This window comes from Camponotus vicinus, unplaced genomic scaffold (genome assembly GCF_025532165.1).
Source record: "Camponotus vicinus isolate PSW18456_S1 unplaced genomic scaffold, iyCamVici1.0 SCAF_12, whole genome shotgun sequence".
Classification (NCBI taxonomy): domain Eukaryota; kingdom Metazoa; phylum Arthropoda; class Insecta; order Hymenoptera; family Formicidae; genus Camponotus; species Camponotus vicinus.
Genome location: NW_028141948.1, coordinates 14,186,944 through 15,340,376, shown reverse-complemented (window position 1 = coordinate 15,340,376; position 1,153,433 = coordinate 14,186,944). Strand labels below are relative to the sequence as shown.

The following is a 1,153,433-nucleotide window of genomic DNA, read 5'->3' as shown; positions in this document are numbered from 1 at the left end:
GAGCTTATACACCCACATAGACACGCATCCGCACACTTAGACACACATATATATATCGCACATTTTCGCAGGAGGATGTAACCCGCGTCGAGATTTGTTCCCCGAAAAGGAAATGTCGATGCTCTCTGTGTGTTGTTACAATCTCTCGGAAATAATTTCTCTTTGCTTGTCTACGTATCGAATATTTCACCCTTCAAGTGAAGTGTCTTATTATTGGAAGATTAGTAAAAGTGAAAGTGCTAGAAAGCTTGGAATATTTTCAAATAAATAAAAAATAGTTGTGGCTTTATATAATTTTCATCAAAGTTATTCTTAAGAATTCAAATTTTGACTAAATTTTTATTTAATTAAAACTAAATTTTCACGAGTTTGGGAATTGTTTAGTGGATAATCGCGATGTAAATTAGCACGATAAATTTAATCAATAAACTTTGATAATTTGATACGTTCCTAAATTATTTGATATCAAAATTGATAACGATAATAGTTATATGATACCATAATCATAACTATTGCAAAATAATCATGATTAATTATATAAATAATTATATAAATAAATAACGAGATACGTATAAATATGAATTGGCTTTCTGTTACTTCTATACTCGATTTTTACGGCAATTATTACACAAACTATAAGAGAAAATTAAAAAAAGTATTATTGGAACGGCCCTAACTTTGCACGACGCAATCAATCGCAAATCGATAATAGTTAATGCTGTGCATTTAATACACAACAGCACTAGAAATGCGGAGTTTCACGTCTAATATACAGCGAGCCATAAATATCGGAACGTAGAACCGTCGACGGTGTCTGTTATAGCACGGAGGGTGGGCGGTGCAGGTAGGTAGTAAGGGTATCTCGCGGAGAAGACTCAATTGATAAACGGATAAAAGCGAAGCCACAGTGGTTTCGTATCACGCGGAGACGATGTAGCTTTCCATCTCCACGCGCGTTTGACCTAATTAAAGCTCGCGTAGCGGTATTTAAAACCGATATCGAGAAGACTTGTTTATAGAAAACCACTCGTAAATCGCTTATGAGCGCAGCTTAATTTAATTTTATAAGAGAGAGAGATAGAAAAGTATTTAAAAGCACATTATATCAAACAGAATTGATTAACACTTATTATTAATAAAGTCGGTATAATTTTCAATATATTTTATTTTTGTTTTTAGCAATTGATAAATATTGTTTTTTATTTTATTCGATTCAGTCATTCTAGTCATTTCAATCTTGAATGTTCAGATATTATACACAAAATGTCTCAAAATTTTTAATATTAATTTTAAAATGACAGAGAAAGAAATTCTGTAGAATATTAATTAATTATTAAGTTATAATATATATAATAAGTTATTAATTAATAACATCAAATTTTTGAAACTCTTTAAAGTTAATGCTAATATTAATGCTTTAATATTAAAAAAATAATCTGCTAAATTTAAAATATCAAAATTTCATTGAGTATATCTGCATTCCATGCAAAGGTTCATAGATCTAAGGAAGCACATGCAATTATATTTTTTTCACATCTTCCGCAAAATAAAAGATCCTCTTTTGATTCGAAACGCGACTCAAAATTTCCTTAACGTCGAAATACGTTTGCTACAGGGAGGGTAGAAGCGTACAGGGTTGATTGCGCGGGCCAAGAGACGAAGGGTGATCCCGAAGAAGAGAAAAACGAAGGAAGCGGAGCACAAGGGAAGCATAAGAAAGGGGGCACGCGAGAAGAACGGCGGGAGGCGAGGTGGGGTCGGTTTCGGGTCTTCGCAGAATCCGCGGGTGCCGGGGTAATAAATCTGGCGGGTATATCTGAGCTCATGAATGTTATTAAGATACAACCCCCCGCGAGCTGAACGGCGTGCGCGGGAGGCGTGTACGTTACCGGCGCAGGGAGATATAGGCAGTGTCGGGAAGAAGCCGAAGGAGCTTCTCGCGGCGAGACCTGCGGGGGCCAGCCAGTCCAGAAGAGAGAAGATCGCTGAAGGCGAGGAGGATGGTATCCGGAGTGAGATGAAGAAGAGAAAAGAAAGAAAGAGAACGAGTGAGGCAACCGGGAGAAACGGTTATGAAGAAATACCGCCACCGGTAATCCCACCATAGATCACTGGTGGCCGCCACTGTGTGTGCCTTCAGTTCGTTTCTTCGTCTTCTCCCTCTGTCGCTCCTCGGGACTCGGGTTCTCTCTCGCTCTCGTTTTCTTCCTCTTACCGGTCGTGGCCACCTCCTTCTTGCTGCCATCCACTGCGTCTTAATTTCGTGGATTTGACGAATATTTGCTATCGAGATGATGTGGAAAATCGAAATTTGCGCGTGTAAATGTCGCGGATACACGCAGATTGCATTTGACGAAATATCAAGAGAAAAAAAGAGAGAGTGAATATTATATCTCGAATATGTGTGTTAATTCGACAAATTTAATAATATTTGGAAAAAAATTAATATTGAAGATGAACAATCTTGATGAAATTTGAAGATAATAAATAGATTTAAAAAAAGGGTTGCAGTGACACACTTTCTATCGCTTATCATAATCGCTTAGTATAAATACAGTTAATCTTGGCAAATAAATACGACGGATCTTGATTTCACAATCTATCGTTTTCGATGGAGAACGAAAGATTAGGATCTTAGAAAGTTGAATCGTAGTCGAAAGATTACTTAAGATTTGAATTAGCGATATTGCCATAATGTATTGCCCTATCAAGTTGTATGAGCGCAAAATCAAAAATTGTCCGTCGTTTATCGAAGAAAGATTTAACGTTGTCTTGAAACTATCGAACTCATAAGCGCGTTCTCTCTCTTGTCAATTAATTAATTGAGCTTTGCAGTATGAAATGGACCGCGGTCCTCGACATCAAAGCGAAGCTTTCGGTCTTCCACCCATCCCTAGCTGTCTGTCAAAGTGTCCTGCTTGCCAATTAATAAAGGACCTATATATTTGTCCATCAGTTCCTGCGACGTCTTATCCCGTAATAGTAAGTAAATATAGAGATCCCGCGACACATCACACACACATACATGCATACACAAATAAATGAATCTATGCTGCTGTGGCAATATAATTTTTTTCAATATAATTTCTAAAAATTATATAGCATACAAAATTAGCGAGAAAAAGATAAATACTTTATATTATTTAATTTTTCCGAAAAAAAAAACGGTAAAATTTTGTTTCTTATTAGAACTCGAGAAATTGATTTATTCATAATAAAATTTAATTTCATAGATATTCTCCTTGAATATTAAACAGTTTTGAATTTTTATCGTATTATTATGATTAATATTGCTCATCTTTTCTAAAAAAATTTTTAATAGAAAGGAAAGAAAGTAATAAATATTTCTTGCAGTCATACTTGAGAATGTTTATGTCTCTTTATATTTTTCACGACAATATATTTTAAGGATATCTCTTTAATTTTGCATGAGACAAGTCAGATAGTCCTTCAGGCACCATTCTCTGGCCGCGCCAGTGGACGCGAATACGCGATTTCTCGCGAAAACACCGACATCCGGATTTCTTCTTGAGAATCGACCAGGAGCATCGTCGTCCTGGCGAAGATAACGGGGGTTGTATACAACGTATACGTAGTAAGCCTGAAGGGTGGTTTATGTATCGCAGGGCAAGATATCCGATGATTTAGCTGCGGTCTCGAGGCTCCGCCGAGAGTCTTCTTATCTCGCGGGTGCCCGCAGTAACCGCGGTGTAATCTTTTATTAATTCGGCGACTTACGAAATTTATCGCGGCTTTTGTTTACCACGGCGCCGCGCGATCTTAAATCTAAACCTCTGTCCTCCCATCCCCTCCATTCTTCTTCTGCCTTCTTTACATTATCCGACCTTTCGTAGCTTTCGTTACTACACCTGCCATGGATCGCATCGGCTTTGAAACCGTCTTATACGGAAATCACGCGAGATTATTCGGAAGATATCTATTTATTTTTATTTTTATTTTTATTTTTATTTATTTTTATTTTTATTTTATTTTTATTTTTCGAAACAAAGTCAAGATCACATTTCGCTATCTCGGATTTTCTATCTTTTGAATTTGAATAATTCTCTTTCACCATTTTAATGGCGGTAAATTAAACAAATATGGAATAATTACCACTGTAAAAATGATATTTGTCCGTAACGATCGGCGATACGTTACAACGCCAAGAGATACGCACACATATGCACGTACATATACGATCCGTTGGACTCCGCCGAAGTACACAATTCCGGCTATACGCGCGTATTCCTTATAACGGTGTCGGAATGGCGCTATATTATTATTAGAGTCCCTTAAGTCTAAGAGCCTTAAATCTGCGATAAGTTATGGGCACCCCTTTGCCCTCTCCACCACGCGGGGAACCTGCCAGCCGCCCCATCCCCGCGTCCTACGTTCCACACCTTATACCATTTCCCTGTAATATCTTAGTCTACGGCGCCTCTTCGGCCTTTATCTCGCATACATTACACACCCCCGAGAGCGGACGCGGGAAACGACTATGACGCGGGGGTAGGAGAGCCTGCGGCACCGAGCAGGGGGCGGAAGGATAATTGAAAATAACTGCTGCCTGCGAGAGAAGCGTCTAATCCCTTCTATTCTAACCAAGATAAACCTGCGGGATCATCCTGCGATTTTCCGCGCCGTTACGATGCACGCGAATTCTCATGCAGATTAATCAAGTGTATCTGGTATAAAGATATATGATAATTCATTGTGTTTTAATTTATTAGTAATTTCGCACTTGTATCATCTATTATAAATTAATAGTAATAATAATTATAAATTATTATTAACGTATTATTCTTACTAGAATTATTTAATATAAAAAATATAAAGTATTTTCAAATTGCTAAAATATGTATATATTTTTAGCAAATAGGTAAAATTATTGAAATTATTTTATTATTACACGCAACGAGCTCTCCTTAATTTACAGTGATACGTTACGACGACGTATAGGCTTGCCATAAGCGGCCCGAGACGGGAGGAGAAAGTTAGAAGAAAGTTCAAGGGATTTGCAAATCCCAGCCGTGTAATTACCATAAGATAAATGAGCAGTTTAATTTGCATCTATAACTTAAACCACCCGCCGTCGATAAATAAAGGGACCAGACATCCCTGTCCACATTCGCATATCTGCGGAGATTTTTATCGTGCAATTAATCTTATTTTAATTATATTTTAATTGACATCACTTCATAACGGAGAGAATAAAAGAAAATGCAATTTATAGGAATACTTGAAAATATGTATGTCTCATCATAAAATTCTTTGATACAATTATTGTTTATATAATATATTTGCGTTATCTCGACATTTTGTAAGCAATTTTACTTAACACCGAAGCGGGCTTTACTTTGAATGAGATTGACTAAAATCTCGTTAAATCTTTCGCTGGGTGACGGGGCCACAAACCGCGTTTTATCTAAGGTGGAACTTCAAGTCCCGTCCGCGGAACGGGGTTTATAGGTAGAGATGGATCAAAGTTTTTAAGTCTCCTGAGACTGACGAGACCTCAGTATAATTCAAGCCTCGCTGCGCTGTATTTTCTCGAACATCTTGTTACAACATCCATTACATCAAGAAATCAATTACGATGTAGTCAGACATGACAAATGTCTTTGTTTAATCGGCGCATTAAAATCTCTAGAGTGTGATATTTATTTCGAAAGCACACGAGGATATAAAACCTCTTTGACAAATTATTTTTAATATTTCCTTAAAATAAATTTTTTAAAATTACATTTATTAAAAGAAACATTTAAAGTGCCTTTTTTTATTTTTAATTCAAATGAACAAATATATGTAAAATATAAAATAATCATAAATGTTAAGTGACAGTTGATTTAATATTAATTATATTCTTTTGGCCAATTCCAGCTTTTTAAATATCAATAAGTGTTATTTTTTAATGATAAAATCGATAAAATCATGTCAAACGATTGCATAATGAAGTTATCCGCGGAATTATCATTGATAAAACCGAACGAGATGGCTAAGAAGCACTATCATCATCGTTTCTCATAATACAACTCGTACATGAGTCGACAACGGGTGCTTATCGCGTTTCTTTTCCTCCGCGACCGTAAAGAAGACACTTTCTGCCAAACGTTGCGAGGATCGCCGAGCGCGTAACACGTGGCATGGCGACAAGAAAACGTCCATTAAGGCGCAGAAGTAAAGATTACATTCGTAACGTTTCACTGGTACACTGGCATGGGGGTTGAAATTGGGGAGGATGACAGTGCGGCCGCTTATCGCGGCAATAAAAGACATCTCGTGCAAGATTGGCATGTTGCCCATCGTACGGCATCGACGTCTGTCTGCTCTCTTTTAGGCGCTCATCGCAGATGTTCGTATCAATGTTAAGTATGCTCATCCTTTGATATCTCTGTGATACGATAAAACAATCATCAAGCGCATTAAGAATGAATGTTGTCAAGCAAAAGTGCATCTTTGAAAACGTGCAAGTGATATTTTATTATTAACGATATGATAGTCGATATCTAAAGATCTTGAAAAGTTATTATTAAAATGAAAAACTAATAAAAATTAAGAGGAAAACATTTTTAGAATATTTTTTAACAAGACATAGAATAAAAATCTCTTATATTAATTACATGTTTTAAAAGAAAGTCTCATATAACATATTCTTGCATTTTCTAAAGAGTTTTAATCATTAAATTTTCTCTGATACTTAACAAGGAAATACAAATATTAAACAATTAATTTATCTGTGTAGTTGCAACATGATTGAGATTGTTTTATGATGCGATACAGATGCTAAGAATATTATATAAAACGAGTAAACAATGAACTCCGTAGAAATGATGAGAGGAAGGGGAGAAGAGCAAAAGGATGGGACCGGGACGCGATTAGACAATACGACGGAAACACTGAGGATATTGAGGTTTGGCGAGGGCGAGTCCTTCTCTTCCGGGGTTTGGGAGCGTCAACAGATGTGCGAGCTCGCTCGCATACACATATACATGAGCGTATCGCGCAGACACGCGAGGGCCGTGCATCTCATCCTTAGGGGGTGTCGTGCCTCAATGTCCCTGATCTTGTTAAGGACGCAGTGAACCACAAATAGCCGACATCCATTCAAATATCAGCGAGAAATCCAGCTACTTAAGCTACTTCCACATCGCGCAGAGCCGTCAACTAGCAACCCGCTTAAGCGACAACTTGATAAATGTCTGTCGTAACATCTCACATTGATTTCAGCGCAAAACACGCCGTCTGCATCGACATACAGTTGAGTTTGTTCTAGCAGTGTGACGTACGGTATTTGATGCTAACTATATGAAATTATCAGTCGTTGCTTCATACATGGCAGCTTTTGAACAAGTTAGCGCTTAATCACGCTTATGAAGTTTAAATACGTGACATCATAAAGGTCTAACTACTTACAGGCAATGTCTGAGAGAGTCGATATACGTATATAACTCTCTATCGAATATATAAATATCGTAAAAGCTGTCGTTAATTAATCCTTTGCTCCGATTAAAACAAAACGAACATAATGATTTATACAGTAACCTATATACATATATAAAAATATATATTAAATATATTTCTATATGTTATTTCACAAATAATGAGAGCTAACAAATGCTTCTTAGTAAAACGAGAGAAAGATAAGATATTAATCGTCGAATCTTATTTTTAGAAATTGTATGGGGTTGCAAGGGATTTGTCAGAAATGTCTTTTCAATTATTGCAAGGCTTATAGATTGAAGCTTCGATTGAATATTTGAGGTGAAAGTTTGTATTGTGATCGTAGCTTTATTTCTCTGCGAAACGCACGTAGGTAGGTGTTCTTCAACGCGGAAAAATCGCGGGATTTGATTTAGGGACACGCCAAAGCAATTACGAGTGCACGTTTCAAGAGACGTCTTCTCGCGCGCGACCCCCTTACGAAGGCATAAAAGGTGACGGAGAGGATGTGCCAGGAGGGGTAGAGTTTGGCTTTGTACGGGGTCGCGGTGGCGTTGAAGCCGACAAAAGATAAGCCGTTATTTATAACCCGGCTTAAGGAGAGAGGTGGGGACGCGTTTAGGGAAAATAAAATCACTCCGAAATCGCGCGAATCGGCGCGCATAATATTCCACATGTCTTCGTCCACCTGTGTCGCAAAATAAGATAGCATGAATGAATTGGAATTATTTTCATGATATGCAAATAAAAAAGAAAACGCGCGCATTCAGTACAATTTTACTAATAAGTATCCTTTTAGTGCATTCAGAAACGCTTACATAAGTACGTTGTGTGATTATTGAAAAATTAAAAAGTAACATCTTTATTTATTATATTCATCTTACATTTTTAATCATAAATCTTTTCTTTATATATTTTTATATACTTTTTTATATATTTTATATATTTCTTTTTATAGCTTTCTTCGAGATATTTAACAAGATTTTATTACTCTCGCTTTGATTATTATTTCTATTTTTGTTCGGCTTTTGCTTCCATTTATAATTTCATAAATAAAATATCCCGTCTTATTAAGCTTAACATTTTATTACTTTTAATTATTATACTAGCACTCTTTTAATTTTATTATAGTTCGTGAACATCGAAGAATTTTTTTTCTTCATTCACATTTAATTTTATTATTAATATCGAGAAATTTCTTTTACACATCCATCTCAAAGCCATCGATACCTTTGAATCAAGTCCATCCGAATTTTCTCGGTCTCTCAAATCCTTTCATCGTCTGTTACAAGTCATATTCCGGTCATCGACGCGGCCATCGATGCCACCCCCTATGTATGTGTCGCCGCAATCGCGAGGCAACAAAGTTCATTCCGTCGTTCCCGCTTCTTTTCTAAAAAACGCGCCCCACTAGCCACCCATCCGCCCTTCGTTTGCTCCGAACCAGCGGAGCGTAGTCCGAAGATCCGAGCGCAGACGGCGGAGATACCTAAAGATCCATCTTCGACGTTACGCCGCTGCCGGTGGTTGGGGGTGGCAGGACAGGGGCGTCGCCAGCGGGACGTTGGCGGCGGCGCGGAAGGGTAGCGGGAACGCGGGGGTCGTGTCGGCGAGGGGGAGGAAAAGGGAGGAGGTCGAAGCTTCGAGTCTGCAGAGCCGTGCATCTCCCTTCCTCCCTGCCTCATCCGCCGGGGGTAGGTGGGTGAGTGGGTGGATGGCACCGGCTCCTCGAACTGATCAATACCTGAAACACCGCGAGGTATCGTCCCGCTATTTCCGGTGTCCCAGCGCGGCCGGAAATGAAGGCGTTAAAAATATACTCCAGATAGCGCGCGCCGGTATTATATCCTCTTCGGTACAGGTGCCCTCAATAGTTGACGAGGGGACCGATCCGCCGGCGAGACATTTCGCGATGGAGGGACGTGCATCGGGATATGTCCTGCGGTGTCAGTTCGCGCGATGCTGAAAGAAAGCTAAGGCAATGATGAGTGGTTTAATCACGGTTTTAATCATTTCATTTCGCACGCGATAATCAAGTAGAACAAGTAGATCACTATCATTGTTCTCTCTTGTCATAATAAAGAGATATAGTTATCTCCTCGATATTTTACAATAAAGGAAAGCCATCTTCTTTATTATTGATAATACATGATTTTTTTGAGATAATTTTACATTTTTTGCAATGCAATAAAATCATTTATTATATTGTTTTCGATATCTTCTTTCTTCTTATTTAATCTTTCGACATATCTTTGCGTTAATAAATTTTATACAATATTTTCAGTTGTTTTTTTTCAAATTTTTTCAATACGTGATTATTAGAAAACTCAGACATTTATCTATGTAAAAATCTCATACTTATTTAAAATTTCCTCGTTGGCTCTCTGCTGATTACAAGTTGGCACTAGTCAGATGACTGAGATGATCGTTATTGGCGCGAACTGTACGCTCGCGCGGGCGATGGCTCTTTATCTGGGAGGACTCCGCCTGATCGACTTTTAATTATAGCTATCTGCTACCTGATTCGTTGGTATTCGGCGTGCAAGGGTGAGCGTGAGTAATCGACGCGCCGAGATGATCGATTCCGAAGCCATTCTCGCGGCTGAAGTCTTTATTTCGCGCTAGTACGAATTCGATATTGCGTGAATATTCGCAACCCCTATCGCATACGCACTTGTAGATTAAAAGAGCAATCAGAGAAAGGGAGAGAAAATCCCTAAAATATGTAATTAGGAATCGATGTATAAGAAGGAGAATCAATTTTCAATTATATTATATTTATGTTTTTTTAAGCAAATTCAATTCGTTGGATTGTAATTATATTAGATAAGGTTACGAAACTTTAATAGTTTAATAGAACGTTAAATGATTATCATATGTTAACGAATAATGAAAAATATTATATATTCCATCTATTTTAGGGGTGCGACACTAAATGATATCTTACTTGTCAAGCAGCTTAAATTTCCTCTTTTTCAGATCTCTCTAAAAATTTAATCTTATGAATAATTTATCTTATATTGCTCTTTACGGAATATAATATTTTTTCACAATAAAATCATGCATTTTGGGAGGGAAATTTTACTTGGTAAATCAGCAGATATCTGTTGATCCGGAGGGCGTGACCGCGAGTACGATGTGAAACTCCGGATTTGCGAAATCGCAGCAAAGGGGTTGGTTTAGTATCAACAGGTAGAACACGTCCTCTTCCCCACCGGATAAGCCTAGGGCTAAGCGCCGGCGCTGGTTAAACTCCTCTCACCCTCTCGAGGGTGTGGACCCTCCTCATTGGTCCGGACGTGTGAAAAAGAGAGCGAGTCAGTCCTGCGCGCAGATAGAATCTTTTTAAATCCCTCTCTCTGAAGGGTGGAGCTTTCCGTCGAGATTTTTCACCGCAAACTTTCGGCTATTTTGTGCACAGATTAATTTGCATACGTTATTAGATTAATTTGCATTACATTTATCAGCTGAACTATTTTTAAATCTCACAGGTGTTCTTTTATTCAAATGTATATCAAGAATTTTGCTTCACATTATAATCTTTTATTCTGTGCATTAAGATGTATCAGCATAATTTGTATCAGCATAATTAATTTGTCCTATTAAAGAGATTAATGCAATTCAATGCTTGTCCAATATGTCTTGTTGCTGAAACAAATATATATCTCAATTATAAATCTTAGTATTCTTCTATTTATAAGATCTATGATTCTTTTTTTGCGACTTCTTTAAATATCCAAGATGTGAATTTAATGATGTACTTAAGAATTTAATCTCCCGCAAAATTTTAAAACTCCCTATCTTTATTTTAATAATTCAAAATTTATACGTTTTATGATTGTTACAAATCTATAATTATAACTTTTCCAATTATAATTTACGAAACTATCATAGATAATAGGCTGTATTATATTTGATAATCCACGTACATATATCGATAATACGATATAAATATAACGAGCTATCTTGTATTTGACTTAATCTTCTAGGTCGGATGTTCGTTTCGGGCAGAAGGAGCCGCAGATACAGTCCTATCGGATCAAAAAGGAAAAAAACGACGAAAAAAGATCGTAATGCGACGACAGCGACGAGAAGAAGGGGAAAATATCCGCATGGGTCAGCCAAGAGAGGCTTAGACCACAGAGATGCCCGCTTCAATATCGGCTTTCGGGATACTTGAGATATTTATCTAATGTCTTACATTTTCCGGGGCACTGCCCATGCAAATTTCCATTCATGTCTCCTCTACGGAAAAACCTGCTTTCCTGGATTGCCGCTTTCGACGAAACACTCCGATCTACGGTCAAAGCTCGTTAAAATATCCATGTCTCAATAACTTAGCGATGCTAATATTAATAATGAAAAATTTATGAGTTTTACGAGCATTAAAATTTGAATATATAAATTATAGGGATAAGCGTAAAAAAATCGCGAACATTAAGAACCTATCATAATTCATATTAATTCACAATCAAAAAAGTTAACTGTTAAATATAAAAAATATAAAATTAACTATTTATGTTACAAATGCTTATGTAAAGTTTGACCAAATAAGATAATTTCCGATAAGATTTTTTCATTTAGGAATGAGATATACAGATAATGATATGGATGATGATATGTCTCACACACATCATAATGAATAAATTATCGCGCGCAACCACACACTACGGACGCATTCACCATACTTCTATCTTCGTCAAAGTCTTTATTTTTTCTTGTCCTTTTTGTACGGCATAATGTGCCCGACACCTCGACACCGCGGCAATCTGGTTATCTTACGGAGATATCGCGCGGCGTGTACCCTGGCGTTACTTATCAAAGATAACTAGTAACTCAGTACTCTTTCAGCATTGTTCGGAGAAACCGCTGAAACTGCGCTCAATCATCGATTTTCGCAGACAGAGGGATCCTCGGCGATCGATTCGGTGCAATCTTGTGACGCGCGATGATACCGCGCGATCAAAAGCTCATAAATACTATTTCGATAACGATGACGAAGTGAATTGCGGGCGAGAATGTGACTTACGCGCGATTATTCGACGACCTGACTCGCTTTAATGATCATAAAAGAACATGGAGGAACGATCGACGATGATGCATCGCGACGTGCCCCTGATGCTGATCACGTGGCTGACGATTTTGTCGATTGCGAGCTGTCAAAGCGTCTGCCCCGCCAGGTGTCTATGTCACCTCATCCATATAACTAGGACTATCGAGTGCTCGAGGCAAGGATTGCAGACATTCCCCGAAAATATCAGTGACATTGTGAGTGTATAGATTTATGAAGTCTTTTTACCAATTTATTACGAAGTCTTTTTACCGTTTTTTCTCTTTTAACCGCGCGTGAATCTCGCTATAATTAAGCGCACTGATGATTGAATACAAGATGTAATATTGGCTTATTGCATCTTATCGCGTTTATAAATGAAGTAGAGTAGTGGTGTTACTTCGATAACAAAGTGAATGTACAACAAAGTAAGAATCATGAGAAAGATATGTAATCAAGATAAATGAATCACTACACCGGTTGAAATATCGACATGTAGTTTTATGAATGATGGGAAAAAGTATTTTATAAATATCACATACTTTATTCACACATACATACGAAGCATTCTTCTAAATTAGTCTATATATTTAGAATAAATTATATATTATATTTATGTACAAATATATTATTTTCTAAAATTAATTCCTTTGCAATAGGTTGAGCATCTAGATTTGTCGAGCAATCTTTTAACTGAAATCACGGATGAAATTAATCGACTGACTGAACTGCAACATCTCAATCTGGCCAAGAATCAGCTCACTGCCTTGCCAAATAATCTTGCAAAATTAAAAAAATTGCGAATACTAAATCTATCAGATAACATTATCGCAAACACGGCAGATATTGCTTCCATTAGCCAGCTATCGTCCCTGAAAGTTCTATACATCTCAAAGAATCAATTACTTGACTTAAAAGGGTTAACTAGCGAGGTACTTCAGGCAGTGGATGCCGGCTATTGCCGTATGTATTAAGATGATCATAAATATTAAATATTTATTATCCGAGAAGTTTTATAAAATAATCTTTAAAGATAATTTAGAAATTAAAATTATGCATATAAATATACAAATTTTAATACAAAACTTTTAATACAAAATTTAATTCATATAATTATTTAATATGTAAAATGTAACATAATATTTAATATTAAATAATAATATTTAATATGTTATATATTAAAAACGTAATCATATGTATTCATATTGCTTATTTTATAGAGAATTATATAAATTAGAATTATATAAATAAATTTTTTATAAGATTGTGGACAACACATGTTTTATGCATCAAACTAAAAGAGCTTTGTATATTTTAGTTATAAAGGAACTTGGAAATACGTCTTTGAATGGACTGCCAGCTCTAACGACATTGAATCTCGCCGGAAATCCATTGAAGATTATCGACATGCCTGTCAGTAAGACATTGCGATGGTTGGACATGTCTGATTGCGTTTTAAATTATCTGTATCCAGATACTTTGAGTAAACTTCCAGAATTAGAAGAACTACGATTGGTCAACAATCCTACGTTAGTGTATAGTACTCGGTAATAAAACTTCACTTGACTATAATTCATTTTTATTAAAAATAATTGTTGAAAAATTTATAGGCAAAATATCTGTTAATTTATTTAATGAACATTCTTAATAATAATTATACAAGTGAATACATGAAACACATCATGTTTGCAGACATTCGACTTTACAACATCCGAAACTGAAGAAACTGGACGTATCGAGATGTAATCTCGACAGACCCGGTCTTCATGGTTTCCCGTCACTGACGCACGTTTATCTCTCTCACAATACGATTCGTATATTGCCGGATCGTATATTCGCAAAGAACAAGCAGCTGATGCATCTGTCCCTGAATGCGAATAATCTAGAGCAATTGAACGTCAGCACTTTTGACGGTTTAATGAAGCTTCAAATGCTTGATCTGTCTGCGAACAATCTTGAGGATGTTCACACGATGACATTCCAGGAGAACATAGACCTCAGACTGTTAAATCTTTCCTATAACTCTCTACATCGATTTCTAGAGCTTTCGTCTCTCGTCACGTCACTGGATTTGTCTTTCAATTTGATCAGCCGCTTCAACGCAAACTCTCTGGAGAATATGTCTAGGATCAGAAGTCTAAACTTGAGGAATAATCAACTGCAATTGATACCACCCGGTTTAGAATCGAAAACATTAAAAGTATTAGATGTGCAAAGGAACAGACTCGTTGAGTTGTACAATGATAGCTTCGTTAACTTACCGTCATTGCAGAAAATCGACTTGTCAGGTATGTGTTTTAACTTACATATCCGGCAATAAGAATCAAGAATATATCGAAGATATCTGATTTGATTGAAAATTTTATTTATTAATTAATTAAATAATTTATTTATGTAAACAGGAAAAAGAATCCTTTTAATATAAAATAGAGTTTACAAAAACAACTTTAGTAGATTATAATTTAGAAAAAAGTTGTAAAAGAATTACAGGAAGTAAATAGTAAAATTCGAAATTGTCACTTTCAAAATCAACACTTCTTTTTAATAATCTTTTAAAATCTTTTAATAATCTTTTAAAATTACAGTTAAAATAATTATGATATCAGATACATATATGATAAAGAAATAAAAGATTAAGTTTTCAAAATTATCTGATCGACGATTGAAATATTAAGGAATTATTACCATTGTATTTTAAAATCAATTTCTCTATCTATCATTTCTTGATTTATGTTATATGTTTCGATGTGTTTTTCTCGCGCTGTATTGAACGTAAATAAATTTTTAGGAAATCGCTTGACGGAGGCGATGGATCCTGACATATTTCAAAACAATCCAGATTTAACCATGATCCGTTTGGGGGATAATCCGTGGAGATGCGATTGCACGCAACTCTACGTCACCTTTGAATACTTGACGATTCCTACCAGCAAAACGATAGAATCGAGCTTGATTTGTCAGAGTCCAGCGAACGTTTCTGGTTATTCATGGGAAGCCGCGTGTTTCGATGCTTGGAACAACAACATATATTATAATAAAGATAGAACTTGGGGAATGATAATGGTCAGCTTGCTTATCCTGGTCGTCCTGTGTGGCAGCATGATATCCATCAAACACACCATGAGAATAAAGAGAAGAGTCCTAGAGCAGAGACGGCAACAAGAATTGGCAGAAGAGAGAGAAAGATTACGATTTTTGTACGCAAGAAGGTAAGGATCTTTCCCGATTATTAATTGCCAAGTTTATTAAGTATGTGCTAAATATATATTAAAATGTTTCATTTTATTTGTAATTTATACATATAAATCGATACACAAATATTATCAGCAAACTCGCAATAATCCTTATTTCCGTTTATAATAATTAAAATTAAAATTTTATTAATTTAATATGCGCGTTGTATTCTCCATATTTTTCAAAAATTAGTCTTATACAAATAATAATAAAAATATGTATTGATGTCAATTTAAAATGGACTCTCTACCTGCAACAGATAAGATAGATATCTCTCCAGAATCGCAATCGACCAACGCGCGTACAGATTTACATTACAATTTCGTAAGCTGGTACATCATTTAGTCTCTCAAGATATGAGAAAACGTGTTACCGACGTATATTACAATTATATTTTTAAATAGAACGTATATTACAATTATATTTTTAGATAGAATTTTTAGATCCTGTGTAAATAAATTTAATTACTACGAGAATTTTTAATTATCTCATCTGACATTCTGCAAATAATACACTTTTTAATCTGCAACAATAGCACGATAAAATCAAATGAAATTAATGCGGTGAATGTATTTTCAGAACTCAACGTTTTGAAGAAGAAATAGAAGATCCAGAGAATTCAGCGGAACCCAGAATTAATCCTTTGGAATTAATCGGTCCACCCAGCTACGAGGAGGCTGTCCAGATGCCCAGACTGATTCGTTCCATGGACGCTTTGAACGAGATCTCCGTTGAAGATGGTACCTTGCGCTCCATAAATTCCATGGATAATCTACGGATGAAGAAGAGGAGAACAAGAAGAACGAAGACAACCCGAAAACGAACACAAAGCGAAGATGATCTGCTAAGAAGAGAAGAACGTCGGCAAGAACGGATTAGAAGAGAGAGGAACAATTCCAGCGGCAATATCTGCGAGACCACAGACCAGTCACAAAATACGAATCCCAGGCAATCTAGGACCTCGACGACGCGCAGATCCAGGAGGCACAGCTTCGTGGAGGAGTCCTTGGAATCCAATAGTAGCAAGGACAGACCGAGGCCGCAAACTCCCAACGCGAGGAAGAGAAGGAGGAGGCAGATGTTTCAAGACGAACATGTGACCGATGATGAGGCTTCCGATGTTCAGATGGATTTCAATCGATCCGTCGTCATCAGGGAACTTCGACGCGAACCCAGGAGTGGTTGTAGAGACTCATTCGTAGAACGCGGATCGTAAACCATTTTACTTAAGTTATTTCGAACGCGTGCGATTAATTTGATTTATTTGATATTTTTAATAAAAATATAAAAAATATTTCTACAGCATCCTTATTGCGTTTCATGCAAAAACGTTGTTCTTTGAGAGCGTAAAAGTTGTCTCTTTTGACACAAAAGTTAGTAAGAATAATACTATTATATATTTAACATTAGCAGCAATAAGATGATTGATCTGATAAATATCTTATTATTGCTCAAAACAGATTAATACAAATGACAAGTAAAATCATTGGATAAAATTTATTCGAGGAAAGAGCAAAAGTACGAGTGTTTTTGCTTGTCTCTTCTGTCGAGTTTTTATTTACATTACGTCAAATTTTTTTATACCGGTTCGAACAACATCGATTTCAGATTATAGTAATTTCTTATTAATCTGGAAAAAAATTAAATACTTGGAGATTATAGTTGTAAACCTATCCTCATATCAATATATCATTTATGAGAATGAAAAAGCGGAAAGGAGAAAAAAGAGAACAGACGTAATACGCATAAATTATAAATAATTACATCATTAAATATTTAGGAGTATATCCTCAATAATGCTCCAATAATTCATCATCATGTTGTGATAGTTTTAAGTATATATAATTTTAGATAACAGAAATATTACGTGCACATTTTACTTATAACAGTCATTATCCTTTGTAATAGATTAATTATTATGGAAGAAATACAACAATATTTGTAAAAATTCATTTGTTGTTTACACAATTTAATCTTTGATATGGAAAGTTAAAATTATGTATTCTTAATACGAGAAATGCATAGCAGATATACGTATCGGTATTTATAGAATATTATTACGCCCGTATATCTTCATGTATCTATTATTTGTTCCCATTGTCTTCTGCAAGTGTCGTAATTTACTCGTTTTTTTCAAAATCAGGACATGTCGTTGATTAATCGAATATAAAACAAATATTGCAACAATATCGCTGACGCATTTAGTGTTATAAACACAAAACGGGATTAAAGATATCGAGCGGAAGATTATCTATAAAACGCAGAATTAAAATAAATGATATCAACAAAATAACACTTTTATTTTGATCAAAGACTGAACATATAAATAAAGTCTTTCAATCTTCACTGAGCCGTTTGTTTTATCGCTATTCCCTTAATTAAATTCAACAACGCGTATCGTTGGGACAAGTATCGATCTAACGGGATCCGCGCGCTATCTTAAGATTAAATCATATACGCCTTTTACACAGCGTTCGACACATTTGGCTTAAAGAATCGTACGTTAGAATAATAAAATGATCGATAATACAATAATACGATAACACAATGTGGCGCTTTGTCACTTCACGCACAACCATATGACGCGTCCGTTTAACTGATAATCACGCGATCAACGTCCATGGAGTGCCATCTCTTTCGTAGATCCCCGCATTAATTTGCACCGCGCACGACGAATAAATATGCTAATGCAATACACAAAAATTCGAATCGCTGCCTCGCTGGAAGGTCTCCAAGAGATCGTTTCGCGGGAGGGGGATCGAGTATCCGCTGTAAAGAATAACGTGATAACAGGATTATTACGCATATATTTTCTGTGACGTGAATAACGAGTCTTACATAACTGTAGTAACACAAATCGTTCACCAAGCACTCACACTCCGACTGTCACAAGCCGATCCGAAGGCCGTTCCTCATAATTGACAAACTCCGTCTCTCATTGAATTATAAATCCAATCGCGCAAACGGATATATCTAAAACGCCGCGCTAAAACTACGAGGTACGCGTTGTCCAGTTGACAAATAATCTGTAGCTCGATAGAAGGACGGCATAAGGCCAATGGAGTGTAAAATCTTTCGAAGAAAAGCTTTCATAGAAAAATATGGCAGCAAACTGGAATGCTCCCGATTCACTGACATGCAGCGAATATCATCGATATCGATCATTTTCGATTAATTTTAAGGATCCTCGCGATGCAATCTCGCGCGATGACAAATATACCAAGGGATATATACATATATACTCGAGATCCTCGCTCGCAGATTTGTCAGGAAGACTGACTAGTGTATATGATGTTAATCTCGAACGTGTTATTTCACCCGTGGATTTCTACGTATGACGTAAACTATGTCATAGATATAGCACATTTTTTTCTCAATAAGATCGAGAACTGACAGTCTTAATATTGAAAGTTGTAGAATTTCAATGATTAATCTTTAAGAATATAATTAATATTGATTGGATAAATTAATAATTTTATTTTAATCTTTGTTAGATTTTTTATTCAAGCAAATTTTCTATTCAAACTTGGTAAGGTTGTGTTTGAGATTTAACTTTCAAGAATGTTTAGGCAAGATGATATCATAAATAGAAAGAAAAGAAATACGATATCTGAAATATCCTATATGGCATAGCAAATATATACATATAACCATTCGTGCATCTGATAATTCAACCGGCTCGAGAGAGATCACACCTGTATCTTAACCGCTTATCGCACACCTTCAGCTTCCTGTCATAAACAATAGTGTCCGTTTCTACTGTCGGCGCGTGTACATATGTGTACGTGTTGTAAATGTAAACATGGTCTTTAATTTGATAATCTTTTTTATCACGAAAATCCATCGCGAAGAGGCTTCTCTACTTGTAGGCTTAGGAACAACGATGTCATTATAAATCACGATAAATTCATCGAAAAGCTCTCTTCTCGCGTTACACACTTGTCCCTTCGATTTTTCTTCCATTCGATAGACAAACATGTCGATCGATCGACATAACGTCCGTTATGTCGCGTAGATTCTTCTCAGAACACTGCTTCATGGCGTCTTGACTAGATTCTCACCGGCCATTGTTCGCGTGATGAGTATGGGCGTCTTTGGCACACTGTCGGGATTTTCTTGCAGGGTGATCTTCACTCTTTGAGCTCCAGGGCTGAGCGGTGGTCCATTGGGCTCCGACATATGCGCTTTTGGCCCATTATTCGTCGTTACCGATGAATCGGATGGCTGGGCGGGACTCGTTCTATCCGCCAGGAAGTTCTCCCTCAAGGAGTTTATGTCTATGCGAGGTCTATCCTCGCTCTTCTGATCATCTTGCGAGCTAATTAGCTTTCGCGGAGGCTTCACTGGGTCCAGCTGATCGGCAGTGCCGTTGAGAGATCGCGGCGTTTCTTGAATTGGCTGATGATCGTTTTGAATTTTATCGATCTTCGCGTCGTCGCCATCGGAAGTGCCTTCCACGAGAGGAGTGTTTTCGGGATTTCCATTGGAGGCAATCTTCGGTTGGGTCGAATTCCCGGTGTCCGGGAGGAGAGCCTTCTGCATGTCTCTCAACTCGGTGCCGCGTTCGACGTCGCCTCGTTTTCTCTTCTTCCTGCATATATCGCCTCTGTACGCGGCGAAACCGATCAGTGTTGCCACGACGGCAAGCAGAATCGCCAGAACGATGTACGAGCCCATGCCTTTCTTGGATTGCTTGGCCGGAGATACTTCGGCCTGTTCATCGTTCAAGCTGTTTACCTCGGCCTTGACATTACCCAATTTAGATTTATCAGATGATTTCAACACCTCTACGCCGCTAGCAATCATGATCATTTCGGTAGGTGTTTTATCGATGTCGGACTTGATTGAAGAACTTTCACTCGACGCGATCGACTCTTCGGTGGCTAGTTTAGTAAGTGATGCATCTATAAATTCTTCTTGTTCGAGATCCGGATCCTTGGTTTGTGATGGAATTGCAGTAGTTGGTGAACCAAATATCGCGTCCCATATAAACCCGAAGGATGATGATAAGCCTTCATTAGTGCTGCTCTTCTCAATATTTTTCTCATCATAAGGCGACCAAATGATTCCAGACCCTTCGCCAGAACCATCTTCATCTCCGTCGCCTGAACCTGTCGTCGGGTAAAAGAGGGCGTCCTTGAAGTCCTCCTTCCGCGACATTTCGGTCGTAGATATTTGCTCCTTTTTCTCTTCGTTGTCGAAGAAAAGCTCTTCGTCTTTGTTGGTATATTGCAAAGAATTCATTGTAGCGCTGGTAATCTCCTCTACAGCGGTCGACTCTTGCGTGGAGATGATGGGTTCAATCAAGGAAGATCCTGTCGAAGAATCCATCCTTCCGGTTGGAGAAGGTGTTTCTACTTCAGGTGTTTCTACTTCAGGTTTCTCCGACGAGTTAACGGTGCTTCCTACAATGTACTCGTTCTCTTCCTCGCTATTAAACTCGTTCAGACCATCGTCTCCGGATCCCGAATACATCCCGGATCCTTCCACTGCCTGATCGTTCTGCATCTCGCGATCTTGCTGTTCGAAGCTGCAGACGACTGCCGCGCTCGGCTTCATCAAAGATGTGCCTTTCAAGTTGCTAGGATCTGCGCATACTACCTTCTTCGACACGGATACTTTTCTCTGCACGATAAGATCTCGCACTTTGAGGGTAGCGCAGTTGCAAACGAGCGGATTATTATAGATGTCTAGGTGCCTGAGATGCTTCAGACGCGCCAACGCGGGTGGCAGTTGCCGGATGGCGTTCTTTCGCAAATTCAATTTTCGCAGATCGATCAGACCCTCCAGGGAAGCTAGTTCCAGATACTCGATACGATTGTCGCTGAGATCGAGGCTTCTCAGATGACTCAGAACTCGGAAACTTCCTGGTTCGATCGTTTTCAAATCGCCACCAGACATGTCAAGATGCCTAAGGTTGGTCAGATTATCGAAGAGGCCTGGGATCAGAGTATCTCGTGCGGCCGGAGCCGTCAACATCTCCAGATGATGCGTCTCGATCTGCTCGAGATCCTCCAGCTTGTCGCACCATGCTACGGTACTGTTCTCCAGTTTGCAAAGTCCGTGGCTCCATCCTGATTGAAGGAGAATCAGGAGGAGTAACAGCAGAGGCGGTGCTGCCTGCATCTTTCAGTCTAATGTATCTGCAACGGAGAGAAATCGCATGTGATTACGTTTGTCGATAATGCGATGCATGCGCGCGTGTGTTTCGCGTTTTCGAATGGTACGTTTTTATGTCACGCGATGAACATTCATAATGATGATAGCAATAAAATGTATCACCTCGGAGAAGAATTATATAATTCAGGATGTCCTTGAGACGACGTGGCAGATGGCAATAAAAACTTTCGCGTAGCGACGATATCAATTAATATTTTCGAACGCAGCTTGGAGTAGAAATCCAAGTGGCCTCGGTGGAGATGTACGACTCGTGTACAGAGATGTACGACCGAAAAGGAGGTCACCGCGATAGGTAGAAGTGGACTTTTAAGAGTTAAATTGGATGCACGCGCACACATGTTATCTGCCGATGCGAAGATAAGCGCGATAATCGACGGAAAGCAAGATTAAACAGACAAAGTACCCGATAACGAAATATTACACATTCATCGCGCACCTATTTCCGGTGTAACGTTTCGATGAGAGATAGAAAGACCTGTTATTAATTACTACGCTTTGTAATAATAGCAAGAGATTGTGTAATTTTCGCGTGTATTCAAGCAGCACGAGAACGAAAGTAAAACGTCCCGTGGCTCGTTTCACACAGGTGATTACCTAATGTCTGTAATTAGTACACACGCTCAGCCCGACAGTAATTACCACCATTACATGCCAGCACCTGCAAGACATCCAAGTCGATCGTAACTGCGTGTAATACGTTTCGACGTTAAATCGACCAAAGCTGAACCACGCGATAGCTGAAACCATTAGGTCATCCAAACGATTCTTATCAACGCTAGTCTTTATTATTGCCTCGGTAATCATCAAAGTGGGATGCAGATAAGAGGCGGTTCAGTACAATGGAGTTCATCTCATAAAAAGTACATACAGTGCGGCGATTATACTTAATATTTCTCTAATAGAGCCGCCTCAATAACACGTACATCGTTCGACGCATAATTACTTCAGATGCACGTCATGAGTTAAGAAAAAAAAATTCGATACAAATATTGCTATATTAACCGTGTTTCGATATTTTGCCGTAAAAAAAATACATATTATATGTTTTCTATGTAAGAATAAAAAATGCAAAAGATCAGCATATTTCGAAATTCAAAAGAGCGCGAGAGAAATCGTTTACAAGTCCTCCTCTTTTCTTCAAATACACATAAATTATTGGTATTATGATACGACGAGAAATATTCTTTTCTTGATACAATATATGGAATAAATAAGTTCAGATAAAAAAGCGTAAAGTTCAGTTCCTGCATATATTAAGTATTTTGAGAGGCGGACATTTTAAAAATTGCCATTAGCATCGCTCCCGATGGCCAAGGAAAATTTATCGGCCTCTTTTTCGCTATTTTGAATGCCTCTTCGGACCTTCTAAACCGCTACGACAAGGACTTTACGTAGACAGAACGATGGAAAGCGAGCACGGTTTAGACGTGTTATTTGCATTATTTTGCATACTGTCCGCGCGTTGTACTGTCGGCAGATAATGTCATTTCCATGTATAAATACGCGAATGCGATAGTGATAGAAAGAAAACGGCGGCGTTTCTCGCGAGATTACACGGCAACGAACATTGAACTCGTATGATCGATCGTAATCGACGTTAATTGACGGAGCTGCGTTCCTTGTTCGTTAATGAGACCGGATCCCGCGGGATTGAAAAATTCTATCCTCTTTCGATGAGATAAGACTATCAATGAAATAATGGATTCCGTTGTGCCCGTCGAAGATAAACCGATATCGATTTCTGCACGAGTTATGTAATCAGCAGTCTACTCGTCGCTCAAAAATAGGCTTTACTTCTTTCGTTTCGTGATTTTCCTCGCGTAATAAATGAACAAGAATTAATAAACTAAATTAAATTATAAATTTAAAATTATAAACTAAATTATAAAATTATAAACTAAATTATAAATTTTGCGAGACAATATTAGACAGAAATATATATTCTATAAAAAATGGTTATCACGCAATCGTGCAATCATGAATTGGTAGACGAGTAATAATATCGAGAAAACGCTATTTTTCTCAAAATCATTACTAAAAATTCATCGTGTAATTATCGATAAATTTTTCCGTTCTAATTCGGGATTAAAAAATCTGGGTAATAAAATGTAAAAATTTACGCGGATTATTTTGTACAAGAATCGCTCTTTGATCTTGCTTTTTACGCGATACAGCCGGAGTAGTCTCGTAATTTTAAACGAAGGGCACGTCCGTATAATGCAGGACGCGAAGTGTTTCTCGCCTTAATCTTCAAACGGACGCAATCTGCCCTATGAGCCTCAATATCTACGCACAACGCAATGTGCTCGCATCGTTTCGCGCATTCGCGTGGGTGGAGGACAGGTCATGGCCAGTGGATTCGAGATCCCCGCTATTCCATGTCTCGTAGACGTATTCACGCTGTGTAATGTATAGTTTGCGAAGAGCGACTTCCTGTAATTTCACGAACGATGTTATAGTACGAAAGTGGCTCTACGTGTGTGGCCCCGTTTCATATATAATATGTCTATAATAACGTAAAACTTCTTTCTCAGCCTCAACAACCTTGGCTTCTTGGAAAGGAAAAAGAGTTTCTACAGTTTGTATAACCAAAAGTGACGATAATAAAAGTTTACATACCGCAAACATTTCCTTGACGAGCAATATCGTCTACTCAAAGTTGCGTCAACGTATTTGCATTCCGCGAAAGGTACCGATGATGCTAATTGGGAATTCAAATATGGCAATCAAGCACGAGGCATCGGTCAGTTAAATTCCAATGCAACCGATTAAAGTAACACGTCCATTTATTATGAGCCATTTTCGACGACATATAAATCGTCGAAAAAAAATTAGAGACAAATCTATTTATAATTTTATGTCCCGTATATTTTAATATACATGTGTGTATATGTGTGTAGATTTTATCTCTTCGAATAGTACAAGATATATGAAATTATATAAGAATAGAATTCTACCATGAAATTTGTCGAGAATTATAGGTCATCTAAAATAATCTTTTTTATATCGTAATATAATTTTAATTAATAATAATAATCACTATGTTTAGCTTTGTATCATGCAATATAATACTTTCAATCCATCACTTACAACTTATTTGCTCAGACGTGGTCTCGACAACACCGTGATCTCGAGGGCATCTGGAACATACACGAAACAGGCAAATAAATTTACGTGTTAAATATTTTCGATTGAACGCAATCTCAACACGTTGCGACGCATCGATAAAATCGATAATCGCGTTCTATCTCGTCGGATGAAAAATATCTAATCAAAAATAAATTATAGCAATCGATATAAATTAGCGAATAATTAAAGCGTGACGTCAATCGAGACTTCGTGACTCGGCCATTCATGACACCATTCGTTCGTCGAACATATGCGATCGCATACGCAGAAAGTTGTTTGCGACGCTTCTCGAGATAATGGCAGTATCATTTAGAGGCGATGAATTTCACGTATTCGCATTCCCCACTTTCACGATAGTCTACTCCTTCTATGAATCCTCGATATTGATAGCGATATGAAGGAGGAAACGTTAAATCATTCGCCTGGATTTTCCCGCTTCGACAGTCACACTTTCATTCTCGTTCCTCGCTATTGCGTAAGATTCGTCTCGGTGAATTTTTCCCATCCAGTTCCCGTGTCTACCTCGGCCGCTGACTCACTTTCCAAGCGCGAGATCTCTAGTCCTTGACTTTCCGGCCTTGGATCGCGTCGCCCGCCGCTTATTACACGGGCGACAGTAATTATTATCACAACACATTTCTCCCCGGATTTTTATAGCCTGTCGTATCCTTCTTCGTTTCATAATCGCGCGTCGTTGCAAAATATCTGCCGACTCGCGCGTGTTCGTGCGTACTAGATTCGACAGGCCATTTCTCGAGTTCAAGGGGCAACATCGATTACGTCGTTCGTGACGTTACGTTATTTTAATGCGGCTTCTAATCGCTATCGACGTTACTAAGCGCAATCTCTACGTTTTAATCGAATCAAAAATACTTTACGCCGTACGTTTACGTCGATAATGTAACGTGTATCGCATTTCGTTACACTGAATAATAAATCATTGAGTTACGAATTAAACTAGACTAGCTCAAATCGCAGGATTTTTATACAATAATGGATCTTAAAATGCACTTCAAGTCAAAAATTGGAACTAAACTCTAAGCATTTCTTTTATTATTCGCTCAAACGAGCTCTGCATTTCTAGAAATTAAATCGTCTTTTTTGATTACTAAAATTACAACCGAGTATCTCAATTAATTGGAGTTCTGTGAAATATATCGTAAAAATCGACATTACAGGTACAGAGAATGTATATACTTTGTATGCAACCGCGTCGTATCTCTTGTGCAAATTCAGCAAGTAACAAGCGATGCACCGAAACACGTACGCTTGGTATGGCTCGCTTTTTGCTGATACCATCCTTAACGGTACCGTCACGTCCTCACGCCTGGTCCAGTTCACCAGGTGTTTCAAGGAGAGCCCGACGATTCGAGGAGTCATTCCGGGAGGTCATACGACTCCTACATAAGAGGAAGTTGAAAGTAGCGGAAACTTCGTCCGATACATGCCAACGAATGTTAATACGCATTCTGATCGTCTGTTGACCCCCTGGGACGATCCTTATCTATCCTAATTTATTCTTATTAATTCGTTTTCAAAGAAAAAAAATTACAACACAAAAACATCTAATTTTCTTTATTAATAATCTCATATCGGGATTTTAACATTTCTCTTCGAAATTTTCTATCATACGTTAAAATATTCATTTAATTCATTTAATTATTAATATTAATTTAGAAATTATTATATTTTTATTATATGTTTAAGGATTAATCAACTTATAAAGCTGATGTGACGCGTAAATGCATAACTATGGACAAACAAATTTAAATTATCGATAAATAATTTAAATATGAAAACTATACTTTACTTTTAATAGGATTAACTTTTATTGTAAACTAGGCTTAATCATAAGCTTGAATATCTGGTTTCACCGAAATTGGTGACATTGTCAGTTCGACTCTGTTTATAACTACATGAAATACATAGTCATTTATCGTTCAGTTAACTGATATTTTCAGTAAAATTTGTTCTTTGATTATATCTTGTAAGTATTATTTTTTGTGTATTAATTGTATTACTTTATAATTATCTAAAGGATTTTTTAAAATATAGTGGTACTAAAATGCACACTGTAAGATTCTCTATATTGTTAATATTATTTCATATATTGTTTTGAACAATTTTGTTTCAAAAAAATATTTCCTTTAAATGTCGGTAAGTATGATCAGGCAAAAATCGTTCAAAATAATTTAAGGATGCTTTGTATGTACAATCCCAGCAAAAAGTAGCTGAAAATCAATATTGACGAATATATCCACTTTTGGTGTATTTTGAGTATGAGAAATTGCGTGGAATATTACAATTTGATATTAGCTACAGTGCAGAGATGTATTTTTTAATATTTATTGCGTTTTTATTGAAATATTCCGAATTTTGTTAATCGAAATGATTAACTTTTGGCAGAGAATTTCGCCTTGTGTCAGATATATGGCTAATTTCATTGAATTATATTTAATATCTTTTTAACCAGTTAGTACTTGTATAATATTATTTGACCAAATATTTCCTTTGTATCTAAACTACACTTTTGCAAATTTTAAACAAATTCTGAATATTATTTCCATATGTTTTTGTCATTTGAATCGACGTGGTTATACGTTTCCCATAAGAACACATGTTAATTCGGTGCAAATTAAAATCCTTATAACTTGTGACCGCTTTAGTGAATCGATTTAAAAATTGTACTGAAGATTCTAAACATATGTAAGGACATTCTGTATAATTTTCATTAAATTCTCAATATTTTGAAAATAGGTACAAAACATCCTTAAAACGAAAATCGCGAGAATAATTTTATCTTACGATATATCTTTTTATCCATTGTATCATGTAGTATGCTATAAATATTTATTTTATTTCGTTAGATCATACAATGTCCAATATTAGAGAAAAAATTGAAAATTATCTAAAATTGAGCGACCGGGTTAAAGAAGCAGTAGCAGAATTTTTAAAAGGAAACAAACGGAAAGATGATGTTATAAAAAAGCATTTTGGTTCCGGGGAGGATCGTGACCATCTCTGTAAGTCTTTTGACAAAAAAATTAAGATAATAAAAGATAAAAATGAATATCTTGAAAATAAAAGAAAGATTGAAAATGCAGTAAAGGAATTGTCATCATCAAGCATATCTGAAGTTGCAAAAAAATATAGTATTAGTTGTCTATCATCACTATATGAAGAATATAAAAAATTTAAGAAGTCTGAAGATCAATACGCATATAACGAGAAAATACCAAATAGCGATGTTTTCACATATACAGACGAACGTTCATTATTGCTGAACTTAAATTCTTGGAAAGAAAAATCTACGAAAGATTGCCGTTGTCGTTATTGTGCATTGGAATACTTACTCAAATTAGCCTCAAAAAATCAAAATCCTTCTGAAGAGGATTCACATAAACAACCAGACGAACAATGGCTGTATGAATTCGAAATGAGATATAGCGAAGAAATTTCTGAATACGCGTCTTGTTGCAGAAAATATCCTTCAGCACCGACGAACCTATTACAACCTTTGTTGTCAGTTAATGTAACAAATATTTTGGGGCCAAGTACTTCGAGCAAACATCAAACATTCGAACAAATAGATTTGGAAAGTGATCCAAAAAGTATGCAAGAAATGATCAAAGTAAGTATCATTTTGTTAGTTATATATATATATATATATATATATATATATATATATATATATATAATTTCATAATTATTTAAAGCATTTTTTCAAATAAAAACAATATAAGCAAATAAAAACAATACAAATTTGTTAGGAAATCCTATATATATAATTATTTCTTATATTATTGTAAAAAACTTTGTAAGAAAAAATATGTATCTTTGAATATCGATAGATAAGATCGGATAAAAATTTCGGAATATAATAAGATAAAAATTGCTAGAATAATCTTATAATTTTATTTAACAATAACTTCTTTCATATCGTGTAACATAGTATAATTATATTGTTTATTTTGTTAGATTCATGAAAGGTTCGATATCAGAGAAAGGATTAGAAATTTTTTAAACTTGAGCGAAAGATTTATGCCAATAGTAGAAGAATTATTAGTAAAGAAGAATACTTTCGAAACTGTTCAACAAAAATACAAAATTAATTCTGTTGAGGAGCGTCGGATTTTACATAGCATAATATTTATATTAGAGGAAAACAATACATATCTTCAAGAAAAAATTAATTATCAAAATGCAGTCCGCTTAACTCGTTCTAATGTAACTGTAGAAGATGCTGCACAACAATGTAATATCGATCCCAAGTTACTAAAAAACGAAATCGATAACTGGTTAGATAAGGATATAGTACACATATATGAATATACTAAAATTATATGTACATTAAAATATTTAAGTATAACGTATAATGAGGAATATTTATTACTGGAAAAGTTATATACCTGGGCAAAAGACTCTCAATTACTTTGCTCTTGCCGAATTTGCGCATTGGAATATTTATATAATCTTATGACTGATACTATTAATAAATACAAAGACCGAGGTAGTGAAATCCATACATCTATGGGTAAACTCAAGAAATTGAATGAAGAATGGTTATATGAATTTGAAATAAGACATAGCAAAAAAATTTCTGAATTCTCATCTAATTGCAAAAAAGTAGATATATCATGGGTGACAACATGGCACAAATTTTTGTTGTTATTCGATAAAGAAAAAATTTCAAAAACAAATACTTCTAGTCTGCAAGGAAACTTTAACTTATTGCAAATGTCCAATGTAAGTATTATTTCATGTTAATTACATTATTTTATAATTATTTAGAAAATTCTTTAGAATGAAAAGAAGTTCAAATACACTAAGAGATATAGTGCAATATTAATATTATTTCATATATTGTCTTAAAAAACTTTCAAAGAAAATATATATATATGCTTGAATGTTTCGATATAGATACAATTAGACATATAACAATTGATATATCATAAAAGTTGCGAAAATAATTTTACAGTTCTTACCTTACGATATGCCTCATTTATCTATTATATTACAGTGTATTATTTAATTATTTGCTTTATTTCATTAGGCTATGATGTCCATCAGAGGAAAGATTATAGATCATTTAAATTTGAGCGATCGCCTCGAGAAAGCAGCAGTAGAAATTGTAAAAAAAAAAAAAAATGTAGCAACTGTTGCACAAAAATATGGATTTAATTCTAAAAAAGATCGTGAGACTTTGAATAAAAAAATTAAAATAGTAAACAAGGAAAATCAATATTTTATATTAAGAAGGGAAATTTATAATTATCTTTATCTATTGGTAAGCAAACTTCTACACAAACATAATAAAATCCAAAGTGTTCCTCATGAAACACTGCTCGATGAAAATCAAAAATACGAGGAATCAAGAATTGCATACAAATATGATGATTATGTATCATGTCATAAAGTTCTCACATATAATGATGAATTTTCATTACTGGAAAAATTATATATCTGGAAAACAGAATCTCAAAGTTGTACTTGTCAAGTTTGCGCATTGGAAAACGCATTCTATTTGAATTATATATTCGCTAATATAAATGAGTTGGAACCTCAAATTTGGGAGAATGAAATGATACACGGAAACTGGATATGTGAATTCGAAATGAGATATACCGCAGAAATTTCTGAATTCCTGAATTATTCTGAGTGTAAAAGAAAAACTGTTGATCCGCAAATTTATAATGTAAGTTATTTCATTCTGTTTGATAATTATATTATTTCTCAATAATTTAACAGATTTTTTAAAATAAAGAAAAATACAAAATACATTGTAAAGTGTTACGTTATATTTTATATACATTATGTTGTTTCATCCAATGTTTCAAAAATTTTTTTCTCAAGAAAATATATGTTCTTGAATGTCGATAGATACAATCGGATAAAATATATGAAATAAAGCTAAAACGGCCAGAATAACTTATGATTTTCATATTAAAATTTATCTTTTTTTTATTGATCATATCATATAGCATGCTTATTTATTTACTTTATTTGTTTAGGCTCGTATACAAGAAAAAGAAAGATGCAATAAAAGATTTGAAATCATGAATCATCTATCCGAGACTAAATGGTTCATTCGAGCAGCAGAAGAAGTGGTAAATAAAAAAGAAGAAGTAGCAACTGTTGTACAAAAATATGGATTTAATTTTCCAGAGGATCGTTACGCTTTGGATAAAAGAATTGATATATTAGAAAAGAAAAGAAAATATCTTGAATTAAAAGATAAAATTGAAAAGGCAGTAAAAACTATTTCATCTGATAATATAACTGATGTTGCAGAAAACTATAATATTGATAAATCCATACTAAATGAAGAATTCAAAAAATATTCAGCGTTAGAAAATAGAGATGATTACATATATGACCCATTTACAACATGTAATAAAATTTTGACATATTCTCAAGAATCTATGTTACTGACACAGCTAGAAATATGGAAAAATAATCTTCAAGTAAGTTGCCATTGTTGGTTTTGCGCATTGAAATACCTACGCAAACATGCCTATATGATTGCAAATGCCAAAAGACGTGATCCTATACAATGGAAAACACACGAGCAAGCGGATGTAAATTGGCTTTATGAGTTTGAAATGAGACATAGCGAAGAAATTTCCAAATATTTGCTGCCTTTTTGCATGACACATTCCTTAGAATCAACGAGCGCATCGGATTCGGAACATGGAACATCGGAACCATTACAAAAACGTTCACGTACACATTGATAATCAGTCTTAATAGCAGAAATTAAATATAAATTTTAAACAAGAAGATATTGTTTCAAAGACACACAATACTTACATATTTATTTTACAACATCGCAGATTTAAGAGCTGTTTTTAAATTAGAAGCAAATATTAAAGAAAATAGTTAAAACATTATTTTCAAAAGTCATAAGATTTCGCGAACATTTATATTTTTATAGATAATATTTAGAAGCAATTTATTGAATTTTCAAAAGTAGAAATAATCAAATGATTCCAAAAATTAATAGAACGATAGAACAAATTCAACATACACACATACCTAATTATCTCTATTAATACATATATAAAGAACAAGATTTTTTGTCTGCAATACATTATTTATTGTCTGCAATATATATTGTTTTAATTAATTGTCAAAACTTTACTTTGAATAAATATATGCTGATTTTATTCGAAGACAAGTAAAATTTAACTAGTAAATACTGTTCACAATGTTCTATATATTATCACAAAATTTCTATGTACATGTCAAATTTAACGGTAAATTAGACATGTTATAATGAATTTATGTATATATATATAGTAAAGAGAAAAAGAAAAAAATGAAAAAAAGAAGAGGAAAGACGAAAAATGTTAATGATTGTCAAAAAATATATTATCATTTTTTGTGCATATTCCCATCTTTCTTTTTAATTTTCTTAAATTCTACAGCACGACATACTATTTAAATTTATGAAAATAGTATGTGTAATTCCCTAGTTAAAATGAATTACGTTTATTATATCTAAATTTTTTGTAACTTATTCAATAAATAAAATTTGAATATCATGCTACGTAGTATTTATTATTCTGTAACTATGCCGATGAATCTCCCCAAAACCGCCTATGACCGAATCGATCAATTCGAGCGCATAGCTTGAGTGCGAAACTGTCAATTTCTTTTTGAGTAAATTTCAAATTGAGATAGCGAATGCTGGAATTCAGACAACAGCTGAGGGAGAATCTCCGGATATTTACGCTGATATGAGTCTTTAAATTTTTATATATTGATATTTCTTTTTATTTATATGATTTGTGAAATGCTTTCTCATCTTTTTTTCCAAATTTTATTTCCTTCAAGAAAAGTAAAAATTAAAGAATGTAAATAAAAGCAAATGTTTTCTGCTATAAGTTAAGAAGATATTTTTCTCTTCATATTTCAATATCTTTTTTCTTTTGTAAAAATTAAGAATTAAATTTGACTTTAAAGCATACGATGACTTATTCAGGAAACAAACGAATGAAAGGATTTGTAGAATATTAATAAATGATACAATTTGATATTATAAAATATTAATGAATAAATTCAGATAAAATATTATTATACGAATTATTTTGTTTCTTATACAGCAATTGTAAATTTAACGAAATTGTTTATCCAATTGCAAACTCTACCGCGTTCGTCGCAATTCTTCACAGACTGTCGATAGTAAACAAGCGTTCTTATCGTGTCAACGAAATGAGAACACGAATGACTGAAGATCATCGTTGCATGAATGACTCAAGATCATCGTCGTGCAAGGGACAGTCGTCATTCCTGAAATAATATCCAATGCTTGGCAAAGAAAACAGTTAAGATCAATATTTCCATACTGATATACATTTAGCGACGAGATGGTAGGCAGAATCGTCATTCGAAAGCCAATTCAGATAGAACAACATTTCTAATACGTTCTCTAACAAGTCCTCGTACTAATCGTTAAACATACTATGTTACCGTTTGACAGTCACCTAATATGACGTCCTATCGAGTTTTCACTAATCGTAGTGAAATTTTATGTACTCATATTTTATATTTGAGAGTTGAATTAAACTTAAATATCAGAGGACAAGTCTTTTTTAAGTAAAAATCTAAATCCTCTATTATTTGATTTCACACATGTTTCGAAAATGATGGTTTGAATGCACGTCAATCCTTGTTCTTATCAATGTACTTATCGCGTTTTCGCAATACCTCTAACATAATTATTTTTTAAAAGCGGCATGTCTGATATTATTGTCTGCAACATTTCAAATGTGATCGATCAATTTCAAATATATATCGGATCTATATTAATATTACAAACTTACAATTAAGAGAATTAAAAGAATTTAATTTTCAATGTTTGTTTTGATATCAAGAAAGTAATGTTCTTTTATTTTGGCATATCATCTAATGTAAAATACTTTTATGGTGGAATCTCGAGATCATCATTCGCTAGCTTAGCATACAAATATAGTTAATCTTCACCCTTTCACGTACAATTCTTAAGGAAATATATTAATTTAAGAAAAAGAGCTGTTTTGTTCATTACAAATGCAGTTAATGAAATGCAATCTCTGTCAACTGACTAATCAAAATAACAATCAAGGTAACAAATATGTGCGTTTACACGAAAATAAAAATAATTACAAAAATACTATATTTATTTTAATATCATTGATTTCACACATGGTTGCTAAAATCAATGTTTTAAAATTACCATAATAAAGGTTTTTTTTGCTATAAAAAAATAATCTTTATGTGTAGAATTTATTACAAAATTTCATAAATATGTTTTTAAATAAAAAATAATACAATGGGCAATATACGCGAGTCTGCGCAATAATGAGCGCACATTAATTATTAAAATTAAATAATGTTTGCAAACACATTTGCGAACGTTTCAGTCCTTTCTTTGGGCCCTCAGCGCAAAGTTATATATAAATTAATGCATATCATTAAACAATATATCGCATACAAAAGTGTCGTTTGAAATTTCAAATTACAAGAATTGTCAATAAATGTTCTTTTTTTTTTATTTTGGCGCTTAGTTATTCTTTTAAAACGTTTTGGGTTAATAATTGTTAAATTTCTGTAAAAATTAAACCGACAAAGTGTAAAGTCATGTCAATTGTAAAGTGACGCGCATAATTATATGTAAATGCATAATTATGAATAAATGAAATATTTTCTGAAGCATCATGTATAAGAACGCACGATTAATAGGCATGCATGAATGGACTATTATTAACGAGCCGATATCATATTGTCGTTGTTAACAAACTCTCTACTATAACGCCGCACATTGTTCATGGGATAATATATGATGCATAATGACATTCTATGTTAGCCGATTAATGCGTTTCATGCTCCATTCAATTGATCAATTATTTGCATTTACATTTTATTTCCAACAGAAAAACTCGCGAGAGGAATGAATCATTACATGTACATGTAGAACTAGCAAATATTGATCACTGCACATAAACATGACAAGATAATTCTTCATCAACAATTTTGCTAAGAGTTGGATCCCCTCAAAAAATGTCTTTTTTCGATTCGTACTGATGTAATCTTTTGTCTGTCTCTAATTTCATTTACGAGATGATTTTATTATCGTTCACGAACGATGTACGTAAGCTATCAACCATACCAATCGTATGAAAGTAAATAATCGATCGATCACAATCCATTTGTATTGGACTTTGATCGCAAACTTGATAATTAAGAGTATAATTCAGAGTCCGTCAATATAAAATCTCATTGAAAAGATCTACTTAGAAAATCAATGATAAAATTTTCGTTGTTATTACAAATTTTTTAACTTAACTTTAAATTTAACTTTAAACTTAATACTATCATAGAGTGATCGTTAATCCGATTACGAGAAGATATCATGAAGAAATAATAAATAATAATTTTTTTGAAGAAATTTGTAATGTGTAAGTAATCTGTAATAAATAATTTAAAGAGTAGAATATATGTATATGTGCATTAATATACGGGAAATAATAAATTATGAATACATCTTAATCTCTAATCACGTATTCTGTGTTGAAGATTCAAAAATCGAGCTTCAACAAAGTTTACTAAAAATTTCTCAGATCTTATGTTTAAAGCACAGGTATGTACTATACTTTCACATATATTTCGTAATATGGTTGTTATCGATCAATAGATCGAAATGTATCTAAAATGTATTATATGTTTAAAAAAATGTTACGTGCTTCAGAAATCCTTTTTTAGTAGATGGTAAGAACAAACTACTTTCTGTATAAGAGTTTCACTTTTGTATTGTGAAATAAATGAAACAAGAGAGAGTACATGTTCTACTCTCTCTAAATAATAAACGGAGAGAAGAGAGACAATATCATGCGAATTAAGAATTATTATATTAAATGAAATTATTATCGTAACTATTTAATAAACGCTAACATTCCTCTCTCATATAGTTATTAAAAAAATAATAACGATGAGATAGACAGATCATACAAGAAGGCACTCCCCTTCCTCGCTAAAGTAGTTATTATAGTATCGAGACCGAACATTCGTGCGAAATGATTAGTAGGCAATGCGCACAGAAATCACACTGAAGTCAAAATAGGTCAATTCTGAATATATATACTGAATATATAAGATTCACATTATCGAAATCTAATCTTAACTTATAAAACAGACGTGACGCGTAAATGCATAACTGTGGACAAACAAATTTAAAATATCGTTAAATAATTTAAATATGAAAACTAGGCTTTACTTTTAACCCTTGTGTGCATACCCAACTTTACCCACGTTGTTGCATACCCGGGTACCCGGGTACCCACCTCGCATCTTTTTTAATTTTTCGAATATTTATGCAATTCTAACCGTTTCCTTAACGTTTATTTCAATAAATTAACACCAAAAGTGGATGCTTGAGGTATTTTCGAATCAATTGAGCCGCTGCAGTTCGTACAAAAGAAGGGAATAGAGGGATCCTCGCGGTCAATTTTATCTTGATAGAATCCCAGGTGCTCGGAATTTTGAATACAAACGGTCCAGCCCCCTCTTTTACGTCTAGAAGAAGGACTGAGCACATGCGCGTTAGTATGAAACGTATACAGATGTGCTACGAACGAGAAAGTGGGGACGTTTGGCTACACAGTGTATTGACCGTCGCTTCTCTTGGTTCTGTGTTTTTCTTTGTGCAGTGACGATTTCAGTTAGAATATTTTTTCAAGATTCACGTATCTATTGCTGCTGAATTGATTACGAGTCATGGAAGAATTATCGAGGACTGAATTTCCAAGGTAAAATAGAATATACATCTGTAATTTTACGCAGCGTTTTAGAATTAACTTTCATTGTAAGCTAGGCTTAATAATAAGCTTGAATATCTGATCCGAAATTTGTGACATTGTCAGTTCGATTCTGTTTACGACCAGGTGAAATACATAGTCAGTTACTGTTCAGATAACTGATATTTTCAGTAAGATTTGTTCTTTGATTATATTTTGTAAGTATTATTTTTTGTGACAATTATGTTACTTTATAATTATTTAAAGGATTTTTTAAAATATAGTGATATTAAAATGCACACTGTAAGATTCTCTATATTGTTAATATTATTTCATATATTGCTTTGAACAATTTTGTTTCAAAAAAATATTTACCTTTAAATGTCGATAAGTATGATAAGTATGATCAGACAAAAAATTTGAAATATTGTAAAATGAAAATCGCGAGAATAATTTTATCTTACGATATATGTTTTTATCCATCGTATCATGTAGTATGCTATAAATATTTATTTTATTTTGTTCAGATCATACAATGTCCGATATTAGAGAAAAAATTGAAAATCATCTAAAATTGAGCGACCGGGTTAAAGAAGCAGTAGTAGAATTTTTTAAAGAAAACAAAGAGGAAAGCGTTGTTACACAAAGGCATTTTGATTCCTTCGAGAAGAATCTCCCACTTCTCTGTGACTTTTTTGACAAAAAAATTAACATAATAAAACATAAAAATGAATATCTTGAAATGAAAGAAAAGGTTGAAAATGCAGTAAAGGAAATTTCATCATCAAAAATATCTGAAGTTGCAAAAAAATGTAGTATTAGTTGTCAAACACTATATGAAGAATATCAAAAATTTAAGAAGTTAGGAAAATCATACGCATATAACGACAAAATATCAAATAGCGATGTTTTCACATATAGAAAAGAACGTTCATTATTTCTGGCCTTAAATTCTTGGAAAAAAAAATCTACGAAAGATTGCCGTTGTCGTTATTGTGCATTGGAACACCTATTCAAATTAGCCTCTACAAAAAATCAAAATCCTTCTAAAGGGGATTCACATAAACAAGCAGAACAATGGCTGTATGAATTCGAAATGAGATATAGCGAAGAAATTTCTGAATACTCGTCTTGTTGCAGAAAATATCATCCTTTAGCACCGATGAGCCCATCGGAACGTGCGTTGTCATATAATGTAACAAATATTTTGAAGCCACATACTTCGAGCAAACATCAAACATTCGAGCAAATAGAGTTGGAAAATGATCCAAAAAATATCCAAGAAATTATTAAAGTAAGTATCATTTTAGTATTAGTTTTTTTTATATTATTTCATAATTATTTAAAGCATTTTTTCAAATAAAAGCAAATAAAAGCAATATAAGCAAATAAAAACAATACAAATTTGTGTTATGAAATCTTGTATATAAATATTATTTCTTATATTATTTCGAAAAACTTTGTAAGAAAAGATATATATCCTTGAATATCGATAAATATATCATCGGATAAAAATCTCGAAATGTAATGAGATGAAAATTGCCAGAATAATCTTATAACTTTTATCTAACAATAACTTCTTTCATATCGTGTAACATAGTATAATTATATTGTTTATTTTGTTAGATTCATAAAAGGTCCGATATCAGAGAAAAGATTACAAATTTGTTAAACTTGAGCAAACGACTTATGCCAGCAGCTGAAGAATTTTTAGCAAAGAAGGATAATTTAGAAACCGTTCTACAAAAATACCAAATTAATTCTATTGACGAGCGTCGGATTTTACATAACATAATATTTATATTAGAGGAACACGATACATATCTTCAAGAAAAAATTAATTATCAAAATGCAGTCCACTCAGTTCTTTCTTCTGGTGCAACTACAGAATATGCTGCACAACAATGTAATATTAACCCCGTGTTGTTAGACAAAGAAATCGAAAACTATAAGCTGTTGTATCCAATTAGGAAACACAAATATGAATATAATAAAATTATATGTACATCAGGATATTTAAATATAACATATATGGAGGAATATTTATTACTGAAAGAGTTAAATAAATGGAGAAGAAACCCTCAATTACGTTGCTCTTGCCGATTTTGCGCATTGGAACATTTATATAATCTTATAACTGCTATTATTATTAATTACAATCAGCAAAAAGGTAAATCTCTAAATCTGAATAAAATTAAGCAATTGACTGAAGAATGGATTTGTGAATTTCAAATAAGATATAGAAACAAAATTTCTAATTTCAAATATAATTGCGAAAATAGAGGTATATCCTGGCTGATAACATGGCACAAATTTTTGTCGTTACTCGATAAAGAAAAAGTTTTGAGAACAAATATTTCTAGTCCCCATATGCAAGGACACGTTGACTCATTGCAAATTTCCAATGTAAGTATTATTTCATGTTAATTACATTATTTTGAAATTATTTAGAAAATTCTTTGAAATGAAAAGAAGTTCAAATACACTAAGAGATATAGTGCAATATTAATATTATTTCATATATTATCTTAAAAAACTTTTAAAGAAAATATATATATTCTTGAATGTTTCGATATAGATACAATTAGACGTATAATAATTGATACATCATAAAAGTTACGAAAATAATTTTACAGTTCTTATCTTACGATATGCCTTTATCTATTATTTACCTATTACAGTGCATTCTTTAATTATTTGCTTTATATCGTTAGGATGATATGATGTCCATCAGAGAAAAGATTGAAGTTCATTTAGAATTGAGCAATCGCCTCGAGAAAGCAGCAGAAAAAGTTGTAAATAAAAATGAAAATGAAGAAACTGTTGGACAAAAATATGGATTTAATTCTATAAAAGATCGCGAGACTTTGGATGAAAAAATTAAAATAAAACACAAGAAAAATCAATATCTTACATTAAGAAATAAAATTCATAAAATATTTTATCTAATGGAGACCAAAAATCCATCTAAACTTAAAGAAATCATAAGTATTCCTTCTAATACACTGCGCGATGAAACTGTAAAGTATAAGGAATCAAGAATTACATACAAATATGACGATTATGTATCAAGTTATAAAACTCTCACATATAATGATGAAATTTCATTACTGGAAAAATTATATATGTGGAAAAAATTATATATGTGTCAATTGCAAAGTTGCACTTGTCAAGCTTGCGCATTGGAAAACGTATTCTATTTGAATTATATATTCGCTAATATAAATGAATTAGAACCTCAAATTTGGAAGAATGAGATGATACGCGGAAATTGGATATGTGAATTCGAAATGAGATATACCGCAGAAATATCTAATTTCATGGATTATTCTAAGTGTAAAAAACACTATAAGTTCCTAACATCATTGAGTGCACCACAATTTTCGACTTCATTGGCTTTAGAACCAAGTACTTCGAGTACTATTCGTCCGCAAAGTGATGCTTATCCGCAAATTTATAATGTAAGTTATCTTATCTATGTGATAATTATATTATTTCTCAATAATTTAACAGATTTTTTAGGATAAAGAAAAATACAAAATACATTGTAAAGTGTTACGTTATATTTTATGTTATATTATGTTGTATTTTATCCAATGTTTTAAAAATCTTTTTTTCAAGAAAATATATGTTTTTGAATGTCGATAGATACGATCGGATAAAATATATGAAATAAAGCTAAAATGGCTAGAATAATCTTATGATTTTTATCTTATAATATATCTCTTTTATTCATCATATCATATACTATGTTTATTTATTTGCTTTATTTGTTTAGGCTCGTATACAAGAAAAGAAAGATGCAATAAGAGATCTGCAATCATGAATCATCTATCCGAGACTAAATGGTTCATTCGAGCAGCAGAAGAAGTGGTAAATAAAAAAGAAGAAGTAGCAACTGTTGCACAAAAATATAAGTTTAATTCTCCAGAGGATCGTAACGCTTTGGATAAAAGAATTGATATATTAAAGAAGAAAAGAAAGTACCTTGAATTAAAAGATAAGATTGAAAAGGCAGTAAAAACTATTTCATCTGGTAATATAACTGAAGTTGCAGAAAAATATAATATTGATAAATCCATACTAAATGAAGAATTCAAAAAATATTCAGCGTTAGAAAATAAAGATAAATACATATATGATCTATTTACATCAGATGATAAAATCCTCACATATAATGAAGAATCTAAGTTACTTGAAATGTTAAAAATGCGGCTAGAAGATGCTCAAAAAAAGATTCTCGAGTAAGCTATTGCTATTGTTGGTTTTGCTTGTTGGAACACATATGCAAACAAGTCTACATAAATACAAATGTCCTAAAACGTACTCCTATACAATGGAAAACATACGAGCAAGCGGATGTAAATTGGCTTTATAAGTTTGAAATGAGACATAGCGAAGAAATTTACAAATATTTGCCTTTTTGCATGACACATTCCTTAGAATCAACGAGCGCATCGGATTCGGAAGATGGAACATCGGAACCATTACAAAAACGTTCACGTACACATTGATAATCAGTCTTAATAGCAGAAATTAAATATAAATTTTAAACAAGAAGATATTGTTTCAAAGACACACGATACTTACATATTTGTTTTACAACATCGCAGATTTAAGAGCTGTTTTTAAATTAGAAGCAAATATTTAAAAAAATAGTTAAAACATTATTTTCAAAAGTCATAAGATTTCGCGAACATTTATATTTTTATAGATAATATTTAGAAGCAATTTATTGAATTTTCAAAAGTAGAAATAATTAAATGATTCCAAAAATTAATAGAACGATAGAACAAATTCAACATACACACATACCTAATTATCTCTTTTAATACATATATAAAGAACAAGATTTTTTGTCTGCAATATATTATTTATTGTTTGCAATATATATTGTTCTAATTAATTGTCAAAACTTTGCTTTGAATAAATATATGCTGATTCTATTCGAAGACAAGTAAAATTTAACTAGTAAATACTGTTCACAATGTTCTATATATTATCACAAAATTTCTATGTACATATCAAATTTAACGGTAAATTAGACATGTTATAATAAATTTATGTGTGTGTGTGTGTGTGTGTGTGTGTGTGAGAGAGAGAGAGTGTGTGTGTGTGTGTGTGTGTGTGTGTGAGTGTGTGTGTGAGAGAGAGAGAGAGAGAGAGAGAGAGTGTGTGTGTGTGTGTGTGTGTGTGTGTGTGTGTGTGTGTGTGTGTGTGTGTGTGTGTGTGTGTGTAGTAAAGAGAAAAAGAAAAAAATGAAAAAAGGAAGAGGAAAGCGATGAAAAATGTTAATGATTGTCAAAAAATATATTATCATTTTTTGTGCATATTTCCATCTTTCTTTTTAACTTTCTTAAATTCTACAGCTCGACATACTATTTATATTTATGAAAATAATATGTGTAATTCCCTAGTAAAATGAATTACGTTTATTATATCTGAATTTTTTGTAACTTATTCAATAAATAAAATTTGAATATTATGCTAAGTAGTATTTATTATTCTGTAACTATGCCGATGAATCTCCCCAAAACCGCCTATGACCGAATCGATCAATTCGAGCGCATAGCTTGAGTGCGAAACTGTCAATTTGAGTAAATTTCAAATTAAGATAGCGAATGCTGGAATTCAGACAACAGCTGAGGGAGAATCTCCGGATATTTACGCTGATATGAGTCTTTAAATTATTATATATTGATATTTCTTTTTATCTGTATGATTTGTGAAATGCTTTCTCATCTTTTTTTCCAAATTTTATTTCCTTCAAGAAAAGTAAAAATTAAAGAATGTAAATAAAAGCAAATGTTTTCTGCTATAAGTTAAGAAGATATTTTTCTCTTCATATTTCAATATCTTTTTACTTTTGTAAAAATTAAGAATTAAATTTGACTTTAAAGCATACGATGACTTATTCAGGAAACAAACGAATGAAAGGATTTGTAGAATATTAATAAATGATACAATTTGATATTATAAAATATTAATGAATAAATTCATAAAATATTATTATACGAATTATTTTGTTTCTTATACAGCAATTGTAAATTTAACGAAATTGTTTATCCAATTGCAAACTCTACCGCGTTCGTCGCAATTCTTCACAGATTGTCGATAGTAAACAAGCGTTCTTATCGTGTCAACGAAATGAGAACACGAATGACTGAAGATCATCGTTGCATGAATGACTCAAGATCATCGTCGTGCAAGGGACAGTCGTCATTCCTGAAATAATATCCAATGCTTGGCAAAGAAAACAGTTAAGATCAATATCTCCATACTGATATACATTTAGCGACGAGATGGTAGGCAGAATCGTCATTCGAAAGCCAATTCAGATAGAACAACATTTCTAATACGTTCTCTAACAAGTCCTCGTACTAATCGTTAAACATACTATGTTACCGTTTGACAGTCACCTAATATGACGTCCTATCGAGTTTTCACTAATCGCAGTGAAATTTTATGTACTCATATTTTATATTTGAGAGTTGAATTAAACTTAAATATCAGAGGACAAGTCTTTTTTAAGTAAAAATCTAAATCCTCTATTATTTGATTTCACACATGTTTCGAAAATGCACGTCAATCCTTGTTTTTATCAATGTACTTATCGCGTTTTCGCAATACTAACATAATTATTTTTTAAAAGCGGCATATCTGATATTATTGTCTGCAACATTTCAAATGTGATCGATCAATTTCAACTATATATCGGATCTATATTAATATTACAAATTTATAATTAAGAGAATTAAAAGAATTTAATTTTCAATGTTTGTTTTGATATCAAGAAAGTAATGTTTTTTTATTTTAGCATATCATCTAATGTAAAATACTTTTATGGTGGAATCTCGAGATCATCATTCGCTAGCTTAGCATACAAATATAGTTAATCTTCACCCTTTCACGTACAATTCTTAAGGAAATATATTAATTTAAGAAAAAGAACTGTTTTGTTCATTACAAATGCAGTTAATGAAATGCAATCTCTGTCAACTGACTAATCAAAATAACAATCAAGGTAACAAATATGTGCGTTTACACGATCATTAAAATAAAAATAATTACAAAAAACTACAAAAATACTATATTTATTTTAATATCATTGATTCCACACATAGGTGCTAAAATATCAACGATCAAATTACTATTATAATTGTTTTTTTACTATAAATTGATAATCTTCTTTATGTATAGAATTTATTATAAAATTTCATAAATGTATTTTTAAATAAAAAATAATATAATGGACAATATATGGTATACGAGTCCGCGCGGTAATGAGCTCACACTAATTATTAAAACCAAATAATATTTTTAAACACATTTGCGAACGTTTCAGTCCTTTTTTTTGGGTCCTCAGCGCAAAGTTAAATATAAATGCATGTCATTAAACAATATATATCGTGTACAATAGTGTCGTTTAAAATTTAAAATTACAAGAATTGTCAATAAATGTTCTTTTTTTTATCTTGGTGTTCAGTTAGTCTTTTAAAATTTTTTGGATTAATGATTGTTAAATTTCTGTAAAAATTAAACGGAGAAATTGTAAAGTCATGTCAAAAGTGACGCGCATAATTATGACATGCATAAATGCGTAATTATGAATAAATGAAATATTTTCTGAAGCATTATGTATAAGAACGCATGATTAATAGGCACGCATGAATGGACTGTTATTAACGAACCGATATCATATTGTCGTTGTTAACGAATTCTCTACTATAACGCCGCACATTGTTCATGGGATAATATTTGAACGGCATTCCATTTTAGCCGATTAATGCGTTTCATGCTCCATTCAATTAATCAATTATTTGCATTTACATTTCTTTTCCAACAGAAAAACTCGCGAGAGGAATGAATCATTACATGTACATGTAGAACTGACAAATATTGATCACTGCACATAAACATGACAAGATAATTCTTCATCAACAATTTTGCTAAGAGTTGGATCCCCTCAAAAAATGTCTTTTGTCGATTCGTACTGATGTAATCTTTTGTCTGTCTCTAATTTCATTTACGAGATGATTTTATTATCGTTCACGATCGATGTACGTAAGCAATCAACCATACCAATCGTATGAAAGTAAATAATCGATCGATCACAATCCATTTGTATTGGACTTTGATCGCAAACTTGATAATTAAGAGTATAATTCAGAGTCCGTCAATATAAAATCTCATTGAAAAGATCTACTTAGAAAATCAATGATAAAATTTTCGTTGTTATTACAAATTTTTTAACTTAACTTTAAATTTAACTTTAAACTTAATACTATCATAGAGTGATCGTTAATCCGATTACGAGAAGATATCATGAAGAAATAATAAATAATAATTTTTTTGAAGAAATTTGTAATGTGTAAGTAATCTGTAATAAATAATTTAAAGAGTAGAATATATGTATATGTGCATTAATATATGGGAAATAATAAATTATGAATATAATTATGAATTAATTATGAATATATGGGAAATAATAAATTATGAATATAATCTTAATCTCTAATCACGTATTCTGTGTTAAAGATTCAAAAATCGAGCTTCAACAAAGTTTACTAAAATTTCTCAGATCTTATGTTTAAAGCACAGGTATGTACTATACTTTCACATATATTTCGTAATATGGTTGTTATCGATCAACAGATCGAAATGTATTATATCTAAAATGTATTATATGTTTAAAAAAATGTTACATGCTTCAGAAATCCTTTTTTAGTAGATGGTAAGAACAAACTACTTTCTGTATAAGAGTTTCACTTTTGTATTGTGAAATAAATGAAACAAGAGAGAGTACATGTTCTACTCTCTCTAAATAATAAACGGAGAGAAGAGAGACAATATCATGCGAATTAAGAATTATTATATTAAATGAAATTATTATCGTAACTATTTAATAAACGCTAACATTCCTCTCTCATATAGTTATTAAAAAAATAATAACGATGAGATAGACAGATCATACAAGAAGGCACTCCCCTTCCTCGCTAAAGTAGTTATTATAGTATCGAGACCGAACATTCGTGCGAAATGATTAGTAGGCAATGCGCACAGAAATCACACTGAAGTCAAAATAGGTCAATTCTGAAGATATATACTGAATATATAAGATTCACATTATCGAAATCTAATCTTAACTTATAAAGCAGACATGACGCGTAAATGCATAACTGTAGGCAAACAAATTTAAATTATCGATAAATAAATAAAATTTAAATATAAAAACTAGGCTTTACTTTTAATAGGATTAACTTTTATTGTAAACTCGGCTTAATCATAAGCTTAAATATCTGGTTTCACCGAAATTCGTGACATTGTCAGTTCGATTCTGTTTACAACCAGGTGAAATACATAGTTACTGTTCAGATAACTGATATTTTCAGTAAAATTTGTTCTTTGATTATACTTTGTAAGTATTATTTTTTGTGTGACAATTATGTTACTTTATAATTATTTAAAGGATTTTTTAAAATATAGTTATACTAAAATGCACATTGTGAGATTCTGTATATTGTTGATATTATATTATTTCATATATTGTTTTGAACAATTTTGTTTCAAAAATATTTATCTTTAAATGTCGATAAGTATATGATCATACAAAAATCGTTTAAAATAATTTAAAACGAAAATCGCGAGAATAATTTTATCTTACGATATATCTTTTTATCCATCGTATCATGTAGTATGCTATAAATATTCATTTTATTTCGTTCAGATCATACAATGTCCGATATTAGAGAAAAAATTGAAAATTATCTAAAATTGAGCGACCGGGTTAAAGAAGCAGTAGCAGAATTTTTAAAAGGAAACAAAGAGAAAGATGCTATTGTACAAAAGCATTTTGATTCCGAGAAGGATCGAGAACTCTGTAAATTTTTTAACAGAAAAATTAAGATAATAGAAGATAAAAATAAATATCTTGAAATAAAAAAAAAAGTTTGAAAATGCAGTAAAGGAATCTGAATCATTGAAAGTATCTGATATTGCAAAGAAATATAATATTAGTCATCAAAAACTACTCCAAGAACGTAAAAAATTTAAAGAGTTAGGACCGTTATACTAATATGACAGCATTATATCAAATAAGGGTATTTTCACATGTTCCAGTGGAAGATAGGGATGTATGTGGGAGGAGGTCGGACCGACGGTCGGCACCGACGAGCACAACGCCGTAGAGTGACCACATCCCCCAAGATCCCTCTAGTATATACTAAAATCCCCGCTGTACCAAATAGCAGTGGCGGATGGACCCTAAGATAGGGCCGGGGCAGGCCTCCAGAGAAAGATAGGGATGTATGTGGGAGGATGTCGGACGTGTCTTTATGCCCATTTGATCAACGAGCGACAGAATCCATCCGTGGCAACGGCATTGACGCATATCCTGTGGAGAGAGCATTCACACATTTTTCAGCCTAACGAATAATTGCTAGAAAACAATATTCGCAGACTAGAAAAATATGTGAGGCGCAAGTGGCTGAATCGGGAATCGAACCCAAGTCTTTCGCTTTCCGGGCAACTGCTCTAGACCACTGAGCTATCCAGAGCTACCTCACATCTAATGCTGCTTTTTAACACAGTGATATGCGACTCCAGAGCGATGTTGGTTAGAACAAATTTGGCAGAATGAAATAAAAGACGGAAACTGGATATGTGAGTTCGAAATGCGACATAGCGCAAAAATTTCTGAATTCTCGAATTATTCTAAGTGTGAAAGAAAAGATGCTGATTCGCAAATTCATAATGTAAGTTATCTCATTCTGTATGATAATTATATTATTTCTCAATAATTTAAAAGATTTTTTAGAATAAAGAAAAATACAAATACACTGTAAAATTTTATGTTATATTTTATCTTATATTATGTTGTTTTATCTAATGTTTTAAAAATCTTTTTTCAAGAAAATATATGTTTTTGAATATCGATAGATACGATCGGATAAAATATACATATGAAGCTAAAATGGTCAGAATAACCTTATAATTTTTATCTTATAATATATCTCTTTTATTGATCATATCATATAGAATGCTTGTTTATTTGCTTTATTTTTTTAGATCGTATACCATTCTTTTAACTCGGATGTAAAAAAAAGAAAGGTGCAATAAGAGATCTGCAATCATGAATATCTATCCGAGAGTAAATAGTTCCAAACAGCAGCAGAAGAAGTGATAAATAAAAAAGAGAAAGTAGCAACTGTTGGACAAAAATATGGGTTTAATTCTCCAGAGGATCGTGACATTTTGGATAAAAGAATTGATATATTAGAGAAGAAAAGAAAATACCTTGAATTAAAAAGAAAAAGTAGCAACTGTTTTGTGAATTTTTGCTTTATGACTACGTATCGCGAATCTGAACGTATCTCAATTTTTAGAATTTGTGTACTTTATCTCGATAATCGACATAATTAATTGTTGTATAATCGATATATCTGATGTTGAAATATGAATATAATTTATTCATAATATTCATATTTCAACATCAGATATATCGATTATACAACAATTAATTATGTCGATTATCGAGATAAAGTACACAAATATATATATATATATATATATATATATATATATATATATATATATATATATTGTACTGGTATGTATATATTATAATATAATAATATACATAATATTTCTATAAATGTATAAATATATATTAATATGTGTTAATATATACATGCATTATAATAAATATATATATATATATATATATATATATATATTATAATAATATGTATATCAGTACGTTTATAAAGGAGTAAAATAATTTTAGCAAGAAATATTATTCTATTCAACAAATCATTTGCACATTGCATTTAAATCCTTCTTAACAATTTATATAACGCAATGATATAACAAATCTTTTTGTTTAACGATATTTAAATAAATATTCTTCAATGACTTTCTCCAAAATTATTTTTAAATAATTGAGTGCTTTCAACATTTTTGTACGTTAATAATACTAGTTCTAAATTTTTTGTGACTTATTCAATAAATAAAATTTAAATATCATGCTATATAGTATTTATTATTCTATAACTATGCCGATGAATCTCCCCAAAACCGCCTATGACCGATCAATTCGAGCGCATAGCTTCAATTCAGCGACACTGATTCTACACGTTGTTTATTTCTGAAACCAATATTTTAAAATTACTATGCTAGAAAGGACTTATTTGCTATAAATAATGATCTTTTTTATATAGAAATTACTATAATTTTATAAATATTTTTTACTTTGATGCTCTGTTATTCTTTTAAAATTTATTGCATTATTAATTGTTAAATTTCCGCAAAAATTAAACCGAGAAATTGTAAAACCATGACAAAAATATTTGCATCACTATTGTACCTATTCTGTTAGTCGATGCGTCGTTAGTCTGATTTGCATAAAAATCTGGCTTAAATACCGATGTAGTTAGCACACCGGTTGACATTCTTCGTTTATACTCAATTGGTTGCAGGGTCAGTTAAACCCCGGAAACAATCATATTTCGCACTTCGTTGGCTATCATACAGCAACGGTGATGCAACATTTGCGACCATATTGCATATTCCTTTTTGCACGATTTTCGCTAACAATTTATGCAAAAAAAATTAGTTCTTCATAACCGCTTAAATTAAGACAGTTAGGTCTGATTAGCAATGAACAAATAGGAAACGCAATTTGAAAATTTAAATATTGTATTTTAAATCTGGCAATGTATAAAATATAAAATGCGCCACACTTTTTTATCGTCTAGAGTGTTCAAATTTTATATTTTTTAATTCATATATAATTTTTTTGCTTTATTATTAAATAAATACACGCGCATGCGTATGTGATATGCATAAGGAACTTTAAACATATATTGTATATTTAAAACATTGTATATTTAAAATAATTATCATTTATAATTTAGAATAACACATTCCATTATTATTATTCCATTGTTTCACAAAATTTAGATAATAATTTCAAATTATACCTTATAAAATATATCAAACAAAGATATGATAAAGATATTCAGATTGTTTTTCAGGTATTATTACACGTACGCACAAACACATGTATACAGATAGAGATTATATATAATTATATACCATGGTATATACATTAATAATCCATATCCGTTTCTCCATTCCCTTTTTTCAGATATTAGTCTGATGTGTGCATTTCCCACGTAATAATTAAACGTCGTAATACTATTCATAAATATATGAGATATTGGCTAATATTACTCTGAATAATATTATCAAATAGCAAAAATTTTATGGCTTTAGTTTAAAACGTTTTAACTTCCGTATTTCTTATCTCGTTTATTAATTAATATAATAATTAAAATAACTCATATAAATAAAAATTAGCCATAAATGTATTGTAAATATGAGCATAAATGCTGATTAGACTTCAAATTAGATAGATTTTCAGACTTGAATAATTACAATTTTATTCTTTAATTTAATTTACCATTAATTAATTTAACAAGTACTTTTTATTTATTTTTTTTTATTGAAATAAGATTCATATCTTAAATTTTGTCATCACTGGAAAATTTATTTAACTCTAATCATAATTAAATCTAACTTAAATTCAGGAATTTTCCAATTTTTAGTATTTTCAATTTTTCTAGTATTTTCTCATCTTTCTTTGCAAAATACTAGATCTATTGATATATATTTAAAATAAAATTTATTAATTAAAAGCCAATGACTCCTAGCAGTTAAGAAATACTCCGTTCACATAACTCTATCGTGCTGCGTTACGTAACTTAGTACGTTGCGATGATACATCAGAATTTCGCTTGTCTAACGTAAGGGCCTTGGGTAATAGCGATCATTTTCATTGTCCATTCTCGGTTTCTCAGACCGCAAACCGACTATTGACGTATGCATATATAAAAAGGTCTACACATGTCAGACTACAAGATGAAGAACGATAGATGTGTGGAAACGATAACGGGAAGAGCTAGCGCAAAAAATATATATAAGGTGTTCTAGACATTTTGTACATCCAAGAAACGTTATATAAAAAGTAAAAGTCAAAGAAACGTAGAAAAAGAAAGTTAGACATATAAATATATGTATGTAAGTAATCTGCCATAGATCAGATGCTTTACAGAAAACATTATCAATGATAATAAAAGCAACTATTAACATTAAATCAATTTAATTGAATAAAATAGTCCACAGTAACGTCCCAAGATACTACAGAATAGTAATCAAAAGTATGAAATAGTTTAGTTGTATTAAATATTAATAGCTTGAGAAACATTTAGCGAAGAATGTTCACATAATGCTTTTTTACTATTAGCTATTAGCATGCTAGTGTGCTACCAACTAGTAAAAAACATGGTGTACCTTAAAATGCTACTAAATTAGCATGCTTTTTTCTCTCTCTAATCAAATTAAAGTATTTTAATTTTATTATCTGTTAGCGCACTAGCAAACTAATAAGTAGTAAAAAACATCATGTAAGACATATTTTATAACAAAAATAAAACAAAGTAAAAACGTTAATGTATTTATGTATTTATTATAGATTAGATTAGTATATTTGGAATACATATAATGAATTAAATAATATTGAAAGTCTATCTAATAAAACAGTCATAAAATAATAAATGTAAGATATAGTATAATAAGTAAAAAGAGAAAGAAAAAGAAAAAATTTGAAAATTTATATACATATATATTCGAAAAAATTGGATTTTTAATATATTTAATTTTCTCAATCTTTCCTTTAAGTTCTCAAGTTTTTTAAAAGATAAGTTAAATAGTTGTTCGTCAATGGATTGTTTAAACAATTTCACAAGTTTTATTTATACATCGCTAATGATATAACTCTTTGTTGTAGTATTTTCTTACATATTATAAACCTGCCCTCCTTTATAAAAAATATGATTACGTTGTATAAAATTAAGAAATGGTAGTGAATGAAAAGATATATATTCGACAGATGCAGAGAAGGCTATAAAATAGAAAAGGCAATGGAAGATACAACAAATAAATATACGAAGGTCATAGGCCACTTCCGCCGTCTTTGGAACATCAGCATTGCTAATGACGGTTGCCTGTGACCACCTTAGCTGTATTGAGGCCTGTCAAAGAAAAATCTCACGCAAACCGACTAACTTCTCCATCTCTCTTCGTGTCGCACTATTGGTCACTGTACCTCGCCATCTTTTTCTCGAAAGGCACGTGACCTCCTGAGTTCACGTGCATGACACATGTGTCATGAGGCCAGCAATATGAGATTCACAAATTAACGCGGCACTGGCGAGTAATGAGCATGGCATCTAATGAGCTGCACTTCTTTCCGAGATGTAATTTAAAATGATCCACGCTGATCCACGAGATAACACGATGCTACATGACGTGGTAATATTGGTGAGCCATGAGCTAAAAATCCTCAAATCAACATTTTGTATTTTACAGGTCAACGCTCGCGAAAGAACTTTAATGTTCAAAAGTGCACCGTTGCAATAAATCGGTATATTTTGACACGTAAAGAGAGAAAGAGAGAAAGAGAATTATACTATATTAGTTATAAAATATTCTGTAGAGATATAAATTCCCTTTCCAGCCTCTTTATAATATGTAATATTAAAGATTAGAAAAAATGGTAATTGATTCCATATCAAGGCATAAATAGCCAATATTAAAATTTAAGATATCTTGCCAAATCGAATTTTATGAACCGGTAAGAAAAAAATATTAACTCTCCAATTAATTTAAATTAGACATTATCTTAATGAAATTAGGTATTAGTTCAATTAACTTAAACCAGACATTATCTTAATGAAAATTTACTTAAGACATAAATCATCAATATGGATGTCAGAAATTAAAATACTACTGAAAAGGATACTGAAAAAGGATACAATATATTTTTTATATAAAATGAAAAATCGATTAAAAATCTTTGTTTAAAAAAATTGAGTAGCGACTACATTAATAATTACAACTAATATAATTGTGTACCAGAGAGTAATGAAAATCGATTATACTCCTTTATCGAACAAAAATAATTATGATATCGTGTTATCAATGAGATAAAAAGCTTAAAAATAAAGCGTCAGTTACGTAATTAATGCATGTAACGTGCGTCTTTGTGGCTGAGAATGATATTTCGTCTCCGTAATATGTAAATAATTTGCGCAATGAGCCAAAATATATCGTCTGTCGCGTCTCGTTCGAGACGATCTTTTAGCACGCGCGGATTTCATCGCGAACGAAGCGGGAGCGTCAGAGGTTCAAAATTCGCGAAAGAGGTGACGGAGATAAAGTACGATCTGTTTGGTGTTTCGCGCACGTTATGTTATCATGCATCGATAAGCGCGCGATAAGGGGCGATCTCAGGAGGAGAAGCAAAACGCCTCGTATGTACGATTTTTAAATTGCAAGCAACGGGATACATTATCGCGTTTTTTTTTGCGCGCACAATCTACACGATGTGGAAAGTTTTCACGTTATTTCGTCGGAATTTTTATTCATAGCCTAATACACATTTATTACGTCATTCACGCATGATTGGATGCAACGGCAAATATGTCAATTGCCAAGATATTGAACGCTGAGAAAAAGAGCCTAGCACAGATATTATTGCCATACACATTAGCTGTCATTAACTTTCCAAACCAGCCACCGAATATCGATTTATACCGGGTGTCCTAGATCAACCGCGTTTCCATTGATATGTGAATTATTTAGACTTTAAGAATTCAAAGAAATGCGATCAATCTGAAGCATTGATCGGTTGCATTACAGAATAATATTATCCATCCGTTAATTTACTATTATAATAAGAAGTAGAAGCGTATTTATTTATTCGCGTACGTCAATGGGCGTATTTATGTGAAAACAGGATCTTTTTTCTTAGAAAGGTTAATACCTAGTGTCATCGAGTTCAAAGCCTCAGTTTTATAAACGATGTCTGTGGTATTGTGCCAATGGCATTGTTATATACAGTCTCGCAAAACACTATATCTGTTTTTTGCCAATTATCATCAATAAGCATATAAAATCCATATATTGCTGACAATATTAATATAAAGTCCTTTTATATTACTTGTGCATTTATATCCGTCTGATTCGTGATAAACTTATGTAAGAGAAGGCAATTGTTTTCTAAATAAATTCAATTTTTTAGAAATAATTTAGATAGAAAAAAAAAAGAAAATAATATAATTAAATTCAAAGATATTTCCTCATATTTAAAAAATCAGTATTGTAACGATCGACTTTTCTCTTTTTTTTTTTTAAATATAAGAGCTTTATATTAAGAGCTTAATATAAGAGCTTAATATTAAAAAAATGAAAGAAAAAATATATAGCCATTATATAAATATGTGCTCCGTACGATATAGATTATTTTTATTACGAAATTATCATCGCATTCGCACATATTATTGCATTCACACATAAGTGGTCGTAGAAAGAGAACTTCAAGAATGTAGACGTGTAAAATATCATTATCTATAGGTCGAGCTGACGTTGTATCTTAGATGCGGTTCGCCAGTTTCTACATTCTCGATGCCGCTGCAAGGCGCAAAGTCGAAATGAGGATACAACGTGGCGTACCGCAACACATGCATACGGATGCACGACGCGAGACGACTGAAAAGGTAAAGGTGGGTTCGATGACGTCGCGTGGTCGTAAACACCTGGAAACTCGTTATCGGAACGATATAAAGACGCGCCAACCGTTGCATCGACAACTGCACAGCCTGTCCTTATGTACGGCATCGAGTAAATGCGCGGGACAAATAATTTCTTGGCGAGGGAACGTTCGCGGCTGTCACCTCATCGATACGATATAGTAGAGCGTCTCCAAATGAGAGATGCACATTGCAGTTGCAGTTGAAGTAAAACTTCGCTCGAGTATCGTTGACGATATTTCGAGTCTTTCTTCTTGTAAGCTTTCAAAATTCCGAGGTTTAGAAAAAGGCATATTTATTTTTTTGTTATTATCATTCTTCATTTATGAAGCGCAACATTTTGCATCTGCTCATAAGAAACGTGCAGTTTGAAAATATCTGCTAACGATTATTTTTGTATGAAGATGTCAATAGCTTACGTGTGTGATTTAAGCTATTTCCCTTTCCCAAAATATTTTCGGAGCAAGGATCGTCATCTAACGAATGCGGAATAAGTGCGCTTGTACCGTACATTCCTTTTGAAAGCCGACCGGAAGATGGGCAAATTAATTTCGAGTCCGATGCTCATTATGTCAAGTCGCCGGATGACTTGTTGATAAATCGCGATGGATTTCCTAAGTGAACGTCGTCACGTCGTGATCACGGACAACGTGTTTTTCTGTTTGTCATTTGCATGCACGCGCAGTCCGATTGCGATCAACCCGAGGGGAAAATTTAATACGTCATGATTGCTCGTATTTTCAATGGTAGATTCGCGAGGCCAGCGAGTATCTCGCGCGCTTCTCGTGGATTAGAGAAGAAAAACGCGAGAGGAGAAAGACGCGCGCGAGGAATGCTAAATTGTCCAATCTTTCGAAAGCGGCGACACGTGTGTCTCTATCTCACAAGGAGCAATGTATTTGCATAGCAATTTATTCAGGAAATCATGAAATAAGAACCAAGAAGAAAAACAAAATTTGCTTTCATGTCCCATGATATATCGAGGCTCGCATCGCGAAAGCCATGTCCGGTAGATCTCAACCAATTGAATTGTTCAACGCGGTCGATTGTCAATTTTGCGACACGTCGTCGTCGTCATCAATGACACGTGGGTTTTGTGTTATCAAGGTCGCCGGAGATTTAGTTTCAGAGTTTTAATTTTCTCGCACGCGTTAGTCCATCCTCCAGCCGGATTTGTGCCGCTCGGACTTGGGATTAGCCGCTACCGTTGATTAACGCCATTACGTAATTGCACGGACGACCCCGAAGGTATCTGAGGCTACGCAGGTATTCACATGTTGTACTTTAATCTCTCTCTGGCGTGGTGTGTGTGTGTGTATGTGTGTGTGTGTGTGTGTGTGTGTGTGTGTGTGTGTGTGTGTGTGTGTGTGCAAGAGCGCTCGATCGTCGATTCTCGGACGCGTACGTGATACATCGTGAAGATGCCAGAGATTTCCACGGAAAATTGCCACTTGCCCTTAAGGAGATTCGCCCGATTAACGCGTCTGAGAATTTTCCCTGCAACGTGTAAAGCGAAATATCTCGGCGAATAGTGCGAATTTATGGTCCGTTTCATCGCCATCTTAATTAATATTTAAGACGTTTCATTTTCGCATGTCTAATCTTAATTTTAAAAAGAAAAACTTTTATTTCCGTAAAAATTAGTTTAAAAACTGTCAGATTAGTATATTAATAATGAATTTATAGAAAGATTAATATATCTCTGTTAAAAAAGAGAGGGAATCTTTATTATTTATCTTAGATAATTAATTTATCTAAGATAGAAGCTTGTGAAATAATATGTATCTCTGGATTGCTTTGTATAAAATTTATCTATCCACAAAACAAATAATTATTATACGCAATAATACATGACGTCGATTCACATGATTAATAAAAAGATCAAGATCCTCATTTGTGTTTTTTCTGAATCAATAAAGTATACATATAATTAGATCCATAAAGAGAGGCGGAAAGCAGTAGATTCTGAAAAGTGTTACGCCAGAAAGACCGCGCCTTCAAAAATCATTCATTTGCTCAGCGAAAGTTTATACCTAGCACCCGATGCGAGACATGACAAATCGCGACAAGCGTGATAATCTAATCGGATGAACATATACGTATGTCTGAATCATAGTAAATAATAATTTATGTACATAAGATATTCCGACTAGAGATATGTGACAAGCGAATATAAATAACTAAAATGGGAACTTTGATTTCTTTCGGTTTTGCACAACGTATGTATACTGAATATATCTATACGCGATATATTTATCAAAAAATTTTTAGTTTTCTATCTTATTATCTATCTTACATATCTAGGTAATAAAATAAAAAAAATTTCACAAAAAAAGTTTTTTTCTAACTTTATCGAAATTACTGTTATCAAGAATACTTTTCCTCTCTCTCCCTCTTCCTTTCCCTTCCCTCCTCTCTCTCTCTCTTTTTCTAGAAGATATATATAAATAATTGAAAATGACGAATCAAAAAATGAGAACTAAAAATATTCGCGGATAAAATTGTAGGAATAATAACGAAGATCAATCAATCAAGACGAAGATTAAATCGTTATAGCAATTAAATGTTCTTCCTGAACCGATTTAATGATATAAATTGTTGATTGATTGACTTTGAAAGTATTGATTATTGATTGACTTGACTATTCGATGACTTCAGCATTTATAATTCGCATAAAGATCTATTGAGAATGATTAACTTTGACTGAGTTTATTTCTAAGAAATGAATTTTATTATCCAAAAGTAAGTTCGCAGAAACTAATTGTAAGTTTAATTACGACAGTTTGGACAGTTTTATTTTATAAAGATCTTACTGTAGAGTCTGCAACAAGGGCAATCATCACTCACGATACGACTCCGACTACCACGAGATTGTGTTATTTCACTTTCAGCATTTCGTTCTAATTTTAGAAAAAACGCGTTTTAACTGAGACTGGAAATATAAGTTCACGGAAAGCGGAACAGAAACATGTAGCTAAAGCTCCACTTTATTATAGCGGAAACGGAAGATACTCCATAAGCTAAACAAGACAGTTTAAAATTATGTAACAGCTATTGTATAATTTGCTTTCATTTAAATATACACCCAAACAATCAAATATATACGAAAATTATATAATTTGTTATATATTACGAGATACATTGTAAATTATAAGAATTACTCCATTTCTTTACAATATATTGAATTAAATAAATATATTCTTAGACGTCTCATATAATTCGCACCAAATTACAGTAATATTATAAATTGTATTATAATTAAATTATTAATTATAACGCAGATAATTTTTTATTAGTAATACTTTGATCAAGCATCTTTCTTATAATAAGTAGATTTTAACTTTTCAACTAGCTTGATAGACAAATCTTCAAATCAAGATGTTGCTAAAAGTCAAACTCACCAGGAAAATAATCTCATGATTTGCATTTCTAGAGATGATCTCATTAAAATATTTTAAATTTCTTTCAATATTATAATATATTATAATAAATAAAATTTCAAAATTATATGATATTGTAAAATTATGCAAAAGACAGAAGAAGGGAAAGAGAGAACAAAAATTATTCTATTTGTATTCAAATATAACTTCTTGGAATTTAATAAAAACTTTACAATGAATAATCCCCACGATCGATATCTTAATAACGGTACATATGCCGATTCTTGCGGCTTGTAAATTCCCACGATTTTGTCACGTACGATCTTGCGTCATAAAAGTAATTCATTGACTCGCTCGCACATAAGGGGTTCGCGCATACAGACACACACACACGTACGCGCATTCACTCACACACGCGCGAAATTCGCACAAAATTATAAAAAAAGGAAGCAAATAAACTGGCCGCGCGTAAAGCCGGTACTCCCACCCACACCTCCTACACGTGTTCTCTCCCTTTCCTCTTTCTCTTCCTCTGCCAAGAAAGCGCGAAAAGAAAGGAAAGGTCTTACCTCCCGTAACAGTATCCCGGTATCCCGTTCTCTCCGCGAGATAATCCGCTCTCGCGTCCACTTTTTCACGATGATCAGCTCAGGAAGACCGGAAAAGCGGGGTGAGGACGATATCTTTTTCCCGGCAGGTCAAGGGGTGACAGGGGTCACTCGGGTGGGGAAGACCGAGGATTCTTGGCGTTATGCTAATCTAAGGTCGTTCGATTACTCGCGGAGATCGGGATCGATCCAAGCGCGGGAAAGAGGCCCGGTCAGCGACAGAGGAAAGAGGGTCGGCGCGCGATCGGTCGGATCACTCGATCGCGCAAAACTCGATCGCGGGTGAATTGAACTGACTGCCTGCTGTCCGCGTGGCGGGATCGGAGCCGCGTAAGATACGATCTATCGCAGCCCGAGGCCGAGTTAGGACTGTGGACTCCGACGGACCCGCTCCGCTCTCTCGCTCGACGAGTCACCAGGCCTACCAACTCACGCTTCTTCTCCTGAACGCCGCCGGCGCGACACGACGACCCCACCATCGCGACGAGCGGCTCCTGGTGCACGCCTGGTAGCGCGAGCCAAGTGGTAGGAGCGACGGCCGTTCCGTTCCATTCCGTTCCGCTCCGCTCTCTTCTTGGTGAACAGGCGCGGCGGAATTGGCGAAGACACTCGGCGGTCGCGACTCAATCATCGGGGGAGAAGTGTGAGTAATATACTCGCCATTGTGCGTGTGTGGTGGTGCCAGGTGGCCTGAGATGCTTGCAATACTCGCGACCGGTGTATCTTCAGTATTGATAAATATCACCTACCAGAGACAACATCATCCAGTATTTTGTATTATGAATTGGATATAATTTAATCGATTTGTATGTTATAATATAATGTCAAAGTCTAATGTGACAGGTCATCAATTAATGCTACTTGTAGCACGCTGTGTTGTCTAATATGTATTGTAATTAATGACATGATGATTCTAAACGTAGGAATAATTTATTGGCTATAATCGACGTACATATGATATTTATGAAATGTTTACTAATTGTCTAAAGTTGCACGAAGATATATAGATATAATAGATAGCCGCTTACTCCTTTTTCAATTGATTGATATATTGATTGATATATTGATATTGATTATAATTCAGAAGGAGAGAGAGAAGTAGTTTTCTTCCGAATATTTTTTATCGCAATGAAATGTATGAAAAATGTAAAAAGATGTACGTAAATTAAAATTGAAATAAATAAAATTGTATTCATAATTTTCATCAATAATTATAAAACAATTTATGTTTTTATGTTCTATCGTATGTAAATTATCTTTAATTTTTATCAGTTTATTACTTCAAAAATTTTTCTTGGAGGAAATATAGATATAAACATATATTTTGGAGAAAATATCGAGCAACATCAAAATCTATGATATCTTTATAATCTGGGTTAATTATTATTTCGCATTTAATTAAAACAACCTGAAACAAGATGTGTTGTAATCATGAAAAGCGAAGATAGAAAATATATGTATAATTAACCTCGATTTTTTATTATAAAGTGTACAATTTTGTAAAAAAAGTTTAATATCTTTTTAAATTTAAATTATTACTATTTATCATGTTGATTAATTATACATACACACTGCCGCTCGCGCTGCATAGCGCGTTATAAGTAGTATTAACTAATAACTTGTCACATTAAACTTTGACATTGTATCATTGACATATCGAAGATTTAATGACTGAAATTGCATTCTCATGATACAAATTCTATTATGCAGATTTTATGTATCTATTTGCCATATGTATTGCGTTTGTTCGCGAGTTTCTACGTCATTACATAGAAATTAAATTGCAGAATACGTAAAAAAATGTAACTTAAGAACGGACATAAATTAATTTTTTACATGATCTTCGAAAACCTTGAAAAAAGAATCACGTGTTCATTATTTTGAACTTAATTAATCAATTCTCACACATGAAAGCCGTGAGAATTAAATTGTTTTATTATTACCAATTACTTCTTATTTCATATTCAGATACTATAATAATGTCTCATCAGAAAAAAATAAAATAATATAATTACAACGAAAACAATCATTTTAATTTTTTTATTAATTGTCATAATAAATATATAAATATTCAAGAACTGCAGATATTTCACATGCTAAACGCGCAATTAAAAAATTATTAAAATAAGGTTAAAAAAAATTATTATAAAAAATCATCAAAAAAATTCATTAAAACTTGCCGATAATAAAAAAGAAATTATTAAATCGGAATTATTATTTCATGTCATTGTAGCAATTATTTACACATGATCTTTAATTAATATTACATTTCGCACAAAAATAATTCGTGAAATTGCGATAAATCGTACAAGAATCGGCGCATTTTGTCAGAAGTTATTAATGTATAATATAAATTTGGAAATTGGATCCTTTCTTTCAGTCCAAGGAAATGCTCGCTATCAGACAGCCGGTTTGTCCTCGATAATAGTACCGGAAATGAACATTCGATTTGAATTATCTCTATCAGGTTACTGTTTTAGAGAAAGGGTGAGAGGAAGAAATTTAGATAATTTGTGACGTTTTCATAAGACTAACGATCCGGAGGATCTATTGTTCACATTTATTTTTCGATATGTTCACCCAGCAATTAAACATTTTCATGCGATCGTGCGATTTTTCATTAGACAGCGATAATAACTCTACTAACCGATGAGTATATCCGTCGACAAAATGTCCTTGAAGAAAATGGATATTCCGATCCGCATTACGACAGGAAGTAGGCGTTACATTTTGGTAAACAAAAAAAAACGCTAATACGTATGCTAATAAGCGCGTAATGCAAACAGTAATGAGGCCAATGTCAAAGGATTCAACTTCCTGTACTCGGAGAATGAACAGAAACTTAGATGCGCAAAATCATTCTTATTCTTTACTGATTGCATAACTAAGGTAAACCGACGAGTGTTGAAGAGAAATTTATGACAAATTAAAAAAAAATTAAGGTATTTAAAGTAAGTTAAAGTAAGCTTTTCAAGCATTGAATATGTAATTCATTGTCGGTATTTAAAAAATATACAACACTCTATGTAATCTTAAAATTCTTTTTCTATTAATAATAGAACTAATTTCGATCTTTGTTCAAGTCTTTCTCAACCCACTGATAACCAATTAATCGCTTGCTATGATTCATTATTTGTGACTAACATCTGAGCAAAAGTCAAAACTAGTTAGAGAACAAAGTTTAAGATTGAAAATTAGTATATAAATATAGAGATTTTAAATATAGAATCTCATAAACAATGTTTAAAGATTCATACTGACTTTAACATTCTTACTCAGATTTTTCTAAGAAAGAAAATAAGATTGTATCATCGCACAATCTCTATCGTAAAAATAATTAAAAGTAAAATAAGAAAATTAAAGAAAAAAGGTAAAAATAAAAATCAGAAATAAATTAATAAAAAAAATATATATAAAAATATATAAAAATTATAAAAAAATTCATATAAAATTAACATCGTTATTAAAATTTACATCATATATTATTGTAGAATTTTTGTACTCGATATTTCTCTAACACAATAGAATAGATGTAGGTTATTTAAATGCATCACATGTTGCCATGCACGAATCATCATCGATTCGTTAAAAAAAAAATGACGCATCCTTTCTTAATATTAAACGATCAAGAATCATCAGCGACTATTAGATTGCTGAATTTTTTTTATCTCCCATACTATCAATGTACTTTCAACGAGTAGAACAAGACGCGAATTATAGAATATAAAGAACTGCCTTAAAATGACCTCGAGTGAAATCTCTCAAGCGATATGTGGACGTGGGGATCCTTCTTCGGTCACACGTATCGCAATGAGTCAATCGCACTCTCGTCATATATTTTCTGACCTAGAAAAAGATTCCTAGGAGGTACGATATGTAGAGAGAGAGAAAGGAACAAGCAGCAGAATCGAATCGAGCTAAACGCCCAGCGTGATTATTGCCGACATATATGTAATTATTACGGATCAACGATTAGAGCCTTATTGCACGTCGAAGATTATTCGAATCATTAAAAAAATATCCATTTATCTCCGACTCGAGAATCAGTTCTCCTTTCATACGAAGAGAGGAATGTAAAGTATTAAGAAAAATTTGCACTCTGATATGAAAATGAAAGAGAGCTCGATAAAGAATGCTCTTCTTTAAATAGATTAAATTCTTGACTGTCCAATTATTCTTTTACTTTAAAAAATATAATTTGACCGAATACTACGGACAATCAATGCCGTTATGTAAGTAACCATTGTAACTGTCTATCATAATCCGTTACAGCATCCTAAGTCTCTCATGAGTGGAAGTTCCTCCTTAAGGATGTATATTTACGAGACTGGTTATCTTAATATAGGCAGTTCAGAATATCACTCAATCACAGCTAACCAGTAATCGTTTACGATGAAACGTTATGAAATACACGTGATTAGGGTCAGATTGCATTGGCTCATACATCGCTGAATTACGTCATTTATAATTTATAATTTCCTCAAATCATAATTTTTTTACGAAATTACAACATCAACAATATCCTGCTTCAATTATTCACATTGGAAGCTAAATTTATAGAGCAATATTACAATGTTTCACTGAAAATTGCAGACACATATATATAATATATATATTTGAAATTCAAACTAATTAAATATGTACAATTCAAAGTATCTCACAAAACGTAATCGCGTCAAAATTAATTAAATCAAGATCTATAAAAAATCTGTAAAAAAAATATGTTAAAAGATATTAACAAATGTTGAAAATCGTATTTGCGATGATCAATCGTCTGATTCCTCGCTAATCGGCTAATGTCAGTTCTCGTCGTAACGAGATACGAGATACGAATAAAACATCAGGGATTTTGGATTCGAGGAACGTAATTATGAGGTAACGCAACTCAATCTATCACATACCGGCCCTATGTAGATGGCATTTATAATCGCATCCTCATTAGTCATAGATCACCGAGAGGATTGTAGCGTACAATCGCTCGTATTAACAGCTTCGCACGATAACGAGCTACGCAGGTGCACTGCTCGTACGACTGTACGTGAGTGCATTTTTTTTTTATTTTTCTCATCGCGATCACACGTTATTCAATAGCGTCATGAGTGGCACGACTAATGGTCAATTCACGCTAGTAAATAGCCACCGCTATGTCTTTTTCCGCGTAAAAACTTCCTGATTCCATTTCCAGCAACTTATCCATTTAACAAATCAAAAGACACGCAGCTGCGATCGACATGCTATTCTTCGTATCTCTTCGAGCTGATCCTTCCTTGTGTTGTTCCTTTTTGTTAAACTCCCATAACGGGACGCGTTATATTTTCATTCTTATCGTGGCTGGTGCAGACACATCTTTATCTAGTGTCTTAGGGGACCACTTAAAGATAGAGCCGCAGTAAGTCTATAACATAAGCGTGTCAGTTGGTGGCAAATTTGCGGATGCGTGCAATTGGCATTGTCTATGCCCTGCGTCCAGCTCGGTACATGTGTCCACCTATATATTGGCAGTAGCCGACAGGCGGTCCAATCGGCAGCTATGAAGCAGTTAACTTAATATAGACGCACTCGGAATGTATGCCATCGACGACCTCGAGGCCTTCCCTAGGTCAGTGCTAATTCTCGACGGACCCATCTCTTCCGAATTTCCGGCCGGCCTTGAAGATGTCATCAGTGCAAACGAAATCTCTCTCTTTTTTTCATTCTCTATTTCTCAATCAGGTAATATATTATACATGGAATAAAATAAATATTACATCTGACGCATATATACTTTCGAATGCAAGTCTGATTCCTATGTTTTGTCATTTTTCGTTCCTTTATGTAATATATTTGGATCTAAAGATAAGTAGATTTAACATTTTATGATTTGAAATTTAATTTATTTATTATTATATATAATTTATAATTTATGTGTGTGTCTAGAGACAAAATAAGAAATTTTTTTACTTAGAACAACAACTAATTAAAAGGTATGAATATGAAAAAATATAAATATAAAAGCTAAATTTTACTATTCTTGATATTTTCCAGTTTATCATAATGCAATTTATCTATGCTAAAAAAGAAGAAATAATTAATGTAACTCATTAAACTGACTATTGCACAAGAACGACTATGCAAATTTACCATCAATGTCATGTTTTTGATAACCACGTACGTAATGACCGTTTTCAGTGCTTTCACTATAGTGAACAGATTTTTTATCTGGTTTGCAATGTACATACATACGTACACTCATTATACTCGCCACAACTTTCGCGATGTTATCGACGAAAATAGGCTTAAGATAATACTAATCATTCAGGAAATAATTTCGGATTCATAAAAATATTGCTATCTGACGGAAGAACATGTTACGTTATGTGGACAAGCTTCAGTTATTTAACAAACAATAAAAAGCATGCTAGCATAAGTTATGTTGCCGTCATAAATGAAAGACTTGAAGACTGTCATCGTTTAATGTTCCGACTTATTATTTATATATTTAGATATTCAAATTTGCATTTATCGATGTAAACTTATAACAAAGTTAAGATTGCTTTAGTAAAAGGAATACATATCAAGAAATAGTAGAATGGATATTTATGCAAATGTATGCACATCAAGCATAAACAAAAGTTTACAGTGCGACTTGTGTACATTCGTATACGAAGTACGTAGTGGATGTGCGATGTTGCGACGACGAACAATCAAGAGCTAAGCGCACGACGAATGGTCACAATTGCAATAATATTTTCGTTCAGTTCCTCCCATCGCGAAAACACGAGATACTCTTCGTCCTATCAGTCTTAAAGACGACGAGGGCCGAATCAATCCGACGCGCGATTTCTGGATAATTAATGTGATTGAACTTGACCTTGCAAAGTTTTCGAGCGCGAAACAGAGTGATAAGAGATTTCCATCTTTCAGTCAGTAATTAATTTATTTGTTATGTAATATGTTGTTATAGATTATTAGCGCTAAAGAAGCCAAAAGAAAATTAAATTTTAAAAAATATTCAGGGAAAAAAAGTATATATAGCGATATAATATATGTATCATCTGAATGATTTAAATATAGTCATTTTTTTTAAAAGTATAAAGCCAATGTCGTCTATGACAGTAGCGTATTTATTTAAATTCTACATTTCATTAATTGTATAATATAATAAAAATGTAATAATAATATAAATAAAAAATAATATAATAAAAAATATTTAAAAAATTCGAATGAATAGTCGTTTGTTTGAACTTTTAGTCATAATCTCCGAACCGGTTATTATCAATGTAATCGGCTGTTTTTAATGGATTCGAAGCAACCAAGAAAAATATGTCCATTAAGTTGATCGTTGATTGAATAAAGTCGATAGCAAATTGGGGATATGTCGCGATGTGACATGATCCTCGGGAACCAATCGAATTAAACGAATCCACGTTTACGTCAATTTCCCATTAATAATCTTCTCGCGTGTCGACGAGCGGTTAATCGCGCCCGATAAACATCCGGCGAGCAATTTCGAACGAAACGAAAACGCGTTGCATATTAATTAACCACGTGCATAATTAATGCGTAAATTATCCAATTTGCGCGCGATTTGTACATTCGCAAATACCTTCCGTAGTACATTAATTCAGTTATCCATCCTATACGTAATGCATGTGTATATAACGTAAAACGCGATAGAGATATCGGCATTTGTAATACGTCACGCCCGATGTTATACACCCCGCGATCGATGCGAATCGATGTTTGCGTAGCGTGTCGTTTCTCTCGCGAGGGATACTCGTCAATTATGGACACGCCGTCCTTATGTCAGGCTACGCGTACCGCTCTTACACCGAGCACGCGCGTGCGACGTTAACTGCACGTAATTACGTACATTACATAGCAACGAGACACGCGACATTAAATGCATGTCGGAGAATTAAGCTTCTCGCGCCTTTTGTTAATAAAACGAAGAAACAAGTGTGGGATACCAGACGATTCCAGAGATGTCTATTATATTTGTCGCGACCATTGAACGCAACGTCATTTATCGCTCATCGTAATTTTCAAGAAAATATGTAGATTAGCGAAAAATCGTCGACAGTTAATCCGGTAATCTTATTATATTTTCTTTCAACTGCTGAAAGAATTTCTCATGCGGTGTAGCGACTCATCTCGATCTCCATTCTGACCTCGTTAATACGTCACTCGACCAGCATTTCATGACTCTTTTGCACCTTGGGGATTTCCGAACACCTGCTGATGAGAAAGTAGCGCGGTGCATATTCAAAGTGAATCAGCTTTTTTCGATAGTGGGGATGCTGCTGGACTTTTCGCTCTTTCAATGCAACCGGTTGTGTCACATGTACTCTCTTGCACGCGACAATTTAATGGCAAAGAGATCACAAAAAGTATATCCTCTTTTGGTTTTCTTTTTTTTTTATACATATTCCTCGAGCTATATCGAGCTGCATCATAAAGCTGTACCATTCCTTCAAAATGATCTCTCCGACTGAGAATCATCTCTTTGATGAATATGTCGTATTGTAATTAATCCTAAAGATAATTTATTTAAAATTACAGTTGTCAATATGCACAATAACATAATATGTATCTTTTAATGATGCAGATTTATTGAAAAAGCATTTCTCGACCGGCAATTTTAAAATAGAAAAAGAGAAGAGAAAGAGAAAGAAAAGAAATGAGCTATGTAGAATTATTTCACACTAAAATTATAAAAAAGATACATATATATAGTATATTAGAAGTAAAAATGTTTAATGAAACAATTAATAATCTTGCAAGATTTTGGTCTCAATTTTTAAATTAAATATAGATGAGAATTACTTACTTTAATAATTTATGAGATATATTTGAACTTTAATTTTATTTAGAATTTAATATTTAAGATTTAATCACAAAATCACTTTGTTTTGAATACTAAAAAATGCAATATATTTTGTTTTACTAAATTAATTCATGTTACTTATATTAATTCATATTAATTTATATTCATTTTATTCAGAATTTAATATTTAAGATTTAATCACAAAATCACTTTGTTTTGAATATTAAAAAATGTAATATATATTTTTTTGCTAAATCAATATTCAATATTAAATACTTGTAATAAATCTTTTGTAAATTGCATAATAATAATAATAAATATAACATGGTATACATAATTAATTTTGATGGAATCGATTAAAAAAAAATAAAATTAATTCTACTTGATATAATTGATGACATTCAACCGATGACATTCGTTCATATATAAAAAAATTTAATTAGCACGTAAAAAGTTGAGAAAATGTCTTCATGTAAGCATTAAAATTATCATATTTTTTTCTTAGTCGCACTTAGTTTCATATCTACCGTACGTCACAATTACAACATCAGAGTGGCCTCGTCCGCGATATGCGCAAATATCGCGGACATCTCAACAATCTCTCAATTGCAAAGACAGCATGCGTGCATCCTTTTCGTTTCGCGCAGATTTGAATATAGATATTGCGATAACAAAGTATTATACAATAAAATCCTAACAGTAAAAAATATCAGTAGTAAATCAGCCACGATTATCTTTAACGAATTATAATCTACAAGTAAAATTAAAATATAAATATATGATAATTCATACCAGGTAAAATTAAAATATAAATATATATTTATATCAATCCATAGTTTCCAAATTGTAATAGAATAATAATAATAATAAGATGAATCTATATATGCGTAAGAAAGCAGAGAGAAATTGGCTGATTGGTTTCCGTGGCTTTTCACGAATCTGTTCTCGTGTGCCGATGGAATTGTCACCCTTTTCACATCTCGTGAAACGAACCGCCGCTGCAAATGAGCCGATAAAGTACCAGCACCGCGCGAAGGTATTACGATACGCCTACACTCTATACGGACGGCGTTAGCATGAGAATGTTATGCGTTAATGGACCAACTTCCCGGACATGACGAGTTTCGACGGCCGCAGCGAATCGTCAGCTGACAATGACATTGTCACGTCGTAAACGCCGCGAATCTCTCGCCAATTCTCTTTCGCCAATGCTGTTTCATCTGTGACAATACGCAATATAAACGTCATAATTGCGAGCGATAAATAATGTAAATCTAGATATATATCCTCAAGAATAACGGTTATTAGATTAATACAATCCGTTAGACAGGTGCTATAAAATATTTCACAGTATATTTCGCATCATGTTCTTCTCGACGTCCGTAGTACATAAATTTTGCATTTCTACTAGTTTGATCTTTACTCGGGTCTTCAAGATCTAAGAATACAATGTAAAGTGCATTGCGGGGTATTTTATAGTATGTACATCTGTCTCTAACGGCTCGTATTAACCTAATAACTGTTAGTTGGATTTAATCTAGAAAAACGAGCCGAAACGATAAGATGATATTTTTCATACTTAATATAATAAATATGCTGAATTTTATTATATATTATATTTTATTATATATTTAAAATTATATTAAGTTTTTTATGATATTTTTAGAAAGGATCAATTAATCAAAGCTCGTCTCAACGATATAAAGTTAATAATAAACTTGCTAAAGATTCAATAATAAACTTCTTTGTAAATTTTCACCTCGAAAATATTAAAACCATGTTTGTCTTTATAATATTAATAATAATTATGTATAATACATGACCTAAATTTTTATACTTGTATAATTTATTTATTTCTATTAACGCAATGCATGACTATTTCGCGCATTCAAACGCATTCATTATTAAATTTCTTTCGCAACATCTATAATTAGATAGATAGAAGAATATTCGATCGAAAAAGTTATTTTAACATATTGACATTGTAGTTTTTTTATCAAATTATATCGTAGCAAAAAGTTAAGGATAAGAAGGTAAGATTGATCGAAAAATCGAAAAATTGTCATATTAGAAATGAAATAGCCAAAGTTCGCGTATCTTGAATATTACACGTTACAAGAAGAGTTTACACGAAGTCACATTATTCTTGCGCATATTATCATTTGTCCTTCTGTCAATCTCTGATCCAACACTAACATAAGATTGAAGATAGAAGACGATGAGAAAGACGCGATAGATAGACAAATGTAATTTTTATTCATACTTGTCCATATTATACATCATGTTTTTCTCTCATACTCTCCACTCTAACATTATATTGTTATTAGCACATGGAGTCATAACGAACGCAAATTTTTTTGCACAAAAGAAGTGCATTTTGCCTTCACATCGATGTAAGCAAAGATTTTGCTCTTGGTACAATCATAATAATCACAAATTTTATTAAAAGATTTTATAATTTACGTCTTTAGAAAATAATCAGCTACTTTGTCTAATATTATATAAGTTTAATTATTCATAAAAAATTAATTAAATCCACACAACAGATATAAAAAAGATTATCTTATATAATGAAACTTACGCCAAAACTTATATCAGGAAATATAATTATTCCCAAGGTGCTATTAGAATTGAATTTAAGGGATTATAAGTCGATAAAAGTTTCCTTCTCCATATATTTCAAACGGTATATTGTAAAAATATTCGTACGCAATCGAATGTTACTATCATTTTTGAATAATTATAAAAATTATAATTACGTTTCCCAGATTAAAATCGTGTAACGTTATCTCGCTTGTTTCGATAAACCAAATCGAACGATTGCGAATTGTCGGGATAGGCGAATCCTTTAATAAAATATGCTTCCGTGTACGTGCAGTGTATCATTATTTGTTAAAGTTTATAAACCGAGACCGGTTTCCGATTTATTCTACCTCGTGTATACAATCGACAATCTACACGGTGCGGTTAGCAATGTATGCAGCCGGAGCAGTGTCTGTTCTTATCTTTTCTCCGTCACCTATGGTTTTGCAATTTAGGCGTATGTAGCATGAGATATTGCAGCCGCGGCGCGTAAGCACGCGGCGATTTCTACCGTCGAATGAAATCCTTATCGTATCAGGGTCTACGGTCGGATCCAGTTGGTATGCATGCTCGGAAAAAAAAGCCCGTATAAATTGCAACGCGCGAGTGATGTATGTAAATGCGAGCGAGGCGTTTGCTCGGTAAAATTTACGATTGAAAACATGTGCATCCGTCGCGACGGACACGCGAGGACGAAATTACGGAGGAAGTTTTTTTTTAACATAAAATACGCCGTACATTCTTGCACAATTATATGTACACTTACATAATCGAATGATATGTATCGGTAATGCGAACTTTCGCCACCTATCTTTCTACACAGGTTAATCTCTTTGGGGATTAAATTAAATTTCTTTGTATGTTTATAGAGGCGAACAAGGCAACAATAATAACGAATGTGAATTTGAAGCAACTAAATTATTATACATTATATAATTTTGCATTGACTGATGAGGTTCTTTTTGCATATTTAACGATGTAGTAATTTATGCCTCGCATTTTATCGTCTCGTTGACACGTCGCGTTTTAATTGCTTGTAAGGAGGAAAATATCATGACAGCAAGATCATAAAAAAAATTAATTGCTGGAGAGCATGTGTGACAACGAGAACCAACAAAAAGATTATGATTTATAGTTTTATCATATTTAGTACAGTTTTCCTCTAAAATAAAATCAATAGGCAATAATAATTTTTTCGCTGAAGAAAAACCACGAAGCAGTAACAATTACAATGTATTAAAATTTCAGGAAGCGCGAATATATTACAATCTATAATTAACGATGTATATACATATATTCACGATAGAATTACAAACATGCATACTTCATTTACAAGTTGTTTGTATAATTGTATACTCTTTGATCACGCTCGCATGCAATAATAAAGTAAAGTACATAAAACTCACTAATCATTTCGAAATTTGCATTTATCTAAAAAAAAGAAAAGAAAGATTTATAGTCTGTTGAAAATAATAAAAAAAGAAGGAAGTGTATTTAGATTTACGTTGAATAAATCGCATTGAGCAAAATATGCGTCGCGTATGAATAAACTGTTTTTATTCATATGCGGACGTAAAAAAAATCGCGTAAAATAAGCATACTACAATTTTTTGAAACATGTTTAGAGATAGTTGATAGAAAACAGATAAAAAAGTTACGACGAGCAATTGCTCATTTGTAAAGTAATTAACTGCTAAATGCAAAAAAGAAACAATTATTTAATTATGTATTGTCGTTTTGATAGTATAATGTCATATCGAGACAAGGTCAAAATGATCTTCGATAAGTATTCAGAACTCTGAGGTCGGAGCCTTAAACCCGTGGGACTATATTTTAGTCGCGAGGAATAATATGTACGAGAGGACGATTTTCTCGGAAGCATAAATAAATTATCATCATCGATCGCCATTTTAACGTTACAGCGCAATACTCTCGATGTTGCGCTTCGTTTCTTGTTGCGACGACTCTTTCCGTTTTCCTTGTTTCTACGTAAATGCTTTTCTTCTTTATACGAAGAAAGGTATCATTAAATATTTGCTTTGTCACAATATAACAGAACGGGAGAACGAAGAGGAACATTGTGTTATATGCGACAGATGGCCTGTGGGAGGAGGAAAAAATTAATGACTGATATAAACCCTTATGTGAAAGAAAATTTACGCATAGTGCATCTGCGACTATACATTTGGGGATACTTTCATGGTACTTGTAGCTTTATAGAAGATATAAAAATATAATTGTAAAATTTTCGATATGAGGCTATTAAGTCTGCAAAATTCGTAACTCTTCTATAATCAATTCATTATAGATATATAAATTTATTTATAAAAATTTATGACATAGAAAAAGAATATATATGCGACAAATAAATAGTTGAAACTACTATTTTACGATCATTAATCATCAAGTTATTTTTTTTCTCGATTTGAGAAATAATAAAAGCAATAAAAATATAGTCATATTTTTTGCATATTTTAAGATACATGACGTTGTATTGATTTACATAATTAGAACGCGTTGTCTTGTAAAGAGTTTTAAAAAATATTTGAATCATATGAATATTAACTTCTCTGGTTACCAGGCGACATCGCAATCGGTTAGGTGGTATGCGCAAATATGAAATCTTTTATCAGATAACAGGACATGATACGTGATAACGTGTTCAAACTAGATAAAACATTTTTTTGGTTTGCGATACGATACAAGACCAACAGTGAACTAAACTATACTTGAAGCTTTAAAAAAAAGCGTTTTGCCAGATAAGAAAATTTTGCAATACTTATGTTACACTTATCTCGTAGCGTATTAATTCTTCATTTTCTTCAATAAATAAAACATCTTTGTGCGAAATATCATTTAATGCAAATACATGAGATAAGATTGTAAATAGTTACGTCACTTCTCTGTTCTATCAAGAGGTAGGCGGTGGCCGATAGGTGGTAATATCGAATGGAAAAGAGAAATCGCGCGAACGAAATTTATTATTAATTACGTTTATGCGAGACGTATTTCCGGTCTATAAATTGTGATGTAGCACAATCGACTATTTTATCATGGCACCGAAAAGTAGATGTGACCATGTAATTCCAGGCGGCGTAAAATGGATGCACGCGCCGCTAATGAACGACGTAGTAAAAGTTCCATCAAAAACGGCAGCGTGGCCCCTATGAAGACTAGAACCAGGAGACCGAACTAGGACTGATTAGAGCCACCAAACTGCGCCGAAAAAGTTACACGTTATCATCTCCAAATTTGCCCATTTATAGCGCTGGCTACTTTAAGGTACCGGAAACAATACGTGAGTCTCGAAGTAGCTGATTTATAATAACTTCAAAATATGACTTCAAAGAAGACTGTAAAATGTGCTTTGTAAGTAGCAGCTTTTTAGAGAAATAATAGTTATCTCATTATAGGCAATACGTACAATGTCCTTACACGTCTAAAAGATGTTGTATAGACATGCGAGTCTTGGACCTTGATTTACAACTGCATCAAGAGTTATAGCGTTTTCGACTTGTCGGGTTCAATCGCTCCGGGGTAGTTTACTAGACGTTATTGACCAATCGCAGTCATTCTTCTGAAGAATATATGGTTACATTCTTCAAAAGAATGGCTGTGACAAGTCGAAAACGTTATTAGATTATATTTCCAGTTAATTGTCGCCAGCGCCGCATTTGGTACTAATAGATGTACGGATTTCGGCTTCACTCCATCAAGCCTAGTTCGGTCTCCTGATTTCTAGTCTTCATAGTGGCCCCTCTCAGACTTCTCTCTGCTAAAAGTATGAATACCAATTTATAGTTTCACGTGCAAAGCAGCTTCTGTTATAATTTCGACGATATGTCAGACCTTTCGCTTGATTATTTTGAGGGAATGGGTTGGCTATCTTTACGTGACGGAGAGGCGCCGAGTCGAAGGGCTCTGCTTGCAATGACATGATACCTACGAGATTATCGCTTTTGGGAAATACTCGGAGTACACAAAAAACGTCCACTGCCAGCGTCAAAAAATGCAGTGGATACTTTGCGGGAACCTGAGATTAAACCTAGGAAGACTGAACAGTGTCCAGTTTGCTTGAAAGAATTCGAGGCGAACGATAAAGCGAAATCGATGCCCTGCTATCACGTGTTTCATCAAGCGTGTATTTTATCCTGGTTAGAAAAAGTATGATCAGTTTTGTAATATATGAATAGTTAACATTTAAAAAACAATTTTCAATTACATTAAAATTAAATAAATAAAAAAATTAAATAAAAATTAAACAAATTTAGTGTATATAAATATATGTTTGTTGTGCATATATTATTTTATATTTAAAACTATGTGTATTTTCAGGATAATTCGTGTCCACTCTGCCAATACGAATTGCCGACAGACGATGAAGAATATGAAATGTACAGAAAAGAGAAGGCGGAAGAGAAAAAAAGACTTGGAATACATTCCTATGTTTATCCTTATGGTTAGAAATAGGGTCTACATAATTCTATGTTTACGTAGGAAATATATAACTTTTTCGTACCAAAAATACACAAATATATAAGGAAAAATTATCTTTAATCTTGTATTCTGTAAGTTTATATTAAGAATTTCATCGAGCGCCTTGTATTACTGGTAGTTGGAAAAGTAGATGAAAATATCCATAATGTATACAATCAATATACATACATCGGAAATAAGTTAACGCTGGAAGTTCATATTTTTTAATAAACTATAGCTCAAACGATTGCTCCTTAATTGCTCCGTCCTAATCTACAATTGCTCCCCTTTTAAAATTAATAGTTTTTTTAATATTCGCAAAAAAGTAAAATTTATCATTTTCACTCAAAAATGGATGCACGCGCCGCTAATGAACGATGTAGTAAAAGCGTTCCATCAAAAACGGCGATGTGGCTTCCCACACAGCACCAAGTCGTCTAAAAGTACTACTAAAACTGGACATTTTTTTGTCACAGACATATTTTACTGACATCGTTAAGTCGACGGAAAGATGGCTAAAAGTCGTCTCATGACCCGAATTCAGTGACTTTTTAATCTTGTCCATATGTTGACTAAAAGATGACTTGATTCATTCTATATAGATTATCGACACTCGATAATAGGAATACTTCAATACACGCAATAAATGGGCTATTTCTCCCATTTATCCGCCTAATTTCTAATAATCTGTTTCATATTCTGAATCCCAACAAGGAATCCAGATTATTAAATAAATTATTTTAAATTCAATTTGTCAGAAATTAAACTGATAAACAGTAATGTCAGGAAAAGGATGCGGCTCACACGTATACAATCATTCTGCGTAGCACATGTATGTGGCTCTCTCTGATTGATGCGTGCGAGCAGTATCTTCTTTCTGGCATTACTGCTCGTAAAAGGCAAAAATATGCTTCAGATCTTATATTAATTACTAATTCTTTATATACATTTCGTGATAAATATTAAATACGAGATAAGTTAAGAATGGCTCGCCGCGTAGCGGCAAGCGAAGAAACACGTGCCACATACTATTATGTCTTTTTTATGTCATATTTTTCGACAAAGCGAAAAGATGTCTTTATAGACATCTTTTCGTTTTGTCGAAAAAATAACTTGAAAAAGACATCTTTTCGTTATCTTTTATTATAATGTGCTGTGTGGGTTATTTCCGGTGGGGAGCAATTGTAGATTCGGACGGAGCAATTAAGGAGCAATCGTTTGAGCTATAGTTTATTAAAAAATATGAACTTTCAACGCTAACTTATTCCCGGTGAGAATGTTCTTGATTGTGACTTAAATTCTATCAATTTTCTACAGAGGACAGCATTCACTTTGTATTCTACAGTGATTACAGATCTCCATCCTATCGACAGATAAATGCATATTGCATATTTTTCAAGATTACCGTATGCATTTTGCATATTTCATCGCTGAGCTCATATTTTGTGTGTGCATTGTTTTAGCATGTCTTAATAATTGTAAAGAAGAGATTCACGCGATCAGCAGTCAATAAATGACAGCATCTACAGAAGTATCCGCGAATACAATGTGCAATGAGCTTATCCTTTTTTGAATTTTTAAAGTATTCATAAGTAATTGCCTATGCAACGTAAAACGAAATTGTATTTTTAAAACTGACACTTCTTATAGATATAACATCATTATTTTTTAAATTTTACAGTAATGTATCTCTACTTATATTTTGTTAAAGAAATTTCTTTTTTTTCCAAAAATCTATTGTACGTCGAAAGGAAAGGATCTCGATGCTCTGACAATCTGATTTTTTTAAACTACTTTAATTTTTTAAAAAGAGAGATACTTAGAAAATTTATAGAAATTAAAATAACCAACAATGTGCGTACGACACATCTTACAGAGTTTAAATACTAGATGGCATACTAAAGCAGTTTCACAGGTAAATAGGTTTATTTCTGCAGTAATCACAATTAATAATAATAAATTATTCGTAAATTTCTCAAAAAATTATCAATAAATATTATATTCAATATTCAGTAAATAAATATATAAAAGTTCAATAGTTATATATAGTTATATATAGTTATATATAAACAAAATGATATATCGGATATCACCGCGTGTTTAAATAATTAAATATAATTATAATTATTAATTTATATTTCACACACACATAAGTACTTCAGCTCTACATTAATTATTCTTATAGATTTTTATTTAAATTAATATCATATATATCAATATGAATTTTTTAACGTTTAATAATCAATATTTAATGTATAAGATTTATGAAAATTTAAAGTGAAAATATAATCAATAAAAATTTCATAAAAAAGGTGTATAGAAAATTTGGTCTTCCATCTTGGCTCCATCTCATCAAATTTCAATTTTTATTATTTTCTTTTATTTCTTTCATATAAAAGTATGCGGAAAGAAGATAGTTTATTTTACGTTTTTCGATTAAAACAATGCTTTTTAACACTTGAATAGAAACTATATCATTAAACGGCATAGCAGTTTTATTCGTGATAACTGCAAAATTATTATCTTATCTGACCTATTTTAAGCTTACGTTACCATATCATGTATAAATACTGACTGCGTCCATAACATTTAACGTAAAAAAATGAAGACAATTTTGAAAAAAAAACAATGGCGATATTTAGTATTTAGAATGTATTTTATTCCAGTTGCATATATGCAATATAAACTTAACATTCTAACTTAATTTAATATTTTCTTGCTTCTCTCAAAATATTCGCATATGTCTTAGCTCCAAATATCTAAGAAACTTTTAATATATTATGCCGATTAATATTTGCGGATTAGTATCTATTTATGCAATTAGAAAAAGAACAACGCGCTAAAATTTTTTTAATATTCCAACATTTTTGCGATTGTCATTGTTTTTTACGGATTGCAACATACATCGTAATTTGCACCTATAAGTTCTCTCTACTATATTATTATCTTATCTTTATAATATTTTCAGAATTTATGTTATCACTGTTATGTGTCTCCTTCGACTTTAAACTACGTTTGTATGTAATTATAATTATGTAGAATTATAATTATGTAGAAGTTGCATTTTTTATTGTCTCTGATTGTCATCTCGAGCCATTTTTAAAAGATTTATTTTTTAAAACAAATAAATTCATCAATTGATTTGTTTTTTATCCTTAATTTTTCTTTACCCTCAAAAATTATTGATTATATTATTGATTACTACAGTGGTAGCCCAATCTCTATGCTTGCGTAATTATGTTGCTAATATCTTTCTTTAATCTCTTGTTAATAGTTTTTAGGGTCTATACTTGTTTTTGTCCACGCACTTCCTTTTAACCGGATCGCAGCCTCTTGCTGTCGCATCGACACCCACGCAGTCGATCGGCAACCGCGAAGCCGTTCTCCAACAACCTCTCTCTCTCTCTCTCTCTTTCTCTTTTTTTCTCTTTCTCTCTTTCAGCCCATTCTCCCAAGAGATCGAGCTCTTTCCAGGTGGCGCATCGGTGCTCACCTGTCAGCATAATTTTTACCTAAGACCCACCAACAAGTCCAGGAGATCAGACCAACCAATCGGCGTGTCCGACCCTGGGGCCCCACGCTCTGCGTGACTGTTCCGTCTCTCGGAAGGTACGCCTCGAATAGTTCGCTCGGCTCCGACAGGCGCTTTAGTTCAGAAATTCCGTCGTACGCAATATAAACGTGAGAACGATAAACGAAACGTGAACCGGTCCTTCCTACTTGCACATATTCCGCCGTAAAGTCGTACGAGCGGACCCCTCGACCCTTCTGGAACCGTAAACAACAAACCTGCAGACCAGGTGAGTGCTCATCGCATCACAAGACGGACTCGCGGGTCTCTTCCGATGCAATGCAACTACGATGATGAGATCGATGATCGGCAACCCGATCGATCGTCTCAAAATGGCTCCGACCTATCCGAGGATGCTCCTATATGTCAAGTTAGGATATGACGTTGATCACTCTACTTCAGAAACGTTATCTTATCACCGTGAACTATTTGCGTTGCACAATCATCGCAATATCTGCTTGTACTTCCTGGTCCCTTTACTTGTCAAATTTTTGAGAAACTACTTTCTTTCCTCATCGAAATTACTTTAATTGCCAACATTTCGGAGTACTTCGCAAACTGATTTTAATATTTATTATTTTTATTTGTTATTTGATATTTTTTGAAGTATTATGGAAATAAATTTACATCAGGAAAATAAAATACGCATGATTTCTGGAGAATTTTGAGGCACGCATTTTCTTGTCAAGTCAGCATTTTTCTCATCCACGAAAAGCTAATGCTGAATAATAACAACTTCAAATGTTGAGAATTCCACAAATACCAAAGAGTGTAGATATGTTCAAATAAATGGAAAATTTTTTTATCATTAAAATTATTATTTAATTCGAATTCGAAAGTGATTAATTGATTTGAAAACTTTTTAGCAGCTGGACTGACACGTCACGGATTGTGTATGTAAATTATTACTGATTCTCATTATCTTCGCCTTACAATAATTGACATTCTGATGCATTGTCTTCTCGAATCATTCTTATTTCTAATTCCATCCTTCATTCGTACGTCAGTGTGACCTGGAAATCGCTTCTGCCGAATGCAAATTTCAATCACGAAGACATCGCATCGATGTCGACTGTCGCGAACGATCGCGAAATTCTTTTGAAGCTTGTTACTCAAAGTATTTGCGCATCAGCGATACCGTCGATGAAAATTCGCATTTTGCTCGCTCGTAGCGCAACGTGATTGTTGACATGTCGCATGTACACATGATCTCATCGTATATTTTTAGACGTCATATATGCGCGTATCTCGAATTCACGAATTCGATCGGCGAGACTCTCGATTTTAGGCCGGCTTCCCTCATTGACTTTCACGAAACTTTCCATAAGGCTTACTTGCGAAGATACATCGAGCGGAAAAATCCTTCGCGCTATCAAATCATACCTTTTCGCGTAAACAAAGCATAATATCTTGAAAACATCGCATAGTCTTTTTTATTTTTCTAAATTATCTTAGATACAAAAATTCAAGAATATAAATAAATGGATGAGAAAATAAACTAATTTAGTCGCAGGTGAAAATTTTGTTAAAAGAGAATTGTTGGGAATTGAGAGTTATATTAGAGTTTTGAAATTTATCTTATTTAACACACTCTAATTTCATAATTAATATACAATTGATATTATCTTATTTTTAGCAGATATATATAACTTGCATGTATAAAATTTTATCATATTTTAAAAATGTACATATATAAACCAGGAAAAAAAGGAAAAGCTTCATCTACTATTTCAAATATACAACCGGATATAAAAGTTAAATAATATATTACTCAGTCCGCTTTTAGCTACTCGATAAATATTTAAATTCTTGTGCAAACGTATCCCTATCTAAGTGAAAATCGATAAAAAATGAGACAAGTAAAAAATTTAAAAAGTCGATTCTGTAAAGAATTTAAAAAAAGCAGTATGTGTTATTAGGATGTAATAATAAATAACTGAAAAAAGAAAAAGACTTCTTTGATGACTCTGAAGGCAGCACGATGCATAATATTTGCACGTTTTTTTATCGCGATATTATTCCATGCATGCTAATCGGTGATATCGAACTAATCAAGTCTATAAAACTTATAAACATTATGTTTTCCAAAATGTCGTCAATTTTTAACTCTTTAATTCTTACGTCTTTGATTTAAGAAAAAAAAATTCTTATCCACACACAATTTAAAGTCTCGTGGTTCACTACAATGTATGCGGCGTATTTCGACTGACTCTATTATTATTATGTGCCTTTGAGAATCGCGCCATTACGCAATAGCAAGGTCAGTGTCCACCCAGATAATCTATTTTTGTATGTAAGAACCACGTGATCCATTGCGCCTCTATCGAATCTAGTTGTGAAAGCCGGCGAATATCTGATGGCGGTCAAGGTGCGAGTAAAACTGCTATTCTATAGCGGCAAAATGTGTCAAATCATCATGCTGCACATCTCATATTAAATGCTATTATTTAAAATAATGGATATACGTCCCTAAAATATTCATTTAATTTATAGAAATTTATAATTTATAATTCAATTTTTACTCTTGAAATATTTTATATTTTATATTTTATATCCTAAAGTTATATATATACATAAATTGTTATTGACATTGCATCACAGATTTCTGTTAATATTACTTTCCTGCAATATCTTCAAATTAATTGATATAACGTTACTTATGTGTGTATTTGAGAAAAAAATGTTGCAGATATTTATATAATTTGTATATATTTATAAAAACATTTATAAAAATTACTAATTTAAAATACTTTTCAATAGCATTATCTCGCTGCTAACAATAAGTTCAGAATCTTTTCTTTGTCACGATGCTTTCATTTGAATTTATTCCGGATACATGAATAGAAGAGCTAGATGTATCGATTAATTTTTTTTACCATTTCGTTTTTTTTAATTCAAATCAAGCAAAGAGGAAAACGTACACGATGTTCCATGCAAGCGCTCCTTTTTATCGCGATGAATAATGCGGTGCGATAAAGGAGATAAATGATTAATACGTGTCGATCATTGTATACTGAATTTCAGAATTTCACTGGTAAACAAAGTAACTTGAGGGGAAAAATAGATTATCATTTAAAAATTGAAAAATCATTTAAGATCATTTAAAAATTCATTTTATATTGTACGTGTAAAGTTATTTTTTTAATGGATTGTGAATGTTTTTATCACTTATACGCTTTGTGAATGCTATTATCACTTGTAAATAATGAAGAAAAATATAATCATTATCAACTGAGAGTACCAATTTAAATTCAAGAATCGATCTACTAATCGAAAAGAAGAATATAATCATTATCAACTGAAAGTACTAATTTAAATTCAAGAATCGATCTACTAATCGAGAAAACAATTTGCTGAAAAAAATTACTCGAGAGCGATGGAATATACATACATTTTTTTTTCGAACACGTTTTCCTCATGTTCTTTATATTAGCTTGTAGTGCAGTGAAATCACTAGAAATCACCATCTTAAATCATCAATTATCAAACGTCAATTAATATGTATGCGTAATTTGAAATTATTGTGTTATGAGCTCTATATTTTGCAAATACTTAAAGAAATATGTTTTTCATTTAATTCCTATAAATTATTCAATACCGTTTTTATGATTTTTACGATTAAATATTCCATCTCATTTTTTTCGGTTTAATTTTTCTTTGACTGGAAATGGTAATTCAATGAAACTCGGACTTAATTATCTTCAGTAATGATTCCAATATTATTAACAAAGAATGTTTATAAGCTACACCCGGAAGATATCGCGGCTCAATTCATGTGCGATGCAACTATAAAAGGCTATGTGGCAACAAACGTGCTTTCTATCCACGACATATGAACCATCGGAACGATCTTCTCAATGCCATGTGGTTACGAGGCCGCATGATGATGGGACAATGTCGATATTTCGAAAACATGAAGTAGTTTATATATACTTGTTTTAATGACAAGAAAGATAATATGCCAACTTTGTCACTATCGCATCAAAGTAAAAAATAATTGTATTACTTATTTTATCACGAGGATTTATAATCTAAACGATTTATTAAAAATCACATATTGTTTTTCCTTAATAGATTATTATATATTATTATATATTTCCTTATGTTCCAACCTCTAGATAATATCGAGAAATGAGGAAATCTAAAACGATAAATTCCTTTTATCACAATGTTACACTAATTGGAAATATACATAATTGCAGACGATTAGTTTTCGGAATTTTATCAGTATATCGTACACTGAAAATCTAGCAATACAAAAGATTTAACGAAGCATACATAATTGCAGACGATTAGGATTAAGGTTATCATGTGAATTGTATCAATACGTATGTACATTACAAATGTCCATACAAAAGATTTAACGAGACTTGACGAGATTTATGAGAAAATTACTCAGATCAAGTAATGAATGTAGATGCTGATATATGCATATTTATGGAACTGTTCTTTATAATCCTTTATAAAGCCGTTGCATATATATCTGAATCATAGATTAATATATCTAATTTTCACCAACAAATAGATCAAATTAACTAAATAAATTAAAGTATAAAAACAAATGAACGATCAGAGATATTCTGTAAAATCGCGATTTCAGTAGCTCTATGTCTTTTTGCGCTCTGTGCAACATATGAAGATATCATCTCAATGAGTCGCATTTACATTCAAGTAAAGTACGTTTATGTCTTTTGTCCTTGATTCGCATAATTCATAAGCGGACAGCTTCATATCTTCCGTCTGTATCGAATACAAACTATCGGTACGTGTGGCCGTATCATTCACACTACTTTCATTTCTCTTTCTCTTCTGCCGAATCACGTAGACCTAAAGGGTCAACGACGTGGATTGACCTCCGGCGGACCGACGGTTATTGACATGAAAAAGCTTTGTCATAGAGAAACACAAATAACCTGGGGATACTGACGAGATATTATCATCATAAATTGATGATTTCTAAAAATTAAAGCCGCAAATATAGTAAATTAAAATTGAAATACGGTATTTTCACCGTATGATGACTTCTAAGAATTAAATTCGCAAATGTAGTAAATTAAAATCGAAATACAATATTTTCAAAATAATTTTACTTAATATTTAATAATTTAAAGGCGAGAAAGACGATTTTCGAAAAGGCGAGAAAAAGAAAAAGAGAGAAAGAGAGGGAAAAAGTTCAAGGAAGTTCAGAACAAAATTTGAAAGATCTGACATATACGCATGCAACTGTTCGTTATTTGAACACATACATAAACGCGCGCATGCACATGTACGTACATACACACATACCGTTTATTAACCATGTGCTAAATTACAACAGGCAATAACGCAGCCAGAGACAAAACAAATATGTTCTTCGAGTACAGAGTACGAGAGATAAATATACCGATATCACGAGGAGATAAAACACTATGGTATCTTTCACGATAAAAAAGAAAATTGCGGAGCTGTTTTTAAAATTTTTAAATGATGTAGCTATACGAGAGGATAAGAAATATTTAATTAAGAAATTAATTTACACGTGGAACTTTCTCTCTAGAGTTTTAAAATGAATTGATAATAAGAGTTTAAGAGTCCAGATCCAAGTTCAAAAATATATTTATCTTATGATTCTGTAATGTCCATGAAGAAATATTATTTTCCCATTTTATTCTCATTTTAATTACAAAACGTGTCGTATAATTTTTTTTGTATTGTTAATTCTTTAATGACTGCATTGCATATGGATTAGCTATATAATAATTGAGATCTAAATTACAATTAAGACAAGGAACATTAATATCTTAAATAATATATAAGAAAGAGTGACTGGTACAAACTAATTTGCAACACCAGCACCGGATAATTGTGCGATATATATTTACCACATTATGATAGTTAAAAAAACTTAAATACAAAAAAATATACATGACCATACATACTGCCAGTCTATTATATATCTAATACTTGTTTTACACACAGCCATTGAATGGACCAGACACGCAATCTGTCATTGTAATATTCGCGTTATTAATATATAATTGCAAGAGTGGCGTAATTGCATAAGTTTCAATTATGTGAGAAACGATTATGATTCATGCGACAAAACGAGAGCATCGCGATTACAGGAAAAAAATAAAATCAGATTTTCGCAAAAAAAAAAGGAAACCAGAAATATACTCTTATACTTAATATCTGCGTTTAATAAGTACAATAATATAATTTCATGACTCATACACGATGATAAAATTGTGTATGTGTGTGTGTACATATACGTGAATAATAATCATTGGTTAGTATATTTTTTATTGGCATTTCGCAAATCTGGTTCGGATTATATTTGTGTTACATAGAGATACTGGCATCTCATACATCAATCTGGGGTTTCTAATGCAGGCTCAGAAAATTCTTTGTAAAGTGCTACTAATGAAAAAAAGATCCATATATATAAGTTTCTAAAAAATGTATATAATATACATATAATAATTTATTACTATTATATTGATAATTAGTTATAACATTCTTTTAAACTTGTTATTTTTAATCCGTAAATGCGGATTAAAATTGCACGAGAAATTGTTATTTAATAAACATATAGAACAATGTCAAGAGTCAAGAGTGTTTGCTAGCCCCCTGCGTGAATCACAATCGTTCACGATGAAGCGTCAAATAATTTTTCCTATATTGCAATTCGTATTTAGAAAGCAAAGTACGCCTCCTCGAGAATTATCGTATTCATGTCGTACATAAACATACGAGAGTGTGCAATACACGTTTGCGTACGTTCGATGGAATGTGATTAAATGGATGGATAATCGCAAAAAATATCAGACTGCAAAAGCAAACGTGTTTTAACCTCGATATTTTTCCGCATGTAGGATTAAACCGCGTGATTTATGACAATCATGTTGCAATCTCAAAATTATCCGCGCCACATAATTACAAGTTATTGTTATAAGGAGGGAAAGATTAATCAATGGAATATAGTTGCCATCGGCCAATCGTGCTACATATCTGAATAAGGCGTAACAACTTTGTCGATAGAGAGAACACAATATAATTTGATTTGATAATTTGATGATTAAAATATTTGCAGAAATAAAATTGTAGTTAAAAAATAGGATTTTTAAAGAACTATTTATTTAATATTTAATATACTTAATAAAGCATAAAAAAGTTTATATTTTATTTTATTGCTGATTTTGCTATTTTATTGCTAATTTAACTACAACATAATACTTTATATATCACTCTATAATATATATGTATAATTTCTTTATCAAAAAATTATGTTCAAGCACAGGAGTTTATCTGTACAACAATAACTTATCTATATAAGTCTTTTTTTAAGTTTAGTAAAAATAATCAGTATTTTTTTGCTTGCTTAGTTAAAAGTTAAGATTCTTTTAAACTTCCAAGTTTTATTTTTAACTTCCGCTTTAAAATTCTTCCAAGAAATATATTTTCCTATAATTTTAATTCTCTATTGATGTTATTTCCACGCAATGCATTCTTGTTATCTATATAATTTGCTGTCTTATTTGAAAAAAAATGTCAGCTTATTTCGAGATTTATTGAGAGCCTCTTTCGAATCAGGTTGATCTTTCGCTCCGCACTTTTGCGGGAGGGGGAAAGGGGAGACCCGCCGACAATTTAGGACTTAAAGGGAGGGTCCCGACCACCTGCGCTTGTTGCGCCTCGGAGCAAGTAACACTACCTGGTCCAAACTTCGCCGAGGAGCCGCCGAGTTATCTTTCAGAGATCGAACAAAGAACTCCAGATGGAACTCGCGGACCCTATACTTAGCTTCCGTCTCTTAAACTCACATTCACACGTATGTTTGTTCACTTTACGGATTCGATCTTCTGGAGTTTTGTATTCCAACGGATCAATTTTTTTTGAGTAATTTCTTCAAAAAACTTTCAACAAAGAAAAGCTCCATATGACGCTAAAAGGAAGCAAGCTGAATTTTTATGGAAGAAACGTTTCCTAAATATTTTCTTTCGGTTGATCTCAAAGGAACGTGTTACAAAGTAACCGAGATGACAAGAAATATCTGGCGCAGATGTCAAGTACGAAGATAAATCTCTTAATTCGGAGATCGAGATTTAAAATGATATTCCAGCTAAATCCTATCATTTGGAAGGAATGGGAAGGAATTTTAAATCCCATCCTTTGTTCAATCACAATCTAATTTAAAAAAGTACTGAATAATGTGAATAAATATCAACGGGTTCTCACGAAATCACACGTACCTCGATCTTCGATCATGTTGCCGAGTGAGATAAACACAAGAGTCATCAATGTAAGATAATTCCATTGTCCTCAAGAGAGGAGAAACATCTCGAGTGATTATTGCGCAGCGTGTTGATTAAAACGCGTATTGTAAATTTCCCGAGAAATAAAATAATTAAGTCGCGCGATTTTCACTCAAATACGCTGATAATATCATCTAGTAAATATCGTCTAACTTATCGCGCTGCTACTTTTCGGTTTTAATTGCAATTCTAATTGAAAACTTCAGAATTACTACTCCGTGTATTTCCGATGCGCGAAAATAATTCCGTGATTTTAGCATTTGCATATCACTGTGACGTTCTTCTACTGCATACTAACGTAAGCTATATTCTTACGTAGATTGTATGAATCGGTGATAACTATTCTTTGCACACTTGCATTTGAATAATTCGTCCGCGCCAAGAAATTATTTACGCAGAAAAAAGCATAAGAACGACGTAGTAACTCGTGTAAATCCCACTTCAGAAATTAATGTATATTTAATCTGTGCTCAATCAGATCAGCTAAAGGAACACAAAAACTAAGACACGATATAATTAAATCTGTTCGATATCTAAACGCGATAACAAAGTGAATTCTAAAATACATCCGTATTTTAAAATTTTATCAAAATTTCATAATAATATATAATATGTTTATATTATTAACTATTGGATGCACATCTGTATAAATAAAAGTTGTCAAATTTTATATTTATGATAACTGGTTTTGGTAGCATAGTTATGTAAAGAAATCCTGTATAAATGAAACGGATGGAACATATATATTGGTTTTTAAAAATCAATTGTTCTATAAGTTTTATAAAGGCGAGACTTTATAAAATTACAAAGTTGCAAGAATTTTCATTTTGCTTACTCATCCTACGCAATTCTAATCTATGTTCATCTAACAACTTCTAATTATTTTGTAAATTTTCGTTTATACTTGTGCGTACTTACGAGATTTCGTCGAAGAAATTTTTCAGCTAACATGATATAACTCACGAGCGATTAACAAAAAGAATCGTGACTGATAAAAATGAATCAGAAAATCGACCCCTCTATCTAAAGACTTAACTCTTGATAAAAAAAAGTGATAAAAATGATATTTGACATCATTGTGCAACATTTGTGTCACTTGCTTTATACTGGTTTTGAAATAAATGAATGAAACTTAGATAAAAATGAATGAAATTTAAAAATGTTAAACATTAAGTGTTAAATTGCAAATCTCTTCTCTCTTCTTCTATCATTCATTATTTACAAAATTGAAACTCTTTGCTAAGATTGTACATTGTATATATGATAATATTTTGCAAAAGCTGAATAGATTTCGAAGACAATAATATCTTTCCACGTTTTCATGATAATAATGTAACATTTGATATATAACGACATTATCATAATTCTTATTGTAATAATAATTATAATGATAATCAAGTCCTTTTTCTAAGAGAAGGATTTCTCCACTTTCTTTTGCAAAGGGATAGCGCTCTTGACATAAATATGACTATAAATAGAGTAATTTAATAATTGATATCTCGACATTAAAATATAAAATAATGAAACGTATAGTATATCAAGGACAATATATGATTTTATAAATTATACAGTTATCTATATTATATCTATTTTCCAAATGAAATACTTTCCCCCATCTTATCTGACATATTAGGAAAATATTGTGCAAGAACAATGATTGTCGAATTGTATCGCTCATGTCTTTGATAACAATTACTATCACTGACGCGGGATATTTTTGATGTTTTTCTCGAATACTTTTTGCAGTCGTCAAATGAGAATTCGCCGCGCGTTTTCATCTCTGTCGAAAAGTATCGAATCCGATCTATCCACGTATGTGCCAGAAGTCGCGCCGGTCTGCAAACCGTCACGGTTATCTAACGTCAGCGTTCGTAGGTGGGGCATCGTGAAGTAACGTTTGCAACGTTGTAGTAACGCTTGCACGAGCTGTACTGAGTGCAACCGCGTCCGCTAAAATCTCTGGTACCGCGAACGGAGCGCAGTTTGCATTGTTCCTCGAACAACAGTCTCCCTTGGAATAAAGGTATATAAAGATATATATACTCACGAATGATAGAATTAATTTATTATTACTATTTAACGAATGTTTAATAGTTCGATAGTTCCACGGAATTCCGGGAAACATAGACTGCATTATGTGCAGGAAGAATTAATATTTATATATTTTTATATCATACTTATATAGCACGATAAAAATTGATTATAAACTCTATTCTATTTATTTATTTATTTATTTATTTTTATTTTTATTTACTTATTTATTGATATTTTTTTATCCATTTATTTATTTATTTATATATTTTTTTAAAGAGTGTCAAGAGAAGCATTGTAATAATGGATGCAAATTTTGTTCTAAAAAATGTTATCTTGTTTATTTGGGCTGTCAAGAACTTTCGCTCTCTAGTATTTGATAGCGTCGATATGAACATGATACTTCTACGTAGCAATCAAATTCTTAGAACTTTGATATAGATTTGTCATATTACATAGGAAATGTAAAAGCATATTTGTAGCATTACAAATTGTGCGAGCACATAAACAGTCATATAAATTAATAATATTAATTTCTTTAATATATCCTTTAAATTTCTACCCATTTTTCAATCTATCATTCAGTAATTCAGTAATTCAGTTTCGAGAAGTCTAACAAAGCATTTGCCTCGACAAACAAACTGGCCACCAGATGTTACTGAAGAAAGAGTAAGAGAAAGTTTCATGTTACACAAAATGGCTCGAAAATGGTACATTTCTATGGATCATAGAATTCAGAAACTACATGCTAAAAAAATATTTAATTATTATATATATTATATATATTATTAAAATATTTAATTATTTATTGAAAACATAAAGAATAATAATTCTGTAAAACATTTTTAAATTTACAAAAATTTTGAATGAATATTAAATTTATTCCCTAAGAATTATTATAATTATTTATATTGTAATAAAACATATTAAATTTAGTCTCCCATTCTGTATATTGTTCACTAACAACGGTTAGTTAACACTACAAAATAACTGCAAATATTTATAGCCACACTCAATATGTAATAAAGCTATTCAATTATGTGTAATAACAATTCTAATAACAAAAAAAATTCATCATTAATTCATCAATAGCATTTTCATAGCATTCGAAACTATCGACATGTACATTAATACGTATTAATAGACGTATAAAAAAAATTCAGCTTGAAAAGACCTCGTAAAATATTTTTATTCGTTAAATGATAAAGTTGGATCATTTTCAGAATAAGTTGCAACAATGGAAATCTCGGCAGCTTGGCTGCTGACCATCTTCTTAGCGGCCACTACTGTCACGGATAGCGCGACCACTTCTTCTGATTCGTCTTTATCTAGTTCCACGGAATTTGTTCGCAATGAAATAAATACAACTATTGAATCTGCGAAGGTGTCAACGAAGGATAAATTTATAGATTATACCAGACCTTTCTTGAATATGAAGGACATATTGATGCAGGAAATTCGCACTTTAGATAAAGACGATGCCAAGGTCAGTGTTTAATTACATGAAAGACACATAATATTTTTAATCATCTAATAAAGTTATAGTGAATCAGTCTCTTATATTTTTTCATATTAAAAGAAAAATTTAATTCACGAATATTTTTTTATTACGTGAATCATTAAGATTTCAGATTAATATATTATGTTGAGGAATTAAAATCATTTTATCAAATATAATTTTAAAAGTCAAATATAATATCCTGATTAATCTTAATCTGATTTTGGTTTTAATTACAATTAAAATCAATCATACAGATTCAAGAAGAAGTAGCAGAGACCTTAAAAGCCGAAGCGCAAAGAGATCGCACGGATTTGCGAATCAAAATGACTGATAAACCGATCAAGTCAATAACGAAGAAAGTGAAACCTGCGGCGGAAAGTATGGAATTTAAGAAATTTGACGATATGCCATATGATGAAGAGGATAATGAAAATGACGAGGAGGAGTACTACGAGGAAGACGAGGATACGGATCTTGATGACGACGAAGAAGTCATGACGCAGTGTCCTGATTATTGCAAATGCGCAGGACAATACGCCGCTGCAATGACTGCAACGTATGTTTCACAGCTTTTCTAATCGAATCATTATATAATGCAATAACAACATATCCCTTAGTGAAACGGCAGATAAAGAGCTCGCTGATAGACTATTTCCTGCTCAGAGAGAGAGAATAATTATGACATATATATATTTCTTTATATTAACACAAGAAATTGCTCGCGTAATCAAATAAATACTCCATTCTTGTTTTATGCATATGACATATTTTGATTTTTGGAACGTTATTGTTTACGCAATTTATTCGAAAATACGTATGAATACATAATAAAAGAGATAATCAAAAAATTACGATGTTATGGCATATTTGAATTTGATTCTAACATGTTATAGAGGTCTTTTTTATATTTTCCAAGTCGTCCTAAGAATTAATTCATTACCGTATTGAGTTTCAGATATAAAGATAATAGAACTGCATGACAGTCTTTTGATTAAATCTCGATTAATTAATGCCATTAATTTATAACAGAGATAAAGAGTATCAATATGTAACTTTTTCCAACAATTATCTTAATTTTTCTCTTTTTATCCGTAGATGCACCAAATTAGTGGATGAACAAGCCTTCGGACCAGGCATCGCGCATCTGCGAATCGAAAATGCTCCCCAGATTCAATTGGGACCAAATGTCCTACGAGCTCGCGGACTCCAGCAATTGGAGTCCATCGCCATCGTCGACACACAGATAGTCGAATTAGATCGCACTGCATTTAACGGCCTCGTATATCTGTTCGCGGTGAACTTGACGCGCAACGGTCTTCACGATATTCATCCGAATACCTTCCAGAACAATACACAGCTCAGTTTGCTCACAATCTCCGGTAACATGTTGAGACACATGTACGACACGCATACGAAGCCGACAAAGCACTACCTGTTGCACGCATCATCGATCACTGATTTCGATTTCTCGAACAATGGAATCCTGCGACTGAAACGCACCGCTTTCTCCAAGATGCACAGCCTCAGTTACATCAATTTGCGTGGCAACAGGTTGAGGGAGATCGATAACGCGATCTTCGACTCGCTGGAGTCGCTCGTGGAAGTGGACCTTTCGGATAATATCCTGAATGACCTCCCACTCGATCTATTCACTGACAAAGAAGTACAAGTTCTTCGCATCGCTGGTAAGAAAATGGCCATATTTAAATGCGATGTAATTTAAATTAGAAAATAAGCGCAAGACGAAATGTGTGTGCGATTATTGAAATTAACAGAAAAATAATTGAGCACATTTTTATTTTATCGACCTATTGCTAATGCCGATGGATAAATTAAATTCAGATAGTTATGTTATTGTTGAGAAAAACGTTGATTAATATAAAAGAAATTATTTTCAGGAAATAATATATCGTCGTTGGCTACCGTAAGTGCTTCAAAACTGACGACGCTTGACGCTTCGAGAAATAAGATCAAAGTAATCGCCAAGGAGGATCTGAATGGCGTTCCATTATTAGAGGCACTATACATCAAGTCGAATAACCTGAAAAGAATTCACCAACATGCTTTCAGCGACCTCGACCAATTGCGAAATCTTGACATCAGTGATAATAAGCTCTCTTCATTAACGGAGCATCATTTCAAATCTAACCCAAGATTACAGATTCTGCTGATGAATGATAATCCTACTTTACAAACATTACCAGTTTTCAAAACTTATGGTTTGGTATACGATACATTTAGGTAAACTATCTCAGCCTATCGTTATATTTAAAAAATATAAGAAGTAAGCAAATCATTTTATATCAATAACTATCGTAATTTTTAACAGCATTTATCGTTTTGAATGCGCGAATTGTGGTCTGGACAATCTTCAACCAGACACATTTAACGAAATGCCGGCGTTAGCTCGGCTGAATCTCGCAACAAATCGCCTAACCAGTTTACCTATTGGACTCTTGAAACGCCTCTCGTCTCTACGAGAATTGGATCTTTCCAATAATATCATCTCTACTCTACAATCTGGAATGTTCTACGGTGCCGAGAGTTTGACCAAATTGAGTCTTGCGAATAATCCATTGACTACATTGCAAGTGACGCCGTTTTTGGATACACCAGCACTCGTGAAATTGGACGCGAGTCGTTGCAATCTCGAACGTGTTTGGAGCGAAGCTAGAATACCATTGAGAAATCTTCGGTGAGATTTTAAATAAAAACTTTCTTTCATATAATTTTTATAATTTTTCTTTAATTTTTTTCTTTAATTTGAGGATTATTTCAAGTTTTCTTCTAAAACAGAAGTTTTGCCATAGCAAAATTCGTATTTAAAAACAAGACATTAACATACTCATTGATCGATATATTTCATGCCTTCGTTTCAGATACTTGTCAGTTCGAGCTAATCTTTTACGACGAATCACTATCGAAGAACTTAGATCTATGCCAAAACTGTCGGGTCTAGATTTGTCGCACAATCCTCTAGATTGTGATGAAGAATTTAATCAAGCTCTGCAATGGCTCACCGATCGCGGTGTTACACCAACAGAAATGGTTAAGTGAGTAAATATTCAAATTCAATATCCATCTTATATATCGCACGAGAATTATCTCAATATCTCATAATGCTTTTTATAGATATTTCAATGATTTTGGTAACATTGATGACGACACCGATTCGAAAGGCATCAGTCAATGGACAGATTTGGCGAAGATAGCTTGCGATGGAATCGACGCTGGACCACCACCAAGACGAGTTCCTAGCAAAAATACAGTTCCGAAGAACGATTTTCTCGATGACTCAGAGGATTCCGATTCTTTACTAGAAAGAAACGAGCTCGATAAGGACGAGGTAAGATGATAGCAAATAATTTTCAGCAACATGTTTATTAAAAAAAAAATATCCCTTATATACTTTAATTATCTTTAATTTCTCTCGAGATATAATATTTTAATCTCGACAATATTATCGCGAAATGATGACACAATAATGTCAAATGCATTTGTTGCAGGAGCTTCTCAAACTGAATATCGATCACGGTATACATGCCGATGATCCGCGACTCATGGAAGATCAAGAATATGACGAAGACTTTACGATCACCACAGAATATCACTCTTGGTACAATTTGAGGCCTACTTTCAAAATCTGGCTAGTTTCCGGCACCGTTCTATTCGTTCTGGTCATGTTTCTCTTGGCAGCGCGCATTGCCTGTTGTTTGGCAAACAAACGAGGACGTGGTCCGGTTCTCAGGCCACCTATGATCCTTCGTCAAGGTCTGGTCGACAATAAGAATTGCGGTTTGGTCTACAAACCCCTGCAGGAAGAAATAGCCACACCTCACATGCCAAAACGAGGTAGCTTCTACTCGAGCAGCACCTTCCATTACGACAAAATCGTACCAGAGAGTGTATAGAGAAAATTTGTTTCTTGATCAACTGATCGATTATGGGCCGACTGATTGATCGTGACCACTTTACGTCTACGCTTTCCCAAATCAAGAGAAATTCTTCACAAATTGTTATTGGTTGAACAACGGAGCCGATAAAAGAGAAAAAGAGAAAGCGAGTGCATGCTAGAATAACTGTTCTCGCGAAAATGCGATAATTATAATTTCCAATTAGAACAATTAAGCAAACTCTTCTTTGTTTGACCATAGCCAACAATACGTATGATTGGCAAGTTTTCTATTATTTCTATTGAAAGAATATCAAAATTGAATAAATATAACTATTAGCATTTAATTAAATGTTATAAAAATATATGCAATTTATTGAAATACTTCTCGTTTTTTGAGCTTTGTCACATTTTCAAAGTTTACACAAAGAGAGCGATTAATATATAAGTTTATTATCGTTATTATTATAATTCAAAAATGATGCCTGATAATGATAGCAAAGTACTTATTATTTATAGGTATTATTTAAACTTACAATTTTAAGCTTACAACTTATTTGTCGATAAGCGGCCGGGCGAATTTCGAAGCTTAAGTTTTTTTAAACAGTACTGCTTGTTTATAGAAAAATATATATATAATTTAGAAATTATAAAGATTGAATAATAATCTATAATTCTCTTTTTAATGATCGAATAATAATTGATAATTCTCTTTTTTAATAATATTGATATTGAAAATTAATATAGAAAATTTGGACAAAAACATATCAATTAGTGATCGATGATGAATGAATGAATGTATGACAGATGCAAAATTGTATACAAAATGAGATAAAAGAGAGCTTTTTGTAAGATGTCCAATCAAAATAATATATGCCAATACAGTACCACAACAATAAATAAGTATAATTTTCATAATTATTAAATATAATTTTTATTATTATTTAATAATTGACTTATGGAGACAATATTTTTATCCAGCGAAGATCCATAAATTTACGCGCGACATTAACATTTGCAAAGTAAAGTATTGTGTCGCTGCGAATACTATTATACATTACTATATATATGCTGTAAATAACATTTGTAATAATAAAAATATATCGTTTTAATAAAATTTTAAATAAAATCAAAGTAATGTTTGCTTTCTGTTTCAACCGAGTATGTTACAAAAATGAAAATCTTAAAGAGAAGAATATATAGATATTAAAAAAAAGAAATGTAAAAACGTTAAAGACGTGCGATTTAGATGAGAGGACCGAAAAATGTTTCGTTAGCTTCATGTTTTTACACATACACTTATAATATTCCTTGAAGATTGAATACAAAAACAAAATTTATACAACAGCTAATACATCTATAGAGATAAATGACGTAAATTGAACGAGCTCGATTGAATAACTTCTATCATAACAAGAACCGATGCGATAAAATTATGCAAAATAAGAATAACTGATCAAAATCAGATTAGAATTATTGACGTAATCGAGCAATAACTTTATAGATACAAAATTTATATTATTTACAAGTTCTATAAGCAAAAAAATTATCCGGACTATATATACATTTCATATTTAGTAAAAATTAAATATATTTTAAGTATGTAATACATATTTTGCTTATAATGTAAAAAGTTAAATTAAACATCTACGTAATCAATCCTCACTTGTCAGCCTTGAAATAAATAATTAAAATGAATGTAAAATCACATTCAATAATGGTATGCAGTAAAGTGTTGTTCTAAGAGCAAATAAATTTAAACCTGTAAAAATTTAAGCAATAGAAATGTAAAATTTTCAAATCGTGTGCGTAGCATTGTATTTAAAGTTTAAAATTTCAATTTCAAAAAGTGAGACTTTGGAAATTGTTCTCTAACTATTCAAACGCGATAAAGTGCAGGCAGCAGCATAAAACACATGATAAAATTCTATCGGTACAGCCCTGTCTATACGAACACATGCTATTAAGTGACCTCGTCACAAACTTAAGTGGTAAATAAGCTGGAATAAAAAGAGGGGGAATGAACTGGTCGTGGTATCAAGGCGACTATGAGGCTTAGTGAAGCATGAGAGTTCGTCGAAAACATTACTTCGTAATATTTCCGATCGAAAACACTTGTTCTAATTTTCTCCAATCAGTATTTGTGCGATCTTAATATATATATTGCATATAAAATGCTGCCGAGACGACGCGTCATTGATCTTTTGCAAGTTATCTCAACTCAATCGTAAGTAAATCAAATGTTTATCGAAAATTTCATATGAGAAAAAAATAAGAGCAGCGATATTGTGTCAAATGACATGCACTTTCACTACCCGATAATATAGATTAATATAATAATGATAAATTTAATGGAAAAGTACACTACATCTTATCTAATTGCATCAATATAGACACCAAGTACGATAATTGAGATAACATTTTCGCATTTTATTTCGTCAAAATTATAAAAACAAGTCGCGTCAACTTTTTGAAGATATTAAATAATATATAATTGTAAAAAAATGTAAAGGGGGGCTGTAACGATATCAAGTAGGCCATGTCTGTCAAAGGAATCTACATGCGTAATATTCATTAAAACGTATATTAGTATGATATCAATGCCAATTAGTGACGAAAGGAAATTTTTTTACGGTACACGTGTAAAATAAATATAAAAATTTTAGATGCAATTATTTTGACTCGTATTTTTTAGATGCAGATGTCCGGCACACGGAAATCCGGGAATTACCAACGTATGGAAACACGGGAAAACATGGAGCACTGCGACAAACATCTTGCCCGACAAGGAGTATGCATTCGAGGTAAATAAAAAATTTTGTATGCTAAATGATAAACGAAGCCATTTATCATTAGATATGATAATTCGTTTTTTAAATGATTACAATATAGACTATTAAATCGAAGATGTGTGTTGTATTCAGATAAGAATTATTTTTAAATCATTGTTGTATTTGTTGCCACATGTTTCTAACTTTCTGATAATAATCGGAATATCACATCGAACTATATCAAATGCAATTGGCGTAATTGCTCTAATAAAACTATTTAAAAAATTTATTATACGAAGTAATACGTATGACAAGAAGAAATAAGTAGTAAATTTAAATAGTGCAAGGAAAAATATTTAAAAAATATTGAAAAAAAACTAGATTTTCAATAGTTTATCTTCTTATAAAAAGTTCGAAATAATTTGCATTTGTAATGTAATTTTAAATAATATAACAAATTAAATAATATTGTAATATAATTGTAGATAATATATACATTAGTTATTTACACAAATTTATAAAAATTACGTTAAATTTTAGATGACCTGCTCTTCCATAAGATATGGAATAGGAGTAACGAGAGAATTGGGAATGGACATGCAAAATTTAGGAGCGAAGAGAACATGTCTAATGACTGATTCTAATTTGGTGACTTTAGCTCCTGTAAAAACTGCTATTGATAGTCTCGTCAAATATGGTATTAAATTCGAGATATACGATAAAGTACGGGTGGAACCAACAGAACAAAGTTTACAGGAATCGATTGAATTCGCCAAACGTGGAAATTTCGACGCTTTTATAGCGGTACATATGCAAAAACACAATTATATTACGTTTCGCTTTCATCGATAATCTTGACTAAATTTAATATCTTGATAATCAACTCTCAGCTAAATGTCAATAGTTCCCTATCTCTTTTCATATCGCGGCTGATATAATATCGTCAGAATAATAAAGTTTGATTATATAAAAAAATAATTAAGCTAGATATTTTAAATAATTTTATATTAAATCTTTTTTCTCATGCATATAAGAAATGCAAAAGTTTTTTTTATAAGATACAATTTTTATATAACATTAAAAAAAATAAAATAAGAATTACCTATATGTGAGATAAGTTCGTAAATTATTAATTTAAGTGCTACAGGTTGGCGGTGGTTCCGTGATGGACACCTGCAAAGCGGCTAATCTGTACAGTTGCGATCCAGACGCCGAATTTTTGGATTACGTGAACGCGCCGATCGGGAAGGGAAAATCTATTCAGATTCCTCTGAAACCGCTTGTCGCTGTTCCAACGACTTCTGGTACCGGTTCTGAGACAACTGGAGTATCTATTTTCGATTATCGACCGTTAAAAGCCAAAACGGGAATCGCGAACAGGTAATAATTATCACGTATTATTAAAAAAGATATACAGAAATTAATTTAATACTAATAAAATTAATATTATTAATTTAATTAATTAATTAATTAAATTAATTCGTTAATGGTTCCATCACAGAGCTCTACGTCCAATATTAGGACTCATCGATCCCCAACATACCTTGACTTTACCGGAGAAAGTGTGTGCGTATTCTGGTTTCGATGTGCTCTGTCATGCCTTAGAATCCTTCACGGCGATACCCTATACAGAGAGGACGCCATGCCCATCAAATCCGATTCTGAGACCAGCCTACCAAGGCAGCAATCCTATCAGCGATGTCTGGGCGCGATATGCTCTACAAATTATGCGCAAGTAATGAATCAATCAATTGCTTATGCAAAGTGTCTTAAGATCTGCGTATTTACTTGAAATTACGGAGATTTGAAATCAAATTAAAATACAAAATCGATATTTGAAATCAAATTAAATATTTTGATTAATTTTTTTATCAAGCTAGAAATACATAATATTTAAATATAATATTTCAAAGTTATATAATATTAAAAATATCCTTTTTAAATAAATAACAAAATTTGATTTTTCTAGATTTTCAATCAATTTCAATTTGTAAATCGAATTGATTTGTAAGTAAATTTAATTTATAAATAAAATTTATAGAAATTGAAAAATTTTATTTGCGAGTTTTCATGCAAAAAATGATTGACTTTAAATTCGTTAAAGAAAATACGCATTTTTTTAAACATACTTTCTAAAAACTAGATTGGCATAAAAACATATATAAATAAAAGTTAATTTCTTGCAGATATTTTAAGCGAGCAGTTTACAATCCAAATGATTTGGAAGCGAGAAGTTCTATGCATTTAGCGAGTACAATGGCAGGTGTTGGTTTTGGAAACGCCGGTGTCCATCTTTGTCATGGACTTTCGTATCCCATCAGCGGAAATGTTCGAAATTTCCAACCAAAGGTAAAAAACTTAAATTGATGTACTTATTATAAACTACATAAACTTAAATTTATATATTATAAATTTATAGAAAATTATTAACTGTAATTTCATATAAATTTATAGTATATAATTTATATAAAATTATATGCTATACAGGGTGAGTCAAAAGTATGTTTTAAAAATTTGTGAGCGTGTTCCTGGATAAAAAGGAAGAACAAATGTTCATATGAACATATGGTCGCAAATGCTTTGTTGTCGAGATAATGGACATAAATCAGCAGTATCAAATAATGCTTTATTTGAACGTTTACAATACAAAATTGTAAACGTTCAAATAAAGCATTATTTGATACTGCTGATTTATGTCCATTATCTCGACAACAAAGCATTTGCGACCATATGTTCATATGAACATTTGTTCTTCCTTTTTATCCAGGAACACGCTCACAAATTTTTAAAACATACTTTTGACTCACCCTGTATAATTTATATAAAATTTTTATAAAATTATTTCTGTATTTTACATTATATTGAATGTGTTTAAAATTTTTCGATAATTTTCCAGCTTGAATGTACTCACTTTTATTTTATTTAAGGGATATAGCAACGATCATCCCATAGTTCCTCACGGTTTATCCGTAGTGATTTCCGCTCCAGCCGTCTTTTCCTTTATCGGAAGCGCGTGTCCAGAGAGGCACCTGGAAGCTGCAGAATTACTTGGCGCAAATGTTAAAAATGCCAAACGGGCCGACGCTGGAAAAATTCTAGCCGATATAGTAAAAGAATATATGCACGTTATGAAAATCGAAAACGGTTTGACAGAGCTCGGTTTCAAGAAAGAAGACATTCCTACTCTAGTTCAGGGAACATTGCCTCAGGTAAATAATGTATTATATTTAACGAGGAATATTTTTTCGATGTCTTTTTATCAAGAAAAAAATATGACAAGTATAACCGATATAATTGATTAATGTTATATAGCTTTTATTTCCAGAATACATACTAAACTTTATTTTTTTTTAGCATCGCATCACGAAATTAGCGCCTCGAGAACAATCGGAAGAGGACCTCGCACAATTACTTGAAAATTCATTTAGCATTTATTGAAACTTAATATTTTTTGACTGTACATATTATCAGAAGATTATGTAATAAAGATTCTATTTTGTATACGATAAAAAGTAGAATTTATCAAAAAATATATTAATTTTATTTATTGTTAGATTCTATGTAACCTTATTTATTCTTTTATCTTAATAGCTCGCGTTAAAAAAAATGAGGATAAATATGTTTTTTATAACTTATAACATTATTTTTAATTACTTTATTTAATAAATTATTATTAATATGATAGTCACAAGATATAATATTATATTAATGTACTGTCATTAATTTAATAATGCAAAATTATCAGTTAATTGCCATCCTACAGAAATTGCTTTTTTTAAAATTTATTTTTACTTAATTTGTTTATTTTTGATGAAACTATTGCAATTAATTTTTAATAGCAATTTAATTTTAATGAAATAATGGATTTTAATTAACTTCATCTATTGTTGCATGTATATAATTTCTAACAAAGTTTACTTCGCATGTGCGATATTTATAGATAAGAACCAAGTGCAGTAAATTTTATATGTACTTTTTCTTTTCTTTCTAATTAAATTTGTAACATGTTAAATAACAAAACTGTGACGCGTGCATACAACTTCTCTCGTAGAGTTTCGTAATCAGTTTCACACTGTTTACCATTTGAGATAATGTCATTCGATATTCTTAAATCCTTTTCTCTTTGAATAAGAATTGCCAAATATTAGCTAAAATAACAATCTCGCACACGAGTCATGGCAGTTGTAGGAATTAATGGATTTGGTAGAATAGGAAGAATGTGTCTTCGCGCTTGCTTAGAAAAGCGCATTGAGGTAAATCTCCGATTATGCGTAATATAAATATGAATATTAGTTAATAATATATTTATATAAATATCATAGGTAAAATTAATCAACGATCCATTCCTTACAACCGAACATATGATATATCTTTTTAAATACGATTCTACTCACGGATCGTATCGTCTACCTTTGGAATGTGACGAAGAGTTTATAGTTATCGGTGGTAAATATAATTATAATTTTCATGCTTGAAAAATGAAATATAAAGAAAACTCTGAATAAAATAAGTTTATTTTATTCTGTATAAATCAGATATTAAAAATATTATAAACTTTGATATAAATTTAAATTTATAAAATTAAAATAATCATATATTTTATTTGTAATCAATGAGAAAATTTTTCTACAATAATAAATTTCAGTTTTTCTAGACTTTCAAAAACGTTCCAATTATTCTTGTTTTATCTAACATTTAAAAACATGATTTTTAATAATAATATTTTACATATTAATAATATTTTATTCTATTTATAAAAAATTATAAATTTATAAAAAATTATTGCTGGGTCGTTTAATGAGAGATAAGAATTGCTACATCGCAAGAAAAGCACCCGAAGAAAATACCATGGCAAAAAATGGGAGTAAGATATATAATAGAAGCTAGCGGAGCATTTGTAACAGTAGAAAACGCAAGCGTAAGCTTAAAAATCAATGTTTCTCTTTGTACTCACTTATGATAACAGAATATGTTAATGGATAAAACGGCTAGCTCATCTTGCAAAACTCTGAAAAAAAAAGAATTTATTTTCATCAAGTTATCAGATTTACATTAATTTTGCGATCGCAGATTTGAATATTTATTCAAATTCTGTGAAATCCTTGAGATATATCATTCGTTTATATATATATTTAAAAAATTAAATTCAAAAAATTATAATCCAATTATATCTTAAAAATACATATCAGTTACATATCGATGGTGGCGAAAGAAAAGTTATTGTCACTGCGCCGTCACCTAATGCACGAATGCTCGTTTTTGGAGTCAATCATATGTGCTACAACCCTAAGGAGGACAAAGTCGTTTCTGCTACGTCCTGCACTACAAATTGTGCAGCTCCAATTGTCAAAATTATACACGACAACTTTGAGGTTCTCGATGCAATGATAACTAGTATACACGCGGTGACAGCATCTCAAAATACCTTAGATGGTCCAATAGAGAAGGTTATTCAATCTAATGTAAAATTTTAATGCTAATAATATTTCTTGCGTACAAAAAAATATTGCAAGATCCATAAAAAGACGCTAAAAATGTATGCGCTTTTTTGATTATTTAATTATATATTTATCCCACAATATCCAAGTTTCTTTAATATTTCCAAGTTTCTTTAATAATTTTTCACTTGTCTTCGGAGATATCACAATTTTTATTTTTAGCTTAATTAAATTAAAATAAGAGAAATAAAAATAAAAAAAAATTATCAAAGCAAACTATTTCGTGCGATTATTTTTGCTTTAGTGTCGGTCTACCACATTATGGAGAGACGGCAGAGGCGCTCTCCAGAATATCATTCCGACTGCAACTGGCGCCGCCAAGTCATTAGCCAAAATTATCCCCGAACTCAAGGACAGAATCTCAGCCATAGCGTTTAGAGTACCGATCCCTAACGTTTCATTATGCGACATGACATTCAGGTAAGGATGCAGGCTCGCTACAAGTTTGTCGAACAACTGACCCATAAAATCTGACAATGGCATATGCTTAACGTTTCGGTTACGCTAATATAACAATGGATTTGAGGCAATAACCATGATTTCTTTGACATTAATGTTACTTTTGACGTTTAAACGACCATATATAATACTAATTGTGCGAGATACGAGCCAATATTCTTGTGCTTGAAAACTGTTTCTGATTTTCCGCGATTTCTCTTTCTTCTTTTTAGAGTTAATACGCCGACAACGTATGAAGAAGTGAAAGAGGCGATGAGAGAGGCATCCAAAGGACAGCTAGAAAATGTGCTGGGATACACGGAAGATGATTGTGTGTCGTCGGATTTCAATCACACTACCTATTCCTGTGTGTTCGATGCCAAAGCAGGCATTCCGCAGACTAGTACTTTTATCAAGATTGTCGCCTGGTAACAATATTATTCATAAAATATGCATATAAAAATTTCTGCCAAAAAATCTATAAATATAATATAAATAAATACAAATTATTTAATTCATAATATTCACAAAATATGCAATCCATGCTCAATATATAAAATTTACATGCCAGAGGTTTATAATTTTTTAATTGGAAACATTGTACATTAATATTGATAGTTTCGATTTTTTTACAGGTATGATAATGAATACGGTTATGCATTTCGTATAGCCGACCTGATTCAATACATGTACAACGCCGATCGCGGTAATATTCCTGTAACTGGACAAGCTATCGAGCATGGTGACGCTTAAAGAGATTATTTAATGATAATATTTAAAAATTTACTTTATAGATACACACTCACGTGTTTTCTTTACATAAATAAAATAGAATAAATATTTCCACTGATATTAAATTCGAAGTAAATGTCTTCAAGATATGAACAGAAATTGAAAAATTAGACCTCTATAAGTGAGGTTACAGCATTCACTTTTATACATATATAAGATACTATTAAAACTGGAAAACTAAAAACTGTAAAAAGATACTCATATAACTATATATTGCATATCATATTGTATATCGAGATTATTAAGAAGCATCACATCACTGATATTTTAATAAACAATTACTTCAAACAATCAGGTACTTGTGAAAAAAGAAAATGTCCTCACCTTCCGTTAAGCACACTTGTTGCGCTTTCACTCACGCGATCTGCGAAATAAACGCAACGAGATTATAACACACCAAATACTTATTACTCCAACATTTTCAAGGAGTAATTACTTTAATCGACACTTCACAACCGGCACTTTTCAAATGGATCAGAAAAAGAAAACGATAATAATCAAACTTTGAATCGGCATCGGCGTCCGTGCAACTTCGCGGCGCGCGTCGATAACGCGTCACGTGACCACGTGACGCCGAGCGCCGGCGTTGACAGGTCACGTGACGCCGAGTGTCAACGATTTCGCACGAGGCGGCGTCGGTCGCGCGCCAGCGTAGACGGGTGCGGTTTATATTAGCGATCCGTGCCCTTCAAATGACACTACTTCGTTAGTAACCGCCGCGGACGGAACTCAATTCTCTTACGTGGTGAGTATCCTCCTCTCTCTCTCTCTCTCTCTCTTAATTTTGACACGTATCTCGTAATTTTATGTTCCTGACTGAACCACACATTACGATGAATCATCGTTGCCGGTCGCTCATTCATCCGTTGCATGGAATTCGTTTTCGTTGAACGTGCGAATGTCGGCGTCTCCCATTTCGTGCGGCCGGCCATTCTCGTGACGTCGAGTCGGACGGGTAGTCTCATGATCACGCGAGGCGATCAATTTTTTACATCCCATAGGAGAGCTTTCGAGAAACGCGACGTGCCGCAATGATGTAACGATGAGACGAGATATCTTCTCGCCGGCCGCGATAAATGATTCGCGAGAAATGCTATCCGGTTGTATAGATGACGATCGTTAGACGGTCCTTACGCGATCAATATTAATTGCTCAACAATTATATATGGTTATTAATAGAATCGATATTTGGCGTACCATGCCGCAAGCCTTCATCGATCGGATATTGCTAGTCGTTTAAAATATAGTTTGCATATTGAGATTATCGTTGTTACATTGCATCACTTAATATTAGCATATTCATTATTTCACTGACAATTTTCACAGTAAAGATTTTTTTATGCAATAATGTAAACGATTTTAGATATATTGATTAGATGTATTGATAACGATATTATTTCAATATAATCAATAAATTCATACATTTCATACAATTCATATAATTCAATATATTCATAAATTCAATAAATATCATACGAGACAATATTTTCTTGCAATTTAATAATTTCTTATTTATCTGCTTCTTATACTTGATTATTTTCATCTATGTAATTGTTTGTATTTCAAATATTTAAAGAAAAAAATTTAAGAATATTGTTTTGTGATTCAACTAATTATGGTGAAAATAAGACATGAATTTTCAATTAATATTTATAATAGAAAGATTGGGTTTGTAAAAGTAAAATCGTGTAATTTAATTAATTTGATGCTCTATAATTTTTTGATATCGGATTAGTACTAAAATTATTAAAATATAATAATAATTACAAAAAAAATTTATCATGCTCACGAAAAACTAATTATGTTTGTTTTAATATTTTTTTATCGCCTACATATTTGATTGAAAATCCAAACAGTTTAACTTGATGCAAATTACATGAGATAGATCTGCAAGATTACATCAATGCGTCTAATTGTAAGCATTATATGATGCCGATATTATATGCGATTTATTTCTTTTAATTTTATCAAATATTGCTCAATAATTTCATGCATGATAGATCATGATCTTCAAGGATACTGAGCTGTTAGAAAAACTTGAACACATCCCCTTTAACCTTGCCTGACCTCCAAGATATGCTCGTCCAATCCAACATTGTATTTCCGAACAAGGTGCCAAGATATTGCTGTCACAGCTGCTTTCGTAGTCGAGTCATAAAGTCAAGATTAAATAGCATTGAACAATTTCGTATTACGTAAGCGGTTATGAACAAATTTCTTGATTAAATTATAATTAAATTATTCAATATTATTTCAACATTATCAATCGTATTTTTAGGACACGATCAATATTAAGATTGAAAAAAAATATATCTATTTACACAGAATTTGTCACGAATACAACAGTAATATTGTAAGAAATTCGCTTTAAATGCAATCTCTCTTCACTTAAAACAAGATAATCTCTATAAGCACAGTGATGTGCAAAATTAACAATTTTCAGTGCATCTATAAATCGTATATATGCGATACAAATAACAGCATCGATAATATCAATTTTAATTTATGCGATGTTCATCAGTATTCTTGAAATATGGAGCAATCAGTATCCTGAGAATAATGGAGAAATAAATAATGCGTTGCCATCATCATAAATCGTACACATCAGCCTAACCTGTCTAATAACGAGATGATGAGATTTTTTTTCTCACGTCTCTTTCACGTGACCGCGCCGCTGTCACTGATCGCAATCGCGCAGAAAACACATGGCTGTCATGCAGCACTTTATAATACCCTCGTTCGTCTATTTTCCAGTTGCTATCAAGAAGACGACATGAGCAAAGTCGGAATTAATGGATTTGGCCGTATCGGCCGTCTCGTACTGAGGGCTTCTTTGGAGCGCGGTGCCCAGGTACCTTGAAAAGCTACCAATTTATAAATCAGATCGAATCGCGATCGGTTTACTAATTCGAGATCTCTGTCAACCAGGTCGTCGCCATCAATGATCCTTTCATCGGTCTCGATTACATGGTCTACATGTTCAAGTATGACTCTACCCACGGCAAGTTCAAGGGAGAAGTCAAGGCCGAAGATAACTACCTCGTTGTCAATGGAAATAAGATTGCCGTTTTCAGCGAACGCGAACCGAAGGCGATTCCTTGGGCGAAGGTCGGTGCCGAGTATGTCGTCGAGTCCACCGGCGTGTTCACGACCATCGAGAAAGCATCTGTATGTTCTAAGAATAAGATTCATATATCTATTTCATTGGTTCTTTAGTATTATTGAGTTCAATGTCTTTTGACGTATTTGCAGGCTCACTTGGAAGGCGGTGCCAAGAAGGTTATCATCTCCGCTCCATCAGCTGATGCACCAATGTTCGTTGTCGGTGTAAACTTGGAAGCTTACGATCCGAGCTTCAAAGTAGTCTCCAACGCCTCCTGCACCACTAATTGCTTAGCGCCCCTTGCCAAAGTGGTTCATGACAACTTCGAGATTGTCGAGGGTCTCATGACGACTGTACATGCGATTACAGCTACTCAGAAGACCGTCGATGGGCCTTCTGGCAAGGTATGACACATAGCTATATAGCAAGAGAAATCATTAAGATGAAAGTCATGCTGTTATATAACATCGTTTACTATGTTTCTCTGATGACAGTTATGGCGCGATGGTCGTGGTGCAGCGCAAAACATTATTCCCGCTGCAACTGGTGCTGCCAAAGCAGTCGGCAAAGTTATTCCAGCTCTTAACGGAAAACTTACCGGCATGGCTTTCCGCGTACCCGTACACAACGTGTCCGTGGTTGATTTGACTGTTCGACTTGCCAAGCCTGCAACATACGAAGCTATCAAAGCTAAGGTAAAGGAGGCTTCTGAGGGTCCTCTGAAGGGTATTTTGGGCTATACCGAGGACGACGTTGTCTCATCTGATTTCATCGGCGACAACCACTCCAGCATCTTCGATGCCAAGGCTGGCATATCTCTTAATGACAACTTTGTAAAGCTGATCTCGTGGTACGACAATGAGTTTGGTTATTCCAGTCGAGTTATTGATTTAATCAAGTTCATGCAAAGCAAAGACAACTAAACACTTTTCGCAACTCGATTATTCATCCGCAAACTTATAGTTCCGGTCTCGTCGTATGGCAAATTAATCGCTGTATGGTGCATATCACTACAAAAAAAGCTGCTGTAAAAAACACCGTATTTAATCTGCCATTACTAATTTGTAGCAGCGATATACACGGAATAAAACAAAGCGTGTAGCATAATACATTCTTTCTCACACAGTTGATAGAGTTGTAGATAAAGCGGTATGTTTGTCACTAATTGGAATATAAAACAAGACAAGCTCTAGTGTTCATCGTATTTGAAAATCTATATATCTGGTTATATTGTATCGGAGTTGATTCAGCTACGAATCGTAAATATAAATATGAATATTGTCCTATAAATATTATGTAACAGTAATTATAATCGCGAAATTTATGCGCAAAATCGAGGTGAAATAAAAATAGAAAGAAATGTATGACAATAGAATTGCAGTTAAATTTAATTCTATTAAAGTCACAATAAACTCGAGCTATTTTATTTGTCAGAAAATGAAGAATAGTTTCATCACAATTTTTTTTTGTCACGAGTACGGAAGTTTGCTATACTTGAATTCTACCACGATAGAATTATAAGCATATATATATACTCGTCTTTCATCACTCGTTCATTCGTACACTAGAGATATATTATAAGTACTTGTGATTTTCTTGTGTATTATTAACCATTATTTTTCATTCATACAATAATGTCAATAAAAGTTCTTATGAAACTAAAATAGTTCCTTTATTTGACAGACATTTTTGCATATATGAATATTCTACATCATTATATGTTTTTACAAGATCGCAGACGGAGAATAAGTCGAAGATAACTCTAGTATAAGCATTAATCTTATACAATTTTTACACAGTATCTAAACAATTACAAAAGATCTATTTTGTCCCATAATTCATTATGTAGTTTTTATCGCTCTAAATAGTTCCGTGATTTGGATTTAACAAGACAATACTGTTAATCTCATCTCGTTGATGATAGTAATATAAACTTTAAAATTTCGCGTTATATGGCACAAAGAATTATTAGTTTAATAACAACAATTATTTGACAAATTTATTCATCTGCTATTTATATAATAAACAAAAAAGTATTTATGAACGCGAATTTCTTTTACGTTATATAATCACGGATTAATATATAGATTTGTAGAGAAATAGCGATTTAGGAGGATGGAGCGATATAGAAAACTATGCCACATAAAAGCTAAATTTTCAAAAAAAACAAAAAGAATTTGTTTGAAAATATTATTTAATTTAAAAATAACTTTGCTCATTATTCATTGACAATCATATGTGAGCAATCACTACGCTATTGAAAATATCTATATGAATAGTTAGAAAAAATAAAAATTGTTGTATCGCTTTTATGGCTTTAATCTATATTCTTCTCATGCTCCGAATAATATGTAGCATATTTCCTCAAATCTACAATATAACATAAATCGATATAATCATTTCAATGAATTAATATATTAAACTCGATGTATTTAACGCGAATTGATTCTGAGCATCATATATATATCTATATAAATTCTTTTCTAAAGTATTCTGTTCCTGCAGATTTCATGTTTTTTATCTTATATCTTTTTTTTAACATTTAGTATGTGTTTTATATATATTACAAAGTAACAGAGTCTTGATTATTTTGTTTCTCAGTTATTTTTTATATGAAAATTTGATATAGTTATATGAAAATACAATAAAAAATGCGAGCATGCAAGGTGACAAATCTTTCGAAATAATAAATAATAATGGAAAGAACAAAAAATTAGATGTGCAAAATCGTGCGACTTGTAAGGCATCAGTGTGCAAAGCTCTTTTTCTTGGCAAAGCTCAGTAGCAAGTTTGCTAAACTTCAATTTTATTGAGACATGACCTAGTCATGAAAATTATGTTTACGTATGCAAAAAAAGATATATGCAAGAGAGAGATTTAGAGCAATGTAAAATAGTAAAAAGCAATAGATAAAATTTTACGCATCGTTAGAATACTGTTCTACGAGCAATATTTTCGTAGCAAAAAACATTTTTTGAATAACAATAATAACAATAATGCGACAAGTATGGCAAAAATCTCGTTCTGTAAGGAAAGCAGAAAGGTGTTGTTATAATATGCACACACAATGTGCATCTTTGCAACAACATCCCAAGTATTCATATTATAAAAAAAGTTTTTATATTATGAATTATTTTAAAAGGAGTTTATATGAGTATTCATACATGGAAAGACAAGATTTAAAAAATTATATGCTATATCCAAGAATTTTGTGCGCGCATATATATTCAGATTGCAGATATTAAAAATAAATTATGAAAAAATATTTTCGTACTAAAACATTACATTAGAAGTTTTCTGCCATCTTGTATATAACTGAGGAATTTTAAGTAGAAGAATTAGCCATTGTATGATTAACGCAAGTGATCAAGAAATAAGAAATTAATTTCATTGTATGAGGAAAATACTTTTTATGAATTTCCATCCTTTAATATCTTTTACTTATAACAATGAAATGAATTTTTTAAGTTTTTGTTGTTATAATGTAATTTTCGCTTAAAATTCCTCAATTCCCATGTACAGGACCAGGAAAAAATCGAACTTGGATTTCCTGAATGACAAATATTCTATAACGAGCTACCCACACACACACACACACACACAGCATTTCAATCTCTTATCTTATAATTATACGTAAGTATATTACTGGAGACATGAGTAAAACATTTAGAAAAAAACTTCCAATGTGTATGACGAGTATTTCAACGATACTTCCTAAACATTACTATATGAATTTGATTATTTAGATGAACTTTTACATCTTTCCACGCTTTATTATATTATTACTATATTATTGTTTGACAGCTGTTAATAGGTCTAAGAGATGTATAATTTTGAATAATTATAATAAATCATATTTGAAGAAATAGAATTTGCGCATCACGCCTGGCTGTCAATTAGCCCGTTTATTTTTGAAAATTCAATATCAGAGCATTCAACTTTGTTTTCAAACTTTCACAATTGGAATGGATCTGAAAAAGATCTTGAATATCTTTTTCTATTTTCTACATAAAAATATAACGAAAAGAATTATAAAATATGTAATGCACTTAGTTATACAATATGATTATTCTCTCTCTTTCTCATTGAATGTCATTTATCAGATTGTCAAATTATTTCAGGTTCTGTTAATAAGATTTTGATGAAAGCAGATAATCAATGTGGCTTTTAATGTGTTTCAGGATAATTCTTCTAAGCAAAAAGCAGATACTAAAATAGTATTGACGACAATAATATGCAATATATCAATTCTTTTTCAGTTTAGAAAGACTATAAAAATAGATATCAGAACCAATTGATTAATATTGATCTTATAAAAAAAAAATGTGTTACAAAAATTGACTTACGAGTCCCTTTCAGATTGTCAAGCTTGATAACATAAACTTCTTATCCACTAGTCTTGTCAATCTTGAAAATATATATAAATCTATGTAGCAAGAGGTGAAAGGAAGTTATTATGCAAAATATAACACGCGATAAATCACAAGAAAATGATAATATGAAGCTTTAAACTTGAGCAAATTTCTTAACACTTTTTCTTGCATATAAATCTGAATAATAGCTCATAAACTTGACAAAAGCAAATTCATAAATATTTGTAAATCTCAATATATAGAAATCATGCATAATTAATTTTGTATATACACAATTTATAATTTATATATCATATTCTTTTTTTTTCGTTCTCAAGTAAAATATCTAGAAATAATCTTTTTTGTGAATTTTCCTTGCCATATTTCCACCTACATGGATTATTATGAATATGGATGAATATATCGTTAGGAAAAGAATAATTTTAGACTAGAGCATAACATATTAAATACATATGTTCACAATGAATTGAGGATATATATAATACCTCATGTGGCTTTGATCGAATGAATGATAGCGAATAATAATCACATCAAGTCAAGAGCAGGAGCTTAGCACGCAGATTTATACGTTCTTGGAGTGCGCTGGCTAATTCCCGTGTCAGTTCTTCACAGACTAAGCGTAATTCAGCATTCTTCTCCCTTAATTCTTGCAAGGTTAATTGTTTCCCGTCCTCTGATTCGTCTTTATTATCTTCTTCGCCACCATCTCGTTCTGTAACAAAAAATTACACTTTCATTATCAGTATAATTAGGAAAAACAAAAATATATTAAAAAATAATTTATGATATTTAACAATAATTTAAAATGCCTACGTTTGATAAAAATAAAAAATGTTTTTAAATATATTCACAAATTCATTTCAAAAAAAGAATTAGATATTTTGGCTTAAATATAATATTTTTCAATCTTATAAAAAATTTACATAGAAAAAAAACAGCTATAATAAATATAATTAAAGAGAAAATGCTAAATATTGTTTTGAGAAAATAAATAATGAAAAGATTATTTTACTTGGACTGGGTTTTCTATAAATATGAAACGCTCCGCAAACTCCAGTAAATTGTTGAGATTGTGGCACTGTATTTTCTATAGATGGTATTGTAGTCTCAGGTAGTTCACTCTTGGGCGAAAAATGAGAGAAGTCAGCAACAAAACCTTGACTTTCACTTAATGTTCTTTGTCCCTCGCCCTCGCTTCTCTGTCCGACCAATTTACGAGGCGAAGTCTGCAATAAAAATGCATCATTACATCTTTCGTTTCTCTCTAAAAATAAAAAAAAATATTATATATAAAGAACTTACGATTCCTGGTGAGATTCTAGGTGGTACTAGTGGTGGTGCCCCAAGAAAACTTTGACCGTTTTTCCCTACAAGAATGTGTATATAATACAAAACATATGACTGATTTTATAATCGCAAAAATGTATCGCTAATTATTAACAACATACCTAATTTATTAAGATCGAGACTAGAACTGCGCGCATGTGTTCTATATGGTCTGGGTGGCGGTGGAGGCGGTGGTTCCTTCTTGGGAGTCACGATTACGGCATCTTCAGGAGCAGCAGAGGGTTTCTTTGTAAGAGGTCGTTGCACTAATGATGCTGCAGAATGTTGCAAATCGTCATCTACTAAGGTAGTACAACTGCTACTGCTGCCATTAGCGCCAGAAGCGAGAATTGCTGCTTCGGGTGTTAATCGCAACGGCACTGGATGCAAGATTTTCGGATCTCGTTCGACGGCTGATTTTTGGAAATCGAAACTAACTAGCTGCAATCCTGGGCTGGTAACCGAACTACTCGCTCCAGTCGGCGAATCTACAAATTTAGTCCATTCCCTATTCTTTTCACGAGCATTCGCGGAATTCGGCGGTGATTTTTGAACTGTTGTTGCCAATGGGATTTGTGATGCGGCAGTTGTTTGCATGACTAATGGAATTGACAAGGACGGAGGTAAAACGTCCGGTAGAGGCACATGATTTCTCCTCAGTACAACAAGATGCATAGCCACATAAAATTCTTGTAAACTGAGTGCTCCGTCCCTCGTGACATCTGCAAGCTGCCAAATACGTCTTAACTCGGAAACGGGAAGTCGCGATTTTTCAAAAAATGTTCTGGCCACAGGTCCTGCTAGAAGACCTTCTGGATCAGGTTGCAGCTGTGCAAATTGCGCAGCATAATAATCACGTTGCTCATCACTGATAATCCATACTTCTTCCGGCGGGAAACCTGAACCATCGCCTTCCCCTTCACCTTCATCACTGCTATGACGTTCTGAACTCTCCTCCTCTGTACCCAACAGTTGTCTTTGCTCTTCCGAAACCAACAAACCTTGCCAACCTCCAGAAACAGAATCAAGAATCGTCTCACCACCCAATATACCATCATTCCTTTCTTGAGTCACACTGTTTGTTGGTGTAGGGGAATCTGTGCTGCCACCAGTCTCGCGTGGAGATTCTGCTTCACTTTCACTTTCTGTAGTACTTTCTGGAGGATGATGTCTACTTTTTATTCCTCTAGTTAAATCTGAACTCCTTCTGCCATCCTCATCACCGAAGGTTGGCCACGTAAATCTTGGTAAAGTAATAACATCCGAAGATCCAGTTATCATGTCTCTGGAGATTTCTAAGCCAGCCTGATGAACCGCTATAAGTTTTAATACCGCATAAAATTGCTTCTTGCCTAGATGTGTGTTGTTTTTAGTTCCCATACAAATATCCAATATCTAAAATTGAAAGAATCATTTGTCATTAACAATATATATCTATGTATGTGTGTGTGTATATGCAATACATAATTGATATATTTCTATATAATGTTTCAATTCCTGTGTGCATTGCAAATTAATTTAATTGAATCAGATGTCTTAACAAGTTAATTTTTATTTTCTTTCCTTCAAAATATTAATGATTTCATAATCATCATTCTAATGATAGCAAACTGTTTTTGCGCCAAAAATAATGTACATTTTACACAATGTAAACACTTAGGTCCATATTCTGAATCCTCTTTTATCGATAAAAGTGCCTCTAAAAGTGGCTTACAGTCAATCAGAAGGCTTATAAGCCACTTTTAAAGGCACTTTTATCAATAAAAGAGGATTCAGAATATGGACCTTAATCTCGTAATGTCCTAGATCATGTTAAAAGCTACGGAAATGATAACATAGATACTCCTACTAGCAGATTAATTGATTCAGCTGATATGACATAACCTCCACAACAAGCTTGACATTTCGACCATTTAATCCGTATGTACATATTTAATCTCGATATTACAAAGCGATGACTCTCTCCAGGATCAGATGAATTCTATTCGCGATAATGGGAGGAAAAAATATTTCAAACCAGCCATCAAACTCACCTTTATCGTGACATCCCTGGGTAAATTAGCCGAGCGCAACAACTCGGCGACTTTGATAACGGGCACGCTATCACTGTCCGCATTTTCGCAGCAATATATGAATATGTCACCGTAGTAGCGATGCTCGGTCGCTGTCAGATGGAGACTCGCCACCGTCATCAGCTCCCAATCCATCTTGAACGGTCGAGGGCGTCCGAGAAATGCCGAGAATGCGTGCCGTCCCCGGGTCTCTCTGTCGCGGGTCTATCCGTCTTTTCTAACGTCCCGTTCTTTTCGTCTTGCTCCTTTTCGTCGGTCCCGAAACGACACGGTCTACTTCTTCACGTTGTAGCCGCGATCTGTGCGGTCACATCTCGTCGCGCGGATTTCGGGGAATTCCGCGGGAACGCGAGAAACGTACACTTACAGCTTATACACCCCCGTGCGCGATTATCGGATGATAGCTATCTCCGGCTGACTGGCTGGCACAATGTTTGACATTACCATAATCCGTGTAGGCTAACTCCCTCGCCCTGCCGTGCATCCTCCGGACGGTCTATGCGTGGTAACTCTGGTCGCTAGTATCGGTCGGACCCAGGTGATTGGCGGAAAATTCGAAATAAATTGATAACGTGATTAGAATACGAAGCGATAGATCGATTCCTTTTATTTGCGTACTCTGTATTTTCTTGTAGCTTTTTTGCCTTTTTCTCTTTCTGCCCAATGTCTGAATATTATTCTCTATCTATTTATCTATTTATCTCTCTCTCTCCTTATTTTACTTTAATTATTAATGATCATATTAATATCATAATACAATTATGTATTAATTATTATTACAACGGTTCGATTGAATGAGTGACTACTTCTAAATGTAAATTTTTTAACATATTGTGTATATCTGTGCAATATACTAAAATAAAATAATTTAGAAAAATAACGAGAGTAAATTGATCAATATAATATATTTCATGATTTTTTTTCATATTATTCTGATTCTTATTAACGACACCTCAACAAAAGTATCGAAGTTAAAAGATCAAAATCATTCATTAGTAATAGAGCCGTAACACACACAATAAACGTGGAAATTACATTATCGTTGATACCTCTTATTATCATTGCACTATTTTTTGTTCTTCTAATAAATTCAATATCAGTCGATTCATACATTCACAATGTTTAATACAGGTTTTTTTTCGTAAAGAAATCGCTATATGGGATCAATGGGCAAAATATTTGTGTGCACATTTCAAAATTAATGAAATCGTCTAAAATTTCGTCTCATCGAAAATCGAGACATAAAAGTTCAACGAAGTGCTTACTAGTCATCGAACATTGGTATCGATTTTCGAAAATGGAAAGAAACGACATTATTAATTAATCGTACAAAATATGATTCGCGTGATTAGAAGGAATTATTACATACAATACTTCCTCGGTCGATGTAATGATAATGCTAGTTTTGTTAGCAGGATGCGATAGTGTTTTAAATCGGTTGATTTGGAGTTTATATGGTATTTATATGGAAAGCAACAGTCAGTGGAACGAAGAATTCTCCACGTTGGCCAACGAAGAAGCGCTCTTTTTTGCGCTATCACAACGTCCCGCGTTTGATTTCTGTCCGATCGTTTTCAATCGCAGCTGCATCGATGGATCTTCTCTCGGACTGCCGGTGATATTTTCAAAATCCCAATTGTGGAAATGTTCCTCGAGTAAGTCTTCCAATTTCTTTGAGAGCACTTCAATCTTTCTTGTTCGCTCAGCGTCATGCTGTAAACAAAATGACTTTCTAAGAATAAAATTCTTGAATCTAACACGACACGAATTAAGAAGAATCAAGAGAAATTAAATTTTTTTTCAAATAACGTTATAATATTAGGATATTATGTTAATCTTTGATTTATATATCAAGATTATATAATTCAAATATATAAAGAATAAATAATCCAAAATTTTAAACGATAAAATCAGTTAAAAGAGTTAGATGTATATACAACTATTGATTTTTTTTTTTTTTTTTACAAACCTGATGATATAGTCTCGCATTATGAATAATGCGACGAAAATCTTTTATGGCATGCTCAACTTTGTGATAAATCCGATTCTTCAGCTTATATTCGACAATCTCGAGAAACATTGGGCTCTTAACAACCTTGCAATGATCTTCCATCTGTGAATCGAAAAAGAATATTTTTACCACATATTATCTGAAAAAAATGTAAATATATCTATACTATTAATTTTTTTAAAATAGGAAACTAACTGTTCCTGCAGACAGAGATTGACCATCTTTATTATCGCATGACAGTGGATACTTGAAGAACTTTACTTCGTCCATTTGGCAGATAGTTTGATGAATCGTTTCCAGCTTACTGAGCGCAAGAGGACTGAGACTCTGTTTTCTCCTAGAACTATACCACACTGACCAACCATGATCGCTCGATTTGATGCATTTGTCTTTCGAGTGTTCTAAATCTTTCTTTCCATACGCTTTCGCAGTAATTGACAATTTTGGTATTACATTGTTCGACTTGGCACCGCTGACTTTCGCGCACGATCCTTCCTCTAGTTGGAGATCGTTGCCGCTCGCACTTTTCATTTTCTTATCAGATGATCTTCGCGATTTATGTAAGAGCTGATAAGATTGTTCCGGATCTTTTCTCTGACACTTGCGGCCAGGAATCGGTATTACAGTAGCCATCGACGAGGTGGTCGTACATGGCTTGCATGTCTCTTTTCTCTCCAAATGCATGTTGTTCGATTTTATAGATCTTCGCACCGTCTCGGAGTACGTAGCTCGTCCAACATAACTTTCCGATTCTTTTGTCGATGTTTCGTCGTTTCTCGAGAAAAATCCAGAGATGTGCTCGCGGGAGAAGATTGCCGGATATTCGCTGTCGACGATTGTCGCAGGAATTTTCGTATCTGCATCCGCAGTTGACGACGTTGCGAACTGATCTAGTTTTACGTCGGCAATCTCCGAGCTATTCAAAGATTCCAAACTTCCTGGATCTACGTCGTCCTTGTGTCGCTTCTGTTTGCCGACGACAGTCGCATTATTGAGAGTCCTGATCAGCCAAGAGTCCGTTTTCACGTTGGTCTTGATGCCGAGAGCTGTTGAACATGCTTTTTAGAAAAGGTTTGATTTGCTTATTACTAGGTACCACCTGCAAAGAGATCGCGAGATATTTTTTAGTAATTTTAATAATCTTGAGTAATGAAATGCGCTAAGTTTCCTCGAGAAAATTCATTATTTCGATAAGGCTTAGAATTCTTGATTTACTATTGATTTAAGTTTAGTTCTTATAAAGTTCTTAAGTTTTAATTCTTATAAAAAATTTGACATGATAAAATCTTTTATATTTATTTTAATCAGCGCGACAATAAAACCACAAGTTCACATAATTAATAAATTTTGTGACGATATTATTGAATATATGTTTAAGAAATATATTATAAAATGCTTTACACATAATATTACATTTACTATATATATTTATTAATGGACTCGAGAATTAACCGTGATAAACTTATTATCTTTACCATTCTCTTCCTCGTGCAATTGGGATACCGATAGGACGCTTGCAGTGGGCGATAATCTACATGTGGACCCCGAGTCATCTTCTGAGGCTTCATAGGACGAGGCATAATCGACGTTATTGCGCTTTTGTAATTTCAGATCACTCTGCTGCGATGTCATTGGTAATATCTCTGCATTCTCTTTGTTCTGATCATCTTTCTCGGTATTGTCATTACAATCGATCTTTCTGCATGCATTGCCACAATCCTTTACGTTAAGAGCCTCGAGAAGTATCTCAGCTGAAGCGCACGCAGCTTTCCACGTAACATCCTGATGCGCATCCTGCGATAAAGATTCCATGCGCTTTAAGATCCTAGGTGAGTTCTCGAGATTGAACAGAGGAGCAGGTAGCTGCGAAGCCGGCGGGAACGACGTCTTTATTAGCGTAGCGTTACTGATGTTGGTAGTCGACGCGTTTGTGTGCGATAAAGGTGTCGATGACGCAAATATACTCTTCCCTTTACTGCCACATACGTTGTGATGACTGCTTGTTACATGCACGTTACGAGACGTGTTGCTGTTGTCTGATCGACGATTGGATCTTCTTTGATGCCTCTTTCTCGGGACGTTATAGCTTCCTGGTTTCATATATACCCGCACATCCTCGGAGCTATCGTACTCTTCGGGCGCGTGTTGCGTCTGATAACGATTGATGAAGTTACCAGCAGCCCACGGTGTGCTCTGAATATTTGGCAGGTTTTGCAACGCTTGAAACTGTCGATTCGCATCAATCTGTGGCTGTTTGGACACGCTCGAGTACTTCGGCATCTCTTGTTGAGCGAATAATCGCGACCCCGAGTTCTCATTCATCTTTGACTCCTCGAAAGTGGCCGTAGTCGCCGGAGGTTGCGCGTTTCGCATGCTGGCGAACCAGGCCGACAGATTGGCAGCCATTTCTTTGGACTCTTTGTCGAATGTTCTCGGTTCGATTTGGCTGAGCAGAGTCATCTTATTCCTGGGCACAGCTGGGAATTCTATTTGATCGGTTTGCGATTTGCCGACGTAAGTCGGATGGACGTTCTTAGTTCCATAATTTTGCTCGGGATTTTTACTACTCGAATTAATATCGGTAATCGGATAAGAATATCCCGAAGAGAGATAACCGCCGCAAGTTAAGATTCCCGGATTGGACACGGGATACGAAGAGCTTGGATTACTGGGCAAAGGAAATGTGAAGGATAAACAGTTCTGCGCATACAGTTCACTGTAAGTTAAAGGAGTGCTTATCGCTGGATGCTGCAGTCGGAAGGACTGATCGGATGAATTATTATGTGATACTACAAGTTTATGTTCTGATTTCAAGTCGTGTTTCCTATCCTTCGTCGCATTCGTGCTCGTCTCCATCACTTTGTTCCTCAGCTGACAGAATTCGGCATTCAGCGATTTTTGAGTGGAATCGCGCTTCCGGGACATAGAGGATGCGTTTTTCGTACGGAGTTTCGCCAGACCACCAATATCAGTCGTATGATGCACGGAAACGTTAGGCACGGACTTGGTGGTATTAATCGCGGACGATAAATTCTCGGTAATCGTCCACTTACTCCGTAATTTACTTTCTTTCTGAGCAGCCGATTGTTGCTCTTGTTGACTGGAATTGTATTGAAAATTATGTAAATTGCTCGTTGACAGTGGCCTCGACGTCGCAGTGGGTGGATTTTCAACGTCGCACTGAGAAGAAGCTTTTCTAACTGTGTTTTGCTGAGCAGAAGAACTCGAAGAAGGTTGAGCGAAGAGATTATAATTTGTATAGAGAGATACATCGCCTGGAAATGAGGAAGATCCGCAAATCGTATTACATTTTCGATCTGTCATTTCGTTATTCTCCCCGAATTTCTGAAAGGTCCGCACTATTTGTTTTAATAGTTCACATGTGTTCTCTTCCCATATATGAAAGCATGTGATTAACTCGGGCTCCAATCTATCAAACAAATTGGGAAAGTGTTGTTTGTTCAAGTAATTATCGAGACTCAGCCATCCGTTACTGATACGCAGAAGAGCATTTATAAGGTCATTAGCGAGAGTTCGATCTCCCGCGAAGACCGGGATACAAGTCGAAGACTTGGTGATTGCCGTTCTGGTGGCGGATGATAGACACGTTAACCAGTTTTGTTTAGAATCCGCTTGCGAATCGATGGAGCCGAGCACGATCTCTGCTTCCGTGCATCCCCAGTAAGCCGTCTTTCGGATTAACTCTGGATATTGTGATCTATCGGTACACGAATAGATATCTGTTTGAACACCTATCGACGTTCCATTTTCATACTTGGAGCAAAAATCGGTGAACCAATTCGCCTTGTTAGGAACGTTGTCGCCGGCGCCACTAAATGGCGCAGAGTCAGTTTTATTATCGGGCTTCAATTCTTCTTTACCTAAATCGTTGGAGGATGTGGTATTGCATAGAGCAGAGACCATCTTCTCGGCCTCGATGGTGAAGTCGAAGCTGATCGAAGATTCATCGGAGTAATGCTCTTCATCGGTCTTCGCGGAAATGGGTTTTTGCGAAACGCGATCAGCAGATTTAAGACTTTTGTTGTTACCTGCCGTATGTGCGTCGCACGAATTCTTGGGAGATGTTTCGATCTGAGACGGCCAGCCGTTAAAGTCGTTGTCGCTATGAGTGACAGGAACGATTTGAGATTCACAGATGCTTGATGGTATCTTGCTCGCGTTATTCTTGAACGAAGAGAAATCAGACGAGGACAAAGACTTGTCCTTTCGCGTTGGAGCGAGAACTAGACCAGCAGATGAATTCGTGAAGAGCGGAGAGGATTGCATCATCGTTGGAAATTGATTGGTATTAAAGGTGGTTAGATTAGTATAAGGATTGAGGCTCGGAAGCGGGAAGGATGAATTGGCGTTGACGGTTTGCAGACTGCAGGTATTTGTGGCCGAGATATTATAATAAGAAGCCTGAATCGGATGCTGCTGCTGTTGCTGGGCGTTTTGTCGGTCCTGGATGAGGCAGAAGGTCTGTACGTTTGACGGCTTAAAGTTGAACGATTGCGGTGACAGATGCGTCACTCTGGAATTATTGTTGTAATGTTCGCTGGATAACGGTCCAGCATGGGCAAATGTGGACGAAGCTACTAAAAAGGACGTAGTCGATGGAATCGGGGCAATGCTAGAAGACGGTTGGTCAAGGAGCATCACAGGTTTCGAATTGCAAGAAAGCGGCTGTTGTTGTTGATAGTATAGTTGACCACGGGATGGTTTGTTCTTGGAATGCCATCGATTATTCTTACCTATATACGTGCGAAAGAGTAACTGTCATTTTCGCAAATGTAGAATAGAAAATTATAAAAAAAATTTACATAATCTTATAAAATTATTTATTATCTTATAAAATAATTCATACTTAATATAACGTTTATCGCGTGGAAAATTGTTTTACAAAATAATTTCGAGAAAAAAACCAAGAACAGAAATAAAATAAAATTAATTTTATAATATTAATTGAAACTTCAATTTCTTTTTCACCTTGAAGATGTAAAGTAGAGGAATTCGGTGAACCAACGTAAGATTGGACGCTCGGATAAACGCACGAAGGATGAAGCACTGTTCCACATGGTTGAAGAGTCACCATTGGATTACTGATGGGAGCATATAGAATTTGTTGCTGTTGTTGTTGTGGCTGATGATAAACGGACGTTGTCGATGGGCTTGGGGTCGGAGATGATCGAGGATGATGTACAGATGATCGATTTGATCGTGCAGCTGTTGGACGCATGATCTGCTTGATTTTTAGATCAGAATTGAATCCTTCACCGTTTCCGAGTCGATGTTAGCAGCTTCTATTAGATGACAAAATCTGTCAAAGTCATGTTATCGATATCGTTATTATTCCAAATTTTTAATATCGTTGCAAATTATTTCAGAAATGCAATTGGTTACGTCATTCGTGCGTCAAATTATTTTTCGTTAATAATTGCGCGTTGATATTTCATCATATATTTAATTTTATTAGAAAAAATTATTTACTTGATTAGGACCATGACGCCATTATAATGATATATATTGCAAGCAAAATGCATCCCACATTAAATGTAATAAAGTTAAAGTAATGTTATTTAAAAGAATCCTTATTTGAACTTATAGTGATAGTCGTTTATCTAAGTGAGATGAATATAGCTGTCGAATCAGCTGTTGAAACTCATCTAACTTCTTGTTAAGAATCATGCACAGTCTTAAAAAAATCATTATTTTTATTTCACAATATATTGCAGAGTAATTAACGTCTAATTATAGTGTAAATTATAATATTATGCTTCTAGATTATATTATGCAATTATACAATATTGTGAATAATATATTGTTATATAATATTGTGAATAATATATTGTGAAATACACATACAAGAAAAATAAAAAATTTTTTTTTATAAAAATTTTTTATGAAATTGTTAAATTTTAATTTTATGTAGTATTAATTTTTATACATTTACTTTTTATTTTTATTTTTTTATCAATGTTTTTCCTCATTATCTTCCTCTACTGGTTCTTCTGTAAATTCCACTGTAAATATTGCTTTACCAGATATACGTCTTTCTGGAATAAATAAAATAAAATTTTACAGTGCTTTGTGTAAAACATATAGGTTTTAATGACTTACCTGCTCTTAAAAGGAGAAGCTGACACTGATTTAATATAGCTGCTTTTGATTTGACTTCGCTTAAACCCAACATAGATCCACTATGCATCATATTAACCAAAGTAATTATGGATAATATAGATTATTCAAGCAATATTAAATAAAATAATTGGCAAAAAACTAAGTGCAATATTATTATTATACTATTCGCTATTATCACATTAATTTCAAGGATACAGATTTATAATATCATAAGGGTTCCTGATTATATTGGGATTGTCTGCACCACTTGATATGATTACATTCTATAATATGTATAATATATATAATTAAATAAAAATAAACAAATATATATATATATATATATATATATAAAGATATTCTTATTTATCATAGCAATAATCTCACTTTTTATAAAAATATTTACCAGTAAAAATTCAATATATGCATATGTATATTATTCGCTTTATCATATACACTTACCGTGCATTTGTAACACATGTAAAGTAGATGAGAGTAATGAATAGTTGCTATGCGTGTTTTTCTATTCAAAAGATCTGCATATTGAATTTCAAAACATAAACCTCTTGCTACTGCCTGCCGATACATTTTTCTTTTCATTTTTATACCAGAAATTGATGGTCTTATGGTAATAAGATCTACATTTAATTGAGAACAAGCAAACTAAAAAATAAAATCATTAAAAAAATGAGATATAGAAATTAAAATTCATATACATTCAAAAATCACAATTTATATTAAAAAATAAATATATTCTCACCTCCAACATATCTTGTTTAGTTGGAACAATAGCGTATAAATTATACTTTTTCAAATTTGCACACTGTGCCTGTAATAATAAAATTATTCAATATAATATTACTCAATATGTGTAGTATCACTTTAATATATGTGAATGAGCTTTTTATCTTAAAAAATATTTAATAAAAATATTTAAGATTTTGTATAAAGATTATTATTTTCAACATATATATATATATATATTTTAATATTTTACTTAAATTACATATAAAAGTTCCAAAAATATAAATATATTTCTTCCAAAACAATGACTTAAATACAAATTTTATTAATATATTATCAAAAATTATACCAATGTATGTGTTTTTGTAGGGTCTGAACAAATAAATGTTATTCTATTAAGTATACAAAGTTTTCCCTTAAATTTCTCATTTAATTTGCATACATTAATTGGATCTGGCACCATATTTGGTACAGATTTACTCTCTTCACCTTTCTTCTTCTTTTTTCTATCGTTATCAATAGTGGTTTCATCTATTGTTTGATTTAACATCACTGTTTTATAACCCACTGAAAACAAATGAATTTACAAATGTAAAGATACACTTTCTGAGATCAATGTATTATATCTTTTATTTCATAACTAACTTACTATGATACAACTTTAATAAAATGTCGTATAAAAAAGGATTCTCATTGTTGTTTGGTACATTTATGCACAAATCGAAAAATCCATCACTTGGTTTAAAATCCATCTTTCTTTTTACAAATTCGTGAATTATGTCAATATACGATATATTAAGTAAAATAAAATATAATTGCACTTCTCTTATAAGAAGAAATATTTTATGAAGAATTTCTCTAATATTAGAATACAAGAAGTGTGGGGGGCGTCTTTTTTTTTTATAGAAGAATTTGTTAACACACGTGTTGCACACTTAATTATATTTTATAAGTATTTTAAAATTTTCATTAACGATCGATATAACCAAATACTTGTTAATAGTGTTTTTCGTATATATATTCGTACATATATATTAATAGTACACACAAAAAATAAGAAAAAATACTAAATACAATAATCTTCTATTATTATATACAGTACGAGAGAAATAAATCAGCTGATGCGCAAGTAATGAAACAGCTATGAATAGCCAGAAAGAAGAATGAGAGCAGAGAGAAGACTGAGAGGTATCATGCCCATTTTAGATGATTCCTGAAAGCGCCCTCTATGGACATTAAAAACGTGGAGACGAACTACAAAACCAGGTCCACGAATGTTCTCAGAGGGTAACATATTATATAATGTGCACAATTTTTGGTTTTGTTCCGTGCTATGTGCACGAAATACCGGTAGCACCAATGCTGTATAGCAAGACGCTTTTTAATTTTTGAAATAAAATATAACATGTTAAAATATAAACATTAATAATTATGCATTTTCTTTAATATTTCTGAAAATTTTGAAAATTTAAATTTCATTTTTAAAACACTTATTTTTATTTTTAATATGTTATATTTATTTTTATAACATTTTTAAAAATAAGCAATTTAATTTTTTAAAATAATCCCTAGGATTATTGGAATATTAAAAGAATTGATAGAAATAGTGATCTTAACAATCCTATGAGTCCTAACAACCCCATGATCTTAACAACCCTATGAGCCCTAACAACCCTACTTCCTGATTAAAATTATTCGAGATTTGGGGAGACTATCTCTAATCATGTATATTTTAATCAATACCCTAATTACATTCCCTAACTGCGTGCGAGCTTTTCAGGCCAGTTGACCCTACCTTTCGTTGATCCTGGCCACTTTCTCGCTCGATCTCTAATCAGAGATCGAAAAAGGAGATAAAAACTCCTTCTTTTGCCGGTTAATTACCGGCAAATGAGCGTAAATATGTCACGCTCATCGTAACGATCGTTTGATTTTACGATCGTTCGTTAAATATTTGAATATAACTTTATTTTAACTAAAATAAAGCCAAACTACAAATTTCTACATATTATATTAAATTGCTAACACGGCTATATGGTAAGTCATTTATTATCATATTACAAATTATTTAATTAATTAATTATTTGACTTTATATTAAGTTAAAGTAAAGTTTAAAAACAATTTCTACAAACAAATTCTACGATGGATGAGCTATGAGCAATTAGAAGATAGCAATTAGAAGATAAGTGCGTATTATAAGAATAAATTAGCATCAAAAATTGATAAAATTGATAATTGTTAATGCGGGTCCTTTATTTAATAAATTAGATAAAATCTTTACAAAAAAATCTTTTCTTAATCTCTTCTTTTTTTAATTAATATTTCAATATATTTTCGCAATAGATGTAAAGCATAAGTTCGAAAGAACTTATTAAAATTATTTAATTTAATTTATTTAATTTAATTTAATTAATTTAATTGAATTATTTAATTTAATTTATTTAATTTAATCCATCCTAGCTCATCCATTTTAAGGCAACGGATTTATCTACAATCTACAATCTACAATCTACATCTACATCTACAATCTCTATGAATCCGTTACCTTAAAATTAAATAAAAGTTTTTTTCACTCACCAGCACTGATGCGCAACAGCGGAGTTATCGAAGCTACGTTGTCTGTAACATACAAATATAAAATTCATTTATAATAATGTTCACAAAATGCAATCAATATTTCAAAATTCTCTTTAATTCATTTAAATAATAAGACCGAATAATTATGCGTACAATTTATACCAATTGATATACAAATAATAAATATTCACCATCAGGTTGCTCCGCCGATGCAAGATGCCTCTCCCAGGCCTCCTCCTCCTCTCATGTTGTTGACGCGCGATACTTTTAACGGCACTCCCGCACTCACGAGCGATATTTTTATATCGCTATTTCCGCTATTTTACGCGCGATACTAAACGGCACTCCCGCACTAATTCGGTACGATTAAAAATTTGGTCGCGCGATGTATATATTTAATATATATATACTTTGTACGACACTCCCGGTTTCGGTACGAGCGAAAATCCCATTTCATTTCATGAGAATCAACTTCGAGCCAACAGGTCGGGAATGCAACGATACAACGAGCAAAGACTAGGCCCGAACCGGAATGAAGACGAAACGATTGACGGAAATAGAGGAAAATGAAGTTCACCAACTCTTTTTCGCGCATAATTATCCTATCTCGTATCGAACCTGGACCCGCTAAGCACGATTTCAGGTGCTTCGCCCGGAACACGAAGTTTCCCGCGATTGCAGGATATGGCTACACCAGGCTGGTAGACGGCAAAAGAAGAGGATACCCACATTTTTTAAACGCTAACATTCAGCAATTTAGAAAATGGGGAGGCAACCCCTTTTACCGAGCGAAAATCATGCCTAGGGGAATCCACTCGACGGAGTCTCGACAGGGTTAACACACGCAGTGCGTGTGGCTGTAGACGAGCAAAGAGAAGGGACCCATTAACGACCATTCCGAGCAATCGATCGAGTTCTAACTAATTCGGGCCGAATCACTTGACGAAGCACGAAGCACGAGTGTACGTTGCATAGCAACGTGTGCAAACTCAAAATCCTAGTTAGTTGGCATCGGAAGTAGAGACTCGTGACAATAATGAAATTGGGATTTTTATACGAAAAGTCCAACGCGGAAGCGCGAAAACGCGACGACGCGAGAATACTATAACGCGAAAACGCGGTAACGAAACGCCGTCCGCGACACGTTGATAGCACCGACGACGCGAAAGGGTACTTAGCTTCCCCTTCAGGCTCCTTAAGATTTATCCTAAATAAAAAAATTTAAGATAAACCTCAAGGCACCATCCAAGTACTAAGCCCTCCCACCCCGACAAGGTGTACCCAATGGGAGGGTTATATTATATATAATTTTATATATAATATATTCTGTGGAATTTATTTTGTAATATACTATATAAATTTAAATTCGCAAATATAAACGATAAATAAAAATATAAAGAATAAGAGAAAATATATTACATAAAGCAATGTTCAAAATAATTGATTTCAAACTAATTATTGCGCGCAATTAATTTTTACATTTTTACTTTTAAATAGATATATTTTAATATTATTAATTTCGTAATTACAAAATAATTTATATTTCTTAGATATAAACTTTTAGAAATATGATAAATAAAAAAATTTCTATTCTTTATATATGAAATATTTAAATAAATATATTATTATGAAATGTTTTAAAATATAAGAAGTATCTGAAAATATTAATTAATAAAAAATTTTATAAATGTTTTAATTATTTTAAAATAAAATGGAATATTTTTTATAATATCGCTCTTTTCTCGTGGCACTTTAATCCTCGTTGCACTTACACTTATTCACGAAAAGTTCCTCGTTGCACTTGCAATTGTGTTTAGAGAAAGAATTTGATAATATATGAAACGTCTCACATCACTATTTCAATGCTCAAGAGCCACTGAGCGAATGATCGTAAGTCAAGAACATTACCGCGGTACTGTTTATATCGCCAGGGTCGACTATGTACAGAAAGAATTTGATAATATATGAAACGTCACTACTTTATTGCTCAAATTTACTGTGCGAATGATAATAAAGCCGTGTAACGTACACAATAGCGCGATACTGTTTATCAAGGTCGAACACGGTATTATTGATAATTAGCGGGACGGGACGCGGGGACGCAACAATATAATAAATAATGAATGTGATAAATAATTTATATTAATGACTTACATCATATCTTATTGATCCATCCACTTCCAAAACCTCCTTTTTTCTTTTGCTTCCTTCGCTCTTTTCTCGTGGCACTTTAATCCTCGTTGCACTTACACTTATTCACGAAAAGTTCCTCGTTGCACTTGCAATTGTGTTTAGAGAAAGAATTTGATAATATATGAAACGTCTCACATCACTACTTCACTGCTCAAGAGCCACTGAGCGAATGATCGTAAGTCAAGAACATTACCGCGGTACTGTTTATATCGCCAGGGTCGACTATGTACAGAAAGAATTTGATAATATATGAAACGTCACTACTTTATTGCTCAAATTTACTGTGCGAATGATAATAAAGCCGTGTAACGTACACAATAGCGCGATACTGTTTATCAAGGTCGAACACGGTGTTATTGATAATTCTCTCGTTGCCGAAATATTTTCTGTAATATAAAATATTTGCGTGAGGAATATTAAATTATAGAAGTATTTTAATTTATTGATTAAGATTAATTGATTATTTATTAAACTATTCACTTATGAAGTCTTTCGTTATGTTGATTATTTGCTATCTTTATCTATAATTCGATTGTTTTACTTCGTGTTCTCTCACAATCCAAATTATATTGAGATTGTCAAGTAGAATAATAAAGTAACACGGATGGAATATATTTGTGACTCTACGTATTAAAATAATAATTATTGTCCGTAAAGATTGCAAACATCGATGTAATTATTTAATATGTTGGATTCCTATCGCATTAAATCGATTCTCGATTAAATTGTGTATTGTTTAATTAACCAGGATTGAGAAAATTTAAAGCATTGGTCGAAATATATTTAATTCTAATATTGTTAAAGAAATATTATAATAAGCATCAATGATTGAAAGTTTATAACATAATTAATTCTCTTATCCCCTTTCATGTATCTCCTGTTTTAATTTTTAATTGCAGTAATGAATGATTGCGATTCGATAAAAATTTATCGTTGCGATACAGTTTCATTTTCAATTAATTAATTTTTATTAATATTTAAAGCAAATTATGTTTCGATACTAATCGTAATCGTGTTTAGTAAAATAATTACCATATACGAAGTGTTCCTCACCACTACTTTATTACTCGAGAGTCACCGTGCGTAAACAGTAGCGCGCTGTGTTATGACTGTCATCATTCGCACGGTGACTCTCGAGTAATAAAGTAGTGGTGAGGAACACTTCGTATATGGTAATTATTTTACTAAACACGATTACGATTAGTATCGAAACATAATTTGCTTTAAATATTAATAAAAATTAATTAATTGAAAATGAAACTGTATCGCAACGATAAATTTTTATCGAATCGCAATCATTCATTACTGCAATTAAAAATTAAAACAGGAGATACATGAAAGGGGATAAGAGAATTAATTATGTTATAAACTTTCAATCATTGATGCTTATTATAATATTTCTTTAACAATATTAGAATTAAATATATTTCGACCAATGCTTTAAATTTTCTCAATCCTGGTTAATTAAACAATATACAATTTAATCGAGAATCGATTTAATGCGATAGGAATCCAACATATTAAATAATTACATCGATGTTTGCAATCTTTACGGACAATAATTATTATTTTAATACGTAGAGTCACAAATATATTCCATCCGTGTTACTTTATTATTCTACTTGACAATCTCAATATAATTTGGATTGTGAGAGAACACGAAGTAAAACAATCGAATTATAGATAAAGATAGCAAATAATCAACATAACGAAAGACTTCATAAGCGAATAGTTTAATAAATAATCAATTAATCTTAATCAATAAATTAAAATACTTCTATAATTTAATATTCCTCACGCAAATATTTTATATTACAGAAAATATTTCGGCAACGAGAGAATTATCAATAACACCGTGTTCGACCTTGATAAACAGTATCGCGCTATTGTGTACGTTACACGGCTTTATTATCATTCGCACAGTAAATTTGAGCAATAAAGTAGTGACGTTTCATATATTATCAAATTCTTTCTGTACATAGTCGACCCTGGCGATATAAACAGTACCGCGGTAATGTTCTTGACTTACGATCATTCGCTCAGTGGCTCTTGAGCAGTGAAGTAGTGATGTGAGACGTTTCATATATTATCAAATTCTTTCTCTAAACACAATTGCAAGTGCAACGAGGAACTTTTCGTGAATAAGTGTAAGTGCAACGAGGATTAAAGTGCCACGAGAAAAGAGCGAAGGAAGCAAAAGAAAAAAGGAGGTTTTGGAAGTAGATGGATCAATAAGATATGATGTAAGTCATTAATATAAATTATTTATCACATTCATTATTTATTATATTGTTGCGTCCCCGCGTCCCGTCCCGCTAATTATCAATAATACCGTGTTCGACCTTGATAAACAGTATCGCGCTATTGTGTACGTTACACGGCTTTATTATCATTCGCACAGTAAATTTGAGCAATAAAGTAGTGACGTTTCATATATTATCAAATTCTTTCTGTACATAGTCGACCCTGGCGATATAAACAGTACCGCGGTAATGTTCTTGACTTACGATCATTCGCTCAGTGGCTCTTGAGCAGTGAAGTAGTGATGTGAGACGTTTCATATATTATCAAATTCTTTCTCTAAACACAATTGCAAGTGCAACGAGGAACTTTTCGTGAATAAGTGTAAGTGCAACGAGGATTAAAGTGCCACGAGAAAAGAGCGAAGGAAGCAAAAGAAAAAAGGAGGTTTTGGAAGTGGATGGATCAATAAGATATGATGTAAGTCATTAATATAAATTATTTATCACATTCATTATTTATTATATTGTTGCGTCCCCGCGTCCCGTCCCGCTAATTATCAATAATACCGTGTTCGACCTTGATAAACAGTATCGCGCTATTGTGTACGTTACACGGCTTTATTATCATTCGCACAATAAATTTGAGCAATAAAGTAGTGACGTTTCATATATTATCAAATTCTTTCTGTACATAGTCGACCCTGGCGATATAAACAGTACCGTGGTAATGTTCTTGACTTACGATCATTCGCTCAGTGGCTCTTGAGCAGTGAAGTAGTGATGTGAGACGTTTCATATATTATCAAATTCTTTCTCTAAACACAATTGCAAGTGCAACGAGGAACTTTTCGTGAATAAGTGTAAGTGCAACGAGGATTAAAGTGCCACGAGAAAAGAGCGATATTATAAAAAATATTCCATTTTATTTTAAAATAATTAAAACATTTATAAAATTTTTTATTAATTAATGTTTTCAGATACTTCTTATATTTTAAAACATTTCATATTAATATATTTATTTAAATATTTCATATATAAAGAATAGAAATTTTTTTATTTATCATATTTCTAAAAGTTTATATCTAAGAAATATAAATTATTTTGTAATTACGAAATTTATAATATTAAAATATATCTATTTAAAAGTAAAAATGTAAAAATTAATTGCGCGCAATAATTAGTTTGAAATCAATTATTTTGAACATTGCTTTATGTAATATATTTTCTCTTATTCTTTATATTTTTATTTATCGTTTATATTTGCGAATTTAAATTTATATAGTATATTACAAAATAAATTCCACAGAATATATTATATATAAAATTATATATAATATAACCCTCCCATTGGGTACACCTTGTCGGGGTGGGAGGGCTTAGTACTTGGATGGTGCCTTGAGGTTTATCTTAAATTTTTTTATTTAGGATAAATCTTAAGGAGCCTGAAGGGGAAGCTAAGTACCCTTTCGCGTCGTCGGTGCCATCAACGTGTCGCGGACGGCGTTTCGTTACCGCGTTTTCGCGTTATAGTATTCTCGCGTCGTCGCGTTTTCGCGCTTCCGCGTTGGACTTTTCGTATAAAAATCCCAATTTCATTATTGTCACGAGTCTCTACTTCCGATGCCAACTAACTAGGATTTTGAGTTTGCACACGTTGCTATGCAACGTACACTCGTGCTTCGTGCTTCGTCAAGTGATTCGGCCCGAATTAGTTAGAACTCGATCGATTGCTCGGAATGGTCGTTAATGGGTTCCTTCTCTTTGCTCGTCTACAGCCACACGCACTGCGTGTGTTAACCCTGTCGAGACTCCGTCGAGTGGATTCCCCTAGGCATGATTTTCGCTCGGTAAAAGGGGTTGCCTCCCCATTTTCTAAATTGCTGAATGTTAGCGTTTAAAAAATGTGGGTATCCTCTTCTTTTGCCGTCTACCAGCCTGGTGTAGCCATATCCTGCAATCGCGGGAAACTTCGTGTTCCGGGCGAAGCACCTGAAATCGTGCTTAGCGGGTCCAGGTTCGATACGAGATAGGATAATTATGCGCGAAAAAGAGTTGGTGAACTTCATTTTCCTCTATTTCCGTCAATCGTTTCGTCTTCATTCCGGTTCGGGCCTAGTCTTTGCTCGTTGTATCGTTGCATTCCCGACCTGTTGGCTCGAAGTTGATTCTCATGAAATGAAATGGGATTTTCGCTCGTACCGAAACCGGGAGTGTCGTACAAAGTATATATATATTAAATATATACATCGCGCGACCAAATTTTTAATCGTACCGAATTAGTGCGGGAGTGCCGTTTAGTATCGCGCGTAAAATAGCGGAAATAGCGATATAAAAATATCGCTCGTGAGTGCGGGAGTGCCGTTAAAAGTATCGCGCGTCAACAACATGAGAGGAGGAGGAGGCCTGGGAGAGGCATCTTGCATCGGCGGAGCAACCTGATGGTGAATATTTATTATTTGTATATCAATTGGTATAAATTGTACGCATAATTATTCGGTCTTATTATTTAAATGAATTAAAGAGAATTTTGAAATATTGATTGCATTTTGTGAACATTATTATAAATGAATTTTATATTTGTATGTTACAGACAACGTAGCTTCGATAACTCCGCTGTTGCGCATCAGTGCTGGTGAGTGAAAAAAACTTTTATTTAATTTTAAGGTAACGGATTCATAGAGATTGTAGATGTAGATGTAGATTGTAGATTGTAGATTGTAGATAAATCCGTTGCCTTAAAATGGATGAGCTAGGATGGATTAAATTAAATAAATTAAATTAAATAATTCAATTAAATTAATTAAATTAAATTAAATAAATTAAATTAAATAATTTTAATAAGTTCTTTCGAACTTATGCTTTACATCTATTGCGAAAATATATTGAAATATTAATTAAAAAAAGAAGAGATTAAGAAAAGATTTTTTTGTAAAGATTTTATCTAATTTATTAAATAAAGGACCCGCATTAACAATTATCAATTTTATCAATTTTTGATGCTAATTTATTCTTATAATACGCACTTATCTTCTAATTGCTATCTTCTAATTGCTCATAGCTCATCCATCGTAGAATTTGTTTGTAGAAATTGTTTTTAAACTTTACTTTAACTTAATATAAAGTCAAATGATTAATTAATTAAATAATTTGTAATATGATAAATACACACATTAATTTTATATTTTATTATAAAATATAATTTATAGAAATTTGTAGTAATTTGGCTTTATTTCAGTTAAAATAAAGTTATATTCAATATTTAACGAACGATCGTGAATCGAACGATCTTTACTAAATGAGCGTAAATATTTCACGCTCTCTTGCTGGTAATTATCCGGCAAAAGAAGGAGTAATTATCTCCTTCTTCGATCTCTAATTAGAGATCGAGAAAGAAAGTGGCCAGGATCAACGAAAGGTAGGTTCAACTGGCCTGAAGAGTACGGTTAGGGTACGCGGTTAGGGCACGCGGTTAGGGCACGCGACTAAAATACATATATGGTTAGGTGAGGTGATGATTAGAGATAGGTCCCTCAAATCTCGAATAATTTTATTTAATCAGGAAGTAGGGTTGTTAAGGTTGTTAGTAGGTTGTTAAGGTTATTAAGTAAAATCATTAGAATTCTTCTATTAATATTAGGATTGTTAGGGCTCTTAAGATCATTAGAATTCTGTAATAGTAGGGTTGTTAGGGCTATTAAGTAAGATTCATTCTTTCTTTTAATATTCCAATAATCATAGGGGTAAATTAAAATTATTTTAATTAAGTTGAATTTATTTTTAAAAACGTTGTAAAAGTAAATATAACATGTTTTACAAATAAAAATGTTTTAAAAATGAAATTTAAATTATCAAAATTATCTTCAGAAATATTAAAGAAATTTCATAATTATTAACGTTTAAGAAATCTTAACATGTTATATTTTATTTTAAAACTTAAAAATATATGTGTATTAAATCAAATATAATATTAAATCCAAATGTTAATACTATTAATATCAAATTATTATATCGATGTTATTAAATATTTGAATAAATGGAATATTATTATTTGATATTGATAGCATCATAAATTTGTAAATTGTAAATTGTAAATTATAAATAGTTATAATTGTATTTTAATTATAATCTAACATTGATATTTTAATTGTAAAATACAATACAATTATGACTATAATTATATTATATGAAAATGTATTTACGATTGTAAATTCTTATGTAAATTACACGAAAAATTATCGAAAGTATACGTATAATGATTACATAATAGTAATTAACATAATAGTAATTCATTAAATTAAAGTATTTGTTTCTGTAGTATATATTTTTGGAATATTCATAAAAAGGTAACTGTTTGTATTTTCATGTCAAAGAGTCATTAATAAATTCGGAAAATTTTTATATAAAATGTAAAAATTCGATGCTAAATTAATGATTAAATATAAGCATTATAAAATTTGACGGATGCCTTCGTTACAGAATCGCGAGTCAATTATTATAAATTTAATGATATGCTTTCCGTTAGCTTTATTTATTTATGAATTCCATATCGCGCGGAACTGAATATTCTTAAAATAAATTATTAAATTATGATTGCGAAAATACCGTGTTCTTTCCGCGTTCTCTTCGCATCCTTAAATGTCGAATAAGAGAGTGAAGATTCGATGTGATAAGTCAACGATTAAATATTAGCTTCACAAAATTTAATGATCACCTTCGATATTATAGAATCGCGAGTTAATTATTATGAATTTAATAATTTGTTTTTTCAATTATATTTGTATTTACGATTTTTTTTTTCGTATCGGAAAATATTCATAAATAAATTAATAAATTACCGATGCGAAAACACCGTGTTTTTCTCGCGTTCTTTTTCGCGTTCTTAGACGAGATTGTCGTTTTAATAAAAGAGTTATCATTGTTCCTTCCGTTAAATAAACGTTAATGAAAGTTGCGTGGCTCGTACCGCCGAGGAGTCGAAACGATTTTCATCATGGAGAATTATTTCTCACCAGTTCTTGTGAGATCCATTCGCGACGTCTAGTTCGGTGCCCTGTTAAAAATTGGGAATTTTTATTGTAAGATTGGGAACTAATCCCAGGTTTTCCTGGCAATTTCCGAAAGCAATGATTTCGGTAGTAATTCAACGACGCTTCTTTAAGTCGAATTAATTTAAATAATATATATTTAGATGAGAGAAATGTATCTTTTCTTTTCTTCGTTAAAAATGTTCTATCATTATTAGGATTATTATTATTATTATCTCTATATATATAATGCCAGAAAGATTTAATAGTAGATTAAATATGGATATAGCGTTGTGTATAAATTTTAATTTTTCAAGTAATATCATATTGTAATTAATTTGTATAAATTTTTTGATAAAAATGATTACGAACGAATATATTTTTAATTAATATAATTTGTCTCTTTTGAAAAATTATTTCTAGATGGTGGGGATATTAACATTAATTTTTAGTTTTTTTTAAGAAACTATTTGCAGGTATTGGACATCCATCGCCATTTTAAAATATTAGTTTTTAGGTATATACCATTTTATATATATATATAATAAAATACATGCACAAATTCACGTATCCAAAATATTTTTATAATTTTTAATAATGTTATATATTATATATAAGCGAAATTATACATGAATGTTACATAAAATGTGCGAATACTTAAAAATTTCGAGACAAATCGAATGGGTACCCCTATATCAGTAAGATTTTGATTAAAAGAAAAGAAATTATTAATTTAAATGTTATAAAAATAAGAATCTAGAGGATTAATCCAGAATTAATTGTTTAAAATTATTTGATTTATTTTATTTTGCACACTGTTCGAATTGAAATGTTTGAAATCTTGCTGATATCGTGTTCGATTCGTCTCGCGCGCGCGAACGGTACCCCAAATTATATGTGTTCGCACATTTAACACAAACTCCAATAATGCATGTATTTTATTATTTATAAATATAATCGTTCGTAATCACATTTCAATAAAAAGGTCGTTATATCCATTTAATTTTCAATAAAGAAATATATTTCTTAATAATGAAAGAACATGTTTTCTGATGTGTATATCAATTTCGTGAATTGGAGATAATGACGAGGGATAATTGTCGTTGATTTATTACTGAAATCATTGCTATCGGGAATAGTCCGGAAGATCCAGGATTCGTTCCCTCCTACAGTGAAGTTCCCGACGTTCAATGGATCACTTAACTTTTCTTCGCAGATTGATCTTGTGAAATCTGATGTAGAAACAAGATGTTAATCGTTCTCCATTTTTAAGATCGCTCCTCTTTTTATCGGATTACCGGTATGTCACTCGCGTATCTGCAATTGAATAATCTGAATATTATCGATTTATTTATTCGTCGCGTTTTATCGCGAATTTTAAATCGCGATTTATCTTATAAAAATTCGCAAGTAAATCGGTCGGTGAATTGCATATTCACAAACATTACAGACCTCAAATGTTTGTCGAAATATTTTCGATTTTCTATATTTACGTGATAATAATTATATCGCGCACGTGTCTATTGAGAGCTTCGATTATTATATTATAAAAGGTATACATATCACAATCGGATATTCCGAATATTATCGATTTATTTATTTGTCGCTTTTTCTCGGGAATTTTAAATCGCGATTTATCTTATAATTTAATCGTTGACCTATACATTGAAGCTTTGTTTATCTTTCCACGTCTTTGAATATTGTTTTTAATAGTTCGTGCAAAATGCTGGTAGTGCAAATATTTTCTTCTATAATTTAAAAGACGATTGATAATTTTATTAATGACTGTTTTAAATGTGATTCTTTACATTATTTAAATATTATTAAACTCTACATCGATTATAATTAGAGGGACTTTGAAAATCATTCGTTCCGCTATTTTCTATTAAACGTGGCCACAACGCAATTTTTAATTATATTTTAAAGCTTATAGAGCTCACTTCATCTTATTCAGCTAATCATGCGCGAAATAGGATATGTATTTTATTCTCAATCGTGAAATTCGTATAAAGTCGCATATTAATCGCAAATAAATCGGACAGTGAATTTTATGTTTATAAACAATACGGATCACAAATGTTTGCCAAAATATCTTCGTCTGTCATCATTTGTGTGATAATAATTATATTGCACGCGTGTCTATTGATGGTTTCGATTATCATATTATAAAAATTATGCGTCTCGCAATCAAATATTCCGATTATTGTCGATTTATTTATTCGTCGCGTTTTCTCGCGAATTTTAAATCGCGATTTATTTAGTAATTTAATTGTTAATTTCGAAGTTTATTCTATCTTTTCATTTTGAATATTTCCTTTGATAATCTATACAAAATGCGCCAGTAATGCAAATACTTTCTTTTACAATCGAAGAAACGATCAATAATTTTATTAATGACTCTTTTGATCACGATTATTTACGTTATATAAAACTTATTAAATTCTATTATTGCATATCTATTATTAATAATGATAAAATAACACGGATGAAATATATTTGACTAAGTATTAAAATAATAATTTTTGTCCGCAAATATCGCTACAATCGAAGAGATTATTTAATATTTTGAATTTTTAGAAAAATTTATCAAAATGTGTAACAACTGTTAGATATATTTTTACAGGATTTTTCTGGATTCTATGTAAATTTTCTTTAACATTTTAACATACATTTAATATATATAAAAGTGTCTTGTGTTACGGAATTATAGGATATCTCGTGCACATAGCATGGAACACAACCAGAAATTGTGGCTATTTTAAGACAAGAAAGTATTAAAACGGCCAGCTGTGGGTAAATTTTCTTCACGATTAAATAGTATACATAACGATAATTTTTATTATGCACTAAATACAACTGATGGTAACCTGGTCTGCCAGTTGATGATCATCGAATGCCGGGCGATTGCTGATCTCAAGTTTTCCTCTGCTGGTAAGCAATTCTCACGAATTTTACTTGTCAGTTTAGTTGCTAAATTAGTCTAATATTAATAATAAAATTAATACTGTAAAAACTTTGTAAAAATTTATGCTGCAAAAATATTAGATATATGCTACGCAATTTACGAGCAAAAAAGTACCGAATGCTCACTCTTCTTTGCATTTAGTAAACAACACGCGCAATTCGAATTATATCAAGATAAAATTTCTTGAGTGTACAAGAAACTATCTTAAAAATCTAGATATAATATAACTTTTTATCAGAAAATCAAATTTAATAAAATAAAAGTTATAAGAATTTTGGAGCAAAAAGTTAAAAGAAAAAACTGACAGGAATTGTATAAAATGTATACATATATTCAGGGTTGGGAAGTAACGCGTTACTTGTAACATCGTTACCGTTATAGTTACTTTTTTTTGGTAACGGACTGGTAACGGCGTTACATTTTTTTTCTGTAACTGTAACGATAACGTAGTTACATTTTTTTAGTAACGATAACGAATTTAACAGTTACTTTTACCGTTACTTTTTATATTTTGAAAATACTTATGACATCGTATTTCTGTCATATTCAATTTTTAGTCATCGACCGACATTCATATAAAATTCGATAATACTTCGGATGAAATTTATTGCTCTGTGAGATGTCTGTGAAGCTGGCACGACAATCTACGAATTTCAAAAAAATACTAAGAGTTCTGATAGAACTTTTCATAGTTTCTACAGTTTCTGATAAAAATTAAAAAGAGTTCCGCATTCCTTATATTAAAAAATCGAAATCGAAAAAATGTCGTGCTAATTTTGCGAAGCAAAATATATATAAATAATTATTTATTTAATTTTCATCGCGTTTTAGTACTTTAGAGGGAAAGTGTCGTGCTGGGTAATTGTAAAAAATTGTTTAAAAAAATAGTAAATGGTCAGAACTCTGCGTAAAAAATGTTTCTAAAGAATAGAACTTTTATAGAACTATCCAGAACTGCCGTTAAAACTACGGAAAAACATCAGCGCGACACATTTTTACTAAATGTCATGCTGGTCAAGAACATTAAAAATTCATAAGAAATTATTAATTTTTGGAATATCGATCTGAAATATATAGGCTAAACTATAGCAGAACTATAGGGAACTCTTGCTAAAAAGAATAATATTCAACGCGTTTTGATACTTTAGAGGGAAGAGTGTCGTGATAGATTTGCGAAGTTTAATATAAGGAACTCTTTTTAATTTTTACAAGGAACTGTAAAACTATGAAAAGTGCTATCAGAACTCTTAGTATTTTTTTAAAATTCGTAGATTGTCGGGTCAGCTCACAGACACTTCTGAGAGCGATTAATGACATCATTGGTCAATCACAGTTATTCCATTCTTCTGAGGAATGGATGTGATTGGCCAGCTTTTAAGTTTGACGTAATATCGGACAAGAGCACAAAAAGAATGTAAATTTAGCTGTATTTATAAATTTAATAGAAATTAAAATTTTTTTATTTACATGTGAAGTTACATGTTAAGTGCTTTAAAATCTATATCTCTTTAAATTTTTTACGGTTTTGTAAATTTAAAATAAAAAATTTGTTGCTTTTATTAATATTTTAATAAAAAATATTACCAAAATAAATTTTTTATTTAATTCTATCTTGTTTTAACATTAAAAGTAACGGGAAAAGTAACGAATCGTTACTTTTGAAGTAACGGTAACGGTAACTAGTTACTTTTAAAAATAAGTAACTAATAACGGTAACGAGTTACTTTTCTTACTCGGTAACGAGTTACTTTTAAAAAGTAACTTTCCCATCCCTGCATATATTAAGATAAAGTGATGTGACATAGCTCGAATTAATCATTGCGAATAACTTTGATTTAACAGGAATAGTGCTTATTTTCAACATCCTGTAAGATTAGATCAAGAATTGTATTTTCAGCCGCTGCACATCGATGAGGATGATTCTTCGCTTTGTTACACCATTTTTAATTACTGAAATACAGATTACCTTCGTCGTTTTATCTATTCGATCGAAGGATACGCCGTTTTGAATGAGAAATAACCTCGTGTACTCGAATTCACATTTCTATATAAAGACCGAGAAATGTATCAAGATCGCGTTCATTTTTTGATTCGACTTTGCTAGCTGAAGATTATGGAATTCAAGCTAGGATTGATTCTTATGTTCACCCTCGCAAATTGCATAGTACGTATCCAATCTTTTTTTAATAAAAGTTGCATAAACTTGCAGAGTTATTATTAATATTAGATATAATTTGGTAATCAAATTTAGCAATTAAAACTTTATTAAAATAAAATTTGTTTGCGAAACAAGGCGAGAACAAGATTCCATTTAATTCAAGAACTGTGATATTTAAATAAAAGAAAAATTGAATTTTTTTGCTTCTAAATTTAGAGTATCAGTGTTTTAACATTTTTATTAAAAAAACATTCGATTAAAACTAAGCGAGACTTTATCTCTAACGTTTCTCTTGGATTCGCAAAAGCTTTATAATTTAATAAATATACATGTACATGTATTAAATATAGATTATATTTGCATATAATGTTATACAGGGTGTCCCGAAACTAACGCTTGATATTTTAAAGGCAGATTCTCTGGCCAATTTAAAAACGATTTTTCCTCAGCGAAAATGTCGAGGGAGATCATTATTTTTTGCATATTTCCAATTTTTATCATCATGTATCTTTCTAACTAAGCCTTAAATTAAAATTCTATTAAAGTAAACTCTACCTAAAATTAACTAAAGAATGTGACTTTATTAATATTTTATTCCCATAAGCCTTAGTTTGCGAAAAACCCTTTATTTTCAATCGTTTATAACTCGAAAACTATTAGTGCCGTGACATTTTCGCTGAGGAAAAATCGTTTTTAAATTGGCCAGAGAATCTGCCTTTAAAATATCAAGTGTTAGTTTCGGGACACCCTGTATATACAAAATATTATATTTATCAATAAATATATATTCTCTTAATATATACTAGGCATGCGAAAGATATCCGTATGTACGACACAAGGAGCGATTGTTTTACAACCGACGATACAGCTACCAATATCCGCGCTATCAATCAGGCGACAATGAAATTCCCGGTGTAGCTGGGATAGATTATCCGATCTTCCGCCAAGTTCCGTGGACGCGATTCGAATGCGAACAGCAACCACATCCGGGTTATTATGCCGACCCTGAGACTGACTGTCAGGCTTTCCACATCTGTCAACACGGTGATCGTAAAGACTCGTTCCTTTGTCCGAACGGTACGTTATTCAATCAGGAGAGACTGGTTTGCGCGTGGTGGAACACCGTGGATTGCTCTCGCGCTCAAAGTTTCTACTCCATTAACGAGGCAGTTGCAAAAGCAATGGAGGAAACTGATAGGTGAGCCACGCATTATGTAACGAATTGTTCAAAATACGTACCTATCTACTGTGCGTCCGCGCACGGTATTCGCATGCGATTGCATAATCGGACATAATCTTCTTATCTCTCGCGGGTTAAGTATGTACGAAAAATGTTGCGGCAACATTTCTTTCAACGTTCTCCTCAACGCTGAATTATTTCATAATAAAATAAGGCGATAAAAGTCGCACGCAGCCCGTTTAATAATAATTTCATTCGTACAGGAAAGTGTGATCAAACTCCTCCGCTTTCAGTTTTCACCGTTGAATAGTAATACCTAAGAAGATACGATCCGATAGTTATATATAAATATGCAAACATCACACATTAATCTAAATTTATTTAAAATATATTATTTTTGTTGCTGCCACTTTTTTGCTGAGGCTTGCTTTAAATACCACGTAACTTGGAACTTTTATACGCCTTTTATTTGCATTTGATCTACTTTTCTACGCTCTTTTTTTCTACACTATTAGTTTTATTAATCTGCTAATTATTCCTCTATTCTTTCACAATAAAGACGCATCAAAGTAGCTCCTGAAAAGAAGTTCTTCCGAGATTATTATCAGCGTGGCTATAACATTGAAGCTGGATCTTGGAATAAATACAATTGGCAAAGATGGAACAAAAACGACGCACCATTTCGTTACAATCAAAATTGGCATTTCACTGGAAAACCTTTTTATGAAGCACCTGCGAGAAGGATTCTTCCACCTAAATTTTTCCCTAAATTTTTGCCGAACACAAACACTCGTTATAGCAATTCCTCGCAGAAATTGAATTACACGATCGTCGGTGGTGAATTTGACAAACAAGCGACGAGGAACAACTTTGCGACACCAGCTAACGTTTACCTACCTGCATCCCGCAACTAGATAACGTCGTGATAAGAAACGTGTGCTATGTATGTCATATTTAATATTTTAAACATGCGAATTACATTAATAAATAGCATTTTCTAAATTAATTGTACAATTGGGATCTGTCACTATTTCTTTGTTATTTTTGAAAAAGCTTTTTTTGTCACATGATTATTAATTCAATTTGATCAAAAGCTTTACTACTTTATTAATAAAACGATTTGTAGTTTTTGAAGTATAGCAAAACACAACTGACTTAAAAATTAATTTTTTTTTTAAATTATTATAAAATATGTAAGAAAAGGAAAAGAGAAAGGGAAAGGGAAGAAGAGAGTAACAGTAATATGTAATGAAATTGCACAACCATGAAACTTCAGCAAAATCCTGTTTGAGGATTCTGCTTTCCTCAGGATTTTGCTGCACCAGTTAACAGACATAGAGTCGTGCTTTACCAAGTCGTGCTCTTTAGTTCGTTCTATCGTTTTAAATAACCAGCTATATGTACAAAACATGATAATATTTAAAAGTATGTGATTGATTGACGAGGAAGAGGGAGAAAATCAAATTTTAATTACAAATTATTTAAAATGTAGATGTGTTTTCTGAAACAGACTTATTTTGAGGAAAGAGATTGTTATCTTTTTAATCACACTATTAATTATTACGTACACACAAATGCCATGTACAAAATAAAAGTACAATTTAAAAACTTACAATAGTAAGTAATTGTAAAATTTTGTAGGAACTCAACGAATTATGAGAATTAATATTAAATGCTTAATAGACTTCTCGTCTTGGATTTCTCCTTGTTTGGCGTTAAATGGATTTCTCCAACACAAGCAATCTATTTAATCCTCTCGTACTTTTGCGGGTGTAGATGCGGTCGAGCTACATTTAAGACAACATCAGCTTATAATATCACGATTTATGAACGAAGGAAGGGCTCCCATCATCGATAAACGTGCGATGAATAAACGATGATGCAAGTAGAAGATACGGCTTGTGTTTCTTTACGTCTTTGATATTTCCCGATTTCTGAAAGCAAAAGGGGCAAACGTTTCGCGAGTACTTACTATCGATCTCGATGAGAGATACAAGAGTACGCGATCTTCTAAAATATATATCTGTCCACTACATCGCTTCGGTTAAGAGCTAAGATTAAAACGGCTTAACGATCGTTCGCACGAAGGTCGATCGTGATTCACGGATGTAAGCGCATCCCCTTAGTCTTATATTCTCACGGATCCCAACTTGAATGCTTCTTATTCATAGATTTCGAACGATGACGTAGACGTGCAACAGACATGTGTCAATTATGACACATATGCCTATTGCATGAATTCTCCATATTGTGATAATCATACACGTTTCACGATTCTCTCGCAAATACGCAATGCACACTGAATAACATCAATCAAAAAGATGGATTTCAACGACCTTGATTGAACATCTCGTTCTACAGGAAATTGCGCACTAAGTGCTTGCCGCGCGATCGGAAAGTAGTTTGAAAAATCTCTCATTAGAGAACAGTGAGAAATATGCAAAAGATGTTTACACTATGCGTATAATAGAACTTATAAAAGCAGTTAACTTAACGTACACCTGCTAAAGACGGTTTGTTAACTACAATTTGCGCAAACTATGAAGCAATAATAGCTTCTAAAGTTATGAAATGCAAGACAAATTAACAATTCCTAAGTAAAGGGGCTTTATTCTTAATTACCATTGTAGAAATTCTGTTTTGATGTTTATCATAATCTAGTCGATCAACATAATAAAACATATGCTTTGCTAAGAGAAACTAATTTTTGTTGGTCTTTTTTTAATGAAACGATGTTTTTTATTCACAAATAAAATAACATACTAGTATGCTAAAACAATCTTTATGTTTTTAATGATTCGAGTATTATTTTTATAGGAAAATACAGAAAATAGAAAGAGAATGATGCTATTTTTATTTCTCTTTTACATTTTTTTAAGTACTTATCTTACGTATGGCAGAATTCCTATGAATATAAATTCATCAATTATCACATACTACAGTTATCTCAATATTCTTCCTTGATTATTACAAAGTTCAATCAGCAACCATGATGCGTGTGTATGTGTGTGCATGATCTGTACAATATAAAGTAATTATAAAAAAGGAGGATACAAGATGACAAGGACAACCTGTCTTTCATTTCAAATGATCCGTTACTGATGTGATGCAATTGTTAAGAGAAATAGACGATTACTGATATAATTCAGATCTTTCTGCTTTACTTGCCCTAATTTTGATCAAGTTTAATGACGACAGGACATTCGAATATAATATTACACGTTTACTGTCTCGAGATTTTCTCACGATTATGTCGTAATTGTAATTCTTTCTAGGATTAATGTGATTGATTTGTTGCAATAAATCGCTTTGAGATTTTGTAACGTCTGCCGGAGATCATTACCCTCCCTTTTTTTACTAATGGAAATTATTTATCGATGATACAAAATGGCTTAACCGGTTCTTCTCACTTGGGAGAGCTCCAGTTGCGGGTCGTGAGACAATTGTGTCGATGTTATACATAATACAATAAGCGCGCACACATTCCGAGCATGTTTTGCGAGGGAACCAAATGCAGTGCGGAAAGCACGATTGAAGTCTCGCGCGCGTGAGAACAAATTTGATGTAATTATCACAGAGAAGCATCATGCACAGTCTCCGAAGAAGTGTTATATAGAAATTCCACGCTAATTACATTTATAGATTTTCTTTTTCCGTATTTCCCATTATTATAAGACAAATATTAAGGGAAAAAACACGTCGTGGGTTTCACATTTTCAATATTAATATTAATAAAAAATTTTTATTAAAAATATGAATAATAATTAAAATAATATCACAAAGATTATTTATTTAAACGCAATATATTTTTTAAAAGTTTTTTTTCTTCTTCTTCAGTCCTGAAATTAGACATCTTACTGTGAAAAAAACTGCAAAAACATATTATATTATTATACGTATTTTATTTGTGTGCATAAGTGTGAAAATATAATTTAAAAATTATAATTAATTCATATGTATAGATGTACATAAATATTCATACACTTGCCACAATAAGATCTTATTCGTCATAGCGGCGAGTGGCGAATGGATTGGACACTGCTGCAATAAATTATAATAATGGTAATCAATTTTTTGTTTTATGACATTAAAACTGTTTATATGTCACAAATGTAAAAGAACTCTTAAAATATTCATAAAATATATATATAGATGAATTCTAATATAACCAATCGCTAGACTTCATTAATGATTAGTTCTAGTGGAATGGATGTGGTTTTGCAATGCGTAAGTGATTATTGCAATCGTATTAAATCGCTGACAGATCTTAGAAAAGACGAGCTAGCTAATACGATTGGAGCCTTTCTATACTAAACTCTTGGACCATTGATAAATGTCGCAAGTCTTATTGCTTTGTAAAAATGAAAATAATACTTCTTAATATTCAAACTTTTAAATCTATTTCAATGTAAATTTAAAAAATGCTATAACAATATAACTATATAACAATAATTTTTTAATTCTAAAGCTAAGTAATCTTAAAGCTCAAGCAGAATAGCAGCTTTTGTTTAATATCATAAGTCTAATCCTAGTGATTAAAAATAGGATTATTACTAAGTAGAAAATCATTAAATTAATTTCTAAATTTATGACCTGTACATAAAGAATCTCTACAGTTACAAGTACTTGATGATGGTGTAACATTTAATGCAACTAAACTGGTTTTTACAGTACAAGCAAGAAATCGCGGAGTTGAAGGGGCAAGTGGGGATATTCGCCTCGAGGGCTCGCATCTAGAACCCTCGAGGTTTTGTAAACTGAAATTCTATCCCCGTCTGTAAGATACGTTAGCAAATAGCTATATCAAGATGCCATCGTCCGAGGACTCGCTGATTCTGATCACTGCTAACTTGATGTCAACACGTACGTGAATGGCATTATACACGGGGATTAAGAATAAATCAGACCGTATGTTGGGATTACGTAGGATTGCGCGCGCGAGAAACACAATTGATATTGATACCCGCTTTTGTCTCACTGACGTGTGAGATTCGCGCCGACAATCTTTATGCCGCCCACGCACGATGCAGTAACTCGCGCTCTGCGGTGAAAGCCCCGAAGAGGAAGACATGCGAAGACACGTCGTGTCACTATGAACGTTCGATGATGATTACGCGATGATGCAGGCCGATTATGAATCTGAAGTGCCCGATCCTTTGACGGCGATGGAGCGCGCTGCGTCATCTTAGGGGAGGTCATATGAGAGATTAGCCGAACGAAAGTAGGTCTCCTAAAAATTTATCGAGGAGATAATAATAAATTGAATCGATCATCGATACATACGTATGCATATATATACAAGATAATTGCTTTCAATTATTATATATATTTTTAATAAATAATAAATTATTATTTAATAAATAATATATGCAAATTTTTGTATTAATTTCTTTTTAAAAGATTTGTGTATTTATTTTTTAATTAATTTTCTTTTCCTTTCAATCATGTAATAGGAATTCTTGATGCACTTTGAGCAGAGTGCTCTAAATTTGATTTGCTCTTTTCTCTTCCTATTACAAAGTCTGAAAAAATTAGTACGATCTATTCTATTGCCCTTCTAATAATTCCTTAGAAGATAGCCTCGACATCTCGAATGGAAAACAAAGCAAAAGACTTTTTACGTTGCAAGAGCGTTTGTGATCTTTTCTGTCGAAGGGTATTATTCTCTACAGTTTTCCGATATCATGTATTATTTATTAGGGAATACATCTTTCTTTGATCAGAAGCAAAAATTCAGAGGAAAAATAATCGTACCTATACAGCTTTACGTATTCAATTACTTTAATTATTTACGGAATGCAATAGAATTTTTAAAGTATTTTTGTATAAATTAATAATAAATAAAAAATAAAAACCTACAAAAATTTTTCTTTTTTTGTAAGATTTTTATATTTTATTTTACATAATAACTTTTAGCTATTAAAATTATTAATATACCATATATATTATTTTAAATAATATCATATTATATATTATTATATATTATTTCAAATATAATTGTAAAAACAAAAGATAATACTTATAAATTGTAATTGTTATAATTTGAACACTATATTTTATACTATAATGAAAAAAAATTATTATACTTATTTGTTAACAAAAATCAAAGTAAGAATTTTTTTTCATAGTTTGCCTTTTATATTTAATGATAATTTTATTTCAAAAAATAAATAAAAATATAATATAAATTTTAATATAATATTGTGTGTGTGTGATTACATTTAAAATAACACTAAAAATGTATAATATTTTAAGGTATATTTTAATTTATATTCCCAGATATATAATGCATAAATTGATAAGCATAGAATTGAGAAAATTGAAAAAATCACGCTCTTAACTTTGTTTTTAAAAATTATATAACATTGATAACGTTTTTTTATAATCTTATCATAAATTTGCATAGAATATTTCTAAAAAAAATAAAAGAGAAAGAGGAAAACATTTTGAATGATACAATTTCTTTCTTTCCCTCTCTTTCTCTCTCTCTCTCTCTCTCTCTCTCTCTCTCCCTACTTCTTATTTGATGTATTTATATTTATCTACTAATGAAAGAGAAGCAAAGTATAAATTCTGGTTGAGCCAGTTAAAAGATAACCACAAAATTGGCGTGCATCTTTTTTACCTAGGCAAACAAGTGAATCGAGATGCAAAGACATCCTCACGATCTCCTCAATCTTCCTCCTCTACGACGATCCACACCGCTAGCTAGAGCAACGTGAAATACACGGCACTCCAGTAGACGTTACTCTACTTGCAGTATTTCACTTTCACTAACCCCGGCCTCCCACGAGCTGCTCATCTTCGCGAGATCCCCCGTTCAGAACCCCCCTCTAGAGGAGGCCCCCTTCGGTCCCGCAGCGGGTCACTTACGTCGTGAGGTCGTTCCACGGATGGCGTACTGTTTATGATGAGCCCGCGCTAGATCCATCCCCGCTTTTTGAGATCCAACCTGCCAATATTTATTTTAGGTAATCACATGCTTCGAAAAGATCACATCCGACATTTTTATTTGAACATTTTAACATGGTTCGTACTTTATTCTAAATTATGTAATTATAAATATTTAATTATTATTTATTAATTATTATTAATTATTATTAGAATGTTAGGTACACAGAATTTATAAAGTATTCATAAGAATTTTTAATAAGATATAAAGTATTTATAAGAATTATTAATAATGACAAGAGAGAGAGATGTCGCATCTTAAAGATTTAAATTCTTTTTTTATTAACCTACAAATTGATCGAACAAATTCTACATTATAATATAATAACGAGAAATTGTGATACACTTCTCTTAAAATTTGATGGGAAAGGTCAAAGAGTACGGAAGCAGCGTCCTCGTCTCTCCTACGATTTCCAGAAGTACAGATGACCGCGCGAAAGGATCAATCCCATCGTTATTCGCGGTTTCGCGTGGTTCCCCACCTCGCATCCCGAGGAACAGAGAAAAAAAAAGGGGGCTCGATCTGGAGGAGGTCGAAGGATGAGCGCCAGAGCATCCCTGGTGGGGGCGTATCAGCACTCGGGGTGCTATCCAAGGATATATATGCCGACGAAGTTACTTCCACCATCAGTCACTGTCTCGACTTACCTCAGCACTGCGGTGTGTTTTGTACGTACGGATCGGTTGGGTGAGTCTGCACACGACACCATTTCATCCCCCTAAGACATGACGATCGCGTTTTTGTCTGTTGCCCCGATTTCGCGAGTTCTTGCGCGTCTGTCGCACAAATTGGATCCTTTTTCGGATCCGAGCCAGTGTTCACTTCGAGTACTCCGAGTTCGGTATCACATTTTTCCTATCTCATGCATCTTTATACGCGTACTTCAACGTGGCACCGATAACACGCACGAATGACCCGACGAAGGTTCTGAATCTCCATGTACGAGGGAGATCGGAAAAGGAACGATCGTAATGTATTAAAGTAGCACGGTCAGTGATTTCTATTTGAGCGTATCTTTTAAAGTTCTATCTTCTTTCTTGTAAACGTATTTAATAAATCAACCCCTGAATACCGTAAACAGAATACAGAAACAGACGACGTGAGTTATAGTAGCGGAAAACATAAATACTTCCGACAGTCGATATATGAAAAATTCAAAAACATGAGAAGCATGAATGATCAAAATTTTTGCTTTTAATACTGTTGTGATAATATTGTTATATTAAATTTGCATTGATTAGAATCGAAATTTCTCTACTTCTTTCTTTCTACAAGCATACATCATTTGCACACAATTTCTGTATTTTACGCATATAGAAAAGTACACTTATAAATGTTAATTCTTTAATTTTTTTCTTTTGTTATTTTGATATTTGTTTAATTTTTATATAAAAAAATTGAACAATTTGATAAGTAGTACGAAAGTATTAAGACTTAATGCTATTACTTTTTATTATATTATTTGTTTTATATATAGTGATATTAAAAATCACTTGGTGATTTTTGGCAAAGAGAAATATTATGTATATAAAATAAATTATATTTCTGATCAAGATGTATCTCAAAACAAAATTTACTTGTTACATAAACATATGTATGTACATATTTTAAAATTATTGCGGGCTCTTAAATATAATTATATTTATTTTTCTCAACATTTTCGTATATTAGCTAGATATAGAATAAATTAATCGATGATTGCATCTTTCAGATTCGCCCACTTGAGGGTGCTTGCGCCAGTAAACATGCGGCTACGCTTGTTCTGGATCGGTAAGATCAAATTGTTATTGATTGGGATATTGAATTCGACTTAATCACACAGTTTCATCTCATCATATATTCATTTCATATAATTATCTCATGCAATAGCCGAGTTGTTACGTTAGCGTATGACCGAATAAGCACATGAGACGAGCTAACAAAAAGCGACGCAAGAACTTACGGCGGCAATATCCGTCGGTTTTTCTCTGGAGAAAACAGAAAGATTAGCAGAGATTGCAGTGTCGAGAATAGAGAAAAGAAAGTTCGTAATTTGTGACGTGTCCCAACGTCAAGTATAACCTTCGTCTCGATAATCGAAGGAGATGAAAAGTTTCCAAGCAATTGTTAAGCAATCCTATACTAACTTTACCTTCTGTTCATCGAATTATCGTGCCGTATAAGCTCTCATACACACTATTATATGACACGCAATCAGTATGGCATTCTTTGACAATGCTTGGATATTGTCTTCGTAGCGCGACTGTAAATCATTAGAGAAAAATGTGGAAAAGCAGGAGAAAATGTACATGTACGAACGATTATCGCGAATGTGACAATATGAAAATAAGTTTACATGTTATACCAATTATATATGTTATTTTATATACTCTGATAATAAATGAAGAACAGAGATTACATTCTTCTGTTTATAAAACAGACATTTCATTTTCGTATAAATTAAAAATAATATTTATATTTTATTAAACTTTTCATACATGATTTTAAATTATTTTTTCTAAAAATGAAGAAATAGATAGATTGTTAATATTGTTATAATAATAACTCGTAAATGATAAACAAGAATATGTCAGGAAATTTCCATCAATTAAATACAACTTTTAACGAAATTTTATTTCTCAAAACAATTACTTTGACGAATAATATTTATCAGAATGGAAACGCGATTCTCTCATAATTCATAATACTTTCAACGTTTCGGTTTCGACCACGGTGTTACGGTCCAGACGAGTTTTAAATTTCGATAGTCCTTCGCGCAAGGACTACAGTATTTTTTCGTAACATCCTCTAATTAAAACGAATTAGAGATAAGCCAACGCGCCGCTGACTGGTATTGTTCCAGCGCACTTTTACGTATTACGGGGTCACCCTTTACGGTTACGATCCTCACTTAAAATAAAGGTCAAGTGTATGCAGCGTACCGTGTTAACGCAACTGCTATCGCCTTCTCTTTTCTTAACAATCTTAAAAATGAACAGAGCTAAAGATGAAGAAAGCAAAGTTTTGAAAAGTCAAAACCAAAAGACAAATTTAAAACTATAAGACAATTTTTTTTTCTTTAATTTTTTAAAGATAAATGATAAATATCGTTATCGAGAAATTTTTAATTTCATATATAGATCATATTAATCCATAAGAATTGACATCTTCTGAAAAAAATAAAGTAGAAACTTTAACTTACACTGTTTAACAATAAGTACAATATTTTTCTTATCAAAAAGTTAGATAAGAAAAATTCGTGATGCGAAGAATAGTCAAGGGAGGGTTAAGCTATTTCCGCCGTAGAGTTCCCTTCGGGCAGATTACGTCAATACTCTGACGCGATCGTGCAACGCTAGTGTAACCACGTAACGGTCAAAGATCCTCTCAAACGATGCATCGAGTACCGTGCTCGGATTATCTTCGTAGATCACGCGAGGTTCGGACTGCATCTTGATCTCCGCCCCATTGTTTCGAGGTAACCAAAACCGAAGCTATCAACCGGCAACAGGAAGATGTACGAATAATGGTACGGCAATATTGTTGCTTGAAATAGCCTTCTGCTCAAATTATGCACATAAAAGTTAATGACGAATGAAGGTAGAGGAAAAATATCTAAAATTAATGAAAAAAGACTTGCAAAACAAAATTTATGCTTCTACAATTAATTCCAGAAAAAACTTTTATTGACAATTTTTTAGAGGCTAAAATAAAAATTACGGAGAGATTTATGAGTCAAAAATGATCAATGTAGTCATAAATTATATTTTATTGCAATAATTATTTTCGCCACAAATTTAATTTATTTTACAATAATTGTATCACACATATTTCATTATTCAAACAATTAAAACAATTCACACAGTTCAATATATTTAAATTAATAGGTTATTGAATACGGAAATAAAGGCATTTCGCACGCGATACGAAACGATATTTTAGATTACTCATAATCCGATATGACAGTATTATTATTTGAGCTATGGAGGTCATGTCAATCGTATTTGCTAAGTTACATCAGTCTACGTCGAAGTAAAATCCCCATTATATCTTAATTTATCAACGTCAAGTTGGCTCGGGAGATATTCATTTAATAATTATAGTTATTTATTGACGACGTTATTTATGAACGATATTTATCTCGCGATAACAGAAAAATCTAATCAAGATATTTATAATTCACTTTACTATTTCCTTGCATATTTCACATCATTCATTGAAGTTATTTTCAATAATTACATCCTAGTACTACTACATGTTGTAAGAGATTAAGCGATATAAAGCATGTCTTATTTTATAATTCATAACCAGGATTTACTTGAAAAGCAAAAAGTATCCAAGGTAAAATGTATTCATAAATAAACCTTTCTTTCTTATCATACTTTTAATATAATCGATTTGATTATTTTTTTATAGAGAATATATAAACTTCTAAACTTCCATAGAGCTTGAGATTGTAATCTGGATCTCTTTGCATGGCCAGACTTTTGTATCTGCTTAACAAATAGCTTGCGTGATCCGCGGACCAGCAATGACGGTATCATTGCGAAAATGGGAGTCTCTACAATCTCGTAAAACATACGCACTTCTAAAGCCCGTCATTCGTGTTGCTCGTTTCTCTCTTTTTCTCTTTCTTTCTCTTGCGCGAATCTTCTCTTTGCGTTTGTCTCTCTTCATTTATGCTTTTTGATACGATTTACGTACCGCCAAGCGTGCGAAGAACTCAGCTTCTTCGCGCCTACACTCTAAGCGCGCCCGACAATGCTCCTTAATTAATTAGACGGGAAGTTATGTCAGAGATTTTTCAAGACATTTCTCTTCTGTGGGACTCGCACGCAACCTCTTCACTGCGACGAATTGCAGCGGTTACCAGCGTCGACAGCCTTTAACACTCGAGATAATTGACGTCATAATAAAGATTCTTTCCATGATGGATTTACAATGAGTTGTCGTAATATATGTAACTGTGTCAAATAAAACCCATGCAATTTGTCAAAGTGCATGCCCGAAAATAATGCTGTCTCGTATTTGTTTCAGTCTTGCTGGCTGTCGCTCGTTCAGCTCTGGTAAGTTGCTTCCGCTCTTAAATAGATGTTATTTAGAAACTTAAAATAAAAGCACTTTTCTCAGGTTAAAAAAGTTCGTAATTTTGTATAGTTAATTAATTTAATCTGTATGAATTCAAGCTGTTCTCTTTTTATTTTGTACATATGTTTCTTCATTATTCTTGTAAAAGTATGACGCACTCAAATTCATATAAATCGTATAATTCATATAATTCGTATAAATTATATATCAAACATATTTTAATTTTTCGCGATCGACATATCTCATTCCTTTTTTTCCCACGAAATAACATTTACGTTGCGCAAGTTTAAGCATTCTGACATTAATCGGTCGTGACTGTATTATTTCAACTTTACAATGATCACAATAATCGAGAATACAAAGACGCTCCTTTGGATCTTTTTACGAGCACGATTCTAACTCGAGAGATGTCAGAATCTATAAATCTGATATACTTAATCGTTCAAGGGTATCGTGATCTTAGCAGACGGATAAACCGTTATTTGATATTAAAATAAATATAATATATGTATACACAAAACAGAGAACAATATACTTAATAAAATACTTTTTGTAACACATTAATCAAATAATATATCAATTAAATTTAATAAATAAAATAATAAAATAAAATTGATTTAAATGTATAAACGATGTGATTTTTTTCTATTTGCACTTTTTAAATGTAATTGATTAATTAGCTAAATGTTGTAATTTTTTGTTTTATAAAAAATTATAATTATAATTACTTGTAATATTTCTATTTTATAATTATTTATATGTTTCTTTTCGAAAGGCAATTAACAAAAAAAGTTTTTTTTTATATTTTATTTTTATTTCTTATTACCTCTCTCTTTGATTTAAAATATATCTTCTATGTTTATCAATATAGGCTGATGAGGGATATAATTATCCCAGACCAACAAATGGACTTGTGCCAGGTGGTCCAGGAGGAGGTCCTGGCACTAAACCAGGAGGAGGATTTCCAGGCATGCCCGGTAGATACCCATCTGGCCCTGGAGGACCTGGAGAACCAGGAAGGCCGAGTGGTTATCCATCAGGTCCGTCAGGATTTCCAAGTACACAACCAGGTAGGCAACCAGGTGCGCAACCTGGATTTCCATCTGGTCAAGGCCCTTCCGGTGGATACCCTAGTGGACGACCTTCCATCCCATTTCCGAGTGGTGAACCAACAGGCAGACCTAGTCCAGGAACAGGCCCAGGTGGGTATCCATCTGGACCAGGTACACCAACGGGACCTAGTGCACCAGGAGGATTTCCAACAGGGCCAAGCACAGGATATCCTGGTGGCAGGCCTAGTGGGCAAGCACCAGGCGGTTTTCCAGGGCAAAGACCTTCTGGATATCCGAGTAATGGACAACCAGAAACTCCAGGCTATCCTAGTGCACGACCGGGCGGACAAGGACCAGGCGGAAGATATCCCGAACAGATTCCTGGAGGCTATCCCGGTGGAATGCAGAAGCCTGGTGGCCCAGAAGGTGGATATCCTAGTGGAAGACCAAGCGGTGGCTATCCAGGAGGTGCTCAGAGACCTAGCGGTGGTCCAGGTCCTCAGGGACCAGGTGGATATCCAGGACCGAGTGGCCCTGGAGGTCCAGGTGGACCACCTATCGGCGGTTACCCTAGTGCTAAACCAGGAGGACAGAGACCAGAAGGCTATCCGAGTGGCCCAAGTCCACCTGGCTTAACACCGGGCGGTTATCCTGGTGCCCCAGGACCACAAGGTCCAGGACCGCAAGGACCAGGAGGATTTCCAAGTGGGCCAGGACCTCAAGAACCAGGAGGATTTCCAGGTGGACCAGGTCCGCAAGGACCAGAAGGTTTTCCAAGTAAACCAGGCCCGCAAAGACCAGGAGGATTTCCGAGTGGACCAACTGCTGGCCAACCTGGAGGACCTGGGGAATATACCCATGGTGATGAAGGAACATATGATGAAGGTGATTACTCAGCTATTCCAGGCGAGCCTGGTCGCGATTATCCTATATATAGTGAAATTCCGGAAACCAGTTTTCGTTGCGATGCGCAACAATTTCCTGGTTATTACGCTGATGTGGAAGCTCAGTGCCAAGTTTTTCACATATGTGCCAATAATAAAACCTACGACTTTCTTTGTCCGAACGGAACAATTTTCCATCAACAATACTTTGTCTGTGTATGGTGGAATCAATTTGATTGCAACTCCGCGCCAAGTTTTTATAATTTAAATGAAAACATTTACGATCATACTATTATGGGAACACCTGGTCAAAGACCCGGCATTGAAGGACCTTCAGGACCTCCTGGACCTGGTACATATCCGGGAGGTCCAGGTACTCCTGGTGCTCCAAGTGGACCAGGTTATCCGGGAGGATCACAACGTCCTAGTGGTCCAGGTTATCCTGGAGAACCTCAAGGTCCATCGAGACCAGGCGAATATCCAGGAGAACCTCAAGGTCCATCAAAACCAGGCGGATATCCGGGAAGACCTCAAGGCCCATCAGGACCAGGTACATATCCAGGAGGACCTTCAGGTCCTTCGGGACCAGGTACATATCCAGGAGGACCTTCAGGCCCGTCAGGACCAACTGGACCAGGTTATCCAAGTGGACCAATGGGTCCAGGAGGTCCAAGCGGTTTTCCAGGACGACCGGGAGGCTTAGGACCTCAAGGCCCATCTGGTCGTCCAGGACCCGCATATTTAACTCCACCGGTAGGACCATCAGGACCTCAAGGGCCTCAAGGACCAGGATATCCTGGAAGACCTCAGGGACCTTCTGGTCCTACTGGACCTTCAGGGAGACCACAGGAACCTAGTCCCGGTTATCCAGGACCAAGTGGACCATCTCCAGGATATCCAAGTGGCCAGCCTCAAGGACCTCCTGGACCGCCGAGCTACCCAGGTCCAGGAACACCGGGTGGTCGTCCACAAGGACCTAGTGGACCAGGAGGATATCCTAGTGGTAGACCGAGCGGTCCATCGTTTCCAAGTGGACCAAGCGGACCTACTGGGCCAGGCATCGGGACGAGTTCACCATTCCCGCCACAAGGTCCCCCGAAGCCAGATCGTGAGTACTTGCCGCCACGGATTGGATAATCGAAACTAAACTTCCAGCCGATATCTAACGACGATTCCCACCGTTGTTAATGCTGGATGAGATGTGTAAATATGCGTACAGTTTTACTTGCGTAATTTAGGTATCGATTATTCGTATTGCATTCATTTTAATATATAGCGAATTCTGCTTTTGTGTTTACTTATCCTAAGGTTTCCATCTATTCAATTAAAAGTTTATATTGTTTGTTCCCAACGTTATTAGTAAAAAAAATATATATTTTATATTTTACTAGCAATTATACAAAATTTAAGCATCTTTATATAGTTATTAAATAGAGTGTGCAAAAACAACTATATAAAAATGCTTATAAAATTGTATCTTTATAAGTTTAGAAAAATTTAACTTTAATATATGATACTTTCCAATATATTATTTACATAGTTCAATTTATTTATTATTATTAAGAATAAATACAATAACATGTCGCGATTGGTGCAAAAAATGCTTTAAGCTTTGATATTACATTGCATTAAAAAAAAAGTAGAGGAAGTATTAATGGAAACCTTATGGTAAAATTATGAATAATATATTAAGATATATATGCTGAATGTATTTGCCGTTGTCCAATCAAATCTTATTAATCGTGACTAAAAATATTAATTTTTATTTATTCTCTTCTTAATTATTAATTTCTAGTGCAATTATTAATAGTATCATTATTATATTGCAAGAGACTTTATCAATCGACTTATATCAAAACTAATAAAAGGACACTAACGTTGAATACATGCAGTTTTTTTGTAAGTATTATAACACATATTTATTTATTCAGCTGTAATAAAAATATGAATGTTATAACTTTTACGATCTTACTATCAAAAGAGCTTGAACTTGGCGTTATACAGATGTCACGGATATTCTGAAAGAGATTTCGTACGAAACATAAGAATTTATTAAATGTAATCAAACACATGAGATCAAATGTATAGTTTCATACTTTATAAGGCAATTATGTCTTACACGAAGTGTCATAATAACACAATTTTAATACAATTACAAATATATTTATCTTTATACATATCTAAAACACAAATTTGTTGTAGGCAAAGATTTAAAATGGCTAAGAACCGCAAACACAGTACTTATTGCGTAAACAAAATTAAACATAAAATTATACAATTAATAATATATTTAAGGTATATATTAATGTAATGATGTTTTAATATTTTACAACATTATTGATTATGAAACGTATAAATTACATGACGTATAAATTACTTGATTTATTTTGTTACTGTAATTTGAGCTGCAAGTACATATTATATTTGTAGGATTATAAGCAGTACACATAACAAATAATACTCTTAATAATATTCTTAACGAATAATTTATAAACGGCTTATAATATATTTAAATGCAATAAGTATATATATTTTTTATGAAAATATCATATAAGAAATCTCAAGATTGAGTATCTTAAAGCGGAAGCACAATATTAGTCACAATATTACAAGTAAATTATGACAAAAATTTGATAGTCTTTCTCTTTCGAATTTTTATCAATTATAAAAAAAATGTGTTATAATTATTTTTCAATAATTGTTCGATAAAATAATATGTATTTTAAAACTATACATTATTAATTAATTACTCTAAATATAATGAAGCGGTAAAGGTCTGACTCTTTTTGAGAAAAAAGCATATCATTGTCATATATGATTAAGCATCGCATGACATAATAAATATATATATACATATATATCTATATTTTTATAACAATGGTTTGAGACTCCTACGTGGGATGCCATTATGTATATTTTATGCGCGAAATAAAGGAAACGTCTTTGCAAGAATTATGTTGTCTCTATTCAGTATAGGTCCCGCGGGTTACTGAAACCGCACAAGACGAGTAACACATGCGTTACTACATATTGCCTTTCCCTTTCCCCTCATTACTATAATTAGTCATCTCAAATTGTTCGCTCGTCGGGGGAGGTTACATAAATTCGTATACGCGGCCTACGTGCGATCACCGTTTCGCGATTTATAGTTGCGTGTATTTCATAATAAGGCGAGACTTTTGTCTTCTGACGGGCCGAGTCATTCGACGGGCAAATGATTTTGCGGATTCCCAAGGCAGTGACGTTATATTAGATAAACGTTGCGAGAACCATACTCTGCGGTTCGTTCACGCGTCTTAAATTGTCTGACATAGGTAACTGGGTCGTACGAAATGCCTCATCCTGCTATTCACATCGTTCTCGTCGGATTGTTTCAGCGCTACGTGACGCGTCGAGAGGGGGGAAAAATGACACTTAATCATCGCGCGCGGGTGTCAGGTGCGAATGAAAATAGTAGATGCGTAAAATGTATTGCGCGTCGTGTAATCAGTATATCTTCGAAATAGCACAATGACTCTACTGGTCTTAGTATTATCGCGCGTACAATCAAGCGCCCGCTATTGTAGTTTGTAATGAAAGGAGTTATACGCAGGACCAATTAAACTTTGGTCCGGAATACGTGCCTTGGAGCAAGATAACAAAGGTCAATGGCTAATTAACAACGCGCGCAAATTAGAAACGTAATTTGTGGGCATTGCTGCGTCGCAAACGTACTGCACATTGCAGCAAGTCCACATTACAAACGATTCGATAACGAAAACAAATCATAAAATCTCGAATCGTAGCTTCGAAATGTATCTTTAACGTCAATTAAACGATAAATTTAATATTAATACTAAAATTAATACTAAAATTTAATACTATATTAATTCTCGAATTTAATACTATATTAATACTAAAATTTAATACTAATTAAACGAGCTGTTTTATTGTTATGAAGATAACTGTCTTTGCAGTTGGCAAAAGAGAGATATCAAATTCACTTATAATTAAATATTAATTGAAAGAAGCATTCAGTAACTATTAATGTTATATAATTATTAATATGGAACAAGTACACGCTTCTCCACATCAAATATTCTGTAACTAAAATTAAACTCACGAAACTTTAAGAAAATCTATCATCGACCCATTTCCTGATAATGTGCCAAGTAAATCTTCTTCCCGTTGCATTAAGAAGTAATCAAAGTATTACAAGATAAAAGCACGATGCAGATTGAAAATGTCTAACGTAATACATTATGAATTACTTTGCGAATACATAATAGGTAAATCGCGGATTATGTTTCGTCAGCGCGTTACGACGAAGGTCCCGCGGATGTATGTCTCGCTCTTACATATTTGGTGCAACGGCAAAGCGGACGATCGTGCGAAAAATGTGGAAATTAATGAGAAGGCGCCGCGCTCGCTCTCACCTGGAAATTACCGGTCCGTGACGCAAGGCAACCTTGGATGGCACGCGGACCATCCTGCTCGAAAAGTAGACCATTCGAACGGCGATAGTGACGGATCACCTGTTAACAGATCTGACTTACGGCTTGACCTTTCGCAGTGGAACCGATTCCTTTATAGACACATAGCGTTGACTATTTTCGTTACGGGAAAGTACGTATGTGTATATAAATGTATCCCATCTACTATCGTCTCTCTCTTAACCATCATTACCGTATGTGTAGTTAATTGGCATACATACGTAATGAAGCTCTCCTATGCATAATGAGAATAACTGACGAATCAAGAGAATTCTATTCAAAGATGATTATATTAGATAGAGAAGATTTCAGACGCAATTTACGTGATACTTTTACAATTTGATTTTTAGTTTAAAGATATATTATATGGTTTCACATATAAATTAATTACATAAAAATAAGCAAAATATATGTATAAAATGTTTTTATGAAAATTGAAAATTTCGCATATTATAAAATAATTTAAATGGAAATCATTTTTACTTTTATACAATGATAAATGTATATAAATAATACAATAAGAAAATAAATATTCCGGTTAACTTTGTCAAGAAGAGAATTTAAAAGAGGATATCGCTGCGTGCGAGTGATTGTCGAGCTTAAAGTGAAAAATATTAGCGTGTAATTGTGCAGTGTGACGCACGTTAATGGTAAATTGTACTTTTAGGAATTAATATTCTCCTCTTGCATAATAACCGCATGCACACTCAAAACGTAATCTTTTTTGCAATTTGCTCACCGCCTCGGGACATACGCGTATACCTTATACAGGGTATCGCTCGATGGGGCACGCCGACGCGGCGATGACGAAATTTGTCAGCTCTTCAACTACCGAGATGCATTATTGCATCTCTGTGATACGATAGGGACGATGAAACCCGCTGTCACGAGAAATAGGACGAAAAACAGCAGCAGATGGCGTAGCCAATATCGCAAGGGGATTTATGCAATTTCTGTAGATTGTAAATTGCACAAATGACCATGTATTACGATGGGATGTTCGGCAATTCACTTTAAGGCAATGAATTTTGCATCTGTAAATTTTTCAAATCACAGACTAAGCATTTGCCTCATGGCGCTGCTACAAGATCGATGCTCTTTGGGCTTTTGAATTTACATGATAAATAAAATTATACGCGTCATGCGAAATATCTTTCCACGAACTGCCCAATCATCGTGCATAATGATACGTGTGCCTCTTCAATACAAATGTTTTAACAAAGTTGAAAAGTCTCTTAAAAATATAACACTTTTTGTTATTATATAGAAATTTTTTTTTAATTTTTTTTAGAAGAAAACATTTTTTATGCTACGAAAATTCTGCTGCAAATGACGATTCAGCGTAGAATTAATTTAATGAGATAATGTGTTGGTATATAAATGTAAAACAATTGTCCTGGTATTTCAATCGGAAATTTTATGACGGTAGGTAGTAATTATGATGAAGCACGATCAGAAAAGGTCAAACGGGTTTCAATCAGTGCGTGCCACGCCAAACGTCACGGAACCGGTTCGCGGGGTCAATAACCGTCATTGTCAGGGTCGATCGCGACACATTAGTACGCAATGGACGCGTTGTCGAGACCTGTAATTTGACTTCCGCGAACAATGCGAGGCACTGTCATACATACCGCAACATCATACATAAGGCTGCATATGCAGAGCTTATTACAAATGGGCTAAGTGGTCTTTGAAGAAACGATCGAGTTACGAAGAATGATCGGGAAGAAGATGACTTGGTTTGAGTTGAATAATAACGGAGATTGAGCAAAATGTTACTTGTACCTTTCGGCGTCGGTCAGTCGCTCGACGTGCGGTCCGAATTAACCAGTGATTTGATTCACACTTTAATCGTGTTTCCTAACTCGGGTCACGACCTGAGAATGAGAGGCTTGATATAGGAATAAGAAAAGTATCGCATTTATAAGCACGTTTTAATATAATTAAAAATAATCATTGATCAATATAATATTACATAAGAACATAAATATACGATGACATGATATACAATATTAATAAGATATATACATATATATAATTCAAAAGAAATTTGGATTATTTGTTTTAATTATTTATAAATAAAGTTAATGACATATCTGTGAAATTCCAACTCAATATATCATCTTTAAAATAAGTCTTTGATTCGACAAGATTCAATTGCTCTCGCATTTTCCGAAAGATGATTTTACCGTAATGATCCAACTTGAACTATGATGGATTTCGCAATGAATCTGACAGAAGTTTAACCCGAGCTTGTTTGCTCATGTAAATTACTTATTGCCGTGATCGAACTGTGACCCTGTATATCATCCGACTGCGAGGCTCTTCCTAGACTGTAGCATTGTGTTGATCCAATCTACTAGCACGTGGCTATCCCGATTGCGGAGCCTTCAGTGTAATCTTTCCCCCATAACGCGAAGCGCGCTCGCGATAATAAATGCACTGGGCAACCCGGCGCCTCTATATCTAACTTACCAGGAACCTAAAAGGAGGCATACGATTAGATGCTGATATTACGACAGAGCGCTTTCTCCATTACATTAGACAGGAGCCGATGACAGAAGAAAGCGCGAGAATTCTCGATGCATTCAGGATGCATAGAGACGATCACAGAGACCATAGCATGATCCGATCTTTGCGAAACTGGGACAAACCGTTCGATCGATGTATCAGCCTTGCGAGCGTGACTAACGTGTCTTACGTGAGGCTCTCGAGCCGCAGAAATCATCGTTCAAGTCGGCGGCGCGAGAGGAAAAAACACCGACAGGCATTTACTTAAGCATACGGACACTGAGGAAATTTGCAGGAGTCGATGACTCTCTGAAAGGATATTGTGTTCGCCTGTTAAACCGCTCACGTGGGATCATGTACACATGACGATGTGTGGCAAGAATCGATATCGGTTGGCACAAACGATACCAGCGACGACGAACGGTACGCGTAACTCGGAACTTAACAAAGGTGGAACGAAAACACGCTTGTGCATCTCGTTTTTCGCTCCCTCTTTTCTGGAACGCCATGCAATCCCTTCTTATCAAGACAAGCCATTATTGATCCTGGCTCTATCCGGCTCAGGTACATTTTAACATAGTCTCAGAGAAGTTAGATCCGGCGATTTTAAATGCGTACGCCGATTTTTCCATACTTCAAGTGGCGATGTAATTATTTTATAGAGCTTCATCTCACGATGGTTCTTAATACTCTCATAAAATAATCTTGTTCATCTATAGATTCTTTTATTAAAGTGACCATTCGCGTTTGAATTGCTATTCCATCAAAGCCCGCAATAAGACAGATATTTAAAGGTTAATGAGGGATGCTTCCTCAGTCGTGATGAAACGCGTAAGACTAATCGATGCAAACGCTGGCGCTCTTACTCTTAATAATAGTCATTTATTGCATACATCGATGAATGCAGACTCGATTTTTCTTTAGCAGGTGCTTGATAGAATGTTTAATCGCAGAGTTAGATAACATTGAAGTTAAAAAACCTTCTGGCAAAATTTATTTTTTATAATTATTAATAACACTTCGGATTCCAATTAAATCTTACAAAACAATTTAATTTCAGGTTTAGTTCGCTTTATTCTCCGCTTTTCTTATAATGTATCAATTTAATCAGCTTTCATGTTAGATATCATCATTAGTATAATCTGATTTTTATGTTTTATCTAGAAATATATGAACAAATTATTAAATTGTAACGAAAATATTTATAATGTAAAAATATGAATTTTTTATCATTTCCAAAGCATGATTCTTTAAAAAAAAACTAAAATATGTTTCAAAATAAGGAATCTTATGGAATGTAATAAAGAGAGGAAGAAAGAATAGTTTTATTCAGGATTCATGAAATAAATGTTAAACAACGTAAATATAATTATTTACTTTTTTTTATAAAACTTGAGTAGTCACGTATTAATTTTGATTACATTTGCGCTAGAGATGACTTTAAAGAAACCATAATGCATCACAAAAACTATACGATAAACATTGTTTGAAGACTTTAAAATTTAAAACTAAAGGAATAAAGAATCGTATACGTAATTGCTGGCGACATCGATCAGCGATGATCCTCGAATGAGGAAAACATCTCATCGGCAGTTATAGAGGAGTGTGCGGGCTAATGGTCTTTTAATGACTATCATGTGGTTTGCTCAATTGCTTATTATCTGATCTGTTACATGGATCATTCATTCGCGATCAAACGTGAAAAATTCAATGGTGCGGGAACAAATCGTTCCGCTGGTAGTTAAGCGATTCGCGCGCGATCGCCGATCCGTAAGTTCATTTTCATTGAATTTGCACGCCGATTACAAGAGGCACAAACGAACAGATTGCGTCATATCGCGTAATGAACTTTCGGGTACATCAGAACCACGAATCGAACGATTATAGTCAAATTATACTTTGAGAAATGTAATCGGGGCAAACGTTCAACGTGACGATTTATCGGTACCGACGCGCAATCACAATCATGTGTTCGACTAAAAGTTTATGCATCCCGACGAAACACGATGATTGAAATGAAATAACGTCGAACTGAGTTTGCCTCGATTCTAGAACGAGATAATGAAATTAACGTAAAATTTAATTGCGGGAATTGTAACATTCCATAAGAAAATTTCGTAAAATTAATATATTGAGTATTATGCAACTTACGACCAAGTAGATTTTCGTAATGAGATTTACTTCGTATATTTATTTATTTTCGCATGCGTAACGCATTTATTTAAACGATGTAATTACGGCCGATGAAAAGCAAGATTCTGCGAATATTAATCGGGGATGATCGCCGCGGCTCATCTGGATATTATAAGATCACGAATTCATTACGAGTATCTGCACGCATGTACATACGTCGACGTGCACGATAAATCACTATTATTAAAAGTAAAAGGTAACGTTTATATCGACTAGTCTTGCGGTTTTCGTTGCAACTAGGAAGACAGTCTTCATTAATGCTCGAATATTTGTGATTGAAAAACTTGAATACAAAGGAACGGTCGATGAAAAAAAAAAACATTCTGAATAGGTAAATAAAGCAGTGAAATATCTTAATTTTTAAAAATACTTGAATATTTTTTTTTATTTTGCTTCTAGAGAAAGCACAAACTATATAAAAAATTTTCAATAAACAAATCTACTTTTAAAAATCAACTTTATGTATATATGATTCATATATGATATTTCATAATCCCTTTATGATTAAGTTTATAAATTCTATTTTTTCATTTTTTTTTATGAGAATTACAAGTTAATTCAACAAAAAAAATCTTAAATAAGAATATTATTTAAAATAAATAATAAAGAATTTAAAGAAAATCCGACAACGCTTTCATGTACGTACTTTTACGTATACTTTTTGTACAAATTTTCTCAATCACAAGCTCTATTATTTTCGCGATGATTGGATATCGATTATTACAACATTGCCATACTTTACAAAAATTTGTAGGCGAAAGATGGAAAGTCAGAAGGGGAATTGCAATCTCGATTTTTTCAAAAACTGCAGACATTTTTTTTTTTCGTCCAACAGGCGTATATTGCATACATCGCACGATTGCGTAGTCGCGCGTCATATTGCCGCCGATCGTCATTAAGGAACAAAAGGCTCGTAAAAGACGCGAGAGATCCTGATACCCGAGGCGCATAAAATAAATTCCTCTATGTATCGCGCGAATCGTTCTTAATGGCAAACCTGTCTTATAGGAACGGAGATGTACGGCAACGCGAACGCCCGACAGCGATCAATCGACATGCTCTCGGATACGGTAATAACCCGCCGTATGCTGTGCCCTGAGCTCCTCCGCGTACAGTGCAAACATATGATTTCACTTTTCCCCAGGGGTTACGACAACGAGAATTATCGATTATCGTGGCGCGCTCGGCGTTATGACGTTCGAATTCCATAATATAGAAATGGGACTTAGTTGATGAGGGAAATTCTAAGCTGTGCGATTGCACAATTAGTGCGATGATATAAGTATTTTTTATTTATTTCTTAATCCGTGCCTTTTAGCTTTGCATGATTTTCAGTTTTACATTTATTTTGTGTAGTGTGAATAGACTTTTTAAATATTTATTATAAAATGTCTACGATCGAAACGTCTGATCTAGAATAAAATAAAATAGAGATTATCATAAAATAAATTACAAGAATGGAATAATAATAGTATTAAACTTAGCATTATTTAAAATTGTTTTAAATTACAGTTATATATAAAAAGACATAGCATTAAAGATATAGCATTTAAATAAATAAATAAAAAAGCAACATATGAAATACATATAAAAATAAAAAAATATGAATTAAGATCGAAATAATTTTGTGACTCCAGTTCCTTAAAATTAAAATCAAAATTAAAATTGAATTTTTTATCAGTGTATTAAAAATATGATAATTTAAAATAAAAAATCTGAAATTGAATACAGAAATTGAAACCAACTTTAAAATCAAAAATAAAAAAAGTCATAAATCAAACAATAGATGATATAAGTATAATCCGTCATCGAATTAGTTATAGTCAATTATCTCGCGTGATGCTTTTTGTCATCCACGGATAATCCATCAGGATTATTTCGCGATACCTACGGTTGACGAGAGTAAAAATTTGCAGTGCATTTTTTTTTCGTTGTAGAAACGCGCGTCAGTAGCTGCGAATAATCGCTAATAAACTTGATGAATAGACACGCGCTTTGCCGAGAAATGTATCCCGTAACAAATGATACGGTAGCGGCGTAAATCGCGTGAACGTCGTGTACAACGTCACACCATAAGATTAACCGAGGATCTTAAATCATTGTGATTGCGTGTGCGTTCTGTGGACCTATTATACTTATCTTTTCATACATCTAACTTCTCCAAACTTACTCTGTAGAGAAGGAACTAGAAAGTCCGCATTGTCCCTCGATTAGATTCCTTAATGAATATTTGCAATTCGCCCTTATAGTTCAAATTAAATGCCAAGCTTATCACATTCGTATGCAAATTCTAAATTTCAATTAGATGCTTTCTTGGCTTCATCCAAGTGTCAAACTTTTATTGAAGTCTAAAATCAATTGAGAAAAGCAGAATATATTTTTCTATTTTCTCTAGAGGGGCTCAACTTTCCAACAAACACAAATAAAAATAAAAATTTCCCTTATATAGACTATGTAAAAATGTACCTGTTCCTGAAAAGAGAAAAGATATTCATATGATATTTTAATTAATCCGCGGGAGAAAGCTAATTAACCCATTTTCATTATAATGAATGAAATGCTATCTCATCCCTGAAGCACGTATTATGAATGACGAAACTTTTTGTTTCTTATAGCAGCTACACCGTGCGTAAGATAAATAATTACAGGTTGATCGAGAGATCTTCCAGGGACTCTCGTCTCGTCATCCTCCGACACCCCTCGATGACGGCTCGCGCCTAGACGAGACACGCATGACTGCTCTCTATCGCCACAACAAAGACTCTCCCCGATATTATTATCGGATAATCTGATCGCGCGACTCATCCTCTCCTCTTGCGAGCGCGCGCGAACAGTTGACATACTTTCCATTAAAGCGGTGCGGTCGCGGATGTACCTGGCTTCTCTGCCTCTCGGAGATAAACCAGAGAGGAGGATTCAGTCGGCATGCATCCGCGAAGAGACGGGATCGTAAAGCTAACGAGCGATCCACGATGGAATGCAGAGGAATTGGGGGAGAAAGTCTCGCGCGCGGTGCTTCACCGACCGTAATAGGCCTCTATTTTAGAGATGGACCGCGGCTCGTTCGTTGGAGTCGACGGATGCAACCTCGGCGACTAGCCTTCGCGAGAGATGTAACCTCCTCCATTCTGACGGCTTCAGCGGACATCGGGAGGATGATCGATGGGGGTAACGCCGGGATCGCCGCATGTCGTTGTTGTTCGCATAAATTATGACGCGGAGAATAATGCCACGGGATGTGCACAGGAGGACTTTTCTGCCTCTTCTTAATCATTCCGAAGAGAAAGGAACGATGTTTGCTCTTCCGGGCGGATCGGCAGCCTCTTAATTTCATTGTTGAAATAAAGCCGGTCTTGATTGATTTTTCGACGAGAATAGCGGGACTTTTTATTTGATTACTGAGGTGAGAAAAATTGTTCAATTGCATGGAATTATAGAAATTATAGCAATACGCTCTTCTGATTTTCAATTGGAGAACAGTGTTGAGTTAAAAAGCCGAGTATCATTTATATAAAGTAAGAACTTAAATCGAAAAATAGGATCTTCGAGACTTAATTTAAAAGTTCAATTATCTGCATATTTTTTATCTTTATACAAATTATAAATTAATTGATAATTTTAATATCATTTATTTTAAAGAATAAAAAATCCTTTCCTCCCCAAAATAATCAAAGAGATTATGTGTATTCTAATTATTTATATATATTTTTCTACAGTTACAAATTCTTCGTTTTTTCAACAATTCGTCATTACATTATTCGTTCGTTATTATAATAACTTTCTCCGTTGATTTGTATTGAGCAAAACCGCATTCCAATTGTTTCCCATGTGTTAAAAGACGTGAATGCCCAACCCTGGACGATCGTATGCCAAGAATGATACAGACGCGTATTCGGCACTAAATACACATATAAAGAACATCTTTATATGAGAAATAACTCGTTCATAAGAGATATAATCAAGAAGTCGAGAATACTTTAACGTACTAGAATAGATTCACTTTACCTCTCGATACGTAAAGTAGACGAAGAATCATTTGGCATTTGCGTTCGACGAAAGTGATCGAGGAAGAGTGATTCTGGGATTACGATTTAATTGCTCGTCTTGCGCTATTACTTCAATCGTGCCCCTACTATTATTTCTTTTTCTTTTCTCTATCTCAGGATCGCTCGAGATTCGGTAACACACTGTCATCAGTAGTAAAAAGAAGCAGTGATCCGAATCGGTATGCATATGCGGTGAAAGCGTTGGTCGGAGAAATGGCACGCGGTCCATCGCAAAATATACCTTTTGGGCGCATGTAATTGAGCTTTCGTGTTATCATCATTAATGTTTGGATGTGTGCTTTTATCCCAGTTATATAAATGCGCGCGGAAAATTTATTTTGTGCAACTCCGTCATACATAGACACTTAAGGTTCATTTTAACCGTCGTAATAATTTACGAAGTGGCATGTGCGCACGTAGGCTTTTAATGGCTGCATATTTTAATGATTGCTAAGAGGAAAGAAAATATCTTGTTACGAATTTTAATTCGATTTTTTAGAGAGAATTAAAACAATTAACGCAATTTGCTGCGGCAATTTTTTAACAAATTTAATGATGGCACCTCGCTAAATAAAACTCTACTTAAAAGCTAGTAATATAATCTCTATAATCAACAGAAATATAAATCATAATCCTTGATTCTAAAAAACATTGTATCTTTAACTGTAATAGCTGGTTAATAGCTTTAACCTTTTAATCTTCTTAACACGCGATGAATGCAAAGAACACGAATGTGCTAAATGAAAAATTATTCAAGCTTTATTAAGAAGGATACATGTACATGCTATGTCCACCGTAGATAAAAATTGAACTCAAAAATTCTTTACATAAATTACTTTCTCTTTCACATATGCTTCCTCTTTTCCTTTTTATTGAAAAATTACTTAACGTATCTAAGAACGATATTCTCTGCATTTATGAATAGCGTAAACAACGATATAACTGTCAATGCTCCTCGCACGATTATCATATAAATATGTGTCTTTATATAAGTATATCGATGAACATACGCACAATTTCAATATGAATCGTTTATTCTGTGTCAAGCTTCCGCGCGAGGCACAGAATAAACGATTCATATCGAAACAATAATCCACTCGTCACTCGACATTACAAACCGACCAATAAATACTCGTAAAACTAAAAAGCGTTAATTGAGCTCCGGCAATTGGCCAATACGCCGTAATCTAACCGCGTACTCTGCAGGGTATATCGTGGTCGATTGCATCAACGACGACCTTTTACCGCCTCACCAGTAGAGCGCGAAGATAATTGTACGGGAGATCCACGTTTGGAATCGGACCGGCCTCGATCTCAGATGTCCCGCATGGGCTATGAAAATCGTCTGAAAGTCGTCCGAATGTTGGGAAAACCTGCCGAGAAACGCAGATTTATTTAAGCCTTTTTTACGTTTGACGTTTATATAAAATAACTATGTTTAACTGTTTACACTTTTGTATAAAAATAAATTATGTAAAATAAGAAGAGGGAGCTTCCTGATTATTGCACTAGTATTGAAAATGATGCTGAGTAAAAATAAAAACTTGTGAGAAGAAATTTTCCAAAAAAATATGTATCTAACAATGAAATTGTATTTTTTAATTAAAACAATTACCGGAACAATTAGAGAAAAAACTCGCATGAACAACGGTTAAATATTGCAAAAAGCATGCATATTTATTACTGTTACATAATCAAATCCTTGCGCAATTTTTAACTGTCCAGAAAAGGACTAGGTCAGTGTATAATGTTAGATGAGCGAGAGAATCAACATCTCTCATTCCAAAAGAAATAAATAATTCTAACCTTTTTTATCCCGCCAGTGAATTTCCAAATCAGTCGCTCTCACGACAGATTATTTATCGATCTAGTTCTGCTCATTTTATACGCAGTTTTTTTTCACAGGTTGCAAAGAAGGATCAGTGTGTTTGTGATTCGCCGTCACTAGCATTTGCACATGTTCACACGGTGTTACCGTCCATTACGCAAAATTGCTATTCCGATAGTGACTATCATTACTTCATATTTGAATCTTGCGTGGTATTTGAATGTACTCGGTCTTAAAGCGTTATTTTACGTACATTTGTGAATGTTGGAAAATAATGCTTATCTATCCTTTGCAAATTTTTAACGATAATTTTGACAGGCTATGATTATGTAAATAAATCTCTCGTTAATACGATAACGTATTCGTCTTGAATCTTGTGGAAAGATAGATTTTCATAAAAGCTAAGAGAAGTATTACATATAGGAAGTCGCGACAGAAAGTGAAGCTGAAGTTCTGAGATATCTTGAATATTACATCATAATTATTCATTATATCATTACACATAAATATTACATTTTTATGAATGAACACGATGCTCGCTCAAGCATAATTACGTTACCAGATGGTTTTGTTTACGTTTGCGGAAAAAGCAAGATGTTCCAAGGGAGAAGGCAAGAATCTTCTTCCTGCCTCTTGTAATTCTTCATTCGGATACCGATCTCCGGACATTAATTTGAATATCTTGCGTCGAGGCGGCGAATCGGTCTCGGTCTTGCTGAAGGCGGATGTCCTTTCGCATTGCAAGGCAAAAGTTGCGCCACAGGATATATACCTGAATTCAAAAGATTCCATGTCTAAAAAGTTGGCCAACTTAAATTCGTTTATAATCACGCGTTTTGACTATTTTATTCAAATTACTTTTTATCTAAAAATCTCTGAAATTTTTAAATAATTATTTTCGTGGAAGCTAATTGGAAGTCTCTAATATTTTTGAAGAAATATTCAGAGGAATGGCTTGATTATATTATCTTATTTTTAAGAGATATTTAAAAAGATTTACTAAACTATAATTATCCATCATCCGTATGACTTTAAATAAGGAAAGTTATATAAGATATAATCCAATGTACAAATATAATACGAACTATTTCTGCTTGTCTTGATTTCTACCATTTATTGTTGGAAACTTCGCGATCTGTCGCTTCTGGCAAGTTATTGAAGCGATCGAAAACGATGCGGGAAATTATAATCTTTAGAATAATCTTGTAACATTTTGTAGAAAAAAACTGGCATTCTATTTGCAATGATTTGATTTCAAAAAAATACACACATCTCTAGAAATCTTAATCAGTCATTTTGCAATGACCTTCGACCCGGGTGCGATTTCGCACGATATTTCACTTACCTCTCTCGTCTCTTCGTTAAATCGGTCGAAATGATACGAACTCTCTCAGCCGTTTTATGACACGTTACGGAAATCTCTTCGCGACTCTTTTACGATGTTGTTAGATTTCTATCAATTGCGGAATACACATTAAATTATGTTTAAATTCAATGCTGAAGTATCTCCTATTATCTAACTCAATTCCAAACATCTCCTATCATCTATTAGTATTCGCAAAATTGTGAGACTTCTGCAAATAAACATGTGTCTGTGCATATGTATACAAATAACCGGATGTAAAAGAGGATGTATGACAAGGCAGGACAAAGAGGAAAGATCTCTTCTCTCCTTTCGACGTTTGTGCAATTGTCGAGGATCATGGTCGTTTCTTTCGAGGACCCTCTCGCAAAAACATTAATGGCCTTCATTAGTCTGCGTCTCTGAATTATTAGCATTCTCGTGCTGACATTTCTACAGCGATTTATATATTTAAGGCGCAAATGATTTCCTAAAGGGTTTAATTACTTCCGTATTTTAGTTCGGACATTAATGATGTTTTCCTTACCACAAGCAGCGAGCTTTAATTTATGTCACATATTTCACCAAAAACATCAAAATTTTAAGTAAAAGATATTATAAAAAATTGCTAAAATATAATATTAAAATATTCAGTCATATTTTATGAATCAATTAAATCTCAATTAAAAGTCTATTAAAAATTCTATCTTTAAATTTTCAAAGTACACAAATATCAAAATTAAATATAACATTTAATATAATTGAATTAGAATCAAACGACATATTATGCAAATTTATTACAATTTTAACGCAATAAATATAGCATGTGCACTTTTTTAAGAACGATGTTGGTAATGAACTGTGACGCGGTTTCATGTAGAATGTGAAGAGTGTAAATAAAGAAATATGTATAAAAGAAGTATCAATAAAAGTATTATAAGAGGAACATTTGACAGGCAAAACACAGGTAAACAAAACCCTGTATATTTATTCACATACTGTACAAAGGTATATTACATAAAGTCGATACGGCTACAAGTCGCTAAAAATCGCGGTACTTAAATAATGACCTAGAAATCCCGTTTGGACATTTCGGGATCGCGACGAAGGAGCATCGCCGATCTCGAAATGCCCAGACGAAAGAGAACGTTACCAACACCGTAATTTCATGAAAGATACAAGTAGCTTACTGTTAACCGGGACATAGGAATCGCGATAGATCGCGAAGATATAGAATAAATAATTTGGCGAATCCGCGCCACTGTGGATGCTGGGCGGATCCTCTTCCGGGAGTCTTTTCATAATACTGAACGTAACAACAGTTCGACAGCGGTTTTTCCGGGACGATGGAGGGTTCGTACGACACAACCCGCGAATATCAATTTAATTCCGCTGATGGGAATTAATACGCTAACGCGAATTTCAGAGGAGGACCTGGGATTGGAAAGATACGCGAGGAAAGGGCGAAATTGTGTCACGTCTAGAGTCAAACCGGTACGAATAACCATAAGCGTACAGTGCAATTCACGTTCCATCACACATTCCGTCAATTTCGCGTGCTATTCAACAAACACGAATAGCAATTTGATATACTTGGCAATATTATGAGAAGAACGGAGCGGATGAGTCATACAAATCCCTTTATGCTGGTATGCACATTCACTGTTTTACACGAGTATAATTTCGAGTATAATAACCACTTTGTATGTGTCTCTCTCGTGTTGTAGACATCAACGATCAAATTTAGCTATTTATTCCAAATATGACAGGATCGAGCAGATTTAAATGGAAGGATTACATAAATTTTCGTCAAATTATTTGTCAACGAAATAAAAAAAAAAATGTTTATCTCTCATTAAAATTCTTTATTAATTCTTTATTAAATTATTTCATTCGATAACGAGAGAGTTAAATTGAATATTCATACACGATAGCATTCACGCAAAAGTCATTGAACAGGAAGGACGAAGAGTATGGCAGGCATTTTTTGCAAGTAACAATTTACCGATATTTCAAGGCGATCGATGTTTTATTCTTAATAAAAGAGACGGCGAGAACAAATACATAATCTCAACTTGTCGGACTACAACCGGTTAATTATTATACGATTTTATCGATCGATGATCGATCGGGACTCCGCATATTAACCGATACGAGTTACACTCGATCGCGGGTACCAAGCAGCCGTTTACAGATTACATTTTGAGAAAACCGGTTGTTACATGACCTACTTAATATCCGCGAGCGCGGGTGTCAATCTCGGCCCCAAGTTAAATCGAACTTCGCTGTCGTAATTATCGATCCGAGACTAAAGATACCGAAACTTTAGTTCGAATCTAATTTCTGAAAATCAAGTGTAGTAAGTATATATCAAACATTGTAATAGAACAAGAATTTCTCTTCTCGAAAATAGCAAAGTCAACGATAATCACACGTTGCAAATCGATAAGAAGCACGATATTATCGTGTCTCTCAAGGAAACATTCGTACATCAGATTTTTATTTATCATGTCGATTCATGGGCCGAGATCAAAACCGATTGACCGAGTTCGTGCTCTACGAACCCTCCTCGAATTTAGGCTACGGGATAACGCGATGACAGCAACGATCTACTTCGAGATACGTATCGACAGATGGATCGTCTTCTAATACTCCAGCGAGATGTTCATCTCGCGAGTCTTCCGACGCGCGTAGTTCCGATCGGTCGTCGATTGTGTGATCCCTCAGCCCCACTTGGCGGCTATCGTGTAGAGCGACCTGAGGAGCTCGAGAGCTCGGTTGTCGGACGCGATGGTCTCGTCCTCCGCTAAGGAATTGTTTGCGTCCGTCTGAACAACATCGTCCGATCTTCTAGCAAAACTGTGGACACTCTCCGTGGTCGTTCGGAATCTCCGTCCAGTTTTACTACGGAAGGTGGTGATGGATGGTGCGGACGGCGTTGGTCTCACGGACGACGCTCGTGGAGCCTTCGTCGTCGTGGAGTTTGATAAAATGACCGCTCGTGTCTTTCCTGTAAACAGAACGTAAAAATAGAATCCATTTTAAGTTACTAAAGCAGAAAGAGATAAACTGATACTACAAAAATGTGAACGTTATGGGAAAAATAAGAAATATTGTATTGTGTGAGTAAAAAAAAGCGCAATTTTCTAAACAAAATTACTATTAATGAAATAATATTTCACAAGCAAAAAGGTTTTATTGAAATATTAATAAAGAAAGGATAGCACAAAAATCATAATAAAAGAAAATGGTAGACTCTTTTCATCTTGATATTAAATTTCGCAATCTTTTTATTATAAAATTAATAAAATCTTGTTTTATAAGCGAAGTTTTAAAGACAGTAAAAAATAATACGAAAAATCATAGAAAAAGAAGAAAAGCAGTAAATTCTTTATATTTTAATATTCTAATATTAATTTTCATCTTTCTCAAGCATTCTATTGTATTCTTACAAAAATTAATATTCCGTATCAAAGTTAACGAAAGACATTTATTATGTTGAGAACTCTATTCATCAATAAGATAATAATAAAGAGATTATATGATTAATTATATTTCAGTTTCCTACAAGTTTTAATTAATTGTAAAATTATCGGTATAATAATGAATATATATTTATTATATTCAGTATCTACGCAAATAAAACATTATTGTTGCTAGTAAAAAATGTTGCCGGGAATTAAAATAGAAATTTGATAACATTTTAAATGATCATTAATAAATGTAGTATAACGTACCACTAGGAAGATTAAGTTTGCTGATACCGGCGACAATCTCTCGCGATTCTTCGGAACTAAACTCGTTAACTGGCAATCTTAGAAGAGCATCTAGCAGCTGTTCTTTCTGCTGCTCCGTCGTCTTGTTTCTAGGTCCATTGCAATGGCTTATCAGCAACAGCACGAGCTGCCTCACAGTTTCGTTATTATCAGCCTGCTTCATCACTCGCATTAGCGTGTTGGAACTCGTCTCGTTCAATTTCCCGAACATCTCCTGCGCCTTGATCACCTCGTTCTCGGTGGTATTCAACGCATTCGTCGCGAACGGCAGTAAAGTGGACGCTCGATTGTCTCGAGAAACGGAATTAGTCGTCACCGAGGACGTTATTGTGGTCGTAATGCTGGATCGCGTAATGATCGGCGTCGGAGTCGCTGTGTTCTCCGCAGTAAAAGTCGTCGGTAGCAGAGTGAACGTTATCGGCGAATCGTTGCCGTTCGTCGCCCATTGCCAGGGACTAGGAGTACTAGTGGTAGTCCGTTCTTCCGTCGTTCCGTCGAGATCTACTTCGGTGAACGACGTCGGCGATCTAATGGTAGTCGCTGCCGTGCGTTCCGATTCCCCGTCGATGGTGTTGTCGGTGGTGGGCGATCTAGCAACGTCCACACTCGATTGTAGACCGTGATTGATGTGTTGAGGATCCACGAACACCGTCGTCTCCCACAACTGGGTGACCATGGGCGAGGAGGTCCAGTGATCGTTGTTCAGCGAACTGGGCTGCCTGGTGGACGACGTGCTGGACGACGATGATTTGCCAGAGGTAGCGCGAGTAACAGTAGCAGTATACGGAATGACATCGCCGACGGTCGCGGTGATTGGATCTAGTGTCCCGACGTTGTCTCGGATCGTCGTTGCTGCCGTTGTCGACGGATTTTCCACGGGCTTACGAGTACCTTCCGCGCGGTTGCCCTCTATACGATTGTAGCTGTTCCTATACTTGATATACGAGCTGCGAGCCGTGACCAGAGACTCGGGACTGGTCTTCCGATCTTCGGGCAACATCGTGGTCGAATCGTAATAACGTATCCTGAAAGGCTGAACGGTAGTGCTGGCTGTATCGTAGGAAGGCTTGCTCCTGGACAAAGGTGTCGTCGAATGTATCTGATTCGGCACGATGCTATTCGACACCTCGAAAACCTTCACATTACCAAAGCGCTGGTAGTGAGGCGGCGTTAGGTTTTGGACAGGTTTATCGCTAGCGGAACCTCTGGACGAGATCGTTCCTGAGGGTTGCTGGAAAGACGCCAACGTCGACGACGACACGTAATTACTTATAGGCGTAGCGTTCTTGGGCTTGACGTTCTTGCCGTATGGCTGGAAGGTTCTCGCTGTATTATTGCGAGAGTTGCTGATCTTATCTCGATTTCCGTCTTCATCCAACGGGAAATAATTATCGTAAATCGGCGACAGATCAGTCGAATCTCTCGTGTCGCTGTCATAATTGTTAATGTCGCCTGTAGTGGTGGTGAAAGCGCGATTTACTTCAAAGGCGAACGTGTTGCCATTCTGCGTCGACGATTCCACGTAATCTTCCGAGTCACGCGATGAAGTGCCAGGTGGTAACAACGTCGTACTCGGATAGTAAATCGGTCTGCGCGTCTCACTCGTTGAATAATATTCTTCGTAGGGCGTCGTGTAATAAGTCAAGTACGATCTATCGGTGGTCGTAGGCGGGTGCAAAGTGGTTGGAAATACGGTAGACGGCTTGCGCCTCCTGGACGCATCCGTGTCATCTGAAAAGTCCAGGACCTCATCCTTCTCTTTGGTTACCGACGAGTACTCCTCTGCTGTAGTCGGATACAATGTCGTCTCATACTGACCGTCGTCGAACGTCGTCGTCGGAGGTTGCGTGGGCCTAATCTCCGTAAGCACTTTTTTAAAAGTGTCCGGATCCTGCAAGTATGCCGATAAAGCGTGAGTGAAGACCTGGGCCAGCTCGCGCAATTTAGTATTATTCGATCTCTTCGCGCCGTTCACTGGACCTTCGCTCTGCTCGATGTCGAGATCATCATCATCGTCATTGATCTCGCTGGCGACATTATCGATCTCTGCCGCGAATTCGGCGATCGTAGCGTTTCCCTCGAGGGCGTTGTTCAGATTGAACAGTTCGGCGTACGACGCGATGGTATGCTGCGTGAGAATGTTGATGGGTAATTCGACGGACACGTTACGCGAATAATCGTCCTCTCTGCCGTCTTGATGCTCGACGCTCGCGATGGACTCGGCGGTCTCGTTCAAGTCAAGATTGTCACTGGCTGTGGCGAAGTACAGGGCTAACGAATGCAAAGTAGACGGACCGGGCGGGAGGGGCGCGCTTCGATCGGATCCACTCTTCTTGATCTCGCTCAGACTATTCGCGTTGTTCTCCAAACCCTGAAGAGAATGCAACATGCTAAGCGCATGTTCCCGTTCGGTGTAAGGCCTGTCTTCCAAGGTCGTTGGTCGCTTGCTACTCGCCTCAGGCAGATAAGTCGCTCTGTCTCTAGGCTTGCTCGTTACTGGAGATGAAGACTTCATCTTGGGCAAAAGATTGCTCGCGGTTATGCGATAATTGGTTAAGGTAGAGCTGTAAGTTGGCACGGTAGCCGATGGTTTCGGTGTCGGAGTCGTGGTCATCGTCGAGTAAACGTAATTCTTGGTAAATGGTATATAAGGACCTAAGGTAGACAGTACTTTCCCTTGTTTGTAAGTGAAACTCGTGTCATAGGGACTCAAGGTCTTACTAGTGGATCCGATCGGCTGATAAACGTTCGTACTTTTCCATGGCTTCTCGGTCGAACTGATCGAGTTTTGCCGGAAGCTCTGCGAAGAAGACGCGCGCCAGGGATCCCTCGTTGTGCTTTTAGTCTCAATATCCGCTATGTTATTTTCGTTTTGATAATTGGACCGAGTCGTCCCGCTGCGATTCTCTTCGTGGTTAACAGTCGACGTGACATTAACTGGTACATTGTGTCGATAGTTTTCTGTATTTAAATACGGACGCGTTGTCGCGTAAGAGGCTGTGTCGCGATCAGTGTCCCTCTGATTGGTTACTCTATGGGCAACGTACTGCTGATTTTGATGATTTCCAGCGAGCGGTGGCACCCTCCCTATCGCGGCAGGAGTTTGCAGATCGTTACGCGTAGCATAGGACTCCGTAGTCGAATATTCATCTACAGAAGATGACGTGACAGTCGCGGTGTTGGCGTAAACGGTAGTTTCCGGAGTATCGTCTTGTCCGTAGTAGGAAGTGCTGTAGAAGGACGTCTCGGTGGTCGGCGTGTATTGCAAAGTTGTTTCATAAGGCGGCAAAGTCGTTGCCTTGGGTTTATAAATGGGAGAGAATGTGGGTCCCGGGAATAAAGGAGCGTTCGTTTTCGGCGTGAAAGACACCGTTTCTGCCTCCTGGTTTCTCTCTGGCGTCAAAGTGGTCTCCTGATCGCGATAATCGACCGTAGTTGAATGATCCTGATAATCAAAGGAATGATAATAGAACTGCCGATTGCTCTCAGATCTGCCCGAGTTGAAGCGATTTCCCCGATTCGACACGAATGCGGCGCTTTCCGCAAACTGCTGATATTCCTTCGGAGGTGCCGTGGTCGTCGTTCGGAAGGTCGTCGTTTCCATATAAATCGGCGTAGACTTCTGCGATTGATTGGAGCCGAGCAAATTGTTTCGCGTCGACGGACGTGACTTCGTACCTCTAAATCCTGGCTTCTCGTTGTTGTTGAGCGGCGTATTCTGATCCGGCCGGTAATAATCCTGCGTGTTACTCTGGTAATTCTGTCGAGTATCCTGGAACTTATTCCCCTGCTCGTAGTTGAATTTATTGTCTCCTTGCGTGTTCACCAACTGATTTCTCTGCCTATTGTTCGTCTGATAATTCGAGCCACCGTCGTGATACTGTCGTTGTTTCGGTTGCTGATTGAAATTCTCGGGTGTTTGACTCGTTTTCTCGTTAGTTCGTAGTGCATTCGCGTTGTTTTCCTGGAAATAACGACCGGAATCTCGATTGTTGTTCGATTTAAAGTGCTGGGCGGACTTGAATTCCTGCTTCGCCGGAATTTGATTTTGATTGACGGGAGATTGGCCGTACGGATTCGTTCTGCCGTTCTGCTTGCCGTCGTAATCGACGTTTTGAGACTCGTAGTAATCCGCGTTATCCTGCTGTTCTACTGGACGATGGTACTCAGATTTCATCTTCCTCGCGTCCGCACGTTTCTTCTCCTCCTCGGCCAATTGTTCGGCGCTCTGCTCGTACAGTTCCGTGGACTTGCTGCAGTCCACTTTGAACCACCAGTCGCATATAAGTTGCGACTGTTGAAAGATGGTACCGTTGGGACACAAGAACGAGATCTTTCGTCCATTGTCGCAGATGTGGAATACCTGAAATTATAACATCAATATTATGCCTCTCATTAACTGAATAAACTACTATAAAAATAATTCGAGGGACAAAGAAAATTTCAGAAAAAAGACAGAAAAATTTTCAATCCTTTTTATTTTTAAAATTTTATTACTTTTTATTATTTATTTATTTATGTCATTTTTCTGTAAGTATCCTTTACAATTATCCAAGTTTCAGATCCATGAGCGCATCTCTCTAGGAAAATTTTGATCAAACTATTTATCTAAGCGAGATACACAATATCGATGCCACTTACCTGGCAATTTGTCTCTAAATCCGCGTAATATCCCCCTCTTAGACCGCGACAGCTGAATGAAGTGGCTGGGATCGACGTGAGAGCTGGATAATCCACCCCGGGCTGTCCTGTCACGTCTGAGTACAAAATGGAGCGTTATTAAATTTTATAACGTTTAGTGTTATATCAAAGCGCACACGGTTCTCCCAGCCCGCGTTTTCGCGAACGTGCTTCCAAAGTATGAATATTGCGATGTAATCAGTTGTGCTTTCACGAGCCATGCGAGCTCGTGTCATCGATTTTTCCGCAAAATTCAACCGCGGAACGAGAACTTTGAAGCTCTAGCGATATAGATTGCGTATTAAAATTCGCATCACGGCACTTCTGTGAAGGATGATAAATGAGCGATAGATTACTTGTCGTGTAGCGTCATGCATGCGAAAATATTTTGGAAATTTAATTTATCGGACGATAACAGTGCGATTGCGTCACGGTTTTGGAGAAACAGCAGATCGACTAGAATAGCCGCACGAAGCCTTAGAAAGTCTGTCACTTTGGCGGAAAGTCACGAAGCGTCCTAAGCACAATTGTCGTAAAACGAAAAATTGCACCTCGTGGGAAAGCAGAAACGCAGTCCGATCGTCCCGAGATATTCGCACGCACTCAATGACTTTCGCTTACACGGCCTTACGTAATATCTGACGCTTCAGTGAGATGGTTAGAAGCGACACGCAGGCATCGGATGCTCTCGTTTCCCTTTTGCGGAATATTTCAAATCTAGCCAAACAAGCCTTCGATAAATTTACAGTAAATATCTGCACAAATGCATCCCTTGCAGAAGCGCACCAAGCATTTACATGTACGTTATGTTTACGTGCAGAAAACAAATATACAACATGTATGATGCAAATGTATACATGAGAAAAGATAACACGCGAAACGCCATAGAATGAAAAAATGGAATAAACAAATATTAATTTTATGCTTGGATAAAAGATATGACCAAAGATGTATGATATTTATTCATAACTTTTTATCCATATTTATGATCTATGCTCGTAATTTACGATTTTAACCGAAACTCTGCAATTAATAAGCAATTAATAAGCGCGGAACAAAGTAGATAAATTACAATATTACACATCACGCATTTTAAAATATCCTAAAATTATCTTTAAAAGTAATTGCGTTATACAAACAATTTCTATAAAAAAGTTTAAACGCAGAATTTAAACAATTGATTTTATAAGTGATAGAAAGGAAGAATCTCGTGCTTGAATAGATGCATCAGAAAGATGAAGCATGCAGGGCAAAGCACGCTCAAGATAATAATACCCGCTCCTTTGAGCCACTCCTTGAGAAGGTCCTCGTTACCGAAGAAGACTGGCAATGGAAGAAAAAGCGAGTCGCTTTAGTCAGGTCGGAAAAGAAAATATTAGCGATGTAGTCTCGAGGTTAGTAGGATAGCTCTGAGAGAACCTTGGTAAACTTGGTACTCGCCGTTCTTCTCGGGCGCCAGCCTTTTCACGATTTTCTTCAGCGCTTCGACGTCTTCCTCGGATGCCTCGAGACTCGACAGGTCCAATTCCGTGAGGAACTCTGGCAGTCTCGCATGCTCGACATCTCGCGATGCCTGCAAGGCAATACACTCTTAGAAAGTAAAACTACTTGCAGAAAAGCACTCGAATTTCATACGGTGAATTTCTCGAAAAGTGTGCTACTTTCAAAACTCGAATTGTAACTTCTCATTGTATTATATCTCTTCCGATCCCTTTCTTTAAATATCAATATTTTATAATTGAAAAAATCATTCAAGATTATAAATAATACTAATAAATGAATATAAATGCTTCTTTTTAGAGAAAATGATATTTTTTGCCTCAACTCATTACTAGCTTCGTTAAATTAAATCTGTGTCAATTTTTACATCATCTTAACATTTTTCATCAAAGTTAATATTTTAGCATCAAAATTACTTTGATCAAAACTTATAAAGTCAAGCGTGATTAGAACGTCAATGTTCAGTCCTAGTTAGCAATATTTTTTCCACCGATGTAGCCATTCACGAGATTCACGAAAAACGAATAAATAAAGCTAAATTTGTCTCAACTCATTATTAGCTTCATTAAATTAAATTTGTGTCAATTTTTACATCATCTTAACATTTTTCATCAAAGTTAATATTTTAGCATCAAGATTACTTTGATCAGAAACTTATAAAGTCAAGCGTGGTTAGAATGTCAATGTTCAGTTTTAGTTAGCAATATTTTTTTCCACCGACGTAGCCATTCGCGAGATTCACGAAAAACGAATAAATGAAGGCAGGATTTAGTTCGCCAGATTATATATTAGAGAATACGAGAAACCCGCTGAAAAAAAAGAAAAAAAAAATAAATTTCAGATCCTCGCGATATTCAGATATATACGAATATTTGAATCGCTCGTATACGTGAAGTGTTAATAATTAGAGAAATCAATTTATGCACTTGCACGCTCGAACGAGTTCAACGAGTGCATTAAGCGCTATCGATTTTGCGTGGGCGAAACTATACGACGCACGGGAACGAAAACGCGACGAACGAGAGAACGCGGCATTATATCCCGCACACGCGATGAAATTCGATACTGCACAACTCGTATATCCCACGGGATGCCGAAAGTTTGATTAAATTTCGCTACATACAAACCCCGCACGCCGTTCCCTACGCGTTACGCGTTACGCTTCGCGTAAATCACGGTAAACGCGCGTCGCGTATCGATCTGGTTGTATTGACCATTGTCGCATTTATTAGAGACGTTTAGGGCGACTTCAAAGCGACGAACATTGTATGTAATTTTACTCGAGAGCGATTTTTCGCTGGAGAATTGTCTCTCTCTTTAATTAGACATCTAACACTGCTCTTGCGCGTAATTTAAAATCCGCGTTACACCTATGTAAACGAATGCGAAAGAAGCGTACGTTGGCGACCACTACCCTCTTCCGAATCGATCGCTCGCGAATCGTAAATCGTCGCAATAACCCTCGCGTATACCGCCCGCATGGAATTCCACGAAAGTTAAATTGCATTACTTGAAATAAGGGCCGCAGGGACTTTAATTACTTAGCCGCCTAATTAACTTCGGCGTCCAAAGAGCCGCCTGATTGGAATCGCACGGTCTTCAGATTAGCACCGCTTGAATATTTACGAGAACATTGCGTTCTCGATCGCTTTTACTACTTCTTTACAGAATTAAGAGGGAATCCACGATAAATATTCCGACGGGTTTTTAAACTATCGATTAAACTCGCGTCCGGCGAATCTACGAAAGCCGATAGCGAGAGGGATAATTCGTGAATATAAAGACTTCATCGTTTGTGCGCCAACTTTGAGTTGTACGAAAGTCGGAAATTTAATATTAAACTTGGAAAATATCGCGTATTGTACTGAAATTATCACTATATAGTGTAAATTAAATGACATTTTCGTGAAATTGAGCGAATGGAGATTAAAAGTTACACAAAATCCGCGAGATTAGTTATAAAATTAATCTTAGATTTAACTAAAGTTTCAATTACAACGGGAAAAAGTAATTTATCGCATGAATAGGTAAGAAAGAGATTATGTAAAATTAATATATATAAAAAAATAATCAATTATATATATATAGTAGATATATATATAGTAGAAGAATGAAATTAATAGACAGATTCAAGTCTAGACTAATGATGCAAAAATAATTTCATACTCTAAAAAATGTTGCGAAAAATAGCTTCTCAACCTATTTTTCCCAACATCAGAATATTTGACGTCCTTTGAATATGAATAGCACGTTTTCTAATTCAAAGTTAAAAGTGCATTTCGTACGGATATTCTAATATTTAATGGAATCAAGATGGTTTATTTTTGATAAGATTAAAAAATTTTTGTATTCATGAGATAAATTCATTTTTGATATATAAACTGAGCTTTCAGTGACAAAAATGATTTCTATTCTTTTATTCATGATTATATTTGAATTATTTGAATATATTTGAATATATAAAAATTTATATAAGATTATTAACATTTGTTCTGACATGTAATATTAATATATAAACACATTATGCCAATTAAAATTATATCGATCACACTTGTTTAAAAAAGATGTATCCACTTTAAATAAAATTACGCTCACACAATGATAAATAATAGAGATATGAAATAAAAATAAAAATAAACGTTAGAAAGATATATCTTCTTTATTTCGTGTATCTCGTATAAATTCGAGAAACAAAAAGAGAAGGAACACACTTACCCTTGCCTCGCAGTGGCCAGGTGTGTAAGTGGCAGCGATACCTGAAAGTCGGAAGCAGGAATTAGAGTTGGGATTAAACCATCATGTGTTTCGCCCTGTTCGCGAAATTAGGTCAACAAGTCGCGGTCGTCTATAATCCGAACGTTCTATACACAAGTTGTTCTATAGAGAAACCATAGCATATATTTGCGTAGTCGCTACATTCGTACTACAAGCTTGCGAAAATGGCGGACGACAGCAACGTCCAGGCCATTTTCATCGTTGAATAAAGAAGCTTTATCAACGACAAAGCATACCCGGCAGGATCGCATACGATCGATACGTCCGTATAATCCCGCGGGTATTATGATAGAGATTGTGTACATCACGACCTCTCTTTCTTTTCTTTATTCGACACAGGTAAACTATACGCGGAACAAGATCATAGCTGATACAAATATATCGAAAATAAGAAATAGGAGGAAAGAGGAAGAGAAGATAAACATTATATCGAACTTGTCAAAATTTATTTTGGCTCATGAGCCATTCTATTCTACCTGCAACCGGTGCGCTTTACATATTCAACAATGAAAAAGCTGAAACGATTTTTTTTTTCAAGAGCATTTTGAATATGCGTATCGGAAGTAACGATATATGTAGGAGAGAACAACTGCACACACATGCACACATACATAATACATCGATAGGATACTAAAAATGAAAAAATAACTATGGGAAGTGAAGGAAACACGAAATGTTTATTTTTAAAAACGTTCGCTCTTTTTTTTATACTACAATATTTTTATATTTCTATATTAAATAAGACTCGAAATATGATAACTGATAGATAGGAAGTATTTGCAATTAAAAAAATATTTGATTATCTCAAACATCTTCGCTGAATAAAAAATAAAAAAAAATGTTTCACGAATAAGTATAATATATAATATAATTATAATATTTATTTTTCTAAATTCAGTAATCGATTTTAAATTGATTTTACTCTTCGATCGAGTTATTGTTACAAGAATGTGCTCTACTGAAAATTGAGGAAATATTGTGATATTCAATTAAACTGCCACCATGGCAAAAGTCGTAAAAGGATTTGTAATCGAGAGAAAGCGCGTGATAGCCGTGACATGTTATATAAACAGAACGTAAAAGCTCTGGGGTGGAGTTCAGAGGCCATCGCCACTTTGATGTTTTGCGCATTTGACGCGCTGGTATTAGAAATTCGCACGGTATTTAATAAAGCAGGCAATACTATACATAACTCTTCGTCATTCCAAGCATACAAGTATTTTCACTACTCTCATAAAGATGCTTCTCGCTGTATGTGTGTGCGGATATAGTTTAAAAAATGTGTAAATGTAGTTTGAAAATTGCTCAAATATCTCATATTTATTAATCTTGTCTAATAGTGCACAAATGAGACATGATTTTTAAACCGAAAGTCGATGGCCTGATTGTCGATTCTGGCAATGGCCCAAGCACTCGAAACTCCAAAAGCTTCCCGAGAAGATAAAGAGAAACTTAACGACATCGAAAATAAAGCCATACGGAACGTTATTGGAAAATGTTAGGACGCGACAGAGTACTAAAGATGGGTAAAAAGTGATAGGACGAAGTCGTAACTTGCTCCGCGAAATTCTCTACGAGATCGCGGAAAACGTGCAAAGTTTCATGAAGGTAAAGCGACGAACTTTCGCGGCGATGAAAAATTTTCCGCGCATACTTGCGCTAAGTTCCGGATATCGAATCGCGCATTTCCAACGAAGTAGTCGCCAACTTTTCTACTCCGCTATGACGAGAGGTTTCTCAAACGTTACATTCAGTAGGTCCTTCACTTAATCCAATATCTCTCCATTTTACGTTATTGCGAGAGTAACACGTTGCGGCGCATGAAATTTTACGGAAAATCCTGGCGGAAAATACAAGATCAAATATCCTTAATGAGATTTAATATTATTTTTTTCTCAATTACTAGATTCTTCTTCACATGGGATTTGTTTACTTCTAATTATCCGTATATTTGAGAGAATTATTTTAATCCATGTAAATAATATTAACAATTTCTTATTATTTATTTTATATTATTTATTTTCATATAAAATAAAATTACGTTAATTTCTTGGAGAAAGGAGCGAAGAAGATTTAATGAATGACAGATGAAAAAACTTTCATTATAATTAAATATACGTACAGAGTATTTTTAAAAACACTGTGGGAATATTTAGTCGAAAACACAATCAAGTTTGTTAATAAATATAACTTAATTGCCTCTCACACACGGTTTTATCTTACGTGGCTTTCAAGTGTGTCATTTCCCTGAGAGCCTTTTGTACGCAAATTCCCGGAGAAGGCAAATAAAATTTCCATATTTCTACGATAGAGGCAACGACAAGCGTGGTGACAAATGCCTCGTGAATGGTCGGTGAGTCAACAACATCGATCTTCCTGTACCGCAGATTGTGTGCCATGCTCCTCGGCGTAGAAGAGAGAAACGACGAATATAAACGGCCATAAATCCCGAGAGCGAGAGAGATCCTCCGTCGGATTCACCTTCGCCACGGAAGCAAATCCTTGACTTTATCCACGCGCGACAGGATGCCACGACTCTCCCACGCTTGTCAGAGATATGGCCACACGATTGGTCTATAATTATCGGCCACCGAAGCATAGATAAGCGGTGGCGATAAGGGAGAAAAATAATAAATAAAAATATCGGATAATCTCTCTCACATACATGTATAAAACATACACCTGCGCGGCAAAACTGATTGTGACATTAATCGTTTGTCCACCACCGATGGCCGATGACCATCACGATGGTGCACACGCGCGCGCAAATGCCATTTCGCCGATTGTATCCTCGTATTCCCACCGATCCTTTAAATGCCAGACAACCGTGAAGAAGATAAAGGACGAGAAAAAGAAAACGACCTGAATACGTACAAGCTCGAAAGAGGACATTTTTATTTCGTTTATTTGTCAGGAATGAATTGATTCATTGAAGAATGAAGCTTACGATTTGCGAGGAACGTGTGTGTGTCGCGCGATATACGCGCGATATACGCGCGACACATATACGTTTGATCCTCCGATGACATTGCTTTTATTAATATCAATATACATTCGTTTCTCTGCCGATAGGTGAAAGCGTTGCATGTAATATTTGACATTGTAAAGGATGTAGTAATTTGCTAAAAACCTATTTTATCTCGATATAAATGCAAATTATCTCTTGAATATTTCCATATTACGTATATTTTTATAGCGGATTTATACATCTAAAAAAATCGTGATAAGAAAACTATAAATATTAAAAACAAAAATTTCAGAGAGAAAAAAATTATTTTTCTTTAAATGTATTATTTATTTAGCAATAAGATAAATATAAAAAAAAGATGTGCAATCGATAAAAAATAATTTTCTAGAAACATGATTTTTGCAAACTTCTATAAAATAAAATCTCTGTGATTATTCAATTGAAATTATATTATAAATATCAATAGAAATTTTTTATATTTGTTATCCTATTATTACAGGCTCAATTATAGGAACAAATATGCCTGTTTTCTTACGGTTTCTTCAATAATATTGACTTATCGAAATTGTGTCTGCAGTACATATTAATGGAAAATAATATAGAAATTCAAAATATACTTACATAGAAAGAAGAGAACCATGAGCCGCAACATGTTTAATAGATCGTCAGCCACGACTCTGCAAATAATATCGGAATATTATATTTTGAGCAAGATATGATAATAATAATTACGATAATAATATTATGATGATAATAATATTATTTTATGATAATAAAATGTGAGATTTTAAAGATAATAATAAATATTCTCGAAACAAAAATTTCTTAAATCAGAATGAAAAAAAAATGAATGTTAGTATAAATAATCAAATTAATAGAAATAATCGGTTACAATATTTCTCTCTCTTGGTACAAATAAAATGTCAAGTGAAATGGAAACTAAAATACTGCATCAATGTATAGAATAGCTTCGTGAAATATTCGGTGTTTCCGAAACAGAAATCTAATTAAAAGGTAATTGTTCTAGGAGAGCGGCGCGTTTCATGCCGTGAGCAATATCGGTCTATGTCGGTCGATGAGGTAATAAACAAGGAGATAAGAGAAGGCAGTTGTCGAAATTTCAGAAGGGAAACGCGTGCGCGTAGGAAACTGGTCCAGATCGAAGAGCTCGAATCTGGAACGGGCGTATACATAATTATGAACGATAAATATGCAATAGCGTTAGGTAATATACGCTGTATAGTCCGTGATAATGATTGATGAACATACCTATCAACATTTTGCAACAAATATTTACTTTGGTCATATCGAAATCCAAACACGAATTCCATGTTCCATTGTAACAGTAATTTATTGAAAGAGATAATTATCTGTAAAAGCATATATTAAAAAAAAAAACTCTATAGAGTGTACTTTTATTTTTACTCAAAAAGTGTGTACACTTTTGTGCATGACACATCCCTGTTATAGGAAAAAAAAATCTTTTTCCGAAGAATTCGTGAAAGACACATCGTGAGAGAAGCGACACACCGATTTTGAAATATTCTGTATAATCTATTAAATGTGAGAGAAGCTTAATGTTAATACTTCTAACGTACAATGGGGCTATTGCGACATGTGTCAGCCGCGTCAAATATCTTGCCTCATCGTCAACAAGCAAGTGAACGTGCAATGAATGTGTGTAATTGCAATCTGCGCGTATAATTTAGTTACCGAACGTATACGCAGCTCACCGATTCAGACTCAATGAACAGGTCGTTGAATCGTGAATTACGCGTTGCTGACTTCTGCATCGAGAACCATTATTATCGATATAATCGCATCCTTGCTCACGCGAATGATACAATCGGCGCCTGGGGCTAGGTCGACGGCTTTACAAGCATTAAGAGAATACAAGCACAAAGAGAAATCTCTCGATTATATGTAATAATTTATTAATAGCCATTTTATTTAAACATGATCTTAAGGATCTTAACATTTAGCTGAAATATCAAGGAAATTAATTAATTAAAGCGCAGAAAATATCTGTAATTATTTATTCCTCAATAATTCATTTTTTCATATAAATTTGCTCAAAACACCAATATATATGTCAAATTTAATAATTATATACGGAATTGTAAATTTTTAAAAATTATCATTTATTATATTAAAGTATTTTTTTAATTAGTAAGAAATATATGAAAAATAATGGCAAATATATGAAAAAATGGCAAAATATATGAAAAAATAAAAAAATTTTTGCAGCGCAAAAAAAAGATTTATATGTATAAAAGATATAATGAAATATAAAATAGTTTTTCTCCTAAATAAAGATCGAATCCGTCTCCATTTCTGTGAATTATCTAGTGTGCAAAAAAAAATAACCTGCCGAAACCCGGGATCGAACCAGGGACATTTAGATCTTCAGTCTAACGCTCTCCCAACTGAGCTATTTCGGCTTCTGTTAACTGACTTGCTAAAGAATAGTAATAAGACGGCTTCTTTTTGCGAATTGCATAAATTGTATAAATTAATTTAACAACAAAAGTAGATTGCCAAAGATCGAACTGAGGGAATTTTCAATCTAATCCTCTCTTGAGTTATTTTGAATTGCAATTACGTTCTATTTTATAATATTAATACAGTGTATTATATTATCAGAAATATTTAATTATCTGAGTTTAATTATGCATGTTTAATTATCAGTGTTTAATTATCAACATTTAATTATCAATTTAATTATCAATATTGCGTTATCAGTACTGTACAAGGAGAAATAAAATAAACGAGTTTTAAAAAATACTAGTTAATATTCTCAGCTTTAAAATTATGAATTCTGCTCCATTTATCAAACTTGGTTTTAAAGAGACTGTAAAGAGAAGAAAAATTATTAGAATATTTAAAATATCGAGAAAATATTGAAAAAATTGTGATCGCGGTTAATCTACTATAAATAATACCCATTTAAATAAGCTTTTAAATAAAACAACTTTTTTGCCATTTTATTAATAAATTTACTGATAATAAATTCCATTATTTATGTATGCACACACACATATGTATGTGTGTGTAAAATATTAGTAATGTTTGTATATATTAAAATTAATTTTAAAAACAACAAAAATAATATTTCCTGTTTTCGTAATCCAAGTTTAATTAATTTTTGTGTAGTTTTGTTAAAAAACAAATATTCGTTACCAGAAATAAATAATATTAACTTAAATATGATATTTTTGCAAAAGCAAAATACATAATAATAATAAATGTAGTATAATAAAATATATTTATTAATATACGAATAAAATATCTCATAACGTGATATCTCTTATTTAGTTTCAAAGTGAATGGATAAGCAATATATAATTTAGTGACATTCAAATTTGTCAGAAATAATTTGTGATTAATGTTGAGAATTGTAGGATGTAAAATTATCCAATAATTTCCCTCTCTTTTTGTCACCACAATCACGATTTCGCCGCCTACAATTTTCGTCACGATGAGAACTCATAATTACTGTGGAAATCGACAGATGGGCGTCTTATTTCCAATGCAATTTAAGCAAAGTCCAATGACGCGATCACGATGAACGTCGTAATGACGTACTTTCACCGAGACCAAGAGCTAATCTTCTCTTTTAGTCCTTAAATATCTATATCTTACTCTAGGGAAGAGCTTCTAGTCGGCATCGCCGAACTCCGTTGAAATTCCACGGAAATCGTAGCAAATCAATCAAATTCCCTGAGCAGGAAACCTCGAGAGAGATTCGAGAACCTGCACATTAAGGAACAAAAGGAAATTGAAGATGTAGGCCAACAACCGATCAGTTTCTGTTCCAACCTACTATCCAGAAAGTCTTATGGGATTATAAAGAAAAATGGCTCCCATAAAGTATTTATGGAAAAAAGATTAGTTATTTCGAGTATCGTTTTCTCAATGATAATAACTTTTATGTTATAGATACCCTCACCGAATCAAATTGTGCTTAAAGTTCACGTTCATGTTTAAATGTTCACGCAATTTGATTATCGTTTCTGTTATCAATTAACTAAATAATAGAAAGCTTATAAACGCACATGATTAAAGAACAACAAAATAAAAATATTAAAACTAGGAAATATTTCTCGCGTTTAATATTTTTTAATGTCATTCAATTAAAGAATATTGTATTATATGAATCAAATCGACATTCCAGTTCTATATGATCCAAAATACAGCTATTTGCAAAATTGATCAAATAATTTTTTATAAAAACTTTATAAAAGTTTATAATATAATAGAGAGAAAAAAAGTTGACATAGAAAGAGGAATTTTTATAGCTATATTATCAGGAAAAAATACAAATATATATCTAAAATATAATATCTCTAATAAATAATTGTTTCTTCGAATTTGTGAAAAATTTGATTAATTTCGCCAGCCAGGGTATACAGAGAATCAGGATTAATTTGCCACTTGTAATTATTGCAAACGTTATTTAAGGATACCTGTAATAAACATCCACAGAATAACGCTCTATGTGAATGCACTGAAAACATATTGAAAGTAAATTGTGAGAGCGTTATCCAAGTATCTCTCGTAAAGTGTCGCGACCCGACTGGGGTACCACAAGTTGCATACATACGCGATCGAATACGTAACGCAGATCTTCTTCCTAGGAAGCGCGCCCGACCGCTATTCAACGACGAATGAAAGTTTTTACTTTCGTTCGATATTAACAAGAAGGTCCCCTTCCCCCCCCCCCCCCCCCAACATGTGTGCGAGAGCGTTAGAGTCAAGCAGGAGATGCGTCGTTATAAAATCCGCGCTTCGGCGAGAAAAGTCGCGCGAGATGTGGGAGGAAAAGCGGACGCGCTCTCGCGGCGCTTTTAAGCCGGCCTTCTCTTTTTCAGTGAATGGATATGGCAGACGATTAATGGACCCCGTTCGCACGAAAGAAAGTGAAAAAATGCACAATCGCCGACAGAGTCGTTGAGGCCCGTCTCTAAAGTCGTCGAGCGACCCGACGTCTCGCTTTCACGCATCGTTTTCCAAGATTTTTCTTCACCCGCGTATATCCCTTATCAATAATTAATTTTCGCATACATTGTGTGTAAAATTGCAAACACAATGATAAAGCAACGAACGATCGAATCAAGAGAGATTACGAGTTAAGATTAACTATTAATATCGAGAATCTGATTTTTTTAAGAATAAGGATCCTAATTCTCAAGATTTCGGGAAAGCGAGGAATATGCTGAAGTAATGAACGACTCTATCAATCTTTTATTCGCAATATATCATCTTCCATTGTAATACTCGATCGAAACTTACAAAGTTGCGATTAATATTAAAATACGAAAGAGACTTGAAAGAGAGACTTTAATCTTTTAATTAACAATACAATTGAGACTTTAAACTTGCGGCTTCAAATTAAAAATTAATAGATTTTTTTAGCGTTATACTTTCCCAACGACAGACTAACGAAAGATTAACTCGAGAGAGATTACGAGCTAAGATTAATTATTAAAATTAGGGATCTGATTTTTAGACTAAAAGTCCAACATAATAATTGTTATTTTTGGGAAAATTAAGATAATAAAAAGTAAAAATGTGATATAACAAACGTCTATCAACTTTTTACTTGTAATATAATCATCTTCTATTATAATATAAACTATAATTATGAAGTTGTAATTCATAATACATGTTTAAAATATTAATAATTTTATAAAATATCGACTTTTTTAAAAGAAACTTTCATTTTTAATTGATAATACAATTTCAAATATGCAGCTTCAATGCAATTACAATGAAGTTGTAATTCATAATACATGTTTAAAATATTAATAATTTTATAAAATATCGACTTTTTTAAAAGAAACTTTCATTTTTAATTGATAATACAATTTCAAATGTGCAGCTTCGGATTAAAAATTAGGATTGGATTTTCTCTAATGCTATTGTTTCATTTGCGAAATATTGCATAATTTTATTACGCGCGGATATTGATTTCTTTGTAACTTTATTAACAAACTTATAAAGTTGTAATTAATAGTACAGTTTTAAAAATTTGCTGGGTTTTCCCTAAAACTATTATTTCATTCGAAATATTGCATAATTTTATTACGCGCGGATATTGATTTCTTTGTAACTTTATTAACAAACTTATAAAGTTGTAATTAATAGTACAGTTTTAAAAATTTGCTGGGTTTTCGCTAAAACTATTATTTCATTCGAAATATTGCATAATTTAATTCTGCGCGCGGATATTGATTTCTTCGTAGTTTTATTAAAAAATTGCAACGTCCCTCCAAAATATATATTCTTGTCTCGATATCATCACGTAGCGATGAAATTGACATAAAATTGCCACGTAAGCGGAAGAAACGTCGCAGTTATTGTCGATCATCAGTTGCGTTGACCTTTAAATATGAAAAACCCCTCCAGTACGATGCTTCGCTCAACTTTCACCTTTTCGCATAGACGAGCCAGCTTGTGCACGAGCGCGGGATCATCCTTGAGAACGATCCTTGCCGTGAGCAAAAACACTTTCGTATCTTTGGCGCAACATCGTGCACTCGCAGTCCAGTCATATTTCACCGAATAACTGAAATATCGGCATGAGATCATTGCCATTTTCTACAAGACTACGAAACGCGCATTCGTCAACATTCTCGCGCAAACGTTCGACATTCGTGTGTTCATTCACCTAATCGATAAAATAACAATAAAAATCTCGATCGTAGAAAACAAGCGGGGTTCGTTTGTAACGATTGTCTAGAAAAGCTATTATTTCGTTCTGGAATGTCATGAAAATAATCACGATATTGTACGATAAAAAGTATGATATGATAAAAATTATAAATTTTATAATATTATGATCATTAATCATATTATTGAATTATGCTAGTAACAGTAATATGTCTTTCTCTCTCTCTACACATGCATAGAGAGAAAAAGAGAGAGAGAATATTTCTTATATAAGAGAGCCTCGTATTAGATTAATAAATTATTTCTAGTAATTAAATACTAATATATGCAATTAATGGAAAGATAATAATCAGATTATGTGATCGAGTGCAAAGATCGTAATTTCGATAACTAAATTATTAATGAGATTTTAATTAACTAATTATTAATAAAAAAACGAATGAAATCGAAAAACGTAAAATTGAGACATTACGTGTTAAATTATTTCGAGAATATATGCGTAACATTATGTGTTTCATGCTTTTGGTCACACTCTCCACGGATATAATAGACACAGACAGATGAGGAAAACTTCAAAATTACTCTCTCGTTGCGTGAAATATATACATACGAGAGAATAATATACCTCCGAAACTCATTCTACAAAATGCATGAATTTTGCGTTCCAATCGTATTATCAAATACGCAATACAACGACCGAATACACGCATTCCGTATAAAAACCGTAGGAAAACTGACGTATTTTCAATCACGCAGTACATGAGTTTAATGTGACCTTTTTGCTTCCAGATGTGAAATAATGGAAAAATTATCTTCTTTTTATGCGGCTCAAAATGTGAAATTACGCGCAAAGTCACTTAAAATAACAATTCTTTGTTTAAATATTAATTTGTTCCACATTCCATTTGACCACTTTTAAGAACACACTACTGCCTATTGCGTGCGGAATAATAATATTTTTAAATTTAAATTACATATGATGTATGATTTTTGCACGATTTTAATAAAATTATATATACAATGTGTGAGAGAGAGATATTATTTGTTTTAATTAAACCAATTTAGTTTTAATTAAACCCGAGTTTTAATTAAATCAGTTTTTAAATAATTATTGTGCTTATGCAATATATTATTATATATGTATACAGTACGTTTTGCATGCGCTATTCGTAATCGTTCATCGCAAGGCATGCAAAATCACTTAACAGCAGTCTGTAGGCAGAGAGTGAAATCTGCGGGACACCCTAAGTCACGTTGAGCAACCACTTAATTCGAAATATTAAAGATTATCGACGACCGCATATAATCTCGCGTAATCTCACGTTGTGATGTCTCGATTAGCGGGGGTGATGACGGATAGGATTCTCGCCAAGGCGGGGAATCCATTTGTCGCAGTCACGACTACGAGCGACCGGGCCGTCATTAGGGACGGTCTGGAATTTCGAATTCTCGACGGTACTCTTGCAGACGGCCGATTATTATTTTAATTCGTCTCTCTGTTGCTCGGAATCGCTATTAGCATTCGGGCTCTAAGCGCACGTATAGGCACTCTAATTGCGTTGCTCATTGACGGCGTTTGAAACCCCAGCATAATATCCGCGAATTGAAAATTTCAGGCGGTAAACACCTGAAAATTGCCTCTACGTTTACTCCTGACAGTGGAAATGCCGCACACAATTAATGTAAAGGCACATTTTCCGCGACATCGAGAGTTCAACATGTTGATAATTGTATCAGTTTTGATCTTTGCGTTTGAACTCAACTATGAAGCGGAGATTGCATTTGCCTTCCTATGATGAGAGAGAGAGAGAGAGACTCTTTAGTAACTTTGACGAACAATTTGATCTCCAGTTATCGAGGAACTATCCAGTTATTGAGGCGAGAAGCGTCCACAAACAGTCGAGAAAGTGCGACATTTGCTGCTCTGTCTCGATTTACGAGACTGCGTCGCACTTCGTTGCTCATTAATGAAGCGCTTAATGTTGCGCACGCAATGCACGGATGTAGTTGCATGTGAATGCAAAATGTCTCAGAAGTCATGCACTTTCTCCTGGAAATCTCTTGGAAATATAGAGAATTAAATTAAAATCTAAAAACGTATAAAGCTTAATATCAAGTTTCAATATCACATTTTAATGATGCAGTTTGAATATCTAGGATAGAAAAATATACGTTCGAGACAAACCGAAAAGTTTGAAGAAAATGTCAAGTTCTTTCGAAACAATTTTTAATTTGTGAAAACGTCTAGAAAATTTGCGGTATTATTTTCCTTTACTTCGTCAAGATAATAATCTTGATATTTTATGCATAACTTCTTCAGTAACTTAAATTACTTTATTAAGTGAAGTTTATAATGGAGAATAAATGGAGCAGCCTCTTATTTCGGAATTAATTAATCCGATCTAACTAATAGCAACAAAACCGAATGTATGCGCTGACTTCGATATTAATTTTACCGGAATGTTGCAAATCGAGTAACGCCATCGATTTCGAAATCAATTGTTTCGGATTAACCCGAACCGATTTCACGCATCGATTTCGGACCTGAATATTATTTCGCACAGCCCTAAATTGTACACAATACCAATCCAGAAAAAAATGTTATACCGACGATATGTTTTTGGCTTTCAACGAGAAACGATTTACCGAATACAACCTGTTGGAAATAATCTCCGTTGTATATATCAATAATAAACATGAAGGATACACTAGGAAACTCGTAAACGTGTATTTACCCTGAAAATACATGAAATAAAAACGAGTGAAAATTGTTGAATGTGAAATTGCCGAGAAAATGCTCGCAAACCTTCGAACGCGTAGGCGATTTTTCTCGAGCAAAATGCAATTACGGTGTGCTTCGTGATTTCCACACGTGACGGCCGTTCCTGTACTTAACACCTCTCTAATAAGTGATACTCCGCCGGAGCCGCCGCTGTTAATTAGAAACTTAGAAAGTAATGACGCGGATGAGATAATTGTTACGTCGCCGGCGTTTCCGCGTGGCGTTACTTTCAAGCGATCTTCCTCTTCTTTGTCGCGGCACATTTCTCCCGTGTTTACGAGGTTACACTTGAGTTCGTCCATGCGTTTCTCCGACGCAATGCACTCGCTCGCTTATCCTCGCTATCTGGTCTTCCGCGCTGAATAACGATGGGGAAAGAATACAGGTAGGTCACAGTAGCCTCCCGCGTTTTTATTTTTACACGTCGAGTCTCTCGCGATAGTTTCCCGAGAGCAAAAAGAAGGATTAATTAAAAGAAACCGACGCAAGATAAAAAGATAAAATTGTAATAGTTATAAATGTGAATAAATCGCGATGCACATATTTTTATGTTTAAATTTTTGCAAGAGTTAAAATATTTATACGTAAGGAAAGAAAAACAAATTCGGATCAAAAGACGATCCGAAACGTTCGTTATTTTTGTAGTTTTTAATTTGAAATAATTCAATAATTCATAAGAAGGAATTAATAAGAAGGAAGTGTTGTTTCTTCCCTGAGCTCCAACTACTGCATTGTGGCTCTTATGTGCCGATTTTGATTTAATTTTGATTTATTTATTTAAACCAAATTTCTAACTATTAAAAAACAAATTCGAAACAAGAAAATAACGTAATAAGGATTTGATTGCACGGTAACATCGCTTAACAATGCTAATCATACAGCTACCATCGAATTAGTAATTTAATTAAAGCAAAGAATGATAATTGCTCTATTATTAGTACTAATAGCAGAGGTCTACTAGTTCGCAATTATAGTAGTAATTTTTAAGCTTGATGTATGATCTCTCGTAATTTGCTTTTACTGTAAATATACGGAAATATATCATTGAATAAATACAAACGAATTTAACTGACAAGTTTGTAAAAATAATTTAATTAATTCAAATTTATAGCAGTTTATTCACACACTAATAACTGAAAATGTCTTATTATTATATTTGGAAAAAAATATGAAAATATACAGGAAAAAAATAATTTGTTTATAATGTGTTTATTTATTCACTTTTTTAACAACTTTATTATATTTTTTAGAAAAACCCATTAAATAATTTACTAATTATTACTTCTCTAATATTATATATTCCAATTAATAATAACTTTTCAAAAATTGCACTTTAAATAACTGGTGGATTTTATTTTCGAAAAAGTGTCAGGAATAAGACGAAGATGTGTATTGTATTAAATTCTATATTCGACATATTTTTATCGGAGGGAAATTCACTCGGAGCTCGATCCCACGGAGAGTTAATCGATACAGTGTAAATGATCGATTACCGTTCTACATGATGCACAGCGAAAAAGCAGACGAGGATGGTGGCGTGCAAGCAACCGTGAAAAGGACGAGATTAGCGTCGGTCGGCGGTTTTTCGCAATCAGCGCTGGTGATTACTTCCTCCATACCTCCTCACGAAAGGACCCGAAGAAGAAGTCGCACTGCCGCATTTTCTTTACTGGGATCGCCATGGCATTTGGTCGTCGTTGGTTCGAGAAAGAAGATAATCGCGCGCTCCAGCCTTAAGTGATGCCCCCCTCGTTTCAAGGCAATAAGGCACTATCGCGCCGAATTTTACGAAAGCGTACCGTGTAATTCAGCCTGTCGCGGACGTTGGGAGGACGCCGATCTTACGGGCCGATACACCCGGGTCCGTCGTTACGAGATTCGCTTCGCGTCGCGAGCCGATTAGCATAAAAAGTCGCGACTTGCGCGCCCGCGATTATGATACGGCGAAAGGTCAGCCGAAAGATCGGAGCCGAAATCACCTGAGCCAACAACGAGGGCAACGAGTCACGATGGGATCCCTCGCGCCTCCCCCTCGGGCCCGTTCCGTAATCATCGGCGCGCTTTCGTAACGAGCCGTTATGTTACCGCGCTACCGGTCACCGTAATTGGGGTCCACGGACCTTCTGCCACCGCTTACGACCCGCCTTTAAGACCCGCTCGTAATCGTAACAGTATTTTAATTTCCCCCATCTCGATAGCTCCCGACTAATGGTCTACAACCGGTGGCTGGCATCGCTAATGGAGACGCGTCGTGTGTTATACGTTACCTTATGTTATTAACCCATGCAAATGTCGCGGACCGATGCATCTGCGTGCGCAGTGCGCGTGACTAGAATATCAAATGCCCCGAGAGATCAGTCGGACTAATATTAATTAGCGAACTAATATTAATATTAATTCAATGGTTAAATTAGATCGCGAAGTTCTCGTGATATTAGTTTTAAATGTGGAATTTTTTTTAACATCTCTGATTATGTAAAATGTTTTAATAACGCATTGCCGTTTTATTATTTAAAATTAACATTTAAATACCTGATTAAATTTCACTCTGAAAAATTCGATAGATTATTTGCCTCTTATATCGTGTAATTATATTATCGATTATATATTATGGAACAATCTTGTTTGCTTCAACAGCAAAATAATGAAAAAAACTCTTAGATTACACATCTTCCCTTTTAAATTTTATGGTAAAAACTTAACGATATTTTAATCTATGGAAATAACGTGACTCAATTGTTTTCGTTGAAGTCATGTTGTCATCATCCTATATGAACTATGCACAGTACATGCAGTGTTAAATAACACAAGATGATCAGTTGCGATTAGCAACGATCAACAGAACATAGAACATCGAAATAATACTGATACAGTCGGTGTCGATCAGCTTGTCAGATTCGGTAGAGATGATGTATCTTGACTCGCATATCTAAGCATCTCGCATCTAGGCATGCACATACACAGATTACTATCAAAGATACATGTACCTAACGTTTCTGTGTAAATGCAAAATGAAGCAAATGAAAATTATACGTGCATGAATATTATTTAAATATCGTTAATCATGTGTAATGATTCTGAATATTTAAAATTGAAAAATGGAAATAATAAATTCATCGAATCAAAGCCCGATATTGTCATAACATTAATTAACATACATTAACGATGGCAAACGCTTGCAATAGAAATAATAGTTCTACCTTTGGTTAAAAAAATATCGACTCCCAAATTCATCGAATAATCGATCGGAAAAAAGTTTCTGTCAAAACGTTCTGTAAAATATTAATTAGATTTCACTTTAAATTCGTGCAAGTTCCAGCCGATGCAGTTGATGTTCATGAATGATCGTCCAAGAGCTAACGAAACCGGAGTGTTTGTCTTCGGTTGGCTGGGATCCTTGTCAAAACGAATCACTTTCCCGTTCTTTGCCGCCTGAGAGGGATCTTTCTCGATCTCCCTTTCCCCTTCCCTCGTCGCTCTTTTTCCGCGGCTCTCTTTCTCAGATCGCCGGATCAATCGGTGGCGAAACGAGGTCTTCAAACAAGTAGAGTACCGGGCGAATCTCCCCCTCCCCTCCCACCCTCCGAAGCAACCACCAATTCGGTGTGGGAGAAAGGAAGAGAGCGTTGCCCAAGCAGCAACCGCGCGCTACGTGGAACAGGAACGTAATTATTATCGCCGGGTTACGTATTCGGATGTTCTTCCGCTCGTCGAATCTTCTCACATACTACACCACCGCGCATAGACGCGCTCGGAACAATGGCTTGGCCTCAGGAGCGATTCCCATATTATGCAAATGCCAGCACTCTCCCCTGTTCCATGCGCGTCTCGCCTCGCCTCGCCTCGTCTCTTTACATTCTCCTCAATAGAAGGATAGGATATAGAGTTATATGCTGATATTGAGGGGAAAACACATGTCAAACCCTGTCAAATACAATAATTATGGCCGATGGGTTTTGTAAATGTATCGAGATATCGAACTCTTGTCAAGCAAACAATGCGTGTATTTTTTCGAGGAAGCTTTCTCTTTTGTTTGAAAATGTTTTCTCAAATATCTTGGAAATGAAAATATTTTAAACAACGTATTATTAATATTGTAAAGATATTAAATTACGGCATGTAGATTATAGATTCCACATGCGGATTTTATATTCGCTGAATGAAAATGACGCGTATTATTTTTTGGTAATATTTCAATACCGCAATTCAATCAAAGAGTCATTCTCGTAATCAAGTCCGAAATGGCGAAATGCGATAGTATCAAACTGCAATTTCCTCGTATGAAAAAATGGCATAATTATGAGAAAATCTATCTCGTTTTCCCGTCTCTCCCAGTTATACGCTTGTTTTTTGTGGGTCACTTTGCCAACTGGAAATGTAGAAATAAAATATTCAGAGCTGCTGCAAAATCCGATTTCGTGAGTATCATTTATGCGTCAAATATTGAACTTTCGTACCGCTACCTAAATTCATTAGCATTTCACATTTCTGGCAAATTGAAAATAATTCATTCTTCTCAATGTAAGGATTTTCTCTAATTAGTCGCATCAGCATAAAGTATTTTAAGTAACTTTAATGCAAATACGAGCGTCTTGTGTGTCGCAAATTTTTCAAACGCGTGCGTTGCCATTCACGTTCTGATGTGAACGCCATTCATGCGAGTCTAAAGATCGTTGTTTTTCGAACTGCCAATTTTCGCTCTCAGGGTATTACATTTTCTCATATTGAGTCACCGTGTCGCAAGCTGCGGAGGACTCGTGTAATCTCATGTTTTGAATTAAGGGAAATGACGCAATCGCTGCAAAGACGGTGGAAGGCCGCGCCACAAAATTTTTCGAAATACCGTCTTACAAAGAAATTATGAAAGTTTCACCTTTGGAGAAAAATTCGCATCAATAGAACGAAAAGACAGATATCATCTCTGAAATTATTATATTATTCGATAGAGATGAGATCTCTTTCCTCAGTGGGAAGGCGATCGTTGTGTTTGTGACGATAGTAACGCTTTGAATAGTTCTGTGCTTGCAATTATGATGTCGAATGTCGCTTCTTTGGTCATAAAAAAAGAAGAATATATTCCCGTATTTTATAGAATAAATTTAAATAATAAATTTTAAATTGTGTGAGATTATATATGTATAAAATATTTAAATATTTAACAAATTAACTTATTATATGTATATGAAGATAAAACAGAAAGAGAGAGAGAGAAAGTGTGTGTGTATAATAATGTTCTACGTTATATTATAACGTTCAGTAACGTTAATTATATCAACGTTAATACGCTAAAGGATTAGCATGTGTGTAGATATAATTACCACAGTGAAATTCATTTTGCGACATGACAGTCATATTTTCGCGTCATAGCAATTACGCTAAAATATTTCGTTTCTCTGTTTTCCAACATGGTTTTCCACCATTTCACCATCTTGAGAAATGAAATTATACAGTCATAAAATAAAAGCTTTCTTTATTATACGTTTTTCTTGCGTTTTCGATAACCATTGTTGAGTGATATACCTCTTGTAGAAAATTGTGGAGAAATCAAATAATTTTAAAAGATGGCGCAATCATTCGATATAATCTGACTTTTTTCTCTCTATTCACGCTCCATTTTTCGTTAAATGTAATCGATTTCGAAATTATATTTGTTATCTCTACATGTATGGAAATTTTCATTTCTATGTGTGTCGCCACAAGATAAAATTATCATTCGCCGCTAAATTTTTTAGACTAATATTGCGAAATTAAAGCTTCGTCGGTACATAATGCATTTATGCATTTTCATCTCTACTAACGTAGCTTCCTGATTTCGAATGTTATTCGTCTGGTACGAGAGACAACGTTTAGTGACAACACTAACAAGTGGAAATGGGAAAACGGCTACATTTAACATGCGGCGAGGACACGAGGGCCAAAGTTTAATCCTGCGACCTAATTTCCGCAGCCGCACATTTTGCAACGCGGTCTCTACGCTTTCCGCAAAGTAACGAATTAATAATTAATTAGTTAGCCGGCTGTATTTCAGGTGAAATAATATCGATTTACCGATATAACGATCGATGCTAGATTAAATTTAATCGATGCGTTGATTCATCTAATCCGCGGAGAGAAGAAAAAAGGCACGATTGCGTAATAATTTCCTTAGATAGCGTGGCGCTTGCTTATGCGTTCTCGTGCGTGTAACGCAGCTTCGTGCACCGATCCAGCTAAAACAAGGAGAAATGATAATGGGAGACGTCAACATGCGGCAGACAACGTGCTATAATCGCGCATAATGATACGGCCTTCCCGCTTTCTCGGCGAAATAAAGGACTTTCTTTCCCACGCGCTCGCGCATTCGCACCTCGAAAAATTCGCCGCCTAATCAGCTGCCGCGAGTTTCAACGCGTCACCCGACTGATTTCGTTCCATTCGCACGCACGTAACATGACGGTATCGTATACCATAATAGGGAAGCTTAACCCTTTCAAACCCGCTGGCTACAATTCCCTCCGCGTTAACTTTTGACATGCCTCCTATTGATCTCTCGACGCAGTCTCTCGCAAACTGAAACCACCTCAAACTTGTTGACTGTCAGTGGTTTTCACCAATGGAATTTGTAAAGCTATTGTATATTTTTGAGGTTGTATTAGATATAATTCTAACAAAGTGAATATTAAATATTTATCTTTTTTTTAATATAACAATATAAATCCTCCATAATTGAATGATTAAAATAATATTTTAATATATTTAATATATTTAATATATATTAAAAAAACATAGTTTTGTTAATTGTGTTTAAAAAAATATGATTATATAAATATCTTAAAAATATGATTATTTTGCAATAGATGTTAGGTATGAATCAATTTGTCAGATGACTTGGTAACTAAATAATAAATAAATATATTGTCGTAATAGATTGAGCTGTTACATCACTGTAATATTTTTTCCAAAACAATATTATTCTCTTTCTTTTATAATAAAATCGAATTATTCTTTTGGATTGAATTATTCAAGTTCAAAAGCTCATAATTCACGACAGAGAGCTTTGGGAAATCTCGAGATCAACAACGATTTCCTTTTAGCACACTCAGCTATTCACAATGTATAACCTCGAGGGGCTTTTTTACACACCCCTTTTAAAGTTTAACGGTAAATTAAACGTTATCAAATTACGCAAATAAAATTCTAAAAAGAAATCTTCTTTCGCAAGAGAATTCTTCCAAGAAACTTTATTAAAAATGTGACAGAGGTGTTTTTTGTGATTGATTGGTGATCGTATCACTTGTCACCGATTTTTTGCTCTCATTATTATCCCCATTATGCGTGTAATTTTATGCTACAAATATTATGCGCAAAAAGTAAGCATACCCTCATTGAGAATTGATTCCGAATTTGTTAAAATACTGATGTACGAAAAGAAATACGCCGATAGATCTGAAAGATCCTATATAACGAGAAAAAAAATTCGCAACTAATTTGCATTCTAATCTCCTTGGGCCTTAATTTATGTCTCATTAATTGTCTTTTAACTATTTGCTTGTAACTTAATTTAACTTCGACAAGTTTTTCACTCTCGGATTCGCGATAGATTAATTAAAGATCTTATATATATGTATATATACTAGAAATTTTAGATTAATTTATTTTTAAACAAATATTTGATATCACTTATTTCTTGATTTTGATTTCTGCATTTCAAAATAATTTAGGATTCGGCTCGTGACGACGTCTTAAGCGAGTCACACTACACTATGTACTTAATTAACGCGACAGTGGCCTGGAGGATTCTCTAGGGCACAACGAGAATGAGTTTCACGTTTCTGATAGTTGTTCGGGAGGGAAGCCTGATGTCGGAACAAAGGCGGCTAGATAACGAAGCAAACCTAGGCATCTTAATTTAAAACGTATACGTATCTTCTCTTTCCTTTGTAATGCTAATGCGATAATTATTTCAGGATTTTAGGATTAACTGAGAGAGATTGATGGAGCGAAGTATGAGGAAAGAGACATATAATCCAAAGTAAATAGACCACTTCCATTTCTCTCCATGTTTGCTGCTATTCTATCATTTTATTCTTTACAAATCGATATATTTAATCTATATCAATGCGTTATATTATAAATATTTTAATAATTCTGGATCAGTTTCTCCCTCCCAAATAAATCCTTCATAAAATATTTCAACGATAAATTACTTTCTAAAATCCAATTAAAATTTTGCTACGAATAAGTCAAGCTAATAATTAAAAAACTATACTCGTTACAGAAATATATTAAAAAGGATAATAAATATACTAAAATATATTAAAAAGAAGAATATTATCGGGACATTAAATAAAAGTACATCTTTTACATGCGATAATTTTCTTGTCTGCTTCAAATCCTATTTTATCGCAGCGCGGAATAATAATTGAATATTGATATATTATAGTATGAATATATCATAATTTGAAACAAAAATGATTACGCAAACGGAAATGTATACGCGGCGTATTGGTTGCTCGTCGGCCTTCCGGGAGTTTGCTCTACTGAATAATCGCGGTGGATGGGCATTATCTTGGCGATCGCGCGCGTATTCGTACTTAAATTGAACCGGGGAATGGCTCCGAGCTGGAGCCAACGGTAGAGTTACATCAAAGTTTCGATATAGCCGTAATTCCCAATTTACCGAGCGCGCGGAACGTGGACCGTCCGCTAATGCGATAAACGATCGCCGGACGCCCGCTTTCTGGCTATACTACTAGCGACGTCCGGCCAGTTTCCACATCAAAGTGGGATCTCCCCGCTACCACTTCGCCACGGACGAGCCGCGACTCGACGCGAATCCTGTTATCGATAAAATGTAATCGCTTTGACGTGGACGTCACGGATGTAATTCCTTTCGGTTCTTTATGATAATATCCTTCCTCCTTTACTTCCTCCCGAAATAATCACGTGCATTTAAAAGCGCGAAAAAATAGTGATTTATTATATATGTTTATAACAGGAGTTAAATGCCTAAATTATTAAGATAGATTAGTCAATTTTTTCTAACTTAAATAGTATACTATCTTCCAAATTTCAGGAGCAAACATCTTGGTAATGTCCAATTAAAATTCTTTAGAGAGAGATAGAGTTTACATGATATTTTATTTAAAATCAAATTTTCTTAGCTATTTGCGAATGCTCGGAGAATCTTCTTAATTTTTAATCACTCGTAGTTTTTTAAAATACAATTTTTAATATTTATAGATTATTTGCTGACATAAATCAAAGTTATTATAATATATTTACACATACATGTGTGTGTGTATTTTTGTATGTGTATCTTATATTTTAAAAAAAGTTTTCAAGTTAAATAAATATATATTCAATTTCTCCCTCTCGTGATATAAAAAATTTTCCGAGATAGTTAAAAAGATAAAAAATGACGGCGCTATTGTAATCGATTTCTCTGATTTCAATTCAAATATTTACAACAATATTCACGGGTCAGATACTCCGAAACCTTTGAAATACTTGCCCGGAATATCAAATATCCTATTATTGAATAATAATTGTATAAGCAAAGATTTTATTTAAAAAATATGCTATATGCATTTTTAAATAAACAAAAATCGAAAGATCGTTAAACGAATATATTAAAATCTATTCAGTTTAGAAATATAAGCGAGCATAGAAAAATAAAATGATGTTCGCTAATTTTAAATTGACTTTAATAGAAATTCTGTTCAAAGTCTAATTATCACAATATCTATTTTATTTGAAATAATTTACTTTAAACATTTAATAATGAAATATTTTATCATGAAAATTAAAAAAAAGACGAAGTTCGCTAGAGAGAAGTCCGCAATATTTAATTGAAAAAGGTCTCGTAGTTTTTTGGAATACCTTATACGACTTAACTCCATACCTTGCCTATAAACAAAAATTTTTGTCTTTATTAGAAAAATTGCAAAATGAAAAATGTTGTTGGAACTGAAAACAAAGCCGTTATTATTTTTCCGCAGTCTTTGAATCTCGTGTATTCGGATGACGGTACGACAGTACGACCGAAGTCGGAATCGATCGACAGCTGTGTGCCGATGAGGGTATATGCCGCTGAATGTTCAAAGTTATTGATCTAATAGGAGCAGAGAGCGTGCTGTGGATTCCGTATATGCTTCGATATCGCGATATGTGAGATCATATCGATACTGACATCGATATTATTCCCCGCCGCATATTGCACGGTACTTATTTTGTGTTGACAAATAAACTTTATCCGCTATTTTTTTTTTCTTTGGTTTGCAAAGTTCGACGATAAACATCGTTGCGGAAACGTACAATTTCAAGTCGCAGGAATTTCATGATTCGCTGGATTACAAATAAATAAAATGCATGCTCTGTAGATCACAGAGAGATACAATAAACAAAGGTATATGTTACCTGCGTAATCTATTTATCAAACTGGAAATTTGTAATATCGACATAAATTTACGCGAAATGCATTAATTTGATTAACAACTTTATAAGCTTCTGTTCAAAACCTACTAAAACGTTAATACGCCGACATTTTCCACAAAACTCGTAAATTTAGAGTTTGACTTATTATCAATTACGAAATGCTGTTTTAAATTTTATCCACGTTGATTATAAGATTCTCTTTCTTTTTTTAACTTATATGGTCAGCGAACGACCTTTTCAAAGATCCTCCATGGCAATCGGCATTGCATCCATTGAGTAAGATACCAACAGTATGTGGGAGGAAGTCGGACGTGTCTAAACGCCCATTTGATCAACGAGCGACAGAATCCATCCGTGGCATCGACGCATATCCTGTGGAGAGAGCATTCACACATTTTTCAGCCCAACGAATAATTGCTAGAAAACAATATTCGCGGACTAGAAAAATATGTGAGGCGCAAGTGGCTAGATCGGGAATCGAACCCGAGTCTTTCGCTTTCCGGGCAACTGCTCTAGACCACTGAGTTATCCAGACCTCACACCTAATGCTGCTTTTTAACAATGATATGCGACTCCAGAGCGATGTTGGTATCTCGCTCGATGGATGCAATGCCGATTGCCATGGAGGATCCTTGAAAAGGTCGCTCGCTGACCAAATAAGTGCCGGTGGAGGTATTCGCGACATGCTGGCTTCCAACTGGCCTTCCGTAAGAAACGGCACCGATGAGCACAACGCCGTAGAGTGACCACATCCCCCAAGATCCCTCTAGTACATACTAAAATCCCCACTGTACCAAATAGCAGTGGCGGATGGACCCTAAATAGGGCCGTGGCAAGCCTCCAGAAAAGATAGGGATGTATGTAAGAGGAGGTCGATTCTCTTTCTTTTTTCTCACATACCACAATTATCGATCTAGGAAAAAAGTTCGCGCACTAGGCTATTAAATAAATCTTCCTGCGAACAAATACTCCGTTACATTCTGTCACAAACCGAGTTTAACGCGTAATGCTAAACAAGAGCATTTACATTGCGCGCGATTAATGTCACTCGGCGAGGCAAATTATGCGCGCTGCTCGAAAGCATGCACTCCGAATGCATCGAATCTCGATGTAACGATGCAGTGCTCGTCATTACGCCGTGACCTGAATTAGTATCCATCTATTACATATTAAATTACATCAAACGCATATTCGTAATCATCATTCCAACATCATAATACTGTAATATAGAAACATATGAACGCTAGTTATATCTAAAATTGCAAAAAAATCACGGCTAAAAATCTACATATATATACAGAGAGGAATTATTAAATCGCGAAATTAATTGCCACGTTTTGCCATATGACATTATTTTCATCATTAAAAAGTTATTTCATGATGTACAGTATGACCGTATGCATTTGCCATATTTGTCATATTTATCATTTTTAAAATTTTCGAGTCACAACGTATTTTTGCGTTAAAACAAAATCCAATAAATTGATGTATTAGATTCACCGTTATATATATCTCGTGAATAATATACTTTCGATATAGAAAAGCGGGTTTATCATCGATGTTATGGATATCCGGCAGATTTATTTTCACTCGTTAATCGCATTAATCGTAGCTCTGAACAATCAATTTCTCGCTGTTTCTGATTAAACGACCGATTTATCGTGTTATCTTATAACTCCCTTTCAGGATTTGTAGTTTTGTAGATGTCATACACTTTGGAACTAGGTTACAATCGAATCCGGGACTAATCACTGTAATCCGGATCTAATCCGGAGCCGAGCCGTGCTAGCGGCAAGTGAATCGATGCTGTCAGGATCAATCAGAGATAATAATTGGAAACTACTTGTATCAAATGACAGACGTAAAGACAAATGAAAGAAACAATTGTACACTGCAGATGTACGATTTGGACGCTTGCCGACATTCTTTTGCATCCTCTCTCTCTCTTTTTTTCTTTTGCGATTAAACTATAATTTTATATATAACTAATTATAAACTATAATTTTAATTTAGGACGAAATATAAATCTCTACGTAGAACACTCCTCACCTCGGTAACTTTGTAATTCTTTGTAAGTTTCAAAAAGTTTCTCGGATAATCAGATGTGAGAGTTAGCAGAGCAATAATTCATAAAAAATAATTATAAAGAAGTGAAACATTTTGCATGTTACCCAAGAAAATAGGACATGTCGTATTTTAAAAGTCTGAATCCATGCGTACTCATTATATACACATGTTATCTTGACGTATCTTTTGAAAGGAAAGATCGGGATTAGCAAAAAATCTAGCGAAATAATCACAAAATGAATTTCGCTTTACGTTTCATGGATACCAGCAGTTTTAAACTTTTATCAAAAATTTTGCTTTCAAACGCAACTTAATCAGTTTAAAATAATTAACAATTCAATCGGTTTAAAATAATTAATAAATAACAGATTCATATTTTGTGTACGTGTATGAAGATTCGAAATTCATGTGCAAGTGAAGTAAATCCAACGTAGCTTTTTTACTCGCAAAATAATGGAAACATTGGAATCGACGCGAACAGGAATTAGCGAGACGAAGAAATTTGATTGCTTTAATAATAAAAAAAAAATGTCACTCGTGCGAGAGGAGCTCACGTTCTTCGCGTATTCGGACGACGTGCGATTACACCCGCACTGTATAATTACACCTGATGTTGGGCACACAGCGTGAGACTCTCTTTTGCGCCATGTTTTTTGCCCGAGACGAAACGTGAAGGGAAATAAGAGGAGGAACACAGAGAGAAGAGAGGAACGCGATGGAACGAAGCGGGTGAGATTTTCACAGAAATCGCCTCGCGTGTTTAAAAGTTTGCGTGTAAAAATCAGGTCATACACATATTTCGTTATGACGTATTGCTTAACAATCTAACTTTGTCCGACCTCGCATTACGCGCGCCTCATTCACCTGGTCGGCGAGCGCGGATTAATTAGCCAGACAAGATTAATTAATTACGACGACCTCGACGAGTTCGACCTAGAGGGGGTGCAAGAGGGAGAGGGGGTCCCGCTTTAGTGTTGTGTGTCCGACATCAAATTGAGCAAGGGGTTTATTTTCATAATCAAAGCCCCGGGGTTCTAATTAGACCTATTTATGTAGCGCAATGCAAAATGTATAATAACGTATATCTATTATATTTGTTACATAAACTTTATAAAGTATATACTGTTCATTAATCATGTCTCTCATATTTTATTTATTAAATAAAATTTTCCAGGTTTTTTAATATAAAATAAAATATTTCTTTTTAACAAAAGAAATCAAAATATGATTTTGAAACATGTAAGTGATATAACGTCGCGAAAATGTACAAAAATATTTTTGAATGCGACGTCAACAACAGAATGCAGAGTTCGTTCATCCCTTAGCGAATCTGGAGGCTAAAGTTAAGAGCTATCAGAGGCGAACCTGTCGACATGCTCGCGCACACAAATTGGATCTGCTTCGTACGTATGTAAGAGCCTCGATAATAAGGGAGTGAAATTTATAACATCCCGCAATTACCTTTCAAGTTATTGTGTACCCGTATATTATATTCCGTCTGTTGAAGAATAGAGATCTTGACCTGTCAATTGTAAACGCGTAGCGCGCTACAATTAATAAAATATCAGATAATTATAGCAATTTAATACAAAGTTGAAAATGTAAACTCTCGTACGATTCTAACGTAAATCCAATTAATATTGTTTCGTACGAGAATTAATAAGGGAAAAGCACAAGCATTGCATTTATAGCAAATTGAACATTGTACCCAACTTAAGCACAAAGTTGGGCGGCAAAGCGAATGCTAAGGGCTTTCGGAAGGATCTGTCAGGCTGTTCGTACGATAATGGAGCAGCGAAATTTCCCTCGCATCGCGCAGCTACCTTTGCAGTAAATAATCCTTCACCGAGTCGACGACGACTTCCAAACGGATAATGATATTCCGGGTACGGTACATATCGAGGCTCTTATGTATGTATGTACGTACAAAGCATTGACGTGGTACTTCACGTTGCGTTCCCTTAATCTTAGTTTACGATACACCGCGATATTCGAGAGTTTTCCCCGACATTTTCCCTCGTATTTCATAGAAATGTCAGATGTCGAATATTACTAATAACACTCGAATACTTCTCTATAAATTGCCTCAGATTAATCTAATTAAATTCCTAAGCTGATTAATTCATTATATATAATGCACTTTGCAATTTAAAACGATTCTCAAGTATTATTTTTTTAATAATTTAATAATATTCTTAAGTATTATTGTTTAAATATAATTTTTTAATAATATTTATAATTGAATAATATTATTAATTTTTAATAATATGTAACTTTCGAATATATTGACTTGCTTAAGCTTACAATCTGCGCGTATCAAATTGCAAAATCTGAATAATGTATCATCTATCTTTATTATACTTAACAATATTGCAAAGATTAACGACAGGAAATAATCTGGGGGAAATAGAAAAAAAATTGTTACATGATAAATGTTCTTCCTGAGGTCGGACCGCAGGGTTGGCCGTTATTTAAATGCACGTTTGAAAAACTACGTCTTTCCTGGTGTCGACGAGAATAATAAAAGGGGCTTGTGTGTGTAGGGAGACGCGTGGAAACGCGCCAAAGTTTGTTCGATTCAACAGGAATACCCGCTGATACGTTTATAAGCCTCGGCAAAAGTTAGATTAAAACGTAATTAAGCGGTAAAACGTTGAAGAGCACTCGATGAAATTATACAACAATTGTCGGCATACAACAACATAATTCCCAATTAAAATCTCTTTCATGTGATGTGGAAGTTAATTACCAGAATCGTAGCTTCGCATGGTAAAAGTTTTGCATTAAATTTCCATTTATGTATTTTCCGCTCGCATTCGCATTTACGAGATTTTACGCAAAAGCTATCATTTTACCTACAAGAAACATTTAAAAAAATATAGTCGGTTATTTTTATTTCATAAAAACAACGCGATATCAAAAGTGCATCTCGCATTTAATTAATAATAAAATAAATAGCACAGAAATATATACTTCTTGCACCTTTCGCTGAGAAAAAATTTAATGTCAAAAATATCGAAATTGCTAAAAATAAGATTTGCTCGAACTAAAAAGTTTAGCGGATTAACTCTCGTAAAATCTCGTTTTTCTAATGCTCCATCGATCCGCGTCAGTTCGCGTTACATCTCTGACTATGAAAATACTCTGCCTTGACGATGACCCTTCAGTTAAACGCAGCAGAAAATTCTCGTGTCAAGTGCATTTTTTAAAATTTTGGTTAAATTTACTGCCACGTTTTTTCGTACAAACGCGATATTTAAAGTTTCGCAATCAGCTGCTTCGGACGCGAAATCTTTTCCTTTAAAAATGGTGTGCCACTTTAAAGATAGAACCGCTTTTTCGATCGCTTTTCGCGATAAGTAATGACAGCGAACAAATCAATAAAGTATTTGGTTCAGAAAAAAAAATTGTGCTTTCATCAATATTCAAATTTTCACATGATATCAAATATAATGTGATAATGATAACATATATATATATATATATATATATATATATATATATATATATATATGTTGCATGCTGTTCGTAAATTTCTTTACAAAAAAATTAAAACTTTTTGCGAAAAGATTAATTGCAAAAAATCTGCAATGTATATAAATACTATAATAATTAAATACATTAAAAATTTTACATTTATTTTTACTGATTTCAATTAATTCTATTTTTGTATTTCAAGAGGGAATGTTTCCAACAATTTAAAATATGTACGTGAGTATAAATGTGTGATACAAAACATATACGGGTATCGCTATTGTAAAGTTTTTGAAATAAAAAAATAAACTATCAATAACAACGGCACGTTTTCAATGAAACGAATATCCAGAGAGATTCAATTGAAAACAATACGCTTATATACGACGATCTCATACCTGGTGTTAAACCCCTCGTGAGGATCCGAGAACGATCGTCGATGGTGACAACACTATCACTGGATCCTCGGGATCCCGCGGAATCCCGAAATCTCCAAGAATCGTGGCACACACGCGACCGGCTCCGATACCGGGGGATCGAAGGGAAAACGCACGTCGTCGCACACTCGCGCGAGCGAGCGTCGCGCGAATCTCGTTCGCGTCGGATTCGCGAGCGAAGGAAGAGGTAAATAAAGAGAGGGACAGAAGAAGGAAAGAAAGAGAGAGAAGGAGAGAGAAAGCGCGCGTTAACAGCGAGAAGAGCCGAGGAACTTGAAGCGGACGCTCTCTCGTCGCGAGGGAGTCGCGGCACGATACTGACGAGTCGCCCGTGGGGCGCGCGAATCTCATGCCGCCAGGATCTCCATCCCCACCGGCGCGGCGCAGCCGAAGAGCGAAGCGGTCGCCCGACATTCAGGGCCGGTTGATCAACCAGCGGGATCATCGTCACGATCCCGAAACCGGCGGACGTGCGTCTCGGGGTTGAGCATCAATCCGCGGCACCCCCGCACCAGACAGGTAGCGGTTTAACCGCGACTGTCGGATCAAACTGCCGCATTCCGCTAGTTTCGGTTTCTCACAGAACACGTAATCGTCTTCTGATAATTAAATAGGTCCGCTAACGTTTGATTTGATATAATTCGATAATAATTTTAATAATTTAATAATTTTATATATATCTTTTTTTTTTCAAAATTGTGAAAGATCAAACTTTGTCTATATTCTATGAATAGATGTTATGTAATATAAATATATAGGTACACACACGGAAATTTTATTATCATTAAAAAATATACTAAAAAATAAGTTTTAATTTTCCATTTCAAAATACCTTTATTTTTAATGCAAGATTGACATCATTGAATTTAATATCCTACGAATTTTATATCTATCTTGCTTTAAAAATGAGTGCATCACTGAATCTGTCTATCAGTTCCTGCTGCGAATCAGTTCTTGTATGGTATACTATCGTTTTCACATTTCCTCACGGATAAAATACTAGCGATGTAAGATGGTGATCTTGGCTGAACAATTGGTTCTTCTTAGATAAAAATCGTCGACCTATTCTTACATAGCTATTCATTTTTGATATCCTCGTTATTATAACGTTTTAATGAAGCGTTTCAGGATCTATATTTATATAACATCATTTTATTTCTGTTCATAAAACATACTGACAAAGTTTAATCGTTTAATTTTGAAACATCCTGTATAAAACAGCCAGTTTATTCTCTTATAACAGCATGTTTCAATTTTTGCGAAATATTCTCATTATTATATCTTATTTTTTATTCTCTAGATTTTTCGTGCCTTCCAACTGATTAGATGGGCGGTGTGAACGAACATGGCAAACCCAAATGGATGAGCTAAGATCAAGAGAATTAGAAGTTGCGCGATCGTGGCGAAAAAACTAGGCAATCTTTAGGACTAAAGTAGGAAGGTAGTAGAGAAAGCTGTGTGGTCGCCCGTAAAAAAATACAGGCATATTATTTGGAATTACTTAAACCATCTTCAAGTAACTATTAAGGTGGAATAACCGACTTAAACGTTAATGCGCACAAATCGAATTAATTATTTCAATGATACCAATGATTCTTGTACAAGATGTGTAAGTAATGGCAAAAATATAATTAAGCAAGTATAATGCTAAAAAAAGGCAGAAAATTATGAAATAGGTAATTAAGAAATTCGATACAGAAATATCGATTGTATAGACGTCTATATTGCAAGCGTAATTAGCGTCAATTCCACTTTGTCTCAAGTGACCAATTAAAAGCAAATCTTAGAACACCAGCGATGCGATTAATTATGTGTGTGTATATATATATATATATATATATATATATATATATATATATATATTATATACACACACATAATTAATTGCACCGTTATATATATGCATATAATACTTTGAGCATATTTTATTTATAATACCATCTCTAACCATTCTATAAAAAAGACTCAATAGTATTAATATCCCCAAAAAATTCGATATCGCAAAAGTGTAATAATAATATTATTACATTTTCGCGATATCGAATTTTTTGTGAATATTCTGTCGATATTCTACAATTAAATTAACTGTCAATATTTTCTCATGATATTAATTTGAAGCTGAACCGAGTTATTAAAAGATATTTTTCCATTCTACATAAATATTAAATTACCGGAGCAATAATATTAAATTCGTATGATCGTATATACGTATATTGTGCAACCGAAATTCTAGCATTGAGTATGTTGCGAGTCGTTCGCTCGTATTCGTCTCAAGTTTCTGAAAACTGCCCTCCGGATATTATAAGTCTTGCTTCCGCAAATTTAATGCACTGAACGTAAGGCCAAATGCTCCTAAACATGTAAGATAAATATTTATTCGCTGATAAAACATCGTGTCGTAATACTTAGCGTATTTGTGCCATGGCAATTTATGTTTCATCGACTATATCTAGCCGTGATGCTCCATTCAGGACGTACGTTCCATCGCTATGAACTTTCGATGTCACGATTCTCTGATTCTTATCTAGGATTCTTCTCCAGGATTTTGCCGTTACGTATCGTCATTATTCCATACACAAGTATACAAACATACAAGTTGATTCAGATTTAATTTTTAATCCTGTCACTATAATAATAAAAAAAATGACGGTGCGAAAGGCTTAAATTGGAAAGTATGAATCGAGATATAAAATTCCACAAAAAATGTGAAATAATAAAATGACTATATAATAAATAATTAATTTGAAGTATCAAACGTCTAAGGAAGAGAGAAAATACTAGAGGCGGAAGAAGGAAATGGAAGTGGAAAGAAATCATATTCTTTTCAATCCTCATCATTCTGTTCGTGATTGAAGCGCTAGTCTCTTTCCAATCTAATCTGCTTTCTCCTCTTCTTATTGTCAGTAATATAGATTAACTTTAACTTCGCTAATTCGCTAGGATTCAACTTCGTCATCTTATACAATCACATAATACGCTTATAAAATGAGTAAAGTAAAATCTTTATCAATAAATAGAGGAGTCATAAAGTTTCATCGCTTCGAAATTCGATTCGGATATGACGCTTCTAAAGATTGATGCAAATCTTACGAAACAGTTTACTATCTCGGACAACGCGCACTTTCTCTCGCGGTTCGCCGAGCAAAGGAGGCCAATATAAAAAGGTCCGTATTCTCTCGTTTCAATGTCAAGGCGTGAATAGTCTCAATGCAGGAACGCAATAGTCGCGAATAATCGAAATAAAAAAATAGTCGGTTAAAATCTCAAAATTTACAATCACGTACATCAGATTTTCCTTCCTCTTATCCGATCGTCTTCCTACATTTTGCTGCAACGGGATCTCGATTCGCCATTTAATTTCCGAGATTAAATATCGAAAAATCTCTCGTAGAATTGCAAGAGAGAAAAGATGGTAAATCAAGTTTTTTTCTCATTCTTGGGAAAAGCTATTCAGTCTTTAGATACAGCGAGGAATCGTAGCGGAAGCACGTCGAGGGCCTCGAGGCGATGCGATGTATCATACGGCTGGATACTCCGGAACATTTTACGAATTGCCGCGAGGGTCACGTCGCGTCGTGAGTCGTACCCGTAGCCGTCCAGGAATCGCAAAAGTAATCGCGGCCCCGGCATGGCTTTCGATCGTGATGCGACGTACACCGATAGCACACCGTAGTAACGTCGCTACCCGGTCTGCTGAATGAGACACGGTCTCCCACGCCTCTCCATTCGTCATGCTCCGGAGAGGAAGTCGCTGCTCCTCTCGCAGCGCACGAGGAGAGAGAGGCGATCTGCGAGCGCATCCTTTTACCGATGCGGACGCGTCTCGCAGGTATAAACTCACTTTCATCTGCGATATTAACCGAGCCGAGGCCTGGCGCGATTCGCCTTTCGATTCGAGTTGCCTGCGCGAATAGTCCTCGCATAAACGTCCTCGGACGATTAACCCGAGGGCGTTTGACACCGAGGCGAGCCAGCAGGAAAAGTGGAATCTTCCAGTGCCTGCTCGGTGAAATGTTATCGAGACCTCCTCTACATGCTCCGCCATAATCATTATAATCTAAGATTCAACAAGATTTCATCTGAATCTGAAACGACGATAAAATATATTTTCGCGAAGCGAAAGATGCAGGAGTTTCTTCTACTCGAAAAGAAAGGTTGTCTCTTTTATACCATGTCCTCGACGTTCAGTCCCATGTTACGTAAAGGTGCAACTGATTGGACGGTGTAAAAGTCTGCTCTGTGAATTTAATCTATATATTCGAAATCGCTTTACACTCGATTGGTTAACTCATTTGCATAATACGACTCAATTTTGCGCTCGACGATATTAAAGACGTGCTATTTTGTATTTTAACACCGAACCACCGTGACTACAATCTGTGAATACGACGATGACACGAGAGCCAATATGTTATTCCCTTGTAATCCCATATTGTACTTTTCTCCTTGTCATACATGCAAACGAAACGACGTTGCCATTGTCTCCCGATTCACCTCTTCGTGCCGGTAATAACAGCAGCACGTGTTGGGGAAAAAGAAAGGGGAAAATACACCCCGGTGAAAAAGTCCAATTACAGAGGTATCCGTGCTGCTCGCGGCGAGCACTTTTCTTGAATAACGTATGCGGACGTGGTTACTGCAACGTAACAACGAAGCCGGGTACTTAAAAGACATTGAAGTACGAGAAAGGATATTTTTAAACATATATCTTCTTGTGTACAACACTGGGCTAAACAAGAAAACTATGGAACTATGAGAATTAGAAATCGAATCAGTGGATGATTTTTCTTTTTTTTTTTTTACAAAATTGATATTATTTTCTCGATATGGCAGCCAAATGAATGAAACACATAACTGATATTTAATAATTAAACCAATAAACACTTTTCGATTAAATTAAAACTTCTTTCAGTGACTAATTGAGATATATAACTCGCGGTGCAAAATTCAGTAATGATGTATTCGATAACGACTCTCGAGCTCGCTGCATTTTAATTTAATATTTTTAAAAATTACATGCAGTCATTATTGCATATTTCTATAAAAAGTAAAAAACATAATTATCAAATATTGCTTTTGATATTATTGGAAGAATGCAGCAATTAATTTGTATTTAATAAAGTTGCCAATATATGATATGCAAATTATGCTGTTAAAGTTATATTAATTCGAAATTTTGATATAATATAAAATCGATATATAAATATGTCGTGTTTACCGTTTTCAATATTATTAAAAAATATAATTACTATTTATTTCATGTGCTATCGATATATGTTAAAACAACTAAATACATATCAATTAAAGTATTAATAAATTTTTGATAAAATATTGAGAGTTTCTCTTCTTCAATATTATGTCAGAAATTATCGCGGATCAAAAACCACATACTATTTAGCCGCGTTTAATAATGCATAATTCGATTTATTATCACCCTCTATCCCCCATTCCATTCCGCGGCTTGATTTTATTGGCGATGAATTCTGCGCCCGTTGCATTGTATTAACCTGCTTGAACATTCAATTCTATTTTGGAAAGCTAGCGGCGTATCTCAATTTCGCGATTGTAGAATCGGGAATTATTCATCACGCGCTATAAATTATAGCCGACAGCTTGCTGACGTCGCGTCAGCCAGCCCGAGGACTTACTTTCTTCCCTGTCATGATGAAAACTAATTGTTCGGTCATTGTCCTCCCGCTTTTTCGCGTTTTCGTCACGAATACCTCGCCACTTGGCATTCGAAGTTTATTAAATCAGTTAATTAATATAATAGAAAAAAATTAATATTAATCTTATACCATTAAGAGTGTTATATTATTATATTATTATATATTATATATTATATATTATATTATTATATTATTATATTATATTATTATATATTATATTATTGACAAAACCTATATTTAAATAAATTTCTCTTTCACACTTATTCGAAGCGAAAAATAACAGAATGACAGAAATGAAGAGTTTACGAGATATCAGAAATTCAAAATCGCAATACTTAATATTATAAAGACAAAAAGAGAGCATTAAATATAAACATTAATTATATAAAGATAAAAATATTAATATCTTTTATCTTTTATCTTTTATCTTTTATGTATAATTATCAGATCAATAAATAAAAAGATTGTATAAATTCCTTGAAGAAAGAATCTCGACTTATGTCGATACACTTTGTATTTATATATATAATACATAAAGCTAAAACTTTGTTGAAATACTTTGAACCTGTTTGTCGTAAAAAGACGCTTTGAAAGCACGAGTTTTATTTCGTGTACATATATCAAAGTGTTCACAGAATGTCAACAGTTTACTTATAAAAAGGTTGTAAGAAACGCAGCTCTATTCGGTGGAGTAACCCGTAAAAAGGAGCATCCCCTCCAATGTCTTCAGGAAAGTAATCAACGTGCAACGAGATCCTCACTGTCATTGAGTGACTGAAACTTTCTTGATTACTTTCTTAAACACTGCACAGCCGCGATGTCTCATTCCACTTTACAGTAAAAAGTATATTCATATTTGTACAGGAATTTATAGTACTTCATAACTAAGTCAGGAAGTGAAAAACGAATCAACACAGAGTAATTTCACAGATCCAATAATATACTATATACGGAAATACATAATTATCTCGACTCAAACTATTATTCCCTCTCGGAAGTTTAAGGGCTCCAATTATTGAATCTATATCGGTAGCGAAAAATCACGTATAATTTCTTCTTGTAATGGAATAAACATAAATTCTTGTATAAAACATTCTTTATTTATCTTTCATTTTATATATGGTTGGATAAATAGCTGAAAAATTTAATCGACTGTCGACGAATTCAGTCGCATAAGGCATGTTCGAAATAAATTACGCGGCCGTTTATTAATCATTAACATGAAGGTTAAAAAAAGAATTTGCGGCGCATTTTGTAAGTTTAATCTATAGAAAGCGAGTGACGTGTGGTATGCGAAAAAAAAACTCATTTATTTCGCACCGCGAACTAAAATTACCTACAATATCTCATTCGCGATTTTATAAAATAGCCTTAAGGAAAGATTAAACTTCATATAATAAATATTTTGTTGTGTGCGCCGAAACGTTTTATCGAACACGTTATACATATCGCGGCAAAGCAGCCACCGGCGAAAGCTCGGGTTGGTAGCTTTAAAAGGCTTTTAAATATTTCCATCGATGTGAGAAGCAGTTTCGAAAAATACACGGAAAACCTATCGTCGTAAACACTTTGACGGCACATCGATAAAGTGGTTACGGTTGAATATTCGATTTTTTTCATTTACCATACACCGCTACGTCAACCAAAACGATATTTTCATCCGCACATATTTCAGAAAGCATAAGCGTAAAAAAAAAATAAATTCAAATAAAATCCTTTCAAATATATACTTTCAACGGAATTCAACGGAAGTAATAAAATTTTTAATAATAAGCGTTGATTACGAAGAGAAAATATAATAATGAATAATTGCTGCGCGGATACCTTTTTTAACGTAATTATGTGATATATAATTCAAAATTATTCTAAATATTTCTCCGCAGCTATCTTTTTAAGTATAAGTCTGTGCGCTATCAATACAATTCTGTGTCCATTTTTTAAGCAATAAAGTAGTTTAAAGCTTTATTAAGCTTATGAAAATATTTTACTTTTTTACACACACATATATGAAATAAAATTCCATATAAAACGATATTTCTAAAACGCAGATTTATATTATTATATTAAAAAAGAAATATAGAGTAGCAGTCCTTATGTGCAACGTGAATATAAGTCGTCTTTATATGAAAACATAAAAATTTGAAACTGTCAACAATTTTTCTGATTATATCAAGCATATATTTTCAAATTTTAAATAAGGTATGAGTATCATATAATAAGGAATCATATATATCTTCCACGTTACATAAAGACTTTTATATATTTAACTATATATATTAAGAGATATAATAATGTGAAAATCTGAAAGAGAGATTCGCAAATTATTTTATCACATTTATAAGTAATGAATGACAGTTTACATATTGAGCTTGTCTCATGATGTATTATAATCGACGTTCCCATAGAATAAACTCGAGAATTATTTGCATTACGTTTCACGTAAAAATAAATTGATTTTCCCCGACAACCTCGCGGTAAGAGTTAAGATGTTAATGGCAGAAGAGATATTATATTATTATTATTATTATTATTATATACATTTGCTGCGTCGAAGCGTTCGCTTTGCTGATGTAGGGAACAATCAGCCAGGGTCTAATAAGAGAATAATAATCTCCGCGCGAAACTTATTACGACTTGTTAGCCAATCTCAAATCCTCGAAGGCGAAATGTCACCGATAGATGGAAGGACATCCATTATGCCAGAGAGGATTCTCGGAGGACAGCGCAAGATTGGATAACATCGTTGAAAGAGGAGAGAAAAAAAGAGCGTATTATACCTACCAGTGTTCCTTGAGACACGGAAAAGAGGACGCCCTTTCGTGATATTACCGACAAGAGACCGATCGCCAACGAAAGTTCATCGCCGTCACATCGATCTTACCGTCGATCCGTCTCGTCGAAGGGGAAACTGAGGATCTTGATCGGCCAAAGGGAGACGGAAACAACAGACGCTGCAAGATGCATGTCGATGCAATACGGTGATCTCCGGCCTTAAAGATCGAAACAGTCTCTTAGTTAGTCTTCTCTCGAACTTCGCCGTGCATAGTTATACCACTAACTAGTCGTTTGTTGTGAACGAAAAAGTTACGACACCTTTTCCCTCTCAATGAGTTTCTTGGAATGGAATTTTCGAAAATCGTGAGACCGCCTTCGCGATTTTTGCGCACTTTCTGAAACTCATTCATGAAGGAAAAGAATCTGTTGCAATCTTTTTGTCCATATCTTCGAATAATTTTCAAGTGCGAATTAATTCAGCAATGTTTGGTTTCAAAATAAAGGAAATTACGAACTCTTGGGAATCTCTTCACAACTTCTTCCTCTCTCTCTTTCTTTCTTATTGTACTTATATATTTCATATCCTTGAAAACACGCGAATGTATTACTTTAATTATATTCCAACAAGGAATGTGATTGCTTTTTAGCAAGTATATATTTACGGAATTCTAAATACAATTATATTCACATAGCGATTCTCAGGCATGAATAATTACAATTTTGATAGAGACATTAAAGTGCATATGTTATATGTACATCTCTTTGTTATGTCATTAGACTTTATATAAGTATGGCAATAAATTAATATTAAATTAAAATTGATATTTTAGAAAGAAAAAATTATATAATATAAGAATATATATAATAATCAGAATATTTGTTAGTAATTAAATATGTATAGAATAATTAAAATACTTGTTAATAATTAAAAAATTTGCTTATCAATAAATAAAATATTATTCTTCAATTTTACATATTTCACTTGCTATTGTTCTCGTAATCACCATCTATCACTTTAACAATCATTATACAAATCTTTATACAAATAACAAATGAAGATTTAAACCATCGAGAGCGAAAGGATTAAAAAACGAAGGGTAATACGCGTCGCTCAACATGTCAATGTTCGTACTTTCTAAAAATGTTCCTATTTCTCAGTGTGTGGGACGACGTAACATTACGTCGCCAGAGCCTCAATCCTGCCGCGGGATCGTGGATCCTTATCGATGTCTTTCCAGGATAACAATAGAAAGACAGGAGGACCACGTAACGTCGAGGCGCGAGAGAACGCGTCCTTCCGGCATCTTAATATTCTTCTCGGTGTGTTACACGCGCGTTTCCGCGTGCCTATGCGCGGGACAATGCAACACCTCGCCGAGGGATGTGGTAGTGGGACGAGAAGAAAAGAGTGTGGCAATTAAGAGACACGCGCTCCCACGCCCCCGGGACATTGGCCCGTGCACACGCGGCGAAACTGATATCTTAACTTATCGCACAAAAATCACCGCTCCATTTTTGTGTTTTTTACTCCGCAAAATAATCTCCAGTACTCGAACAACGCTTAGGTTAGGTATGATAATCGAACGTTCGATTATCATACGTCAATTGGGCTAATAATAAATATATTTATTAATAATAAATATATTTATTAATTATATATTTATTAATTTATATATTTAATAAATATATTTATTAAATATATAAGTATGTTTATTAATTTATAAATATATTTATTAAAATATACGCTAATATATTTATTTATAATAATAAAAATTTATGATAGCATAGAGGGTACAATAAATAATAATAAAAATTTATGATAGCATAGATACAATTTTATTTATTTTTTAATATATTGTGTATTGTGATATTAATATATGTATATTCTTATCATATATATGTGTATTCTTTGATATGAAGATTATATACACATGTATATACATTTCTCTTGAAATGTTTATATTACAAATTGAATTTCAAAATCACAAATTATAGATTTAAAGTGAGCTTCAGATGACATAAAACATATGAAAGAAAGTAGTAGCATTAAAATAATTATTTAAAGAACAAAAATTAAGAAATAGCAGTTCAAAAATATCGGAGATCAAAAAATAAGATAGATAATAAATAATAGATATAATAGTTAAATATGCATTATATTGTTATATTAACTTTTGTTTCATTTTTTAAATTAAATACGCTAATAAATAAATTTTTTTATATACTTTAATTTGATTAAATTGTTCGTGATTATATTCAAACATCTTTTTTTCCGATTAATAGAGCTCTTTTACTTTACTTTATGCATAGTTAAAAATATAAACTAAACTATTACTTGATTTCTTACATACCTTTAACGACACTTGCAGACGTCATATTCAATGAAATCATCTATCTACGATCAATTATCACTTCCTGTACGTAATAAGCTACATATATATAAAGTAAAACTATAGTATATCATGTTTTAAATATTAAAGTATATCCTATCTTCATCTTTTCATTTAAGCGTACTTCGAACGTGAGAAAAGTGACAATTAAATTGCATATAACACACATGACGTAAATGTATTAACCGTGCACTACGAATGTACAATCATATGATCGACGCAAATGCTGAATCATAATTAATTGATATTTATATTTATGATACTAAAATGTATTTCTGCATAAATGATCTGAATAAAGATGATATCATCTGATCATGATCTATTTTTACAATCTTTTGAAGAAATTAGTCAAGTGAAGCGCTATTAATTAAAGCTTTATCCGCGCAATATAAAATGATGAGACTTAATAAACATCTAAGGTTACATCATCATAATGCGGTCTCGCCAGCAACAATAATCATAGGGCGATATGCACTTTGAAATAATGAAATAATGCCGCAGAGCGATGTGAAATAGATGGGCATTGCGAATAGATTTCGGCAAAATTGTATTGTGAGAAACATGCCGTTTGCAGAAATCACCATTTATGGAACATTGTTACTCAATCATCGTTACGGAACATCGTTAAGAAATAGTTTAAGCAACGTGGAATCAATGTAAATTATACCTCTTTACCTTATGTATGCCGTCGCGTTAAAAAGAAATATTTTTTGCTAAAAAATACATTTACATAGATTATATGCTCTATTTACATAGATTATATACTATTACAAATTATTAAATATAAACAGTATGTTTTGTAGATAACACGTAATTGCAATAAGTTTATTTTACAGTATTTTTATACAATATATTACAATATTTAACTTCGAAAATAGATATTTGTTACGTTGAAATATTCTGGTGGTGATTTAAATTTAAGGATATTTCTTAAATAATAATATATTCACATTTATATGATATTAAAGTTAATTATACATTTTATTCGAAATACATTGTATCTACGACTTCAAAGCAAACGTAGGAAGATATTCCGCGTTGAAAGACTTCATAAAAATAATTCAAATATTATTATAATATTACACAGCAACTCTCTCTAATCATTTTCTCGTGTATATATACACAAAATATACAATCTTCTAAAAAATTATATAATTATCCTCTTTTTCGTTTTGATGTATTCGAAACAGAGTTTACTTGTTCAGAGTTTACTTGTTCATAAGTTCATCGTGAACAATTTTTTATTTCGTATCTACACACAATTTTTTATTTCGTATCTACACTTTTAGTATATCTATTATAAATTCCATCGTATCCATTATGAGTCGCAGTAGAAATCGGTTCGAGGTCGTCATTAATAATACCCAAGCAATACCTTCTGTAATAGTGGGACGTGACGCTTTCGATCCGATCGAGTTTCTTCTGGCTTACGTTCATCACACGCTTATCGGTGCTGTACATTGGATTATCTGAGCTGAATCCGATTTTTTCAAACTCTAACACCTCCTCCTCTTCCGCCAATATCGGGTTCACCATGAAGCATCCGATAAGCGCCCCGTACAATGCGTAAGTTCGCAGTTCCTTCTCCAGCCATTCCTTGTCGAGTTCGGCTAAAATCTGCTCGTCTACGTTTGATCGACGGAGCTCTTTGAGAAACTCGGTGTGATAAATCCTAATAAGACTCTCGTAGCTTTTCTTGATTAACGACGATTGTACGCTAGAGTATATAAAGTAATGGATGTCGGTGGCTAGCGAGGTATGCCTGCATATCTGGTAGTCGACGAATTTTAGATCGATTATTTTGCCGTCGTTATCGTGCAAAAACAGCATATTGTTCATCCACGTATCGCCATGGCAGATTGTGTGATATTTCTCCTTCGGCGCATTGAATATCCGGTACATTATATCGTAAGTTTTGCCAATGTAACTGGCAATGTGATCTATGACAGCTTGCAGCTCTTGCGTTCGTGGTTCTATTAATTCTAATGATTTCAGAGACGACTGCAAAGACATTTGGGAACACATTCTCATTGGCGCCGTCTCAGAATTGTCACTGTAAATTACCTCTTCCAAAGGCTCGGTTAATTCGCCGAACAATTGCGGATCCTTGATCTTCACTGCTAAAGCCGACGCGTGAAATTTGGCAAGTTTCTGAAGATAAAATATTAAAAAATATATATGCGTATTGTCAAATATCGATTATTTTGCTCGTAACACGCGTGGATCTTTCTACAATTATTGACAGATTTCTAAAACCGATTCTAACGAAGTGATAAGTGAGCCGAGAAATAATACTGATTAACATGATAAAAATTAAATTAAATAACGTTGATAAAAATTAAAAATTAAAAATTTTTTATAACCGTTGTAAATAAATAAAGATAGAAATTTAGATATAATTAATATATAATAATAATTAATATATTAATATAAATAATACATTAATATATTATAATATTAATATTAATATTAATATTAATATTAAATTAATATATAATAATATTAAATATAATTAATATATTAATATAGATATAAATATACATATAATTAGGTAACTGATAGTAGTGTGTAGTATATGTTGTGTCTAATAATATAGTATATGTGTAATAATAATAGTAATAAAACATTTCTAATTAATTTTCAAGTTACGATCAAATTTTAATTTAAAACTTAAAATCAAAAAATCTTCATAAAAATAATTCAATCTTATATTAATTAAAAAATATGAATAATTTATGAATATCATTTGCGTGATTATTGGCAAAAATACAAAGAGCAAGGTTAATATTGGCAGTCTTTATCTTGATCTCCGACTTACGATCATTCCAATATATAAATGGCTGACAACTGTATATCATTAATCACTTTAATCTACGATGCTAGACAATCTTTAAAAATCATTTTGCTGCCTCCAGATAATAATCGATAATTATTGCTTGACTGTCGATTATGCAAAAATATATTCAAGAAAGGTGTAGGTCATTGATCTTTCACACATGTTATATACATATTATGTTATTTCTTATAGTTTTTACTTGTGTTTTACGTTTTAATAATACTTAATAAACTTTAAAGTTATAATATTAATTTATAAACGTTGAATGTAAAATAATTTGCGAATCCGTCAGCGACGCATTTGATGCAATTATAATTTGATCTAATCATCTATTCGATTATCTCTTATCTCAGATACAGCGAATCGCGAGATAAATAATTATTACTAAATGATTAATTGAAAAATGCGTACCTTCAAGGCACAGACGGTGTGATCCAAGTCCAGAAAGTTGCGCCTCTCGCAATTGATGTATCCCTTCACCGCCAAATCTTCCATTGTTACATTCTCCCTGTCGGCGTGTATACATTGAGGATTAAAAGGCCCAAGAACAGGCAATATTTTTTGATAGACGTGTTTCTCCACACGGAATAAAGCATAGACGTCTATTAATCCAGCTATTGCACGCTTTTGGACGATACTTTTCGTTATAACATTCTTGATATACGCTATGCATAAATAAAAAAAGAAACAAGATTCAAGAACATGTCTATAAGATATGCAACTGAATATATCGCACTTATGTGTAGCTATTTCTCGCACGAGTACAATAGAGCGATATATCATTTTAATTGAAACATAAGGAAAAAGAAACGATAAAGAGAGAGAATTTAGTTTACACATAAAATTAAAAATAGACTAACAATAAAATTAAAAATAAATTAATAATAAAATTAATAAAATAATAAAATTAAAAATTAAAAAGAATTAAATACACTTTTAATATATTTGTAGTTGCAATCATACATACACACAAAGCGAGTTATTAGAAAAGTTGTCATTTAAAATAATATTTCATTTAAAATAGAAGCGTATAAAAAAAGTAAAGATTCTGATATTATTATATACAATGAGTATATACTCAAACATCTCTCGTATCTTGAATTGTGATGCAACAATAGGATAATGTCACTCTTCACTTATGTGATTGCGAAGTTACGTAACTGACAATGAAAATTATATCTCGACGAATCAAGCTTCATCGTCGGTTTTACTAGCAATTTTTATTTGTCCTTCATAATTAACGTTAAAGCATAATAATAACAATACTAACGATTTCCGTCCCCGCGTGTACCAACGAGTTTCGTCTTGACCACTATCGATGTATAATTGTCACCAGGTTTCGATCCTGGCTTATCCACGGCCAACAGGATCACCAATTTATCATCATTCTCATATTTTCTCAGATAAGCTTGGAATTGCTTTACCTTGTCTGAAAATTAAGTATGTCAAATTGATGTAGTGGCTGTAAAACTATGATTAGAACAAGTTTGCGTTAAAATGATACTGCGCATTTTAGCCTCGTGCGATCAGTTTTACTGGCATTATTATTTCATGGTCGCGACCGCGATAGATAAATTGATTTGACCCTTTCTATGTACAATAGTATGGCATACAAAGTAGGCGAAATAAACTATATCTGAAATAAGCTATAAACTGTAACTATGCAAACAGTTGACGGTGACATGTTTATTAAGAATGAATGGACATAATCGAATATTTTTGATATGGATAATTAAGAAAATTATTGATCAACAATAAAAAGATTCAATATTGATATAATTTGTCATTTATAACAATGTTATTATTATATATTTTATTGACTCTCGATATTGCACTTTCAATTATTTTTAAACAATATTTATTCAATTTAATTAGAGGCTTAATTAATAATTATTATTATTAATATTTAATATTGAAAATTAAAAATTGTAAAATATTTTTCTTATCACAAACTGTCACAAAATTAATTCTATAGAAATACGGACTATAAATTTGTAAAAAGTTGCTCGACAGGAAGTGTCCTTCACTCAAGGACATTTCGTGCAACTGTTTGCGAAACGCAGATGCAAAATTCTCGGTATGGATATGAACAATTCTATAGCAATTATCAGATTCCAAAGATCAGGTATAAAATCCAAGCATAAATTATATCCACGCGAGTATATAATATTGACGCTGACATAATGTGGAGATAATTTATTATAGCAAATCATAAAATTGTAAACAACTATTAGATATCACCCAGATGACTTAATTGAAAAATGCTATTAAGGCTACATTTGCATATTAAATTAATGTTGCATTATTTTAGTTCTTTCACTACAAAAAAAGGCAAGAATTTTTTGTCGGGAAATTGCGCCAATAAATGTTTTGAATTAAGATATAGAGAAATATGTCTAAACATAAATGCTTAATTATTAAAAAAGTTATAATTAAAATATAGAAAAATATAATAGAAAAATTCTAAAAGATATCGAGAGAAAGGGACTTGCTCATACATCGTTCAATTTGAATGATACAGCAAAAAAATAAATCAACAACATTATAATTTGTTTGCAATTAATATTTGAAATTGTAGAAAATGAAGAGTGTTCAACTGTTATTCATTGTTACTCCTTATCCCTGTCCGAAATGTTAAATATATCTAATATGATATTATATATCTATTATATATATCTAATATGATTGAACAATTGAATTATCGAATATTATTTTCAGCGATCTCAAATAAACACAATTCGCATAAACATATTAATAAATATCATTGACCTTTTCTTACACTATACTAACAATAAAAGCGAGTCTCCGTTGTCATTATACTTCATATTCTTGTTACAATTTTTTATTAAAGCATTTATAACATTCATATAACTTTTTTATGAGTTTTATTCGTAGATTGGCCGAAAAATGCTGCGACATCCTGTATAAAAAGAATTTCTATTTAAAAATCCCTAATATTTTTCCCTCTTTTTCATATAATGCTAGTTTCTTTCGCAACACAAAAAGAAACGAAAATCATCCATAGATATGATCTTGAAGACAACATTTCAGATCGAAAACTACACAATTTCCATAGATCTATGTAAATCACAACAAATATTCTGACCTATTACAACAATTTTTCTTCATCACAACTAATTTTCTGAATCTTTCAAAACTTTCTTACATTCCTCCATATATGTAATTTGATATACTTTATTTTTTTCATTCAGTTAATAAAATGCACCTGTTAACGTAGCATAGTAACATCGTCTGATATATTCGAATATCGCTGACTTGTAAAAATTTCTGCAAACGTCTTCATTTGAGCAAACTTTTATCTACCATAAACGCTTTTAGTTATGCGAACACTGCAAAAAACTAGCACAAAAATTTAAATTAAATTTTATTTGCCTGATATAAAGATTATAATGTGACTGTTTTATCACATTATCGATACAAATCTCGAAATACTATCAAAACGATAACGTAACAAGAAAATCACGTTTGCGGCATGGCGTGATATGGATCTATACTACATTGCTTTATCTGCAAAAATCATAAAAATCTGCTAATCTGCAAATCGTAAAATTGTCTTATAGATCAAAATCTCTTATATCATTTGTTTAACTATATATAAATCGCTTATATAAATGCTTATATAAATGCTTGAAATATGTACTTAAGACTTTTAAGATAATTAATTTATCCAATCGCCGCAATTAAGACTTATTTAAAATTGTCAAAAATAATAAATATAGAAAAATAATATTTCATTAATTTTTTTTTTTATTTTTATTTTATATTTTCTTGTTATTTTCTTTCTGTTTATGTTGGTTTGCGTGATTCTTTTTCTGTGAAAAGGTTTGTAAGAGGTTCGGGTACGCTCCTCGAAAAAGCGCCTTCAATCCTCAAGGGGACGAATAAAGAAATCATCATCATCATTATTTTTATATACATTATTGCACAAATTAAACAGAAAAAAATTTAAAAGATTTTTCTCTTGCTCGAGTATTCATGGAAAGATAAAATAATAGTCACATAATGGATAGAGAAATAATGATAAAAAGATAGGAACTATCATCTTATATATGAAAAAGATCATGATAGCAGATAAAATTCCACAGCGATAGTTTATGACGATAACAATTCATTGCCAGTGGGAATCATAAATGGAATACATGGAATTATAAATGACATCATTTTTTATTTAAAATTTTAAACACATTTAAAGTTGAAACTTTCTAGTTGTCACATAATCATTAAAACTGATTATTAAAAATGCAAATAATATGTTCTTTTAAAAGCTATACAAATAAATAAATATAGATAATAAATAAAAATAAATTCATAATAAATATATTGTATTAAATGAAATATATATATAAAATTGTAAGAAAACAATTATCTCCAAGCAAAATATGTTTCTCTCGCGTTTAATTTCAAAAACAAATAAAAATGTCAAAAAGAAAACAATATGCAACAGTAAACATACAACACAATGAAAACAGCAATGGAAATTACTGATTTAATATTAAAATGGCAGGAGGATACATCGCAAAATGATTGGAAAAATAATTTTTATTATCTCTGTAGCATATTTCGAGTGAAAACACGAAAGGATTGTTTATTTTCCGAGGTAGAAATCTTAATCGGAGATTTTACGTACCTTCGGCGGAACAACTAACCGAACTGTTCTCCATCGTTGTGTATCACTTCACTGATCACGATCGTTTAGGCGTCTTCGCTATTTGTACGACTCGCGGATGCGCGTTTGAACGACATACGTTCATTACAAAAGAGGGAATCGACGCGCAGTGCGAGACGCCCCTCTGCACGTGTCGTTTTACTCTGAACGTGTGAAAGTGATGTAATATTGCATGCGTACATATGATTACGCAACCAATCGAGTACAAACTCGGTTCATCCTTTGCAGGAAGTAGCGACATTGACGCTCGCGAGATAAAGTGTCTCTTTCTTCTATGCGGTTTCTCTTCCTCTTCCTCTATCCGTTGTTATAAATGACTTGTCTTTTTAAGATTGATAAAATAATGACGTAGAAAGTGAAAAAATTTCAAGAAGAAAAATACGTTATCTTTTTCTATGACAAAATAATTTAAAACAGAGATAATCTCGATATCGTGTCGTATCTCGAAAATGTATATCGTAATTTTATATCATCAACAACACACTTCAAAATTAATTAATTCAATCAAATCGGAATAGAAGGAAATATGTATGTACTGATGTATCACAGAATACCAGTTAAAATAAATGTCAATTATCTTTATTTTTTATCAATTATCTTTATCAACAGTTAGTTATCAATAATAATTTTCTCTTTTTATTAAAAAACCTTCTTAATAGTTAAATATATAAATAAACTCATACTTTTAATTTATGTTAAAATAATTATATTATTTGTATATTATTATATTTATACCATATGATTTATATAGTTTTATTTAGTGCTTTGTTTATGTTTTTTTTTTATCGAAAGTTTTATACAGGTATTGTATATATTGTAGATGAGAGAGAGAGAGAGAGAAAGAGAGGGAGATAATAGATATATTATTATCTTCATATAATCGATATCTTACTGTAACTATGTCAACTTATCAGATATCAAATTATCAGATATCTATATCTGTAATATCTGTAATATCGCCAAATATTGTGTCATTGATACGTAAAGGAATTTCTAGTGATCAATCATGATATAATATGGTGTAATATAAGTATAATATGTGTAAACGCAAAATGCGCATTTGTAATTAATAATAGCATTTATAATTATATATTAACAATTATTTACTAATTAATAATAACACTACACTATTAACAGTCTATTGATTTAACTGTTATTTTACTAATTATTGGTAGAATTAATTTCTAACATACAAATTGTTAATTACATTAATATTAATTTTTAATAGTGTACTTACCTTTATGCTTGAATTCATGGGTAATTTATTGCGAATAAAATATGTATGTAATGTAAATGAAATAAATTTGAAGGCGAAGAAATTTAATAATATGTTGTAAAAGAAAAAGCAGAATATATGAAAAAGAAATGGTACGAGAGATTACTAAATTTTTCAAATCAACATTTTTGATAATATCCATGTGTTCACATACAGGACAACCTTTATTATCTTAATGCGCTGTACTAGTCACAATATAATACTACGAATTATTACAATATTAATAATATTATCATAGTCATAATAGGTCATAATTTTTAATATATATGTATATTTTTATATGTATATTTATATGTGTATTTGTGTAATATATTAATATATACTTATCTATACCTTGTGTTGTTACATAATACATGATTCCTCTCTTTTACCTTATCACTTAGTATATAGATATAATGTATATGTGTATATATATATACGTATATGTGTCATCTGGATGTCATACGTGTACATATATACATATATGTCATCAGGATGGTATAAATAATATTGTATTTCATAAAAGCACTTCTTGTTGCTTATAATATTATCGTTTTCATATTGTTTCTTTACCTCTGTTAATGCCACTCTTTCTCAACTCATTTCGCTTCTACTCTTTCTTTCCCACTTACACTTTCTCCCTTTCATTTTCTAGCTTAGCCTGTAGATATCATACACATCACACACACATTCTCACTCTTTTCTTGCTCTTTCTATCTCTTCTTTCATTCTTTCGCTCTCGTTTTCACCCACTCGCTCCTCCTCTCCAGGACGTCTAAAAAAAGTTTTTACTGCCTATGAATTCTGCATTCTTTCTCTTTCTCTCACTCTCTCTCTCTCTCTTTCTTTTATACTATTTCATTCATATTTACTCATTCGAGTATCATTTGAGAACATTACAAGTCCCACTGTATTTCCCTTAACCGATGGCCAACGTTTCTTTTTTTCCCGTACATTTAATTTTTCTTCTTCTTATAGTTTCGGTTTTGTATTTTCTTTTTTTTTTTTTTGGTTTTCTTGCAATTTATAAATTATGAAATTCGCCGCGGTTTTACGATATTAATGTTCCTGCTGCCTGGTCCACTAACATTCCTAGAAAAAATATTCTTCGCCCCGACGTTTTATTAACTATATTTGAGAAACGTACTACTTACGAACGGATACTCTATACCCTTCGAGTGCTCTCTCTTCCTTTCTCTCTTACTCTCTCTCTCTCTCTCTTACTCTCTCTCTCTCTCTCTCTCTCTCTCTCTCTCTTTCTCTCTCTCTCTCTTTCTCTCTCTCATTTTTTTGCGAAAAGATATTTTTTTTCTTTTCGCGTTTTTTCACCACTTCAGACAAGAGGCACACACGAGTAAAGGATCGAAAAGGTGCGAGATTCTCGAGAATGCTTTATCGTTCTCGAATCCCAGAGCTGGGAAAAATATTATAAAAATATATTTTAAGTGTATAAAATATATATAAAAAATATCATTAGAAAATTTGTCGAAAAGTATATTTTCAATACCAAAATACGCGATTTACGAAATACATTTCAAGACGTAAGAAAAAAATACATCAATAATGCTTTTACAAAACTATTTTATTATTAAAAGAATATAAAATAAAAAATAATCTCTTCACTTAAAATGTAATGTTGTGTCAAAAATCACGTATAGTTGAAATATGTTATTTGCCTAGCTCTGGAATCCGGGATCGGCATTATAATTCCTCCGGTATTGATGATATCCTAAAATGAATTCATACGAGAGCACTCGCCGACTTTACAACATACGTCAGTACGTATCTATATATGTTAACTCGTAAAGTGTGTGTCCTCGGATGTAATAACTAGATTACAACGATGATACAAAATATTATTCGCCTAATATCGACGTCCAAAGTGCAAAGAATTAAGTCTATATCTCTAAGGCCCAGTTCCACAACTTATTCTAACCGAAGTTTAGCTCGTTAAAGGAGGATTAACATTGCGTCCCAAACCCATTGTATCCAATCAGACGTCATACATCGAACATTGAACGCAATGTAAATCCTTCTTTAACGAGTTAAACTTCGGTTAAAGTAAATTGTGGAACTGGGCCTAACTGTTACGATGCGCACGAAGGACCTTACGTGGACATACATAGTTTCGTCGTAAAGTGTGCGGGTGATATAAAGGAGGAAAAATAAAGAAATATAAGAACGGAAGAAGAATCGCGGGCTATGAAACTTTCAAGACAAAAATAACTTTCGTCGCAAGTTCCGGCTTGCTGCACCTGAAGAAATATCGGAGAGTAGGCGTTACACTTTTCTCTATTCTCGACGTTAAAAGAACGAGTACACATGAGAAAATCGAACCTCGGTCATTCCCTCCATCTCTGTATCTTTATCCGCCTCGGGATCGCTTTCGTTTCTCATACGACTCACACGACCGTCATTGCACGTCGAGCCTTATATCCATAATCGTCGACTGGAGTCGCTTCCATTGATATGTCGTGGGGAAAACTCGGCGGATATAAGACATACGGCTACGAGAGATAATTAAAACGTGTGAAAAGTCAAATGTACACATCTCCTAATAAATGCCCACGAAATAATAATGATAAATCGTATTGTTACACGAAGGACGTGTAACGAGATACGAAATCTCGTCTACGTGAAAGCGTTATTTCGATGGTAGCTCACAATCTTCCCGTTTCGTAGGATGCATTAAGACCTCGAAGAAGCCAAGAAAGAACACAAGTCTCATTGGAAGAAAGTACATTCGTTTTAATAGGCCTCTTTAATAAGCGCTTCACTTTTTTAAAGCTCTCCGCCCGCGAAGCTCTCGTCGCTTCCTCGACTCGAGGGTTTCCTCGTTCGAAACGAAGGAAATTGTGCCACTTCGAAATAACGCTTCCATATAATGCGAGTGGATGCACCGAGATGTGCTTCCTCACGAAACACGACACGTCGAAAGTGGAAAATAATGTTTGTCACGCGAGCTTTCTCGTTCCAGAGTCAGAATCGTGCCGTCTTATTGTGCAACATAAATTCTCCTCTTTTATTTGCCGATCGAATTTGGAATTCTTTTCTGGAACACCTTGTATAATCGCCACGGAAATTGCTATACATCAATACTATAATCCTGCGATTTACGATCAATCGAGATTAGCGACGGTCGGTGGCTGATAACAGTCTCTAATCTGTAATCAATTACTTGTATTATCAGTTATTTTCTCGAGGTCGAAATGACAATGCATTTGTAGTTTGCTCCATCCAAATAAGAAGCTTAACGTAGTTTGCTCCATCCAAATAAGAAGCTTAACGTAATTATGGGAAAATAAAAATGCTCGATCTGCTCATAATACTCTCCTCTTATCTGTGCGATAACATATGTTTGCTCTTTTACATAGAGATATCTTTAACGTCGATTATTTCCTACTTTAATTTAAATATTCGTTTAATATGATTCATTATAATTGATATATGATATATATACGTATAATGAAATGTGAACTACAATTGATTTTACTTCTTACTTCTTACAGGTACTTACTTTCTTATTTATAAACGAGATAACGTTAATTATGAACAGATCGATCTCTCCAGCCAAGCTACGATACCTTCGCGTAAAGCTATTATAAATATCTTAAACTAATTTTAATTTTAATCTTTTCCGAAGGATCGTACTGGCGTGATAGCCGTGGTTTTTTTGCCTTTTCATGTAGTTGAACAAACAAGCGATTAAAAATGATTTCAATTTAGATTGTGAATTATCAAAGAAATTTATATAACAAAATTAATTCCGTAGGACAAAGTACGCGATTTATTCGATATGTGATAATATACGTGAAGTGATAGATTGAAGTGATCAGAAAAACAATACATTATTCCAATTTTTCGCAAATGTACGCCGTACTATTCGATAAATAATCATAGTGAAAGATGGACGAGGAAACTTTTCTTGGAGTAAAAATTTTCAAGAGAAAGGATAAAGAACATATAATGTCAAATATATCTGACTTTAAAAAATTGTGATAGTCTTTAATAAATATTTCTTCCTTAATAAAATATTTCTATTATAAACTTTGATATAGATATCAAATTATCCTATTCGATTGCGAATCTGAAACTTAAATTCTGATTCATTTTTTTAAAATTCGAAGCTACCCCGAAAATTGATGATTACCGTCTACTGTTCGCGAGAAATCGCACCCTCTTCGATCCTGAACGGCGAGTTCCAGAACAGCCTGTATCGATTAATATCGGTCCGACTTGTCCGTCGGTACGCATCGAATCTAATCACGGGGGAGGTCCATGGAAAATGATCGGCCCTCAATCTCTTCTCACCTTCGATCTCCAAATTAATAATTTTCCCTCTTTTCCCCTCCTTTTTTACGACGGGCGTCCTCTCTCCCCGCAAGTCGTCATCCGTCCTGACACACGGATTAATATCTCGCTTATTTAGAATACCGTTATAAATCTACTTACGTTTAATATGTTACCCAATAGTGTAGCTGCTTAACGATAATAGTGTTCGCGCGTATTTTAACGGATTTTAAATACCGGTCGCTTAATACGGTAAGCACATGACTATCACCGAACTTTTTCCGTAACGATTTCACGTACGTGTCTATCACGCACGTGAAAACGCGTCGCGAACGATTAATCCTTAATTAATTACTTCGTCCCTCTCGCGACGATACTTTATTTCTTCTTCTTCTTCTTTGTTTTTTTCCAGATTGGACACGCTGAGTCGAAGGAACACTTATTCGTATATATATCTATATACCCTAAGATTCTCACGTACGCGTATATTTTTCTTTGTGTCATTTCTTATTATTGGCACGTGCCGCGCGCGGTATTTCCATTTTTCCGCGTCACCCCCGCCGCGCACATCTTCTCTTCCTTTTCTTTTTCTTCTCTCTTTTTAACCCTTAATCCGCGGCCGCTCCACCGAAAAACACAGTGACCGATATCTTTGTAAAAACTGGCCTTATTTATCTTCAAGTAAGGTAATGGATTGCCCGGTATCTGCGACTTTTTCGAGTGTGCCACCTTCCTCATGGCACTTCATCTTCCGAAAGCTCTCATTTATTTCCCGACGTACGAGTATCTTCAAATGTGTGTGCCGCCATGTTGTGGTATCACACTGAAAATAGGGTCGGCGCGAAATAACACCCATCATCATTTTAATACGCAATTGAGTATGCATTCTTTCGTACGCAAATTTCCGAATGTTAAGAAAGATATATATGTAATATATGTGTATACTTATATATTTATACCTGCGTGTATTCTTTATGAAATTATTTTGTAAGTCTTTAATATTTTTTTTTTTTTGCGTTAGGTCACATCGGCCATTGAAAAAGTACTTTTAGAAGTGTACATTTCAGCCAATAATAGTCCTTTATAATTTATACGTGTATCTTCATTACATATATTTCCCTATAGTTACATCGGGCATCGGATATAAGATATAAGAAGGAGAGGAAGGTATTTTTAAAAAATATAAAATGCGACGCAATACATATTTACATCAGAAAAGGAGACTAAATAAATCTCGAGTGTTTATACATATATTAAAAATGGAGAGTTCATGTGTTTTCCTATAGAGCAACCAAACTGGTATGTCGCAGTCTGCAATTTTTGATTACAAAATTTTTACCGTGCCATCGATAAACGGAAACGAGCTCTTTCGCATTTCTTCACAACGTTTCCGTGTGGATAAAGCACAGAGAGATCTTTAAAAAATACACATCTAGTATTTTCTTCGTTTCTTTTTTCTAAATACAACGGCGACGCACCTTACCGGATCCATGTGATTTTATTTTTATTTTCTCGCTACACCAGTTAAATCCTCGTTTCTTCTCACTAGCTTTATTCTACGCGCGCGAAGAGCGTACACTTAAAATTAGATATTACATTACGACCGAATCTTCCCTTATGCGCGTAATAAGCTCGCGCGAGAACATCATTGTTTCTTTGCGAAATGCATGTTTCATAATTGCTGCATGATAATGATTGATCACAAATCGTCGAGAAAACGATCCGACGCACCTCCTCCAAAAATTGTTCCCTAATACGAATAATCTCCCGAAGTGTCCGACAAAATGTCTCGGGGATATAATTCATTCTCTCGAAAACGCAAAAGTGTCCGCGCGACACGCGGAATCGGTTCATCACACATTCCAGATATAAATCCGCTTTAATCTGCGACGGTTTTATGCGCCGCACATTATCCGTCGAGCAACACTACATTCTCACTGTCCCGTGAACACAAATCACCGACTCTCATCGATTTGTACGTAAATTGGCGCGTCTCGAACGTAAATTGGCGAAAGATTGTGTGCTTTCAGCTTCCTTATCATCATATAAATTTCACTCATAAATAGATGTAGCTAAGGATTAAATAGACAAAATCGATGCCGAAGACAAATCAGCGCTACCTTTTAACTAAGTTCAATTGGCAACTCGATGATTCTTATCTTAGTATCACGCTGTTGCAAATAAAAAAAGAGAAGAAAAAAAATCGCGCAGCTTCCTCCGGGTCTATTGTGCAATTTCAAGAGACGAATTCGACAAACGACCGTAAAGCAGGTGAAATTCAGTTTCGTACACGCGCGAGTCGACGCGAGCTCCTTTCGGTGATTTCGACCAAAGTGCTAGTGGCGAATAGCGAATGGCGAGTGACGCTATCGTCGTGTAGACGGCAAGATCGTATGCAGCATCCGACACTCTTGTTTCTTGCGACATCACTTTCGCTACTTTCGATTCCAGAGGAAGATAAACGGTCAACGTCGTTGCGTAACGTCGTTGCCTCATTACGTTACATTATCTTGCAAAAATTTTGCGCGCCCCTTCTTTTTTTGCTTCTTACGACGACAGCTGGCGTTATTGATTTATTGTAGATATTGTCGTTTTAGAAAATCGGAGACTTCACACACGAAATTACTCGTAACGGCTCGCCTTTTTATTCGTTCCTGACAACTCGACGGATTTATTCCATATGCTGATTTTTTTCTCTCTTTATAACTTAGGATTATTATTTTTTGCATAAAAAATTTCCGTTTTCCCACCGTATCTCTACAACGCAAAAGCCTCCAATCTTATACTTAATATTTTAAGATTATTTAAAATTTTTCGTTACAATAATGTATCAATTTCATCGATTGATAAATTTTCGAGCGATAAAATTTTCACTGAGATAACAATTGGATTGATTTGATGCTTATTAATCGACGAATTTTTTAAGACTGTTAAAAGTACAAGGCTGTGAGAAGAGATTTACCTAAATCCTAATTAAAATAAAGCCACTGAGCAGGGTTACGATTACATACAAGAACAAAAAATATTAACAAATAATATTGAGTATTACTTATCGAACGATAGTAGTAATTAATGTAATTCTCTCTTCCTTATATACGATAATTGATAAGGATTATGTCAATGCACGAAGGCTGCCAATAACTCCTGTCAGTGTATGTCGGAATACTTTAAAAAGCAACCTCTTTAATTCAAAAGACACTCGATTATTTTTCTCGGAGTTTCTTTTGCACCCTGACTATTCTCAACCATATCGTTTCTTTTTCTTTCTTTTTTGTTTTTTTTTTAATTCCGCTCTTTCGGCGTTTCTAATCTAATTTTGGAATTTTCACAAACGTCATTGCGACATCGATAAAGGTCTCCCTTTACGGTACGAGTGGCACAAGTTAATCACATACATGCTACGAAGAACACGATTCATCCCCATACGCTTTCATCCTTTCCTCTCGATTTGCTTCACCAGAAGGCTGTACTTTTTTTAACTAAGGGTAAAAGGAACGATGCAACGATTTCTCTCAACGATAGAGTCGCCAGTTATTCCCTGGTGACGGTCAGTTTATCCGATAGCCAGTGCATAATTATTTAATTATTACTTCTCGTGCTAACTTTATGATTACCATTGATCTTATCACTAGAGAATCGTTGCATCATCCCATTTAATCGACGGCCTCAATTAGCTCTTTTTTACAGGCTTTTATTTAACCGTTATGACGCATATTGGACGCGAAATAATGCGTTATCTCGCGTGCAACGCCCTTTCAGCATCTCGTACCACCTTTCAATATGTTATACGAGGTAGGAGATTACTGCTGTTTAATTTTATCGATTACTCTTAACTCTCTAAGGATTACACAGCGAAGACATTTAATATAGACACACTTAAGACCATGCAATGCGTACATTTGTACATGTGTCGGTATATGTGCGTACGATATATGCACTTATTAGATAAGTCTCGAATCGCATACCGTCTCATCTTCCCGCTTCGGAATTTCGCTACGTACGTTGCACTTTCATATTTTCATTTTTATAGCTCCGTTATCGGGGATACTGTGACAACGCGTCAGCACGCCATGTGCTGCGTACGCAATGTTACGCATCCGTCATTCATTGACCGCGTATCAAAGAGTCACAGACGGAAGGGAGGAGAGGATCCGCTTGTGAAGCCACGTAATCGATTCCAGATCGTGTGACGCGAATCTCAGTATCCGTGTAAGTCAAAGATGGAGCATTATAGAGTGTCGCGGAGAGAACAATCTGTCTCCCCAATTATAAATTTATTCAAAGTAAATATTAGATGAGATGTTGCTTGGCATCGACAATCGAGTTTGTCGAATTAAGCTTCAAGAGAGATCAGGTAAGATCTTTGTAAAAGTGTCTTCAAACTCAACAACTGTCGAACCATTTCATATTGAAAAAAATTAAATGCTACAAATACTCAAGATATTTTATATTAAACAAATATTAGAAATTTAAATACTGGAAATTTAGAAACGTTCGATAAAGATTCGCAAGAATTCGGATGCATCAATACGCGAGCAGATGTATGCATCGTACATGTGTTCCCGCCTACATATAAAATCGTTCCTAAGATATCTTATTTTAATTGTTCCTAATCTTACCTTATTTAATATCAATATGTATTTGGGGATATAAATTTGACAACAATCGCATATAGACTCTTCTGATTCTTTGGTCGAAAATAAGTAAATACCACAAGAAACTTTCTCCTCTAACTCGACAAAAATCTAATCAGATTTTTATTATACTATTCTTAAATAAAATTGATTGCACTTATTTTGGACCAAGAAATCCGTATCGTCAAAGTCATAATCTACTCGGATGTGCATATCATTTTACTTTTGATCTCGTAGTAGGCTCATTCTTTCAGAGATATTTTTCTTTTATGTATGAAACTTAAGCAGATTTTGACGTTTTCGATTTATGTCGATATTTTTAAATTACTGACCAATGTTGTTTGTTGTGTATGATAATATATTAACCAAAAAAATATTAATTTTCTCTCTAAATTTAAAACAGATAATACAAAATTCATAAAATAAATTAATATAATTTAACACACAATATATGACAAATATAATAATATAATGGTAATATAATATGTATGTGTATGAAAACAATATAAGTTACGAAAATACTTTAAAGGTTTTTTTGGGAAACCTCTATAAAAACATAAATTTATATAAAAATTGTGCTTTATAAACAATACTTTATATAAACAATATTTATCATGTATTAAAATTCATATATATTCTGAAATTATAATTTTCTTTATCTCTTTACTTAGTCGATAATAATCGCTCCATCTTAAATAGTAAATTGCACATTCTAAAAAAAGCACACAATATCTTTAATAATTTAATATGTAAATCTCTAATATATACTTTTGTATATTTCTCGATGGAAGAGAGAGATATATATTGAATCGCGTATCCTAAATCTCGAAAGTTAATTAAACATAAAATTAATCATTATTTTAAGAAAAAATATTTACAATATTAAAATCTTACCTGATGTTCTTATTCTGTATTTCATGAAAGGACGCCTGAGAAATTTTTTTCTTATTTAAATCCTATTTCAAAAAGTTTAATTTTTCACGATCAAAAAATACAAGATCTTATAATCGTTGTCTCATCGTTAATCGGAAGTTCATCAAATCTCTCAAAATAAATTAACTTTCTTTTAAGTAAACAAATATACACACAATACAAAAAAATATAAGACAAAATAAATATTCTATTCTCTTTTAATTCATTGCTATTTAGTTACTCCAAATATATTGTCCAAATCGTAAAATGTACAGTATTATATATGTTTTTGCATATAGATAAATCTATCATGTTTATTTCAGAAGCATAATCCATTTTATTGCCGTTGATGCATAATTTCTTTGACTGGTCAAGGAAGATTAAATATTCACTATACTTTTTTTCCTTGTTGTAATCGTTTTTTTTTATTTCCAATAATAATAATAATAATAATAATAATAATAATAATAATAATAATAATAATAATAATAGCAATAATAACAAAATAATTAATAATAATAATAAGACCAATGATAATGGTGAATAGCCGTATGGATAAAAGTATGGGTAGCCATTATATATTAGTATACGTTACGCTAGGTACGCTAATTATATTTAGGTACAGAGGCTTCGTGCCTTTTTTCTCTCAGACGAACAAAGAAAGAGAAACAGAAAAGGATAAACGTGGAATAGGCGATTACAGCGGAGACATTTTACGAAATTGAACGGATCGATTGATCGCCTCGATGTCGATCGTTTTGTCAAAAATTCCTCCATCTTTCCGTAAATTACTCGCCGATTATATTGACCGATGTAATTTCACACATCGCGTACATATATTGGCACACTGTCCATTAATCGCTGCACATTAACGTGCTTCTATGGCAATCTAAAAGGACGAAATGGAATAATAATCAACAGCGAAAAAATGTCGAAAAATGCCCTGTCATCGCGCAGACACTACGTATATATAAATAAAATATTTAAATTAATTTGTTACAAAAAGTTTAATACACACCACATATATAAATTAGACAAGCCACAAAATCTCTCAAATGTTTACAGCCTATATATGTAATAAAAAGAAAACATATTGGTCATATACATAAAAAACTTGGTTAAAACCATATCGATAACATAAAATTATACAAAGAGTTTTTCTTTTATATGTAGAGTCAATATATATGTCAATTAATAATAATTTATATAATGTATATATAATATATGATAAAATATATATATTAAAAGAAATTTATATAAATTATGATGCCGAAGAGACGAATAATACATTTACTTGCCGATAATGACTAATATGCTCGCGACCTCTCGTCAAATGTCATATATATCAATTTTCTTCCCGTAATCTCGTTACACGAATTAATTGTTGAATGATTAATTAAATAGCAATCAAAATATATTATTATTTTGATTAATTCAATGATTGCTCAGTCCACTGACGTAAAAGCTTTTTTGGTGTAACTGACGTAAAACAAGCCTCTCTAAATTTTTAAAAGCGACGATGATCGCATCCGTTCTTTCGAAGCATTTTGTTTTCCTTTTCCGTTTTCAATCAATTATCTTACACATGTCTATGACTTGTCACAACTCTGTCTCTCATTTTATTTTTTCATTCTCTCTTTCTCTCTCTCTTCTCTCTTGCTTTCCTTCTCACACACATAGCACGCTACAAAAAAACACGTTACAGAATACTTTTTTCTGTTATTTTCTCATCTGTTTTTTTTTTTCTGCACGAGTACCTGCATCGAACTAATTTAAAAACCATACAAAACTTAAAAATCTAATTAACTACAAACGGAGAAGTAATCTAATGCTCACAACACAGTATTACATATGCGTGTATCCATGTGTATGTTTCGTTATTTGTATGTATAGACCATCATTAATGCGTGTGTGTTATGTCTTAGAGTGCTTTTTTTACTAGCTTTACTTAATACTCGCGTTCATATATAATTGGCATAATATACTCACAATAATGTTTCTTAATAGTAATAATAATAGTGATGATGATAATAATGATAAAGATGATGATGATGATGATGATGATAATAGTAATAATAATAATAATGATAATATAATAATAATAATATTAATATTAATCTTAATAATAATAATAACGAAAATAATAAAGAAAAAGATGATAATGACACCCATAATGACGACGACGGTAACGACGACGACGATAATGACGACAATGATAATATATATCTATATATTCATATCTTTATTAATGTGTGTATATATATATATTTATATCATATAGTATATCGCCGATTAAATATACTTTTATATTATTGATATATCTGCGTGTATATATATATGTATATATATAGATATATAATATATATAAACTTTTATTTAAATTCATTTACTTACATCTAATAAAACTATATATATTTATCATACGGTTACATTGTCACATTTGAAAAGTACTTGTCTAGAGCATAGGGATGTTGGCGTTTCACAGATTCGTTTCAGAGCGGAAAGAACACTAGTGCGCCTACGTCACTTCCTACTGACTCAGTTCGTCCATAAACGCCGACGCTCCTTTCATAGAGACTTCCTTTCTTTTTCTCCTCTTGTTTTTTATTTCTTTTTTTTTTCTTTAACCTGGATATATATAGAGACTTTTTTTTTCTATTCTCGCGTCGCGCGACGAAAGGCGCTAATGCAAAGACGATGCATCGCCGCGCAAGCGTGCGGTTAACGTTAATCACTTTATACCCTACATCGATTATACGACAGCGAGAAACGTAATGCGAGAAATAAAGACCTGTCCCCTATTATACTTAGTCCCCTTAGTCTCTAAACGAGAAAGCTAGTCGTCAACGCGTATGTATACGTGACGTATACACCTCTCAAACTTACTGTCGTTTCGCAGTTATTTACGAGCCTATTTGCGCGAACCCGAACTATACGATTTTACTTGGGAAAGTAAAATTTCAGTCATAAGAGAGAGAAGATGATGTACAGCCGAGCTATAGTATCCGAGAGTTCACTCGTCGATCGACTCGTTACTTCCCGTATAGCGGCTAGTAATCATTACCATTCCGTCAATCACACCTTGCGTGTGACGAGAGAATATTCGTTTATAGAGAGTGTCGGAATTAGTCGAAAAAAAGCGTATATCCCTTGAGCATTGATAATCTTTGTCCGTCATTTTGTATTTCGCGTCTTGGCGGAAAAGCGCTCCATCACATTACATAATCTTCACGATTGTTACATAAGCCATGTAAGGAGTTTCAACGTCCGACTGACGTCTCTCGAGTGCAAAGGGTTGAAATAATACTTATTCGTAAAACGCAACGTCGATCGTATATCAACATACTCTACATCTATTACGAGAAATAATAAGTTATCTCTTATACATAATTTATGCGAGAATTTACTTGACGAAAAGCGTTCGTAAAAGTACGTAAATTAGTGCGAAGCTCGACGACGATGCACAGCACATTGCACTTTTCGGGCGAAGTATGTATATGTAATAATAAAAAGAAATAAGCAGGAGGCACGCTACTTCTAGAAAACGACGAAGAGGATCGGCATCTTTGAGATACTTTACGATATGCTCGACGATAGAGAGAACACTAAAAAACGGAATTTGTTTTCACGAAGAAGAAGAAGAATCGCACATATTCGGGGCATGTTCGGGGTCTTAAGGCCACTTCGTCGATCTAATATCCTATTTGAAAGATCGCGCGAGGGACGAGTTTGCCGCGCGAAATCTCACAATTGCATTATATGCGGGCATGCGTATGCGTGCATGCGTTCATCTCTTCCAATTGGAGACGGGAAAAAGTATGCGAAACGAAAAACTTGGAAAAGAGGTACAATCAACGTTTACTATCTCCTAGGAATTTGTTTCCGTGAATGTGCAATCACGTGGTCAGCAAATGCAAATGTGGACTTTCTTTTCACAATATTTCGACTTTTTATTTTCTTTCTCTCCCTCTCTCTCGTTCTCTCTCACTCTTCCTCTCTCACTCACTCTTTCTCTCACATTCTCTCTGTATTCTTCTCACACGGATAAAAATATTAAGGCAAAATATTCATAACTTACACATAAAGGACGTTTGATTATGTTCGTTAGATGTCTCTCTCGTTTTAAGAGTTACAGTTGTTATTAAAAATACTCGCCACTTTAGTTTACCATTATGAGATTAGTAACTTAGCGCCTAAGTGTTAGCCTTATCGTTACTTAAATAACGTTTACGCCTTAAAAAAGTCATTGGATTGAATGCGTTAGCTTGTCAGTTCTCAAGCTTCGCAAATTTCTTTTTGTTCCTTTCTTAGTTTTTTTTTCCTTTTTCCTTTTTTCCTCCTTGCTCTCGCACCTTCCTACGTACTATGTGCCCTCGTGCTCTTCGTCTATCATCGTTCACCGCGTAAAGCCCCTCGAAACGCGATTAAACGCGATTAAATTAAAATCCGGATTAAATTAAACCGCGTTACTCAATTGATATTCAATTCTGCACCGTATGCCCTGGCATTTCATACTAGCGTAATATGCAGCAAAAAATGCAAGTCTCATCTTCATTTATGCAGCGAGCAAAATTCGACTTTTGTCTCTCCAAAATTGCAATCGGAACTCTGTTTGATCGTGCTGCTTTTGTGGCTCGTTTGACTGCGTCGCGTTATTTTCCGACTGTTCTACGGTTAGCCTTTGTTGACCCTGTACACTCGAGGTGGCTCAGTCGACCGGGGAAATTCAGGGCGACGTGGTCGTCGAGAGCGAGAGAGCTTTCACCATCATCCACGCGAAGCACGCCGTGGACTCGAGTCAAAAGCAGCTCGAAAATTCCTTCGAGCGAGAGAAATAATTTTTTGCTGTAATAACCCTTCCGTTCGCGGTGTCACGTACAGACCCACGGAATCTACGCAAGGATGGGGTATCCATATTTTCGAATGTACGTGTGTGCGAAGATCCATGCAAATTCCGGTCGGCAAATAACATCGGGAAGAATTTTCGGCAATATAATTTGTACATGCATCCTGATGCAAAAATGTGCAGACGCGCTGCATTACATTTTAGAAAATGAGATGTGTCATACAGCATATTTTCTTGCCCTTAATCTTTAACGTGCCTTTTTATCCCGAGGAAAAATATTTGTGTTAATTTTAACGCTGTATATTTGTAAGTCTGTAATCTGTCTTTTTTTTTCACATTTGTTATTGGTATTTACGATTTTTATAAATTTTACTTCGTACACTTTATATTTAAATAATGTTTTTATTAATATAGAGACTAAAATTTTGCATATACAAAATAAAAAAGTACAAACAAATTATTGACCATTTTGTTATTTGGATTCTGTACGAGTATTTAATAATTTAAAAAACTGACTAGTATATTATGATTTTTTAAAAACATTCTAGTTTTTAATATTTTAATTCAATCATCCTATCGATAATCGACGACCTAGGTACAACGATCGCCAAAAGAAGAGCAAAGTCTGGAGAAGAAAGATCCGTGAGATCTAACCATATTTTAAATACCATTATTATACCATTTTTTAAATATATAATACCATTATAATACCGTTATAATAATGTCAAATACGGTTTTCGCCCGAGATCCGTGAAGTGTCAATTTCGCACACGAGAGAAATGTTCATGGCAATCGTTTCCTAGATATCAGAGAATGGATCGTCAATATCGGGCGTCTTTTAAATTGTAACTTTGATAATTTGTGATCATTCACGTTGTAAAATGTCAATCTCGTTCCGAGCCAACGAGAACACTTGAAATTCACGATAATTCTTACATTTAATGAATCGAGTTTAAGTCAATCGCGTCGATAATGTTTATGAAAAAACGAATGAGATTATTACGAAAACTTAATCGGTAAGTAAAGTCAAGATCGACTGTTATATACGTTATCACAAAGCACTTTCCAGTTTCTCGACGCTTTTCGCGATGTTCTAGGTACGCGAACACATCGCGTCTCTTATCTTTTAGAAGAATGTTTTTTTTTTCTCTTTTTCTTTTTTATTTTCCTTAGAAGAAGCACCGACTAGGTAGAGCGATATACGTTCTCGAACTTCACCGTCTAGAGATTAGAATACGATCGAAAAATATGTGCGAATTGATATCGAGATTTTTTTTTTTTTACATTATTGATCCCTCGTAAGTGCGCTCGCGATCGATCTTACGAAGTCGTCGGCCATTTATAATTCGGTCGTCGCGATTTTTTTATGTCTTGAAAAGAGGACGCTCGGTTTAATCCTTCGAAGTGCATAATGATTAATATCGAGCGATTTGGAGAGAGCCGACAAACTCTTTCAGGTCACAGTCGAAAAGAACGCGATACGGTTTTACAGTCCCTATCGATTGGCTATCGATTGGTATCGGACAGTGTTTATATCGCGTACGTGTGATAAATACAGTGGTACATCCGCCAAGATAATACTTTAATATGAGATACAAAAATTTCAATCAGATATTCCCATCCATTCGATAAGATTCTTTCGTCTACTTCTGCCAGATTTCGTTTCTATTACTGCGCGAATTAATGTAGCAAAGCTTAAACCTAATCGCAGATAAATCCTAGGAGAGTACAGAATACAGAAATACACCGCTATATCTCCGTGCTTGTCACGTGTATATTGCACATTTATCGTCGTTATATCGTTATAGATAATGCTGCTTATAATGGATTCCATTACATTATCGTACGAATCACAAGGAAATGAGGACTAAAGGCCTAAAATAGTTTCGTGTAATCACTAGAAATCAAGACTGTCACGGATTCAACTTATCGTCACGCTCAATTAATCCTTAATCGGCATGAACTTATAAAACGCTCCACTTAGCTCGATTAGTTAAAAAATTTATCACGCTGTTGGTATGTGGGAAAATGCATTTTCCATTTATTCTCCTTCGTGAGATCTTAAAAATTTCATGTCCAATACTCTTTACGTTATCATACTGGAGAAAAGCTTTCGCGCAGCATCGGATAAAGATTAATTAACAGCGAGGAACAACGAGAGAAGAGACGACTGGAAACAAGAGACCCCTGTCCCTCTCTCTACATAAAGGCGACAATATCGGAGCGATATCGGGGCGATATCGGGACGGCTCCTTCGCGATCGGACGCGCATAGAGATGCCCGATATCCCTCTCGAGGTCGCAAGAACACAGAGAGAATCGCCGAGCGAAATTTGTACAGATCAGCGACGAGAGAGTGGCTATTACTAGATGAAAGCCCTGCAAAAAGCTGCGAACGGTACTCGCGAAAATCGATGACTAGGTGCGTGGTATCCGCGACTTTGCTCGCGATCGTCACGCGAGCATGGTCAGTCTCGATTTCGGAGACACGTTCACGCGAATTCTCCTCCTTTTCATCCTCGTGATCCTTCCTCGTGAATCCTTCTCCTTCCCTTCAGTCTTGCTAGATCGTTCGCTAATTTTTTGGGAAAACGCGATGTCTCTTAGACAGATTGTGTGGCACTTTATAGAGACAGTCTACGACCTTTTTTTCTAAACAATGAACAGAGCTAACGCACGAGGAGAGGGTGGTTAAGATGGAGTGATCCAGAAGAGCCCGAGCGAAACCAAGCAAAACCTTTCAAAATATAGTCATTTCGCTGCGGATGTTGCCTTCCGAGAGATTCTCGATTGCAAAACCGAAATTAACCGTCTATAACCCGGACAATTTCTAGAAGAGATAAACTTCTCCTATATCTTCATTTGCTATGGAAAATTCTACATACATGTATATCATAAGTTTATAAATGTTATTAAGTTTCATTACGTCTTCTAGTTTAATTACAGCATTACACTATCGCATCACTAATTCTTCCGTCACAAGTATCGTTTTCACTGATATTAGGGTTATAGAAGGTTAATCGTTGAACGTGCCTGCTGAATCCTGGCGGTTGCATTACCCTAAAAATAGTCTGTTCACTTTCTATAAAATTATTACAGCGTCATACGCGATTTGTGCTCTATCGATGAACTCACGATCGCTCTCTCTTTTGAATCGAAAATACAAAATTGAATTGACATCGACAAAATAAGGATGTAGTAAACATCGCGTGCATCTCGTATGCAAAAAACGCGTCGTTTTGAAGGGACTGATCCCGTTTCGTAAGAAAATAAGCAAAGTTGTGGCTTTTTATGCAGCGCTTCGGAGGTAGGCAAAGCGTTGATCCGACTTCGTGAGAAAGGATAATGAAGAAACTCTCGTTAATCTACAATTTATCCTAAACTAGAGCTGATTTTTTTGTACTTAACGATTACGAGAGCTTAAATAGCGCCATTTTGAGTAACAGCAAAGTGAAAATAGTGCTTGCATATGCCGGAAATGCGCGCGAATCACGGCGACGTAAGTATAGCGGCAATAATTAGTAACAGTAATAATGGCATAGAAGAGCAGCAGAATAATTTAGTAATATCCGTAATAATAATAATAACAATAGTAACGGTAGTAATAGAGTAATAGTACAGATAATGATATAGTTTAGTAACACAGCAGCGACAGTGCAATAGTATTATAGCAATGATAGTAATATTATAACGCGTCGCATGTTAATAACAAATAATAACCGTAATAGCAACGTTTCAATTCCATGATAAATGTCGTTAACGGTAGATTTTTGAAATTGCGGGATATGAACACAGAAATTCACGGAAATATACAAAATAAATATTTATTCTGATATTTCATCCGATATGCTCGAAATTATTTTATAGAAATCTCGCTATATGTGCAAAATATATTTCTGCGCGTTTTTCTTGTTTCAAAAATGCATTATTTTACAAATGTATTGTGGCACGATTTAAAAAAAAACATGGAAAACATTAAAACATATATATTTTTAAACTATTATTAATTAAATTTGAAGTAATCCCGATAATAAACGATTAAAACATCTATACGTGTAAAATATCACCGATAACTCGAAAGAAAAAAAAGAAAATGCATTGCAATTGACGGTCAATTATTTTGCCGAAGAAAAAAAGAACAGGAAGAAATAAGTAAAATCGTGAATACCGAGCGCAGCCGTTGACGCCGTAGAAGGACTATTATAAATGGTGTTGACTTCGATCAATGGTAATTCGTTAACGATCGTAGCGCATATCGATTTATGGGCAGACAAAATTATTGCGCGATATTACGGACCATCGTAATGAAAGTTACTACTTCGTCCAAGACATGTGTATCTCGTAAGATGTAAATTGTGCGCGTGTGCAGCACGCGCGGACGTCACTTCCGGACCATTATTGTCGGTAACGGTATTAGATCGTAATTCACCTTCTTTTCTCGAGATCCAGGACGCGCAAATTGGCAAGACTTCGGTTTAATTAATTGGCGTCGATCGGCGTGTTTCGCGTTTAAATTCGATCAGTCGCGCGCGATATTGCCTCCGAAACGGATTGTGTCAATTTTCGGAAAGTAATCACCGTTAGAGGTTTACGTTAAATTACATATAGACAGCCATTAGATTACATAAAGTGCTAAATTAGACAGCCATTATTGCTAACATTATTTTTATTACTATAATAATTATTATTAGTATTAATATTAGTATAATTATTATTATTATATTTATTACTGAGGATCAATAGACGTTTTCGATCGACGAACTCTCGAGATTATCTCTTATCGATTTAATAGATTACACAACGAGACCGCCTTGATAACGTTTACGGGCACTTACAGATTGCATCGAGATTGTTATTACGGAACACAAAGTATAATTATCAAATATTGTAAATAATTATATTACTAAGCGATAAACTAACTAGAATTGATGCGATTAGTATTGTTATTATAAAATATAGAGTCGCGCGATATATTCATCGATCTTATCAACGCGATGTAGTCGAATAAATAAGTAAATAGCAGAAATATATATATCAATAAATGTACTTCAATATGCACAGGAAATTCTCGTTTTTTAATACGAAGCGTGTTGTCGCTTTTATAAGCGTTCAATCTTATCGTTTCACATTTTATGCAACGTCATATTAGAACGTTATCAATTTTCCTTCCGCGAGAAAAGCTACATACTTAAAAATCTTATCTAAAAAATAAGGAAATCAATATTAATAAAGTGAAATATGTTATAACGCACGCTGTAACAGTAGAATGATAATACATTGAATCCATTCCACTATCGTTAAACATCTTATTGCATCGAAGATAAAGCTTCGCTTATATGTGTACTGAGCTTGAAATAAAAATAAATTGGAATTTAATCACTTTTAGATCGGCAATAATTGAAGAATGTACAATTAAAATATGAAAGTTCATCAGGATATAATACAAAAATTTTAAAAAGAAATATTCTTGAGGATCTTTAAACGTTATTTTTAGGTAGTTGTTTCTTAGGTCGATAGAGATATGAATGTTTTTTTTATCATATGATTATTTTAAAATGTACAATTTCTTTACATAATTTATAAAAACAAGATATCAAGCATTTCCTACATTATTTATAAAAATAAAAATTGAGTGAAAATCGTTAATAAAAACCCGGAATAAGATCACACATGAATTTACAACTTAATATCAAGAAATAGGAATCTTTTATCATAATTTCAATTAATTCACTCGAAGAGGTCGCATTTTCGTACGAAAATTTTAAAAATAATATAAAGACGTTGAGAATCATCGTACAAAAATAAAATTTTGTCTTTTTTGTATCTTAATATCGGAACAAGTATTTCAGGAGATTATTCACACTTTCAAAAAGAAATCTTAAAAATAATGAAAAAGATAAAGTAACGCGAGATAAAAGTAACATTTTGTTGAAAAGAGTATTCTTACGAAAAAAATAAGATGCCCCCAAATAAATACATAAATATTTTCCGATTATTATCGTTAAAATTTATTAATCGCTATGTAGAACTTACCACGATCTTATTATATTTTCAGTTGATAGTTTTAATTTAATATCACGTCACATTTTAATACGTATCGCTTGAATTTTGGTTTCATTTTTTTCGGTCCTATATTTCGTTCGAAACGAATATCGTTCGATAAGTCCTTCGATAAAGCGCGAAATGTCACTCGAAAAGAAAGATCAATCGGAGCCACGCTCTACGCATTCTGTCGTCGCGTTCTAATTTCGATTTTTAAGGAACAGGAGTGAGAGATTAACTAGCACGCAACAAATATCACTCCTCTCGTCCCGAGAGGACACACCGACGGCATGTTCCCGGTGCAAAGAACAAATTGCGAGAGGAAATCCTAGACGATCTAGGTCTATCAACGAGGATTAAAGTGCGGAGAAACGGAGATAATTATCGATAATCAAGGCAGACTCGGCAGACGCGCGATGGCGAAAAACTATGACGACTAACAAAGCACTATGAACTACGATAGAGCGATATTATACGATTACACACAGTAGAAAAATAAGTATGAACGCTTACGGACTAAGATGGCATGTGATATACTTGTAATTTTGCAGACTATTCTCGTTTCCGGGAGCGACAGCCTCCCTTTTCAATTCTCTCCTCTTTTTCCTTCTTCTGGGGAGAATTAGGCTGAAGACACCACCCCCGGTTAATACGAACGAAACGAGGTAAAGGCAGGAGAGGGGACGGGCAAAGAGTACTTGTCTCAATCTACAGCGGAAAAATCGTCCCCCCGATGATCGATGACTATGACGTGTTTCATTGGCGCGCATAATATTTCCAAGGGATGAGGAATCTCGCGTCGATGCGCGAAACCCCAAATGGAGCGGGGTAAAATCCCCGTTAACTAAACTGGATGCTGGATATACACAGATTGCTGGAAATATACGTTTGTGTTGTACGCAAAAATGACCGAGATATTTTATAAAACCCTTACCACCGGTTTCAGGTACATCGAAACACAGCAGAATGCAAACTAACTCTAGTAAAAACAACGTAATAAAAACTGGATAGCGTAGAGTGTAAAAAATGAAATAAGAGCAGGGCCGCATCCGTAGAAGCGTGCACCTGCAATTAAGAGTAAAATCTAAAATTAACGTACTTATTCGCGAGGGAAAGGGGCGGGGAAGAGAGAGGGGGAAGTGTATGTGCGAATAGTACTATTTCACGTAAACGCGCATGTACCCCAGGATTAATGCAGAAATACGCAACAGAACGACTTACATATTTCATCGGTCATCCTGAACGCTTAATCAAATCAAGTCTCGGGAACAGAAGGTGAATGAAAAATTGCAAGTAATCCTGACTTGCGGTCTCTCATGTGTGTCCCAATAACCGTACTTTATCTTCGCATCGCGATCGATGACAAGACGCGATTAGATATCTCTAGAGGTATCGAGAGATGGTATTTGATTCAGCGGTATATTAAACATGAACACTATAGCATACGCACACGGACGAGCGAATCACGGATATGTATAACTAGAATAAGATTTGTATAACTAAAGTGCGTTATTATTAATTATTATCTTACATCCTTATTAGATTTGAGATTGAGTGGAACAGAAGCTCGCGAGCTCTCCTTTACAACCTTCCACGCGAGAAGTAGTACTTTTGCCCGATGAATGAAAAGAAGATGAGAACCGGGGAAGAGGAAAGAGGGGCAGGGCGAGGGGGAAGAACGAACGGAGATAGAGTCTATAGAAGACGCATCCCTTTGGATTTTACGATGATTAGTTCCCCGAAGAGTCTACTCTAAAACGCGAAATCTTATTGTACGCGCATCTTCGATTTCGCACATTTTTGGTCGTTTTCCCTATAATTCGCTTATTTTTTTTTTCTTTTGCATTTTTTCTCTTTTGTTGATTTATCCGCAAGACCCCCAAACACACGTACGCATTCCCGAATTATCCCTTACGTATGTAGAATTTCTCCTTAAATATCTCTATGTTATAGATACCTTAAGAGCTACGCGAAAAAAAGGACAAACGCCAACTATACTCGTTAGAATGAACGTCTGTCTTATCGGACAAGACACGAGAATATCACATTGCAGATGTATATGTATATGTATGTGTATGTGTGTGGGTTATATATATGTTAATTCTTCCTTTTTAACCTTAATAACTTCGTGGCTTAAGAGCTAATGAGTCCTTACATCGAGTTTTACACGTTTTACGACGACAATGGGCGTGCGCGTGTGATATGTGCGTATATACGTACATACATACGGAATACCAATTTTTTTCTTTTTCCTCTTTTCAGTTTTTCAATTAAGATCGATCTCTTGGGATTTTGATTATTCGCCTCGATAATCGCAACGAGAATAAAACGCAGCACGGTGATTATGCAAGTCGACGAGGTGTACGAGGACGAGAAATGCAGCGTCGGATTTTTCATCAATTTAAATCTCATATATCTCGCGTTTTAAATATTATCATTATGCTGTGTGTGTATGTGTCGTGACTGTTGAAGGAAAAATAAAACTGTTAAAAGGTTGTGGAGTTATATCGTGAACATTTCATTCGCATGCAAAGCACTTTTAAGCGTTCGCCTCTCGATGCAGAAAAATGAAAACTCGGAATAATTATCGATCATAAGAGCAATGAAAGCGATTAAATTATATTTATTACAAGGAATTTTTTAAATCTATTTTTTGCCTTTTATTGCCATTTTATTTTCCACTAGCATCTTATTAGAACACGTATTTTCCGAATATTCATTTTCGCATACGAAGCGTTTGGAATAATATTTCACGCGCGTATTCTTCTTGCGAGAGTGAATGATCGCAGTAACTCTCTCTCTCTCTCTTTTTCTTTCTCTCTCTACTTTTCTTTACCATTACTTACAAATGATATATCGAAGATAAAAGTCAATCCATCGGTAAACCGCGATCTATAATCCTGTAAATTTAGAATGGACGTTTTTGTGACTTTCTTCGTGACAGATTTATGATACACCGAACGATTTCTCGTAATATTTTCATCGAGGAAACAGTTTTCGCGTTTTATGTCTTTTTCTTAATAGCCCTCGTTAAAGATAAGAATTGTAAGCCAAATTATGCTCGTTTTGTGTGCATGCATGAGAAGATAAAATAAAATAAAAAAAACAATGACTTAAAACGTTTATTTTTTTTTATAAACCAGAAAGATATATAAAATAGTTTTCGAACTTGTAATGTCAATATCTAAATATTGATACAAAAAACTGCTTATCATTTTTCGATCATGAACGCTTACGCCATCCGCTATACAAAAAATTTTGTATCACTTTTTTCTCTTTTAATATATCCGCAGGATATTCAGTCCATAAGAAATAACTTCAATTACAATAATGCATACACGCAGCGCAATGAAAATTTGTTTTGTGCGAGAATTGTGATTCTTACATTCTTTTCTTTCGTATACGCCAATATATGTGTTGTTAAATATCGCATTACGCAAAATTGAATCATTTTAATAAATCGCAAATTAATTAGCTATCGTTGATACTTGAAGGGTGTAAGAGCTAATAATATTTTATAGAGATGGTTTAATAAATATTTTGCTAGATATTATTTCGATCATGTGTATAAACATAAAAGCCGATAAATATGTAATATTTGAAAAATATATAATATAGATAAAACTTATGAGCGTTTTTAAAGTAACTATAACAAACAAACATATTCTAAGTGAGAGCAAATTAATTTCTTTGTACGACTAATTTAATTTCTTTATACGACTAATTAAAGTTCATTGTTTTAAAATGCTTAATATCAAAGTCCTTGCAGCGATGATATACTTTATCCGATTTTTAATATAATTATTTTATGTGGACCCATAATACAGCCAATTTTTCCTTTCCAAACTATTCTAAATTTCCTCTATTCCATAAATCAACCTGCTTTTCTCTAAAATAGAATTCTCTTTCTATATTTTATTATTCACAATCAGATGATGACCATGTTAGTGGTAATAATCGCGTTAATGAACAAGAAACACGCAACATTTTTATCCTCATATATTCGCACATAATATCATTGAAATAATAATAATTATATTGACGAACAATTTTCGATTGCAGAGGAAATAATTGATAAGTTTGGAACAGAAAAAATTGATTGTAAATTAAAATTGATGTGTTACAACTATTAAAAATATATAATATAATAAATATATGATTTTTACAAGCTTGCACTTGAAATCGCCACAAACTCGATGCTATTATTTTTATATGCAATATATATTTCTGTTTATAATAATTGTTTAATAGATTCTCTTTAATAGACACTCTTGCTAAAGACTCTCTCACTAAATTGCTTCGAATGAGTACTGTAATCCCGATCTCGAATGCTCGATTCGAAAATACTATTTCCATATATTCGCATACACAAAATAAATATCCAGATAATTTACCTGTTTAAAATGATATTTAAAAGAATCAATTCATTAATGCAACTTTTTTCTTCGTACGTTTGTCCGAACGTCCTATTTAGTTTCTTTTTTTTTTATACATTTTTTTGAATAATAGTTTTTCTCTTCTTTTTTTCTAAAAAGCACCACATGTCTTTTATTCGCATAGAAAATAACATCGCAAAATTTATAATATCACGTATCGAGTCACACATAAGAATTGATATAATTGACAATATAATACTTAAAAATAAGAGTTGTGTAATCAGAAATAGTATAAACCAATAAGACTAGATTTGATAAGGCAGATTTGTTTTTACATTGTATTGTAATACAATTATAAGTAAATTTGGATTTAATATCCCGAGTAGCTCTTACAATCCAATACGAGATCGTCGATACGAGATTAATATCATGCGTGGACCGTGTGTATTAGTGTGCGCGTATATTCCAGGCATAATACTATGATCCAATAATCGAAGCGATCCGCAAAACAAGAACTTGAATAATATTAAATAATAAAGTACACGAAGTACTTTTTACTGAAGTACGTGTCTAAATTCGATGATTCGATTGATCTATCTTTTAAATTAACTATTTATCACATATTTATCCAATGTCCAATTTTTCCGGTTAACTAAATTTTCTTTTTTCTGTGTATTATGTATTATGTTATGGATAGAACGAGAATGTACGAGAAAATAGCAAATTTACGTTAACGCGGATTTAACTAGCCAATTAATTAGCTATCGATACAATTCTACATAACACGTGAAACCGTTTGATATTTCTCTTCAGAAGGCAATGTTTTGATATCTCCTTTTCATTTTCGAGAGCATTTCTTCTCATCCTCAGATAAAACGGATTCCAATGTATAAATAGAGAAAATGCATCGATATATACTTATACATGTATATTGGAAATTAAATTAATAATTCGATTATAGAAAATACGCAACAATAATAATGTGACGCAACAACAATACATTCACTATATTTGAGTAGATTGACTGAAAGTAATAATCGATATCATTCTCTCTGTAAACATTTACGCGATGACATATGCAATTATGTAGAAGCACGAGTCGGTATGCATAAAATTAGTAGATAATCCCCGGAGGATAATTTTCCTGTGACCCGGAATCCAGCTTCGTGACTAATTGTAAGCATGGTTTCCTAAATAGCGCATGATTATTGATATCATCATCGATGTAAATGGATCTTTCTTATCGGATTCCTCTCCTTAATCCTCTTCCTCTATCTCTCGATCTTCTCGAAAAAAATAAAAATCGGTCTTGTTTTCATTACAATGATTGCAAAGCATCTTTCTGATCGTCTGCTCGAATTTGCACGTATAAAGATCCGATTAAAATCAACCAATTTCAAGCGACATTAGATAAAGAGAGAAAGCAAGAGAAAAGAAAGAGAGAAAGAATAGATTCAAATATATTGACGAATTTTATAAATAACTAATTGAATAATTTAATTTCCAATGCGCTTCAAAATTTATGATCTCAGCGATTTGCTGTATAAGAAATATCAATGTAATTTTGACGTACGCAGAAGACAGTCGGTCACGATTGACTAACATAAGATTATCATCGGCTTGAATCGCAATTATGGCTCACAAGCAATGATATATAGATTTGCCTTACGTAAGCTAACGATATTTCAGAACTATCGTACAATGACTAATATTGTACGAGAGCTAGAGTTCCTATTGCGCTATAATACTACGTACGTTAATAAGTGGTATAATGGATGATATCAGCTTGTAGATTGTAAATGGATTCTTTTTCTGTGCTGCACTTTAGGATCACGTAGAGAATCGCGACTGTCAAACATCGCTCTGTCAAGAATAAGCGAATCGTCCTATAAATCGTCCCACGGAAAGAAATACTGACTCGTCTAATATAAGCGATTTCGTTACGATATTGCGGTTCCTTGCAGTAGCAATCCACTTAAAAAAATCACACGAGCAATAATGTTCATGGTTGTGAGTAAAATTCTATAACAAAAAATAAAAAATAAAAAAAGACAAATGGGAGCACACAATGATCAATCTTACATAACGTTCGAGGGAAGAAGGCATACACAAGCAAAAAATGTTATTCGCGTAAAAGTACATATGAATGATGCGGAATATGACGGTGTAAGGGCAGTGCTATTCGTTTAGAGTGTTTTGTATAAGCATCTTGACAAGTTATTGCACATATACATAGCACGCACACACGCACACACACGCACACACATACACACGTTATACACGGATGCATAACTCGCGTGCAATGTGTATAATGAGGGAGTTAAATACTGTCGTGTAAGATTATTTGTACTATTGTGTCGTGAATTGATATGGAACTTATGTAAGCGCAAACTTTTTTTGTCTTCTGTACGAAACGATTGAAATTATTATGGGATAAAATATTATCAAGAGAACTTTTGAGATGTTTCTTCTTTCGAAATAACGCGATTTTCGCAAAGTTTTGCTTCTGTCAAGGATATCTTCATATAATAAGCATCGACTAATGGTGTTTTAATTTTTAACATATTTATCTTTCAGATTCGTATATTGATAGAATTCTTATATTAATAGAATATTAATACGGTGAGCAATATATATTTTTAATTAATTAAAAAGCATTATCATTCCACCATCATTATCGCTATATTATAGTGAAGTGTCTCCGGCCAAGATCAAACATCCTATTCTAATACATCTATTTATTATTTACTTTATCGTTCTTCTTACAAAAAAGATCTAAAGATTTGTTATTGTTATACTTATTACAGTTTTTATGTGCACTTATTGAAATCGAAGAACAATTTTTAATTTATAATGTATTGAAGACTTTCATAATTACTACTGCTGTGATTTTAAAGCGTCTTATTGTTAATTTTCTAGAACATTTGGCAGGTACAGAGACACATCCTATATCCAACCAACCCTGTGTATTACCATAAATGCTACCCGAAGAAGGTAAGCCTTTCTCTTTAAATATCTTTCTACGTGAAATATCTAATCAATTTAAAACTTAGCCTAAATATTGACTGCATAAATACTTTGTTTAATGTACTATTAATGAAATAAAATAATTGCATAAAATCGGTAGAATATGTTTATAAAAACTGTTTTTTTGAATTATTGATTTTTCGATTTGAATTCCGACAAAATTAATCAATATTGATCAATATTATGACAGTTAATTGATTATATCAATATTAAATAAATTTATAATTAACATAAACTTAATAATTATAAAGTAATTGTATTATTAATAATTATATCAATATTATAATATTCTCAATATAATATAAGTGATAATTAATATCATCCTTAATATTGTTATAATTATAATTTAATAATCAATATTATAATAAAAGAAAGCAGTTTCATGTGTGTATTGTAATGTAGAAAAGTGTCGGAATCTCTAAATACTTCGAAAAATGATAATTTTCAAAAAAACATTATGTATATTCTAAAAAAAATATTAAATATTAAATATTAAAATATTATCAAAATTTAGAGTTTTAAATGCGATCAAATGATAATATAAGTAAATTAGCGTAATTTTGGATAATGTTATTGCAAAAATTATATATAAAAATTGAGTTTTTCAAGATGAAAAGCTTTACTTTTTATTTTATATATTTTTCTGATTTCGTAAATTTTTTGAAACGGATTAATATCTTAAATCTTTATATGTGTCAGAATTTGGTCTAATCATGTTTTTTTTTTTTAATTATTAAGGCTCTTCAAAATTCTTCTACATTTTTTATATATATAAATTAAAAGATAGATTATAAAAATAAAAATTGTATGCGAGTCTACGTTATAAGAATCAAAATTTAAAAGCGCTTTTTCTCCGTCCCCGTCAACCTAGTTTTCTTTTCCTGCGTTTTTTTGTTTTCTTTCTATTTTAAACCAATTGTCTTATATCAGACGTATAAGACGCGTGCGTGCGTGTGCGTGCGTGTATTGTGTATGTTTACATGTCAATGAATTTAGTTATTATCTTACATCCGCTAATCAGTCCATTTTCATCGAATTTATTTATTTATCATCTCGCGATTATGCATGTGTATATATGACTATGCACATGTATAGTTATGTATGTATAGTTATCGTGTGAAATGTATCGAATAATGAAAGGCAACGAGTCGGAAGGACTAAAGTTAACTTGCACTAGATTACATTTAAGCGATAGGCTGCACGTCGGTTGTTAAAATGTTATCGTTTAAAAATTTTAAAGCTCCCTCTCTCACATTATCCCCTTATTATTTTATTACCTCATTAAAAGTGTACGTGAGTGTATAAGAATGTGCATTACTCTTTGCACGCAATGTAACGCGTAATTACCGCGTGCGTTTTACTATCGCGATGATCGATCAATAGTATTTTAGTTGACTGTTATACCGTATATATGCACAAGTTTTACGTACGCACATTTACAAATACGCATTTTAAGCCTTTTTCGCGAGAACTTTTATATATTTCTACATATATCAAAGAGTCGATAGTATATTTCATTTAAATCCCACTGATTCTTGACCATCCTAATCTGCCGATCTTTTACTAACCGTTATTATACTTGTTATTATTATTTTTATTATTATTATTATTATTATTATTACTATTATTATTATTATTATTACTATTATTATTATTTACCTGTTATATACGCGTAATTAATTAAAATATATTCATTAAGCAATGGTATTAATATTGAAATCAAATGTACTCCATGCATTGGATTATTCACACCATATAGTGTGTGTATGCGTGTAACTTATAAAGATCCCTAAATATCTAAATACCACCTATATATCGATCACTGTTATCACAACAAATTCTAAATGTTTTTTTCTGATCTTATCTTGGCTAATTCGGAGAAAAGTTCCCCTTTGATTCTCTCAAAAGCAACGATCTTTCGTACAGTAAATATTATTCAATATCTCTTTTCTTCTCTTTCCACCTTTCGCTGTTAAATTAGCGCTGCATCAATTTATCTTGCACTTAAAGACGAGGCAAACAAGTAAATCGTTAGTAATCAACAGGCATGCCTACATGGACCGTGCTTGAGAAATGCGAACGCGAATTCTTCGCGCATTCCACTTTCATACCTCGCTCCATTTTGCGAAAGCGAGCAATTATACTCTGTCGCATTCATACTATATTCGTTCATTCGTTCATTCCCTTGTTTTCTCTTATTTTGTGTCCTCCTTTCCTGACTTTCTCTCCCTCTGCTCCCTCATTGATATTATTTCTCACGTGTATTCTCTGCCTCATTTATTCTCATCCTTCCCTGTCTCTGCCTTTCTTTCTCCCAGTCTCTCCGTCTGACGCTCATGAATACATTTAAGTCTTGAGACATTTAAATTCTATCTTAAGATCTATATTTCAGAAATATTAGAACGCCATTGTAGTTTTGTCAACTCTTTTAAATAGCTTATTTTTTAACCTATCCTTTAATCTATCTTTTAAAGTAATTATTTATCGAATTTAGTTCTAGCATATTACTTAGCAAATTTCGTCAGAGATTACCACCGACAAATTATTATATTGTTGTCTCATTATTAATATGATAATTTACATTCACATATATGTATGTATATATAAATCCATAGTATTTATAGTTATCATAAGTGCATCATATATATAAGTTTATATTATAATTGTCCTTATATTTCTAGCACAGTTCTTTGTCGTACTCTCACTCTCTCTTTTACACTTTGCTACACTTTGTTAAGTAAAATGTCAGGATACCATACATATACATATTACATACATATATGTATGTACAGGTATGCTGTTTGTGTATGTGTACAATATAATAATGTATGAGATAATATTTATGCATACATATATATATATACTATCGTACTTCTGGAAACAGATCGCCGTGCAACTCAAGAAATGCAATTCACAGTTTGAGTGTTTTTTTTTTTTCTTAAATGCTGTTTTTATAAATTCTTGGTTTAGATTCCTCGCAATTCTGATCTTAGAGATAGAAATTTATTTTGAATTAAAAATACGTCATTTTAATTAAAAGTTTATTTTCGTCAATTTAAATACACTAATTAAGAAAAGACATAATGAGTAAAATTTGTCAAATACAATCGATAAATAGATATAAAAGATACAATATATATACTGGTAAATTTAAACAACCACATCATATATAAGTTACTTTCATCACATATTTCTTAAATGTTACCATTTTATTAGATATTGCCGTTTTTATTTTTTTCTATATTTATTTTGGTTTATTGTTGTTTAAAACATTAAGGAATTTATTTCCTCGATTTGCGTGGCAATCCTTTCTTTAGGAGTACGATACAATCATGTACAGAACGATTCTCATAATCAGCGCTTTCACTACTTCATCTTTTTTTTTCTTTTCTTTTCTTTTTTTTCTTTCGCTTTGCAACTGAGGAGCTCGTATAGTCGTCATAATCGTACCGTCGCGTTCTTTTCCGCTTCCTCTTGAATTCTATCTACGTTAGATAGTAATTATGAATACTCCTTAAATTATGCATTCTTACGAAAATATTAAAATTAAGCATTACGTAACAACACTGGCCGACAGAGTCGAGGCGACATGAACGGCGGAACCGCGCGGATTCTCATTGCGGACACATCGCGGACTGATGCACCGATATTTTCGTCATAGCACATGAGAAACGTGCCTCTTTTTGATGATGTCTCCTACAAAGCAATCTCTTTCTTTCTCTCTCTCTCTCTCTTTCTCTCTCTTGGAAGGCAACAGATATAAAAATGTTTTCTTTTTGATTTAACGGTATGCCAAAGTATAATAGTCCGATATCCGCGAGGATCGACCGATCGCATGGAAGCGGCGATAATCATTGTCGACCAATGCTACTGTGTACATTTCCTTAGCTTGGCGTGTTGACATTTGCAAGCATGCAAATTCAGTCATGCGTGGCAAACGATGTGTAATCAGCATGTGTATATATGTAGTTGTTCACATTTATATCGCGCGCGGCTCGCGTCTTGTGATTGTGTTTCTTTTCTTCCTTCAATTTTCATATATATATATATATATATATATATATATATATATATATATATATATATATATATATATATATGTAATATATATATTTATATTGCATATATGCATACACACACATATATATGTATATATGTGTATGTATGTATGTATGTATGTATGTGTATGTGTATATATATATATATATATATATATATATATACATATATACATATATATATGTATATAATTTGCTCTTATTCTTTGTCTCAATTGACGAAGGAAAAAAAGCCGTCTCTTTTTCACATCTTTCACGATTTTACGCCTAATGATTGATCGCGAAACATTTCCAAATGCTCCGACACGCGGAGAAACGGAAAGAAAAAAATAAGGAAACTTGTGCATGAGTAATTAACGGTTCGCTTGTTCGTCGTTTGGTTATCAGTCCATTCAGGTACCTTTGACGTTGAAGAGAAAAACTAATTTAAATTCATCCTAGAGACTGCGAGCTCCGCTCGACAGTATATGCGCCCATAATAAATGCCATCCATTCGTAACATCGCCATTTACTCACATTGCGATCTTACGCGGACTATTGTAATTACTGTGAGTTCGAAATATCATCACTAACAAGAGAAGCGTAATATACTACATACACGGTAATCGGTATGTAGCGTTCATTACTCGTCTTCATGTTTATTTTTCATGTATACCCGATATTTTCAGCCGCTTTATTAGCCATTTATATCAGCATTTTCCTCGATTTTTCTCAACGCTTCGTGCTCTAATCGCTTCATCTCGCTTTTTTCCATTTCTCCTTATCTTCCGTTTATCTTCTTTTTTTTCATTTAAACTCTACGTTAATAAATGGTAAAGAGACACACTGGACATTGGCACGACAGGTGGCATCTAGATTTAATATAGAATAAAATTTACGTTATTGCGATAACATTTGGTATCGTTGCGTCGTTGCCCAGTTGATCTGATATCCCTGCATTCCTCTTGTTTCTTCCATATTCGTGGGGGGTCCAGAGCGCGGTGGGGATTGGAAGTCGGGGCAGAGCACCAGGCAGCGACGTCAATGCTTGTTTTTTAAGGTTTTTCTTTTCTTTTGATTAGATTGATACAGTCTACATTTGATACTCGCTGCAGTCTTCGGAACTGTCCAGCAAAAAATGGAACACTCTTTCACCTGATCAGAGACCCTCGACGATAAATCCTCATTGAGAAAAGCGCCCTTTCTTCCCAGTAAAACAGCACAAAGAGCGCGGAGTTTTTTTTTCTTTCTCTCTCTCTTCTCTTCTCTTGTTTATGTCTTATTTTCAGATTAGAAATACGTACTTACAAGATTAGAACGACGAAAACGCCATTTCGTCGTTACATATCGTGGCAGATCGCACGCAGTACACGCACCAAGAAATTGATGAAAAGACCGTTGCGATTGGTATGACTTGACTTAACTTGATCTTCCGCAATTTATAAATCTTTTAGAGATATTTATATCTCCTTAGAGAGTAATGACGCGACCGCATTCGTACTTGAAAGTACTTTTCGTTTTTTTATTAAGTGTTCTTATGAATGTATATGTGTATATGTGTGTGGATGTGATTTGTCATGTAAAATTAGATATCTATCGCACAATTTGGTTGTATACCATTGCGATTATTTCGCTTACGCGTGTTTTCTACTCAAGGCGGATACGAGGGTAGTAATTTCTTTGTTAAGTAACTCGTTATAGTAATTGCATTTCCTAGCAATATAATTGACGTTTCGTGAAGACCTCGTCCGTCTCATTTCCTTTCGTCCTCTTTTGCGCACACGTACACACACACGCACACGTGTACGCGCGCGCATACGCACGTACATACATATTCTCTTCTTTTCTCTTTCTCTCTCTCTCTCTTTCTTTCTATCACTCTCTCACAATTCTCCCTTCCTTTCCCTCTTCCTCTCATATGTTCGCTCTTTCTTATCATCGACAGAGTATATATAAGCAGATACAGCTTGTATCTGCTCTAACCAAAAACACCGACCAGTAACGTGATAATACTTAGATATACAAAATGTGATTTAGAGGAATAAGGGATCGGAAGAGGAAGTAATACGCATTCGATCACGAAATTTGCGTCAGCCGAGCTGCATCTTTGGACTTGCGTCATAAGCAAGTGAATTTGTTTACTTATTTGACAAAATTTCGGGCGGATGGCCTCTCGTTCTCTACATCGACTCACCTCCCAGAAGATCTCCGGGTAAGTACGAGTTGAGAGAACTGGGAGTTGCTCGTTGCTGGTCACTGTTGTCTATCCCAGCATTGCTCCACAGGGAATTGCTAGTGGGCGGGGCGCCCCAGAGCTGACTAGAGCTGCCTCCCCATGTGTCGGGTGGCGGGCCAGCTTTGTTAGTTGGTCTAAGGCCCCAACCGGCCCCGCCGGAACTACCGGCTTGCTGCTGTCCGCCGTGGCCGAGTTGCTGCAGAATCGTATGCACCTCGCTCTCTCCGGGCGACTCGGCAAATATCGTTGTGTTACCCAGGACGCAATTGTTTAGGGCTCCTTGTGCCTGAAAAAAAATTGATAGTTCCGTAATATATTTAAGCCATTAAAACAAAATAAGATTTATTAACACAAATACTACATATCGCAAGAATCTGAAAAAGAAAAAAATTTTTTTAATATTCACCTTGATTGCCTCGTCGCGAGAAGAATATTTCGTCAAAGCAATTCCATGATTCTGATAGAGACGGAAATCTTGAACCGGTCCATGTTGCATGCATAAGGTTTTCAAAGTGGAACCGTCGATTTGGGGAGTAAGATTTCTCAATAAAAGCCAGGTAGACATCCAACCTGTATTGCTAACCGATGACGACTGAAGGCCCCACGAACTAGACGATCTACTAACAGTTCCTAAGCCGGCTCCCCAGCCATTGCTTGCGTTCGTAGCTCCTTTACTACCCAAGCCAGGAGGTGGGCCGCGCGCTTTGCTCATTGGCGCACCCCAGAGCTCCGAAGTCACAGCAGTTGGCGGAGGAGCAGACTCACCCCATGTATTTTTGGAAGTACTACAACAAATTGTATCTTTAAAATTATATTCAGAAATAGAAAAATTTTTATAATATATTATACATTTAGATAGAACAATTACCTAGTAAAAGCACTAGGTGTGGTGGCTGGTGGATTAAATGACCACGTGGAATTACTTAGACTCGGGATCGATGTGTCAGGATTGGCTGTTTGCGGTGGCGGTGATGTCTTGCTGCTCGACGAAAAAATCGTATCGGGATCCTTGATAGTTGCTAAGGATAATGGAGAGCGCACGACAGAACCGGGAGTGATACTAGGATCATCCTCGATGCTTTTTATCTGGGTACCCTAAAATGAAATGAAATATAGGTGGACCCGGATAAGCTTTAAGTACTAACACGCTGTCTTTTTACGCTTCAATGTTTATGCGCATCCTTTAAGTATGATTTTGTCATGAACAGTATACTCTCCGAAAACATTTAATAACGTTTAAAAAGCAAATAATAATTGACGGTATTGGAAATGGATTACCTTCCATGGTTTCCCTGGTTCGAATTCCGGTACAAGATCTGTATATGCGGCACCACCTGGTTGCCAGTCCTTTCCATCGGTCGAATCGCTGTTACCTGGATCAGGCCAGCCGCTATCGCCGAGTCTAGAAGACCACGTACCATCGCTTTGACCTAATAACGGATTCATGTTTGGACTGCTATGCGATTGAGTCAAAGCTCCAGGTGTTGTAGGCGGTTTACTTGTAGTTCCAGGAGCACGGGAAAATTCGTTTGATACTAAATCACCGTCCTTGTCGATCGATGGTAGTTTCCATTGATTTAATCTCGACTGTTGCTGACTCTATAAAAAAGAAAAAAAAATATTTAAATGATTAGATTACATAATTGCACATCAAGATTTCGCATATTTAAGTAAATCAAACACATACGTACCACCGGAGGTTCTTTGTTCATTGTTAAATCACTAAAACTGTTCTGCAAAGCTGACATAGGATCGTGCACAGAGGATTTATAGTACTCTGATGCTTGTGACGGAGGAGCTGGATGTTGCTGTTGTTGTTTCATATACGTTGCTTGCTGTACTGCGATCTGATTCTGCAGATTCGTTATTTGCTGCTTGGTTTTTGTAATTTGAACACTAATCTGCAGAGAAGACTGATTGCCTCCTTTCATTGAAGTATTCTGAAGAGAGTGTTGTTGATGCAATTGCTGCAAAACCTTGATTTGCTGCAGCAACTGATTTAATAACATCAAAGTTTGAGGCGCTAATGGTTGATTCAAAATCTGATGATTTAGATATCCTTCATGGACAGCTAATTGAATTTGTTGCACGAGCATGCGCAATTGCTGTGTACTTGGCTGATTCTGTGTTGTGCGAGATGCCTGAAAATTAATATTATATAAATGTATATAAAAATACCATATATATTAAATTAAAGACAATTTGATTATTTTAAAGTATTTAAATATAAACAACATATGTATATATATATATATATATATATATATATATATATATATATATAATAATTTGATTGTAGAGCTATAACCTGATTTATTTTTTATTAATATTAATATATTACAAATATATTTATACATGTATTAATGTGTATTTGCAAATTATTATTATTATTTTATAACAAATGTATATATTATTGCTATTTTTTTATATAATATTAAAAGAAAATACATATCCAATAATAATCTAATTATCAAGATAAAGGTTTTTAATTTAGAACAATAATTTTTAAATGTCAATTGTTAGTAATGCATCATTAATAACAAATAACAATCCATAAGCATAGCTAATATTAAACAAATACAAATTCATGCATTTAAAAATCAGATTAAATTATATGCATGTATAATAAACATATCTAATATATATAATAAAATCCTTTCACAAAATAGATTTTTTACAAACATTGGCTAATTTAAGAAATATCACTTAGTGATTGATTTTACATATATATATATATATATATATATATATATATATATATATATATTCCTCCTATATAAATAAATCATTATCATTCAACCGCTTTGATGAAAAATAAATTTATACAATCTTCTCAGCCATTATCATAAATTTGTCAAAACATGTGACATGATTGTAATCACATTTTGTCATAAAATTGGCATTAGTATATGCCATTGCTTTTATTGTAAAAAAATTAAGGAACTTAAATATGATTTGATAAATAGTTTATCATTTTCAAGAGTGCATTTGTTCACCTGATTGAAAGGAGGTTGTGGTGCATTGGTACTTGGCTGCTGTTGCTGTAGCGGAACAGCTGTCTGTTGCTGTTGTTGTTGTTGAAGTTTGAGAAGACTAGCACTGGTGACAGAACCACCTACGCCTCCACTGGTCGCTCCACTGGGCACTCCTCCGCCCTGTGTTAAATATAAATTGTATCCTATGCCTACCTTCTTTCTTCTTCCTCCTCTTCTTCTCCCGCACTTATTAATATACTATATATTTTTATACTATTGAAATCTTTCCCAAACATCAACAATAAATCTATTATGATTTCTTTAGAGAGAAAAACCTTCATATTCAAATGTTTTATACCTTTTATAAAAACATTTACTCATATATAAATATATACAAATAACACACATGTATTTCAGTAATATAAGAGAAATATTTATGTGTGCACACATACAAAAAGCAATTAGTAACTATTCATACCGCACCAGTACTACATAGCGGTTTCTATTCTTCATTTTCAATTCATCATATTTAACTATAAACATTGTTAATTTATAATAAAACAAGTGTACACTCACTCAATCTCATTACTTGTTAAGCAAATTTCACCGAAAACCAAAACCAACATATTTGTTTGCTATCAAATATCTTTACTTTATCACGCTTTCAAAATCAATATTGTTAATAAAGGATTAAAAACATGTTCGGAAATCCTATATACTCCTTAGAATATTGCTCAAGATCAAAAACTTGTTTTTCACAAAACAAAAGAATATATTTATATGCATATTGTTTAACTTATTGTTAAGCTGATTATACTTACTGGAGGAAATGACATCTGCTGTCCCACATGATTGAATCGGGGATATGCAGGTGCGGTAGTCGCTTGATGCGTTGGATCATAACCAGAATGCGTGTCGTGACGTCTCCATTGATCGACAGGACGTATTTGATTGAGAAGTTCCAGTGCTTCATCTCGGTTCATCTCTCGATTTCTTAATGCTGCTTCAACGTCTTCTTTCTATATAAGACAATAAAATATTCATGTATGTATTGCATATTCTTATAATATCTGATAATTACATTATTTTTAATAATAGAATATGTAAAAAATTTGAAGATTTTATTATGTTTCAAAAATTCGATAAATATACCTAATTTATATATATTTACAAAAAGAATCATCAGCATATTTTACAAATTTATATTATCAAATGCGATCAATAGCATACAAAACAATTTTCTTCGAGATACAATATAAGAAAAAAAGTTATCACTTCTCATTTATAATTCGTAATTATAGTTGTGGTAAGAAACTAGAACCTCGAGTTCTATATTTACTATTATTTTAGCAATTTAATAAATTACAAATAAACGATGGAGAAATAAAGATTAAATAAAAATAAATAAATAAAAATTAAAGGTTTCATACCTTAAATCCTAATTCGCACAGATATCGAAATTCGCGACTATTCCATATAACTTCCTTCGTTAAAGTGGGTTTCGTAGGATGCGCCCAGCTGGGAGTTGGATCCATATCAGAATCACCCCAACCACCAGCAGGTACCATAGGCTTTGGCTTGTGTGCACTCCAAGCTGGATTCAATTGAGGCTCATTCCATGTAGCAGGTGTCTTAGGATCATCCCAGGATGCGGTATCATGCGGTCCGTCTGTCCAGGTTCCGTTGCGTCCGCTGGGAGCGCCGGGGTGACCCCACATAGGATTACCAACGTCTGGTTTCATTCCAGGTTGTCCTGGCATTCTGTTCTGCGGCATGCCCGGTGGACATTGCATGCCTGTAAAATAAAAAATAAGATTAATATTGAGTAATCGCCACAAAACTTTGAAATAAAAAACAAATATGTATTAATAATTTTTGTTTGAATACTATAAAATGAAAAATATATTTCAGAATGCTTCGCGAATATGTACCTCCACGAGCCAAGTTCGGTGCAGGCATATCTTTCCAGTGCGATACTTTACTACCCGGTATAGCGCGCTGATTAGCACCCGGATTTCCCCAGAGACTAGTACCATCGTCATAATTGGGCACGTTGCGGCGTTGTGTCGGCGGCGAGGGTTCTTCCCATCCAGTCGGTTTACCGGGCATAATATCCTTCGGCGGTGGCGCGGCCCACTGATTCATGTTCGATGGATTAAGCATTTTGGCCGGCGGTCCAGATGGGTGTTGATGACCCATTTGATGATGCCCAGGAGGCCCAGGCGGCTGGCTCCACATCGCATCCGCGTTTGCGCCATGCAAACGTCCTGATATTCCACGTGGATCACCGCGCATATCGGCCATTCGCGGATCACGAGCCATCGGTTCCATTACGCGCATGTGATCTCGTGGATCCAAGGACATACGATGATCTCGTGGATCACGCATCTCTCTCGGATCTACAGATCGCAAGTCTCTTGGATCTCTGTGGTCTATTCTGGGATCGCTCCAATTGGATCCTATTGCAATAATTAACATTTTTTTGTAATTGTAATTATTTTCATCATTACCGTACGCGATAATCACATTGATTATAAATAATCTATATTTCATCAAAATTATTAAACATGATGTGGTTGGCAAATCTGCAGTTGCTTTCTCATATACAAAGAACGTACAATTTTATATATGAAAATAATCATAAATATACATAACAATTATATTTATAAATTGTTTTAATTTGATTTTGCATTGCAGCTAGTCTTGAAAGTAGATAAAATTATTTAGATACATTAAAGTCATTTATCGATATAATTCAATATATAATGTAATAAATTATATATACAAGTCTATTATATACAAGTAACAAATTAAAAATTAAATGTATTATATAGTAATTAAATATAATTAAATATATATGCTAAATGTAAAAATTACAAATTAAACTACAAATTATAATTAATTTGTCATATTAATATTCTATATCCAAATATTTATATAATAAAAAATATATAAAAAAATGACATTTATAATTTTAATCAATAGAACTATTAGAACAAACAGATGCAGAATTAATGAATTAATGTAAACAAAAAAGTATATTGCAATTACATTGTATACTATTCTTTCTATATATATTTGAGCGTGTTTCTTAATTTAAGAAAAAGCATCTAAACAATGTAACGTTTTCACATAAAAAAGTGTACATTTGTATAAATTAGTACATTTTACAAAAACAAAATGCAAAATCAGAAAAAAGCGCTTAAATTATATTATTTCCTACTTTATTAGATTTTATTTTAAAGCTCCATGAATGCTAGAGTTAATATTCCATTCTAATAGGCAAATATATGACATATATTGAGACGACTTTACATTAAACATAAACATAAGCTAAATATTTCACAAGAATAATAATATAGTAAGTCTATATTATTATACATTTTAATTTATTATTATATGATAATATATCAATTTTTATTTAACTGTGCAAACATAAATGTTTATATTGCACACATATACTAAATGTAATTTGATTAATTTTGGGCTATTCTGAACATAATTCTATATAGAATGATTCATTGACTACAAATGTTTTCAAGTTTTGAATTCTACATTTTGTAGTCAATTAATCATTCTATATAGTTCAAATAGCCCAAAATTAGTCAAATTACACTTAGCATATATGTGCAATATAAATTTCTTTTGTTACATTGTTCTCAAACAATATTAAACAATGTCTTTTTTAATACTGGATTAAAAATATTATTTCCAAAGAATTTTTGTTTTATATAACTTTAATTACTTTATTATCATTAAAAATATCTAATATATAATATTAAAATCAAGAATATTTTTTAATTAAAATTAAAAAATTTAAAAAAAAAATACTTTGCCTATATAGATCTGGCATCTCTAGCCTTCACTAGCTCAATTCCCCACATACCAGCTTGATTGCCGGCAGTACCGGTCCACTGAGCAGCGCTCGGTTGTGACTGCGTCGGCGCACCGGTCCACATGTTAGACGAATCAGCTGTTTCGTCATCTTCGCCCCAGGTACCGCCAATATTGGTAGCCGGAGTGTGGCCCCACGGTGTTTTCGTCTGTTGCTGAGGCGGCGGCTGTCCGCCGTTACGCAGATTCGCCTCCCATAAATCAGTACCGTTATTCACTGGTGGTTTCCAGATCGGTACACCGTCTTTGGTCATGCTTGGTTCGGGAGACGTCGGCACGTCCCAATTTGTATCTTGATTCACGTTTTGCTGTATAATTATTCATATACATGAATGTCACATTAAATATTGGACACAATTGTTATATAATTAGAAAATTTGTCGCTGCATATACTTTTACTTTTTCGACATAACAAAAAAATTAAGATTTTAACAAGAATCTTTTTAAAATTGCATTCTTCTAAAAATGTACCATATACTTGTATTTTACTTACGCAGCCCCAACCGTCATGACTAAAGAGCGCTTCTCTCATCGTATTAAGTTGTTCGAGTTGTTGTTTCGTAGACGGATTATTAGTCGCTGAAGTAGTGCCGATACTGACAGCTCCTTGGGTAGGATTATTCGATTGATTGTTATTCGCATTCGAACCTGAAGATTGTTGCTGTTGAACACCACTACTGTTGTTATTTTGCACTGATGGATTTTGTCCAAGACCACCTGGGTTGTTAGACTTTCCCTGAGGCCATTGGTTATTATTCTGATTCGCTTGAGTAGGATTATTTGATTGAGACGTTGGCGGACCAGACTGTTGATTCGATTGTTGATTAGGATTCGTAACTTTACTCACATTACCTAATCAAAAAAAGAAATATCATTACTTTTATAAATTGTAGAAAAAGAAGTCTATTCAAATAATTAGTATTTAATATTTTGTAAATGTTTTTATAATTTTTCTACGAATATTCAAAACATTTATGCATTTTGTTATATATTTCAATATCATCAATATATTATCACATAGCATATTAATGTTTTAAAAAATTTTAAATATAAAATTAGAATAGATAAAACAAGTTAAATAACCATAAATTGATAACCAAGTTTTTATATAAAATAATTTTGGTAATATATACAGCAAAAATTTGTAAAAATTATTTAGCTATTGATGTTCTTACCCGAATTATTTTGACTTCCAGGCGGTCCTTGATTTTGATTTTGATTTGGATTTCCAGTGACAGATCGGTTGACGGTGTTTCCACCCCAATTATTAGGTGCATTAGCACTACCGGGTGGATTTCCGGGTGTACCGCCCCATCCACTCTGATTCGTATTGTTGTTATTCGGCGTAGTGGCTTGCGTCGTTCCCCAATTGGTAGCTCCACCGCTATTCAAGGAACTCTCTCCACCCCCTGCTAATCGCAGAACCATTGGTATGCCCCAACGTTGTTTGTAACTTGTAATAGGCTCGTTGTATTTGTCATATAACTGCGAAACAGGATTACGAAACAGGATGTCCAAGATGGATTTTAGTTGACGCTGTTGAACTCCATATTCGCTCCCGTACTTCTCGTATGTTCTTCGACAAGCAGGAACTAACGCACGCACACACTTTATAAGGTATGACCATTGCAACGTAGACGATACAATGGAATCTTCGTTGCCGTTGCATATGATGGCATCATTATTATCATTATCATCATCATAATCATTGTCATCGTTCTTACGACTTTGGTCGCGTCTAAGATTATCTCCGTCATATTTGTAGATCAACTGAGCGTCATCTTTCGATGTTGTTGTAGTAGCCTTGAGCTTGTCAATAGCATAAATTTGCACGAGTTTAAATTTAGTTGCGTCATAATGACACAAATAGTCATTCTTATTAAGATCATCTGTATGACTTAGCAACATATATTGGATACATATTTGGTCATTTTGGAGTATATTGAAATATTCCAATCGCATTTCATTGTCGTTCGTGCGAATCTCCGCCCGAGACACAGGTACAGCAATTGTTTGGGATGCGACGGTGGCTGATTGGCATGTAAGCGTCATCGTAGGCTTGCAGGTAGTCATTATAGGAATGTTGACAGTCAACTTAACTTGCTTTCTGTTGTCAGATTCGTCAAGTCGAGCGGCATGAGATGTTTCAAACTTAACGTTACTATTACATTTATCGCTTAGCGTAGACCTACATACAGACTTAATGGTAAAGTTAGATTCACGATCGGTAGCGACCAATCCCCTATTATATCTACTAATCTTAAAACAAGTGTTTAGAGGCTTATTGTTATCCTGAAATAAAAGAGCACCAACAGTAAATATTGTTGCTTCGGTACAACTAATACCATCATTTTGAGACCCTAAGATCCTAACATTAGTAGTCATTACACTAGTCTTGTAGCACACAGCGATGTCAACAATGTTTCCGATAACATCTGGATTATTATTATTATTAATATTAATTTCTTCTTCAATACTACCAACGTTACTGTACTCGTTATTATAATATTCATTATAATTATTACCAACGTTGTAATCATTACTTTTACATATTACTAATAATGGAACACATATGTGTTGCATCAGCTCGGTCACAGTGACATTACATAATGGAGAAATAGAAGATTGTACATATAATTGTGTGAGATTTTTCAGGAAAGATCGCAAAGTGTGGTCAATTACTTCGTTTCTGAAAACGATAAGCGTAATGGAAGAACTGGCGGCGTACATCGCAAACTTCTGAGCGTAATAAATAGACACCGGTACTAGAGTGTTGCCGTTGAAATGCAATTTCAAGAGGTGTCGTACTATTCGGCGGCTCAGCGAGATTCGGATGTTAGAATCGTCCAGAATTCTATTGTTTGCAAGCAGTCTGGAGGTCTGAGCAAAACTGGTAACTAGGGCGTACTTATCACCTAGTAGTTTCATTCTATTCGATGTGGTGGTAGAATCGTCCCTCTTAATACAAAGTACCGGGATAACAGCAGCTATCTTGTCAAAGCCACCACTAAAGAGGAGGTAATGATTACTGTAACTGGTTGAGCTGAGCAATATCACAGACTTGGAGTTGTTATTACTTACATAACTAAAATTAGCCTTAAATTTATTGTTGTCGCCTAGGTCAAGGCAGGACCCTAGTAAGGAGTAATTGTCGTCAGAGTTAGGGAGGCGTAACAACCGTTGGGGACTATCAGACTTGGGTATCCTAACTAGGCTAGGTACCCCAACGGCGCGATACGCTTCGTCCCTTTCAAAATTTACACGTACCCTTATACATACTCTAATATATAGATTACTAAAGCTAGTCTTATTATCACTTAATGTCTTACAAATAGACTTAGAGTTATTGGCGGAGCTGCCCAGCTGCAAACCAAGCAAGCCCGGTGTGTTTTGCTTTCTGTACTTGTGATGATTATGTTCTGCATTGTTGTGATTATTTATTTTATTATTATTATCGCAGATTAGAAGGTGATTTGTTGGGTATTTTGTGGTTGCTGGCGCCACTGACTGGCAGGCCTTACCTATGCCGGTTGAGTTGAACTCACCTGTAATTAAAATGCTCGTGCTGTATGTTTTCATAAGAATTTCTAATGTGTATGTATATTCATTTAGTAATCACATTTAAATGTACTTTGCATTTAATGTAACTAAATTTTTCTTGCTTTTTGTCGGAAATATTTTATGTATATGTTCTATGGAATCCAAAAGATATCGAAATTATTGATAATAAAATACCTGAATTAATGTATGTAACAATAATATTTCTATTTGTATATGACATATTTTATAATTTAAATATTTATTATACTTGTATAAAAAAGGTTAAATTGCCTACATTCCATATACACATTTAATACAAATTTTTTTTATAAATATTTATCAAAGCTGAGCTTATAATTTTATTCAGCTTTCAACAACTTTTAATCTTCAAACAATAAATATTAAAATAAATAAAATAATAGTATATTAATTAGTAAAAAAATAAACATTTTTGTACAAAACATATTCGTTTGTTATTAATATATAATATTCAGCAAACATAAAACAGACAAATCAAGTAAGAATATATGTACATATATATGCATATATATAAAGTAAGTTTAATACCAACGGGATATTCTTTTAATGACAAATTTTATAATCAATTAAAACTCGGTTTGTTCTTAGTAGAAATTAAATATATTAGTAATAAATATCCCAATATCTATTTACTTACCAGCTTGGTTCAGCAGGACGGTTGAAAAGTCATTGGCGGCGGTAGCTTCGGGATGGCTAATAGGTGCTGCCATCATGCTGCTGTTTGCTATCGATTCGATATCACAGTACCTAGTGTGCTCTGATCCTTCCCCTTCCCCCACCCCATCCAGACTGCTTTCCCCTAATACTACTACATCCCCCTACGATAAAAAAGGGACAATGAGTTGTAAATGTTTGTTTTAGAAAATATTAGTGTATAAACTATTAATTTGGAATGTAAATGAATAAATATTATAATAATAAAATGACGTGAAATTAAAATAATATTATATATAAAATAAGATAAAAAAAATTTGACTTTTATAATTGACGTAATATATATATTTTTCAAGAATGAAAAAATAATTTATATATAATAGCTGCAGATATTCCAAGGAAAAAAATTATTTTAATATTTATAAATGTAAAAATATAAATAATTAGAAGTTTATTATGAATGCAATTTATCATAAATTGTGGTATGTAATCTTTACAAATATCCAATATATATATATATTTACAAGAATATAAAATTATTTCATTAACAATATCAATGCCATACTCATTAAATTTATCGAGACAATAATACATGTTGATCTTAAAAATCTGGCTAAATTTCAATAACATGGATAATTTATTTCGAATTTATGCAAGTTTTTAGAACTGACGTAGAATTTCAGCGCGACAAGTGATAAAATATATAATAAATATAAAACGACGATCCTAAATGCCTATAATTTACATGTAAATGCTTACCATGGAATTTTGTACGAAGGCATTTGTTTCTGTAGAAATCTCATGTGAACTAGAATTGTGTGGAAACATTGGGCTCAGTTCTTCTTTGGCAGGCAATGCATAGAAACCAAGATCTGCACGCGAAACATACGAGACATATATAAATATAATTAACAATAACATTTTTTAACAACTTAAATAATTAGATTCAATATCATCGAATAAAAAACTAATTAACAATACATTCATAAATATCAATATCAAACAAGTAAATTTTTCCTTTCCATAATAGTACATAAAAAATCAAATATATAATTAAAATCTGTATTAATATACAGTGAAACATAATAACAATTTATCATTTAATTAATATTTGTAATTACTTTAGATTACAAAGCTAAAAAATGAAAGCTGTTAAATAACATAATCTAGGAAAAAATCTTTATTCGTAAAACCGATTAAAATAATAAATTAATACCTCGTAAACTAACGCTATCAGTGCGCTCCTAGCTCCATGCCAGTGGAGATCTGAAAAATACAAAATATATCTAGATAATCGCGGAATATGCGATAGAAAAATATTTTCTTCTTAAATGGTATCAAATTTTAATAATGTATTGCTTAATGTGAATCATGAGATAAAATTGTTCCAATAAAAAGAGTTTATCATGTTTTTTATCAACTATCGTAATTCAAATATCTTGATAACTGAAGCAAATAGAATTTAAAATGTAAAATAAAATCTATCTAAAATTAATCAACAGAATATATATAAAATTTTCTCATTTAATTACAATTTTACATTCACTAAAACATTTTATATTCTTTCAAAAATTTAAGAATTAATTTATTTTAAACTTATCAAAGAGTCTGTCATTAAAATTTCATTAAATAGAGCACTTGTATACAGAATGAAGCATCCTTTTTTAAAATTTGAACATCTTGAATAACTTATAAATTATATGTTTATGAAAAATTGTTACATATAAATGTTGCATAATTTTAGGATAACCATTATATAGTACATATTTTTACAAGTAAAAATATTTTGAAGATTTAAAGATCGGTCTAATTTTTTTAACGAAATCATTAATTGTTTTATTTAAATCGATTCCTTGTAATTAATATATATATATTTATGTATATATTTGACAAGATAGCCAAAAATTAAATTAAAAATTAAATAGTTTACAAGACATTTTATACTTTAATTTGATATAATTTTACATAAACTATAAGAAGAAATGTCTTTTAAAAACCTTAATTATTGAATTTTTGATCAATTATTCAACTCGAATAGACTTTCAAATTTCCGAAACATTTCCATTTATAAAAAAAATATATGTACATATCATGTAATGATTTGCTTGGAATTACGCAACTTTTATATAAATAACTTTTCACACAACAATTTATTAGTTATTCAAAGTATGCGAGTTACGTGCTTTACCCTATTTATTGACAGTTGTAAAAGAGAATGACAGTTAATGTTTGAACAATCATCATGTATATATACACAATTATAGTAATAATTTATTATAAAATAAGCAAAAAAAGGAGTAAAACACAACAATATCCACTAAATTAAAATACTAATTTGAGAAAAAAACCTCTTTAATCACGTTTTATCCCGTAATTTTAAAAACATCACAATATACATTCACTTCACTCTCGTCTTTCTTCAACTGCGACTCACAGTTACTATCGATCGGAGCACCTTAAACGCAAAGCAAAACGAAAAAGAAGAACGTAAAAGATCTCCGTTCAAGGTTAAATCCAAGTTCTCGACAACCGCTCCAAGATTGTCGCTGAATATCGCAACAGGATCCTAACCTAAACGACGTAATTACCGAACGATTCTGCTTATCCGACGCCCAACTCGAAATACCGCTCGCTCGACATTCCGTTCTCCCGCGGGGCACTCGCACGGAGATATATATCCGTTTAATACGATCCGATGACAACGGGCGTGACGGAAAGGAACACTACACGACGACGACGTACGGACGTTTGATAAGACGACATTATTTACGTACGCGAGCCGTCCTCACGCTCTGAGGCGCTCCGAGCTTTGGCCGAACAATACGGAGCAGCCAAACGTCACACTATGCGAGCAGCGCGCGACGCACTTCTCGGAGAAGGAACGGAGCTCGCAAGGTACGCTGCGCGAGCGGCAGACAGAGCGAAAGATATCGAGAGCGAGAGAGAGAGAGAGAGAGAGAAAGAGAGAGAGAGAGAAGGAGAAATGCCAGCGGGAAAGACGTCGAGAGAGAGAGAGAAATAGAGACTATATCCGCCGAAAAAAACGTACCTCGAACCGAGCGTCACACATCGGGTCACTCGGGACGATTAAGAAGAGACAGCCGATGTTGGATCCTGCGTACTCCCCCCTGCCCTCCCCCACTCCGCGAGACACATTCGCGAGCAAACGTCGGCAGCATCGGCGTAGCCGCTTATTTTTCACGAGAGGATTACACGGCAATGGTAGCGGCGACGGCGGCGACGACGACAGCAGCTGCGACGACGGCGACGGCAGCCGCGCAGGCAGGACGAACGACGAACGGCGAAAAGGGAGAAAAGGGTCGCGGGCGACGGGGAGTGCCGCGCGGGCGACCTATCGTCGTACCCGGGGCGCGCGGATTCGGTCGGACTTACACTCGTCTCCCGGGCAAACGAAGAACGGATCAGTCTGCACGAAGCTATTTCGCTAGAACGCACGGAATAGCGAAGCGTAGTCCGCTCGCTCGGCTGGCGAACGGCCGTTCCCGCGAGCGATCATTCTCCCCCCGCAACGGCACGAAGGCCGCGCGCGCGATCGGTGGCGATCAGCGGCGACGCGGCGACGCGCGGGCGGGGTGGGGAGGGGAGGGGAGGAGCGAGGGGAGGCGAGGCGAGGCGCGTTTGCATCCACGTCCCTCGCCGCTCCCCTCCCCTCCCCCCCCCGCCCGCTGCCTCCCGCCGAGCGTGCTAAGCCTCCGCGCGGAGCGGATGAATCCAACTTTTCGCAAAATCTTTTCTCGCGGTTCCGGTTCTTCTCTCCGATTTTCTCGCGTCCTGGATTGTCTCTGTCGCGCAAAGGGAGACGCGTGTCTGCTAATCTCGACCGTCGGATAATTATCTCTAAATAAATATATGTATATATTTCTGGAAATCCTCCGATAGTACTATCAAAAATATTATCGTTCGCTCGATATCTGATACGAGGCGAATTATAAATGTCAATGATGAAAAAATAACACGAGTACTTTCCAACAACGCTATCGAGAAAATGTCGAGATGTCTCTAATCAAAATTACGTAAATTACTATTTTTGCAGCCTCGGAATATTATCTTTCAAATGATTAAGTCCGCACAGTCTCCGTGCTTTATCTTTCGCAATACCGATCTTAATCTCTCTCCCCCTTCCCTTCTTCCTTTCTTCCTCTCTTACCACCTCTTCTCCCTCCTCGCGTATACATTTCCCCATCCTTTCTCTCTTACGTTTTTTTCTCTCTCTTTCTCCTGTCGATAGGAGAATTCTCACCGTATATCGCGCGCAACGAATAATCCGTTATGAAGATGAACGCCGCAAGAAATCTCGCGCGAGGTCGCGCGTTTCATTCAAATTTAGCATTAACTGTCACCTGTCACCTGTTATTCCACGCGCGAACCGTATTATTTTCGTATACGAGTTGTTGATTTAAACGGGAAGCTATCCGAGAATAATTTCCGGAGCGCGTTACCGTTTACTACAATGTGCAACTAATCCGAACGGATCTTTCTTACACGAGCGAAACTAGAAAACGCGAGATAAAACAAGCGAACTCGTATGTTGGAAGCGGAAACGTCCATCGCGCAGAACGAAATATCTACGTGATCCCTTAACGTAAAAGCGAGTCGTCGAGAGAATATTAAATTTCTTCCTTTCCCGGTATTTTATATAATAAATCCTTTCTTGGAAAAATTATTTTCAAGATGTCACGTGTAATATCCATACAGAGACGTCTAATATATTTTTCAAGCATATTTAATTAGAGACAAATTTTCTCTCTGAAAATAATAAATATGTTCGACTATTTCCGGATTATGTTAGGCATTTGATAATAATCATTATCCAAATACAGCACAGAAAATTGCAGCAATTTGCAATGTTATTGTAATGTTACAACAATATTAATAATAAAGTTCGCTAAAGATTTCTTAATCACAGGCATTTGTATTTATACTGGAAAATTTGTTACTCGGAATAAAAATATTTGACTGTCCAAATTTCGATAACAGAGATAATAATCATTTGTAAAATTACTTAGCGTTTTAATATCTTATCCGTGCGTCCATAATTACAAAAATAACCGGGAGAAAAACACGGGAAAACCAGAAAAAAAATTAGAACAAGAGATTCCATCGAATCTTAAAGCGTGAAAAATAATAATAAAACGCAAGGAGTATATTTTCAACGTTACATTATATCATTATGCATAACCAGTCCGTTAGTCTACTATCTAATCTAATCGTTTACCAAAAATGACACATGTTGTCATATATAATTTTATCAAAAGCATACATGAGCGGGGACGCATTTTTACACAAGCGTACGAGATCGTATCGTACGAATAATAAGGCGGGCAGCATATATATTCTCGATTCTCTATTAGCTGCACTTGACTGCGAGGCTAGCTTATATATCGATTTAAAATGGCGGATCGTCCGCTTACGACTCTCGAGCGTGTCTCTAGCGCATCGGAACGCGAAACGCCGCTATTCGACGCGACTCGGCCGCGCGCGCGCGCGCGCGAGCGCGCTCGCGCTCGCGAGCGGGAGAGCATCATCTCGTCTCGCGCGTTTGACATCCGCGAGGCAAAACCCGCGTTTTCCACGCGCTTTTCCGCGCATTTCTCCCTCCGTCTGTCGCTCTGTCACCGCGACGTACTACGTTGCATGCGCCGTGAGCGCGTATTTTGAATGTCCCGTACGCGAGTATCAAAAATTATTGATCCACTCGATGCCACTGCGCGTGTGTGCTGCGTGTACGCGCGCGCAGGTGGTCATTGTGTGTGCTCGCAAGTCAGGGATTCTCAATCCCGTCCCTATAGATCTCTCGCGGATCAGGTTTTTTTTTTATCGTCCTCTGGATAATGGCAGTTTTATCATCTCTCAACTTTCAAATTTTTATCGTCTCGTGCATATTTCGAAAGCCCTCTTCCAACTAAATTTCTAATCTAATAGTACTAAGAGATTATATCGTAATTAGATACTTCGACTGTCGCTCCGAGGGTGACATCTGATATCTCAACTTGAATTTCATATGGTACTTAGGAGAATGTTTGCTAAGCAGTTTTTATTACAAAGTAATTTCATTGATATCGAAAGAAATTTGATAATTAGATTTCTCACGAAAAAAATGGTACTTTTATTCCGAACGAAATATCTCTCTTCAAAGAAAATTAAAATTTTCGCAAGTGCTCTAGATCAAAATCAAGTTTGAACGAGCTTAAAATAATTTGGCTCCAAATATGATTCTTCACCCTCCCCTTTTCTCCTCACGAATTTAATAGATGAAAAAAATGTATGCAATATTACGTTGAGATTAAAGATCGAGGCTAAAGAATCCCTCTCGAGATAAGCAAGTCGTATCGCGATTATTGCGTCGTAGTCGGCAGGAAAATCGCGAAACTGCAACTGAGAACCCCCGACGTATGCGCGAGTGCACATAGCGTGCATGTATATGTAAATACATGTGACGACGAGTACGCGCGCTGTTCTCTCGGGCGCACGTCTGCCCTTCTACTACGAGTCTCGTCGCTATTTTGAATACATCCTAAAGATAGTGTTAATAATCAAGTAATGCATTTTACAACTGTCACTATTCTTTCGACTCGAATTAATCGGCGAGACGAATTCGCGCGAACGTTCCATATTCCTGCGATAAAAGTAAACGGTCGGAAAATACGAGAGCCTTATTCCATTTAATATTAAACGATATTTTATAATTCTCGGGAATTATTCCCCAACATATTTCACCGACCCGAGAAGATGCGCGATATAAATATTACCGCTCGAATTGATGCTAACGTAACGCAAAGTATACGTGATGCACTTTTCTACAGATATAATATCAGTAGGCGAGCATTTTTGCACGATATTGCATAAATGCGATTTCCACGAGAGGTCTCGAGTTCGCGAAGAAATTTGTTCGATCGCGAGAGGAATCTTCCAGCTAGTATGTGAAAAAAAGTGATTATAAAATAATATCACTTTGCCGAATAAGGTCGCCGTAATAAAAGTTCGCACCCTCCGCGCGAACGAAGGACGTGTCGATAAAAGAGGAAGACGCGATCGAGGAAAATTGATACTGTCCTTCCTCGTGGAAAAAAATGCTTCTAGTAGGGTAAACAGTATAGTAGGTTAGCGAAGTATTTTTTTATCGGGACACAAAGAAATATTATCGGCCTGGAAGAACTCATTAACCTTTGTTGTAAAACTTCTTTCATAATATATTCTTAGAAAAATATCTATGTCATCGTGAAATCGTGTATCATTAATTTTTAGGAAAATGCATCTCTTTAGATCCTCTAGAGGATCTCTTCAGATCCTCTTCATCTTTTTATTTAATAAATATCTTTTTATCTCTTTATTTAATAAATATTCTATTTTGATCCCGGTACATTATTTTTTATACAATTCTTTTATAAAATGCAAAACGTTTATACTTGAGTCACTCGTAAAAATATTGTCAATATATCTTTTTATAAATATTGTCAAAATATCTTTTTATCTTTTTATCTTTTATTTAATAAATATTTTATTTTGGTCCCGGTACATTCTTTTTTATACAATTCTTTTATAAAATGCAAAACGTTTATACTTGAGTCACTCGTAAAAATATTGTCAATATATCTTTTTATAAATATTGTCAAAATATCTTTTTATCTTTTTATTTAATAAATATTCTATTTTAGTCCCTGTACATTGTTTTCTATACAATTCTTTTATAAACGTTTAAACTTGAATCACTCGTAAAATATTGTCAAATCTCGAGCCTTGAATTCGAAGAGCGTGCTAATATATATGACATAATTTATATTGTACATTTCAGGGGATTATCTGTCGAGAGTTATAAAATCGATGATTTGCATGGAAAGTGCGTACGATCCGCGATAAATTTTCGCGCAATAAAACACAATTCGCACATTGTAGTTAATTCGCACAATGATGCTAATTGTGACCGTACTGATTCGATTATATTAGCGTGTGGAAGGTCATCGGTGAGTGCGTTCGCGACAGATGCAATAATTTCATCGGATCAGCGAACAATGATGTCTGTATCGAATCATCGCAAGCAAATAATAGCACCTGATCGCGAACGAGATATCGCACACTTGTCGAATAAAATTGCCGACTAACGGAATAAAAATACATCAACGCTTTTATATCGCAATTAGGATATCGCGCGGAAATAAATAGCTTAAAACGAATCAATCAGTAATCATATTATTTGAGCTGATTCATTGAAAGAAAATATAAAACGTGCGCTCTCTTTCTCCCTCTCTCTTTCTTCCTATATATTTAATTATCTCTTGATAGAATGATAAAAATATTTAATTAAAGAAAAGTAATCTATATCTGTACTCTATATTTAGTATTAAATAACCATCATTTAATACTGAATGTTATTTGTTTTTCACAGTAGAGATCGCGTGTGCAGCATTATCTCGAGTTCGGGATCAAATGACAACATTTCACGTTAAATGTGGAATGAAACATGAATACGAGTATAGAAATTTTGAGTCGAGACCTTTATATAGGCATGGTAGGTTTCCAGCATTTTTTTCACCCAGGTCACAATTGTAAAAAGTTTTACGTTGCACTTTTCATTCTCGTTTTAAAATGGAATGACAAAGTAACGCATAATTCATTTTTTTCATATAAAAAGGCAATAAAATTTAATTAACGAGGGAAAATGCGTTTATCGAATATGTACAAATTATACTATATTTATCTATTATACTAGAATTTAATGATGCGCAACTACATTATTCTGCTACGCGTTATTATCAAAACATAATCCAACACATCATAATATTGATGATCTTGTACAAATCAACGTTAATTGAGAGTAATCAAATTACTCGTAACATATTCTGTTTGTTATATCCGCAGCAATAATAATAATGACAGAGAACCATAATACTCGAATCGCGGAAATAATGGCTAGGACTAAAATTAATTAGAAGATTAAAAGCTGTAATAGATTAAAAGCTTTAATACACGATTTTAATCTAATTTAAACAATTCTGTCTCTAATCTAATCTGCACAATCGAAATAATCGCGAATAGAAAAATGTCACAATCGTGTTGTCGTCGCATCTGAAATGGATTTCGTTTGCGAAACAAAGTTTTCGAGCCAACTTCCGTGAGCACTGTGGACGATCAATAAGAGACGCTCGGTGTCGACGAGAGCCTCAACCGTGTGTTTCTCAACCGATAACGAAAGGTAAAACTGACGCCCCGATATTTTTTCTCCATCAAAAACAATACGTAGTACTATTTCAAACATAGATTCACAGCGATAGAATATCAGCTGTTATCGCTCAAAATTAATACAACAATATCCGATGAATAAAATTAACTGCAAATTGTAATTTATTATTTAACAGAAATTTTATTTAAGATAAATACTGTGTTAAATGCAAAGAAAAGTGTAAAAACCTTATAACAAATAATAACAAATTGACTACTTTTAATTGTTGAAAAAATGTAGTAGCTCTGAAATATCCTGTATATTAAAAGAAAAAAGAAAATATACGACACTGTGTTGACATAATATTTATTGTTAGTAAACTATCTATTAATATCTTGTGTTTGAGATATTTAAAAAATGTATCTGTTATTTTCTATTTAATTCATTTTTATTTAAAAAAAATATAATGTATATTAAATAGAAAATATATATAATATTGATGTATCGAATATTGATATTGTATATCGATATAAAAATATATTAAGATAAAAGAGACGTCAAAAAGTCAACTCTTATGTCTCATTATAACTGGTTATATATTGTTAATATTTTCGCTAAACGATTATTCTTAACACGTTATGCCTAACGATTATTCTTAATGCATGTCTCTTACCAGTGACAGCACATAACAAACGATGAGTTTAACGGGTGTCTCTACGAGAATACGCACGCGTTACGTAATAGATTTATTTTTATTTTCGAGCGCTCTCTGAAATGACACACCGAAACGTAACATTGATATGCACATATGTATATGTATGTATCTATATATGTACATTCAAATGTATTAGGAAGTGTGCTTGATAATATCATGACATACCATTTTATATACGTAACAATATCACGCGGCAATATCAATGCTTGCAAATATTCAGTAATTTAAATATTATTCATTTAGGTAGATATCGATACATCACAATGAAGCAATATCTAAATCCAAAAAATTATGCTGCTCAGAAAAAATGCAACAAATGATGTTATTGTTTAGATTCTTAGGTTCTTCTTTTTGTAAGTTAATTAATGAAAAATTAGTTTCTAACAATTTTATAATTTTTATAATATTAATAATGCTATGTACACATCAAATAGAAATTAACATTTTCAAACAAGTAAAAGTATCGCGCTATCAATATCAATTAATGCCTTCAACTCTGCAATTTTAAGAGTAATTAAGATTAATTAAGAGTGATTAAGAGGTAATTATTAAAATATCAAAGATATTTAAATAGATATTTAAAAAGATAACAACTTAAATTCGTCATCGACATTTTCAAAAGCGCAGTAATATATCAATATTATATATATTTTGAAACATTTAAACAAAATTATTGAATATCTTTCATACATCTAACATTCAGCGGTGCTCGAATTTAACAAGATACATTTTGCAGTATCGATAATTTCAGTGTGTGTACTTAAGAAAAAATAAAATTTCTGTCCTAATTAATTGAACAAAAAATGATACACGTATACCTAATATATGCATATCATATCTGTCGAACAGTGTCATCTTTATTCAAGATTTCAATTATATTTTCCAAATTACTGAATACTATATTCCAAGTGTCAATGTCTAATTAATAAGGAAAGATCAAAGGTGTCGAGACAAAAAAAGAATACGGAAGAACGTATCCCTAGATGCGCGACACACACACGACATATCATCGCATCCCTCGATATCACGCGCGCGCATCTTATACATACACACACACGCAACGCACGCACACACACAGCACCGTATACACAGCGTTAGCTTGGCAACAAGCGGACGGCCGGTTACGGGGCAAGGTCGGCCCTCCTTCCCAACTATTTTATCCCAGGCATATATTTATTACGAAACTCATATATGTGTGTGTATGCGTATGCGTATACGTACGGTGTACATACACAACGCGCGCGCGTGCTGAACCTGCTCGTGTAGAAAATTACGTTTCCGACACATTCGCAAGAACTCGTACCCCGTTGAAATCATGTACGATAAATTCCGACAAAAATATATACGGAGTAAATTCGTGATGTACTCGAATCAGCGAAATGTTAATCGAAAAAAACACTGAAGGAAAAAAACTATGCGACAAAGTCGCGCAAGGATTTCACGATACTTTTTCTCTCTCGACGAATTTTTCAATTTGTTTTAAAAATCAAAATTCTTCTTAATTGTAAAATAAATATGAAACTGCAATGCAATCCTTTACTCTTCTTTATATATATTTTTTATTTTTTTTATTTAAAAAATTCACACATGAAAATTAAGCTTGATTAATCACTTCAATCGAAAATGCATGATCATGGAAAAGGAATCATCAATTTAATTAACCACACGAATTATTAATACATCGGCAAGTAAACAGAGAAAAATAAATAAATAAAATATACGTAACGGGAAGTTTTAGTTTGCAGTTATTACGTCCATATCGTAATATTTATCTTGACTTATATAATGTAATTCTATTTCCATGTCTTTTCGGTTTTATTTATTAATAACGAAATTATTAATTGAAATCTCTATTAATTGTTAACTTATTGCGCGCCACTTGTTATTTATGTCTCACACTTGTAGACATCAATAATATCGTCTGATTTCCGTTGAACATAAGAATAGCACATTGTAATAAAAACAATTATCAACTTGTTGCACAAAACTTGTTGCACAAAAGAATTAATAAAAAAGTCAATCTAAGGCTATCTCTCGCGTATAAAAATAACAAGTTTTAATATTAATAGATCCGCCGGTAAATTAAAAATCGCAGAAGATATGCGTGTATTATTAAAAATAATCCGCATTGTGTTTTGCAAATTATAAAATGTCATTGACACAACGAGAAAATAAATAAAATAATATATATAACATATATATTCATAAGAGAAATTAATAACATGCTCAATAGATTTATAATATTTATTCTCATCTTTCTAAATCTTTAAATTCTGGAAATATATAGAGCGTTGTATATCTTTTATGTATTAGCGTAAAAACACGAGAAATGCTGTCCTCTTTATCATCCCCATGACATTCTTTTTGCCTCGTGATTCCCAGGTTGAACACATAAGCCCTTAGAATCACCTGTCAGTGGCCTGTTAAGAACTCAATAGCAACCCTGAATCTCAATCTGTTCATTGCCATAAGCTTATCTGCTCTACATGGCAAGGGATGTTTCATTAGCAATTTCTATAGCCCTTAGATCAGGTGCTCTCGCCTCAGATAGCTTTTGATAATTTTCTCGCCTACAGTAAAGAGGACACCGATGGAGTAACATAAGAATAGATAAATATACGCTATATTTTTTTTGCATAAAGCAAGAAGAATGTGTGCACAAGTTTTATAATCCGCGAAAGCGTGATTTTAGTGAAAGCATCGGGATACCGTAGTCGCGTTTCTCTGCTCTATTCTTCCTCTTTTAAATCTATTTCTAGCACATGTGTGACTATCCACATACATAAATATTAAAAAATTTAATATGGTAGTTGCTTTTATATTTTATAAATACTTCTACTTATTAAAAATTTTATTTATTTAAACGAGATAAATTTCTTTAATATAAAAGCGTTGAATTATAGAAGGATCATCCGATTTATAATAATAACCAAAATTAGTAATAATTAAAATAAAATATTATCATTATAAGATATATTTTGATGTATAAATCGAATGTATTTAAAAATCTGTATGTGATGTATTTAACGATCTTTAACCTCAATAAATAAATTGAATTTAAAAATAATAATGTTAAAGAAATTTATTTTAAAATATAGAGAAATTTTTATCCTATGCATGTGTATATCGGTATAAAAAATTTTTTATCATAGATTTTTGAAATAAGTAAGAATATAGTAAGAAAAAATAAAGCAATTTTCGAGGTATACGTTCTCTAAAATGCAATTCATAAAATAAATCAGTTAATTTATTAAAATAATTATAAATATTTTAATAAATTTTATAGAATATTTATTTATTTATTTTGTAGAATAAATACTTTAAGATAATAAAATAATCATATTTTTTTTAAATCAAAATCTGCATTTATTAGAATATTATATTATACAACATATACGTCAAATGTTGCTTCATTGGAAAAAAGTAATAAAAAAGAGACTAAGACCTGATTACACCAATGTTATTTTGGCTTTAAGCGAGACTTAAATACGTGACTGTCTTTATTTATTTAGAGGGAAAGATAAAGATAGATATGTATTTAAGTCTCGCTTAAATTCAAAATAATGTTGGTGCAATCAGGTCCTGGCTTTAACGATTTACAAATCGCACACACACATCTTTCATATTTTTCTATAAACAATTTGAAATATAATTTGTGCATGTCATGAATAACAAATGTTTCTATATCTTTTCAACTATGGTTTAAAAAGAAAAGATAGAGATAAAAACAAATAAACATAATTTCTTCAAGCAAAATTTTCTTGATGACATCATTAACAAAATATTAAAACAAAGATAATTAGTATTTTAAATAAAATAAATAGTAGCATTATCAATTGTTTCCCCTATACATTTCTATTCTTTCAATCTCAATTTTACGAATTTAATTAAAATCAATCAGGAGAGAATCTTTTCTCCCTCTACAAAGAATATATCAACAGAATATACAAAAAAATCACATTTTCAAATTTTTAATAAATCTTTTAAACTAGTCTATCTCCCTGGAGGTGTTTTAATTTAATATTTAAATACACAGAGAGTATTTTGGTGAGTGAAAAAATTCTGAAATACTCGTATAGATTATCATAGAATTATGCGTATCTGTAGCTGCAAACATACATCTGTATCCATGTGTGATACGTGGACGTCGAATAAGATAAATTTAATATTTTTAGAGACATTTATCGCTCGGGCAATCAGCAATTCGCCCTTTACTGTAGTACTCGATCGCGTCACCCAGCCTGCCTCACGTGAGCAACCTAACCTTTCCTATTCGCCGCACGAGCCGCACAAAAAGAAAGAAAGAGAGAGAGAGAGAGAGAGAGGAGAGAGAGAGAGAGAGAGAGAGAGAGAGAGAGAGAGAGAGAGAGAGAGAAAAAGAGAGAGGCGAGAAAGTGGAAAGGCGAGGGGAAAAAAGACCGGAGTATATTTTCGCAGCGCTGCTTTTGTCGCGCGTCACCAAGAGGCATTCGTATCGAATTTTTTTTTCTTTTTTTTTTTCCACGATACTCGACTCGCGCGCCCAAAATTCTCATCCGAGTTTATCCTGCGAACGTTTCATCATTCGCGGATGAGAAAAAAATGCTCGCGATTCTCTTTCGGTTAACATCGATTAGCTTTGTCGCGCGGGTCGCGCGCTCCCTAGTCATGCCACGTAGTGCATAAACATATAACTCGCGCACACATACACCCTAGATACCATCTCGCTGGATCCGTTAGATACTCGAATACGAATGAAATATATCACCGCGTTAATCGAAAAGAATGGTGAAGAAAAAAATGTTCGGGAGCGGAAAATCGGAGAAGAATTTCCGCAAATTTAATTTTCCCCGCTGTAAATAAATGGAAGAATGACACTTGACGAAGGCCTGCGACGTTTCTTCATCGTCGCGAATTAATACGCGAGAATCTAAACTTATCGAATTATATCGATTTGAAGAATCGTAAGATAAAACGGAGAGACTTGAGACAACTGATGCAATTTTGTTAGTTCGAGTTTAGATTTCGTTGTAACCGGAGAATGACTTTTATATTCGTCGCTATGTGATAAGAGAAACGGAGCAAATGGCGTAGGATATAGTCTTTCGCCTGCCTACACGTAAGGCGAAAAATTTATATTTATCGCTCTCTTGCTCGCCGGGTCAAACGTAAACATCGGGTCGTGTTTTCCTTCCCTTATTCCGCGCAAATCGAAATACGCGATTGTCTATTGTAAAAGGGACAGAATAGTAATATCCCTGATAAAGTGCTGTCAAAAAATATACGACACGTCACGGGTATATATTTTCCACCCATGTATCTCTCGGTGTCTATTATTCTTATCCTCAGCCTCCTCGTCGCTATTAAAAGTTGTTATTTATTCGACGCTACGAGTTAGAGAACGTAAATCTCGACTCGTAACAACATGGAATGCACCAAGAATGCAAGAGTGCACGCCTCTGGGACTTTCTCCTCGTTTGCGCACCCACAATGACTATACATCTGCAATGGAGAACGCCGTTCGTGTTGGAGCACAAGTGCAGTTTTCGCCCGGTATCTTGATTTAACAAACGTCAAATATTATTAAAATACTCATTCGTGATATCTATCACTACCTCTTCTCTCTCTCTCTCTATTTCTATCCAATATATACATTTTTACGCGGTTAAAATCTGACAAAAAACAAGTTGCGCTCGATAATAATAGTCTTACCGCGACAACAGGTAGTGCAGGTTCTCAAGAGATATCTTTATTATTTATTATATTATTTATCTTTTATTATTTATCTTTTATTCCAATTATTTTCGAAATCGCTCTCCATCTCTCTTTCTTTCTCGTATTAATTAAATCAATATAAAATGGGAAAATACATATTTTTCAAGCGAACCTGGCATCACGTCTCTGAAAGAAATATTAATTGAACGTTTTGAGAGGGGAAACCAAGCAGAGATCTAAAACCGTTACCGTGCAATATGGTAGGTTGCGCATCGTAACAGGAAATGCGACACGACAAAGCACACCAAGTCGTCTTACATAAGCCCGACTTCCTTTAAGGTCGCATACATATCCGTTTCGCGCGACATAACGACTCTGCGACCGACGCTCGATATACATATATGTATACATATGTATATATATATATATATATATATACATATGTATATACACACATACGTACATTTGAAACGCCGCGTATATAAACGATCACGACGCGTTCGGTTTTGGACGTGCGCTGGACGGACGACGGATAATTTGACACGTAAATATCGGCCTGGACTCACCTGCGAGACGATCCGTTGTCGACTTTCGTGTTCAACGACGGTCTCACTTTTCCCACGGAAAAATCACACGTTCTTCACACACGCAAGACCACATATCTCGTATAATCACAGCGTTCTTATTGAAAATGCGCCTCGGATTGAAGGACAGAGGCGGCTAAATCAGGCTAAATAGGGCATCCGGTGACAACAGCGGCCGCTTCCCGGACGGCTACAAAGATGGCGCGCATCGACGTGACAGATGCCTTCAATGTATACACATACACTATATTTAATCACCGTCGACGTACAACATATCGCGCGCGCCTATATTTGTATGTTCTTTACCTTGCTAATGACACTATCCTTATCGTTGCATAGTCCGAACGACAGTGCAACGTCAATGTGATACTCCAACTCGGCGATTAGCGATAAGATATCAATAAAAAATTCGGTTCCGATACATCGTCGTAACGCGTATACTCGGATCGATATAACTCCGCTCCTTTTCCTCCCGGCCAATCAGATCGCTTCTTTAAAGGTAGCTTTTCAGTGACTTTACGAACGCGAAGCAAAGTTTGAATATGAAAAGCATATGGAAAGAAATAGAAACGAGAAAGGAATTATAAATATATAAAAAAATATTATATAATTTATAAGTCATAATTAAATATCACGATTACAATTTTAAATATAAAGATCTTGTTTTTGCTAATTATTTTATAAGCATTACGTATATATATTTATACAATTCCAAACGAAAAGAAAAAGAGAGAAAGAGAACCAAACCACGGAATTTTTGAATTTAAAAAAAAAGTTAGTAGATAAAGATCTATTATACGATGTAAGTTAATATGTATTCACTTTAATATATGTAAAAAAACTGTGATATATACTTTTTTCTACAATATATATTGCAATAGTTGATATAATAAAGATACAAGCAAAAATAAGTGACGCATGGTTTTAATAGAATGGACAGAAACAAAAAGCGTCAAATTTAACTGTCAAAAATAATTATTATATAATTAATTAATAATTTAAATAATTAATTATTTAATTATTATAAAATAAATAAATAATTGATTTAATGAAAAAATATATGAATCATCTTTAATTAATATTTAAAATTTATTTATAAACATCCTTGTTTTGAGATAATTGCAAAACTATTCGTACTTAAATTTGTTTTTAAATATAACAGATTATATATATTTCATTAAATATATATATATATATATATATATATATTTAATGAAATCTTTTGTATATATATGAATACACATTCAATGAACAAACATGTTCGTATACAAAAATAAATTCCGAGGAAACTTTCAAAAAAGTAATACTTCATATAATTTATCAGGTATATGTTTATACACAAAATTATTCAAAAATTGCTATGTTTCACTAGCATCTTCCTTCTCTCTGTCATTATAGATTATTAAAAAATTTTTAAAAAGTCAATATATCACAATTATTAATTCATTTTCATATATATTCGATATTTTACCAACTTTTTCTATTCATGGCACGACACAAGCTTTGACACATCAATTTTGGCTATCCGATAGAGAATTCTCAAAATCTTGATGAAATAAGCAACACAAGTTCCCCATTCGATATCTAATCGGTATATTTTAAAAATTTTTATTATTATTTATATTTTTTAATCCTATGTATAGTTATGTTTCACATATATTTTACACTTACAAAAATTAGATTGTAAGCCCAGTTTGAGTCACGAGTGTACGAATATCTAGATATGATTCGCGATAGTCTCTTGGAAACAACGCGTAGATGGGTTACGTCCAAAATTTACCCCTTGGAATCGACTAACGATTAACCAATCAGAACCGAGGAAACAAAAATTTCTTTGCTCTGATTGGTCAATTATATTATTATGGGCATACATATATTTTAGAGTTCTTTTTTTCTCTGTCATGTTAGATTTTCTATGCCGGACAATGGCAGATTATCTTCCAAAGGCATCGCGCTATGTTCTGATCATAATCGTCATAACCTATAAATATTCTGATATTTTAAAAATATACAATACATAGTTTAATATAATTTTAAAAAATGTATAAGCGCGCAGCGACTGGTAGTGCGGTAGTATTGGCAAGAAATTTCGGATTTATCAAGGTAAAAAGGTTTTTTCATAGCTAGTTGTCATAGATGCAAAATTTGAAATTCTCGAAAATTTACGAAAAGTGCATTTTGTAGGACTCAACGTTTGTAAATGTAAGAAATAAAAAGTTTAGTTCGGTGACACAAAATTCCCGATATAAACCACTAACTCCAATAAACACTATCATAATGTTTGTTCCTCAACAACAGGTACGTAAGTGTTTAATACAATATGTTTGTATAATTATCACGAATTATTTATATTTGCTTTAATGTAATTTTGAACTATTAAAATTTTTAAAAAATCATTTTTATCCAAATTTATTTAATTTGTAAATATTTGTATAAAACTATACGTGAAATTATAACAAATAGTATTTAGAACTAATTTGACTATACTCCAATTAATTCAGTTGACAAATAATTCATTAAGTAATACTTGTATTTTATTAATATTATTTTAGTAATAAAATTATTAATTTCTTATACATGTATATGATAATATAGATTAAATTGGATGTGTCAGTTAAATTGATTGTCAATCAAATTAATTAGAGTTTGAGTGAAATAACTTTTAATTGGAAATGGAACATTTTATTTAGGCATGGATTGTAGAAAGAATGGGAAAATTCCATAAAATTTTAGAACCAGGTTTAAATATTTTATTTCCTGTTGTCGATAAAGTTAAATATGTACAAATTTTGAAGGAAATGGCGATAGATGTACCACAACAAAGTGCAGTTACATCAGGTGAGAATATAATTTATCAATTATCAAATATATTGACTCTAAATATGATACTTGTATTAATTGTAATTGTACTTTTTTTTATTTTTTAGATAATGTGACTCTAAGTATTGATGCTGTATTATACTTAAGAGTAACTGATCCTTATCTAGCATCTTATGGTGTTGAAGATGCTGAATTTGCTATAATTCAAGTAGCACAAACCACCATGAGATCTGAATTAGGAAAAATATCTTTAGATAAAGTATTTAGGGAGAGAGAAGAATTAAATGTTTCTATTGTTGAAAGTATTAACAAGGCGGGTAGTGCTTGGGGAATAACATGTTTACGATATGAGATACGTAAGTTAAAAAAATTTGTATAATTACATCAAAATATTTCACATAATTAGAAAATATTAGAATAAATTTTTATTTAAAATATTTTTAAAATTTTTAATGTAACATTTATATTTATATGCCAGGCGATATAAGTTTACCACCACGGGTACAGGAAGCAATGCAAATGCAAGTAGAAGCCGAACGGAAGAAGCGTGCTGCTATATTAGAATCTGAAGGTATCAGAGATGCTGAAGTAAATGTAGCAGAGGGCAAACGACTTGCACGAATTTTAGCTTCAGGTGCTGTATTATTTACGTTCTCAGTATGATTTTTAATTAATATGAGCGAATCTTATTGTTTTTTTTTTTTTTTTTTTAATATATATTTAAATATATATTTAAATATATATTTCTACATGGATATATATATTGACAAAAAAATGTTTAATTTTTAAAACAAAGAAATTTGATTATCATTATAGAAGCAGCAAGGCAAGAACAGATAAATAGAGCTACTGGAGAAGCTGCTGCAGTAGTAGCGGTAGCAGAGGCACGAGCAAAAGGATTACAAGTAGTTGCAAATGCTCTTGGCGCAACGGACGCAAAAAATGCGGCAGCTCTAAGCATAGCAGAACAATATGTCAATGCATTCAACAAATTAGCAAAAGTTAATAACACGTTGATATTACCGAGCAACGTAGGAGATGTTTCGACATTTGTAGCACAGGTTTGCCACTTGATAAATCATTTATTATTTTACGATCATCACTTATTATAGATTTAATAATAGCATAATTAAAATCTTGTATCATATATTGTAGGCAATGGCAATTTATAAACGAGTAATGCCCGAACATAATACTAACAATGAGCAAATAAAACAAGTAACGGATAACCATAAATCACATGCAGTTCAGATGGAAGATTCAGATGAAACTTTTGAGTATTTTAGTGATAAAGAAGAAGCTGAAAAGCATAGAAAAACAGGGAAATAAAATAAAAATGTGTTTTCATTATTTCTGTTTTTCATATTATTTAAGTTTCACCATGTAAATATTATGATATATAATCATACATTATTCCTAACATGAATATTTCATCGATCAATATTTTTTTTATGGGCTACAAATTAATAAATTCTTATATGCATAGTTAATAGCGTATTAAAATTTATTTTTAGTAAAAATTGCACAAAAACCACATCATTGTATTATACCTTGACAAATATCAAGTAACTTTTATATATATATATATATTTGATATTAAATTTATATTATAAATTGGAAGTTTTTATGTGAAATGCATTATATTATCTATAATATATAAAAAAGAATATATATATACACAAATATATTCATTTGCGTTTCTTAGAATGTACTACTGGATTTTGTATAGATACACCATATGTTTCTTGAGAAATACGATTCATGTAATAGAGTGCAATCATAGAAAATATTAAACATGTTGTAGTAGATACACGATGAATCAGAGCAGAAGCAATCAGGCTTAAAGTCAGTGAGAAAACCACTGCAACAAAATAATGAGATATTCATATTATACATATAATATCTATATTAAAAGAGAGAAACTTATCTTTATATATATATATATATATATATATATATATATATATATATATATGTATATTAATTTAAATTAATTTCATATTGAAGAAATAATGTTGCTTTCATACATACCTTCTGGAAGTAATTTCTGTTGAAAGGACTTTCCAAATAAAGTGCTTTCAAGGTTTCCAACAGCAGTTAATGTACACATGAATAATAATGATCCGACCCATCCTCCTAATACAGTTCCCAACTGTGATGAACCAAGCCAAACTTTGTACATTTGCATTCCAGAAAACAATAGTACTGTCAATATCGAAGATAATACAAATGATACTCCACTGCTAACAGCTGTAACATAATAGTGTTAGTATTAATAATAAAATACAGAAATATTAAGAAAAATTATTGAATTGTAATATAGTTAAAATGTCACTCAATATATAATGTTATATTTTTCTCCTGATTTAAAATGTGTTCTATCTCCAAATGATTTCATGTGACATTCAAGTAATTTTGCAGATTTAATGCCAGTACGTACCCATATTTGCTAAATAATTAGGAAATAATCATAAACACTTTTTTCTTTTCTTTCTACAGTGGAAATTACACAGTTTATGTATAACTCCCTATTTAAATTGAAGCTAATTACAATTTATGTAAATTTAGTCTAGAAAAAAATGTGAAAAAATTCTAATAAATCTCGAAAAATTTAAAATTATAGAACACTATAAAAACAACTGATTCTGTGACTGTGATTTCTGTGGTTAGTGGTTATGCCTTGTTATGCCACTGACTCCAACGGAAACTTCTGAAACGCCCTCTACAGCATTATTGGACGAATTACACTTCGCGCATGCGAAAATCATTTGAAATTCTATAATAGTAAACAGTAGTTTGATAAACAGTATTGAACTTCGTTCTCTCGTACCGTGAGTCACGGTGACATTAGCTGTAAAGTAAGCATTCGAGAATAAACTTTTGTGTGAAATAGAGGTTGTCAGGGACGATAGAAAAACATACTTACTTGACTACACAATTGCAAAATCGCTGATAAATTAGCGTCACCGGCAATACATTTGAGGCAATTTTCCAGAAATATTGACGAATTAAACTAACAATAAGATTAAAATGAGTGGACAAGGTATGTAAAGTCATTATATGCGTTGCAGAGGTCAGTTTATTTATAGATCATTCGCTTAAATTGCATCATCCAATATATTTGGTCAGTTTCTGAATGATTCATGTATCATACTATTTGTTAAAATTAAAAAAGAACGTTAGCACATAAATTATGTGAAGTAAATGCGGATTTACTTAGAATATATTCAGTCCACAAAAGTTCCATATTTCAAAGTTACAATGACAACTTTTCAAGGTTATAACAACAAGTAAAAATCAATATAGAAGTTTTGATCTTATTTTTTTAAAGTGTAATGTATTCACGATATCCTTATCCTGTATATATATCCTGAAATAAAATCTGAGGGATTCTTATTTGAAAAGAAAAATACATTTAAGCGTTTTGTGATTAATAGTTGAATTAAAGAAATATGTCACTGATATTAGTGCAAATTTAAAAACTTGATTAGTATAGGCTGTTCAAGATGTGTACACAAAGAGTATATATAAAGGTGCATACAAATGTATATCGCCAGGTTTACCTCTACAAGAGGAACAATCACCAGATTCATCTTTACAAGAGAAACAATCTTCACAACAGCAACAAGGAAGATCAGAGAATCTACCTCAGCCATGGCAAGATGAAGCACGAAGCCTCAATCCACAGGAACAATCTCGACAAGTTGAAATACAAAATTTTGAAAATAGACCGACATATTTTGTATATCCACAGAATATAGAACATAACCGAAATTATATATCTGGGCACCTGCAGGGAGCAAATTTAAATCAACAAGCAAGTGGCCAACACATGTTTCCAGAGCAAAGATATAACATAGAACAATATCAATTTCAATCACAATATAACCGAAGAATGCAGAACTTGCAACTGTATGACGCATCAAATTCAGATCATCAACTAGTACAAGAAACAAACAACAAACAGATATTTATGCCACAAATACCACAAGATTCAGCTCCACAGCTAAATACACCACAACATATACCTCACGTTTTATCACAGCAACAACAAAAAGCAGGGAGCCAACCACAACAACGAAAGCAACATATTTCACAGAATTTACAACATGCCCAAGGAATACACTTCCAACAGCATAAAGTAGATTCAGATCAACAAGCAAGCAACCAATGGAAGCAACCATTTAGGAAACAACAACCCCAGGACAGATTACAGAAAAGTGTAACACAGAGTTATCCACAATATCAAATACCACAAAGCTCACAACAGCAACAACAATTGAGTTCTTCTCAACAGCATCAAAGAAAGAAGGACCAACAACAAAGAAGATGGAATCAACAACGAGATATTAAAGACAATAATATGCAACAGCATAAAGTAGATTCAGATCAACAATCAGTACAAGCAAGCAACCAAAGGCCATTTATGAAACAACAACCCCAGAACAGATTACAGAAAAGTGCAACACAGAGTCATCCACAATATCAAATACCACAAAGCTTACAACAGCAACAGCATCAAGGAAAGAAGGACCAACAACAAAGAAGATGGGATCAACAACGAGATATTAGAAACAATAATATGCAACAGCATAGAGGAGATTCAGATCAACAATCAGTACAAGCAAGCAACCAAAGGCCATTTATGAAACAACAACCCCAGAACAGATTACAGAGAAGTGCAACACAGAGTTATCCACAACATCAAATACCACAAAGCTTACAACAGCAACAGCATCAAGGAAAGAAGGACCAACAACAAAGAAGATGGGATCAACAACGAGATATTAGAGACAATAATATGCAACAGCATAGAAGAGATTTAGATCAACAATCAGTACAAGCAAGCAACCAATGGTCATTTATGAAACGCCAGGACAGATTACAGAAAAGTGCAACACAGAGTCATCCACAACATCAAATACCACAAAGCTTACAACAGCAACAACAATCGAGTTCTTTTCAACAGCATCAAAGAATGAAGGACCAACAACAAAGAAGATGGGATCAACAACGAGATATTAAAGACAATAATATGCAACAACAGCAGCAAATAACACCAGATACTTTAGCCACTGTAAAATAACTAAACATTAATTACTTATATAGTTATAAAAAATATTTATTATAAATAGAGTTTGAAATCTAATACATTATTTCTGTTAATTCATTAAACATTTTGTAAATTATCATTTTTTTTCAGCTATCTCAACTTACATTAAAGGAAACTCAGGAATTAGATATGGCATCTTCCATAATGAAAGACTGTCAAGCTCGTATACCGAGGAGGCAAAGGATAAAACAACCTTCCTCTGAAACAGCCTCTATAAAAGTTAAAACAAATATGTTTAAAATTACTTTTACGAATAATTTTCTAAAAAAAGCTGTTCATTATGATGTAGATATTACTATCGAACAACCAAACAAGTCTTCTACTGTTCAAACAACATCAAACAAGTTTTCTAAAGCTTTATGTAGAAAAATTTTTGAAGAATGTAGAAGTGAAAATTTTAGTAAGAGATATCCAGCATTTGATGGAAAGAAAAATGCATACAGTGCATATGATCTTCCTTTTAAATCTTCCAATCCCAATATTGTAAGTAGTAGGCAATACATGTATATATTTTTTTTAATAATAATGAAATTTATTTATAATAAAATTTCTGACGTTATTCAATCAATATTTAATTATAGAATAAGTGCAAATTATGAAACAAATTTTGCATTATTTCTCTTAAGCATAGTATTTTTTTTATTATTTTGCATAGCTTGAAACTACTGTTAACATTTCGACATGTAATGAACGATGCCCTGCCAAATGTAATAGACATACAAGGGCATTTATAGTTATTTTAAAAAAAGTAGCTGAAGTCGATCTTAGTTGGACAAGAAATTTACCATCCAGTCTTGATGAGGTTGATGGATATCAAACTGGTATACAAGTTCTAGATATCATCATGCGTCATGGACCAGAGTCACAATATATAAATGTAAGCAGTTAATAGTAATTTAATAATTATAAATATAATTCAAATATTAATTTTTATATGAATATAATAAGTAAACTCATGATTCATGAGAGATTAATTAGACATTTACGTTTTAAGGAATGGTGTAGATACATATAATATTGAATGTACTTTTTTCTCATTCAAAAATTTATATTTTATATTGCATTATATATATATATATATATATATATATATATATATATATATATATGCGCATAATATGTACATGCATATATATGTATGTATCTAATATTGTACGTGTGTGGGTGTGTGCGTGTGTGTGTATGTGTAAAAACACATTAAAAATACACTATAGTGATAGAATATAAAATGTTATGTATTATTATAGGTTGGAAGATCATTTTTCTGGCAAGATGGGCTATATAAAGAGGATTTCGAGCTATCTGATGAATTAAGTGCAGCGCGCGGCGGATTTTTATCTGTTATACTTGGGCAGCAAATATATTTAAATGTAGACGGTAAAATATCGTTAATTGGCGAACTTAAATGATGTTAAAATTTTACAAGAATTTTAAGCTGCAAATTAGATATATTAAATATCTTTGTCAATTTGTGTTATATTTTTTTATATTTCTCTTTTAGTTGTTCATAAAGCATTTGTCATACCTCAAGAAGTTAGCACATTATATGAACGCTATAATAATGATAATACAATTAATAAATTATTGAAGGATTTAAAAGTGACTTATCAAATACCTGGACATAATCAACGGTCATATCGCTTAGATGGATTAGGTTCAACAGCTCGTGAACAAACGTTTGTATATGGAACGAGAAACATTACAGTAACTGATTATTTTGCTGAGCGTTATAACTGCTGTTTACGGCAGCCCACTTGGCGATGTCTAGTTGTGAAAGGACAACCAACTTATTTGCCTCCCGAAGTGCGTAAGCTGCTTTTATATTTACTAGAAATGTAAAACTAATAAAACTAAGTATAATATCGCTCGAATTTTTACACAGTTATGTACTATTGTGAGTGGTCAGTCTGTTAAAAAGTTGAACAACTTACAAACTAGTAAAATGATTAAAATAGCAGCAATGAGTGCACCTAACCGTAAAAAGGAGATAGAGGAGATAGTGGTAAAGATTTCATATTATATTATATTATATTAAAAATGTTGTATCATAATTTATTTTATGTATATTTGTAGTTTAAAAAACTTGTGGAAAATGATAGTAATATTATGCAACATGAATTTCAATTGTCTGTCGAGAAAGAAATGGAAGAAGTGAATGCTAGGATCTTAAACGCTCCAAACATAATATATGCCAATACAATAGTAAAAGTAATCAAAGGAACATGGCAAATGCAAAAATTTAAGCAACCCATAAATTTAGAAAGTAATCAATGGACTATTCTCTGTATAAAGGATAATAATGATAAAGATTCAAAGAACGATATGCATATATATACAAGAATGGAACAATTTATGGAAAAATTAAAATATCATGGTAAAATACATGAAAATTAATAAAAATTAGTACAGTATATGGAAAATCAAGTTAAAATGTGTTAAAGTTTGTATTAATGAAAAAAAAACGTTAATTCGAAAAAAATTGGTATTAATTTGTACAACTGTAAATTTAAATATTCGAAAAATCGGTTATATGTATATTACATTATATAAATTATTTTTACATTGTTATATTAAAATCAGTTTTTTTTAGCGGACAATGTTGGTATGCATATAAATACTGCTAGTACTAAAAGATTCAAATATATTAATTTTGAGAAGTTTGAGAAGAAACAAATAGCAGAAATTAAAAAATATTTTCAGCAAAATAAAGAATTGAAACTGATAATAATAATCATACCAAATTCTCCAGGCACAATATACAGTAAGCATATAGTATTTTTTTCTATTGTATTTTAATTTTAAATAAATCAATTTAAAATTATATTTATTTTAGACGAGATAAAACAAATTACTGAGTTGGAACTAGGTATCTTGACACAGTGTATAAAATTCAGTAATTTCAATAATGTATTCAAAGATTCAAAAAAAGAAAAATCAATAATAAAAAACATTCTTCTAAAAATAAATACAAAACTAAATGGCATTAATCATGCACTAGATACAATGTAAATAATATTGGTATTTTACTATTTTACAAGGATAATGCTTTTTATAATAATCTCGAAAAATATATTTTTTCTTTCAGACCAAAATGTTTTGAAAAAATTTGCATGTTTGTTGGTGCTGATGTAACTCATCCATCTTATGATGAGAGTAAACCCTCTATAGCTGCAGTAAGCATAATTATTTAAACAGCACTTTTATATGAATATATCAATGAAAATATTATTAATTTAGGTTACTGCTAGTAATGATTTTTATGGCTTCCAATATAATGTTATACATAAAGTTCTACCATCCAAACAAGAAATAATCTTGGATTTTAAAAATATAATAGATGTTCAACTGTCAATTTTTAAAGATAAAACATCACGTATACCAGAGAGAATCATTTATTATCGGTGTGTAATTTGGTTCAATGTTGTAATATTTGTGTCAAAATTCAAAATATCATATACCATAATATTATATTTATACCTAAACCACTAATATATCAAAGGACAACCGTTTACAATTTAGCAGAATATAAATTGGATTAATGTACACTTTATCTCACATTTCAATTTACGGGAATTATTAAGATATAAAATATATTTTTCACATATAGACAAATTAATTAATCATCATAGATAAGTATTAAGTGATATTTTGAATTTATTCTACTCATTAATGTAGTAATTATATTTTATTTGTAAATATCTACCCTAGTTTTGTCTTTAGCAAGATCACTGTTAACAGTCTAATATAATATATAAGTCTATTAAAATTAAAATATCGCGTTTTTTATCATACATTTATAATGCTTATTTATATTTTAATATATAGAGATGGAGTTAGCGAAGGACAATTGTCACAAGTTATGCATTACGAAATAGGAGGTATTAGAGATGCATATAAAAACAAGTATAAATCTGATATTGAAATTACCTGTTTAATTGTTCAAAAAAGACATCATGTGCGTCTTTTCCCAACTTCTTCCGAACAAACGGACGACAAAAACGGGAATGTGAAAGCAGGCACGATTGTTGATAGTGAAATTACTCATCCAAGTCATTTCGATTTTTATCTCGTCTCACATGCGAGTATTCAGGTAAAGTTATTGGTCACAAAAATTTGTTTATATAACTATAAATATATTTCAATATTAGAAAGATATTAAATATACTGATAGAGGAAATAATAATAATTAATTAATAATTAGTTCTTAATGTGAATAGAGTTGTAATCTACTTTAGTTATAGTAATCTACTTTAAGAAATATGTCTCGAATAATTAATTTGCAGTAAAGATTTATTTATTCATTAAATAAAGTTTTATAATATTATCAATACTGCATCATAAATACAGGGTACTGCTAGGCCTACCAAATACAAGTGCATATGTAACGATTCTAATTTTACCGAAAATGAGATAGAAAAATTGACATATTATCTTTGCCACATGTATGCACGCTGCACGAGAACGGTAAGCTATCCAGTGCCAACTTATTACGCTCATTTGGCAGCATATCGTGGAAAAGTTTTGTTACATGGGTAAGCAATTGATCACAATAATATAAATTGATTACTATTCAGTAATTATACTATATCAGTAATTTTTGGCAACATTTTTAATTACAGTAATAATTTATTTTTTTTTAGTTACAGTGATAATAACGATAAATTAAATGAGATACAGGAAAGATTTAATACAAAAATGGCAAATTTACCAATGTATTTTGTGTAACATTAGTTGATTTTACAAAGGATTATTTTATATTCAAAACTCTCTTTCTCTTGATCTATCTACTGTAATCAGTCTTCCCTTCAACAATATCTGTATTCAACAATATGCAGTATTTTACATATACTTGCAATATTTTTATATATACTTTAAATATTACATGACAAAATTATATATATTATATAATATATATTTGTACATTAATTATAAATTTGCAACAAAATATAAAAAAATGATTTTAATACATGCAATTGCATTTGTCAATAAATAAATTAGATAATACATTTATATTGTTTGCATCATATTTGTATGTAAAATGAAATGTGAATTTTCACAAGTAAAGCCTTTTTATCTATATATTTTCAACTGTTCTACTTAAGAATCTGATGTAACAAAAGGAAAAAGAGAAGATTAACATGTAACATCGTGTATATGTAATTTTGTTTGTTATACTAAAAGATACAGCAGAAAAACTATAAATATTATAATATTTTTTTTGTTCTTTTTGGGCATGTGATTTTATATTTCTAAAATAACAATATGCAGTATTTTACATATACTTGCAATATTTTTATATATACTTTAAATACTACATGACAAAATTATATATATTATATAATATATATTTGTGCATTAATTATAAATTTGCAACAAAATATAAAAAAATGATTTTAATACATGCAATTGCATTTGTCAATAAATAAATTAGATGATAACATTTATATTGTTCGCATCATATTTGTTTGTAAAATGAAATGTGAATTTTCACAAGTAAAGCCTAGATTTTCTAAATTTAATTCTAAAATTCTTAATCAGTTATTTAAAAATTTTTCTAAAAATTGTAATTACTCAGTTTTGTATGCAGTAATAGCAAAATCATTCTTGAGAATCCATGTGTGGTGTTTACATACGTATTTTTATATAGGATCATGAAATTAAAAAGAAATTATTCCTAAAATGTGTTTAAAAAAAGTAAACTAAAAAGAAATATGAAAAAGATTATATATATATACATATATATATATATATATATATATACGTGTATTTATGAGATATGTATGCGATGTAATGTGCGTGCATGTATGTATGTGTCAATGTCAACCGATATAATTAGGATTAGGTTAGAATTAGAGACACTGGCATTTCGACTCGCCGGTTAATCTATGCAACCAATAGATTGATAGTCACATTTTATGTTATCACAGTGCCAATAATTCTTCAGAATTCTTACGAATGAAGAATGCCATGATTTGTATAAATGATGGAATAGAATCTAGGAATAGAAACGCTTCTCAGCTTGGAATTTGTAATCGGCTAACCTATAACGACAATTTTATTTGCTCGATACACGTATTAATCGGATTCCGTCTTCAAGAATGTTCCTGATTTAATACGCATAAATTCTGTGATTTATACTCTTGACTCTTGTTACAAGCTCCGTTTTCTATGAGGACGCAAATTATAGAAAACAATGCAACATACGCGCGGGAAAACTTCGCGCGCCAAAGGATCGCCGCAAAAGTGCGTCAAGACAAGTTGCTCGTCGACAAACACATGGGTGTTTCTTATGAAAGGTAAAACACAAAATTATGAACGCTTTATTGTCGGCTATTAATATTTATTATTCTTCATTAGTAACCAGCAGTTTTTATGCAATTAATTAATATTCTGTTTGACAAGTCATATTTGTCAAGTAGTTTCTAATATATTTATTAAAATATGCTTATTTTTTTAGGGAATAGCCTAGACAGTTCAAATGTAGCTCAATCAGAAGCAGTAAAACTTAGACATCCAGCTTCTAATAAACCAACCGTATTTGTATTCAGTCCTGGTAATATCACAGTGCAGGAAGTTTTAATCTTTGACGAAAATAAAAGATCTTGGTTTATTGATGATAATGTCAAATCTGATGGCAAATTGCATTTGTCAACACCAATCGATCCGATCTTTTTAGTTTTACCGTATCTAAGGAAGGTAATTATTAGGATTATTAGGATTTTAATTATTTAAATTATTTAAAATTAATTTATGTAGACATTGTTAAAATCTAACAAGTGTTAAATAATGGATATTTTATAGTCACAATTAGCGCAACCTTTAGAGCAATGTCTCTGGGATGAAGATTTTCCAGAAACATCTCGCCTTGCACAATGTGAAAATTTGAAACTGTTGTTAGTTGCTGATTGTAAGGGAGATCAATCATTACAAGCTTACAAGTATAATGAAGAAAAATCATTAAAGTGGCTGCAGAAAAAGGTAGAAAGAGTGGCAGATTTATTAAGACAAAAAGGAGTCCACGTGTCCCAAGGTGCTATGAGTGCTACTTATGTCAAAAGTACTAAATATGAAATTGGTACAGAGACAGGTAAAAAAGGAAAATAATTATAAATTACGATTACTATATTTATGTAATTATAATAAAAAATAGAATGAACTGAATAATATTAAATATTTGAGAATGTTTTAATATTTGCTATATTATAATTGAAATAATCAGATCTTCTTAAATCTCAATTTTTGCAATTATTTTCTTAAAATTATTTATGAGTATAATTAATTTATTGATAACATATGTTTTTTTTTATAGAATATCTGAAATATGCACATGGAATTATATCCGAATATCTTGCTGAAGATCTTTCACAAAAATTAGCACAACATTTGAATATATCTGAAACGGAAAGTAAAAAACGCAAACTAGATAGTCCTAAAAATATAACTAATGAAAAAAAACTTAAAAGAGATTCCTTTGAAGAAAGCCCAATACCAAAAGCAAAGACGAAGAACTTATTAATTAAACCTGAAAAGGTCAGTTATTTTATAATTATAATAATTTTAATAAAATATTAAATAAAATAATAAAATATTAAATATCAATTTGTAAGTAAAAAATTTATCAATTTTTCTCTACTTTAAGATTATAGCACATTTGTTTTTATTAACATTTGTATAACATTGCAAAGTTTAAAGGCAATTTTGTATCTGTATATGTATTTAAGGCTGCGTTCCATTTGAGCGCTTACACGCTTAAAGCATCATTCTGTCTTTGTTGCACATCGAATATCAAACGAAGATAGAGCGACGCTTTCAGCGCTGAAAGCGTAAAAAGGAACGCAGCCCAAGTATCTGCACATTTTCTCTTATAGATACAGAAAAACATCCCTGGTAAAAAGGAATTAGCCAAACAGAGAGCAGCTGCAGGATCTAAAAGCATTACTAGCTTTTTTCATAAAAAATAAATCTCACAATATAAGATATATAAATTGCAACAATTTGAAAATTATAATGCATTTTTGTCGATATATTGATAAATTTTATTGTTTTGTATAAAAATGTGTTTAACATAACATCCAAATTGAAAATTGCATTATTATTTCATTGACTGAATTATATATGGAAGAGAATAGTTTTTTTCCCACAATTTAAACAAATTTTTAAGTATTAAAATTTAAATGCAACATAATAAATGCAATTTAAGTAAACGTTTATTTATTGTAATTTTTAATTGTGTAAAATATATGAAATATTCCGTATACAAAACTCAATAAAGGCTCGTTTTGTTTGCGCTTTCTACTATTTGGATTCTTTATTTTCTCTCTTTTTCCATCTCTACGTCTATTTCATTTTTTGTGGCTTTGTGTAGATATAGGAATGTAGAAAACGAAGAATTTGAGTGTAAAAAGTGCAAGCAATAAGAACAGATCTGAATTGGAGGGATTTTGTAATTCTTATATTGGTAGAATTGTTAGAATTTTATCTTTATCCCTAAATCCCTAGTGTATCACAAGGTTTGTTCTTTTTAGTTGAACTAGTGCTGCACTGGGACTGCACTAGAACCAGCGAGTTCACAGAAAATTCTGCCAGTGCACAAGCACAATGAGGAATAAAAAGAACGGTTTAGTGCAGTACTAACATGGCACATCAAAATATGAGAAACATAAATGTCCTATAAATAACAGAATTATCCGATGAAGAGAGACTTATTTGTAATAAAATTTATTTTATTACAAATTTGTAGAAAAATTAATTGTAGATAAATTAACTTTAAATTTATTAATTATAATTAAAAATTTATTTCAAATTTTTTTTTAATTTTTAAAATTTTTCTATTAATTAATAATTGTTTTTATCTATATTCTTTATATTAATGTTATTTACATGACTATTATGTCTTTTTTTCGCAATTAATGCGTTATTAATTATATCTTAAACTGCTGTTTGTGTTTAAATAAATCGCCATATTGAACTGCATCGCTGCACTACCTCAAGACCTAGGGCAGGCAGTGCAATGAACTGTTGCACTGAACAGCACTGCACTGCTAAAAAGAATAGCAGTATCTGACGTCACTTCTGCTAAAAAGAACGTTTCAGTGTACACTTTCTGAACTAGTGCAGCCAGTTCAGCTAAAAAGAACAAACCTACAGTCCGCAGTCTCGAGAACTGTCAAGCGTTTGAATCAGATGATCAGATATGCCAGACATGGAAGTTGACGATCGGGGGCAGAACGACGATTATTATCTGGATCTGTCTGCTGATCCTATCAGGTTCGAATCAGTCAGCTGCCTCACGAATGTGTTTTTCGATGATTCGAAACAACAAGTTAGTTGTTTTCAGTTGATCAAAAATTTTTTATCGCTATCTCTGATAGAATGATAAAAATTTATTTGTATATAGGTATTTGCTGTTCGCTCAGGCGGTGTTACAGGAGTGCTCGTTAAGGGCCCGGACCAGAACTTAAATTTTCGAATGGAGGACAGAGGCCCGGTAATATCTATCAAGTTCTCTCCTGATATGAATGTACTCGCGATCCAACGCACTAATTCATCAGTAGAATTTGTTAATTATTCCCCTGCATCCGGCTTGGATCATGTCGAATACTCTCAACCATGCAAAGGAAAGAACGCCACAATATTGGGTTTTGTTTGGACTCATGGCACTGAGATACTTGTAGTCACAGATCATGGTGTAGAATTGTTTCATGTAAGAAATTTTTATATTTTTTCTTTCTATTAATTAGAGAATTATATTAGTCAAAAGATAAATGCTGCTGTTTCAGGTTAATCCAGAGAAACGTACTATTAGAGCATTAAAGTGCTTAAGTTTAGGGGTAAATTGGTTTGTATTCTGTCCCAAAAGTTATCTGGTATTATTATCATCTGGCACAGTTGGTAATCAAATACAAGCATTGCACATTACTCCTGGGAATCTTCATAAATTAACTAAGTTTGAAAGTAAGTAAGAAGAAACAAATATGTTTAAGTATCAAGCTAGACAAAAATTATTTTTGTATGTGTAATGTATTTCAGTTGAACATAGTATAACAAAACCAGGAAAATTAGCTGTTTCTGAAAGAGATGTAGCATTGGCTGTATTATATGGAACACCTTGTATAATTTTGTTAAGACATCAACCAGGAGCCAACCGCTCGATGGGAACAGCATTTGTATACATTTATACTGTACATAAGTAAGACTCTATTATACATTGAATGTAATTATATATATATATATATATATTTAAACATTATAATTGGCCTTCTTGTACAGGATGATGACCATTAAAAAGAGTCATATGTTGAAACTAGATGTTAGTGGCAGATTTGCTATAAATGTTGTTGATAATCTTATCATTGTTCATCATCAAGCATCAAAGGTATTATTATTATATTATATTATCATTAAATATAAACAAGTTTAGAATAGTAGTATTTAACTGTGTATTTTTATGTAGACATCAATGATATTTGATATTATGTTATCTGGAGTGAGTGATGGAACAGTAATGCATCATACCAGCATAGCTATGGCAAAACCAATTAAACCATTTAATCTTAAAGTACCAGGTACAACCTTATCCGATCAGATGTATCAGCCATGTCAGTTATGTATCCTTTCATTTAAAAAGAAATCTTATATGTAAATATAAATCTTATGAATTTAAGTATAATATTTAAAATATTTAGAACAAAATTATTTCATTGATCTAAATGTATTGAGTCTTAACACTACATAGATTCCCCTAATTGGGTTGTTTTCCAACCAAATATTATAATTGATGTAAAGCTGGGTTGTTTATGGTATGTTTGTATTTAATTACAATGCTTTTTATTTTGAATCATTTATACATATTTGATCTACTTTTTTATTAATATCAATATAGGTATATCGAGCTAAGATTGGAAGCTTTGGTGAAATTAATTACAGATAAAGTACTCCTTGTAGAATTTTTAATGCAGCGGTCAAATGCTAAGCAAATATTAATACAAGTCTTGCAGGACTTTATGACACAATTACCTGTAAGCTTAATGGAGATGCCAATCATATTTGATAAACTTAATTTTGTATACAGAAATTATTTAGAAAGCGAAATACAAAATCAGGTAATGTTATGTTGAATTCTTTTTTGCATATGATGTGTGATTAGAACACAATATACCATCTATATTATTTTATCAATTGCAGATGGGAACACCCTTACAAAATAATGTAAAAAATACAACAGCAGTGGCAGAAAATTTTAAACATAAATTATTACTTGATCAAAGTGACATGTACAGTCACATATTATCCAAATTTTCTGAAAACACAATAGAGCCAAAGATGGTAATATGGGTTTTACTTGAATATATCAGGTATGTCAGGTGTACAAAAATTATATAATAGCTGATATCATAACATAGAATAAATTCAATTTATTTAACTTAGAATAATATATAACTTACAATTAGAATGATTTCAGTTTAATTTTTTATAATTGTATCACATAGATCATTAGCTGAACATGGAATACCAGTGCAACATTACTTGCATGAATTGATCATCACAACGCTGGTGCATCGAAAGGCTTACTATCAGCTCCATCAATTGTTACAATACCACGTCGTCGCTGATTCAAAGCCTTTAGCTTGCTTATTACTTTCTCTGGAAAACTTATATCCGGCAGCGCATCAGTTGGCATTGGATATGCTAAAGCGATTGGGTAACGCGCATGAAGAGATAATTGAAGTGCTCTTATCTAAAGGACATATTTTGGCTGCTTTGCGGTAATTTGGAAAGCTATATTTTGAATGTGCAATGACGTTTGGACACTACTTACATGTTTCTTTCAGATATGTTCGGTCAGTTGGGATGGTGGATCAGGTATCTGCGAGAAAATTCTTAGAGGCGGCGAAAGCTACTGATGACGCAACACTTTTTCATTCAGTCTTCAAGTTTTTTGAACAACGCAATTTGAGGCTACATAATACTACGGCTTTCACAAGGGGAGAGCATTGTCAGCCATATGTCCAATATTTCAAATACTTATTCCAAGGAACAGACAATGAATGCAATTCGGACACGAATTCGAATGTTACTACTATTTCTTCATAGGATTGCAATATTAGTATTTGTATAACATACACAAAAGCGATAGACAGCAATTTATCTCTTTATTTTTATTTAACGAAGTTAATGAAGCAGCTGCTTCATTATTTGTAAATTCCTATGATATTATATAATTATATATATACATATGTACACACACGGATCATACACACACACACACACACACATACACACGGATTATTTATTAAAGAGAAAAGAATGAAAGAGAAAGAAAGATAAAATCAAGGTTTGTGAGCGACGTGTGTAGTATTTGTCTGAAGTATTGTTTCATTTTCTTTTTTATTCTTATAAAATCTATGTTGTAAAGTTCTTTTTATTGTAGGAATTTTACATTCAAGATTTACAAAGTATATAAAATTTCTTTCACAATCTTTAATAAACAAAATTTTTTTTAATGTAACAAATACATTAAAAAAATTAATAATTATTTTTTATAAAGTAATTAACTTTGTAATAAAATTCGCTTTTCTTTTTTGATATTTTGGGACAAATATATATATATATATATGTATATATATATATATATATATATATATATATAGGGGTTTCTTTAGTTAATAAAAAATCATAATCATATTTTGCGACATTAAAATGTAAACGAATTGACCACCAATCAATGTTAAAGTACAATATTCAATAGAATTGTGACAACAGAAGAATGTGTTAATTTGTGTATATATCAAGTAAGAAATACAATAAAATTTGTGTATACTAAATATGATTTATTATGATAAGTCAAAGATTATACGGTAACAGGCGCTGCATTTTTAATTTTAATTAAATCTAGAGAGCGATAACAGAGTAGATAAGTGAAAGTAGAAGATAGCTATTTCAATTAAGTCATAAATGCAAGTGCTTTTTATTATTATGATTAAGCCACAACTGCAATAATATTAAATAATATCGAACGCACAGCTCTATTAAATAATTAGATTTGCGCGATTACAAAAATGTTCAAGTCGTCAAAGTAACGCGAAAGAATTGCGAATGTAGTATTTTTACATGAAAAATACTACGATATATTTGGAGATTAGTCACAGAGGATTACTTTGTTTCATCTACAATATATCTATTAATTATTTCATCTATATATCTATTAATTACGATAAGTTAAATGACTTCGAAATTATTTGCAATTATTTGATTCAGAAAATAAATAGCAATCCAATAGAGCCGTTTACGACCTTCTTTAGATCAAATAATTTTGAAACATTAAATTTGTTTTATTTAATATTCGGAAAATATTCTAGCGTAAAAGGACTGTATTTTTCAGTTTAATTCGGTTTAATTTCTCATTTTTCATGTCAAAAAAATTTTAATTTATGGAATTATTGAATCAATGATCAAATATGAATATATGAGAATATTAATATCTTCGAAGATATCTTATTTCTTGCAACAATATATATAATAATTTTTTTAAGAAAATTTTATTTTTATTGTTAAAAAATTTTAGAAATTTAGGAATTTTAATTTTGCTTTGAGTCTTAAAGTATGCGTATTTATAATTCTGTTAATAAATATCAATTGTCTTAAGATTAATATTATGGATTCCGGTCCGCTTGATATCGTGTAATTCTTTATAAATATAATGGAAATATATAAACGTCTTATCTAGCTTACATGACAAAATAAAAAATTAAAATATTAATATAATATATTATATTAAATATATATAAAATATTAATATAATATATGATTGAAAGCAAAGCATTTATATAATACATTATATATTGTACTTCTCATTACTACTTACGAAAATAATGGAGATATATCGATGAATAGAGTTATTATAAATTATATATATATATATATATATATATATATATATATATATATATATAAAGTGATACTGAAACATATCTAATATATATGCTCTACTTTCATTATTATTTACTCAATTATATACTTTTTATTATCATATTTTTTCATCTTTTCAAAAAATGAATGTATTTGTTTCACTTTAATTATATACAGCATTATAAAAAAATCTCTCTTTGAAATGACAGTTTCAATAATATAGAACGTAGAAAATATGCAGCAATTGCATTAATTGCATCATAATCCATTTTATATTGCACACGTGGACACAATATTATGTTTTAATTAATATTCTCGAATGTGAAATACTTATTAATAATTGATAAATGTAAATTTCTTTATAATGATCATTTCATTAAAAAATATTTTAATCACACAAAGTAAATTAATATACTGGATATTCTATATTTTGAAAGAAAAATAATTTTTAAAAATAAAATAACAAAATCTTCTATGATTTTAATGACAGTTTTAAAAAAGCATACTTTAGCGCGTAAAATTAAAATACAAATTTATCAAATTTTAATTGGCCTTACTCATTGCGCCTAGCTTCATATTATATCGATGCTTTGCAACTTCATTCCCCCGCCGAATATTTGTCGCGTCGCGTCATGTCAGAGATTAGTTTGTAATTGTATAATATTAAAACAATTAACATAATTGTGTAAACAGTAAAAAGCAAGAAAATTAGCGCGAGCATAAGTATGTAAATTAACATATATGTTAATTAAATTCGTTTGCGAGATAATCGATTGAAGAAGATTATGAATCGTTCTGTGCGTTCAAGAAGACCGTAATTGCGTCTGATTCGATCACATCGTTCCGTATACAGTAAAGTTCGCAGAATTATATAATTCTCAATGTTGTGGTCCATAATAAGCTCGACGACAGTGTGTGATAAAAGGTAAATTAAGTTAATTTTACAAGATACTATTTTTTTTTCGACAACAAGAGAGAGAGAGAGAAAGAGAAAGAGAGAGAGAGTAAAGATGTACAGATGTAGACATATCTATAGTTTGAATTCGGATTTTATTGGTTCTCTTCTTAACGTCTTTATTACCGACCAGCTTACAGATAATCGAAATTAATGCAATATTAAAACTTTTCCAAATCTTAATGTAGCGAACGATGTAGTTTATCTTGTTACTGTCATTTTTATTGTATAATTGTATATTATTTGGACAATGGTAAAAGTATTTTTGATTATTTCAATTTTTATCGGGAAAAATTATCTTACATATTAAAAAAATATGAATTTAGAATGTTAATTTAATATTTGTTTTACTTTATTTTATTATATTTCTATATTTTTAATAAAATTTATTTCTGTTTTACTGAGTGTGTAATTTTATCGTGAATTATGCCGACACGCATGATATATCTGTGAAACTTTATAAGTGTAAATTTTGCGATTTGGATATAAATTAACTGATAAGCCGGTAAGCAAGGCGTTAAGATATAGCCTTAAATTTTAAGCATATACTTACACACAGATATTAGAGAGAGATTCTCGAAAGTTGATTTTTCGATTTTGATTCATTAGCTTAGCCTCTTTTTTCATTTTTCTTACATGCTATATATACAGTCTGTCAAAAATGTACGCGTCTTTTTTGAATATTTATAATATATTTTATGTAAGAACAGAAACAGATTAAGATTGAGTTCGAAATAAGTTGTAATATTGAAAATATCTACTTAATGCATTCCAAAGGAATATTGTTTAATCGCATTAATATTGTAATTTTAATAAATTAATTTTTTATACACTTTTTTGCAGCAATTGTCATTCCGTTATTATGAATGAAAAATCATTTTGCTAAACATCCATATATCAGACTGAATTTCTAAAATTCTTATTTATTATTTCATTCTATTATTATTAACATCATCACTTAAAATTTGTATTAATGTGTTTCTGTTGGTCGTTACATATTGTGCAGAGTGTTAATATTAAATATAAATAAATAGCGCGTTAATATTTAATATAATATAAAATATAATGCATGTAAAATATATGAATTATTCTCGGATAAAAGTATTAGACAAGCTTTTAAACTGTGCGTACAATTTTCAAAGGGTAATTATTTCAGAAGTAGTATAGAGAGAATTCTAATATAATCTATAATATATAGATATCGCGCCGATTACCGATAACGTATACAGTATTATCTAAGAATACATATCTAACTACATTGAGGGGTTACGGCATTAATTATTTACAGGGACATCATTACCCGGCCATTCCGCTTGTTTGCGCGCAAGATTAAGCTTAAAGAAATTAGGAAGAAGACGCTTATATATATGTATATACAACATCTCTCTCGGAGACTTTGAGAAGAGTGGACTTCTATGCGACGATATGCAGATTAAAAGTGAGTACTCGTATACATAAGAGATATATCGTTGCAAAAATCCCGATTATTAACAAATTGAATATAATAATTATAAATGTATATGCCTTCTTTTTAATATGTATATTTTATCTATTCTAATTAGAAGATATTCGGGACAAATTCCAGAAAATAATTCATTATTATTTATATTAATTGCTAAACACCATTGTCTCATTTTCTTGCAAAAAAATTATTTTGTTACAATTTTCTAAAATCAAATTTTGTTGATCAATCTCTTATGCAATCTCTTATGCAGAGTTCTAAAGACGATTTTTGGTCCATTATATATATTTTAGATACAGATTAAATTAATTTGATCGTCACTTAGAATATGTGTTTCGCATATAAATTTATAGAAAGGAGCTTAAATAAGATATAAGAATAAAAAGTTCAATGGGTCTACTTCAAGAAATCCGTTGAGGTCGCGCAAAGTTTTATAGACACAGAAGAGAATTTGTTGCAATAGTCGTAACAAAACCCGCGTTTGTATATCGTCGGCGATCGTGCAAAATCTCCTAGATGTAACTTTGCAACCAAAGCTGTCTTTAAACTCTAGAAATCTATTTAGATCTTATATTTAATTTCAATGTATAAATATATTTATCTCTCCTGCTATGTGTATTTTTCCTGTTATATGTTATTTTATTTTATTTTATTTCTAAGAAAGAATAAATAGTTTCTTATATTTTTTTTTAAATATAATAATATATATATTTTTAAATTTACTGAATTTCCGCGTGTGTATATATATACATACATACATATATATATATATATATATATATATATATATATATATATATATATATATACACACACATACGTTTTTAATATTTACGCGTTAAGAATATGTATATTTGTAGTGAAATTTTTAATAATATTTTGGGTATAATATTTAATAATATTTAATAATATTTTGAGAAATTAATTATTAGTGGACTTTTCTTATTTAGATGTTGCACGTTTATCGACGATAAACATTACACGAATATTTATACAAAGAGGACAAAACTGATAGAAGTAGTATAATGCTTTCTCGCATTAAAATGTCAAAATACAAAATTTCACGCATACATTCGCAAGATACTCGCTAAGCATATTTTCATGACCTTTTTTCAACAATGAACTTACTGCAGAACATCTCGCGATTTCAGTTCACTTCGCTGAACGTACCTTTCACCTTTATAATTTCCTCTTGGTCGCGCGAAAAATATCTTAATAGGACGGTTATTAATATTCGTAATCTAGTCGCGTTACTTAACAGAGCGGCGATTGATCCTTATTTTAGCTTGCATCTTTATTAATCATTGTCTTAATTAATAATCTCCATTAAAATCCAAAAAATTTGCTTTTTGCTCATATTTTTTAAATAATTAAACTTTCAAGCGTGAATTACTCCAATAATATTAAAAGCATTGTCGACAAAGTTAAAATAATAAACAGCTTGATAATTGATACATGTATAAAAATGAAAGACAAAGAAAGATTGTTACATGTAAATTACTATTATAATTATCATTTTGCAAAAATCTTATAATGACAATATTCATTGTTTTTATATTTATGCTAACAATGAGCAAAATTGTACAAAATTGCTCATTTTTTTAATTATTTGAATCACACGATTTTGTGAAAATTATCTTTATTCTTGATGAGGACTATGTGAAATATTGCTTCAAGTATTTCATACTTGAAAGTTTAATCTCTGCAATTATTATTACAAAAGACACTATAATATGATATTCGCATACATAAATTCTCTTTGTCAATATTAGCTTCTCTTTAATTTATTTTATAACATATATCAATTCATAAATCAATTCATATTTTATCGTCAGCAAAAGGCTTGATATTTTCATTCGAAATACTAGTTTTGCTTAAATACTGAGCTTTTTATCGAAATATTATAATCTTTATCTAAATACAATAATCTTTATATATTACATTCTCGCAACTTAATTCGCGAAAAACTCAAGCATCTCTCTACTTTTATGATGCAAAAAATCAAATGCATTGAAACAATTTTGTAATTGCTAGATTATATTCCGAGAAATACATTTCTTGCGTACAATCGCGAATTAACGAAATTATAACGACTATACATCATAATTCTCAAATATATGCAAATATTTCGTGCGAAATGTTAAATATCACGCAAAATATTTTCATATCTTATTATCTAAATTTTACGACTATTTGCTTAATTATGTAATATACATTTTTTTTAATGTCTACATGTCAATTATGACATATATTTAAGATATTTCGTGTACATTTGAGTACTTCGTAACTCTCTGTTTCAGATTGTAATATTTCTTTCAATCCCTTTTGTGCATCGGTTCAGTTACGATGGCATATGAGTCTCTTCCTTGTTCTATTTTATATAATTTAGATAGATCTTTTCTTATTTCATATAATTACATATACAAAATATTTTCTATAATATTTATTGCACTATCTATTTTGATTTATTTTGAGGTAAAATGGGTTCTTAATTTTACAAAAGATAAAATCTCGTATATTGCAAATAATTTTATGTTGATATACAATATCTTTTGGATTTTATCAATTAAGTAATTAGTTTGGGAATATTATTATAACAATATTTTTTATACAAGCAAAATTTTGGATAATTAGTATATTGTTAATTTAATATTTTTCATAGTTATTGTCTTTTTTGATAAATATGTTAAAATTACAGTTTCAATAGAAATCATAATATTAATGATAAATATATATATATATAGGTTATTGTAATATTATTTTAATTCTAAATAATAAGAGAAAATTTGATAAAAAATTAGAACGTATAAAATGTCTAATAATAAATAAAATAGTTTAATAATTTAGAGCGTAATAATACATAATGTTATAATAATGTTAAAACAACAATATAATAGCAATTGTAATAAAATTAAATGTTATAAAATAATTCGAAGAAATCGAAGCATGAATGAGATTCGTTAAGAGAAAAATATATATATATGTATAGAACAAGGAAGAGAATCGTTTCTATCGATTCTTCCCTAACTACATTATAGTCAGCACCCTATCTAGATCCGGATATCTAAAATAATGTGCTTCGATATATTTCCCGTAGGTACGTGTCATTGGAATTTCTAATGGTTCCTCTAAATATTTATGAATATAATTCTTAAATATATATATGTACATATATATTCATATCGTGTATAGTATACTTTCGGGATATTAACACGATATTTCCAACAATTGCCATTTACGTTATTATGCATTCGATATAGAGAATAAAAATTAATCAGGATCTTTGAAATCTTTGAAATCTTTGAATTAGAACAATGTTTTAAATCTGTTTTAAAATAAAAATTCGATAAAAAAATTTACAATATTGAGTGTATTACATAGAGGGAGAATGTCTCAGAACTATCACTTTTTATTTTTTGTCTAAATATAAAAATTTATTTGGATAAATTAATCATTTTTTAATTCTATCATATACATAAATATTATTTTAATAAAATCTTAAAATTGAATATTTGTTATTAAGATATGTAATATTACAATTTATTGAAAAATTTAACAAAAAATTTATCACAAATGGTTGAAAAACTTCAATGAAGTTTTTGTTAAACAGAACTTGATTATAACATTGTTGCTTATATGATAATTGAGAAATTAGATCGTTAAACTTCAAGAAATTCTTCTTATGACAAAAATATGTAATATAAACCATAAAGATTACAGTAATTGGTTATTATCATAAATATTAGAAGAAAAAATCACATATTTGATAACTTATAATTAAAGAGATAGCAGAAAAAGAGATATTTTGTGCTTTGACGATTATGTAATGATTTTGTAATTTATAATCGATTTTCTTTTTACACATCGGCGTTATTCACATATCTGAAATTTTATGATGATATAAAATTGATATTTATACAACAATTACGAATGTGCATTGCGATGAGATAAAAGAAAAGTGCATTTCTGAATTTTTTAAATGGTCATAAAGCGTATATGTTTAAACGTAACGCGTGTTGTAAAATTTTTGTATGCCTAATTGACATTTAAATTGATTTTAATTTTTTTTCAGATATTACTGAATATTTGTGTTGATAATTATTTTAGATAACAATCAACATTTTACCAATTATTTATTGCAACTTCGAACAAAATATCGAAAATATTAAAAATATTTCATTTTCTTATTCTGAATAATGGCTATATTTTTCCAAAAAGTTGTATTTTTTAAATTACCTCTTTACTTTTGTCTCATTAGTATAAACTCGTCAGATACTCAAAATTTTCAACAAATTTTTTTTATCTTTTCGTGTGATTTTGAGACTTTGCCAGTTTCATAATATTTTTTAATATTATAATACTTTTGTTATGTTTTTATTTCGTTTTTTTATTTTTTTCTCTTATAATTTTACATCCCTCTGGGTATACGAGTCCTTTGAACGAATCTCGCATTTGAGCGCAATCTTGCATTTTCCAAAGATTACACAATGCTTTTAAATTTTTATGTAAATAATTAGTGCACATTTAGTAAAATCTTTTAAAATTTTTAGGAAATATTTAAATTGGAAAAAGAAAGTGATATGTCTGTTTTTTACATGTTGTGTATATGTGAATATGAACATTAAACATGTATCTTATATTAAACAAATTTTCCCATGTGCAATAATTGTATATATATATATATATATATATATATATATATATATATATATATATTGCCTTTTTTATATCATATATTTATATCATATATTTTGGAATGCTCTGAGAACACTGTAAAAATAATCGTGAGAAAATGTTGCTTAATTGTTAAAATTGCTCCTTTTGCCACACAAAAATATGAATGTTTCGAATATATTATTTAATCTTTTATAATTTGAATAATCAAGAGTATTTACATATCAAGAAATATAAGAGTTTATTCGTTGAAAAAATTATATATTCCATTAAACATTAATTTCACGTTCATATTATTAATATATATACAAGATGTTCCAAAAGAAGTGTATATCGATTACAGATTCTTTTTTCTTTATATAATTACATTCTTTTATTTCTTCAACGAGATTTAATGCTTTATATAATTACAGTACATTTAAAATTAAAATTTATAATATTATCTAAGTAAAAAATTTATATTGTATATTTAATATTTGAGCATTTAATGTTTTTTACTAAAGAATAAAGCCAATCTGAAGCTCAGGATTTAATAATAATACTTCCGCCATCGATATACACATTTTCTGATACATACTCTACGAAGTTGACGGTTATATCTTCTCGAGCTTCTCAAGCTACATTTTCTATAGCTATAATCACTTTATCAGCTTATCGCATTTACTTCTCTCTTGCTTTCGAAGTCTCGTGAATCAACGTGGAATAAGCAAGTGTAAGTAAATGTTGATCCGCGTCGTCTAGCAGCCGTGAAAAGATTTTGCTTGCCGTAAGTCGCTCTCTTATAAATATCGCAAGCGCAATCTCGAGTCTTACTTTAATGCACTTACGTTTACTTGACCAGCCGTGAAAACGCCGTGTTTCCCATCCCGTAATAATCGAGATCCGATCCCGATTTTCTAGTCCACGAGACTCACTTCCTCATCGATTAGAGATGATAGGATTTTAAGAGATATTACAATCGTCAGCGTGAGCATCCCTGATTTGTTGTTTCGTTTTTCTCGAGGCGCGCCTGATCAGGCTGCGACTACGCGGTTTGCTCTTCACCTCCTCGGTGACAGCGACGACGCTAGAACCCTGAGCTGCGACTACTTGCTGAGGATTTCCACCGGGACCCGCGCTGCCAGTCCTGCCGCCAGGACTGCCGGACCTACCATCGCGATAAAATAATAACAAGTATAAATTAGACACGAAATTACTGCTGTTGCTTTGATTAACGTTAAAGCAACTCCCCCGGCACTTTCTCCTAACTTCCAGTTATATCTTTGCCGCATTTACGTTCTTAATTTATGGATCGATGAGACTCTGATAATAAGAATTTATATTATCCGGGAGAAGAGAGAAAATTGCCTCAAGAAGTAAACTTTTCTAAAAAGAAATTTTTAACATTTAGAATAAAATAAAAAATAATAGATATTATTTAAAACTTGTAAAAAACTAGGTTTTTAACACCCTTCATATTATATTGATATGATTAATTTATGTGTAAATTTTGTAAATTAAATTACAATATGGAACAAAAAGTAAAAATTTTATAGCTCTCTATTAAAGTACTGAGAAATATAAAATTTAAATCAAGGCACATTCTCTTTTCTAGGCATAAAAGAAAATATTGAACATTTAATAAAATTAATATTTTGTAGCAATTTTTTTGCTTTTCTATGAGAATCTTCTACGGAAATATAGATATTCCGCGCATGTATATGAACAGCTGTATAAGAAAGTAGCACAATATACAGCGATAAATATAAAAAGACTCAAACGATATACAAGTGGTGCAAGCTATCGAATATCAATAATAATATATATGAGAAATAACAAGAGATTGCGAATGTTTTCCAATCGTGCAACGTAACGTAATCTGTTGACAATCCGGAATAAATATCTAAATCACAAGCGATATTGTACGAATTATATCATTATGTTTACATTCGATACACTGCAATAATGACGATGTGCAACAGGGAAATGTGCATATTGAAAATCTTTTAGATTATTAATATCAGTTTTATTAATATGAATTCGTTCTTATCGATAAAATGATCGTAAATCCATGTAACAAATCGTGATTAAAATGGCAAGTTTGCGAATGAGACACATTAAAGATTGCGTATTGATTGAAATTTCCAATCTCCTTATATATGCCATCATTTGAAAAGAAACTGCAATATTATTTAGTATTCATGTACATAGTTTAATAAATTCTTTTCTGGATCTTAACGATATATCGGGCATCAAATGTGTGATTTCTCGAAACTATTCACGAAACATATTTTACTTATGTATCAATTGCACGTATGTGTATTCATCTTATTAGTTTTAGTGATTAAACGTATTATGCAAATTACGCTATAAAATTATTTAATCTTAAATATTAATTATGATTCTTTATGTATCATAGTTTCTTTTGGCAGTAACTATAACTATAATTATCAAGAAAATAGCTGATAAAGTTAATAGATCTGTTTTATACATAAAACACACACCTGATAATAGTTATCATTATAATTGTATTTTTTGTTCTTTATCACTTTTCCTATGTTATTATCTTCAATAACATGAGAAAGAAAAAAATTTAATAATCCATATTTATTATGAAACGATATTGACAAGTTGCTAAATTTCTATCGTACTTATCGTACATTTAATTCAAAACGTGCCTCTTGCACAATTCTCAATTCTCATTGAATTTTACGTTGAATGTAATTTTCATCTTAAGCCTGCTTGCATCAACAATCTGGGTTAAGTAAGCTCGACTTATTGTTAGAGATTCGCTGTCTTTCAAGATTACAGTTCTATCTGTGATGGGTACGACGCGGAAAATTTACTTAATCATCACAATTAATGCTAGTGATGCGTAATCGACTTTTAAACGTTAGGAAACGAATATTCAATTTTATTTTAGTTTTTTTTAAATACACACAAAATATCATGATACATGTAAGACTCATTTGAAGAATAAATTTAAAGTATTTTAGCTTTTTTCTTAAGAGAAACAAAGTGGATTTAAAGAAATTTTCTTTTCTTAATCTTCAATATTAAGTATCTCGAGATAAGAGTTGAGCCTTAAATTAGAAATTTGCTGGAATAAAGTCTAAGAGATTAAAAGCAGAATGAAAGATTTTGTTATCTATTCTTAAAATCTAATTTGCTAGTAACTATTTTTGTACAGTTGCTTTATATAACTGCTTTCTTTTTCGTTAGAAATAAAATTAGTTCTGAATTGTTCAAAAAGTCTTTTCTTGAAATAGAACTCATGTATTCAACACACATTAATTATGTACATAAAAATAAAAATTAATCATTAAGAGACAATAATGTTAGTGTGACGATACCTGCGAGATCCGTATGCCGAACATCTCCTCCTGAGTCCCGACTCGTCGGTCTCGCCGGTAGGATTTTTCGGTACAATTCTGGAAAGCGTGACGAAACACCTGAATATATCCTTAATGTTATAATCATCCTTTGCCGAGCATTCCATCACTTTAGCGCGTAACTTGGGCAATTCGCAAAACAGCCACTCGCTTACATCCTCGATGGGTACTTCCCTTCGTGCTGGCGCCAAGTCGAGCTTATTTCCGGCGACGACTATCGGTACTTCCTGTCAAAAGACAGCTACGTCTTATAGTCTTATTTATGAGGAAGGTAATCTTTTTTCTCGTCGAGTGTAATTTAAAGAAAATTTGTAAAAGAGCAAAATGCAAAATCTTGCCTAGATCGCAAATATACTGTTGAATATGTGGTACGAGATTATGAATCGCATGCAAATGAATTCGTTTAGTAATACCACACCTGGAAATCGGGTCGTTGTTCTCTCACTTCCTCAAAGCAACGTTTCACGCATTCGAAGCTCGGTAATGACGTTGTCGCGTACACCAGCAAGAATGCGTGGGCGGTAGCTATGCTCAATCGTCTCATCGCAGGAAACTGCAAGTCACCTGTAGTTATAAAAGTAAGAGATTAAACGATCTATATGAGATCAAAAGATTTTTCCCGTCTAACATATAGAATATAGGTCTCTAAACAAATTGCCATATAAAATATCCCTTATTCATAACTTGATTTCTGATTTTTTGTCCAATGAACGTATTGAAATTGATAGTTATTTATGTCACGTTTTTCCACGTCATCGGAAATCTGTCGTCATGTTGAATTTTCGCTATGTAATAACTCAGTCTATATTCGATGCATATGCATGACGCATTTATCTCTCAGCTTTTTCCGATACTCGTTGCTCTCTTGCTAAAAAGTCACCAGAGAAATGCAACTCTGATTGGATCAGAAATATTTTCATATACATATACAAATATATATACATATGCTACGCGCTACTGACAATGAGTTACACTTATTTTATACGTGATTCTAACGAGATTAAAGTGTCTTTGTTTTCAAACAAAGCATGTGTGTTCATCATTGAGAATATGTTATATGTATCATATAGCCCGCAATCTTTTTCATCGTATTATATCATACAATCAATGATAAGAGAAATATTTCAGGAAATTATGGCCTTTAGAAAAATATAGAAATAATTTATCTTCCTCTCTCTTTTTCTGTCTTTCGTAAACTTATTATATTTTTCTGTTGAAGCTTTCATAAGTAAGTCCGCGAAAACTGGTTTAAGTAAAATCAATAATAAATTAATTAAAGTAATTAAAATTAATAAATCGTATAAAAATAATATAACCATTTAAGTAAAAATCATATATATTTTAAAACTTATATTTCAATTATAATTTCAATATATAATATTTGAAATATAATAAAATATTATTTAAATATATTGAGTCATTGCATATGTAAAAAGATAATATGTTTTGAAAGTCTCAATTTTATTTTACTTTCATACAAGTAAATATCTTTTAGTAATCAATTATATTATCATATGTCAAATTAAAAGAGAATATGTTCAAAACATCACATTAAAATAAGAAATATGTTTAACTTCTGCGAAATATCTATGAATTATTAAATTATAACTGAAAATATATTTTTTAATTTAATATTTTCTTCTGTTATTTTTAAATTTTCTATAAGTTAAAAAAAATTATGAAATTGGGTTTTTTTTTTCATTTTAAAACGTCAAAAAATTAATACTTTTTTTAACAATACACTATACAATATTTTTTTTCTCGGAAATTATTTGAAAGTCGTTAAAACCAACATTTCATGTGCAATAATTTATGTGTAACAATTCATTGAAATAAAGACAGATGAATAGCGGCGGAAGATGACTTGTCTTACCTGCGGTATCCAAGAGATCGACCTTGAGGGTCAGGGTGCCGAGAACGCATTCCCGCGAATACAAATCCTCCACAGTGGGTCGGTATCGTTCGCTGAAACCCTGGCCGAGCAATCGACGTATAATGGCGCTCTTGCCGACCCCGGCGCCACCGAGCACCACCAGCCTGATCCTCTCGAGATCGGCCATGTTCTCCGTTTGATCGAACCAGTGGTGATCTCGAGTACGATCGCGAGAATGCTGCAGCTTCAGGAAGGCATCACACTTAAAGGGAGATCGATCGAAGTATTCTCCTCCTTGCAATCCAATATAGTTATCTCACCCGTCCCGCCACCCGATATTCTTCCTTCGTCCGAAGGATATTAATTTGATTCCCCGCGGTAGTTTCTGATCTAGACCCCACGGTCAGGAACGAGTCGATGGCGATAGTGGCTCCTGATCGGGATCGATCAATCGCGATCAATCGCTCCGAAACAATCGCGTTTTTTCGCTCGACAACGTCGCCCGTCGTCGACTTCTCCATTCACTTACCCCGTTTACGCTGCGATCTCGAGGGATTTTGCATTCTTTCTCGGGGAAATTGTGGCTGTCCGCCCAGTCTGCGACTCAAATTAAAACTTCTGCTGAAAAATAAAAAGAATCCAGTTATTATTTATTTGTATGCGCCAAGATTTTATTGGCAAAATTGAATCACGAGAAAGGAAAACTCGATATAACGCCATTTGGGACTACCAAACGGATCGGAAATTGGAGTAAACATTGTTACTATCGGGACACCTCGGGCTAATTGAAATATTCCATCCGCAATAACAAGTTTTATTAAAGTTATAACTTTCATGTGTTTGAGACATGCGATATATCAATTTTATATATATAATTATATATATTCGAAAATTGAAAATTTTCAAATATTCAAATATTCAATTGTTAATAAAATTGTAATCGATTTCTCTAATAGAAATAGGTATGAGTAAGATCATATTTTGCATATTTTCGTGCAACATAAAACTTCCCACGAAAATTAACGTGGTTCAGGAATATCACGAAATTCTATTCATTTAGATGAAAATGTATAAACGTGTACAGCTATGATACGTTATTTTTTACATTTCTTTTATGGCAAACGCACATGAAAAATGAATACGTGACGTTCTATGAAATACATTGTGATAATGAAAAGAATCTCGCCTCCGGCATGTGTCGTATATATAAAATTCAATCTCAAGAATATCTTTTTACGCAGTTATCGACCAATTTTTGCCGTTTAATTTTAATCTTTTATTATCGCACTATCTTTGCTTATTATTTTAATAAGTCTTCTTTTTTTGGTCCTCTTCACTTTTTAATATAGAACATAATTGTTAATTGTTAATTATAATTAATTTTAATTATAATTGATCGCAGCGACATGATATACATTTACTAAGAAAGATATTTCTCTATAGCATTCATGATTATTGATGAAATTCCTTTCCGTTAATGAAATCACTGTACCGTTAAATATTTGAACATATAACTGTGGAGATGAAAATTATTGATAAATGATGTTGATTCTAATTTATGCAAAACACACGTATTTATATAAATAAATAATATATACATTTTTTGCACATATATAATGATATTGTCTCAGTACTTATCATTATCAGTGAGATTTCTAGAGCTAAATACTTATTTAAAAGTTTTAGTTAATTAAATTATTTAAATATATAATTTTTATATTTGAATGTATTGATGGACGAAATTAAATTGCCTCAATCATTATTAAAGATTTCCGTGACTAATGCAAATCATATATGCTTAATTCTCAAAAGAAAATTCCCCGAATACAGATTAATTATATTTGAAAATTCATTTCCATAACTAAATAAATGATATAACGATATTGTTTTAACGATTATATTGTTATCGAGCAAATCCTTTCAATTAATTCGATCTACGAACGTACATCTTCTTTCAATGAAAATTTATGTGGATATGGGTTAATAGAGCTTTAATCCTATCATGCGCGATCCGGGGCGGATATTAGCGACGCGTAATGTAATGAAATTTTGCCAGCCGATGCGATGTATTTACAATCACGCGAGAAAAGAAAACGGCGCAATGCGATGTGATATAATTCATTTTGCATTCTGCATCGCGAAAAGATTAAAGGAAGAGAAAGGAAAAGGCAACACGCATATCTCGCTCTTTTTTCTGCGCGATTTATCTTGGTTGATTATCCGTTTCTTTTCGCTATCTTTTTTCTCTCTCTGTCTTTCTCTTTCTCTTTTGCACAATTTTCCCTTCCAGCAAAAGTCACAGGTGGCTGTGCGACCTTCTTTTTTTCCTCTTCGATCGTTCTCGCGGAAATCTCCATGGGATTAAAACGTCGCTAAACACGCCGGTGCTGACGACAGCTCCGGCTCTGTTTTATGAAATAAGGCCTTAATCGTCAAGCTCGTTAAGCGCCGCGGAAATTCAGCGCGCAAATTGCGGCCTGAAAGCTTTTTACGCGAAAAAGTTCGTAAAGAGCGTGTCAGACTTGTAAACGCGCGAATGACGCACGTCTAACTCTTCACCCCCATTTAAATGAATTTAATAGCTGTACGTGTCTTTACACGAAATATATTCATTACGGTCTCTTCTCGCATTTCTCCCTTTCATTAAAACGCTTTCGGTTGTTACGTTCTGTTAGTGTCGTATATTGATGTTTCTGACGATTTCAACAAGTTAAAAGTAAAAAAATCAAAATAATACGCTGAATTGTGTTCGCAAATATTCGATTTAATTATGGAAAGATGATGTAAAAGATGTGTAAAAGATTAAAAAGAGCTTGGATTCTTTTAGATACAAAGAAGATGTTTAGTCGAGTTTATAATATAACTGAAACAGCAAAGAATGGTGCACTTTAAAAATTAAAGAAAGACTCAAGTAAACGATACCATTATGTTGTAAATGCTTTGCGTAATCAGCAAATTTTGCGTCTTCCTCTTATGAATATTTTCCGTCTTGGTCGATCGTTTGAATTTTAATCCTGTAACAAAGAATTAAAGAGCAAGACTGAAATTAAAGCAATCGGAATTTTTATGTATTGCATAATTATATTACACGAATAAAATAACTTTGTTCCTTCTTTTTCAAATTGATTAAAATCAAGCAATAAGATGGATTAATATATATTGCGCGGAAACCTATCTTAATCGCTGAAACGAGAATCTACAACACTCCCCGAGCTATTAGGATAATTATTCACATCATTAGTGTTTCTCGGTATTCTGCTACATTCGTATATACATTATTATCTATTAAATTCCGTTTGCATGGCGCGTATTTCACGTATATTAATGACTTGACATGAATAACTTTTCCATAAATTTTTATAACTATCGACATTATAATCAATATAAAGTTATAGCATTGAATAATTGCGAATAAACATAAGTTTTATACTTTTGGAATTTTTCTCAAATTTATAATAAATACTCAAATTTAAAATTAAATTTAATTAAATAAAAAAATTATTTTGTATTATTTATCCATTTCGCTAATACAAATTGATCCTTGAGTTATTACTTTGTACGTTATAAGAAAGTTTTGTTTGTATTTTGGACGATTGCTGTGGAAATAGTGACGTCTTTTGTGATACTCAAGAAATGAATACTAGAGATAGAAATGGAAGAAAAATCGACTAGAGGATTTCTCGATCACTCGTAACGCGGATTTGTTCAAATATTGAACTGAACACGAAAATGAAACGAGAGCAAATTCTTTCACAATTCGTTTCCGCAGATTTTTTAAAAATCTCGATTTTGTTTCAGGGACGTTATAGGAAAGCTTTATTTTTGCAATTTCCTTCTAGATAGATAAAATTATGTATGTCATGTATTGATCCTTTTGCTTGTGGATAGTCGTGTATTTATTCAAAAGAAAACAAAATAATAAATTTCACTAATGATTTTATAATATTATGCAACCTATATATGTTGAAAATCTCATTATTAGATCCTTTCCGACCGTTAACTGATTTCTGTTAGCATCAGCACAACGATTTACATAATAATGCCCGAAAATTCCTACACGGCTTTCCCGGACACGATCGACAAAATTGAAGTCGTTAATTCGCCTCTTGCGCACAAACGAACGATCCATTGCCTAATCACGTCACGTCCCTCGATACTACTAATGCCTCTTTTCCTCTTCTCATGACAAATGATATTCCTTTAGTGCTAAATTGTAATGTATTGCAATATCTGAAAATATGAAGAAAATTTGAGGGAACATAGAGACGTAGTTAACATGAATAAACAATGTAGAGAGATTATGAGTTTCCTTATGTCTTGCTTACATTTTTTCTGATGTAGGACAAAAATAAAAATATAAAAAATAAAAATATGAAAATGTATCTCATATAAAAAATTTTATATTTTGATCTTCAAAGAACTTCAATATTAATTTGATGGTTACCAACCGCAAAAAATCAATAAAAATCAATAAATTAAAAATCCTCTCTCTCTCTCCTTTAAAAATATTATTTTCAAAATATTAATAAAGTTATAATTTTGTTAGTCTGATTGTTTTTTGAATATTACGACAAATATAAACGTACCATTATTTTATGATATAAGTATATTTTTTGGGGATAGAAGCGTAAATTTTTTATATGTATAAAGCTATTTGATTGTCTCTAAAAAAATAATATGTTTATTATTTGTGTGTGTGTACAATTATTATTATTATTATTAGTGTTATTATAAATAGATATAATGCTATTATAATTATTATAATCATATATAATAACAATTATGATTAATAATAAATATTTATAATTAAAAAATTTTAAATGTTAATAAAAATATAGAAGAAGAAATTTATCAATGGACTTGATATAAAAATTCTAGCGACGTTACTGCTCCAAATTTTGGATCAAATAAATCTCATTGTCTTGTATTTCTCGAAGATATTAATCTCGTTATGAACTTTCTATAATTCTATCCGACTTTAACAAGATGTACTTGGATCAAAGTCAAGCATATCTAATAATTCAAATATTTGATTTAGCTTTAATCTTTTTGTTAGACACAGAAAATATAAGCTTAATGTTCTTAATTTTATTTCCAAATAAAATTTAATAAATCAGGAAGAACCAAATTATTCGAAGTATATGTATTATCTTTATATTAAATGTATGTGTTTTTTTATTTAAAGTAAACTTTATTTTTAAAGATCAAATTTAGTAAAAATTTTACTTCAATTTTATTTATTAGCTCTTCTGTTTTAATTAATTCGACATACATTTCATTTTCACTTGTCATTTCACACAATAATATTTCAATTTTATATTTATTTATGATGATCCATTATGTGATATTTTGATGGATCTGAAACGAATGAAATGATAAATGATGTAGCGAATGTCGCTTTGAAATGAAATTAATTAATCTTAACAAGTTCTCACCTTTCTCTCTCGAGAAGTTACATTACAGCGACATTGTTAAACGGTAATTTGATTCACTTTAAAATAAAATCGACTATAAGATGCATTTGTTTCGACACAATAAAGTGGCGCGTAATATGATAAAATATTATCAGCTCTCAATTTTATAAGTGTTCAGTGCGTCTTTTGCGCACCTAACGATCCAAAGAATCAAAGTGAACTTTTTGCGGTTATCAAATGTACCGTGCTCCATCGACTGATGCGAGCAAAATATAATAAAGTTTATTCCATTTTTCTCTTCTTTCTTTGCTTGACTTTCTTGTGAGAAAAACAAGAAATTGATGCGAGGAAGAAATAGCAGTAAAAACTAATTCGAGCGCACTTTGGGGTATTAAGAATGTTAAAAAAATCACCACGATATTTCATGTACGAAAACATGATCTGTTTCATTTCAATGCAATTTTCTGCTAGTAACAATATTCCGTTATTTTTATAGAAAGATAAATGTTATTTTGTTAAATCTGTAATATGAATCGAATCTTTTTCGCGAGACTTCTCTTAAAACATATATGAAATTCTACACAAGTAAACAGCAATCGTATTACAAAAAACATCTTTCAAAAATGTTTTTAAAAGTACTTTAAAAAACAACTTTTAAAAATGTTTTTCTAAAAGTATTTTAAAAAAATATTTTTAAAAGGTGTCCTTTACAGTACGATTGCTAAAGAGTTAAAAATTGCAATAAGTATCACACAAATTTTATGTACTCTCAATTATTTATTTCAAATAATTTATGTTTTTTTAGGAGAAATATTATGTGATATGTTTTTATTGAGATACAATGAATACATATTTTATTTTTCATATGAAATTTATTAAGAAAATATCAATTCATCAAAAACAGGAATTTGAATCACCTAAGTCAGAATTAACATTGCGAAAATTTTTTTCTATATCACTCATTGATATATCCTACAATCGGCATCATCCCTTTATAATATTGACAATTATATTAGACTTATTTTAGGCAAAAAATTATTATATTTTAAGTTGGCGATAGCTAAATATTCTACTTAAATTATTCGAGCTACCGTTAACTTATTCTATTTGTTTAAGCGAACACTTCGAATTCTCATTTTGTACGATGCCATTATATTTGCAACGAAATGCAAGTATCTGCATATCGCGGATTTATTTTTGCTAACTCTTTCAAAAGTTTTTTTCCGGATGCGGAACAGTTTGTTCGGCGTGTATTCATGTACTATTATCCTTTTAAAAACTTTATTCACGTACGCGGTTGTCAATGTTATTCTTGAAATGTGGAACTTTATAAAAAGCTCAAGGAAAAAGACTGTCGTGTAATTACGAAGGCGGCGGAATGAGAAAAGAGACGGAAAATACATAAATTGCTGGCGTTATAAATGGTTGCAAGTTTTCTAATATTTCTTCCCCTGTATTTATTCTGGACAAACTTCCATGGCTAATAGTACTCTCTGGAATACTTTCGAGTAAATAAAGTAACTCTAATGTTAAGATAGAAGCATATAGCTCTTGAAATTATTGAAAGTTATTTTATTTCCACCTTGATCTTACTCTAATTATCTATGCTGAAATAAAAATTTAAATTTAAATGAGTAATTTTTTTATGTATGCACGTGTGCTTCTTTTAATCTTTTAATATGAGAGGAAAATATATTAATATATTACATGAGGATTTAGAGACGATGTAATTATACGCGACGACATAATATAAAAATAGATATTTCAGTTTTTAATATTTTGAATTATAACTTTTTGAATTGTAAGATTATCAATCTCTATAAAGCGCTGAGAAGCAAATTAAAATTCACTTAAATCTTTGAGAAGCATTTATCGTTTTTTCTTTCTTCGAGTAAATAATTTATTTTACAGGTAATAGAATTTATATATACTTGAAAATATATACAATATATACATGTATATATATATACATTTCCAAATATACATATATATATTCTCGATAGATCAATTAACTTCATCTCACACCGCAAACGCGGTGTAAATTATTACGCCAAATGGGCAGATGCAAATCGAGGTAGTTAGGCGATGACGGTTAACTAGAGACTGTGATCCCTTCGAGCGCGTTGACGGATGTCGGTCTATTAAATAACGTCGGCTTGGTATCTCTCGAGTTATCCATCGAGTTTGGGAAATTATGTTGAGCCGTAGGACGTAGGCAGGACGTAAGCTCATTATCGGCACTGACATATTTTCGCGGTTTGCGGCTTCTCTCTGCGGCTTATGCCATTCGGCGCGTTTCGTGTCCCGGAATTACGTACATATGTATGCAGGTGTGGTATGCAGCTCCACACCCCGATCACCCCCCTCCGACATGGGGCGTGCAATTACCGCGGTCTTCGGGGTATACGAATACGTTACAAACGCATTGCCGGCAGGCCGTATATGCATAAAGCACGAACGAACTCGCAAAGCAGTTTCTTCCACTTTTGAGTTGACTTTCGTCGATGTTTCGTTCGAAGCATTTTATGAGAGAGATACAATATTTTTCGAATATACATTCCTATACGATTGGAATAAAAATTATGTGAAAAGAGAAAGAGAGAGAGAGAAAAATATCAAAGCAGAAAATTATACCTTCTTCGCATGCATATTTGATTTAATAACTAGTTATACTCAAATATAGCCAACTCGAGAATAAATATAACCGTTCATTAAAATCGACCGCGTACTGCTAGTTTGTATAAATTCTTGCTTGACATGCTTTATAGGTATGATATGGTAAATGTAGTTATATGTATATGTAAACTAATGCATTATATTTTGACATATATAATATCCGCATGGACTTCGCAAATTATCTTTCTCCGGATGGAAAAAAATAAACTAATCTCTGTATGAGAGAGATCGTAAATATATTGAGTGTAAATATATTTGTTGGCTCTCTCTGGACTAGACTTGCGAGCTTTACGATGTCTGAAAGCGCAAACTAACTATTCGAGCTGAAAAACGATTTTAAGATCAATATGCGATATATTTCCAAGTCAAATGGACTTTGGTCGCAAGATTTTTGCATATTGCACAAGAGAGGAGAAGGTAACGTTCGCAGTCACGTTAAATAGTTATATCTTATGGCTTAGAGCGGGGTTATCGATCGTGGCACTACATCGCGATTGTACGACGGGAATTTCATTAAATCGATGTTGGAAAGGAGTAGTTATAAATATGTAAGTGGTAAATCGTGAAGTATATATAGACTATATCATTAGCGGCGATCATGTAGTCTTAGATTAGCTCGAGATAGAAATATCCTTATTTATTTATTTCATAACAGACTTTAATTTATTTGAGAGATTTTGTTCTTACATACTTACAATTTTTTCATCAATAAAGGTACAATTCGATTTTTCGAATTATTTGCGGTATAATTTTATTTGATAAAATATTTTTAAAAATTTACAAATAATAAATAATATCAATTATTAACTGAAATGATAACTATTTTTTTATCATATCTCTACTGTAGCATTTTTTATTGATTAAAATGAATTCCGTTCTTTTCCAAAAATTTTTTAATATTTTAATTCCGAGCTTTTTTAATCCCATCGCTGCTTATCGCAGGCAATTTTGTTGCATTTCCATTCGACATTTAGTCGATATTTTATCAGTTGGTGGAATAACGTGTAACTATTCATGGCAAATCTAAATGTTACGCCTGTAAATTCGATGAAACGCATATGCAGACAGATTTTGCCTTTCGTATGTATACTTCTTGCACGCGCGATCAATAAAATGAATTTATTGGTCGATCAACTGAAGTACCGATTATACTTCTTTTCGTGAATTTTATTTTTGCAGTTTTTTCACTTTTCTCATTTGACTTTAATCTTTTTACTAAAATTTTGTAAAACTGTTATTTATATATCATTCGCGTTTCTTATGATAATAATAATTATTCACAATTTTTTCTTTAATATTTATTTTCCACATTTTTTGCTTATTTCTTTTATAAAAAAATTATATTAAAAAAATTAATATATTTTCTGTGCGAAGATTTTTTGAAACCATTTAAGAGAATTGAAGTGAATAATATTTGAATGTAATCTTATGGAAAAATATCCTTTTCCTTTTATGTTTTGTTCGATTGATGAAAAAAATTTTTTTGTTTATTCAAACGTTGTAACTGCAGACGAACGTGCTGTGAGATTATTCGTTTTTTCAAAGGGAAAATACAATTTATGTTCACACTAAACCGCACGGTGATCTATTTATCTCAAAGTACTCGCTCGCTCATATATGTCCGATATGCATTATGCATTGTTCTCGCTGCAGTATTAGCCACGATTAGAACAACATAGAAAACACGGCCCTCTGTCATCTGTGTCCCTCACACGCCAATTTTCCAACGCGAAATCCTATGAATATTTTATAGAGACTCGCGAGCCTGTCATTCTTTCGCGCCCTTCATGAATTCTCGCTTCTCTCATATCGATGTTCCCCTACATTATATCGCAGTTAGCATACGCTATCAGCAGTCACTTAATGTTCAGAGCCATTATTCTGTTTTGTTAGGGTCTGTTCGCATATGGATGAATCCACTTTGCTTGTATTCAGGCATTACGATTGTCTGATTAATAGCCACAGAAGTTGAACTACTTGTATGAAAAAGAGACTTAAAATATGAATAAATAAATATATATAATTAAAACATTTAAAAATGTATAATAAAAATATATTAATATTTTATTCCAATATATATATAATATATAATATCTAATATCATATTATTGTGCATATATAATATAATTAAATAATCCATTCAAGATGCATTTATCGTTATATATATATTATGATAAATGCTCATTTTGAATGGATTTTAACTCAGCACGAAAACGTTTGCTAATTTATACTTATTTTTTGTTTATTAATAGACAAAATTAAGTTTTTGTCTATTTTTTCGTCTATAATCTATTATTATTTATACGTATTTTTTTTCAGCGTACGTTCTTTAGAAAAGTTTGGCTAAACGCTTTAGGAACATTCCGTAGATAGATTTTTTGCGCTTGAATGAACTCGATCGAAACTCGAAACTGAGGCTTCGGAGTTCCCGTAAAAGTAATTGGTGGCTCGTTTAAAAGGTACGTGACTCCATTGTTATTTCGTTCCCCGGATTTTCCACGTTCTACTTGTTTCATTGTGCCACTCTTTAGTTTTCCGAGAATTTAACGATGAAATGCGTACATACACCTACAGGTTACACCTACTACTTTTGACAATGCATTATTAGTTAGTAGATAGTATATTATCATCATCAATTTGATGAGGGAAATTAATATTTTATTAATTATCAAATTGTGTCACATTGTTCGCACATTGTAGTTAGTGTATCGATCAATATTAATTCCAGCCAAATTATGTTGCAATTAACTCGGATGTGTGATAGGTGAAATAGTGTGAAATTAAATTAGGAAGAAATGGAGCATTTCGATATAACTGAAAATATAAATTAAACATATATACATATATATTTCTTAATTTATCTCTGCTTATATAAAGATATTAATCAAAATATGCGAATTTTGTAATATTTATAATTTATAAATACATTATTTGAAAACAAGATCTTTTAATTTTATAAAATTCTTGTATGTCAAAAAGATTCAGCTTTTCTGTGATTTTTTAGAATAATAGGAATCGAGTTCTTACACTTGTAAGATTATGTAAAGGTGATATGAATTATGCAAATCGCGAAGTAAGAGAGAGTTACCATTGTGTATACTTCGTGTCGCGATCGGAAAAATGTCGAACTCGACGCGCGGTGTTCGCCAATCGTGTTATCGATTATCGTGAGAGGCAATTGTGTACGCGAGAGTTTCGATGGGTCTCCGAAATTCGATTCCTACAACGCCGCGTACGATTTCCTGCAATCATACCGGCGACCTAATGGAGCCATAAGCAAGAGTAGTGATAGAAACGTTTCGGAAATTCGATCAGTCTAGAAGAGAGATCACGCTTATCGTAGATACTCCTCGACGTTACGCGAACGAAATGATTTGGGAATTTATCCATATGAAATGTGTGTTTGATTCACCAATGCATGAATCTTTGTGAGAGAGAAAAAAAAACCGAGAGAAAAAATGCTGAATAATTCGAGTTTACAACAGTAGCGTTTTACGTAAAACAAAGGAGAAATTATTTTTTTTATATGTACATGGTCCGTATTAGAACTAAAAGAAAAAAAAGCTTTTTTATTACATAAAATATTTCTAAATTTATCGTGTATATTGTGTATATAAATTGTGTATATTGTGTATATAAATCGTGTATATAAATATATAGGTGTGTGACGGCTTTCATATTTTTTTATAAGGAAATAAATTATGTTTTCTTAATAAATTCATTGAAACACAAATTATTTCTGAGTAACAAGTTGCATATATTTTTCGGGACATTTGTAATTAAGTCAATAAATGGATAATTACTTTTTAATCGCACTTGAATAAAGGTGACAAATCGATCGATAAATAAAACCATGCAAATAATTACTTTGCAAATGAAGCACGCATGACGATTTCAATCGAGAACTGCTATTAATCGTTTTTTGTCAACAAAGCGATTACTAGACAGGTCTTAATTAGAAGTGATTGGCTACGTCAGAATTTCTACCGTTGCATTTTGGCGACTGTCAATATTTAATTTAGTCTATCAATCATGGAAGCGTGGAACAGAATACAACCATTTGCAGCAAAAAAAGAATTTTTCGGATCGCTCTATTCTGTGTATCGGTGTATCACAAACCCGCATTTTATTACATTTCTGTGACAATTGCATGATCGCACTAAATAACGTCAAATCGAGTATTATTGAAAATTTTATATATTTCTCTTATTTTACTCTTCTGTTTGTAGTAAGTTGTACATATTTTTCGGAGCATTCGCAATTGCTTCAATAAATGAATAATTACTTTTTATTTATGAACATAAATTAAACGCTCTAATTATTTAGATTATTTGTAATAATCTAAATATATGAAATTTTACACAATAATCTAAATATATGAAATTTTACACTTTATATATATAAGAAAATATTTCTCTTCTATTTTTTTCTGAGAGATAGAATGAGTTCTAATTCTTGAACAAAGAAAATTTTATTGCAATAATGATGCAAAAATTAAACGATAACAAAGTTAAAGTCTTTTTTCGTGTTCACGTACACAGATTGCGCAGTGCAATTTTGACGTTTTGTGTAACAAAACACGTTGCTGAAAAACTCAATACGCGTGAAAAATCTCGCGCACGTGTCGCGAATTTCCGCCAACCGGAATTTCAACTGATGAGTGCTAATTAGAAGGGACACGTTACATATCTGAAGAACAAAAGGCGTTATGGGAGTTGCCGGCTTTCGACGCAGCATTTAATTTATGTGTGTCTGTGTATGTGTGTATGTATCGGCTTGATAAACGAGAGATCTACATATGGCTAGTTTCTCTCTCTCTCTCTCTCTCTTTCTAGTATGCGAAATTATATATATATATATATATATATATATATATATATATATATCAATGCAACAACGAGGAATACCGCGGAGAAAAGGGATAGGTTACGGTCTCGTGGCTTTAGCAGACGAGGTACTAATTAGTTTTGGATGCAATTGTAGAGCAGATATATGTCAATAGCAGCCTGTTAGCGCGAGTTTGATTTGCCCTGGATATCTAACAAAAGTAACGAAGACCACTCTCTCCACGAAAAACTCAGTGTTTGAAGATTAAAAGAAAAAATATGTTAAAAATGAAAAAAAAAAATTTTTTTTACTACGTATATTTCAGATATTGAATTTGTACACTAATATTCATACTTTTTTATTTTAATATGTGTAACTTTTTTTAAGTTTATATAATATTTTAAAAATGTTTCTGTAACCATATTTGACTTTAAACTTAAAAACAATGTTATATGAATTTTTCAATTTTATAAATTTACTGTAGTTTCATAAAAAAATATTTCACAAAAAATTTATTTTTCAGATATATGTAATATAATTTTTCAGAACGATTATATATATTTAGTAAATGCCAATAGTCAATAGAAATAAAAGGAAAGTTAAATTATATCATTTTAAAAAATATATTTTTTTTAAATTTTACAAATATTTGTAAAAAAGTAAACTTTGTTTGTTATTCTCAGAAATTTGGTGTTTTTTCGTAAGTATTTCCTATTTTGTAACCAACACATGTTTCACAAATGTGATTTGATGCCATTATTATGCCATTGCAAGTTATTAGATAATACTATATCTTGCTTTTCGGACAATACTCGGTTCTCTCTATTCTCAAGCATCCTTTGAGAAGATTAAAGAATTAACTACGATAATAGAGAGAAAGAGAGAGTATGTTTTAAGTATGAAGAGCAGAGCTTTGTAGAGTTTCTATAAGATAGAGATTCGTAATCCGTTAAGAGGGCAAAAGAGCTAACGGTGAAAAGAAAAGGAGAAAATAAAATTAGCTTTGCTTATAGATATATTTCATTAAATTATGTTATTGAGATTACCATTGTCATTTTATTGGAGGACCGTAGTTATTTTTATCATACCCAATATCGATAAACATATATATGTAATAAAGGACAGAGCACATTTTATGCTCCTCACGTCTCGATAAAACCGTACATCGAATTTTTTATACATATTTATAGTATTTTAAATTTGTCGGACAATCGTATACGAGATTTCTTACGGATAAGAAGTTGAATCAAAATGATGAATGTTTTAATATACGAAATGCCAATAATTGTTTCTCAATTTTAATAATAAAATTTGGTAAATTAATTTTAAAATTTTAAAATTTTAAATAATAAAAAAAGGAAAGAAATAAATATTCTCTTCTAGATGTGTGTGTGTGTGTGTGTGTGTGTGTGTGTGTGTGTGTGTGTGTGTGTGTGTATGTAAATCTCATTAATTTCATATTACTGAAATAAAGATATGTTAATAAGCTTGAATTGATAATCATTGATGTGAAAAATCCACAGATGCCACGAATGATGGCATCGCATAAAGTTTCGTGAAATCGATAACAAATTCGTCAAAGCAACTATGGTCGAATGGACACTCGATATATACGAAGACACCCTATGTACACGTATGCCAAGCGACCCTACTCAATTTTCTCGTTTCGCGTGGAAAATGTCGGCGATCCATTGAGCCGACGCGCGCGTTAAACGAAGCGGTGTTTACTCACGAATAAATTTTGACGATAGAAAAAAAGCAATAAACAAATGACCAAGGAAGTGGCGATTTGGTCAGGCGTACGAATATTGGAAATGTTCTCACCCAAACAAACTGTTCGCTCGACCATAATTCATTTATTCCATACGAACAACCAGCTACTTCAATCATGATTGATAACTAGAAAATAACGATGAAAAATAAATAAATAATAACGCGTATTCTTGCATGTTTCATATATAATAATAAAATGTTTTACTAATTAAGTAAAAGTATTCCTTTGAGAGTGCTCAACCGAGAGACTCTTTCTCGGCACTTCCCTCGACTTAATTAAAAGTATTTGAGTTTAATTAAGCTTTAAAAAATATCAAGAAGTAATGCGTAGAGCGATATTTGAAATACAGAATGGCAAAATATCATGCTAATTAAAGGGAAAATATTCTTTGAAGAAACTTGATTGACAGTATATTTTTTCTGAGTTTTTTCTATTTTATTTTTGCCCGATTTTTAATTAAATTTAATTAACAACAAGCGGCTCTTCCTCGGGAGTTGCACGTTCAACTTTGACAACATTACAGACGAGTTAATAAATAATCTATGGCAAACTGACGACACACGATATTCCGACGGACATCAAACGAAGGGGTTGAATGATGGTAACGCACTTAGTTGCAGATAGTTACACGAGTTTCGAGCTCGTCGTTTGAGCGGCAGATAATAGCGCTGCCTTCCGGCAAATACTCGGTCATTGCCAAGCGTGAAATTATTTCTTGTCGCGAGAAATGCATTAAACGACTCGCCGTTAATTACTCACTCGATAAAGCTCATTGTGGATAAGCGCATTAGCACGACATACATCATCGAAGATTGCCTAATTTGTCTTGTATCATGAATACTCTGTGAGAAATAGCGATATGAGAGACGTATCATCATACATCCATTGCGTTAACGTTGTATTATATTTCTACTATGATCATATGGATAGCATTTCATTATTTATCCATCTCATCTCATCGATATAATGGAAACATCAACGAAAAATAATGCTAAGAAGAGATTAGATAATACTGAAAAAAAAACAATAATTCATCATTCGATTCCTTCTTTGCAAAACATTAGATGAGATTAATATAAATTATTAAATTTTATCATGTTTAATCCGCAAATTAAAGACAGAAAATTATAACAATAACGAAAATAATGTTTCTTTTATTTTAAAATGTAATAAATTTTTAATTAGTTTCAAAAACATTTAGTTCATTAATATAATTGATTATTGAGAAAGCAAAATCAATAATAGCATATTTTAAAGATGCAAACTATTGAACAATTATTTAACAAAAAATAATTTTATTTCAATAAACTATTATTATTTTACTTATTTCTTACTAAAATGATAAATACAATTATATAGGAAATAATTATTTATAAAATGCAATAATTAAAAATATTAATTGAAATATTACACATTAAGTACACATATAACATACATATATAACAGTTACGTTATGATGTTATTAAAATGCTCGATATAAAATTAATAAAATAAAATAGGAATTCTAATTTTCACAAAGTTATAAATTTATCTTTGAGAATAAAATCTATTATGTGTGTACACAGTTTTGATTTATAGTTTCTGTATCTATGTGTGTATATCATTAGAAAGTTCGAAGCATCATGTATCATTAGAAGGTTCGAAGCATCATGTATCATTAGGAACAGCTACGTTCTTTAGTGCGTCGTGTAACGCGTCTCAAGCTTCAGAGCATTTTCCATATATTAAACGGACACGTGGAGAGCTTCCGTATACAAAGCGACTACACAAAGGAATTCCGCGCGTCATCAGATCTCTAGCAGATCTCGCCAGCGTCAAACGAATATCCTTTACATCCTTATTATATGGGTACACTCTCTATCCGTCTTTTCTGTGAATAGAGGGACGCTCTTTCATTACATCGGCGAGTTTATGAAGATCCTTTTGCGTGCGAAAGGGCATATGCTCAGCCGTCGAATCGAGGGGGTCGGATGGAAACGGGGGTCGGCGGTTTGAGATGACGCGGCGCGAAAGATTGCGTCCTTCTGCAAATCTGGAGAACAATACGAGGCAATCTTAGTTTCCGCTCCAGCTCCTGTCCGACATAGCCGCGCGTCGCGTCGTCATAAAAATCCTCGAAAGCACGGGTATTTTTCAGCAACCCTCGCGTGAATCGCGCGAGGGTGGCGCAATATCCTCGTGTCATTTCGCTCTCTATTTCGCCGGTAATTTCATTTCTCGCAGACGTAAGTAGGTTGGTACAACGAGACGCCATGTGCGCATAAAATTTCTCCCACGCGCAGAAATGCCCGACTTTTTCTCTTTTACACGGGACCTCGCACAACTATCACGTGGACTTTAAAGCCTCGGGAAATACATGTTCCGACTTTGTGTAACAAAAGTATGTTGCACAAAATACAATATTCATACCGTACAAAAACTGCGCGTGTTAATTACAGATTATTCGCGACGAATGCTGTGCTGATTCTTTTTAAAAATTTGAAAGATGGTCTATTTAGTAAGAGAGAAAGAGAGATGTTTAATAAAATATACCTGAGATTTAATAACTTCTCGAAAGTATAAAAGAATTTGATAGATTAAATGTCCAGAGCGCAAATAAAGACAATGTCTTAATTAATTAACGTCAAATAAATTTAACAGAATTAATCTAAAGAAATCAAATAAAATAGGAAAAAAATTGTTGTACATGAATATATACTTTGCAATTAATCTATCGTTTATGACTTTAAATTACGTCTACAAATAATTAAAAATTATATTTTTTTTACATTATATTAATCACCTGACATTAATTGATATTAGTGATACAAATTAGTATGATTTATCTAGTAGTTATAAGATTCACAAAAAGATTGAAATAAAAATGACAGAAGTTGCGATGAATAGATTTGTAACTTTTAATGATTTATCGCATAATCGATCATATTCCCATTCGTACATGAGGTGCTATGCTTGTCTAATTATCTCATCATATTATCTCATTGTATTTGCTATATAGTCCCTCTTTCTCGGGTGAATCGCTTCAAAGGTTTGATAATTCTGCGGTTGACAGCCGTTTTCCTGGACCATTTATTCATAAACGCGCTTTGTTCCCACGAATGCTTCTGCGAGTTACCGCGCAAACTACGTGCGTGCATGCTCGTGAAAACGCCGCACGAGCACGCGTCTATTTCCGGGGGTTAACAGGAAAGGTTGACGCTTGCACTTGCCTCTGCGAGACACGCAGGGTGAAAGTAGAATGTGGATGAAAAAGTGCGATTTCAAATGTCGACAATACAATCGCTTAAATGCACTCGTTATTGCTTATCCAATATTGAAACTGTCGAACGGAAAATTGTTCACCGTGTTCCATATCAATAGGCAATGTCCGAGGATAACAGATGCACGTGTGCTTTTGTTATCCTAGAATACATTTTTAGATATTTAATATAATGAAATGAAAGTATGCAGAGTAAACGTAATTTACGAAAAGAGCAAAATATGAATGAATGTTTAAATAATAATATCGATGTTATCTCTATAAATCGAAAAGCCTTTTGATTTAATTGTAAGAGATAAAAACGAATTAATAAATGAATCCAATCAAGAAATAATTTTGTACCATTCAATTTTTTTCCACTGTAAATCTTGCAAATATGAAATATTTATTTTAGTATTATTAAAAATTTTTACAATGTCTTATATCATCTTTTATTTTTTTCTCTTCTTGTCGCCAATTTATTACAATGTATTAACTTTTATGATATGTAAATTACTCTTCATCTCTCAGATAACTCCTTGAGTGAAGTTAGATTTACGATGGATATATGTGCTTGAAGCACATAGAAACTTTGCTATTGACATTTGACTTGGAGATCGGATGTGTTGCATGAAATTTCTCTCAATAATATAATTTCAATGTAGCGAAACCTAACGAGGGTGTGGGAATGTCCTTATTCAAGATCTAAGGATGAATCTAAAGATGAAATTTTGCCGTTGCATTCGCATCACTTTGACATCGTTGTAACGAGAAATTGCGATATAGAGCATCCTGTGATAAAGTTTCGCATTCTAACTTCTCACATTCATTCTATGAAGATCAACATACATATACACACACGCGAGTGCGAATATGTGAGTTCAAGGAAAGTCTACTTACATTAGAAAGCGCAGCAATGTACATATATTGACACTCTTAACTGCAATTGAAGATAATAGCACCCGCGTGTATATTGTTGAAAACTGTCATAGATCTCCTGAAAATGTGCAATTGTATGTTTCTTTGTTTTACGTTTCTTGTTACATAAAATTTCTAATCAATAAAGTAAAAATTTCAAATCAATCAAGAACCATATAATAATTTATTACTTAATGTTTTTTCTTTCTTTTAAATAATTTTCTTTTCTCATTTTTGTCGAATCGTTATCGAAAAAATTTTTTATATAGCATCTATCATCGCTATTATCAAGTGAGTTCTTTGAAAAATAGCTCGACTTTAATGGGTTAAGGGGTCCTATTCATGTCCAGGTGCCAAAGCTCTTGGTCCTTTCTTCCTTTGTTTTCAAACGATTTCACGCCGAAGCCACGAGATAACCGCAGAAATATCGCGGGAATAGAATTGGAACTACCGTTGCTACCATTTTTTTCTTCCCGTTACACAATTTATCACGGAGGGGTCCTTTCATTAACACAGACGCTTCTGTGTTAACCGCGAAATTTCCCTCAGTCACGCAAACGTAGGAGGAATATTATCATTCTCAACGAAGAACTTGCTTTAAATAGAGCGCGCGTGCGAAAAGATGGAAGTGGAATTGCAACGAGAATAAGTTTAGTTAAGCAGCAAAACTTTCATAGTTTTCCTTTGCGTGTTCATAGCAAAATTTGTAATTATTCGCCCTTGCTTTATTTCCAATATTAATAGAGTTAATAGTAGAAATAATTTCAAAAAATATTTTTTGTAACGATTATTCCAAATTATTTCTGCTGTAATTACCCCTTTTCTAGCTTTATTGAAATCTATTAGTGAATGAATGAATGTTAATAAAGTCGGTGTGCGTTAATTTTAATCAAAAGTAAAACTAATGCATTAAAGAAAAAGTAACAGCGATATAAAATACAAATTAGTTAAAACAATATCTTAATTGAGCGCTTTGATGTAAATATATTATAAAAGATAAGAGGAGACAATCATTAAATTCAAAAACAATAGATTTATACGCATTATTTATATATACGAATATATTGCGAGTTTTGTATGTTTTTTCTCTTTTATTTTTAGTATTACAATTTAGACAAATTTTTTTCTCTTTACATCGACACATTTATTATCTACATCAGTTTCTGAAAGTGGTCTTATTGAGAAATACGCACGCATTCGCGCGTTTTCTTCATGAATAGTAACTCCGCTGAGTCTGTGATTTTTTTGTATTTCAATTTTATATTCTATCCGCTCGTCTGTTACACTCGTGTCGTAAGTAGAAAGCGAAGCGAGCGCTTCTTCGGTGGCGATGTCATCGCTTTTATGATTTGTTACGCGCAAATGTTACGAGCTTTTCTTTATTAAGTTTGGTAAAAGAAGCTGTTCCGTACCATTTCTTGCGTATTAATTGGTGGAAAGGGGAGTTTAATAAAGTGAAACACGGGGGCGGCAATCGTTTGCTGACATCGTTGCTAAAACATCACCTGTCCTCATTCTCTCACTATCTCCCTCGTTTTCTTGACTTCGAAAGATAAGTCTAATGAGAATCGAATGTACTTTATACAATGAATGGCATATTTATATATATCAAATATATATAAATTTAAATGTATATATTATTGAAAATAATCATTTAAAAAAGTTATGATTAAATAAAATATTATTCTATTGTATTTTTATTTTAACTGTGTAAAATATTGTTACATATTTAAGTAAAATTTGTTTCGCGAGATTGATAAATACAAACGTACATACAGGACAGGAGGAAAAACTTATATAAAATATAATAGCTAAAATTATTAGTTGAAATATACATAATTATATATAATTTTTTTTTAAGAATTAAATTCTTATTTAAAATTTAAAATTTATTTAAATATTAAATTCTTATTTAAATATTTGGTGAATTTTAAATGAGAGTCAATTTATAACCTTGTATATCTCAATTAAATTCGTTGCGTCTTCTTTAGCTTGATTGCTCGATTTACAGTCACCACTTTAACATCCCCGAGGAGAAAGTGCTTCGGGGACTCTTGCAGCTATTCGCCTATCCTTCGTCTTGTCGCGAAGCGTCGAGCATTTTTCTTGAGTGTATCGTGATTCTCGAAGCGGGTTCTTTTTCCACGAGAAGTATCGTCTACGTTCAAAGCTATTTCAACTGATTCTATTTATTCCGCGTCGTTGACAGTGGAAGTATTGAACAAACGAAACATCGTGAAAAACATTTGTCTGGATTCATCGTGACGATAATTAATGAAAAGTATCTCCAAAAAAGAAGATATATTTTTTTATATTGTCACGAAAAGCTACACGAATAATGAGATATTTTGTTACAACAAGGTTCTTTTCTTTCTTTTATTTAAATATTTATTTCGTTCAAAAGAGCAATTTCCTTCTTTCTAATTTCTTTAATTCGTTGGAAAAAGTAAATAACATATATCGATTAGATAGTTTCTCTTAACGGAAAGCCGATTGTTAATTGTCGAATATAAAATTGTCTATGTACATTCAAGGGATGACATTTGACATCGACGACATTACATTGCAGTGGGAAATAGAGGAAATCGGTTACAACTACTGGCGAAGATGAGGTAGAGGAAGCGCGTCTCGACATGCAAGATTGTTATGCATAATGTAATTTTCGACTATAATTTTTAATGTTGTTTGAGACAAAAAATTAGTTGCTGAATTCAACTATAAATATATTAGATGTTTTATAAAACTTTAATGATTAAAAGTACATATATTGCTCCGAGTCTTATTTAGCCTCTTCTTAGTTTTCTTATTTTTTTATTATTATAATTTTTCGGCATATCTTTATATTTTGCTTCATATTTTTAAAGAATTTTAATTACATTGAAAGTGTCAATATCTTTAATTGTCGCATTAGAAATGAACACGATACTCATTTGTAAATAAACTTTGCTAAATCATAATCTTTTTTTATTTAAATTTTATACGATATATATTCAGTAAACTCTCTTTTTATTCATAATATTATTTATTTTTAGTTAACTTATTTAACTATGTTTATTTCATTACGAAGGCGTCAGGTACGACATGTAAATGCAAATACCGACGTAACTTAAGCCGTATTAAAGGTGCAAGCTGTGAACAGTGGAACAAGAGATTTGTTCACGAATCTTGCTTGTATCAGATAGACTCCTCGTTTCGCCAGTAGTGTAATCTCGTTTTGGACAGACATAGTGGTTAGGCGAGCGTGACTAACGGCCAGTAGTCGAAATACGATTTAGGATGCCATCGAGATATATCGCATTGCAACTACACTCACGAATCTTTTCCGAAAATAATGAAAAATTTTAACAAATAGATATAGGTTCATGACGTCTATATTTAATTCAGAAATAACTATCCCATTAAAAGAATTTCATTTTATATGAAATGTACAATATTTTTATTTAAAAGTTAAAAATCTCTTTACGAATTTATAGAGGAGAGAGAAAGAAGGCATTAATTATCATTAAATATTAAATACTAGCAAATAAAACTTTATGTTAATAATATTCAAATCTTGCATATAAATATTTTGTAAAATTTTTATCTTGGAATTATATCTTCTTATTTGCACACAATAACAAAAAATATATAAAAATGCAAATAATATATTAAAAGTACCAGCTTGATAAAGATCTATTAATTAATTCTTTACTGATATAGAATATGTTTTTCACATTGTTACAATCTTCTGCAGATCGTTAAGTTCATTAAAACACTTAATTTCTTTAACAAGATACAAAAAGCTTTACATTATGCGCTTCATTGCAGCATATGCTGCAATATTGATTCTCTTAAAATAATCAATTCAATTACAATAAAGTCATTATTCTACAAGGACTTGTTTTTATACGCGCAATGGTTTACGCTCGACCATCCTTTACCAAGATGCTATTTTTCTTTCTTTCTCCATCATATATGTTTTCCGTATCGGATTTTTTTGTGTCTCTCTCCTACAAAAATGATTTACTCTCTTATATCACCTAAGATACTTCAACTAAAAGAGCTCTCAGGAGAGAGGGCATAAGTTAGTTCGATATAACACGACTTGCGAGAGTCGAGTAAACTGATTTCGACTAACTGCGACCGATTACGATAACGAGTTCGCTAATTAACGCGCCGTCTGTTTAATTTTTCCGACTACGATTTTCCATAATGAAGATATTCCCGTAAAGAGACTCGCTCATATCTTGATGTTTATATTGCGTGCACAGTTGCAATGTTCTTTAAAAAAATTTTCGTTGCGTTATATATCTCTTGAGAATGTCTCGGAAGATGATTTTTTAATAATGTATTTTTCCAACGCAATATGTTTTAAAGTTCATTTTGCTAAGATACTATATGAATTTTTAGGCTAATATTATATAGCTTACTATTGCAAACATTAAGTGAAAGCAGTAAATTATGAGAAACAAAATTTCATGTTCTTATATATTTAACGAAAGTTGTTTTCTTCTTTATTTTATATATTTTTCATATTTTACTGCATGATTTGTCTTGTTTTTCACTGCTGTAAACTTCTCTGAAAAGTCTACTCAATCGCATCTTTAAGACAACCGAATCAATCTTGTAATGTGTCGAAGTGGCACCGTAAAAAGTTTTAAGGCCTCAATCAATCACTATACTCAATATCTTGATTTTTTTGAGTTGTCGATTCGCTTTCTTGTTCGCCATCTGTTTGAAGTTAATTAAATTTATCTTGAAGTTTGTCAGGAATTTACGTTCAACGAAGGACGAAGTTACTCGGGGTAGAATTCGCAATCTTATTTGGGTGGATTAAATATAAAGGAATAAACCTTTTTCCAATCTGCACGATTAAATCGTACTCGTGAAGTTCTGAACTATAATGTGCCATTTGTAGAAATTAAAGAATGTCGTGTTTTAGTCCAGAATTACAATTTTATGGAACATACAGATGGTTAAACGTTTCATTTATCTTTTATTTAGATTATAAACAAATTTATCAAATTTATAAACTCAAATTACGCATTTTTATAGAGATATTAACACATTTGGATAATTGATATGATAACTAATTTAAGATAGAAATTTACATGTTATACTCAATAATATAAAATATATAAATAACATTGCAATATATAAAACTAAGTATAAGTATATATGATGTAGCACTATTTGTGTGCATGCCTATTTCTTGTCTATTGACAAGACAATTTTTATCTTATCTGTTTTGTAAATATATTGAACAGAAATGATAATATTTCACACAATTTTATATTTTTAATATTAGACATCTTAACAATGAAATTAAAAATTACATTATATTCTATTATAATGTAGTACACCTGAAATTAATTTAATACAAAAAAGCAAGTTCATTCTATACGTTGATCAAATTTTTAGAATTCTTTAGGAGGTAAAAAACAGCTTGCTTGAGAATGAAATGTATGAAAAATTTGCATACATAGGAAATCTGCACAATTTGAACTCCACAAAATGTACTCAATGTCGTCCTATAGAAATTCTGCGGAATGAAATCAATTACGTCAATTATATCAATTTATAAATAATAACGTAAATAGCACAGTATTGATTTACGTTTATTACTGACTATTTAATTTCTATTTATCATTTCTCAATAAATTATATAAATATTCTTGGAAATGACATACATTAAAGATTGATGTCATTATATATTTTAAAGTGAAATTTAATATATAAACCAATATTAATATTGCAAGTGATATTTAAATTTTTATAATTATTCTAGCTGCGTGTGATAAGCAAGAGTTCTGTGTACATTCGCGCGTTCGTCGCGAAATATGGAAGAAACGATAATTGCGCTATTGTGGAATATTGCAGGCATTCCGTCCTGTTCGTTTCACATCAACGCGCGCGCCTGCTTTTTTCAGATCTCCTTTCAAGCAACACGAGATATGCATATAGCGCGTAGAATTTATATAAAAAGAGTAATTCCATTATTTCCTCGTTTAATGAGAATTTCCGAGATGATGCAGTTCTATTATGGCCGGTGAGTTTGTATTCTGCTCTATCCGGAAAGTCCTCATCACTCCGTCAAAGCACTTTGCATTCCTATTTCAAAAGTGCGACGTTATGTTAATGTAATTGGCCATCGTGTCAACATATCTCACATCAACAATTTAAGTCAATTTATCGATTAATAATTCTGTTTTATTCGTATTAGTATATTTATAAAAAATGTTTTCTGATATAGTATAATAACGTGCTAATTCTGATGAATGCAAATTTGATAAAATGGAACGTTTAAATCTGTATTTGTAAATTATATAAATTACGATACATTAAAATACTCAGAAAACTTTCCATAAATGGGAGGCCATAATATATTTTTGTATTTTAATAAATACTGAACATGTAATTATTAATTATTATGTATACTTCAAAAACTTATTCAATTTTAAAATACGATCTACAGTTTATTCAAAAATAAGGTCTATTTTACAATATTATAAGAAAATATTATAAAAACAATATTAATTATTACTATAATATTAAAAGTACAGAATAGTATTTTAAGTTTTTATTATATTATTTTATTGATTATTTTTTTGAATGAATAAAATATAAGACTAATGGCTATACACATTAGTAGAAATAATATAGTAGAAAACAAGGAAAACAACTGTTAGAGCCGTGAAAAACAACTGTTTATCGCATATAAATTTCTAAGATGTGAATTATTCAAATGGCATAATGCAGTTTATAAATTTTTTACATCAACCTAAGAAAAATATTATTTAAAATATTTTTACATAGATTTTTATCGAAAGTTTAATAAAATTCCTTGATTAGTCATATCAGTAAATTTTTGTTAAATAGATATTCATTTAATTTAGCCGATGAATTTGACAATGAAAATTGATATAATACAAATACATGAAATGTTCTTTGCATCATTGGGCTCTTTCCAATGGAAATAATAGAATCACTTGGCAAGTCTCATGGAAGTACTTTTTCGAGAAACATGCGATTTTACAAAAACGAAACTTATTTATCATGATGTGTCTCATCCATCCTACCTATCATGTATTTCTTGTATTTCATGTGTCACGGAAATACACGAACATAGTCGATATTTTTGTTAGGAAAATTAGAATATGACAAATGGAATTGCGAATTTCATCTCAGATATACATATAATTATATATAACATTTTAATCACATTCATATTTAGGAATAAGTCACGAAAATATTACAGCCTCATGTATTAAAAAATTTTTGTCAATTATACTATATAAAATTTCAGAGAATTATATATATTTGAAAAAATGTATTAAAAAATTACCATCATTTTTTTATTTAATATATTTCATGCTGTATAATGTTAAAAATTTGATATGAAATTTTTTTATCGATTAAATTGATATTGCGTCATATAAATAATTAACAAAATTCCCAAATAATTAACAAAAATTTATCACAATAGAAGAAAATTAAATTTTGAGTTTGTTCCTTCAATATAACATATTTTCATATTGCCGAAGATGGCCAAAGGAATGTCTTAAAAGTCATGAAGGGATGAAGTTAAGCTTTCATACATACGCTCTCACGTCGGTGGCAAAGAGAAGCGATGACATCCCATCACTTTGATAATTCATCGAGCGAGCCAAAGGGCCGAGATACAGCAACTTTTCCAATAAATGAGCTTTGGGATCTTTCGGATACGGCGACATAGAACAGGGGATGACCGGCAAAAAGAGAGCTGCGCAACAGAAGGATATAGCGCGATGACGAGCTCTGCTTACGAACGCTTGGCGAACTCACCGTTGACGTAGAAATAGATCGGCGCGGCACCTCGGTTCGGTTATCTCGACACGTGTTGTCGCGCCTTTGATCGTTTCACGCAAGATCGGTCCCTGATACCGACACACGTATCAAACATATTGGCTGCTTACATACGTGACGGACTGGCCGTGGAACCCGGTCAGATACTACAAACGTGACATCATAAGTAGCTGCATTCTGTTCTCCAAAAATTCGTTAACAAAGAATTCTAGGAAAAAGATATGTATATTACAAATTTTTTTGATTGATTTATATCTAAGAGAAGGTCTTGAAATTGGTTAAAATCGAATATTATCGGTCTTGACATACAACATCAAGAAAAAGACAGATGCTGCGATTTATAAAATGAGTCAGTGCCATCACATCCTTAAAAAATTTGATATCATCACTTTTTATATCCAAATATTATTGATAAAGTTACGATAAAGTTATTTATTAGTTATTTTGCACAAATTAAAATCTCAGTCAGTAATTATAAGTTCTAATTAGCAATTATCTGTTTATTAATTACTAAAATTACTGTTAACAACCATTGCTATTTTTAGACAAGACTTCATTAAAAATTGAAGTGCATACAAAATTCGTTATGTGTTTGCTGCTATGACATAGTAGTTAAAATCGTAAATTTATACGCACAAATAAATACAGATTAATATATCAAGAATAATATTATAAAGCATTAAAATATATACGCGATACTCAATTTTGTAAAATTTTTTATTTTTCGCAATCTTTTAGGTTGCTCGTGTTAATCTTCTCGAAAAATATATCACTCCACGGTGTTTATTATTTTCTCGAATTTTCCCAACGATCGTTTAATTAGAAGCAGTTAATTATCAACAGCAGCAAATATTGTTCGCGATAAGCGAGACAATATTCCAAGCGCGCTACGCATAAATGACTGCTTCAAATTAATTGCGCCATAATTATTAAATAATATGTCACTTTGTGATCAAGCAATTTATATCACATATTACAAAGAATTTTATTATTATTATATCTCCTTTCTTTCTCGTCTTCTCTTTCTCTATTGTGCTTTTTTTTAAATATATGTATGCTAAAATATACTAAACTAATACTGACTTAAAGTTAAATTCCAAAATTTAATTTGTAAAAAAATAATATTGACAAAGTAATTTCTAATAATATTGCGATGAATTGTATATTTCTCAATTATATTAATTTATTAATCAATTAACTAATGTATTTATCAATTGAGTCTTTGTCATTATATCCAATATGTTTAATTAAAGGGCACAATTAACATAATTTCCTCATTATGAAACAAATCGTGTAATGCGCGATACTCTCCAAAACTGAAGATATACAATTAATTTTTATTAATTATATTTAAAAAATTGAACATTGAACAATGAAATATTAATCATATATTATTTTTAGAATGTTGTAAAAATAAAAACTTTTCAGCTGCTTTAAATATACATAACTGCGTTACTAAATTTAAATGGCATTTCTCTTAAACAATTTAACAATCGAGCTCAAATATATCGAGCAGAAAGCAGCGCGCGACGTTACGATTGAACAAGATGAAAAATTAAAGATACTAAAGTAACATTAATGTTACATCATTCGGAAAATTTGAACCTACGCCCAAGGGAGTCCGCAAAAACATTAAATCCTACCATTGCGACATTTTGCCGTAGAGAAAAAGATATTGTCCCTCGTCAGGCCAAAAGATAGTTGCCAATTTTTTTTCTCGCCTGGGTGAAGAAGCGGGTAGATTTACAAGGGAAAGGGTTGGCCTTTACCTGACAGTTTAGAAATTTACGAGTTTTACGGTATATTTCCTCACTTCGCGTGCTCGTTCTTCGGGGATGGTCCAGAGGGAACACCATAGGTATTCTCTTGGAGCTTTTTTCGAGTGGTTTTTGCGACGATTTTCTCTCTCTCTCTCTCTATTTTTCTATCTATCTATCTATCTAGCTATCAATCTATCTATCTTTTGTCTGAGACTGTCCCTCGTCCGAAAAATCGCATAAAATCAGGATTTTTCAGCAATACACAGTTTTTATGGCCTATTTTCACTCGCCCTTCGAATAGCGCTCATGCTTCGCTAAATTTTCTGTTACGAAGTTTGGAGGAAACATGCGGAACAATCTCTCCCTCTCTCTTTCTCTCTTTCTCTTTCTCTGTTTCTCTCTCTCTCCATCGTAATACACTCTAGTTTAGCATGTTAGCTATCTATTAATAGCTGACAGTTATCGATCTTTAGTTTTGCTTGATATACATGTATATAGTTTTGCGATGTATTCGATTTGCTTACGAATTTTTATGCAATTTAAAATCAACTTTAGTATCGTTTTGAAAGTAAAAAATCCGCTAATTAACGAGTTGATTCAAATGTAATTAACAAGCTCTGATTATTTTTTTTTACACATGTTAGCAATATTGGAAGAAAATTTCTTTTATTCGCAATTAATTCACTTCGTTAGACAATTACTCGAGAGATCCTTCTTCTAACATGCCCGTTTCCTTGCCATCGGTAAACGCATCTATTGTCTGACAGAGATGAGATATTAGGAACGCATCGAAGGGGGATTTCTTATTGTATCATGAAATGGATGTTGACTGATGATGTGATGAAAAGGGCGGCCACGTGTGTAGAATATGTTTCACATGGAAGCTTGTGTCAATCTTTCGTGAAAATGTGATATCCGAAAAACACAACGAGCGGGAATAAAAGCTGCACCGTCTCGCATCATCTTCCGCTTGACATAATGCGAAAAAATGTTGGTGCGAGACTGAGATATTGATCGCAACATTACTTTCGAGGGTTATTATCGACTAACATCCTGTTACTTCTGCTAATGATTTATCGAAACAAGACAGCGAGTGATTGACGATTGTTACGGGACTCTTTTTTAACGCTATTAGTGACAGTCGCGTAATAAGAGAATCTTATTGCATTTTAATGTTTCTCCTCGCAGTATTTAATAAGGAATAATATCGAGAACTTGATTAAAGTGTATGTAACAAATTTTTGCACATGCTATAAAAATTACAATACGGGCATTATCAAGATGCTTATATAAATTCTTATATTGCTTATTATGTTCATTTCCATTCTTTTACACGAATAAAGTATGATATTTTATTAATATGAAATTTATTTGTATTAATGATCTTTACACTTAAAAGTAAAAATCGACATAAATGTTAAAAGATTATTCTTCATTCAAGAGAAAACAAGTAAAAAGAGGAAACGAATAAATAACGATTAAATGGGAATAGTTTATATTTTCAGATTTATTTATGCTCGATTATTACAATTCGATTATCATTTGATTCTTGTCTCAGTTAAATTCATTTATTAGGCAAATAAATTTAATTTGTTGTGACGAGTGCAACAAAATCTCTGAAGGGAATAACAAATGCACCTGTAGCAGCGCTTTAATTCATCGTATCCAGTCAATCCATAACTTTATGCATATTCATTGGGCAGATATCACGACTTGTCTGACATTAATGACATTACCAAATCAGTGAAATATTAACGATTATCGATGACAGATAGAGAGAGAAAGAGAGAGACAGATACATATATCAATGATTAAAAAGGTAAATTATATTCATTTTTCATCTCATTTCAAGATTGCTCCAAAACGTATTTACACGACTCTGCCCTGACATACTAGTATTTGGCGATTATCTTCCAAGGCAGGAACGCGACAAAAGAGTAAAATCCGAACGATTCTGGCGTTTTAGCGGATTTTCGGCTAAACACGCGCACTTCGTTCGAGCACACGACTGGCTGACGCGATGCAATTCCGGATGCAATTTCGTTTCCTCCTTTGTTTAATGCATCGCGTATACACACGGCGACGCTTTGTCGCGTCGTTAAGGGTAACCCGGATCGAGCGAGATTACACTATCGCCCTGCTTGCAGCGCGCCAAGCACATGCCATTTCGGCTTTTCGTCACGTGCGCGAATAGAAGCTTCGGTACACTCTATAGTATATCTTGCCCTTTTCTCTCTCCCCTGATAATGAATATTGCGAGTACTGAAGAATAGAGCGCGACATAAAAAATTCGCAAGTATGTAGAAATGCAAGCGAGATGTATCCTTTACCATTTTTTTTTTTACAGAGCAGTAAATAATCGACATTCCTTTTTTCTTCTTTCTCTCTTTCTTCTTTTGGATAATTTTCCCTTTTTGGATAATTTTCCCTTTGCTTCTTCGTCGCTGCGACGGAAATTACGACCGATAGCAAGTACCCACGAATGCTACACAGCCATTGTCCCTGCTTTTTTTCTCGAGCTGCGCTTTCCGAAGCTTGCATCAGCCCAAGGCGCATTGTTTCGCGTCGAGTTAGAAGACTACGACTGGATAAAAGAAACTACCTGACGAGCGTGATTTTCACAAGAAATACTGCTGAGCGCATAATATTTTAGCGTTGAGTGTATCAAGTAATATATGTATCTTCAAGTTATAATTTTTTAAAACTATAAAACTATGTAAAAAATTTGAATGCGTTTTAAAAATTAATACTCTGCGTATAAGTGTGTTTTATCAAGAATTTATAATCTCTTCTATTATTTCTAAAGTATAGCCAACTTTCGCACAGTATCATGCTCTCGGTATAAAGTCCAGCATATTCAGTTTATTTTAAACGTCCTTCTCGTCAGCTGAGTGCGATGATTAACGAGTGACGCGCTAAATGAGATCGCACGGAAGCTCGCTATTCATTTATATAAGATAACATTAGAAGCATCTCAATATGCTAACATAAGAATAATAATTATGAATTATAATGACATTAATTGAAAGCATTTTAATGTTTCGCATAAACTAAAATAGATAAAAATCAATAAAGTAAATACTTAAAGCAATACTTAAAAACTCGATATTCATAAAAGTAAAGTGTTTTTTTTAATACATTAAAAAAGATTTAGATATTTATGGAAAAAATTTGGATAGTTTGCATAATGCTGAAATATTATATGACAACATTTACAAATAAAATTCTTGAAATAAGATAAAAATATTAATCATATGACTAATAAATAAAATTAAATACTGTATAGTTTTTATATAAAATCTTCTTTCTCACGAACAGAAATTGTCGCATATTTTCTCGCAGAATCACTTTTAACGTTCTCCTTACATTCTGATGTTCAATTTTGTCCATTTACAATATCATAATGAAAATCTGTCGCGATAGTTGCCAATATTTGGAGATCTCAATTTTTACGATGTTTTTTAAATGATCAAAAATTATCTTAGATATATACATCAAAATGTTTCTATCGTACATTGTTCGACTATGCGTAATACGTGCAAAAGGTAGATCCACTTTAATGGTTTTCTTGCTTACTCCTGCTTTTCTCGGAAACGCCGCAATTCCGTCAGCAGTGGGTACCTCGTTGCGAGTTTATTACGTTTCACGGATCTCCATGGGGGACGAAAGGCACCCGGAGTTTCGCACTGTGTTGATCCATGCATTACCCATAATACAACATCGAGCGAGATTACAGCCATTCGAGTTGGTCATTACAGTTTAGCAAGATTTTCGAGCTATAAAGTTACAATAACGCGTTGTTCTTTTTATTTTTTTTTTGTTTTGACGGTAAACTGACTCGCAAATTAATTTTTTAAACGAATTGTGTTGCGTTTAAGGCTATATATAGCTAGACACGATGTTCTTTTACGCGTCGTTTTATCTTTATTTGCATCATGCATGGATTAATATGCTGAATTTTCTTACTATTGTTTATTCAATATTTTAAATGGTTTTATCATAAAGTTTCAATTAAATAGCTTATTTTCAAACTACTTTCATATTGAAGAGAAATTGAAATTGCTTATGAAAATATTATGAACTTTCGTAACTTTGTATATAATATATGAATTCTAATACTTAAAGATATAGATTTAATCAGATTTTCGGAAACATATTTTTCCATTTTTTTGCAAAGGGAGATTCTTTGTCCATTATATATTCTTAGAGAGAGAATATGATACATTAAACAAATTCTCAATAAATGTATATGATAAAAATACTTTCTTCTTATTATTTCATCTGAAGACGAGGCTTTTTTTAAATGAGCTCAGAAATTTTTCTGATCCGACAGAAAAAGATTCTGGTTCGTTCATATCTCTGGCGCACTTTCTACTTTCGCCCGTGGTAAGCACGTTCTTAAAATGACAAACGAGGGTTGTTAATCAATTTTCAGCGCTATTTTTTGAATTAAGTATTACACAATGATATTATTTTGCATCGCCGTATAATTAAACCGAGAACGTTCTGAATGAAATATCGGCTGTCTTAATATCATCGACTTTAATGACAGGTTTTTTTATTAATCCAGCTCTTTTTAACTGAAACGTTGCGGTCATTAATTTTTGAGTTATGTTAAGTAATTGTAAATGTAGAAGTTTGCATGAATTACGCAGCTGAGAGAACAGTCAAGTAATAAAATTCCATCATTTATTTAAAGTCAAGGGCACACAATTTTTCCTTCCAGAGTTTTAACTCAAGCTTCAGTTTTAAACTAACTTTAGTTATCAATATTTAATATCGAATATTACGGAGTTACGCTCCCTTCAAAATTAAAGGGAAATCTAAATTCGTCAAGAAATCTGTTGAAGGAGAAACTTTATACGTATATTAATAAAATAATAAATTTCCAGCTAATAAATTTTAAAGTAGATATAATATTTCAGAAGAAGAGAATTATTATGCACGGCGCTATTATGATAAAAGATATAATAATTGCACAACATATGAGAAAGTTGCAATGAGAAAGTTAATTTAAATTGTTACACAGTTCGAAAGTTTTTATTGGTTCGAAAATGAAGTCTTCGTGACTCAATATTTCATACGTGGCTCGGGGAATATAAATAGAGTTCCGGAATTTTTGGGGTGATATTCTTGTCAGAGTTTCCAATTATTGAGAAAGGCGAGCCCTGCTCTTGAGGTGTCTCATCATCGGTCTTATTACATTGCTGAAATGTTTGTCTTTGGTCTCGAGAGAGACGGAAAACAACTCGGCAATTCGACAATTCTTAGCAACGAGAATTCGTAGCACGAAATCACGTCAGGGTGGATTTGCCAACAGCGGTTGCGGACTTGTTTGCGAATTCGGGAAGCCTAACGATTTATCTTTTTTTTTCTTCTCTTCGCGCGAAATTCGGCGTCACCAAGGGAGACAGAGCCCCTTCCTCGAAGCCCTCTAGCACCGATTCAAAGATACGGACGTAGCAAAACCAGGTCAGGGGTCCTCGACGAGGCCTCCCCACAGACATAAATGAGCCTCTCGATGCCCGAACTTCGGCGGCCCATCTTCTACGCCAGGGAACGTACGGCCAGCACCTTGTCAAAGCTTTAATCGAGAGGGTGAACTTGCGCGTCGTATAATGACGCTTTGAAAAATACGAGGTCAAACTTCAAAATAAAAACTTTAAAAGCACCTTATCGAAAGATATTGATTATGCAATATATGTGACTTGATATACCCTGTGAAGTGTTACATGTGATAGAAGTTCAAACGTTCGATAATAGAACGTACATATAGATAATAATTATATTAATAACTATTGTCAAAAAATATTTGATTAATATTTATTTAAATTAACATTTTGCTTATTCTCAGATTTTATTTTTTTTCTAACTCTTTTTTATTCATCTCGATCGTCCTTTAAATAATTGGAAATCAGTATATCCAAATATTTAAAAATTTAGATTTACAGTTTAATATTTATGAATATATAATGTCAACATGTAATTGAAATTTAAAAGTTAAAATTTTGTCGTCTACTTCTTGTTTCTTTTAAGAGCTTGCGACTCGGCGATGATCACGACGAAAGGCAAAATGCTTAATTATAACTTACGAGACAAGAGTAATTAAGCGAAAAAACGATCAAAGGATAAAAATAATTTACCGATCGGCCTTTGCGGCGCAGTTATGTTTCAATTTTATGACCGTCTCTTCAGAGGGTTTAGCAGCTGGCTGATCCTCGAGTTCTCAAAAAAAGAGCGTTAGGCAAAGCCCCATATAAAGGGTCGAGTAGCTCTCCACCATACCTAAAGGTTTCTTAAACGCTCGATAACTATTTTCCGCGGCCTAGCGATTGTTAAAAGTGCGCTCGAAACGTATTTTTTACAGAAATGCAACTCGAGCATTTAACGATTTTATAGCTCTCGCTCGGCGCCAATTGTACATGAGAGGATAAATGAATAAGAGAATTTTAAAAAATACGACAAAAACAAGGGAGACCAAAGGGAAAAATAAATTAAAAAATAATAAAGCAGTGAGAGCTCACACGGACAAACATATATACACCTATACACATAGAATCTCCATTATCCTCGCAGTTATGCATTTGCGAACGACAACGAGGGAATACAGCGGTGCTTTTTATTTACAAAGAGCAGCATATATCTCTCTGTAACTAAAAACACCGGCGCGCGTTTAGAGCAACGATGAAATAAACGGGATGTATAAAGAGAGGCGCGCGTACAGGAATATAATAACAGTTTTCATAAAATATCCCGCGAAGTTGTCACCGCGTCCATCGTCTATTTCCGTTTGCGGTGCATGGGACTTCATCTCCTTCTGGCTGTCGCGCGCGATAGTTACCTTATTATTTATTGCGTTATAAAAGGTCGTAAGTATATGCGACGACAAACGCGGTGCATTCCACCTCGGCTGGGAAATTTTACTTTCATGTGCGAGAGCACATCCCTCGTCCATCTTCCTTGTGTCCGCGAGGAAAAAGCTCCTTTTTCAAATTTCCTTAATTACTTAGTATTGTCGCTTTATTTTTTTACTGCCCTTTTTTCGCACTTTATAATTTACGGAAAGATAATTCGATATTTTTATGTTTTAATAGAATATTAAAAAAAAAGATCTCTTTTTTTCTCTTTATTATATATTTATGCAGCTTCTGTTCTTGAGCCTTCCATTTGAAGTAAAAAGAGGGAGAAACGTTATTATGGCCAGTAACCCAGCTTTATATTTTTTTTGCGTTTACCGATTCTGAAGATTTGCACCGTATAAGGTTCGTTGTGCGAGAAACGCGATTATGTAAATTACGTTGAACACATAGACTGTCGCGCACATAACAGTAATGACGAATCGTTTTCCGATCACAATTGGCAAATAATCGTCACGATGTCTTGCAGTTCGTCGCCTCCGATGAATTTCAATTACTCATACGTTCAATCGTAAAAATTCTTCGCTGCACATATACGCTCAGTGCATTTAAAGCAAAATATTTATTCACGTTATCGCAATTAATAAATAAATCGTATATTTTTTGAATAAGAAATAATAAGTAGACAAGATTCTAGATGAAGTAATATATTACATATTCGACCTGTGTGTAATCTTTATTTGTTAAAAAATATTTTTGATCGAAAATAAAAATATTAATTTGTATTATTTATATTTAAATTATTTTAATTGTTTTACAAAAGCGCGTGTCAATTATATAAATATTATGTTCTTTCTTTTTCTCTTTTTATAAAAAATTTTTTATATAAAGAACCAAATTAATGGTCAACATTGTAGTATCAAAGATAAAGCATAAATGTAAAAAAATGTTCCATATCGAGAGCGAAACGGCAATCGTAGTCCACTTTAGTATAACCGGAATTTTCAGAGATGCCTACAATATTTAATTGTGACATTTATCGAAATAATGCGGAAAAATTCTCGACAACTAGACACGCGCGTAAAAGTTTCATTAACTGGAATTCCTATTAGTTGTTTCGTTGACAGAAAATTATTGATGAGAGTTTTGAATGAAATTGTCAACTGGAGGAAAAATTCCAGCGTAATTATATTACTATAAATCTTCAATAAATCATTAATAATCGCTGTATCATCAATAATTTTTTAAATAAGTAATTAATATTCAACAAATAATACGAAATTATTCTTGATTAATTTTGTATTTCATATAAAACAATAAGAAGAAGTAATTTGTCAGGCATCAAGTTTATTTAATAAAAAATCGAAAATTCTTAATTAAAAATTTTTAATTGAAAAATCTTCTTTTAATTATTAAGTTTTCTATCATGAATCATGGGATGTCTATGATAGAAATAGATTAATCAATCGAAAATGTACGTTCAATAAACTGATTAACGCTCAAGACGAAAAAAAAATTGATTTTGTACTCGCTTATTCGAAGAACATGGCTCAAAGATCTTGTCGAAATGTAACTATTTCTGTTAAATTCACTTTCAACAAGTGGTTTGAACCATTAGTTTCTCTAAAAGCTCGAATATCGATATCAATAATTCGCATTTCACTTTCCGTAGAGAAGTGAACGCTGTTAAAGAGAGTTTCCATTACTGTTCCTCCTGAATTCCTCAATAATTTATGGATATTGATTGTGTTCTAATTTATGTTTATTTTGAAGTTTTAAAAGCAAATATATCTAATTGATAAGATTTATATTAAATTTCCATATGTTTGAGGGAAAGTCTTTTACTTAATTAGATTTGATTAGAAGAAAAAGATTTTTTTATCTATTTAAACATATTTTTGAGATTTATTTTTGCCAACATTATTTAATTTTCTTAAAGTTAAATAATTCAAAAGTATGTATTACTGTTCTCGACGCAGAAAAAACTTTTTCTTTTCCTTCTTAAAGTTTCCTTCTCACAACATTCGCATGATTAAAAAAATGCTCAACAATTCTCTCGGGCATTCTGTACAGTAACCTCGAAATATATTAAAGGATCCCTCTTTGAAAAATTGTGTGCGTGTTGTCAACGAAGGAAGAACTATGAAAGAGAAGAGAGGCATGCTAACACATGATGTATCGCTGATTAAAAAGAAAGAAGGGAGAGACAGCAAATGAAAGCCATTTTCTAAAGCCTCGGAAAAAGTGTATGCTCGGGGGAGGGGGTCAACCTGATAATTCTAAAAAACGCAGAGGCTTTGACAGGAAGATATCGATCGACCGTACGCGAAACTCGTTCTCGAGTTTAATTATTTTCGCGCGCACGCGAGTCGCGCAACTTCCTTGTTCGTTTGTGGGCGCGCGATGTCAATAGCGGGCGCCGTCAACCTTCGTGGTTGAAAGCCATTAATTTTAAAGCCACATCGGAATGCTTATCGGCCAAGCGAGAGAGAGTTGGACAAGTATGAAACGAGTAGACCGGTAGCGGTATTCATGCTCGCGATACGAACGAACAGCCCTGTTTTAGAAACGGTTACACAACCGTCAGAGAAAATAAAATAGCGATTCTTTAATAATATTAACGAAACATGTGACCTTTTTGAGCTTCTCACGATGCTCGCTTTTTTAAATTATTATTCTACAAATCGAATAAAAAGATTCTCTCTTTCATGAGTTTGACGTTCATTTCTTTTATTTTTTAAAGAGGATAATAATTTTCAATTTTTTTTTTGCTTTAGATCCCCTGATGATTGAATGTAAACAGTTGTAAGTCTTGATCTTTCGTAAGCGATGCCGATTCGAGTTGAATGCCATAAGTCTTGTTCAAGATGTATCACGCTGCCTTCACACTCGATAAAATTATTACAATGAATAAAATACAATAAGATAGTATCTATCCATTAAGCCTGATGAAAACGGTACAGTCAATTTTCTAAATTGAAATTTCGAAGCACGCTCGAAAGCTTCTGTCGCATATCCTAATGCATCGTCCTACGAGCATCCCGTTACGGTCCGTCGCACCTTGGTTCCCGACCAACGATGCGTGGTTCTCATGAGCATTGCACGTGGCATTTTCTCCGTAATCCAATTGAAATCAAAAATTCGAGCGAATCGACCGATGTCAATTTCCGTTAGACGCACACGTGGGATTCAATCTCGGAAACGCAAACACGCTGCTTTATGATTCGTGTGTTTCGCTATATGAAAGATCTCCGGGACGGTTCTTTACTATTTACCGAGTAAACATCGCAAAAGCGATCAACGAGCGATACTCGATTACTCGTCTGCATACGAACAAAATATAACGAACTGCGATGCGATCGTGAATTCGATAATACAATGCAGTCTCCTTGGGAAAAATAAATACGTCGACGTTGTATTATTTTTTACGATATGTAAAAAGAGTAACAATGTTGAAGGAAACGAATACGAGAATTTTTATAAAAAAATATTTATCAATTGTTTTTGAAAATAAGAATTCTCTTAACAAAATATTAATTTTACAACTTGTACATTATGTTTTAAAGAAACATTCCGAGTTTTTAGTTTATAAATTCGTAAACTTTGTAATAAATTCTCTTGAGTATAAAACTATTGATTTTTAATTTTCTGAATATAAATATATAAAAAAACTCAACTAATTAAAATAAAATTTTAAATTCATAAATATTTGCACGCTATAATTCGAAATTTTTAGAATCCTTTTAAGATTCAAAAATAGTGCATTTTCTATATATTTAATCGTTCCGTCGAGGAAACTAATTCTGCAACAAAAAAGAAAATAAATAAATTAGAGAAAAAAATAAATTAACAAAATTAGAAATTATTAAAAATTATCATTATATGTATTTCAGATATTTTTTTCTTTTTTATCATGTCGTTAAAACAAAACTAACATTTTTCTTTTGTCACATTTATTTAAAAAAAATTTTCAGGTTACTTTTTATTTTTTATTTGTTATGCACGATATTTATAATTTACGAAGAAAAAACATGAATAAAAAAAGGTAATTTTGTCATTTTTCTCATTTTCTATAATAATAATACAATAAAAACACATATAAAAAGGTATCGTAAAATAAGAACAAGAAAGGGAAGAATGAGAGATCTATATTACGTAATAGAATTATGTCCAGATGTTTTGTCGGATCTGACCGGCATAAAAACTGTTACCGGAAAGAGGCGATAGTGCTCCCCTCGAATGAGCTCGTGGATCAAGTGGAGAAAAAAGCTGTTCCGCGATTTGTTGGTAAAACAAAATGTTCTGTTTTATATCTCCGAGAACGCTCTGAGGAGCGATTGTGCAGGTTGATTTTCGTGAGTGGGTTCTTCGAGGAGGGATCTTGGACAAATCGAGCGTGAAATGTTGCTTTTTCAGATGAACTACACGAGAAGAAGGTCGAATGCTGTCATTGTCAGGTACAATCATCGTGAAACGAATCCTCTACCGAGACTTATCTTTTTTTTATTCTGATCTTATACGTACTCTGAAAGTTTATTTCGCATATTATAATTTAATTTTAAATCGATTTTTCTAAAAAAATATTTAATTAGGCGTTACCCTTTTTATGATTTTTTTGTATTGGTAACATGATACATGATAATATTACATTTATTAATGTAATTAAAATTTTAATTAACGTTTAAATAAAATTTATATGAAATGAATTAAATATTTAGAATTTATTATAATTTATTATAATAGAATTTATTATAATTTTTTAGCGAGATCTGTAAAGATTTATTAAAATGTTTCTTATTATTCGTGGTTTATAAGTAATATTATAAGGTTTTTCAAAAAGATTATATCAAAAAATTATTTTATTTCTCTATTTATCGTTTATGAAAAATTTAACCATGAAAGATGTGCATATATAGTTTAATATATAATTTATAAATAGCTTAATAAAGGTTCAATAAAGTACGTGAAAAAATTTAATTTATCAAAAGTATATGACGTAACTTGTAATTATACGAATAATCATAGCGTTAATGAAAATGTCTTGCACGAATAATCTGACATTTCACAACAGTCTTAGCGAAGGAGAAACTTATTCTGAATTGCTCGCCAGGCGAGATCTTGTAATTGCGTCTCGACAATTCAATCTAAATTAGCAGATGTCATAAACATTCTCAGAATCGTTTCTCGCAGCTTACATTTACCGCGGAAAATGAGACAAAAACTTTGCCACCGATAAAAAATACCGCTCGCAATTCAATGTAATTGTCATAATATTGTATGCTTGACAACATAAATTCCGAGAAACTGCAAAATGTTAGTTAAATCAACTTGTAATATTTTTTCTTTATAAATTGCATAAATGTTTTTTTAACTAAAAATATAAATATGTATTTCTAATTAAAATATTTTGATATGCTAGTAATTTATCTCTTGACAATCGCAGCTGATTGAGATATACATCACAATGTATGTTTACTGAATCTCTATTATTTTCCATGGCTGAATAAAAAAATATACGACGTTAATATTTATTGAAGTTATATTTTTATGCAAATGTGTAATATATATATAACTGTTATTATAGAATAATTTCATGGAAATATAATATTATGGTAAATATTAAAAAAATTTTTAAATTTAATTATTATATTTTATAATTCTATATAATTGGAGGAATTATTATACTTATGATGCACACGCGTATAATAATGAAAATATTCTACCTTATGTATTCCTGAATATCATCGATTAATCAGCGATAACGTTCAATTAATGCCACACCCTGCTTCCCTGTTATGGTTGATTTTCTGACATCGATTAGTACAGCAGCCTTGTCTATCAAGTTAGTGGATGCTCCGCTTAAATTACGCTTTTATTAGCACGTTCTCGCTTTCAAAGCGGAAACATATGACACACTTGATCGCCATTATCGATGAACGAACGCTTCTCTGAGTATCTCTCCGTGTTTGAATTAATTTAATATCTGATATTTAACACTACCTACAGAGATGATCTTATCTTAAATTAGTTACATGCGTGTCAATATCACGTGTCTTCTAGATAAGATGTAATCACATAAACGATTAGGGGATAAGATCATCTCATTGTAATAATTCTGAATATTATCGAAATATAAATCTCTCTAAATATTTTCGAATATATTCTCCAATAAATAAATTTATTAAAATAATAATTATTACAAAAAATTTTAAATTAGATTTTGAAATTTATTTTGAAATTAAATTAAATGATGAATTTTTTACTCTGAAATTATGCTGTTTTGAACATTGCGTCAAAATTTATTTATAGCCATTTCGATATCGGTATTGTCCAGATAAACCTTGTCACGTGGAGCATATCATTTCAATTAACCAATAGTGAAAACTTCATTATGTCAATATTCGTTATAGTCGGGTTCTATTATGGTATCATGTTTGACGCGAATATTGAAACAGTGAATATATAAATCAATAAGCTTCGTTTTATACACGCGACCACCAGTATCTCCATTCTCTCTTATAAGCGAGCGTAACGCACATATCCCTTTGATTAAAAGAAATTCCAACAATTAACCAATAAACAATACAAAACTCGGTTCGGGCACTCGTTCGCAGCGTTTTTTCCATGAAAGCCTCTCACAGAGAAGAGGGTTAAAAGGACCTATTGATTTTCTCTCGTAGTCGCTGTGTTACAAAGCTTGTACTGTGTAAGTTGGCATCGCAATCGCAACGCGCGAGTTTTCCATCATTGTGTATTACACGACGGAGAGACGTGCATCGCGAAAGCATGATAGAGGAGAGGAGAAGGATGGGTGAAGGAGAGAAAGATGTATTCGCGGACGATCCTCTCGTGATGCGATCGTCGAAGAAGAGACGGAATTGCGCCAAAATGTCGACGAGAAGAGACGCTTAACGGATGGTAGTTATGGCATTCGATGCATTTCGCTCGTGGTTATGTAATTATGTTGTCGACGGCGGGAAACACGCGTGCTCGATATAATACGAAAATTTAATGCATCGGGGACTGCATCCCGATACCTCGTCGAACTTAACCGTGGTTTCGAGGTGGGCGCGTTTCCGGTCACCTTCGATCGGTTTCGGCCTTACTCGCTTCGATCGAGCTCCCGCTTGAATCATCGAAGCGCAGGCTTGCTTGCTCTGTCCGCTTGCTTGGTCTGTAATTCGAGACGGACCAATCCCACTGATTGCGCTGATGAACCTTCTACTGCCGACGTCCGGCTGATTAGATTCCGCGATTCCCGATTTAAAATCGCATTAAGAAAATGTCAACCCTGCGAAAGTTGCAATTGAGAATATCTTATTGCAAAAGAATCATGAAAATCGATCGTACTTGGAGTTTAAATATTCAAAGATCTCAACATGAAGAATGATTAAGAACGGATAGTCTCCAGGTTTTTCATAGTATATTATTTTTTACATCTTTGATTAATATGGGTTTTAATTTAATTTTATTAAACACAAATTTTCGTTAATTAATTTTCAAACGCGAAATAACAAACTCTCTTATCGTTTTATATATATATTTTAATAAAATTTTAATTTATAGAATTAATTTTAATTTATTAGAATTAAACAAGTGTTTAAATGAAAAAGGAATACTAAAAAGAGCTATGAACGAATATGGTGTGTCTATATTTTTATTTAAAATAAAACGCTTCTCTCAATTATAGATTTGCGGGTGATGAAAAAATATAGAGAATTTTGTGTATCCTGAAAATATAAACGTAACTTGACTGTAGAAAAAAAGATAAAAAAATAATACATAAAAATCAGTTTTATTTGACTACCGATTTTTGAATAAACGTCCACCATAAACTCCAGAGTAATCCAGTCTCTGTGAACTTTGTCGAATAAAATGTGGAGCAAGATGTCGTGCCAAGTTTTCTCTTTTTCGCGAAAGGGGAAAGAACGTCCAACAATTAATAAATCAATCTCAATAAATATTTTTTCTTTTTTGTTTACGAAAAAAAAATTCCTTCGCATTTACGCGAATGTATCATGATAAAAGAGTACCGATACAAGCGTAGTTCAGAGAAAGCGCAACATCGAAACCTATTAGAAATTTCAATATTCGTCCATTTACTCGACTATTGAAACTTTGCAATTACAGTTTGCTCGTCACAGGTTTCTGCATGAGAGCAAATTGGAAGGCTTTCCAGGAGTTAGGAGAATACATACGAGCAGTGGCCCGATGATTTTATGTACAAAAATCTTTGTTTAATTAATCTTTAATTGATTATCTGCGTTGGCTATGTTTGCCAGTGTTTCCATCTGAAATTCTGATATTCAATTCGAATCTATCTGAATGATCTGTTTCGTCGTGCAAATTGCATCGCAAATAATCCAAAGTATTTAAATGCAGAAACTCTACAGCTTTTCTCTCCCTAGCTTTTAATTTATTTTTATCATTTTGTTTCGTAACATATGTATATATGTATCCCCATATATGTGTTTGTATATTTGTATGTTTATTGTTTATTTATCTAAACAAATTAAAAAAATTTTTCTCTGTGTGAAATTACAAAATTATTTTTTAAAAATATTTATTTATTAACTCTTTGCATTCCATTCTTATGCACCGCTACGGCGATATATTTTATAATGAAATTATTTATAATATTTATTTTTCAGTCGATTGTAATAAAATTATTTATAATACTGAAAGCAGCAGTGACGATAATAAAGTAGAATTTTTTTTATTTGATATAATAACATTTTTTAATATTCACCAAAGGTATCACAAAAATGCCTTGGAGTTGCTGGTAGATCATACAACAAAATTAGCTGGAGTGCAAAAGTTTAATAATAATAATAGTATTATGCATGATATTTAATAATTCTTTTAATTGTGTGACAGTTAATTTAATGTGTGTGCTAAGAAATCAAATTCATTCGTAATTGGTAATTGAATAAAAATATGATAACTCGCCTATGAAAATTAATAAATAATAAATATATATTGCTCGATAATTAAACTTCGACTTTTTTCACGTCAGATCATCGTTAAATGTCAAGAAGAAGAGAATATTATTCTTTTTAAGGCCCCCACTAAAAATGCTATGAATTGTCCTTTTCTGTCTTCCTCTCTCTCATAAAAGATTTATTAACTTATTTACTGTTTTCTCTTCTTTCTAGTGCGCTTTTTTGATGATCATCGAGTAAATCTAATAAAACCGATTTTATACACATATACGCGCGCGCGTGCGCGTGTGTGTGTGTATACACATACATACATTTATACACGCACACCTACGCAACACACACAGGATATCCCAAAAAATTTTCTTTTAAAGGCGGATTTTCCAACCAGGGCGATTTTTATTTAGCAAACATGTTACAATCGGAGGTCTTTAAATCCTGTATTATCAAGATTATTTTCTTACATAAATACGCATCTTTTTGTTAGAATCAGGTTCGTTCTTCATGTTAGAATTCGAATGTATTTCGCATTGAATTTTGCACCGACTTAAATATAATTTACCTACACTTTGATGAATTTTTTTTTTGATTTGCAAAATAATATATGATTTATTAGATGGAGTGATTCATGTAGAAATAAAATTGTTTATATTTATTTCCCATTACGCATTTTCGTAATTACATAGTTATGTTTAAAAATAAAGATAATCGAATATATATCAAACTTACAAGTTTGCTTTGTGTGTGTGTGTTCAGTGGAATTAATCATTAAATTATGCGATGTTAACATGTTTAAATACAGTGAAAAATGTATGAAATAACAATTCACTCATCGAAATTAATTTGCCTTACAAAGAACAAAAAATATTTATTCTTTAGTATTTATTCTGCGGTAGATATTTTATAATAAATTGATTGGCACATGGTGTCCATTTTTTACAATATATATCGTATTATTTTTGTCGTCATCTTTTACTAGACGATAATATTCAGACAAACAGTTTCATGAGCTGCATAGTATATCATTGCATTATTATTTTCGGAGATATAATCATTCTTTGTAAACAAATGGTTATTAACATACGCGGTAAATCAACTTCCTGATTAATAATGCGTAAGCGTATTGCTGCGATGGCTATTTATCGAAGCAGATATTTCACGCGATTTACTCATTTGAGGTAGAAATCGAAGTAACAGGAGATTTGAGGGAATAGAAATTATAAATTATTTCATGATACATTTACCGGTGATAATTATTTCCTGAATTCGCACGTATTTCGCATCGCGTGTTGAATTTATCACTGATTTAAATGTAATTTACCTACAATTTTCGAATTGAGAACACGAAATGATTTTGTATTTACTTGGATAATGTAAAATAAATGAAGAAAACATTCGTAGCTGCTGAACGATTTTAAAATGTAGTGAAAAAGAGTTTGAAAGTTGATGTATAAAAAGGGAAAAGTGAGAATCATACGTGAGACAGAAACAGTTTTTAACAGTATGTAGGAGTTAGTGATGACTGCAAAATAAATCATTCTGAAGGTAGCTTTATATATTGTGAGAAAGTAACTCGCCTAGTAATAACATGTACAGTCAAGATCACAGAGAAATAAGAGAAGAGTGACAGATCATCAAATCGTACATGAATCAAATATGATCGACGTTTGGCAGAAATATCGAGATGGAAAAATGCCTGAGGGAATTCTTTTATATCTCTCTCCACTTTGCTTTTCTATCTTTGATTTAGAATTTTAAAATTTCTATATCTTTTGTACGAGATTGTGTGACCTGTTTACTAATCAACCTGCGTAAAATAGTGAAATGCATAAAAAAATATTGTCTACGTTATATAATCCCTTTTTTTACGGATGAATTTTTAAAAAAAACTTCGACAAAATAAAATAAAATAAAAATAAAATAAAATAAAATAAAACAAAATAAAATAAAATAAAATAAAATAAAAATAAAATAAAAATTCGATATGTGTATGTATATAATAAATATATTTTTTAACTTCAACAAGTATTTACTTTTTCAAATAAAAGCGATTTATTTATGTAATCCACTATTTGCTGACGAATGGAACTCGGCAATCGGGAGAGTATTGACGACAACGCAATTTAAAATCCCATTTGCTCGCTAATAAGATAAAATCATCGCGTCGCGACAAGAAAACTTTATTTGTTATGCGGGATTTTCTCAAATCTGTTCAAATCTTTTGTTCTTTCAAGCACGGCGGATCATAATCCATCGAAATTTATCACGATTGACATCCTGCTGAGTCGATATTGCATTACTTATTGAAATCACGAAAAAAGATTTCTCTTTGTTAATATATATATTTATTACATATATATATTTAATTAATGTAATGTATAATCTTATGTTTGAAGCAAGAGTTCAATAAAAATACATCGTGAAAGACAAAATTCAATTCTATAATTCTTTAATTACATAAATGTAACATATAAATCAAGGATGCTGGACGATTTTAATTCTTATTAAGAGAGCAATTTATTAAATGTGTTCAAACAGCATTACATTTAAAAATCATTTTTAATAAAAACAATTAGAGCAAACAATGATATCAGAAATTAATTAATTATGTTTAATTAATTTCTGTTATCATTGTAATTAATTATTTATGATTATCAAATTTTAGTCAATAATGCAAATAATGTAATATCTTTACATGTGTGTAATTTTTTTTTGTGTTGTTACTTCGGAATTTGGAAAACATTAAGCAAAAAAAAATATTCTTTACTGGAAAAAATCGCGTTCAACTAAAAGATATACGACGCTGTATAGCGGAAATATGTTTAAAGTAGATGGAGAAGATTACGACATCATATATATCATCAATCTTCCTTCTACTACTTTTTACTGATGTTGCAAAGCAAAAGATGTAAAGTAGAAGACAGATATATACAGATGTACTTCAAGTTATGTCGCAAAATCGGTTTACTTTGACTGATGAATGGTCGTCAAAAAAGAATTGTATAAAAGATGTAACACTTATATAAACTTCCGAGATCTGCTTTCTTCAGTTCTATACTCATTATTGCATGGTGGTATAAACTTATAGAAATATAGATAAGAAACTTTCTGCAATATATCATCAAGAGATAAAAGTTAATAATCAAATAAATGTGCTTGTAGAGGTGAATTTTAGAGATAAAGAATAAGATGAGTCTTGAGAAGCTTATTGTAATTATTTCTTTATTTATGCGAAAAACTAATCTTCAGTTAATAAATGAAAAAAGCATAAGCAGTTAAAACTTTTATCTATACATTTTCTGAAAGCACAATTTTATAGGATTTAGAGAGAGAGAGAAATTTGCGAAATATCTATCTAATAATCATAGAGTCTCTTTTTGCATCAATTCCAGATTTAATTCCTAAATTTGTGTAAAAAAATTAAAGTTCCTAATTTTACAATATTTTGATTATCCATGAATACCAAGATAAATAGAACATGAGATAATCTTCTTTCGTAGATTATCTCATGTTCTGTTCATTCTTATATTTTCTATATATTAATTATATCATAATTAATTAGATTATAAACAGTTCGCAAGGGGATTTTTGTTATCTTAATAAGTTATAAGCCGAGCGTAGCAGTGTACATATTTATTGATAACATAATGAAATATGACAATTAAAAGATTTTAATTATATTTGCTTATGTAATCAATTACTTGGATGTTTCTTCAGAAGCTTTTATAAAAATGTTATTTTGGGCACAAGTACTGATTGACAATTGTATTATAGTAATTTACGATGTAGCAAATTGTTATATTACAATAATTAATGATAATTAATTTATTTCATAACCCAACAAGTTCAATCTGAAATATTTTTTCTATCACTAAATATGAGAGACTCATTTACATGGGGATGCTATGTATTTTTTTAAATATTTTAATTGGTATAAAAAATGTATAGATATTTTACTTGAAATGTATGAATTTTAAGTTATTGCACAATCCTCATTATTGGGGTATTTGCGTCATTTATCGAAAAAGAATACTGCTAGAAAAGAAATTCTTTTTCGAGAAAACTCTTTTCAACGATATTTGTCCGATTCTTCAAAACAAGCCTTTTAGTGAATACAATCCGCTATTTCCATACTCGGCAATCGCGAGAGCATTAACCGTAGCACAATCTCTAATCGCGTTTGCTCGCCAATAAAGTGAGATTGTCGCAAGCAAACCTCATTTGCCACGTGGGTTTCCCTCTAATCTGCTTCTTTCAAGCCCGACCATAATCCACCGAAAGTTATTGGAGCTAGCCATTCCAGTAGATTGTGTATTCCTTTCTTGAAAGTTAGATATTACGTTGCAATTTAGGGCAAAACTTGCCTTCTTTCTTTATCTTCTTTATCTTCTTTACAAAGAAATCGCCGAGCCCTCTCTTTCGTCATATCAGAGGAATAGTATACATTCTTTTCCTTTGTTATTTTTATTCATTCCATCCTTTAAAAAGAACAAGCTATTTTATAATTTCCTATTTTATAAAATAATTGAATTATTACTTACTAATACAATAATATCATATTACCCAAATGTTTTATCTTATATAAAATGTATCCGATTCAATCGTCAATTTCTATGTTTCTTTTGATGTTTCTGTCGATTGTATTATCGATGTTTCCAATTTTAACGAGAGAAGAGGTTTCAGCTTAAGGAAAATTCAAGGAAACCGATAGGCATTAATCATATCTATATTTCATGAATTCATTTTTGCATTAATAATAAGCCTGTAATGCATTTAGAGTAAACTTTAATTTAAGAGATTCTCTCTCTCTCTCTCTCTTCCTCTTTTTCTTTATAATTAAATAAAATATAATATAAAAATATACCCAATATACGTGACTTCTATACTTATATTGATCTTATTAGTATATTTCATACTTATCAGTAAAGAATTAAAGAAATATTGTGCTTCTAGAATAAAAATAAATATAAATATTATATTTGTCAATATATTTAAAACATCATATGTGTATCGTAATTTATTCGTTTTATCGTATTTTATTTTCTACTTGCTCTCTTTTGTTTCTCTCCTTCTTTTTCTTATATTTTATTTGTTACGACATGTTTCGAAAATTTTTCTTTCTTATATACGAGACAACGTGGGAATCATCGAAAAAATAATGAATAATTTCTAATTTTCTTGAAACTTAAAATCACGTAATCTTCCTATATTTGCATGAATTGTTCTCTGGAGATTTCTTATAGTTCCGCTAAGTTTCATCTTATGAACGCAGGCTGTCTTTTAATACTAGCCAAGAAAGTAACAAAAAAAATATTGTATAATATACAAAGTTAGTGAATATAGGATTATCAGGCAGTATGATACATGTACATTGTTCTTTGTCACTAATTCTATTGCGGAAGGCCTCGTGTATATTTTAACACAGATACACGTGTAAGTCTCATATATTCTCGTTATCCAATTATGAAAAGTAATTTCGACAAGATTATCTATAGATCTACAGATGGTCGTTAAATTCAACATTCGACATATTTACTCAAACCATCGCGATTTTATCAAGAGCTGAAATAAAACGTAATTGACGACAATCTTTTATCGTTCAGTATGACACTAAATGTATCGAAATTGTGACTGACATAGTCGTTTAAATGACATCATGTAATAAAAATTCGTTGTGTGAGAAGTTTTGTACAAGAACAACGTATTCGACACATATTAAGGCAAAAATAAACGCACGGAAAAGTAAATATCATAGATATTTAGTTAATAGATATATCGATATCAATAATATAATGTTAAAAGTCAATATATATGTACTCAATATATATGTACATTGGGTGCCCAAAGATAAATGTTATTTAAAATAACGCCCAAATTATTGATTTTATGAAATAATGATAGAAGCGATTATTATTATTATTATTATTTATTTCTGTTATTGTTGACTTTGCATCCATGTATCGTCTATTTCGTGTACTAATCATTCGATTAATGGATTAATAATGTCATATGATATCAAGAGTTTTATTTATCGCGTAACCCATACAATATTTCAAATAGTGGAAGTATTATGCAAGTCGCATTTCATACAAATTCCAATAATCGCTCGTGCGTACTTTTGCACAATGATATTGCTCGCATACGTAACGTTTTATGTTACTTTGCGTCAATCCATTTCAGGCACTCCAGAATGTTTAAATGTATAAAACAAAATAAAACAAAATCTTCTTTCTCTATATTTATTATTGCGATATAAGCATTGCGTCGATAGAAATGTTTTGTCGATTTCACATAAAAATATTTTTTTCAAATATTTGCAATCAGTACATATTATATCATAAATAATACAATTTTTTAAGGATTTAATAAAAATACGTAAATTGTAAAACGCAGAACTCAATAGCTTAATCTATAACTGTATAAATATATTACACAATAGTACTGAATTAATTTAGAGTATTCATAAGAGTATTAAATCATTCAAATTATTACTAATGGAATAATTTGTTGCAATCTAATGAAACAGCATTATATGGCATTGCAAATTGTATATATGTATACATAAAATATTTGATGATAATGGTTGGTTGCGATGTGAAATGGTACAGGAAAATTCAATTTCTTGCATTTATAAATTATTTGTGAAAATGTTTCGTCTCTCTTAACGTCACGGTAAAATTCTTCTCTATTCGAGATATTAAGTATCATTTCACCAAGTTCGAATTTAATTATTAAATTGTAATATATTGAAAATGAAAGAGAGAAAAACGGAGAAAGAGAAAATTATTCTCATACTTCTGCATGCGGTCCGGGATGAATGCGATCGTTTCCCTCGCAGTAGTGCAGAAATGCGAAACAATTCGCGCATTTGGTGGTTGAATGCTTTGTCTCGTTCTTCACGTTCCTCGGTATACCATTCGAACACTTTAAAGTGGCTATACTCTGATGCAGAAAAATGCATCATGTGGAATCACGCGATAAGCTCCAGCAATACATCCTACTTTATGCTACATGGTTTCACGTACTACAATAAGCATTAAATATGACCATCTGGATTTTCAGATTTGGCGCAATATATATGTGACGTCTATAGACTAATAGATAGTGTAAATCTTGCATCGATATTTTACCGATAAAAAATATATATGTGTTATTAAAAGTTTCTATTAAATATAATATTTAAATGCTAAATCTAGTATGTAAGATATTGAAAGAATGAGAGAAATATGAGAGAGAAATAGAAGAGATATAAAAAGGTGGAAAAAACAGCACGGAAAGTTCTAAATAAAAGTTGAATTATAACTTGAATTATTAAGTACACCTCATGACGAATAGCAATCAAAATAGGTACTGAAATTCGCATAAATATTGAAAGTGCTCATTTCCCTGGTGCTAATAAAGATTCTTATTTTATACATATATAAATATAACGCAAATTATCGCATTATTTGCACTCGTACTGTCTGTGTTTTTTATCTTTAAGGGCGTAACTTTTCGAAAATTTTATTAGACTGATAATCGAATGAGGTGAGTTGCTGTGAGAGTTTAAGTTCTTAATACAGGCTATCGTATTAACTTTCCGAGAATATCCAATAGAAGCGCACAGGTCAAACATTTCCTGCGAGATAGTATCTAAAACTTACAATTAGCTAATGCAATTTCAAATAATTCTATACTTCCGAGATACGAGAAAAGTATTACAAATATAAACTTAATCTTATGTAGTTATGGTTTGTCAGTAAAAATACGTCGAGAAGACGTTGGTAATATGAGTTAAAGTAACTCTATTTATACTGTTCTAACTTTAAAATGTTAGCAGTTACGTTCGTGAAATAAAACTGATTACAGAAATGTGATAGATAGAATGGAAATTGTTGCCTTTTCTTAGGACTGCTTTCCTGAATTTCACACTCTGAGAACAATTTTCACGTCATAATTTAATAATTACTTCAAATATTAAATATAGATAGTTGCTTTATAATTTTTAACACATATATGATATACTATATTATACATGCCTTAAACTAAAAAAAAAAGATGTTTACATCTTTTATTTCTATGTCGGGGAACATGAAAAAAGCAAAGTAATAGAAAAAAAAATTAATTTTTTCAGAGTGAAATGAAAAGACCCTGGAAATTTATATGTAGTGAAGAAAAAGTATCACAAAGCGGATGCAATTTTCAATGCATCTCTAATGTAACCGGAGAAGCTGACGGAGATCGCGAAAATGTCATCACGAAAACAATTTCATGCATTTGTAAGCATTTCATGCGATTGTAAGAAAATAACTGAAACACAATAATCTCAAAAATAACAAAAATATTGAACGAAGAAAAATAAAGTGATAGGTTAAATCGCGTATGAATCAAATATTGCCGGTATGTTTGGAAAAATGCACCGTATAGAAAAAAATAAAAAATGTGCTTAAAGGAAATTTTTTACCCTTATCTATTATTCTCCTGTCTTTAGTACAGAATTTTCAAGCTAAAAGAGTTTGCACTTTAGTTCGAAATTTCCAGCGAAAAGCGTAGTTAAATGAATAAGAAAATATCGTCTACATAAAAATTTTCGAGAGTTTGAGAAAAATTTTAATGTTTAAATATCTGCAGAGAGTGTTAAAAAATTTATTTAATAAATATTTGACAAATATTTTTTAAAAATATTCATTTATTTAAAAAAAATTTAACTTTTCTTCATTAATATGAAGCTTAAAAATTATCAAAATGGATATAGAATAATCATATTGTAAGAAACGATTTTTTGAAAAGCTTTTCGATAAAAATTCGATTTTACAATTTTGTGTGAAAATTTTCTCAAATAAAATCGATTTGTTTATTGGATTCGCTATTTTTCTACGGGCATATCTTGCAACATTGCGAGAGTGTTAGCCAGAGCGTAATCTCTAATCGCGTTTGCTCATCAATACGATAGGAACATCGCTGTGACGTGACATGTGAACATTATTTGCTATACAGGATTAACTCTAATCTGCTTCTTTCAAGTCCGACCAACCATAATCGATTGACGTTTATCAAAATCTATTGCAGCTTGCAAAGTCAAACGCTCTGCAGCGACATTCCTTTCTTAAAGGATTGTTGTAATTAAGGATACTTCTGCTTTTTTTCTACAAAAAAATTACGCTTTTCCGATTTTTCTTGTGTTACATTTATGTGGAGCAATATATTGGGTTGATCAAAAAATAATGTCAGATTTCTCTGGAGTTGAGATGAGTTTTAATATAATTTAATATATCTATTCACTTGTATATATTATATTTTATATATATATTATATTTTATATAAAAGAACCGGTTATGAAATAAAACTTTATTTACGACTAATAGTAGATGGTAGTGTGAGATACAATATAGTATATTGATCCACTTGATAGATGTATAGTATACTTTAATGCGGTGTTCACTAGAGTTGCAGAATATTGTCCGATTCAACCATCGGCTTCCTTCTTTCTCTGAGTGTTTTTGCTGAACGCATTATCGATGTTTTCATTTTTACCGAGAAAAATCTTAACAATCATGAAGAAAATTCGAAGAAGCTGATGGTAGCCATTACTTGTACTTTACGAAATTTTTTTGTGTAAATACCTATTCAATAAATGTTTAGTGTGCAATAGATCGTTTGAAGCAACTAGCTGCTGTTTTAATCAGATAATATAGACAAAAATGATGTAAATGATCTTGGATTCATTATTTTTGTAATTAATAAAAAGTCATGGAAAAATAAACATTTAAAAATTAACAAAGAGTCATAGAAAAAATTGCTTTTAAAATAACTAGCACATATATATGAGGATTATTAATCCATTTATCAACTGTTATCGATATAATAATTTTCTTGCGTTTTATTTCGTATTTTATATTTTATGATGCCTTTTCGATATTTCCCAATATTTACTATATTAAATTACGATATATTTCGATTTAATATTTATCGTATCCTATGTAAGATAATGTCAAAGGAATTATAAAAGAAAAATAATAAAAGATGTTATTTTCGTTAAAACTTAAAATTATGTGATCAGTTTCTCATGTTCATATATATTTTCCTCTCGAGAATTCCTAGTTCCATGAAATTCCTTCTCCGAACGGGCCGTTTTTTTAAATTAAAAACCGATAGTATTATAAAAGAAACTGTACAATACTGTATAATATGAAGTTTATGGGGAATTATCGAATGACATATGTACAGTTCTTTGTTATCATTTCTATTGTAAACAAGTTTTGCTTTTTTTAACAATGTGCAGATCGACATTATTTGCCGGCATTCTCATAATCCGATTACAAGCGATAATCTTGAAAAGATTGCCTACAGACTAACCATTAAATAGACATCTTGTTTTCATGCCTATTCAAGCTCATCGTGATTTTGTCAAGAGATGAAATAAAACGTAACCGCGATAATCTTTTATTGCGCACATAACGCTATTAAAGCAAACGTACAAAAATTGTGGCTTCATATTAAATTATATCGTTCATAAATCTAGCCAATCTGTACAATAAAAATTCATTGTACGATAGTACGAAGTTAAATCTCATAAACGAATAACATGTACATCAAAAAATAAATTGAAATTGTGGCGTTGTAAGAAACGAGTATGAAATTCGTAAATAATAATATTACATTATATATAAAAAACTAAGTATATACAGAATGTAAGATACTTTATAAAAAAATGATGTAAAAAATTTTAATGGGCATGCGATATTAATTGTGTCGTATTAAGAATGCCATATTAATTGATCCAAGTGCTATGGTATAAATTTGCATAAAATAGTCTATTGGTCTAAAAACATACCGTGTATATTTTAGATACGTATTCGTCGATTAATCTTCTCTTCACATACGATGTGTATTAAATTTTTACTTAAAAGTCTTTTTTATTGAGTTTGTCCTAACATAGCGAGCGATCGAATAATCCAATGGAAGTCAATCAAGAATGAATCGATTGGATATGTCTCGTTGTTCTCGTTCGTCGTTGAATACTTTGAAGGTAAACGAAGATGCATATCGGACGATTCACGCGTGAATTCGTTATTAAGTCAAAATGTATCAATGCGGCAGAACGTACATGTAGCGGCGCGTGTTTAATTAAAAGCGTTTGAGCGTGGACGGCGTTTTCGTTACGAAGAAACATTTTTGTATCAATAAGGCCTTTCACTGGGCCTAGTGAAGCGAATGAAAAACTTTTCTATCGATTTTCCTGCATTGGCGACGCACAATGGTGCGAACGAGAAATCTCTGAATATTTACAAAAAAGAGATCTATATCTAAAAAATATAAAAATATATGTGTATATCCAAATATACTTAAAAATATACAATTATTGACAAATAAAAAAATATGATAAAAAAATTGTGAAACACATATGTATATTTTACAAAAGAAATACATAAATACATGTACGATTCAAAAAATCTATTAAATTTTGATATAGGTTTTAATATATATATATATATATAATTATATATAAAATAATAAGATATATTTAGTAAATATTTCTCTAAGTATTACAAATAAATTTCTTTCGTTAGTACACACACATTGCGTATTTTTATCAATTCGTTAAAAGATATTAAATAAATAATTAAGCAAATAATAATTAAATAATTATATATAACTAGATGTGTTATAAATAATTAAAATAAAAAAATTAAAGAGCAATCAAAATAAATAATATAATTTAAATTGATCAAGAAAATAAAAGAAAAAAATGCAAGATTTCGTTTTCTAAATCTTTTTTAGACATCACCACTATGCAATAGCGGTGATAGCAGTTTTCTATTTGCGAAGGGGTAGTTTGTCCACTCTCCCGAGAGAGTACGTTTTTTCGCAGCCGGTGTTTTTTCTCACCCTCTTTTATTCGTCCACCAGGACAACCGTGGAATAATTTTCGCATTTCGAGCTGCCACACGTGCTGTCGATCCATCTCGAAACAATTACAAAGAGCCAACATCTCGTTCTTCAGAATAATATGAAAAAGGCAACGCTGTACTTCAGATTGCAAACATGCAATGAATTCTTTAAACATAGGAATGACTTGAATTAAAATAAAGCGATTTCAAAAGAACATTGCATATTATTTTGCAATGTTCTTATTCTATGTTCTTATTCTGTTCTTATTCATATTGCATGTTACTTTTTGAACTTCATAGTAATATATAATGTGTAATATAGAAAAAAAATTATTTTCAACGAAATATAATAAAATAAACTTTAGAAAATATTTAAAAACCTTTCATATATTTTATTATGTTTTTCATTATTTTACTGTTATACAAAAATGTTTAACTTTAAAGGTATAATTTTATATTAATTATGTGTTAACGCGTAATATTACTATTTTTAAATGTACCGAGATTTTGTATTGAATCAAATAAACATTATACGTCAGTATTTATAAATTAGCATATTATATCAGTGTAATTATATATTATATACATTTTAAAAATTTAAACAATAAAATTCAAAATGCACATGAATAATCAAAATATAAATATACATATATACACATCGAACGTTAAGAATATCGCTTTATTATTTCTTCAAAAAATTTTGTGAAGTCAATGAGATGCAAAATGCCAAATACTAAAACAAATACCGAAATTAATCGGCAAAACAAATCGGTAAATTATGAATAAGAGGATTTGTTTCACACGTTATGCTCTTTTATGAGAATTCTCGAGCAATTTTATCGGTTAGTTCCTTTTATGTTAGCCTGAAAAATTCTGCGTACCCGACCGCGATCGCCTATGCTCAGAGGAATTTCAATATATCTCAATAGAGACGAATAACTGGCGAGAAAACGTTTTCATATTTGAATTGCACTTACATAGATTCTCGTACTGTCGCTCGCGGCGGATGAAAACTATTGTTTCTGTCTCTGTGATATTTGCGCTTTCGGCAATATGCGCAACTTTAATTAGCAATTGCACGGTTAAGCATTAACTCGCGAGTTGTTATTGCAAAACATTAATTGTGTTAATTGTATTACTGTTAATTGTATCCTATATTACGGAAACATTATAAAGCAGTTGTATCAGTATCAGTAAAAAAATCAGTATCAAATTAAAAATATTAAATCTCCTAGAATTTTGCGTTTACTCGCAAATTCATAATTATTGTACAGAGATTTTGTGTCTCGTTATCTCTCTCTTTGTTTTGTATTATTTTAAGAGAGGAAATACTCTCTATTGCACATCAGAAATAGCAGCATAAAATGAGAATTTTTTAGATGTATATATAATGTGAAATGATGTCACAGACAGAAATTAATAACACGTGCATGTGCTTTCTTAAAATCTACATTTTTCTAGAGCGCTGAATTATTTTCTAAAAGTTAAATGATATAATTCTTTAATATAATTGACTTTTTTGAAAGATTCTAAATATATGTTAAACTAAATATATATTCTAAATATATGTAAAACGACATGCTTAAGCAAGTTGAAGTTTGCCTCTATTAATAACTATGATCAAAATACGGTTATTCCAAAATTTCATTTTTGTGGATAAATAAAAATTTGATAAAGTTTATTATTCTTGTCAAAAAATGGCATTAATTGTTAATAGTAAAAACATGAGTTTATCGAAAAATACAACCTCAAGTTAATCTATAGAATAAAAGTTCATTCTAAATTTTTTTTGTGATGGATGAAAAATATTTAGTTATTTAAATGTAAAAAGCTTTATGACCAAAATACATTAATTCAATGAATGTTATATGCAATAAAGTTGTTCACATGATAAAATTACATACAATAGGAATATGGATGGATCATTTAGATCTTTGTTAATTGATAAATTTGAATTGGAAATAGCTGATACTCTCGAGTTTTTATTTCTAATTGAGGTCTTCCATTCACAATTAGCTAACGCATTCATTATTTTAACTTTTCACATACATATTTTCACATGCTATTTATAAAATTTCGTGTTTTAACATATGTCGAAAAAATATGATAAAAATTTGAAAGATAGAAGGAAAGGTATTCTGCTAATGAATAATTAAAGTTATATACTTTTTAGAATGTACTCGACATTTGTAATGTGTGTGTTTAAAAATTATTTTGCACCATAGGCAAATCACGTGTGGTTCAACATTATGTCATGTTATATTTATATAAAATAAATTTAAATTTTCTAATACAAAAACTATATAATTTTTTTTAGTAAAAGGATTAAAAAATATGTATATAACAATGTATATAAGATTGCAATGTGCTAAAATGACACTCTTGATGGCCTTGACCCTTAAAATTGATCGTTTATTCTATAAATTTCTTTTCTTTGGCCATTCGCTTGTTACGACATACTCGTTTGTCGTGAAGGGAAGAAAGTCCGTCCTCTCGTAATGAGCAGCGACAGTCTCAGATAATTTGTCGAATTTTTTTATTGGCCTACTTTTTTAAGAGCTATATTACATACTAAAATGAAAATGTGTACGTAAACTATAAGAATATTAGAATATTAGAATTAGTTTTCTCAAAGATATTTAAAAAAATAATATATTTATAATTTTATTTAAAAAATCATGTATATATAGATATAATTCTTTGTCCCAATCATTTAAAAGCAATAAAATGAATCTTTAATAAATCCCTTTTTAATAAAAATTTGTTATATTTATTGCTTTTGCTTTTAGGATTATATTCTTGGATTATAAAAAGCATTGAAAAATTTATCTTTTATTTTATAACTGAAAATTATTTGATTATATTAAAAAAACAAATTTTTCTTTTTTTTTCCAAATTAAAGAAATCTTGTTATGGTAAGAAATACAAAAATAAATTTTAAGGTGTGTTAAAATGTAAAAGAAAAGAATATATTGTAATGTACAAACTAATTTATAATCCTTACAATATAAATACATATTATATAAATTAATATCAAAGCTAAAGAATTAGGTTCTCATATTCTTTTTTTTTATTCTTTACTCGCAATATTATGTCTATATAAAAACTTATGGATAATTTAAAAAATTAAAAATGAAAAATTTTCGCATTAAATTATTATTTCCATAATGATCAATCAAGAGTGGAGAATTGACTGATTATCAAATTTTTTTTATATTTTGTCAATTTTTTATTTTGTCATTATAATGTAACATGCAATATATATTTTAGTAGGAACTTCAAGGAAATAGCGTATATTCAAACTTAAATTTTTTTACTTTGAAAATTATCTCAATAAAATGCGGTTTGTACTTATTAGACCGCGAAATGCCGGTTATAGGCCATCTTTTCATTTAAAGAGAGAAGTCGAGAGAAGTCTGAGAGAAAATTTCTGAATGAATCTCATAAAGAGGAACTTGCACCGATAAAGAGGATGGTAAAAAAACTTCTCGTTAAATTCAGTTTGTAACTTTAGAATACTATTGGTGGGATACCGTTTCGCGATCTTTATGACATTTTTAGGGGGATATTATCTTAATGAATATTTTCATAACCACAAACAATTATGTAAAATATTAATCTTCGCGCCGCAATTGATTAATTAAAAATAATTAATAAAAGATGAATGTAAAATATTCCGTATACCAGATAAATTTGCATTTCTTTTCATAATTCTTTTTTCAAAATACGAATAGGTTTAATCAATTTTACTTATTGTTAGTATCAGATTTACTAGACGCTTAATCGTTTGATGAATTTGAAAAATATTTTTTTAAATGTGTAATTTTACACATTTTTTTAAATGTGTAATCTTTATTTTATCAAAGTATAAAATTTTTAATATCTTATAAAAATTAATAATAACACTTATTAATAAACTTAAAATAAACTTAATAAAATTCATTATTTTTTCGTTAAAGTATTTAAGTACTTTAATATTTTGTGTAGCATTTTCTAAGCTTTATTTAATTTAATTATTAAAGATAAAACCTTTTATCTTTTTATATCTTTCTATACACATAAATTGTTAAGTTCTTGTCCTGAAATTTAAGCAGATTATTGAGTATATATTTTATTAAATCGTAGATACCTTTAATCGGAAATCGGATTCCAATTTCCTCTTAATTTACTTTGCGATGTATGTAGTAGTTCAAAGATGTCTTCATGATTGACTTTACGTTCTGAACATTCGCACCTGAACGACGACGTTATGTCATGTCAGAACAATTTAATCTATTGTCGTTCTAGAATTGACAAGCACTATATGATAGATTTATTAGTCGAAAATATATTATATTTTAAGAAATATCGTATTATTTATACTCGTGTTTTATGTATCTTGTTTATATTACTCTAAATTTACGTTGTCGTAATTTAATTATTACAGACGCGGGGGGAAGTATTACTGAGTGTCGCTAAAACAGCATCGAGTTTCAAAGCTTTCATCCAATTTATCGCAAATTACGAAGCATCCCGAGAAAGCTTTTGTTACGAAGATCACTGCATTCCTGCTTGTGCTCGAAAGAAGAAATGAGAAAAAGTAAAAGATTAAAAAGAAATGTCTATTATTCCGCGAATGATTGCAAGTGATTCAATTCTTTGAAAAAATGATATTTAATAGTAAATTTATAGCGATATTTAAACATATCATGAAATTTGCAACATTTTATTAATGATGAAAGAATCTCAGTCACGCGATATAATTTTGTTTTTGTTTTCGATAATCAATCTTTCAGAGTATGAGTTTGTCAAAACAACACAACACGTGATAATTAATAATTTGTTTATAACACATAACACATATTCAAATAATTAAAACATATAAGATAAAACTGTTTTAAATGTAGCGGATAGCTTTTAAAATGCACGATAGTACATCGAACAATAATCCATATGTTAAGATCATTTTCTCGAGATAAATCTACAGTCGGCTTTACAAAGGTCACAGTTACATGTCCAGCAAACCTCCTTTCATTACGAGATGAAACCTTCCTTACAGATAATTCCGCAAAGTTAACTGTCTATAGGTCAAAGTGTCTATAATTCTCCTCCAGTGTTATAAGAAAAAATTATTATTACACTATTCTATTTATTCTTACACAAAACGTGAAACTATTTATTATCACGAATATTAATCTTTAATTTAGTTTGCTCGGTTTCTTTATTGATAGAAAAGAATTCAAATTTCTCTCTCTCGACATAGTTATTCAATAAAACTTTTCTCTACACTCAACTGAAGTGAATTTAAAATTATTATTATAATTAAATCACTACGATATTAAATGATTGATAAGAGATTTCTTATCATTTAATCTCCCAGAAACTTTATTATATTCGCAATTATTGTCTATCGCTTATAAGCTTGAAATTATTAGTATAAGCACTTATTAGTTAAGAATAATTAGTATCTTGACATTTCAGTAGAAGTCAGAGATTTAAGATATTAAAGAATCAATAAAATTAGAATGTCTTAAAGAAAAAAGACGATAGACGAAGAAAATATAAGTCAATAACTTTTTCTCTCCGTGACAGTGTTTTTTATCTATAAAGTAAAAAAAAACGATTGAAATCATCTGATTGGTCGGCTAAGAATAATATAAACAAAATTTATCTTCCCTTTATTCTTTTTTTTATTGACATTATCATCAGAATATCAATAAGCCCGCTAATAAATCTCCGAGAAGTAGCAGTTAATACGCCAACGAAGTGGCGATTCTCATCCTCAAGAGGACGAGAAGCGCACCGGGGCGAGCAGGTACAAGTTGCGCCGCAATAAAGCGAAAGGTGAAATCGCTCTTGAAAGTCGATTACTCGCTTCCTGCCTCGGAAAGAAGAAAGTGGGCGGCGTTCGCGGGGGGTTCGCCCCTTTAATCCGATTAAATACGTCATTCCTGCTCTACGCTCTTCTATATAACAGGTTAGCATGAGGAAAACGCGAAGCTAGCATTATCGATCTCGGATCAGCCTGCTTGTTCCACTTTGCAACGACTGAGTTACGTCTCTCTTCTGAACCACGATCGAAGAACCATCGCCGACAATAATCGCTCCCTCTACGATATATAACAATGTCGATGACCGAGATAAAAAAAAAATATCGCGCGCATCCCCCCCCCCTCCCCCTCGCAAGCGCGAGAATAGGCGATCATCATTTGACGCGGCGCGTCGATAAACTGGCAGATAAAAAGATAGGCTCGAGAGACGTTTTAATAGATCGTCGCCCCCGCGCGGCAGAAGTAAAGGGCAGGATCGTAAATTGCGAACGGCGAAACTTGATCGCGACCAGGAGAATTTATCGCAATTGATTAGATCTGCCGAGTTTATGACACATCGCGGATAGTCCGCGGATAGTCCTTAATTACTCATCTCCAGAATACTAGCGACGAGTATCGGAAAAACAATTATTTTGTTTCTCGCCACAAAAAATATGTAAAAATAAATATTTTTTTCTTTGACGTATATGAAGTTTTCAAATAGTTATTTTATATTATTATATTTATATAAAAATAAAATAAAATAAAATATATTAACAATATAAGTAAAATAAGTCACATAAATAATTAAATGAAAAGATTCTAATCTTGACAAGATAATAGAAGAAAATTTTTAGATAACTTTGTTGCATGTATTTTTGCATTCTTTTTATGGTTCTTATTTTAGCTTATTTTCTAATACATTTTTTTATATTAAATATATACTGAATCATTTCCTTCAGAAGTCTGGCAAAAATATTATTTTAATACTTAAACAAGAAAGTAACGATATTTTTATCTATAATATTAATATAAAAGCTTATATTTAAATATTAAATCAATTAATACATGAAATAAAATTTATACATAAGTACGCAAAATAAACGAAATAGGAAAAATAGTGTCGAAAAAATCTATCATATCATATATATAAAATCATTTATCAATGTTTACGATCTTATGAAAAAGTATAGGAAAACCTCACAATTCTCGTCTCTACATTAATTTCTGTCTATTTATACTGAATAATAATTAAATGAATTATTTTATTTTATTTTTTTTTTAACACACTTTACTATTATAATTATAGAAAAGTATCTTCTCAGTGATTTTTTAATTTGAGATCTTGATATTATCTATAAGTATTAAAGTTATATAAAAACACATACAAAGTCCATTTGAAATTATATAAGAAACGGGCACGTATGTGTGTATGTATTGGAATTGTTTTATTTACTTATTTCAGATATCTAAGATTTAATTCATGATGAATTTTACTTCAATTCAAAGTTTTAATTCGAACAGCTTTAACATTCTGGCGCGCGCCGAAATTTTGTTTTAATTTAAATAAGAAATGTTCTGCTACTATATAAAAATATGCTTTATAATTATATATTTAAAGTAACGTGGTTGTTGATGTTTTTAGATTTCTCTTTCATCAACCTTCGCTTCTTTACAGATATATCGGTCAAGAGCAAGAGTTAAATCAAGAGGAACACCCTGTTTGTCATTTTTAAGAAATAAGATGGTCGATTACAATCTTCAAATCAAAGCGACACGAACATTTGCAATTAGCTAAGATTAGCTCTAGGAAATAATGTGGTTTTCTAGCAACCGACATTTTACGCGATCTCCTCTTTGCTTCATGAGAAGTTTACGATCAAAGATACTGATCATTAGCGCGCTCTGAAATTAATACCGTCCTCAAGCGATAAAGGTAAATTGAAGAAAAAAATCCTTTTTTTTAGGAAATCGTCATAAGCATTAATTTCTCGAATACAAAGATATAATATAAAAATCATATCAGTTACTTAATAAAATATATTATAAAATTTTAGAATATACTTGAAAATATAAATTCTTACAGCAAAAGCTGTATATATATATTGTATATTAAGAGTATTGTATTATTTTTCCCCCAATATAATTATTCCAATTAATATTGTTGAATTATTATCTTTGATATTTACGATAACTTGTCGAGAACTTCTTTAATTTTTTTGAGAAGGAAAAATATGTATAATAATTATAGAATTTTTAATTCTACGAAAATTTGCTTTTAACATTATTTTAGAGCAATTCAATTAAGCGATGCGACTCACGATTTATGCGCAGCAAAAAGTCGCGTAGTTTAACTAACACGTTACGTAAATATCATTATTCTTCTTTCAATTCCATTTACGAAGAGCAGCTGCTTTCGACATAATGGAGTTACTACTGAGAACTGCGGGAATGCTCGTATGTTCCGTAACGAAATCATTCATTCATCATTTACTGAATGTAGAAGTGAGAATTTTTTTATCATCAAAATCAATTAATGCTTGTTAAAATAAACTTCCACATGTATAACAGATCTGTTATTTCAATTTTATTAAAAACGAGTTTTTCTATATTTCTGTGCACATGCAACACGTATAACGCTATGTTTTCAAATATAAAATAAATATTGCTTCCACCAGCAATCATCTTTAATGCACTTATTAATAACTCGAACTATTACTAGTTTATTAGTTTGACGCATTCAAAACTTGATTCTCTCATTGCAATAAATCAAAATATATAATTAATTCATATTATTTGCTCGTCCGAGAAAATGTTTTGAGATACATATTTCTCGAACATATACTTGAAAAATGACTGACGTAGAAAAATAGAATTTTGTATCTTTCTTATTTGATGTATCTCATATTGCTTCAGACTTACAACTTATTACATTAACAAACTATAAGAGAAAATTCTTCAATCAATTTCTTAGTTCAATCATGTTTTTTTTAATTATATATTATAAATTATTCTTGATTCTTTCTACAATCCAATCTTCAATATTATACTATATTATTTTTCCAATCACTAAATTTCAGATTTTATTAATTTATTGTCTTTGAAAAGAGGAGAATGCTTGTAAAAATATATTAACTTAAGCCTAAAAAACAAAATTATTATATCAACACGTATCGTTTTGAAACTTTGTTGGGACAAAATCTGATCCGTGAAAAATTTGATCAATCTCATAACTTATGAAACTTACGAATTCGTAAGTTTCATAAGTTATGAGATTGATCAAATTGATCGCAAACAAGAGTTTGAAAAATTTTTCGAAACAATTTTAATAAAAAGGCCGCATAATGTCTCGAGAGAATGTAATAAAAACTCACCGGGATGAGAAAAGGGCGCGTTCGCCCGGGACTTGCTCGAAATGTAATATGCCGAAAAACGTGGCGCGTCTACGACGAGCGGGAACGCGGAAGGGGTCGTCCTCGATTCGACGACGAAACGGCACTGACCGTGTCAGACGAAGCGCTTGATGTCGACTACTGCGAGTCGAGCCGAGTCACTTTTGAGGATTCTGCGCAGCGTCGTCCATCACTACTCGCGGGTTCTCCTACCTTTAGCCACGTTTCTTCCATTTTTTCTCACGATTCTTTTCTTCCCTCAAATATTTGGGAGATTTAGAATATTCAATAATAGAAATACATATATGAGTGTGATATTTTTTCCGTGAGAAATTGAAATTTTTGTCTCAATCTTCTCGAATTAATCCTAGAAAATAATTTAATAATAAGTATTGCATCTTTTTTAAATATTATTAATATAATTAATGTAAAATGAGATATTAAATTTCTGTTATTTTGAAAATTTAATAGAAATTTTAAAGCTATAGAGAATTAGATCAAATTTACTGCGACATTATGTCGATAGAAAGGGGAAAGCAAGAGATAAAGAACTCAGGATTAAGGTTTGTATACAAAAATGCATTTTTTTTGAAATTATTTTTTGCAACCAATTTCAATATCACCGTAAAGTTGAGTAGCTTTACAAATCCAAAGCATCCGAGAATGCTTCAAGATTCTTCTTTGCAACCCAATCCTTCCAGTAAAAGCTCGTAGTTAATCTTCAAAATTTCTAGGAATTATATATTTCTATGAATATTATTTCCGGATGATCACTTTTCAACGCAATTATCAACTTCTCACTGCGGATTCTGGATTCTATGCCAGAACCATGTTGGAAGACTTTGTAAGTCATTCATAACAAACTTTCCGGAAGTTCCCTTCCGCTGACAATCAAGCAACTCGTATAACTTTCAGGAAATAGGAAACAGATTGCACACACATACATAAGCTATTGATGTTGAATAAAATATATGCGTCAAATTCTATTATTAGCGATGCAAACATATCTAATAGAAAATTTCTGTTATATTACATTTATAAATTTTAAATTTTTAAAAAATTCAATATTCAAGAGAGAGAAAGAGAGAGAGAGAGAGAGATTTCAAGATTTTAGATTTAATTGAGAGATTAAAATACACAACTTTCAAACGATTTTCTCTGCTAAACTAAGACAATGCATCTAAAGTATTTAATCTTACTTATTATTTAGTTTGCTTTTTACATGCTTCGTTAATTAAATTGCTTCTATAATCCAACTACAATATTAATTACAGTTCTCTCAAAGATAGAAGATATTGTATACTATGTCTTAATATAATTGTGCATTAAAATATAACGTTATTCATTACGATTTTTCATTTTCTGGAATAAAATTGAAAATAATTATTATACAAACAATTATCTCTATTGATCGATTGAAATCGATATTTGATACTCACTATTATGTAACCATAATACTCGCGAGTACTTTCTTCTTGCGGTATGATAGCGTTTCGCGAGTTTCATGGTACTTACGTAATAGTTTACAACATACTACGTAACAATCCGCAACTTTGTTAACAACTTTGTTTTTACCAGTTTCCGTTCGACAGTTTCTCAAGCTGAGCGTATAGAATATGCGTTATTCACTTCGCAATTAAATCAGTAAGGGGATTGTTTATCACGGAAATCACACCAAATCAGGAGGATGCATTATTTTTAACGATGGATTATAATTAGTTATGGTTGTCAGATGACAACTGAATACTTGATTTGATGCGATATTGTGAAATAATATACACGACGTTGCTTTAATCTAGCATTTCGTTTATTGTATAAATATATCACCAAATAAAATATTATGTAGTAAGATTGCGTCTGCGTAACGCGAGAAAGAATGCGAAGGAGATCGAACGGGAACGCTATTGTAAGAACGAGGCCGAAGATAAGGAAAAAAGAGCGCGCTCGATAAAAGAACGTATATAAAAAAATATATATATGTAACTGTACCGGGAAGTTTCTATGAGCAAGCAAGAAAAGCCATATATTCTCCTGCCAGAAGCAACAAAGTAAGTGGCAAACCACCCGCTACACTTCCTCCACTCACGCAGATCGAATGGGAAGGAAAAAGAAGATCGTGTGTTCGATCGTGAGAGCTTCATCGTCGCGAGTGCATTCGCTCTTTTACATAATATAGTAAAAATATATCTCTTTTCGATCTCTAGAAAATATCATTATCGTTATTAGCAGTATCATGATCATCGTGTCATCATTATATCATCATCATTATTATTATTAATATCAACTTCAATTAGCTTATGTATCACTAGACAATGAAAAATTGTGAACGCATCTTTCCTTTATGTACTGAAACTTCGAGACCATAGCTGTAGAAGTAATTTTATATTTACTTTTCGCTTAAAATATCATTTTAAAAAATGATACATTCATTTTAAAAGACGAGGAACGTTTAACGATACATAGAATTTTTTGAATTTTTTCTGCTATGAAAATTGCGTTCATATAATGAAATACATGAAACCTTTTTTATATATGGCTGAACTGTACTCTCGAACACAATCCAGAGAGTAATTACCTTCCCGCTTAATCGATGAATTCACAGGTAAGGGAAGGCCTCGTTTTAATTCTTCGATCGCGATCGCATGTGCTCGCGCTTTCTAAATAACGATAAAACCTATGTAGGACGTTCACGTGATTTTTCAATTGATCGAATTGCACCACATTATTATGCATTTATATATTATACTTACAATTAGTAAAATAACAACGATTTTTCATTTTATCGTTTTATCTGGGATGTTTATTCTATGATGTAAATGATTAAACGCGAACGCCCAAATATGTGTCTCGCGAATATCGTACATACATTTAAATAATTAAAAAAGATTGGCATTTTCAACATGTATGTATGTACGAGAATAAATTAGTAAAAATTCTCGCGAAACATCAATGGCCTTTACTTGATTACTAATCTTCGCTGTTTGAAAAGAGATTTTGCGTAAAATAACTGTATCGAGGCAGAGGAACTTTCCCTCACCCGAAAAGAATTCGGGCACAACCCTGAAAATATTATGTACATTGTCCTCTACTTCATTTCTCTCTATCTTTCGTACAATTTTCTTTGCTTTATTATGGCAAGTACAAAATTATCCTTGTTTGAACTTTCGTAATTCAATTGAAAGAACGAAATAAAAGGAAAAAGAAGAACAATAAATGCTCTTATCTAATTCCATGCACGTGTGCGTAATTCGTGCTGCATCGCGCAGTTAGCATCAAATGTGATTTTCAGTTATTGAATTATGAAGATTGCACATATTGTAAAAGTGAAATAAGTATAGAACAATCGCATTCAATGACTAAATGCGCGATGAGGATACATATTGTTGTTTATCTGGCGACGATGAAAGTTAATCCGGAGAGAACGTTCAACGATGGAACAATGACTAATAACATTTTGTAACAATGAATCGAATTCGATCGTCCATATACATAACATAAGCATCTATTAAAAAAGAAATTCAACAACATATTAATACGTATAGGCTTATTCATAATGCGCGCTGTATTTTATATCCGCGAATATTACTTTACATAAATATATCCAAAAAGTGTCAGAAGAGAGAGGTATATATTTCCATATGTGCGCGCTTTACAAATTTTTTTTTATTTCTTTTCTTCCTTATAAGATTTCATAAAGTATGTCGTTTTCCAATTTTGAGTCATAAAAGAATAGTCGCCTGGTAAGTAAAAGACGAGTACGATTTAAAAAATTTTTGATAATTAAAAAAAGTCTTCATATCAATTTATCTAAAAACTATTTCGATTGTGATGTAATTTATATAGTGATTTGAAATATCTTGCTGTAATACGATAAAAAAATTAATATTATTTTAAAAAGTATCAATATAGAAGATGTATAAAGAAAAATGTGTCATAAGTATATACACATATAATCTCAGTACCGATAATGCGTATTAAAATTTTCGCATAATTGTTTGCCAAAATCATTTATATTTCATATTTATTTTCCTAGCTTGTACTCTATAATAACAGAGTTAAGCTCTACTCTTTGAATTTAATTTGTAAATATTACAAATCGTACTTGGGTAATATATTCAAAGGCTAATCTGCACCCCAACTTCAATGCGGTTCACGAGATATCTTTCATTGTGAGCAGACATTAAGGCATTAACCTGTGCGCTAATTATGACTGTTTCAATTTATATTTCCACAATTTCTTCTCGCTCGGACGTGTTTTTTTATTGAACACAAATAATTGCCAGCCGATAAAAGCTGCAATTATATGCCGACTTCCGTACTTTTCTCATCAATTATAAATGCGGAACGAATTTTTTAAAACGAGTTCATTAGGGCAACAATTCTACGACTGCGATTTTCGAAAAATGCAGTTTCACATTTCAGTAATTGATTTAAATTCTTATAATTCCGCATGCTTCATTCATCAATTTGATATCGTACTTTGTGTCATTCGAAAATTTCGCGAATAACTTTCACGCATACCTTAACCAAATCTGTGATTTATTAAGGTTAATATCGCATCGGCTGCCAGACACCGGTGGTTTCATCCCGGCGATAGTAATGAGGTTTATTATCTCGGAAAACAGTGACGGCTGGAAATTGATTGTCCTGAATATATTTGAGCGTCGCCCGTACCTGAAACAGAAATTTTGTCATTGTCTAATAATGCGCATGAAACGTGTGCAGTTGGTTTTGTTAATTTATCTTTTTCTTTCGAGATGATTTATAATATTATATATAAAAAAATATATCAATTGCCATTACTTGTGAGACGAAATGTGGTTGTTCTACTTCCGGTGACGTTGACAGATGTTGCAGGATGAATTGATCGGTTTGCGCCAACCAGAGATCCACACCTCGCAAAGGATCATAATTAAACGGACCGATTCTAAGTAATCCAAGACCGCAATCGTATATATCCAGAACCTGTGCATAAATAAGACAAACGTATTTAATCTTCTGAAGAGATTGGGTTAAATAAAATTTGATAGATCTCTCATTTAATAATAAAATATATATTTTATTCATTTATATAAATAATTTGCGAACACGCGAACTATGAGCTCTCTCTTGTACATAGTTAGTGCTTAACTATAAAATACTATTACGAATACAAACGTTGTATACACGCACCTGCTGACCCCCGGTCAATTGTCTGGCGCACCGCAACGCCTGATCTGGGCCTTTGTCGGGGAAAGTTGCGGGAAAGATCTCACCCGTCTTCACGTTCAACCCGATACCGTAGATCACCGGCCAATGAATCCCGCCTCTCACAGTGGTATTTAGCTCGCCCACACAACATAATGTCAGGTCGATTTCCACCGGTTGCTTATGAAATGCAGCTGAAAACCACATCGATCTCGTTAACACTATAGATGAAACGCGATATTGTAATTTTATTGGATTTTATTTATTCAACTGTCATATCAAAAAAGTTTCATTTCTATATAATCTAATATTATTTGATCTATATAAAAAATAAAACTTAACACGCGGATATTAATATAGATCATATTAATTTTTATCAAATTAAATTTCGGAAAATGTAACATAAATTCTGTACATGTTCCGTTTAATTTATCTCTTTACTTTATTTCGAACAAAGGGAGCAAATGATTTAATTTTATTACATTTACGAATGAGATAAAACAGATGTAACCCGGTTACATTTGCAAATGTAGTAATTACAAGCTAAAAAAATTTATTTTCAGTAGAACAAACTCCAGCACTATTTCAGCGTTACTGAGAAAAATTACATATTTAAAAAATTAAGCATATTAAGCATATTTACTTACAAAGTATAGTGTAGAATAATTCCTCGGAATAGTTTCGCGGATCGGAGTAACCACCGACCAATTGCAATTCCAGCCGACCTTCGGGATATCCAAGGGTGAGTTCCGTTACCCTCTGGATCATCGCCACCGCAGCATCTTCTGTTCCAGAACCGTCAAGATGCGCCAGTGCTGCGGCTCCTGAACCTGAAAACCAGATATTGAGAATCTCTTATGATACCATGTGCGATTTGAATGATGCATTTAGTTATCATATAAAAACAGGAAGAGAGAGAGAGAAAATATGCTTGTTTAAAATTATGATTAATCCCGATACAAGAACGAATAAATTTTGCACTTATTTTTATCAATTATTAATATTATAATTAATGTACATATTAACAGCTTGTTTACTGCTATTGAAAAATAAATAGAAAGAAATCCTCTCGAGATATCCAAATAAAAAAAAATTATCATCGTTTGCGCTTTATGCGACCGTCACTACGTATCTCTTTTCGCAACAAATATACCGATTAAAAAGAAAATTAATTTCCGAGCGCTTAAACATTGCTACCAAGCCGGCTCGCTAATTATCGCAGCGTAGTAATTATCGCGAGCAAGCCGGCGTATTGGGTCTCTCTCGCTGTTTATTACATCGTTGCATCGAGCGAACGAAACAGCTAAGAGCACTCGCATTGTACCGTGATGTACTGAAACGATTCAGCATCACAGAATGTATCCGAGAGCGCCTTCTCGACGAGAGGATCGATCTCAACGCGTTCACTAGACGCGATTTATCGTCGTACATCTTGAACGAAGTGGAACGAAGTGAAACGAAAAGAGAGAATGGTAGTTGAAACGCGTGTATTCTTGCAGGATGGCAATGATCGAGATACTATAAACATTCAATTCGCGAATGTATTATGCGTATTCTCTTTATTAATTAATGTCTTTTATAAACGCGTTATAATAATTATTTGTTACGATAATTAATTTCTGAATATTCTTGCACGACAATAGTTGAGCAAGATGGAAAAAAACTCGCGATAAAAAACACTTTTATATTGCGAACTGTTACTTAATTACGTACTTTCGAAGTCGCTTTCTATCTCTGCCATTATTCACGCGCAACCTTAAGACGATCGGAGACACCCAGCCTGAGTCGCGATGCACTGTCGCCGCAGCAGGAGAAAGTTAAGGAGAACGTACTCGATAGTTTTGTCGAGATGTACGGTACAATGTTGATGGGTTTCTTCATACGAGAAGAAATACGTTACAGTGCGGAAAAGCAACATTTATGGAGCTCCGTGTACATTTGTTGTTAGTTATAAATGTCAGGCTAAGAAAACGCACGTTGAAGAAGAAAAATAATAATTTGAATAAATTTTTAATGTGCACGCAAGATTATAATAACGATCTCTTGAGAATCTAATCTTTTTCTTATCGTTGTATAAAATTAGAATTTTTCATAACTGTAATTTAATATTTTTCTTTCGCGGAATAAATTTCTTGTTTTTCTCTAAGTGAGATATATTGAAATTACACGTTTCCAATTGTATATTGCTATACTGCTTGCATAACAATTTTCCTCGTGGAAAATTGTGCAAATAGAGCTCATTATTTTACAAATCGCGCAATTATTTGCTCAAAGCTTTCCGAACTTGACATCATGGAATTAGCAAGTCATTTAAATGACTTCGTGATATAGATGTGAATTGTAAATTGATCAGCGCTTTTTTTTTCGATTTCGACAAAACTGATTTTATTACACGGCTCTTTTCCAAATAAATGACATTTCGCATTTTATTTTTTCGCTTTACGATAATCATATCATGAAACAATTATCCGAATGAAAAATAAATAAATCCATTATAAACCTATGGACAAAGAGTATAAAAATCGGCATAAAATCGGGGAATTCCGAGATGATTGTAAAAATCTTCAAACTTTGACTTAATGTTATTTTTTTTCAAAAGTTCTTGCTCATCAGTTCCGTGACTAATTCACATTAGGTGAATTACACTGCGCTCGGATTTCTCTTTCTTTTTCTCTTTTAGATGCTTCTTTGCCTATTTCTTTTTTTTTTAAAGTTATGCTAAGATCTTTTACGTCTCTCTTATTCAGTTTTAATAAAAAAATCTAAATGCACATAATTTAATAATTTCACAGACATATCGCAAACCTTAATTTTTTTATCAAAATTGATAAAGTTTATCTCTTTAATGTCAGAGTGGCAATAATCTCAGAGTGATTGAAAATGAAGAATTTTTGCGCGAGAGGGAGAGAGAACTAAGTTTCTGAATTGCACTAATATATCTTGCTGATATTCGCATCTTGCTTAAAAAGAATTTCCATTTTATTAATTTTATTATGAATGTTAAGATATGAGTTTTACAAGATAATTATAAATAATTGACATTTTTCAATGACATCATACAGATCGGACAATCTCGCTTTGTCGTTGCATTATTCCGACCTCTTTTTTTTCCACTAACCGCGTCGCGAGCAGTCGTTTATATGCAACTGACTAGTTTATAACGACCGCGATTGTACTTTCAAATATACTCACCGGAATGCCTGACGACGACGATTATGCACGTTGTCATATCGTCCGAACCGAGGATGTTCACGTTCTCTGTGAAAGCGAAAAAGAATAGTTAGTGCGGTAGCGAGCATAAATACAACACTTCGAGAAGTTATAAATTGTTAGAATTGTTCGCTGATGCAGCAGAAATTTTTCATGCTTGTGTAAAATAAATTTTTCTGATTTCCAAAGAGATTTATATTTCTATATCTCTACACACATTTACTATTTATTATTTTACTAAAGATATTAAGATATTAAGATTTTCTCAAGTTTGCACGAGAAACAATTTTAGATCATTTCAAAAATTGTATATATAATTAAAATAGATTATTTCAGAAATTATATATATAATTAAAATAGATAATTTAGAAAGAGAACGTGACGTGTGCAATTCATTGATTTCTACGTTTGATGTATTTTTATCATAAAATGCTAAAGACGCGTGAGAAGAACAGTCGCTTTTTATACGAGATTTATTTTAATACGATAAATAATTTTTGCATTATGGAAAAATATATGTTTCAATATGAAATTTATGACAATTTTATTACTGTAACAATCAGACGAATCGTTGTTATTTTTAAAAATTATATTATCGAAAAAGAATTGGACTGTAATTTGCTCCGATAACATGCGAAATACCGCTCCATAACAGCATCCGTCTATTTATCAACTCGTGCGTTTGTTATTTTTTTATTCTTATAATTAAGTGTAATCATAACTGATAGATTGGCGGGTTGCGTCAATCTTGCAATGATATCACACAAGTTGCCGGTAACACAGTTCGATATAACATATCCAGAGATAACACGGAGATCCCGTGACTATATTGCATCAGTGACATGTTCTTTTGATAGATATCGACGGATTTTTTGGAAAAAGATTTTGCTTTCAAATTTCATGTTTATTAAATATTTCTATGATTTGAGCATATTTAACGTCAATTTGCTCTACTCATATATATATATGTATCTTAATAACTAATCTTAATAATTAAAAATAGAAAAAAAAAATGATAAAAAAACGAGTATATAGTGCAAATTTGAATATGAAGAATTATTCTTCTATTATTTAAATTATCGTCTTTTCCATGTCTGATAGGTTTTCAATTATTATATGGAAAAAAAGAGTCGCCTTATATACTGTGAAATTAAACATGAAGAATTATTCTCCTACTTATACTATTTAAATTATCATTTTTTCCATATCTAATGATAGGTTTTCAAGATATACGACAGGGTCATCTTATCTGGAGCGCAAGTCTTCTATAAAGACTAATGGGTTTTATCTAACACGCATTTTCTCGAACTTAATGACCATAAGATCGCTTAGCGACGATGTCAATAAATTGTACGATAACACAAAAATCGTTTATATACATCCCATATCTGCGACGCGAGATTTATTATTCATGTCGAATTCATTTCAAGTCATTTCTTATCCGATCGTCGGCGCGTTTGTGTAACTCACGTGAAACCCTTTCGTCTCCTTGAGCGTTTTTACCCAACTACGCTACCACAAAAAACGGCTCGCTTAAACACGACATATCGCACTTACTGTCCTGCGGCAGAGTCGCAGCCATTTCCCGTTGCTGGACGTAGAGGAGGCCCACCGGGCCCACGAGTTTCGCCGGCATCGAGTGCAGCTGGGCCGCGCTCTCGCGATATACCGGGTGAGCCGCGTACAAGGATCTGCTGTCCGCGGGTATTTCCTCCTGCAGGACCACCCCGCCCACCACTAGCACCATCCTGCAAAAGCGAAACGAAGACGATGTCGATTAAAGCAACATGGAAGATATCTTATCTAAAAGGCGATTACTTTGCGCGATTCGGCGCGCATGGAATTAATTAATTCCTGAGAACAATACGAGCTCATGAGCGATTGATAATTTATGCCAATAGCGGCCATTTTTCAACGATTGATTTCCATTTTATTTCTCCACTGACGCACGTAGTCTTAAAAATGGACGACACGAGATTTCTTTATTGGACGAAGTTCAAGTTTATGTTTAACGGACGAATAAAAAAAAGACATTAAAAAACTCTCCGTTGTTCAGTAGTTACCTCTCCACGTTTTTATGTCTTCTACTGATGTAAAAATATATCAATATATAATTTATACAGTAAATATAACTTAATTCTTTGCAAGGCGATAATTAAAAATATTTTATAAAAAAAAAATTCATTCATGAGATAAAGTGTTATTATAATTACAATTAAAGTTGCAATAATCTTCTTCAAAATACCATCTTTTAAAAAGGGCCGTGTTTCAAATCTCTACAGATTGAATATTTTAAGGAGAGAAACATAAGACAATTATTATAATTTATCCAAAAAGGGGAAAGAAAAATTTGTAAAAATTGAATGTAAAATTGAATTAAGAAAAATTTGAATTTTATAAAAATTTTGTAAACATTTTTACAAACAATATTTATACGCCCTCTCAAGTCACTTGTAAATCCAACGGTCCGGCGCACATGATCTCGTGTAATAAATCATAACGGGCGGATCATTAAAATTAATTTACGGCAACCGTAAAGCAAAATAATTGTCGCGCGCGACGCAACAGGCGGGTGTTAAACGTCACGCGCGGTTGGCTTATCGAATATAAATTCGTTCGTGCGAGAGAAAACGCCCTCGTTCTCTTTCGATCCTCACAATGAAGTCCTCGGATATATCTCGGATATATCTCGGCGCACGATCGAGGCTTAGCATTGTGTGACAAAGCCGGTTACGGGATCGAGAGATCCGCGATTATCGGGCATATTGTCGGCACCACGCTACGTCTCGTCGCTCGTGTTGATCGTGTTAACAATCACGAAACTAAGCTAGATCGACTTATTTCGAGGTGAAGACTAAACTCGATCTCACAAAGTTATCCACTGTGTCATTACGAGCGACTTTACTACTCTAGGATATTGAGTGACATTATATTGAAGGTATATAAAAGAAGAGCAGATTATCTCCGATTATTAAACAAGTATATAAATTATTGGAAATATAAAGTTTCTTTTTCTCTAAGAAAAAATGAAAATTTGTCTCCAAAGTGTACATCAATCCATTGTGTTTCGGTTAAGTTCAATTAAATATAATCAATGATCAACATAGTAATTAAAAAAAATTTTCTCTTCTCCCTTCTAGTATAGGTGCGAGAAATGTATATAAATTATTAATATTTATATGTTACCATATTATAAGATCCAATAAAAGATCCAAATATAATAAATAAAAGATCCAAATATATATTGAATCTTATAATATAGATATCTTATTAATTACAAAAAAGTATATTGCAGACATTTCGTATAATAATTACTATGAGCAGTGGTAACATATAAATATTAATAATTTATATATATTTCTCGCATCTGTGTGTTCTAAAAGTAAGAAAAGAGAAGAAAATAAATAAATATATATATTTCCAATCGTGAGAGAAGGCTATATAAGACACATTAATCGTACGTCCATCTCTCTATATAAATCACACTATTGATCTAAATCTAAGTAAATATCGAAGCTTCGCCGATCAATAAAACGTCGATGATTATCATCTTCCTTCGATCCTGGCTATTCGTTCCTGCGAGAGTCTGGAAGGATGACGCATCAGATAGCGTCATTCTACTTTTATTAATTAATAAAAAAACAGACAATAATTATGAATAATACATGTTCCGCGCGATTTTAAACGTGGAATAATCATTAATTATATCGATAGTGTTCGTAGAAAGGAACACCTCGAGAGATATAAAGTTTTCGCAAAAACTCGTCGTGCGCGACACAAATCGCGGCAAGGACTAAAATAGATCCCGATTCACATGTCGTGCCTGCAGCTGCTTCTACGAATACAGAAATATGCAACGACCGTGCCTCTCATATATTCCTTCTCTCTAATAAATTTTTTGTTCTTGTTTTATTCTCTGTAATTATTGATATATGAATGTAATTCTTATAATTTAACTACACTCCTATATTCTTTTTTCCTTATAAAATTTAATTATTATATAGAACTTATATAAATAAATCTTTCTATTTCCTGTATTATTTCCTTTCAATCTTATTATTCCTGTATTATTATTTCCTGTATTATTTCCTTTAAATCTTATTATTTCCTCCATTATTTCCTTTCAATCATTTCAAATATACTCAAGTAAGGTTTGCTTATCATCATTATAAGGACATAATAAATAGAAATCGCGATATCTTTTAAAATTGTTGTGAAGAGATATAGAAATATAATTGAAAATTAAGAGGACTATTAATTAAAGAACATAAATTTCATGGGCAAAGATAAATTTTACGCGTACTTAGGATAGATCTCACTTTACTTCCGCGCGAGAGAGATGTTACTGGTTAGCTCTAATCAAATATCCCGCACAATCCGTAATTACATCCCATTCTCTTTCCATCGATCTAGAAACGAAGGAGCAGAAAATTATAGAGCGACCGGCCGCGGGCGGTATCTTAGTCGCAAGCCGCGTATACAATGTACGTAGGTTTCGGTATTAAGGAGTACGGTATACTGTAATCCAGATGAGATAATTGCATGTTTTGTATTCGGTGGAAATATCGCGGCTTAATTATACGGCGCGCGACATGCGATGCATACCGCTCGGAGCTCTTGGAGAGCGAGTGGATACTCGCTCGCTATTCATAATTTCGCGTTGCGATTCGTTTCGTTCCGTAAATGATGCTCGCCGCGTGACGAAAATCTTATGCCGACGTAATTAGGATTTTTGGAGATGCAAGGCTCGCTCCTCCTGTTAAAATATGGGCTCGTTCGTCTACCGTTAAAAAAAATATTTTTTTTTATTTTTAAAGATATGCGATTTGGAACGTCGACGTGCTTCGTAAATTCTGCCTGGAGGATAGCTACGTTCATTTACGCGAAATAGATCATCATTAATCAGTCTTTAAAATGAAGAGTGAAATTAAGAGTGACACGAGTCAAAGGAAAAGATTCGCTGCGCGAAATCCTCATCCCTGTCATCGTAATTGTTGCGCGCGACAGACTTATGTATAATTATTTGCATCACGAGCAACTGCTTGTCTAATAATAAGATAAACAGATCTCTGAGCTACGGTCCGGTTGTGATCGCGAATAGTGATCACGTGGAAGCCGCGGCTACGCTGACGTAGCATTGCGACAATTCGCGTAAAACCGATATTATCGCGTGACATCCGTGCGCATTCGAGATAGCTGGAATTTATATATGTACGTATATTATGTATATTATTCGAGAAAAAGCACTATTTGTCGCAATATTACTCTCTATATCTTATAATAAATTCTTATAATAAAATATGATATCACTAACAGATTTATTGCAACACGTTGTTTACACGTGCTGTTATCACATGATTATCACATGGATTGCATTTACAAAATTTCAGAGCTCTTCCACCCGAATAATATAATACAATGTGTGTATACGTGAAAAAATAGATAGATAGAGAAAGAGAAAGAGAGAGAGAGAGAGAGAACGTGCGATAAATTATAAAATTTAACCCACACAAAGCTAAATTAGAAATTAGTTAAATTAATATATTGCGATATATAATAAACACCCAAAAGATTTCATTCTCACATTTTATATATTGTACACCAAATTACCTTATTTAGTTGATTTTGTTTCTAGAAAAAACAATCCGTAAATAACAATTTTTTCTCGATAATAGAGTATGATACGAAAAGCACGTAATATATGACTATATGCGTCTCTATATTTTTCAAACTTATGATCCTTGTCACATGTAAGACAATAGAATTCGATAATAGAAGATCTCGCTATTAAAATTCCGTAAGCACTTCACTGCGAGATTTTAAATTATTTTTCATATCACTGTTTGTATTTCAGTCGATATTTCTTGATTCACGATATCCACTAAAAATATCTATTGTCACGGATTTATCCACCTTTTATCACATGTTAGACGATCTCTTTTATGCTTTTAAAAAGAAATATCTCGATTCTACTGATTTATCGTTGTGATTTTAACACGTTAATGAGTACTACCAAAATTAAAAATCGAGAATAATTATTTATTACCGACTTGCGTTAATAAACGACTGTCACTTTCCGCGAATCAATTCGCGACGAGATCCAGGATTTCGAAATCACCGCAAAATATGTCGAAGCAAACGCATTAGAGTGATCACTTCATGGTTCGCGTTGCAGGATGTGCCGATCTCGAAGGATCTCGCGAGGAATTCGAGCCGATCGAGGATCCAACTGAGCTGCGACTAAGTTCGCCCGCGACGTTTTCATTCAGTCGACGTCGACTGTCCCGGAGCTCATTAACAAATCGTGTTAATTATGATTTCCTTTATCAACCGGGGCGGCGATTGGACGGCAGCGTGGACGCGGTAGGACGGGTTAAAATCCAAGCGGGACCAATCGGGACGGGCTCATCGATCGGATGTCGGGGTACCGTGAACGAGAAAATAACATGTTTGGCTCTGTCGGCAGGGCTTAGGAATCGAAATCGCCTCGATCCCGCATATTTTTTTTTCTTATTCTTTCCGCTTGCACCGGCGGCCGGTCGAGCGGCGCGATATTACATCGTGAGAGCGCTCGTTCAACAGAGTGGCTAAAAAATTCGACGATACGAATTTTAGCGAGAATCAGATAACTTCTAATTATTAGTAATCAAAAATCGTATGTGACATATATTACGTATAATTGCTAATAATATCCGTAGAAAAATAACAATGATAGATGAAATGCTCCAAATATCAGTTATAATTGGTACTACAATATGTTATGTAACGATTATTATTAAAAATTTAAATCCACATACTCAAATTGGCGAATCAAAATTGATCCTACAGATTTAAATTATTATGTATTATGACATCTCATGTAATATATCAATCTGCCATTTTATTTTGCACTCTCTCTGTCTCTCTCTTTATACAGAATTTATATATACAATTTGAAATAAAGAAAAATAAGATTTCCCCACTGAATGAACATATGTTGACAGCTTTCAAAATACAAATATAATACTACGGATCGAGAATCTCTTTTTAATGTAAAAAGACGGTGGAGAAACAGACAATACCATCGATACCACCGATATACGATACCATCTGAATATATGTAGATATATGGAGAAGATTCAACCAATTTGTATTTTCACAATAGAGAGTGAAAAATATCTGGACGACCAAAATAAGCAGATTCAACCCAACCGATAAGCGCAAAATAAAAAATAATAAAAGACAAATACTAATTCCACAGATGAAGGATATCTTAAAAAAAAATCTTTAAAGAAGTTTTCGAGCAAAACTCACTTGTATAAATGAAAAGCAAAAATTAAAAAGCATCTAGAATCTATTTTACTGGCTACATTTAATTATAATCTTGGATTATTATTTATTTCTAATTTCTTTGTATTAAATATCGTAATATTTTGCTTCGAAAAATCGATTCAAATAAATATAAAAAACATTACGTTCTTCTCCCTAGTTATCTGAATAACATCGCACTGCATGGTCATTAGTCTATCTAAAGTTATGCTAATTTCCTTTCCCACTTATTCTGCGTTTGTCTGATTTGAAAGGCGATATGGGAGACTCGCTTTGGAATACTTATGATACTATTTTATACAGCATGACGTCAATGATGCGCAACGTTTGGAAACAGCTACGTGAATCCATAAACATACAGAATACAAGCAACGATTCATAAATGTAAGAATACATATAATATATGTAAGATATCGAGATAAAAGTTTACTTCACCAAACACATTTCGAATAATCACCTCGACTCCAAGGGGTTAAAAAGATTCATCCTTCTCGGAAGACCAGCTGCTACAAGGCGTCTTTGTCGACGCGAGTGTCGTGACAGCGTGAACGACAGTCTAAGTATAATCGCGACTGATCGAAGGGTCAGAGATGTCTACCCCGAGCCATCAACCACCCTCAAAGGAGCTCGAAAAAAAGAGGAGCAGGGGGCTCAGGAACGCGATACGATCTGAGCACAGGATTAGGCGCGTAGCAAACATTATCGACGAGATTTCACAGATGAAAGACTGGCGGGCGGGTATCGAAAAAAATGCCTTTACATCAGATTAAGGCGCGATCTCGAGCGCGAATCTTCCGCGATCCACCCCTAGAACGAATCGCGGCACTGATACGATACCAGGCCGATATGATACCGGTGGATATCGGTGTCGGATGGACCGAGGAGAAGCGGAACACTCTTTCGCCGGCACGCCCCCTCGTTCCCGGATCGATCCCGGGCGATTTACGGCGAGGATCGATTTGATCGACGATTAAGAGGACCGCGCTCTCACCCTGCTGTCTCGCCTCGACGTCGGGCAATATTTCTTTGGCCGTGGGAGGACGCGAGAGGGAAGTATTAACCCTCTCGGACGGCTTTTAAAACTGGGTACGTCGTTGCCGATTAATGCCGGCCGCGCGTTTTTCGTGTAAAAGCGCAAATTGAATTTATCGCGGATTCCAATCGAATATCGAATATCGAATATACGGGACGATTGGAAACGCGCAACAGGCAGGTATCTTCAATCCTTTTTATCACGAGTTTATTTTTGTATATCGAGTTCGTTCTATTTCATCATGCTTTAATATAATATAGTGAATATATTGAAAGCTGTATTCTCTTTCAAAAAATTAATTGAATGTTAATGAACACTAGATTAATATCCTAACAATTTAATATACATATTGCTACAATAAAATAAAAAATATAAAAAATTATACATTTATATTAAAAAATTTTAATAATAATAATAATATAACTTGAATGCGATAAGTTATATATAAACTACATAAGACTATTTACTTGATGTTGCAAAAATATATTGGAGACTATATTTTTATATTAAAATATTTTCTCTTTTTTAATAAAGAAATCGGTAATGACAATCGAAATCGCCTAATATTATAATTATATCATCTCTCTATCACACCCAAATTATAATTATTATTTTGAGTGCTTCGAAAAAAATAATGCACACATAATATTCTGAGACCACTATTTCACGTATAACTAGATATATAAAATTAATGTCGTTAATTAATTTCGCTAAACACAACGGAATTACTAAGATTGCTAGAATCGCTGAAGATAAGCAGAAAATGTATAAAAAACGTAAGATAAAATAAAATAAGACGTAAAATAAAATAAAATACAATTTTAACGAAGACGAGGGATCTCGTGCACATCGTCAAGTTGCGCGAGAATTCCCATGACGCGCGGAAAATTAGAACTGCGCGGACGATGAGATTATACGGCGCGGTAGGTAGGTAGATAGGTATGGCTATTGTTGTATGCCGACGAAAATTACACTCTTCAAAATCCATTGTACTAGATTGCCGGCCGTACCGGTAGATTTTCTGCGTCGTCCCTGTCGTCGTTGTCATCTTCGTCTCCGTTCATCCTCGTCCCCTATATTATTGTTCATCCTCTGGACGTTTGCTTTCGATATACGAGACTAAATCTCAGTATCGTATTATTGAGATGCATCGCGAGACGACAAAATGTTTCCACGAATTCTATTAAATTTTTTCTAGATTTTATTATTTTACCCGTTAAATATTTTCCTCTCTCTCTCTCTTTCTCTAATAAATGCATCTTTTTCTGTTATATTTTATATTTGCTAAGTTTTATAGTATCTTGTTTCGTAAAATTACATTACTTATATATTAATATACTCATTTATTAATAAATTATATGTATATAAATTCTATATTTATATATTATATAAAATAACATTTTTACAAAGACATATTTTCCTCTCTTTTTCTTGCTCCAAAATTAAGAAATGTAAAATTCAACGTTTTTTTCTTTAATCTTCACATATTTCCTAATTTTCTATTCTATTAATTAATCTTTCCGAACATAAATAATAATCACGGAGAACGAAACAGTAAATTATTGCGTTAAGACAAATGCTTATTTTGAACGGTTCGACTGATTTAACGCCGCATTTTTATTTAGCGCCATTGGAAGATAATACATACATGTGCATGTAAATAAGAGCGATATAAAAATCGAGAAAGCAAAGTCATTTAGATAGCGCCGAACATAAATATCTTCACACGAGTATCTGGAACAGAGATAAGGATAGGAAACTGCGGTGTACGTATGTCTGTGTGTAAAATCAGAATATATAGTTTCCATTAAAACAATTGGACGACTCTCCGGGAGCTTCGATTCGATATAAAACGATTTTGCAAAAAGTCGCATAAATATCGATTTCATGAGGAAATTGCAATATGTCAGCTCTGTTATCACAAATTTCGTTTTTTTTTTTAATTTCTCATTCAGCTAAAGAATTTTATCAAGTTTCACAAGAGCAATCATTATTTTTAGTCTGAAAGTGAAGATTAATCTCCCAGTTATTCTGCGAAAACAATTCGAAAACAATTTATAATCTTTCTTTATAACTCTTCCAATCTTTCACTTAAATTAATAAAAGATCGCAAAAAATCATCGAAGAAATTCATATTAATAATAAAGGCAAATATAAATATAATGTACATAGTTTTTATTTTTTCAAGTGCGATAAACTTATAACGATTATAACTTACGCTAATCATATCATTTCTAATATCGAAAGATGGAATTTGCTTTCAGTAATTAATCAATATCAGTTGATATGTACAGGCAATAATTAGTATCGAAATTTTGTTTTCATATTGCTTGAATAGTATTTTTTAATTTCCTATTTTATGGATGAAAAAAAATATTAGCGATAAAAGTAGATTCATTCGATCCGTCTACAAATGATTGTATATGTATATCTTCTCAAATTTCTTCAGCAATATTATTTCATCCGCGTCGAATTTAATCGCGAATTGTGATTTACAAGGAAGAGAAAGAGAGAGAATCGCCGGCGCGACAGAAGGAAATTACGGCGATATCGATCGAAAATCAGCGATGAGTATATGCAATTATTGAAGGAGAGAGGGAGAGAGATCGACGAAGGGGTTGGAAGCGATCCCCGCCCGGGACACAAAAGAGGCGAGAGGAAGACAGAGGGGAGACCCAAGAGAGAGATAGGGGGAGAGGAGGGCAAAACGGCGAGGCCCTTCGTGACCGTAATCGGCCGGTCGGGAGGAGACCGCTCAGATCGAGCCACACGGAAATCCACTTGAAAAGTAGCCATTACCTTAATTATTGGTCTTTCTAAGAGAGGCCATGGGGGCGGCGGGACTCTGCGTATTCAGTATCAATCGTCGACGGAATCCCGAGGATCCCTCGGGATTTGCTCGCGATATTCTCGTCACGGCGTTGAAAAAGGGAGACAATTTTGATTTGCATTATTTCTTTATCGATATTGTCTATTTTTACTAAATTGCGCGAATAAGAAAAATAATAATTAATAAAAGAAAAAAAATAATAAATAAGAAAAAGCAAATAAATACTGATTCCGATTATCAATTAACAGTACATCGATATCCGTAAAAATATGTCACAATCAAGAGGAAAAGACTGAGACCAATTAAATCGACGAAAATAAAGGCGAGAAATAAATTGTAGCAGGAGCTGAGTAATTTTCCTTTTGATCAGGAAAGCGGGAAAAAAGACGTGATTAAAGCCGGGAATTCGAATTAATTGGCAACGGACGGACACTTCGGAGAGAAAAGGGAACGAGGGGAGATCGGTGTAGAATCGAGAGTAGATCGACCTTTAATAACCGCGTATCGGCGTTCACGAGGCCGGTTCTTCAAGACTCTCCAAAAGGATCAACGAAAAAGCCTCGATCGAGCGAGGCATCGCTCACTTAAGGAATTAGCGATAATGGCGGTGCAACGCCGCGCAACTTCGTTGCACGCTATTTCATAATGCAACGCTATCGAAAGAAGGGAGAGTGAAGTGGATCCACGGGGGTGAGTTAGCGTACCGCTAGTAATTCACGATGCTTTTGCGCGGATCGATTAGCATTCGATGGAGAACTAATGCATCTGAACTTGCGTGCTTTCACTAATGCACCTTTTCACTTCTTCTTAAGTTTGAATCAATAATTCTGTCCGATCAAAATTTAATTAGCTCTAACAGATTTATAAATTCTTGCACAAATAATCTCTCAAATTATTTTGATAAATTTACTTCAATTGCGCCAAAAATAAAAAAGAAAGAGTGAATCATAAACTATATTGCATGTTCATTTATTCGTGAACATCCACAAATGCGTAAATACACATCATATATATCCATTAAGACTCCAAGACTATCGATATCGAAGAGGCATAAACGCGATGCTATGGTAGATCATTATTATAACTGATGAAGAATCAAATGTCGATTTATCCGCATTCCTTTCAGATCATAATTTCACAGAGCTGAGAGTATATCAAGAAAAGTTCTTTTATTCGTTTCTTCCTCCCTTACGCGTCAATTACTCGCAGAATGCATGCCAAGCACGTACGTACGCACGCACGCACATACGCGTGTATATACGTACTTAGGCATAATTATACTCGCGCGATCGTGAAGCTGTTATTTATTTAAGCAAACAAAAGAATCGTTAACATATTCTTTTCACAATTATCTTTAACGAAATATCGATATTATAATGGCTGGTGATTCTGGAAGCAAAAATGGGGCAGAATTTATATCACGAGGATATGTTTGGATATTACATTCTATTAATCAATAATATGTGCGTAATTTAATATATATAAATAAACAAGACTTAATAAATCCCTATTTAACAATTAAAGTGTCAGATTATTGTTGGATTAATTTCAAAATTAAAATCCAGAGTTCTGATATTTCTCTCTTACATGTCTTTATTAATAAATCTGACATTGAAAAAAGACTCTAAAAAGAATTTAAAAAGCGCTTTAATTTAAACCCGTGCCTTTTGCAATCAGGTGCAGCGTGTTGATCGCGTGAAAATTTTACGTTTAATAAAGTGTGAATAATGATCGCGAATAGGATGCTGCGGAAATTTTAATGCGCGTTAAAATGCCCTCTTTTGTGTCTTGAAACGAGAATGTAACTATATATATAACTGAGAGATTTCCTCACACATATCGGACATTGCTATACCTCGCTATATAATACATACATGTCGCAGTTCTCGAGCTTGATTATCCCGATGGAGATCCGTATCTGGTGGTAATTAGGCGTCTAATTAAACCGGTTAATTAATCACTAAGCGCGTATGTAACACGGACTATAGCATGGATATGATGGTCTTATGCAAAAATTCATTCGACAAAATGTCTATTAAATGTCATTGTCATAAAATGTATATATATAAATTATAAAATATTGATAAAGATGCAAAGAATATTAAAAATTAACAATATATTTTCAACTTTAAATTTCGGATATGAAATATATCCATTATTTTCGTGTATTAATTGTTTCTTCTTGTAATGAAATTTATATTATAGACTGTCTCCTCGTTTCGTTAATTTATATATGACCAAATATATAATGACATCTATAAATAATTATTAATATCATATAATCACATATTTTATGCGCGTTTAAAATCAAAAATTTAATGTTCACCACGTTTAAAATTAATCAAATGATTCAGAAACTCACTCACTCACGCTCGAAACTGCGAAAAACCTGGCGTCGTTCGCCAATGTTCGATTAGCGGAAGTCGCTCGTTGTGTTTTTATCTCTCAGTCTACTGAAAGAACAATCGACAATAATGCCTTTATCCGTTCGACCTGGCGTCGATCCGGCAAACTCTCTTTTTCGTTGGTAGGCACATGTCTCATCATCAATGGACCCCTGTCTTTCTTACGTTTATTGACCACTTGCATTCCTTCCCATAATAGAGGAAGAACAGTTTCTACTCAAGACCATTGCAGTTGATTTATTCAAACGTATAAATCAAAAGTATGAATAGAGAGAGAAGATATTAATATATAAATTATTAAATATAATATCGATTCATATGTGTGTTACCAATTAAAATATTTCGCAAGTTTTTCATTTTGCATAGCGCTCATTATATTGTCTATGTATTTTCCTTTTTTACATTATATCAATCGCGAGAAAAATATTTCAACATAAGCAATAAGTAAATAAAATTACTGATTGAAAAAAATTGATAATTTTTATGAGAAAAAGATTACATTTCCAGAGAGAAAATGGTTTAAAATCACTTATATATTTTAAGTTCAATTTATATAGGAAATCGTTTACGTCATGCAAACAATGAAAAAAGATGAGGAGAATATATTACGTTCTAAGCGCAGGTTAATTAAAAAAACGTACGTGTTCATTATCGATGCACGACGGCTGCATCGGCCAATCGGTACGGTTGCTACGATTTTACTGGCCAATCAACATCGATTTATAACATACAATACGTGACTCGCAAAAAGACAATTTCGTTATATTCTAATATTTTATCTGGCTGTACAGAATGTCCCAGGTAATATCATAATCTTTCATTCTTTACAAAAATGTTCACAAAGTTTCTATTTTTTTTTAATTTTCTACAATATTGAATTTTAATATTTTTATAAGTTTTAGATATTGTAATATTAAAATATTAATTAAAATATTTTGTGTTAAAAATGTAAAACACACTGAAAAAATTGTACGAAGTATAACGTTTGCATGAACACTTAAAACTTAATTTTAATACATTCTTAAATTTTTTTTATTATTTATAATTAGAAAATTTGGTATATTGTATTTGTAATAAAGAAATTTTTTCTGTAGGAAGGATTGGTTTATAAATCTTTGTAGAAAAATATATGCAGAAAATTTGTAAAATTGTATGATAAATAAATAAATAACAAAAATTATTTCTTAGCTAACCGGACTCTTTCTTATCTAAAATATAATTGCTGAGATATTTGATGCAAATTTAAAAAATTTTCATCACACAATAATTTTCTAAAAATATAAATTTCGTAGAATTTTCTACAGAAAGATCAATCACTGACTTCAAGAATATTTTCTTTAAATCTGGGACATTCTACGGAAATAGATTGAATCACCATACATATGTGATATTAATGTATGCATCTTTCATTAAAATGTTTATATATGTCTCGAGATTTGATTGCGAAGTAGAGCGAAACGCATCAAATAAAACGAACGCTAAAGGGTTGAGAAATCTCGATTACTGAGCCGGAAGTGCGTCAGGCAATGAAAAATCAGCCGCCATCGCACTCGCAATAATCGAGAATTCCGTCAACGATAAGACGATCTGACAGATGACGTCCTCTTTGTTGCTCGGCGTCATCGTTATCGCGACGGATGATTTGATTTCTCGGTCGATTTCTTATTTTGCTTCCTCATATTCCGCGTAAATACAGCGCCCGCCACCGCTCGCAATAATTTATCTGTTTTTCATTCCACGATCGACGCGAAATTTTCCACTCTCTGTGATGGAGGCTGCAACTGCTTCTCCGATACAAATAATGGAACGTGATAATAGTTTTGCCGACGAACTCACGTCACACGAACTGCAGCTTGAAATATCTTCGTTTATCGTGAGAAATTATTTTTAACTGATAATTATTCTCAGCGATCAACAATATTAATATTAAATTAAATTAATGTATCTAAACAAGGTATATATTACGAAAATATTGTTTGAAAAAATAAAACGCGCCGTGAGTAAAAATTAAAAAAATCTTATAACAATTAAATTAAATGCATACACTCGAATTACGTTGTTAAAAAAAAAACATATACATTATAAATTTTGACAGATATTTATGTCACAAGTGTAAATTTGGAAATTATGAAATTCAAGAGAGAGAAAAGCGAGTGAAGCAGGAATCGAGTCCCGGAGGGTCGATCCGGATTTTCATACCGAAGGAACCTCTTCCACACACCAGGGACTATTAAATTTATGGTTCTCCCTTCGTCGAAGGGGGAGACGATAACATGCATAATAAGCGCGCCCAGATAACGGGTGACGCATAAGTTACGGCCTCGCGATAAACGAGGCCCATGCATACCGTGGAAGGTTACTCTCGATGGTCGATGGTCAAAGGGCCACGGAGGTGCACCCAGAAAGCTCTTTTGAAACTTTTATATCGCGCTAAGATTAAATAGATCTCAGATGCATTCACACAAATAGATGATGTTTCACGTTCAGTTAAAACATAAAACATTCGTGTTAGAATTAATTTAATATATAATAGTAATAATTTAATATATAATTATATATATTTAATTATAATAGAGCGCAATTTTTTACTTGTATATGAAAATATTTGAGAAAGTGTTCTCATCTTTGTAAGTCGAAATTATGAATCAATTTTGAATAGAGAAAGATATAATTAATTATAATTAATTATTATCGATAAATATATTATTTGAATCGATAATTCAATTTTGTATAAACATGTACAAAAAATGAAATATACAATAAACTATATAAAAAATAAAATGTTTAATAAACTATACGTTTTATTTTAACTATCATCTACATTTAATATCAGTTGCTTTCGAGAATGAGAACATTAATATTGCTCGATTTGCAATTTATCTTATCGAAGCATATATATCTAAGAAAAACATTCTCTCGCTTAATTTAATATATGAATTATCAGTTTCACTCGTGTTTTGCGCGAACTCCGCAAAGAAATGTGTCAATATAATTTCTCATGCCGCATGCGAATGTCGAGATACACTGAGCAATTATTATTCATATGTAACGACAAAGCTGTATGATGCCGATTGATCCGGAAGCTCCGCGATATATTCAAGCCGCGGAAGATAAATTTTTTTTTTATTTTTATGATTTTGACGCAATCTACTAGAGACTTTGTGCTCGCTAATCTCATTTTCGTTATAAAAATAATATTAAGTGTCATAATAAAGTATTAAATTTCTGTCGTAAAAGTTGCTTACATACTTAAATTTTGGCGGAAAAGTTTGCTGTGAAATTAAACATGACGATCTTATATCACAATATTTCCGAAAAATCGTTAATTGTTAAATAATCGACGTAGGATTATTTTAATCAAAGCAATTCTTTCTCTGTTAATTTTTTTAATAAAATTAATTGTTAAATCAATAAGTACATTTGAAAAAAAATAACTGTAATATTACATATCTTTTTCCATTGATTGTTAATGTCTTCATTCGATGCAGCTAATATGTGGTTTCCTCGCGAAAAAAAGAGTGAGCAGATTATCGACGACGACAATACTGAATTAGATATGTATCGGGGTGAAATTCATGGGTGTCTCGTCGCACATCTTAATCGCGGAAGCCAAGTATGCACCTCTCTCTTTGTCTCTCTCTCTCTCTCCCTCTTTCCTTAGTCGAGGTCGGTGTCTTCACGAAGGCGCTTATCTTCATTCGCTATTGGAAACTATCGGGATAGAGGCGAGTCTGACTCGCCGAGCGATCCTGAAAAACGCGACCTGCTTTCCTCTCCCGCTGCCACCCCTTCTTCTTCCTCCTTATCTCTCGTAGGTCTTCGTCTTCCGCCACGCGATTTATCTCAGAGCCCGTTTCACCGGTTTCCGCTCTCTTATCCGCTAATTTATTTCTCGTATCTCTTGAAATCTTAATATAATGACGCGTCCGATCTCGCGCGAGTGTGATTAGACGGTGGCACAAGGTATGTATGCGTAGAGAAAATCGGAGAGCACTTACCTTATGGATTTCTGCGGATGTCTGTCACCTCAGGCGAATTGGCACGTTCCCGCCGCCATCGTCAACGAGCACTTCCGCCTCTTCTTCGGCCGCGCGTCTGCCGCGCTACCACGTGCACCGCAGGATGCCGCTGAAACAATTGACACGTCGAGATAGTTAGAATGATTCAGGAAAATTGCATATGAGTATACAGGCTTTTAAAATGTAAAACAGATCATTAGAGCGTAAAGAGCGAGTAATAAATGTGTCACTATAATATGATATTTTTTCTATTACAAGATGTATATGTATATTTCTCCATCACACATATCGTAAAAGATTGTAATATGTAATATATGTAGAGAACTTGGTATTATAATATAGCTCACACACAGTAGTTGACAAATGTCGTAATTACGAGAACCGTGAGGAGAGAGCGATAAGCGAGATCATATATCATTTATCTCAAATCTGGTTATCATTCAGTGATTACGAGAGATAAATGTCGGCAATGAATTTGCCTCTTCGATACTTTTATAGTTTGATATGTACGTATCGATAATATACTTATCACTGATTATTTGCTTCAGAAAAACCAAGCGTGCCTTTTTTTATCTTGACATTTATATATTACTTTAATTACGAAAGTTTCGTTTCATTCGGGGACTTGAAAAATCAACAATTCCGAGAATCTCATAATGATTACATTTATAATAGAATTTTATACATTTCTCAAAGATGATGCAGCTACCTTAAAATGTCGGCAGGTGCAAATTGCAATATGTTAATTTGATAACTTTTTATTTAGATAATTTTCGTTGATAACTTTTCGATCGAAAAAATCAGTGTCAAACATCTTAATGATTTAATCTTATCAATATTAACGTATTGTGTTTCTTCCGATTAACTTTGTATTACCCCCCCCCCCAAGCTAAAATTCGAAAATGTGTGAAATTGACCAAACACTCGCAACGCAAATTTATTTATCTCTCAAGAGAAGATGATAGGTAACGTCAAAACCTTTTTTTTTTTTTTTCTGAAATACAGCCAATTTTTAATTTTTTCCCCAAACTTTAGGGGCCTCTAGCTCGGAAGGGGGTTCATTTGCGGACCCATGTTCATAAGAAAAAAAAGTCTTATTTTGACCTCTAAAATACGCTCCTAAAGTTTAGTGCATCATTTCAGATACATCCTGTATTTTATTATGTATAATATATTTCTCTAAAAAATCTATTTTTATATAATATTTTAGATAAATATAAATATCATTTTTACAATAGTAAATATGTTAAAACAAAAAATTATGAAAAATTCAAATATTTAGGAATCAAAGCACTTATTAATTCGAACCTTCTTGCATATGTAAATATCCTAATTAATATGTAAATATGCTAATTAAATTTCTTCTGAATTTTTACTGTTAAGGAAATCGTAAATTTGCCAAAATACTCGTGTCAAAAGTCGCAAGCTGCACTCGAGACTGCTTGGTTTCCTTTATTTTATCATGGGGAATCGTTGAAAACGCTTTAAATCCTTCGTTTTATATCGTTTTCTTGTTCGTCCACCTGGTGAAGCTTGTTGTTTTTCACACAAAAATCAATTTCACGTTAATTATTCTACGTGATTTTCGTATAATGCTTCAATTGCTGATTCAATAAAAAGCATTTTATTTATACTGCAGAATCTGTCGAAGAGGTCTTGGTCTATACAAGGATTGCTTATATCGGGTGCTCGAATAAAACTCGGCACTAAGGATAAGCAACAGAACGACGCGGCGATTGAATTTGCATACAGTGGCCGCAACCGACTGTCGAGATTTGCCGCTGTAATATTTATGAGAGACGACTTCCTTCGATTGTTTGTAAGCAGCTACGTATAAGTAACATCGTCATTGTACACTCACTGTAATCGTAGTGATCGTTTTGTATAAAAATTGTCGCAGAGAAAATTAGTTTTAAAGCGTGATCAAAATCTGATAATTTTAATGATATGAAGACATCTCGTAAATTATTCTCTCGGCCAAAAACATGATAGAATTAAGACCAGAAATCAGATTTTTCGGATTAAATTGAAAATGTAAATAAAATGTAAGAGAAACATATTACATATCATAAAAAATATTTACTAATAAAATTACGTGAAATATTATTTTTTATTTCTTTTCTTAATTTAAATGATATAAAAGTCTTCAGATTAAAAATTATAGGATTGCTAATAGTTTTACGTTTTAAAAATGTAAAAATTTTCGCCAAAAAAAATCGACTGTATATTATACTATATATTAAACTGTATGTATTATAATCAACAATTCTGACACATAATATTGCTGATGAGTAATGTGATGCTGAATGTAATAATTAGAGCAAAATTAATTAGAACCTGCAAGACGCATTCGCGAAATATTTCATGCGCAATTTATTGATAATAGTGCCAGTCGGTACCTTTTACCCGAGTCTATGATCAGTTGAATAATCATTCTTTATTTAGCGTCCGAGGACACGTTACCGGATAATTTATATATAACTGGTACATAAGATTTAATTTCTATCGTCGATTATACCAGCATAGAGTTACATTTATAAGAGAATATGAGTGCATAATCGAATAAAAAAAAAATTCTAACCAAAATTGCGACATCATCATTGATTAATGCGCATCGGAAAATTCATCGAGAACGGTATAATCGAAACATCGCTTAATATATCGGATTAATAATGCATGCAAAAAGATTGTAATCATATGAATTTTTATGGAAAAATTACGATTCAAGATCGCTCTATTTTTCAATCTTTTTAACGATTAATTAAATCTCCTATTTACATGTTTGCACACGTATATATTGCATATTTCTGCAACAATTTTTACTATTATTCTATCCTATTCTATATCTTAAAAAATCAAAGACAAACTGATTTTTACTGAATGCTTTAGATTTCTGAAAGCCTTATATATATGAAATATGTACGTCATAATAGAAATTTTATTAAATTCTATTTTATTTCTGGACAAATGAAGCGATGTTTGAAATTCTGCTATGGTTAAAATTATTTATTATTATTTATTATTATTGAAGTATGTAATTATTAATTATTTATTATTATTCAAGTATGTAATTATTAATTATTTATTATTATTCAAGTATGTAAATAGAGAATATCTTTCTACTTTCTCCATACGCATCTAATTAAATTTTCGTTTAAATTTTCTTACTTGTCATTCTATCTTTCCGTTTGATAAATTTTGTAAAAATATTCTTATCCTTTATCGAAAAATTCGACATTCTCGTTTATGTAGTGTCTCGTCTATTATTTAGAATTAAGGATCGTCGCACTGGTTGGTACGGTGGCTGCGGTATTGCAATTACGCAAAGATGCATAGGCAATGAAATACAAACAATGCTTTCTTAACATAAGTACATCGGGCGTCGCGCGCGCAGAAATGCATTCGTAAACAATAATAACAATATATTTGTGTCCGCGGCACACGTTAAAGATGCACACGTGCGTAGTCATCCCTTTCGCTCGTCTATATACGTGTGTCTATACGAGTGCACATGCAGTTGATGGCATATTGGCGCTGACTCGTATTCCTACAATTGCAACATATGCGTGATTTGCTAAGTAGCTAGAAAATTATTATCAAAGGAAAATCGCTTTATTTTCTCATAAATTATTGTTCCAAAAATAGAATTGGACATGCCCCTCCTCCTCCCGCGTGAATTAAAGGAAATTCAAGCGCCGCTGGTGTCATTTACAGGACTGCGTGTGTGTGTGCGCGACACGCACACAACGCGACGAGCCGCATTCCACGAGTGGAACAACCGGTACACACCACGTTCCAGTGGCTCTCATCCGGAGAGCCGACAGGCGGTGTCGCCTTCCGACAGGAGGAACGTTATGCAATGGACCAAGAAGTCAGTGGCCCGGCAAATTCGCGGAAGATGAGATGGCCCTTCCGGGTCTACTCCATTCTTATTTTTCTCTTCCCTTTTTCTCGCGTCCGTCCCATTCCGATGCGTTCGCGCGCGCAGTCGAAATCGAAAGTCGCCCGCGATCGCGAAAAAAAAAAAAAAAAAAACCAAGCGGACCTCTTCGATTTTGCTGATGAACTTCTCTCTCCGAGAATAATGCCGAGATACGGTGATCCATTCTTCATTATACTCGCTAAATCACGCGATCATAAATTTAAACGATCGAGTTTTTGCTCAGATGTATCATCAGAAGAATGATATGGATACAATATAATTATATAAAGTGCAATGGCTGCTTGTGCAACAATCGCAATGTTTAAAGAAGAGAATGACTGGCATATAAAACCCGGCAAACATGCATCTAGTAAGAATGATGAGTGAATAAATAAAGGGGTATATTGGAAGTTTACAGAGAGTACATGCCTTGACAATAAATAAATAGAATAGATTACACAATTTGTCTTATATTTTTTTATGTTCACGTTTACTTGATTTTATCGAATATCGTCTACGAATGTAATGGAGAAAAATAAAGAAATGAGACGATAATAAAATAAGAAAGTTCGACAAGAGAAAAATTTATATTGGATAAAGCTAAAATTACGAACGTTCGAACTGTCAAACTGACATTGAGTATCCTCGATAACTTTATTATTGAAAATGGCAAAAAATATCCGGTAAATCAATACTGTTTATCGAAGAATTTAGCATTGAGAGTCGCTTCTCGAAGATAGAGAAACTCTGGGATGAACAGGCGGCCTTTTAGCGAATGAACTGCCGGCGAAAGCTTTAATCGATCCTGAAGCTTCGTTGCAGGGCACCAATATGACAATTATAAGAGAGGGTACGGATTTTTTCGATAGATACTCTGGGAATTAAGGTTCGCGACGGGACAATGAAATCACGAGACAATTAAATTTATAGGCAATACCTAACGTAACGGTATCCGCTCGAGAGGATAGACGGCGAGAATGCGGCAGCCGTGCATTGTGGCAAACGTAGAATGCGCCCGTCGTTTCTTTCGATACGTTGGATATATTCCCCGAGAGTGTACGTATATCTACGTTATCTTTCGAATGTTACGCGCTCGCGGAACTCGTTTGTACATCTTGTTGCACGAGATATCTGTTGCGTAAAATTTCGCTGGGAAATAATCAATAATTCGCGATTTAGAGCAATGGAGTTTTTTTTATCGAACAATTTATCTCAACTTTATTAGAAGTAGATACGAAGAACATTTACGATGACATTTTGTATATCTTTCTTGTTTTAATAAAGAGTTGTATGATAATGATACAAAATTATTGTACGAAGGATCAATATTATATACAGGGTGTCAGAGCAATCTCTTCCCAAAAAAAGCTATTGTAGCTTACCTCGAGACCCTACACCAATTGATTCCTCTCATTATTTTGTACATAAAAGTATTAAGCTAAGATAATCGAAAAATGAATATTTTTAGATATTTTATGGTTTATGTAAAATTAAGAGATTATTTCAAGCCCCGTAATTCGAAAAGTACTCAATGAAAAAATACTTTATTATAGTGTTTTGAAAAGCTCTCGAGGTAAGCTACAAGAGCTTTTTTGGGAAGAGATTGCCCCGACACCCTGTATACGTGTGTGTGAAATAATACTCTTTTTATTACTATCATTTTTGTTGATTTATAATTATTAGAACTTATAAACTGTATTAAACTCATAAATGGATGATATTACGCGACTCGACTGAACATTATCGGCAAGAAACTATTTTTCGTCACGCTCAAAGAGTTTTTATTGTAGCGTAAATCCATAACGCTCTTTCTCTCGTTCGCCGATCAATGCCGTGTGAAATTGAAGTAGAGATCGCCACGATATCGATATTGCGATTTGCGGTTAAAACCAAAACACCGGGCATAAAACATGGATGAAAGTGAAATTACGCGGGAAAGCCAGACGGAAATGTGAGAACTGTGGTTGGACATGTTTAAGCAATCTCTTTTGCATTATGAGCAAAACAAAGATACGCACAAAAGCCAGAGAGAAAAAGAGAGACTCATTGCATCTATAATATTTAATTAAGAGAGTTTGCATTTATTTATAAATATTAATATTAGAATAAATAAAGTTTTTTTTTTTTAATTGTTTTGCTAAAAATTTTTAATTGCATCCTGAAAATTAACATCATTCAACTACAACAATTATTGATATATAACAAATATTAATTAATAAATATCAAATGCAATTATATCAAATATTAAATTAATTAATTAAATTATATAAATTAATAATTATTAATATCTCAGAGGATCGATACTCTAGCTTTAATTTAGCATGCAACTGGCGGTATTTATTCCTCGCAAGAAACGAGATGTACAAAAAAATTTGCAGTATCCATCGCACGAGACTCTATTGGATATATTTAACCCTTTTGGTTGATTTACAGTCGGCGACAAGCGCGCGTTAAAATTATCGTCCGAAGCAGACATCGAGGTTCCACCCTAATTTCCAATTCCACGGGCCTCTCGCTCTCTTCGCGGGGAAATTACTTCGGGGACACCCGGTGCATCTAAATTTCTGGCTTGGCCGTGCTTCGGGCTAGGCCTGAACCTGAGTTTCTGATTTATGTGGGCCCCCGGGGGAAGTCCAGTTGCCAGGTCTCCCAATACACATCCATGTACATACGTGCATCACTCGCATATATACCGAACGCGAAGTACGACGAAGCGCACTCGTATGTATATACATTGTATATGTATGTATATACATTCAATGTGTATGTGTGTGTGTGTGTGTGTGTGTATATATATATATATATATATATATATGTACATAGTATGGAGCCTATCAAAGCATCGAGTACACGTAGCGACGTTTGCGAGATCGCGCGTGGGTGTGGATTTTACCCGCGGGATGGATGCACTCGCGATGGCCACTCGTTTGTCCGTCATGAGAAATGAAAATCATTGCCGAGATGTTCGAAATTAACGATCTTCATTCAGCAATATTTAATACACAGCTAGATAATTACAATGGCGATGATGGTTAATCGCTGGAATTTTACGTTAAAAGATCTGTTCGTTATCGATACGATCACGAAAAAATGAGCTACGTATATGAATTATAACGAAATGAAAACATGAGATGGATATATCGTAGAAAAAATATATTTAAATGAAATAACATATAAAATTAACTAAGTTTTTCCATATTTTGTTAGCATTTTTTTCATATCAAATCTAATCGATAAAATTTCCTCATTTTTTTTTGTGTTTTAATATATAATAAATCCCTTCAAAATAGCAAATAGTTTTACTGACGCAAGAAATATATTGCTATTAATATATCAATAAAATTTTAAATTTAATATTAAATATTAATAAATTAAATATCAAATATTAAGTAAATACTAAACTCAAAAGCTTAGAATTAAATGTACTACGATATAACCCCCCCTCCCCAATATAAGATATCAAATACTATAGATATTAATATATATTGATCAAATTAAATTGATTGTCGCATAAGAATAAAAAGTTTTATATAGACGTATACATATAATCGAAAAAGAAATGATCTTATCCGTTTAAAGATAACGTATACACATATAAACATAATGCACATGTTGCAGTATCGCAAAGTGCAAGACATGATTATACTTGTGCATCTTCACGCGGCAAATTGCAACGTGAAATTATTAGGTACGCGAAGTTTATACAATAAAGATTAATGCATACGATACGAACTCTTGCGGTAACTCCCGAGCGAACCTTGCACACTTAAGATAGGGTAGTGTAAACGCGGTTTACTATAATATATACAGGATGCACTTACAACTTGTGTCTCGTGCAAGTATATCATCAGCCCTCTCAAAAAGTAGTAGGCTTAAACGGCGAAATTCACAGGTCAGTGAATAATTAAAGCCGCAATTGCATTCCACGTCCCACTTTACGTACCTAGTTTATGTATGCTAGAAACAAGGCCATTCGAGACATTCAAGTTTCCAGTCAAATATTCGAATGTGTGATCACACAAAGTATTAATATACACGTTTCCAATAATAAATATTCAATTAAAAATACATCCATCATCATGCGTGTATATATTTTTTGGTGCGAACAATCGCTATATATAATATATAAATTGATTTTCCCATCAAATAATCAATAATAATAATAATAATAATAAATGATAATAAATCAATATATTATATTTATATAAATTATATAAATTTATATAAATTAATGTTATTTATAATACTGATATAATAAATAAAAAATTATATGTATTATATTCAAAAACAATTATAAATGCTTATGAGAATAATATTAATAATTTTTAATGGCTCATAAAAAATATTTCTCTCTTTTCTAAAATCATATAATGAATAAGATGATGCAATTAAATTTATATTTCGGAATTTTATTTACATTGTTTGTTTCTACATAGCACGAATCACGTGACTTTCACCGATATACACCGACATGCAGCATCCAGGTGCCATGTATTTTTTAACCTTGATCTGCATTCCGCGTGGATTCTCTGTCTGCGCGCGCGCATCGCATCAATGTAATTTCCACGTGGCACGCACACACGTGCGTACTCTGGCAATTCACGGAGCCGTGTTAGAGAGCCTTGTATCTATGAGAGCAAATGAAACCGCCGCATTCTATCTCGTACCAAAGGCATTTAATTGGAATGATAGCTACATAACTTCGCATCACACAAGCTTGAAATTATTTTATTTGTTTTATAGTACGCTCCAATATGTTTATAAATCATAAGTTAGAGAAAAATAAAATATCATAGTCATTTTTGTAATATAATGTGCAGTCGAATTAGAAAAATCTAATTTCATTAGAGAAAAATATATAAATAGAAATTTCAACAATTTGGGAGCGCAAGAATAATAAATCAACATGAAATTAAAATTAAATCAAACGAAAGATTGCAATCTAAAAATATAGAAAATTTCAGTAAACGCAATTATTTACTAGGAAAAGGAATATTTCATTAAACAAACTTTTCAAACGAATAAAATCCTTTAATAAACATAATCGCAATTAAAATGAATCGAATTTCGTTTCTTCTACGAAAGGATTTTAATAGTCATCGGGATATATAGCGTGGTAATTTGTTGTGGCTAATAAAATCTAATGCTGTACGATCATATGGTTTATATATATTCATTATACTAATCTCGCGAAGGGATACGTGCGCGGATACATAATCGTTTGTTTCGCATGCTCTACGTTACATACACGGGAAAGAGAGAAGCTCTCTTGTGCCTTCTAGATATATAAGTTTCTCTCTATCTCTCTCTGCGCCTCGATTCTCCGTAACCAACCGGATTAACCTAGTCTGAAGTAGAATCCCTTGATATGCCAAATGCGGGACGTGGAAATCGGTACACGAGATTCCATGCATTGCGCTTAAAATTTCGACTATTCAGTTGCAGATAACGTAAATTGTTTGCGATACTCAAAAATTTCCGATTTTTTCGAGAATGTACAGATCTCGCGTGATTATGGAAGATGTATTAAAATTCCTAATACAAAGTTAAGAATTTTGAAAGAAAAGACAAAAAAAATTAAAAGATACAGACTTATAAGATATCTTAATATTAATGAAAAATAATAATTTGTGTTAAAATTTGAAGGCGAAGATATCCTCCCAAGATGTCGAAAGAATTTTTTAACACAAGTTTTGTATAATATAAAATTTTTAAATAAAAATTCAATTATTTAATTCTCACACAATTTGGTAAAATATTTTCTTATACCAATTATATATCTTTTATCGACACAAGTATTAGAAGTTTAAAAACTCTTTAAGCTATTTAAATTTAACGATGCATATTGACGGCGGGAAATTTTCAAAAGGCAAAAAGGCGAATTCTCTTGCGACATCAGTGAATCATCATGTTTACAAGCAGCAAAAAGACACGCGTGCACGCCGGACATTACTTCATCAAATTCATCGAAATATCATCGTTTTCATCTTCGATCGCGACACATTATCGATCTTCGTGAGCAAGCGGATAGAGAGAAACACGAGTCTGTAATGTTATCGAAAGTCTTTATCTAAGAACCTGTCAATTGCCGCAAAGTAGCATGCACGCGAACATATTCGAATTGCAACATGAGCATAAAGAGCCAATCATTAAATACGATTAAAGAGTGGAGATTTGCTTCGTCTTAAATCGTTTCAGATAGACAATTGCAAAAAAATGTACACAGAGTATTTATTTGCACTCTAAATAATAAAATGCTAGATAAAATCCATTCTCTTTTATGAAAAAGGACGAACAACAGCTGATCCGATTCAAATATAAATGCAATAAAACAAGACAATAAATATAAAAGAGAATGAAGTTTATTTTCTAATAAATTATTCAAAAAATTTCTAAATATCAGTAAGATGAAAAATTTGGAAACTTGTTAATTTTTATGTTAAAAGAATTTATAAATAAATTTATCGAAACGAGACTCTTTTGTTTCCTTCATGCTTATTTTATTTTACGTAATTCCGTGCAACTTGTCGTATTTTGTCTTAATCTAAAAATTAATTCCCCGTATCTTCTTCGTATCTCACGATACTTTGTTTCATGTCAGATTCGCAAATGAGAGGTAAGAGTCAGAGTTACTCGCAATTACTCGGTGCGGTAGCCTATTCCACTGCGCTTCCGAGTACATCCAACCTCGAGAGAGAGACGTCCGCCGATCAAAGTGATCGGGGCCTGTAAAATATACGGCAATTCACGATGCCGGCGCAACAGACAACGAGGAAGTGACGGAACTTCTCATATCAAATTGAAACGTTACGGAAAACGATGGCGTACCGTTGAGAGAGATCGACGTCGAGGGTCTATCGCAGGAGAACCAGCGAAAGAGGTTAACACCCTCTCTTTAACAGCGTCTTAGCTCAGTTTAAGCTTAACCAACCTAAGAAAATTTAAAACGCCGGGAGAGAGAGAGAGAAAGAGAGAGAGAGAGAGAGAGCTCGCCCTTTCGTTGATGCAGAAGACCTCCTGATCGAGGGCGTTCCACGTGGTTTAATCCTCTTTCGTTTTCGCTTCATCAGAATTCATCAGAATTCCAACTTGAAAAAATGCATATCGAGAGAAAAATATGAAGGATTCGCTCGCTCGTGATTTTACAATTGTTTGCACATTTTTCGCATATAAAATATAATAATATTATAAGAAATCGAAAATCACTGCAATTTAAATTCGAGTTTGAATCGTCGATTTTTTGTTTGCATAATCTTTGAGATATAAACACAAAATTCGAATCTGTTTGAATTGAAGAGAATTTGATTCCAATTTTGCCCATATAATAAATTATTATCACACATCTTTCTTTCTCTCTCTCTCTCCAAGATAGTTAATATTAACATAATTAACATGTTGACATAACTATTAATAATTATTATTAACAAATATTTAATTATTATTCGAATTAGAAAATCTAAATATTGATCATTACGGATGTAAATTCAGCCAAATTACAGCACAACAAGGCAGAAATAGTATTTTCAATGATAAAGCGCCAATATATTTATAATAATGGTTAATCGGTAGTAGGTTACTCAACTAAACGAGTAATAAAACTACGTTACTAGTACAAGTAATAATTATTTAGCAGAAGTATTACGACAATATATTGCCATTAGAAAGTATCCTCGAGATGCGCTTCAAGTCACGACGAAATGAAATAAAAGCGAAACATCGTTAAAAACGAATTGTCATTCATTCATAAAGCTTTATAACGAGTTTTATATAAGTACTATACTTTAGCAAAATGATGTAGATAAAATATCGTTGTATTATATGGTTTTTTTTATTTTACTCGATTTACAAGATTTTCAATTTATGAGATTTCAATTTCGCGAATCATAAAGACTTTAATTTCTTGACCTTTGACTGCGACTTTCTTTCCTATTTCCTTCCGCTAACAAGTATTTCGACTTCTTCCAATATACTTGTTCCAATATGTACTTCTTATAATAATATCGTAAATTTAAATAAAAATGTGTGCATGCATGTAACAGACTATATCGTGTCGAAATGGCAAGAAAGTTGATCACTTTTTAGTGATGCTGATGAGAACATCGCGCGACAGTAAAAAAATTCATTATTTCTCGGTGAAACTTATGCTTCCAGCACTTCATGTTGACCTGGTTTAGATAAAATTCGAAAATTCGTATCTCTTTCGCTCGCAAATGTCTGTCTTCCGTTAAGAAACGTCAGGTAGGAATAGTGCAAAGTCGTGGGAAACTCTCCAAGCGAGCAACCAAGTATGGGAATAGGAGGTATTGGTTATAATTCTATACTAGGTTCGGTTAAGTACCTTCCGATTAAAGTCGGCGGCCACGTGAAAGTATACAGTTATACCTGTAGAGGCGTCCATATGTATGCTAGTATAAATTTACGACGGTATAAGAAAAGACTTGTTATAATTGAAAAAGCAGAATCACCTCAAAATTGAAACAACTTATTTTTATATCGAGTCTAAAAATCAATAAATATATCAAAGAAAATAAATACGAAAATAATTATATATCGTAAAGATCCCATTAAAAATCTCAAGAGAATTTTATGCATCAAAAAGAAATTATGAAAAAATTTATGAATAATATATATTTATTTTAATTTATTATTTATTTATTTATTTATTTATTGTATTTATTTATTTATTTTTTATTCATAAATTTTTTGAATATTCAAAACTTGTAAATATCTATAGTGTATCAGTTTTGTATATAATAATTATTATGGCGACTATTAAATTGTTTGAGCGACGATGAAGATAACTTTCTCCACGTTAGGGCTATTTCCGTCACTTTTCACAGATATCGATGCACTTTAATCGCGATTGCCACGACACACCTGTAATTTTCGCGTTTCATCGAAACGTTTCGCAAGGAGGCGGCAGGATAATGACGTTCCCGGAACATCTCGAATCCTTGCGCCGTCCAGCAGCGGCGTGATTTAACGCCGACAACAGCGTGAGTGTGTAACGGCGGTTCTCGGACGGATTTGAATTACAATTACCGGTCAGTTTCGGACGAGCTAAAGCGGCGCGTTTGCACGTAACACATCATCGAGAATGGACGCGTGAGACATGATAGACAATAATAGAGTCTACGCGCCACGCGGTCCTTTCGCGCTATTTTCGCGCATCGCGCAGCGTATGTTTACCGCTTATAGTGTGCACATTTGTAACGACCACCATGCTTTCTACATCGCGAAGATACCTGTCCATTTAACTTTTTTCTAAATGCTACACAGGAGTTACAGGAAATTGATGCATAGCTCATGTAACTGCATCAGTCGTTTGTGCCACAGAGTGCATTTATGTATTTTGCATATTTCGGATTAGTTTCTTTAGCGTCCTAAACAGGAATAAAAAATATATAGATAAAAATTAAAATACATATAAAATATCCCGACGTTGCATTTCATTAAAATTTTTAAAAGTCTAAAAAGAGACAAAATAAATGTTTAAAAAAAGATACATATACGAAATTAAATTATCTTTAACAAAATTATCTCAAAATTTAATTTAACAATTTATCTCAAAATAAAATTTTTTTTCATTATTATATTAATATTAATTCATTATTATATTAATATTAATTCATTATTATATTAATATTAATATTAATATTAATTAAATAAATTTAATTTTTTTTCTTAAAATTAAATTTTTTTCATTATTTTCTTTCAGATATACATTTAAATTGAAAGCATGCCTTCTCGAATCTGATAAAGAAAATTTTGAATAAAAAATATTCATCCCTCTCTCTTCCACTTCGAGATACAGATGCAACGGAAGTTTCTCGAAAATCAGAGGAAGATAGTCACGAGTTCCTTCTCGAGTGTCCGTGGGCAATGCTATTTGAGAGCCGCTGCTCGCATGAGTTTCATTAATCTGACCGCGCCTGGAGCCTCGTCTTGTATCGCATCTACATGTGCACCGTCTCGCACGTTCTGCCGCGGATATGTGTGCGTGCATGTACGTGCTCTTAAATATATATACGACGCGGACTCTAACTTTGCATACACGCGTGTGCGCTCGCGCGCGCGCGCAAGCTAGCAACCCGGTTCATTACCGTCCCCTGTACAAGCGCACGGTGTATATGCGAGAGCCCGTGCACGTGGACCGGCTCTACGTGCGCACGAATAAAAACATGATCGCGCGCGCAGGGTAGAAGTGAATGCTCGAATAAAAACACGGATGTACAGGGTGATCAGAAAGTAATAGCCGTGATTTGACGGGAGTTGGGAGGCTCTCGCGAGGAATCGTTTTATTATCCTCCAGAGATTCCGAGTTGCAATTTAATCCGACACTCGCGTCGTTGCTTTATAAAAACGATAAATGCAGGACACTAGAGAATTTTTTCTCATTGACAATTATAGGTTATTTACATATCACCGTAATCTTGTGAATTTCTATAGGAGAAGGCAGGACATGGATAAATCAGGAAATCGATAATTATCAACTTTCAGGCCGACTAAAGCATTCTAAAGATCCGAACCGGTTTGGCATACGTTTATGAGAACAATCATAAATCAATTTGAAAGATTGAACTTTTGACAAACGTCTATGGGTGGCCAGCGGGGTTAGGTCAACATTGAATCACGTGGAAAATAATGACAATTTGTAAATGAACGCCGGTTAACGGCTGGACGGCAAATATTTTATTTTTCATATACGCACTCCACTACCTCTCGATGCCTCTTCATCACGTAATTATCATCGGAATGTAGCGCCAAAGAACGATAAATCAATTTTTTTAATCACTGCTATAATCACTCCAATTTTCATACAATTTTGTGAGAATGTCTGTAGTCTCATAAAATAATTCGTCGATATAAAAAATTTTTAATCAACCGGCGCTTGTTAATCTATATAACTAAAAGTTCAACACGATGATTGTCTAATGTGCTCTTAAAATTATGCTTTTAGAATTTAATAATTTGAAGTTTAAAAAATTAAATTGCTACAATTTTAATTTAATTTTCGAAAATAAAATAAAATTTTATTTCGAATTGATTATAATATGTAGTAATTATACAAATATGATACTTAAATTAATTTAATTTAATTAATTTAATTAAATTATGAAATATAAAAAATAAATAGTATTACATTACTTCAATTTCAGCATAATTTCAGTCGAATTGACATTAAACATAAATAAGCTATCAATCCAAATTATGTCCGAAAACAAACGAAGCTTATAATCATCGAATTGCCGACACTAATCTTCAGAGTGATGAGTATCATTTGTTAACGTCAATCACCGTAATATCCACGTTTACCGGATCGATAAATAAAATAAAGATGTTTATCGTCATATAGATGTTGGAAGAAAATTAATTTTAGTCATGTATCAGATTAAATTGTGCATCATCAGATATAAATAAATTGTAATTGTTATAAAATAACAATACATAATAATAAAGTATTAAACAATTTGGTTTTATTAAACATTTTTATTTCTGCGTTTTTAATATTCAAACATTTTATAACACCAGTGTTTTATTTATTCATTAATGTCTCCATTTCCGACAATCGCATCAAGATTTTAGATAAATCATGCATAATTAATACTTGAATATTTACTTGAATGTTTTCTAATTCATATTTAAAAATATATTACGGATTAAAATGAATAATGCATTTTGTAGCATGGATTTGTAATAGAATTAAATTTATATAACATTCGAAGAAGAGGTTTGCGAAAGTTAATAAGCGCATCTCGTATTCTAACATTGTTTCACGTTGATCCATTCTCATAATCTAAGAATTTCTCCGATCAGAAATTCCGATGATCGTGACCGCAATCGTTGCTTTCCTCTCGGAGCGCTTTCTCATGGAAGACGCGACGAGGAACGAGAGGAGAAATGGAGAATCGCGTAGAGAGATGCACACCCACCATCGGGGTTCAAGCACCGCGCGGTATACCTTGTGTGTCTTTTATTTATAGAACGGTAGAGCGCAAAAATGAAAGAAAAAAAGCAACGCGGGATTAATCAACGACATTCTTAATATTCGCCGCGGGCGATGACGGAAGTTTTCAGGATTGCTACAACGCGCGGTTTCATGCGGTGCGTGCCATATCGAAGAAATCTCGCAATCCCGTGTGCATCGTCGAGCGAATAAATTTGCCGACGAAATGCGAGATAAGGCGATTTAACTTTATTAATTAAAGAGCATTAGCGCTGAGAGTCCCGTTTATCATAATAAATTCTCGTTTCTTTCGTATTGTGTTTTGCAAGAGGAATAATTTTACTATTCATTAATATAAACACAAAGAGATTATTTCAAGTAAAATTATGTTGAGAAATAAATACGCTCTACTAAATAATTTTTTTTAATATTTTAAGTTTTTGCCTTTGGAATAAAATGTAAGACAACGACTTTTCATCATGATATCAAAAAGTTTTATCGAGATCTATTACAAATAAAAATAGAATAGTAAACTTTAATAATATAATTAAAAATAAATTTATAAGAATAAATTTATAAGAATAAATTTATAAGAATAAATATAAATTAATGATATAATTAAAATAATATAATTAAAAATAAATTTATAAGAATAAATATATAAATTAATGATACGAAAACCTAAGAAAGAAGAGAAATTTATAATAAATTTTCAAGTTGCAAAAATTTATCTTCTAAATGCTTAATTTTGATTTTTAAAACAATGATGACTTTTCTTCGAATCCGCGCATGAGCTCGATGTATATAGATGTATGACATTAAGCATATGTCTTTACAATATACTCATTGCGGAGCGGAATTAATAGCGAGTCGCAAACAGCAAAGCAAACGCAGCGGGCAGTTCTGAGAAAAAAAAATGCTAATCGCGGAAGTGCATCACGGGCTATACGATCGATCCAATCGGCGCTAATTAACTGTCAAATTAACACGAGTTATCGTCCTCTCGAGGGGGCCGTGAGGAAAAGGACCTAACCCCGACTATCGCGCATCCTCACTATCGAGATTTATTACGAGCGTGCGATGCCCTCCTGTATTTTTGCATTAAATTTAATAATTTCTTTAACCGTTCTTAGCTAAACAAAATTCAATTAAAAATATATGCTACTGAATATATATGTATATGTATCTGTAAAAAATTCATACATGAATATATTTTATATTATCTTCTCTGCATGAAATATGACACATATTTTGCAAGAATATTTTACATTTTATATTGCCGTAACTTATATGCATTACCTGTGTAAATAATGCGCAAAAAAAAAAACACGCGCATTAGCCTCTTAAAGATGCTTGAGGGAAAATTGCACAAGGAGTTGCGGATATAACGTACGGAAAGGAGCGGTTACCTTGGTACTAATATCAATGATAGATGTTATAAAAAATGGCAGCTGCAATACTATTTTTTATGCAATATCCGACTATAGCGATTGTGTATAATTTGTGTCACTCAACTGTGCGCATTCGTTCATTATTATTAATGTGAATTTATGCGACATTCACGACATAAAATTTAATTGACCAGTGCAAGAGAATAGTGAAATAAAATTATGTTTGATATTTAAAAATTTATAATACATTTTATATAATAAAATTTTTTTTATAATAAATGCGATTTTAATTTATAACTTAATAATCGAGACGCCCCTCAATATTAGAAATAATTGAAAACTATTTTTGTACAAATTGATGGCTAACGTGGGGTAAAAGTTTTTTTTGAATAACTTTATTATTAAAAGTGTGCAGATGAAAATAAAAGAAGTGCATTCCAAATAACGTGCAATCGAATCATGAAAAAAAATTATTTCTAATATTAGGGGCTAATTTTATGCGTCTTAATAATCGGGATATTTAAAGATTTTTATCATAATCTTTAAGAAGACGCAAAAGAAAAGAATTCTTGCAATTTAAAAATTTACAAATTTCTCTCGATGCGCAATATAATCTTATAAATTTGATTCACTGTATAAAAATTTGAAAATTGCTATTGAATACTAGTAATCAATTGCTTTTATAAACAAAAAAAAACCGAGACACGTACTGTTGATGATGATGGAAGACATAAATTCGAAAGACGAAATAATACAGCGTATGTGTGTATCTATATAAAAACAGAGAAAGATAAAAAATATTGATTACAGTGCTGATTGTCCCATCCCATTAAGCGGTCTTAAAACAAATGACTGCGCAATTGTAAAATTCCACAGCGCAACATAACGAGATTAGCCCACGCCATCCATTGCCGATCCTAATGACGGACACTTTTTTTCTAATCATTCGTCCGAAGAGGGCTCATTATTTCGCAATTCCTCGCGGTCCTCAGGTACCAAGGCGTGCACTTAAGTTGCGCGCAATTATTGGCACGATACCGTTCGCGTTGGATTTGCACGCGTGTCGGGTGCATTTTCTCGCGAGGCAAAAAGCACACGGCGCATACTCGGAAACGCACGGCCGGTCGTCAGCTATTCAAACTGCTGAAGAAGACGCTATTCAGACTTCGTGTTCCGACGAGGTCATAATCACAGAGATCGTAACGACTAATCCCGGCTTTGCCGGATGAATCAGACTTGCGTGGCAAAATTCAAAATGGCAAGTACAAGTCTGTTCCCGGAGATTCTCGAAATTTTTGTAAATTACGCTTGCATTCCTCTCGTATGATTCGCACAATCATAATAACTCGGAAAAATTGCACATAGCAATGAAATCCGCGACTCGCTACTAATTCGATATGTCGTAAAGATAAATGCTTAATGTCATACACGTACATCGAATCCATGTGCAGCTTAGAAGAAGGATTATCAAGATTAAATTTTTCAAATTTTTGTAATAAAAAAATATGCTATAATTATTCAAAATATCCCAAACATATTTCAATTTTTTTAAAACATTACATATATATGTGTGCATGCATATACATTATTAAGATTTTTTTAATACATTTATTTTGTATAAAAGTGCCTTTTTGTTTAATTTATTATTATTATTATAATAATTTATAATAATAATAATAATAATAAATTAAACAAAAAGGCACTTATTATTATTATTATTATTATTATAAAGGCACTTATTATTTATTATTATTGTAATAATAATAATAATAAATTAAACAAAAAGGCACTTTTATACAAAATAAATGTATTAAAAAAATCTTAATGAAAAAGAGATTTATGGAAATTACAAAGGGAAAATCCGTGCGACCTGCATATCAATTGCTGTGGGGTAAATAATGCAGAATTTACCTCAACTACTCCGAGTTGAGACGCGAGGTAAGATGCAACAGGTTCGCGGCAAAGAGTGCCGATTGATCGCGATTCCCACGAATGCACTCGCTCATCACATTGTCAGGAATCGCGGCGAATCTCGGCGCGAATATAATCGACCGGCGCGGAAATTGTCGGTTCCACAATATTGCGCGGGCAAATCGAGCCGCTAAAAATGCTTAATAAATACGACTCCGCGGGACCGACTGTCGATCGGTCGGGGCCGAGTCGCGCGTGCGTGTGTTACGTGCGTGCGTGTGCGTAAACGGACCCCGGCGTTTTGTCAGAGACGTGCACTTATCCCATCATGCACACGCCGCCCTTTCGTTTCTGCCTTTTTCCCTTCGGTTTTCTCGCGCTCTAGCGTTCTACCTCAATCGTCTCCCTTCTTCACCAACACACACGCAGGCAGACATGCACGCACATGCGTTTTAAGTACACGCAAAAGCTATGTTTATCATTCCACGGCAGCCTTTCCAACCTACCCTCTCTTTACCCATCATTCATTCGATGATTCTACTTTAATACTAGCGACGTAATGTGCATCTATGGAAGGGTAGTTATTGATAAAAAATAAAGCGATAAGAAATTAAGGCAACGCGTGCAAATAATCATTTTTCGATTTTAAGAATTATTTAAGCAAAACTATCTTTTATTTAAATAAGTCTGATTTGATATCTTTATTTAATATTTTTAAAAATAGTTTATAAATAATTATTATCTAATTTTTGTACAGTAGAAATCTTCATAAAAAGAACACATATACACATAGTGAGAGAACGTAAGAGATTAATATGATTTTGCTCTCCTTTCCACGATATGATCTGTAACTGTCATGTAATTGCTATATCAAACAGCTAATTTTAATTATGAATTAAATTATAAATTATAAATATATAATATATAATTATAAACTATATAATGTATAATTATAAATTAATAAATTAAATTACAAATTAATAAATTAAAATATAATTTTACAGCGTTGTGCGAATTTACTATAATCAATGCGTTTTCTTATAAGAGAAGCGTGATTGATCGAGCATATATGCCTCTTTATAAATTTCGCATTGCGATAAAGAATCACCTCGATAGGAAATCATCACGCGCTTTCGCGATATTCCGGCCGAATGATTATAATAAATTCGATCGCAGCGTGCGATACTGCCATGAACGTGAGTATGTACACGTACACTATGAACCGCGAGCGACATGCAGTGGATCAATTCGATTCCGCTTTTAATGACTACTCGAGAGACGGCGAAGGAGGGAGAGCCTTTTAATAACCCTTCCCCTTGAACCCCGTTCGATCGGAGGTTCGAAAGTCGCGGCAAGGTTAAGTACTTGCACTTCGTCCGATGCTCTTCCTTCCGGTTTTCAACGGGGCAACAAATCGTCGCCGGTTATTGCGATTAAGATATTTATCTTTTTTTTTTCGATGATAAAGTTACGAGACGCGTTTTTCATATTTTGAAGAGACGATTTCGTAAGAACAAGTTTGTTTAATAATATTTAAATCGCGTTTTGAACTAAAATTAAAAATTTATTTATTATATATGATATTAAAATCTGTAGAGAGAAAGAAAGAAATCTTTATTTTACATTTTTTTATAAATTTGTATGATTTTATCGTAATATAAATAAAATTCTCTCTTTTTCTCTTTAGATTTAACATATATAATAAATATATACACACATAATTTCGAAATATCTATTTTCCCCCAAATAATAAAATTTAAAATATGAAAAGAGTCAGTCATAAAATTCAATTCAATTTCCGATGGCTCGTGCCTCAAGAGTCAATAATAAAAAATATTTAAAATTCTACAACGCAAAGAAGATTTGTGAGAAGACCGGACGAGAATAATGAAGAGTTTTCCTTCTTAAAAGTTTCGGAGAAAAAGGGAAAAAAAAGGGACACCGGAGACAGAACGAAAGGATGGCCACTGGATAATTTCATGCCGACGAGCATACTGCATATGCAAGTGCCACTGTAGTCACGACATGGCGAGTGGCTATGTGCACTATTGTGTATGTCGACACGTACATTATCTTCGAAAAGTTCCCCACGCAATGTATAATAAAAGAGATGGCGGATATTATATTTTTATAAAATTGCCGCACTTATAAAAATCACACATACTAGATAAGAGAAGTAAAAAATTTAGCGATTTTATTCCTAAAATTTCCATTTGCTATCACTATAAAAAGATACACACATACATTGTTAATATTTAATAATAAAATTTAATAATAATATATGTGAATCGGCAATTGTTATGCTTGTCGCTTCTGATTTTTTATTTCATTGTTTGTACACGTCGCAACTTTTTTGTTCCATCTTGAGTCACGAGTATATGCTCCTTTGATGTTTATGATTAGAGGAAAGTATTTTGCAAGTAAAGTATCGGATTTTTGCACAATAAAATGTGATTGAAATGTAGCGACATATTTTTCTCAAATCAATTATCTTTGTACGACTGCATGTTTTATAAAAAATAATTTTGAGTTTTAAATCACATCGATGAATTAATTTCGCAGTGAGTTTCAAGCAATTGATTAGCACAAATTCAACATGGAATTCTTGAATTAAGACTAGATTCTGACATATATTTTACTTTAAATTTGTTAAGCTTTTTTAAAAATCATTAATTACATATAGTCATATATTTCAATTTTAAAAAATTGAAAATCAACAAGTTCTTGAATATTTTTCCTTGTCATCTTAAATGTAACGATCTTATATATAACGATCATAAGTATAAAATATAGATTTTATAATTTAATGAATTTAACTTTTATGAATTTCAAATGTGTGTGAAGTTGGCATCTCAAGTCTCAGCATCTCACAAATAAACGTCAGATTTTGTTGCATCCAGCATAGTTCCTGATAGGTTTTAACAATAGTTCCGTCGAATTAATTATAAATATTTAACTTTTAAAAAATGAGATGCCAACTTCCGAAAACATCCAACAGCATCTCATCATATTTCAAATATCTGATCACAAAGCAGTAATATTCCGCAGAGTTCTATCGCCTACGCACATTCTGTCAATAGTTCTGACGATTAAACTTCGTAGAAAATAATTTGTCATCACAAAACATATTTACGCGTACAGGGGTGAGATGCTGGTCGTAAATCACAAGTTCTGACGATTTTAATTGTTTTTTCTAGTAAATTGATACTTCCTCTTCACGGTAGAAAAGAGTTCTCGATGATACAGTTAATAATTAATTTTTTAAACAATTTAGAATCAACGATATGCCCGGTCTATACGTGTAGATATGAGATGCTATGCCTAAATCGGCAGTTCTAGCGATCTTAAATAATTTTTCTAGTAAATTAATATTCCCCCTTCACGCTTGAAAAGAGTTCTGGGCGATACAATTAAGATTTAATTTTTTTAAACAATTTAAAACCAACGAGATGCTCAGCCTATACGTATAGGTATGAGATGCTGGTCGTAAATTTTTATTTAATTTTTTTATTAATTGATTTACGACCAGCATCTCATACCTATACGTATAGACTGAGCATCTCGTTGGTTCTAAATTGTTTAAAAGAATTAAATCCTAATTGTATCGCCCAGAACTCTTTTCAAGCGTGAAGGGGGAATATTAATTTACTAGAAAAATTATTTAAGATCGCTAGAACTGCCGATTTAGGCATAGCATCTCATATCTACACGTATAGACCGGACATATCGTTGATTCTAAATTGTTTAAAAAATTAATTATTAACTGTATCATCGAGAACTCTTTTCTACCGTGAAGAGGAAGTATCAATTTACTAGAAAAAACAATTAAAATCGCCGGAACTGTCGATTTACGACCAGCATCTCATACCTATACGTATAGACTGAGCATCTCGTTGGTTCTAAATTGTTTAAAAAAATTAAATCCTAATTGTATCGCCCAGAACTCTTTTCAAGCGTGAAGGGGGAATATTAATTTACTAGAAAAATTATTTAAGATCGCTAGAACTGCCGATTTAGGGATAGCATCTCATATCTACACGTATAGGCCGGGCATATCGTTGATTCTAAATTGTTTAAAAAATTAATTATTAACTGTATCATCGAGAACTCTTTTCTACCGTGAAGAGGAAGTATCAATTTACTATAAAAAACAATTAAAATCGTCAGAACTTGTGATTTACGACCAGCATCTCACCCCTGTACGCGTAAATATGTTTTGTGATGACAAATTATTTTCTACGAGGTTTAATCGTCAGAACTATTGACAGAATGTGCGTAGGCGATAGAACTCTGCGGAATATTACTGCTTTGTGATCAGATATTTGAAATATGATGAGATGATGTTGGATGTTTTCGGAAGTTGGCATCTCATTTTTTAAAAGTTAAATATTTATAATTAATTCGACGGAACTATTGTTAAAACCTATCAGGAACTGTAGAACTATGCTGGATGCAACAAAATCTGACGTTTATTTGTGAGATGCTGAGACTTGAGATGCCAACTTCACACACATGAATTGCAAAATATTTAAAACAATGCTTCTTCTAAACTTGATCGATAAAGAGTTTGTTTTTCTTTCAAAATGTAAATCTATTCTAATTATGCAAAGTATCAAATAAATCTATTCTAATTTTGTACATTTCTATTCTTTAAATTAAAAAAAAATATATTTACATTTTTAAAATAATAACTGATAAATATTGTTTAAAACTAACAACATTTAATATTTAATTTTTATATAGATCGTCACGATTTATTAATTTTTTTATCACTATAGAATACATACATACATACTTTTTCATATTTTTTATAGAAACGTAAAACGAATATTCTAATATTTCAAATTATTTCAGAGATATTCGCTCATCGTTACTTTTCACGAAATCAAATCCATAAGTGACTCCTCTAATAAAACCGCAATAATAGCAATTCTTTCTTCTCATAAATCCGTCATTACCTTCCCAACATTAACTTCCTCAACTTGACATTATTATTGTAATTTCGCTGCACATTTTTAAACGTGCCAACGAATAAGCCTGTATATTATTTATTCATATTTAATTCTGTATTATTCATACACACATACTCTCTTAAATGCCTAAAAAAAAACACGTTATCACATTATTAGGAAAAACAATCTGACTGCAAAATTACAATAATTAATATGTCTGTATGTACTTAAAACTCATTCTCAATAATTCGAATAACAAAATAAGAATATTCGTGTTTCGTTTATTTTTTATGTAAGCTTTAAGAGACTCACCAGTGATGTCGCACTCCAAACGTCAGATTCCAAGGATCGTGGCACCAAACTCTTCGGCGGATGGCGATCGAGGGGAGGGGAGCAGGGCCGATGTACCCACGAGACGGGCTGTTGTAAAATGATTACGCAACACGCAACTGGTGGCGCACACGCGACGCGGGCGATTGAAAGCAAAAACGTCAGTGTCGCGACGAACGTCACCGTTGTCTGCGAGAGTAGACGATTATCGAGCGTACCGTGCTTCGAGAGAAAGAGACGTACCGAACGCGGTAGAGATAGACGGAGATTGTACGCGAGAGCGGAAGAGAGAGAAGGACGACGAACGCGCAAAAGAGAGAGAGAAAGAGAGAGAGACAGACTCGCGTCTTGGGAGGAGAGCGAAACAAAGAGGTTATATTGACTATACTATAGGGGCGTTCACTCACGAAGCACCGCTTTCACAGCCGTGAGAGTAGGGCGCTTGACAGCTGAGCAAAAAATGGACGAGATCCGCGAACCCGGCGCGCGACAACGTTCACTCACTACACTGTCCGCGTACTGTCGAGCGCGTCTATGGTTCAAATGTTCACTTCGCTCAGGAGCTCGCGTTCGTGCGAACTCGGCCGCGCTCGGCTCCGTCCGCCGCCTCGCCGGCTCGTCGTCGCGCTCTCGCGCCCCCTTGTGTCATCGCGGCGGTACTATTCTACTTGTACTGAGCCTTCTTCAGTAAACGACATAAAGGACACGGTATGTCACTTCGTCCTTGCGTAGCCCGAAGAAATTTCTAATCTAAATGAAAAAATTCGACATCAAATATTATTTGATAATATTAATAAAGATATTAATTGTATGACATATGTATAAAAAGATTATTTTCACAAGAATGTATTCATAATGAAATAAATATATTTAGAGGACAATAAACATTGAAATATCCTTTGGTCATAAAACATTTGTTTTCAATTTCAAACACATTAGATGTCAAATATACATGGACTGTGTGGATTTTACTTTATCTTGAACGTTTTTTTTTATTCCCTGGCGAAAATAAATATCGAAGCGTAAGTCGAATGTAAGGAAAGAGTAACAAAAGTGTAAACGAAGTTTCAATTTACGCCTCCTAGAAGCTTCGTTTACACTTCTGTTACTCTTTCCTTACATTCGACTTACGCTCCGATATTTATTTTCGCCAGGGTTGTCATCTCTTATATTCTTATACACGTACTCACATTATTATAAACTTATAATTCATATCAAATTTATTCTTATGAATTGAACTCTAACACTTTACTCGAAGACTTTTCTACGACGTGTTTTTGCGTGATAAATAATTCCGTATCGAACAGTTTTTTTCATGAAAAAAAAAAACAGATGAACGTATTGTAAATATAAACATACGCGTCTCTTTCTCTCTTTTTCTCGTGTATATATTATTGTAAACATACGCGTGTCTCATATGTATTATCATTAGCGAGAAACGTAACAAGATACGAAAATTAAAAAAAACAGCGCTACCATTACCATTTTGAGAGATTCGAATTTGCGTCATCATTCATGATTGATACTGACAGCGAGAAATTTTTATCTCCGCTCGATACCGCGATGGATTATCATAAATGTGAGAATCACACTCATTTGCTTGGATCGACAAATGTTTATTAACCTGAAAGATTAAATGAATTATTTTCAATCATTGCTCTAATCCTTAATCTCGCGTCATAGTAAAAAAAATACAAGTATATTTGGAATGAAAAATATATTTCGTTAAATTGAACGTTTCTCTTCCTCTCTTCTTCTACATCGTGAATTATATATTATCCAATTATTCTAGGACAATATTTACAATGTAATTATGCGACGGAATTTTCGTGTCCATCTCTGAATAAAAAATGTTTTCCCTTCTCGCGAATGTAATACTTACTTCAACCGTCTATTATCTCACGCTCGATAACGCGCGATCGTAGGTGTATTCGGATAAACGTAACCTAGAAACAGATGACCGCAATTTGATGGGCTATGAAAACACTAAGCGTTGAAGTCACTAAACGCGCGCGACAAGTGACTCGACGATCCCGAGCGGGCTTTCGAAGGCGAGGAAGGAGCGAGAGCGCGGTTTTTTGGCGTTCAAATCTCTCCGACTGTAATCGCGAACGTTAAGCGGTCGCTTATCGCGATACGATGCGTTTGAAGTTGCCGTGATGCGATGCGAGATGCGCGAGACAGTATTCGCTGCATCAAACGCGCGATAATTTGATTACCGACAATTTAGAGCGATTCTCCCGAAGCCGAGATAAAATCTTCCATTTCGAGATTTGATACTTCAAAAGCGCTTAATACGAGGATCGCGTGTTGTAATGCTGTATAAAATGTTTCACAAACAAGAAATCAAGTACAGTTATCATTATAATAATTGTAGATGCGTTTTATTATTACTACGTATGTTTAAATTTCTTCTTCTTTCTTTATCCAGTACATATTTGTAACTTAAATATGGAAAATAATATATGCATAAATATGGAAAATAATAATATTAAATATTAATAAAGTAATAATAAAATATAATGAAAAAATGATAAAAAATAAAATATGATAAAAACTAATAATAATGAAAATAATAATAAAAAATAATAAACAATAATAAAGTAATAATAAAATATAATGAAAAAACAGAATAAAGAGAACGAGGAATCGAGAAATCTGTTGTCGCAATTTATTGATTATTTCTATCTTTATTCATTAACGCTGTTATCTGATGTAAACCAATAATCTCGCGTAGAATCGAAATGACGTCATCAAGATTGATCACGAGAGGGATATTATGGTCCCACGCGCAATAAAAACTGAGGCGGCTATTTAAGCCCGACAAAGTGAGTCATCGGGAATCGCGCCGCTAATGCGAGCTTACTTAATGGCATCCCTTTTGTTTACTTTGCTCGTACGTACTTATTTTATCAAAGCGTAGGCCTTTCCTATTGGGAGTGACGTGATGTCATCCAAGATAAGAGAATTATAGATTTTTGCGCCCTCCCGTGCGATACGTCATGAAAACATGTGTTATTTTGCGCGTCAATTTATGCGAGTGTAAGTGAAATCACCATATTGTTTGTCGCGGTCGACAGGAATCTACTATATCTACTAACGATATTGATCTCTGAAAGAGATCTGTTATATCAGTCGATGATATGTGTAGGTTTTTTAAATCGTGCATCCACTTTTATATCTTTCTGCTTGCACGAACATATATTCTTTATAAAAATAATGTACAAATAATAATACTTTCAACAAGAATTAAATCGATGGAAAATAAAAGTCATATTTCCAAAGATGTGATAGAAATTTCTTACGCATTCTTATCTTTTTTTTAATAATTCAGTGAAAAAATAAATTTATTTCCAAGATATCCAGAAAGAACGCAAATTTCTTTAACTTTTACTTTTCAAATAACACAATTTATAACTTATTATATAACCTTGGAGACAAGTCGTTTTAATTATCGAAAAGGAGAGAGCAAAAAGCGAGGATTTTTACGGGGTGCGATCTGTCGTCGTCGGAAACCGCTCGCGCCATCGAACGTCCATCGCTCGAATTATCGTCGCGTCGTCGTCGTCGTCGTCGTCGTCGCGGCTTCACCCCCCTGCTCGAGCCCCGCCGGGACGGTCGAGCTCAGCTTCAGCTCGGCGGAGCTTGAAGCGCCATCGAAGATGGCGGCCGGAGGGTAGGGTCGGGTCGGAGACGCGCGACGCGAGGCAACCTCTTCCCCGGGTGGAGACGGCCGTGACGGATATCGGGGCGAGCCGCCCGCTCGAGTCCAAGTCGCTCCGGTGAGTAAAGACGGCCGCGGGCCGCGGCCACGTTCGCCTCCTCTCCTGTCAAATATATCACGTGTGCGCGTCGCACCTGTCGGCGGCGGCCGCGGGTAACTAACTACATCGCGCGCTTCGGCGGCGCGCCGACGAAATCCCGCGATCCCTGTTGCCTTTCGGTAAGTTCAATGCGCACAGATCCGTGGCACGTACGTACAACGGCCGCGAGGAATAGGAGCAACGCGCGTGTGTATCCCGCGTGTGTATGCGTGCGCGCGTGTATCATACGTGCCGCGAGCCTAATCTATATGTATACGCGGGAGAGAAAGATGTTATCGAATGCGAGCTGCCGAGATGCGCGAGATCGGGAAAAATGTTACAAAGCTCGCACGGGAAAGTTGAAACGCGAAAGAATCTTGTGGTGAGACTGAAAAATGATTCGCAAAATATTCGCTTAATTTTTCGGTGAGCCTAGACTCGATTACGTCATGTTTGTATCGAAAATTATAGCATCATTGATCGAATAAGTATATCGGGAATAATGCTTCTTTAATTGCTGTTAAATTGCGAAACGACTATTTTCTATTCAAATAAAGATATAAATATATAAATAAATATCTAAGTATCTTACTAAAATTTAATAAAAGAAATACATTTTGAGTAAACTACTTATATGAAATATAAATGTAAAATTTCCTCAGACACGTTGGCAAAAGATCTCTTCTCGAGTTGCGTTTCCGAGTGCGATGCAATTTTGTTAACGAAGCATCACCCTAGCACAACGAGCGCTTTATATTTCTCGTTAGCCGTGTCGCACTCCTCAGGTTGCTCCACTTTTCTCGCAAGCGTCGTCGCGCGTCGTCAACGATGGTGACAAAAATTGATCGGCGCGGTTAGCGGATCGGGTCACGTAAAGGCGTGCGAGCTTTCAATCGCGCAATGTAAATGCCCTCCGCGATCAATGCCTCCGCGTGCTCGTATACAAGGTGTCCCGCCATCAACCGTGTAAAATATTAATGATCCTTTCAACGGTCTTTTGAACGCTTTATTTTCTTCACAGGGAAGAAAATTTCGAAAATTTCTGCTTTAAAAATATTCGAAAGTATATCGCAGATTCTTCACGACTCTCTCAAGCTCCAAGAATGTAAGAATTTCCCAGGCAGCACGAAAAGAAAATCTTAAAAATGTTTAAAAAATAATAAGATGTCCTTTAGAAACATGTGTTACCTATTTGGGTTGATTTAAAAGAATTTCAAATATTTTTTCCGTTATTTTATTCCACACTGAGAAAAATATTGTAAATTTGACTAAATAATGTTTAAGTATTTAAATTAAACACGACATATTAAATCTAATATGACATCTATTTAACTTAAATATTTTAATATTTTAATTAAAAAAATAATTAGTTAAAAATATTTAGTCAAATTTACAATTTTTTGTCTCAATGTACATAATATTAAATGTTGATTTTTATACCAAAATCGAGTTGGCATCGATAAGTTCATAAAATAATCAATCAATTAATTGTAACTTTATTAATTGAACATCCTATATATAGATATGAGAGACAGATTTCGCATTTATTTTTTTTTTACTTTAGTTATGTATTGGAAAATATTTAAATGTTTTATTTTCGATTTGTTTTTTACTGATATATTTCACAAAATGCAGTTAAAAAACTAATTATGTAATTTAATATAATATAGTATTTTATTATATGAAGTTTAATTTGTTATTTGTATCTTTATCGCTATTAAAATTCTAAAGAAAAATATTGATATATTTATTAAAATTGAAGTTAAAATGCTTTTGTTATTAGTAAAAAATAAAATTTAATTTAAATTATAAATAATTCGAATTATTGTAATAATTAAATAATAGAATAATATTAAAATTGACAATAATATTAATTATGTTATCTAAGCAAAGTTATTTTTTAACTGCATTTTAATTGTCGTAATTCTTAAAGCGCTTATTTCGTCGTAATATTTTTCTGTGTTTGTCTAATATCCAATAAACATAAACAATACTATCGTATTATCAATGGAATGTGTAATTTAATATCGCTAATTGCAACTAGCAAAGAATTGCCTCCGTGTCTCTAATTTCTTTCAGATGGTGACGGGTTTCCGCTAATTCAGGATTCAGAGTCGGAATACTACGCAGTGGCTAAAACATATTAACATACGCACAAATTCATCCTCATTTTCTCTCGATATCGATAGCCGATTAACATGCTAATATCCATACTTCCTTTACTCGTCAACGTCTAGTCAGAAAGATAGAAAGAAGAAAGAAGACTATAATTCGGCGCGAAAAGAAACCTTCGATTGAGATAAGGATCGACGCACACGAGTACAACCGAAACCAAACCAAAGCGTGTAAATATAGAACCAAGATAACCCAGCTGATTCACACAGAGGAATCTCGACGGTCATCCTCCTCACGAGGCGTTGCGCGGTGATATCATACCAAAGAAAAATCGATCCTATACTAAGTTCCTGTCTAGAGTCTACTCCAACTCTATTGACTATAATGGAGTAGCGAAGATACAAAAGCGAGCAATCAATCATTCGAGATCAAATCTGGAAAAAATCGGTCGTGACGCTTTTTTATCAATATTGAATTAATTAGATAAGATAATTAAGAATCGACGAAGATTTAATCGCGATTAAAGTACAATATCGTACAAGTGTCATCGAAATACTAGAGATTATACTTAAGTGCTGCAAATCAAAAAGAAGCGCAAAGAAACGGATTAGCTGAGAAAACATCTTGAAAAAGCAATCGACGTTACATTGCGAATTATCATAATCATTATTAGGCGATATCGATCTGATGTAGGATAGCGACTCGAAAATTGCGACGGGTTGATCGAGTTCCCCGGTAACATCGATGCGGTGTTGGTCGGTCGCGTCACCGTTTCCAATTCAGCGACCGCAGGAAGCGACACGCGTGAGAGGACCTCTTCGCTAAAGGGACGATTTATCCAGTCTTCGTAGTCAATGCGACAGACAAGCGAGAGGACGAACGCGAAGCGCACATTGCTGATTTCTATAAACTCTTCAATCATCGCTCTAGAGATTGAAAATCTCTTTCACTTTGATACAATCAAAGATAAAATCTCGAAAAACATAAATAACTTTCTGATATCTGTTAAACGAATCTCATACGACGATGTAATTAATAGTTAAGATAATGCTTCATCGGAAAAATTAACAATCGATTGCTGAAGCGAGAATTATCGAGAGTTGTCAATAATAATACATAGAAAGAACAACAGCTTCTATATAAGCTCGCTCTCCAGGGAGACTCGAACGCCGTTTATACTTTAAAATCAATGAGAACCAAAGCCGGGATAAGTCACGGAGCACATTTCGAATGCGCGATCTTATTCGGAAATCTCCGAGAACGAATTAGCCTCGAAGTAAAGCAGGCGATGATAAATGCTGCGACGAGTAGGCGAATGACAGGGTGAAAAAGGTGAGAGGTCACAGACATAAGAAAGGAAGGGTTGCGGTGACAGTCGTGCGGAGGGAGGCCGAGGACCCGTCTGGAAGAACGCGGAAAGAGCGACGGGGTGGCGGGAGCGAGGAGCTTCAGCGGGCGAGGAAGAGAGAAGAAGAGAGGGAGAAAGAGAGACACGGGAGGAGAGAAGTGCCCCGTCGAGAGGGGTGCGCATCGGGCTGATATCGACCGAGGATTGCGCTTGCGTGGAAAAAGGCGCGAGCGCAATCGCTCCAAGAGAGCAGCGGCGTCCTCCGCGTCGAAAGAGGAAGAGGAACCTCTCGTTCCCCGTCGTCAGTCGATCGTCGCGCCGACGAGGAACGGGCCGCCGCAGCCGCTGTCCGGGGAAGACTTCCGGTATCCTCCTGGCAGAGGCCGGCTGGGCCCCGGTGTACGACACGGTGATTCCAACGCCCGCACTGGCCCGCACTTCCGGGAGCCCGAGCTGCCCTGCCCGGGTGCGATCTCGCGGTGAGCTCGACTTCGCTCGGCATCGCGTCGGAACTCGCCACCGTCGTCGGGGGACGGGGAAAAACCGGCGCGGGCGGTCGAAAAGGGGGGCAGGCGAGGTATATCGGGACGATAAGAGCGCGATAAGCGGACTCGCGTTTTATAAACGCCTGTGTGCGCGTGTATGTGCGTATCTTCTCCTCTCCTCTTCGCCTCTCTCGCTTTCTCGGCCTGACCTCGTCGCCGTTCGCGCCGATAAAAGACGAATCCCGAGTTTCCTTCGAGAATAACAGCGCCGCTGCCACCAGTTCGGGACTGACGATACCGCGGCGTGGTTATTAGGGCATTAAATAATAAACGAAGTTTGATATCCAGATCCGATCGAATTCATTGAACGTCTCGCTTCGTCGCTGATAACGCGATCGCGTCGCGTTCGCCGGATTTAATTGCGACATGAAGCGACATCGATGCCTGGCGGTTTCATCCGGTTTCATTCGGAGGTGAATTATCATAATGCATAATAAATTGATAAGCTCCGAGCAATCGCGACTCGATAAAAGATAATTTTCTGAACTATCGAGATTTATCTGAAAATTTGATCTTGACTTGCACGATGTAACGATGTCGAATTTCGTATCTATCGATGTAATTCTTCGGGGTAGTAACGCGTGTTTATGAGTTTGATCAGGGGGAAAAACAATCGATGCGACTTATCTAAAGCCGAGCAACTGACACGTCATACAATATGCTGAGATAATCAAAGTCGAGCGTCGAAGTCTCTCGAGGCGTTATATCGTGATCGCGTTGCCTGTGACAAGACATAATGATCAGCATGCAGCAGCAGACAGTCTTTAACCAGGTAGCCGGGTCTGAGCAGCCGCAGGAGGAAGTTCAGCTGACCGAATTGCTACCGGTGAAACAGTCGCGTATCAGGGAAAATATTTTCAAGGACGGTGATGCGACTGACGCTCTGAGAGCATTGAGAAGTTTTTCAGGCGATTGCGGCGACGGGGAAAGCTTCGAGTTGCGGGATTACAACTTCTGCAAAAGCATCGATCAATCGGAACGTCAAAATAACGGTAAGCATCGACGAGCGGAAGCTCGTCGAAGAAGAACGGGCGAACTCAAGAACAATGCTGAAGACGCAGGCTCCGATGAAGAGAAACATGATGACGAGGCGATAGGAAAGAACGCGAAGAAGACACGAACCGGCAAGAAAAACGTTCGAAAAGCACCAAAGAGAAAATTGGCGAGGTCAAACAAAAGGAAGGATGATGACAGGGATAGCGATTATGAAACGAACGAGAAATCTATCAGGAAGAACCCTGTCGGATGCGACGAAGAATTCGCGCCCGATTACGATGAAGAGGACGTCGACGAACAGTTGTATTTGGATTTAGATAAAAGAGATTGTTTTAAGGATGAAGTATATGTATATAGGCGAGAACCGCTGGAGCCATGCTCGAGCTCGGAACCGGAGGAATTGGAAGCGATCCAAGATCGCGAGATCCAGCAGGACTTTTGCGAGAAGGATTATTCCACTACGGATGGCGACTTATTCGACGGAACTGTTAGGCGGAAAAAAAGTTTCGCTAAAAACATCAAGAACAGCGAGAAAGGAAAATGTGGGACACCAAATATCGATGAAGCTATCGAGAAGGAAAATTCTGAGAAAGAGCTTAGACTGAAGATCGATGCTATCATTCAAGCGAATTATCTGCTGGAGCGCGAGAACAACAACGTCGTTGGTTCCGAAAAACTCAAAATCGCGGAGAATATTAGCAACTCCTCCACTGCCGCATCGATAAACACGGAGAGTAGCGATAGCTCCCTATGCAATTCTATCGAAACGAAGAAGACGACGAAGAGAAAAAAGAAGAAGAAAAAGATCGAGCAGAGAGATTCGCAGATGAAGGATCAGCAAAATCCTCAGAAGAAATACTGTTGCGTCGTATGCGACGCGCGCTTTAAGGGTAGCGGTGGTCTGCGAAATCACTACAAAGTGGTGCACGGCGCCGGACCGGTGTTCAAATGCGACGAGTGCGGCAAGGAATTTCCGTTGAAGGAACGGCTGAAACTGCACGTGCGCACGCACACCGGCTTCAAGCCTTACAAGTGTCCAGAGTGCGATAAAAGCTTTGCGCGAGGCGGTCAACTGGTGCAGCATCGTCGTACGCATAGCCAGGTCAGGCCGTTCCGTTGCGGCTTGTGTTCCAACAGCTTTACCTGCGCGGCAAATCTGTCTCTCCATGTGAAGCGTCACAACGGCCAGAAGGATCACAAGTGCGATCTATGCGGACGCGCCTTCGTGCGCCGTGACGCCCTGAAGAAGCATCTGGAGTGCTTACACCGCGACGTCAAGTCATTCCTCTGCGCAATCTGCAACAAGACTTTCAAGGGTCACCTGCCGCAGCACATGAGGACGCATGCACGCGATCGTCCGCACGGCTGTGCCACATGCGGCCAGCGATTCGCTCAAAAATCCCAGCTGACGGTGCACCAGAGGACCCATTCTGGTCAGCGGCCTTTCCGCTGTCTCGTCTGTTGGCAGGCCTTCGCTCACTCGACCGCCCTAAAACTGCACACTCGCCGTCACACCGGCGAACGACCCTTCAAGTGCTCCGAGTGCAACGCCGGGTTTACTCAGCTGCCGCATTGGAAGAAGCACATGAAGTGCATACACGGTAGGAATGATCCGTACGGTTGTAAACGGTGCAAGAGTTTTTTTAGAATCAAGAGCGATCTGGAAAATCATGAGAAGACCTGCCATCCGGAGATGGAAGTGGAAGATGACGGTAACGGTGTTGCCAGCAAACCGATCGGCGGACCCGAGATTGTTGAGAAGAACTCGGTCACCGCAAAGTATAAACTGATGACTGTGGAAAAGATGCGGTTGTTATTAGCGGTGCTGCTCAAGAGGATCAGCAAGCAGGAGCGATTGGACGAGCTCGGCTTCGGTAAACGTCTCATCGATGATGTTCTTCAAGACTCGCTGGTGTCCGCTGGTAAGGAACCGGTCACGGGGGATGGTTTGTCCGAGCTCGAGGCTCTCACCCGAAACCTGGAGATCTTCTTGGAGTGGACGGTGCCGAAGGAACACTGGGAGAATTTCCGTAGGATGAAAAAATCGCCAGAGGATATTTTGGAAGCACTCACGGCTACGTAAATATACATTCGTTTGCTAGCAATAATTTTATTATCTTCCTTCATTTTATTATCTTCGGCATGAGAGCAAAATCCAGACCAGTTTAAAATCATCTCGCACATTTTTATACAAACAATGGAATGTTTCAATAAGTGCTTTTTTTCTCTGTGTATTCTCTCGGTTTTAGTCGTATCAAAATTTATATCAAAATTCAATCATTTATAGTTCGAATCATCTAACATTTTATAACTTTTCATAACTTTTTCTTGATACTTTGATATCTTTAACGTTATTAAACATTCGATTTTTCATATATATATTTTATTTTTACATTTTTTTCAATTCATAATTCATTAGAAAAATCTTTTAGGAAGTGATAATGAGCATTGCAGCGATCAATTGATATGATCTCTACATCTTCGTTATTCTTAACGAAACTAATAACGAATTCTTTTACACGCAAGGACTAGTGGGTCATTTTTAATCAATTAATGAAGAATGAAACAATCAAAGCTAGATTTAAATCTATTGACGTGCGTATATATATAGTTTTTCTCACTATCTTTTTCCTTTTTACATAAGCTTTTTTTACTATTCGAAATTGGGAAATGCGTAACATTTCACAGTGTTTTTCCGTGTGATATATATAAAATAATTAACACAAAAGTGTTAAATAATCTCCTGTGGTGCCATGTGTTGTAACACTTGCCATACTGAACCAGTGAGTATACCGTATTGTTTAGAAGCTAAAGTAAAATATAAATCCGTCATTTTATTTATAGCGTAAAGTAAACTAACGAAGAGTAGCGCGTTGTTGAATTGAAAAAATCGATACAAAGAAAGCACACGTGTTTTTCTCAAACGACAAGTAAATCACGCACCGCGCTTCTTTACGCGATTTTACACGACTGAAGTAGAGTTAGATGTTCTCTTGCCATATTTGTTAAAGCATACATATACATACAAATGCACATTAGTAAAAAAATACAACGGAGGCTTGCATTTTTGCACTTACATTTTATCGTAATCGTAAGCACACACGTTCGTCAACCGTATACCAAAAAAAACGAGGCTATTACGAGTCATTCATAATTATGCGTATGTTCTTTCACACATGCAATCGTTATTATCCTTACATATTTATAAAAATATACACACATATATATATTGTATATCTATTATATACATACATATTTATAAATTGAATATTATATTATGAGATTTTTGTTATGTGTTCACGGGCACGTCTAGAAAACTGTCCTGCGACGTTCCCGTTTGTAGTTGACATTATTATTCGTTATTTATCTCATTCTTATGCGCTCGCGCGCAATTAACGATACGGCTTGATTGGCCGCGGATGAGCAAACATGTTGCGTCATTGCCATCACTTTAGATAGTTGTAAGTAAATGTGAACAGACAATAATGAACGAAGGTTGCAAGATTAGTATAATATTAGTCATTGAGAAAAAGATATATCCATATACATTCATATATACACACATAGAATATATCGGAAATTATAATACAATTTAAATGGAAGTGATTTCTTGTGTAAAAATAAATTGAACATGTAAACTAACTTCTTTCGTACAAAGTTTTGTCAAAAATAAATCAACTCTCTTTAAAAGTTGAAAAATTTATAACACGCAATATTTCTTTTAAGTTTAAATGACTTTTAATAATCTTCTATCACATGTTATCTCAGTCTTCTCTCATATACATATATAATATCTTTTTTATTATATATATATGAATCTTGATGGATTATTAATATCTAAATAAAAAATATTTATCTTATGTTTAGTAAAACTATTTAAAATAATTTAAATTATATATTGCGGAGAAAAGAGTTATGTGTATATAATATATAAGATTATTTTTTTCAATAGAATATTATACTTAATTATATCAATTGTCAAAATACACATCTCTCTCATCCAAAATATAAATAATTTCTTCAGTGCACATCTTTTATTATTTTAAATTGCTTGTTTAAATGAAATGTTGTATTTTTTATTTGTATTAAAATAGTTGTTATTTAATGACATATGATATAGTTATTAGAGATTATTCAAGCTTATAAAAACTGTATATATGTTTAGTTTAATTAATTCTCTCAAAAACAAAATACAAAAATACGACGTACGAACAAAGTATTCTACATCTTCGACTTATGTTTGCTTGAGAGGAATCACCTCCATTTTGATCGTACCATTTTTACTAATTTTTTTATCAATTTCCGATACATTCTGTATATATATGTACATACATATATTAATAAACTGATGGTTGCGAGGGGAGAGGAACACGATACATATCTTATTTTAATTCAAAGATGCCAAAAATCGCAAAAAAGTAATCGCCTTGATGAAAAAATATATTACGTGCAGTAATATATAAACTATCAAAATATATAATTATTTAATATAAATTCTTTTTATAGACCATGATTGTTACTAATACATACAATCAAAAATAACTTTATATTCTTAGAATTGAGCAACATGACTTCGTATATACACGAAGAGTTCCTTTCCTCGACGTACCATTAGAATATTTCTCGATCGTACGGCTAAGAATAGTCAAAAATACTGCAATCGACGTGCAGGTGCTATTTTATGCAATGTAGTCGTTCGAAATTTCAAAACTTATTATAGGAGAACGATTCGTTCTGTTTTTTCGTCTTTCGATACGCTAAACGATCGAGATATGATGTCGAATCCAAAGATAAAGACTTTGTTACTTTTTCATTGCCAAATATATTATGTATTTACCGTTATGTTTGATATAATTTCAATTTTATTATTAACAGCGATATATCAAGATGTATTTTGCGTATTGTGCGTCTGTAAAACGAGGACCGTCTGTACAAGCGGCGCTTTTATTTATGCGTGTGACGCACCTTAATGTATTAACATGAGCGCGAGCTATGGCGTATGCAGTGTGACTGGCGTTTTCAAATTTATTCGGAAGATCGAAATCTCTTCGCTTTAACTCGCGCGAATGCAAATGAGGGTCGGAGTGCATTTTGAATATAGATCGAGGTCAAAGAAGAGTCGTCTCGAATGGTCAATGGGAGACGCGTGGCTTCCCATACTTCTTAACTTGAAGCTTGTACTCTTCGATGACTTTGTGGTGCCAAAGCAAATAAATAACGCTCGCGAAATTGATGTGGTCCATGTTCTATACGTTTCTCTGCGAATTTTATTGTTCACATCATTTTCCTACGAAATTACCAAATTACATTATCATTACGACATTACTTTCTTCTCATATTTTTACAGTTAAAATTAGAATACCATTGTTTTTCTTTAGTGCCATAAATAATAGTCATATTTATATATGTATATTGTATATGAGAGAAGACAATTTGAATAAACATGTTTCTTTACTCGCTTGTCTCCTTTAATCAATGTGATTTTTATGTTATTCCACAATTATACAAACAGTAACAAATGTTTTCACATTTTTTTATTCAAGAGAAAAAATGTATCTCAAAGTATGATACTTAATACGTATGATATTAAAATATACGTTTAAAATACATATCACTCATATATGTATAACAAACTTATATGTAAATATATTTTTATTTAAACATATATCACAAATGTTGCAGTAGTTAGTATTTATAAGAGTTATGAGATTTACATGCATAATCGAGAAAATTTATATGAAATTAGAATTAGAGTATTCTGTGTCACTGTATTCTTGAGATTCATAGAACCAATAAAATACAAATAATTGTCTCATGTCCACTTGCAGGCCAGTGATACTCAGACTCTGAAATAATTTTTGGATATTAAAAAAAAATATGTTTCTCTATTAAAATATATCTCATTTTATTATTTTCAAATACTTATAATTGTAAAACTTACCGATGTAAAAAAATCGTATTTAAATCCTATCTCATTTTGATTTAGAAATACTTTGGTCACTTGTTCTTTTATTCCTAAAATCTGAACTTTCCCAAGAATCACCTCTTTATTAAAAAAAGAACCATCCATTTTAATGTTGAGTAAGCTGGATTTGTTTGCAGTGAAAGATAACCACAAATATTCCTCCTTTTTTATGGAATCTGTAAATTAGAAATGTAATTGAAAAGATTATCAGGATATACATCCATTTAATTGTGCAATATATAAAATATATTACACACCTATACTATCACCATCATCCCAATACAGTTCTCCTTCGGCATTCCCAGCTTCATTTAATGACACTATCAATTCAAAATTATTCTCTCTGCTTTCTGTGGTTGTTGCACCCGGCTTCTGTGCTGGAAGAATCGAGCCTCCACGAATCAATAATGGTATTTTATCGATTGGTGCAGATAATGTATAATATGTTCCAATGGAAAAGAAGGAATCAAGACTATAATAATCATACCATAGGCCATGTGGTACATAAACAGCTATATTAGTTTTATCCTGTAAAATATTTAAGTAATATACAAAATTTAAAAAATATCAAAGCATCTTATTTGCGAATAATAAAGTAAATAATTAAATAAAGATGAAGAGCCTACTTCTTCAAGAACTGGATTAATCATAAGCGCACTTCCCCAAAGAAATTGCGTATCAATGTCGTAAGTCTTTGGATCATCGATAAACCTATATCACATATATATTAGTACAATGTAGAATATATATAAAACAAGATACTGATACATACTCAAAAAATAATGGACGTGCCACTGTTTCACCGAATCTATGTGCTCTGAAGAATAAAGTATATAAATATGGTAAAAGTCGATAACGTATTTTGAGAGCGTTCTTTGACGATTGTACAACCAAGTCTCCCATTGCAACTGGATCCTGCTCCTGTATATAAACATTTACATATATACATTATGTAGAAAATATTTCAATAATTCTATTATTAATTCATATTTCGGCATTCTCTCACAATTGTATCGTCTGAATTATGATTTCGAGAGAATGGATAGAAAGCACCAAGTTGCATCCAGCGATTGCACAACGCTATAGTTGTGTTTCCATTAAAACCGCAAATGTCCTCGCCCACCATTGGAATTTGATAGAAATTAAGGGACAAAATAGCTGGAATGCCCATTCTTAAGTCATGCCTAATAAAACAAATTTTTAATTAGCAAACAAAGAGTACAATTATATAGTGAAATATATTACAAAATATATCTTGAAATTACCATGTTGAATAAACGTCACCCGTCCAATGACCAGCGTAATGACCGTGTCCTACCCACGTCGAACGTGAAATTATAAATGGTCTCTTCTGTCTGATTTTCCTGAGGGCACTGCACATAATTTAAGATAATATATCTTTAAATAAAATAAGTTCTCTTGTAAAATTAGGAATAAGATTATGTGAATTATATTTCTATTTACTAATTTGTTGTAATCGCTTGACTTATTCCATAAGTATTGTGAAGATCATAATGAGATCCTAAATAATGTTTTGCATTCATGCACAAAGTCTTTGTAGCGAGCAAATCTCCGACAACATTGGGTAAATATTCGGGATAATCCAGATGATTATACACACAACCGTTTTTATGACCATTATAGAAGTTGGATGGTTCATTCATATCCTGAGTAATTGGAATAGTTTTTGAATAATCATCGCATAATTTTTAAAAATATGAAGAAAATTTTTTTAAATGAGTCGAGACTTACAATCCATGCACCATCATATGCAAAACTGTCGTGCATATTGCCCATCATATTTGCATAATATTCCATCGTTTCAGGATTTGTAAAATCGGGCCACACCGTGGAGACTAAATTCCAGACTTTGCCAACAAAAGGTTTAGACGTTATACCGTCTTTTACGAATATATCCTGTTTTATTCCCTCGTCGTATGGTAGATAAGAACCATTTTTTTCGGAAGCGGATATACCAGCATCTATTAAAGGAATGTAATGCATTCCTACCTAAAATAAAAGAAATTGTTGTGATGTATTTGCGACTGTAAGATTGTGTAATAATCTTTTGTAAATATTGTATATATTAATATATCATACTGAATGAATTTCTTCTATAAATTTAGGCAAATCTTTAAATTTCTTTTTATTATATGTAAAGTCATTGTTTTTGTCCATGTAATCCAAATCATTCCATTGAGTATCCTATAAATAAAATAAGTACAATATTTATAATAATTTATAATTTGTTTTCATATCTTAAAATGTTTTATAAACAATAGCATGTTATTTGTAAAATAGCAAATATTACAAATGGAATTCCAGCTGCTCTTGTTCTGTTCCAAACTGCTTTAGTTTCTTCTAAGGTTCCATATCCAAATCTGATCAACATAGAGAATATTGTTAACTATCATATCAAAAATGTTATTTTAATTATATAATACCTGCATAAGTGGAAGCCAAGAGACCAATAAGGTGGCATGAATGGTTTACCCACAATCTCAGAATATTGTTTTACAACATCAGCTGGAGTTGGTCCCAAGAAAAAATAGATATCGAAAATACCACCAATTGTCCTAAATGTTATAGCCGGCGTAGGCTGCAATATCACGTCTAAAAGATAATATTCACATATTCACATTATTTCAAAATAATGAGATTATTCATATATTTCAAAATAATGAGAATATTATATACTTATTATAAAGATAACTTACCCATAGCATTACTGTTTAAAAATAAAACTCCATGAGCCATTCCAGAATTCTCCACAACAATATAAAATGGATGAGATCCATATAAATTTGCCTAATTAAAGAAATAAAAAAAATATTATTTGTAATATGTAACATCAATTCATTTGTATGTAGGATAAAATTGAGGAATATACATTTTCTGTTGGTGGTTGATCTTTGTTGAATAAAGTAAATGATTGCCAATTAGTATTTAATTTTAAACTTGATCTATGTTCACCAATACCATAAATATTATTTGTTGGTAATAATGTAGTTATTTGCAGAAATTGATCAGCAAATATGAAACCTCCAATCCCAATGGAATTAAATCTGAGTGTAAGATTATAAATTATTAAATATAATACTATTAAATAATTCGTATTTTATTTAGCACTGAAGTTAAGTAACTTGATTAAATTGTGCAAACTTTATAGATATTAATATCTGAACATACAATATAAATAATATATACTTACAATGTTGTTCCATCACTAACTCTGTCGACCTTAAACCCAGGTTTTACATTATCACTGTTAAATTGATATGTTGTGTTGGTAATTTTGGATAAAAATGGTTTTGGATCTGATCTAATTGGCCATGGTGGTTCATATCGGTTTTTCAAGGGATCATACATCTAAAAATTAAAGATATTCCAGAATAATTTTTTATTATATTATAGTGTGCGATATAAAAGCAAAATATTCTATAAATATTTATTATTACTTTTACACGCAGGATTGAACTGTCTATACTTGTAGCCTCTATCTTTACAAGAGGGACATCATTCTTATAAGGAGATTCTTTCTCTTGCTTGAGAAAACCTAAGAAATCACTACCATCTCTACTCTGATTGATATATTTATACAGATTCCAATCCTGAGGATAATAACAATAAGGAATAGCTAGTGGCTCATGTCCTGTAATTTTATTTCTGTCAATAGGATTCCAACAACATCCTCTATTTGTACAGGAAAGTTGCGATGCTCCATCGTCTGGGTGACAATCAAAGCGTAATATTTCAGGAATATTGGTGCATTGCTTCAAAAGATAAATGGTATGATAAGTAAACAGAATATACATAACATATAATGATTAATATTAACTTTTTTTATAACAAAAAGATTTTATTTACTTACTTGAGTATTATTAAAAGTGTTTTGTTCAAATAAATTTTCTTTCCTTAAAAGTACTACTTTATAATCATACTTTTGTTGTTCAATGTCAGTATCAAAAGTATCCACTAATATATGCTGGTACTCTGTCTTTTTGTCAGTATTGTTAGGTATAAAAATTGTAAACTGTATTTTTACACTATAATCATTCATGGTGGTGAGCATTGAATTTGTAATCATAGACAAAATTGGAAAACTGAGATGACATAGAAATAAAATCATGACACACGCAAAGGATAATATTATCATTATTTGCTTCATTCTTATACTATTTGCATTATCATTCTCATTGTTATTATTTTCAAGAGAGTTTAATGCTTCTGTTTCATGATTTTTTCTCGTTAATTTGTAAGATTCTTTGTTCGGCATCATAATCTTACAATTATCAATTTCTGTCACAATATTGTTTGAGTAATCTTTAACCACTGTATTATACTTTGGTTTTTTAGGGGCATTGAGCCCATTTTTTGCATGAGTCATTCTAAATTAAATCATGTATCAAAATTGTCACAATTTTTAAATTGTTGCGTCTGAAAATAATAAAGATATTACAGACATTTTAAGAAATAAGAATGCATTTATACTCAAAATTATTAACAAAAATTTTACAAAAAAATAATAAATATCTGCAATAAACGCAATCTTACACAAGAATTATATTTTTAGATTTTTTTCTTTGGTGAGAAATATATATATATATATATATATATATATATATATATATATATATACACACACACACACACACACACAAAAATAAGTGTTAATAAAATATTAAATCATAACCTCTTTACATCTAATATTACATTATACGAATAAGTATTATATATTTTTATAAAAAAAATTTCACATTGTGTATATATTATATAGAACTTACATTAAAAAATTATTTTCGGACAGACGATCTTGTACTTCGAGCAGTCGACGATCTCTTATGACACATAGGCCGAATTCCGTAAAGCGCATAGGCGCGCATTTCCTTACAGTATACGTGACGCATACTATAGGTACATACGCGCATATGCGCTTTACGAACTCGGCACAAGTCCGATATGTTATCAGCAGTAAAATAGTTTGCTTGAAGTTCTTTATAATACTTATCAAATTCTCGTTTTATTACCCATCATCAGTATAATAAATAAAAAATATTACAAATCGTTTTTTTACCCAACATGTAGTAAAATAGGGAAATTGGATATTTATACTATTATATTATTGAATTCATGAGAATCACGCTAATTGAAGCAATAAAACACGAAATTTTATATGAAAAGTTGCATTACAATAAATTCAAAGTTTTTGTTACAGATTTTAATTAGCAAGATATAGGTATATTTACATATAGAATTTTGTACAAAAAAATGTATTTACACATTTTGCATGGAATTATTAGGACAGTTTTCCTTTTCTTCTTCACATTTTTGAACAATACCTGAAAATAAAATCACAATTTTTTAAATATCTTGTGTAAAAAAAGTTAGATGATATTTTACAAAATATGTTAAAGTCTTACGTTTGCAAATTTCGTTTAAAGCATTAACAGTTGGTGAATTCGACATTTCAGTCAAAAAATTTTTACCCTCATCACAACATCTGGCTAATAATGGGTCCAAAGGTATTGAGCCTAAGAACTCTACATTAAGTTCCTTTGACATTGCTTGTGCACCACCTGTCGAAGCTGGGAATATTTCTGCGGTATTCTGTATACAAGAATGTCCTTCCATCAATGTTTATATTCTCTTTTTTATACGGTCTCCAAGTCTTATTATTCTTACCTTGCATTTAGGACACACAAAGGTACTCATGTTCTCAACCACACCTAAGATTGGAATGTTTACTTTTTCACAAAAATTTATTTCTTTTCTGACATCTAAAAGAGCAACTTGCGGCGGTGTGGTAATGATTATTGCACCCGTAATGCCGGTATCTTTGAGGTAAGATGTGGCTGACAAGTGCTCATCCGATGTACCAGGTGGTGTATCCAGTATAAGATAATCTAAAGTACCCCAGTCAACTTCTGACAAAAATTGCCTGATCATACCTGAATATATACAAATTTGTATACAATAAAAAATCGAACTAACATAATTATAAAAGAGATAAAATTTTAAATGTAAACAATACCATTCTTTTTTGGTCCTCTCCATATAACTGCATCACTAGGACTGCTGAGCAAAAATCCAATTGACATCAATGACAAATTATCCTCGATATACTAGAAACAAATAATAACATGCAATATTAGTTTTTTTATAGATATAACATTCCAGTTTCAATAAATTTACTTACTACAGGCGACCATCCTGATCCACTCTGATGAACTTGTTCACCAAGTACTCCAAGTACTCTTGGTTGTGATGGTCCACAAATGTCGATGTCCAATACTCCAATCTATGCCCATAAAACACAAATGAAATATTTAAAATTTAAAATATAATATTTAAATATATTATAAATTAATTAATATTTTTTAGCACTTGTTTATTGATGTATGTTTTATTTATTTTGATTTAAAGTACTAAAAAAGAATGAGGACAACTGAAACTTTGGTAATCAATAAAGGACTGGCACAAGTTGATACGACATACATATGTCAGCTGACTATAGATATTCTGTCTGAGGTTATCTCCTAGCAAACTAACTGGTGGCATTCAATATGTTAGAATGTACATTGAAAATCACATGGATGTACTTGGAATAGGCAGAAGGGTGAGTTGTTGTATCAACTTGTTTTTCAATTTTGCTGAGATATGTTGTATTAAATAATAAAATATATGATTATTAAATATATGATATTTATATTAGGACTTATCTTTATGATATAAAGTAAATACATTAGTAGATACATTTAATAAGTAAATAGATACAAGAAATTAATTCTTTATATCTTTGCTAAAAAAACATGTTTTAAACATATATTATTTTAGTTTCACTTATATATGATTAGTTATTACTGATTAAACTTACGTTCCTATCGGAATTATTTGCCGCAAGACATCTGGATATCAATGATGTCACAGTACTTTTGCCAACTCCTCCCTTGCCTGAAAGCACTAGTAGCTTATTTCGCACTGAGGACAACCTTTCTTTCACAAGCGCTATACCAGGGTCTGGTTGTCTGGCTGCTCCAGATGAGCATAGTGATTGATTTGGACATCCTGCGCAAGCTGAAGCTTTGCCAGCATTTTCACTTTGAGTTCCAGGGCAGTCTGAAAATATATTTCATGCATTTTTTTTAACACTAAATAATAAAAATAATTTGGTCCAGATATAATCTGCATATGATAACATAATATTTTATTTAATCACATATCTCTTAAGTAATGTAAAAAGCTCTTAAAAAAAATTATTAAAATTATAATATAAAATTGCATATAAGAGACAAGTATATAAAACGTGCTATTACAGTCTAACCTTAAATCTTTTGATATTTGACATATCATAGGTATAATGTAAAGTAAATGATATATTACAATAATGATGTAATCTTAATGAATGTTAAGTTACTTTTAAAAAACTGTTTTAATATATTTTAGAAATTAATTAATATTAGAAAGCGTAAATTTACGTTCTGGAGCTTCGCTAGGTACGTCTGCCATGATAGTTCTTTATCTACTAATATAACATATGATATATGTGTATGAAATAAAAAAAAATATCTTTTTTTCTATCAATTTTATAGTCTATTATATTTAACTTCACTTTTTTTTTAAGGAATTTTTTTTATGAATGATTAAATTAACTTTTTCATAAGCCCTGTTAATAAAAAATGCGACTTGTAAAATATATCCGGATAACCGAGATAATCAGATTGCTATCATGTTCGTGAATATGATTAATCTTATTACTATCAGTTTGCCAAAAATTGTATTATTATCAACAATTGTTAATCTCACAGATAGTTGACTATCTGGGGTATAATGATTACTGACTTTTCTCATAAATAATAATCATAAATAATTAATTTCTTATTATAGAAATAATTTTAATTACGGGATATATAATTATATTTTCTTACTTCTACAATTAGTCAGCTGAAAAATGTATAAAGTAATCTCAAAAACGAAAAAAGAAAAACTTTTTAAATGTTAAATAAAGGAAAACAATTTTTTATATGTATATTAAAATTAAATGTATAATAAAATTTCTATTATTTTTGTATTATAAATGATCTTAATAATATGCTAAGACAATTATTCTCTAATTTTATAACGATGTAATATATAATATTTAAACTCTTTAAAACGTAATGTATTTTGTATACAACTACACTTTAATTTATAGCAATTGCAACCATGGAGTACAGTAGGAAGTTCAATGCCTTACATGGAACCAGTATTCCCAATTCGTATAGGCGATTACACCCGCACACATAATTTACTGCCATGGAGACCAAATGCTGGATTTGAGAATACAGAAGTTATTCCCTTGTAAGTAAACTCAACATTTCTTCCAGCTGTAAATTCATTTACTTTATCATTATTCCTACAATAATAATTGTAGATGCAATGTCTTCAAATTCTTCAGAGATACACAATGATATTGATCTAACAAACTATGATGCTATTATATACATATTTGTCATTTTCTCTTATCTTCTTCTTGAATGAATAACCAGTGCACAGATCGAAGTATATAATATGTATGTATAAACAATATAATTACTAATATTATTCTTTTACAGAGCTACAAAGACAATATCAAGTTATACACTGGGTACAAGTAATAAAATGAGTACACAACCGTTAAAGTTCCCAAATTTGATAACGGGTTATCAACGTAATCCCATTCATGCATCGCAAGCTGCTCTTTATACGAGATATGCACCACATGAATGGTTTCAGAAACAAATAAAATATTACAATGAATCAAGTTCACAGAGACATTACTCTGAGAGAATGCGAAATGATGCTCTGAGAATTATCAGGTATAACAGGTTTTCTTGAGAATATTTCTCTATATTCTCTACATTACATGAAACTATAATGTTGCTAAATCCAAATTTATCTTGCAGAAATGCTGAAGAAAAGATACAACATGGTCAGTATGATACTAGCCGAAGACTTGGTGAAAGAATAAACGATATTACTTTTTGGCGCAATGAAGTGGTATCAGAACTGGAGAGAATGCTTCATGAAATTGAGAGACTTCAAGATTGCCGAAGTATCTTAGAAAAGGCAGTACGAGATATTGAAGGACCTTTACATATCGCAGAGGAGTGTCTTTATCACAGAGAAGCTAGAAAAGGTAACATATTAGAGAATTATTCTTAACTATTTCACATATGGAATATTATGTAAGAAGAGTTTTGCTATAAAATCCTTCTTTTTATTTTTAGGCACTGAATTGGTACATGATGATTCTGAAAAATGTTTATTACGAGAAGTGGAGTATTTACGTATAAAACAAAAGGAATTACAAGCTTGTTTGGACAAATGCAAGGATCAGGTACAATTTAATCTGAATATCTTAATCTTAATCTCTGATTTTTTTATGTTTATATGATATCTAATTGACCAACATAATTAATAAATTAATATTATTTGGCTTGCAGTTACGAAATTGCAGAGCCTCGCAGAATCAATTAGAACTGGATTTAAAAAATAAGGAGAGTGCATTAGGTATAGATACTATTTGTCATCAGTTGAATAATCATACTCAAGGATTACAATATTATTCCGGAATTGAAAAATATGATCCATGGTAATTAATTATGATGACATTTGTAAATAATTCTTATAACATTATATGATAAAAGTACATACCATTATCTGATTAGCATTTCGGAACAAGAAACCTGGGCAGATGCGGTGAATAGGATAGTGCAAAGATCTCAAACGGAGCGAAATAAGTCATGTCAATTACGTACCACTGCCGAAAGTCTTATTAATAAAGTTGCTCAAGAAATGTGGACTACATGGAGTAACACCAATAATGCTTTAGCACATAGATCTTCCGAATTATTGGAAGCCAAAAATAAGCTGCAACAACATTTACAAAAGGTATTTACTAAAGTTAACACGTGTATTTTTCTCAAACTAAATTGTGATTCATAAAATATTACAGTTGCAACAAGAAATATTCGATGTTGAGAAAAATTTGGAATTAATGCGCAAAGCTATTGCCGACAAAAGTTATGCGACTAAAGTTGCTCATACAAGAATGGAAGCGAGAATGCATCGTCCTGATGTAGAATTATGTCGCGATTATGCCTATGCGAGGTGTGTATTGTGTTTTGATAACATGGGAGTATCTCATAAAATGTGATACATTATTTTAAACTACTATTTTTTGCAGTCTTCAGAAAGAGATTGACGAAATAAATCATCAACTCGACAAAATGCACAAGGCATTAAAAGAACTCGAGAATCAACATCAAAGATTGCTAAGAACTCGAACCAAGTTGGAACACGATCTCGCGCTTAAAATCGATGCGTTATACATCGATAAAGAGAAAGTCTGCGGTCTTAGACGCGCGTATCCTGTTAATGCATTGTTTAGATTTTAATGGCTTATTCTGTTAGTGCCACGTCCTGAATACTGCCATTTACATTTATGAGAATATTTAATCCTATCTTTTGGAATACACTCCTAGAGGAATTTAGGCTATGTGATATTTCCATATCCTTAACAGATTTAAAAAAAGAACATTAAATATTTATTACTTTGTACAATGATAGTAACTATTATAAATAATTACGTTTTACTTTACTGAATGACTTTTGACATAGCTTGGTATAGGTAGTTTAAATCCTGGTTTAGCTTCAAAGAATGTATAAGACAAAATTACTTCATTAACAAATTCCATTTTTGGATCATCATCGAATTCTGGGTCAATGTAGAAAAACACTGGCATATCAACCTTAAAACATAAAAAATAACTTACAGTACACTGCCTGATTTAATTATATAGATTATATATTTATGCAAATATTCAGAATTTTCATTGTTAGAAAAATTAATATTTAAAGGAAAATAAAAAAAAAATTTTATTAGATGCATAAAAAATAGACTGTTATATTATGCAATATTAATAAACTTACTTGTTCATGCGGATTAAGCATCTGTTCTTCAAAACAGAAACATTGTATTTTATTAAAGTACTGTCCTACTTCAAAAGGTACAACATTATATGTGGATATTCCAATGACTTGTTTATTGGTTGGATTTGTAGCTGTGTAAAATGCTAAAGCTGTCTCTCCAGGGACGACTGTAATTTCTGTTTGTTGTGGCTTAAAGTTCCATTGCATCGATGCTGCTGTATCTGCACTAAATTTAACTTTGATTTTTCTACTGTTAATAGGTGACATTGTGCTCACTTTACTAGCATCATGACCAGCCGATATTGTTCCACCATAACTATATGACTGTAATAGAAAAAATAGCTAATAAAAGAAATATATGGTATATTATTACAAATATTGTTACATCGATAACAACAGTTACGATACTTATTGAAATAATAGAGGACTAAATTCGACAATATAATATTTACAATTAAGATTTATAATTACATTTATTCTCAAAGAATAACAATCGTGTACCTGACAAAACATTCTATACAAAGGCACTGCGGAATAACTCAATCCAACTACCAGAATTCCGACTCCAGCCCAGTAGAAAGTAGTTGAACGTATATTTTTTCGAAATGAGCTGTCAGAGTGATCTTTCATCAAATTTCGCAAAACATTGGTATGTATTTGTCTAATGCAAGTTCGTGTCAATCGTTGACAGATATTAAAATACATCTTTTCGTCAACTAATTCAAGGCTAACCTATAAGACTGTTCAGCATAAAATTGTGTATGAAATTAAATTCTTCTCGAAAACATAGTAATATTAAACAATAGATAAACCGGTTTTTTCAGCGTGACACATGTATCAATATCAATATCGCAAAATTTCGATAAAATTATAGAAACACTACCGACGTATCGTCATGTGTCAAGCAGCATTCATGCTGCCTGCATCCAGCGCCATCTTCGCTAATTAATATGGCGCGATAATTATTCATGTAATCTCTAACAATTCTACAAACAATATTTTAAACTTTAATATATATTATTTTTAATTGCTTTTGACGTAATTTATGTAAATGTGAATTGACGTTATACATTATCATAATATTCATAACAATCTTACCTATGACAAGCTATAATAAATAACAAAGATAATCTAAAATTGGCACAGTATAAAAAAAACGCTCTTTAACAAAATTCAAATTTATTATTACACAGCGCATTCTATCGGAAATGAAATAAAGTAGCGCAGAAGCAGGTTGTCTTCAAACGTGTGTATCGCGAGTCTCTCGATGTGCTTTGCATAAATTAAATTTGTAAATATTTGGATAATAATCGAGCGACTGAGTATAAAACGCGACTCAAATAGTGTCAAGTGTGCTTTCGTTGTGTATGTACAAGTATTCGTGGCTAAACGAAAAATTTAACTTTGCGATATCGGAATGCAAGCCTCAATTTTTATTCTAGAAATTTTTTTAAATTTATACTAGTTATACATGTGTGTATAGGTTTTTTAAAATATTTTAATTATTTTATCTGATCATGAATATAAATTTATATAAGACAATATAGTATTTTCGAGACAATTTTTTTATCGTAAGTAAAAGTGATGCGAAGTCAGTAGCGATACGAAGTTAAAAGTTCTCGCGTGACATTGTATCCAAATTCATGTATTTCGATCATTGTATAAATTCAAAGGCAATTGTGTCGTTCAAACGCGCGCAGAACATGTCGTGAGTGTTAACGTACTTCGATTTGACTTAGATTTCGCATAATAATCGCATTCCAGTAATAATTACGCGTCGTGAAAGTGATTTTATATATAACGCGATTCGAATAATATCAGATACTTCCATTTCGTACGCAGAAAGTGTTATAATGTTCGCGATTTCAGGACGCAAACGTCAGTGTTCTCATAACGGAAATTGAATTTGTGTAATGTATTCATATATACGTGTATGTTTCGTGTAATTCTCGAAAATGTAACAGACAATCATTAAATGGGTAAGAATCTATTGTATTTTTCTTAGATACTTTTAATGCATGCAGTATTAAAATATTTCGCGATTAATTCTCTTAAACTTGTGTGTACAGGCATACATAATTAGATTTGAAATATATATATGTGTATGTAAAAGGAAAAAAAAGGAAAAAATAGATTTTCATTATATACAAATTTGCAAAAGAGATAGAGTAAAATTTACATATGTATATATTTAAAAAATTCTTATAGATGAATGCTTACCACCTGGTGGACAATCCTGAAGAGATTCTACTGGAATCATCGTGAGAGTTCACGGACAGCGGATTAATAAAAGTATATAGATAATTGTTCATAAAAAAAAGTAAATTTATTTCATACATATTTTTGCTATGAAGTCGATTTTTAATTTTTTTTTCATTTTACAGCGCACGAGTTTTCTCATTTATTTACTATGCGGACTAATGACTTCTAGTGTTGTCAATCGTCAGTTTTTCATCGATGTACAGGTAAGAACACACTGGTCGTAGTTGAGACAACTATTAATAAAAATTTTTAGAATTTTGAACTTTTTTATGCATATTCATGATTTTTTAAAAAGATAAGTTCCTTTCTACACAACTACGTCCAAGTGTAAATTGTAATATTACGTGTAACTTAACTGTTTATTATCTGGCTCAATATCATAGTTTCTTTTATTGTAATATTTTTATTGTAGAGTTTTATAAACAGTAGTATTTGCAAATAATTTATAATAATAATATATAGTTTCTATATTTTTATATTCTAATAGTAACTATTCAATTGTAATATTGAATCATTCTTATGATACATTTCATAAAATTACGCATTATTGCAACGACATTGCATAAATTTATCTAATGAGACAAAACTTTTTTTATATTATTTTTATAATCTACAATAATTTACAAATGATTATAATAAATGTATGAAATAATGTACATAATAAATAACAAACAGAAATATGTTATAATCTTGAATTGTTGTGAATGAAAAAAATAGGTAAATATATATTAATATTAGATTAAATGCTAATATTATATTAACAATTAATTCTTGAGAATAAAATAAAATAAAAAATGTATAAAAAATAAAAATATGTAATTTTTTAAATTCTTAATATAGATTTATCTAAAAAATTATATCTTTAATTATCAGTCTAAATTAATCAAGTCTTTGTTTAGAAGATTAATATGGAATATTTATTATTAATAAGTTATTGAATAAAACGAGTGATTCAGAGTTTTACAGTATATAAGTTACACGTAATATTTAACAATACAATACAAATTATTTATATGCAATATAATTACACATATATGCAATAACCTAACAATCGATCTTTTTATACCGATTGGAGATCATAATCCTTAACTAGTATAATTATTTTATAAAAAACATAAACTTTTAATAATATAATTAAATTACATTATTTAAACGTACGCTTCAATATATAAACTTTAATGAATCTTATAGTTTTTATTGTATCTTTATTTATGAAAAATACAATTCGTTTTTAATTATACATTTGTTAGCACACGAAAGATTGAGATTTATATAATTTATTGTAAAAAAACTGCATAAAAATATAAATAATTCAGAATATACTAATTAAGGAATAATGATGCCTTTTTTCTACATTAAATAAATTATAATTGCGCATCAATATATATTGTAACAGATTCTTTTTCTCTATCTCTTTCAGTCGATATATGATTTATATATGCATGTGTGTGTGTGTGTGTGTGTGTGTGTGTGTGTGTGTGTGTGTGTGTGTGTGTGTGTGTGTGTGTGTGTGTGTGTGTGTGTGTGTGTGTGTGTGTGTGTGTGTGTGTGTGTGTGTACACATACACATGATATATATAAATTCATATAAAAATTTAATTTTATTATAAAGAGATAGATATTTTTATTGGAGTCTTTTATTTTTCTATAAAATTAACAATCATATTATGCTATGTAAAGCACAAATATTATTTCTGATAGGAAAAGAAATTCAAATATCTATATAGAGATATTTTTTGTCTATTTAATTTTTCCTGTTCTAACTAAAATTTTTATATCAACTTTTGGCAAGCACGTTTTGCGAAATTATTAGCTATTTTATAAATAATATAAAAGAAGTATAATTGTTTACATGATACAATCACTTGTTTGTTTAAATAATTAATTAAAAAGTTTGATAGATTTTTATATTTATCGTAAATAAATAATTACAATAGATTTATAATTACCATATTATACACATATATATATATCGTATTTCATTTATATTCTATTGAAAAACTATAATATTCGAAATCTCAAACGTAAGAACTAGAGCATATGTTTGGCACGATAAAGAGGTATTTGCAATCGTTTTCTAATATCTATTTCCTTTGCATCACTTTAAATCATTGAAATACAAAATTCATAGAAATGCGCAATATGCGAAATGCGATTTTTATTTTTTTCATTTATTCTTAACAATAAAATAAAATAAATAGAAATAAGCCGTCTTTTAATAAAATTGTTAAAATATAATAATATGCAATTAAGTGTTTAGTAGTAATAATAATAAGTGAGGAAGAACAATTACTGAAGCTATCTTTATATATTTATATTTCTGTAATCAAAATATTTTATCATTATTTACATTTTTTTATAATATTATGTGCATAAATAATTATTTTTTTAATAAAAAATTTATTAAATTTAATACAAAATTAATAGAACATCTTTTAAAATATATGCAAAGAATAGAAAAATTCGTTTCATTTATCTCAATTATCGCAATTATTTTCTATGAATTTTGTTTCTCAATTTTCCAACCAATATTTGCATATTGTTTACTTCATGAAGTCTTCGACTTCAAAAAGTTGAGACGGATTTAATTACTATACTATTACTGACTATGTTTTTATGTACAATATGATAAGTAATTATCTCTATGTGCAGCCTCGTTGCATTGGATACTTATATACTTAAACATAATATTAATACGATGGACATTTGTAGTCAAGCATCTAGACACCGCGTATAAAACTGACTATAAATTATTACTGTCTCTCTTTGGCACAGATTCGACGATCACACGCATCACAAACATTGAAAATACAGTAACTTCGAAGCTATCCTTTATATCTTTACATTTGTATTAAATGTTCTTTTATACTTTTCGCGTTTCTAAAAAGGTGATTCCGATACAATAGAAAGTACAATTAATTATACATTAATCAATAATTAATTAATACATAATCAGTATTAAGTATACATTATCAAGTATTAAGTATTACATACGTATCATGAAGTACTTTTAATGGCGCTTCTTTCTTTGCACTATTAATATTTGTTATTTTTTTAATTTCTTAAATCAACGTTTTTTTATTTTAACAGTTATATTTGTATTAGATCAACATCTTTGGTGAATTCCGCAATAAAGTTTAAGTTGTACTTGTCGACTTAATTCGAAATTAAATGCAGCTTTTCTATCAATGATTTATAACTTGATAATATTGCTTTCTTTATGAAGAATAATATTCAGAAGCGTCATAAAATTTTCTTGGAATTTTATTTTTTATTTCTGTCATTATGAAATATCGACATTTATCAGTAACTTAGTTATGTCCAGATCTTTTGCAAGTAGTAAATATACGTAATGTTTAACAAAATCATACATTTAAAAGAACTTCCGTAAAATTTCACATAAATTTCCTAAAATTACACATTCTGTAGATAAACTTATAACGCGGAAATATATGATAAATAATTGTATTTTTCCGATATTTTGGTTTCCAGAAAATCACAGATCACATCACCATCAATTAATGACGAATAAATAATTTATAATAAATATAATAAGTACACATAATGAGAGTAAATAAGAAACTATATAAAGAGATAGAGACGTGAGCGACTTTAATTGGGACGAGAGTAACATTTCAATTGCGCGGCTCGTAATTACAGTTCGCATAGAGATGGATCCTCTGGTGGTCCCGTAGATGGTGGCGATGTTTGAACCGTTTCTTACAATTCGCACATTGAAATCTAGGCCCGACACCGCATTCGAGGCGCAAATGTCTCGTTAAGTTGCACTTGTGCGAGTAAGTGCGGCCGCATTTCGGACAGAGAAACGGCGGCCCGTCCTCCGCTTCCTTTAATCGCTTCCAAACTGAAACATTCATTGCAAAGAATACAGTAAGAGAACACAAACTCATACACACAGAAGCATATATTCCTTTTATGTTCTAGCAGGCAAACGTACACAAACTAGAAAAGCATTATGGCAAAATGAAAATACCGTATATATACATACATACAGCGATGCAGCATACAGTTATGCCGCGAATCAGGACAATCATCACAAAGATTTTTTTTCAATAATAAATAGATTTCTTTTTCTTTCTCTCCCTCTCTCTTTCTTTTTCTTGTTGTTCTTAAGTACGTTTGATCTTGCACACATTTCGTAGCTTCTAGTTTCTAAATTCATGCACTCGTGAAGCATTTTCTGCGTGAGACGAATTGCCTTCGACAATTTTGCATAATAAATTACTTTGCGCTACAATTACAACAAAAACATGTCTGTATGACAAATAATTTTCAATATATGGTCTATTTCAGAGATGGATAAATGATAAATTAATTATCAATTTAAATATTTTTAATTAAGTATTAAAAAATTAAATCTCTTATACATATATATATATATATATATTTATTTATTTATATCTCAATCATATTTTGTTTATTGCTATTTATTAATATCCTTATTTATCATATTTTATTATTATTGTTATTATTATTATTATTATTATTATTATTATTATTATTATTGTTATTATTATTATCATTCTTCATCACAAAAATTAGTAAAAAAATTAATGTTTATTTCATATATTTAAAAAAATTCATTAAATGCAAGTATAAAACTATTAAATCTTTATATAACTATATCTGAAAAAATGTTTCTTTAATATATTAATTAATATCGCGAGATTCATCCATCCCCGATTTGTGACATTACTTTTTGGACATTATTGTTGCATGCATTATTGTGCATATATGCTGCATAATTATATATATATATATATATATATATATATATATATATATCTACATCTAATTTTTATGTATATAATACATAATAATAGATTAGAACATTGGGATGAGAATGATGGCAATATCAGTTGAATGATAATATAACTTTGGAAATGTTTCACAAAGGAATTACTAATTTAATGAAAAAATTTAAAGATTTACGATTGGATAATTATAGACTATTGGATTATATAGACGTCAATATTATCGAATGACAATAAAATGCAGTAGGGAGCTAGTATTTTCGGGAGTACTATAAACATTAATAAAATTTTATGATTTATAAAATACACATATATGTAGATTTTTATTTTTGCTGTAGTTAATACAGTACGTATATGTAAAGACATATGTATACATATATCTGTGCATATATCCGTGTATATAAACTGTAAATCTTTATGCGCGTCTCACATAAGAGCTCATGATATGTGAAGCTGCAATGAGTCGCGTGTCATGAGCTCTTTTTGTCTAAGAATTATTGAATATATATCTCTGTTCAATATATACATAGATATTATTCAGACTATTTGTTTCGTTGGCACTATTTAATTCTTACGGTCTATAAAACTTACGGTCTATATACAATAGAGCTATATTAATCGCACCTGCATTTAGTGCAGCGAAAATGCGTAGCATAAGTTTTTATATATTTTCAGATAATTTTCTTCTCGCGTATATGTTACATATGTCATAACTATTTTGCATCTTTGGCGATCACAGATGATTTCTGATAATAACAAAATGATTTTAAAGTCATTTCAAGTTACTCTCATTATCATATTAAAAAGATAAAAATATATGTAAAACAAATAGATATACAAGATGTCGAAAAAAGATGCGATTCACTTGCAAAATTTTCTTTATTATTTTACAATTTTAATCTATTAATTATTTATTTTAATTACAGTCTCAGAAGATAAGTATGCATCTTTCATGGATGTCTTGTATATAATGTAGGATTAAATTGTCGCTTACAATTTTTTATTATCGTATATAACTAACAATATAATAACTATAGTAAACTTACTGCTATGTTTAATAACAAAAATACAATTTAAACTCGTCATCATTTTGAGTTCCGCCGTTATGAAATACTTGTCAATAAAAATTGCTTAAATAAATAATAATAATAATGGCAGTGAATCAGTCTACAAATGTTAATATAAAATCTGCTTCGATAACAAATTCAGCAAACTAAAAAAAATGCAATCGGTTTGATTAACCGTTATTTTACATAAATTCTCTCTTCTATTTAACATAAATATAATCTATGGAATATATAAAAACTAAAATTTAAAAACTAAACAGATAGTAAAAAATTTTAACATTCAAATACAAAATTTATAAGAATTGATACTGCTTTGATACGGCTTTGATACTGAAGATAATCCTACACAATCCTACACAATCCTGACATTTACGTGAACCGTTTATTTTATGGAATTATTTAATTATGTCTAATTATATTAGACATTTTGATTATATATCATACATGCATTTACAAACGCATATATGATATATAATTGCAAATTTAATTAAGATAAGTAATAAAAAATATTTCTCTTGTTAATTTTCATGATAACTTCGTTATCAATAAAGATAAACGACTAAATCTATGCGTATTTTAATAAGAATTTTTTATATACTATACTATAACTTGTAACTATATATATTTTTAAACAGAAATTAAACTATCCAGAATGATGTATCAATGTTATCTTTTATGTCAAGTTTATCTCTTGATTATTACTGTATTACTTATATTATTCTTTGGAAGACTTTGTGACTATCACATCAGAGATGTGTATTTAACTAAACGCTCACAAAGCGACTTTGCTTTGCTATGCTTCTTTTCATTTTTTATTCGATCGTAAAACATATAATTTTTATCATATATGAAAAGAGAAAAGAAGAGAAAATTAAGTACTTAAAGTAAAATGATAAAATAAGATATTTAATATTGTGGCTAGGTTACATCTCTTCTCACATAATGAATGAAAAAATAAATTCATTTCAAATTAAGTTTTATATGAATAAAGCTTAACTCTGTCCTTTTCTCTTTTAATCGATACAAATTAATTAAATCTAACTGTAAATATTTAGTTTTTACATTTTTGAAAATTTATTGTCTACAATTAACTATAAAAATAACACACAAGAAAAAAGAATAAACTGAAATAACATTTTTTTCCTAAAAATTCAAAGAAAATAGCAGTATTAGAGATATTATTAAGCTCAAAACATTAATTTTTTCATTTAAGACACACGGTATTACACAACGAAATACATCTATCACATTTAACAAAAATCTCTTTTATTATTTTAAATTCTACTAAGTTTTTATCGGTTGATTATCCTCTTTAAATTTTCAATCAATATTACGATTTTACGCAGATTTTGCGTATAATTTTTGTAATGCTTTTACTGTTCACTGGAAACTTTTGAAGTACTTTCGTCTCGCGCAATATTAAATGGCACTAAACGCTCTCAAGATTTCTGATGAGTTCTCATGTGTAATACGAGATTATGCTTATGCTTGGATTTTTTGTGGCAAATGGGACACTCGAACTGCGGTTCCACGCCACACTCAAATCTCATGTGTCTGTTGAGCGAGTGCGGCCTAGTGTAGGCATTGCCGCAACGCGGACAAGAGTAATCGCGATTTCCCGCAGTTACCTGATTACTGTTGACTTCCGTTAGTGGTTGACCGTTTTCGACCGTTATCTTCTCAGTAGTATCATAATTGCCAGTACAAACGCTCACTGGATCCTCAGTTGTCGTTGTTTTCTTCGTTAACTGGTTCTCCGCCATCAGTCGAAGATACATTGTCTGATATTGATAATACCAATCGATGGCGGCACCTGACGAGTACTTCGGTTCTAGAAAACATACAATAAAGTCAGTAAAGCTCTCAAATATATAATGCCCCTTCGCCGTAGAAATTGGCGATCACACGATTAGTTCAGAAGGAATTATTATCGATCACGACAAAGACACAGACGTACACAGCACAAATTGAGTTATACGCAACCATTCACCATGAAAGCAATTGTAAACAAGGTGTCCTTGATGTTTAAGATTTTTTTGTCATAGAATTATTTTTTGAAAGGGGAGGGAGAAATTATTTCTTCTTCTAATCAATGAACAAATATATTTAATTATATTTAGTTATATTTAATATGTATTAAAGAAATTTATTTAATATTTTTTACATTAAGAATAGTTTTTTAAATAGTAATCTGCATTCATATTAAACATAAAATTGTTAATGTTAATAAACTATAAACTTGAGTATACTATATAGTTAATTGCGTATACGTCACGTATACATAATTTGATTATTTTCACTGAAAGGACAAGTAGACGAATCTTTTTATATAAAAGCAGTATTTTTCTTTGTACGTTCATAGCTTTATTACTCATTAGTCATTCAGATTAACTTTTAACATATAAAAATATATAATAGTAAATATATATAATAATATTTTAACATATAACGCAAAGTACGAAATAACTCAATTTTTTGTGGTTTTTGGAAATAAAAAGAAATTTTACAATAAATTTCGATGTTAACATATTGAGGAATATGTATTCTCTAATTTCTATTATGAAGAATAACCAAATTTCATTAGTAAAATATCTCAATATAAAAAAATATTACAAACTTAATATAAAAATAGTTTCTATTTACTAAAATATATTTGAGCATATTTTATGCAACAAATAAAAAGATTATTCGCATATCTTGTAGTAACATTACTAAATAAATAATTTTTAATCTTTGTATTTATCACTATAATACTTGTAACAGAAAATGTGTGTAGAGAATTTTATTTTTCGAAAAGTCTACCTCTGTCGGCGTCATGCCGATAACTTATCAATTCAATTGGTTCCAATCTCAATCACAAATATTTTGAGCATCGCCTTGAGACGAGATTCATATCAGGTCACCCTCTATTAATTCGCCAACTTGTTCGCACAAATCACGCTCGGTAAGGGAAAGAAAGTCATCCGCGATGATGCGCGCTGATATGGTTTCGTAATTCGTATCGATATTTGAACTTTCGATCGCACACGTGACAGGAGAACTTTTTCTCCTTATTGCCGCAATCCACCCGCTGATGTCTCTTCAGGCTGTCTAGCCACTTGTATTTCTTGCCACAATCCGTGCAAACATAATTCGAAGTTCGCATCATCGACGCGTAAGAGTCCCCACTGAACACCTGAGCCTGCGTGACAGGATAGTTACTAGGCCCCAAAGTGTCATGCACTTTTGACGATGGATACGTCTCGTTCGAAAACGACTGTAGAGAGTCTTGACCCTCTTGGCCAATGCTGCGCGCCTTCCTCTCTAGCATCCACAGAGCGTCGTATTCCTCCTGTTGGTCTGCTCCTGAGACAAGAAAGCAAAGTGCCGGAGATTAGATGACATGTCTGAATTGTTTAAAACGTGGTCGAAGTTATGAGGAAAACGTATCGCGTCGCGGCCACTCGGTTTGAGATCGAGGTATATGAATGAACGGCATGCAGCCGATATCAGAAAGCTCGAGGTTGATAAGAAGGTTCCCGGTGCAGAGCGACGAGACGCCCTTGGCTTTATTTGCTCTGTAACGTGATATTCCAAGTTATTTCGTTGTTAATTTTCTATCATAAAAAAAGCATAAAAAATCTTTTTATTTAAATTAAATTTAGTGATCGAAATTAGACGAATAAAACGGTTGATATTATTCAATTTAATTAATAATGTTTCATTTTGTGATTGAACGAACTTCTATGTAGCACATACAATCATTTCGCATAAAATAAAAATGCACAGGAACTACAAATGACATAATTATGTTTTGAGATCTATAAGAGAAGCTATATTATTTATTTATTACACAGTTATTATTGTCGATTATTTCGAAGCAAACTAAATTCTATGATTTTTTTCACGTATACATATCTGTAATTTTTAAATGCTTTTATTTATAAAAGAAAAAAACTTAATTATAATTATATTTATGAAGAAGAGTAAATAGAATATGTGTACATGAATTTATGTATCTGTTTAATTTACATATTATTTTAATCTCTTTTATATATATATCACTTGTTGAGTAAACTTACAATTCCTTACAATTACTTACAACATATTGTTCAGAAAAAAATTTTTACTGATGATGTGTGTATAACGCGAAATATATTTTATCTATATGAAATCAATAACTTTTTCTGATTTACATAAGCGGTAATTGTCAAAATCGGACGAAATTTATATAGTATTTTCTACGTCATAAAATTTTAAATCGCGCAATAAACAGTATAAAGACTTATTTACACTTATTACTCTTTTTTGAAAATACTCTATTCATACTTATATCTTATAAATGTTATCTAATAAAATTCATGTAACATAATGTGGAGTTAAATCTCTTATCGACAATATGCAATAAAAACACATATCTCTCGATTCGACGTGTCAACGTTTAATCTTATTGCTATTCTCAAGCAATATGTCGCGCATTTAATTAATCAAATTTTAATTTGATTGTGATCAGTTATTGTTGTGATACGTCAGTATATTTTGCTTCTTTAAAAGCGCATTTAAGCAAATGAGATACATAATCGACATTTTTATTGAAACAATTTAATTCTGAATCTAATTTTTATTAAAGATCGCATTATTTAATCACTCACATATTCTCTCTCTTTCTTTTTCTCTTTTTCTCGTAACAGTTTGAAATCGATTGATAAAATTTCTTCTTATAAGCTCGTTTTTTCCACTTTCAAAGAATGGTTACTCTCTTTGTCACACACTAATCGCTGATGCCGGCGCAAGGTATCCAGCCTTCTGTACGTCTTGCCGCACTGATTACAATAATATTCCTGTTGAAGTGTTTCTTGCCGATCTTGAAACGACGCCAAAAACTCGTCGCATTTCTGTTGATGACGTTTGAGACTATCGACTCTCGTGTATGCTCTACCGCAACCATCGCAGCGGAATTGCTGACAAGACTTGGCGTTCTTCTGGACTATATTGGCTTCTAAAATCGGCGAGTCGCAGAGCAGGTAGTTTAATTGACCATGGAAAGGCACCTCGCAGACTTCAGATTCCTCGTTGCTCTTTTCCGCAATGCACTGAACGTCCTCGCCTGCAAAGATATATCATCCGTTAAAAGATAAGAATACGAAACAAGACGTGTAAGACGACTGACAAGCGAGCAACATATAGTCAGCAACATGCATAATCTCTCATGGATTATGATTTCGGTTTTCGGAATCGTAAGATATGAGATTGTAAAAAACTAAGTTCTCTCGTAAATTTCAATTATTAATCATAAAAGTGTTTTTTCGTCGAAGATTTCTTTTATTCAAAAGTTAGAAGAAGGATAATAAGAGATTGCGTGATATATTTTCTCGTATAACTTTGAGTAAAAAATGATTAGGGTGTAAAAATTCAGCAAAGAATCTATCTTCTAAAAATGTGTAGATATTGATTTATTGATTAAAAAAATAATAACGATACGTGGACATATCATGATTTCTTATATTGATATACACACATTACGAACTACAAATTTATCTTAAATATACATGTTTGGTATCAAATGTATAAATACCTCCAGAAACTCCATATTTGCAGAGATTACAAAACTGTCTGTCTAGGGTCGATTTTGCAGAATTATCGTGGATATAAAAATCGTTTGGAAAAGAAAATTGTGGAAAGAAAATACAGAGGAAAATACTAAACAAAAAATAAATTAATAAAATAAAAAATAAATGAAAAAAAAGAAAATATTATCTATTTCTAATTTTTCATATTTTTTCATTTAGTTTATCTAAAAATAAAAATTAAATTCTCTTAAAAATATTTAAAATAAAAACATTAATTATAGTTTGTTACTTTATATACATATATTTATTTATTTACTTACTGCTTTATATTATTTTTATTAATCCTCAAATAAGCGATTTTTATGCAAAAATATTGCAGTATGGAAATATTGACATTGCACGAATATATGAAATATATAAATAAGAAATGCGCAAATATGGAGCTTCTACAAAAATTAAGCTAATAATAGAAATTAGCATTATATTAATCTTCCGCTTTATTATATTGTAAATAAGATCTATTTAATTCTTCCCCCAATCCCATAAAGGAGCGCAAAAGATATTCTAATAAATTTTGTAAATAAAATTCCGATTTTATATTATAGTAAAGGATCGAAATTAAAGCATATTATATAGTTTTTAGATAATATTCGCGGTAATATTTAAAAGTTTTTCTCCCCAAAAGAATTGTCACGCATTTTCAAATAAAATGAGAAATAATCAAAGAATTCTAGATATAGAGTAATTCTTGAATATTAGAATTTATTCTGGTTCTTCCTTTTTAACTACTAATGCATGAGCTCGGTTTATATGATTGTGTAAAGAGAATGGTTTTTCGAACTTCTTGCCGCAAATGGGGCAACATGTAGGCTTGTTTTTCGTTTTACAATATAACTTCTCGTGTCTTCTAAGGCTGTCGAGTCTCGAGAAATTCTTTCCGCATCCCTCGCAGACAAGCGTAGTAATTTTCACTTGTTTCTTTCGACGATGTTCCATGTTCTCTGAAGACAATTCATTGTAATCGGTGCTCACGAAATCGAAACAATTTTGTGATATATCCTCGTCAAACTCCTGTTTTATGAATGGCTCAGTTAACCAATTGCACAGTTCCGTGTCATCTATAAAAAAATGAAAAACATCTATTGTTAAATTTACATCTCGATTATCTGAGATTCATGAAGCTGAGAGGGATGAAAAAAAATATGCGAGAGAAAAATCCTATAAGCACATGCATTTGGAGAAAGTGATCATATGTGAATACGCTATTATTGACGAATGGAAACATATAAGATTTCTTTGATAGGGAAATGTGAGAATTTTGAAGGAACATCCGCAATAAGACATATTAAATTTTTGAAGAAAGATTAGAAAATATAATAGATGTAAATTAGTAAATGTTTAATATATATGTGTATTAGAAAGAAAGAGAGAGAGAACAATTTTATAATTAAAAATTATAATTTTATTGATTTTATTGAGTTTCGAAAAAGAAAGGAGAGAAACTATATAAATAAATATTATTTATATTTATTGTTATATAGTTTTTCTAACAAAGAGAGAGAGAAACTTTGTTTCTATATGGCGATGTATTTTATTTTTTTGTTAACATAATATAAATAACAGTCGCATAATATAGTATATAAAACGGATTAAAAAATAAAGAAAAAATTCATAAAGAATTTCAACTGAAAATAATAGCCTCTTTTTAAAATATATTTTCCATATACATATGTTATTGGTGTAGATTGCTTTATTTCGATATATCGTGAATGCAACAACAAGAGATACATATCATTATATAGAGATATTTCATTATTATCATATGGTTCCGTGGAGATGATCGCAAAAATACAACAAATCCTAGAATAGTTACGATTATTCAACGAAAAGACACTCATCACGAGAAAAAATCAATTATTCTAGATGATGCTTCAAGTTCATATGCTTGGTCAATTCGTATCGACGATAGAACATTTTCTTGCAAATTTCGCAATGCCACTTGGGTAGCTTGCCACATTCCAATCTCTGATGCCGTCGTAGATTATCCATCCATTTGTATCCCTTGCCGCATTCGCCGCACATGAAATGCTGTTCCTCCGGTGCCGCTGCTTTGCCGCGACTTAAAAAATATCGGGATATACTGGTGTTCAGCTTGAATTCACTAAGCTCGTCCATCAAGGCGCCGTCTGAAATGCGGAAAAGATTCTGTTATTTTCGCGAGATTGATAACGACATAATTTGCACGAATATTGATCAATATGTCGTGATCTATATATATATGTCGATTACATTACATTGTCAATACATATAGTGACTATATTGCATACATCAGTACAACACAACGAGAATGCAAATTAATATATTCATTAAACATTAATATTATCATATTATAAATTAACATTAATTCATCATATTATAAATTTATACTCTAATAATGTTTTCCAATAATTTTTTCCAATGTAGAAATTGATTGTTAAATCCTTACGATATTTTTACGATATCTAAATTTTTTAATTACAATTCTGCTAATAACTATATTGAATATTAATATTTGAATACAAAATAAAATTAAAATTCGCCATATAATTTATATTTCCATATTTTTTTATATTATAATAAAATCTAATTTTTTATTAAATAAATTATAACATATTCTTTGTTTATATATTAGACTGAAACGTTAGTCAGAGAAAAACATTATGTTGTTTAGCACAGATATTCTGCGTAATTATATGGTTACACATTAAATGTAACTGTGTATTTATATGGTTACACATTTTTAGACATTTGCAAATATAATAGTTTTCTCATTTATTGGAATCATAAATTAACTTTGGCCAAAATATAATTGTTGACTTCTACAAGATTCATGTACATAATCAGCAGTAAAGCTTAGAATTACAAATCTTACAAGTTAATTCACTTTATTGATCATACATCATCTTATTGTTACATATTGTTATAATTTCAAATAGAAGAGGCACATAAATAATCATTTCTCTGAGTGAAAAAAAATTGCATTAGAAATTTTAATGTGCTTATTAACACGTGTATATTAACATTTGTCAGATTTGAAATTTAAAATTACTTTATTAGCTAAAAGTATTACGGAAAATAATTACTTATAAAGCGATTCATAAATTAAATATTCGTAAAATTAAATGCGTTAATTACTTTTTTCATTTTAAGGTAATATTATTTATAACTAAAGACACAAATAGTTCAAATAGTAATTTAATTCAATGTGTATGTGTGTGTGTATATATATATATATATATATATATATATATATATATATACATACACATTGAATTAAATTACTATTTGAACTATTTGTGTCTTTAGTTATAAATAATATTACCTTAAAATGAAAAAAGTAATTAACGCATTTAATTTACATATATATATATATATAATTAACATATATATATATATATATATATATATATATATATATATATATATGTTTGTGTTAATCATTAATTTAATTATATAGATGATTAGATCACAATTTCATCCATTTCCAGTTCATGTTTTCGTAAGCGAGATTTCTCAATCGGCAACTACATTAGAATGATATACCAACAAATGTTCCTTAAGTCTATCGCGTCTGTAGAATTTTTTCAAGCAGAACTCGCACTCGTTCTTCGCCTCCTTGTTACCGCATTTCAATTGATGACGGCGTAAACTGCTTATCCATGTATATTTATTTCCACATATATTACACGTAAAGATCTGAATCTGACACTCGTTCGGATTGTCCATTTTTTGATTGATATTTTTGTCCATCAAAAATAATGAAGATTCATTGAAGCTTCTCGTTCTTAAAAGGTCATCAGTCGATGCATTTTTGAAGTTATACGAAGTCATGCTCCATACGTTGCTCATTTTGAATCCTGTTGACATAAAATGAAGGTGAGCGAAAATAACTGTAAGTTGTTTCGCGAAAATACTGATCACAGACACGTATGCTTTCGGTGAAAAAAAATACGACAGCGTAGATTTGAGTTTAAGTAAAAAATAATTTTTTGCTGAATTACTATTTAATAAGTAATTATTAAATTATTAGAATTTAATGGAGAAGGAGGATTTGATATTACAGCAAAAAGATCTTGAAATACAATTACATATAGAAAAAGGTTAAAACAATGATGAGCATTAAATATGTCTATTAAATTGAAGTCTTAAATATATTATAAAAATATTGCTTGATTGATTTGATTATAAAGATTATACGCAAAATATTTATCAATATAAAAATTGCATATTAATATTTTTTCAAAAGTACAATTTTCAATAAATAATGACAATATATTGTCTATATATTTCCATAATAAAGATTATTGCATGTTAAAAATTAAAAGAGAAAGAGAGACAAAAAAAATATTTTTACTAAGTATTATTCACCAAATATAATTGAATAATTTTCATCAAATAGTTAATTTTATTTTAGAAACGAATGTTCAACTTCTGACTTATTATTAGTTGTGAATATTGTAATGCATCATCTAATTAAGAAAGCAAAAAATAATATGTAGTATTCTCTGTGTGTGCTCCTATACTTAAAAAAACATAGAATTAATTATATATATATATATATATATATATATATATATATATATATATATAATTGAAAAGAAATAATTAAAAGAATAATTAAATGTTCACTCTTTATGATTGAAATAAAGCTTGATAAACGGAACAAAACTTAATCAGGATTAAACAAATACTGGAATACAAATTAAAGCACGATACAAAAATGTGCAATAATTATGCAATTTAAAAGATACGGTATTAATACGCAGATAGTTTGAAATATCATTTATAGTTTTCTCATTCGCTGCTTACAACTATTTCTATTTTCAATAATCATTGGTATGTATATGATATACTTCGCTATTACTTTTTTTATTAATATTTTTGTACAAAATATTGTATTCGTGAATTGTAAAGAATGCTATGACGCGAAGATAAAATTTAACAAGCATATGTTTAAACAATTTTATATTTTCAGTATAATACATGAGAGTGTATTACGCGCATTTAATATGTGTTGCAAAAAATTGCAAGATAATTCTATTACATAGTAAAAAATAAGAAGTATACATATATTTATTATCGAAATACATGAAAGCATGGACAATACCCGTCAAAATAAGATATCTAATTTGGTTTAGACTTAATAGTTGATTTTTACATTTGACTACATTTTTATGACTAAATTGTACAAATAATAAGTGATTAAATACATACTTGTAAATGCATTTCATTCATCATAAATATGTCGAGCGTAAAAGTATGTGCACGTAATAGATATTTCTCTCGCGAAAAACAATCATTTATGTTCTTCAAGAGAATTCATACACACATTCATTTGCACATTCATTCTTGACGTTAATAGGAAAAACATCTAATTTTTGTATAAACTAAAGTTAAAAATATCTTAGCATGCAGAAAAATTAAAATGTCAAAACTAAAAATTTAAAGAACTCTCCTCTTTTTACCTTTGCTTTGCTCGGTATTTATAATATAAACTCATGAATTTCCTGAAAATGTTATTTTACGTAAATGTTATTTTTGTCTCCTAAACTGAAGATATATGTAACATTTGCGAAAATCTATAATAAAAATCTTAAAATGCATGTTGTCTTATGTTATGTGCTATTTTGCATCTGCTATTTATGCTTTAGTCTTACAAATGTTTAAAAGAACGTTTGTATGAATTTCGACTGCCTTTTTATGTGAATTCTATAATAATTTATTGATCATCGTTGCGTGTTATCTCTCGCTTCCTTTCTTTCGTTGATTAGCGCCGCTTTTAATCATAGTCCTTTTTTTGTGTTGTCTGAGTCATTCTTCTCTCACAACCGACGACATGCGCATTTAGGACGAATCTGTGCTTGAATCTGCGACCGCAGATAGGGCATACTTCGCAAGGCACGACGCCGCATTCGAGTCGCTTGTGTCGACTCAAGGATGTCGTGGCCTTATACGTTTTTCCACACCTGTTGCACTCGTATTTGTTGTCACTAGTGTTTTTTTTCCGAGAAGTTCTGAGCGTCTTGTATGTTGTCTCATCGAATCGTTGTTGGCTCCACGAGTTGTCATGCGATAGTAGCATCGAAGCCAGTAGACCTGAAATGAAAAGACAATGTGTGGTTAGACGATGCACTTTTCGCGATTTGTCTGGCACATTGTCGCAATACTTTCCGAATTGAGATTAGACATTGAACTATACGATTGTCCGATTAAAAACGTGTGGAAGGCATGAAATTATAATTTGCATCATTTTATCTTTAATAGACTTCCGAAAGAAAGTTATTAAAGATACAAGAGTTGATTATCATTATTAATTTCTTTGTAGCTTGATTAAGAATTATTTGAAAAATCACGAGTAAGTAAATTAATAAATCTCAATTACGGAAGTTTTGTTTTATTATTTATTATTGGAAAAATATATATTTAATTTTGTTGCTAAAAATATTACCTAAATTATTTATAATATTACCTAAGAGTTGTTAAAAATATTAATATATAATATTAATATATAATTATCTCATAAAATACAGAAAATAAATTTACAAAATGCCAAAAATTAAAAATTACAGATTACTCATTAACTGATTGTGAATGTATTTTATAAAATTATGTATGGAGATTTTTTTTATTATTGGATTCATTTATTATTGATGTTTGGCAAGCAATGCTTAATTTCGTGCAGTTAGAACTTCTGTTTCAATCGGAGAATGACACAAGTTTTGATTAAAAATTGCGCACGAGCATAGCTGAGAAGAAATGTCATTGATAAAATTGTGATAATGTAAAAAGTAGTATTTTATGAAAGAAGAATGTGAAAAAGAAAATAAGATAAAAGAATAAAAAGAGCAAGGCAAGCTATAAATTTTTGTGCGAAGTAAAAATTATCGTAATTTTTATTACAGTTATTGTTATTACAGTTTTTAGATATTATTTTGACAAGTATATATAGATGTCAAAAGAATGAAAAAAATTATTTAAATAAATATAACGTGAGATGTGTTTTTTAATTGTAATGTTATTGATTTTTGGGCAATTTATTAATAAATAAATGTACATTTTATTTTTGTATTTTAATTCATAGAGTTTCTTTTCTTTATTTTTTTACAATGAGAAGTGGAAATGTCAATGTATACCACATTATTTGCTAGTACCTATATCTTTTAAAAATAATGTCAATATTATCATGTTTGCACAAACATATTATGTACAATTGAATTATAAATACACTCTCTCCTTCTTACATCTAAATACTTTAAAATAATTTTATTTTGAAACTAAAAACAAATCTTATGCAATAAACGCTAAATTATTAATTCCTTGTTAATTAATCTTAATATATAAGGTAATACAATTGTAATACAATTAACGCTTCATCGACAACTTTTGCTACGATAAAATTTTAATTATCTAATGAAATATATAACATTTTCAACATAATATATCAATATGAATGTGTCTTTATTATTTTTTACAAATAAGTTGTTTGTTTTAAAATCGATTCTTCCGAAAAACGAGATACTTAAATGAATATATTATGAAAAATATATTACATCATAATATAATTATAACACAATTATAACACAATTATAACACAAATTATAACACAATTCAAAATTGTGTTTTATTCAGTAATAAGAATTAATATAATACTTTAATATATGACAAAAATAAGAAATTAAATTTTAACAAATTATGTGCTTAAAATTCTTTCTTAGAAATGAGACGCATATTAGTCTGTAGAAGTGCGCGCGATATTATTTTATTATATTAATTTAATATTGTAAAATAAGACAAAAATTTATTTACAGATATATTTATATATATGAATATATATGAATATCGAGAACAATCTATTAATGCCATTTCGAAAGGAATTCAGATTGTAATAAAACACATTTTTTATAATCAATTATTTTTGTTTTAAGCGCATTATTATAAGATAATACATTCCTAGAATTAATTTAAAGGCTGTTAGACATATAACGTTAAGAATGACATTTTAATGTTGTTCTGTAATCTATATATTAAATTCGCACTAACATGTCATTAAATCTTATTATAACTCAGTCTTCGTAACAATCATAACACAAAAAAAATATAAATAGTTAATTCCGAGTTAATTAACGCAAATTCCTACCGATCTGGTCTAATCTTACAAATCTTGTTTAAACAATCTTAAATATTTCTCCTGTATCTTTCGAAACGAAGAAGCATTTATTCTTTATGAATCGTAACATAGAGTTTTATCGTTTCAACATTCATTATTCATCTAAAACATCTGTCTCAACGATCTTTTTTTTCTGCACGACACTAGATGATGAGTTAACATAAATCTATATGTGAACTTTTTTCCGCATATCTGGCATTCATGTTTGGGTTCGACGCCGCATTCCAATCTTTGATGTCTTCGCAGGGACGTTTCTAATTGATAGCCCTTGCCGCATCTCGTGCATTTGTAGATTACAGGTTTTTGCGTGTACTTCAACTTCTCTATATTCTTCACAATCAGTCTCGGGACTGAAAAGTAAAAGAAAAAAGCGTAGAAGATTAAAAATTCTCAATACAATGTAAAATATATATAAGAGAATATCAGTGACTCCTTAATTAATTGCGAGATATTAGAGAAGTGAAGAAACTTACGCTTTATAAACTATATTACAAGAGATTTATTTAGTTGATTTTTTTTATAAACATTGCTCGAGAACATTGCTCGAAACATTGCTATGTGAAATACTTATTATAATTTTAATTTACTCAAGCATAAACATATAAAAATATTTAAAGACACTGTATGTGACTAAATGTAACTTGCCTGATTTGTATGAATATAATAATCATTATATTATTAATATTATCTTTTTAAAATTCCTAGACAAAATTTATTGATAAATAGAGTCGAAGTCCCGAAAAACTAATTCTAACAGATTTAGTTACATTAATATATATAATTACAATTAACTAAATCTAACAACTTTTTTTTTCTTTAAATTATAATTAGAATAATTTTTATGAATACAGCAGAAGAAATTTTAATAAATTACAATTAAATATACAATAGTTAAATACAATAGATCCTTTTAATTATTTTTTAAATAAAAATCTCTAGAAATTGTGTTTTTGTCATGTTAACATCTTCTTAAACTAAAGCTTCATTCATATTATACAATGTGTGTGTGTGTGTCGCGCGCGCGTACGCACGCACGTATATGTGTGCAATTTAATAATAAGAAAGGAATCAAATAAATTCAATAATTATTAAATTTTATATAAGTTTATACATTTATTTTTCAATATAATAAGAAATATCAATTTATTTTTTCGTACAAAGAATTATTTTTTCACCAATAACACCTTAAAAAAAATATAATCAAGAATGCTTAAATTTTTAATACTTTTTTACTTTTGGGCAATGTAAAGATTATAGAAATCATTTTTAATAAATGGTTAATTGTACTTGAATAATAATAATATAAATAAATTTCATATACTCTAATTATCTATTGTAATATAACAAAGATGTATTTTATATTAGAAGGCATAACATGTTGTTCAAGTGAAAACAAACTTAAATTGCCACGTGTGAAAATACTTCACTAGTTAAAAATGGTCAGATCAAAAAAGAAAACATAAATATCTGAAGATTTATACTTAACATACGCATTTCTTATTTAAGTAGACACACATATACATATATATATATATATATTTGTTACAATATACATTTTCATTGTAGTTTTGTTGTAGAAAAAAACATAATTATTAAACAAAATTTTTAGATTATAAAGAATTTCTTTATCTTAATTTAGGTAGGAAATATTGCGTATATGTGTTCTTTGTCTTTTCCATATAATAAAATAGTCTGTTATTTAACCCTTTCGTACCTCCGGCATATATGTACCACCTACGAAAAAAATCATAACTTTTAAACAAATAATTCTATCAACTTTTACCTCGGCTTCTTTTAAAGGAGAAGATTCAAACTACATGTAAAACAATCATCACTTTGAAATGTAATGTTTTCAATTAAATCTAGTTATCTAAACTTTGCAAAAAATCAAACTTGAAAAATAACTATATTATATCGAAAAATCATAGAATTGATGCGTTAATTATAGTTAAAGTTTTATTTAAATGTGATCACAATTTTATTATGATAAATATTACAATAATTTCAGAAAAAACATAATATATATTTAGAAAAATAAATCCTAGCTCATATTTAAAATATATCGATATTTCAACTTTTTATGGTCGCCATCTTGAATCTGCCATTTTCAATTTAAATTTTGATAGTAAATTTGGAATCAGCACTTCCAAAAACCTATAAAACCGTTTTCATATAAAACGTATCTTTTTTGGGAGAGCCGGAAATAGGTACGAAAGAGTTAAGGAAAAAATTAATGTAATTTTTTATTAATAGTTAATTTTTAGAACCTGATTTATTCCATTCGTGTATCTTGATGTGTCTTACTCATGTGTCTACGTAAATGATACTTCCGTTTGAAGATCTTATCGCATATTGGACAGACGAAATTGTGTTCTTTTCTGTATTCTATTCGTGTGGCTTGATGTGTCTCACTAATGTGTCTACGTAAATGATACTTCCGTTTGAAGGTCTTATTGCATATTGAGCAGACGAAATTGCGTTCCTTTAGACATTCTTTGCGATGCCGTAGTAGTTGAATGTTATTTATGTAATCTCTTCCGCAGTCTGGGCAATTCATCGGAGTTGGAAATTCGATAAATTCGAAGTTCAAATTTCTGCGACACTCCTCGCTGTTTCCTGAAAGAGACAGTGACTTTCGGTTAGTAAGATTTTCGAAGGAGGAACATTCATAGAAGCGATCGAGATTTTGACGCTATTATTAATTATTAATAAGTATGTTATTGATTGTGAATTTGTGAATAAAGAGCATCTGCTTGCATCTGCTTTTACATTGAAAGATACAAGAACAATTTATGGGTTTATCCTCAGAACACATTCTCTATAGTATGCACTAAAAATTTTTTTGTCATAAAATTATATATATAATTTTATAACATAATATATATGCATATATATATATATATATATATATATATATATATATATATGTATATATAAATGTATCGTAAAAATTAAAATAACAGAATATATGAACAAAAAAATGCTTACAAGATGTTTTTGAAATATTTTATTTACAATTATTTAATACCATTTAAGCCTTTACTTTTTACAGTCTTATTTATTTATTAAACAGTCTCAAACAGCAAATATAAATATTATCTCAATAACTATATCTTCGAAATAACTTCGATGATACTTTTTATATTCTGTATTCTAAGAATATAGAATATTTTGATGATATATTCATATTTAAAGAAAATTTCTACTTCAATCTAATGCATTGATACAGGAAGATTAACGGAGAGATTAATTTGGGAACAATTGCCATCAAGAAATAAAAAAAATTAAATAAACAATATATTGCATGTATATACTCTTTATTTGCTTCTCGAACCCGCCTAATTTGTTTATTAAAAACTATTTTATTTCTCAAAGAAATAATATATGTTTTTTAATATACATATATTTTGTACACAATGATAAGTATCTCAATAAGAATTTATTTAAAATAATTAGAAAAAAATAGAGTAAATGTCGAACAATATTTTATAATGAAATATAGCGCAATTGTTTCCGAGTTAATATAGCAAAAAAAAATTAAGAACATTCCATTCACTCATATTGATTGTTTCATATTTCATCGATTAATTCATTGTTCGGTCATATATTAATATAGTGAATCAATCTGGCATGTGACTGCCACCGGTGTTTGTGCTTGAATTTTCTTCCGCAAATCGGACACTCGAAGGTAGGATCCTTTCCGCATTCGACCCGCAAGTGTTTCTTCAGCGAGTCCCGCCATATGTATCGCTTGCCGCATCGGTAACAAGACCAGGACTTCAGAGAGGAGGCTGAAAAGAGAGAGTGACGATCATTAAGTCGTTCGCTCAATTTGTTATTCTCGATCGCAACATCGAAAGCGCGCGTCACAATGATTACTACCTCGATTTAATATATATTGCTGTTCAAAGAGCTGATCTTAAATTATTGTAATAGATAATCGATTTTTGCGCGTCACTTTCTAGGATAAATATTATCGAAAGAATTGGGTCTCCTTCTTTATTGTCTGATATAGGGTTGCCAAATCCAAAAATCTAAATTACCGGACATTTCATTTTTGGAACAAAACCGGACAAAACCGGACAGAAATAGTAAACATAAAACTACATTAAATACACAATTTCATAAAAAACTCTCTCTTTCTCCCTCTTTCTCTCTTTCTCCCTCTTTCTCTCTCTCTCTCTTTCTTTCTCTTTCTTCTTTCTCTCATTCTCTCTCTTACAATATTGTTTTTAAAGCAAGTTTAGAAACGTCCGGTGTCCGGCTTGACTTGTCAACCAGACACCGGACAAGACTCCTAAAAGTCCGGGTCAAAATCGGACGGTTAGCAACCTTACTGATATGTGATATACGTAAATTTAACACTTTATTTGTACTTATTGATTACTTTGTTTCGAATATTGTCATATACAATCGCTGCTGTAAGAAAGAAAAAAATATTCTGCGCAAGATGAAATTGCAAAGCACACCCTGAAGCCTGAGTAAACAGAATCAGGACAAAATTGAAGTTTTCGCTTTAAAGTTCGCCGATATATCACACATTTTTAACTAATAACAAAAAAACATTCCAATATACAATAGATGCAATACCATAACAAATCATTTACTGCAGTTGTATGAAATCTGCAATTATTATTCGGACGCTTCAAACAAAATTTCTTTTGAAAAATAATTTTAATAACATCAGAAATTATATATTTTCTTTAAAAAGAAGATTATTCGATAAATGATTTTTTCATTATCAATTGCATTACAATTTTACTATAACTAACAGAAAGTTGCAATATTGACTATTCTCGTTACAATATTTCTGTCGTTAACATTCTTTATAATCGATTCGTTTAAATTTTAATAATATGAAATGAAATATATTTTGGCGATAATAAAAATAGAAATATAAATGTTTGATATGATTATGTGCTTAACGAGCAATTAATAGCTTTCACTTTCACTGCAATAATGATATACATCAGTTTGAAAGTAAATAATAAAGGAAAAATATTGCAATAAATGAGATGATAGTTGAAACAATGTTTTTTATTCGGAATTTAAGAGGTACGTTAGGAGATTAATGAATTACATATACAAATTGAAAATCAAAGAAATTTTATAGAATAATTCTAAAAGTTCAAATACTGATTTCACGTCAATATGTGTCTACAGTTAATATTAATCAAACTATAAAATGTAATAACACAGTTATTATAAAAATCCTCGCTCTTGCGTCTTATTACAAAATATAGATTTTTCTATAAAGCTGTTCTTCTCTTATTTACTAGTCACTAAATATAATACAAATACGATTTCAGATACGCTTTCATATATATCTATTGCTCCGCTGAAAAATATAGCGTGATACGCTTTTTCGCATAAGCTCTCTAAATTACATAAAAGTATATGATATATGTACAGATACGCGATCATATCATCGAGGAATTGTAGCTTTTTGCGAGATGTCTCGCACGTTATAATGTAATGCTGTGCATGCATTTCGCGTGCGACTGCCAGCGATGCTTATGTTTGAACTTCCTGCCACAGACGGGACATTTGAAAGCCGGCTCTTTACCGCATTCCACTCGTATGTGATTCTTCAAGGAGCCACGCCACAGGTAACGCTTACCGCATTGGAAGCAGAGCCACATCTTCTTGTCTACAGATTCTCTATAGATTTCTTCTATATAGACTGAAAAAGAAAAAAAAAAATTTCATAGTATTTAGATAATCCCGGACATGCACAAGCCATTTTTTTACGCTACCAAACCAGCCCCCCAAATATCGCATTTGCTGAACAACATTAACGAAACACGATAATCGTAATTTAAAATCGTAATCTGTGATTTATGTTTCCTTTGAATGAAAATATTATATTTTCAGCTGAGAAATTTGTATATATTAGATGCGATCATCTTTTTTTATTAATTTTTCGCTAAAATTTTTGTACTTAATTATAACTTGTATTTAATCCATCTGATATATATTAAAATTTTAAAATTCATATTTGCGTAATAAGATGTTAAAAAAAACATATTTATATAAAAATTAAATTATGCATATTTTCTAAGAAAATTCTATGTAAATAAACAGTACATATATATACACACATACACACTTTCATACACACATAGTTATACACATCGCTTTCTGAAGCGTATATGTTCATCGAATTATTTTGAAGAGATTGAAAGTGATAATTGGTTGGTCTCGTTTACTCAATGATAATATGGCGAACAATCTGTAGCAAAACATTCTTTAAGAATTAATTATAATTTTAAGAATTAATAGAATTTATAAATGTCATATGAGATTTATTACAAAATAATTTTTGTCAATACAGTAAAATTTTTTTTGAAATTTTATTAATTAGCAAAATTTATATACAAGCTTATATTACAATGCAATAGAAATTTCGATTGTACATTTTATGAATATTCTTGAGCCAATCCTCGTCGTTGCAATTTTTAACGCGTTCGATGTAGCCTATATTTATACTTGAACATCTTGCCGCAAACAATACAACTGAACTTGAACTCTTTGTCATAAAATCGCATATAGGAGTACATGGAGGTTTTTCAAGCGTATGTCTTGTCGCAAATCTTGCACGAGAACGCTATTTGATCCATCCCACCTGAAAAATGAATAACAAATGGTGCATGCATGCATCTTAGAGTGCACTACAATAGAGTCAATTTTTTATATTCTGTGTGAAAAAGACAGTGCATTTGATAAATCAGATAATAAAATCCGCAATCTCTCATTCCTTTCAAAATAAAATTATCAATTCTTTGAATTAATATATATATATATAATTCACGTAACAATCTTATCATAACTAAGAGAACGTTGCAATAACGATTACAACCGTTCTCATTGTTAATTTTCGTCACTAATATGATTAAATTTTAATAAAGAAAAGAATATATATATTTAAGGGAATTTTAAATTCTGATTCAATCCAACAGTTTTATTAAATTGAACGATAACGTTTATATTATTATATTATATAATCCGTACAACGTCAATTTTTAATTAAAATAAAACTGGGAAATTTAGGGACCCGGGAAGATGGAATTATATAATTTCTCTACAGATGACAGTGAGATTATTTGAATGTTATTTCAACATTTTATTTCTATTAGTGTATTAAATTAACTTCTTTTTACATGAGGTTTGCCTCGTTTTTCTTCTGTAAATATAAAAAAAAATATCGGTCCACTCCGTTTCTTATTAAACATATTTATGAATGGCTTTATGATGTTTCATGAGATGATGCTTGTGTTTAAACTTTCTGCCGCAGACACTGCAGGCGAAGCGTGGTTCAATACCGCACTCCATTCGTTTGTGTAGACTTAACGATTCTCTCCATTTGTATGTCTTGCCACATGTGTTGCAGGGGTAGGATATCGAGCGCAACATTTGTTGGCCTGAAACATACATGTAACAATCTTGGTTTCATTAATATCGGACTAATCGTTGATTTCAACGTCGACGGCGTGCATGCTAGAAAGTCCATGATCTGAGAAAATTAGTTCTCTAGTTCTGATTTCTGATCTGACAAGATTTTTAATCTTAATCTTTTTTTCAAAGTCATCCACAATAATCAAGAATAAAGAATTAAATATCCGAGTAATTTTAGTGTTGCGATCCTATCTCAGTATCATATTTATCTTTATTCCTAAAAAATCCTATATTCCTACATTTCTATATTTCTATAAAATCGTAAAATAATTATTAAAAATCTCCATATTAATACTAAATGACAAGTATCGATATATAATTAAAATTTTCATAATAATAGTTTCGGTATTGTATTGATATGAATATAAGAAATTGAAAAATTGTTATTGAAAATATTATTTTTTCCTCATTTTCATATAATAACTGAAATAAAAACCGATTGCTGCAAATACCGATATAATATCATCAAGTGATATATAATAATATTTTCTAAAGTATTGGTATTAATATGATTACATTCATTATAAAATTTAAAATTTATATGTGCATGCATTTATTGTAATTTTATTGTGAAATTTTTATGAATTATTAATTGATTTGAAATAATACATTCATAAATAATACATTCAATAATATATGTGTAATAATCGGTATCGGAATGTGTCGTTCAATAATACGTGAATATCTATTTTCATAACAAAAAGCTTTTATTTTAATCATCATATAAATTTAGGAGAGAAAGAGAGAAGAAAAATACCAATTGAGACGATATATTTAATATTAATTTTACTTCCTGTGTAACATAAATAATATTGATAAGTTAATAAAGTGCAGATATATGATAAAATTACCACAGTAAATACACATCGAAATTTTATTCAAATTTATAATTATTATAAACAAAGTCAAAATAAAAATTGGAGAAAAATATCACATTAATATATAATAACACAAATATATCTTGTTACATGTAAAATATTCTTAATAATCATTTGAATATTATGTCATACAAATAAGTACAAAGTTTTTGATATTAAATGTGTAATAAAAAAATATATCGTGATATCCGTAGACAATCGAAAAAAATGATTCTTCATATAAAAAGTTGAAATAAGTATTTTTAAGATAAATTTTGAGAAGTATTTAATATATACGAGAAAACTTATCTTAAAAAAATTTATGTTTCGAATTTATTATTCACAATTACTATGTATACGTATATTACCATATATATGTATATGTATATGTATATGTACGCATATGTATATGTATGTATACGTATACGTATATGTGTACAAGTCTTTCAGAAAAGAGAAAAAACGATTTTTCAAATATTAGATTTTTATCATAAAATTTGTTTCAACAACTCTTATCGCTTTTAGAATATAAATAAAATTCTAATTAATAAAAATACTGAAGATGAATTTATTTTAAGAGATCACTTTTCGATTGTATTACGGTACCGATACATTCTATATATCGCAAATGCGTATATAAAATAAAAAAAAATTAGTAAAATAATATTATTAGTAAAATTACGTTTTTTCTTTTTAATGAGTGAAAGTAATAAAGGCATGAAAATAATAAATGCATAAAATAATAAATATTGATGTTTGTATGTAGATTCTTGAATAATCGTAATAGTATGTAAATATTTTATCAAAAATGTTCTTTATCACTTTTATCGCATTCAATAAATGTACCTTGTAGTCAATCTTCTTTGTTTTTGTCATATCTTCTTTGTTTTTCAGAAAATGAGTCATACAGCGCTAACACAATATTGAACAGAATTATTTTTTTTAAGATTATTATATACGATAATGATTTCTTAATAATTATAGATATGCCGATAAGGGATATATAAGATCTAATAAAAATACAATCTGACTATATCAATAATTTCCGTTCACAATTTTTATTCCGAATGAATTTTATGGATATGCATTTTGACGCTGGCTTTCCACTTGAATATTTTATTACAGTATGGACATTTATGTAATTTCTCGATTCCACACTTAGTATTTTGTTGATGTACTTTCATGTGTTCTTTCCATTGGAAAACTTTTCCACAACCACGACAAAGAGATGATATATATTTATTAAGGGTTTCAGAACTTTCGGAGCTGCCTAAAATAATTAATAATATAATTTTTTTTAAGATAACAAATTGCATTTTTTTTAGACGATCACATCATATTTTAAATAGATACTTTGGGTGGATCTAAGAGAACTTATATTTTTCGCATATATTTGATTGAAATGTTATTTATTCAAATTCAAAATCCAATTAAAACTTTTTCAAGGTTTAAGAAAGATTGATCCGATTAATAATTAATTATTAATTAATAAGTAAAATTATTTTTAATTAATTAAGTATATATATATATATATATATATATATATATATATATTTAACAACTTTGCCATCACCACAATAATTCATTCATACTTATTCACCATAATAATTAATTCCTAATGTAATAATAATTAAAGTGAAAACATTTGAATAATAACATATAAATACATAAATATAAAGTATAATTAATCAACTTTCTTAACAACACGTCATAAGATGCAAAACATCTACTTCCCCCACAGACAGTTCTTTCGAAATACGAAATATATTATATATTTAATATTCCAGTACATTTAAATCCGTATATCATTTTTGGAATAAACGATCATTAGAAGACAACTAACAGACTGTAACAATCAATAATTTACTATTAAAATGACAACGAATAGAAATAAAAAATAAACACATACAATGCAATTTCTTTATTTTTTAAATTTATTTTCTATATTTGTTCATTTAAACAATGCAAACTTTTATTTTGCATATCACGAATATGTATAGATTTGTTAACCTAGTTAGCGCGACGTCTCAAGGAATTTGATTTCCTTTTCACGGTTTGTTTATGAAGTTGTGTCATACGATGTTCCTTTAGATGATGCTTATGCTTGAATCTCTTGTCGCAAGGAGCACACGTGAACTGTCGCTCTTTACCGCACTCCTCGCGTATATGCCTCCTCAAAGAACATCTCCACGTGTATACTTTCTTGCATGCATCGCAAATATATTTGCGCCTGTGATGAACTTGTGGTTTCTTGCTGCGGCCTGAAAAGGAAAGACACTATCAGCGTGTGTTCTTAATCCGCTGCAATTTCATCAGATTTATATTGTTTTTGAATTTTTTTTCATATCGTCGAAATTTATTAGCGCAATAATTTATTTCTTCAAAAGAGAATTACTTCAAGTTTAAATAAACTTTACCTACATAAGTTAGTCGAAGATCTTTTCTTTTAAAAGCTAAAAGCAAGATATAGAATAGACTTGCAAGAATTATATTCCCCTTCGGTGAAAGTACGATGAACAACTCTCTCGCATTTTTTATAGTCTAGTTCTTTATTTTTGCATTATATTGCTTCTTATGTTTGTGTAAGAGACAAAAATAATGAACATATGTAACATGCAAGAAAATTTCTCGCATATCTTTCTAAAAACATGAAACTTAATGTTTTAATAAATTTGGATTCGTTCCTATTCTTGAAATAATATAAATAATTACGATTCAACTACTTGATATTCAAACAGTGAATTAGGAGTAAAAAAACACATAGCGTCATTTTTTGCTGCAGTTTTATTTACATATTTGAGTTATTCATTCAGTATATATATTAAATATACGATTAAATCCGAAACAATCATTATATTTCAACTTGTGCATGAAACTTTCGCATGTGTTGCATTGAAATTTTCTAAATTAATAGCGCTAACAATATAAGTTTTTAAAGAAATTATTTCCCTTTTTGGAGATTGTGAAGGTACTGTTGATGACGCTTTAGATGATGCTTGTATTTGAATCTCTTGCCACAAAGAGTGCATACAAATTGTCGTTCTTCGTTACCACATTCCAAGCGTTTGTGTTTCCTCAGAGACTCTTTCCACATATATTCCTTACCGCATGCGTCGCAAGTGTATTTATCGCGGTGTTGCCTGTGTCTGAATTTGCCATGTTTGTATTCGTAATCTGAAAATAAAGTATAAATACACTATCAGTGCGTGGATCGTTAGATTCATATTCATTTTTAGTTCTTCGTAGCATAGAAATTTATTAGCGTACTGTTTTTCACTTTCTTGAAAAATATTAGAATCGATATTGCAAATAAATAAATTTTGACATCATAAATTAATCGAATTTTTTCAAAGATATTTTCTTAAAGCAAGCTTAAAATTCAAGTGTGATAGAACAAATTTGCAAGAGTTTTATTTCTTTGGATGATAGTTTGCACAGACAACCTTCTTGCATTTCATTCTTTCACCATTTATTCTTTTTATCTTCCTTCGCATTATATTGTTCTTTATATTTTAATAAAAAGGTAAAATAGGCAAAAATATAACAAGCGTATTTTATAGAGAAGTTGTACACGTAGTTAATCTGAACATAAAATGATTAACGTCGCATCATTTTTAGAATAAACACAAAGAAATTATTAGAGTACCAACGAATTATAATAATCAATAACTGTACTTTCAAGTAGTCAAAAATAAAGAATGAAGACACGTAACGTCGTTTCTTTGATTTTATTATTTACATTATTATATATTCATCGGCCTGTTCATCCAATTATGAACATAAAGCAAATGTTGCTTGAGTTGGCCGCTGCGACGAATCTTCACGTTGCATATCGGACACGTGTACTGTGGTTCCTTACCGCACTCCTCGCGTTTGTGCCTTGTCAGAGATGGTTTCCATGTGTACTCTTTACCGCATGCGTCGCACGTATATCTGCCACGGTACCGTCTGTGATAATCTTGGGGCCTATGGGATTTGATGTAACCTGAAAAGAAAAGATACGATCAGTACGTGCTTTTAATCGAGGTCTCAAACCTTGTCAAATCTACATTCTTTTTTAATTCTTTGTGGCGTTATTAGTTCATTTTTACTTTCTCAAAAAAATTATTTCGTTTTATGTTTGTCAAAATAAATTTTACTGAAATAAACTTCACTGTTTTAAGTTAATTAAATCTTTTTAAAAGTCTCCTGTAAAGATAAGCTTAAAATTGAAATATAGAACACAAGTTTGATTTTTTCGCTGAAAACTTGCATGTAAATTAACATAATCAATAGTCTTAATGTACTCTTTTTTAAAATCTATTATATATATATATATATATATATATATATATATATATATATCTTCGCATTACATACTGATATATTCGTGCATTCATACATATATGTAGGAGACAAAATTAATAGACATATTTTATGTATTTACAATCTTTATTCAGTAATCAGTTCTTTCCTAAATATTTCGTCATTTATACTTAATCAATTATAAAACAACTGCATAAAGCAAATGTAGGATTATTAAATAATAAATGAACAATAAAAAAATACAACAATGATTAACTTCCGAACAAATATAACATTTGCAGTCAAAAAATTTTCAAAATTATTACTTTTCTCAAATACTTTTTATCATAGAGAGAAAGTAATGAAATATTGTTCTATTCTCACTGATCCTCCGAATATGATAATGTCTATTACACATATACATATATATGTATAATTGTTAATATAAATTAATTATCTCAAAAATTATTTTTAATTAAAAAATGTTATTTAATTGTTATTTATTGTGGATTAGAAAATTTTATATATAATCAATAAATTGAACTACGAGTAAAAAATATGAAAATAATGATATTTGCTTCAACTATTTTATTACTCCAGTTTTTAATTTACTAAATTTTGAAAAATGTTATTTGATGTTATTTGAAAAGCTAATTTTTTCTACGAAAAAAATGAAATGTGTAATAAAAAGTTTTCGGATATACATAATATTATATAGATTTGCTTAATCGATTATTTTAGATGTCGCCGTTCGTAATGCGATGAAATTTGATTAGGTGCTTCTTCAGCATCCACTTATGTCGGATCTTCATACCGCATACAGGACAACTGTACTGCGGATCCTTTCCGCACTCTTCCCGTTCGTGTCTGATCAATGATTGCATCCATCTGTACTCTTTTCCACATGTCGGACAAAAGTGCCTGCCAAGTCTCTTATAATAGTCTGACGTATTGTATTGTGCCGAACCTGGAAAAAAACAACGGATGACACGTTAATGCATTCGAACGCAACACATTGATACATCTGCGGATCCATTTACATGAAATAAATTATGCATATATTATGTGTTGTCGTTTTAGATGACATATTAATTGATTATAAATTTATATTGCTAATTTGTATCATCTTTAGGACCCGCGCGAATCGATTGTTTTATTAAATTACTTCTTTTTAAACGTCTCATAAATATTTAAAGTTTCTCTTCTTTTTTTTAGTTCTTTATTCCTTTATTTATACAATTATTGTTATGTCTTGTTAATATATACGAATGCATATTATTATTATATCACAATTTGATATCTGACTCAACATCCTTTCACAAATTTTCTTTAAAGCTTTATTTGAATGTATGTAAAAAATTATTCTAAATATATACTCGTCTTTTTTTATAAAAAGTTTAATAAGAGACAATGACTGTAAAAAATCATATAAAATATAAATTTTTATTAAATTATAGGAATAATATTATTAACAAAACATGCAGATCAGAAAATGTACCAATGCTATATTTTTTACATCGTAACGCTAGATTCCATTTAAAAAATTGATTACTTTACACAATTCTACGTGCTTTCTTATATGATAATTCATTGATAATACATACACAATAATAATCATAAAACAATTATTGTTAGATAAATGTTTACAACTTATGTATCTTTAGAGTTTATGATACAATATTGCTTGTTCATTTTTTTAAATACTGTGCGCATACAATATATTAAACTTTTTATATTTCCCTATTTTTTACTTTTCATCATAAATCATATATTACTTCATATTGCAAACGCATCAATCTACGCATCTTATCGACGTTTAAATTTTTACTTTTCAAGTCTTTCTACAGTTCGTATATCATTCTTATATTGCAATCCATTGTACAAAATATTTATATAGAGTTTTATTACATAAATTTTCTTCATAAATACACGCTTTTTCGGTATTTAGAAAATGATAGATTATACAGGTACGAAAAACTATAATTGATACACACAATTACACGTATAATTCTATGTGCCGTTGTGTGCGGTAAAAAGCTATAATTTTATATTCATTTCTTAGTTTTTAAATACATTCGCGCGAATACAGTAATTCATATATTCATAAAAATTATATAATATATATTAATTATATATATTAATATAATCGTTTTTCAAACTGTTTTTGTTAATTCAAGCAAATTTTTCACAGCTTATATATTATACATAGTCAATCTCTTTCCATAAAAACCCCACTACTAATTTTTTATTTTAAATATATAAGATTGTCCTGGTTGGTTTTTTCTTAAATAAACAACATATATAAAAATATCTCTATAAAAATATTTTTTTAAAATAAAATTAGTAATTAAAATAATTTTATTATAATTTAAATCTGATCGCTTTTAAAAATGTACATATAAAATAAACTAAATATTATTAAGAGAAGAGAAATTGATAAAATATAAATTTTATTAGGCACATACAACTGAACGTGTATTAAAGTCATTATTCCATAAAAGTCTCACAATCAGTCTATGTTTCATTTGAACATAATAAATTATGTATAAATTTTTTTTTCGAAGAGATCTTTTCTTACACACAATAATAGAATAAAAACTGCAAACTCATTGCTATAAATCATTTATCTTATCAAATATGCGTTTTTCATACAATATTTGTGATCATCTTCCTTAAATAAACCGTCGTTTTCAGAAACACATTGCATAATAATCATTTTTGGCGAACTAAACTACACTATTTTGACTTTTCATTTTGCACGAGATAATTTAATTATATATATCAAAGATTTCTCTCTCATCACACAGGGACGTGTTCCCTGTTTGAATTTCAATATTAAATTACAATAACAAAATCAGGAATTATTATTTTGCAACAGCTAGAAATATACCTATATTCCTAATGTCTTTTTGTCCAAAATATAGGAAAAAAATTGCATTCTCCTATGTATATTTCAAAATTCGAATTTTAAAACATTTTTACCTCGTTCTTGCAATTTTACACCTTTCTGTGATGTAATTCTCAGATATATATATTTCATGTGTTTTAAAATAAAATAACATATGAATAACAAATATAATTATTTCGTTTGAAATGCGAATAACGCGATGCAAATCTCTCACATACACAATATAAATAATCGAAGAATAAAGAAATAAAAAAATAACAATTCGCAAAGACTACCAGTCATCTTCTGGTACCTATTCTTATAAATAATCACACTTGTACTCAAGTAATTAAATAATATCAGTAATAGAACATTGTGAGCAATTTGTATTGTTCAGGTGTAGGAATCGCATTCTCAAATAGTTTAGTGTTCTTTTCGACAACGGATTCCATCTTAAAGAAAAAAATTAATTTTCTATTTATGAACATTGTTCTCGTGGCGTAGGAGATAATCCTTGCGCCGGAATTTCCTGCCGCAAAGTGTACAATTGTGTTTCGGCAACACGCCGCAACCCTCGCGTAGATGCCTTGTCAGGGAGTCCGTCCACGTATAACGTTTGCCGCACTTGTAACACGTGAATGGTCGATCGTAGTTGACGCGGCAATGCTCCCTCTTGGATTCTGAAACAGGCCGCAGAAAGGCCGACCGTGAGATCGCTGATTTCGTCGACGGCCTCTTTTAATTTTTACACATGACGCATCGTAAATGTATCAGTATTAAATATATCGATTTTCTCGAATCGATCATTTTATATAAAATAAACAATCGATCAAAGACAATAAGTTGGAAAACCTATTGAGATTTAACTTTATTTTTTTATATTTTTTATATATTATTATAGCTTTATATAATCATAAACAAGCTTAGATAATTTTATTTTTATTTAAATCTAATTTAAATCTAATTCGTCATTAGCGACGATTCTACATCTAATATCTTAATAAGAAATTTTATATTATAATTTACACATATATAAATCGTAGAAATTTTGATAATCAAAAATTTGCAACTCTAGATAGAATTGCATAGAAATATTTTTTTAATATCTTAAATAGTTATAATTATAATTTTATTGATTCTTTTTTTTCAAAAGTGATCGATTCGCTATAGGATATTATTTCGACGTTGAATGCTAGGTTGAATGCTAGATTGGATCACATTATTTCGCGAAACTCGTCAAATCGTAATTCTTTTATATGTGCGTCTTTTTTAGAGTTATGTCGTAAAATACTCATAATAAAAGATAATCATATCTTTTTCGTGCAAAAATCATTTTGAGATACAATCCCATCATTTGACTTACTTCTTTCTTTTCTCTATCCAATAGCTCTTCTTGCATTATGATTATGCAACATTAAATTAAACGAAACATTATATTATGAGAGTAAGCAGAGCATATATAATACATATCTTTCTTTATATAGTATTACTTTAAGATTCTTTCCGGAAAGATCATGCTAACAATTGTTTATTGCAATTCGAATACTTGTTCTGTATCTCGTCATCGTATTTTTCGCATAAATATCCACAATCAAACATCAAATATCATAATTGTTGTCATAATTCTTGCATTCGATAAAAATCGCTCTCATTTGTTCTTCGAATTACCACCTTGAAACATTAATTGATCATTGTTAATATAATCAAGAATTTTCTGTTTCGGCGTTTACAAATAATAGAGTTTTTCCTCTCTAGATACATTGATAAAATAATTTTCATTAATTGTGTATATGAAAAAGTAAGGAAAAATGGTCTGAATTTAATGATTGTATCGATGAATAGAGAAGATTAGTAACTAATTCTGGTGAATTAAAACTAAAGTTAACAATTAAGGAAAAAACTAAAATTGTTTTTTTTTCACATTTTTTCCTACAATTTCTTTAAATTTCTTATCAACAGTGTAAAATATCTATAAAAAGATTAATACAAAAAGACATTTATATGCTTTTTAATATTATTGATTAACATAGTAGCGAAGTATCAATATTCATATAATTTGAAATATTGATTTATTTCAATGAGATAACAAAAATTTAATCAAAAGAAACAAAATATCATACGTGAAAGAATAAATTTATTCAAAATAACAACTTAAAATCGAATCACACATTAGCTATCATTAACTAATCTCATTTATTAATTACTTCAATAATATCATTTTAATGTTTTACAATAATCAGGATTATATAATTTAATAATCTACAATATGTCACAAATATAAACAAATGTATCATTATATGTAAGATAACAAATATTAATGAAATTGATGTTTATTTACTTGTGAAATATACTTTATATAATTTTTATTGATTTTTAGTTAAATTTCAATAACAGTTGACATTATAATTGATATTTATTGGTTTATGATCGAAAAGGATATTAATTATGGTGAAGCATTAAATTAATAATCAACTGCTCATGATATTTGTAAAACAGAAACAACTCTTATCTTTATTTTCTTTTTTTTTTTTTACAAAAACAACAATGCATTGTATAAGCAATATGGACTATAAGCTTGACAAATGTATAATTAGGTATACATTATATAATTATAAGAATCGCTCTGTTTTTCATCTTCACTATTGGCATCTTTAAATTCAAAATCGTTAGGATAACATTATATTAAGATAAAACAACATTCTTAATTATAAGAAAATTGTGTTTCACTTATGCGTTATATTGATTATCAAGCGGAATAGTGAAGATATTAAAAAGAGTTTAAAATTTATGCAAATAAGTTAATGAATAATTTTCATATTTTCTAATGGTATAGAAAGCTAATATTACTTATGTTACTATTATAAGATTGTCAGATTCACTTTATAAATATCAACAATAATGTTAAAAGTACGTTTAAACTCTAAAATTTATTCCAATAATGCAGAATAAGTGAACTAAAAATATCATTGAATAAATTAAACATTTCCTACAATCTCTTTAAAAAGATGCACACAATAAAATAAATTAAGTTATTTTACATTATAAGTCAATCGCTTAGTAACACAAGAATTTTTTAACATACGTGATGCATTCTTTTATATAAAAAAAAGTTCAATTGTTAATCCTTTTTATTTCAGAAGTAACTAATTTTTAATCAATTCAATAATTTTAAAATGTTTAATCTATTCAATAATTCTAAAATGTTTATTACATTTCATAAAGACAAATAGAATATATATATAAATATATTTTCTCATATATATATTTATAATATATTTCCAAAAAATTTTAAAAATTTAGTCTCCTACATATTGAATATACATAAATATATTTTTTTCTTATGTATATTTATATTTCTAAAAAGATTTAAAAAATTTAATTTCCTATATATTGAAATACATAATAATTAACTATGATTCGAAAAAAAAAATATATATATATATTTGGATATTTTATTTGTTGTTGAAAGTTTCAGAAAAAAATACTCTATTACTATTTTCTGAACATTCGCGATTTAATGTACTGTTGACAACGTAAAGATTGTAAAGTAAGCAATAAATAAGTTGTACCTAAAGTTTCAAGTCTAAAAACAAATAACATTTTTAGAAAGGATAATTCATTGCGCTTGATTAAAATAATTTTGTTCGCGCAATGACATGGCGTGTTTCTCAATCAATTGAACCTCAAATAACGTTTTTGCGTGCGTTTTTAAGTGTCGCTGAAAATTGCATCGTTGGTGGATCTTTTTATCACAGATGGGGCACCAATATTGCGGAAGTTTGTTGCACTCCTCTTGCAGATGGCGGGTTAAGCTACTCCTATTAACATAGGATCTATTACATTGAAGACATCGATACGGTCTTTCTCTACCTGAAAACACAATTCAGATGATGATTAATACACACAATATATATTCGGAATTTGATTGACTTGTGATCTTCGCGATGCAATATTTCCGCGAATCGATTGATCCGATGATTTATTTTATCTTCATTATAAAGAAATCTTGGTGATTCATAGAGAAAACGATCTTTCGCAAATTTAAACATTTTTTAACTTTACAAGATTTTTGATGAACAGTTTAAATCAATATATCAAAAGCCAAATTATAGAAAATTATTTGTGATATCATAACATCTAAAAAAGAAATTTTAAGCATGTAGTCTACTATGTTCTTGTATGTAATTTTCCTTTTGATTATATCTTCGAGAGGGAGAATAATATTGCATTCGCAAGTTATCTTAAAACATCGATTAGCAACAAATTATGAAATTCATATTTAATCGTGCGTATTAATTATAATTTTATTTATCGTAATATATATTTATAATATATCTATAATAAAATTATTACTACAATAAAATATTGTAAACGGAGTCACTATAACTAAGGCCTCGGTGAATGTTCCATTTAATGTCCAAAGAATTAGTCAACTTATCATAGAATTTTCTCACTCACAAAATCGAATTTAGTGAAAAAAAAGATCTTCCAATGATGTGCTATAGTTCTTCAAAAGCATCACCTCGACTTATTTGCAATGATAACGATTACAATTTCCTATTTTCATCATTAGTGTCATACAATCAATGAATTCTTCATAATATTTTTATATACATATCAGCATATCCTAATAACGTTACATAACAATTCGATTGCGAAAATCCTCTATCAGTGATATTATAATATATACTATGCAATCAATAAACTGATATCTTAAGTTAAAAATATAATAGCAGTGACAGATTTACATATTTAAATATCTGGTGCTAGTGTATTTGAAAACTTCTCAAAAAAATTAATATAATAATTATTTATTTATTATTTAAGAAAAAGCAATAAAGAAATATATGTAATTTTTTCCTAAAAGACATACATAATATGAAATATAAAAAATACAGTCAATATAAAAATTTAACTTTTTATGATTATAATTATAATTATTATCTGAATTTGAGATCCAGCAATTAACATAAATTTTATAGACCCAATTAAATTTAAAATATTATTTTATAAGAGAAAATTCATATTATTAATTCTTTCTATTTCATAAACGAACAATTACAATTTTTATTATTCAACAATTTAAAAATATTTATCATTTGATAAAAATACAAAAATTTCATAAAAAAGGATTTAACAAATTTTCCTACATGGTGAAATAAATATTAGCTAACTATAGTTAGAAAATAGTCGAACACTTAACTATGTTGGCAATTTTAAAAAAGAATATTCTCACTAATATTGTTTAAATATGTGATTAAATTGTTGATAATATAAAACAAAAAATAAATAAAAGTAAATTTCTTAACATTTTAAGTTTCAAAACAAATAAAATGTTTAAAAGAAATAATTTATTAAGTTATTAAAATGTAATCCCGTTCGCGTCACTGACACATATTTGTGTCAAGAAGACATTTTAAACTTTCTCAGCGTAATAATAAATCCGTCACTATACACACTATATATAAGAAAAAAAGGATAAATATTCAGTAAAAATTAATCAAATATAGTTGAATTGTAGAGTAAAAAATTCAAATTTTACGAAGCGTCGCCTTCTCTCTAGATATAAATTTAAATTAATGTCTTATCTCTTATTAGTTTTAATTAGTTCTAATTCTCACGCTTTTAAAAGCTCTTCAAATAGTTTCAATCACACAGCTCTTCCCATACAGTCACATGTATTTATATGATTTTTAATTGTATAATTTTTAATCTATCACCAATATTCTTCCTATCGATGTATAATTTTCATATCTTGATAAATTATATGAAATCTTTTGTGCTCGTAGTCTCTCAGGTATTTTGAACTGCAGATGTCCACAAAAAGAGATACCAACTATGTATTTATATATTTTGCAGTTTTTTCAAAATATATTTTTTAATAATGATAAGATCTATTAATAATTTCTTTAAATAGAAATTTTATCTACTCTGTAAACTTTTATAGTGTCTATATATATATATATATATATATATATATATATATATATATATATATATATATACTATTAAAGTAGTGTATACATATGTGTGTAGAAAATTCAAAGAATATTTCACCTATATTTATATCAAAAACACAATAAAATATGGCTTTCAATAACTCAAGTACATATTCTTCGAATTACATCTTTGCAATAATGAAACATATTTCTACAAAATTCTGGGAAAAATTATTTAAAATCTAATCAGTTCACTATTTAGCGTACGATAGATCTTCTAGACGATCGTGATTATTGGATCTTTTCTATATATCAAAATCGTACCAGAGAAAAAATAATCCATATCAATAAACGCAATAAGCAAAAATTATCTGCCATTTGACAAACTTCCAGGTTGCTTGTTAATCTTCACAAGCGAGAATAATTCATGTAACGGAAATTTATTATTATGTATAACGGGAGTTGTGAAATGTGTAGTGCATATTGCAGATTTTGCTATTTGACTGCTCTTTGCAGGTTTTGTTTTTTCGCGTTTTTTCTTTGCAGGATTTCTCACGTGACCGCTGTTCGCAGATTTTTTCACGTGATCGCTCTTCACACGCATATGAAGGCTCTCGATATGACGCTTCAAATTGGTCTTCTGTTTGCATCGATGTTTGCAATGGCCGCAACAGAATTTAGGTTCTTTACCGCACTCGTTCTTGTGCCGGTCATGGCTGCTCTTGTATTTATAATATTTGCCGCATCGCTCGCAACGAAATTGCTTGGGAATCGTATTATCTGAAATTTAGAAAACGTTTGATTATTGGAAACGTTTGATTATTGGACTTAGCTAACTTCTGTTTAGCTAACAGAAGTAGCGGAAGAAGTATGCGTGATCTTTGAAAGCATCGACGAATCTCTTCAAATACGAAGCTTGGCTTGAAGCAATTGCTGGTCTCTATCATGCATATGTACGCAAATGCTTATGAATTAAAAATATCCGCGCAAAAAATATTGATAAAGATCTCCATTTTATTAATATTGTTAATTTTCTATATAAATATCACGGTGTTACTAAAAGTTATATTAATAAAAAACGTTTGAATATCTTCTGGATGATCTTCTGATAAAATTTCATCTCTTGTCGCTGCAAAATCTTCAAGTGATTAGGAGAAAGTAAATGATATAATATCATGAGTAAAATGTTATTATATTTATCATGCCTTTATTTACAAAGTTTTTTCAGATATCTCTTAAAATTCGTACAAATGCATCCTGCTTGCGATTTTCGTAAAATAGATTTGTGATTCACCTCAAAAACATAAGCTTGATGCCTCTCTACGACCAAGGTACAATCTTATAAAAACAAAAAATCAAAATCGAAATAAAAAAATTAAAAGTCGTCAAAGGATAATGATTTACTTTCTACGCCAGATCCGCATGTGCACATGATAGGTTTATACGGCCACGCAAAACCACAAAAGCAGCAGATATAGTCAGTGGATTTATGAATTGTTGATTTTGAAATTGTTTTATCATCTGCAACACTGTCTGTAAAGCACATTGAAAATTGCGATTAAAAATTGCTCAGTAAAAAATACGCGTTGAAACAAAAATCATGATCATCAACAATACACATGTGATGACAATACACAAAATACAGATTTCAAGGCGATATAAGAAAGCGATATGTTTACAAGACGACACAAGAAGTATGTTCCATAAAATCTAAATCTATGAAATCTCATTATTCTTTTTTTTCGGAGTGTGTTCACAATCTTTGAAAATTGTATCTCAACTATCGTAACGAGTTTTATAATTTCACGAAAAGTGGAAAAACGATTTTTCTCTCTAGAAAAAACGTAGAGATATAAATATATTAATCAATAAATAATAATTCTCATATTGACGAAAATTATTTTCGAATATCTTCCCGATGAATCTTCTGGCTGTTTCATGAAATAGCTGATTTATATGTGACATGAAAAAGAATTAGGCAAAAATATAAATTGAAACATAAAATTTTATTATAATTTCAAAGATTTACTCAATAAGATATATTGAGAGATATACTGGTTAACAAAAATTTGATTCCTCAAAGAATTAATTTGATATTAATGTTGCTACGAATCTTCTAGTGATGAAAAATTATTTTACAAAAATCACAACAAATAGAAAGAAAATAAATATAACAATTTTCTATTAAATAATTAAATTCAACTCTCTATCTTATTGTTAATAAAATAATTAAGAAAATAAAATATATAAGAATAAAAAACAACACAAACAAGTTTTAAGTTTTCAAATTGTTGTTTATGTCGTAAGGCTCCTATGTCCTCTTTGCAACCATATTAAATTATGACGTCAGAAATAAAATCATATTTAAATTTTTAAATGTGACCATTCATGTATGATAAATTAGTAAAACGAAAAGTTCTTTATTTGTTATCTTATATTATTAAATGCATATATAACTCATTTGTATATCTCATATGTGCATCTTATATTTTCAGCAAAAATGGGTAGTTATGATCAAGATTTACAACTATTTATTAATTCACAAATTGAAAACAGATTTTTCGGCGTATTTTATTAATTTACATTATCGAGAATACACGAGATGATCGATAGCATTGAAAACGTGATTAAAAAAAACTTATTATTTCGATGTATTCCATAAGAAAAAAACTCATATAATATCTGATGTCATAATTCAGTATAATGTCAATAAGAGGTATCAAAAATCTCACTAAATACATAAGAAGAAGCGCAATATTTTCTTTTATCTTCTTCTTTATATTTAAGGAGACAAACATATAACATCCATATTTGATATCCTTTTCTGCTTGTTTTTAACACTGTATACTTTTTCTTTATCTTCCTTTTTTCTATGTTTTGCATTTTATAGATTATTAAGATCATTTTATAGCAAATCATTTTATAAAAGAAACATTTTCTCAATTTGCATGTATCATCAGTAATAATTAAACATTTTTTCCGAGTTTTTTTTTTCAGAGTTGATTTGATTTTAAATAATTTATGTTTTATACATCATCGTACACATCTTTTGGTGGTCCCTAGTGCTATGTGTTTTCGGAAGCTGCTGCGCTGCTTAAACTTTTTTTCACAATAATCGTATTCAAATTGCAGCGTTTTATCATATTGTTCTCGTAAGTCGGCGTAGAGAGATCTTCCAAACGTATCTCTTGCGACAGCGATAACAGACAAAATTTCTGGTCCATCAGTTTGCTGATCATTATGTACTTAAGACCTAAAAAGAAAAAGCAGATTAATGACAATCACGCTAAAATTAGAGAAAGAAACAAAAAGATATTGGATCTGTTTGTTTTAAATCTGAAAGATCAGAGAAAAACTCTTCTACAAAATTTATAGCGCGCTTGAAGATAGTATTAACACACACGAAGATAATATATAACATATATATAATATATTTATTACTAAGTTCACTGATCGATGAACATGCTTTTACTTTGATAAATACGTACAACTTTATCAACATGTTGAATTAATATTAATTTTTCATTTTAATTAATGTAATAAATGATAGATATTCTCGATTGAAAATCATGAAAAGAAAAAGAAGCAGAAATTTTGACAAAAAATTTTGAAATTTTATGTATTTTAACATAATGTCTATTATTAAGAAAATAAATATTTGTTTTATTTAGTAGATCTCCAAATAAAATAAACTCTCATTTAAAAAAGATAAAAATATTTATATTTTAATTTTACAAGATAATATTTATATAATAAAAATAAATTATGTAAAATTTATCATATTTATATAATTTAAAAAATTTCTACAAATTTCTATCTTTTTGTTTTTTTTTATCGAGTAATTTTTATTTTATTTTTTGTACGAATGTATGTGATATAAAATTAGAACGGTAATATTAAAATGTCAGAATAAATAGAATATACAAATATCAGATAGACATATTCATTACAAAAAAATAAGCTATTAAAAAATTGTCTATAATAAGCTATTATCATATCCTCCACCATTTAAATCATAAAAAACGAAATCATTAATTGTTTCTAACGTTAACATATTCTTTCTTTAATTGTGCATTTTATAGCTGTCCTAAAAATGTGTTATTTACAGTGTTTTAAGCACCATATATTGTTAGATTATATTTATCTATGATAAATAATCATGTAAAATTAAATGAATTTTATATTTAAACATATCAACAAAAATTAATAAATACTCTCTATTTCTTTTCCTTTCTCATACAGTCTGCCTCTATTTTAATTGCGCAATATATTTTACTTAGAAACATAAAACTTATTAGAAAAATAAGTCTTCGTTTTAAATTTTCGATCAAGAAATCGATCACGTTCGATCTTGATCGCATTGTCATAGTCCTTACATAGACTTATGTCTTCTTGATATACTCAATTTTGTGCCAGGTTGGTTTCATCATCACCTGAAAAAGAGATGATCGATCAATCAGACTGGTTGCTTCGCATTTTTTGTTCTACTTACCAATATTATATATATATCTATAGCATGACGAGGAAAAGCAGCACTTTAATAAAATTTTTGTATCGTGCAGATACATCACGATCTGCGATAGCATATCATTTAATAATCGCATTCATAAAAAAGTCGAGTTATCGCTGTATAGAAAAGAGTCGCAGATATAAATAAAATATAGAACAAAGGAAGTTACAAGAAATGAACTATAATATAACTGCTACATAAATAAAAATAAATTAAAAAAATAATTGTTACATATGGTATTAAAGATATTGGTTGCAACATGTCTTTATTTTCATTTTACAATTGTCATTAATTATATCTAATATGGTGATTAAAACTAGTACAGTTCTTTCTTTTTGTTAAAGTGATTTAATGATTTTTATAAGCCATGTTTCATCATTTGTACGTCAATATAGTTTTCTTTATTTTATGTTTATAAGAAAAACTTTCTTTAAGATCGAAAGTATAATTCTTCTTTAAACACTATTAACAACGTTTAATTTCGAGCAACTGCTCCCATATAAAAACACTCTTTTCGTGGCCACTTGATCATCAAAAGTGGTGACGGTGTATTCGCCCGATGTGCCTCTGTAGATGATGTTTGTACATAAAACGAGTGTCACACTGTTCGCAGACAAATTTCCGTGGCTGTCCACATTCATACGTTCGATGATTACGAAGAGAGCGCTTCGACAGGTACGACTTGTCGCAAGTGTCGCACGCGAATCGTTTTGTTGTCGCGTTTTCATCCATCATATTCCACAAGTTTGTGTACAGCTCTTGCGGCAGCCAAAAACCTGCAAATGGAGGAAGTAGAAAATGATTAGAGTAGGTTAACGTCAATGACGACACATTAAAAACACATCACAAAATTGTTGAAATTTTTGATAGATGAGATAAATATGAAAAGTTTGTGCAGAATTAAGCAAATAATTTTGCAATGTATGAAGATGATTGAACATTATGAATGCAATAAAAAAAATCTTGAGAACAAATTTATACTATGCATTTTTAAAAATTTTTCTATAATTCTTCATAATTTAAAAAAAAGGCTATATTTTTGTTTAGTATATAGATCTCATTTTTTAAGACAATAAAAAACTGTGCCCCTAACACAATTTTACAGGAAAATTATTACAGGAAGAGATATAAATCAAAGTAATTAAAATTTAAAACATGTATATAGATTACAGCTATTAATGTATATTTGTATCTTTGACAAATCTGTAAAATAATAATAAACGTTTGTATTATTAATATTCTATGAACTGTACAAGACTTGCTTTGCGAAGTATGCGAGCGTAATGGTCACCATCTGAAATAACAAAATACATTTTATTAATTGTGCCATATTTTTTATATAGATTTCCGTGAAATTTCTACAAATATATCAACAGATATCAAAAGATATCTCATTGATAAATACTGTTTTATTTAATGCTTAAAGTAAATAAAGAGATACAATCATTAATTTTATCTTATTATTTTACTTACAAAAATCTTAATATACAAATCTTAATATACAAATGATATTATGAATTACAAATTAATTATTCACAATATTATATTATTTGCTGCACTATGTGCGTATTATGATTTGTCAAATTAATATATAATAATATAATATAATATAATATAATAAATCTGTTACAAGAAAAAGTTTAGAAATTCTATAATTTTCCATAATTTATACGCACACAGAAATATTTTCAAAAATATAACAATATTTTCAAAAATATAAACAATTAATTTTTAATATAACAAATAGAAATGTTATATTCCATCAGACAGAAAATAAAATAAATGAATACTGTATTCTTTAAAATTTTTCGTATTTACAGAAATATCTATTTTTATCTTTGTAAAAATAAAAATAAATGTATAAGATCCATTTTGCACATAAATATCATAAAGTCGCGAGTAGATTTTGTATCTCAAACTATCTTAATACTATTCTCTATTAATACACATGATAAATTGAAAGGTTGAGAAAAAAAATATATCTTATTTCCTCCGTTGATTTAAGGAGTTATTTGTTTTAGACTACGAATATTTAATCTGATTTGCTTTATTCATATTTTACATTATGCTTCTAAATCTTACACCTTACCCCAGTAAACTTTGGCTTATAAAAATCAACTTTGATCTAATATTAAAGTTTCATACAATAAGTCATATTTAAATTAAGTAAAATAATTCTATATATATTCTATAAACACGTTATTGCAGAAAAGGCCTTTCAATTTGATATTTTTCAAAAAATTTTATTTTAAAATAAATTTTACGGGATATTTCAAATTTATTTTCATAAGCTAATTTCAGATATATGTGACATCAGCCTACTTTATAATGCACTTAAACAATGTATGTAATTTTTAAAGATATACTTTAGAAAGAGAAAGTATATATATATATATATATATTAGTACAGTTTCTTCTTCGTCTGAAAGTCATATAAATGATTTTAGTTCTTTTCTAAAATATCATGTTTATAATAAATAACACTTGTTATATATGTTGAAACACGTGATTCTTAAGAGCAATCTCTCTTTAGTCATGATATGATAATGCCCTTTTTTATTTATTAAAAGCTTTGTAAAAGTAATTAATCCGCAATTTGCCGCAAATTATATATTTATAACATCAGGTTAAACAAATATGTTATAATAATGTAATTATTATATAGATTTCATAGGAATCAATGCATATTTTATCTCGTATAATATTCATGAGATGAATAATATCTTGATATTAAGAAAATAGCCCGTATCAATTTCGCTCCAATGTGTCATAAATATTACTAACTGAACCTTTTTTTATCTCTCTCTTGTCATTATTATAATTATTATTCTTACTTTAACAATTAAATAAAAATTAGCAAATTTTTATTTAGACAGTACGGTTGAAGCGCAAGGAAGAAACAACACTTCTTTGTTTCTATATAATTACTCATATATTTCAAAATTTTTTAATTCATCTTCATTATTAATGTCACACTGAAGATAAATCAAAAGATGATCCATTTGTTTTTATTAATATAATAATTTAATTTGAAATATATAAGTAATTAGAAAGAAGAAAGTATTGTTTCTTCCTTGCTCTTCAACCGCGCTATGGTTCTAATTTGCCGATTTTTATTTAATTTTTAATTATTATTATTCGAGTCAATTGCAATTTTATTTAATTTTTATTCTTACTCTTCTTCTTCTTATTATTATTATAGGAAATTTGTACCGTAGCAATGTGTTCAGCGACAAAAAGATCCTACACACACACATACATTTCACAAATTATTGCTAAATTAGATTAAAAATAAAGAAAAAATATATTTTTATAAAGAAGTAATAAAAGAAAGAAATAATATATTTTAATTTTTTTTATATTCAAAATGTATAATATTTTGTAATATATTATATCATTTTGAAATATTGTAAAATAGAAAAATAACAGCATTTCGCAAAAAAATTAATAAATATCAGCTATAATAATTGCAACTGAAACATTGTTACTAAATTTTTAACGATGTAAGTATATTGGAAGACGTGCGATAACGTTTCGATAATAAATATATACAAATCAGTCTGTTATACGAGATTGTTATCAATTATATATTTGAAAGTCTTTGTGGACTAAACATATTACTTTACTTCTATAAGTCCTTTGTCAAAAATCTTTTGTGAGATCAACTTTCAATTACCGTACTAAACATATTACTTTACTTCTATAAGTCCTTTGTCAAAAATCTTTTGCGAAATCGATTTTCAGTTACCGTATCTTACCATATTTCAATCAATTAGTGACAATTAACAATATAATAGATGTCATAATAGATATACACAATATTCTGTAAGGAAATATTTTATGGTTTTATATGATTTACGAATGTCTTATTATGTAGATGCATAAGTGTTACATATAGTCAAACACACTTCACTGTTTTCACAATCTAAAACTACACAAAATCAACTAATAAAGTATATTCTATGCTTTTTATTCGTTGCTCACGATAAATTCCCTCGGCGCGGTTTAATGAACATATCGTGTATGTATATACTCAAAGTACAAATAAAATAAAAAATACGGAATGATAAATACTGTGTACCGAACAGTTAAATGATTTCAGAACGACTGAAGAAAGAAAACCGGAATTGTGTTATTATTCTGTCGGATCATGATCACTATTTATATTTCTGTAGGTTAACCGATTATACATATAGATGTTATGATTTCTGTCTTATAAACACAATTTGATTAGAAACTGTCGAATAGAAACTTGATTTGATTTTATATTAATATGGAATAAGTATGTTATATATAAAACATAAATGCTGTTTTTTTAAATTATATTTATATCAATAATTATGTCAATTATAGCAATTTTACAGAATCGTATCTTTTTGTCGCCGAATATCATCATAATGCCACTAGGAAAGCGTTATAGCTCTTGTTATTTCATTGGTGTAGAACAAAAATATAAGTCGAGTTTTTAATTCATTACTATCGTAATTATAATAATCTTAAGCATCATTTGTTGCATTTCGATAATAAAGAAATAATTATTAATAATTTTGATGATACATGATTTTTTATTGAAATAACCAATTATTAAATTTAATTGCAATTAAATTTAACTAAATTATAAGCATTATTGTAATATTTATAAATTTAAGTGAGTATCCTATTAGCAACTATATAAATCTGGATTAAGCAATAAACAAGTAAAAAATGATTAAAATAATATAGATAAAAAAGATATAACCTTGTAATATAGCACAATAACAAAGAATCATAATTATGATACAATATAAATATACATATATATATATATATATATATATATATATATATATATATATATATAATATATATATATATATAATCTAAATAATACTTAAATCTTTGGCCAAGTTTGCTTTGTTTCTGTAAACTGACTTAGAAAGAATCATGTATATTTTTAATTTTAAAGTTCTGATTTTAAGTTTAATAATTTAAATTATAATCCTAATTACTTGAGAAGAGGAATAATTGTTCATTCATGTACATCTATCTCTAAGACAGATTTTAAGATATATCTCTAAGATATTTTTAAAGAGTAGGTATGCTTATAATGATATAGATATAATAATTATACCCTGTGTAATCCTAATCTTAAAACTTGAAAAAATCTTAAATATGAAAAATTTAATTCAATAATATTCCAATAATATTAATATTGCATATTTCGATACACAATGTGTGAATATGAAATTGAATAACTAATAATTTGAAAAATTATAAAAATAAAAAATAAAAATTTTAAAAATAAATAAAATTTAAAAAATCATGTTTTTAATTACAATTTCTTGACGAAAAGTCTAAAATAAAATGCAGAATAATATTTTGCACTTAAGCAAGATAGATATTAGATTTTTTAACATATAAATATTATGAAGAAAATACCCAAAAATTTAAAAATATCTACTTGTTTTTAAATTCTTTACTGGCAAATGTTCATATATTAAAACTGATGATAACTCATGCCATAAGCAAGACACATATATTGCATGTGTATGTTATACAAGATTTTACAATAAGTAATCATTTTTTGTTATTTTTTAATCAAATGAAATTTACATGAAACCAGAAAAATGTATCTGTTGTCATTTAACTAATTTTTTCTAAAGCTATTTCAATAGCATATACTTGAAATATTGTCTAATTGTTCACATAATTAATGAAAATCTATCGCAAATGATTAATTCTTCATATGCATCGTTGTTGTTCTTCAAATTGCTACAATGGAAACACATAGATTTTGTTTCGAACGAGATTAGGACAAAGGATTCAAGAATTATAAAACTGGACCCATTTGTCATGATATTTCGTAAGTCTTCAAAGCGTAGCTATGACTCCAAACGCTTGTTTACGTCCGCGTCCGGGATTTGTATGAGTTTTCTCATGGCGAATCCAATTCGATCTTATTTTAGTCTTGTAATTGCAATAGTAACATTTATACTGCGGCTCCTTGCCGCATTCATCCCTTTGATGGCAATGCAGAGACGTCTTCCATTTGTACTTTCTGCCGCAGCGGTTGCAAGTGAAGGGTTTGTCCTGATGATGGTACTGATGATCGTGATGATGACGATAACGTTGGCGGTCTACAATCAAACAAGTCCATACACGTGAGAATAACTGTTAGATAAATTTTAGATACGTGGAATAATATTGAGATCTATTATTCGAAGATTACTCCTAAAAAATTGATGCACTGAATCGCATAAGTTGTCGCATTGTAGAAAAATTATTATAATGATAAAAAATTTTATAATTGACGAAATTGATCGCAACCTGTACATAAATATCTTTATTCGAAACATACATATACACATAAATATCTTGTCGCTGTATTATCTGTGCATAATTTATATCTAACAGAAATATTTTTATTAAAAATGAATATTAGACATTCAATTTTTACAATCAAATATCATTGCTGAGTCGCAAAATAATCATGTAATTTAATCATTTTTATTCTAAAAGATGTGTCAAAATATAAATGAATATTATGATAAAAAATAATCACATTTAAAACATGAGTATTTTTTATTTGTAATTTATTATTTTTCTCCAAAAATGTAGATTGTATTTCTATTGTCGACATTTCGACAATAGTATAGATAAAATAACGTAAATATCATATTTCAAATCTAAAATAATATATAAATATGAGATATATTAATATAAAGCTATTGAAGAAATAAACTTATGTTTCTTCAATCAATTAAAATTTTATGAAGTCTTAATTTAAATCGCTTGGAAACTTATCGCTTGAAATCGTAAATCTTAATATTTCCCTATTAGAATTTTCAGTTCTAATTAATTTTTAAAATATAATTAATCAAATATCTTTTTAAAAATGAATTCAAAAAATTACGAAGTATACGAAAAATATTTTTACTTTTGTAAATGCTATAGCTCATATTTGTTGCAGTAAAAAATTAGAAACAAAAAATAATTTTTGCTTAAACATTTTAATAAGCATTTTATAATTAGCAAATACTGCTAATCGTAAGCGTTGCTCTGCTATCACCATATATGCTTTTTTATGGTATAACCATGAACTAATTTTACAGATGTGAAAAAACAATAGTACTTTATTCCACATTTATTTCGTTGATGACAGATTATAGAAAAAAATTCTTGAAACGTCATCCACAGGTACATATCCATTGATCTGCAAAAAAATGCAAATGTATGTCAATATAATGACAATGGGCAACCAGAATGCAAATCAATTAATATGTGTTATATAATAAATGTTTTTATAAATAAATAATTTTATTAAAAGATATTTAACATATAAAGATATCTGATTTACTGATACACTGATAATATATATCAAATTTCTCAAAAGCCAGACTAATCAATTGTATTTTTTCTACATTTCTTAATTTTAGAAAAAATACAATTTATTAATGTGGTTTCTGAGAGACTCATATGATATTGATCACATATAATATGTTAAATGTTCATATATTAATCACACATTACATGTAAAATAATTATACAAAAATGTAAGTTTACGATGCTTAAATATTACCGATACACTAAATTTTTTATACTACCAAACATTCCGTTCTCAATAAATATGAAATCTCCAAATCTTTCTAAAAGAACGGAATTTAAAGTTGAAATTTTATTCAGAATTTTTATCTATAAAGAAAGATATAATTATATTTATCTATATATGTCTCCAGTTTATACATCGTACGTTAAGCATATAAAAAACAATATCGTTCAAATTCTACAATCAAGGCAAATTAATGTTAAGAAAATTTAAAATATCACATGGACATATGTAAAATAAAATTTATTTATATTTGAATAATTAAATTTACTTCTTTATTATTTGTCGAGTATCCTCATTAACACAACGGTTATCTGTGATACACTCACAATTATAATATATTTAAAATACGCACAAAAATCATAAATCAAAAAGAATATCATATGTAACACGTTGTCATATGTTATATACATATAGTTTAACATTTGCGGATCAGTTTGATGCCCATAAACAATTAAATAAAATCATAATTGAACAATTAAAACATTTAGAGATAGCACAAAATATAAATAAGTACTTAAGCAAATATAAATTGGGATAATGTAAATCGTTGTTGATCCCTTGATTTAACAGGATCGTTATTTAAATTGTAGATACATCTCGCACGTATTACATTAATGAGTAATATTACGCATTATTTTCTGGGCCGTTTATTCAGTATTATATCGCCATTCTTTCTAACAGGGATTCCGTGCAATACACGCGTTATTTATATTATATATTTTTTAAATAAAAAAAGAAAGTTCGTAAAAATTATTTATTTTAAAATAAATATGTAAAGGATATAATGAAATAGATTTGAAAAAAATTATAATATGCAACAAATTATAAACATTTCGCAATGCATTGAAATCAATCATTTTCATATCAAATACTGCGTTTGTAAAAAAGTCACTATGCGTGAGATTACAAGAAATTCCCGTTATATATTCTTTTTTATCCTCTATTCTTACAATTATATATTCGGAAGAGCTCCCACACCACAAAACACGAGAAAGGAGCCAAAACGCTTACGTACTAATTATTATCATCGATCATCTTAATAGCTAGAGGTATTTCTTTGGCTTTCGCCCCTTTAAACTTGTTTCATTCACGTGTTCGTAAATCATACACGTATATATGTATGTATTATAATGCATATTTACATATATAGTTTGTGTGTATATATGTGTTCCTACGTATATGTATTTATATATATATATATATATATATATATATATATATATATATATATATATATGTGTGTGTGTGTGTGTGTGTGTGTGTGTGTGTGTGTATATATATATATATAATATATATAGAATCTTTGTGTTTTTCATCTCTCTTTGTATATATATATTTTTTACTTTTTTATCTTCTTATATATTTATATATAAGGTGACTTCAAAATAACTCTATAGGCATCTCGTGTACAGCCATTCGTCGGCTTGCACGATGACTCGAGTATTGCATATTAGCTGGCCTCATTTATATTGGCACAAAAATCGCAAAATCAACGCGAATATCGCGTGGATTAATTACAGTTTGTTCTCCGTTTACGAACATTACACTTTGCACGGCGACAAAAAATATTACTAATCGCAATAATTCACATTATTATAAATCACTGTGTCTGTTAAATTTATGATGTTATCTCGCTATCGTATTTTATTTAGAAATAATTAAATTTGAAGACTTGCATAATAATATATTTTATTAAATATATTATATATAAATATAAATAAACTAGAATAATAGAGAGAGACTTGAATAATAGATTGACAGCATGATTCTTAAATTATCAGGGATTAGTACATATAAATGAAAATAATCAGAATGTATCAATGGTTAGAAATTAACTCCAAATTTCTCGTCGCCGTACAAAAAAGAAGTGCAATGTTATCACTTGCATCTGTTGAGATAGTCGCACATATGTTTCATTATCGTTTACGTATTATATAATAACAAATGTATACCTCTCACTTCGCGCAACTTCCTTCTGTTTTTATCTTCAGTCTTTTCGTTCTGTACATATTTCTGTTTCGCATCATTTAAACGTGGAAAACAAAATTTTCTTTCCCCTCGTGCTGTACTTCGACTCATCCCTGCTTTGATAACATGGAAAACTTGGAAGACACATTCCGTTCGCTTTCACGTTTCGTACGACGTCGACATTATACTATGAAATACTGTATATATATATATATATATATATATATATATATATATATATATATTATATATATATATATATATATACGTCGGTTGAATTCTGCGTACATACAGATATGAAAAAAATTACAACGGTTAAATGCACAATTGTTTATCTCCGTAATTATTCGCTTACACTTTTCTGTTAAAAGTATTTTGTAAAGCGTAAATTGTAATAAAAATGAAAAATTTATCTATTTTGAAAAGAAAAGAAAACACTAGTTAATAAAGTTGTTGTCGATGAATTTATATATTATTTTCATAATATGTATAAAATTTCGTAGGCTTGATTTCCTTTTATATTAATTTAAAAATTTTTATAGTATTTAATTTCGCTATATTGCATTTTTTTATCAATAATAATAAGTAATATTGTTTTTCATACGTTTTTAATGCATTTTTGTATCATAACAAAATTATTATTTATCCCTCATATTTATATCATATAAATATTCATATATTTTCTCACAAAATAATAAATTTGTTCGTCCTATATCAATTATAAAGATTTATCTGTAATGATAATGGAAGTACTCCGTGAACTCTAAAAAAGATGTCAAATATATAATAACTTTGCGATATTATACGTGATAAAAAATTTATTACAGTTTTTTGATTATTGCTGAAACATAGATCCTATGATTTGCTATTTACTCCTAAATTATCATGCCGAATGTCATAATCAATATATCGCTTGTCTTCACCGAAAACGGAAGAAGATGACAATGCATCAGGATCGATGAATCCCTGTTAAACAACAAGAAACTAGACATTAAATGCGATGCGCGAACGTGTCGCATTTTACAACAGCTTGTTTTGATCACATTTTTAGGCACATAGAGTCGATTTGGACGACACATGAGAATCTCCTTACCAGTAATTTGATTTTCATAAAGAAGGAGAGAGAAAATACAAGACGATACGAGTCAGCGGAAACGCAAGATCGCACGGATGTGAGATCGAGATCCTTTCGAAATTTTCGAGGAGAGCACGTCGAAGCTGAGAGGTTCGCAATCGCGTCCGTTTTCACGAGCAGACCCGATCGATATTTCGCGTGAAAAACTTGCAATATTTATTACTGCTCATCAAACCTTCCATCGCGCTTTTAATTATTTCGTATCAGTTTGAGATATAAACGATGACTTGATGTTGACTTAAAAATACCGATCGGACAATCATGATCATAAAATATCGGACATTCAAGCGAGTTTAGTTTACAGAGACAGTACTCAATAGATACAGATTGATGCGACCGTTTAGATACATATCAATCGTTAAACGATGTTTAGATCTAAATCGGGATTATTAGAGAGCTTTTTCAAGATGTCTAGGAGAGCTTAATTCGAGACTACAAATTTCTAGGCTGAAGAGAAAAGAGATAACACGAGAAGATAGATATGATAAGAGACAGAGAGAAAGAGAGAGAAAAAGAGAAAGTATAACATTCAAAGATCCTTCTAGATTTATAGAATAAATACGAGATCTTTTTCTTCAACATTTCTACAGTTATCCTATAATGTTCACTTTGTGCTTTGTCGGGACAAGGCTGTTCGGTGGACTTGACTAGGATTACGACAGTTATTCGTCGATTCTTTGGTCCTTGATCGAGTAGTTTCTCGAATTCGTTGGATCTCGAAGGAAGCTCGTATATCAGACACACGCGAGATAAATTACACATCTCGTAAATATTGTTTCTTTACCATAATATCTGAAACGATACTTGCAGTATCTCATTTTCTATATCGATCGTAATTCTTTCGACTAATATTTTTATTATTGGTTAAAAATAATACATGCGGAACTTAATGAAATAGAGAGCTAACATTGATAATCTTCATTGTCATGGCACGTAAAATAGTATTTGTATTCATTTCAATGAAAGAAAAAAAAACAAAAGTCTTTATCTTTAAACATTTGTCGAATTTCCATTCTGTTTCCATTTATTAAGAAAAGAATTATTTTATCCGTGATATGACTTTAATTAATTTATAGAAAAAAAATTTATAGAAAACAAATTTTATTTTATTATATATGAGGAAAATCGAAAGAATTTAATTAATAATTGATTATATGTATACAAAATCACTTACGATCAATATATGACATGTGCCCATGCAAAATATTTTATTGTATAAAACCGAACACATATTTAATTGTAATTAATTGTAATATGTTATTTATGTTAGCGGAAATATATATATGATATTTTTAATCTTTCGTTGAAATGGAGTAGAAATGAGTTTGATGGATTATTTGTCCCGACCAAGCATGAAAGGGTACCTTTCCTTTTAAATTGCAGTATATAATCTATAATTCATAATATGTCATAATATACAGCGATGGCAAATAATTCCGTAACGATCAATTATTTTCGAAAATGGTGGTCCTATGGGAAAATGTTTCAGACAAAAGTTGTTTGATTCGAAGGGAGACATAAGACGATGTCATTGCTTTGACTTTAGGTGGCATCATCAAGGTCAGGACAAGGTCACCTTACATTTTTTAAATACTTAAGGCTTACCACTTAAGAAATTGAAGATTACCTTCGTGACTTTGGCACGTTCATTCAAAATTAAACCAATGACACTATTTTATGTCCCCCTTCGAGTCAAACAATTTTTGTCTGAAACATTTTCCTATAGAACCACTATTTTCGAAAATAATTGACCGTTACAGTAATTTTTGCCTGATCACTGCCTATCATTGCAAATTATCGCTATTACGTCATATACGTATAATATATATATGTGTGATATACATAATACATATATATAATATATACCTTTTGATTTAAATATATTCTCTATCTTGAATCTATCTAATAATGTAGAATAGTTTGCGACCTGTTTAGGCCCTTCTCTAGACTAGACAAGACTTTAATTCAGATCGAAAGACGTGAACAAGTCCATTAATCTCCTACGTATTACATATAGTATCAGCTTCGTCCCTATGTTATCAAACGTCAAATCGACAACGATTATATCTTTGCACTGCAAGAAGATTTGTTTGATGCATCTATATATTTTTCGCAATCTACATATAACTTTACGATAGACGAGGATTAGTTTAACTTTGTTCCAAATGATAACGAATATCTTTATGTTATAAAATAACGTGGAAAAAAATGTCACAATAAAACTTTTTTTTTCTTTAATTATGGATTGCAGCGTGTTTTATAACTTTTCCTATCTTTTTTACTGTATTTATATTTCATATTGTGACAGAAATTTTTATCCCCAAAAAATCGAAATTATGTTTTAAATAATATCATCTAAAATTTTAAGATTAAGCTACAAAAATTGCCATTATGTATGCCTGCGTGTACAAAAATTAATTAAATTAAAGAATAACACTGTGTTTAAGATATAATGATTATATGGATTTATAACTGTTGGGGTAGCGTCAAGATCTCTCTTCGTCATCCGTAAATCATCGAGATTGCTTTGTTTAAAAATATTGAAAAAACGCAGACTGATCTGACTAGATTTGGCAAACAGTCCTTTTTAAGCTAGGCTGCACTAGATAGCTAAGATCTATCTGTAATCTACGTGTGTCGGGGATATTTCGTTGCGCTGAAAATTTCGACCTTCTTATGACAAACGATCAAGGTGGAGTCTCCTACATCATTCAGATCTACTAGAACGATACTCGTATCACTTATAATTAGTATAAAAATAATTGGGCAATATTTAGCAGTATCTGCAAACGACTCGGAGACGTCCCAAAAAAGTGTCTTCTCTATTTTTTCTTAGTAAGGTATCTCTTAGTCGCTGCTTTCGTATATTTTGAAGAAAGTAGAAAGCGCACACAACAAGAAACGCTCGAAAAATGAAAAATACCCGTTTTGTGATACTCGGCAAGATATTCAACAATAAATCGTACACGATGATTCGAAATCGACAGATGGAATAGCGCGATCTTTTTACACCTTTTTGGTAACTTCTACAAGTCTGAAATATATTCAACAATGTTTTTATTTGATTTTTTATCCATTTATATATTGTTAAACGGGATCCAACAAGAGTGCTAGCTTCGCGCCATGATATGGCGGATCACTAATGTTCTTTTTTTTTTAACATTTACTTTATTGTTTTCTTAGATAAAACGCTCAGTTTCCTATCCTCTCTTCGTTTTAATATCGTACAAGTGGCAAATAAGCATTGCCGTAATCTTACTCCGAAAAATAAATGTTAAACGAAAAAAATTTATTAATTTAATTTTTAAACTTTTAGTATTTAGCGGCTAAAATATACATATTGTCTTATGTAATGCACATCGCTAATGTTTCAGTGCCAGACAAAAACGCATCTTTGGTATATGTTTCTCAAATATCCGTCTTTCCTTACTTGTTATACAGAGTGAGATCTCTATATTATGAACAATAAAAAAAATCAGGCTAAAATAAAACGGAAAATAAAGAATTTAAAAAAACAACTAAACTAATTTTTGGCACTTGTTTTGATTGTAAAAAAAAATCAATGGTCGGATTAAATTAAGACGTTTTCATGATTATTTTAGCAATGAGATGAAATTCCACATTCTTTGTCTGTTGCACAACTGAGTATAGAAAAAATAAAAATCTTCAAATAAAAAAAAGATATTGTTTCTCTGTTTTTTTTTCTTTTTTGAAAGTCTTTTTGAGGGTTCATCAAAACATTATTTTGTAGCACCTTTCTATGTCCACAGTGTAACCAAAACCCGACCATTCTGAGAACTTATCAGACATTGATAATTTAAAGCGATGTATTGTTTAAATATTCACATAAGAAATGTATCCCTCTTCGCGTCACATACCTAAATATCACATACCTCTCAAATCATCTTGCGAATATTTAGAACGACAGTCTCCGACTAAATTTGACGTAAAATTGGCACTCTGATTCGACATGTACGTTCTCAGGACGTACCTGATTCGAATCATAAAAGTCGCAAGATTCTATTGAAAATGATCGCTCCTATTCTTACGTCGCCACCTCGCAAATCACGGCGAGTCACTCCCTGCCGTGCTGATGACGCGTCTCCCGCTGGCCGACGGCGATGCCGGGCAATGCCGGCTGCAAATCGACGTGTCGATGATTGATATGAGCCTTAAGATTGCGCTCATACTTGGAGCTGAAGGCGCAGTGCGGACAGCTGAAGGACGGTGCCTTGCCGCATTCGTACAGCATGTGTCGCTTCAAGATGTACGCGTTCTTGTAGCTCTTGCCGCATCTCGAGCAATTGTGACGACGATCGTGGTGCGTCAAGCCACCCCCGCTGATGCCCGGGTGATTGTTGTTACGGCTGGCCGAGTGTCGCGACGGACAATGAAGGCGAGGACGACGCTGCGGCGTCAGCGGAGCCGGCACTTCGCTCGTCGCTGCCGACGACGACGACGACGACGTCGCCGCGGCGTTCGCACTCCTCGAGGCGCGACGCGAGCCGTCACCGCTCCAGCCGAGGCCGGCGAAGAAACCTGTAAAAGACACAAGCAGACGGGCCGAGGGCACGATTAGTATTGCGGGCTGTACGCGCGCGTTCCCCCGCGATTTTCGGGGGGCCACGCGTGTATTATTGTACTCTTTACAACGGCGCGGGCCATGCCAACAAAAAAAGACATTCAGGATCTCAAGCTTTAGCAACAACGAGCATGTGACGTCAGGGGTGGGATCGAGGAATAGACATGATCCTCGGTGGTGATGATTATCTACTCGTTAGAAGGGAGGCTGGGGACCTTCTCGCAGATCTCTAAGCGAGAAAATCCCTTGTCGAACGTGTATGAAGTGTGAATCGATATGTCGCGGTCGTTTGTGAATCCGTTGAAAAGTAACGCATCTTAAAATGAGATCAGCTTTGACGCAGAGAAACATTTTATATCGCAGGGAGAAAGAAGATTTTAGAATCAGCAAATTTATTCGAATTATTTTCTTGAATATTACATGATTCTAAAACATTCTCTTTTATTAAGATACAAAGCTGAATATCTGTTATCTTATCACACTGTAACAAATTGAAGACATCTAGATTAATGACAGATCGAAATATATTTTCAGTACAAGCCGCCTCGCCGGTTTTCTTTGACATCGTATTTGTCATCTGTAATTCAAAATTAATTATGACAGTTTTCAATGACATATAATGTGAAAGATAGGAGATTAATATATGCATCTCAATTTTTAACTTTTTATTTCTCTAAGTATTTCTTCGAATTACATGCTATAATGCTTCTTATATCTTGTCGGTCCATTACATCCAAATAATGATGAGATTTCATGAGTATTCTTGATAATCCATACAGAAACTTCCATCGTTGGCTGCACCTGTGAAAAATAAAACTAGTCAGTATACGGAAATGATAATTGAATGATTTCCATAAAGATTCGAATCATGTCTCTAGAAAAGTTTGAATTCTATCTCCTCGTAGATATCCTGCAAAAGTATTTTAATCATTATTTATTTTGGATATTTTAAATTCATATATATTTTACATTTTGACGTAAAATATTAAAATTTTAGAAATTATTCTCTTGACATGTAGTTTTAAATTGTAGTTTTAAATATTTATAAATTGTTCTGCGGTAACGTTTTTTCCCCAAATTAAAGAGATTAAAAAACATAAATTTTAACAGAACTATCGTTTGTGAATTATAAATGAGAAAAATTCTCTAATTTTTTTTTAAATCAAAATTTATAAAAAAACCATAAACAATATTAAACTTAAATAAGCTACGCGTTTTTTGTCTCGATTACTGAGCAATCTATTAATAACAAATATGCTCGAAAGTATATATATATTACTGATTATAAAAATTATCTGATATTACTGATTATAAAAATTATAAAAAAATTAAATACTGATTATAAAAATGTTGCCAAAATTGCTTCGAATGTTACTTGACATAAAATCTCTTTTTGTTTTTTCTCAGAATTTTAATTTTCCTACGGATAAGATCACCATATCTCAATCTAACGAAGAAAGAGACAAGAATTTCGGGGATTGAAAAAAACGCGGCAAAGTATTGCCTTTCTAGACTTTATTTTGCTCTAAATCGAATACAAGGCGCTCTACAAATTGACAAAAAAAAGAGGGAAACAAGCGTTTTGGAATGTTCGAAAGGTCCAAAAAAATGATATGCGTAGACAGAAAAAATCAACGGAAAGGAAGCACGGTGATAGAAAAATAGAATTTGAACGTTCAGTCTGTCGCGATCAACGCGGGAGATCTCGCGAGTCTCTCTTCGCGCCTCTATGGATTTTTTTGATTTCTTTACAATTCATGCGATCGAGAGATACGAGTTTCGACGCGAGTTCGAGACCGACCAAGCGTTCCCTGTGAGAGTTCTCCTTAAACAAACGACTCTTCTTACGTGATACAAAAATGAACGCCAATAAACGGCGACGCGACGATGAAGTTTGCGCTCTGCTAAATCACGTTGTCTCACCGCGAATGAACGATCTTTGTATAACGTGTGTGTGTTCTTAAGTGTATACAGGTGTACGTATTTTATATGTGTATTTCGCTGTGGATTTGTCGTAAGGAAACAAGCAAAAAAGTATCTAGAAAGATTATCATTATCATAGCGTAGTCGTTAATAATTGTTGCTCTCTAAATAATATTAATATAAAATGAAAGCAAAAAGAAAAATAATAATTAATAAATCATCGTTCGTTGGCAAATACATGGCGACAAAGAAGTTACGATTACAAGTAGTATGTTTTGCATTCGAGGCGCTGAGCGGAAATTATAGTTGTGTTTTTTTATTTTTACGTGTTCTCTTCTCTATCTCTCTTATTATCTTTCTCTCGCTCACATTCTTGCTCATTCGCTCTCTCTTTCTCTCTCTCTTTCTTTCTCACTCTTTCATTCTATTTATTTCTGTACAGTCGAGTACTGTGCTTGTACTAAGAGTATATCGTACTTAAAGTCGAGTGCGAGACGTCCATCGAGTATCTTATAAAATAACGGCGTTTGTGATACTATCTGTGTATATAATGTAGTGTGTATTACATATAATAGATATTGTGGGCATTAATGATCGTCGTTCGAATTAAATCGAAGCGAAAATAAGAAATTTTCGGACGCAGATCGAAGCGACGTCTCGCACTCGACGCTCTACTCGCGCGCTCGTGGCGCGAGAGATTCATAAACTTTACTATTATTTATTATAGATAATTGTACTGTTAATTAAAATCGAACGAAAAAAAGATCGAAATGTAAAGGAACCGGAGGAAAGTGTTGCATACTCGTGTCTCCCAGAAAATAACAAAGACAAAAAAATAGAAATGCGAATATGAAGTACGAGAAATAACGTACGTATGATCTACATAGGAATATAAATACGGAATTGATGTATAAAATAGTATGCGCAAAAGATCACATATATTGCGGTTATTGTGTGTCGCTGTCGATGAGGGAAGAAAAATGTCACGCAAAGGGCAATTATAATATGGACCAACAACGAAGGTTGTAAATACGTTCTAGCGGATATATTGGCAGTATAAAGGTGAGTGGTTTGAGATTGAAGTCCGTCTGCTTCGGCGTAAATAAATAATTTCTAAAAAAATATCACTGGTCTCTTCTCGAAGTGTACGCGGGGTGCCACCAAAGATTTCGGCCGATGGAGCTACTCGTCGCAAAAATTCTCAGCTGTTGTACTTTCCTTTCTCAAAAAGTGTATGTCTTGTTCTTGGAATAAATTTTTATTTCAAAATGTCATTTTTTACATTTATGGAAAGAATGATAAACCCAGGAACATGTACTTAATAACTGTTATAACAAAAAAAAATTATATATATATGTTATGTAGCACGTTTGTTCATTTAAATTATAAATCATAATAATTAAAATAATTTAAAAAGTAAAAAATAAAAAATCGAAGATTATTATTATTTTTTTTTTTTCGGAAATATATGACGAATAGCTTGGCGTGCCGGAATCTTGCACATACGAATTGGCGACACCCGGCTGAATACCATAAAAATCCGTTCACAGCTGGACGCGCCCAGCGCCTCTTTTGTGTTTCTTCTATAGCCTAAAATCTAAGTCATACTTGAAGGCACTTAACGCAAGGCTCTCTCGGTTCAAAATCTACTTGTCTCGACTTTCTCGTCTCTCCCTCGTACGCGCTATTTGCTGTTATTTCGCCATTTCTTATAGTTGCTCGCTTGATTTCCTGCGATTATTTATTTTCTTCTCTCTTTTTATTTTCTTGTGAAATGTCGAAAAATCGCTTATGGGGGTTTTGCGATGAGTGGTCGAACTATAGCCACAATCTTTTTCGCGTCGTTCATCTTCCATCATCGTTGCCCCTGCATGTTTCCCTCTCATTCATACAACTCTCTCTCTTTCTTTCTTCCTCACATACACTGTAGACATAACACACCCTCAGGCCAATTAATAATTTAATTGCAACGCAATCTTCTTTTAATGTACAGCGAATTAGTTGCCCTGTGAAGATGAATCATCACAAAATAACCGAAAAAGATTAAAGCGTTTTATACAATCTGTCATTTAATATTTATATTTTTCGCGAAGACCGGATAATTTTTATTTTTCGTCGATATTTAGCGTCTTTATCAGTTGATCAAAAAACGATCAAAGACGTGTATATTTGTACGTGCATAGCTGATAAAATGATAAAAGTATCTTGGTTCCGAAATTCTTTTATCATTGTTACTTTGCCGCGTTAATATTAATTTATTAATTTTGACTAGATCGAAACAAATCGCAATGCGATGATGTACACTCGAAAAAATAAAGAATTTTGTCTTTTTTATCCGGTCTTCGAATCCTGCGAATTTGATCGTTCTTCCGCGAGGGATATCCAGTGGCTGATAATAAAACTATATGATTGACAGAATAAAAACGTATAATAAAAACGAAAGCTCTTTTTATCGATTTTCCGTCACGCAGAAACGGCAAGCTATTTATTACAGGTGTCACGCGCGTTGTCCGGCATTACGCGCCCACGCATGCTCTCAAAGACATGCTGTTGTTCACATAAATAAATTTTCTTTTACATAAATAAATTTCCTTTTATCTATACAATCGCCTTAAGATCTAAGTGCCAATCCCGATCGTTGAAGAACGTCGATTCTGGATCACAGGGCCACGAAATTCGCCTTTGATTTCTCATCGATAATTCCACATTCGAGCGACGTGAGTTCCCAATTGGTGTATTTGTGATAATATTATCCAACAATAACTATATAGTCTGTTTCAGAATTACAACTTACATGATTGATAGCGTAAAATATTATATGAGGAATATTCGATGTAAGTCTTTATCTAAAAGCTTGATTTCTTAGAAAATTTAAAAAACATATTTGTACATCACGTGGGAACTAAACAGCTCGCTTTTCGTACACTCAGTAAATCCACTCTACACATTCTTTTTTCGATATATATGTAATGTACATATCTATTATATATATAAACTTTTTGAATAGAGAATCTTATCATTTGTTAATTTTCTTCTTTCGTTTTTTTCTTATCTTCTTATATATCTCTTTCTATATATCTCTCACTTATCCAATATCATTCGCTTTCGCGCTAAACGTAACAATAGACTCTCCAAAAGTAGTACGGCCGAAAATACGATAAAGCTATAATACGATCGTCTCTATATTTATATATCAAAATAATGTGCACGCTTGATTTAACCCTAGAACGACACACTGGGTTTAATAGATTGCTGTACTATTTCATGCAATCGTTCGTTGTTGTGTACGGTTTTTTTATGAATAAGACTATAGATTTAAGATATATACTATAATAATATGTAGAGAAGAGAGAGATGACTCTTCTCCATATCAATGAAAGAAGGGTATGTAAAATTAATCTCATTTGCGAATAAAATTTTAATAGCAGAATTATTTCGCATAAATTTAAACTGAATTTTTCTTTAACGAAAATTCGATTTATTTGCTCAGAATTAACCAAACGATATATTTTATTATCTATTTGTATATATATAGAATTTATAAATATATATAATTATTAATAATTTCCAGAATAAAGCCTGCTTTATTTCTGGTAAAAATAAAATCTGCAAAAAATCCTTCATTAAAATTTTATTCGATGCTGACTATATAATTGACAGAAATGTGTATATGCAAATTTTGAGGTCATGGACCTCAATGTGCAGCTGAGGATTTTGTTGAGAAGGGTCTGCCGTTCTAAGGGTTAAAAATTCTCGTTCATCACAAGCTCTCACCGGGATATCCATTCGCGCCCATTTCACAACATAAGCCAGCATCCATTCGCATATTTTGAAAAACGTGAATGCGTGATAATTGTAAAGTTTCTTATTCCTGTTTGCAAATATAGAATAATATACTTTTCCATCTCATTTTACTAGTAGTAGTAATTTAAAAAAAAAGAAAATAAAGAGCGCTGTATCTTCTAAATACCTGGATGGCATGCGTTTAACACTTTATGCGTCTCGTACTATGCTTCGTCATGTATAAAAATCTCTCTTTTCATCCTTCGCTTTGCTCCTTCTCCCTCCCACTATCAATCCTCCAAAAATTTTTGTTCTCCCTCAAAAAGTGCAAAATATAAAAGAGATCGATCGTCTGAGAAATTACTGTAGAACCGAAAATTCCTACATCCTAACGAGATATTCTTATAGTATTCTACATAACTTTTCATATAAACGCATTGTTAAATAAATTTCTAACGATAAACGCGCCGCGTTTTGAGGAAAAAAATAAATCTTCTTTTAACTCTCACTATATAACGCCGAATTATATTTTTATTCTAAAATCGCTCTCGGGGTTCTTGTATTTCTCGAACGATCGACCTGGGAAAGAATTTAGCGTCTAAATATCACACATCTCATAAATCATCGCGAATAACGTGGAACATAATCGAGGCTTCTTTCGTAGACCGATTATTAACAATGGTTATACGATCGAGCAATTTAAATTGAAAGCGAAATATATTGAGCGCACTAAAAAGAACTTGAAACGATCAATGTCATTCTTTTGCCTGAAATCGAGCGACAAACGTCATGTGTCAGTATATCGAACATATCGTTCTGATTTTAAATCAAAGAATGATAGACGTTGTTGTAGAGAGTTCCTAGCTGCAAATATAACATACCATCGAATATAATCACGGATGTTAAAAAAAAATCGAGTCACTGCAAATGTCGAGATCTTGGCGCGATTCTATTATCGTTTGTGTAGAAGATGCATTTATTTTTTCGTCTATTTCTTTTATATTTAAGAAGATCATCGTCAAGATTTTTTAAATTAAAATCAGGCAATCTATATGTCAAAAATTATATTCAATATATAATTTCACGTACTGTAAAGTGTCTTCTTTCTTGTGACAAAAAAGCAATAATTAAAAGCAATAATGCTATTATCACGTCAAGATCTACAAATTCAATAAAGTGTTTTCAATCAAAAGACAGAAAAATGAATGTCAAACTAAAATAGCCGATCGCTTTGCTTCCTCTCGAGCTCCACCACGATACTCTCTAATCGATCATTTTGCAACTGTTTACTCGTTTCGGTTAGAGTTTTCCCAATCTCCCAAGCCGACACCAAAAAGAAAAAGAAAAAAAATACATTATACATACATATCTAAACGCAAGGAATTCCTCGCTTCATATGGCGCGATCGCCGTAATCGCAATATATAATCTAATTAGAAACAGATTAATAAGCCCAATTATTATACGCGCAAGATTCGAGTTAGACTTGATTAAAAGCTGTGTAAGTAACACAAAAGACCAATTCGTAAAAAAGCATTTACGACGCTTCACCTATGTACTCTTGTGTATATCCATATATATATCCATATATGTATATATATATAATATTTTTTCACTTATACATATATATATATTTCAAATCCTACGAAATTTTATCTCGTCTCTCTTGTCTACTCTTACGCTCGTATTCTCTTATGGTCTTATAATTCTTAATTTTTCTTCTTGTTTTTTCTTTTTTCTTCTTTTTTTCTCAAAGCTTTTCATATTCGACGGCAGGCACGCGAATCTACGCGTTTCATACGATAATTTCATAATCGATTCCCTTTTATTTCTCGAAACTTTTTGTTCTTTTTATTATCATTACTTCTTGATATATATGTATATATAATATATATATATCCCTATCTGTGTGTGACTCGCTGTGATCTATAATCGTGGTAGCCAGCCGAATGATTTCACGTGGACGACGCTCTGCGTCGCTTTCGTTATCATCGCCGTGGATTCCGCGATATAACGAATCACTCGGACGATTATAAAGATCCTTTTCCTTTCTCTCGCACAATCTCTCATTCTCTTTCGCTGTCCGTCTCTGTCCTTTCTCTTTCAGTTTCAAGAGTTTTGTTTCTTTCGAAGGCACATGTATACGGAATTACAAATATCGTTAACGTGACACGATCGCGCCGTTTTACGCTTCTTCTCTCGTATCATCGTCGTCGTCGTTGTCGTTCATCGTTTTTCTTTTTACATATCTTTTTGTCTAAATTTTGAACAGAGCTAAGCGAAAGTGTGCAAGCCATAAATCTATGCAGACATATCGGATAAAGAAAAACTAGTCGAATATCTTGCAAGAATATTACAAAGGAAGAGTATACGCGGCTCAAACAATAATCATCGTGTTCCCTATCTCTTAACTTTGTTCATTTTAAATCATAATGATTATATTCATTTCATTAAATCCGATTAACAAGAGAATCAGAATTCTCTTTCCTCGAAATCGATCACATGATAACGTTCTTCTTTTACGTAAAGTAATTTAATTTTTCGAAAAAAGTTGTCTCCGTGTTATAAAAATAATGTTATTTGATAATAAAAAGCTTGCATAATTACAATACTTGTGAAAAAAATATATACGTCTTTTTACAAGAATTGAAGCACTTAATAAACTCGTTATTTGGCGAAAAAATCTTTCAATTGTTTATTGCATATTGATACATACGCAATACAATTAAATCTATATCAGAAAATTATTTTTAGCACATATATTTAAAATTTTGAACAAATAAAATGAATAATATCCAAAATATACTACATTAAATTCGGTTTATACTCATTAATTGCAAAAAAGAAAACATTGGTTTTAAAGTTATAAAGAATATTCATTTTAAAAGTTGTAGAATCAAATAAAAAATTAATTTGAATGTAAAATTTAAAAAAAACATAAAACATGAACGTTATTCATGGATCGATATATTTTCGATCAACGAGCGAGGGAATAAGCTCGCAGAAGAAACCTTGGCACAGCAGTTATGATAACAATCCCTTCATTTCATAATTTTCGATAGATTTGATTTCCAATCATTTTCATAAGAAACCGTAAGCCTCGAAACAACTTGAGAAGAATTGCTAGAAATTATTATCTCATTATATCTATATTTCATAAGATAATGCAAATTTATCAAAATCGATCTTAAAATATAAGAAATGTATTTTTTTCTTTATGTACTTTCATTGTCAAAATTAGAATTAAAAGAATTAGGAAACTAGGATATTTATAACGAATATAAAATTTAATATTGGTTAAAATAACAAATATTTTTTCGTTAAGTAAAAATGAAGTTAAATTCTTTATATTTGAAAAATATTTTTTAAGCTTGATACATTCCTTACGTTTGGTTTTACGAGTTCTCAAAGCAATTTTGATATTTTTTTCATTCTGATAAATTTTTGAATTTAATATTAACGAAAATTTCTTTGATTTTTAAATGTACACTTAATAATTCGAAATGGGACAAAATTTTGTATAAACATTTTTGATATATTTGTAACAAGAAGGCACACGCTTTCTTATGAAGAAGTTTCCTATGAAAAAATAAAATTTCGATAAATATGAGATCCGCGAGATTCTACGTGTTTTTCTAAACCGTCGATTTAATCATCTCAAATGTTGAAAAGTTTCTTCGATTAGCCAAACAATAAAAATTATTTTAATTTCAGAATAATCGTCGCATTTTACTACTTCTTCCAATCGTTTCTTCATCCTTCTTTCTACCGAAAGGAATACGTTACTATCTCTCCCAATTTTATCACTATAATTATCACTTTCATTGCTGCCTATATAATAATTTCTTTTTGCTGACACTCACATTCTAGCCTTCGATCTGCCCTATTTATTTCCTTCTCTCTCTTCCTCTAGTTGTCCTTTACACATGTCTTCGGATCGGCGCGACCACAGATTCTCGCGGGAAAAGAAAAACGCTTTAGGCGCGCGCTTCCTTCCTTTCCTCTTAGAAAAAACATAGAAAAAAGAGTCGTTAAGAGCTACAATCTATTTAATAGTACTCTTATATACCTAATAATCTAGTAATCTCCGTCGATGACGGCGGTCCTTTGACGTTACTCTCATGAGAATTATCTCGATCACTATATCGCTTTATATAATCAACTCCACGTCTACATCCTAATCGTCTCTCTTTCGACCGCCGCCATTCATCAAGGCCTCGTGAGGCAGTAATATTATCAATTATCAATAACTATGTATCATCGATCCATAATCGTATTTATCGATTAACTTTATCGTCTACCATGTCACCGCATTCTCTCTTTAAACTACGTAACACCATCATCATCATCATCAGTTGACAATTCTTCTCTCATTGTCTTCATCAACATTATCGTCAACATTGTACTCGTTCTCGTTCTCGTGCATTGCGTTTTGCATCTATCTCTTTGATTTCTTAAACATCTTTTCTCTTTTTCTCTTTAATCAGCACCGTGAACGAGTTAATGTCGATATCCTTGATCTGGTTTCATTCTAAAATCTTTCTCTTTTTCTCTCTCACGAAAATCTTCTCTCTCAATCTTTCTCTTCTATTTTTCCCTCTGATGCCTTAATCTTTTGTTCGCTTACTATATGATACGTACTAGCGTGCGGCCGCTACCGATCGATCGGACGAAGTCTAAAGCGATACGTGACGGTTTTTAGAAAACCATGTGAATCGCGTTGATTCTAGTAGCGCGGGACCGAAAGGATAGATTATCAATAGTTATTGCACTTGGACGGAAGACGAGTCCTTCTGGCCTACGATCTTGCTCCGAACTATGGAGCTGATACCATCCAGGAAGTCAAATCAACATTTTTTTCAATTTCGCACGGTACCGAAAAAAAATAATTCTAAATAATTTTTTATTTTTTTAATTAAATGTATCGATAAAGAGTCAAAAATTTCTGTCCAAAAAATTTTATCCATTTTTTTATTCTAAAAGATTAGTCGTTAGTAATAAATTATAATAATTCTTGTTATTGTATCTTGTTATCAAAAGAATTTCTAAAGCAAAATTGTTAAGTTAACGTGAAGAAAAATAGTTATGAAAAATTTTTTGCTAAATTAATGAAAACGTGTAGCAATTTAATATAAAATATGAGAGATATTTTAATGGTAGTATCGCATACATTTATGAAAACAAATTAATCTAACTCTCCCTGTCATAAAGTAATCGCGATGAACGTATATTTAATTGTGATGATTAAGAGGAGATATTTCATTATTAATTAATTAATCGCAATATGGCAAATTTAGAAATTAGACAATTTAACTTCATGATACACTGCTTGGTGTTTCTATACTTTATCAAAAATAATTTACTCGAAATATTCCTTACAAAATTTCAAAGAATTTTCAATTCGAAAAATTCCACAATTGAAATCGTATCAAAACCATATTCAAAAAGATGTTCTTTTTCTTTTATAATATTGTCTTGTATAATATAAATAGAATCAATATTAGAAAAATATTTTCATAAAGTCAAAATATACACAACATGCTTCCTGGATGTATACTATTGTCTATAAGGATTCCTCCGTTTGAAATAAAGGCTGCAAGAACTGTAACTCATATTATTCATAATAACAAGAACAAATTTGATTTCCGTAATGTATCATGTAATATAAAACAACCGTGTTCTCTCTTCTCTAATGTTTTACTACATAAATCTAAATGTTTATAAATTTTCAAAAAATTTTTATAATGAAAAGAATACAAGAATGCTTTAAACTTCAATCAATTTTACGTGCGTTTCAAAAAAACAAGAAATCTATCGAAACTAAGAAATTTCTCAGCTATGACCAAAAATTAAAAATGCTTATGAACGTACGATTAATTTGTTTACTACATCAAAACATTATTTTAAAACGATATGAGAATGCATTGTTCCCCATTACAATTATAATTTTTTCTAATATTAGTATTTTCAATTGACACTTTTCATATAATACGAGTTACAGTTATGTGAGATTGTTCTTGCAGCTTCGTGTGAAATCCGGAAAATTTCAAGGGACGGTTCTTGCCTCTCGGGGGGAGGTAAAGTTCCGCCATTTGGCTGGAGTCTAGACTTCGTCGCGAGTTTTCGAGGATCGATCGCGAGCACCGCTCGCCGAGGAGCGCGCGATCGTTCTCGCGCCTCCAACAAGAAAAAAAACTAAATCTACCGCTTCGTTCGCGTTAGCCGTCGCGCATACTTAACTGTATACATGAGTTACGAATAGTAGTAGTAATAGTAATAATAGTAGCAGTAATATAATAATAGTAGTAGTAGTATAGTTTAGCTTGTCTCATAAATATTGTCTACAGTATGGAAAGTCGGGCGGCCGTGACGCGCGTATTTGGCGTGGCGTAGGAATATGGGACCTGGTGCCAGGTAGTATCCCGAGTACGTGTACCTTCGAATCCGTTCGAATATCAAATATTTTACTGCAGATTTTAATGCAGTGGGCAAAAACAATCGATGATATTATTAAAAGTCCATATTCTTATCGTATGTTCAATGCTATGTTCGTCCAATTTGATAATATTTCAATCAAATAAAATGCACAATTAGATGATTATCTTTAAAGTTGATTATATAGGAAGATCAAGTATCAATTAAAGCCGAAGCTGATCTAGTTGCATGGATTAATCGATACATTACCAATATAGATGTGATTCGTAAAAATTAAATTATATAAATCAATTTAATCTCAATTAAATTATATTGATTGAATTGTATAAGAATCTTTGTCCAAGACAAATTAAATTTTGAATAACAAATTTTGAAAATTCTTTTAGGATTATTATCTCTTTTTAATAATCGATTTTTTTTTTAATTTATCAATTATGCAATTGGTGATTTGATGAATCTTTTTTTTTTAATTAATGAGAAATTTAATGCGAAAAGAAATATTAAAGAGAATATCATTTATATTGTAAATGCTACAATTTAAACAAAATAAAGTTTAGTGAAATAATTCACACAACCTATTAGAATGTATTCTTATATTTAAATTTGTCTTGAAAATATGCTGTAAAAATTTTAGGGCACATCGTACTCGGTACGCGGCCATTCGTCATATCCATCGACCCGATCGCGCCTATCGAAATGCGAGAGGAGAAAATAAAGACTCGTGTGTGTGTGAAAACATACGCGAGGGGCCTTAACGAGGACGCTTAATTAAAAGAGGAAATTAATTATACGCTTTATATAATATAAATATATGTATATACTTAAATGCATCGTATAGGAATCTACGTTTGTGTATCTGGCAGTCTGACGATCACAATGCTATAGGAATACCTCGCGGTAGTGTGTATGTGCATACGCATATGTATATATGCATATGTATATAAATATATATGTGTGTATATGTATGCATATATTCTCATTCACGCGCGAGTTGCGTGCATATAAATACGCATGTAAATGATGCGTAGATGCAGAGATGCCTCTCTCTCCTTCTCTCCTAACTGTGTCTTTTTATCCCTCTTTGTAGCATGTGGTATGTCGAGTAGGTAAATGTATAGGAAGCATAATGAAATGCGGGAGACGATCCATGCGATTGGTACACGCGCGAATCTGTACTTAATACTGTGATTGCTTGTGTGATTGCTTGCGAGGAATACAATGTGTAAATGGCTGTCTTGTTTGACAAGACCGTGAAAAACTTTCTCACCGCTTTCAGACCGTACATGGTTTAACGCGTTTCATTTTCTTTTTTTTTTTGTAAGCGTGAAATTTTTAGAATAATTCCTAGCTCTAGAATAATTCCTAGCTCTAACATTGTGTAATAGTACGAGTGATTAAAATTATGTTTAGAATACGAATAAATTGTAAAATATCTAATTTTTTAATAATATAATATAATATAATAAAGCCACATTTTCTAGAATTGTAATAATAATTTAGTATACGTAAAGATATTCTCCAATTTAGATATATTAAATGAATAAATTAATAATATTTTTATGAAGAATTTTTGAAATAACTTACGGAGTATATACCTCCAATAAATATTATATACGAATATTTACACATTGTACAAAATACATTATATACCAAAAAATATAAATATAATTTTATAATAAATTTTGTAATAAATTTTGCCGTGCATTTTTGGAATAATATAAAAACACGTTCTACTCTCTAAATATTCTAATAAATTTAATAAAATTTTATAAATACCTGCCCGCAAGTTTCAAATAACTAGAATTTTTTAAATAAAAAGATTACATTTTACCGATATATATATTTTTTAAATATCTCTTCTTTAAATATATATTAAAAAAAATCTTTAATGAATTTCTCACTGATTTAAATATGTTCAGCAACAGCGAATGAATTAGAAGGTAAACAAAAGATTCGAGATAAATACTCAGATTCTATAATTCATAAGAGTCATTTTGAATATAAAATCGTATATTACTTGTACTGATAAGATTCATTATATTCACACTCACACTGCAAAAGAAACAAGAAAATTCTCTATCGACCAGAAAACTTCATAGACTAAATCGAGATGACTCTGACAGTGTGAATTAGCGAACAAATTTTCTTAACTCGTTTCTGTATGTGTTTACCTCTAATGTCATTTACATTCGCATGCCACAAAATTTATAATGCGATCACCAGTCAGGTCTGAAAGAGGTGAAGTTCGGACTCGTCTTCGGAGACCAGTCTCCGAGGATCTATATATCTTCCCAGCGTTCTTTAGCGTCGATGATATTGACGTGTATGATATCGAAATATCGCGCATATAACGTGTATCGGATCGACAGACATTTGTTGACGTGGCCGCGTTTTTGATATTCTCGGAATATTCTCTTTGTCTCTCTCTTTCTCTCATTCTCACCTTCGTTATCACCTTCCCCTTTCTTTCCCGTTTTTTTTATGTCCCCAGTAAGCCACACGCGCACGGCTACGCCCGTTTAAAAATATGGAACCAGTGTGACCAGAATGGTTGCTATGGAAGAGCTCCGGTTTACCGGACGGTCTCAATCCGACCCGAGGCGGGCCCTATGAGAGAAAAATTCTATCTAACAATCGCACCTTGAGCCCGCGTTCGTTCGAACGAACATATATCGTATGATAGCGTTTCGTTCTTATCTCGATCCCATAGATCGCATCAATATTACGATCTTAAAGGTAAAAAAAAAGTGGAATCCATCAGCGATCCTGGGCGCAGACTAAACTATCTAACGGGCTCGAAGATAAAGTCTCTGGGCCACAAAATGCGCCCCGGGCGGGAGATCGACGCGTTCTCTTGTTTATACGCGGCATATCTCGTTACATAAAAATAATAATTAATTAATAATCAATCAAAATTGATTCATAATAATAAACCTTAAAAAAGGATAAAAAAATATGCATCCAAGATCGAGAAAAGGGATTGGGCGGCCCCCTCTCTCAAAAAAGCAGAAGACTCTCAGTTTCGATCGTCATCATAATCATTATCGTCCTCAACATCACTGTACATCCGGCATATCTCTTCACATTCTCCCTCTTCTCGTTTCTTCATCTTCGATATCGTGTCGACTCCGTAACCGGAAGTCATGCGCAAAGGAAATATATCCCCTCTTCTCCTTTTCATATCTTCTCTTCATTCTTCTCTTCATCTTCCCGCACATTAATCTTCTTCACGCATGACTGCGTCCGAAAACGATGCCGACAACGAATATACCCGGACATCCACCCTTCCCTTCCTCTGATTACCCTTACACGAGCTCCTGTTTGTAAATCTTCTCCTTATGCATTCGCTCCATATGCCGCGCGATGTGCATCTTCTGCTTCGCTCTGTAGACACAATGGGGACATTGGAACTGGGGCTCCTTGCCACATTCCCACTTCTGATGATTCCTCAGGCTGCTCTTCAGCTTGTAAACCCTGCCGCAGGCCGGACAATTGAAGCCCTCTGGATTTGACGAACCGGAGCCGAGACCTTTGCCGAGGCCCGCGCCGGATCGCCACATGATCGACGGCACGCTCCATCGCTGCCAGGCCGCCGCCCACTTAAGACCAGTGATGCTGAGGTCCTCGGCTGGAACACAAGATCCCCGGCTTTATTAGTATGTGTCCCGCAGGAGCGAACAATCGATTGTGAGGCGGAATCTCTTTATTGCATTTTCAAGCATTCGAGTAGGAAACGCGGCCGACAGTGTCCGACCGTCATCCCCCGCTTTCGGCTTAAGAATTAAAGCTTAGCGGCTAAGGGGTGTCGAAGAGTTTAGGGGGTGATCGATGGTTCATTGACTCGGTACCTCGACGTGTCTCTTCGACGTGCGCTTCACGCCCGTCTCTCCTTCCCTCTCTCTCTCTCTCTTTCTCTCTCTCTACCTCGTAGAGACCTCCTACTTCTAGACCTCCGTTCGTGTATCTTTAAGAAATAGTTCGGAGGAGAGTAGATCGAGATCGCGAGGTTGTCGTCGAGAGCGAAGGAGCACCATTCGACGTACTCTGGAAAAAAAGCTGTTTCGAAGAGAAGTCACACTCGAGGATCATCGGACCTATCCTGCGAGCCTCGCGAATTCATCCTCGATCACAGGTGCATCGATGCGACGATCAACGTTGATCATTCGTCAGAGATAGAGAAGAAAAGGAAGGCGTGTCCTTTCGTGTCCCTACTTTCGAGCCCCAAGCAGCTAATTATGAATTTCGCATACGAGGAAGGAGCGGTAATTGCGTGTTACGAAAGGAACATCCACAGATTCACGACCTAATGTTCGTTTCAAGCAAATATTGAGATGTTGAATGCTGGTCGACCGGTGTATGTTCCTCTCGATGCGCAAGCGATGAAAGTTCGATAACGTAAGTGGCATTTCTATGTACAATACTCGAGAAAGGTTAGTGCGCATGCTGCTCCCCTGATATCATACAGGTGGAGAAGGCAGGAGAAAAAAGATAAGAGATGCGAAGGATACTCAAATTGCTCAAATAGCTCTCGCAACGATGCTTAAATCAGCTTAAGAATTTGCGATAAAGTCGGTTATTTACAGAGGAGAAATTGAATTCATAAACTTGGCAGAACTAATGCTAATAGGATTTGTTTAATTTTCTTGTGTTTCTGGTTGTCTAATTCATTTATCTATTCTTGGGATTATTTAATTATTCTTTCCAATTGCAGCTTTCGATTCAGCCGCCAATTAATATAAAACAATTAACGTTTTAATCGTTGTAATTGAAAATCTGCAGGAGATTACTTGCGGGAGTTATTATCTATTTTTTCAATCTACAATAAGTAATTTAAAATATATATAGATATATTATTAAATTTAATATATATAGAGTCTTCTGTCGCCAATTCCTAGAAATGAATATTATAAAATTTCATGTATTTCTATAACACATAATTGAAAAGCAAGGGTAAAAAAAACTGAATGAACGAAAATATATTAGGACGCATTTGTCGATTTTAGACATACAGCCACTATTAATTACTAATAATCGAATTGTGGAATCGCAGGAAAACAATTTTTTTATCGCGCAAATTAATTATTCGTAAATGAGCTTTGAGTAGTTGGTGATGAGATGGATGAGGTAGCTCGACTTGTGATGTTCTTCGTGTAATAATTTTATTTTTTCCAAACGCAGCGAGCATACGATAATCTTAATTATGACGTTATCGTTTTAATCTGAAGTTACATGATCAGATGACGATCAGATCGGTAACGACCCACGCTTCTTGTGTATCAGTCTTAATTAAATTTATTCCAATTGATACTTTGCATTCTTTTCTTTCAACAATGTAAAAAAATATTATATAGTCACGTTACACACACTTATAAACTAACGATTTAAACCTAGTCCCTCAGCAAATTTGAGCCTGATATTCTTTATTAACTTCCTCTTTTTTCATTCTTCAAAGAATAAAATATAGACAATATATATCCTCTTTTTTTTCTTATCGGCGCAAGGAAAATCTTCGTTTTAACTGGCACTTATTATTTTGATAACTAATACTATTTTACGCATCGGTAAGGCACTTCGTTATATAAAGGCTTAAAATACAAGAATCACTCCTGACCGATCGATTGATAAACCGATCAAATTGTTTCTATGAACTAAAAAAAACACAGACTTTATGTAATTAAACACAGGCAAATCGTGTTGCTGTGTAATAAATAAGATCAGTCGAATATCTTCGGATGCAATATTGAAGATATTTTTTGTGCATTTAGCTTACACAAACTTATTTACCTAGCTAAAACTTATTTTCTATGTATAAAGCTGGTCTAAATCTTAATTTCTAACGAGTATTGAATATTACAATAAATCCTCACACCGACAAGTTATGTACAGAAATGAAAAAAAAATATTAAAAAAAGAATCTCAATAAGAGATGTACTTCTTCACAATTCTTGAAATTTGAATGTTTCATAAATATAGTGCATGACAAAAGATTCGATTTTTATATCTTAAAACACTAAAAAATAATACAAAAAATAGATGTAAAAGTTTTACACTTAAAAAGCGACTTGCTTAATAATACTTCAATAAAACTTTCAGAGGATGCTTCATTACTTCGTTACCAAGGATAAAAGTTCCATCAACAGAAATTACGAATACATTATACAATTAATTTATATTGTTTTGATTTATATTATTAATTATTATTTAAGATTTTGATTTATCTTTCAACTTGCAATGTTTTAATCAGGAGTAAAATATCTACTGTAAAATGTAATAAACTTATATTATTTTTTGTCTTTTTTTTTGTCTTCAAAAACGCGTCTTCGATAATATATCTATAAAAGAATCACTAAAAAAATATCGTGCATCCATTTCAAGCATATGCAAATCTTTCTTGGATGCGACTCATCCTCGTCATCGACTTTGCTCTCCGATTCTTATAACACCATCGCTTGATTTAGCGTCATCGCTTTTCATCCTGGCGTCGAGGTGTAGGTGCTAGGAGCTTAGTCGATCTCCACTTTTGGCGTATAGAAGTGCAAGTATTCCTCCAAAGAGTCCATACTCTCCTTGTGTTGGCGACGCATGTGACGCAGCCAGTGTGCTTTGCGCTTGCAACGTTGTGGGCAAAACGGGCATTGGAATTGCGGTTCTTTGCCGCACTCCCAGTGTATGTGACGTTGCAGCGAGTCCTTTCTCATGTACGAACGGCCGCATCTGGTACAGGTGAATTGGCCGGGCGACTTTTTGCCGACATAATCGCAGGCCTTGGGTATCTTCAACTCGGCGAATGGTATCACCGAATGTTCTTGCGCCTTCCAAGCCTGCACCGGTAGATCCGCCGATTCCTCTATGGATAGTGAATCGATTGTGCTCACATGTTCGTTCGCCGTATCTGCAAAAGGGAAAAAAAATAGCTGTAGATGAGTTCTATGGTCCCGCGTGAAGTTCCGTGCTCCTGAAATCGAACGCGCGACCGACATTCGCCTTCGGTAAGTCCTGGGATCTCGTTAAACAGATGGGTCGATGGGATCAATTCTTAACTTAATCGAGGAGTAAATTGAACGCTTGAGAACAAATCTTAAATTAACTATAAATATCGCATCGATTTCGGAGACAATTTTCATAATCTTGTAATTTTTTTTAAAGTACAATCCAAAGATTTTTAGAAAAATCCTAGGATTTCGTTAAAAAAAAAAAACTTACAATAGGTTCAGAATTTAACATGTAATACAAATCTTACAGTGTAATAAATGAGATTCGGAAGACATTACATTAATTTCTAAACATTATGCATATAATTAATTTAATTAAATATATTAATTAAATTAATTTATAAACATATGGCAATTTTTCAATAATTCGAGAATAAATTCCATCCTATTTATAAATGGGATCTCTTAAGGTGCACAAGTCTAACAAAGAAAATTATCATTAACATATACAAAATTATAAATAAACAGCACTTTTTTCACAACTCGTATTTTTTAACGAATTATAGGAAATTTTATCTTGATCGATAATAAGGATTTACAAAAATTTTCGACACAATTATTTCTTACTCATATAAAATGATTTAATATTTTTTATTTATTCGTTTACAAAATAACAAAATAAATAAAATACAGTTTAATATGTACGCTTTTATTTTCCAAAAAATTTTATTTAAAAATTCTAACTAATTAAATAGTTAAAGGAAAATCGATATTCATTTTTAGACAAATTAAATTTTTCTGTTTACGATTCGTCTTCTAGATTAGTTCGCATTCTTTTCATATAATAAATTTGCGAAAAGCGTTGTAAAGTATGTTATGTGATAAAATAAAATATAAATACGTAAAATTGACTGATGATATAGCGTCTTACACCTCGAACATTTTTTACATTATTAATACACGTAAGTCGTATATTAATAAAAATTAAATGCGGAATCTTTTTCTGCGATCAATTAATGTATTTATTATACATTTAATATAGAAAAAAATCATATGAACGAGAATAAGATCATGGGTTGAATTTTCGTTATCACAGAACAAAAAGAAATTTTGACATATATAACTGCAGATAAAACACAATGGATTGATTTATTGTAAGGTATAATAGATGCATTTATGTCAGACATAATTTGCCTTTAAATTAACTCAGTAGATCTAATATCTGTCTGACATAAACAAGGAATTTTCTGCCATCAAAGATTGCGGAGGTTTGCGGGTAATGATTGTTAACGTGTGCCTGGGATTAGTTTCTTAAATCATTATTTTATTTCCGTAAATCGACGATCCCATATTTCTTATTAGGCATTTCTGGATGCAATCTATTGATATGTCGAAGAATATGAGCTTTATTGTGAGAATGATAGTAGCAACAAGCGCATCGAAACTTCTTCGGTTTGCCGCATATCAGGCGATGATTACAGAGCGAGCCGGCCGTTTTAAAATACTTGAAACATCTTTGACATTGATACGGCGTCATGAGGACTATTTTTGCGATTTTCTTGTGACAATAACCAAACGCCTCACCTGAAACAAGCAGAAAAAGATGAACTACTGTTCGATTATCTTTCAGGCAAAGTATGGCACCAATGACACGGCAAAAGTGTAGAAAGAGATGCGATTAATAATCTGTTTTAAAAAAAAGTTATATCGCTTCAACAACAAAAATTTTAAAAATACATTAATAAAAATAAAAATATTAACATTAATAAAAATTAATAACAATAAGTTAATAACTCAATATATGTTAAAAGTATATTTTTAACCGATACTATTAGATTACATATAAATTAAGTATAGATTAGGTATTTATTTGAAGATTTGAATAAGATTTTATAAGATACAATAAGAGCAGTTTTTCAAAAGGTTCAAGATCCCATTTAAAATATATAGATTTTTTAAATATATTATCCGCAACTCCCGAAATTTCAAACAATATAGATGTATGTATGTGTTGGACGTTATTATTCAGTAAAATTAAATTCGTAAAAAGAAATGTAAATAAAAGTATTTTTACTATACAATAATATTTCATGATTAAACTTTAGAAACTTAGAAAGCTTAATTAATTCCGAAATTTTTTACAGGTATGAATTTAAAATTTTTTTCAATTAGCCAGGTCGTGTAAATATCTACATCTCCCGACTGCCTTCCAGCGACTTGTCCATAAATATTCTTGTTCACAGATAACTGAAACTCATAAAATTTTGATAATTGACATAACAGAATAAACAATATGACATGATAATAAAACATAGTAAATAAGTAATACCATATTTGTCCATAAAAGCTTTATGCTATTTTTTCCTTTATGATTTTTATATTGAAATGAAGAATAAATCATATCTCAGCAAAAATGATCAAGAAAAATACAATAGCGAATTATGAAAATAATATCTAGATTTTATCAGTCATATAGATACAATCAGATACAATCAAAATAGCAGAAAAAGTATGTCGAGATACCCAGCATTTTGTTTCTGCGATAAGAATCTGCGAAAATGCATTAGAAACAAAATACGATTATAAAATATAATTATAAAAGGATAATAAAAGAAAATAAAATCATCCTCTTAAGAAATCATTTCCACTCGAAAAAAACTCTCGTACATCAATTCTTTATAGTTTATTAAATCACCATAAAATATTTACATAAATTGATCTATAAGTATCCTTCAATACGCATTCGCGTGATAATATTTAAAGATTATATTTATTAATCGATTATACAGATATGTTTTATGCAAGATATTTCGAATATATTCATGTCACATCCTACATATCTATAATATTTGTTATTTATAAGATAATAAAATTCGAAAAAAACCAACAGAAAAATATTTCCTGCAACTTTAAAAATATGATTATAACACATTATTTAAATTAATATAATAAAAAGCTATATTGATATATAGTAAAAGTTATATGAATATATAATATATTTAAAAAATATGACTAAAATAATGATTAAAATATAAAATATAAACTAATTTAATTAAACTATATAAATCGAAAGAATTAAAGAATGGATAGCTGCTCTGCACATTTTCTGTAGTTAAATTATTATATAGATTTTTTTATTTTTCGTATGTACACACACACACACACGCGCGCGCGCGCGCGCGCGCGGCAAACATCAAAAAACAAAAAATAAAATAAGCAAAGGCAAAAGATCAGAATGAGACCAACAAATAAAAAATGTGACAAAAAAAATAATATAAATGAAAACAATAGAAATCATAGAATAAGAAAACATATTAGAATTTTTTGTTCGACTACAATGAATCGTCTACAATGGCTTCAAATCAATTTTCTTGTTAAAAACGGAATTTCGATGCTCTTTAATGTACTGCTTGATTCCATTGTTCGAATTATTCCCCGCTAGTTGTCACATAAATATGAGTTGTAGTTTTCAAATTATTTCGACGCCTCCTTCTGTATATACGCTGCGCATGTCTGCGCAGAAGGTGTTTGCGTAAATAGATCACCTTTTTGGTCTTGAAGGAGCATTTGCTACACGTATACTTTCTTTTTGATTCCTTGTTGATTCCCCATGCCTCGATTATAAGCTGATCGATATAGAGCGCAAGTATCGAAAATACGTTCAATGCAACATAATTCAAGTAATGATATACTGAAAGAAACACACATGAGGATTATTATTAACAAATTGATATTATGAGCACAATTATAAAACAGCGCAAATCAAAAGCATATCAAAAAGACAATTCGCAAAGTCTTCATAAAATCATAATAGCTAATTTTGTCGTAATTGGATTGGATGGAGTCGGAACACAATTTTTATATTATCACATACGTGTGTGTGTATTATTTATTTTTATAATGTTTTTATATATTTAATTTATATATAAATAAATTTTGTTAATAGTTGGAAGAATGTTTTTATGATACTATTCGCGTTCTGTTTTCTACGCTTTTGCATTCAAGTAATACGACAATGCTAAAAATACAAAATATAATCGAATTGTTAGGGATGTGAACATTTTTTCATATTAATATCTTGCTTGTTACAAAAACTGACGCTTCAACATTAGAACGATATCACGTTCTCGCTCTTCTCAGCCCCAATTCTAACATGCAAATAGAGATATAAACAGATTAATTTTATTAATTCGAATTTTGAACGATTAATGTGTGATTGAATGATTATACGTAACATGAAAACATATTCCTAATATTTAAAAACATTCATATTAAATCAATAACAATACGAGTCAATAAAAATTGTTTTCTTCAATCCAATATATCGTGTCATATATAAGTCAATTTAAAAGGATGTAAATATAATACATTTAAAAGGATGTAAATATAATACATAAATAAATAAATGATAATAAATAATAATAATAAATAAATATTTATAAGTATTTGATCTCTGAATTTTGCTAAGTATATTTTATTATAAGCAAAATTTTATCCTTATAACAAATTTCATAAGAATATAAATATAATATATAAATATAAGTATATAAATATAAATAATATGAGCTATATATTGACAAAAAAATATGAAAACCATTTTCATTATTGAGTTACATATTCATTAAGCATTGTATTACGCATATGTTATTTGGATGCTACAATATATATCGTGAATGTAATTATAATAATAGCATATAATTAATAGCATTTGTAGAAACTATTTTATTCGCTATTATTTGGCATATTGTCGCAACAAATATTTTATTATTAATATACACTTGTAATTAAAAAATATTATAAATATAAATTAAACAAAATTTATAACCCCGAATAGCATAATTTTTTTAATATAATCTTTAAATACAATTTATAATTTTCAATATTATTTGTAATTTTAGAATATTTTCCAATCTTTTAAAAAATATTAAAGAGACTTTCTTTTTACAATCGTTTCTATTTCGAATCATGCACATGTCAATGTCTTTAAATCTTATATTTTTATTGTGCATAAGTTTCGAACTTGCACTGTTTAATAATTTGAAAATCTCTGCCATTTCTTGGTTGTTTTTTCATGGCTCTTTTCCATCTCGCTTGTCAAGTGAAACTGTCCTGTAATTCGTCCTTCATGACCGTGTGAACATTGTAATGCCTTAGTAGACTGTGCTTATGCTTGAATTTCGCGTTACACATCGCACACTGGAATTGCGCCTCCTTGCCGCATTCGAGTCTTTTGTGGCGTTGCAGGGAGATGATTCTTCGGTATTGCCTCCCGCAGGTGTCACACGGAAATGTTTGGCTGCTGGCACGTTGCTGGCGGATTGCTGAAAACAAACATTCATTGGTTAGATCGATGTTTGTTCGAACGCTGATTACCACTCGTGAAAGACAGTCGTACATGGGGAGGCACTCTGTATGTCTGTTGTGTTCGCAAATTCATGACCGCACATACAAAAAGATGAACTAGAAAAGTAAACATAGAAATTGCCAATAGAATAAAAATTATTTAATATTTATATTCTACGGCAACACAAGATAGCACAAGATTCCATCAATTAATGCATTAATTGCAGAATTACGAGCATTATATATTTTTATAGAAATTAATTAAAAATTTATAAGAGATTTTGAGTCTTTAAAAAGTTGTAAGTCTGGATTTCACAAATATTTAATCAGTATTAAATTTATATGTATTATTTTTTTCATTATATTTTTATATTTTATATATATATATATATATATATATATATATATACTTTTTAAAATTATTTTGTTTTCAAAAGAAAGATTATACAAGAACAAATTATAGAACAGATTATAAAGAACAAATAAGAAACATTAAACATTTTTTAAATTTCATTGCATAATAACATTGTCAATAAAGAGATTCCTTAATATAAATAATATATAAAATTATTATTGCTAAAAAAGAATGAAAGGTGAGTTTTGGGTAAAAAATAAACGAACACATCGAATTTTAGAAAATAACCCTCAATAAAGAGTACCTCTTTATTGATAATATTAATAATTATTATTATAATTATAATATTAAGGATAATAATTGCGCGTGCAATATTCTTACTCCGCTTGATAAACCTTGCCAAATGAAAAAGAAAAGAAAAAGAAGAGGATAGAACATTAAATATTGAAAATATCGAGGTGCAACGAAGGGGAACGATTCTTAAGATTTTTTAATTATAGCATGAAAATCTTCGCAGTTTCGGTCGGAATTAATTTTTAGCTCGGGAATTGTTTGATCATTTCAGATACTAATAAAAAATGTATCGATAATATAATAGAATGAAGAAAGAAGCGGAATAAAATTTCAATCGAAAATCTCTTCGAATAATTCGATAATAATTCTTCTGATCGTCCCCTTCTTGCTTGATAAGCTAAAACCTTAAACGAGGACTAAAAAGAGAGACGGAAAAGTTAGCGAAAAAACGTGTAAAACGTGTACTTAAATATTAAACGGTAAAAATTCGGTAACAAGAGTCTCGGAATAATAAAGTCGATCTCTCGGCATCGACTTCGCGGTGGCGGAAAGTCGCCAGATTGGACCGGCATTCACGACGAAGATCATGATTAAGAGCTATGGTTAGAGATGCAACGAGTATGTCTTACATCACATCTCCTAGGCAGGCAGGTAGAGACGCGAACGCTGATTCGCAAATACTGATATCAAAAATACTAACGCGTCCTATGGCCGGACATATGTCGATTTTCAACTTTCATTTTCATTCTTTTTCTTAGTATCTCTCTTTCCTTCTGTTGTGTCTCTGTGTTTACATATATATACTTGAAAAATATTACCATTTCTTTCGATATCTGCAACTTATTAAGAAATCATTAGTTGATATGATACCACTGTAATTATCATTTCAAATCTTTCGAGATTTCATTAGATTAACGTTTATTTCGAATTACCGGAAGAATATTAGGTTTTATCCTCTGCTAGATCTTAAAATTTACTTTTAAGGGTAAATGTTCCAAAATATAAATGGCGTAAAATTAAAAAATTTTGAGCATCTCTATTATTACTAAAAATTGAAGTATGACAAAAGAAATGGCAATAATTCAATGATATTTTATATATATATTTCTACATGTATGTATATATGTATATAAATGTGTATATGTATATAAAAAATGGAACAGACATTCGTATAAAGCTATGAGTATGATTCTGCACGGCGCGATAAGATTGATCTTCTCGATCCGTACTGAAAAGTTGTGTGAATCATTTCACATCATTGCAAAATGAGTGAAATAAAAACGGAATGTAAGTAATCTTATAACAATTGTAATCGCATATATAAAGAACATAATTCGTCAATATATATATATATATATATATTGACTTATTTTTTGTATATACATATTTTTTGTACATACATATAAAAGTGTATGAAGCACGTAACAATTTTTAAGATCGTAAGATAAACCCGTTCGCGCGACCGAACCCTTTGCAGGTTCTCATTAAATTGCTTAAAGGTACAAGTGGTCCTTAATATTATACGATATGTCGATCGTGTTTTCCGATTATCGCAATTTCCTTGGAAAATTAGGCAATCGTTTATAAAAATATATTATCGGTCCAAAAAGACATATACATATATCGAAATAGTAAAATTGACTTTTTTTTTCTATACATATGGACAATAGCAATAATTGAGAATTACGTGTCAAATGCGATCTTAATTAAGATATGTACTGTTCGTTAAGCTCTCGACTCTTAGAGAGTGAAATAATTTTTTTAAATTGATTATAATATCGTTTTATTACTAATCTTCTTTATGCTATCTGAAACACGCGTGAAGCGAAATGCGACTCTTTGTACTTTACTCTGACACGTAACGTATAAATCTTTCTATTATTTCTTGGTTTATTTTTTACATTATATAAATATATTATATGAAAATATTTTGGTTGAACATTTAATCTATCAGCGCATCATCTTGTTAGAAATGCTAAAAATGGTCAATGGAGTAATCTACGAACGTATGCGCGAAAGAATTTCAACGCATTCGCATTCGCGATCACAAATCCCTGGAAGAACAGAGATAATTATTGTCTCGTAACCGACTGCATAAATGTTCTTAGGTAACCGATCTTCTTGAAGATTATTTTGCAAACATCATATACACATCAATAATGAGTGCGCGTGAGTTCCGGTTCGTATCTCCAGCTGTCGATGATTTCTCGTGAAAGGCACTTTGGAAAATTTTCGTCGATTATTCGAATAAAACATATATCATCGATATAATTGATCGATAGACTTTCATTCTGAATATATCACGCGAATCTTCACGTTGGATATTTTGTTAGATTAAACAATAACTGTTAAATGACTGTTATTTATAAAAGCAAAAAAACCGTTCCCATAACTCTCACAAATATTTATATAGCGTATCTATTTTTATAGGATATCAATATATCTAGAAAAATTTCCTAATACGAAATAAGCGCTATATGGAGTTCGATCTACGCGATCGTTGGAATGTACTGATCCTTGAAAAATAGATCTCGTGGAATGTCTTGCTCGTACGATCGTTTCCTCCAACGACTGTAAGTCTTGCGTAAACAATTGCGACGAAAACTAATAGTACCATTGAACAAATCCTCGATGACAGATGATCGACTGTGCGCGGTAAAAATCTCATCACGTTACGAATTCGAATTAACTTACGAATTAAAGCAACAGTTACGCGAGCTACTAGCTACTAGATTTATCACCGACCCCAGCAAGTAAAATTAAATCAATAATATTATTTATGATTCCCCTCAAATAACGCATCGCTTCTTAGAAATTAATTCAAACGTCATATTCTCTTGTCGTCATATCGTATTCTTCAATACGGTTGTCCTCTTAATCGAATACACGATTTGTTAGAAAAATAAAGTTTATCAAATCGGATGACCACATCTAGCACTAATTGTGCGATACTAAGTAAAACTGAGATTACATTTCTTTATCGTTATCATTATCATTACATATGAATTTCGAGTTTTATATGAGAATCGAATGCGAGGCATACGAATCAAAAAGATTCTCTAAGTTATTTTCGCGAGGCCCGTTTAATAATTTTGTATACGTTTTTCATCGTAAATTTTAAAATACTAATACTTTTCAATGTTATTACAATGTAATAACTTTAAACATTAGCAGATCTATTATATGAGAAGCAAAATCACATAAAATATGTCACTAAACTTTGTAAAAAAATTGAAATTTTTTCATCATATCACATTTAATACACAGCTTTTGGACATTAACCCTCTATAAGTCAATAATATCGCACACGATAAAAATATGAAAGTTGAATAAAATAAAATGTGAATAATGCTATAAAACATTAATTATATAGATCTATATATTTTCATATAAATTAATTGTTTATAGTATCAATTACATTTTACTTCAATATTCAATATTTCTTGTGTATATTTATGTATGTAATATTATTGACATACAGAGGGTTGAAGTCTGAAAGTCTATTTATTAAATTTGACACGATTAAAAGATCATGTATACACAAGATTTGAATATTAAAACAGATGTGATATATATTTCACGAGGCACAGAATGGTTAATCTATGCTTTCTCTTAGTAAATCGTGTTAAAAATCATGTCATGTAGTCCTCTCTAAAAATCAAATTAAAAATGAGAGATGAGTATTAAAATTAAGTACAATCAACTTTGAAATTAATTAGTTAGAAATTTAGTATAGCGCCAATGATCGTGTGTACGAAGTTAAAATCATATTAATCGAAACATCGAAGAATCCGCGAAGCGGAGTCCTCAGGTCCCGTTCGATCGACCTTCAAGAGGGTCACAGAAGAAAGCGGCGGATTCGCCGAAAGGATCGCCTTTTCGAGACGCCTCGATAGGAAGACCTCGCACAACGATCGTTTTTCACCGAGAATGTCACGAAATGTCCTAAGCGCCCTCGTCGTAACCCATCTTTTGATGATGCCGTTTGTAGTGCACGGTAAGGTTGCCACGCTGTCGCGCCTTGTACGGGCACTCCGGGCATTGGAAGGCCGGCGGTTTGCCTCCGCACTCCACCATCTCATGGCGACGCATCGTGCTCTTCCAGCGGTAACCCTTGCCGCAGAAACGACAGCGGAATTTACGCTGCTGCTCGTGCGGCACGCCCGCCATGTAGACGACGCTGAGATCGTGCGGCTGCGGCAGCACCTCGAACGAATCCGGGAACACGACCTCGCGGGTGGAAGCAGCGCGACCTCCGTTGTTGTCGTCGTCGTAGCTGTCGCTGACGCTGGCGTTGCTGTTGGCGATACGCCTGTTCGCCATGGCAATGTTGGCGCGCGTCATCATCGTCGGCGCGGACGCGCGATGACCTTTCTTCGTCGTCGCCGGGAGTTGCTGTTGCTGCTTGTAGGAGCTGTCGGAGCGTAGCAAGGACAGTAACGCACCCATGCCTGTAACAAGTACCCAGCGCCGGCGGAGGCGCGAAGGTGGTAAGGAGATTAAATCTTTGAGGAAGATGTGGTTAGCTCGCTGACACGCTCGCTCGCTTGGTTGCACGGTTTTACACGACGGTTTTCTTCGTGGCAACGCCACGCGGTATCGGGGGAAAAGTGACTTTGTTATAAATAGATACGTGACATACGACGAATTAAAGAACTTCCGCCGATCCCGCGTGTCGAGTTCGAAGTTATTATCGTCGTCTGTGTGTCTCGTCAAGATCGTGCTCCTAATGATGTGGCAAAGTTGTTCCGCTTTTCTATCAGAATTCTTCCGATAGATAGTTACAATCTAGCTGCGTTGCTTGTAATCGCTTTGTAATATCTCATGCGTTTTCTTGAGACAATAAACTCTGATTCTCGTCTTCTTCGTAGAATAGCTTTGCCACAAGCGGAGCACGATTTCATTCGGAGAGCTTGGAAATGTCTCGTAATGGACATCGATTTCACTGAACGACGACAAAAACGCACGAAAGGAAGTAAAAGGGAAAGAAAGAGGACGACAAGGACACTTGATCAATATGCGAATATGTGTTTGACAAAAGATCAGTGAGATTAAAACCCGTAACCAACCCAACACACAATGTATCAGCCAATAGCCCCGAAGATCAAAGATAGGTGCGACCAGGATCGATTTTTACCAAGGATACGTGTCCAAATGAAGAGGCGTGTAAATAAACTGCATGAGGTAGGAATGATGGATAAAGAGGAGGCTCCGAAATCTTTTCGAACATGTTTTTCATATAAATATTTTCGAAAACACATATTTATACAAGTGATTTATAACGAGAGTAAAACTTAATATCTATCAAACGATAAAATGTGTTACGTTTTATTTTCGCGAATTATAGACGACACTCTCCTCATGCTCCAGCTTTCCTCCTCGAGTGAGAAGATACCAATTTCCAAACCCTTCAAACAATACCCCCAAAAAAACAGGATGCAACGACGAACGTAGAACGACGTCATGTTGAATCAATAAGAATCAAGATGAATGAAACAATTTTGATATACTCGGAGATTTATATAACGGTATATAACAGCTATATGTATACAAACATATATGTGAGAGAGGTATATCGACATATATATATGCATTATATACACAGATTAGAATGCCCGTGAGGGCAAAACGATGAAGTGATAAATCGACTAAAATACAATCTATTTATTCAATTCGCTTCCATCAATCAAGCAAATATGTCATTGTACATATTCGTCGATATTGCAATAATATTGCATTCATCAATCCATAATTCAATAATCCATAAAAAAGAAAGAAAATCTATTACGAAAAGAACACAGAATAATTATTTCGCACTCAAATCCCATGAACGGCTAGCATATGTTTGTGCAGGGTGCTCTTCTGGATCAGTCTTTTCTGGCAGATAGGGCAGCTAAATTGCTTCTCCTTGCCGCACTCGTACTGCACGTGGCGATTCAGCGAGCTCTTATTCTTATAGCTGCGCTCGCAATGCATGCAGGGAAAGGGCTTCTTCAAAAGGACAAGAGGTCTGATTAACTCGGAACGACCTGAAACAGAAAGCCGCAAACGATATTTTAGTATTTGCTCTAATGATCTACGAAGAGCGATCGTATGGGATATATGGTTACTTCAGCTAGATTAATTTTCGGAATGAAACAGAAGCTAAGCCAATCCTGGATCATTGGTTTAGGATGGTAAAAAAGAGAAAAGGAAATCTGCATTCATGAAAGGAGGAATACTTACGTCAAGTGATTCGTGCCAAGCGTAAAGATACAGACTCGAGCAATCTGTGAAAAATCATTGTGTCAACGAAAATATATCTTTATTTTCATTATGTCAATAAAAATGATGCTAGAGGATATAATAAATATTTGCAATCTTCAGGGAGCAATAGAATTCCTCTTACGATTGCCCATCTTGCTGAAAATGAGATTTTTCATTGTAGGAATATTATGATTGTTTAATTTTAATTTTGACACATCAAAATATAAAATACGTTATTTATCAAAATAATAAGTATGACGAAAGTATTTGTACGTTGTTACATATAATATTTTAGAACTTTTAAAAACATGTATATGTGGGGCTGTTTCTGATAAATTTAAACAGATTATAGTAAAATCGCATTCATTCCAGGAAAAAAACGGTACAAGAATGTCAGAATTCAAGCTAGTTCTGCGATTTCATGCATTATTTTGCATACAGCAAATGAATAGCATGGTGATATGATTGGGAAAATGAAATAAATAACATAATTTCTCGGAGAAATCAAATTAAGATTAATATAAATTTAAAATACATATGAATTAGCAATAAATAAAAATTTAAAGCAGAATCCAAAAAAAAACACATTCTTGCTTTACGTATATGTATATAGATCAATAGCATATATTAGAATATAACAACATTTATTTTTACAAAAAATATTCCAAATGCAAAACATAACAAACAATTTTGTCAAGTTTTCTTTTCGCAATCAGGAAAATTTCTCCAATAATCGCTCTCCTTTCATTCAATTCTTGGTGTTGTACAACATCTTGTAGTGAATCTGCCGAATGAACTCGCCGTTGCCGGAAGTGAGCAGAATCGGCCAGCATTCCGGGCTCTCGCGCACGTGTCGATGTAGCGACTTTTTCCATTTGTACGACTTGGAGCAGGCTAGACAGGTGTTGTATTCTGAAAAAGAAAGCAACACGTGGACTTGTCAGCGAGAATCGAGAATCAAATTCGATCAGAACGAGGAACATCGATGTCTTTCGAATGAAAACACGAACTGGTCTCAGTTAGATTTCTAATTCTCATCGCACCCGTACCTTCCTTACATATAATTTAATCTCTTTTGCTCGACAGGCAGATTAACAATCTAGATCACAGATCTAATAATATAAACGAACGTTCTTAATTTTCAAATGTCGATGCATTTAAATTTCAATCTTAGCACTGTGGGATTATGCAATTTTAAGAAAAAAAAATTTGAGTAATGGTAGCTTTAAAGAATAATTAAATCCTTTTAAATTAAAAGTACATTGATAGATATACATTAATTTAGTCGATTACAATGATAATTTAAATAAAAATGATATAATTAGTAAAATGAGAGAATATATATGTGTAATATATTAATTTTATTTTGTCTTATGCATGCATAATCCCGCTTTTAATGCCGCGAATATATAATAAATTAATTATTAAGAATATGTAATATAAGATAAAAAAACATTATATTCAACTCTTTCATTTAGTTTGACAATTAATACAAAATGTATATTTGGTATCTCACGCTAACGAAATATAGTAGTACAAGGAAAACATTATGTCTCGTAATATCTCGATTAACAATTATTTTTTTGTTCATTTTTCAGGCGTAGATCAAGCGTAGGTTCATAAAAATAGCGTAATCGTACGATGCGCTCTTTTGCACTTCACTTAAAGATCTGAAACGAATCAAGATTTTCGAAGCTTAATATTAATGACTTCTATAACATTAGACTCTAGATATTTATTTACAAGAACGTTTACGATACCATCGTAAGCATGCGATGATGTAAAAAATTATACTATTTTATAATCCGTATTTTTCACGAACGACTGTTGAGAGGTATTGCGAGTATTTATTAGGAATCTATCAAAACGCAATGTTTTGCAAGTCTACATTTTTATTTGCGATATAAAAATTATTTGCGATATAGATTTTTGTTGATTCTTTTGGTAGAACTACTAAGTAAACGAATAAAAAAATTGTTATCAATCTTGCGTATTGAAATGTCATCTTCGTTCGCGGCTCCACGAGCACCACCAGACAATTTCGATACTCTCAGCCCTGCTCAAAACCGTGTTTCGTTCGCATATGCTTCAGCAGATTGCAATGTAATTTCGATCTCTTTGGGCAATATAGGCACTGATATTTCGGCGACTTTCCGCACTCCTCCCTCACATGTCTCGTCAACGAGCTGTAATACACGTATACGTTTCCGCAGTTCTTGCATGTGTGCATCTGATTTCCAGAAAGACCGCCTGCAAAGAGAAATAATATGATCGTGTTAATACGAATCGCATAGCTTGGTCGTTCATTTTAATGGTCGCTGATATTATACAACATATTATTTTTAAATTGTTCTCGTGAATTTGTAGACAAATAATCACAATTATGTTTTTTCTCCGAATATATACTTGCTATAATTAGTGGCAATTAAAAATAAATATATGATAATCTTTTATATATTATGCGTAAAGGATAGAGTTTGATCAAACATTTAATTTTTTTGATGTTTAGCATAACAATATAGTATAAAAATAGTAACTAAATGATGACTAGAACTTAACACAGAAATAATGTAATTTTTTTTCTGTTTCGGATAATATCTACATCTATATCATTTTATTAATATCTAATTTTAATTTTGATCACAGTGATGTTTTCCATCGAAATAACGTCAAAATGTTTCAAGCAATTATAAATTGAACATCAACGACCTTTTTATTCAAGTTAATATCCGTCTTGTAGATACACACTAAAAAAATGCACGCAAGGCAGCTTAAATCTACGCACCTTACTACCCGTACTTTCTTCGTATTCTTCTTGCATACAGTCCAGCCGTTCCTATCGGCGTAGACAAGAATTACCTTACATATTGCAATTGTTAAGGACGAAAACAGGGAAAGCATGAAATAAAAAAGCAAAATATAAAGTTGCGGCGAACATAACCGAATTCTCATGCACTCATTAGTATTTTTCTTAGTATTAATATTGCCAAAACATCGCATAATTGCTATGTCTGAACATTTTAATGTGATAATACTTATTCAACTAATATATTTTTTGTGAAGCCAAAATTTTCGTTACGATTTCCTAGAAAAATGAAAAGTAGATACATATATTTGGGCGTTTTTTTTATTAAACATTTTTAATTTTTAAAATTCTTCTCAAATATTTCTTTTTTTATATTCAACCTAGTTGAAAAAGCAAATTAAAGTTTATGAAAAAAATATTATAGTAAAAATGATATATACGCAAATACCACGTATTATACGAGTACTGATCACGAAAAATCTTTTGAAGGTATACAAATAAAAAAAAAACAAGTTCTCTTATTAATTCTCCCGTTATTCTTGGTTGCAAAACTTAATATCAAAAAATCGCTCATGTATCGATTAAAAAAATTTAATAGAGAATAAAAAGGAAACACATATGAGTCACAAAAAGAGTCATTATATATAAATATATATAGTATATATTAACATTCAATATTCCAGAAAAATGCATTTATGCGCATTATAATTTCTACAACATTTGATCGTTAAAAGATACAATTTAACATTTACTTTCGCTTATACAATTATATAACAGATGTAATCTATTAACATCACATATTTTATATGTTAATAATCAATTTACATTATATACAGCAAAAGGTGCGCCAAAATATATAAAATTTCATAAATTGTCTGGCGTAAAGCATAAAATATCTTTCGAATTGTCCATTCTTATGTACACAATATAACAATGCAACGCAATAAATGTGATTACAAGTATTACTCTTAATCGTAATGTTGTACTGCAAATAAGTCTCACGTTTCACAAGGACATCATCGTCTTGACATCATAACTTGAAAAGAGCACCGTTCGTCCTAGCACGGAAAAGTACCGATTGTCAATCTCGGGGACGTTCGCGAAGTGAGCAACCTAAATGTCTCTTCGACAATTAAATCTTAGCAACCGTGTTCCTTCTTCAGGTGATTCAATAGATTGAACTTCATCGGCATGATATTGTGACAGTATGGACAGGTGTATAAGATCCTGCCGCATTCCTCTCGCACGTGCCGGTTCAGCGCCATCCGCGACCTATATGTTTTCCTGCACTCGCAGCACGTGTGCAAACCTGAAACGGAAGGAAGAGGGCCAAGTTGAATATAATCGCCTCGACACGCGACTGACGACAATCAAAAGTGCTTTTAATGTCTCCGCAAAAGCATTAGCATCGACATTAGTAATCTGTGAACTACATATCCGATCGTTTTCCTGTGTCATCGGGTAGCTCACCGGGATCGTGATGTTCTGTCGAATCTTTCGAACGATCTGAAACAGGGAACGCATTTAATCGTCTGTTAATAGCGCCTCGAAAATCTCCGCGAAAAATTATATTTATAGAAAAGAGAATATAATAATAGATGATGTCACTCTGAAAAAAAATAGCGTTATTAATAAATAAAATAAAGTTCTACATTAATAAAGATACTAAGATCTTGTAGAGGATGCCCGCTTTATTTATAAACAAAGATTTATTAAATTTTAGAGAGAAAGAATTTATATTGTTTGCCTATTATTTGGTAAAACTTCGACTATGAAGTTGTTGAAAGGATTTGGGAGAAAAATATTATCGCGTATAAAATATTTCATTATTAACTGAAAATGAGAAAATTCTTGTTTCGCTTTTGGTATTTTTCTGACACTTTATTGTTGGTATTATTACGAAAATACATGCATTTATAAATATTATGGATTATACGGTATCTTTATGTGTGTTCGCATTAAACGGCTGGCACTTGGTGCCCAGATAGAATTTTGAGATTGATATATGCAGCGAGAGTGCAATCAATAATATGTATAGCATTGGCAACAATACTTATCGTCAGATCCCAATAAGGATTATGGGACAAAATATTCATTTATAGTATACTTTATTCTTTCTGATGCAATGACGAATAAATGTTTTTTGATATCGTGTCCTTTCGATCACGGAGAAAAATATGTGTGTGTGTATGTGTGTGTAAACATGTTTACAATATTTAAAAAAGCGCAAGATGAATGAAATAATGCATCTTGTATAAGCCTTATTATTGTCACTCAGTCTTTTTTTATAGTTTACTATAGATTAAATTACGTTATTCGTCACTTGATATATAAACTTTTGCACCCTCGGTCATTATTATATTTATGTGATTATATATAACGAAGCGTCAAGAGAAAAAAAAGATATACTACAAATGATGACTTTTCCGATTCTTCAAACCTCTCAAAAATTTATGTGCATTGACTATTCATGAGATCCGAGTTTCCTTTCACCACGTGACAAAATGCGCTGATCTAATTATTAACTAATACAATACGTCAGCCTATGTTAAGGACTCGAGACTACATACATCATCGTCTTCGAACTCACAAGAGTTTACGAAAAATATATTCTTCGGAAAGAGAATGCTTTTTCGGGGTCTCTAATCGCAACTACTTAGAAAAAAAATGGTCGTCGAGATCTCGAAACGAGTTACTCATAGATCTTTTATCGGAGCTGCAAATCCCCAGTTGACAGTCACGACAGTGTGGCGGACCAGCCACGAAGAATCACAACGACGACTAAGGCAATTCGACAATTTCTCCCCGATCCGCACCGTCGTAGGACGTTTAAGTGTTAGGTGAAGTGACCTTGAAGTGCTGCTCGGCCTGATGAGCGTGCAGGATGAAGGCCTTGAAGGCGGCAAACGGGCAGAGCGGACACTTGAACTGTGGCGGCTCGCACTTGTGCTTCAGATAATTGCTCCACATCTTGTAGAATTTGCTGCACATAGTGCAAGTGTAGCCGAGGACCTGATCGCCCATGTACATCTTCCGATAAGCTGGAAACAAAGAGACCAAGTTAGTTACTTGAGCAGAAGCCAACTGCGCTATTCAAGCCTCGCGCATAAGAGAAAAAAAGGATTCAACAGAAACAATCAGGATAGAGCCACGGAAAGCATTTTATCTAAGGCAACAATCAGTCCGACTTATGAGATGTACTCACTTCACGTTAATAAATTTACGGATTCACGTAATATTCGGATGAAAATTTAAAGAGAAGAAAATTCGAATGGTTGCGTAAAACGTCCTTCTGAGCGAACATTGCGTCTTATATATATGTATTATAGTATTGATTAATTTTACAACAATTAGAACACATGAGATTTCCCAAGATTATATGAATCACAGTTTTAATATTCTTTATCAGCGCTACACATGTAATTGAATCAAAGATTGCTCAATCTATTTTTAATGTACGAACATCTGAATTTTTTCGAATTTATATTCTTCTCTCTCGAAAAATCACAAAACATTTCTCGCAAATCTCTATTATAGATTATTTCTATCTACATATATCGAGTATCGAAATCTCATAAATTGAACTTGTAATCTTAATTATCTTATTTATCTCATATGGATATTTCTTGCCGCGACAAGATCGGAAATTTTTCTGAAAGCTTGGTACATCTCTCAGAATTCAGAAGCCATCCTAAAAATCAATGAAAGCTTGGAAAACTTTGCAAATAATTCACACAAGAATAACTACTCTATAAGTTCTAATAGAAGCCTGATTCGGAATCAAAAAGAATTAAATGTAAATTAAGCCGTCAGATATTTTTTCTCTATCAAAACATTCACATGTATATTGTTGAAATAATATATACAGACATTAATTCATTTTTATACTAAAATATTTGTCATAAAACATAACGATTAGAATTCAGGGATTAAAATGAAAACGGTGTTTCCGTTTTAATAAATTTAGTAATTCTTGAATAGCTATTTAGCTTGTTACATATCTCCTCTCATCATTTTTTCTCCAGTGAAAAATCTAAAGCTATTTTCTAACAAAGTCTCAGTTCTTGAGATTTTCTTGAAAAAACAACTAACTTTTCGATGAGAACAAGAAATATCTTAAATCCCCTAAAAATCATATTTTATTATACATATAACGATAATCCAAAATTGAAGGATGATTGATTTATTATTACAAATAATATTTTTTAAGTTAAGTAATAGTTTTTAAGTTTATTTGTCTAATATAATTTAAATATACAGAATGCTCTAAAAAATACATTTGTAACAATTTAATATCATTATGTTTTGTATACTTAGATCTTTCACATTTTCTTTAATTATTATTTACATTCTTTTTGGAGCTATGTTTTCGCATCGATATTTTCAGTCTCTTCTTACATTCTTGCAACTTTTCATTATTTTCACTCAGTTGTCTCGATTCTATTTTGAAATGTCTTTGCTTGTTGTTTGTTAAATATATAAAAAACTTAAGATTCTTCTTCTAATCAAATAATTATTTGTAGAGGCTTCAAGAATTAAAAAAAAAAAAACTTCAGTAGTATAATGGATTTAGTCAAAGAAGCCTTCAGAAAAAATTTATTTCGCTTTTAATACTATACAATCATTTACATAAATATTCTAATGTAAAGTAAAATATAATAAAACATCAATGAAATAATAGAAAAAATTTTTATAAAAAACAAATTTTCTCATCCATACATTTTAGTAAAAACAATAATAACAATATTTTTCTAAAAAAAAATTAAAATTTTATATATAACATAAGAAAATAGCCTAAAACTTAAATTTCGCAAAAATATCGTAAATGCTTTAATTAAAAAGCGCTTGTTTTCTTCGCATCGCAATAAAATAATAATTATACCATCGAAACAATTTTCTATTTGATTAATATTAAAATGTTAAGTATTTTATGCACTTTTACAAATACAATAATTGTTGTTATTCGGTGATCAGTATAAAAATCAGAAAAGTATAAAAGCGTTTTACAATTAGAGTACCACTTGGGACCAAGTCATAGCATGAAAATTTTCATCTTATTCTTATTTGTACACAATTCCATGCAATTTTATTTTTAAAAAATCCTATTTTATATAAAATAAAAAATCGCACAGAAAAATACTAACGATCAAATAGAATTTATTCCATGGATCAATATTGCTATACCAAATCCTCCACTCGGTCTATGTAAAATAAATGTCTCAACGAAGAACAGATCATTTTATTACGCATAAAACCTCAAAGACCAACTGGACGATATTAATTAATTGGGAAATGACTTTATAAGATGTTGTGATGCTTCTTTTTGTGCCTGTCGATGCACCACTTGTGCGGACTCTTGTACGGACACATCCCGCAGTTGATCCTTGGCTTCGCGTTTACGCACTCGAACTTTCGATGCCTCCAGAGGGACCTCTTTACCGCATAACTCTTGCCACAGTCTGCACATATGTAAGTCCTCTCGTGTGCTTCGATGGCGCTTCCTTGTTGCTGTTGCAGCGCTTCACCGGTGTTGTACTCGTACACTCTTTTGTAAGGCCATAACAAGGCTGAAACATTAAGATCGTCATATCGATTAATACGAGCAACCGATCATCTCAGGCGCAAGCATCCGGCAATTATCATTTCTGAGTGAATCTCAGACAAGAGAGATCGATATTTCAATCTCGATGACGTCGTCAATATAGAAGGATCGCCGATAGCTATTGCTGGAACAATTGATGAAAAGCGTCATTGGGTCAATGAGTATTCGAATCGAAACCGATCGTTCGAGAGCAACGTTTGAGTCCAGTTTGTCAACAGTACGAAATTTAACCGGTCGAGAAGGAACCGTGAATCGTCTTTCTATGCGTGTCCATGCGCCACTTATGCGGGCTCTTGTACGGACACTTCTCGCAACTGAACTTCGGTCTCGCATTCACGCACTCGAACTTCCGGTGTCTCCAGAGGGACCTCTTCGCCGCGTAGCCCTTGCCGCAATCCGCGCATACGTGAATCTTCTCACGCGTCTCGTCGCTGGTGCTTCCTTGGTGTAGTACGTCACTGATGTAGATCTTGTTAGGCCACAACAAAGCTGAAACATCAATGTCAGATCGGTTAATAGGAGCGATCGGAGACTTCAGGCAAAAGCACGATTCTCCATCGATTCTCAGACGAAATATCGACGATGTCGTTTTAATAGATATATTGTTAAGATTATGGATAAAAATTGTTATCTTGAGTGAATATTCGAATCAAAACAATTTGATTGAATTGAATGAGAGCAATGATTGAATTCGACTCGTCGAAAATGCAAGGATTAATTAACTGAGTTTGGAAAGTCCTTCTTCCTGTGCTTATCGGTGCAACCTTGAATATGCAGACAGAACCCATAATAAAATGTTTCGATTTCACACCTTTATGTACATTCAAGCTTTTGATGACTCAAAAGTTTTATCGTCGATGTATAACCCTTAGTGCAAACAGCGCATACGTAAATCTGTTTTCGTACTATGGCATCTCTTTTTTGTTAGTGTAACGTATTGCTCTTGCCGGGATCCTATTTATCTTTTTGCGAACAGAGCAATGTGTGCCACGATAAAGCTGAAACAATAACATCAAGTCGATTAATAAAAGCAATCAGATTATACACATGCGAATACAATTTATGTAAATTATAAAATTTATTCAAATTTTAGCAAAAATATTGTGCATATATAACTTAAATCACAGAAATTATATCACATAAATCTTGAAAATAAAGTAGGTATAAAATATAAAATCATTGTGATAAAATATAACATCATTCTATTCCATCAATTTTATTATCGCACATTACAAACTCTGAATTAAATATCTAAATCTATTCCTCAGGATTTCTCTGCCTAATTTTAATATTATTAAGAAATTCCTAAACATAAAGCTTCCTTAAATACAGGATTGAAAATTGCCCAAATAGCTCAAAATAGATCCAAATATGAATCAATAGAAAAGAATAGAAGAGATATAAAGAAAATATAGAAAATATTCTAGGTAGGAAAAGAATAATAAGTGCGTGTCATTTATAATTGTAAATTTATATTTCTCGTAAATCTAACGTAGTTATACACCGATCATCGCAGTTATACACTGATATAAGTATCGGTGAGAACAAGCTCGACGATGATGACGCACGGTAAGAGTATTCCTTTTCGAATTCCGTAGCACTAAGGCGTATCTGCAGTTAACAATAAAAACGATAGTACCCTGTTTGCATATGAAGTAACTTAGTTTCGATGTAGGCACAATCGCTTGTATGATTCCGATAAGATTCTAAAACTTAGAGATGGTTAGGTCTTTCGATTATAATCTCACGTATTCCATCGCTTTAATTTTTCAATATAGATTTCACATCCCATATGTTTCAAACGTGTAATATGATTTCCACATCTTCGTGTGGAAATAGAAAATAAAATTGCACATTGAAAATGTAAGAATCTTGCAGGCAGCTGAAATAATGTTAGTTAGAAAAATAATTTCATCTCGATTGCCGCGACAAATGTAAAGCTGGGTAATCGGAGAATATCTAATAACATCGATTGAACTTCTAAAACATTATTTTTTATATAATTTCACAACATAATTATTCTTTACATAATCATACACTCTTTTCTCTCGAACCTGACAATTTATAAATTTAAACGCTAAAGCATCATCTTATCGCATATGTATATGTTATTGTAGCTATGCGCTGTAATTGATTAATTATCATTAAAATAAGTTATGGCAGAGTAAATGGAGAAATATACGTATACAAATATATCATATAAGATATACAATATATATAATATATAATAAAGATATAAATATATTATATATAATATATATTTATTATGAAGCCTCTCTTTGCTTAATAAATTTAAACAGGCTTGATCTATGATGTTGTTGGTATTGGCAGTTTTTGCTGATCCTGATTGAAATGATGGCAAAATTATAAAAAAATAATTTGTTTATTTTATTACACTGTTCTGTATTCTCGACATATCGCTTGGCATACATCATAACAAGAGTGAAGATAGTATAAAGTAAAGTGTAGAAGTAAGTATAGTGATAGACTATAATATTAGTAGATGGTATTAAAAAAAGATAAAATCATTATTTTATTTTATTTGTTTGCCTTCTCGACCAATGCAAAATTTGATTTGTGTTCGTCAGTTCGAAAGTTTTCATAAACATGAGGAGAAAAAATCACATTATTAGAAAAATAAAAGAGATTAAGATAATTATTATAATAAACGCAAATCCCGCGAAATAATCAAATCGAAATAATTAAAAAAAAATCATATTTTATTAATTAAACAAGAAATTATTAAAGAAATAAAATTTGTAACATTTAAATTAACTAATAGTAGGAGTAGAAGAATTCATAATTATATAACTAGGCTCTAATTAATTCTTCTATATTATGATTTTATATGACTCGTACGTAAAATCTTTCCAGATAAACTATATACACGTAAACTTAATTTAATATACACTATGTATATTAAATTAAAAATAAAATATACCTCTATATAAATACTATTATTTTCATATTTTTTTATCCCATATTATATTCGTATAAAAGATAATGTGTCAAATTTTAAATTTTATCATAGTTTTCATAGTTTAAATATGTAACTAATATTAATTTCCGTTACAACAGTCTTCTAATTTGTTGAGACATATATTCTCAAACATTCATATCGATTATAATATAATTTTCATCTATATTTATTTGTATACTTATAAACACCTCATATCAAGCCTTATATTAATTATCATAAAATTATAAACCTTTTGATTGTTTCAGTCATTGGTTGAAATATAAATATTAAAATTAAAAATAAACGTCTATCCATTCTGATGATATAACGATCCAATAATTTTCAATAGAAAATAAAAAGCCCATTCCATACATCAAGGATAAGATGAAAGGGAAAGATATTGTCATGTTTTTACTGCTTAGATTCATCCGCGATCGCGCGGTGAAAGGTCCTTATGTGTCTACGGACACAGAAAGAGTAATTGCTGCGAAAATTGCAGAGCTCACAGCGGAATTTGTGGCTACCAGTATTGTGAACGTTTCTCACGTGTCTCTCCATGTTGGCTTTGTACATGCTCTTATAAGGACAGAAAGTGCAGGCGAACTGGGTGTTACGCGGATTCATTTTGCATCCCATCTGTATGTGCTTCTTCAGCAAATTCTTCGGGGCGTAGACCTTCTTGCAGAAGGGACATACGTACCGCTTGTGCATGTGATATGCGGTTGAATCATAGTTGTTCGCGTCATCGCGCACATTCCAGTTGGCAGTGCCTGAAACAGACGAAGGAAGCTACGATGTAGCCGTGTTCGCCTCATGAGGACAATCGCGAACGTCGTCCGCGTAGAAGAGACTTACGATTGTTCGATCGCCATCAACTGTCACATAACATGATACAATCGAAGACAGTATGTTATATATGTCGATTGATTAAATTATTTTGATGATGTCACATACAAATATTGATTTCCGAATATATTAACTTCAGAATGCGTGATTTTTTAGCAACTTGAACTGCTTCTTCGATAAAAATGAAAAAACAGATCGAAAGCACTTAAATACAAATACATTGCTATCAAGCGCCCAATTCATTTTTTGGTTCTTTTCTTATAAACCAGACTATACAGAAATTAAAGCTTTACAGTACGAACTAATATCGAATTAATCATTGCTTAACAACAATAATTATTAAAATTCCATATGTTTATGAACAATGTTTCGTAAAGTTTTCATTATTTAAGACTCTAAAATCGTATGTTTTTATCTTATAAGAAATCATTTCTATACTATAACATATAACTTACATTTTTATATTTATTACGAAAACTCGACAATATAAATAAATAGAAAAATAACTAAACGAAAAAAGATTCGAAAAAATTTCCACTTACTAAAAATTTCAACTTACTAAAAATAGCTCATTATTCATATTATTTATAATATTGCTTCTTATGCTTATAATCACATTTCGCAATTTTATTTTATCACATTTCACAGAATACAAAGTTAAAGTTCAGCGTAATAGCGCATCGTTTTGCGAATATATGTTACAACTAAATTTTTGAAATGCGAAACGCCGAGAAATGCATCGTTTATACCGTACACGAGTTTGCTTATCTGAAGGGATTTTAAGATCAACGCGAGATATTCGTAAAAGATCGAGAGGCACTCTGTTTCGCGCTAAACACGCATTTCTTTTCATTGCCGTTTTCGTTTCACTGCCAGAACACACGTTTCAGGATGAATATACCGCATGTGCCTGACGAGAACGTCCTTACGATTAGTCCAGTATTTACAGAAATTACAGTAAAACATAGATAACGTGCCGCACAGGGTGCTCTGAAGATGACGTTGAAGACTCGCTTTACGAGCGTAATTCTTGCCGCACTTGAGACATATAAAAGTAGACTTGTCCCCATACTCCATGAAATCCTCGTGTTGCTGCCTCATCAAATCGAATCCTACAAATTAGATATAAGAGCGTTAGAGAGATGAAAAAGTGCTTAATATAAACTTTGTGAGGTATCCAGGAAATAGAAATTGGATTATCTTTAAGTCACTGTCTTTATTGATAAATCTTACCAATGACAATCGGCATTGATTACAAGAATAAAGCTGTGGCTAGAAAATATAATAAATTTAAAAATATCCCTAGAGACATTTCAATTTCGCCGCACATTACAACGAACGTAGTATAAACATTTAGATATATATTTTTAAAAAAATCTTGTTTATAAACCGCCCCGAATGTATTATTAACAAAATAATAAATTTTCATCTCACTCGTTATGCACAAGTGACTTCAAAGATATCTTAAGATATGTATAACAGATAAGATAATAAAATAATGATCAATTTTTGCATAAATATCGACACATGCAAAAATATCATATTATAAATTTTTATATATATATATATATATATATATATATAAAGTTTTATAAAATATCATATAAATAACAATTATATATGTAAAATTATACATTATAATTATTGTCAAATCTGTAATAAAACTAAATTCGAATCATTTACTAAAATTAATTTGCAATAAATTTTATTTGGCTGCGTTTTTATAAATTACATTTATATTCACATTCATTGTTTTTAATTGCACATATAAAAAAATAATCTGCGACAATTATCATAATACATATATGGTGGATAATATTTTTCATGTTATAACAATAATTTTAGACAATTTATGTTCATAAAACAACAATTTAAATTTAATAACTCGATATAAAATTTAAATCGATTATTATGATTTAATATCTAATAACTTAACAATAGGAAAATTAAACGTTTCTTGCGTTCTTGATTTTTTAGAAAGCTAAAGCAAAAAATTGTGAAAAAAATAAATAAAAATAAATAACAAAAATGTAAAAAATCTCGCAATATATCTCTCTTGATCACATTATATCCTTTTTGGATTCGATAAAAGAAAGTTTTTACATATTGTTCGCCTCGTAGTGTTTTCCTAAAACACTACAAAATTGCTAGGCCTAAATAATTTTCAGTAAAAGAAAAATACATTCTCGCGAATTGATTTCATTATTCATTGATTATTTATCGAAAACACCGTTCAACGGTTTCTCATTATAACTGCAATGGAAATCAACGTATCTCTTCGACCGACGCAAGAGTTATACGATGTTCGCGATTTACGTGATACTTCAACAGAGTTGGTATTCTGGCTCTATGGGAGCAGTACAAGCAGGGAAAGAGCGGCTCCATTTGACAGAAGAAATTCATATGTTTCCGCAGGCTGCGCCAATCACTGTACCGCTTGTTGCACTTGAGGCAGCGCAGCTCGTTCTTGCAGCGCTTCCAAATGTCAGGTGGCAATCCGTTGCAGAACAATCGCAGCTTGGCTGAAACATGATCAGAATCTCATGTAAGAAGAGTGATAAAGATACGCGAGAGGAGAACATTGATCGGGCGACCGCGTCATTGCCTCTACTGTATCATCGATAGAACTTGATGGTCCCCTTCTAGGTCACCAGAATTGAATTCCTCAATTTCAATAATCCCTTCGGCCAGAAAAACAGGAATATCTTAATTGATACCACAGTACACACGATTACAAGCATTGCTAAATACAGCGTGTTTTGAGAATCTAAAAGACAAAAAAAGAAATGTGATACAGCAATATTTATTTATTAGAAAAAAACAGATATTTCTTTCTGCATAAATGTTTTTGATTGATACTTTTTAATATCTGAATTAGATGAAAACACTCTGTATGTAGCAGATGGGATTTTATCGCTGGAATTCAGGTGCTTTTGGAGAGATAATTCGAAGATTTTTTTTCAGAGAATCATGTTGCCTGTTCTTAGACACCTAGGAAGAATAACGACTATGTAAACCAACAGATTTTCTTGTCCCTGCGCACCATCTAATGAGTTCGAGATGTATACAAAAATAAGTTATCCTACACAACGTGGAAAGAGATCGAAGATACTCCGGTTGAAACGTATTGTAGTTTGTAGAGTGTCGTGTAAATCTATTTTCTGACAATCGGGGCAATCGGGACTCAATGAAAGAACAGGACGTGTATAAATCGTATGATTTTATTATGCGTATAAGTAACATTTTACAGAACAAGAAAATTTCATCATAAGTTGTACTCCCTTTATATCGAAAGATATACATAGATATATCTCTCTGTAACATATATAATATATTGATCAATGTGAACGAATGTTCCGCGAATTCAGATCCATATGTAGATGCGACGATTGTTTTGTTTGTTTTTTTAAGTATATTTAAAATTAATTCTTTCATTCTTATTTTTTTTGTATATATGTATGTATATCTAAATAGAACGCACCGATAAGAATAAAATTCTAAAATGCCCACGCAAAAGACTTTACAATTTATTTTACACTATATAAACGCAAATTGAAAACGATTATTACTAAAAATTGAAAATGATGTCAACAATTTTTGGATAATAATCTTCACAGCCAAGACGTACAAATATGGCCAATAACTTCCGATTTATCGCAAACGTACAAAAATTAGATTTAGCAGTCTCAAATAAGTAAACCTACGCGTTTATCTCTGCTTTCGCAATTTCATTCGGTACTTGAATAATCCTTTATCGAGTTTACAACTCGTATCGCCACGCTAATATGTCACCGAAAAAATTTTCTTTAAGTGCACCAGTGTATATTATTTTAACCTAATCCTTCCCGTCGTGCCGATAAAATAAGTAAGTCATGATAAAAGTATAACCCAGTAATTAATAACAGTATCAAGATAATATTTGAGTATATAAAAAGAAACGCATATCCTAGTTTTATTCTAGCGGTATGGTGGGCGACGAGGAAGCTCTTCCTCGGCGTTACAAACTCAGATTTGCGCTAAGTGCTTCATATATCGTTACTTGAAGCGTATCTGCGTGAACCGCACAACAGAAAGCGAGCAAAACATAACATCAAACGTCTAAGTTACATATTGACAGACACATGTGATCTTCATTCTAACAATATTTTGAAAAACCAATACAAAATGTACTTATATTATTGCATATATCGTCGACGTACGCGTTACAAATATCTATGAAATTTGAGAGAAGTGTACGCCAATCGTTTCCAAATAGCTAACATAACATTGTCTTTTCATTTTCTCGTTATCGTCGATTTCTTCCTTTTTCTGGGGGTTATACAACTTAAAATAAATTGTTACCAATCTTAATCATATTACTCCTCTTACGTAAAACATTACATACATAATTTATATTTTAATGATTGAGGCCAAGAGTTCAGAGACATCGGAGGTCATTCGATATATAATCCAGTTTTAAAAAATGCAATTCATTACCAACAAAACGTACAATTTTGTTCGTCAGAAAATTAAATCTTTCGCAAGTTTATGCGAGCGTTTGTTTGTTAAATTACATCTTAAGCTATTACTTGTACCAAATGTACAAAAGCTTCAAAGTTCACAGGAAAAGGGCTTCAAATAATCGCGCTTTAACATATTGAGGAAGATTATAAATCTATATATGGCACCAAAAATACAGTAAACATCCAAAATTGTTACATGCAACTTCTTGAAGAGAAATTGCTGAGTAATTGATTAATCTGGACAAATATCAATATATATATTTTTTTTTCTCTTTTTAACAGCTCTCATAGTTTTATTCTCTCATTTTCTAAAGCTTTTCAAATAATTGTCAATTTGTTATTCCCTTTCATAATATAATCATAATAAAGAGCATTCATCGTTAAAAAAAAAAAACACAATTAATATCGTAAATAATGTAAAAACTGATTATAGAGAAGTATACATTAATCAATAGACACATTGTTTCATTAATAATCCTTTTTCTTTGCGTTTTCTTATATTTAGAAGAGATTATAATAAAGTCGAAAAAATTAGTAATGCATACAATAAACAAAAATTATTCACATTAAAAATAATAATTGATTTTTTCACTAAAGTAAATTTAAGCAATATTTTGTTTAACTTATATTTCAGTATATAATAAAATTATATACTGAAATATATGCATATTTGATATATACTCAAGATGATAATAATATGGGTATTGATATATATTCAATAAATAAGTTTTAAATTTAATAATTTTTTTTTCTTTTTAATATAAATTTGATATAATGCTTAAATTCAATTTACATATCACACACTCACCCACGCTAGGTAAATAATATTGATATATAAAAATATATATATGTACGTATGTATGTATGTATATATAAATCTTATTTTTTAATTTTTAATATAATAGCATAAATTTAACACTTCTCTAATTTACAAATTTTGAAATTTTTCAGAATTTTAAAAATATCTGTAACCTCGTACATCTCTTAAAACAATTATATACACTTTATACACTTCATAAAATAATTATAAATGTGACACTACTAAAGTTAATCATGATCAAATAAATTTTTTTTTACAAATTATATAAATATAGTGCTAACCAGAATTGTAATTTAATTTAAATGTATATATTTTTGCAAGTCAATGAATATTTTATTATAATTAATTGTAACATATTTATAATCAAGTATAAAAAAATTAAAATAATTTTAAAATGTCATAAAGTTAATCAAGATCAATAAAATTATATCTTATTCTCTATTAATAATCATTTAATTTTGATTATAAGTTATATAACTTATACATTTAAATGTTTTATTAGATTTCAATGTATCAGCATACATGTGATAAAAAATAATATAACAATAATTAAATATAATTTATAACATATAATATATATTATATAAACACACAAATTTTTTAACATGTAAAAAATTTTGATATATATTAAAATAATTTTATTAAAATAATTTTTATGAATATCACGGCTATATTCGCGAATGATTAATATTTTAAGCTATTACAAACTGTTAAATGCATTTAGAGTCACATAATTTGACATTATTAATTATTATTTATATGGATTTATATAGATAATTTATATGGATTGAATAATAAAATGCGATCAATATAAAAATATACATTATAAGAAAAACTGTATTTTTGGCGCAATAGAATTGAAAATAATGTGCATTGTGTTGAACAAATTCGATATGCATATTATATTTTTTTTTATATTTTGTTTTCTAACAGAAATTGTTTTCTAATAGAAAACGTAATAGTCTTTAACATATTAATATTGAATAACGAAATGAATATTCCTTTTCACGTACGTGAAATCTATCTTATTGCAAATCATTAGTAATCTCCATAAGAAAGTATTTTCGAATAAAATTTTTCTATTTATTACACGGAAATCGTAACAAAAAATAAAAAAGAAAAAAATTGTAATAAGTACACTTTCATCATGTTTCAGTATGATACGTAACAATATTAAAAAATAAAAGCTCATTAGTAGTATTTAAACGCTCATTAATGCGTTTCTATTTTATATCGTCATAGTAACATTAATATTATTCAGAAATTTACAGATATTGATGATTTATTTATGATTTTAATCAATTTGGATGACGTGCTACTTCTTTCTTTCTCTTTTTGAAAAATCGAGTGCTGGACACCAATTTCCATAACATTTAACATATTTTTTAATCTTAGACAACTTCTCAAACAATACATATTCTTTTCTTCTAAGCCGATGTCTGAACTCTTGTCCTTGGTGAAAAACATATTCTTAAGAGTGAATTTTTCCGACTTTCCTTAAAAACTAACTTTCTGAGATCGTCCCAAGGCGATAATTTGAGACAAAAATCCTTTTTTATCAGTAAAGATGTACGATGAAATAAAAATTGTATTACTTATGTAAAAAAAAAAACATTTTATGTATGAGATATTTCTTCGCAAAACTTTAGAACTATCCAGAGTTCTCACTTTTTTCCCAATCAACGAAAACTTCAATTCCTGATCGATATTAAGGCCCATTTTGTCGATAGAATTTATTTTTCTCAAGGAACATTATTGCTTGTAATTTGAAACACTATTTTTCTACTGTTCTTCCTCCTCTTTCTCAATCTAAATGATGATTGGTCTTTCATTTTTAACATTTTTCAAGGATACTGTTCTTACGAGCAATTTGCTAAAGTGGACCCGATTAGGCAGGAATCACTAATTTATTTTATCATAGGAGTGCCGATTATAGATTTATTGCAAATCTGTCCTTTCTTTCATTCTTCCGATCGATCTACGAATTTGTTTGCAAGAATAAAAGTCACAACATCACTTTTGGCGCGCATCACTGCACTGGATGCGATAGATCACTTTATGTGCGAATTGTGATTTAGTCAATGGTAAAACTGCTATTGAGATCGACCAGATCGATGAATATACTGATTTCAATGTCGAGTATTTGAAGTCGTTAAGATTTCTTGATTATATTTGATATACATTTTTATTATCTGGATGTAAAGGGATTGCCGATGTAGATCTTCGTACCCCCTTGCAAGCATTCTTGAGATGTCTAACAAGGGTGGATTTCTGTTTGAAGAAGCGCTCACAAAACTGACAGGGTATCTTAGACTCCTTGCCACATTCCTTTTCTATATGACGTTTTAAGCTGCTTTTCATCTTGTATCCTCTCGGACATGTTTCACACTTGAATGGGGCATCCGAATTATTCTTCTGGCAAATCTTAGTTTTAATATGACGACGCAAAGCATATTTACTGCCCAATTTGTAAAAGCATTTGGGGCATGGAAAGCGATTCTGTTTACTACTCGAATTCTTCGTAGACATTTTAAATTTGAGGGGCTTAATGTAAGGCTTGTCTGAATTTCGGTCGACGCTGAAATGTCCAGTTGCGATGTCCAGTTCCGGTTTCAATGACATCTTTGATAACTGCTTCGATAACTTCGAAAATTTGTTATCTGAAAATCAAAATGGCAATGTTAGGGAAGATCGTGATAGGATCGGGTTTCAAGGCAGAATGTGAAAGAAAAAAAATGAAAGCATTATTATACTCAGTCAAAAGAAAATTCTCAGGATGAATATGGAATGTATAAAAAACTTAAAGAATCGCGGACTTCGATAAAATTGATGGTAATTAAATTAAATAGTTATAGTTGTTTCATACAATAATAAATAATTGCGATAAATTGTATTTATAAGTACACTGAGTCTTGAATAAAAACTTTATCAAATCGATAATAGAAAAGACAATCGAAGAAATGGAAATACATATTAGAATGAATAAAGAAACAATTTAAAAAAAATCAACACGGATTATCAAAGATAAGAAAAAATCAAATATTAAAAGAAAGAAATTAAATATAACGCATATAAAAGATCAATGATTTTGCAATTTTATTCATAACTAGAATTGAAAAAATTACGCGAATATTCGGAGAGAAAAGAGAAGGGGCGGGAAAAATAGAGGAAATGGTGTATATACATATATGTATTCCAGTAATAATTATTAAATACATACGTGATAGCGATACGAAGAATGTACAATTCCTGGCATAGGACGACGAGGAGAATATTAGGGACAATAAGAATAAACATGTCATGATAAGAATAAAACAACTTTAAATACGTTAAAAATATTAAATGATTTAAAAAATATTGCGAAAGTTTCAACAATTCAACAACAGCTATTTACAGAGACTTTGAGAATTATCGAATAAAAATTTTAAAAATATATTTGCAAAAGATCGTAATCGTTCTTAAAAAAATAATAAGAAAATCAATCTTCAGTGTGGAAGACGGCGATGCTCGTTGCATCGAGCGCGGTTATAATCAAAGATTGTCGAGCATGGAAGCAACAATCGTGGTGTCTCGTTGTGACTGATTATGCGTAACTTTATTGTTACATTTATTTCATTATTATAGATAATATGTATTTCTATTCTGGATATAGGCACAAAGTGTTAACAGCGTTTACAACAGTTTTATTATGGATCTGGTTTGTAGTGACCGGATCGTGTGGACATATATACGGTATACTATTATAATTATAACGTGTAACGGTCTTTTTTTCGAGTGATGAGCTTCAGGTGTGCGTACAATCGCTGCGTGGTACATGTATTACGGGCTCTACTTAATCTTCTAAGGGACGCTGAATTTTCTTCTAGGCTAATGGATAACCTTCGTGGGAAGATGCGGAGTCAGATATTACACAGTTCAACGAATTACTCTTCACGAAGACAAAGTTTTTCAAGTGACAACGATTGCATCCGGGACAGTCACATACTAGCATTTATGGACGATCTTCGATGATAATGGCGGCGTGTTCTTCATTTGACAATCTTCCGAATGCATTGCTTCTTTGGCGGTTGATAGAAGTTGTGACTTTGCATCAGATGACGGCGTAAACTGACGTTCTGCGTGAAACTGCGTCCACATAGGTCGCAACAGAAGTTCCTGCGACCGCCGCATTCGTATTTCACATGCTTCAACAGGCTGGGCTTGAACTTGTAACCACGGCCACATCGCGGACACTTGAGAGCGAGTTCCTCGTCCTTCACGTAATTTGCATGTCGCGACTTTCGAGGCGGTCCCGGTTGAATCCCGGTCGTCCAAACTAGACCTGGAAGAATACGAAGATGACAGTTGTGTTAGTCATGAATTCATACTGTTGCGACCATGATCGCCAGACGCGAGTCTTGACGATCGAGACTTGACCCGGCGCTACTTCGCGATCATCGGAAGTTTCGAATTTTTTTTTTTCGATAAGAAAGGACATGCGGACGGAAAAAAGATTGAAAAACAGAGATACATCGGAAGCGCGATTCATAAATAACAGAATCTCGTCTAGCCGACGATCGTCTGAATCGACCCGAACAAGTCGATAATACACTTAAAGCGCACACTTCCTACTCGAATCGCCTTCGATGATCGATGTCTCTTTGGACGGAGGAGAGATCAAATGGAATACTTTGAATTAAGGGGACGGGATTATTCGCGCGTTTTTGCACTACATCAAAATTATTCCGATCAGGTTGAACGTCATGAACTTGCGTCAAGTGCCGTATCACACTCGTTTTCTGAGTGAAACTGTTGGGGCAGAGCTTGCAATAGAAACTGCGCTTCCCACCGCATTCCCACTTCATGTGTCTACGCAGATTGCATAACCGTGTGTAGGTACGTTTGCAATTCGGACAGGAAATAGCCTCCGTAGCACCTGTAGGATCTGTCAAACGAAAGAAAACATTACTTTGAGTGCGTCCTTATGCATATGTCACATCAATGACGAGTGATTTTTGTGGAATTAAATTTTTTTAACGTTCTGAATTTAATTGGTCAAGATCAGGAATAAAATTGTGTTTACGAAAACATCTTAATTATCGCAACGTTCTGGAGAATTTATCCAACATTAGCATTTAGAGATTTTATCGACGATAAACACTTGAGATCAATCTTATTTGATTTTTTCTCTGACATATGAACAAGCATAGAAATATCGATTCATTTATCAAATGCAGACCACGTGCATTTGCTCTGCAAGCATTTGTCGCCGATAAAATTCCTCTAAAGAATTCATATCTTATGCAAATGACGAATTAAAGATTCTAAAAAAGTAATATAATATTGAAAAATATAAGAATTATAATAGAAAAAATACATATATTAATAAGTTTCTTGCTAGAGGACGAAATACGATTACAGTTGCGACATTTATTTTTAAGTATATTCACTATAACTTATATAAAGAGAGATCAATATATATTATTAACTGACTATGAAATTATAAAGATCAATAATGTTCAGAAAAGTTTGTTCGTACGAAACACATTTTTCATATCGCTTTCATATCGTAAAATCTTCAACTAGATGATAACTTTTGTGTCGAATAAGATCTTTGGCACAAGTCTCTCGTTCCTCGCGATACAATTCGCGACGACTCGACCATCATCTTCCGGCGAAACTTTCTGAAAGCCAGTCGCTCTCATTGATAAACGGCACGATCATACATTTTTTTCGGGCCATTGTATCTCTTCTTTACAGGCATGACGACATTGTGATGATGCGTCAGATGCCTACGTAAACTGACGTTTTGCGTGTACTTGTTCGGGCAAAGGTGGCAGGAGAATCTTCGTTGACCGCCGCACTCGAAGCGCACGTGTCTTGCCAAGTTGTGCTTCAACGAGTATCTCTTCCCACAGGTGGAACATTGGAGAGCCTGATCTTCAGAGTTGCCGGGATACTTCGCGCTCGTTCTAATCGATGTATCCATCTTCGCGGGCCAGGTGTGCGATGCCTTCCGGTCGTAAACCGCGAGAGTTTCCCGGGGACAAAAGCTCTCGTAAAAATCTGAAAAACAACATTCATGCGTTGATTAGTACACAATTCGCGAAACGAGAATCGCACAACGATCTTCTCATTGTTCTACGTGAGTGTTATGGAGTCCAGTGGGTGACCTCGGAACAGTCAGTCTGGCAAATCGCGTTATCCTCAAATACAGATATTCCGCCTTGAAGAAAGATATCTTGCGAAGTGCTACTTGCGTGTCATACTTACGTAACATTTCTTGCACAGTTTTAAGAGCTACTTTCGTATCAATTATCTTGGGAGAGCAAGATTAAATTTTTGAAATAATTTATACTTCATTTTTTTCGTAACGAAAATCGTAACTTATATGTATTAAAAAATTGAAAATAAAAAAAAATACTATTTCCGTTTCGAAAAAAATAGCTTCAAATTCTTTCAAAAATGCAATCTTACCATTAATATACGATTTTTTTATTAATATATATGTATTTTATATATGCATGAGATTTTCATTCTTTCTCATGTCTATGCATCATTTACTTTATATTCTGATGGCCATTTTAAATACAAAAAAGAAGATGGGAAAAAAAATTTTTTTAAATACTTAAAGAAAAGATTTGAGATCTTTACATAAAAAGAAAATAGTGAGAAACATTTTATAAATATCAATTATCTTTCAGACTAAATATCTAAATAACTTTTATTCAGAACATTTATCAATTACTTTGGAATACAATCATTTTGGAAAATTCTCACTAGGAACTATGGGAAATTCGAAGGATTATAGGAAAAGTATTCATGCTGCTAATGTATCAACCTCTGTTACAAAAATAAATCTTACTAACAATAAAGTGTCATGTTAGTTTGTTTTGTCAACAATAAAAATCTTTCATACAATAAATTCTATTTTTCTATTTCACACCGACATGCATCGAGCTTCATGAACAGATCCGTTGCACTTTATTTGAGTCACAATTATTTATCCTTTTTTCTAATTTATCATAATAATTATGTATAATTAATAATTATATATACTCAATAAGTGTAATAAACGAGATAACGCGCAATTCGCAACCCATGTCCATTTATTGCTATTAAATTGGGACGGTTAATTGCGCGACGACATGTATCTAGATCTCCAGGCTTTTCGCGGGGGTACAAAGATGTTATGGGTGTTCAACATGTGCTGTCTCAATTTGCCATTCTGGGTGTATCTAGAGGGGCACAACAGGCAGGCAAAGTGCTTTTGCCCACCACATTCGAATCTCAAATGCTTCACCAAGTTGTGCCTCATTTGATACGATCTACCGCACTGATGACAATTGAAGACTCGGTTCTTCTTGGAGAATTCGCCTACGAGACCCCGCGATGCGACCGATGGCAAATCTGCAAAAGAGGAATGATCGGTTAGTATTGGCCATAAATGCAATCATTAGTCTCTTGAAACAACATCAATAACGTGTGGAAGTATTTCCTTCTGGCGCCAATATCCTTTCCTTCGAAGATGAAGGTGAAGAGGAGAGGAATCTAAATGTACACAATCATTTATAAAAGTTTATTTCAGGTCAGATATATGTTACAGATTTTTTAAGAGAAACATCTCTCGAATAACTGTATTAATCAATATTTCATTATACATTTTATAGTTTCGGAGATTTTCGCGATTTATTTATTCTTAATTTTTTGATAGTTCACATATATCTACATATGTTAATACATTAAAGTATATACATTTACATATTGAAATTATCATCTTGCAATCATCACGTAAATGCTCTATTAATGGAATATTTTAGTTTTCTCCTCGTAAAAAAATTTCTGCTCTGTAAATTATCAATTGAAATAATAAGCATATACTTCTAAACTCGAGCTTTAAAAAATATTAATAAAATAAAAAATTAATGTATAAACGTTTAAATATAAAAAAAAAATATATAAAGTAAATACTTTTCGGAGTCATATATTCTCAACTTTCTATTCTATTTTATATACTTTTTATAATCGATCAATTACATATATATCAATTCGCATATAAATTAACTTCCTAAAGTTCTTTACTCATCGAATATTTGCCATAACATCATTGGCGTTCTTCGCATCAAAATCCGAAGGAACTATAGATAAATCATCGATCATTACAGTTCATCCGCCAAGAATGCCGGTTCTATTGTAGTTGCATTACGATTATTTGGCAAAGATACGTTTAGGTACTGAAAACTTTGGCGGCAGATAGATATTGTGTCGTTGCAGAAGATGACGACGTAGACTGATGTTCTGCGTGTACTTGGACGGGCACACATGACATTTGAAGTTTCTCTGGCCGCCGCACTCGAACTTCATGTGCGTCTTCAGGTTGCGCTTCATTTTGTACGTTCGTCCGCACTGAGGGCATATTAGTGGCAGCGAGGTATCCGCATAATCCTGAAATCCGTCCTTCACTCCATACGCGTGTCCTGCAAAGGAGAAAGGACAGTGTTAGAGTATTACTATGCATTTTCGCGCTTCCATACGAGATGTGACTGGGAAAAATCGATTCATCTGCGAGGCTGAAGACAGGATAGATACCTTGAAGTATACGCTGAAGGACAAGATCAATTACATACACAATGTGACGTAACTCCTCGCACACGCGAACACTTTATTACGCACATTGACATAGCGTGTGTTGTACTGTACTAAGAATATAATAGAGAACGATGAACGTGGAAATACGCGTAATTGTCACAGATTGTCAGAGTAAAAGGTCTCTCTCTCCCTGTGTATTACAAGAAATAGACGATTTATTGCATAAGGAATCTTTCATTCTCTCTCTGTTAATTGGATTAAATTTATTTGACATTTTATGTACAACTAATATTATCTAAATACTTATAATTAGTTGGTAAGCAAAGAAATAGTAGTCGTGTCATCAAAAAAATTTTTTTTCTTTGGTTTGACAAATGAAAATATATTACATCGCATTCAAAAACAATTTTATGTCTCTTCCGCACGGCTTATCAAACGAGAAAATAATTCATATGTTGCTTATATTAGTCTACTCCTAATTGAGGATATCCTATTATTGTATCATATAAGTTAGTTTCACCTGATACAGACAATCAAAATTATTTATATTTTTATTTCTCTTCTCGTATAACAGCTTAAAAAAGATTTACATAATATATTTATATAATTTATATTATTATAGAATTCAGATTTTTCCAGAAATCCAGATTTAAAAGAGATAATGAAAAATATAAACGGAATTTTGATACAATTACGAAAAACGCAGGAAGTTGACAAACATAAATAATAATTCTTTCATCCATTACAGGGAAATCTAAGGAAATAAAAATTACAATTCTTGATCGTCATTCTTAATTATCGCACACTGATTATTAAATAGAATTTAATCTTTATTAATATTTATTCCCTACAAATTATAAATTTCTTTTGCTCCGAAATTAAAACAATGCGGAATAATGTATAACAAGATCGTGATATCTGAACTCTCCTCTGATCATTTGATCAAGACCATCATCTTGGCTTATCGATAGATATTAATTGGTACACGCTAATCGCCGTTGCAACTATCAAAATGTGATTCGAGAACAATAAGCGCAGTTTAATGCTTCGATCGCACGTGACGGTCTAGATTGCTCTTTTGAGCGAACCGGCCCTTGCAGATGGGACAAACAAACTTTGGCTCCACGCCGCACTCGTACTTCTGATGCCGCCACAACGACGTGAAAAACGTATAGACACGACTGCATCTGACGCACACGTGCTTCTTCTTTGTCTTCCTCGATTTCTCGTAATCGTCTTGAGACTGTCGCTCGTACGGTTGCCGACCCTTGTTGCACTCGAACGCCTTGTGACGCAGCAGCGAGGCTTTCAGGGCGAATGTCCGGCTGCAATCGTTGCAGAGATACTTACGAGGACCCGAACCGCATCCGCTACTTTCCGTGGTCATCGAGCGAAGGCGTCTCGTGTACATCGCGATGCGCGACGTTGACGGTAAGGTGGGTATCGTCCAGTTGGCCGAACTGTATGTTGTACCTACGAATCAAGAAGAGAAGAGATGAAGCTTAGTTAGCGTCGATGACGTTGACTCGCACAAACGACGTCAGTTAATGTTTTGGAAAGCAACTGAGATGGATGTATGATAAAAGATAAGACATAACGTGTGCATAAAATCACAATTCTTAATAATAGACATATGTACAGGTACATACATCATCTTTTTAAGATACATTTTCTTATATTAATAAGGGAATTAAAAGGTCAGGAAAAGAGAGTAAAATTTATTTTACATTTATTTTAATAATAGCAAAGAAACTTCAATCATCATAAATATATATAAACATATTTTATCAATACATCTTTCAATATACATATTTTATCATAATTAAACATGACAATATTGTACAAAAGTCATTGTGTGTGTAAAATTAATTAAATTATATCTAACAATGTAATTATTTATTTTATGGTAGGACTTTGATATCAACCTTTTAAGATTGATGTTTTCAATATAAAAATTATACTATAAGTAAAAAGTTAAATTCAATATTTATCTAAAAAATATATATTGCTATTGAAATATTTCTGTAGATATTATATATATGAAATAATATATTATAAAATATGTTAAGTTAATACAATATTATAATATTTTAGCAAGAAAATATCACATAAAAGATTAAACCTCTTTTTATTCATAAATAACAAAAATTTCTACGTGATTATGTATTGCTATTATACAAATGTTCAATTTTATACTATAATTTTATAATATATCAAATTACATTTTTTATCAGTATTTCAGAATTGCGGAATTTGAATTATTTTTATAATTTACCCAAATATTAGAAATAATCAAATTTTTAAATAACTCAGACAATATATTTATAAGATTATAATTATATATACGTAACCGTAAAAATTGTACAATTGTTCACAAATTAACAGACAATAGATAACAGACAATACAAATGCTTGATCTAAAGAACAGTTTGCGGCTATCGTGTATTTAAAATTTTTTATATTTCCCCAACCGTCTCTCGCCGCAATTTACATCGATCAAGTTAAAGATTTTGCGTAAAATCGGTATAAGCATTGAATATATTAGTCCCTTGCGCGTGAAAACTCACTTCGATATCGGCAGGTGCCTCGAAAACCTGTTGATGACCACCGTATACCGAGTGTTGCTCCAGGAATGCTTGTTGATGCCGCGCCAGCATATGTTTCGTCAGGCTGTCCTTGTATCTGGTTCTATGAGGACAAAAGGCGCACTTGAATTTGGGATCGACCCCGCACTCGAAGTCGTGATGACGCTTCAAGTGGTGTTTGTGTTTGTAAGCCTTGCCGCAAACGATACAGGTATGCTTGAAGGTCGCGACATTTTTCGGATCAACTGAAACAGAAAAAGATTTGCCGATGGTTAGAACGTGTCACTAACAACATGATGATTCGGGACTCCGGTTCTTCCAGGAGTGCTCTGATCGAAGGTAGACGCTTTCCGCTCTCTCCATCTCGCATCATTCCATTTCATCTTCTAAATCGAGTTTATTAGCGTGAACGCAAATATAATTTGTCACATGAATATTTAGACAATAACAACAATTGTAGATTTTTGCGAAAAGAAACCCGACTTACCTTCGTCGTGATGGTAACTAATCGAGAATTATCTTCTTTTATTTTTTATATTTAATTAACAATATTTTATTTTTTTATTTACTCGATACTTTTTAAGTTGTCAATTTAAAAAATTGAGACTTAAAGGCTACAAAGCGTGAACAAAGAAGGAGAATATAAAAGAACATGTGAGAAAGGCAGCATAAAGAAAACGAAAGGATTCAAGGAGATTGAACTGCAAAGAATTTCAGATAGTCTTAAAATGAGTAGCAGGCTTTATTATCTCAGCAGGCATTGTTAAAATCTGTTTTAGATATAATTAAGTAATATTCGGATATCTATCTTAGCACAGCAATTTAAATATGGAATGCTTTGCGAACGAATGGATGATAGAAAAAAAGAGAGATATATCATAAATTTCATGCACATTTCATCTTTCCTAGACACATCTCCTAAGTTCTCCATTTCCTAAAAAGTTCACAGATTGTCTTAATGAAATCATTTCATTTTTCCTAGACACGTCTCCTAAGTTCTCCATTTCCTAAAAAGTTCACAGATGGCTTGTCTTAATGAAATCATTTAGATATTCTTGTGTCACGATCTTCTCAAAGAACCTAATAAGCAACTTTGAGCGCTCGACCGAGCCGCGGATCGACATTACTTAGCAGGTAACTCGTTGAAAGATCTCTCATGGATCATGATGTTGCTTGAGGACGACCGAGCGAGGTATGAAGCCCTGTCTGGTGTGCTTCATCATGTGCACCTGAAGATAGGACTTGTAAGTTGCCCTATACGGACAGTAGGAGCACTGATGCATCGGCTGTTTGCCGCATTCGTTCGTCACGTGCCTCCTCAGATTCTTCATCTGATGATAACGACGATCGCAGTTGTTACAGGCGAAGCGACCTTGGCCGCGACAGCGACGCCGATCTCTCATCGTTCGTGTCACATAATAGTTCATCTTCACGTAATCTGCAATCACGAAGAGCACTTTATTAATATCGGGAGAATATCCTGATGTGACTTTTTTGTCCTCGCAATTTAACAGGCAAAGACAGATCATTAATCACATCCGCATCTCTAAATGAGGCAAACTTCGCTGCCAAAATCCATCCAAGATCTGATTTAAGTACAGATAAATGATTGAAAACGAGATATAGAAAATGCACGAAACCGCGATAGGTATTGGATCGTATTAACGTTCTCGAAGAATAATAACTGAAAGAACGTATGTATAGATAGATAGCTATACTTATAGACAAGAAGAGATGGGCGCGCCTTAAAAGTGTAGTACAGAGTATCGTGAACATGCAAATATAACAATTACACATTCTCCCTATGTATAACATCTCTAACACAGAGAGAGAATATTTAAGTAAACTTATTTAGAGAGAGAATTTGTTTCATACTCACTCTCTATATTTATTTATGTCGATCAGTCACGAAATTCTCCTCGTTATTATCTTCCTAAATAGTGAAAAATTTGAGCAACATACTTTGACATATTTTCTATAAATTTTAAATAATGCCAGAGTGACGAAGAAATAATAATATCTGCAACGTTTTTTTCGATGTTAACATCGGAGAATAATTTGCAAGCAACTGCTATGAGTGATTTTACATAAAAGTCGATTGTTTTAATTAAAACAAGCCTGATTACGGCTGCCATCTTTTTTATAAATCTTTTAATTAAATCTTAGCTCTGAGATCGATTTTATTTACACGTTATACAGGTGGTTTTTCATATAATTTATATATTATCATGTGATTTTTACATATAATTAATGATTTTTCGCGAAACTAACAGCTGAGCTATCTTGCTGTATACGTCGATGATTTTATACAATGTAAAAGATTGAACAATCAGTCTTTGTTAAACGATTGAAACGCAATGCCTATAAAAAAGTGAATAAATTATTCAATTTATATAATCTTAAAAGAAAAAATATCGAATATATCAGAACGATGTATCAGACAAGATATTGTCCTGCACTTTGTAATATAACAAAGAGACAAGTAGAAAAAACCAGAAAAAAGGATATCAAAATATGATATCGAAATTAAACAATTTCAATAAATAATTAAAATTATATTACATAATAATAAAAATGATAATGATAATAATAATAATAATAATAATAATAATAATAATAATAATATTAATATATAACGTATAATACAGTGTAAATATAAAGATTCGATAGAATCATCGATTTCGACAATTGTATCGTCCTTGATGTAGATCGCGTAAAATCTATATACGATGGGGTAAATAAATAGAGAATTTATCCTCATAATTTATAGACGATCAATCGATGAATGCCGCTACGGATATGGTAGATTCGGATGAATATGGATGACGTGCTTCGATATGCTGGTCCTGTACTTGCTGCGATGCTGGCAGTAAGGGCACTTGTGCATGGGCGCCTTGCCACACTCCACCATGATGTGTCGACGTAGTGACTTCTTGACCTTGTAGCATCGCCCGCACCGAGGACACCGGAAGCTTTTCGCCGTCACTCGCCTGTCATCCGTCTTGTCGTTCTGTTGCGTGATCAGCGACAGGGGATCGATCTCCTCCGTAGCGTCGAAACGCCATTCTGAAAGGGTTCGTGTGATCGTTAGATCGACAAAATCAAACTATTTATTATACATACACAGATCGCAGACCCGTTGCGATCAAAACGTCTTCGTGAGTATTTTTTTGACAGCAACAACTGAACGAAATTTCCGAACGGTTGTTTATTCGAAGCAGTTTTTATCACAAGTCTCATTCTTCTTCGAGGAAGCACGCAGAAAGTCTTTCAATCATAAGTGAAGTGAGATAAATATGATAAAAATTGAGAGCATTATAAAAAGTTGTATAAAAGTTTTATATCAATCTCTTTTCAAAACTAATTACAATTCGGATCGATAATACAAATAATACATGTCGAGCATTAAAATTATTGATCAATCCGAAAAATTAAAAATATTATTGGGAAAGTATACAATTCGCGATATTATAGATATAAACGCTTTATATTTATTATATTTATTATTTCAGCAATTACTTAACAATTACTCAATAAATTCTTCAAATACCGCTATCGAAATAAAAATATTATTAGTCAGCTTTACAAATCAAATCTCATTAACAGATAATTGCACTCTTCTGTTTGTCTTCGATAATGGTAAAAATATGTTCAATATTTTGATAATATTATATTATATATAATATTGTGCGGAAAAATATCTGATACATTTACTTTAAAAACTTTATGGATTAAATCGAGTTATGGACCATTTTTCTGTTCAACTTAAGAAACTATAATTATATGTAAAAGGAAACGGATTTATCGAAATTTTTATTGCAGTAAATAGATATATCTATCACATAATAATGTTTCATATCGCGCCGTGAATGATATATATGTTCATATGTACATATACAATTATTATGTTTCAAAACGTTGGACATATAGCAAAGAATATATTACGTATTCTATTCTATTATTATGTGCATATTCCTATGTCTTATTTATTGTCAATTGTAAGTGAAAGATTACAAGTTCGATTCATCTTCTTGTTATTTATTAAGCGTCATTATTTAACTACATTCAACTCCGTTAAGTATAAACTTAAATATATTACGTGTATGTAAATATTATCATAAATCAAATGATTAAACAATTAAATACTTTTGGGTATATAAATTAATTACGTGCATTGATTTGTTTCTCTCTGCTTCATCGTTAACATACAACTTTGGTAATGAAATCTTCGATCTCTGCTTGTGCTTGCATCAAACAGATATAATGCTGTTTCCTTATATCTTACATAAATGCATGTCTTTTTTATGTATAAAATTAATTTTTTCTATTTATAAAAATCTATGTCGTATGTAAGGAAACAAAAGTATATGCGCTAAATTTAATCTCATTTTTCTATAAATCTCTTTTCTTTTTATCTTAAAAAAAATCCTAACAAGCAGGTGTTTATATAGTTTGTACATTGCAAAAAAATTGTTACGTGTACTTATTTGCACACTTACAGTTCTTAACATATTTATTAATTAATTGTCATATTTATTAATTAATAATCCAAAAATATGTAAAAAAGAAAATGAATACTAATCACAGAAAAAAGACTACACTTAATCATAAATGCGCTGCTACATATTTAGCTAAGAGTCAGGCTCAATATCTGTCTTCTTCTCTAATTACATGACTATATCAAAAGATATGATAATGTATTATAAAATGCAGTATAGATTGTGATCTTTCTTCTTTAAAAAATACAGAGCGATCAACAAAATTCCGGTAATGTGCGTTTTCATACTCGCACAATGTATATCGGAATATTTTATCGATTGACGATGAAATTGTTATTGCTTATAAAAATATAGACTATTGGTATGTGATTGAAAAATAAACGCTCATTAGCGGTATCCTTATGAAATGTTCTCTGCTCAAGAAATGGAGATAACACTGAACAGAAACATAGTAAATATATGTATGCATGGTCGGATATTAGGAAGCAATATATAACATTAGTGGGCCAAAACTCAAATCACAAAAGGTAATTCAGAATTACGCAATTAGTGTGCCTGTGAATTATATATATATATATATATATATATATATATATATATATATATATATATTTGATATATATCAAATAAATATATATCAAAATTATTAAAATAGATTTTAATTCTAAAATTATAAATATATATAATTTATTTTATTATTTTAATAAAATAAATTATATATTTATAATTTTAGAATTAAAATCTATTTTAATAATTTTGACTAATTATCGAAAGTTATTATTGCACTACAATATTATCATATATAGTTCAATCACTAAACATTTATTGTTATGATTATAAAAAACAAATACTCTTGCCTACGCATCAATAGCGTGAATTCTGAATCACCTGAAGCATCGTGCATGTGATGCTTAAAGTATCGTCAGCGCGTGAATGCGAATGTAATTCAGTTTCCGGCGTCCGTCGAAGACATTTTATTGAGTAAATTATATTTTTCGTTCAGCAGCTTCATGTGTCTGCCGTTTAGGTGAGTGTTCAGGCTCGACTTGTGCTTCGTTTTGTAAGGACACAGAGGGCAGTGAAATTTGGGCTCCACGCCGCACTCGTGCTTCAGATGCCTAGCCAGGCTGGAGTAATAGCTGTATTTCTTGCCGCAGTTCTTACACGGGTAAGTAACCCTCTGGCAATTCAGGTAGCCTGCCGCGTGCGCATCTGAAAAACAGAAAAACACGGAAGCGACCGATTAGAAAGAACATGTTCGTGAACACGCGACTCTTCCTCGCGAATTCGTGCATAGCGTGCGGATAGAGCAGAATGGATTCCTCGACCGTGTTTAGGATCTAGCTGGATCTGCTCGTTTAAATCTCGTCACTTAGGTTGCCTCCAAGGGAGGTGCACATCGCGTTAAACGAAAAGGCCACTCTCTTTCTGCACAAGTTCTCACACGCATACATCATTAATGATGCATTTCATGCTAAGTTACATCGCGAATATTGCACGGCCATCACACATTTGTCAATTACTATTATAATTAATTTATTTTCTAGAGATGGCTGCATGTACAGTATAAAAGAATTATATATATATATATATGTATATATATATATATATATATATATATATATATTCTTGCAGGACTTAAAATGTCACGTAAAAATCCTTGAATCCCCCCCCTCCCCCAGTATGAATAGTACAATAATATAACAATATAAAATAATATTTCCAAATATTTTTTATATATCGAAATAAAACCTGCAGATGATGAAATTCTTTTTTGCAATACAAATAATACCAGAGTTTTTATGCAACAAATATAATATATCCAAATCGCATTTAATAAAGGTAAAATTATCATCAAACATTTGTTTCATAAATCTCTATTTGATAAATCAAAATTATGTATGTGTATGTAAAATGTATAAATTTGTATCAAAAATCTGTACAAATATAATTTATTTTGGTATTATGAATATTGATTACTTAATTTTTGCTGAAAGTAAATTTCCATCAAAAAATAACATGATAAATAAGATTAAAAGTCGCTTTCGAAACCAATAAGACATTCGAAATTATCAAAAAGTGAAAGAATAGCAAGAGATAGAAGTTCTGTATAAAATAATCTTTGTATTTTTTAGTTTACATATTATGTACATATATTTATCTCTCAATATAGGAATATTCAGTTGCCATTGAAAATATCCCCATTTTAATACAAAAGATTATTTTATTGCAAAAAATGTTTTGTATTTTATAATTTTCAAATATCTTAATAAGTAACACAATTTTCTAACCCATATATACAATGAAACAAGAGTAATAACATGTACTAAATACGGGAAGATGAGACAGTATAATATATAGAAATAAAGGTCTATTATCATTTTTTATTAATATTCTTTCACATTTCACCTTAATATCATCTTCATTCGCTTCGTGTGAGAATCATTAACAACTAAATCGTTGACATTTATGAAAAATACATAACTTACTAAGTATAAAACTGTAATTTCGAAAAACAGATTATTTACGTAATAAATTTTTTTTCTGAACAAAACTCTGTTTTTAGACTACGATAGATTACGATAGATAACAATAAAAAAAATCATATATTAAATCGATAAAAAATTATGGATAAAAAACTAGCTCAGAATATCAATATTTTATCAAGATATATGGTAAAATAATGTTGCAAAAATGCAATTACAACATTTTTCATTGATATTTCTTATCATGGTATTACATTGGAGAGAGAAGCATGTAATTATGAATTATTATTATTATGAATTATTATTATATATTTATCAATTATTATATTTATTTATAAACTATTATATTTATGAATTATTATTATGAATTATTATTATATTTATGAATTATTATTATTATTATTCGATAACAACAATATTGTTTCGTACAATGATTTAAATCAAACATTAACTTTTTCATTGATATAATAAGGAGATAAAAAAAAGAGATAGTATTGTTGAAATCGAGAAAAACAGAAGCATTTTGTTATTTTAAAAATTGTCTGGTAACTTTTTTATCTCATTTTAAAATTAAAGAATTTTCTTGCATCATTATAGCAAATAATCATGATTGTCTTTGAAAGTTAAAATTCGCTAAAAATTCGCTTATGTCTCGTAATGCATTGCGTTAAATATTCGTAACGGGATGGCATGCTTGCTGTAGAACTGATGTAGAACTTGATATAGAACTGATTTGGATATGGAGTACATCTTCGCAGCCTTCCTCAAGGACATCCCACCAGCAACAGCTTCAATGGCTCTCGTCACCTGTTCCGAATTGCGTTCAGATCTTCGCTCCATCATATATCTCGTGTTTCGTAAACAGGTCTCGTAAGCAAATGATTCTGAAACACGAAAGAGGCACGAATAAAGCACACATACTTACATGGACTCAACACTTTCCCGAATTGGAGGTTTCCTTCTCGCGCGATATTCTTTGCGGAGAAAAATTGATAAAATCGTAAGATAAAAGAAAAGTAAATACACAGTGACATAATTAAACATATATTTAAATTATGTGAGACAAGACTTCGTTCATTTTTCAAATAAAAAGAGTGACACACATTCACTCATTTTTTGCATTTTATTAAAAAATACGCGTAAAAGTGTGAGGTATCCTAGAAAAATTATACAACGCTCTTCAAGGAATCTCATAAATCATAAATGCAAACGATGTGGATTCAATAAATTCTGGATTAAAGCAATAATCGGGAAATCAGTGAGGTAAACAGTCATTTTTTATTGAAGAACATCAAAATTGAAACATGTATCGCGAAACACTGTGAATAATTTCTTGCGGAAATTCGTCTCTTATACGCTCGCGTGGATCCTCTTCATGTGCGACTTTAGGTTCCACTTGCGATTACTCTTATAACTGCAATACGGACAGCACTCTGCCTTCTTCTGGCCGCGTGAGGCCTTGACGTGCTCCACAAGGTGATGCTTCCATCGATACGACTTGGCGCACTTGGAGCACTTGTACCTACCAATGACATTTTACTGAGTAAATTATATTTTTCGTTCAGCAGCTTCATGTCTGCCGTTTAGGTGAGTGTTCAGGTTCGACTTGTGCTTCGTTTTGTAAGGACACAGAGGGCAGTGAAATTTGGGCTCCACGCTGCACTCGTGCTTCAGATGCCTAGCCAGCCTGGAATAATAGCTGTATTTCTTGCCGCAGTTCTTACACGGGTAAGTAACCCTCTGGCAATTGAGGTAGCCTGCCGCGTGCGCATCTGAAAAACAGAAAAACACGGAAGCGACCGATTAGAAAGAACATGTTTGTGAACACGTGACTCTTCCTCGCGAATTCGTGCATAGCGTGCGGATAGAGCAGAGTGGATTCCTTGACCGTGTTTAGGATCTAGCTGGATCTGCTCGTTTAAATCTCGTCACTTAGGTTGCCTCCAAGGGAGGTGCACATCGCGTTAAACGAAAAGGCCACTCTCTTTCTGCACAAGTTCTCACACGCATACATCATTAATGATGCATTTCATGCTAAGTTACATCGCGAATATTGCACGGCCATCACACATTTGTCAATTACTATTATAATTAATTCATTTTCTAGAGATGGCTGCATGTACAGTATAAAAGAATTATATATATATATATATATATATATATATTCTTGCAGGACTTAAAATGTCACGTAAAAATCCTTGAATTCCCCCCCTCCCCCAGTATGAATAGTACAATAATATAACAATATAAAATAATATTTCCAAATATTTTTTATATATCGAAATAAAACCTGAAGATAATGAAATTCTTTTTTGCAATACAAATAATACCAGAGTTTTTATGCAACAAATATAATATATCCAAATCGCATTTAATAAAGGTAAAATTATCATCAAACATTTGTTTCATAAATCTCTATTTGATAAATCAAGATTATGTATGTGTATGTAAAATGTATAAATTTGTATCAAAAATCTGTACAAATATAATTTATTTTGATATTATGAATATTGATTACTTAATTTTTGCTGAAAGTAAATTTCCATCAAAAAATAACATGATAAATAAGATTAAAAGTCGCTTTCGAAACCAATAAGACATTCAAAATTATCGAAAAGTGAAAGAATAACAAGAGATAGAAGTTCTGTATAAAATAATCTTTGTATTTTTTAGTTTACATATTATGTACATATATTTATCTCTCAATATAGGAATATTCAGTTACCATTGAAAATATTCCCATTTTAATACAAAAGGTTATTTTATTGCAAAAAATGTTTTGTATTTTATAATTTTCAAATATCTTAATAAGTAACACAATTTTCTAACCCATATATACAATGAAACAAGAGTAATAACATGTACTAAATACTGGAAGATGAGACAGTATAATATATAGAAATAAAGGTCTATTAACATTTTTTATTAATATTCTTTCACATTTCACCTTAATATCATCTTCATTCGCTTCGTGTGAGAATCGTTAACAACTAAATCGTTGACATTTACGAAAAATACATAACTTACTAAGTATAAAACTGTAATTTCGAAAAAAAGATTATTTATGTAATAAATTTTTTTTCTGAACAAAACTTCTCTGTTTTTAGACTACGAGAGATAATAATAAAAAAAATTATATATTAAATCGAAAATTATATATTAAATCAAAAAAAATTATTGATAAAAAACAAGCTCAGAATATCAATATTTTATCAAGATATATGTAAAATAATGTTGCAAAAATGCAATTACAACATTTTTCATTGATATTTCTTATCATGGTATTACATTGGAGAGAGAAGTATGTAATTATGAATTATTATATTCGATAACAACAATATTGTTTCGTACAATGATTTAAATCAAACATTACAACTTTTTCATTGATATAATAAAGAGATAAAAAAAGAGATAGTATTGTTGAAATCGAGAAAAACAGAAGCATTTTGTTATCTTAAAAATTGTCTGATAACTTTTTATCTTATTTTAAAATTAAAGAATTTTCTTGCATCATTATGCAAACAATCATGATTGTCTTTGAAAGTTAAAATTCGCTAAAAATTCGCGTATGTCTCGTAATGCATCGCGTTAAATATTCGTAACGGGATGCCATGCTTGCTGTATCGATGTAGAACTGATTTGGATATGGAGTACATCTTCGCAGCCTTCCTCAAGGACATCCCACCAGCAACAGCTTCAATGGCTCTCGTCACCTGTTCCGAATTGCGTTTAGATCTTCGCTTCATCATATATCTCGTGTTTCGTAAACAGGTCTCGTAAGCAAATGATTCTGAAACACGAAAGAGGCAGGAATAAAGCACACATACATGGACTCAACACCTTCACGAATTGGAGGTATCCTTTTCGCGCGATATTCTTTGCGGAGAAAAATTGATAAAATCGTAAGATAAAAGAAAAGTAAATACACAGTGACATAATTAAACATATATTTAAATTATGTGAGACAAGACTTCGTTCATTTTTCAAATAAAAAGAGTGACACACATTCACTCATTTTTTGCATTTTATTAAAAGATACGCGTAAAAGTGTGAGGTATCCTAGAAAAATTATACAATGCTCTTCAAGGAATCTCATAAATCACAAATGCAAACGATGTGGATTCAATAAATTCTGGATTAAAGCAATAATCGGGAAATCAGTGAGGTAAACAGTCATTTTTTATTGAAGAACATCAAAATTGAAACATGTATCGCGAAACACTGTGAATAATTTCTTGCGGAAATTCGTCTCTTATACGCTCGCGTGGATCCTCTTCATGTGCGACTTTAGGTTCCACTTGCGATTGCTCTTATAACTGCAATACGGACAACACTCTGCCTTCTTCTGGCCGCATGAGGCCTTGACATGCTCCACAAGGTGATGCTTCCATCGATACGACTTGGCGCACTTGGAGCACTTGTACCTACCAATGTGATCCATGTGTTTGACTCTAAATTTGCGCTCGACGTAACTGCTAGACCTGTTGGCCGTGCTTGTGCCGAGTACTTGATAGTCCTCCCAAACGAGCGAACCTGAAACACAAGAGCCAGTTCGTCACGTACGCATCGACGACATCTAAGTTGTAAGAGCGACCGTTTGAACGTTTCGAGACGCAGAGATATCTGTTTACTTAAAACATCTACACCTACAGCATGCGATGAACATTGACATTTTCAGACATTTCATACCTAGGTTCAGAAACTGGGATTACTGCGCTCTGTCTCTGTTCATTCTTTATCGCTCCATGTGAGCCAACTCTTCATGTAAAAAAAAATACATCATCGTCAACAGTGAAATGAATTGGTGAAAGGATTATCGTAATCTGACGTGAAGAATTTGAATAGATAACTTAAAATTTACTAAATAAATTTTTCTTAATTTTCGTAATTTATAAGAATTAATGATAATTAAGAAAGCTGTAAAATAATAAAGCTCGAATTATGATGTGAAAATCTCATTAAGGTTTAGCCAATCTTTGACAATAATCATAGCAAGTAAAAATTAAGGAGGAATATTTCATACAAAGTAGTAAAATCGTAAAAAAATATTCGACAATAATTAAAAAAGATTAGAAGGAGATAAAATAAAGTGTTAGGAATAAAATATTGTATCGATGGAATTTTGATTCTGGAATTGAAACAATTCGTGATTTTTTTCGCACGCTAAAAGAGTTGCAAATAATTTTCAATCACGTGTAACGAAGACAAAAGGATGCAGTTCGAAGAATATTCTCGTGACTGCGAATATGTACATAGGTATTTATTTAGAAAGCAAACGAATGCGAAACATCGTTACACAAACACTTAATCGCAGGGCGATTTAGCCGGCGCGATGTGTGGGTCAATCGATCTACGGATCTATCGATTGGATAAAGTACATTAGCGGTGTGTCTCGTAGATAGAAGTGATGTGTACGTTATTTGTCTCTATTATTAATACTGTTATCTGCCGAATGTGTATCGTTCACATACATGATAAGAGAAATTTTGCGACAATAATAAATGTTTTCGTAACGAGCACCTTGATACGAGTTTCCTCTCTCTAGGATCATCAGAATTCTGATTTTGCTTCTGATTTTCCCGATATGCTTCTTCAAACTATTAAACTTGTAACATCTGTTTACGAGGCTTTCGTGTAAGATACACTTCGTTACATTCAGTCGGCTGAAGCATATTATGTCAAAGTATTATCTTCTTTCTATAAAATGTTAAAGTTAATCACAAATTTAGATTAGTGATTAATGGGACGATATGGCGCTTTTTTTTTGAATACCTGACAATAGTTGAACCTACACTCTACATAATATTATTCGTTCCCGTTTTATTATTGCGCGATGTAGAAAAACAATCCAAAAAACGAAAACGCAGATTTACCCGATGTGCGGTACAAAGTCCTAATATATCAATGTTTATGTTGGATGAAATCGTGTATACTGTAATAGAGGCCACGGATGCATGCTTATCCCTACCATAAGTATGCTCTATCGTAAAAGAAATTACTGGATGTCGCGGAATTACGCTTAATTGTCTCGGTACGTTAATAAATGTATGTAATTGTCGTCTCTAAAATCCGCTACGCCACATGGCTAAGTGTAATTGGAGCTAGCGTAATTTACAGTCAAATTGCACTCTATATATATGCATTTCTCGAGCAGTCTCTATAATGCACGATTATCGACGGTACAAGGACATATTACTAAACGCGTTAAAAAATGACTCCCCATCGACATCTTCTTAAGTTTACGCTCACTCTTAAATCTACTGGTTTGACCAAGATCAATATATAGTCTTCGATGATCGCCGTTCTTCAACATTTTTCGGCGGGTATATACTTTATAATTACGGGACTATATATTCACGTTTTTTAGATAATAATGTCACGTTTTTTAGATAATAATCAGACTTCCTCCCTCGCATTTTATACACACACACACACACACACACACACACACATACACGCACAAGCGTACACAGTGGTATCGAAGCTTTTCCAAATTTAAGAAAAATGATGATTTTCAAATATTACCAAGCGCACTAATAATGAACAAAAGTTTTTTTTTTTATAAAAATACGAACAAACAGAAAATCTGCAGCAACATTAAAAAACATTAATTGCAACAATTCTTATTTGTAAAAATCATAGAAATTTCTTATTTAAACCGGAAATTATATAAGTCTTACTTATATAGAAATCTTATCTTATCTTAGAAAGTTCTTTTGACGAAAATTTTGATTATCCTTGATGCGAGCGTATCTGAGTCTTTTCTAATTAAAGTAGAAACATAATTATGTATACATACATATATATATATATATATATATATATATATATATATATATATATATAATCTATTATGTTATTATATGGTAATTGCACATTTTAATGTTAAATAAAATTCCTATAAATATATCGCTCTGTTAAAAAAAAAAATATTCATGTTATATATTATCTCCAAACTGCAGCTGAAATCTTATAAAAGAAACAGCCTTTAGACTAGAATTTGTTCATTCAATTAGCTGTAATTACATCTACATGTTCTCATTTTCACTTTCTTTACAATTCACCTATTCTGCAAATGAAAGAAATATCTAGCCTCCATTTACGACTTAAAAAATAATATAAAGTAAAAATAATCTCTCTCACATACACAGATACAAATCCACGAATGTTGCAAGCGTAACTTAGATAAGCTAGAACAGTCGCAGCTCGCTCTCGCAAAGTCTTGAACTCCAACGACTACGACATCACACATAGTCTATAGTACGACACTTAGACCATACAGATCATTGATATGAATGTGTCATAATACTACTATACGACGTCTTACGTTTTCTTCGAGAGTCGACACTTCGCTAGTTTCAAAGCAATCGGACATAAACACTGTACATACTCGCTGCATTCGGTTAGTTTCGTATTCACGCGAGTCAGTATTGCTCTTCTCGTTAGAAAGCAACACGTCAGTAACTTGGACTTTTGATCAGATAAGAACATAGCGCGGAGAAATTACGGGAGGACATTCTCCGCATACGATATTATCCGACTAGCTAATGATTAATCCTCGAAAAGTCCGTAGCGTGAAGTATCTCCTGCGAGAAGACTATCGAGAGATCGATGAATCCACTAACGCCACGTCGATTCGTATCGCAGGAGGAACTCGCAGACGAGTTGCTTTCGCAGAGGCATCGCGATTACGGAAGAACTGAGGATGTCGGTGTCTACTTGATGTTGTGCACCGACAGTAAGTGCTTGAGGAAGCTCGCTTCGATCCTCGATCTGTAGGGACAGTACTGGCAGGAGAAGTGCGTCTCGAAGGTGACCATACCGCAGCCCATCTTAAGGTGTTTCCGCAGGTTCGACGCCCATGAGTACATCTGACCGCAGCGGGGACACACGTGCAGCCGTGGCCTCACGATCGGAAAGAGGGGCGCATCTGGAAAGAGACCGTCCGTTAGAGAACGCGATCACGAACGTCCGCCGAGAGGATCGGGTCTCGTCCCCGGTTGGGGGCGAGCATCCCGCGAGGGTCCACTCTCCCCTCCCCTCCCTTCCGACTCTCTCCCCCGTGTCGAAGGAGTCGGGCGATCACAAGGTAGCAAGCGTCGAAATGCAACCAAAGTAATCTCTATCAACATCGAAGCGCATGCCCTGAGCAAGTCGGGAATGGATCCTCCGCAAAGTCATCCCCGGGATAATCCATCTAGCGAGACGGCGCTTTTCGAGCATCGCGCGCGACAATTGTTCTCTCTCTCTCGGATTCGGAACGCTTCCAGAGAAGATATTTCCGGATCATCGAGAAGCGAACGATGAAGTTACGTCGTGGATAAGTTCGATCTTTCCAAGATTCGTAATCGCGTGCGACCAGTCGTCTCGAAAAGCGCTTCTTCGATCTCGAGGAAGAATATTAACACACGTGCGACTGTCTTCCTGTGCAACGTACTTACTTCGTCCGTTCTCGTGCTTCTCGATACTTCCAACACACCTGAAACAAAATAATCTACAAAAAAGGCAACGCGAGATTATTACGATGGAAAAGAAAATTAAAGAAATCATTAGAAGATCGGAGAGGGAAAATTATTGTAGGAAACATACGTTGCAAGAAATATACTTTATTTTAGATACGAGTTAACGAACGCACGAATTGATTGAAAATCGCGCGGGTGTTAATACAGGTCTATCTTGTGCTTGCAGTACAGGTGTCTCTTCAGATTGCCCTTGAAGTTCGACTTGTAATCGCAGATGGTGCAATGAAAGTTCGGCGGTTTACCGCACGCCATTTTTTGGTGTAGACGTAGACTCGACGGCCAGGCAAAGTGTCGTCCGCACCATTCGCACGTGTACTTGGTACCTGCAACAAAAATATTAGTCAGTGAAAAAATCCTTTCACAGTTATGCGAAACCGGAGGATTCCCCACGATGCGAACAAGGACGCCTTCCACAGGGTGTCTTTCTATTCACAGAAAGCTTTAAAAGTGCAGTTTTTAATTAATAACAGCATATGATAAAAATTGTCTCTCTGAAGCACTTTCACACAAAAAAGATTCTATTATTTTAACTGGCATTTTCTCATAAGTTTATGTGCATTTGCTTCTTATCCAAATCTAAATCTTTTATAATATGTATATAAGGGATTAGAGAGAGAAGCGGCAATTATGATACACAGATTAATTACATATAATTAGAGAGATGGCAGGAGTCATGTCATTAATTCATTACATTTAATGACATTTATATTTGCTTTTTTAATAATTCGGTTTGTAGCGAATGTTAGAAAATACGTGCTTATGATTTGTAACAAATATCAGCAATAAAGTGTCGTGTGCAAAGTGCTTAATAACATAAGAAGACAAAGATAAAATGAGGTGAAAACAAGTAAATTGAAGATATTAAATGACTGTCTGTGATCATTAAAGAAATCGAAGCTTCATATACGAGTCTGTAAAGAATAAAGATGATCCAAGTTGTATTAATAATTTATGCGATCAACACGCGACATTTTTGGGTGGGGAATAAGAGTAAAATCTTTTTATGTATGTGTAGAATGTGTCAGATCCGATAATTTATTTGGATACTTTTAAATTAACCGATATTTTAAATTAATTATAAATAAAATATATATAAATTTGTACTTTTTAAGGATAACTTAGAGATAAATAATAATCAAACTTATTGCGCATTCAAACTTATATCAAAATTTTTCTTTTAACAACATATGCAAGTGTTCTCAGAAAGATATTTTCAACACATCAGAAACATCCAGATATGCATATATTATATAAATACGAAGAAGCAAAGATTTCGTGGGAAACCTGAAATTAAAGAAAGTCTGAAGTTTTATTCACGAAAGAATAACGAAAGAAAGATGCTTGCTCTTGATGTGTCTTGTCATGTTTCCTTTTCGCTTGGATTTATAAGGGCAATATGGACATTGCTGACTCGGTGGTAAACCGCACTCGAAGCGTATATGATATTTCAGATTTTGCAACCAGGTGTAAACTTTTCCGCATTTGTAGCATCGGTAGTCTGAAAACATCATCATCAGATATCCATTAAAAATAAATGACGATCAAAATGATCTCGTAATCGATCGTAACGTATACGGATCACAAGAATATTATTATTACAAGGACACTAGTCACAAGGACATTAATCGAAACACAAAGAATGCTCGACGAATTGTTCAGAGAATTATTTAATCACTTTGATTTCAACTGACTCTGATTTACAATCAACAATAATTACGCTTACGAATAACGAGTAAATCTGCTTTATCAGCGCAACATCATCATCATTAAATATAAATAAATCATTCGATAAACATTAATTTACAAAGATCCTAAAATGCGAATATGGAATATATTTCCATCAAATATACATATATATATGTGGGATCAATAACTAGTGCATATAGATCGCTGCCGATGACTAGAGATTCAATGTAACAACGATAGAGATAGAAAAAATATATATATTTAGCTGAAGTGGATCCTGATAATGTGTTTCTGCAAACTACTTCTGTATTTGGTGCGATGTGGACAATAGGGGCAGCATTCTTTCGGTTCCTTGCCACACTCGATCTTCAAATGATTCTTCATGTTCCTCAGCCAGCGGTATTCCTTGCCGCACTTCGGGCACTTGAAGGAGCCTGGTTTCTTGTCGAGGTAATTGCCAGGTCTTTGGGAAACCTTTGGATTCGCATAATTAGAACCGCACGCCACTTTGTGCTGATTGGCTCGTTCACGATGATACTGACGGTAACTTGGCCATACTGCCATCATTCCTGCAAGAAAATAAAACACGCCGGTTAGTAAACGGCCATGGAGATTTCAAACCGAACAAGTTTTAGCGACAGATGACTTTAAATCGCGAGAATGAGAACGCAAAATAATGTAAAAGACGCAGCATAATATTTTTCTCTCTTAAAATTAATATTTATCGCTATAATTACTCTTTCAGCAAGTTTATGCCATACTTGTTCAAGGGAATCACGTCTTCAAAATAATAATTAGCGTAAAAAAGAATGAGCAATATCGATAAACAAATTTTTATATTTAATATTAACTTTAATTAATGCTAATTAATTATCTCCGCATTTCGTGAATAAGCTTCCTTCCTTTTCCAAGCAATTACAGACTACTATTAATTTTTAATAGGTAAAATATATATCTATAAATATTTTTATATTATATACACACGTTTTTGTTACATACAATGATTGGGCTCGTGCAGGATTATTCACATAAGTACAGTAAAAAATGTTCTAGCTTATTTATTGTGTAAAATTTGGCAAGTACTTACAGATTCATCAACAGTAGTATTAAATTATAGAGGAAAAAATGATAAAACAGACAAATTTCGCATTGATGTTAAAGCTAATTTATTTGAAAACAGGATGAATCGAAGAGATAAGAGTCTAGAAAAAAATTGTTCAACTCTCAAATCATACTATGTAAAAACATATTATCTATCTCAACTACGCTTACAATTAATATAAATAGTCTAATACTATATGGGGAATGTCACTGCACGAAGAAATTAATAATAACCATTGACATCTGAATAGATAGACGGAAAGATCTGGATAGCCTTTTGAGAGGGGTAACTGATAAATGTGATAAGGAGGAAGTACATGAACTTCGGTTAATTCCGTCAACTATATTTGACACAATTCGACATTACATAACGATTCCATTGACATTACCGATTCAAACCAAATCTTCACAGAAATGTTTAAAAGTGTTTATTTAGAGAAAATCTCTAACGCCGCTTAAATAATTTTATATATATCTTAAATAAAAGTAAGAAAATATTTTCGCAAAGTTGTTTCGCAAAACTAATGTATAAAAATGTGCAAAAAAAGTATATTAAAAATTATATTATTATTATTACTTTATTTATATAATTATTTATTTTATAATTTTTATAATAATAAAGTTAAAGTTATATATAAAGTAATATATAAATAAATATAAAAATAATATGAAAAAAAAATATATATATATATATATATTCTTTTTTCATATTATTAATATATAATATATATATATATATATATATATATATATATATATATATTAAAAATAATATTAAGTAATATATAAATTTAAAAATAATATAATAAATATAAAATAATGGGCGTTTTTCAGCAAGCGACACAGAGGACACAGTGTAACAGAGTGAATCATTTCATCCTTGTTTACATTCGGCAATCAAAAGAAATAAAGTAATATACACATTAGTCACAACACAAACTTCGTACAATACATGTGAGCTAAACTTTGATGTCAATGATTGGAGTCAAATCATTCACCAATCATTATCAGAAATAACCGAATTAAAAACTGAAGTTTATAGAGTCCTTCCTTACCGCGAATATCAAAGTCCTCCTCGTCTTAATCGATAGCTCCGTCTATCAATTCAGATGTCAATGATAATAACTAATGAACAGCTTCGTTAAAAGGACAATTTGTTCGCGATTATTTTGCTTTAATATTAACTTATCATGCGGCTAACATACAAGACTTTGATAAATCTGAAGTCAAATTTTAAAAACTCGAAAAATCCGCAAAAAAGTATACTATCGCAGAAGACGCAATATTCTATGTAGCTTCTCGATGGTAACTGGATGATGGCTCTCTCCTTCTTCCACGTCAATGCGCATATAAAGTTGCCGAATAAAAAATAAAAATCGAAAGACTTAAATCGGAAGACCGCGTAGAAGAAAGACAAAGAGCGCACGTGCACTACGACGAGCACTAAATGGTGCTAGAGAAAACGTTCCTTCCGGGATGATTAGTGCGAATATGCTGGTACAAATTGCCACGTTGCTTGGTCCTGTGAGCGCAGTACGGGCACTTGAACTTGGGCTCCTTGCCGCACTCGTGTCGCGTGTGTCTCAGCAAAGTGGCGCGATGCTGGTAACCCTTGCCGCATGTCTCGCAACGATACGGGAAAAGTGTAGGACTGTCGCTCTGGTCGGTCGTCCACAACGTGGTCAGGTTCTTGATCAACATTGGCATTGTCGGGAAGATGCAGTTCCGCGGATACAGGTTCTTGGGCAGAATCGTGCGCGGTACCGATCGGCCTGGAAGCGAGAGGAAGAAGAAAACGGGGGACGTTAGTTGCGAAAAAAAGATGCAATGATTGCGTTCGTGAAAATACAAGTAATACAAGTAGGTCAGAAAATGAAATAGCTTTTCGCTTTTGCGCTTTTCGTATTGAGATACGAATCGTACGATCGCGTACGACTAAACATGAAACGAGTGATAGGTTCGTCGTAATTTTTATACATACGATAGAATATTATTCCCCGGAAATCCGCAAAATTATCTATACTACGATTTCCTAAGTTTTGAATATTAAGATACTTGAATCTGCAAAAAGTCCTCGAGTTTTCGATTCCCTGAAAGATCAAGTCCTTAAATCATCTAATTGTCTCGCTTTAAATTTCATCGAGATTTTTTAATCTAAACTAATTAAAACTCGGATATTCGAAATAAAAATTATACAAAAAAATTTTAGAAAAAAAATTTTATATATTAATATTTCCTAAAATACATTAAAACAATTTATTATTTTCAATAAAATTAATAACATTTCAATATTTGAAACAAATAATTATTTCAAATTGCATAACAATTATATAGTTATGTTTTATTTTATATTATATTATGTATAATTTTATAATTACACAGTTCGTCGAAGTTTTATCGATTTTCGTTTTAATAGCATGCGATTAATTATTTATAAATAAAATCGAAATAAATTCAAAAATTGGCAGAGAGATCGAACGAATGGCAGATTATTTAAAACATTTATTTATACTAATTATTATCATTATTTTTCATCATTTTTCAATAAAATAATAAATTTAATATAAAAATAAATCTATTTTATATGTTTATACAGCATAAAAATACAAGAATATAAACACATTATATCGTCCATCTTTATTCTTTTTCAATTTTGTTCACTATTAGATCTCGTATTAGAGATTTCCAACACCGTCAATTTTTGTGCCAGGTATCCTCAATTATTGTTTACCATATAAATCATCGTCATGACAATATGAAGACTGTCTGGTTTGAATTCATAAAATATATAACGTAAAAAATGTATTATTCAAAAAATTATTATATATTTAGGATATCATTGTATGTCGGATGATAAAGCACAGCTAGTCGACTCACAACAAGTTGCTGATCCGTAACGTAGCAGACGTTGGAAGAAAATTTGAAGAACCTGAAATCGAACAGATATTAATCAAAATAATCATTTTTTAAAGGTAATAAATCACTGGAAGGCTTATATTATTCGATTACAATTGAGGATATATATATATAAGTTGACGATAATAAAATAACCTTAATCTAAAAATGATTTCAATTCGATTAAGTGAGAAAATATCGTATTTTATTTATTTTTTTTTTTTTTGAACGAAATAAAACATAAGATATAGTATAAAGTATGTGTAAAATCAATTTGGTTGTTCTACGATAAAACTGATTGACGATCTTTATTATTCAACGGATATCTTCGAATTCGCGATGACTAGATATCGGTACTATCATGTTAGGGCATTCATGTTAACATTTGATAATCGTCTTTCCTTTACTATAAACAGTGTCAAGATTTCTTTGTTACAAAACACATTATTTGAAAACCATATAAAAAGTATTTCATACAAATATAATCAAATAGTTCAAACAGAAAGTTTTATTTTGTCGCGATCCATAAAAACAGATGAATGATATAAATAGTCATAACAAAGAGGACGAAAAATAATGCAACGTAATGTACGAGAGCTGTTTCGAAATTGCATCAATCGGCGAAACTGAATGGCCGAGTGAGAATCGACGAACCAGCGCCAGCGTGGGAAGTTCAAAACACTGGTACCGATTTATCATAGTGGCTTTCCTTGTCTCAACAAATCCTCAGTTAAGATCGATGACGTAGACCATCCGACCCTGATGACACTGACGAATGTGTCTGTAGACGTGGCCGCGTTGTTTCATCTTGGCGGAGCAATATGGGCACTGGATCCTCGGTTCTTTGCCGCACTCGTGTCGCGTGTGTCTCAGCAAAGTGGCGCGATGCTGGTAACCCTTGCCGCACGTCTCGCAACGATACGGGAAAAGTGTAGGACTGTCGCTCTGGTCGGTCGTCCATAACGTGGTCGTGTTCTTGATCAACATTGGCATTGTCGGGAAGATGCAGTTCCGCGGATACAGGTTCTTGGGTAGAATCGTGCGCGATACCGATCGGCCTGGAAGCGAGAGGAAGAAGAAAACGGGGGACGTTAGTTGCGAAAAAAAGATGCGATGATTGCGTTCGTGAAAATACAAGTAATACAAGTAGGTCAGAAAATGAAATAGCTTTTCGCTTTTGCGCTTTTCGTATTGAGATACGAATCGTACGATCGCGTACGATTAAACATGAAACGAGTGATAGGTTCGTCGTAATTTTTATACATACGATAGAATATTATTCCCCGGAAATCCGCAAAATTATCTATACTACGATTTTCTAAGTTTTGAATATTCAGATACTCGAATCTGCAAAAAGTCCTCGAGTTTTCGATTCCTTGAAAGATCAAGTCCTTAAATCATCTAATTGTCTCGCTTTAAATTTCGTCGAGATTTTTTAATCTAAATTGCTAATTAAAACTCGGATATTCGAAATAAAAATTATACAAAAAAATTTTAGAGAAAAAATTTTATATATTAATATTTCCTAAAATACATTAAAACAATTTATTATTTTCAATAAAATTAATAACGTTTCAATATTTGAAACAAATAATTATTTCAACTTGCATAACAATTATATAGTTATGTTTTATTTTATATTATATTATGTATAATTTTATAATTACACAGTTCGTCGAAGTTTTATCGATTTTGGTTTTAATAGCATGCGATTAATTATTTATAAATAAAATCGAAATAAATTTAAAAATCAGCAGAGAGATCGAACGAATGGGAGATTATATAAAATATTTATTTATACTAATTATTATCATTATTTTTCATCGTTTTTCAATAAAATAATAAATTTAATATAAAAATAAATCTATTTTATATGTTTATACAGCATAAAAATGCAAGAATATAAACACATTATATCGTCCATCTTTATTCTCTTTCAATTTTGTTCACTATTAGATCTCGTATTAGAGATTTCCAACACCGTCAATTTTTGTGCCATTCTCTAATTATTCTCAATTATTATTTACCATATAAATCATCGTCATGACAATATGAACACTGTCTGGTTTGAATTCATAAAATATGTAACGTAAAAAATGTATTATTCAAAAAATTATTATATATTTAGGATATCATTGTATGTCGGATGATAAAGTACAGCTAGTCGACTACACAACAAGTTGCTGATCCGTAACGTAGCAAACGTTGGAAGAAAGTTTGAAGAACCTGAAATCGGACAGATATTAATCAAAATAATCATTTTTTGGAGGTAATAAATCACTGGAAGGCTTATATTATTCGATTACAATTGACGATATATATAAGTTGACGATAATGAAATAATCTTAATCTAAAAATGATTTCAATTCGATTAAGTGAGAAAATATCGTATTTTATTTATTTATTTTTTTTTTAGCGAAATAAAACATAAGATATAGTATAAAGTATGTGTAAAATCAATTTGGTTGTTCTACGATAAAACTGATTGACGATCTTTATTATTCAACGGTTCTCTCTTCATATTGCGATGAATCTCACTTCGAATTCGCGATGACTAGATATCGGTACCATCATGTTAGGGCATTCATGTTAGCATTTGATAATCGTCTTTCCTCTACTATAAACAGTGTCAAGATTTTTTTTTACAAAACGTATTATTCGAAAACCATACAAAAAGTATTTCGTACAAGTATAATCAAATAGTTCAAACAGAAAGTTTTATTTTGTCGAGATCCATAAAAACAGATGAATGATATAAATAGCCATAACAAAAGGGGACGAAAAATAATGCAACGTAATGTATGAGAGCTGTTTCGAAATTGCATCGATCGGCGAAACTGAATGGCCGAGTGAGAATCGACGAACCAGCGCCAGCGTGGGAGGTTCAAAACACTGGTACCGACTTATCATAGTGGCTTTCCTTGTCTCAACATATCCTCAGTTAAGATCGATGACGTAGACCATCCGACCCTGATGACACTGACGAATGTGTCTGTAGACGTGGCCGCGTTGTTTCATCTTGGCGGAGCAATATGGGCACTGGATTCTCGGTTCTTTGCCGCACTCGAACTTTATATGCCTCTTCAGGTGCCACGCGTGTATATAACTTTTCGAGCATTGCGAACAAATGTGTCTCCTCGACGTCGACTCGAGCGGCTTATCATGTTCGTAGTTAAAATTCTGCAATTCCTTTAGCTTTACCAAGTGCATGCTCTCCGGATTCACCTTCAGCTCGATTGTCTTGGTGTCTAAAAAAAAGAAATCAACGGAACGCAAAATTAGTTGAGTGAACAAAATACGCACGTACCGAGCAGGAAGAAGAAAAAAAATGGGAAAGGCTTGCGAATGTTACCGCGAGTTATTCCCATCACCTGACAAATTATGGAGAACCGCGTTCGATAGGCTCAAATAATCTATCAATATAGATATTTAAAATACATGGACATAAAATGGTGATCGTGAAGATCAATGTTGGTATCATGAAAAAAATGTTTTATTTTATCAATACAATTAACAAAATGATATAATATCTTTGTTATAAATTATATCAAATGTAACTTTGTTACATCATCGTTGTCCCATCGATATCGTTCGATGAGGTTGACAAGCAAGAGCAAGAAAAACAGTGAAACAAAACTGTCGATGTGCGTGTCACGAGAAAAGAACATGAAGAACGAGTCTATCGGACGAGAAGCCATCAAGGCGAGTCGATGATGTAGACGCGCTGGCCGGAATGCTTCCTGCGTATATGCTGGCTCACATGACCCCGCTGCTTGCTGCGAGTGCCGCAATAAGGACACTTGAATCTCGGGGTCTGACCGCATTCGTAGCGCAGGTGCCGTTTCAGACTCTTCATTACGGTGTAACCGTTACCGCACTTTGGACACACGTGATTACGTCGACCGCTTCCACGTCGGCCGCGTCCTCGTCGTTGTATCCCTCTAACGCTCTGATTCATGTCGGGCTTCGTCGAGTCGTACAGACCGACCCCATAATTTCCATACAGAAACACTGAAAGCAAAACAACAAAACGATTAGAAGAAAGAACGCAACTGTTGATCGCGAATAATTGTTTAAGAACCGACAGACTGTAGAAAGTATGATCTCTGCAGTAATCGAGTGTGCAATGTTCGTTACGCAAAGCAAATGGTCGATGAAAAAAAAGCCATGTTATTTATAATACATTTTAACTAATCGAATTGATCCGCATGATTAAGCCGTAAGCTAATGTTGTATTAAAAGGTCCTGAAACAAGGTACATATCTGAAATGTTTCAAAACCGACATTTCGTGTAACATAATTATTGCGAGTAATAATTTAATTTTTTATATATTATTTAATGTTTTCATTTTAATATATATTTTTCTCACATGATTTAAAAATTTATTCGATCTTTGGCATTAAAGATATTTTTTTGACACATCGCTTATATCCTATTATTAAAATATATACCGATCGTTTTGATTTGTACAAGCAAATAATAATATATCGTGCATGAATACAATTTACATATCACATCACAATAACTGTTAATCCACTTCAAATGTGTCATCGGCATGTAAATCATTAAATCTTATAATACCGTGCGACACATTCGATAAAAGTGTAAAATTCACACAGCGACAAACGTCCAAAGAGACACGAAGAAACTTGAAATTCTGATGAAGAATTTCTATATTGTTGCGCATGTATTCCTACATAAATGAGAATCAAAAACATCAGAGCTAACCGTTGCGGAATGTGGAGTTCTTAAAGCACGAATACATGTTAGTGACAAGACATAAGAGCGTAATCAGAATTCTCAAGACAAGATACATCGCGCAGATAATATTTATTGCTGTCAGAATAATCGTAATAATACATAATAACACTGCTTGTTGTCAAAATAGTCGTAGCGTTCGTTAGGATTTTAAATTGACGACCCAGACTCTCTCGGCGGGATGTTTCTTCCTAATATGACAATAGATCTGCGACGTTTGCTTGCTACGTAGCTCGCAGTAAGGACACTTGAATCTGGGCTCATGACCGCACTCGTATCTGAAGTGGCGGTTGCGATTACTCTTCAAGGTAAAACCGTGCAGGCACTTGGGACAATAGTAAAGAGTCTTCTGTGCTCCGCAGGGTGCAGGGGAATGCTCGACGGTCACCTCAACGCTGGAACCTACGGAGCTCATGAAGGAGTCCATCATGAGAAGATCTGAAAAGTAAAAATCGATTTGTGAGACTTGATTCCAGATCGTCTTATTTCTGGTAACTTCTTCGGGCGCATGGACAAGTTTATCGTTTATCTACAGATTTATCAGCAAGCAACTGACATTTTTTTTACTTCGAAAAAGTGAGAAAAAAAGAGAGAGAGAAATATACATAGAGAGAGAAAGATAGCCGATCCGCGATCGACAAGAGAATTTTCCCGACAACACTTGTCATTGGCCCTGGAAAACATTGGCTCGTTAAATGTCAATCAAGGTGCAAGGATCATGGATGTAAAGCATACAGAGAATGCGACTAGAGAATTACTGGCTATGGATTATTGTTCGTGATATTAGTCTCGTGGCACGCAGATGGAATAATCGGGAGTAGTCGGTAAGGAAACTTGTTCGCGAAATGACAAGCACGTTTCTCACACTCTTCGATGCGCACGAAAAACAAGAAAAGACATCCATCGTTAGTTTCGACCGTAAACAAACATCGTACGTAGATCATCTACCGTGCAGCTATAATAGGTTCATCCTGGATGTTTCGGCTCAAGTTCAACGGGAGACTCAATCTGAGGAAACAATCGAAGGCTGGAAATATCAAGGGAAAAATATTGAGGCATATTCGGCAGATTACATAGGGTGTCCAAACATCAATTTATTTTTATCTTATATTTTCACAGCGATGATATACGATCATAAAACATATCGCGGAAAATCGCTATCGATAAACCGACAGTGAAAACATGTTGCGTTCCGAATCGGCCAGGAATTCGTGGGGTATTCCAACGTTCGCCATGTCGTTCAACCAAACTCGTCACGTGTAATGTCGCATAAGCTCTTGAATTTTACGTCGTCAAAATACCCCGAACAGATAAAATTCCTCGCTCGCAAATTCTAAAATCTCATACGCAAAGAAAACTTAACGGAATGTAAGAACGATCACTTCTACGTGCGACAACGGATTCGTGTCTAACACGTTGCGAATATATTTACCGAATATATAATACTTATATAGCTACATGATCAGTAATTATATCACAGCAACAAAAACAGTCGGCCACTAACGTATTTCGTGTCTCTAAGAGACCTTTCCGCGTTGACTAGATAATAAATGCAAATGAAAAGGCAGGCACGTGATAATCGAATCTGAATCAGTGTTGCTAACTATCAATTTTAAATTCCGCTACATTTTTCATAACAAAATTTTAGAAATAAATTAAATATATATAATATAAGCAAAATATAATAATAAATAGATATAAATAATATAACAGATAGAAACATAATAAATATAAATAAAATAACAGCAAATAAATATAAATGAAAAGCAAACTTAACTCGAAAACTTAACGGGATGTAAGAATATAATAAATATAAATAAAATAACAACAAATAAATATAAATGAAAAGAAAACTTAACTCGAAAATTTGACGGAATGTAAGAACGATCACTTCTACGTGCGACAACGGATTCGTGTCTAACACGTTGTGAATATATTTACCGAATATATAATACTTATATAACTACATGATCAATAATTATATCACAGCAAAACAGTATTATATCACAACATTATATCACAACAAAAAGTCGACCATTAACGTATTTCTCTAACATTACGCGTCTACAACATAAAATTTTCTATAAAAATAAATGATTGATTGACTATTCCATTATTTTTTACGCGAGCTTTCTCGTATCCTACATGCATAAATTTTTAAAGTTTTTGGACTAGTTGACCAATCGTGTATAATTAATTAAATTCAATAAAAAAATCAAGTTATTTAAAAAAAGAAATTACTTATTATTAACCCTATTATTAACCCTATTTTAATTTTTTAATGATCCAAAAAATCCCTTATCCGATTATAAAACCTGATTTTTGCACTCCAATTGATATGCAATTAAGCTAAATTCAGCGGAAAACAAGCTAAGCTAGCAACACTGATCTGAACGTGTGACAAACATGTCTCAATAATACATGAAGAACAATATCTCGACTCTATTTTCACGATGTTGACGAGTGAATACACTCTACGTTATTGATTGCTATGATTTGCTCGGTATCCCGAATGTGCATTACGATGCACTTTCGCCTAAAAACTGAATCGTGGAGAAGGGCAACACGTGATTCTATATTAATTAACAAACAAAGAAATGACTACGTTCGTTCCGACCGCTTAAAAACCCTGTTCTCTCTTTCAGACTTTCTGCCGTTAGTAACAATTCAGTCTTCATGACAAGTACCTCGTGATCGCCTCGACGCGTCACGTTGTCTATAACAATTCCGATTTATCGATTGTAAAATCAACAACAATTCTTCGCTAATAATAATACATACACCGGTCGCTCGCTTCGACCGGTGTCTTACATTGAGCCTGATCGATCTCGATACATTTATACGCACGCAAATGTTTTCTCGTGTCCCATCGTCAACCTCACAACCTGAACCTCATTAAAGATATACAGCTATATTTTAAAAAACATACGGCTCTTTTAAAGCTCCTAATAATCGAAAGATTGCTTATTGAACAGCGCCGGAATTCCGAATGTGCTCGCATTAAACGCTTACTCTATTTTTCTTTTCGCGTACGTCAACAATTTCGCATTATCGAATCCGCGCCAAGTATACCCGATATAGTATACTCCATCGATCATATCGATAATCTTAATTTCACATCAATCACATCGGGAAGATCCGCGCGCCGACTCATTAACTGCTAAGCATGGAGATATTTTTTTTGGTAACGTGTAAAGACGGAGAGAATATCTGACGATAATACGAATCCCACTATACCAGCCGCTACAAATCTATGATTCGTCGTTCCTTCTAGCAGCAGACCCCGGACGTAAATATAAATTTTGCACGGTGCGCAAAACATCGTCCGACAGACGACGTAGGAACCGCACCGTGCTCGTAAAACTCTTAAGTTAGGGACGTTCACGAGCTGCTGCTCCTCGCGCAGAGTTGCGATTCGCACGATATAATCGCGAGATGTAAGAATCTTTCTCGATGACGTCACATCGTATCCCGAATTAAATACAATTCCTGAATAACGATCACATGATCAACAACTCGCGCGCGAGAAGCAATTATTACACAAAATCTATCTATTTGAAAATTTGAAAATCCTGTCGACGACATACGCTCGTGCGTTTCCTCGAGCGATTCCGCCCTCGAGATGTTGTCTCATTGTCATCGTCTCACGAGGTCGCAGCAACACTCCTCTTTACTTATCCTCATACTTGAGATGCACCACGTAAACCGTCTGACCGGGATGCCTGGTCCTAATGTGGGACATTACATTGGACGTCTGCTTGCTGCGGAATTCGCAGTAGGGACACTGGAAGCGGGGTGGCTGGTTGCACTCGTACTTATAATGCCTGGTCATGTTGCCCTTGACGGTGAAGGAACGGCCGCATCTGGGACAGCTATAGGGCTTGTTGTCGGCGTTTTTCGGATAGTAAATGTTCCTCATGCGATTGTGAGAATAATAATTCGTCATCGATACGGAGTCCTGACCAAGGTCTTTCTTATCATTCTCGGTCTTGCAAGACTGCAACGCCAAGTTCAGATCCAGCAGTGGGATCGTCGCGTAGAAACCTGGAATTTCAAGATCGCCCGATTAAATCGGACGAAACTCCTCGCCGCGGGGCGAGAAATAACGGAGAGGATTTGAGGGAGCAAATCCGAAAGTCGTAAGGAGCTTTCGGACTCCCTTCAATGGAACAATTGGAAGGTTTACCAGATTGATATTCATGCTTTGCTGCATTGCGTTAATAGCAAGGATACCTTTGAGAACTGTAGGAGCATCTTCCTGACGAACCTGTTATTCAGCAACGCCCGTTGCACGGACTACGGTGACAGTAGAAGCGCTCTGTGTGACTTTACGCTATTTGAAATCTAAATTGCTAAATCGTGTGAAATTTTACTCCTTGTGGGAATCTATAATAACTAGAGATCTATTTGTAAAATTGTAACGCGCCAGTTGTGCAGTCTTCAAGTGATGAGAGATCCATCCTGCCCGCGTCTGGTCGTATACGTGTAAAGGAATGTGAACAAGAATGGCATGAGTGTCTTACCGCTTTGCTAAGTCATACGTCTCAGCGGTAGACACGATAAAACTTTATTTTACAAAACAACGTACAAGCGAATCGTAACTCTCTTACAAAGTAGAAGCAACGATATTTCTCCGGAGATCTTACATTATAACATTAACAATCCCAAAGTTATAATCTCTTCCGATTATCCTTGGCTTCGGTCTTCGTTTGAGTCTCCGCTTGAGTCTGCGTGTCGAAGAACAGTGTTTCTCAACACGAATGCAGCCACTTATGAATTTTTTCCCTAATCATATAGACTTAAAATATTTGAGCAAGAAAAGTTCAACTCTTAATTGATTTAGATAAAAAATTCTAATAAGGTTTTATTATTTATTTTTTTCCCCTTTATTTATAAACGAAAAAAATTTATTACCTTTAATATACAAAGATACCTTTAATACAAAGTAAGTTTGAACTTCATAAAATAGCTATAGATGATAGAAATACAATAAAAAGCAATAAAATAAAATAAATTCATGAGAAATAAATACCTGATTCCAACGCAATAATAAAAATAAAAAAATAAAGAGCGAAAAATTAATTCAGTAAATTCAATTACACTAAGCGAAAGAGATTAGTATAACAAATTTATAGTATAATTTAGAGTCAAGTCGCGTGAAAGAAACCAGGTCACAAAATTCATTCCGTATATACACGTAGTGATTTGATATCTTACACTTTTTGTAGAAAGTATAATGTCGATATAGAAAGTATAATGTTGTATAAAAAAATTAATGTTGTATAAAAAAATTAATTATTTTTTAATAAATTATTTGTAAATCTAACTTTCTCTGGAATAATTTTATCTACTGCAATAAATCGGAATAGATAATTCGATAATTTTTTTAATTCTAAAAATAAAAGGAAATTAAAGAAAGCTCTCATTTTGATTAATATCGAAATCTTTGAAACATCATAATTATGACCGAAGTAATTCATAGGCCTGTGAAAGTTAATTCTGCGGAAAATTCGATGTTTTAGACCCGCTCAATTAACGTACATTTTTTATTTTAATGTGAAGCCCAAACAATTGCAGTACATTTCAGTATATTGCAATCTAATTAAAATAAACAGTATAACAAGTTTAACAGTACAACAGTATAACAAGATAATTAAAAATAAATTTATAATGATAATTGATTGAAATATTTACAAAAACGAATAATAAATCGTAATTTAATTGCATTAACAATATTTTAACTCGAGAAATGCGAATCTCATGTTTTTTTTATAATTATAATTTGAAAGAAACAAATTTTTTTTATAATTTTTCCAAAAATTATATGATGCAATCTTTTATCAATATTTTATTTACAGTTTACATTTTGTTATCAACCGAATTTCATATAAACAAATTATATATTTAAAAAAAATTAACATTATAACGAAGAATGACAAGTTACTTCTTATAAAAATGTGGCGATAATAAACGATATTGAGAAATACTGGTCTCCAATAACGATATACGAAGATCGCGGTAGAAAATGAGCCTAGTGGAAAGACGAAATTCCTTCGAGTAGTTTGAGATCAGGCATGGAACGGGAAACACGCGCGATCTTCGTGTCGTGCTCAGAGCTTCATGTCGAAGATAAAGACCTCCTCTTCCGGATGTTTCTTCCTGATGTGAGCGTAAACCGGCGAAGTTTGCTTGCTACGGAGGCCGCAATAGGGGCATTGAAACCTCGGCTCGTGTCCGCACTCGTAGTTCACATGACGGTCCTTGTTCCTCTTCAGGGTGAAGCCACGCCCGCATTTTTGGCACTGGAACGGCTTCATGTTGTCGGAGCTGATCTTGCGCGTACGTATCCTCCGGGACGATTTCCTGGACGCTTCGGAATTAAGCTTGCCATCTGTTCCCGGTCGATACTTGCAGATCATATTCGGCCCGAATGGCGGCAACACGTGGAGCCCTGAAACACGGAGACGAAGATGCTGAAGAGCATGCTCGAGTGCGCGCGAGAGAAAAAAGTTTTTTTTTTATGATGGCTACATCATCGGATTCTCCACACAAGCGACGCATAAAAATTAATGATTAAATCTGAAAGATGCTCCTCGCGACGTGACCTTGTATGTACTCAGCATTTCCGTCTTCGTCTACACGCATTGTAAATAAATAGCTTACATCAAACTGCGTGCATATAACACAATATTGATCTTACATTGAAAAGATCGACATGTGTGATCGACACATATCTTGAAACATCAAGATGAAACGCTATCAATAATCTTTATTGATCGATGAACGGATTCATACACCTGTAAATAGAAATGGCGACAATTTGCAATCGATTATAAGAATTTGATGTACATTCGCATTTCTCGATAACACGAAAATGAGAAAATGTTATGTATTTTTCATAGGGCGTTGATAAGGTTTTTCTTACAAATGAGAACCATTCAGTTAGAAATCTAGCTACGCACTTTATTAGGCATAACAATTGAGATTTGTAGGGGCGAACGTATACTTAATCAAAGTCGGAAAGTGGCGTTATGTTTCCGATCGAAGAACATCGGCGAAAGATGCGAGTGATGCACGTGCAAATGACGAACGATATGCGCCTTTTGATAATTCTTTGCCGGGCAATACTTGCACTCGAATCTCGGCGGTTGCTTGCACTGATAACGCAGATGCGTCAGCATCGATTTTTTCCACTTGTACTGATTGTAGCAACTAGGACACTCGAACATGCCGTTTTGCTTACAGATGCTGCGTTCCCGCGGAACCATCTCGAGTCTCCTCTTCCGTCTCGGAAGAGCATCTGAAACCCATGAAAAAGAGAAAGCTTTTTAATAGCGAGTCGATTTTCGGCTTTCTCTCACAAAGGACGCGTCCTGCAAAACGGTTCCCGCGTGTCAGACTTTCTTCGTCGATAAAATTATGAAAAATCACGGTAAACATTGTCATTACAAAACCATAACCATCACATAGACATCAGCAGTGGATGCTACGGGACGTAGAAGAAAGAAAAAAAAACGAGAGGAGAGAGTGAAAAGGTCGAATCGATCGAACGATAGTTATCTTTATTGGCGCGCAGATCAATAAACATTTTATTATATTTTTCTGCTGTGTTTAATAATTGTCGTACAAAATTTCTAGCATGTAATAATCAGTTTCGTTCGATATATATATTTTTCTTTATAATTCGAAGGTTCTTAAGTACATAAATTGAAATTTAATTAAACGATAATGTCGTTAGGTAGGTACGAGTTTTCTTATATATTTATTGATAAGGTAAAACATTATTTGTTTTATTGAGAAGCTAATCATTTGTAAAACACGGTTTGACATATTTTATATCAATATACGATCCAATTATAAAAACATTAGAAGCATATCAGAAAATTGTCAGAAAGATAAATCTATCGATTGTTTTGTCTGGATTGATACAGAATTATAAAAGATATATGTACAAGATAATGTGCAAACAAGATATGCATGATTACTATCAAAATAATCGAGACATTTTCTTCTTAATCACTCACGAAACGTATCCGACATCTAATATAAAAATTCGTTTTCTTAAGAGACAAGTAGAAAATAAATATTGTCATTATATATATCGAAAAGACGAGTTAATAAAAAACTTCTCAATTATATTATTATTCCTGCGAATTTTAGAGAACAATAGTTTGAGCTTAGAAACGTATTAACGTAAATACCGAAAATTTAAATAAAATATATATACAAAACCTTTTTATAAAATATTATCCATTTATAATTTACAAATTCTTCAGAGAAGTTCTATTTCATTTAATTGTTATTTCTCTCGTTTTTGAAAGAGAATCTGATAAATAATTAATTTGTTTTATGTTCTGTATAATCATAATTTCACCGATATATCTGTTCAACGGTATTAATTCACGCATATATCATATATTTTATAACATAACTTTTATAATATTGTATATATTTATTAAAAATTTATATATATATATATATATATATATATATAATTTTTAATTAAAATACACAACATTATTAAATTTACATCATAAAATTCAGGAGAGACTTGCACCCTGTAAACATAAAGATTTAGCTTTCGTGCGCACGATGGAGATAAGTTTAAAAATATGAAAAATGGATATAATTAAATAAAAATGTCAGTCCAATTCTCTAATTCGTTCGAAACAATTAAAAGGGCAGAACGACCGCCTTAGTCATTTCGAGGTTCCTGCCAAGAGAGCTTCGAATTGGTGACAATGTCGATGCAATAGAGCTCGCTGTCCGGATGAAATGTGCGTATGTGCGTCCACACGTGCGTGCGTTGCCGCAAATGGTGCTTGCAATACGGGCACTCGAATCGCTGAGGTATCCCACACTCGTATCGATAATGTCTCGTCATATGACTACGATGCTTGTAGCTGCGGTGACACTTTGGGCACGGGTGGCGATAAGACATGGTCTTCTCATCGTAGTTGATGACGCGCTGCTGCTGCAATGACCACCTCAGGAACGAATCTGGAAGAAGAAAGTTGGCAACTGGTTAGTCAACGAACGCGAACCAACGTATTCCTCGTGCTCGTCTTCACCCTCGAGGACTCGTCGCTCACCAGGATGGCGGAACGAGCTTCGCGAGCATCTTTCTCGTGAAAGAGCGTTACGCTCGATTATCCTCGAAGATCCCTCATGTAATCTTGCTGCGCTATCGGAAGAATCGAGGAATCTATATTATCGGAAAATTAACGCGAAATGTCGGAATCATCGCAATGACGATTAATGCAAACACGCTCAAGGATATAACACGTGATGGAGATAGAAGAACATAAAGAAGTAAAGGTGGAGGGAATATTTCGACATAGGATAGAGTTACATTTCTATAGAGAGATGGAAATACCTATATTATATTTTTTTATAGACAATGCGTTGCGAGTCCGATAAAAATCTGAATTCTCTTAACGATGCATAATTGAGAACTATATACATCGATATTCGTTGATTACAGCATTAAATTATTTTGTTTATTAGCAACAAAATACGAATATTTACAATATTGCAAATTATCTCTGAAAAGAGTTACAAGTTTAGGTACATGCTTTTTTGGCATTATTAACAACTTATGATAAGCATCGAAAGAAATAGAATCGTTTATTGTATAAATTGATCTAAAGGGTAATAAAAATATTGACAAAAGATGTATATTGAATACATCATTAAAATTTGTAGAGCGAAAGTAAAATCAATTTGCCATTCCAATTAATTGAATTGATTGTTATCACAAATGAATTGCCATTCCAATTAATTGAATTGATTGTTATCACAAATGAACACATAGAAGCAGATCATTGATACAAAATTATCAATAGAGAATAAAATATAACAAACACTAATCGAAAATTAAATTATTCGTTCGCACACGGGCGGAGATCACAGATATTAGTTAAACCGACCGAAGTATCTAAAATCAAAACACCCTTAACGTTCAAGAATACTTAATCTTAGGAATCTTCAAACATTTACGCCGACTTAATAATCCCCACGTATAATTTCACCGCTATAAAATCCATGCATTTTTTATCAAAAATTCTATCAATATCCCATTGATCGAGGGAAGCGCGAGAGAAAAGCGCCAATTCGCTTGCGCGAGAACACGATCGAGACTCTTCAGGTCTGCTTGGTGTCGACCGCGTAGACGGGCCGGTCGTGGTGATTGCTCTTGATGTGCGAGTAGACGTGCGACCGGTGCTTGCCGGTGTAGACGCAATGCGGACACCTGAAGCGCGGCGCCTTGCCGCACTCGTACTCTAGGTGCCTGTGCAGTCCGCGGTACCACTTGTAGATCTTGCGACACTTGGGACACTCGTAGGTGCCAGGCGACGAGGTGTTCGCCGTCCCGGACGGCCCGATGCGCAATCGGCGTCGACGGGTGGTGACAGGAATGCCGGCGCCGTAGCAGGAGCGACTGTAGAGAGCTGTAAAGCACAGGTCAGTTCGTCAGTCGATGATTCACCGCGACGGGGGGGGACTGAACGGTAACACTTAAGAGCGACAATCTTTCAAACACGTGTTCTCTTTCGTGCGCTGCTTTCGTTACCCGCTTTTTTTTTCGCGGAGCGACATCCCAATCTTGCCTGCGGCAACTCTTACCCTGAAAAATAACGGATGAAACGTAGGGTTCTATATGTATTGGAGTCTCGGACGCTGCGATGATGGAGGAGGCAAACTCCGAGTGTAAGAAGAGATAATCATAGGCTTACTAGGTCGTTGCGAAACAAAAATCTATATAGTGAGGATTACGAGCGGGAAATATACATTTATTCTTCAATTTTCTTACGAGATAAAGAAATGATGGAAGAAGACTAGCGCGCTCTAGCACGATAATATATACATATCATAATTTATGTTTCAACATGTTAAACTTCAGATCACATCGTTGAGTCTTATCGATACAACTGTAGGCACAAAGTAGTAACGAATTAAGCACCATCGCCACCCATCTAGAGTGTCCATGTCATTTTTCGTTCGAGGAACAAACAGCGGAATGAACCGCATAAAGTATATTATATAAAAATTCACGCATAAACTAAATCTTTCTTTTTCTCTCCCTCTGTTTTTCATTTTCTACAACGAACAAATAATAACAAATTTACACATCCCTGATAGAAATCAACTCGTTTTTGCGCAAAAATCAATATTACAGTAAATTCCACGTTTCCTTCTCGGAATAATTCTCGTTTATGCGGGATAGACGTCACTGCCGAGATCCATCGTTGTCACGTACATCCTGGGGTGTCTCGCGCGCACGTGATTGTAAATGATCGAGCGATACTTTGCCCGCTGGCTGCAATAGGGACACTTGAAACGCGGCGATTTGCCGCACTCGTACTTCTCGTGCCTCTTCAGGTCCTTGCCGTTGACGTACCGTCTACCGCAGCGCATGCAGACGAACCGCTTGTGTCGGAGAGCGCAATATCCGTCGGTGACATCTGAAATCGAAACGACCATTACGATTAGAAAAGAAAGACGAACGCGCGACGGATTCATCGATCCAAACTGGACATCCCCCTTCCACAACGATAGTTCAGCTTCACCTACCACGAAGAAAAGCGGTTCCTTTACTCCGTCGTGAAAATGGATGGGTCAAAGGACACTCTACGATAACTCGACTCGCAGCCATTTTATTGAGCTTTCCTTCATAGGAACGAATGTCACTTTCTGTTATTTCCTGAGCATTGACAGAGGACGCGAAATGGAACGGAAGCGAACGAAGAAAAGCGAAATGATGACACGAGCGGCGTTGTGACATAATCGAGCTCTCACTGTGCTCGAGAACGTTTCAATTGGGTTATTCAATACAAGCGCCTGAAGCATAATGCCTGACCGGGATGATACTTTCGGATGTGCGCGTAAATGTTCTGGGTAAACTTGGAGGGCTTGTCGCAATAGGGACACTGGTACTTGGGCGCCATGCCGCACTCGTGGCGCAGGTGCCGCGTCATGTTCTTCTTCAGGGTGAAGCCGCGGTTGCAGCGCGGACAGTAGTGACTCTTGTTCACGGAGTACACTTTGCGCCGTCTCCTGGCGACGTTTTGACGAGCACCTGAAAAATTCGAAGAGCCAAGTTAGCGGCGGGGCGGGATTAGCTCTCATCCTCGTTCATGATCCGTGTCGCCGAGAAGTGTCGGGAGGATAATAATTAACATAATACAACGAACGCAATCTCGCGTTCTTTGAGAACTCTTGCAAGCTGAATGTATCAGTAGCTTGGAACGAGAACGATCAATGCCAATTTATGGTCGAATTATCACATAATAAATAAGAAATGAGAACGATTGATGCCAATTTGATGATTGGAAGGGATAGAAAAATGCAAATTTTTTGTAAAAAGTAACAATGATTGTTCTCGTTCCTGGATATCGTTATATATTCGCAACAAACAAATGCGGCGGAAGACAAATCATCGGTAAAGTCACCGTGATTGAAAAACAACATAGACGAAGCCATACGATTTATTTCGCACAACATTCGAAGCTCGAATTATAATCGCGCACTCATAATTTCGTACACACTAAATACACCGTGATAAATACACGCGTGAATGACCTCTCTATCGAGTTCCATTTGTATTACATTTAATGTTATGTCGATCATCTACTTTTATATCTACGATAATATTGCATGCGTTTGGAGTTAGGCTGCTAAAACTTAAGAGAAAAAAACCGTGTTTAACATGAATACAGAATATCGTGCGCAATAATTCCCATATCATAATTCCCATCGATAATTTTTCATCGTGTTAACGTTGTATCCCATGTAAAACAATGAATATTTTACATGCTTAATAAATGCTGAGCGAATAAGAAGTGTAATATATGTGACGTAATATATGAATGCTAATAAAGAGTAACTATAAAACTCAAAGATCGCGGAAATGTCTTATATTATTCTTCTAAATAGATAATCTTCGTTAAAACATCAATACTGCCCAATCTGAAAAAGATGAAAACATAATCAGTTCGGAATAAAGTCAAAACTTTGAAAAGAAAATTCTTGCGAAATAAACAATGCACTTGTCGATAAAACTGCAAGCTAATCGAAGAAAAATAGCACGAAAGTTGAAATTTTAATTAATTGAAAATCAAATTTTAATTACATAATATCGTCTTACATCTTGACAAATTATAATAATGAGAAAATAAACGAATAAAGAATATTAATTTCCGAAATATGGAACAAAAATATTATTAAATTAAAAATTAAAATATCTGTAAGAAATATCGAAGAATTTTAATGGTGCGAACGCATTAAACAAAATTTAAAAAATCTCCAAGATTTAATTTCTATATGTCAGGTTTATGGGAAATGGATCGTTTCGTGAAAAATTACATTACAGATTGCGTCCAAATTTCTAAAGTTTTATTCTCTACATGTGCATGTAAATAATTCGAGATATATTTATATTAATTAAAGAATATACTGTGTCTCTTAATTTCCCGTACAGAGCGAGATACGATACGATACGTGCTATCGTTCAAAACATTCTGTTCACACCGACCGGATGGTTCGGATGCCATCGTCTAATGTGTCTGTAAACGTTCGAGGACGAATTATCCTTTTTGTGGCAGTAGGGACACGCGTATCGTGTCTGGCCGCATTTGTGCCTAAGCATGTCCCACATCCTTCGGAAGCCCGCGTTGCATTTCGAGCAGATGTAGCTGCTCATGGTTCTTAAGTTGCGCCACTCCGACAGCTGTGTATCTGAAAGCAAGCCAAGACATTAGTATCAAAGAACGATCATTTTTAATTGCAATCCTTTCTGAGACCAAACGACATTGTAACGCAGCCGAGCGATACGATTCCGATGTAGTCCTATGTATCATTCAAGTATAAAAAAAAATTTATCCAAATGTAGCATCGTATTAAAAATCTAATTAATTTGCGTAATTTCGTGAGATAATTTCGATATCGATATCGCTCGGTACGTCCCGCTGAATCTTATAACTTGTTTGATTATATAAAAGAATGAAAAATAATAAAAATTGATACATTGGATATACTATAGTGCGCCTGGATTACAAATGCACGCATTTGGTACGTAAATGCACCTTGAAGGGCATTGAATCGCGATTATTATCCTTATTGCCATTCATGTTGTTTTAAGGTAACAAACTGACATGCGCAATAAATACAAATTTTATTCGCTATACAAGTAATTATATACAAGTAATTGTCAATTACACGTTCGTAAGAACGGAATATACCTATATTTGGATTATGAGAAATTAAAAGCTATCTCTATTTTATAGAAAACAATCGTCCTAATGTCTCGCACAAGATTGACTGATAAAATGAAGCCATTTTCATCATGGATTACTTTTTTCGAAAAAATTTATGTTACAATACATAAAAAATTGATTTCATAATTATGCGAGAGCGATGATGAAATATGCTATGATATGAAGATACACAAACGTGTTTTCTACGATATCGTCGCGCAGTTAATTCTTATGCTGCCTCTTTTCTTTTATTGAATTGAGGTAAATGATGTATTCGAGCATTGTTAACGAATCGGATTGTCAATTGTACATAGTTTTGTAAATGATACACTTTACAATGCAATTGAAGAGCTTCTTTCCATAAGAGGGACCTACCTATAATATCTTTTCTCACAAATATATATAAGCAGAAATATATTTCTCATATTACACCCTGTACACATCATTAAAAAAAGACAATTTGTTAAAATTATATATTTAAACCTCTTCGAAAACATACTCTTCAATTCTTCTTGTCACAATTTTTACTTACATGATAGGAACTCACAATTGAAGAGAAGTCGAAATATATTTTTTCGTACTTTACATAATGCACATTCATCTCTTTTGCATTTAATCGCATTTACAAGCATTTCGACGAAGTAGCCATTGTATTGTAAATGGGCATTCTTTTCACTAAAAAAAATAAAGCGGACAAAAAATTAAAGCGGGTAAAAAATTAAAGCGGGCAAATTCTGAAAAAAAAAAAAAAAACTTTTCTATATGTTGCTTTTATTCTCTTGACGTTGAACTTAATAATAATGAGAAGAAATAAATACGAATTTATTTAAAAAGGAAATAAAGATAAAAAAAATAATAATTTTGATCTTTTTTTATCGATTGTAAATCTAGACATAATTCTTTATAAAATTTATTAAAACGCTCCATTCTACTTAATTCCACTCTATTTAATATGTTCTATATTAATGAGCAGAAGGGTCAATATTAATAAATTTATATTAATATTTATATTAATATAATATTACATTAATATTTATATTCATATTTATATTAATTTAATATTATATTAATATTCGTATTCATATTAATATTCATATCATTTCATTCAAATTTAAAAAGATTATAAGCTTAATTAATCATAAATGCCCAAAAAATTTCCATTCGCATTTAGGAAGAGCGAAATTAAATTCATCGTATGATTATCAGCTTTAATGCGATCTAAACAATAAAAATGGAAGTTGTGTAAACAACATAAAGGAGTAAAAAGTAATAAAATGATGAAATGATTTTAAAAATCCAAAAATTTCTTACTTTCATCTTATTTTTAAAGCTACTCGCGTCACTCGCAAAAATCTCTTCATTTAGTCTATACAAATTAAGACGACTGTCCTATGGCAGACGACGAATCGCGTAAGGAAGAAGTACACGAACGAGACGATTCTAATCTATCAACGTACACTGGTTTTCCATCGTGCCGCATTCTAATGTGTTTGTAAATGTTCGACGAACACTTGTCCCTCTTATTGCAATAAGGGCACTTAAATCTCGGCTCTTTCCCGCAGTCGTACTTCATGTGGGTCTTCAGCGTCTTCTTATATGTGTAACCAGCGTTACACCTAGGACAGTGGTAGGCCATCTTGCCGGATTGCCAGAAGGGCCCGTTTTCATGCTTGACCTCGTTTCGGCTACTGCCATAGTTTGCTCGGAAGATGTCCAGTATACCGGCATCGAATGGCTGCAGAAATCGTCCTACAAACAGGAAGAGGGGGAGTCACGGTTAGTCGGGATCGCGAACACAGAATGTGCGCGATGTAACTCGACCAGAACGGAAAAGAACATAATGGGAAACACGATAAAAGAGAAACGAACGAACGAAGGTCACAAACGCAAAGAGACCCACGATGTCGCGAATTCTTTTACAGGGCGAAATGGCAAGGTAGAACAACAAAGATGAGGTAAAACGAGGGTGAATTCTGCAAATCTGGCTCACCAAGTGGCTGGGTAGAACGAGGAGAAGTGCCCTGAGATAGAAAGGAGACAATATCGTAATGTTAGAGATCTTATTATCGTGATCGAATGTCGCCCTGTCCACCAGAAATTCTACATCTGCCGGAAGATAAGCGAAGATGCTGAATGCTGAAAATAGGCTTTCCGCTATACAGATTCCTCGCGTTTCATCTGCTGATCCGCCGAAGTAAGATGAAGATCACGAAATAGGGAAGATCGAGGCTGCTCATAACTTAGTTGATTGAGGGAATTCCGTTTATTTTCCGCGCGACACATCAACTTGATCGTTAAAGCGCTCTTCCTGATTCAGTACAATCGATATGCTTGGATGTTGCTACCCTTGTGATAGAGTCGGATGTGCCTATAAGTATTGGAAGACTTCCTGTCCTTCTTTCCGCAGTAGGGACATTGGAATCTTGGTTCCTTTCCACATTCGTGTCTGAAATGTGTCAGCATGTTGCCCTTTTTACTGAATGAGCTGCAGCATCTCGGACAAGAATATCTTTGGCCGCGTTCAATGTTCTCCACGACTCGGCGACGACCTCTACGGAACACTGAAAAAAAGAAACAGATCGAGATCGAGGTCAGTAAAAATATCTCCACAAAATATGTCGAATAACTGAGGCAAGATTTCAAGAGGAAAAATCAAAGATACTTAGATTCAAGAAAAGAAACTATAGCCTTTCGTTATTAATACTTACATGATATCAAATTGTGTCATATTTGACAATATGTTTTAATGTATTTATTAAAATTTTTGTGTTTTTTTTTCTATTTTATGAAGCCAGCCAAAAATCTTGTCTAATATTTGGCTAAAATATTAAACAATAGTTTGTAATAGTTTAAATATTTTTAATATAAGAAAAGAATCGTATAATTGATATAATCTTGAGAATCTATAAAAAGAAAACATATGTTTAAATAAGAGATATATTGAAATAAGACACAATTTTTTATATTGCAAATTAGGTAAGAAGCAAAACAAATAAAATAAATAATATAAAAATAAATCAAATGTTCTTATTATGGATATGATTATCTTAATTAACACAATTATTTAAAAACGTAAACGGGATCAAATTTTAAAATTTCTTTTCATATAACTCAAATTAATTAAAAATATATGAAATGTAAAAATAAAATATAAAATGTAAAAACTAAAAAATTAATGATTTTTATAAGCATTTATAATTTTAAGTTTTATTTTTCAGAAAAACTACTTATTTATGCCATTAATAAAATGAGAATCATAACTATAAAAAGGAGATATATGTAATAAACATATATATGTTTCTTTGATGATTTTGCACGAATCCAACCATCAAACCTGAAAAAAAGTAAAATTTCCTATCGCAGAAAATTACAATTTGAATATTTTTTTAAAGAAAAATCGAGAGGAAATGCAAAAGGGTAAGATCGCTATCTCTTAATATATAAACAATTTTTATTGTTCAAACAACAACTTTAATTTCTATGAAAGTGTAATTACAAGTTCACAGCATCGTACTTCATAATGCAATTTTATGAAAAACATACACACAAATCAGAAATTTCTAACTTATATAGAAAATTTTGTTGTTCTATAACATCTGTAAATAGAGAATGTCTTAGGTGCAGAAAAAAATAATACAAATAATTATATATAATCGAGGAAAAGAAATAATTAATTACTATAACAGCATCTTTGTAGCTTTTGTCTAATTAAAGAAAGTAGAAATTCGTGGTATGTACGATATTTCAAAAGAGATACTATAATTTCTTTTATTTTTAGTTTAATTAAAAAAAATAAAAAAGAATCACGAAAAATATGAATTAAATACGTTATATATATAAATATGTTATATTATATAATATAAATATGTTATAATATAACACGTTAAACATGTTATATGTTAATAAAATATGTTAAAAAAATTAAATTAAAGAGATAATATTATTTTTGAATTAATAAGCTTAATAATCGCTGATCCTGATATAAATAACCTCATATAAATGTAGTAATATATTTTATTTAAACTATAATTATATATAAGACTTCCAAATATATTTAAACCAATAGGAAAAAATTTTAAATAAACAACAAAATAAGATGTATATTTCTTTTGAAATGCTTGTACATACATATCTGATATTTTAGGGTTGAAGCAAAAATAATAGGCATTCATAAAACTTTTTCTCTTGTAAAAAAAAATTCTTTCAACATCGTCTCTCGTATCTCTCCCGTTTCTACTGTAATTTCGGCTTGAAGAAAGGCATGTCTTTGTGAATCCTTCGCACGTGCTTGTACACGTTCGAGCTGTACTTGGATTGGTAATCGCAGTAGATACATCGAAAATAGCGACTCTCGCGAGGATCAGTGTGATGCCGCACCATACAGTTCTTCAACGGAAAACCATGGGATATGCTCGAACCGGTATAACGTGGACAATCGGACCAGCCATCTCTGTAGAGCATGGATCTATCTGGAAGAATTGTTACAAGATCAGAAGAATCGAGCGAGCACTTTTGTCTCAAGCTTATAACGCTCTCATAAATCAACGTCTAGACATTTCAATAATACAACACATGTGATTCAAACAGATTCCGATTTGGCCCACACAACACACTTTTGATCTGGAAGATACATTAATCATCGTTACACACACACAAAATACGCTTTTCGGAAATATATAAAAAATTTAAAGATATCAAGCAAAAAACACAAAAAGCAATTCTACACTCGAATCGTAGGTGTATCTCGAGGAGCGAAAAAGTGATATCGTTTCATCAAGATTAACACATGATTTAAAATTGAAGCAATTCGAAGATTCGTCGAAATTTTAATTTGTCAAAAATGTCACTAAATGTGCGATTATTTTCGTCGCAACTCATATTACTGCTCTGTGACAATTTATTTCGATCGGTTCAATCTTAATTAGGTGCAAAAATGCATTCAATAATTGGATGAAGAATTAATCATAAAAATGCAACATAAAAAACATCATGCGCCTTATAATGTAATGTTTATAAAAAATACAAACAAATCTCAAACGATTGATTAACTAAACGTCCTTTATCATCATGAACTAATGATTCATTAATTACAAAAAACATTCGAATACATATATACTTATATACATTTATACTTATATTTATATTTATATATACATATTAATATAAAACGTTATTACAGCGTACATACTAACATACTAATCAACAATCTTTGCATTTATTTCTAAATGTATCTTTGGTCGCAATTTTTTGTATATTTTCCATTTTTGTTTTTCAAGTAACACGATGAAGTATGAAAATTAATTTGACATATAATATTATAAGATATATTGCATATTATTAAATATATGCAATTATTGTATACTAAATTACGCATACATTTCAGAAAATATAATAAAAAAAATAAAATTGTTTAAATATTCACGCTTTCAATATATTTGTCGAGAGAAAAATGAAATAAAATAAATATATAAAAATTCAATATTTAAGTTTCTAATATCCAGGAGATATAATCAAAATATAGAATCAAGTACAATAAAGTGCAAAAAATATGCAAAATAAAATGTAGAATATATTAGAGAAGAATAAATGATAAGAAAAAATAAACAATTTAAAATTGTTTTAAATTAACAGAATCAAGAATTTTACATCTCGATCATTTAGAATAACAATAAAATCAGGTCTTTAAGAAAGGGACTTTAAAAAGAACTTTAGCAAGAGCTTTTATTATATAGTCCCGGATATAATAAAATTAGAAATTTGCTTTCACAAAATGTAACCTCAATAATTCTTTTTAATGTGACTGTCGAAATAGCTCTAGAATATTGGCGAAGATATTCTTATATATTATTCGCGTGTGAGTATTCAGAATTGTTTCTCATTACATTATCATACGCACATTTCTGCGCATAAATCTCTTATTTTTAATATCTCAATCATCACAAAATGTATCGATAAACGTGGATAACGAAACGAATAGCAAATCGTCGTAGTATACATATGTATAACGCAACTTGCACATTCCGCAGATGACTAAAAACTCTTTTTCATCAGTTATATTGATTTCGTCACATTTTATCTAAACAAAATTTTTAAAAAATTATCAAAGAAAACATTTTCTTGAGATAATATTATATCGATATGTAGGACAAACTGCCAATATCTATCCTTACAAAAAAAAATTAAGAATTTTTATAAACCTTTAATTTTTATAAACTTTTAATTTTTATAAACCAAGTTACAAATTATGATATCATAAATAAAGAAAACTATAAAAACAATTTTTACAATTTACTCGCAATAAATTAACAAATAACTTTTTCAACCAAACAGTTTAGATAAATAGACGCACCAACAACTCTCTGTGTTATCAGCATGTAAAAAAATGAGAACTGATCAAAAAGAAAATAATTAGTAATATAATATGATAAGCGATATTTTAAATAAAAAATATAAAATTAAAAATATACACGCCTTTATTATGATTTATATTTTATCAAATTACAGTTTTATTGACGAATAATTATTTACGTAGATTATTTATATGAAAAAATTGATTGCATGTTTTTTCTTGCTTCCGATAACATAAATCATGGTTATATTTTATATTTCGTAAATATTGTTAATCTTCAATAAATACATATACAAATAGAATATACAAGACTTTAGGAATGTCAAAGTATCACTGTTTTCATTTCTCTCTTTTATCGTCTGTTTGATGACAATTTTAAAAATCGGATATATTAAATTAAACACACAAATTAGTACACAATTCCCTGGCATATTAAGAAAGATCAGAATTACATTATTATTGTGTAACAAGAGCATATATATCAATTATATTTCAGCAGAAAAAGGCTTAATTTAAAATAACAGATTTAAAATAATATAGCGCGTATATATATGTTTTTGTTTTCACATTAATTTATATATAAAAATAAGTCGTAATATGGAGATCAACATCATTTTTTTTTTAAATATGTAGAAATGATAAATAAGAAAAAAATATTTTTTAGTTTTAATCTCTTTTGATAAATATCAAATCTTAAAAAAAATTAATTTATTTATAGCTGTTCCAAAAAAATTCGATATTCATAAAATGATAATACGATGCTGTTCATAATTTACTGGAAACTTGCACATATTCATAAGCAAGAATTAAATAACTATATTGTACGTTTCTGACAGATTTACAATATATCACATATTTATACAAAAAATGTAGAAAGTTTCCAATAATTCTTTTAATAATATACGTGAAATCTCAGAGAGACTCTCAGATTTTAGAAATTGAATTTTTCTTTTCTAGCTATGATGTTTCAAATAAATAAATAATTTTTACTTTTTGTGTTCCTAGTGTCTTAAATAACCAATAGAAATAATTAATATTCTATTTGCAATATCGTTCAACAAATAAAAAAGAAGCCTGAGAGATCCCTTGTGATTAATTGTCAATTATGTCAGATCATTAATAATAAATCAAATTGTTATCAATAATTAGTTAAAAGTAAATCGCAGGAAATGTTTTAAAATATTTATGTTCATGTTTAATGTATTAAAAATTACAATTATTTTCTTTTATACGCGTATTTAATTATCATATATATTAAATATAATAATTATATAATTTCTCTAGAACGCAACGTGATAAAAACTTTCTTGATTTTATCACAAAAAGTCTTGTCATATATTTTCTATTATTTATTTTTCTCGACAAGAATAAAAAAAACATTTGGATTCTTCCAATAAGAAAACTCACAAATAACTGTGAGTAAAAAATTCTGTGTGTGTGTGATTAAGTTGTCAAATATAAAATACATTTCTTATTGTATTAATTTCATGAAAATTTAATAGCTAGCTATATGTATAAGGAAGGAAAGAATCTTTTCTTATCAGGAAGGATATAAATCCGACTTTCTCCATTCGTATAAATGCTACAGATTAGATCAGTCTCCGTTTAGTACAATTTTACAAATTTCAGCTCCATGTTGTGGTGCTTCACCCGGATGTGCCTGTATACAGCCTGTGTATACTTGCTACGCATGTCGCAGTATGGGCACTTGAAGCGTGGCATGTCGACGCACTCAAGCCGATAATGCCGACTCATGCCGCCGGAAGTGCGGAAGGTGCGCGCACACCTGGGACAAGGAAAACCGCGCCGGTTCAAGGAAGTCTGAAGCCTGAGCGTGTGCCGGGAATTGCGCACCGTGCCGTGATACTTCTCCAAGACGATCGGTCTGAAGTCTGTAAGCACAAATAAAGACGGAAATCGTATATTAGAGCAATGTGATGCGCAACCGATCTCTTAACAGCGGGAAGAATTCGAGAAGATTTCAACGGGAAAGATGGGAATGCGCAGAGGAACTTTCGAAATTTTGCCTCCTCCTCGGGAGCGATCGAAGATTACCTTGGTCTGAGCCTTATCTAAATCGAAACGATCAGACTTATTAAATCATATCGAGCTCGGTCACAATCATAATGATAAAATGCCGTAATTTTTTTTATTCACACCAAATATTCGATGCATATTCTCTCGGACATAATCGATAGATTATCGCAATCTTCGTGCTATATCTCGATTTAAGAAGAGGCACGTACGATTTCATCGATCAACCTTCGATAGAACTCCGAGGGGCAAAATGCCGTTTAAAGACGAAAAGATCTCACTCTTCTCAGAGCACGCAAGTGAAGAAACGCGCTTTTCGCTTTCATTTATTGTGAGACGAAACGACGAGCGTATCTTAACATCGTACATATCATATACGAGCGTTTCCCCACGTGAATTACGACACGTTCGACTGGATTAGTAGAGTTTGTTCAGCGTGACCGCCTGTCCCGGATGGAGCTTTCTGATATGATTGTAGATCGAGTGAGACCACTTGCTGACGTGGCCACAATAAGGACATTGATAACGCGGCAACGAGTCGCACTCGTATCTATAATGCCGATACATCGAGTAGCTCTGCGAGAAGGATTTCTTGCACTTCGGGCACTGATACTTCCGGGTGTGCGAATCAATCGCGTTCTCCATCATCTTGTGTAGCTGCGGCAACATCCGGGATCGGTCTCCCTCGGTCGGCTCGTTGCCCCATAATTCTGAAACCGATATCATCTCGTGTTAATAATCGCTCGCATTAATAATTGTTGACACGTTAATTCGCGACTATAATCGCAAAGCACTCTACGCGGGAAAACACAAGGAATAATCCCCTCCATAAAAGCATTTGTACATTTGAACACAAACTGTAATTAAACTGTGAATGTAACACGAGATTTATGCTGTTTGACGCAACAAAGGTTGCACTCTTTCGATAGATTAATCTCTCTTTCTGTACTTCTTCCAATACTCTTTATAATTTTCGAAAATTTATAACAGCAAAGTTGTTCCAAAGCCTTAAAAGACTAGCGAATATACTTATTATCCTAATATATTTGTTGCAATTGATGTAATCGACATATTTAGGACGCTCTTGATTTCTTCATCGTTGTATTCATTTATAAAAAATTTTGGAAACTTACACCAGAAGATTGCCTAAAAAGAAGTCTGTAACAAGACACACACTTATAATCAATTATTTTTTACCAGTACTTATTTCTCGGATTAATAGTGACAACTTTAACGAATTCACCTCAAGTTCGTTACAATATGCCAGAAAAATAAACACCGGTGCCCAGACTGCAATATTGATGAAAATCTATTGCTACAATACATTATACGCAGCATTATCGTTAAAAAAAGCTTGTATGAATAATGAGAGATACAAGAGCTTCTTTTCTTCATATTCTTTATTTCTTTACATATGCCTTGAAAACACTTTATACAATGCAGTCTTGAATCCACTAGGATTCATCAAATTTATCTCGAAGAAGAAATTGCAGGAACATGTAATTGCATTATGTTAAATAAAATTTAGAGAAACATAATATTTGAAACATAATATTAAATAAATATTGAAGCACAACAAATCGCAAATCAAATGTACAATGGCATAATGTGTAATAAGTCTTTTCAACGCATAATTCGCATTGATTTTGATAGATCTTCTGAATATTCTCTCTGAATAGTCTTTCGATACGCTGTAAGCTCAACATTTGTACAAGATGTAATTCTCTCTCGTTAGCCGTCAAGAGTCGCATTCGAAAAATTTTCACAAAGAGATAGCACGAACCTGCTTACGATACCAGGAGAAATAAAACTTCCCTGAGACGCTACAAGCAATCCGATTCGACAAGTAGCTCTGAAAATTTCAACCCCCTTCGCTGCCAGCGAGTTTCTTCAATAGAGCTTCACGAGAGTCACCTGCTCCTTCGGGTGCATACATCTGACGTGCTGATAAATGTTAGAGGTCTTCTTGCTGCAGAGGTTGCAGTACGGGCACTTGTACCTAGGTGCCTTGCCGCACTCGTATCTGTAGTGGCCGAGCATGGTATCCCGTCTGCCGTAGCCATTGTTGCAATTGGGGCAGTGGTACTTGCCCGTGTCCGAATTGTACTGTATGTCCCGTTTCCTCATGTACTTCTTCCGACGCATAGCGTGAAGCTGGACTAGTCTGCCACCTACAAAAAATCGTGTTATGGTCAACATCGTGGTATGCTCGGGATGTGTCACGGAAACGTATCCTCTGTTCGAGAATAAAGGCATCAGAATTCCATGCAGATGGGATATTCGCAATAAGAAATAAGATAGATAGAAAGATAGGCAGAAAGAAAGAAAGAGAGAGAGGGAGAGAAAGTGAATAAGAAAGAAAAGTATAAGAGAAGTAAAAAATTGCGCAGATTTAAGTCACACGTGATTTTCTTAAGAGCAAATCACTTCTCTGGTAAAATGCTTTTATTCAAACTTGAAAACAGACGTATATTCGATAGCTTTACATGACTATAAGTACGTTCTCAAATAATGAGACATCTTTGATATTGTTCCATCTATCGCAGATGAAAAAAATACACCTCGAATATCGTGGCTATTTTTATTCAATATAATTTCTTCCTATTAATATCGTCACTTTGGAAGATCGGCGATCGTGTAAATTCAAATTCTCATCTTTGAAAAGAAGCTCGTCATTTTCACCAATAAAATTTATTTTATGCTTTCGAAATGCGGTTTGAACTCGAACAAATTATTTCATGCGCTTGCCTGAATTTAAGATGACGCGCAACCTGAAGCACAAAATATCTATATTTAAAAAGTATATTAGCTATGTAAGTACCGCAAGAAAAAAATAAATTCCTATACAGAATATAATAATCAGTCACATATACATATACAACGTTTTAAAACTAGATGAAGGAAAGGAACAAGAAGCTGCGCTACGATTCAAGATGATGAAGAAGAAGGAATCTAGAAACTAATCTCTTCAAATCTCTGTTTCAACATTCAGCGAATACAAGCGTTTTCCTCGACTCGCACGCAATGTTCAAATTCATCTTGGTACGTGAGAATAAAAATAATATTATATATTCTATACATATATAATATTCAACGATTGCACAAAACACAGGTACAAAAGGGGTGGCGTTTTATCAGGATCGCACGCAACCCCAGGAACAAAAATCTAGAAAAGAGAAGATATTCCCTGTCTATCTTCGCTGGTCTATCGGGTCAGGGGAGAGGAGAAGGGAGTGGGGAAATGCGGAATAATTCCGCGGGGCGGCGGATCACAGGCGTTGAAACGATGTTCGCGTGGAAGTTGTCGTTCGCTCGCGCCGTAGCCGGCCGCGCGACTTATCCTAGAAGAGCGTGTTGCAGATGACCTGCTTCGACGGGTGCTTGTGCCTAATGTGATCCTGGATGTTGAACTTCTTCTTGCTAAGCTTGCCGCAGTACGGGCACTCGAAGCGCGGCGGTTTGCCGCAGTCGTACTTGAAGTGGGCCGTGACGGCGCTCTTCGTGGTGTAGCTCTTACGGCATCGGGGACACGGGAAGCGAGTCCTCGTTCTCCTCGGGCTCCTGCCGCCTGAGTAGGTCCCATCCGGCCAAGGCAGCGGTAACATTTGTAGAAACGCTGAAAAAAACACGGAAGTGCGCGGTTAGCTCGCTTGGAACTCAGTTCCTTCGCGAGAGGTAAATCACGAGATAAGCGACCCGTGATTTCTCTCTTTCTCTCAAGCTCTTTCTTTGAAGCAAACAACACGCAACGCATTCGTAATTCGAGAAAACTGTTCCAATAAAGTTTCGAGAGTTTGGAAAATTCAAACAGAATTGAAAATCATTTTGTTTGTACCAATGAGCAATTTCGGGAGCTGATTAAACTCGACACGGTAAACCATTAAGTGAATTGGCTCAATAAAAAAAAACGATATCGTCGAGGATAATAATCTGAGTGATTATCTGATTTCCATTCTCATGTGTTTGAGTACAGGATGTGTGGCTAGCTTTGTTTAGTAAGGAACGAACAAATAAAGCGGTTAAAGGCATCTTTAAGCTGTGCACGAACAGAATGATAATTGATCGATCATATATCGAATGAGAAGACGAAGAATCGGGAATGCTTTACAAAAATAAGGGAAAGGTTAATTTGAAACTATTTTAAAACTCACGATAAAAAGTGTGATCATTTCTTTTAGCGAGTTACTATCCAAATAAGAGATCTATGAAAATCCTACTCTGTAAAAAAATACATGTTACTAGCAAAATAAATCGTAATCTCGATAAAAGTCACATAAAAGATCGGGCTGTATAAAATATATACGAGAAAAATAGCGTATAGATTTAAAGTATGTAATTATAAAATCATTTATCTATATTTTTTTTCAAACTTCCTCTGTAAGAAATACATAATTCATGAAGATAATTTTTACGTTTCATTAAAAGTATAAAATTAAAAGTAGACGAATAGACATTGGTCAAAGGATAGGGAATTAATTACATTCGATAAGCCTTATTTGATCTTTTTATTCAAAATAGACACAGGAAGAAGTATTTTTATTCAAGATCATTCGGGTTTCTCTTTCGTTAATTCAAAGCGTGAGAGAGATTTAATACGAAGAAACATTGTATCACGATTTATTCCTGTTCGTAATGGAGTCTAACAATTTCAAGCTTCGAACCGGGATGCTTAACGCGTATATGTTTATAAACGTTGTTGGATTGCTTGCTCTTCATGCCGCAGTAAGGACATTGAAATCTCGGCGGACTCCCGCACTCGAACTTATAATGGCGCAACATATGATGCACATGACGATAGCTCCTCTGGCACTTCGGGCACGCATATCTAACAGAAAATTCATTACTTCATTTAATTCCAACGTTCACTGCTAGAAGAAACTAACAAAATAAAAATTTATTAATGCATTATAATTAATTATAATAATATTCATATAACAATATAATTAATTATAATAATATTAAATGCATATAAAAGCAGAAAAAAAATTAATTCTAATTATAACTAACAAGATTTAATTACAATTCATGAATTGTTTTGAGAGTCAATATGAAATATTATCAATATTAATGTGATGAAAATTTAAAATTATGAAAACTAGGCCAGTAAGTAAAAGAAATAAATGTAAAGTAATTTAAAAAAATAATTTTTAATACTATTTATAATAAATATCACTGTTTTTTTTCTAACTCACCTAGTATTATCCGAGTTTCGCGATGACTGTTTCTGTCGTCGTCTGTAATTCCATGACGGTTGTCCCTGAGTTTGATGATGGGATGCATTTGAGATCGATGACATAAACGTCGGATCTGAAAGCAGAAGCGAGAAATCACGGTGAAAAGATAGCGTTCGTATGACGAAACATGCCGAAATTCTGCAGGACAGACCGAAAGGGAACAAACAAAGATCACAAAACACACAAAGCTCGTGGGATACATTGATTTCGACGGATCGGTTTTATTAGTTGATTGTGAACAATGTGTCATTCGTATATATCGAACACTTCGTTACGAAAACGATCAACACATATTCTCACAAATAGATTAATACAATCAAAGATGGCAACAAAAGTGTACTCTAAGATTGAAGAAAGAAATTAAGGAGTCACTTCAGTTTGCTAAATTTCTTATGCACGCTCAAAGTTCCTTTCCCGATCTTTACATATATATATTTATATATATATATATATTGTTTATATGTGTAAATTAAAATTTTATACAGAGAGCATCAACATGAATCATTTTTCTAGAGATGCAGGGTGAATCTTTTTAAGAATAATTATTATTTGTTTGTTGCAAACAAAGATAAAATCCCTGAAGATAGATTACATTTTGTTAACATTAAACCTGCCCAATGTAAAGTATCCAATGTTATGCATTTTTATAGTTGCAGCTTGTGCTTCGTTGAGTGAATAAATTCATTTACAAATTCATTTACAGCATTCTGCAAATTCTGCAATTTTGGTGCCGCATGTATTGTCGTACTTCTTATATTATCTTATTATATAACAATAAGATACAATCACATATAATAATCATTATTCCTGACTATATATGTATTTCATATGATGATGCAATTTTGTTTGAATTATATTATTTATTGCAGGAAAAAGAATGACATCAAATAAAATAAACGATAAAACAAATAACTTAATAAATTCGATATTTGCACGAACATGTTAAGATCATGCTACGAATACAATTCAACTTCGTTGAATAAATCGTCTCGTACAAACAATTGTCGATGTAGCAATTCATCAGAAGCACGTCGAAGTTAAGAATAATTTCGAGATGCGATTGAAACCAACTTCCCTACCGGTTTATCAATTGTTCTCATCAGTTGATTAATTCCTTTGCGCGTAATGCTTTATGTTTGTGGCGACGTCAATTAGAAAAACGCGCATTCCACGATGCAGCGCCCTGATATGTCTATACACGTTCGACACCTCTTTCGAGCGCATCTCGCAGTAAGGACACTTAAATCTGGGCCGCTGGCCGCAGTCGTAGCGCACGTGTCTGTTCAGATTCGCCTTTCTGGTGAAGCCGCTCGGACAGTTCGGACAGTAAAACGCCTTGGAACTCCTGCGACGTGACAGACAGTCCCAGTCGACTGGAACAAAAATCCACCACGCTAACTCAAGATTGGATACAAATGCATAACAAACACTGACGCCGATTGATGCATGCAATAATGAGAGCAATGAAAACTTGATCTATCTATATAATATATTCGGAGGAAGCCATCGAGGACCTTGCGAGCGAAAAACTATCGAAAACGTAGCGCAATATGAAACAGAAGAAAGATTAGAAATCTTTCGACAATGCGTAATAATCTGCGGAGAAGAGAACGAGGGCAATAGAGCAAAGCAATAGTCGATGAATAATAGAGAAAATGCATTTTAATATCCTGTCCATCGTATAACAGATGTAGTACAAAGAATTCAACATCGAGTGTGGTCAACAATGGTTGAGAAAATTGCGCTAAAGACGTGGAGCTCCTATAACGATGGAAAAAAAACTTCGATAAATGTCAGATTATCCCGGGGATCGTGCGAATCTTGGATCGGAGATCTCTCAAAGTCTAGTTTATATCGCGTCAGGATGCTTGGGGATACAGTTACTCATATTTAACATGTCGATGGCGAAGACGTCGTGATTCTCGTGCAAGCGCTTGACGTGCTTATAAGTGTCCCAGGAATACCGCGACATGTACGTGCAGTAAGGACACTTGTATCGCGGCTCCTTGCCGTTGCAGGCGCTCGTCACGTGCCGCTTCAAGTGGGCCTTCTTAAAGTAACTGTTGGGACAGTTCAAGCACTGATACGGCCTGTCGTTCCAGGGACAATAGGAATACCACTCCTGATACCCTGAAACATAATCGGCAGCACCATGCCATGACTCGTCAATGTAAAAACGCAAGATGCGAAAAAAAAATAATCTTCCATACGAAGAAAAATTCTTTTCTTCTTTTACAAAAAGTATGATATTTTTCATAGGTAGAAATTATTTTATACATAAACTCGCAAGGATACGCGATGTAGAGAGATGAAAAACAAATTGCCACAAGAGTAATGTTGTATTCGTTCTTTTATCGTGCATCATTATATTTAATATAGAAATTAGATATTAATATAGAAATTAGATATTTTGCAAATTTAATAATAATGTAGTATAATAATTAAGTAAGAATAAATTACATATACATTTTATATTTTAAATGCACAAATATTATAGAGTGTATGCATGATTTTTTTAACAATAATGTCAGTAAATAAACTATTTATTTAGTCTTGTTTGCTGTATACATCAGGAAAGATAATAAAAAAATAATAGAAATTAATGCATACTTATATATACACATACATGATACAAAATTATCGCACAACGAATTGTATAAAAACACACATAATTGAATATAAACTTAAAGTTTCAATTCATAGTAATCCATATGTCATTTAACTCTTTCGGAACAAATCGCATTTACACACCGTTATCCAATGTTTATACAAACCGAAAAGCATGTGTATACAAAAATTCGCTACAAATTTTCACTAATAAAGATCGCCTTATTGATTAGCAATTTGTTATCTGTTTCTATATAATACAATCAATCTTCAATATAATTGTAATGTGATTCGTAATAATTTATAATTTATAATTTCGACCATGAAAGGCACGCAGTGGATTCATCGCATTAACTACATCGATTGTCTCGCATTTTACACCATCATATCGCAAAAAAACAACAAATTGTTGAAACATTAATACTGATAATAATTCTGAAGTGAGATAACCAAAAGATATAAATGTATATTATGTATTTTAAACATAAAAATACGTATAGTGGAAAAACATACTAAAACCATCATAATAGCAAGATCTATTTTTCAAAGACAATGTGTGTTATGGATACCAACAAATTCTCATATCGGTGATATCTTTAGAAAAGACTTCCCTATTCTTATGTATCTGCCTCACGTGACGGTAAATTTTCGATCTCTGTTTACTACAAAAATGACAATATGGACACTTAAAACGCGGTTCTTGTCCACATTCATACTTCAGATGATGGGTTAGGCTTGTTTTGTGACTGTATTCGCTGGAACAATTAGGCTTTGGACATTTGAACATCTTTTTCTTAATAAAAAAATGCCTATGATTGTATATTGTTGGCTGATCAAAATCTAGAAAAAGAAAAAAATGAAATAATCAATGTTGATGTCTGGACTGGATTGAACTATTAAAAGTATTAGTATGCTTTTACTTTGAACATAACAAATTTGCTAACAGCAATTTGTTAATAACTTGTGTACAAGTAATTGTTTTAAACTAAAAATAATTTATTGTTCTCGATCTGAATGTCTGAATACTTATATATGATATGAAGGAATTTTATTGATATAAAATTCCTTCTCTTTAAATTATGAAATATATAAATTATTAATTTCAAAATTTAAATGATTGAATAGGATTGCAAGTTAAATGAAATGAAACAAAGTAATTTCGGAAACAAATAAATAATAAATCTCGTATGTGTCTCGATGTTGGCTAACGTATTTGTCTGGCTGACATAGCCATGAAAATCTCCTAAAATACAGAAAAAAATATAATGCGTGTAAATCGTTGCATAATTAATATGTCATGAATTCATGATAACAATGAAAATTTTATTAAGTATCGTAAAGTATTGAGTATTTTACAATAATAAACTGCATGATATATTCTTGTCAAGATTCTCAACATTCTACCTTAATTGAAATACAATTCAAATAATTACTCTTTAATCTTTTTTTCACTTTATAATTTATCGGTGGCATGTATATTTCTTTAACATTTAATTGTCTATTTGATTATAACGAAAGGAATTATTCCTTACATCTTTTTATGATATGCGCGCGCCCTTAATTTCCAAGAAATTAATTTTTTTGTGCATATCAAAATGTGTATACATATTTTTATATTTTATGAAATATATATAATTATCGTTTATATAAATTATCATGCACTGTAACTCAAATAACTGTGTTTTTAAAAAGATTTGTTAAATTTATAACTGAATTATTTTTTTATTCGATAAAAAAATACAAGCAATTATTTAAAAAATATATTAGTAATAACTCTCATTTTTCTGTTTCAGATATGTATATATAAATAACTTGAATATTATGTTCCAAAAACTTGGAAATTTTTTACAAAGAATCCACATCAATCTCTAATTTGCGCTGTTTCCAAAGACAATCTCCTATCATTTTCAGAAATAAAATAAAATATCTTTTTATATCTAACAAAAATAAAATATTCTCCGTTCAATATATTATTCAACCCTCTATTTGTAACATGCATGTTCCAAACTTTACATATATCTGTTATCAAGCATCCTATATTTTGTCTTTATTATGAATCGTGAGTTAGGAAAGGATTCTCACTGAAAGTTTGCGACTGTTGAAAGATATCGATAACATAGACAGCGTAGTCCTGGTGCTTAGCACGAATATGCTTCCGTACGTCAGGCTTGACCTTGCACATGTAGTAGCAGTAGGGACACTTGAACCTGGGTAGCTGACCGCATTGATAGCGCAGATGACTCGTTAGATTTCTCTTCCACGTGAAGACACTCCGACAATTCGGATTCGGACACGAAAACTGGCCTGATTTGCACCTCGGTCTATTAGTCTCAGGATGTCTCGTCCAACACGCGGATATTTTGTTATCTGAAAAAGTAACGACTCGTTCGCGATTAAAAAGTTCCAGTAATATTCGTCGATGCGTGCGAAAAGACAGAGTGCATATCGTTCCTGAGACAAGAGAAACAAAAACGTCGCCAAAATTGCGAGTGTATAATAAATCTCGACACTCTGATTAGAACGTGGTTCGCCTTCTTATATGAATCTCTTTTTTTCTCTCTTTCTAAGCTGAAATTGCAATTTTTGATTGCGTCCTTTTGATCAACTTGTTCGTATGACGCATTTCATTTAATAAATATTCAGAAGCAACAACTTTATATTTAAATTAAATATTCACTACACTTGTGATTTTCACGAAGGCTATTTTTTCGAAAGTGAATAAAGGCGATAACATTGAAAGTATGTCCATTAAATAAAAAAACGATAGAATACAAAAACGTAGAATTTAATTTTTATTTATTTTTGTAAAATTAAAGATATCACTCTAATTTAAAATAAATTAATAAATTAAATATATTGGATAACTCATTCTTGAACTTAGAAGTCATCTATTACATACACACAGCATCTTCTAGAAAAAATCAAATTTCTTTAAATTTAATTTTTTCGTTTTGTACCAGACAATTTTAAATTTATAAAAAACGAATATGAATGATTAATAAATATTTAATAATATCATAAATCAATAACAATATCGCAACTTTATTTAAAAAATCTGTGTTGATTTTGCATCTTGAGTTGTAGAATTTTAATCGATATGACCATCGTAAGGATGAAAATAAAAGCCTCGATTAGCTTTGTTGTTCTTCCACCTCCATGCCGAGTGTGGAGCAAGAATTCTTGAAGATGTCCACGACGTAAACTCTGAAATCCTTGTGTCTTCTGATGATGTGTTTTTTAACATCGAATTCGAATTTGCAACAATACTCGCAATAAGGACACTTGAAGCGCGGCATAATACCGCACTCATATCTGAGATGCCTCGTCAGATTCCTCTTCCACTTGAAAACGCGATCACAATTATCATTCGGGCAACGAAATTTGCTTCTATTGTTGTCGGAGAACGATTTATTGAAGACTTTAAAAGATCCATTAACGTCTGGAAGCAGAAGAACAAATGGGGAATTCCCAATTAGTTTCGGTGCAAAGTCTTGAGTCCCCACAGGTTAACATGCAAAATAAACCCAATCGCTCGTAAGAAAATTATTTTCCAAAAATGAAGTGCACATCAAGAATGCTGAAAAATAAAGATGTGGCAACGTAAAATATCCAGATATCTAGATAGGATCCACTTAATACATGTCTATGAAATTTTGCACGTCGTAGATATTTTTAGATCAAAAATGTGATATGAAATTAATAATTAATTAATAATTAAATATTAATAATTAATATTAATAATTAAATTAATGCGATAAGACATTAATAATTAAACACTAGGAAATCACATTTCATTAAATCTCAAGAACATCATACAACATCAAACAACATATCAATTACATAACCCAGATAAAGATCATATGTTATATTTATCTTTCGTTATTTGACAAGAGAATAAATTATTATTCACTTGTCAATTGCTACAATTATATCTATAATATAAAAATAATATCGTTGGAAAGATAATTTTATTATTTTCACTAATGAAAGAGGAAGAAATACAAGAATGTGAAAATTAATAACTTTATTTAGAATAAATATTAATCTTTATTTCTGTTTCTAAAATTAAAGATAGGATAATTCTAATTTCATTAATAAATGAAATACACCAAATAATTCAATTGTCTTAAATATGTTCAATTAAAACATGAATTGATACTTTTATAGAACAACGATTTTAGTATTCTGTGTTTCATAGATGAACATATCATATAAATATTTTAGAGAAAAATCTTATTACATATTATATATATAAATATTTTTTATAAAAAAATTTGTCTAATTTTTTTTACCAAAGACAACTTTAAATTTGCATAGACATAAAAAACTTAATTTAACAATTAATTTAACAATTAATAAATAATTAATAATAATATTTTAGCAATCTAAAAATAAAATAACATTGCATAAATATTTATTATCCATTATCAATCTTATTTTTAAAAAATCATATTCGACCTTGCAGTGTCTTGATTATCGTAGAATTATAATCGCGATACAATCAGCAAATCACGTAAAAACAAGCTTCGATTAGCATTTTTTATTCGTCTACCTACGTGCCGAGCGTGGAGCAAGAATTCTTAAAGATGTCCATGACGTAAACCGCGAAATTCTTGTGTTTTCTGATTATATGCTTTTTCACATCGGCTTTGGCTTTGCAGCAATACTTGCAATAGGGACACTTGAAGCGCGGCATAAGACCGCACTCGTATTTAAGATGTCTCGTCAAGTTTCCCTTCCAATTAAAGGACCTGATGCAATTGGAATTGGGACAAACGTAGGATCCGCCATAGTGCTTTCTGATTTTTGTTTTCATGTCACGAAGTCTTGTCGTGAAGAAGTCTGAAAAGAACAAGGATGTCGTTGTGAGCAAAATGACCTGCAATTTGTTTAATTAATTGTATATCGCACAGATAGCAAAACCCAAAGATTAGTTTTGATCTTTCTAAACATTGTTATATTACGCCATAAAAAAGTATATCTATGAATCCATATATTGTCTGATTAATTCAACCTGATTAATCCAAACTGAGAACATCGAGTAATCACACTTTATTTACATTCTTACATCTTGAAATTATATGTATAACAAATTAATCGCATAAAATTTAACATGTAAATTCCTAAAAGAGAATATAATTTTATTACAAATCGTTCAAAATGAATCCGTTGAAAAAAGTAAATATTGATATTATACAGAAAGACGTAATTGGAATAAATAGCATCAATGTAATTCGATTAATAAAAAATTTATCTTCATTTCTTTCAAAAAATACATATTTCGTTCCCTAAAAAGATTGGTCCTTTATTTTTCGATAAATGCAATTTCTATTAATTTCTAAGAACACACTTTTTAGCTTTGTTTTTTAGAATTTCATAATTATTATTAAAACTTTCACTCATTCTTATCTCTTCCTTTTTTCTCTTAGGAAAATATTAATTTAAGATTTCATTCTCTTTCATCATATATTTTGCTTGTTCTATATTGGCTTTTGATTTCTTATAAAGCAACAAAATTAGAAAAAAGGGAAATTTTCTATTCAATTTACGTATTCAACGTAAATTATTATAAAATAATTAATTATTATAAAAATAAACTTTTTCTTTGACGCCACATAACTTCAAATTAAACAACACAAAAAGAAAAAAACATGTTACTTTTTCTAAATATTAGTTAAACGTCATATTTATATATGTGATTTTTTTTTTAAATCATTTTCTCATTATAACATTATTTTGAAATAAATACAATATATTCGACGAATATCTTATATGGTTGTACCGAAAAGTTTCGAGAATCTGAAAAGCATTTTAAAAATCGCACATCGAGAGTAAATCGGGATCATTCAGAACGTATTGGTAGTCAGAACATAGACGCTGCGATCCTTGTGCAGTCTTTTGATATGTCTACTGATATTAGCCTTCCATTTGCCGCGGTAATCACAATGGGGACACTTGAACCGCGGCTCTTTGCCACACTCGTTACGCAGGTGCCTCTTCAGGGTGCATTTCCATACGAATATTCTGGGGCACTTGTGACATTGGTACCTCTTGCAATTATCATCGGCACGTCGATTCTTCCTGTAGAAATCCGCGGGATAGATATCTGTGAACACAGAGCGATTCCAATAGGTTATTAGACGTCGAAGTAATCGTGTGTGAACGTCTTGACTTGAATATTGACTCCCATAGAATTATTCGAACAGAAGGAAATAATTAATTCCAAAATGTTTTATAAATTTAGCATTAAGCAGTAGCTATACAATAAGTTATCTATGCATTCGGTGTAAAAACGATGATGAAAATGATTCATTTTTAGAAAAAATGCCTATGTGTAAGCAATAATATAGATGATGGTAGAATATGTTTTTAAAAAAATGTATTGTAATTTAATTATTACGTATTAACGTATAAAAGATGTCGGGAAAATTATTAGTGTATCAAAGAAAAATATAAATTATTACTAGCCTATTTTATGCGACATTAAATGTATATTCATTACTTAATATATTTATTTAATATATTTATATTTATTACTTAATATATTTATTTCGCATAATCTATGTAGAATTTGGTACAATAACATATAAAATTATTATTATTATTATTTACGCAAATAATTATTCGTATAATTTTTACAAAAGCATTATTTATTTCTTGACGCAGCGCTTGATCACATCGGCTTGGTCAATACTTCGCCCTCTTGCAATTGGCGCAGATATGTTTGTAAATGTCACTGTACATCTAACTTCCATCAGTAATCGCAGTACATTTCAAGCGTGGATTCTGCCTACATATGTACAGGAGATGCCGTGTAAGGCTCTTCTTCTGCTTGAAACTACGGTGACAATTCGGATAATGTGATAATTTTAAACATCATTGGAACAATGGAAAGAGCGGAGCATAATGGCTAGTTAGATCTGGCGCATATTATTTATATAGAAGCCAGTAATCGAGATCAAAAGTATTACCATAATGCCACATATTCGGAGACATTACGTTCATTATTATCGAGTGACTTTCTTGAAAAAAAAAAAAACTGCTAAAAACATTATAAATATGATGGAGAGTGACAATGTTCGATTATTGCGAATATAATGCGTTACCAACCAAACCATTAGTATCTTTAATACATATATATGGGGATATACATATGGGGATATATTAAAAAAATTTGTAAAATGCTTATATATCTTAAATGATTTTATTTAACATTCTGCAAACGATAAAAGGATTTTTCTCTATTGTAATGACATATAATGTAAAATTTATTTCCGTCATATTTCAAAGGAAAATTATCATAATAAAATTAATAAAACACAGCCTAGGGATAATTAAATTTGATACAATATAGGATTTTAAATGTGAGCTACACAATTGATCGCTTGTTCTCGTATTAATATACATATAATTAATATACATTAGTATAAAATTAATATAAATTAATATACATTAGTATATTAGTATATTACTATCAAATATCAATCGTGTGATTAATTGAAAAATTATTAGCAAGTCGTGAATCACATCAAATGTAAAATCTTTGTTAATTTGGTAGTTCAACATAATCAGTGACAAAATTCATGTCTGATGTATAATAATAAAATAATGTCACATTAAAAAATGCCATTTATTTTGTTAGATATTTTATTAATAATAATAATAATGAATAATAATAATTATTATTATTAATAATAATAATAATAATAATAATAATAATAATAATAATAATAATGAAAGATATAAATCGAAAAATATGCAAAATTAAAAATTAATAACACATTCTTTTTAAGCATTTCCGCTCGAACATACTCGCATGTATATTTTCACTATACGCTGTACAGATCTTAATAAATCTGTAAATAAATTAAATTAAAATTTCAATCTTTGCAGAAATTCGTTAATATATTATTAATCGTGTATAAAAAATTCCTCGTGTAAAATATCATCAATATGGCTTATAAACGTAATGTCTAACAACATCGAGTGCATACACCTCTCTGTACTTATGATTTTTGCGCACGTGTTTGTAGACATTGCTACGTAAATTGTAACGACACTGGCAATACGATTTAAATCGTGGACTTTGTCCGCAAGCAAGTGCCTATTAAGGCTGTTCTTCCTTTTGAACATGCGATTGCATGTGGGATACAGGTAAATCCTCTTAGCGGAGGAGGATTACAGTTCTGTCACCAGAAACTTCTGGTCACCTGAAAAAGTCACAAGCAAAGAGTGCGCGATCAGTAATGCGCAAAAATTTCTACTCGAAATTTGTTTTCTATTCAATCTTGTTGTCGTGTCTTGATTGTGAATGAGAAGAAGAAGTAATGAATAATCTCTTTAAAGAACAGTAAAAAACGATTTATTTGTTTATGTGCTCGATCAAATTATAGTTGTGGAGAAAAAATATTACCGTAGCTGTTAGAACAAGGATACTTCCCCTCTGTCGAGACATTGCTCTTGTAAAATTTGCATTAATTGACGTCTGAAAAAGAATTTAAAAAATCTCGATCAAGCGATCGTTGAAGCTCCAATTTTCAATAGAATTATCAGCGATATAAATATCGAATGGATGAATGTCGTTCCGATGTTGAAAAAAAAACACCGGATCATAATTAATACTGCATTTATCAATAATAAAAAACGATATCATATTAACACATAGCGATTAGAAAAGGAAAATCAAGCAGTGTATTTTTTTTCAAAAAGATAAGGCAAAGAATAGATGTGAACAAAAGTGAATTTTTAATAACAAAAGGTTACGTATACTTTCAGTGATTTTTAAACATCTTGCTTCTATAAAATTTATAACATAATAGATAGACAATGTGTTAATTAGAATACATTCATTACTTATTCAAAAATTTCTTTTAGAAATACATTTTATAATTGTTTTTAGATTGATATTTCTAAATTTGTTACAACGAAAAGAAGACATATATTTTTTATAGTCAATAATAGTTTTAATAAATTATAGTTTTATATTCAATAAAAGCTTAATTTTTAATAAATCCTACAATCTAATACAATTTGTGCAATTTACGTTATTTCACAATTTTCAATATAAAAATTAGATAGCATGCACGTAACATAAATGATATGTTTATGTAGAAATTATCAGTAAACTAAAGAAATGTCAATCATTACAGTTAATAAAATTTACATAGATGAACGAAAAACGAAAAGCAAGAGCCGATTAACAACAGAAAAGAACAAATTGAAATACAAATTATACTACAAAAAAAGTGATATTAATTCACCGTTATAAAAAATATTAAATACAAACACAAAAATATATTAAATATTACATACATAGTGAAAATATGGAAAGAATTATTTGATTACAGCGTGATAAAGCAAGGCGAAGAAGTGCTCTTTATTTAATATTAATTTATTATCATATATATTAATTAATATATATATATTAATGAATTGCACAAATAAAGGACGCGGTCGGAAAGGGAGAGAGGAATGTACTTTATCAATTTCTGCCGATATCAATACAACGAACGACAGCGCCCTGGTGCCGTTTGCGTACGTGCTTATAAACATCGGAGGTCCATCTCGAACGAAAATCGCAGATCGGACATTTGAAGCGTGGATTCTGTTGGCACTCGTAACGCAGGTGTCTCGTCAGGGAACCGCGATGGGTAAACGAGCTCCCGCAATTGTTGATACAAAGGAACTTTCTGCGAGTCGGTACTTGGACGCGATGTTGGAGCAACCGGCTGTATCCCGGCGGAATTGTAGGAGGCCAAACGTAGCAAGGATTAATGCCTGTAACAGAAGATCCATTAATTGACAGCGCGTCGTTTTGTCAAGATATAACACTAGCCTATACAGCTTGGCCGTATCAACACAGAAATTGGCATGAGAATTTTTTATACCAAACGATTTCCACATAAGATAAAGCGAAGTAGATGATCATTCGTTTTCCTTGAGATTTATTCAAGTTACATCGAATTCGTGTTATACTATCAAATACAATGATTACAACATCAAAATACGTAGCTCAAAATTATTTTTGTTCAAAATGATTTTTTTTATTACGCAGATTCTTCTCTGTTAATTTATTCGGCATTACGTATAATTTTGATACTGATTTTTTGAACAATACATTATTTTAATTCAACAAAAAACATAGCGTTGAGATATAAAAAATGCGATTTCTCGTATAAATGCATAAAATTAAAATATTCTAACAAACAGAAAAATTTATTGTTGTAATAATTCTTCAAATATTTACACAATTCGCATTTTTTCGCAAATTACGTGAACGTTGCTTAAACAATAATGCCGCACACAAACAAAGATCAACTATCTAAATAAAAAAAATCTTCAAGAAGAAGATAAAAAAATTTCACAAAGAATGCTCATCAATCAATATGCGACGTATGGATCGATACAGTTGTGCAATTTGCGCATGTGTTTATAAACATTGGAGCTCCATCTCGAACGGAAATCGCAGAACGAGCATTTGAAGCGAGGATCCTGCTGGCACTCGTAACGTAAATGTCTCGTCAGGGCAGTCCTGTGAGTAAATGAGCTTCCACAATTATTGGCACAAATGAATTTTTTGCGCGTAGATGTTTTAACGCGATGCTGAGGCAAGCCACTGTATTTCGGCGGGTTCAAAGGGGGCCATATGTAGCAAGGATTAACGCCTGCAACAAAAATCCATTAATTGATGAAGCGTCGTTTTGCTAAAATGTAACACTAGCTTATACATTAACACGAAAAGTTAAAACCACTCAGCAAACTTTTTATATAAGTAATCTTAAACGACTATTTATACGGAGGAATCTCTGTAAAACGAAGAAGTCTCTGATAAATATACATTTTCCTTGAGATTTATTCAAAATTACATAGAATTTATTACACAATCAAATATTACAACACAAAAATATGTAGGTTATTTGAAGTTTTTTTTTTATAATTTCTATTTTCTGTTAACGCTCAATTTATTCAATATAATACAAATTCAATTTTTTTAATGATACATCATAGATCCTCGAAATATGTTATCATATTGCATGGAAACGGACAAAGTAGTTTCACGTCAAAATAATCGTCACTGAGAAAAGATGTCGCACTATTTTCGCTGTTGCAAGATGATCATAATTAACATTTTTCCAACTATGTAACGAGATTTGCATTTATCACTACAGTTTTTATTATTATATCCACATTTATACTTATAAAGATATGATAACATACCAAATAACGTTGTAAAATAGTACAAAATATATAAAGATAAATTTAAGATAATATAAATACAAATACAAACTTGATTCTTTAATTTGTTAAACATTTAAAAACATGGAACATTTAAAATGTAAATTCAAAAACTCGTCAAAATTCATGCAAATAAATAAAACAATGCTAAGCTAGGGTATCTACTATTCAAATGTAATGAAAATATTCCCTGGTATATTTGTTTAAAATTTCAAAGTAAAGAGAATAATTTAAAGATTTCTTGATGCTTGTAAAATAAATTTTGTTATTGCTAATGTGTGATATATGAAAGAAAAATACAGAACTTTTTAAATTTCAAATGTTAGATTTGTTAATGTACTGAAAAAGCTGAATAACTTTCGTAAGATAAATATATTTTATTTGTATAATATTTTCATTTCTTTATCACTAAAAATTATAATAACGAATATATCTTGTATATTTAATACTTTGTCAGAACATTGAATATACAGACAAGAATAGATTTATAATATATTTTAAATACGTAATTTGTTTGGCTTACTGTCGTTTACAATATGAGAGCAAAATTATCAAAGAGATTAACGTATATTTAAAAGTAAATATAATTTGGAATAAATAAAAAAAGAAGGGAAAAAGATTTCTTTTCTTCTTTCTTATACTCAAATTATCACATCTTGGATCTTACTTGTTAATTTTGCCATTTAGTAATGATTAAAGAAATAATTATATTTTTAAATTTCCCAAATTTCTCAATAAAATTTCACAAAAATTCTTTGATTTTTCCGGGCACAAAATAATTCCAGGTTTTTCATATGTTTCCAAGGAGTAGACACCCCGCAAGCAAAAACTAATTATCTACAAGTAAATATTCCGCAATGGAAAAATGGAAAACTTTATGAGGAACGACGTTCTTTAAGTAATATGCGGCGTACATTGGTAATTTTAGATTGATGTATTCTGAGCGCATGTTTATGTACATTGGAGCACCATTTCGAACAGTAATCGCAGAGTGGGCATTTGAAAAATGGCATCTGCTGGCACTTGTAACGTAGATGCGTCTTCAGTTCAGTGCGACGAACAAAGGAACTTCCGCAGCCGTTAATACACATATACTTCTTGCGCGACGATAAGCTGTGTCGAGTTATGCGATTGTCCTTCAATGGGATCGGAGACAGCCGAACGTAGCAAGGATTAACTATAACAAATGATTCATTATTGATAACGCGTCATTAATCGATTATTTATTGCGGCAAGAATGAAACTTAATCAATGCACTTAATCAATGCACTAATGCGCTAATTTGTGTATCAGTAGAAAGATTAAGATGAGGAAATAATTACATCTCAAAAATTATTTCCGAGAAAGAACACTCGTTAAAATCATAAGACAAGATAGACAACCATATGCTTGGAATTTTTATTCAATTACAAAGATTTCGATTCTACATTATCAAGTCCAACCCGAATTTTGTAAAAATATAATAAAAATGCATTTTATTCGAAGGAACAATTTCTCGAATACCCTGCCACTCCAGAAAAGCACCAGAAAACTCTTATGTCTACAGGTTCAGTTTACATGCACCTATAATCAAATACGTCGTCAAGAATAAAAAGTCGTTAAACAATTAGATATATAATTAGGAAATGGAAAACGGGGAAAACTAATAAAGATGAATTTGTATAAATCAATCTATATATTATAAAATGTGTATTATTTTCCTTTTATATAACATAAATAATTTAATTAATATAAATGTTAATTTAATATAACATAAATAATCTAATTAATATAAATTTTAATTTAATTTCAATTAATATAAATAAATATATAATATATAATAAATATATAATAATGATAAATATAAATATACAGAACAACGTTTATCACTCGATGGATCGATATCTTTTCGATTACATTTCGCATGACTTCCTTGCACGGATGATTTTCATTCGTCAAATAAAGAAAAGTTCGCGAAATTCGTAACGTTCACATCTCAGTTAACTGTCTTGCTTGATGCGCATATCAAGGACGTAGACTCGCTGATCAGGGTGTATCCTGCGCACGTGGGACCTCACGTTCGACGAATGTTTGGTTCGGTATGAACAATAGGGACAGTTGAATCTCGGCAGCTGACCGCACTGGAACTTGAGGTGATTATACAGATTGTTCTTGCGTGTAAATACGTTGCCGCACTTGTGGCAAGGATAACTCTTGTTCTGTTGGCGTGCGTCGCCGGGATTATAAATGCACTGGGCTAATTGCGTGTAATATCGTTGCGTGACAGCCGGTCGAGTCTCTGGAAACAGAAAATTTCATAGCGTAATTCGGGGCGAAAACTTGAAACGTGGATTAAGACAACATTGCCGCAACATCTTACGGCGAAGAGAACGTTTCCATTTCCTTCCTAAGTCATCCTTAAGAGATATATCCCGGTACAGCTAGAACTTCTTATTGATCATATTCGTCGTTCGCGGATTTGAATAAAATATATTTTTAAATATTAACACAGAGCTAAATAGGGGAGGAACTTATTACTATATTATAAAAAACTGCATTATAAATAATCAATAAAATAAATAAAAATATGATTTAAGCATTAATTTTTTTATTTATATACATAATTTGATTATATTATCATAGAAACGATATGATAAAGTGATACATTTTTTTAGCGAAATGATATTTATTAGTACATATCTCTCTCTCTCTCAATTATTTCTAAATTATATTCTTACTACAAATGAAACAATGTAATTTATATAGGTTTTCTCGATTCGTTGAAAAAAATTTAAACAATTAAAGCATCATTTATCGCAATAAAACTGATTTATAATTTATCATTCAATAAACTTTTCAACATGCGTCAATTCGATTGAAAATTTCTATTTTCGAATAATTGAAAAATTACAGAAAAAATTATCAAATAAGATACACAATATATATTTACAAATTTATTAATTACTTACTCAAATTCTTTCTAAACTAAAATTATATATATTTTATCCTAATGATGGCAGAAAAGTAAGAAAGAATGGAATAACTTGGCACAATGTAAAGAATAGAAATAAAGTAAAAAAATTTCTCTTTCTTTTTAAATATATCGTAAAATATACTTTATGGAAGGAGGAACATACAAGAGTCAGTCGATTCGAATACAGATATGTCGAATAAATGGAGTTTAGAACTGGAAAGAATTCAGGAAAGCTACGAGACTTCAGTCTTGCGAATGTCCACCACGTAGACCTGATTCCCAGGATGTATACGACGTACGTGGGCGCGCACGTTTGACGGATGCCTCGTCCTGTAGATGCAGTAAGGACAATTAAAACTTGGCGGCTGGCCGCATTCGATCCTCAAGTGATAATTCAGATTCTGCTTCATACTGAACACGCTGCTGCAATTGGCGCAAGGAAAGCGCTCATCGCTTCTGTTTCCGCGCGATCGATTGTAGCTTTTCTGCGTGTGCCTCAGCACCAACTTAAAAGCTGCAAGAAGAAAGTACACAAAACATCATTTATAAAGCCCGTAAAAATCATCATGTTGCTTCGCTAAATCTCTATGCGGATCTTACACCCGGCTATTTAAATAGAGAGAAGGAGAAAGAGAGAAGGGCACGCGAAAAAGTAGTCTCTCCTCGAAATGATTAATTTGTCGCGGTAAACAAATCCGATGTTAGATCCAATATTACACAAAGAGATCAGTCACTGACAATTATGCTCGGCGACAATACGACATGCTTTCAATGACAATGGATCTTCCGGGTAAAGGGGAAGAGGAAAGAAAAGAGATATGCGAGAGGCATCTCTCATGTCAGAACTACCGTGTTTGAGTGGCCCAGTTATTTGTTAGGCGACCTTTATTCTGGGAAACGACACATCTTTACGCGAGCGCCGAGCCGTCGTCTTCCTGCCAGCTGAGAATGTCGACGACGTAGACCTCGCGATCGGGATGCTTCCTGCGCACGTGGGCCCGCACGTTTGACGTATGCTTCGTTCGGAAGGAACAGTACGGGCAGTTGAACCGCGGCGACTGACCGCACGCGAACTTCAAATGATGCTGAAGATTATAGCGCCAATTGAAGGACCTGCCGCACTTCGGGCAGAGATACACCTGTTTGCAGGCCTGCCGTGGATGTTGAGGATGCTTACGGACCGATTGCGGATTCGCGTTGTACCTACGTTGCGCGCTCGCCGAAGAGTACTTGTCTCCTGGAAAATTCAGACATCCTATCGATTAGTCGCGTAAATTGTTAGTTTTTTTGCAAACGCAAATAGACAAAGTCGATATAGAGGGATAATTCATCGCGGGAATTTATATTATGTGATAGCGACGCTAGCTGAATAGTTGACAATTTTATATTTAAAATTAATAATTGAAGACAGATCATCTTCGACGACAGATATTTCAACGTATACTCGACTGCTGACGAAGTAAAGTCGGTATGAACCTCTTATTAAACGCAACAATGCTTAGAATTATTATAACACAATAAATAAAAATATAAAAAGATTGCATAAAATATTGCAACAGATATTATAATTTGTACGAATAATTTATGTAGATATAATATTTTTTTCTCTCGAGAAATTGTTTGGTCTCAAACCAAAGAATACTCTTTATGATTTTTTTCATATATAATATATATACATATATATATATACATCTTTTTAAGATAGCTAAGAAAATACAAAAAAAAACAGAAGTCTTTTTGTTAAAAAAAATAAAAAATAAATAGGTCCCATACTGCATTAAACAGCCTTGATTTGATTACGAATCCACATCGATAACGTAAACTCTTTTGCCGAAATGTTTCTCTCGCACGTGCCTACGCACGTTCGACTTGTACTTGGTGTGATATGTGCAATAAGGACAATTGAACTTGCGCTTCTCAATCAGAAAATTGCCGTCGACAGTGGCTTGCTGGTACATTTGCAGGTGTTTCATCATCGAAGATGGAATACAATCTGGAACAGATGCGAAAAAGATGTCCTGTTAGAAATCGTCGCCAGTTCGCAGTTCAAATTCAAGGAGATCTCGAATACGATTCGAAATTCTCAATCTGATCATTTTAAAAGGAAATATACGATACATATATCGCAAGAGTCACCAAAGAGACATCAAATCTTGAGATTGTAGTTTAATCCTGAGCTTCAAATGCTTTTAAAGTATTCTGTTCTTTTAAATAAAATAAAATTGCTTTACTCGATATCAAATAAATATAATTTCTTGTAGAAATAAAATTTTCACTTGCTTAATTATTAATGTCATCTATTTACAAAAGACTCTAGCATTTGATTCAATAGAATTACACTTGATATTTTAAATACATTATTAATAAATAATTTATTATCAATAAATAATTTATTATCAATATATAATTTATTATCAATAAATCAATATATGTATAAATTTCCATCATTAAAATTTGGATTGTTTAATAAAAAGTTGCAAACATGCAATCTTAATTAAATATATTTATACAAATTGTGAATAAAAATAAATGTAAACGTGAGTACCTAAATCGAATATGAAAGGTGTATAAGGAATACAAATTTTAAAATTCAAAGGCGATTTTATTTGGTACATACATGTATATATTACCGCAATTTTTGCAATACAAATAAAAACAAAATTTCATTAAATAAAAAAATCATGTTTTTAAAAAACATTAAATAACAAAAGCTAAAAAAATATATAAACGCCTTAAAAAAATTCCTCTATAAAGTTTATAATAAACAATATAACATCATAAACATATTTAAAGAAAATATCTTATGTTAAATTTAATAATACTGATGTGTACTATTCATATCATAATTATTTAGTTCGCAAACTCGTATACACGCTCGATACACACATACACAACATATACTCATGCACACAATAACATATATATCAAATGCATATAATCTGAGATATATGTTGCGGAATATTTAAATTCAAGTGAAAGCATGCAATTAAGGACTTTATGCAAATTGTATAGGCTTAATTATCGCGGTACGTTATCATAAATATACTATTCAAATATACTACAATATTTTATAACTATTACGTTATAATATAAAATTTTTTCAGTGCAAAAAAATTAGGAATCTGACGTTAAAATACCAATGTAACATATAAAATAAATGAAATATTCTTTAAATGAAATATTCTTTAAAACTCAATTGGAAAAAAATGCAATAATCGCAAATATTGTAGCGATTGTTTGTATATTGCTTTCTATCGACTGTAAAAAAAATATCTTTTGCATCGAAAACAAATGGATATTATCTGTGAGCAATATATTATTAATAATTTTATAATAATAATAAATTATTTAATAATAGGTGCAACGATATAAAAAAAAATAAAAGAAATATAATTTTAGACATTTATAAAGTAAATGTTTAAGTGATATAATATAAGTGAATTATATATGATGATGAACAACATGCTATTGTACATTTATATTAGTAACACTTGTACGATGTATCAGAAAAATACAGTGATATCCTATATTGCTTATAAGATGATTTTTTCAGGTTTTTCAAAACCTCTAAAAATTTCTTTATGTGACAAAAAATTTTCATTACATTCTCTGTATCTAAAGAAAATAATTGTCGTAAATTAGAGAAATACTAACGATTCGCTGCGTTTTCTAGTAATAAGATATTTTCGATTCTTTTTTACAACTCCTTCAACTATCATCTGCAAGTGAATAATGGATTAATCATGACTAACCGCATTATAAGAAGACACTATTTTTGTTGGCACTAATTTTCCATCAGAAATCGTCTTTAAATCACTACATTTTCTTAAGTCGTTATCGGGATATGCACAGCCACTCCTGTTTTCCATACTTGCAGCTTTTAGTTCGAGTCTTAACGAGTCGACTAAGCGAATTTAAGAGGTTGTATGAATACAGTTGTACGAGTACGGTTGATGTTGACAGAAGCCGAAGGTGTCCTGCGTTCCTGAAAAAAAGAAGAGAACATCCAGGTCCATATATTATAATCCGCAAGCGAGATCTATGGGATGTTCTTACGGTATTCTTCGTAATCACGAACAATACTGTATATCAATAACAGAGGAATAAGGACTTCGATCTCTACCGTTCTTCCTAGTTGCGCTTCGGTAGGAGAAGGATCTTCTTTCGAAACGTGAACGAGCTTCTTTGGTACCTCATCGTTCTTCGAAACGAGGAACGACGCCGATCTTCCAAATCGATGTCTCTGGTCTAAAGAGTCGCGCTGTTGCTGCTGCTGTTTCTGCTTGCCCAGATCGACAAAATACACCTTCTCACCGGAATGGCATTTGCGGACATGCCGGCGTGTGTTCGAGCTGTGCCCAGTGCGATAGACGCAATATGGGCATTTAAATCGTGCCTCTTGGCCACACTCGTACGTTTGATGGTAGGTCAGACCGCCTTTGTGGCTAAAGGCGCTACTGCATTTCGTGCAGGGATACTTCTTCTCGCTCGCTTTCTTTGTCATCATTGTCGACGCCACCGTTGTTATTGTCGGATATGGTTGAAAGACATAGCTCCGCGTGACGTCCACGAATCTATAGTAATTCTGAATTTGGCCTGAAACACAAAAAAGACGCGCCGCTCGCGTCAAAGCTCCTCGCGACACGATATGTCCGATATACAAATAGCGGGAGAGAAAGGGAGAAGAATTAACTCTAATTTACGCGTGTCAAACCTTTTTCAGTCGCAGTCAGTTATAAGCGAGACGGCGATCTTCATGAAATTGAAGAATTGTCGAAGATCGAACGGAGATGTATGTTTTCCCATTGGAGGAATAATGAGAGCAAGCAATAAATAAATGATACGAGTATTGATCTAGTATTATACATTCACATTATTTTATTCTGAAAGGCAATAAATGAATGCATGCGATATTTCGCGTGTAACAAATATAAATATAGATAGCAAAACAAAACAAAAAATATATATATGTAATAAAAAAAATAATTTATATATGTAATATATATATGTAAAAAAAAATAAAATTATAATAGTAAGTAGTAAAATTATAATATTGAAGAGTTAATGATGTAATTTTATGTCCAATATTTCAGTTTTCATAACACTTAGTCGCTAGGCCGCTAGCATGCACTTGAAGTGGAAAAAACGGAGATCCAGGCTCTGGTAATTGTAGATCTTATACTATATGTTTTTGAAGATGTGTTATGATTTGATAGAGATCAAAATGTTCCTCAACAGACGAATTAGATCTTCATGCGGCGATGTCCTTATGTATCACGTTGATCTCATGGCCTTTGTGTTTTCTGTGTATGTGAGCACATACATTGGACTTCTTTTTCGAGCAATAATTGCAATAGGGGCAGAAGAAGCTTGGCGGCTTCCCACATTCTTTCTTCATATGCGAGGAGAGATTATTCTTCCGATTGAAAACGCTGTTGCAATTCGGGCAAAGAAACTTGGCCGATGGATTCTCTTGATTGAAGCTCTTCTTTTGATTGAAGTATACGAAATCTACAAGAAAACGTTGGGAACTTATCAGAGTTCGGCAAGGAATCGCGGTGGCCGTCTATCGATATTATGATCGCACATTACATTGGAACAGAACGGACATTGGAACAGATAGGACATCGAAAGAGTACACCTCAAAGAACCACAGTCATCGATATTGTTACGTTATGTATAATAAGTCGCGAGAAATCGATGTGCAAAGTTGATTTTAATATATCTTTCAGTGGTGCGTAATAAAATCCATATGTAAAAAAAATATACCACAAACTCAATTTATTAATATAATTCTTAAAATCATGTAATATATATCAGAGAAAAACGATACACGCTTAAACAGAATCTTAAACTTTAGTATTTTTAACAGCTCGTATTTCGGGTTTTGATTTTTTTAATTATCGCTCAATATAATAAGTTATCAAATATATATCAATTATTGTTTAATTAAAGTTCATACTTTGACTTCGGATAATTATCATGCAAGATCATCCGATTAAATACACCATCTTCAGATAGCTCATATAAACCTCGCTGTTGAAATGAAATCCGTAAACATTTGAGATCTTCTTTGAGACGTAAAGACAGTAAGAACACTTAAATCTCGATTGCTGGTCATACTCGTAGATGCTTCAGTTGTTCTTCCGGCTAAAGACGCTGTTATAATTTAGGCAGGGAAACTTAATTTCTTGATGAAGCGCATATAACTTGCACGTGTTCTTGCCAGAAAATAATCGATTGAAGGGAAAAAATGGTACGCAAGCAAGAGAGGATTGCGAGAGCGCGATAATGCTATTCTTAATTTTTGCACGCGATGCATTCTTAAGTTTTTAATAAGTAAAAGCAAAACAAAATCAAATCAGATATAAATGTATTAAAGAGAAGTTACAGTTTTGTCAATAAAATTAATAAACAGACAACAGAAAAAAAATTAATTGTAAACATATATGTACGAATCGCTTAGCGATAGATTGATTAGAATTGTTATTTCAAGGAGAAAAGTTATTTCGCGCGTTATCTTGCGTGTTTGAAAGTTCCATTGAATTAACATCGTTAATTCAGAGCAATAATCCGACGTTTTGAACGTTACTTTGGAAGAGATGCGCTTCGCGGACGTTTCATTTGCGCTTCAGATCGATACACCAGACTAATTCGCCGCGGTGTCTACGGCGCACGTGCTTGTAAAGATTCGAGATCAGTTTCGACCGATGATTACAGTAAGGACACTGGAATCTTGGTGGTTGACCGCACTCGTAGATCAGATGTTCCCGTAGACCCTTTCGTCTCAAGAACACGCTCGTGCAGTTCGGACAGCGGAAAGTCCGACCGCTCGCGTTTGTCCTCCCGGTTGATCTGAAAACTAAAAGTACAAGCCCTCGTTAGAGGCCACGTGATCGCGAATATCAAGCGAGAAAAACTCGATTCCCAAGCTTCAACAAACGCCGACAAAGGCTGTTAGAGCCGTAAAGACTCGAGAAGGCGTACAGATAGCGGAAAATCCTTGATAATTGGATTAGGCTTGCAATGGCGAGGCAGCACGTTACGACAAAAAGTAATTTTAAATAAAAAAAATGTCAAGAGAACTCTTTATCAAAGTATCACGAATTAAAAACCAAGGGAAAACAATCTCGAATCATTTGAAATATTATCATCTGATTCCGCTCAAAAGAGCGAATGAGATTGGTCAATTTTTCAATCGAGGCTCATCGTATCGAAATCGGGATCGACTCGAATCGATAACTGGGACAATTAATAATGGCATCAAAAGGTTATTCGAGGATTTTTGAATTCGGGATGAAATATTGCGTTTATTATTGCTACGGTCGACGATAGACACGTGCGTTATATTGGAAATTGGACGATGACTGCCGGATATCCTCAACGTAAATCATACAATTCTTGTGCTTCCTTCGTATATGCTGCTGTACGTTCGATGTCTTCTTCGAGACGAGATCGCAGTACGGGCACTTGAAGCGAGGCGGTTGTCCGCATTCATATTTTTGGTGCGTCATCAGGCTGGCCTTCTTGCTGTATACGCGCCCACAATTCGCGCAGCGAAATTGTATGCTTCTATTAGACATGTTCCAAGAATAGTCGTTCGCGTCTCCTATCAATCTGAGAGACGCACAGAAACCTGCAAACGAAAATCCAGTATCAGAAAATTTCATAAGATTCGCGGGTAACGTTAAGATTTTGTCTTCATTCCATTATTATTATTTCCCATGTAGGATTCAATCGGCTGCTAGATTAGAATAGATCAGTGATAGCCTAATTAAAAACTTAATAAAAAGGATACGAATAAAAGTAAGAAATAAAATTAAATTAAAAAAAAACCAATCGTTAAGTTACTTCCAATTTAGCTTATTGCGTTAAATCGTGTCGTCATAAGTTTATTGTAATAATTATATCGTTATATCCTCCCTTTATTCGCCTTCGAAGGTTTAATTTCTCGATTTCCATACAATTTACGCTCTGCCGTACATAACACTACAAAATTGTGATAATAATATAATAATAAGTAAGAATAAAACAAACAAAAAATTACGTTTTAATGTGCATAAATTTCAAACATAGCATTAGTAATGTTTCATTTGCTTTATTCCAGAAATACAATTTATTCATATTTATAAGTCACTCTTTATCTAATTGCATTTATAATGTATTTGCATATATATTTTGGCCTTATCGCACAGATATATAATTTATTTCTGTACAGCATTCATTAATTGAAAAATGTCATGAACGTAGACCGCGTAACCTTCATGCTTTCGGCGAATATGTTTCTGTATATTAGATGACTTTTTAGAGATCAGATCGCAATGAGGACACTTGAATCGAGGTGGTTGGCCACATTCGTATCTCAAATGTGTGATTAGACTTTTCTTCTGTCTGAATATGCTCGAACAATTATCGCAGGGAAACTCTGTGATTCTTGATACAAAGCTCCTATTCTGACGATTGACGTTCGATCTTAGTGACGAAAATGAGAAATCTTTTATCCCTGAAAAAACATCATAAATCAATTAATAAAACGTATTTTTTATTACGGCTAAAACATTTAAATAAAACACTTAATAATATAGACTAATAAAAAAACAATTAATGTAGCCGGAAAAAATTTTTTGCAATTCTTTTTTAATTTCATTACAATTCATTACATCTCATTATAATTGTTGTACATATAAAAACAGACATAACTTTATAAAGAAATCACATTCATAAAAAAAGTCAAGATTTCTTGGAGATTGCATTAGGAAATTTTTTGGGTCTGAGAGTATGCATCTTTAAAAAAGAATCTTTATTTTAAATTTCAATAACAAATTTTAAAAAATTTTTATTTGTTAATGTTAATATAAAAACATAAATGTTCTTTCACACATGCACACATGACCACATGCGCTCATAGGCATGCATACATACATACACTACACAATAATAAAGTAAATATTCAGGATTAGTCGTCTTGATGTGGCTATCGCTTAGATACAATGAATAATTAATTCAGTGAAATTATTCATAATTATAAATTATTAAGAAATATACATGTACTGAATAATCACTTGTGATATGTTGTACATTAATTCTCTTATAAATTACAAAAATCAACTTTTACATGTAATATAATAATACTGTTTTTCCAATAATTTTTTTTTAAATATATATCATTCCAAAAAGTTTATTCACAAAAAAATTAAAATAATCGTTGGAAGACATATATTGCATATATACTTTTTTTTACAAAAAATCTATCTTTTAAATAAAAAATAAAGACACTAAAAATGTAAAAAATATAATATCCTACAGAACGTAATTATTTTACATGAGATTATGCATATATGTGTATAAAGAATGCTAATTGCTTATAAAAGAACAATGTTCTGAGAGAACTTGTTCTGCGTCTATCATTGCTATATTCTAACATGTATCTTTCTCTTCTTTGGTAAAGAAACCTCTATCTTGTACAAAATAAATAATGTTATTAATATAAACCTTATTAATAAAATTTCTTTATAAAACCCTTAATAAAATTTATTTCTCAAATGTGCATTTCTTAATACTCGAAACGATAAAATGAACAATGATTATTTATAATCACTGCTTGAAGTATAAAACTTGCTAATTGCTTCTAGTAAAAACTGATAATCATTATTTAAATTCAATAGCAAACATATACAAAATTGACGATTAAGAAGACTCACGAATGTTAAATTTCATCAACTGTCAATTAATTACATTAATAGTAAATATATATAAATAGATAAGTATATCAATGTCTCAAATAATAACAATTGTAAAAAATAATTTTATTTAACACATAATTTTTATCATCTTGCGATTATATCTTCTTGGAAACTGCTCGTCTTGTTTGTATTATATTTCAGTCATATATTATAAAAAGCAACTTTTTGCTGTAAAACTTTCTCGACGAATTATCTCTGCGTCCCCGCTGTTTCTCCGTTATGGACCCGCATTTTCAATAACGAACTCGCGACAGTTGCTTGTAGAGATCGATGATCTGCAGCTTCTTGTCTTTATGCATCCGTCGTACGTGCACATACATGTTCGACGAGAACTTGGCCTTCTTCGTGCAATACGGACACTGATAGCGCGGTTCCTTGCCGCACTGAAACTGGCAATGCGTCTTCATATCGGACAGTCTAGTATAGCCGCTGTTGCATCTGGGACAATGGAACTTCTTTCTTGCGATCGAGCTCTGTACCATTACGCTGTCAGGCCAACGAGACGCAGCAATCGGTGCTACGGTGCTTTCCTGACGACGAGTCGAGTCGACGTAGAGATAAGAATTCTCCTTAGCTTTCTTCATCGCGTCCAGATTGTCACCTCGCGGCTGATAGGCGTCCGTGGCCACGCCGCTTCCGGACATTACCTCGGGATGTGCGTAAGACGGATGATGAATTTGCCCGTAAAGCGGATCTAGAAAAATAATCGAATTTCGGATTGTAGTTAGTGACGTATCGTTGAGAGCTCGCCGGGTCTAAAACATCGGATAGAAACATTTCTGTCCATGCTCTTCGATTATCTACACAATCGATCCGCGAAGACAGAATCATCACACATATAATACGAATTACGATACGTACTACGGATTATAGGTATTAAAATAAGAGGATCGCCTATCGTGTACTTCTGGAACACCAACCTGCAGACATCCGGGAATACAACATATATCGATACATCGAGTGCAACATTGACTTGCGTCGTTTATTTATAATACATAATTGAACACATACATCTCATTTTTATTCCTAGTATCATTGCGAATCTCCTCTCAATACTCCAAAATTCATCATGATTTTGTGAATGATGAGATATCGCGAAATATGCCAGATAGAGAAAAACTTGGGAATATTGCGTTAATCTTGGTGACATTCAGGAATAAAACTTTCGACGGGGGACATCGCCGATTCACTAAAGTGTCGCGGATTGTTTGTTCAAATCTATTATGTATATCGGCAGATCACCATGCATGCTGCGCACATGAGCGTACATATTCGACGACACTTTTGCCCGTTTGCGACAATACGGGCATTGGAATTTCGGTTCCTGCCCGCACTGGAATCGCACGTGCTTCTTCATATCGCCTGGATATTTGTATTTGTTACCACACTTAGGACATTGATATCGCCGCTGTCCCAGCGGATCATCCCGCTGTTGCTTCGTCGCATTCTCGGGGTACCAGTCGGGACCGTAGTTATTGGACTCACACACGAGTTGAATACTAGAGTCTCCGAAGCCATCGTAACTCTGCGATGAGGTCGAGGTGTGAAGGACGAGATGTTGCTCTAACGACATCGCGTTGGAATAGTCGGGCAGATCCTGCTTCTCCTGATAATGAACAATTCCTGAAAAAAAAATCGTCCCCGCGAGGATAAACCTCGATAAACTGAACTTTGCCCACAAATATTATAAATAGCATAAGAATATTTAATCGCTCGCTAGTATCACATTCACGCATTCAATATATATTAAAAGTATGGATGTAAAAGTATTTATTTTATTGTTTTCTTAATACAATGTAAAAAAGACAATTAAAACGCTATAAATGACTAAATTCTTCTCAAATCACAATTGTTAAGTATGTATGTATATATATATATATATATATATATATATATATATATATATATATACACATATAGAAGATTAATAATTCATATATATATATATATATATATATATATATATATATATATATATATATGAATTATTAATCTTGATAAACATTTATTTTACATATATATATATTAAACAAAAAAAATATACTATAAGAAAAAAATTCATATAAAACAAAAATGATTAAAATGAGTGATAAGAAAAAATAATTTGATCAGAGTTTATTAAAAATAATAATATAAATTCTACAATAGCAATATTTGAGTCACAAAATTAAATGTATCGAAAATATATCAAAATATTCAAAAACCAAAATTTGTAAATGCTAATTTAATATTTTTGAAACTCATTAATACAAAATTTATTCACATAAGCAAAATAATGCTCGATATAAATCATTAATATAAAAAATTTCTTTGAGTTTTTATAGCAACCTTATGTGAGTACATTGAAGCACATAATTAAGTGAAAGTGGAATAATAAAATAATTTGTAATTTATTACGGATAATTCATTATATATTGTGATTTACCGCAAATATAATTTATTATATGTATGTTATGTGAATGATTGAATAATCTTTGTACCAATTCATAAAAAAATATATATATTTCTTCAAAGTCAGTATGTGTCAGTAAATGTTATTAATTATAAAAAATATATATTATTAATTATAAAAAAAATTTGTCAATAAAATTTCTAAATCATTTTCCGTTTATTTCTCGCTTATTATTCTAAATCTTAGGATATCGGCTACAACCGAACGCCAGGTGTCTCTTTAGATTTCCACGTTTCGTGTAAACCATCTGACATTGCGGACAATTGTATGTGGGGAACGATATAATGGCGTTCGCTTGCGTTAAATGATAGCGTATCATATGCTGCTGCAAAAGTTTTCTAGTGGCGACGCCAATTTTGCATCGCTTGCATCTGAATAGATCGATCGCCGGTTTCATCGAACATCCTTGATGAATATCTGAAATAAAAAAACACAGATATTGGTCAACTGAGTAAAGTTGAAAAATAATTTATGAACTCGAAATTTATGAGCTAGGCTGAGTGAAAGTTTAGTAGAGTTATAGATATATTATACTTATAGTAGTTGTGAGAAGTTTAGTATAAGGAGCGAAAAAACTACGAAAAAATAAGAAAAAATTGACAATGTGTGTAGAAAATCTAGTGTTCCATTCCTTTATTAATTTAAAGGCGATTTTTTCTTAATGAAACCATTATAAATTATTGCATGTCTGAGAAGCTTCAATCTTAAAAATCTTAGCAATTAAAATTAAAGATATCTATTAATAAGAATTAATTTAAATTGATAATTTTAATTGTTTGTTAGTAAAGTTTTCGCCAATATCCTCAAGTAAATATTAGTATGATTATATAAAAAATATCTCAAAATTATGTATTATTAATTTTAAGAAAAAATTTGTCCCAAAGGTAACAAATATCCTATACATACACGCATTTATACTGTTATACAAGTTTTGCAAAAATAATACACACACACATATCTATATATTTGGCAATATGTTGATATCTGTAAATTAGAAATTTCCTTTTTCGAAGAATTATAAATATATAACGTAAATAAAATATAATACAAACAAGAAAAGAATATAGACAAAATAGAGTTTTAGATACTAAACAAATATATTAGTTTTAGGTACTAAACAAAATTATCTGTTACCAAAAGGGAAGAAGTAAGAGGGGAAATTTTAATCAGTTTCCATAATGAAGTGTTACTGCAAATGATAATCTTGATTTAATTTTATTTGCAATAGAAAAAAAGTTTTATGTAAGATACAATCTAATGCACATGTAAAAAAAAACATCAATGTTATCAAGGTACGATTAAACAAACTATTATGGCTTTCTTTTCACTTCTTTGTGTTACATCTATCATAAATATTGTTGTATTACATCTATCATAATTAAAAAAAACCTGAATTAACCATGACACACAACAAAACAAAAAATTTTAAATAATTATTTTAATAATTTTTAATCGCAAAATACATTAAACGTAACTGTTTGAAAAGAATTTTTCATTAAAGAAAAAGATTAAAAAAACTATTTAATATTTATTGCTGAGACTGAAGTTGCTGGTGAAATTAATATTTCGTGGAAAAAAATAAAAATGTTTTGCCTATTAAAGTAAACATAATAATGAGTTTTAAGACATTTTTCAAAAATAATGCGACAATTTCCACGAAGATGATAAATAAGATTACTTTTCAAACACGACTTATCGAGCAGTAAATTTCATAAATAGCATGGAAAAAAACATTGAAATCGGAAATCCTTTCTTTTAATCTAAAACTCGATGCTAGACTCGTCTATGAAAAGTTCGTCCGGCGAATCTTCTTGTTTTATTTTCGTGTGTTGTATCCTCGGGCGTAGCTTGTTCACGCAATACTTCTGCTTATGACGCTCCGTTATGTAAGTTCCACGCATAGTTTTACCGCAATCCGGACATGTAATCGACTGCTGACATTCGTGCTTCTGGTGCCATCTCAAAGATTTCATTTTCGCGTAATTACGACCGCAGTCTTCACATCTAAATTTGCCAGCTTCCTTATTGGCCTTGGAATTCGGGTTCATTAAGCACGTCGACGCGATATGCTTGATGAGGTGGTGGCGTTTCTCATACTTAACACCGCAATATGAACATTTTGGTTTCTTGATATTTTTCGAATTCGTCCAAGGCGAAGAGCTGTCGTCATCACTGCTCTCATTCTGACTGTCGCTTAAAAAGATCACTTCGGAAACCTTAGAATTTCCTCCACCAGTACTCGTTGAAGGACCTGGCGTAGCAGGATCTAGCGTAGCAGGACCTGGCATTGCAGTCTTGCCATTAGTAAGGTTGCTTCTTTTGATTTTTCTGTATTCCTCCTTTTCTCTGTCTAAGAGTACTTCGTCGTCCTTCTTCCTTGGTCTCTTTTTTTTCATCACTGGTCTCTCTCCCTCTGTAACATTACGGCGAATATATACTTTAAAACAAGAATGATAACAAAGATATATTTAATGTATCGTTGACAAACTATCGAGAATTTTTCTCATTACATACGGTAAAAAATTGTCATAGCCGGTCGACGATGTAATTAATTGTAAATTAAATGAAAGAGAAAAATAAGAGAGATAAAAACAAGAACCGCATACATGCAAGCCAATTGTAGCCATGAAGAGTAATGAATTATAAAGAAAGGAAAACGCTGAAATCGACGTGTCGAAATGGTTTTTAAAAAGCGCAAAACACGATCGCTGTGGGAATATTTTATTATTATATAAGTCAGTGCAGCAGTACGAACTTTTAATGCCACAATTATATATCATTTAAAGTGTACAATCGCTATAAATTACAAATACAAAAAAAATATTAACTTCAAAAATTTCTATTGAAAGAAATCGATGACAGTTTTCTTTGGATTTTTGATTCATTTGGTTATTAGCGATCTTCGAAGACCATCGTCGCGAACAAACGTCGTTACAGTTGATTTCGAACAAATAATCTGAAAGCAAAAAAGACGGATTAGCGAAAGTAATATTATCAAGCAAACAAAATTCGAAAGTGCAGAGAAGAACGTAAACAAGGTATTTAGACTGTTTAGATCTTCCTTAAGTGTCATACAGATATATTAGTCATTAATACGAATCAAACGTTTGCTGAAATTCAAGCGCTTGTATTTAAGTGGGATCGAAAAAAAAAATCACGATTTTCGCTTTTAGAAATATTCAAGTGTAATTTATATACATATTCACGTCGTAATATATCACAATAATTCTTTGATCTGATATTAAGCTGCTCTATAAATGATACGCATCATAGGCCAGTATATATTGCACTTCAGTCTATCGATCGAAATATCTCAAGGAAAACCCTCTTAAAAGAAAAACAAGATATTAAAACACATCGATCAAAAATTGAAAGCGTTTCAAAGAGCGTGCAGAACTCGAGAACTTCGAAGTTTCCTTTAGTCTCGGATACTTATCATCAAGAAGCGACATGTTACATTCGAAACATCATATTAAATATCAAACAACGGGAAAAATTCGTCCTTAGGCCGGTAGTGTGTGAGGGACAAAGGGCGTTAACAAAGCTGGAAGCACGAGGCTCTCTGGCGATGCCTTCGCAGGCTGCTGCTGTGCAGGAAGGTCTTGCCGCAGACGTTGCACTTCTGCGTACGGCCGCATTCGTGCCTCACGTGGAAGATGAGATGCGACTGCTTGGAATAGCAGGCACCACACTGCGTGCAGGAGTACGGCCTGATTTTTTGCGACTGGTGACAAGTCGACCTAGGGTTCCAGTAGCAGGAGCTCTTCTGATGGCTCCTCAGATGGCCCGACTGCGTGAAACCCTTGCCGCAGTACTTGCAACTGTACTTTCTCTTGATACCTTCGCCACGCGTCGCATTCACGACTAGCTCCAACTCTGCAACACATCGGATCCATCAGTCGATCGTGTCCTGATTTTCGAACGAGTAGGACACAAAATTAACGACGGGAAAAGCAATATCTTCTGACAGAATATGTTTATTTGAGACTCGCCAGTTTACAGAAATGTATTATCCAACTAGATCCTTAATCATTTGCGGTCAAAAATAATTCCGAATAGTATCAATGTTTTTTTGTTCTCTAAATAATAGATAATATTACAAAACTGTCATTATATAGAACGTTTCAGAAATAGGCAAAGCTTTAAGAGTATATTCTACTTATCGAAAGGATGGAAAAAAGTCATATGAACGTAGATTCGGAAACGATTTCTTTCAATACATTTTTTATATATAATAGATTTTGGTACAAACATTTCATTTGGTACAAACATTTCATTAAAGAAATTATTGGAAATAATTTTCTTTTGTTTCAATACATGCCTCGTATCGACGTCTCACGACTGACAAAGATTTTCAAAAATTTCCGAAATATTTCCTATCTTGTCGACAAAATGATTTTACAATACTTCTACAGTACTAACAGAAGTATTATAAACGAAGATCGCAAGATGTCTCTATAAATAAAACCATTATTGTTTATTTTTAATAGAAAATAAATAGAAGAACAAACGAAATGATGATGCAAGACATGTCTATTCTAAATAAAAAATGTTTGTAATTCAGAAATAAAGCGTTTCCGGACCCACATATGACTTTTGACATCTTTTCTGAACTTTTTGGATTTTTATGAAATAAAATATGCTCTTAAAGTTTGACCACCTATTTTTGAAATACTTTGCATATTAATCTGATAAAAAAATTGTTAAAATTCAAAAAATACATAATTTATAAATTTTCTCATTTTCCGTACTTCTAATGTTTGAGAACTTTGACCGCAAATTATTAAATTTTCTAACACAAAGCTGCAAAATATATTTCATGCATATAAATAAATTAAACGTATATATTTATTGATCCGCTGTAAAACGAGTTGGGGGAACATGATGTTTGCGATTATGTGGTTGCAGCACTCGCCTGCGATATCTTACGAGCAAGAAGGAAAATACGATGCTACTTACTCTCACATTGGCTGCCAAAATTCATTATACAACTTGGTGCAATGTGCACAGCATATTCGTGATAGAATCAATGCTGCATTTTAAAATAAGAGCATTCAATACGATATCGTTTTTTTATTAATTACACATTACAAATATGGAATGCGATATTTCGAAGAATAAAATTTTTAATTAAATATTATTTAATATTTTTTTTTAATACCATTTCCAAAATTTTTAATATCATTTCTAAATGAAATTGTAAATAAGTAAATCAATATGAACAGATTGATATTATATCAATTTATTGTATATATATATGATGACAGTAAAAGATTCTCGAAAAACATACGCTCTCGTCAAATAATTATTATTATATATATAAATGTGTGATAGCAAAAATTACAATATATGTAACATTTTTTATTATTTATTATTTTTTATTATTTGATATATTGTAATATGTAAAATTACAATATATCAAATAAACCTGGGATAACTAAATTAAATAGTTTTAACTCTAAAAGAAAAAGGCTAACAAAAATTACTGGAATATGAATAGGAAGAGCATATAGACAATATTAATCATGCATAGTTCCATATATCCATCGCTATCGCTTTATATATTCATACGTCACGCATACAGAGTCCATATAATTTGACGAGCTCCATTTTTTTCACGACAGAGATAACGCTTCGAATTTTTAAGGTGTTACTTTAGCATGATAGCTTTCTGTGCCTATTCAGATTGTTCGAATGCAAAAAAATCTTGCCGCAATGATCGCACTTAAAAATCCTACCACAATCGTGACGCATGTGCCACATTAAGTCATTCTGTTTCGCATACGAGGCATCGCATTTATCACACGAGAACGGTTTCTGCTTGTGATAGCATTTGGATTTCGGATTCCAATAACAATTCCTCTTCAGATGCCTGTGAAGAGTGCGCTTAAGAGGGAAGCCCTTATTGCAGTATTCGCAGATATATGTTCTGATGACAGATGTGTGGAATTCTATAACAATCAACGGTTTGCAATTAGTGCTGTTAGTTATTCTAAATTTGTCAAAATCTTAAAAAGCCACAAATTATAAAATATTGTGTGTAAATTTTGTATCCGACTATGCTCACAACTAATGCGAAATTAAATCATGCACAATCTGTAATTAAATTATCTTCAATCATATAAAATGAATAATTAACTTCGCTTATTTTTGTACCTTTAGAAATATCAATTTGAAGCAAGATATTGCACGTATGTTTTTCTATTTCTAAAGCAATAAACATAATAAAAACTATCATCTCTTACATATCATATAATAAAATATCTTGAGAAAAATGAAAACAATATTTGAGTTAAAAAAAAAAAAATATATATATATATATATATATATATATATATATGTATGTATATATGTATATATATATATCATTAAGGATAAACGGATCAGAAGAACGGAAAATACAAAATATAGAGAGTATGCAGTATGAAAAACTTTTAATGCGCTGCATTTAAAACAAAACATAAAGAAATTAAAACATCTTCAAAAAAATCAATAAAAAAACTTTTATACTATGCTATTATAAAATATATTCTAAAATAAAACGTAAAAATTAAAATGTATCTTAAAAATATCAGTATATCGGTTTTGAACTCATATTCGATTTAAACTAATATACTCTTTATGTATATATGTAAATTAATGCAGTATCGACTTGCACATTCTAAGCTTTGTGCGCATGTTACACATAATAACGGTATGCAAAACTAAAACTTACAAATAATTTAAAAAAACATAAAGCATTGAAAAAATATTGTATAAAACGTAAAACAATAAAAAATATAAAAGTAATACAACAAAACAAAATTATTTGTCAAGTCTTTGAAATTAAATCTTAACGTTTCATTGTTTTCAACATCAATCTTTTTTTGTTCTCTAAATAATTAATAATATTACAATTAACTGTTATTATATAGAGTGTTTCAAAAATAGGAAAAGTTTTAAGAGTATATTCTATTTACCGAAAGGATGAAAAAAAGTCATATGAATGCGGATTCAAAAACTTTTTTACATTTTTTATTTATTATAACAAATTTTGATAAAAACATTTCATTAAAGAAATTATTCGAAATAATTTCCTTCCACTTCAATACATGCCTCGTATCTCACAAGTGATAGAGATGTTCAAAAATTTCCAGAATATTTTATATCTTGTCAAAGCGATAATACGATTTTACAGTACTTTCATAGCAACAGAGGAGTATCATAAACAAGGGTCGTAAGATGTTTCTATAAATATAACTATTACGTTTACTTTTAATAGAAGATAAATGGAAGAACAATTCATGAAACAACGATGCGTTGTCTATTCTAAATAAAAAAATTTTTATAAATAAATAAAGCGTTAATAGATAAATGAAGCATTGACGGGCCCACATTCGTATGATTTTTTTCATATTTTCTAAACTTTTTTTGAATTCTTATGATGAAATAAATATGCTATTTGACCGTATTTCTGAAACACTTTGTATATTAATCTAAAAAAATTGTTAAGAGAATCAAAAAATATAAAACTTATAAATTTCCCTTATTTCCTGTAGTTCTGATGTTTGAGAACTTTGACCGCAAATATTTAAACTTTCTAACAAAGCTGCAAAATATATTTCATGCGTACAAATAAATTACACATATATATTTATTGGTCCGCTATAAAACGACTTAGGGAAATATGTTTGCGATTGTATGCTTGCAGTACTGGCTTACGATATCTTATGAGCAAGAAGGAAAATACAATGCTACTTACTCACACATTGGTTACCAAAAAATTCATTATACAACTCGGTGCAACGTGCACAGTGTATTCGTGATGGAATCAATGCTGCGTTTCAAAATATTAATAAAAGAGCATTCAATAACGCTTTAATTAATCACACATTACAAACATTGAATACGATATTTCGAAAAATAAAATTTTTTAAATACTATTTAATATTTTTTCTTTAATATCACTTCTAAATGAAATTGTTGTAAATAAGTTATAAATCAATATTAACCTATATTGATATTATACCAATTTATTGATATAACAATAAAAATTCTCGAAAAACATAGATTATAGATATAAACATTGTATGATAGCAAAAATTACAATATATGTATTAAGTAAATCTGGAATAACTAAATTAAATATTTTTAACTCTAAAAAAAAGGCTAACAAAACTCTGAAATATGCATAACTAAAATATGCATAAGAAGAACACATAAACAATATTAATCACGCAAAATTCCATCGCTATCGCCTTATATATTCATACATCATCAGAATTAATATAATTTGTCCAGCTCTATACGCATTTTTTACGATAGAATTAACGCTTCAGATTCTTAGGGTATTATACTTCATAATATTTATATACTTCTAATTTTACTTCTAATAATACTTCATAATTTTCATTATATATTTATCCTTCATAACGCATGGTAGCTTTCTGTGCCAATACAGACTGTGCAATTGTAGAAAGGTCTTGCCGCAATGATCGCATTTGTAAATCCCACCGCAATCGTAACGCACGTGCCACGTTAAAAAGCGCTGTTTCGAATACGAGGCACCGCATCCGTTACACGAGAACGATTTCTTCTTCTTCATGTGGTACCATTTGGATCTAGGATTCCAAAAACAATTTTTCTTTTGATGGATTCGAAGACACCTCTCAAAAGTAAATTCCTTACTGCAGTATTTGCAAATATATGTCTTTACAGATGTGCGGAATTCTACAACAATCAACGATTTACCGTTAGTACCGGATGTTCTAAATTTGTCAAAATCTTAAAAAGCTACAAATTATCATGATGTGTAAACTTTATGCCCGATTATGTTCGCAACTAATGTGAAACTAAAATAATCCATGCGCAATCTGTAATTAAATTATCTTCAGCGATATAAAATAAATAATTAATTTCGAATATTTTTGTACTTTTAGAAATGTCAATTTGAAGCAAGATTGCACGTATGAGTACGTTTCTAAAATAATAAACATAAGGAAAACGTATTTCTTACATATCATATAATAAAATACCATGAAAAATAAAAAATATATTTAAAAAATATGAACATACACATATATCATTGAGGATGAAAGGATTAGAAAAAACGGAAAATACAAAGTATAAAAATATAGTATAAGAAACTTTTAATGCACTGTAAAACACTTTTAATGCATTGTAAAACAAAACATAAAGAAATTAAAACATATCTTAAAAACATTTCAGTCTTTAAAAAAACTTTTATACTACGCTACATTATAAAATAAAACGTAAAAAGAAACTAAAATATATCAGTCTTAAATCAGTTTGAAACTCACGCTCAATTTTACGAAAAATAATACATTCCTTATATACGAATATGTAAATTAACATAGTATATCGATTTGCATGTTCCAAGTTTTATGCACTTGTTACAATAACATTTTGTAAAACTAAACGGTTACAAACAAGTTTAAAAAGTTTAAAAAAACATAAAACATTAAACAATCAAAAAGTTTCTACAAATAAAAAATAATGAATACATTCAATATTATATCACAAAAACTAATATCCGTTTTGAACTCATCCTCGCAATTTAAAAATAACGTACTCTTTATATACGAATATGTAAATTAACGCAATATATCGACTTGCACACTCCAAGCTTTGTACGCTTGTTACACATAATAACAGTAGTGCAAAACTAAAACGATTACAAATAGTTTACAAAAACATAAAACATAAAAGTAATAAAACAAAACAAAATTATTTACCAAATCAATAAAATTAAAATAAAATCTTAACTTTCATTGTTTTCAACATCAATGTTTTTTTGTTCTCTAAATAAATAATTAATAATAGGCAAAGTAATAGGCAAAGTTTTAAGAAAATATCTATATGCACTTTTTACGACAGAGTTAACGCTTCGGATTCTTAAGACATTACTTTAGCATAACACATAGCTTCTTGTGCTTATACAAGCTGGACAATTGCAGATAAGTCTTGGCGCAATGATCGCATTGGTAAATCCTACCACAATTGTAATGTATGTGCGACTTTAGAAAGCGCTTTTCCGAATATGAGGCACCGCATCCGTTACACGAGAATGGTTTCTTTTTCTTCATGTGGTACCATTTAGATCTCGGATTCCAATAACAATTCCTCTTTAGATGACTTTGAAGAAATCTCACAAGAGTGAATCCCTTATTGCAATAATTGCAGATATATGTTCTGTCAGATGGGCGGAATTCTACAACAATCAATGATTTTTCGTTAGCATACCGTTAGATGCTCTAAACTCGTCAAAATCTTAAAAAGTTACAAATTATCATGGTGTGTAAACTTTATGCCTGACTATGCTCGCAACTAATGCTAAATTAAAATACTAAATGCACAATCTGTAATTACATTATCTTCAGTGATACAAAATAAATAATTAACTTCGAATATTTTTGTGCTTCTAGAGATATCAATTTGAAGCAAGATATTGCACATACGAATACGTTGCTAAAGCAATAAATATGGTAAAGAAAATTTGCGCATCTCTTACATACAATAAAATATCATGATAATACAATAAAATATCATTAAAAAATTAATAAATATTTGAGTTAAAAAATATGAATATACATTATAATTGAGGATTAAAGAATCAGAAGGAAATAACGGAAAATACAAAGTATAGAAACGCAAAGAATCAGAAGAAAATAACGGAAAATACAAAGTATAGAAACGCAATATAAAAAACTTTTAGTACACTGCATTGTAAAACAAAATATAAAAAAGTTAAAAATATGTTAAAAATATCAGTCTTTGAAAGAACTTTTCTACTACGCTATATTATAAAATAAACGTAAACATTAAAATATATCTTAAAAATATATCTTAAAAATATATCTTAAAAATATATCTTATATCGGTTTTGAACTCATATTGTTAGCTAATATCGGTTTTTAAACTCATGCTCGATTTAAAAATAATATACTCTTTATATACGAATATGTAAATTAACGCAAAATCGATTTGCGCATTCCAAGCTTTATAGTACTTTATACGCTTGTTACACATAACAGTATGCAAAACTAAAACGGTTACAAACGGTTTCAAAGAAAAAAAAAACATTAAAAACACATAAAACATAAAATAATAAAAATATAAAACATAAAACATAAAAAAATTAAAACAAAACAAAATTATTTACCAAGTCTTCGAAATTAACGTTACATTGTTTTTGGTCGCGAACATTTATTCTTATGCCTACAGAAACTCGCTCGATAAGGATATTTTTTTCCACATTTTGGACAAGTGTATATTTTTCCGCAATCGTTTGATTTGTGCGATTGAAGTGTTCGCAGAATTTTAAATGCTTTACCGCAATCAGGACATGGATATTCGCTTTTTCGCTTGATATTTTTCATATTTTTATTACTCAAAATATTGACGAATTTTAGTTTTGCATCCTCTTCGGAATATTTTTCTTGTTTTATCTTCTTCTTTTCTGTAAATTCCTGTAAATACGGTTTAGTATCTTCGTTTTTGATCAACTTATTATCTGAAATCAAAATACACATCCAAATACTATTAAAACTGCATAACGATTAAATTGTAATATTTAAAATTGTAATAATTTTAATTTTATATTTTAATTTTAATTTTATTCAAGTGACATATTTGTTAATTAATATAAAAGTATATATACATATATGTAAAAACATAAAACATACATATATATAAATAAAAAATATATAGATATAAATATAAGATATAAAAAGTTATATACTCATATGTTTTTCTCTAGCTTTGCTTTATCTATAATTAAATGTAAATATAACAAAAATTACATTTCTAAAAAAAAATACTAAATGTATATTTTTCTTTTCAAATATACAAAATATTTAATAATTCATGCATCAAATACGTTAATTTAAAAAATATTAATAAAGGTACAACAAAATAATAACATTACACAATTTACAATTTTATATAATAAGAAAACAAAATCAAATTATTTTTCTATACAAAATATTCATATTTCTTGAACGTAAAAATATATTAATATTTAAAATAACGTAAAAATATATATTAATATCTAAAATTTATTAACTGTAGGGAGAAAAACACAATTTCACTTAGGAAAATTTATTTATTAAAAAAATATACGTCAAAAATTACCAAATAAAAAAAATTTTATTATGTTACACAAATATAATAACTTACATCAAATAATATAATGTTATAATAAAAAAAAGAGAAATTTTTAAAATAACAGGCAAATCAATTGTTGCAAATATTAATATATTTGTAATAATTATTACAACTCACAAAATCAATTTTGTATGCAGGCTACCTACTCAAATCTTATAAAACTATTCTCTGAAAATTTTCTGATTTTCCAAGTTTTTTAAAGTTTAAAATTCTAAGTAAAGAGAATTTTGTTTATAGATTTTTAGAAATAATTTTCTAAAGTAAATTTCTTTATTGTATATGTTTTATAATGCTTTTCACTTATACGTACGAAGAAAACATTTTCACTTCTTCATCATAAAAATAACAACTAAAATTATATATATATATATATATATATATATATATATATCACTCTAGATCCTTTTTTAATATATTATACCTACAATTCGCGCACGCAAATTGATCATAAACACGCTTTACTCAACGATGTCTTCGCAAGTAGTCGATCATTTTTGTCGAGATGTAAATATCACAGTCATCTGAAATAAAAGGACAGCACAAGTTAACGGAATATTCATATATCATTGTTACGGATAACACTGCGAGAGATATAAATATCGACAGTAGTAGTGAGGATAAAATTTGAAGATCTTCAGAATACGAAATTCCATCCTTTTATTATCATATTATTGTATTACTCATTTTGAAAAACTGCACGAGATGTGATTGATAAATTGCAAATATAATATATTTGGATATAATATATAAAGATAATTATAAAAGATATTTTCATATGATATTATTCAATGCATACTACTACTTACCAAGTGTTGTATAATGGAAAGGCAAAATGTGTTTTATAAATTTTGGACATATATGAAATTATTTTTTGGAACATCGTTACTGACAGGAAATAAAATAAAGGAACATAGAATTTGAAGTACATATAATTTATTTTTATGAGAAAAATCGACAGCGCTTACTCATAAAAAATATATACAATATGATCGAACACATTTGATATGCCTTCTCTCTTTTCTTTTCCTCTGTGAAAAGATATATATAGTATAAATAATTATAATATATAATGCTTTTACAAGAGAGTCAGTTTATTTAGTGTAGTACCGATAGTAAAGATCTTACAATCTTAAAACAGTCTTGACAATAACATGTATTTTTTGTTTATTAATCTTTACAAAATATAAGATGTATAAAAGAGCGTAAAAAGTTATCAAATTATGTAAAATTCATATAATTAAATTTGTATTTTATATATATTTAATTTTATATAATTTAATAATATTATTTTCGATCAACAATCCAAAACAATACAATGATTTTTTTCTCAAAATTGTTACCGCTATCATTAAAAAATTTCATTTAAAAATGAAATAGATACAAGGCAGAACAGAATCTATCTGTTTATCTAATAAATGATAAAAGAAATTTAAATTTCGCTCTAAAATGTTTTTTTTTGTTTCAAATTAGCTTATGTCCTTATTCACAATTTACAATTTAATTTAATTATGTATGTATATATGTATATATATATATATATATATATATATATATTTTTTTTTTTTTTTTTTTCTAAATCGATTATAAAATTCATTTGTCAAATTATCTCGTGCTTCCTCTCTCACACATAAATATTTCGTATATACATTCACATGCACTAACTCTTTTTATTAAAATTGCGCTTCCTATTTTCTTTACGAATAATATAGATCAAAAATGGAGTAAAAAAACTGTATGTTTATTTGCCATCTTGTTTGATTATTAGAAAAAGATCTTCGCCTTTATGTTTGCGTCTAATGTGCGTATAAATGTTGCGCGCGTGTTTGCTCTTTAGGCCGCAATATGGACATTGAAATTTCGGTTCGCGATCGCACGCCGTACGCAAGTGCGTGTCCAAGGTGCGTTTGTTCTTATAGCCCTGCGAGCATTTCGGACATACGTAGTTCCTAGATTCCAATCTGTTCATGGTGCGCCGCTTCTCGATCGGGAAGGACGGATCCATGAAGCAGCCCCTGGTCAGGTGACGTTTTAGATGACCCGTCGTCGAATATGGACAATTGCAGAAACGGCAACGATACTCGCCGATATATCTGCTGTCGAACGGCGATGCTGCAACAGACAACGATGAGAATTGAACGAAAGAGTGTCATAACAATCATCTGAGTGTCAGCTCGAAATCTAACTACTGAACTCGTAGAAGAAGAATAGGCATAAAGAACATCCCCTAGTCCACATACTCGAAATATCTGAAAGTCGGTCACTTTTGTAGTTATTAACATAATTAAAATAATAATTAAATAATTTTCACCCTCTTCAAATTTTGAGAATTACGCACAACTTGAGCAATTAATTTTCTTATATTAGAAGAATTTGTCTAAGTATAAAAACATTTTTAAAATTCTCTAACAGCCTTTAAATTCTGTAATAATTATATTTAACACAAAACAAATTTAATAATTAACTAAACATGATAATTAACTAAACATGACGGAAAATAAATCAAGTATTCTCCAATTTCTTTCTTGTAGAAAAGATTTTTAGAATATATGTTTTATATAATATTCATTATTAATAACGTGATGATCAGTATTAATTACCTAGTATTAATTACTTAAGATGAATTTTACCGCACTCGTACTTTTATAAAAAATCTTTATCAAAAGATAGAAATTTAAAATTTTCACTTGATTAGTACGTTTTTTACTTTTTTTTACTTTTATAAAGAATTTTCTAACAAAAATTCTTTATAAAATAAAAAATATATTAATCAAATAATTAATAAAAATTTTAAATTTCATTCATAAATCTCTATATAAATTTACAAATTTATATAAATCTACATTATTGATAAAAGGAAAAATTCTCAATATATATAGTTACTTTCGTGATAAAATAAAATCACCAAATAGAATTTTTCAGCATTTTCAATATTTTTTCTAATTCCAGCCAACTTTAATACAACTCTAACTACTACATATGAAATCTTAAATTAATTTTTGGTCATAAAAGAATCGATACAAGAGTTATTATAGAAGTTTTGTTGATTTTTATATTGCTGTCTCTAAATCGATATTTTATAAATAGTTTTAATTAAGCGTACTGTGTCACCAAGTCATAGTAAAACTATCATTTACATATTAAATAATATTAAATAATAATATTAAATAATAAAAATGTAACTATTTTACAAAAAACAGACGCACCGCAGGCACTTTGCGTCGGAGAACTTAATTAAGCATTCAATTCTTTGCCTCAAGATCAATCGCATAAATCTTGAGACCCAAGTGCTTATGCTTGATGTGCGAGTACATGTTGGAGCGTTGTTTCGTCCGATAACGGCAATACGGACACTGAAATCTAGGACTTTTGCCGCACTCGTACTTAAAGTGCCGCCACAGAGCATTCCTCTGCTTGTAAATCTTGCCGCAGTTCTTACAAACATGACCCTGCTGCGGAAACTGCTGCTGCTGCTGTCGCTGTTGTTGTTGTTGTTGGAGATGCTGCTGCTGCTCAGATGATGTCTTCTTCCAGTTAAGTGACTGATGGAAGGCTACAGTCTCGCGTAGCGTCGGATACTCATGCCAATGTGCTGCAAGCAGGTCAGAAACGAAACAAACGTGTAAATTTTACAATTTAAGAACAACGCTTGACTCGGAGTTTGCCTATGCGGATGCTTGAACATGCAAGGTCTCTCTCTCTGATTTTTACGCGATCTTCCAGCGGTCGGACATGCTAACTATGACTATTTTATAATTAACTCCTAGGACCTATATAGCATTAAAACAGGGGAGAACATGATTAAGTCAGTTAAATTAAATGATAGATGATTATTTTTTTATTGCCACTTAAGTCAGAAAACTTAATCTTTTAAATCTTTAAGTTTAAGAATCTTCGAATGTTGTGTCGCACAAAATCTCTTCAGTGAAGAATCACTGCAATTTTTTCTTAGAATCTTTAAATTCTAAAAAAATTAAAATTTACATTATAGTGACATTTTTGGGAAAATATTATTATTATTTGTGATTTTTATTTTTCGGATGTTATTAAATCGAGACTTGTCCTCTTGCTTACAGAACGCTTTTATCTTCGGGGGACGAATTTCCTAATAAATTAGAACGAAGAAGATTTGTATATATAAAAGAAAAAAATAAAGATATATGTAAAGAAAAAAATAAAGAAAAAAAATAAAGATATATATGTAAATAAGCATATATTTTAGTTAATATTATTGGACAAGTTGCAAATATTATTCCTTGCGATAAACTAATAATGCAAGCTGATAAATAATGGCCATTTGCTTCACAGACAAAGAACATTCAATAATGTCAAAAGCACTAAATACAGCAGTACGAAATTAGTTCGCGTAATGCATCGCGGATATTATATTATTAATTTATTAAAATATTGATATACATAATGTAGATTACAGTTACTTGTAATGTAGATTACAGTTAACAATTTGTATAGCCGCCCATTAATACATATTTCATACATTGTATCAAAAATATATATCACCTTTATTTATATAAATTTTTTTAATTCCTCTAAATTGAGTTTTTCTCAAAGAAATATACAAAATGTCTTTTCCTTATTATAATTTCCTTATGATAAACAATTAACTTTTTCTTAGCATTTGATTAATAATAATTCTCATTTCATCAAACAATATTTCGATACATTGCATCGATTCTTTGATATTATTTTAGTGCATATTTCTTTTTCATGAGCATATATCTGAATAAAATAAAATTAACTTAAAAATAACTAAAAAAATTGATTTAATTTAAATAATTTAAAAAATTAACTTAAAATAAAATTAACTTATATCATTACATCATACTTGATAATGTTTAATAATGCAAATAATAAACGCATGTTTAATATGATAATGCAATGGAATAAATGAATGACAATTCATTTTTCAATAATATTTTTCAATAATATAACAAACAAAAGTGATCGTTAATAAATGAAAAATAATCGTTAATATTTTTCAGATATGCACCATATAAATAGAAGTTTAACAGAACTTTTACAGTCTTGCTTGCATAAGAAATTTATGTAATCTTCGTTTATCACGGTAAATATTTAAAGTGACAAGTCGCGAAATTATAAACGAGATCGGGAATAATCATCGAAACGCATATCAGAAATGACACTTGTGCATCTTAGCCACGTGATTAGCGAGACGATCATGTGTGGAGTAAAATTTTTCGCAATACGGACAGGTATACTTCCACTTATTCGGCCTGCAGGTGTATATGACATATTTGGCTAAGTTTGACTTTGTCTTGTACGACTTACCGCATGCCATGCATTGATGCTTGCCATTTCCGTTAAAAACGTACGATGCGTAACGAAACACAAAAGGAAGTGGCGTCAGTTCACGCAAGATTTAGCACTATTGATATATCTTAAAAATTGAAACGTGAACTAGAAAAAAGATGCAAAGGCTATTTTAATTTTTTATTTAAAAAAAAAATTAACACATTAAAAACGCCCCTTTTTTGATTAAAATTTTATGAAGCAACTTATTAAGTAAAGAGATTTCTTTGATTCCTAGTCAAACAAGATATAAGAGTAATAAAATCTTTCTATGCTACTAAAAAAAAATTTATCAGAACAATGAAACTTGATCGTAATAATTTAATTTTTATTTTAATAATTATATTGCGAATATTTAGGCTATACATAATATATAATTGAATTACAATCGTTCCCCTACACCACAATTACATAATGAAACAAAATAAAAACGAAAAATTGCTACAACTTGAAAAATATAATATTAATATGATATAATTGTTTCTACGATACCAAAAATATATAACTTGACGTGGATTCCACGGCGTTATTTTAAGCTAAAATTAACTTTAATCTCATCTTAACTGGATTGAGAGTGTATTCTGATTCCTACTATAATTTATGTAATTATTACTGTTTTAAATATTCACAATTTCACAATTTAAAAAATACTTTGGTTTACAAGAAACTCAATAAATAAAACTCAATGATTATTTTAAAAATAAAAAATATTACTATAATTAATTATAAATTTCTGATTATATTTCATAATATATTTCTGTAGATTTATGTGTGTAAGAAGTTAAATAAAGAATAAAAAATTAATACATATATAACATATATAAAGTATTGTGTTTTATAGTTAAATAAATCTTATATAAATTTTATATATAACATATATAAGATTTATTTAACGACAAAACAACAACAAAAATAATATAATAAAACTAAAATTTAGAATTAGATTTAGATTTAAAAGGTATGGATGGGTGAATAAGTAGAAATATTGTAACCAAGTCCCTTCTTGGCAATAGCTGAAGAATAAAGATTATCTATAATTAAATTAAAAGGGTCATAAAATCCAACAAATGCAAATTAAATAAAAGAACCCATTTAATGCTATTTTTTTATTAAAATGCCATAAAAATTTATAAAATCCGATAAATAACAATGTGTGGATTTTTAATGTTCACCAATAATAGTAATATACCCATATCAATATCTTATAGAGCAACAATCTATTCTTTTATACATACATATACATATATATATAAATTCAATAATATATTTGCACGTATTTTATAGCCTCAAATATAATATGTCACAAAAATTGCTATATATATATATATATATATATATATATATATATATATGTGTATATATATATATATATATATATATATATATATATATATATATATACACAAGTTCATTTTTCTTTATAATCGACCCTTTTTTTCAAGCAGATAAAATAATAAAAGGAAACACCCTCTTCAACAAAAGATTCATAGAACATTTCCTTCTGCGATCAACTTAAAATATATATATATCCCATTTTAAAATTATTTGGCAATTTCTAATTATTAATTTATTTAAATCTAGTGTCTTAATTGCACAAAATGACCAGAGAAATTGTACTATTTTAATACATGTGGTCGCTATATTACATTATTTTATATACTTTGTAATTTTTGCATTAAATATAATATCTGGATAACAAATTTATGAACTTTTGGAGTGAGCAGTCTTATTCGCGAGATGCATTAAGATGAGCATTTTGTTAATAATAGAATTGATAATAAAACAGAAGATAGTTTGTTTAACATGTAAAAAAATACATTACAACATCCAAGTAACATTCATTTAAAAAAATTTATAAGTTTTGCACGCTAGTAATGCCTGCCCTATTAATTTAGAAATTTATATTCCATACATTCAAAAATTGTAAGTTTTTGTTTTAACGGTTAATTAATTTAACAGTTAATTTCTTATTTAATAGCAATTTTCTTTGAATAAATATATTTAATTTTCGAAAGACTCAACAAGAGTAGAAGTAAATATGATTCATTTCTATATTATCTGTATATAATTTTATCACTTTCCTAGACACTACCAATTTATTAATTCATCTGTATATGTACATATACATTAATATTTTATTGTATAATTTTTGTACATAACTTATGTAAAATAACTTAAACATATATATTGCACTAGAAAAATAGGAAATTAATTATTTGGCATTCATAGTCAAGTTATTTGGCAGTTTACCCCAACAGACGTACAAATATGCATATGACAGATGCATACGACAATCATTAATTGATTTCATTTAATCTTGAATCTTATTTAAAAAAAGAAAAGAAAAGAAAAACTCTTTTAAAGAAAAGAAACATTTGCTTATATATAAATAGATTTCTCTCTAATTAAATAAACAATATGCTAGAACATATATAATAAAAAAATTATTAATTTTATAATAAATTCTATAAAAACTTTTTAGAATAAAAACTTTTCTGATAATTATATTTGTTATCCGAAAATTCATGAAATCAAAAACGGAAATATATGTATTAGATTGTAACTTGTAACAAACTTTTATATATAACTGAAGAAATTTTATAAATGTTTTTAAATTTAAACAAAAAGATATTTAAATAGAAAATGTAACATGATCTCTAAATAAGAATAGTTGCACAAAAGTTAGTTTATATTTCGAGATTCAAGTCGTTAAATAATTGTTCTAAGAATCCTCTATATACTGCATAAAAAAATAATTTATAATTTATATAATTCCACACACGCACACAATAACTAACTTTACTGACATATTCAAAATAAAAACTTCCTTTGGACAAATAAAATAAAAACAAAAAATACGATTAAAATACAAATTCTACGTGAAACAAAAAAAATAATTTCTAACATAGATCCTAAGTTGTCGTAATTATTTACAATTCTCAGGAAAAAACCAATTTAAAAAAAATTATCGCAAGATTGAAATCCTCTCCTCGATCTTAAAAAAAAAAAAAAAAATGAAGGATTTGTTCGAACAAACAAACTTTACCTAAAAATAAATCTAAAACAATGTTCATAAACCTTTTGATTTACCCGTAAAATTATGATTTTTATATCTCGGCGTTAAACATTTTTTCCTGTTATATTATAAAAATATAAAATTTCTTTCCCAGCGTATGAAGATGCATCCCTGCAAATTCCTGCAAATTACTGTGACTATTTTTCGCAGTAATTTAAATGAATCCTTCCTTCTGATCGGTCGTCAGAAAACGATCGGCGAACGTATTCTCTCTACGCGCTGGCGAAGATGAGATACAACCGCGGTTATTTGGCGGCGGCACTCCCGTGGATGTTGAGGATGTGCTGCTTGAGATGGTCCGGCCGACAGAAGTACTTGCCGCAGAGGGTGCAGGTGAAGGTATACCGGGAACCTAAGCGGCCGCACTCGTATCTGGAGTGTCGCGTGAGAGATGACCGCGACCTGTATCCGCGTCCGCACATTACGCATCGATATCGCAGCTCGCCGCCGTCGCCAGTCGAGACGAGGTCCGTCGCGAGGCTGGCTGCAAGCATACAGGGAGGCCTGTTTACATCATACGGCTTCCTGCCGAATGCGCACGAGACGAGCCCCATCCGCGAGATCTCTCTCGAGTATCTCTTCCTTACCAGCAAGCCGCAAAACGCACACTTCGGTCGAAACACCGCAGCTTGGGCCCGTCTTTCTTTTCAAAACGTTTTTCGACGAGGAAAAAGCTCGAACCAAGCGTGTAGACGATACTGAATCAAGCTCGCTCCAAAGAAAGACTGTGCAAAAAGCTGCGCGATAGAGATTGCTTTGATTCTTCGAGAAATATTTAGTTTGATTCTTTGTAGAAATATTTAGTTGAATTATATTGAAAACGTTAACATCAGAGAGTATATAAAAAATTTTATTGCTGCATAGAATTTTATTTAATATAATATTTAATTTAATATATAACAAACATATTTAAAAATATTTTTTTGCGTGTTACGATTCCAGAATAACAGTATATAATGCATCTTTATATATTTATTGTGCTATGAATTTTGCAAAAATATAAAATTAATTAAGAAAAATAAGTGAAAATGTTTTAAGATAATATTAGATATAAAGATTATAATTTTTTACCAATTTATTGACACTTATGCTATAGGTATCATTAGTCGAGATATTTCATTTATAAAAATAATAGCAGATCCTTGTGCACAGTCTTCGTTATTTTGCTGTTATTTACATGCTGCACCAAAATGAGCTTCTTTATTAGTGCATTCATTTTTACACCCGTGATGTAATTAATTCAACCCAACGTAAAGTTAATGCCTCCTTGTAATAATCTGATGATTTCACCCAACACAAATCCACAAATGAACATAATATATATTCGATCGAAGTTATATCAGTGATTCGAACAAGGATGAATTTTCCTTCGAGATACGAGACGTCCGGGATATATGTATTTATCTCCTTTATTTGTCGCATTAAATGCGACACTTATTCACTAGATTGACGATCACGAAGCTCACGTTCGACTGAATGACAAAACTTGCATGCAATACACAGCCAACAGTTATCGCTGATCCTCTGCTTGTTCCTTTGTTAATTAAATTGATAAAACGAATTATATATACAATGCCAAATGGAGTAGGTACCACAAGTGCTATATCGTGATTAAAAAGGATTTATGTTATTTTATTGAAAAAAATCATTTTATGAATTATGCGTATATTATTAAGAAAATACAAATATATGAAACTTGATTAATTAGACTTTATTATATAATATTTTATTTTTTGCTCAAGGTTCCTGGATCCTTACTGTAATCATATTGAATTACGATGTCAAAAACGAGAAATTACAAGAGTTTTATATATAACATCGAAATAAATTGTTTCAATACGACTACTAGTGAATTAATAAATAACTGTGAATCTCTTGATCAATTGCCATAAGACTCACTTTCAGCTAAAATGAGTTTTACGACACGACTTACAACTATGTATTAATTCACTATTCAAAAAGAGATTTTTGGTATATTTTATTCATTTATATTATTAAATACAAGTAATCACATTCAAAAAAATTTATTTTAATTATTTTGATTTTACAACTCTTATTTCTCATTTTTTGTCATTCTGTATGATAATAATAAGGACCAAGAGCTTTAACATATGTAACACTTTTAATTTATATATGGCAACTAAAAAAATAAAAGTAGAAAATCAATATATATAAATTAATCATTAATTATATAAAATATTAAATATTATGCATATATATTATTGATATATCTTTAACATTAAAAATTTTCGTATTTCTAATATGAAAACTATTCAAACATTTTATATAATTATATTTAATATTGTGTTTATCAAGAAATATATATTATTAAATTAAAGTAAATTAAAGATTAACTGTAGATTTATTGTATAAATTTACTGTTTATTCTCATGGCAAAATATTGTTCACTAAATACGATTTTAACTTTCAGAAACCGGTTTGATTCTTCAATTCAGTTTTTTATTTGGAATTTTGAATATATTGTAATGATATTCTGAAAAAGCTAAAATCATTCTAGAGATGAAAAATTGACTTCCCGGTTTCTAAAAATCAAATATATACATTTTATCGAAGATATTCTATTTTGTCACATCTATACGAGTGATAAAAAAAAAAGAACAGGAACCGATGAAAAGAATAGCAAGAGATAGGCTGATCGAGATGTTGAACAGCTTCCAAGGTCGAGAACCGACGAATTCCATGGGTCGAAGGACTGTGAGCGAGATTTTACACCTCCGTATTCAATTAAAGGAAAAATTAAACAATAAGAAAACAAGGTACTTTGATGCAACAGATTAAAATTTTTACTATAGGATTCTTATTCGTATTCAACGCTACATGTATCTACGATTTCCAGAATTTGTACAGTAATCTGACGTCCTTCGCAGTGAGCGGTTGTCGTTGCTGCCTGTACGATTGGGCTTGCGGATTTTCCCATTGCTGGTGTTGCTGCTGCTGCTGTTGCCACAGAAAATCAGCCTCCAATTTCTCTCTTTCCGAAAGACACTCGGCCATATGGCTCCGCAGGCCGCTTCGATACTTGTAGCTGCGACCGCAACTCGGACAGGAGAGTCTGCAGTGATCTGCTAAGGGTTGCCGATGCACCCCAGTAGACTGTGACCAATAGAGTGTGGCAGCTGCAAGCATCATCGGCCAACTATCACCCCGGAGATTTTTTTTATGCGCGCGGATGTTAACGTGCGTTCAAAATTTAAGAAATTACTTTTCCTAGAGCTTCTTATTTTATGTACAACCTAATTCTTTTAAATTTCCTCTCTCTCCTTCCCTCCTAATTTTCAGACTACTACCTCCATACTATAAATTAGCATAAATAAGTTTACCTAGAAGTTGTAAATTTTTTAATTTTATAGCTGGCAAGTTAACTTTTTCTTTAAAACTAAACATAATGAAAACAATATTTACATGTAAATAAAATGTGGAATTTCTTGAATGGATGGATGTAATTTTAGATTGAAATCTTAAATATTCTTTTAAGAATAATTTATCATTGAGAGTTATATATAAATAAAAAAAATATATAAAAGTTTTCTTTAAGCGAGGTATTACGTTCTCGAAGCGACATAATATGCTTAGTTTTTTGGTAATTATTTTTTGTGAAATTTAAATGACGTACAGGTTCGAGAAAATTATACCATACCAAGTTAGTGAAATAATGTTATTTTACACGCATCACAAAATACAGCACCTGAAAAGATGAGTGAAGGAATTGCACAATAACAAGAAATAGTGAAATATATTCTGTTCAAAAATCTTTATTTGTTCTTCTCTGCTCTGGGTCCATCTGGTCGGATTCGCATTTGCGGATGTCAAGAAGTACGCTGGATGCAGTTCAACATGATCGATACGAATGAATATCAGACTCTCGAAAGACGTTGAAACGTGATGCCTCTCCTCATGTGCACGCATCAGCCCAATTTTACATTAATTCTTTGCTCAGAAAATTTCTTACTATGCCGCTGATAATAATAAATTAATGATTATTAATTAATGATAATTAAAATAACAAAATTTGTTATTAAACAACAGACTGAAGCGCAAACATTTAGAGTCGGCGACGCAAAGAGAAGTATGACGACAATCTCCTCGGTTATTAATTTTAAATTCACCAACGTCGATTGTCTAAACGCTCATTATATGAACATGTAAGCCATTTACATAAAAATCCAAGATTTAATCGACTTCTCGCATCAACAATCTATTGATGAGAACAATTTGAGATATCGACCGCATTTCAAAATTATGTGTTAGATTAAAAATAGCAATTCGAGTGATTTACGAATAGACGAAAGAAAAAATAAAGACTTCTTAACAATATATCACAGATTTAATTACAATTTTCACAATCGGATAAAAATCGTCAAAAAATTATGTACGATCAGTAAAGTGAACGTACAGAACCCCAAAAATGTTTAAAGGAACATGTTATTCGAATAGCAACTTTTATAAATATTATGAAAAGTTTCGAATCCTTGAATGTGGATCATCAAATAACTGATATTTCTGAATGAATGAGAAAAGTAAAGAAAACATCATTGGAACACACATGCATATTAACTTTTCGTAGCAATTAGCCATTTATTGTAACAATGATTGGCGATTAGTGCCGTGTATCGTTCAACGAATCGATTTACAACAGTGATCGATGGCGTCGATTATATTCGAGAGAAATAATTCTCTCACTGGAACAATTTCTTACAATTTTGAATACAGCCTGCTTATACAGCATATCATGCGCTATGCTAATTATACAAAATGCCATCGTCTTTGTAACATTTTCGAATATTAAATTTTCCTTTCGAAAAATTAGACTTCTTTTCCATTATTTCGACAATTATACGAAAAACTTCGATTATAGCAAATTATTCACAACATAGTATAACAAAATTAATTTCATAATAAAAAATGCAATAACGAAGTAAAATAAACTATCTCGAATATAAAGAAGACTAAAATATGACTCAAAAACTATTATAATTAAATGTAACAGCAATATTTTGTCGCGAGCCAAGACGATAATTAAAAACAATTATTTTCAAATTGATAAATGAAATTCACTCGATTAGGTAACTTTATCAAGTTGCGGTGCTAACTTTTATGACAATCAAAAAATCGAATTAAACTCCAAGCAATTAACTAAGAATAAAAAAAAATCCTATCAAATTTTTTTCGTTTTTTCTATATACTTGGAGATCAACGCGAAATTCAGATTTCTATCGAGCGATCCAACATCATATCTGCGCCCATGGAAAGCAGATAATGACGGTCAATTGCCCGAAAGAGAAGCACAAATTACGGATAAAAATATATATCTTGAATTAGTTACCTAATGCGAGATCAAAGACAACGAGAAACGCAAATAAAACAATAAAATATTCGTTACTTGGCATCGCGATGTCCCCTTCTTCACCAACAAAGCTCGAAACGCCGAGAAAGAAATGGAAGTCACACGAAAGAAGACGATTATGACGAATCGACATGTTGTTGCTCCCGCTTCCGTCGATGCCGTCATTTCCTCTGCTGCTGCTGCCGCGTTCTCATATTCTTTGGGAATGCCTTTGTCCGAGGAAGTGTTGAACGCGATATTTTTGATTAGCCTAAGTGTCCCTTTTAAGCCTGGTGTAGGGCGCCAGATGATGGCCCAGCCTCTTCTGATGCTCTCGCATGATGTCCAACCTGGTAAAACGCCGTCGACAGGTCCCACAGACGAACTGCCTCTCCACTCCGCATTCGTAGCGTTGATGACGGTCCAGGCAATACTGGACCGAATAACGTCGATCGCAGCGTGAGCAATAATACCCGAGAATCGATTCTGAAACACCGTGTGAAGGTCCTCGCCACTATATGCGAGCGTACAAAAAAAATGCCCTGGGTCTTACATGTGCCTATGGCACATGAGTGAATTAAGAATTGATCGCGATCGGTCCAGTCCGTTTTGTCCGTCTTGTTTGAGATCGCTAAGACTGGAAATTGTATCGACGAAAGTGATCCGAAGAAATCGAAGTATATTTTTTACATTATTGCTAATTTATACAAATGTGAGGATATTTTTTTAAAAACTGGTTTTTTTGGCCATCAGAAATTACAGATCCTCCCCAAAGATTAAGTCGTTACTTGTGCAATGCATTGCGTCGCTGGTAATAATCGCTGCGCAGCAATAATTAACAGAGTAACAATGATTGCGACAAGTAATTGTGATTTGCGTCATAATTATTATATAAACATCAATAATGTCAAGATTTCACAAATATTTCATAAATAGAAAAAGCTTTTAATATTTAATTTTAATATTAATCCCCTCATGATGACCAAAAAAAACATTTTTTAAAATATATCTCACATTTATAAACTTCGATTTGAAACAGACCTTGATATTTTGCAAGGACCTGATAGAGAACTTTGATAAAACGAGGACAATGTTAGATCTAGTTTTGTGTGTAATCAAGCAGAATCGATAATTCCTAAATGTTTATGATTATGTTTCTATTCAACTTCCTGTGTGTTATAATCGTAAAGCAATAATGAACAAAAACTAATATTGAACATTATGCAATGACTTCAAAAGAGACTTTCTTGAATCCTATGTGACAAGAACGATTTAATAAAAAATTACATTTCATAAAAAATCGTTCCGTATTATATGAAGTAAAATAATGTAATTTTCTGTGAACATGCCTGTGAAACTTGTGAAAATTAAAGCGGATTTGAAATCTCTGCGAATCCCGCAACGAGTTTACAACCTATTTAAAATTCACAAGTTATATATAAGAAAATTATTAAAATTTTCAATAAAAATAAACTTCCGAAATTATTTTTTTCGAAAATTTGAATCATATTTTCGTTAAAAGTCATTTCACAAAACAATTACATTAGTATCGTATTCGTATTACTTCATGTAAATTTCATTAGCTCGCGGTTTCCTATTCAGATTGTTATCAAAGCTGATTATGTAATGACTCGAACAAATTTTGCAATTAAAATTATATTGAATTATGATGTAATCATTCAGTATCCGCAAAGAGCGGCACAATTAATACGCGAATTTCATTGCGTCGCTGTTTGCAAAATAGCCGAATGCTTTCACAAGAACTATATATATCACAAAAGTCAATATAGAAATACTTGAAGCAGCCTTAACAAAAATCTGAAAATCAATTCGTTATCGACAAACAAAATTTTCGAAAAACAACTGTGTTTCAATGCATATTATTCAATGAATTATTCATCGACTTCGTGAAACGTGGCAATTAGACTTCCTATATAACATATTAACGAACTTTATCTAAATTCCCCCCTCCGATCGCGAGCGATGCAAGGACAGTCGAGAGATCGTTCGCAATCTGGCGCCTAAGAATCCGATCGATCCAGGAATGATGCTTGCAACGATCTCGACGATTAATTTTACCTACACAAAGAGCTAAGGAAAGATTCTTCCTCTTTCTAACAAATGTTTTCCCGTTGACCGGATCACTCGAACTCGAACATACCATCCACACATTCAAAGATTCATACAAGATACTATCCCGAAAATCAAGTACAGAGAGACAAAGGAATCCAGTCTTTTGATGCAGCATCGTCGAAAAGCTGAAAATTTGAGAAAGAAAACGGAAAAGGAGAGAGAAAAGGAAGAGGAGACCATCGGATGTCATTGGTTTGTCTACGTTCGACGAGCATTGCGCAACTTTTCGTGAAAGTAACGCAATCTTCGCGAATCTTACACGAATCGAATTAATTCTCCAATGAAATGCACCGAGAAGATGAGAATTGTGAAAACAACTTGTTCAAAATTTACTGACTGGCAAGCACATTTTTGCGAACCTTCCTCGCTTGTCAGTACGTAGATCAAGAAAAATTGTTTCAACCTTCATATTTTGAATATATATAATACGAAATAATTGTAATTAAATGTAATATATATATATATATATATATATATATATATAGCATTTTAAAATATATATATATATCGCATATTTAATGAATATATAAATTAAGAAAAATCGGGGAAACGTGCCAAGAGAGTATTTTATGTCTAATATAGTAAAAAATAGATGTAGAGCGGCAGAAATAATAGAAATTTCATCAATCTCAAGAATAAAGAAAATATATCAAATCTCAAATGATCATCAAGCTACTTGCAAAAACTAAGCTTTTCGATAATCATCGAAAGGCTTAGTTGTCTGAATTTAAAATATATGATATTTTGTCATAACTATTTCCGCCAAAAATATTCTATGTATAGAACAATAATGGAAGGGCATCTTACGTGCCGATACAACACGCAAGACTAAATACTTACGTACTATAACTTAATTTACCTTTTACCGTACATCACCAGTGAAAATTCACTATGAAAGCAGCATCACGTTTTTGAGAATCTGGCTAGCAAAATTTTCAAAAAGGCAAAATACATTTTTGAAAGCAGCTATCTATATGCCAAAATTATCTTCTAAATCTCACCAGTAGACTTGATAATCCAAATGCCTGGAAAATTTCACTATTTAGCAGCGCGAAAATTATACTTTTACTACACATCTTCATAAAATGAAGACATATATAATAAGTAAATACAATAAACACAAATATATAAAATTCTCTAAAAATTATTTAAAAATATCCTGAAAAGTAAAAATATAAATATAATTTTTTGTTTTATTTCATTAAAAGTAATTATTATAGAGACATGAGAAATTAAGCGATTAAGAAATATTTCACTATGTATATATCATAATCTCATTCACTCAAAGAGACATACAAATCATCTTTCATCAAACATAACATTCGAATTTCTCACGCACATAAAAAGATACTTTCATAAAATATTACGGAAAAACATCTTGATTTCTGCGCGTGCCTAGTTTCAAAAGATTATAGCAAGAAAAAGATACATCTTAAAAATCTTATTAAACTTTCAGAACTGCGAGAAATCAATGTAATTCAATAAATATATACCTCATATATATCTCGAGATGAGAAAAATCTGTCGATATATAATAAAAGTGCAGCACACAAGAAAATTATAAATTAATATATAAAAAATATGGAAAACAACTGCAATTTATACAGAAATTTATAATTCGCCTTATGAACTATGCGAAATTGATTATCAGGAATAATCTTAAAACTTATACTATTTATCAAATGTTACCAATACTATACCATCCAGAGTTGATACATTACCAATCTGATGAAATCTTGATGTCTTCTCTCGTTTAAAAGCTCAAAATGCGAGACCTTTAAACTGGGAACATCCATCTTCATATCTTCAATTGTAGCAGATAAAAAAAAACACATCGCGAATGTAAGCTTGACCGAATCGAAAATATCCGCGATTGGGGGAAGAAAAAACAAAAATAAATATATAATACAATTATGATACGCATCGAGATCCAAAAATCCTAAAGTAAGGATATTCAGAAACTCAATTGTAAACGAATTTGATTTCTCCCATTCGTTTCTGAATTTTAAGATATTCAAAAACTGACAGTGTTTTTGATTGTCTCTTGGATACTCAGACATCTGCTTCTTTCTTCGATCTTCTTTCTTCTTTTATTACATGGACGACAATAATTCGTCAACGGAAAATTTAGAAATGTTACAATGCATAATAATTGTCAAGCCAAGATGACTAGAAAGTCTTGAAAAGCAGAAAAAGCTGCATCTTTTTTGACTATCAACTTGAACATTGCAAATAATAGTGCATAATTACTCTCTAATTTTCCGTGAACGAAAAATAAAATTCCGGACACTCCCGCAGCGCGGTTTCTTCAGAGATTTCAGAAAACTTATTAATAATTCTTGAATATCGCGCGAAATCTGAAAAATATTTTCTACTCGATATTGAAAACAATAATTAAGATTTCTGATATCTCGAGGAAACGCAGCTTATGATAATCAGCGAAAAAAATAAACGTGCGTTGTTGTGGCTTCATAATATTTTAGATTCTTTGCTGCAAATAAGAGAAAAACTTTTTCTTTTATCGCTATAATAAAGGAACAATCTAAAATCGATATAAAGCACACATCAAAAGAGAGATACACGTAAATTTATATTATACACATTAAATAAAACATTCATAAACATAGAACATCCATTCCTTCACTCATACATTCGCATCTCATTTTCATATCATTCACAAAAAATTATCACAAATGAAAAATAATTTTATGCAAGAAATGATTCTAATCATCTTACCAATGATTAGATCTACTGACTTGCACGCACGACTATTTTCATTTGCGAACATGTTAATCAATATGTTACACTGTTATTATGTAAATATGAAATATGAATTATGTATGTGCGTTTAACAAACATGAAGTTTAAAGCGCACATACATAAATAAGTTGCATCGAAACGAGATATATCACGATCATCTTGTAACCAATACCTCCTCGTATATTACCTTTGTACCTTGATCTAATATTACCCTTTTTACCTCTTCTCAAACGTCCTTACCGATACTTTACCAGTGCTGCTGCGATCTTCTATCTTCTTTCTTGCGCGTAGAAAAAGCGAAACGTGCGCACGCAAGTCGTTTTACGCGAAAAAAATTGCGCAAACGAAAATTAGTGCGTCGCAAAATCACAAAGTAAAGAACACGTCCATCGTAAAAGTGAGAGGACGAGTATTCGATACATAAGCGACAAAAACGCGCACGTAATGTCCGAATTCAAACGTCAGTCACGTGCTTGTAACATTCTCACCTCCGTGTTAATCTTTTAAGATCCACTGACTTATTCAAAGAGTCATCTTGAAAAATTTTAGCTCGAACGATGTACTTCCGTTCGAACGAAAATATCGCAAGGATTGGACTTTGAAATCAAATCATCGCGGATCCACAAGATTAAACCCGAAAGAAAACGCGAAAGAGACGCCTTCGCAGCAAAAACTCGCCGACGAAAGCGCGATGATGTTCCTCTCGTGGATGACCAAACGTGCAAAAGGCACGCTTGCAAATCTCTTCTCTCTTCTGACATTGCTTTCTTCTTTCCAGGATCCGGAGAAGCTCTATGCACCGCTCCGATCGAGAAATCGCTCGATCGTAACCGCTCGACGAGCTTCTCCCTCGCGTTTTCGTCTTCGTTCCTTCGTCTTGAACTCTTCTTTATCATTGTATCCTAGACACTTTTGGGGGCGGGTCAAAATACACAAAGAAAGGGAGCAGATATAGAGCAAAATTGTGACATGGCATGGTACAACAACAACAACGAGAGTCAAATAACGAGAAAGTACAATACCATGAATAATAATGATAATGATGTAAATGTTTATACGTAATTGTTATAAATATATAATAAATATTATATATATATATATATATATATATATATATATATATAATAGAAAAACAGTATTATAGTGTTAAGTATATTATATATAAATATATATATATACGAAGTACGTGTATTTATATATTATATGAAACCCTTCCTTTATCGGACGCTCTCTCATATGTATACATGCATGCTTAGCGCACACACGTATGCACATATGAGAGAATCATAATAGATATAATCGGGTTAATTAAATATAATTTATGTTTTATGCGTTACAAACAAAGAAGCATTATGTACACTGTTAGTAAAAAAAAATAAATAAATATGTCGTGTGCAAGCGCGTGCTCGTGCGGGCGGATCCCTATCTATGGACACGTGTATATTCACCAGATATGTATATATAAAATGTATCAAACCTCGATTACCACCACCATGCACCATACATCGTCGTGTCTACGAAAGAACGCATCGCGCTTGCACACTTTCGCAAAGTTAAAGTGTAAAGTTAAACTACCGAAGGAAGCGTGGCATGCAAGACGAGAATTACGCCAAAAAAAAAAAAATATATATATATATATATGTGGCACAAATGGGTTAAAAACTATCGAATACGTTTACACGGAATGGATAAAGAAAGATTATATATATACATATACACATGTATATATATATAAAAATATATATATGTATATATATATATATAAATTGTTCACACATCGTTATATCGTATTCTTGGCGCGCACGCTCGCGCGACCAAGGTTTTATAAAGTGAAACGTGCTTTTTTTGTTCGTTTTTTTCACCCATTGTCTAATAGAGTCACATCGTAAATATACATATGTGCAATTGGACGCGATGTAAGAGATTAAGAACAATTAACAATCCCATCTCCTTTCGGCGTAGCCGGTTTCGCGACTTACGATCAGCCGTCAAAGAAATTCTGTAAACAAGCGCGTGTTTCAGAGAGAGAAAAAAACGAGACAGGTGTTTATGATAGGAAAAGAAGAGACAGGCAGAGTCGCGAGGATGATAGAATTCCTCCCCGCTTCTTCGTCGTGCATAGTAGTAGGACAGAAGGAAAAAGGATGCGAAACATCCCTCGGAACGCTATTACAGAGCAGAGTGAATTCTACTGAGAATTCGCGCACAGCTGATCGTACGTCAACGCAGCCGGTGTGCATTAAATCGCGATAAAAATATAGGATACGTTTCGCGCGTGCGTCCTCGTTACACATATGATATATCGTTTATCCTTATCAACAAAAAAAACACGTTACGGCTACAACTGGCTGAGATTTTTGTTCTCTTTCATTATATCTCTGGGAGCTCAGGGTGACTCTCGTCCCGGGTAGGCAGAGGCAAACGCGATCGTTTCACTGTTGCCGGAAGAAAACGGCCGAAGGTCGTCGAAGTTAGTGGTATCCGCGAAAGAAACATGTTAAAGAGACACATTCGGCTACGTTTCTTCAGACAGGTGTGAGTGTGTGTGCGCGTAGCGCGTTTACCTTTACCATGGCTTATCGCCGGGAACGCTCTTTTCGTGTTTTCACGATAGAAATTCACGAGAGAGAGAATAAAAAAAAATTTCTACGCGCTGCAAACAACGTGGCGCAACTCCGGTCCTAGAATCGCGTACTCAACGTCTCGTCGACCGAACCAAGACTCGAGGAAAGACTCAATGTGCGTGAGATAATATATGATACGGAATTCAAGGCGATAATCAAAAAACGTACGAGAGAGCTTTTGCAATTTGAAACTCCAAAACAAACGAAAATAAAACGCGTGCTTTCTCGGGACAAATGGAGCCTAAAGATGAATATTAATCGCGCAAAAGAAGCGTATTTTTGGTATACTTATATTGGCCCCTCTTCCTTATCCTTCAAATGATTCGACTCGGAAACTAGATTCAAGGCAACAAGTCTCTGACGGTGAAATAAAACGACCTTCGCTATCAATGCGAGCATCTGTCCGATATTTCTTTCTTGCAAATGCGCGAACGATACGCGACACCATGATATTTGTACGTAAGAAAAATGTTTATTCTCGTCTACCGTGATGAGCAAAAGAAAACTCTCGTGATTGTAATAGACACCTGACGCATAAGAATATCATGAAAGAAAATTACCATTGAATATTAAACATCAGGAACTGCGCGACCATGAGGTCTGACGATGAATTCGAGCTCTAGATTTAGCAACGCTAGCATTGACAGAGAGGTCGCTCCTCTCTCTCCTAAATTACCTGGTCTCCCTCGTTGGATCACCTCGTGGGCGATCATGTAACCCTAAAAGACGATTTAAAAAAAAAAAAGACAAAATTTCGCGCGATCACGTCTTAAAAAAGCCCTATCTAAGCTAATTTTAATACCGAAATTAATCTTAATACGATAAAAAATTTAATTTCCTTTTTATTTCTCTTCCCCTACCTCTCTCTCTCTCAATGTGCTCTCATTTTCATAATCTTTTCATCGCGCCTATAAATAATGAGGATATTTAACGAAAACTGACATCAAATAACCTCGTCAATCGCATCCACTACAGCTACATTGTTATGAAAAATAATGTTATTTGAGTTAATTTCACCTGAAGATTTGCGATTAGACTGCTTGTTGCAAATATTGCCGGGGATATTATTTTCGATCCATCGAATTATACATATAATGTTCGCTTCTCGAGTCGCGAAAGACGCGAGGTCGAACAGACGATGCGCATGATTTCCGCTTAACCATCTGGACGATCGGCATCAGGCGTGCATCATCTGCCGTCTAATGCCCAGCTGTCGCAGATTGGCAGATGCAAGCCCGCAGCCGGTTCGTCGTCTTGACACACGTTGCCAAACTAAGGCTAATATTACATTTGTCGTACGACAAATTTTTTAAGCACATTGATTGGCTGCGGAATAATAATTTTTTGAATCTTTAGAAATTTTCTATCCCGCAGCCAATCAATGTGCTTAAAAAATTTGTCGTACGACAAATGTAATATCGGCCTAAGACGACTGGCAAAAATCTCTTTGTTTTATAGTTTTTTCTAGGGAAAATCGTCTTCTTTCGCATAGGGGAAGAATTATGAGAGGAAAAATCTTTGGGTGCATCCAGAAGCACAACCGCTCACTGAGCGGCTAAGTAGCAACTGAATGTGATTGGTTTCTCTGTTTGAATTCACCAATCACATTCGATTGCTACTTTAGCCGTTGCGGTTGTGCTTCTAGATGCACCCAGTATGGCGATATGGGCCGGGTTTTTCGCGCATGCGCGGCCGAAACAACGGCGTATGAGTTACCGAGTGGGCGCAAAAGTGTTGGCGGGCTTAATGACAGCGAGCAGGAAGGGTTAGGTAAGTCAGTTGATTATTAATATTATTTATTATATATTTATTAATATAATAAAATTAAAATGGATAATGTAGGAAAAGGAGCAATTAAGAAACAGAAACTCAAAAAAAAAAATTTGCGCGGACGATTAACGATATCCTTTTTTCAGGGATTAGATACTTTACTGATAGCGTACTACTGGCCGCGCAAGCGTGAAAAACCCGGCCCATATCGCCACACTGGATGCACCCAAAGATTTTTCCTCTCATAATTTTTCCCCTATGCGAAAGAAGACGATTTTCCCTATGCACCCTTTGACTATATACCTAGAGCTGCGTTCGGAAACATCACCCGAGTGTACCCGGGTATCATTTTATCCTTGTTTAACATTCAGGACAACAAGGATAAAATGATACTCGGGGGCACTCGGGTGATGTTTCCGAACGCAGCCTAGGAAAGCACATATAGGCTGCAGTCTGGAAGACACTCTGATGCGTTTGACTGACCAATCAGGACAAAAAAATAAAGATTCCTTTAACCTGATTGGTCAATCAAAGTACCCAGAGCGTCTCCCCGACCTAGCCTAAATTTACCAAAAACAGCAATATGTGCGAAATATTTTAAAGAAAATTATTTGGAGAAGATTGGTTTATCTCATGTGCGTTTAAAGCCAAATTCAATTCCAACAATATTACCACGTGCAGAAAAAAAAATTAGTATAAATGTAATGAGAAATATAAATCTTAATCAACTTTTCAACAATTTTAATATGCACGCGATGTGTGGACAATGATTTGATGGACAATCATAAGTATGAATTAATAAAAATAATAATTGCATTTAAAAATAAAATTCTATTATTTCGGAAAATTCATTCGAAAATCGTGCTTAACATATGTTAGAAAAGATTTCAAAAAATAATATTATTTAAAGGATAATAAGAATAATTTGTAAATTATAATAAAAAATTATGTTCATTTATGTAATATATATTGCGTTACATGATTATTAGTAGTTTTTGTTTTAGCCGTTTAGTACTTGACGCTGAGATTTTGGATCGCAAAATGGTTGCCCATTAGCAGTCCATAGGTATATAGTCAAAGGGAAAAACAAATCCTAATAAATTACTTTTACTCCTAATTTATTCATTATATGTACATTAAAGCCTATTCATTTTTTAGAGAGATTTAATGCTAATGTGTATGAATAATCATAGCTTCGAGGCTACAATGTTAAAAATAAAAGTTTATTGCATTCGCATAATCTTGCAAATTAATTAATTTATAAGAAACTAACGCATTAATTTAAAAAAGAAAAGTACTTTTGGATGCCTTTGAATGGAAAAAATATATGTATATAATTTGAAGAACAACTGCTATATTGTGCCAAAAGATTGTCAAATTTTTCTTGGTAGGTAGTAATTTGTACAATTCAAATGCCAAGCTATGAGCATTTGATTTTTTTCGCCCAGATATATCATATTTAATTCAAATAATTTTGATGTATTTCTTACTTTTCTTAAAATTTATTTATTTATCAAAATATAATTCATAAATATAAAATTATAATTATTATAACATACAATTAGTGTTATGTTCGTAATTACAATTAAGTATTCGTAAAACAATACTACAGAGCTTTATTATCTCATCATGTATCGAAATCATTCATTGATACTGCAGTGATTTTACTGTTATGTAATGTATATTATATCCTATGTGTATGTATGATGTCTTGGCATATCTTGTATAGTTCAATGTCCCTATACGCGGGGATCGCGATAAATATGAGTCATCAATATAAATCATAATGAGAGATTTTATTATTTTCCATAGTCTTGTTTTTTTTCCCCCTCCCCTCTATTCATTCATTTTAATTATCTAACCTAACCTAATTTATTCAAATTTTTAATGCGAAAGGTTTTTCTAATAATCTAATTTCCACCAATTCATCTGATGCATCACGTAACAAAAATCTTACCGAATCTTTCATGTAATTTTTTGAATCTGCTGATCGAAAATCTCTTTCTTGAAATGTTAGTAAATATCATTATCTAATCGCAAGTTAATTTCCTCACGAATCGATTGAAAACTTATAATAATAAGCAATTATTTCTAAACTTTCACAATTTCAAATCTTCATCTGTTTAAAGAGCATATATTGATTAAAATGTGATAAATTAAAAAGGAACATACCTATATATATTTTTTCTTAATGTTTATCAAAGTCAATGTTTATCAAAGTCAATGTTTATCAAAGTCATTTCTCTCATTTACTCATTCATCTCTCTTTTATCATCTTTCTTCTAGAGAAACCGCTGTGTATGTTTCTCTATCACACACATTCTAAATTTTATAACATCCCAAAGCCAATATTTGTGGACCTATTTCGACCAAATACGTAAATATGCGTGTATCTACTACAATATGTAAATACTCACTTATGTCCATGGCTGCCACATATTTCTATTCATAATATTATTGATGGAAAAATTCGAGAAATAAGGTGCAACATTCGAATAATCATTCTGCATAATCTCAGATCTAACTGAACGTACTATAATAGGGAAAAATCGTGTAGGTTCATGACTACCATAAAGTCGTGTAGGTTCATGACTATCATAAAGTCGATTAGCTTCATGATTATGATAAAGTCGTGTAGGTTCATGACTATCATAAAGTCTTGTATGTTCATGACTATCATAAAGTCCTGTAGATTCGCGACTATCATAAAGTGAATATGGCTCATGATAAACTGAAAGAAAACGAAAATATAAATAATTAAAAAAAAAGACAATATTGGAAAAGATTGAATCTAATCAAAACAAAGGTAAAGATATTCTTGTCCTTGTTTGACTTCTCATTTCATCATGCAATTTATAATTCTATCTATTGATTCTCCAAAATCGATTTTGCCGAAAGTCGCTCATAATATTTCATAAATTACCCATTATCGCATACAATTAAGAAATACATTGATAAAAATCTTCTAAACATATAGCAAGGAATGCTAAAAATTTATGTGATGATTTTATTCGATAATCAAGTGACTAAAATAGAACAGTCACTTTGAATTATTCCAGCCGAGGATCAGCGTAAAACGATCGATGAATGTAGCTAACGCCGCCGAAATATAGTACGCTGAAATTGTTTTTCATGCAGTGTCAAATTTCTCGAAGAACATAAAACTAGACTGTCAAGACTGTCGACTCATTATACATCGACTAGGCGAGGTCCCGTTATATTCCTACCTCCTCGAAAAATTCTCACGTTATCTCGGTTTCAATTTCCCATAGCAACAGGAAAATAACGTTAACCGGATGCACACCGAAATTTTTTCATGGCAAAAATTCGCTGAGCTACAACTTTCCGTCTTGTCAACGAAATTCGAATGTAAAGTAGCGAGCTAAGTTTCAGAGTTCGTCGTTTTATGAAAATGTAAAAACAATCGTCGAATACACTTCTCTTCTTAAATTTACAAACGTAAATAAAATTAATTGATTATGAAAATGGAGATCACATCGAGAGAGCTCTACTTCCTACCCATCTCCTAATTTTTACTCATGCGATTCGAATTATTCCGCCTTTAATTTTCAATTACTTTTTTATTAACCGTAACCGCGTATCAATTATATCATTATTCAAATATGTTGCATTTGTAAGAGATCGAAGGTTTAAAAAAATCCTAAGTAATCGATACAGTCCACGCTGTTTTATGCGAACCGAATTAACTCTCTCTCTAATAAATTTAATAATTTAATAAAAGGTTAGGTTAATAAATTAATAAAAAAATTTATGATCTGTATGTCGAGTCTTGAATTCTCCGCCTCCTTTGCTCGCTCTCACTTTTCTCTTTCTCTCTCTCTCATTCTCTCTTTTCTCAGAACTCTCGTTATGGACGTATTTACGTAAACAATAATGAATCATTTTTTGCGATCGGAGGAAGTTATATATGTTACTACTATCTACTGTTAATAACACTACTATTATCGTGTCGCGTAATGGGAAATAAAAGTCTATCATCGGGAAATAAGATACAGCTAACTATTAATCATCTCGTTTTCTTATAGGGAAATTGACACGAGAGATTGGGTCTCGTGTGCCCTCGGTCGATTGGGGGCAATCCTCTTCGCGCTGTCGTACTCCTTTCGGAGGAGAGAGAGGCCGCAGCGTTGCGCGTTGTGAGGCTAACGAAGACGAGTCGATGTATCAGAACGAATACCGTGTATACCAATTATAGAAAATCGATGTAGATGTAATAAAAAAAAAAAAAGGCGCGCACGGCTCGTCTTACGTCAGACCTCGTGTCGCGACGCTACATTAAGAAAAGAAAAAGATAGAGATGTACACAAAGAACTTAAGAATTTAACGGAAAAGCTCTACATGCCCTGATAGAAAATAAAAAGCTCTTTCAGAGACCGTGCTACACTTGAACGCACCGGAATCTAGGTTGAACCACGTTATCGACAGCGAAAGAAAAATAAGCTCCTTCCCACCTGCGCAATAGGCACATATAATTACGCGCGCGCACACACATACACACACACATGTGTGTTTCTCGCTGTGTACACGTTATTGAAACTTTTAGAAGCGTACTCGCTTGTGAATGAGCCATTGTCCGTTTCCGCCACATTAGAAAGATACGTATCACCGTTTGAAATTTTCCACGTTCTCGAGAGCTCATTCAAAGAAGTACGCGCGTATTATACTCGACTAATTATAAATTTGTTTCGAATTTGCATCTTATCATTGTGGAAACTATTCTCACGTTGAGCCTGTTCGCGTAATAAACGCGCTCCAAATTCTAACGAGTTAAGCCAATTACGAGTGCCTATTGTTACGGGGGTCGGAGACGGTTGGAAAATGGCGAGGATGAGCCTACCTTGTGAGTCGCGTTGAGCCTGTTGTGCGGCCTCTTGAGCTGCTAGAAACACCTCATCTGTCCCGCCTCCTCTCAGTGAATCCACGACACCCCCCGCGTTACTTCGGTCTCCAGTAACGTGCCACGCGCCAAGGCTTGCTAAAATAAAGGATAACCATAACCGATAAGTCTTATTGTAAAATTAAATTTACTCTTTGCGCGATACGACGCCGTTATGTCAAAAAATGCATCTTTATACAAAACATCGTAAACACAAGAATCCGCTTTGTCAAGTTTTCGATTAAATGTAAAAACAAAGATTAAGATTAATTTTGAATCGTTTGAGATTCTTACTTAAGAAAAATGATTTACAATTAATGCATTGTTTCGTAAAAAGAATTACATTCCAGGAATATATATGAAGGGTACTTTATTCACATAAACTCTTTTAAAGGGGAACAAAAATATTTTAGGACATATATGTAAGGTATTATGTAAGGTATTACGCAGCGAAACACAGGGCTTCATGATCGAAAATTCGCACAATGTTCCCTTATACAATGGGAGTGCTTAAGATACATTTATATAATACAATACACTCCTAATCGTCCCTCTATATTCACGGTTCGTTACAGCAAGTAATATTTGGCAAATTACGCGGAATAACATACATATCTGTCCCGCAGTTTGTTATATTCGTGCACATACTCGCATACACACGTATAGCTCGCAATCACACAAATTTTAAACGCTTAATCTACACGTAACATTTAAGAAACAGATAAATAAAGACTAGACAGAACACTATATAAACAGATAATAATACTGATAGTTTGACTATTTAAAATTCAAATACTTTGTACGTATCGCTCGTCATACTTGGACTCGCACATATCTTTGGATTATTTATTGTTAAAACAGTCAGTTTGGAAGTGATTCTTGTTGAGTTTCGACTCCAGAGTAAATTTAACGTCAAAATGCAAAAACAAAGAAGGAATATCTGTCAGCAATGTGCATATATTCTACAAAGCATGTTCGATTTGAGCGGACGATCTAAGAATATCCCGGATTTATATCAGTCTCCAATGTTTTGAACGAAATTATACGGCGACAATTAATACTGACAATCTTGGCTGATCGAACTCGACGTAGAAGAGTGCGGTGCGTGTGACATTACAATACTCGCGTGCCTACACACACGCACACTAAGTGTGTCTAGGCTGGACTGGGGTATTAGCAGGTTGTTGCCTCCATCTCCTCCTGACGACGTTCAATTTTTTCAAATAGAACTGCAGTGTTGAGCGATTAATGCCGTACATCTCGGATGCCTGAGTGGTGCTAACGCCCTGTTGCAATATTGCCTCCAGGGACATTTTAACCGAGTCTAAGCTATATTTTCTGCCCTGCTTACTTGCCAGTGATTTAAGCAACGCGCCTACGTCAACGTCCGGGCGCGGCCGCCTCATGTTTGGCACTTTTTTACATTCGAGGAAATGGGAAGCCCATAGGGCACCACCATCACCACTACCGAAATTCCCTCTCGACCGAGACCGCGCTCCCGCCCCCCCACCTGCAACGAGGAAACCCAAGCTAGTGTCGGCCAATTTGTTACACGGCCCGCTTTAACAGATAACAAACAAAAGAACGAAACGACTTCGCGACATCAAACTATTTATTCGTTCAACATATAAACCCTTCCCTATTTACGAGCAAACGAGAAACACGATTTATTACGATTATCACGACCGGCAATATCGCTACTCCTGTTCAAGAATCACTTTCCAATCACTGTATTAGACGTCAAGCTCTGCTTCGATCCAAATAAATCTTTTGGATCGAAGATTCGCTACTGTCGTTGACTCTCTCTCCAGAGTGTGAAATTTCATATAGAATGGAATTATCAGCTGTATGTATATTTTCCATACTCTTAGACGCGACACATAGTTTAGCGATGCGCAAGTTTAAACGCACGTTGCAATTTGCATATTGTGTCTAATTGAGATAAATAAACCCTGTATTCCGCTACGATAAAACTAAAAAAATTATAATAAACAATTATGAAAAGAATTTAAACTTACCGGGGTGTTGGGTGGGGTCGTGGGACGGTCCAGCTCGATTGTTGTCCTGCTCCACATCATTTAGATCGTTCATATCGTCGTCCAACGTTAAGTCTTCGACACACTCCTCAGATTCCTCTAGGTATTCAGACTTTGGCTCGATGAGATTATCATTTGTCTCGGACTTTTCGAGTGGCTACAGAATATTAAGACGTATTAAAAATCGTAATATCAAAAAAACTCTATTACATAAGAAATTAAATCCACAATAGATAAAAAAAAAGATATGTCTCACACCGTTTCCCCACTGCAATGTGTAATAAAACCAAAGCAGTAGGATAAAGTACGAATTTTTCTTTACCAACGAAGCGAAAGAAACAGCGCTTTTGGCGACAGCCTCTACTAGAGCGTTGGCACGCGCATGCGAGAAAAAGAGAGAAAGAGAAATAAAAAAATTCGCAACACTTTATAATACCTGTAATATCTCGTCGGCGGGTTTCGTCAACTGCGTCATCAAAGCTGACCTGCCGAGAGAGTCAATCGAGTCCGCGTGCACTTTCTCGTCTGTCACAGGCGCGATTCCAAGAGCCGGTACACCCATTTGTTGAGGCATGTCACTGGAATTCGATGCATCTTGCATTTCTAACGTATTATTATCTTCGCCCAAACTTCTTCTCCGAAACCTATTTCTTTTTCTTGATGTTGGACTTTGTGAGCCTTCTCTGTACGATTAAAAAAAAACGAATGATTTTTAACAATGTTTTCAAAATTGGAAAATTATATTCAGAAAAAAAGAACAATATAATCAAATTATCTTTCTTGAAATACCTCGAGCAAAGCCTCTTCGAAGACCCTTGAGGACTAGCCGTATCCTCCGGTAAATCTCCTACAGGACCTTGCGCCACACTCTGCCTAGGAACTTTGTTCTTTTCTATCGTTAGACCGGAAGACGCGTGTGGAATGTCTAACGATGGTGAAACGCGTGCTATCGGTTGTGAGACAGTTTTCTGTGCTCTGGACTCCGTTTTACTACTGCCAGCAGTTTTACTTTCCGAAAGGCCCTTAATTTGCAAAGACTCAGCGGCTTTCAGGAGTGCTGCCAATTGGTCTTGGGAAATATTAACTTCCCCCCTATACATATAGTCCATCATTGCCTTAAGTTCCTTGAATTTAACATCCTTGAGTATGAAGACTGGGTGCTTGTCATAGTGTTCGCTGAGGAGGCACTGTAACATTAAAAGTACATATTCCTTCAAACAATATTCATAATGTATGTACAATTCATTTTCAAAACGTGTAATTTTAAATGTAAATGTTGCCTCGATAACTTTTTCATTATAAGACATAAATATGCAAAAACATACAAATTTAGAATAAATATTATTCATGAAGTACACATTAAAAGCTAAATAACTTTTGGAAAAAAAGCATCAGTCTCGTACATGTATATATGTATATATACCATACTACATATATATACAATTAGAATATAAAGTCCTATCTCTGTAACTGTAAATTCAATTCGAGTACATTATTCATTTTCATGGTATTCAATTACTGCAATAGCATCTCTGCATCCCCACCCATATCAGGATAAAATCCCAGGGCAAGTGCCCTGGAAATCAGCCATCTTGCTTTCCCTGTATTGATCAAGAGGAAACCTAGGAGGGGGCTACACAGGCTTTTGCTCCCCACCCTCCCCCACTGCACATTATACACTCCTGCCCAGGCAACAAGCACGGCCATCTTGTTTCAACTTGAGACTCTTTCCCTCTCTCCCTTCGCTTCTCAACAATCTATCTCACTCTCTACCAACGTATTTCGTATTGATCTAACCCAACGATGCCAACGGGACAAAGAAGCAACCGGAAAAGTTCATGGCACAAAATTATAATTTGTTTGATGCAGCACAATTATTTTATGTCATAATTCCTTCATTTTTAAATTACATTCTTGCATAAGTAACAAATAAAATTTACAACAAGCATGATTTTTAATAAAACTGTAAACATTATTATTTAACTATTGCAACTATACCTCCGCAATCAAATACAAATATTACTTTACAATTAACTATTATAATGGAAAAGTACAAACAAAAATAAGGAGAATTTTGCCAAAAATTACATTAATTTATTTCAGATTATATAAAAGAATATATAAAAGAGGCAATTCATAGTTGAGATCTTTTAAAATTGTGCAAGCCTTTTTAAAACTATACACCAAGAAATAAAACTGACGTATCGTGACATTAGGTAACGATAAATAAAACGCTTCACTCACCTCAAAATATGGACTGCATGCGGAGAGGACTACTTTGTGAGCCTTGAGAGTTTTCCCCTCTGCTGCCAAGGTGCAGTCGACCAATGTTCCGCTTTCGAGGAGTGTGTCGAAATTTTGAATCAACGTACTTTGGTGGTTGTTCCACCTGAGACAAAACTGTTGGTCGTCCTCCATTTTCTTAATTGCTTCGTTTCCTCGTTTCTGCACAGATGGAGAAAACAGACAAAATTAGCGATAAACGAACAAGCAGACGAACGAATGAGAACCGAAAGAACATACAGAGTGAGAAATGGGGTTGTTCTCTCTCCTGTTCCTTACGTCTTTGCTATCGATCGACCGACGATCCCGACGCTATCTCGTCCTCCCGCGACCGATTATTATCGCGCACATCGAGCCGGACGACGTACCCGCGAAAGTACGCCTTTCGACTTTCGTTCCGGTTAGACAATCCCGTCCTTCCCTCTCCCGTTCTTTCTCCTTTTCGCACGCGGCTCTCGCGGGAGGACGACGGAGACGAAAGCTCCGCAACGAAGCGCCGAAGCTTCCAAAATGGCCGTGTGCGATGCAAGCGCGTCGGTCGGATCGCTCTTCTGGCCTTTGTGCGTGTCTCGTAACGGTAACGGACTGCTGCTTGGTGGGGATGATGCAGGAGGACGCGCAAGCACCGCGCACGCGCAGCTGCGACGTCCGGGCTGCGCGCACGACTTGCGCAACAACTGCGGAGGCCCCTGGGATTCAGGGGCGGCTACTGCTGGCACGTACTGGACTCGCTCTCTTGTCCAGGTCGTCCGAAAAATTTTTTATCGTAGAAAAATAAATGTCTCGTGCGCGAATTTCTAATGCATCGGTGATCGTAAGAATGCTGATAATAATAATAACAAATAATAAAGACAATAATAAAAAAGTATGGCTCTTTGTAAAAGTATAATTTAATGAAGAAAGATTAAAAAATCTCGTGAAAAAAACATATTTAAAATATATACTCGAGGCTAACGCGATATAGCAAACTTTAACAATCTTAAAAATAAAATTAGAAACTTGTAAATCACGATTTATTTTTATCGATCGTTTAATGCTTTTCATCATGACGTATCAGCAATTCGTGCGTCACCGTTCCCGAGACGCGGAAAATAAAATCAGAACAGGTCGAACTCGATTTACGTCAACACCCGATTTATATTAGCAGCGCGTAATAAATACGGAAAATCGATCACGCAGTTCGCGACCGGGTGGGGAAGAACTAGACGTGCCTGCAGCAGGGGGAATTGTTGGAACCAAGTACGCAGTCGCAAAGTACCGCGAGACACAGTCATCGTGAAAGAGAAGGAGAGAGAAGGACAGAACCATCGCTTCGCGGCCTACATGCGATTGCATAATCTATTTATATTGTTATCTCGCGCAAGAGAGCGCGTTACGTCAGATGACCAAGTATCGAGCGGCAACGTGTGTACGCGAGACAAATTGTTGACAGATAATTATACATATGTATACAAATATATCCCGATATACGCTGCTAATGTAAGTCACGCTGAAAATCTATAGGTCACGTTGTGTGTGTATCATAGATTTTTTGTCCTAGCGGAATATTTGCATCGGAACAGTCTTTATCTTGCGCAACGCGAGAAAACAGATAGCTTCCATATAGTGCGTGCAAAAAAAGGAATATATATATATATATATATATATATATATATATATATATATATATATATATATATACACACACACACACAAGTTCGAGAAAGGGAGAAAAAAAAGTAGCGCGAAAAAATCGAGCTACAAAAAACGAATCTATTGTCGACAACGAAGCGAGAGATAAGACGATGCGAGAAAAGATGCGAGGGAGAAGGGAGAGGGAGAAGAGGAAATTGCGCGACGACACGAGACGCGCCTCTCTTGCCCCCGCGACGTCCCTGGAAATCGCGCCGAAGCGAGATACGTGGATCACAATATGGCGGTTTGGCGAGGTCGTGCCCGGGACAAAATGGCGACGAGTGAAAAGCTCGCGGAGGAAAACCACGGCGATCGATCTCGACCACGCGCGCGCGCGCGCGCGCGTCCTCTCAGCCCGACCGAATTCCCCGCGTTCGAGCGTCACGCCTGGGCAATAGACACTGAAATCGCAAACGGTCGCCGATTCACGCGGGAAATTCGCGTACCATTTCGGTTACCCCAACGGCAACGACGGAGACGAAGACGATTCCCTATCTCTCCAAAACATTCGCCATCTCGTGAAACCGCCCGCGACACGCCATGTCACCCGCACATCTCGCGCGATCCTTCCCGAGCGTACCGTATCAACCGCGCACGATTAATAATACCGAGGAGCTCACTCACCTCTAATAGGGAAGATATAAAAGAATCTAATATCACAGCAATGGAGTGGGAAAAGTAAAACAGCGTGGAGCGTCCAGACCCGGCGTCCACCTCGTGCGCTGCCCTTTTCAACTATGGCGTAGCTCTACGCCTTTTAGCTCTGCTGCCGCGGACCGCCGCCGGAGGGCGCAAGCGTCTACGCAAACGGGAGCAAGACGCGTCCCGGAACGAGCAGGAGGGAAAAACAGGAAAACGGCGCGCATGCGCGCCGCAAAGGAAATATTGCGACGCGATTGAGAATAGCATTGAGACACAGCCGAAGCCGAAACGCGTATACGTGTTGGTCGGCGTCAGAATTGCGAACATCTTTTTTAGCGACTCGGAATACAATCGATATATTACAAGCAGAGAAATTATGTCAAAAGAATTTTAAAGAATTTTTTTAGAGATCCTCGGAAAAATAAACTCTTCTATCGGATACCGCAAAAATGATTGAGGAAAAAAAATCTCAAAATTATAATATTAATTTCTAATAGTATATTTATCGCAGCAAATTCTCTTCAAATCGATTTTCTTGGAAAAAACTCGAAATTTATATTTTAAAAATTTGCTTGAAATAAGTTTAACGTGAGAATTTATAGTCGTTCTTAATTTAACTTTATCGTGCTACAAAATTGCAATTTCGCTATTTTTAAAATTATCATGTTTTTTTGTACATAATGGCAATGCAAATTACAGTATGTATTTATATCGTATGTAATTACTGTACGTAATGCAAAAGTAATGTAAAGTAACGATGAACAATCATTTTCCTATCATGTATTTATGAATAACCAAAAAGTTAATTCATCAGTATATATTTCCAAGGAAATTATATTACTTAAAAAATTTGCACTATTATTAATTAAAAATTAATTAAAAAATTTGCTTGTGACATATCAAAGTTATGTAGTTTGCGTTACGGTTTTATAAGTTCTATAATTGGACGAGTGATAATTACAATTACAGACAAGATCAAGTCGATGAAAATAATGTATATTAAAGTCCAGTTACACATTTTTTATGTGCGAACATATCTCGTGTGATTCTATCTTGATTGTATTTTCTGTCTGCTAACTGTTTAATTCGAAACTTTTTTTTCCCGGATATAAAAGAATGGTTCTAAAATAATAAAAAATAAATTCTAAAAAGAATGTAATATTCTTAATTTTAAATATTTTATTTCTTTATATTTTATATATATATTTCTCTCTCTCTCATCTCTATTTTTTTTAAATATTAAACTATTGTTAGTACACGTGCAAAAAAAGTTTGAAAATGTAATTATAAAACGAGAAATTTCTATCGATACATAACATTCATATTATTAGTTATATTTTCTTACGAAATAATTCGATTCCGCTTTACCTGAACCAATATCATTTATGCTTACTTAATCTCAAGAGTAAATAAAGGCAGGCCGGAACCTGATGACATAATAAATCGCAAATGTCGAATGGCATGCCAAAATAAATAACGGCAATAAAGTAGGCGTAAAATCAATATCTGTCAAGAATCATATGCCCTTTTGCATCGAGTTTCGTATCGCGTCCTTTTACGTAACCCTAAGATCGATCGTCGTCGACATCGCTCGCAATTCCGATGATCAAAACAAACAATTATGCGTCAAGAGAGATTCGCGACTGGGCTGACTTTAATTTTACAAAATAATCTCGCCGTTAAAAAAATCTCGCTCATTGAAACTCGCCGTTAAAACCATTTGGCGCGCTGGCATGATTATGTTAATATCTAGAAATTTCACGTCGAATAATCATGGCGGACGTTCTCCGGCTTTTCATCTCGCGTTATGTATTTAACAGGCGTCATGGCCGACGCTTTCCCGAATCTCTCTTATACGCGACCTCGATCATCCTTCCATTAATACCCGATTAAAATACATCTGTCGTATGTGCAAATAACATGATATAAATTACAGCCACAATTATATATACAGGGGCGAATATATAACAAACAAAATACTACGAGATGAGATGCGACCGCAATAATCCCGCACGCGATAATAAAGATTACCTTAGGTAACAAAACCGATTCGTACTGAAGCAGCTTGTCATTGGGCAATTAAAAAAAAACACCGAGAAATTGTCGTAAAATTTGCAAACAATCCCAACGACTCTCATGTGCACTTTAATTTGTCGAGCTGTATTTACAAACGCGATATACATATACAGTGTCTCGATTGTCTCACTCTAATCTGAATCACAAAAATTCGTGTTTTATTGAAATCTTTATAACGCGAAAGATGGTAAATCGATCCTCAAAGTTTCGCTTTAAAACGCCGGGAGCGATCGAAATCGAAAGGTCGCGGAAGCCCCGAGAGCATCATTTTTATTATACGATAACCCGTTTAAAGTGCAATAACCTCGTTGTTTCTCATTCGGCTTGCGTACATCTCGATATCCCCCGGTATACGTTTCTAAGGACGGTTCTCGCCGGGGGCGAACGTCATCGGCAGAAACTCGAGACCGCGTCACCGCCGCTCGAATCGACGTCACGAGGAACACCGGCCTAAAATCACGAAACTGGTACGCGTACGTAATGGCCGACCTCGTCGTTCTCGCGCGAGACAAAATGGCGAAAAATCGTCGAAAAAGCTCGGGAAAGCGCGACTCGGACGAGCGACTCGGCGACGCGTCCGACGAAAATTTCGCACTTTCCTCTACGTAACTTTATTTTCCCGAGTCCAGGTACGTACGTGAGAACGCGGGAACACGACATGGCGGCAGAACGCGACCCGATTTTCCGCGAAACTTTCCACCGGGCGGCGCGTTCTCGGGACTTTCGTGAAACCGGTTTACTACGAAAAACGCACAAAGCAAGCGACAAAAAACGAGCGCTGGAGGGGGGGGGATTTGTACTCACCTAAATATTGGCACAGTCTCTAATATCACAAGAGGAATTTGGAACTACGCGTCCGCTCCTCAGCGCGCACTATCCGAGCGTCATGGGTCCTTTTTACACAATGGCCGTGGCCGCGCTACGCGGTTTCGATCGATGGAGTTTCTGCGGGAAGATAGCGCCGCGCCAGACGCACGGAAACGGCTCGCCCCGTCGCAGCGCCCCCAGACGCGGCGCAGAACGCGCGAACGCGTCTTCTGCGCATCGACCGAGCACGAGAGTGGGGGAGAAAGGAGAGCGACGCAGGATCGTCGCAAAAGTATCAGAGTCCCGAGAATATAAAGCGACGTGTCTATATCTTTCCGCGTACTGTAGAAACAATCAAATTACTAGGCAAGTGTAATTCTTATTAAGGAGAGGATCAAGGTTAACTGTTTAATAATTGACAACAGCAAACAAATACGCATGTTTCGTAAATTTCCTTCGCTTATATCGTTCCGAATTGTGTATATAAACTTTATAGTTTTTGTCTCAATTTTGAAAATCCTTCGAAAGACAAGACGCGAATGTAAACAAAAACTCGGTATGTATTTACGAGGTAAAATTGAAGGTCGTAACATCGGATTTATCTTCTCCCGTTTGGACGCGCGCGTTTAAAAACGACGGTCCTGCCGCCCGACGTACACCGTCACGGCATTGGCCGGCGGTGGGGAAGGTGCGCGAGTGGTGGGGGTAAAAAGCCGGGTTTCCGCTCTAGAGCGCGTTCGCGGCGTAGCGTAGCCGACGAGGCGCGGGAGAGGCGAAAGGCGACGGAGGTACGGGAGAAGTGGAAAGCCGGGAAGAGAGAGCCGACGAAGGAAAGAGAATCGGGGGTCCACAACAAAATCGCTTAATCGCTTTGCGCCACCGTCCGCAACGGAGCACAGCCCATCCGTCGCCGCCATCGCAGTGCCCCCTAGTGTGCATGCATGTTCCTCGCTTTCTCTCTCCTTCTCTCTCTCTCTCTTTCTCCCCCTTTTTCCCCTTTCTCCTTCTCTCCCGAGTCTCGCGCTCCGTCTCTCTCTCTCCTCCCTCTCCCTCTCCCTCTCCCTCCCTCGCCTTCGCGGTGTCTCCCGCTGTCTCTTTCTCCCCGTGATTCGCTATGCCACTTCGGCCCGCGACGTTTTCACGGACAATCCGTGAGTGACAGCTGCCAGTGGCCAACGCGGTGAGTGCGTGTCTCTCGCTGAACGACTGACACGGCCGATACCGGCTGTGCGTGCGTGCGTGCGTGCGTGCATGCGTGCGCGTGGATACGCGAGTAAATACGTAATTCGACGAGGCCGTCCGTTTCGTTTTCGCGCCCTGTTGCGGACCGTGTGTTTATCATCCGATACGAAAGTGTGTGCCTATCCCCCGGGACCTTGGACAGCAACGCGGGGGTTGACGATTACCGCGCGGACCGGATCGTCGCCACCGTTGCTGTTATTACTGCCGCTGCCGCTGCTGCTCCGCTAAAGATTTCATTTGTGGGTCAGGTCATGGTAAGGTACGTTCTGTCACGATCGTGCATGAATCTTCGCGCGAGTGTCCTTGTCGGGAAAGAGCGCGGACTCGCGCGCGACTTTCTCGACAACTTCATTCGCATCCATTCGCGGCATTTCGAATCACGCACGAAGCACGATTTGTCTCGGCTCATTGCGCGGCATTAATAACGCGAATTAAACGGTGAACGTCGTAGTTCTCGAACTACGCACCGCCGAATTTGTTTTGTAAACAAATACCGCGTACCAAGGCGCGCGGCCGTACGCCGTATCTTTTTTATCCTTTTCATTATCAATACAGCCACGTGTTTCCTGGAAGTGCGCCAGTCAATAAGCCAATTGTGAAACGCGAGTAAACGACAGTATCGTCTTCGTGTATGAAATGTATGCGACAATGTCACGATTATAGTCGTAAATTTCAACAATCGCTACCAGAATTTTCATTTACTTGTGCTTATTAATTAATCTGAAATTTTCCAAGCTTCGAGATTAATTCTGAACAAATCGTCTCATTTATTCGAGTTTAATTTGTGTATACATAAAATGGAGCATCACGAAAATCATATAAATATATATGTAAAGCAAATTTTATTTAAAATGAAATCATATAAATATATATGTATATATGTATGTATATATATGAAAATCATATAAATATATATGTAAAGCAAATTTTATATAAAATGAAATTTTTCGTAATTATAGGAATGATTTATTTATTATCAATTTAATTTATCATCAGATCTTTAACAAGTTTCTGTTGCATGCAGTATATTTCGATACATATTAAAATACATGTATATTCGCGGCGCGATTAATCATGTTTGAGAGGAGGAAAATCGACGTCTTTATCGACCATTGGATTTTTCTTCGTTTTTTCTTTTACGGCCACAGACGAGGCCGCATTGTTTTGACTCCAGGATGCTTCGGTCGCTACATGTATACATTTCACGCATACACGTGATATAATCGTATACATACAGACACGATCCTCGCCTTTAAACGAGCTGTCGGAGCTTTACACGAACAGAGTCGACAAATTAAGAGCAATTCTCCGGAATAAAAGCGCGTGCGTCCTCGTAAAACCACGCGCTTTTCGTCTCGAAACCGCCGTGTCACCCGTTACGGTAGGTCACGTGCGCGATACTCGTCCAATAATCGTCGATTACGAATGCGCGGGATACACTCGGATGCAATCTGCGACCGTGCTCGAGAAGCCTGGTAGTTTACGCGCCGTCTATTATAGTTTAATCCCTCTCGACGCGGTGGGTCCGAGGAAATTATACGGGTACTGGGGAGAGTAGCTTCTATTTTACTTCATGGAAAAATGTCAATAAAATAAATCACTGTAAACGCTTCGATGTAGATTTCGAGGATAGTTTTGAGAGATGATGTCGCGACAGTTGAAAGAGTTTGCTTATATTGTTTATACTTTCTTCTCCAAAATTGAATCTTGGAAAATGAAAATATTTTTAACAAATCGAACGAGAAGTAATCACTGAAAATATGCAGATATTCGTTTCTTGTCTAATTTGTATACCAACGGGATGATCAAAAGTAATGATGGTGCGATTGAAAATTAATTATTGATATGATTTAATTAATAGTTCCATAACATGATAGTAACCTGCTCGTGCTAGAATAATAGATTACTAATTAATTGATTTAATTAATAGTTTCATAACATTATAGTAACCTGCTCGTGATAGAATAATAGATTACTAATTAATTGTTCTTATTAATATACAGCTGATTTTGACAGTAATAATATCGGAAACAATAATACCGATTCCGCATCGATAGATTTTCAATGTTGGTAGGACACATTTCATCTGTCTTTCCGTTCGCGTCTCGTCCCCGACGAAGCTTCGTATATTGTTGACGATCGTCGTATTTCACCCTACGATCGCCGGCTGCATCGCGTGTCGATCGTCGTGCGTGACACGACCGACGAAAAGCTCGGGGAGCTCGTTTCATCGAACTTGTGCGGTATACGGGTTTATCGGTAATTAAATGATTGTCAAATACGAGAAAATCGCCGATGATTGATGATGACGGATCGGCCAAGTTTCGCAGTTGTATTATCGTTTTTTTTGTTTTTTATTAACGTGCTATCATCTCCCTGTCTCTCCGTCTCGTTCTCGCACGATTTCTCGTACAAGCGATACGTTAATAAATTCGTCATGTCGCTCGATAAAAGTTTAGAACGAGTACTTTATCGTGCGCGAAATTTGTTTTTCCATTTCTCTCTTATGGACTAATTAATGTCGTAATCATCTTTGGAACGAAAGATCAAAGAGAGATTGAAATTATTGAAAATATTACGTGTCATATACGCTAAAAAAGATGTGGAAAACACAGGATGCGCGTTTTCAATATAGGGCAATTTTTAGAAAAATCCTTTTCAGAATGAATTTCAATATGATTGTGATATAAGCTTTACCTTCGCTAAAGAATGGCGAGTTTAATGTCAATCTTTAGAGTCTCTGACGAAGGAGAGAGAGGCATAGCTCGTGGCATCATCATCATCATCACCGCGAGGTTTTCTCCTGCGCGTATCGAGCAACGGTTCGCCTATACCTCGCGTTCGCGCGCAGCCGATGATAAAGAGAAATGCTGCCTAGAAAGCAGGTCTTGGCTGAATCTAGGCCACCCTGATGATGGCGCGTGCACATTCTCCACAATTTTACTGTTCCTTCTCTCAGCCTTGCCTCGCGTTCGTTTCCCGCCGTTCGATAGAATAACACTATTTCTCTCTCTCTCTTTCTCGCGCGTCTTCTAGCTTCAGCTTCCCTTCCCCCCCGAATCCCTCTCACCCTCTCTCCCTCTTTCTATCTCTCCGCCTTTCTCCTCGGCCTCTCTCCTCGTACGTCTCTTCTCCTCTTCCATCGATCGCCTCTTTCTCTCTTCCTGCCCCTTTTTTTTCCCCACCCGGCGTGATTCAAGGATCGAGTTCCGGAGGACGACCAGATGCGAATTGGCGAAAAAAAGAGAGGGAACGCGAGGATCGCGGTACCGTAATGCCCCGCGCGACGGGATTTACAAATTGCAAAAGCGAGAACGAGTCTCTCGGCTGCGCGCTGTCTCAATAGCACGCTCGTTCGTAACTTGGTTTGTGAAATGTCGCGATGACGACGGGTGGGCGCGTTTATAGGATGATGTTTAACTTTGCGACGCAATAAGAATCCCTCATGCCGTCGAATTAATAGGATAGGATAGGCAAACGAGACGCGAATAATTCTCGCTTTGAGTGTTTGAGCGCAAAAGCAAAAGCGCGACTCTTTTGCTGTGTCCCTCTTTCACACGTACATACATATAAATATGCATATCGAAAGGGTTGGGAATTTCTCTAAATATGGTAACTTTCTCTCTTCCTTTCTTTTTTTTTATATCTTTTATTTGATCGTCGCAACACATGCAAACGAAGAATTTTAATATTCTTCTTTTTTTATTTTTTTAATCTCTTTTTCATCTATTTTTTTTCAACTTTTGGACTCTATAAGAATCTGCGCAGTTGTTGATTTCGCGACCTTCCTCATTTAAATATCGTTATCAATCGAGTCACAGATGCTATTATATTTCAATCTTTGAAGCGACAATACATTCTTTTTGCGTCCGAAATGTAGTAAGAAGCCGTGCGCCGGGGCTTCATCGTCGCGAGGCGAGCGAGGCGAGCGTTTTCTCGAGAGCGGCACCGAGCGAGATCGCGCGTGTGTATGACTGACAGTGGGGACGATCGAGAGCGACCTAGAAAGGTTTCAAAAGACATTTTCCCGTTCACCCACGTACAAAGCCGCCCTCTCGCCGCGGGAGTAGAGCGTAGAGCCGCGCGACATGAAACCTCGTACGACGATTGAGACGAGGCGCACATGTATACATACACACGCATGTACAATACCGATGTCCAGATGGACGAAGGCGATGGAACGAGGAGAGGCGGAAAGAGAACGGCGTGGAGGGCACGGAGAAGGATAGGACGAGAGGTCGCCGGAGATGAGGGGGACGACGGAAAGAAAAGAGAACGCGGGTGTACAATATGTATGTATGTGCGTATGTGTGTGTATGCGTATTACTGGGTGCGTGTCAGTGCGCGCGAGCGCAGGAACAACGGAAAGTACGCGCGGAACGTAATACGGAGAAAACGCTGGTAAAAGGAAAGAGGCCCCTCTGCCTGCCTTTCCAATCGAATCCGCCGCCCCTCTCGCCTTTGTCATTTTCTCTTTGTCCCCGTTTTGGGTCTTCGTGTTCTCTCCCGGCTAAACCGTCGCTGCTGCCGCCGCCTCTCTCTTTCGCACGGTCTCTCTTCTCTTCTCCCTCCCTCTCTCTCTCCCTTTTTCTTTCTCCCACTGCCCGGCTTCCTGTTCGTCCTTCCCCTTCGTCTGACCTGCGCCTGACTCATCCAGAAGAACGAGAGAACTTTGCCATTCTCTTCTCCCGCTTCCCTCTCGGTATCTCTGTCTCTTCTCTCTTCCCTTTCCTCTCTCCTCCTCCTCCTCCTCCTCCTTTCTTCCCGCCGTTGCACCCGGTTTATCTCAAACGAATGAAAGAGGGAAGCACAAAAAGAGCCGTGCTAGAAGGAGAACGACAGAGGGAGAGGGCGGGAGAAGGATACGAAACCCTTCTCTTTCTTCGTTCTACCTCGCGTACCGTTTCCTCTTCTCTCCTCCCTCCCTCTCTGTCTGTCTCTTCACCCTCTGACTTCCCCCGATACTATCCGGCTAACCTAACCACCCTAACCTTTCTTCTTCCCTTGCTACGTTTCGATCTGCCTTTGCGCACACCTCTTCTTCCTCTTTCTCCTTTTACCTTTTCTCTCCTTCTCCCCTCCCGCCCTCCCCCCGATCCCTTTCCCCTTTCGACTTTGCTATACTCCTACTCCATCTCCGCCTGTGCTCCTTCGTCAACGTTTCTCGCCTCTCACCTTCGGCCCCCCTCCTTCTGCTTCCCCTCTCTTGCACCCTATATTGCAGTCATCCCTCGCTCTTTCGCTCACCGACAACTCTCCCCTGTCTTTCGCTCTCGTCTCTCTTTCTCATTTCTCTGTCATTCCGCATATCATATTTCTGCTTTAAAGAGAACGTAGGTTCGATGCAGAAGAACTTCGCCGAGGAAGAAGAGAGATAGACCGAAAGAGAGAAAGATAGCGCGTCGGTCGATATTTCTCCATCCTATCCTCGACACTTGCTTAGGTAAAAAGCTCCCTGGATCGATTAGAGCGCAGTTTTTCAAGCTTTTTTGAGAGACGAACGCTTTTGAATAGCAACAAGAGATAAATGAAAGACTTTAAATAAATCAACAGAATGCCTTAGTTTCCTCGTGCAATGCCTCTCCTACTCAATTAAATTACATTCCAGCTTCTATCACGTATTTTCACTTGAAATATCACTAATGCTTTTTTTCTAAATAAATTTCCTATGGAAATTTTCTTTCTCTCTTTAAAAGTAAAATTTCAGTTTTAGAGATGATATTGATGAAATTAAAACTGCATAAATTATTTCAATTCGATCTTATATTAGACTATCTCGACAAATTGTCGCTAACTTTGGCCATTATTAATAGATTGATTAAATTAGCACAAGCTACTTTTTCGATTCGTACAAACAACTTTTTTCGGATAACGCGCTCTATTTTACCTATCTATGTCAAGCTATGTTTGTCCAGGTAAAATGAAGGGAGATAAAATTAATATAAAATTAATTAAATGAAATAAGAAATAAATTCTGCAGTGCTTTTGTTATTATTACTTTAATTGTTAGCAGCCGCATTTTATAAAAGGGCATAATTAGATCGATTAATAAGTGCGACTAAAATTGGTGCAATCACGCTTATACGAACGCAAGCGGTTGAAAGGAAGAAACGCGCCGACACAAGACATCGCTAAAATATCATCGGTAAAAGGAGAAAGGAGTTTCCTAAGTCGCGACGTAAAAAGAAGCGATGCCGATCGACCGTTTTATACATATAATTGCCAAGATGCAGTGTTGGAAACTATCGTGCGTTAAACCATTTCGAAACGATTTCTTTTCATCGTATAAAATTGAGAGAAAGGCATTCACATTTAATTAATTGATTTACACTAGCGTAAAAAAATATATTCCTTAGTATATATATATATGCCGATTCATTCTTCTTTCTTATATATATATATATATATATATATATATATATATATATATATATATACACTATATTTTAGACAACGCAATTATGGATTTATATACGATTCCAACAAAATATTAAACATTAATATCAAATATTTTATTCTGACATACAGTCTGCAAAATATTTTAAATAATTCTTTCTTATTATATTTAATTAAGTTTTAATTTATTTCTATATTCACTTAATTTTGTTTATAATTAACTCAGTTTCAAATTTTATTCGTAATTTTGATTTAGAGCACAATAAAGTTGTATGTGTGTTATATGTATATGCATATACGAAATTCACTATCATTTTCTAGGTCGATTGCTTTCGATTACTGGGTCGTAAAACTGTCGGTGTAATTTTATCGAAGCGAAATATATAACTCTGTAGCCTACAATACTTTCCGCTAGATTTTATAAACGAGCATTACACGTCGTATGCTATTCTTAAGATCGCGATGTAAATGTCACGTGTAGCACCTATCGGAGCTTCACCGATTCATTCTTCTTTCTTAATTCGCTAATAAACGTGAGGTAGAGGAGAAGAGTACTCAATGAAGTGCACATTTGCCACAACCGCCCTCGCATTGACGCTTTTAACTTGGCGTGTAATTAGAACATTAATTAAAAATATAACATTATATAAACCCAAATATATAAAAAGTGTATTTTAAAAATACACAACATTAATTTCCATTGACAATCTTCCAATTCATTTAGTTCTTTCGCAAAATTTTTTTCATAAATTTAGTGTTTAATAATGCTGTTATATTTCATGTACTATAAATATATAAACGTGCCCTCTGATGGAAAATCCTCCCTTGTAATGCCAGGGTTAAGTATGGTACATGCACAAAACACGTCGTCCAACACAGGCAAAAATGCGTGTGTGTCCTCTTTCAACCGGCTCGTCGTTAATCGCTCCCAGAAATTGCCCGCGCGATCCATTCTCCGCCTGAGTCACCCGTTTTCCATCCTCTTCTTTTCCCTGTAACAGCCAGCCTCACTCTTTCTCTTTCGTTTCTTTCTCTTTTTCCTCCCTCCCTCCTTTCCTCCCCCCCCCTCTCACTCTCTCTCCTTTCCTCTCTCTCTCTCTCTCTCTCTCTCTCTCTCTCTCTCTCTGCCTTTCCCCATCGTTTATTAGTCTCTGCGTCCCTTCCTCGAAAAAGTAGTTTCAGCTCCTATCTTTCCTTCGCCCTTCCTCTCTCCTTTTCTCTCTCTCCTTCTCTCTTTCTCTCGACAATCTTTCGTTGCCTCGTCTTTTTCTTCGCATTCTTGTTCGCCCGCCGCCCTTATCTCTAGAATTCCTCATTGTCTGAAAGGGCCATCTGTCCCCCCCGACTGTGTTTCGGCCACCGCTTTCATCCCTTCGCTCGAACGTCGCGCGTACAAAAGAGCGGATTCTTTTCTCCGCTATCCCCCGTTCGCCACCCTCTCTCCACCCTTTCTCCGCCTCCCTTCTTTGTTCCTTCCGTCCGGCTGCTACTTCGGGATCGACCTGCCAGCGCCGTCGCCCTCATCATTTCGCTGTTGCTTTCTTCGCTCTCGAAAAGTTTCCTCCTTCCCTGCTTCTTTCGAAGGAAGATCATAAAGAAGCACCGGTAATTCCCAAAGGCGAAATAGCGCATTCGATTTCTCCGCGCCACGGAAAAAGATGCGATGAAAATGTTGGACGTCATAAATCGCAATGCTCGGAGAAAAAGCGGGAAATGAAATATATAGAGAACGAGATATATAGAGGGAGTGAGGGGAGGAACCTTTCTACCCGCGCGACTGCAGCTTCCACAGTTGTTGGACGAACTCGAGAGAAAAAAAAAAATGTCGAGCCGAGCCGAGATATCGCTCGCAAGCGGTCCACGTGCGACCTTGAGCGAGAACGCGCGCACCCTCCGCACTTCGAAGGGTCGCAATCCCCCGCTCATGATCACGTGGTGCTCGAGGGTGGTTTCCACAGCCCTCGTTTATCCCGCTCTACCGGCTGGACGAAAAGAGTGTAGAATTCACCGACGAAGACGAGAAAATGAAGGTCGTGCATTATCGAGATACGTTGAGCGGCAGAACAAGTAAATGTAACAAATCCGTATGAATGATAAGTTTATGGAATGTGAAAGTATGAATTAATAATTTATCTCTTTTTTCTTTCTTTTTATTGCGTATATATGTTTACTTTTAATTGAGAAAAACGTCAAGATGATTATGGAGCCGTTGAAAATTGATTGTTTAACAAATAGTTTTATCTAAGCATCGTGCTAAAGAATAGTTTAATAATAGAAGAAGAAAGAAAACAGATTTTTCTCCGCGCTATATCACATGCGACGTAAAGATGTGACATAAAGATTCATATGAAGGACGTGATGACATAAAGAATTCTTCATTCTCTCTCTCTGTTTTTCTCTCTCTCTCTTCACTTTACTCATGTGTTCATCCGCATCATATGATTGACCACATTTGACTTGCAAGTGACGGCATCCAGGACGAGGTCTCGTTCTCGAAAACAACTACAATTTTGATCTGCAACTGTTGACGATGAAAAAAATAAAAAAAGAAGAGATTTGTTGTACGATAATTTTTCGCACGGTAATTTCACATATTAATTCAAATCGAAACGATTAATATATTAGAAAAAGAGATGATTAAAATTAGATATTAAATAAAATTTACAACATAAATATTTATAAAAAAATCCTAATCCTATGAGACATTTAGTGGCACGCAAGAAGAGGAGAATGTTTCTTTCTGTCGGCATTTTGAGAAATATATACACGAGCCAAAAGTAAGATAATGTTAGAAAATGTAGAATTTTTTTTTTACCAATCACAAAAAACTGATAGTTCTTGCCTGTTATCGGTATTCCTCGGATTAATTGCGCAGCGTATCGCGACGTATAGCAAACACCTAGTTTCCTTTCTCCTTTCTTGCTTCTCTCCACGTGTCACGGATCTCCCTCACTGTTCTCCTCGCCCGGTGAAATTGACGGTTCCGGGTGCGTCCGCTCCCTCCATCTCTCGAGGATCGTCCCCGTCGTAACGTTCCATTCGCCTTTCCTTTTCTTCCCTTCGAAAATGCAGGCGCGCGCAGAAACGACAGCGAGAGAATTAAGGAAGTGCGGAGCCGTAGAACGTTCGGAAAAATCTTTGAAGACGGAAAGATCTTTATCTTTATTTTCCTCTGGAAATTTTTAATTTCTTTGAATTTTTAAGTAATTGCAAAAACTTTCTTAAACTGTCAGCATCATATCGTCAAATAAAGTTGTAGAAATATAAAAATCACCCTTTCAGCGCAGAATATTTTTTTCGTTGCCTTAAGGTTTACTCAACAGAAATTTCCGCCAATTCCTATGTCAAGTATAATCGAGTGTCAATTTAGATTTTGACTAAGAAAGGACTATTATATCAAGGAGAATATGTACTAAAATATGTACTATCATTAGAGATTTTCTGGAATATTCCGTATACGTAACGCAAACTCCTTGAACCAGCAAGGGCGAAGGGGAACAGGTGAGCGGCCGAGAGAGCAGGCTGTCTCGGAAAGGTGAACGGAGAGAAACGAAGAAACGAAGGGCATTCGGAATGCGGTACTGTTATGGCTTACGGTATACAGACAGAACGGAAATTAAGACCAAGCGACATGGGGCCCGCTGGCCATCATTCGTTATGCTCATCATAGAACAGTGACTTTTTTTCCTTTCTCGTTTTTCATTTCGTTCTAACGCCTTGCGCAGTCGGTAGAGAAAACCGCGATGGAAATGGGGAATCGCTTAACCATCTTCGTACTTCTTATTACACAAAATTCATGTAAATATATGCTTAAGTAGCACAAAATCATTTTTGCTCATTTTTTAAATCTCTCCTTTGACTTTATATCTTTAAAATTTATATTTCAATGGCTTATATTTGCTTGCTAACTCTAGTAGACAAATGTACCATTATTAATAATATTGTATAATGAACACGCGATAATATAAATTGCGAATTATAAATTCAGGATTGCGCCGAAATCGAGAATTTAAAGCTATGAGTGTTAAGAGAAGTCAGGAACTGAGAACTGAGAGATCCGAATGGAAGATTAGGAAGGATTAAGAACTAAGAAAATCGAGAATATTAAAGACCTAGAATATAAAGTAAAAGTAAAAAAGTTAAAAATTAATAATTGAAAATCGGAAATTGAGGAAAAATTCAGAGTAAATAGTTGAGATTTTAAATTCATACAGCTTTATATGTAAATTTTTTTAGATATATGTATATATTGATTTTATATGAAAATCTATATTAAATAAATTATTAATAATTATATGTAAATCTATGAATTTAAATTCTCTCTCAATTAATTACTCTACATGAAAAATATATAAGATTGCTAATAATTATATTTTTTTATTAAATTTCTATTACTCTTGTCTCTAGTAATGTCTGAAAGATGAAATATTAAAGAAAAACAAGTCGTTCCATGAAAAAGGAACGAGCGCACATAATTGCAACCATGAGGGTGGGAGGGAGAAAGACGTGGGAAGATCATTGATGCAAACTCGACAATATGTATGGGAACACTTTTTACATGGACCGAAAGACATATCGCGCTGCCATAACCGATTCCTGCCATTCCTGCCCTCGATGCGAGTTTCTTTCAGAGGGAAGAGCGTCTTCTCAGAAAAGACAACTTGAAATCCGACACTTGTGTTTGAAATCATTCGAATGTTTACAAGGAAGTGAATTTAGATAAAATGCACTTTAGGGAAAATATATACTATTAAATACTTTAATATTCTCGAGGAAAAATCCTTTCTTTAAAATTCTAATAATAATACGAAAAAATTTCTGAAATTAATTATATTCGCAATTTTGAGTAATAATCTCTTCAGATTAAAATATTTGAATTTTTGACGATATCTAAAAGAAAATTACATTCCGACATTTCGCATAAAATTTTGTACGTTAGACAATAATTTCTAAATAAGTTATTTTTGCTCAAATGTGTTTACGAAGAACTAAAACTGCAAATTCGCCAGCAATTTCAATTTTCGTGCAAATCGGATTCCTGTAATACTCTAGGTCAGATAATAGTCAGTCGAGAAGAGCATTTACTCGAATGAGTCGATCTCGTGCCAAATTTTAACTCAGGTCTTCAAGAAAGGTACAACCCGACTTCTCTTTTACCGAGATCCGCAATGCAGATATTTTTTTCGGGTTCGCGACATCAGTATGAGTTTGCGTCGAACGTTGCACCGCGGAAAACATCAGAGACCCTGAGATAGTATTGAAACCCCTCTCAAGATCATCTCGCTATGAACATAAATTGAAGCTCGTTCCCCTTTATCTTTTTTTTTCCCTTTCTCTATTTTCCCTTATATTTCACTGAACTACACTTTATTAATGCAACTCTGTCTCTATCTCTTCATCTATATCATTTATCCCTTTTTCTCCTTTCTACTCCCTTTCGATAAAAATAGACCCTGCGTTCCCCGCTCTTCCACGAGGAAATCGATCGGAAAGCGAGCACCAGAAAATAATTTCGCTCGTGTGAGTCTATAAATTCTTGCCTGCCATTTTATCGATCGGAACTTTTATCAACTTTTCCGGAAAGCGCGCTCTTTTTTTCGCAATTTCCAACATCGCTTGTGGTTTGATTTTTCTTGCTTTTCGAATTTTTTTATTTTTCCGCTAATCAATTTTTATCATCTCACTGTATTTTTACATTTGAAGACGAAAATCTTCGATAGTTTGTACAAAATAGTGCATCGAAAATTGCGTGTTGAATGGATTTTTTCATTTCTTTCTACATATAATAAAGGTAATAAACTCTTAGTATACTGCGAAAAGTTTGACGTCACAATACTTTATATCACGAGATACGAAATCGTTGCATAATGAGAAATTTTATTCGATCTCATATCTTGAAAGAAAGAAATAATAATCTGCTTTATTCTCTCAGATGGAAATATTTAATAGGAGACCATAAAAGAAGCGACGAAGATAGATTACACGTATGTATCGCGATATGCGAACGTATACTTTTCGCAATGTCAATTTTGGCGACACATTTTACGCTACCGGGATCTCACAGAAAGACACGTCGCAATGAATGCCACATGCGACGTTTCTAATCTCAAATATTCTTCTCTTGTTCTCAAAAGCAAAAGATACTTTGTGAAAAAAGCTGACTTGACCGCGCGCGCGAGAGACATGGTTTATTTTTTTTATTTTTTTTCCTCTTATTTAAAAGATGCTACAAAACTATCTTTAAAGATGTCCGAGTCGGACTCTATCTTCGTTTGCCTAGGCTCTAGGGAAATGAAAGTACTCTCGGGCGAGAATCTATCCTCGCGGGCGTATCAAATTAACATTTATACATCGTCGAGAAATTCCGGGTTATCATAACAGCAAGGTCCGAGGAGGGACGGTATAATACTTTATGCAAAATCCGCCGGTCGTCATGCAGATTTTATTAGTCCCCTTTATCATCTGCATCTCGACGAAAGTAGGAAAGAAGCCAACAAGAGGAGAGAAGGGGAGAGAGGAGAAACGCAAAAGAAGAGAAACGGAGGAAACTCTCTCGTGGAAGATTCCAGTCCTCCGCCTGCAAACGCGAAATGGTACTGGAATGAGAAAGCGGGGGAGAAAGAGGGGGATACATGGGGCGGGAGAAAGAGAGGAGCGGTCGTTTCCGCTTGCGTTTTCCCGGAGAAAGAGCTGGTTGGTCGTCGCCTCGAAGTAGTCGCGAAAGGGAAAAGTCCGGGAAGAAGCGAGGAGGCGACGCGTCGATAACGTTGGAAAAACGTAAAAGGCGCTGTACAGAGAAAGAACCGGCGGTGCGAGGCGAGACAAGGAGAAGGAGGAGAGGGAAAAGGCGGTTAGGTCGGTTGGAGAGGAAGCGGAACCAAAAGATAGATAGATAGATGGATATAGAGGGGGAGAGAAAAAGCCAACGGAGAAAAGAGAGAGAGAGGCAGGCTGGAGATATAGCGAAGAACGAGGAAAAAGGGGAGATTGTTTTGCCCTGTCGTTGGGGTGGGATGAAGGAGAGAGAGAGAAAGAGAACGAAAGATAGCCGTGGAAACGAAGGGGGCCAGAGAAAATAACGTCTTAGACGCGGGGGGGAAAGAGGGAACGAGTAAATGGAACTAACGCGCGCGGCGAAAGAGGCAAAGGGGATGGCGAGAGGGGGCGAGCAGAGGGTCGAGAAAGAAGCGATGAAACGACCGAGAGACAAGAAAAAGGAGGGCGAAGGACGGCGAGGGAGACGGAATGATGGTCGTGAAATGGTTGAGAAGGGCGAAGAAACGAAGAGGGAGAGGAAGAGAGAGGGTAGGAATTGAGAAGAGGACGGAGCAGCGGAGAAGGATGAGGGCGGGAGAGGAGAGAAGGGGGAGTAAAACACGAAGAGCGAGCTCGTCTACTCCGCGAATGGCAGAGGGATAGACGGGGAAAAAGAAAGAGAACGTGGCGTGGCAGGGAGGCGAGGTGAAATTGGACACAAAAAGCTCGAAGAAAAATTGAGATGAATCGCGGGAGGGAAGATGGAAGGGCGGTTCCCCCCCTCCCCCTCCCTCTCCCCACGTCTGTTCCTCCCTGCCGTACAAAGGAGGGAAAAACCCGTGCTTCTTCGGGGCTGCGAAAGAAAACGCGAGCGTAAGGGATAGAAACCGGTCGCTAATGTTGACGCTTCTCTTTCTTAACTTTTCTTTTCGATACTCTCTCACGATGGTCCTGCCTTTTTTTATTAAATTTTTAGAATAGACTACTTTTAATACATCAAAATTTCTATTTGCAACGTTTTCTCATATATTTCATCTTAATCTTTCTCATCTTACATTCTCATTCTTATATATTTTCTCGATTTGCACTTTTTTTTCTCTATATAACTAATGCATATTTTAATTTCAAACACAAACGATCTTATATATCAGATTTATTATCTTACATAATCGTCATGATTAACGTTTATTTTTTTCCGTTAGCATCCATCGAAAATATGATTCGAAAGATTTAATCCTCTCCTTCTCGCTACAACATTCCTTGATCTCTATCCAGATCTTTCGCGCGCATCAATTTACTGCCTCTCAGGAAAGCGGTGGCTTTCTAACGCGAAAGATTAGCGTGCGAGCTAACCGGCCCCCCTCTCCCCCCTCCGATGAACGTTTTTATTATCCTCCTCCACCGTTTCGGTGTCGCGTCGCGCCAAGAGGAGAGACCCGCCGTTTCCTTTCACCCTCTCGCGCTTTCGTTGAACAAGCGTGGAAACCGTGGGCTCCCGTCCTTCGCGATATCGCGCCTCGTAAATTCGCAATATCTCCGATATGCCTCGAACCCGCTCGCATCGAGCGCGCCGTTTTCGTCCACGCTTCTTTGGCACCGCCTGCGGCTTCCTCGCGTTCTTCTCTCGTCGAGTTTCAGTGAAAGTGACAGGAAAATCGCACGACGGTCGCCGCCGCCGGGGCACTAACTCCCTGAAGAAACTAGGCGAAGCGTTTTAGATCGTAGAGCCAAAGGATGCACCGACCAACGTTGAGAAAGCGTATCGATGGATGCGCGATCGGTCGCATCGTAAATTTTCACCGACTGCCCAATGTACGCCGATAACATTCAGACAATTTGGAAATTTTGATGCTAAACACTTGGTTCTTCTTTTAGAGAGAACTGTCTACTTTAGTAATTATATATTAGTTTCTTCCTTTACATCACGATAAAATTCTTTCAATATATTACAAAGGAGTGTTAAAACAATACACTCATTTTTGTATTATTTTATAAAACAGACATCTATTTTATATATGTCGTTAATATTTTAGAAAATTAAAGAAAATGATTTATGATGATGGAATACATGTCTATATAAAGGAGAAGTTATACTCTCATTTTTGCTCTCATTTAAGCTTTTCTAAATTTGCAAACATCCCAAATTTCTTTTTATCCCAATAGTAAAATTTAAAGATCGCGTGAATAAAATCAATATAAAAATTCATGATATACATAAATTCATTAAGCTGCCAAGTCGTTGATTAATATATATAAGTATTAATAATTATTTATTTTTTCTTTCATTTTTTATACATATTTACAAAATTGTTCACTTCTTTGTCGAGCTCATCCCACCGTATATTCCGTTTCACTCTGTTTCTTCACGTCACGTTGCATCCGGTTTTCTCCCGGTTTCTCTCTCTTTCTCTTTCTCTCTTGTTCTCTCTTTCTCCATAACCGCTTTAATTGCGCGTCTTTCTTTTTTCACTCAATTATCCTTCTGAAATCAACGCGGTTAGTCGTACCGCACATGGAGCAGAAGTTTAAACAATGTTCCTCAAAACTAGGTGAGCCACTTTTACACCACGCTGCGATCGGATCGCGTTAAATCTTTCCGGCTATTCACCTGTGCAAATTATTCCGTCGCGGAATATATGGCAGAAGAACTTAGAATAAAACCGTGGAACTTATTGTCAGAAGTAACGCGGTGAAATATAGAGCGAGCGATAATAACGGAATAAGTAAGGAGATGAGTCATTTTTACAGTATGCGACTGGGAAAACTGTCGAGATTTTTGCGACGATCCGTCTGCTAAAATTATTCCACCATGGATCTTTACGGCTATTCGTCTCCATCGCGAATAAAAGGAATTGTAGAGAGAGCTATATAAAACATGTTGGCAAACAATGTAATTATCGTTACTCGTATCGACGTGAAAAGTTTGTAGAAAAGAACAAACTCGTTTGCATACTATTATTAAAAAAAACTTTTTTAAATTTATTTTTATTTTTTAATACATGTTTCACGTTAAATTACAAATTTCATATTTAAAATTTAAAAAATAAAAAATGTTATTTTATATAAAAATTGTTTCCGATTCTTGACCACATGTATCTTGTAAAGAATCTGCATATTCTCTAGTATACATGTAATTATTGAAATATGTTTCTCATCTTGCTTTTAAAATGTATTTTTATTAACTGTATCGATAATGGATGCCAGAAAATGTGACGTTTCCAAATTAATTAAATGTTTCTCATCTTGCTTTTAAAGTTATTTTTATTAACTATATCGATAATATCACGATAAGAAAGCTCTAATCGCGAAAATATAGAGATTCTATTATTATCGGCTTTAACGATACGTTTGCAAATTTTTCTTTGTCGAATTTAAAAAGATATGAAGTTGAGTCGCGCACGTAATTGCGATGAACGATGGATTAGATAAAGGAACAAAGAAGAACAAGCAAAGTCAACGCGCAAAGATCGATTATCGTCATTTCTTTCCGTTATCACGAATTATCAGCGAGTCTTTGCACTCGACTCGTCGGGTAACCCAATTTCAATGATATCAACGTACGCATATATACCTGTTACGCGATTCGCGTGTTATGTGCCGTGCGACACGCACGCATAAACTCAGTGTACGGGCATAAGGCAATCCGAAACGTTTCGATTTCACGATAGATTTCAAGTTTCTCCAAGTTTTGCACAACGTTGTAAAACATTAACATGCTATAATTGCTATCTTGAAAATGAAGCGAGCGAAAAATATCTGTACTCTCAAAAGATTTCTGCAGCCTTAATGCTGAACAAGAATTTTCCGAAGAAAAATTTAATTAATTCTTTATTTTAAACTTTAATTAATTCTTTATTTTGAAAATATTAGAATTTCTTCAAAAGAAACAAGGAGTTTAGATTTTATCTGCAAAATTATGTAAGAAAAGGTAAAAATTTTGAGAAATTTGTAGTTGATCCTGCAATACCTAAGTCAAAAGTTTGAGGAAGAAAACAAGCTCAGTCGTTCAATGAAAACTTAACGAGCTCCTGAAATCGTGACAATAATGTACAAGGAATGCTTCCAGAATTTCGAGCGTTCGCGGAGCTTCGATATCATTCTGCGAACGGTATTCGCCAGCGCGATTTCTCGCAATAATCGATCGCACAGGTGGAATAGCACGCGCGTAGAATGGTCTACAAGTATGTACGTACATATAGAGATCGACCGAAGTAAGAGTACGTCAGATGCGTTCGCGTACATTTACAATCGTGCGTTACCTGCAAGCGTTCGCAGGTGCGTCTACATCAAGGGCCCTCGAAGGATAGCCGGAGAAACGGCAGATGGTACAAGCGTGTCGACCAATGTGGTATATAAAAGGGGTGACGAAGGGTGAAGGGAGGTCGGGGAGAGACGGAGTTTGGAAGACGAAGAGTCGGCTTGGGAGAAAACATGGAGGAGAAAAAGTGTATGTTAAAAATATACGCTCTCTATTTATACAATAAAAGATACGATACAAAGACAGACTAGTCCAGCATAATTTTATAATACTCTGTTTTTCTCTCTCTCTCTCTCTCTCTTTCTAATCCGTAATTTATTAATTAATCGTTGTTGTATATTCTGTAGGCGATCACGGGTCGATTTGAGAGAGCTGAAAGATGAGAGTGATCAGATACATGAAGAGTTGGAAAGTGTTGAAAATGGAAAGATCGGAATTGAGAATTGGCAGTTAGAAAGTCGAAAGCTACTAATTGAATATTTACGCATTTATGTATAAGATTATACTTGAGATAATCGTAATAAATTAGATAATCGAGAGCACCTTGGAAAGAGATAGATTTTTGCACTTTTTTCACAAGATTCGTATCTAAATAACAGTAGAATCCTGATACCGAGTCAGATGCCGAAGATACTAGGAGTGAAGTGTCGCGAAGAATTTTCCAGCGGTTCTTGGAGCGCGCGAGTGAACGGATGAAAGGCAACGACGAGCGTCGAAATGAGCGCAAGCAGCAAGAGGAGAGCCAAAGAGCGAGGGGAAAGAAGAGAGAGGGAGAGAGAGAGAGAGAGAAGGCAGCAAAACGCGAGGCAAGCGCGAGCTTAAAGTTTCCCCGTTATCGGCGCACGTCTAAGCAACTGATAAAAGCCCGTGTTCCTACGGACAGATAACGGGCGGAATGGCCCGGTATAAAGAGTCACATAGATAGAGGCAGATAAAGCACGGTCCACGGAACAGGTGAATGTCGCGACGGGGCAGACCAACGCCCGAAACGCTCGTCGGTCTTCGCGTTGTGCGCCGATTCAATTCGATTCGCAATTCGCTCTCGATCTCGATCTCGATCGTACCGCCCGGTCGATCCCGTCCGTTATCGTCAGACTTTTCCGTCCGCGAATACGCGAAAGTGCTCCTTCGGTTTCCTGTGTCGCGCTTCCGGAAATGACGTCTCCTCGCAAAGACCCGTGAGCGACCCTTTTTCCCTAACCCTTCCTACCTTCCTCTTCCTCCTTTAGACGTACCCAGCCCTGCGAGATCTCTTTTTCTCTATCTCTCTCCGCTTGTTTCGTCTCTCCTCGCATCTCTCTCCGCCTCTTTTTTCCTTTTCGTTTGTGTCACCCGCGCTTTGCCGCCAACACGCGGCAGAAAACCTAAACCTATCTACCTACCTACTCTCGGCGTCTTTTTCATACGCGTTTGGATATCGTTCCCCGTCCGGTACGTAAAACCTCTTGGAGATATCTTCTCCCGGCGGTCGTCGCGGAAAAAGAAACCCAATATTTCATGGAGACAGATCGTTATTGGGGCGTGCACTACAGGTACTATCCCGCTCTCTACGAGTCGATCTCTCGTGGTAGGGGAAAGGATACGACGGGGATGACTATCGCGGATAAGGGATAACGGGAAGGGGGATTCTCTTCGTCTCTTAGGGTCGTCGTCGTCGTCGACGATGACTCTTGGATGAATCCGCCGACACGGAGAGAAAGCGACTTTGGAAAAACACTCGATCGATCTTTCTCTGTCTCTGTTGCAGCGGCGGCATGGCCGGGCAGCACTACTGCCTGCGCTGGGACAACTACCAGTCGAACATGACGTCCGTGTTTCACCAGCTCTTGCAGACCGAAGCCTTCGTCGACGTCACCCTGGCATGCAACGAGGCCTCGTTAAAAGCGCATAAGGTAGGCACGTAAGGTGTTGCACGTGAGTGCGGAGAGAAGGAAGGAGAGAGCGATCGTGCGCGGAATCGAACGTCAGCCCTCGATCTAAGGTCGAAACGAGAAATTGTAACGAATTTTAGTAAATTCTCAATAAATATAAAATTAGGAAAATTATTGCATTCTATTTTAGGTAAAAAAGGGAAGAGGTAGAGAAAATTTAATTTAATATTAGCGACTTTAAACTGAAATTGAGAAAATGTGCAGCAGTTTATAATTACATTCAAAATGTATGAAATAAAATTAGCAAAATAAAAAGTTGAAGATTGTCTTTTGCATATACGAATAATGTCACGGAAGAGATTTATTCGCATAATTGGTATCGAATTGTCATGCATTTATTTCTTATTTTCTCTCTCACTTCTATATTTATTATAGTTTAATTACGATTCTGCAATTCTAGATTATTCAATATTACGAGACATGAAACGAATGTTTAAACGAATGTTGTCCTGCATTTTGATCCGGTGACAACATACAATTAATTCGCTTACTAACGTAAGACACTTGCGATACTTCAATAATGTAGAAAATATTTACGTAAAATAATTTTTATAGACTCTTAGATATTTCTTGATTAAATTCTCTAGTCGAAGTATATCGATACTTTGGCTTTGACTGAAGGAGTTATCCGAAAGAATATTTTATCATTATAAATCAATATATTTGAGAAGAAAAATAAAAATTAAATAATTGTACAAAGATTTAGGACAGATGGTTTTTTTACGCGATACTTGATAAATTCGCGCGTTGAGATTAATTGTGACTTTTAATCGGAGATTATCTCTCTCTCTACATCATCTCTATTACGATTCATTTTTATCTGTGTGCGCAGGTGGTGCTGTCGGCCTGTAGTTCCTACTTTCAAAAACTTCTTCTGTCGAATCCCTGCAAACATCCGACCATCATCATGCCGAAGGACGTGTGCTTCAACGACCTCAAGTTCATCATCGAGTTCGTCTACCGCGGGGAGATCGACGTCTCACAAGCGGAGCTTCAGGTGAGCGCGCGAGAATAAGGTCGATCTTTCGCCGCGATCGCGCCGATCGTCGCGGGCAGCGACGTCGCGAGCAACGATTTCTCGCACAAAGTTCCCAAGTAGCCCAATAATCGAATAATCGAGATGGGAATTTGATTTTGATGTTAGCGACGCCTGCGACAAACGGCGTGAATGAAGCGTATGCTGTAGAGTCATAAAATTATATAAATATAATTCTCTCCTGTTTTCAAGTCATAAAATGACACATTGGGTCTCCAAATGATACACACTGCTATTACAATATGTCAATTATTAGCACGACGATAATGACATTTTTGTTCATTTATAATAATTATAATAAATATTTATAAAGATTATAAATATTTATAAATATTTATAATAATAAAAATTTTATAAGGTGTTATATATAAGATATAAAATTCATTTTTAAGAGAACATATAAAATACAAGTGGAAACTTGGAGAACAGTTCGTCGATCGATAACATTCTGTGCAACATCGGCATATTTCGAATCAAATATTTGTTTTTCAGTGCAACATTTTGGTCATTATTTGTAAGCATTTAAAGATATCGGCACATACATAGCGATCCGGATCGCGATGACTCCTTGGAAATTTGGGCAGTTCGTGTTCTTAAAAAATCTTCCTGAGTAATAAAGGTCCCGAATCGTCCGAATCTTGCCTGCGTCACGGTATTAAATAACGATGAACGCGATTGCTTCGTTTTATCTTATCGCTTACGAGCTATTACGACGTACTATGAGTTATACGTTGTATTATTGCAAGATCTTTCGTCAAATTGATAGCGATTTCGTTCCGAAAGAATGCAAACTCTAGTATCTATCATTCGTCTGCCTATTTCGCGAATAATCTGATAATGTACAAGTGTTTTACGAATCGACCTTAAGTCACATTTTCGGAAATATTTTTTATATCGCTCAATTCTATTTTAAAATTTCATTAAAGTATGCTATTGTCTTATACTATCTTTGCAAGGTTTTACTAGTGAAAAAAGAAATCATTAATTGTGTTGATCATTTTTTTAAACATTTTGCGAATAATTCAAAATTGTCTTAAAAGATAGGGTACAAATAATAACATGAATATAATAATGACACATTACGTGATTATTTACAAGTAATAATTTAGATATCAGGCACAGCCTTATCTACTGAGAAAAATAAAGTAATCTTATGCTATTGTTAAGCAATTTAGCTTAAACAAAGGTACTCACAACGGAGATATGAAAATAACACAAATAAAATATTCTTTAGATATAATATATTCTTTATATATTCTTTAGATATATTCTTCCAGATATATGAGAAATATAAGATTACAGAAAATATATCTATTTAACATATCTATTTAATATCTATTACATATCTATTTAAATATATCTATTTAACACAATCTATTAATATTCAATATATATTTAGCAACTCAACTCTGCAATATATATTAGCGACTCAATTTGTCAAAGAAGAACTTGGAGAGAGGAAGGGGGGAGAAAGTACATTGAAACTTCACTGATCTTTTCGATAAATCATCGTCTAAACGCGTTTTATGATATTCGCGAGGTGAAACACGTTCCAGGTGCTTTAGCATGTTCGAAATGGCAAGAAAGTACGAGAATACTTTCTCGCCAGAAGAGAAGAGTCTCTCGCATATTTTTTCTCGAAAGAGTGCTCTACTGCCATCTGACACGATACGTAGCTCCAAGAAATTTTCTAAAAGGCCCAGTTCAATTTCGAGCGTGAATTCTTCAAGTACATAATTTTAGCAGGAGAATAAAGATCATGCCAATTTATATTCTTAGGACAAAATTACAGCGATCTTTTGAAATGCATTATGCATGACATTTGCGCACTGTCAGACAATATTTTTTATGATTCATTGTCAGATAAATTTACAAGATCTACATCTTTTTTCATCATCCACCTGTACAAAATACCGTGAACATTACCGACCGCAGAAACATTCAGCCATTCACTTTCCAGCGTTTGCCAAGAAAGTTATTTCGAACATGGACATTCTCTTCCCGACAGCTCGAGATCGCAAAAAGCATAAACGAAGCTCGTCGACGCGAAAGCGCGCTACTTTACCGGCTGTTGCTCCATCGACGCGTTCGCTTCTCGTCGGTAACAGTCGCGAGAGGAAGAGACTCCCTTTCTTACCCTCCGTTCCTCTGTTTTATCCACCGAGGGGAGACACGCGCCATCGTTAATTCGCCTCGCCGCCGCCGCGAGCGCTGCGCGCGCTTGCGCGCGTTCGAAATGCCCGCTTTGACGTTTCGCCGGCCGGCCGGCACGCGCGGTTCGCTTTTTCGCGGAGTCTCGCGATATCGCGCCCTTCGCGTCCGTCCATCCGTTCGTTCCTCGGCTTTTTATCGCGTCGCAACGTGTGTTACTTTGGAAACTTTTCCTCCTCGTGCATCTTGGACGCGCGTGTGTGTACCTATGTGAATGTGCGAGTGTGCGTACGGGGGGCTGAAGTGTTCCAGATTTCCGCACTCAGGGGACTCAGATAAATCGCGCCAAACGGATAAGATAAGAAGCGCGCCGAGAGGAGCGCCGGTCTTTCAGGATGTCTCGTCTGCGATAAGGTATGGCACGCAGCTGCATCCTTTCAGTTTTTTCTTCTTCCCTTCTTTCTTCAAAGATTCAATTCTCCGATGTTTCTAACGATAAATCGTGCGTACAATAAACTCTGCCACTTCTCATAGTAAATATGATACATATATGTATAATGTGTATCAAAAGTTTTCGTTGTATGTTTAACGTTAAGTGCGTTTGTTTTTAAATAACGAAAGAAACGTTCGCAGTTTATTGCTGAATAAGAATCGCAAACTATGATATTCTTTTATATCTCTACGCATGTAGATATGTAATAGATAACAGAACAAAAATATTTGACCGTAACAAGTAATTACGGTGTAAATGTTAAACTCTCTATATGAAATTTAATGCGCAAGCGATGAACACAATTATCCCGGACTAATTACGTTGAAAATGCAAACGCTATTTGGATTCTGGAGGTTCTGTAAAAATCGTAATAACATCCCATACGGGATGTGTGCGCGATAATATTCTCTCATATTATCGTTTTCACACAATAATTTATTTTCGCACGCGATTCAGCTCGTCTCCCACTCATACAAGTAAATTAGTTATATATTATCTCTGAATTATTTGAAATAATAACGTAATATTACGATTTCATTATGATTGCATATTCTCAAAGAATGCCATTGTGAAATTTATTTTATTATATTGGATTTTATTATATTGGATATCCGAAAAAAACTTTACACTTTTATTCCGCAAACTCATTTCTAACTCAATCAGTAAAATCAACATACGTGCCTACAAAATATAGATGCCTGATTGGACTTGAGATGAATCGCGTTTAGAACAAAACCACAAGTTATGTTTAAAAAAATTTTGTAGAAGAAAAAAAATTTCTGACAATTTTTATTTCATGTAAGTTAAAAATATATATCGTACTTCTTGCCCTGTAAAGAACATACTTAATTAAAAAATTATTTAATTATATGTATAATGTGATTACGGAAACACAATTTTTGTCCAATTAAATAATTTAAATTAACTTATAAATTAACTCCATCTTTTCCAATTTGCGTGCGTTAAAAAGTATACTCTAATTTCGCTGCATTTTTTAAATCGATTTTAATTAAATCGCATGGCCAGTTTCGACAAACTTTATTTATCAAATAACAAGATTGGTTCGAATCTCGATTCGACCGTTTCTCTTCGCTGTATTCCTCTCTTGCTTGTCGCGCGATATTGAATGAGATCTCGAAAGCGGACGCTTTTTTTTTAACGCGAGTCGCGCGATTTATCGGAAACGAGAGATTATTTTCGCCGTCCTTCGCGCGGCAGAAGAGGATGCTTCGACGACCGGCTATTTGGATCGTGCGCCAGACGTCGGACGACGAACCTATCGTATATATATATTTACATATATATGTATATATATATGTGTATATGTGTGTGTTTTGAGTGCGGGCCAAAATTAAATCTTTCTCGCCGACGAAAGCGACCCCGGCGCAACCATCGTCGTTAACCGTCAAGTATGAACGTCGTTGTCGAATTCGGCGTCACCCTTAGATCGCTGCGCGAGCTTTGATTAAAAAATAAACCGAGACATTCTCGACGAAGACGACTGTGCCAGCCAACGTGTAAAATTGATTAACTTTACCTTCTTTGAGCACGTGTCGTGGTCTTATTAAATACTAATTAATTATCGATAACGATGAGAAACTTTTCAAACTCTGGAGAAGTTTATACCCTCGAAATTCTTCAAAGTTTTCCATCTCTGATTTATCCAGTTTACAATATTTAAAAAAAAAAAGATGAGAGAGAGAGGGCGAGATAAACGTCAGATTTCTCGAAACGATTTACGCTTGACGGTACTATTATAAACGAGAGCAATCTTTCTCGCGGATGAAAATTTGAGATCGAAGGAACAACCCATTTCACTTTTTTACGCCCGCGATTGTTTGTCGCTCGCGCGACGATCTCTCTTTCCCTCCCTCCCCCCTCTCTCTCTCTCTTTCTCTCTCTCTCTTTTTTCATTCTCGAAGCCGCGGACCTGTGCCACTGTTTGAACCGGGTGATTGAATATTTGCTATCCCGCTGTCCCGCTCTCTCGGATATCTGCGCGCGTGCGAAAACACCGCCGCCGCCAACCGGCGAGAGTCGTCGCGCGGTTGCGAAGGATGGCTCCGGCCTCTCGTCATTTTGCCGGGATTTTTTTTTTTCCTTTTTTTCCCTGCCTCCCTTTTCGCCCCGCTCCGTCAAGCGGGACGTGCCGGCACGCAACGATGCTCGCGCCCGTGATTGGTGCTCCTCGTCGAGGTGCTTACTCGACCCGAAGCCGCGTATCTTGCTCCCAGGATTCGCTCCCGGCGCAATTTCGGCCTGCCCGCCAGCCAGCGACACGAACCGATCGCGTCTACGGGGTGTCCCGAACGCGACGGAATTTCAGGTATTTTAATTTTGAAACGCGCGCGAAATAACTCGGACGTCTCATCTCGTTTTATCGAAAATACAATAATACAGTTGTAAGAAAAAATGCTGATATATATACTTAAAATATACATTTTCTATTCTTTGAGACACATATAATTGATTAGTCTGTTGATTAGTCTCATCGTAAATAGATGACGAAAATTCATACTTGAAGATTTACTTTGAGTTCGAATAAAATATTAGATTGAGCTGTAATAAACGAAATGTTTAATAATGAAAATTAAAAAATAGGGGCCAATAATAATCTATCGTTAATGAAAAGATTGACTCTAAATAGTTTAAAGAAGTCATTGCGAGATTCTTGGGACACTCGGTATACGAGACATTCTTACAATTAGTTCCTTGTACTGTCCGGTGCTCGAATTAAATTAAACTTGTCCGCATAGATTTCCACTTTCTTGTCGCAGAGCTTTTATTATTTATTAATGTCACTCTTATATCTTTCTTTTGTACGTAACGAGTAAAGTGAAAGAAAATGTGGAATAATAATATTTGTAATATTTGATTATAAAATTTAATGGATAATTTTTATAAAATATGTAATCGCTCTATTGTTCACCATTTTATTTTTCTATGTTTTAATAAATAACCGATGAAGTGATCATCGCGCGAATAAAGATATTCAAGATTTTCAAATATAATTGATGTTAAAGAAATTAATTTTGGAAGAGATTAAAATCCAGAAAAACACGAGCGCATCTCTGCATCCGCATATGAATGGCCTACGATTACGTCGGCGATCATGACACGAGATACATCCCGTATTTCATTTTTCGGAGGAAAGTCAGCAAACCATCGACTCCGTCCCTCGTTGTCCTTGACACGGCAGTGAGACGACGACACGCGAAGAAAACGCGTATCTCTTGTGTGCATCGCGTCCACCGCGCGCTTTTATGCACAGTCGTATATAGGGTGCTTCTGAAATTCGTTCATACAATCTTCCACCACTTTGGATAGCGAATTATTTTACTATTCGATTTATTTTTACACAAAGATGATGTATATATTTCGTTATCTTGTAAAACGTACAATCTACATACATATAAAAAATATATAAAACTGAACTTTAACAGATTTTATTTTTAATCATATAAATATAATAAAAATATAATAAAAATAATAAATATAATAAAAATAAATATTTTTTTATTAAACTGGACATAGAACTTGATTCTCCGTGCGAGATAAATGATAAGCAAGAATGCATTCATTGATCAAGGAAAGGCCATCGCAGTCGACACTACTATTGTTCGATGGCCTCGTTCTCGAACGGCATATCCTTTCCAAGACGAAGAGAAATTCTCGTAACGAGAGGCATAAAGGGCACAGAAGGAAAGGAAAGAGGAGCATTGTTCTTTATTCTTTACATCCGATATCCGAAACAACTTTCGGTCAGTACGATTTCCGGTGATTGCTACAAAAATGATCTCGTGTCAATCTCATGTCGCATGTTTTGCCGTCACGTGTGAGAATTTGCATACGTACGAACGCTTCCGCGGAAGTGAATAATTCGAAATTAACGATCCGATTCTTTTTGATTTTTATGGCCTTGAATCTTTATCGGTCGAATTTATTTATATGGAAGAGGTAATGGATACGGATCCGCGCACGTCGGAAGAATGCAATAACGAGGGAGGTGGCGGCAGCAGAGGTGGCAGGGAGGGCAAGAGAGGGGAGAGAGGGCTAGAAAGAGATTTATCGAGTCGAGTTGCAGCGCGGTTTAACCCCCGAAATTCACGATGTGTCGCAGATATTGACGGGACCTGCTACGTGAGACATAATCGATACAAGGGGTAGAGCAGCGCGACTACTGCGAGACGGTGTGTAGCTATATATTTTAACTCCGCCGGATTTAATCAATAATCGTAACGTTAACTGATATCCGCGCGATGTTCTTCGGCGATCGTCGAGCGTCGCGTTACTCCATTTTCTCCTCATTTTCGTTCGCGTTCCGAGACCTGTCCGATACTATTAACACAATTTTTATTATTCCTATATCTAAAAACAGCGACGCGGAATTTAAATCGAGTCCACAACCTTAATTTTATTCTATTATTTATTATCCTACATATTAAAAGAGTGAATCGCATATATGTAAATATCGTGGACAATTCTTAACTTCTTAATTAATTAATTTTGAGTAAAAATAATCTTTGAAAAAATAACTGTTTTTTATTAAAAATATATTCATGGCAATATATTCATATGATTATTTTTTTGTCAAACTTGTTTAACTGGCTTGTGTATTAATTATTTCTATTGATTTTAAATATCTAATTACATCAACTGAAATTGCGAGAGGGATAATTAAATGTAAACTTATGAAAATATATCATACACATACATATTGCGTAACTTTCTGTTTACTACATATTAAAATATTAATAACGTGAACCATTTAATAATCGTCATTTTGTAATTACATATATTGTTTTTATCTCGCTATTCTCGGTGCATCGAATAGTGCAAATGTCAGACAACTAATATTGAGAAAACAATGGCATCGATCGATTCTTCACTTTCACACGACCAAACTGCCTCTCTTTGATTTTATCCTCATTTTTTAAACATATATTGCTCAATCATACATAATCTTTATATAAATTTATATAATTATAATTATATAATTACATAATTTTTATATAAATTTATCAATTTATTCTTTCGTCGGAGGAAATTTTTTTTTCTATCACAGACGATTCCAACTATCTTAAATTATCTTATGCGAGAAAAAAAAAGACACGTGGGAAAATATCGAACAGTATCGATTTTCGCGATAGGAGACGAGCGAAAGTACAATCGCCCTGTTGAATTTAAGCATCCTCGTGCAACATGTATCTGCGACGTGCATGTGTCTCGTGACATGTGGCTGCTCGGCCGCGAATATTCGTGAAGCGAACGCGCGCGCCTTTTTCGGGAACCGCCGTCGTCTATGCTGCTGCTGCTGCTGCTATTAATCGGCGCCACGAGCATTCTGCGACTGCTGCAGAAAGCTTTCGTAGCGAGCGACATCGATCGGATGGCGGAACGCGCGCTTGGCCCAAAGTACCTCCGGCCGTAGGCAGACTGGCAAGTAGGCAGGTAGGTACTCGCGAATACGGGGTCGACGAAACCGAAAAAGAAGAGAGGGCAAAAAAAAAGGAAAAGATAAGGGACGCGAGGAGGAGAATTCACGCGGGTCCGATGAGCTTACTCGCGCGACTGTACCGGGTGTCTGCGCTTCGTCGCGGCCGCTCTGGTCGAGCCGTCGTCGAGCGACCGGAGTAAACTTCTCGAATATGGAAAAGAGGCCTCACGTGCTATCATTGATACAGTCTTTTTTTTCTCTTCTAAATTATATAATATTTAATTTCCATAAAATATAATTTTGTCAGTTTAATGCGCTAATTCTTGCATACATAAATATATAATTAAAGAGTATATTATATATTTGTGTGCAAGAATAAAAAAAGAGCGCAGATTATTTCGCATGCATAGATTGCATAAGATTTAGTTTTTGAATTAAACGAAATTCGAAAGAAGAAACAAAGCGGAAAATTGCGAAAAAAGAGAGAAAGTGCGGGGATTTAAAAAATTAATTTAATATATCAGCGATGACAGCGTCAGGTGTCTCGAGTCCATTCATCTCGACTTTAACCGCTAAGCAATTTTTCTATGTATGTCAAGCTTTCCTTCCTTATTCTACTATCTCCTCTGTCGTTGTTATATATACGCCAGACTGATAATTCCGTTCGCCACGAGGGTACCGGGGCGTCGCTCTGTAGGTCGTGGAATGACTTCATGACCGTAGCCTCCTTATCTCCCTCTCCCTCGTTCGCTCGACTAGAAGAAGGGTAGAAGAAGCAAATGCAAGAGAGCGAACGGGGTGGAGGCGGAGGGTGGAGCGGACGAAACGAGGACAGAGAGGTAACGGTGGAAGAGAAGTATGTAACTCGGAAACTTTGCGCTTTCTCGGCCGACTGTACCCCGTGCGGTTTCTGCAGCAGCGCGACGTGCATGCGTGCGTGCGCGCAGAATTGCACGCTACGAGTCCGTGTGTGCGTGCGCGCCGACGCCGTGCGTAGCGTGTTGTGTGCGTAGCGAGGGCGGGAGGAGCGGAGGAGAATCGAAGCGAACGAACGAACGAACGAGCGAGCGAGCGAGCGACTGGAGCTGCAGATTCCCTTTGTCCGCGCAAGCTCTGCAGCAACCCGCGACTCCTCGTCTCGTCTCTTCTCTCTCTCTCTCTCTTTCTCTCTCTTCTACCGCCGTTTCCCTCTTCCTCACCCCGTCCTTCGTATACCCTCTTGGTTCCCGTCATCTCTGCCTCCTTCCTTCCCTCTCTGCCCCTAAGTTCTCCTCGTTCTCTCTCTCTATTTCTCTTTCTCCCTCTGTTTCTCTCTTCCTCTATACTTCCTCTTGTTCGCCGAATCTGTGCCCTCTCTCGTGCCTCCACCTACCCCCTATCCCCCTCTTCCGTATACCTCTACTCCCCCGTTTCTGCCACTCGATCGCTGCTGAGTCGAGTCAGCCCGACGCAGGGCCGGCCCGAGGGAGGAATAATCCGAGGGCCCGTCAAGGGCGCACGGAGGGGGTAATTCGATCGTCCCCGTATGTCCACCGTGCCGCTCCGGGGATTCGAATTATTAAACTACGCGATTTCCCTCTCCCCTTGCCCCCCCGCACGCACCGTCCCGGTCGCTTACGCGTCTCGCGATACCGCGATTTAACGTCGGATAACGGCTCCGACGCCACCGCTACGATTCGTGCGTTTGACGCGAGGTCGAAGATCCCTCGAACCAAGATCGCTCGAAGCTTTCCCTGGGAAGGAAGGATCGTTGTCGACTCCCTCGCATAAGCGCGCGTTTTTTCGTATGCTTTTAAGATTTTTAACATTACAGATATTTAAAAGCTTTGGAGCAAACGTGACCAACGATGCTGCGAGATTTTCTTAATTTAGGATTTTTATGGAAATTTTTCTTTCCCATTGAAGTGTAATTTCGAACTCTTTTTCACGAATTTTTCTAGAAAAATGTTCAGGTTTCTAACTGCGTTAACGCTCGTTCATACAGATAGTAAAATATTTATACTCTTGATGGGCTTTCGGATTTCCTATCCTTTATTGCAACTTTTTCCATCTCTGTTTAACACGCATTTAACGTAATATAAGAATATCGAATAATAATAATTATTTAAATGAATGGAATATTACATTATATTTCAATTTTAAATGTTGCCATTCTAAAGCGGAAGAAACGGATTAATTTTCCATTAATGATACTTAATAACTGAGGAGGAAGGGAAATTTATGAAAGATTATAAAATTCAGAATTCAAAAGGCTCTGATAATAACTTTACCATCTAGAGCTGAAAAATTGTACTGCATCTTGAATCTCCAAAACGTTTGATACATTTTTTTCGCTTCTTTTCTCACGACACTCGAGGATTTCAATTTATAAATTTAGTTCTATTAGAGAAAGAATTTTTCTAATTAAATTTAATCATGAGTATTTAATGTAAATTTAATCATGAGTATTTAATGTAAATTTAATCATATGTGATGGGCAAGAAATGTCTCCTTTATTCCGATGCCGATGTGCGTTAATCAAGCGCGAGGTGTCGCGTCGGATCGAACGTGTCAAAGTAAACGATCGTTCGGCGTGCAACGAAAAATCCTAACCCACCCACTCCCTCCTCCACCCTCTCTCTCCTTTTCCTACCCTTTCTCCCTTTCCCGCGCCGTCGCCGACAACTTTTGCGAGCGCGCTCGAAAAATCCTTGTCGGAGAAAGTTTGTTTACGAACGGGCCACAGGGGGAATACGATTCGCCCCGATCGACCGGATACATTCGAGCGGGTTACGTCTGCAAGAGCGTGTTGGGTGTCAAAGGTGCAAGATTATATTATTCTCGCGGAAGATCATTTACTTAAACAATGCGCTGCCGAATTGATTCAACGATATCAGTATCCTTCTATGAAGTCGCTAAAATCAATATCTTAAAACGTACGATTCATTCGAATAAAAGTATCGTATCAAAAAATTAAGTATACATGCGATTCATTGCGTCAACGAATATTTAAAAGAATGGAAACTTTTCTTTTAATGCAATTAAGCAAATCAAATGTCCGAATTTAAATAAATGATGAGGATCGTTGAGTATCCAATCGAATTCTCTATCGAACATAAAATATTTATTCGGTTCAATTATCAAAAATTGCAATTATTTAGCGTAATATTGTAATCCCTAGTTTGATTTGTGTAAAGTCAATCGACGACATTTAATGTGTTGACGTGTTGCACGATCGACGCCGAGTGTTATTGAAGCGAGTCGAAGGCGATTCGCGTGAGACTCGAGACGTGAAATACGCCGACGTATCTGGCGTGAATGCGAATTAAAGGCGAGAAGGAGCCTCGGTAGAAGGTGAAAGGGGGGAGGATTTTGATTCCGCTCATAACAAGAGAGACTAAAGATATACATACGTCGGAACGAAGACTCGTGTAGAAGCGCTTGAAAAAGCACGAATACATTATAATAAATAAGTAGCACAAAAGATATATTCCGGAAATAAAAATCTCGATCAGCTATTAAAAATCGTGAATATTATATAGTAAATTAAATCAGGATAATTTAGTATTTAGCAAATTACAATGGATACCGAAATTTGAAGGCAAAAAATCTCATTTTTTTAAATTGAGATTTTAATATAATAATTATATAATAATATTATAATGTAATAAATATGTATAAAACTTTGATCGGAAAAATAGGAGAAAAATGTCGATCGTCGATGGAAACTAGACTCTCCAGGTCGCTCACGAGTATCCCGTCGATGAAAACAAATGGTGATAGTTCTCGGACACCCCGTAGAAGACGAGCGGGGCCTAAAGAGCGTCGTACTAGTAGCGGCCGCGTCGCCGGCCGGCCGGCAGGCACCATCACCGACGCGGCACGAATACCGATTGTATAGGCGGCGACGGTGATGGTGATGGTAGTGATGGTGGTGGTGGCGAAAACAACGACACGCTCTCCTCGGGAGATTATCCCTGGTCGTCGTCCCATGCCAAAGCTCCGCCGATAGATCGATCCTCTCTGTCGCCCGCATACCTCTCGACTTAACGTCTCTTCGAGACTGTCCCGCCTCGCGTCCCTTCGTCGGGGACTCGTTCGGACCGTTGGCAGGGTCGTGACGAAATTCCGCGGCGCCTACGCGCGGCTTTTTTCACCGAATTCGCCGTGAATTTCCTTCTTGAAAGATGAAGAGAAAGGAAATGAGGAAGACTAGGTAATATTCGTCTATATGATTGCGATCGAGCTTCGAATCTGTCAAATTCACGGCTTATTCGGCCAATGTTTAGTTCCGTCTCTCGAATAGTCTTCGTTCACTCCTACGATTTCTCTGTCGTCGTCTCGGAGAAAGTATACGAGCGCGATTAGACGATGACTGAGCGAATTAATTGCGCGTATCCATCTGTTACAATTAGACAGTACGTGTCTCCTTGGCCGTTAATGCTAATGGGGCGAATTCCCTCACGGCTCACTTACGCGCGATGCCAGCCGTCGCGACGCGGGGAACGTAACGTCGCGTATACGCCACTGCAGAATCCGCCATCCCTCTCGCGTACCCACGTGCGCGCGTACGACCATCTCCGTCGCTGTGCCAGCGCGAATAGCCGATGTCGTCTCCGTCGCACTCGGATCGCCACGCATCGTCTCCTTCTCCCCCTGCTTTCCCTTTGGCCCTCGCGGATGTCTGCATCCGTCTTCGTCACGGCCACGCCGAATCGCGCGTACCCGTATACGTGTTTCTCTCTCTTCCGTTTGTCTCTTACTTTCGTACACGTCTCGGTCTATGTTTCGTATCAGCCAAATTCTCTCCTCTTTGTCTCTCTCTCTCGCGAAGCGCATACAGTCTCGCCGCTGTGTACGAGCCGTGTCTCCGTCTACGTTACACGCGGATGAAATCTGTCTTTCTCTCTCTCTCTGTCCGTCTATCTCCTTTACCACCAGCCAGCCATGTGTCTCGGCTACGTCCTGCTCTCGGGTCGTCTCGCCCGTTTCCGCGCGGATCGCGTCCTCGTCGCTCTCGCGCAAGAGACGGCCGCGTTTCAGTCGAGCGCCGCAGACTTGGCTCGCCCCCAGTCACCCCTCCGCCCCCTCACCCCGACCGAGCGTGGTCGTGCTTCGTCGAGTTCCCCCCTCTTACTCGATCAGCATCCCCCATCCGTCCCTGCACCCCCGTCGCCCTCTCTCCGTCCTCCTCTTTCCCGCCAGCCCTCCGCCCCCCGCGGCTGGTCAGATACGTTCGTTCTCTCTCCGGCTCGGTCCCTCGCGCGACCCGCTCGGCTCACTCGCTCTCTGTCCTTCGTCGAGCACGCATCCCCCGCGAGAGCCGTTTCCTCGTCGCTCGAGCGCGCGCTGAATCTGTCCTTGTTCCTTGTCGGCAAATTTCGCGGCGTTCTCCTCCTCCTCCTCCACCCGCTTCTCTTCCTCCTCGTCGTCGTCGTCCTCCGCCTCTTCCTCCTCCGCCGCCGCTACCTCCTGCTCGCCGCGTCCTCCTCATCTCCTCGCTCCTCCGAATGCCGTGCGTCCTCAGCGCGGAGCGCCGAATGCCATTTCACTTTCGTTGGGCTTCGCCGCGTAGGAGATCGGGCCCTGCCAGGAATTATCCTCTCGTTCCGCGCGCTCGTAACCTCCCCGTACGCGCGTATTTCGCCCGGTATTCTCGCGGCTGCGTCGTTCGCGACGACGACGATCACGGCGACGACGACGACGAGGACGAGGACGATCGCGTCGACGGCCACGGCGGCGATCACCGCGACGCGTTTTCTCGCAGTGACTTCCCGACGACTCGTGCCTCCACCTCCGCCCCGTCGTCCTCCCTCCCGCCCATCGTCGCCGCCGTCTCCTCTTCTTCTTCTTCTTCCTCTTCTTCCTCCTCTTTCTCCTCTTTCTCTTTCTCTTCCTTCGCTCTTCCTTTTCCTCGTCCTCTGTCTGCCGCTACTTCCCAACCGTCACTTCCTCCCCCACTTCCTCCTTCTACTACTACGACTGCTACTACCGCTCCTCTTGTTCCGCTTCTTCTTCTTCCTCTTCTTCCGCCGCCTCCTCCGCCTCTTCTTCTGTCTCGACGAGGGACCGTTCGCCCACGGAGCGCCGCAGCCAGGTGAGTGATAAACGATACAACTTCCTCCGCGCCCGGATACGTTAGAACGAAGCGTCGTCTCTCGCGAGAAGCAACGGCGTAGCGTCGCGTCGCGATATCAGGGCGATGGGCATTGCTCCCTCGGCGGAGGAAGAGAGAGAGAGAGAGATGGAAAAAGTGCAAGAGCGAGCTTCATGCGGGTATATACTCGGTATACCGAGGGGTTACCGCACCGAATCTCGGAAGATCCGTGGTTCGCGCGTCGCGCCAAACCCGGGGGACCCGCCGGCGCGGTTTCGAGATATTTTTGTGCCGAACGCGACGCTCGCGAGATGCAGAAGTATGTGCCGCCGGTCGGCCGTCAACCTCCTTCCCTCCACCGGGGCACGTCTCGACGCGGTGCAGTCCGGATTTGTTTCGCGCCGCGGACTCCGCTCGAAAACGTTTGCGCTCGACGAGGCTCACCGGTTGCGTTCGGCATCCTCGAAATTGCAAACGTTTCATATCGGAACGTTAACCCCTTTTTTCCTTCCGGAAAATCGTCCAGTCTAGCGGACACGTGCTCCGGTGCATCGACGCGTACGGAAAATTGTGCGAAATGTAAGAATACGTGTATCGCATCAGTCGATGAAGTCGTTATATTGTTTGAGAAAGTTTAGAGATGCTTGTTTATATACTTTGGCAGGTTTGCGTACAACGTGGATTTTATGAAATGTGCACGAGCAAACTTATTATAAATTGCCGGAATTTTACGAATATCTTTAACTTTAAATTAATATCGTTTTTGTTATCGTTTCGACCTAATCATGGCTTAAATTCTGCAAGACTAGTAGTAATTAAGAAAGTATACTTAACATAAATTGAAAGAGATCAAAACTCTCCGAAGAGAGTCAATTTTTGAGAGAACTTTAAAATCCGCCTGTTTTAGGAAAATAAGAAAAATATGTCATCTATACTATTTAACCGTGAAACGTTGCCGAAAAGATCAGAGAAAGTAAGAAATCTCACTTAGAGACAGTGAAATACTCGAGCAGGAATTTAATAAGATGAGCAAAAGACAGGGTGACCTCTTATTGAAATATATTTAAAGAAATATGATTTTACGCAAATATATCTCGCAGTCATTTTTCCTCTGAAAAAACTTGTTAATATATTTATCAAAACGAATCCGTGCACTGTGCAACAGCAACAAAAACCGCACAAAATTGCAAACTGTTGTCACAGTTGATACGCGCGATTTTTAGTCGCGAGGTGGATGCATAGCTGTCGGACCGGTTTTACCAATGTCGGTTAGGTTAACGCTAACCGTGCTTGATTCAATCTTCTTCTTTGTCTATATCGCGGCCGATGCAGTAATCTATAAAAAGATGAGACGTGAATTAAATTACAGTTAAAGTTAAACTCGCGTAATTTACGTGTCAGCAAGCGTGGATTGATTGGACAGCGTAAGCTGTCATTTAAGCTTTGTGTTTTATTTTTAACATGTACTTAAACACGTTTCTATTTATATCTTGAAAGAGCAAAAAAGAATACAAGAATCGCGTAAGAAGGATTTCTTATTAGAAATTTTAATTAATATACAGGTTAGTCTTGAATAGTCAATATATTGATAACAATAAAGAAAAAATAAAATATTATAGTTAACTCTACATAGTTGAATTAATTTTGAGATATCTGCTCTCACAACAATTTGTATCTTTCGCGACTATTAAATTTAGTGAATTCACATGTTTCGATATAAGTTGTCAATATTTCGAGATTGAAACAATATTATAGAAAGTTTGATAACATCCGGCGTATTGACACTATTATGGAGCATTGGATGAGAAATGTTAAAAGACTGTCGATGTAAATTATTGATGACACGATACACAAAACACCTTTTATATATCGGCAATAAATATGGCAGTCGCAAATTATGTATTGATATATTAATAATTTTTTATTGGCTAAACGAATCTTTTGTCGATGTGTACACGCACGTGTACATGAAAATGCAAAAATTTTTCAAATAAAATATTTAGAGAAATAGCTCTTTGTCAATACACATTATTATTGTACAATACACATACAGATACACACGATTACATGTTTAATGTTTGATTTATTGCTACCGAGAGCACTGGACTTAATTATTTTGCGCGTCAAAATATTCTTGTAATAAATTCTAAAATTATTGAAATAGAGATGAACGTTAACAAGATGGGCTTCTTGGTTTATCTCTGTACATTGATAGTGTGTCGTGGCTTTCTCAAGTATTATGATAGCGTATTATTTCGTGGAATAGTGTCGTTGCATAAAACGACACGCGAAGTACTGACGACACGTGTTGTCGATATACCTTAAGCTGCGTACACACCGGATTTGCGCTCCGGTTGGCTAATTCGCGAGCAAATTTATTCATCGAGCTGCGCGATTCTAATTCTTTAATGAACATGACTCTAAAGACAGATTCTAAAATACAATTTTTTCCTGTCAAATTGGAATATTACTCCCTATCAGGTCATTGAATTTAATCAAAAATTGTTTACTCCATGATAAAGGGACGTTTTATTTAGGACGTCGGTATTTATATAATTAAATTAAATTTTTTATATTATTATCAGGAACGTCGGTATTTATACAATTAAATTTTTTATATTGACTAAAAAATTTATGAAAGTATACATTTTTTTAATAAATAAAAGATTAAATGAATATATAAAGATAATCAATTTTACGTGAAATAAATCGCGCTTTCTAGGAAAACAGAATGCTCCGTAATATGTAAGCTCTGTCTTGTACAAAATGATATAATCAACATGTCAAATAAAAATTAATAATTAATTACCAATGCTGTCTTAATGCGTGAAAAAAATACGCGCTCAATTTATATATTTAAACAACATAGCTGTATGAATTGTATACAGAAATTGTCTAATATGTCATATACGCTGTGTAGAGAGTAATCGAAGATCATCAGGCGATTCGACGTCAAAAATGCGCGATCGACGGAAAATAACGTTATTTGCTTGCGATCATGAATCTACAACGTTCAGAGCATCTAACTGAACGTCCCATGAGAAGACACGCTCTCGTAAAAGGATTCGAAGATGGTCTCTCTTCTCGGGAAGGCTAACGTGTTGAGGGTGACTCGCTTTTACGAGAGCCCTTTAAACTATCCATGAAACCATGTCGGTCCCATTATCGGACTCCTTCGCTCCACGTTCGTAAATACCCGATTGCACCAACCGAATGCTCGATCGAAATCGCGAATAATAATTATTTTAAATAAAAATAATTATTTTTCTTTATCAATATATCTGAGTCTGAGACGCGAAGAGAGAGAAATCACCCTCAAAATTAAGAGGGTTAATAATTCTGTTGGTGTAATAATTGAGACGTTAAGCTAATTGAAATAATTTTGAAAATTAACTAATTCTTTTCCTTTCTAAGTAGACGTATAGTTTTTTTATAGTTATGAAATTTTTTTCAACTTTGATGCATCTTGAGATTCTCCATGCATCTACATGATGCATTAGCGTAATGTATCTAAAAGAATGCGTAGATATAGCTTGACTATTAATATATTCTGTTTATGTGAGCTTTTAACGTTAGATATAATTTTCCTCAAAAATATTTCTACAACAATAACAAGAATTATAACACAATTAATTATTACATATGTTATATGAAATTATATAATATATATTTTCTATCATCCTGCAAGGAAGATCGATATCACTCTGCTGATTTCGAAAATATTGATGCCAAAAGGTTATCATGGAAAGAGAATATGAATATTTTAATTCAAACTATATCTATATCGATGCGTCATGTACGTGTATGTCATAAGCATGAAAAATCTTAAAATATTCAGGTGACACATTAAAGATGAAATATCGACGTCTAAAAGTTCAATATTAAGGGCAAAATAAATGTTTTAGTAGGTAAATATTATTTTAGTATCTTGTTCATTGCTATACACATCATGTAGGAAGTATTTCAAGATATTTCTGAGTTTCAAATATTCTGATATGAAGGTGAAATATGACAAAAAGACTCGAGAAATATCGACAATATCTTCATTATTTGTTATTTCATTTTATTACAAGAATCATATATATTAATAGATATATCGCGTCAAGAGAAATCTTTAAATATCTCCAACTTAATATTAAAGATGACAACATTATATCGATGATAAAATATTAATGTGATATCATTGAAATATTTCACCCAACATTCACTCCCCTGGATGCACTGTAAATGTCTGTGGAAAGACATTCGTGGCTACTTGTATTCTTACGTTTACTCGAGGACGAGCACGTGGTGCAGCCAGGGTCGCGCTCTCATTCAGAAAGGAGGTTATGTAGCAGCACAGAGAAGTGAGACAGGAGAGAAAGACACATATACAGAGGCAGAAAGAGAAGGTTATACTCGTGACGCCCGTTACATTATCAATTCCGTTATGGCACTGTATTCGTAATAGTGGAGACGACCCTACGACCGTCTTCGGGGACTCCCCCTCGCGCCTCGTCTTCTCCTCTCCTCACCGACGTACTTTCACCTACTCTCTTTCTTGTTCCTTCGTCTCTATTTTTCTCTTTCTCTCTCCCTCTCTATTCGTTCTACCCCCCCATTTTTCTCTCTTCCGCCACGTGCTCTCTTTCCTCTCTTCTTCTTTTCTCTCTTCCCCGAGACGGCTTTCTATATAAAGCACTTTACTTTCCCTTAGCACGCTCTCTTGGCGAACCACCCCCTCCTTCCACTACCCTTCTGTTACTCCCTCCTCCCGCCCCTTCCGCGTTCTTCTTCCCATTTCCGTGAAACCTTTTCCACGAAGGTCGATCTTTTTTGCGGATTTACACCTGTTGGACCTCGCTCGCGCGTTTCAATCGCTCCCTTATTTTTCTCTTCGAATAGAAACGTCGCCCGTTTCGCTTGTCAATCGTGAGGATCTCTCGGATTCTGCCGATAGATTTTTCGCGCGTAAGCATACAAATTCTTTTCGCGTGTCTTTTTCGATGTTTCGACACTTTACTGAATCATTTATCGACACGAGAACGAAAAGTTTGGTTTGATCGACAAGCAAATTTATTGAAGCAAAGGAATTTGCTAAAGCGAATGTGTTTGTTCTGGGAACGACGACAATTTTAGCAATTTTCTACCAAAATTGTTGGGAATAACTAGTTTAAAGATCTTTTGTCCAACAAAGTTAATGAGCTTTAATTATATTTTGCACCCTTATATAATATCTTACGGATTTAAACAAATTTATAAAAGAAATAAAGTATCTTGTTTATAGCATAATAATATAGCATAATAATATAGAATTATACTTTATAGCATAATAATATAGAATTATACTTTTATTATTAATACTTTTTCTTTTGTATAAATTTTAACGAAACTTTGCGAAACTCACGCGAATCTCGCTAAACAATTTTGCATACTTTTACATTACTTTCCTCGTATACTTCGTAAAATAATAATTTTTTCGCACTCATGATTTCTAAAAAAAATTGATTGCCGACTGAAATCGCGATCCTTTTCGACGCGACCCGAGTGAAACAAAGTTTCGGAGGCACACACGTAACCGGAAGTGGAGTTGCCGAAGGACCGGGCTTTTTTCGCCGCCGTCTCGCGTCAATTAGTCCGGGATAATTGGTCGGCCGATGCCCTTGAACCCTAAGTATTGATTGGTGAGGTCGGATTCTGCCGGTGTGGCTGTGTCCCTCTTGCCTCCGAACCGATGGCACCACCCCTATGCATCCACCTCCGAACCGACCAACCAACCAACCACCCGCCCCGCAACCGCCGTCGCCGTCGCCGCCGCCACCGCCGCCGCCTAACCCCCGCAGCGAACCCCCTTCCTTCTCCCCCCCCCCGGCCCGCGCAACCCTCCGTCCGTGGTTCTCCAAGTGCCGTCGCCGTTAAAGCACCGCGTGTCGGCAAAGGTTTTTCCGCCCTTTATTTATTTAATTGAACTACGAAACGCCATTTCCCGCTGGCGCAATCCGAGCCTACCTCTACCGCCTACCCCTTGTCCCCCCTCGTTTTCCTTCCCCACTTTCCAGCATCCTCCCGCACTCCTCGACTCAAGCGGCGACAACAACGAAATTTCACCGAGAGAATTCCACCGAGAATCGAATGTCGTTTTGTTCGGATACACGAAGATGCGGCTCATTGCGCGATAATTTCATTGCAATGGACGAGTTCCTCCCCAGCCCCTTGTGTGTTCCAAGTCTCCGTCGAATTTGATTTACCGTATAATGTGTCTGTCTCACGAGAACATTGATCGTTCTTTGCGTGCGTTCACGGTTGGACATTTACCAGTTTTCCGAGTATATCGAGTACTCTACTAATTTCAAGTCAAGTTTTTAGACAATTTTTTTGGTCACGAAATATATATCATTAAATGATCATTATGTAAGATTCTAAGATTCAACTATTTAACTCCTTGATTTTTAATTTTGCCCAAAAGTTGAATTTTTTAACTGCAATTAATTGATTACAAATATAATGATTTAAAGATACTTTTTTATTTGAATAAATTAATACTTATCTAATCGCATTTTGTGAATTCCGAGCAACCATTTTTTTAAATATTTAATCACAGAATTATATATCAAATTTGCACAATTTAAATTGTACAAAAAGAATATATTAGTGATCTGTTTCTCCATTTCCCTTTTTCTATTATTATTCATCATTAAAAATTTTATACTTTTATTTTGTCGCTTGCAAATGATAATTTTCAAATTAAAATGTATTATAAGGAATGGCTTTAAATATGAACGTGATAACATCTGGATATTTAGTAACTATGCGAAACAAACATTTATGTATGCGACCGTCTCATTATTAAAATGTTTTTATTGTGATACATTATATGTTACATTAAGTTGTATTATATACATCGGTAAACCGTAAAAAGCAAAAATTGACATAACAGTTCGTATTGTTACAAGTCCATTAAAATTGTGATAAAGCGTGATAAAGTATGATACTTGACAATTTTGCTCCAATTACGAGCCGCTCGGGTCAACATTAATCGAATGCTATATTAAAACAGTCAATATGTATATGTGCAAAATTGTAACATCATGCATTGCGTTATTAAGTGTCTTTCAATTGCAAGACGAAAGCGGTTGTAGTATTGGAAGAATAATGAAAGAGACCGCTTCTACAACTGCTTTTGTTCAACAAGGTTTTTTTTCTTTTTTTTCGAAGATATAAATTCCTGAAGCATACTTCTTTCCTTTCTTACATTAATATTAAATTTTAATTTTAATTTTAAATATCGACATTTCTACCAAGTTTTATAATTAATATTAATCTACAAAATATGTTACTGGAAAGAATCGGAAAAAAATAGGAAATATTATTTCGAACACAAACTTTCTCTCTTTTCTACTTTTTTACAAAAATTACAAAGTATCAGTATCGAATTTCTTTCTCCGTATTTATTTACACAATATTTACTCAAATGAATAATGCAAAACGTGACACAAATATATATGATTAGCATATATTTAATATGCGAAAATAAGAAAGCAGATGAAAGATGGAGAATATTTTCGCAACAATTTCCACGCATAGTCAAGAATGACAACGTATATAAAGGTCCTAATGGTGCGTTGATCCATGTTCGTAGATAGAGAATGTCGCATTTGGTGGTAAATGCGTACATTTCGGACCTACTGAGGCACGATTCTCCTTGCCAAAAGCCGCATCGCTCTCGTCGTCATCATCATCGTCCTCGTCGTCGTCGTCGTCGTGTACGACCGCTCGTTCGCTCGTTCGTCCTAACGGAGACGCTCGATTATCGCGTACCCCACGCGACCCGACTAGCGCCATCAAACTCCCGAGCCGCCGAGATCGAAGATCCGCGGACGTTTTGGGGAGGCCGTGCACACGCCCGGTCGTAACGAGCCGGCGAGCGGGCGAAGGCGCGAGACAGACGGAACGAGAGAAAGAGGGACAGGCGGACATGTACGCGTGTGCCAGCGCTTGGAAGTCATTGGTGTCGATGCCGTCGCGAACACCGAGGAAAAGGGGAGAGCGAGAGAGAGCTTGTGTACGTGTGTATGCGTGTCTCGGGGGTTGGGGGTGGTCGATACGGCCCTCGGGCCGCGACAGCCGCGTCGGAGGCCTCCCCGTTCTTCCTGCAGGCGTTTTTGCCTCTGCCGCGTTTTAGCCCTCTCCACAACTCCCCTCTTTCCGTCCCTCTTATGCTGTACCTCTCTCTGTATCTCTTTCTTCTTTTCTCTCTGAATTTTTCTCCTTTTTTTTCTGTTTCTTTCCCTTGCTCCCCGCGCACTCACTTTCCCTCTCTGTTTCTCTCTGTATCTCTCTCGCTCTCTCCAGATCCTCTCTACTTCCTTCCTCTGTCTATCTTTCGCTCTCTTTCTCCTTGTCACACGCTCTCTCAATCCATCCAGCCCGATCCGCCATCTCTCCCCTCTGTTCGCCACCCACGCAACGCGTTCCAGTCGCTACCGACACCCCCCGGTGCAACCTATCTACCTCTGTCCCCCGGTCCTCTTTCTCCTTCCATCCCTTTTCTCTCCCTCCTCTACGGTGCCACTCTCACGCCGCCGGCAACCGCGCAGACCCCGCCTAATCGTGCCACCCCCGGCTTGATTAAAGAACAGAGAGGCTCGGCTTCGGCGCGAGAGGGTCGCTGCCATTAGTTCTCCTTTCTCCCTCTCTCCCGTTTCCCTCGCAATGCCTCTTTGTCGCTCATTGCTTCGCTCGTATCATCCATTCTTCTTCTCTTCACGCTTTGGTCAACGTCCGTAAGGTTCTTCCGAGCCAAGGTCCTTCATACGAGTTGACCACGTGGACGTCCCGAGAAGCCACGCGACTTGACGGCTTCGCCACGCGGAGGTGGCGTCCATCATCCTCCTTCCCTTCGTGACCTTACTTCTCGTTCTCTTTTCCTTTATTCGTCCCTTAATTTCCCTCCTCTTCCATCTCGTGCTAAGATTTCAAGGTTACTTTATGAAAATATATATCGCAAATTTGTCACGAACCTTTATAAGTTTTTATATATTATATACACGCTTATTTTAAATGTAAGATACTTGATAAATTATGAATTTTTCGTGAAATCTAAATACTAATTATTAATATATAATATTTTTAAGAAACACCCCTTGTCTCTCTTTATTACAATTTTGCAACAATACTTAATCAAATATATTCAATCAAATTCCGGACTCAATCTACAGAAATATTTGTTTCTTATTTTTACCTACTTCGCGCATTCCAAATTCGGGTGAAAACTGAAAGAGGGCAAGTGTCTCCTCGCTAATAGTTCTGCGAGACGCGCATTCCGTCATATTAAAAAATCCAAATCGAAGAACGAGTTGCATGTCGCGCAACGTTCGCCGAAATACTCGATTGGATCCCGCCGGCGTTGATTTTCAGGAGCGACAGTTGGTGGGTGGACGAACGGTGTTCGACGTCGCCGCCGCCTCTTTCGCCGTCCGTCGAGATGAAATTGCACCGCCGCCGGGCGGAACGAGATGCCGGGAACGACGAGTTCGCGCGAGAAATATGCAAATCCAATCGGACCGGACTCGCGTGGTCCTTCATCCCAGCCTCTCGCAAAGCGGTTTACCGAAATGAGTATTTTTCTATTTCACGCCGACGCCTTGATTCCGCCCCGAACCCGCGACCCTTTCGCATGCGTTTTCCCCGCATCGCCGATCCGATTATCCGATCGCGATAATTAATGAATTAATCATTCGCGCGCGACGAATTAATTTAAGCGTATGCGCCGCTTCATCCACGTAGCAATATCTTGTTAAGCTTCAAACCGAACCGTCAACTCTTGAGATTCAATGGTAATTTATAATCAAGGTATTCCCTCTTTTTCTCTCTTTCTTTCGCGCGCTAGAAAACCTGGAATTCTCAAGGATTTTATTTGTACCTGGAAAAATCAGCGAATTTTCATGAAATTTTATTGGGATTCAGAACATTTTTTTAAAAATTCTTTGTGATAATTTTGCTCTCGTATCAAACAGTTGGCAAGTAAATTATGTGTTTAAAATATGTTATAAATATGTATTTTTATTTATATATTGAATCTTTTAACAAAATATGAAATAAGCAGTACATATTCTTTATTGTAATTTTTAGTGGTAAAAAATAAAAATTTTAGGCAAGAAATGCTTATCCTACGAGAGTTTTTTTCAATATACATTTATAAATCTAGCACTTGAAACTCTCTTCCTTTTATATGAATGAAAAGCACATGTGATAAAAAAAATTTATTTTAGAAAATTGCACCAAAAAATTTTTTAAATATTCTCTTTATCTGGACTTTTGAATAAAAATATCTAAAAAAATCAGGGGATTTTCAAGGAATTTTTTGACAAAATTTAAGTAGGCATCCTGTATAATATCAAATTTATGTTATACATATAAACATTATTAGAAAAATTATATAAATATTTAAAAAAACATTTTTATAACATATATTTTAAAGAATAAAAATATATACTACATGGATAGATGATCTTTTAAAAATCACCTAAGTTTCTCTAATTAAGTACTCTTTTAAAAATAGCGTCAGATATATATAATGTGTTATTTCGCCAGTTGAAACGATGATTTATAGCGATCCGTGTTTTCCTTGCAGTCGCTTTTGAAGACGGCCGACCAGCTGAAGATCAAGGGCCTGTGCGAGGAGAACAGGGACGGTCCACAACCCGTGAGCCTGAGCTCGCCGCCGAGGGAGTCCGGCACCCCGAGATTAAACTACACGAAGCTGAAGAAGCACCATCAGCGGTACAAGCGACCCAGAATCGAACGACCCACGTTCGAGCCACGCGCCGCCGATCCACTACGACACTACGAGCGCTACAAAGAGGAAGAGCCGATTACAATTAACGATTACAGCTGCGATAACAAAGAGGTAAGCGATCTGAATTAAAGGACTCTAAATTGGACTATTAAATTGATATTCAATTATCAAAACCTAAACTTATGAATGTGTCTTTAAGTATCGGGATGAATATCCATTCGCATTTGTATAGTTCTTTTCTTTATAATATAACATACAAGTGTGAGGAACAGAAGGCTATAAAAAATTTAAAAATTAAAAAAGTATGTGTATTACTTAACCAGGAGATATATTATATTTATCTCTCTCGACATTAGTTTATTGATATAATTCTTACAACTTCTAGTAAAACTTTCTAAAAAGAGTATAGTAAAAATATAATAAGTATAACTAAATCATCCTTGTCTTAAGAAGGGAAAAGTCTAAGAGATGCAAAAAAAACTTCGAAATAACTTTTCAAGACTCGACACGATACCCAAGATCATTTATATCACGGAAATCGAAACTGATCGCAATATAGGTACGTTATCTAAATTTAACTGCAGTAATGGCGAATTTATCGCTTGTAACGCGTTGAGAAAGATGAAATGAGGAAAGTGTACAAACGCAATGGCTGTCCCGTTCTGGCGAGCGGTTTGATCTCTCTCGTCAGGGTCGACGCTAAATTCGTACCGGATATTCCGCAGAACCACCGGGATTGGCAAGCCGAAGATGAAGAGTGCACGGAGACAGCAACAGCAGCAGTAGCACTGGAAACTTGCCAACGTAACAACAACAACAACAACAACGGTAACGGCGCGAGTAACAGTAACAACGGTAAGTCAATCAATTGAGATTTTCGCCCCACACCTGGCCTTTTAGTATTTGCAAGAGTTTATTCTCTCTTCTCGTCTTTACTTTTCGTGAGAGACAAAAATTTCTTCGTTTAATCGATTTACTATTTCAATAAAAATGCGCGTTAATTAATTTTCTGCGTTAATTGTAATACTTTTTTAGTTTAAATTCTGAATAATTTCTTGTTTCATTAAAGGACATCTGTAAATCGTATAATAGGGCTAACTTTATCTGCTACCTAGAAAATCTTTTCTCACATTTAATTACATTTTATACATGTCAATATATTTTGTTTTATGAAATATGTTTTTAAAATATTTTCAGACATTGCGCTTTCCACTGTATGATATTATAGATTTCTTAAAGCTCTTAGATTTGAAAAAAAAAAACACTTGCAGCGTGATCATTCGGAAGGATGTCAGGTGTGGGGCGATTTATAATTTTCAGAATTGATCAGAACGGGCTGCTTTCACGTCGAATAAAAAGGTGACATGTTCTGTCACACAGGGCTAGGTCATTATGGCCATCATCCGGATCCTGGAGAGGTCGATTTACCCCCCGAAACTCAACCTACACCACCCAGCGCCACCTTAGTCGGCACTACCATTACTCATCTAAGAGATCCGGATCATCATTCTACAGGTACAAAGTTTTATGCTTCTCAAATTGCTCGGTTCTCGACAATAATCGCCACAATTATATGTATGTGACGCGGAAAGTGTGAATTAAAATAAAACCATTCCCAACATGATAGAATTAATATTTTTTTCTATTGTTTATTAGATTTTTCTAATGAATAACATGGAACAAAACTAAGACAGAAATGTTTCAATAAACTCGCGAAAAAAAATTAATAAGTGAGATGAAGGATAATCGAAGGAAACTGAGATGTGTTTTAACTATAAATGATACTTTCTTTAAGCGTGCAAATACAATGAAAAATATAATAATTTCCATAATATGCGGTCTAAATAATAAATATTTATTAAAAGATTTTACCCAAGCAAAAGAAAAATTATAACTTCTTACCTCGTGTCAATTTTACTAAAAAATCATAAATATATAGTCTTTTTAGAAATATATATTTCATTGTATTTTCAAAATTGTCTTTTAGTAAGTCTATTTGATCTAGAGAGCGTACTTTGCGAACTTTAACTTTGATGATAAAGCGTATCTCATTTCAATAATACATCTACCTAATGTATCTCCGATCTGTTTCACTGTATGACAAAAGTTTCTCACTTATTGTCGATCCATTCAATACGACCACTTACATACGTTTTCACTCACCGCTCGGACATGAGGGTGCGGTGTGGAATAAAATACTACCGGGCTGAAAGTACAGCAGTCATTAGGCGAACAGGGAATCAAAATAATTGGCCTAATCACGCTTAACTAGTCGCGATTAGATTTGCGTTGCTCGGTTCGTACGAGCAGCCCACGCAACCTTATTTAGCGTCCTTCCGCGTCCAGTTTTGCCTTCGACAGCGCTCGCTTATCGATTCTCAGGTACCATGAAGACTTTTCCGCGTAGCTTTCACGCGAATACTTCGACACCAAAGATATAGATCGTCGAGTTAATAGTATCAAACTTTTCCGATGCCAACAGTATATATATCATATTCCTCTTCCGTGGCTTGTTTATAGAGATTCAAAACTGCGACAGTGAGATCAAGATCAAGTTCGAGACGTTGCACACGATGGACTCTTCGGATACGATCGACATAGATAGCCATATGTCAGATCGGGCCAGCGTGAGCTCGAAAAACGCCGTCGACAGCGATAACATGATGATGATAACGCCAGAATTGCTCGGACTGATGCCATCAGGAAGCTCTGGCCAGTCAGACTCAGGCGACAACAATTCGAGAGGACACTCTGGACAGTCTAGCTCGCATCATCACGGTTCAAAATCGTGGACGCAAGAGGACATGGACGCGGCTCTGGATGCATTGAGGAATCATAATATGAGTCTGACAAAAGCATCGGGTAAGATTATTTTCTTTAAAGTGATGTCTAATTTATTTATTCTTAATTTTGATAAATTAAATTAAAAGTCTTTTGTCTATGTTATAATATTTATAATATTAATTATAAGACTAATTTGTAAGAAAACTTAATCGTTGATCCAGATTGTACATCGACATAGATATGTAATTTGTATATTATAACTTTTAAAAGATCGAAAAATTATAAGAATTGTCTATAAATAAACATTTAATTTGTATAATATTATTTATAATATTAGTAACATCTTATGTAAGATAATAAAATAAACAAATTTATATTAACAACGTTCGTATTTGCGTTTTAGCAACATTCGGAATTCCCTCGACGACTCTATGGCAACGGGCACATCGACTAGGTATCGACACGCCGAAGAAGGATGGTCCCACGAAATCCTGGAGCGACGAAAGTTTGAACAATGCTTTAGAAGCTTTACGTACCGGCACCATTTCGGCTAATAAAGCATCCAAGGCATTCGGTATACCTTCTAGTACATTGTATAAAATCGCGAGAAAGGAAGGAATCAGACTGGCCGCACCGTTCAATGCAAGTCCCACGACGTGGACGCCCGCCGATCTGGATCGCGCTTTGGAAGCGATAAGATCTGGCCAAACATCTGTGCAAAGAGCGTCGACAGAATTCGGCATACCTACGGGGACGTTGTACGGAAGATGCAAGCGAGAAGGAATCGAACTTAGCAGGAGCAATCCTACACCGTGGAGCGAAGATGCTATGACTGAAGCTCTCGAGGCTGTCAGGTTAGAAATGGTTTTCTTCTTTTATTAAAATTTTTATTTATGTTTAAAAAAATTAATAAATAAATTGATGTATTATAGAGAAAGATTTAATTTAAGTAAATTTAGGAATCAATATGGATTAAATAAATAAAAGTATTTGCAGAAGCTTGAAATTTTTCCGTGGCTATATAATATAAATTTTTAATGCAATATTCGACTTGGATATGAAAGTGATCACATTACAAATATTATTCCTAAATTCACGATTTCAGATTAGGGCACATGAGCATCAATCAAGCAGCCATCCACTATAATCTGCCGTATTCGTCATTGTACGGGCGTTTCAAGAGAGGCAAGTACGAAGAACCCGTCGTCGGTGATATCTCACAGGATGGCAGCAGTCCACATTTTCATCAAAGTCCCAATCAGAATCACTCGTCCGCCCTTCCAGATCAAATGCCTTATCCGGGCAGCTGAAACTTACCTCTTTACTAGAGTATTAAGTTAGCTTAAGCTCTGAACTTTTCGATTCGTCGCTGCTGCTCCTCAAATTCTTTAACAAACACGCAAATGAAGAAATTCCAAAAGATTAGAGACCAATCGGAGAATGCCATTATAAAAACACACACTATAATAGCAGAGGGCAAGATTTACCCGCAGTATTAAAGGCGGATCGTCGTAAGCGAGCGTTATGTACATTGTATGATTTTTATGTTGGAACAAAAGAAAAAACTTAGGTTATACCAGTAATTTATAAGAACTATTTATAAAGAGAACATATACAGAACATGTACAGAAACTGGGGAATATCATTTCCCAACGAAAACTACTTTTAGCGCTTAAGCCAGTTAACGATGAGGCGGTGAATGTGAGAATAGATATTATAACGAATGACATAGTATCCTGTTAATTGAAATCACATCGCAAGAGATAAGTAATATCGTTTAATTGCCATTATGTTGCAATTAATCCATTATAGCAATGATATTCGTAAAGATGCTTTCAAGAATCGAGCCTATATCTTCGTAAGACAACAAAATGAATTATCTCTCACGATTTTCTTATTGAAGAGATTTTTTGCATAATGATTTCGCATAACGAGGATACATTCGCAAGTATGAGTCGATACCGAGAGAGAATGTATACATATAATTTAGTGCTATACAAAAGTTTATGTAATGACGAAAGTAACGTTCTAACATATGCGACATGTCTAAAATAACTGGGAAAACATAAAATTTATTGCAATTTAAAGAATATATTCCTCAAATTCCTCAAATTTTGTTTTTCTTTATTTCATAAAAAATTTGTAAGCATGTTTTGTTTATCTGCATTGCATACAGTTATATATTTTTTTTAATCAATACTTTCAAACTAAAATAGCTTATGATTATTGGCTATTCTAATTTGATAGTATTTCTATAACTTACATGTGCGCTAATCATTTTAAATGTTATATTCCGCGTAATAGACTGATAATAAATAGAATTCTTTATTGATTTTTTATTTAAGTTTTTTATTTTATTATTAAAGACACAAAAAGCATTTCTTTTTAAGAAGAAAAAAAGAATTTTTCCATAAAATGGAAAAATAGTAAATATTTATGAAGTAGGTACAGCTTTCTCTCACTGGTTTCTTAGAAAAATTTAAGATTCCCTCTCAGCTCAACTGCCACTTGTATAAATATGTTACACATATTAATTTATCATGCTCACATTTATTATATTACATAAAAATATACATATAGATATATGCTACTTATAAAAAAATATATATATATATATATATATGTACAGTTTATATATATTTTAAATTAAAAAGTAATGCAATCAAAGATGTGTGTGTATAATATTATATAATATTAATCTCTAATATTTTTTTCCTTTATTATCTCTTTTTTAGTTGTTATATTGATGAGAGAGAGAGGTAACTCTCTAAAGATTGCACCTGATTGCACCAATGTTACTTTAAGCATGACTTAAATCTGTTTTTATTTATTTATTTAGAAAGATAAAGATAGATATATTTAAGTATCTATAAATGTTAAATCCAAAATAATATTGATGCAATCCGGCTTAAAAGTCTTAAAAACAAAGATTTTATGCGCAACAATCAATAAATAGAGCACATTTCATAATTATAGGAATGAAGAATATATAAAAATTTATTATTAATGAAATAGTATCTCATACAATTTTGTTTTTATATATTTTTTATAAGGTAAATGCGTATTTTATAGTTTATTCAATTACAAAAAGCATATATGATCCATTTTATACAAGATAAATTTTTAACAGAAAATTATATATTTTTTTATATTATTACATGTTTTATTACATATATTATGCATCATTTGCCTCGTATTCATTTTGAAAATGTCCTGTTTGAAATAGATATTGCCATCGTGTACCTTTTGGATAAGACCATCTTGCAATACATTTGTTTTTAAGTTTAGTTGAAAAACCAGGATATTTAGGTGGCATATAACAGGCATTTTGAATATGTATAGGATTCTCAAAGTATCCATGCTGATGGTTCACAAATTCAATCATACCTTTTTCAGTAGACTGACTTAAGCAAATAAAATCCCACATTTGAAGATGTTGATTCATCTCGCTCAAGCCCACTCCATTAGCGCATGACCATGTGATATCATAAAAATTACGTCTCGCTATAAATAAAGAAATTTGCAGATATAGGACTATAAATAAAAAAATTTACAGATCTCATTTCTCGATTGGCTAAGTAAACATCAATCTCAAGATCGATACGTATAAAAAATACACTCTAAAAAAATATCAAGATCTAAAAATTATAAAATTTTGCTGTTTATATTATTATTATTACACTTACGGCTGCCAGCTTTTTTTAGCATGAGATATATAGCTAAGGCTTCATTAATCCCAAGCCTCGCTACGTTAATCACACAAATATCAGGCCCCGGAAAGATTTTGAATAGTTTATGTATGATACGATTTGCGCACATTTTGCCAGTAGCAAATTTCATTTTTGACCTTAATTCACCCGATACTAAATTATATCCCACCATATCGTCAGGAAATATCGGATCTTCTAAATAAAATATTTTAAAACTTTCCAAAGCTTTCATATAATCAGATACTTCCGTTCTATCCCAGGCTTGATTCGCGTCCAATATTAAACTTTTCTTCTTGCCTATTGTTTTGCGTATAGTCTTACATCTTGAAATGCTTCTTTCTAATGTTGGATCCAAACTCGTCTTGAATACCTTGAAGTCGAGCTTCGCGAATTTCCTGCTAAGATCTCGAGTCTTCTGATAGGGATAACGCACCCATCCAACATCAGCTACATATGCAGGATAGCCGTTTTTTTTTAAAGCGCTCTCAAATTGATCTTTTCTCTTTTCATTTTCCTGGAGTATTTGTATCGCTTCCTCCTTGCTCAAAAAGCTTGTACTGCATAGAACAAAATGTATCATGAAAATTTTCAAGTCCAGACTCATCAGAAATGTAACTTTGTCCAATTAAAGTTTTAATTTACATGTATCGGAAGTCCACAGTGGAAACGAGCTCTTCGGGCGTCATATCTGTAAGAAGCTTCCAGACAGGTTTGTTTTCGATACGTGCCCATAAATCCCATAATGCGTTTATTATAGCCGCTGCAGCTAGATACGCAATACCACATTCTGGTTCTACCTGAGATATCACAATTATTTTCCGATAGTCATCGTACTTTAATTATTATTATGTATTTCACATCATTCATTATACATTACCAATCTAAATTCGTTTCTTAACCTTCTCCAGACAGATGCAAAGTCAGTATATATCTCTTTCGTTGTTTGATTTTTTATGAACTTGAACAATAGCTTACATACTTGCAACACTATAAAAATTATTTTTTAATAATAATGAAGAAGAACTATATTTTCTTTTTCATACTGTTAATTTACATACCCAATTCGTTTCCTCTTCCCACGGTACATGTAATGCCATATCCTTCATATTCTTTATCAGTCTTGATCGTTACGTATACACAAGAATGATTAACATCAGGATGCTGTAGATATAAAAAAAAATTAATAACAAATTAACTGAATAATGAATTAAGAAATTAAATGTATGGCTTGACAATACTCTTTAAATAAAAATTAAATATGCTCGCGAATAAAGTTTATATTATTAAGAAAATAGAAAAATATATCGCGTAAAATATCTTTATAAGCACATAAATATTTTATACTTATAAATATACATTTATTTAGTGTATACATCTTTTTTTAATATATTAATAACAACTGTGTCATTATGTGAATTATTTAATAATACCATTGAATCACTTCCAATGCCCCATAATGACGTCGGAAATCTTATATCTTGCACATCGATATCGATGATTTTTGCGTCTATTTCCGTCATTTTCCTGAACTAAATGATTTTAAAATTGATAAGAAATAACTGAACAAATGTCCTCTAAGATTACATATTTTGACGTCGCACGTTTTATTATTTGACGTAAATATTTGTATTTATATATGAAGAGTTAAAGACAAGAATTGTATATAAGGTCATAATTTGTGTGAGAGAGATCTATTTTTTAATTATAATGATAAATTTTATATTCGTAATGTTTTATACACTGTATAGTATATATAATGAATATATTCACGTTCTCTATATATCGCACATTTTATACAATATTTTAAAAATTACTACAAATAAAAAGACTGGAGAGATTTTTGTAGTATTATACTTGTTCGTTGTGTAATATCAATATTTAATAGATATAATAAATATCTAAAAAATACTTAATAATATTTAATAAATATTTAATATAATAAAAATATAATATAATAAATTAAATTATATATAATTATACAATATATTCGAATCTCTCTATTTTAAAATTGTCGAGAAAATCGATTTCTTTCCCGCTATCTTAAAATCATCTATCAATTCTCATTCTTATGGCACATGCGCAGAATGTATTCCCAACTACAGCTGTTGACTGTGAACGTCATCACATGACGTAGAATTTTGGGAAAGTTTTAATAATTTACGTTTGTTTCCAAAAAGTGGATAATATAATATTATATATGTCATTATTCGTTTAACACAAAATTTCAATGGCCGAGCAGGAGATTGATTGTATTTTCTGTAAAATTATCAGAAATGAAGAGCCGAGTGAAAAAATTTACGAGGTACAAATAGCTAACCTTTAATGCATTTTCTTGACAGCTAGAAAAAGAAAGCTCTTGAAATGTCAAATAAAGCAAGTTTAATTTGATTTAATGGGTTTTCCTGTACGTATTCTTGTTTCATATAAACAAATATATGCGCATTCAATGTATAATATATATATGTGACACATTTTTTTTATGATATTTTATTTGGATATATATGGAAATATATACATTTCTTTGTGATTTTCTTATTGTAGGATGATGATGTCACATGTATTAAAGATATCAATCCAGTATCAACACATCATTATTTAATATTATCAAATAAACATATACGCAATGCAAAAGCACTTAAACCTGAAGATTCTGATCTTTGTAAGTATTATTGATTTATATATATTTTTAAATGCATAATTTATATAGTAAAACATTTGTTTGTCATTATTTGTCATTATGTTAATAATTATTCATCACTTATTAATTATTTTATGCTAATTAAATGTTTCTAAAAAATCAAAATTTTTCTTTCTTAATCTTTTATAAAAATGTATATTATAAATGTACATTATAATGCAATTGTATATGTGAAAATATTAATTGGATGAAATCTTATTATTTTAATTATATCTGAATTTCAGTTGATAAAATTGTTGCTACAGTAGACATTATCTCAGAAAAATTGAATCTTAATCCTGCGTCTACACGAACAGGATTTCATTGGCCACCATTTAATACAGTTAATCATTTACATCTACATGTTATTTCTCCAATAGAGAAAATGAATATTATAAGGAAAATGATGTTTAGACCTAATTCCTATTGGTTTGTGAGTGTAAGTATGAAACTTTATTATATATTGCAAATATTATGCAAAAAAATTACTACACTATTACATTGCCAACTTCTTTTTACAGACTGACTATGTCAAGTCTTGCTTAGGAAATTGTAAATTATAAAGTATTATAATATTATTTGCAATAGTACGTTCAATAGTAGTTTCTTCATATGGCAACAATATAAAAAATTTGTATAATTTATAAATGAAGCATCTTATGCAAGTACATAAAATAATTATTATAAATTAGTATAAAATAATTATAAAATTTACTAAAAACTATAAGTTCATAAATTAATTAAAACAATATATATGATTTATTATGTGTATATACAGATATATGATAAAGATATTGTTTGTATATAAAGATATATGATGAATGTATTTTATAATTTATTCGAATTACAAAATGTACATAGATATACAGAGTGTTTTTGATAATGACTTATAAAGGTTTATATAAATTCTTTGCAAATTTGTTTTTGTGTTTTCTTTCAAACTTTTTCACTCAATTCTATTAGATTTCCAATAATTGCCTTCTGGATAAGCATACTCCAAAATACACTCGTCCTTAAGCTTAGTTGAATATCCAGGACGAGAAGGCGGCATATAACAAGCATTTCTTATACAAACAGGATCTTCAAATTGTTCATGTTGTTGATCCACATATTCTATCATACGATCTTCATTGGTTTGGCTTAAGCAAATGTAATCCCACATTTGAAGATGTTGAACCATTTCGCACAAACCTACTCCACCAGCATGTGGGCATATTGGTTCTAATAAAAAAGATTTTCCATTATATTTTTTGCTTTTCTAAATCAAATTAATTACAAATTCGCATCATAAGTTATGTGCTAGAATATTCTTAAAAAAATTAAGTATTATTATTTACGAACTTATTCTTCGAACTTACTGTTTTTCACTTTTGCCATGAAATATACGGCCAAAATTTCATTAATCCCGCCAATCCTTGCCGCGTCGATTTGACAAAAGTCCATCCCAAATATCAAAAATTGTTTAAACATGACGCGATTCGCGCACATTTCACCGGTAGCAAGCTTGACATCTTCCTTTAGTCTTTCTTTTATTTGAACGTGTCCCCAAACATCGTCGGGAGACGTCGGTTCCTCTACCCAAAAAGGTTTATATATCGCCAATCTGTCTATCCATTCTACCGCCTCATCGATTTCCCAGACTTGATTCGCATCCAGCATCAATTTTTTCTCAGGGCCTATGACTCGGCGTACTATTTCGCATCTTCTAATATCATCGACTAAATTCTGACCCACTTTTATTTTGAACGCCGTAAAACCGCGATCCAAGGACGATTGACAGAGATCTACAACTTGAGCATCACTGTAGCCCAGCCATCCGACTTGAGTTGTGTACGCGGGAAATCCTTTTTCTTGCAGCTCCGATTCTTGATGCTCTTTATTTCCCATTTTGTCCTGAAGTATCTTTATCGCCTCCTGCTTGGTCACTATATCCTTACTACAAAAAGATGTATTTATTCAAAATTTTGTCAGAGTATGCAATTTCGTGTAAATAATTTTTCGGCTCACATATATCGAAAATCGATAGTGGAAACGAGCTGTTTGGGCGACATGTCTGTAAGAAGCTTCCAGACAGGTTTGTTTTCGATACGTGCCCATAAATCCCACAATGCGTTTACGATAGCGGCTGTAGCTAAATGTATCACACCCTTCTCCGGTCCGATCTAAGATATCCAAATTACATTCTGATATATAGTCATCATATATACTTCAATAAGTATGTATATGTACATCACTTTTCATTATACGTTACCCATCTTAATTGTGTGTCACATGTTAATTTTCTCCAGTATGACGCAAAATTGCTAAAAATCTTCGTTGTTCTTTGATTTTTTATAATTTTAAACAAGGATTTACATGCCAGCACAACTATAAAAATTGTTATCAGTAATAAAGAAATAGTCTATACATACAGGGTGGACCATTTTAATCTATGCACCCAAATTTCTTTGTACCTAAGACAGATACGGAAAAATGATTCAGACAAAAGTTTTATGGTTTCGAGGGGGCCATAAGATGGTATCATTGGTTTGACCTTGAAGAGTTATTTGAAGGTCACATGAAGGTCACCTTTAATTTCTTAAATGGAACCTATTATTTGTCATTGCATATTCTTGTAGCTTATCTCGAGAGCTTTCCAAAACACTATAATTAAGTACTTTTTTGTTAAGTACTTTTTGAGTTATGAGGCTTGAAATAATTTCTTAATTTTACATAAACCGTAAAATATCTTGTAAAATATTCATTTTTCGATTATCTTACCTTAATACTTTTATGTACAAAATAATGAGAGGAATCAATTGGTGTAAAGACAACACATAGTTGTTTTTAAGAAAAAATATGGAATTGTTAATTGCAAATTACATATTTTTTCTTAAAAACAACTATGTGTTTTCTTTACACCAATTGATTCCTCTCATTATTTTGTACATAAAAGTATTAAGGTAAGATAATCGAAAAATGAATATTTTACAAGATATTTTACGGTTTATGTAAAATTAAGAAATTATTTCATGCCTCATAACTCAAAAAGTACTTAACAAAAAAGTACTTAATTATAGTGTTTTGGAAAGCTCTCGAGATAAGCTACAAGAATGTGCAATGACAAATAGTAGGTTCAATTTAAGAAATTAAAGGTGATCTTCATGTGACCTTCAAATAACTCTTCAAGGTCAAACCAATGATACCATCTTATGGCCCCCTCGAAACCATAAAACTTTTGTCTGAATCATTTTTCCGTATCTGTCTTAGGTACAAAGAAATTTGGGTGCATAGATTAAAATGGCCCACCCTGTATATTTAAGGTATGGTCAATAGACATACCAATTTCAGTTCCCCTTCCTAGAGTAAATGTGAGGCCATACCCTTCATATTTTTTGTCTGTTATGATCGTTACATATGCACAAGAGTAATCAGGATCAGTATGCTGTTACAAATAAAAATTAATAATATTACAAATTAATAGAATTTTTTAACAATGATATATATATAGTAGAAGTAAGATAATTAAATATATGGGTTAAACCAAACATATTAATGTTATTAAGTAGATTAATAGTAATTATATTATTTATATTATCGTGAACGTAGGAATATTTTATATTTAAAATTATATTTACAATTTTTCCAGCATATAATTTACAACTTTTCCAGCACGGAAATATATCGTTATACATATTAATTAATAATACATATATATTAATACCATTGCGTCGCTTCCATGGTAATGTAATGATGTCGGAAATCTTATGTCTTGCACTTTAATATCGATAATTCTTGCGTCGATCATTTTTCTAAATTACGGACGTTAAATAATTTTAAACCGAATACAATACAATTGCGACACTAACTGAACAGCAATTGAAGTTAACTCTAATGTAATGTGAGATAAACATCGTCATAAACATCATGTATCTTATCTTCTTATATAAATATTTGTGACGCAAATATATCACGTGATATATCTAACACAAGTACAATACTTATCTAAAGATGAGTGATTTTTTAAATTATTTATAAAAAGAGAATTTATTGCTGCGTTACCATAGATAACAATTAAACATATAGATCACATATGTTGTAATTCGATTTTGCATATGTCATTCAATGTTTCAAAATTCTTAACGTTATTTCGAATTTGCGTATGTCATTCGTTGTCAACGTTGTTTTGATGAGCCTAATAGTTCCACAGTTTTAATAAAAAAAATCATAAAAATAAATATGAAACTAAAACTGTTCTTTATCTTTATTTGAAAATTCTTGTAAAGAATAGTTCTTAATCACATTTTGTGCTTTTCTTTAAAAAAAATATGATTTGCAATGTTTGTAATTTGCATTAATCTATGACATGTATTTTAATCAATTAATACACTGTATACATGTATATGTATGTGTATATATTTTTCTCTCTCTCTCTATGTACATATTTTTTATTTAAAAATACTTCGTTAGAATAAATACTAAGCAATGATTTTACCGGCAGCGTCGAAAAATAAATATGATGTAATTCTATGTAATTTCTAGAATAGAAATAGATGGCAGTATTAAACGAATAGGCTTGAGAGAGAGAGAGAGAGAGAGAGCATCACGTCGCAATAATTTGTGATCAGCACGTGTGAATGTACGTTATGAATTAGTTATAAAATAAGAGGAAAATGTATTTAGATCCGGAGCTGCCGAATCCTTTTGAGATCATAGTGGGAACGTACGAGCAATATCTGCTCGGATACAAGGTCCATAACATCGTAAATGTAAGTAAATTTCGACACACATGTATCAGGCTAAATGTTCAATTTGTATCGGTTATATATCATGCAGTATTTTTAATCAATTTCTAAACGTCTAGTGGTGGCATAAAAAATACAAGAATAAAAATACATAATTTAAATTACACCTTTCAAATTAAAATAGTTTAAGCTAAAATTTTTTTTATATTTCCAGGAATATAACATCGAAAAGAGTTTTGCAACTCACAGCCATGTTGCAAGCATACGTAGTGTTTCCAGTAATAAATACTACCTAGCTTCTGCTGGTGCTGATGAAACAGTATGTTTGTATGACATGCGTTCTAGGAGAGAGTCTATTAAATTAATGCATCATAAAGGTACATAGATAAATTTATGTGTTTGCCTGTATCTATAATATAACAAAATAAATTTATACTAAAATAATGATCTTTATGTTTCATTTGCAGATACTATCAATTGCGTAGCATTTACTCCAGAAGGATCGCACTTGTTTACATGCAGTAGCGATGGAAGTATAAGTGCTATTCGTTGTGGTAATTGGCAACTGGATAAACACTGGCTAACAGCGCATAAAGGTTCTGCCGTCAATACTTTTGCTATTCATCCAACAGGAAAGCTAGCGTTATCTACTGGAGAAGATGGTGTGCTTAGAACATGGAATCTGGTCAAAGGTAGACAAGCTTATGCTACTAACTTAGTACCGAAATTGAAATCTGATGCCAAGTGGATAACAATCATTAAGTGGAGTCCGAGTGGTGAACAATATCTATTAGCTATTAATAGTAATATATATGTATACTCTGTAGAATCAGCTAGCATAGATAGAGAACTTACATTTGATTCAAAGGTTATTTGCGTAGAATTCTTAAAAGATACTTTAATCGCAATTGGTTTTGAGAATGGCGAAATCAAATTCTGTGATCTCAGAACTTCGGTGCATACAATGAATACAAAGGCGCATAGTATGAGAGTAAAATGTATCGCACATATGAATGACTTATTAGTAAGTGCTTCCAGTTCTGGAGAGATCAAACTTTGGAAATATAACAAGCATAGTTTGGATATGTTGCAAACTGTTAATTGTGGTGCAAGAATTACTTGTCTTTGTCTGACACAAACCTATAAAGATTTAATACAACAAGAAGAAGTTAAATTAGATGAAGACAAGGAAGTAAAAGGGAAGAACAAGCTCAGACTGAAACAGGAAGTTATTATTGAAAATGAAGGCGATTGGGAAGTCACAGACGTTACAAATCCTAAAAAAGAAACGTTAAAAATAAAACATAAAAGAAAGAGAACTACAGAAGATAATGTTCAGAGTTTAAAAAAGAAAATTCCAGAATTGAAAGAAACTATTGCTTTAAAAAGGAAGAAGAATATATTGTCGCAGACAGAAGATTCTGTTAATGATAAACCAACAAAGAAGCAAAAGTTATTAAAAGCAAACTCTTCCAAAAACGAAAAGAAACGAAAAGAGAACAGTGCTGCATCGCAAGTCACTTCGCCAACAAAAAAAATGAAAAAAATGGATAAACTCGATGAACCATCTCTCTCTCGCAAAAAGCACAAAGTAAAATTACCAACAACAGATATCGAAGATGTTCCACCTAGGAAGATAAAGAAAAAAGTGAATGCGGAAAAAGAAGTCGTACTAAAAAGGAAAAAAAAGAAGATAACACAATAAAATAGGAGGAAGAAGTCTCTTTATAAAAGTTATTATTCTCTACCGTGTGATATTTACATGATAAGCTTAAGGCTAAGAATAGCGTCTAAGAGTATATAATAAATTACTCGCTAGTTCCTATAATTGTAAATCAGTCTATTTACAATTTCTTAAAATTATCACTGCACCAACAACTGTTCTTCTTTCACGATGTATATTCAGCTTGAATGAAATAACAGTTTCTGGCATCATTGCGTTATTTTGTACCATTCGAAATAACACGAATAGAATATCTACCACAGGATACACTTGTGCGATGGATTCATTGGACTGCCGAGCGGGCATCTCCACGCTCTTGCGAATTCCGCGTTGTTCGATAACGTGCCGATAACACGAAAATGATTCGGCGCATGGACACCTTCTATCACCTTGGACTTTAGCGCTCCGTTTGTGTAATTGCCGCACCAGACCTTAAAAAAGAGATTAGCATATTCATAATTTTTGATCTTGTGAATCCTATGTTAACGAGAATTATGAAATCTTCATTTGCATAAAGTTCGTGCATTCATTTAAGATACATGTAAATTTGTTTTATAAACAAGTTTTTTTATTAACTTGACAAGAAATCTTGTGATCTTAGCGATTCAAAATGAAATCTTTTACTTATACGCTGTTCAAAGCATACAACTGAGCTTCTGAAGAAACTTTTTATATAATATTATGTTCCGACTTAGCAAATCTGGTTTGTAAATTGTTTCAGACTTAATGTTTCTCGATAAACGAGGAAATATTTATTATTACACTTTTAAACAGGAATAATTTTTAGATTTAAATCTAAGTTTAAATGTAACAAAGTATTAAGCATAATGTGTACAGAATCTTTTCTCTTTTATAACATTGACACTCTTAACTTATTAGCTTTTAAATTAGTCTCCCTCTATTCGGTACAAATTGTCTTGTATTTTTCAGCAGAGAGCTATCTGTTCGTATGTCTTTTCGCTAAAAAGCATTAAAAACTCATTTGACAGAATAAAAACGAATTGTTATCTTCGCTGACTTGAAGAACGCTTTTTTTTTACCTGAGCGAAACCCAAGAAGAACATTTGTTCGTTGCTGTAATCGACGAGACCTGGCAGAGCTTGCTGATACGGATTACGCGCAATCAGCCTTTGATATGCTCTGTAAGCTTCCCTAATGCCGCCGTTGTCGGCGATATTTTCGCCCTGAGTATTGATGCCGTTCACCTGAAAAGCAATCAAGAACGAGAAGCACCTTGGCACTCTTCTTCTTTCGGTAAACTTTCAATGAACAACGAGTTTGCTTGGTACTCACTGTGAAATTATCGCCCAACTCCGGCAAATAATAACTACTATACTGCTCGATCATACATTGCACTTTGTCGTGATAGTGTCGTAACGTCTCGTCGCTCCACCATTGACGAAGATTGCCGTTCTCATCGTACCTGCGACCTGTGACACAGAAAATCGTGTAATTCTAGATATTATTATTCAAATGCGGGTATTTTAGTACTAAAGAAAGATAAATGAATAGTCAGTTTAGCGATATTGTGCAATATGCATCATGTCGCCGATTATCGCACCTTGATCATCGAAACCATGCGTAAGCTCGTGGCCCATAATGGCTCCCATAGCGCCATAATTGATGGATCTGTAATATATAATATTAGAATTTCGAGATTTACATGATAAAGATAATTCGAATATGGAGATGTATATCTCTTTATTTTTGTTTAAAAATGTATCTAACAGATCGAATAGTGTTCTATAGATTAAGATGTAAAAGTTATTAAATGTAAAACAGCGTGACTTTTCAGCAGTCGCTGTATAAAATATTATATATCTTAAATATTATATATCAATATAGAGGACAATTAGAGAGGAAGAGAAAATCCGTCATAAATAAAAAAGCTAATTAAATGAAACATGAGTTCATGAAAATTTTGCCTCTTATCTGTAAAATATCTATGTAAAATTTATACGTACTCCAATCCATTGCCATAAAATGGAGGATGTAAAATACCAGCTGGAAAAGCTAAAATCACATTTCTTTTTAATTCTGACTCATGGGTTGAGTAATTAAATTAGTATTGTGAAAATGATAATGGACATAAACGACTATTTTAATTAAAGGGAAAGAAAGATTAACTTGGATACTTACTAACTGAATTTAATATGGCGCTATAAAACGCGTTTACCGTCGTGCCCGTCGATATCCACCTGCTTCTGTCGGGTTTTTCGCGCAAATTATTGAAACTCTTTTTCATCGCCACGTCGGTCAGTTTTAAAAAAGTCTCGAATAATTTTCCATCGATTACCTCCACCTGAAAAAACGATCGGGACGTTGCGAGGGAGGTTGCAGCAGAATTAAAATTATAAACGATACTTGTAACACACACGTACTCCTTCGTAAAACTTGTCCAACTCTTTGGGATCCGTGATCCAATCGGGAAATCCCACGAACGGTCTCATCGCATGTAATTTTCTATGGGCTCGAGCTCTCGTGCCAGTATCCATCCAATCAAGTTCCGTAACCATCTCATCGAATGCTGCTCTAATATCCGATAACATCTCCAATGCCTATCGATAATGGCATATGATAATCAGTTACATAGAATAATTGACATTATTTTAACTTTATATATTTACATTTATTTAAATTTTTATATTTACTGAAAAATATTGAATATTTTTATTATGTAGAATAATTGATATTATTTTTTTATATTCACAGAAAGTATTTCTTATAGTCTTACATATTAATTATATCATGTGCAATTGTTATGCACGAACCTTTTCTCGCGCCTGCTCGTTGAAGTATTTCTGCGCGTAAATATAACTAAGTGCCATGCCGAAGTTCGCATTGGCGTTTCCAGTGCATCCCTTCCAGCGAGGCGTCTTCTCCTTCAATCCGAAGACCTTCTGCGAGAACTGGAAGCCGAGGTCCCGAAATTTTTGCAGCGTCAAAGGAGCAACCGTCGAGTACACGCTCCACCAGATGTATCGGACTGAAAAATCGATTGGATTTTTATAATTGTAAATACATCGCGAGATCAGAACACGGACAAAGCAATTGTAACTATGCGCCTTTTTTAGAGCTTCCGATCTTTCTGCCCTTTTGATCATCTTTTTATCTCCCGTAGAAATTCATATAATATTATTTTTCTGTATCTATAAAGGGGAGAAAGAGCATCTTATGATAAAAAAAATCTATACTTTATATATCTGAATCTATAAAAGTGTTCGCAATATTTCTCTTTCTTTTCATCTTATTGATTTTTTACTTATTGTTCTATTTATTTATACATATTATTATCAATAATTATATATTATAATAATTATATATATTATTATATACTATTAAATACTATTATATATTATTATATATTATTATCGATTGGATAGATTTTAGCGGAAATGCTTATTCGTCGTTGATTATATTTGAATGTATAAACGCACGAAGGGGATGCTTCCGCGTTACAAATGCAGGCAGCTCTCCTCTCTCGCGCGTTTAGTGGTCGTAATGGAAGCAAAAGCAACTGGATGCAATGAGTAACAAGCTGGGTGAATATACATTATGCCGAGTGGCAATCGCCCTTGGTTGACGAGGACGCGTAAATTAAACGTACCTATCGTGGCGGGTTGCGTGTCGGACAGCAGCACTGGTAATTTCTGCAAATACTGCAGGTCTATTAAGATAACTCGATCTACGGTCGGATTTATGGTGACATTTGTGTTCTCGAATACAGATTCCAGATATATCGTCCAATTCCACTGAAACAACATTCGCGCGTTTGATTACTCATGATTACAATCTTAGCTCAAGTTGCGAAAAATAATTTTATACAAACATTAAGGAATCTTTCAATGTATATGATAGATATTAATTTGAAAAATAATTTTAATTTTTTTAATTATTATTTTTTATTGTTTGACTATAATTTTAAATTCACTTCATTTCTAACAATTTCGATGAAGATCTTTTTTTCATGCAACTTTAAATTAGAGAATTTTGATTAGAGTTATATATTTAAATTTTTCGACATATCTTTTTCTCACTATTTAATATTTCACAGCATTTAATTGTACTTTAAAATATTTATCATACTATCAATATTATTAAATTACTTATTTTTCATGCAAGTTGTGGATACTCTTGCTCGGAAATAAATAAAGAATTAATATCGCTTTACCTGCACTGCGTGCATATCCGTAAGTTGTTGCAGCTCATCGATCGTCACGTCGTGAAGAAGATGATCCGCGCTGCGTCGTTCCTCGGGTGTCGCCATGATCTGGACGGATTTCAAAACAATTAAACGTGCTCCTGAAATGATTATCCTCACATTGGAAGTTGAGTAATCGGAGGTAAAAGGATGTTTGATTATTCAATCGCGATTATTGTCACACAATTCCATATTAGGATTATTGCATAACTTTTCGAGAGTATGTTGCCTTTAATATAAATATATATTTTAAAAATATTAATACACATAAAATATAATTTGATAAAGCAAGGAACTTACTTTGGCGAGTTTCGTGCCGAACTCTATGATTTCATTGGCATAATTCGCGCTCATGTTTCCAGCCCCTGCGAGTTCGACCATGGACTTTATGTACTTTCTATACTCCATCAATTCTAATTGAAATCGTCGTGGATCTAGTAGGTAACGCTCGCTAAATCCGGGGGATGCTTGCTCTATCTAAAAGAAATTTATTTTCTTCTTTTATACATTGTTGCGAAAATAATATAATATTTGCATCTTAAAAATATTTTCTCAAAAGGAACAAACACAATTCAATTATGATAAGAAATTATATTTAATTGAGAGTAATTGTTAAAAGAATATAGCAAAAATCTATCATTTTTTTAAATTCCATTAATAAAAATATTGGAAATCACAAATTGAATAAAATTTAAAAAAAAAATCTAAATAGTATTCTATAAATTAATATGATCTTTGATATTCATATAAAAGAAATTTTCCATTTGTCTAAAAAGATGGTTCTTTAATCTCCCTGAAAATCAAATTTATTTTTCTGCAATTATAATTTTCCATCATTGAATGAATCTTTTTTCTTAAAATTTATAAAATAAAATTTCACTCTCACCATCATTCGATTTCTTGTAGTGTCCTTAACGTCCTCACTGATGTAAAAATTAATAAAGAGATTTAAGCCCAACGCTCTCTGTGCTACCCCTGTTAATCTCGATATATCGAGAGAAGGTATATTACCCTGCATCGGCGGATCCTTTGGCAAGCCTAATTTATCGAGTACCTGAGAAATGGGCTGTAACCCTAAGGCCTCGACACTCGCTGCAATTCGATAAATTTTTCCGTAATAAAGATATGTTCTATTATCGTTGAAGGCTACGAAATCTTTTTTTAGTTAATTTAAATTGCGCGTAACACATTTCATACGAATTTATTTCCAGTTATTCGAGAGAAATCTAAACTGATGATAATTCTGTTTAAATCATTTACACGATTGATTATGCGATTCATAATCACGATCGTTCAGAGAGGCACGCGAGTTCCGGTTACTTCTTCGTAGTAATAAAGTCGTCAATTTATCCTATCACATTGTGACTAACGCCATAATGTTAATGATATATTATGTGAGCCAAGATGTATTGTTAATTCTTTTATTTTTTTATTTCTTATGTAAATGTCAGTTTATGCATTATATCTCTGCACGAAACAACAATTGCTTGAATGCCACTGTAAACAAATTACTAGAGTTCCGTTAACGGTTGCATCGCGAAGATATAATTATTGTTTTCCTTCTTTGATATCGATCTTCGATACTCTTTATAGTTTAATTCTTTAAGAATTCAAAAATTTTACAAAAGTTCTTGATATCTATTTTTTGAAAATATTCTTAATATCTATTATTGTCAATTTGATCATATCATTTATATTATTCAATAACTTTAATCCTTAGGACTTACCGATATCCATACAGGTTTTATAAAGGGCTCTCGCTAATTTGACTGGTTTAAGATCGGTTTCCTTATCCGGCTCTTCTAGTAAAATTCTTAAATTCTCCAAAAGTTCCTCCCTAAGCAAACTTAGCTGATCCCAAAAGCTCTGGCTTTGAGGAATCGGATGCTTGTTGATCCAACCGCCACATGCGAAATTGTAGAAATCCTTGCAAGGATCCACGGATCTGTTCATCGCGCCTATTACTCGCGCCGCTAAACAAACGGATTTATGCTCTTTATATTTCAGTATATTTCAGTTTCAGCATTATCGCAATCTCGAGCAAAAATCCCGATTATTATTACAGATTAATAAAAACAATCTGTCTTGATGAGAAGATTACTCAAATTTTTTCTTAAATAAAAGTTTACAGAATTTCGTATAATACTTATCATTATCTTTTCTTGAAATGTTAAAGAATAAATAAAATGAGGCGTCACATACCTGTCTTGATGCATTCCTCGCTCTGACACATCTCCTTGTACTCTTCTTTGCGGAAGATCGCCATTTGCAACGTCAGTGCTACAATGAGAGCGATGACAGTCACTGCTAACAGCCCAACAACGATCACAAGCCTCATTTCCTTGCTACTCGATTTCTTCTCATCTTTTTGATTATAATTCCTGTTGAAAAAAAGAAAGAATTTCGGTGATATATATCGTAATTGAAGAACTTATTCTCAAACTGTTCTGAATTCTATTAAAAAATGAATATCTATTATTAGATTTTCCACACTTTAGTAATATATGATTTGTAGAGATTTCTAACTATCGCAATATTTTTATTATTAGTTTCAGAGTTTGAGTGAAACATTAATCATCACTTTGTAAAATTAACAAGCATTAAATAAAAAAAAAGAATATAAAAATTGTTTGCACAGGCTTTATAAAGTTTTTAATAAAAAATAATATTGAAAGAGTCGCTTTAATTATATTTTCAATAGAAGATGAGGAAATTAATAAATAGTGATTCAAGATTAATATAAGAAATAATAGAATATTATTGATTTTAATCTAACGAAAAGAAAATGCTAATTACCACGAAACATCAGAATTTCCTTTAGCGTTCTCCCCCGCATCTCTCTCATTGTCTTCTGGGTCGTTTACCTGCAAAAGAGAAACGATATATTGTACGTCTATTGTGTTTTATTCTTTTCCTTTTTGTTTTCATTCATGATACGTGTCCATTGAAGAATGTAAAAGTATGTATAGTTACTTGAGATGTTAATATACAAAACGAAAATAACTTGATTGATAATTTCGGTTAAAAAAAGTAATGTATCTTATGTGATTTAATTTATGTTCTTCGAGTCTTGGGAATGTGAGAGATCAAAGTCCATCCAAACAGATGCATCTTATAAAATATAATCAGGAACCTTGAAGCACCAGAATGATTGACTCTTGTGTGAATCACGTGTTGAGAAAAAAAGTTCCACAAGGAAAAAAAATTGTCTCTCCGCAGAAAGTAAGAGAAATAAAAATGTAGGAAAAGTAAATTTTAAATACTACATCTTTATTTATTCATTAAAATAAAAAAAAATAAATTCTAACAACAAAAAAAGATTATCATATTGACTATCACATTGACTATCGCCGCGATAATAATGATCTACTATCCTGAATTTTATTAGAATAGCGAAATATATCTTTAACATATATCAATTTTCTGCTGGTATTAGATGAGGATAGAATGTGATGAGTTTTAATCGAACGATCGATGCATCCAAAACGCTCTCATCTCGTTCACTCTTCAAGCGATGTTAAACTCTGCACATCTGGTCGGAACAAACCTTACATAAGCTTACATTAGCTTTTCATTTATTTTCGCGTCATTGCCGCGAATAGTTTCGACGAGTTTAATGGGGCGAGAATTGTCTGTCAACACAGGATATTGGGCACGAGGAGAATAATGTCCGAAGTAATTCCGTCGATTCTGGGACAAGGTAAAAGTATCAATCACATAGCTTGATGCCGCGACAGATGATACTTTGTCGATTTAAACCGCGCAAAACAGTCGCTTCTATCCATAATTAGCGTAAGTGAAATAAGTCGGAAAGAATGATTTCACAGAACTCGATATTATCCTTCCGTATATAATGCTAAGAATACTCGGATACTCGACTAACTCTTTATACGAGAGCATATCCCATACTGTCAGCTTGTCATAATGTAAATTATGCGCCATAAGTTTGAAGATTTGAAAATTTGCATTTATATGACATTTTCAAATTATGAAATTACTTTGGAAAGTTAACGAAAGCATAATGACATAATAATATTCTTTATATTTTCAAGATAATTCTTCGAGTACTTATTTTAAGTTGGAAATTATCTTTTTGTGTTAAAAAACATTCATAAAAAAATTAACATGCTAAAAATATTACCTAATTCGAAATATGCTTTTTACATTTCTAAATTATATCTAATGTAGACAAAAATAAAAAAATCGCACTAATTAACGTACATCACATCTTTAAAGATTATCCAATTCCCAAGTCATTCTACTTCACTGACATCAATTAATATTGATTATGGCCAACTGAATGCTCTGGCGAAAATAAGAAACTTTAAAGCGTTAACAACCGTTGAGTGAGGGTTTCCTGAGAGTTTATATGCTTTTCAAACTTTGTAAGAGCACTTACATAACGCTGTTGGGTTTTGAATGCTTATCAAACGCTGCAGTGTTGCAATTTTTGTTCTACAAACTCCTTACTAATCGTTTTTAAACTCTCGACGAACTTCCACAAACGTTCATGTAAACACCAAACAAACGTCTCATTTTTGCCAGGGTGGTCCTTGTATGCGTATCTGCATTCTATAATCTGGGATCATAATCAATGTCAGAGACGTGAAATGCTCAACTAAAATTAATGAATCAACAAGTTGACATTATTGACATTGAAATTTCTTCATTTTTCCTTAATAAGGCAGTCTCACCTGTTATCTCCTAATTTTTATGACAAATATGCATACTTCCTTCGTTGCATTATTTGATTAATCCTTTCATTTCCAATGACTTCAGTGAACATATTTTCTAAATTTATAATATACAATCATATAAAGAATATAGAGTTTTAATATTTATTTACAAATATCATTTCATATTAATTTAAAGAATAATTTTTAAAGTTGTATGCTTTACAGAGATACGAAACAAAGAATGTTTTTTTTTCAAGTCAAGAAATTCTATCTTAAAGTATTTAAGATTTTAAATAAAATATTCCTTAAGTCTGATTTTATCAACATCAACTAATTAATTTTTTTCACTATTTAATTGATTCTTTCTTCTCTTAAATCATACATGATATATTGATCATAATACGAGTAATGATAAGAACAATTTAGATAATTGCGATTGGCGCTAATTGACGTTGGTGTAATACGCTTCGAGCTTTCTAAAAGCCGGATTAGCGCCTTCGTGTTTATAACCGAGAGACAAGAATCCGATTTTCCGCGCGCGGTAGAGATGCATCGGCTTGCGGCCGACAACGTTTCCATTATACGCGCTTCGACCTACCGAATCGACAGACTTTTGCGCGAGAAATACTCGAGCGCCGGCGCCCTTTTTTCCCTCGTTTTCTTCTTTCTATCCGTCTATCGTGTATATAAACCGTACGGAATTGCGCAATCATGTATCTGTTATTCCAACTGCCTCTACACTCGATTAAACAGAGCGATTCTCTGCGAGATATCATATACACACCATGATTCTTAGTTATTTTTAGCTATTTTCTCTGTTTACTTTTCGCCTTCTTCTCCTTAATCGCCTTCTCTCTAAAGCCTGAGTGAAAAAAGTACCATTATTGTACATTTATCAATTATTTAATATCGATTATAATGTATATCATATAATTCATTATTTGTTAAGAAATTAAAAAAAAATTGATTATTAATTATATATTTTATAAGAGAAAGAGAGATACAGCTCTTACTCTCGCTATTTTTTCTATCATAAATTTTACCATAAATTGATTAAAATTTATTATTTCTTCTAAAAATGAAATATAATAGAATAATATTTTTTATATTTTATATTCATTTTATATTCATATTTGTCATGTTTTTGTAGAATCACGCGCGAAATTATCAAAATTATATTATTTTTTCCTTTCATTCTTCTTCGTCATGATATATGGCTATTTAATTTTTAATGATCGCAATTATAAAGAGTAACATGTAATTTACGATCGTGAAAAATGCCAACTACACATGGATTAATTTCTTCTTTATATTCAATTCATATGAATTATGTACCTCGCAGTAGCGTGAAAATTCACGGAAACTCGAATAGGAAAATTACATTTCGGTTACATCAACAACTGAACATGTGTTTTACATTGATGATGTTTTTCACTGATAAGCACTCACAAGTCGGCAATTGTCATCGGCCTCTTGCTCGCTACCGATCGCGCTGTCCTTGCAGCCAGGTAATTGTCATCCATCTAACGTCGCTTCCGATATGGCGTCGTCGTCCTTGCGTAAGATTTCACCGTTTAACGTCAAGTCAGAGATGTAAATCCCACCTAGCGATTAACAGCGCGTCTGACATTGAATTTCACGACGGATCGATAGAATTTCAATTCGTCCCAACGATCGTAATCGGGAAGTACTCGACGAATTGGCTCACGTTCGCGAACATCGCGACGAATATCTTCACGTATCTTTACGCGCGATCTGCTATTAAGTGGGATCATCGACGAACGACGACTGCTTTCATATGCACTTGTTGATAACAGAAGTCATCGGGTGTATCTCTCGACGAAAGATTACACGTACATATTATTCGCGCCTACGAAACTCCACTGTTTCCCTCCTTATTCCGCCGCGGAATAGCGTATAATTAATCTCTTGCATTACGTTGATAAATGAATTCCTCCGATCGATGACGGATCATGCGATAAACAATGAGGGCCGTCGGTTAAGCATGCATAATTCACTCTTCTTTCCCCATATTTACATCACGGTAAGAATTACGACTTGGAGAGATAAAAATTGCAAAGACAATGTTTAATGTTTTTATTTCTTCACGCAATCAATGTCAGATTATGATATCAAGTGAGAAATTATGTGAGTTCTTTTCTTGCGTACATTCATGCACAATTTATGTGGAAAATTAATAAATTAATTAAGATAATTTTTAATATTAATTAAATTAATGTTTTAAATCTTGCGTCCAATAGAATAGATGAATAAAATATATCAGAAACTTCTTTTATTTTGCATTAGCAAATAAACTTATAATAAAATGTATAATTCAATCTGCATGTATTTCCAATAAAAATGAACCATGTAATGAGGTTTTATGGCTAGTCATTAATTCCTATGAATCTCTCCGACAAGAGAGTCATAATTACTCGGACGAAATCATTTTTCTTTAGAAGAATATTAGTTTCATTTATGAAATTTAAATTAATGGTAAGAACTAATGTATTTTTGTCGAGTTTCTAAATTTGAAAAGTAGGTTGTACAAGTCATCCATAGCGATATAATCTTTGAATTTAAGATGATTAATTTTCACATAATTGCTTCGTTCTACCAAAAAAATGTAATTTCTTGCTAATTATTCTTCTTATTTTCTTATTATCGCATATTTTTAAAAATTTCTATAAAATATGTAACGAGATGATAATTTATCAAATAATTAATTTCGAGTTAAAGATGAGCTCATTAAATATGAGATTTACCCGATAGCATTTGCATAATTAATTTTTTAACGCGTACGATTAATTTTTATACATTTCTGTCAAAACTTTCAATCATCGAATTTTTTACTTTAGGTACAACAATTGTTCAGGTTTTCTGTAGCACGGTTAAATACATGATTTATCGATATATACTCTTCTAATCGATTCTTAACTCTAGTCAGGTGCGAGTCAACTCGCACCTGACACGAGCAACTCGCGCCCGCGGCGACGTACTATGCGGTATTTATTTGCCGTCAGAGTTTTTCAGCTCATCACGTACGAGATAATCTAAAACGTTATAAAAGACATTGACTCCGATCATCGTACGGCACGTGAGTATCTATCGCTCAATCTGTATGCTGCACGCTTCTGTTCACATCTCCATTAAATCGGCATTAAAAATTTGCAACACAAATATATCTTTTAAATGTAATATAGATCGCATCAGAACATATAAGTACACATACACATCTGGCAGATTGTTTGGTAAATGACTTAATATCTTTGTCTCATGAATTTTAATTTTTTTAGACATAAGCTTCATAATATATCATCGACATCAAGACAGTTGGTTTTTTTCTTTCCTGCCATAAATAATAAGATTTTTCCATTCTTTCCTAAAATATACTGATGTTTTTGATGTAAAATTAGCTAAGTATAAAGGAAATTTTGCTTATACGTTTCAAGTCATTTATCTCTCTAGACGGCCTTCGTTATCTCTATCATCATAATTGCATTGTGCAGATTGAATAATACCTTTTCCGCTGAAAATGTCAATTTTCTTTATAAGTATTTTTCACAACAGTGTCATTTCAGCGCAAAAGCAATAACAAAAATCTAAGGAATAATTTAAACTGCCTATTTTGACAATGATATATAAATCAAAATCTCTTATAATTAGATGTGTTACGTATGAGTTATAATCGTATCTCTCGCGAGCGGAAATTAATTACATTTTTAAATATGCCGTTTGTGCCACTTCCAAAATAAACGGCTCGACTTAGAAATTTGGCCAGTATCACAGGTCGTTGTCGTCAGTCTTTCCTCCGTCGAGAGACTCGGATGATGTTTTCGCGAGACCGATTCATTATTCTCGTTTACGTTCGCAGACTGTTCTCAGAAGAAGAGACAAATGTTTGGTGTATTTTTGTTGGAATATTTCCTCGCGCAAAAAATATACGTACAACGAATATGCACATCTGATTTCACTCGTATTTCATTCGTTTATTTATTTCGTCACGATCTTCGTGAAAGAGATTCATCTGATATATTTATATCAAAATGGCGTTGCTGAAAATCATTTTATTTGTGTCAACAGAAAATCTTCATAAAATAAGATGGAAAACTTAAAGGAAGATGCAATAGTTACAATTCGTATTCGCCATTTTTCTTCGGCGACAAGCGATTAAATTATTTTTTAGCGATTACCGTCGTAAAATTTAGGTCGAAGGAAGTTTGTCACAGGCCACCTTCAAAAGTGACGAACACTCGAGTCTACAGTGTGTATCTGTGTATGTATCGCGTCCTGCTGTTTCGCTCGTCGCAAGTGGAATGCCTCAATGCTTCATTGAGAGGATTCTATTTCAACGACACGAATGTGGGAGTCATAAGTGTCGCCGCGCTGTTGATGCTTGAAACCCATTATCGCGCTATTACTTGATAATAATACAATTACGGTAGCGAAGGTGGTCACTGACTTCTAGCTTCAGCGAACGAGGCGATTCTTTGTCCGGAGTATCCTTTTCCTTTCCGCGTCTACTTTACTGCAAGCTAATTAAATCGAAATCTTTGGAAAAAATGATTTGCTAGAAAGATAACTGGAGGAAGATTTTTGCAATCTTTATTTTTGCAAAATCGTGCTTTCACAGATTTTTTTTATTCCGTCTTGATTTTTCATTAATTGATAAATCTTAACAAATTTATAGAGAGTTTATGACTTGTGACTAGATTATACTTGATCAGACGAATTCGTTTTAATCACATCATTTTCTCAGATTTCGAATACGCTAAGCGATCAATATTTGATAACCCTGACAATGCAAGTCGCGAAGCGCAACCACTGCATTGCTTAATGACTTCTGAGAAAGGGTTCGTGAAATGAATTCGTTTCGAGTACTCTTCTCGCTATTGACTTGAATTTCTCGAGCGATTCTCAACTCGCTGCGGATCTATTTGTACGCTCCACTTCTTTTACCTACTTTTTCGATGAAAGAAACAATAATGTTTTCGTAATCTCGTTAAAATATGGGGTCAATGTGCAAGCTCACACCATCACCAGATAATAAAGTAGTAGAAGAGATGAATAGAGAAAGGAAGTAGATTGATTACGAGTGAATAAAAAGTTGATAAGATTATTCCAATTATCTATCTATCCGAGCATTCGAGAAGCTAAGAGCGTTAAAATTTTGTAGTTTAGCTTTAACTTTCGTCTTAGTCTTATTTTTCATTCTTTTTACTTCATTTATAATCATTTAAACTGGGGAAACAATTTACATATAATATATATATAATTCAGAAAAATGCATCAACTATGTAGTAGTCCTGCGAAAGGAGAAAATCGATATTTGCCATAAATGGTACCATCTGCCTCGAGCATGAATAAAACGCGATATTCGTTGTTAGCAACTGGTCTTATTGTAATTATCCTTTACCTGCAACCGATTGGCCTCTTTTTCCGTCAAATAAGAAAACTCCAATCGGTCTCAGCAATGTTCAACTATTTGCGGTTTCTAACGAAGTATAGTCGAACACGGCAGTTTACTTTTTCCTCTTAATTGGATTTATAATCGAAGAAAATAACGATTGATCGACTGATTGTGCAAGCCAAAAATTCATGATCGTGAATATAAAATTATTTAATATATAATTATAATTATATAGTATCTCTTAAAGTGCTTTAGTTTCATTATTTACAATAGCAACTATATCTAAATTTGAAAAAATCTGAAGCAATGATCAGTACAAAAATCAATGGAAAGATAATTACTAGAAAATTTGGAGCAAAATTACTAAAATAATTTCTATGATATATATTTTTACATGATTTTAGAAATAAGAACCGAGTTTATTCTCAAATCATCTCTCTATAAATCTCAATATTCTTTTAAGATAGATCTTTTTCGAATTATATTGTAGCGCAAATACTTTGCTCGATGATTTCCATTCTTCGTATTAACATCTGTGCGGAATAGATCGCAATCATTTGCGCCTCACCTTACGTATCGCGTATAATGATAAGTCAAGGCAGTGGGTGCGTATGTTTTATGCAGATCAGCACACACGTAACGCGAGGAACGAGAAGTACGGATATCGATAGCAAAACGAGAAGAAGGAAGAAGGATTCGATAACCGGAAAGAAAACTGTCAACAAGTGGGAGGAGACTGAATACTCAATCTATAATCGATTCTTTGAATGTAATACTTATCGCAAATCTCTACGATTTTTTTTAATCAAGTCTTTTTTTTATTAATTCCTTTTTTTTAAACTCAATGCGCTGCATTAGATAGAGTTCATAAATTAATGTAATATTATCGATGAAATATTTGAATGTAACGATTCATCGTCGTTGAAGTAACGAACAGGATAATCCTTCAAAATAAAAATTCAACAATTAGAATTGATTTAAATAAATCGCTTCCAATTGCGTGATGTTGTTTTCCTGACAATATATACACGAGATGAATGTGAAACGAGATTATTATACGAACATGTAGGATTAGCATGAAATTTTAAGAACGTATTCCTTGATTTGGAGACGATTTTATCTCGCAACTTTTTACTACGCATTTTCTGCTCGAATCTTGCAAGTTTTCGGGCTATGACTTTGATAATTACTTTATCAAGTAAAGTTTTTAATAGAAATTAAACATTTTCTTTATCACTTTCTCAAAGCGTTAAAGAAATATACGATAAAAAATTTCGTTTAAATTTCTAAAATTTTTTTGTTTCCGTTGAAAGATAACTCGTGATAAATATTTGCTCGTAATATTCTTTTTTAGCCTCGAACAGTAACAAGTAACAAGTATACTAAGCATGGTAAATAGTAAATATCTATCGTTTTAGAAGCATGAAAGATAAGAAAATAATCTGCTATGCATACGTGTAATTATGTTATAAAGAAAATCGTGCACGTATCTGTAAAATAAATAATTCCTTTGACTTTATATTTTCGCAAGAGGAAAAGAGTCGACTCTTCAAATCGGTTAAAGAATAGATGATTGAATTAATGAGACAGCCGGTACGACGACATCCGAATCCAACTTATCTTAGTCTCTACGTCGTCATCATATTATATCGACGAACGATAAATATAGATGCACGGAAGAAAAAATGCACGCGCGTCTCACCTTGTATCTCATCTTCGCGTCTCCTTCGCCGTCTTGTTCTTCCTGAATGGTCTCTAGACTCTTAAGCGGCGTGTCTGCAAAAGGAGGAAAAGAATTATTATTAAAAATGTCCCTGCGCGTCTGGGTACAAATGCGACGACGGGACCGTGAATCATCTGTTTTGCATTGAATAAGAGAAAACGCGCGCAAGATAATATTCTTTTTGTCTTCTTTCTCCTCGCGCTTTGTGATGATGATACGCATGCCCGTCTTTTCGGGAAGACAATAATGTCGCGACACTCTTGTCTGCCTCCCGAAAAACTTTCGTCGAGTTTCAGTCTGTCACGACTGTCGTATTTTAAATATACATAAATATATATATTTTGTGTACTGAATACGTGCAAGATATTTGCTTCGTTCAGTTCATCTCGAAAATGCAGGCTCGTAAAAACGAGTTATTAATACATATGAGTTTCGAGAGAAAAAGAAACGGATGAACGCGTCGACTTTTACCGGATATAAAGACTTCGGTAGTACGGATGATATGTGACGCTTTCATAATGATTTACCTTCTCAAGATCAGCACGGTACATTAAATAGTTAACGAATCATGCACGGCTTGATAGCTCGATTGTTTCTCTCAAAGCTTTCATTTCCATAAGACACATATGCATATATGTTTTCTTGCATCTATACAATTTTTTTATCGGAAAATCTAAAGAAGGAAATCAAGAGATAAGATATTATATACCATATAAGGGAAGTTTATTAGTTAAAGATGCGTGTATTTATGCGGATATTTCACACCATGGATTTTCATACTTCGGCGGGTACTCTCTACACGTCCGTGGAAAGAAAACGAGAGGATTTATCTCGATTAGCGGGTTAAACCGCGCGGAAAAGCGCGCACGGCCATCTAATCACGATTTACTCCCTTTTGTGCCGCGAAATTACGTCGTGAAATCGCGAGATCATTATTAAATCGGATGCATCCTGGCGAATCGAGACGAAAGCGTACGCCACTCTCGTTCAGGATCGGTGTATTATAGAATGTATATGCGCTGATACAAATTTTGATATCACAATTATCGCACTGATTATTGACAGTTTTTTTATATTGTCAATTGTTGTATTTAATCGTGACAGAAAACAAGGTAAAAAGAATTATTTCGAAATCATTTTATTCAATTTTAATTTTTTTGGCAAAACAGAAAATAAATTTAAAATTATTGTAGAATAAAGAGAAAAAAAAGGAAATGTATCGAATTCTTTTTACATTTATCTCGATTTCTCGTAATAGTTCCCATATCGCAAATACCACATATTGAGTTTGCACGTGTACTGTATATATGTATTATAGTTTACATTACTTATTTTCAAATGATCATGATAATTTTTTTTATGGTGCGGTTAAAAAATTCTTCTTGTTCATTTATACTTATATAATTTGTTGTTTATAATATGCGAGATTTTTTAAGTAATCTTTATAATCTTTTTACGATGCGGTTAATTTTTCACGTTCTTTGCGCTTACATAATTTGTTATTTATAATATTATAAATATGTATACAACATCGACAGCAGTTGAACATATGTATCATATGTTCTAAAGCAACTTACTGGCCGTTTAAATCCGATCCTGCTCTCGCTCTACGCGATGCTTTCGATTTTGCGTCTACTAATCGACACGCATCTCCTGCATGAGAATCGTAGTGCAACAGTTGCGTATAGTCATCTTCGATCATTTAATGCAGCCGCGCTTAAAGATACAATATTGACCTGACTGTAGATATACGTTTGCTTTTATGTAATAAAATGTCTACAGTTGCAGCTACACTTGTGATATATTACTGTCTAAAATCGAAATTGAACATTTGCGGATGTATTATAAATACGTTAGCTAATGCTCTTTTCAAACGAAATGAAATAACCGATATATAAGTTTCATTCAAGTACTAAAGAGAAATGAAGTTTCCTCTAGCATTAACATAACGTATAGTTCATTATTGTGTGATGGAAACAATTTTATGTTGTGAAAACCTTTATTTAAATGATATTTTAATTAATTAAAATTTTTTTCACTCCATAGGCAATATAATTATTTCGGGTAACAAAAACTTTTAGCACTTCAATATTTATTAGAGAGAAGGATGCTAAAAACATTTCAGACATATGAATCTTATCAAGGTTCGCATGATGTTGAAGATATAAACGACCAGCGTTGCTAATTTTGAGAGAAACAGTTTCTTTGTACGGACACAGAAAAACTCACCGAGAGGTCGCATAACATACATGTGTGTAGAAGCACCCGTTTTAAAATCTATTCATAAACGCGGAACGCGCGCGTGTTAAAAGAGATGCGCTGCGTTCATTAAAAGACGTTCGTTTCCCGCCGAGAGAGATATCGCATAAATTCGAAATTTAACTTCTTTAAAGCGAGACGATACACTAACCGCACTCCTGGCGTCTCGCCAGAGGGTAATTTAATGTCGGAGAAAAGCGCTTTTGTTGAAGGCACGCTATTAATCTTCCCCACATCACGTGCATTTTTTCAATTATATTTTTCTCGAATTCTTTATATCGTCGGCTTAAGGTGAATCGATTATCGTACTTCCACATCTTATATAGTATGGAGAAATTTTTGCAATATAAAAATTTCCCATTAAAAATTATATATACTTACGATAAAATAAAAATATTCGCTTCATAATAATAAAATGTTATAAATTTTAAATTAAAATATTATTATAAATTATAAATTTAATAAAATATATAAAATACATAAATACATAAATAAAATTCTTGATAAATTCAGATTTAATGTCTAATTAAATGTATTATTAAATATATATATATATATATATATATATATATATATATTTATTTATATATATTCAATTAATTATATATTATATAATTAAATATATAATTTATATACTTTCCCTTCTTCAAAAAGAGAAACGAAATTTTAATCACTAAAAAATTTAAGGAAATAAGCTATTGTTATTACGAACATTGTCTTAAGTAAAGTGTGTTGAAAAACGATAATCGCAACACAAGCATAACAAAACTGTGGTTTGCAACGTGAAGGAAGATGCGCAAAAAATTTATCTGAGATATTCACAATATCACAAAAGAGAGAAATGCTTTCTCTTCCGATAAATATATAGAACTCTCTAATCTTATCAGCATCAAATAAGTAGAATACGCAAAAACTTTATAAAAATAAATTGAAAGCAATTTATATGTATAGGATTGATAGAATTTTGTTAACTCTTTCACAAATTAATAATCTTTTTAAAATGGCTAAATTCGCTAATATTTACATGTACAATTCGAGAACTTTTAAAGGAGTGCAATAATCCTATTCTTTTTACGTAACTTAAATTCTGCATGTTTTGTATTGAAAAATTTGAAACATACGTCATACGATAACTTTGCTAAACTGTGTCACTATCAATAGATGACTATATATAGAGAGATACGCTAGATTAGAAGTCTATGTCTTAGAAAAAAAGACCTTCGACCCCTCAATGTGCAATACGCGCATCGCGTGCGAGTGCAAATATTTAATGTATCACGTGCATTGTTCCCAGAAAAAAATCTTATATAATGGTATTTATAAATAGTAGTATTAAACGAATTTTGCATAATAGTTATCTAAAAAAAAGTTAGAACTATAAATGTTAAAAGGATGTTTTTCTTCGAATAATATTCTTCTTCATTGATTTGCAAATTTACTTTCTTGATTATCGAAAGTAAATGCATAATTGAGATTTTCACAGGATTTTTTCTTAGGATTATTAATCTCGCAAAAATATATATATTTTGCACTAACACACTTTAAATTCTTTAAATATTATTTTTAAAAATTGCTATATTATATATACTATAAATATTTTTTTAAATATACAAAATAAAATATATTAAACTCGTTGAGATAGATATTATTCATTTCTTTTTTTTTATTTTGCCAAAAGACTGGCATCTTGAAGATACATCTCTCTTAATGTATCGCGCGATATATCGATTGACAAGCGCTCACCTGTTTGCAGCCTCCCTCGACGAATCTCTCATAGACTCATATTAAAGTACTGTGCGCGTGCTTCAATTTTTCTTCCTCTTCGCTTCGCGAAATATCTCTGTAGAGGAAACAAATAGTCGGAAAAATCGGCGCGAAAATGCGAGCGCGCGTTCCTTTCTGTCGCGAATTTTCCTTCTGTCGCCGCAGCCGCTTCACGTCATCCCTTCGGCCCCTCGTGCGGGCCTCGTTTCCTTTATTTTTTCTTCCTCCCTTTCTTCTCCCTGAGTTTTAACAGCCGCGTGTACCGGTCGCGACGGAGGATGCGACTCGGGGACCGTTAGTAAACTAAACTGAAGTTTCGGCTTGCGGAGGAGCGACTCTAATCTTCGAATCCCCCACCATTTCCGCGCCACGATGTCCCGTCAGGGACGGATCGATTCAGTGCAGTTTAATTAAGCTGTTGCGCGAATTTTCTTCTCGAGACGTCCAAAAAATTGGGAAAAATGTTTTTCCTAGAATAATCACTTAATCGATATTAAAATGCGTCATTATATATCAGACACTCCTCAATCATTCTTTCGACTGGTCTCCATATTTTTCATTTTCTGTGACTTCTGTATTTTTTATAGATTTATTTCTCTACAAATAACATTCATTGCCTGCATCAATCGATCATGGTCAAATGTAATGATCCTAATCACTCAAGATAATATCAACTTCGCGCAAAATTCACCATTCATCATCCAGATTCCATTGTCCCGATTTGCTCGAAATCGTCTTTGACGCGCGTCGACAGCGGGCGCCCGATGATGGCGACGCACGTCGATCCCGATCGGTCGACGTCGTAGATCTTCGCGGTTTCTCGGCGGCGCGTTTTAAAGAGACGAGGGTTTCACGGTCCGCCGGCATTTGCCGCAAGGCCTCGCAGGCAGGAGGTGTACTAGGAGCGCTCCGCGCTCGCTCCGGCCACGGGCGCCACTCCTCTCTTCCTGCGGACGCGCAACGAATTGTAATTGGCCCCGGGCTGACTCTCTCGCGGATTAGATTGCAATTTATCTTGGCCTCTTTGACCCGACCGTGCGCTCCCCTCGACCTCGCGCCCTCGTCAGGCTAGCCACGCGCATCCTCATCTCCGCGGTCCACCTCGTTCCTTCGCGGCCGTGGACCGGATCGAACGCAAATACCCCAAAAGAAAACCGCGAAAAAGGCCGGGAGCCATTGTAACGAAGGCATTACACGCCCGAAACGATATAAAGATATCATTGATTAATAGCGATGTGGCCGAGTATGAGGTTCGAATGAGTTTGCAAAATACGTAAAAGTGATGAGTTTCAATATATAGATTTTAGGTTAAAGAAGCTACTTAAATATTATGTAATTTTAATTTAGAATCTTAATTGTGGAATCTTTGTTCATTTTGTCAGTAATTTTTCTTTTTTTTAATACTATATTTTATTGCATATTTTATAAAAAAAATTATAGCTTGCAATTTTATACAAGAAAAAAAGGCAAATGTCTGCATTTGACAGTAGTTGTCATCTGTCATTAAAGTTTACTTTCTATTTCAAGTAAAAAAAAATCTAAAAAGTGCAGATAAAGAGACAGATGATAGATGGGTGACAGATTCTTTGTCAATATCAGGAAATAAAAATCAATATATATTTTATCGATCAATGTAATCGATCGAGTATGACCACTAAAGTAACAAAAAGAACGATTACCGAATATAATCGAGGAAATTCGCTTTTCCGTCAATAAGATTCTATTCGGTTTAATGCGCTTCGTCGAATTCGCTTATTGAGCGTTATTGAGAGATGTTTTGTAAGAAGAAAGTAATCGGGTGACGCCTCCTCAGTTGTTTTCAAAAACAAAAATATTGCAATCTAACAGTACAGCATGACCCATATCTCGAGTACATGTTAACATTGATGAGAGCGAGAGCTTGATACGCGTTCATGGTCAATGTAGCACTTTCACGATTTCTGAAAAATGGAAGATCTAGTACTCTGAAGTATCTTATTAGAATTAATGTGTTCTTATCTGTAGAAAGTTGCAGAATATCTTGTCTGCAAATCAAGTGATTTTTCGAATTGGATCAAAAGATGCATGACTAATATATAATTATTTATGTAGAACAATTTTCAAGAATTTAATTTAATAATTTAATTAATTTAATAAAATCGTTAAGATTGCATTATGTTAGTAAGAAAATACAATCCTTTATTTTAATATACTCACGTTTACTGAATCTTGTTTAAATTTATTGCTGCTTATATATCTTGCTTGAGTTAAAACAAACACAGATTTCTTCATATTAAAAGAATATTGTCCTTCTGTCAGCAAAATCATCAATTGCACTCGCTTTAGTAGGACAGCTAAAAAAAATAATCATTTAAGTGAAAAGTTTTTCGTGGAAAAAAAAATATTATTTTTAATACGGTAAAAAAATGATTCTTTTATCAATATATATAGCTCCTTCTTCTGTTGTGAAATAAAAAAATTAAATTAAAACTTTGAAATACTTTCAAATATTGCGAAAAAAATAATTTTAAGAATCATTATATCTTTTAAATTCTTATATTTTTCAATTTAAAACAAAAACACATTCTTTTTAAAGCTAATTTGTCTACGACGTCAGCATTATTAAATATAATCTTCCTGTTAAATTAACGTGTCAAGAAAGCGTTCATAAGCAGATTTTAAGTTCAATGACTTTGTCATCATAACCTGGAATCAATTATTAATCTGACCGACGTTAAAACGTGCATACAAAGAAAAGTAGATACTATTAATAATTTTATCGAGAAAGAATTCCTCCCACAATATCGAATATGAATTATTCAAACATCGTCGAAACTTCCGAGACTTATTTGTTATTCTTAATAAGTTATACGAGATTCAGATAACAGATCAAGCTGGATTATTTACGATGCCGTCCCCGATTGAAATATAAGCCTCGAGTTAAAAATTAAACGATGTAATTGACATATTGCGACTTGTACGCCTCTATTAGCTGTAGCATATATGTTCGTGTGCACGTATATGAATGTGTAAATGTATGTACGAGATTAAATAATTGCTCCAACATACATTATGTGACGGTGGACACGGAGAGGACTCAAGACATAAGGTAAATTGACTTAACTACTAACATCCATTTTGGCCATAAACGCAATTGAATGTGACGTAATCGATTGTATAGTTTCAAATATGTTTGTCAAATTTTTCAATTTCATACCCTGTAGCGTACAAAGTGAAGGATAATGCGAAGGAAAATTATGATACCATTGCAAAAATCAAGTATTTTTAATGCATACAGTGCACACCATTGCAATGTGTAAATACAATCATATTTCGTATTATAATTAAAAATACTTGACTTGAATATTATTTTATAAGTTATTAATATAAGGTACAACATATTTATAAATACTTTGTATGCAAGCTTTTTCAGAAAAAAAAACTTCTAGAGAATAAAAGAAGTGGTAAAATTTTCTAATATGTGCAATGTAGAAAATTTCCAGGTAAAGAAAAAAATTATATTTTTACTTATTAAAATTATATAATTTAGCAGGATTTAAATTATATAATTTTATGTGGGCTGAAAAAAACGAGAAATTTTATTAGAGTACAGAGATCTATCGCTATTTTATTAAAAATGTAAAACAGTTAAAGAGAGCTCCAGGTACAAAGATGATACAGTTCAAAGTACGTACTTCTTTTAACGAGAAAAATTACTCGCAGAATTGAATTGACAGCATCATATGTCGAAAATAATCGTACACGCGAACAAGAAATGTCTTTTACGCGTCGTGATATCTGCAATAGGCGCTGTCCTCGATGAGTTCCTGAGGGATCCACTCTTCCGCCGGAAACTGATGCGAAAGAGTCGCCGCATGATTCTCCACTTCCTTGAAGACACGTAACAAATTTCCGCCCACCAGTTTCTTTATATCCGTCGCAGACCATCTACGATCTCTAGTCAACTCAGCCAGCAGCAAGGGGTAACCGGAAACGTCCGGCAATTCCGTCGGTGGTCTGAATAATATTTGCTTTAATCACCTTCACCATTTAGATCCATTTGAAGTCTGTACTTCGTTGCACTACGTCACATATATAATATAATATAATATAATATAATATAATATAATAAAAAATAGTTCTTTATAATATTTTTGATCTCTTCATCAAATATAGATCTCTATATAATAATCTCTATATAATAAATAATATTAAATTTTCTGATTGTATAGATAAATATGAAATAAACGTGTTTAATGAATAGTACAGACGGAGAGTTAAATAATTATTGTTATTTCTACAGCGAAAAAATTGAATATTCGACTGCTCGTCTTTTTAACGAAATATAATTGGAATTAAAAATTAAAATTAATATAATAAAATATAATTATTAATTATATTATAAATTATCGTTAACTATATAATTACGGAAAATATTTTGAAATTTAAAATCTATCTAGAATTTAAATATTTCAATTAATTAATCAATAAGAAATAGATAAAGATAATATTTTTAAACGAATACTATTGTAATCGATACTCGGAAAACTATTAAAGAGATGATTTTACATAATTTCCTTGAAAATGATTATCTCTCATCGAATTACATTGTATCGAATTACATTATAGATGATAAAGATATGATAATATTGACGCATCTTTAACTACCTCAATATTCCATCGTAACCAGCACCGAGACCCACGTGATTTACGCCAGCTGTTCGTCTTATGTGATTGATGTGAGCTGTAAAAGAAGACACGCGAGTACGTCGTTGTGTCTTGGTTTCATTCGTTATCTCAAAGTTTTTGATGTTTAATTACGATTTTAATGTTTTCATCTTTTTGATGTTTCTCACTCCGCGGTCTACTTACACACCTATGATGTCATACATAGAAGCCTTATCGCTGCAGCTCAAATGTGTGCTGTCGAAACTGATCATAACCAGACCACCGTTGAGAGACTAGAACAGTAATAGAGATGAAAGCTGCGCGATTATCATTCGAACAAAAATTATGTCATTCTATGTTACATAATGTCCTATATTAAATAACTTCTTGTTTTGCGAAATAATTAAAAATTAATCTTTAAGAGGTTAAGCGTGTATAACTAAAAAGAAAATTAGTTTTTTTTTTAAATCAAAATGAATCAATGAGAAAAATTAACTTCTGGTTAATGGTCGCTTAGAGTTAAACAGATTGATTTAATTTCGTATCTTTTCCTATGATGTTTATATAGATCTAACTCAATGATGAACGTTGGTATCTTTCCGGGATTCTTGCTTTTCTTCCTTACCAAATTCCGTAGTACGTCGTCCGGTACATTGCTCGAAGAATTACAGAGTGCTTTGGCGGCACTATGCGAAAATATGACCGGCGCCTTTGTTATCGCGAGAGCATCCCTCATTGTTCTCACCGAGACGTGAGAGAGGTCCACGAGCATACCAAGCCGATTCAATTCTCGAACAACCGCTTTGCCGAACGCCGAGAGGCCGTCGCTATGGAAATCAGAGGGTGTGTCCGAGTTCGGGTCGTCGACGGAACATGAGTCCGCCCTGGAAATTGAAATCCACATATTCTTTGACATTCGATTATCAAATTAAAGATTCATAAAATGTATAGACGCAATTAAGATTCTTAAACTCGAGAAAATATCTAATAATGAAAAAGAAATTTCCTATAGAAATAAGATCTTATTTTTAGTTTTTATGAAATAAAAATCAAATTAGAGCTATTATAGATGTAAAAATACTGGACATTTCAAAAGTTATATAATATATTACTCAAATGATAAATACTATTTGAGAAACTCTTAATCGAGAGATACTGTTTTACATTTTTATGGATAAACCACGATGTACAAAATGAATATAATTCTTAAAAATAATCAGATAATTAGTTTCAAATTATTAGAATTTCAAACATACTCAATCTAATCGAGTACGACTTAAATAGATAACGCATTCAACAACTACATTACGCTTTTTTTTGATTTAGTCCGTATCGTGTTTTTTTTTACTTACCTTGTACCGACTAATTGCTAAATAGGACATACTTAACTCTCAAGGATGTATCAAATAAGTCGAAAGACCGCAATAAAACTCCGCGATGGAAAAGCATACATTAGCTAGTAGAAGATGCTAATTTGTTCTACCAAGGTTCCTTCTCGTCGTTCGCGGTCGAACTTACCATGGCGTGTTGCACTTGTGGGTTAGGGTCATATAGCGCGCGCCCAGCCGATGGAAACTCCTCAATACCGCCATGGAAGTGCCGATGCTGTGACCACCCTCTATCCCTACCAGGCTGGCGATCACTCTGTCTCGATGCGCGTTTTCCAGCTCGCCGCTCGTCGTTACCAGCCGGATTCGCTTGGGGTAGCGCGACGTAAGTCTGCGCACGATGTCGATCTGCTCGAGGGTAAGTTGCACAGCGTCGAGGAATTGTGCCTCGCATGGCACATAGGCCGACCAGAATTGTGCGCCAACGATCCCCTGTTCCAAGCGAATCAGATCGGTCTGCCACTGTGGGCCCCAGCTAGCATTGCGCGACAGATCCTCGTCAAAGGGGAAGTTACCTAGCTTCGTGCTACCGCTGTGCTTCCGCAGATTCCAGGCAAAATCGTTATGCCTGTCAGATTCGAAATTTAATTATTATTTTATTACGTAAATTTTAATTTCAATAGTAAATCAAGAATAAAACTTTGAAAAAATTTATAGAACTTTTACAAATCTATTTTATATATCCAGAGTACAGAGTTTATTCTTTTCCATTAATTTATATAAAAGATATCAAACAATTATTACCCATCAATCAGAGGGATCTCTGAGAGCATCCTTCGAACCACCTGCAATCTGGCTTCCAACAAATGAGAACTTCGAAGTTCCAAGGCGAGAGGCAAACCTACTCCAGCCACTAAGGCACATGCGAGGAAGAAGAATCCAGTCATTACCACCCATCTTCTTACAACGCTTCGTCCTACAATATTATTACATATTGTATTATATTATATATTGTCAGATATTAGAAACAATGTAAAATCTGTTTTTTCGATAAAATTTAAATATTTCATAATCTCCCTAGATCCCTTTCTAATATATGTGATAAGTAATGTAATGTAAGTATGTAATTCAAAATACATGTTTATATTAAAATATATATTTAAAACATTTTCAAACGCAGAATTTAAAAAATGTCATATCTAAAGGTATCTAAAGAAATGTTCTAATTTTTAATTCTTTTATATTTTTAGGGTGTTTATATTATTTTCTTAAATCTATGAGTATCTATGAACCCTACATATGCATGCTTCGATAATGACACGAAATCAATAAGCGATGTGATAACGATCAGTTTGCTTTAGAGAACATCAATGAGACAATCAAAGCGGAATCGTCTTCAACCGGGAAGATCAGCCGAGCGTAGATCGTATCTATCCGTACGTGAAATCACCGTAACCGAAACTTCGATCTGTCGTCTCTGTAGCCGACATCGAATACGCGATGTAATCGAGAAGATCGCCGAGCCGTAAATAGAAATCATACCAAATTGCCCGTCATGTCTTGCCACTCGTCATTTGTCATCATTCGATGACTTCTCTTCTTCGCTCAGGAGGCTTTATGTAAGCGAACTCGTTGACGTGCGAAATTGGAGAAAATAAAGAAATTGTCACGCATTCGGTCATCGGAAACATCGTGGAATCATAGAATAATCGCGAGAAAGCACATCGATACGGCGATGGAATTAAATTTATATTAATCGGAACGCTTTCTACGCAGTTTTGAATGTTACTTATGTTAATACTAGTAATTATAACGTATCATTAACGTATATATATGTCAAGTTACATAAAAATCTAAACATTTTCAATATTTAACTCTAGAATTTTGTTTAGATAATATTTACGTCATCGCTTTTTCGTTAGGAAAAATTAGTCAATTATTCGAGATACATGCATACAGGTTTCGATGTAAAAAAGATATACATGGCTTTTTTTTTCTCTGCATTCTACGATTAAAAGAAATTGGTAATTTTAGGAAAGAAGATAAAATAAGATTTTATGACGTGAATAAAATTTTCCGGATATTTGAATTTTACTGTGTACACAATTTTTTTATGTACTCACTGCTCTCTCTTAGCGGTTCTTTAGCCTTGTTGAAGGAAGTCGAAACACCCGTATCCTTGATGTGGTGAAGTGCATCGCCGTTGGGCAATTTTCTCATGAGTTCTGGTGAGGAGAGTTGCAGGCAGGTCTGCAAAAGAATGTTGATTTACAAAGCTACAAAGTAGTTTCAACGTCGTGTCTGTAAATTCTAAGATTGCAAACATTGCACAACATTTATCCGCGTTGCACGAATGTCGCATATTACGCCATTAATAGTCCGTAAGTTATGAAAGATATACCTACTAAGACACGTTATCCTTGAAAAAAGAAGTTACAGAAAAACTACTTTGCATAGAACATCTTTGTTTTTTTCAGACAATTATAAAAATAATTAGCTCGGAAACACTGCTTTGTGCGAATTATCCTTACGTACTATTCTCTCGACTAATTTTATACTGAAATATATTTAAAAAGTAATTTTTATATAAATATATTATGCAATATAATCTCTCTTCCATATTAATCTTATTTTTTAAAAATTCTCATCTTTTATATAATTATAATTTTTTTTATTCTTAAACTGAAAGCTTCAAAAATTGCTAATAAAATTCAAAAATAATTCGACAGACTTGATAAATATTTTGATAAAATATATCATATTTCTTTATAAAATATTTTTAGTTATATATTACTATCAAATTTTTTTTATAATGAATAAAATAAGTAGTATTTTTCATTGAAATATTATTTATTTTATTAATATTATTTATTTTATTATTGTAAATTACTTGAAATATTACTTATTTTATTTATTGAATTTATATTATATTTTATATTTTTTAGAAAAAAAATTGCACTCTAAAAACGATAAAAATTCAAAAAATGTGGTATACCACGTATACGTAGTGTGTTCGTGATCTGTAAATTATATTTCAGATGTTCTCAGGAGAGTTTTGCAGACAAGGCAATTATAAGAAAGCTTTCGAGACACCGATATAATTAACGAGGAATTTTTAATAACACTCGTCGTGTCCTACCTACCTCCAGGATGTCGACTTCTTTTCTTCTCGGGGGCGGAGAGCGATAAACCATGCCATCCTTACCGACACCATAGAGCTCGAACATCTTTCCACACAATCACGTCGTTCGTCCGTTCCTTACCCTCGTACCAGGGTTTTTGCTGATATCGTCCCTATCGAAAGTACTGAGGGAACAGCGTCTCGACGCATCGGGCATCGGCGCACGCGTCAACCCCCATATCGACCCGACCTGGAAAACGGTGCGAATCAAAAAAATTATTAACAATCAAAGTATTTACGTCGAAAAAAATATTGCTTGTATCAATTGCATCACACAATCGCGATCTGACGTCAATTGTTATGCATATATTTTATTACCCTCTTGTCATTATTTATAAATATTATCTTTAAATAACAAGACATACAAATATAAATCATCACGTTTTATTAAGAAACATTCGATGTCTTATTAGAAATTTTCTGCGCGTAATAATTCTTTACACTTCCGCAAAAAGCATCATCTATGATTTTGTGTTTCGCCAAATATATTCGAAAACTTGCATATTTCAAAATTTTAGGCAAAGAATCTCCATATATCTTACATCTAATTAGCTTTGTAACAATTTAATTCCTATACATATCTATTATTAACTTACATTTAAAAATCCGAATCGATATATCGCGACGAACAATCTTGAAGAAAAGCATCTTGAGATAATTACCGAATGTCCGACAAGTAGTTGTTGCTGCGAGAGAGCACTCTTCCCTGTTGGATTTTAACATATATATTCCAAATACTATATAAGATATAATAATTCTAATATAATTCTAATATAAGATATTCATACGCGAGACGAAAGCTCCTCGAGATGCGTAGAAATGGAGAAAAAATCGCAGGGGTTACTTCCTTCCGTCTTCCCGCGCCACGTTAGGACGAGAGCGCAGCTGTGCGCGAGTGGCGACGGTGGCGCCATCGGGAGACCGTTTCCGCAGCCGCGGCGCCACGCCGTCCGCGAGTCCGCGATAATAAAGAGCGTTCCTCCCCTCCTCCCTTACCGACCGCCATATTGTTTGCGATCTCGTGCACGTCGTTCTCTCGCAGTTCTCGCAAGTGCGTGCTTCCGCGGCCTGTATATCGTAATATCGACAAACATTTCGCGCAAAGGCAGCATGAAGAAGATCAAGGATGTCTCAGACGAGGACGATTACGAGGTGGACGATCCGGACGATCCGGAGGTCGAGGGCGCCTCCGAAGAGGACTGGGCCCCCGAGCCCGGAGCAGAGGTAAGAGTGCACGCCGCGCTCCGAAAACATCGTTTTTCGATTCTACGTCGAATTTCCATCCGAGGTTCCGCTCGAACCGTCATTGTAAAGGGATTAGGGTCCTTCCGCGCGCGATTAAGCGCCTGTCAGGGAACATCGCAGCCGACTCGCACGTCGCCGACATCTTCCGGCGGACATCTCGCCGCCGCGAGTGAATCGGACGCGACGCGAGAAAAAAAAATTCCATCGCGATTGCATCGTCCGCTGTCTTAATTAATTCGCGTTTCATTCGGACGATCGTCCTGTCGCGGCGAGTGCGAGACCCTCGCGTCCTGAGATCAGTATATCGAATATAAGCGAGGCGTTAGCGGCGGGCGGCGACTCCCCCCCGTCCCCCGTCTCTCCCTCCCTCCCCGTCCGTCGTCGCTGCGAGAAACGCGCGCGAGGTAAGATGTTCCTCTCGTCGCTTCCGGCGCGTCTCCGCACCGAGTCGGAAGCTGTGCCCGCGCCGAGCAGCCTGCCGCACGGCGACGACGTCGCGCTGTTAGAGCGTATCTTTCGAGCTATGGCCGTTTCTCCCTCCGGCTCGTCCCTCGCTCCGTCCGCATCGCGGCGGCCATCCTTGCCGGCCGGTCGGCCGCCGCCGAAGACAAATGGCGCCGATCGGCGGCACGTTTCGAATCGCCAGAGGCAAGCGACGTCACACGCCGAATTCTTCACGCGCCCGTTTTTCATCACACACACACACACACGCACGCACGCACGCACGCGCATACACACATATACAGGGTGTCCTAGGTATCTTCCGTTAAAAAAAAAAGGCAGATTCTCTGGCCAATTTAAAAACGATTTTTCCTCAGCGAAAATGTCGAGGAAGATCATTATTTTTTGCATATTCCCAATTTTTGTCATCGTGTACCTTTCTAACTAAGCCTTAAATTAAAATTCTATTAAAGTGAACTCTACCTAAAATTAACTAAAGAATGTGACTTTATTAATATTTTATTCCCATAAGCCTTAGTTTGCGAAAAACCCTTCATTTTCAATCGTTTATAACTCGAAAACTATTAGTGCCGCGACATTTTCGCTGAGGAAAAATCGTTTTTAAATTGGCCAGAGAATCTGCCTTTTTTTTGGACGGAAGATACCTGGGACACCCTTTATATATGGAATTCTATTTAGTACAACATGAAACCTCAAATATGCATCCTAGAAGAAAATATATAATAAGGATGTTATTTTTGAAATATTTTTGTTGATTATTAAATATATTTATAATTATATTTATGAAGAAGAGAATCGCAACAAATTAAAAGCAAATTTAATAAATTAATTTTAACAAATTAAGAGCATGATAAATATATATCACATATAATTTACAAGTATATTATATTTTAATCTGATATTGTTTGTCATTTTATTGTAGAGTGGTACTAAAATAAGGCCGCAGAGGGAAACAGCAAAAAAGCGGCAGCATTCTGAAGAGGAAGATGAGGAAGAGGAGGATGAGGATGAAGAAGAAGACGAGGATGAAGATGAAGACTCTGATTCTGATACAGCAAAAAAACCAAAAAAGAAAAGGCGTTCTAAGAAAGAGGATGACGATAAGGAAGACGAAGACGATGAGGATTCTGATGATAACAGTTTCAACGAATCAGGAGAAACTCCAAAAGATTACACAGTAAGTTATTAAAACATGATTGAATAAATTGTAAATTCTTTTAAAATGTTATCTGCGATTCATGTTTCTCTCTTTTTTTTACAGTCTGGTTCGTTTGTTCTTGCAAAAGCTGACCTTGTATCGAATAAAAATAAAACATCTAGTAAGGGTAAATCTGATGTAGAATCAAGCCCTTATCCAACTTTGTGGAGGATAGATGGAAAAGCGCTACTCCAAAAATTTTTACCGTTTGAAGAAGATGGGAAAGTACTGTACAAAAGCACAACGACAGTAAGTACATTATTTTTTAGAAATAAAAATTATTTTATTTTTTTAATTGAACCATAACTTGATTGTGTAAATTAATATTAGATCAAAAAATGAAATGACTGCATAAATTATATTCGTAAGCGTAAATAATTCATAGAGATTGTATTTTATTTCAGTATTCTGGATGGCAACTTAGTAACAAAGACAATTACTTAGCAGTCCAGGTGTCTTTTAAAGTGCAAAGTAGACAAGAGACAATTGTTGAACTTCATTTTGATCCAACGCAACAACAAGAAGTTGTAAAGTATGTGATTGTATTCAAAATTAATTAATCTATAATGTTGTAATAATTAATAAAGCTAATATTAAATCTGTTTTTGTGAATTTCAGGGATGAAAAAGAAGATTAATTAGATCGAGTGTTTGATCTTATTTGTTTATATACATTCTAAGGAAACATATGCTAAGGAAAAAAAAACAAAACATCCACATCTCAACATGTACACTATCCACGAAACATATTTACAGTTTACATGTACACATGAACGAAGTTTATGACATGGTATTGTAGCAGGTTCATATTTAAAATATAAGATTGGATGGACCATGGTTCTGAGTTTTATTGGGGGTAGCTTTAGCTATAATGGACCCTCTGACAGAATATGTGTGTGAGCTTCAATTACCAATAGAATTACTCTCAAGCATGCATCATATTTACAGAATTTCATAAATACAACACTTGATGATTTACAAATATTTTATGTCTTTGACAGAAATTAAATGTTACCTAGTGTAATGGATGCATGTTGATGTTAATTTTTTTTATGATGTCACAATTAGTCCATTCGTAATTTAAACTATTTTACAGATGCAGCGTTGGCCTTGTGACCTATGTGGCCATTTCAAGCGCGCCCTTAGACAGAAACAAGCGGAACCGTTACCTTCAAGTCCCTCATTATAGCAAGAAAATAAAAATTTATATTTTAGCAGAATTCTAAAGAAATGCCGTAAATATATATATATATATGATTATTATACTATTTTTCTTTTAATTTTCTTTGAAAAGGGACTCTATAAGGTTATATTTATTACGGTTTCCACAACTGCTACGGGCGACGCTGGGCCAGTTCTTGTGTGTATCATTTAATCATAGGATATAATAAAAACTAGGAAACACTTCCAATAATTAAGCATTTATATCTTTTTCTGAACTTTATATGAAAGATCAATTATATAAAAAATAATGCGTTATTGATTAATCATATTTTGTGCCTCTATTACTTTAAATATAATTCAATCTCAATATATTTATGAAATTATGTTATTTTACATATTAACTTGTATCACCATACTTTTCCAATTAAATTTATGATATTAACATATTTAAAATGGATCTTGAATATTTTATAGTAGAGGCGATATTTATTTATATAAGATGTTATAAACACATCGTATTAGCTGATAAATCTGATAGATATGAACGCAAAAAAAAAGTGAAATTCAATTGTGGTAAATATTTATTGAGTGTTCCCACAATTGTACATTATACTTTATTTCTACGCTCCTCTTATATTTTGTTTGTATAACTCTACTTTTGTGTATCTTGTATAGATAGTACATATCTTATTTGGATTTTATCACTTGATATATATTATGCAAAAGAAATTAGAAAATATAGGTACAGAGAATTTCACTAATTTATTATGTAAAATGTGAATGTTCATTATATGTAAAGTTTGTTATATAAATGAGAATTGATAGAGCATTTCAAAGTTTTTGATTTGTACCGAATCATTTCAATTGAATAGTCTTGTATCTTTATGCTAATTATAATTTTATTGTGTCTTGTAACAAAATAAAATGCAGTTTTCTTTATTAAGTGACCATATTATGACCTAAGAAATATTGAGTAAAATTGCATCTCATAAAATATCAGATAAACTTCCAATTAATGTTAGAATTTTAAATATTAAGTAAAAAATGGACAGATTTTTATACATTTATACATTAAATTAATATACATTTATATATATTAATTTAATATATCTAATATATTTTCTGTTCCTACCCAAATATATTTTTGTAGATAATAAGTTCTATTATCAAATAATTTTTATAATTGATTATAACAAAATATAAAACATTGTTTGATATTTTATTCTATAATTATATAAATATAATGTAATATTTGGAGCACTTATCTTTCATTAAAATATCAATTAGTACTATTTAAATTATTTTGAATCATTTTAAATATTCGCTTATTTTCGTATAAGAAATATCTATAAAGAATATCAGAAATTTCTAGTATACCTCTTGATTGTTATCCATATTAAATTGAAGTTAAGTGTACATTATCTATTACTACAATGTGTGATTTGTGTAAACATATCAATATTCAAGAAGTATTATAATTGTAATATGGCAGCATAAATTAATTCTTGGTAATTTACATCCAAAGAATCATGAATTGCTTTTTAAAATTCCTTATCTTGATGTATTCTCTTATAAGAGAGAGAGATGAAGAATTTATAATTAATAGTTAGATATGTTATCACTGTGTATTGATAGTAATTGTAAAAGACTAGATCTAAAAATTTTTTTGTAAAGTACAGAATGGCCAGCATTTGTTGCGATTAAAACTTATTGTGAATGTAACCATTAAAAAAATAGCGAAAGTATCAAACTTTCATTATTATTCCAATCATGCTCACATGTACACTCACACATATAGTTAGCTTCTTTGTGTGTGTTATTTTACATATAATTAAAATGTATTAAATAAACTATACATAGGCGTTATCAAACGTGAACGAGATAAAACTGACATATCATATATCTTTCTAATTATGAGCTAGATACATGTATTCAATCAACAAACATAATTACAAAATGATAAACGTTAAATTCAATATTTCAAACTTAACGAGTATATTAAGCGTGATGTGGGAATGTGCGTTTTTTGACAGTTGCATATATTTAGTATACTTTTTTACATTTCTTTCTTTTCAAAAAGTATACTTACATAACAATGTAAGTATACTTTTTGTAGTATACTTACATAAAGTAATTAATTAAAGTATACTTACATAAAGTAATTAATTAAAGTATACTTACATAACAAAAGTATATTTACATAACAATGTAACAAAATGAAAGAATATGAAGCGATATATAGAAAAAGAGATAAAAACAATTCAAGGCCAAGACAGATCGATTAAGTCACTTGTTTCGAATAATTATTCGAACTCATGAAAATGTCATGTTAAAATATACATTTTAAACGAGATAACACAAAACTTAGTTAATAGTTTCCAGATGCATTAATAGTGTCATTTAATCGCTACTAATTTATTGAAAAAGAAATTCTTTTTCTCTCAGTTAGCTTCAAAATACTGTCGACATGTTTAATTTGACATATGAATTCATCTTATTATATCATAAATTACATATATCAATAATCACACTAACATATATTTTCAACAAAATATAATGATAAATCTATTGCATCTTTTTTGATTATATGCCAATGTCTAGTATATTACATAAAATATAATATTTTCATCTTTATTTATAATTTGTATTAAATAAAATGTATAAAAAAATATACAAATTATAAATAGAGATGTAAATATATATACGAAAATTTGTGTTAACATTTTTATGATGTATTTAGTATAGAGGTAATTAAATGTATCTTATTTGTTTTCTTTTTTGTTGATTTTAACTAAAAATAGTTAAAAAAGTGATTGTTCTCATGTGTATACATTATAGAAATATCTGTTAATATCTTATAAAACACGAGCTTCGAAAATATTTGAGATTTCTAAAATAGGAGAATATATAGATTAATTCATAAAGTGTTATAGAAAGTTCGAGTTTATGAAGTATTATTAATTTTTTACCCTGATGCACACACACGCGCACGCACACACACGCACGCACGCACGCGCACACACACACACACACACATTTAACTATATCACAAGATCATATAACTACACAATTAATCATTTTCCTTATTCACAAAAATAGCAAGTTTTTTAACAATCTACTTAAAATCCTGGTTCCATTCTGACTGATAAAACGCTACTTAGCATGTCACGAATTTCTGCCACTTCTCTCCTACTTTTTGCTAATTTATCCTCTAATTTTTTATTTTCTCGCATTATCTTTTTCATCTTCCTCCAATATTTCCGTTTGTCGACATGACGACAACAATCTGGATAGTTTTTACTACGCTTACAATCTATACAAATTTTATCTTTGCAACAACAAACTTGATTATCTTGCAAACAAGAATGTTCATCCGATGCTGAATTTTCTATAGTTCCAAAGCATTTCATTTTATCAATAGTTTCGCTAATTTTTGATAGTGAAGACATATAATTGGGTTCTCTAAGTAAAGATTCTGTATCTGTTTTTAGTTCTAGATTGTTACTTTCAGTTGACTCAAGTGGCTTTAGCATATTTGGTTGGTGTGTACTATTAGTTACATCACTAGATATTTCCTCTTCATTGTCTACTTTACATTCAATTATCGCATTTGTTATGCTAGACCTAATAGGTTCGTAATAATTTGTAGTTGTATCACATACTCTAGACTGTCTTTTGAGACTTCTTCTCTTTTGCATTAATGTGCATTCCGTACTTTGGCTTTCAATAGAGCGCATTGCGCCATCACTAAATCTTCGTCTTCCGTCAAATATTTTACTTCCTAATGATTTAGTATCGCACGATCCATCGCTAGCTCTTCGAACATCAAAAAATTCATGTTTTTCATCTTTTGTAGAAGTTGTATTGAATGAATTATATTCTTGCTCATTATTATCTACATTTGTGCCATTTTGAGCAATATTCAAACTATTCGCGATCTCCCGATTGTCTTTTAATAATTGGTCAGTTTCGGGAAAATCTACAGTATCAAACGATAATTGTTTCGTTAGTTTTTTGTCTTTGTTTGAAAAATACCGATGTTCAAGCGTTATACTTTCATCTAAAGGTGATTGCTTTAATTCTATGGGTTCATTAATATCCAATGAATTATTACGACTATCTATTGTATTATTGGACGTAAGATTTGTATCATTGGATATTTCGATTAAATTTCCATCGCATCCAAAAGCAAATGATTTTTGTCCTACAAGAGATACATTTTACTCAATATTTATAGAGAATAATAATATAGAGATAAATTACATATTAAGACAGAATAATTTGTACCAAAATTTTCATTTACCTATAATCATACGTTTGTTGCACATATCAGGACTCTTGGAACGTGGTTGTTCTAAAAACTGTCTGTTATCAGGAGACAACACAGAAAGTCTTCCTGGGTTTTGATGTAAGGGATTGTACTGCTCACAATAATATGAATTTGTATCCATTTCATGGCTTTCGTGTTCCCGCAAACGTTCCATAATTTTTTGCACAATTTCTGATGGAGCTACATATGGCGATCCTTTTAAAAATAAAAAAAAATAATAAAATATATTTCGCTGTATATTCATTTTAGTCAACAATAATTGCCATCAACTAAAATGATGAGATATATAAGCTGAAAATGATTAAATACATATAATATTACATATTGAAAATATCACATGTAATACTATATGTATAAAAAATACAAAATACAAATAATGGCCTAGATAAATTTAAGCTTATGTATCACATAATGAATATTTTTTAAATGGATGAATACTGCACACAACTTGAAAAATTCAATACTACTTTACACACAATATAAGTGACAATACATTAAAAGACATTCATTAAATTCTATCGCCAATAACTTGCATTTTAAGTCTGTGCTCTCATTGTGCATTAGTACGCAATAACATATTTATTTTTGCATATATTAGCATGCAAATTAATGTAAAAATAAAATTACACATAGCTTTATTGTTGTGACAATGTGATGGTCTATTATTATTATATGATGATTACTAAGCACTTGAAATTCTAAAAGTATATTTTCACAATATAAAAAATCCAAATAAAATCACAAACTTCTACTTAAAATAGCAAAATATTGCATATTTGATTTATGTAAACTCAAAAGCAATGTGAAGAAATATAAAAAACTATAAATATAGAAACTATATGACCACCGAAAATAAAGACTATAATAATACAAACAAACAAAACAGCTTTTCTAAATACAATTAAATTGTGCATACATCAAAACAGTTTTGTCTACAAATTTTTACGCGAAACTTACAAAATTATCTGCTTCCGAGTTTCTATGTTGTCGGACGCGTGTAGAAGCGCATAATGCGCTATTGCTTCCTACAAAATTATCATGCTATATGGCAAATATTTGCGGGTTTATATTATTCCCAAGAATATGGTTTTAATGATCATCATAAAAGAACATCATAAAGATTTTGCTATATTTCATATACAGAAATTATTAAGATGTTTATAAGAGTTGACATTGATAAATTTAGAATCATTTCTATCTTCTACAAAAGAAAATGGTGATTTGTTATAGCACGACTGTTATTATTGAAAAATCAATCTTACCTGTTAGGCCTCTGTATCCTAAAGATACCGAATCAAAAGATTCACTATTCTCTTGTTGTTGCTTAAGAAACTCATCTATAGCAATGCCTTGTAATGATGATGGCTGAAGGAACCTCTTAGGAATGCGAGAAATTGGATCGTTCTCCCGCGGACTGGTTGAGCAACCGCCGAAACCAAGATCAAGCAAAATTGCTGTCGGATCCGCTTTTCGTAATTCTAATAAACTTTCGACACTACTACAGTGGCTACTGTCTGATTGAAAGCTCGCGTCTCGTGCCAGTCTATGAGGAAGCGAACTGCAATTCAAATAGATATTCATAATTTAATATGGATATTAAATATTTGTAAAAAGAATACAATCTTAAGTATGTTTAACTACCTTGGAAATATTGGTGTATTCATTGTCGATGAAGTAGGAACATTGATAGGCGCTGATATAGTCATGCTTGGAAGCTTTGAAGTTTTAGGAAACGGAATGTTTTTAGGCTCTGTTGGTGTTAATGGTTTATTCGAGTTGTGTTCTTGACATTCGTTTGTACTGTCCGATTTAGGCGATGGTATTGAATCAATCCATTGTTGAACTGGTCCACCGGCACGTCGTCTCATTTCCCAAATTCCACGTAACCAATCTGTCACTTTCAGAATAGTTTCCTTGCCCACATTTTCTAATTGAGTGAATTAATTATACAATAATTAATAAAATCATACAGTAAAATATATATATTTTATAAATATAAATAAAAATATTTTTATTTATACATATAATAGGGATAATTTCTTATTGTGTCATTTTAATATCATAAAAATTCAAACATTGCAATGACAGAATATTTAGCATGCATAATAATGATAGCAATATAACAATAGCAATATGCACATAACAATAGCAATATGCACATGCAAATTTTATATATATTTTTTTTCCTATGTTAATTACAAATTTTCTTAAAATCTGTCATAAAAATATCATGCTGCAAAATATCCAAGCTCTATTGAAAAAATAAACGATATTTAAAATCTTTTTCAAAGAATTGTCTGTGCATGATAACTTTAATGTAAGCATTAAAATGATAATGCCGATAAATACATTCTTGCATATTTATATAACTCGACATGATGTCATATGTGTGATAGCATAAATATGTATGCAATTTATTGTTTTCTAGTAAAGCTTCGAGACATAATTCTATCCGCTGCACTCTACTTTAACTTGTCAACGTAAAACGAGAGAAACGCGTAATATAACTTTGACGATGAAATACCTGGATCCATATCCTGTCGGACAGCATGAAGATAGAATATCGTAAAGAAGTGCTGTATGTCGCGCGCGCGTGTATACGTATCACGTGCCATATTACAGAGAGAGAAAGAGAGAGAGAGATATTATATTACGTTCAATTCATATTTACGCGCGATTGCGAAATTGTAATGGATTGTAACGAATGCGAAATCGCTCGGATTGAATCAGGAGAGTAACGCGATGCTTACCTTCGTCCAATTCAAATGAACGATTCACACACGACGCTCACTACAAACGAGCGCGATGTCTCTGCGACAGAGAGACCCGAAACGCATGTCCGCGTGACGTTTCCACAACGATTTGTTTGCGGCGCGGAACGATTGAGACTGGTTGCGCGCGTCCACTTGTCACAGTGTCCGTGACAGCCACGTCATCTGTCCCGGCCGTCAGTGACGGACGGACGTGTCTTGAAACCCTTGCAGCGTTGACAGAATAAATGCAAAGTGGCATTTTCCCTGCGTAAGTTGGATTGGGTGACTGTTTCATTTCGATCGACTCAAGCCTATTGTAAAAAAAATTTATTAATTCTTCGGATGTTCGAAAGTTTGATAATAAACAATAAGATAAATATATCAAGATTAACAAGATATCTTAGATTAGAAACTCGCGAACATACATTTGAATTTAAGATATCTGGAAGAAATTGATAAATAATTAATAATTAAATTTTGTTAGTTCAAATAAACATGCAATTTAGTGTACAAAATTATTGTTTAATCAATCGCAAAGGAAACTATTTTAAATATTTTTTTTAGTTCATTTAAATTTACCAAAAATCTTTTTTCCTCTCTTAATTGGTTTGTACCACGATTTTTTTAACATTCTATACAAGTATGTATACACGGCTGATTGTAAGAATAGAGTGCGTCTGCTAACTTTACTGCATAAGTAAAATTTTGCAAGCATGAGAAACTTCTCTTTATTGATAACAGATGGCACTTGCTTGCAAAATATGAAAATTTGACAGATGTCAATTCTAGTTTTCTTTTATCATTGTTACTGCGCTATATATCTTTATATCTTTTACAAAGAAATTTTGTAAATATATTTAGATATTTTTTTAGAAAGAGGTGCGCACATAATTAAACAAATTAAATCTCATACATTTCATGTATACATTTTCACGCGTTTGAAGCTAGATATTTTCGAGATGGACGTATCGTATTTTATCAAACTTGCTGTTGAGCCCTTTAATGGATTTTTACATAACAGCAAGATACAAAAGGTAATGGCCAGAATCTTTTTCTTTCGATTATTCTTGAATTTTTTAACCTATAAAAACCTATCCTTCCGCATATGAACACACATACATGAATATCTTCAATACGATCCGAAAGCAGCTGACTTCAGGCCTCAGGTGATTTGAGAAGACGTACGAACGTCAAGCGCGCGCACGCGCCGTTCGACGCCGCCTCACAGCTGATGCGCGGTGACGTCACTAAAACAAAGCCATGCGCGCTCGACAGAGCGCGAGACCGAGAGCGGAACAGAGCCAAGTTGTTCGGCGAAGGGAACGGAACCACGCAGTCCGCGGACACGGCAAGGTGCGCCTCGGGGCTCCACGGTTACGCGAGTCGACTCCCGTCGTCGCTTCCTCAGCCAGTCTTCGCGCGTCCTCAGGATGCCGTTCATATCCAAGGACTGGCGTAGCCCGGGCGAGGAATGGGTGAAGACGGTCGAGGGTTGGGAGAAGAAGAAGATCCTCGAGTGCGCCAACAACAAAACCCTCTCGCTTCTTCTGCGGTAAGTCGTTGTTTCAGTCGCTCTTTCTCTCTCTTTCTATCTTTTTCTATACCTCTTCCCCTCTTGCTTCTCTCCGTCGTTCTTTGTTCGTTTCGCGGCCTACGACTCTCTCGACGCACAGCTGTTACTCCGGCGTTTACATCGATCCGACTGACAGCTCCGTTTGTTTACATGCGAGCGCGAGCATTCTCGCGCTGACCGACCGACTCGATTTGCCACGCAGATTATTGCATCGATCCAAGACGAGGAACGTATAAATACATTAAATGGATATTGTTATTCGCAGTGCTCCAACTTGGACAAGGCTCAAGATTTCTTTGTGACTGCTATAGGTATTATAACGTCCCGACTAGTCTCCCGTTCTTTGAAATGCTCCATGACAGCCTTGTCATTAATGGATGCTGATATCTTTAATATAATACGATTAATTCGACTATCGCGAATATAACGTATGTCTTAGAATCTAATCAAATATGTGAATGCCATCTTTATATCACTATATATGTATATACAAATAATATGCATATAATGTATATACATAAAAAAATATATATTTTTTTTAAATTAATTAATTTGTTTATTTATATTCGATATTTTACACGATGTCGTTTTAATATTACTTCTATCCTTACTATTTATATTATGAGAAATAGTATCCTTACGACGAGTCGATCCTCGCTCATCTTCCGGCACGACCCATGGGTGATACCATGTTCCTCGAATAGCTCACGCGACTCGTAACTCGGGTAATTTTCAAGATCGCGTGTAGAATAACATTGTAATATCATTCAAATTGATCTATAATAACGTAATACGTATAATATGCGATGCAAAAATTTTTTTTTTTTTTCATTTTTGTCATTAAAGCGATGTCGCTAGAAATGTACCTCATGAAACGCGAGTCGAGTCGATTTCAAGTATTCGATTCGTATTGAGCCAGTCCCATGTGATTCGAGCAAATAATAATATCAAAACATCAATAAAATAGTATCGGAAGATAATCACTAAATATAGAATTGCTGCCTTGAGGGTGAACGAAAAATGAAGAAAAGTGTAGTAGAAATAGTGAAGGACAAGCCTATTATATATCATAAGCATAGCTATCTATAATCATTTTTCAATAAATTTATTAAATAATATTCTTGAGATTGACATGATTTTTATATTTCTCTTTCTTTTTCTATGCTTTTAAAATTGAAAATTTTAAATATTTTATTAAATAAATTGTTAAAACATTATTTAAAAAAAGCAAAATATTATCAGTTTTAGTTGTAATTGTTCAATTCAGAAGCAAAAAACGCGAGTAATTTTGTGACATTAACTGCATTTGACATTTCTAATTTGTGATAGAAATAAATACGCGCGTAAACTTGTTTTTCTTGAATATATTGTAGCTTGTGTTACTTCGCAAAAAATCATACGTTCACTTGTATCGAAATCTATTCACGTTTTGATTTTTATCAACGCAGCTGACCTGAACGCTTTGCGTTTGAATCAATCGAAAATCACGAGAATCATATCAAATAGTTATACGTGTAAAAAACAGAAGGAAAAGATCTATTTTCTTTTCTTTTTTCAATCTACGCTATTGTGTAAATGTGCGGTGTGTCATGAAAGTGAGATCACATCCACGGATTTCCTGACATTCGGATTAAGAATTAATTAAGCGCTAATAAAAGTCGGCAGCTTGTTAGCTCACAGCTCAAAGAGAATTATTTTTTCCCAACAGAAAATACCAATTTCACTTATTGACATCTATAATAAAAGTTAATATATCTTCACTAAATTATATTGTCTAACTCTAAATAAGATTATGACTTTTTTCAAAGATATATGGATTTAATAGTATAATATAAAACATACATAACATAAGTTGAAAATAAAATTAAAAAAAAAATTTATAAATTAATCTTTTTAAAAATTAAGAATTCTTTAAAAATTAATTTAATGCAAAGATAAGCCATGAAAAAATATATAATATAAAAATAAAATTTGTTTTTTCTTTTGAAGCAAAAAAATACTCATTTTATTTATAAGAGCTTAATTAATAATAGGATAATTATATCTTACATATCCTATAATATGATTTGTTATTGTTTAGAAATTAATCTAGATTGATATATGTCCTATTTCTTTGTAGCTTATATAACTGTTCTCTCTACATGCTAATAGGATTTTAGAATTTCGGAGATTTATAGGACTCGCAATTAACTTTCGAGGCTTATTGGCGGTTTGCTCGTCCTCGGGATGACCGCCGGTTGCGCATCGTGATTTCTTCGACCGGATATTAAGCCCATTGTGCTCGTTGCACCAGTTGTGTTTGTGACCGTGACAGACTTAGATAATTAGAATCGCGATGCATTAAGTTGACGGGCGCGCTGTCAAAGAACGCATAGCGCGGTTCTTTGTCTCCGCAACACGCGCATTTGCAAACAGCTGTATCGCGTAAACATACTCCCCCGCGCGCGACTTATTCCGCCTCGTAAATATTCTTCGTCGCTGGCGAATGAACCAGGCATGATCTTATTAAGAGCAATAAAACAAAGATTTGCTTACCACTTAAAAAAAAAATTCTACTTGTAAATTCAATTCTTTAATTAAAAGAATAATGCAAATTGCAATGCTTATAGAGATTGTAAATCAAATTTTATAATTCGATAAAAATTTGTGCCGCAAAATTTTCATTAATTTACATGTATTATTAATATGTAAATTTATACAGTGTATGATTAACTTGGTATTTTATTAAAAAATAACACGCAATATATAATTAAGAGCATTCACTTAATAAATAAAAATAATTATACGAGAGAGATGTATGAATAAATATATAGATGATATTTTTATGATACTTATAAATAACCATAAAATACAAAAAATCTAAAATCTAAATGATTTCTAAATCATTCGATAAGAAGTTTCTCATTTTCTCTTTTCTATGAGAGACGAAAGATCTTAAATTATCCATTTTGTACCAGATTTATAGTACAGCATATCAATCGATTCGCAATGCGAACTTGATAATTGCTTTGCTATTCTCGCTTTCATATCGGCGTTAGTTTTAGACAATAGTCTCGTCTAAAATAAAATTACTTTTTTATTCTAAACCTAATAATTAGTCTATTGCAAGTTCAATCGATTATGTACCTACGTTTGACGTTTAGTTTGGAACTTAATTCTAACTCCAAATAATCGATAATTATTATATAGCGACTATGCGACATATGAGAAATTAATTAATTTGCGGGAAGTATATAAAAAATTAACAGTTACTAGTGGTTTCTACAAATAATGTAACACAATAAACATGCTTTAAATAAGAAAATAATTGGATGATAAAATATACAACAAACAACTTGCTGGAAAAAATATACGTTCGTTAAAAATATGATATCTAATTATTCTCTTTAATGTCTCATGCACTTTAGATGATTACAAAGTATGTATATATTTATTTTTTTGTATTTTATTTATAAGTATCATAAAAATATCATCTATATATTTATTCACATCTCTCTCGTATAATTATTTTTATTTATTAAGTAAATGCAATGTGTGTGAAACAAACTCCTATATGAAACTGTAATTATATATTGCGTGTTTATTTCCGGTAAGATTGCCGCCAGAAGCCGGTGAGCATTTAGCATTTCTCGCTGCGTTGTTTGAAATATTTAGTTTTCAAACGGTGCAAATCTTGCGTGCCCCTTGCGTTTCCAATTAACGGTGCGTGCGTGCATCCGGATTTTTTGCGGATGTGAAAACCTCGAACGTGTACATATGTATATATTTACAAACGTAACACGCTTTCATAATTTTGTATTAGCACACAGTGCGTTGTATTTTAATATTCTTCAAAGCCACACATATTTCTTTGTATGTATTGATTATTTCTGCATTATCAGCATGTGTGTTACACATTTTATTTTTATTTACTTAAAATAAATTATAATATATATATTTATATTTATTAAATATATAATTTTTTGTCATAAAACATTCGACTTAAAAATTCACATATATGTTTTGTATTTTTAATTTTTTGCAGAGCACGCACACACACACATTGCAATCAATAAATAAAAATAAATTTTCTTACTTGTATCTTAGAAATATATGAAAATTTTTTAGAGAATTATATCGAGACATCACATATGAAGCTCTCGCGTTTCTACATACGAAAGTTTCGTCAGGGCGCTCAACTCTTCGTCGCGCTTTCTCGCACTCGTCAAAAGAAACTGATTCCTTTATTCCTTTCCTTCACGCTAGATGAAGACAAGTTAATACGAGGATCAAAGCTAAGATCGAGTTTCTCGAAAGCTTAGATTGGAAATATTGCTGATCAACGAAAATTTATATTCAAAAATTATATTTTATATATCTGCGTTTTCGTTATTTTCGTTTATAGAATAACTCGCTGAATAAAATCAGATTTTAATGTGAAAAAAAAATAAATATATAGTTACTTATTTCTTACTTTTAGTATGTAATATTAAAAGTTTTTAAATTTATTATTCTTTTCTTATTACAGACTTAGTGTTTTTTATTTATAGATCTTTGGAAGTCTTGAAGATAATTTTTCTTTGGCAAAAGTTTATTTAAGGAGCTTTATTTTCTCTAATAACTTTATCCAATATCTCGGTAACAATAAATCTTAATATTCTAAATAAAACAAAATAAAGTTGAAAATGAAAATTTATTTGATCATATCTCTCAAAAAATCAATTAGTAAAGAATCTTTTTTCAATCAAGATTTTCAATCATTTATAATGTTGATATTATTAATTGTTTGATATTTTGGTTAAGAAAAAGTTAATTTCAAGTTTGCGCGTCGAAAGATCCGATATAAAACAGAAACACGATAAATTTCAGTCTTTATTGACAAGTTTCGTAATAAAAGACTCCATTAAAAGTTGAACTAATTTCTTCTAAAGAAATAGAACATCACGTATATATATTTCGTTTCATGTCAAAGCAAGAATCATGAGATATTTATCATTGATAGAATTGTGTATCTCTTTGGATTCGCGGAGAGATCCTTTCCCCGTCGAGATTAGGCATCCTTGAGCGGACCAGGGCAAATTCTCAAAATGGGGAAATACTAGCGCGAGTCTTGCCGAGACGGAAGTGGGTCGTGACCTAGCTAGTAACGTGACCTGCACCAATTCGCAATACCATAGTGCTGTGCCCATGCAGCCTTGATAAATTCGGTTAGACAGCGCAGCCTTTTCGTGTGTTTGGACCCATAAAGCTGTCGACAGCGATACCATCTATTTTATTTTTTATAACCGGCAAAGAAAACTCAAGGAAAATGATATAGCACGAAGAAAGAGAGTATTTTATCTTACATTTTTAATCTCTGTGCTCTTAATAAAAGACTTATCTTTATAATCTGTCGATTATATAGAAATTAGTGCGTTTTGTGTAATTGAGCGGAACAAACGTTTTCGAACACGCTTGCTATAAATATTTAAATAAGAGAAAATCCTCATAAAAAAATTTGATATGATTTTTAACTTCATATTTTAAATAAAAAAATGCTATCAATTATATTGCACGTAAAGTCATATATGTATTGACAATACATTAGCAAAAATATTCTAAAGGAAGAAGAACATAATTGCTATAATTACTATATGGCTCATATAGTTGCAGATAAAGTAGCACCATTTTTTTCGAAATTTCAATCCTTGCCCTAAAAGTAAAAAGATTCTACAAATATTAGATATCTTACATATTCTAATATAGTGTTGAAAGTATGAATGTCGGGCATTTAATTCTTAATCAGAATTCTTAACTTCATAACATAATCACAAGGAAATTAGAAAACTAATTTTCTTACCCATTTTATTTTCATTATAGTACAAATGAGAATGTGAAAAGTTGTGAAACGAGCCACTCCTTCTACCTGAAATTCACGAGAGAAACATTTTATTAAATTTAAAAACGTATATTTATATAAAAAAATACATATCTACACCAGAGAATCAAAGCCGACCTCGTTGTTGAAGATTAGTAAATCGCTTTTTTGCCGTTACATTATCGCGTTGCGCGCATATACACACATAATGATCTTGATACAGTTAGATAAAATGGTTGGAAAGTACGGATTGTTGCGTGCGGAAGAATTTAAAAGCCGGTTTTCTCCGTTTCCCTCGTTTCTCGTTGATTTTAATACGCTCGATGCGCCCACCCGCGCCATTATTTCGACGATTCAACCGTGTACTCGTCCTACGCGAGTTTTCCTAGCCTGACGGGATTAGCCGCACCACGAAAGGGTCGGTGAACCCGATGGAAGTAAAAGTTTCGTGCCCCGAACCAATCTCTGACACTCTCTATATTCGCATTAATTATTCGCACGTTTTGTGCGATATATCACGCTGTATGTTGCACTATATATTTAGTTTCGTGCGTATTATCTCGTGAAAAAATCACCGTTATATTCGCTTTTATCATCCAACTTACATACGAGGTTGGCTTGACTCGCGAATGTTTGTCACGAAATACTACGTTGCTTACATGGAAAAAAATGTTAAGCACAACAAAATTTGATAAAACTCGTTGAAATAAAATATTATTACTAATAAAATATTCTATCATTAAAATAAAATATTAAAATATAAAAAAATATGTATATATTAAAAGAAAATAAAGCAAGTGTAATACATTTTTGATCTATTAAATACTAATTAAATAATATTTAGGTGTGTTTTAAAGAAGTTTTAAAATAGAAAATTATTTACAAGGATATATTATCTTTAATCTATAGTTTATTTTTTTTTATCCAGAGTATTCCAAATTTTTGTGTTTCTTCATGATTTTTTATCTACTACATGTATGTGTGAAAATTTTGAGAATCTCTGGTTATACGAGAATTATTATTAATTTCCAAGAACACATTTTTCCAAGCCTTGTTTTTCACGTTTTAAAATAACAGAGAGTTTATCAGAGGCAATCACGGTAGCTATATTTATTTCGATCCAAATCTGGATACAGTCTTGTTCGCGAATCTCTTTAACTATTCATTTTGCGTATACTGAATTCCGTCGCAGAAAGTCTCCGCATTGCTATTTTTCGATGTCGTTCTCGTCGAGTTGAATCCCCTTAAAATCCGTCTCTGCTTCTTCAATAATTTTTATTGAGATATATCTAGCTCGATCATTTTATGCCGCAGAGCTAATGGAACAAGATGCTTAGGGTGCTGCGAGTGTACTTACAGTTATATATCAATCTCTACATTGTACAAAGAAAACTAAAATAAACCATCAGTGTTGTTCTTCTGCGGCTCGGAAATAGAAAGAGAAATGAAGAAACGGAGACTATAGGACTTTCTAAACCTTCCATCAATGTAATTGTTTATAATTTCGAAACTGTGTCACTTCAACTATTAATAATCGAACTAATAACTAATCATTTTTAACTTTATAGACAAGTTAACTTTATAGACAAATCCGTCATTGAAATTAAACTCGGATAATAAACTTGGACATTCTATGCGATATGACATCAAATTATATATTTCGATATATAATATATTTGTCCTTCTATCTTCAAGCTGTAAAACATCGGCTTGACATTGAGTGCTCCAGTCAAGGTATCGATATTGAACATTATCGAGGGATTTTCCGCTTTTTTATTGGACTCTTTATTCGTCGCATGTATACGTATGTCTACAACTGATCGTAATGAATACTACGAGTAGTTATATAATCCTACGAACTAATGATGAGATATCTTCTCGTCCCCCCTTGTCTCTCTGTCTATCTCTCTCTCTCCATCCCATCATATAAACTTACATAAGATCTCCTACGGGCGATTCGACGACCTTAGACGTCTCGTCGAGCTCATGATTCGAAAGGACGCATCCCGATCGATATGTTAAAATCGAGGTTTTCTCGCATTCAGTCTCGCTCAGGCGGAAAAGTCACAAATATACGTCGCACGCGAGGCTATTGCACGTGTGAATATATACGCCGGTTAACGTACAAGGTCATTGTTGCGTCCCTATAATAGAACGAACGTCGTCATTAGTTGGATAGGTAAAATCATAAGCGTGACGAGAGGGAATGCGACAAAGTTGTACTACGTTGGATGTATTCACAAAAATTATTTTGAAAATATATAAGGCACATACATGCTTTTAAAATATAAGAATTGCTATAAGAATTGCAAACAATAACAAGCTATTAGATACTTAATAATATTGGAATAATATTGCCTAAAAGTTCTTGTGACGTAAAGAGTCACGATAATTTAATATCGATTGTATGCTTCTTTAGAATCGATAATGCAACAACTCTTCTCTTAAAATTTCTGTCACAAATAAATCTCTAAAGAAGATATCTGGTATCTCGAAAAGTTTGACATTTTTAAATTTGACATTTATCGGATTCCTAAATCTCTGCGAGAGGTTTACAATTTGTGAGTCGAAAATTTCAAAAATCTGGAAAGAATCGCGTTTATGCAAGTGCTTTTACAGCTCATGCATAAATAATCACGGAGAAGAAATCGGAAAGCATTATATCCAATAAAATTCGTTCCATCTTTGTATCTTTTTTAATGGATTTATAAACGGCAGAACTTTAATAAATATCGATCGCTCGGATACTTTGAAACTTATTAAAATTAGCGAGAGGTGTTGGCCGCGTTTCGCGAGTCTCGATAATACTTCGTGCGAATAAATCTGCAAGTTTTAAAAGCGGAGAATAAATCTCATGTATATTGGACTTTTTATTTAAATACAAATTATTAATAGAATTCATTGTAATCCAGTAACAGTTAAATAATCGATGTCGCGTCTATTATGAGACTATGAAGTCATCTCGCTTACGTAATATGTGTTGTCTAATGCGATTTTATGCAATTACGATGCATTTTTTCGCTTCCTCCTTCTTTCTTATGTGATTATTTAACGCGATCGAAATGAAAGGGTTATTATCCTCGATGAAAATGATGGTTAATGTCTATTTGCGACGTGTGTCTGCGTTGATTATGATCGGCGTGTTATAAAACGATTATGGTCTCTGTTAAAGGTACCACTGTCGAGACGGATTTGTCGTGGCCTGTTTAACTGATTATACCGTGAATACGAACACCTACATGTGTTTCTCTCTTTTTTTTTGTCAGATACAAACCCGATGATAATATCAATAATTCACAGTAATTTTTAGCGGATATATAAACTGTGATCAATTTTCTTATGAATTCAGGCTAAAAATTCATTATTTATTGCGGATAAAAATAATACGTTATGACTTATCTTATATATTTTTATTACTTGAAATTATGCAATGGTTTTTTATGCAATTCGAAGTTTTTAAATTAAACTCTATCAATTGTCATGTCTGAAAATAAAAATAAAAATAGTCCAAAAATTATTTTCTTAAGAGTATCTAAAATTGATATTATTAAGGATGGATAATTATTATGTTATTATTATATTAGAGAATCAAAAATATTTTAATATAATATTCTTACATATACTTTATGCACTCTTCCTATTATTTCTCCATTTTGCAAACTAAGTTTTGTCTGAAAAAAATTGTAAGAAAACTAGTGTAAGTCCTATGAAATATTATTTCGTGAACAGTATTATACATACTAGCTTTCCATAGTTGAATTGAAGCTTACTTTGTCGCGAGAGGTAACAGCCACGAGTCCGTTGAAACCGGTCGCGGTGTATTATGCCATAATTGGGATCGTATATTAGTGCCTCTAGCAGAAAATATCTACACGCGTACTTCTACTCGACATAAAACAAATCATAAATTTAATTTAAGAAACTGATCTAATAAGATATATATTTAAAAATATTTACATTATATATATATATATATATATATATATATATATATATATATATATGTATATGTATATGTATATGTATATGTACATATATGTATATCATATATGTATATTAATGAAAAATAGATTAATACTAAAAAACCGCTGTTTTTGCATGATATTTTTGAAATTGTAATTGAATTAAATATAAAGCAAAGAGGAAAGAATTTTCACATTTTTTATGCTTCATTTAATAAATTTAATAAATATTTTAATAAATATGATTCTCTGAAATTCTAATAAATTTTGTTATGTTTACATCTCTAAAGTGCGTCTATTTCATATCGTTTTTTTTTCTTACAGCAGCGAGAAAGATGCCGGCGATAAGAAAGAGAAAGATAAGAAGAAAGGTAAGAAGTAATATTACCATTGAAACTTATTTACATTTTCGATTCCATATTCTGAAATATATTTCAATTCCAATTGATCTTCGTTAGTTGTACTTATAAATTCAAGTTTGTTATAAACTTGTATTTTCTCTTTGTATTATTTTACTTTAATATCAATAATTTGAATCGGCTATGTCGAGCATATCGGTCAAGTAATTTTGCCGATGTCAAGCATTGAGGGAGGAAAAGAGCAAAAGAAAGGGGAGCATCCTTAGTAAATTAAACTCGAGAAAATTCTTGACTGACAAACATTTTTCTTCAATTTCAGAAAATGCCGTCCAACCACATTGTCACATCACACTGAAGTGCACACGCGAGGTGAGTGACTCCTTCCGGCCCGGTCTTAATTTAGACCCAACCTTGTGCAAGAGGAAAGAGACTGAGATTTGCTCGATAGAGACATGTTAAGTGCGACGAGAAAAAGAAACGAAAAAAAAACAAAACAAAAGAGATACCAGTAACAAACTGTCGACAGTTCTTACTTCTCCTATACTTAGACATCTTAGTGAGCGAGATCGTTATCCGTTCCTAAATTTACAGATCGCCGGCTTCAATGGCCTGAGTGATGCCTTGAAGAGGCTGGATTTCCTGTCCGCGGTGCACGACTGCCGTCGTTTTAATTACATCGTCCGTCTCCTGGATCTCCTGGTCAGTCATAGAATGGGTGGTCTCAGTGGATGCGCTCAGAGAGTGCTCTTCAACATGCTCGAAGAAGTAGCCCTGGAAGGTAAAAGGATTTCGTTAGTTTATTTTGAGATGAATTCATCGAAAATTGTTCGATTCCGCGGATATACTTTCCCGAAATGTTGCTCATACTAAACTGACCTCTGCGTTGATTATTTGTAGTGTCACTGTCGCAACAACAGACGGGAAGACTGCGACGTCTTATAGAGAGAGTTCGGGCATTCAGCGCCGGTTGCTGCTGGGGAGGCAGGCCTCTAGGTTCCGTCCTCCTATGGGAGAAGCATAAGGCAGCTCTGGAGAGAATCCTGCAGATTGCCTCATCTATTACTATCACTCAGGTAAGGTACTCAAAAAAGTTTGCAAAACGATTTAATACTTACAAGGATATTCAAGATCATAACGAACGAGCCGTTGTAGCCGGACGAGCAACAACAACCTCAATGGTCAGATTTGCCGCCCGAGTGCCGGCGGGAGGTCCTCCTACGCTTGAGCGATCCGCGAGATATCGAAGCCTCGTCTGAAGCCTGCGAGTACCTCGCTGTTTTGGCGCAGGAGCAAAGAATCTGGCGCGAGCTCGCCCAGTATCATTTTACGCCACAGCAGATCGCTACCACCACACAAAACAATCCTGGAAAAGACTGGAAGACTATATTCACTATCGCCCGAAGGTTAATATATATTTTTCTATACGAACCGAGGGTGCTGCAAATATTAATTTAGTGTATTCCAAAAGTTTGTTTGTCATTACTATATGTATTTCGTCTGTTTTATCCAGATCGTTCGGATTGCGGGAAGAATACGCCGAAATGATACAATTATGCCGCAATTGTCGTTGCTTGTTTTGGCGATCGCTGGGTCATCCCTGTATCGCGGATCAGGATCCGGCATTTCAAGAAAAGCTAGCGGACGTCGATCAGGCGTCTCTCCACGTACCGATTCCTCCGCAGACCTTCCTAAAATTCTTCTCGCTGTGAAAGCTTTCACGATACAATTGTATTGTAAGAATGTATGTGCAAAGAGAGCGAAAGCGATGACGGAATCGCTATTGCGAATGCTTGAGAAAGAGAGAGATTCTAATGTTATCTTCTGAGAAATATATTTAACTCGAGATACTCTCAATACATGGTATATGGGTCCGAAAGATAGAGATCGATAGGAATATGTTCTTTGAGAAATTTGATATTGATCTTGCTTTAACAAATATCTTTAACTGGAGGCCTATACTTTTGTCTGAATTCTTCATGAATATTTGAAGATAGATAAACCGCCCAGAGTCAGAAAAATACAAATATTACTCAATATAAAGATATCTTTTAAAGTTTACTTGCTCCATAATTAGTGATTCATTTAGATTTTTGTTAAAGGAAAATCGATCCTATGCTTTCTCTCTGGTTACATAAGTAATGTTTTCTATTACTGATTTCCATTTTCACGAGCTCATTTTTATATCTAGATCGAGTGATTGGTATTTTCTGGTCAATGGAATCTCCAGTGTAGTACAAGATTTCCAATCTGCTTTTCTTTGCTTCAAGATTCCTATGGTGTGGATACGCATTTTAAGAACGATAAGGGAAGGTTTTTCCATTATCCTTCGAATTACGGTTGTAGAAAATAGACACTAGTCGTATAATGTTGTTTGTGGTAAGAAAAAAAAAGTCACGCGCGTCTGTTTAAGAAAATCGCAGGATTTTATCGATTTACGCTGACAAGCTTTCGGTGTTCGAAGCGGATAAACGACTACGTGTAATTTTGCGGTAGCACTCTTTGAGATCCACTGGTTTTCACTGATAATATCAGCGAATAATCAGTTGACAGTATCAACTGTCTTTATCGATTTAAACGATATTTGTTATGCTAACAAAATGTATCTCGAAGCATATACGTCTGATATTTTGCAGAGCAAAAGAGACTTTCTCGATTCTAACACAAAGTGTTGGAATAAGCTCAATTCTAATTAAAATAGAAATTTAATTTTCTTACAGTTGCATTATCGTGCGAATTATAAATATATTTCAAAAATTAGATTTTTTCTATAAAATATCAATGAAGACAATCGAGTTTTTTTGAAAAATTTTTTTTTCTTCCGTCATTACAGAATCATTTTGTCGACAGTACACATGGAAAATGAATGAAAAAAGTTGTATCATTATAAACACATTGTTTAACCGTTTGAATGCCAAGCGGCGCGACCGCGCTCCCCCCGTCCAATATCCAAAAGTGCCAGCGCATCAATCTATAAATTCACAGTAACTGCACGCTTGATATCGCTCAAGATATTCTACACAGAGCGAATGTTTACACTTACAATATAAAAAAAATGATCAAAAAAGTAGTTTTTAAAAAATTCTCTGAGTCTTAATAAAATTCCATGAGAATTCCCTGATTTTCCAGGTTAAAACAAAAATCCCTGAGAAATCCAGGTTTTCCAGGTTTTTTCCGGTAGTATACACCCTGGATAATAATTATTGCTTATAAGTAAAAAACAGCGCAATCGCGCTTGGCTCTTTTCGACTCGGAATTAGACAAGCGCTATCGCGCCACTTGGAATTTTTCGATCGAGTTTCTACAAAAGTCCGTGGCATTCAAACGATTAAAATACGATGTAACATTGATACAATAGAAAAACACAGCTATTCCTTAAACGAACGTACTTTTGGTGCTATTTACAGCTCTATTGCATTTTGGATTTGCATTTAGATTATTAAGCAATGTGAATTTTATTTTCATATATTATTCAAGGCAGAATATTTATCGCGCTATTTATAATAATTATACGCGTCGTACTTTTTATTTTACCAGAATGTATAGACTTTATTATTTTTGTGCAATATTCTTATGTATTGTATTCTTTCTATATTTTTTTTATTTTGTAGCATTATTTTTCGGTGCAATAACGTGAATTATAATAATGTATTCGCAATTTTCGGCCAAGCTATTAATAGAAAAGTCCCAGAGATCTTCTCTGATCGTAGAACGATATCGCTATCGTAAGTTTCAAGAAGATAATTCGTCTGGATGTTATGATGAAGATGTACATTAAGTAACTTACAAAGTACAAAATGTAATCGTCATTATCAAATTGCGACCGCAGATAAATCGCGGAATCATGTCGTCGCCTATACAGGGTGTCGTAGTTAAAGCAATACAGAGATAACATATATTTGAACTTCCGCATTGTATCTGTATGTTCGTTTCGAAAAAGATTCTATATTTATATATATATACATTATTTATAACGTGTGAGTTTATGCGCATATGTATTTATTTGACTGTAACAATAATGTGGATTTTTAAAAAAGACCTAAGTTATGATATAATATATAAAAAAAAAGAAGAAATTCCATTGTTACTAAATCGGAGAACGGAAAATTATACTGCCAAAGCGGATGCTATTGCATTTACATGAATCGATACGTCGTTTGTGTAAATTTCCGTATAGCGACGAGACGTTTTTTTGATATTTGCTGTTTTATTATTAGCGAAAACTTAAATTTACTGCATGACTTAAATATATTAACCTAGTCACTAAACAGAATGACCAAAATCGCGGTTTAAGCGCAACATTAATGTGTAATAAGCTCGATTTGAAAAAATTCTGGCAGCTCACATTGTGTACATTAATTCAACGAACTGGTCTCTGTAAGATATATATAAAGCGATCCTATGATCAGAATTATTTTACTTACATAAGCAGATGTGTAGAATAGTGTTGTGCAAAATGCTTCAAAATAAACTTTATTTAAATATATACACATGTAATTATTAGTTATTATTTCTTAAATTATTATTTTTACGTATGTAATGAGGATTTTAATTATGATATTTATTTAAATTCTAATGTCATTTTTTATTTAAAAATATTAATATGATTCTTGTATATACTAATAGAAAGTGTTTAATAAGCATAATTTTTATGAAGAATGTTATATCCGAACAATATATATTTTATACATTTGCTTTAATTGCTGAAAATTAATTTCTAATTTAAAAATTCAAAGAAATTAATCTAATTTTTAATCCAATATTAAAACAAAACACATGTAGAGTTTGTTCGTGGGTTACGCTTATGTGAATATATGTCGATGTATATATAATTAAAGCAAATATATATGATATATATTGTACGGTTTATATTCTTCATAAAAAAATTGCCTATTAAGTATTTTTCATTATATGTACAAAAATAATAGCAATGGTCTTTTTAATCCGCTCCAACAATAATATCGGACATGTCCGGTAAAGAATCAATTTTTAACGTTTTTTCATTTGCAAGATGTAACAGGGATATAAAAGAAATCGGCACGCTCAATGCTTCGATATTGGTTTTCGTTAATAATTTTGGTAACATCTTGTAAATATCGCTAAATTGTTTACTCTCTTTCATCACACTCGTTTCGGTATCCTCTACCTCGTTAATATTTATTAAATCAATATGGTCATTCGTACACAATTTCCATATGGATTTTTTCAATTGTCGCATGTCGATTTTTTTCGCCTTGAGACAATATGTAATGGGTATTTTATTAGCTAGCTTTGGCGCGGCGACTAGATTGTCACCGATAAAGTTTTGGCCAGCTAACGCATCATCTTCAAAGTTACAATCATCCCTACCTCCTTCTTCATAATCATCACCGTTATTCGTATCGGGACAATATTCTAATGTGTCGTTTGGATTGTTGTAATCGTATTTCTCGTTGTCCGACACATCCATGGTGGCTACTGCATTATTATCATTCTCTTTTCCATTGTTTGGCGGTTTTAAAATCAGTCTTGAATTTAGGTACAGTTTCGTCATTTGCGCAATATCATAATGCACATCTTCCGGTAACATTAGGTCCTCAGTGTTCCATTCTGTTTTCGCGGTCTTGGCTTGTAATTTATTGGATTGGCTCAACGCGAACTTTGCATCAACCACGTCGGAATTCTCATTATATGATAATTCAGTCTGTCTTTTCTTGCGCAACGGAGCTTGCATACAAGCTCCCACCACTTTGGTGCTGACAGCGGCGTCATTGGAAGGTCTGGCAAAATTTCGAAATTTCCAATGAGACGGCCCGGCCCAATGCAAATTCATGTGCGGCTGGAGAAAAGAATATTCGGATGCATTCGTCGTTAATATCTGAACGTTGCGCGTATCCAAAATATTCTCGCTACGTCGATTCGCTGCCTCTTGGTAACATCCTTGAACATTATTGTCATCTTGCTGGAAATCAAAGTAATTCATTGGTTCAGGCACTGGATTGTTATCGTCTTCGGGTTCTACGCTCGCTTCTAGATCAAAATGAAATCTGTTATTATCATCATTATGTTCAGTTTCCTCAGCCAAATCTTCTTCCGGCTCATCTTCCACGGACCAGCCGAGAAACTCGAAGTTCGAATATGATGCGCAGATCTCAAGATTCGAGAAGTCATTAATTATCGGGGTACTATATTTTACATCTGAATTATTTTGTGAGTCAGATTTATTCTCTGCAATATCAACAAGCACATCGTTATATAGATGCAGATAAAAACCGGAATTTGCATGATGTGGTAGCGTCGCTTGATACAGCATGTCGCTGGTTTGCGAATCTCCCTCCCCTATCATCATCGACATTGGTTTTTGAATTTCGATATTGCCTCGTAAAGACTCTACAGTGCTAAAAATTTTCTGCTTGGCTTTCTTTTTCTTCTTCTTTTTTTGTACTATGTTCACTTCCGCATCTTCCACGTCTTCCCTATGCTCCCCTGCATTTTGTTCCATATCGTCGACCGCTTGTTTATCTAATCCGCCCACTATTTTAAGTATTTCGGTATGCACGCTATCTACACGAAATCCGTAAATCTTGGTGCTCACATCCAAAGATGTACTAGCCACTTGCAGATTTGACATATTGGCATCCTGCTTCTTTATCATATATGTCATAAAATCGATCATCTCTAAACTAAACGCATTCTTAATGTTAATCTTGTTCTCAGCGTTCAATTTTATGCACTGAGATATGCTCTCGGCCATCTGAGGTGCCGGGATATTGGCTAAGAATCCCAAACCAAGAGAGTGTCTTTTGTTAGTGGATGTATTGGTAGATAATGGTGTTGATGTAAAAATTTCACGTCGACGAGCAAGACGTTCCGCTTCATCGTCATTTACTGAGAGAGCAGTTGAGGGTGGATTTTGGAAAGAAACAGATTTTCTTCGCAATGGCGATGAAGAAGTTGGTGAATGTTGGTGCACCACAGACTCCAGCCTCTTGTTCACTATAGATTTACGAGCCTCCATGTTGTTATAAAAAATCTATAATTTTGTAGATTTGTACTCTATGTATCTTTTTTCAAATTGATTCTTGCATTCCTGAAAGAAAACAAGCACATATTTATTTCAATCACTATAAATTGAATTATTTATTCTCATATTATATATCATATATTTATAATATATTTCTAGTTTCTGCCTAATTCTATTTTTTATATAATACAAGTCATATACAAAAATTGTTAAAGAATGATAAAAATCATTTCTCTCAAAGTTGTCTTATAAATATAACAATTTATATAATCAAAACACAGGGACCATAGAAAACGAAACAACAAATTCATGTCTATCAATAGCATTGTTATGCTATTAAGCAAATAAAATATACTTTGCAATATAATATACATTATAATTATTGGTTCTTAATAAGTGCTTAATGCAAATATACACTATAATTACTTGATTCGAAATAAAATTATAGGTATAATTCAGCCTTAAAGGTTATATAGCGTAAACAGTTTTGATTAATACCGTGGATTTTAGCAATAATCAATGACAAGTTAATTAACATGTTTGTGCACCAAATAAATTATAATACTTTTAATTTCTGAATAACTTTAAGATATTAAATACTATTGAGATCACTGATGAGATTAATATACACTATGTACGGTTATATAAAAAATTATTTAATTATATATCTTATCATTATATGCTTTTAATAGTAAAAATTCCCGACATAAATAACAAATCATGAAAAATTTATTCAATATTCAATGCATATTAATCACAATTTTTTTCTCCTAATAATCTTAAATCCATAATGTAATTGTTAAACAGAACTTTTTATAGATCTTGTCTCTAAAAATTATGCTCCATTTTCGAAGCTATACAATAAGATATAAAATGACTGTATCTAATGAAAAATATCTGCATTCTGCCAACAAAAGGATTAATGAATTAATTATAAACATTTAAATATTACTTACTCTCCACTGTTTATAGCAGAGAAATTATTTGCTATCTTTTCCAGATCACCCCTAATCAGCCGTAACAGAATATAATAACGCTGCAGTTCGTCGCGAGTTTTTTGCAGGACTTCTAACATGCGTCTATCGTCCTGAGAAGACGTCGGCATTACGACGTACTTTATGATATATGTATGTGTAAGATGTTTAAATATTTAAATTATCATACTAATTGTCTATGTTTCCTATAACTTGTCTACCTCTTGCTAGCACTTGTTAATGTCGTAAGGGACAGAAAAACAATATTGGCAACAAAAATTGTCCGATAATAAGATAATTCAAATATCTTACAAAGTGGTTAACGTACATAACGTCATCAGGCGTTCCTAAAGACTTGCACTACTGATATTATTTGAAAACTTACGTGTGAGGGGAAGCGTTTGATTGACCAATCAGGATGAAAAAGGCAAAGATTCCTTTACTCTGATTGGACAATAAAAAGCGTCTCAAACGTCAGAATTTAAAATATTTTCGATGGAGTGTATCGTATCTAGATATTTATACATCATGACTAAAAACTTTTGTTTGCACTTTTTTTGCTCTTTCTCTCCATTCAGTGCTGAAATATACACTCATTTTACTTCGAGTGCAAAAAGTTCTAAGAATGAGAGCAAAACGTCAGGAAAATAAAGATCTACTTGATATTTGTATTTGATATATGCGTTTAAAGCAGATTAAAAAAAAGAGATTAAGGAAAATTAATAATTTTTGCAATATTGAATAAATCAAAAAATGTTAGTACGAACGTTAGAATTTAATATGGTTTAGTAAACGATTTTCTTTAAATTGCGTACACAACATGACAAATATAAAATTGGCGGGAGTTTCTTTACGGGTTTTCTCTGTGTATAGATCTTTAAAATTATTTTATTAATTGTTTATCGATAAACATTTTATTCTTTTACAGAATAATTGGTAATGTAATCTATAATGAATATTCTAATGATAAAAGAATCTAGTTTTAATACATTCATCTTGAGATTAAATTTGAATGTTCACATATTCATGTATTCACATAATTATACTTTATCATTTCAGAGAAATGACTGATAAAAAATTAGTAAATGGTATGATTTCCTTCAATAAAGAGGAATATGATGATTATCAAAAATCTCTCTCCTCAGAAAAAGAATGGCCTGGTATTAATGTCAATGCTGGTAAGATACAATACAATATAATAAAATGTTCATATAGTTAAGATTTACATTTGCTTAAATGTAACTATAAATTTCAATAAATTTGTAATTGCAGATTCACGAATGACATTAAACACACCAATGCTTATTATGGAGCTATATCGATTAGTACCTTATAAGGAAGGCCGTTATATTCATTTTCATCCATTCAATATGCCTTATATTAAAGTACGTAAAATTGAGCTAGTTGGAATTGTTACAAATGTTAAGCGCAATGTCAATAATTTGTTTTTAACAAGTAAGGCAAAACATATGATAAATGATAAATTTAATAATAAACAAGAAGCAATATCTAAACTTCTCCAGTCTTATTGTAGTTGAAGATGGGACAGGAGTGGTAGACATTAATTACAAATTGGAACAATATCTATTTTTATTAAAACAACGACAGGAGATTGATGAAAAGTACAGGAGTCAAGCTGGAAATTTGAAGGAAACAAAAATAGCCAAAAATTATCCAAAGAAATTTCCTGAAACACGTCCAGGGTTCACCTATCCATGTAATACATCCTTACAAGATATAGCTGTAAGTTTGAGAATTATGTATATGATTGCAAGTCATTAAATTATTAGTTTTCATACATATAATGAATTATGTATTATTTTTACTTTTATATATTGTTAATTATCAATAAAACTTATATTATTGAAATTTAATATGATAGAAAAATATATTACTCAGAGAGATAATTTGTTGCAATTGTATAAATATATTACAATAATTATATTTTTAAAATTAGATCTTGGAAAACAAGTGGTGGTCAGAGACAAACAGTGGTCTATTGGGCAAAGAGATCCAACCTTTTGATTATGTTTACGTCACTGGATATCCTTATCTTGATACAAAATTTCAAAAGATACCAGAACAAATTACAACAGAATTTATTGAACATGCAAGACTGATTATGTTTGCAATATCTGTCACATGTATTTCTGAGGAGACTTACAATAAAAAATTATCTATGTGGATAAGTAATACTGTTCGCCAAAGATACAAGGAGGTAGAAAAAAAAGCTTGTATTGCAAAAAAATAATTAAAATCTGCAAGAGAATTTTGCTATCTTGTTTTGATGATAGGTTATTATTAGACATACATGTTGCATTAAATATTACACAGAGCCATAGATGTATATAAATTTTGTTTAATACAATAATATTCAATTTAATAAAATTGTATTAGATTTAATTCCTATTTAAATCAGATTTGCTTTCAACTATATTTTTTATGCTTTATTTCTTTTTTCTTTAATACATGCTTGTATTTATTTCATTCTACGTATTGGAATCTCAATAAATATTCCAGAAAAACAAGCAGATCGAAGTATTGTTGACTAATATAATTTATAGACTGATAAATACAGCACCTGCTGCTATCCTTTTTTGACAGATGTTGCCGGTTATCTAACTCGGTCTCTCTCTCTCTTTCTCTCTCGCTCTCTTAAGGTTCTTACATACAGGATGCGTCAACACGTGCCAAAAAGCGACGGATTAGCCAATCAATCTTTCGCTCTTACGGGCAAGTTGAACATCGATTGGCTGTCGCGTTTCTTTTTCACCCTCGGAAACACGATGCGCGTCCCATGTGGAAGAGCCTTTATCCTTCTTCCTCCTCACCGTCTCCACCCTTCACTCTTCACCGCGAGAAGCCGTGCGGTGCGTGCCGTCATTTTTCCTCGCCGACGCGCGAGTGAACGTTCGAGGTGTACGATTCTCTTGTCGTAGGATGGCCGCGATGCTGTCCAACTGTTCGCGTTTCGCGCCTCGCGTAATCATGCGGAGTAGCGTGTTGCGGGCCAAGGTAAGATTACGCGCGGATGCTCCGGCTTTCCCGATTCTCCCCTATTCGCATCGCACGATCGACTGCGGTGATATTTATACCGCTCTCTCGGATTAAACTGCCGAGGAATAACATCGAAAATTGCGGTTTCGAGATTCGCCGAAGCGTTTCCGATCCATTTCTCTCATCGCGACGACGATTACATAATATATATATACATATCGCTCGACGACACCTTCGTGGCTCACGCGACCTGTCAATTGAAAAATTTCTCCGCGAGGAGTCTCCTTAATCACGAGACTGGCGTTCGTCGATGAACACATGGATATCGTGATTAATCATTTCGATCGTTAGCTGCGAGGTCGAAAACTGTGCTCTCTCTTTTTTTTATCTCTCTCTTTCTCTCTCATGGTGGAACAATGACTATTTTTATCTTCGACCTGTGTGTCATTTCATAAGATCGTCGTTTTTCTGACTGAATCCGCCGTTTTTCTGACTGAATCCGCCGTTTTTCTCTGGATTGCTGTCGTGTCTTGAATGTGTGAATTGCAACATTGCTGAAATAAGATTAAACCAATTCATTCTTTTTACAGGTCGCGAGATCGTTGTATAGTCAAGGTAAGGTTAATTGGAGATATATTAAGACAAGATATAATGAAGATTCTAAGAGAGTAGCAACTATGAAAAAAATGACACCGATTAAGAGAAGTCCACTGGAACAGAGAAAACTGTTAACTATATCAAATTATTTTTATAGGACGCACTGTAATTATTCATGCTGAACATGTGCCCAATATCAAAACCTCATTGTAAGTAACATTGTATGTATTATTTTGTCTCGATGTATTTGCTTTTTAAAATTGTTGATATAGAAGTTTAATAACATTCTATATACATGCCTGGAAATCTTAGTCCTTCAATACTGCGCTAATTGCTTTTGATTGCTTCAAATATGGAAGAAAGATAAAGTAGAAAAGATCATAAAGTGTTCTTTTGCCTGTAGATGTAGAAAATATAAGGCAAACTGTTATTGGATAAATCAAGCGAGATATGTACATTCAACTTCAGCATTATGTGAGTATAATATTTTAAATTCTTAATTATAGTTTTCTCAAAAGTCACATATACAATAAAGATTTGAATTTATCTTTTGTATAATTTGTGTTATCTATAAATAGGGGAGATCAAGGAAGTTGTAGTTCCTGCATTTGCCGAAAGTGTAAGCGAAGGCGACGTGAGGTGGGAGAAGAAAGTAGGCGACCAGGTCAAAGAAGATGATATTCTTTGTGAAATTGAAACAGACAAGGTATGCAGGTCTCAATTTCTTATTTCTTTATCATAACATAAAATAAAAATATAATCACGGTATTTTCAAAATATTATCATTTATTTAATTGTCCATAGACTTCGGTTCCCGTTCCATCGCCTGGAGCTGGTGTCTTAAAAGAACTTTTTGTTAATGACGGCGATACCGTGAAGCCAGGTCAAAAATTATGTAACATCGACATCGGTGCAACCGGTGGAGCTGCAGCCGCACCTGCGGCAGGAGCGCCGAAGCCCGCTGCGGCTGCACCGCCACCTCCTCCTCCTCCTCCACCACCGCCACCTTCAAGAGCACCAACACCTAGCGCGACAGCACCTCCACCATCACCGGAACCCGCGGCAGCTCCGATTCCGCCTCCCGCTGCTAAGCCACCACCTCCGCAAGCGCCTATCGCATCGATGCCGGTCGCAGCCATCAAACACGCACAGGTAAATGTCAAATAAAATACGTAGTAGTAGTTTCTCAAGAGTATTATGACATAGTGAGAACGATGTATTTTCAGACGTTGGAAGGCGCGAAAGTTCAGTTACCTCCTGCCGATTACACGCGCGAGATAATCGGCACCAGGACAGAGCAACGGGTGAAAATGAACAGAATGCGTCTACGTATCGCGGAACGTCTGAAAGAAGCACAAAACACAAATGCTATGTTGACCACTTTTAACGAAATTGATATGAGGTAATCCTATTGATCGCAGATTTTATGTCGCTCATAATTTGTATTTAAAGACTTCATTCATGACGCCCCACATATTTGAGATTTTATTTCTTACTTAACATATGTCATATTATTAATTTGCAGTTGTATTATGGAGTTTCGAAAAACGCATCAAGAATCGTTCACGAAAAAGTACGGTATCAAACTCGGATTCATGAGTCCATTCGTCGCGGCCAGTGCTTACGCTCTGAAAGATCAACCTGTCGTAAATGCCGTAATAGACGGCACCGATATAGTATATAGAGATTACGTAGACATTAGCGTGGCGGTCGCAACGCCCAAGGGACTCGTCGTGCCGGTGCTACGTAGTGTAGAAAGTAAGAATTTCGCCGAAATCGAGATTGCTTTGGCTGCCTTAGGCGATAAAGCCAGGAAAGGAAAGATCACCGTCGAGGACATGGACGGCGGTACCTTTACGATAAGCAACGGCGGTGTTTTCGGCTCGTTATTGGGAACTCCCATCATTAACCCGCCGCAGAGTGCGATTCTTGGCATGCATGGCGTCTTCGATAGACCGATTGCTGTTAAGGGACAGGTAAAGTTCAGCAAAATCCTTAAGATTCAGCAATTTCCGTAATTATAGTTTCTGTCGAAATCATTATTAATTAATAAACACTTTATATTCCCAGGTTGTTATTAGACCAATGATGTACATAGCTTTGACATATGATCATCGATTGATCGATGGACGCGAAGCTGTAATGTTCCTAAGAAAGATCAAAGATGCTGTAGAAGATCCTAGGATTATTTTGGCTGGCCTTTAATAACTTGGAACACACGTTTGTCGCACGTGCATTGACAATTTTTATAATCATGAATAAACAAGAGCGCGATGTAACAGTCCGTAAAAATTCTCGGCAGGGAGTCTTCCCGTTTCGGTAATCTTATCATTGAAACGTTAAGAAACGTTTCGACATTTCGTTTCGAATCTAGCAATCTCTATAAGCTGAACGTGGAATGATGTGGCAAGTGCAGTTATAAATAACAATAAGCGTACTAGTCTTTTGTCTATAATTCTGAATTCTTACAGTGAAAATATAACGGGCCATTTTTACTTTGTACATTAATCTGATTATATTGAGCGATTATTGTTATCGGAATTTTTCGATATGGCAATCGCTCAAGGTGATTGCATGATCGTTAGTCATGTTTTATGCAAACATCACGATATATATTTTTATTCTCTCACATCATGCTTGATTGAGCAGAGATGTGAGCACAGGAATGAAAATTGAACTAGAAAATACTTTAATGTAGATCGAAAGTAAAATAAAATCTCACCAATCTAAATGTTTAGCATTGTTGAATTACGACCACGAATATATATGTAACGCAATTTAATAGATTTTACAAAATTCAAAGGTGATATGTTATAGTTTGCACTTGCGTTATACCGAATATTTCCGAATCTGTTCATCGGAAATCTTTCTGCACTCGAAACAAGTGGGATATTAGCGATCTTATATAAATCAAAATTGTTTTTAAACAAAAACGAACTAACGTGGAATATATATATGTTTTAGCATAGAGTGTGGGGCATTTAACGATACGTTAACGTATAATACGTTAACGGATACACTGCCAAATTCTGTATGAATTTTTTGAAATATCGCTAAATTGAAAAAAATCTGCACGAAAGGTACATTATATAGATAACAACGTGTGTTATCGATGTATCGTGCAATGATCTTATCACTCTATGCCTTTACATCGTCAATATTCAATGAATCATAATGATATGCTCTTTTAGTCTCTTGTAAGATACATTGTACATTGCTGGATATTCTGTATTAACAATGAAACGCATATAAAGCACGCTGATTAAAACCTTTAATTTTGTATCATTTCAATAGTACTGTGATTAGAAGAATTATAAATATTGCTAATGATAAAAATAATACGTTATACAACATTAGCTAACTGATTAAATTTCTTTAATAAAAATTCCTTAGTATTTACAGAGAGAAGACTGAGGTCCGAATTCATAGTCGTTTCTCAAATCTTAAGACTAGAGAATTTCTTAAATCTATCCTAATACGACCATTTCATTGGTTGAGCTATCTTATTCAACCAATGAAATGGTCGCATTAGGATAGATTTAAGAAATTCTCTAGTCTTAAGATTTGAGAAACGACTATGAATTCGGACCTGAGAGATGTCATGGCCTGTTTTTAGGCCCCTGATCCCTGAAAGCGATACTCCCTCTATGAACATTGAAAACGTGGACATGAACTACAAAGCCAATGTCCATGAATGTTCTCAGAGGGTAATATATAATGTGCACAATTTCTGGTTTTGTTCCGTGCTATGTGCACGAAATGCCGGTAGCACCAGAGTATAACAATCATTATTTTGAAAATAATATATAAATATGATAAATAATAATTTTTATAAATTACTTACCTATATGTGTATGTATGTGTGCCCATACGTTGTCCAAATGATTTTAAATATAAGAATAGACTATATATGAATATCGGCGTATGTTACCGCCGGCATAGCTCTCAGGTTCATGAGAGTACTGAAACCTCCTCACCTGGTAAATGCCTTCGTTAAGGCGGAGATACAGGGGAGGAAAAATTGAGGAGGAAAAAATTTTTTTATTTTTTTAAATAGAGTTTTTAAACAGAGAATATAATACATATAAAAAATATATATTACATAATTATAATATATACAATGTAAATTATAATTAATTTGCAATTACACATAAAAAACACATTACAAAATATTAAATTATGTAATATAAAAATAATTACATTACAAATATATATATTACAAAATTTAATGCAGAATATATAAAATACAATGCATTAGAAATATATATTACAAAATATAATACAAATTTAATATAAACTATAATTTTAAACTTAATACAAAATAAAATTTATTACACGAAAGTGTCCAAAGTATACGTATAATATAAAATTTACTAAAAATTTTTACATGGACCAGACAAGACTGATTAGTGATGATTAATTACGCGATATTTATTATTGATAATCGACATAGAATAATAGAATTTAATTAGTTTTATATAAATAACGTATAAACGTAAATAATCATGATCAAAAGAGTCATTAATAAAATTATTGATCATTTCTTCGATTGTAAAACAAAGTATTTGCATTATTGACGCATTTCGTGCAGACCATGAAAAGAAATATTTAAAACGTGTAAAGATAGAACAAGCTTTGATGTAAATCGGAAATTAAATTACAAAATAAATTGCGATTTAAAATTCGTGAGAAAACGCGACGAATAAATAAATCTACAATAATCGAATATTCAATTGCGAGATACGCATAATTTTTATAATATAATAATCGAATCAATAGACACGCGTGCGATATAATTATTATCACACAAATGTTGACAGACGAAGATATTTTAACAAACATTTGTGATCCGTATTGTTTATGAACATAAAATTCACTGTCCGATTTATTTGCGATTAATATATACGCGACTTTATACGAATTACACGATTGAGAATAAAATACATATCCTATTTCTCGCATTAGCTGAATAAGATGAAATGAGCTCTATAAGTTTTAAAATATAATTAAAAATCGCGTTGTGGCCACGTTTAATAGAAAATAACGGATCGAATGATTTTCATTAATATAGTTATCGATCGTCTTTTAAATTATAGAAGAAAATATTTACACTACCAGCATTTTGCACGAACTATTACAAACAATATTCAAAGACGTGGAAAGATAAACAAAGCTTCAATAAATAAGTCAACGATTAAATTATAATGTTAAATTATGAGATAAATCGCGATTTAAAATTCACGATAAACCGCGACGAATAAATAAATCGATAATATTCAAAATATTCAATTGCAGATACGCGAGTGACATACCGGTAATATCCGATAAAAAGAGGAGCGATCTTAAAAATGGAGAACGATTAACATCTTGTTTCTACATCAGATTTCGCAAGATCAATCTGCGAAGAAAAGTTAAGTGATCCATTGAACGTCGGGAATTTCACTGTAGGAGGGAACGAATCCTGGATCTTCCGGACTATTCCCGATAGCAATGATTTCAGTATTAAATCAAAGACAATTATCCCTCGTCATTATTTTCAATTCGCGAAATTGATATTCACGTCAGAAAACATGTTCTTCCATTACTAAGAAATATATTTCCTTATTGAAAATTAAATGGATATAACCTTTGTTATTGAAATGTGATTACGAACAATTATATTTATAAATAATAAAATACATGCATTATTGGAGTTTGTGTTAAATGTGCGAACACATAATTTGGGGTACCGTCGCGCGCGAGACGAATCGAACCCGATAACAGCAAGATTTAAAAAATTTCAATTCGAATAGTGTTCAAAAGAAAATAAATGAAATAATTGTCAATATATAATTAATTCTAGATTAATTATCTAGATTCTTATTCTTGTAACGTTTAAATTAATAATTTTTTTCTTTTAATCAATATCTTACTGATATAGGGGTACCCATTCGATTCGTCTCTAAATTTTTAAGTATTCGCACATTTTATGTAACATTCATGTATAATTTCGCGTATATATAATATATTATATTAACAAAAATTATAAAAATATTTTGGATTCGTTAATTTGTGCATGTATTTTAAATAATTTTTTCAAATTAATTAATAATTAATAAAATATATTCGTTCGTAATCATTTTTATCATAAAAATTAATAAAAATTAATTAAAATTAATTAAATTATGAAATTATTTAAAAAATTAAAACTTATACACAACGCTATATCCATATTTAATCTACTATTAAATCTTTCTGGCGTTATATAGACAATAATGATACCAATCCTAATAATGAAGAACATTTTTTAACGAAGAAAAGAAAAGATACATTTCTCTCATCTAAATATATATTATTTATATAAATTAATTCGACGTTAAAGAAGCGTATCGTCGTTGAATTACCGAAATCATTGCTTTCGGAAATTGCCAGGAAAACCTGGGATTAGTTCCAATCTTACAATAAAAATTCCCAACTTTTAACAGAGCACCGAACTAGACGTCGCGAATGGATCTCACAAGAACCGGTGAGAAATAATTCTCCATGATGAAAATCGTTTCGACTCCTCGGCGGTACGAGCCACTTTTATTAACGTTTATTTAATGGAAGGAACAACGATAACTCTTTTATTAAAACGACAATCTCGTCTAAGAATGCGAAAAGAATGCGGGAAAAACACGGTGATTTCGCAACCGTAATTTATTAATTTATTTATGAATATTTTCAAATACGAAATTCGTAAGTACAAATATAACTGAAAAAACAAATTATTAAATTCAAAATAATTAACGCGATTCTATAATATCGAAGGTGATCGTTAAATTTTGTGAAGCTAATATTTAATCGTTGACTTATCACATCGAATCTTCACACTCTTATTCGATAATTCTGTATATATAATTAGCAATATTTAGGAATATTATCTGACGAGAGGGACAGCGATAAAATTCTTTTGTTAAAACGATAATTTTGTATAAGAACTTGTATTAAAAATTTTATATTTGATCGATGTATATGCTTAATATGTATACTTATACATTAGACAGCACTCCCGGTTTCGGTACGAGCGAAAATTCCATTTCACTTACGAGTATCAACTTCGAGCCAACCGGTCGGGATTGCAACGATACAACGAGCAAGGACTAAGCCCAAACCGGAAAGAAGACGAAACGATTGACGGAAATAGAGGAAAATGAAGTTCGCCAACTCTTTTTCGCGCAATTATCCTATCTCGTATCGAACCTGGACCCGCTAAGCACGATTTCAGGTGCTCCGCCCGGACATATTATGCCTCTCGCGGTTGCTATATGCTACACCAGGCTAGTAGACGGCAAAAGAAGAGGATACCCACATTTTTTAAATGCTTACATTCAGCAATTTAGAAAATGGGGAGGCAACCCCTTTTACCGAGCGAAAATCGTGCCTAGGGGAATCCACTCGACTCCTCGACAGGGTTAACACACGCAGTGCGTGTGGCTGTAGACGAGCAAAGAGAAGAGACCCATTGACGACCATTCCGAGCAATAGATCGAGTTCTAACTAATTCGGGCCGAATCACTTGACGAAGCACGAAGCAAGAGTGTACGTTGCATAGCAACGTGTGCAAACTCGAAACATCCCAGTTAGTTGGCATTGGAAGTAGAGACTCGTGACAATAAATGAAATTGGGATTTTATATGAAAAGTCCAAAAGTTCCGCGAAAACGCGACGACACGAGAATACTACAACGCGAAAACGCGGTAACGAAGCGTTTACCGTCCGCGGCACGTTGACGGCACCGACGACGCGAAAGGGTACTTAGCTTCCCATTCAGGCACCTTAAGATTTATCATAAATAGAAAAATTTAAGATAAACCTCAAGGCACCATCCAAGTACTAAGCCCTCCCACCACGACAAGGTGTACCCCATGGGAGGGTTATGTTATATATAATTTTATATATAATATAATACATAATTTGAAATTTATTTTGTAATATAGTACATAAATTTAAATTCGCAAATATAAACGATAAATAAAAATATAAAAGATAAAAGAAAATCTATTATATAAAGCAATGTTCAAAATAATTGATTTTAAAACTAATTATTGCGCGCAATTAATTTTTACTTTTAAATAGATATATTTTAATGTTATATATCGCGTAATTACAAAATAATTTATATTTCTTATATATAAACTTTTAAAAATATGATAAATACAAAAATTTCTATTTTTTTATACATGAAATATTTAAATAAATATATTAATATGAAATGTTTTATAAAATATAAGAAGTATTTGAAAATATTAATTAATAAAAAATTTTATAAATGTCTTAATTATTTTAAAATAAAATGGAATATTTTATATATATATATATGTATTATATATGTTACAATTTAAAATCACTATTGAATCACTATCAAAGAAATAAAACGAAACGAGAAATATGTATATTTTGAATATATATACTATTGATAAATAATTTATATATTGTTGCGTCCGCGGAACGATATATATCGAACGCGGGTGATACAATCGGCATGCGCTGACGCTCGTGCACTCGTAAATAATAACGCGATTTAAGGTACACAAGAATTTTAATAAATCGCGAGTAACATACAAGAATTCAGAATAATCGTAAAACGGATCACAAATAGACGCGCGTCCGCACAACTTGACAGCTTAGACTCTCTGACAGTCGTTGTTTATAACAATATCTTGACAACGCGCGCGAAAACGATCTTCTTCAAAAGAATTCAACGGGTGATGAATACATTCAGCGGGACGGGACGCGGTGACGCAACAATATAATAAATAATGAATGTGATAAATAATTTATATTAATGACTTACATCATATCTTATTGATCCATCCACTTCCAAAACCTCCTTTTTTCTTTTGCTTCCTTCGCTCTTTCCTCGTAGCACTTTAATCCTCGTTGCACTCATTTGAATTCCTCGTTGCACTTACACTCATTCACGAAAAGTTCCTCGTTGCACTTGCAATTGTGTTTAGAGAAAGAATTTGATAATATATGAAACGTCTCACATCACTACTTCACTGCTCAAGAGCCACTGAGCGAATGATCGTAAGTCAAGAACATTACCGCGGTACTGTTTATATCGTCAGGGTCGACTATGTATAGAAAGAATTTGATAATATATGAAACGTCACTACTTTATTGCTCAAGAGCCACTGAGCGAATGATCGTAAGTCAAGAACATTACCGCGGTACTGTTTATATCGTCAGGGTCGACTATGTAAAGAAAGAATTTGATAATATATGAAACGTCACTACTTTATTGCTCAAGGTTACTGTGCGAATGATAATAAAGCCGTGTAACGTATTAACAATAGCGCGATACTGTTTATCAAGGTCGAACACGGTGTTATTGATAATTCTCTCGTTGCCGAAATATTTTCTGTAATATAAAATATTCGCCCACGGAATATTAAATTATAGAAGTATTTTAATTTATTAATTTAAATTGATTATTTTTTAACAATTTATCACGGAGTCTTTCGTTATGCTATTTATTTGCATCTATAATTCGATTGTTTTACTTTGTATTCTCTCATAATCCAAATTATTTTTAGATTTTCAAGTAGAACGATAAAGTAACACGGATGAAATATATTTGTATATGTATATTTGACTCTAGGTATTGAAATAATAATTATTGTCCGTAAAGATCGCAACGATCAAAGCAATTATTTAACATTTTGGATTCCTATCATTTAATCGATTCTCGATTAAATTGTACATTGTTTAATTAACAAGGATTGTTAAAATTTAAGGTATTGGTCGAAATATAATTAATTCTAATATTGTTAATAAAATATAATAAGCATCAATGATCGAAAGTTCATAACATAATTAAGTCTCTTATCCCATTTTATGTATATTTTGTTTCAATTTTTAATCACGGTAATGAATGATTGCGATTCGATAAAGATTTATAGTTGCGATACAGTTTCATGTCGTGAATTAATTTTTAATTAATTAATTTATATTAATATTTAAAGCAAATTATGTTTCGATACTAATCGTAATCGTGTTTAGTAAAAAAATTACAATACAATACGAAACGTTTCTCACCACTACCTTATTACTCGAGAGTCACCGTGCGAATGATGACAAAGCCGAAACATACAGTAGCGCGCTACTGTTTATATTTTATATTGCCAAAGTCGAACACCGTGTTATCAATAATTCGTTGCCAAAATATTTTATATATTATAAAATATACGCTAACGCGGAATATTAAATTATAGAAGTATTTTCATTAATTAATTAAAATTGATTATTTATTAGATATCTTATCACGGAACCTTTCGTTATGCTAATTATTTGAATTTATTCGATTATTTTATTTTCAAAGTCAAATTCTATAATATTTAGTTTTGCATTTTAGAAGACTGACTTAGAGCGAGCTAAATAAATAAATAAATAAATAAATAAAAAATAAATAAATGATGTTGAGAAGAAAAAGAACACACAAATAAATAAATAAATAATAGCGTGGAAAGAGAGAACATACTAATATTTTTATATAATAAATTATTATTAATTAAATTATTTATATTTTTATTTATATTATTTATATTATCAGAGAGACATATATGTTACCCTCTGAGAACATTCGTGAACATTGGCTTTGTAGTTCATGTTCACGTTTTTAATGGCCACAGAAGGAGTATCGCTTCCAGGGATCACCTAAAAGCGGGCCATGACATCTATCAGTCTTCTCTCTGGTATTTATATCAGAAAATCATTCTAGAATATAATCTTAGAAATGAGGAAAGATGAATAATTGTCACATTTCTCGATACATTGCATTGTTCTTGTGCTTGGAAATTAAATATATTTTATTCTATTTTATTTTTCTCGTAAATTTAAAGAATTTTATTGAATAAACTAGAAAGAAGACCTCTATGTGAATATTTATTTATTTGCAATCGAGATTTGCTATCGATCGGGAACAGGATGGTGGGAAAATCGATGTTCTTCTATCGACAGCGCACAATCGAATCTTGGCGAATGACTTCGCCCTTTTGAGGAAGAGGAACAGTCAACAAGCGTTGACGAAAAATGGTAAGTCTGTCAAAATTTAAAAGATTATTATTATTTATTGTTGTAAAATAACATTTCCTATTTAGAACAATAGAAAGTAATTACTATTGCTAATATTTATTTTTTTTGCATGTATTATACGTTCAACTGAAACCTAGACTTTTATGGAACAACGATCTTAATTCATGTTTCTGTTGAACGTACCATATACATTACTTTATACTTTTTCTTATAGGTTATATAGTCATTTTTCAAATGTTATTTTATCTTCAAATTTTTATGTAAAAAGGTTTGTATAAATTAATTGAATTTAACCATAAAACAAATAGTTCTTGTCGCATAATAAATTAATGTTTATTTGCAATAGTTGTAAAAATTTATTGTTCAAATGAATATATGTAAGAATTATAATTTTTCTTAAATACATTAATGTATATATTCTTGGTTTTGAGGTCTTCTTTAGTAATATATACATGGAGTTTTGTGCTGCACTATTTTTAAATATATAATAAATGTAATAAAATTTTAACAGGGTCAAAACCAATCTGGCAGCGGTGGTAGTGGAGGGGATAAGAAGGATGACAAGGATAAGAAGAAAAAATATGAACCACCAATTCCCACAAGAGTGGGTAAAAAGAAGAGACGTACTAAAGGGCCAGACGCAGCTCTAAAACTGCCTCAAGTGACTCCTCATACACGTTGTAGACTAAAACTATTAAAACTTGAACGTATAAAAGATTATTTATTGATGGAAGAGGAGTTCATCAGGAATCAGGAACGTTTGAAACCGCAAGAAGAGAAAAATGAAGAGGAAAGATCGAAAGTAGATGATCTTCGTGGAACACCAATGTCTGTTGGAACATTGGAAGAAATTATAGATGACAATCATGCAATAGTGTCCACTTCAGTTGGCTCCGAGCATTATGTATCCATCTTGTCATTTGTAGATAAAGATCAATTGGAACCTGGTTGTTCTGTATTATTAAATCATAAAGTTCATGCTGTTGTTGGTGTGTTAGGAGATGATACAGATCCTATGGTTACAGTGATGAAGCTTGAAAAGGCTCCTCAGGAGACCTACACTGATATTGGAGGTATATTACATATATTTATCTATATTATGTTCTGATAAATTTATAATTAATATTTTATTAAAATTGTTAATTCATGATTTTTAATTTAGAATTTCTAAAAACAATGTAAAGAGACTTTTGATTATTATTTTTTTTTTAATAGAACAAAATTTAAATGTAAAAAACAACTAAAAAAATGTCAAAGTTATATAATGAAATATATAATAAATATATAATCAAATTTTCGAAAAGAAAAAAATCTCTTTTGAAACAAATTAAATATAAAAATATTAATATAACTCATGGATACTTTGTGATTTTCAGGTCTTGATACTCAAATTCAGGAAATTAAAGAATCTGTAGAACTACCATTAACCCATCCAGAATATTATGAAGAAATGGGCATTAAACCTCCAAAGGGTGTGATACTTTATGGACCACCTGGAACAGGAAAAACACTGCTCGCTAAGGCTGTAGCTAATCAAACATCGGCTACATTTTTGAGAGTTGTTGGTTCTGAACTTATACAAAAATATCTAGGTGATGGCCCAAAGCTTGTGAGAGAACTTTTCAGAGTTGCTGAAGAGCATGCCCCCTCCATTGTTTTTATAGATGAAATAGATGCAGTAGGAACAAAGAGATATGATAGCAATAGTGGCGGTGAAAGGGAGATTCAGAGAACTATGTTGGAACTACTTAATCAACTTGATGGTATGTTAATTTTCTTTCTTCTCTCTTTCTTAATACAAAATGTATAAAAATACCTCTTGAAATATATATTAAACAGAAGAATTTTTGATTACCAGGTTTTGATAGCAGAGGTGATGTGAAAGTAGTTATGGCTACCAACAGAATAGAGACCTTAGATCCTGCTTTAATCAGACCTGGTCGTATCGATAGAAAAATAGAATTCCCTCTACCAGATGAAAAAACCAAAAGAAGAATCTTCAATATTCACACGAGCAGAATGACTTTGGCACCTGATGTGAACCTTGCAGAGTTAATCATGGCAAAAGATGATCTCTCTGGTGCAGATATCAAGGTAAGAAATTCTATTAAAAAGTTAATTGCACATGCATTGTACACATATGTTTTATACAAATATGTTTTAATTATTTTATTGTTATATTTATTGTTATTATTGTTATTATTATATGTTTTATACAAATATGCCTTAATTATTTTATTGATTTAAAATATAAAATTTTTAGGCAATATGTACTGAAGCTGGCTTAATGGCTCTACGTGAACGTCGTATGAAGGTTACTAGTGATGATTTCAAGAAATCTAAGGAAAGTGTATTGTATCGAAAGAAAGAAGGTTCTCCTGAAGGATTATATTTATAAAAACATTTATTATTACTAATTTTCTGTAATAATTGAGTCGTATAATTCACTCCTCAATAAAAATTTATATAGGGAAATTAATTTTTACATATTAATGTACTTATAAAAGTATTATAATTTTAATTCTTTTTTCTTATTTAAAGATATTTTATCTTTATTTTTACACAAATTTTATTATGTTAAAATCTGTCTACTTCAAAGAATTAAATTTGTCTCAATACTTGATTCATTTAAGATTGGTTCAAAATATTCATGTAGCCTACTTATAACTGCTGCAGAGTGTATTCTCTGATTATTTAGGATTTCAGAAAATTGAACATTCTCATGTATATTGCCAATTTTGTTTTGTGATTCCATAATGCATATCCAACACGCACCTCGTCTAGTTTTATCTAAAATTGTGGCTATATCTGTAGGATGTTTTAAAGTAGGTGCTAAAATAGTAGCTAAACTTTTGTATTTTCCCAATTTAAAAGCTGTCTCAAAACCATCCTTATAACCTAAGTCAAATCCTTCTTGTAATACAGAATCTGTCCCGTCTTGTATTCCTTCTCTGTAACCAGTCTAAAAAAAAACATGATTATTAAATTAATATTAAATAATAAATATAAAAGAAAAATAGTATTACGACAGAAAAATACAACAAATACAAAAATAGTATTATGAAGCAGACAAGTATTAAGTCGTTATAACCTCAACACGTGTCTTGTCAAAAAATTTTTCGTACCTTGATAGCAGCATCCGTAATACGTTCCCAACATTTTGAAGCAATGTTTAAAGAATCGTCATCTTCTGTTGAATATGAATCGTGTTCCGTCATTTTTACGTCTTCCATTTTATATAATTATTTATTACAAAATTTCCCTTTCGTTCTAAAACAACTTTAATTAATGTAATAAATGTCTAGACATCTGTGAAAGCGGCCCAAAGTCCGCAATTAATGATCTGTGGAAATTTAAGAAAAACAAATCATACGTCAGCTGATGTCTACGATGACGGCAAAGTGATGGTCGCCGAGCGCATGGATATGGCACGTCTCACATGCGTATACCCTCCAATGCATATCCTTTCCACGTGCTGTAAGCGTGTATTTGCGTCACTTGCATCGGGTGCGACTCAAGTTGAGTTAAATATAGTGTATTTACAGTGGAAAAACAATTGGACTTATGATTAGTGAAAAATGTCGGGACGTAGAAAAAGAGATAACGATAAATTATTGCCAAGAAGGTTCCGGCACGTTTTCGACAAGGAGCAGAGGTACTGTTAGAAAAGAGACAGAGAATCGGACAAGGAAAATGAAGAGACGGATTAAATAAATTTCGTGGAATTTAATGGGCTTTATAACAGTTATCAGGTATGTATTTGAATTTGTAGAGTCGATAGACGAATTTTTATCTTTTCGTTTTTATTTTTCTATATGGCTAAGTTGAAACATTGCGATCTTAAGAAATGTACCGGCAAAAAATTGCTGAAAGTTTATAAAGATACTGCGATTTTTAAGTACTACTTCCAGGCTTGTGTCTTACTCCATTTGATAATAAGGTAGCTAAACAGAAAAATATTGGCGATTTCATTGCAGGTGTCTGATACAATATTGAGATATTTCATTCATATGTAACACTAATGGATTATGAGATAGTGTAAAAACATGATTGTGCAATACTAAATTGTTGTTTGTTGCATGTAGACAACACTCTCTTAAAATAAAAATATGTCATTCTCGCACATTGTGCATTTTGGTTGCTACCAATCCAATAAATTATGGAAAATCTTGTAAATTGAGTTGCATCAAAGATATAATAGCTATTTTAATTATAACTAGATTCCCAGACAGGGCTAAGCTTTATCTTGAAAAATTACTGGGAACACTCATTCTTAGAACTGAAATATTGGAAAAATATGCTTGTTGCATAAACACTGAAGAAGTGATAGCAGTTTCTAAAAAATGCTAGAAAAAAAGTAGAAAAAATAGATAGACATGGTAGGAATACTCTTCCTATAATTGTGTTCTATATAATTATTATTGTAATTTTAATATTATCATATCTATTTTTATAATTAGAGTTTTCTAATTTCCTATAAAGTGATATGGAATGTGAAGAAGAGAGAAAGAAAAATCAGAACAATCTGAAATAACTCAAAAACTAGACAGTATAAAAATATTTAAAAAATACAATATTAATTATAGATATTTGATAAACACATTTATGCACATATCTTGTATATTTTACTGGAATAATGACAATTTAACTATATTGTATTATACAGAAAGAAAGATTATTTACATAATATTGTATATATATAATAGTATAATATATGTATAATTAATGAAACAAAAAAATTATTTTTTTATGACATCTCTTATATATTAAGTTTTTTCATAAAATAGAATAAAATAAATTGTATCTCTATTTTACAAATAAAACCGTGAAATTTTAAAAATTATAATAAATTAACACAAAATAAAAAAAAAATTCTTTTTATTGTTAAGAGAAACTTTGTTTTGAGTTATTCTAATAAACATCTGGATAGATAAACAATTTTTAATGTTTCCCAATTCAGTCTGAAACTGACATTCTTTTTTGAATATAAAATTTACATTAACTATTGATTAAAACTCCTTTCTTCTTATTCAATTAAAAACTTAAAAAACATACATATTTACAATGATATTAGCCACAATTGATTTCTTAATTTTTGCAAAAACGGGCAAAAGTATGCTCATTAGAATCAAAGTCATGAACTAAGCGAAGTCCATTTTTTTGTGCGAGCTCTTTCAGTTCTTCGGTAAAGTTCTTCAAATCTTCTTTGCGCAAATCCGCCATACATTTACGTGATTCTACAATTACCGGTGCACCTGTTGATGCTAATGGCGCCAGATTTTCTAACTGTTTTGTCATATTATGCGCTATCCAAACCAAATGAAATCTATTTACATATTCGTATTTAGATTTAAAGAACTCTAACGATGTTGCAGGATGAAAGATTATCTAAAAAAGAAAAAATGAAACTCGTATATAAAATATTTTTGATCTATTGTGATAGTGATACAAGGCGCACCTTGTGATTTGGTATTTCTACCCAAGAAATTTTTTCGTCTAATTTAGATTTATCTCCGACATTTGTCCATGATTCGTTTTCTATTTCAATGTCCGGCATCTCATTTATTATAATACCATTTAAAATCGAGGCATCTCTATGGGCGCCGACATAATCTTCACACAGAGGTTCTTTCGTTCTTATCTCATGAATTGCACGCATTATTTCACGCTCTGCAATATCGGTTGCCCTAAACCTTCAAAATGCTCAATTTAATCATCTTAATTCATAAGAAATAATTTTTTCTTATCGTAAGTGTGTTTTACTTTTGATCCTCTTTTTTTTCAGTGACAGCCCAAGTAAAATAGGGACCATTTACAATGTCTCCTAAATACGCATAATGTATAAAACCAGGTCCATATTGTATTATGTTATTTAATAGAGTCGGATTGCTCCTGGCTGGTTCACCTTCAAGCCATGTAAATGCCACTCCATTATTTCTCCAAAATCTAATTAATCATAATTGTTCATTAAATATGTGTTTTTGTAATTTGGATATTGAAATCATATAATTTTATTTAAAATAGCATTCAATTTTTGTATAATATGCTTATCAAACATACCTATATTCTTGTATGGTAAGATTATTAATACATCTTGGCTTTAAAACCATGTAATAGTCCCAATCGAAAACGCCTTCTTTGCAGTCGTATCGCGTTTTCAGAGATTTTCTAATTCTGCGATCCCAATAATTTATTATAGGGACACCTTCACATGTTGCACGTGACCAAAATCTTAGAAAATATGCTACATAAATATGCTACATAAACTCGAAAACATATATTAATTATCTATTGTTTGAAACGTATTTGTATTATGTATTGTTTGAAATTAAATATTCTTTCGCTATATTACATCTTTATATATATTAACTTACTTAAAAATGGATTCCAAATTATCTCTATCTTTGTGTTTAAATTTTTCCAATGATAACCATGGACAGTCAATAGTACGAGTTGGAATATCAATCAACTGCTTGGTACATTTTGCTAAATATTTAGCTGTAGCTGGTCTCAAAAGGGTATTTCCTAAAATCTCCAAGTAGTATCGTGTTGCCTCTTGCAATCCTTCACATTATAGTAATTATGCAGTATATTTTTTTCTATTTAGTAGAATAGGTTCATTATTATTCATACATACCTAGATTTTTCTCTAAGCAAATGCTCAATAAAAGTATTGATCTAGCAACTTGTTCCAAATTCGATTCAATAACATGATATGTGATACTTTGACTGGGATGCATGTAAGATGATGCTAATGTCTTCATGATATGTCGTGCATCGCCAGCACCTACAATCAATACTTCAAGATTGTCTAAAATTTGATCTTCTCTCCGAGTCACTTCATTTTGTAGATCCAGAGGATAGCTATATCCCCACATATTATATATTTAGAAATTTGTTTGTCGATTTTGATGAAGTGCACACTTTAGAATTGTTATATCCATATATGAAAGGTTTCTACTGTATCAAATATCTCCAAGATCTGTTATTTCCATGACAACATCACAAACAATATATAGAATCCTCATTTGAATCAAATGTTTTAATTATCTAAGAGATGATGCTGCTAAACAGATATCAACTTTATATCAATGCATAAATTAATTAGAGGCAAAAATTAAATAAATAGACATGGCGAGAATATAAGAAGCATTATATTAAAATAAAAACATATTTATATAATAAAATTATAAACATAGTGATAGTCATGTGTCTTCGAGACTTATAAAATCATTTATTTATTCCTATATATATTATATATATTTAGAATCTGTGACACAGATAAAAATATATTCCTTTTTCTTTCACAAGTTCGTTTATAAATACATATTTATTAGCTATTGATGACTGCTTCTTATTTGTCCCTTTTTTTCTGAGCTCGTTTATTACCACAACGTTGTAAAAGATCGGTAATAGGACCCTTATGTTGAAATATGGTGACGAGCTGCGTGCGTGCTTCGTTCATTCCCTCACTAATTAAACTACTACGCTGCATATTTCCTTTAATCAGTTCATTTACACGCTCTAATCCATCATTATGTTTGTTTTTAACAGTTTGTTGTGATTCCAGCAGCATTAATGTAGTTTTTAATTTTTCATGCACCTGAAAAATGTACAATACAGAAGTTATTTTTATTTACTACTTGTGCAAACTGGAAGAAATCTCCAAATAATATGACAAATCAATATTTTTTTCATACTTGTTTTTCAAGATCTGCAATGTCTTCCATTTGCGTAGTGAGATGATAAACTTTCCACCCATTCAGTTTCTGTAAAACATGTTTCTGTTGTGCCAGTTCAGCAACTGTAGGTCTTCTTTCTTCACGAGGTCGAACATCACTAGGTCTTCTGTAATGGTGCAATCTAACACTCCATTTATTTTTCCAAGAAGAACCTTAAAACAATATCTGAATATTAGAAACAAAATTTATAACTGAAATTACCCCTCCCTTTTCATATCACACACATAGACGATAATAACCAAAATGTTTACATATACAAACCTATCAAACTTGGAATAGGCCGTGTCCGTATTGTGTTTTCTGTTTGTTGATTAGATGATTTAATGTCACTTTGCACATTAGAGACTTGTCTCTTGTCAGAAAACTTGTCTTTTGATTCTTCTTTGCTTTCCTTTTTCATCTTCTCTTCTGTAATAAATTGCATCTCTTCCTCTGTACATCTAGGTTCAGTTAATTCTACGCCTGTAAGTTGTTGTTTACGTGGTTTTTTTCTCGGTGACATTTCTATAGTAGGATTGATAGTAATTCTCGATTGTTCGGGTTCCTCGTCAAGACCAGGTGAGGATGTAGCAGATACGGTCGTAGATCCGGAGCTTTGGCATCCACCACCATCCAAATCTCCTTTCGGTGACAACGGCGGACTAATCGATCTACTTGATGGTAGAGACGCCAGTACAGGATTTAAATTTTTAGCCACACCTGATGAAGAAAATTTATTTTACATTTTCTATGTTATTCTTATCGCTTTTACTTTAGCAAATATCTATCTAACTAATCATAAACATCAAGTTATACATAAATAATGATAGCTATCATATGTAAATATTTTGCTGATATGTACACAAGATCAATATAGGTTATTGTCAATACAAAATTAAAAGTTGTTCATATTCTATCACTACAAATCAGTAAGAAAGTATTTTAAGAAATTGTTTAACATGTCATGAGAGCATTAATAACATTTTACATGTTAATTATATATATATTTTTCTTGTCATCATTTATATGTAATATTTTTTATAAAATATGCTGTTATTGCTTTAATTAAATTTACTATAAGTTTAACATAATCATACTTTTCACTGGTGAATTGTCATGATCCCTTTTTCTCAAAATGCTTGGTCTAGGAGATGCATTAGGTTTACCATGAGGTTCTTCATATCCTCCTGGTTCAACGACTAATCTTACAGGCTGCATTGAACCCTGTCGAAATGGCGAGTATGCCCCTGAAAAGAAAAATACAGTACAATAATTTAAGCATTTTTTTATTGTAGATCTGAAAGAAATTTAGAAAATGTGGTTCATTTGCCAGTCTACTTAAATCATCATTTTACCTGTAGTCTCAAAGGAATAGTATGTAGTAGTGTTATGCGGCGGAGTTATATATTGTCCTTGAACCGGCTGTGTAGAACTGGTAGCTGTACCGCTGTTGGTGGATGATATGCGTAAGCTAGCTGGTTGCGCTGGCTTAATTTGGACGGTTTGTCCGATATTCTGTGGCTGTGCAGTAGTAGCTTTAACTGGTGTTGGTGCAGTCCTAACCGGTACTATGGGCAGAGGATGCAGAGACATTCCTGTGATTTTTGTACCAGCAGCTGGGACTGTTTGTAGTATACGCATCGCGTTCGATTGCGTATTCGCGGTTGTTGTAATCGTGCCCACTTGTGATACTGTACTAAAGCTTGATAGAGATGTTACAACGGTTTGAACAACACGTGGTCCACCTGGTTGTTGTTGAATCTGTACTCACACAGTTTACTTATTAATTAAAGCAATTTTCTATATATTATAAAAAAACGCTCATATGTACTAACCTGCTGTGAAGGAATAACAATGTGGCTAACGGCGCCAGTCGAGGGACCGGCCACTGTGTTAATCGACAATTGTCGTCCTGGCGCTTCCACCGAACCGATGGTAACCGAACTAGTGTTTCTATTAATATTTGCCGTCTCTATGGGTGCTGATACAGCTATACGCTTTGTAGTACCCGATGTGGCTAGAGGTTTGTTAGATTGGCTGGGCTAAAAATAATAGAAGAATTTATAAATACATTAATTGTACATATTTTCATTTTTAAATATGCCTTCATTTCCGGGTCAAACGCATATCTATGATTCAAAACTTACATTATCTAACTGTAAGTTTTTGAAAGTGTATGAAAAACATAAAATTAAAAATGTCACTGTGTGTGTGTGTGTGTGCGTGCGCGCGCGCATGTGTGTACATCATACATTTCTATATATTTAAATCACACAATTTACTTGAATGGTTTGTGTCGATGATCTTCCAGGCTGCGAAGTTTGCGACACAGTTATTACTTGCGGTGTCGGCGGTCTGCTTTGTGCAACTGGAAGTCTGGTAATATTATTCGTTTGCAAGATGGGCGCTATTAATCTGGACGGACTACCAGTGACCATGGCTTGAACAGGCCTTCCTTGACTGACTGGCGTCATTAGTCGTGTCTGTTGTCCTGTGTATAAAGTAGTTGGCCTGGAGACTCTGCTGACCGGAGGTGCAGAATGCCTTTGTGGTACACTTGGCGCATATACGACGGATGTTTTAGATTGCCATTGAGGATTAGAGATGGGTACATTACTATTAAAAAAAAGTTATACATATAAGAGTTCAATAGATTTGCCTATATAAAATAATTTACATATATGTTTTTATATATTTGCCAATTTATTATAAAAAGATGTACATTGGTTTGTTTCCTTAGAAGAATTTAAACAAAAATATTTACTAATTATTAGATACAAATATTAGTAATACCTAGTATTTTTTTAAAGTATATCTATTGTAGTATTATCAGTTTAGAATTATTAATAGTTTATTCAATTAATCTTTATTCAAATTTTCTTTAGTAAAAATTATATCATTATCTTTGTCAATGAATCTCAATGAAAGACTGTCTTATTCTCTAACTCTAAATTTAAGCATATTTAAAATTCTGTTTGTTTTGTATTCTATTTGTTTTGTTTTCATTTGTTTTATCATTAAATTCGATTTATTTATTATTCAATATATCTACCCTGGTCTAGTAGTAGGCACAGTTTGCCCTGTATTTGCTCTGATGGGAGTGGCAACTGTTGATCTAGGTGCAGAGATATTAGCAACTGCTGCAGCTCCTCGTGGTACATGATATGTGGCTGGCATATTGACTGCCTGTTGTGCTAATGGCTGTGTCTGTGGTTGGTTTTGCCGGTCCACAGTATTTAACATTCCTGGTGATATAATTTTCACTGTAGGTCCTATAGAACATAACTAGAAAAACAACGAAATTATTAATAAACTTATATGACAAGATATACATCTATAGTATTAAAATACTATGTAAATAAAGTTATTTATAGTGTTGATACACTTTTCATGCTTAATAAAAAAAATAAATAAATAAAGTAAATTATCAAGTTATTTTTAAATTTATATTTAACCTTTTCAGGGATGAATTTAATTGAAATTGGAAAACATTATTTCATCTTTCTTTTTTTTTAATTATATTTTTTCCAAAATATATTTATAAGTATTAAAAAAAAATAGAAAAATTGAATGCTTAAAATTTTTTAAAAAATAATAAATGTACATTGTTCATTAAGATTAATTATTTATAAAAGGATTTGATATACTAAAATATAATTTATACATGTGTGTAAATATCCTTGAAGAAGTTAAATATTTTAAATTTATATGTATATTATTTATGCACAAATTTATTAAATTATATTTATTTAAGATATTTTTAAATTTATTATATAATATACTTAAATCATTGATGTTTAGGGGAAAAACTTCTAATTGATTAAGAATAAAATTAAGACATTAACCCATTATTCTAATCATGAAGCTTTAGTAGATTGTTTCTAAAGCCTTAGATCCTAGAAACACATGAGGATCCTAGAAACCCTTGGGAATTTGTATATTTTGCATATCAGGATCGACCAAAAATATAAGCATGTTGTCTCCTTAGGCCTGGTGTAGTTGACATTTTCTCACATCTTGCAATTCTGAGATTGAATACATGAGAGTCTTTAGAATCACATAACCTGTTGAAAGGCCAATTGTGACTCCAAACCTATTCATTGTCAAACACATTTACTCAATAGAAAAGATATTCCGTCAATAGCTGTTGTACATTTTGATTAGATAGATCTTCCACTTGGTCCGATATTTTACATTTATATAATGCAGAATAAATAAATCAAAATAAACTCTGCTATCATGTAAAGTAAAAAAAATTGTGAGATAAATAACTAATATTTATTATACAGATTTGATACACTAGTATTACCGTAGTTGTTATTTTACTGGTTTCTACAGATGAGGTAGCGCCCGAGGGTGTCACAGGCTTCATTAAGGACAGCTTCGGATTTATATCCAGTGATACAGATTTGCCTACTAAATTGCCAGGTGTTCCCACTGATCCAACAATAGTCTGGATAGGCTGAATATTTTGTGTATTGCTCTGAACCACACTTTGTACGTTTTGCACATTCTGTACATTTTGCATTGTAGTCAAGTTCTGTGCCACAGTTTGTACAGTCGTTTCTGGCAGACGTTTGTCGCTGCCGCTATTCACAGTGCTCAATGTATTCATATTCGCGATATTGGAGCGAAACAGGCTACGAATTAATTTACACGCACCAGAAGAGTACATTGAAAATTTAAAAGCCTATAAATTAATTGTAAGCGAATATTATATACAAAGACGAGGATGACGAAGAGATTTATGCAGATGAATAAAGTTCGGCTGGCGAGTGGCTGAAGATACGTCGCGTTCCGGAGCAAAGTCTATCTAGCGATCTTAGGTCCCAATTGTTGTTTTATGTCAGATGAGAGTGTCCAACAACACATTGGAGGTTACGCCGCCTTTTTGTTGACGAGCGCGGGAGAACCCACGATCTAGGAGATGACGCGCGATTGTCTCATCGTTAATATCACGTATTTCCAAGCGAAAAAACGCGCCGCAACGTGGCGCAAAACGTCAGATTTTGAGCCGAGCAGCAGCAGCTGGTCCCCGCGTAACGCTGTAAAAATGCGAAAATCTATGTAGAGATCCCGGTGCGAGAAAATACCGCCGATAATCGCACGCTAACGTACAATACTTGTCACACAACAGACCCTCGAGAGTCTCCCTAACATTCCGATCGGAAAAAAAAACACCCAAACCCGTACAACACATTCAGCATCGTTCTACTGAGATTTATAGCGCATAATTTCAGCAGCAATGATGTCAGAACTTTTAGACGCGAGCACACACAGCCGTAACGTAAGGGATAATGCACATAAACGGAATCTGCGAGCACCGCGCAAACGCCGAGTTCACACGTATGTACGTGAACCCGCTTGTGTGAGTTATCCCCCACCATCCCCATCTTTCCCACTAAAGCCATACTCCATTCGCGTCTCCTCCGACATCACTGATCATTGGGCAGCAAAGCTACGTTCGGAAATACCCCGAGAATAGAGATAGAGCCGAATAATGGTGGGGATAGAGCATACGTGTATGAAAACAAAAAAGTAAAAATTTCTTTACTCTGATTGGCTAATGCTTCGAAGCGTTGCATTCAATCGGATGTTACAACCAATCAAAATAGAGATATTTTTATTCCTTTTGTGCCGATTGGTCAATCGAACGCTTCGAGGCAAGAGATCTCGAAATGAAAATCCCTGCTCTGAATTTTGAACAAACTGCTTGGTAAAACATGGCGGTGCACGGCATTAGCGGTACGTGCCTTATATTTTTTCCTTTAAATATTTCTTTAATAATGTGAAAGCGTAATATTATAGTAAGTTAATTGACTAAATGTTTTTTCGATTATTATTAATGCATTAATAATAACGAGGTCTCTGTATTTTTTATCAAAAGTTATCATAGCTTCAAGTTATATATTTTTTTAAATGACACAATAAATCAAGCAATATTACATTTTATTTTGTATGTAATGGCAGCTTTTTTTCTTTGCAGGTTGGTTACTAAATTTTTCTTCAACATACATAAGACATGTGACGTGCCTTAGTTTTAGTCCTCCTATTGGCTTTTTACAAGCACGAAATTATGCTGCTAGAAAAGGTACAAGAGAGAAAGCGAGGAAGAAAAAAGTCAAAGTGGTTGTTCAAAAACTCGGTTTTATGCCACACAAGGAGAGAAAAGCAATATTGTAAGTATTTTTTAATATATTTTAATATATTTGAGTAATTTTAGTTGTGTATTAATATTATTTCTTTATATGATACTAGTTCTGCTAAACGAAACAAGGCCAAACAAGAAAATATTATATTAGATGATAGTAAAAAACCAGATCCGCTAGATAATGTCTGGATTGGAAAATTTCACAAATGGAAAATTTATCCATTTGAAGAAGCAATACAGAGTCATCGTGAAACACATCATCCTACTATGTACAATTTATCAAATGCACCTATAAATGCATTCATAGAATTGGATATGCAGGTAAAAGAAAAGGACATGTAGTATATAAAAAAATTTATAATGCACATACATGAATACATGCTGAATGTAAATGTGTGTTATTTAGGGTCCAAAAAAAACAAAATTTGTCAATGCTTTCACAAGAATAGCATGTGTGCCACATTCATTTGATCACGGTCAAAGCAGAAAAATATTAGCGTTTTGTAAATCACCTGAAGTGCAGCAAATAGCAAGAACAGCTGGAGCTCAGTATGCTGGTGGTAAAGAATTAATAAAACAGATTCAGGTAAAATAATATACTGTTTTTATAATATAATGCAATTAACAAGCATGTGAAGATTATAACTTCTAATAAGTACTGATTAAATGTATATTATTTTAGAGTGGAGAATTCTCACTGAAAGAGTATGATATTATTTTGTCAGAGCCAAGCATCTTACCTGATCTATTGCTAATTAGAGGACTCATGAGGAAGAACTTTCCTAGCACTAAATTAGGTCAGTAGAGATACATAATAATTAAACTTTTGAGATTTTTTGATATATAGAATTTAGCTCACATGATAAATAGATATGTGCAAGAATTTTGAAACTCAATTTATATTATTTCTAAAATAAAATTTAATATTTCTCATATGGTTATATTTGTTTAGGTACTCTAAGTCCCGATATGAATATGCTTGTAACGAAATTTTTAACTGGAATAAAATATATGGCAAAGCCACATAATCTCCTACAATCTTATGGCACTATTGATGTTACATTTGGAACGGTAAATTCTTGATGTTATTTGGATAATTATGTAATATTATTACAAACATATCTTGTTACTCTGTGTATGTGTCAGACAATGTAAAATGATTATCAATTGATTTATGATTTTATAGCTCGATATGGATACAAAACAATTAGAAGAGAATTTTATTGCCATTATTGAGGATGTTGATGCTGCAAAACTACGCCAATCAGAGCCTTTTATCACAAGGTAATATTTAGGATTATTTATAGTAGACTTATATATCCATTTTATTTCACAGATATAATTCTGTAATTATGTTTTAACAGAATTCATATTTTGTGTCCACCAACAACAGAAAAGTTTAAAGTTAACTTTGAACAATATTTACCTGAAAGTAGTGCGCTTAAAAAAGAAGAAGAAGAAGAAGACGAAAGCGAAAAGTCAGATGTTGTTATTGCATCTCATTAATTTTGTTTATAGGTATATTTCTCTAAAATAATATCTATAGTTAAATATACATATAAATAATATTTATTAATAGTAAAAACCTTTGTTTTCCTCCCATTGTTATTAATATAATACAATATTTGATATATTTATTTTCCATTACTAAAAGAGTTAAACTCAATTTTTTATCAGTATATTATTAAAAGTATGTTAAATTATTGGTAAAACATTGTTAAATTACGTATTGCAATCGTTAAATGATTCTAATTTGCCTTTTATTTTAAATTTATAATTATCGTTTTATATGAAATTGTTACGCCATAATTGTTATCCTGCATGGTTTGATCATAATAATCCTTCATCGAAAGGTGCATAATTATGCAGGACATAATCTCGTTAACGCCGATAGGGCATGACTATGGTCTACCGCTTGTGCGTTAATAAGCGGTATGATGATGGGGAGGCAGACAGAGGCGGCACTAGAAATAACGGTGCCCTAGGCAAATGTATTTACTGTTTGTGAATATCGCAAAATTCTATATCGTCGAGCGAGCCATTGTACATACACACAAGAGCTTCCATAACAAAGCACTTATAGATATTTAGTTTACTTGGTACATATATGTGAAGTCCAATGAAATTTAAATAGCCATCTCATAGCCTAATACGAAGCCCTTGTGTATGCAAAAATCTTTGCAAATATGAGGTTTCTGTAAATGCGTTCATCATAATTTAAGATAAAAAGCCAGGATTCTATTTTATTTCACAAGATATATTTTATAATTAGATATCTACATCAGAGATATGATAACAATATCATAGTTCAAGATAAAAAGCCAGGATTCCATTTCTCAAAATTCTCTATATTAGAAATATTTTTTTAGAAAATTGTTCCCTTCTTTAAATATACTTTTCCATGTATGAAAATACTCGCTAATTTGAATGAAATTTTTATGCACTCGAATTCTTAAGGCTGAAATGCATATTTTACAATTATGAAAATTTTATAGATACAATAATATTGCAATCAGTTTCAAATAATTTAGCATGATTTTTTACAAAAGTGAAATTTTTAACGTCAGTATAGATAATCATCTATTTATACACGGTGAAATAATATTTGTCATTTCACGGAATCCTAGCATTTACGAGATCTTGAACATTAACGCGATGAATCTATATAGCGAGGAAGGTATTTACAAGCAGGCAGGTACGAATGCCTTCGTATAATCTAACGCGATGCACTTTCACCCAGTTCGCTCGACGGTAGAGCCGTCTCTGCGGGAGACCGGGAAGAGACGCGCGTACCTACGACGAAAGGCGAACGAAGTAAGGAGCGGCGAGGCAAGTGAAGCGAGGGAAATGAGAATGGAGAACACGGTGAGCGGCGACCGGTGGTGGTGCGGCACGCCGAACGAGCGATCGGAGTGTGGAGAGGGGCGACGGCTCACCTACCTGCCGGTCGCGGGCTCAGTCGGTGTCCGCCAGGTTGAAAATCCGTCCGTCTCTTCTCTCGCCCTCTAACTGGCGCGTAACTGTATAGTAATACCGGTCACGTTTCTTAGGGGAACAAACGCGTCCACTCGAAATATAATTTTCATCGGGGGATGTTCCTCTTCTTGAGCCGCTGATCCCCAACGTCGCCGATACCGATGATAGCGCGGGAGTCCCTCGGTTTGTAATTTTCTTCGATTACCATATCGGAGATTCGGGAAAATTTTCGTGTACGAGGGCACGAAAATCTGTGTCTTTGTGAGTGGAAGAGTGAAAGAGGCGCACCGCTTACGTGCGTGCGCTGGCGCCTTTTTCCCGGCGCGCGTCTTTCTCTCTCTCTGTGCATGTGTTTACGTATAGTGTGATTCGTGTTGACTGTGCAGGGTGCAACGACACGTCGAGAGAGAAAGAGAGAGAGTAAGAGACAGCGATTTCAAGTTTTCTTCTCACCGTCTACCGCTCCGATTGCCTCCTTCGTAGACATGCCCCTGCTTGACGGCCAACAATTGCGGCATTAGGTGACATACAGGCGCACACGTGCACCAGTCATGGTAAGTTTGCAAAGATCATCTCCGGTGCAGAAGACGCACTCGCAAAATCGAATCTGATGACTCGCAAAAATCATTTCCCGAGGAATTGAGATGTAACAATAGCTTCTGTAAAGTTGACGATTATTGCGTTCGAAAAACGTTACGCATGACACCATTGTTACATTATAAGTTATAAAAGGTGCGTCAGATTATATTTGAATCGCACTTTTCATTTGCGAAACTTTCAACTTGTTTTTTCAAAATAGTATTTTTCGATCTATTGTTGCATCCCATCCAATTTCCCAGTCATCTTTTACCCCCTCTTCGCTAAACTCGATCGGAACAATTGAAGCAAGTCTCTGCGAGTGCGATATTGCAATATATATTTTATCGCGATACAAAAAGTTTTTTTTCCAAATGATGCCGGTTGTATCTGTATAAAAGCTTTTATCATCTTTCAAGCAGTTCTGGGAGAGACTGTACGACAAGAACAAAACTGTGAATCAAATTTATGCACGCGGTGGCTCTCACGTGTGCGCGGAGTTTAAAGGGCATCTTATAATAAAGGTCGGTGCGAGGAGGCACGGCAAGCCCAGGCGTACTCTGATATCTTCATTTTGCGTGTGCGAACTGCAAGAGAGAAAGAGAGAGAGAGAGCTCGCGATGTGAATACGGCAGTCGCGGATTCGTAAGTATGCGGTATCCGTAATTTGCAGCACGAGTGTCATTATTATGGCGTACACGCGAACGCGCGTGGCACCTTCGGCATTTTCAAAGATCCTCCCCCTCGTCGTCCTGTCTCGAGAAACCAACATAATAATCGCGGACCACCCGACCCTCAGCCGCGACGTTGATAATATTTAGTAGAAGCGAGACTTTAACGACGAGAAAGCGTTTATGTAAGTGTCGGAGTTGACAAGTCATCCGTGGAAAGTGTCTCTCGCTTCTCGGTCCTCGCCACAATGTGGTTACCAATCATGACCGGCGAGAAATGTCGATTCAAGCGTTCTGTTCCGTGTTAGCAATCAATTTGGAAGCTATTACTTTGCGCACAATTGTTGCGACTAATATCGAACTCGTACAATTGGAGTACAATTGCGGTTTCGAGAAACTTTTCACTTTTATATACTTATAACTTTTTGTAAGCATCGTTTTTTTTATCTGATAAAAGTCTGCGTTACAAAAGGATTAATTCCTGCTCTCATAAATCGCGGACCGATGCATCGACATTATGCAAACGCTGCCTACGTGAGTTGCGTGTTTCGATTTATTTTCCACGACATGAGATCCGGTGCATCTCCTCGCGTGTTGCCTATCGCTCGAGTCTCGATCCAAATTCATAAGCAGTCATCTGTAATTTACTCTCAATAAGTATGCGCATTCTATACGCATCGTATAGCTCGAATTCTCCTTTTTTCCACCTCAGTGATGTCTGTAGATATTTATATCTTGTCAATTTATACATGTATCCGTAAGATTCAATCCGTAATATATATGTATTGGCTTGTCTTCTAGTTTTTTCTTAACTAAGTGAATTTATTTCTGGATTGAGAGGGACAATTATTTGGTAAAATTTACACAAATTTTTAAAATATGTTAATTAATTATTAATATTGCAAGTATATTTTAAAGATATCTTTAACGATATTTTGGAGAGCAATCTTTCTCTCTCTTTCTCTTTTCACGCGACAAACGGATTTTAAGCTTGTAGGAGCAATCGCTCGCTTGTGCAATTCGTATCGATGAAATTGCAAAACCAAAGCCTTGACAGCCAGTCGCCAAGATTTTTGACGTACTACTATTTCGCGAAATGGCACGTTGCGAAGTCACGCGAGGCGAGAGGTTGCCGTATGTGTGCAAAGTCTAAGTATCAATAATTCCTTAACCGTGTCACGATACGACGTCTTTCTACGTGACGATATCCGAGGTCGATAAATTGGTCTAGCAATCCCCGTCGACAGTGAAAGGCAGTTTGAAGGGCGATGTGTTACCAGTATATATGCCGAAGATGCTAATTAGTGGATCTTATTTATAAAACATTAAAGTTGATTTATGCAAAGAACGAAATTTAGAAAAAAATAACTTGTCCATTGCAATATCATAACGAGAAATCGTTCATATTATTTTGACAGTGATTAGAGACAGTTGAAAAACACATTCTGAGCTTCAACCTATTAATTCGTTATTATTAACAATATTTTCTTCAATTTTTCACGAAAATAAAAAAAGCGTGGATTATTTCACAGTTACTGATTATCTTCTTAAAGTTCCAACTGATGCGATTATTGTTTTTAATTATTTTAGAAACAAATTTCAGAATTGTTTTAGAACGCTTATATTAAATAATTTATGAAACGATATTTCGTTCTGTAAAATTTTACCGGGCAATCGTACAGCTTACAAGAGAAATACTGGTTATAAGTACGACCCATGTCCACGCTGTTCTCGGCCCTCGCATTTCTTAGTAGCAATCTTAATATATCACGGCGTATCGATATATAATCGAACGATGAACAGATCGATTCCGGATTATTATCCGACTGCGGCCGGACGTTTTATTAACGCACGCTGCGAAATTACGGTTTTGCATACGCGCGTGCCTCAGAGACGCGGTCCAGTCATGCGTGCTAGATCGCCGCAAAACCCGGCTCCAGAAGCGAACGCAAATGATAGTCTTGTGGGAGTCTACGTGTCTCTGTAACGCCGACGTTTTCCGTCCCTTCGACTTTCCCGATCGACTCGCATGCGGTCTCTAAGACAATAATTACGTTTTATAGTATACCACATGCAATTCACCGGCGACACGAGTCTGTATCTATATTTCTCTCCCTCGTTTCGTTTCCACGCTCGTTCGCCGGAAAATTGCAAATCGACTCGATTTTCGTGAGATCGCGAATTTCCCTCCGTGAACTTCCGCGTGACCTCCCCACGTGTCGTGGGATCGGATACGTCGCCGGGATAATACCGTTTCTAACGTACTCCGATCTGCACCAGGAAACTCCAGGCGAGACAGATACGTCCCGGCGTAACCCGATCATGCAATCGCAGCTCGCTCTTAACTCTCAGATACAGTCGATCGGCCTTTTTCTTTCCTTTTCAAACACCTCGAATTCTTTATCGTGTATTCCGTCAAGAATTGCGAGATCAATGCAAATTTCGCGTCGGTGCGAGAATATTAAAAGACTTACTGTTCCCCTCGGGCAAATCAGGAACGTTTCACGCGGCTTGTTAACCGGATACTCTGATAAAATATCGCGTTTTTAGAGGAAAATAGATTACAACATTGCAATATAATTTTTTTCACACTTTATGATATGAATTTTAATGATGATTTTTAAGGCGGTGATTGAAAAACGAGTATTTTTTCATCATCACGAAACAGGGATAACTAAATAATTGTAGTAGTAGTCGTAGTAGTAGTAGTAGTAGTTATTAGCGACTCGCTTTGCAAAATGCCAACGTGACATTCACGCGAAGGAAAGTCCGAACGGGCGAGCAAGAGACGCGAGACAGCAAAGGTAAGCAGGGGGAGAGAAGCAGGTATATCAGCTAAGGAAAAATGACAGCATACGAAGCGGTTATGTGCCAGGTCGACCGGTTCTTCTTGTTACTCACTTCCCTCGCGAGACATATACTGGGTGACGATGACAACGCGTCCGTTCCTTGCATTAGCGCGTCCAATTGCATTCTAGCTGCAAACGATTCTAGCTGAAAAGGATTCTCGTCTTAATACGAAGTCTTTCCACGACTCGGGAATTATGCGTATCGGGGAAATTGAGATTTCTTAATTAGGTAATAAAAGGGAACTGAGTAACGTAAACAATTTAAAGATTTTACGCTTGAGTAATTAATAATTGACAGTCAATAATCAATTCATTAATAAACGTAATAATTATAATTCTTATTTGCTTCATTTAATTAAAATGCTGGTTTACATTAAAACCTTGAGAATTCTTAGAAAATGTAAAATATAAAAATAATTATATGCATATATTCCACGTACAAGTAAAACGCGAAGTTATTTTTTTTTCCGCAGACTTTCAGGCGATTGATTATTTCTCGAAATTCAAATGAGATTGAATTTATTAATCTTTGCATATGCTTAGATAAGTAGTTATTAGTATTGCTAACCGCTCATAAAGGCATCGACTGTCGTAGCACAAACAGGAAGATTGCATAAGAGATGTTAGATAAGTATTAAATAATCTTCGTTGTGAAATATTTATTAGCGGTAGTTATCGATTATGAAATTCGCTGCAAACCGCATTGATGACTGAACTTTGACAAGTGCAATAATCGTGTCATCTAATGATGATAAAAACTATAACTTATAACGATTCAATACAAATTAATTGCACAGGAACGATCGAATTCGCACATTAATATTCAAAGTATGTATTGAAATACGCACGTGATCGCGTATCGAGCACGTTGGATTTTTTTCTCGACGGCTTCTCCGTAATTTGGATTAATTTATTAACGAGCATCACGACCGTGCGAAGGAAATTAACGCACGTAACGAGATATAGATCCGCTCTAACGAAACTCTCCTTCTCTGTCGGAATATAGGATGTGTAACCATAACAAAAGGTGAATTCTCATGGCGATTACAGCACGACGCGTACAGTACACGGTCTTCTTTCCCACGTGTTAGAAAACGCGCGTCTTCGCGTGTAAGAAAAGCGCGACAGCGGTAAAACGCCGATGCAGCGTTATAATTTGATGTGTTCTTCCTGTCAACTTGACCGCTTGCAGTCGATAACGAATAAGAGGTTTAAATTTAAGCTTTGGTTCATTTAAATTGCTAAAGAGCATGCAAAATATCATGCTCTTTCATCAAATATTCAAATATCTTGAGGACTAAGCAGGCGAACATTTTTGTCGATTTCAGTTTGACGTTTATATAGTTATTTTTAACGGATGCAAAGGATTTTTGCGTCGTTTTAGATTTTTATAAACATTTAATTTTTTTATAATATCATACAATTTAATAATCGTGATTAACTATTATAAAAATAAATTGAAGAAATAAGATTCTTATTTTTTTATTACTTTAGAAAATTCAACTTTAGTTCAATATAGTTATCTTATAGATTAATTTCTTTAAAATAAAGTCTGTAAAGTTTTTTTTCGAAATAATCTATACATCAAAGATCATCGCGTATGATGTTCGCGTTCTCTCGATTCAAATTCAAAGTCATCATGATTGAAGACTGACACGATTCGTTCCGAGCTCTCGTTCGTCAGAGAGCGGATGCAAAAACAGCGGATCTTCCATACGTCATCGTTGTGCAATACTCGAGCGGCGAGATCTGGTCGCGCTTTCAAGGAATCGTAATTACACGCTTCTCACTCGCTCATTTTCCTAGGAAGTGATTCAAGAACACGCCATTGATCGGGGCGATTATCACGCTCTCCTGGAATTCCTAGACGACGGCTAAAGGAAACGCATACGCGCGATTCAAGACTTCTTTTTGACGGCATCGCTAAGCGATCGGACAGGTATCCAAAACGAGCTGAAATCTCCCGACAGGTATCCAAAACGAGCAGAGATCACTCGATCTCTCGAAACGCAAGCAATAAATCCAGCTCGAGGCTCGTACCATTTCTGCCCGAAATGGTATCATCTTTTCGTCAACGTCAATTAAGAAAGTGTTAAATGTAATATTCTCACGAGCTCATTTACATGCTAATGTTCACGCGCTCCTCTGATATTCGTGCCCTTTCTTGTACGTGAATGGAGTGTAATCTCTGTCTGATATAACTCGGTCTGGCAGACAGGAAGTGGAAGAAGAACCTTAAGGCTCCTCTCTATTAATTCTGCGGTCTCGGATTTATGCATATAGTATCGTGACACCGGGTATTCGTGCGCCTTTCTCGGGTCGACGACGATAAGGAAGGAGGGGAGGAGAGGGAAGGGGGCCTTAAACGTGGACGAATGTACAGTTACGCGAAGAATCGCCGAAGCCGACCAAGAGGAACGCGGAGAGGGACGTGCGTCGCACAAAAAGGAGGCCACCGACGACCTGACCGTCACCGTTATATCGGCGCCCACGGCGGCGAGGCACCTCGTCTCGATTTACGACTAGTTTCTCGTAACTTAGCACCAGCACGAGGCACGTGTACCTCGTCCGTCGCCGCCATCGCGCTCGCTGACGTTTCGACGCTACGCATGACCTCTTCATTTACCTGCTGTTCAGGTTTACGCAGCTGGCCGCAACAGGTACATGATGAATGAGGCATAAATTAGGACGCCCCGTCTCTGTTCTCTGGAAGAAGAAAGCGGCGAATTGCTGAATGTTTGACAATCTATCGAGAATTGTGCACACATTGTCAGATATCGATTCCTCAGATTGTATCAAAGGATTGAGTATAATTCATATCCATACATCACCTTTTCTGCAAAATCTGAAATATTGATCTAAATATATTTTTATTTTTATGCACACACATATTTTTATAGTCATATTTTTATGACATAGATTATTTATAAATTATTCGACATATTTGAAATTTATATCTGTACTTGCATTCCGTTTGTCTGATAACAATTTGTTAAATAAAGATGCCTCGATAAAAGTCTATATTTGTACAATATCGCAATCAAGAAAATTGCATGCAATTGATGTGCAATATTTTCGCAAAAAATTAAGAGAATATTATCGTCCCACAAATTGTAGGAAGTTATTCACTGAAATATCACAGTAGCTATTATTAATCTTATAAAATGATTGAAATTATTCCGGAAATTGATGTGGTATCTGCAAAATGATTTCTTGCACGACACGTGGAAAATTGCAACAAGCCGATTGAGAAACACGCATCGTTATCAAGATTCTGTCATCGATATGATTTTCCCTACATATACGAAGATGCGAGGAGAGAAAGAAGAAGAAATAAGAGGGAATATATCATCAACTTTCTTATATACTCCTAGATAATGTACGCTTATCTATTTGTGATTTTCTCATACTGCACTTTCTATACGGATTGCTAAGTACATGCATGAAGAAATATTTTCCTACTTTTCAATATGCAATTTTTACTAATTAAACATTGAACCTTTAATAATTCAATAACAAGAATAAAAAAATATAAAAACCTATGTTCTATAAATGTCTTAATGAAAAATAAAAGAATTTTTTTTTTCTATAATATTCCTCAACATTCTAATGTAATTATAACTATTATATTTAAACTACAAATTTGCATAATGGAGATTTAATTGGCGCTTTTTTGTTAGCTTCTTTAATTTTTCATACGCGAGTATTTCTAACGACCTTTTTGTAATTTTAAAAACCTTTTTTGCTATGCTCTCTTACCGTGTATATCATCTTCCGAGTTTGTGCGCGCGCATAACTTCGACATGTGATTAATGCATAGATACATGCAGGAAGGAGGAAGTCGACTCGCAGTAATGCTAATGCATCTCGCGTTCGCTAAATATCTCTGAAATTAAGCTAACGCGAATTATTTTCGTCTATTATCGTCGGATTTAACGATCGCTTTAATTGCATATAACCGCGATTTCCATCAAGGAAAGCGTTATAATGTTGCGTACTTAAGAAAAGAATGGATCAACAATCTTCCCAGTTAGAGACAGCTTAAAATTAAAATTTGCATCAGTTTACTTGTAATATTCTCAATTTTACATAAAAAAAAAATTTTGTGCAATTATTTTATTCTTGCATGTGAATTTTTAATCATTAAATTTTAATATTAGACATTTGACAACTTTCTCTCTCTACTTATACTTGATTTATATTGTAGTCATATAAATGTTGAGGTAAAACTGAAGAAAACATATGTGTTATATTATATATTATGGAAAGGAAAATATCATTATTTTCATAATCTTCTAGACGAAGATTTGCGATTTTTGGCTTTTATTTTTCAATTTTTTCATTTCTAATCTACTCATGCGTGATATTCTTCTCTCTTATCCTCTTGATCCTTCTCAAAATAATCCTATTCTAATCGTATCCTATAATTCCAGCATTATATTCGCGAAGGGCTCACTCGCTTTTTTTATCTGAATCATTTTTTATTTTTTTCGCGCGGCAAAATAAATGTGTCGACTGTGCAAAAGTCGCGAGGACCACCTTTCTGCCGCGTGATTCCGCTCTCAAGGAGAAAATCCCTTGCGCATTAACACGAGAAACGTGACGACATCCCGTGGGTCCGATACACCGTTCGCGGAGTAAGGGAGCGGCGACACGTCGCATTTGCATCGGTATTGTTGCACCCCGCGGCGACGTGGGATTTGTTAGCATGGAATTCGTGCTCGTTCCCGTGTCATCCTATGATGTAACGCGCGATTTGTACAACTAGAGCGAATTTCGCGGATCTCCTCGCTTTAGCAAGATTCGCGACATATAAATCTTTCCGGACAATCTACTGTTTGTCCATATATGTGCTGCGTTTATTAAACATCCGATGATGTTGAATTCACAATCAACATTTTCACGCGATGAAACCGACCGTTACGTCATTGAATATTATATCATAAATGATTTATAGCATCTATCACGATTTTAAATAGCCGGCCCACAAAATGATGTAGTGTTATAAGATAATATAATGAAGAAATTGAAATTACAATGATAAAATAACTGACTATTGGTAACCTATAATAATAATAATGGTTATTATGATAGGAAGAAAACATCAGTAGTCACGGGGGAAATCGTACAATAATATCCGAGAAAGTTTCTTCATTTAATGCTTGATTTCTTGGACAGTTTAGCATTCTATTGTATTTTGCTTATATACAACACAGTCACCAACTTTTTATTAATTTATTTAATTTTTTTGTATTTTCTACGAGGGTTTTGATCAACGACTGCTACCGAATCATATGTTCCATGACGTTCTCGATTTTGTACGATGCGTATATAAATTATTTTTAAATTATCTTTCAAATTTTCTCCCTCTCTCTCTTTCAGAAACATCAATCTGCGCTTTCTATGTGCATTAATGCGTGCTAATGTCGGTGATTAGGAACTCGCGCCATACCTATTCGCAGCGGTCATAAATCAACGTTATAAATCCGTAGTTGAGGAACGACTGCCGCGCTGAATGCGTGCACATCCGCGTCGCCATGGAATTATTTATCATTCACTCGAGTTGTCGCATTAATCGTCCTTTTGGAATTACACATGTGGTTACCATTTCAAGGCGAGATGAGATGCGCATTTTCCGGGTGTATTTTTCATGATGAGCATCGATACGTCATCGAGACCGCGTAACGCGTGGTCGCGCATAAATTTAATATACCGATTGCATCATTAATTATATGATAACAAGTAGCTAATACGCACAGCGAATTTCTAAATAGCTTACATCAAATTTTGTATCTCCTTAGTTTTGCTCATATATTATATCATTAACGTTATCATTACGTTTATATATATTTAGAAACGATTTCTTGTGTTTGTCATTTATATTAGTATCATCATTTTTATTATTATTTCCTCATTGCTTTGTAATTATTCTTGTTTATTATTTTTCTGTCCGAGGATTATGAGAGCTACAAAGAGCAACTTTCGATCTTTACTCGCTTAAAGCGATTCTCGAGTATACAAGCATAGAAATATACATTTGAAATTAAATTGCAATGATAAAATTGATTACGTTCATATTTATAGAATGTAAACCGCTTTTAAACGACGGTAAAAACGACGATTGAAAGATACAGGACGCCAAAATAACAGAAAAAGATATATCCTCTTCGGCGCGTCTCTAAAAGCGTGAGGAGCGTTTTCTCGGACAAGTTTACTAGTTTAATCTCTTATATAGAAACGCATATGTGTGCACGTGTATACGCCGCTTTTAACCGCACAGTTGCCAGCCGTGCGCATCAACGGACGAGCAGGTCGTAGAGCAGGTAGCCAGGTGCACGATACGACGTAGGATAAGAAGGAAGAGGCTACAAGAGAGTCAATCGGCGTGAGGGACGCGAGGGAGAGAGACAGAAAAGAGAGAGAAGCGCGTGAAACGAAGTCGTGGACATGAAATTCCCACCGTAGGAATGTGAATTTCAAGAGCGTGGGTTGACAATTGGACGTGAATGTGCAATCGAATAGACTCATCTACGATCCGTGTCGGCAGATAGGTCAATCGATCCCCGAGATTTTTTTCTCGCTTTTTTATAGCGGCAAACGGAATGTAAGAATGTCGAAAATTCGACCGCTCGAGTGCAACGGGAAATTGCGCAGATTCCCGCTTTCTCCTTCCAAATCGCTATAGATCATCTTAACTGTCGGTTTATATCCGAGGATGAGGCCAAACTTTCTCTGGTCATGCGTATATACAGTGTTTTTCCTTTTGCCTTTACAGTCGCATATCTTTAAACTTAAATTTTTATTTTTATTCATACAAATTTATTTTAATTCTAATATGTAAATTTTTTCTAAAGATTTATAAATATGTTCTCTTCGGAAATATATATTTGAGAGTTTATTTATTTCTTTTCTCAATATATATCTCGCGTCAAATATTACTGCAATTATTATAGCATTATTTTTTCAAATAGTGTTCCAATTATCGCAGCAAAAATTAATCGAGTACAAGAGATCTAAAAATCTAAAAGTCTCCACTGACTTCGAACTGTGCAGATTCAATCGATATATACTTGTGTTTTTAAAATTGTATTATTAACTACGTTTATTCAGATTCTCGCAATGACTCTAAAAAAAGAATAAAAAATCTATCGAGAAAAAATCAATAAAATTACCATTGCAAAATTTAAATTGATCGAGATATCTAGTACATGCCATTTGGAAACATCTTCCATACTGTTCTCGTATTTTGATGTTGATATCGAGAACATTTCCGGATTCGATCGGCGCGAAATTCGCGAAATGCTCTTCTTATCGTTCGCAGCGATTCGTCGTTTCTTATGGAACGCAACAAAGGAGAAATCGCGCACCGACGTGTAGTTTCGATTATTCTCGTCCCGGCGAGCGTAGCTGGATATACCAGTTTGTGCGTTATTCTCGGATTGCGCCCGAGAAAGTGCTCGCCCGTTCGCATATCTCGTAATTGCGAAGCTGCAACGAAGCTTCGGAACGAAGATGAAAACGTCGTTGTTGCATATCGACCTAACGATCCGATGCCCGCGAGCATGTCTGTAATTAGCGTCTCGATTAGCCGGTTATGTGTGTCGGAATCGGCGCCTCGCGACGCGTAGAAATGTTGCGGCACCAAGTCGAAAAATAAATCAAACTCGTACGGAATGCTAGGGTAATCGAACGTTCGAACGAAATAACGAACTCTTCTAACTCCCTATAAAATATATCGAATGAGAAAATGTCCTTTATTCTGAATGACTTTTGATTTATGAAAATTATTAACGATTCTTGTTAAGAACACACTTGGTCCGAGAGTTGATAAAAGATTTAAAAATATCCACCGTTTTTTGAGAAAAATTCTCGAGGTAGCAATAAAGAGGAGAGAAATTTGTTGGATTATCCCTCGTTAAAAATGATTTCAAGTCTTCTTATCCCAGGGAATTTTATTCCATTATTCGGTCGCGTTGAGTGAGCGATTTTTAATGATCTTGTCGCTGATATTCACGATTGAGGTTTGACAACCAGTCAAATGTCTCTTATCAATCTATAATGCAATCTTATAAACACGAGACCACACACATACATACAAACGTCGATCCATTCGTTAGACATTCTTTAAATTAATGATAGCTTGTTATCGTTATCGTTGATTATGCTGCGATATTTATTGCTCTGATTTATTGCTACTTGAAACACAGATTCATTAGCATGTATCAGTTAAGGTTTAAGCGATAAATATGACACTTTCCAGAAAACAAGACAAATAAATATCGAACAGAGCAAATCTGAATCATGTAATTTCCATCAAAGCGTTTGATGGTCTATTAAAATCATGTATAATATTGTAATCAGTTAAGATTAAATTAAAAATATATTAGATGGTATCCTGAGTCAACTGCACAAGGAAAAGACTTGTTAGGTCTCCCTCTTCGATATTTATTTGGAATATATACACGCACGACAGATGTCTCCATTATATGGAACGTCTCGCGAGAAGAAACCCTCATTAGGGAGCTTCGACGCTTCGAATAAGTCATCGTTGGGGCTGCTTATAGTTGCGTGGCGCATAAACTACTATGCAGAGCAGGCATGCTCGCCGTCTATCTCGTTGCGATCTCATTGCCGATCCGTTTTATTCTGCGGCGGTACAATGGTACCAGATACATCCGCGTGCCTTTCGAAGGGCGGGAATATAATGGCATTGTTCCTTGTAGCTGAGAAGTGTAATAGCGCACATGTGCTATAGATACCCATCCCGCATAATCGGCGTATGACACCCACGTTCGCGATCGGATGAAGAAGAACCGGAAGAAAGATCGCGCGAGTGAAGAACAAGACGTGCGGAATTTATGGCAAAAATAATCCTAGTTGTACAATAAATTAGTTGGTAGTATGTAATACAACTTTTCCACAAGATCAGGATAACATCTTGGAATTGCCTTCTTCGAAATTGAAAAAAGTTGTTTCTACGATTTTTTAAATCGCAGTCATACATGAAATGCACCGACAAAAATTGTCTCCACGTGATGTAATGTTTTCGTGAGAAAAAAAGAAATTAGAATATTGTGCGCTCATTTGAACGCCAAATGTTCCCATCGTCATCGTTGCAATTCATCACGCTAGTAATTAACTCTTAACCGGTCTTAGGGATTCATCCGTATAATTGGTTACCGAATTATTAAATATGAATCCGCCTATATTATATCATTGGCATAAATTTGTCCTTTTATTTTTTTTTTTTTGCAATCCATTTTTCCCGATGAAATCTAGAATTTAAAACTGTAGATTTTTATTAAAATCCTTAACTCTCCTAATTATTAACATTTTCAGATTAAATAAAATCTGTTTTTATTATAAATATTTTCTAGAATGGATCAAGTAAAAAAATAGAAAAAAATTGAGAGAGATATTCTTAGCTTTATTATTCTATGCGGGTACTTTCTAGTTACATTGTTCAAATTTTTAACAAAAAATAAAAATAAAATCTGTTTATTATAAATATTTTCTAGAATGGATCAAATAAAAAAATAGAAAGAATTGAGAGAGATATTCTTAGCTTTATAATTCTATGCGAGTACTTTCTAGTTACATTGTTCAAATTTTTAACAAAAAATAATAAAAAAATAGGATTTCAATTTTACTTATATTATATTATACTTATATTATACTATTTGTAATTTTTTTTTGAAGATTAAAATGATGTTGAGAGATAACCGTAATACGTTTCACGCGTTCGATGAATTCTCGTTAAAAGTGGCAGCACATTGTAAAAACCATGCGATCAAACCCGTGAGACTGGCCGGCAGATCTCGGGGAAGATTAAGAACGGTAGGTTGGGATAATTAAAAGTCGGCAGGTAAACGCGGTAGGTGCAGCGGTTTTTGCGAAACGTGTCGTCGTTAAATTTCGCCGAACTTCGTCGGGACAGATTCATGTCACGGTGCGTAACAGGAGACGGTGTCCCCTTCTCTTTTCTTGCTTAATTACTTATCGGGGCAGGTTTTCGCAACGCTGCCGAATCCTTTCCCCTCGTAACGAGCAATGACAATTAATTATATCGACGTAATTTTAGCAGCGAAGACCGGGGAGACGCTGTCACTCGTTTCACCAATTAGCGAAGCGATGAGAAGACCCGCAATGTCCCGCGATTATTGTGCACCACGACGATGTACTCATTTTCGTTCCACTACGTCATTCAAACTTAAATTCGACTTAATTAAGTCGTTTTTTTTTCGAGAGAGTCACGTGGGAAACCCGATTAGTGCGCGATGTTTCATGTCTCTTCGTTAGTGTGACTCACGCAAACATCTCACGTATTCCTGTTATCTAGTTTTCATAAATGAGAGTGTAAATTAATAAAATAATTTTTGTACATATAATTATACATAATTATTATTATATATCTTAAAAATAATTATAATTTTTTAATAACTCGGAAAGAAAAGTATCAAGTAAGATTTGTTAAAAATATAATTAGAGATCTATTTTATTTAAGTTTAATTATACTTTGCAGTTTTGTTTGCTAAAGATTGATTTTTTGAGTATATAAATTATAATATCTTTTGCATGTGATTGTAATATTTTTTGCAAACGAATTATAAATTTGTATATTATCTCTTTTTTTCTTATTTTTTTATGCTTTTTATAAACAATTGTTCTTAGAGAGCGACAAAGGAATAAAATAAAGTAATTATTAAAGTAATAAAAAATGCTAAGAGGAATGAAATAATTAAATAATGGAACTAGAAAAGATATTATAATCTTAAAAAAGAGAACTTCCCATAATTGACGTACTTTATAATTTTATAAAGTATTTAATGCAATCAACTAATAGAATATGCGCAAGAGATATTTACGTCGTGGTTCAGTTACCATCTCGGGATTAAGGTTCCGTTCAGGTGAAGCTCCCCGAGGAATGATCTTCGTAAACCCTAAGGTTCTCGCATAAAGGTGCGGTCAATGCTTGCACCTTGCGTTCCCAGGGTTCGCGCCAGGGGAAGATTCGAGATTACGTTATTGCGCCCATGCCACGTGACGGAAACGCAACGTGCGAAGTGTAAATTTAAAGCTCACCAAAGAGAATCGCTTCCACGTTAGCGATAGATGGAGATATAGCTATTGAAACGTCCCCCGTATAATAATTATCGCGCATCGTGCTAAAACGTAATTATCAGTTAGCATTAGAAGAGGAACGAGCGAGGTCCGTTACAAGGAGAGGGTGGCAGGGGGAGGATCGCGGGAAGAGGGCGCGCGAAGAATGCTCGTCTCGCGGGCATCTAATGAAAACGATGGAAATATAATAATAATAGCCGGTCGCGCTTTATGAACGATTCAATTTTCCAGCGCCGACTTCCGGCACCGGTAAAGCATCGCGCGATAAACCGTGAGGTCCGATTTTAACGCGTTGCGTTCATTACACGCGCGGGGCCTCTCCATTATCCCTCGACAACCGATGCCGACCGCGGCGATTTATAGCCGACGCACTCGCGGAATCGCGTCTTTTACACGCGGCAATGATTCCGGTAAAAGAAGCGCGAGGTAATTGATAATTTGCGCGCGACCGCGTGCAAATTCGCGGCGGATTTCGAAGGGAATATCAAAGAGACTCGTTCTGTCGAGCGTGAACAGTGTTTATACGGCTGACGTTTTAATATCAACATCAGAGAAGACACGAGAATTTATGCGTTAGAAAGCCAACACGTATAATTGGCGGTGTGATACTATTTAGCGATCCGTTCCGCGGCTTGAATACGTTAGATGGATTATCTTTCCGGATCGCTCGAGCGCGAAAGAGCCTCCTCCTCGCCCGTAAATAATCACCGATGCCAATGTAATCAACGGGACGCGACGTTACGCAACATTTGGTAATCGCTAGATCGCCAGATCGGTGTTATTCGCGTCTTAACTGCGGGCTGCGATGAAAGAAGAATGCATCGGTTATCGATACCGTTATCGGCGCGCACGATCGCGTGTAACTCGCGGCGGCGGATCCGAGGGCGGAAAGAAGGACTCTATTTCGCGCTTGATTTGCGGACGCGCATAAATCAATGCGAATTCAGTAGTAGCTCGTAACGAGCGCGATAAATCAACATGGGGATTGCTCGTCTTTCCCTATCGGCGGTGACCATCGCGGATTCGACGAAGCCGGCCGGAAATCGAGTCTTGACGCGATCGAGAAAACGAGCCGGCGCTTCTAATTCCGGCCGTGACTCACGAGTTCCTTGGGGATGCGCGATTATTCGCGAGTGCCCGGAGCCGGAAGGCTTCATCCTCTCTCTTCACGGTAAAATTAACTTGCCTTCGATGCTCGGGCTCGAGATAAGGGACGGTAAACCGTGGATCGTCCCGTTTATCGACGAGCCGGCGATCGTATCCGATTGTAACGCTTCTCGTACGTGTGTGTGTGTGTGTGTGTATATATCCGAAGATGGTGCGCTAATAAATAAATCAACAAGCGTACTCTTGATCTCGAACCGATATACAGTGTACACTTCGATTCATCGTCGTGACGCGCAAGCAAGCGCGATAATGATCGCCTAGGAGAAACGCTTTTGGCTCCTTCGAATTCTTTCTCCATATCTCGGTTTTCCATCAGTTTTCCAGTGAAACAGGAACGAGAGATTTAAACTGAAATTAAAAAAAAATTTAAACGATTTAATTTAATGGACGACTTTTTTAATCGCGAATTTATTCCGAACCATTGTACGATCTCGAAATATTAATAATATTATTATTAAGTATGTAATATTAATATTAACAATTATATTTTTAATTTTTTATTCTAGTTAAGTCTGATTTATTATGCGAATAGAATAGCTTTGGACATGTATTTTTATTATATACGATATCGTTTTAACTTTTCTCCATAGAGAATTCAAAGGCTATTTCAGTTTTTAACGCAAAACCGCTTGCTCTCTTTTCCATAAGTCATGACTTGAAAAAAAAAAAGACGAAAAAAGCGTGACCAACCTTCTCCCCATTTGTCTGCACTTTCCCGGATGCACACGGCCAGTGATGTTATCTCTTTGGTTCCGCAGCGTTATTATTTTATACGCGGCGCGTTGCTCCATTTCTTTTTACACCGAAAAGTAGGTTTGTGTAAATTCTAAAAAAATGCGAGCACGAGGAATGCAACGTCATGCATCAGCTCTGCGAATTAAAAGCAAAAGTACGATGACATTGCGTGTTTTGTCGCGAAATATTCGCTGAGCAAGTATGTTACCTTTCGGTCACGAGGGAAAACGATCGGGGAAGGAAATTCAACGATATGATTATTTAAGCGAAACATTAAAACTCTTTCAGTATACATATATGTTGCGTTGTACAAAAATAGTATCTCTATTCGCACGGTTTGATTCGATACTCAAGTGCCTTGATATTGCTAAATTTAAATATGAACTCAGATTTTCGCAATCCAAGTTAAAAGTCGAATCTGCGCGAAAATTATTTCCCACAAGTTTCTCCCATTTGACAGCCAGACTGCTGAGTTTATACAATATCTCGTAGAAATTTGCGTTATAAATTATTTGTTTTTATTACATTATTCGATCGGATTTGTCAATAGTTGCTCTTCCAGTTATCTAAAGCCAGACACTAATTTTAGCCGCCTTAAAATATGCCTGTTTTATATTTACGGTACGCAATAACTTTCGCGTTTTTTGTGTCTCGAGTTTTACGCGTCAACGCTCGAAACCTGTTGAAGCGTTTAATATCGCAGTGGGTTCCTGGTTACGAGCAGATACTATCTCTAAAATAGCGCCACGGCCATCGGGACATGTAAATCGAGCTCTCGTGAGCCTCGCGTGAAATTAATTGCGCGTGATGCGGATATGCTGAGAGCTCATCTCGCGATAGCTTCGTACGCGGTTGTTGTATAACAAGTGCGTTGCATTGATTCAAAATGTCAGAAAGGAAAAATATGAGTCTGCAAAAAAATAATAAGCAGAAAAATGGCTAGAAAATATTTTTTATAAAAAGAGACAAGAATAAATTCTTACACAGATCATCTTGTATAATAATTCCTCTTCTAATGTGAGAAATATTAATTCGTAATTTAGAATGTCATTCAACGCACATTCATTCATAACACGTGTAGATAATAATGTATCTCGTAAATCCTATTATAATTGTATAAAATTCGTTTCAAGAATTGCCGTTGTGTGGTCTAGACCAGGAAAGACAAGGCGATAGCTCGCAGCGCGTTTCGCATTTCGCGCAGGAAGCAGAACCGCAGGAAATAATACGTTGTAATCGGCTCCCTCCGTTCCTGTCAATTATCTTGCCTTTTGTCGCTGTGTGACGTTATTTAGCATCGACTGCAGCAACGCCGGTCAGCTCGCTTCTGATACATGGCCTATTATCGTTGTCGTCACCCTCTTATAATTTCCGCAAAAACGAGACACCTTTCTTTTCCGAATCCGCGACTCTCGCGACGCTGATCGTCATCCTTATCATCTTTACGCGTGATGCTATTAATATGTGGTAGTTACAGACTTCCTCGATATGTAAACTATCTAATCAGCATAACTAGCCCTCTTCGAGGCTTCTAACAAGCCTCGTAAAATTTCCACCCGCTCGTTCTACTTTTCTCTCTCTCTTTCTTCTTCTTTCGTCTTGCATTCCCTTCCAGTCGTCCTGTTATCTGGAGATTATCTGGAGGAATCTGAAGAACCTGAGAATGCGTCTAACCGATCTGATATTATAAGACTTTGGATTGCTCTAGAAATCTCGTTATCTGTTAGATATCAGATATTTCTTATGCGCGCTGGATATTCAAGTTATTCTGCGGATCGACTCGACTGAGTCAAGTATGAGTACATTAGTTCATTGCACTCGATCCGTGAAGTAATAATAGTTATCATAAAAAAACTTGCTCTTCATTATTTTCTAATATTTCCTGTTTTTCTAGCAAAAAATTACAAATAAATGATAGTTGCAAAAAATTCAAAATTTTTGTTAATATTATCAGTGAATTTTAATTGGTTTTCTTTGATTTTATTAATTCTAGCAGGATCTGCATGAAAGTTAAGTTCTTGAAAATATTATCACAACTAAGAATGTTGTATATGCGACCGCTTAAATACTTTATATCTCGAAATAGTACTATATTTTGTGTTTCTTAATTGCCTTTATGATAAAGTCCGTTTTATGTTTCAAAGAAAAATACAATACATTCGATCGTTTTAATTCTTGATATAGCTCAGATTACCTCGTTAATAGAAACGGAGAATGAAAGTATTGCATCTTTCCCGAAAAAGGCAATGGAAAGATTGAAGATGTCATCCGTAACGAATGCATAAGACTGGTGAAAGTCCGCTAAAATGTGAAAGTCAGCAGCTAATTAATACTTTTTCCGGCTTTTATTTATTTTCTTTTTTATCGATATAATCATCGAATGATAAATGGTCATTTGGAGAAGTGCGTGCGTGCGTGTATGCATGTCGTGCAGTGGCGACGATTGCATTTGAAACGAAAACTTTCGCAGGCGCAATCGTAAATGTCGAGAAAAGGCTCGAAATGTCATTGCATAATACTTCACGGTTCGCTAATGAATTTTTATTTGTCGCCTGTTGCGTGAAATTTAAATATCATTGCACCTGTGACACTGATCCGATCCATTTGCGAAAAAATTATAGGTCACTGCAGATTTTCTGTATTTATTTTCAACGCATTGATTTCCAGATTCACCGTCTGTAAAAGTGGTATTATGATTTATTATTAATATATTCTAATGGCATAATCAAGATATTACTAGCTAAATTATTACACAATTACATCTATTATTCATATTCTCAGGTTTTGTAAGCTATATTTCTCATCATTTGAAAGTATCTTTAATCTAATCTTGGCAAAATTAATGAAACCTAAAATTATATTTTTAAAATAAAGATAAAAATTCTGAATTTATAAACATGATGAAAAATTCCAAATTTGTACTTCTTAATAAAATTTCTCCATAAAACTTTTCACAAAGTATTATTCATAAGAGAGATCGGAAATAATAATAAATTATAAATTAATCAGCAAGATACATAATTATGAATTTATAAACGCATCTTAAAGCTATAAAGCGAATCAAATTGCGAGTCAAATCTCATGAGTATATCTTAAAGATATTTTACCAAGTTCAGATCACGTTTATTTCGAACAGCTGCACGTCGCCGAGGGTTACGGGCAACGTGCAATCGCATCCGTAACTGACGGAGCGTGTCCTTTAGAAGTGACTTGTCTTACCGCGATATCCGGCATTCGATATCGATTGATTCGAGCGAGGGGGGATGTTCGCTCGCCGATCGTAATTCATTCCATAGTTATAATAATTATAACGAATTATTATGCATCGCATTCGACGCACGTATAAATCGCCGACTTAAATGCCAACGGTCGGCAACGGGAGCTTTCATCATCGTACCTTACGTTCTCCATGCAAACAAGTTCGGGGCGGATAAACGAGTCGACAAAGTTAATGCATCATCAAGCCGGGAAACACGCGAGTAGCAGCTAATTAGAAAGCCGCTTTAATGTTAACTATACATGTTCGCACCTTGTTCTAGGTACGGATCGCTCGCGGCCGTTCTCATTAAATAAGACCTCATGTCTTATCGGTGCGATGTCAAAGCTTGTAAAGGTGCTCCTATTTAGACCCCTCAAAACCTGATGTAGAATCGTCGATTATCAGCAGATTCACGACTGGTCCCGTCACTAACGAATGCTTTTCTGGTCTTATTTGATTAATAAGTTCTACAAAAACTGATACGTGCTATTCATTGAGTTTACTTAAACACGAATAAAAAGTTATAAAAGTGGAACATAAGTTTTCTCGACTTCTACGGTTCACAATTCCACGTAGCCAAGATTCAATTGCGTTTCTTTAAGAAATTTATTTCGCTGTTTTTAAATTGATTCCTCTCAAGTGTATTTGAGAAAATTTCAAAGTACATTTTTTTATTGGAAAATTCTGCATTTTATCATTATTTATTAAGATCTTATTATCTAATTTTGATTTTGATCAAGCTCTTGAACGGATAGTTCGTAGAAAACTCCCAGATCTTCAACTGCTCCATTTTTTCAATTAAAAAAAGCTAACGCTCGCATCTGTCATAAATAAACAGAACTGGCTGAGTCTTGAACGCCGCTTGATTCTCTCCTTATTTTGCATTTGAAGACTTGCCGGACTAATGAATAACATCATGAAGATTAAAAAACATGTAGCAATCATTCGGCATTTCATTAAAGTCCATCATGACATTTCACATGAGAAACTCGAATAGGTATTAAATATGGTGCTAGTTGCGATCTTAGTAGGGCGCGCCTTTGTCCTCTGGTAGCAAGAAGTGGATTGTCACGTCTCCTTGAGGCGTCTTCACAATCTCGTGGTGTCGGATAAGCTGCGTCGCCGCCAGTCCGTACATCAGGGTGGGGATACCTGGATCGAACAAACGCAAGAAGTCAGGGGTTTTATCGCGTCGTCGTTGAGATCGCATTGCTGAACCCGTTCGCCATGGCTAATTCCAGATCGAGCAGGAGCAGTCAATGAAACGAGACGTTGACCGTGAAAAGACAACGACGACGACGTCGTCGTCGTCGCCGTTCCACACGTCTCTTCTCGGAAATTAAGTCAAGTAAGACCGTCTGTGATGATATCGCGTGATTTCTGCCGTGACGCCTTGTTCCGATCGTTATTTTAGATACGGATTGATTTCAATTATATCAGAAGAAATATATCGAGTGTCGCAAAACGCCTCATCTTAATTCTAATGAGGAAAATACCTTTTAACGAATTCGAAATTGAGATGATTCTTTAGATAATTATATGAAAATGGAGATATCATCATTTCTCACGATATTAAAAATTTTGACAATTAAATCTCGATTTAGAAATCTGAGGAAGACAGAAAAAAGCTAAAACTTAATTAAATGCCAGGAGCTTATCTCCCACGGGTATCTTTACTTTCACTCTGTTACCGATAAATTACAAAATATTCATTAATATTTTAATTAAAGCAAAGTCGAAAAATCTTATTAAAATTAATATCGAAGATTCTGTAGGACACCGTATATTTTAATAATTGCAGGATTTATGAGCTTGTCGGTTTATCGCATCCGATCGGCGTAAATAAGCAAGGTCGCGTTTCCGAATACGGATTTCTTTTCCGAGGCGAGTGTCCGGCTACTTACCAAGGTTCAATATCTTGATCGCCTTGAAGAATCTGTCCTCGCTGCTGAGGTCCTGCGCCGGTCGTTTGCTGCAGTGATACTTGATGTACGGGAAACAGCCGGTCCTAAGCACGTGGTAATTACTGTCACCCGCTGGCCAGTTAAAGTGTGACATTCCCCGTTGATCGTTCATCACGTCGGCGTATCGGACAAAGTACGAGGTCCAGGGGGGCTCGCCGGTTTGCAATAGGTAGCTCGTTAGGACCTGCACATGGTATACCGTAATCACAAACGGAGGCCGCTTTGTATGGCTGACCGAGGAAATATGCTCGGAGGGATCATCGCGAGCACAAAATAACGACCGTTACATTCCGTTACGACATCCTTTTCTTATACGCGTGTTGACACCGCGCCATCAAGCGGCTGGCGTCCCTTCCGCGATTGCATAAGAAGGAATTGATCCCTGCATCGCGCTGCAAGTACGGATCGCTGTGGTTTTAAAAGTCCCAGCGTTTGTCTATATTACTCGCGAACTGCCATCCGATTGCTAATATCGTTTCTCAACACGCGCGATCATATTACTCGTATATTTGCCGTTTCGCGTTACCGTAGCGCGGGATTAAATTGCACGGGCAGGAGTAATTTTACACCACCGCAGAGTAAGAATTATCCAGTGTTTAAAAAAATAATCGATAAGTAAAAGATTTATACAAGAGATATCTAATGAAAAATTTTAAGATTTATTAGGTTGTAGAATTTTTTTATATTCTATATATAAAAGCCAAGTTTCTTTAAATGCAAATTAAAACAATTCTGGAGTAAATATAATCAACAAATAAAAAATTTATATTGCAAATATCTGTCCATTTGACTTTTATTTTAATTGTCAACGAATATTATTTACTTACAATGCATTAACAGAATTTATGTTATATAAAAAAAATAAAATATATTAGATGCTAATTCTTTTCAGATAAAGCTTATACCGCGCAAATCTGATCCGAGATAAGTTTGAACACTTGGAAATAATGAAAGAACGGTATTTGTATTCTCTCGATGTAATATAATGCTTGAAACGGTGGATTCTTGGTTGGAATCCATTCGACTGAGAAGATTCACGAGGATTGAGGTCGTATGATCGTGATGTGCCGCGGGAATGGAAACACGCGAATTGTAACACGGACGTACATTGTTACGTAAGAAAATGTCTGGGGAAAGTGCGCGTGTGATCCCCTGAGAGAAGGTTTCTCTCGAACCGATATAAAGCACAACCGTTACGGGATAATTAGGGGAGTGGCCGGATTAATTAATGGGAAAATAAGGGACACTAACCTCTGACGCCAACGGTTTCTTCTTCTTCTTTTTTTGAAGTATTTTCACCCAAAAATTAGCATATCTTGTGGTGAACAGCATTCTTCGTCCAACTTGCGGTTTGATGATCATTCGTAATTGCATCTCGCTAACCGTCTCTTCAATCGAAAAAAGCTGTATGATTTTAAATTTTCCAAGATTTCTTTAAAAAAAAATCTTCGTTTTGCGTTACAAGCGATTTTATCCTTTAAAAATTAGAAATCGTAAAGAACACGCAGGCAAAACGGATTAATACCCGGAAGCGTATATCTATCAATCATAATTAAGCGTTTACTGTAAGATTCATTCTGTAAGATCATTAAATGTGATATGCATCTATACTCTTTCTACTTTGGAAGATAATTAGCGTTTAACATGAATTTGGTAAATTTGCAAGAAACGTTAAATTAATGCCAAAATTGAAAACTGATAATAATTAAAAACTGAATCTGAACACTGAAATATAAAACGAAATTTTTGAAATTTTTTCCTCGATACATCAACATTCCTTAAATTATTGAAAATGTTTTTTTAAAAAATTCTTTTAGCAAATTAAATTTTACAAGAAGTAAACAAAATTTTATTCGTTAATTTATCTCAAATCTATTTAATTTTAGCAGAACTTTAATTACAGTCTAATTACACTCCCAATGAGAATATGTGAAAAATAAAAAAATTGCGAGAAAGAGAGAATGGCACCTAATTAAATAATTTTGTTAAGATAATAGATACCACATTTAGATTAGTCTGAGAACATGCAGTTAAAAGACTTATAGAGAGTTTGCGTGTTCTTGCATAAATAGATGACGACAGAATCGCATCGTACTCAATAGTATCGCTTATCAACCCGCAGGGTAAAAATTCGTCACGGTGTGTCTACCTTTCTAAAATAAACGCGAGGCATGAGTCGCTCGAAATGTCAAGGTTAACGAGGCTCAATACGATCGCTCGTTGGAACCGCGATCGCGGTTAACGTTAATGTTTCTGTCTTTTACGCGTGTTTGCGGCGTCAGAGCGTCGGAATAAGTAACAACGTAATTAATGGTCCGCGTCAACTTTTGCACATCAGCGTATGTGAATTGGTCGCTGTGCGATTTTGATTGCTTCATCGGGGATAGTTGCAAAGTTCCAGGAATACCTTGAATGACAGGTGTCGTAATTGTGAAGTTAAATTACAGTCGGCATTCTCGACACGCAATTATTTACGTGGTTCCAATTTGCGAATTTTTTACTTTTTCTTTTGTCATTGTTATTTTGATTGATTTTGTTTTAGTTGAAAAAATACCGATCATATTATCTTGATCGCTCGGGATTGTATCGATTGTTGCAACGCGCGAGGAAAATTCATTAGGAATCTGTACGCGATTATTTTTCTAAGTAGCGATTGAAAGTGGATATATCAGATAATATAGTCAGACAATTGGAATCATGTACAATATATTGAATCGCGCTTCTATTCGCGCGGCAAATTACGATGGAGCGATAATCCCTTCCGCGATCTAATTCTTTCTTATTAGTTACAATCGCGCAATCGAAGAATCACGTTGCTAATTTATATCTGTATGCAAGTGTATTCGCGCCATTTAATCAATATTTTTACTATCGAACGAATAATATTTTTAATTATATTTTATATTTTTATGTTTATTATTTTTTAATATCACAACTTTATCTTCATTAAAAAAGAAAGAAAATATAATTACATACACCATATCCATGGGAATACGCGCACATTCTAAGTAAACACATGTACAATGCTTGTATCAAATCATCAAGTGCAAGTAAGGTCCAACATTTTATAATTTTTTAATCTTCCTCGATATTTTTTAATAATTTCATAGCTCAGTATCAGCTGATTGTGTCAATAAATATTTGCAAGCAAAAATTATAGAAGAATTTTGCTTAATCGTCTGAGTTTCGTTGATCAGCTGATTGTATCAATAAATATTTGCAAATAAAAATTATAGAAAAATTTTGCTTAATCGTCTGAGTTTCGTTGATCAGCTGATTGTGTCAATATTTGCAAATAAAAATTATAGAAAAATTTTGCTTAATCGTCTGAGTTTCGTTGATCAGCTGATTGTGTCAATATTTGCAAATAAAAATTATAGAAAAATTTTGCTTAATCGTCTGAGTTTCGTTGATCAGCTGATTGTGTCAATCAATATTTGCAAAATAAAAATTATAGCAATATTTCGCTTAAACGTCTGCGTACGCTTAAAATGTATCGTGTCTATATTGATGTCAATGGTACTCACTTTTTTACGCATGCGCATCTTCTTGTTGGCGAACAGATGTGGTTGCAGTCGTTGGACCCAGTTAATGCTGCCACTTGGACCTTACTTGCACTTGATGATTTGATACAAGCATTGTACATGTGTTTACTTAGAATGTGCGCGTATTCCCATGGATATGGTGTATGTAATTATATTTTCTTTCTTTTTTAATGAAGATAAAGTTGTGATATTACGCAGCATATGCGAGTGATCACGCTATCGGTCTGAGACTCATGAGCGCCGCCGTCGTTCAGTATCGATTTCCTTTGGCGGTCTTTTTGAAAGATATTTTCCATGCTTACTTCATTTTTACTCTGTTACTACTTGTAAAAAAATTAAAACAGAAATGAATAGAAAATATTATAATATCAGCGTTTAACTTGTTGCATTTAAAAAATCATACATATTCTACATTTTTTCGCTAAGGTATTTTATAATATATTAAAAAAAAATATGTGTGAATGTTTTAAATATTAAAATAAATTATTATATATAATATTGCAACTATTTATATAAAAAAGTAATTTTAGATAATCTTTTTTTATTTCGATACATATATTGTACCCCATAAAATTTTTCTTGTTACAGTGCAATTTTAGTTAACTTTCCTCATACTTGAGACACACTTGACATGTTAATTGTATCGTATATCTTGTACTTAACATATTGAAATTTAAACCAAGATTATAATGTCTCGGGATAAATTTGTTACACGTTGCGTTTTATCACCACGTCGCGGACGTAACGTTATCCTGCAATTTTCGCGCGACAGACATGACGGTCCTCGCTCAAGCACATTCCCTTTAATAGACCGTCCAATAATAGACCATTAAGGAACGCGGATGAGAAAGCCCCCTTCTAAACACTTCCAGGTGGTAAATATAACATCGCGGCCTCGTGGCACGAGGTCAGACTGTCAAGCAGCGGCAGCCTTGACGGGCTATCATTCTCGGCGAACTCGCGGTACATCTTCTTCCCTCTCCTCAACCCTTTTTCTTGTTTCGATCGTGTTTACATCAGGCGCGTCGCGGTAGCGCGACGGAATGTCTCTTCTTCTAGGTAGCAAAACGCTTTTGGTATGATATTTTTAAATAAACGCGGTCACGTAGACCGTAAATAATGATAAGGTGAAATTGCGCTGCGTAACGAAAATAATGTTTTCGGCATCATTGAGGAAGATCTCTTTGCGCTTGTACCCGTAACTGCAATTTAAAGAAATCTTCAGATATTTACACAAAAAAATAATTCGTTGACTTTAATTTCAGGAACTTTGATTTTTGTCCGCTGTACATATTTGTACTCGCAAGTACTTTTCTTTAACATTCGAGATTTATTTCTGTAAGTTCTGTAGGTCATGTATTTCGAGAGACAGAGTTTGATATTTGACATTTTCACGTCATAGCTTCACCGTTTGCCCCCAATTATATTCTTTTTCTCTCTACTCTCACAAATCATTTTCTGATATTATTTTTTTGTCACGAATAGATATCGATTTGGAGTGAACTACATAGGTACTATTGCAGTTGCACATATCTAAAGGTCGAAGTGTGTCAGGTCGACAATGCCGCCGATGCACTTCCGGTGCTGGAGACGTGATTTATCGTATCTATCGACGTCCGATTTGCGTTTGGCACGTTTTGCTAGATGATTTGGGGGGCAACGCGTTCATATCATATGACCGAGTTAATACAACAGCGTTTTTAAACGACGCTAACGAACGATAAATCTCATAATTATTGTTCCAAGCCGAATACCGACCGGAAAAATGGCTATTTCACATAATAATCTTTGTACTCTTTTACTTGATGCATTATGTCCGTTATGATTCGAATAGTATATTGTGAATCGTTATCTCTGATGTACTCTTTATAAACTGCGCTTTTAGCAATGTATAATTTTCATCGGCTTTTGATTCAATTCGAAAGTAAACAATAAAGGCTAAAAATGCATTTACAATATTTTTCTATGTTTAATGTTCTCGTGCATCAATAAACATTAATTTTATTTTACTGTATTTTTTGTACTAAAATCATGGTAATAATTGTGATTCGCAAAAACAGAAAAAACTATATGAATTATTCTGATAATCAAAATATAGAGCTCGATTTTAAATTTGCTTGCTTTAAAATGTTATTAAAAAATACACATGTTTATAATATCTTTATAATATTGTTTATATATTTTTATTATATTTTATATATGTATATTTATTATATATATTATATTTTATATGATTACATATTATACGACATTTATTCCATTTTATGAACATCCTTGTGATTAATTCATATAAGATATAAGATAAGATTTTGTTGGATGATTATTTTTATACATAAAATTTAATGCTTTAGTACACGGGGATAAATATTTAAGAATAATAGCGAGGGAAAGTATTAATAAGACTTTCTTATACATCGTAGAAATCTCAAGCATGAATAATTTAAATTCAAAACTGTACATTTCTCTTTCACTACATCATCATCTACAGCCGCGATAAAATATATAGACATATATATAATTTTTAATTGAATTTATCTCGTGGATGATAACATTAAAGCATCGTTTTCATTCTGTTTCAGGTGAGTGTTGTTCCGGTGACGTAGCGAGTACACATCCGGATTATCCATGAAGAGTCTTATCAGAGGCTCACGGAGGTTTACCACACCCAGTATCGTTTTCGCATACCGTCGCGACTTATATAGCATCCTATAAATTACTACCGTATCTCATTCACGTCTACATGTTTATTATACACATGTGATACGTACGCGAATGAAGATTAAATTCAGCAGGATATCGCGATATCTCTACAGCTCCGAAAGTCACTGTCACACGTCAGAATTTCTTTGATTCAATTTTTTTTCATACAAAGTTTCTTCCGATAAGAAGATTAAAAATAATAAGATTGTTCGAACAAATTTCAATATTTTACTCCGACAAATATTAATACAATACATGTGTAAAAAAATATGCAAAGGATACTCAATGGAAGTATCAATAAAGCTCGAGAATATCATGCGTAACGACGCAACACACAGTAAAAAAGGACGACTTGGGGCAGACGAGATTGCGTGAAAACGCAATCTCGTCAAATTGGATTACGCGTCTCCGATCCGATGCGAAAGAACCGCGTCTGCTGGCGGCCAGCTGCGATTACATCGCGCTTAATCGACTAGAACGTCATAAAGGCAGCAGCTTTTCCCCACCAGATTCATTATCACGCGACGCGTCGTTCGCGAAGAAAGACGAGCGAAATGTAATGTATTCACGCTCGCATACCGGATGTCTCAAAAGAGCAAAAACCGCTTGTTAATTCTTGAGAATCTTTGCATAGGGTGTCTCAGAATTAACGCCTGACCCTTTCTCGATGCATCTTGGAAGTGTCACGTGCACTTTTAAGAAAAAAATTAAGTCCTCTAAATTATTTGCAATTTAGAAACTTCATCGTTATTCTCCCTTTTTTTCCTCCGGTCTCCGGAGACTGTCTCTTATATACATCTGGAACACGCTATATAATTATGGTGTTTGACACTTTTGACGTAAACTGCTATTCAATCAGTGCATTTACGACGAGGAAGCTTGAGCAGAATTTCTTACCGCAATAACCGTACGTCATAGTGTAAGTTTTATTCCCTCACCCGATGGATGATGGCGTTCAAACTCTCTTTACTACGTATATATAGCATATTTTAAATAAATGATCTCCCAAGTGTCAGGATATATCCTCCGGTAATTCAATTTCTTCGTCGCATTCTCGTCAACGCTCTTGATACGACGATATTCATTTTCGCACCTTTTATACAGGCACACACACACACATAAACGTACACACGCAAAAAGTCAAACATATACGTGTTACGCACGTGACCTACACCCACGCGTAAATGTGAGATGCAACACCGGACATGCGTCTCGCTATGTACACGTGTACTGTACATGCGTTTTATGGTGAGACACGGAAACGTGCGTCTATTTCGATGCGAGTCTACGATTTCCGCGAGATAAATGATGTAACGGGCGTTTGCGTCTCGTCGCATCTCGGAGCCGCTTCTTCATTATGCGCGTGATGCACGCGCGCGTACGCACGTGTAATCACGCGGTTTTTTCACTCGCAGGTGGAGACGTATACGACGACCTAACGGGACATTCAACATTGGGCGTTTATGCATAAACACCGTAAGATATCTGATCTGTTCTTTTATACGCCATTTGCGTATGCAAGTAAAGGCAAAGCGAAGAGAATAGTCTTGATATTAATCTAATCCATAAAAAATGCTTGATTAGAAAAAGAAGAAAAATAAAGATATAATGTATCCGGTATAGTTATTTATCCAATATGCAATTATGTGTACATTATTCTTCAGTGAACTCTGTTAAATAGACAAGATTATGCAGAAGTAACAGTTAGATATTTTACTACATGTTCGTTTACCGAAACTGTAAATGTACGTTTATTTATGGAGTAAGATAAATTTCACTGAATATTTCTCACGGTTTAGACTGACGTTGTTTGCACTTTCCCTTAACGGTTCTTTATTTCCGCACAAGCTCGCTTGCCATATCACTCTGAACCCATTTATTACCATCTAACGACCGTAAATTAGAATTTCGTTTCCTTGCGACGACTTAACAGTTGCCGGATTCGAAATTGAGAGAACTGCATTACCATAATCTAAAATACGCCTTCCGGCTGCACGAGGTAATTTCTCGCGAGGTCTCGACTCCGATTCCGATCCGTTGTGACCGAACACAATGCGGAAGGAACAGCGATGTTTTATCCTTATCAAGAAGATTCTTTTCAGTGTTTAATTAAAAAAAGAATACTTTTTATACCGATAAGAGAGAGAAGTATCTGCAGCGAGAAGCGAAAGCAAAGAATGTCTATCAACAATAGAATTCTTTGTACATGCATTATCGCGTGTATTTTCTCGCAGACAGGTTCTTTTCCCTCAAAGGCGAGGGATAATTGACGAGAACAAAGTTAATGGATAGAAATTGCGCGTTTGCATAATGAAGTCCTTCGTCGAGGACTTAATGGCGCGCTCGCGGACGCGCGAGTATTTTTCTTTCCCCTTATTTTTTTTCTGACGCTTGCGGTACCGATGCGGTTCGCGGTCGTCCGGACAGGATCCAATAAGAGAACGGTAGGCAGATTCAGTTTCTGCGGCTGCCTGCGCTGCCCGATCCTTATTCTCTCCCGCGTTTCTCTTTTTCGCGTCGGTGGCGGCAGTGGAAGCGAGCGTTACCCTTCGGCGATGTACCGTTCCTCAAGTATTACCCTCTCGAAAAAGTTCAGCGGCGAATCGTGAGCTCTTTCTCTCACGGTTGTTCGCCAATCGGTGCCTTCCGCTTCGACGAGCCGCGGAATGATCATTTTATCGATATCGAGTGCCCATCGTGTCGTTGCCGAGACTCCAACGTTTGTATTGCCGTAGGAAAGTGTCGTTCACGGCATTCATGCCGTATATACTGGCTGTCCAGTTATCACAAAAGCGCAAGTGGAAGACACTTTAAAGACATCTATTGAATGTCTGTAATTTTTTTTGAAGGAGATGTATATTAGATTTTTTTAAAATAAAAATCTTATTTTAATTCTTTCGACATTCTTCATATATGTGCGTTCATTTCTATGTTATTCATCTTTGGATTTGTTGATTATAAAACGTCGAATTTTACTTTCGCAAAATTTATTTAAAAAATTAAAGCTAGAAATACATTAGAATACATTTCCTTCGTATTTCGAAATATGAATGGTACATATCTAACATATATTGGTATCTTACTGATCTAATATGATTGTATTTCGTACATATCGAATGCCGATAGCAGCCATATTGTTATTGAACAATACATTTCGAGCAACTTTAGTTAAGAAGGAACGAGTATTGATCCGTCTACACGAGTTGACGTTAAAACTATTTCATTACAAAATTGATTAAAAATGTAATTATCGCAAACGTGCATGCATACGTGGCAATGCACATGTGTATGGGTCTGATTTATTAAACTAAAACATTCCATTAGAGTAACCGCGAAATGAAATACGTTTACTCGCAACAATTTAGCAAGGCTGCTTCCATTTCACATTCTGTATAATACGTTAAATGTTCGCGTACTTCCCATCTGCTCATTGCGTAATTAAATCATCTGATTCACGTCATTTCTGGCGAAATGAGTTCTCCATTATTAATATTTCAGACTTCGCTTGAGCTTTTGTGACGTAAATTGACGATAAACAATTGCAATTAATTGGACGAGATGAGTAATTAGGACATCCGCTATAGATTATTTACATGTGCGTGTCTATATATCGAAGTATAATTAAAGATAGTTTAGAGTCCGAAAGAACGCATCTTGAAGAGAGAATAGAGACTAGTGGGGTTATTTATGTATTTTTGAGGATTCTACGCTGTTGCTTGGGAGCCGTAGAATTACCGCGGGAGTTTTTTCTACTTCGTTCGGAAAAAAGGAAATTCACAAAATATCGGTTATTCTGAGGCTAATAAAGACTGCAATCTTCCACGATAGCCCCGAGTTCTGACTGTCTTCCGTTGGCAGGGCGTATTACCGTAGAGAGCACTCTTGGACACCCACCGGCGAAACGCATACATCATGAGGGGATGTATGACGCTCTAAAGAATGGGATGCATCTCTTATCTTGTCGAGAGATCATCGCCGTGTAATGCGTGGCTTTCATCTTTGGTCTTCAAATCAAGGATGAACGCCTCGCGAAAGAGTCGCGGAGACCGGTATTATTTTCGACGTCGCGCAATGTAGGTGGTACAGAGAGTGACTCACAGAGCGAAGGACTCTCAAACTTTTCAAAAAGCTCGTCTTTCCTGCGACGCACAGACGTCCATTGTAATAATCATTTCTTCGGCAAATAAAGATAGCTTCGTAGAATCGGGAGACCAAAAAAAAAATTATTAAACGAATTTTTAATAAAAATTATGATAGAGTTCCATTCGATTAATTTTACGGGAATTAATTTTAATGCAAAATTTAATTGTGTACAGAAGATGGATCGTATTCGATGCCGATGAAATATGCATCGCGCAGCTGCACGCGCTGAAGGATGTCGTTGATCCCGGCTCTTTTCTTCGTGAAAGATCCGTCGAAGTTGCGGTCGCGAGTACCGTCCGCGCGATCTGCAAACCGCGGCGAATCGGTAACCGCTCGCACGGCACACGATACGAGGAATTTTACGACCGCGAGAGCTCGCCGATCCGGAGAGTGACGCTCATCCGTGGTTTTTGAGGTCGTCCCGCGGGAAAATTTGTGATTCTCACTTTTGCGGCCAGAATCCGCCGAGCGTGACGCTCGTTTTCGCGCGAAAGGACAGATATCGTACCGATATAATATAACGTAGAGATCTAAGAGAATTCTAAGATTCTTACAAAATTTACTATTTTTTGCAAAACATTATTGATACGAAATATTGCAAAAAAATCTCTAACGATTAAAGAATTTAATTCGATATTTGCAAAATTAAAAAAAAATATTGATCGATTTAAAAATCATTTAAAAATTTAATATGATAATTTCATGCTTTCTCACAAATGCGATAGGTCTTTTCCCGTGGAATTTTGATTTGCCGATTCATATTATTCTCTTAGACCGCACTTGCAATGTAAAGTGTTATTTTACGTTCCACTCATTTCTTATGTCTCTGAATCGTAATCGAAGATATGTAAAGAGCGCACTTACATGGTTGCATCTCTATGTAAAATTGTCGGTTGCATTCTTTGCTCTAATGATGTCGATCATTAGTTACGTAGTGAAAAATACGCTGCAGTAGTCGCGGGATAGCTCTGACAGTTGTTCAAGCGTCATCAATTTACAAATTGATCCGGGAAGAGAAAGAGAAAATCCCTCTCCTCCCTTTCTTCTGACGAAACGACCGACTCGTTGATTCATCCAACTATATTGATTATACTCCAATAGCTTTCTCGGCGAAGTTTTATTTGCACAAAATACTGAGAGAAACTTTATATTCTTTTTCCCTTTTTCCTTTTATACGACATTCACCGAACGCATTCTTCCGTTCGTCCGATTCCCATCATTTCCCGAGGAAGTCAGGAATAAAAGAAAAAAAGAAATGAGATGCATCGCGCGCCGTCACTGCCGCGCGCGATCCTTGCTTTATGTCGGATCCTGCCGCGCCGGCGGATTCGCACGAACGAACGAGGCCATAAACTCGCAGTTACCGTGCCGTATCCTTGCCGAGGACGAAAACGCTACCCGGCCAAGGAGATAGTCCCGGAGGAAGCGTAATTGCGCATCGTTGAGCCCATCGTAAAGGACTTGCCGTAAAGCGAATTCGTTCGCGAACCTTCATAGCTTCGAGACTCTTCAAGGACGACTAATACGCGCCTTGCAAAATTTCGCGAAAATTTATTGCTTTATTCTTTGTACTCTTCTTCTTTTTAAAATCTTATTAAGACGTGTCTTTCTCCTTCTGACTTATCCGCCAATAATCCTTCAATCTCTCGTTCTCTTTCTTTTTCTGTATTGAATTTTTATATGTCGCTTTTAACAAAATTTGTTATCATTTACATCAATCAAATTTACGTCAGTCAAATTTGAAAAAGCTGCAATATTTAATTGTTTGCAGCGGCAAAGTTGGAATAACTAAAGCAGTTCGTTATAACTTTCCCACTTGCCTTGCGTATAATCATGTACCTTCTTGCGAAACATGCTCCGAATTATAACATTGTCCAGGCAGTTCGTTACATCTTGTAGCGCGGCACCCTGCTACAATGGCGATTTATTGCACCGAGGCTTATCATTATGCGCGTTGAATTTCATCACGATTTCAACGCAATCTGCGAATCTAGGTCAGACGCGTTATTTCGTGAGAATTGCGAGAGACAATACGATTTGGCCTGGTGCTATTGGCACATGCAGATGCAGGAGGTCGGTTTAAAGTCGTTTGGAGCGATTCTTTACGATCACTTTCCGCTGTAGTACTCGAATTTTGATCAGCTCAACCTTACCTTTGAGCAATCGTTTTTATAATAAATATGTCGTTAATATTTTATTTTAAATTAAAGAGAGATACGCAAAAACTATTTTCGACATCAAAATATTTATTCATTTAGTTCGATTATGAAATTATTGAATTGAATTAATTAAATATTCCGTTTGTCCGCGTGCATCTTTACCGATTTAATTCCGCAAAAGTTAACGAACGTTTTCATGATCGTGCAAGACGGCGAAGTGCATATTGGGAGACGTGTATCGCATGAACTGGTGCATTAAAACTGGTTTGCCGGCGCTCAATGATCTCTTTAAAGAAAATGGAAAGGCGGGCCGTGTTCGCAGTGAGACCATTTTCCGCTTCCCTTCACGTGTACGCACCTACATGTGCCCGAGGAAACTGCGTGTCACGTGGCGTGGCGTGACGTGACGACGACTTTATCGCACTACATCGATCTTGTACTCGGCGGGATACGCACTCAAGTATTGCTACTACATTTCTTTTCATATATATACGTATCACTATTAAATAGAAAAATTAATTTTAATTCTATATGATATGTGATTTAATAAAAAATCAAACATAATTATAAATATTAATGATGCAGGAGTATTTTTTATATTAAAATTTTAAAATTATAAAAAATGTATACCGAAATGAACCTCTAATTTTATACAATAGTATAGAGAATTTTTCCCATGCCATCTGTCGCACCTAAGGGATTAACGATGAGAGACTTAGGCGTGCGAAGAGGATGAACGCGAGATAAACATCTGCTTGTGTGCAACAATGAAGATGCTGCGAATCACGCCCAGATATAATCAGTGAAGATTATTTAAGCCATGTTAGATGAACACGTGATGTAAAAGTTACGATAGAGAATATTTATGCGCATAACATATTTGCATCTAAAAATATAGCATAAATCATAAAGCAAGTCGCATATACACGCATACATATGATTAATATATAATATAAATAAATTAAATAATAATAATATTTTAAAATATTAAAATGCTGTTATTCTATCGGCAATATTTAATCTCATATAAAATATTGTTTAAAGAGTGATTTTTTAAAAAATTTTTAAATCTGATTAAAAAAAAGACTACTCTTCTCTCTCTCTTTAAAAATATATACTATTTCGTTGAAAATGCGTATAATTTGCAAGATATTCCGAGCCGGGTTAATAAGCGTCGATCCCCTTTTCGTGAATTATGTTCTTGGTAGAAGTCGGCAGATTCTCGATGCGGTTCGCATGGAAGACACCTTGTAAAAGAGGGTTTCTCATTAGCCGAGCTCGAGTATCGGACGAATCCGGTTTCCACGAGGTAAGATGTGCGCCACGAATCGGTAGATACCCATATGCTTATCGATAGACAGACACTCACATACGTGCTAGTGAACCAGAATATCGGCCTCATTTACCGAACGTATCTGTAGCACGCTCGTGTACAATGGACGCGAAACGCAGGCCATAGTTGCGAGAGCGATTGTAAACGAAATCGCGTATGCAAATCATGTTTATTCCAGCGAGTTAATTAATTTCAATTTTCTGCGATAGCTAATTGGAAAACTTGATAATTATAATATGTATAATTCTTGATAAAATCTATATATAATAATAATTAAAATAATAATCAATTTTCGTTTTATCCTAATGAATTTCGGAATATCTAATCTATGACCGCGATATGGTATATTAGCAAAAGTAATTAGCTAAGTTGCTCACGTAGATAGATTTTGAACTCGCAATTTATCCTCGCGCGTGTCTGCTCTTGGCTGAACTATGATCTTTCACCGAGTCTTTTTCAATCCGATTTATGCAGCAGCGGAGTTTTGAACGAAATAACATAACAGCACAATTCAAAGTTTAGTTTTTCACTCGAAAATCTATGTCCGCCAGGTATGACCGGCTTCCACAATTCACAATATGCAAGAGGACTTCGCGCAAGAATTTTGAATTGAATTTTTCGATTCGGATGTAATCGCATCTCCCAACCGAAGAGCAAAACAATCGGTTGCGATGCACAATAGATGTTCACGTACATTCGCGCGTCTGTGATCGTTAATAAATACACAGCTGGCGCTCGTTCTCCTCTTCTGCATGTATTCATGTGTAAGTACGTATTCAAACGACGAGAGTACACGTAGCGGAGAATACCCTCTCGCGTAAGCACGGTACCCTGGCTACGTCATTAGCGAGGCGAACCGGGCAGATATCCGGTGTGTAACGATCGGCGGGAACCATAAATCGATCATTTAATTGCACTCCCGCCGGGAGGGAAAGGGCATTTTGCTGGCATTTTGCTGGCCCGCAATCGCGGGCTTCATTCTCGGCCGCCGACCGTTATACGCGCTTCGCCCGCGGTCGCGCTCAGCAAAGATCGATGGCACCGAGACGATTGACTTGAATGGATCGCGCGAGCGCCCGTTAAATCGAGAAGGGGGCTCGTTTGATGGTCTGTCGGTTGTTCCGCGAAGATGCGGAAGTCGAGAGATGACGAGCGCCGCTGATTATCGCCTCGAAAATCTGCCTCGCGACGACGCAACTTTGAACATTAGAACGGAAGCGATGAACTGATCATCGGATGAAGATTGGAATTTAATTCAAGCGACGAGGGAAGGGGAAGAAAAGTACGTGTATGTACAACAGGAATTTTGAAATTTTTTGAAGAATCGCACTCACGATATAATCGGACTTCGAGCCTTAACAAAGGATAAATAATATTGATTTACAGGGGAAATAATCATTGACGTATCAAGTAATAAAATGCACTTCGATGTAGTGTTTGCGAGGGTGGCATTTAACATAGCGGTTTCAACTGCGAATGATTTGTCAAAGTTGGATACGCCAACGTCAAACGAATCGATTTCCGCCTACGTATGATGCTGCAGGGTGTTCAAGTGTATCATAATATCGTATTGAGTGGAATTTAATTCGTAAATGCACGGTAGCTACATAAATAATTGATAAATGTCGAAGCTAAAAGTAAACCGGTATAGATTTCTTTAATTTTTTACAACTTAAAAGCTCATTTTATAATTTTTATTCTTCAAAGCATAAATTCCCTTCGTCAATAAAAGATATCACAATCGCAGATCTGTGATGCATTAGGTTCTTTTAAATAATAATTCGTGAAGGATTATGTATATCTTGGTAAGAGGAAATATTTGCAAACCATCCGATGGCATAAACATTTGAATTAAGAATTAATAAAAGTAAGAATTAATAACTTAATTAATAAATTAAGAGATTTCCTTGAACTTTTACAACTTATAAAAGCATAATTTCGTTTCGATCGTACACCCGCGTCAGATTCTTTTAAATAATAATCCGTCACTGACTCTCATCGCTAGATCTTAGTAAAATAGCCCGTAACTATCGTCTCGCTCTCCTCTCGGAGAGCATTCAATTTGTCCACGACGGCGGCTCGCTACAACCGCGGAACGCAAAGAGAGGCATCCCGGAGCAGAAGGATGATATCGAGATACTCCACGCGCGGGAATAATTACACGGCTCGCGTCCGAATAAAATATTTCCCCCGTGTATCTCGTGCATGCGCCGCGGCCGAGTTCGCGATGCATCTCTCGCACGCGGCCGATCTCATCTCCGAATGATTATCGACGCGATCGCCGCCGCGCGCGTACTGTAATTGCACGCGATTATTCTCTCCGTCTTTCTTTCCCTCTCTGCATCTCTCCTTCCTTCGCTCGGCTTCCCCCTTTTATCCGGAGCTAGCCTAAGGAAGGCGGTCGATCCCACCGGAACTCGCGTTCGAAATGTTGTATCGAATCGCACGCGAATTAAACTGATTTATAGGCCGGTGCGTATCGCGAGCGGCGAACGTGCGAGTCTTTGGCCGATGATTCCGCCGATGCCTTCATGATTGCTCTTATGGAACGTTTCGCGATTTCCGACAGTCGACGAAATCGGAGCAAACTTGACGAAAATAAAATTCCTTTCTTTCTTCTTCTACTTTAGATTTCTATTAATTATTTCGATAATTTAATTGTATGTCACTTGCGTGAATTTTCTGTTAAGGATTTATAGAGGGATAAGCGATTCGACCGTTCGTCCGTGAATGGAGAAGAATCGTGAGCATCCTGCTATCCCGCTGTTGCGCATTATGCGTGATCGCCGACGTTCACACGCGTGTTTCACGCGCTTCGCGCCGACCGGTCGGCGGCGCACGCTAACCGCCGATTTAGAAACGTTGGCTTTCGTCGCAAAACGCATTCGCCGAAGGAAGAATGCGGGAAGCGTGCACGACGTTCACTTTGCAGCGCGCACATTCGTCGGCTTTTAAGAAAAGGAAAAGGGGAAAGTTCTCCTCTATACCCGGTCTACGAATAATAATTTTAACACAATGGCGGTCGAGTGGGATCTGGAGACTGAATCTCGAGTCTCTCTTTTTTTTACGTTAAAACTCGTTCCGCTTCGAATCGTCCCGCTGATCCTGTTGGATCTGCTTGGGAAACGATTGCTGCTGCTGTCGAGTCACTCGACTTTCTTCGGGACGCGAATTTGTCACTATAATCCGATCAATTCACCGGTCAAATCCGGTTGTTCGCTCCGTTACTATCGAAATGGATTTTTGCTGCGCCGACATTCGTTTCATCAACGAGGCACGCGAAAAAATTCGCAAACTAGTTCTCCATAAGTAGAAGAGACGACTCTACACTTTGCAAATTTCCGCTGGAAAATCGTTTATGGATCTCGTAGGGCTTCTGCGTGACTCGTACACGTGAAAATCATCGCTTTTCAGAAATGTAAGAAAAATAAGAGATTAATTCAAATATTAAATTAAAATATTTTATGAGACAGCTGTTACATTTTAATATCATCGATGACTATTATATAGATATAATTTTGTAATTAGATTAAAATTAGGTTAACTATTCTTTTAACATTATCTTATAAATATAATGTTATGTTTGATAAATTTAGCTTTCTACGTCACTCGTTTTCGATTAATCATCGAGAGAACATATTTTTGGCGTACGTTCGTACGCCATGGTCTATGGGATCTTCAGGTATGTGAATTCCTATATTATATTCGCTTACTCTTGCCTCGCGGTAGAAACGGTATGTCCGATCTCTGATGCTCTTATATCACCCGATTGGAACACGTTCGAGTGAATTTCCAAAGAAGTAATCTCGATCTCTTCCTAAGGCGAGGATACAGGTATAGTCGTTTGTTGTTTCTACGCCACGCTCCAAATTGTTAGTTAGACGATAGCAACCGGACCGGTCTCGTATATTTATACCGATCATTGGTACCGCGATCGACGAGAAAAGAGACCTGCGATCATTCCTATCTCTCTCGGATACTGGCTATTTCAAACGTTAAAAAAATAGAGAAAGAGAGAAAGAAAGAAAAAGAAAAACAAGCTGCCGGGTTTATCGTACAGAAGAATCATATCAATTGGGATCATGCGTTATCGCTGTCATTTATAACATTCCAAATAAAACGAATGGATTCAGATTCGTCCGCGAAATTGAAATGGTCGTCCTACGATACATCATTTTACTTTTTTCTTCACTATGGATAAAGATGCAATAACAATTTTTTAACTTTAAATGAAAACAAAGTTTCTTCCGAGGTTTGCATGGATTTATTTTTGAAAATATTTTTAGACACGACATTATGCTAAATAAATTATTATAAAAAAATTGTTAAGACGTTATGTAAACTAATATCGAATATTTATAAAGATATACAAGTATACAATTTTGCAGTACTCTACGTTTTTCTTATTAATTATAAAATACAAGGCTATTTCTGTTCGCGCATATTTCGCGTTTCGTATTTAAATAAAATAGTCGATGAATTTAGTATCACTTAATATCACTTAATATCACTTAAAAGGTGATGTGGCAAAATGAAATGTTGTAGAGGAAACGAAGCTTGTATTTCCGAGAAATTAATTTATGGAAAAATATAAAACATACAATAGGAAGAGGGAATTGTATTTTATAATCATTGAATCTCCGATCCTATAATACGTTTATATTTTCAACGAGCGTTCGAATATCAGACATTTGTTTTGCGGTCTCGTTTTCCGGTTTATTCGCATCTACATCATCAGTTATTATTTACAGTTGCGTATCGTAAGCGCGTGCGCGCACTTTTTTTACTCGTTTCATCCCACAATTATGTATATACGTACCTGTATATGTACATTAATTACCAATTACGTTACCTAGCGAGATCTCGGCGTCATCGGATCGCTCGTGAAATCATCGTATCCGGCGCACACATTAACGTATAATATACATGTGCATGTGCAAGACGTATATACATAAGCGAACATTAGTTCTCGAGTCGTGAAAAAGGCAGAATTATGAACACGCGATATTCGATTCGAGCTTAGGAATCGCGATTCCCTTCACCCACCGTCGTTCTTTATTTCATCTAACTCGGCCGTTTGTCAAAGAAGCTGCGCCATATCTCGTCGCGTGTGGATACAATTAGACACGCATCTGTCTCTTTCTCTCTCTCTCTCTCCCTGTCTGTCTCTCTTTCTCTCTCCATTCCTGTCGGAGAAATTTTTCTCTTTATTTGCACAACCTCGATAGCTCGATAAACGTTGCGTGCACGCGCGGACGCGCACACGAACATAAGGTAATTGCCGGCTCCAGACCAGGACAGCACGCATACAGGTTTGCAACATGAGAGCGCTCATCGTCTCCTGAGAGAGAGAGAAAGAGAGCCTGATGGACCGCTCCCGCGCGCGGTCTATCCACGATCGGCCGACTATGGTCTCAAGTTTTCGCTAGCCAAGCACTTTGCTTGGTAACATGCACCGGTACTTTGTTAGCGGCCCGTTAAAGCGGCCGCTATTAATCGCGACTTTATTAAAATCTGGCAGACGCCGGTTGCCGGGCCTAAATTAAGGCGCGGCATAGAATAAGGATTCGTGTATAAGTGTTTCGGCGTGAGCACAGTCGAATATACTCCTGGACAAAATGAACGCATAATTTTTTTTCACTTTTTCTTTAAAAGCTGATATTTAAATTTTAACGAAAAATTTTAAAGAAAAAGTGAAACAAAATTATGCGTTCATTTTGTCCAGAATATATATTCTCAGCAGAATAAATCAATTAATTACTGGACAGAATAATTTAAAATAAGCTGGATTGATAAAATAATAAAATACAAATACGTTTCGGAAAATATTGTATAATAATATTCGGAAAATATAATATAATTATATATTACATATTCTGTTTCTATGTGTGTGTGAAGCTGATGCTTCATTAAATTCATAAGTTATTATATTTTATTCTGATTTCAATAATTTTGTGATTCTCATATTGATAAACATGAAAAATTTGGTCATTTCTCTTCGTAATGTTTTATCTCTTTTTAGTAACATTTAAAAAAATCGAAAAAGAATCATATTATTTAAAAAATTAAACAAGATTTTGAAGTTAGAGACTTGGCGTTTTTTTCTCTCTCTAAAGGAAAAGAGAAAAATTTCTTTGATCAAATTATTTGTCTCCCAAAATCATAAATTATCACAAAGAGGAAAATACCGTATCAAATATTATTTCCAAAACGTTTAATTTATACATTGATTTGTAATTATTAGATATCTTATATAATTAAATATATTCAAAGCCAGTAATTAAATATATTCAGGTTGAGATCGACATCATCACTTTGTAGCTTATCAAGCGTATCTGTTACTTTAACGGTTCGCTTCAACTTCTTTATTAAGCTTTCAGGCGTTAAATGTTCTACACCGTAACTTGTAAATACAAGCTCATAAGTCGCAACGAAGATCGTTAATGATCCGTGGCATCACGCAGACTGAGTGTAATCCGTAATAGAAGAAGAAGAAGATGCGTAACACACCGTGTCTCCGGGAAATTAATGAGAAAAAGGAGATCGCGCATAGAATGCGGATCTTTGTATTTATGGGGCGCATTGAATGACAACTCCGACTTGGTAGAAGCGCGATTTTCTTCGGTGAGACTCTTTCTCCCCATATCGTGTCTGTTCCCGCGCTATAATTTATCGCACAAGCGTAACATGAAAACGACGTACGAAGGTAGCAGCCTCGCGGCTTCCCCGTTATTAATCAAGATGCATCGAACGGTTTCGCTGTGCCGTGACCGTTTTTTCCACCGAGCTTTGATAAGTTATTGCATTCAATGCAAATTCTCTACCGATCGTACAGCGCGAGAATTTCAGGAAAGCTGTCTTCTCCGTTCTCGTTTAATACTGTCGATTCTCCGCTGTTGAAAGCCGTAAAAAAAACTACACACGAGTGATCGGTTCTGCATAAGGCGACGACAGGTAGGTACGGGAATAAGAATTGTAAATGTGCCTTGTCAAAGGGGCCGCATTTTCGCTGCGCACACAGTTGTTCAATCTCTTCATCTTAACATTCGACGTGATCTTTGTATTGAAATAAAAATCGAACGACCATATTTAGATTAGAATATGGATCGAGGTTTCGGAGAATTTCGACAAAATCTATGCTCCATTTTTTATAATACGATCGTTTAAATTTCGATTGTAAGAATAATCGAAGAAAATTGTAATAATATCCTATGCATAAAAAATAAACTTTACAATCTTTCTATAAATTCACAAATATAATATTTTAATCGCTATACAAATGAGAATATAATTTTAAGTTAGGAAATTATAAAATTAATTTTTCTATATTGAATGCGCTATCGATTATGAAAATGCTTATGTCAATCTTACCTAAATGTATACTAATCTATCCTACTCCATCATAGTATTCGGAAATGTGTTATACCTATTTGAACGCAGTATCGGCGCGCGAAAGGGTTAAAATATCGATTTTTAGAAGCGACACTTTGCGACATGACGGGGGAGTAACGTATCGACGAGCTGTCATTCGATCGTTTGTCTAGAAAATTATTTTCCATCCGCGTCAAACATTAATAACACACTACCGAGCGTATGTAGCATTTATAGCGTAAACAGCCGATCGCACGCACGTGCTCGAGCTCGCTCGTACGTGCATCGCGAAGCGCGGCGACCCGCTGCACCTGTAATTTCGCGCACCTGTCTTCGCGCTCCTCTTTTCTCCCATGTTTTCTCTATTTTATATCATAAATCACCATATATATATATATATATATATATATATATATATATATATATATATATAGTCGTGCGAGAGAAGAGAGACGAGAGAGAGAAAGACGTGTTTTATAGTCGGGTTTAACGTCACGTGCCTCGCTTTACACAGGGGAGGTGCATACCCGACGCCGGATAGTGCCATATCCGTACTCGGAGTCGGAAATGAGTTTAGCAGGATGCGGATGTACATATATATATATATATATATATATATATATATATATAATGTAATATAATAAAAAAATATATTATATATATACAGGGTAGGGCATCTAAAAGAGGCCACCTGAATAACTCGGCTGCTTTCGGTGATAGAAATGCTTCAGACCACATTTGCTTGGTTTTACGAGAACTATAACCTGAGATCAATGGTTTTTTTGTAGGTGAAAGGGTAGAGGAGCTACGAAGGTCAACTTTGATTTTTTAAATGGAACCGCCTACTTTTTATTGCATATTCTTGCAGCTCATCTCGAGAGCTTTCCAAAACACTATAATTAAGTTAGTTTTCATTAAGTACTTTCCGAGTTATGAGGCTTGAAATCATTTCTTAATTTTACATAAACCGTAAAATATCTTGTAAAATATTCATTTTTCGATTATCTTACCTTAATACTTTTATGTACAAAATAATGAGAAGAATCAATTGGTATAAAGAAAACACATAGTTGTTTCGAAGAAAAAATATGTAATTTGCAATTAACAATTACATATTTTTTCTTAGAAACCATGTTTTTTCTTTACACCAATTGATTCCTCTCATTATTTTATACATAAAAGTATTAAGGTAAGCTAATCGAAAAATGAATATTTTACAAGATATTTTACGGTTTATGTAAAATTAAGAAATGATTTCAAGCCTCATAACTCGAAAAGTACTTAATGAAAACTAACTTAATTATAGTGTTTTGGAAAGCTCTCGAGATGAGCTGCAAGAATATGCAATAAAAAGTAGGCGGTTCCATTTAAAAAATCAAAGTTGACCTTCGTAGCTCCTCCACCCTTTCACCTACAAAAAAACCATTGATCTCAGGTTATAGTTCTCGTAAAACCAAGCAAATGTGGTCTGAAGCATTTTTTTCTATCACCGAAAGCAGCCGAATTATTCAGGTGGCCTGTTTTAGATGCCCCACTCTGTATATATATATATTGTATGTATTATACATCCGCATCCTGTTGGGTTCACTTCGGACTCCGATACGAATGTGGCACTATCCGACGTCGGGTATGCACCTCCCCTGTGTAAAGCGAGGTGACGTTAAACCCGACTATAAAACACGTCTTTCCCTCTCTCGTCTCTCTCTTCTTTCGCGCGACGATGCATTAACCTTTTATTGCAGCTATATTTACGCCTAGCATCGGCTTCGAGCATCTGTGCGCCCCGAGGAAAGGTTAAGCTACGTGTCTCTCCCTTTACGCTCATTGTATTCGGTTTTCAACGATAAATCTTTATTTACATTAATTTTTGCGCGTTAGAAAGATACGTTAATAATACAATGTTTTTGTGTAGTTGTACGCCAAAAGAAACATATCTGAAATTCATCTGTGCATTGAATAATTTGAAGCTGATTACATCGTATACATTTAATGTAAAAATTTATTTTAAATTGGTTCAATAATTTATCCACAGAATATCCTGTTCAATAAGCGGAAATAAAATGTTTTCCATATTAATTGTGTTGCACGTATTTTTCATTTTTTTCACGAGATTAATTACACAAAGTATATCAAATAATCGGAAATTAGTTATGCAAAATGTATTAGCGAGTAATTATGAAATGGAGTAATTATGGACTGTATGAAATAATTTTTTCTCTTTTAATGAAATACCTGATACGGCTATTACATTGCCCGATGTCGGAGCTGTTTCACCAGATGCACGTTAGCGTGTCGCAGGACGAGTTACGAATACAAGATTGGAACACAGGATTAAGCAAAAAAAAAAGATAAAGACGCAGACAAAGGACGATGACGCAGCAATGATATACTGGCGTCGTGATAAATGCAATTTTCTCGATATAACGTTCGCCTGGACCGCGCCAGCGCAAGCTGCCAGATGGCAACGTGAGATGATTATTACGCGCATCACGATCCGCGGTACCGTAAGCGAGATGACCGACGTAATGTAAGCTTGCACCTCGCGCACCGAAACAGTCGGTGCATAATCTCGCGCACCACGTTAATTAGTATAAAGTGACCTCTAATTTATCATTATGAACTTTTACACGCAATCCTCATCTTACTCGGCAAATGAAGAGAAATAAGATGTAACGTCTTAAACGGAAGAGATGAAACTGGCGACATGTGTAATTATTATACGTCGATGAAAATTAAAATTATTTATAAAATGTAACAGTTATATTTGATTAAATAAAAAAATCGTACTTTTCGTCACTTTTCCTCTGTGAAGCTTTTTGATAAATAAATTGTATTTTTTAGCTCCAGCTCTTTCAATAATTGCGTACAATAGTCTATTTAAAAAATACGGTCTAAAAATAATGCGCGCGATTAAGGCTCGTACTTGCATTGTATTTTAGAAACCACGTCTATTTATCGGCCATTTGCGTCTCTTCTAATGGAACTGGATGTCTCCCAACTTCATCTGGCCGTGCATACTCGCGTAAATGCATCGAGTTTCCTGAGAGAAAGAATCTTCTGTTTGTGTTGCTTTTCCGGTTTCTCGATAGAGCAACCACTCGCTTTCATTAGGACTCACTTTGAAGGTATCTCGTCCATTATCCTTATTATTGAATCAACAGAAGTGACACTCTCGTGAGAATTCGCAATGGTACGGTGACGATCGGAGATGCCCGTTCATTAAATCAGTCTGTATTTGTATTTCTAACTAATTTAATACTCGAGTGCCTTTCTCAACATACGGTAATAAAACTTATGCGAGTACTGGAAGACGAATGGGCTCTCTTTCGCTCTAACTTTCCCTACTTAATTTATTCCATTGAAAGAACAGCATTGGAAACGAAGCGAGAGATCGTACATGGCCGGAGGTGAACATCGACCTTTCGTCTAAATTGCTTTCTACGACGTATGAAGCAACGTATTGAAAGCGCGGAGAATCCTGTACGTCTGCCAAATTGCATTAACCCTCAAAAGCTGGCTCTAAAGATGAATTCCATTTACTTTCATAGAAGAAATGTACGCATTCCGATATAGCACAATCATAATTTATCTACGAACTTAATAGTCTTGTTACCTGTCACGAATAGTTAATCAGTTGTGACAAGTTTATTACTCGTTAAGAGGTTATACCTAGTCAGCAAGTCGAAAAAAACGTATTTTTGGGAAATTAAAAAAAAAACTGTTAGGTATTTTTATTTCATCGATTCTTTATTATAATATATATCTATCAAAGAAGTTTTCATAATTTTTTCAATTAAAAATATCGAGAAATGTAGGCACAGTAGCTATTTTCCAGAGACATCTTTTTTTGGAGGCGCTTGGCGGTGAGCAAGATTGCTCGGAGCTGGATCATCTGAAATAAAAAATTCAAAAGGATTTAGCTTTCATATGAATTGATCTAGTCGGTGAACGAAGGATTTTACAAAAAATTAATTTTTGACAATGTGACAGACGTTTGACGCAAAAATACGAATTTTTCGTGTTAAAACTTTTCGTTCTTTTGTTAATAAAAAAAAAGGTTTCATCAAAATTAAAATCCCTTCGTTCACCGACTAGATCAATTCATACGAAAGCTAAATCCTTTTGAATTTTTTATTTCAGATGATCCAGCTCCGAGCAATCTTGCTCACCGCCAAGCGCCTCCGAAAAAAGATGTCTCTGGAAAATAGTTACTGCGCCTACATTTCTCGATATTTTTAATTGAAAAAATTATGAAAACTTCTTTGATAGATATATATTATGATAAAGAATCGATGAAATAAAAATATTTAACAGTTTTTTTTAAATTCCCCAAAAATACGTTTTTTTCGACTTGCTGACTAGGTATAACCCCTTAAGAAAACACTTTAAAGTGTGATTAAAGAGTTCTATTCTGCAATGCTAAAATTTCTCAGCGACAATTGTCATATATTGTTATATTTTAAGAATTAATCTTCGCAGAAATTCTTTGTATCGTTCGCAAGTAGGACAATTGTACGGTGAGAAGATTCGAGGGAACAAGTCTCGAGGTCGAAAGTGCAGGAGTGGCCTCACTCGCCACTTTCGACGGTCGCACTTGCACTCACGGCACTTAAACCGAACGTTTACGATTCGCCGCACGGTCCCTTCGTTGTTTGAACAGGGCGAGAGGAGGATCCTCTTTGAACTGGTATTACACGTCGAACAAAGAACCTCGCCGAGCCTCGGGAGTCACGAAGAGCCATCGCGAAATCCCTTCTGCTCATCCAACTAAACTGCTAGCTTTGTTCGATGGAAACAAAAGGTACCGCAGAAGGGTATCTCTCTCTTCTCTGACTTTTCAGAGTCGATGTGAACAAATTTGTTCTTCGGAAACAAAGATTCTCGTCGCTCTATTCTCCTTGTAACTATAAATGTAGCTATCTAGAGAATGTTCGAAAGCTTGAAACAATGTTTCTCGAAGAATCTCGGTCGGTGATTTGTAATAAGACGAATTTACATTTATTTATTTAATCTGATACGTATAAAGCTTGCTTTCTCCGCTTTCGAAATCAGAGAACCGAACGAAAACTGAAAGAAATGCACAATTTCTTCATTCTCTTTCACGCATCGCAGGAATAAAAGGCAATATCTTCGCGGCCGATGCTATTAATACATCTTAATATTTGTAAATCACATTTAACGCGCTCCATTCCATTAGACTATAAATTAACGACGGCTTATTCGTCCGTGTACATCGCGTGTTAAACCTCTGCGAAGAACGCACGAAAGTGTTAAAGAAAGAAAGAAAGAGAGAGAAAGAGAGAGATAGTTGGAGAAGGAGATATAATAGTTGCACCCAACGCAAAGCATAGCGATGTTGTGCTTAAGCGAATTATATGTATACGCTTCGTTACACTTATTTACGACGCTAAATCCACATAAATAATGCAAATAGGTATATGTTTTTTCGTGCTCGGGAATAGTGCGTAAATCCTTGCTATCGCGATATATATATCCCGATGAAGAGAAGAGGGAGATAATCAATTCTGTGGCTGAAAGAGAATTTTATAATTTTACAAAATAAAAATATTTTGTGACTTATAATTTTTACCTGTTCGATTTTTATTTAAATAATAAATTATCGAATACTCCGATAAAGGCGCTCCGATAAAGGCCTATCATCGCGATACAGTTATGCGTCGTTTAAAAGTTGATTAATCATTGATTATAATGAACGTAGCGAATTATTACTCGATACTATTGCGATCACGTCTCGAAGAAGAATTCAACGATACGGAGTATATCACACTATTATCTTATCGCTCGAATGACAATACGATTTCTTAATAATGCCGAAAAGAATGATAACTAAATACCGTGTAACAAATAATTTTTATAATTTTATTTTAAAATATTCAACATTCTATAATATAAATTTAGATTGAATATTTTCTGTATTTCCTTGCATTTCCAATTAATTTCGATGATTGCTGAGCCAACATCGTATATAAAGTCGAACAAACATTTATTTAAAAAATATAATTTATCTTGTTAATTTTATCAAGAAACTATTATGAAAATTAAATTAATATTTATTGCATCATTATATTATTGCATCATTTTAAATTTGTATATTTTGAGAAAACATGTCTTTTTTTTAACTTGAAATTTTTTAATTACAATTTATTAAATAATATTCAATGTAAATAATATTCATAAAATAAATTGCGCGCGTTTTTTTAATATGCTAGTTTATATAAATCAGATATTAAAAGAGACGATATCTACAATCATTACCTCGTTTCTCACTAAATCTAAGCCTTTAATAATCTTTATCTACTTTAACGCAAGTAGTAGAAGAAAATATACTACTATAGATACACATTTCTGCACATGATAATGTACGATAGTATGGCTTGCGACTCGCTGAGAATATTGATTTATATTGATAGAAAATACGATACTCGACGGTATATGTCAACAAGCGTGTCGTAGATCACTGGTAGCAGCATGTCAATCGATTCTTTGAACAGCCAGTTCGTGGGCGATAGGACTTGCTCAACTTCGTGAACAGGTGTGCTCTACAAGCCTGGAGGAGCGTGACTGCATGGTGATCAAAACGGGTTGGCCGAACGACAAACCCACACGCAATTAAGATTGCGTCAATGAGATCGAAGAATGTTTTTCTCTTCATTAAAGTACATAGTCTGCCTGACTTGATATTTTTACAAGCGAAACTCTTGTTTTCTATCTTATTGTACTTTTCTTTCTTATGCATTCTTTAAAAAATTTTCCAAATTTTTTCCTTTCTAAAGAAAAAAATTTTAACACATTATTAACATATTCTTTTCAATTGCTATATTATTAATTTTAAAGTTTAAAAAATTTTTTTAAGAAATTGTGTACAAAGACCAAGTTGACAATTAACAAGTTTCGCTAAAAAAAATATCGATTTTTAAATGACCAAAGAATTTCAATGCGAAAGAGATAATTAAAAAATCGCTTTATTTGGACGAAATAATTGCAAGATATTGCACTGCATTATTTTTTGGTTCGATTAAAATCGAAACATTCTCGAAAATGCGACTCGGGAATCTGTTACGTATCAATGTGACGTCACTCCTGAGAAGACGATTATGTCAATGTCGAGAAACATGGCAACGTATGCGATTACAACATTCATACGGAAATTCTGCTATCGCGATAACTTGCCAAGTCTTGGAATCTTGAAGAACGCGATTGGATAAAAAGCTGCATGTGGGTTAACGATAGCTATCGATCGTAAAACTAATGTTAATTACACATAACGTAATACCTACGATACGGCCAATTACAACGTGGAATGTCTACAGCCGGCGAGAAAGAACGGAATCTGAACGTAAAGGTCAAAGGGATCCAGTCGCGTTCTCCAATTTATTGAGAAGGAAGATAATTAGGAGGTAAAACAATTATTCAAAAAATAAAGGTATTGCGAGATATATTTGTTTTTCGATTTTCAACAATTCTATCACGTGGCGTATAAATAATTTTTATACAATTTTATTATAATTTTTACAGAGCATAACTTGATATATGATATTTTATTTTAAAAATATTTTATCTCGCGAAATAGAATGCAATATATAGTTATGAAATATAAATGTAATTACAAAATTAATATAATCAAATTGAAAAGTACATGATAATATATAATAATATATGTATATAACACAAAAATGATTACATATTTATATATATACATAAAGGATATTTACGTAAAGTATTTGATTATATTATATTACACGAAAATATTCGAAATACGTACAATGCAAAATTTAAAAATTTTTAAATTTAATATAGCTAATAATCTATATATCGCGACCAAAGAATCTTTAATAAATTTATTAATTGTCTTTTATTAAGAAAGAGACATACCTGGAATATTAATATATTTATAGTTTTTTTTAAATATTCAATGGTGTGAAGAGATAAACGAAGGTTTGATGTTATCCAATAATTAAATCAGAAAAAATATCGCGATTTAAATTTCGTATATGTATACGATGAATAAATAAATTGATAGTAATAATAATATTTTATTACGATACACATGTGTAATTTCTTTATAAAGCGGAACACGATATGCGCACACGCAATATAATTATTATCGTTTTATGTGACAACAAAAATATTGCGATATTAGAGGCGCATTTCATAATCTGCAAATAATATGCGAAATATATAAATGCGTGAGGAATCAATCGCGGATGCAGAATTTAATGTGCTTTATTTATTTTTAAATACGCAATTCTATACAAATTTCGCGATCAAAAATAAGATATATATTTTGTTTCGCAGATAATTACAAAGGCTAAACTTTAATAAGCTTTAAAATAATCCTTAATATTTTAATAATCTCTAAAATAATTGCGTTATCGCCACGTTCAATGAAGGATAACTGACCCAACGATTAGACCAGATCAAGATCCCTCTGCCGAGTGATACGCTGATTAATATTTGACAGAGAAAAGAACGATCCCCTAAAAATAGAAAGCGACTTCAATTTGTCTTATTTCTATTTCGGGTTTCGCGGAATCGATCCACAAAGAAAGGTTAAGTGATTCATTAAACGTCAGAAATCCCGCTACAGGAAGGAACGAATCCGCGATCTTCCTGATTGCTCCCGATAACAATGATTTTGACAGCGAATTAACGACTGTTACCGTTATCATCATTTTTAATATATAAGATTACAATTCGCGTGAAAAAGAAACACGTTTTTCCACTTTAAGAAATGTTTATCTTTATGAAAAGTGACTGGATATAACGATTTTTATGTACATGTGGTTACAATCAAGTATATTTAAGGAAAATAAAATACATGTACTTTTATTCTTATTTGATTAAATATGTGAGTAATTTTAGGGTACCAAATAAGCTCGAGACAAATCAAACCTGATAACAGCGAGACTTAAAAAGAAATTCAATTCGAATATTTAACAGCATCAAAAGAAAAATTATCAATCAATTAATTATAGTATTTCAATAATTTGCAGACATCTTACTGACATCAGAGTACCCATTCGATTTGTCTCGTATTTTTTAATTACTCACATATTTACATTATATTCATGCATAATATAATGTGTTAAGAATAATACAAAAATAAGCTTTTTCAAGTATATCACAATTTGCGCACATGTATTTTACACATGCATATATTCTTAATATAAGCTAATCGCAGCATATCTATATCTATATCTATATCTATATATATATCCTGAGATGCTGGAACATCCAATGCCTGTAAATGATTTCTAAAGAAACCAAAAATTCAATTAATAAATATAAATATAATTAAAATATAATTAATAAAATATATCTGTTTGTAACCACAATACTTATCAAAAAATTTGTAAACCTAATTGTTTTAAATTTATGTATTTGAACAAATGAAATTGATCTATTATATCCATTTACAATCTATTATTAAATATTTTCATCATTAAAATAATACTTATGTTAATACAGATATTAATGGAAGAACCGTCTTAACAAAAAGAAGAAAATATATCTTCTCTTAAAGTATATATTATGAATTTTGTGACTCGACTTCAAACAGTGTGTGGTGATCGTCGTTAAATTACTGTCAAAAACATTATTTCCAGAAACTGCCAAGAAAATTTGGGTTTAATTCCAACTCTGTAACGGAAACTTCTAATTTTTAATGAGGCACCGAACTAAGCGTTGCGGATCGATCCTACAAAAACCGATGAGAAATAACTCTCCACAATGAAGATCGCTTCGACTCTCCGTCAATATAAATCGCGCATTTGCTACCGTCCACCTGACACGAGGGATAGCGATAATGTTTCTTCGCCGAGGCAGCGATCACGTTCAAAAACGTAGAAAGAATGCAATTGTTTACAATATAATTTATTATAAAAAATCGTTCAGTAAATATTTAATGCGACGCGAAATTCGCGAAATTACATTTAATCAAAAACGATAATCACAGAAAATTATTTTTTTTACCGATTTTAATTTTCACCGATAATATTTAATTATTGTAATATTTTATCGAATATACTTGCGTTTTTGTGTGACATTAAAAGCGCGATTGGCAAATTTTATGAGTAAAAAGCTAATATTTAATTATTGGAACGATATCGATTTAACACTTTTATTTAATACTCTTTATATTATTATATTATTAGAAGAATATTTTTGATGATATTTCCGATTACGAAATTTTTAAAGAAAAACTTCTCGAATTTATTAATAATCTTTTGGTATATAAAGTAAGTTATTCAATATTTGAGTAATTTTGCAATAAAAATGTTGAAATAAAATATATATCAAATGTATATTTCAACAAATTTTGTTATTGTACGTGTTCTCCTAATTTCGTGTAATGTACAATAATTTTTTTTACATTATTACAATTTATATACAGATTACAATTTATATACAGTCGCACAGAAAATTATGGAAAATGAAAAATATTATAATTACAATGTTAGATACAATTTAATAATTGATGCTATCAGTATCAATATTCTCAATATAAGAAATTGCAAAATTTTTATTATTTAAACTGATTAATATAATATATGTGATATAGTCTCAAATAAACTAGAAAAAAAAATTTATTCAAATTACTATTAATTAATTTAAATTATCTCAATATTATCGAATAATTAGATACTAATAACATTCACATTTGAACTTAACATTGTATAATATTAAAAAAAATACAATTTTTGAATGACAGAATAAAATATTTAAAATATTAAAATATAAAATATTTAATGCAATTTATAAAAGATAAAATGTTAAATGTTAAATTTAATACATATTATACGTATAATAAATGCAACTTAAATGCATATTATATATTTAAGTTACATTTTTTACATTTTTCATACATTATTTTTTATTTTTATTTATAATTTTTTTACAATCGATTACAATTTATTTTAACGCTTCATATATAATTTATTTAATTAATTTTATATAAAATAAAAATATCCCTGAAAACAATGTTTTTTTATTTCCCTCCCAAAAATAAAGTTAATTTTTATAAATTAAATTTTATTTAAATTTAAGTTTTTTTTAATGCCCTAATAATCTGTTAAGATTATAAGACCTAACAGCCCTAGCATCTCCAACAATCTTAACAGCCCTAACATCTCTAACAGCCCTAACATCTCTAAAAGCCTTGACAGCCCTAACAGCCCTACTTGCTGGCTTACGCCAGTAAAAACTCACGATAAAGAAATTTGGGGAACCCTAATTCGGAATCCGCTATAATAAGGAATTTAAGGAGCTCTAGTCAGGAATTCGCGATACATTTAGGGAGCCCTAACTGCGCAACATATATTCTCGCCATTTATTCTGACTCGATTTCTACGAGTCAGGGATCAAGCAAGGAGAATAACTTCTTCTATTGCCGATTATTGTTCAGCAATAAAATAATTCATTTACGATCGTACAATATTATGATCGTTTTTTAGATGCGCATGTCATTTAGTTGTCAGAAATCGCAAAATATATCCATGCATGTATAGAATATAATTAGCATGCATCTCTCGGTCGGCGGATTATTAAAAATCTATATCTTTTAAACTGTTTTAAAGCTCATAATGGAAATAAATATCTCATGTAAATCTGTCATAAAATTGCAGTAAAAATATTCTTTATTTTTTTTTTAGAAATATTATTCATTTTACTTTAATTTTGACACGCAATTAATATTTTTTTTTATAAAAGTTTAAAAATATAAACACAATTTATTCTTTTTATAAAAGTTTAAAAATATAAATTTACAATTTAGTATCAAATTTTATTTTAGAAATATAGAGTATAAATACATATAAGAGAAATTTTTTTATTCATAATTTAAAATTCATAAAAATCCGTACATGCGTTCCGCCGACCGAGAATTAAAAGCAACGGATTTATCTATATGCATTTATAAAAATCCATTGTTTCAAAATAAAAGTTTACTCACCGGCACTGATGCGCAACAGCGGAGTTGATATTGAAGCTACGCTGTCTGTAACATACAAATATAAAATTCAAATTTAGCAGCGTTTAAAATAATTAATATTTTAAGAAATTATTATTGTACGCATTAAATTTTATATCCGAATTATAAATAAATGTATAAATATGAAATAATTTTATAAATAATTTCAATTTTTAAGAAACTTTTACAGAAAAATTTTTATAAAAATTTTCCTCATTTTTTCTTGTTTAAATCATTCAAATAAATGAATCAAGTTAATATGTGTACGCGATTTAATAATTAATAATAAGATATAATAATAAGATGTAATATATAATGAGACATAATAATTAATATAAATAATAATACTTACCATCAGGTTGTTCCGCCGGTGCAGGATGCCTCTCCTAGGCCTCCTCCTCCTCTCAGATCATCGAGGTTGTTGCATCAATCTATAACATACAAATAGAAGATCTAAATTGTAATAACGTTCAAAATAATTAATATTTCAAAAATTATTGTATACATTCAATTTTATATTCGATGCATATAATAATAGCAGATTAATAAAATAATTCTATAAATTTTAGAAAAAAAAAACATTACTAATAATTCTCTAATAACTTTATAAAAGCTTATATCTTTACAAGATTATAGATTTTTATAAAAATCTTTTTCTTCAAAATTCTCTCTTATTTAAATTATATAAATAAAAAATCAAATTACGCGATTAATTGTTTAATTTAAATTATAATAAATATATTTAATATTTAATATATAATTACAAATAAATAAATTACTTACGAGAAGGTTGCTCTGCCGGAGCCCGATGCCTCTCCTAGGCCTCCTCCTCCTCTCAGTCTTATTGTTAGACGCGCGATACTTAACGGCACTCCCGCACTCACGAGCGATATTTTTATCGCTATTTTCGCACTTTTACGCGCGATACTGAACGATTCCCGCACTATTTCGGTACGATAAAAAAATTTCTATTTGGTCGCGCGATGTATATACTTAATATATATATACTTTGAACGGCACTCCCGGTTTCGGTACGAGCGAAAATCCCATTTCATTTACGAGAATCAGGTCGGGAATGCAACGATACGACGAGCAAAGATTAAGCCCAAACCGGAAAGAAGACGAAACGATTGACGGAAATAGAGGAAAATGAAGTTCACCAACTCTTTTTCGCGCATAATTATCCTATCTCGTATCGAACCTGGACCCGCTAAGCACGATTTCAGGTGCTTCGCCCGGAACACGAAGTTTCCCGCAATTGCAGGACATGGCTACACCAGGCTGGTAGACGGCAAAAGAAGAGGATACCCACATTTTTTAAATGCTAACATTCAGCAATTTAGAAAATGGGGAGGCAACCCCTTTTACCGAGCGAAAATCGTGCCTAGGGGAATCCACTCGACTCCTCGACAGGGTTAACACACGCAATGCGTATGGCTGTAGACGAGCAAAGAGAAGGGACCCATTGACGACCATTCCGAGCAGTCGATCGAGTTCTAACCAATTCGGGCCGAATCATTTGACGAAGCACGAAGCGCGAGTGTACGTTGCATTGCAACGTGTGCAAACTCGAAACATCCCAGTTAGTTGGCATCGGAAATAGAGACTCGTGACAATAATGAAAATTGGGATTTTTATACGAAAAGTCCAACGCGGAAGCGCGATGACGCGATGACGCGATGACGCGAAAACGCGGTAACGAAACGCCGCCGTCCGCGACACGTTGACGGCACCGACGACGGAAAGTCGACGACGCAATGTGCGTCCAACGCATGTGCGTGCCACATATGAGCCATTGTACGACTCGTGGCAATGCTGTGCTGGGTACTTAGCTTCCCCTTCAAGTTCCTTAAGATTTATCCTAAATAAAAGAATTTAAGATAAACCTCAAGGCACCATCCAGGTACTGAGCCACCCCACCGCGTCAAGGTGTACCCGTGGGGGGTTGTGTTGCATAAATTTATAATATAATATAATTTATGAGAGAAAGAAAAAAAAGAGAAAATTATATATAATTTTATATAAAATTAGTGTGTGGGATTTATTATATTATTCAATAATGTGAGATATGAATCATTATAACGCTTTTGGTTTTTATGTCATATACGCAATAAGTGAATTTAGTTAAAGTAACAATTTTTTTTCTCATTGTAATATCTACTTATATATTATTGAACAAAGAATTACACGACGATCATTTTTTTTTAATAAAGGAAAATTGAAATCTAATTCATAGAGATGTTATAATAATAAATAACAATGAGAAAATTACCGTATATAATAGGTAATTATTGCCACAATTACTGCTATTCTTAGATTTGCAACAGCATTGATATTAATACATAAACTGCCTTTTCTTATTATTTATTTCCGTTCCTACATGCGAAATGTCTAAAAGATAAAAGCAATCTGGATAAGAAAGATGTCTAATTGTAAATATGAAACATACTATTTTAAACTGAATAATTGAAAATTTATTGATTAAAAAAGTAACACAACGTATCTTTTAAGTAAGCATTGTATCTTAAATTTTATAACATGCTTTGCGAATTATTTATAAAACAATAAATGTGTTTTTAAAATTTGCAAATAATTTTTTAGAAGATAAGTTAAAATGTTTTAAATATATTTTTTTTAAATACGAATAGAAATTATTAATGAATTAATAATTATTAATGTACATTAATTATAACAATACTTTATAGCTGAAAATAAAAAGAATATATGTATATGTAAATATTTGTGCAAAAATGACTGCTTTAATCCCAATATAAAGTGCACCTTTAATAAACCGAGTTTAAAGGGAAAATGCTCGAAACTACATCGCTATAAACGAATGTGTAACTGAAATGTATGAAATAAATTTATGTAACTAAATTGAGACATAAATCTTGTACGCGATAAGAAAGTCGATGACAGGTGAACACGTAAATCGATACATTTTTTTATCTGCGTATCGAGTTACAGTAGATAACGCCGAGCCGAAGCTCGCTCGAGCTTGCCCTTTAAAAGCAATTAGAGAAAAGGATGAGACGAGGATGCGACAAGGATACGAGAAGAAATGCGAATAAGACGCGAGATACTTCGTGAGTGACAAAATCCGAGTTTTCTATTGGTTTTGAGGATTGAAGAACTATGATTATTGGCTATCGATCGAGTCCACGTGGAGCATTTAGCTCAGCAGTCCACGCGGATTATTTAGGTCAGGAAAAATTCAGGAAAAATATATCGAACATCAAAATATATCGACACGAATATTAATCGTTACGCAAAGGTCAAACACAATCAAGTGCAAATACATTCAATTTTAATATGTTTATAAATTTACTTTGTATAAAACTAAGTATCTAAATTAATTCCTTACAAAATTAATTATTACGCTCAATCAATTTTTTTGCCTTCTAAACAGATATTTAATATTGTAAATTGTAATTATCAAGAATTGTATCTGTGGAGTATACATTTTTAATAAATTTAATCTACTAAAAAAATATGTAATTCTTATATATAAAGTATATAATAATTACACATATTATTGTAAAATATTTTATAAAATATTGAATTATCTATATAAAAATATTAATTAATACAAAAAATATTTTATTATATTATTTGGAACATTTTTAAATAAAAACTACAATATTTTTTATACATGCGTTATATATTAGATAATTTAGAATAAATTACTTTCGAAAAAATAGAAAAGAAACAAGCAATATGTCTAAAAGTGATATGAATGATAAATAATTTATAAGTCACTTACGCCGCATATTTCGTTGCTCTGTATGTTGCTTGATGCTTTTCTCAACCTCCCTTTCCTCTCTTGTTCCTTTGCTATTTCTTCGTGGCACTCACACTCACTCCCGAAAATATTAATTAATAATTAGTCGCGTATGAAAAGATCGCGAGACACTTTGCACGGCACTTCCGATCGCGGAAGAATTATACGGGTATGATTCGTTCGACGTTTTATATGAGAGAAACCAAATTCGTGTGCTACTCATTACAAATGCTAACTTTATTGTTAATATATGTATAGTACATGTATATTAACACGAGTTATAAAATCGAAAGATTAGTATAATTGCAAATCATGATAAGTAATCATTTAATTAATAATTAATTCGGCAATATACGAAGTATTTCGCACCACTATCTTACTGTTCGAGTGTCGCCGTGCGAATGATACTAAGGCCGTGGGATGTAAACACAGCGCGTCATACGCCGCCAAGGTTGGACACTGTGTTATTGTTCGTTCGGCTCATCGAAATATTTTACGTACTCTTTAACAAATATATATATATGCGGAATATTAAAGTATAAAAATATTTTAGATTATATAAATTAATTATAGATGATTATTTATTAAAAGGTTAATCACGGATTGTATCACGGAGCTTTTTATTATATTAATTATTTAGATCTGCGATTCGATTGTTTTGCTGTACATTCTCATCCAAATTATATTCAAATAATCGAAAACTAGAACGATAAAGCATTGCGATTAATAATGATATTTGACTCGAAATATCATTAAAGAAATAATTTCCGCTCGTAAAAGTCGATTTCATATCGAAACTTTTTATTTTAGATTTCTGTTACTACGATTCTTGAATGAATAAATTACGCGAAATATGTCGGGCGAGAACTTTCGTCGCAATATATTATACATATTTACTTGTGTTATTTATAAAAGTTAATTAATCATATTATTATATAGTAAATAATTTTCCGATATTAATCGCGATCGCGTCTAACAAAGGAATTTAATGGAGTATCTCACACCATTATTTTACCCTTCAAATGTTGTCGCATGAATGATAACAAAGCCAAGGCAATAAAATATTAGCCTGACGTGTTACCACTAAGGCCGAAAACTGTGTTATTATTATTTTTTTTGCTGAAATATTTTATGTACTACGGCATACATATATAGGAAATAAATATTTCGAGATCTATCGTTTTGTTACATATAGTTACATACTATTAATGTAAGATAATTAATCATTAATCATACATTTAAAATGTGATATATCTTCAACACCTCCTGCGAGCGATCATAAAATTATAAAAAAATTATTTAACGCTGCTAATGATTAAAATTGTATGAAAAAAATACTGTTCGGATTATAAGAAAACTGTAATAGACGTTAGTTTTAAAAATCGTGCATTTCGAAAATCCAAATTGTGTTTTAAACATGTAGTGCAAATTTGATGTTAAATTATTCTACTTTTTAAAAAAAGTTTCGAATTTAAATTATGTCAAATTAAATCCGATATACATAGAATTATCAATTTTCGAGTGCTCAGCATATTCTATTACAATTTTTGTACAAGTTTGAACCAAATTCTTTCATTAGCAAAGTTTTAATCATTAGAAGGGGTAATTAATTTTTTCATGATTTTTTATAGTCTTGGTTGAAGCCATATCATTACACTTTTAACACATCTTTTCAAAATGCACGATTTAGTTAGATAATTTAATTCCCAATTTGCAAAGATTCTACAATAAATAATAATGAAAATAATAATGAAAATTTATTGATATATAGTAATTGCTATTAAAATTACTGCAATTCTACAGATACTACTAATATATCGAATATCTCGAAGCAAATATTAATCATTACGCCAAACACAAATTACGTGCAAATATAATCGGTTAATATTTTTATAAATTTATTTTGGATAAAATAAATCTAAATTAATCGATTGTAAAATTAATTATTATGCGTAATCATTTTTTGCCTTTTTAACAGATATTTGATATTGCTGTAATTATCAGAAAAATATTTTCTTGCATATAAATAAATGCATTTGTAATAAATTTATGCGTTATATTTGACAATATATTTATTAGAATGAATTAGAAAACAAAAAAGAACAACCAATATAAATGATAAATAATTTATAAATAATTTATAAATCACTTACATCACATATTTCGTTGCTCCATAAGTTGTCCGATGCTTTTCTCAATCTCCTTTTCCTTTCCTCCTTGTCCTTTGCTATTCATGGCACTCACACTCACTCTCGAAAATATGATTAATAATGATTAGATACGATATCGAACGACCACGAAACATTTTGCACGGCACTCCCGATCGCGAAATAATTACACGAGAAATACATACTTTTTTATATCGTAAAAGATAGAGAACACGAGAGAAGTACGATTCGGTCCACTTTCGGTTTATATGATTCGGTTTATATGAAGCCAAATTTATGCGCTACTCGATAAAAATGCTATCTTTATTGTTGATAGTACGTATAGCATACGCATATTAACACTAATAATCGTAAGATCGAAAGATTAATATAATTGAAGATTATGATATAATAATCGTTTATTTAATGATTAATTTATGTTCGCATTTTACGAAAATTTAAAATATCAGACGAAATATATTTGACTCTAAACGTTATTAGATGAATAATTATTAAGATTAGGTTTAAAAGTTTAATATTCGTTAATTGTAATAATTATATTTCGACACAATCGCGTTTAAGAAAAGAATTCGACAATATACAACGTATTTCGTACTACGACTATAGCCCTCGAGTGTCGCCGCGCGAATGATAACAAGGCCGTGAGATGTAAACAATAGCGCGCTTTGCCGTCAAGGCTAAGTACTATGTTATTGTCGACTCGTTGCCGAAATATTTTACGTATTTTATATATATACGGAATATTAAAACATAGAAATATTTTAAATTGTAGATTTTAATTATTTATTAAATGATTGTATCTTATTGAATCTTTTGTTATTTTAATGACTTGATTCTGCGATTTGATTGTTACGCGTAGTTGATATATTATATTTAATCGTTGAAAAGTAAAACTATAAAGTGTCGCGGATGAAACATTTGACTCTACATGTATTAGAGGAATAATTGTTGTCCGTAAAAATTACAATGAAATGATAATTTCTACCACACAAAAATACCCTGGCGAAAATAAATATCGGAGCGTAAGTCGAATGTAAAGAAAGAGTAACAGAAGTGTAAACGAAACTTCTAGGAGGCGTAAATTGAAACAACGAAACGTAAACAAAGTGTTAATACTTCGTTTACGTTTCGTTGTTTCAATTTACGCCTCCTAGAAGCTTCGTTTACACTTCTTTACATTCGACTTACGCTCCGATATTTATTTTCGCCAGGGTATATACATATATGGAGATATAAATATATCTGTATTATAATATCTGTATATCTGTATATCTATATTATAATATATTACATATGATATATGTATATCAAAATATTTTAAATATTTTATAAATATTTTAATCTCATAATGATAAATTATAGTTTAAATATATATATATATATATATATATATATATATATTTAAATATAAATATATACATTAAAATTATTGTAAATACTCTATTGACCTTTTTTAAGTTTTTCGGGATAAAATTTATATTTCTAAAATCTCTTCAAATAATATTTTTAAAAATTTTTTTTAAAAGTTATGGTTAGAATATGGTTTAAATATATTTTAAACGAAAAAACATCAGTGAATTGATATTAATACGCATTAATTATAATGTCACTTTATAATTAAGAATTAAAAGAATATAAATAATGTACAAATATTTATTTTTTATGCAAATGACGTTAATTTTTAATCGCAATATATTAATAAAATATTAAGCGCACCTTTAATAAACTGAATTTAAAGAGAAAATGTTCAGAGCTTCATCGACGTTATAAACACGTGAATGAGTACTAAAATGAATGAAATAAATTTGTGTGATCAAAAGACATAAATCTTGCGATAAGAAAATCGATGACAGGTGGACACGTAAATCGATACGTTTTTTTATCTGCATATCGAGTTACAGTAGATAACGCCGAGCTGATGCTCACTCGAGCTTGCCCTTTAAAAGCAATTAGAGAGAAGGATGCGACGAGGATGCGACAACTATACGAGAACAAATGCGAATAAGACGCGAGATACTTCGTGAGTGACGAAATCCGAGTTTTCTATTGGTTTTGAGGATTGAAGAACTATGATTATTGGTCAATCGAGTCCACGTGGAGCATTTAGCTCAGTAGTCCACGCGGATTACTTAGGTCAGGAAATTCGGAACGCCATCGATGCACCGTGAGACATATCAAATGGATATTACTCGTTACAAACGCAAAAGTTAAATGCAAATTAAATGCAAATGCAATTAATACTTCTACAGATCTATTCTGTAATTTGCGAAGCTAAATTAATTAATTTTATAAAAATAATTATTATGCATCAGTTTTTCGTTCGTTTTTTAAATATATATAAATTAATTAATTTTATAAAGATAATTATTATGCATCAGTTTTTTGTTTGTCTTTTAAATTCATATTTAATAATTAATTGTATAATTACTGAAAGTTTTTTAATATAAATTTTTGAAAAATATAATTAATACAAAATTAAAATTTTACCGGTGCATTCTTGCACAGTAAAGTTATGTTAGATGATATCGAATATTTTTTTCTGACAACGAACAAAATATGAACAAAATATTTAAGTCGATTACGAGACGATACTCGTGAACCGATATTCTCTTCTCGCTTGCGAATGCGAAAGCGGACTTGTCGATCCGGTAAGAGAGAAGTAAGGTTGAAAAAAAGATTATTACGTTGCGTGATCCACTTTCGATGGCCCACCTGTTGGTCGCCGCTGCACATTTTATGCACTCGAGATAATCGTATCCCGTTCGAGATGCGGTCGAACCAAGTTGCTTAAACGAGAGCATCGATTCCAGCTTTGGATTCCTACACGCGATGCCCCATAATGTATTTTATTTCAAACATATAATTTTTATGGCCGTAATATTAACATCTATTATTATTTTTACAATTTCGTCTACAAAATTTTGTGCGCGCGACAATAATTGTTAATGAAAATTAAAGATAAAAATTAAAAGACCAACAAATTGAAAGAACGCGTTGTTAATAAGTTAACGGAATCATCTCGAGGCGAATGCGAAAGAGTCGAGATTGCGTTCAGGTGCTTGCATTCTGCATTTACGTCCATCTGGATGTAACGGACACTGTCCGTTGCGTTCCGTGATACAGTAGCCACACCTTTTGCCCTCTATTTCCTCTCCTCTCTTCTGTACGCGCAATAATTCCAAGATAATCCGTTCCCATTTCTTGTATACATCGTTTTGCGTAGATCGACAAAGTTTGAAATCTCCTCGTGTCAGAGATAAAATATTACGGTGAAATATCACAGCCGCATTCCTCAAAATCTATATACACTCATAATAAACAAAAATAATTGATATTACATCGATTATAACCGGCAGAAATTAAATCCAAAACGTTAAATCGTGAGAAATCACACATGACAGCATCAATCGACGTGACATCCCGTTACGTGTCCGAGATTACAACCGGACAACAATTTCTTGTTCGTCGCGATTTCTCCCTAGATGCAAGGAAACGAGCTTAGCAAACGTGAGGGAGGATTAACTAGATTAGAAAATGATCCCCGATATCTTTCTCGTATACAGAATGACGGACGAGGGTTTTTCACGCAAGCCTTTGGCTTCACGTTATTATACTCCCAGGACTCTCGACACGTTCAATCCACGTCCTTCTCGATCTCGGTCCTCATCCCGCCACGTGTGTCGTGTATCGGCGTAAATTGGACAACGTCAGGAGTTACTGGACGAGTTAAAGTAGGTAATTGCGCATCCGTCGGATGTTCTGTACAGACGAACGATCGCATCCGATCGTAAACAGTATACTCTTGTGCCACGGTATAACAGCCGCGGTTCTTTATATTCTTACGTTTATCAGGCTCGCCATCAAACGTCGATGTGTGTCTACTCCTCCATTATATCGCTCGTATTTCCTTGTTCGTCGTAAAGATATTACCTCTCCGCATTCTGGGCGGATATATGAATGACCGAAGATTATTTATTATTAACTAAAAAGTTTATATATTATATTAACATTTCTTTTTATTTTATTTCGTAAATAAGGTTTGGACTTTACAATTCAAATAACAATGACTGATTTCGATCACAACAATGGCTTGTGTGCAGGATATTTATAATTAACAGAATAAAGAGGAGAAATTCTTTTCAAATAAATTATTTGAATAGGTCAAACTGAAACAATAAAAAAAAATCTCTCGTCTAAAGAGGAACAAAAGATACTCGTTGATTTTGCAAGAAAAAAATGGTGCACGTAGATCACGATGGGGAACAGATCAAGTTGTGCATATCTCTAATTCGCATCAGTATGCATGAATCAACCGCGGCGATTGAGAACGAGGCATTGTTCTTCGGAACAGGAGTGATTCTCGGGAGATCGGTATCCCCCGGTCTTAAACTAGGTTTTAAGTCCCACATTGAGCCTGTTACGTACTATCTATCTGTACGAGGGAAGGACGGGGATCGGATTTACGCTTCGGCTAATTTCATATAACGCGATATGGCCTAATTAACAGCGTACAACCCTGCGATGGTAGCCACTAGGCTAACGAGCTTGTACTTCTCCCTAGAGACAGACGCATAACTAGAAGCGGCTGCATGCATCGTATGTGCGCTAACTAAGTGTCTCCAATCTGCAAATGCTTAGAGAGTATATGTCCGAGCATGTGGCATGTTCAAGGGCGTCGCATAATGCGAACTTGTAGTCGCGTGAAAGTCTCTGGGGCTGCTGCGCGAGGATCTTCCATGTGGATGTCGTGCACGCAAGAATCTCCGATGCACTCGTGCATCGCGAAACGTTCGATGTCAATTTTAATAATAAGGCATGTTTATTAAATGTAATCGGATTGATTGTACTAAACTTTTTATAATTTTTTTTTGTATGAGTACTAACTGTCAAAGATTAGTATTTTAGTTTTGAAGTTTTAAATCAGGTCTATTGACTGTAAAAATGTCATTATCATCGAATGTACGCATCTTATGAAATTTTTTGAATTCAAAGTAAAATTTTCTGTTTTAATGTTTGATGTCACATAATATTATAAATTTTTATATCTCGTGTAAATTTCTAAAAAAATAAAATACGTCTTGTGCGACAATCAATATTTTGCGAATATGTAAAATATGATTCTCGCTTAGAGTTTCGCTGATTTAGTTAATTGCTTTGTGTGAAGAAGTAACGATGTCGACGGATTTCTCGAGTAAAGGAGACTTGTACTCTTCTTTCCGCTTGATCGCAGATTTACTGTTACGTATTGTTGTAAGTAAGTGTCGTATCCGTAAATTCTATGCGAATCCCACGGATAACGCGATTTTAATGTTGACGCAACTGACAATTACTGCGAAAAAACGAGAAGGATCTTAACCTGAGGAACAACGCAAGCTCATTTAAGATATCGGAAACTAAAATTTAACAATTGAACTTTGCCAATATCGTCATTTTTCGTAAACTTTTAATACTTCAAACTTTAAATATACAATCTAAAATGATAATAATGGTGTCATAATTTAAGATACTAAAGAAAATCCAGAAAAATTACATGAATTTTTTATTTAATTATTAGAAATGGTATAGAAATTTTTTTAAATATTTACTTTAATAAATCTATATTTTTTAAATCAAAATATATTAATGTGCGATTTTATTAGAGAATTAAAGAAAAATAGATTGTTATTTAATATTTTTTATAAAAAGAGAAAGAACGAGACTATTTAAATGCTCGTTGTTAAACTGGCTTAAAATTATTTCGTGAAATATCGAGAAAGATTCTGCTTAAATAAGTTTCTTAACAAAAATTTCTCGTTCTTTCAGTGCAAATCTAAAATTTAATCTTGGAATAGTTCGGCTGAAGAAACAAGATACTTTCTTATCACGTTGGTTACAGATCATTTTCTAAATTCTTCTCTCTCTTCGATCTCATGCTTCTGAACTTTTGTCCAGAATGCTCTGCGAAGCATAAGATCACGTTGCACAAAGCAATCCTTTTTCTCAATATTACAAATACTAATTTTTTGTCGAACAAACGGACGCTCTTTCGATAACTTGGATTATCCAATTCGCTCGCATCCGGTCGCACATTGAGAATCATGGCGGCATGATACAGAATAATGTAACGTCACGTAGAATACAGACTAAATACTTCTTGGCACTACATTTTCTTTTCTCTCTTACCAGTGGTTACCGAGCTATCAGATAATAATACAGCGCTGCACATAATCTGATCCGAGTAGCAAGAAAGTAATACCTTCCTGACTGAGAAATTACACGGTTCTGGACCGGCGGGTTAAACAATTCAAGTGCGATTTCTTTTGAAATCTCTCTCTTCTCCTGTACTGTGCGCGATCTCACGTATAATTAGAAAATTTAAAAAATATTTTTTATATACATAATGTATTTTTTATATGTAATTACTCCAATAAAAAGTATATTCAATTTATTTTTGATTTATCGTTAGAAAGTCGCCAAATGAAACTAAAATTAATTGATGAGAGTTTGATATGCATCTTCAATTTTTTTTATAATCAAAAGAATGACATTTACATGTTATTTTCGATGCGGTACCAGTTTTAGTTTTCATCCCAATCAATCTCAGACATCTCGATTCTCCAAAGGCTCCCATAAGTCTCAATCCTATCTTTACTCTGGGCGCGCCCTTTACGCGATACTATTTGATTTTGAAGTTAGAATTGGCGGCTATCCGTTATTCGCGACCATCATTAATCACGCCCGAGCCATTCTCCCGATTCGCTTCAATCGCGAAGTGCGATCGCGATGAACGGAATTACGTTGCGGAAGACGTTGGCAAACGCGATAGCGCATCGAGCTAGAAAGCCTACGTTAAGTCCCCGCGATTATTGCGATCAGCCATGCAACGCGACTCGCGCGGCGTGCACGCCACGTGGAATTCCACGGCAGTGCCCACAACACGAAAACGTCGACGTCCGGTAAATCATATTCAGATTCAGTTGTTAAACTCGTCTAAGGCAACGGCGGGTCTCTTGGTGTGATGCGCCCGGTTCGTTGCCGCTGGCGGCTCTTCCACGGTAGACTGCCCAAGTCAGCTGTTATCATTAAAACCGAGACTTCCGCTTCGTGTTCCGGTCACTCGGTCACTAACAACTTTGTCGCCGTTCGCTTGACACGGCATGTGCAACCGAATCTTTTAATGCAACTTCGTTGTTCTCGAGGTGGATGGGTATGTGAGAACGTGGTACAGATATTTCATGTTTATTGCACTTCCTTTTAATTCTTTGATGTAAAATAAATTTTCATTTAATAATAATTGAAATATATAAGTGTCTTTTGCAGCGTTTGTTAAGAAAATCTTGGAAATACTTTTGGATAATCTTTATTTATATTAAAATTATGATAAAATTTATATGATGGAATATAAATACTTTAGAGTAAATATATTTACTTATTATCTTTTTTAGAAATTGTGCGAATGTGCAAAAGTTACTTTATTGTATTAAATATCACGTCGAAATTTCGTCGAGTTGCTAAACAAATGATGTATGATGAAAACTTTCGATTTTTTCATGTATGACTTCCGTATATATTATGCATAATTAGGATGAATGTATGATGCAGCCGATATTAATCGTCTACATCTATCTTTATTGCTACTATTATTAGCATCATTTTTTCGTGCAAAATGTAAATGAACTTTCCTCTCTGGAAGTATTGTTAATAACACTCCCTCTTCTCTCCGATCTTCCGGATAGATGATGAATACCGACAGAACGCAAAATTGCTTTCTCCTCATTTCATTGATAAATGATGTCGACAGACACTAATTGAGAGTGATCCGCATCTTTTGCTCTCTTCGCTAGTGGGAATATCATAAATCACTGGCGCTGATTTAATTATGATCCACGAAGCCACGCTGTAATTACAGAAAAGCTTTACAATGATCGTAGATCATCGATCGATATCTGCACCTGTTTCATCTTCGTATATAACGCTTCCCTGTTTTATGCCGTTGTCCATTGTATTAATTGCCTATCGCGCATAAAACATTTTATCCGTCCTTGATATAATGATTAATCTATTTTGTCCGACGTTAAATTAAAATCTATTTGCGACGGTTGAATAACAAATTGATCGACTACATATTTTTATTATATCGCGTTATTATATCGTAAAACAGAATTTGCCGGGATTAATAATATACTCGGGAGGGGAGGCCTGTTCTACAATTTTAATAAATTTGTTCTACTCTCCTCCCCCGAGTTTCCATTCAAGCGTACACATTCCTGTTTGATTCCACGGGATTACATCGCGAGTGAAAGGTAGATAATATTTTCTGGCATGACGATCGGATTTGTTAAGAAAGAGCGAGTGAGATGAAATGCGCGACGACGGCGACTCTATAAATTCTGTCTAATAGATTAGAATCGATTAATTGGAAAAAAATCGGCGGAAATATCGAGAGAACGAAGTCGAAAGCGATCGATAGCGCGAAAGCGAGATTTCGCTTTCGGATTCGCGCGAGTGTATCATCTCTCTATTTTCTCTTCCTCCTCTTTCATCCGTAAGTCCGTTTTTTTATACGCGCACGTACAGCACGCGAGGGTTCCTCGGGGCCTCGGACTGAGAAGCGGGATTTTATAAATTGTAGGCGGTGGCGCGTTGTGCGAATCTTATCCGCATCTCGATCGCGACAGCTGATTCCCCGGTTGGCGGCGGGACAGCTTTCAAAGCGCTCTCAAGCCGCATTCTAATGAACAATAAATAATCGGAGAGAGTCCGACTCTCTCTCTCTCTTCATATTGGCCGCTCATCCTCGCGATGTAGCCCGTATCGAGGAATCGATAGAACAATCGATGGATTCCATTGACATTTCGGAAGAAGCGAGATGTTTATTTGATGAAATGCGAGAGAGATCGGTGAGTTTATCTGAATTAAAAATTATGTTTTCAGCATCTCCAATATATCCATCTACATTAAATTATACGAGGATAAAGTTTTTTGTACATATATAAATCTTTATTATATCTAAATAAATGATGAATCGTGAATCCTCTCAGTGCAGCGTAGCATCTTCTTAATTAATTGCGCTTCGGCACGCATAAGTCGGCCATTATCTCATCACGGACGTAGGTGCCGGGTTCGGAAAAACGCAACGTACGACAATAAAGACAGGAATCTGCTCTCGCGCGCGCATACATGGGCGTTTGTGTCTTCAACGAGCGTAGTTTATTAACTTGACTATTCTTAATAGCGGAGCACAAAGAGATGCATCTCGGCGAGCAAGCACGCACAGCTTAGAAGGCACGACATTCGTGCGCAATAATCCACGTCGGGATATTAAGTATAGGCTCCGCCTGATTCTCTCCCCTTCTGCCAGAAGGACACCGTTTTAATTCAAAAATACCGTACCTCCCTCCCCCGCTCCTGGAACCGGCTTGCACGTTGCATTCTCGCGATTGTCGTTTTTTATAACCGGGGATTAACAATGAAGAACGTTTCGTTCGCGTATGAGAGCAAAAACAACACGTGCGTTTTCATTGTCGTCGTTTTCGTTTCCACGGAAGACACGTTGTTCCCATTTCTGTGAATCGAGAAACATAATAAACCGGTAGAATCTATTTTTACACGTACACTCTTGCACAGAAAAGTTGGTAAATGATATCGAATGCTATTTTATCCTAGCGCGTATAAAAATATAATTATCATTCGTGTAAAGCGTTCTAATAATTTATAAATATATTTTTAAACAATGTAAATTAAAATTTTTGAATCAGATATGAATATGATAAATAAATGTAATAAAATATAATAAATTTCTAATAATAATAATTAAAAAGAAATTTACTGAACAACTAATATTTTTATTCTATTATACAATTATATAATATTCTATTATACAAATTATCCAATTTCATTAAAAGACTATTGTATTTTTTTAAATTAACGAATAATTCGATTTCTATAATGAAAAATTATATTTTAAAATTATCTTTACAAAAGAAACGCATGAGAATAAAATTATATTTTAATTAACGAAATAAATTAACGAGAGACTTAACTTTTGTTTTTAACTTCATTAGCATACAAATGTCGGTTAGTTTTATTATTTCCTGCTCGTTCAGCTTTTTAATTCCTGCTCGAAGCAAATACATTCAAAACGGAAGAAGAGTAGCAGCTCGGAGGCTCGAAGGGCAGGTGCAACATTGCAACAAACTCACATACATATCCCGCATACACGGCTGGAGCGCGATACGTTAACCATTAGGATCTACACGTGTAGAGTCAGAGTGTGGTGAGCTATTTGTGTTGCAAAGCTTTGTGCAATTACTGTACCGGCGTTTAATTATTACCTCGTAAAGCGAACAACGCATCACACTTACACTGTAGCAAACACAATAATGTATAATCACCGATTGACCAATTTAGCTCTTAATCAGATATCGAATCAGTTTGTCAATCTGTTAGAAGATTATTCTCAGAATAGATCTTTTGATAAGGCTCACTGATTTTTACGAAATTGTAACTTACGATTTATGTATATTAATAATTATGAAACAATTCTATTTAATATATTTGAAATCCCCCCCATTAAATCTACAAATAAATTACTATTTATAATTTTGTTTTTTACTTATATTGTAATATATGCAAATCATTTATTATATAATAAATATTTTATTATTTAACAGAAACGAGAGACGATACAACATTTTGAAAATTGATCAATGATGAATCCTTATCAATTAGTTGTGGATCATTCACATTATTTAATTTAAGCGAAAGTAAAAGATATCACAATAATTAAATCGAATAAAATTATAGATAAATTCTATTCTTTATGATTATATTCCTTAAATATCTTGTCGTACATTTAACAATCTTGCGAACAAAAATACTAACTTTTTATTTTACTAGTGATCCAGAACTGGTACCCTATATATTTCCTACTATTTATACTGCTTTTATGTATGTACGGTGTCAAGTCACACGACACCTCAGAAACGACCACCGGTGTTTCACAACGTTCTACCGTGGGTACCGATTTACTTCCGACTTAGATAGAGCTGGACTAAGACACGACTATACTTTCGCGATTAATAAGGCAGATAGCGGAAAGTCGAGTAATTCAGCCGTTATGGAAATATGTGACGGGTGAGCGTCAGCGTAATTCTTGAACAGTATACTAACTTTGATAACATATTTCCGGGAACATTATTATTTTAAATTAATGTTACATATATATCTATTTAACGGCCGTTTTTCTACTCTACCTAGCAGCGAATCTAAGATTGTAAGGATAATAAATTAATTGCTCTCAAATTGATATAATTTTCAAAAACATAATGATTTATGTAATAAGTACTTAATTTACAGATTGTTAGATAAAGTTTGCGAATTAAAGTTAGCCGTACACTTTCGCAAGAGAAATAGAAGAATTCGGATTATATAACATCGAATATACAAACTTAAAGTAAGCTATAGATATTTCCCGATAACCCTCGCTTATGTCCATGATTTAAGTCTTCTGATTATCGTGCAAAAAGGAAACAGATAATGGTAGAAAGCATTAAATATTTACGCAATATTACGGTCATATCGTTGCGTTTAAAGGGATATTTTAATGGAAACCTCGTGTTTTAGCGATTATAATCAAGGAAGTCGGGACGATATCTTATAGAGTGCAAATCGTAATTAATGTGCAGCATAATCGAAATTAATGTCACGTCAGATACAGTTCGATCTTGATATTGAATCCGATACGCTCGAGATAGAAAAGTAAATGTTAGAACACAGAGAGCTAGGTACAAATAATATTCTTTTGTTCCGATGGCAACTTTCCTTCGGTTCTCGCGTGACCCGACTTACTTCAAGAGATCACGCTCTTTTAAACTTTATAACACGTATAAAGATTGTCGATATGTATCACATCCGGTTTCTCGAAAGGGGAAAACAACTATCTGTTCTATTTGTCTTTCTCTCTCTCTCACACATAATCCATTCTTTGTAAAGATATATTATTTTTAAATATTTTTCGCAGATAATTCTATCATATTGTTTGCGATTATCAACAATTACGATCGGAATTTATCAATGCTACAATAATTTACTTTAAACATATCCTCTGTGATTTAACGCGCCAATCAGTCTGCCGGGTAATTTTTAATCAAATAAAAAGCTATTTAGAGATAAATTCGAAAATTATGGCTTATGATTAATACATTGCTACGTCCCGGATTGCTTAATGTCTTCAACGTCAACGATAAATTAGAGAAAATGAATCGCGCTCTTGTCTCGTTTATCAATTCGTTACAGCTTCCGCGTCGCGACGTTAATTATGTAATTCGCAAGAATTATTACAGACCGGTGGAAAATGTCCATTTTAAGACAATCTATCGTTTTCATAAGTCTCCGTTAACGAAACGCTGTTAAACGACCGGCATGTACATAAGAAGAGACGCATCACCCGTAGACTAAGATGGAATTATCGAGCGGAGGGGGTTTCGTCATAAACCCCCTCGCTGTAAACCGCGAACTCGAACTCCTCTTCGCATGCGCTTATCCTGGTATGGTGAATGGAGCTGCTGCTCGTTACATCAATTACGGCGTCCTCTTTGAATCTCGAGACGGATGTTGCGCGCGATCTCGTCGTTCGTAACCGCATTTCGAAAGGAAACTTTGTAACCGCGAGAGAAAAAAGTTTGGTGAATACACTCGCCGCGATACCTATGTAGGAGATCGATGAATAGCGCACTCCTGTCTTGCCTTTCTCGCCGCTATACATTTAGGTAAGCGTTTCTAGAGATGATACAGACGTTCTTTCAAAGCCAGTGATTACTCGGGAATTTTAATTTGAATTTTTTTGGTAGTAGCGTTTTCGAGCGAAGCAGGTTTGATCTTCCTGAGAGCGATTAAATTCCCACGAACATATGTTCGACCGTAAATCGAGGTCTTGGATCTAATTAATATAAAACTAATATATTAAAATTTAATATAAATAATATAAAGTACATGTCGTTTGCTATCTTAAAGCATAAGATTCTTTGTTCTGATTAATCATTCAAACGCTTACTCGAGGTATTTTATTGATTAATCTAATAATCCAAGTACTTCAAGACGGAATTTCATTAATTTCTCAGAACGATCAAACTTGCTTCATTCGAAAACGCTATAAGAATCTAATTATCAGATTTCATTTTATTTTATTTTATAATCCTGTTCACGGTTTTGCTTATATCTGGTTTTTTTCTTTTTATGAAAGAATCTAAAATCTAGGATCAACGATAAGAGCCCGTATACGAATAGTCTAGCTTGAGATCAAAAATCACGCGAGTGCATGATTGTTGGGAGACTTTCGCACATGCGAGACAGTTGCACGAATGACGCTACAGGCGATAGTCTAATTTGAGCGCGAGGTGAGATCTCTAGCGAGACTCGCAAACACGCGAAGTCCTCGGCTATGCGGAACCATAGAGGCTCGTACAATTTTCTCTATCACGATTTTCGATTTTTGTCCATTAGAAATCGTAAACATATCGCGTTATCTAGTGTAAACGCGAAAGCGGGCTATCCTTTCTTATGCCATGTTACAAAATATATATACATATGTAACGATTGTCTCTCAATAGGAAATGTCCGTAAAATGCAGACTGTTATCAATAGTCAGCTGTAAGAGAACACTTTGAATAATTTATAACTAGATAAAAAGAGAGAGAGGAAATACAGTTTTTTTTCCTTAAAGACCGCGGTTGTTTGTTTTACACATTCGCAAATTTATATGCATAGACCGCTCATCTCTCTCGTAAGGGCGATTATACTTCACGCGCTGAGAGAACCGTCGCGCTCGCACGCGCGTGTTCAGGTGAGAAAAAATCACAGGCAGGATTTATACGATATCAAGCAAACGCAGGGCCGAGAGATGACGCGAAGCCGATAACATTGTTTTCCTTCGTTCGGCATTTTATTCGCGCTGACGCACAAGCTTATTATACGCACGGTACATCAACGGTGCATTAGCATAAGACCTCACAAAGCCGCCCGCGCTATCGATTCTGTCTCTTTTGTGAGATTCTCCCGACGTCTTTTCACGCGGGGGGAGATGCGCTCCTTTTGACCACATTTCGTACGGTTGCTAGCTAAGCTTCCTTTGTACTAATCGCTCCGAGAGAACTGAGATTTGTATAAATGTCACGTACCCAAAGGTTTTAGCGAATATATCTTATGATTCATCGAAGACGTAAAATATGCCAAAAACACATCATTTTATTTATTACGAAAAATATTATTAAATTAAATTTAAAAAAAATTAAAAAATTAAATTTAAATTAAATTAAAAAATTAAATTAAAAATTTTCTTCCATCTTGATTTCTTCAAATTCTAATTTAGAAATAACTGACGTTGAGAAAAGAAATTAATGCGAGAGGAAAGTTGAATCTTAATTAAATTTTTCAAGCAAAGTTAATAAAGTTAGCAAAATATGTACAAGTTAGCAAAGTATACGACGCTTTGTTTAAGGAACAATGAGATTATTCGTTGCTAAAATAAGGCGACTGTCTTACTAATGCGCGATGAATAAACGCGAACTCGTGATGGAAAGTACATCTTGTACTTTACGAGATTTCAGCAAAGTAGCTGCTACTTAAAAGCCGCCAAGGATCGCCGTGAATAATGGCGGTTAGGGGAGCGTGACTTATGAATATGATGATCTCTTTGGTGAATAGATCTCGCCAGATGCGACTGATTACATCCGAGTCCCTTCGCAGTCTTCCGTAATTTACGATCTGTCCGATTGTATGCGCATTTTAATTGAAATATTAATAATATTAAGGTTAATTAAGTATTAATTACATGACGTTCTTTTTTTTTGCAGGCAAAAACAATGACCCACTTGGTCTGGTGTTTGCTGTGCGTGATTTTACATCTTCGGGATGCTCACGCCAAAGTTGGTGAGTACATTACTCGATCATTAATTGTTCTGATTATTCTGATTCTGATATCAAAATCAATCTCTTAATGCAAAATTGTCTTTAAAATTTCTTCAGAGACGTGTCAACTTAAAGAGAAACGTTCCCTTTCAGTCAATATGATTGGAATAAAATGAATATGATTTGCTCGCGCGCGCCGTAAAAGTCATGGTTAAACCACGCGGTTTCCCACACGCGTAAATCTATCTCAGCTGATTGCCAATTACTTTCGTCACGGCCGATGGGTAAGCTGTGCGTTTTATTGTTGTCGCCGGACATAAGTGCGAAACGTTCGGGGATCGACGGCACGTGCGAGTCCTTCTCTAGTTCTTTTATTCAGAGCATGTTGCTCGCGAATATTATTCATGCTTGTTCCAATTTACCATCGTCAATGTAATTAAATTTCATTAATTACGTTTCCACATTTCGAGAATACTCGACGTATTATTCTCAAATTTATATTTTTCATATATATATCGTGAAAAATATAAATTATACAAATTGTTGTCCCTTCCTTTCTTTTTTTATCTTCATTTTACAACCGCAAAGCGAAAGAAAAATATTCTAAGTGCATCGACGTTTTATGGAGATTCACTTCACGAGGGATTGATAAGCTCGGTGTGTAAGCTGCGACCGATATAAGCTATATACGCGAGAGAATGGCTTTAGAATGGGTCGGGGATAAAACGTATATAATACATTCCGACGCCATAATTCGCGTGCCTATAGACGGGAGATATAGGTGCGGTTGTTTTAAGGCGATGGTTTAAACGGAGAAACGTGATTCACCGAAGGTGGTGTTTGACGCGCGTTGGTAACGTTAAAGGTGCACTTACCAATTAACGAGAGGATATTTCCTGTACTTTTCTATGCGAAAAAAATGTCTGTTTGAATAAATTTATTTTTTATAAATATTATATATATAATATTTATTATATATAATATTTATTATATATATTATTAATTTTAGTTAATGAGTTATATGCATGTATTATTTTATACGAGAGATGACACACAGCTTTGAAAGCTCTGAAAATCCAGATATTGCAAAACTTTTCCCAACTTTTACGTGCACCAAAATACAATCTTCTCATGATAATGGATTTGGATTTGTTGAAAACAAAGTTTCGTCGGGGAAGTCTGATTTTTAGTATCTGTTTCTGTGAAAGCTTGGATCGTACAGCCAGCTCTATAATGGGACATTGTTAGATTTCAGGATACTCTCATTTTAATTACGTATTGTACGTGACTTTTAAATAATTGTTACAAGAATTTGACAAAGTCGAACTCGCGAATATCAAACGCGCTGGAAAGCATATCATACGAGATCACAAATTGCTACTAAGCTGTTCTCATCGAGAACATAGATTAGCTGCTCGTAAAATCTTTGCATCTTCGTGAAACAACTCGCAAATACGATAAATATCGGTCGCGATCGACACGATAGACCGATCGTTCTCTGCAATATGCGCTTTCTAATACCGTGATCACTTTCTACGTGGGAAGAAATAATCGGGGTTTACCAGTAGTAGCCGGCTGTCTCGGGAGATTTACGCGAAGAACTTTATGAGGACAGATACTGGCTGGATGATGACGAATGCTCGCGTGGAAATTGCACGATTTCGCAATATGACGGATGGATATGCGGAAATCGCGTGAGTTGAGTGAAAAGGTCATGCGAACTGGATTACCCTAATTCTGGATTCTGAGTTAATTAATTCACTATCCGTTAATTGTAATTCATATAAAAAATGCATATGTAAATATGATTCAAATATATGTAAAGAAAGCTGCTAAGAATTTCTCTGTATGAATAAAATAAATAGAATAAATTTTTTGTTTATTTATTTTTTAACAAAAATTTAGTAAAAGAATTATATAATTCTAAAAAAAAATATTTAGACATAAAAATCTAATTTTCTTTCAGTTCTCTAATCTAAATAATTTAAATAATTATAAATCTTAAATATTGAGATCTTTGCGTATAAATATTTAAAACACCTCAAAATAAAAATTGAAAATTTTAAAGAAATGTGCCTTTCGCTCGAAACTTTTTCGTCTAATTGTCTGATAGTCGTGACAAGAATATTATTAAGTTGGGAAAAAATAGAAGACAAATTTATAAAACAGAGAACTATCACGTTACGCTGTAAATCATCTTGCAACGTAACGAGCCCATATAAGTAATGACAGTATATCGGTAATTAGGTTCTCCTATCCATTAGACTGCAAATTCGATTAATTCATCCGTCTGTCGGGATGCCGTGACAAAAATCGGCCATTGACCGGTCTCTTTCGTAACAGCTGGCATATATGTACGTCAAAATGTACCTCGAGCTTGCGATGCTATAATCTTCTTTCCTAATGCGAGCGTTTTGCACGTCACGTTTCGGTCCAAACGGACTTCTTGCATCTGTCTGAGAGAGCATAGGTGTGTTGATCGGCTTTAAGAATAAATCAAACACGAAAGTTTCGCGTCAGGGACACCGATTTCTATGGGATGTCATGAGCTGTAGATAACTGTCTGCGAATGTAGTCTTTAAGAGTCTTTCATAAATTCGAAGCGATGATTTGTAGAAAAATTTGGACTTTCGTGTTCTGAAGAGATAGTTTTTCTTTTTAAAAATTTATTAAATTACATCTTGGATATCGCGTTAAGATTTTATATATTAAGTAAAGCGTATTTGAAATTAAATAAGAAACAAAATAAGAAATATACCTCGCGGAAAATGATATTGCATTCTTTGCTGTAAAGATATAGCCGTCATAATTTACTTTATTAGCTAAGTGCCTTTTCTAGTTGATTGAACTATAAATTCTTTAAAGAGAGTTTGTCACTGTGAAAACATTTATGTATTAATAGCTTATATATTTCTTTTCAAGTAATTATAATCAATGGAGTAAATATCATTAGTGTCATTAGTATATTCAAGTCATTATTAAATTGTTGTATTTTAGTCTTATTTTTAGATCTATTTTATATATATTATAAAAGAGAGAGAAAAAGAAAAAGAGACAAAAACTATATATGATGAATCTTCTAAAGTTATCATAACGTAAATGTCACGCACATACTACAAAATCTTGATAATATTTATAGAGATTTTTTTTTAATGTTTTATGCATTATAATAAAAGAAAATGACAATTTTACAGTCATATTACAAAGAATATTAAAATATTATTTTTGTCATCTCTCTTCTATTCTCTCTCTAAAATTTGCTACTTATATAAAAATTATAGAGACTGACATTTTACAATTTAATTGAACTATTTGCCCATATACAAATATGGATAAATTGAAACTAAAAAATAACAGACTATAAAAAGTTTGTACGTTTTACATTTCAGGTTTATGCGAGGTGGAATCAGGACAATCGAACATCATACTTGACATCGAGGAGAGCAGAGGAAATGGTAGATACAAGATATATATATATATATATATATATATATATATATATATATATATATATATTTAAATTTATATATCATATTTTCTTAAACTATTACATACATATGTTTTTGTTTCTTTATATTTGTAATCTATTAAAATTTGCATGTTTCCCCCAGAAATCGAAATCGTCAAAAAAATGACATGTATAATTATTAAAATTGCAAATGTAAAACTAGAGTTGAAGGTATATTTTTCGGTAGCAGATTCGCCATATTTTTTGCATTTTGTTATTACTTGTTTAACATTTTTAACTTTACATCATTATACTTTCATTCAGTATTCGTTCATATGGTAACTTTTATTCCGAAAAATAATAAATTATTTTACATGTTATACGCGTAACATATTAAATAATAATATTATTATTATATTATATAATAATAATAATTATTATTATATTATTATTGTTATCCGGATAATAATAATTATAAAATAATTTAAAAATTAGAGAAATAAAGATGAATTAAATTTAAAATCTCCCGTCTCTCGAATTTTTACATTTTTATATCAGTAATGTTTTATCGCGGGAGAAGTTTGCTGTTTTCTAAACAGGATCCATTATATTCAACTGTTATATTTTTTCGCACTGCGAATTGTTTTCGCTCACCCCATATTATCCTGGTTTATTCCACGTCGCGTTCAGCTGTATCGATCGCGACTGTTCATATAAAGCTTCACATTCACAAGTAAATCGCTTCCCGAACTAGCGAACCCAATTTCAAGATTATATCGCATGTCACAATTCTGGGATATCATTATGCGGAATTTATGCGGGCGTTATTGACTGATGATTATCAAAATCGAGTCAGTCACGCTGTTGGCGTGTCGACCCTCTATATCCCCGCGAGAGAAATCATGTACGCCGAAGATCTGAACAACTACTATCTCTTGCTCGTCCTTAACGTATACCGTACATATACGACATACATAATGCATGAAGTCTTTGTTGGCGGACGTTTCTCAAAGAGATCCAATTTTGATGGGGAAATGACTTTGTTATTGTAAATAGATGATAATAAATTCATTCCACATATTACATGTAACGTATTAAATCTTAGAATAATTGCTATTCCGGAAAATATAGAAAGAATAAGGATGAATTAAATTGAAAATCTTTCGCTTTTCAGATTTACATTCTCATATCACTTAAATTGTTGCTTTTTAAAAACATTAACACTTGTTTTGAATAGGTAAATCTAAAAAATAACAAATTAAGCTAAAATAAACACAAATTTAATTTAGTCTGAATTTAATAGCATCAGAATGTTGAATTCGTTTTAAGGGATGAGAGAGAGACATCTGATAGTGTAATAGAAAATTTAATTTGTTCGGTCATACGAAAGTAATTACAACGACGAGAAAAATTAGAGAAAGGGAACATTAGAGTAGTGGAATAGTCACAGTACGTTTGTAATTAAACCGTTGGCTTTCGCTAATGAGATATTGCCTGAGATTGATATCAGCCCACCTAAGAGAGTTCATTATACGGAGCAAAGACGGATTAATCCTTGCATGAGAAAGCCATGTTATACAAGCAATAAAAGATTTTCTCGAAATGGTTAGTCATACAATTAATTAATGGCCTTTGATAATTTCTCTTGTGTGTGTGTGTGTGTGTGTGTGTGTGTATGTATATTTCGATAAAACGGATTTCAATGAACATAATTAATATCCATTAAAAGCTTTAACTTTCGCTTTTTTAAATAATCTTCTTTTATTAGTAATTGCCATTTTATGCTATCATAACATTTTATTGCTTATGTGGTTTAAAATAAATAGCAAATATGCTCAAGTTGGGAAACTCATTTTATGTATTTTGCGGTTTACTAAGAATTCTATTTGCACGTCTCTCATTCTAGATATAAGATAAATTGATGTTCACCACGTAATCGTCTTCGCCGTCTTTTCTTTTTCAGCGATCGATCAGAGAACTATACCGGAAGAATTACCGGTATCCGGTGACCCTTATAACGAGACCATGCTAGAGCTTATCTTCCCAGGAAGACCGCCTCTTTTTAAATTAAATGGTAAAAAACTGCAGCTTCTCGAATCGTTGGACAGAGATGACGAAAATTTGTCGCACGTGGTTTTTCAGGTAAGAAACTTTCTTTTGTAGGGGATTACTCGCCGGCGATTTAATTAATTTGTAGAAAAGTTTTGCTAATAAATTAACGTTGTAGTTTCGCAAGATTTATAAGAGTAAACTAAATAGTATGAAAGTAAAACGAGTCTAAATTTCCGTTATAAGTACTTGATAGAAATATTCTCGGCGTATTTTTTGTGTCAACGCGAACGCTCGTATATTTTCTAAGATTCATCCTTCGAAGATTGAGATCACTCTAGACTTGATGCGTTTCTCCGCACTTGTATTCGTACATTATGCGGCTTGAATAATCTATGGATGCGTCATATGCGTTATAAAGCGACGACGTTTATCACGATGCTAATCATGTATTGCTTTCGCCGTGAGAAATTGCTTTCGAGCTCACACGTAAGGAATTGGAAGAGCATCGTCGTATATAAGACGTATGTCGCTCAAGTGATGGTTTGCGGCACGCGTGACTATGCGGCTGTCAATCCGCGCGCACGTGTTCTTCCCTACTCGTCCGCTTGAGAAAGTTTACTGAGCTCTATGAGATACAATTTAACCTCTTTTTGCGATAAAATCGTTGCGGAAATTATCATGAGACAAATTGCTACGTTGAAAATTACTGATGGGATCTGGATCATCGATGATCAGCACGCGTCGTCAAGAGAAGAATCATTTTTGCTCGATTATTATACTTTGCTTAACTCGTTAGAAGTTTTTATTTCTTTATATTCTTTACATTGCTTTTTGCGTCTGCTTGGAATTTTTATATCACATTCTTGATTTCATTGATTCTTAATTTCCTTATCTTCATTGTTGTAAATAAGACATTTCATAATTGTCTTACGTGAAGAAACAAACAAAAAAAATATTCTGATTATTTCTAATTGTAAATCACTTTTTGAAGGTATTTGTTTCGAAGATGTTTGATTAGTTTATATTCTTTATATAAAATTATATGAAATTAATATAGTAATTGTTGCGTTCACGATTCGAAGACATCATTTCTTCGATGATTCGTCCGGTATTTGCTAAAGTACATGTATATGTATAACATACCTTATGACACTATTGTGTGAGGAATGTGAAAGGTCTGGAGTACCGCATCGAGCATTTCAAGAGCTCGTACTGATCGAACGAGTGGATAAGATTTAATAAGATCGAGAAACGCAAATAGAAATAGTAAATTTGAGATAGAAATGCGGAGAGCCATCGATCAATTCCGAGAAAACCTATAAGAAGAGGGGACGAAAGAGATTATAATTTAGTTCAGAATAAATTAATTCGATGACCAATATTAATTAATTATTGCGTTGCGCGAACGAGAGATATTGGGAAAGCGTGCAATCGATATAACAAAATTATCACACTCTCGTAAATATTTTAGTAATACTCTCGTACGCTTGCATTTTATCTTTTTCAATAAAATTTATCGGCGTTAAAAAGTAAAAATTATCTCTACTAGTTTGATTTATATGTAAATACGATTGATATAGTCACTGACTTTATCTCTATTTTATCAAAGCAATACCAGTGCATTAATAATATTTATTATTAATTTATTACTATTGATTTATATGCAGATATGATTGATATAGTAATACACTGATTTTTATTTTTATTTGATCAAAGCAAAGTTTTTATTAATATATTCATTACTAATTTCTTCTCTTAATGAATATTAAACATTAAGCGTTAAAATGTATAAATTTTTATATGTGCTCTTCTATATGAATGCTTGTTTGTTTTTCAGCTGAGCTGCACGGTGAAGTCGACCAACAAGAAACGAACGATTCCAGTGATTGTGAGAGTGTCCGACATCAACGATAATGCGCCGAAATTCATTAACACCCCATATGAAACCACTGTGCCAGAAGTAAGCATCCCTTGTTGCAAAAGAATTCTAATTTTTACTTCCTTATACAGGGTGTCCCATGACTGAAGGTCCATACTTTAAGAGCGTGTTGCTGATGCCATTTAGAGTAAAAAAAGTCTAATAAACATATGTTCGCAAATACTTCCTAACAGAAATACAAGCGTTGAAAGTTAATATGAATATGTGAAACATTTTCTATTAGTCTGTTATTGTTTACATTTTTATCAGCCTGGTATTGTTTACATTTTCAATCTCACAATAGGGATGAACTTATTAACAGAATTATGGATGCGGTAACACAAATCAGAAAGTCTCCTGGACTGGTGGAGCAAGCTGTTAGATTACTTTTATGCAGGGCAAGACTTTGTATTGAATCTGCAGGATGTCATTTTGAACAGAATTTGTAAATGAACAAATTAAATTAAATGTCTTTCTTTTCTTTTCTAAATGTCTTTCTTTTTTTAAATATTCAACTTTCAATACTTGTATTTCTGTTAGGAAGCATTTGCGGACATATATTTATTAGACTTTTTTTACTCTAAATGGCATCAGCAACACGCCCTTAAAGTATGGACCTTCAGTCATGGGACACCCTGTATATAATTGAATATTGTAATTACGCAGAATGCTCTGTGTGTGAGATATTGCTGGAACATCTTCCGAATCGCGTAAATAGTTTCAATCAACATTCCTTCTTGCTTAGTATCTATAATATCGTAACGGACGAGGACGCGGACGGCGGAAAATGCGTTTTGTATTAACAGAGTAATTGAATGTCGAGCGTGAAAATACGAGGATAATGAATTAATTCACGGTATAAACGTCACGCAGGCATAAATTTATTTTCATAATGAGTCGCGGTACACGTTGATATACATGCGCGGCTGAAAATGGATACTTATAATAATGAATGTTATAATTATGCGTCTAAATATGACGAATGTAAATTAAGAGGAGAACTGGAGAGTTAACGCGGCGAAAGTTTGATGATTATATTCCACCTAAATTAAACGATGTAATAGGAATAGAACAAAATGTTACATTTAGAAAATTATCGTGCAGAAATAACAATCGTATTCTCCGAATGTTGCGTCACATAATCGTAGCTTTCTTTAAATCGGACGTCTTTCACGCGTGACGGAGTTTTCACAGAAATTAAAAGTATGTCGAATGCGGAAGTTTTATTATTCACAAGCTCTATCGTCGAGTCGTGCTCGAAGAAAGTAGATTCGTCACGTCGCTAAATTGGCGAGAACTATATTCTGAACATTATAGCGAGCGCGGGAACATCGGTCGTCGATCGGGGCCACGCATACCGCGAATTCTTCCGTCTTTTACATCTATGAACCGTTACGTCTGGAATGCAATGCATTAGTACCGGACAGTTTGCTTGAGAGTTTTGCGCACTCGAATAGATATAAAAGAATAATAATGAAATGGATGCCAAAAAATATATTAACATAAGTTTTCTAAAAATTAAAATCTTCGCACGATTTCGATTCGTTCTCTTTTTCTTATTCGGTAGAATAAAGTTCAGTTGCTAATCGCCGTTATAGAGCTCGAGAGTCGTGCCACGATAATTCCAAGCTCAGCGAGAAAGGAAACGATTCCGTGAAGGTAATCCCGGCTGGTTTGAGATTATCGCCTAATTAATGGCGCCTTGGCGTCCGTTCTTAGAGTGGAAACTGCAGGCGAAATACATGCGGGTCTCAGAGCTCCGAGTGCGCAACCTTTGCTCCACCTGCCGTGCATAATTGCGGGAGTTCCGCGGGAGATGGAAATCGCGAAATCGTCGTCGGCTCGCCCTTGATGTCCGCTTGAGCTAATTAATCCACAATGAGCGACCGGTTTCGTCGCGACGACCGCGGTGGATACGCGAGAACAAGCGGAACTCATCGCGACGATAATCGCTCCCCGGAGCTGATTGCAAAGCGCCGGAAGCAAGACAATCCCGCCCCTCTTTGCGTTTTTATCTTCCCTCGTCGCACCATCAAAAAACTCATGGAAGTTAGCTGCATTAAGTAAATGAGAGACGGCGGCTTCCTCGCCATTATGGTTATGGCTAATGACCAGAAATATTCCACTTGAAGTGTTTCCATGCGAATATGGTTATAGCTTCCATGCGAATATGGTTATAGCTTATCTTTAATTTTGAGAAATATACCAATTATCTATTTCTATCTCTCAAGAAAGAGGGAGAGAGAAAGCATGTTATTTATTTATTTATTTATTACTCATAAAAATTCAGCTCTGTATTATATTCACTGCGGATAAAGCGAAAAGATGAACATCTTTCGAAGGTGTATGTTATTTGCATCGAGATAAAGCTAGCTTTATCGCAATATTTGTTGCTAGTACAGGATTCGCTTTTTCGCGTGTAATCATATAATTTCTACTTTACTACGGAGCTACTTTGAAAAGGCAGACGGTACACGGATTGGACGCACTATTTCGAAGCGATAGTCTTGATCCCGTTAGATAAGCGAAGGTGCACGCGAATATCGCTCGCATCGAGTCGGCTCCGACTCGAGAAGCGAGTCGCGCCGCACGGTAGTTGTCGACTTATCTCCGCGGATTAATCGGAAACGGCTTTCGCTGGCGCAAAATACTGCTGAATTATTTTCGCGTAATCCCCAACGAGGTCTCGCCCCGTACCCCATAGATCCTTTCTCGCACGCACATCGCGGACAACCTACTCGGCCTGTTCCCGGTCGAATTATTAATCCTGACGGCGTATATACCACTACCACCTTGATGTCTGACCCCGACCCCGGTCTTCAATTAACCAACATCCCCCTGAAATCGCGTAAAGCGAGCCGCATAAATTTAATCCCGCTCGATTCCGCGAGAACCGCGACGGAATATATCGTTCCGTGATTTCTCATCGCAGCTGGAAGCTCGAAGGAAAGCCACGATTTCTTTATCCTTGCCAGATGCGCTTCTCTCCTTGAGACGGAGAGATGGATGAGTTATGTATTATATCGAAAATAATTCTCCTCTCTTTCTCTCAGCTCACTCCGGTCGGTTCGACGATCTTCAAGAACGTCGACGCGTTCGACGCCGATGCCGGTGTCAACGGCATCGTCGAATACTCGATCGCACCGGGCGATGGTAGCAGGATCGGCAGCAACGAAGGCGTCGGACGCAACAGGATCACCACCGCCGACGGATACGGTTATTTTAGTATCAACCTACCGCACCAGGGACAGGTCACGGTCAATCGAACGCTCGACTACGAGAGGACCCAGCGTTATCTCGTCACCATCCTGGCCTCGGTGAGTTTCGATCTTGTGTTAATCAAGTTAATTGATCGCAGCTCTCCGGAATTGCGAATGAAAGTTGAGATAGATCAAGATATTGATAGTGATGTAGGCGCTGAGATAATGACGTACCACCTACGCTCGCAAGGCTTGGTTAATGTAATGATCCTAACGGGGTTCTAAAGAAGAAACATAATCGATAGTCTCCTTAAATAAGAACGTTGTTCTAACGTAGAGTAAAAAAATAATATCGGAGACTATCTTTGAACATTGATATTTGCATAATATAAGACATTTATTAAAGAGAAAAGTAATTAATAATAAATATCTTGTTTCTCTATGAAAAATAATTTTTTCAAAATTTATCATCCAGAAACTTTTCCAATTTCTTAATTCAATCTCTTACTCAACGTCAGTCGATTCTTGCTTATCTTGCTTTAACTCTTGGCTATCTTCCCGTTATGTATATCATTGTAATATTGTGCATATGTTATCTGTCAAGTATATGATAATCGAACATATAGTTAGCGTCGGTCAACGATACGTTGCATTACACGACATCGAACTGAAAACCCGCGCGACGACCGTAGAAAATTCTTCCATGAATAACGAGGAACTCACTAACGGTAATCATTTAACGGCGTATACTGAGAAAATTACCGTGTTTTGTATTTTAATATAAATAAGATTTATATCGAAAAACCTACGAGAGTAAGATGATAATTTTCTATTAAGAATAATAAAAGTATGATAGACAAATATCTTAATATTTTATCGCGATATATAATTCATTTCGGAAATAAAATTACATCTCAATCTTTACTAAAAGTTTATTGATTTTGCGAGGAACAAAATCCTCTAACACTTGTCAAGTATCAATAAATTTTTTAATGAAGATAAATCAATTGGAGATATTAATTAAAACGCTTCCACAAACAAAACAAATAGATATATTCCACGTCATCAACGTATTCATGTTACGTAACTTTCGCTTACACCTGTTGCGAAAATGTCTCGACGTCGAGCGCATAATGTCGCAAACACATAATAAACATATTATGTAACATCGATCTGGAGCATTCTTAGCGCAGTTGACGAGCCTCTTGAAACATCGATTTTATTATTTTTAGACCGTCTTATTAGCGATTATAATGTGCGTGTGTCGGCATAAAATAATCAGTTATAAACGCGCATGTCTCTCTTTAATTTAACGCCATAAGGAGAATCGGCAGGAGGATGTAGAATAGCCAATGGTCAGGTGCGTGGGCTGAGGGATGAGGGACCGATCGGTGAGTCACAACAAGCAGTCGACGAACAAGTTGTCGGAAAACCATATTCGCATTAGCATATCGCACCTCTTGACGCTTGTTCTCGTCCTTTCGAGTGTTATTAGTATAAGCCTCGAGGGTCCGCTCGTTTCAAAACGTGTTCGGGACTTGTATTTCGCGACATTTCTTTACACGATAATTCTTTTTAATCTCTTGCGGTCTCTTCGAGCTCGTTTCAAGGTACAGAAAAGGATGTCAGATGATCATGTATTATTTCATCAACCTATAGTTCCTTTTTGAGAATTTGCTCATAAAGCAAATTATACTGCTTAATTTCTTATTTGATTTTTTAAAAATAATAGTGTTAAAGAATAAAATTCACCTGGAATTCAAATCCTTCTTAGACAATTTATAATTTATATTTACGATAAAAATCTATTTGTAATTTTATATGTGATATAATACAGAAAATATTAAAAATTGAAGTGTATAAATAAAATATATATTAAGATGTATATATATTGATGTTGCATATAAAATTATAAGTAGGATTCTTAAACTTCATTGCGAATTATAGATTATCTAAAATGGCTTCAACCGAGGAGAATTTATAGCAAGAAAACTTATAAAACGGACCTTTAGTAAAGATTTATTTTATTAATGCTTGCGGTACCTGGAGCGCGATATAATTCAGCCTCTGTCTATTCTCGTGAGAAACAGGGTCGATGAGTTGAAATGTGTACAATGTAAACATATCCCGTTATAGCAATTATTTCCAAATTCGCTCATTTATATTATCCGCATAAAGGGATACCTCAGGATAATTCACACGCGAACATATCGCAGTAATTCCGAGATATTCGCGCGTGCATAATTATATGCGCAGGCATCGTGCACGCTTCGTTACATGCGCACGATCCTCGTACGAAACCTTCGCGTCCTGCGTGTTTTGTCGCAGATTAGAAACTGATATACGTACAAGCTCGCAGACGTGCATTCGCTAAACGGTATTACAACCCGACGGCACCACGCTGGTCAGGTAGATGCGTGTTCGTCCTTTTTCACGTCTAATGATTTTAATGATATTAATCGATTCTATGGTCTCGCACAAGTTGCACAAACAGCGTATGGACAAGTCGTTAATTATGGTTACGCATCCAGCTTAGATAATCTACGTAATTCTAATCTAAGTAATTAATTACTTTTACGTATCAATCGCGCGTGTCTACAGGTATGTGTGGTATTTTAAAAATATAAAGACGCACGAATATCACGAATAGTCGAGAGAAAAATATAGGAATTTTGAAACTACTTTAAATTACTCCAATTTTCTGTCTAGATATTTTATTAATTTGATTCAGTTAAGAAAAGTACTGAGAAAGTTAACAGCTTTTAAATAACAAGCAATTAAAAGTTCAGGCACTTTTGTAAATTAAGAGAAATGAGGGTAATAAAAATTGTATTCTGTGTTTAATGAAATTTCAGAGGAATTGTCCAAGTTAGTTAAGAAGTTCAAATAAGATAAGTACAATAAATATGTACACTATATATCTTATGCAATAGTTGTTCAATGGATATATATTAGATTCAATGACAGATAATAAAAATAATCGAGACAATCGCTGGATTAAGAGCGAAAAGTTTTCGCGCAATCTCTCGGCGCAAACTCAGCGAAATAACGAAAGGATCGGTGTGTAACGGTAATATCGGTACGGAATAACATTTGGTACGCGGTACGGTAACGTATCGTTCGCGGTACCGTAAGGCATTAACCGTTCGGCACATTCGCCCGCCGATTGTCCAAGTCTTATAGCTTGTAACTATTTGCATATCGCTAAACTCGACATTGTTCGATTCGTGCAGGTAGTTGCACAGTGAGCCCGCTATAGGCGGATTAGAACTCGTAAATTGCGGTTTTCATGTCTGAGACACGCGGTGGTCGACATCGCGACACTTATCGCCCGTGTAATTTGAACTTTCTGATAAAATGACTCAATAAAAATATTGCTACATGGCCTGGCTCATTTATCAAATTAACGCATCAATTTAATAATTATTATACGATAAACATAAAAGATAAATCCAGCAATTATATTTGCCTGAAAAATCATATCATTATTTGATTATGATAGAAAAATCCTAAAAAGAGAGCGATTCTAATTATAAATGACAAATTTTAATTAGGAGCGAAGGAATTAAAGGGAAAATTTTAGAGGGAGAGAAATAAAAGTGGCATTTTGATGAATATAATTAGGAGCAGTAAATACACATACCTACACACACAGACGACGTAGATGTTAATGGTCCTGTAATCTCATTTTATGCAAGTGAAAGCGAGATGCTTATTAGCGAATACCGCATATTCATTAAAAGCCCACGCTATCATGCGGTGATTGTTCGATCGCCGTGACGAATCGTCATAGAGCGTAATCGGTATCGTGCAATGCAACGTAATGTGCTACCTACGTTGCAACGCGGTCTCTCTCGGTATGATAATATAATCGGGAAGCAATATAAAATGTCAATCCGCACCGCGCACCCCGCGCACCCGTAGCCGAGAACAATACTTAATAATTGTTCAATAAGCATTGCCTATATTTACTCTTATGACGGCACTTATGCCGTCGCGATTGTCACGTTCGATGGTCATGCACGTTCGCATTTTAGAATTACTCTCTACACGAGCAGTTATATTTGCATATGAACAAGGCACTGCGAAATCAAATCGACAAGTTGCCTCTGATATAGGATCATCACATCACAATGGTAAAATTTCGCCGTCAAATACTAACGCATTAGCGTACATTTTATTATTTACTTGTAGAGAAGAAGCATTGTTAATATATAGAATAGTTCATGAGAGTTACATGAAAGTTTTATTAAATGATAATGATTACGGCTATAACCTCAAGCGCATTGAACTTTATAATTAAAATTTTTTCGCGAAGCTTTTTTTTACATCGCGACTCATAGTCATTAATATTCTTTAATATAGCATTTTTTAATTTTTTAATATTCATTAAAACACGGCGAAAATTATTATTTAGAGTAGAATGTTAATTAATTCGATTAATTCGATATCTAAAGATATTATCTGCAATGTTGATTATTAAAAAAGAGATAACATTCTTAAATAAATTAAATATATTTACATATATATATTAATAAAAAATATCGGCGGTTTTTTGCGAAAATTAGAATTTGAAGTTTTATAAATATCACTGAAAAATAATATGGGCTTTTCCTCGCGCCGTTCAACGCGTTATAATGTCCTCGATTGTGTCCTCGTTCATCTTATCTACGAGAATGGCACAGTTTCGCGCAAACGTCGTCGGTCGTGGGCCCGGCTAACAAAGGAAATTACCCAGGTGCCGCCAGGTAGATATCCGCGGCTCGGAGGACTACGCAAGGTGGGCAGCGGACGAGACTTATATGCAGCGATGCATGCCGCACGCGAGCTACGATGTACGTGAGGTAGGAGAATCGCGGCATTAGTCACCGTTCGGCTTGCGACGCGTGTAACCCAAGCACGGAATTTCGATTTTCCCGTGAGCAGAGTGCCGACGTGGCCAATTCCGCGTGTAACGCGCGCGGCGAATCCTTCCGTCGCGGGTGATCGCGAGATGGAATACGGCACGATTGCGCCGACCGATCGGCCACGAAGATAGCGCGAGTGTCAATGGTGTATCGGATGCGAAGATTTCAATCATCGTGTCAGTGCGAAAATATAGTCGATCGTAAATATCGTCCGCCGAGAAAAATATGAATCAGCGGAATCAACGTGCGTGGTTTTCGCTCGTATCGCGACACTACGAGCCTCCGAGCGTTACGTCATACCGCGAACAAATTTTTCTCCTCACGGAGCATAATTCGCGTAATCGTAATTAATGTCGGAAATAAATCGTAGAATGTACACTTAATTAAAATAAAATGTACAATACAAGCGAGGCAACAGCGCTGCGGTCGATTATTACGCCATCAAGAGGCTTCTTTAATGGCGCTCTATGAACGCGTTGAAAGAATAGAACGTTTTCTCGCACAGTAACACGTAACTGTGGCACTGTACGCACAATAACGGTTCACTCGTGCGCGAATTCTTTCATCCACGTCGGGAGATTAATGACGAGCGTTAGGAAGAGAAATACGCGGACATTTGTCAAGCAAACGGTTAAAACGCGGCCGCAAGGCGCTTCCTCGGAGTGCGTTGGCATCGGCGTGGGTGGAAGAGTCCTCGGCAAATCCGGGACGAGTGTAAAACGGAGTATAGAGAACGCAACATCAATATTTCAATTTCACCGTTGGGATATTTATACTTTATCGCAAGAAGGATTCTCTTAGCTTATTTGGAAAATCTGATGAAAATAAACGTTGAGGAAAATTGAAGATTAATAACAGCGAAATAAAAGTCTATTGCGCTTTTCGAATGAACGTAATAAATGACAGTCTGCAAAGGAAGCGACCTGGAACTTCCGGAACTTCTCGCAATCCTTCGCGGTGGAAAGCGCGCGTCGCGAAACGTTGATTATAGATCACTCTTGCTTCCGCAGCAACGCGGATATCAGTGTGAGTCGGTCGCAATAGGACATCGAGACTGAAGATTCCCCGTAAAATTTTACGCAGGAAAAGTTCCGTGTCCCGCGGGGCGGGAAAGAGCGATCCGACGTATGTAGATCGTGCTCAAGAGAAAACCGCCGGGGGTGACGATTTCGTGGCCGATCCGCACGCATGATCGATCCGCGCGCGTAGGCGGATAAGACGGCGATTTGCCGATGAGCGCGAAAATGATCCCCCGATGCAATATTCCGCGCCATTGCTTAGGATTCCGATACCGATGCAAATAATCTGCCGTTACGTAAAAGACCTCCTCACCGACCGATTCGCGCGATGACGCATATGTTGCCTCGTCGAAATACATATAACTTGATCGCGCGCGCCGATCAAGCCGATCGTTTATACGAAACGTCGGATTTACACTCCTCTCCTTGCTTTCATCGCGCGAGAATAGCATTGTGCTGATCGACGTTTGTAAATCTTTCGTTATTTGTAAAGAGCTTTCGGTAATAAAAGACGCGCTAAAAGAACATGCAGATGAATGGAAAACATGCAATGTTAGATGGGAATGTTGGCGAGACATTTTTCTATCGATGTAAAGATTATTATCTTAAAGAAAAATTGTCGCGAATATAAAATTTATGTATGAAAAATTCTCACGACGTTTTAAATTTATAATGTCTAGATTATTTGTATTTTTATATACATAAAATATTTCATACATCAGTAATGCATCGTTGGAAATATTTAATCGCCAACCTTTCGGTTTCTCGATGGGCGCTTAATATAATTCAAGCGGTCTAAGGGAGTTGAAGAGGTATGTCGTTCGCGCCGATTAAAGAGCATGATTTATATAGGTCCCCGTTCGTAACTTAACGGCTCGCATTAAAAGGACTCGTGCGCAATTCGACGATCGACGCAGGAATTGCACGTGGGACGACAAATTGGGACACGCCTTACCGCACTTTATTACACGCTAATCCTTGGAATTTCACGAGGTATCTCGCCGAATAGGTCTCTACAACTGTCGGACGATTTTAATCGATTAATTCTCGACAACGGCGATGTGTTCCTCTAAATGAGGATGCGAGAACATGGCTCGGATTCGAGACGCACCATCGATGGAACGTGATTCATCGTAAGCCCGACAATGGAGCTCCTCGGTCCGATAAAAGCGTTTTTGGCTGTCGCTTTAATACGCGTCAGTCCGAGTGTCGGCGACGACAATGTCGGCGATTTGTCAACGGTGAGTGAATCGTTTGGACAGTCGAGAGTCAACTTCTCTTCACGATTCGAAGTTTCTCTATTTTATTTTTATCACGCGTTCGGATCTTTGAATGGTAGCGCGACAACTTAACCGAGGACACGTCTCTCGATTAATATTTTATTAATGTTTGATTACATTAATATTTTATTAATGTTTGATTACATTAATATTTTATTAATGTTTGATTTATGATTTGATTGTATTTTCGGGATTTTATTCAGTATCTCTCTGATCGTAGGCGGAAGCGATTCCGTCTAAGATAAATTGAGAACGAATATTTTAATCTTTCCGGCGCAAGGACCTCGTTGAATATTTTCCTTAGGCTAGCCTGGAACGAGCAACTATTTTTTAGGAAAGGTCTTTTGCGAGGATTTCGCATCTATAAGGGCTTCACGCTAGGGTACAATAGACGGTTTCCATCCTGGGACCTCGTTAATTTTAGAGCCGCCTGCGGTCATAGCTTCTTGTAAGCGATCAGTTAACCGTCACTTTAAGTGACTCCTTCTCGGAATCGATTCTATTAAGTTATTACACCGTTATTTCGATTCTGCTGTATCATTATATAAGCTCGCAATGTTATTTTAGTTCAATTATTCTGGCGAGAGAAAATAGATAATATCAAATCGCGATATTTGCAATTAAAGTTTGATTTGATAATTCTACTTTGAAAAATTAAAATGATTCTTTTTGTTTATTGATCTCATCTCTCGTAGCAAATTATTTAACTTGAGAATGCACAACATTTTCTGGCTATCGTCGTCTTTCTGCTACAATTTAATTCGAAGCAACAGCTGTAGTCGATACACGGGACATTATCCGGGGTCGCACAGACTGGATCTTCATCCCACTTGTAATAGACTTCGAGACGAATGTGCGGCGGAGCATTATCCGTGCTTCGAAACGCATATCTATCGTACAGATACAGCCGCTGCTCGTCATCGCTGTCGCTGCAATTTTGCGCATGTTCGAAATTGCGCAACCGATCATAGATGAACGCGCAATTTCGCGTCATCGTCGGAAGAAAAAATTGCGATTGCATCTGGAGGCTGCGCCGCGTCTCGGCAACACGATGTCATTAAATGATCCCTGACAGTGAGTGACCGTAAGCGAGACGAAATGAAAAAAAGGCAAATGGATGCACCAACGCCCATTATTACGTATTGGCATACGGGATGCGGCCATGGCCGTGCGCGCACCATGGTCAAGGGTAATAGTTATTTCTCGCTCAATTCTTTCTCTTTCTTTCTCTCTCTCATTGGCTTCCCCAGCTACGAGATATAAAGTGGGTATAGTCTCCCATAATCGCGGCGAATCTCCCCGAGTCGAGGACGCGATCGATTTCTCTCCCTCTCGGTTTAAGCCGCCGCTCCCCAGTTACAATCCCATGCTGCAGCAGGTGTGGCTCATTTGAATATTATGTGGAACAAATGACCGACTTCTGCTCTCACATGTTGCTCCGAGGGATAACGTTCCGCGTCGATGCACGGGCATCGCGATGATTTATATGTAAAATATATAAATGTTTTCGCTTTCGACGTTTCATAGAAATTTCACTCTTAAGCCTTCAACTTGTGTCAAATATTAAATCATCTTATAACATTGACTGCATAAAAATATTTACCCCATTCGCTTTTCATTTCTCGTATATGAAAACTCGGAACAATTTTGAGGAGATGCTAGAATGTTTTCTCAGCGTGCTTTAGCAAGTCGCGGAGAATAATGCGTGGTTTTATTAAAAGACGAAATTTATGGAACATTTTGCATGCCGCAAAAAGTAGCGCACATTCTTCAACTAATGGAATCATAATTTGCAATTTATAAGTCCTAATGCAATATGAACAATCTGTAAAGCTTATGTTTTATGCAGAGGTATTGGAAGATATTGTCCTTCTCGTAATCTTATTTGTACAAGAAAAGTTATAGTAACGGTGAGCTTTATTTAGAGCACCTCGTAAGTAGCCCAAACCCGTTATTGCGTAAATAAGGTCGCAGAAGAGAACAGGAGATGAGGAGAAAGGGACAGACTTCTCCTCGGGTGATGATAGAACTGGTGTGATCTAACTATAGTGAGAACGAGAAAAAGAAAACGGATATTCATTTCTCTTCGTATAGCGACTATTGAAAATGTCAATGTAAACGTGACGCATCAAAATCGAAAGATTAATGGCATATTATCGCAGTCCGTTTCCATGTATCATTTATTTATGAGTTGTGAAAAATAGGCCGATACTTTCATCGATATTTCACGTCCTTTTTTCCATTATTTTCCATAAAATCACGGAAGAATATGACATATTGTACTAATATGTATTGTAGTAATATAATATGTATAATAGTAATATATATATGAATTAGAAGGAGAGATCATTTTAAGTATAGAACAAACAAGAATTATTTTTTATAGCTAATTATTAAAAGAATTAATAGGTTTTTATTATAACTATAATAAAATAATAAATGATAAATTAATCATATTATGATAAGGATATAATTATGAATATAATTTTGATTAGAGCTGTATATTATAGTTGTAATTTTAATAAAATAAGAAGTCAAAATATATAATAAAATATAATATCAAAATATTAAAATGGCAAAATTAAAACAATAACATCTTATAATTTTCATTTAATATTTAACATGTGTTAAGGTAAAGTAAAGTATAACATTATAGCATGGAATATAAAATGCTCGTTGTCTCGCATCTCGTATAGCTAAAATCTTGTCCGAAACGCTGTTTAGAATGTTAATTCGCATTTATTTCGATTTATCATGTCACTTGATGTTACAAATTGTTTCCTTGCAGGATCGTGCGAGGAATGTATCCGAGAGATTCACGTCCACGACCACGTTGACGGTGAACATACGGGACGATGACGATCAGGATCCGTCCTTTATTTACCAAGGATGCATGCTTTCAGACGGCGCTTGCATTAATCCGGAATATTCCGCATCGGTATGTAAATCGAATCGGTTATAAACCAAAGTGTTCAGCTTTCCGGTTCGAGCGTGTATTAATAGCGAGAATTATTTTAACGGTCCGTGTTCTCTGCCAATCCCAATGTAAATTTATCAGAAAATTTAAATGTAATCGAGAGACTATATACGCCTAATCGGTCGCAGATATCTCGCCACTCAAATTCGCGTTATCAATAAATCATCCAACCGGTTCTGTAAGCACGATTCTCTATTTTCCCCCGTCAGGTATCGAGCGGAGTATTATCCGGCATACTCAATATCTCGCCCGAGAAAATCCAGGCTGTCGACATGGACAGCATAAACGCGCCCATCCACTACTCCTTCCTTAGCGGAAATCCGCCAAATTATCGAGATTTCTTCGAGATCAATCCTAATACCGGGGCGGTGAAGCAAATAAGAGCTGTCGACACGACGGTAACCAAGAAGTTTGATATAATCATTAAGGTAAATGTCACTGTTATATTTTCCTGTTATATTTAAGAAAATGTTTAAACAATTTTACTCATGAATATTGTATGTAAAAATGTGTAGTAGAAAATATAAGAAAATTTAAACAATTGTTTATAATAGATGTTTTATGATTGTAATTAATGTTTTTCTTTTTTTAATGAAAAGGCAACATTTTTTATACATGCAATACACTTCGCGTTTTAAGCTTTGAGTGTATCTCGTAATAAGTTTGTCATTTGTTTGGTTTTTTTTTCTTTTAAGGCGGTTGAAGTGTCGGAAGCGAAACGTTCAGCTACCGCGAAATTAACAATCACCGTCAAACCGGTTGACAGCAATCCACCCGTTATAACGGCGTCGAGTATCGAAGGTTTCGTCGACGAGAACGCTCCGATCGGCACAAAGGTCATCGATGAAAGCGATAATCCCATTGTGCTCACCGTGTCGGATGCTGATCTGGTAAGCCCAACTAAATGTAGATTTTATCGATTTTCGCTTAACGAAGCGTGATCGAAATGTGAATCGACCGTTTTCTCTATTGTTAGCTGATTCGATGGTTAACTCCATCCATCGATCAGTAATATTATTTATTTCCAACTCTCGTTTTCATTCTCTTATAAAATATTCGTGTCGTATCCAGGGACCGGACGACCCGAAACCGGCATATACCTTCGAATTAACCACAAATTTCTTCGCGATCGATCCGTCCGGCGTTCTTGTCGTCAACGAGGAGAATCTGGACCGGGATCCCCCGAGTCCAGGCCGCTTCCGCTTTCAAGTAGTCGCCCGGGAAAAAACGGGTGTGGCCGCGTCGTCACCTCTGTCGTTTGTCGTGACGTTGAATGATGTTAATGATAATGCGCCTCTGCTTCCTATGATGGCACCCATCACCGTTCAAGCTGGAGAAACGAAGAAACAAGTGGCAAAGGTGGCTGGTCATCTCTTTTAATTTAGTAATAATAGTTACTACTTCTATGTTTGCTCATATCTCTCTCATCAAATTATTGATTACCGCTTATGAATGCTTCATAGCTCTTTATCACGTTTAAAGGTACGAGCTACAAAAGAAGAGGAAATAAATTAATTTTAATTCTCCCGTAGGTGGAAGCTACGGATAATGATGAAGGAGAGAACGCCGAGATAACGTACAGTATCTATCATGTTTCGAACAACGGTTTGCACAAATTCAAGATAGATCCAAAGACCGGAGTTATCGAATCCGTGAGGAAATTGAACGCTGGCGAGCAATATAGCATCACCGTGCAGGCCACTGACAAAGGTGGCAGGTATTCACAGACGATCGTCGAGGTGAACGTCATTCCTGGGCCCAACACCAGAAGCCCCGTGTTCCAGCAGCCAGTGTATGAAGTGCAAGTCAGCGAGGGGGCATCCATCAATTCTACGGTTGCCACTATCACTGTGAGTATTGCCGATAATGTCTCTCTTTTTATTTTTCTTTCTCTTGCCTGTTATTTTAAGTTCCAACTATTGCGATAGAAATAATATATTTGCTCGACATACCTTTTGTTATTTTTCCATCGCGTTGAAATCATTTCGTTTCTGCATTCCCTCTTTTACATCAATTTATTTATATAAATTCACATTTTGGTTTTTAAACAATGTAAGAGATTGTTTGCGAAATTTTTCGAATTTATTATTATTTATTAAGTATTGTATCTAAAACAAGAGTTCGTTAAATATTTATATCGATAATAGACTTATTAATGAATCGTTGTACAGGCCATCGACCCAGAAAACGATCCGGTATCGTATTCGATAGTATCGGGGAATGACTTGCGCCAGTTTGCAATCGGCGACAAATCAGGCGTTATTACCGTTATAAGGAAGTTGGATAGGGAGGACTTGACCCGATATCAGTTGGTGAGTCAATATCGTCAACCGCTCATGAACATCGCAACACAAACTTCCTACATCATCTGTTACAAGACAATGCACTTCTCGCTTTACGCTGCTCTCCATTAACTTTTATCTAATCCAGAAAAAAACATCGGTTACTCTCTCTGCTTCTCCACTTATAAACGAGTAGCTATTCAAATTAAAGCATGTTAATTTTAAGTACAGCTTTATAAACATTTGATTAGTAAGAAAGTAATTTCATTTTCTGCATGTTTTTAAATATCAAAAAATATGAAAAAATTTTCCTACCAACCTTATATGTTTTTAAAAATTCATATTTTTTTAAAATTTGTAACCCACATATTTTTCTCCTATATTGGATTTTTCAAAATTTTTATTAATATGAGAGTAAAATTCTTTTTTGTCGCATTTCATATTAAAATGAAAAATTATATGAAAGCGGAATATTAATTCTCCCTGTGATATTTTTGGTTCAGTTGATAAAAGCTGAGGATACCGGCGGTCTCTTCAGCACCGCGACTGTCAATATCATGGTCACTGATATCAACGATAAGAATCCTGAATTTATGGATCTCCCTTATGAATTTTCCGTCAAAGAGGGCGAGGCACGTAAATTGATCGGCCGTGTACACGCCGAAGATGCCGACGAAGGCATCAACGCTGAGATCACTTACTTTGCACCCGATGACATTCCTTTCATTGTGGATCCCGAAACTGGTGATGTTCTGACAAAAATAGTGTTGGATTACGAGCAGAATAATGTGAGTAATTTTTATTGCATTCTTGATCTTTGTACTTATAAAATGGTCTTGCAACTACTTCTGCAATAATTTTTTGGGTACTGGGAAAAATTAATAAATGATTAGCAAATATTATGACATTGCATGTGTTCTGTACTTAATTAATATAATAAAAGGACAGACAGAATTTATATCTGATCTATCAGTGAAATTGAAGAAGAAAGTTTCTTTCCAAATATTAGTTACTATTATAATATGTAAAATACGACGATAATATGTAAAAATCTCTGATGTGTGACTTTAGCTTTTAATAAGTATATTTTGATGTGAAATTATATTTTTTTATCCTGGAAAACACGTGTCGAGATATTTCAAGCTAGGAAATTGTAAATGTTTAATTATGTTGGAATTCTCTGGAGAGAGAGTATCTAAAAGTCAATGCGAGTCTTTGCCTTCTGTTTGTACTTGTAAAAGGCTACATTACATGACACGCAGTGCTTATTAAGATTCATTACGAGCGCAGCTATCTAGCTCGAATCTTCCGGGAATGCTCTTCCGTTTTACGAAAGTTGCGAAGCGTGATTACAGTTCGAGAATTAGCCTTACAACGGAAACGATTTAAATTTATTCTCGATTTACGAGGATGATATTACGGTTAAATTACAATCGTGTGTACTGGGACAAAGGAAAAATGCATTTAAGCTTAAGTTCGTACAACTTTCATTCACGGAAATGCATGTGTAATAACAAAGTTCGATTATAACTTTATAATATGTAAAATACGGCAAAAATCTCTGACGTAATTTTGAGTTTTAATTATTCATCATTAAAATTGTTCCGAGAATATTTCTGCAGTTGCATTAAAATTTTCGAATCAATTAAAATGTGAATTCAAAATTATAATAATATATCCCTCTTCCCAATTTTGCTTTTGTTGCATTTTATTTACGTTAATTGCGTAGGAATATAAATTCGTGGTGACTGCGAGGGATGGAGCTCCCGATTATCGCTTGGCAACTGCGACTGTCACAGTGAAAGTCATAGATGTCGAGGACGAGGTTCCGCTCTTTCGCCAAAGCAGTTATGAGGCACGTGTCAAGGAAAACGTGCCTGACTATAATGTGATTCAAGTCACGGTGAGTCGCATGCCAAATCAATAATAATAATAATAATAATAATAATAATAATAATAATAGCTCGTGTCCCCGATTACAAGAAGTGTAAAGTGCGATATAAGAGCGATTAGAAACTATTAATTGATTTATTGACATTAATCCATATGGACTTGGACCTAACGAGAATCGAAAGTCGTACAACGTGACATAAATCCCAGTTTGAAATGTTTGTCTCGAGATAGAGCGCCTCCGCTGCCTCGTTTAATACATCGAAAGGTATAAAATTAATTTCGTGATAAAATAATCATACGAGATGTAATTTCATCGATAATGTTAAATCGTTCGGAAATTTATTCGGGGAATTTTGAAAATTTATCGAATAAGTTATCGCGAGACCTATGCCATTCTCAACTTTCAGACCCTCGAAAGATATTTCGCGTTACTCATGCCGTCGATGATTCCCATCTCATGAGGTGGAAAGGATGATGCGGTCTTACTCGGCTTTAAAGCTAACGCGATCATTTCTAGGCCGATGATCCGGACACAAAGAAGCAAATTACATACATGATCAAGCAAGGGGATACCGAACTCTTCAGCATAGACCCGAAGACCGGAGTCATAAAAACTATCCGCGGTCTCGATTACGAGAGTCAGAATCAGCACGTTCTCATAGTAGGAACCGAGGAGAACACCAGCGATTTACCTGGCTCAACCACTCGCGTTGTTGTTAATGTTCAGGTATTTTTCACCAGTGAATCCCGAGTCTCAGTGAATTTTCACTATCCATTGATTTACTATGTCGTGTTCATCAGCGTATCGTGTAGCGCACCACTTTCACAGACCACATAATTACAAAGAGGGAGAGATAGCTTCGTTGTTATTTATTTATCGCGTATAAAAAGCGCAGTTACGAAAAACGTGAGAAAATAAATTTCTTTCTTATAATTAATAATTTAGAAGATCTTTATCAAATAAATGCGTGTGCGAGTAAAATGCATCTACCTCTGGCAACTATTTTTTGAATATTTTTTTTGGATTTATTACTCTGTGTAAAAATCTGTAATTGAAATATCAAAACTAAAGTTATTTATCTGTCGTAATCTTATGAATTAACTTATATAGAATCAGTTTACGGAACCGGTTTGCACTGAGCGTATTAACATCACAAACGCGACGATCGTTCTATCATCTACGTGCTCTTTGATAACTTCTAGTACAAGTATATCTTATTACGCGGGGGCTGCTAATAACTATTTATAATGATTCTAAATGTATCGTGACAGGACGTGAACGACATTCCACCGGTATTTACGTCGGTACCGCGTCCTATTACACTGGACGACGATGTCCCTATAGGAACGACCGTGATTAATCTCACGGCCGCGGATTCTGACGGAACAGCACCAGGGAATCAGGTAGGATCTATACTTTTCTCGTATATGTATATTTCTTAATTTTTTCTCGTCGAGTCTCTGGCAATTTTCACCGATCTCGATGTTCGGCAGGTTCGATACGAGATCATCGGCCGCGGAATCGCAAGCAAGTATTTCGTAATCGATCCCGACACCGGCGTGCTCCGAATACGAGACGACTTGCGCAAAGAAACTGACTCCGAGTATCAGGTAAGCAATTCTGCCCGCGTAATTCAAAGATGTTTCGCTATCCTCAACTCCCTCAACTCATCTCAACAACACGGCGATTCCCTTCTCTTGCGACAGGTTGACGTACGCGCATACGATATGGGGGACCCGCAACTGTCATCCGTGACGACTGTGCCGGTCTATGTTCGTCACGTTGCAACGGTGCCGCCCGAGATCGGTTTGGGCTTCGCCGAGAATTCGTACAACGTCGAAGTGCCCGAGGACGCTGGTGACAATACGCTAATAAAGATAATCACCATCATCAACAGTCACGCGCATGACACTACGCCGCTTAGATGCGAGATTTATAGCGGCAATGAGGCCGGTCTGTTCGAAGCAAATGTCACGGAGGAACGGAATTGCGCGCTGAGGCTGAAAAAAGGCGCGCTGGATTATGAGACGACGGAGTCTTACCAGATTAAGATCAAGTTGGAGTCGCTCTCGGGCTTATTAAACTCTGGCAGAAATACGACGATGGTGAGTCGCGATGATGATTCTCGAATCTTATCAAGAAAACATTTTCGTTTTAATGCTTAAATACATAAATATTTATCAATAGGATGAAATCATATGATGGATGACACATAGGAACGCATCAGAGATGAAAAGATTAAAAAACATGAGATATAAATAAAAGTTATTTTTTTTGCAGATGCAATTCAGATAATATTATTTTAGATACACAAAAAACAAAAATTCTAAAAAAGCTATTTCTATCTTGTTTTCTTTCTCGTTTTTGTAGTTTTATAGGATTTATTATAAAACGATAGGTAAACATGAAAAGGAAAACAATATTGGGATTGTTTTAAGAAAACTTAATTTGTTGCAACAAAATTATCAAAATTTACTTCATTTTTGATCGAACGCGTTTGATCACAGGTGAAAATTCAAGTGCTGGATGTAAATGACAACAAACCAGAATTTATCTTCCCGGAGGCGAATCAGAAGCTCACGAGGGGACGTTACTTTGCGGCGATTCCGCGCACCGCGCAATTCTCGTCCACCGTTATACAAGTGAAGGCTCACGACAAGGACAACGGCAAGTTCGGTAAATTGGAGTACAAGATCCTGGAGGGACGGGGATCCGACCACTTCGCTATCGACAGCTCTACCGGTATAATTAGGACGACGGTGACGTTCGATCACGTTGATTCATCCGAGCTTCCCTTCAAATTCGACGTTCGCGTGCGGGATAATCCCAACTCGACCAATAATTATAATACGATCGTTGCACCGGTGATCGTCAATCTGATCGGAGAGGAGAATCTCATGATCCTAGTGGTGCAGGATGCGTCGCCGGATGCGCTGCAGAAGGAGGCCGGCAAGATAGCGAATATAATCGAGCAGAAGAGCGGCCTGTTGATCGGCATCGATAGAGTCGCGGTGAGAAAAATTCTGACGAAAAACGGCACCGTGGAAACGTTCCCGCAGGACTCGGACGTGTGGTTCTACGCTGTCGACCCGGACACCGAGGTCATACTCAGTAGAAACAGCACCAGAGTGCTGAGGTACGTACTAAAATATGCATAATAACCAGAAAAAGAAATTTAGAAAATTTTACAAATAAAATACACATAAAATTTCTTAGAAATCGTTGAAGCAAATTTCTTCCTTAAGATTTTTATAGTAATGAGAAGATTATGCTGAGGTCTTCTTATTGTAACGGCACTTTAGATTCTTCGTCTTTGTAATTATGCACGCTAAAGCGGTTATTTCACAGTTATTTACGGAATAGTATTACGTAACTGCTATTACTTGCAGTGTATGTTGCATATACAAAATGCACATTTTAATACATCAACGCAATTTTGCACATTTTTAGATGTTTTTATAAATATTATTTTGTCACTTTTTAAATAAAATCTTTTATAATTTAGAAAATTAGTAATAACGTATAACGGAATTTATAAACATTACTGTAAATATTTTTACGATATTAATTTCGCAATAATTTATAAATTACAACTGTTAGAGAGGACAAAATTTTTTCCTTAAATCTATTTTTCTAATAAAATTTGTGTTAATAGTTTTCAAGGAGTACAAATAATTAAGTCTTACGATAGTTTATCAGAAAGCTAGCTTTCCAAATTTAATTGATTACATACGAATAATTTATCCGCGTGTTGACGAAGAGAACAAGCATTTCCCACGCGAACATCGAAAGGTTAATTGTGACGTTCAATTATGTTGTGACATTTGACCATGAGTAAATATTAAAAGCGCCGAATGTTTGACAGATCAATTATGGACAAGTCGGCCATGTCGAATATCACATTCGACGTGTCTACGCTAGTACGAGCGAACGCTATCGACATTCATGCACCTGTAATGCCACCTGAACCGGTGCGAACACAAACCGCGGTCGCGTTCAGCGGCGAAGTATTCCCATACGCGCTGATCATCATCGCTTGCGTAATTTTGATCCTCGGTATTGCCGGCATCATCTACATTTGCGTCTCTTGGTCCAAGTAAGTTGTTCATACGTCATTTTAATGCTGGAATCGTCACAAGATTTCGCTAATAATATAAAATACATTGACAAGCATCTGAAAAGATTTAATCATAAAGTTGTAAAGTATAGGAATTTAATTAAAAAATATTAAATATTATTAAAATTAAGTTATATATCCGAACACATATAAAAAAATTTAATCATGAGGCTAGAATACAAAAACACAATATTATACATTAAATATGATTAAATGTCTTTTAATATTTGAAGAAAAAAATTAATTGCGGAGAAATATATATACATTAATTTATTAATATATAATATATATGTGTATATAATATTAAATATCTTACAAATATTTTTAAAAAATAATTTACTTTCGAATTCTTGAACTTGCATTATAGATTCCTGTTTGCTTTTTAAAAAATAATTTACTTTCGGGTTCTTGAACTTGCATCGTAGATTGCTGTTTCCGAGCGCTTGCATGCTTTCATTCGGCAGAAACAAAAATTGTTATATTCATACACAGTTGTATTAATTACTACGTACGCATGTCGCTCTAAACACAATCTCAGCTATCATTATGATCCTCACCCGTTATTATACGAGTCGCATGAGAAAATTACTGCGCGAGTATAAATATTCATTTGACTCGTCGGGTGCGAGCAATGCAAATTCTACTCTTTATTATCTCTATTAGCTTTAATTGCAATTTCCGCTCCGGCTATCTTCGCGAAAACTTGTTATTTCCACGTTGTGAACGTAAAATAATCTTTCCGGGGTGTTTACACGATTCTTTTGAGAAATTTCCTCATAAATTCTCGTTGACGTAGGTACAAAGCATACAAGGAGCGTATGCAACGCATGTATGTAATGCCGCGTTATGACCCCGTCTATGTGGAACCGAATTTGAAGGAGTACGAGACGCAGGTACTTCAGATGAGCGTGCCAGTCGACGACAACGACAGTTGCAATGATTTACAATTGGACTTCAGCAACAAGAATCACGCGTTCAGCCTGGACAATGTCAGTTACATCACCAAAGATCATGGTGACAGTACTGGTAAGTCAAAATTTATATCATTGAATTATTAAATGAAAGAAATTGTGTGCGAGAAAAAATTGGTGTCCCTCTCCTCTTTGCATTAATTATTGCAATGTATTAAAAAGTAACAAAGCAGTTATAAAAATATATATTATTTTCTCTTGTATATTAATATTTCTTAAAAAGCGAAATTATCTTATCCAAAGAAAATTTTAAGCGACACGAATTATTCCCGCACGATACATGTGTAAATCGTTCACGCTACGATTCCAAGTATATACAGCGAGCTTATGTATTCCGTTTAAGGCCAGCAAAGTCCCGTTAGCTCCGAAGCGGCAACTACGGCGCGCGCATCCAGTATCGCAGGTAACCACGGTGACACCAATATCCATTCCCTAAGGCGATCCACGCTGGGCCGAAAGAATCACGGTGCGAGCAACACGAACACCTTGAACAATCGCGATGCGACACCGGTACTTAATCCTCTGTACAATCACGGCGGAGATCTGTTGAGCCCTAGTCCGTCCAACGACAACGTCACATTCAGGGAGAGGAAGGATTACTCGCATCTCGGATTTACGTATCTGGGTGAGCAAAGTCCCGTAGAGACCACGACGGAGTTGTAAGTTATATTGCACAATGACGTGCGAATGCCAGCCACGCGTTGGCTTGAAAACTGTCAACGAATTACACGTATTTGTCAAGAAAGACACAAAAATGAATATGACATCGATAATTTTAATATCGTATATACAAGTAAGACTGTGATGGACGTAATATTTTTTTACATCAAAGTTTTATCGATATACTGTAAGATATTAAAATGTCTAAAATCTCACATCTCGCGTAGACATCATATCGACAAACATCATTTCACAATGCATGTAAAATATACAATTATCTATCTTTTTTGCATGTGTGACAAAAAAGCGCTACAAAATGTATTTAATTTCGACAAAATACGTAATATATGACACGTGACTAGAAAATAGGAATCAGAAAAAAATACCACGTAGTGCGTATTTTTTGTGACATGTATAATCTCGAGGCGCCATATGAAAAGCTCATGGAAAATAGTTGAGTATATATATTCTGCCCTTCATATGTCATCTTTTGAATGTGTATTGATACCCGCGTACCGATTCACACGACCGCGCAAATGCATCCGCAGAATTCCCGGCGGAATATATTCTGAACGAGTTACTCTGCATGTGGTATCCATAAAAGAGCAGCGTGATGTAGCGTTCAGATACAACGACATGAAACGAGGCCGTGAAAATGTCGCGCGTGTAAAAGGGACGAGCTAAAAGAGAGATCGCGAGAATATCTTTCTACCGATATTTTTTGTCTGATTTATTTCCCGTCGTGCATTGAATTTTCGCAAGGCTAAAGCTGAGGCAATATGTTCCGCCAATAAATAGCGAGATTACAAATAATCGCCACCGGGATTGCGACGAAAAATATTATTATTATTATGACTGTGACTTTAAACGTAACGCGAGAAAGTTGGATTAATGGAGGTGCATTAATCGAGTCTTGACTAATAACTTTGAAGATGTTCCGTATTCTGTAGAAATTCATGCGCACGCGTACGTTTTAATTTTAAAAAGAGAGAAAGGAGGAGAGAAGAAAAAGAAAGAGAAAAATAGCAAAACTATGATTGCAACCGTCCAATGCGTAGATTTAAGATTCGAAGACGAAGTTATGAGTTTATATGAGTGTACTTGTGAGTGCATATGTGCGAGTTCCATCGACTCGTGATCTTGTAAATGGGTCGATCCCGATCACTTTGTACCATAATATCTGTTTATTTATACAATCGTGTTTGCTCATGTCATTCTATTGTATCATAATCACAATTAACCGCGATGACGATGTATATCGTAACGTTTTGTATGTATGTACGTATAAAAAAGAAAACGCAAGAACGCGTTTTATTAAATTTCGTAAAGTTTCAACAATGACCATCGCGCGTTTCCATTGCGATTATTGCTCACTCTTGTTCACACGATCGCGTCGACGGTCTCTAATAAGCGACTGCCATACAAGCGAGGTAAAAAAAAACTACTTCATGACGTAAGTGGTAAAGTATTTAATCAGACACGCGTAACTGCCCATTTCCTTGTACTTTTGACGACGCTACTTGACTTTGTTCGATATTAGGTTTAACAGATCCGCGAAAAGATGTCGGATGAAACGGCGTCGAGTGGAATTAAATACGATACGACTTGATTGAATGTATATCTCTAGTCGTATAGCGGGCGTCCACTGCCGTGGAATTTATATAAGCTGTTTTGTATTAAAAAAAAAAAAACAAACCAACAAACTTGTGTTATAAGTGTTCTCCGATTATAGCGTTGGTATCTTTTAGTCGTAGCTGTACAATATTTAAGCGCAAATTCTGTAAAAATTGTTAATATCTAATAATAAAAATTTATTATATTTACATAATATATAACGAGGCTTTTTTTCGTGATAATATCTCACATGACATATCTTTTTTAGCATAAAGCAACGAACTGTCGGGTTATTACGTAAACGTTAATTCGAGCTTCCGCGTGGCTGTTAATTGCTTCGTCCAATTCCCACATGAGATCTTTCGTGTTTGTTTCATAAGTCATGCATAGCAATGTGTAGCAGCAAGTTTTTTCTTCTGAATAAGAATTCATAATTTTGTCATCCGAATAATATTTGAGATATCACGGGTTTTTATAAGAAATTTATTTTATTGTGATATTATTTAATTCATTCTATGCTCGAAAAAGATCGAAGACGGCCAAAATATTTTAATTAAGGCGTGGATTATTATAGAATTGCTATGCGGTAAATAGAACGACAACGCGAGTCGATGAGGCCGAGACTGTTGGCGAGATCCTGGGTTGCGGGCGGGGATCAACCCACCCACCCCCGACAATAGAGCGTCGGCGCCGCGACGGCGGAAGCACGCAGACGCATCTGGACCGACGTCGATGACGTACAGACGTGAGGAAGGCAGCAGACGGAATTCGGTGGCAGGCTCCAGTCCGTTTCGATTTCGCTCCGCGTTTGGTATTCCATCGGGAGTTGACGAGTAAAAGAGGATTCGCGCTTTCGACACGCGAGATAAAATACCTGGATGCTGGAGGAGGTTCTATCGATCTGCCGATATCGACGAGCGATAAGCGGGTCCGTCTCTGCTCGCGGGGTTGCACCTGCTCGAATGCGACGTCGCGACGCCCGATTGTCGACGTTTCGAGTGTCGATCGAGACGTTCGGAGAGAGTGATCTCAAAGAGCAATAACAGAACGCACGAAGATTACGAACCACCTGTGAACCTTGGAAACGCGTATCAAGACATCGATCATCTTTGAGGATTACGGATATAATCTGTGCATCTGTGTGTTTGTGATTTCGATATTTATAACTGTGTGGCATTGTTTGTAAAACGCGCGGCGAACTGTGTAATTGTGCAATAATTATATACAAAAGTGTCCTGCAGGGATAATCGAGAGCATAACTGGATATCGTTATCGAGCAGAGCTAACGAGTTAAGTTAACTCGCTACTGACAGGTAATGCCTGTATATAATTTTACCATCATAAAGTTTTTGCCTCCGTAGTGATATTTTTTGATTATTTGTAACAGTCTGTGTTTTTAATGTAAATATAAGAGAACTTTATAAAATTCCCTGTGATCAATAAATAAATAAAATAAATAAATAAATTTTAAATCGTGTGTGATATGAAATGTGCATAGCTCTCAATGAAGAATTAAATAACTTAAATAATAATTTTTAAAAATGTTTTCTTTCAATTATAATAATAGAAAAAAATAGTAACCAATTTTTCTTTGCTAATCTAAATTTAAAGTTCAAAAACATTCTTTTTATTTTATTTTCTCAATGGTGTACTAGAAGCTGTGTGAAAATAATAGAAAAAAATATTTCTGTACAAAATTTTCAATAAAAAAAAATATAATAAAAAGCGTTCTAAAATTAAAAAATTGTTAAGAAATCAAATTTCATTAAAATCAAAGGGAAAAACATGTTTTTTAAACGTCTTTAAAAGAGATATATGTTGTTTGCATAAATTTAAATATAAATTCAGATGCTATTATTCAGATTTATTTTGTGTTATTTTTATGCATCAATATGTTTAAAACGCGAAAAAAATTATAAAGCAGAGATATGAATTGGAAAGTTTAATATTTGCACAATAAATTAATATTTTGTATATTTTTTATTTCACAACACACTGGTCACGTATTGTTATATTTACAGATTGATGACTAATTGGAGGGTCCAGGATAATAAACATGAAATACTTGAAAATCGCGTTATTTACGTTCAATCTATTAATATGGGTAAATAATACGCACTCTTTTATAACATTATAAACTAAGTCTAGAAATAGCGACACGTACCGACAACTTAGACGCTAGTGCTTCTACTATAAATATTTCTTCTATGTGTACTTCGGAGCAAGACAATTAGCCTTCAAATTTTTGCATCGACGTTCGATTAGCTTATATTTCTATAAAAAAATGACATAACGTTATTTAAACGTCATTTAACTTTGTGCGTATTTAGGAAAACGGTTTCCTATGGTGCAAAATTACCTACCTATGCGAGAGCACATAATAAAAGAAGGAATCAGATATCACCGTGCGATTTTTTTCTTTTCGCTAGCTGGCTGGCTGCACGGTGCTCGTTATAGGCGCCTGGTTACTCCTGGAGCCCAGCAAGGGGCACATTCTCAATCTTTTCGTATCTGACGTCAAGCCGCATGAAACTATTAATCTGATAGCTTATAGCCTCCTCGGGCTCGGTTTCATCGTGCTTACGGTCGGCTTCTTCGGCTGTCGCGCCGCGCTACGCGGAAATCAATGCATCCTCGCCACCGTGAGTAAAACGACATTTTTGTCATCCATCTCGTCTCGTTGCACGTACCGTTATAGATCGTCGGGGGTCAAGGTCGGCGATGCTTTCATCGCTATTCGTTTTTTTTCGCAGTACATGAGCATGCTGGTCGCGCTCATCATCACGGAACTGGTGACGGCGGCCATCGGAGGGTTGATGACTTTTCAGATCTTGTCAGATCTGGAGGAGAGGCTCACCAGTAAACTGGCAGTGAATTATGGTCACGATCCGACCAGCGATATTGCCTTCAGCCATAGCTTGGATTTTGCGCAGTACAAGGTTTAGAAATTAAGGGATTTGACTCGATTAAATGCTCATCTCGAACTCATACTCTGTACAATATGTTTTCGAAGAATCGCTCGAAGAATGTTTTTTGTCCTTTTGCGATATTCTTGATTTTGTTTTAATATCAATTCACTTCTTGTCTTCCAACTTTTGACGTAAATCCTTGTTCTCTGTGTATCTTGTAATCAAAATTTCAATTTTATTCTCGTTCGATCGCATGCCGTAATTATCGCTGTGCATTTGAGTGAAATAATAATGTGCTTTTTTTATTTAACGTTTTGTTGAAAGATGGCTGTATGTCTCGGCTTATTTTCCCTACAGCACGTATTACGCACAAAATACGTGCTTGTGAATTATGTTTCATGCATGACGAGATTGCATGCGATGCTTTGTCAGAAATCGTTCATCCGACGAGATATTTCACGATGGTTCGAAGAACACATGGATGATTCTATTACAGTTTAATTGCTGCGGAGTCCATGGCGACAACGATTACAATGGTACAGCTTGGTGGAGGGACGGTCAAATCTCGGGAAGCAGAAGACAGGTTCCCCTCACATGTTGTGTTCTTAAAAATTCCGAGGTATCTTATGCAATTGATTGTTATGCAAATTGATTGTTCTTAGAACAATATTGGATGAATTTTTGAAAAAGAATTATTCATATAAAACATGCTTTGAAAGCACATACATAAATTCATAAATATTACATGATATCATTACTTAAACATTTTGTTTACATCTTATAAATAAATTATGAACTTACAAAGCGCATTTATTAAATAACCGAGTTAAAGCTGCATAAAAGCGAACAATCGTAATGTGTGACAAAATTAATTTATTTTATTCAAGATCTATCCTTTCAGCATTGATTATTAGACGGTCATACAATTGAGTAGATTGATTTCTGAAGATTCATTCTTTAAGATTGTTTCAGAAACGCTCGCTAGAATCATTTTAATCGAATTATCGTAGAATTCCTTTTATTAAAATTTTTAACAGATTTTTGGAAACAGAGACAGGGTGCCGAATTAGATGAATATGATCAAGTTCTACTAATGATCCAAGTGAATGTTCAAATTTTTGCTTAAAATGTTGCGAATTGAGAAAAATCAATCCGGTTATTTAATAGACGCGTCTCGTATATAAACAAATATTTTCATTTCCTGAATGATTTTAACTTTTGAATTTACAAATTGCTCATTATATTTCATTTTTCATTATCTACTTTAGATATTTATAATTATAAAATTTATTATGATAACTTTATTATAATAGATATAATATTTATTATAATAAATTTATTATAGTAAAATCGCACAGCAAATACTTCTATTTTGCAGAATAAAAATACAGGCAGTCCAATGAGCGTTGTTTCGAGAGTGTTTCACAAAAATGTGAGTAAAATATCAGTGACAAAGTGAAGTGCATGAATTTTATGTGAGTAATCTTTTGTCGCTGGTAGAACGAAAAACCGTGGCTGCATCCACAACCGAAAGATGAGGCCGCGTGTCAGGTAGAGGATCAAGAAGGTCATGAGGGATACAGACACAAAGAAGTACAAAGAGATACATTTTTTATTAAAATGTCGGCGCTGCATATCACGTAGCTATGTGCATATTTCAGTAAACACGTATTTTCAGGGCTGCCTTGGAAAAGTCACCAATTGGTTGCAATGCGAAAGTTTCACGTTGGTATTCCTCGGCATGGCAATGGCAGGAATACAGGTAAACTATTTTAATAAATCATTTCGTGTAATACGTTTTAAATTTTAAAGTATATTGATGAAAAAAAAATATTATTCTCTGAATTATTTTTCAAAAGTTTGTGATTTTGTTTAAGAAAGTTCAAAGATCTCAAGATCTTCGAATTTTATAAAATGTTTTAACAAAAATTGTATGATTTAAGTTAAACTGGATGAAAAATCCTGTTTAAAAAAATATTTTCGCATTTTTTTAAACAATAGATTTGTCAAATTATTTTTCTTAAACAGCTTTGTTTCTTCTATTTTGAATAATTAATGAGAATGGAATAATCATATAAATTATTTTATAATAATTTCAGACATTCGGAATAATAACATCAGCTTTTCTCTGTCGAACAATAAGGGATATGCAGGATGAATGATCCATAGTTCGTAGTCTCAATGAAGTGAAAAGAATGTCATGGCACATGCATTCTTCTCATTGAGAAAGAGGAAACAACTTCGTTTTGTATCGTCTGCCAAGATTTTCAAAATCGAGTCTTGTATAAATCAAGGACAATGACAAGATTCATAAAACTGCAACTTAGAAATCCTGTGAAAAGAAAGCAAGTCTTGTTCTTTCTTTCTGTGAAGTGTCTAATCAACTTCGAAGCAAGATAACGATAAATGCGTATGCTACATTTTTAGATCATTCTCTGGCGTTTACTTTGCTGCGAGTCAGTAACAAGGTAACCAATACACTCTGATGTATATATACAATATATACGCATCTTTGTTGTGTTCAATCTAAATAACAAGTCGCGATGTTATGATATCTCGCATAAATTTTATGATGATTGCCGGTGAAAATCGATCAATAACGTGAATTGTTATTCGCGATATCTTGTCGGCTTGTAAATACACTTGCCAATGCAGATAATAAGAATATATGCGTTGTGTATGTGAGAATTTTCGAGTTCTTTTTCCTTTCTGAAAAATTTACCTGATTCAAAATACAAATAATTTTTCGCACAAAGCTGTATGCATTTTAGAAAAATGATTTTGACGAATGAGAGTATGGATGTGTGTAGGAGAGCTGGAACTGATTGTGATATTTTCATTTTTGACAGGTTTTCTAAGCGCAATGTTAGAGTATTCCATTGAGAAATATATTAAAATCATATAATGCTGTTTACGCGTTTTAACTGCATGAATTTTCAAGATATTTTATTTATCTATTATCTAAATTTAAAAAAATATATAGATTTGAAAAAGATAAATAAGATTTTTTTACTTAATATATACACTAACTATATTTTATATAACAAATCGTTACATTTTTACTCGTTACATTTTAAAATTAATATTTGTAATGATACCAAAATTTCTTTCAGTGATCTGAAAATTTGAAGTGATAAAAATGTCAATCGGCTCCAGCAGCTTCTAATAATCATGTATATTAGATATATATTATATAGAACTATATAGAATAGATATATATTTTATTATCCATTTTAGAAAATGGATGATACATACATATATACATCTATAGAAAGAATGTGTCATATATATTCTGTAACTAAAGGAATGCTTCCTTCTTTGACACTAATTTTGGAAGAATGTATTATAATAACTTGTGCCAAAAGTATTTTTATTGTATAATGAGTAATACAAATTTTAATATATTTTTATTTTCTTAAAACAGCAAGACATGTCCTACATATTTATAGAACGTACCTCAAGGGTAATAAAGATGTTGTTCTCTGTGTAAACTTGTAACTGATTTTACTTATTTTCACGAACTAAAAAAATATAACAATTTATATCCATATTCATAAAAATTTTTAACGTTTGAATGTTATATTTACATTCCTCATAAAATAAGCAATTCACTTATAATTGAGCTTGATAACGATAATTTACCCGTATATATTTTATACTTTAAGTAAATATCTGTATAAATAGGATATTACCAATGTACCGAATTTATTATTATATATAATTGCACATATATTTACTGAAATGAACGCAAAAATAAAGAAATAAGATTTTCATATGTGCTTGAGGATGAATATTTTGGTAAAATAAATGTGGGTTAAAAAATTATGATAAACTTTCTTCATAAAAGTAAACATCACGATCATTTAGCGGTTGAACTGGTCGACAATTAAGAAGTAACGGTTGGTAATCTATTGAACATAGTTTTCGAAATTGTTCCACCTATATAGTAGACAATTATACATATGATTATACTGATGACAATGTAAAGCCGATGACAAAAATATCTTAATATACATCTTGAATAATATCTAACAAACAGATTATTTTACCTGCGATGTGGATATGGCGATTGGTTCTTGCTGAACGATCCATGTAACAATTTCATTGCAAGGAGGTTGACTGAGAGAACCATTGTATGTATAATAATCTCTGTCGAAAGGTGAAAAAATCCATTCCAATGGAAAAGGAGGTATGCAAACTATCGATCCTGGTGAGGTAACGCGCCACAAATTGCTCACAATGTGATCCAGATAAGGATTATCCGCATAATTTATCTAAAATTAAGCATGATTATAATAAATCCAGTTTAATATGTAACATATTTTATTGAATAGAAAGAGAAAGACAGAGAGAGTGGGGGGGAAGAGAAAGAATGAATCAATTTAATTTTTTAATAGGAGATATTTATGATATAATTTATAAGATATATTTATAAGATATTCCCTGACAAAAAATCATACTTGAAGGAAGAATGAAACAATCGCTAGTCCGTCTTTCGCTCCGAGAGCGATTGCCTCCAACAATGACTTAATTCCACGTTTTCTATGAACAATTTGTAGCTCCATAGGATAACGAACATAATCTAATGTGTGTTCACTGCCTTCTTCGTTTGACGGACCCCAGTGGAAGAGAACATGAGAGAAATCATATGTATCGGTCAAAGGTCCTCCTTTAAGCTGCGGCCATGTAGTATTGGTCCAAGATCCTTGGAATATCACTGCATATATTAAAAATGCATAATAAGAAAAATATTATATAATCTTAATTAATCTCTTTTATCTTATGTTATTATTATATATACACAAAAATATTAAGAGAATTTATCATAATTTATTTTAATTTATTTGATTAAATAGAAAGTTAAATTAAATCTACCAGTATGACCACTGTTTGCGATAGTCATCGATAAAGGTCCGCTATTATAATTGCTCCATAGAAGTGGTTCAGATGGTTGCATCACTACAGTGAGCCTGGTGATGATATTGATAGGCGATTGATTGCTACCGGTGCTTGCGGGATATAAGTCCTTCCAAGTATGAGGACCGTTCTGATGAGCGTATCCAAATGAGAAAGCGGGTGTACGGTAATCCACGTAATCCGCCCGGTTCTCCGTACATGAGAATAATTGTGTCCAGTTCCAAATGTCATTCAAAAATAAAACTGAATGAATGAAATTATATTGTAATATAACCATTATATATAATCCGTGTATGTATGCATATATTTTGTTTTTTTGCGATGCTTACTTATGAGAAGAACGCTGCTACACACAATCATACATTCCGTTAACGAAAAGTCTAACATTTTTATAATTTCTGTAATGACATCTATTAGGGGCATGTGAGTTATAAAATTTCAAACTTGTCTTCGTATGTATAATAAATGTAAAATTACCTAATAAGTGTTTATGCACGCATAGACAATTTACTTAAAATTTCGCTAAACACTTCATGATATGTAATAATTTTTATTATAAAACTACTTTTATAAAAATATAAAATATAATGTATATAACATCAAATGTGACATGTGACAATTTATGAGAATCGATAAAGCATACTTCAATCCATAATAATGATGTGAAGGTAATCTTATATCTTTTCCAATAAAAAAATAAAGTGATTTAAAACAACGCGTTAACAACTTCTTACCACAAATTGGTAACTTACAACCTATTTACAAAAATGTCATTATATCAGATATTAGATGATTAATACTTACATGTTTAACATGTTTCGTGAAAATAATAAACACTTAATTTCACATTACTTCCCATTTGAAGGCTCGACATTATAATGACGATAAAAATCGACGATAATCGCGAGAAAAATGACATCCAAATCCAAAGGTGTATAATCATATAATAAATCTTCAACTCAATCTCCCTCAAAAAATTTGTTACAAATATTTTTTTATACATCTATTTAAAGAAAAAAAGTATATATATATATATCTTTTATTTTAAAAACTTATTTTAATTATGTCCTGTAAGAAAAATTGTACACGACATCATCTTCGGGTCTACCAAAGTGGCGACAATCTCCGATTGATATCAGCCGCATCACTGTATGGACCAAAAAATTTCCACCATTGCTTTTGACTAATTATTGTTCAAATCTTGGCACAGCAATACTTGCTAACACTGGTCAAACAGGTTACTTTTTTATATATTTAGCACAAAGTTAAAAATTATTATAAATATATTTAATTTAATAATTTTTAGTTAATCTTGAGCTGGCGAACAGAAAAATGCCGATAATGCGCGGTGGTCCTTTGAAAGACGATGAATTTCAGTTCATGAACATACAGTTTCACTGGGGTCCGTCCAACTGTCGGGGCGCGGAACATTCTATCGATAATATTTGGTTAGAGAGAAAGAAAAAGAAAGAAAGGGAGCAATTTAATGTTTAAAATTAATAACTATATGAAAGAAAAATCAAGAATGTATCAAAAGAATTACATTTTTTATTTAAACTCAGATAAATGTATTTAAAATTATTTTAAACATATAATTTTAAATTATATGTAGTTTGTTCAATTGATGCTGATTAATATATAATTTCTAAATGATATGTATTTAATAAGGTATTCAATGGAAGCGCAAGTTATGCATTGGAATACACGTTATGGATTGATAGAAAAATGCTACAATAAACCTGACGGGATTACAATACTCTCTTATCTCATGCAGGTATAATAATAAGCAAAAATAAATATCAAGAAAAAAAATCAATATTTTTACTTTCAAGATAAATCATTGATTGCTCGATGATATCTTTCATTGAATTATCGTGATACATTTATAAATATATAAAAAAAAAGGTTGTTGGTTGTTCTGGGCTTCCGGACAATCCTGCACTTGCTCCAATTACTGATAAACTCGCGGAAATAAAACAAGCAGATAGCACCGTCAATATTGCACCTGGTACTTTTACGTGAGGCGATTTTTAATTTTTCAATTAATGTATCAATTTGATCCATTGTAAACTAAATCGCGTAATAGAAATCATTTCTTTTATTTTTCTCATGTTTTATTATTTCCAGTCATCAGTAAAAATTTGCATATTTTTATTTCATAATATATTTTTGATAATATTTTTTACTTTTCATAAATAAAAATTTCAAGCGATGTTATAATGTTAATACTTTTTAATTGACTATCCAATCATATGTATATCATAGATTGCTTACGTTGGATGACGCACGCATGTAAATGGTCTGGATATTACACTTATTCAGGTTCTCTTACTTTTCCTCCATATAATGAGTGTGTTACGTGGATAATTGTGCCAAATGCGATAAGAATATCTTCCAATCAAGTAACATATCAAACTTTGAAAATTATATACATCATAAATTAATATATCTTCCCACATATATAATTTATATAATTAATACAATTAATATATTAATAGATGGAAGCATTCAGAAATCTCTACAATCATAAATGGGAACGTATAGTAAGAAATTATAGGTCACAACATCTTCTTCATGGGAGGAGGATTTTCTTTGCCACAGATGTGTGATGTCCATGCAATAGTTTAATCTATATCAAAAACATACTATCACTAAAAAATTATTACATTATATATGTAGAAACGATTCTTTTCCACATATTATCTATGTTTACCTAGCTGATAAAATATAAATAAAGGTATAAATACAAAAATAATGCATTTATCATATAAATTTTTTTTTAAGATTCGAGATTTTGTAAATGATGGTAATTATAAAAAATTAGCTAACTTCAAAGATGTTAAGTTGTGAAATATAACATGATGACATAACTTAATAAAATGTAATTATATTCTGTACAAAAAAATTTTGTAGTTATATATTATGTTAAAAATGATTCTTAATTAATATAATAATGACGAATTATACAGGAGCTACAGGTAAGAAATACATAGAAAATAATAGTGAATCGAGGTTATGCATACTGTATCTTATAATTTTTAAATTATATATTAATATTTGTTAAGGTTTACGAAAAACAGGTCAAGCACCGATTGATTTAATTGACAAAATTGTACGACCTAAGAGATTTCCACCGTTAATTTTAAATGGCCACTGGTTAAATGATGGGAATGCAATCTTATTTAATGATGGCAAAACAGGTGATACAATTTGTTTTATATATTTATATAATTTTGTTGTGGTTTGTTTGTGAAACGCAATTGAATATCAAATTCCTTTCTTATTAGTGAAGATTTTTTTGAATGGTGATAGAATCCCATCAACAGTGTTTGGTGGTCCGCTCGTAAATGATAAGTATGAATTTCACGATGCACACTTTCATTGGGGCGAAAATGATTGTAGAGGAGCTGAACACACAGTCAATGGTACTTGGTGAGGACGTAATATCAATCACGATTAATAACCGCATATAAAAATTAGAGAATTATTGTTAGTGAAAATCTTACATTTAAATAAATGTAGGTTTTCCATGGAATGCCACATAGTGCATTGGAATCGGAAATATCTCACTTTTGAGGAATGTTTAAGACACCGAGATGGTATTTGCGTGTTAGCCTATTTATTTTTGGTATAATTATTAATACGTAATTATATCTTTTTTTTACGTTTCATACGTTATTAATGAATTTATTTTATAGGTCAAATCAGGATCTTGTCAATGGAATAACAATAAGTTTTATAGAATCTCTGAAAATTTGCAATATGTTCAAAATGCTGGATCAGAAATAAAAATTCCATCAAGTTAATATTAAAAAAATAGAAAGTTTATCATGCATTATTATTTTAAATTTGATATATATTTTTGAAATTTTTAGACTCTTTATCTTGGATGAGAATAGCAACAGATTGTCCAAATTATTATACTTATCAGGGATCCTATGATGCAGATCCTAATTGGGAATGCGTTACGTGGATCGTATTTCCAGTTATTATTCCTATACAATCATGCCAAGTAAGTTGTGCAAGATATAAGTTATAAATATTCATCTAAATTTCGTAAAATAATTATGATTATCGTTATTAATTTGAAACTAATATTTAATATTTATAGAATACATTGCAAAAACTTTTTTTTAAATATTAATGAACACATATATATAAAAATGTATTAATAAAAACTTTCTACAGCTTAATGAATTTCGAAAGTTGAGGAATAAGAAAGGTGAATTTATAAAATCGAATTGGAGAGAAGTTCAACTTTTACGAGGACGGCGAATATTTTTGGCTATCTCTTAACAAAAATTTGCATCTTGCTTTAAATTTCAGGTGAATTATTTCAAGTTTTCAAAGTTTTTAACTTAATATTTTACAATATATTTATAACTTTATACAACAAATTAGCTGAAAAGCCTCTTAAATTTTTCTAATTTATATAAAATGTAATAATCTATTAAATCATTATAAATAATATTAAAAATATTTTATGTTTTATATTTATTACATTTTTTAATTTATATTATCTATATTACTGTGAAAGTTATAATCATCGTTATATTTTACGCTTCTTGAACTCATTAAGTCTATTGAAAGAATCGATACTGGCGCAAGCTCGTTCTATTGCTTCTTCCAGAGCTTTATATATACGAATGAAAAGAATTTCTCTGTAAAGTTGTAGATTTAAATGGTAACTTTCCTTTCTTTTTTCTTGCATTAACGTTTGTGTTTGATCGATTGATTTTTCTGTACATATTTCTTGGAAACTTTTATTGGATCTTTGCGATAAAAGAGTTGATTTTTTTTTATCTATTTTTGTTGCAGACTTTTCTTGTATCAAACAATTCTTCTTCACGAGTTCACTTTCATCTTCAAAACAATTCACAAAAGCGCATAAAATATTATACATAGCGTTATATTTATTCTTACAAGTAAAATTAAATTCAGTCCAACTTGGTCTGAGACTTTGCTTGCAAAAGTTGTTGAATCGAGAAAGCATATCGCATTTGTAGTTTACATCCTTTATTTGTAAAAGGATATTTCGCAAAGTATCCAGCGACAAGTTCCAAGTTGACGAACTTTCATTGGTAACGTCACAATACATTTTCTGCAATTGTATCACGATACTCGGATGATAGTAATAATAGGGATTTAAAGAAATGAATAAGTCGCTTTGTGAAAATAATGGCTTGTAAGCCGGCTCCGGTGGTTCACTAGTCTCCACGCTGGTTATAATTTCCTCGACGATCGAGCGTATCGTTGAGTCACGAATGCGACAATCTAAATGTTCATCTATCGCTCGATGATCGGTCAGTTCTGTGCTCCGACTATCGATTGCACAGCCCCAGAAGCGAAATACGAACATCGAGGGACTCAATCTCGGTTCTGTGATGAATCGCCAGGACTCGGTGAAAACTGCTCGAATTTTAGACCGAAACCATACCTTGATTTTTATGATCTGTCCTGGAAGTATGAGACCTTTCGTCTTATTGAAGAAGAACGGACTGCCGCATCTTTCGAAGGATAAGCTGCTTGACCGGAAAGTTGGCGAATCTCGCCAATGATACACGATAACACGAGTGCCTTTGTTCTCGAGAACAATTTCTTTTTCGACAAGCTCATCAATCTCACTCGTGAAAGTTAAAGACCACGTAATGGGATCGGTGTCCATCGGCTCGAAAAAAGATCTTCGCCAGATGAATTCTTGATCTTGGATCTTGAGTACTACCGCTTGATTGGCATCTTCGGGTGACTCTTCATCATCGGGCTCCGTGATAGTTATCGGCGGAATTCGTAGCAGCGGTTCCTTCTTTCCAAAAGCGTGTCCTTGAACAACCAACTCTGCCATTTCCGGTTTCTTCGGCAACAATAATGCGATTTCTTCAGCCAGCTCGAGTTTACGCATCTTTAAATACTCGCTACGTTTCCAGGATTCCTCCTTAGTTTTCAACACGGTAAGATCTCGTTCCTTCGCTATTAAATCCGGTAATTCAACGTGCATTAAATCAGGAGGAAGATTCAGGTCTTTCCTAGTTGGAATCAACGATATTTTGGGTAAATGGCAAGCGTCGTGATCCGGCAGAAATTCGGGCGTTCGCCAAAATTCCGGTCCACCGCGATATTTATCGGCGATTACGGGAACCGGTATGGCCGCGTGCTCCATCAAATTTTTCATCTCGACGAAAGCGCGAAATCTCTCCGAGGAACTTTGCAGCTGATCGACTTGCGGGCGACCGGTAATAGTCTCAATGTGACGATTCTGCTTCTTTCGATCGGCGAGCCACTTTCGCCAATTTACAAAACGACGATCCTCCGAAAATGATACATCCTCGGAGAGGATGTTATCCCTGGTCGTTACAAATGGCTGACGAGTCCTCTTCCAGGTTCGTTGCTCGGATTTACCGATTGTCCGCGCAAAGTCCATTTTTAGAGCATTAGATATTTTATATGATGCTAAATATCTCTTATTTTTGTAAGGATTTAAATAAATTATCTTATTTTTGGTACATTATTCTCAATTACAAAATATTGCGTTTTTTTCTTTTATTTCTATAAAAATATATAATTATTTTATATATATAAAAAGTGATTTATTATTAATGATTCTGATATCGATGACATTTGAATTGAAGTGTGAGCAAAGTCGATCAAATATTATGTTTTAAGTATTGCATAAAAAGCTTTCAATTAATAATATAATACAAAATAATATATCGGCATGAATTCTTCAACAGGTGTCATATGTATAAATTAAAATGGCATTATTTTATATAATTATTATATTTTTAAAGTATTTTTTTCTGCGATTTTTTAGATACTGATGAGGATAATAACGAAACGGTTAGATCCATACAACAATTAGCTAAAACTGATGGCAAACTGGAATCACCAATTAATTTGAATATCAGTCACATGAAAGTCATTAAATTAAATCCTATACAATGGCATAATTACAATGTCACGCCGAAGAAAATGAAACTCACCAACACCGGATATACTGGTTAGGTTAAAACAATATTCATAAAATTATTTCTAGATAAATATTGCAATTGTATTTATTGTTAACAGTGATTCTCAGCGCAACGTGGCATGCAGAAGAACCATATTTGTGTGACGGTCCTTTTGTTGGTAATTATATCTTCTCACAGCTCCATTTTCATTGGGGTAAAACCGATATGAACGGTAGCGAACATTATATCGACGATGGAAGGTTTTACTTTTACTGTTACTTTGTAAATTATTCATTTATTAATTTTATTTAAATGTCAATTTGTGTCAACGTAGCATGCCAATGGAATTGCACGCGGTGCATTATAAGAGTGATTACGAGACTCAAGTAGCGGCTCTTCGTCAGAATGGTGGAATTACTATTTTAGTATATTTATTTCAGGTATTAAAAGTTTTTTTTTAATTGAGAGAAATATTTTTCAACTATATATAATGTTTCTATATTAAACTATTTTTTATGCGTGTTATTTTTTTTATATGTTCTAAAATGTACGACTTCAAAATTGGAACACAAACCTGTTAGATATATATTAAAAAAATAATACGTATAGATTTTTGGAAGAATAATATTGCAGCTTCAGGTATCTCCCAATCCACTTTTGGATGATATTATAAAAGCACTACCCTTTATTCAAGCTGCTCACTCTTCCATCCGTTTAGTGCCTTTTCCCATAACAAACATTATGCGATGCTTTCAACATGATTATTTCATGTATTGGGGCTCTATAAGAATGAGAAATATCAAAAATAGCATACTTTGGCTAATAAGCAGAGAACCATTAGGAATATCCATCGAGCAAGTATAATAAGTTGCCAGAATTGATAAGCAACGATCATATAAAGTCGCCAATTATGACTAATAGTCCATTTTATAATAAAATTAATTTTATTTTTCGAGATTGCGGAATTTCGCACACTGTACGACGAACATAAAATGCCAATTTTAACAAATTGCCAGCCATTGAAAAATAGAGGTGATAGAAACGTTTTTCACGTATGTCCTAGTGGATCGATGTATGCAACACTTCTACCTATTCCACGTAATTCTAGTGATTCACATGTTGTTCAAGACGATGTCGATGATAAACAATGATAAAATATTGTATTGCACTATATAATTATATATATTATATGTATATTTTTGTAAGAGAGACATATAGATTAATACTTATGGATTCGCTATTGTAATTAATTATAAATATAAAATGCAAAATTCCCCATAATATGCTTCTGTTTAATTTATTTTACTTTTAGCCTTGCAAAATCTTGCAAACCGTCATTCACTTTTATTTCCTTCTCTTGCGACGCCTTTTAATTCTTTCTTTCTCGAGATCACATTCTGAATAGAAAGAGGCACAGTCAATTCCACCCAAGCCCAGGATGGATGCTTTCACAGAATCCAACATTGCCGACCATGGAGTTCTATGTAACATTCTACCCGATAACCAGCTCATGCCCAAGCTGGAAAGAAGAATCTCGACATTATCGATTTCGAAAAACAACTTCAAACGTTTCGCCGACCATTGATACCGCGTTAATCAATTTACGAGATGCGATGGTAAATTTCTATCTAATTTTGTTTTTAGTCGCTGATAATTGTTACTGTACACTTTATTACCTCCAAACGGGAACCCAAATTCTACGACCATCATTGGTTTCCTTGGAATATTGATTTTCTTCGCACAATATCCTGCGTAGACAATTACCAGAGTCTTCTTGGGCGACCATAACTGCTTCGATGGACCTCAAAACGCGATAAGATAGATCATTTAAGTTCTCGTTGTTAGCGGAAGATAAGGAAAGAGGAAGTGCACTTCTTTTGGAACGTCTGGTCATCATCATCATTCCATTCGTGCCATTGCTCTGTAATGTAAGAAACATTTTCTTCGTCAAAATGTACCATAAAAAAAGTTATATGTACATTTCTTTCGTACTAAATATTTTCACTGAAATAAAAACATACTTTTGAAATAATTAACAAATATTTTTCAAACAAGACAGTCTTAGTACCGTGGCATTCATACACAATTGGATGATAAACAGGCCGAATGCTAAAAATGCAAGCGCGGTGAGCGCGATTTCGAAGAAATCCTTAATCGAAAGTTCCTTTCCTTTGGAATAGGAAGGCTTATAATCTTCTTCCTCGTGCTGCTCATGCGGTCCGTAATAGTATTCCTCGTGAATAGACGGGAAGAAATGGTCGCTATGGTGGCCAAAGTCGCTATGATGGTGACCGAATGCGGGTCCATAATGGAAAGAATGTTCCGACGACGATCTGTCACCTATTCATGGGATATATAAATATCAAATCCTTTGTGCATCGCGCAACATTTGTGCAATAATTTCTGGAATATAGACCTTCATGAGGTGGTCTGTAAAAACCCACTTTTCCAGATGGCACAGAAGCTTGCATTGCGTACCCTGTTACGTGACCATCAAACTCATCAATGTCATCTTCCCGGACATCTTGTTTCTTATTTATTTTTTTGTGGGGTGCATAGTGTCGATAGACATCGTCTAACGTTGTTGTTCTGTTATAAATAAGTCAAATTTCGATATTATTTTATACTAGATACTGTGCGTAATATTTTATAGAATATAAGATTAATGTAGATTAATATAGTTAAAAGATTAATATAGATTAATATAGGTGAATATAGTTTCATATAGGAAAGATGCATTATATAGCTATGTTTTTAAAAAATATTTTAAATTAAATTTTAATAAAGTTCAATTAAATAATTTAATAAAAGTTTAATTTTCAAGCTATTTTATATTAGAAAAAATTAGAGTCTAAAATTTGTGAAGAAAAATAAATCTTAACTTCGTGAAAAGTTTGTAGAAGATAATTTACTTTTCAGTCAATAAATATTTAGTAAATTTGCATATCAGTATAACGCAAAATATTTTAAAACTATAAATATGATTAGCTAAATGCGCAAAATTATAAAGAATTTAAAAATTTATACCTTTGAAGCCAATTTTTATATTTCGAACTTCCTTCGTCCGCCAAAAGTTTATCATGAATTGTAACATTGTCTGAAAAGTCATGCAAATTGTCATGTGGCAGAGATTCGGGACGTCGTTTCACTCTAGGAGTGCTCACTTCTTTCAAGATTTCTTCTGCCATATAACCATGACAAAGATATTCATTCATCCTCTTTCTAATTTTATATATCAATTATTTAAAAATAATTAATTAAACAAATGTTTCAATTTGCCAACTTTTCGATCGAATTATTTAATTCTTACCTATGATAGCCCATTTGATTTAATGCTTTATCGAAAGATCCATCCACAGTTTCATTTGCCATTGTCTTGGAAATAGTTTCGTTTTGATATTGATCACTAAACAGAAACGATCCAGGTAAAAGATCCACAGAAAGTATATCATCTTGACTGACACAGAATTCGTTGCCATCGTCAAAGCATTCCTGCGCCGATGTAATTGCAATTAAAAATAAACAAATTAAATAGAAATGTATAATCGTGTAAATTAGTAATAAGCGTTTTTCACAGCACTCTGACAAAATTTTCAGTGCCATTTTAGCTGTGCTACGAGAGTTGTTGCTGAAACACGAAGACAACTGTGACTGACGAGAAGACGACACGCTCACGTAATAATTTTCTCGCCTACTAGGAATAATTGCCTTAACCGTAACATTGCTTAGACTTGCTATAGTGTTACTTACAGTTTCAAACATATGAAAAAATATGCGCATGTAAATCTAATTATTAATAATAACTTTTCAAATTTTTAATATTTAATAGTTAACGAATGGCATTTAATAAATTGTAATTAATTAAAAATATCGAAACACAAAAAACATTTAACTTCTACCGGTATCAAAATCGAAAGAAAAAAAAAACCCGCATACCTGCTGAAAGCGGGTAGCGGGTTGTTCCAACATCTGTTTAGATTCATGACTAATCCCCTCGATTGGTAATAGCACCCACCGATTTACACGTAATCCGACACTCATGATTAAATACGTTTATTAAAAACCACTTACAACGCTCTTATGAATGTTTCAAGAGCGAAGGGTCTGGCGGAACGTCCGCCCGGGTCGAGGTGGTAAGACAGGGTAATGGGGCCTTTGTTCCCCTGGGAACGCGCTCACCTGTCTAATATCTCGCGGGAGTGGCTATATCTGTACACACACCAAAAGCGGCCAGTTATACGCCGAGCTTACTGAAAATTAATCGCGCAGTTTCGAAAGAATCTTTGCGTCTCGTCCTACCGACTGAAATAAACGTTTCTCACGCGATTATTAATGATATCGTGGTCGCAAAATCAAGTAAAAGTATTATTTACAAAAATCATTTATTTATAATTTACCGCAATAGGAAATTATAGGAAAATTAAAATATATTACAAAAAAACTCTCAAAAATCTTGTAATTAATAATATTCGTGGGAAAAACAAAGAGGGAGACTAATAGATAAATTTAGTCTTAAAAGCGTGTTTAAATGCGTCGAGTGTGATACTTTTAACATGCATATAAGAAACGTTTCTATAAAATATTATTTTCAGTATGACGCAGACGAAGATGCGGTTTTAACCGCCCGCAGTCGAGGTGTGATCGCGCACTTCCCCTTTTGCGTGAATACGACCTGTGGCGCAGTTTGTGCACGCGTGAGTTCGCCCTCCTTTTCTCAGGTGCTTGATTGATCGTTTCAATTATCTGGCGCAGCGTGCATCAAACGCGAGAGTAAACTTCGCAGCGAGCAAATGGATCGTTTATTCGAAACATTTACGAATGGTGGCCACCATAAAAACATTATGAATGGCGAATCGCGTATAACGCAAATAAATCGCAAACGTAATCGCGCATTATTTGTAATGTTTCAAATAAATCGAGAATAGTTAATTAAAAGTTACATATTAATTAAAAGTAATTTTTATTCTTTACAGTTTTATTTGAAACCATTTATTTTAGACCATTTTCAGAAAGAGCTAGCTATTGCAGAAAATGTAGAAATAATGTTTAAGCGTTCACGCTAGCTTCCAGGAAGTAAGATCCTCGGTCGTAAATTAATGTGAGCGTTGACCATATCGTTACTTCCTCTCTTCGCACCTAACGACGCGCCTTAAGCGCATTTCACCGTATTTAAGTTTCAATATTTGTCGCGGTCGCAAGTACGTGTAAAATGTTCAACCCCGCGTATAATCAGCATGCAAAAAAGCGTGTGCGACACGAGACGAGCGAGCGTAAATTTGCATCTCTAACCATGTAAAAGTAACAAATTCGCGAGACATGTCGAGAATTAGAACTCGGATTGAATATTAAATTCTTTTTTAAAATTGTACATGTTTTGTCTACATCATACATTTTAATTTAAATAAGTATGAAATTTTTGCATCTTAAAAATGCATATGTTTCTGTTTCCCAATCAAGTTTAATTTTTTTCTATATGTAAAATAGGAGACAATCCTTTCAGATAATGACATACTTTCCATTATTTTAGATAGTTGTTTATGTATGTAAAATTTTTAAAATTATTTCTTCCAATATAATAGTTATGTTATCCAAGTTTATGCGAAAAGGTTAATAATGACTACGTTTCCAGAATACGACACTGCATGTTGAAGTGTCTAATGTATACAAAAAGATATATATTTGATATATGTTCTTCCGCAAAGACGAAATAACTCAGATGTGGATCGGGGTGAGGATCGATGACGAGCAACCTAGCAATAGAAAGGGCTCACAATCGCCATTGGTCCTTTTAGCCGCAGAAGCGAGTGGATTTACGGTGTGCGAGGATGAACATTGAGATTGGCACGGGTAGCCCGGAGACTAATGGACGCAGCATTCGCGAAAATGGCTACCATACCATGCTCGTAAACAGAAATAACATGGTTCGATAAGAGCTATCATTGACGCGGAAAGCTGAAAGTCTCCCGAAAATCACCGCGAAACGACGCTACCGTTTTTATTTCTATTTCATTACATTTCTCAAAAATATCGAGCACTCATCTTTTATCGCGAAAAAAAATTTCTTTTTTTTACAAATTAAATTATAAATCTGTCGAGTAAATATATTGTGTTGAATATTAATTTGAATTTTTGCGCAAACTTATGCATTATATTGTCACTGATGAATTGTGACATTATGTCAACGAGATATAATCTGCTGTCCAGATATAATGGACAAGTGCGTATTTTCTGCAGTACAGTGAGAACCACTGCGCGTAGTTCGCTAAACGCGTGAAGAAGTGTTTTGCGGTACTTTTTCATGATGTTCTTCGCGTGGCAGAAGCGTTTATCCATTGCTAAAGCGTGAACAGGAAAGAGAGAAGAGAACGACCATCGTTTTACTGGTATAAAGCTCCGAGATAGAGGGGTCAAAGAAGGCGGCCACTGCGCGAGCAGCATGCGCGTTTAGGACCAATCCGAGATCCATCCTTTGAACCCCTTTGAGCCCTTTCTCGCTGGAGAAACTTGCTAGTGCGCAAGCCAAATCGTCGAACTCGAGCACTTTTTTTGAAAAAAAAAAAGAATTGTAAAATACGTGAATATCTCATGATAAAAAAAGGAATATAAGAAACATACCTATGAATTTGCAAAATTCTACTATATTGATGGTACTGATAGGGAACACAATATGTTGATAAAAATAGCGATATAACATGTAAAATAAATTACGCCAAAACAAATAATACAGTTAATAAAATGTATAAATAGAAAATATATAATTATATATAAAGAGAGAGAGATATTATTCTAATAAAATTAATAAGCGCTATCAGTAGTTTTAATAATGATCATCAATAGATATAATAATACAAGTAAACTATGCAATTTTAAATATTTTACACATATATTTTTATATATGTGTGTGTTTGCATATATTTAATGTTTGGTATATATTTATGTATACATCATGCAACAAAGATAACATTAAATTCTGTTATCAAATTTTGTGAATCATGCATTTGATTGCCAATGAAAAGATAGACAAACTACTACAAATATTACGATGAAATTTGACAGCTATAATAAAAGTTCTAAAATAGGAAATCAACCATAAACTACCGAGATTCTGCGATCCCTACTCCGACATACAGTAAGTGGGGAGATCCAGATGTGCGAGATATTCTTCCAACCTCACGGGATGACCTTCCTGTGGCAAACTAGTGGGGATGCTGGGAGGTTCTTCTCTGGACCACAGACACGTGCCACTTGTCATACTTTCGGAAGTACTTGCTTTCGGACGGTTCGAAGGGAGATTAGTACGAGATCAGGTGTGATTGATCAGGAGGATAACGCGTGCTAAATTGTCTGCGATTAATTAATAATAGATATTAGATAGATCGCAAATAGATATTTTACGTTATCAAAAATACAATATATTTTTTATCAATTAAAATATATAAAATTGTTTCTGCTGACTTTACCGTGCGACATTGAATAAAGATAAATATGGCAGGTGCATAGTAATCGAATCTCAAATCTATATAAATTAACAATTGATGTAAATAGCTGTGGAATATTTTAAAAAATCGTGAACGAAGCATTGTTTCGATAACTCGAGATCAAATGTGAAGTGCGCGAGTTTAGAATTATTGGATATTAACGAGTATCAATAAAATCATTATCGAACTTGGCCGAAACTGTAGCCGAGATCGATGATTTATCACAAAATGGAACTCTGCCAGAACCGCGAGAAAATGAACAATGACGTTTATGATCTTCGTCGGACGCGCTCGCTTTCGAATGAGAATGAAGCCTATTCGAACGGTAATGAGCGAGGCGGCAGATCACCGATGGTCAATCGAGAATCTATCGAATATGTATCAGATTCCAGCTGCGAAGGTTACAGGGAGTTTCAGAGGCAGCAGACCGAAAGAAGAAATTCATCCCCGATTGCCGCGTCTAGTGCTTTCACCATTGACAGTATCCTCGGGAGAAATGAAAAGAGGGATCAAACTTCAAGAATAGATAGTTCTGGTGATAAAGAAGAGGATCAGGAAGAAATAGACGACAGGATTGAGGGACATTTTGTTAGACCAACAGCGATACCGGCCACACGTCCTGGTATGTCACAAAATACGTATTCTATTATTTAATAAAATTTTCATATATATAATATATATATATATATATATATATATATATATATACATAAAAAAAGAGAAAGAAAAATATATATTAAGAGAAAGAAAAATATATAATACATTAGAGAGCTATTTTCGATATATGCGAAACATATATCGATGATTTAGTTTTCCTATTCTTTTATTTTTGAACATTAGCGAAATATTAAATATGTAGCAATATAAAAATTAAATATTATAATATTTATAATAATAATAATAACATAGTATAATATTTACAATATCTACTTCTAAAATCTTATTCGAAGTTGGATGAATATATGATAAAATAAAATGAAATAAAGTTTTTTTCTCCAAATATAAAAATTACTTTTTTACGGAGTTATTAAAAAATATTGTGTTAAAATGTTTTTAAGAACAGATTTTACGATTTAATAGATCTAGAAGGGAGTTTATATACTCATACGGGATTCCCGTATCCCGAAGGCGCTTTAACTGACTCTTCGGCATATTCCGCGACATCACTTGCATCAGCTTCATTATTGTACAGTAGTTGGTTTGCTCAAACAAAACCTGGACAACTATTTGGCTTGCAAGGTAAGTTTAAACAAATTTAGAGTTTATTACGAAAAATCATATTAAAAATCCACATATTCTTCTTTATATTCTCGATGCGAGCAATTTTTATCAGATAAAGTTTTACCTCTAAAAACAGAGACAAAAAGAGATAAAGAAAATTAATTTGTTATTGAAAAATAATATCACAAAATTATCTTTGGTTTATTCGATGTTGAAAGCATTCAAGTATTTTCCAGCTTTGTCTCTACAAAAGTATTCAATAAATATTTTATGCGTGCAAAGAAAATTGTTATGGTGCTAGATAGATATATTTTTTGCGTCCGTGAAAGGCACGAATGTTCTCGTGGAGAATCGCGACAAAGGACTCTAATTATTATCCACTCGTAATAACTTACCGCCGTAATTCCATTTTCGCGAACAATACCGAGAGAAGTGTAAGATGGGCACCCTCTTTCTCGGCTTCAACGAATATTGGATATTATACGAGGCGCCTACGATAACAGCTTTTCGACACGCGAGGTACACATCAGTGGCCCAGTTGTTGTATTCCCCATTTTTCGGCAAGTTTCCGGCAAAATATTAAATACTTAGCTACATAAAAATCAACTTATTAATGAACATTTTATTTTTTTTATTTTGAACGACGCGAAATTTTCGTTTATGTTATTTAAAAAATTCTGTATAAATAAATATAATTCCCCTTTGAATATTCCAACATCTCTAATACTACAAGTATAATATATAGATTATAGATAAAGAATTGCAAATTCGCAAGAAAACTTTCAAAAAAGCTATCATAATGTCATAAAATCGCGAGTCAATCTTCTTTAGCTGAAATCCTAGATATTTTACGATTGTAAGATAAGATTTTTGAAATCCGCCATCGCTGTTTCTCCCTTTCTGGCTACTATCCGCCATACTGTTAGAAGCCCATTTATCAGCACCGTTGGTCTAACTATCTTTCGCGAAGGTGTTAAATGTCTCTGTACACTCGTAAATCTTGGTCCCGCCGGTTCTTCTTCTTCGTCACCATACGCATTCTCCTTTCCGGTCACCACAATAGTCTTTTTCATTTTCTAAGAAATGCAATCATTTTTTATTCGTGCAATTCATGCCTATCAAAATTTTACAATTATATATAAATATCTATTTTATATTGATATAATTTACAGAATAAAGTGTCTCTTGTATTTCCTAATTCTTTACTGATTTTATCGTATATTTAATAATCATGTTATCTTCTAATAAAATGTTAGATAAACAAGTATTTTACACTGTACAGCTAACAGAATCATGCGCTTTTTGAATATTATTTGCAAAACATACATCAAGTTTTATATTGAACAGAAGGAAGTATTGAAATGTTTTAAGTCTTTAAAATCTACTGCGAAGATTACGAATTTATACAATAGTTAACATATTGTTACAAATAAATGGTATCGGTATATTTTAAATAGATATGAAAAATATGTTACAAAAAAGAAAGTTGGTTTCTATTTTTATATATTAAACTATAGAATTCTGAAATTTACTTTAATAAATAATAAATTTCATTTAATTAATCATGATGGTATCAAAATGTTTTATATTTGTAAAATGTGCAGAAGAAATTTGAATTTTTGTACACTTCGAATACGATAAGCTTAATTTATCCGAGATAAATTCACAATTATCATGTCGATAATATTTTAGATGCTAAAACTGTGCCGTTCTGCGTAGTCGTAGGCATGCTAGAAGGGTTCAGTAAAAATGCAAAGGTCTTGTACAAATATATGCGACATCTATTTGTTGACTCGTCATGTAAGGGCCGCCCAGCTAACTGGTGATTAAACACGAGGAAAGAGCAAAAAAATTTCTATTTCTATGTAGAAACATCGCGATCTTGAGAATTCAAGCGAGCGAACGCTATTTTCGGAATTCCGCGAACAAACAATACTATGAGAGAAAAGAGAAACTAACAGTCGTTAGTATTAATAATTTTGCTTATTAATAATTTTTTTAAATTTAATATTGTATATTATATTATTATATTTTCGACAGTAAACTCTTTTATCTGTAATGTAATGTCACTGAATTATACATATTGTATACACAAAAATTATAAAAGTATCACTGATGGAAAGTGAAATTAGTATTCAATTTTATATATTAGAAATTATTTTGTGCATATAATAAGAAATAATAAAAATAATTATTCCAACTTTTTTGAAAAAAAATTTAGTATTTTTCTTTTTCTTTTTAGCTTTTTTCTTTCTTTTCTTGTTTTTCTCTTTCTTTTTATATAATCATTGTACATATAGAAATAATATTTCTTTCTATAATATTCCTATAGTATCCTATAGTATCCTATAGTACCCTTAAAGTACCCTTCATTTAAAGAGCAGAAGAAAATCATAGATTTATTTAATTATTTAATTTGATACATTATAGTACCGAAGTTAGCTGTTATTGTTATTCTCGTCGCGTTTTCGATATTTGTATTCTAGCGCAAACTACAGCGGATATTTGCCGATGTGATTAACAATCGCCGTATTGTTTTAGTGCGACTAATTACGTTATAATGTCTTATATCTGCGTGTCAAAAGAAATGTGTATTACTTCTTTGCACTACGATGATAATCGCATCCAAACGTTCTCCGTCATAAACTGTTTGCGCAACTGGTTGCCACTTCGTCTCGATGATATTGACAGCAGAATGTCACACATTCCGCAAACAGTCCCACACGTTTTAGACACGTTCAATAATTCTACATAGGACTCGATGGATGACGCTTCGAAATCGTAAGAAGGTGATAATTGAGTCCGGACTGGCGAAGTTAGCCGAGCAATTAAGAAGCGCGATTAGAATATTAAATTTTGATTATCGGGACGATAAATCTTCAGAATGCCATAATGTGTCAGAGATTTTAAAGGACTCTCACATAAATAGCAATGATTATGTAGTTGCAATATTATTGATTATATGATTAATTAACAGTGACAAAAAATTGATGATTTTTGCAGCACCCAAACCGAGCGGTAGAAGGTCGAGGAAACCGGGTATCGATCGGAAACCGCGTCAAGCTTACAGTGCGAAACAATTGGAAAGACTCGAGGCGGAGTTTAAGGTACCGTTCACGCTTTTTGCGTTTTCTCTCTTCATTACATGTGACAAAATCTTGTAATCTTTCTCGTAAATTTCTTTTGCATGACGCCAAATATTTTTATCTTCGCAGATCGATAAATATCTCAGCGTGAGCAAGCGCATGGAGTTGTCCAAGTGTCTGAATCTCACCGAGGTGCAGATCAAGACATGGTTCCAGAATCGCCGCACGAAATGGAAGAAACAGCTGACATCGCGGCTCAAGATTGCGCAACGGCAGGGACTTTTCCCACCGACGTATTTTCCGACAACCCAGTATCCTCTATTGCCGTATTACGCGGCGCCTTTGATGTTCGGAGGTCCGTTGTCGGATGACGCGAACTCTAGCTTGCCGACTCGATCCACTGTATCCTCCTCAGATACGGTCTGACGCAGCACAGACTCGAACTACTTGGTCGATTGTCGGCCGGATGACCGCGAAGTGCAATAAGACCTTCCGTTGGCCACTGCAAGTTCTTGAGTGTTTCCTTTTTTTACGTTATTGTAGGAAGATTATAGGAAGATTCTTATCTAATATAAATTTGGATACCATTCGTATAATTATATACTCGCAACATAAACGTGCACGATTTTTGTGCAACGTAAAGCGACTTTTTTTTATTATTTTATGATACGTCTCTGTGAGATCAATTCTGTTTATTGTACATAAAACACGATGATTGATACTTGTAGATTTATTCTAAACTTTCTGCGTTTTTAATGACAGAAATTAAATCATATTTAATATTAAATAATAGTGCGATATAAAGCGAATTTTCTTTTTGATTTCTAGAATTCTTTCCAGATTGATCTTTGCTGTATATAAAATGTGATTTGATAGATTTATGTAACATTTATGATGAGTATATGAAAAATAGACAAATCCTGAATTTATTCGTTTGTTCTGAATAAGAGACTCGATTTCAAGAATAATCAAGAGATACAAAAACATGTCAAATTGCAATATTCTTTTTAGATAGAGTTTGCCGTATATAAAGAATATGATGATTATAGATTTATATAATATTTGCGAAAATTGAGTAAAAAATGCGAATTCTGAGTTTATTCGTGATTTTTCATGTTTCCAGCAGTGGCAAGATAAGATTGTATTCAAGTGACATTCACGTGCAAGTGACGCGAAAGTGACATAAATGGCTGTACGGAAATGTTATGTAAGGAACACGTGAAAATAATATGAAAACGATATGAAAATGTGACGTTGATATAGACGGAGTACCTGATGTCTCGCATCTACTTTTTTCATTCTGTTGAAGTTTCGAGCATTCTTGGAGTGAAATTTAAAAATTTATTTGTACATATATTAAGTGTTTTTTGCGTGCAAATATTTTTGCGTAAGACGTGCAAAAATATATGTTAAAAAGAATTTTATCTTGCATTTCTCACACGAACAAAAAAGCTAGAATTAAATATATATATTCTCCATTATTTCTTTTGATTTTCGTATAAAATATCTATAAACATAATCGTATTTTCATTTTTATATAAAAAAAATATTGGTTACCCTTTTCATAATTATAACTTTATATTTGCGCAGTATAAAAGAAAATTTATAAGAAAATCTAAAATAAAACTATATCTTCAATTTTCGCATTTTTTGAATATGTACTGTAATAATATTTATTAAAATGAATAATTAATTAAATAACTGAAAAAAATGAAATGAATGAATAATTAAATACTTGGCAATTTTTTTTATTATGAAAGATTTTAAAAAATTACTATAATATTCTCTTGCTCGAAATTTCAACAATGTCTTTTTCTTTTAATAACCATAAAGAGAATCTTTGCTTTCTCGCAAATCTTATGGAACGAGGTACGAAGGAGCAATATAATTGAAAGACTTAAAGGCTTCTAAGGAAAAACGCTGCACTTTACTATCTTTAATAAAGAGCGAGATAAAAAGGAGACTTCTTATCGTCTATCAAACTTCACGAGAATCATGACGAAGAAAGGTCGTTGAAGGCGGGAGAATAAAGAATGAGAAAAGCAGAAAGAATGAGATTTTGTGTCCAATGAAAGAATAATGTGTACGTGCGTTAGAACTCGCTGCTTTAACTAACTTTAACTTGTGCATAATTTAACAAGTCGTATCTTTTGTTTATGGTGTACGCGCGTGTAAATGAAATCAAGCTTACACAGAAAGATATAATTTATTGGTAGAGATATAAGCTAAGCTGTAGCATTACATGTGTTATCGAAGTTATTCGCGTATGCAACGTGCAATTTAAATATACTCAAGTTAGGGTCGCGCATCTCTATATAAAGTTTATGAGTGAATCGCAGCAAAATGCCGTTTAAAAATGAAGAAGAACTAAATCGTGAATTATGGAACACACACAAAAATATAAAATAGTATCGAAGAGTGTGTTTAATACACGAGTGGTTCTCTCTCCTCTTTTCCATCCATAAATTATACTTACTGCGTAAGCTTTTGTTTCTTTATCAGAAAAAGTAAATAAATAAATACTTTATTTTTAAATTTTCTACGAGTAGAAAGAAGGTTCTGATAAAAATGAAATTTTCAATAATGCAGCGTAATTACAGATTTTGATAAAAATCACGAATCTTGAATATCATGTAAAATAATAGGATTACGCGCAAGAGTCGAGAGATAATGATACGTATAATTATTTCCTCCTCACCGAATAATAAGCATCATAATTAATAAATTTCCGATATATCTCATGCATCAAGCGTTCTTCTCCCTGCAACACTTCACGTTTCTCGGCTCGCGTTTCTCCGCATTATCATCGCGTCTAGCTACCACGGCTTTATCAATCTCGCAGGTACGTCGTCCCGCCGGGCACTTCGTCCGCGTCAACCCCAGGAACACGTTGAACTTCTTGCGCTTCTTCGACCTCGGCTCCGTTTCTCTGCGCTCCACCATGCTTGTACCGGGACAGAGCGTGCTGGTCTCGCGTGTCCTCACTTTGACGGACGACTGCATGGTGCGCACCAGCAGTATCGGGCTGCAGCTCTTGTCGAGCTTCGGGGGTGTCTCCGCGTGAAATTTATGAGCCGAAACTTGGACACCCTTGTCGGACTGCTCCGGTTTGGCGCTAGCGGTTGCGATCGCCAGCGTGTTCTGGGCGCACAAGTAACAGCAGCTCTTCGTGAAGTCGGTGAGCGGTAAAGGTGGTTTCCCCAGGACGTGATCCTCGGGGACTTCCAGGTCGTCGTCGCGCGCTACCAAGTGCGTATCCACGATAAAATGCGGCATTCGCTCTTCCCACTTACGTCTTTCTTTCCTCTCCCTTCTTTCCTTCTCCTTCCTCTTTCTTTTCCTTCTCTCCTCTCTGATTCCCTCGAAAACATCCTTATCGGTAACTTCCACCGCTTCGTCCTGTTTACGACCTCTCTTGAATTTCCTCGGGGCACTTCGACGGCTTATCGGTTCTCGGTGCAGAGTGGCTGATACACCAGTGACCGCTACGTCGTCTAGTTTCGCGCACTCTCTGCTTCGCTCTCTCATGTGCTCAAGAAACCATCTCGACGGCTCTCCCAGAACGCGTTCGGAATATTCTCTCTTCCTACGACACAATCTCGCACACCATAGATGCAGCTTGGGAACACAGGATTTCGATCTATACCTATATAAGAAATCGATATCGCGCGTGTCGACACCTATATGTTTTTGCTCCCTTTGCTCAGAGTCCTTCGAGACGTCCGATTGATTTTCCACTACGCCATTGACACGCCGTTCACGATAAACGGGATTATGTCGATCTAACGGTATCGCTGCGATACAATAAATTGTGATACAATGATTAGTCCTGATCTGATAATGATAAAGGATTGCGAAAATGATAACGATTATTAAATGGAAATTAGTTTAATAGGGAGGAAAAACGATGATTAATATTACGAGAATTTTCTGTAATTTAATTATTTAAATTTATTTCTACTCACTGTATCTATTATTTTCGTTTATTTTGATGTATTATTATTATATCGTTTTTAATATATTACATTCGGATCTATTTTAACAAAACGAAAAGAAAAACGACATCCGCAATACAGAAAATTGAAAACGGAAACGATGTAAAAGCGGAAATGGAGTTATTTTTCAGTTTGATTCACAAAGAGTTGGATGTACATTGCTTACTGTTAGATTTATATGTCGAGGAATGGGCAGCATTTTGCAATAAATGCGTTTCGTATTCCGTTTGTGCATTTTTCGTGCCAGATATTTGTTCCTTAGGGTGTCGTGATGGATGATCGATGTACCGAACGACGTTTACGGATCGATCTGCTGTTACGGATTCATCCGAATTCACAATCGGACGCATTTTCATCTAATCCGATTTTCTGAGGTTCCATTCGTTAAGAATTAATTATTGGAGTAATTATTTCTTCAATTAAATACGTAGTATTCGATAGTAAAGATTATTCAGATTGTTCCACGTTTGCATCGAATAATAGCTTTCTGAGAAAGAAAGAATAATGTAGATAAAAATATGTAGGTTTATTACTTTAGTTAATTAATTTAATTTTTAAGCAGACAGAATTAAAAAAGGTTACTTTTCATAAATTGACGTGTTGCACTTGGATAAGCGAATGAGATAATATTAATAAATAATGTTTGACATGACTTCATATCACATATTGTGTTTTTATTCTTTTTTATCTTTGATCAAAAAATAAAATTGATATGATTTCTTTATTTTGCCATATTGAAATATCGTATCCATTAGCAAATTTTTACTTTTTAACCAAAACTGTCAAAACGCCTTCATTCATTATTAAAAACTACCGAGAGATCAAAAATACTTTCAATACAAAAAAAATATAAATTTTAATTTATCAATAACTATCATATATTTCATTGCAAAATTTTATATTAAAAATTTCGAATTGTGTACAATATTTTTATTTTCTAGTTAAAAATATTCCTTTAAAGATTCAATTCTTTAATTATGTAATATGCAATTTTATATATGTATATCATATCACTTAGAGATTTTATATATATGTATAAATAAAATACAATTTATTGTTTATTTAATTAAAAGGATTCATATTTACTTTATAAAATTATTTATAAAACTTTATATTAAATTTAATATTAAAATATCCATCTAATCTTTTTATTAATGATTTATATTTCGTGTTTTTATGATAAATTAAAAAAATAAGAGAGATAAATCGTTACAATATTGTTATGGCAATTTAATTTGATTAATTTTTTATTTATTGAAATTACATAATTTTACAAAACGTAAAGAAGTAGAAATAATTAAATAATTTATAGAATACTTTCTTTTAATTTTTTCATTTACTACAAACTGAAATTATCATGAAAGAAGAAGTGAGGAAACTGAAATATTTTTATAAAATACTTGATTTTCAACACATTTGTCATATAAAAAGTATACATTTCAGTATAATAAACGTTTTTTTAAATTCAGAAATTTTATTTCCACGAGATATTTCAAAAATTCAAATATAACATGCAATTCGCGACAGACATCTCTCTGCGTATGCAAGATTATATTTTCTCTTATCATATTTCTCGAATCATATAGCACCATTTATCTTTCTTTAATACACACATCAGTTGTTTGAATGGAATTTATATAGTTTCAAGTTTAGAAAATGTATCGAACGTACGTATGCGTAATACGAATTAATTTTGCATTTTAAAACTAAAAGCAAGAGACTAAAGCAAGAGAGATGATGCCATAAAAACGAAATAAAATTGCGCTTAATAAAAGCGGGAAGTGTCTTGTAATCGTATTCTACTTACATGTATTTAATCGCTTGTATTTCAGAAGCCATTATGAAACTCGATGTATTGTGAAATGAGAAATCTTCGACACTACTTTTCAAAATATATTATTATAATAATAGAAAACGACACGTAACATATATACTCTTGTATACAAATATACAAACACAAACGCGGCGAGTAAATCGAACGCTGTTGCGCATAACGCAGCCACGGTGTCGCGTCAATGTCGCGTGACGTCACCGTCACAGAGAACGATGGAGGTCGCGGCGAGCGGTACGTGTCGCCACCTGACGGCGTCGTTTCTCGGGCGCCCGGAGACAGTGAGGCAGTTCGCATCGCGCACGTACGTCGCAAGGTACGTAGACGGTTGGGTAGGGAAGTACAGGGTCCCGGCGGTGGTAGGACTGGTGTATCGGTAGCGACGGTGGGGTGATACGTGCGTGCGCTCACAGTGCCCGCTCATCAGTGTGTGTGTGTGCGCGTGTTTTGTTGCCGCTACGATGCGTTTGCTAAATACCGAGTGACCGTTATCGTCGTCATCGCCGTCGTCGTCGTCGCGTTGTGCGTGAAGGAGCGAACAACAGTCGGGGGGAGCCGTCAGCTGTTTGCGAGCGAGAAGGGCTGTCATCGACGCGGAACGGGGCGCCGTGAAGCAGCGGGGAAAGCGAGCAGTCGAGGAACGAAAGGAGCGAACGATCTCCAGCCAGCTGAAGTTAGTCGCGAGACGACGAGGGGCGGAACAAGTTGGTAGTGCGCGTGTGTGTCGGTCGGCGATGATCGTGCATCGTCCGCGTGCTAGCGTGATCTCGACGGGGAAAATGATGGCGTAAACCTTGCCGTGCTCCGGAAACGACGGAGAGAGAAAGAGAAAGAGAGAGAGAGAGAGAGAGAAAGAGGGATAGAAGAGGAGAAAGAAAGAGAGAGAAAGAGACGCGCGCTGCGTTCATATTCGTTCGTGGCGGCCTTCGTGTCGAACGCAGCAGCCGATCGTCCGCGTCCTCCAGCCGTTGTTCACGTCGGTTATACATCGTCATCGGCCGCGAGCGAGCGGAGCGTGACGCGTCATCGTCCCTCCCGTTGTGATCGAGACATTGTGCGCTGTGGTGTGTGCGGTGCTTGCTGGAAGGCAAGGGAAAAAACAAGTGAAAAGGGAAGGTTGGGGCAGGATAATAGCGCGCGTTCTCCTCGTCCGCTCGTCGTTCGTTCGTTGTGTCGTCGTCGTCGTCGTCGTCATCGTCGTCCTGTTGCTGGCGACCACGTCGCGTCACGCCGTTTGTTTTGTATTGGCGAGGTCGCGGATACTCGCGAAGGTGGTGCCGATCGACGCCAGGTAGCCAGCGCGGCGTGTCCTGACTGCAGCGAGGGATATAGTGTTACGATGATCAGTGACACGTGCGGATACGTTCTCTTCCTGCTGCTGCTGTTGCTGGTTCCCTACATCGAAAGCGGTAAGTCTCGACGCTTCATTTCTGACAATGCGTGCGTCTCTTGCGTTTCGCGACAGGATGCGAATACGTATGTGTGCGTGTGCGTATGTATATACGGTGCGTAGTTGCTACGCGCGTGTGAGTGCTTGGACGGGTGCGTACGCGCGACGGCTCTTTGCGCGTGTGTGTGTCTCTCTCGTGAATCATCCTTTCACGAAGAGCCCGCTTGTCGCGTGTTTCTACGCGCCTCTTCGAAACGGTCGAGCGAAATAGTGGCCGCGAATATACGCGAGAGAAATCGTATTATACAATACATATGTTTCTGACATCGCGAAATCTCTCTCTCGCGCGGTTGAAGATTTAGTTTCTCCGAATGACGCGCTATACGAGAAAAATATTAAAACCGTCACTTTTCCGAAGAATGACGTTTTTTTCGGATTTTAATTTTATCCACGAGACGCACGCAAGTGTCATTATTTTGCCGCGCTTTTTTTTCACTCAATCTCTTTCCTTGAAAATTGCTTTTGTAAAAAGCAATTTTTCGTCGCGTACAAAATTTTCCATAGAATTCAAAATAAATTTTTAATAAATTTTAGAGAAAATTATATACAGTGTATTATATATTGTGTATTTTGTAGATTAACTATAAGAAATAATAGAATTTTTAATATTTTGGAAACGTTTATCTTTCCCCATGTAATAAAAATTATTGTCTACGAATATACGTAGTATTCCTTTTATTATACGTCATATATCTCCTCTTATTAAACGTAAATAAAAAGAGTGAAAAAGAAACGATCAAATAATGTACTATAAAATTTTATTTTTATTTTGACTCGTAACATATTTGATTTATGTACAATATGTATTAATATATTTGATTTATATGTACAATGTACATACAACATAGGGATTATATAAAAATAATTATTTCAAAATTTGAAATTTCATAGTCAAAATCGATTTAATAAATTGCACAGAAAATGCAGAGATACATAAAATTGTAAACAAAATATATACAAAGTACGTGTAAAATAACACACGAACGGTTTTTACAGCATTTTCATTCAGAACTGAACTCGCGTCTGCGTCATTATACTAAATTGTTATGATAACATTATGTAAATTAATCAATTCCTGTTTTTGAAGTCAATATATGCACAATAATCTTATCTCGTTTAAACTCTTCGACATAAAAATGATAAATCTGTCTCGCGGTATAATAATATCGATATCGCGTGCTATTTCTTAAAGAGACAAGAATATGTTTTCTCAAATGTCAAATATTATCGTATCGATTGTTTACTTTTCTTTTCGCGTTTTTTATCATCGCAATATATTCCAACTACAAAAACGCTATCGACCTTTTCTTTGGTCGTATTGCATACTCTATTAGGAGGAAATACGACGCATTGCGTCATCATTTCCCGGAATTCCGAACATTTGCATAGAGGAAATACCGTTGAATGTGATTCTAAAACGAGTTACAGACGAAAAACATGACTCATCTTGATATCCAGATAATTCTGTCCATGAGCATTAATCTGTTATAGTCTGATAGATTTATATAGATTGCTATGCGTCATTCTAGAGATTGTTAAGCTCCAATGATTAAAACGCGTCGTAATTTTCATATCAACTCTCGCATAGTTTCATTTAGCATTAATATAATTTTTTATAGTGTATTGTCTTTAGATAACAATTTAATCAAACATATATAATGAACGATACTTATTATAATTTTGAAATTTTTTAGGCAGTTTTAAGTGCGGGAAACTAATTTTGGAAATATTAAAATAATAGTATTTATTTTAATAAAAATATGCACGCATCTGTATCTTTTATCTTCGAATTTTTTTTGTATTTAAATGCAAATAAAGAGTTAACGTTTTATAGTCCTGTATTAAGGTGTGGGCACGACGCAGAATTTTTTCCAACAAATAAATGCCAAATATAAATAGCGAAGATAATTTAGACTTCGACGTAGACTTCAATATTCCGCGCGAAATTGTTGCAAGACGATTGCGAAAGTTTTCTTTCCCTCTCGTGCGCGCATCGCACGAGATGTGATGTGAATGGCCCTCGACGGAAGTCGTAATCAGCGATCCACCGTCGCGTTGGACGATGTTATACGTCAATGTGCTCTCGCGCGCGCGCGTCACGTACTATTTACGATAACGGGGAAGACTAAAGAAAAGTTATATTCACCCGAGATTTCTGCCGAATATTCGTGAATCGTGAACGTGTATGGAAGGTATACGTGTCCCGTTAATTTATGATAACGATATCGGATTAAACTTCTCGGTGATCGTAAAATCCTCGATTAACGCGAAACAATATAACGGTCATTTAAAACGCGCCGAAACGGCTTCGAGAGAACCACCGCCGTCTCTTTGTTACATAGTTTTGTTCGCATTCCTAAAGCAGGCGATCATCCGGAAATGTGCTCGCGCGTGCAAGGATCTCGCATGTATACGGAACACTCGTATTTCAAAGGATCTCGCATGTGCCGGGACTCTTGGTGAGCGTGCCGAGGTTCTCTCTTCTCGTTTGCGAAGGACTTGGCGTGCGCGAGGATTCAGCATTTGTAAAGACCCCGCTCGCATGCGGGAGCCTTCGCGTGTGTAAGCAGCTTTTACGTATACAAACGGCTTTGGCCTGACGATAAGAGCGCGCGCGCGCGAATACGCTTCCCGCTCGTTCGAAACACGGCTCCAGGATCGCCGACGAGTACACGATACATACGACGTATCATACATCATACTATAACGCGCGATATTTCTTCCGCGAGATAGAAGCGAGACGCGCGCGCGAGACTCCTTTCTTATCAAAGGCTCCTTTAATTATCATCGATTTCCCTGTCCTTGCTTCGTCCTGTCTCTCGCGCGAAACGCGAGTTCGTCGGGCTCTCCGGTTAATGAAAACCCTCGCGGAAAATGGGAGAGAAAATCTCGCACGATAAGTTCTCGCTCGAGATCTTTACTCCGAGAGGCAAACAGAGAGAGAAGAGGGAGAGAAAGAAAGAGGTCGAAAAATTGCTGGTTCGAGGAAAAAGCCGCTTTGGGACGTTGCATTGTGTCCGGAATATGAAGATGGAGTTAGGACGGATGACCGAGTCATTTCATTGTCCCGCGAGTGGCGTATCTCAAGGACAAAAGGTCGGTTTTCTTTCGCGGACTTTTCAATTCCTCGGTGAACCACATCCTCTCGTTCTCGTCCCCCCCCCCTCACCTCTGGGCAAACTTACTTCGCGGGATATCTTGAAGCCACGTTACTGCCATCTTCATCTTGGAAGGTTATACCGCGGCGAGAGACCCGCGGCCCCGTCTGCTCGAGTAATTCAGAAGTCGGGGGAACGCTGCCTTTTTCGCGTGATGAGAATTATATTTCCTCCGTAATTACGCGACGACAACTCGTTCTCTCGCAGACTTGCGAGAGAAGTTGGGTCGAACGAACTTGGGCCGCGGAATTAATTCGCGTCGTTGGTAATCCCGCCGTCGTCGCCCGCTGCCGCCTCTCCAAGATCGAGCTTAGTTTAGTCCCAGTTTCTGATTTCTAACGTAATCAAGTCGATATTGCGCCCGCGGTCGCCTTAACCACGCGCCGTACTTGGTACTTCCATTATTCCTCACCGCGTTACGAATGGATCCAGAGTTTCGCCCAGACAACGTTTTGCGTTCAAGGTCTACCGTATTTAGCGAGTGTTTCAGATCTCACCTCGCTGCGTGTTGGATCGAAAATCGTGGATTCTCGCGGGAATAATATTTTGATATAGTTTGGTGTGCCTTGGAACAAAGAGTTCTGCCTTTCTCTCTCTTCCTCCCTCCTTTCTCTCCTCTCTCATTTCAGAAGTTGACTTCATTAATCATACGTATGCTATGCACATACTTTAGTAATTACGTCACAAGCTATTTACATCCGTTAAACTAAGCAAAGAGTGAGTAAGGAGTAATGAACGCGCTTGTTCTTGAAAGAAGAATGCGATCAGTTGCGTCATGTTGAATTCTGATACTAAAGTCTGACATATTTTTCTTTCATTGTTATCGACAAAGTCTTTCTTATTATTACGATTATTTCCTATTTGATTTCTGAGAAATGTGATATAATTTGTAAATAAAAGTCGAGTTTTCACAAGTCGACTATTCAATAATATTGAGGCGTATTTATGTAAGATATAATTATTCTTACAATTTTTTACACAAAAATAATTACATCCAGATGCATCAAAATCTCAACAGATTCTTAAAGATCTGTTATTGCATATTTATATTGCTATATTAATATTTACATTATTTTTTGAGTTACAGATTTACTCAGATAGATGATTTTGTTTCTGTTTAATTAAGAAATTAATTGCCCTAATATCACATTTCTCGGGAGAGAAAGCTTTTATTGAAGCCTTGCTTAACGCTAGAAGGTGCTTGTCTACGATATTTAGCGAGATGAACTTTCACGGGAATTCGGGGGAGGAGGAGGGACGCGGATCGTGGCCGAGCGCGGGGGTTCCTCGGGGAATTCGAAATTCCCGGAGATCAAGGGAGATCTTATCCCTCCGGGTTATTTCGTATTCAGTGATATAGGTGGTCGCCGCAAAACTTTCCACTCGGCATTCCTGGCATAACCGCGCTATTCGACTCAGCTCGGAGCAGTAGAAGGGTTTACCTAGTAGTACCTACATATGAGAGCATTCGCGATACTTGATTGTGCGACGTCACGCTGACGTTTTCCAGATTTCGAGCTTGCACACATTGCGCTTGTTGGAGCATGCAAATATCTTGTCATCAGCGTTCTCCGGAAAAGCAGATCGCGGATTTAGGGCCATAATCATGTATCGTTTTACGTTTATTTATTTGCTTAAAATTTGAAAAAAAAGAATCGTCAAAATATAATAAGATCGTATAATTATGATAAATTTGTTATGATCTTTGTACTCCTGATTTTAATTTTTATTACATGGATTATTGTCGTTTTTTTTTTGCTAAATTTTGGGATATAAAAATTTGATTTATAATGATTTCAATTTAATAAGCAACTGCTATGTCAACAGAAAAGAAGATTTACAGCGATAGAAATAATTTAAAAAATATTTTAATACGGAACAAAAATAGTAGAAGAGTTATTTTTACATTTTAAAGAGTCTGGGAGATTTAAGACTTGTGTTTGAGTTTTCCTTTTAACATTTTTCATTGGAAAATTGCTGATTCAGAGAAAGAGATTACAATAGAATGAAAGTAACAATATAATATATTTTTAACAGTTCGTAAAATTAAGAATGTTTTTTCCTGTTTCTCACAGTTGTTTTTTTTTTAGTGAATATTTAAAATAGGATCGTCGTGAAAATATATCAAAATTAAAGAAAAACTTGAATGTAATTGTAAAAAAAAACTGAAATTCTGAAGTTAAATTATTTACAGGAATATATTTTGAACGCGCTAATTTAATAAATAATGTTTTCACCATATCTTGTTGATTTTTCATATCTTTGATATTTCATGTTAGATTTTTTAAAATTTGTTTTACATTATATGTTTGTCATATAAATATACATATATTTATATAATTATTCGTTAATTTTATACATATGTATATATATATTTTTTTTCGTTCTTTATCGTTTCATTGCTAAATCGAACGACTCTGCTGCGATCGTCTGCGTTGACGAGAGATAAGAATAGAATTGCAGGAAATACCGAAGTCTAGGTTGACGAGCTTTCGTTGTCGCGGTGATGCACGATCGAGAGCCATCGGGGGATCGTGGATCGCGCCGAAGAGGATGAATTAGAGGGTTTCTGGAAACGAGCCAAATGCCTACTTCTCGGTTCAACCGAGACGACACGCGAAACTCGGTCTCCGTTTAATCAACAGCTGATTTATGCTCCGTTAGAATGGGCGTCTAAACTTTTGAGTAAACACGCGCCGCGTAACTATCCTCCCCATCTCGTGTTCTAGTCTAAAGTTTGCTCAATGATGAAAAATATCTTTTAATTTATAAATTTTACTTGAGCATTCTTTTTTCTTTTTAACAAAATTATGAAATAAATTAATCTCTATTCATTAAAGCATTTTTTAATTAAAACGGAATGAATCAAGTGTTCCCCTACATATTACATATTATTATATTTTTAAAATTATTATTATTACTATTAAATTAATTACAAATTGTTGAGCTTAAAAGATTGCAAGAAGTCGTTTTCCAAAATGTGTTTATACCTTATATCACTGCAGTAGAACTTCATTATCGTTTCTACATTTGAATGTAATTATCAAAGCTTCGTGCTCGTGTCGATAATAAACTTGAATCGATTGTGGAGTAAGTTTAATTAATCAAGGCACGTTTATACAGATCGCGTTTATGCAACACCTCATGCGCGTTAATCACCTTGCAAACTTCATCATTCATGGCCGTGAGAAATATGCTGGATCATTCGCTACACGCGAGTCTCACTATACTTTTCCTCACGCACACTTAAATGTCGCGCGACTACTCTCATTAGATGACGATATAATCATAGATAACTGCGTTGCATTGCATTGCATTGCATTTGTTATACACGCAATATAAAAGCCGGTGTTTCAAACGAGACGTACAGGAAGATTAAAATCTTTGCGTCGCTTTTATCATCTCGTTCACTCATTTAAAGTTGCTATAAATACACATACGAGATATAAATACGTTTTCTTTCGATTTTAGATGCATGTGAAAATATAATACATGATTATTTAAATTATTTTAAAAGAGATTTTTAAGATTTTTATACAAAAAATTAATATTAATTAATTAATATATCAAATTAATAATTTGATATTAATTAATAATAAATTAATTATTATCAAAATTTTTTCATAATCTTTATTTTCTTTTATTTTTTAACTATTTATGCTCATTTTCGTCAAAATGTATTCTTAGTATCGGTGCGTAGATGTTTACCAAGAATTAAGTGAACAGGAAATTTCGTATCAAATGCTATTAGACATTTGCGTTCATTCCGTTTGATTGCATAAAATCAGCGTGATATCGCGCGTGGCCTACAAATTGCTTATTTTATTAGAAAATTAATCACATCAGTCTATAGGCCAATAAATTATAACGAATAATTATATCGATGTTCTTGGAATTCTTGCTTTACTATGAAGAATGTTGTTATCCTTAGTCGATATTTTGCTTGTGCTGGCTCAGCGAAATAATAATGATTCTGATGATGCATCTCAATCGTAATATTAACTCGATAATTTAGTCTTATGTTAGATTGTTGTGAGTCTAATTTTTCCATTGATATTACTAAATTTTCGCGTTTTATTAGGATTGTAATCGTCTCTGAAGAACATGTTTTTTATCTCATTGTATTTTTTATGGTTTTATTATTGAATAAAGCATATATAATTGCTGGAACATATATACTTGAAGTCATGATTTAAAACTGGTGGAAAATCTTCCGATTTTAAGAACTCAAAATTTAATTAAAATGTTTATTTGCATGTTATTGCAATATTAAATATATAAGTTTTTATTTTGCATAAACATGTTGTTATTTATTTTAGTGTTTGATATGCAGTTTTATCATCAAAGATTATACGTGAATTTTTGTTAGAGATATGATGTTATGATAAACATATTGAATATCTCCATGTAATTTAAACATTTTTACGATAATTTTATTTTAATGTAATATAAATACAGCACACATATTTTTCTCTCAGAAATGTTTTCAAGATAAATTTAATAAAAGCAGCATTTATAACAGAGGGAAAATTATATGTATCAAAATATTTACAAGAATTACATTTGATCATTATATTTCATTCTTTTGAATGTTAAATAGACGAGTGAAAAATGCACTGATTATAAATAAATTGGTTAGAATATACATCATTGTAAAATTAAATTTTTGACAGTAACAGGATTAATATCAAAGTCACAAAACTTTCTCGACACAAATTTTTGTTTTTCCGAACGGGATGAGCTTGTTACATCGTCTTGATTTTTATTAGATATGAAACGATATCGTCAGCTTCGACAATTTACATTAGCAATTCTAAGATCGCTCGAATGCACTTCGGTTTCTCTTTTTGATGATCCCGATACTCCTTCTTTAGAGGATTTCTCGCGTTTTATTCATTATAACGACCAATCCCGGAGGGTTTAATGGTCCGTGGATAATACTTAAAAGTTTCGTGTGCCTTCGCAAGCTATCTGGTCGATGTAAATTCTATCTATCTCATAATCAAAATCCATGCCGGCGTCAGCGTTGTCTTCTGCAATGAGGATCCTTTGTTCTCGACTTAAATTCCCGGGTGTAACTGAGAACCCTCCCCCATCCACGGAGCTCGTCCCACAAGAAAACGGATCCGCGAAGGGGAGGTTACCGACACTTTATGTACCTAAGTCTCCACGGTATTCCACGCGAAGGGACTCGATCATTAGAAGATAAAGATTACTGTCTTCTCCCCAAAGATTTTACAGGATATGTTCGATTACTCGTATATTTTACCACACTCATCGTTCCTTTGCAGAGATTCTTTGATTCTCTCCTTTTAGGATTGATCTTAATTGATCACGTTGATGGAAAATATAAAAGCTTGTAACAGAATATAATTACCAATAGATTAAATATTATATTATTATAGCATAGGGAGAATTTTCATAAACTGATTTTGTCATGTTTTTAATTCGATTAATTAATTTCAATTAATTATATATGGGTTAGATATTATGTGTTTTTTATTATTAATATTATACCTTAAATTTAATATGTAAATTATATTTTATATAATATAATGTTAATGTCATCTATTATTAATTCTTGTAGGTCATACATTTTTTTTATTCTGTTCCTGATCGTATATAGGTCACAGTGTTTTATCGCAGTTTTAACAATCTCAAAGTGCTTAAAAAAAGTTTATAAAAATTTTTATATATATACCTTGGCATATCTATAGAAAATGTCATGTATAACAAAAGTTGAAAAATAAATTTTAAACATTTTTTTCATTAATTAATGCCTTCGGGATATTCTATTGTAAAATATTGGTAAAAATGACTCGTATATGACCTTTAAGGATTGAATAGGATGCGTGCTATATTAATACATAGAGTATTAAAAAATATTGACTAGTTTTTAAACCAAATGTAACATGTCTATCCTTGTTAAATAGTTTAATAGTAACTGCTTAATTCTCATTAATTATCTGCAATTGTTATGTTATTATTATATAACCGATTACTCGTTCGACTCTTCATTAAAAATTTTACGTCCATTGTTATATTCATTGATTACGTATCAAGCTACTTTTATGCATGTCGATTTCCGGTGATCAAATTATCGAACTCATTCCGTTAATCGGACACTTTCCACGTCTACGCAAATCTCATAAATTGCGGTTTATCAAGCGCTGGGGGTTGATTGGGGCGAGTTAATTCTCGGTATCCATGCATCGAATGCCATATAAGCAACCCGCAGCGTTGGGATGGGACCGCATACACGAAGTAAAGGTGTTGTTCTACCGCCGGATGGAGTCACTGGGGTATTGTAAATTTTCCGTACGTGCCGTACGAGCGAAACGAGCAACCCTTCCCGATTCCAGACCCCTTCTTTCCCTTGGCTTAGACAGTCCTGACGTATCGGCCGTGTAAAATGGTACCCCATGGCAGCTTCTGCCATCGACCCTTCTTTTCCCTCGCATGTTCTCGTTAACTCTTTGCTTATTATGGCTAAATTTGGCAACGTAAACATGATATCAATTTGACCACAAGCAATAAACGATATTGTATTTTATGCTCGAAAAGCGAGACGTATTATTACTTTTGTAGTTTTCGTTGTCTTTATTAATAAATAGAAAAGTATCTATTCATTTTTGATAAACATATGATAGCAATTGGATTATTATAAAAATTTTCATATTAGAATTGTATTTTTTTAATAAGAAAAGAGTTGTACATTATTTAAGTAGAAAAAATTTCATGTAGAATTTTTCAAATGAGAAACTGAATATTCGCTGTTAAATTAGCTCGTTTTAGACGTCACATCTAAATGCAAGGATTCTCTTCTAAAACTCATTTGGAGCCATTTATCCGCCACAATCATCGCGAGCGAACAATGAAAATTGGTTTTTGCCTGTTCGATTATCCGCTCCAGCTCTTCCTCTTTCGGTCTTACAGTTCCAACAAACACCGTGAAGCAATAAATTGGCTCCTCCCTTCCTTCCGCTCGCTCTTTCAAGCCGCTTCACGGCTTCATCGTCCTGACGGCCTTTATTACCGGCTCGTTATAGCTCGCGCTTTCGTTAATGTCCGCGGGGAAAAAAGGCGGCCGCGGAGAACCGCCCGTCTATTGGGCCAGGAAGCAGAGGAGACGAGAACCCATCCAGCCGCTCTGTTATGTCGGCGCGCGCGTAATTAAGTTGAAAAGTTTGGTGTCCGGGGTCGCGCAACGGGAGAGGAAGGATTCATCAGCGCGTGAGGGCGAGTAGCCGTTCGAGAGCGTCGCAAAACGTTCGTTTAACGTGCCAGTAAGTTTGAGAACTCCCGTGTAATTTTGCGGGCTTTCTGCCAGTACCCGCGCGCGAGTAAACCGCGAGTAATGACGTATGTATAACACACTCGTGCACGATTCCGGGTCCGCTTCGACAAATTTCTGATCACGTTAACGCCGTTCGTCGACTACTGATAATAGGGCGAGTTTGCAATGGAATGGAAAGTTCAATGCCAAATGGATGCCGCTAGTGACGTTTCGCGCTAATAAAGCTTTCTTCGTTTTCCAGTGGTTGAACAACTCGATGTATATTTAAATCTACAGAATGGTGACAGGAGAGAGAAGTGACAGGAAAACGAAAGAGAATATTATGTATAAAAATTAATCACATTCACAGATATATCCGTGCATATCTATTAATATAATAGTATATGTAACAACGCAATAACAGTATTTATTTGCTCGGTTTTATTTATAAAATATATGATAATAAATGATAATGAATATAGTTCCCTATTAATAATTTTAATATATTGATACTAAAATTTTTAATAGATATTAAAAAGGAAAATAAATAATTTAACACTTGTCAGTGATTTTTCAAAAATATTTCTCTCTTTCTTTTTTAAATGATGTTTTAAATTTTGTTAATTTAAATTTTTTTAACTTACAAAAAGCAATCAAATATAAAAGTAATCAATTATTCAATTTATTTTATATATTTTAATAGATGAAAAATATTAATTTTTGAATAACTCTTGTGTACGATATAAAAACATCTGTTTAGTCAAGTGATGTGTGGAATGTAAAATTGATCCGTTTTAACAATAACAGCCGTTTAAAATTCGTTTGTTTGTAACGGTACACAGGATACGAAGAATGAAAGGCTTATCGTTGCTCGCTACCGAATTTTCTGCGCAAATTTCCGCGCGGAAAAACAATTGCGGCGGCCGATTACTTTTTAAAAATAATTATTTTGACGCACGTGGCTCGCGATCAATACCAAGCAAAACCGAGTCACGATACTTAGATAGATGATACGATGAAATAATTGAACGCGAATAGCGCTTATCGATCTGTCAGCTGCTCATATCTACGTGACATAACTATGTGGCTCGTAGGATAGCCGTATTGCGATAAATGTCGCGTAATATTTATCGTTTTTTTACCAGACATGCGCGACTCGATTTATTTTGTCGCTCGACAATCGATTTACACACATAAGTATCGCGCTGGGCTTTTACGATAACAATAAAATTGTATTCACAATCAGTTATATAGAATAAACATTATGCAATTATTTTGTAATGCATAGCATTTATTTACATTTAATCTCTTTAATTTACATTACATTTTATCTCTTAAAAATTTGTGAAAGTTATGTGAACATGTAAAAACGGCAACATTAATTTCTATTAAATTTATGTAAAAAAGAAAATTATAGTTATACGTTACGCTTATTTAAAACTTGTCGAGCATTATTAATGGCAAAAATAAAAATTAAGTTACAGAAAAATTACAAATTACAAGAAAATCATCATGAGCTAAGAAATAGGATTGTGATATCAGAAATCGATAATGTAACTTTCACAGTAAACGAAAAAAATATCGCGATTTAGCTTCGACATCTTACTAATTGTAAGTAAGATAGAAAGTGATAGATATTAATGATAGATATTAAGGATTACGCCTCTTAAGGATTACGCTCTCCGCATTTTTATAACGTCTGTAGATAGAAAGTTGGAGAAATAAGCTTAAGTACTCGATTTTTATATCTCTCTTCCCACAGAGATGTCATTAAAATGTATTAAACTGGCTATAATCACTGTCCTGAATCTATTCCTCAATCTGTCCTCTGACCGTCTTCGTCAATCGTCCGTTATAGTCTAATATCAGTGCGTTATAGTCTAATATCTAGTCATTATTCTAAAAAATAATATATATTTTTAATTTTTATTAAAATATGTATTACTTTTAGAATTAGATTTAAATTGCTGAACATAATATTTGATTTAATGTTTAGAGACGTCAATATCAAGCAAACATGCAGGAAGCATAAAATATATTAAGGTTTCAATTTTTAAATATTAATTTTATTATATAATACAAGTATAGAGTTGCATAAGATTGTTGTAATTAAATAAGTATAATAATACTGCATGAATAGATATATCTTGAGTATGTTTAAAGATTGAAATTTAATTATTAGTACAAATTTAATTATGATTAAATTTAATTTAATTATTAAATAAATAAAATTACATAAAAATTATAATATTACTTTATTTTATTTTTATTATATTTGATCTGCATACCTAGATATTAGTATTTCTAAAACGAAGCATTGGCGAATATATTTTAAAGGAACATTTTTTTTTCTTCTCTTGACGTTTTCCAAATTAAATTTAAAATTTGATTTTTAAAATAGGAATGCTCTATATGCATCACAAATTTGTTTTACATTTGTACTGTTGTTTATAATATCCTACGTGATAGAATTTTAATCAACATTCGTAAAAATCTCTGTTTACGTATAAATATTTGATTTATAATAAGAATAATATTTATCAAGCCGCACGATAAACGAATTTATAAAATTTATTTAAATATTCAGTTAAAAATTTGTTACATTTTAATATAACGCAGTTACATGTACATGTAACATCGTGCTATGAATTCATAAAGTTCAGATTATGCTAGTACGTCACATACACATTAGAGAACATAATGAAATAATCTCAAAGCTGTCGCTGCATTATCTCATGGTACACTCGATATTATTCAATCGTATTTCCATATTATTTATTAATAAATATGAAAATTGAGGAGGAAGCTGAAATGATATTTGTTTCATTTAATTTTTCTCTTTTGTTTTGCGCTTATATAATTCGTTTTATCGTGTCCATCTCGTTTATTGATAAATATATACATGTTAAATTTAATCGTACGAACAAACAAGAACGGATTACGAAACATCAGTTTCCTGTTTATATAGCTTTTATGAAATATAAAAGCTGATGACAAATTTTTTTTTCATGCGCGATGCAACAATTTTTATTTTTTCGTTCCTTTTTTTATGTTATTTGATCATCGCACCGTGCAATAAACCGTTGAGTTCGACTTTTTCGACAAAGAGGTACGAACCTCTGAAAAGCAGCAACAAAACCGACATTTGCACAACAGGTATACAACCAGGTGCAATAAAGTTGCGGCTTAACGTCCAGTGTTCGTGTTTTCCGTGTTCGTGTTGCCTGAGCAACGATCCGCAACGCAAAAGCGTTAGTGCAGATAAAGACTAAAAATATGTTCGGATTTGGGAGGAATGCTCGTATAGTTCTCCGCGTATCGTACTTCTGCATTGTTCTCATTTAAGTGAATAAATCATCGAGCTATCGCATCCGGAGAAATGTTCAAATTGAGCCGTTTCTTATTCTTTGTAACGAATTTTATTCTAATTATGTGTATTATCTTCTGTGACGAATTAGTTTCGCACTTGTATCATATCTGATTAATTAACCCTCCTATTAAGGAGAATAATGGAATTAATCGCCGTTTTCTTTCGCCGTATCTTAATCTCAAGTAAATAGAAGAGACACACACACATGTAAAGGGACTTATCTCTTTTCCTCTTATCCTAATCCAGTAAATAGAGACATGTAAATGGACTTATCTCTTTTCCTCTCCTTATTCTAATTTAATATAGAGCTCTTAGTATCCATCTTAGATACGATCATAGGACTGATGACTCTCCAATTAACCGATTTGAAGCGTCCACATTGGTCAAACTCTAAGGGGCTTTGAGTCTTGTTCTGATCCGGGCAAAGGAGCCTGGCAGTCGCTCCCAGGCTCGATAATGCGATTCGCGGACAAAGGATACGTGTCGCCTTTGTCCTCCTAATTGAGGTCCACCTTCCGCGTCTCTGATACCTTTTCGACAGATTCTCGCCCTTGTCTCTGTTCGTCGCTCCGTTTCTCTCGCTATCCTGTCGTGGCTCCTTGAAATTCCTGTAATGGCCAGGAAGCTGTGCAATTTCCACGGGTGATTATTGCGCGATATACCATGATTTATTTGTGCAGCGCAAACGCGCCTGCGATGCATCGTATGTGTGCACACGATCTTTAGTTTCGTTATTATCGAGTTATCAAATATTACCATGCAATCTAACCATAGTTTATGTTGCATCATACATGTGGAAACAGGAAAAATTATAATTCTTGAAGATAGTATATAAAGTGTACATTTTGAGTAGATATTAAATCGTTTCTGTATTTTTCTAATATAATTGAATCGTTGTGAATTGTTAAAACATCTTAATTTTCAATGCCATAATTAAATCTTTCTTCTTGATTATTTAGTATTAAGAGATTAAATTCAAATTTGAATAATAATCCTATGGAACTATACTTTACGTTTTTTAAAGATAAATACTTTGCTACCTTGTATTAATACATATACATATATATAAGTAGATGATTGTATAAATTTATATTTAATTTTCCTTTTTGTTTGAAATGGATGTTGGTGTATGCGGAAATCTATATTTTAATTACATCGCAATTTGATACCGAACGCATGTTATGTACGCTTTTTGTTGATTCGAACATCTCTTACACACATCGATTTATTTATAACATGAAAACTCATTTCTGGAGCGATGCGTTCGAATTGACTGCATTGCATTTGGCGATGCAACTCGGCGAATTGCTGTAAAACACTCCAAATGATGGCGGCCAACGGTGGGGTGAACGAGATCGATGGGTTATTCGATTTCAGAATACGAGGGGGGCCGAGCTCTCGTGTACCACGGGCAGGCGGCTGCATTTAATTAAATCCTGGTTTTCCTCTCGCTCCTATAATTCGCCTTTTTCCCGTGCCCGGCTTGGAATGGTCGATTCGTGCAACGCGGCATGCAGCCGCTCTGCATAAATTCGTGAAACGGCTCCAAGACCTCTTTTCACCATACGTTTCTTTCATCTATTTTCTATTGAATTTTATACATTGACTGCTCGACACTCGCTTCGAAACTCGTGACCTAAGAATGATTATGTTTTAATTTTTTAATTACCTTAGAGACGAAAATCTCTGGAGGCGGAATTTTCTGAAAAATTTTATTTTATTCTTTTTATAATTATACATCGACTTGGCGCGTATTTTTTCAACGATCAATCAAACTTTAAGAAACAAAGAAATAATTTATTTAGTTTCTATTACTTTAATGTTTGAAAGCGATGTTTTAATTTCTTTAATCGATATCATTAATAAATAATATATCTGGGATGTGTTAATATTATTAATGTCCCGTCCCCGTGTTACTTTTGTTGCGAGTGCCTCTTCATTATCATGTATACGCTTGTTGGACAAATAAATACAGGATGATTTAAATACGCAATTTGCAATAGACTCATGTTTATTGCGCAAATTGTCCTCGTTTGATATCGAATACAATGCGTCGCACTCGTGCGTCGTTATGCGGAAGAAACCTTGTAATTATCGCAATTTATACGCGTATTATCGTGGCTTCTCCGCTCCCAGCTGGGAATTTTCGCGTAACAAAGTTTGGCGTTTCGCGTTGACGTTCCGTATATTCGGTATTGCATATGCGATTTTAGCGATTCATTTGGAACGTGAATGCTGTGAATTCTCTAGCGCGCATTTAACACAAACCATCTAATGTAACTTAACGAGCTCCTTTGTCTGGTGACATTTATTTCAGTCTTTACAAACCGACCACGTAGATTTCGCACCACGTTGAAATCCCGTCTGTGCTGATACATTTCGTCGCGCGAGACGAAAATTTACATGCTGCGCGTGTAAATTCTTTCACTCGGATACTTCGACGGAAGTTATTGCGGAAAATTGCATATATGTAAATTTATACGAATTATTCAACGTTATTTCGTAACGTTCATTCTTTCGCATCTGATGCATTTTATTCCTTATAATATATTGTATATTGGAACAGCGCGCGCGTGGAATTGAGGATGAATCGAATTAAAAATTCAATATTTTGTATCCTGTGGAAAATAAATAATTATATTTCGCGAATCGAGGGATTTAATAATAAAAGCGTGCAAGTATAGGTTTCAATTTCAAATTTCTTTTTTATCTTTATACATTGTTATTACAACTCGTCTCGAGGCTCGCGGCAAATATTTTTCACAACGTATCAAAGGAGTCGGGCGCATGGATTTTTCACTAGTGTGCGACGCCGCCTTTGAAAACGAGTTTGGGAAACCGACGAGCATGGAAAACATCGCACGCGCCTACAGAAAATCAATAGTGCAGCCTCCGTGCGGTCGAGCACTAGAACGGTTTCGCGTTCCTCGTTCCGGAAACCATTCTCTGGCTGTCACGTTTTCGGGAAATCGTCTCCCAATTCCGTTACCATATATTCCACCGATTCTCGCAATTTCTGATTTATCGTGCGTCTCGTAGAATTTCTCGCGACAAAGTCGCAAAGTTGCCGTATGAATATGAAGAAGCTTGCTAGGAAATCATCTATTTATTTCAAGAGGCTTTTCTTTTAGAGAAATATTATATATGTAATAATCTCTCGAATATATGTACATACATATTAGCAAATAACGTGTCGCGAAATCGTGTTATTTATTGGCGCGAAACGTTCATCACGCTTTCAACGCAGTTAACGGGCGATGAAGGATGGGTTAACACGATGTATAAATATTTCTGCATTGAAATCTGGACGTAAAATGTGAAAAATTGAGCGGTAAATTCGCGGTGGGAATCGCGAAACGCGCGGCCGCGGCTGGTTTCCCGGGCGAACGCGCGGAAAAATAGAAATTTGATGCGGCGAACGGAAACAAGACATGATCTTTTATCTTTTTAACGAATCGTATATTCTAGCGAACGGCAGGGATGTATGCATCGTCGGTCGTTTGGTATTCTGACCCGCGTGTACATAAAGTACGGAGGTCGTAACTCAATTTTGCGATCGTCCGCGAAATTGCGTTACCGTACGCGTGCATTTTTCATGATTTGTCGAAAAAAGAAGCTAGATGGTTCGCGGGGAACCACCAAAATAAAGATGATAGGTGATAAAGCGAAGAAACATAATAAAAGAAAGAATTATTAAAGTGAAAGAAAAAGAAAAAGAGAAGTGCTGCAATATCGCACAAATAGAAGTATGTTAGAGTAAATTATTTTAAACGAAACAAAAGAGTTAGAAAAAATATTTCTATTTGCAAATCTAACAAATTCGAAATGAAAATTAATGCGGGTTTTTTCTCGCTAGTCTAAGATGGCGCGATCCGTGGAATAAAACTTTTTTCTAAAGCTAGAACGAAAAATTGTTTTTTTCTCAGAGTAAAATGTAAATTTTATTGTTAACGATTTTTGAAATTTTATTGAAAACAAAACGAAAGAGAAGATAAATATTTTTAATGAAGAAATAAAAAATTGAGTAGATCTTTCGCGAGATTAGAACCAGATGTAATAATCTATGCGTTAAGCTCTGCCAGGATTAGAATTGAATTAGAGGAGAATCGGGTATCGAAACTAAAAGGAGAAGTATCATTTGAGCGAAGAGAGCGAACAAGCTGAATGCTAAATTAAGTCATGTCAGACTGGAAATGTTTGTTCGTGCTAATTGACTTTTTCGTTCTTTTTGTGGCACTTTTCGCTATTGCATTTATAAAGAATGCATTTGTCTTGAATTCGCAATATTCGCTTTTCATTTGGAATATTGATCGGTGTCTCATTGTTTTCGTAAAATAATAATATAATTCGATGTATAGTAGCATTTTTTTATAATCTAAATTTATTACTTTCTATATTGTGCAAAATTGTATCATATTAAATAATACATTGTCTATAGTATTTTTTAGCATTATTGGCAAGTGAGATTGCCAGGTTTCAGCACGATGTCTAGAATTATCGCTGTTTTTTCTAACTAATATAGAACTCTTCGATTTTGAAGTCAAGTTCTCCTCGACAAAAACTTGTGACAAAGGTTGCTATTTTTAACGCAACTTTGTAATATCCTATTTGTCACAAAAATAGACGAAAAATTTGCGCATTTTTAATGCTGATATTTTATACTATACAAATTTATATGAATTTGCATTAATTATGAATTTTTATTAAGTTTAACTAAAATTTATACTGAAATATAAATTTTTTTAAGATTTTTTCAAGATTTTTTATTTCAGAAAATTATCAGCATATTGTTTACGAACGATATTTTTGTCTATGACTTTACGATGATCGATAAAGGAAAATTCTTTGTGCGATAAATGTTGGTGATGATGGTACGTGATCGCTCATCGATTATGCTAAATTGCGGACAGGCTAAACTCGAAAACTCGACAACACTGACGTACCATCCGTCAGCAGTTAAAACGGCGTTTCAGGGGATGCGGCGGAGCGGGTGGGGGGAGGGGGGGGACTCGCCAACTGAAATTGAATCAATAAATTCACCCAACGAACGCTTCTATTTCATCCCCGCGTTCTCTTCGATTGCAGCTTCAATCGTGTACTAATCTAATCTCCCAATTCACCCAGTGTGCTGTCATATACAAAGCTTTTATATCTATCTGCGTTCGCGCGCGTTTACTTTTCGTCATTGCTTGCCTGCCTTTGCAATTTCATTCGAGTATTTCTAAATGAAAAAGCGAACGATCATATATCGATCTATTCCTATAGTTCGCCTATATAATTCCTTTAGATATTTTTATTCATGCAGCTAACAAATATTATTGATATTGATATCGCAAGCACACACGTTAGTTCGTCCTAAAGAAAAAAGACTAGTATCATTTGTGATGAGAAAACTATGATAATAATGACATCATTTTTCTCTCAAAACTTTTTAAATAAATAAACATAAACTTTATTTAATATTGTTTCTAAGGTTGAATATATAATTTCTCGAATAATCTTATATAATAAATTTTTAATAAATGTTGTTTGCCAATTTCTTTAAAAAAAACGATAGTATATATGTATATATTTTATTTTTATGAGTAGTTTCTGATTTGGTTTATTAATTGAACAAGTAAACAAATTATTTATTAAAGTCAATATTTATTTTATATTAAATGAAAATAATTTATTTATTTAATCTTTGTATGAAATTAGAATTTTTTCTACAATTATATAAATTATAATCACTCTTAAGGAGCGCTTTCAGGAATTGATTTTTATATCTCTGACAAATATTTCTTCATAAAAAATATAAAGTATTATCGCATTGTTTCGCATATTCATCAAGGTGTCGTCGAGAGTTTTCCTCTTGCGGAGAGAATTTATCGGACAATATCTTTCTATATCGACGAAATTTCGACCGCAAGTTCAACCGCAGTCGCGAAAAGCGTTTCGTAATGATTAAAACGTGATGCGTAATTGTGACGCTGGAATTTGCTTTTTGATAACGAAAAATTGCATCATCATACAAACTACGTTCTCGTTATCTTTAATGATGTTACACGGTATGTTGCATTATTTTGTAAATGCATTTCGGCACAATAGTAGCTTTTTCTTTTGCTTTGTCAAACGAAACGCCATAATATAAGCTAACACAGCAAGACTTCTTTATTTATTTTTTTAAAGAGCATTCTCGCGGATATCAACGACATCCAGAAGACTCATGTCTTTTTGCTTTTAGTACGTCCGTTTTTTCGAAACCGTTTCTAGCAAGCCCTTTGACATCCACTCCCCCCGCTGTTCCGAAGCATGAAATGTTTGTGGTCATTTAAAAATAGCACCCTTGCGCAACGCTTTGAGCCCTATAGAAAAATATGTTATAATTAACGTCAACACGACTCTTAAGCGCGCACGTGCGCACAAAGGAAAAAAGTAACATCTTTTAACGTCGGCGAAGAAACTTCTAAAACTCGACTTTGCCTAATGAAAATGATCAGAAGTTGAGATGCGCTAATTGCTTAAGTTACAGCTCTTGTTACGTTGAAATAGATTTTTATATGACTCTTTTCAGAGAGAATATTAACAAATATTACAGAGATATTAAATCGAAACTTTGTCTTTCCATCGCGAATAGATGTTGGAAAAGAGTTTCAGAATTACGATATAAAAAGAGAGAGAATATATTCAAAGTCGCATTTTCTTCTCGCGATATAGATATCAGAATTAGAAATTTCATTTTAATATTGATTTTATGTTAAAAGAGTTAGATGAGAAATGGAAAAACGTTTTATAATTAAAAAAGAAGCTTTCGAATTATAAATACATAATAAAGTCTGATACTTTTTCTTTCATTATTAATTATGACTAAATTAACAAGTATTTTTATATTGGAATAAAAATAATACAACATTTAAAAATAAAGCTCTTCTATTATCAAAATAGTGAAAAATAATTATAATGGGCTAAAGAATCATATTCTAAATTTTCGTGTTAAATTCGTGTTAATACATTAATATTAATACGTTGAATACATGAATACATATATTTCGACATATTGGTTTTGGCCACTCTCAATATTATAGTCGCACACAAATATCGCACGCAATGTGCGTTTTAACATCGAAAGGCGAACAATAATATAAACTTATATCTAGTACGTTATATATAAATCTCCATCATAGTTTAAAAGGAAGATATTGCTGTTTATTTAATCGATTGAGTAAAAATGTAATCCCGATTGTCTTAAAAATATCTCTCGATTCGTGACAAACTTTGATAAAGTATACATTATTTTTTGTCAAGAATAGTAAAAACTTGATTGAACACTGTTTGCTTTTCGGTAGATATAGGACTAGTCACTGAACTTTTTTAATATATGAATTTAGCACAGAAACCAAAAGGAGCTTTTTAGCTCATATTATTTAAAAGTAATGCGCAAAATTTGTACAAGTTTTCATATCGGTCGCACATTATAATGTAATTATAATATCACAATACGTAATATGACGATATAAAACATAATATGACAATAACTATAGAAATGGAAATGTAAATAATATCTCTCTTTTATTCTTACGAAAAAAATGTGAACATTGCATGTTCCATTAATGTATTATTCTCTTCAAAGTTTAAGTTGCCATCTTGCCATTGAAATAGTCACGATTAGATTTTCAGTTGCTTTTTGAAGAATTAAATAAACTATAGCTTGTATTAAAATTGTTCGAAATTTGCCAACTTTATACATTCATTTTTCTCGCATATTTTCGCGAAATAATTAATAGTTCAAATGCAATCATCTATGTCATCCATTTCATTTTATCAACTTTGTCCTTTATAAAGGCAATTTTTACGCTCGTGTATACAAAGTATGCCCCTCGTGGGCGTTGTAATTAACGCGCGCATCCATGATGTAACTAAGGAAAGGTCTCCTTTTTCGATCTCTGCTCCTATTTAATCTCGTGCAATGTTCCTTTTTTCGAAGCAAGAAGTCGTCTTTCTTTCGTCACCTCGTTTTCCGATTCGACTCGGACATATATCCTTTTTCCCTGAAGGCATTAGGGTATCGATGGAAACGCGAAAAAGGTCTTGTCGTCCATCAAGGAGAAACACCTTGAAAGTTATTCGGACCGTTAACTCCGATAAGAGCGACGCGTTTTCATTCCTGAAAGAGATACCGATCTCCTGCAAGATCGACATTTTGCAATAGGGATAAATGGCAATAGGATGATAGTAAACTAGTCATTTTATTAATATTTGAAAACATGAATATTTAATGAGCAAAGAGGGGCGAAATGAGAATAAAAAGTAGCATTTCATTCTTTCTCATGATTTTTATAGCTCATAGGAAGTTTCTCGTTTTTGTCTTGCATTTAATTTCTTAGGCAAAATATAGCAAAATTTTAATTATATGAATTAATTATAAGATATTCGATTTAATTGACCAGTTATTATAATCAAGATTATTTATGATATATCTCACTAATGAGGTGAAATGAAATGCAAAGGAAAGTGTAATATTTTTTTTCTATTTTTTGCTAGTTATTTTCTGATAAAAAATGATAAATGATAGAAGGAGAAAACATGTGCATTTTTTCTCTTATCAATAAGTCATTTAGTCATAATTAGCATAATTATCATTTTTTTCTCTGAATATAATTAGCGTTTAATTAACTTTTGAATTTGCTATTTAAATTCATATTATTAATAAATATTTATTTTAATTTTAAAGAAGTCAAATCTTCCATTTGTCTACTTATATCTCGTGTGCGATATAGACAATACAGAGAGTTACGTCAATATAAACATCTTTCTTAATCGAGGTAATATAATAACATATTGAATATAATAAAAATAAGTGTATATAATGCAATGCATTCTGCTCTAGTTGGAAGATTTCATTGTCTTCGTTTCTATTTTAGTTGTTTCTCTGCCGCTTTTCCCTTTCCGTCAAACGACCTCTCTCGTCGCTCTGTTTCTCCCGTAGTGTTCGTTCGTTCTCTACGGTCTACCAGCTCCGGAGTTTCCTCGCGCGCGTACAAGACGAGAGAGAACGGGGAAAGCAATCTCGCGAAAGTGGCGAGCTCAATATACAGGCAGGCGCGTAGTGCAATTTCGAATTTCTAACTGGTATCTGCTCGTGCGACAGCAAGTCCGACGTTATGGAGCGACGAAAGTGCGGTTTGTCGTTGAGAATGTACCACGTATGTTTCGCGCGTCCTCGTCATTACAGCATTCGATCAATAACGCAACTTCGGACTCGTCTCATTAATCGAAATTCATTTTTGAAGCGTCTCGAATATCCGCTGTGTAAAAATTTACGCAGCAATTTTCCTTGTAATTTCTTTCAGTGATTTTTAATCATTTTAGAGATTTAATAATATTTTTATAATTAAGAATATATATATTTGTAGTGGCATCACAATTTTTTATTCTAGTATTTTTTTATATTTACTTATAACACGATCTTAGATTGAGAACAGGGAATACGAGCGCGTCATATATTTTTTTTACAACTCCCAACGCGTCTCATTAACCAAAATGTATTTCTATAATACTTTAATTTTTTTTTGTCTATATATGATACAAATTGGAGGGCAAAAAAAAGCGTGATGTGAGAGTAAAAAATGTAAATCTTCACTACTATGAATATGATATTTCTAGCTTAACATTTCATATAAATTGCTGTTTTACAAGATTTATAAAATGGTATATAAATAACATATTTGTACACGTGTACATGCTGCGTCTAATAATGAAATTAAAATTTTTAATTCCATTTTATCTCTCGCTTTATTACGCTTTTCTTTATTATAATTTTGCACATTTTATTTATAATATAAAATAATTTTCTAATATTGTGCGGAATGAATTTAACTTGAAAAAAATATTAAAAATTTTATGGTTTTATTTTATGCGATCGGATTGCGCGGATTTGGAAGGTTTTGGATTCTATCCAAAGAGATATTACGTTCTAGATCGCCTACATATAAGCACCGATGATAAAAGATTTCGTCAAAGTGTTATTCGCAAATTATGCTATTACAATATTTTTTGTGCAAGTGGTATAATATATAAAAAGTTGAACGCGAAAAATGGGTATCTTATTAAAACTTTCTTCATTTATTCCATCAAATTATCAGTTCTACTACTATTTTTTTTTTAAGTTTTGTTTCGAATTTCAACGTGATTAATCTCTTTTCACGCGGCTTTACCCATTGCCCTTTTTATCTAGCTTAATTAAATTTCGATCCACAATGGATCTTTAAACGGAAGTTTTCACAAAGCGTCTGCTTGCTTAGGATCGTTCAATTAAAATGTGCTTATAATTGTGTATTCAGATTATACGAACATGGTACGCGAGTAACTCTAAGTAATTATTGGTCGTACACGTAGTAATTGGAGCGATAAATTACTTCGCATATATTTTTACCTGTATTTTTTAACGATAATTGTTATCGTTCATGCAATGCTGAAAATATGCTTTACGTATTATTTAATATACGAAGTGCATTGAGAATTATATTCTTAATATTTGACAAAACAAGTAACAATAAATATTGATGTAATTATATATATTTTATAGAAATATAAAAATTTTCACGTGAATTACCGTTCACTTGACATGATGGGTTATATCTATCTTTTTTAGCTCATTATGAATTGTAACTTGTGTTTTTAGTATTGAAAATGAAATAATATACGTGACGTACATATGAAAATTTTTTGTTTGTGCTAGTTTTGTTCTAGTTAATTTCTCACTTTATATAGATTTTTGACGTTACGATACACAACATTACTTCTAACAAGTTTGTAGAATGCAAGGGGAAAGTGTACCGAAAACACACATATTCACTTAGCGTCACGTAACGAAATATTTCATACTTCTGACATGTCGGCTGTTCTTATATAAAACTAAAAATACACATAAAAATATATATTTTAAATTCATTTTTGATAATTCTGAAATCGATTTGTTCCTTGAGATAAATTTTTTCATTGTATAAAGCGCTTAATTAAATAATGACGTTATACATTAACATAGACTTTTTTGAAAAATTATGATAAATTAAAGACAGCAATAAATTATATAATTAATATTTATACATTAAAGGAAAAAAGCTTTTCAAGTAAATTACGAAAGAATATCACAAACTTTTTATGTCTTCTTTTAATTTATAAAATGTAATACAGTTTATTAAAAAATATACTGGGTATGTTTCCGCTCTAAAGTGCCATTCGAACTTAATAGCTAATATATTTAGTACCGACAGCTGACATGCATGAAAGTGTTAAGTAACGTACGATAATGAGGCGAGTTTTTAAGCACAGAGACGAGGACATTGTTTCGTGATGTATCGTCCTCCCTCTGGCCATTGTCCCGGGAGGGCAAAGCTGGCAATCGGGTAGCGGCATTAGATGGAAGTATGCAACGAGTCTAGGCGAAGGCAGCAACGGTTCTCCCGCGGGACGATTTCGTCGGCATCCAATCTCAGTCAGCAGGCTGGCGGACGCTTCTTTCGCGGCAACCCTCCCGAGTCCCGTTCGAAAACCCAATTTACCGGATAGCAGTCATCCGTGCTCGCGTTCTCCCTATCGGCCGCTCCGCTAGTGGATGTAGGATTGTAGTCGATACGAGACAAATTTAATCGCTCGTCATCGGGAATTGTGGTCGGGCGAAGAGAAGGGAATTACGCGTGTCAGGAGTGGACGATTAAATCAGCTCTCATTTCGAGATCTAATCGCGATTAGATGTTTTCTGTACCTTTGATCTTTAAATTATAGAAGGAACTGTAAATATACACTGATGCTAATGTTAAGGAAGGATAGAGGAATTTGTGCGTAAGATATATTCGTTGAAAAAGTGTGAATTTTGTGTAGAAATGTGCTCGCATGCATATATTTACATATATTATTTTTATATAGTATTTAAATATTACAAGTATCTGTGTATGTGTAATATATTTATACCTTGCGAAAAATATCTTAGAATCTCAGAGATTATTTTATTGAATACATTTACGGTGGTTATTCTGAGAATGTATATATTTACATATATTATTTTTATATACTATTTAAATATTATAAATATCTGTGTATGTGTAATATATTTATACCTTGCGAAAAATATTTTAAAGTCTCAGAGATTATTTTATTGAATTACGTTCAATATACAATTTATACAATTACGTTCAATATTCTGAGAATGAATTAAATATATAAATAATAAATTTTTTAAGAGTTCATTCTAAGTACATACATTAGCGCTAGTGTTACACGAGATCTATTAATAATAGATACACGTATGTTTTGCACATCATCGAAGCATGTGAATAATCGTCTTTTCTCTCCGTCACTGCTTGGGTTCGTTATGTCGTATTAAATTGCACTCGTTTTTTCGATTTGTCCGCATGTAACTGGGTCGACAGGTTGTCATCGATTAATACGTAATAATTATGCAGGTTAAACGGTTTCTTTTTATATATATCACATTTTTAGAGATAGAAATGAAGATGCTGTAAAAATATCTGTGTTGCTATTGGAATTTTTATCAAATATTTATTGGAATTTTTGTAAAACATTTTAACGATAATTAAATTATAGGCTTCCTTTTAGGAATATGTAACGATAAACGATTAATTCAATATGATGAAGTAGAATTTTTACAGAATTTTTCACAGAATCATACAATATTTGCGATTATCATTTTTCACTTTTTCGCGTATGCGTATCCTTTTTCTCAATGGAGAATAGCAGAAAAAGAAAGAAAAAATGATACACAGTGTGTTATGGTAAAGATTCGGCCCATTGTTCGCCGATGAGAAAAGGAATTTTTGTTGCAACGCGGCGAGACTTTTTATGATGTACCACAAGGCGCACAAAGCGTGGCGACTTCGGCGCGCGCATTTTTCTCAGGGCTCGACCTGTGAGAGAGAGGGTCGGTTTTCTACCTTGCACAAAGGTTCGCCCGGTAGCACCGGTAAAAAGGGGAGGAGGAAGGAGGACTCTGTCAAGGAACTCCATCCGAGGGCTTTGCTCGGCGAAAAGTTATATGAGATAGAAAACTCTGAGTTACACCGCTCGGAAGAGTTGGCGAGCTTTCACGTCGCTCGCACGTATCAACGATTGCTAGTGTTATCGCTGTATCCAATCTTGCGAGTAACAGGACGCTCGATGTATAACTAGATGTATGATTAGAATGTGTTATAAAGATTTGCCCGTCAAAAGTTATGCAATCATATTGACTAATTTGGATTTATTTCGTGGAAAAAAATTAGTTATTCTTGGCCATAATTTTAATAGACGAAAATAATTTTATAATAAATTTATACATATTATATTATATAATATAATCTGTAAAAATAAATTCCTCTAGACTGATCGAAAAATTTTGGCAAATAAGTAATTGAGAATAAAATATCAAAATTAAATTTTATCTCTCTTTATGCGAGAGATTTCTATTTAGTTTCCTTTTTATAATAATATGCATAATTTTTTCTATAATATTATGTTATAATAATGGTATAATATTATGTTGTATGTGTACAATAATAAAGTTAGGATTTATTAGATCTTATATTTTAACAATTTCTCATGGTCTTTTTTCTATATAATTTTTAGCAATCTTCTGTATAGTATACAGAAAAGAATGGATCTGGTAAGAAATTAAAGTTACTTTATTACACAGTTTTCGATGAACTCCGCTAATATTTATTTGTCAGATTCATTCGGTTCAGATTCCTGATTTACATTGCCCCCTTCAGCACTGGCAATTAGACGAATCTTTCTCATTATTCGATGCTGTCGAGCGGGAAAGTAAAGGGGAAAATGGTAAGAGCAAGTTAAGTACGCCGTCTGAAAAATATTAATCGCGACCAGGTCGTCGTGATCGTCCTGGGGAAAGATTATCCACGGAACGTCAGATACGAAGGCATCCGTTCTTAATATTCCTCATAATCGCGTTTCATCTCATTTTCAGCATTCCTTACGGGCAGAGAAACGCTCTTTGTGAATTTTTAATATTAATGGCTCGTTACCGTGAGATAACCCGTCGGCTCGATTCAATCGCCTTCGGTGACACGATTTATTATAATATTCATCATCACCTTTCCCAGTTTTCTCGAGACAATGCCTGATCATTATGCAACAAAAGATCGAATAGGGTGAAAATAACGAAGGGAAGAGAGATAATATCGGATAATTAGCACAATTATTTTGAAATAATGTCATTCATAGAGATATTTAAAGAAGCTTACACATGTCTAATGTATATTCATAAGAATATTTAAAGAAAGTTATACATATCTAATATATAAAAATATTAAAGAGAAAAATGCACGAGAATTACATTTTTTATTGATAATTTAAATATAATTCAATTAATTTAAATTGTTGGGGGATTTAGTATGGGATGGTTTACGAAATTTAAATTAAAAGGAATTGAAGATTTTTAGAGCCTATTTAAAGTTCGATTTTAAGATCGTTCGGAATCCACTCCATTAGATAAGCGAGTTCGCTCATCGTGAATCATATTCGCAGAACAATCGTCTACGAAATTCCGACTTGCATCACAATCATTTCACTCGAAAATCGGGATAATCCGACAATCTCCGTGGCGAAGGGACGATGCGAAGAATTTGCGGATGTGGGAAGGGGATAGGAGGCGATTCTCGAAGGAGAACGGATACGCGGGTGGAGATCTCGAGGCAATTTGCAAGGTTCGTTCTTAGCCAACCCTGGAAAAGAGCAGGGATAACTCACCCTGGCGTATCGCGATTTGCGATCTTGGTCGAAGTATTTGTAACCCATTCTTTCCAGTTTTTTCGTTGACCCCATTTTCATTTCTGTGTTTCTACAATCCTAATTCGTACGCGATATACATGTACACACAGACATATACATGTACATATATGTATGTATGTATTTGTTCATGTATATGTATGTACATCTGCAAAAGATTATTCGCATCCGACATGTGCTTTCCCGTGCAATTCATGTCGAGAGTTTGCCTTCGGCGAATTATTGTTATAACTATACTGTGATGTGCATTCGAGTAAATAACCGGAATTGTGAGAGATATATCTCAGCTATCATACGCACAATGTTTGCAGGATATATACTTGATGCATGATTTGAAATGCATCTCATTATGTTATAGTGAAATTTAGAATGAAAATTTTCTATTATCTTTTTAAACGAATACTTGATTATAACTGCGTCGTCAACTATTGAAAGACGTTCTGAAGAATCACGTGAGAAAATTATTCTGACGTATAATTATTTTAATGTAGATTATTATCTGTCCATTTTCCTGTACAAATGACAATTCGAAGGATTACACGGATGACAAAAAGAAAATAACACATTTATAATTATAAATAAAATATAACAAATACGCATGATTTTTGTCAGTGCAATAATTTTTAATTTATTTCGCTATGCTTGTGATACTTAATGAGACAGATTGCGTTTGTGGAGCTCAACCATGCCAAATCTCATTTAAATCGGCTTTGGAGGTATTTCCAGGCATAAGCTGTACGTTATTTTCATAATCCGTTTCTCAATTGATATGAGCAAAAACAGCACTGTTCAGACTTTTAATGAAATGAATTCATCGGGCAAAATTCATCACGTTTTAACAAAAAACCAGCATGCTTATTAACATGTACAAACTGACGAAGCATAATGACATTCTTTACCATGAAATATTTCTAATTATATCATTATCTGCAACAGACACTTTATGCCACGTAAAATAGACCGATACTATTTTCACATTCCTTTCTACGATCATTTTTTCTGTGATTTATGACTTAATTTATTCTCGAATATATCATAAAAATCGATCGTTCCACTGAAGTAAACAATACATTTTACTTACTGTTAGTTAACTTCCCCGAAGACTATATTTCGTTAAAAGCAACGTTTGAAGTTGGGCAAACTAAGTTTCCCCGACTTGGCTACGCCTGAGTGCCGTACCGAAAGATTGAAAATTAGCGTCAATTGCGCGGCAGTTATTCCCACCAATGGAAACCTACGTGAAATGATATCGTACTTTGTGAAAGTAAAAGATAAAATATTGTCGGAATATTATCAATTACTCTAAAAAATGACATCTTTTTTTATAAACATAACATACATTCTTTTCAGATATTTTATTAGTTTTGATACTTTTTAATAGGAATCTAATTTTTTATGGTAATCATAATGTGTGTCGATATCGTGAAATTTCCGAAAGTATTAGAGAAAATCGTTCTTTGAATCTGCAGATTTTCTTCCTGGAATATTGGATTTAAATTGACTTAGTTTCTTATATATGAATTTATTTTCTTTGCATGTATAAAAAGGTTATTCTGAGAAGAGAATTTTACATGGATAGAAAATATGATTATTTTTTATTAATTAACTTTTATAAATATATAGATATATTTTAATGTGTGTTTATTATGATAAAAGATAAGTTTCTCTCAATTAGATACAATTATAGAAAATGTCGCTTGTTTAAATAAGAGAAAAATATATAAGTAACCATCTACCTAACGACTACACTACTATCGATATAACATGCCAAAACATTCGGCGTAGAGAGCGTGAATATTCAAGAGTCTCCTCGACTAGTGCTCGTTGTCGTTAACTTCATTGAATTTGTTCACCGCATCTTCTTACTTTGATCGATAACCGGAAATGCTGCGGAAAAAGCGGTCTTGTTCGGGCCGATAATGAGCGTCTTGAATGAAGAAAAATACTGTCGTCTTTTACGCTGACACCGCAGTATCGAATAGCTCTTTAAAAAAGTCGTTATTATAAGATACGTTACTATATTGCCGTATCGGCTATCAATTTGTTTCTGCGGAACCAATCGTATCCCCTACAATATAAGAAGTTTAATGAAAAATAACTCACATATAAAAATTACTATGACTTCTCTCGTTCTCTTTAATCTTCTAGAAATTAAAATCAACTTTATTCTTCTTCTATCATGTATAATTTTTTAACAGACAAGTCTTATAAATATCTAAATGTTAAAAAAAATATTTAAATATGAGAACATACTATAAGAAAAAAAAAAATAATACATAATTATTATATAAAGAGTGAACAATACTTAGTCGTTGTATTTTTAACAAAAAGTAAGTTAACGCGTCATTTGTGTCATCGATTCCAATTACAATATGCATTTTTGAGTTTGTACCAGTTTGTTAATTGGCGATTTTGTGTATACGCACAAGCCCATACGCGAACATTTTTTTTTATTTCGCGCGCTTTATTGATGCATGTATAAAAATGGCACAACGAATCACAGAATGCTTTAAAATTTTGTTTTGTGATGCTGTTAGATATTTTTTTCCTCTATTGTTTTACGGATCAATTTGCACGGAACGATGCAGCGGAATTCCGAGTATCCAGCACCATCGATCAAATGTTTGATTATTATCACTTAGTAAAAAAAAGGAGAATTATATATATACAGACATACATACACATTTCTTTTTTTTTCTTAAAGAAGAAGAGAGAAAACGAAAGAAAGACAGAGAAAAAAAGTTAAAGATTTATATTATTATTAATTTATTAAACAAATTTAAAAAACTCTAGAACATTTAAAAACATTTTCTTAAATTAAAAAGAATATTTATTGCGTAAATTTTTGGATGTTATACATGAATGTTTTACATTTGAATGTTATATGTATAAATATATCTTCTTCACAAAAGATATAAATATTTAAAATAACAAATATTTATGAAATTTTTATTTATATAATTTCTGTTTTAATTTATTAATTATGATAAAGCTAATAACAGATAATATATCTTTTTTATGTGAAATTATATAATAATTGTTTTATTATTTAATAAAACTAATATTACATTGTGCTTTTCCTTTCTTCCTTTCCTCTAATTACGACAGTTGAACAAGTTTATTGTATATAATAAAGGGGAAACGTTCAGATATTGAGTAGAGGGGAAGTGGAGAGAGAGAAAGAAAGTTCATATTGACGTTCATGCTGTATCGTGTCATGATACACATGTGAATAGATCACATATTTACACGTGCCAGGTATATTTGCGCTTTACGGGCATCGGATACGTTGCTTCCTTCCATAAACTGACCTAATTTTTGCGATTGAAAAATCACGATTGGAATATTTGCACTATTTAGATTTTTCCTTTCAATTGCTTTGTTTCATGGATTTTGATATAACATAAATATTATTAACAATCCATATATTTTCGCTGTTTTTCTATGCATGAAATACAGATTGAATTTTATTTGCACATTTGTACAAAAAGTTATGTAAAAAAACTTGGAGGGGCTAATTTCAAAGTTCAAATTTTGTCAAAATCTTTTTTATTTTACACATTTACATAGTTTAAATTTTGATTTACATGTATTTCTTTTTTTTTATGTTTTGAAGGAAGATTTTACAGAATTTGAACTTTGAATGTAAAGTTAGTCCGCTTAAAGTTTTTTTTAAATAACTTTTTTTATTAGAAATGTGCAAATGAAAATAAAAAAAGTACAAGTTCTTGTGTAAACAATGTGCGATCGAATTATGGGAAAAGAAAAAAATAATTATTTCTAATATTAGGGAATTCACGCGTCTTGTTTTTTTTTTTTGTTTTCAATCACGCTTATAATTTTCAGGTATATTTTATTACTAATTCATAATTTTTATAGAATTAATCTTTTGTTTAGTTTTTAATCGGGTATGATCATACATAACTCATCTGTTTTTAAACACATTTATGTCAGAAATAATAATTGAATAATAATATCAATGTATTCCTGCTTTAATAATTACATTAGTTTTTATTAATATAGCAAATGAATCAATATTATAATTAATCCACGGATCAATGATAATTCCTGCAATATATAAACTGATTATAGCTTATTCAATATGTTTATTTGATATGTGACACAACCGCGTCATTATAAACTATTTGATAATCTTTAAATGTATGAAAGTTTATATACCACATAAAATTTTCTTTATAAAAAATAAAAAAAAGATGTTTTAATATTTATGACATATGTTTCACAAGAACATTCGAAGAAAAAGCTTATAAGAAATCTAAAAGCTTATATCAAATATTATATAATGTAACATGCACTTAAGAGTTAGTTCGAATAAAAATCTTTCGATCGTGGGAGTTTTGTTTTTTCGTCATAATCCTGTTGGTTTATTTTTTTGTTTTCCTTACGATAAGAGAGTGAAGTTTGTCATATGCATATACATGCGTTTTATATATAATATGCACATTTACAAAAGTCATGCATACGCATTCTAACTGTCAATAATACTCTCCTGCTTTGCCATAACAATATTTCGAACTCGACAACCAAAGTTTCTGAATGGCACATTCAAATCGAGCCACAATCGTCGACAAAGTCACGTCGCATTTGCAATACAATGCGTCTCGTCATTCTTTTCTCACTCCTTCATTTTGGCACATGGCAAACTTTTGTCTCTTTAAACGCATTTTTAGCGCAATTAGTGTCTGAAATAGCGAATAAATAAATTTGATCAAGTTTCGCTACGATTATACGTAATTTAAATTCTTTGATTATAATCGCATAAAATTCATTGAAATTTACGCAAAGCTATAAATTATGTGTCGCATAATATATATCTACGATCGATCGATATACTGAAAAATATTAGAAAAAAATTTTATTTAGTATTATTTTCAATTTAATTTTATAAAAATTATAAAGAATTTTCGCATTTTATATTTCAAGATATTCATATTCTTTGCCGAATATTTCTATTTAGTTTTTATTATATGAGAAATTTATTTACATTTTTCTTAATGTGATATTCAATATGTAACATGATTAATAGTGAGAAGTAATAATGCGTGATCATTAGAAAGTTACGTATATTAGATTAGATGTACTTATGGTTTACCCAGTGTACTATCTCGTACTTGTATTTTAATGAGAATCATTAAGTGTTCCGATTTCACGAGACGTCTCTTACACATTCAGACGGATAATACTGTTGGACCGCCATGGTTAAATTCTTATTGATGGAACGTGACTTTTCCTTAATCAAGATACTTTTCTTTTCTAATGCGTAAGAAGTAGAAAATCTACTTACACCGCACAAAATTTCTCTGAAAACAATGATCGCTGACCGAGATAGTTATTTGCCCGAGGCGGGCGAAATAATAACTATTTTTTTTTTTACATAAAGTGAAGTATCTTGCGCAAAATTGCAGTATCTTCGCGCTCTCCAAATTGAATTATTGAACAACAATCTAGACTTAAATACAAAATAAACGCGATCCTTGTATGAGATAAGTTGTGACATAGATGACGTAATTTTTATGCGGTGAATTGAATTGCTCATATTGTAATTCATTTATATCATGGCGGTTTTTCGTGAGCGGAATTAACTATTAAAATTATTGCCGGCAAGCCAGAGTTCCCGTTTAACTCGACATACTGCATTTCTCTGCAATGACTATATTAATTCGCGATAAACTATTCGTGCGGTAACTAAACATTTGCATTTGCCTCACTTAGCATAATCCACAACGCAACGTTGATATTGTTAAAGCGAACAGTGTATTTCATTCCGCAAAGGTAATTTGGACTTGTTCTTCTTGTTAATAACAATACCTTCGTGTCGCGAAGATTTTGTTTTGAATTATTACGAGGGAAATTTTGGGATTTAATTGCGAAAGTGAAATCGTATTTTGAATCACAGCATCGCGTATCTCATGTTCAGCAATTGTTCTCTAAATAGGGGCAGTGTAGAGAATAGTTGATACCTGAATTAATATTTATCCGAAACAAGAAGTGAGCTTGATTAAAGATTAATGCTACTATAAAGTACACTATACCACATAATGATAATTTCAACAAGCCGAACGCGCGATTAAAATGATTCGTTCGGATGAGAGAACTCGCTAATTAAGAGCCGCGCTAATTAATTATCGAATGACTATTGACGATTTGTGTGCGGTACTTGTATTATCGCATACACGCAATTGTGCTCGATCAAGTATTTGTCGAATTATCGTGCTTATGCGTCGTACGTTGTTCTCAACGAGAGATATCTGAATTGAAGCGCCTCATCGAGAGATTTCTAAATAATAAACGCGTAAAATCAAACAACTCGTCACTCTTATCCGACCGACGAATGCCGTAAATAAAATTGACAAGCTCAAAAATTGTCAGAAATCTGAATATCCGGGCAAATTGTCACCGGGAAAGTTAACGATTCAACAGCGGTTTGACAACCGCAATCCGGGATTTTTTTCTCAAAACGCATGTCTGTCCATATTTGCATTCGCAACAAATTCCGTGCAGCGGTTTTATCGGTTCTGTTTCGACGTAATTAGGTTGGTGATTTTTTCTCGCCCGACAAGATCGATAACGCGACGCATAGAACCCGTAGATTCTGCGGCATCCGGAGTTACAAAATGCCGCGCGAAGACGGAAATGAGGATAATCAATGGTAATTGATGCGAGGGGATGGGGGAAGCACAGAAGCGGTCGGCGAGAGACTGGTTAGGGAGGAGTAAAGTGGAACGAGGAAAAGGGAGGAAAGAGGCGAAACTGGAAAGCCGGTCTTTAATCCACGTTTGTGCGCCAGAAAAACTTTTGGATTTAGTTCCCCCTAATTACGTCATTATGCGCATTTGCAAGCGTGCTCGCCGCAGCCGCTATTGTCTCTCTTTTGAATTTCTATGACATACTCTGACAGCGAATGTCTGGCATTGTTTTTGTCACTCGGTAGATACCCGCGCTGTTTCTTGTAATGAGTTCCATCGAATTTATTTAAAATGAAAATTTCTTTCTTGAAATAATATTTTTGACATATTTTAAAGAAATGTGAAAAATGTTATACCGTTGTAAAACACATCATTTTAAAAAATGCGATGAATATTTTTGAAATTGGACGTTTTTCTCGAAATTTGAAAGAATCTATCGTTAATTTTTCACGCGATGAAATTAAAACATTCTATATTTATGTACTCATTTCCGCATTAAATTGTATTTAATTATCTAAAATTCTAATTGTATGGTCAAATATTCTGTTATTACTCGAAATTGCGTTTTAATATAATAATTTATGTAATTATGTATCTCTAGTTTGTTCCGGATACTTTACAATATTAAACTTCATATATATTGTCTATTAATTATTTATTAATATATTATCTAGTAATTATGTTGTTAATTTGCTTCATTCATTTGTCCCATTAAGTTTAAAATAATGTACAAGCTAAAAATAATGACAATTTTGATTTTTTTTGCGCGCATGATTGCATGGCTCTGGTATCCCTAATATTCATATAATCATAAGTAAAAAGTTGTCAATCAAATAAATACCAAAAATAATGGAATTTGAGAGAATTACAGAATTAAAAATAATATTTCTAAAACGAAATTACATTTGCAAAAGTTTATTAATATTTAGAATTATTTAAACATTTTTCTTTTTCTTGTATTTTTTAAAAAATAGTGATAAAATATTGGCTGACTTAAATAAAGTCCTTTCATGTTTCCTATTATCTTTGCGCACATGATATCACCGAATGAAATATCAAACATGATATTGAATCGAATTTGTTTTCATTTCTTTTAAAATGCACGAGTCGACTATATATTTCCATTATAGTGTTTAACGTCGAATATAATGAAAATATCGTTGCGGAAGGATTTGATACAAGTTCGAGAAAAAAAGGGAATAGAAAGAAAGTAGGAAAGTGGATTCGCAGATGAGGGTGCGAAAAGTTGCGTCTTCGAGAAGTAGAAATACGCATCTTGCGTTTGGCGAAACGAATATATAAGTCAACTAAGCTACAAGCATGCATGAGTCGCGTCGCTTCAACATAGTTATTTCTATTATTATCGCAGTTGTCATACGCATATTTCCATAGTCATATATCTATGTCAGAAAGTGTTAACTCAGGTTTAGCTCCAAATCTAGATTTTGAATATAGAAGATATATAGTTGGATATAAATTTAGATGGCTTTTCTGCATAGATAGGTTTAAACTTGGAGAGGAGAAGCAAATATTCGTATAAAACGGAAATTATTAGATTTCTGGATTTATAGAAGAATGATCGCTCATCTTCTAAATCATCTTTTAGATGTAATGTGATCCCTTTTTCAAGACTTGAAATAAATTGCTATGTAAGAGGATTATTAAAGGATTCGTCACTCTAGAAGATGAAAATGTATTATATAATGAAAGATTAATCTTTGCTTTTATAAAAAGATAGAGAACTTTTATATATTTGTATGTAAAACTGTAGATTATGTATATACTAAATAATTATATTAAAACAATAACACAAGTATATAAAATCTCATTTTCTAAATACTGTATTAAGAAACTTTGGTTGAAAATCTTTACATATATACAATAGAAAAGCTCATTTATATATATTGCTGCAATAACAAATTAAGGACAGGAGATCCTAGCAAACCGAAACGCGTTTAATCCGCAGGTCCAACGAGATTTCAGAGATTTTCCCCATTCCATATTTCGCAAGTGCTTCCCTCGAAAACAAGGATGGTTCGTTTTAATTCCACATGCCATTGTGGTCTGATCGGGTTTAATTTACTTGGCGTGCTTGTATTTGCATCGCGAAAAATCCTTGGTAATTCGGATCGGCATAACGCTCATGTATTCGCATCGTTAGTCTTTGTCGCTGAAGGGTTGCAGCGTTCGCTAATTCGCGTGCCTACCTCAGAATCAGGTACGTCTGCTTTTTCTCCATTTTGTCGGTTTTTCGCATCCGAGAGTGCGATGCTGCGGATATCGCCATAATATGCAAATGCTTTTTCATGCTTTAAATTACAAATCAAATTTGCCCGTAAAGAAGATTGCATGGCGTCGCGTTAAAAGGTAGATTCATCGTCGTGGTGCGATTTCGCGTATGCGATTATACATGTAGATTAATATTCAAATTTTGCTGTATCGGAAGGCAATACTTTTGATCCCAAGTGCATTATGAAATCGGCAATTCGGAATCCAAGAACGACATTAATGATTCATCTCCTTTCGCATTCGCGAAAAGAGTTGTTAGTTAGCTTTGTTAAATTTCATTCGTATGTTTATTCCTTCATTTATAGTTTATTCCTTATATTTATTCCTTAATTTTATGTGAAAATTTGATTATACATTTAACTATTATAGTTTCAATAATTTTATACTTTTTATTTAAAATTTTAATTATTTTTTGCATTATATTTCTACGAGAAAGATTTACATTTTCGAATATTTTTTCATTATACTTTATAATAGTTATTTTGCTGATTTTTTCATATTATGAATAATATACATTTAAATAATGAGATAATAATTTAATTTTTTATAGCAATCATAATAAATTAAAAATTGTATTTCGGCGTTTTTATATCATTATTATATGTTTGTATAATTAAGATTCGAATTATAATATAATGTTATATTACAATTACCACACGAATGCTATATCGTTAGACATTAAAGGATTAATCAAAATTAATTAATTAGCATTTGAGCATGGAGATACATATCAAAGGTGCTGAGATACTGAGGTACATATATCAGATACGAACTTGCGGCTTTGAATATAGAGCTGAAGGGTAATGATTTGCTGGCAGGTGTCGGGTATCTCGATTTGATTGACAGGGCTTCTCAATTCCCTCTTTCTCTCTATGCATATATGTATGCATGCGTACATCCTAATGTAACACAATTAACGTTGCCTAATTAACGTAATTTTCGTGTCTGATTTCTCCATTCGGCTGCATGTATGGCATCATATTGGCAACTGAATAGAATGTAGAACACGTTGAAAGACTAAAGCAGTTTAAGATAGAACGCTCTCGACCTATACTCTGGATAAATAAAGATGCTTTTACGTCAGGCAATATGTGAAAAGAAGATATTTATAGAAAATAAAAATATATCGTGAACGGATATTCCTTTTTTCTTTATCAAACAGAAGTAATTCATTTTTCAGAATTTTTGTTTACGTACGTACCTCTTATGCACAGAGTTAATAGCGTAACCGATAAATTCCACGCGCTATTTATACCTCAATGGTATTTTCAGTTCATTCGTTTATGATGCCAACATGACGTGTCGATGTGTAACAAAGAAGCGTTTTATATAGACGGGGAGTACACTGACACTACTTTTCTTGGCACTGTCTGCTAATTTCGATTCTTTGGCAAACTTTCATGTTTAGCCGGAAATATGATGCGCGGGATCGAATGTATATTTCTCTAGTTTCGGGCGCCACTCTGTCTCGAATTTGAATACTTGTCGCATTTCTGTCTACTATCAAAGTCTGGGCACGTACTAATTAGTAAAGCTCAGGTTTGTATATTAACGACCACGTAATGTCAACAAGGTTTCACTTTGCCAACCTAATGACGCATTACTTTGACATCGCATGATTACACGAGCACTGTACATAAGCAATCTGTCTCGATGTATGTTGTATATACATCATTTGCACTGAATGGAATAATATTGCATAGCTAATATGTAATCGTAAAGAAGAAAGTTTATAATTGATTAGACATAGCCTGATATACATTGTAACATCGAATTAAGTTTTTTAGAAAGAATAAAGAATATATGTGTATATGTATTGGAATATATTCTCTTTTATAATAAGAAAATAGAGTTGTAAATATGAAAAGAGCCTGATTTTTATAATTATTATATTGTAGTTTATGTATTAAATTTAATTTTTTACAATAAAATTAATAAATCTGTGAATAAACAATCTTCGAAGATTAATATAATTGAATTAATTATAATTTTATTGCGATTTTATAATCCTCACTTTAATTACTCTTTACTCAGCATTTTCATATTTCAACATTTACTCAGTGGTTGGAAGTTTCTTTTTTATTTTATTTTTTCATTAATTTTATGCGATTTACGATTCTTGCTCGTATTTTTGAGCTCGCTGTCCGACGAGCCCGTTATACCTATGCATATATTCGTATGCATATTTATACAAACGTAATCCTTTCCGCTTATTTGAATATCGTGCGGGGATGTAATTATTTAAACGCATGCCGTGATTTATTCGCTTGGGATTTGGAAGGTATTGTTTTTTTTTTTTTTCACTTAATCGACAAAGAATATCCGGATCGATAGATTGGCCGAATCTCATCGCTCATATCGTTGTCCCACCTGTACGCGTGATTGTGTTTACGCGGACATAGATTTCTAGATAGATTCGCTATTAAAATTTCAGCCGTGTGTCCACCGCCACGTTCTCGCCTCCTCTCTTCCTGCTTCCCCTAACATAACGTCATAACACCCTTGCTGCGCGCAGTGGTGCGTTGAATTAACATTTCAACGGGGATGGTTGCGCGCCGTCATGATAAAACGGACGCGTTATTGCTTTACTGAATAAACATCGCGCCATCCCAAAATTCGCGTGGCGGCTGCAAATATATGTGGAGCATACCACGCATACAGAGTGTCTCGGAAATAGCGACTTCTATCTTGATATGTCACATTCTTTGATACATTATTTCTTTTCGAAATAATAATAGCTTTTGAATCGTAGACGATAAATAATTGAAAATGAAATATGTAAAAGAATATTGCGAAAAAGAAAATGATTTGTTCATTTTTGTCTTTCTTTTTCTCAAATAGATTTAAAGTTTAATAATTTTTAAAATGTATTCTTAGATTAAAATTATTAAAATATTTAGCGGTAAAAATTAAAAATAGTAAATGATTCTTTTCGAAATATTTTTGAAATAAGTTTTTAAAATTTATACAAGCATTTTCTATTAAAATTGAAATTGTTATACGTGAATTATATTTTGAAATAATTTATATCAATCAAACAGATTAGCCCATTGTATCGTATTTCATGTTTGAAAATATCAATATTATATAATATAAATAATAAAATAATGATTAAAATGAAAATTAATATTAATTTAATATTAATATTAATTTTTTAATATATATATACATAGCTTGAAACAAAATGTGAAATATCTTATATATTTTTATTAAGTCTATTAGATAATTTTTACAAATTATTTGAAAATAGAAATGAGAATATACTTTTATTCTACAGATTTATTTATACATATAGAGCACAATATTGCAATTTTTTTTATTTCAAAGTATGTAATATTTTAACGTTATGTATCTATGTATCGAAAAGCAGGAAAATATTCGCATGTATATTTGCGAACATCAAATTTTGCTAGGTCGCTTTATCTTCATCTGTATTTGATACAATAGTTAATAATTAAGATTAAATTTTTTAGTCGTCATTTATATGCGAAATGTTTCGATAGCAATCAATTAAATGCAAAAAACGATTGTGCCGCGAATGTTGATCGCGATGCATTCCAATATTTTGTATACAAACATTATCACTAATTTATGATATGATCTTTTTGTTACAGGTAAGTGTCACAAACAGCTAACAATTACAGAACAACATTTGGAAACAGTGAGTCTGATTTTCTTTTATATTATGTTACATGGTGACATACATCTCTTTGAGAGATTACATACATCTCTTCGAGAGATAATACACATATTTTTTGTCATTTATTTATATATACGCATACATATAAAATTTACACGTTGTTTATTATTCACATATTAATGTAATAATTAATGTAATTTTATAAATTTAAAATTTTTTTTAAAGAATGTGATGACACAAGAGATTATCCTATAAGTGTGAAAGTCAGTTATTCAGATAGGTATTTAAAAAATATAATCCCAATATAAAAATTTAAAAGTTAAATTTCATTATACGCCAGAAAAAGGTTGTTAGAAATACCAAACAAAAAAATGCATTATTATCATAATGATAATGCATTTTGTTTGACATTTTTGCTGAATAAATAATTGTATATATAAACGTGTAAATAAGAGTATACGTACATATAATACTATACAAGATAGTATAAAAGCTTATTAGCTTATATCAAATATGAAATATGTCTCCGGCGCATTTTTTTAACGATCTTCGACAGCCATTATCGCAATAAGGATATCTTCGGTGGTGGAATTCTAAAGTGCTATGTTGATAATTAGTTATCTGAAAGACTTTAGACGTAGTAGGGATCGGTGATCGGACGTAGAGCGATGGTTGAGCCGCTTATAGCTGCTCGTAATGTTAACTTTATCGTCGTTTCGTAGTTCCTTCGTGCAGGGTAATGAATTTCGCATTACCGGGGCTCTGCGTTAGCTCGGACGACGGCTGAGACAGAACTTTATTAACGGTTACGCGGATTTACGGTCCGCGGAGAAGAGCTATCGCGCCTTAAAATGTTCCCCTGGTTTGCAGGAGCGTTGACTCTGACGGACAACATACGGGGTGTCTCGAACAAATGTAAAAGATTTTAAATAATTCAATTACTGAATGATCATTACATAAATCATGATATAAAGTTTTAAAATGAAACAAAAATTATTTATATATATCAGAGAGTTAAAAAGAGAAATGAGAAGTTGAAAACATTTTATTGAAATGTTTTCTCTAAATAAAGAAATGATATAGAGTTCATGTTATTTTTGTTTTTGCTAATTATTAATTAATGTCAATCTTTGCGAAGAGAACACATTTCAATTTTCTGGGAATATTTCTTATAATAATTATATATTTTGTACGATAGTAATGCTTCTTTCATTGTATTATTGCCTTATCGATTGTAATTCTTATAGATAATATGTTTCAAAAACATGTTTATCTTAATGTTTATTTGGTGATAAAGCGAGATTTGTCTCACATTTTTTATAAATTACTCACTTAGAAAATTTCAAATATTTTAATGTACTGCAATAAAACCTTTGAGATGATTCCATGAAATAAGTAGATAAAGAAATATTACAATATTTTGATAGTTTTTATTATTTATATTTTATTTATCTTTGTTATTTCCATAGCTAAATTATTGCTTTTGATCTGATATGAATGGGATAATTTGGGAACAAAACTCAAATGAGAGAGAGAGAGAACCTGCTAAAGGATTAAAATCTATAAAATAACAGCGGCAGTGTCACCGGAAATGGGAAACAGAGACGTAAATTACTAATCGTCCGCTAGAGTTATCTTGTGACGCAACATTAGATTGAAAAGCACGAACGTCCTCTGTGCGTCCCTACTTCCTGCTCGGTATCCTCCCTCGGAAACGAAGTCAGTCAGCGAATAAGGGTTAATAACACCTCTTCATGCACGTGCTGCCACATAATTGCGTGCTTCTGGTGGAACCGCCTCCATCGACAGGCATCCCGTTGAATTTAATCCCGCGATGCGTGCCAATAACGCATCGTTTCGGACAAATTGAAAAGGAAATCTCCTCGATTTTTCGCACCGAAATATCAAGATAAAGAGAACTATCGTTGTGACATTTTTTTTGAACGAAAAATTATTTGCGATATATATAGAGCTTTTATCTTTATTTTTAAATTTGATAATATATTTTCTATTTTTCCTTTTCAATTGCCTTTATTTGGAATATTTTAAATAGCACGCAGTATGTTTTTTAATCTTTTAAATTTTTTAAAATATTTCTTTTATCTATATAGATTGTAAATCTTAATCGTTAATTTTTAATTTCTTATATGAATGTTGGAATACTTTTATAATATCTAATATCGAATTGTTAGATAATCATAAGTTTCGCTTGATTTAAGACACGATATCTTTTATACGTCATAATATTCAAGATTACCGGAAATTTATTTTTCCGGGATTTTGTAATCAGATCGAATATGTAGATTTGTATTTATGATAGGCAATGCAAATTTTTTCCTTGTTGAGATAAAATTTTACGACGTGTTTTTATGACAAAATATAACACAGATTACAAGTCGTAAACAAAGAGAATAGCGGGCTTCTTTCATTATGTGCTGCCTGAGAATCGCATGCGTGTATTATTAATTTTATAAGGGGTTATAAAAATATATATAAAGTACACTATCTCTCTCTCTCTCTTTTCCTTTCTCTCTTTATCTTTTTTTATAAATTATCTGATCTTTTCCGATATTTACTATCGCTCTAATTTTACTATTAAATGTTAAAGTATTAATATCGATCATGAGGGATTAAATTCTCACGTAATTTATCTTCTAGAGAAATTAATAAAATATTTCGGCAAATTATAAAATTTTCGATAAACTAAAGATTTCATAAATCATCTGTCAATATATCTGTCGAAAAGTGAACTACACACTTCACCTATTCTGGTTGCAACATAATAAGTTTGAGAAAGCACTTTACGATCGGTCAGTAGAATCGCACGATTCGATTGCCGTCTATATTTACTTCGCCATTTAAGCTTGTCGACGTGCCACGATCGTCAATCCGATTCCTAAAAGAACGGCGTTAGTACGCCGCACGAAACTTGTAGCTTAATCTATAAAAACTTCAGATAAAGATATTTCTAAGACGCGCTCTCTCTTTACCGCCCATCGTAAAATAAGAATTCATAAAACAGGAATGTCAGAATAAAAATCGAAAGAGATAATAAATCTATATTGATAGATAATTATTATATTTTTTTTATTAATTTGTTTAAAAACAAAAAATTGAAATTTTTATTACTTATTTATATCTCAAGTTTTTAACGTAAATTGTTAAATTTTATTTAGTAATTTTTATGATTTTTTTTATTTTCATGCTTGTAATGCAAGGATAGGATTTACTTTTGAGAGTGGTAAATTAAATCTGTCAGATTGCCTTAATTCAATCAGCAGAAGTGAAACTGTGACACTTTGTACGGAGCGAGATGTTGGGTTCTTTTTAGTCACTTTTGTGAAGTTCGTCTGGTATATAAGTTATTTTCCTTTCGGCTTTGTACTGCATTCTCAAAATGTTTCTCTTTCTTTTTCGCGCTCTTTTTCGTTTCACCGTCGCCACTTTAACGATATAATTGCCAAATAAGATTAAATTAAGTGGTCCAAAAGGAAGCGGATGTTGAATCCGAAATGATTATTGACGTGAAACCGACAGATCGATATTTCGTGAAAACATCTTTTACGAGACAAAGTTGTTGATATTTAAGTCTTAACTAAACTTTCGAAAATTCGCTTTTCTTTTAGTATAACTATTGAAACTTTTTCTTATCGAATAAAAGCTTTGAAAGAATTTTTGGCGACAGATTTTTCGATATATACTAGATAATTCAGTTCAGTCGGGAAAAATGGTGATGTTTCTAACTGGATAAATATCATGCCAAAGTAATAAATTAACTAGGTTAAAACTAATTTAATCAACCTGTTTTTTATATAATCTAATTTTAATTAATTGTTATTTATTAGGAATTTTCTCGAAATTTTATTTTAAGTGTCTAAAATAAAATTTATAATTTATATAATTTAGATTTTAAATCTAAATTCTGATTTGAAATTATATATAGTTTTTAATTTGATATTATATATAAAAATAAATATAAATTTGTTATATAAATTTATTATATAAATGTATTATATAAATGTATAAACATAATATACAAAAATATTATATTTTTAGAGCAAATTTATATACATTAATAGGATAAAACTAGAGAAAATAAAACAATTTTTTTTTTATAATGAAATTATTAAAGTGATGTCCATATTTAATTGCCATATCAAAAATCATTATAAGTAACACGAGTAATATCATAGACTCAAACATCGCTAATTCTATTATCCCGTTATCGACTTTATCGGAAACGAGTTCGGGGCGTTTATGGAAACTAAATGGATTTGATGAAGTGCGACCGCACGATCGAGTTACTTGGTTTTAATGACACGTAATAAATGTAATCAGGCAAGATTTTTGCTTTATTGATTTTTTCTGCTAGTAATTGCAATGTCTATTAATCTCAATACATCTGAGAGTCTGAGAACGATGAAAAAGGACAGGTTTAGATGCAGCGGCAAAGATATGTAAATAATGAATGCTGTTTTAGAGGATGCGGAAATGAGAGAAAAGGACATTGAACAAGTTTGCGCAGAATTTATCGCGGTTTTGTGAATCTGTATTCAAAATCTTCGGGTACAAAGCGAAAACTGCATTCAAGTGGAAATTATTACTCTCTCTATTCTAACTTCGAGCCGCATCTTGTACTCTTTTGTGAATTTACTGGCTTCCCGTATTTGTTTTATTTCCACTTTTCGACCGAAGTTTTGCTACGAATTTCAATTACATTTTAAATGAGTCGAGATGTATTGATAATCGATAATTCTGAGGTTTTAGGGAAGTGTGTTGAACATTTTAAATCATATTTTTATTATACTGTGAAATATCTCTGTTTATTAGAACAATTAAACATCACTTTATTAAATAACATTTAAATAACATCTCATACATATTTCTTAAATTTTTCTGAAATTATTAATAATAAATATTGTATAGTTTTAAATTATAATCTTTCTAAAAAAGAGATGTATATAAAATGTAAAGTTTTTCGTTTACACATGTGATACAACAGATTTTTATATTTCTATGGTTCGAGTTGATACGAAAAACGTTGGGCGGTTTTTTTGATGAAATAATGGCCACAACCATGCGGTGATCGCGCTTAAAATCGGAAACGGGATCAAACGTTGTCGAACACGACCATCGAGGATCAACAAATCCTTTCGCGGCTTACCGTAGCTTACGACTTTAGACCATCGTATTAATCTCAAACAACTGTACCTAGTGCGCCTCAGAGACGGCATGAATATGTATGCGCGCCACATACCTTTCTCCTTCCCTCTGTCGAGTGGCAAATCGTGAGTGGCCGTGACTGCTGCTTCCAAACCAGAGCAGTAGGATCAACTGGCTAAATTGCAGACATCGACTGCGCTGATTAGGTGGAATTTGGCCGAAGTGATCAACTCCACGTATCCCGCAAATGTTGATCGCATTAGAACCAGTTTGATTGTCTCGTCGTTCGACCGCCGTTCAAGTATGCTAAACTTTAGACGACCCGAAATTCTAATCTTGGTCATTTGAATAGATATCGTTGTAGCGGATTAAGTTAAGTTGTAAAGACGAAATATTAACGTACAAAATTTGAGAAACAATTGTCTTTTATATATTAGACTTGATTGTCGATTATTATTGTCTATTATATTACATGGTTGAAATATGTAGTTGAAGAGAATAAACATTATATATGTCTTCAATATGAAAAATCGTTTATTTTTATTCTATTTTTTGGTTATTTTTAGACGTATCAATACATTCTTGGCAATTTTTATACATACACTGAAAAAAAAATTCTGGGTAAATCTATGAGATGCATTTAGTAATGCATTTTTTGAAATATTTAATTTTTATCAAGTATGATAATAATAATAAAATATTTAGTAATAGTTATAAACATTTTTCAAAAATAGTTATAAATATTTTACGTTTAATTGAGTTCACTAAATATTAAAAATAATTAAATAATTTCGTCTTAATCACCTATACGTTTAGTTGAAACTATTTCACCACAGCGGTGGGTAACATTTATCAAGTTTGGATTATTATAACCAAGCCTTTTTTTCAGTGTACAATTTTATTACATGCTTGGGTAATATTTGAAAATTTACATGATGAACTATTTTTTTATTTAAAAAATTTAACAAATTTTATATAAAATTTCTTAATATTTTTTTTTAATTTTTTATAAATATAGTGTGTGTGTATATATATACATATGTATTAATAGTGTGTTTTTAATAGTGTATATATATTGCTATTTTTATATATATTGCTGTTTTTTATATTTAAAATTTTTTATTTTTAGCTTGTATAAAATGCTTTAAATGAATGTAAAAGATACATTTACAAACATCAACTATTGTTTCACTTGGAAAGTAAGTTTACTGTCTGCGCTAAGATTCTCTGAGACAAGTTTCGCTATCATGACGTTGACAGTTGTTTTTGAAACTTAGTTATCGACAAATGCGTTTCATTGTCAACGTGACTATTTCAACTTTTGTCGTATTCTTCGTAGCTTTTTCGCTACGAAAACGTCTTTGACGTTTCTTCTTCATATCACAGTCGATATTTTACGTCGTTGTTTTGTTTTGTACTCATTAATCCTTGTAGTTTGCTAAGATAGTTTTCACGCAAGATGATAAAATTATATTCATAAATCATTTTTAGAATAGTTAAGTTTAAGTATACTAAAATTAAATAAGCGATAAAAAGATTTTTGAATAATATGAAATTTTTTTCGTAGAGTAATAATTTTTTTATTTAGTGTTGCTTAGAGCGTTGAAAAGCGCAAAAGTGTAAAAAATTGTACATAAAAACGTTTGAACCACAGTGAAATGGAATACCCTTTCATCGCGTTCCATCTGACTGAGAACATTATGCCCTAATAAAAAAGGTGGAAGTTGTGTACTTTAGATGCTCGGCAGTCACGCTACACGCTACTAAACAATTCTATTTCGTTCAATCACAGTGCAGTAAATCCTGAAGCACAAGCCTTCCCATCAGGTTGCATAATTCAGGATCGATTTGCTGTCGTGGGATGACTGGCATTAGCCACGGGACATAATTCACGGGCACTCCCCTACCAGAATCACCGCTAGTCAGACACTTCAGCTTAGATTTCTGTCTATATCTATCGGATGCCTAATAACCTCGCGAGTAGTAAATGTCGATCATTGTTTCGAGTTCCGTTTATCATGTCTCTAGAAATGTCTGCGATCTACATCTGTCAAGGTATCATTTACAGTTATCACATTGAGTTGAAACAATTTTATCGATAATTGTGTTAACGTTCTGTACTTATCAGGAATATAACGTGATTGATTATTAATACAATATAACATTTTCTTATTAAAATATGTATACATTGTTTTTAAATATGTATATAGTGTTAAATATTATATACATACATTATTATACAATATTATATACAATATAATAATAAATTATATACATTTGTAGTAACTATTTTTATGATATAGAATAACTTAATTATAATTAATAGTTCATATTAATATATATATAGTTATCAGTATTATTATAATAATAATTATAATAATTATTACTCCCTTTTATTTTTTGAGTAATACATACATATATATTATTGCATGGAAGAGAAGGATAAAAAAGAAAAGAAAGGAACATTGCATATTTTCGAAAAATCACTGTCGTAGAGAATACAGAACGATGGGATACTCAAATTTTCCGCTCGATTTCTTTGCGGTTTGTCGATTATGCCTCCTCTCGTGGAAGAAACATGGCGCGCACATTTGGCTGACTTTTAAGAGTTCGTTCAACATCTTTTTAATAAGTCTTCTAAACGCCTCGGTTATAAGAGCGACGATGGTTTGCGTTTGGCAAAAGTTCAAAATAAGAACCGTGCTGTTAATGGCGCAAACATCGTGGCAAAGTATGAATAATGGGTCCAGACTTTCTCGGAAGGTCTTATGGAACAAACGTAAATGTAAAAAGATGCACGTTGTTGTATAAAGATGCTGCTGTCGTCTCTCGAAAAAAAAATACGCTCCCCTTTAAAGTTATAGTATTCTTAGGACGGAACGAGATTCGATATGAAGGAAAGATTTGCGAATTTTCTTTTGGAAGTGACATAACAATACGCATGTACCTACGGTTTTACAAATAAAAAAATTTATACATGTTGAAGATGTAGAATCTGCGACATCTTTAGGATGATAAATAAATAACGATACCGTGTTCAATTTATATTACATTAATTTATATAATTTATATTACATTTTCTAATTACATCATATATTGTTTCCTCTGAGAATACGTTTAATAAATAATATTTTCGTAATAATGAAATTGTGTAACGAAAAGTTAATTTTTGAGTAGATAGATAATATTATAAAATAATTGATCTTTTTCTCGAATTTAAGTTAATAACAAAAAATTTTTATCAGATTTGCCTTATCTTAAAAGGAAATGAAATGGCTTTAAAATTATCGGGAACGATAAACGCGCATATTTTCCGCGACATGCCGTCAATATTTTTTAGCGATTTGAATATTAAATTTCTTTAATTAGTCCAATATTGCAAATATTCTTCTCGTGCTACGATCAAACATTATCATATCTTCAGATATTTTGCGATATTGAGTAAAGCCAGCTAATATATACTCGGATAATTTCGAAGCAGGTTGGGTGTATATTGGCTACTATCTACCGTCTGGAATCCACCATCGTCTTTATGCATTGTCTTCCGTGTAATACTAGAATTCTGCCACCTTCGCCGGATTTCGTCGGAATTTTCTCTCGCCGCTCTATATCTCCTTCTTCGTAACTTATCGTACGCCGTTTTCCCCGTCTGATATCTCGCTCTCTCTTCTGCGTAAAGTGACTCTCAAAGCATTCCTTCCTCCACTTCTATTCATCTCGCTCGCCGCTTCGTCTATCCAGCTCGGCTCGGTGGGCGTTCGAACGAGGGCTTTGATCGTCTCTGGAATTCCCTCTCGTTCGTCAGCTCTTTAGCTCGCTAACGGTGTCGGTCGGTCGGTCAGTCGGTCGGTTGCCGCTCTTCGTTTTCCGCATCAGTTCTTAATACATTCCAGCCGGAAAAGACGCGACGCGCCTCGCTCGTGTTTGCCTTGATCTTCCTCTCAAAGTTACACGCTAGGTTTATCTAGCGCGTTCCATCTTTATGTACAGCTGGCGGCAAACCAGCGGCAGGATGCACTCTCGATTGTAGACAAGTTATATTAGGTCCGAGAGTGTCTTCACCTGGGAAACAAAAACTTTTTAGAAGAACGTTTCGATAAATATTAGCGTCGTATTTACGCGATGCCACTATTCGGAATGGAGAATTTTTCCCACGTGAAGACGGAATAAGTTGTCACGATTGTCTATCAAAATGAAAGGACCCTGCGGAATCCTTATGGAAAATGGCTTTCGGTCAAATGTTTCGAAACTTTGCAAAAAGATAGTTCTCAACATGTAGATTAAAAGTGTCCATGGGCATGAAGCTCTAAAAATTCGAGATTTTCAGCTACAGCCATCCAAAGTGGTAGATTTTTGAATTTCTGCAGCATATTCCGAAGTTCGGCAACGGTAGCTTATCTTAGTTGGGTGAGGTTTTACAAAAAAGTAGTAAATACAAAAGTTTTGTAGAAACAAAAAAAGCAAAAAAACAAAAAAAAACAAAAAAAGTAACTCTGCCATTGACAGTTCCAAGCCTGTATTTAAAAAGAGGAGGATAAAATAACCAATACATGTATATATTTTCAATGTGTCACACACACACATACACACACAATTGAAGCAGTCTACTTAGCACAAAAAATCATAAATCAGATGGTCTTGATAATTCTCATGCTTCCTACATGCCTATGTTTGTTAAACTTTGAGGACTTATAACTTTCACTTTCCCCAACGTAAAAAGCTTTTCATAGGGTGTTTTGGAAAGCTCTCGACCGCAACTATACAAATATGCAATCAAAAAAGTGCGAAGCTCTGGCCCAAAAATCAACCTTATTGGTTCAAACTCCTTCAAAAATCTACCACTTTGGATGGCTGTAGCTGAAAATCTCGAATTTTTAGAACTTCATGCCCATGGACACTTTTAATCTACATGTTGAGAACTATCTTTTTGCAAAGTTTCGAAACATGTGGCCATTTTCCACAAGGATTTCCTTTATCTTTTCGTTCACTCATAATCGACGTACAAATTTTCCGACGCGCAGTCGCTGCCGCTCGAGCCACAACCTGATTTCACGCTCGCATCTAGGTCGTGCACTTTAACCCACTTGACGAAGCGGGTTACATCGCGAGCTATATGCGGCACATCGTTCTTCATTCGACAATCGCGCTATAACAGCCAACTAACAAATGTAGAGAGTACTCCTTTGGTCCTTGAGCAGCGATTTTAATCTGTCCGTATGTGTGCACAGTATGGAAACAGTATAACGCGTTATCTCTTTCTACGACTACCTATCATAATCATAATAATGCATTCGGTCATGTCAAGCGTGAAGGAGACATAAAAGGGTCCATCTAGAAGACAATATTCTAAAATTGCACGATCGGCGGACAATGTCGAAATTTCATTTTATGATTATGGTTGTGGCGCCTGTGAGGATTATTCCGCACTACCTGATACGAGTCGTTTTGGTCGAAATTTGATTCTCTCGCGATCTGAGCTTGTAAGCATCCTATGAATGAAAAGTGAAAAGCACGATTAGATTGTATAGCTTAAAATATCTAAGCACGACTTGTGCAGAATCTCTCTGAAAATCGTGAAAAAATCTTGGTATCGTCCAGCTGTTGACGTATGTAAACACCTCGATAGATCCACCCTTTGCGCTTTAACTAGGTGACTGCCTGGGGTCGCGTATGCGCAAATCCAAATTGGGTAACCGCATCATACATAAATGATGAAAACTTCGTAAATTATAAGCATTACACGCATGACGTCAACAGACAGCCGCAATATCTGGAATTTTAATATCTTGCGTATCACAGAAGAGTTTTTAAGAATTATATATTTTCTTTTTTAATATATTATAAATATTTTATAAGTTTTAAAAAATGGCTTTTAATCATATTTTATTTTTATTTATTTATATTGTTTATATTTGAACATAACATCTCTCTATAATGATTCTCTATATACAAGGTGTCCAGTAATAATCATATATAATTCTTTCATGTGCAAATAAAGTGAGTTAAACCAAGTAAGAAAGTTCTTTATCGTTTTGCATAATTTTTGCAATAATTAATAAAAAATTAATTAAAAAAATGCCAACCCATTCGCACTAGTATAAGCGAAGAGACAGTCCACTGTTACTAGGCACATATAACATAATTGTTTAATTATTTTAACGCTTCATCGCACGGCTAGCAACTGTATAACTCTGAGCTGTTTCTTTTTATCGCGCGGATTCATTGACGTTTTTAAATTAATTTCTCATTAATTATTATGAAAATCGTAAATGGTACAGGAATACCCGATTTAACTCATTCGACCTGCATACGAGAAGTGCGATTATTACCGGACACTCTGTATAGAAGATGGGTTTTGATACTCCCATACCTAATGGGCAAATAAACGATCGATACGTGTCTCGATAAGCGAATCGGAAACGTACGGCAGCGGCTCGACGGCTGTCCGCTACTATCGATACGTGCCGGGATTTAACATCGGACCCCCGAACGAAATTCGTTCTTGCTGGACCCGGCATTGGTTGGGATTTCTGCATGCAATATATCAACCTTTATTATGTCGGCACCGAATGTCCATCGGTTATTTCAGCATCTCGGCTGATATGATGTTGCTCATGAAAAATTTTATCTCTGCGCGTCGCATTTCACGTTTTTCCGCTCAGCACATTTCGATCGAACGTCTCTATTTTCGCAGGATGCAGGGATGAAATTATAAATCGAATTACGAATCATATCATATGATGAGTAATACAATAGCAGTGTGTGATTTCTATTTGAGCTTTTTAGATTGAAGGAATTGCATTTATCAATCTTCATGCAAAGTGCGTTTATTACATAGATATATAAAATGCGTCCCGATCAATAAAGCAAGCGTGCACTTTCTCGCAAATTTTTCATGAATATAAAATGAGATGAAAAAGATAATACCTAATAATAGAGGTTAAAACATTTTTTAATCAATTAAAGTACTTAGATAAAATTACAAAAATAGTTTAATAATAGATGAAATTAATAATAAAATAAATAAAACTGATAAATAAATAAAATTATATAATTATAATAAAATTATAATAATTAAATAGATAAAATATAATTATAATAATAAAATAGATAAAACTAAATAAATAAAATTATATAAATAGAAATTAAAAAATTGTAATATTTTATTGCTGAAGAAAAGAATTTGAATCTAAACTCCATTCGCTATCGATTTTCACATGCATCTTGCATACTTGCATACTTGCATACTTGCATACTTATGTCATTATTATGTAACTTTTAATAACTAGAATTTCTCGCATTTAAAAGTATTATTTAAGTATTATTCTCTTATTTCAATGTTTTGATATAACTTGTTTCATCTTCATTCGTGTCTCTGTGTTTTTTTATTCGGTTATCTTAATACAATTGAATCTCATGTTAGAACGTTGGGCCTGGTAATCAGCCAATCTCCCATCTCGCAAATTCACATGCGACGTTGTAATTTGCAGTACTTGTGATTTAAGAAGCGCTGTCAATGCATCGCGTACCGTAATTTGCTCAAAAATACCGTATACATATTTTGAACACTGTGACGTTGTTGGTCTTCGTCGCTTTGTCGTCATCATTGCCTTCCTCGCATTAGACGTGCACGAGTAATCGTAAGCGGATTGTACACATAGAAGCGACGGTCTCCTTTCGCTGTCGTTCCTCAGGGTAACCCGTTTAATTTCCTGAATTAATGCGCGTCTGACTGTCTGCCGTGAGTAACGCGCACAATCGCGATTACAACCGCGGTTTGCCATAATGTATCTTATAGACATGGGAGTCTCTTTGCAATAAAACATGGACTTGCCTTGAAAATGTCCTTTGATTTAGTCGCTGCCATCATGAGTGGCCAAACCGAGTAAACAATTTTTCTTTTTGAAAAAAATTAATATTATATATTTCAAGTCCATTCGCATACATCTAAGCCAATCTTGAGGAAAAGGCAGATGTAAAGATATTAAAATAAGATTAGCTAACAAATTTAATTATATTATTTGAGTATTTATACTATAGAGAAATATTTATAAAAATAACAGAGGATAGGTCAATTTTGCATTGGTAGAATTCTCGCATTTCGTCTTGATAACGGATACCCGTTTGAAGTGCTCGGCCGCCGATTGCTTATCATTGGCACTCAAGCAGGACTTGCATTCTACGAGATAACCGCGCGAATGATTATTCATGCCGCAACGTCACCGCGAGGGTGCTATTTACGGTGCAGCGATAGTGGTCGGTGAACCAAGGGTTGGTATGTTTTATGCAAGCGATTGATTTTAGCTTTGCATTATGGGACAACCACGGTGGAAAGTCTGAGGGAGAATGATGGAAAGGGCGAGTCCATTGTAAGGCTGGCAAGAATCAAACGGATAAAAGAGAGACATAGGATTCGAAGATACTTGGTAAAAAATACATCAAAATTTCTATTGTTTTAAAATCCTCGTTCTCACCTTTTCATACACATCCTCGTTCTATAAATCATCTAGTTCATAATTTATTTATTTTAATAATGATACTTGAACTCTTAAACATTACTCCATATTTATACGATACGATATATGTGCTTATTATCTTATTAATGATAAGCATTTATTCTCTCAATGAGATATTTTTAGATATCAGTGTAATGATATATCTGCTACTTTAAAGAGATATGAAAATATTTGGCAACCATTTAACGCCATTAACGTGAAAATACGAGTTTCCTGTCGTGAAAAATGAATTAGCGTAATATTTATATAAACATATATTTTTTTGGTTTTGATCTGAAATAAGCTTAGGAAAGTTTGCGCGTAACTTTTTCACTGTACATACATAATTAGATGCTCGCTCTGGTAACAAGCCCTCATTGTTTTTGCTAATGCTAAAGACTGAGATAATTAGTACGATACGTATAACGAGCCCCGAGTTGCACGACGAATGGTATCTGGCTTTTACGTTGGTAGTTCTGGTTGGCCGGCGGCCAAGTTTAACTGGGGTAAGAAGCGGGTTCTGCGTCACCCCCACGGCCTCAGAACTCTTCTCTTGGCGACATCTGCACGTTTCGCTTTTCGCCCCCAGAGATCTAACACGGCAGGCTATTGTGTCTACGTCATCTCTCTGCAAGCGTTCGACGAGAGGAAGGTACAAAAACTAGCCCAGATTCTGTCGATGGTATCGAACCGTATCGATAAGGATTATAGAGTAACACGTTTTACGCGATTAGCTCTGAAAAATAATGTATAACATGTATGTATGTGTATTGAATTTATTAAATATATTACAAAATTATTAAATATTATATACGTTAATGTTATATAAAACAAAATACACAGAAAAAATATTATCATAATTAAATGAAATTAAATAATAGAGATAACGTATTTAAATATAATTTTTATATTTTTCAAAAAATTAAAGCTTAGAAAATTTTCGATTACGTTATATATAATTAAATCTAAACTATATTTTAAAATTAAATTAAAATCGATGAGGGGAATAAGAAAGTGTAAACATTTTCTGATTAAGAATATAAACGAGATACACATCTCGAGACAAAAATCTCGATTAAACATAGCTCGATTAAATTTATCTCTGCGCAATTTTTCTTATTTATTAATAAGATAAAGTTGCATATATTTTTTATGAAATTGCGAGAACAGGCAAAGTACCAGCAACTGAAATCATTGAAAAGCGTCGCTTTAGTGCTTTCAACGAAACGAAAGCTCATATAGTTTTCGCGACGCATTCTGATTTTCTGGGATTACCGAACTTGAAGAGAAGACGGAAGCTTCACCATTAATTAGTCAGACGTCGGTGCGATGTTTGTGCGCCTATCTACCGGCTTCGTTGGGATTTGCACTTGAATGCCCATGAATAATCATACGAGAGCATGATCGATCGCCCGTGAATCAGACACGACGACGGCTTCCGTCGTCGTTCCGATTCATCGCCGATTTGACATGACGGCGTCTCTGTTCATGATGGTACATCGATCCTTTTCGTGACGTGCGTTGTAAAGGATAGGAACGCACCATTTTCCTCATTTTTCCAATTTCTCCGTTACATCCCTTGCGACTGATGTAACGTCTACATTTCATTTCAATTTCAATAAAACATTTGAATTTACGAGAAATTTAATTACTAGTTCTCGACAGTAGAATAATTGAAAAAGCACAAAGGCTTATAATAAAATAATTAAATTTAATGATACTACTAAGCTCGTGAACTTTTATAAATTGATTATCAATAAAAAGCTTGTGATTATATATATCTATATTGACACTATTCATATGACTATTTTATCTTTGAAAATTTTAAAAATAAAAAACTATTAATATTATCGTCGAAAAATAATCGTATGAGTATAAAATAGTCTAAATTATCGTATTTGATTTTTTAGTTGATCTTGTCATTTATGATTGAACGATGTATTTAACATCATTTTTTTAAGAGACTGTCACTTAAGATATTTTATACATTATATCCCGAGAACACCTCGTTACGTGTCAAAGTTCCGAGCCGGAATTGTTCTTTTACTTATTTTACAGCCTGCCACGCATGTTCGTTCGTTCTTTTCTCATATCACACGAACGAAAAGTCGGCGAGAGCCCCGGCAAATTGAATTACTTCACGTTTACTCAGGCGTCTCGGCAAACTTCTCAAGGAGAGGGTGAAAGTCTTTTCTTCGTTCTACGTGAGTTTTCTCGTTCGTGCGTCCTTTTGCCGCCCCGAGTCACGGCATTTTTAATGATTACGCGGTAGAACGAAGATAAACTGTTCAATCCGCATAAACTATATAATGCGTGCATGCGACATACCTTTATAAATTACCGAAAATTTCCTCTCCTCGGCTTCGTCCGTATTTTATGACTGATTTTATGATTGATCGAACGTGATATTGATCTTGTGCTTAACCCCAGACACTCACATGTGCCCGTTTGTTTAATGAGCAATCAAAATTAATCGATGCTTGAATGTTCCGGTAGGGTTAATTGAAAGATAGTCCTGTCAAATAACAAAGGGTTGTACGTTTCGTCGATTGGGAATTGGAAATTCCCCCGATCCTTCGTTTAACGCTTCGCTTTAACGCGTGATAACAAAGAGCTTTAAAATACAAAGCACATCCTGACCCCCTTCCTTTTTCTGTATATTCGTGCAAAACATGTGTAACACATTTCGTGTTAATTTTGTAAAAACTTTTTACAACTGTGCATTTTTTTAAAGAAATGAAAATATTGCTAATTAAGCATCTTTAAATAAATATTTCTATCTAGTGTTTGAGATGCGGACGTAGTTGACTTGCCTTGAAAAATACAATGTTTGATCTTTTTTGATTTCTTCTCACTTAAAAATTGAAAATAAAATTTGAATATTTATGATAAGAAATGTAAATTCAACGTGGCTTTGCGAAGTTTGGTCAATTGATTCGGAAAATCGGTAATACATATGCAAGTATATTTGGAAGCGTCAAATACAACATCAGGAGAAATACTCGATTTTCAGAGAGTCAGATTTTTCAGAAAATGTAGCGCTCAAGATAGAACGAGCGAGTATATGGCCATGCATGCCAATCGCGGAGGATTCGAAATATCGACGACCGAACTTCTCGATAATGCTGATCGGCGAGTAAAATGTAAAATTTTTGAAGATCGCGACGCGTAGATGCCCGAGTGTTGATGTCTTCTTCTTGTATCGGTGCGTCGGAAAATCATCGGAATGTGACCCGAATCTCGGAACGCGCTTGACACACTTCCGCTGCCAATCCCGCGCCTCGTCGTCTTTACGCGAACTTTATCGGGCCGATCGTTCGATCTTTTGCACGAGATGGGAACATGACGAAGTGGTTTCACCTCTGGAAAATTCATAAGCTCATGTCGAAAATGTTACAGTCGGATATTTACTGTCAGCTGTATCGTGGACGCTTCAGCCGCGACATCGAAATACAGAAGGAAAATGCGAAGGCGTACGTCTAGAAAAGCACAAAAGAATCCGTGTTGCCGATCGAAAGAATTTTCCTTTGAATCTTACACGAACGTATCACATACAATTGATAACAATATGTTCTCGATAGTATCAGTAAATAAATGGAAAGGTCTTCTAAAAGGGAATATTTTTGGAGGATTGACATGATCGAACAATAAGATATATCATTGCCGAAAGCGATGCTGATGCTTAGTCGGAACGAGTGTTAATGATAAACGAAAAAAGGAAGATGGGGAAGATGAATGGATGAAGACAAATAGGAACGAGTCTGTATAAAAATGTTGAAAAGAAAACAGGGAATATTGCGACGAAAATAGCCGAGGAAGCGAGGCTGCGCGCGATTATGGTCGAACAAGAATACTCTACGAACTGCATAGCAGTGCCGCTCGTTCGTCATTGTTACGACTTAATTAAGAAGCGCCGTGATCCTTGGAAATCCCGAATTACTGGAAGATTGCGGGAATATTTCCCAATTAGCACCGCCATGTAGAGAGGCGTGTCGGAAAAGAATTATCACGAATAGGCCGTCGGCATCGGTTCGTTGGTGAAATTCTGCAAAACGATGTCGACTATTTTCAACTGCCGGGCAAAATACAATTTGCGCTCCCTCCCCCTTCTCAAGTTAAATGTAATATATTACATTCCGCCTAGCGAATTGTTTGACGAATCAGAAAAGTTTGGCGAAATTAGCGAAACATTCCAGCGCAAGGTGGACCCGCGTTTCTAATTAAAACTTTCGATATTATGACAAGTTGTCATATTAAAAGAGCATTATCAAAAAACTCACAAAAACTCAGTTAATTTGATGTAAGAGCGATACGAATAGTGAAGGAGAAAATGTTCGAAGGCGATCGCATCAAGAATAGAATTGTCATGAATAAGAGAGCTTTTAACACTTGTATCTAAATTCTAATCTTTCATATTTTAATAACATAACAAAAATAAAGATTCAAATATAGAGTAATAATTATGTACATATTAATCAATATTTGTTGATGTTATAGATTAGAATTATATATATAATTCTAATCTATAATATTTGGTGGTTGGTAAAAATACTTGGTAAAAATAAAGAGTTGTGGGGGGAATTAGATTGGCGCTCAGATAAGACCTTGAATATTTAAACATATTATCGGCATTACTTTGTGGATGTTCTCATATTTTACATTATTCAAAGCATACTTCAACATTGGCGAATATTTTGCTTTTAATCAAACTAAATTATTAATTTTGGGAGCAAAATTTAGAACAGCGTAGTATTTATCAAACTAGGAATAAATTCAAGGAGATAGTTTGTGCATGAGTAAATTACGTTTATATGACGAAAATTAGATTTATATGACGTATGCATTTCATCGTTTCTAAGATATAATAATTCAAGGAATCTCTTTTTAGAAGTTTCAAATCGACGTTATATCTTGTTTATTATGTAATTTAATGTAAATTAAACAAAACACGATGCAATTCAAAGCGATGTCCAATTGCAGAAATTAAAAAGTATTTTTACAACAGCTTAGACTGAGCAAGTTTGTTGTCTATAACATTGTCTCCTCGCAATTTCACTCGACAAGGTTTACTAATGTCATTGTTGTTTGAAAGCTAACTTTGCGACATTATTATATATAGTCGATTCTGGAAGCTGGTATGAAGCGAAACGGCTCTAACTACTGACCAACTACCATTGTGATACTAATATCATTGGCATATGCGCGTCCTTAGCGCTGCAACCTGTTGTTTTCGAGCTTCTCGAACTTTATAATGGCGTTATGTTTCTCGTACGTTTCTACGTAAATGTTCGATGCGGAATTAGATTCAAAAGTATATATACAGAACAAGATTACAGTGACTAAACAATTAGGAATCTCAAAACTACCACAATGGTTTCGATATATATGTATGAGTCAGAATTACTGACTTATCAGTCCTTTTAATTATAAATACTAGTGCATGAACGTTTATTTCTTGCTTCATCTTTTTAAAAAATACTTACTCAAAGAAATATCAATATCATTTACGCCTTATTAACATCATTATCATTAACATTTTAATGTAATAATTTTAGATGATCTAATACAAATCAAGATAGATTTAGATTTTGTAAAAAAATCAAGAAACGCAATGTTTGCAAAAAATTCGATTTTCTATCAAATTATTATGTCTAATTTCTGCGTGTATTGTCTTTTACAGAAATTTAGTCTCTTTTATAAACTTTGATATTTTTTTGATTGACTGCTATCATGTACTAAGCGTACAAATAATTGCAATAACAATTTATTATGTTTCAAAACGTCAAATTGCGTGCGCACGCGCAACTAATCTAGTTGCGAGTAGTTTAAACGTGTGCTTGGTCTGACGTAGGAAGCGTCTTATTGTTAGAGTTGAACCGTGTTCAACTGATTCGGCGGGAAGTGATACGCAAACGGTACCGAAGTGAATAACAATTAACAAGCCAGGTGCGCTCGACGAAGCCGAGCGACTCCTATTTGCAGACCATACGAAGATACATTTAGCTTGTGCCATTTCACGTAGCGCCTTCATTTCCATGTGCAAATAATATTTCGAACCAATTTCCACTCCGGAGTACGGGATGTGCAAATATCTACGCGCAACGACCCGTTTTATGAAAGAAAGAAAAAAGAAAAAAAGTGTTGCACGATCGACGCACAATTATTTCGCTCTATCGTTTTGTATCAATCAATTTTGTTTCTTGTCTGGATAATTGATTCTCAGTTCATTTTTGAAGAGAAATCTATGAGTGAAATTCATATGTGTATTTTTGAGTAAACTCAGATTCGAACTTTTCTTTATGAAAATTCAGACTATGTTACGTAAATTGTTATAAAATTTTTTGATGCAAAATGTTAAAATTTCGGTAAATTATATTTTATAAATGCAATTATATTTAACATAAGTATTTAATTTATTTAAAGAGTTTGAAAATGATATATAAAATCTCTCTCATTTTCCTACTAATTGTCGCTAAAAAAAGAAATGTCTTGAATTTTACCTAAGGATATATGTATTTCTAAAATTTGAAATTTAACTATATATATATATATATCAAGCTACTTGTTTTTATAGCTGCATAAGTAATGCCATTTCTTAAATTTAAAGTATCTCATTTAAATTTAAAGATCAATTAATTTATCTTTGGTTGGTTAACATTAAATTATTTCTGCAAGATGATAAGTACAGATATAGGTATATCTTCGATCGTTCGATGAAACTGAATACGTAAATTTTCATGTATTTTTTTTCTTCTCACTTCCCGTACAGAAATACAGAATACTTCTTTCTCATGCGAGATCGTATCTGTATCTGACATGTCTCTTCCTTACACAAATTTTATTATACCCTAGTGCACATATATTCGCCGACGTACTTGATTTATGCCCCGCTTCCACGAGAACTGCCGCTGCAAATGGTTTGTCTGAGACTAGCCGTCTGGTGCAAATATATACGTGTGACATTGTAAACCAAACAGGCAGTCACATACAAACATGCAGTGTCCACTGAATCCACACACAATCGAAACTGAATCGCGCAATGTTTGCCGATTGGATTCTCTCTCGGCAGCTTCGGCCTCCTGCATTCGCGACGGCGCTTTCCGAGGCAGCGTTGCTTATAAAACACGGAATTATGTTAATTTCACGACGCCCCGCCCTATGTGTCGAACGCAGCGGAGTCGCTGCGATCTTCTTGCTCCGCAAAAGCGCGAGGAAAGTTCCGGCCGAGAATTGGAAGAAGCTGAGATAATCCCGAGGGAGTCTCTACGATGATATCTATGCGGAATGTAACTTTAAGTAATGCCATCTCTCACAATTGGATTCTTTTAAATAGACCAGTCGGTCCCCCGAGGGATCGCTCGGGGGCTTTCGGACCCTCTCGCCCCTTCAGCCCCTCTTGCATCCAATCCTTCGCGAGCGTCTTGTGAATCTCTTTTCCTCCATTCACGTCGGCGAGGATGTAAGTCGGATTACGAACCGCGCAGAGGGATGGGAGAATATGTGAAACGCATAATCAAACCTCTTCCTCGCAAATCGTCTAGCGACGACTATATTTTCGAATATTTCGTCAAACTTGTGGGCGAAATACTTTTAGCATCTTGTTACAAAATAACATTGATCCGAATATTTTAGATCTTGGAGTTAAAATTGACACATTATTTCTTTCTTTATCTCTCTTAAATATCTTTTGCATAATTATTTGCAAAAATTGCTAATTTTAGCTAAATTATGTAGTTAATTTTACTAAATATTATATACAAATTTATAAACTTGGCAAGAACTGGCAATGTTAAGTAAGATTATTTTATTCACTGTTTTTTGAAAGAAAACACACACACACACATACACACACACACACACATATACAGATTTCTTATTGAGGATTTAACAAGTTTAATTTCTGAGGTAGTTAACTATCGTTTTCACATAACAATAACGATGATTGTACAATTCTGCTCGCGGGTGGGTTTCTCTCGTGGGTGGTATTGTATTCCGCATTGCGAAGCTATTACTTTTGGAGAAATCTTTTGCACATTTTCTTTGAAACTTTCCTGCCTTGTAGCGATCTTCCATTGCACTTCCATTTCAAACTTAATTCAAAGAAGTTCTTCCGTCGAATAATAAGGAAAGCGCCAGAACGAGTCGTTGGCGAAATTTCTCTGTTTGCGAAATACCTAATTCAGCGATAATGTGTCGCAAAATTTTCAGCAGGCACACTTTCAATGATTGGCGACGATATTAACGATATTAACGAGATTATTTTTATTTTTTGTTCTAGGTAAGTTTCTACATCCTTTTAAACTACCAAAATACTAAGGAAGAAATATTTACGCGGGTTAAGGTAGGATTTTGCTATTTATTCCTCTACCTTTCTGCACTCGATTTATTTTATATTCTTACACTGAGTTTTAATTAAATAAAGAAAAAAGAAAAAAATCGGTACAAATTATAGTAGTTATGCGCATCGTGCGCGCGGTTCAAAAAGCGTACTTTCTCACCAAGTCGTAGTGATATGACAAAAAGAGTAAATTATAGAACCTAGTTTTACATTGAAAATCCAAGACCAAGTTTTATTCAAGTCTTTGGACGAGGAAATTGCACGACAATTTCGCGACATCGTGAGGAAATTTCGCGAGAGGCGAATATCTCGCCGTTGCGGCTTCTAGAGCGCTCGCAGCTGTGTCCTAAAACTCAATAGTGAGCCACAAACGTGACTGGGCGGACGCATTACCGCATATGCTTCGTGCTTGCTTGTTTACTTCTAAACGTAAACACACGTGATAGTCGTATGTGATTGCGCCAAGTTATTCGCGCGAGAGCAGCTCTCGCTAGAAATGAGTGGAGCTTATGGTGGGCACAGAGCGACCCCGAGCACACGATTCACTTGAAATGTACGTCTAGAATGTACGGTTTCATTATCTGAGATACTGTATTTTTCCGACTTTCTGAGGTAAAATTATATAATATAACGTTATATACAATGTGCGTTTCTAGCGAGATATAACGTGATAAAAGTCAATTTTTTTAAATTAAAAATTTGATATATTTAATTAAATTATCATATACTGTGTATAAATTATTTTACTTTATATAATTCATTATATTTTTTAGTAACATTTAATTCTAAAGAAAAGTAATTTTTCTCTATTTTTCTCTCTCTTTCTCTTTAAAGAGAAAATTTCTTATAAAAAAGAGCATCTTATAAGTGAGGTATCGTGGATAATTTTGATCGAAAGAGACAGATACTCAGAATGGCAGAATGGACGAATTGATCGATTCGAACCAGCTTATATTCATATAAGCTTGACGTCCGCGATGCACTATTGATATTCAGATTCTGCGAAAGATATCAGGAAGCTGTTTCGCGAAAGTAAGCCGATTGGCAGTGAACCATCAAGCATCCGCATCGTCTGCCAATCAGCTTACGTCGAGACATCGTAGAAACACATATATATACGTATTTCCAGCCGAGATTTTTCTGGCACCTCGTGCATCGTGCGCCAGCAAAGGCGGCTTAAGGAAACCAGACAAGATATTTGTAGCCTGCTAGGCACGTTGCTTTCAAGGTGTCGACTAAGTTTTTCGCGATGACTTGACTCGATAAGCCAGTAAATCGCCAACTCGAGGGATCGGATTCTCGGTTTGCGCGGTAGGAGAGGGAGAAGCAGCGAACAATAAATGAGGCCGAGAAACCAACAAAATCGATTCGTAAACTTTTAATGGCGCAGCGTCAAGTCATTGGTCGTTAGCGAACAAAGCGTATGTTGGGAAATGCCAGACAGGTTGTATTATTCCCAAGTAGTGAACTTCTAGCAAGTCTCATTAGCAACGCAAATTTTCCCTATATTTACTTCCTCTTCCTATCGTAAAGAGTGGAGTATGTGCGCGGATACGATTGCAACATTTACTCAGGTGCGGTTAACAATGCATGCAAGATGACGTATAAATATGCAAGAATTGCTCGTTTTCCGCTTATGATATCATAAAATAGATTATGGATAAATACGTAAAGAATCGAGTCTAAAGAAGATTTAATATTTTATTTATACGCTGTTTTATTATATATTAATATTATTATTACGAGTAGACTTATTATTGAACTTGATAAATAATTCACAAGCAGTAACATTAAGCAGAAATATAACGATTACAGTCGCAAAAAGATTGTCGGGTTTTTTACAAATTAATATTTTTATTATTGATATTTCCTGTCAGATTCACAGCGCGTATTTCTTTCAAGAGATAAACACTCATTATATATATTTGAAGAATATAGAGTACACTCCTTTCGTGGTATTTGCGCAGTTTTGTAGCTAATTTTTGGGGGCAAACTCTGTTTGCTTTCATGCAATTTTAAGCGCGCACAATAGAAGAGAGAGACAACGGATACATAAACACGTGTAGTTTGCGCACTGTTACCTCGTCATTCGCCAATGCAGAAAGTTTCCACGGTAGATCTGCAAGATGCGAGGGATGGCGTGCGCCTGTTGTGTGCAACGTAAATACACGTTAGCTTAATATATGTGCACAGAAGTGCAGGGACGCACTTTCACGGCTGTGTGCGCGATTGTACAAACGCTCAGCTGAGCTCCTTGGCGCGTTTAAAGCTCGGGTAGGAGGGAAGGGGATGTAATTACGCGGAGAGAGAAAGGCCGTGTTTGCTTCGCAAATTGCCGAAACTCCTCGCATGCCACGCTGATGCCGAATCAACGTGTTTTCTACGAAAAGTGCTTCGACTACGCTTTCTTCTATGTTTGATCTAGCCTCGGCGGAAAAACGTTTCTAGTGGATAGAGGAGGTTCATATCGCATGGGGTAGGACTATTCAAGACTTTTCCTTTTCCTTGCTTCTTTTCCGATGACATTCAAACACGAGCGAGGAGAGAGGACGGACTTTAATTAACGAAGCCGCGATCTCTCGATGTTTGTTTTACGCGAAATCGCCGCATTGCACTCTCGCCGATCGCATACTGCTCGATTGAACGCTCGATTCTCGCTCGTTCCGAATGTGTGGATCATATTTCTCTTAAATGCTCGGTACTTAACGCAAACGCGCCGCGTCGATGAAAGATTTATGTGACCGCGTCGATCCTGTCTCTCGGCTCTCTGTCTCTCTCTCTCTCTCTTTCCCTCTCGTTTTCCCTTTTTCATTCTTTCTCTCTTGGCTCTCCGCTCCGGCAATTACCGCATCGGAGAATGTCCCAGTGAAAATCCCTCGCCCTTGTCAGACTTACCTCGAGACCAGCAGAGCGGTGGTCAATGTGGTGGAGGAAATGGACTGGCAAGGCCGGTCGTATCTCTTGACCGAGCGGCACCGACTATGCGTTTCCCAAGCTTTTGTTTTCTAAAATATCCGGATGATCGAAAATATACGGTCTGCTTTATATTGAACGATAATTCCTCGATATTATAGATGAAATATATTGGATTGTGATCAGAAATTAATGGATATAAAATTGCGATTTTAGCGAAAGATTTTCAATTATGAGAAATGTTAATAGCATGAGAAAATAGAAAGAAGAGTATAACTTTATTAATATATAACTTTAAATAATTATTTTTAGTTACAATGTTATTTTATATTAATTAAAAAATATCAATATATATTTAACATGTTTAATTACATTATTTCTATAAGATATCATATTGTACTTTAACCATACATATTATTTTATTAATTATATTTCTCGAACGTTTATTTCAATGTTTATTTAGTGCATGCATCTGCTTAGTTTAACGCGAAATAAATCTTTTCTTTTTTAATTCTTCCACCTCCAAATGTTCACCAAATATGTATATCAGGAAGAGAGAAGAGAAACGGAACGCGCGTGGGCGAATTTTCTAAAAATTGATATCTCGAGAATAGTGACTATACAAAACCCATCGCGGCCCCGAACAACGCGGTAATGTCGTTTGCATAACACCATCGTGCGTCTAGCACGGTAATGTGCAGCATCTTGCAGCGCAATCATCAGAGCCGTTCTCTTTCTCTCTCTCTCTTTCTCACCTTGTTCGAGAAAGAGTCGCGCACTCGGGTTCTCCCTCTTGTGATAACATCTCTCATTTATCAGGACACACACACACACACACACACCGATGCATCCTTGTGCAACGACCGCGTCTCAACGTCCTCTGCGTCTGCCCCATCTCCTCCTCGACTTTCAAGCGTCATCTTCGTCTTACTCAGCGCTCGGTAGAAGGAGAATAGGGGAGGCTGGGGGTATTTTTGCTTCAGCTTCGCAAAATGTACCGGCGAGACAGATTTTCCGAGAACGCGCGCACACGCAACTCACGAACACATACTTGCGCGAAATTGCTGTGATTTATAAAGCGTCGTCCCAACCGTTGCGCTGCATCGAATGCTCGCCTGGAAAGCGTTAATTATTTACTTGCCGTTTACTGAAGTAAACATCGATTAACGAGTCATAATCAAGCACCTCGAAAGTAAAATACGACTCAGCGAGTTTCTTTATTCGCACACTTTATAGAAATAAACGCGCATTGCTTGGCAATAGGAAACATTTATTTTAATATGTGCATGATATTCTTTCATAAAAAATTGAAACAATTTTGAATTAATGAAATATTATTGTTCTGAGTTCGTAAGAATATTTCTATTTGAATGGATTAATTATAAATGGTATATAAGAGCATTATATTCGAAATTATTTTTAAAGTTTTAAGAAAGCGCGTTTTAAATTAAATTATTCAATAACCGCGTTTTAAAAAAATATGTCAGTAAATGTGGATTTATTAGAGATATGATATAATCGATGCGAGAAGCACGAAACAAAAATCGATGGAGCTGAAGAATCGGGTATTGGTGAAAAAACGTACATGTACAAGATATGTATCGTAGGAGTTTTAAGCTACATAGTTGAACTATTCTGAGTAGGCCAATAAAAGTGTATTGAAGTTGTACCAGGTTGCATGAGCTACCGACAAAAGAGGATACGAATGGCGAGAATTTGTGCGAAAAGTAGGTCATAAGCTACCGAGGTCGAGGGATAGTCGAGGAGGAGATGAGCCGAGAGTTGTATCTCGACAGAGAAACTGAATCCGCAAGATAAGTCTACGTAAATAAATGTATGATCAAATACCCCCGGGCAGTAAGTTTATACCGGAAGATTTTTCTATTTTAGTCGATATTAAACATGTTTTTTACATTTGAGAGGAAACCGATATAAGTCGCAAGATAGTTTTGAAGTTGAATTGGACGTATTTGATGTATTTCTACTGCAGTTTATATGAAAAATCTTTTTCTTGTGTCACAGTAAGTTACATATTTATATTTAATATATACGCCAGCATATATTTTCTTTCCACTTCGCTTTATTTGACCTGAATATTTTTAATTGCTTAACTTACACTTTTTACACTTAATGATTCATTATAGCTGTGCGCAGTATTAAATATCTAATTACATGAAATAAAATTTCTTATAATTTAATAGATACTTGAGGATACTATGTTACTGCTATTTGCATTAATTTACATTGCATTAAAAATATGTATGTTGCACACACAATACATTATTTTTTATACATGTATTTGCGAGGAACGAATGCAAGTCAGTAGCTGTCAACTTATCGCATGACACACGCGGTGTGAAGGGTTAATGAACTGACATAATCGAATTCAGCACGCGTCACACTGTTGCTAACCAGTTTCACACCCGAGTTTCGCACCCTCGCGCGATATACATGTAACTGCCCAGATTTTTCGAATCGATGGAGATGCAGAATAAATTGCCCCATGTATAGAGTTTATTACGTTCTTACTAGTTTTGCTCTTTTTTTCCCTCTCTCTCTCTCTCCTTCAACCCGCTACTTCCCGTGTTCTCGCTCTCATTCTCTCTGGAGCACCCTACTTTTTTTCATCGAAAAATCGAACGCGACCCTGCACGTGACGTGCTTTCGAAGCCGCGATAAATTCCTTTACGAGCCTCCCCGGCCGTGGCCGCCATTAACTCCCTCGTCTACGTTCGATTACGTCGACATTCCGCGCGGGATAAAAATCCACGTGCGAGAAGAAAGAAGGGCTTTTAACTCCGTCGGTAGGAACGGAATTAAATGGATTTCTCTCGAGTGCGATATAAAAAAAAAATTAATGTCGATAACGGGATAATGTCGATGGAAGATTTTATGACTTGAGCCACGTATGCCAAGTTTAACAAGAAGCTCGAATCTTTTTTTATCATCTTTTATAGCCGTTTTTTATAGAACATTCTGATAAGAGTTTAAATTCTATGAGTTCAAAGGTCAGGCTTTAAGATAAATTAAAGAAAATATTCGAGATCAATTTTTTTAGTTAATATGCAACTTATCAATAAACTTGAAGATTTTTTATCTGTATTAACATGACTCTAATTTATAGAAAAAGCATTAGAATAAGTATTAATGATTGATTGTATGTTCCACAATGGTATAAAAGTTTAAAAATAATACGAAAACTATAATAGAAGATGCATAATATTATATTAGTGCAGCTTCAATGATTAAATCTGTCATTTATCAATGCTCGAAATAGTATTTTTGATCTTTCCAACTTAAATTAAAACTTATTTAGAAGATACTCTTGTAAAAAATAAAAATAGGTTAACGAAGAATTATATATGTAGATTCGAATATTCATGATTATTATCAAATAACAATTGATTATAAATACTGATTTCATCAGTATTGGTATTTCTAGAAAGCAAATGTATATTAATAAAATATCACTATCGTTTTTTTCCGTGATATTTGATAACGTGCAAAATTTAAGTTAGCTTAGTTATGTACATACAAGCTAACTACGTATATTTCAAGTATTATCGACATTTTTATTATTTTTTGCGCGATTAAATTCTGACCTGTATAAAATTTATTCGTATCTCATATGTGAATATTAGTTATTTGAATTTCTCAAAAATATAATCTGCATCAAACTTAATTATTATAATTATAAACTTATAATTTCTCTTAAGAAAGTTCTTCCCCTTTCTCTTTCCCTCCTCCTTCTTTCTTAACGCATCCGTTGAACAATCCGAATTACATCGCAATTACCGGTCGATGCGACTACCCTTTATCAAAGACTGATTCTCTGAATCAAAGCGACCTGTATTGAACTCGCTCCGTATTGGATTCTCGCTTTTGATGGTCCCTGCGACACAATCGCTATCCGGGTATGTATCTCATGAAAGCGGATTTTCGAAACGTGTACTACAGCCGGGTCACGTGTGTCGAGAGTCCTTTAGCCGGACCAGACATCTGATCGACATTAACGAAACAACGCGATGCGCATGGGTCGCTCTCGCTCGTCCCGTTCTCGCGCGCGCGCGTACGTTATCGATTACTCGCAGAGGGGTTATCACCCCTGCCGGGTGCTCTTGCTTGCACAGGCCGGTGCACACGCCTGTGCGATCTCGCGCGCGCTAGCGTGCCCGTGAAATTACAATGGCCGACAGCCCGTGCCTACAGCTGTACGATGATGTACATACACGACTGTTCCGTCGAACGCCGGCGATAACGATGCTGAATTAAATGAAGCGACGCAAATCCGTTTGATTATTTCGACTCGGCGAATCTCCCACGTCCGCGTCACTTCGACACGGCTCTCAGTTTATGGGCGCGATATAGATAGATACTTCTCTATAACTCTGGAGATTAAATCCACGCGAATAGATACCGCGTCGTGTAATCTCGTTTTATTGCGATTTTGATATCTTCTTGCGTACGTAATAAAATAAATGGCGAAACTTTGTACTTTATAACCCGCTGGCATGCACTTTCTTCTGTCGTCCGCGCGATGACGATAACACGATCGCGTCAAACAGATTGACAAGCGCGAAAGTACACAAGCAACCCTGCTTTATTCGTTGATTTATATTTATATTATCATTTATATTCTAACGAGAGTTTCACGATGCGACTTATGTCAATTTATGGCTCGTGTAAGCGTTATTTGTTGCGTGTCTCCATCATTTGAATGGAGTTGATAATTATTATTATAATTAACAAAATGATATTGAACGCGTCATTTTAGATATCTTTAGAAGATATCTTTTGTTATAAGCGATACGTTTAATTTGCCATGCGAATCTACAACATTCGATGCAGGGCAGCGTGTGTAACTGGACATTGTTTTGCAGATTCACCAAGTCACATATGCAGGTTAACCATGTTAAATTAAACAATAAACACACACACAATGATGCTCGTCAAAAATTTATTTTAAATTCTACCATAAATATAACTCTCGCACGATTTGTACGAACGTTTTTAAAATCGTATATATCGCGAATGTCGTATCATAATTTTTTTCGAGAACTCTGTTTTTTCAGCGTTAATTATTTCATGATTATTTTATTTATTATAGAGCATGTTATTTCGCGGATATTGAAGAGATTCTTTCTTTATTAATAGCTTCGATTTTTTATTTGTTGCGAAGTGAGTATTACTATAGCAGATTTAAATGCAATTATAGGTAAATGATACACGTTAATACAATTGACACAATATTTTCATTGCTTGCAAGAATTTTTTGTAGGGTTTATGCTGCAAATATTTTGAATATTTGAAACATTTATTATAAAACCGATATGATATATTTTATAATCATAATTGTCACGAAAAATAGCAATATTTCGCTATATATTTGCTATTCGCACATATTCTTATAAATAACGAAGTAAGTTATTCCAGTACATCCTATAAAATTTTAATGAATAAAAACTACTTTGTTGCAAATATTATAAAACACATCAGTGTAAGTCATGCATTATATGCCACGCATGTTTACCATATCGCATATTATATTACATTTCGTTTATTCATTCACCCGCTTTACATGCAGTTTGATATTTCGGACGAATAAGTATAAATATTTTAATTGCATTACATGTGTTCTGCAATATTTCGTAAAATTATCCAATATTAATATTTTACATTGGCGAAGTTTTATATAAAAATATTGGCACGCGAAATATCTCATTTTCGTCAATATGCTTGTCGAATACCTCGTCGTTCTGCCATAATGCATGGCATAAAATCGAGCTGTGTCGAAATTAAGCAAATATTTGTAGTTCAATGTAGGTTTGCAATAAATTTAAAATGGCTCGATTAACCTGGAGATGGATGTTATCGACAAGTGTATCGATATTTATTTATTTTATTTGAGAAATGTCAATTGAGCCAATATAGGAAAAATAAATATGGCTAGTCGGATACGTCCATTTGAAAAATTTGATAATATTTCTGATAACTTATATTCATTAAAATTGTACATTTTATGTATTGTATGAAAAATAAGTTACGAGATTTCTGTTAAAATAGCTTTTAAACTATTTCTCTATATTTTCTTATATTTTTTGACAGTGTATTGCATTACAAATAACATATTTGCACAAAATTGGAATAATTATGAATTATCATCGGTATGTATTATATCTATAAAATTTAGAACAAATTTGATTAATGAAATTATTATCTAGAACTGAATTGTGAAACAAGTAACGTATTATTCGTTCTAAATCCACAAGTAAAATTACATTTTCTCAAAAGCTGCGTTATTGCTATAAACTTTCGGAAAATGGTTAATGTACGAACTAGGAATCCTTCTTTTCAACGATGTCGCGATCAAGGGTAGGTTATGTTTATGAATTGCATGGGCGTTCGTCCCATTTATGCAAACGACGGCGCATTGGCTTTTTATTTTTCTTCTTCTCATGGCGTGCGCAGGTATGCTAGGAATGCATCTGCATAAATGAGGCTAGATGATATACGTGCGCGTGGACTCGTTGTGAACGTGCTTTAATGGCGCGACCCCGACACGTTCGCGAGTTTACCTCGGCCTTATATCTGCCGCTTCATGGGATTCCCGTACACGCTTTTCATCCTTCCAGTTACATCGTAAACCCCCCGTTCGTTCGCCACCCTTTACGCTTCTCTTGGACAACATTCTCATCACGGTTTGTTCAGCCTAGATCCCTTCCGCGAGGACGCGTATAGCACAAGTGTATTACCCCTCGCACTATATATATCTTCACATTCTTATACGATCATTATACTATAAATAATTTGACCCATAAATTTTATGCAGGGACACTTGCGAAACTAGCGATCTCGCAAGTCTTATTCATAATCATAATCACAGAGATAGTATTTGAAATAGAAAGTAGAAATATATATTTAGATATATTCTCTAAACTACTTCAAGCTATTTTTCCATCAGATTATATAATAATTCACATTTGTTGCAAATTTTATTTGAAATGTTTAGTTTATTTTACGAATCAGAAATATGCAAAATTGTCATATTTCACATACATATGCACACACACTGTAAATATTTTTGTCAATGTATAATATTCTATTTGAAGAACAAGGGAATTTTTGATATTAAATTTTTAGTTAAAATAGGAATTTAAAGAAGTATTAAAACCAAGTAAAATGTAATGATATAAAAATCTCTCTTTTTATTAGACATTACTTTTATTAGACATTACTTATTACGAATAAAGAATTGTTAATTAATTTTGCACAAATTGTAATGAGATCACATTCTTCGTAATGAATTTATTTTAACACAAGTCGGTCAACAAGTTCAATTAATAAGTCTGATTTTATACATTTATATTCTTCAATTTAGCAATAATAAGTTTTCCATAATTGTCGTACAAATAAAATAAAAAATTTCTCCCAACTTCTTGCACGAAGCGTGATATTTCCTAACATTTTCCGAGTTGCAAACTTCTTTTTTAATGAAACACGCTGTTTGCCGCTGGATGTGCCTTTTTCCAGTCCGTGGAAAATAATAGTTGAGGTTTCTGTAGTCGGCGGTAAGCGATACATCTCGGGGACCGTGAGAAGACATAATCGTGTTTTGCTTACCCGGCAGTCGCGTCTTTCTCTTTCATCCCCCTTCAGACCATTTTCTGTTCACATTTATAATATTCTCGCGCTGGTCTCACGCCCTTAACGCAAATGCATTACAGAGACGCTCAAATTATCGTCGCGCTTTCTAGCACTTTAGTTTCTCTCGCCTGCTTCTCTTTTTCCGACATAATCCGTACTATCTTAAGACCCTTTGTCGATCTTTTTTTGTCGTCTTTGGTTCGACATTTAAGAGCGAGACAACGATGAGTAACTGATTTTTTTCAGCGAATCACTCAGATGCAAACGGAAAGCATTTGGATTGTAGAGGAGAGTTGAGAAAATTGATTCTTCGAAGAGAATGCACTTTTCTTACTCTGTGTGTTTGATAAAATTCTAACATAAAATATTAAAAATATTCTTTGAAAGAATTCACACACATGTGAAAGAGATTAAAGTAAAAAAATATTAATATATACATACATATATAATTATAAGCATTAATATATTTAGATTAATATATTTTGTAGAACAAATAAAATAATGTGTGTGTATGTGTATATACGTTCCAAATGATTAACGAACATATTTTAGTTTCCTTTGGTTTACAATTTGCTAAACAAAACCTCTTCTCTTCAGTCATTTAAAATTACAATGATGTGAACTATACACTCGTTTAAATGTTATCTAACAGTAATAAAAAGGGCGAAAAAAGGGATGAGAGAAAGAAAAAGGGACAGATGTTAGGCATCACAGATACCTACTTCAAATTCCTGTTATTAAAGACGCCAGCTGGGTCCCCCATTCGAGAAATTGAAACCGTTTAATTTAGCGGTCTAATTTACACGTATCTTGCCTGTCGATCTGGGATGGCCGTATAAATTCCCATAAATTCGAGTCATCGTGAATCTTGAATATACTAGCAGTAACATACCATGATAGCGTAAACATGTTTGAGAGATGGTTCAGCTTCTCATGTTTCAATGCGTCATGTTATAGTAACGCAAGTACGTGTCTCGTATAGTCAAATTTCACGTGACTAAGGAAGATTGGGAAGCTTCGCGCCGTCAATCACCATTATACGCGGGCGCTGAGTGCTATCTCCGCGCAAAATTTGACAGTGAATCGCATGGATTCGCGAAACGCAGCACACTGTGACGAGCGCGAGACGCACAGTTCGAGTTTCTCTGTCGTGATACTCGTATCCGACATATATGCCGGATCGCAGACGCAACGGATATCGATCTCCCGACCGCGGATTCCTCGCTCGAGGATATCGCGAGTGTCGCGTGTGTCGATCACGCGGAAATACGGCTCGTGTCTCGAAGCGATGCGCGGAAACGCCGGAGTACATTCCTTGAGATAAATTGCGTCTCGCATAGATATGTGTTCGGGCATTACTTACATCACGGGATTCTAACTTCGTTACCGGAGCGGACGATCGAATCTCATAATCGCGATGCTTTGCGATCCGACGTATATCGTCATTCATCAAAAGCGGAGTGTGAGAGAAAGAGAGAGAGAAGAAGAGAGAAGTAGAGACAATCGGTGTCGAAATTAAAATTCGCTTCTGGTAACCCCTGGCAACGAGTACGCGCGAATAGATTCCACTCCATGTTTTGCCCTGTCCCAGTCTCGCGCGTCCGTTTATATCCACTGTCTCCGACTTCTAAAAGCTGAAAATTGATTTCTATAGTTACGAAGCGCGGTAAATCGATACTTCTCTCCGATTTCTCCTCGTAATTGCACCGATTTTTCGTCTTGGATTTTCTTCAAAGTCGAATAATTGATACAATATATAATAATGTTATAAAAATAACCGTAGCGATGATACTTTAATCAGAGGAAATAATCATTCATTCATGGATGTTATCTTTCTCTCGCTCGCTGGGATATATCTGGATCATGTAAATATATATATAGAACATAACTGAATACATATATAGAACATAATGGTCCTAGATATATATTTTTTTTAATTTGTCGACCGATATATTAACTTGTAACTTTTACTCTGGTGATAATTAGTGTTTTGTATAAATATAAAATATTTTATTGAAGCATTATTCATTAATTTTATGTTACGAAAACATGCTATTTCGCGCTATAAGATAGACTGAGATAGACGAAATGCAAATTACATAGTTTAATCTCAACAGCTCCAAATGACTTGCAAACTACCAGCACCGCGATAAGCGTTACATTAGAAGTTGTTGCCTTTAAAGAGATAAGTGCAATGCGGTTGCGAAGCGCGCAGAACTGTTTTGTCGAAAAGCTATCGTTGTGGCAATGATCAAAGTAATTGAAACCTCGATATACAAAAAGAGAGAAAAGAGTATGAAAAAAAATCTACCTCGTCACCGGAAAAGATTCGATTTGTCTGTCACTCGTAAAATAAAAGGGAAAAACTGGTACTGGAAAACAAATATTTTTATACAGAATATAAATAAATGGATATTTTGTATACACAAATATATGTGTAAAATTACATAAAATCACCTACACATATTTTACAAGCCATGTGTTCACTTTCCGTTAATTTCGGAAAACTTCGTATAAACGAATATTTTGTGTGTGCTGTTTTTAATTAAACGCGACTTAGACTCCACTGAAGAGGAACCGCAGACATGTGTTTTATATGGATGCAATCTCCATGCGGTTTGTACATTTTATCGTGTATAGCTGGTGGCTTGTTTGATGGTTTCCCTTGATGTTTGGTCCCCTCAGTTTGCTGTCATCGTTCACACTTATGCTAATAACAAACCACGGCCCGTTATTGCTTGGCGACTATGCTAATTTCGGATTATCTTTCTTTGAGAAATTTCAAACGTACGAATGAACGGCTGGTCGACGATATTTGTACACGTGTGTTCGACGAGTCTTTTAAAAGTAGTTTTAACGGGAAACCCTGCAATTAATGAGGCAAATCGTGCCGTCTTTATCGGGAATCTTTATTTTTCAAGCGATTTGTAGAATGCATTTGAAAGTCGATCACGTAATTTTCTACCTTACAAGTGGAAAACTGAAGAGCGAAAAGTTTCACACGTGTTCGCCGAGCCTCGTAATCACGTAACTTTTTCCGACGCGGTGCGATTTGATTGGCATTTAAAGCTGTCGGAAGTGAAAAGTAACACTTCATGTGGAATTGTCGGGCAAGCTTTTCTCTTAGAATTCATTATTTGCAATATCGCATTTGACGTAGGAATCAGTTGATAACATGTAAGTAAAGTCTTTCTCTCTTAAAATCTTTTTTAATTGAGCAAAAATCATTTGATTAGGTCACCTTATATATTTCAATGTTCGCTGTTGTTGGCATAGTGTGCTTTATCGTAGAAATCGATAGACCATTGATATACATTCGACAGCGAGAAGTCTCGTACTTCCGTCCATAGTTTGCATCGTAGAATATTGATCGATATGAATATAGTTAAAGGGTCAGTTAACTCGGATACTAGGAGCAACAGACTGAAAATAATTTGCCGCAATAAGCAGACAGAAAAGCGTGAACCTAGAAATAATTTTCTTTGACGTAAATTTCCCTGTAGAATGAAGAGATAGCGTTCTTCCAACTTTATATAACTCCGTGTCATGAAATGTCAAGCATAATTGAACTCTCTGCTAATTGAAATAATTATGATAATTTAAAGTAGTCATAAAAGTGCAAGAATACAATCGCACTAATCGAAGTTTTATAAGTAACATTGAGTTCATAAACTTTTCGTTACGACGAGACTTTTTCACGAATAATGAGAGATCGAGAAATTATTTCGAATAGAATTGTATTGTTTCAGTCTTTGTTACATCTGTATGCTTTTATAGTTGGAAATGGAAATACACGGCGACTTACATTTATCTTTAGCGAAGTAAAAGCGAAAAGACCGAGAAATTGAAAACTTGTTGTTTGCCACCTTTTCCATTGTTTCCTCAGTTTCTCATGGCCGGAAATTTTGTCACCTTCCGCCTCAGCCGTCTTTACATTACCATCGTATTTTATGCAGCAATTTTAAAAATCAGATTTATAGTCTTAGAGCTTAAATAGAATATCATACGAATTATCTAGACTGTTATATTTATCGGTATGAGATGATGAAAATATTATGCTTGCAATACAAAAATAATAGTCTGTCGTCTGTCTCTAGAAGAAAAATTAATCAACGTCGTTTAAAGCCATTTACTGTTTAAGCCATTAATATATTATAAGATTCATCCGATGATATTTCGTGCTAACAATAATGAAAAAAACTATAGCGCTTACTGATAAATGTTATATCTACGAAATTTTAAAAATGTTATTTATCTTTATTTCTAAGTTTATAAAATTTGATAGCTTGATGTAGTTGTAAAAATAATAAAATATTAAATAGAAGAAAGAGAGAGGGAGAAAGAGATCAATATTTTACGTAAATTGACCAAATATTTTCGAGATTTTTTTTTTAAATCCATTAATAACTGATCCATTTCCTTTTAGCAAGAATTGTTTGTTACTTTTAGTCATTTTGCGATCAAACATTAAAAAAATATCGTAAATTTTTAAACGTAGATTTAGTATTTTAGTTTATTGTAGATTTAGTATTTAATCTGTTATGTAAATGTTCTCCCGACTACATTCGTACTATCTCCAGTGTTTCGCGAGCCATTTCGAAATCAGGAAAGTTGCATACAGGAGCTTTAATCAATTTAATCGAGGTATAGTCGCTTTCACAGATTACGAGTCGACTATACTTTTCGGTTGCAAACTTCTCCTCCCCATTCTCGCTTCCGCTGGTAATCCAGACTAAGTATGCCGTCGTCGACAATGTAATTCTCGAAAAGCATTCCCTGGTATTAGCACGACGCGTTCGCGAATGCACGTTCAGGTGTTCAAAGGTTAAGGAGTTCCTCGAGCGAACGTATGGTGGTCCCTTAATTCTCGCCGGTAACGAAAGCAAGTACGCGATTTCTAACCCAGGCGTCGCCGCGAATTAACGATCCTTTGCGTTTAAGTAACCGTTAATCCGTCAAGGTGCGAAACCGCAACGCTTGCCGCTCTGGGGGTTTTCCGCTTTTACGGCGGATTTATGATAAATTAACACTTGAAACCGTGGAAAGCGCAATATATTCGGGACGCTTTTGAAGCGCTCGTACTCGATACCACGATGAAAAAGTGACAATTAAATCAAACGAACAGCTGAGAACATAAAGCGCCACTTCCAAGTACTCTTCAAATTTCATTTAAGTTGCATTACTGTTCGATGATTGATTATTTTTTGAAATCAAAAGGATTTTACGTTTGTTGCAGTAATGCAACTATTTCGCTTCACAAATGGAAATATGCGACGCTATGCGAGAGAAAGAAAGAGAGAGTCGAATCTAACAATAGCCAGCATTTCCGTGCCATATTGTCTGTAATCGGTTAATGAATTTCCATCCCACGTGCTTTGCGTAAAATCTCGTGTTAGACCGTAATGCGATCATTGACCGTCTAGTTCTACGTTAATGGTGTTGCGAGTTCAAAGTACATTCGCATCGTGTTTCTCTATCGGTGGTAGTATAATTGCATTTGCTTCGCGTTAGAACAGCCTCTGCAGGCGATAAGTCGTTAGCGCGTATCGATGGGGACAAGGATACATCTGGGGATCCTGCTTTGCTGTGTATGTGTACATGCAACTCAAATCATGAAATACCACCCGCATAGGAAAATGTCGATTTTTTAATCTCCTAATCTTCCTAATAATAAAATGCTTGGATCGATCTCGTGTTATAGTGTACATAATATAGTGTTTATAAATAATATATTTCTATTTATAAATTCTCTGATAATCAGGAATCTATTTTGATGCATATTTTCATAACGCTTTAATTACAACACGTCTTTATTAATCATAAAATTAAAACTGTTAAAATAAAGTGCATTTAAGACACATAATTAATAATTAAAAATGAATAATTAATGAAATAGAAAAAGATCCTATTATCTCTCGAGCTTGAATTAATTTGACGTTTCCGTAGGAATAACATTTCCGCCTTACTATTTATAGCCCAAGGAAAACGTGCGATGTCTGATAAACCCGATATACGCGTGTCGCGACGATTTACGTTAAGAAGAGAAAAGTAATGCCCATCGGATTAACGCCCGGCGACCGAGCTGTAGAATAAATATCGTTTGTTGAGCGGCAACACGTACGCGGAACTAATCAATGTTATTCGCGTAGGTATCGAGCGTCCGAGTGCATCGGTTCCCCGTGATGAATGTGACGCCGCAGATGGCCGCGGATACTAGAATCCACGATGCCGGGCAGATTTAATCGTTGCACGTACATCGTACAAACGCGCCCGTCATACGCAATGGGAAAATATTTTCGTAGTAAAAGTTTGACTTTTAGTCACGCGCGCGCGATAAACTGCACCGTTACGTTTTCGTTACACGGCCGGAACGATTGGAAGCAAAGTTTTTAAATTTGCTCGTTCGATGTACACCCGAACGTAAATCTTTAGACCACAATTTCCACGTATACGCAGCCATAAAGTCCATAATTTAGAGTCTCTTTAACGAATATGGTTTTCTCTTAAACAGAATTTTAAGGGATTTTCTAGCACGTACTTTATTTTTCTCTTTTTTTATTAATTTTTTTAAATTTTTGTACAGTTAATAATAATAATAAATTTTTGCTGTATATTAATATATAATATTTCTAAAATGTGTATCTTTAAGGTATCAAAATTTTAGTATTGTTTATCGATCGATTTTAAGTGTCAATGCAATGAAGAAATAATTCTTATTTTTTAAATATTTTAAATATTTTAATTCTCACAATAAATTGTGTTTTGATCTGTTTCTTCAATTGTACAAAATTTTGAGTTGATATAATTTTATTAATGTTATAGAGTTTTAAAAAATTTTAGATTGATTATAAATTATTATAACAGACACATTCTATCGATTTTATAATATTTGAAAGATTTGAAATTATGCGTTACATAAATTCTCTCAGCATTTCGATAAATAAAATATCATTGAGTGCGCTTTAGCATTCTGCGGACGCTTGTTGTCTCTTTATGCCGCATAAATCTCTTCTCGACTATTCTTGTTCTCGCATTATCGTGACAGCTATTCCTCGTGTCTACTCACGTTATCACGTCACGGTTGCCGCCTGTCTGCTGTTGCATATCGGATAATCGATGGAGCCTTGCAACCCTTCAGAGAGACACCGGGTGCGACAAAAGTGACATCCCGCGAACCGTGTCCGAAACTAGTTTCCGTTCGTGTGTCTCTCGTTTGCGCCGCGCAATTTACATCGACTTACAGGGGCTTCCGATGGTTTTCGCTTAACGCGAGTCGACCGTCGTGTTTACTTCCGCGAGAAGTAGAAAGATGCGCGGATAATGCTCGCGCCTTCAGCGGCGTGATTAAAGGATTAAATCCTCGAAGCTTCGTAAGAAGGATGACGCTAATCCTCTCGACGACGCCGTGCGAGCCCGCAACCGAGCAAGCCATAAATTCCTTCGTAGCCTTCCGGTTACACGATGGTCTGGCGCAGATTTTGTCGGCTGCGATGCAACGAATGCAGTTTGTTCTTATAAAATTCGACGTATATTATACATGTATAGCGTGTGTGGGAGGAAACCGTGGGCGGATGTGAGTGTGTATGAAGCTACAAGTTGAAAACACGTAAACTCAAATATTAATATGTTAAACATAAAGATGAATACATGTATATTAATATGAAGAAATACACGGAGATGGCGGTCTTCCCTATTTTTTCTTCTTTTTCTTCGGCGGATGTCAGCATAGGATGGCATTTGTGGGACATAGATAGGTCTCTGTGTGAAATTCACGAGCAGTATTAAAATAACGTCACGAGCCCCCCCCGCCGATGATTTATGTCGCTAGCGCGAGGAACCGGACGGAAAAGGGTCCTCTCTCTCTCTCTCTCTCACTCTTTCTCGCTATCATCCGGCCATTTACAGAGAAGGGGGCGACCGTGAAGGACGATAAATCTTGCGTGCGTCCCTCATCGTGATGCTTCTCTGCCAGAACAGCATGCATGCTACCTCGCGTTTTTACGAAACGAAGCAAGGACCAGACAATAATGACAACAATAATGTATAGCTCAAGTTGCACTCATCGGAAGGTTATTTATCTCTAAGCACCAGTACTCTTCTTGAGCCTCGATAATGTGTAGTTAGCAATCACGGTTAATATCTAATATTTGCACAATAATATCAATGCAACTTCGTAAGATCTGCGAAGGACGATACATTTTGTGCGATAATTTTTAAACTACTTATCACGAACAAATTAAACATGAAAAAAAATTTATTCTGTATGATTACGTTGTTTGTTTTCTGTGTGTGTGAGACAGAGAAAGATAAAATTCACTATTAATTTCTTGAGAAAATTAACAAGAAATTTTATATAGAAAATTTTATATAAAATAAATTGGTAAATTATTTTAGTACAATTTAAACAAATCACGAGCTTTTATTCCATCAATAAAATGATTAATAATATATATTATACGTACTTTACAACGGTACTTTATAATAGTACATATAGCTTTTATCTGTCAAACGTGAAACATAAATGAATTGCATCAGTACTGCATTTCAACATTTCGGAACAGGTAGAGCGCAACGTTATTTCATATTGGAAATTTTAGGTCATATCGAGCGCGCTCGTATTTGGAAATTGCGAAAGGATAGCATCATCGAAACGCAATTTCTCGCGAACATCCCGTTTCGCTAAATCTCATTTGCCGAGAAAACGAAACATTTAATAGCAATAACAAAAGTATAGAGACCTCGCGTTGTTTACCTTTTATTTCATCCATATGTGTTCGGTTAATTAAATTCTTTGCGTGATTTTGCCTCGAAGAGAAATTCATTGTGGTTTTGTTCGCGCAGATTAAGGAATCGATACGCGGCATGAACATCGCATGTTACATCGGCAATTTCGAGAGTCATTTTACGTCGCCGACTCTGCACGAGAATTTCTGCAAGAAAATCGAATGCACTTTCAGAATACTGGACATCACTCGTGACGTGTCCCTTTTGTCTTTTTCTCCGTACATCTTTCAGGGGCATTTTTAGTTTATATAACAGAATGTCAGCTCCGAAGATTTATTATATTATGATATTTTGCGAAGAAAGCGAGCCATACATTTTTCAAATTTTAATCGTGGATACGATAATGTTTGCGGGTTTTTAAATCGTCGAGTCTCGTGAATATGATTTCTAATGTGTTTTAAAAAGAATATTCAATTTAATGGAAATTTTTTTTTATATATAACTTTATTATTTAAATTCTTTTATATTATTTTACGATAAGTATATATTAACGGATTACTGATATTACTGCTTATTAACAAATTAATTATTTTAAACTGGCAATACATTCGAAAAACCAATATTACACAATTGATACGATATGACACATTTTATTCCTGCAAGGTAAAGTTTAGTCTTGTGCTTTTTGTTGCATACTTGCTTCAGCGAGAAAAGAAAAGAAATTTTCCGTAATTATTTGACTATAATATTAATTAACAGACTAATGTTAAACAGTTATGTTTCTAAACTAATTTAATTAAAGCTCCTCTGCAAACATACTTTACATTCCTTACCAACAAGGATAGAGTTTGAGTTAAGCATAATTCGCGAAACTTGCCGAAACTTGTGCGATCACGATCGACAAATTATATATTCTAGAATATGAGATTATCTATATATCTCACATATATACATCATAAAAATTACACGGTTCTTTTTAAAATAAAGAAAAAGATATTAATATTTCTTTTTTATCGAATGTTATTTTATGACGTCATGATTTTGTGCTTTCCTATAATTTATTTAAGTTTAGAATTTATATATTTTGATCAAAGTTCTTTCTTGAAGTAACGGAAAAAATACTTTTTATAATTGCTAATGTATATTCTAATCAATCTCTCATATACGCAGTGATAATCGCAAGTATAATCTCCTATATTATTTTAATAGAAAATTTTAATGCAGTTATTCTATCATTCGACATCCTCGGATATAAATACGTCATATATATACATGTGGTTTATATGCGGTTGTAATAAATCTCAATTGGCTGGCGCGAGCGAGAGAGCATTAATCGGCGGTTCTCGAGTTTCGCTCGCGCGAAAGTATTATTCTCTGAAGTCTTTATGTCGGGGGAGTGCACGAACAGTCGGCTAAATAGTTAAATTAGATAATGGAGGTAGACAAGGCCGGCACGTGAAATTGGGTCAATTGATTTCCTCCTCCCCGCCGTTCGTTACTGTCCTTCAGTTAACACCCAAGTTGGGTTTACCAAATCCATCGTCTGATAATGCTTGTACATTCTGCATGATATCGAATTCAGTGATAGAATAAACGAATCGAAGTATGGATAGGATTATTACAATTTTTAGTTTTTTAATTATTTTATTTAAAGCTTTTGCTAATTAATTAACTGTTTCTGACAATCATGAAAGCATTGATTCTTTTTTAGAAACTAAATCGATTGCAAGAATATATTTTTTCCTTGAAATACATTGCAGTTTTTAATGATTTGTAATTAGAGTATAAATAATCGTATTCCAGCAACGTGTTTAAGGATGTATGATTTGTGTTTATATTAATAGACAAGCATAATATAATTAATTTCCACGGTTGTTAATTATAGTGTACTTTATGATTTATGTATCGATTAAAACGAATATATATTTATGTTCTATGCTACTTAAAATGCAATATTCCTGGAAAAAAAATTCAAGCGGGTCAATTTTTTCCCTTTATTTTCAGTTATTTTTAGTTTATTTTATGTCCTTTTTGAACCGTCAAATTTATATTTTTACGGTTTATTTTGTATCAAATCATCCATTGTTCGGTTATCATGGGTTTCACACGACAATGCCGCGGGTATAATAATGACAAATACTATCGTCCGTTTTACTTTTCGAGCGACACCTCGCGCTTCCGTAAATTCCCGGTTCGTGCGCCCTGGGCAAATCCCTTCCTTATCCCGGCTGCGACGGCGTTAAATTCTTGACGATGCGAATTTCAAGAGTGCGGGGAGGGTCTTCCATTTTACTTACACGAGATCCTCTTACGACAGGAATCAACACGTAGATCGCGCGTCTGTAGGAGAAAAGACATTCCACGAGCTTCCCTCGTGGGGCTGATCGAACGTGTACCAAGTCAACCCTATTTTCACCCCTCGAGTCACGAGGTGGTAAATTCTCGGTCCCCCGGGCGAACTTCGGTAAACATCGACGTTAACTTAGAAGAACGAGGGAATCTATGGAAGAGAAAAAGAAGGAGAGAGAGAGAGAGAGAGAGAGAGAGAATGAGATAATGCAAGATTCTCTTGCGAGACGAGGTCTTATTTGCAACGAATTTGATAGAAATTAATGTGGCGTCGAGTATGCCACGATATCAATGCATCATTACTATTATATATTTACGTTTTACCTAAAAGTTCCGTTATTGTTTTTAAAACAATTTGGGGCAATTTTGAATAATGACTAAAGCATAATAAACTTTTCAAACGAAATGTTTTCGCGATTAATTCGATTTACTCGATGTGAGGTTATCATCATTGTGCGAGAAATCATATAAAAATAATTTGAGAAATCATATAAAAATAATTATCAGATATTTTTCAAGAAAAAAGTAACGTACCATCGAGTGTTTGGCACATTTTTACACTCTGCAGAAGATAATTCAAAAGAAATAATATCTAAGGGAGAGAGAAAAAGAGGGAGAGAGAAAGAAAGAAAGAAAACATCTTTTTTTCATAAAAGTCGAAATCCTCTTTTCTTGCATTCTTTTGTTTTTCGAACCAAGATGCGTTCAATTTATCATACGGGATAATAAATTTCCTTGTCATATGTAGCTCGATGATAAATACAGTGTAAGTTGAGAGCTGTCGCCGCGAATTCATGATATAGTCGAGAGATAGTTATGCTCTATCAATTCTCTCCCTCTCTCTTTCTCTCTCTTTCTCCTCTCTTTCTCTCGCCCTTTCTCTCTTTTATTAATTAGATCTTGAACTTTTTTATATGCTTGTCAAGTTCGATCGATGAGTGTTTATCAGGCTGAAGTGATCCAAAGTGGTCTTCAGAATCACTCGATATATAAATCACGGTTTCTCTTTCGAGGAAGTTGCGGAAATGCTATAAAGCACTCCATTTTCATTTAACTTTGAAGATATTGATAGCGCTATTATTTCCGCAAGAAAAGCTGCGTGAAAGCTAGACAAACAAATTTGGGCCGCGTAAACGTTTTACACTGAATTTCATTATACGGGGATTCTCCGAAAATCGTTGTAAATAATTAGTGAGCGTTGTATTATACATATTTAACGTTGTTGGTATTACTACGGAGACCAGTTACCTGCGTATATCGCAGTGCGCTCTATTTCCCCGAGGAGTGATCACGCGATCGTTATATTTAAATGTGAACGAGGCAAAGCAAAGCTCGCAGGCGCGCTAAAAGTTTCGCAACGCTAAGTTCAGAAGCTTGGAAGTTAGTTAATTTTGTTTCGTGGCTTCGTTTATCCGCCATATTGTTCGAAATTATTTCCAGAATAATACTAATTACACGCGAGCAACCGCATCCTATCTCGCGCTACATCGTCTAGCATCTATTAGTAATTCCGACTCTCCTCTATTACATCTGCCATGGAGACTAAAGAGAGAGCTTTAATTGTGAGCTCTACTTTGGTTTGAAGACCATCGTCCTAAAAATGATCATTTCTAGCGCCGTAAATTGCTGATGCATCACATATGCGTCGGTGATTAGTCGGGTAATACATACAAATTAGATTTTATATAGCGTTTAAATTAAATTATTTAACTCTCAGCAGCAATTTATATTTTGCCTGAAGCTTACGGATTTGTCGCGTTCACATGGTTCGCATATTAAATTATGCCATTGGATTATTTCTGATCTAGATGTTAATTAAGATTAATATTTAATTAAGAAAAATGATCACGACCAGCTCTCGATTTAACGAATGAGCCATCTTCGTGTAATTTTATATAACATACGTAATTCTAATTTAATTTAATGGCAAGGATAATTTAATTACATTGAGTCTGATAATATCTCGTGCAATATATTTCGCTTATTATATATTGTGAAAATATGTTGTTTATTATGCTATTAATAATTCTCACTCTTTTAAATGTTTCCCAACTGGAGACAATGATTCTCTTTTTAGTCTTTTTCCTGTTTGTAGTCATCATCACAGAATATCGTGTTTTAAACTCTTCTTCCTATATTTCTGTCTATCGCTTAAAAAATTGTTGTTTTTTTATGTTTCTTTATGCAAGACGCGCATGCGTGCACGTGAGATTGATCGAACGGGCCATGTGTCCATCGTGTGTACTCATAAACCATGCAACGAGAGATCCAGCGGTTCGTAACGAGTTACACCTCCCGAGCGCGTTGTTTCCTGTGGATATTCTATAGCAACGGGTACCGGAAGTTAGTTCCTCTCCACGATATACCGAGAGAGGAGTATAAAATTTTATATCGATAGATCGGCGATAGACGCGGTTTGGCAGGAAGTACACCGAAAGACGCATAAATTCAGATTCTCTGGCTTTTATTCTCGATGGTTTTTATGACATTTCCCCCAGCGGAGAATTTAAATTGAGCTTTTCACGCTTTCCCGTTCATCGGCTTCGCCGACGCGATACCGGTGTCATCCGTCACTTCCACAAGTGACAGAGATTGCTATAACCAGTTTTCGAGAGCTGTGATGTGCTTGAATCGATTCAAATTCGAGATACGCTAACAAAGAATTCAGAAAGAAGATAGCTCAGAATCACTTATAGCTAATCTATTTATAAGTTCCTTATAGTCTCAATTTTTTGACATTCTTACGAATAATATAATAAAGAATTTTTGAAAGAGATAATATTATAAATAGTACTAATATTATAAATAATGTTATTAATAATGTTATAACTAATATCATAAATAATATTATAAATAATACTAATGTTTCCTGAATAAGATGTGTCTTTATTTGGTCATTTATTTGTCAAACGAAGAATTTAGTGTTTTATGGTTTACCATAATCATCAAATCCCTCGAGTGAGAAAATGAGATCGAAATGATTTTTCCCTCGTGCAGTCGACGTTAACTTTAATCACGGTGCGGTTTTAACATAAGATCAAGAGATTGAACGAGCTTAAAAATATTATCTTGTAAGATGCGGTAGTAAAAGGTAGTAAAAGGTGAAAATTGAATTCCACGCGCTTTCACGGTTTAATTTCATTGTCGGCATTGTGTGTGGACATCGGCCGTTTAAAGCGGGTCATTTTAATTACTCTGCTACGAGGGTTGGATTCGACAAAAGATCACGACGAAAAAGCGAGAATAAAGTGGCGAAAATGGACGAAGATGCGCCATTATTTCGCGGTAATACTACTCTACTACACCGGGATGCCGAAGCAATTTCACTTGGAGGTTTTTCAAATCGCCGGGACTTTTCCTGCCCGAGACGTTCCATTTCGTTTGTGCGGGGAGGCAGGGGGAGGACGTAATGTCGCGTCCGGAAATGAAATCCTTCCGAAACTGGTTGGAACAGCGGATCAAGGGAATCTGGCCAGCTTGGAAACTACGGTCGTCGTTTCTCTCGTCGCGAAAAATAAACTCGACCGCGAAAGTATCGTTCTCGCCGTATTCGATCTCGCGTTTTAATCGTGCTGAAAAATCCATCGCATCCGGGGCATATGACATTTATTTGCAAGATGGAACATTAATAACGGAAAGTCGAGTATCGTATTCGAAGCGCGAGTTGATTAAATTCACGACTTTTCTATCGCATAAAAAATAGTATCATGACCGAGATTCAATAATGATGCAGCTTCCTCTCATTGTGCATGATAATGCACGTACAAAGACGATAAACGTAGAGGACGTCTGATTGTGCTCCACTTCACCTTAATAGCGACGAGATATAGAGAAGACACGCTTCCCGAAACGAACGATAATGCAAAGACGGCTACTAGGTATTTACGCCCACGGAACATCAAAGAGCATAATGGCACGTGCGCTGACCCGTTTGCCTCAATAACCGCATCTGATACGCGTTACCTTGGAATTTAATTTTGTTCCGGCGTAATGGACGTGACGATCTCGCGTTCGCTTATGACCATAGCAGATTTCGTACTCGATACAATTATGTGTACCTATACAGGCGTAAAATCCAGAAAATAAGATTTCGAGAAGATTGTCAAATCAGAAATCAGAATCTATTGTACGGAGGGGTTTTTAAAATTAAGATCTTACAAAATCCAAGATTATGAAAATAATAAAATTATTTTAAAATACATTTTTATAAATCATGTTTTGCATCTGCTGAACGCGTAACAAAACTGTTATCAATTAAAACGTTATTGAAGGAGAGATCTATTAATTTTTTAAGCACAAAAGCTTTAGAGAACAATAAAATAATATATTTAAAATTGTATTCACGTGCCTAAATTTACGTGATAATTCGTATGCAGCGCGATTTCGACCCCAAAATGTATATATTAGAAGGTTAAACAATGCAATTTCTGTCACGCTATGGCGCCGGCAAGGAGAGGATTGATGGTTCCCGTCGGTATCATCAGGTACACGCACAATTTGCATTTTTGTTCTCGGCCCTGGGGCTCCTTCATCTTCGTATCCAAATATCATAACGCTCCGAGGAGCGTTTTCGATGCAATTCACGCGAAAGAATACGCGGCCGAAGACACTGCTCGGAAAATTGGAAAGCGGAGGGAAAGTTACCGTTTCTCATCTTCCAATATCTCTCTCCGTCTCCCCGAAATATTACTTTTCATTCTTTCTCCTCGACATCGACATTAAAGTAGTTGCAAAACCGGCAACCCTACAGCTCCGAAATAAGTTTTGTTATTTTGCCATGGCCACAGTTATTTCTTCAGGGATGAAATATTAAAAATGTTTCTTATAAGGCGTAATTAAAAATTACTAACTTGGGTAAAACGATAAATATTAATTAAGAAAATAGTTCGTAATTGTAGCGAATACTATTTAGAAATCAAGCTCTGAATTCAGGATTGTTCGCAATAGTAAAGAAATTTTTCGATCGTCATATCTTTACACAAGATTCCATTCCAATTTCTTTGTTACACACATATAATTTTGATTATGTAATTATTGATAAATCAAAATTGTCATTTTATTCTATACTTAAATTTTTTATTTTATCTTGTGTTTAGATCATACATACATGAAAGTACTTTCCTGATTATTAATTCCCTCGATAGTTTATAAATCGCGTTTGCATCGAATAGGCTTTATTCATTCATTACATTTTGTCGAAAATGAATAGGATTACAAAAGGATAAAATTACAACAAAGGATGATAACTCTTCAATTTCGTGATATCTCTTTGTTTCTGAACAGAATTATGTGAGGAAAGCTACACTTTTTACTATGTTTAATTTTATTCAGTAGATAATAAACAAAATAAATTTATCGCATTGTCCATTGGATATTCGGGGAGAATTGAAAAATAAAAAAAATTCGTTTTTTATAATATATCAGATAAAATGCATTTTAAGCAGTATTCTGATATTTGTATTTTTTTTATGCACTACGTTCTAATTTTATTGAACTGTCAAAAAATACTGTCAAAATAACTGTCAAAATATACGGACGTTTTCTCTTTTTCTAATTTAATAAGAAGATCGAGAGAGACAGAGAGAGAGAGAGAGAGAGAGAGAGAGAGAGAGAGAGAGAGAGAGAGAGAAAACTTTTTTAGGACGCAAACTATTAGGTTTTGTTGTATGATTTCACGTACACATTTGCAACATCATCTGTTCGTTAGATGTTGCAGCCGTATTTTTTCTTCTTTATTTTTGTCCGAAAAGATGTCGGCGTGTTTGATTTATTTCTTTACGCTACATCCAGCGGAATTTTCACGCTCTGAGATAAACTAGTAACGCTATACGAATGCATATCGATCCGTCTCCCGCTACAATGCATAAAAAGGTACGTCGTTGCAGTCTGTCTCATGCATCATATGTGTCCCTGCAGCTTTAGATGTCGATACGTTTTCATGTTTCGTTTCGAATCCTTCTATTCATCCGAGAGCGGATGGAAATGTAGAAGCGAGTTGCAGCGTTTTATATTCCGAGTTTTTATTTCATATACATATAGAATATTTGCCGAAAAAAATATAAGAATTTTATTACTGAGATAGTATTTCTTCATAAATTGAGAATCAATCTGTTTAATAATAATGTAATTACGAAATTATTCAACATTAATAATTGATAATTTAACAAATCAAAATCAAAGACCGTCTAGTTTCTTTTATTTATTTCAAGTAAATTTAAGTAATTTAATTATTTTAATACGTTAGAAATTTTCTACAATTATTTAAAAATTGTTTCATTGAAGCTATAGATATTGTTCGTCTAATAATTTTGATTCCCCATATTGAAAATTGAAGGCGAGAAATATTGAAATCTGATTGAAACTCTTTATTAAGGAACAATTGATTGATTTACACGGAAACATGGATTCATTGGAAAATATAAGCTTATAATTGATTCTCATACTTTGGCACAAATATCGCGTACATAATATCGGTAATATAATGAAGAGAGAAATTATATACATCCTCTTCGGAAAATATATATATGAAGAGATCGCAGATGTTTTATTGATTGTGTAACGGGCTGACATCTCGTTATTATATAATAAATGAATGACGAGAAAAATATTTCCATTGGCATAGATATAAATAATAATATAAATAAGATTTTGTCTAATAAGCCTTCTGAGTGTTCGATTTTATATTCTCTTCAATAACTTGGTACAGCGGATGTGGACGAGGATGGATAATCAGCTTATTTCGTATCTGAATTTCCTTTTTGATGTCACTGTAAGAATAGAAACCAGACAGCTTTAATATTTCCTTCTTTTCTTTTCGACTTCTTCGTACTTAAATAAAGTATAGATTTCTCATTCGTTATTGAAGCGAAAAATATTATTAGTCTATAAATATAATTTACTTACGTTGTTCTAATATTATCGATATTAGAATTCCTTTTGACGTCTTGAAATTGCAGCGCTAAATACATTTGAAAGATGTCATTAAGTATCAAAATAGATAATAGAAAGAGGAAGGAATGCACTCAGTCGAGCCTTAATGGAACGTTAATTATAACTTTTGAACGTGTAATGTTCCTAAGTAAGTAGCTTTATGATTTTTCCAAGATATTAGATACATAATTCTTTCGCATAATGAAATTAAATGTATGACGTAAAATCGCGAGGTAGTTTTTCTTCTCAGTAACGCAAATTGTTTCCTTTGACTCTTTGTAAATTCTTCGCAGTATTTATAAAATGGCTCTTTATGGGTATAAAAGTTACATCAGATGGAAAGGATAATTTCCGGAGTAATGCAATTTCTTTCTTTATGATATCGTAGCGTGTAAACACAGAGAGATGAAGAAAGAATACCTATTCTCGCGCACTTATATTACGCAGACATCTTCTCTTAGCGTGACACAATTTTGCGTCGTTCGGTATAAACAGGCTCGAAAGTATTAAGTACTTGGGGGATTACGTGCCTCATTTACCGTGATCAACGTTAAAAGTTATGCGTCTGGTATCGACCGGTTCTCTCATTTGCGCAATTGCACTTATCGTGAATGCGGGGCGGAGAGCGCGAGCGTGTCTCGTAAAGCATAATGCTAGATACTTGCCGGGTGCTCTTTAGAAATCGGCTAAATGAAGCGACGAGGAAAGTGCATTTTTGCCCCGTATAATATTCATACTAGGATGGCGTTGTTTCAGGCGACAGATAGAGAGAGCTTGTCGGGAGTAAAGCTCGCGTCTCGCGGAAGAAATTTCGGGATTCCGGACGACGAGAGGAGAATCGCCGCGCTTTCGCGACATCTCGTAGATTCGCGAAGCACGGGCAAATTATGGGTGCTTTTCACGTAGCGTGGCCATTGCCATCCCTTTGTCGCGTACGCTTATTCCGGATTTTTTTCACGAGGAAGAAAATGTCATGCAATATAAATTCGCGCATACACCCTCGGAAATTACGACGATAACGTCAAGCTCGCGAAGCAAAGTTCTGTGTGAACCTTGGGTCATCTTCCACCTTGTCTCGTTGACGTGAAAAGGCACTACTGAACGCGACACAATTTTCGCGACGAATCTCTGGAGGGTTTGACCGTACGATTCTCTCGGCCGGCAATCGTCTCGGCTCAGATTGTCCCGCATTTTTATCCCGCGATATATGACAGCCGAGCTGGGAGCTTATTAGAGCGGAAGGAAGTTCATCTCCCTGTCGGGCAAGCTCTGATGAGATTTTCTCACACAAAAATACACACAGTAAATACCGGATTATTCGATTGACCTGATTACGCGACCATCTCAGAAAACTCCTCCCGGTGTTTTTGTACGCTCGGGTTTGGTCGACCATTATTTATCTCCGATTCGTTTTAAACTAGATAAAATGAAATATGATTATCTGCTATTTGTAGTTCGAAGGAAGTACGGGACAGCTGCAATATTTTGCATATTTATTTATGATGTTTTCCAAGTTATCGACATTCTATTTTTCATAGCGAGCCTTATGTCAAGAATTAATTAAGGTTACTTAACATTTTAAGATTTGTATGACAAGGAGAAATTCAATAAAGATGAACTTATAAAAATGTGTAATTTTTCAAATACGATATCGAGGAGAATGTGCTGCTCTTTCATTAATATATAATTAAAAAATAATTATTCTAGATCACAAGATCTCTATTGGCGTGTCTTAAAGAACATATTGTTGCTTTTGTTACAGCTCGCCGGTTGAACGAGTACATCCGCCACTACGAAACGCTGTCATATCCAGTCGAGGAGGTCCATCGAAGCCATCTGAGGGCAAAGAGATCAATCAATCGCGACAGTACCGTGACGTTGAAGTTCCGCGCGCACGGCAGAGACTTCCACATTCGATTAAAGCGAGACTTGACCACTTTTAGTAATAATCTAATTATTGAGGGATCTACGGGAGAGAAGCATTACGACAGCATCTCCCACATTTACCTGGGCAATCTAGTCGGTATGTTTACAAAGAAAAAATGATACTTGCACGAGATCTTCCATCAATCGCGCCTGTTGTATCCACATCCGTTTCTGAAAATTTATGATTGTGATAATAGAATGGTTATTTTTGATGTTTTATTCTTATATATGCGCGAATAAAACAATTATAAACGATAAAAAACAAGGACCGTAAAATTACATAAGATCCTATTTTTGTTTTGATTCTATATATGAATTGATTCTATATTGATATTGATATTATATATATAATTTTCAGAACCGAATGCAAATTCAATGCACTCGAACAATAGCGCTGCTCCACAGAATTAATTATAATTATTTCTATTTGAGGAACAAAAGCGTGTTTTTGACAAACGTGTTGGATTCAATGTATTTTTTCATAAAAGAAGGAATATATAGAATTAACATTAAATAAAATTAAAATTACGGCCATTCTTTCACAGTTTCCACTGCTATTTTAAGCTGAGCTTAAAATTGCAACGTTCTTTTTAAGTACTCTTTCGAAATAAATGATGTATGGGTTGCAATTGACAATGCAATATATGTCATCGACTACATTACCTATTTGTCTTTTGTTTCCAACAATCATATGTTTTCCAACTTTTCCTATTTCAATAGTGTTCGTAGTCAAAGGAAAGTGCAGCTGTGCACAAAGTCTTGTGCATGTACTATAGAGCACTAGAGGTCTATGACTTGAATATTATATTTTGCGTCGATGTACTTTTCCAAATATAGAGTCGCGGTATTATGATATCACACTAGCAATCTTCTCAGTGTCCTATATATTCACATAAACGATACCGTCAGCGTAAAGTTATGCGGAATCGATCGATAGCGATCGCTTCGACCTGCTCGCAAAAAGCTGCCGAGATAAAATTATATGAGTTTGCTTATTTTATGTACGTAGTATGACACAATCCTTTGAAAATAAAAATATCTGTTGCAGAAAAAATAATAGCATGCTATTGTTTTGACATGCAAAAGTAATAAAAATAGGTTACGTGTACGTCGAAAGAAAACAATGGCTGCGAAAAAAACTAGTAGCCAAAAATGCAAAAATGCTGATACCTTTCAATATATACATGTAAATAATATTTTTAGTTGAATTTCATCATTTTAGAACATTCATAACATCATTAATTTTATAATAGCATGGAGGTAAAATTTTCATTTAAAAATCCTATATAATGTTTTTTTTTTTCTCGTTCAGAATTTAAACTGAAATAATGATGTAATTATCTGTACGCGGTTTATCTGCTTTAGTATTAAACAATATATTATTTTTGCTTTACGCTAAATGGAGTCAGTTCTAATAGAATCTTAACGTGAAACTTAGTTTACGGAGATATTTATTATTCTAAAGTTGTAACAAAACATGGAATCTCTAATCAAATTTTCTGAAGGGAAAGCCACCGACTTCAAATTCATCGCAGAACGCGCTACTAAAGTTGAACCTTACGAGAGACACTGCATATTCTCAAAGAACTTTCGTCAAAATAAACTAAATGTAATAGAAGTACAGAGAAGTGCTCTCAACTGTACAAACAAAGAGCCATACTTAAATTTATAACCGCGTTTGTCTGTCTGACCTCTACGCCGAAACGTTCGCTTCATCATTGATGTTGCATTCTGTGTTGTGAATGATTTCGACGAGGCGGTATTGTTTTTGGTGGAGTATATATCGCTTCTGTGCGACATTCCCCGGTAGCCAGGTGTGGCACGCAAAAGTGCGTGTCAGCGTAGATACCGGGTGGAACCTTTATTTCCAGTCTAATAATTTACGGGAACCCAGTATGCAGGCAATAGAACGTTTTAAATTATGGATCAGGGTGACGAGAACAGTTTATCTCTTACTTGCTATTCGCGCCACGATCTTTCCCGTCGACCCGGTTATAACTACGGTCTTTGTCGAATAATACTACGAGGAGGCATACTTAAGTTCAGGATCAAAGAGTTCTAAAAATCGCGGGCTTAGCAAGCACTTCATCATTGTTAGCAAACTATTCGTATGCTTGCTTGATTTATGAAAAGTTTTTCCAACCTAAGCAAAGAATTTACTTTTAAATTATATTTTTTATATCAAATTTTTCATAAGTCAACAAAAATATTTAGTTTTCATGTGAGTTTATTGTAAACCGGAATTCAAGATTTTATTTTCTTAATTAATTTTGAAGAAAAATAATTAATTTAAAAGCTTAATAGATGTATATGTATTTTCTCTAAATAAAAATCGATCCCCATAGTCATTATATAATAATATTATAACAAACTTTTTTCATTTGATATTTTTGAATGCATAAAGATTTAAAGAATATAACATATTAATATATACGTTCGTAGTCCGAAATTGGGAAAAAGAATTCGGAAGTGATGTTAGAGACTTGCTGAACATTTTTGGTATCGGAAACGAAAGATTCTCTTTATTCTCATGTCAAAAGGAATTCTGAATTGTGATAAGCTCAGCTGTGCGCGGGCGTGACTTCGCTTTCCTGCAATCTATTATCTAAAAGGAAAAAGGAATATGCGCCATGATGCTGCTGAATATTCTCTCTATTATTGTCGTTTATCTACCATCTGCAATACATTCAGATTTTGTCTGACATTCTTAGTAATTCAACTGTCCTTTTACATCTGGATCATTGGTTGAAAATATGTCGTAAAATATTTTCCATCCATATAACGTGACAATGATACGATTTGCCTTTTGCATTAAATTATATCTTTGTCGATAAAAATATATATTTATCAGTGTTTTTTGTAGAGAGAGGTAAAATATTCGTTCCAGGATTTATTGAAGAAATTTTCGTATGAATAATATATGCTTTCTGTATAAATTCTCGAATTTCATGTAGCATGATAATGAAAAAAAAATTTTATTTTATTCTGCAAATTATGTAATTTATTTTCCTTGATGTATTAATTTTATCAACATTTATTTTATAATAGTAAAGAGATGTTTTAAATAGCATATTTTTAAAAAATTTATAATTACATCAATGTTTTATGATTAATATAAAATAATAATTATAAGTTAAAATCTAAATTATAAATTTTACAATTAAATCCTATTTCACTTTCCAATTCTTTTAGTTTTTCTTGAGAAAGAGATGAAAAATATATCCGCTATAACTTTTCCTACGTGTATCTTGGTTAGGCGAGTAAATTAGACAGCGAAGCAGCAGCACATTGCTGCGTAAGCCAGTAATTTCTGGCACAGAAAGTTTTAGCGAGCGACAAAAGTTTCAACCATCATCGATACTTTTTCGAGCGAAGCGAGTTCGCAATCGTCCGTACGCGAACATGGTTTCGTACTCGCATGTACTGCCTATTCAAGTATTTATGTTACCTCCATAACTCTCTTTGCTTCTAACTATAATAAAAGAAACAGTTTAAACAAAAAAATAAATAAGGTGTGTGTGGTATTGTGTTTTAATATTTTCTTTTGCTCTTTCATAAATAACTAGATATAATGATTATGTATATTTAATATATTTTTTTTTCTTAATAATGCTTATATATGCATCCATTTTTGATTTTTTTAAAATTGACATATAATCTTTTCGTGTTTATATTTGTTATAATTATCGAGTGCTTAATTTATAAAGCGAAACAATAAGTTTTTGAGAAAATTTTATAAAAATTCTCCCCCATTTTTTCTTCTATCTCTCGCAAGATACCTGTCTCCGATCATATATTTTCTACTTTTAGGTGAGCCTGGTAGCCATGTGTTCGGAAGTGTCAGTGATGGAGTCTTCCACGGGAAGATAGTATCACCGAAGAGTGGTGCGTGGTATGTGGAAAAGGCGCATTACTATTTTCCGCCGCACGAGATAAACGAGACATTGCATTCTGTGATCTATCACGAGGATGACGTCGGTGATCCGTACGTGAACGTTCGACAAGGTAAGATGTCAAAAGATTCCTTATTTCATCGATAATTATCTTTAGCGAATCTTTCTCGAAAAACATACATTATTTTGCTCACAAAAGTTTGTAAATATAATTTATTCAACGAAAATAATCTTTATTTATTATATATTTTCAGTATCGTAATATTTATTGTTATTCATTATTCGTTCAAAATGTTGGCACATTTCACAGCATCAATAATATATTTTTATTATGAAAAATTGGAAATATATTTGGTTTTAATAAAGTTAAATAAGAGAAAAATTAATTGAAAGTAAAAAAAACAAAAGCAGAAAATGTTATTTTTATTAAAATTTTGAAACAAAATTCTATTTTTTAAAGTGCAATTGTTATCTATTTTTTAAAATAAATCATTAACAATAATTTAAATTATTAATAATAAAATCTTGGAAGATTGCATTATAATTTTTCTATAGATTTTTATACGATTTGCATTCAGATAAATTTGCAACAAATTATATTCAGTACTTTTATACTTTGAATTTTTTTCTCATTCATTTATATTCATAAACTTATGGGTAATAACGTAAACTAGGACGTAGCTTGCGAAAATTTGTTTAATATTTCATCGAAAAAACAATTCTATAAGGAACTCTGAACAAAATTGCGAACTTTATTATGTAAATGTAAATGTAATATGCGTTCGAGAAGAATACTTTTAGAATAACAAAGATGCGTTTATCTATTGGTTGTAATAATTATTATGTCTGCCATGAAAAGTTTAATAAGACGGTTATGGATTTGAGAATGTTTTAAACGTTCGTCCGGATATGCAGTTCAATGACGGCGACCTCGAAGTGCCATTTCACATATTACAACATCCGCTTTTCGTTGCGCATCCCTTTTTGTCACGCGATACTTATACATCTTCTCAGAACATACGCTTTCTTCTCGGAACTTTAGCTTTACTTTCTAGTATGATTCTTTCTTTAAAAACAATCATCCGTCCATCAGAATCGAGCGACTCGTCTTAATGAAAAGATGTTTTTGGCTTTGATGTTTCGTAGGAGTTAAAACAGTTCTGTACTAATTATATATAATTTTCTCATCATTATTTATGTAACCTTATTGTAATATATAAAATTAGGAAACGTATTATTTCTTTTTTTTATTATTTCTTTTTTTTTATTATATTTGAAAATGAAATTTTCGTTGAAACAAAATTATTCGGCAATTTGTTAGAAAATCAGCACATTTGAATTAAAATACTGCGCGCTTATCGGGAAGCCACAAAGTAAAATTTAATGGCTGGTACAAGATTGTGCTTAAGCGAGAATATGGATATCGAAAAGTCCACGATGTGCGGAGAGAAAGAGTACGAATTCCATGCATCATTTACGCTATCATTAAGGAAGAAATAGTCCATTCGGATAGATGTGCGAGAAGACTGCAGAAAGTGCAACCTCGTCCTGAATCGCTTGCAGTCAATGTAAGCGACTATACTTATGGGTGGCGGATTTCCTCCTGCGAAATCCACCGTCGTCACCGACTTTATGATAGTAGCGTAAATGGCCAACGCTGAAATAAACAGCCGGCGTATCGCGTGTAATATTTATCGCGCCCATCCGCCCGTGCATGCTGCGTGGACCGAATCGTGCCATCTTGCCGTGTTTGCTCTCCGGAAACACGTCCGACGTTATGAGTTTGCCGCACTTATTGGTGTACTATACAAGGCACGATGATGCGAGGGAGAGAGAGAGTAGGAACGAAATAGTATAGAATGTATCTCGTGTTTTGCGGCCGAGTCTTTCCGGAACGCTGCATGTAATGCAATATTAGACACAAATAAATTTTGCACTAAAAAGGAAATTCCAAAAAGGATATCTCATCGAAATATAATTTGAAAGAGAGGAAAAATGCGCTTTACAAGAGATCCGTGCAAAGTTTTAAATTGACGTAGGAGACTTTTCTTTCATAAAAAATGCAATAATGATTTTTTTATTCGCACGTCAATTATAGGTGAACACAGAGGAACATATGATCGAGATAACTTTAATGTCAACGAGTAAAGCAAGCGTTAGGAAAAACAAGCGGTCGATCTGTCGTTTCTCTCATCGACGTTCCTTTCATTTCTATTCTACTTTGTGAAACGGCAATAATCTGTATTAAACACTAACGCGCGTAGGCAGCGATAATAGACAGTAGTAGCAGACAGCCAATATCGTCACGCTTGAAACGCCGAGTCATTAAAGTTCGCGGCTTACGGTTAACCCGCCAATAAAGCCGACAGCCGCGATTATTTCGACTATATCGGCAGCGTTGTTATTGGTACGCATTTATGCGAAACGACTTTTCCTTTAGAACTAGAGGAATACCTATGGGAGGATACGACTTAGTCAGTTAACGTTATTGCGGTATCATAATATATGAAAGAAATAAAAATATGACACTCGAACGGTATAAAATATCTCACTTCTGAAACTATAAAAGAGATTGATAACTCTGCGTGTGTAATATAACGAAAAAGTCGCATGAATAAAAGCCACTCTATCATTTGAAACGAACTTGTCAGATACTATCGCATCACTTACGATTAGAGTTACATAAACAGTACTGAATAATCGAAGATTAGGTAAAGAGAGCAAAGAGGAAATTGCATAATTTTTTAAATTACCTTATAAAAATAAAAGAGGAATAATTTACAATTAAATATATCGATCTTTTTCCCTTTAAATTCTGGAAATAAAAAAGAACGCAGATATGTGTGTATAGCTAAAAGTGCTGCGGATATCAGTAGTTTCTTCATATCGTGAGTACGAGGACGTTTTCTCGGAATTACCGATCCAATCGCGCGAGTTGGTTCCCAATGGAGCATAGATGTTCTCGCACGCGTACGCAGATATTTCCGCGCGTAACGGCGTCGTTGCACCGCGATACAACACCCAGGAGACCGCGACAAGGTCGCCATTAGTCGCCGCAGCATTATGCCCATGTATTCGCTTTACGCAGATACGCTTGAACATATTGCGAAATTACGCCGATGATCAAACCACGTCTCTGTTTCGGTGACAGCTCATACACTATATATCGCAGATAGTACGGCACGTGACTTGGCGGCTTCCGCGTATCTCGTTATTATTCGCTCTATCTTCTATTCGAAGATCTCTCAAGATAGACTCCGGCCTACCTTATAGGAGAATTTCGAAGCGCAACGTATCCTGGGTTCTATCGATGATGTAGGACTCCCACGTGGCTCGTGGATGTTTCGAGTCTCATGACCAGATTCAGAATTAATGGCAATGAACTTTGCCATTAATTAGGAACCTTGCGGTGCTTGCTCGGAATGGCTTACGACTCACGCTCCCAGATTTTCATCTACCGCAGTTCAGGAAGTAGAAACGCCTTTATTAATGTGTGTATGTAAAATTAACGAATCATTTCCCATGGAAAACAGGAATTATTAAGAGAAATTCTAGATTTATAGATTTGAGAAAATTTATTTTTTATAATGTATCCTATAGTTGTATTAATAATTTAAACAAATAATTCTCTTATTTAATTTTTATTAAAAACAAAAACCGAAGAAATTATTCAGTGACAAACAGAAACACATCTCGTTTTATTTTATTATAGGGGACTTTTTGCATTATTTTTCGTGAAATAGAAGGAAATTATACATAAGTTTCCTAAAAGTCTTCTAAAAGCAAAACATATCGATTAAAATGAAATAACGAATAAGCGCAAGATGAAAAATATGTACAAATTCCAAAGTTCCATTTGTTAAAATTATTCCCGTATAATTCTGTGATTATTTATGCATTTTAATAATGGTTCTAACGATAAAAATATTACAAGATTTTATTGAGAAATGAAAAGTATTTATTACAGTATTACAATATTTTTAAGTATAATTTATTAAATTCTTAATAAATTCTTTTTTGAATATGAATTTAAAAGTTATTCGATTTTAAAGAACTTTTGTTCGAAAATTCTTTAAGTTTTGACAAAAGCTAATTTGTAATAGCATTCTAAAAATTTTTGAAGTTTATAAGAGTTTTAAAAGGATTAGGGTATATATACTTTAATAAAATTATTTTTTAAAATAATACTAAACTTTGTATGCAAATAAAACAGGATTTTTATAGTTAAAAAATTAATATTTAAAAATTAAATTATCTATATACTTTATATATCAATGATGTACTTTTCAGGTGATGGTGGTGGATGTGGCATTACTAATAGTGATGTGATAGAATGGATGGAAAGAATTCAAAATTCCGCTTTACCGGATGAACCGCCCAAGACGGTTCCAAAAGCAAGTCAAAAGGAGCTAAAACCAAATGTTGCACCTTGGAACGGCGATCGAGAAACTCCTGGTCACAAATACAGCAGAGAAGCTAATGAACCTAGTCATCGTAGGTCACGAAGAGCGACCAGATCGAAGGAGAATAATACCTGTTCACTCTTCATACAAACGGATCCTCTTATATGGAGGCATATCTCCGAACAGGTATGCTTTTAAATGCATATATCGTAAATATCGCAAATTTATTGAAAGAATATCTTTTAAATATATTTATTAGGGGCCACTTCTTTCTCTCAATATATAATCTTTTGAATATAAACTCTTTCAAAACTAAATATAATTTTAAAAAGTATTTCTCTCTTTGAAAATATCCTAATATAATTTACATTACAGTCAGATACCATCATTTTTTTCATTTATAAAGCTTACATTAAACCTGAAAAAATTCGAGCAAATTTTATAAATATGAAAAATTAGCATATTTTATTAATCTTAAATTTGAAATGTATTATATTTTAAATTTCTAACTCTTTTAACGAATTTATCTCGGAATGCAAAATAAAAAAAATTTTTTTCTGCGTCTTGCTGTTTAATTTATGAAGCGATAGTTCATAACGCGAAACCGGCATTTGTAATCATGTAAAAGGATTAAAGTCAGGGATAGCAGATTGTTATAATGACCTAATTCTCGTTGGCAATTTGTAACTGGAGAATGCTCGTATCTTCTTGCACAATAGAGAAATACTTGGAATACCGACCATTCTCTTCCTATAGTCACATTCATATGCGTTTTCGTCGGCGGCACGGTCAGTGCAATTCCTCTTTGCATTTTCTCAACAAGCCAGACACCGTCCGCATTCCGACATTCTTCACAAAAAGAATATTTTCATCCCTATCCCCTATGTCCAACTGCCTTTGATATCACCATGGTATACGCTGCATAGTATGGTGCGTTCCATCAGACATGCAATTTTAATGACGGATTTTTGGACAAATTTTTTTAAGCTGTTTGTTTTTCGCAAGAACTTCCAAAGAATTTTGCTTGCGCGCATATTTAATGTTAAAATTCAAAGATTTTTACACTTGTTAAATTTTAGCAAGTGCAAACAGCTACTGATCCGCGTTTTCACAGAGAATTTAATTTAATACTCAATTATAAGCTGTTTAATGTTGAAAATTGAAAATTTCCATAAAGTCCGTCGTAGATATGAATATATGAGGGGGGAAAAGTTTTCTCCGATGTCGGAGAAAGAGATAGAATAATTTCAGAGTTTCGTCACAGATATTGAACTTGTGTTCGTCTTCGTAGTTGCATCACGACGTGGAGAAAACTAGAGAGGAAATATTGTCCTTGATTGCTCACCACGTCACCGCCGTGAATTACATCTACAGGGACACGAAGTTCGATGGAAGGACAGAGCATAGGAACATTAAGTTTGAGGTTCAACGAATAAAGGTAACAATATCGCGTGTCGAAAATAGTACCAATCTCCCGGTGAGCATTCTCTCGTATGACTGACATTTACTATATCTGATATCAGATCGATGACGAGACGGCGTGTACGCCTCAAGCGCCATTCAGCGAACCAAATCCGTTCTGCTTGGAGAACATCGACGTCAGTAACTTCTTGAACCTGCATTCCCTTTCGAATCACGAGGACTTCTGTCTCGCCTATGTCTTCACTTACAGGTGAACGAATAATAGAACGTATCACGCCGTGTCTGTTTACTGTGACTGGTTCCCAAACGTTATTTCATGCTTTGTCAACAGGGACTTCACCGGAGGCACCCTTGGACTCGCTTGGGTTGCATCCGCGTCAGGCGCGTCCGGTGGTATTTGCGAGAAGTTCAAGACTTATACCGAAACGGTGTCCGGCCTGTATCAGTCCACTAAGAGATCCCTGAACACCGGTATCATAACTTTCGTGAATTACAACAGTCGAGTGCCGCCCAAGGTATCACAACTGACTTTGGCGCATGAGATAGGCCATAACTTCGGATCACCGGTAAGCAAAAAAAAAACATTGTTTTTCTGCCACACGTGCGATAATCTGTTCGAGAATGATGGAACGCGCAGAGGTAACGATAACGATCACCTTTTTTTTCTAGCATGATTTTCCGCCGGAATGCAGACCGGGAGGCTTGGACGGTAATTACATTATGTTCGCCTCAGCGACGAGCGGAAATCGACCGAACAACAGCAAGTTTTCAAAGTGCAGCATTGGCAATATCAGCAACGTCCTAGATGCTATCGAGGATAATAAAAAGAGGAACTGTTTCACTGGTATTTTTATCTTAGATTTTCCCTCATTCTCTAGCGTAGAAATAGAAATAGATGTATAATTTTTATTCTGAAAAATTTGTATTTAAATAAAGTATTACAATAAAATTTATTACATTTTTATCTACAGGGGCATTTTGCGGAAACAAGATTGTTGAGGCTGGCGAGGAGTGCGATTGTGGATACGATGACAACGAATGTGTCGACAAGTGCTGCTATCCTAGACAGGTGTCCGAGACGGATAAAGTGAAGAATGATACGGCGAAAGGTTGCAATAGGAAATATGGAACACAATGCAGGTATGTGTAGAAGCAAAACTCCGATGATCTTGACAGGATCGGATATGATTTATCACGTCTGATATTTCTTTCAATCACATTTCTCACGACTATTTATGCATTTACAGTCCTAGTCAAGGACCATGCTGTTCGAGTGATACGTGCCAGTTTGTTCCCTTCTCCCATAGAGTCCAGTGTAGAGCTGAATCGGACTGTAGTTACAATTCTACCTGCAGTGGAAGATCATCCGAATGTCCAGCACCGCTACCAAAAGCAAATAAGACTAGATGCAACGAGGGCACTCAAGTAAATTCGCTACTTTATTTCGCATATGATTTGACGATTATCGGTATTTTTCGCTTCAACGATACATTATTTACAGTTGTGCATCAACGGAGAGTGCACCGGATCCATTTGTCTAGAGTGGAATATGACAGAATGCTTTTTAACGAGCAGCATTATACCGAACATCGACAAGCGAAAGCTTTGTGAATTAGCCTGTCAAAATGGCACTGATACATCAACATGTCGCGGTACGAGCGAATTTGCGCACATGGTAGGACTGCCCGAGGGTGGTATGAGTCTTCGACCTGGTTCACCTTGCGACAATTTTCAAGTAAATTATTAAATTTAATTTAATATTATTTAATATTTGTGTAAAAAAACGTGCATGCATTATTAAACATTTTATTTAAAGAATAAATGGAACAATCACTTTTGTTTTTTATTTAGGGTTACTGCGATGTTTTCTTGAAATGTCGAGCTGTCGATACTGAAGGACCTCTTGCAAGATTGAAGAATTTATTGTTCAACAAAGAAACTTTATCATCGGTAGCACAATGGATAACTGTAAGTGCAAACGGATATTTTGCCTATCTATTTATTTTATTGATTTACAATTTTTTATTATCGCTTATCTTATCTCTTTCTAGGAATTTTGGTGGGCAGTGCTATTGATGGGCATAGGTTTCATCATATTTATGGGATTGTTTATCAAGTGTTGTGCTGTGCATATTCCTTCCACTAATCCTAAAAAACCGCCTGCGAGGCGCATCAGTGATACCTTAACAAGACCGATGAATACTCTTAGAAGGATGGTAAAAGAATACATATAAGTTATATTACAAAACTTTTTCTATATTAAAATTTAAATTAAAGATTATTTAAAATACTTACAATACTATTAATGCATATTTTATTACTTGTCATACTTACAGCGACATCCATACGGTGCAGGCGGACCTGGGCCAAGAAGTATACCGCCAAGACCAAGTCAAGGTGGACACGGAACACGTGGACCTTCTCATGGTTACGGAGAGGGTAGAGGTGCTCAATATTATCCGAAAGGTGTGTTAGCATATTAAAACATCTACGTATTTCTCGTTGCTTGAGTTTAATTCGTGTGCTTAAGCATCAATCAAACATGCATACTTTGATATTAATGTGAAAGAAAGGATTGCTAATATGGATTAAACCCAAGTAAACGTTGTTCGCGTCTTCTCATTCTTGTGTGACCCGCAACTACATCAATGTCTTTTCCTGTTTGCATCTCCCTCGCATTGATTGACGCGCATCACTACTATCGTTCTATGACCTGCAGAGGTGAGCTGGGGCCTATATTCTATATGCTTGACAGGAGCAAATATGTGAATATTATTTCTATATAACGTAAAACATACACATTTATTTTATGACATATAATAAAAGAGAGCTTATATTTTTTTCTCCCCCTCTATGAGAAATTCTTGTATTTGCTCCTAGCTCATTGTTCATGGCATTGCACTGGATGCTAGCTAAAATACTTTTTTCTTTCCTATTTCATATAGGAGCCGAACTCTTTCCTTCTCATTTTACATCTCACCACCATTTTGTTGATCTTAAATTATTATTTTCCGAATGGCATTATAGTTAGAAAGAGAGAAACAGTACACCAAGAATGCACAAAAAGCATGGAGATCGCGGCAACTGTTACTCTCCCTATACTGTCATATTTTATTAACTTAATATACAATATATTGGCAGCAACCCTTTCTATTTTCGCATATTTGACGTTACTTTTTATTACGCGTTTCATTTCATTGCCGAACATTTTTCTAAACTTTAAGCAGGCTATCGCTCGGTTCCCACAGCTAGTGCGCCACCAAATAGCGGGTCAGCAGACAACTACAGCCGTTCCAATCACCCAGAGTTGTACGCCGGCGCCTATTCGAGCTCCGGGGGAGGGGGGAGGGGCGCAGCCTATGAGATGAGGCATCACAACAAGGTGTGACGATCCTAGGACGTCGTCACGGACTAGGGCCACCAGTCGCGGCGTTGCATCACGGGTCGTTGTGTGAAACGATTGCCAAACACGAAGGGAATCGATCCATGTCATATAAGCTGTTCAACGCTCAAGGAGCGCGACGATGTCTCATAATCGAGGTCGAAGCAATAACGACGAGATATGCAGCGCGATAATATCGCAATGATCGAACAGATTGAGAGGTCCGACGATACGCGCTTTTATTTAAATTGTGTTGAATTCATATAAAGTGCAAAAGTGCCGTACGTTACTAGATGCGTTGTAGATACGAAGAAAGTACACGTCGGTGATCAAATTGATCTCTCATTTTCATCAGTTCGGTAGATGTGATTTTCTGCAGAGACTAACGCTGCGAACGGCGACCCGGAAGATCAAATTGACAAAAGTTATGATAATAAAGTAACGGAGTATATATCCGAAATCATGAGTACTGAGAATTTTATATGTAATCTTTTTTATGTAGTATCATCAATATACACGCGGATCTTTCGCGTCGCCATTCAAAGAACTCGTCGCATGATCAAACTTTAGAACGCTTCGGACAGCCTTCGCCAATGCGAAGGTGACATTGTTATATGATCAAAGTAATTTAAATCGATGCAACTTGTGATTCATTTATCGCTTTAGCGATCGACGTTGTATTCGCACAGCGACGAACGCGGCGATGTTAAAACGCGTCGTATTTTCGCCCTTCGAACATTACAAGCACTTAAGGCCAAGGTTGTATGGTCTTTATGTGACGGCGTCCTTCACGAGATGTCGATACTCGTGCATGTCGCTCTCGAAAGTTAAGAGATCTGTGATCTATGATTGAGATCTCTATTCGTTTGTTAGAGATTAGATACATGTTTAGCGGGGAATTGGCAATAAGACAATACGTCCTTTGGTGTAAGCGGCATATATATAAATGAGTTTTCCAAAGGCAAATGTTTTATTCGTATTTCGTTTATTTTGATAAATATAGCGAGCCAAAAAGTGTTTTTTATTCAGATTGAAGTTTTATCATGAATAAAGCGAATGTGTAATCTAACTTTAAAATTCGATACATCAAGAGATCATAATATTATCTGATCAAGAGAAAATTGAAAAAAAAAACTGTTGTAGACTAAAATTCCACAACAGTTTCAATTTTTTCTTGATCAGATAATATTATGATCTATCTACATATTCTATCTGTATTTTTATTATATCTGCAATTTTAAGGAACCTAAAAAGTTTCATATTATAAATGACTTTCTGGAGCGAAATGGCACCTTACCATTACCAAACCATCACAGGTCATTCACATGATCTCTGTACCATTGTAGCATAATAATTAACGGTATGTATTATTCTTATACTAATTTGTATTAGCCAATTGGGGAATGAATGGAGCTATGCAAGATTATGAAGGAGATATAAGAGCAGCAACACAAAATAATGCGTTTCTATAGCAAGATATTCCATTAACTATTATATATATGACAAAAAAATGATATTGATTATTATTAGGCTATGCTAATTATTACTATTATTATTAATTAGTTATATCTTGCAGATGATAATTTATCTCCGCCTATTGCGAATGTTATAAGTTATATTTAATTAAAAACAAGTTTTTTAATATCTATGTATTAAGTCGGGGGCTGCACCGTAAACGCGCGATTATGCGTATAGCGGACCAAAGACGAGCCCTCTTACCGAAACGCAGACGTGTTATATTATACAATATATTATATATATATATACATAGGCTCTCACACGTACACAGCTGCATACTCGTAAAAGAGAAACACGAGATCGGTTCTCATTCTCGAGGTGAATCGTATCTGGTGCTGTTGAACTGCTTGTCGATACGATTAATGCACTCCCCTCTTCTCCAAAACGCCAAATCTAACAATGAAACGACTGAGTTCTTTTTCATATATCTCTTATCGACGCCTATTTAATGCAAACGTGTCCGATCCTATTTAGATTATATTATCCTGTTTAGATATATAATTTATAGCGAATAATATTGAAGGCATATTATTATATGCATAAAAAGCGTATTCAAATTATTGATAACAAATCAGAAGATTTAATGATTGATCTGATTTCAAAGTAGCATATGTTTAATCAGAAAAAAGCTGATTGAACATGTATTATTTATTGTTAGAAATCAAATTTATCATTTTTCCAATCTCGGTTTTTATGATTGTTATTTGTATTACTTATATTTCTCCTTTTAATCATACTTTTAACATTTTGTACTCGAAGAAATGCAATTTTTTAAAAATGTGAGATTATAAAAGAGATCAACTTCATAACTTTTCATCAATTTTTTTATAATCATTGCATAAAATTATTTATATATAGCAGAACGTTTTAATATTTTAAAGAGCAGCGCAGATAAATAGTATTACTATACAGTCACAGTAACTATACATCATTTTTGTTATTTTAAAATCATAATTATTCGGAAATTTTGCATTAATTTTTATTTTTCAGTCACGTAGAAATTTGTAGAGCATAAAAAACAGAAAGTTAATGATATTCTCAAATATCAATTGGTGTAATGAATATATATCTCTATGTCTATCCACAATTGGGTCACAACTCTCTGCGTTGTAATTTTAAGACTGTGTTTTAACTAGACAAAAAGATGAATATAGGGATGCAAGGTTATAAAATAGGGGAAGAGGTGCCAGAAAAGACACTATAATACGAGTTTGCGGATCGTGTGAAAATGTACAATAGACGCAATGTGATTATTATGATGGATCATATGGGAGTCTTGCGAGAAAAGGAGCAAACGAGAGAAAATACTAGAAAATGGGATGGAAAGTAAATGTTCTTTGGGCGTGAAAGAAGAAATATTATGAGTGAGAGAACGTGAGAAAGTGATCGCGAGAAGTGTGTATATCTGTATATAAATATATACCGCGCGATTATAAAATGATTATATAACAAATGGTAAAGCGAATACAAAAAATACTTGTTTTTATATCAGATCTGTATTATAGCGGAATATTATTCTGTATTTTGTAATCAGGACGGAAGTTAGGGATGAGACGAACGAGTGTCTGTACATGCGTGTAATCGAGCCTTTAGGTTTTAAGTATAAGTTTCTGTGACGATCTATCGTGGACCGGAGAAATCATACGGTCAACGTTATTTAGGAGAAATTTCGAGATTTCTTGCGTATAGGCAAGTAATTCCGTTTGACCCCATTCGTAGTCGCTCGTGATATCATTGAACGATTTTAGTCTGTTTCGATGCAAGCAATCCATGACAATTCATGGATGAGATTTACTGCCAATGAACGTAACGAGGCATGACTCAATTAATTTTAATGCGTTATACATTACACGTTATATATCACATTAGAAATGCTTTTTGAAAATAAATGTTAGTTGTCTTCTTAATGTACAATAATGATATTAACGAATATTTTAGACAATGCCGTCGGATAAAGAAGACTTTTTATACGTCCTTTTTTAAATTTTATTTTACGCAGGAGTGAGAAGAGATTTTTCCGTGTATGTTAAAGAAAAAGCGCGAAACAATGTCGTTCATAGAGTCATCGGGAATTTCTAGGCAATCACTTCGTTCCAAGCCACTGCCATTTGATGAGCAATCTCGAGGTAGTTAGAATTCGCTTTTGGAATGAATTGATGTCTCTGATGTCGAACGACGATGCGTAAACTAACTTTTGCTTCCATGTCACTGCCATTACTATTTCGAACGACTGAACGTTATGATCAAAAAGATCGCAGTTACAAAGTTCGCCTACGCGACATAACGAATATCGAGAAAGAAGACAGAATAGATAGCAATGCCTCGTTACGTCTCGCTAAAAGCCTAAGAAACGGGCGTGGAATGGGATCAAGGCGTAGTTATTGTAGTTGACAATGAAGTCGCTTATGCGTACGAGAGGAGAGTATAAGATAAGAATAAATTTTCCTTCATCATTTGTTCCAGACTTCTAAATACATATACAGCTTAAGCTTATTCGTTTCCGCGGCGTCTGGATTAAGATGCGATTTTTTAATTCTCACATGGTCATGAACTTCCTCATCTCACAGTTAATTGCAATAGTGCAACATGTACGTCAAGTCACTATATATGTACATCACATCGATAACGATAATGACCGAACGAAATCTTTCAAGACTACTGACAATGAGACTTATGTATCTATCTTAATCCAGAGTTGCATTACTGTGACGCGATGCACACACACACTACTCTATCACTTGTACATAATATTAGAGAGGGAAGAACAAAAAAAAAAAGAACAAATCGAGATTATATTTTTTCTATCAATCCAAAAACGTGGTGACCTATCAACGTCGTGCATCCAGGATTATTTAAGCGTAACTTCGTATGCCCTTTGTACCGATCACTTCGCGGATGATTGTTTTCTGAGACTCTTTTTTTTTTTTTTTTTATTCGAAAGCGTTACTTGGATATCACCAAACACCAAGTGACCCTTACATTCGTGCCGTACATTTACTTTTAATCAGTGCAACTTTGAGTGATGTGTGTTCTTGAGGTGTATCTCTTTATTGTAAATTATTATAACTGAGCATGATACTGACCAATCGCGCCTGAACGTAGCTTCAGACTCTCTTTTCCCAAAATGTCTAGAATGCGGCGAGTGTTTTAAGGATATTATAAATAAAAAAATTATGATTGTGAATATCTCTTGTGTTACGTTAATGTGATTAAAAGAGACAAAAACAATGTAAAAAACTAAATAAAGCATACATTTTACATTTATCCACTGTATCTAATCTTTGAAGCAAAGCGAACTTTATTTTAAAGATAAGTGACGAGTCATGTTTTGTACACATAATTTCTTTATTATATAAACTATTGTAAAAGTTACAATTGTACATTAAAAAGTCGTAGTGGGTAAGTGTGATGATACCTATGTGATATACGAATATCGTGATCTTTAGCCTGAAATCGATGGGAGCTTACATCCTGCGTTCCCATGGAATAAAAATTCTTTTACATAAACTATAATACTTGACTGTAAAATTTAAGATATGCAGTTATGCACTAACAAATATTTTAAATTGGACGTCAAATTATAGAGAATACTATATATTAAAAAATGCATTTCGAATGTTACGAAAGTCTGTGAATCTCGACAAAATTGTACATCGATTAACTTTCCTCGATAAAGATTCTTTCAATATAAATCTAAAATTCAGCTATATAAAATTTGTGTAAACACAGATCTCAATTATACGAATCAATATACGCGATTTTTTGCAAGCAACGTAAAAAAATCGCTAATATATATATTACGATGTCGCAAGCTTGTGACATTTATTAAAATGTCGAGGAGTGTAATCGATTAATGTTATCAATCTTCGAATAATCGTAACATATTCTCCACTCTTTCGTGCTTTCGGTGACATAAGCTTGTACTTTTTTCATCAACGCTAGCCATAAAATTAGCTTCATTCAGGAAATTATCGTTTGGCTAAATGATATAAATAGCAAATTCTTTATGATTGCCTCCGATGGTACAAGTATGGACGTAAAAAAGTGGCCCTGAGTGGCAAGTTAGAAATGCAGCACCCTTTCTCTCTCGCAGCTTCGTTGAATTCACGGTTGCGAATGCTCGAGCTTGTACACGTCGTGATATGCGTTGCGTATCAGTGCATATGGAAAGCAGCTCTCCAATAAGTCCATCGTTAAAAATGGAGATTCTTGAACTATTTGATCCAATAAAAGATAGACGGACTCTCTGTTTCGAGTTGCTTCTTTGTCTGCTTCTTGGCCTAATCTCAACAAACTGGATGAGGCTAGAGCAAGGAACTCCTTCATTCTATCTTCTATGTCATTCTGCCCACAAATTGTAAATAATGCTCCGAATATATTATTTATCGCGGTCGCCATACAGTGTATATTGTTGGAATGGCCCTCGAGCGATGCTCTATAGAAGGAATTATCATTTCGTGCCAATTTCGGGATGGAAACTGCTACGAAGACCATTAGTAGACAAACGAGCAAATGTTCGTCCTCGTCGACTTCTGCTTTTTGATTTCTCAACGCGGTCGTCAAGGTAGGATCAACCTTGCAGGTCAAGCCTGCAGCTGACGTCATTTCAGAGACGACGCGCATGGGATCGCCGGACGGCAAATGATGTCTAAAATCCAATATGGAGCTCAGCAAAAACGGTATGCGTTCCTCCAGCACGTCAACCAGTGCCGATTGCGATAATTGCCGGAAACTCAGAATCACACCTATTATAGTAACTCGCTGAAGAACATTGTCTACGTGTTGCAGCTTTTTGAATTGTTCTTTCATCACTTCTGGCTTGTCAAAATTCGTTCTCAGGGAAATTAATACATCTTTATTGCCCGCCACCAATTTCTTCAACTGTTGTACCTGACTGGCGATGTGCCACATCAAGTTCTCGTTCAACATCTTCATACCATACGGTCCAATCAATTCGGCCAACGCTCTGAGCTCATTAATGTCGGAGAACTCCTCAGCATTAAATGGAATGGCACCTTCTACTGACAAGCTGACAAATGCTCGTTGATTCGCAGAATAACAAATATTGCCGGCACTAACTCGCCTCAATAAAACGTCCGAATACCATTGCGTATAGAGCGCAGCTATGGTTTTGTCACCATGACTATCCAGCTCTTGAGTTTGCTGGAGTAAGGCGTTATTGAAGACGCGCGTAATATCTATGTGAACATAATTTTCGATAGTCTGAAGAACATTCATGTAAGATCTAACACTGACAAAAAGTTCAGATGGTTTGGCTATCTCGCTGGTATCTGGATTATACATGACCATTCCCACCAATGCTCTAGCAAATCGCGACTCCAGATGTTGATGCAAATATTCCCTCGGTGCAAAAGTATACTCCCAGACGTTGATAGTAGGACAATAATTGATGGCATAACATAATTCAGTAAGAGCCATATGTAGCTTATCCATCGTTGTTAATTCCTCCCGTGTCTTCCGATAGCTCTCTATACCAGGTTTATGAATCTCATACATGTTTTTCTTATTCTTGTCTTTCTTCTTACGATTAACAACTTGTGAGATTAACAGAGCACAATGTTTTGGTAGTAATTTATCGCTCATATTACACTGCTCATCGCAAATAGTTGTGATAATATTTTTAGCTTCTTTGGCCATCTCATCCAGGAACATATTAACGACGGAGAGGCTTCTCTCGCGAATGTGATGACGCTCCTCTGGACAGAGCTCGTGAGTGCAACTCTGGAAGTGGCTGCATATGAGTGGGAAGGCGACAATGTATCGATTCTGAGCAGGAAACTCGAGACACATGTGGAACTGATCTTCAAATATCTTGCTGTAAAAACAAAAGATGGATAAATCGGACGTCTCGACTAGCATCTCATCTAAATTGTCGACCATTTTCGTGTGGAAGATTACTGTATCCATGAAGGAAGCTAACTCTCTATTATCAGCCAGATTCATATTGCACTTCGCGATAGACATATAGGCCTGCAGCCTAACCCAATCCAGCCGGAAGGCACGGAAATCAAATAATTCATTGTCTTCGACTTGTTTTACAGTCAAACTAGCTATAGTTGAACACATATCACTAAGAATAGCTCCTTCGTCTTCAGGACAAACTGGAAGATTTTGTATCATCTGATGCAAAGCAGGAGCATCGAATCCCGAAAGAAATTGGACATAATACCTTTGAAGCACCTGAGAATATTTCTTTACTAATGCTCGTAGTTCTTCGCAATGGAAAAGCAATTCTGGCAACTGACGGTCCACCAAATCCTCGCCACCTCGTCCTTTCCCTTTGCCTTGATTAGGGGGATTATCTCCGTGTCTCAGTAGCCACAGTACCTCGTCTCTTGCATGAGAAAGCCCCATTAAGACCAGTAATGCCTTTGGTCCCAGAAGACCAGGCTGGTCGGTTAGAATCAAGCCTAATTCCTTCAGAGCGGTCCTTAAGAATTTTCTTCTTTCTCTATGCCTGTAACCAGCTTTTTGTACCGCTTGATTATAACATTCTTTTACTTCTGAAACTCTTTTACTATATCCTTTCATACTCTCGAAGAATGTTTGGATGTACTGATGTATATAAATTACCTCGTCTCTAAATAATGCCAGCACCCAACCAGATTCTAAAGCAGTGATCCACAGTTTGCTTGGTTGTTCCTGATTCAAGAATGTATGACAAAGTGTAAATCCAAGAATCACCCATCTTTCTATTCTATCCAAGCTCAATGTTTCGCACGACATAGTGTCTGTTGCCGCTGCTTTTAAAATCTGGCCTGGACTACCAACAAGACTCAATTTTTGATCAGCTCTCCATGTGTCAGCAGACAAGTTTCTACCAGGATATACTGGCCACAATGAAGTCAGGGCATTCTTCAATAATTTAGAGTGCGGTACAAATTCTTCTGAAAGTTTCTTCAATGGAGCGTCGTAATCCATAATCATTTGTCCTAAGCGAGGAAAACTGGGATCTGATTGACTATGCACCATCTCGTGAGCCGCATTGAACAATCCTAGCACCGCTTTACGATCTTCAACTCTCGATAGGAGGACCATCAAACTGATATAAATGACTACAAGATCTAAATATCCTTTGGTCAAATCAAAATTAATCGTAATATCCATATGAACACCGCATGCATCCATAGTTGTCAAAAGCTCACACACATTATCTTTAAAATCTAGTAGATCTACGAATGTATAATAATACAATGACAGGGATTTGATAATCTCATTACGAATGTTCGTAATAGTCTGCAGTCCCTTTACATCGATGTTAGGAAACTTTCTGACGATCGCTTTGATGGAAGACTCCAATGCCTTGTCGGAGAGGAAAGCAGGCTTCGATTTGGCATCACCACACGCTTTTTTAATATTATAAATGCGTGTCAACATACCAATACCTCTATCATTCAAAATAGTCAGCTTCTCGGCCAGCTTTTGCTGGCTCGGCACGATAGGTCGAGCCATGACCACGTTATTTAATTGCCTCTCACGCGATTGACATTACTGGTCAATTACTTGCTTGCAATAAATGACAGCGATTACTCGACCCCACCCCTGGGGAAGGTAATCTATTCCACCGGATGCGCTTCTCGTTTCCTGCAAGGAAAAACGAAGCTCATTTTCTCACTTTGACTTATCTACCTTGACTATATGTGTACTCACCTGTCACCGCGATTACATTGTTATACGCATAATAATCATCGCGTAATAATAGATAGGCCGAATTAACTCTGTATATCGCGCTTCCCAGCACGGCGTGTACCGCGTGAAGTACGTCGCTATCAGCGATGCAGTGTTGCCAACAATGTGAGCGTGAGTCTCCAGTGTCGAGCAGGCTGGGCGATAGCGGTACAGTCGGCCGGTTCAAAATCGCGGAAGTAGCTGCTTCGTCGTTGTGCGCGGTAAAACTTGCTCGTTCGTAGTGTGTATAGATGTATTTTTGTGTTACAAATTGCAGTTTCGGATGATGGATTGGCTAGCAAATCGAGTCATTGTTGCAGATAATGTAAGTCGACTTTTATTTTTGCATATTTGCATGTTGTTTTACGGAGAGCTGAATCCTCCCCCCTCCCCCCCCCCAAATTAAAATACAGCGAGTGCAATTGTATTTTGGTGTTTTCTTTTTATCTAATATATATTATATATAACAACAATTATATATAACAACAAGTAACAAGTATATGTGTATCAGAGGTGATTTTTTTAAGCAAATAGATCAATTATATGTGTGCGATTAAGGCTGCGGTCGGGAAGACACTATGAATGCTCCGAAACATCATTCTATCTTTATTCTCATGGAATGTAGAACAAAGATAGAATGATGTTTCAAAGCATCCAGAGTGTCTTCCCAACCGCAGCCTAAATTGCGTATTTCAAAGCGTTCCTTGAGCAAGGAACTTTCGGCAATTGATTTTGTTGATAGTTTCGCAACTGATTTCAATAACAATCACTGTATATGAAATTTATAAGATAAGAGCATTGTACAATTGCATATAATATGAAGCATAGACAATTATTTGTATTCGGATGGAATTATGCAAAATTGAATTTATATGCTATTTTCCATAACGGTAAAATGTGTAATTTGTTTTAGTGATGGCTCCCTCTACCAAAATAACATTGCACTTGATTTTTTTACCACCAGAGGCAATTTATCGACAGATAATCACACAATCATTTTCTATGTGTATGACAAGTGTTTCTCTCTTTCAATTCAAAATTTATAAATAAAATAAAATTATAAATTTATAATATATTTTATGTTATACTTTTATGAATACTAATATTTAAGAAAATGGTATTTCCTTGAAAATTTATATAAAGTAAAATTATGTAAAATAGAATAATTATTTCAAAATAGTGGTTTTCTTTCAGTCTCTTTTAAAAAGAAAAAAAAAGCAAAGAGAAAAAGGTGGTAAAAAAATTGAAAAATATATTTTATTACATTATTTATTTTATAACAAATAATATATAAACGATATAATAAACATATAGAGAATTTAATATTACTTGTCGGCATGTTTAAAATAGCATTTACGGAATTTTAAAGAGAGCAAATTTACATAATAAACATATTCTCATAATCTTGTGCAAAGAACTGGAAAAATTACAAGGAAAATTATTTGTAACATTCGTATCAATATAAACTTATACATAACGAGCGCACAAAAATAATATAACGCGTTATACGTATAATTTCTGAAAATCTAAAGTTAAAAACCACTTCTTTACTATACTTGGCGAAATGATTGATAGTCTAGTGTACATAACTTGGTATTTGCAGACAATATATCACTCGCGTTCGCGAAACATACACAGTATAGAATACTTCGTAGATAGTGCAGTTGGCGAGCGAGTAACTCGGGACTGATATCCGTCATACGTCAGGGAAATGAGGCAAAAAGAGTCGGACAAAAAGGCTTCCAGTATCTGGATATATGATAATGGATATAATCCTTCGATATCTTATCTTTTATGAGTGTTATTCGTTTATGAGCGCTTTTGGATACCGTTCAATTCTCGTCTCGTCCTTTCTTCCACATCCGCGGCGGCGGCAGCCGAACCCTCCTCGTGGGTGGCATGAACGGGCCCCTTCCCTTATTGGCTCGGTTTTACTACTTTCCCATTTTTCATTAGCACAATCAAACCGGCCGTACGCGGAGAAACAATGGCTTCTTGCCGGTCTTCGACGTGGGCGTTCCTTCGCGGAGAAAAAAGCGTATAGATTATCGACCGATAGAGATGGGCTTGGCCGCTGTGTTTGCCTTCTCGTTCGCTTTTCTCGGACGCGAATTGAAAGAGAAAGAGAGAAAGAGAGAGCGAGTGAGATAAAACAATTTGTAACTTGTCTATCTTTCTCTCTTTCTCGCTCTCTCTCTCTCTCTTTCTCTCTCTCTCTTTCTCTCGGAATGTAGTGAGCGCGAATCGCTTCTGTTGACTGCGAATCCGTAATTGTTTCCTGCTCGGAGGAGGCCAGGTGGAATGACTAACGACCAATTTCCTTCGGCAGGCGAGTCATTCCCCGGTATGATCGATCCGATTATCGCTCGGCGTGTTCGTCCTCGCAATTTCGAGCCGCGTACATCACGGTTCCCTCGGGTCTTCGCAAATCGCTCGTCGTGGCTCGACGACGATTCTCTCATACATTCTTGAAAAAAATGTCCGCGCATAATCGCAGGATTTTATGGAGCTTTACAAGATTAATCAAGATTTCATATTTCGAACATTTTTTTAACAAGGATTAAAATGGAGCAATGTAACGTATTACGTGGTTTAACTTGCCGAGTGATATCATATTGAGCAAAGCTTCAGCTATTTTAACACGATACATGAAAGATGAGATGAAAAAGCTATATTATTAAATATGTATCTCTTACTTTAGAGAGCCATAAAAATATATCAGATATAATATTTCTCTCAAATTAAATATGTGATACATATAACATATAAGAAAGATTCTGAAATTATCCTTTACTCCGTTGATAGAGAAAATAAATTGATACAAAAACGTTCTCTACAGGTAATGTCACGAATATCAGGAGCTAAAACGATACTGTATAAATAAATTATATTAAAATACGTTCGTTAATATAGATTTCATACATCGCGAAAATGTCCAACGATGACGTTTTCTAACAACGTATCTAGGATAACGTGGGAGGCAATCGGGGCGGCTTTAATTATCTCGCGGGCTCCTAACGTGCAATTAATTCCGAATGCGGTTTAGTTTAGCGAACGAAGAGCAAACAATGTATTATCTCCTAGGCCGTCTAAACGTAGATGGTTACCACGGAATCGAGGAGGGAAGGATGGTTAGGAGGCAATGGGGATAGATTAGGCCACTTTACGCAAATAGCATGGATCCTGCAGATAGCGTATACTTCCCGCACGTACCCTTCTCTTCCACCTCCGCCTCCCCCTTCCCCCGCCCCGTTTACTCGTCTTTCCGCTACCTCTCGCACCCTTCGAGTTCTCCATCCTATCGCCTCCTCGAACGCGAGGTTAATGCTCTGTGAATCTGTGATTGTCTTTAATGTAAGCTCGCGGTTTCAGCGAAAGCATACTTGGCTGTTTTAAAATCGACGATTCGATTTCACGATTTATTCTTAAAACGCGTAATTCGCGGCATTTACGCGTACGTAAATAGCTCATTATTTATCTTGGTTTCAACAACGTAATTGAAATTTAATCAGACTTCGAGGGAAATAACGCCTCGGTTTTTCTCGCAAATAAATTACTGATAAAAAAAGCATCGAGTGTTGTGCGGAGATTCATGTTTGAGCTTCAAATGCGGAAATAACGAGTTTTTATTTAAACGCAACTTGACCGCTTGTCACGATCATCAAAGTTTATTCATATGATAGAGAGAATGGAGATCTCTTCGCGAGGTTTTTGTATACATGGGGAAAATTCGATATGCGAAAATGAGTTGTTTTTTTTCCAAATGGAGACACGAACAGAAGAATGCAACTGCGGTGGAAGGAAGCTAGATGTAATTAATTCTGTCAATGTAGTACAAATCAATAGCATATGCATGTATATTGGATACATATTATCGACGTACATGTATTTGTATATTACATGCTATTATGTATCATATGCAAGCGATATCTATACTATATGTATATATACAATAATATATTGAATATCGAGATTGAAGGCGGCAATTAATATTTAAAAATATATAAGTTGCAAATATTACAATATCCTTTTCTGTGTATTAATGATCAAAAACTAATATAATCAATATCAATAATTTGAAGAAGTTTGTATGTAGAATGTGTTTATAATTAACAAAAGTAAATATCGTTGAAAAATTAAAGATATATTTAATTACTTTATAATTATAGACATTTATAATTACAAATAAATTTTTTTTATGGAAGCTTAAAATTTAAGGTTTTTTAAATAATTATTTTAATAATTCTGAAATGTATATGTATATTATAAAGATGATTATTAAACATTACAATTTATAAGGATTTTACGAAATTTTATTTCTATATATAAACTTCCATACAAAATTCATTATTATACAAAATATCGAAATCTTTGGATAACGAATGCAACTTTCTTAGTTTCCATTCTTCAAGCTCATGTTTTATATAAGCTTATGTCATTATATTTAATCGTTTTGCCTTATCAAATTAAAAGCGTATATTCAATATAAAATCTATAGATAAATTGAAAATTTTCAGAATAAGAAAAATTCAATAAATGTGATAAAGAATTGCAGATACAGCGTAATTTGGCAAATATATCTCTGCCTGTGTATATGCATGCGAAATATTAGACTCAAAATACAAAATTGCTAAAAAAAATAGGCAAAATGCACTGATAGATTCAAAAAAAGAACAGAAAGAAGAGAAACATGTCCACTAAACTTACTAAAGAGAGAGAGAGAGAGAGGAGGGAGGGAGAGACTAAGGGAAAAAGAGAGAGAGAGAGACAAAAAGGATGAAAGGAGACGGGAAGAGTAGTTCGCGCGAAGCGAATGACTGTGATTCGTCCAATTATCGGTTGGCACCAAAAGTGCTGGGTCTGGCTCGCCTGCCAAATGGGAAATAGCCGGCGAACTGCAGAGGCAAGCTATAGCCATGGACCTACGGACTCTGCGCGCAAACTGTGTAGATCCTCTTCCCTCCTCTCCCCCCTCCCCCCTCGTCCCTTCATCTCTCTCCGATCCTACCTTCGTTATAATATGAACTTCCATAGTACGGAAGCTACCGGACGATGTAAACGGCAATCGCCGAAAGATAATTTCACCCCGTAGGATTCGACGATTTTCTGTCGGGATGACTTGGTGAAAGCTCGTGCGTTCGCAAACGGAAACCCGAAGGAATTGTAAAAATCCAATTGGAATTAGGACGTCGCGCAGCGAGCGCTATCGGTTTCTCAAATTGCGTTTGAATATTCGTGTAACGCGACGAATAGCGGTTACTAAAAAAAAAATCGAGAAGCCATATCGATAATCGATATATGAAGCTAATCAATTTTGGCTGACTCGATATTACCAGTATTATTCATATATTCCAGTACTATTCCGAGCAACATGAATAGATGATATAGCACATAGCTGGCGTGTCATTCGTAAAAAAAAATCACGCTTCATGAACTGTAGCGATACCAAAATAGGACGGTTAATGTTTTATGTGGATGAGCACTCCCGGTAAAAATTGATCTGACAGTTTTGCCGAGTGAGGAAAGGTAATCGAGGTTTTAATTTCGGACTTAATTATTCATAAGTTAAACCACATACAACCGACGTTTTTCACCTATTTGAAATACATAATTCGGAAAAGCGACGCTTTAAATTTTAAATATTGTCAAGCTAAAACCGCCCGTTTTACCATTTTAATTCTGTATTCATAATATAACGTCATATAACGTGTGTCGTATCGACCTCGTCGCATTAATATTCAACGGGTATCGTAGAAAATACCGCTATGGGTAGAGCGGCGGTTATCGATATAATGTATTTGCAAAATCGCGAGGCGTCAAATTCTACCGGTCAATCCCTTCGTTCCTTCTTTCGTTGCACGTTCACGCTCGGCTCACTCTTATCGATGCGATAATGATTAAGCCTCCCACATACATCCCTTTACTGGAGGCTTGGCCTATTTAAGGCGCATCCGCCACAGTGGGGATATTATTTACTAGAGGGATCTTGAGGGATGTGGTCATTCTATGGCGTTGTACTCGTCGTGCCGTTTCTTATGGAAGGCCAGCGAGCGACCTGTCAGGGGTCTTCCGTGACAATCGGCATTGCATCCATCGAATGAGATGTCAACATCGCTCGCATATCACTGTATTAAAAAGCAGCATTAGGTGTGAGGTCTGGATAGTTCAGTGATCTAGAACAGTTGCCCGGAAAACGAAAGATTCGGGTTCGATTCCCAATCCAGCGACTTGCACCTCACATATTTTTCTAGTCCACGAATATTGTTTTCTAGCAATTATTCGTTGGGCTAAAAAGTCTGTGAATGCTCTTCTTGACAGAATATGAGTCGATACCACGGATGGATTCTGTCGTTGACCGAATGGGCGTATAGACACGTCTGACCTCCTCCCGATGGATTAAAAACCAAACAATAACTTAAGATCATTGAGAGTGAATTTCATAGCAGCATTATTGTTGTCTCCACTTAGCACATTACTCGCTATTTCAAGTTTTCGATCTTGCAAAGCCTTTATGCGTTCTTCTATTATATTAATGCAAATAAACTTGTAAATATGGACAATTTTTTCTGACTAAAGCGATAAATCCTATCTTGCACTTGTGCCTCCAATTGTGGATTCCAATGAATGTCAAATAATAACAAATGATTAGCACTTACTAAATTCAATCCTACTTCACCAGCTGTAAGTGAGAGCAATAATATCCTTGGGCCGAAATTTTGGCTATTAAAAGCATCTAATATATTTTGACGACCTTTAATGGCGATATTTCCTGTAATTCTAGTAAATGTAGCACCTTTTATCGAAGACAGGTGTTATAATGTCCAGCAGAGCAATCCATTGCGAAACGATAACAAGTTTATCCTCGTTCTTTTGTAAAATTTCTTTAACCAAATTAAGCAAAGTCCTCATTTTAGAACTAATACGATCCTTCTGAAATACTGGATTTTCAGCAGTAAATAGATTTTCAGTTATTCTCCTATCAATATTTACATCTTCCTTTTCTTCTTTCTTATCGATGCGATAATGATTAAGCGAGATATTAGACAACGCGCTCCGAGACTGGTAAATGACGTCATTAACGAGGGCTAAAGTGCTGACGCGTCGAGACTAACCCCAACCTTTGACCCACAATTTACCCCCTGTCCAGTTCTCTCCACCCTTCGAGATCGATGCGTCGATTTCCGATGTCCCGTACTGCCGTCGTAAAGTTGGATAGAATCTTGCCGAGCATTCTGGGCGGGATGCGGGGGTCAAAGGGACCTCGATCGCATAATATATCTCCATCTCCTCGGGATAAGTACCCGTTTTATCAACCTCACATATCTCACTCTTCATATCCTATACAAAAACAGTTAATATATCGGGGATGGCAGGACTGCCGTTGTGCCTGACGTTAACGAAAGCGAGAAAGAAGGAGAGAAAGAGAGATTGAGAAGGAGAAAATAGAAAAAATTGTATCGAGCGGAAAGTATTTACGAGCTTATGCTAATATTGAGATATCTGGCGTAGCAATATCGGCGATATATTTCAAGCGTAAATCACTCTCGACGTCGCTCTTCTTTATGCTAATCCATCAATTTAACGCGAGATAAATCTATCACAGTTTCATCTTTGAAACATTCTAGATTATTACGATTCGCTCGTCGTATAACACCCGCGTTTTTGTTTTTTTTATATCGATTCGTGACTTATTTTGAGACCCATCGTTACGAATATCTAAGTGAGTGCGATATCACTATTGCATATTCAGAATTGCAGAAATGGAACCATGAGATTAAATGAAATTAAGAATTAAGACACAGATTTGAAGAAGACTCGACATAGTGACTTACAAACGCATACAGCTGCGTTTTCTGTAATAAGCGTATTCATAAGTAAAATCTCTCATAAATAAATCTCTTTGCGTATGTGTGTGTATAATTACGTATTCCGTTACACACGTGAGCGCAACAGGATGAGTTCGTTAGAATTTCATATGCTTCGAAAGATTTCCCGGGATTATGCGCGAATTCGATGTTCGCGAGGCGGAGATGTGTTGGTGCCGCCGGATCTCGGCGCCGGGAGCGCGCGGAGGGAAATTACTCCCTGAATTATAAATACCGACAAGGCGGATTAAGGGAAACGGATTATACGGTCGCTACGTAATCGCGCGATTCTTCACCTTGCGTGATCTTTCATTTCGTTGTCGCGTGGCTGAGCACGATTGTGCTGGATTATCGCCGCGAATGAACGATCCGCGAGTATTTTCCGACTCGTTCGCAGATCCAAGTCGTACATAGTTGACACTTTTTTTTTGTACATATACGAAATAGATCTTTGATCGGATGCACACTTTCAAAGGATCATCGCGGAAGAATCTCTTCTCTATAAAGGCGAGACAAGAAGAATCTTTCGCGCAGAGGGGGAGGGATTCCTGTATAATTTAACGGGTCCGATATGATCCGCGCGCAGCGCGAAACGTTCGCCGGTCTTGTACAGATACTGGAAATGGTAATTGGTGAGGTAGGTATGCAGATACGCGCCACATGTATTCTGGACGACGGGGGAAAGGGAGACGGGGGCGGCGCACTAATATACTCACACGTGTTAGCGATCGTGTCCCCAGGATTTGATTGTCCGTGTTGCCTGGAGAATTATCGAGCCCACTGGATTCCGTTGTGGCATTTGCAAGCGGAAGTGCGCGCGCTACGATTCAGAAACATTGTCGGGCCAGCAGGATGCGCCATGTGTGATTGCTTCCCACAGCTGCCAAGTTACATACGCGTTAACTATAAAAGGAGAGTGTACACACAATTAATATGACGGGCGTGTTGCAGTGACGCTATGATTGCAGAGTTGTTATTCGTTATATCTTGCGTCGTTATTTACGAACAGAAACGTTCGATATTGCAGCAATATTGTGATGATAAAATATTTTGCGATAATTTAGAATTGTAATATTTATGTTTGCGCGTTTAATTTTACGGTATAATTTCAAGATAAAAATTCCTCTATACCATGTTTTTATTTAATTTAAAAAAAATTTACTAATTAATCACTGTAATTTATATTTTATTATACATTTACATATTAATTTACATTTAATTATTAAGTTGCATAAACGTTTAATGAAAGTATAATTATCATTTTAAATTATGTTAGCAAAAAATAGTCGCATGGGATACACTTTTTTTATAAAATTAGATTTTTTAAATATTTTGATATTCTTATTTCAAATTTGATACATATTGTAGAAGCTAGATAATAAATAAAATGAAATATACATGCGTAATTTATTACGTTGTAATATATGTTATGGCACAATAATATCTGTCAAAAGTTATGATACTTAAACATTTGTCGATAAAGTAAATAAGTAATTAACTATAATACACATTTAACCGTATAAATATAAAATCAAAAGATAAAGAAGGAGTTTGTTTGCGTAAAACTCGTACATCTGCGAGCAACGTAAATTCATAGCAATTTTCTTAACTGATCAGACAAGCAGTTAGTGAAACGTCGTCGATCATAGCGGCGCCGTTTCTAGCATTAAAGTCCGCTACCCATATTAGGAGTCGTATTCGGTTTTATAAATGGCGTTCGCGATCGTCCCACGCGACCTGTTTCGCTAGTAAAAATACTTTTAAGGAAATGAAATTGATATAAAAGACGGATTGTAATGGGAGGCACCATAAAACACCCATCCCTCGCTTATATGCGCGATGCAACACGCGCCTCTCGGTGGCCAGAATTGCTGGGCGGGATATCGCTTGTTGCCGTGTCGGACGTGTTCACGATATCACTCTCATAAATGTACATGCATGGAACTTTGTACCCACGAGCAGATTGCGATCTAATACGAAACTTTTCTCGTTAATCTTAAAGGGTAAGTTAATTTTCCGCCTATAAAGCTCGTGCGCGTTTCGTTGATGAGAGAGCACGTTGATATTTATTTACATTGAAACATATTTATAGGAGAAATTTGTAAAATTTTAGAAAATTATTCGAACATTTTCAACCGTATAAAAGATACAAATATATTTTCCATTCTATATACATTCCACATTGAAATTACTGCTTAAAGATTCTGTATCGAATTTATGTTCATGTGAGTTTTTCTTAGAATTTACTTGAGAAGAATATATTTCGATAATTTAAAACATTTCTTCTCGGATACCCAGTTTTTATTCTATTCATTACTCAATAATAATTATACGCAATAATTGTTATCATACAGGCAATAAACTTTATTATCTTTTGCAGGAAATCCTACGCAGATGTCGAAAAGGTTGAAAGATTTCACAAAGGTTCCGTGCGAAAGTACGCAGGACCGATAACGAGGTTGGAAAGGGAGTCGATTGAAAATACCCTAGACTGTCTTTACGCTATTCACTCTTATAGCATCGCCCAAAACGGAGAAATAGACATATGGCATATGGCATCCGTTCGTTGCACGTGGCCAGTGGTTGTGTTCGAAGGTATGTGAGTGTCGATCACGTATTTATGAGCTTTCTCTACGCCGTCTGACTTTAAATTAAGTTTTGTACCTCGAGACGCGCTCCGAGTTAATTCTATGACGCATGAATACTTCAACGGTGTGTCCTCATTGGGCGGCTGGCAGAGGTTTAGTCGCAGGGTTCTTTCTCGCCGGCTATGACCGTGGGTAGAATAACGAAAACGGAAAGGGGAGAGCTCAATTCACATTTGAATGAGGGCGCGGTATTTTTACGGAATTCGCGATGCATTCTGCACGAACGAAATTAATATCCCTTACCCCAACCGCCTTAAATCAAGAAGATCCTTCAAAATTGATAGAAAACCATAAATATTTCCCTCCGTAAAGATTCTTATGATATACGATTCCATTAAAAAATTCAATTTTTCGTTCATAGATTTGGAAATTTTAAATGATATTTGATGTATAGAGAGCCGCGTATAAAGATAACGCGATATTCATGTTGTCACGAATGTACACATACGATACATGCGAGAGACGAACAAGTTTTAATTAATATAATGACCGGTTTAACTTTATCGCTTGACTGTATCTATCACGCGAATAGATTTTCTCGTCGATTTACTGCACGTGGCATGCGTTCAATTACAACGACAGTGATATCGATACTGTCATAATGCCGATGTATTTGCAATAACATGGCATACAATTTCGGTTTCCGAAATCATCGAATATACAGCACATTCAGCGTTGAATATACAATAGATTCCTTGCGGATGCAATTCTATGCGAAGGGAAAGTGAGCTATTGCGATGCTAGCAAGCATGTAATTATTTCGACCAAGTACTTGGAATAATTAATGTAATTTCTACTGTTACTGCGAGCGGATACTTAATGGAATTATAATCATCAATTAATCATTACCATACTAATGCTGCGATCAATAACTACCGGTGGCCGTTCTCGCGTCCGTCGCGCGGTTTCGTTCACGCAAAATTAATCTCCGAAGAGTGCCATCGTTGGAATCGGCGTGATAATACACGCGTTGCCATAAATTGTTAGTGGTTATATAAATCACCGGTTAATGAAAACTCATGGTAAATAATTTCGCGGTCATATCGATTATTAATCCGCGGGAGCAAACGCAGCGCGCGTTCGAAATCGGCCGACGTTGATTCAATCGCTTCTACAAACACAATCGGGGCTTCGTGTGCCGATCATCGCGCAATCGCGTGGATTTCCTCGTCGACTCTTTTCGAGAGCGGAATTATCTTTGCGAGGAACACATGGAATTGAGTGAGTGAATTCGCCGGACAAGGCAATGGCCCCGAGGAGAGCGCGAGATCCGCGAGGGTGGCGGATTCTACGAATGATGTATTGAAAGTAACTGCGGCCAATAAAAATCAAGCGCTTTCTCTGGCTCGCGTGATTTGTGGCCGATAAATCAAAGGGACCGTGCTTCTTACGCGTGCCGGAAACGCGCGGAAGCGCACATTCGGGGTGCGCTTCAGGATTCTTATTCTTGACTCGGGCGCAAAGCGTGCGCGAAAATTCGCTATTCGCAATATACAGCTCGTAACACCTCTCCTTTAATTTTTCATCTCTTTAGCTCAAATGTCTGAAATATCCAATCATGTGATATTATATTATTATTACCTTATTAAACATTTGTATAGTTTCCCCACTATTATAATTATATATTTATGAAATCGTTAGATTACTATTTTATTAGAAATCTAAAGCGGTTGACGTCCGAATCTCCTAAGATACATGAGTATTTTAGCATCGACTAGAGCTAATTAAATTGATTAGTTCAGATATATATTCGTAATACCAAAAAATCAGAAAATTATTCAAATGTGATACACGAATAGGAAGAGCTTCGTTCATCGCTCCTGGCAGAGTGTGCGAGGGGTGCCCGAGGATCGCGTTCGCGAACTCCGCAATCGAGGTGTCTCGACGACGTCGTCGCGCGAGTCCGTCTGGCAGCGCGCGGCGCGATGAATCATTTGATTACCGGAAAACTTATGATTTCTACTCTCAGCGGAAGGCAATTTACAAGATTGGTGGCCCGGCGCTATAATGCGATAGCGTCGCTACCGCTTCGGGGAAAACGGCGGCTGGGTATATGGCCGAACCTCGTGGACGGGAAAAGAGTGCGGGGGAGGAAAAGAGAGGAAGCTCTCGGGCGCGTGAGAGGGGGTTGAGAGGGACTCGGGGGAGGAGGTGGAGCGACCGGAGGGTGCCTTCCGCGCTCGCTGTTTGTGTTTTTAATTTTCCCGGGCCGTTTTGTATGCAGATATCTAGCGTAATTTATCCAGGGGAGGCGAGGGAGAAACAGGAACGGCGTGTGACGGAGGAGTGTACGTGTGGCGAGTAGCCAGTCACGGCCGCCTGTGTCGACGAGGTTTTCACCACTGCAAAGTTGAAAACTTGATGGAATCTTCCATCGCCGCCTCGCCGCGATACAGGAGTAAAGCGTTTTCAGCAGCTCGTCGCGTCCGAATGATCGATGCGGGAAATTTGTATCACGAGTAACAGATAATCCTCCCTTGTTCGAGACTTTTAATCAGTATTTTGTTATCTTCGTAATAATGATAAAAATATGCTTGTTTTTGTAAAATAATTACACAGTATTTAATGAAAAAGACGATACATCTTATTAAAAATTTAGTCGGTTCTTTTCCTCTCTAGCAAAGTGTAGCTGAATGTATTAATCTTCTTTGTAATTTTTCAGTATTTTTTAAACAACAAATTATTTAATTTTGTAGGGTAATTATACTGCTCGCGGTAATAGAATAGTTCTGCGGTCGTCGAGCTTTTTAAAAATTTTTGCAAAACGGCGTTAAATCCTCGAGATAAATATTTATTTAAAATAATATGTCACTTAACTCATGTCAGTGGAATCTAATCCACTTTTATTCGAGATTTTTTAATCAATATTTTTATTATTTTCTAACAAGTATAAAAATATGCTTGTTTTTGTAATAATTATTACACAAAGTAAAAATCATATCTAATAAGAAAAACGATATGTCTTATCAAAAATTGAATTAGTTTTTTTCTAGCAAAGTGTATTGGATATATTTTAATCTTTTTTACAATTTTTTAATATTTTCTAAACAATAAATTATTTAATCTTGTAGGACAATTATACTGCTCGTGGTAGAATCGATAATAGAATCTGCTGTCGAGTCTTTTAAAAAATTATTTACAAAATGACGTTAAATCTTCGAGATCATCATTATTTAAAATAACATGTCACTTGACTTAATGAAACTTTATCAAGAATGTAAAATATTTTCTCGTCGCAGTGTTAATTTTGTGTTTTTGCCGAAAGAAGAATTGGCAAAATGAACCGATGGATTTGTATGCGTCATGTCAGTTAGCAGCTGAAAAAATAGCGTCAGAAGTAATAAAATAAATTAGTAAAGATCAGACAGAAATTTCAGACAAAGTTAATAAACGTCTGATTGAAAGCAATGTCAAAACAAGTGACTATTTTTTTTGTTTTAAATCGATACTTGTTATTTTTTTTTTCTTCACACAATTTTCTTGTTAAATTTAATTCTTTCGTTTCAAAATCTCTCCCGGCGATAATCATATTTATATCGATTTGACAATCGACAAACGGATTAAGATCCCATCAAAAGTCATTCTAACTGGCAAAGTCGACGAAGTAGCGAGGACGTTTCGTCGATAAAGCTCTCATAAGTCGCTATATAAAGAAACGTTTGTGTGTAGCTCGTGATTTTGGTCACAAATCAACAGCAACGGCGCTGGCGGAATCGATATCCGGTACACAGTTTTGCCGTGCGATACTATAATTCCTTTGTAGAGAGAGAGGTTGCGATCGTATTTCTAAGAGGGCAAACTCCTAATACCCACCTACAGACGGAATCGGCTCTCTCGCTCGAACGAGGACGAGCGAGGCGGCTCGGAGTGCTTTTTCTCCAGATTGGCGAAGACACCAGCACGCACCGCTATTGGGCGAAGGCACTCTCTAGAGCAAGAACTTAATTATCTGCGAAACAATAGCCGGCGAATTATGATTATTACCCTCCGGGATGGTTGCGAGCGAACGAGCGGTGCCAGCAACGGGATCGGGCTAGCGCGCTCTATATCCGCGGTGATAAAAGTTGCGAGAGCGTAAATAGGGGATCTCGTTTTTCCGAGGTCCCTTCGTGAGTGGAATCGCTGAACTGCGCCGCCGATGAGCCTCTCTCGTCTCTCGTCGATTCTTTCTTATCCCGATGCAAGATAAACTACAAAGATATCCCGTTTTAAGCCCAATCTATATTCACTCTCGTTGCTAAAAACGCATTTCCATCTTGGCGGAATTTTAAATTATCTTTTACGTTGTCGGGTAAATATATGGAATTTTTAATATTTCGTCGAAACTCGCGAAATTAACGTCAGAATTAGCCTAAAAAATCCTAAAGACGAGAAATTGCTGCGAAAAAATACATTAAAACATTTCTCGAATATTGATTCTCTTGTATATAGAAAAGGTCGCAATGTCAAGATACTTACAGTCAACAAACAATTCGTGTCGCGCGATCGCGTCGTCGAGCGCTGTTTGCCAATCGTGAGGGCGACCTCGTCACGATAATAGCGACGAGACGATAATCGATATCGAATCCGGGATCTATCAGCCAACCCAGCTGGATCCAATCCGGAATCAGGGAGCGCCGTATACTCCGTATGCTCCGTGCGACCTTATCTTAATCGGACGCTGCAGCAACTTTTAACGAGTTCGTCGTAACATCCGCGCGGGATAAGAAGAGACGCGAGACTTGTTTACGAAACCGCGCGGCGTCAGATCCGCGCCGTCGATACGCCATCGTCGATGCAAATGAAATTCTGCGAAATTGCTTCCGAAGAGATTTATCCGATTAAGAGCTTCGCGTCGTGCGTGTGACACGGCACCGGGAACGGCATTCCCGGCTTGATCGCCGACCCGTGATGACGCTGCCTAAGAAATATGATAATGGCAATGACAAGACGGATGGTCCATCGCGATTCCCGCGTTGGTCGTTCCCGCTGATTGGTCTCGCGATCGCTCGAAGCGAATCTTCCGGACGGATCCTCGCGGTTTTTCGTGGCATATCAACGGACCGGCTCGTATTTCATCCCGTTGCTTTGCCTCTGTTTTTCTATCTGTTGACTACGCGGTGCTCTCTCACCGAGAGTCGAGAAGCGATAATTCTC

The 1,153,433-nt window shown here is 33.4% G+C and overlaps 62 protein-coding genes, 6 long non-coding RNA genes, 1 other non-coding gene and 1 pseudogene across 195 annotated transcripts; 34 read left to right on the top strand and 36 right to left on the bottom strand.

Moving 5' to 3' along the window:
- Positions 1 to 12,220: 12,220 nt before the first annotated feature.
- Positions 12,221 to 17,676, top strand: LOC145963316 (uncharacterized). Of its 2 annotated transcripts, none has more exons than XM_083085106.1 (6): positions 12,221 to 12,708; positions 13,150 to 13,453; positions 13,809 to 14,019; positions 14,183 to 14,778; positions 15,279 to 15,699; positions 16,304 to 17,676. In XM_083085106.1, the coding sequence occupies exons 1-6, from the start codon at positions 12,517 to 12,519 to the stop codon at positions 16,938 to 16,940; spliced, it is 2,361 nt and encodes a 786-aa protein (XP_082941232.1). In that variant the 5' UTR covers positions 12,221 to 12,516; the 3' UTR covers positions 16,941 to 17,676. The 2 variants fall into 2 exon arrangements, with proteins under 2 accessions (XP_082941232.1, XP_082941231.1); XM_083085105.1 differs by having other exon boundaries at positions 13,809 to 14,037.
- A 329-nt stretch (positions 17,677 to 18,005) lies between these two features.
- Positions 18,006 to 59,007, bottom strand: Wdp (Leucine rich repeat protein windpipe). 2 transcript variants are annotated; one of them, XM_083085112.1, is made up of 3 exons: positions 58,408 to 59,006; positions 24,995 to 25,044; positions 18,006 to 21,867 (listed from the first exon to the last, which is right to left on the bottom strand). In XM_083085112.1, exon 3 carries the CDS (start codon positions 21,848 to 21,850, stop codon positions 19,760 to 19,762), a length of 2,091 nt encoding a protein of 696 aa, XP_082941238.1. In that variant the 5' UTR covers positions 21,851 to 21,867; positions 24,995 to 25,044; positions 58,408 to 59,006; the 3' UTR covers positions 18,006 to 19,759. The 2 variants fall into 2 exon arrangements, with proteins under 2 accessions (XP_082941238.1, XP_082941239.1); XM_083085113.1 differs by lacking the exon at positions 24,995 to 25,044 and having other exon boundaries at positions 58,408 to 59,007.
- Positions 26,765 to 32,366, top strand: LOC145963314 (uncharacterized). Its single transcript, XM_083085102.1, has 5 exons — positions 26,765 to 27,020; positions 27,901 to 28,664; positions 29,012 to 29,779; positions 30,087 to 30,728; positions 31,045 to 32,366. The coding sequence occupies exons 2-5, from the start codon at positions 27,909 to 27,911 to the stop codon at positions 31,765 to 31,767; spliced, it is 2,889 nt and encodes a 962-aa protein (XP_082941228.1). The 5' UTR covers positions 26,765 to 27,020; positions 27,901 to 27,908; the 3' UTR covers positions 31,768 to 32,366.
- On the top strand, positions 36,665 to 42,038 carry LOC145963317 (uncharacterized). 4 transcript variants are annotated; one of them, XM_083085110.1, is made up of 5 exons: positions 36,665 to 36,819; positions 37,948 to 38,101; positions 38,434 to 39,213; positions 39,522 to 40,268; positions 40,586 to 42,038. In XM_083085110.1, the coding sequence occupies exons 1-5, from the start codon at positions 36,788 to 36,790 to the stop codon at positions 40,631 to 40,633; spliced, it is 1,761 nt and encodes a 586-aa protein (XP_082941236.1). In that variant the 5' UTR covers positions 36,665 to 36,787; the 3' UTR covers positions 40,634 to 42,038. The 4 variants fall into 4 exon arrangements, with proteins under 4 accessions (XP_082941236.1, XP_082941234.1, XP_082941237.1 ...); XM_083085108.1 differs by having other exon boundaries at positions 36,667 to 36,819; positions 37,335 to 38,101; XM_083085111.1 differs by lacking the exon at positions 36,665 to 36,819 and adding an exon at positions 36,943 to 37,025.
- A 14,701-nt stretch (positions 59,008 to 73,708) lies between the features above and the next one.
- On the top strand, positions 73,709 to 74,440 carry LOC145962477 (E3 ubiquitin-protein ligase RNF181-like). Its single transcript, XM_083083534.1, has 3 exons — positions 73,709 to 73,712; positions 73,785 to 73,999; positions 74,171 to 74,440. Exons 1-3 carry the CDS (start codon positions 73,709 to 73,711, stop codon positions 74,297 to 74,299), a joined length of 348 nt encoding a protein of 115 aa, XP_082939660.1. The 3' UTR covers positions 74,300 to 74,440.
- Positions 74,441 to 77,926: 3,486 nt separating this feature from the next.
- On the top strand, positions 77,927 to 94,734 carry Gp150 (leucine-rich repeat domain-containing glycoprotein 150). Of its 2 annotated transcripts, XM_083085104.1 has the most exons (10): positions 77,927 to 78,111; positions 87,923 to 88,199; positions 89,431 to 89,693; positions 89,963 to 90,264; positions 90,804 to 91,393; positions 91,607 to 91,949; positions 92,038 to 92,403; positions 92,588 to 92,761; positions 92,841 to 93,054; positions 93,215 to 94,734. In XM_083085104.1, exons 3-10 carry the CDS (start codon positions 89,445 to 89,447, stop codon positions 93,617 to 93,619), a joined length of 2,643 nt encoding a protein of 880 aa, XP_082941230.1. In that variant the 5' UTR covers positions 77,927 to 78,111; positions 87,923 to 88,199; positions 89,431 to 89,444; the 3' UTR covers positions 93,620 to 94,734. The 2 variants fall into 2 exon arrangements, with proteins under 2 accessions (XP_082941230.1, XP_082941229.1); XM_083085103.1 differs by lacking the exon at positions 87,923 to 88,199.
- Positions 94,735 to 95,647: 913 nt separating this feature from the next.
- LOC145963034 (putative hydroxyacid-oxoacid transhydrogenase, mitochondrial) lies at positions 95,648 to 99,924 on the top strand. The gene is made up of 8 exons (XM_083084624.1): positions 95,648 to 95,827; positions 96,296 to 96,404; positions 96,912 to 97,175; positions 97,519 to 97,751; positions 97,873 to 98,106; positions 98,558 to 98,720; positions 99,299 to 99,580; positions 99,726 to 99,924. Exons 1-8 carry the CDS (start codon positions 95,775 to 95,777, stop codon positions 99,807 to 99,809), a joined length of 1,422 nt encoding a protein of 473 aa, XP_082940750.1. The 5' UTR covers positions 95,648 to 95,774; the 3' UTR covers positions 99,810 to 99,924.
- Positions 99,925 to 100,453: 529 nt separating this feature from the next.
- On the top strand, positions 100,454 to 107,125 carry LOC145962476 (uncharacterized). The gene is made up of 11 exons (XM_083083532.1): positions 100,454 to 100,624; positions 100,694 to 100,817; positions 101,174 to 101,289; positions 101,561 to 101,818; positions 102,114 to 102,289; positions 102,541 to 102,735; positions 102,943 to 103,059; positions 105,854 to 105,950; positions 106,028 to 106,267; positions 106,352 to 106,606; positions 106,697 to 107,125. The coding sequence occupies exons 1-11, from the start codon at positions 100,547 to 100,549 to the stop codon at positions 107,123 to 107,125; spliced, it is 2,085 nt and encodes a 694-aa protein (XP_082939658.1). The 5' UTR covers positions 100,454 to 100,546.
- Positions 107,126 to 107,239: 114 nt separating this feature from the next.
- Reps (RALBP1 associated Eps domain containing) lies at positions 107,240 to 114,714 on the bottom strand. Of its 2 annotated transcripts, XM_083085088.1 has the most exons (6): positions 113,935 to 114,714; positions 112,024 to 113,296; positions 111,878 to 111,942; positions 111,588 to 111,801; positions 111,061 to 111,287; positions 107,240 to 110,609 (listed from the first exon to the last, which is right to left on the bottom strand). In XM_083085088.1, the coding sequence occupies exons 1-5, from the start codon at positions 114,106 to 114,108 to the stop codon at positions 111,106 to 111,108; spliced, it is 1,908 nt and encodes a 635-aa protein (XP_082941214.1). In that variant the 5' UTR covers positions 114,109 to 114,714; the 3' UTR covers positions 107,240 to 110,609; positions 111,061 to 111,105. The 2 variants fall into 2 exon arrangements, with proteins under 2 accessions (XP_082941214.1, XP_082941213.1); XM_083085087.1 differs by having other exon boundaries at positions 107,240 to 111,287.
- Positions 114,715 to 114,859: 145 nt separating this feature from the next.
- LOC145963306 (uncharacterized) lies at positions 114,860 to 121,223 on the bottom strand. 2 transcript variants are annotated; one of them, XM_083085085.1, is made up of 5 exons: positions 120,974 to 121,223; positions 117,460 to 120,738; positions 116,180 to 117,042; positions 115,943 to 116,086; positions 114,860 to 115,686 (listed from the first exon to the last, which is right to left on the bottom strand). In XM_083085085.1, the coding sequence occupies exons 1-5, from the start codon at positions 121,221 to 121,223 to the stop codon at positions 115,453 to 115,455; spliced, it is 4,770 nt and encodes a 1,589-aa protein (XP_082941211.1). In that variant the 3' UTR covers positions 114,860 to 115,452. The 2 variants fall into 2 exon arrangements, with proteins under 2 accessions (XP_082941211.1, XP_082941212.1); XM_083085086.1 differs by having other exon boundaries at positions 116,180 to 117,030.
- On the bottom strand, positions 121,150 to 123,997 carry Rpp30 (ribonuclease P protein subunit Rpp30). 2 transcript variants are annotated; one of them, XM_083085089.1, is made up of 8 exons: positions 123,498 to 123,986; positions 123,198 to 123,415; positions 122,865 to 122,933; positions 122,567 to 122,767; positions 122,321 to 122,388; positions 122,105 to 122,184; positions 121,938 to 122,040; positions 121,150 to 121,287 (listed from the first exon to the last, which is right to left on the bottom strand). In XM_083085089.1, the coding sequence occupies exons 1-7, from the start codon at positions 123,598 to 123,600 to the stop codon at positions 121,958 to 121,960; spliced, it is 822 nt and encodes a 273-aa protein (XP_082941215.1). In that variant the 5' UTR covers positions 123,601 to 123,986; the 3' UTR covers positions 121,150 to 121,287; positions 121,938 to 121,957. The 2 variants fall into 2 exon arrangements, with proteins under 2 accessions (XP_082941215.1, XP_082941217.1); XM_083085091.1 differs by lacking the exons at positions 121,150 to 121,287; positions 122,321 to 122,388 and having other exon boundaries at positions 121,932 to 122,040; positions 123,498 to 123,997.
- A 15,967-nt stretch (positions 123,998 to 139,964) lies between these two features.
- LOC145962475 (uncharacterized) lies at positions 139,965 to 142,131 on the top strand. The gene is made up of 3 exons (XM_083083531.1): positions 139,965 to 140,015; positions 140,816 to 141,207; positions 141,749 to 142,131. Exons 1-3 carry the CDS (start codon positions 139,965 to 139,967, stop codon positions 142,101 to 142,103), a joined length of 798 nt encoding a protein of 265 aa, XP_082939657.1. The 3' UTR covers positions 142,104 to 142,131.
- Positions 142,132 to 148,760: 6,629 nt separating this feature from the next.
- LOC145963112 (uncharacterized) lies at positions 148,761 to 156,579 on the top strand. Its single transcript, XM_083084778.1, has 4 exons — positions 148,761 to 148,828; positions 149,853 to 149,911; positions 153,158 to 153,186; positions 154,080 to 156,579. The coding sequence occupies exons 2-4, from the start codon at positions 149,887 to 149,889 to the stop codon at positions 156,279 to 156,281; spliced, it is 2,256 nt and encodes a 751-aa protein (XP_082940904.1). The 5' UTR covers positions 148,761 to 148,828; positions 149,853 to 149,886; the 3' UTR covers positions 156,282 to 156,579.
- A 15,918-nt stretch (positions 156,580 to 172,497) lies between these two features.
- Thw (chitin-binding domain protein thawb) lies at positions 172,498 to 213,384 on the bottom strand. 2 transcript variants are annotated; one of them, XM_083083640.1, is made up of 8 exons: positions 213,045 to 213,384; positions 187,857 to 187,912; positions 184,208 to 184,248; positions 181,412 to 181,565; positions 181,268 to 181,315; positions 179,954 to 180,069; positions 175,274 to 179,675; positions 172,498 to 174,546 (listed from the first exon to the last, which is right to left on the bottom strand). In XM_083083640.1, the coding sequence occupies exons 2-8, from the start codon at positions 187,885 to 187,887 to the stop codon at positions 174,260 to 174,262; spliced, it is 5,079 nt and encodes a 1,692-aa protein (XP_082939766.1). In that variant the 5' UTR covers positions 187,888 to 187,912; positions 213,045 to 213,384; the 3' UTR covers positions 172,498 to 174,259. The 2 variants fall into 2 exon arrangements, with proteins under 2 accessions (XP_082939766.1, XP_082939768.1); XM_083083642.1 differs by lacking the exon at positions 181,268 to 181,315 and having other exon boundaries at positions 181,433 to 181,565.
- On the bottom strand, positions 189,604 to 189,676 carry Trnaf-gaa (transfer RNA phenylalanine (anticodon GAA)). The gene has a single exon. It is a non-coding gene; the product is annotated as a tRNA-Phe (tRNA).
- An 11,344-nt stretch (positions 213,385 to 224,728) lies between the features above and the next one.
- LOC145962523 (uncharacterized) lies at positions 224,729 to 231,683 on the bottom strand. Its single transcript, XM_083083648.1, has 4 exons — positions 231,402 to 231,683; positions 228,024 to 228,182; positions 227,165 to 227,418; positions 224,729 to 226,068 (listed from the first exon to the last, which is right to left on the bottom strand). Exons 1-4 carry the CDS (start codon positions 231,433 to 231,435, stop codon positions 225,184 to 225,186), a joined length of 1,332 nt encoding a protein of 443 aa, XP_082939774.1. The 5' UTR covers positions 231,436 to 231,683; the 3' UTR covers positions 224,729 to 225,183.
- A 1,178-nt stretch (positions 231,684 to 232,861) lies between these two features.
- On the bottom strand, positions 232,862 to 294,795 carry Gw (trinucleotide repeat containing adaptor protein gawky). Of its 8 annotated transcripts, XM_083083633.1 has the most exons (18): positions 294,674 to 294,795; positions 294,350 to 294,591; positions 279,413 to 279,462; positions 278,956 to 279,068; positions 278,180 to 278,360; positions 275,139 to 277,508; positions 274,457 to 274,815; positions 273,956 to 274,271; positions 272,001 to 272,528; positions 271,500 to 271,864; positions 270,891 to 271,088; positions 270,091 to 270,249; positions 268,786 to 269,235; positions 268,373 to 268,693; positions 267,963 to 268,189; positions 267,501 to 267,879; positions 267,053 to 267,380; positions 233,680 to 259,816 (listed from the first exon to the last, which is right to left on the bottom strand). In XM_083083633.1, exons 4-18 carry the CDS (start codon positions 279,022 to 279,024, stop codon positions 259,797 to 259,799), a joined length of 6,270 nt encoding a protein of 2,089 aa, XP_082939759.1. In that variant the 5' UTR covers positions 279,025 to 279,068; positions 279,413 to 279,462; positions 294,350 to 294,591; positions 294,674 to 294,795; the 3' UTR covers positions 233,680 to 259,796. The 8 variants fall into 8 exon arrangements, with proteins under 8 accessions (XP_082939764.1, XP_082939759.1, XP_082939760.1 ...); XM_083083638.1 differs by lacking the exons at positions 294,350 to 294,591; positions 294,674 to 294,795 and adding an exon at positions 281,246 to 281,706 and having other exon boundaries at positions 232,862 to 237,808; XM_083083634.1 differs by lacking the exons at positions 294,350 to 294,591; positions 294,674 to 294,795 and adding an exon at positions 281,590 to 281,708.
- A 1,491-nt stretch (positions 294,796 to 296,286) lies between these two features.
- Positions 296,287 to 298,677, top strand: Stoml2 (stomatin like 2). The gene is made up of 7 exons (XM_083083649.1): positions 296,287 to 296,470; positions 296,552 to 296,665; positions 297,058 to 297,205; positions 297,295 to 297,543; positions 297,666 to 297,821; positions 298,004 to 298,248; positions 298,343 to 298,677. Exons 1-7 carry the CDS (start codon positions 296,408 to 296,410, stop codon positions 298,514 to 298,516), a joined length of 1,149 nt encoding a protein of 382 aa, XP_082939775.1. The 5' UTR covers positions 296,287 to 296,407; the 3' UTR covers positions 298,517 to 298,677.
- Positions 298,674 to 300,240, bottom strand: LOC145962527 (protein KRTCAP2 homolog). 2 transcript variants are annotated; one of them, XM_083083652.1, is made up of 3 exons: positions 300,114 to 300,240; positions 299,219 to 299,437; positions 298,674 to 299,048 (listed from the first exon to the last, which is right to left on the bottom strand). In XM_083083652.1, exons 2-3 carry the CDS (start codon positions 299,373 to 299,375, stop codon positions 298,876 to 298,878), a joined length of 330 nt encoding a protein of 109 aa, XP_082939778.1. In that variant the 5' UTR covers positions 299,376 to 299,437; positions 300,114 to 300,240; the 3' UTR covers positions 298,674 to 298,875. The 2 variants fall into 2 exon arrangements, with proteins under 2 accessions (XP_082939778.1, XP_082939777.1); XM_083083651.1 differs by lacking the exon at positions 300,114 to 300,240 and adding an exon at positions 299,628 to 300,055.
- Positions 299,983 to 308,408, top strand: LOC145962521 (protein argonaute-2-like). 3 transcript variants are annotated; one of them, XM_083083643.1, is made up of 15 exons: positions 299,984 to 300,230; positions 300,745 to 302,264; positions 302,391 to 302,783; positions 302,956 to 303,177; positions 303,548 to 303,677; positions 303,802 to 304,103; positions 304,183 to 304,302; positions 304,374 to 304,674; positions 304,891 to 305,061; positions 305,134 to 305,305; positions 305,386 to 305,473; positions 305,538 to 305,701; positions 306,126 to 306,390; positions 306,648 to 306,832; positions 308,228 to 308,408. In XM_083083643.1, the coding sequence occupies exons 1-15, from the start codon at positions 300,218 to 300,220 to the stop codon at positions 308,406 to 308,408; spliced, it is 4,227 nt and encodes a 1,408-aa protein (XP_082939769.1). In that variant the 5' UTR covers positions 299,984 to 300,217. The 3 variants fall into 3 exon arrangements, with proteins under 3 accessions (XP_082939771.1, XP_082939769.1, XP_082939770.1); XM_083083644.1 differs by lacking the exon at positions 308,228 to 308,408 and adding an exon at positions 306,941 to 307,516 and having other exon boundaries at positions 299,985 to 300,230; XM_083083645.1 differs by lacking the exons at positions 305,538 to 305,701; positions 306,648 to 306,832; positions 308,228 to 308,408 and having other exon boundaries at positions 299,983 to 300,230; positions 306,126 to 306,277.
- Positions 301,698 to 304,359, bottom strand: LOC145962528 (uncharacterized). The gene is made up of 2 exons (XR_014435874.1): positions 303,916 to 304,359; positions 301,698 to 302,511 (listed from the first exon to the last, which is right to left on the bottom strand). It is a non-coding gene; the product is annotated as an uncharacterized LOC145962528 (long non-coding RNA).
- A 47-nt stretch (positions 308,409 to 308,455) lies between the features above and the next one.
- Positions 308,456 to 310,598, top strand: LOC145962526 (ribonuclease H2 subunit B). Its single transcript, XM_083083650.1, has 5 exons — positions 308,456 to 308,596; positions 308,758 to 308,996; positions 309,102 to 309,387; positions 309,610 to 309,830; positions 310,169 to 310,598. Exons 1-5 carry the CDS (start codon positions 308,494 to 308,496, stop codon positions 310,259 to 310,261), a joined length of 942 nt encoding a protein of 313 aa, XP_082939776.1. The 5' UTR covers positions 308,456 to 308,493; the 3' UTR covers positions 310,262 to 310,598.
- A 568-nt stretch (positions 310,599 to 311,166) lies between these two features.
- Positions 311,167 to 314,418, top strand: Bulli (regulator of MON1-CCZ1 complex protein bulli). Of its 2 annotated transcripts, none has more exons than XM_083083646.1 (11): positions 311,167 to 311,622; positions 311,698 to 312,003; positions 312,080 to 312,254; positions 312,330 to 312,489; positions 312,570 to 312,675; positions 312,754 to 312,907; positions 313,036 to 313,099; positions 313,183 to 313,402; positions 313,485 to 313,654; positions 313,790 to 314,065; positions 314,132 to 314,418. In XM_083083646.1, the coding sequence occupies exons 1-11, from the start codon at positions 311,494 to 311,496 to the stop codon at positions 314,391 to 314,393; spliced, it is 2,022 nt and encodes a 673-aa protein (XP_082939772.1). In that variant the 5' UTR covers positions 311,167 to 311,493; the 3' UTR covers positions 314,394 to 314,418. The 2 variants fall into 2 exon arrangements, with proteins under 2 accessions (XP_082939772.1, XP_082939773.1); XM_083083647.1 differs by having other exon boundaries at positions 311,498 to 311,622; positions 311,717 to 312,003.
- A 1,940-nt stretch (positions 314,419 to 316,358) lies between these two features.
- LOC145963269 (uncharacterized) lies at positions 316,359 to 381,200 on the top strand. Of its 2 annotated transcripts, none has more exons than XR_014436108.1 (3): positions 316,359 to 317,133; positions 318,452 to 318,601; positions 324,303 to 324,649. It is a non-coding gene; the product is annotated as an uncharacterized LOC145963269 (long non-coding RNA). The 2 variants fall into 2 exon arrangements; XR_014436107.1 differs by lacking the exon at positions 324,303 to 324,649 and adding an exon at positions 380,884 to 381,200 and having other exon boundaries at positions 316,361 to 317,133.
- Positions 323,349 to 394,267, bottom strand: LOC145963266 (GTP-binding protein Di-Ras2). Its single transcript, XM_083085011.1, has 5 exons — positions 393,804 to 394,267; positions 328,544 to 329,164; positions 327,089 to 327,234; positions 326,632 to 326,897; positions 323,349 to 324,446 (listed from the first exon to the last, which is right to left on the bottom strand). The coding sequence occupies exons 2-5, from the start codon at positions 328,728 to 328,730 to the stop codon at positions 324,242 to 324,244; spliced, it is 804 nt and encodes a 267-aa protein (XP_082941137.1). The 5' UTR covers positions 328,731 to 329,164; positions 393,804 to 394,267; the 3' UTR covers positions 323,349 to 324,241.
- A 1,339-nt stretch (positions 394,268 to 395,606) lies between these two features.
- Ntan1 (N-terminal amidohydrolase 1) lies at positions 395,607 to 446,404 on the bottom strand. Of its 2 annotated transcripts, XM_083085009.1 has the most exons (10): positions 446,149 to 446,404; positions 445,749 to 445,890; positions 444,249 to 445,016; positions 419,793 to 419,922; positions 403,776 to 403,966; positions 402,201 to 402,266; positions 399,656 to 399,838; positions 398,994 to 399,202; positions 398,625 to 398,786; positions 395,607 to 398,495 (listed from the first exon to the last, which is right to left on the bottom strand). In XM_083085009.1, the coding sequence occupies exons 5-10, from the start codon at positions 403,963 to 403,965 to the stop codon at positions 398,370 to 398,372; spliced, it is 936 nt and encodes a 311-aa protein (XP_082941135.1). In that variant the 5' UTR covers position 403,966; positions 419,793 to 419,922; positions 444,249 to 445,016; positions 445,749 to 445,890; positions 446,149 to 446,404; the 3' UTR covers positions 395,607 to 398,369. The 2 variants fall into 2 exon arrangements, with proteins under 2 accessions (XP_082941135.1, XP_082941136.1); XM_083085010.1 differs by lacking the exons at positions 419,793 to 419,922; positions 444,249 to 445,016; positions 445,749 to 445,890; positions 446,149 to 446,404 and adding an exon at positions 407,829 to 408,493.
- Positions 446,405 to 447,882: 1,478 nt separating this feature from the next.
- LOC145963262 (uncharacterized) lies at positions 447,883 to 458,527 on the top strand. Its single transcript, XM_083085005.1, has 2 exons — positions 447,883 to 448,048; positions 450,149 to 458,527. The coding sequence occupies exon 2, from the start codon at positions 452,814 to 452,816 to the stop codon at positions 455,154 to 455,156; it is 2,343 nt and encodes a 780-aa protein (XP_082941131.1). The 5' UTR covers positions 447,883 to 448,048; positions 450,149 to 452,813; the 3' UTR covers positions 455,157 to 458,527.
- Positions 458,528 to 458,707: 180 nt separating this feature from the next.
- On the bottom strand, positions 458,708 to 463,997 carry LOC145963261 (lysosomal alpha-glucosidase). The gene is made up of 18 exons (XM_083085004.1): positions 463,823 to 463,997; positions 462,910 to 463,475; positions 462,497 to 462,811; positions 462,250 to 462,407; positions 461,929 to 462,103; positions 461,756 to 461,846; positions 461,483 to 461,651; positions 461,350 to 461,419; positions 461,139 to 461,243; positions 460,791 to 461,048; positions 460,503 to 460,705; positions 460,304 to 460,411; positions 460,045 to 460,222; positions 459,811 to 459,959; positions 459,665 to 459,749; positions 459,296 to 459,566; positions 459,015 to 459,214; positions 458,708 to 458,919 (listed from the first exon to the last, which is right to left on the bottom strand). Exons 2-18 carry the CDS (start codon positions 463,423 to 463,425, stop codon positions 458,806 to 458,808), a joined length of 3,165 nt encoding a protein of 1,054 aa, XP_082941130.1. The 5' UTR covers positions 463,426 to 463,475; positions 463,823 to 463,997; the 3' UTR covers positions 458,708 to 458,805.
- Positions 463,998 to 464,184: 187 nt separating this feature from the next.
- Positions 464,185 to 466,620, bottom strand: Nubp1 (NUBP iron-sulfur cluster assembly factor 1). The gene is made up of 7 exons (XM_083085008.1): positions 466,514 to 466,620; positions 465,913 to 466,154; positions 465,235 to 465,336; positions 465,070 to 465,160; positions 464,721 to 464,986; positions 464,459 to 464,645; positions 464,185 to 464,377 (listed from the first exon to the last, which is right to left on the bottom strand). Exons 1-7 carry the CDS (start codon positions 466,542 to 466,544, stop codon positions 464,313 to 464,315), a joined length of 984 nt encoding a protein of 327 aa, XP_082941134.1. The 5' UTR covers positions 466,545 to 466,620; the 3' UTR covers positions 464,185 to 464,312.
- On the top strand, positions 465,416 to 470,315 carry LOC145963263 (tektin-3). Its single transcript, XM_083085007.1, has 9 exons — positions 465,416 to 465,654; positions 467,230 to 467,375; positions 467,630 to 467,872; positions 467,960 to 468,192; positions 468,284 to 468,393; positions 468,500 to 468,648; positions 468,725 to 468,947; positions 469,012 to 469,166; positions 469,243 to 470,315. The coding sequence occupies exons 1-9, from the start codon at positions 465,610 to 465,612 to the stop codon at positions 469,451 to 469,453; spliced, it is 1,515 nt and encodes a 504-aa protein (XP_082941133.1). The 5' UTR covers positions 465,416 to 465,609; the 3' UTR covers positions 469,454 to 470,315.
- Positions 466,017 to 470,917, bottom strand: Cox11 (Cytochrome c oxidase copper chaperone COX11). 3 transcript variants are annotated; one of them, XM_083085013.1, is made up of 4 exons: positions 470,490 to 470,917; positions 469,989 to 470,312; positions 469,646 to 469,807; positions 466,017 to 466,154 (listed from the first exon to the last, which is right to left on the bottom strand). In XM_083085013.1, the coding sequence occupies exons 1-3, from the start codon at positions 470,691 to 470,693 to the stop codon at positions 469,649 to 469,651; spliced, it is 687 nt and encodes a 228-aa protein (XP_082941139.1). In that variant the 5' UTR covers positions 470,694 to 470,917; the 3' UTR covers positions 466,017 to 466,154; positions 469,646 to 469,648. The 3 variants fall into 3 exon arrangements, with proteins under 3 accessions (XP_082941139.1, XP_082941140.1, XP_082941138.1); XM_083085014.1 differs by lacking the exon at positions 466,017 to 466,154 and adding an exon at positions 467,039 to 467,401; XM_083085012.1 differs by lacking the exon at positions 466,017 to 466,154 and adding an exon at positions 468,807 to 468,926.
- A 630-nt stretch (positions 470,918 to 471,547) lies between these two features.
- On the top strand, positions 471,548 to 596,639 carry LOC145962877 (uncharacterized). Of its 6 annotated transcripts, XR_014436014.1 has the most exons (5): positions 471,548 to 471,696; positions 471,858 to 471,967; positions 472,197 to 472,280; positions 472,373 to 472,453; positions 595,821 to 596,602. It is a non-coding gene; the product is annotated as an uncharacterized LOC145962877 (long non-coding RNA). The 6 variants fall into 6 exon arrangements; XR_014436015.1 differs by having other exon boundaries at positions 471,548 to 471,898; positions 595,821 to 596,607; XR_014436012.1 differs by having other exon boundaries at positions 471,548 to 471,967; positions 595,821 to 596,601.
- LOC145962879 (uncharacterized) lies at positions 475,980 to 479,922 on the bottom strand. The gene is made up of 2 exons (XR_014436017.1): positions 479,721 to 479,922; positions 475,980 to 476,115 (listed from the first exon to the last, which is right to left on the bottom strand). It is a non-coding gene; the product is annotated as an uncharacterized LOC145962879 (long non-coding RNA).
- LOC145962872 (longitudinals lacking protein, isoforms A/B/D/L) lies at positions 480,900 to 725,630 on the bottom strand. 50 transcript variants are annotated; one of them, XM_083084278.1, is made up of 10 exons: positions 725,470 to 725,630; positions 720,235 to 720,435; positions 718,780 to 719,177; positions 718,427 to 718,673; positions 717,973 to 718,147; positions 715,916 to 716,053; positions 635,599 to 635,814; positions 634,711 to 635,002; positions 633,786 to 633,928; positions 632,372 to 632,735 (listed from the first exon to the last, which is right to left on the bottom strand). In XM_083084278.1, exons 2-10 carry the CDS (start codon positions 720,406 to 720,408, stop codon positions 632,509 to 632,511), a joined length of 2,010 nt encoding a protein of 669 aa, XP_082940404.1. In that variant the 5' UTR covers positions 720,409 to 720,435; positions 725,470 to 725,630; the 3' UTR covers positions 632,372 to 632,508. The 50 variants fall into 50 exon arrangements, 48 of the variants coding, with proteins under 48 accessions (XP_082940428.1, XP_082940426.1, XP_082940431.1 ...); XM_083084280.1 differs by lacking the exon at positions 725,470 to 725,630 and adding an exon at positions 722,572 to 722,723; XM_083084279.1 differs by lacking the exon at positions 725,470 to 725,630 and adding an exon at positions 720,514 to 720,859.
- Positions 523,142 to 527,555, bottom strand: LOC145962876 (uncharacterized). Of its 2 annotated transcripts, none has more exons than XM_083084340.1 (2): positions 527,320 to 527,555; positions 523,142 to 523,895 (listed from the first exon to the last, which is right to left on the bottom strand). In XM_083084340.1, exons 1-2 carry the CDS (start codon positions 527,444 to 527,446, stop codon positions 523,630 to 523,632), a joined length of 393 nt encoding a protein of 130 aa, XP_082940466.1. In that variant the 5' UTR covers positions 527,447 to 527,555; the 3' UTR covers positions 523,142 to 523,629. The 2 variants fall into 2 exon arrangements, 1 of the variants encoding a protein (XP_082940466.1); XR_014436010.1 differs by lacking the exon at positions 523,142 to 523,895 and adding an exon at positions 524,625 to 524,971 and having other exon boundaries at positions 527,320 to 527,428.
- On the bottom strand, positions 620,073 to 623,406 carry LOC145962878 (zinc finger X-chromosomal protein-like). Its single transcript, XM_083084342.1, has 2 exons — positions 623,232 to 623,406; positions 620,073 to 623,042 (listed from the first exon to the last, which is right to left on the bottom strand). Exon 2 carries the CDS (start codon positions 622,942 to 622,944, stop codon positions 622,669 to 622,671), a length of 276 nt encoding a protein of 91 aa, XP_082940468.1. The 5' UTR covers positions 622,945 to 623,042; positions 623,232 to 623,406; the 3' UTR covers positions 620,073 to 622,668.
- Positions 725,631 to 726,185: 555 nt separating the features above from the next.
- On the top strand, positions 726,186 to 777,436 carry Psq (pipsqueak). 8 transcript variants are annotated; one of them, XM_083084335.1, is made up of 9 exons: positions 726,186 to 726,968; positions 745,872 to 746,016; positions 746,888 to 747,052; positions 771,861 to 772,136; positions 772,751 to 772,880; positions 773,385 to 773,540; positions 774,546 to 774,887; positions 775,213 to 775,663; positions 775,915 to 777,430. In XM_083084335.1, the coding sequence occupies exons 2-9, from the start codon at positions 745,879 to 745,881 to the stop codon at positions 776,117 to 776,119; spliced, it is 1,863 nt and encodes a 620-aa protein (XP_082940461.1). In that variant the 5' UTR covers positions 726,186 to 726,968; positions 745,872 to 745,878; the 3' UTR covers positions 776,120 to 777,430. The 8 variants fall into 8 exon arrangements, with proteins under 8 accessions (XP_082940461.1, XP_082940460.1, XP_082940458.1 ...); XM_083084334.1 differs by having other exon boundaries at positions 726,186 to 726,973; XM_083084332.1 differs by lacking the exon at positions 726,186 to 726,968 and adding an exon at positions 742,384 to 742,415 and having other exon boundaries at positions 775,915 to 777,431.
- A 352-nt stretch (positions 777,437 to 777,788) lies between these two features.
- On the bottom strand, positions 777,789 to 780,159 carry LOC145962875 (mitochondrial enolase superfamily member 1-like). Its single transcript, XM_083084339.1, has 6 exons — positions 779,950 to 780,159; positions 779,578 to 779,680; positions 779,397 to 779,506; positions 779,162 to 779,316; positions 778,496 to 779,076; positions 777,789 to 778,313 (listed from the first exon to the last, which is right to left on the bottom strand). Exons 1-6 carry the CDS (start codon positions 780,037 to 780,039, stop codon positions 777,985 to 777,987), a joined length of 1,368 nt encoding a protein of 455 aa, XP_082940465.1. The 5' UTR covers positions 780,040 to 780,159; the 3' UTR covers positions 777,789 to 777,984.
- A 446-nt stretch (positions 780,160 to 780,605) lies between these two features.
- LOC145963477 (adenosine 5'-monophosphoramidase HINT3) lies at positions 780,606 to 785,818 on the top strand. Of its 4 annotated transcripts, none has more exons than XM_083085462.1 (4): positions 780,607 to 780,821; positions 781,061 to 781,178; positions 781,442 to 781,635; positions 785,718 to 785,818. In XM_083085462.1, the coding sequence occupies exons 1-4, from the start codon at positions 780,747 to 780,749 to the stop codon at positions 785,739 to 785,741; spliced, it is 411 nt and encodes a 136-aa protein (XP_082941588.1). In that variant the 5' UTR covers positions 780,607 to 780,746; the 3' UTR covers positions 785,742 to 785,818. The 4 variants fall into 4 exon arrangements, with proteins under 4 accessions (XP_082941585.1, XP_082941588.1, XP_082941586.1 ...); XM_083085460.1 differs by lacking the exon at positions 785,718 to 785,818 and adding an exon at positions 781,718 to 782,429 and having other exon boundaries at positions 780,608 to 780,821; XM_083085463.1 differs by lacking the exon at positions 785,718 to 785,818 and adding an exon at positions 781,718 to 782,436 and having other exon boundaries at positions 780,788 to 780,923.
- On the bottom strand, positions 782,010 to 785,065 carry LOC145963475 (mitochondrial enolase superfamily member 1-like). Its single transcript, XM_083085457.1, has 6 exons — positions 784,900 to 785,065; positions 784,518 to 784,620; positions 783,448 to 783,563; positions 783,204 to 783,358; positions 782,555 to 783,132; positions 782,010 to 782,417 (listed from the first exon to the last, which is right to left on the bottom strand). Exons 1-6 carry the CDS (start codon positions 784,981 to 784,983, stop codon positions 782,143 to 782,145), a joined length of 1,311 nt encoding a protein of 436 aa, XP_082941583.1. The 5' UTR covers positions 784,984 to 785,065; the 3' UTR covers positions 782,010 to 782,142.
- Positions 785,762 to 788,660, top strand: LOC145963473 (p21-activated protein kinase-interacting protein 1-like). The gene is made up of 3 exons (XM_083085448.1): positions 785,762 to 785,944; positions 786,135 to 786,297; positions 786,388 to 788,660. Exons 1-3 carry the CDS (start codon positions 785,849 to 785,851, stop codon positions 787,623 to 787,625), a joined length of 1,497 nt encoding a protein of 498 aa, XP_082941574.1. The 5' UTR covers positions 785,762 to 785,848; the 3' UTR covers positions 787,626 to 788,660.
- Positions 787,628 to 808,585, bottom strand: LOC145963471 (neprilysin-11). 3 transcript variants are annotated; one of them, XM_083085445.1, is made up of 17 exons: positions 807,656 to 808,574; positions 803,633 to 803,706; positions 794,641 to 794,708; positions 794,047 to 794,225; positions 793,572 to 793,817; positions 792,731 to 792,936; positions 792,145 to 792,321; positions 791,815 to 791,913; positions 791,251 to 791,395; positions 790,415 to 790,629; positions 790,025 to 790,201; positions 789,783 to 789,945; positions 789,608 to 789,656; positions 789,205 to 789,272; positions 788,937 to 789,073; positions 788,684 to 788,848; positions 787,628 to 788,074 (listed from the first exon to the last, which is right to left on the bottom strand). In XM_083085445.1, the coding sequence occupies exons 2-17, from the start codon at positions 803,642 to 803,644 to the stop codon at positions 787,898 to 787,900; spliced, it is 2,283 nt and encodes a 760-aa protein (XP_082941571.1). In that variant the 5' UTR covers positions 803,645 to 803,706; positions 807,656 to 808,574; the 3' UTR covers positions 787,628 to 787,897. The 3 variants fall into 3 exon arrangements, with proteins under 3 accessions (XP_082941571.1, XP_082941573.1, XP_082941572.1); XM_083085446.1 differs by having other exon boundaries at positions 787,941 to 788,603; positions 807,656 to 808,585; XM_083085447.1 differs by lacking the exons at positions 803,633 to 803,706; positions 807,656 to 808,574 and adding an exon at positions 797,970 to 798,280.
- Positions 808,586 to 809,249: 664 nt separating this feature from the next.
- LOC145963474 (dipeptidase 1) lies at positions 809,250 to 818,050 on the bottom strand. Of its 8 annotated transcripts, XR_014436178.1 has the most exons (12): positions 817,621 to 818,050; positions 817,429 to 817,538; positions 816,795 to 817,022; positions 815,775 to 815,901; positions 814,456 to 814,627; positions 813,842 to 814,279; positions 812,949 to 813,207; positions 812,532 to 812,616; positions 812,324 to 812,399; positions 811,351 to 811,672; positions 809,873 to 810,009; positions 809,250 to 809,616 (listed from the first exon to the last, which is right to left on the bottom strand). XR_014436178.1 is itself a non-coding variant. In XM_083085449.1 (10 exons), the coding sequence occupies exons 3-10, from the start codon at positions 816,876 to 816,878 to the stop codon at positions 811,438 to 811,440; spliced, it is 1,476 nt and encodes a 491-aa protein (XP_082941575.1). In that variant the 5' UTR covers positions 816,879 to 817,022; positions 817,429 to 817,538; positions 817,621 to 818,050; the 3' UTR covers positions 811,253 to 811,437. The 8 variants fall into 8 exon arrangements, 7 of the variants coding, with proteins under 7 accessions (XP_082941575.1, XP_082941576.1, XP_082941582.1 ...); XM_083085449.1 differs by lacking the exons at positions 809,250 to 809,616; positions 809,873 to 810,009 and having other exon boundaries at positions 811,253 to 811,672; XM_083085453.1 differs by lacking the exons at positions 809,250 to 809,616; positions 809,873 to 810,009 and having other exon boundaries at positions 811,493 to 811,672; positions 812,528 to 812,616.
- On the top strand, positions 817,814 to 820,573 carry LOC145963476 (uncharacterized). Its single transcript, XM_083085458.1, has 5 exons — positions 817,814 to 818,056; positions 819,462 to 819,716; positions 819,801 to 819,986; positions 820,142 to 820,269; positions 820,356 to 820,573. Exons 1-5 carry the CDS (start codon positions 817,943 to 817,945, stop codon positions 820,372 to 820,374), a joined length of 702 nt encoding a protein of 233 aa, XP_082941584.1. The 5' UTR covers positions 817,814 to 817,942; the 3' UTR covers positions 820,375 to 820,573.
- A 3,155-nt stretch (positions 820,574 to 823,728) lies between these two features.
- Positions 823,729 to 829,519, bottom strand: Olf186-m (Ki-ras-induced actin-interacting protein-IP3R-interacting domain olf186-M). 3 transcript variants are annotated; one of them, XM_083085507.1, is made up of 7 exons: positions 829,103 to 829,519; positions 827,981 to 828,294; positions 827,755 to 827,806; positions 826,872 to 827,157; positions 826,493 to 826,788; positions 825,204 to 825,425; positions 823,729 to 825,104 (listed from the first exon to the last, which is right to left on the bottom strand). In XM_083085507.1, exons 3-7 carry the CDS (start codon positions 827,762 to 827,764, stop codon positions 824,020 to 824,022), a joined length of 1,899 nt encoding a protein of 632 aa, XP_082941633.1. In that variant the 5' UTR covers positions 827,765 to 827,806; positions 827,981 to 828,294; positions 829,103 to 829,519; the 3' UTR covers positions 823,729 to 824,019. The 3 variants fall into 3 exon arrangements, with proteins under 3 accessions (XP_082941633.1, XP_082941634.1, XP_082941632.1); XM_083085508.1 differs by lacking the exon at positions 827,755 to 827,806 and having other exon boundaries at positions 829,103 to 829,518; XM_083085506.1 differs by lacking the exons at positions 827,981 to 828,294; positions 829,103 to 829,519 and having other exon boundaries at positions 827,755 to 827,970.
- LOC145963498 (F-box only protein 32) lies at positions 828,820 to 844,196 on the top strand. Of its 3 annotated transcripts, XM_083085513.1 has the most exons (9): positions 828,820 to 829,017; positions 829,133 to 829,535; positions 839,679 to 839,725; positions 840,033 to 840,082; positions 840,305 to 840,491; positions 840,611 to 840,786; positions 840,866 to 841,116; positions 841,224 to 841,454; positions 841,902 to 844,196. In XM_083085513.1, exons 2-8 carry the CDS (start codon positions 829,414 to 829,416, stop codon positions 841,420 to 841,422), a joined length of 1,032 nt encoding a protein of 343 aa, XP_082941639.1. In that variant the 5' UTR covers positions 828,820 to 829,017; positions 829,133 to 829,413; the 3' UTR covers positions 841,423 to 841,454; positions 841,902 to 844,196. The 3 variants fall into 3 exon arrangements, with proteins under 3 accessions (XP_082941639.1, XP_082941637.1, XP_082941638.1); XM_083085511.1 differs by having other exon boundaries at positions 828,821 to 829,017; positions 841,224 to 844,196; XM_083085512.1 differs by lacking the exon at positions 828,820 to 829,017 and having other exon boundaries at positions 829,125 to 829,535; positions 841,224 to 844,196.
- On the bottom strand, positions 835,108 to 840,480 carry LOC145963500 (uncharacterized). Its single transcript, XR_014436183.1, has 6 exons — positions 840,247 to 840,480; positions 839,163 to 839,274; positions 839,010 to 839,063; positions 837,329 to 837,536; positions 835,375 to 835,440; positions 835,108 to 835,227 (listed from the first exon to the last, which is right to left on the bottom strand). It is a non-coding gene; the product is annotated as an uncharacterized LOC145963500 (long non-coding RNA).
- LOC145963495 (condensin complex subunit 2-like) lies at positions 843,164 to 848,009 on the bottom strand. Its single transcript, XM_083085505.1, has 3 exons — positions 847,878 to 848,009; positions 847,670 to 847,800; positions 843,164 to 846,779 (listed from the first exon to the last, which is right to left on the bottom strand). The coding sequence occupies exon 3, from the start codon at positions 846,705 to 846,707 to the stop codon at positions 844,650 to 844,652; it is 2,058 nt and encodes a 685-aa protein (XP_082941631.1). The 5' UTR covers positions 846,708 to 846,779; positions 847,670 to 847,800; positions 847,878 to 848,009; the 3' UTR covers positions 843,164 to 844,649.
- A 237-nt stretch (positions 848,010 to 848,246) lies between these two features.
- LOC145963499 (uncharacterized) lies at positions 848,247 to 850,067 on the top strand. 2 transcript variants are annotated; one of them, XM_083085514.1, is made up of 5 exons: positions 848,247 to 848,442; positions 848,747 to 848,865; positions 848,960 to 849,142; positions 849,222 to 849,430; positions 849,645 to 850,067. In XM_083085514.1, the coding sequence occupies exons 2-5, from the start codon at positions 848,751 to 848,753 to the stop codon at positions 849,936 to 849,938; spliced, it is 801 nt and encodes a 266-aa protein (XP_082941640.1). In that variant the 5' UTR covers positions 848,247 to 848,442; positions 848,747 to 848,750; the 3' UTR covers positions 849,939 to 850,067. The 2 variants fall into 2 exon arrangements, with proteins under 2 accessions (XP_082941640.1, XP_082941641.1); XM_083085515.1 differs by lacking the exon at positions 848,247 to 848,442 and adding an exon at positions 848,459 to 848,623.
- A 447-nt stretch (positions 850,068 to 850,514) lies between these two features.
- Positions 850,515 to 854,012, top strand: LOC145963497 (dihydrolipoyllysine-residue succinyltransferase component of 2-oxoglutarate dehydrogenase complex, mitochondrial). Its single transcript, XM_083085509.1, has 9 exons — positions 850,515 to 850,702; positions 851,275 to 851,299; positions 851,439 to 851,490; positions 851,685 to 851,755; positions 851,860 to 851,987; positions 852,086 to 852,433; positions 852,508 to 852,683; positions 852,807 to 853,257; positions 853,352 to 854,012. Exons 1-9 carry the CDS (start codon positions 850,628 to 850,630, stop codon positions 853,484 to 853,486), a joined length of 1,461 nt encoding a protein of 486 aa, XP_082941635.1. The 5' UTR covers positions 850,515 to 850,627; the 3' UTR covers positions 853,487 to 854,012.
- An 8,168-nt stretch (positions 854,013 to 862,180) lies between these two features.
- Rpt2 (26S proteasome regulatory subunit Rpt2) lies at positions 862,181 to 864,971 on the top strand. 2 transcript variants are annotated; one of them, XM_083084815.1, is made up of 5 exons: positions 862,181 to 862,339; positions 862,851 to 863,412; positions 863,716 to 864,102; positions 864,198 to 864,433; positions 864,603 to 864,971. In XM_083084815.1, the coding sequence occupies exons 1-5, from the start codon at positions 862,337 to 862,339 to the stop codon at positions 864,735 to 864,737; spliced, it is 1,323 nt and encodes a 440-aa protein (XP_082940941.1). In that variant the 5' UTR covers positions 862,181 to 862,336; the 3' UTR covers positions 864,738 to 864,971. The 2 variants fall into 2 exon arrangements, with proteins under 2 accessions (XP_082940941.1, XP_082940942.1); XM_083084816.1 differs by lacking the exon at positions 862,181 to 862,339 and adding an exon at positions 862,568 to 862,607.
- Positions 864,726 to 866,155, bottom strand: LOC145963136 (uncharacterized). Of its 2 annotated transcripts, none has more exons than XM_083084822.1 (3): positions 865,713 to 866,155; positions 865,465 to 865,618; positions 864,726 to 865,301 (listed from the first exon to the last, which is right to left on the bottom strand). In XM_083084822.1, exons 2-3 carry the CDS (start codon positions 865,570 to 865,572, stop codon positions 864,933 to 864,935), a joined length of 477 nt encoding a protein of 158 aa, XP_082940948.1. In that variant the 5' UTR covers positions 865,573 to 865,618; positions 865,713 to 866,155; the 3' UTR covers positions 864,726 to 864,932. The 2 variants fall into 2 exon arrangements, with proteins under 2 accessions (XP_082940948.1, XP_082940947.1); XM_083084821.1 differs by having other exon boundaries at positions 865,465 to 865,609; positions 865,713 to 866,151.
- A 918-nt stretch (positions 866,156 to 867,073) lies between these two features.
- On the bottom strand, positions 867,074 to 869,403 carry Dnaaf3 (Dynein axonemal assembly factor 3). The gene is made up of 6 exons (XM_083084817.1): positions 868,977 to 869,403; positions 868,714 to 868,903; positions 868,400 to 868,570; positions 868,103 to 868,285; positions 867,798 to 868,032; positions 867,074 to 867,727 (listed from the first exon to the last, which is right to left on the bottom strand). Exons 1-6 carry the CDS (start codon positions 869,215 to 869,217, stop codon positions 867,428 to 867,430), a joined length of 1,320 nt encoding a protein of 439 aa, XP_082940943.1. The 5' UTR covers positions 869,218 to 869,403; the 3' UTR covers positions 867,074 to 867,427.
- A 72-nt stretch (positions 869,404 to 869,475) lies between these two features.
- Positions 869,476 to 875,443, bottom strand: LOC145963130 (uncharacterized). Of its 2 annotated transcripts, none has more exons than XM_083084813.1 (10): positions 875,179 to 875,443; positions 874,370 to 875,105; positions 873,113 to 873,345; positions 872,343 to 872,676; positions 871,896 to 872,102; positions 871,416 to 871,821; positions 871,158 to 871,307; positions 870,343 to 870,780; positions 870,040 to 870,233; positions 869,476 to 869,942 (listed from the first exon to the last, which is right to left on the bottom strand). In XM_083084813.1, exons 2-10 carry the CDS (start codon positions 874,733 to 874,735, stop codon positions 869,694 to 869,696), a joined length of 2,577 nt encoding a protein of 858 aa, XP_082940939.1. In that variant the 5' UTR covers positions 874,736 to 875,105; positions 875,179 to 875,443; the 3' UTR covers positions 869,476 to 869,693. The 2 variants fall into 2 exon arrangements, with proteins under 2 accessions (XP_082940939.1, XP_082940940.1); XM_083084814.1 differs by lacking the exon at positions 875,179 to 875,443 and adding an exon at positions 873,906 to 874,085 and having other exon boundaries at positions 874,370 to 874,496.
- Positions 875,444 to 875,650: 207 nt separating this feature from the next.
- Mrpl1 (mitochondrial ribosomal protein L1) lies at positions 875,651 to 877,779 on the top strand. 2 transcript variants are annotated; one of them, XM_083084818.1, is made up of 8 exons: positions 875,651 to 875,805; positions 876,047 to 876,239; positions 876,319 to 876,532; positions 876,618 to 876,797; positions 876,894 to 877,008; positions 877,164 to 877,282; positions 877,398 to 877,495; positions 877,576 to 877,779. In XM_083084818.1, the coding sequence occupies exons 1-8, from the start codon at positions 875,784 to 875,786 to the stop codon at positions 877,715 to 877,717; spliced, it is 1,083 nt and encodes a 360-aa protein (XP_082940944.1). In that variant the 5' UTR covers positions 875,651 to 875,783; the 3' UTR covers positions 877,718 to 877,779. The 2 variants fall into 2 exon arrangements, with proteins under 2 accessions (XP_082940944.1, XP_082940945.1); XM_083084819.1 differs by having other exon boundaries at positions 875,778 to 875,867; positions 877,576 to 877,729.
- Positions 877,780 to 878,996: 1,217 nt separating this feature from the next.
- Positions 878,997 to 988,157, top strand: Cad99c (cadherin 99C). Of its 6 annotated transcripts, XM_083084807.1 has the most exons (23): positions 878,997 to 879,370; positions 879,574 to 879,741; positions 955,550 to 955,625; positions 958,994 to 959,059; positions 961,016 to 961,194; positions 962,942 to 963,064; positions 966,076 to 966,339; positions 976,217 to 976,366; positions 976,615 to 976,833; positions 977,101 to 977,295; positions 977,477 to 977,764; positions 977,938 to 978,255; positions 978,577 to 978,717; positions 979,191 to 979,475; positions 980,417 to 980,590; positions 981,098 to 981,307; positions 981,853 to 981,984; positions 982,075 to 982,191; positions 982,288 to 982,686; positions 983,089 to 983,717; positions 984,447 to 984,677; positions 985,495 to 985,724; positions 986,013 to 988,157. In XM_083084807.1, the coding sequence occupies exons 2-23, from the start codon at positions 879,739 to 879,741 to the stop codon at positions 986,330 to 986,332; spliced, it is 4,749 nt and encodes a 1,582-aa protein (XP_082940933.1). In that variant the 5' UTR covers positions 878,997 to 879,370; positions 879,574 to 879,738; the 3' UTR covers positions 986,333 to 988,157. The 6 variants fall into 6 exon arrangements, with proteins under 6 accessions (XP_082940933.1, XP_082940932.1, XP_082940937.1 ...); XM_083084806.1 differs by having other exon boundaries at positions 878,997 to 879,741; XM_083084811.1 differs by lacking the exons at positions 878,997 to 879,370; positions 879,574 to 879,741; positions 955,550 to 955,625; ... (2 more) ...; positions 962,942 to 963,064; positions 966,076 to 966,339 and adding exons at positions 971,093 to 971,305; positions 973,158 to 973,389.
- Positions 900,050 to 905,321, bottom strand: LOC145963134 (uncharacterized protein C15orf61 homolog). The gene is made up of 4 exons (XM_083084820.1): positions 905,057 to 905,321; positions 902,781 to 902,917; positions 901,470 to 901,713; positions 900,050 to 900,717 (listed from the first exon to the last, which is right to left on the bottom strand). The coding sequence occupies exons 2-4, from the start codon at positions 902,901 to 902,903 to the stop codon at positions 900,590 to 900,592; spliced, it is 495 nt and encodes a 164-aa protein (XP_082940946.1). The 5' UTR covers positions 902,904 to 902,917; positions 905,057 to 905,321; the 3' UTR covers positions 900,050 to 900,589.
- LOC145963137 (uncharacterized) lies at positions 904,985 to 914,647 on the top strand. The gene is made up of 2 exons (XR_014436090.1): positions 904,985 to 905,215; positions 907,654 to 914,647. It is a non-coding gene; the product is annotated as an uncharacterized LOC145963137 (long non-coding RNA).
- A 261-nt stretch (positions 988,158 to 988,418) lies between the features above and the next one.
- LOC145962884 (tetraspanin-11) lies at positions 988,419 to 994,343 on the top strand. 3 transcript variants are annotated; one of them, XR_014436021.1, is made up of 10 exons: positions 988,419 to 989,256; positions 989,965 to 990,047; positions 990,373 to 990,585; positions 990,697 to 990,882; positions 991,349 to 991,471; positions 992,231 to 992,284; positions 992,353 to 992,445; positions 992,531 to 992,614; positions 992,952 to 993,320; positions 994,090 to 994,343. XR_014436021.1 is itself a non-coding variant. In XM_083084349.1 (9 exons), the coding sequence occupies exons 2-9, from the start codon at positions 990,000 to 990,002 to the stop codon at positions 993,012 to 993,014; spliced, it is 864 nt and encodes a 287-aa protein (XP_082940475.1). In that variant the 5' UTR covers positions 988,419 to 989,256; positions 989,965 to 989,999; the 3' UTR covers positions 993,015 to 994,343. The 3 variants fall into 3 exon arrangements, 1 of the variants encoding a protein (XP_082940475.1); XR_014436020.1 differs by having other exon boundaries at positions 993,966 to 994,343; XM_083084349.1 differs by having other exon boundaries at positions 992,952 to 994,343.
- Positions 994,171 to 996,385, bottom strand: LOC145962883 (carbonic anhydrase 1). Of its 3 annotated transcripts, none has more exons than XM_083084348.1 (6): positions 996,247 to 996,385; positions 996,099 to 996,167; positions 995,728 to 996,012; positions 995,313 to 995,569; positions 994,902 to 995,126; positions 994,171 to 994,791 (listed from the first exon to the last, which is right to left on the bottom strand). In XM_083084348.1, exons 2-6 carry the CDS (start codon positions 996,154 to 996,156, stop codon positions 994,675 to 994,677), a joined length of 942 nt encoding a protein of 313 aa, XP_082940474.1. In that variant the 5' UTR covers positions 996,157 to 996,167; positions 996,247 to 996,385; the 3' UTR covers positions 994,171 to 994,674. The 3 variants fall into 3 exon arrangements, with proteins under 3 accessions (XP_082940474.1, XP_082940471.1, XP_082940472.1); XM_083084346.1 differs by having other exon boundaries at positions 994,172 to 994,791; positions 996,099 to 996,179; XM_083084345.1 differs by lacking the exon at positions 996,247 to 996,385 and having other exon boundaries at positions 996,099 to 996,239.
- Positions 996,386 to 996,473: 88 nt separating this feature from the next.
- On the top strand, positions 996,474 to 998,524 carry LOC145962882 (carbonic anhydrase 2-like). Of its 2 annotated transcripts, XM_083084343.1 has the most exons (7): positions 996,475 to 996,700; positions 996,845 to 997,006; positions 997,076 to 997,217; positions 997,438 to 997,543; positions 997,675 to 997,777; positions 998,035 to 998,171; positions 998,268 to 998,524. In XM_083084343.1, the coding sequence occupies exons 1-7, from the start codon at positions 996,682 to 996,684 to the stop codon at positions 998,376 to 998,378; spliced, it is 780 nt and encodes a 259-aa protein (XP_082940469.1). In that variant the 5' UTR covers positions 996,475 to 996,681; the 3' UTR covers positions 998,379 to 998,524. The 2 variants fall into 2 exon arrangements, with proteins under 2 accessions (XP_082940470.1, XP_082940469.1); XM_083084344.1 differs by lacking the exon at positions 998,268 to 998,524 and having other exon boundaries at positions 996,474 to 996,700; positions 997,675 to 997,787; positions 998,035 to 998,149.
- A 79-nt stretch (positions 998,525 to 998,603) lies between these two features.
- Positions 998,604 to 1,000,248, top strand: LOC145963041 (carbonic anhydrase 3-like). 2 transcript variants are annotated; one of them, XM_083084638.1, is made up of 7 exons: positions 998,604 to 998,747; positions 998,835 to 998,969; positions 999,057 to 999,201; positions 999,292 to 999,397; positions 999,468 to 999,570; positions 999,645 to 999,781; positions 999,958 to 1,000,248. In XM_083084638.1, the coding sequence occupies exons 1-7, from the start codon at positions 998,723 to 998,725 to the stop codon at positions 1,000,063 to 1,000,065; spliced, it is 759 nt and encodes a 252-aa protein (XP_082940764.1). In that variant the 5' UTR covers positions 998,604 to 998,722; the 3' UTR covers positions 1,000,066 to 1,000,248. The 2 variants fall into 2 exon arrangements, with proteins under 2 accessions (XP_082940764.1, XP_082940765.1); XM_083084639.1 differs by lacking the exon at positions 998,604 to 998,747 and having other exon boundaries at positions 998,884 to 998,969; positions 999,062 to 999,201.
- LOC145963038 (MYCBP-associated protein) lies at positions 1,000,189 to 1,002,368 on the bottom strand. Its single transcript, XM_083084630.1, has one exon. It carries the CDS (start codon positions 1,002,185 to 1,002,187, stop codon positions 1,000,319 to 1,000,321), a length of 1,869 nt encoding a protein of 622 aa, XP_082940756.1. The 5' UTR covers positions 1,002,188 to 1,002,368; the 3' UTR covers positions 1,000,189 to 1,000,318.
- Positions 1,001,828 to 1,003,946, top strand: LOC145963040 (carbonic anhydrase 1). 4 transcript variants are annotated; one of them, XM_083084636.1, is made up of 6 exons: positions 1,001,828 to 1,002,146; positions 1,002,578 to 1,002,763; positions 1,002,832 to 1,002,973; positions 1,003,048 to 1,003,153; positions 1,003,347 to 1,003,571; positions 1,003,670 to 1,003,946. In XM_083084636.1, exons 2-6 carry the CDS (start codon positions 1,002,676 to 1,002,678, stop codon positions 1,003,862 to 1,003,864), a joined length of 756 nt encoding a protein of 251 aa, XP_082940762.1. In that variant the 5' UTR covers positions 1,001,828 to 1,002,146; positions 1,002,578 to 1,002,675; the 3' UTR covers positions 1,003,865 to 1,003,946. The 4 variants fall into 4 exon arrangements, with proteins under 4 accessions (XP_082940762.1, XP_082940761.1, XP_082940760.1 ...); XM_083084635.1 differs by lacking the exon at positions 1,001,828 to 1,002,146 and adding an exon at positions 1,002,407 to 1,002,497; XM_083084634.1 differs by lacking the exon at positions 1,001,828 to 1,002,146 and adding an exon at positions 1,002,407 to 1,002,506.
- LOC145963039 (uncharacterized) lies at positions 1,003,573 to 1,006,170 on the bottom strand. 2 transcript variants are annotated; one of them, XM_083084633.1, is made up of 7 exons: positions 1,006,024 to 1,006,170; positions 1,005,741 to 1,005,935; positions 1,005,130 to 1,005,302; positions 1,004,782 to 1,005,053; positions 1,004,390 to 1,004,634; positions 1,004,020 to 1,004,232; positions 1,003,573 to 1,003,881 (listed from the first exon to the last, which is right to left on the bottom strand). In XM_083084633.1, the coding sequence occupies exons 1-6, from the start codon at positions 1,006,083 to 1,006,085 to the stop codon at positions 1,004,058 to 1,004,060; spliced, it is 1,122 nt and encodes a 373-aa protein (XP_082940759.1). In that variant the 5' UTR covers positions 1,006,086 to 1,006,170; the 3' UTR covers positions 1,003,573 to 1,003,881; positions 1,004,020 to 1,004,057. The 2 variants fall into 2 exon arrangements, with proteins under 2 accessions (XP_082940759.1, XP_082940758.1); XM_083084632.1 differs by having other exon boundaries at positions 1,003,573 to 1,004,232.
- Positions 1,006,171 to 1,010,404: 4,234 nt separating this feature from the next.
- Positions 1,010,405 to 1,015,299, top strand: LOC145963526 (uncharacterized). Its single transcript, XM_083085575.1, has 4 exons — positions 1,010,405 to 1,010,813; positions 1,011,272 to 1,011,430; positions 1,014,416 to 1,014,519; positions 1,014,628 to 1,015,299. Exons 1-4 carry the CDS (start codon positions 1,010,405 to 1,010,407, stop codon positions 1,014,922 to 1,014,924), a joined length of 969 nt encoding a protein of 322 aa, XP_082941701.1. The 3' UTR covers positions 1,014,925 to 1,015,299.
- Positions 1,015,300 to 1,016,165: 866 nt separating this feature from the next.
- Positions 1,016,166 to 1,020,474, bottom strand: LOC145963525 (uncharacterized). Of its 2 annotated transcripts, none has more exons than XM_083085574.1 (3): positions 1,020,301 to 1,020,474; positions 1,018,660 to 1,018,980; positions 1,016,166 to 1,018,292 (listed from the first exon to the last, which is right to left on the bottom strand). In XM_083085574.1, exons 2-3 carry the CDS (start codon positions 1,018,847 to 1,018,849, stop codon positions 1,017,244 to 1,017,246), a joined length of 1,239 nt encoding a protein of 412 aa, XP_082941700.1. In that variant the 5' UTR covers positions 1,018,850 to 1,018,980; positions 1,020,301 to 1,020,474; the 3' UTR covers positions 1,016,166 to 1,017,243. The 2 variants fall into 2 exon arrangements, with proteins under 2 accessions (XP_082941700.1, XP_082941699.1); XM_083085573.1 differs by lacking the exon at positions 1,020,301 to 1,020,474 and adding an exon at positions 1,019,076 to 1,019,293.
- Positions 1,020,475 to 1,021,085: 611 nt separating this feature from the next.
- Kuz (zinc-dependent metalloprotease kuz) lies at positions 1,021,086 to 1,133,359 on the top strand. Of its 3 annotated transcripts, none has more exons than XM_083085571.1 (15): positions 1,021,086 to 1,021,733; positions 1,115,314 to 1,115,574; positions 1,119,288 to 1,119,482; positions 1,123,661 to 1,123,959; positions 1,125,065 to 1,125,211; positions 1,125,297 to 1,125,445; positions 1,125,527 to 1,125,761; positions 1,125,865 to 1,126,039; positions 1,126,167 to 1,126,335; positions 1,126,443 to 1,126,620; positions 1,126,697 to 1,126,930; positions 1,127,047 to 1,127,163; positions 1,127,247 to 1,127,411; positions 1,127,532 to 1,127,661; positions 1,128,420 to 1,133,359. In XM_083085571.1, exons 1-15 carry the CDS (start codon positions 1,021,664 to 1,021,666, stop codon positions 1,128,581 to 1,128,583), a joined length of 2,688 nt encoding a protein of 895 aa, XP_082941697.1. In that variant the 5' UTR covers positions 1,021,086 to 1,021,663; the 3' UTR covers positions 1,128,584 to 1,133,359. The 3 variants fall into 3 exon arrangements, with proteins under 3 accessions (XP_082941697.1, XP_082941696.1, XP_082941695.1); XM_083085570.1 differs by having other exon boundaries at positions 1,021,526 to 1,021,733; positions 1,128,444 to 1,133,359; XM_083085569.1 differs by having other exon boundaries at positions 1,021,526 to 1,021,733; positions 1,128,423 to 1,133,359.
- Hem (Nck associated protein 1 Hem) lies at positions 1,133,353 to 1,137,902 on the bottom strand. The gene is made up of 2 exons (XM_083085568.1): positions 1,137,767 to 1,137,902; positions 1,133,353 to 1,137,700 (listed from the first exon to the last, which is right to left on the bottom strand). Exon 2 carries the CDS (start codon positions 1,137,566 to 1,137,568, stop codon positions 1,134,200 to 1,134,202), a length of 3,369 nt encoding a protein of 1,122 aa, XP_082941694.1. The 5' UTR covers positions 1,137,569 to 1,137,700; positions 1,137,767 to 1,137,902; the 3' UTR covers positions 1,133,353 to 1,134,199.
- Positions 1,137,903 to 1,144,180: 6,278 nt separating this feature from the next.
- LOC145963169 (transcription termination factor 2-like) lies at positions 1,144,181 to 1,145,015 on the bottom strand (annotated as a pseudogene).
- Between the last annotated feature and the right edge of the window lie 8,418 nt (positions 1,145,016 to 1,153,433).

Coding starts and splice junctions, on each gene's coding strand:
- LOC145963316 (XM_083085105.1), top strand. CDS start 12,517: ATGGAGGAACGATCGACGATGATGCATCGCGACGTGCCCCTGATGCTG. Junction 13,454..13,808: donor AGTGGATGCCGGCTATTGCC/GTATGTATTAAG, acceptor TGTATATTTTAG/TTATAAAGGAACTTGGAAAT. Junction 14,038..14,182: donor ACGTTAGTGTATAGTACTCG/GTAATAAAACTT, acceptor TCATGTTTGCAG/ACATTCGACTTTACAACATC.
- Wdp (XM_083085113.1), bottom strand. CDS start 21,850: ATGCAGGCAGCACCGCCTCTGCTGTTACTCCTCCTGATTCTCCTTCAA.
- LOC145963314 (XM_083085102.1), top strand. CDS start 27,909: ATGTCCAATATTAGAGAAAAAATTGAAAATTATCTAAAATTGAGCGAC. Junction 29,780..30,086: donor ACTTATTGCAAATGTCCAAT/GTAAGTATTATT, acceptor TTATTTCATTAG/GCTATGATGTCCATCAGAGG. Junction 30,729..31,044: donor TTGATCCGCAAATTTATAAT/GTAAGTTATTTC, acceptor TTATTTGTTTAG/GCTCGTATACAAGAAAAAGA.
- LOC145963317 (XM_083085108.1), top strand. CDS start 37,343: ATGTCCGATATTAGAGAAAAAATTGAAAATCATCTAAAATTGAGCGAC. Junction 39,214..39,521: donor ACTCATTGCAAATTTCCAAT/GTAAGTATTATT, acceptor TTATATCGTTAG/GATGATATGATGTCCATCAG. Junction 40,269..40,585: donor CTTATCCGCAAATTTATAAT/GTAAGTTATCTT, acceptor TTATTTGTTTAG/GCTCGTATACAAGAAAAGAA.
- LOC145962477 (XM_083083534.1), top strand. Junction 74,000..74,170: donor TTTTATCCTGGTTAGAAAAA/GTATGATCAGTT, acceptor GTGTATTTTCAG/GATAATTCGTGTCCACTCTG.
- Gp150 (XM_083085103.1), top strand. CDS start 89,445: ATGGAAATCTCGGCAGCTTGGCTGCTGACCATCTTCTTAGCGGCCACT. Junction 91,394..91,606: donor ACAAGTTCTTCGCATCGCTG/GTAAGAAAATGG, acceptor AATTATTTTCAG/GAAATAATATATCGTCGTTG. Junction 92,404..92,587: donor ATACCATTGAGAAATCTTCG/GTGAGATTTTAA, acceptor CCTTCGTTTCAG/ATACTTGTCAGTTCGAGCTA.
- LOC145963034 (XM_083084624.1), top strand. CDS start 95,775: ATGCTGCCGAGACGACGCGTCATTGATCTTTTGCAAGTTATCTCAACT. Junction 98,721..99,298: donor TTCGAAATTTCCAACCAAAG/GTAAAAAACTTA, acceptor ATTTTATTTAAG/GGATATAGCAACGATCATCC. Junction 99,581..99,725: donor TTCAGGGAACATTGCCTCAG/GTAAATAATGTA, acceptor ATTTTTTTTTAG/CATCGCATCACGAAATTAGC.
- LOC145962476 (XM_083083532.1), top strand. CDS start 100,547: ATGGCAGTTGTAGGAATTAATGGATTTGGTAGAATAGGAAGAATGTGT. Junction 102,290..102,540: donor TTATGCGACATGACATTCAG/GTAAGGATGCAG, acceptor TCTTCTTTTTAG/AGTTAATACGCCGACAACGT. Junction 106,607..106,696: donor TCGATGGGCCTTCTGGCAAG/GTATGACACATA, acceptor CTCTGATGACAG/TTATGGCGCGATGGTCGTGG.
- Reps (XM_083085087.1), bottom strand. CDS start 114,108: ATGGATTGGGAGCTGATGACGGTGGCGAGTCTCCATCTGACAGCGACC. Junction 111,802..111,877: donor CTAGAATCTCACCAGGAATC/GTAAGTTCTTTA, acceptor TTTTTATTGCAG/ACTTCGCCTCGTAAATTGGT. Junction 111,288..111,587: donor TTATAGAAAACCCAGTCCAA/GTAAAATAATCT, acceptor TTTTTGTTACAG/AACGAGATGGTGGCGAAGAA.
- LOC145963306 (XM_083085085.1), bottom strand. CDS start 121,223: ATGCGTCCAACAGCTGCACGATCAAATCGATCATCTGTACATCATCCT. Junction 117,043..117,459: donor ATTGCACGAGGAAGAGAATG/GTAAAGATAATA, acceptor TTTTCTAAAAAG/CATGTTCAACAGCTCTCGGC. Junction 116,087..116,179: donor AATCTCTGTCTGCAGGAACA/GTTAGTTTCCTA, acceptor TTCGATTCACAG/ATGGAAGATCATTGCAAGGT.
- Rpp30 (XM_083085089.1), bottom strand. CDS start 123,600: ATGGATTTTAAACCAAGTGATGGATTTTTCGATTTGTGCATAAATGTA. Junction 122,389..122,566: donor ACATGTGTTACAAATGCACG/GTAAGTGTATAT, acceptor TACATATTATAG/AATGTAATCATATCAAGTGG. Junction 122,185..122,320: donor CCTTATGATATTATAAATCT/GTATCCTTGAAA, acceptor TATGATGCATAG/TGGATCTATGTTGGGTTTAA.
- LOC145962475 (XM_083083531.1), top strand. CDS start 139,965: ATGGAATTCAAGCTAGGATTGATTCTTATGTTCACCCTCGCAAATTGC. Junction 140,016..140,815: donor TCACCCTCGCAAATTGCATA/GTACGTATCCAA, acceptor AATATATACTAG/GCATGCGAAAGATATCCGTA. Junction 141,208..141,748: donor GCAATGGAGGAAACTGATAG/GTGAGCCACGCA, acceptor TTCACAATAAAG/ACGCATCAAAGTAGCTCCTG.
- LOC145963112 (XM_083084778.1), top strand. CDS start 149,887: ATGCGGCTACGCTTGTTCTGGATCG. Junction 149,912..153,157: donor GCTACGCTTGTTCTGGATCG/GTAAGATCAAAT, acceptor TATTTGTTTCAG/TCTTGCTGGCTGTCGCTCGT. Junction 153,187..154,079: donor CTGTCGCTCGTTCAGCTCTG/GTAAGTTGCTTC, acceptor TTATCAATATAG/GCTGATGAGGGATATAATTA.
- Thw (XM_083083640.1), bottom strand. CDS start 187,887: ATGTTGCGGCTCATGGTTCTCTTCTTTCTAT. Junction 180,070..181,267: donor GGAGTGGCTCAAAGGAGCGG/GTATTATTATCT, acceptor TTTTGTACTCAG/ACGTGACAGGACAGCCCGGG. Junction 174,547..175,273: donor CAAACTTAATCTTCCTAGTG/GTACGTTATACT, acceptor TTCTGTTTACAG/GAAAGACACGAGCGGTCATT.
- LOC145962523 (XM_083083648.1), bottom strand. CDS start 231,435: ATGGAGAACAGTTCGGTTAGTTGTTCCGCCGAAG. Junction 228,183..231,401: donor GGTTAGTTGTTCCGCCGAAG/GTACGTAAAATC, acceptor CTTAATTTTCAG/ACAAGGTAAAGCAATTCCAA. Junction 227,419..228,023: donor TACACGCGGGGACGGAAATC/GTTAGTATTGTT, acceptor ATTTATGCATAG/CGTATATCAAGAATGTTATA.
- Gw (XM_083083633.1), bottom strand. CDS start 279,024: ATGTTTCCACACAATTCTAGTTCACATGAGATTTCTACAGAAACAAAT. Junction 269,236..270,090: donor CACAACCTCCTTTCAATCAG/GTGAACAAATGC, acceptor ATTAATTTTCAG/GCATCTCGCACAACACAGAA. Junction 268,190..268,372: donor AACCAGGGAAACCATGGAAG/GTAATCCATTTC, acceptor ATTTCATTTTAG/GGTACCCAGATAAAAAGCAT.
- Stoml2 (XM_083083649.1), top strand. CDS start 296,408: ATGTATAAGCGCGCAGCGACTGGTAGTGCGGTAGTATTGGCAAGAAAT. Junction 296,471..296,551: donor GAAATTTCGGATTTATCAAG/GTAAAAAGGTTT, acceptor TGCATTTTGTAG/GACTCAACGTTTGTAAATGT. Junction 296,666..297,057: donor TGTTTGTTCCTCAACAACAG/GTACGTAAGTGT, acceptor CATTTTATTTAG/GCATGGATTGTAGAAAGAAT.
- LOC145962527 (XM_083083651.1), bottom strand. Junction 299,049..299,218: donor ACAGAAATTACTTCCAGAAG/GTATGTATGAAA, acceptor ATTTTGTTGCAG/TGGTTTTCTCACTGACTTTA.
- LOC145962521 (XM_083083643.1), top strand. Junction 303,678..303,801: donor AATATATTTAAATGTAGACG/GTAAAATATCGT, acceptor TTTCTCTTTTAG/TTGTTCATAAAGCATTTGTC. Junction 305,306..305,385: donor AATCATGCACTAGATACAAT/GTAAATAATATT, acceptor TTTTTCTTTCAG/ACCAAAATGTTTTGAAAAAA.
- LOC145962526 (XM_083083650.1), top strand. CDS start 308,494: ATGCAACATACGCGCGGGAAAACTTCGCGCGCCAAAGGATCGCCGCAA. Junction 308,997..309,101: donor TTTTACCGTATCTAAGGAAG/GTAATTATTAGG, acceptor GATATTTTATAG/TCACAATTAGCGCAACCTTT. Junction 309,388..309,609: donor TGAAATTGGTACAGAGACAG/GTAAAAAAGGAA, acceptor TTTTTTTTATAG/AATATCTGAAATATGCACAT.
- Bulli (XM_083083646.1), top strand. CDS start 311,494: ATGCCAGACATGGAAGTTGACGATCGGGGGCAGAACGACGATTATTAT. Junction 312,004..312,079: donor ATGGTGTAGAATTGTTTCAT/GTAAGAAATTTT, acceptor CTGCTGTTTCAG/GTTAATCCAGAGAAACGTAC. Junction 312,490..312,569: donor TACATTTATACTGTACATAA/GTAAGACTCTAT, acceptor CTTCTTGTACAG/GATGATGACCATTAAAAAGA.
- LOC145963266 (XM_083085011.1), bottom strand. CDS start 328,730: ATGGCCGATCTCGAGAGGATCAGGCTGGTGGTGCTCGGTGGCGCCGGG. Junction 326,898..327,088: donor AACAACGACCCGATTTCCAG/GTGTGGTATTAC, acceptor GTCTTTTGACAG/GAAGTACCGATAGTCGTCGC. Junction 324,447..326,631: donor TCGGCATACGGATCTCGCAG/GTATCGTCACAC, acceptor TCGCGATGGTAG/GTCCGGCAGTCCTGGCGGCA.
- Ntan1 (XM_083085009.1), bottom strand. CDS start 403,965: ATGGTGCTAGTGGTGGGCGGGGTGGTCCTGCAGGAGGAAATACCCGCG. Junction 399,203..399,655: donor ATTATTCTACACTATACTTT/GTAAGTAAATAT, acceptor TGTGGTTTTCAG/CTGCATTTCATAAGCAACCG. Junction 398,496..398,624: donor AACCACATTTCGTCTCACAA/GTAATGGCAATT, acceptor TTTCTGTTTCAG/GTACGGGCGACGCTCAAATA.
- LOC145963262 (XM_083085005.1), top strand. CDS start 452,814: ATGATCAGCATGCAGCAGCAGACAGTCTTTAACCAGGTAGCCGGGTCT.
- LOC145963261 (XM_083085004.1), bottom strand. CDS start 463,425: ATGACTCATGCAAAAAATGGGCTCAATGCCCCTAAAAAACCAAAGTAT. Junction 459,960..460,044: donor ATAATTCAGACGATACAATT/GTGAGAGAATGC, acceptor GTTTATATACAG/GAGCAGGATCCAGTTGCAAT. Junction 458,920..459,014: donor AATACGATTTTTTTACATCG/GTAAGTTTTACA, acceptor AAATTATTTCAG/AGTCTGAGTATCACTGGCCT.
- LOC145963263 (XM_083085007.1), top strand. CDS start 465,610: ATGTACATTGAAAATCACATGGATGTACTTGGAATAGGCAGAAGG. Junction 465,655..467,229: donor TACTTGGAATAGGCAGAAGG/GTGAGTTGTTGT, acceptor TTTAATTTATAG/CAATTGCAACCATGGAGTAC. Junction 467,873..467,959: donor GATGCTCTGAGAATTATCAG/GTATAACAGGTT, acceptor TTTATCTTGCAG/AAATGCTGAAGAAAAGATAC.
- Nubp1 (XM_083085008.1), bottom strand. CDS start 466,544: ATGGCAGACGTACCTAGCGAAGCTCCAGAAC. Junction 466,155..466,513: donor ACCTAGCGAAGCTCCAGAAC/GTAAATTTACGC, acceptor ATATATTTTCAG/ACTGCCCTGGAACTCAAAGT. Junction 464,646..464,720: donor TTGTGTGTCCTAAATGCAAG/GTAAGAATAATA, acceptor TCTTGTATACAG/AATACCGCAGAAATATTCCC.
- Cox11 (XM_083085013.1), bottom strand. CDS start 470,693: ATGTATTTTAATATCTGTCAACGATTGACACGAACTTGCATTAGACAA. Junction 470,313..470,489: donor TGTATAGAATGTTTTGTCAG/GTACACGATTGT, acceptor TTTCTATTACAG/TCATATAGTTATGGTGGAAC. Junction 469,808..469,988: donor TGCTTAATCCGCATGAACAA/GTAAGTTTATTA, acceptor TTATGTTTTAAG/GTTGATATGCCAGTGTTTTT.
- LOC145962876 (XM_083084340.1), bottom strand. CDS start 527,446: ATGAGTCGAAGTACAGCACGAGGGGAAAGAAAATTTTGTTTTCCACGT. Junction 523,896..527,319: donor GAAGTTGCGCGAAGTGAGAG/GTATACATTTGT, acceptor GTTTGATTGTAG/ACCGCCAACGTTATCGTCAT.
- LOC145962878 (XM_083084342.1), bottom strand. CDS start 622,944: ATGACGAATTATTATTCTCACAATCGCATGAGGAACATTTACTATCCG.
- LOC145962872 (XM_083084278.1), bottom strand. CDS start 720,408: ATGGAGGACGACCAACAGTTTTGTCTCAGGTGGAACAACCACCAAAGT. Junction 635,815..715,915: donor GGCTCAACGCGACTCACAAG/GTAGGCTCATCC, acceptor TCTTTTTTTCAG/TGTTCCGTAGAGGTCGTCGC. Junction 632,736..633,785: donor CAATTGTGAGTTCCTATCAT/GTAAGTAAAAAT, acceptor GCTTGCTTTCAG/ATACACAGCTGTCGGAGTGG.
- Psq (XM_083084330.1), top strand. CDS start 745,622: ATGGAGACAGATCGTTATTGGGGCGTGCACTACAG. Junction 772,881..773,384: donor CGCGAGTAACAGTAACAACG/GTAAGTCAATCA, acceptor TCGAATAAAAAG/GTGACATGTTCTGTCACACA. Junction 774,888..775,212: donor GAGTCTGACAAAAGCATCGG/GTAAGATTATTT, acceptor TTTGCGTTTTAG/CAACATTCGGAATTCCCTCG.
- LOC145962875 (XM_083084339.1), bottom strand. CDS start 780,039: ATGACGGAAATAGACGCAAAAATCATCGATATCGATGTGCAAGATATA. Junction 779,317..779,396: donor TAAGAAACGAATTTAGATTG/GTAATGTATAAT, acceptor GTGATATCTCAG/GTAGAACCAGAATGTGGTAT. Junction 778,314..778,495: donor GCTAAAAAAAGCTGGCAGCC/GTAAGTGTAATA, acceptor CTTTATTTATAG/CGAGACGTAATTTTTATGAT.
- LOC145963477 (XM_083085459.1), top strand. CDS start 780,747: ATGGCCGAGCAGGAGATTGATTGTATTTTCTGTAAAATTATCAGAAAT. Junction 780,822..781,060: donor CGAGTGAAAAAATTTACGAG/GTACAAATAGCT, acceptor TTCTTATTGTAG/GATGATGATGTCACATGTAT. Junction 781,179..781,441: donor ACCTGAAGATTCTGATCTTT/GTAAGTATTATT, acceptor TCTGAATTTCAG/TTGATAAAATTGTTGCTACA.
- LOC145963475 (XM_083085457.1), bottom strand. CDS start 784,983: ATGATCGACGCAAGAATTATCGATATTAAAGTGCAAGACATAAGATTT. Junction 783,359..783,447: donor GTGACACACAATTAAGATGG/GTAACGTATAAT, acceptor TGGATATCTTAG/ATCGGACCGGAGAAGGGTGT. Junction 783,133..783,203: donor ACTATCGATTTTCGATATAT/GTGAGCCGAAAA, acceptor ATCTTTTTGTAG/TAAGGATATAGTGACCAAGC.
- LOC145963473 (XM_083085448.1), top strand. CDS start 785,849: ATGTATTTAGATCCGGAGCTGCCGAATCCTTTTGAGATCATAGTGGGA. Junction 785,945..786,134: donor AGGTCCATAACATCGTAAAT/GTAAGTAAATTT, acceptor TTATATTTCCAG/GAATATAACATCGAAAAGAG. Junction 786,298..786,387: donor TAAATTAATGCATCATAAAG/GTACATAGATAA, acceptor TTTCATTTGCAG/ATACTATCAATTGCGTAGCA.
- LOC145963471 (XM_083085445.1), bottom strand. Junction 791,396..791,814: donor CGGATATGCACGCAGTGCAG/GTAAAGCGATAT, acceptor ATGTTGTTTCAG/TGGAATTGGACGATATATCT. Junction 790,202..790,414: donor ACGAGCAGGCGCGAGAAAAG/GTTCGTGCATAA, acceptor CATTATCGATAG/GCATTGGAGATGTTATCGGA.
- LOC145963474 (XM_083085449.1), bottom strand. CDS start 816,878: ATGTTCGAGCTCTATGGTGTCGGTAAGGATGGCATGGTTTATCGCTCT. Junction 813,208..813,841: donor CACAAGTGCAACACGCCATG/GTAAGTTCGACC, acceptor TTCAATTTCCAG/GGCGGACTCATGTTCCGTCG. Junction 811,673..812,323: donor GGTTACGATGGAATATTGAG/GTAGTTAAAGAT, acceptor AATATTATTCAG/ACCACCGACGGAATTGCCGG.
- LOC145963476 (XM_083085458.1), top strand. CDS start 817,943: ATGAAGAAGATCAAGGATGTCTCAGACGAGGACGATTACGAGGTGGAC. Junction 818,057..819,461: donor CCCCCGAGCCCGGAGCAGAG/GTAAGAGTGCAC, acceptor ATTTTATTGTAG/AGTGGTACTAAAATAAGGCC. Junction 819,717..819,800: donor AAACTCCAAAAGATTACACA/GTAAGTTATTAA, acceptor TTTTTTTTACAG/TCTGGTTCGTTTGTTCTTGC.
- Olf186-m (XM_083085506.1), bottom strand. CDS start 827,845: ATGGCACGTGATACGTATACACGCGCGCGCGACATACAGCACTTCTTT. Junction 826,789..826,871: donor AATACACCAATATTTCCAAG/GTAGTTAAACAT, acceptor TTTGAATTGCAG/TTCGCTTCCTCATAGACTGG. Junction 825,105..825,203: donor CAACAAACGTATGATTATAG/GTAAATGAAAAT, acceptor TATCTCTTGTAG/GACAAAAATCATTTGCTTTT.
- LOC145963498 (XM_083085513.1), top strand. CDS start 829,414: ATGCCGTTCATATCCAAGGACTGGCGTAGCCCGGGCGAGGAATGGGTG. Junction 839,726..840,032: donor AGAGAAAGATAAGAAGAAAG/GTAAGAAGTAAT, acceptor CTTCAATTTCAG/AAAATGCCGTCCAACCACAT. Junction 840,492..840,610: donor CGAAGAAGTAGCCCTGGAAG/GTAAAAGGATTT, acceptor GATTATTTGTAG/TGTCACTGTCGCAACAACAG.
- LOC145963495 (XM_083085505.1), bottom strand. CDS start 846,707: ATGGAGGCTCGTAAATCTATAGTGAACAAGAGGCTGGAGTCTGTGGTG.
- LOC145963499 (XM_083085514.1), top strand. CDS start 848,751: ATGACTGATAAAAAATTAGTAAATGGTATGATTTCCTTCAATAAAGAG. Junction 848,866..848,959: donor TGGTATTAATGTCAATGCTG/GTAAGATACAAT, acceptor TTGTAATTGCAG/ATTCACGAATGACATTAAAC. Junction 849,143..849,221: donor CAATAATTTGTTTTTAACAA/GTAAGGCAAAAC, acceptor GTCTTATTGTAG/TTGAAGATGGGACAGGAGTG.
- LOC145963497 (XM_083085509.1), top strand. CDS start 850,628: ATGGCCGCGATGCTGTCCAACTGTTCGCGTTTCGCGCCTCGCGTAATC. Junction 850,703..851,274: donor GTAGCGTGTTGCGGGCCAAG/GTAAGATTACGC, acceptor TTCTTTTTACAG/GTCGCGAGATCGTTGTATAG. Junction 851,756..851,859: donor ACATTCAACTTCAGCATTAT/GTGAGTATAATA, acceptor ATCTATAAATAG/GGGAGATCAAGGAAGTTGTA.
- Rpt2 (XM_083084815.1), top strand. Junction 863,413..863,715: donor GACCTACACTGATATTGGAG/GTATATTACATA, acceptor TGTGATTTTCAG/GTCTTGATACTCAAATTCAG. Junction 864,434..864,602: donor TCTCTGGTGCAGATATCAAG/GTAAGAAATTCT, acceptor TAAAATTTTTAG/GCAATATGTACTGAAGCTGG.
- LOC145963136 (XM_083084822.1), bottom strand. CDS start 865,572: ATGGAAGACGTAAAAATGACGGAACACGATTCATATTCAACAGAAGAT. Junction 865,302..865,464: donor TTACGGATGCTGCTATCAAG/GTACGAAAAATT, acceptor GTTTTTTTTTAG/ACTGGTTACAGAGAAGGAAT.
- Dnaaf3 (XM_083084817.1), bottom strand. CDS start 869,217: ATGTGGGGATATAGCTATCCTCTGGATCTACAAAATGAAGTGACTCGG. Junction 868,571..868,713: donor AATTTGGAATCCATTTTTAA/GTAAGTTAATAT, acceptor ATATTTTCTAAG/ATTTTGGTCACGTGCAACAT. Junction 868,286..868,399: donor CTTACCATACAAGAATATAG/GTATGTTTGATA, acceptor ATGATTAATTAG/ATTTTGGAGAAATAATGGAG.
- LOC145963130 (XM_083084813.1), bottom strand. CDS start 874,735: ATGTACTCTTCTGGTGCGTGTAAATTAATTCGTAGCCTGTTTCGCTCC. Junction 872,103..872,342: donor CATCGACACAAACCATTCAA/GTAAATTGTGTG, acceptor TATTATTTTTAG/CCCAGCCAATCTAACAAACC. Junction 869,943..870,039: donor TTGCAGATCTTGAAAAACAA/GTATGAAAAAAA, acceptor TACATTTTTCAG/GTGCATGAAAAATTAAAAAC.
- Mrpl1 (XM_083084818.1), top strand. CDS start 875,784: ATGGCGGTGCACGGCATTAGCG. Junction 876,798..876,893: donor AATTAATAAAACAGATTCAG/GTAAAATAATAT, acceptor ATATTATTTTAG/AGTGGAGAATTCTCACTGAA. Junction 877,009..877,163: donor CTTTCCTAGCACTAAATTAG/GTCAGTAGAGAT, acceptor ATATTTGTTTAG/GTACTCTAAGTCCCGATATG.
- Cad99c (XM_083084807.1), top strand. Junction 978,256..978,576: donor CTACGGTTGCCACTATCACT/GTGAGTATTGCC, acceptor ATCGTTGTACAG/GCCATCGACCCAGAAAACGA. Junction 980,591..981,097: donor ATAATGTGATTCAAGTCACG/GTGAGTCGCATG, acceptor GATCATTTCTAG/GCCGATGATCCGGACACAAA.
- LOC145963134 (XM_083084820.1), bottom strand. CDS start 902,903: ATGCAATTACGAATGATCATCAAACCGCAAGTTGGACGAAGAATGCTG. Junction 901,714..902,780: donor AGAAACCGTTGGCGTCAGAG/GTTAGTGTCCCT, acceptor TACCATGTGCAG/GTCCTAACGAGCTACCTATT. Junction 900,718..901,469: donor GATCAAGATATTGAACCTTG/GTAAGTAGCCGG, acceptor TGTTCGATCCAG/GTATCCCCACCCTGATGTAC.
- LOC145962884 (XM_083084349.1), top strand. CDS start 990,000: ATGAAATACTTGAAAATCGCGTTATTTACGTTCAATCTATTAATATGG. Junction 991,472..992,230: donor GTGTTCTTAAAAATTCCGAG/GTATCTTATGCA, acceptor TCTATTTTGCAG/AATAAAAATACAGGCAGTCC. Junction 992,285..992,352: donor CGAGAGTGTTTCACAAAAAT/GTGAGTAAAATA, acceptor TGTCGCTGGTAG/AACGAAAAACCGTGGCTGCA.
- LOC145962883 (XM_083084345.1), bottom strand. CDS start 996,192: ATGCCCCTAATAGATGTCATTACAGAAATTATAAAAATGTTAGACTTT. Junction 995,127..995,312: donor TTGTTTCATTCTTCCTTCAA/GTATGATTTTTT, acceptor GCTTAATTTTAG/ATAAATTATGCGGATAATCC. Junction 994,792..994,901: donor TCGCCATATCCACATCGCAG/GTAAAATAATCT, acceptor TCTACTATATAG/GTGGAACAATTTCGAAAACT.
- LOC145962882 (XM_083084343.1), top strand. Junction 997,778..998,034: donor CACCGTCAATATTGCACCTG/GTACTTTTACGT, acceptor TGTATATCATAG/ATTGCTTACGTTGGATGACG. Junction 998,172..998,267: donor TAAGAATATCTTCCAATCAA/GTAACATATCAA, acceptor ATATATTAATAG/ATGGAAGCATTCAGAAATCT.
- LOC145963041 (XM_083084638.1), top strand. CDS start 998,723: ATGACGAATTATACAGGAGCTACAG. Junction 998,748..998,834: donor GAATTATACAGGAGCTACAG/GTAAGAAATACA, acceptor ATATTTGTTAAG/GTTTACGAAAAACAGGTCAA. Junction 999,782..999,957: donor TTCCTATACAATCATGCCAA/GTAAGTTGTGCA, acceptor AACTTTCTACAG/CTTAATGAATTTCGAAAGTT.
- LOC145963038 (XM_083084630.1), bottom strand. CDS start 1,002,187: ATGGACTTTGCGCGGACAATCGGTAAATCCGAGCAACGAACCTGGAAG.
- LOC145963040 (XM_083084634.1), top strand. CDS start 1,002,482: ATGAATTCTTCAACAGGTGTCATAT. Junction 1,002,507..1,002,577: donor TTCTTCAACAGGTGTCATAT/GTATAAATTAAA, acceptor GCGATTTTTTAG/ATACTGATGAGGATAATAAC. Junction 1,003,572..1,003,669: donor TAGGAATATCCATCGAGCAA/GTATAATAAGTT, acceptor TTATTTTTCGAG/ATTGCGGAATTTCGCACACT.
- LOC145963039 (XM_083084632.1), bottom strand. CDS start 1,006,085: ATGGCAAATGAAACTGTGGATGGATCTTTCGATAAAGCATTAAATCAA. Junction 1,005,303..1,005,740: donor TATAAAAATTGGCTTCAAAG/GTATAAATTTTT, acceptor TATTTATAACAG/AACAACAACGTTAGACGATG. Junction 1,005,054..1,005,129: donor TTACAGACCACCTCATGAAG/GTCTATATTCCA, acceptor TCCCATGAATAG/GTGACAGATCGTCGTCGGAA.
- LOC145963526 (XM_083085575.1), top strand. CDS start 1,010,405: ATGATTTATCACAAAATGGAACTCTGCCAGAACCGCGAGAAAATGAAC. Junction 1,010,814..1,011,271: donor GATACCGGCCACACGTCCTG/GTATGTCACAAA, acceptor ACGATTTAATAG/ATCTAGAAGGGAGTTTATAT. Junction 1,014,520..1,014,627: donor GACTCGAGGCGGAGTTTAAG/GTACCGTTCACG, acceptor TTATCTTCGCAG/ATCGATAAATATCTCAGCGT.
- LOC145963525 (XM_083085574.1), bottom strand. CDS start 1,018,849: ATGAAAATGCGTCCGATTGTGAATTCGGATGAATCCGTAACAGCAGAT. Junction 1,018,293..1,018,659: donor CTCGACATATAAATCTAACA/GTAAGCAATGTA, acceptor ATTGTATCGCAG/CGATACCGTTAGATCGACAT.
- Kuz (XM_083085571.1), top strand. CDS start 1,021,664: ATGATCAGTGACACGTGCGGATACGTTCTCTTCCTGCTGCTGCTGTTG. Junction 1,115,575..1,119,287: donor TTACCTGGGCAATCTAGTCG/GTATGTTTACAA, acceptor TTCTACTTTTAG/GTGAGCCTGGTAGCCATGTG. Junction 1,125,446..1,125,526: donor GCCTATGTCTTCACTTACAG/GTGAACGAATAA, acceptor CTTTGTCAACAG/GGACTTCACCGGAGGCACCC.
- Hem (XM_083085568.1), bottom strand. CDS start 1,137,568: ATGGCTCGACCTATCGTGCCGAGCCAGCAAAAGCTGGCCGAGAAGCTG.